The sequence below is a fragment of the Lissotriton helveticus genome, chromosome 3_2 (genome assembly GCF_964261635.1).
Source record: "Lissotriton helveticus chromosome 3_2, aLisHel1.1, whole genome shotgun sequence".
In the NCBI taxonomy this organism is placed as follows: Eukaryota; Metazoa; Chordata; class Amphibia; order Caudata; family Salamandridae; genus Lissotriton; species Lissotriton helveticus.
In genome coordinates this window covers 152,617,635-153,712,657 of record NC_136062.1, presented here as the reverse complement: position 1 = coordinate 153,712,657, position 1,095,023 = coordinate 152,617,635, and the positions used below count along the sequence as shown (strand labels likewise).

At 45.7% G+C, this 1,095,023-nt stretch overlaps 2 protein-coding genes and 1 long non-coding RNA gene across 3 annotated transcripts; 2 read left to right on the top strand and 1 right to left on the bottom strand.

Annotated features, from left to right (window-relative positions):
• Positions 1–126,315: 126,315 nt before the first annotated feature.
• Positions 126,316–694,938, bottom strand: KTI12 (KTI12 chromatin associated homolog). Its single transcript, XM_078684944.1, has 9 exons — positions 694,675–694,938; positions 586,726–586,777; positions 526,986–527,038; positions 248,102–248,157; positions 232,081–232,160; positions 193,029–193,188; positions 192,884–192,946; positions 143,928–143,996; positions 126,316–126,618 (listed from the first exon to the last, which is right to left on the bottom strand). The coding sequence occupies exons 1-9, from the start codon at positions 694,823–694,825 to the stop codon at positions 126,475–126,477; spliced, it is 828 nt and encodes a 275-aa protein (XP_078541070.1). The 5' UTR covers positions 694,826–694,938; the 3' UTR covers positions 126,316–126,474.
• LOC144826396 (uncharacterized) lies at positions 410,896–415,992 on the top strand. The gene is made up of 2 exons (XM_078684713.1): positions 410,896–411,918; positions 415,960–415,992. Exons 1-2 carry the CDS (start codon positions 410,896–410,898, stop codon positions 415,990–415,992), a joined length of 1,056 nt encoding a protein of 351 aa, XP_078540839.1.
• On the top strand, positions 591,364–679,201 carry LOC144826521 (uncharacterized). The gene is made up of 3 exons (XR_013609836.1): positions 591,364–591,564; positions 594,620–594,695; positions 678,752–679,201. It is a non-coding gene; the product is annotated as an uncharacterized LOC144826521 (long non-coding RNA).
• Positions 694,939–1,095,023: the final 400,085 nt, after the last annotated feature.

The following is a 1,095,023-nucleotide window of genomic DNA, read 5'->3' as shown; positions in this document are numbered from 1 at the left end:
ACCAACAGAAAACAACTAGGAGGCTTCTTCAAAATGGCCGCATGTTACGAGACATCATGACGTGTAGGAAGCATCAAGTCTCCTCGCGCTTAGAAACGCAGCCTGAAGATGAAAGGGCAGGCAGTGAGGTCCCCATGCACGCTCACACGCCGAGGAGGTCGTTGCAAGGCCTCACGCGTGGGTTTGTAGTCCAACACATGCTCAGAAACTGGACCCCTTCGTACCCCAGCACTTAAAAGAAAATGGGGCCAAAAGGGGCCACAGGGAAGAAAGCGGAAGTCCCAAACCAACCACAGATCCTCCTTATTTGAAAGGACGCTATGAAGCTTGGAAGCTGCTTTGTGGAGGGTGAGTAAATAGAAGCACGAACTCACAGTGCGTCGTCGTTCTCTTGTTCAGGGTGTATATGTTGGACTGGGGTCCGGAAGTAGGTTGAGTTACAATGCAAGGTGATGTATTTGAAAACGAAGTGTCCAATGTTTAGAAAAAGACTTTTGAGTTGAACTGTTGTCATCCAAGGATGGATCTGCTCTTCTTCATGTCGTCTCCAATGAAATGAAGTAGGAGACAGTACTGAAGTACAGATTGTGGATGCTTTATTTAAGTAGGATGGTAAACTCTTCAGCCTCAGTTGCGCAGCCACCGTCAGGCTCTAATCAACTGAAATCCTTCAGTGCAAACATCTATCACCAGGAAAAACCAGAACACTGTCCCAACATTCTAGTTCAGCTAACTCTGATTTACAACACATAGTGTTAGCTGTGATACAGGATACTACAGGAAGCAACGCGATGGCCTTCATTGAATGTTTCCCTTATAAGGTTTGAATCTCTGAGCAGACGGAAAGCCATGCTTTTACTGAAGGTTGTGACCTTAACCTCAGCCCGAGAGACTTTTCATATCCAGGTTGCCAGGTCTTCAGCTGAGATACAGGCACTAGTCCAAACAAAGTTCCTGCTCCATTTAGGAGAAATGGTACATCGTATCTTTAACATGTCTGATACAAGGGGGATCATGCACCTATTTAAGAGCAGAGGTTCTAGACTATTGACTTTGATCACCTTTCAGACAATCTTTGGAGTTATTCCACCATTAATACACTACATATTAGGAAGTGTTTTGGAGGGCTTCCGCTGGTCCTAAAAAGCACTCCTGGTGCAATGTTGCCGTGAACGCATGGTACTCTATCTGAGTGCATCTTGGCTTCAGGAGCTGGTTCCTTTAGTTCAGATCAGTCTGGGCTGGCTGCATCTTGCCTGTGCTCTGCTGCCTATTCAGCAGATATTAATGCATGTTGGACATATTTCTGACCCTTCTATCGGTTGCTCCACCAAATGTTGCCCTTAAAGGCCTATGTGTTACTGTGTTCTCAGCCCCTGCCCAGGACATACCCAGCAGGATTCCCATCTTCAGTATAATGGCTCTGTATAAAAGTCACCGCTATCGTCATCCTTGGACGACAAGCCCACAGTGCCATTACACATCTAGGTAGAACCCCTGAGGGAACCTTTTTTGGGCATAAAAGAACCACATCTTCGCTGGGTTACCAGAGGAGAAGCTTCCATGCGGACACAAGATGCTGAGATTCTTGTGCACAGAAACTCCAGCAGGAAGTGGTCTGACATCCCTTGCGGGGTGTCCTACTCGAGACAAAGACTGGGACCTTCATTCGCTCCCATCGGGTAATGGGGTTGGCTTTTACTTAGGGGATTCTTGGCCTTACACCCACACACATGCTAGGTACACTTAGACAGGGTTTGCATCATAGGAGTACACTTGATTACTGTCATGTATCTATATGCCTGTATATATTCAATGTTTTAGCAAAATGGCAGAATTCTACCTTTTATTTACTCTGTTGGTGCTTGTAATCCTATACATCTGTTTCTGTCTAATGATTGTCACATTAAACATACTAGATTGACGCTGTTTCAATAAATGCTTATGGAAAACGTCCACATCGTTTATTCTGTGTATCTCTCTCAGACTAAGTGGACACAATTGACTGAGCGAAAAGTACTGTACTGTTTCCATGATCCCTGAAGGAACAAGGGTTGTCATGTTCGAAAGTTGCCAGAAACTATTCGCTCCTTGGTAAGAGGGCTTATAGTGGCACTGTAAGCTAGCTGGTCTAAGGGCTAACATATCCTTTGGGGCTGTCTGGAATCAGTCTGGACCCCAATCCCTTAGTTTATGTTGTGTAAACGTGCAGATTCTATATAGATTCATAGGAACTATATGACATGGTCTGTAAAGAATTTTCAGCTAGAATCTCTACCAGATAAGGCATTACCAAAGGCAAGTAACTTGTACATCTGAAAGACTTTTTATTCCTTACCTTAGAATAAATACCCAAGCAAGACCTGCCTGTAGGTGGGTCTGATAGCAGATTAGACCAAAATATTCTGGAGGACCAAACAGGCAAAATGCCACCAAGACAGACCTGTCTCTTCAGACAGTAATGTTTGGTGAACGTGTGCAGGGATGCCCATGTTGATTCTTGACAGATGTCCAGGACAGGGACTCCACGAGCTAACGCAGTGGTCGCAGCCTTCGGCTGTGGTGGAAAGAGCGTGCAAGCCATCAGGGGGTTACTTGTTGGCTAGTGCATAGCATATTTTAGTGCAGAACACTATCCATCATAACATGGTTTGTTTCTGCACAAACAACCTCTCTGCTCTGACATACCCTATGAACAGTAGATTATCCACCAAGAAATCTCTAGTGAGATCAAGGGAGAATGCTTTTTTTTGGGTCTAGTTGGTGGAGTCTCTCCACTTACTTGGAAGGATGAGGCGGATAAAGAAGGTAGACAAGGTGATATTTGGGTCTACATGAAAAGGTGTTACAACCTTCAGGAGGAAGGAGGCACATGTCTCAGATTCAGATTGTCTCAGAAGAATGTTGTGTAGGGAGGTTGCACCAAGAGCGCTTGCAGTTTGCTGTCCCTCCTAGCTGATGTTATGGCCACCAGAAAAACTGTTTAGTATGAGTAGGAGGAGTGGCATTTGTGCAGTGGCACGATGTGTGTAAACATGAGAAATGTTAAGACAAGACTGAGGTCCCATTGCTTTATGATGGAGGAAACAGGTGTTGAAGCCCCTTCAGAAAAACAGGCCAACAGTTCACTTAAACAAAAAAGGATGGTCCGGCAAACACAAGAATGTCGAAATGGCCGATAAGTAACCTTTAACAGTGCTCAGAGAAGAGGCCTGCAGGGCCAAAAAAAGAGCAAACAATAAAACCTGGCCTAAAGGTGCAGAAAGAGGGTCGATGTTTTCAGAAGCACACAATGCCACAAATGTGTCCCAAAAACAGGCATACACTGTCTTGTTGGAGGGACGCCTGGCTGTCAGAATAACATCATAGACTTCGGGAGGAAGGTTGTAAGCCGTCAACGTTTGATGCTCAATCTCCACGTATGAAGACGCAGGGTGTGCAGATTCAGGAACAGGACCCTCGCCTGCGGTTGCAACAGAAGATCCTACCGAAGGACCAGCCTGATCGAAGGACCAAAGCTCATGCTCAGAAGTATGGGATAGCAGACTCTCCATGAGAACTCTGGGCAGGAGTTGTATTGGCAGAGAGGCGTACAGGAGGCTGGAGCTTCATTCGAGACAACAGACGCTGCTGAGTAAAAGCTGCCCTGGAAACTCCTGCATGCAGAATTGCTGTCATTGGACATTTTGAGCGGAGGAAAATGGATCTAACCAAGGTACTCCCCACTCTTGAAAGAGACCAGGCACCACCGCCTGATGGAGGCACTATACGTAATCCACTAGGGATCGACAGCAGAATTTGTCTGCTCTGGTGTTCAGAGAGCCTGACAGATGTTGAACCAGGAAGGAAATGCCCCGACATTCCAGCCATATCCACAGACAGACGACCTCTTGGCAGAGGGTGCACAACCCCACCCCACCCTGATTGTTGCAGGACCACGTGGCGATGGTGTTGTCCATGTACACCTGCACCAGCCTTCCCCTGATCGAAAGACAAAAGGCTTTCAATGCCAATCGGACCGCCCGAAGCTGCAGCAGGTTTGAGTGCCGCATGGACTCTGTCGGAGACCAGAGGCCTCTGATCTCCACCTCTCCAATGTTGTCATCCCAACCCAGAAGTGGTGCATCTGTTACCACAGTCAGTTCTGGCTGTGAAATGGAGAGAGGTCTGCGCTGGCGAAATGTTGACTGCAGATCTTTTGCTGTTCCCTCCAAGATCTGGACCAGGTTGAAGGGATTCCATTGATGCTGTGTCTACTGGATCCTCCGGTCCCACTGCAGAGCCTGCATATGCCAGTGGTCATGTGTCACTAGCAGGATGCAGGCGGCCAAGAGGCCCAACAATCAGCCTCACGAAAGTTCAGGTAGAGGCTGAAACATCGCAATCATAGTCCAGATATCCTGGACTTGCCTTTCGGGAGGAAAGGCCCGAAAACGGCACTGTGCCCAGAAATATCTCTGTTGAAAAGAAGCAGCTGAGAGGGAGTCAGGTGTGACTTCTGCAGGTTCATAGTGAACCCCAGTGAGTGCGGAGGTCCACCATAGTCTGGAGGTGAGTGAAGTATACCTGGGGCGAGCCCACCTTTTACAGGAAGGTGAGGTAGGGGAAGACTGGAACCCCTGACCTCTGCAGATGTGTTGCAGCCATCGCCATCACCATGTAAGGCCAAAGTGGAGCACAGCAAACAGAAAGTGCTCCCCTGCCGTCTTTCATCAGCTTGAGAAGGTGCAGGTCTAGAATAGGACAGAGGCCGCTGTCTTTTTTGGGCACTAGAATGCAGTGGAAATAGCATTCACAACATACTTTCAATTCCAGCACCCTCTCTATGGTCCCTTTGGCCAAAAGGGTCAACTCTTCCTGGCCGAGCAAAGCGAGATGGTCCTCCACCAGCCAGTTGCAGGCAGGTGGCATGGGAGGGGGTATCCAGTAAGGGGATGGAGAAACCACTCTAGACGATTTGTTGAACCCAGTTGTCTGATGGCATGAACTGCCAGTGGGGCAGCTGATGATGAATCCTGCCCCCCTCCCCCACTGGCCACCTGTGCTGGTATAAGGGTGAACTAAGGAGGTTATGAGGCTGAGGCTGCTGGGGGCGAGGGGAGGTGTGAACTGGCCCAGCCAGGACCTCTGGCTGGTGGTCCCACGTGGTTTGTGAGAACTGTGTCCACAGCCACAAAGAGGCAGGGAAGCCTGTTGGTCTAGGTGGCTGGGCGGGTAAGAACATTGCCACAGAAAGTCAGACTGGGGCCATGGAGAGGTCCAAAGACCCAGTAGTAGCTCTGCTGTCTTTAAAGCCCTCTAGTGCTGGCTGCCTTTACACAAAAAGCTTTATCTTGCTAGTTTGTTTACTTGGGCATTCATTGGTAGCTCAGAGTCCATGGTCATTCCAAGGTTTCTTACTTCCTTCAATACTTTAGGTTGTGATCCCAGTAAATCAGGCCAGGCGGCAAGCGGGTCATAATCTTTCCAATCGCCACAAGTGAGTATTTCTGTTTTGGAAGCATTCAATTTGAGTTGGCTCCAAGTCATCCACTGATCCACGGCTCTCAAACAACTTAAAATTGAGGAGTTTTCAATGACTTCGGGGCATTCCAGTTGAAGGAGTATTTGTGTGTCATCTGCATAGCTATAGCACATGAGGTGAAATTGAGTGATGAGTACCGGTAATTACTTCATGCAGATGTGGAAAAACATGGGCTAGATGCTAGAGCCTTGAGGAACTCCTGCTTTTGTATGGTTTGGATGAGAAAGGTGGTGTATGGATGACATTAGTTCTGTTTCGAATGTAGGACGAGATCTAGTCTAGCGCAGTCCCCTCTATGCCGGCTTCATAGAGTCTTTGTTTCAGAGTTTCGTGGTCAACCGTTTGAAAGGCAGCTGAGAGGTCCAAGAGGAGAATCGCAGCAACCCCGTTGCGGTCTAATGTATTCTTCAGGTCATCCCAGACGGCAAGGAGGGCAGATTCTATGCCTATCCTGTGACGGAAACCTGTTTGGGAGTCTGACAGTATGTCTTTCTCTTCAATGAATTGTGACATCTGGGCAAATTTGCTCTTTCTATCAGTTTACCCAGGAAAGGTCCATTTGTAATGGGTCTGTAGTTGTCGGGGTTCAGTGGGTCCAAGTTTGTTTTCTTCAGTAGAAGGCGTATGTATGACTTTTTGAGTTCTTCTTCAAATATTCCGGTAGTTAAGGAATCGTTGATGATTCTTCTTACTGGAGTGGCAGCAGAGGTTGTTAAAAGAATGGTCTTGAAAGTTTGCGGTGAACACGGGTCAGAAGGGCTGCCAGCAGGACTGCTTGCTTTGACCAGGTCCATAAATTCATCGTGAGAGATGTGTTGGAGGGAACAGAGAGGCGGGGTTAGAGTATTCTTGGATTGTTGTCTTGTACAAGGGTTAGTGCTGGTTCTTTGTTTCTGTTTTAGGTATGAGTCCAATGTGTCTGCTTTGTCAGTGTAATGATTTGCCAGTTTTGTCTGTGAAATCTTGAGTAACAGGATGAGTTCCTTCTAGGCAATTTGGTTTGCACAATTCATTGAGTATTTTATAGAATTCTTTATTTGCACATTTAGTATTTTGAATTCTGTCTGAATAGTACCTTTTCTTAGCTTTTTTGATAGCTGACTTGTATAATCTGTTAATTTTCTGTAGGTGAAGTTTGTCTTGTTTAGCGTTTGTTTTGAGCCAGGTACGTTCCAGCTTTCTAAATAGTTTTTTTAATGTCTTTTATTTCTATGTTTCTCTAAGGCATTTTTTTTCTTTTGTTCTGTTGTGTGGTTTTTAGTGGTATCTGGATGTCAAAAGCTTCCTGTCCACTCATAATTTTTTAGCAGAGTTTATTGTTTCCAGATTTGTTCTGGATGTTAGTTGTGTTTCTAAGTGTTCCAAATTGAGTTTGTTCCATGGTCGATAGGTGGATGGATGTAAGGCAGTTTTAGGTGAGACGCTTAGTGTTGTTTTATGTTGGAAAGCAAGCAAGTGGTGGTCTGACCATGTGACTGGAGTTATAGTTTGAAAGGTAACTAGTTCGGTATTAGCAAAATTGACATCTAGGATACGTCCAGCGATGTGTGGGAGTTTGTGGACAATCTGATGCAGGTTTAGTGCATCTAGGCCAGTGATTATTGTTTTTGGATGCGTTATATTGGGTTTGTCTAACCAAATGTTGAGGTCACCCAGAACGCATAGGTTGGAGTGTATTGTTATCTGGTTTGAAACTGTGCCTAGAAGTGCGTCTGGAAATGTCGCCTTGATAGATGGAGGTCTATAAAGGAGCAGGAAGTTACAGGAAGAAGACGGTGTAGGATTGAATCTGGTGAGAAGAGCCTCACAATTCTTTATAATGATGTCCTCAACTTTAGAGATATGTAATGTTTGCCTGAACACAACAGCTAGACCACCTCCTTTTTTTGCCTATATGATTCTGGGTGATCGTTTGACATCCTAGAGGAACGGCTTCAGGCAGGACTGAAGCCATATCCTCGCCAAATCATGATTCAGTTACAAATAGTATGTCTGGCTTGCATCGGTGAGAAGGTTGTAGATGTGAAGTTTGTTTCTAGAGAGGGATTGAGCATTTATTAGTAGACAGTTTGGAGAATGGGCTTTGGTGATGGTGAGACTTTGTTTTGTAGAAGAGTGATTAGTATTGTGTGGGTTTGTTGCAGGTGTGTTTTTAGTGCCGGTATTAGCTCTGTTAGGATAGCAATCGTGTAGCTGTCCTGTATCATGTTCCGTATCCAGCATGCTAAGAAGGCAATTTGATAGGTCTGCGTGTGTAGGTGGTAGAGACGTGTTTGAGATTTAGTTGATGTGCTGTTTTTGTGGTGTAACATTGTTGTGCAGTAGACATGGATAAGCAAAGTTGTGAGGTGTTGCAAGTCGCTTATATTGTTTGCGTGTGTTTAGGGCAGAAGCTGTATGAGTCAGAGGTGGTGGTGCAACATGTGGGTCATGTAGTAAGGTTCTAAATTGTCCAATGGATGAGAGGCGTTTGAAAGAGAGTTGCTGTATCTGTGTTAGATGTGGTGGAAGAGAGAAAGCTTGGCATTGGCATTTGTTCCTTTGTGTGGTGTGAAAGGTGGGTGTATGATTGTATTTTGTGATGGTAAGTATTATGAAATGTTGCGGTTTGAAGATCTTGTGTTGGAGTGCGGTTGTGTTATTATGGTAGAAAGAAGAGGAGGGTGTTGGTTGGACAAATTATGGATGGCTGATTATATGTTTGTTAGTGATGACAAGTGGTCTGTTAGGAGTAATTAGAGCAGGGAGTGTGTGTCTGGATAGGATGTATTTAAGTATGGTGTGGAATGGGGTTGTGCTAGTGATGAGTGGATTGGTTAGTGGTATAGGAGTTGTGTATGGTTTGTAGGAAATGGCAGGAATGTATGATAGCTGGGATAGAAGGGTGTATAGGTGTGGTTTGTGTGGTTTTGTAGTGGGTGCGGGGACATGGATTTGTGCATAGTGTTGGTTTGTAGTAAGTGTGTGGCGTACATTTGGTGTGGTGAGTGTGTTGCTCTGTTTGTGGATGTGGATGGGGTGGGCTGGGTATTACTGAATGGGAAAATGGGCAGCATTGCTGGCCCTAGTCCCAACCAGTCTCAAACATGCTCAAACAGGCAACTGCCTTTGTCCACTCTGTCCTTATCCTCGATGCCCTGGCTGAGACACCCTAAGCCTTGGCCTTTTATAGCCCTATTAATCTGGTGACCCCTTCAGCCAATGGGACCATAGCCCTAACACTATCCAATCACAACACTAGCTCTAAAAACCTAGAACTAGGAGACCAGGACCTTACAGCCAATCTTAGCCCTCGACCAAGCACTCAATCAGTGTCAAAAAATCCTGATCTCTATGTCCAATAGAGGCACTAGCCCTACCAGTAGTCCCACCCCAAGTCCAAGCTACCAATGACACAGGAAGACCTAGTCTCTACTTCCAAAAGAAAGCCTAACCCTACTCTTAGTCCCACACCTAGTCCAGCAACCAATCACACCAGAGGCCCTAATCGCTACTTCCAATTAAAGGCCTAACCCGAGCCCCAGTCCCAACCCTAGTCCCAAAACCTAATCACACAGTAAGCCCTAGTCCCTACTTCCAATAGAAATCCACCCTAGCCTTAGTCCCAACCCTACACTGATTGAGTCACAGACCCAGAAACCAATCAGAACCCTCAAAAACCCAACCAATGAGGTCACTAACCCTAATCCAATAGAAACACCAGATACAACCACCAATCAGTGCACACATGTTCTCATGTAAGTTCCTTCATATTGCTTTTGAGTTCATCAGACCTCAATTGGAAAGGATGGTTGGTTTGGCTTATTGGCACAAATAGGTGTCAATCAAGATCTCAGGGTACCACCAAAGGGTTTAGTATCCATAGGCCTGACCAGCGCTACGTACAATGAGAACAGTCAGGGGTGGTGACATCTTACAGTGTTGGGAAGTTATGCCTAGAGTGGCTAAAAACCTCAACACTGTCCCAGATGAAACAACACTTGTCCTTACTCTCACATGACATGGATCTTAGGGATTTTTTGTTAGGTCCCCAGAAGCCACACCAGTAAACGCTTCCTTTACGCTATTTACAACGAGGTATGGAAAATATCCCAGCTGGAGGCTGCTGAGAGATTGCGTTAGATTGACTGGGTTAACCTAGGAAAGGCTTTGGCAGTGGTAGGCAATGACATGACCATGCTAACATCCTGGATTTATTCACTGGGCAACATTGTGTCTTCTGCAATAGATATGATGGAACAGGATTTGTCTATTTTACAACATGGGCAGTCGCACTTGTGATCCATTTGATTATTAAGCTGAATGCTGCAAACACTGCGCTTTGGCCACGTGCCCTGGAGTTATATCAACACACAACTCTGTTTTCTGTATACAATCTAACGGAAAGACAGATAGTAATGGAATGAAGAGATTCAAAATATACAGTGCTCCACAGTGAAAAATTGTACCAATTACCTTTTACTGTGGCCGAGTCACCTTCTACAGAATGGTTAATCCATGGCCATATTACACTGCCAGTGACGAAATTCCAATCTTAATACTGTCTACAGTAGCACCAGGTCGGCAGATATGAAGAATTGGGACAGGGATACATACATTAATCTTGGGATTTGCACTACAGATTTAGAGGCAAGAATGGGGCCACTGAAGTTTTTTCTCAGTGGTTCAGACTGATAGAATTCTTTAAGTGGGTCTTTAATTTATCTGGATACTTTGCTTCATGGAGCCTGTAATGCTTCAGTTGTAAACATATTGTGTCACTTGAATGGATCCCCGGCTGCTGTGATTCATCGGTGTTCAAATTACTCTTGAATGCGATCTATTTGATGTTGAATAATCAAGGTTGTTGAGGGATAGTACCGGGCATCCATGTCTGGTCACAGTAAGTTCCAGGGTTACTTGTTGTATGTAAGTATTGTGTCCACTGACCCACACAGTTAGGAAGGGGAAATGAAGTAGGAGGCAGTATTGAAGTTCAGATTGTGGACGCTTTATTTAAGTAGGATGGTAAACACTTCAGCCTCAGTTGTGCAGCCGGATCACTGACAGAATATCGACAGTCACAATATCGAGATGCCAAAATATCGAGGTAAAAATATCGACTGCAAAAATATCGACTTCCTATCTTCAAACAGGTAAGTACAAAAATATCGACTCCAAAATATCGAGTGTAAAAAATATAGACTGTCAAAATATCTAATTTTTTAAATGTCTTAAAAGTAATTTAAAAGTAATATAATAATAAATAAAATTATTTTTAACTTATTTAAAATACTTAAATAAACGTAGCATTAAAAAATAATTAATATACATTAAAAAAAATTAATTTATTTTTAATACATATATATATATATATATATATATACATATTATTAACAAAACATATACAATATTTTTACCGTAGGATAGCAAGAGGTTTAAATTTAATGTAACAACTCCACTGAGTACAACAGAAGGGAAAGCGTTGGATAGCGTAAGGGTAAAAATTACTATTCCCACTCCAGAGAGTGCAACAGTAGGGAAAGCGTTGGATAGCGTAGGGGTAAAAATTACTATTCCCACTCCAGAGAGTGCAACAGTAGGAAAAGCGTAGGATAGCGTAGGGGTCAAAATTATTATTCCCACTCCAGAGAATGCAACAGTAGGAAAAGCATAGGATAGCCATAGGGGTAAAAATTACTATTCCCACTCCAGAGAGTGCAACAGTAGGGAAAGCGTTGGATAGCGTAGGAGTTAAAATTACTATTCCAACTCCAGAGAGTGCAACAGTAGCGAAAGAGTTGGATAGCGTAGGAGTAAAAATTACTATTCCCACTCCAGAGAATGCAACAGTAGGGAAAGCGTTGGATAGCGTAGGGGTTAAAGTTACTATTCTCACTCCAGAGAGTGCAACAGTAGGGAAAGAGTTGGATAGCGTAGGGGTAAAAATTACTATTCCCACTCCAGAGAGTGCAACAGTAGGGAAAGCATTGGATAGCGTAGGGGTAAAATTACTATTCCCACTCCAGCGAATGCAACAGTAGGGAAAGCATTGGATAGCGTAGGGGTTAAAATTACTATTCCAACTTCAGAGAGTGCAACAGTAGGGAAAGAGTTGGATAGCGTAGGGGTAAAAATTACTATTCCCACTCCAGAGAGTGCAACAGTAGGGAAAGCGTTGGATAGAGTAGGGGTAAAAATTACTATTCCCACTCCAGAGAGTGCAACAGTAGGGAAAACGTTGGATAGCGTAGGGGTTAAAATTACAATTCCAACTCCGGAGAGTGCAACAGTAGGGAAAGCGTTGGATAGCGTAGGGGTAAAAATTACTATTCCCACTCCAGAGAGTGCAACAGTAGGGAAAGCGTTGGATAGCGTAGGGGTAAAAATTACTATTCCCACTCCAGAGAGTGCAACAGTAGGGAAAGCGTTAGATAGCGTAGGGGTAAAAATTACTATTCCCACTCCAGAGAGTGCAACAGTAGGGAAAACGTTGGATAGCGTAGGGGTTAAAATTACTATTCCAACTCCAGAGAGTGCAACAGTAGGGAAAGTGTTGGATAGCGTAGGGGTAAAAATTACTATTCCCACTCCAGAGAGTGCCACAGTAGGGAAAGCGTTGGATAGCGTAGGGGTATAAATTACTATTCCCACTCCAGCGAGTGCAACAGTAGTGAAAGCGTTGGATAGCGTAGGGGTTAAAATTACTATTCCAACTCCAGAGAGTGCAACAGTAGGGAAAGAGTTGGATAGCGTAGGGGTAAAAATTACTATTCCCACTCCAGAGAGTGCAACAGTAGGGAAAGCATTGGATAGCGTAGGGGTAAAAATTACTATTCCCACTCCAGAGAGTGCAACAGTAGGGAAAGCGTTGGATAGCGTAGGGGTATAAATTACTATTCCCACTCCAGCGAGTGCAACAGTAGTGAAAGCGTTGGATAGCGTAGGGGTTAAAATTACTATTCCAACTCCAGAGAGTGCAACAGTAGGGAAAGAGTTGGATAGCGTAGGGGTAAAAATTACTATTCCCACTCCAGAGAGTGCAACAGTAGGGAAAGCATTGGATAGCGTAGGGGTAAAAATTACTATTCCCACTCCAGAGAGTGCAACAGTAGGGAAAGCATTGGATAGCGTAGGGGTAAAAATTACTATTCCCACTCCAGCGAGTGCAACAGTAGGGAAAACGTTGGATAGCGTAGGGGTTAAAATTACTATTCCAACTCCAGAGAGTGCAACAGTAGGGAAAGAGTTGGATAGCGTAGGAGTAAAAATTACTATTCCAACTCCGGAGAGTGCAACAGTAGGGAAAGAGTTGGATAGCGTAGGAGTAAAAATTACTATTACCACTCCAGAGAGTGCAACAGTAGGGAAAGCGTTGGATAGCGTAGGGGTTAAAGTTACTATTCCCACTCCAGAGAGTGCAACAGTAGGGAAAGAGCTGGATAGCGTAGGGGTAAAAATCACTATTCCCACTCTAGAGAGTGCAACAGTAGGGAAAGCGTTGGATAGCGTAGGGGTTAAAATTACTATTCCAACTCCAGAGAGTGCAACAGTAGGGAAAGCGTTGGATAGCGTAAGGGTAAAAATTACTATTCCCACTCCAGAGAGTGCAACAGTAGGGAAAGCATTGGATAGCGTAGGGGTAAAAATTACTATTCCCACTCCAGCGAATGCAACAGTAGGGAAAGCATTGGATAGCGTAGGGGTTAAAATTACTATTCCAACTCCAGAGAGTGCAACAGTACGGAAAGAGTTGGATAGCGTAGGGGTAAAAATTACTATTCCCACTCCAGAGAGTGCAACAGTAGGGAAAGCGTTGGATAGCGTAGGGGTAAAAATTACTATTCCCACTCCAGAGAGTGCAACAGTAGGGAAAACATTGGATAGCGTAGGGGTTAAAATTACTATTCCAACTCCAGAGAGTGCAACAGTAGGGAAACCGTTGGATAGCGTAGGGGTAAAAATTACTATTCCCACTCCAGAGAGTGCAACAGTAGGGAAAGCGTTGGATAGCGTAGGGGTTAAAATTACTATTCCAACTCCAGAGAGTGCAACAGTAGGGAAAGCGTTGGATAGCGTAAGGGTAAAAATTACTATTCCCACTCCAGAGAGTGCAACAGTAGGGAAAGCATTGGATAGCGTAGGGGTAAAAATTACTATTCCCACTCCAGCGAATGCAACAGTAGGGAAAGCATTGGATAGCGTAGGGGTTAAAATTACTATTCCAACTCCAGAGAGTGCAACAGTACGGAAAGAGTTGGATAGCGTAGGGGTAAAAATTACTATTCCCACTCCAGAGAGTGCAACAGTAGGGAAAGCGTTGGATAGCGTAGGGGTAAAAATTACTATTCCCACTCCAGAGAGTGCAACAGTAGGGAAAACGTTGGATAGCGTAGGGGTTAAAATTACTATTCCAACTCCAGAGAGTGCAACAGTAGGGAAAGCGTTGGATAGCGTAGGGGTAAAAATTACTATTCCCACTCCAGAGAGTGCAACAGTAGGGAAAGCGTTGGATAGCGTAGGGGTAAAAATTACTATTCCCACTCCAGAGAGTGCAACAGTAGGGAAAGCGTTGGATAGCGTAGGGGTAAAAATTACTATTCCCACTCCAGAGAGTGCAACAGTAGGGAAAACGTTGGATAGCGTAGTGGTTAAAATTACTATTCCAACTCCAGAGAGTGCAACAGTAGGGAAAGTGTTGGATAGCGTAGGGGTAAAAATTACTATTCCCACTCCAGAGAGTGCAACAGTAGGGAAAGCGTTGGATAGCGTAGGGGTTAAATTTACTATTCCAACTCCCGCGAGTGCAACAGTAGGGAAAGAGTTGGATAGCGTAGGGGTTAAAATTACTATTCCAACTTCAGAGAGTGCAACAGTAGGGAAAGAGTTGGATAGCATAGAGGTTAAAATTACTATTCCAACTCCAGTGAGTGCAATAGTAGGGAAAGTAAATACTTCATATATAAATATAAATTACATAAATAGTAATACCAATTACAAAATAATTAAAATATTTTACAATTGTATAAAATATATTAAATAATTATTTATACATACATTTTAAAATTATTTAACCTACTAATACTAATTAATTACCTATTAACAATAATGTAATTTACAATTTAAAAATTAATCAATTATTTTTAATTACCAATTATATTTGAATTAATTACCTATTAATAATTAACAATTAATTCAAAATAAATACCAATAAATTAAATGACATATTTAATAAATTATAATTAAATTACTTTCCACCCTATTCCCCTATAAACCCACAACCCGCTACAGCAAATAAATTAATGACATTAACATATTTATCAATTAATCAATTACAATTATTTACAAATTGTATTTTAATTAATTACCAATTATAATTTAATTAATAATTAATTCAAAATAATTAACAATAAATAAATTAACATATTTAATTAATTAGAATTAAATTACTTCCCACCCTATTCCCCTATAAACCCACAACCCGCTACAGAAAATAATTGAATAAATTAACATATTTATCAATAAATAAATTATAATTAATAACCAATTATATTTTAATTAATTACCAATTAATAATTAACAATTAATTCTAAATAAATATCAATAAATAAATTAAAATATTTAATTAATTATAATTAAAATACATCCCACCCTATTCCCCTATAAACCCACAACCCGCTACAGAAAATAATTTAATAAAATTAACATATTTAGCAATTAATCAATTATAATTATTTACCAATTATATTTTAATTATCTACCAATTAATAATTACTTAACAAATAATTCTAAATATCAATAAATAAATTAACAAATTTTATTAATTATAATTAAATTACTTCCCACCCTATTCCCCTATAAACCCACAACCCGCTACAGTTTATCAATGTATCAATTATTCAATTAAAATTAATTACCAATTATATTTTAATTAATTACCAATTAATAAACAATTAATTCTAAATAAATATCAATAACAAAATTAACATACATAATTAATTATAATTAAATTACTTCCCACCCTATTCCCCTATAAACCCACAACCCTCTACAGAATTATATTACACAAAAAATAAAAAATAATATTAACTTACCTTAAATTCGATATTTTTGTTGTCTATATTATGTCTAGTCGATATTATGTCCATTCTATATTTTTGATTCGATATTATGTCCATTCTATATTTTTGATTCGATATTATGTCCATTCTAATCGATATTAATTTTTTCTAGTCGATATTTTTGTTGTCTATATTATGTCTAGTCGATATTATGTCCATTCTATATTTTTGACTCGATATTGTGTCTAGTCGATAATAAAAACTCGATATTTTGACTCTATACCGTGCAGCCACTGTCAGGCCAGGTCAGGCTCTAATCAACTGAACTCCTTCAAGTACAAACATTTATCACCAGGAACAACCAGAACACAGTCCCAAAATTCTAGTTCAGCTAACTCTGATTTACAACACATATCAGAGTTAGCTGTGATACAGGATACTACACACCTCCCTCCTTTCCCATTAACAAAAACTAGAAAAAGAAAGGGAGAAAAAAACAAAACAGATGCAAATACCAAGTGAAAATACACAGTATAAATCATACATACTCCTTTCGATAATACGGTCTTATAGAGACCCTTGAGGTTTTCCTCAATTCAAATTTGTTGGCAATAAGTGCCCTTATCAGAATCTTCATTACAAAGTTAATTTTCATTTCTCATACATATTTTCACCACTCAACCCAATTTCCAGATGCAAAGGTCTTCTGTTCTTACAGCATTTTTGAAAACTTTGATAACTTTCATGGGCGAAGAAAATTTCGATCTTGTACTAAACACACCACCACAAGGATCTTTGACTCTAATTAGTTCACCAACCTGAACAACAGTTTTCTTTGTAGCTTTGCAAGAGTCAAACAACTCTTTCCTTTTAGACGCTAACTTGTGTTCCTTTACATTTTTAACTCTTCCTTTTGTTTTATGGACAAATCATCGTTCAAGTCATTAACCCACGAAAGACAGACTTAAGTACTTGCTTTCCTTCTTTTGAACAACTCAAAAGGGGAGAAAACCTGTGCTAGAATGAGGAGTTATTCTGTAGTTCTTCCCTTTACAAAACAACTCTTGCTTCCAACACAAATTGTTTGTGATGGCACGTGGTATGGCTTCCTTCAATACTTTGTTCAACCTTTCAACCATGCCATTGGTCTCTGGATGATACAAGCTGATTTATTGTGCCGGATACCTCTATTTTCAAGAATTCTTCCATCTCCCGAGAGACTAACTGTACCCCATTATGCGTTAACACAGAATCCAGAAAAACTTCCCTCTCAAAAACCTGCTCCAAAAATACAATAATATCACATGACTCAATAGAATTGGTAATGGCAAATTCTGGCCACCTGGAAAACATGTTAAGAAGTACAAACACGTACTTGTCATCACACGCACAACGAATGGGACCTAAGATATCAAAGGCAACCTCTTTCCATGGTTCTTTCGGTATATCCCTTATCACCATAGGCTGTACTCTACATTTAAATGTTTTGTCAGCATTACAACACTCACCACAATCACTCACCACGCGTTCAAGCTGGATATCCATTCCAGGCCACTAATATATTTGTCTCAATCTCTTCTTGGTCTTTGAAATTCCTGGATGACTCTAATGAGCTAGAGAAATCAACCCCTCTCTCAATGATACACAAGTCCTCCTTGAACAAACAATTCATCTTAAACTCTCCAAAAGGTTTGTAAATACTAATTACTTTTATCAGAATTGGACCACAAACTTCCAATTTTTTTCACCACCTTTTGCAATATGTGATCTTTACTAACTTCAACCAACCACTCATCTTCTCTAATGACTCCCTCTCTTATCAAACAAACATCCAAATTCACATCTTTATCAACAACATTCCCACTCACATCAAATATACTGACTAGACGAGAACAACAGTCAGCTACCCAATTTCTAGTACCGGAAATATACTCCACATCCAAATGAAACTCTTGCAAACCGATTACCCAGTGCCTGATCCTAGCAGAGACTGCATATAAACCTTTTCTTTCAAAAATCTCCTTGAGGGGTTTTAAGGTCAGTTTCGACTACAAACTTGCTTCCCCACACAAACTTTCTAAGCTTTTGCAAAAGTCCAGGACACAGCTAGAGCCTCTTTCTCTATAACTGAATAATTCAGTTCGGCCCCTCTCAAGCTCATAGAGATTAACAAAATAGTTCTCTCTAAACTATTATGTGTTTGTAAAAGAACTGCTCAGAGTCCTTTAGAACTGGCATCAGACTACCATGGATTCATGCTTGGCCCGAAACTCTGTATACAAGATGTCTCTCTTAGCATTTTCTTAATTGAACAAAATTCCAACTCGCATTAATCATTCCACACAAAAGGAATGCCTTTCTTTAGTAGGGATCCCACATTCTTTCTCTTCTCAGCAAAATTTACAATGAACTTATTATAGTATTCAGTCATGCCCTAAAATTTTATCACTTCCTCTTTAGATGACGGACTGACTATGTTGTTTATCGTCTCAACAAGTTCACTTTTTGGTTCGATACTATCTGGTGTTATTTTGTGACCAAGATAATCAATTTGATCCAAATTAAATTTGCAGTTGCTTGCTTTTAATGTTACACTATTCTCTTTGAATCGTTGTAGCACTTCATGCACCTTTTGGTTATGCACACTGACGTCCTCACCATACACCGGGACATCATCCTGATATATCTTAATTCCTAAAATTCCTCCCTACATCTTTTCCATAATACTCTAGAAAACAGCAACAGTAGATATTAATCTGAGAGGCATATGCACAAATGTAAACATGCCAAACGGAGTAACAAACTCTGTTAGGTCTTGAGACTCATGGTGAAGTCGAACTTGGTGGTATGCGGAAGTGATTTCCACAGTGGTAAAACATTTTGCTCCTTTCAACATAGAAAGCATTTCATTAATATTTGGCAGGGGATAATGATCTACAATGACATTCTTATTTAACTCATGTAAATCCACACAAAGGCAAACTTCATCATTAGCCAACTTCACCATGACCACCGGAGCTTCTACTTCTTTCTATGATACCATTGGTCTTCAATTTATCCATCTCAGCCTTCATCTTCTCTTTAACAAGTAAAGGTACCCCTTTGACCTTACTTAAAACTGGTCTGGCCCCTTCTTTAATTCTTATTTTGTGAACATATTATTTTATACAGCCTAGTTTAGTGTCACAGACTTCAGGAAACTCTTCCTCAAAATCAGGTTTAAAGGAACCTAAATTGTTCACTTGAATAGTTTGCCTTAATTTAACTTGGGGATTCTCATTAGGGTCTAGATATACACCAAGTTCTTTCTGGTGATACCAGCTAATAAGGGAGCAACCCCTTACAGAAACATACATTTTACTTGCAGTGATTCTATCCTTAAAATGAATCGACCAATTAAAATACCCTACTAGTTTGAAGGGTTGACCACCATAACCTTAAGAGGATACATCCAGTTTGAACAATTTGATTTTATGTGCTAAATTGTTTTCGAAGAAAACATTAGGAACTAATGTTATCTTCGGACCAGAATCGAACAACATATATACAGAGGCCCCATCAACTTGTACTACTTCCCAAGGTCCTCCAGTACCATCTTGAATTTGCATAATGATTTCATCATTAGATGAGCCATCAACAAATTCACAAATAACTTCTGGAATTTTGTTTTTTGTATAATATTGCCTTAAGCATTAGAACACAGGCAACAACTTGAAACGTCCTTTCTTCCCACATTTCTTGCATGTAGTTTTCCAACCCACACATCCTTTAAAATTGGCAAAATGCCCAAGATCACCACACCTATAACATTTCCCTGGATTAGACTGTAAACCATTGCTAGAATCTTTTTGAGGTGGGCGTGAAGTGAAACTAGTATTGTTCTTTTTGCGCACAGAAACAGTTTGTGCTGTTTCTTCTTTAGAGATAGTACTGCATTTCTTTATCTCCTCAACACATGCTTTACTATGTTCAAAGTTTATGGCATGTGTGACAGCCTCTGATAAGGAGGGGTCATCATTTTGCCAAAAGCTCTCTCTAGCTTTCTCTACACAACATCCTAACATGAACTGATCACAAAGTCTTTCTTCAATGTTGACACCAAAAGAACACGTGCACGCGAGTTTCCGTAAAACAGAAACATATTCCTCAACTGATTCACTGGACCTCTGCAATCGCTTACCAACCTGATACCTTTCTAAAACGCATGAAATCTTAGGTATATAATGTAGATCTAATTTTTTATACATATTTCATATTTGTTTAAGTCATTGCTTAAGTCTGAAGACAACTCAGGTAAGTGCTAAAAAAACGTCTTGGCCTTCAGAGCCAAGACAATGAAGTAATAAAGCCATTCTGCGTTCCGCACTTAAAGATGTTCCACACACCCTTGCATAATTTATAAAAACATTCTTAAATTTTTTCCATTTGATTTGTGGTTCCCCTGGATTCATAAGGAAGAAAGGTGGAGGAGGAACATTCTGCATGGTGTCGCAATTCAGAGTTTGATGACTTTGAAGTAGAAATTGAAATAAAGGTTTTTTATGTGTGAGGAAGATGGTAAATAATAAATAATGACAAATGTTGTCGTAGTGTAAGGCTCAAAAATATAGGTGTGCTCATCACCGAGCAACAGTTCCAGGAGCAGTGCAAGTATAAGCACTGATTTGAAAATAAAACTTTGAAAAATGTAGGTGTGCCCATCACCGAGCAACAGTTCCAAGAGCAGTGCAAATATGATCACTGATTTGAAGAAAAAACTTGAAATAAGAATAATATAGTTAGAGCCATGCGCATCGGCGACAATGCACTGGTAGATGCACAGTGTAATTGAAGTAGTGTTATTGTTATTAAAATGCCTATTACACAAAGCAGAAAAAAGGCTGTGCGCATCAGCGAACAACAAATCTTATGAGCACAGGAATAAGCTGTTTGTCAGGCTTAAATAGACCAGAGAGGCTGTGCGCATCAGCAATCACTGAATGAGCTGCACGCAATAGTAGAAAGACGGTCCAAGTTGTTAGGTAACCAACAGAAAACAACTAGGAGGCTTCTTCAAAATGGCCGCATGTTACGAGACATCATGACGTGTAGGAAGCATCAAGTCTCCTCGCGCTTAGAAACGCAGCCTGAAGATGAGAGGGCAGGCAGTGAGGTCCCCATGCACGCCCACACGCCGAGGAGGTCGTTGCAAGGCCTCACGCGTGGGTTTGAAGTCCAACACATGCTCAGAAACTGGACCCCTTCGTACCCCAGCACTTAAAAGAAAAAGGGGCCACAGGGAAGAAAGCGGAAGTCCCAAACCAACCACAGATCCTCCTTATTTGAAAGGACGCTATGAAGCTTGGAAGCTGCTTTGTGGAGGGTGAGTAAATAGAAGCTCGAACTCACAGTGCGTCGTCGTTCTCTTGTTCAGGGTGTATATGTTGGACTGGGGTCGGGAAGTAGGTTGAGTTACAATGCAAGGTGATGTATTTGAAAACGAAGTGTCCAATGTTTAGAAAAAGACTTTTGAGTTGAACTGTTGTCAGACTCTTCAGCCTCAGTTGCGCAGCCACCGTCAGGCTCTAATCAACTGAAATCCTTCAGTGCAAACATCTATCACCAGGAAAAACCAGAACACTGTCCCAACATTCTAGTTCAGCTAACTCTGATTTACAACACATAGTGTTAGCTGTGATACAGGATACTACAGGAAGCAACGCGATGGCCTTCATTGAATGTTTCCCTTATAAGGTTTGAATCTCTGAGCAGACGGAAAGCCATGCTTTTACTGAAGGTTGTGACCTTAACCTCAGCCCGAGAGACTTTTCATATCCAGGTTGCCAGGTCTTCAGCTGAGATACAGGCACTAGTCCAAACAAAGTTCCTGCTCCATTTAGGAGAAATGGTACATCGTATCTTTAACATGTCTGATACAAGGGGGATTGTGCACCTATTTAAGAGCAGAGGTTCTAGACTATTGACTTTGATCACCTTTCAGACAATCTTTGGAGTTATTCCACCATTAATACACTACATATTAGGAAGTGTTTTGGAGGGCTTCCGCTGGTCCTAAAAAGCACTCCTGGTGCAATGTTGCCGTGAACGCATGTTACTCTATTTGAGTGCATCTTGGCTTCGGGAGCTGGTTCCTTTAGTTCAGATCAGTCTGGGCTGGCTGCATCTTGCCTGTGCTCTGCTGCCTATTCAGCAGATATTAATGCATGTTGGACATATGTCTGACCCTTCTATCGGTTGCTCCACCAAATGTTGCCCTTAAAGGCCTATGTGTTACTGTGTTCTCAGCCCCTGCCCAGGACATACCCAGCAGGATTCCCATCTTCAGTATAATGGCTCTGTATAAAAGTCACCGCTATCGTCATCCTTGGACGACAAGCCCACAGTGCCATTACACATCTAGGTAGAACCCCTGAGGGAACCTTTTTTGGGCATAAAAGAACCACATCTTCGCTGGGTTACCAGAGGAGAAGCTTCCATGCGGACACAAGATGCTGAGATTCCTGTGCGCAGAAACACCAGCAGGAAGTGTTCTGACATCCCTTGCGGGGTGTCCTACTCGAGACAAAGACTGGGACCTTCATTCGCTCCCATCAGGTAATGGGGTTGGCTTTTACTTAGGGGATTCTTGGCCTTACACCCACACACATGCTAGGTACACTTAGACAGGGTTTGCATCATAGGAGTACACTTGATTACTGTCATGTATCTATATGCCTGTATATATTCAATGTTTTAGCAAAATGGCAGAATTCTACCTTTTATTTACTCTGTTGGTGCTTGTAATCTTATACATCTGTTTCTGTCTAATGATTGTCACATTAAACATACTAGAATGACGCTGGTTCAATAAATGCTTATGGAAAACGTCCACATCGTTTATTCTGTGTATCTCTCTCAGACTAAGTGGACACAATTGACTGAGCGAAAAGTACTGTACTGTTTCCATGATCCCTGAAGGAACAAGGGTTGTCATGTTCGAAAGTTGCCAGAAACTATTGGCTCCTTGGTAAGAGGGCTTATAGTGGCACTGTAAGCTAGCTGGTCTAAGGGCTAACATATCCCTTGGGGCTGTCTGGAATCAGTCTGGACCCCAATCCCTTAGTTTATGTTGTGTAAACTTGCAGATTCTATATAGATTCATAGGAACTATATGACATGGAGGGTCTGTAAAGAATTTTCAGCTAGAATCTCTACCAGATAAGGCATTACCAAAGGCAAGTAACTTGTACATCTGAAAGACTTTATATTCCTTACCTTAGAATAAATACCCAAGCAAGACCTGCCTGTAGGTGGGTCTGATAGCAGATTAGACCAAAATATTCTGGAGGACCAAACAGGCAAAATGCCACCAAGACAGACCTGTCTCTTCAGACAGTAATGTTTGGTGAACGTGTGCAGGGATGCCCATGTTGATTCTTGACAGATGTCCAGGACAGGGACTCCACGAGCTAACGCAGTGGTCGCAGCCTTCGGCTGTGGTGGAAAGAGCGTGCAAGCCATCAGGGGGTTACTTGTTGGCTAGTGCATAGCATATTTTAGTGCAGAACACTATCCATCATAACATGGTTTGTTTCTGCACAAACAACCTCTCTGCTCTGACATACCCTATGAACAGTAGATTATCCACCAAGAAATCTCTAGTGAGATCAAGGGAGAATGCTTTTTTTTGGGTCTAGTTGGTGAAGTCTCTCCACTTACTTGGAAGGATGAGGCGGATAAAGAAGGTAGACAAGGTGATATTTGGGTCTACATGAAAAGGTGTTACAACCTTCAGGAGGAAGGAGGCACATGTCTCAGATTCAGATTGTCTCAGAAGAATGTTGTGTAGGGAGGTTGCACCAAGAGCGCTTGCAGTTTGCTGTCCCTCCTAGCTGATGTTATGGCCACCAGAAAAACTGTTTAGTATGAGTAGGAGGAGTGGCATTTGTGCAGTGGCACGATGTGTGTAAACATGAGAAATGTTAAGACAAGACTGAGGTCCCATTGCTTTATGATGAAGGAAACAGGTGTTGAAGCCCCTTCAGAAAAACAGGCCAACAGTTCACTTAAACAAAAAAGGATGGTCCGGCAAACACAAGAATGTCGAAATGGCTGATAAGTAACCTTTAACAGTGCTCAGAGAAGAGGCCTGCAAGGCCAAAAAAAGAGCAAACAATAAAACCTGGCCTAAAGGTACAGAAAGAGGGTCGATGTTTTCAGAAGCACACAATGCCACAAATGTGTCCCAAAAACAGGCATACACTGTCTTGTTGGAGGGATGCCTGGCTGTCAGAATAACATCATAGACTTCGGGAGGAAGGTTGAAAGCCGTCAACGTTTGATGCTCAATCTCCACGTATGAAGACGCAGGGTGTGCAGATTCAGGAACAGGACCCTCGCCTGCGGTTGCAACAGAAGATCCTACCGAAGGACCAGCCTGATCGAAGGACCAAAGCTCATGCTCAGAAGTATGGGATAGCAGACTCTCCATGAGAACTCTGGGCAGGAGTTGTATTGGCAGAGAGGCGTACAGGAGGCTGGAGCTTCACTCGAGACAACAGACGCTGCTGAGTAAAAGCTGCCCTGGAAACTCCTGCATGCAGAATTGCTGTCATTGGACATTTTCAGCGGTGGAGAATGGATCTAACCAAGGTACTCCCCACTCTTGAAAGAGACCAGGCACCACCTCCTGATGGAGGCACTATACGTAATCCACTAGGGATCGACAGCAGAATTTGTCTGCTCTGGTGTTCAGAGAGCCTGACAGATGTTGAACCAGGAAGGAAATGCCCCGACATTCCAGCCATATCCACAGACAGACGACCTCTTGGCAGAGGGTGCACAACCCCACCCCACCCTGATTGTTGCAGGACCACGTGGCGATGGTGTTGTCCATGTACACCTGCACCAGCCTTCCCCTGATCGAAAGACAAAAGGCTTTCAATGCCAATCGGACCGCCCGAAGCTGCAGCAGGTTTGAGTGCCGCATGGACTCTGTCGGAGACCAGAGGCCTCTGATCTCCACCTCTCCAATGTTGTCATCCCAACCCAGAAGTGGTGCATCTGTTACCACAGTCAGTTCTGGCTGTGAAACGGAGAGAGGTCTGCGCTGGCGAAATGTTGACTGCAGATCTTTTGCTGTTCCCTCCAAGATCTGGACCAGGTTGAAGGGATTCCATTGATGCTGTGTCTACTGGATCCTCCGGTCCCACTGCAGAGCCTGCATATGCCAGTGGTCATGTGTCACGAGCAGGATGCAGGCGGCAAAGAGGCCCAACAATCAGCCTCACGAAAGTTCAGGTAGAGGCTGAAACATCGCAATCATAGTCCAGATATCCTGGACTTGCCTTTCGGGAGGAAAGGCCCGAAAACGGCACTGTGCCCAGAAATATCTCTGTTGAAAAGAAGCAGCTGAGAGGGAGTCAGGTGTGACTTCTGCAGGTTCATAGTGAACCCCAGTGAGTGCGGAGGTCCACCATAGTCTGGAGGTGAGTGAAGTATACCTGGGGCGAGCCCACCTTTTACAGGAAGGTGAGGTAGGGGAAGACTGGAACTGCTGACCTCTGCAGATGTGTTGCAGCCATCACCATCACCATGTAAGGCCAAAGTGGAGCACAGCAAACAAAAAGTGCTCCCCTGCCTTCTATCATGAGCTTGAGAAGGTGCAGGTCTAGAATAGGACAGAGGCCGCTGTCTTTTTTGGGCACTAGAATGCAGTGGAAATAGCATTCACAACATTCCAGCACCCTCTCTATGGTCCCTTTGGCCAAAAGGGTCAACTCTTCCTGGCCGAGCAAAGCGAGATGGTCCTCCACCAGCCAGTTGCAGGCAGGTGGCATGAGAGGGGGTATCCAGTAAGGGGATGGAGAAACCACTCTAGACGATTTGTTGAACCCAGTTGTCTGATGGCATGAACTGCCAGTGGGGCAGCTGATGATGGATCCTGCCCCCCTCCCCCACTGGGCACCTGTGCTGGTATAAGGGTGAACTAAGGAGGTTATGAGGCTGAGGCTGCTGGGGGCAAGGGGAGGTGTGACCTGGCCCAGCCAGGACCTCTGGCTGGTGGTCCCACGTGGTTTGTGGAAACTGTGTCCACAGCCACAAAGAGGCAGGGAAGCCTGTTGGTCTAGGTGGCTGGGCGGGTAAGAACATTGCCACAAAAAGTCAGACTGGGGCCATGGAGAGGTCCAAAGACCCAGTAGTAGCTCTGATGTCTTTAAAGCCCTCTAGTGCTGGCTGCCTTTACACAAAAAGCTTTATCTTGCTAGTGTGTTCACTTGGGCATTCATTGGTAGCTCAGAGTCCATGGTCATTCCAAGGTTTCTTACTTCCTTCAATACTTTAGGTTGTGATCCCAGTTAATCAGGCCAGGCGGCAAGCGGGTCATAATGTTTCCAATCGCCACAAGTGAGTATTTCTGTTTTGGAAGCATTCAATTTGAGTTGGCTCCAAGTCATCCACTGATCCACGGCTCTCAAACAACTTAAAATTGAGGAGTTTTCAATGACTTCGGGGCATTCCAGTTGAAGGAGTATTTGTGTGTCATCTGCATAGCTATAGCACATGAGGTGAAATTGAGTGATGAGTACCGGTAATTACTTCATGCAGATGTGGAAAAACATGGGCTAGATGCTAGAGCCTTGAGGAACTCCTGCTTATGTATGGTTTGGATGAGAAAGGTGGGGTATGGATGACATTAGTTCTGTTTCGAATGTAGAACGAGATCCAGTCTAGCGCAGTCCCCTCTATGCCGGCGTCATAGAGTCTTTGTTTCAGAGTTTCGTGGTCAACCGTTTGAAAGGCAGCTGAGAGGTCCAAGAGGAGAATCGCAGCAACCCCGTTGCGGTCTACTGTGTTCTTCAGGTCATCCCAGACGGCAAGGAGGGCAGATTCTGGGCCTATCCTGTGACGGAAACCTGTTTGGGAGTCTGACAGTATGTCTTTCTCTTCAATGAATTGTGACATCTGGGCAAAATTTGCTCTTTCTATCAGTTTACCCAGGAAAGGTCCATTTGTAATGGGTCTGTAGTTGTCGGGGTTCAGCGGGTCCAAGTTTGTTTTGTATGTATGACTTTTTGAGTTCTTCTTCAAATATTCCGGTAGTTAAGGAATCGTTGATGATTCTTCTTACTGGAGTGGCAGCAGAGGTTGTTAAAAGAATGGTCTTGAAAGTTTGTGGTGAACACGGGTCAGAAGGGCTGCCAGCAGGACTGCTTGCTTTGACCAGGTCCATAAATTCATCGTGAGAGATGTGTTGGAGGGAACAGAGAGGCGGGGTTAGAGTATTCTTGGATTGTTGTCTTGTACAAGGGTTAGTGCTGGTTCTTGAGCTTCCTTGTGGCATGGCATGCCTTGCAGTTAACATCCCCGATCTTTCTCTGTTCACCTAATCGTGCCTAGCCGTGCCTAGCCAAAGCCACGCCCCGCCAGACCAAGCGCTGCGATCGTCGAAACACAGAGTGGAGCACGGAGCGCGGGAATTCGGAGCAAGAGGATACGGAGCAAGCCCTCGTCAGCCGGACCCCAGCGACTAGCGGACAAACGGGCAAACCGATATAGATTTCCTCCCCAGCCTCGGTTAATAGCGGAGCCCCTGGGGAGAGGCAGGGAGTGACGAGGGGAGCGGGTGCAGCGCGAGTAGGAGGGCTCGCCGAGCACAACGAGACTCTGCACACGCAGCTGCTGCAGAGAACGCCACTGATCGCCTGCACCAACTTGACCCCCCTTTCAGCCCCCATTCTTGCAGACTCGGACTATTAGCCGGATCAGTGAATTCAGCAGAGTCTGCAAGGCAATACAATACATTTCGAACTTCGGTGTTATAAGCTGACAATAAAGGGCGTGTAACTGAATCATTAGCCCTCAGAAGGCCAAACACCACCAGAAAAGTCGGAGTTTTTAACACAAAGTATAAGTGGGGCAAGGCAACAGGCGGAAGGCAACTAAGGCTGAACAGAGGTAAGTGAACAATTTTTAACTAAAGTAAAATTAATAATTAAGAGTTACCACCCTTAGTATAACAACAGTTTTTTTGACTAAAAATGGCTCCTAAAAGAGGGCAAAAATTATTGGATGAACTAGGAAGGAGTAAATCATTGGAGGGCTCAAAATCTCTGGATGAAAGCCAGGAAAGTCACGCATCATCTATGGAAAATAGTAAGGGGAGACGAAAGAAAAGAAAAGTCAAAAGTGCAATGAAGAATGCCCAGAAGGCAAAAAGAGGCTGCAATCAAACAACCAATAAACAGAAAGAGAACACGGCAGCGTCAAAGTCCATAAAGGAGTTTGTAGGCAAACACTATAAATCATTAAACCCAGCAATAACATCGGATCTTGATGAAGAAATAGTGGAAATTGGCGGAGAAATTGGTGAAAATTCAGGCTTGCCAGATGAAAATCAAAGACGGTCAAATAAGGGAGAACTCCAGGAAGAAGTTAATCTTGAAAATGAGGAAGATGGGGTGAACCGTAAATTACTAAACCAGACACTGCAGAGCCAAAATCACCAAATCCCGGCGCCTCGACTATCATCATCACCAAAGATGTTCTCATTGTTGTCACCAGGGATTGAAGATCATAGGGGAAATGAAGGCCAGAACCAGAGCGTTACCTGGGGAGGCGCACTAGATCAACTCCTACAATACCAACCATTGCAAAAATCCCCAATACATCAAGAGAACTTAAGGACAAGTTTCCCAGCAATCCCAGTCAGAAATACTACACAGGACTCGGTGCTCTCTGAAACTCCTACATCCTCGTTGATGGATCTAATCCTGTTATTGCAAAAAGTGCTTCAAGGAATCCTGGAAGTAACCCTCTCAAACAACGGAGTGATGAAAGCTCAGAAACAACACCTAAAGAAAATAGAAGAAGAACTCGGAGAAATAAAGAGCCAATTGCCGAGTAGGGTAAAGCAAATTGATATAGCACCACCAAATGAGGAAAGCGACAGGATAATACCTGAAGAAGAAAGCATGGTAATCCTCGAAAGATCGCCGAAACCCGCAGAACAATCAGCAAAGGATGCTGCAGAATATGTGGACAATGTGTATATATCAAAAAGACCTATGTTGATAAAAAGGCATGGAGGGTATGTTACACTCGGGACCAGGAACCGAATAGGAAAGTCCAGGCAAATGAAACATGCAGGAAAGAGAAAAGGGAAGGAAACAACGAAGGAGGGGTTGCAGTCAGGACTAAACGCCTCAGCCCCAATATTTACAACACATACACTTACACAGGTAGAGGCAAAAACTTCAACACCCCCAAAGACCCCGAGAGCTCCAAGGAAAAAGCAGTCTCACAGAGAGGAATCTGAGAACCCCCCCCCCACCCGTACGACGAGACAAAAAGTAAGGCTATTGGATGGATCTGTAAGACCACAGATACATGAAGATCCCAACATGAGAAACAAAGGTTGGAAAGGAGGGAGAACAATCACCAGTCAACAGACGTATGAAATAAACACGAACTCATATGAGAGAGATGATAACAAATGGTTATTTCTGGACCTGATGCCAGCAGGGAGGAAAGAGAAGTTGACAAGAAAAACTAATCCCCCGAATAGGGCATTGATCTTGACCGCATTTGCAAAATGCGGCAGTCTGAGGGGGATCGGCACTAAAGACCTCCAGCAGGTTGGTTTTGTAGAAAACTGGTATGGAAAGGAAATAACAAAAATCACTCTTTATTCAGACCTGGTAAAAAGGGCAATCCTGAAAGCCTCAAATGAGATAACGAAACAGGGAATAAGGATTATCCCAGAGAGAGATATAAAAACCTCTAAAGATAACAATTTCTTAAAACAGCATGCTGGGTTACAGAAGAGGCAAGTGATTCTCTATAAAGAATCAAAAGGTGATCGAAGCTCTCTGAACATTGTAATCGACAACACAGGGAATGACTCCTTATGGGGTAACTGGTCGTTACACAGCAATCCCGAGGGAGAAAGTAATGAGAGAAATACAGTGGTAACAGATGATGAAGGTGGTTTGAGTGACGTTGAATAGGATGGAGGGGGTTCGCAAGAACTAGGTCTCTTAACCTGGAACGTAAATGGGCTAGGCAACGAGCAAAAATGGGAATATATAATGGAATCCATAAATAAAGTAGACATTGCCTGCCTGCAAGAGACCTGGTTATGCGACGACACCCCAACCCTTGACGGCTATGCCCAGATACATCAGCCAGCCATAAAGAAAAATCGTGGGAGGCCCTCGGGGGGGGGCTGTTGACATTGGTATCAACAAAAGTAATGAGGGAAATAAAACTGTTGAACACAAAATGTAAATGGGTACAATGAAGTAGAATTGAACTCATGACGGTGGATCTAAATTATAAAATGTTGATTTTAATGAATGTATACATGCAGTGGGACAATGGGGAGGAGTATGAAAGGGAAATGAGGTGTTTTAAAGAGGATGTAGACAGTACTCTAGAAAATTATCCCGCAGACATAATAATTATAATGGGCAATTTCAATCATAAACTAAACCCAAAAAAGGCTGACCTTTGGAATAGGGAACAGTTAGAGGTATATGGAATAAACCCGGCAAGGTTCCCAGTAGGGGAATCTTCGAAACAAGACCTAGCACTAATACACATCTTAGGAGGCAGGGGTTTTAACTGCGTAAATGGGAGAATAGAGTCAGACTCACCGGCAGGAAAAACGTTTATCCAAGGGCAACAGAACTGCCCAATTGACTATATATTCTTGCAGGCCTGGAATTTTCACCAGATTAGGGACTTTAAGTTAGATCAAAAAGAGGTGAGTGATCACAAACTCCTACACATAGTGATAGCAGGGGGAAGGAAAGTACAGAGAGAAACGGTGATTACCCAGGAGGTTGAGTACCCCAAACGCGTCACGACACGTTTAACTGAGGAATATATGGAAAAACTGAAGGCCATGCAAACAAAAATGGCACCTGAAAACTGTGAGAATAAAAAATTGGAATGGTTTATTGGAAAATTAGAAGAAGTTGTTCAGTGCCTAAAGATAAAATTAAAATGGAATAATCCCATAAGGGTAAAACAATCAAACCGTGGTAAAGAGTTCTCTGCGGCGTGCCAAAATAAGAAAAGGGAGATAAGAGCAGCTCAAAGGAAACAAAAAAAAGAACTTTACACAAGAGAGACAGGAACAGCTAGTTAAGCAGAAAAAAGAATTCAAGCAATTGGTTCTCTCCGCAAAAAGGTTATAAAAAGAAAAATGCTGGTCAGAATTACTAGAAGCCATAGAGAACAAAAATCTAAGGCAATTTTGGCAACTAGTAAAGGCTGCAGCCGGAACAACAGATGGTGAACTAAATTGTGTGGTGAGTGAGGCAGCATGGGAAGTGTACATAAGGGAATTGTACGGGGCAAGGACGCCCAGAGAGGAGATGGAGATCAAAACATGGCAAGAAATCTCAGATGACCTTTTATTTGAGTTCAATGAAGAACAAGTTGAGCTCACAATAAAAGAACGTAAGCTAACCCGGGCAGCAGGCCCAGATAATCTGCCTGCAATCATTTTGAAGACCGAGGTTAAATGGTGGGCAAGATTCCTTGCCAAGATGTTCCAGTTAGTCCTAAAAAGAGGGATAATGCCTCTAACCTGGAAGGGGGCCATAATTAGGCCGATCCATAAGAAAGGGAGTAAAGAGGCGCCAAAAAATTACCGGCTGATTAATCTCCTAGATATTGGTGAGAAAGTGTTCTCTAAAATTGTATTGAAACAACTGAATGCATGGGTAGACGAGCACCAAATAATTCCCATAGAACAGGGTGGATTTAGAGCGGGCCACTCGACAATAGACCACGGATTTGCTTTATGGGCGATGGCGAGGAAGTCGACGGAACAAAATGGCAAGTTATGCTGCTGTTTCGTCGACTTCAAAGCAGCCTTTGATTCTGTGGATCGGGCCTGCCTATGGGAGACCCTAAAGAGGTTAAAAATTCCAAAAGACCTCCTTACCATAATAAAAGAACTACACAGGGAAAATTGGGGACAAGTAATTAAAGATACGGTGGGCTCCTTGACCTTAAAAATACCCATTGCCAATGGATTAAGACAGGGCTGTGTGCTGGCCCCCCAGCTTTTCTCGATCTTCCTGTCAGATCTCCCGGTACATCTAGAGGTGGAGGGTAGTGCCAGCCCAAAAATGGATGGAAACAAGATACCCTGCCTATTGTACGCGGATGATCTGGTAATAGTAGATCAGACTGAGAGGGGCCTCCAAAGGAAGCTAAATGCCTTCAATACATATTGTGCCAGCAAATTTTTAAATATCAACCTGGATAAAACTAAAACCCTATGTTTTGGGAAAAAGCTAAGCAGATTCAGTTGGTACATAGGTGAGCTCAAATTGGAGACAGTCAATGAGTACCGATATTTGGGTATATGGTTCGATAGGACTCTAAATTGGAATACCCATTTGGAAACTCAAAAAGCAAAGGCACTCTCTTCCATATGTGGCCTAAAAAGGTTTAATGGGGACTATGGTGAGATGTCACACCGACCAATGCTTAGAGCTTTTGAAGCAATGATCCCCCCCAAGTCTTACATGGCGCAGAGATCCTCTATTTGAGCGGTAAGGGATCTTGGGACGTGATAGAGGGGAATTGCATAAAAAGGCTACTATCACTTCCACAATCTGCTATGATACAAGCCATCAGAACAGAAATAGGCACAAAGTCCTGGGTGATATTAACCCAGATGGCTGTGATCAGATTCTGGAAGAGATTAGAAGACCCTGAAAGCAAAAAAGTAGCATACTGGTGTCGCAAAGAAATCCAGAAAAGCGAGCTAAAATGGGCGAAGGCCAGTAGGGAAAAATTGAAGGGAATCTGTAACTCATTAGAGATCGATCTGGATATGGGAACATATCAAATCCCCAGTACCACAAGTGATCTGAAGCAAAGGGGAAAAGAAGTTTCCAAATTTTATGATATAGACTACTTAACAAAGAAAAAATCAGTGGCGCATATGCTAAATGCTTGGTCCCATGAAAACTGGTTCCACTACCTTGATAGATTACCCAATCGCGGACTCAGGCAAGAGATCCTGAGGCTACGAATTGGGATCAACCCATGGCTAATAAGCAGAGACCATAAAACAAAAATGTTAGATCAGGAAGGTCGCTGCAGGTGTAATTTGGGAACTAAGGGAGACCTGTTGCATATCCTGTTAGATTGTCTGACACTCCTAGAACATAGAAAACTTTGGCTGCGCCCAGTTTTTATAAAATATGAAGTTAAGACAAGGTCGCAGGCGGCCAGCCTTCTAACAGAAATCCCCTACATCAATATTGTAATTGCCCTCGGGAAATTTATAAAGGTGGCCCTGAGTGCATCGAGAGCCAAAGAATAACATGTAGTACTGTATGGATTTTAGTGGAATGAAATTGTTTGGTGTAGTAAGAATGTGAATAGGTTTTAATATACAAAATAAGTTTTAAGATAATTGTAATTCTACAGATTTTTTGTACTTTAGATAATGATGTGTATGATCTTTTTAATGGACAAGTTTTTAAAAAATAAGCGTATGAATTTATGGTGCATACTCCACTCTGCGTTATGTTCACTGTATTGTTTAAAGACTATGGTCACAATAAACATATATTTTGACTTGACTTGGCTGGTTCTTTGTTTCTGTTTTAGGTATGAGTCCTATGTGTCTGCTTTGTCAGTGTAATGATTTGCCAGTTTGTCTGTGAAATCTTGAGTAACAGGATGAGTTCCTTCTAGGCAATTTGGTTTGCGAAATTCATTGAGTATTTTATAGAATTCTTTATTTGCACATTTAGTATTTTGAATTCTGTCTGAATAGTACCTTTTCTTAGCTTTTTTGATAGCCGACTTGTATAATCTGTTAATTTTCTGTAGGTGAAGTTTGTCTTGTTTAGCGTTTGTTTTGAGCCAGGTACGTTGCAGCTTTCTAAATAGTTTTTTTTATGTCTTATCTCTATGTTTCTCTAAGGCATTTTTTTTCTTTTGTTCTGTTGTGTGGTTTTTAGTGGTATCTGGATGTCAAAAGCTTCCTGTCCACTCATAATTTTTTAACAGAGTTTATTGTTTCCAGATTTGTTCTGGATGTTAGTTGTGTTTCTAAGTGTTCCAAATTGAGTTTGTTCCATGGTCGATAGGTGGATGGATGTAAGGTAGTTTTAGGTGAGAAGCTTAGTGTTGTTTTATGTTGGAAAGCAAGCAAGTGGTGGTCTGACCATGTGACTGGAGTTATAGTTTGAAAGGTAACTAGTTCGGTATTAGCAAAATTGACATCTAGGATACGTCCAGCGATGTGTGGGAGTTTGTGGACAATCTGATGCAGGTTTAGTGCATCTAGGCCAGTGATTATTGTTTTTGGATGCGTTATATTGGGTTTGTCAAACCAAATGTTGAGGTCACCCAGAACGCATAGGTTGGAGTGTATTGTTATCTGGTTTGAAACTGTGCCTAGAAGTGCGTCTGGAAATGTCGCCTTGATAGATGGAGGTCTATAAAGGAGCAGGAAGTTACAGGAAGAAGACGGTGTAGGATTGAATCTGGTGAGAAGAGCCTCACAATTCTTTATAATGATGTCCTCAACTTTAGAGATATGTAATGTTTGCCTGAACACAACAGCTAGACCACCTCCTTTTTTTGCCTATATGATTCTGGGTGATCGTTTGACAGCCTCGAGGAACGGCTTCAGGCAGGACTGAAGCCATATCCTCGCCAAATCATGATTCAGTTACAAATAGTATGTCTGTTTTGCATCGGTGAGAAGGTTGTAGATGTGAAGTTTGTTTTTAGAGAGGGATTGAGCATTTATTAGTAGACAGTTTGGAGAATGGGCTTTGGTGATGGTGAGACTTTGTTTTGTAGAAGAGTGATTAGTATTGTGTGGGTTTGTTGCAGGTGTGTTTTTAGTGCCGGTATTAGCTCTGTTAGGATAGCAATCGTGTTGCTGTCCTGTATCATGTTCCGTATCCAGCATGCTAAGAAGGCAATTTGATAGGTCTGCGTGTGTAGGTGGTAGAGACGTGTTTGAGATTTAGTTGATGTGCTGTTTTTGTGGTGTAACATTGTTGTGCAGTAGACATGGGTAAGCAAAGTTGTGAGGTGTTGCAAGTCGCTTATATTGTTTGCGTGTGTTTAGGGCAGAAGCTGTATGAGTCAGAGGTGGTGGTGCAACATGTGGGTCATGTAGTAAGGTTCTAAATTGTCCAATGGATGAGAGGCGTTTGAAAGAGAGTTGCTGTGTTACTGTATCTGTGTTAGATGTGGTGGAAGAGAGAAAGCTTGGCATTGGCATTTGTTCCTTTGTGTGGTGTGAAAGGTGGGTGTATGATTGTATTTTGTGATGGTAAGTATTATGAAATGTTGCGGTTTGAAGATCTTGTGTTGGAGTGCGGTTGTGTTATTATGGTAGAAAGAAGAGGAGGGTGTTGGTTGGACAAATTATGGATGGCTGATTATATGTTTGTTAGTGATGAAAAGTGGTCTGTTAGGAGTAATTAGAGCAGGGAGTGTGTGTCTGGATAGGATGTATTTAAGTATGGTGTGGAATGGGGTTGTGCTAGTGATGAGTGGATTGGTTAGTGGTATAGGAGTTGTGTATGGTTTGTAGGAAATGGCAGAAATGTATGATAGCTGGGATAGAAGGGTGTATAGGTATGGTTTGTGTGGTTTTGTAGTGGGTGCGGGGACATGGATTTGTGCATAGTGTTGGTTTGTAGTAAGTGTGTGGCGTACATTTGGTGTGGTGAGTGTGTTGCTCTGTTTGTGGATGTGGATGGGGTGGGCTGGGTATTACTGAATGGGAAAATGGGCAGCATTGCTGGCCCTAGTCCCAACCAGTCTCAAACATGCTCAAACAGGCAACTGCCTTTGTCCACTCTGTCCTTATCCTCGATGCCCTGGCTGAGACACCCTAAGCCTTGGCCTTTTATAGCCCTATTAATCTGGTGACCCCTTCAGCCAATGGGACCCTAGCCCTAACACTATCCAATCACAACACTAGCTCTAAAAACCTAGAACTAGGAGACCAGGACCTTACAGCCAATCTTAGCCCTCGTCCAAGCACTCAATCAGTTTAAAAAAATCCTGATCTCTATGTCCAATAGAGGCACTAGCCCTACCAGTAGTCCCAACCCAAGTCCAAGCTACCAATGACACAGGAAGACCTAGTCTCTACTTCCAATAGAAAGCCTAACCCTACTCTTAGTCCCACACCTAGTCCAGCAACCAATCACACCAGAGGCCCTAATCGCTACTGCCAATTAAAGGCCTAACCCGAGCCCCAGTCCCAAACCTAGTCCCAAAACCTAATCACACAGGAAGCCCTAGTCCCTACTTCCAATAGAAATCCACCCTAGCCTTAGTCCCAACCCTACACTGATTGAGTCACAGACCCAGAAACCAATCAGAACCCTCAAATACCCAACCAATGAGGTCACTAACCCTAATCCAATAGAAACACCAGATACAACCACCAATCAGTGCACACATGTCCTCATGTAAGTTCCTTCATATTGCTTTTGAGTTATGTTTTCCCTTTGCACTATGCATGTAGCACGTCTTGGCACTCCGTTCCTTTTCACTTACGTTCTATTCAATTCACCACCTTGCAATTTCCTCGGATGTACTGTGATCTGAGCCAACCCCGTTTCACTTTACATTACATCATACAACCGTCACTTCACCACGGTGACCTTAACCTTTTTAACACGTCTAGGTTCGAATCTTAAGCTTGCATGTTCACTTTGGGCACCACAGCTTTGCATTTACTTTTTGAATACCGTTTACGGAGTAACTGATTTGGTCCTGTTTTACCACTTGTTTCAGACCCCTGACGAAGGGTCCATGTTTGTTGACCCGAAATGCATTGGGTGGATTTAAGTATTATGATAATCATGAAGATTGCACCATAAGATCGACATTATGTATGCAACAAGTCATTGAATGGAACATTTGAGTTAAAAGACGTTTGAAGCAATTTCAAATTTGAAAGTAAATAAATTGAATTTCGTGAAGAAACCAACGTGTTTCATTGTTGACTGAGCGCTCATCCTAGTGGGTAGGTGATCCTGCACAAACCATATTCTGTCCAACCAATAGCAGACCATATAAGGTCCCAGCGACCTCAGACAACGTTTGCTGGCCAGGGAGTTGGAAGCTGCTCCTCTATTAAGAAATCTCCTAGGAGATAGACAGGCCCAATCCACACTTTGGACTTCTGCAGGTAAGGGCCTAACAAACTTGTCCTCCAACAATATTATTTGTATAAAACGTTACTCCCTCTCCTGGTCAAAAAACGAAGTGCACAGTCCCTATTAAACACAGCTAAAACAGCAGATTACTGCTGTCTCAGAGCACCCCCAGTTCTCTCTCTGGTGTACAAATATCCCTGTTGCTGGGGGGGAGGGGAGAGAGGGCTGGTTTCACTCACTTGCTAACACAAAATGAGAGCTGGGGGTAGAATACTTAATATACAGGTCTTAGCACAGAGCAAGGGAGAAAACATAGGGAAAAACTGATAGTCACTGGCAATAAGAGAGAGAAAACTACAGAGTTAGGACAGGTTAAAAGGAAACAGTCACAGGCAAGGAAGAACCACACGTTTAAACACAAAACAGGTGATAAAGTATGCAATCACAGGCAGGTTAAATCTACAATTTTAAACTGTAACAACCACAAGCAAAGACAGTTAAAGAAAATAAAAAAAATTAAAATGATGCAATCACAGGTAGGAAAATCAGTTTTTAAATTGTTATGAAAGAGACATCACTAGTCTGCCACCATACCACTTCCTGGACTCTGCTGCTTCACTGCAGTCTGGGGCACAGGTAGACTGCAACTCACCAAAATGGCAGGGAATGTGTTGGGGTACACCCAGCAAGGCCTTAAGGGGCCTGGGTAGGTGTGTGAGGAGGGCTCAGGGTTGCCTGGGAGCTAAAGAGCTAATCAGCAGGCCTAGGTTTGCTGGCCTGGGGGTGGGGCTAGGTCTGGAGAGCTGCTCCTCTATTCAGAAATCTCCTACGAGACAGACAGGCTCAATCCACACTTTGGACTTCTGCAGGTAAGGGCCTAACAAACTTGTCCTCTAACAAAACTGTTTGTATAAAACTTTACTCCCTCTCCTGGCCAAAAAAACGAAGTGCACAGTCCCTATTAAACACAGCTTAACTCCTTGCATGCTCATGATGAGCTCAGCTCGTCATGAGCGACGGCGCTCCGGTGCTCATGACGAGCTGAGCTCTTCATGACCGCGCCCGTCCCGTGGAACGCTCGCACGCTGGCTGATTCCCCTGCTGTGCTGAACGTTCCATTGGAACGGGCGCGGTCATGACGAGGTCAGCTCGTCATGAGCACCGGAGCGCCGTGGCTCATGACGAGCAGACCTCGTCATGAGCATGGGGGCGCTGTACTCACCCCCCCCGCCCCCCAGCACAGCAGGGAAATACCCCGAGCAGCGAAGGGGTTAAACAGCAATTACTGTGGTCTCAGAGCACCCTCTGTTCTCTCTCCGATATAGAAATATCACTGTTGCTAGGGGATTGGGGGCTGGTTTCACTCACTTGCTAACACAATATGGGAGCTTGGTTGAACTGCTTAACATACAGGTCTTAGCACAGAGCAAGGGAGAAAAACGGAGGGAAAAACTGATTGTCAAGGGTAATGAGAGGGGAAAAAAACTACAGAATTAGGACTGCAAATCCCACAATTCAACAGGTTAAATGGAAACAGGCAAGGAAGAACCACAAGTTTAAACACAAAACAGGTGATAAAGTATGCAATCACAGGCAGGTTAAAACTATCATTTCAAACAGTACCAACCACAGGCAAAGACAGTTAAAGAAAATAAAGAAAATGATGCAATTACAGGTAGGCAAAATTGTTTTTTAAATTGTTAGGAAAGAGACAGCACTAGTCTGCCTCCTTACCGCTTACTAGACTCTGCTGCTTCGCCTCAATCTGGGGCACAGGTAGACTGCAACTCACCAACATGGCGGGATTCTAGAGCATGATAGTTTAAATAAACATTTCAAACTTTCTTATTGTGGACGAATGTGTGAGCAAAGAGGTATATCCTGTTACAGCGATCCCCGAGAGGGTCGGGAGTGTTGTGTTCTGGGATGTCAATCCACTTGTCCCTCTGAATATGGGTAGGAGGGCAAGTGAGAAACTAAAGCTAGTCGGACTCCTGGTACTGAGGTGATACGGTGACTCAGTCCCTATCTACTGATGTTCCATGGTACTAAGCATAGTTCTGTTCCCGAGCAGAATACTGCAACAAGGCACCACCAATGTTTTGGTCAGGTACTTATTTGATGAAACACTGGGTACTGCTTCTGCTTGTCCACAATATCCTTGCACCATTGTGCGGAGACATCTGTGGTGTATGGGATTTCTCCTCCACAGTTCATAGGGATCATCTATTTCTGTTGGCTTTTCAAACTTGAGTATTAAAAGGTTTATTTCCTCTTTTGTGGTGCTATTTTGAATCCTTTATTTATAGATTATGACTGTTGCTATTTCGGCTAATTGCCACCCCATGGTTACTCAACACTTACTCCAGTATGGTGTCCCTAATGCAGGGGCTCCTGTGGTTTTTGTGATTAAGGCAAACGCTGTGTACAGCTTTGAGGTTTATTTAGTCTTGGGTCACATTTCCAGCTGTCAATGTTAATGATATGTTTCATAATTGTACTGCTGCTGCAGTACCGAACGTTTATCATCCGTATGCACTTCTTGAAATTCCTCCTATGGTCTGGGTACACCAGACTTGGTCTAATGGCGTCCTCCCTTCCCCATGTCCCTGGCATTGTTCGTATGGGCCCATTACATTTTGACGGGGCCACCTGGCCTACTCTTGCAGGCTTCACAAAGTACCCAAATTTGGCAGGTCTGAATTTGGCTGAAAGGCGTGTGTTATATAATCAGATTGTTCTTTTATATTGTCGCTTAATACAATTTGTTTCCTGTTCCTTCTTGGCTGGTCCTGCTCGAGCTGGTGCACCCGCTCAAGCACAACAAGCTGAAGTACATGGTATTAGTCCGGTCATTGTACATAAGGTTATGGGCAAACACCCACTTAATCGCGAGGACATTCCCTCTTGCGTTGCCCAGAAAATTGATCAACTGGATTCTGTATTTTGCCTCATGGGATCTCAAGAAAAAATATAGAACTAGGTAAACACATGGTCTAGTGCCCCCCTTTAGCTGACTGCAAACCCGGGGGACTGTGTTTGCAACAGTATATACTCTGTTATGGCATACCCTTGATGGGCATTCTTCAGAATGTCCTCAAACAAATGACCATGGACAGGTCATGGCCTCGATTTGGGGATAAAACTTGTCGTAAATTTACCAGTTGTCTTAAAAATGATTCTTTCTAATGTTAAAGGTGAAGCAGCTTCTTTGGCTATACGCCCGCGCCCTGGCTCTTATTGACCATGAACAGGAGTTTCCCATTATAATTTCTCAGGTGTACACGTCCTTAGGACATAATAATTTGGTGACAAGACCTTCAGTTTCGACCCTTGTTAAACCTGTTTTATGAAAAAGACATCACCCTGCCTGTGATTTTCCAAAGACATGAGATAAATCCAAGCATCCTCGTGGCGGTCCTCCACCCCCAGAATACTCTGAACTGCGTTACGATTTTCGTGACCACTCTAAGATTAAAACTCCTGCTTGATTCCAGGTTCCTAATCCCTGTTCTCCTCGTTCCTTTCTGAACTCGGTTGATCAACAGTACGACAGAGGAGGGCTATCTGATCATAGACAAGGAGAGTAAGTGCAGCTTAAATGGGACACACATTGCCATTTTGACGTGAAGATCAAGAAGGAGGATCAACCACCTCCTTACAAACCTCCTTTTCAGAGAAAGAAAGTTGCAGCATTGACAGATACATATGCCCCAGACAGTGAGAATCCTTCTCCTGGACAGGAGTTGGGTGGCGACTCTCCTCGACAGAGCAGCAGTAGTCACCGTAGTGTGCAAGTCATTCCACCAGCTACTGCAGGAGAGTGCAACTGACACTTTTGCCATGGAAGAGACCGCGGACACTGGCACTGCACCCCCTGACAGACTATATAATTTGGATATTCAAATTGAGGGAGACATTAAACACACTATTAAAGTTATTTTTTAGGACAATTTGACTTCTTCATATGATATTCGTTAGGCAGAGGTTGATTGGCCTCCTCTTTTGGCCTGCTTTGCCCCAGCTTTATATTGCAACCAAGCTGGTTGGGATAGGGATTCTCCCTATCATGTTATTCCTATATGTTCCACTCCACAGCCTCAGCTGCAGTATCCAATTAAATGTGATTCCAAAGCGGCCGTCAAAGACATTCTCACACAGTTGGAGTACCAAGGCATAACTGAGCCCTGTGTATCTCAAATGAACAATCCTCTTTTTGCAGTTTTAAAAGCCTATCACCCCTATCGTATTGTATTGGAATATTGACATTTGAATAGTCATACCCGCTCTTTCGCTGTTGAGAAAACACATAGAACGGCACTGATTAATAATATTGTTCGTAAAAAATGTAAAATCACACTTCATATTTATAATGGTTTTTTTTGTCACAATTTGGCTGCAGAGAGTCGTGATTGGTCTGCATTTACTGCCCTTGGATCTCAAAGGTGATATGCTCATTTATCTATGGGCTATAAAAACAGCCCAAGTGTTTTTGTGGCATGGTTTGTGTCAATTGTACACGACATTGACCCTGACACCTTATCCTATGACGTTGACATTTACTTAAAATATGATCATTTGTATCTTCATTTGGCTAGAGTGGATCGCATAATTACATGATTTGCTGAACTGGGTTACAAGTTCAATTATCAAAATCTCACATTCCTTTCCTTAGTGTCCTTTTCCTTGTTTATGAATTAACCGACGAGGGTAAGAGCTTAGCCCCTCAATTTTTTGGATAATGTGCACAGTTGCAATCACCTAATACCATTAAAAAACTACCGGGTTCGATTAGTTTTACCTATGTCATATTCAATGAAGGTGATACAGTTCCTATTGCATATAAGTCACATTCATATTCGCTGCCGGGAATGCATTTTGCTTCCATTGAAAAGGTTTTTAACAGCGGTCCAGATGGCCGTCCTTAAAGAATGGCCTCTGACTCAGGGTAAACACCTCATTCTGGTTTCTCCTGTGCCCACCTTGGAGGCCACAAAAGCTAGCGTTCTGAATTCTAAATTCTTCCCTGGTGGGTTCAGTGCGCTACGTCCTAAACAGCAGTTGACGTTGATTTTGTTTTTGACCCTTCTTTGCACACAGTCATTTTTAGAATGAGCATGTTTATCCTGTACCCTCTTCGCTTCTTCCACTTGATGAATACAAATGTGTTATTTATACAGATGGTTCTACACAACCTTCTATAGGTTCTAAACAGAAATATTCCGCAGCATGTGCCATCGTTTTAGGCACTATGGGAAATATGTATCAAGCCTTTTTCCCGTTTGCAAACGGGACGATTCTCAGAATTGGCCCGTTTGCGAATTGGAAAAAGCCTCCCAAAAGGCCATTGCAAAATAGAGAATTGCTAAATTTGCGATTCTCTATTTTTCAAATGCAATTGAGGAATTGCAACTTGGGATTCCTTGAATGCAATTCTGTAAGCACTAGAAATATACTATTTGGCCTTAAGGAATTGCAAATTACCACCAATTTCAAGTTGGTGGTAATTTGCGATTTTCTTTAAAAAAACACTTTTTAGATTTTTTTAAAGTGCTATATGTCGGGCATGTATGTGCGGAAAATGTGCACATATTCATATTTCAGGGGTGCAACAGGGTGTCCTTTTGGCAACCTTGAAATTGCATTCTCAATTTGCGATTCTCTAATTGGTGATCGGAAATTGAGAATGTCTTCCCATTCATTCAGATGAGCCTCCTAGCCCATAGCAATGAATGGGAAGGTATTCCTTATTTGTGAATCTCAATTTGGGATTCGCAAATAAGGAATATGTAGGATTCGCAAACTTTTTAGCAAATCCTACATACATTGAATTTTGAGATTCTCTACTTGCGATTTGCTAAAAATCGCAATTTGAGAATCGCAAAACTCTTTTTGATACATATGGCCATAAGTCAGATGGCGTTTTTCAACTTATTACTCATACTGTGTTTCTATGAGACAGTACTGAACTGAAAGCTTTGCTTTTTGCACTTGGACATACGGATCCATAGTTTCCCACACTTATAGGGTGCAATTCATTTTACTGTGTTCAATCATTTAATGACAATTTTCATATTTGGCGACAAAAGGACATTAGCGATTCCAAAGGTAGCACCATCAAGCATAAAATGCTTTGTGTTAGGGTGGCAGATTTTAAACATAAGCTGGCACTACTTCATGTTATTCATACATTGGGTCATACAGGAATTCTCTGGCTGATGAGGTATTCAAACCTGCAGTAGCCTCATGTAAGATAGCAGCAGTTATGCGATATTAAACTCGCGCTGATGATGACATCTTGGTAGCCGCCACTGCTTTCCACCCCGGCACCGCTTTACCTAAAGTTTTCCTTCAAAATATTCATATTACATAAACATCAGGCTTGTGTGTAGCAGGAGTTGGAGATCGTATGATACCCATTCTTGACCGCAGCCATTCTTTAACAGTTGCCGCTCATAAGGGTGTAGGCTTCTGCACATGTGGGAGTGGCTGCCACAATTCCCCTTTCACAACAACGTAATTGGTGGCAGGGTTTGTACCAACAAACCAGGAAATATGCCTTACGTTGTGTCATTTGCCAACATATCATAAGTTCTACTATGTCTTGACCACCACAAACACATTTATTTCTAGTCAGCCTTTCAGCTGTGTTTATGTTGATCACTGCGGTCCTTCGATTTTATATACTGCTTTCAAATTCATTTTGGTTGCAGTTGATTCTTGATCCAGCTTCCTCTGGGTTTGGCCACAGTGCTCGGCTGATGCTCGAACTATTAAAGATTTGTAGGTCTTTATCAGGACTTATGCCTGTCGCTCATTCCACTCTGACCAAGGTCCAGCTTTCCCCTCTAAGGCGTAACATGATTCGATGAAGTCCATAGGTGTGCAGGTGCATTTTTCTTCTCCGTATAGGCCTGTTGTGGAGAGAATGAACCATAACTTAAAGCAATCCTTAACAGCTAGACTATTAGGTACAGGGTGTGGTTGGTTAAATCATCTCTTTGGGGTTCAACAAGCATTAAATCTCTCTAAAATATCTGTTGGTGGGCGGACCCTGTACGAAATAATCTTTGGCCTCAAGATTTATGTTCCAGACCTTGATGGTCCAGACCTTGAAGCTGTAACCTTTGATGTAGAAACACTGTGCTGTCTTCCAGGATCTACAAAAGTGCAGTGATATCAAGGCTGGTATGCATTTGCCTGCATCTCTCTCTTTGAGTTCAGATACTCCGATTCCTGTATTGGGTTGGCTTCCTAAAGTTAGAGACTTTGTTCTCGAAAAGAAGGCCCTCAGGAAGAAATTCGGACCAATGTACTGTGCTCCTGTTCCAATCCTTGGCATCCAGGGTACACAAATGTCATTTATACTGATCCGTAGTTGGAAACGCCTTCGGAGTTAAGTTTTTCAGACCCAACATCTGAATCGCAGCTTCCTCTTTTCCATTTAAGTTCCTCCAGGTAATATATGGATCAAGACCCTTTCTCGTCTGACAGTTCTTCAATCTCTTCTGTTCTGCATCCACCTCCAGCATGGACTTAAGCTTTTATTTCCTGGTTTAAACACACTTATCTAGTCCCTCCTTGGATATATATTTGGATCGTATTTTCTTTAGTTCTTTTATTCATGTGGATTAGATTTAGAACTGTTTCTTTCCTTTTGATCAACATCCATTACCTTCCAGCATGCTTGGCTACAGAACTGGTTGACGTGGTGTTGGAACCACATGCTTTCTCACATAAAATGAAACAGGACTTGTCCCTTGTCAGCATTTCAGCTCTTGCAGTGACTGATGGAATTGTTTGGGATAAATTTCCTTTCTATATATTTGGTCCTACGGAGACCCTATAGATACTATATGTGTTCAAATTTTCTATGGGTGATGTAATAGTACCGGGGTTACAATCAGATGATTGGGAAATTGTTAAAGTAAATCCAATGCTCTCTGAATTAGATTATTACACTGTTTTTGAATCAGAAGGTCTCCATCTCAATTCCGCTAACTATGCTAATATGTTCTGCTACCATCATTATGGACATCCTTTTCTGCATATGGGCATCTTTTTCTGCATAGGACATGTGGACAGTGTCCCCATTATAACTAAACACAGTGGGAACATTGTCCAACTCCACCACAAGTAAGCTCAAAAACACAGACAAGTATAAATATTTCATGAACCATGACATTTCATACCCAATGTTTTACTATTTTATGTTGGTTGCAACCCAGTCAAAAAATATCTTCTGCCTGAGCAGCTTCATTTGTTGACCAACCGGCCCTTAAAGGCTATGATTACTACAAAAACAATATTGACCTAAAATCAATTTGGGGTACAAAGCCCTGGCAGCTTCAGGTCAGAGATACTTTATTTTTGGCTTGTCTGATTCACACACAATTAATTTCCCTAAATGAAACGATCCAACAAACTACTTGTCTGGGACTGGCTAAGTTTCAAAGAATTGAAAGCTCCCACCACTCCTTTAATCACCATTGTTTGCCTAGTGGCAATTTTATACCAACTATACAGGTAAATTTAATTCGTAATTTTCGAGTCCTGGTGGGTGGTTGTTGTACCCAGTTGACATGAATGGTCATCATGCTCGTTTTCTTACCTTCACACCCGGTTTCAAATCAAGTAGACCTGACCCACAGTACTCATAGAGTCAGCCCATTCCAACTGTTATATTCCTGGGTACGGCCAATGTAGGGAAGCAGCTTATCTCTGACATTGCAATCACAAATAACATTACCAAGCTGTGACCTTTTGCATACATTTGCACACACAACTATGCTCGATTAATTTCTCTGAAACTAAACTTGTTTAACATCTAGCTTCGCACATTATCACATCGCCCTGAACATCATGTACAAGGTCTCCTTCCTGACTATGCATAAAGGTAATCACTATTTTCATCCACGGGGCAACAGCTATCCATATATCCACATCACTAATCTATGCGTACATCGCAAGGCTGCTTTCTATTATAAATGATGAGCATTTTGATATATTAGTAGAGGCAGTAATACTGCTGGCACCAATGTCCTTGCATGCTGAGAAATCACCACGCAGTGGTCTGACATCTTGTGATGGGTGTCTAGTTAGTGACCAAGACGAGGTCCTTCAGCTTTTCCCATCAGGTAATGGGTTTGCATCGTCCCTAGGAGGGGATTCTTAACTTTGCACTTGCATAAACTCTAGGTACACTAAGGGGCCGATTCCGATCTCGGTCGGTCAGCCCTCCGAGACGTGTAAGTAGCCTTACTTTACGGCCGAACCGTACCAGGAGAAGGACGGTCCTGGTGAGGAAGTACGATGCGGAAAAGTGCCAAATTCCCGACAGATCCGCACGCTCCGACTCCATCATCAATTTCCGTCTGAGCCTGACCCGGAAACACCCAATCTGCGACGCACGGCAACATAAACACTGCTACTTTCGGCCGGTCAAGTACGATGCGCAGTTCCTACGTTCCGGACGGGTCGCCACATACAGGACGTCTCAGCACCCGGAAGAGCTTCATATCAACTCCGATTCGCGCCATTAACCCATTCCACGGATTCAAACCGGAGCAGCCAGCAACGGATCGAGACGGAGCATGAATCCAATAGCGCAGGTCATACTAGTCCTGTACATATATGACCGGATCAGGAACAGACGCGGACGGCACAGACGGTAAGTTGGACACCCTCCCTACCAACAAATCTAGGGGGTCCACACCCTGTCCACTAATACCACGCCTCCTCAGGGAACCCATGGCCACCACTACTGCCACCCCACCCATAGAGGCATGTTACCTATCACTGATGCCACCCCACCCATAGGGGCATGTTACCTATCACTGATGCCACCCCACCCATAGGGGCATGTTACCTATCACTGATGCCACCCCACCCATAGGGGCATGTTACCCACCCCCAATGCCACCCCATCCATAGGGGTATGTTACCCATCACTGATGCCACCCCATCCATTGGGGCATGTTACCTATCAGTGATGTCACCCCACCCATAGGGGCATGTTACCCACTGCCACTGCCACCCACCCATAGGGGCATGTTACCCACCCCCACTGCCACCCCACCCATAGGGGTATGTTACCTGTCACTGATGCCACTCTACCCATATGTGTCATGTGCTCCATCACTGATGCCACACCACCCATGTGTGTCATGTGCTCCATCACTGATGCCACCCCACCCATAGGGGCATGTTACCCAACCCATAGAGGCATGTTAACTACCCCCACTGCCACCCCACCCATAGGGGCCTATTACACACCCCCACTGCCACCCCACCCTTAGGGGCATGTTACCTATCACTGATGCCACCCCACCCATAGGGGCATGTTACCCACCCCCAATGCCACCCCATCCATAGGGGTATGTTACCCATCACTGATGCCACCCCATCCATTGGGGCATGTTACCCACCCCCACTACCACCCCACCCATTGGGGCATGTTACCTATCAGTGATGTCACCCCACCCTTAGGGGCATGTTACCCACTGCCACTGCCACCCACCCATAGGGGCATGTTACCTATCACTGATGCCACCCCACCCATATGTGTCATATGCTCCATCACTGATGCCACCCCACCCATATGTGTCATGTGCTCCATCACTGATGCCACCCCACCCATAGGGGCATGTTACCAACCCCCACTGCCACCCCACCCATAGAGGCATTTTACCAACCCCCACTGCCACTCCACCCGTAGGGGCATGTTACCAACCCCCGATGCCACCCCACCCATAGGGGCATGTTACCTATCACTGATGCCACCCCACCCATAGGGCCTGTTACCCACCCCCAATGCCACCCAACCCATAGGGGCATGTTAACCACCCCCACTGCCACCCCACCCGTAGGGGCCTATTACACACCCCCACTGCCACCCCACACATAGGGGCATGTTACCTATCACTGATGCCACCCCACCCTTAATTCAGACACTCTGTTCATCACCACCCCCTTTTCTGAATCGTTTTTGGCCACTATAGGTGTGGCAGGGTATACTCAGACATGAGTCCCTTGCTCACTGCTCCATCAGGATTCAAGCAAGCCGGCCGACGAGGCTGAAATGCCAGAAACCGGTCCCCGGTAGCTTGTCTCCTTTCTGGTGAAGAATTGGCTTGGTAGTTTGGTCTGCCCTGTTCCCATGATGCACTGGGCCAGGGACAGACTAATTTGCATATAGCCAGGTTCTGAGCTGGGATGGGGCAGTGAGCTAAATAACGGTGATGGATCAAGCCCTGATCTTTGGACTGGGTAAGAGTGGTCTGCTTAATTCAGACACTCTGTTCATCACCACCCCCTTTTCTGAATCACCCCACCCATAGGGGCATGTTACCCACCCCCACTGCCACCCCACCCATAGGGGCCTATTACACACCCCCACTGCCACCCCACCCATAGGGGCATGTTACCTGTCACTGTTGCCACCCCACCCATGGGGGCATGTTACCCACCCCCACTGCCACCCCACCCATAGGGGCATGTTACCTATCACTGATGCCACTCTACCCATATGTGTCATGTGCTCCATCACTGATGCCACCCCACCCATAGGGGCATGTTACCCACCCCCACGGCCACCCTACCCATAGGGGCATGTTACCCAACACTGATGCCACCCCACCCAAAGGGGCATGTTACCCGCCCCCACTGCCAACCCACCCATAGGGGCATGTTACCCACCCCCACTGCCACCCCACCAATAGGGGCATGTTACCTATCACTGATGCCACGCCACCCATAGGGGCATGTTACCTATCACTGATGCCACACCACCCATAGGGGCATGTTACCCACTGCCACCCCACCCACAGGGGCATGTTACCTATCACTGATGCCACCCCACCCATAGGGGCATGTTACCCACCCCCAATGCCACCCAACCCATACGGGCATGTTAACTACCCCCACTGCCACCCCACCCATAGGGGCCTATTACACACCCCACCTCCATCAGCTTGTTTCCGGTCCAGGGAAGACATGGCTTGGCAGTTCGGGCTGGACTGTTCCCATGAGGCACAGGGTCAGACTGATTTGCATATAGCCATGTCTGAAATGGGGTGGCTGAGTGGGCTAAAGAATGGTGATGGATTAAACCCAGATCAGTTGACTGGGGGTGAGTGTTTGATTTGCTCAAACGCTCCGTCCATCATCCCCTTTTGTATCGCTTTGTTCGCCCTAAGTGTGGCAGGGTATGCTCAGACGTGAGTCCCTTGCTCACTTGGCCACTGGATTCAAGATAGCCAGGCTGATGAGGATTATGATTCCGAAACCGGTCCCAGGATGCTTGTTTCCGGTCCATGGAAGACGTGGCTTGGCAGTTCGGGCTGGACTGTTCCCATGGGAACAGGGTCAGACTGATTTGCACATAGCCATGTCTGAACTGGGGTGGCAGAGTGGGCTAAAGAACGGTGATGGATTAAACCCAGATCTTTTGACTGGGGGTGAGTGTTTGATTGATTCAGATGCTCCGTCCATCACCACCCCCTTTTGTACCGCTTTTGGCCGCCATAAGTGTGGCAGGGTATGCTCAGACGTGAGTCCCTTGCTCACTTTGCCACTGGATTCAAGCAAGCCGGGCTGAAGACGGCTGGAATGCCAGAAACCGGTCCTCGGAAGCTTGTTTCCGGTCCAGGGAAGACATGGCTTGGCAGTTCGGGCTGGACTGTTCCCATGAGGCACAGGGTCAGACTGATTTGCATATAGCCATGTCTGAACTGGGGTGGCAGAGTGGGCTAAAGAACGGTGATGGATTAAACGCAGATGTTTTGACTGGGTGTGAGTGTTTGATTGATTCAGATGCTCCGTCCATCACCACCCCCTTTTGTACCGCTTTTGGCCGCCATAAGTGTGGCAGGGTATGCTCAGACGTGAGTCCCTTGCTCACTTTGCCACTGGATTCAAGCAAGCCGGGCTGAAGATGGCTGGAATGCCAGAAACCGGTCCTCGGAAGCTTGTTTCCGGTCCAGGGAAGACATGGCTTGGCAGTTCGGGCTGGACTGTTCCCATGAGGCACAGGGTCAGACTGATTTGCATATAGCCATGTCTGAACTGGGGTGGCAGAGTGGGCTAAAGAACGGTGATGGATTAAACCCAGATCTTTTGACTGGGTGTGAGTGTTTGATTGATTCAAATGCTCCGTCCATCACCACCCCCTTTTGTACCGCTTTTGGCCGCCATAAGTGTGGCAGGGTATGCTCAGACGTGAGTCCCTTGCTCACTTTGCCACTGGATTCAAGCAAGCCGGGCTGAAGACGGCTGGAATGCCAGAAACCGGTCCTCGGAAGCTTGTTTCCGGTCCAGGGAAGACATGGCTTGGCAGTTCGGGCTGGACTGTTCCCATGAGGCATAGGGTCAGACTGATTTGCATATAGCCATGTCTGAACTGGGGTGGCAGAGTGGGCTAAAGAGCGGTGATGGATTTAACCCAGATCTTTTGACTGGGTGTGAGTGTTTGATTGATTCAGATGCTCCGTCCATCACCACCCCCTTTTGTACCGCACCCTATCCATAGGGGCATGTTACCCATCACTGATGCCATCCCACCCAAAGGGGCATGTTACCCACCCCCACTGCCACCCCACCCATAGGGGCATGTTACCCACCCCCACTGCCACCCCACCCATAGGGGCATGTTACCCACCTCCACTGCCACCCCACCCATAGGGGCATGATACCTATCACTGATGCCACCCCACCCATATGAGTCATGTGCTCCATCACTGATGCCACCCCACCCATATGTGTCGTGCTCCATCATTGATGCCACCCCACCCATAGGGGCATGTTACCCACCCCCACTGCCACCCCACCCATAGGGGCATGTTACCCACCCCCACTGCCACCCCACCCATAGGGGCCTTTGCCTATCACGGATGCCACCCCACCCATAGGGGCATGTTACCCACCCCACTGCCACCCAACCAATTGGGCATGTTTCCCACCCCCACTGCCACCCCACCCATAGGGGCATGTTACCCACCCCCACTGCCACCCCACCCATAGGGGCGTGTTACCTATCACTGATGCCACCCCATCCATATGTGTCATGTTACCAATACTGCCTCACCCACCCATAGGGGTCAGTGTGGCAGACAATTTTGACACCCCCACCCATAGGGAGGATGATGTGACACACATCATCAAACATCAACCACAGGCATGTCAGCCAAATACATTTCACAACGACATCATGCCAACAGTGTGTAGTGCCCGACAAATACCCCCAATAGTGAATTTGATTCATGACACACAAAGTAACTTCCATCACATGTATGAACAACACCAGAGTGTGGGCTACACAAGTCAAGCTTTGAAATAGCACTGGCCCAATGTGTCAAAACCCCCCATCAATGTGTACATCCAATGTAAAATGTGTTGACACAAACTGCAGCTAAAGTTGAGCATTATGGCAAAGGGTGAAAATCACCCATCATCACAGTGAGCACAAGGTAGGTGTCATCATGGAAATCGCAGCACATGCCAAACAGTAGGTAAGATTCCTGGGCATGTCAGCACAACACCTGTACACTCAACCTTCATCTACCACCCAATGTAGGCACTGGTGCTATACGCCTGGGTACGGTAGTGCCCCTTAAGTGACCTGCACATTGACAATACATATGTCTACCAAGTTGCACTGAGAACACAGTTGATTTTACACCAAAGATGACCACAGCTGCATGTGCAGTGGAGACGGCACAACAGTCAGGGGAAAAAGTCAAATTGGACATTGTGAAGCACATCATATGTGCATGGGTGCAAGCCACAGATAAGGCCATGCCAATGAAATGTTACCATCCCTGGGCTAAATTAGTTAACCATGACACACCCACTCAGCTGTAAAGGATGACATGGATACCAACCTGAACATGAAACACATCTCATGGGCCACATGGTGTACACCACATCAACACCTCAGTAACAGGCATTTGAAAATCCAGCATCATCACACCAAGGTCAGGCTAAACAGCATCAACAAAATCTACAGCTCAATCAAATGCACGAGGAGAACAAAAAAAGCTTTAATCAGCAATCTGCCATCTTGAAGGGAAAATCAACAAAGAAATGTACTCCAATGTCCCTTTGAAAGTCCAAAGTCCAATGTGGTGTGAGTGACACCTATCACCCATTGCTTGCCTGCACTGATAAGTACTGGGCAAATCCACTCTGAGGGGCATACATGGGGCAGGCCAGGTGCCGCAGGCACAGGATCAGGGCTCAGCAGTAGGAGGTTGTGAAGGGGTTCTGGGTGCAGGAGAGTCAGTGGCAACTGCAGTGGAGGGGTCTGATATGGGTTGTGCAGTCACAACTGTGGGGCAGAAGTCTGATGGCAGGTCAGGTGTAGTGGACATGGTCCCCACTGCTGTGCCCATGTCAGACTGGGTGGGCGTGGACTCCACTGCAGTGCTTAACCCCATGGGAGTGGAAAGGGGTGCAGGTGAGGTTGGCAGGACAGCTGGGGGGGCACAGTAGTTGCAGCAACAGACAGACTGGTGGTGGTGTCAGTGGAAGAGCAAGTGGGAGTTGGGGAGGGCCTGAGCTTTTTGGGGATGATGTATCGGTGGGTGGGGGAACCTGGGACAGGGAGTGGCGGGGGAACCTGAGGTGTGTTGACCTGGGGGATAGAGGAAGGAGCCGGGGGGTGGGGGTGTATTCTTGCTCTTCCAGGTACGGGGTGACTTGCGGGTTGGGGCCTCAGTCTGCCTGCGCTTGAGGGAAGGTGTCCAGGTGTGAGGGGCACTCTTCTTTGTATGTGGGGACTTCCCCTTCCCCCTGCAATCAGGATCTGCTGGATCTGAGGGGAAGAGCCCTAGGTCACACAGGAAGAGCTTCTTAGGAGATGGATTGCAGGTGAGGCAAGGGAAGAGATCTTGGAGGGAGAGGGATCTGAGGACTGCGGAGTGGTTGTGGATGCCTGTGTGTGTGTATGCGACCCATCCCCTGAGTGTGTGGTATTAGTCCCCTGACTTAGCTTGCGTGCATGTTTAGACTTATGGTTGGGTGATTGTGTGCTGTCTGTGTCTGTGTGTGTTTGGGTGACTGTGCAGGTGTGTGTGTGCTGTAGACAGGTAGGGTGCTAGGAGTAGTTGATGGGGCAGAGGCTGAAGGGGTGAGGGACTGTTGGAGGAGGGATACTGCTGCCGTCAGTGAGGAGGCCATGGACTGATTGGTCCTCTGTAGGGCAGACATACCAGATGAGATGCCCTCCATGAACGACACCAGTTGTGTCAACAGACTGGTGTGTGCATGGAGGACACTCAGCATTGATGTCTGCCCTACATGGATCTGTTTAAGTAGGTCCACATACTCCACACTCAGGGCAGCAGAGGACACAGGGGCAGGGGTTGCGGTGCCTGGCAGGAAGTAGACATGCTCCCGAACACGTGAGCTGCAACGGACCTCTGGGATGGGAGCCGAGGGGAGGGTGGTGGTGGTGGTGGTGGTGGCGGTGGTGGTGGCGGTGAGAGCCTCACTATCAGTTGTTTCTTGGCTGCTGACACCCGCCCCCACAAGGGAGTCATCCTCCGAGCTGCTGTGGTCCTCAGCTGAGGTTGATGGTGCTGAGGACTCCTCGGTATGGCTCCCCTCACCCTCCGTGCCACTGGATCCCTACGACTCCTCAGTCGCTGGCACAGGCTGGCTCTGCAGCTCCTCCTGTTCCGTGGCGCTGTCTCCTGTGCCCGTGGATGTATCTGCATATAGGTAGGAAAAGAACGACCACATTAGTTGCCTGTACTCACTGCACACAACACTGTAAATACACCACATCACAGGCCGTACACTGGCATCCTTAGCTGATATGTGCTCATAATGCACACATAGGTGTACATAGGGCATTAGCCAGTCTGAACATCAACCATGGCACACAAATCCCTCCTGGACCTGTACCCATATGTCTGTTGCATGCTGGCTGATGATACCCGAAAGTGCACACATGCACCACATACACAGTTGTTGAGAATGCGAAAAACTATGTTTCCACAGCGGACCAATCGAAAAAGCACCTCAAACTTCAAGAGTCCCAGACAATATTAAATTTGTTGTGCTGATCACCTCCGAGACCTGCTGTGGTTAGGTCCCACTGGATTCCCAGAAGAAAGTTTGGAGACACGTGGAGGCAGCACCAAAACCATGGTTGGCGTTTTCCGCGGGGGCTGTTCGTTGGTTATCCTTATGTGAGACCGAATACCAATTGCAGCTTATCAAGGACTGCATATCAATTTGACATCATCCTCTTTGGTCGACATGAATATTTAATATATGTGACCCTTACAGTTTTTTGCATATTATTGCCTTCTGACTGTAGTGACCTACGAACCCCCCTGACGTTCTTGGACACACGTGGATTATTTGACTCCTACAACGATAATTTTTCTGAGCACTATCTCTGTTCTATTGGATTTCGTTTGAAATATATTTCCATGTACAACGCTGGTCAAGCTATACCATAATGGATGGCGCTACTTTTACTCGATCCTAGGACCTACACAGGTTTAAGCTTACTTGATCTTGCCCTGACGAAGCTCCCAAGGCTGGGGAGCGAAACGCGTTGGCTGTTTTTGTGCACCTTGCGAAAAGAAAAAAACGAATAAAAAGAAAAATATTTTTACATACCACCTTTTGCTTCTGTAAACTACTTTGACTTTGGTGCTGCCTCCACGTGTCTCCAAGTTGTTGAGCATGCAAATGACCATGTAGAAGTACAGCACTATAGACAAACATCACATCAAATGCCAATCACTCAGTACAGGGGTCTGGATGAATGTATGCCCAGACTCACATTTCCCAATCTTGTGATGCCTAGCAGCACAACACACAATGATGTACTTACGTCGTGAAAGTTTTTTTTTTTTAATTCTTTTTGTTATTTGAACAATGGGGGCATACAAAGCAATATGCATCTTACATATCTAGCATACGTGACATAGTTTGCAAAGCTCTCACAATTGCGATTGTCATATACAAGGATGCTTGTTTTTAGTAAACAGTACAACAACTAAGGCTTTTGGCAGTGCTACAGATAATGAGCTAAGTTAAGCACATTGTAAGGAGTAAAAACATGGTATAAAAGGCTAGTTCAACAATGGTCGGGCGGTGACAGATAACCTTGGCATAATCACATAGATTCTGTTAGACACCCGGGGGCATCCCATACAGTCACAAGACAGAGTAAGTGATATAATTACAAGCAATGTATTCGACAGGAAGGATGTAAAGACAAACAGCGCATTAGAAGGAACAACCTCGTCATTGTGCCCAGACCTCCACTCCACCCCTTGGCAGCCATGCCGGACTATAGTGTTCCAGTGGGCCCAGGAGTTAGCAGCGCATCTCTGTCTCGCACCCATTGGAGGAATGGTTCCCAGATGTCCCGAGGACGGGAGGCAGTCGGCATGGATTCCCAGTACGTACCAAGTTGAGTGTGACCATAAGTTACGTCTGATAACCAGTCTGCAAATATGGGAAGAGTTCTGCGCCCCCCAGCGAATTGCCACCTGACGCTTAGCGTATAACAGCAAAAGAGCATGCAGTTTGCGACATTTGGGTTCCGTGTTGGCCACCCATCCCAGCAGTCCCAGCAACGGGGATGGCGTATCTGTCCTCTTGAGAATCTGGTTTATTGCATCAAAGATTGCCTTCCAGTAGTTATGAAGGGATGGGCAGCTCCATGCCAAATGGAGGAAGGAGGCATCCTCCGCACCACATTTCCAGCAATTATTGTCCTCTCTGAGACCCATTCGATGGAGAGAAACAGGGGTGCGATAAAATCTATGTAAGAATTTGAAGTGGATTAACCGGAGCTTATAATTAGGGGAAAGTTCCAACAGTTGCTTACAGCAGAAGGACCATTGGTCTTCGGTCAGTTGCGGGTCAAGTTCAGCATTCCACATGTGCATAGAGTTTGGAGTGACGAGGGGAGACTGCTCCTAACGTCCTGAAAGTTAATGACACAATGGGGTGCATGGAGCACCTCTGACTCCAATGCAGGATCCCTCATCCCAAGTCAATGCCCTGGCACAGACATGCATGGTAAGTCAGTCTTCACTGTCACATGTCATGGGGCAATGCCTCCGGACAACACCAGTCTGCACTGCGTCACATTCATAGGTCAGGCCCGTACCAAACTCTGCAGCTGACAAGTGTACCACTCTGTCCCCTGCCACACACTGTTCTTGGACTATGATGAACCTACATCACTCAATGAATATGAGCACCTCACAGTCTGCTGACAATGACAAACAGCCGCGTGAAAGACAGTCTTGCATACAGCATTGTGCACATTCAACTGACCACACCCCTATATGTTGCACAGGTATGATCACCATTGTCACAACTCAGATGTCATGCTGACCCTAAAATCCTCAACACACCAGTTGTCACAAAAAGGAATCCACAACACAATGATACTGTGTCAGACACCTGATGGCACAATTCAGGAAGCACACTCATACACGTGAGTGTGAGAACAGACTCTCCAAAGGCTATGGAGAGGACATGACTGACCAGGTAAACCTAAAACAGTGTATTGTCCTGGACAGTAGGCAGGTGTCTGGGCAAGTGTGACATACTTCCTAAACATACTCCTGAGGACATTACATGGACTCACCTGATGCATGTGCATGTTTTAAGAACCCCATCACACATATTGTGACCCACACCAGCAATTTAAATACATATGAAAGGCACACACAGAACATATGTCAGAGACCAGGCAAAGTTTAAAGAATAGACTCACCCACGATGCACACATCAGAGTCCCAGTAACATATGCTGTGCAGGACCCTCAGCATAGCAGAATGAAGGGACACAGTGCCCAAGTTAAAAAACTCACAGACTCCCACAAAACCAACGTAATGTGGGAGTATTACCAGGTCATAAGACTGCAGATGGCATGTCAGACATGTTCACAGATCAGGCATGGACTTACCCCCTCCTTGCTGCTGTCTGGCCTTCAGTTGCCCATCCATGTCCGGGAAGACCACAGCCAGCATCCTGAGCATGTGGGCGGTCAGGGTCCGGCGTCCACCCCTACGGCGAGGAAGCGACAGCTTCAGCAGGACCCTCGTGATCCTCCAGGTCCAGCCGCGTAGGTCCTGCCACCTCTTCTGGCAGTTGCGGATCCGGCGCTTGTAGACCCTCACTGATCGCACTGCCCGGGCAATGGTCAGCCAGATTTCTTGCTTCTGGTGGGCATCAACCTGTGAGGATGACAAAGTGAAGAGGACATTACCACACATGCCACATAATTGTGCTACATACAGTTGAGTATACATGTAGTCATCACAAAGTTAAACGAGGTACACAGGTAGTGGGCCCATATGAATGTGCATTTGTGCTGTATGTCTGACATGGCAACACTGGCTAGGAATTTACTGCTAGCACTCCTGCACTACTGGAGCAGGACACCTGTTCATCACATGTACCCACTTAAGTAGGTAGCTGAAAGTACTAAGTGCATATGCCTCACACTGCTGTGCACACTTCTATTACTTTTAGTCACTCAACTTGCATTGGACAGTGGACTGCACACTCACCTGCTCCCCTGGTTTCCCATACAGCTTGCTGTACTCTGGAAGGACCCCATCCAGCAGTGCCTGGTTCTCCTCCTCAGTGAATGCTGGGGACCTCTCCAAAGTACGTGCCATTGCAGGATCCAGAGGAAGCACAGACAGCAGCAGCAGTGGATTTGTGAAAGTGGTCCTGTAGTAAGTAGTGTAAGCAAGTGAGCTCCCTGGGGGCCTGCCAGCCTTAAATCAGTGCTGCAGAGGCAGATTCTGTGACATTGCCCAGACACAACCGTGTCTGGCCAGATAGGCCAGACACGCTTGCATTCTATGAATCTGTCCAATCCATGGAAATGTAAGACTCCTACACGTCTTCCGCATCGTTCAAATCACTCACCTTCAGGACTCCCTAGGATTGCAACATTGTTGTCCGCATCCAACTGTATTTCCAGTGCACGACTCAAACTTTTTTTGAATTCGCGTCCGTCTCCATGACAGCCCATTGCCAATGAGTGCGCACGGCTCGGTAAACTGACTATCCGACGTGTATTTTTGGAACAACACAAATCCGTCTGGATACGATTCTATGGGCTATGCGTGCGCACAGCTTGCTCCATGCCTGTACGACGCGTCTGCTTACAAGTCACCCGCGTAGGGTCAGATTGCATACGTGTCCAACATGCATGAACCGAGCCGTGCGCTCGCATTGCCCATTGGCATCAATGTGATCAGATGCGGGTGACTGTAATGCATACGCATCGTGCAGTTAATGGACAACAGGTGAGCATGACTCGGTCCATGCATGTACGGTGCGTCTGCATACAAGTCAGCCGTGTCGGATCACATTGGTGTGACTTGCAGATGGTTTAAACACAGATTTAAGTGCCATGGCCACACCTTTAACACCACAGCATGTCCCACACTGCATCCCATGGCATGTAAGGCTGTATTACCCGTGTCACATTTCTATTCTTGAACGGCACTTAGGTCAAGCCACTCCCATGCAGGGCAGGAGTTCATAGGAACAGATTTGTTTTGGTGTGGTGCACCTCACAAATGTAATTTTAAAGTGTTGGATTATGGGCCTGAGTAATGGACACAGTACCAGTTTTGATATGTGTATGACCTGTCACTTACACCATGAGTAAAGGGTTGCATGTCATGTACGTAACAGCCAGACCCATGGCTACAATCATGATCTACCCACACAGTCTGTGTGCATGTTGTGTTTCTGATGTTTGTGGTTCCATGTGCCCAAAGTGAGACCGGGTCCACCATGTGCCTTGTGCATGCAATTTCAGGCTGTGTGTGTGTGTAAGGGGCATCCATGTATGGCCTGCAGGGACCACAGTGGCCACTAACTGTGTGACTCATTATTGGTTGTGTGAGGCCCATGATACACCATGTCATTCCCGTGCACATGTGGCAATACAGGGACCATGGCTATTTCCCTTATATGGAGTTGTGATGCCTGTGAAACATCAGTCCTCCCTTGTCACTGTGTTATGTGTTTTGAACGTGACTGCAGTCCATGGGTACTGTGCCACAGCCCAATCATTTGCCATTGCACCCCAAGGAACTAAAGTACACATGTGTGATTAATATGTGAGATGATGGGCATGAAGGTGACATATGTGTCCATAAACAACCGCACACACCTTAGTTAATTGTGAATAGCTATGATGTAAAATGTGATTTTTTGCAAAGTGAGTGTCACATGGGTAGCTGAATATATGATGTAACTTTGCTCATCTTTGGAACGCAACGGCATCCAACGTTACCGCTTCACCAGGAGCATGATTGATGAGTTGGCACAGCAGTTGGCACCAAATCTGCTACCTGGCCGCACATACCCGACAGCACTGACACCAAAGGTGAAGGTGATGGCAGCCCTGCACTTCTTTGCCACCGGTACCTTCCAACACAATGTGGCTAGTGTTGGTGGTATGTCACAAAGTATGTTCAGCCGTGTGCTACGAGATGTCTTTGAGGGGATGTTGAGTCACCTGGACTCCTACATCAAGTTTCGTATACCAGGTGAACTTGCAGAGATCAAAGATGCCTTCTATGTACTGGGGATGATGCCACACGTGATTGGCTCAGTCGATGGCACTCATGTGGCCCTGATACCACCACGGGCACAGGAACAGACATACCGCAACCGCAAACATTACCACTCTATCAATGCTCTAGTGGTATGCCTGGCGGACATGGTGATTACACATGTGTGTGTACGTTTTTCCTGGTTAGGCCCACGATGCCTACATCTTGAGGAGGAGTAGCATACCGTTGTTGATGTCACAGATGCCAAACCAGCGTGCCCGGCTTGTTGGTGTGTACTGTTTACCATTGTATGTGTTTTGCTATGTTGTCTCCCACGCCCCTTACAATTCTCAACTAATGTGTGATTCTTTGTATGTATGTGACTCTGGATACCCCAACATGCCATGGTTGCTGACACCCCTGAGGAACCCTGTGACAGCATTCGAGATGCGCTACAATCAGGCACATGGCAGAACCAGGCGAGTCATCGAGCGTACCTTTGGTGACTGTGGAAAGGTGTGGTGTCTGTGCATTGCACCGTATATCTGGCAATGTGTCACATGTCCATGGTGAGTATGGGTTGTTGAGCCCAATTTTTTGTGTCTCCCTCATAGGTGTCACATCAACATGAGTCACTGTCACAACGTACCCTAGGTTGTCTGTATAAATGAAAATAGTGCGAGAATGTTGGTAACACTACATCGCCCAGAATGCTTAGGGGTGATGTCCTTTCTCACTTTTCACTTTCTGACTTATACTCCTCCTTGAGCAGCAGTCCGGTGCTTGTCACCTGACCCTAGGAGTAAGCTGTCCTTGTTTGCAGCTCTTGAAGCGCCTTGAATATCGAAGGATTTCCTTCGTTTTTTGTTTCCTGTTGTAACGCCCTTTGGAACTTTTTGATGCCGGTAAGCCTGGGGTTCTTATTTTGCCTAGCCTCGATCGCGCACTGAACGCGCTGGGATCTGAGGCAGGCGCTACCATTATATGAAAAAAGAACCGACAATTATACACGACTTTACTGGCCTCACGGTAAGGCGCCTTTGTTTCATTCAGTAGCGCGTTTATATTCGCGCTAATCCCAGAAGAAGAGCGGATGCTCTAATGGTGATTGGATACGAACAATGAACATTTTTTAAATTACACAGTACGTTAGGGGTATTCGTTTCTTGCTTTTGAACTTGCCAAAGACACTGGATTTTTGTTATGTTTTTTTGAAACGACGTTTGGATATTTTCATGTTCCTAAGGAGTAAGACTGAAAATTTCTTTCTTGCTGGTCATTGAATCCTTTTGTGAAGAAACAGAAGATTCCTGCAACGCTATTTGAACTGTTTACTTGCATAGGACTAAGGAGTATATTGTTCAAGTCGCAAAAGGATCTAATGGAACTACACTCATAGTATCTTGAGTGTCTTGCTACCTACAGAACCTTTTTCTTTACTTTTATGCTTTATTTTTGATGTTTTTGAATGAGTATTAGGAGATTCTTGCGGCTATATAAACTGTAAGTTATATCCACTCACATAGTGCATTGATCTACTCATAGGTCTGGAATGTATGATTGATACCTTGTCTCTCCCTCTGCAGGGTCTACCACCAGAGATCAGAGAGTTTATACTTCGCACAGATATCCGAAGTTATCTGCTACTTTATTTTGAACAGCTGCACTTTATTGTTTCTTTTATCCCTTTTTTCCCCTTCCCTGGCGGTGTTACGCTCAGTGGTGTTTGTTCACTACACCCGGGGTGTGCCATTGCAGGGGATAGGGAGACCTAGCTTCAGATATCGCTCCTGCTGTACCTTACTACAGGTTAGTGCATCTGTATGGTTCACGACAGAGTGACAAGCCCAAGGTTACGTGCAGCCTGAGCGATGGACACCAACACTGTTTTAACATCAGTGCTGGAAACTATGACTGCCTTAAGGATGGAGGTGGATGCCTTTAGGGGGGAGAATTTAGAAATGTGGAATGAGCTAGGAACACTTCGTAGGGAGGTAAGCTGGTCTCTCTCGAGCTAGTCCGACAAGTACACGAGGTACTCCTTATATAAAGAGTTGGACTCTTCCTCCTCCCCAATCCCATGATGCCACACAGGTACATTCAGGGGGGTCTGGGTCATCCACCATTCAAGTAATTCAACCCTTGCAGCTTCCACTGGCTCCTCCAGAAAGATATTTTGGAGACCCAAAGAAATTTGGCACATTTCTGGGGCAATGTAAACTGCACTTTATGTGCAAACCTGCGGTCTTCCCGGACGATCAAGCTAAGACGGCGTTTGTTATGTCTTATCTGGGGGGCAATGCTGCCAGTTGGTCCTTTCCATTAATGGAAAGGAATGACCCAGTGTTGCGTAATTTTAACGACTTTTGCGAGGAGATGCGTAAGCTCTTTGATAGGAAGGCACATCAATTGACCTTAGATAGAGAGCTCATAACACTGAAACAGGGTGCGCAGGATCTTATCATCTTTACTAAACTGGATCTTAGAGGGGCCTATCATTTGGTGCGAATGCGGCGGGGGGATGAATGGAAGACAGCTTTCCGTACAAAGTACGGGTTGTACGAGTACCAAGTAATGCCTTTTGGTCTTTGCAACGCCCCGCCGCATTCCAATACTTTATGGACGATGTGCTGAGAGGATTATTGGATGTGTGCTGCATGGTATACATTGATGACATTTTAATATACTCTGCTTCTCTGGAACAACATGTGCCTCATGTGGCGGCAGTATTGGAAAGACTGAGTAGACATGCTTTATACGCCAAGTTGGAAAAGTGTCTTTTTCACACAGAGGAAGTAGAGTTCTTGGGGTACGTGATTGGGCCGGGAGGACTCTGCATGGATAAGAAGAAAACTGATGCCATAGTGCTTTGGAAATCCCCTGCTAGCGTGAAAAGTCTCCAGAGTTTTCTTGGATTTTCTAATTTCTATCGCCGGTTCATCAGGGATTTTTCAAAGATCATCCAACCCATGACTCTTCTTCTGCGAAAAGGAGTGCAGTTTCATTGGACAGAAGAGGCAGAGCACGCCTTCCAAACATTAAAAGGTTGTTTCACTAGTGCACCTATACTGAGACATCCTGATCCTGCTCAGCCCTTTGTTGTGGAAACGGATGTGTCCTATTATGCTATTGGTGGTATACTATCTCAGAGAAATCCAGATACGGGCCAACTACATCCGGTTGCGTATTTCCCAAAAAAGCTGACACCATGTGAGGTGAATTATAGCATTACAGACAAGGAGTTGCTGGCAATCAAGAGGGTCTGTGAAGAATGGAGGCACCATCTGATGGGGGCTAGGCATACAGAGGAAATCTTTACCGATCATAGGAATCTGCTGTTTTTGAAGAGTGCTAGGGCGCTGACGCCTAGACAACTTCGATGGTCGCTCTTTTTCGCAGATTTCGATTTCGTGATCATGTTTAGACCTGGACCACACAAAACGGTAAAGCCGATGCCCTGTCAAGACCTTCCTTTGGTACGGATGATATCCCAATTGTCATCGGAAGAACCTCCTGTCATCTTACAGAATGCCTCCTTTGAGTCTGTGATTCCAGTGGTGGTAACAGAAGATGACTTCCTGGAAGAAGTAAAAACCCACTACCAACAAATGGATGTACAGGGGTGGTTGGATGGAGCTCCTATACACAGAACGAGATCACATGACTTGTTATTCCATAACAAAAAGTTGTACATTCCTCAGGTGTCATCACAACAAAAGCTGTTATTATGGACTCATGATTCCCCTCTTGCTGGTCATCTGGGGTTACAAAAGACGTTTCATATTTTGTCTAGATATTTTTGGTGGGATACAATGCGCAAAGATACAGAGGACTACATCAAACAATGTTCTATATGTGCTCAATCTAAGTCTAGACATCAGCCTTCTAGTGGGTTGTTGAGGCCTATACCTGTTCCTCCTGCACCCTGGCATACTGTCTCTATGGACTTTATAGTGGAGATGCCTCTTAGCCAGGGTAATGATACCATTTTAGTCATCATAGATCATCTGACTAAAATGGGTCATTTTGTATCATTGCCCAAACTGCCTACATCAGGAGAATTAGCCATCACTTTCCTTCACCAAGTAGTGAGACTGCACGGAATACCTTCTGTATTGATTACAGATAGAGGAACTCAGTTCACCTCGAGGTTCTGGAAGGCTTTATGCTTAGCCGTGAAGGTAGATGCTAGACTATCCACTAGTTATCACCCCCAGACTGATGGCAAAACAGAAAGGTTAAATCAAACCTTGGAGCAGTATCTCAGGTGTTTCACCTTACAGCATAATGAGGAATGGAGTATGCTTCTTTGGACAGCCGAATTTGCATACAATAATGCTGTCCATTCCTCATTGGGCTGTTCTCCTTTCTATAGCCTTAACGGATTTCATCCAAATATGATTCCTTTTGAGCAGCCAGTTACCTCTCTGCATCCTACCATACAAGAGCATCACACTCATCTTCGGGCAGTCTTGCAGGAAGCTAAACAACATCTAGAAATATCTAGAGCCAGGGATAAGAGCCAGGCAGATAAAAAAAGAACGCCCGAACCATTGTATAAGGTGGGAGACAAAGTGTGGCTCGACACTAGACATTTGAGGTTTAAGGGTAACACTAGGTTAAAACCTAAGTTTGTGGGTCCTTATCCTATTAGCCGTATCATCAATCCAGTGGCTATGGAACTGGCCCTTCCATCTTCATGGCACATTCATCCTGTGTTTCATGTGTCCCTTTTGAAACCATGTCCCCTTTACACTAGGTTACCATCGAAGCCATCTCCAGTGCTAGTGGAGGGTGAGGATGAGTATGTGGTACGGGCCATATTGGATTCCAAATATGTGAGAGGTAGAGTGATGTATCTTGTCGATTGGCAAGGGTATGGCCCTGAGGATAGGTCTTGGGAACCTCATGTTAATGTGCATTGTCCTGCTTTGCTGCGGCGTTTCCACGCTCGTTTCCCTTCGAAGCCTGGTGGACCGCCGAGGCGTCGGTCATACAGAGGGGGTTCTGTCACAACGTACCCTAGGTTGTCTGTATAAATGAAAATAGTGCGAGAATGTTGGTAACACTACATCGCCCAGAATGCTTAGGGGTGATGTCCTTTCTCACTTTTCACTTTCTGACTTATACTCCTCCTTGAGCAGCAGTCCGGTGCTTGTCACCTGACCCTAGGAGTAAGCTGTCCTTGTTTGCAGCTCTTGAAGCGCCTTGAATATCGAAGGATTTCCTTCGTTTTTTGTTTCCTGTTGCAACGCCCTTTGGAACTTTTTGATGCCGGTAAGCCTGGGGTTCTTATTTTGCCTAGCCTCGATCGCGCACTGAACGCGCTGGGATCTGAGGCAGGCGCTACCATTATATGAAAAAAGAACCGACAATTATACACGACTTTACTGGCCTCACGGTAAGGCGCCTTTGTTTCATTCAGTAGCGCGTTTATATTCGCGCTAATCCCAGAAGAAGAGCGGATGCTCTAATGGTGATTGGATACGAACAATGAACATTTTTTAAATTACACAGTACGTTAGGGGAATTTGTTTCTTGCTTTTGAACTTGCCAAAGACACAGGATTTTTTGTTATGTTTTTTTAAACGACGTTTGGATATTTTCATGTTCCTAAGGAGTAAGACTGTGAAAAATTCTTTCTTGCTGGTCATTGAATCCTTTTGTGAAGAAACAGAAGATTCCTGCAACGCTATTTGAACTGTTTACTTGCATAGGACTAAGGAGTATATTGTTCAAGTCGCAAAAGGATCTAATGGAACTACACTCATAGTATCTTGAGTGTCTTGCTACCTACAGAACCTTTTTCTTTACTTTAATGCTTTATTTTTGATGTTTTTGAATGAGTATTAGGAGATTCTTGCGGCTATATAAACTGTAAGTTATATCCACTCACATAGTGCATTGATCTACTCATAGGTCTGGAATGTATGATTGATACCTTGTCTCTCCCTCTGCAGGGTCTACCACCAGAGATCAGAGAGTTTATACTTCGCACAGATATCCGAAGTTATCTGCTACTTTATTTTGAACAGCTGCACTTTATTGTTTCTTTTATCCCTTTTTTCCCCTTCCCTGGCGGTGTTACGCTCAGTGGTGTTTGTTCACTACACCCGGGGTGTGCCATTGCAGGGGATGGGGAGACCTAGCTTCAGATATCGCTCCTGCTGTACCTTACTACAGGTTAGTGCATCTGTATGGTTCACGACAGTCACATAACGATAATGACATTGCTGTAGTAGTCGGCATGCACTGTGTGCTTCAGCATTTCATCATCTCCATGACACATACCAAGTTGGAATCACAACATAGGCAAGTATGGTGTAATAGTGATTTTATTTACATACATGTGTGGAGATAGTGCTGTACATGAGGTTAAGAATCCAAAGGTAACACATGAGTTAGAAGTATTGGTAGATGAAATGTCCAGGGTGAAGTCCACATTCATCTTCTACATTGGTACAACATGGACCCTCCATGTCATGATGGGGACTTGTGTAATGTGCAACAAGGTGAACGTTTTGCACACAAAGACCAACATCCAAAACAGGTTCTGGGTTCCTGGGGGATATGCAGGGACAACTGTCGCTCACTTGTCCTTCTTCGGATGACCTCTCCTCTTCTTCTGAGGTGGGATCCTCAGGAGCAGGCACCGACGGTGCATCGGACTCTCCACCAGATTCATCCTCCCTCCCTGTGGCATTTGCAGATGTTGTTGCATGAGATGTTGTGGGCACACAGGGAGGTGTGGACAGATTAGTGCTGATCTGGCAGAGACAGGTCAATATGTCCATATGCACCACCGTAAGTTTGTCCCACTTGGCCTCCATGCGGGCATGATGGGCAGCCGGATCCTATATCATGTCCTTGAGGACCCCCACTACCTGGCTGAATACTCCGGTGCTATCCTGGTACGCATCTCTATTGCGTTCCAGTTGGGGTTCATCATGAAGTCCAAGCCCCTCTGCAGACCGTGGCCTCTGCCTAACACCACTCCCACCACCCATAGACACACGGGCTGTACCTGTGGTGGCAGGCACAGTTGACCCGGGGCCTCCTTGGCTGTTGCCACTGGTGTCTTTGTTGGTAGCATCCTGGGTGGCCTGGGCCCCTGTGCTGTTTGAACTTGGTCTCCTAGGTCGGTCCGTGTTGGCGGGGGTGTTAGGTCTGTGGCCAGATGGTGTTGACATGTCAGCAGGGGGTGCAGGTGTTTCTGATGGTGGGGCTGCCTGATGACTCACACCGGAGGTTCCAGGTTGATTGTCGTCATCCGAAGAGCCAGATTGACACCAGAGAGCACATCCTCCGCCAGAGTCTGGGCCAGGGACTCATCTTCACTTGGTGCTGAATCCCCAGTGGCACCTGAGTGTGGAAGAGACAGACATTGTCATTTATGTTACTAAAGACATCAATGGTTGACCTATGTATATTGCAACAGGGAGGGGGGAAGAGGTACTGATACATTCATCTTGCAATGTGTAGTACTAACAATGAAAGAGGGGGCAGTGGATCACTCATCCTGTGCAGCTAGGATATGTACATGATTTCATTCCTTTGTACATTGCCTCCTATACGTATACAGGAATGGGGCAGTGCTACTTGGATTGTCGCATCAGTGTACTGTAGCTGCATTTAGTTTGGATCACCTTTACTGCAAAAATTATGTGCCTCCACCTGGGTGTAGACTGGCTGCTTTCCCAGTAGTGTCCAGAGGAGCTATTAGGTCTAGGATCACATGGGGCTGCTACATGTTGACCAACAGTGACCAACCCTGGTGTGGTGGATCAGTAGCTGGATCCACACACAACACCTTTGTTTGTAACTTCATACATCACATTCAACACTTTTCCTTTGCCTTTGGGTGTTGTGTGTGTTTTTTACTCACAGCACTTGAGCACAAACACACACTCTCTGTTTACTCCTCTGGGCACTGCTGGGGAACCAGCCAAGTTACCTCCAGGTGGAGGCACAGCATATTTGCAACAAGGGGGAGCCAATGATGCTGCTGCTACAGTACATTGATGCTGAAAAACATGATGTCACACACTACGCATGTGTACATATGTGTGGCTTTCAATGGAGGCAACACAATCAGTTATGAACCAGGTTGCACAGGAGAAGTAGACCATTCACACCTCCTTGATCTTTGTAACAATGTTTGATATACATGACATTTGCAACGTGACGTCAGGATGCATGCCTGAACACTGCATTGTCTTCAGTTGTCACAGACAGAGTTTGCTGTTGTCGTAGCACATTGTCCTGCCAACATGGAGCCTTTCTATGTGCATGTTGTTGTGTGCACATGCCGAGCTCATATATGGATTTCCATGTAAATGGAAATTGTTACTCAAGGGCAATCAGGTGGCTGACACAGGAGTGTGATCCCTGTTAACATTTGACTCAGTTTCCCTGTGAGGGTGTGTGCCTGTGCTGACAGTGCAGTCCTGGTGTTTGTTGGTACACAGTTCCCAGCAGGGCCTTGTGCTCCCCACAACAGAAACCAGTGTCAGACATCTTGTCAGTCCATTTCCACTCCCTGTGAGGTGAGCATGGTTCAGTGTGATCTTGCTGGGCCATTTGGGTGGGTGGGTATTGTGAGTGACTGCAAGTCCCAGCATGCTCTGGGCTACACCACCCTTCCCAGCATGCCCTCACTTCCCTCCTTCTGACTCAGCTTCCCTGTGAGGGTGTGTGCCTGTGCTGACAGTGGAGTTTTGGCGTTTGGTGGTGGCCAATTCCCAGCAGGGCCTTGTGCTCCCTACAACAGAGCCCAGTCCCAGGGTACCTGCCAGCCCATTTTCACCCCCTGTGAGGTAAGCTTGGTGCAGTGTGATCTTGCTGGTCCATCTGGGTGGGTGGATATTGTGAGTGACTTCAACTCCCAGCATGCTCTGGGCTACACCCCCCTTCCCAGCATGCCCTCACTTCCCTCCTTCTGACTCAGCTTCCCTGTGAGGGTGTGTGCCTGTGCTGACAAGATGGCTGACAGTGGAGGTCTGGTGTTTGGTGGTGGCCAATTCTCAGCAGGGCCTTGTGCTCCCCACAACAGAGCCCAGTCCCAGGGTACCTGCCAGCCCATTTTCACCCCTATGAGGTGAGCATGGTGCAGTGTGAACTTGCTGGTCCATTTGGGTGGGTATCGTGAGTGACTGCAAGTCCCAGGATGCTCTGGGCTACACCCCCCCTTCCCAGCATGCCCTCACTTCACTCCTTCTGACTCAGCTTCCCTGTGAGGGTGTGTGCCTGTGCTGACAAGATGGCTGACAGTGCAGTCTTGGTGTTTGTTGGTGCACAGTTCCCAGCAGGGCCGTGTGCTGCCCACAACAGAGCCCACTCACAGATTACTTGCCAGACCATTGCAAGCCCCTCTGAGGTGAGCATTGTTCAGAGAGGTGATGCTGGTGCAATTGTGAGGGGGTGCATTATCTGTGACAACAACACCATCATGCTTTGGTGTACACTCACTTCACAAGCATACCCACTATTCCTTCCTCTCATTTAGCTTCACTGTGAGATATTGGTTGTTGTGGCAGGGATGTCTGACAGTGTTAACTCAGATTAGTGCCACTGCCTTGCCCTATTTGTTGGTAGGTTTGTACATGTCATGACACAGTTATAATTCACTATGATGTGGCCATTATTGTGTTTGTCTGACTAGCATAGACTTCCTGGGCTGATTGACTTTTGTTTCCTATGCCTTTGCTATCACTCAATGGTTTCACAGTCCCCTGAACGGTTCTGTGTGTGTATTGCAACACAATATTGGGCATATTGGTTGTGTACTCACCAGGCTCTGGTATGTCAGGTAGGCCATGGATGCCCTCTCGTGGTAGGATGTCCTGCACCTTCTCCTCCCAGGACCTGAAGTAGACTGGTTTGGCAGGCGGGCCACTGCCAGTGACCTGGCTCAAGGTGTGTTCCTGGCTCAAGGTGTGTTCCTGGCTCAAGGTGTGTTCCTTCTGGAGGAGCTTCTTGACCCTCCTGTGCAAGTCATATCACCTGTACTGGATGTCGGTCTTTGTGCGATACGCTGGTGCTTGTGTGTTCACCTTGCCCACGATTCTGTCCCACATCTTGGTTTTCTGTGACCTGGGGGTGCTTTGTACCAATGTGCCAAACAAATGTGGCTCCACTCTGAGATCTCATCTACCAATATTTCTAACTCTGTCTCTGTGAACGGTGGATTCTTCTTAGGGGGCATGTTGATGGGTGGTGGTGAGGAGTGATGTGGGTGGGTGGGTGTGTGGGTGCAAGTGAGGGTGGGTGTTTGTGTAGGTGTATGTGTGAGAGCTTTAGGAGGAGTGCGGATGGTGTGTGATGGGTGAGTTGTGAGTGTGTCTGTGGTTGGTGTCTCAAGTTATTCTGTGCTGGCTGCTCTGTTATATTTGCAAAGGATCATGGTTGTGTAGTTTTGCCTTTGTATAGGTGGAGTTATGGGGGGTGTTTTTTTCTATTTTTTTGTGTATTTATTGACTTTGTCATGGCTTGACAGGTACTTTTTTGGTGTTTTTGGCATTGTTTTTGGAAGGCATGTAGGAGACGTTCTTCTGACCAAGTCAGACTCTCATGTTGGCTTGCGCGGGCTGCTCCGTGTCTTTCACGATGATTGGGTTCTGTGTTGCATGCGAGTTTATCGTCGTGGCCTCTCTCGCTTCAGGTACGTTTTCGGTCTGGGTCGGTCGTGCGGCTTGGGCTCCGTGCGATTCGGTCAGATTTAATGCGTTTGGCATCGTACTGTGCGGCTAGGAATTGTTTACCACCTGCACCTCCTTTTAGCCGCTCTTACGTTTACTTACGTGCCCTCTTCCCTAGCGCATAACTTTACAAACTGTGCTACTTTCTCACCTTTTTCTCACACTAGATTACGCATTTTAGCACGATAGTCAGGTAACTTGTTTTCTTTTATTGTGCCTATGCCTCATCATCCACACATGCATGTAACCATTCCATAATAGTTTTTCACCCCATTGCACACCCTTTCGTCGGCTTCTCTTGAGGTATTAAAACTCAATTCATTTTATCAGCACTAGTCAAATTGAGACATAACTATTGGATTACATTACAATGTCTCTCCTCTGATGCATGGTTATTCATACTCTTGGCGTTTATTGTGAGATACAATGTAACCCATGTTTTTTTCTATTGTAAATAGTATTACATGCACCATCACTGGATGTCACTTGATCTTTCACGTATGCACACGGTCGCTGACCATATTTTCTCTCGTTTCAACAGTCACTATTTATTTGTTTATAATCCTAGGCGCAATCTTTTAGGAACGCCACTATTCATCACGCTGATGAACAATTCCTATTGGAAATACTGTAAAGTCACAATTTATGTTGTCTATTTGTTCTTTTCTCATTTTCGGTCCTCTGAAATATATTTTCATTAGGGTTTCCACATATAGTTGGGTGTTGGGTTGTGTCACCTCACTCATTTCACGGCTACTGTTTGACATTATCATTTTTGTAAAAGTTGACCATACAACTTATTATACATCTTGTGGCCTTCCCAGCCCTGAAGGGTCACGGGTTACTACCCAGGTGGCGAAACACGTGTCGGCTGGTGCATTCATTTGACAAACTCTAAGTTTGCATAAACATCATCTATCACATGAAACTACCGGTGTCGACCTCTGTAATTTCTCATTAATTAAGCACTATCTTGTGCACTTGACTTTATGGATAACATTATCCTGGTACGTGTGCCCAGGAATTGTTTCTAATAGTTCTGTTCCTATGCAGAATCATTGCTACAGAACATCTTGACAGAGGTGCTTCTACTGGGAGTGGCCCCCTCAGAACCGCTACTCCCTTTTAATGAAGCTCTGATTGACGTATTGCTTGAAACCTGGTCCAAGCCCTGCACAGGGGCTCCTTTTAAGAGGATGACCCACCACCACCCCACCCCTGGTGACCCCAATTTCCTCACACAACACCCTGCAGCAGAGAGCTTGGTGGTCCAAGCCTTTACCTCCCGTGTAAATCCAAGCACATGCCTTAACCCCCCACCGGATAGGGAATTCAAGAGACTGGACACCTTTGGGAAGAGATGTTTTCTTCTACTAGCCTGGCACTGCGGTCCATGAACACGGCATGCCTATTGAGCCATTACTCCCATGCTCTATGGGACTCAGATGCACTAGTGATGCCCATGGTTTCGGAGGAGGGCCGGACCATACTCTCCCTGGCTGGTGTCAGAGGGAGAGATGCAGCAAAGTTCACTATCCGTTAGATGCAAATGAATACCGACTTACTGGGCAGAACTGTTTAATCGACAGTGGCCTTACGTCGCCACGCCTTGCTGAGGACAACCGGCTAATAGGGGATTCAGAACTGGAGCACTTTAAGGACAGCAGGGTTACGGCCAGGTCATTGTGCCCTACCATGGTCCCTCGCCACCCCAATCTGCCTTTCGCGGCCGCTGAAGGGGCTTCCAGCCGTGTCTATACCTGCTGCGCTACCGCGGTGCGCAAGCTTCTCTCTGTGTGGCCGAGGACGCGGTACCCACAGGCCTTGTGGGTCAAGCAGCCAGAGGTCGGGTTAGTTCACCAACCCCCATACAGATGCAGCCTCCAAACTCACTTTGCCCCTTATCATCATAGGCACCCAGGGGGAGGCAGGATATGCCACCACCTGCCCCACTAAAAGTCTATAAAATCAGACTGATGGGTTCTGCAGATTGTCTAGAGGGGCTACGCCCTTCCCTTCAAAGCTACCCTTCTACCCATGCTGCCTGCTTGCAACAGGCTGAGTAAGGATCATCTTTCCATGCTCAGCCAGGAAGTGACAGCTCTCTGCCAAGGAAGCCATAGAGATTATGCCAATACAAGAAATAGGCAGTGGTTACTAATCCCGCAACTCATCCTATCCTAGACCTGTGCACTCTCAATTTTTTCTCTCAAGAAAGAAGTTCAAAATGCTCACGCTCGCTCGCTCATGACGGTCTGCCTTTGACCCAGGAGACTGGATAGTAGTGTTGGACTTGCAGGATACATACTTCCACATTCTCTTCCTACCTGCCCACAGTCGTTACCTCCAATTCACAGTGGCCACAAGCTCTTTCAGTTTGCTGTGTTCCTTTTTGGCCTTACTAGCACCCATTGGGTGTTCACCACAGTGATGGCGGTAGTTGCAGCTCATCTGCGGAGATCAGGGGTGCCAGTCTTCCTCTATCTAGCCGACTGGCAGTTGGAAGGTAGGCTCGCCCCAGGCTATCGTCTCCCACCTCCACACTACAGTGGAACTCCTGCATTTGCTGGGGTTCACTATCAATGTGCTAAGGTCACACCACAATCACTCTCATTGGAGTTGTTCTCAACACGGTGCAGTCTCGGGCCTATCCTCCCAAACAGCAAATCCAAGATATTCAGGCTATGATACCGAAGTTTGAGCCTTTATCCTGGATTTTGGTGAGACGGACTTGGAGGCTGCTGGGCCTCATGGCCTTATGAATCCTACGTGTGGCATGCCCGCTGGCATATGCTGGCTCTTCAGTGTGACATGAAGTTCCAATAAGTGAAAAATCAAGGAAATCTCTCTGACATGGTCCAGATCTTGGCAGAAATTGCAAAATATCTGCAGTGGTGATTAATGAACAGCAATTGGATCAATAGCAGAACCCTTTCCTTTTCCCAACCAAATGTGTCAGTGGTGACCAGATGCATCACTCCTGGGATTTGGCGGCCATCTGGGAAAGGTGGAGATCAGAGGCCTCTGGTCTCCGGTGAATCCAGACTCCACTTAAACCATCTGGTTTAAAAGTCTTTCTACCGGTTAGAAATGGGTAGCGTGGTGCAGAGCGGGCGCGCCAAACTCCGGAGGAAATGTGTAAAGCATCCGCGCAGCACTCACAGGCGACACACCACGCTCACTACAAAAAGAGACTCCACACCAGGTTGCATGAAAACTAACTTGTGTATTATAATAAACACAGTAGGATCTAATCATAGTTGTGAACGCGTCGTCAACTGGCACCAGTTAGCCATATACAGGGAGGGACTATTTATAGGGCAGGGCCAATTAGGCAGCTGCCAGAATCATCACAGGCATAAACAGGGTAAATAAAAGTCAGTAGTAATATAGGTGTAACATATTAGAATGGCACATCATACATGACCCGAGGCATAACATTAGGCCATAAACATCTGCATGAGGCATCTTTAGGGCGTAAACCACACATCCTGCACTAGGCAACCTCGTTGACATAGATGTATTAAACATGATATTTAGGCATACGGTCCATCAGCAACAGTACATCCTACTTAACATCAGCAGGGCAAACATAGTTCCACCTGGAACAGGAAGGCATCATTAGTAGGTAGCAAACAGGCTATGCATAGACCATCCGGGTCAGCACTAGGGGAAAAGCATTAGAATGAACACAGAAGCGCAGGCCTAGCCTCTGCACATCATAACTTGACATTAGGCATGAAACCACATTTGACAGAAATCATGCGCATAAAGCTCATTAGATTAGGCAGAAGCCCATTATGCAGAACACCAACAATATAACCCTGAGGGAAAAAAATAGGGATCAATACCTCATCAGCATAAATACATTAGTCATCCTCCTGAGCATAGCTCACATCGTGCGCAACCTTCGGCCTACTCCTATTAGCATATGTACATTACGCCTGTATCTAGTTAGCATTAGGCCTACACTTCAGGCCTAGAACCACGGGCCACAAGGTATAAAGCATAACCCTAGGCAAAATGGCATGAGGCATCACCATAGGCATAGAAAGACGTTATGTATAGCCAACATAAGTCCATTGGCCATAAGCCTATTCACATGGATGCAATACTTCCAGTAAGCCTGAATGCACCAGGAGGTATAACAAAATATATCCTGCACCTCTCCTGGGGGATAAACATAACATATTAGGCATGAATCACATCCTGCATAGTGTTGGGTGTACTGAGCGCGTTGGAGCACCCTCTGGGACTCGGTAATTGAAGAAATGTCCCAAAATGTTGCAGCTGGTCCACTGTCCGGCGGAGCAGCTGGGTAGTAACCAATGGTCCCTGGCACCTACGGTGCCTCTGTAGCACCACACCGGGACTCTGGAAGGCAGAGTTGCCCCTTCGGTGCAGTTAGTCACACACGCGCATTCACGGTCAAGAAGGAGCCGCGAAAAGAAAACTGACTGGCACGTTGAAGTCTGGGACTCGGTGATTGAAGAAATGTGGCCCACAACATAGCAGCTCCCTGTGCTATAGCAGGACAGCTGTGAAACCGGCACGGCCACACAGGGCCCTCAGTGTGGCCACAGGGGTGCGGGTACTGACAATGTGCCCCGTCTCCTCTGCCCCATCAGTAAAGCCTGAGCCCCACTCACCGGGACTCCACGGGCTGCTCGGGGTTCTTCTCTCGGCAGGCGGGGCTCTCTCCTGACATGGAAGCACCGCCAGCAGCAGCACCTTCCTGGTGGCAATAATTCCGCTCTTCATCCGGGCCCCTTGCCTGGGGCCCGGGACTTGGACGTGGAGCCGGCGGGGCTCTGGCTGCACGTGGGGACATTGGCCAGTGTGAGGTAGGCTTCACCTGGCTCCTCAGCGGATACGGGGCTCCCTCATTACTCCGGGAGCCTTTTCCTCCTCACTTGCGGCTTTCTTCCTTCTGGGCGGCGGGCCACGCCCCCAACCAGGCATGCTCCTGCCTGGCTTTTGGGTCGCTATGAGCAGCGCAGCGGCCCGGGTTTTCTTTCCGCCCCGGGCGGCGGCGGTGATTCCAGGCAGTATTAAAGCGCCGCAGTTTGCGGGGTGGGCACCCGCCTTTAGTTCAAATACACCCGCTCTTCTGGGCAGCTCACATGCGGGGTAGGCTCCCGCAAGAAGGGTGCGCAGTGCAGGGTGGGCACCCGCTGTATTCTTGGAGACCAGAGCGTGGAAAAACGCGGGGTGGGCTCCCGCTGTATTCTTGGAGACCAGAGCGTGGAAAAACGCGGGGTGGGCTCCCGCTGTTTTAGATAAGCGCCAGATGCGGCACACACGCTGGGTGGCCAACCGCTCTCCCTTGCCACGCGGGGCCCTTCCAGCCACACGGGGGCCCCACTGGGATTATGGATTCTCCTCCTGGGGGGCACAAACGCGGGGTAGGCTCCTGATGTTTTTGAAGGGTGGGGTGGGCTCCCGCCGATTTCAGGCATTCATGGAACAGGCACTCCTCACCTCCTGGCCATGTAGGGAATGGTGCACACACTCCTCACCTCCTTCAGGGCACAGTCACTGCTGAAATAAAGTTGTAGTGCCCACAAAGTAGCGTCTTGGCAGCACAGTGCTGCTGGCGTCAGCTCCTCACTCCTGGGCAGTCCAAGCGCTCACAGGGCTTTGCAAAGCTGGCAGAATAGGAGGGTAACACTCAAAAGGTGCTCCTGGGCAGTCAGATAAAGCGCTCTTCTTTTTCAGGTGCTAGCCAGCAGGCAGGGCACAGTTGTAGCGCTCACGAGGCGCTAGGTATGAGAGCAGCAGGCACCACTAGGTAAGATCAGCGGTCAGTGGGCACTCCAAGTCTCACACTACCATCAATCAAGGAAAGGCTATTGCAGGTGTTCACGGACAACACCACTGCAATGTGGTACTGCCACATACAAAGCAGGGTGCGGTTGTGGACCCTTTGTCAAGACATGGCAGGAACGTCAGGGCATTTCCCTGGGGGGTTCAACACTTGGCAGGGCTCTGTGAACGCCAGGGAGGACAAAATTAGCCAAAGATGCCCAGCAGATTACGAATGGAGGTGGAGCAACGTCTCTTTCAGCAGTGGGGAGAGCTTTGGTTAGATCGGTTTGCCACTGCCCAGAACGCACTAAGGCAGCAGTTCTGGGATCTGGTGTTTCCAAGGCGTCTCTCGCTCGGAGACGCTCTTCGTACCGAGTGGTGCTCGGGCATTCAATATGCCTTTCCACCCATAGCATTCATTCTCTGCGTTCTCAAGAACATGAGGAACAACCGAGCCTGGGTCATCCTTGTGGCTCCGGACTGGACTCGGAGAGTTTGGTATCCAGAGCTGCTGAGCGTGCCCAACAGTGCTCCGATCAGGTTGCCTCTTGGGAGGATCTTCTGCGGAAGCAGAAGGGGAGGGTTATTCACCCAAAACCAGCCCACACTCTGCCTTCTTGCATCGAGATTGAGCAGCAACAGTTGCTCCCGAAGTCTGCGATGTTATTCTGGCAGCTAGGTGTCTCACCAACAAAACAGTATTAGCCTGTCATTGGGGCAAGTTAGTGTCATGGTGTGTGTGTAATAAAAGAGCCACTCTTGTGATTTTGGCACCCTATGATGACCCTCAACCACCACCCTTTTAACTGACTTTAGTGTGTTATTTTACCCTTGCCTTAATATAGGATGGTCCTGCATATGCCTGCTTCTCTTCTATCCTGTAATCTTGCTGTCTTTCAATGGGAGCTGTTAAGGAGTGGAACAGTCTTGCCAAGAGTAGAGCGTGTGGGATGTGCATTTGAAGGTGTGCATTTCTGCAGGAATGTGTATTGTATTCTGCATTGGTGAGAATTATAAGTTCTTACTATTGGCTTTGACATGGTTTAATGTAATTCTATTTTCTGACTTTACCTTGCTTTATGGCAGTGCTTAGCTTTGACATGCGTTCATGTCATCTTGCTTTTCAATTCCATCTTGCTTTGGCCTTTCTGTGTGCAAGGCCTAACTAACTCCATTTTCATGACTGAATCTATTTTCTGTGCTTGAACGTAGCTGCAAAGTGGGGAGGGCTCTACCTCTTGTTTTTCACACTTTACTGACTTGAGAAAACCGGTTCTTATCAGAGGAGTGTAGATGGTCTGTCTCTAAGCCATAGCAAAGGCCTGATCAACTGATGCCGTGGCCTTGGAGCAGACTGGTACAGGCTCTCTTGAGAACGAGGGGGCGATGCTTGCTAGAAGCTTTGTTATGTTCAGATTTGTATTTGTATTAAGAAGGGGAGCCTCCACTGGTGTGGTGGGAGTTTGGGAGTTTGGATTCCGAGCGAGGGTAGACGTATCTATCTCGGATTGAACCCTGATTGTTGAACTCTGATCCCTGGCTATGTGAAGACTTCCCCGGCCAGAAGTGGGCAGTGTATGCATCAAGTGATGTATTGAGTTTTGGGGTTATTGCAATTATGATACGAGCCAGTGGCTGTGATCGTTTGAGGTGTTTTCTTTGTGGTGTGGGAGGTGCACATCCAGAGTGATCCTCTACTGTGTGTGTGTGTATGTGTATATATATATATATCTCTTTCTGATCTCTTGCAGGACATACAGTGAATCTTATCTCAGTCATTGCTTGTTTATTAATCAGTATCATGATTGATTCATGCCATTTAGATTATAAGTTTGATCAATCATTGATTCATGCCTTTAGATTATAAATTTGCATCATAAGCCTTATTCTAAAAGTGATAGAGTCTTTGTTAAATAAAACCCCTTTTCAAAAGGTGCTGTTTGTTTTGTGCTGAAGTCTTGCTGTGCAAGGAGTGGTAAGACGTGCTCATTATTCAAAGGTGCAGTGGTATATTTGCCTCCCGGGTGGGAATGCAGGGATTGGGCGTGGCTTATTGGTGAGAAGCCACATTCAAAACATTTTTGGCATAGTCTGTTGCAGGATGTGAACGTTGATTTAAAAGGGGAAGAAATAAGTTTTCTAGAAATTAAAAGCGGACTCTCAGATACCAATTGATATATGTATATATTTGGATGGGAGGTAGCCAAAATGATGTCTAGGCCGCGAGTGAGCTAATTGTGCTGGGCTGAGTGAGAATTGGAGTGTGTGTTTAGGTGTGTTTTGTAAAAAGTGCTTATAAATAATGTGGTAAGTTAAACAGAAAGGGCTGGATCCCTTTCAGGTGTTTATTTAGAAATGCATACAAAATATTTTCAGTTGTAAAGTGAATTTGAGAACATGATAAAAATAAAAGGCAAATTAATGAATTTGGTCCTTTTCTGAAAATGCCTGGAATGAGTTTCTTGTTGTCCTGGTTGTTCTTAATTTGTAAAATGTAAAAAAAAGTAAAAATATGGGTTGATTAGAAGTACTAGAATGTACATTATTTTAACATAGGAAGTGATTCAACATGTGAGAAATGTTAGGAAAAAGAAATGTGCGTTTAAATCAAAGGCAGTTCAGTGACTGTTCAGGCCAGCGTGAATTTGTGCTGTACAGACACACATTTAAATGTGCTCTAGGACAAGTGAAATACAGACTCATGGTCTGACAGGAGGCAGTTTATAGCTTTGAAATAAGAACAGAAGAAAGGTGGACAGTGGTGTATTATTGTTGAATAAAATGTTTAGCTTGTGAATTCTGTTTCATTCTGACAAGAGGTGAAAGAGTTGAGAAAAAATGTGAGGCTGTTTTCCTTCTCAGACATGAAATGCATCCTGGGAGTGGATGGCACGTAACAATCTGGTGCAGGAGGAGAAATGAAATACACAGTCAGTGATGGTGAAGTGCTTGTATCTTTAAGATAGATGTTTAGGATGCTTGCAGTGAGATCATCCTGCAGCGCTGAGAAGAGGTCAGGCTTTCTGTGAAGACTGAGGAGGAATTCCTACGGGAGGGAATTCCTAGATCCTCACCCCAGTAGACAGAGATAGCTTCTTTGAGATAGATGTTTGGGAGGCTTGCAAATGCACAGGTATCCTCACCCCCAATTTATTTTTATTCAAATCTGTTTTTATTGATTTTAGATTTCACTTAGACATGACAGGCAACTTACATGAAAACATACAGTCATGCATGTGGCTAATCGCCAACAACTGGATGTATTGCAACATTGGATTTACATGTAAACTGAATGTACCGTAATCGTTAAGAGAAGCGCTCGCGGAGGAGAGAAGTTGGCTTGGATCTGAAAGTCGTGTTACAGGTACTGAAGAAACAGTTCGGCAGCAGTGCGTTAACATCATGACAGTTTGTATAGTTCTGTCTCGGTCATTCACCCTGAGCATTTAAACAGATGGTCTACGTAACAATGGAACTATAACTGTGGCAGCTTAAATCGGTGTATATACATTGAACTCCTTCACCTCCCCCCAACCCCTATTCTCGCCCCCGGTATCCTTTATGTATTTCGTAAGTGTGACTGTGCATTAGCAGTGACTACACGTTTTACTGGAATATCACGTTGGTGCACTGGTGGAAGGCGTGTCTCCACGTGCATGGTCATTTACAGCTCTCTCTGGTTGACTCCCCGGTCCCTCTCTCCCCGCCTGCTCGAGCGCGCACAGCATCTGCTCCCAGTGAGCTGCTATGGGTTCCTTTCTCAGCCCCAGTGTTATCTCTCTTCGAATGGCAATTCCCTCTGCTTTAGCCCATGCTTGAAGTGAATAGCTCCACGCAAGCATGTGTGGTGGGTCAGGGGCTTTCCATCTCTTCGTTAGAAGGCAATTCGCAACCACTAGTCCCAGATCTGGGAACCGGGACGTTATCTTGTTCGTATGGGCCCTCCTGAAGTGTTGTAACAGGTGTTCGGGCCATTTAAAGGGTATGGTGCGGCCTGTGCAAACCAGCAACAGCCCACTGGTAGTGCGCCAGTATGTACCCAGCCTAGGGCAACTCCATAACATGTGTAGCAATCCTGCCCCCTGCTGTCTACACCTGGGGCACAACGCATCATTACAGTGAAAGTACCTTTTGATCAGCTTGGGTGTAAGATATGCCCCATGGACAATAAATAACTGAATTTGGTGGAATCGCATGTTTCTGGTTATACACACAGGACTTTTTAGTATCCTTTCCCATTCCTTATCCGCCAGTTGTCGCCTCAGATCCAGTTCCCATTTGCGGTGAAGTGGGTCTAGGTTGTGGGCCATATGTGTCCGCAGAGACGGCGCAAACCAGCGAACGAGGTGTCTACCTCTCCCCATAACAAGCAAATACTGTATGGTTAGGTGTTGGCCATATCCCCCCATTTGGCGGTCAGTTTCGCTATTAGTGAGCGGTGTGCTAAAAATCGCCGAGGTGGGAGCCCCTCCTCCTCCACCAGGGACTCGTATGGTATAAGCGCACCATCCCGATATAGATGCCCGAGAGTGTGGACATCAGCTTCCAGCCATTTTGCAAGTGTAGGGGCTGAGAGTACCCCCTCTCCGCTGGGGGCTCCTTCCAGTGGTAATGCAGGTGCATAGGGGACAACAGTCTTGGTGAGATACAGAGCCCTACGATAGCATTTGTATGCCACTGCCAATAGGGGTGGCGTCAGCGGCGTGACAGTAGCGGCAGGGTGAAAGAGTCTGGTTATTCGCTCCAGCGAGTATGACGTAGTAGTGTGGGCGTGTCCTCTCTACCCCTGGCCGCTAGCCAGCGTACTACCCACTGCAGCTGGGCGGCAAGGTAGTAGTGTGCGAAACAAGGCGCGGCCAGGGTGAAAGAGTCTTGTTATTCGCTACAGCGAGTATGACGGTAGTAGTGTGGCTGTGTCCTCTCTACCCCTGTCCGCTAGCCAGCGGGCTACTCACTGCAGCTGGGCGGCAAGGTAGTAGTGCTCAAACAAGGCGCGGCCAGTGTGAAAGAGCCTTTTTATTCGCTACAGCGAGTATGACGGTAGTAGTGTGGCTGTGTCCTCTCTACCCCTGTCCGCTAGCCAGTGGGCTACTCACTGCAGCTGGGCGGCAAGGTAGTAGTGTTCAAAACAAGGCACGGCCAAGCCTCCCTGATCCATCTGCAAATATAACTTCACCAGTGCTAGCCTATGCCGAGCGGTGCCCCAAATGATGTCCCTTAACTGTTTAGTGAGTATGGTAAAGAAGGCCGCCAGGATAAACAGGGGTAAATTGACAAAATAACAGGAGGCAAGGGAGCATGACCATTTTAGCGAGCGCTACCCTACCCGTTGTCAGCGGTAGCATGGTCCAGAATCTCGCCTGCGATCTAAGCACCGCTACTGCCCTCCCCAGGTTCCCGTCAAACAGGTCCGCTGGTTGGCGGTAGATCTGTATCCCCAAGTAGCGGAAGGTACTCTCCTTCCATTGTACTAGTGTGTCTAGTTAAGGGTGTACCCCGGGTCAGGATTCCCCTCACCAAATGCGTAAAGGCAGGATTTACCCGCATTTACTTGAAGCCCCAAAATGGTGGCGAAGGTCTGACCAGTTGGGCGAGCTGTCCAGGTATATTTTCAATATCCTTCACATACACCAACAGTTTGTCCGCATAGACCGACACTTGATGACCACGTCCCCCGGCGGTATGCCATCCACCAGTGTTGTGCACATACCGCGGCTAGGGGCTCGATCACCAGCGGGGATAAGAGGCACCCTTGCCTAGTGCCTCGACCCGCCAGTATGGCCTCCGAGTACAGTTGGGCCCATACGACTCTGACTGTGGGGTTTTTGTACAGCAGGTCGACCATTTAGAGGAACCCCATGTCCAACCCGTATCTCAGCAGCACTGCTGAAAGGTAGCCCCATTCTAAGCAGTCAAATGCTTTCTCCAGGTCGAGGATAAGACATCCCAACCTGGGCCATTCATGCGCGCGGCTTCGGTCGCCACCCTGAAATATCTCCGCAGATTCAGGGACGTGCACCTTGCTGGGAAACCCATTTTGGTCAGCGTGGACTAAGTGTGGAACCGCCAGCGCCAATCTTTGCACCAGTACTTTGGCGAGGATCTTGTAATTGACATTAAGCATCGCCAAGGGTCTATACGATCCTAAGGCTGTGGAGTCTCTGTCGGGTTTCAGCAGGGAGACCAGATACGCCTCCCGCATCGAACTGTGCCCTCCTCCAGTGCCGTGTTGTATAGTGTGTGAAGGAGTGGGTCCAGGGACTCACGACACGCCTTGTAATATTCCGCATTATATATAAGGAACAATATCTCAACCGGTATTTATTGGTAGACAGTTATCAAGGATATCTGTACAGTATTATCCAGACAGAAAAAGGAGACTCAATTTGATTATCTATGTGCTCAAGGCATCATTTATAAACATTTCAAAGGTTTAGAGGACAAACATAATTAACAGTTAATTTCAACACTGCAATTATTAAATAGTACGAGACAGCCCAATATTGTACAAGGTGCACGAGTGCAAAGTGAGTGACACCACGGCGCCACAAGTGACAGTGAGAGCAGCGTGGACGGCGCAAGGTGTATAGTGAACAATTATGTACAGTGAATAAAAACAACAAAGTGGTTTCAAATTAGTTCCAAAGGATTGTTATTCATTATCAATTTTTTAAATGGAAACCACTGTGCGAAAGGCGCCTAGAATCTCGCTGGAGAGTCGACGGCGTTTCGATCCGTAAGATTTTGGATCATCATCAGGACAAGAGCGGGGCTGGAGGCAGTGCTGTAAAAGGGAAAGGGAATTGGAGTGAGTGACGGGAAGCAACAGAGGTCCGTGGGTTGGAGGGGTAAGAAGGGAGATAAAAGGCTCACCGTATGGCCACAAGTAGGTGGTAGAGTGTGGCGGGAAAGTCCGTAAATTGAGGATTTGGTCGGGTGTCAGGATGGACGTCCCATGGAGCGGTAAATTGCGGGCTCAGTTGAAAGGTACTTCTGATTCAGTACAACTAAGGGGTAAAAATTAGGAGCAATTCAGAGTAGCAAGGTATAATGGAGTACCTTCAAAGTTAACGAGGGCAAGTCGAGAACTTACCACCAGTAGAATTGGATGATGAACCTAGTTTACGAAGTCCATGTACAGGTGAGCGCTGATTCCAGTGTGATCAGCGGGGGTGGGGAGGGAAGGTAAATCTGTGAAGAAGAAGGCAAGGGTCAGCGATCACAAGGATCGTAAGGACAGGGGGGGGAGGGGGGAAAGGAGGGGGACGCTGGGTGAAAGTGCCTCTAAAAACGAAGTGGAGAAACAATAAGAAAGACTTACCAGGGGTAAACAATTAATCCAGAACCAACGTGGTCCAAGGTATGTATACGCTTAGCCCAGCGCGATCAGTGACAGGAGCGGGGTAAATCTATGGGGAAAGGGGAGGGGGTCCGTGAAAGGGCAGGGTTTAATGGAAGTAGAATCTGTATCCATTGAGAGATAATGGGCGAGACTTACCGGGAGTTATTTGAAGCTAGCCTGGTCCGGTGGTCAGTCTACGCTGATCCCAGTGTGATCTGCGGCGTGAGGGGAATAAATCTATGAGAGGGGGGAAAAGGAGGAGGGGAGGAAGGTCATTATTTGGGCAGAATTAAAGGGATAGAAAGCCGGGTAGAGAGCGGGTGAACCGCGGTCGAGAGCATGTACCTGTCCTCTGTGTCGGGACGGGCGAATGAAGCGCTGTCCTGGCGTTGCCATAGCGATCATGCCGGAAACCTGGGAGCTAAATAATGATAGGTCGAGGGAGCTGGCTTGAATGACGTGGCGACTGGAACTTGGAACAGCCGGCCCCACTGGTTGGAAAAGAGTAGGAGGGTAGAGGGGAGGGGCGGGAATGAGTAAGGAGAGGGCGAGTCTTGATTAGAAATTAGCTAATACAGAAGAAATGAGTAAAACACCCAGCCAAAGGGCATGAATTAAGAATAACGATGCGAGACGCATCGGAAATCAAAAATTGAGTCGCGTCACTTACATAGCCAGAAGTGGGTCAGGAGCGTGAATCACAATTTTCTTTTTTTTTTTTTTTTTGAAAACCTTTATTTCGTATTATTGGCAAACATATACGGGCCCACAACTATCCGGCTGGCCACAACATCTTGCAGGTCAAAGCAGCAATTGAAACGGCGACTCGGAAACAGATAAGAACAAAGCATAATCATTCCATAGTACACCAGGGACATAGGTAAGCCCGAGAAGCAGGATAAATAAAGGTTTACATTTTAAATTTATAGTATAGCGTAAAAATTAGGAGTTGAGGAGGATCGAAGTCCATACAAAGTGTCCAAGACAGAAACGGGCGAGCGATACCGACAGAGATCTAGCAAGCCGTAAGATTAATACAAAATGGCGGCCTATCGAGAATACAAAAGGATGTACATTCCCACACCGTGTCACTCGCTAGTCACCACCCACCCCGCAGCGATCCCACCCACCACCCAAAGAGAGGCAGAAAAAGAAGAATAAAGAAAGGAAGAAAAGGCCCATAGAAACCAAAAAGGAATATGGAAAACGCATACCCCCCACCCTACACGCATGCAGAGGCTACGGCCACCCCCCCCCAGCAGCGTGCCTGTCGCCCCGAAAAGACCCGAAATATAGAAATAAGAAAGAGAAAAGAAAAAGGGAATCGGTGAAGACCGGAGGAGGGCTAAACAGTTGGAAACAAAACCATCGACACATTTAACCCAGCAGCCCCACCCCCCCGGCCCCGGAACCCAAAACAGAACCAGCGGCTAACTCCCCAGTCCAGGTAACATTATCCAATCGAAAAACAGGCAGCAGAAGGCAAAAAAGGAGAAAAAACAGCATCAACCTTGTCCCCTTCGGTCGAGCACGACGACGAGGTACCATCGCAGCGTAACCCTCGTGGATGGAAAAAACAGACAAAACGACGGCCACAATAAAGAGCACTGTCCACCAAGGTCTGTCCACTTCAATGTCCCACGGTCGTCGGCTGAACAAAACAGGAACCCTCGAAGAGCGATCAGCCAAGACAAGAGCAATAAAGCCAGGATAAAACAGAGAAACATGTCAGTAGTACACACAGGATTTGTTCGGCATAGCGTCCAAAAATCATCCCCCAGCCAGCGCCCCGGCACAGATAGCGCACTCCATTGTAGCCTAACCATGACAGGTAATATCACAGCTGGGTGCTCCAAGGTCACCACGCAGATCTGGGGAAGCGCAGCCCGGCATTGGAGCACAGGGTGTGGCGAAGCGCACTGCACAGTGAAACCCATTCGACAAGTCGGGGGCTCCACGGACAGAATGGCGTCAAGGCGGTCCCCCAGGTCCCGAGCAGTGGTAGATAGGGCAGTGCGCAAAGTACTCAAAGCGCTCATAACATCAGCAAACGTTAGAGACGCCACAGGTGAGGTAGATGCAGCAGCGTCCCGCACTCGGGGCACAGCCGAACTGGTCTGATCACAACACCGGTCAGAGACGTCCATCGTGCATAGGCAGCCAGCACTCCGCAGAGCCAACAATATCGGGGGCCCAGGGGTCACGCTATCCGGCAGAACACCGCACTCATTTGCGGTGCAGCGCCAGTTGTCATATACACCAGCAAAGCAGCCCCGCGTCGGTAGATGCAAGTGTCGAGTGCGCGGTCCAAGATGGCACCCACAGCGTTGCTGGCAAACAAAGAGGCATCAAACGTCGGCTACCGGCTGGGGGAAGGACACATTGTAGCACTGGTCGAAGAAACAGTGTTGCAAGCGTGGAGGGAGCCAGGCGGTATGAAACGTTGCGGCGTGAGGAGCCGTACAGCAGCCGCTCCCCGCCAGTCGACCGTCGGAAGTGAGCACGGGTGTGGCACTCAGGATCAGCCGCCCTCACCGAACAAAGACGGGGACGCCGCCATCACGCCCAGAACGGGACAAGGACGTTTCTCTGCCTCCGCTGCAGTAAACACGCCGGGGAGCGCACCGTTGGCATCAGGACAGTCTCCCGAGTCCGAAACATCTGCGCGGGTACAGGATAACAGGCAGGATCAGCAGCCCTCCGGAGGGAAAGCGAGAGGGTCGGCGGAGCCGAGGGATCAGGCGGCCATCATGGTTGCAGGCTAAGCTCCTCCGTGAATCACAATTTTAAAGAGCAGCGGGGGGGCGGAGGGGGGGTTTGGAGAGGAATACTGCGTGATTCAATTAAAAAGGCATATGTTAGGCTTACAGAATTTCAATACTATGAACCATAGCTTAATCGTTTGGAGCAGAAATACAATAAATGAACAGTGATACAATGGATGGATAGAGTTATATACAGACATGATTGAATTTAGACTCCATTGTAAATGTCTAACATAAACCAAGGGCGATCACATAGTGGGAAGGGGAGGGGGGGAGGGGAGGGGGGTGTTTGGTTGGCGACTATAGATGTAAGGAGAACATGGTGATAGCATCAGGAGCCTGGTAATCAAATGGTGATTGTGCTATTCCACTCGTCGAGAGTGTTCAATCCGTTATTCACGGAATCACAGAGGGTCATCCACTTACACTCACTCTTGTTTAAGAGGGATTTGATGTTACCACCTCTTGTGGGTAGAGTCAGTTGTTCGATCACTTGCCATTTTATGTCTGAGTCTTTGTGTTGTTTTTTCAGGTAGTGGTTCACCAATGGTGCTGAGGTCACTTTGCAATTGATCCGGCTTTTATGTTGTACAATTCTATTTTTTATGGGTTGTGTAGTTTGACCGATGTAGATGAGTTGGCATGGGCATTCAATAGCATAAATTACATTGGAGGATCTGCAATTGGTGTGATTTCTCAGGGTGTGGGTTTTGTCTTTGTATCTAAATACCTTGGTGTTGGTTGTAAGTTCACAGACCGAGCAACTTTGACATTTAAAGTGGCCCAGTACTGGCGGTAAGCCCCATGCTGCAGTGATGCTGTGGTGATCCAATGTTTTTTCTGGCCAGGTAATTGCGCGTACCAAATGGGATGACAAATTATCTCCTCTTTGATAGGAGAATACAGGTTCTTCTTTGAAGGATTCAAAAGGACGGAGGATAGACCAGTTCTTTTTAATTATTTTAGCCACTTTGTTGAAAAAACAAATCAGAACAGACTTGCATGCCCGGATGCTCACAGACTATCTTCGCTCCGGTGTCATCCCAGTAGGATTACAGATCCGCAACACCCCGGCAATTTTCACCAATGACCCAAAATTCCGTACTAGCTTCAGTCACCTCTCTACCACTTGCTCTCGCCATTGGATGGTGTTAGGCATTGATACTGCCATTGAACATAGCCGAAAGGAACTCAAAGAAATTGAGGAGCTAGAACAACTCATTTTGGGTGACTCAACCATCCCTGATGCAAAAAATCTATTAGAAAAAGTGAATACCACCATCTCCACGTTCAGCACTTTCGAACTGAATAAAAAATCTACAAAAATCCAAAAGGATATCAAATTTTATGAAGCCGAAAGTACCTACCCTTATCTCAACGAGGAATTTTATAATACACCTTATATTCCACCGAGAACAAAAAACTGGGGACGATACAGAAACAACCAACATATCACCTTCTCGGACTCATCCAACACTTCCGCGGAGGAATCTGATCCAGGAGAAGGTTCAAGCTCCAATAGACCTTCCAACAGACCTCCACCTCTACTCCCTCAAGGTTTTTTAGACCGGGGCCGAGGACGCGGCCAACCACCTCCGCGACAGACGAGAACCCGTCAATACCAACCACAACTGATCGGAGAGAGACAAACCCGCAACCAGTACTACCAATGGGGTCCCCCCAATAACGACCTCACTGGCTGAGTCCAACTTACTTACCACAACTAATAACGAACTGATACCCATCTTCAATCTATCCAACCATGTCATGACCAGCGAGGAAACATGTATCCTATCGCGTGGCTTAAGCTTTGTCCCGAGTGAAAGAACGAATTTCCTCGAGTTACAGTCACGTTTACTCAGATTCTTCCGAAGAATACGTTTAAGACAATTCTTTAGCAATGAGACCGATCCCACTGAGCCCATTACCCATAGATTTCATCCACCATCATCATTTAATCCACCATCTGCCGCTATGCCACCTGAAATCTTGGCATTCGAACGACTAGTGCTCCGTGACATTGCTGAACTACAATCTCAACCACAATTTGTCCCTTACAACATCTCCCTCGCCGAAAAACAGGCACTAATGGCCTTAAAGACTAACAGAGAAATTGATATTAAGCCTGCAGACAAAGGCGGTGGGATTGTTGTCATAGAGGCTGACAAATATGACTCGGAAATCAAACACCAATTGAACAATGGCGAACATTATCGGCCATTGACTAAAGACCCGCTAGCAGAGATCAGAAGGAAGATAATGGATGTGACTGAAGAAGCTAAATTAATGGATATTATAACCCACAAGGAATATCTCTTTCTCAATAACCCCCATCCACGCACACCAGTCATATACGTTCTACCTAAAATTCATAAGGACCTCAATAACCCACCTGGCAGACCTATTGTTTCTGGCTGCGGCTCTATTTTGGAACCTATAGGCAAATACATTGATGGCATTCTCAAGGAGTTCGTCCCCCTCACAGATACCTTTATCAGGGACACCACAGACCTCATCAATACCATCGAAGATTTGGACTTTAACAGAGCAGAATCTCATGGCAGGACTAGACATCGAGTCCCTATATACAAATATTCCCCATCAGGAAGGTTTGCAAGTGATCGAAACCTTGCTTGACTCTAGACCTCAACCCGCCAAAATTCCAACCCACTTCATCATGAATTTGTTACGTATTGCACTCCAAAATAACTATTTTCTTTACAGAGACACTTTTTATTTGTGTCAGTTGTCAGTAGCGCCAAAAAGAATAAGCCACTAACCTTAGGAATGGCCAGCAGGAACGTCCCCTAAACACTAAACTCACCACAATGTATCAGCGCACTATGGGTAGTGAAGTATTCAAGGGAAAAGGGAAAAGGGGAATGGGACAGAATAACAAAAGAAGCCTGTTCCGTCACAGGAATAGGTGACCGTCTTCTATACTCCCCTCTGGGACCCCTGCATATAGAAGAAAACAAGGACAGAATGAGAAGTACCGCAAACACACTCCCCACCAGTACACAGAAAGACACAACCCCTATCGCACTTACAGGTATTTGTCCAGGATCTCTCTCCAGAGGAATGTTCTAGTGGTTGAGGGTGCCTTGAGAGGAAAGTGCCTTGATGCGCAGTCGGATGGGTGCTTGTAAACCGTAGGGTCGGAGGGTTCCGGGTGAAATACTGCTGGGAAGATCTTCGCGTGTTGTGAGAGGAGAGCGCCTTCATGCGCAGTCTCCGACTCTCACGTTGCTCACTTTACTCCGGAGCGAATTCGTAACAAGAAAGGGGACGTGAAAGTACTCTGGTCTCCCACGCAAATCCAAAGTCAAGAAAGCAAAGTAAAACAAGAAAATTAAAGTTCTTCGGTTCGGTTCCTGAACCGAGACTTACAGCACGTCAGCCTAGAGGTGCTTCGGTTAATTCAGAGTTCCGCCTGTAGGGAGGTTTTTAGACACGCTCCCAAACAGCGCGAATATCTCAGCGTCTCCTGTTCGGCTCCTGTGAACAGAGACGCGGGCTCCAAACCGGTTCCGCGGTAATCACCGCAAAACAAAGGAAAAGTACTTAAGAGTTCAGGAAGCACAGTTGCGCTTCAAGTAGCGCGTTCCCAATCCCGGCAGAAACGTGAAGTTGGCAGGACACAGGGAAACGTAGAAGCGGCAAACAGGTCCAAGGCTCCGTAGGCAGTTTATCAAGCACCGTTTCCATTGGAGGCAGGGTTTAAGTAGGACTGTGCTCCTTCCTGTCTGTCTGAGATAGGCCCCTAAGCCTTGTGGTATATGTAGTCCCTGATGCATACATACGTGACAGGCGAAACCAGGAAAGGTGAGGGATGGTGGCTGTATGCATACTCGTAATCATGACAATTTGCAAATTAAGGGAGTTTCTATGGGCGCTTGTTTTGCCCCCAACTTTGCTATACTGTATGTCCATCACTTGGAAAAAACACTTATCCTTCAACCAACTAACCCGTTCCATGATAATATAAATTTGTGGCGACGTTATATAGACGACATCTTGCTACTTTGGAACGGTACTAAGGAAGCCCTTTTGTCTTTTATTGAGTGGCTGAATCATTCACAAGAACATCTCCACTTTACAAGTGATTGCAAGCAGAACGACTTGCCCTTCTTAGACGTCACCATCCATGCTGAAGAGGGCAAATTGGGCACCAGGCTGTTCCGCAAGCCGACGGAAAGAAATACATTACTTCAATATGCAAGCTACCACCTGAGAGGACTCAGAGATGGATTGCCCTTTGGACAATTTCTCCGGATTAGGCGAAATTGCAAATGGCGCCATGACTACTTCAGGGAGGCTGATGTTTTGTCAAAAAAATTGATTGCCAGAGGTTATCCCAAACGATTGGTCTCCAGAACTCGGAAAAGAGCGTGGTATTGCCACAGGGAACATCTCCTCACCAACCAAACAAAACAACCCCTAAAAAGAATCCCACTTGTGTGAAAATTCAGCCCCAGTAGCAACAAAGTGGCTAAAATAATTATTAAGAACTGGTCTATCCTCCGTACTTTTGAATCCTTCAAAGAAGAACCTTTATTCTCCTATCAAAGAGGAGATAATTTGTCATCCCATTTGGTACGCGCAATTACCTGTCCAGAAAAAACATTGGATCACCACAGCATCACTGCAGCATGGGGCTTACCGCCAGTACTGGGCCACTTTAAATGTCAAAGTTGCTCGGTCTGTGAACTTACAACCAACACCAAGGTATTTAGATACAAAGACAAAACCCACACCCTGAGAAATCACACCAATTGCAGATCCTCCAATGTAATTTATGCTATTGAATGCCCATGCCAACTCATCTACATCGGTCAAACTACACAACCCATAAAAAATAGAATTGTACAACATAAAAGCCAGATCAATTGCAAAGTGACCTCGGCACCATTGGTGAACCACTACCTGGAAAAACAACACAAAGACTCAGACATAAAATGGCAAGTGATCGAAGAACTGACTCTACCCACAAGAGGTGGTAACATCAAATCCCTCTTAAACAAGAGTGAGTGTAAGTGGATGACCCTCTGTGATTCCGTGAATAACGGATTGAACACTATCGACGAGCGGAAAAGCACAATCGCCATTTGATTACCAGGCTCCTGATGCTATCACCATGTTCTCCTTACATCTTTAGTCGCCAACCAAACCCCCCCCCCCCCCGCTTCCCACTATGTGATCGCCCTTGGTTTATGTTAGACATTTACAATGGAGTCTAAATTCAATAATGTCTGTATATAACTCTATCCATCCATTGTTGCCACCCGAAAACACCACCAGCTGATCCGCGCCACCAAGAAAACCGCATTCAAGGAACGACTGGACAACAACGCACACAACTGCAAGGAACTCTTCAACATCGTGAAAGAGCTCTCCAACCCCAACGCCGGAAACAACGACATCACCCCTTCGCAAGACCTCTGCAACTCCCTCGCCTCCTACTTCCACAACAAGATCGCGGACATACACAACAGCTTCAGCACTCAACTAACGCACGCCACGACCGAACCACCGCCCCCCACCGCCACCCTCCGCGCCTGGACCCCGATCAGCACCGAAGACACCATCCGCACGATGAACTCCATCCACTCCGGATCTCCAACAGACCCCTGCCCTCACCACGTCTTCAACAAGGCCGACGCTGTCATCGCACCCCACCTGCGGGACATCATCAACACCTCCTTCGACATCGCCACCTTCCCGGAGAGCTGGAAGCACGCCGAACTCAGCGCTCTACTCAAGAAACCATCAGCAGACCCTACCGACCTCAAGAACTACCGCCCCATCTCGCTGCTCCCGTTTCTAGCCAAAGTCATCGAGAAGACCGTCAACAAGCAACTGGCCGCCTTCCTCGAGACGAACGGCTCCCTCGACCTCTCGCAGTCTGGCTTCCGGGCCAACCACAGCACCGAGACCGCCCTGATCGCAGCTACAGATGACATCCGAGCCCTGCTCGACAACGGAGAAACAGCGGCCCTCATCCTCCTGGACCTCTCCGCGGCCTTCGACACTGTCTGCCACCGCACCCTAGTACAGCGCCTCAGCAACGTCGGAATCCAGGAGAAGGCACTTGAGTGGATCACCTCCTTCCTCGCCGGAAGGACACAGAGAGTCCGCCTCCCCCCGTTCAGATCGGAAGCCACCGAGGTCATCTGCGGCGTCCCTCAAGGCTCCTCGCTCAGCCCAACTCTCTTCAACGTCTACATGAGCCCCCTCGCAGCCATCGCACGCCAGCACAACCTGAACATCATCTCCTACGCAGACGACACCCAGCTGATCCTCTCCCTCACCAACGACCCCGCCACCGCCAGAGCCAACCTGCACGAAGGGATGACAGACGTAGCCAAATGGATGTCGAACAGCCGCCTGAAACTGAACTCTGACAAGACGGAAGTCCTCATCCTGGGATCCTCACCCTCCGCCTGGGACGACTCCTGGTGGCCCCCCGCCCTGGGCAGCGCACCCAAACCAACTGACCACGCACGCAACCTGGGCTTCATCCTGGACTCCTCCCTCTCCATGACCAGACAAGTCAACGCCGTCTCCTCGTCGTGCTTCAACATCCTGCGAATGCTACGCAAGATCTTCCGATGGATCCCCACCGAAACCAGGAAGACGGTCACCCAGGCCCTCGTCACCAGCCGGCTGGACTACGGCAACTCCCTCTACGCCGGCACCACCGCCAAACTCCAGAAGAGACTCCAGCGGATCCAGAACACCTCAGCATGACTCATCCTGGACATCCCCCGCCGCAGCCACATCTCCGGACACCTGAGAGACCTGCACTGGCTCCCGGTCAACAAGAGAATCACCTTCCGGCTCCTCACCCACGCACACAAAGCCCTACACAACAAAGGACCAGGATACCTCAACAGCCGCCTCAACTTCTACGCTCCCACGCGCCAGCTTCGATCGACCAGCCACGCCCTCGCCGCCGTCCCCCGCATCCGAAGAGCCACCACAGGAGGAAGGGCCTTCTCCTACCTGGCCGCCAAGACTTGGAACTCCCTCCCGACCCACCTCCGCCTGACCCAGGACCACCTCGCCTTCAGGAAGCAGCTCAAGACCTGGCTGTTCGAGCAGTAGCGGACCCCCCCCCCCCCCCCAGCGCCTTGAGACCCTCCTGGTGAGTAGTGCGCTATACAAATGTTCTGATTGATTGATTGATTGATTGTATCACTGTTCATTTATTGTATTTCTGCTCAAAACGATTAAGCTATGGTTCATAGTATTGAAATTCTGTAAGCCTAACATATGCCTTTTTAATTGAATCACGCAGTATTCCTGTCCAAACCCCCCCTCCGCCCTCCCCCCGCTGCTCTTTAAAACTGTGATTCACGCTCCTGACCCACTTCTGGCTATGTAAGTGACGCGACTCACTTTTTGATTTCCGATGCGTCTCGCATTGTTATTCTTAATTCATGCCCTTGGCTGGGTGTTTTACTCATTTCTTCTGTATTAGCTAATTTCTAATCAAGACTCGCCCTCTCCTTACTCATTCCCGCCCCTCCCCTCTACCATCCTACCCTTTTCCAACCAATGGTGCCGGCTGTTCCAAGTTCCAGTCGCCACGTCATTCAAGCCAGCTCCCTCGACCTATCATTATTTAGCTCCCAGGTTTCCGGCATGATCGCTATGGCAACGCCAGGACAGCGCTTCATTCGCCCGTCCCGACACAGAGGACAGGTACATGCTCTCGACCGCGGTTCACCAGCTCTCTACCCGGCTTTCTATCCCTTTAATTCTGCCCAAATAATGACCTTCCTCCCCTCCTCCTTTTCCCCCCTCTCATAGATTTATTCCCCTCACGCCGCAGATCACGCTGGGATCAGCGTAGACTGACCACCGGACCAGGCTAGCTTCAAATAACTCCCGGTAAGTCTCGCCCATTATCTCTCAATGGATACAGATTCTACTTCCATTAAACCCTGCCCTTTCACGGACCCCCTCCCCTTTCCCCTCAGATTTACCCCGCTCCTGTCACTGATCGCGTTGGGCTCAGCATATACATACCTTGGACCACGTTGGTTCTGGATTAATTGTTTACCCCTGGTAAGTCTTTCTTATTGTTTCTCCACTTCGTTTTTAGAGGCACGTTCATCCAGCGTCCCCCTCCTTTCCCCCCCTCCCCCCTCCCTGTCCTTACGATCCTTGTGATAGCTGACCCTTGCCTTCTTCTTCAGATTTACCTTCCCTCCCACCCCCGCTGATCACACTGGTATCAGCGCTCACCTGTACATGGACTTCGTAAACTAGGTTCATCATCCAATTCTACTGGTGGTAAGTTCTCGACTTGCCCTCGTTAACTTTTAAGGTACTCCATTATACCTTGCTACTCTGAATTGCTCCTAATTTTTACCCCTTAGTTGTACTGAATCAGAAGTACCTTTCAACTGAGCCTGCAATTTACCGCTCCACGCGACGTCCATCCTGACACCCGCCCAAATCCTCAATTTACGGATTTTCCCGCCACACTCTACCACCTACTTGTGGCCATACGGTGAGCCTTTTATCTCCCTTCTTACCCCTCCAACCCACGGACCTCTGTTGCTTCCCGTCACTCACTCCAATTCCCTTTTCCTTTTACAGCACTGCCTCCAGCCCCGCTCTTGTCCTGATGATGATCCAAAATCTTACGGATCGAAACGCCGTCGACTCTACAGCGAGATTCTAGACGCCTTTCGCACAGTGGTTTCCATTTAAAAAAATTGATAATGAATAACAATCCTTTGGAACTAATTTGAAACCACTTTGTTGTTTTTATTCACTGTACATAATTGTTCACTATACACCTTGCGCCGTCCACGCTGCTCTCACTGTCACTTGTGTCGCCGTAGTGTCACTCACTTTGCACTCGTGCACCTTGTACAATATTGGGCTGTCACGTACTATTTAATAATTGCAGTGTTGAAATTAACTGTTAATTATGTTTGTCCTCTAAACCTTTGAAATGTTTATAAATGATGCCTTGAGCACATAGATAATCAAATTGAGTCTCTTTTTTCTGTCTGGATAATACTGTACAGATATCCTTAATAACTGTCTACCAATAAATACCGGTTGGGATATTGTTCCTTATATATAATTCTCTACCCCAATCCCAACAAGGTTGATGGGTTTATACTCCGGTTATCTTCTACAAGATGGTAATATTCCGCAGGCAGACCATCCAGCCCTGGCGATTTCCCGGATGCCATGGATTTGATCGCCTCCTCAATCTCTTCTAAGGAGAGGGGCTCATTGAGTGCATCCTTGTATTCCTCCGAAGCCGTGGGCAGTTGGATAGAGTCCAGGAAACTCTCCAGGACATGCCTGGGGCCCTTTCCTCTAGCTCTGTAGAGCTGTGTGTAGTGTTCGGTTAGCACTCGGTGAATCTTGCGTTGCGTGTACACCAGAATCCCCTCTGCCGTGCGAATTGTTCCCATCGGGCGTGACTGCCCTCCTGTCGCAGCAACCAGACTAGTAGGCGGCCCGCTCTATCGTCTCTGGCATATATTTGAGCCGTGTGCGCCGTATAGTTGTGGCATCTCCGACGCTCCAGAAGTTCAGCATGCTGAGTACGGATTTCCTCTAGCCGACACGAATGTCTGCCCCCTCCCTTCCCAGTCACGTTCGTACTGTAACAGCTCGGCCTCCAGGCGTACGAGGGAGGCTGATAGTGTCTTGCGTATGTTCCAAGTTTCTCCCAGGCAGTGTCCCCTGACCGCCACTTTGTGGGCATCCCATTCCACTAGCACATTGCTTGCCGTCCTTTTGTTGATATCGAAGTACGTTAGAATAGGCGTCCCCAGGGATGAGCGGAACTCCGAGTCCTCCAGCGCGCTCGGCCGGAGTCGCCATGTGGGCACAGGAGGGCAGTCTGCTTCCCAACTGGTCTGGATCCATAGAGGGTTATGATCAAAGTGTGTCCTCCCTAAATATTCTGATTTCGCAACAAGCGGAAGCAAGGACTGGGATGCCACCAGCCTGTCCAGCCGGACATGCAGATCGTGGACTGCTGAGTAATAGGAGTAGATATGTTCGGTCGGGTGGAGGATGCTCCACAGGTCCTATAGGGCCCAGTTCGAGAGCCAGTCACCCAGCGCCTGCGCATTTGACACTGCCGTTGTGTGGAGAGGGGGAAAAGATCTGTCCATATGAACATCGAGCACCATATTGAAGTCCCCTCCCAATAGCCAGGGGAGCCCTGTATAAGGGGTAAGTACCCATGACAGTTGTGCTCGGAATGAAGGCTGGTCTATGTTAGGGGCATATATCGACCCCAGCAGTATCATTTGATCGTTTAACTTCCCACGCACGAAGGTGTACCTGCCCTCTTGGTCTGTTACCACCTCCTTGCAGATAAATGGGTTTCCCGCCCGAGCGCATATCAATGTGTCCTTGCACATGTGCTGAGAAGGTAGTGCCATATACCTGCCCTCTCCAGCGTCTGTGAAGCCTGTCAAGCTCCGCCTGTGTCATGTGTTTCTCTTGTAGAAGGGCTATTCCCACTAAGTGTCGCTGGAGGTAGGAAAAGATAGAATAGTGCCTCTTGGGCGTGTGCACACCGCGTATATTCCATGTTATGATGTTAGTAAATGTCATCGCTAAGCTGTTTAGGCAAGTGCAGCGCTGAGCGTGGGGATCGCGCCGGTGGATCGGCGCCATGGTCTGGGTGGGGGTTGAGTCGCTTCGCTGCCTTACGTACAGAACTGGAAACAACATAACTATCGGGGTGTATTCCACAAGGGTATCCATCCAAACTTTTGTAACATGTGAATTATGAAACTAATCCAGTATGGTGCCTGGTGAGTGTACAATCTAGAGGTGTCTTGCCCTTACTGTCCCCCCCTAGTGTTCCCAGTGTGTTTAGGAGGTGCACCAACGTGCCAAATGCCCAGGGCAACGGTCAGGCCTGGTGTGGGGCGCACCACGTCGCCGCTGTTACCCTGCTATCCTAGTGTGGCGCCTGACGCAGCAGGGCTCTCGCATGGCAGTCCCCAACCACCCCACAAGACAGCACGCGCGTCTCCCACCTCCCTGCAGCGCGTCTCGCACAAACAACATGTGTAAAGAAAACAGGTAAACAAAGTACTACTTGCGGAGCTTGACTATGATTGAGTCCAGTGGCTCCTTTACAGGATCATATGATGCCATCTACAGTCTGTGGGGTGACCCTCGGCATGTTCATTTCTTCTGATATTACTGTAGATGGGGATGATGAGCTACTGGTTCCTGATGTGTAGTGCATGGAGACGTCTCCGCGGTCACAGCTGTGCGCAGTTCCGAGGATTGCCGCTGCCTCTAAGACATCTTCCATCCTGATTTTCTCTGGACTTGGCACTACTTGACTTGCCTGCATTGCTTGGAGTGTCCCACGCCGCCTCCGCCGACGAGTTCTCTGTGCTGTCAATCCGCCGTCTACTGGGCCCGGAGGGCTCGTTTCTGTCCACCTTCCCGACTCCTCCAGCCAGTCCCACGCATCTATGGGGGAGTCAAAGAAGCGGGTCCTCTCTTTCGTCACCACTCGCAGTCGGGCGGGAAACAGCAAAGAGTAGGGCAGCTCCAGTTCCCGGAGTTGATGCTTTACTGCGGTGTAATTGCTTCTGCGCCGCTGTATAAGGGCGGTGTAGTCTGGAAAGAACATGACTTGACTACTGACTACTTTGAGGTCCCCCAACTTCCGGGTTTCTCGTAGCACCACTTCTCTGTCTCTGAAGTTGAGGAGTTTTTTCTTTTAAAACATATTTTTATTTGTCAATTGCAAACACGGCGCAGAGCTCTGCACACCAGAATCCTCTACTGGATCATACCATACATCATCACAGAAGCAACTGACTTTTGTAAATGCATAACTCAATACAACCACCCTCCCCCAACTCCCCGCAACCTCTCCCGGCCCCTCCAAGTCACGCAAAGTCCGCACAGTCTTTGCCTCCGCCCCAATGTACAGCAACAAATCCATAGCAAAATAACCCACACCTCCCCTGGCCCCCCTTACCCTGCATCCCCCCATCCCTACGTACATACAGGTTTATCCTAGTGGACAAGCCTCCACAGCCACTGGCGGCTCCAACCACACCCCCCGGTAATCCGCCCATCTCTTCCATATCTTGATGTGCTTGCTTGGGCAGACCCTGGCCACAAAACTAGGCTGCTTCAGTCCCATACAAAAATCTAAGCCGTTCTTCCATTCTGTCAGTGACGGGGCCTGTTGCGCCTTCCACGCCCTAGCGATATCCCGCTTTGCCAGTGTAAAGCCAAGCTGTATGAGGTGTCTTTTATAGATGTTACCCCCTATGCCTTCCATGGCGTGAAGCAGAGCTAGTTGTGGCGTCCGCGGGAGCTCCCACCCCAGGACCTCTGATAGGCACAAAAACACCCCTCTCCAAAACCACTCCAGTGAAAGACAGTGCCAAGTAGTATGTATAAATGTACCCTCCTCCCGACCACATCTGAGGCACTCCGGGGAGGCAATCAATGCCGCACGGTATAGTTGGGTTCGGGTAAAGTAGACCATGTGAAGAAAGGCGCATTGCTATAGCCGCTCCCTTGGGTGCCACAAATGCCTCCCTCCAGTCCTCCTCCAATGCACCCACTCTGCCTCCCAGTCCCCTCGCAGCTTCTGAAGGGAGGTGGAGCAGTGTTTTTGTTTTTTTTATTGATCATTTTCAACAAGAAAAAACAAACACTACAGAGAAAATACAGTACATGGTATAGGTCAATATCCATACATTACATAAAGATGAAGCATCCATTGTGGCAGGTCAGGGCTACATAAAGGTGGAGCAGTGTATGACTAGAGATTCATATATCCGAGAGATCTTTTTTTGTCTCCAAATCACCCATAAAAACATTTGCCTCCAGTGGACTGAATTCAGGAAGGGATTCCAGCCCCTCTAGGGAAGGGGACAAGGCATGGTGAAAATGGAGATATTTATAGAATTGTGCCCGGGGCATAGAGAAATCCCTCTGTAGGTCCTGAAAAGACTTGTGTTGTGCCTCTCATAACATCCCCCAGAGTCGAAATACCAATACTGTCCCATCCCCGGAATCCCTGCAAATCCGCCAGCCCTGGCAGGCGTCCATTATTCCTCAAGGGTGTCTTCCCGGTCAAAGTATTCCACCAACCCATGTGGCGCAGCACCTGCCTCCATATCAGAAAGACCACCCATGTAGCCGATGGCAATTTGCTGCGTATAGGTGTCGAATACAAGTTAGTAGTGGTACAAAAGGGGGTGGTGATGGACGGAGCATCGGAATCAATCAAACACTCACACCCAGTCAAAAGATCTGGGTTTAATCCATCACTGTTCTTTAGCCCACTCTGCCACCCCAGTTCAGACATGGCTATATGCAAATCAGTCTGACCATGTGCCTCATGGGAACAGTCCAGCCCGAACTGCCAAGCCATGCCTTCCCTGGACCGGAAACAAGCTTCAGAGGACCGGTTTCTGGCATTCCAGCCGTCTTCAGCCCGGCTTGCTTGAATCCAGTGGCAAAGTGAGCAAGGGACTCACGTCTGAGCATACCCTGCCACACTTATGGCGGCCAAAAGTGGTACAAAAGGGGGTGGTGATGGACGGAGCATCGGAATCAATCAAACACTCACACCCAGCCAAAAGATCTGGGTTTAATCCATCACCGTTCTTTAGCCCACTCTGCCACCCCAGTTCAGACATGGCTATATGCAAATCAGTCTGACCCTGTGCCTCATGGAAACAGTCCAGCCCGAACTGCCAAGCCATGCCTTTCCTGGACCGGAAACAAGCTTCTGAGGACCGGTTTCTGGCATTCCAGCCGTCTTCAGCCCAGCTTGCTTGAATCCAGTGGCAAAGTGAGCAAGGGACTCACGTCTGAGCATACCCTGCCATACTTATGGCGGCTAAAAGCGGTACAAAAGGGGGTGGTGATGGACGGAGCATCGGAATGGATCAAACACTCCCACCCAGTCAAAAGATCTGGGTTTAATCCATCACCGTTCTTTAGCCCACTCTGCAACCCCAGTTCAGACATGGCTATATGCAAATCAGTCTGACCCTGTGCCTCATGGGAACAGTCCAGCCCGAACTGCCAAGCCATGCCTTCCCTGGACCGGAAACAAGCTTCCGAGGACCAGTTTCTGGCATTCCAGCCGTCTTCAGCCCGGCTTGCTTGAATCCAGTGGCAAAGTGAGCAAGGGACTCACGTCTGAACATACCCTGCCACACTTATGCGGCCAAAAGCGGTACAAAAGGGGGTGGTGATGGACGGAGCATCGGAATCAATCAAACACTCACACGCAGTCAAAAGATCTGGGTTTAATCCATCACCGTTCTTTAGCCCACTCTGCCACCCCAGTTCAGACATGGCTATATGCAAATCAGTCTGACCCTGTGCCTCATGGGAAGAGTACAGCCCGAACTGCCAAGCCATGCCTTCCCTGGACCGGAAACAAGCTTCCGAGGACCGGTTTCTGGCATTCCAGCCGTCTTCAGCCCGGCTTGCTTGAATCCAGTGGCAAAGTGAGCAAGGGACTCACGTCTGAGCATACCCTGCCACACTTATGGCGGCCAAAAGCGGTACAAAAGGGGGTGGTGATGGACGGAGCATCGGAATCAATCAAACACTCACACCCAGTCAAAAGATCTGGGTTTAATCCATCACCGTTCTTTAGCCCACTCTGCCACCCCAGTTCAGACATGGCTATATACAAATCAGTCTGACCCTGTGCCTCATGGGAACAGTCCAGCCCGAACTGCCAAGCCATGCCTTCCCTGGACCGGAAACAAGCTTCCGAGGACCGGTTTCTGGCATTCCAGCCGTCTTCAGCCCGGCTTGCTTGAATCCAGTGGCAAAGTGAGCAAGGGACTCACGTCTGAGCATACCCTGCCACACCTATGGCGGCCAAAAGCGGTACAAAAGGGGGTGGTGATGGACAAAGCATCGGAATCAATCAAACACTCACACCCAGTCAAAAGATCTGGGTTTAATCCATCACCGTTCTTTAGCCCACTCTGCCACCCCAGTTCAGACATGGCTATATGCAAATCAGTCTGACCCTGTGCCTCATGGGAACAGTCCAGCCCGAACTGCCAAGCCATGCCTTCCCTGGACCGGAAACAAGCTTCCGAGGACCGGTTTCTGGCATTCCAGCCGTCTTCAGCCCGGCTTGCTTGAATCCAGTGGCAAAGTGAGCAAGGGACTCACGTCTGAGCATACCCTGCCACACTTATGGCGGCCAAAAGCGGTACAAAAGGGGGTGGTGATGGACGAAGCATCGGAATCAATCAAACACTCACACCCAGTCAAAAGATCTGGGTTTAATCCATCACCGTTCTTTAGCCCACTCTGCCACCCCAGTTCAGACATGGCTATATGCAAATCAGTCTGACCATGTGCCTCATGGGAACAGTCCAGCCCGAACTGCCAAGCCATGCCTTCCCTGGACCGGAAACAAGCTTCCGAGGACCGGTTTCTGGCATTCCAGCCGTCTTCAGCCCGGCCTGCTTGAATCCAGTGGCAAAGTGAGCAAGGGACTCACGTCTGTGCATACCCTGCCACACTTATGGCGGCCAAAAGCGGTACAAAAGGGGGTGGTGATGGACGGAGCATCGGAATCAATCAAACACTCACACCCAATCAAAAGATCTGGGTTTAATCCATCACCGTTCTTTAGCCCACTCTGCCACCCCAGTTCAGACATGGCTATATGCAAATCAGTCTGACCCTGTGTCTCATGGGAACAGTCCAGCCCGAACTGCCAAGCCATGCCTTCCCTGGACCGGAAACAAGCTTCCGAGGACCGGTTTCTGGCATTCCAGCCGTCTTCAGCCCGGCTTGCTTGAATCCAGTGGCAAAGTGAGCAAGGGACTCACGTCTGAGCATACCCTGCCACACTTATGGCGGCCAAAAGCGGTACAAAAGTGGGTGGTGATGGACGGAGCATCGGAATCAATCAAACACTCACACCCAGTCAAAAGATCTGGGTTTAATCCATCACCGTTCTTTAGCCCACTCTGCCACCCCAGTTCAGACATGGCTATATGCAAATCAGTCTGACCCTGTGCCTCATGGAAACAGTCCAGCCCGAACTGCCAAGCCATGCCTTCCCTGGACCGGAAACAAGCTTCCGAGGACCGGTTTCTGGCATTCCAGCCGTCTTCAGCCCGGCTTGCTTGAATCCAGTGGCAAAGTGAGCAAGGGACTCACGTCTGAGCATACCCTGCCATACTTATGGCGGCTAAAAGCGGTACAAAAGGGGGTGGTGATGGACGGAGCATCGGAATGGATTAAACACTCCCACCCAGTCAAAAGATCTGGATTTAATCCATCACCGTTCTTTAGCCCACTCTGCCACCCCAGTTCAGACATGGCTATATGCAAATCAGTCTGACCCTGTGCCTCATGGGAACAGTCCAGCCCGAACTGCCAAGCCATGCCTTCCCTGGACCGGAAACAAGCTTCCGAGGACCGGTTTCTGGCATTCCAGCCGTCTTCAGCCCGGCTTGCTTGAATCCAGGGGCAAAGTGAGCAAGGGACTCACGTCTGAGCATACCCTGCCACACTTATGGCGGCCAAAAGCGGTACAAAAGGGGGTGGTGATGGACGGAGCATCGGAATCAATCAAACACTCACACCCAGTCAAAAGATCTGGGTTTAATCCATCACCGTTCTTTAGCCCACTCTGCCACCCCAGTTCAGACATGGCTATATGCAAATCAGTCTGACCCTGTGCCTCATGGGAACAGTACAGCCCGAACTGCCAAGCCATGCCTTCCCTGGACCGGAAACAAGCTTCTGAGGACCGGTTTCTGGCAAGACATGGCTTGGCAGTTCGGGCTGGACTGTTCCCATGGGGCACAGGGTCAGACTGATTTGCATATAGCCATATCTGAACTGGGGTGGCAGAGTGGGCTAAAGAACGGTGATGGATTAAACCCAGATCTTTTGACTGGGTGTGAGTGTTTGATTGATTCCGATGCTCCGTCCATCACCACCCCCTTTTGTACCGCTTTTGGCCGCCATAAGTGTGGCAGGGTATGCTCAGACGTGAGTCCCTTGCTCACTTTGCCACTGGATTCAAGCAAGCCGGGCTGAAGACGGCTGGAATGCCAGAAACCGGTCCTCGGAAGCTTGTTTCCGGTCCAGGGAAGACATGGCTTGGCAGTTCGGGCTGGACTGTTCCCATGGGGCACAGGGTCAGACTGATTTGCATATAGCCATGTCTGAACTGGGGTGGCAGAGTGGGCTAAAGAACGGTGATGGATTAAACCCAGATCTTTTGATTGGGTGTGAGTGTTTGATTGATTCAGATGCTCCGTCCATCACCACCCCCTTTTGTACCACGAATACAAGATAGTATGCAGCGCATAAGACCCCATGAGCAGTCGTTCCAGTGCATACGCCAGGGCCCTCCTGGCACTGTACCACCACTCATTGAGGACTAGTGTATGCGAGGCCTGATAGTATGAGAGGATGTCCGAGGACGCGAGGCCCCCACAGTTAGGGGATAGGAAGCATGTTCGCAGGGCCACGCACACATTACACCCCTCCCACAGAAACTGCCCCAGCACAGAGTTCACCAGCCGGAACCATCAGGGCTGAATCGGGTACGGGTGATTCTGCAGCTGGTACAACAGCAGAGGAAACGCCACCATCTTAAAGATCGCCGACCTGCCGTATAGCGTCAATGGCATACGTGCCCAGGTCTTAAGGTCCGCGCATACTCGCTCCATTACTGCTGTCATATTCCGCTCCCAGGAGACGGCAGCACGTCCAACAGGAACACCCCCAAATATTTCAACCCCCCCAACAGCCAGCTGGAGTGTGTTCGCCCAAGCGCCCAACCTCAGACGGTCTCCCAGAACCCACAATGTAGATTTGCGGGGGTTCATATAAAGTCCCGACCTCTCTCCAAAGATCTGCATGATCTCTAGGAGTCGCGGTCCCGTTTTGTCTAAGGCCGTGAGGAAAAACAGGACATCGTCTGCGTATAACGCGATCCTGTCAGACACATACGAGGTCCACTCAAAACCCCGGACCTGTACATCCATGGAACCCACACCGCTAAGGGCTCAATAGCCAACGCGAATAAATAAGGAGATAGGGTGCACCCCTGCCGCGTACTCCTCTAGATCAGGAAGGTGGAAGAGGCCGCACCCGCCCGTCACCGTCAAGTCTGTACAGAGGAGCATTAAATAAGAAAGAAATCGGGGCTTCAGATTTAGTCTGCGTAATAATTCAAATAGATATACCCAGCTCAGGGAGTCGAACGCCCGGTCCAGGTCAGCCAACAGGAGCGTTGCTGCTCCCCGGTCTGCTGAACTGCTGCCACCTCAACGAGCGCGCCGTATATTATGTCTGGTTGCCCTCTGGGGCATGAACCCCGCCTGATCGGGGTGTATAAGTGTCGATATGTGAGGCAGAAGGCGATTGGCCAATGCCTTGGCCAAAATCTTAGCCTCCACATTAAGGAGGGAAATGGGGCAGAACGAGGCCTGTTGTTCCGGTGGCCGGGCTTCAGAAACACCACCACCTACGAATGTCTCCAATCCAGTGGGAGCACGCCCCTTTCCCGGGTCTCCTCCACCACGGTTCGAAAGTGAGGGGCCAGCTGCGTATTGTAGCATCTTAAAAATTCGCTCGGGAATCCATTAGGTCCGAGAGCCTTTCCAGAATTGAGCTCTCCCAGGGCTGTGCCCAGCCCTTCGCCTGTTAACGGAAGCTCCAATAGGTCACGCACTTCAACTGACACTGCCTTGGGCGGCAGATCGGCGAGGAATTTATCCAAGGTGACCACGGGTAAGCATTCTCGGGGGGTATAGAGTTGCGCATAGTATGCGGTGAAGCTTTTTGCTATAGTCCCAGGATCGGTGATCGGCATCCCCTTCTCGTCTAAGAGACCCGGAAGGGCCTGGGTATGAAAGGTGCCCTGGCAGAGCTGATGGAGCATCTTTCCGGACTTGTCCCTCCACTGATATACCCTACTACATGTCGCCAGCCAGACTTGACGGGCCTCGTCCAGCAGAAGGGCGGCATAAGACTGTTGGACGTGAAGTAATTGTCTCACATATTGCCCTCCCGTGTCTGTCATTCAAGTGCCTCTATAGTGGCCTCCGCCTGAACCAACTCCTCCTTGCGCTTGCTACGAGCTGCTGCGCACCAGGAGATATTGAAACCACGGAGAGTGGGCTTCAATGCCTCCCACAGGGTCCCAACACTAGACACTGACCCCTCATTGGAGGTGTAGTACTAAGAAATGAACTCCCTCATGTGTGTATCATACTCTTCATCCTGTAGGTGCCACACTGAGAGGCGCCACCTAAATGCCCCCGGCCCATATACATCTCCAGAGCCATCGGAGAGTGATTCAACAGACCACGGGGTAGGATCTCAGCCAGCGCCACCCTACCAACCATTGCCCGGGGAATAAAAAGATAATCCAGCCTGGAGAAGGTTTTGTGGACCGCCGAGAGGAAAGTGTACTCTCGCCTGTCACCGAGAGCCCACTGTCACACATCTAGCCAGTCAAGGCCCATCAACAGTGAATTAAATTTCGTGGGATGCCCCCTCCCCGGGTCACCCTCTCCCCCACTCCTATCCTTAGCCGGGTCCATAACATCATTCAAATCTCCGCCCACCACCGAGAGCATGTCAGGTACATCCGCCCATAAAGCCAACAACTTCTCCGCCAGAGACCACTGCAAGGGGGGGGGGGGCATACACGCAGCCCAGAACCAATGGTACCTCCCCAATTTGGCCCCGGATAAACAGATAGCATCCCTGAGGATCGATCCACTGCTGCGCATGAATATATGGAACCCTGTGATGGACCAATATAGCGACCCCCCCCTGGAGCCCCTTGTAAACCCTGCATGGAAGACCTGCTGGTAACCAGAACGCTGTAAACAGAGTGGCTTCGTTCCCATGAGGTGTGTCTCCTGTAACATAAGAACATCGTCTCTAGCCCTCTTCGCCTGGTGTAGTATTGTCCCTCATTTAATATTGTCTAGGACCCTTTGCACCTTTCAATTTATGATACGGAGGGTACCTGGAGCCCCCCGATCACTACCGGTTGCGTTAGCCATAGGGGAGGGACCCTGTCAATATCATTGAGAATGGACCGAGGTGGCATGTGCGTACTAGGTCATGAATTCTAAGCGGGCGTTCGACTTGAAACTTTAAACGCCCCCCAACAAACCCTCCACCCCCCGGCAGCTAGCTCGTCGACTTGCTCAGCCCAGATTACCACCGCCGAGCAGCGCCTCCCGACCTCGGGAGCCCGGCCTCTACCGCCGTCCCCACCTCATGACACTCATCCTCGCTGGCCTCTCACCCCGGCCGCCAAGCCGGGTTCAGGTTGTTACGCCGCCAATTCCTTCTGCGAGACCCCAGGACAGTAGGGCCTCAGGCGATCATCTCCTCTATGCCGACTCCCGCAGGCCCTCAGTCCGCTGTGGCCCACCGCAGGCGGGAGCTCTGAGCAGCACACAGCCCGCAGCGTTGATCGAATATCGCGGAGCGACACCCCGGCTCCTCCTCTGCAGGCAGGCCTCGTTCCCTACGCGGTGCAGTCTCTGCACTCAAGATGTGTGCGAGCGCCAGTAGCCCCGTCAAATGTCCGCCGGGGTAGTTTAGCACCTCTGCAGGTCTCACAGGATCATTCGTAGGTCACGGGGACCAGGATAAATTGAGGATAATATGCGGGCTGCACGCAGCTCGCCTAACTCACGTCCGCCATGCTGGCTAGCTAGGCCACGCGCCCTTGAAGTTGAGGAGTTTAAAGAGGAATGGGTGGGGCCTGGCGCCTGGTTGGGGTCTCTGGGCCGGCACCCGGTGCGCCCTCTCCACCACGAATTTCAGCGACAATGCCCCCCCCGAGGCAACAGGTCTCATGGCCAGCGCTCAACGTACTGTTCCGGGTTTTTGCCCTCTTCCCCCTCTGGAAGGCCCACCACACGCACATTGTTGCACCGGGAGCACCCTTCTGCATCTTCGGCCCTGTCTTCGAGTGCATGCACGCCGTCCATTATATCCTGTAGTGCAGCAGCGAGATTCCGGGTGAAGTTCCTGGAGAGTTTGGTCTTGAACTGCAACCTTCTCAGCCTGCTTGTGATGGTCTGCATGGAGGATTGTGAAGTCAGAGGTGACTTTGTTGATCCTTGATTTCAGGGACGTCATGGTCTTTTCCAGGGTATCGCCAATCTTCTCCACTGCAGCAAGCACCAAATCCATTTTAGCCACAAAAACCGCCGCTTGCGATTCCATCTCCGCTCCTAGCCTCCCATGCGGGTGATCTAGGCTTCCTGTGCGCGGCGGCGCCTGCTGCACCTTGTCTTGTATATGGCCCATTACAAGCTGCTGTCCTGTTGGCATCCGTGAGCAGCCCTTACTGTGGATGGTCCTGGCTGTTGGTGGGGCACCGGCCCTGGTATGTGGGCCTCCGGGTTTACCCCTAATCACGTACTGTTCGTTTTACCTGACGAGGTTTGAAGAATGCGGCTGTTTTTTCCCCCCCTTGTGGGTGTTGTTTGAGTTTGGAAGCCGGTTCCGCAGTGGGTAATCTGTGTCCCCCTGAATGCACCCCGGCAGGGGGGTCTTCAGCGCACCACCCACGGTGGTCGGTGAGGGTATCCCCAGTGGGTTCCTGCGTTATGTCCGTTCCCTCACTTCTGCGTAATTCACTGCTTCCTGCCCGGCCCCATCCCAGAGGCGCCACAGCGGGCACCCAAGGCTCCGCCCTGTGTTCCAGGCACTCACCGCAGCACAGCCGCAGCGGTAGTCGCGGCCCGTGATGCTCGCTCGTCTGATCCGTCCCCGCCTTTGCAGTCTCAGGGTCCGCTTTGGCAGGGGTCCCCAATGTTCTGGGCTACCGCTAGGCAGGGGGCATCCAGCCAGTGATTGTGTGTCTTCTATGGGCTGGTATACCTAGGCCAGCAGCTCACTTCCTCAATCTGCCAGACCTGGCGGGGCGACCCCAACCGCCCCAGTGGGTCTCAACAGCCCTTGCCTAGGGCTAGTGTCTCCTTCAGCTACAGCTCAGGCCGTTCGTGGGATTCCGCAGGCACCCAACTCTCCTCGTGCTGCCCCGCCTGCCCTCAGGATGTCATGGTTCCCCCCTGCACTGCAGCACAGCTGGTGACCATCAGGACGTGCCCCCACCACGAAGATCTGTCGTGCCCCGCAGTCCAGCTGTAGGTCGCCCTATTTGCACCGTGCTATGTCTGCCACTGCCACTTGTAATTGCTGCTGCCCGCTTCCTCCCCGGTGTGTCCTTGAGGTGCCCCAGAGGGCCTTTCCTGTACTGCAGCACCTCACGTTAGCTCGTCCGCAGTATCAGCATCAGTGACTGCAGTTTGTAAAATGGCGCCCGTTCAGCCCGGGTGCCGCCATTTTGTCTGCCCCAGAGTTCTAGTGTCTTGCCGCCCCCTCTCTCGCTCTAGGCCCCTCAGCTACTGCGGGCCGCAGCTTCAATCACATCTGTGGGGTAATCACTCTGCCGGGTCTCGCAGGTGTTTCTCCTCAATAGCTTCAAGGCACTTTCAGCACGGTGGGCACCCCTTCAGGATCTTTTGGGTGGATAATCCAGGGATATTGGTCGGAGCCCTAAGTGCTTGCGTCTGCAATGGTAGCTGGCTAGCCACGCCCCCCAGATCTCGCCCCCCAGATCTCACCCCCCCAATTAGGAGAGTCAGAGCAGAAGGGGGCAGACGAAAGTAGGCAGGCGTGCATGGCACTGTGGCCTTGGAGGAGATAAGGTGGGGGCTAGAGGGAGCAGAGGAAGAAGGCACTGCTTGTTATTTTTATCAGGGACCCAGCAGGTTCCGCGGTAGCCTGTGTAAGGTGGGGCACCGCTTAAGTGTGATTGAGAGACACACAGAGAACAGCTTCTCATAGTTTGAAAAAAATGAAGTAGGAAAGAGGTACAGAGAATAGGAGTTAAAAGGTGTCCTTTTGCCATCTTTGTAACAGATTTGAACATTAGATGAAGAGCTGTACTTTTAAAGCAATTTAAAAACAAGTTGTTTTTTTTTAAAGACAGAATTAAACATGTACCCAAGCCATTTGTTTTGACCAGCTAGGATGAGTCAGATGTGAAAGAAGGTGAGTCTAGAGAACGTAAGGAAAATGAACAGACCCGTTTTTAAAAAATTTAAGTTAACGATCGATGTTCGTAGGTATAAATTAGACATGTTGGTGAATACTACATTTTGTTTTACAGGGAGGACTGTTATTATAGTAAATGACTGCTGGACAAGCAGTTTGTGTAGAATGCTTTTAAAATGTAGTCAATTTAGAAATGTGACAGTGTATTGTGTGTGCCATTTCAAGAAAAATGTGTTCTTTATTGCTTGTGTAATGAATAGAAAAAGTAAAAATATGTTTTTAAATGTTACAGATACTTTTGTGTTATTGCGCATTGAGAGATACTGGACAGAGGACATTAAAATACAATATAATGTGAATTTTCAGGTCCTAATGAAAAGTCCAGGGGTGGAGATTGAGTTATAGAATTCCCCAGAGTGTGCTGAAAAATGCAGTTACAGTGCATGACAAACCTTCAATTTTCTTACAGATGACAAGGCTAAAATCTTGGAGATACGATTCAGATTTGGTGTGCATACCTAAATACGAGCACCTAGGAGATAAAGATCATACAAACAGGTGGGCAGAAAATGAGGGGATTTCCCATAGATTTAATCAGAATTGTGATTCTTATGTGCCAGAATGCACAAGCCAGACAAGTCCCATAGAAGGTGAAATGCCGGTTGAGGAAAGGAAAATTACCACACCAGATGAAGTGCCTTGAGTTTCTGCCAATAGATAAAGGGAGCACGTATCTAGCAGTGAGTGGAGAAATAGTCAGGAAGGAAACTGCCCCAGCTCTTCTTACTGTGCAGGGAAAAAGAGAGTTTCATTCTCATAGCAAGGATTCAAAGATTAAAGTGTGGGTAGAATTCTCAGACAATTCCCCAGAGCAAGAGGAGAGCTATGCAGACAGTGATGAAAATATTGTACTTTCAGAAACGCAAGACAGAAAACGTGTGCTTTTGAAAAATGTTTTTTTGCAAGAAGAGTGATGCTTGTTTCTTTTTTCAGATCATCATACTGCGGCGCCTTGGTGTGCGTGGTGCCCAGTCCCCTTATGAGTGGGATTCCCTCCCTTCCCCTTCACTCCCCCCCTAGCCTAAAGTAATCGCCAGACAGTGGAAGCTGAAGTCCTGTGGCTGACCGGACCGGATGAAGTCCTCCTTTGCTGACCAGACCGGACGGGGTCCTCCTTTGAGCTGCTGTGTTGGAGATGGAGATGACCAGACTAGCGAGAGGGCTGTGTGCCTTTCACACAGACACTGTTGGTTTTCTTGTGAATAGTGAGCAGCAGAATGTGCTGCAATTGGAGTTGTTTTATTGACATGTGAGGAAACAAAATGCAAGAGCTGTGTGTCTTTCACACAGAGGAACTGTTGGCTTGAAATCGTAAGATGGTGAACAATTGAGATGTTGTGCTGCAATTTGAGCAGATATGTTCTGAGCTAAAGACTGAAAAGAGAAAAACCTGTTGATGTTGCTTTTATTTTTCAGCAGGCAATTCATATTGGTTCAAAAGCTTGATTCATTTATTTTGTGTATCCATTCAACAAGTATCCAGATATGTAGGAGTTATTTTTGTGCTTTTCAGTTCAGCACCAGTTATTGCTTTTACATGTACTTGGGAAATGCAGTCTTCTTTTAACCCCTTCGGCGCTGATGACTAGCTCAGCTCGTCATCAGTTGCGCCGCTCGCACGCTGATGACGAGCTTAGCTCGTCATGTAACGCGGCTTTTAGAAAATAGCCGCAGCGCGCATGCGGTTAATTATGACGTAGTTTTAGATGGTTTTGCTTTCAATTAAGAAATTACATAATTGTGTCTCTCAGTTGAGACTTGCTTTGACATGCTTTTGTGGTTTTTCTGTTTTACTGAGTTGTGTTTTTTAGTTGAGAAATGCAGTTTTTCATTGATAGGTATGTCTTTAGTTATGTGCTGTTTTTGATATATGCGAATGGTGATGGCAGAGGGTCACTCTTGTGATTTTGGCACCCTATGATGACCCTCAACCGCCACCATTTTAACTGACTTTAGTGTGTTATTTTACCCTTGCCTTAATGTAGGATGTTCCTGCATATGCCTGCTTCTCTTCTGTCCTGTAATCTTGCTGTCTTTCAATGGGAGCTGTTACGGAGTGGAACAGTCTTGCCAAGAGCAGAGCGTGTGGGATGTGCATTCCAAGGTGGGCAGTTGTGCAGGAATGTGTATTGTATTGTGCATTGGTGAGAATTAGGAGTTCTTACTATTGGCTTTGACATGGTTTAATGTAATTCTGTTTTCTGACTTTACCTTGCTTTATGGCAGTGCTTAGCTTTGACATGCGTTCATGTCATCTTGCTTTTCAATTCCATCTTGCTTTCGGCCTTTCTGTTTGCATGGCCTAACTAACTCCATTTTCATGACTGAATCTATTTTCTGTGCTTGCACGTAGCTGCAAAGTGGGGAGGGCTCTACCTCTTGTTTTTCACATTTTGTGACTAGAGAAAACCGGTTCTTATCATAGGAATGCACATGGTCTGTCTCGAAGCCATAGCAAAGGCCAGATCAACCAATGCTGTAGCCTTGGAGCAGACTGGTACAGGCTCTCATGAGAACGAGGGGGCAAGGCTTGCTAGAAGCTTCGTTATGTTCAGATTTGTATTAAGAAGGGGAGCCTCCACTGATCTGGTGGGAGTTTGGATTCCGAGCGTGGGCAGACGTATGTATCTCGGATTGAAACCTGATTGCTGAGCTCTGATCCCCGGCTGTGTGAAGACTTCCCCCGGCCAGAAGTGGGCAGTGTATGCATCAGGTGAGGTATTGAGTTTTGTGGTTATTGCCATTGTGATGTGAGCCAGTGGCTGTGATCGTTTGAGGTGTTTTCTTTGTGGTGTGGGAGGTGCACATTCAGAGTGATCTCCTACTGTGTATACCATCTAACATCCGAAATAACATGCAGAGTAATCCCAGTAATAGCACACTGAAAGACAAGTATAAAATATTAGAGAAGAAACTACGAAGTGAATAAAGTAAATAGTGGGATTCGAAATCCCTGCAAATGTATATTGATATGAACCGTATCCCCAGAGGGCTAAGAATTCTAACGGCCCCCAGCTACGAAAACCCCAACCCTGACCTGATGCGGGAATGAGCCAAAAGTAACCTGGAATCTTCCCGCAGACTGGTGTTGATATTGATAAAATATGCAGATATAGATAAGGCACACCTGCTTAAGGAAATTGCGGAAATCCAAGAGGAATTGGATAAAATCAATCAAACAGAGGAGAAGGCTATACTGACCAGTGAGATGACTGTCAGGTTGAAAAAAAGAAGAGGCAAAAATAATGGAAAGAAAAGCTTTTAAATTTCAAAGGGACCGCAATGATTACGACCCAGGTCAAATATTTACATTTGCCAGGAAGTACGAAGCCCTACGAGGGCCCCACCTCGAAAACACAAGTCAATCCCAGAGTGTCAAATAAAAACAAAGATCAGACGGATACATCACAGTCAGATATGAGTTCATTTGGAGGCAGTGACTCAGAATCTGAGCTCCGTGGCAGGGATGCGAGAGGACAAGCTGTGAAACCCTCTCCAGGAGAAGAAATGTTTTTTTTGTGCCACGAGCGGATGCAAACTCTTCGGCCCAGAGTACAAAGAAACTACAGCCAAAATGCGCAAACTTCAAGCGGCGGCAGAGGTACCGGGCAAGGAAGAGGCACAACTTTTCAAAACAGGAGGAGGGGCAGGGGTCAATGGTCAACAAACATGCATTAGTGAAAAAGTGTATAAATCAAACCATTATTAATTTGACAGCCTTTGAGCTCAGCAAAGAAGAGTATAACATACTTAAACTGGGCTTATCCTTTGCGCCACATACAAACTTCAATTATGTATCAATGTAAATGTAAATGTAAATGTACAGGAATTTATATAGCGCAAATCACCGAGCGGTTTCTAAGCGCTTGCTTAGGGAACCCGTCCTGGTATTCCCCTGTGAGATAACCCCGGCAGGGTATCCGCAAGGTGAAAGCCAGGCATCCCGCCGCGAGGGGCCGTTGTGGAGATTAAGCAAGCTATTGCCCAGAGTCGCAGAGTGTGAACCCGTGAATCGAGTAGGCACCGGGGCGAGAATTGTCGAGTCCATGGACATTTTAGGACTCAAGACCCCGCCGAGCTGGGAATTGAACCCTGGTCCCGGGCTGACCTCTGCTTCCAGGTCTGCCTCCTCTAACCAGTGAGCCACACTTCTCCACAACCAGACTGGATGTGTACAAAGCGTGAGAAAATTAAAACTACGCAAATTCCACATCCTTACGGCAAGCAGAAATACAATTCCTCATATCACGGAAACTGTGGAGAACTTGACACAAGCAGGTACACATATGCCCAAAGAAATACTAGAGCTGTGGGAAACTGAAGGGGCCGGTTATTGAACACCTGACAGGCAGGACGCAAGTGCGGAGAAGGAAATACAGAATATCAAACAAATGTCTCCAAACACTCCGTTCAAACAGCCATCAACCTTTAACCCATTAATGGCCCGGGAAACGATAGAAATTTTCCATGAAAACATAACAATTCAATTAAAGAAGTTACGGAGAGAAATCCAGAATCAGAAATGGAACTATAACAAACAATCACAGCATATGAGGCACTTGTGGCCAAATTGAAGAAAGAGAAAGATATCATCACCAGGGGCAGTGATAAAGGTGGCAACATCGTCCATGCTCACACATACAAATTATGACAAGGAGGCATATTTGCAGTTCAATGATAGACACTGCTATGAACGCATTAACCCGGCATCAATGAAAATTTCATACAAGGAGTACTATCAGAAACTGTCCAGGTGGAGGAACAAATGATTAATATCGGAGGATGAATACAAATACCTTAAAAATGATAACCCGGTAACTCCTTCGATTTACTTCATTCCCAAAGTTCACAAAAATAAGGATAAACCGCCAGGCAGGCCTAATATTTCGGCCAGGGAAGGCATGTTAGAAAGTACTTCTGTATACATTGATTACTTTTTACTAGCGTTTTTGAGATCCTTAAATTCGTATGTACAGGACACAGGGGATTTTTTACACAAATTGCAGGAGGTCACTTGGAAGGAGGGCTGTTGGATGATGGCCCTAGATGTCACATGGCTATACACGAGCATCAAACATGAGGATGGGTTAGGTGCAGTGCGTCACTATTTACCCCAAAGACCCGAGCAGTTCAATGATCACAATGAAATGTTATTACTTATGTTGGAGCACTGTTTGAAAAACAAAATTTTTATGTATAACAATCTTCTTTACCAACAACTGCGGGGCGTGGCAATGGGGGCCAGTTTTTCTCCAAGCTACGCCTGTTTACATATGGGTAGCTAGGAAGAACTGGTCCTCAATGCTCAGTACAAATCTATCCTCGAGGAGAATGTAATTATCTGGTTGCGCTACATTGGCGACCTGTTTGTAGTGTGGAGGGGGACTAGGGAGCAGGCTGAGGCGTTAGTTACCCAAATAAATGTCAATGATTCACAGTATCCATGAGTCAGTCAGCTGTATCTTTCCTGGATACGGAGGTGTACATCAGTAATAATAAGATGGAAACCAGGTTATTCAGAAAAAGCACACGCAGGTAGCGCTCAACCAGCACGTTTAGTAGCAAGTATTCCATATGGGGAGATGCTCCGCCTTAGGAGAGTATGCAGTGATGAGCAGGAGTTGAAACTGGCACAACAGGCTAGCAAGCTCAGATTTCTCGAAAGGAGATACACAGAACATACCATTGACAGGGCCACAGTTAAATCAATAAGATTTAGCAGACAGGAGCTCCTGAACACGTATGGGCCGGCTAAACTGACTGAGACACAAACTGACATAACAGATGTAGATCACGCTATGACCCAACCTAGCCCGTTCAGAATAATCACAGGCTATAGCAGGCAGCATTCTGACCTGTATAAGATCATCAATCGAAATTGGCCTACGGTCTTAATTGACCCAGTCATAGGTCCAACCTTACCCAGGAAGGTCTCCATCACTTTCAGCAAGGCTCCCTCCATGAAAGACAGCCTTGTCAATACCAGCCCTGAAATCATTGACCGAACACGACATGGCTCCAAATGAACAGCGTCTTTTACAAATTTAAAACGTGTAAGTCGTGCATACACGGTATCAACATGAAAACGTACACAGATGCTTTTAGCAATAGACAACACCAAATTAGCAAAGTACTTACCTGTAAAACAGAATTTGCAGTATACGTACGTATGTGCCCGTGTGGAATTAAGTATGTGGGAAGTACCAAACATGCGGTGCACAAATGAATATTACAGCATCTTCGGGCGATAGCCAATCAGGACAACACCTATCCGGTGGCTAAGCATTTTAAGGAGGCACATCACAGTGACAATCAGGGCCTGAAATACTTTGTAATTGATGCTGTAGCTGCAAGCAGGAGAGGGGGTGACCGGGAGCCCAAGCTTCGAAAGTTAGAGACTAGATATATTCTCCAGCTGGACTCCAAGAATCCTGGCGTTCCTAATATCACTGAAGATTTGCATACGTGTCTGCCCTGAATTCTGGTTGATAGATATTTACATTAGTAGGTGGAAATTAGAGATTTATTCCACCTTTTTTTAGTAATTATTTATTGTTTTAATACCTTCTTATGCTGCTATATGGATATTTTTTTTACATTTTTATCCTTTTGGTATCTGTGCCAACCAGAATCTTATGATAGCAGGAAGGTTACTAGCCACACGTACTGTTAGATCTGATTACCCTTGTGATACTCTAGCAAGGTACAATCACGGCTATACTTTCAGTGTACATATATTATGGGGTCACAGTTTCTTGTAGGCTGTACACACACACTTAAGTATGTTTTATCTCCCTATACTAGTATATCTTAGTGTGCTGGTGCCCAGAATATGAAACAAAGAAGAGGAACCATTATTGGAAAAGTAAGAGGAAAAAAATAAGAAAAATAGATATTTATATTAAGCATGAGCGGCACATAATATGGGGATCTATTAACATCATGAAGCATATAGGGATGTCTGAACGATTTTAATCGACACCTTGCACATTTTTTAGCACCATTTGCACATAATTGGTTGGGACAAGTACATGATAGTTAAGGACGGCATAGCTGAGGACAAAACACAAGAATCAGATGTAGGCTCATGGAAGGGCCGATTCAAGTATTGAAGTATGTATCAATGCGAGCAAATGTAATGTCAATGATTTGTTTTTTGCACATATGCCTCTTGGCACATCATAAGCGAATTTGCACAATATATTTATGGAACGGGAATATTCTCTATTTTTTTAATACAGTGACGCGCATTATACATCTTATTAACCAGACGTGTTTATAGCAGGGTATTTTGCACAAATAGGATTCACATGTATCCTATAGGCTTTGGTTGCACATTTCAGGATTTAACCCATGATTGATATAATATACAGCATTGTATGTCTGGGTAATATGCAGGCTCTTGACAAGGGAAGATTCAGTTACCAATGTTTGTGTTTGTTTTAATTAACAAATGAAATGTGAACAGCGTATTTTGCAAAAATGCCTTTTTGCGCAATATTGCTATATTTGCACTGTATTCAGCTAAATAATCAAATGATTTATAACTCAATGAAAGGAGTTTTTACAGTCTTAACATTTTTGATTGCTGTAGTATTTATATCATATTCACTGCGAATACTGTCACATGGCTTGATTTGAATTATTCACTGTCACTTTAAAAGTCGTTGTCTTCCAATATCACATTGTCATGTGAACAAGGCTCGGACGAGCCGAAATATTATGGCGACATACAGCAAAAAAATAAAGAATTCTGCACTTATATGCTGTGTCCGTATTTGGAGGTGGCGAGGAGGATTTGATGCTGCTCAGCTGCGGAGTCTGTGATATATATATATATCTCTTTCGGATCTCTTGCAGGAAGTACAGTGTATCTTATCTTATCTCAGTTATTGCTTGTTTATTAATCAGTATAATTATTGATTCCTGTCATTTAGATTATAAATTTGCTCAATTATTGATTCATGCCTTTAGATTATAAGTTTGCTACATTAGCCTTATTCTAAAAGTGATAACATCTTTGCATTTTGTTAAATAAAACCCTTTACAAAAGGTGCTGTTTGTTTTGTGTTGAAGTCTTGCTGTTCCAGGAGTGGTAAGATATGCTCAAAAGTGTATATTATTCAAAGGTGCAGTGGTATATTTCCCTCTCAGGTGGGAGTGCAGGGATTGGGTGTGGCTTATTGGTTAGAAGCCACATTCAAAACAGTGTGCAGAAAAGCAGATTGATCCCATTTATGCTCCCCTATCTCAGGTTCTATTCATTCTTTCCCTTGCTCAGCAAAGCTCTGCTCTGGGCACCTTAAAGGCTTATCATTCTGCTATTTAGCCTTTGTGCAGTCGCCTGACCAGCCAACCCACTACAGTGCATAGGTTATTGAAAGGTGTGCAATCATGTTTCCTCCTTCTCCATTTATCATGCCTCAGTGAGACCTTAATCTCATCCTAAGATTCATGATGCATGCTCCCCCTTTGAGCCCTTGAACAACTGTCCTCGCAAGTTCTTTACCATCAAGACGGCCCTCCTGGTGGCAATAACATCTGCCAAGCGTTTCAGTGAGCTTCTGGTTTTGCCAAGCCTTCATACCTGAACATCTACCCAGTCAAGCTGGTTCAAGGGAATAGAGATTCCTTTCTACCGAAAGTCATCACTCCCTTTTAAGTAGGCCAGTCCATCACTGCCTGCTTTTTACGCTCCACCACATCCATCTAAGGAAGAGGTGCGACTTTACTGAGCGTTGTTGTTCTACCTTGATCGCACGAGAGTTCAGGATGGATGACCAACTCCTCGTGATGTATGTTGGAGCAAAGAGGAAGGCTGTTCAGAAGCGAATGGATCATGCGCTGCATTAAGATCTGCTATGCATTGGCCTAGAAGCGATCCTGCGAAGGCTTGCATGCTCATTCCACCAGAGCCAAGGTTGAGACTGCTGCATTAGCAGGGAGAGTCCAGTTCCTGGACATCTGCAAGGCAGCAGTGGGCACTTTGCCCGTTCGGTCCTGCAGGACCTTTTGGTATGAAATTGTGTCGCAGACCCACCTCGAAGGAGATATTGTTCTAAGGCAACGAATCTGCAGCTACAAGTCTATCAGATGAACAAGTTACCTTTGGTAATGCCTTATTTGGTAGAAAGTCTATTCAGCCGCAGATTCCTTTTCAACCCACCCACCCTGTTTGCTCTCTGAACGTTTTTTCAGGGACAAGGCATTCGCGTTTCAGGGCCATAGTTTTTCACACCAGTGGTCAGCGTTCTTTGTGGCTCCACACTCCTGGTGTGGAAAGTCATGAAAAGAAACTGACGCCTGCGAGCTTGGGAGGCACCAATATAGGCACCGCACACTTCATATCCTGCGCAGACAACGACGCCACCCAGAGTCCATCAGCGCCACCTCCCGGTGTGCATGTATACTGCCCACTAAAATATTTCTGGATCCAGTCTGACGCCTTGAGATAATTCGAAGGTAAGGAATGTGTGGCTAGATAGAGCCTCTACCAGATAAGGCTTAGCCGAAAGTAAGAAACTTGTTTTTTACGCCCACTCCGATGCCTCTAAGCCTAGACTCTCCTATTCCAAACCACTGGGAGACCCTGAAACCTGGTGTTGGGAATAGAACCTACTTTTTAAAGCTGCCAAAGGGAATTCAGAACTATGCATGGGCAAGCCATGCACCAAACCCACTAAAAAACAGTGTTATGCTGGGGAAAGAAAAGGTGTCACTTATTTGAAAAAATCTATCTCATCAACCTCTAAAGGATGAAAGGCAGAGTCGATCCACTGTAATTAAAGTGCAATTCTCGGTGGCTTAGGCGCCAGCGGGAATGGCGGCTCTTCGGAGGGGCTCCGTGATGCCGTAGCCGACCGGAACTTTCCCGGCTGCTACCAGCATCTGCAGGACCTGCCACATCGCCTCATCTCACGGCGGAATCTCTGCTGCATCTTTACAGACAACTGCCAGCGTATGGGGTGAGCGGAAATGCGCTATTTTAGCGTTTTATTATCCCGAAGCTCCGCGTTTTAGCGAGGCCACTATTTTAAGATGTCTCTCGCCTCACAAATCGCTGCTCTTCCTCACTATTTTGGTTTTTGAGCACCTTCTCAATAGGAGGTGTATTTATTTCCTCAAACCCCCACCACTGTTCTTAACATGCCTGGGCAGTGCCCCATGGCCAACCCGTGACCGCTCCAACACCTCCACCACCCTGCGCACTCTCGCGCCCACCGAGCGGGATGATCACAGGCTCTCCAGGATAGCGACACACCTGCGGCTGGCTTACAACTTCGTCCCCCACCTGGGCTTCCACCTTCTCTCCTGGACTTCCTTCTTCATCTCCTTAGAAACTTGGAGACAGAGAGCTCACTTGGTTGCTGCTGGGATTGAGACTTCCGTCATGACTTCAAACAAAGTAGTTGTAAAGGGACAGCTGAAATTCCAGGAGCCTAGTCCCGACAGTTTCGACGACTTCGGAGGGCTGGAAGAGGTCCCCCGCTACACGGCGGAGGAGGGCACTGGTCATTCCAGGAGCCTAGTCCCGACAGCTCGACGACTTCGGAGGGCTGGAAGTGGTCCCCCGCTACACGGCGGAGGAGGGCACTGGACATCGAATGCTGTCTTATGTAAAGCGCTTTGATAACCTAATCGGCTCAAGTTACTGAAATGTGCAACGTAACTGATTCTATGTAAACTGCTGTGATAACATATAACGGAACTGGTGCTATGTAAAGCGCTCTGATAACCTAATCGGTTCAAGTTCGCGCTATAGAAAACTCTAAATAAATAAATAATGTTTGGACTTTATTCTTATACTTTGCACCAGGAATGAGAAATATTGATTTTGGGCTCTTCTTTGGTTTTATTCAGCCCATTTCATCACTATGGCCACCATTTTGAGTTGCTGCTCTCTACACGGATCTACAATCCATTCCCTCTGGTGAACTCTCATCTCACTTCAACTCAATCACGGATTTACAATCCATTCCCTCTGGTGAACTCTCATCTCACTTTAACTCAATCAGCCTTTGTGGTTTTCTACGTGATTTTTTCACAACATTCTTTACCTGCATATTTTTGTTATACCTCTTCTCTGGTCATTGAGGCTTGGTGACACTCTTTTTCTTGTACGGTGGTGTTTGCGATTTAAGCTTCATTACCTATACTGTTTTGCTCACACTTAAGTCGAATTACATACCTAGTTCTTTTTACCGCATTATTGACAATGGCGCGCCAACTTCGCACTCAGCCTCAACCAATTCCACAGTCCTTGGCTGATGTTAACCCTTTTAGTGTTTTGCAAGACACCTCTGAAGAGGTTACAAATGACTCTTCTGACGAAAAATTCCCCTGTACCTTCATCTCGCTCAAATGCAAAAGCCACTACTAAGGGATCTTCTGCGACATCCTCTACTGGGAAGAGAGTGAAAGCGAACCCGCCATCACCCACTAACACATCTTCATCTATTTCCATGGAGCTTATTCTGGAAGAGGTACGCTCACTGAAACCATTCATGGAAGAAATTCGCTCTCTTAAACCATATATGGCTGATACTAATGTTCGCCTTTAAAACCTGGAAGATAATTGGTCTCATACAGAACAAAAAGTGGTTCTCTTAGAGAAATCTCTATCTTCAGTCCAATCGTTTACAGCAGCTGTTCCTGACATGCAGAAGGAAATTCAGACCCTAAGGCAACAGTTGGAAAATTTGGAAAATCGTAATAGGCGCAACAATCTTCGCATTTATGGTCTTTCTGAAGGACTTGAAGGACCCAATCCTATAACCTATTTTCAATCCTTTTTACCTCAGCTTTTGGGTCTTCCGGACTCTCCACCACTAAACTTTCAGCGAGCACACCGTTTAGGTCCTCCTTCTCGCATTTCTACATCTTCATCGTCTACCTTGTCATCTTGTATTTTTTGGAATACACAGACTTACTTAAAGTTCTTCAGTCTGCTAAACAGAAGGGTAAGATCTTCTGGAATGGCTCCAATCTCTTCTTTGCACAAGACTATGCTAAAACTACGGCAGACCGTCGCAAGAAATTCCTGGAGATGAGACCAGCGCTTCGTTCCTTGAATGCTCGTTATGGTTTATTCCATCCTTGTCTGTTCAAAGTGACTCACAACAATAAAACAACGACCTACGAGGGCCCGGTTCAACTTCAAAAGTTTCTTGACTCTTACTCCTCCAATTCCATGGACTTTCATCATCAATAGTTACTATGCAGGCTGATTGACATGATTACTATACCCTGTTTGTAGACTGTCTCTTTCCAAGTCGTTATTCTCCCATTTGTATTCCCTTTCGTCTCCATTTTGTGCCTTGTTTTGTTTCTCAATCTCTACATTGTATCCCATCCCTATCTTTTGTGAAAATGTAACAATATTTTCTTTGCTTCCCTCTAGATGCAGCTTATGGTCCCTCTCATTTTTTACCTCTTGTATCCACCTAGGGATTGTTTCGCTCCGCGTGCATCTCTGTGACCTCTCCGGTTTGGCCCTGTCTTCTCCCCCTATGGCTCCTCCACCCCCCACCTACTTGTCTTCTTGTGGTATATCTTCTTCTTGGTCTCTTTCAAGTTGTCTATCGTATTTCTTATACATCTTTGCTCTCTGTTTTTCTTCCTTTTCCTTTTTTCCTGTTCTTCTCTTCTCCTCTTTTCTCATGCTTTCTCTCTCTGGTCCTTGATCACCCTTATTTCTTTTCTTTCAAATTATGTATATCTTCTTTTTTCTCCTTTCATCTGATTATACCTATTCTTCATTTCTTTACTATGTTTTTTCTACTCGGTGCTAGTGCTACTGTTCTGCTTTGTTTGTTATATTATTCTTCTCTACATTTTTTATAATGTAGTTAACAGTTCATCTTCATATGTTTTTAATCAAATTACGCATCTTTTTACTTCTGCTAACAGTTTTAGTATTTTGACATCTATTCTCGAATATGTTTTTGTGCCTACTCGAATAGTTACTTAATATCTTGTTTCTTTTAATATCATATGTACATATCCTACCTTAGTCTTTTACATTTAGAGTTTTAACTTGGAATGTTAAAGGAGTTAATAACCCTATAAAACGGCAACATGTGTTAAGTCATTTAGCTAAATTAAATGCCGATATTGTTTTTATCCAGGAAACTCATTTATCGGAGATAGAAGCGAAAAATTGGAGAGGTTGGGTGGGTCATGTTCTCCTCTCCTGCTCTTGGGAAGAGGAATGGTCTATCTATCCTGTGCCACAAAAAACATAATATTACGGTGCTTCATCAAGAAAATGATTTAGAAGGTCGCTGGGTCATTGTCAAATTACTTGTTGATCATATACCTTTAGTGTTGTTTAATATATATGCTCCTGTTTCTATTGACAATTTATTTTGGATTTCAATCTCTGATAAGCTTGTTACATTTAACGATGATTATATAATTTTTGGGGGCGACTGCAACCAAGTTTTTGATCCCATTCTAGATCGATGCTCCACTGTTAAATTCTCCAACACTAGAATGCACTCACAATTTACCTCTGCTATACGTCGCAAAGCCCTGTTTGATATTTGGAGGCTCTGCAACCCTGATTTACAAGAATATACTTTTTATTCTCCCCCTCATAATTCGCAGTCCAGAATAGACTATCTTTTCTTCAGTAAACCTCTGTCCCAACTTGTCTCGCACTCTGAAATTGGCTCTATTCTGATTTCTGACCATGCTCCCGTCTTTGTGAATTATGATTTGCTCCCCTTCTCTCCTCACTCCGGCAGATGGCCTTTTAATAATGCATTACTTTCAGACCCTAATTTTACAGGCCAATTCACTTCCTTCGCGACTGAATTTTTCTCTCTTAACTCTTCTCCATAATCCTCTCCAGTAAGGGTCTGGGACTCTTTCAATGCGGCGGCTAGAGGCTTTATTATCAACTTTGTTTCGCGGAAAAGGAAATTTTATGAGAAACAAAATAATCAACTATTAGCTGAAATTCCTATTACCGTACGAATTCCGACGCTTCCTTAAAAAAAACATATTGCAGCTAAAATCTCCTTTAATAAATCTTCCACAGAAGCTGCTTCTTCTTACCTTTTGAAGAGTAGTGCCCGATATTATGGAGGACAAAACAAAATGGGCAAATTACTTGCGAATTATCTAAAAATACGTAAAGAACGGACAAAAATTGTATCCATTCGTAAAAATAATGCTGGTGTCTCATTTTTCAAAGACAAGGACATTCTCTCTGAATTGGTTTCTTTTTATAAGACCTTAAACACACCAGAACACCGCCCTTCTTCCGCTGCGCTTTCCTTCTTTTTTGACTCACTTTTTCCTCCTTCACACACAGCCTCAGACTTCTCCTCTTTGGATTCTGATATTTCTATATCCGAAATTAAAACAGCTGTTTCTAAATTAAAAAGGGGTAAAGCACCCGGCCCTGATGGCTTTACTATCGAATTTTATCATCATTTTTCCTCTTTATTACTCCCCTATCTTCTAGCGCTCTATCAATAATTCATACAATGTAACTCCTCTTCTGGTTCTTTTCAAGAAGCAGTAATTTGTTTGATTCCCAAAGAAAATAAAGGCCCTTCTTTATGTGAAAATTACCGCCCAATCTCCTTGGTTAACTTGGATTATAAGATTTTTGCTAAGATCTTTGCCCTTCGTATTGACCCCATTCTTCCACGTATGATTGGACCAGAACAATCCGGTTTTGTTAAAGGTCGTCTATCCTCAGATAATTCCAGAGTCTTTTTTAATATTCTTAGTAAAACCTCTTCTCTTGATTACCCCATTGCTGCTATAGCATTAGATGCTGAGAAGGCTTTCGACAGAATTGGATGGGATTTTATGTTTCAGGCCCTTAAATGGATTGGTTTTCCTCCCAAATTGATCTCTTTCATCTCATTACTATATTCAGATCCAAAATACTCTATATTTGTCAATGGGAAAATGTCATCTTCCTTTTCTATCTTCGAGGTGTCCGCCATGGCTGCCCCCTCTCCCCTCTTTTATTTATAGTAGCCTTAGAACCTTTCTTAACGAAAATAAGACTGGATGATAGAATTTCCGGTTTTAAACTTGGCACATCTCAAGTTAAATTATCGGTATATGCTGATGACATTCTTCTTTATTGCTCCAACCCCTCTACCTCTCTCCCGGCTTTCTTATCCCAAGTCGACACTTTTTCCCAACTCTCTGGATATCGTCTGAATTCAGACAAATGTGAGGTTCTTCCCTTAAATGTTCTTTGCCTCAAACAGGATTTTATTTCAACTGGTTTTTCTTGGAAAACTACTAAGATTAAATACTTAGGCTTACGGTTCTCTTCTTCCATCCCTGACACCCTGAAAGAAAACTTTGATACCTTATCCAAATCATTATCTTCCTTTATTGACCGTTGGCATCCACTTTTTCTCTCATGGTGGGGACGCTTAGATTCTATAAAAAAGATACTCTCTCCTCTCGTCCTGTATCTCTTATCCATGATTCCAGTTCACATTCTCAATTTTTACTTTAAAAAGATTGACTCTATTTTGAACAAATTCCTTTGGAAAAATAAGTCTCCCCGTATTTCTCTTGCTGCCCTTAAGGTTGATAAAATATCTGGTGGCCTTAAATTTCCTGACTTCAAATCCTATCATCTTGCTTTCTCACTTCGTCAAGCCTCTCGTTGGATTTCTTCTTCTGATCAGGATCCAGACTCTCATACTCCTCTTTTGCTGGAAATTGAGAAATATTTCATTGCCCCTTTTCATTTTGATAAATCTCTTGCTTTCACTAAAACCATTGCTTCCTTTCGTCCGCAGGTTATTTCCCATACTCGTAAAATACTAATGCCTCTCCTTCCATCCTCCTTTCCTACTATTTCATCGCTGGACCTCCAACCCATTTTGAACAATAACTTATTACGCATCAAAGGTAAAACTTTTTACTGGAAATCATGGAGATCCAGAGGCTTACAATGGATTTCTCAGTTAATATCGAATAATCTTCCCCGTTCTTTTTCTGGATCTTCAATCGTCCTTCTCTTTACCTTCTTCCTGTAGATCTCAATACGATTTATTTCTCCCTTCTCTCCAGCAATACCTTATCTCTCTACCTACTAATCCTACTACTTCCAATAAATGTACAATTCTTTTTCCTTTACTATCTTCCTCTACTTCTGCCTCAACACTTTATCGTAGCTTATTTTTCCATTCGGATAGACACAAAAGTAAATGTGAATTGGCCTGGGAAAAAGACCTTGCGGATTGTTGGAGTATCCCCTTTTGGGATAAAATATTGTTAAAAATTCATAAGACATCCAAAACAGCCAGTCCTTCTCAAACTTTATACTTCTTATACATACGTCTTCTCTTCACTCCTGTGAAACTGGCCTCCTTTTCTTCTGACTTTTCCTCCCATTGCTGGTCATGCAAACATCCCTCAGCTGATGTTCAACATATGGCGTTTGATTGCCCTTTTCTTTCCCGCTTTTGGCTTTTGATTTGGTCTCTAACATTTTTTCTACGCTCCCTTTCACCCTTATGGCCGTTCCCTTCCTCCACTCCCACACTACTTGATTTGCTTATCGCGACAGCCCTACACCTAATTACTTCTAATTGGAAACAAGCTGAAAAACTCACTTTCAAGGCCTGGTGGAACGCTATCTGTTTCCATCACAGGTTAGACACGAGTAATGTTTCCCCCATTTCTTTAGGTATTAAAAGAGATCTTTTATGGCTTCCTTTGTCATCCTCCTCAGCTTTAGCTTCAACCTCTTTACCTAGAAGAAGTCAGGAAATCCCCATGATTTCTAATATTGCATACTTTTACATATGTTTTATTATGTGTTCTTCGTTATAACTCCTTTTTCCTCATTATGACTATAACACCTTGGATGTTCATTTTCAATTTATTGTTTAAATTTATTGTTACAGTTGATACCTTTGACTAGACTTGTAATTTGGGTGATATTTTAACTCCTCTTTTCTCCATTTCCCCCCCGATTTCTTTTCTTTCCTCCTCCTTCTCCTTCTTTCTCCCCTCCCCTCCTCCCCCTTTCCTCTTTTCTTTCTCCTTTCTATATTACAGTTAATATTGATTTCCATTGTAATATATGTATTTTGTTGCATATTCTTCCTTGTATTGGCTTTCATTTTCTTCAATAAACTTCAAACTTAAAAAAAAAAAGTGTAATTCTCAAGATACACAGATGTCTGTAGTAAATAAATTAACCTAATTGACAATGTATAAAGCTAACCGGCCGTCCAGGTTACTTCTTTCTCCCTACAAGGAAATGCAGCAGAAGACAAGGTATGAAAATAAATGTTTTATTTTCAATTGGTTAAAATAAATGTTTTTGCAGTTCAGAGTTTTTTTTAAAAAAAAGGTTACATTTGCTCATTTGAAGTCCTTTTTAAGCGTTTCCAAGTTATACCATGATGACCAGAATCAGCATAACAGTCTGTTCTAATGTATACTCTTGTTCAGGTACTGCACAAACATGTTGGCTAGTTGTGAGATGTTCTCATTCGGGTGCATCTTCGTGTAGCTGATAAACTGACGTCTTGCTTTCTGCAGCTCTGCCATGCCAAGGATTCTTGTAAGCTCTACGTAATACAACGTTAAGGAATTGCAGAGGGTTACATATGAGTTTGGTGCTGTTCACATATCACGCTTCTTGCATGTTTTTATGTACACACTAAGATTCCTCTTTTCTGAACGAGTTCACTTGCCACACACTTTAAATCTCTGATTAGGAGACAACACAAACCCATAGGGCATCGGCCTCAGCTGCATTGAAGGCTCTTCATTGGCTCCCAGTCCATAAAAGAATCCTGTTCTAACTCCTACTGACGACTTTTAGAGCCCATCGTCACCTGGGCCCAAGATATCTTTCAGTAAGATTCAGGCCTCATACTACTGTAAGAACACTGAGGTCCACCACCGCAAGTTTGCTCAGGGTTCCGGCATTCAAATTAGCTACCAGAGGCAGAAGATCAGCCACTGTTCTGGGAGCAAAGACCTGGAATAGTATGCCTAGGGAACTTAGAGTTATTGAACAGGAGGGGCAGTTCAGAAAATTGTTAAATACGTGGATTTTCAGAATATAGGATGCTTGTTGCCTAGACCTAATTTAGGTTTTTGCTCTATGTAGCTGATCTGTTGTTACTCACAGCGCCAGGAAACTCTGTTAGGAGTGGCAGTTGCGCTATAGAAAAATTACTTTTCATTTCATTTTTATGTAATTGCAGTTTTACTGATTTCAAAATATTTAGAAAATGAACAGAACAGAGCAACTTCAACCTTTAACCCCTTCCATGCTCATGACAAGCTCAGCTCGTCATGAGGCACACTGGAGCTGTGCTCATGACAAGGTGAGCTCGTCATGATCAATGGGATTTAAAAAATATCAGCACCCAGCGGGAATTGCCTTAGCAGTCAAGGTGTTAAAGTAATGATGATGCAGATGTAAATATGTTTTAGAGTGCCTTTTTACTACAAAAGGAAAACTAATCTGCATTTTATATTTAAATATATATGTAGCTTTTTGGCTAACATTAAACATAACTAATTATATCGATATATCAAAAATGTAATCTGTATTTACCCATAAAAGCAAAATCATAAACAGACTATATACTTCCGACTTTGACATCACTCTTCTTTGTAATCTTCTTACTTTAAGTTAATACCTCAGTACTTAAAAATGAACTTGGGAACACTAGTTTACCAAGCATAGTCACAACGGATAAATCTGGTTTTGTTACATAACATGTACAAACTGACATCACAGCATGTTCAGAGGCATGTTCAGAGGCCAAAATGACATACGTAAGATGTATATGTGAACACAAACTAAGCTAACAGAAAGGAACACCTGCTCGCCCAGACCGCCACACGTGAACAGAAACAACTCCGCCAAAAGATTGCTTATTGTAGGTCGTGCATTGCACATACAAAACAAAGTACTAGCAACAACAGGTCTGACTTTAATATGCTGCACCCTGCACTATCAAAGGCACAACGCTCACCGCGCACTCACATTGGCACACAGTTCACTTTGCAATTACATGGGCACACTGCTTGCTCACACACACACACACAACACACACAACCAAGCGCACACACACACACACACACACACACACACTCAGCATTCTTCACACATACACAAATCTCACCTTGAACTGATACAGACACAGACCTGTACTCAGGCAGGCATACTGCTCACCCTTCACTAACATGGAAACACCACTTGCCCTTCACTCACACAAGCACACTAGACACCCTACGCTCACACAGGCACACCAGTAACCTCAAACTGTGCTCATTTGGATAAAATCTTCCATTTAGTGCTCACCCTGCACTGTTAGATATACCATTAAACCCACGGAGCACTCGCGGTGACGGTTTAGGTGCAAGCGGCGCCCTCTATCCTCTTACAAATCGGAACGAGAAAAACGCCAGTCCCGGAGTGGCTCATGGAGCATTGAATATAAAAGCTCCTAGTTTTTTTCTACAGACTAAAGAAGATTGTGGCTAACACACAGACCCGCCTCTATTGAGGTTGGGTGTATCCTCTAGGTGTAACTCCCTTATTGTTGTTTACAGATCTACCATTCTCCCTGTATTCATACAACCCCACCACTCAAACTCCACTCACAGGCATGACTTACCCTGCACAAAGGCACAACCTTCACCCTACACTCCACACCAGTCGCCCTGCACTCACACTTTTCATCTTACACTTCCATGGGCACAACTTTCACTCACGCAGATTCAAACGTATACTTAAGTCAGGCACACTACTCACCCAGCACTCACCCTGGCACATTGGTCACCCTACTGCACTCACATCCCCAATCAGCCTTCAGTCAAAGGCCACCATGAACTCAATCATCACTCACATCAGATGTACTTAAGCATGCTATTCTCTCTCTCTGGACTCAGACAACACCCACCCTCCACTTACAAAGGCGCAACTCTCACCTTGCACTAAAGGCACACTCAAATCTGTACTCAGACAGCATACTGTTCACCTAGCAGTCCAACCTACTCGTCATGCTCTCACACACATCTCACCCAGCACTTATTCACCCTGTGCCCACACAAGTACATACTGCACTCAAAAACTGCTCACCCTGCATTCACATGGGCACACCTTTCAACTTGCACCCACACACTTGTCTCCCGGCACTAACATGGGTGTAACTCTTACCTTGCACTCATAGGTGCAAGGCATGCACTCAATTCACCCAGCACTCACACAGACACATACATCCCGCTCACCTACCGCACTCATACAAGCCCACTACTACTCAACATCTTCAATATTATACTCACTGAGTTCAGAGTGTTTTAGCCTCACAATCTACAGCTAAGCAGGTGATATGCAGAACATACTAACGCAAGATGGCAATCTGACGAGTCTTCAAAATAATTTAAAAACTGTCTTTGCATTTTTGCTTATGGATGGGTTCCAATTCACTCAAGTTGATCTCAGACAAAACTGAGGTGATAATTTTCGGAAAAACCTCCATTTGGTTGCCTAACTGCGGGCCTGACACACTGGGCTCTCTTCCAAACACTTCCGTCCACAATGTTTGCATCCTCTTCGACTAATTCCTCTGATTTGAAACAAACTCAATTCAACCGGTTTCTTTATGATGAAAGTCCTTAGGAAAAGTATGCCTTTTCCATAGTTCTATAAGGAAAACCTGGCCCAAGCCCTCGTCACTGCAAGACTAGACAACTGTAGCTCCCTTATTGTCTGGTGTCTTGTAATGCAATGTAATGTAAAAAGGTGCTTACATAGGGCTACATTCAGCGGGTAGGTTTCTTGGCGCTTCGGAGGGCAGGGCTCTAACTGTAAGGAATTGCTATTTAGAATATGCTTGTGAAAAGAGCCAGGTTTTCAACTGCTTCCTGAACTGGAGGTGATTATTTGTTGTCCGTATTGGCAAGGGGATTTTGTGAAGAAACTCCAGCTTATGCAGAATTCAGCCACATGTCTCATCTTTGGACTCAGGATATGTGCTCATAGGGACTGCATCCTGTCAGCGTAGCAGAAAGCCAGTGTCTGTTTTACTAGGAGCCAAAGCATCCAAGGGTGGCTCGAAGTATGCATTCATCAGTAATGGAATACTTTGGGGACAAAATTACACATAGGCCTTTAAGGGGTCCATCAGTACCTCAATGTCCAGTGGCGCAACAGATTGTGATCCTAGGCATAAATCCAATCGGCATTTGTGGCTGCAAAGCAGGCAGTGGAATAGAGGTTGTACGCAGTGAAGCCAAACAGGTCTGAAGGCCAATAACCAGTGCTTATTTAGTTCTCGAAGCCGAGGTGTGCCAAAGCAGTGTACCATGCACTCACTGCACCGCAGCTTAAGCAGTACTGTCTCCATTCTGGGTCGAACAGGGACTTCCAAAAATGCTTCCCAACATGGAGTGTATAAAAGATACATTTAAAACAAGCATTGGCATAGCCAATGGGTCTCGCTTTTGGGACCTTATAAGTATTTAGTTATGCAGCGCAATATCCTTGGTGCAACAGCATCAACAGTTGCGCGGCTAAACACTTATAAGGTCCTAAAAGAGAGACCTATTTGCTGTGCAATGCAATAGGTCTCGTAATTATGCTAGTTTGAGCTATTGGCATTCTAAATGACAATGCCGTTTTGTTTTGTTCTGCTTTTTAAAACATAAATAAAAGGCATTGTCGTTTACAAAGCCAATAGCCTAAGCTCGCGTAAATGCAAGACCTATTGCATTGCAAATGCTTCTCTGTTGTATTTTTTTTGCTCTAAAATAAGGATAGTGTATTTGCATTGTCATTAAGGCAAGACTGATATTGCTGATTGTATCTTGTTTATTCCTTCGGTTATGTATATGTTACGCTGAAATGCAACTAAACAAATTTTAACAAAAAGAAAAAAAAGAATGACTAAGAAGATACCAACTGGTAAGGAAGGGGCTCCCTTTGAAAGGGAAAAAGGTTCTGTGTTTTCGGATTAGTAATACACAGCAGTTCTGCTACACTTCTCTCATTTAAGACCATGAAAGCAGGGTGTGTTAGATTGTGAAGTATATGGAGACAGACACTGAAGTTTCAAGTGGATGTTAACCATCGGCACATTATCTATGCTCCCTCTGAATATTTGTTTGCTTACAAGCTAACCCCTTCGCCCTTTGGAAACAAACACAGTATTTTACAGATTCTACAAATGCTTTCTTTGATCAAGCTGACTAAAAGAAATCCTTAGATTGATGGAAGATTCACTCAGAGAGTAACCAGAGAGAGCACTGTAGTCTCCTGTTGCATTTCCAGGGACCCCAGGAAAGAACAAGCTTTCTCCATTCATCACCCAGATTAGGGGATCAGGAAGAGACCACCACATCAGGAAAAGATACAAACAGTCCTACAGGCAGTCGCTACAGAGTGCTAACAACATGTTGTGGCAGGCCAGAGAGCCTGCCTGTGGTCCCTAAAATGCCAAACATAACTGCTACAAATGTTTTGAGGAGTAGGTTAGGAATTTGAACACACTACCTTGCTAAAGCCCATGAGGGTGCCTGAAATGTACCAAGTTCAGGCTAGGGGAAAGAAGGTGGGTACCCATTAAAATAGACCTGAGCATTTTCGCTAATAGCAGCACATCTTAAAAGGCCAGGGAAGTAGATGGAGTCTCACGCTCTTTAGAAACACAGGGCAGAGGGGAGGAGGCCCAGGGGGAAGGGTTTTATATATATGTAGGGTGGCTCTTTCAGCTTGTGAGAAGTGGAGAAGCAGGTGGACAGACAATATGTACCCCTTTTTGAAGAACAAAGGAGGATTCTTAAAACCTACAATCCAATTACTCTGTTGGACCCTTTAACACATTTTCAATTCCTCACCCCAACAAGCTTTATTACCCACAGTGCACTTTATGCTCTACAGGCCAGCTACGTTTAGTATCATCGCTCCTTGTTTTAAGGAAAAGACCAAAGACCTTTCTTTAATCTATAACTTTTGGTCCTCACACTTTTTTTTTAACAGTAATTTCGGTTGAGTTACTGTCTTGCACATCACCATGAAGCCTCGGCATACACACTGCTTTACAAATAGTAATAAAATAACACAACATATAGCAGGAAAAGAAATATATTATTGTATCACGTGGAGCATGAAGTAATGTCCGGTTATGTGGCTACTATCCATGCAGAATTAATGAACCACAAAGAAACTCCACAGCTGTCAATCTTCCTAAGGGTCAGCAATGGAGAGGTATTATTCCCTGAGAAGCATATGTTATTAGACGTGCTTGGGGGGGGGTCTCTGGGTATGAATGCAAAGTAACACATCAGTGCTTCCGTAACACTTGGATACAGTGCGGGTTCTCAGCCAATGAGATACTGGGCCCTAGAGAGGGAAATGTGGGCACGAGTCTGAGTGTAACTGAGAGCTGGGGTCTGGGGAAGTGCGAGTGGGTGTGGTGCACCAGGGGGAGGACACACTGTCAATTCCTGGCAGGAGGGGATGGTGCAAGAACCAAGCTCACCTCAGTAAGAGAGTGTGAAGTGGTGTTTGTGACTTCACCCTGCTATCCGTGACCCGGTCAGCAGCGCAAAATGCCTTAAACTGGATGCGTTTTTCTAACGGAAGCCAATGCAGCTTGCAGAGTAGCTGCAAGGCTGAGCAAACTTTCGGCAGATGGAAATGTAGTCTCACCACGCATTTTGAATAATCTTCAGCCTGTTTTTCACATGCCTCGTAGCACTCAAGTACAGGATATTGCAATACTCGAGAGGTGATTAATGACTGGATGGCCATCCTTCAAACCTGGGCACAAAAGAAGCCAATGATAGTTTTGAGGCTTCCAAGAGTGACAAAAAAAAAACCAGAAGACAGTGCTTTGACTTGCGGCTGGAAAGATAACGATTCGTCATGCAAAATGGCCACGTTTTTCAACAGAATTGGGCTTAGGGGAAAAAGGTTAACACACTTGCCCACCATTGACCTTGCGATTCTTGCAAGTGTTTCCTGAATAGGAGAATCACTGTTTGTTGCCATTCAGGAAGTTGGCATGTATCCAATTAGCAAAAGCGATCAAACAGTTCTTAAAGTTGGCAGTGCACACTGTGGAACCCGCAGTCAGTGATCAAATAAGCTGGGTATTGTCTGCATATGATACCAGTGATATCCCAAAAGATTTTACCACATCACCCAACATACATATTTACAAGAAAGAGCTCAGTGCATACGGGCAACGGCACGCCCAGCAGCTTCAGGGAAAGGCAAAAGCATGTGAGTGGTGCGCGCGTGGCTGAAAAAGTGAAAGCAGCAAGCCAAGGAGTTGTGTGAAGCACGAGAGTGGTGCACGCGCAGCAGCGGCAAAAGTGAAAATGGTCGCCCTCCAGATGGCGCTTCAGGCGCTGACAGCTGGCGGATGCGCTCGCAAGCGTACCCGCAAGCTTGAGGCCAGCAAAAGCCTCTGGTGGCACTTTTAAAAGCCACTTACTAAATGTCTCGAAGAGACCTAAAAAAGTGCACTATTCCCTTTGCATCAGACATATGAAAGATACGGTGAACCAGCTCCCCAAAATGCAGTGGGAAGTTAGTTTGGAGTATTGTCTGTATCTGAGAAGAGGACCTTGCAACCTAGAGATCAAAAGTCTCTCTAGCCTAAGCTAAGACGCCATTCTTTTGAAAAAGCTTGGCTTTCAGCGTACTCCGAGAATCAAAGCATATTTTGGAAACATTTATCGAAGGCCTTAACATTGCCTCCCTAACTATGCGGGCCGGTAGAAACAGTACTTGTGTGCAACAAGTGACTTTGGAATTAACAGTCACCAGATAAGCGATGCCCGGTTACATTCCACAGCAACCTTGATCATACAACATCAAATACCTCATGTTTGAGAGCAGCTTCAAGACCGGATGACTCACAGCAGACGGGAAACCCTTCAGATAACAAGACAAGTTCACAACTGAAGCACTGCATGCTCCATGATGAGAATTGTCTTTACATATTAAAGACCCACTTAAAGCACTCTCACAGTCAGAATCACTAAGAAAAACTTCAGTGTGGCCATTTCTGCGTCTAAACCTGAATGGTAACTCCCAGTTCTCATGCACATAACCTTCTCCTAGTGCTTCATATCTGCCTACTTGTTGGTATTGGAGACAATATTGGAATTGGAAAGTCGTGACTGGTAGGGTAATGTAACCATGGATTATCCAGTATGAGGATGTTATCGGTAAAAGGTAATTGGTTTAATTTTTTAATGTGCAACATGGTACATTTCGCATCTCTTTGTGCCATTACTATCTCTGCCTTTCTGTAAGATCATATGCAGAAAACACACAAACAATTGATGTAACACCACAGCATGTGGCCACAATGTAGTGTTTGCAACAGCCAGCTCAGTATTACAATGGACCGTAATTGTGACTGCCCGAACTTTAAAATGTACATGTCTTACTGTATAAAGTCAACTGCAGAAGACACTATGTTGCCAGTGAATTAATTCTGGATGTCAATGTGGTCATTCCGTTGTCAACCACAGTCAAAGTCTTTTCTAAATTAACCAGGTTGTTCCTACGCAATCTTTCAGCAGCTTGCTGTTGAGAAATTTTCCACAGCTCATAAATTCCGCACAAGAAGCACTTTTGATGTGGGTTCTAGGGACCTAGTAGAAAATCCTCAAGATCCAGGTCATCAGAAAGAAGGGGCAAGTATGCTTCAACTGGGAAAGTGTTGAGGTTTTTAGCCAATCAAAGCACAACTTCCCAACACTGTGTAATGTCGCTACCCCAGAACGTTCTGATTGTATGTATAGTTGATCATGTCTTTTGCTCCTAAACCCTTCGGTGTTGCCCAGGAATCTAGAATGACACCAATTTGTGTCCACGAGCCAAACCAATCATCCCTTCCAATTGGAATCTGATGAATAAAAAGAACCATTATGTATCATGGTATCTAGTGTATTCTCACTAAAGTGTGTTAGATGCTGCCAATTCTCAAGGCGTGAGAATGTGGGAATATGAGGTGTGTCCAAATCCTTCATTTTCGCTATTCCTAGACAGGAAGTTTGTTGCACGGTTTTATCAAGAAAATAAACTGATGTGGTAGGAGGCATGCTCTGATTAAGGCCTTCGTACCTGAAACCTGCCAATCTTTCGCTCCCCAGACAGATTTTGTGTTTATAGAAAAGTTGAAACCCAGTATAGACAGTTGGGAAATAAAAGAAGCAGAGTAGATCAGTTTGGTGTTCGTTAGCATATTTTTCTTTGCAGGTGTATGTGCAAGCCTATTATAATAATAAGAGGCTGGGTCTAATCTGTCAAAATCAGAAAAATAAGCAAACTTTTGTGCAAATGTTTTTAAACTATCATTTGGAGGTGCTGGGCAGTGTTCCAGTTGAGTATAATTATAAACTGCACGTGGGATACTAGCTTTGTGTTAGAAATGGTGACAATGTTGATAACAGAACATGTCTCCAAATTAGATGTTCCATCAAATAATTCATTATTAGAAAATTATGCACAGTTTCACTGCCCCAATCATCAGAGAAAATACTCGAGGTGATAATATAATTTAAAGAAATTTCAGTAGGACCGTAAACATCATACGATACCCTGTACCAAACTATTCCTTCTGGAACCGGAACTACTGTAATGGTCACCAGGGACAGGTCACTTTGGTCATGGTGCGATGATTCATGTGATTTCAGAACGAAGTTTGCAAGTTGTACTGCAGAGAGTTCTGGGAGATAGTGCCCACTCATAAGTAGGAAAAAGACAGTTACCAAACCCATCCAGAGGACCAGTAAAAGTAATCCAATTGTAATCCAGGGACGTCTCCATGGAACAACAAAGTAAGTATTTTTCAGCAAAAGCTAGAGAGCATACATCGTAGCCTGTAAGGGAAAGGTGGTGGTGGCAGCTCAAAATCACATGAATCTGGTGAAAAGTCGTCATAATGCAGCAAGTAGCCAGAAGCGTTTGGTCTATTCTTGAAAACTTAGGTTTTATAGAACTGGTAGAGGACTTGATCTGGGGCATATTCACATAGACCTCGTCAATCTTTTGAATTGTGATTTCTGTACTGGTTGACTGTTCAGTAGTAGTAGTTTCAACAGGTAAAAGTCTCACTTCTTTGCTTACAGCTTCTCTTTGCAGGGGGGAATCTTCAGTTTTAAATACCTCACGCTCCTTCTGTAATTTGAAGTATGTTCAGTATTCAGGGGTTGTTGACGATGAACCACTAGGAAGTTGAGCGTGACCACAATCAATAGTAATTGGGTACAAACTTTGATTAGATGGCTTTCCAGTGCACACAGTAGCAGACTCTTCATCGTCTTGTCTAAAAGTATTTGGGAATCTTCTGTTATTAAAGCTTCCACCTGAACTTCCTGAATGGTAGCGAGAGGAGTGTGGCAGCTACCTAGAAACACATGCGGCCTACTGTTGATAATCAGCCACATAGTGTTGTTTGATCAGATCACTAGAGACAAACCTCTCGTCTGTGCGATCAGCAAGGGGTGGAAGAAGTAGGGTTCTAGTACCTTTGACAGCCAGGACAGGTACAGACACTCTGCAAGATAGTGGACAAGAAAGAATTTGGGCTATTTTCTCTCTGACCACATCCCCAATCTGCGGGACCCAGGAAGGTCTTGCCGGTAGGACCTCCACTCCAGTGGCAGTGAGTTTTATTTGGATGTTGCTTTGTGTGCTCCGGAATTCATTAGGCTCCAGTAAAACAGTCAAATGTTCATTGATGTCAAATGGTGTTTCCGCCGCCACTGTGCTGACATTATTGAGGTCTGCGACCCACATTCTCACACTGAACAGGTGTTAGTAAGGAGTATGACCCCCCAGGGATTTTCTTGGCATGTGCTCATATAGGTAATGTACCCAACTGCCACCCGAGCCTTATACTCTTGCTGTTAAGGACTGCTTCAAGCCAAGGTTTTTCCTCTCAACTACTGAATTTACCTTGGGACGGTAGGGGGAGGAGCACTGCAAGGACACACCCAAACTGCTCATTGCTTCTTTGTAAGCTCGAGAGCTAAACGCCGGGCCCTGCTCGGAAAGTAGTGTGCAACTGCCTATGTCTCGATAAAGGCTCTCAAATTCTTTATAACAGTTTGAGCGTCAACCGAGCGCTGTGGCCAAACCCACAGGAATCTAAAGCATGAATCTACTGCCACGAAGATGTACTTGAAAGCCCCGTCTGAGTGTAAGGGACCACAGGGATCCAAATAAACAAACACCAGAGTCTTTTCTGAGATCAAAAGAGGTGTCTGTGGTGGGCGTGCTACGGTGGAGCCTTTTATCTGCTGGCAGACGTCGCATTTCAGGACAAAGTCCTTGGTCTATTTTGTTAGACCTGGCCACCAATAGCGCTGCTTCAGTAACAAGACTGTTGAAGTAACCCCTGTGTATGCTGAAACCAGGCCCTCTTGTGCAGCTAGTATTAATGCCAATCTGCGATCAGTGTTTGGTATTGCTCTATCCCCCACTCCTGGAATCTAAGCTTAGGGAATGTTTCGTGCATCTAACATGAAAGGAGTACTAGAGTGGAAAGCCTTCTGGTAGGTGGTTGTCATTGCGGGCAGCATTGATGGCCATCATAATGTCTCTGTCTAATCTCATACTAGAACCAGTGACTGCAGCAATGGCAGCAGTGCGGACTGTTGCCTTTGCGGCCTCATTGGCCACAGAATTCCCCTCAACGTGAACACCAACATGCTGATGACTAAATATATGGATAACATGAGCCAGTGGCAATCATTCTTTCAGCTTTGCCACTTGTTCCCAAAGCAGCTTGTGCCAGACTGTGTCACCCTTTGAAACTCGAAATCCATTCTGGTCCCGATAGTGAAGATATTCTTTATAGGATTGGACACAGTAGTATGAATCACACACTATAAGTGTGGGGAATTCAGTATCCGTACTTTGTAGTGCAAGCATCACCACTTTTAGTACTGTGCTGTACAGTCCGCTGGAGTGTGTGTTTTTTCAGGATGGAACTTTCCGTCATGCATGCGCCCCTTTATGATTGCGCATGCCGCAGAATATCAGTGTTGTGTCCCTATGGCAGGCTGAGCAGATCCATTGGTATAAATGACATTCATATTGATCTAAAGGCATTATTTCATTCGGCAGAGGACATTCTTGTTCGTTCTGCAGGAATGCTTGCGTTTGTAATGTAGAATCTAATCTGTTGTCTATATCGGCTGCAGTGAGAGAGTTAGCCCATTGAATACATCTTGGATACTTTGGCATTTGGAACGCTTGCCTTAGTAACAGCCTCTAGGGTCGGTACTGGGGAAACGACAATGATGCGTACCCTGAGCCAGAACTCACTCTCACTACAGCAGTCTGTACCGCTGTGAGTATTTTCTAAGTGGGTGCAAAACGCATTTCAGCATTTGTGTACAAATGTGATTTGTATGCTACAGGTACCGTATCACCTTCACTGAAAGTGATATAGGTGTACCTGGTGGGTCTAGTGACTATCAGTTTGAACAGAACATAAAATGTTAGTGTGCTCCTGTGTCATGCTCCTGTGTCCAATGTTTGATTGAAAAATCGGGTTTGATCAAGTGGTAGAACGATTTTACTCTTTCAGAGTAATTTAAAATGTATGTTCTGCCAAAATTTTTAAATCCTAAAATGGATTGTAGTCTTTTCAAAGTTGTTGGCGGTTGGACCAGTGCGTATTTTTAAAATAAAACGTGCTCACAGGCTTTTGCCTTTACTTTGACTGCTCATATCCCAGAGACACGACATTGAGCTGTGCAATTTTGGATTTTTTTAAAATTAAATTTGTAGCCAAGTGAGATAATCAAATAATTACGTGGTTCACTCTAGCGAAATGTTCCATTAATTTATCGTCTGTCAGATAAATATCATCTACTCCGTTACCCTGGCTGAAGACAGCCCAGGCTCTTCTTATACCCTAAAGAAAAATGAGAAAATTGATGCTGTGAATCTAGCGATGAAAATGCGGTCAAATATCTGCTCCCATTCGCTATACTCTGGCAGAAGAATCCATTTGTGATATCTAGTGTTGTTTATCTACTTCTTCCACACAATGTTATTCATTAGTGCTGCACTAAGTGCATTTTGTACTGCGTTTTCTCCACCCCTTGGTGTATGAATGTTTAAATGATTCTGGAAAAGGTCAGGAAAGTGGGTAAAATTACTGTTTCTTCCAGTGGGCTATCCATTACGAACTAAGCTGGCAAATCCTTTTCAGCCAAAAAAGAACATTGTAACTGCAAGTTAGGTTCTCCCAAATGAGAGCCTTGATGTTCCTGGATATCTCCCCCTCTATTTGGAGTGTTATTGCCTATAAACGATGTGGGACACTTATTCTTGTATAAGGTATTTCCACTGTGATATGCTATTCAGCGCTACTACCACCAGATAATCCATCAGGTTTTGGCAAGCTACTGGAACTTCTGCTGCGATGCCCAGTATTGCCACTGCCCAATCCCCGTTCAGAAGCAGAGTCCTCAGTAATCTGGGCATGTCTTATTTTAATCCCTGCTACTTTCTTCTTTTTGAATTGAAGTTTTTGAGTCTTTGGTTTGTCCTCTTTAAGGATGTAGTCTGAAGTGCGATGCGTTTCCCCTTTCGGCTTCACGTGCTCTCCTGCTCTGCGCTCTGACCTCTCTCAGAAAGCGTATTGGATTAATCCTGAAAGGAACAAGAGGAATGTGCATCAGTATCCTGATACCTGTCAGGCTTTCTAATATTATCATGGTTTCTTAAATTGCATTTTTATCAGTGGATTCTTGCTGAGGAGACCCACTCCGTTATTTTGTCTTACTTTGTTTATTATTTTCTTGTTTATTGTCCCATTTCTTCTTCGAAAAATAAGGTACTTGCTTCGAGTTATTACTCTTAACCTATTGTTCCCAGGTCTGGTTCCCAAATTATCTCTATTTATTTATTTATTTTAAAGTTTTATATTGCGAGTGTAGCATAAGTTTCTTGATAGGTTTAGGTAATTTCGATCCTACTGCGCGGGAGTAAATACCCTCAGGCATTGGTGCATAGCTACTGATGCTGCTTCTGCTTTTATGTCATTTAACATAGTGGTTGATTCTGTGGCAAAGTTGCCCAACAGTTTCATCCCCAAGTCAAAGGCAGATCCTGCCCCGTACTCATTCTGTACTTGTTTAAGTACATCCGGCAAAACTGCTATTTAAGGGGTACCATGAGTTCTGGTGTTAACTGCAGTGAAGACTGTGCCCCGAGGGTCACAATCTTCCATCAGGGGAGCCATCCCTATTGGCAAGCAAATTGTTAACATTCTGTGTTTGTCCTGCGGTCAGGAATGAGGAAAAACTGCTTCAAGCTGACTTGTTTTCTGTACTATGCAGAAATGAATTTGCTCCAGACTAGTGGGAACCTTTCCCAAGTGACTTTCAGCATTTGAGGGCTGATCACCATAGCAGCCAATTGTGGTTGTGCAACCTGAGCCATCTGCGTAGGGTTAAACTGGGTGTTCGCATAATGTACTGTGTTAGGTTTCTGTAAACATTTACTAGATCTTCGTATAGCATTATTTCCGCTGCATATAAATTAGCAACATTAGGATGTGGCATATAAGCAGCTAGGACCTGCCAGGTCGCTCCTTTACTGAGTGGACAGAGTCTCACATTTTCTACGGCATAGTGGAGGGCGCCTTGAAACCAATTTATGTGTTCTTTGTAAGTTAACGAAATTTCTATATCGACATATGCAAAGTATTCCTCTAGTGTTTTATCAATGTAAGTGGTAAACAATTGTGTATGTGCATCCACAGCCAAGAACTTAACCCAGGAGTAGAATACCTCTGTTCTGAATGCTTCGTGTGCCTACGAAGGTCGTGTTATGGCCCCATCCGTTGCTGGGAGACTGTAATGTAATCATTTCATAGTAACTGCATGTCTGCAATTTTCTGTAATATTTAGTCTAACTGCTTGTTCTCCAATGTCCTCTTTTGCTTCTCCGTTTATGGACATTGTATGAAGAGAAAAGATAGTTTATTAAATGAATTTATGGAGATAGGGTTGGCACAATGTGGGAAAACGTTATCCAACAAGGTTGAATAACCAACAGCCAATACATAGGATATACCTACACAGCTGTGGTGTATTTTCCTTCCCAAAAAGGACGTCTCTGTATTTGGAGGTGAGTAGGATTCTCTGAGAAAAGCACAACTGAACAACTGAACTACTTAGACTGTTGAGTAAGAACTCAACCAACGTTGGTGGCGCCATGTTGTGTAGTTCCTACTAATACGCAGAATCAACAAACTTTGGGTGAGGTGCCTAGACTGATTCCGGGCACCCCAGTAGGATATGTTGGCCTTGAGACCAGCTAACTCACAGTGCCACAATAAAGCCCCCTAACCTTACAAGGGAGCAAATATTTTCTGGCAACCACTGAACACGACAACCCTGACCCGTCAGGGATCGTGGAAACAGATCAAAAACTTTTGCTGAGTTACTCGTACTTACTTGTGCTCTGAGTAGTATACAGAATACACAGTGGGACGTTTTCAATATATTTATAGACCCAATGTTATTCTTGTTTAGAATACATGTGCTGCGATATTCTATAGACCAAAGCAGATGAAAGTGATTACCATCACCAAGAGCATGAATAGTAGATACTGATCTACCATGGTGCTGAAACAGTGTATATATGCAGGCATATAAACAAGACAGTAATGTAGAGTACTCCATCCTATGCGAAACCCCACTCTAAGTGTAACCAGAGGCCGTGTAGGTGTAAAGCCAAGAAACCCCCCCAAGGGACGATACAACCACGTTACCTGGTGGGAGAGAATGCAAGAGTCCATCTTGGTAAAATACTGGACACCCCCTCATGTAAATGTCAGCCCGCAGCCTGGTGAAGTCTCAGCATGCAGAGAACCTGGGTGTCCGCTGTAGTGCCTCCTTTGCTAATCTAACTGGCTGCTCAATATTTATAATAGAAAGCAACCTTGCGATGTACGTTGTAGATTAGAGATGTTATGGATATGTAGAAAGCTCTGTCGCCCCATGGATGAAGATAGAATGACATTTGTACATAGTGCACAAATAGGCCTTGTACATGATGTTTGAGGCATCGTGATAATGTTGTGCGAAACTAATCCAACAGTGTTGTGCATGCTAATGTGTGCAAAGGTTCACCCCAGAAATGTTTTTGTGAAAAATAGGACAATGTAAGAAATAAGCAGCTTCGCTACATGAGCCTAACCTGGGAACATAACAAAGCTCATTATGAGCACCCTTTCTGCGGAAGTGCTCAATTTGTGCAGAAGTGTACAATTTCTGCACAAATTATATAGAAGGAAGATGGACATGATGGCAGAGTCAAAAACCCGTCTTAGTTGCACTTCTTATTGCTCTTTTTCTGTTGATCACACAAGCTCAGGATACCGCTGCGCTGTCAAGCTAAACCCAAAGAGGGAACTAAAGCAAACTATCTACAATAGTGCATCCCACGTAACAGCAAGATTACAGGGCAAGGTAGACCGCAAAATGGAAGATGAATGTTGACATTCAAGGCATACCACATTCTGCGTTCTCTAAAATTTAGAAAAATGTAAAACGTCACAAAGAAAATCCTATTTACTACTTCAGATTATTGATATGTTCTTTTTGTTTTAGAATTGTAACATTATGCAATGTAAAACTATTCTCATAATTTAAATTCCTGATTTTTAAATCATACACCTCTAAGTTGCGTCAATGGGTTTATGTGCCTGGTACTGAAATAGCTGTGACTTTTACATCACAGGTTTGAATACCTGCAGGATAAAGTGAGTTTCACCAAGCTAAGCAATATTATGTATTTATTTTTTAATTTTTATATAGCGATGTTATATGCAGTACTTTAAAGTCAAAATATAGTGGCAGCAGGTACTACAAGTATTATAACACTGTTTGTTATTCTAATGTAGTTATTGTGGAGCTGCAATTAGGAGTGGTTTTAGATTTTATAACAACCGAGGAGTTCAGCCAAACCCAGTCCCCTAATTCCAGGCTTAATCTCTTATCCTGAGTGCTCACAATATGTTCTCATAGCTACCAGATGAAAATGTAGGAGAATGGACAATATGCAACAAGCATTTTCTGAACACACTTTAGTGGAGGCATTCGAATGCAGGGGACGGTGGAGAGGTCTGCGGAGCGGAGCTGTAGGTTCGGGCTGTAGAAGGTGAGTCGTCTTTTGAGGTATGCCGGTCCGGTGTTGTGGAGTGCTTTGTGTGCGTTTGTGAGGAGCTTAAAGGTGATCCTCTTGTTGAAAGGAAGCCAGTGCAGGTCTCTCAGGTGGGGTGTGATGTGGCTAGCTCGAGGGATGTCGAGGATCAAGCCTGCAGAAGCGTTCTGTATGTGTTGTAGGTGTTTCAGGAGTTTGGCTGAGATTCCTGCGTAGAGGGCGTTTCCGTAGTCTAACCTGCTGCTGACGAGGGCCTGGACGACCGTTTTTCTTGTTTCTGTGGGGATCTACCTGTAGATCTTTCAGAGCATGCTGAGGGTGTAGAAGTAAGAGGACGAGAAGGCGTTGACTAACTTGGTCATGGAGAGTGTTGAGTAGAGGATGAAACCTAGGTTGCGTGCGTGGCCGGTGGGGGTTGTGCTGCTCCCAGTGCGGTCGGCCACCAGGAGTTGTCCTAAGCCGCCCCATTCCACAAGAACTCACCAGGTTATTGAACCCATGCAATAGTCATATGCCAATGTGCAATAAAACTCCATGTTATAAATATGTTATCAATGACTTATTAATGAAGGCTGATCAACATATGAAGGAGCTTGCAAAATCCAACCAACAGCGTACACTGGATGCCTTTTTGCCCACTCTGCATAGGTCATATAAGCAAATGCACCATAGATAAATGAGTCTCTAGCCAAACCCAAAAGGATATTTTTTCATTAGCTCCGGGCACAGTGATCAAGTCTCCTGGAACACTGGTTTTCTGGGCATTTAGAAGTTCCTGAAAAAAAAGGAATATTTTTTGCATTTACACAACACATTTCAAAGACTTGTGATATAGTCAAAGTATATGGAATTGCACTATGGAGAACAAGTTACTTACCTTTGGTAACACACTTTCTTATGAATACTGTAACTGCAGTTCCCTTTCAACAGTAGTGCTAGCCTACTACCTGGATATAACAGTGCAGAGGCGCTTATAGGCTCCACCCCAGCGCTCTGACGTCAGTTTCTTTTCTCTTTCCCTTTTTTAAGCCTTCAAACACCGAGCGTAGAACAACAGGTGGTGCAATCGTTAACTTGGGAACTTTTTAGCTGCTAATGTGCACCTTTTTTTAAAGAAAAACCTTTATTAAACTTCCGTACAGCAAAGCTGGCCAAGGTGAACACATGGCACACACATAGCAGAATGTTATATATGCCACGCAGGGCGGAACTTCTCGTAAGAATATCGGAATACACATGAAGAATGACCACAAGTACAGATTCATGGGCAATTAGGCAAACTGACCCAGCCACTTTCCCCACACCCATTCATGTTTCTGGGGACAGTCCGGGCTTCAAAAGCCACTCGCTCTTGCTGCGCTCACCAGTCATCTCCCTTCTCCACTTCGACAGGGTAGGAGACCCATGGGGACTATCATTACACTGATATGCTCCGCTGCGCCACCAGGAGTGTTGTGCCCAGGACACGTCCTTTCTGCCCTCATAGGCCCAGATCCCTCGAACACCCGCAAGAGAATCAACTGGGGAGGAGAGGGGAGCTACCCATCCCAGCACCACCGACAATATCACTGCACACGACCATACCATGTGGTAGAAATCTGCTGGGTCGATTCCGAATTGAGGGCATGTACGTGTAAGGTGTAAGCCCGCTCGGCTTAAGCGAATTGGGAGAGATATGTAAAGTAAAGATAATGGGATTGAACAAGTCGCAATCTGGAAGAGGTGGTAGGTTTGCAGGGGGCATCAGGGCGTCAAGCCAGTCTTCGTCCTCGACAGGTCCCACCCAGCTCTCTCAACGGGTTCTAAAGTGGTCAAGTACACCAGGGGAATTGATAACAAGTGTGCAGTAGATCTGGGATATTCCGCCGCAGCCTAGGCTGCCATGAGTAGCTTGGCTTCCAAGGGATTGTATCGGTGGGCAGGGAATGCGCTTGGTGAGCGTGTCTGAGTTGGAGATATCTGTAAAACAGGCTATGTGAAACGTTGTAGTTTGTCCAAGGTCTTGGAAGAAGTACATGTGTCCAGACCATACATCTCCAAGTAGGGTGATACTAATAAGACCCCAAGAATGGAAGCCGTGGGGCGAGGCTACTTCGTTAAACCAGGTGCCGTGCCACAGCGGTGTCTGTTGCGTGAGCCTCGCTTCCCATCGTGCATGCCCGATCGTAGTCGGTCATGCAAGGAACACCACCTGATTTACCAGGGGCAGGGAAAGAGAAATCGGAGACCCATAGAGCTTAGCCTGTAGCTGAGGGAAACCCATCAATGAGAGTTCTAAGCAGTAGGCGGTATCAGACCATCCCCCATTGAGTCAATCATGGAGAACAAGGAGGTGGGAAGATAAATATTAGAGGTGGAGATTGGTCATCTCCAAGCCACCATCATAGGGCCCCCGCTGACAGTCCGTAAAGGCTGTACGTGCCCTGGAACCTCGCCACAGGAATGTCTTGATGGTGTTGTCTAGAGCAGAGAAACCCGTTTGAGGAGAGTAGTAGGTTCTTAAAGAGAGAAAACACGGGAGGATCAATATCTTAAAGAGGGCAATACATTCCGGGACGTTGAAGGTGAGGGCCGGCCACTTAACAAGGTCATACTTCGCTTTTTGAACCAGGGGGTTGGAGGTTGAGGGCCCAAGTGAGCTCTGGGTGTCGAGCGACTCATATGCCCAAGTGATTTAAACTGAGGCGGCGGAGAGGGATGGTCGTCTGCCAGTCAAAGCAGTCTCTGGACAACGCCAAGGGTACCAGTATTGACTTAGAAGGGTTCATCCATAGGCAGGATGTTCTTTTAAAGCGTTCCAGCAGCGGTCCACTTACAGCCAGGCGCGCATGATAGAGCAGTATATCGTCTGCGTTTAGTGCAATAACGGTCTTCATGCTCCCTGCTCCAGGCCCAGTCAACGTATTGGGGGTCTGGACAGATCAGTTAGGCTAGGGGCTCTATCGCCAAGGCAAAGAGGAGGGAAGATAGGGGGCAACCCTGCGGAGTCCCTCGCTCTATGGCATTGGCGTCGGAGAGCAACCCGTTGACCCTGAACCGAGCAGTGAGGTTGGAGTAGAGACTAGGACCATCCTCTAGAACTTTGGACCGAGGCCTGCATGAGTCAGCACCCACTGGAGGTAGTCCGAGTACACAGAATTGAAAGCCTTCTTAAAGTAGATAAGAAGTAGGGCTAGATTTGATGGCAACCGATGGCGGTGGGCCAGGGCCACGTGGAGCAGACAGATACAATGTCTTGTGCTTCGTGATGGCATAAAGCTGCATTGGTCTGTTTGCACCAACTCATGTAGGATGCTTTTGAGCCTGTTGGCTAATATGGTGTCAAATTGTTTTACCTCGAAGTTAAGGAGTGATATTGGCCGATAGGCTGGAAGCAACATGGATGGAGGTTGCATCTTAGGTATTACTACTATGGTGGCCGAAGCCAGCTACAAACTTGATAAACCCAGTGTGGCAAACCTCCTTGTCCAACGACAGAAGGTAAGGGATGAGGGTCTCCCGGAACACAGCATGATATTGCATAGGAAACCCATCCGGGCCTGGGGTTTTACACGTTGTCATACCAGATAATGCCTCTCCAATTTCCTTTGCCACAAGGGGTTCGCCTAACAGATGAGCATCTGATGCTGGCAGCCTGATAAGGGAGCTCGAGTCAAGGAACGATCTACACACAGTTGTGTTCCTGTCCGCTGGTTGGGCATACAATGTGTGATAATAGTGGGCTATCTCAACAAGGGTCTGCTGGGAAAGGCCAGCACCATCCAAGACCTCAGGGGCAATACGGTTGACCTGTTGACTTAAGACCAATCAGTAGAGCAATTTCCAGTTTTTGGCCCCCCAGCCCTAAATTCGAATCGTCGTGGTCCGCCAGAGGTGCCTTCCTGCCGCAATAGAATGCAGCTGAATGCCCTTGCAGGTGGGACCTAACTGTTGAGTGACATGTGCCTGAGGAGCAGATTTCAACTGTTACTCCAGACGAAGTGTCTGGGACTCCAATCGAGTGATAAGAGCGGAACCGTCACACTCTTGGGCCTTGCAGAGTTGCCTAACTTGCAGCCCATAGGGTGCCCGTGTGTGTAACCGAACCCTCATTATTACGGAAATAATACTTGAGTTCAGACCCAAGGAAGTGGACACATTTCTTGTCCTGGAGGAAACAGGCGTTTAAACCCCAGAGGTGGGTGCCCAAGATGGAGAAGCAAAGGTGAATGGTCTGAGATTCCACTGGGCAAGATCTGAGTCAATAAATGACAATCAAGGGAGGGTTGTAGGCCAAGATATATCTGGGAGTGGTGAGCCGCTGATGTGTGCGTGAACTACCGCTGCCAGGGATGCCAGGGTCTCCACACATCATAGAGACCCCAGGGTCTTGGTTCAGTCAGTGAGATGACGGGCGCTAGCTCGTCTGGACCCCGAGGAGGTTCTGATGCTATCCAAGTCAGGGTCTGGCACCACGTTGAAATTGCCCCCTATTATTGTGAGCCCCTGTGGAAAGCCCGAAAGAAGGTGCAAGAGGTCCCCGAGCCCAGAGGCCAAAGAGTGGGGAGTACAAACACAAATCAGTGAGAAAGCCTGTCCCTCCAATGTACCCTTCAGGGCAACAAAACATCCATGCGGATCGAGCGTCACCCACGTAACTACCGGGAGAAAAGAGCAGCGCACGAAGATAGCGACTCCACCAGCCCCCTCCATCCCCGAGAGTACCCATTGTGGAAGATTCTATCGTAACCTTTACGTTCTAGGAAGGGGCGGCGCTCCCCAAGTAAATCAGTCTCTTGCAGCAACAGAACCTCAGGACGATATCGCTGAGGAAAGGTATGAGGCCTGAGTATAAAGTAAGCCCAGAAGGTAAAGTATTAAGTAGTTGGACAAAAAAGTAGCGTGAACCAGGAGTAGTGCAATTAGTAGAGCCAAGCTTATTGCAGAGCAGCGAGAATAGTGCGCAGTCAATGGATGATGACTGTGGGACAAGTCAGTGTATGCGTGAAGAGTGACTGCATTAGGGAGTGCAGCGATTTGGTCTTTACTCCCTCCCTCACATCCTTCCGCCTCAGAGCTGGGGCTCGAAGCCAGTCTGGATAGTGACTGTAACTGCTATCTGGGGATACTCCGTGGGCGAGAGCGAGTGGCCAGTTCTACGGCCCTTCCGTGACCGGGTGCTGCATCAACATGGCTTTGGCAGTGTCTGCGACTACAGGTTATCAAAAGTGCCCTCTGGGGCTGTGAGGGGGCGAAGAAGGGTCCACTGAGTGGGCGATCTTCCGTCAGCCACTGGCAGACGGTGTCTGGAATCTCTAAGAAGTAGGACTTATTGAGGTGGATGACACAGAGCCATTCGGGGAATGGCAAGCAGTACTGAAGCCCCACTGCCCGCAGCTTTTGTATCACTTCTGCGTAGGAGCGTCTACGTTGCTGGACCTTGCGGGTGAAGTCCGGCAAAAGAAGGACTTTGGCGTCTCAGCACCAGAGGTCAGTGTGCTGCCGAGCCTCATTGAGAATTGCGTCTCTGTCCTGGTAGTTAAGAATGCAAGCTATTATTGCCAGGTGTGAAGTTCCCAGCGGCGGCGTGGGGGTCAGGGCCCGGAACACTTTCAATGGCAAACCCGGAGGACAAACGATCGGCTGACATCCAGGACTTGATCCAGTGCTCCACGTAATCCACCATTCGCTGGTTGTCAGCCCCTCCACTTGCTCTGAGACACCAATCAGATAGACATTGTTGTGCTGAGAGCAGTTCTCTGCATTGTTGTTGCGCCTGGGAAGTTCTGCCGTTCGAGTGGGCAAGGTGGAGAAATGGCTTTTAAGTACTGAGATGTTGTCTTTGGCTGAGGAAATGTGGGATTCAGCTTCAGTGATTCGTGCTGTGGCGCTGCGGAGATCTTGGCACAGCAGCACAACGTCCATCCTACCTTCTCCGATCTAGGTTAGCAAAGCAACTGTGGCTGACCTCGGTTTCACACTCAGATTTCAATGTCGGATAATTAGTTCAATATTGTGCACAACAACATCCGGAGCTGGCCACAAAAAGCTCCACTGTCAAGACAGATACCAAAATCTGTAAAACAAAGGATGGTGCACCAAAATCAGCAGTCCAAATAAACTGTCGTGTTTTTGAAGAGTCCTTTATTATTTTCAATCTTTTAAAAAAGGCATCAGCCAACGCGTTTCGTTCTCATATGAACTTCTTCAGGGCTAGAGAAAAATCTGGTGACCCGTAAGACAACCAAGCTTAGTTTGTGAGTAGAAACTTCCACCTTGTCAATAGGTCAGAATTTTTAGAATAAAAAGACGCGCCGTATGTAGGAGGAGTAACTAGCGCAAATGAGCGTCATCGGACAAAAGTCGACACGATCCAGAAGTGAAAACCACACCGTGATATGGTTTCAGTATCAGTGAGAGACTGAACCACAATTCCTCGGCATGTAGGCTGTGAAAACCATAAATCGATCTCAGAGCTGTGCATAAATACATTGGCCGTGGGAAATCTAGTATTTACTGACGCTGAGACGCTGAAACGCTGCTTGCAGACGCGCTGCTGGGTCATGCTTGCATGCTATTGATTTACACTTGCAAATATAAATTTTTAAAATCGCCGCTTTACTGTTGTGAATGATCACTATTTGCACGGTATAATTTTTAACTTTGTGGGCACATTAGTAAAGTCAGCCTTCCTGTCTAGATACCACCGCTTACCTCCCCGGTCCACCGCAGCTTGTGCTGTTTGTTGTGGAGGGAGTGTCTAACGCGGTACAGAGGGAGCCCTTTCACCCTCACTTCCGGGGGCCATCTTGGAGTGCTGACGGTCTAGTGGTTGTACTAGGACCATCAGCAGCCTCCTATTTAAAGCTCACATGGAGCAGACGCGCAGCGGTTACGCGCAGCGGGCGCGCCGTAGTTGCGCCGGAGGTGAGCCAGAGGTGAGCCCATCTTTGCCCATCCGTGACCATCCGGGGCCTGGGGCCAGAACCCCTGGCCAGAATGTGGTTTACTCAAGGGGCGACTTACTGAAGCTTAACCTAGGTAAATCCCATCTGGAGCCGGATACGTTACATCGGCTGGGTTGCGAGGGCCTGCTGATCTCACCTAGGAGTATTAGTGGGCGACAGCGCCCTTCCAATATACATACCCTGAGCTACGGTTTATTGAACACCCGCTCTTTGCAGAGCCATAGGTTGGAGGTTTTCACACTTCTGGAAGGCGGGGAGTTAGACGTCCTCGCACTCACTGAAACATGGTTGGAGGATTGCTCAGCGCCGGACTTGGTGGCGGCTCTCCCAGATAACTATTTGGCTATTCATTTTAATAGGGTGGGAGCCAAGAGAGGAGGAGGAGTAGCCCTTCTATATCAGTCTTGCCTCCGTGCCGATAGGTTCCTCTCTGAAACCCTTGGAGGAGCAGAAGTTATGGGGGTCAAGCTCAGGAGGGGAGCGGTCTGTGTGGTGTTCTTGGTGGTATATCGGCCACCCTGGGCGTCGCCGGATTTTCCCACTCTCTTCTTGAGATTGGTCCAGGACCTGTGTACAAGATATGATAAAATGGTGATCCTAGGGGACTTTAACTATCATTGGGAAAAATCCCCCAAAGAAGGACAAGCATTACAGATCGAGGAGGCGGTTTCCTCCTTGGGTCTCACTCAACAGGTCATGGGACCGACACATGAGAAAGGTCATGTGCTCGACCTAGTCTGGACCACCATGCCAGTCCAGGGCACCACGGAAATTCTCCCCTGTGCCTGGTCTGACCACTCTCTAATAAAGGGTAGACTCATACTGAGGGGCCCCCTGTCTAAACCTGGGGAGGGCTGGATAACGGCCCGCAAATGGAGAAATCTTGATGGGGAAAAATTGGTTCACCTCTTAGAACACCACCCTTCAGTAAAAGAGCAGGATGTCAACGTTGATGCTCTATGTGGACACCTCCAGCATAAACTGGGGAGTGCCATTGATGCGGTGGCACCTCTTCGCAGGATGAAGAAGGTGGCGAGAGGAGCTGGGGCGCCTTGGTATAATGACTCCCTAAGGGAGATGAAACGTGGGGTGAGGAAGAAAGAACGGGCTTGGCGTAAAAAATATGACGCCATCTCCAAACAAGAATATGTCTCATTCTTAGCCCAGTATAAACTAGCCATACAATCTAGAAAGGCTGTCTTCTTCGAGGAAAGAATAGCTGCTGCAAGAAATCCGCAAAAAGAAATCTTCCGGGTCCTGGCGGAGCTCAGGGTGAACAAAGAGCAAAGGCCCGAGTTCACTCAAGAGGACTGCCAGAGGTTTCAAGACTTTTTCGTAAAAAAGATATCCGACATCTTGGACGAAATTGCGGAAACTGCACCCCTCGAATGTCCTTGCCTACCGGACCTTACTGCCCCGTTAAACATCCCACCATTAGCTGAGTTCTCCCCTATTTCCAAACAGGAATTATTTAAAATCATAGGCCGAGTTAAATCGGGTTCCTTGGTGGACCCTTGCCCTCCAGACATTTTCAAGGTGGCAATGCCAGGAATAGAGGAAGAGGTCCTGCATTTATTGAACACCTCTCTTCGCACAGGACAGATCCCTCTAGCTCTTAAGGAGGCTCGCCTGATCCCCTTACTGAAGAAACCGGGTGCAGACACAAAATGTCTGAAAAATTTCCGGCCCATCTCTCAGTTGCCTTTTTTGGCTAAAGTGGCTGAGCAGCATGTGTTAGCTCTACTATCGGACCATCTAGAGAACAACAACCTGCTGGAGACCAATCAGGCAGGGTTCCGTGCTAATCATAGCACGGAACTAGTTATGTTATCCATTCTAGATGAGTTAAGAACACGGGCTGATGTAAAAAAACAGAGCGCCCTGATACTATTGGATCTCTCCGCGGCGTTTGTTACTGTGTGTCACAAACAGCTTCTGTCGCGGTTGAGATCCTTTGGCGTCATGGGCACAGCACATGCATGGCTTACATCATTCTTGCAGGGTAGGACACAACGAGTGCAGTTGGGTGACCTACTTTCCACCCCGGCCCCGATCACCTGTGGGGTCCCACAGGGCTCTGCCTTGTCACCCCTACTCTTCAACATCTACCTGCAGCCACTGATTGCCCTCCTGAATAGGATGGACTGCCTAGTGTATAACTATGCCGATGACACCCAGATAATCATCCGGTTGGATGATGGTCCGGGAGCATCCACTAGGCTACAGGATATACTGAAAACCACAGTCAACTGGATGTCCGAGAACTCTCTGAAAGTCAATCCGGATAAGACGGAAGTGTTGCCCATCTCCACCTCGGGTAACCCTTGGAGCGAGAAATTTTGGCCTAAAGAGCTGGGCGCACCACCAAAACCGGCAGTTGCGGTTAAAAGCTTAGGCCTATACGTGGATAATAAATTGTCCATGGAAAAACAAGTTACCACCGTAGTAGGCACCTGCATAGGCCTCCTAAGACAACTAAGGAAGATCTCTGCCCTTCTCTCATTCCCTACTTTGAGACACGTGGTTTCAGCCACAATTTTGGCAAGGCTGGACTACGGGAACTCCCTATATTTAGGTCTGCCACAGCGGCTGCTGGACAAACTACAGGGAGTGATGAATGATGCTGCTAGGCTGATATTCAAAAAACCCAGGACAACTCATGCCTCTCCCCTGATGCAGGAGCTGCACTGGCTTCCAATTCGTCAGAGAATAGTCTTCAAAGGACTGTGTATCGCTCACAAGGCTCGGTATGGCAAAGCACCAAAATACCTGAAATCCCGATTATCCCCCTACACACCGGGTAGGACTTTGCGTTCGTCGGACGCCACTCTTCTGTCCCAATCCCGCTTCAAATTGACCACGGTGGGGGGCCGTGCGTTTTCCAACACGCTCCCAGCTTTTTGGAACAAACTGGACCCAGAGCTCAGGAAGGAAAGTAACCTACTTTCCTTCAGGAAAAAACTAAAAACTGTATTGTTTACACAAGCATGTAGCAGATCTTAGGTGCGCAGCTGGTTTCAAGTGAATGTAACATCTTATCACGTAAATCTGGACAGACAGCGCTTAGAGACCCCTGTGGTTATAACGCGCCATATAAATTAAATAAATAAATAAATAAATAAATAAAATAAATAAATATATAACCCTATACCACCAATACTGGTCTCCCCCAAACCGGAGTACGTATTCTCCGTGAATGCCAAGTCCGTGTCTCAAAACTCGAAATATCTCCGATCTAGGTCTCGACAGCCTCCTGTGAAGTCTGGATGACCTGCAGTATCACTGTGAGATCACTCGTGGAGGAGGCGGACCTGTCCCCATACAGGGGCCCTGCGGAGCCACCAGACCGTGTACTGGTTCATTTTCATCTGAGTGGGCACGGTGCGGGTTGTTCTGTCCTTCACTATCGTGGCAGGGCGGCGGCTGGTGAGGCAAGAAGCATGGAGGGGGGATGACTAGCCTCGGGCAGGTAATATCTGGGGTGGGCAGCAAGCAGCTAACAGAGTGCTAGGCCGGGGCAAAGGGGGGGATCAACGGGGGAGGCACCTCTTGATCAGGGGTGCTTAACAGTCTCTGTGGGGATCTGCAAGAGGTGCCACGTTTGTGAAGGATGGTAGTCCAAAGGCAAACACGGACTCCAGAATCCCAGAACTTTGCCACCCAAGGAGGACCAGATGAGGTCAAACGGCATCCAGCAATTGCTGTGTATGAGGCCGGGGGCAGTACGAAGGGAGCAGATCCAACCAGGGTGCCCAGATGAGCCCAGCCACAGTCCCAACTTGCTGCAGAGGGTGAGGCGGGCAGTCTGCCACAGGGATTCTCAACCCGTAGGGGATAAGCAATGTGCTTAGGGAGGCCCCTGCCACAATGTCAGCCTTTGCCAAAGCGCCACTCAAGTGAGGCTGAGCCCCCCCGCCCACAGACACACAGAGGACAGTAGAGTTCCTGGCAGGGGGCAAAAGGCTGGGTCAAGGATCCAATCAGGAACACGGGGCATGGCACTCTGCCTGTCTCTGGGTCCTCGCAGGGGGCCGCACAGTGACGTCCAGGATGGCACGCCGGGTCTCAGATGCAAGGCCTCCAGCAGGGAGGTCTCTCTCACTCGCAGAGAGTGTAGGCAGGTTGCGGCGTGGCAGGTCCCTTACCGCTCAGGACCGTGCCAGTCCCAGTTTGCAGTCAAGGCGGTGCGCGCGCAGAACGTTATGCTGGTAACCGAGCTCTTCCGGTCCCGGATGCTTCTTCTGGGTTTCTCCTAGCCAAGACCCAAGCAGGCACGCCAACCTCCACAACAGAGCCTACACAGGTGGTGCAGAGGCGATGCAGGTTCGAGGGAGTCTGTGGGCCGTGGCGCCCCTCCCCTCATAGTGGTGTTGGAGCAGGGCACCCCAACGACCCCAGGATCCACACAGGGGCTGCGCATCAACAGCCTGGCTGGCGTACGGATGCCCAGACACACGGCCGTGAACGAGTTACTCCCCAGCATTCTTGGGAAGATGTCGAGCAGACAGAGCAGAGAGGCCCTCACTTCGCGGGCCTCGGCGTCCAGCTGCGTCTGCAGCAGCACAGGATGTTTCAGAGCACTTCAGGCCCTTCCGCCTAGGTGCTCCTCCCAGGCCCTTTTTGGCACTGGTCACAGCTCAGCACGCCAGTCACCAACGCAGCTTCCCCGGGTGGTGCGGGGTAGAGCGAAGTCAGTGGAGCCAGGACACTGTGATGCTTTGCTCCATGTGGCGGTGAGGGCCTGCCTCAGGCCGTATGGCCCCACCAGCTGCCAGGATTCATTAGAGAGGCTGCAGGGAGCAGGAAGGTCAACAGTGCCGCAGTCCGGACCCCTCAGTACATCGGGAGGCGATGGATGGCTGCTAATGGGCCAGGTAGGCAACCGATAAAGGGGTTAGCGGCAGAGCAGCGCTAAAGTGTGACCGCCATTTTGGTCTACTTGACCAGGCCCCTAATCCGCACCTTTATAATGGATAACAATGCAGTACCTCCACAAAGGTGGACGGTTTGGACTCAGACCAAAATGTTCTATAGGACCGAGTAAACTAAATGACCTTCTTGTTGGACTTGGCTCTTAAGATTCTAGGTGCCTCATGAATGTATGCACACAACCCCACGTCACAGCTTGGCAGATGTCAAGAACAAGCACCCCTCCATCCAACGCCACTGTTGCGACTTTGGCCCTGGTGAATGGACTCTCAGATCCTGAGGAGGTTACAGGGGTATCGTTTTTTGCCAGTGCGTAGCAGATCCTAATGTAGAGGACTATCCACCTTGAAGGATCTTCTTTTTCACTGTCCTGCCCTTCACACCTGAGAAGTCGATGAAGGGGAGCGAATTGTGTAGTCGATCTTTTGTCCGGTTATTGAACAGCTCAATACCCTTTTTGGGTCATGGCGATGTAGCCTCTCCTCCTCTTTCGAGGGAAGATGCAGAGCAACAAATGCAGGCAAGGTGATTGATGGGCCCATGTGAAAGGGCAACACAACCTAAGTGAGGAAAACCACCTAGGACCTCGAGACCAGCTTGTCGGGGAATAAGGTAGAGTAGGGTGGTTGCCCCAACAGCACCTGCAGCTCACTCATGCTGCTGCATGGCAATAAGTAAGACTGTTTTCAGCGTCAAGAGCCTTCAGGTGCAGGTGTGCATGACTCAAAGGGTGTACACATAAGAAACATCAAGAACAGGTTAAGTTACCACTAGGCATTACAAATGTTTTGGGAGGAAAGATATATGCAAAACATTTTATGAAACACATCACAACCAGTTTCTTGAAGACGGTTGGTCGTGTAAAGATAGAAAGATTGAAAGTGCAGCAGAGTAACCTTTTACTGTGCCCAATGTAATGGCTTGCTGGGCTAAGAAAAATAAAAGACATCAGAACGTTTGGCTTGTAAGAGGTCAGTGTCTCAGGCACAACACCAGTCAACACATATGTCCCAGCTCTCAGTGTGGATGGACATTTTGAAAGATCGGCCTGGTGCAAATAGTAAAACTGGATAAGCTTGAAGCAGGCATTCCTGGATACCCTAGGATCAGATTCCAGGACCCTCCTTCAGGCCGAATAATTTATAGGCATCCCAAAGTTCTTCCCCTATCGAGAACAGAGACCTGTATGGTCTGACTGCACCCCCTTCAGTAAAGCCCTATAAAGTAGTTTGACCACCTTTGCACACCTCGTGATGAAGAAAAGATGGCATAAGAATTCATCTTCCGATGGTTCTGCACCTCCACAACCCCATATCCTGTGAGCCAGGGCACTGCGGGGTAAAAAATGCCCGAGGGAGGTCATAGGTCTCTCGGAGTCCCAGGAAGGGACACAGATCGCTCCCCATTAACAGATCGCCTAGTACAGTGACCCTGGCCAACATCTACCTATAAAGCCAAGACCATCCCCCCGGTCCCTCCCAGTGCGGTGCAACCAGGAGCAGAAACTCACATGTATACGATGTCTTGATACGAGTCTTCCAAAGATAGGATGCCGTTCTGATCAATACATTCAATTCCCACACTCTGGAAGCAGCAGCCGGCTTCATCAAAATACTGGTTAACAATTCCTTGGACCGAGAACCACCTTTACGTGTACCCATGCCATCCCACAGATAGGCTCGCCAGCTGGCCACCCATTGTAGTAGCGTCCTTAAATAATACAGCTTGAGATCGGGTGCTGCAAAGCCACCCTCCGTTACCGGCAGATACAACTTCCAAATTGTGGGACTGTACACCTACTTTGTTGGAGATGCAGTAACCCTGGATCATCACCTTCAAGGCTTCCCACTCCACCCACCCACACCGACAAAGCAGAGCCTGCATTATCAAGCCAGTATTGTGCAAGGTGCATGTCCATTAAAACCAAAAAGCCTAATATTCAAGTATCATGGGGTTGAAACGCCAAGTAGGGACACTAGATCTAGGAGTGGACCACTAGAAGGAACACAACAAGGGGAATGATCAGAATATGTTTTTGCCTCAAGGTCGTGAAAGCCAGAGATGTATAAAAACACTCAAGATACTGGGACCCGCACTCTTCAACAGTCAATCAGGTCCCACTGTACAGCCCAGGAGTGGGCAGTGAACGCAAGCCCAGTTGCCAGCACACTGAGCAGGGGTGGAGGTGATCTATCCAAGCCCAGGTCTATTATACAGTTAGTTGTCCCTTATTATTTCCCAATAGGGGACCATTAATGGCAGGAGAGAGGTCAGGCTAGTCATAAAACAGGGTCATATCCCTATCATCTAATCAAACTAATAACAAGACATAACGGCCATCCGGGTCAGTAACTGCCCTGTGCAAGCAAAAGTGGACCCCAAGTCTGATCCAAATAAAAGCACCCAGCAAAAAAGCAGAGTAATAAATGGCATATAGTAGACCCTGCCAGCGCCCCCAAAGTATCCATTCCTCAGACTCCGTAAGAGGTGTTTACTGTAGGAACGCATGTGCCTCCTTCCAAGTATAAAAAAGGACAGCACATTTTAACACTTAGTTCCACGTGAGCAATTTAACCCCCACACATATCTGCACTCAATGGGGAGGGTCGCACCTCACCATATTAAAAATACAAATTCCACAGTCATATCCGCTTTGCCGCCAGGAAGCAAAGTTGAAAAATTCAAACCAATTGTAGATATAACCTAACACCCCTCACCCCCTTTCCTCCCAGGACTGAGACATGAACCCATCTTTCCTGTCCAAAAAACACAGCACAGAGCTATAAATAAGGAAGGAGCTGCCAGTTAAATTTGACAATCACTCGGGTAGTTAATTCAATGCTATAGGACACATCTCACAAGCCCTTCCCTCCACCCGCCCTCCCACTGGACCACCCAAATCAGGAACAGACACATTAACACAGGAGAAATCGACCACACAGCCATCCTGTCATCATAATGCAAAATTATCTAACACCAGCTTCATCTGCATTAGACAAGATAGTTCACTGTCCCGAGGTGAACACTTCGCAGAGTCTTTTCAAGCCCTGGTACGACTGAGTCAGAAGTAGAGCTGTGATGTTCCGGCAATGAGCGGCGAGAGGAGCCCTTGCTTGCCCCTATGTAAGCAGCGTTTTCAACCTCTCTCATCTGTTCTAGTGCCACCTGCAATTTAGTAGGCCGGGACTTCCCCGATGACTGGGTCTTTGGGTGCAAAGGCTGCCGCAGATAACATACCTCAGGCCGCACAGTGCCCATATAGAGGTCGAGCCAATCCCATGTCGCAAACAGGTTGTAGAAGAAAAGCACATTGTCATCAGTTGAGCAGGGAAGAGCAATGAGTAATGCAGCCCATGCTACGCAGTTTCTTCTTCACCGCAAGGGATGATGCCCTCTGTGGCTGAACCTGGAGGGTGTAGTCAAGGTAGGAGGAGACCTAGGCATTTTCTACCACAAAGGAGCCATGTGCATGTTCTTGCTGCAAGAGATCATCTCTATCCCGAAAAGGCAGTAGGCGGGCCACCACTGAGCGTGGTGAGGCCCCGGGGTGAGGTGTCACTGCCAGTACTCCATGCACTCGCTCCAAGGCTTAGAATCTGGAGAGGCCCTCATGGGCCGCTACCACCTCCTGCAGCCAATCCTCTAGATAAGCCAACAGAGCCACCCTTAAACGTTCATGCAGGCCCACGTTGTGAACATTGATCAGATGGGCCGTCGCTCCTGATCATCTAAGACAAGCAGCCAGGCGCCGCGTTTGTGCAGCCATAATGCGATGGGCCCGCTGATTGCTGACAAATGAAAGACTGTACAGTGCCCTACAGATCATTGACCCTCTCCGAGATTTTCCTTGAGTCCTCCTGGACAAGGCCTAGTTCCATGGAGAGAGAGTCAATGTTACCCTTGTTACCCTCTAAATGCTTCACAAAAGCGTCAATGGTAGGCAGGAGCTTCTCGAATTTACTAAACAGATATGCCAGAACTCCGCTACCAGCGCCCTGCTTGACACCCTCTCAGCGGACTCAGCGTGATCCTTGGTCGGCTGGGTGTACACCATGGCCACCTCGAGTAGGGAGGGAGAGCCACGAATATGGCGATTGCACACTACTACTCAACTGTAGCTCTAGTCAAGCACACCCTGGGTTAGGTTGCAAACTCAACAAGCTGCTCACCAGGCGTTGCAAAGGGTCAGGAAGACGCCAAAGGGCATATCACAGTAATCCTCCAATAGTGCATGGCTGTAGGCACCAAGGAGACCGCTAGAATTCACTGAATCGAAAGCAAGGCTGGTGAAAGAAAACATGCGTGTGCCAAATTGTTAGACCTGACAGCCTTAAGGTGGTCTTAACCCCAACTTTGTGCCTTCCTCCTCCACGTTTCTGACTTCGTTTTTGCTGGCATTAGGACTCTATGCACTTTACAACTGCTAATCAGTGCTAAAGTGCTTGAGCTCTCTCCCATAAATATGGTAACATTGGTTCATACCCAATTGGCATATTTAATTTACTTCTAATTCCCTGGTAAAGTGCACTACATGTACCCAGGGCCTGTAACTTAAATGCTCTTGTGTGCCTGCAGCACAAATTATGCCGCCCAATTAAGTAGCCCCTCTAACCGTGTGCAGTTGCCCTGCCATGTTGACCTGGCAAAATAAACCTTTTGCTAGGCCCAAATACAAATAACCCTTAAGATAGGCCTTTTAAGGTTAATATGTCCTGGTAGTGAAAGAATCTAAAAAGTAGTATTTCACTACTGTAAGGCATATCTCTCCCAAAGGATAACACAGCGATCATCTTATTATATTTCAAAAGTGTAAGTTCCAATTCGGAAGAGATAATGCCTTCAAGTCTGGTGTCTCTGGAATCACAATTTGAACTCCAAACTTATGGTTAAGTCAGATTTTAGATTGCCATTCTAAAAATTGCACTTTTAGAAAGTTCGCTTTTTCTTGCTTTAGCCATGTGGTGCCTGCAGCCAGTCTCTGATCACATGACTGGGTGTAGTTTGCAGTAAGGATTTGTGTACTCTACCTGGACAGTTACACACAATGGGAGCTTGGGTGTGACTGAGTGGGCTATCCTGAAAGGATAGGAGAGAGGAGTTGGACCCATCCTCACTTATACCCTGCGTTGTCCTACCCCCATACAAAAGGCTACCAACCCTCTGTTGTTAGTCTGGAGCCATGGCAGAACGTCTGTGCACTTCAAGGGCATGCCTTTGAAGTCTCCCCCACTTCAAAGGCACCACTGGGTATAAATATTGGACCCTAGACACCACCAGGAAAGTGGACATCTGGATACTCTATCAGGAAGCTGTGCTGCTGAAGGGCTGCCACTCTGCTGGACTGCACTCTGCTGGACTCCTGCTTTGCTGTGTTGATATGCTGCCTGCTGCCTGGGTGAGAAGGACTGGTCCTTCATCTCTTGATCCTAGAACCCAGAGTGACTTCCAAGGGCGCGCTGGCTGGTCTCATGATCTGAAGCCTCAAGGACATAACAGACTTCTAACCACTGCACCTGGACTGTATCATCTGTGAGTCTATTCTTTCAAGTAGTGCCACCCCAGTCCTGAAACCTGCAAAGTGGGCCTAAGGTGCTTGCCAGCGGAAATGACGCATCTTATCTTCTAAGCGACGCATCCCGGAACAGAACTGCCATATTTCCTTGGCTCAGCTGCCCTTCCGTGAGCAGAATCAAAGCACTGCTGCTGCTGCATGGATTGGACCAGTCGCAAAAGACTCATCGCTGTTGCCTCTGACATCTTAGGACTGACACAGCACCTGCTTAACCTGGCGCAAGCTCCTCGCATCCCTAGGCAACGCCAGCCTCGACAGCGAAACTCTGCATCGCAACTTCACCATTCATTGGAATATACGCATCACCTCTGTTGCGCCTCACATCCTCAACATCGGACTAGGCATTGTAAGCCCCATTGACAGGGTCCTCTATATCAACACAACAGGACCTTGCAACACAGCCTTGCCACATCTGGGAACTGACATATTGACTCTGCTGCACAATGCATCTTCACAGCGGATCCACGCAACGCTCTGCAACCAGGATTTAAAGTACTACATTCAACGGGCCTAACTGGGTGCCTGTAGCCGGCCCGACGGTCCATGGTAGTCAGCCTGAACTAGTGAATTTCTCCAGCTCCAATGTCACCAAATATCCTTCAATAGCTCTTTGGCACCATTTTCCGGTATAATCTTTAAAAGTCTATATCTCCAGTTCTACTAATTGGAATTTTGTCATTTTGGTCTTGGTTTATTTATTGAACTCTATGTTACTTTTTCTAAATCTGGTATGGGATCTTTGTGTGTGATGTTCTCACTGTTTTGCTGTTTGAAATGTTGCACAAATACTTTAACATTGCCTGTAAATTTAGCCTCACTGCTCTGTACCAAGTTACTAAAGGGTAAGCACAAGTTGATTTAGGGTTTTCCAGCCTCTTACCCCAACTAGGATTGTGGTTGCTGCTTGATCAGGGCTCACACCGTAGTCAACCACCAACCCGATTCTAACACAAATGCTTCTATATGTATGGACTTACAGTCAGGAGGGTCTTAGGAAAGGTGTTCGGTTTGATTTAACTGATGCACATCTGAACCACCTAGCTCTCTGGTGCCAAATGCTGTGAAAGAAATTCAGAGTCACCTGGAGCTGGTCTGTGGCGATGACTGACATGTCTGTTGTCCAGAGGGCCAGAAGGATTAGATTAAAATACCATGTAAGCATGTTGTACTGTAGATTCATATGCTCTGCTTACTCCTGCCATTTAGTGTTGGGCTCGGACTGCTGGAACTTGAAAGAAGTCTTTCAAGTCATGAGGTCTCTGTGACTTGTCCTGTGGTAGTGAACACACATTGGCACCGACTTCATTGTTAGATTGCTTTCCGCACAGTGGGTAAGAGAAGGTATGAAGCCGCGAGTAGGGCAGGAAAGTGGCCACGCATGTAGCATAAATAATTCTGAAGGTTGAAGATATCTGCAACAAACACTGGCTTATGGGGGCAGGGAGCTAGCATGTGAATCTACAGTACTACATGAAACGTACAGATGCTCACAGGGTAAGTAAAAATCTTGACATCAAGTGTGTGAAGTGCTCTCTCGTCACTTGAGTCAGGATGTGGAAAACAGACTAGAAGCTCAATTATTTGGTTAAGGTGGAATGGGGAGACCACCGTAGGCAGGAACTTTGGAATGGTTCTAAGAACCACCCCGTCATTATGGATCTGAAAGAAAGGTTTCCGCAGTGTGAAGGCCTCACTAATATGCCTAATTGATATTATGGATACCAGAAAGGTATTCTTCCTGGTGAGAAACAGCAAATGGCATGAATGCAGTGGTTTGAAGGGCGGTCCCGTGAGTCTGCTAGGGATAATATTCAGATTCTAGATTGGGGCAAGTAGCACCTTAGGAGGAATGACACACTGAAGGCCCTCCATAAAGCCCTTAATAACCGGGATCTTGAAGAGTGTTCACTGTTCTGTATGTAAAAGTGCAGCTGAATCGAGGTGTAGGCTAATCTTGACTTTTGCAGATGTAGAAGGTAGCAAATGATGTCTTGTACCGTAAATGTGAGAGGATTTATGTGACTCCAGCTACAATAGTGGACAAACCATTTTATCCTTGCAGCACAGCAGGTACATGTGGTAGGTCTACAAACTTCAATATGTCCATGCACTTCTTTTCAGGTAAGTCAATGTAACCAAATTCTAGTACCTCAGGAGGCAGATTGCTAGGCTGAGCGTCCAGTGGTCTGGGTGTTTGTGTTGAGTATGTTTAAGACGGTCCTGCCTACTGGGGAGCTTCTTGTGTGGAGCTATGAACATCTCTAGAAAGGTCGAAAACCATGGCTGGCTGGCCCACGTGGGTGCTACCAGGACGAGGGTGAGGGATGTTTACTTCAGTTTACTCACCTCATACAGTAGAAGTGGGAGAGAAGGAAAACCATATGCAAAAGTTCTCTAACCAGTTCACTCACAGAGAATTGCCTATGGTTTGGGGGTGCAGAAACTTGGAGGCGAAGTTGGTCATTTTGCAGTTTTGCACGTGGCAAAAAGGTCTATGTCTGTGGTGCCCACTGATGAAAGTAAGGGAGTAGGACTTGTTGGTTGAGTTACTACTTGAGGACTTGCTGAGTCCTGCGGAGCAGGTTTGCAAAGTCAGTGTTCACACCCAGGAGATACTCCGCCAAGACGTGTACTTGGTAGTAGATTGCACAAAAACAAATTCATTGCGCTAGTACTGACAATTGAGAACAGTATGTGCTGCCTTGGTTTTGCAGATAATACATGGCGGCCATGTTGTCGCAAGGACCTAGAGAAAAGCTTTAAAGGCTAGGTGTAGGACTAAAAGTTCCACATGGGTAATGTGGAGACCCCGTTGATGAGGTGTCTACAGACCCTGGAATATCATGTTGTTGAGATGCGCTACCACCAAACAAGTGATGCATCCATAATTATGGCCACTTGCGGAACTGGGTCTACGAAGGGCCTGCTCCGCAACAAGACTGTCGCTATTCCACCACTGCAGATACCAATGGGTGCTGGCTCTTATCAACACTAGATCTTCCCAGTAACCCTCCACTTGTGACCACAGATCAGAAAGACACTCCTGGAGTGGGCGCAAATGGAGCCACTTCTGTGAGGGACTATGACTAGGCAAGAACCCATCAAATTCAGGAGGTGCATTACTGTTTGAACTGTGAGAAGGATAGGATCATAGCTCTGGGGGGGAGGGGGGTTTGGGGTGTGACACTCCCTAATAAATGGACTCTGGTGTGAGTATTTGGGTCGGGGGCCTCCAGTCAGGCTAGCAGAATTGGTGGTCAAGTTTCCACTCATATTAGCAGCCCTCATAACACAGACACGTGTCAACGAAACTTTGCAGGGCTTGAAAACACCCACCCCTCCTCTTCCTTTTCACACAAAAAGGCCAAGAATACACAAAGGACTGGATGGTTCTTATGTGGTGTAGCGAAGCCTTTTAAATGTAATACCATTTTCATCCAGTTTGCCGTTTCAATGACAGTGATGGTTGCGAAATCTCTGCCACTCCACGCCCTCCAAATCTAACTGAATAAGCTACACCCCTGAGGACATAGTGGCTGAAAAAGATTCAGAAGCTGCTGGAATGCCACAGGTAGCGCCAATGACCAGGAAGTATTGGGAAGTAAAAATAAGCACACTTCAGGTCGAATGTGGCCATGAAGTTGCCGTGGTACAGCAGGGGGATGACATCCTGTTGGGTGACCATTTGGAAATATTATAACAGGTTTTTCTTTTGAGCAACCTGAGCTAGAGTACTGGCCTGAGGAAGCTGTCCTTCATTGGGATGAGGCAGTACCGAGAGTAGACTCCTTGTCCCCGTGTTGAGGGGGCACTGTCTCTATGGCCCCTTTAAGGAGCGCCTGAACCGCCTCTTGAAGTAGGGCAAGGTGTTATGGGCTGAGGGTGTATGTGTAAAGTGGGCTATTTGGTGGGGCTGAAATTAGCTTGAGGCAGTAGCAGTGCTTGATGAAGGACATAACCCCACCAGCCTGTAGTGATCTCCTCCCAGGAAGAAACTCCTGTAGTCTCCCCAACCAGTGCAGTGTGGGGGTGGGGGGGAACAGGCAAGTCAGATCTTCGAGTTAGATGCTCCCTTGATGGGCGCACCTATGCCCCCAACCTTGAAACTGTTATCCCTAAAGGTACCATGCGTGTAACCTCTACTCCCCTGTTAGTAGTAACACTGTTCTGTCATTGATAGGACTAGATTCTTCTGGGGCAATGGCCTTGGACCTACCCCTCATTTGTTGCCACTGACAGGATCTCCTAACGGTTAGGACATGAAGAGCATCCATGGCCGTAGCAGTGTTGGTGCCCACCTTTATTTTTTCCACATCAACCTGTGGGCTGAACAGGTGTTCACCGTTGAAGGGCAGGTTGATAAGATGTTGGGCATGCAGCTTGAAGCCAGAGACACAGAGCCAGGAGTGACAGCAGAGGTTGACAGAGGTATTCACTCCCATGACAGCCGTATCAGCTGAATTCAAAGCACAAACTAATGGTGGTGGTAGAAATGGGGTTTCCTTTCTCTACAACTTACTCTCCCTTTTTGTGGTATTGGTTGGGTGGATGTTGGAGAATGGCCTTCATCTCTTCCTAGTGTTCCACGTCATTACGAGAAAGGAGTCCTAATGGCTTGGAGACTGGCCAGTGGTGGCTGCACCAACTGCCACCCTCTTGCCAGCAGCATTCATTTGCATACTCTCCTTCTCAGGAAGAGAAGCGTCGCCTCGGCTGCTGCTCTTTTCTGGGTGGTGGGAAACAACCAGAGTCTGGTGGGATGGGATCCCTTATTTAGAGAGTATCTGAGCGTGCCAGCTTGAACTTCTTTTCAATCCTGGGTGTTACCACCCAAAATTTCACAGGCTCCTTAAAGACCTCAGGGGCAGATTTTACGATCCCCTTGAGCATAGGAAAATACTGGAGGGAGAGCTCGGTTTTGGAGAATGTCTCCACTAGAAAGTCATCATTCTTCAGGGTGACTTACATATCCACCTTGCGGCAGGCAGCTGCATGTTGGATAATGACTTTGTATGCAGTGATGTCGTCTGGAGGGGAAGTTCTAATAGGGACATGATCAAGAGCAGGGGAGGATCCATGTTACAGTCCTCCCAAGAATAATAAGTGAAAGAATAGTAGACTGGGTAGGTAAAACACTCTGCTGGAGTGTAGGGTCTACCTGTGTGAGTAAGACTCCGGTGACCCCTAAGGGGGAAGACACAGCAGGTAAGGGAAGAGGTGGTGGCAGGGATAGAGGAGGAATAGCAGTAGAAGTTGGGCCAATAGCCTTTTTCTTAGGCCTTTGGGGTGAGGGGGGGTGGTGGTTGTAGAGGAATGTCTGGAGCTGGAGTGCCCTCAAAAGCAAATCTGCGCTTTTTACTCAGTCTTTTCTGAATTGAGATCTTGCCTGCATGTCAGTGGATAGTACGTACTATTTCCTTACATCAAGCTTCTGTTGGAGCTTTTTCATGGATAGGCCTCTCCTTAGAGTTGACAACCTCAGAGCGGACTGTTTTCTGTGCCAACATTTTTTTCGGTCTTGAAAGAGGCATTGAATTTGAGACTTTGGCACAGACGTGTGATCTCTCACTTCTGGTCCGCTGAGGGGTGGGTTAAAGCTCCTGACTGGATCCTGTCTGGTCTCCCACACCCTGTTTCGGTGCCAATCAGTGCCTGAGGGCAGTGGCGAACCTGATAAAGGTGGTGGCTTAAACATGGGGCAGTACTCTGCTTCAATATACAGCCCCTTATGGGTATTACAAGAGATTTGGTGTCAACAGTACTCAGGTGGTTGGGTGTGGTCTTCAGACAAGGTCTAGGGTTGACAGTTAGACTGTATTGTCCTTGAGTGCTCCCTCCTACCTTTGAACTACTTTTTCCTCTGACTTGGAGAAGTCTGATCTGATGATCTCAGGGCTGGGTTGGTGGCCCATAACGTTAGGTGATACGACAAATTCTTCTTCTTTGGAACAGAGCAAGTCTGCCTTGCCAAACATCTTCGGCATCTCCAAGGATAATCAGTACATTTTGTTGTACACCCGCCACCTGTCTCTGTTGCCAATGGGTCTTTTTTGCCCCTGAAGGGCAAACAATAGAGTGTAACATCATGCTTTGGAAGAGACACAGATTACAGACATAGTGGATGTCTCCCAGAGTACTTTGCATGGCACTGAGGATGTTTCTTTAAAGGCGTCCATTCCATTACCTTCTGCGCATCCTTTATTCTCCAGGGTCTGTCAGGGGGACGGACCCAAAGGGCAGGGGCACCCCGAGAGACGGAAGGTCCCGTTCTTTGATGACTATGTACACGGCGGTTCGAACAGGGAAGAAAGGAAGGAATAGTAGACTCATTGAAAACTCTTCTCTGTGATGGGAAGGAATGGCAAGGAGCTCCAAGTCTGCGGCAGTAAACATTGAGACTGGAAGCAGTGTCAATACACTGCCAAACCTGAAGACAGAGAAAAATTACCTAACTATGGAGTTGGTGTCCATGTGCGTTCACTACCAAAGGAGGAGTGACAAAGACCTTGTGACTTGTAAGAGTTATTTGAAGAAAAACAAGTTGCAACAGATGGAGCCCAACACTAGATGGTAGGAGTACGAAGACCGTGTGTGTCAAAGCCACACATGCTACGAACCATAGTTTCGCCCAAGACCGTTATCTGTAAGCGCCTCATTAAAAGGTAGGAGAGTTTCAGTAGGCACCTGGCCAGATTGAAACCCCTCTGTAAGGATATTGGTTTTCACTTCCATAGTCAGGAGCTGCAGGTCAAAGACCTCAGCAGCCCTTCTGATCACTACTGCAAAAGATGCACTCTCATTCCTGGCAGGACCAGGAGACAGACTAACCTAGTGTCTGGGGAAGTACCTAGCTGGCATCCTGTAGGTCTTCATACGAATTGTCCACATCGTATTGTGGAACACATTTGTTCCCAACCTCTCCAAAATTCTGGCTTTGGTCTGAAACAGAGCCATAAGTTTGCGGTAGCATCTGAGTCTGACTATGCACTAAAGGGGGTTCCTCAGAGTCAGGATTAACACCAAAAGGTTCGACGCATGGCTTGGCCAAGGCTGAGATTATTTTGTAGGACACGGAAGGTTGTATATACTTCTCCGTCATCATTAATATCGAAAGAACCAGTGCAGAATTTAGCAATAGGACAGAAGGTGATGCGGAACCTGAAACAGGTTCAAGAAACAGACGTCATTGAGCGCGACCTGCCAGTGCAAATCTGACTGGAAGCCCCTGTGGATTCTTGCGATTCGAAAGGCATGAGAACTGGAAACTGCTGAAATCACGCAGCATGGCCTTCCTAAAGGCTTTGATTTGCTGCAACATCGCAGACGGGTACGAATGTAGTGTGCATCAGGACCAGACTCAGAATTGGCTCCTCAGGAGATTGAATGGCACGTGGATGCTCTTGCGCCTTCTTTGGAGATCGAGATGAACAGAAAGGGGCAGATTCCTGCTTTAACTGCTTGTGCTTCTTTTCTTTGACTTACTCAAAGACTTTGACCATGACGAAGAACTTCCATAAGAACGGGAAGTTCCTCTCAACTTTGACCGGCCACGGCACGGCACAGAAACTTTCAGCTTAAGAGATTTGCGATGCTGAATAGCCTTTGCGTTCATGTGGGGCAGTTTTTGCAGGTTCTGAAGGTGTGTTCAGCAAAATCGGTCACAAATTTTTTTGGGGACAGTACCTACAATTTTTAAACCCTCTCTTTTTAGCAGGGGACATTTTGCTTGCGCACTGGTAAATGGACACGCCAAACGCCTTTGCTGAACTTGCCTGTTTGCAGGGGGTGGGGACTCAGGACTACAAGCCCCAGAAGCCTCTACTCCCTGGAGGGAGCAACACACTATAAAGGCGCCTCAAGTCACCCGCGGCGCAGGATGCGCCAAATGCCACTGCTGGACTTGCCTGTTTGCAGGGGTGGGGGAGGGCCTCAGGACTACAAGCCCCAGATGCCTCTATTCCCTCGAAGGGGCGACGCTCTATAAAAGCGCCTCAAGTCATTGTTCTTGTGAACTGTGCTGTTCTGTTTGTTTGCTGGTTTTCCTCTCTTGCTATTGTTCTGATAATCTTTATTTGTCTTAAGTTTACCTAGGTGATTTTTAGTGGGGTGGATTGTCCTGTACTTTCATTAAGCTTTTAAAATGGGGGAAACGAACATGTATAGCCAAACTTCAGCCTTGTCCCCAAGCGTCTATTCCACCCCCCCTTCAATCCCACAAACCTCAATCGATAAGATGCTTCAGAGGGGTATATGGGTGGTAACAAACGAAATAGAATTGACAGAGAGGCGCTTGTCAATAATCCCAGACATTTTCTGCCCGGTGCCTGAGACTTCCACTTCCCCAGTTGTCACCCCTGTGTCCACTTCCAGGACAATAGAGTCCTCTCCTTCTTCTCTCCAAGCAGTTCCACCAAAGCCTGTAACTCACAAAGGTGGATCTGTTCTTAGCAACCCAAAGAAAGGGAAACGTAAGCCAGCTAGTGGAACTGTACCCAATAAAAAGAAAAATGTTGAGTCGAATCCCAGTGCTGACGAGATAGACAATGTAGAGAGCTCAGTAGGACTGCCCATTAACCCTCGGACAGACGCTGCCTGTCAATCTTCGGGGCAGAATCTGTTAGTGGACCTTCAGACCGAACTGAGAGCCAATGTGAAGGAAGAACTTGCATTCATTGTAAATCGCATAGATAAAGTGGCTCTAATGGGACCCAATAGTCCCACCAACACCAGCACTAACAACACCCAGGCACTAGGGAGGGCGATAGCCTGTAGCTCACAGACAGACAGTGCAGGCCCACATTTTTTAGATAAGCGCAAAGGGGCGGTAGTCCCTAACTTTAACCCAGGACCTAGTAAGGCAGATCACCATAGTCAAAAGGTAGTCAATTCCACACTCCCCCCTCCTTTGGAAAAGCCAGGCAATCAGCAGCCTCAAGTCTCCAGGATTGCCACCGACCCCAAGAGATTTAACAATGACGATGGGAATAACGATCCTGCATCGCAGTTGAGGGTCTGAACAAAAATAACCCCACTCAAACAGGGCCTAGGGAAAGCAGAGAAGGGATGGGCACTGAGGAGGGTGCATTGAGGAGGCCTGAAGCTGTGATTCTTCCCATTATAAATTTACCCCCAGCATCACTTCCGAATGTGATCATACTGACCGGAGTGCCAGAAATGAACAATGGACAGAAGGAATGCAATTGGACCTCAGGAACAAATACCTTTTCTGGTTGGCCAGGTACAGGCAGTTAAGTAATGATAGGGCAGGGGAGATTATAATGGTCCGTAGAGTTGGTTTGGTGGGTAAAAGAGAAAAAACCACGTAAGGGGATTGTGTGGTAATCAACTTTAGTAACCCCCTGACTGCGTACTTTAGTAGGCCAAAATCCTTATCCCCAGGAACCATACAAAAGGGTTAGGGCCTACCCATTGGACTACTTTTACTCCCAATGTCACAGCCAGCCTAGGGCTTATAACTAACACCGTAGCAAATTGGCCTTTGCAACATCACACAGTGGGTCCTTCCTCCAAAACCCCTTTTATACAACCATCCAGTAGCGAATAGATCCGGGGCCCTAAAGAGGTGGATTGACTGGCAGCGATTGGGGCCCAAGCCCTAGACTTGTGTGTCTGGGCCTGGAAGGGATATAAGTGAGCTCAACAGTGCCCAGCCGAGCCAGTCCACCTACAGTGGAGATGTGGAGGATTTACTGGATAGAGAAAGTGTAATACAACCGGTGAATAATGGCGCAAGTGGGGAGCGAGACGAGTTGCTAGGTACACCACTTGCTGCACCACCTCCTCTCCTAGTTGCCAGTAATTAAGGGTTGGTGCTCCCTTGGCAGCATTCGCACCTCCTCACCTGGACCAGCTGGAAGCCCGCCAACTCGCTAACACCTATATGATCAATGCCCCTTTTGACAACTGTAACCCAGAAAACAGGCTGAGGGTATTATCCTGGAACATTGCTGGTATAAAAGTTTAAAAACAAACTCCACTTCCCAGATTGGGGACATTTTGTGGAAAAATATGAAGTGTGCATGTTTCAGGAAACATGGGTGAGGGAAGATATAGCGAAACTCGGGTATATCACATTTTATGTATCCGCCACCAAGGGGGGAATAGGCAGACCATCAGGGTGTCTATCTACCTGGGTTGCTACACATCTGGGATGTACAGCTGAACAGTTGAATACCCTTTCCAATGACATCCAGTGCACTGTGCTCACCTTTTCCTTCTAGTTCGAAAATAGCCTTTATTAATCCCTACTCCCGTCCCATAAATCTAGGTCGCTAATCTCCGACCATTGACCAACTGAACACTTTCATTGACTCAATTCCCATGAATATAAGGATGGCCATTGGGGGCGATTTTAATTGCCAAGTTGAGCCCCTTGCAGATTCCATTGATACAATCCCCAGTGAGGAGGATCTCTTTTGGCTAATTCTTGACCCTCAAATCTCACCAATTAAGGCTTGGTCCCCGCTGGCACTTCAGATTTACTCTGTCACACTGACTCACTCACTGAGAGCATGTAATGGCCACACTAATTCAGAGAGACCAGGGAAGGTAACTTTAAACAGTACAGACAATCCTCCCTGCTGGACTATATTTTAGTCGAGACTAGGCTTTGGCAAAGGGATGTTGACTTTGCTGTTCTGCTGTTATAGGACAGTGATCATAACGCCTTGACTTTGGACTTGGAGCTCCCGGACCTTATGAACCCGACGAGCAGCGGTTCCCCCGCAGCCAGTACCTTAACACTCTCTAATAATAGATGGAGAATAAGGTGGGGGACAATTGAGCAGTCACCACACAAGCTTGCCACATTGTATACTGTAATTATTTCGTCTATCAAAATATGGGGAGTGACTGTTATGACAATGGACTTTCCCCATAACAACGATAGAATAGCGAATTTGCACGCAGAATTGACATCCAATCTGACTGACATATTTTATCCTAGCAAAAAACACAGTTGATGGACAGAATGTAGAACAATGTCATACATTCACCCCAGTACAAGGAGCTGGGCCTAAATCCATCATTTTTTTTGCACTCCACACCACCCTGGGTTAGACACTGGCTATATGCAAATCAGCTCTGACCCTGTGCCTCATGGGAACAGTCCAGTCCGAACTACCAAGCCATGTCTTTCCCAGACCGGAATCAAGCATCCAAGGACCGGTTTCTGGCTATCAGCCTTCGACAGCCTGGATAGCTTGACTCCAGTGGTGTGGAGAGCCTGGAACTCACGTCTGAGCATGGGCTGGGTATGCCATCAACTGTGTTTTTTGCAATATTTTATCCTAGGGCATCTGTTAAGGTGAAAAAGGGGGCCAAACAAACCTGGTTTAATGATTCCTGCCGAAAGACCAAACAAGCCCTGTTAGAAGCTATTAAACTTAAGGATAGGCAATCAATAAAACAAATGAGGGTGCTTTACCGAGTTAACATCCAATGAGCAAAGAAGAGCTGGGAATTAGAAAGATGGGAGGCCCTCAAAATTGCCCTAATTAACAGGGACATGAAGATGTTCTGGGCAATAGTCTGTACAGGCAGTTGTGAAGGGAAATCAGCCTTCTAGCCGAATATTGCAGCGGCTGCGTGGAAGACTCACTTTCAGGCTCTATACATCGCAGAGGTTGTTCCACCGCCAACGGATAAAACATCTTTAATATTCTCTGGGACCATTTATGAAGAGCCCCACGGGATTACCCTGACAGATATTCTAAACACCATTAGAAAGCTTCCCCTCGGAAAAGCCCCGGGACTAGACAAGCTACCAGAAGATTTATTCCGGTCAGAACCAGAAATATGGGCAATATTTAATGCCTTTATGAGAGGCATGGCAATCCTGGAAACTTGGGCTGGGGCAGAAATGTTCCCATCATTTAAAAAGGGTTTACTCCTCCTACCTACCAATTATAGGCCGATCAGTTTGATCGATGTTATACAGAAACTGTTTACTAGGCTCCTCCTCAACCGCATGCATATGTGGATGGAGGAGCATGAAATTCTGAGTCCACTTCTAGCCGGTTTCAGAAAAAACATCTCTACCATCGACCAAATCTTCAATCCAAGTACTTTACTGGAAAACGGTGTTAATAGAGGATGGCAGCCTCTATCTAATTTTTGTAGATCTGAAGTCGGCCTTTGATTTGGTCCCTTGATGAAAAACTGTGGGTTGCACTTAAAGATCTGGGAATCCCCGCCTACCTCTTGTGTTTGCTCATAAAACTGCATGAGGGTAATTTCGCTCAAGTAAGATATGGGAAGTTTGCTGAACTAACCCCCTGCTTCCCAGTAAATAGAGGAGTAAGGCAGGGTGCTTGCTTGCCCCTACCCTGTTGTGCCTTTTTATTAATGTTCTGGTTGCCCATCCTAATGAGGTTGAGAACAACGATGCCCCATAGCTGGCACGTACTAAGGTACCAGCAATGATGTTTGCGGACGACACATTGTTACTCTCCAAGCCACCCATGGGCATTCAAAGGGTCCTTGATAGTTTTGCCATCTTTTGCAAAAACAGGGGTCTGGAGATAAACACACTAAAGACCAAATTTATGGTCTTCAATTCAGCCAAAACCTACTGCCCAATCCCCTCCTTAAATGGCACTTTGCTTGAGAGGGTGTCAGTTTTTGACTACCTAGGTGTCACTCTGTCAGAAACGTTTGAATGGGCCCGCAATTGGCTAAAGCAAGCCTGAAGTTAGCTCAGATTGCGGGGAATTGTAAAGATTTATAGAAACTCCTGTCACAAACCAGCTGTCCCTATAGCGGAGATATATAAGGTGCAAGCTAGGGGTGCTACATTGTATGGGGCTGAATTATCGGATCATCAACTCTTTGATAGACTGACGAAAACAGAGAACAACTTTATGAGGCAAATGCTAGGTCTTCCGATCAGCATCCCCATTGTCCCCCTACGCATGGACTTAGGAATCAGACCGCCACTAACATTTTGCCACAGACTGTGGGTGGCCCCGGAGCTAGCAGACAGAACTAAAGGAGTTATTGAGTCTCCCGAGTCAGGACAAAAGACCTTGGCTTATGTACGTTAAGGACCTATGTTGCAGATTGGGTAAACTTAGCGCATGGAGTATCCCTGAAGAATCATGTTCGATAACATCACGTTCAGAATTAGTAAAAACTTACAGGTTACTTACATTAGCAGATGTCCAGGAGGACTCGGCCTTCCGACACTTGACAGCTGACTTCCTAAGGATTAAAGAAGAGTATCGGCCTGAGTGCTTTCTGGATGATATTCAACCCTCCTCTGCAAGGAAACTATATATCCAGTTCAGACTATTCCTTGTCGCTTCGTGCTTTTACCAACAAATGGTCAAAAGCCATTCCCCTGGGGTGCCCAGCAGGCAACTGTGGGGATGAGTCAGAGCTCCATGTCTTCCTTTTTTGTCCTGGCTATAAACCAGTCAGCCAGAGCTGGCTCATCACACTCTGTCGGAACTTAAGGTCCATGCCCTGTGTGGCCGCGTTTAGAGTCCTGAAATATAACTCCCACACACCCATTGTCTTTGCCGTATCCCGTTTTCCCGTTTTCTAAATTCAATATGACACACCCGTAGGAGGTTGATAAACTTGGCAACACAGTTATAAAAATCCCATAGTGCATGCAGCCTCACTTCTTTTTACTTTTTTCTGTGTTTAACAATTAAGAATAGTGATGAATTGTAAATATGTACTGATAAAAGACTGTATATGTAGTGTTTATGGCCCTAGTGGCTTTCCACAGGGCAATTGACAGGGCAGCTGGGTGAGGGTGGGGTGAAGGCTGGGACCCCTCGATCCTCCCACCCTGTGCTTATTCTGATATATTTTATTGCCGCCAAAATTACAATTTCCATATGTGTTTTACGTGTATTTTTCTAAGATATGTGTTTTTATCCGTGCAAACCGTTTTTTATCTTGTACTTTTTATGGTCTATATTGACCGAAATAAAGTGTGCTGAAATTAAGTGGAATGGTAAATGTTTAAATTTGACAAAAAAAATAGAGAAATGTATCATCACAGACTAAAGAAGTAGGGCGCAGGATCCACATCTGAAGGTGTAGAAAGAAAGGAAGTGCTGTCCGGGAAAATGGGTGGCACTTATATGTGGCATGAGTACTGCTTCAGAGGTTTTGTGAATTCAGTCTGATGCTCGGGAAATATAGCGAAATGTGGAATCTGCAGTTAGTAATATCCATCAGAAGTAACATGTAATAATGTTCTGCATCAAGGAGGGTTAAGTATGAAATGTTTAGGGACCCACTTCAAGCACAAATCAGTTTCTAGTGCATGGATACACAGTGAACCAACTCATTCTGCATGTTAACGGCGTTCATAAAACCACAATCTATGAGGTTACTGTGTATTTGGCAGCATAGCACAAATCAGAAAAAATAGCTTCCATTCTGCTACATACTCGTGATAAAGCCTTGAGCAATTTTAAGCTACTCTTGCTGATCCACTGGCTCAATCAAGCTGCTACTCATAACATGTATTACATTTGATACCCTGCAACACCTTCTCACTAGCATCTCCATGACTCATACTACCGATGACTATTAAGTAAAATGCACTTGGAAGCAAGGTCCTATTACAATTGAATGGACGTGTTCTAGAAATTGGAATCATCTTTGAAATGATGTACTGCCAGTAAATATCTAAATGCCTAAACTGCTATGAATGTAGGTGCCACAAATTGCATTGTCAATGCCAAAACAGCCCCGTACTTCAACAAATCTAAGCTCTGACGGATTTCCACTATCTTATACGCACACACAAGGTGGCAGCAGAGACAGAGAGTGCGCGAGTCAGAGTGTACGCGTGTATTTGAGCGTCAAGAGAAAGTGTGGCCTAAAATAATCTGCTTTAGGGTAGAGTCTCTCATATTCTACCCTTCAGGACATTTTTTGAGGGTTTAATTCCTAAAACCGAATTTGCTATATCTATCCATATTGCAGTCACAACAAGAAATCTCTTATTCTTGGAATTTAAGACATTTGACCAGGTTTTCTTTCACTAATTGAAGAGGACAGTGTCCTTGGAGACCAAAATTAATTCTATGGCAGGACCGGAGGCTTCGGATTATGCCTTTCTTCCTTCGCTTTATTGCACAAACAGCAGCAAGAAAAACTACAAACAACTACATTTCCCATGAGCAGCAGGGAAAGAAAAAGTCACAATGATAGTCCTTCGTCGCTCTTCGCACTCTGGCAGCTCCCATCATGCCTTGCAGCTGCTTCCTCTTTCTTCGCTGCTCAGCAGCAAGTTAAGTGGTCTTTGGCTTTTCTCTGTCGTGTTTGGGACTGTGTGGGTAGCGTTTTGGGTTTTTCACAAGCGCTGACCTTTTTTCATTCCTAAAGAGTCCCCTGTGGATCGCGGGACGCTTGGCAGCGCTCCTCACGCGACCTGGTCCCAGTGTTGGGTACGGTGTGCGCTTTCCACCGCTAGGGGGCGAGTCTCTTCTGAGCCCAACGCGCCTGAGGGACGTTTTTAAAAAGCGTTTTCGGCGCGTTGGCCTCCAGGCTGTTGCGGTGCCCCTGCCTCCCGGCTTGACACCCTGCGGGGTCATAATTGTAGGGTTGCCCCGTATTTGAACGCCCATTTGGGTTGTACCTGTTTGTTTCTTGACACCCTGCGGGGTCGTAATTAGCGCCGGCCTGCTGGTGCTGGGGACGCTTTGCCAGGTTGGCGCCCGGTGATCTAGAGGGCTGCAGCGTTCCCTGGGCTCTGACCCGTGAATTGTGTGCCTTAGTGCCCCCCTCATTGTCTAGGCTCCCTCCCAGCTTACATTTGGTGCCTGTTAGGGCCGTATTTACTAGCTGTGCTGCAAATCCCTTCTTGCCAGAGCCTCATTTGTCTCATAATGCAGGGGGATCACGAACAGTATCCAGAGGGTGACCCCTCAGCTATGCACCTTGGGATGACGACTTTTATCAAGCCGTGGATGATTTCATTTATAGGGCGGTTGACCAGGCCATGGTGCCCCTGGAGCAGCGCCTCACGGCACGATTGGATGAGGCTTACTCCAAGTTGGCAGCTCTGATTCCCGCGCCGGCCCCAGCCCCGGATCCTGCGTCCTCGCCCACTCCCCCTCCACCCAAAAAGCCCTGTGCAGAAGGGGTTGACGCAGAAGCTTTCGCTCGTGTTAAGAACGCCTTCAGGGCGCTTGAGGGTTCCCAGCCAACACCCGTACCTGCGGAGGTTCCTCCCCAACCCCGCGTACTATGTCCCCAGTTCCCCAGGACGATGAGGATTCTCCGGATTCAGACGAGGAGGCCTGTTCCTCAAGATCGTGGCTCCCGTCTCAGACCGCTTCCTCTGAGGGTCCTTCGGACATGCTGGACCCGGACGATATCGTCCACCCCCGGGTCCTCGGACTGGGTCCCGGGTGACTAGGTGGCCCGGTACGTGGCCGGTCGTTTGCGTAAGCCCGTAGAGAAGGACGCACGCAACCGCCTTAGGGCGGAGTGCCCTCGCCCCACCTTGGAGGGCAAGGTGGCTATGACGCCTGACATCGACCCTAAAATGGCGACGTTCCTGGCAAAGTTCGTCAGGGATCCCCGCAAGGGGATTGATAGGTCCTGGCGCACTTGCCAGGACAAGCTGTTAGACGCGGTAGGTCCTCTGACCAAAATCCTAGACATGGCCAAGGAGGCCAAGGTCACGGGAGATCAGATTTCCCCAGAGGTCCTGTCCAACTGGGCCCAGCGGGCCATTGTCTTCCTCGGAAATGCGAATTGTGCCCTCTCTACAGAGAGGAGGAGGTCACTGTTGATTAAAATTGACCCTAAGTTGGGTGACCTCACCTCTTCGGAGGCCGGCGCTGTGGCTCAAGGGGGTCTGTTCGGGGACCCTTTCATTAAGGAGCTTGGGAAATTCGTGGCCACCTTTACTTCCTTGGACAGGGCGCAGTCCAATATCAAGAACGTTTTTGCCCCTCGGGTCTTTGAGGGGGCCGGACGTGGCAGGGGCCGCTCGTTCGGCCATGGCAACCCCTCTGATAGGGGACAAGGCTCCGGCCGCGGGCGGGCCCAGGACGGTGCCCGCTTCAACAACTTCTACCCCACCCGGGGTCAGCAGTTCCGGGGTCGTGGCGGCCAGAGAAGACAGCAACAAGGTGTTGGAAGAGGTGAGTGTGCTGCCTTCAGCGAGTTTGCGGGTTGGGGGGCGCTTAGCGCAGTTTCTCCCAGCATGGGCTTCCCTGACCAACGATGCTTGGGTGCTGCAGACGGTCCAGGGCTTCCAGCTGGAGTTTCATGGCCGTCCGTGTCAGCTTTAGCGTCCCTGTCCTATTACCTTTTCGCAGCGCGACGCAGATCTAGTGCGCGACGAGGTGTCTGCCCTCCTCCAAAAAGGGGCGATTTGTTCCACACAGAAGCACCCCGGGGGCTTTCTCAGCAATCTGTTTTTGGTCGACAAGGTCGATGGGGGCTGTCGACCAGTCATCAACTTGAAGGACTTCAATGAATGGCTGGTGTACCGCCATTTCAAGATGGAGGGGATGATCTCCTGAGGGATGTTTTGCGCCCGTCCGATTGGATGGTAAGGCTCGACTTGAAAGACGCCTACTTGGCGGTGCCCATTTTCCCCCCTCACCGTAGTTACTTCAGTTCATATGGGACGGTCAGGTCTACGAGTTCACCACGCTACCTTTCGGGCTATCCCCGGCGCCGTGGTGTTTCACAAAGGTGTTGTACCCGGTCATGGAGGCTTTGCGGGCTCGAGGTATCCGGATGATCGTTTACCTGGACGACATGCTCTTCATGGACCAGTGTCCAAAGCGGCTTTCGTCCCAGCTTCAGGTGGCAGTCAACCTACTGCAGGATCTGGGTTTTGTTATCAACGATAAGAAGTCTCTTCTGGTTCCCACTCAGTGTGCCACCTTTTTAGGGTTCACCGTCGTCTCGGTGTCAGCCACGTTGATCCTTCCTGCTCGGAAGATGGCGAAGATCCGGCACGAGTTGCGTCAGACGCTGGCGAAGTCTCACACGTCGTTGCACCATTTGGCGCGGTTAGTGGGTCTCCTGTCCTCTTCGATTCAGGCCATCTTCCCAGGCCCCCTTCATTATCGGGCCATGCAGCGCCTGAAGGCGTATCACCTCTGGAAGGGTCTGACTTACTCCCAGATGATCCCATTGTCGGAGGAGGTGAGAGACGAGATGCGGTTGTGGCTAACGCACATGGAGGCCTGGAATGGCCGGGCGATTTTCGGCTCCGAGCCGGATGTCATTATCGAGTCCGACGCCAGTCGCTTTGGTTGGGGGGCCAGGTGCGGAGATTTTCCCACGGGGGGCGCCTGGTCAGCGCTCGAGCCGTCCTTGCATATCAACTGTTTGGAGTTGCTAGCAGGCTCCTTTGCGGTCCAGTGTTGGACGAAGGACAGGGTTCAGTCTTGTGTCCTCCTCCGGATGGACAACGTGTCGGCAGTCCGCTATATTAACCACCTGGGAGGAACCAGGTCCAAAATGCTAGCGGACCTTGCCAAGGATTTTTGGCACTTTTGCCTGGATCGGCAGGTGTCGGTCACGGCGGAGTACCTGCCGGGTCGCCAGAACGATGTGGCCGATTGGCACTCCCGACACCTGCTGGACGCCAGTGTATGGAAGTTGGACCCTCTGGTGTTCTCCTGGTTAGCGGCCAGATGGGGCCCCTTCTCGGTGGACCTGTTCGCATTGTGCCTGGATTATTAGCTTCCGAGATTCTTCAGTTGGAGACCGGACCCGCTGGCGGAGGCGACGGATGCTTTCCTCCAAGACTGGTCGGGCGAGCAGGGGTATGCGTTTCCCCCGTTTTCAATGATAACGCGAGTATCGGCGTTGCTCCGCCGTCAGTTGGCGGAGGTGGTTCTGATCACCCCATGGTGGAGGTCTCAAGTTTGGTTTCCAGTTCTTCTGGAACTTTCCTGGGATTCTCCAATCCTACTCCCCCACTCTCCTCACATTCTGCTCAATCCGGAGGGGCTTCCCCACCGGTTAGTCCAGGAGGGGTCTCTGCGTCTGATGGCTTGGTGGATCTCCGGCGTCGCTGGACGCTCCCAGGCCTTTTGGGAAAAGCAGAAGACCTACTCTCCAAGGCATGGGCCGATAGCACGACCAGGAGATACCGGTCGGCTTGGCATAGATGGCGTCGCTGGTGTGTGCAACGTGGTCTTGATCCCGTGGGGGCAGACGTAGTGCAGGTTCTGAACTTCTTGGCTTGGTTAGCGGAGGATGGCCTTGCCTACCGGTCAGTTAACACTTTCCGTTCAGCTATCTCAGCCGGGCACGACCTGGTGAAGGGTTCCCCGGTTGGGGAGCATCCTTTGGTGTTTCGGCTATTGAGAGGGATTCGCCTCTCTTTGCCGCCTGAGCCACGGTATTCCGTCCTTTGGGATGTGAACAGGGTTCTGAACTTCTTTTTATCATGGCAGCCAAATCGGTTTTTGGTTCGCAAAGAACTCACCGCTAAGTTGGCTATGCTGTTGTGCCTGGTTTCTTGCAGGCGGGTTTCAGATGTGCGAGCATTGGACATCACTGCTAGAGTTTTCTCCCCTGACGGGGTGTCTTTTAAGGTGAATAGGCGGACTAAGTCCCTTTCGAGACTGATCTCGTGCCCAGCCTTTCAGGGTTCCCCTAAGCTGTGTGTGGTACAGTGCCTCCGTGCCTATGAAGGTTTGACTGAAGACACTCGTCCTCCGGGCGAGAGACAATTGCTTATTGCCCTACGTAAACCGGACAAGGCAGTTTCTTCCCCAACTATAGCCATATGGGTGCGTTGGGTGATGCAGGAGGCGGGGATTGATACCAAACAGTTTGGTGCTCATTCAGCGAGAGGGGCGATGGCCTCTAAAGCTTTTGCCCTTGGAGCTCGGTTGGAGGATCTGATGGGGGCGGCAGATTGGTCCTCAGACTCCACTTTCAAGAGGTTCTATTTTAAGCCAGTGTTAGAGGTTGCCCGGCTAGTGGTCGACAAGCTTTAAACTGGCATAATCCAAAGCCTCCGGTCCTGCCATAGAATGAGAATTTGCCTAGCCTTGGTGCTGGTAAGTTCTAATTCTATTAAGGACTCGGAGGCGAGGATTATCCCCCCCCAATGACTTCAGGGAAGTGGACCCTCCCCGTAAGAAATGTAAGTAATGCGTTTATACAATTTTTGCTACTGGCTATGATTGATAGTACTTGTAATGTTCTTTGACATGCGTTTACACTTGTTAGTAGCTGCTCGGTGTCTGACACTGCGTATTTTGCAGGGAATGACGGTAATAAACAGGAAACTTAAGATGAATGGAGCATGGGCTTCGCGCGAAGGAAGAGGAAGCAGCTGCAAGGCATGATGGGAGCTGCCGGAGTGCAGAGAGCGACGAAGGACTATCATTGTGACTTTTTCTTTTCCTACTGCTCATGGGAAATGTAGTTGTTTGTAGTTTTTCTTTCTGCTGTTTGTGCAATAAAGCGAAGGAAGAAAGGCATAATCCTCGCCTCCGAGTCCTTAATAGAATTGGAACTTACCAGCACCAAGGCTAGGCAAATTCTCATTCTCCATGGCTCTCCTCACCGGAGTTTAGAAAACGAAACTGGCTTCATTTAGATGCAAGTGTAAGTTTTTAGCTTATGCATCTTCATTAATGCCACACATAATTAATCTTAGTCTAAAGGGGCACCCATACAAGTGCAATCCAATATCTGCCCAGCCATAACATCTTAACAACATATCGAAAACACTAGAGCAATTTTGATCTTGGCTAGCACTTGCCGCCATTAATGCCTGGGAGCCCAAGCCTTTTATTTTGTAGGCGAGTAAAGGCCTCCCACATACACTGATTCTTCCCTCTTATTTCCAAAAACTATTTCTTATTCACTGCCCTCTGACATTACTTTCAAGATGGTTATTTGTCTACCTTGTCCTGGCTGTAAATGATTCATATGGATACATGAGACTGTTTAGGAAGCATGACAGGATGAAAAAATAAAATGTATCCCCGTCAAAAAATAAATCACATATGGTTCTGCCTTCAAAAAAACTATATTTAAGTCACTTTCCTAAAATATACAGCTATAAAGAAACAAATTTCCAATAAATAGTTTTTAACTTCAACTCATACACAATTTCAAATTCAAAAGGAGACTTCCAAACTAGGGAAACGTTCTACAATGACTATATTTAAAGTTTTTGATGACAGAAATAATCAATTATCATCTTTGGGATGATTTTTTTGTATATAAAAGGAGACCACAAAAGAGCACTCATGTAAGAATACTGAAGGACTGAACAAACAAGACACAGAAGATCTAGGTTGACAGCTTTGACTTGACATTTCAGCAGTTCGTACCCATCCTGAATGCAATGAATGCAGAATCCCGTCCACCTGAAAAGAATGAATACTTATGGAAGGTTGCATCATTTCCTTCAATGTCTGCATGGAATAGGGAGACAGTTCGAAATAACTGTACTGAAGGAAGGTAGGTGCTAAGCTGCCAAGTTCAACTGTTTTTGCTTGCAATGCTAAGTCCTCTACTTTAAAAAAAAAAAAAAAGAAGGACTATGTACCACCAATGGCATGGTCAAGTAGGAACTATTATAATTATTGTTTTGTGAGTTTACTTTTTTTGTTTTCAGCTGAAAACTAAAAACTAATGGGTGGAATACGCGGCAATTAATGTCTGCCATTGGCAATTGCTCCAGCCCACATTCCAGCTCATAATTCTTTTGCCCAAGCACCACTCTAGACATGAACACAACTTGTTCAAATGAGACTTGGCCCTCACCCAAGAGTGACACTCCCATGGCAGAACTAGCAGGCCATGCCTCCTATACCAAGACCAGCTTCAGTCTTATCAGGCCTCATCCGGGAGGTGCAGCTTCAGTTCTATGGCAAAGTAAGTGCAGGACTTCATTCTCAGCATACCCATCACACTTTGAGCACATCACCAAAACAAATTAAAAGGTCTGGGATGATCATCATAGGCCCTTATAATTACAACAGGCCTTATACCAGTTCTAACTTTTTTGCCCACTCTCCTATTGTTGAACAGAGACCGAATATATACAAACCAACATTGGTCGAGCCACAATACGAACAGTCCAGGATAAGCAAGCTATGTCGCTTCTCATGTTAAGGTGAAAAAACCCATCACCTGACTGGTTTTACCTTTCAAGGCATGATTAGGCAAAATATGGGTTCTATGCAAACCAAGCACAGGAATGCCTGGGCCTCTCTATCACACTTAGGGCTTCTCTTAGCAGAAAAAGTGAACACTTAAAATAACCTCAGCTACTGGTAGTTACTCCAGGCATCATCCCAAGGCATTGATCAGTCACATATCACTTTTGTGTGTTGCCTAAGTGAGCCTACTCCAGCTGGGAGGATATGCCGAGACCTGGGTTCAGGCTTGTTAAGCCATAGGAGTTAAGCTGCACCTTACTGATGAGGCCCAAAAAAGTTAAATAAAAACCTAGAGTTGTCGGTTATCCTGTGCAGAATGAACCAGTCAAAGTTTGTGACTTAATGCCCCTTTAGTGCGAGGCGAAGAATAGAGTGCATATGGTTGGTCCCTATCTATAAAGTCATAGAAGAGCTAAAGAATGGAATGAAAAGAGGATGTAATTGCCAGTGGCAGACATTATTTCAAGCCTTGAACTGATCGCAGTTTGTGCTATGTTTTGTTTCATGACAAAACTAATTGGCTTCTACAAAACTACATGACCTCGGAAATGTTGCTGGCAACATCTTAAATTAACACCAACTCATACTGTTCCTAAAACACCCTTACAGTGTTTGCCTTAGAGTCTCTCTCTGGGATGAAAAATGTTTTGGAGAAAAATGGTACAGTGTTTGAAAATCTCTGCATAGAGGGCGTAATCATCTTCTAGTTTCTTTTTTTTAAACAAAATGTATTCGGCAATTTGCACAGCAGGCGCATGGCTCTGTACTCAAGAGACCACTGCAGTATCTCTTTACACATTTACAAGACTGCAATTGACTTTTTTTGGAAAACAATGCAACCAGCATATTTAGGATAACAGCCTCACTTGCTCCAACTGTTTCCCCCCTTACCCCACCCCCGAGTTGCACAACCACCCCCGACACACACACACACACACACACACACACACACACACACACACACACACACACACACACACACACACACACACACACACACACACACACACACACACACACACACACACACACACACACACACACACACACACACACACACACACACACACACACCCACACCCACCCCCCCCCCCCCCCCCCCCAATCCTCCCCCCCCCCACCCCCCCTTCCCCCCCCCCCCCCCCCCACCCCTCAGAGAGGCAGGCGAATATCCCTCTCCGAAACCCCCCCCCCCCCACCCCTCAGAGAGGCAGGCGAATATCCCTCTCCGAAAACGCTGTAGCGACAAACATTTCCAGACTGGATGCAGAAATGTGCCTTCCGTCCCACCACACTGGAGGCATTCCGGGGAAGCAATCAGTCCCGCCCGCCACAATCGTACCCGAGTAAAATAAACCCGGTGGAGGTATTTAAATTGGATGAGGCGGAGACGCATTGCTATGGCTGCCCCCCCCCCGTTCCCCTCTCCCCGAGGCCTCCCTCCAGTCTTCTTCCTCGAAGAACCCCACATCCTCTTCCCACGCCCTCCATAATTTCTCCAGTTGGGACGCACTGTGGTTGACCAGGGTCTGGTATATCCGCGATATCTTTTTGGTCTTCAGGTGCCCCATAAAAGCTTTCGCTTCCAGTGGGCTAAACTCGGGAATAGAGTCAAGGCCCTCCAGACTGGGGGTAAGCGCATGTCTGAACAGGAGGTACCGGAAGAATTGCGATTGGGGCATGCTAAATTCCACTTGCAGATCTGGAAATGATTTGAGGGAGCCATCGCACACAACATCACCCAGGGTGGAGATGCCAATGGCATCCCAACCCCGAAAGCCCTGCAGGGCCGCCAGGTCAGGCAGGCGCCCATTATGCCACAGGGGGGTTTCTTCCGTTTTGTGTATTCTATACTACTTATGTTGCCGGCGGTAATGCACCACGCAACGCAGCTGAATAGAGTATCGTATGGAGAGGGGACTGCCCCATCATGTACCGTTCCCGGGTCCCCCCCCTGTCCCCATACCACCACTTGTTGAAGATCAACAGGTGCGAGGCCTGATAATATGAAAGGATATCTGAGGTCGCTAGGCCTCCACAGAAAGTGAAGAGAAAGCATGTACGCAATGCGACACGCACCGCTCCTCCCCCCCGAGAAACTGCCCCAGTGCCGAATTTACCAGCCAGAACCACCTGGGAGCGATCGGGTACAGGTGATTCTGCAACTGGTACAGCAGGCGGGGGAGAGCAAACATCTTGAATATTGCCGACCTGCCATAGATCGTTAGTGGCATATGGGACCAGGTTTTGATATCCGCCTGCACGCGCTCCAAAACTGGTACCACATTCCGCTCCCATAACACAGCCGGCACGTCCGAGAGGAAAACGCCCAGATATTTGAGGCCACCCACCGCCACCTGCAGCGCAGACACCTATGCACCAACTCCATCCCGAGCCCCCAGTACCAACAGTGTAGACTTACGAGGGTTCATGTACAGCCCCGGAAGCCTCCCCAAATATCGCATGATCTCCAGGATCCGCGGCCTTGACCTATCCAATGCCGTTAAAAAGAAAAGGACATCGTCCGCGTACAATGCTATCTTATCTGAGAGACCAGTAGCCCACTCAAACCCCTCCAACTCTGCATCAATGCGCACCCAGGCCTCAAGCGACTCCATAGCCAGGGCAAATAAATAAGGCGACAGGGGGCACCCCTGCCTGGTGCCTCGATGAATGGGGAAGCTAGACGATACCGCACCTGCCACACGGACCGATGCTGTCAATTCGGTATATAGTAGCCTCACATACGACAGAAACCGGGGGCCAAGATTAAGCCTACGAAGGAGGGTGAACAGGTAGATCCAGCTCAGGGAGTCGAACACCCTGTCTATGTCAGCCAGCAGGAGTGCAGCTGGTACCACTGCCAATTCTACGTGGGCCCGCCGCCGTATGCTGTTCCGCGTCGCCCTCTGGGGCATGAACCCGGCCTGGTCTGGGTGGACCAAAGCCGAGATATACGGCAGGAGGCGGTTGGCCAGAGCTTTGGCTAACACGTTTGCCTCCACATTGAGAAGAGAAATGGGGCGGTAAGAGACCCGTTGCTCCGGAGGCCGACCCAGCTTATGAAACATCACCACCTCCGCATGTCGCCAGTCCGGGGGGAGCCGACCGGTTTCCCTGGCCTCCTCTAACGCCGCCCGATAGTAAGACGCCAGCTGTAAATTGTACCGACGATGGAACTCAGTGGGGAACCCATTGGGTACCGGGGCCTTCCCGGTATTCAGTTCTCCCAGGGCCTTGCCCAATTCTTCCACCGATAGGGGGAGCTCCAGCCGTTGGCATATATCATCAAACACCGCTTTGGGCGGGAGATCCGCAATAAACTTGTCCACCGTAGCCTCGGGTAGACACTCCCGCGGAGCACAGAGATCCGCGTAGTAGGTGGCGAAGCTCTCCGCTACGACCCTGGGGTCTGTTATCGGCGCCCCACTCTCATCGAGCACCCCTGGAAGGGCCCGAGGATGAAAAACGCCCTGGCAGAGCCGATGTAGCATCTGGCTCGACTTGTCGCCCCATTGGCAGATTCTGCTACGTGACGCCAGCCAAATTTGATGAGCCTCATCCATTAGAAGAGAGGCGTACGACTGCTGGGCCTGCATCAGTTGACGCACCACCAGACCATCGCTCACTCCCTGGCTCCGACACTCAAGGGCCTTCACCTCTGCCTGGACCAACTTGTCCTGACGTTTTCTAGGGGCCACCATACACCATGCTATATCCACCCCTCGTAGAGTGGGCTTCAGTGCCTCCCAGAGTGTTACCTTGCTAGAAACCGACCCTACATTGGTGACAAAATAGTCCGCGATCGCCTCCCGCATGTGCTTCTCGTAGTCTGCATTCTGCAAATGCCATACCGCTAGGCGCCAGCGAAAGGGCTGGCGCCCATTGCCCAGCCGCAACTCCACAAACACCGGAGAGTGGCCCAACAGCCCCCTGGGGAGGATCCCAGCAGACACCACACTCATCACCGTCACCCAGGGGACAAAAACATAGTCTAACCTAAAAAATGATTTATGTACCGCTGAGGTAGGTAAACTCCCTCTTGTCTCCATGTATGTGTCACCAGGTGTCCACCCAATCCAGGCCAGTAACCAGGGAGGGCAATTTCGTGGGATGCGTGTCGCCCGGGCCCCCTCCCGCCCTACTGCTGTCTCTACCCATATCCATAACATCATTCCAATCTCCACCCACTACTGAGGCCACGTCTGGTATATCTGCCCGCAGAGAGAGCAGCTGTTCAATTAAGGGCCACTGTAATGGGGAGGGGCATACACACAGCCCAACACGATGGGATCCTCCCCAATCATGCCCGAAGAAATACGTGTCGTCCCTGCGGATCCAACCATTGCTGCGCATGCACATACGGCACCCTGCGGTGAATTGAGACCACCACCCCCCTAGAACCTTGCATAAACCCAGCACGAAACACCTGCTGGAAGCCATAGCGCTGCAGGCGAAGGACCTTGGAACCCATCGAATGGGTCTCCTGGAAAAAGAGGATATCAGCTCCGGCTCTCTTGGCTGGCGCAGTACAGCCCCTCGCTTGATTTTATCTAAAGCCCCATGCACGTTCCAGCTCACTACACTGAGAGTGCCCGCGGGCACTCGAACATCTACAGCCCCACTAGCCATGGACAGGAGGACCCAGCAGCATGCGCGCATATAGTGGTGTGCCCAGTGTAAAAGCGCAACCCAAACCCCATCCCCCCAACCAAACCCCATCCCATCCCCACAACAAACCCCCCACCCCATACCTCAAAAACACTGAAGTACCTGTTGCGGTGGGTCCAACACCATACCCCCAATGGGTGGGGGCACAGTCTGCATCCACCAATGAATTCCCAATTAGCAGCCCATAACCCCCAGGCACACACCCCACACACACTAGACAGGTGGGGGTTCAGCCCTCCTAAGGGCTCCCTCTACATATCACAGCTTAATCAATCACACAGTCCAATTGGATAAGCATCTTGGCGCCTTCCAATGCTCAAGGATCAACGGTCTGGTGCTGGGAAGCCAGATCTCCCCGGGAGGAGGCTCCGCAGGACGCCTCTGGGACCGTGATCGTCTGTGCACCCACCCGCGCTGTCCACGGGGATTTTTCAACGACCCCTCACTCAGGGATGAATCGGATTGCAGCCCAGGCGGCGTATGTACCCGCACAGTCTCATCAGTCCACTTGAAGACCTCCTCAGGTGAGCCGGGAACAGCAAGGCATACGGGAGCTTAAATTCACTCAATCTGGCCTTTGCCGCCATTAACGATTGGCGTTGCTGCTGTACAAGTCTGGTATAGTCTGGAAACACCAGGATGCAATGATTGTCATATAGCAAGGGTTTTTTGATGCGGGCCTGCTTCATTACAGTGTCACTGTACATATATGCCCGGGGCCCACGCAGCGTCGAAGGTCAGCAGCTATCCAGCGTCCTCTCCCGGCGGCTGCGCCACCCCTCCCAGCCCCTCACCGGGCACCCGACCACCACGGAGCACCTCCAAAGGCCATACACCCGGCCAGGCCCAACGCCACTCCAGATCAAGGGTCCCAAAGGACCAGGGCCACCACGGTGCCTGTCCTCCGCCACAAGTCCAAGTCCCCCCTGGGTTCAAGGACGGACCAGGCCACACTCACCAGACTGCCCCTACTCCCCCAGGCGGCCCGATATAGCCGCCGATCCTCGGGCACTAACGGCAGTCCGGGGGGCTGGAGGGGCACGCGTGTTCCACTGCAGCTATTGCCCAACCACAGCCATCTCCGGTTGGGCCTCGGGTCGTTCACCACCACCAACTCAGGGCCCCCAGGGTCGAGGAGGGGGAACCCGGCAGCACACACAGGGCCCCCCTAGCATCCCTACATGGCCCGATGCAGCCGCCGGTCCACCGGCACAAAAAGCAGCGGGGGGGGGGGGGCCCTACTCTATATCTTCACTGCAGCAGCCGCCCACCAACTTGCAGCTGGCCCGGGAAAGGGCGCAATCTCACGCCCGGGGCCTTAGAACCAGGCGTCACCCCAGGAAGCAGTGCACGGGGACCACCAAGCCCCGCAGCAGGCCGGGGCACCCCCTCCTCCCAGCTCCTCACCAGCAATCACCGGCAGGGTTCAGAGGCCGAACCGGCCCCGCGACAGACGAGCCGCCAGCCCCCGCCTCAGGCACCCAAGTGCGACCGCACAACGAGCACTGCCTCCGGGGCTCACCAAACTCAAGCCCCTGCTCCGCCACAAGGCACAGGCCACGCTTCATAGACTAGGCGGCACCGGCTCTCAGCCACTCCAGAGTCTGCAGCCTCTCACCGGACTGCACACACAGGTACTTGGCACCAAGATGCTCCCTCCAGGACTAAGCAAGGTCCGAGGGAGCCAGGATAAAGGTAGGATAAGTACTGGGCTGGACGGAGCTGGCTAGCACACGTCCGCCATGTCGGCCTGCTAAGCCACGCCCCCATCTTCTAGTTTCTTGATGTGGCACATTGTTGTCATGTCTGTCTGACCTGACACAACCTTTTGCATCAGCCATGTTGAAAAATGTGCTCTGAACAATTTATAGGGAGGGTGTTTACTTATGAAGGCCTTAAAACTTGTACTTCATCTAGAAAGTACTAGCTTGCTATTACATTTGCTCTTATAATCCACCAGTGGCCTTGTATCTTCTGTTCAATGACAAAATGTAATGCCAATAGTCTGAGACCTGGTGTCGCTGATCATTGAGGGATTCCAGGAGCAGTTGCATATGCAACCTGACATTTGGAACATAAACATGCAGACGTTGCTGTTCAACAGCAACTGCAACATCCATGCCATCAGACTTCGCTTGACTGCTGAACCAGGGAAAATAAGCTCTCTTTTGAAGGAAACGCCCCCTTCTTCTGTAAAGAGAACAGCTCCTTGAAATAACTTTCCTTGAGGGGCAGAAGCAGAGTTTTATCAATTCAATGATCGCCATAGGTGCTGCTGCAGGTATAGTGTGTTCAGTAAGTATTGTATTTCTGCCCACAATACCTCTGCTCACAATAAAGTTAATCACGCAATTATTAATAAAATAATGTGCCTCTAGAGATGAGCAGATACTACTACAATGCAAGTGAATACTCATAAAGCAGACTTTATACCAAAGGGTAGTCCAACTTGAAACCTGAAAAAGGTAGTTTGAACTGGACATACTGACATCTGAAAACCAGCATACTCCAGATCCACCGCAAAGAGCCAACTGCCTTTATGAACAGAGAAAAAGGCTTTCTAAATAAACAGCATTCTTAATTTATATTTCTTGATATTTTAGCACATTTAAAAATTGCCCTTTCTCACAAAAATTGGTCTCCGATTGCTGGAAGGTTGACAATAAAAGAAGAGGTCTACAAATGTGATGCACATCTGTTAGGGAAAATAACTCGAGACCAACAGTACAAAAGAACCGATTTTTTTTAAAGATGAACTAAACGAATATTCCATCTTCCTGTAGTTTCTTCATCTCTGAAATCCCCTTTCAGGCGCCAGACTAGATCTGGGAAATGTTGAGACAGCAGTAGTTCCATATTAGCACCAGTTGATGTTCAAGATGCTCCAGCTACAGCCTCATCAATTTACCAGATATTATATTATTAAAACACCGCCAATGCGCTGACGTCCGGTGCACATTTTCCCCATCCATCAGAGGCAAGATGATGAAACCTTGGAGATGACAGAATCACAAAACTACAGTGTACCACAACAATCAGGTATGAAGGACCAACCCTCTCACCATTCAGAAACATACAGGTGTTGGGGCAATGAAGAATATGCAGGGAACGAAGAGTAACCATTAGAACGCTTATTACCAAAGATAAGTAACTTTTCTTTTCATGGGCACTTTTCCCCCTCATCTTTGGAAGGATCTTCTAGTCAGATCTTTCTAGAAGGAGGGACAGATGGACAGACAGGATATCAGGAAATCATGAATTTAAGGCCTTGCTTATTGGTTGCGAATGGAGACCATAATGTTCCAGAAACATTTGCTGAGATGAGCTAGTCGCTGTTCAATGAATGTTGACCGCAGAAACGTCTCTGGACACTTTTCAAGGATGGCACAAGCAAGGATGCAGGGGGGCGATGAGGGAGAGACAATGAAGGTTGAAAAAATGGTAGGACTTGGAGGACAAGGGGTGAAGCTGGGAGGAGGAAGTGGACACGATGTGAAGTACACCTTTCACCCTAAAGAAGGTAAAGATGATGACTAGCTCTAAAATGAGACTGACTCGAGTTAGCCCTATAAGAAAATAGGGAAATCAATACAAGACACTAATGCCAATGGTCTAGATATGCAAAACCTTGTGCAGTTTGAAAACACGGTTTCTTGTAGAAATACTTTTGTGGACTTTCCATCTTTTCTAGATACACCAATTTAAGGATCACTAGGCATTCTTCAGTATTGCAATTTCTTCATGCACCTGTGTTCTTTAAACAGCGAATTGCCTGTAAAAATAAAATACAAAATCTTTGCTGCACATCAGGAGCCTTGTAATTTCTTTTCAGTCTCTGAGTACATGGATGTGAGGAAGCCAGCCTAAAAAACATCTGCATGGCTCCTTTCACTAAATAAATATTTGGCCAGATGCACCAAGGGTTTCTGGTGTCGTAAATCCTCAATCTCTAAAATTCGGGGTTTGCGACTGCAAAAACCTTGTATATATGTACTAAACCAATTTTATGATTTGCAAAAAAGGTTTAATAATGGTTACCCCTTTGGTTTTTTGAAAGGACGTGTTCTGAGAGTCCCCTCAAAATACCAAATCGGTACCTTATCTATCAATGGTTTGCAACTAGCATTCCGGTAGCAACCAACTGATGAATTAAGACTTCCAAGTTGGGGTGGATGTTGGTTAGGGGAAGGCTAACTTGGATGGCAACTTCAGGGCTGTGAAGTTCCTCAAAACTTTAAGAAGAATTATAAACAGCAGCCCATTCTTTAGGGCTGCTTTAAAAATAAAAGTTCAGTTTTTGAAATGCAAGGACAGGCAATGGTAATCTGCTGCAAACATCCTTGTCTTTGTGTCCAATTGGAGGTAATCGCAATTTGCGACGTGCCTAATGAATATTAATTAGGTAGGTCGTTCTGCGACTCACTTCAAATTGTTACTTTACTAACCAACCTATTAGGTAGGTTTGCAAACGAGTTTAGTCGTTGCACAAGTGTGGTAAACAACTCTTTATCTGAATCTTTTTAGTACATATAACCTATTATTTTTTGGTGACAAAGATGTCCAATTCAAGTATTCACACATAGGTTATAAATTGCTGCAAACTGCTTTAATGTAGTTTTCAAATAGGAGACAGTGACAGTGGCTAATCCGAATAGGAGATCTTGCTAAAAACTACAGCGACGTCTTTGCTCTTAACAACGGAAGCACAGGAAGAACAGCATTTGTTTGAATTTCTACTAACAGAGGCATTTGTATAGATCTGCGGTAATTGTAATCAACGATCGTTGTAAACTGTACTGGTATTAAATAAACATACAGAGATATTGAAGTGCAATTCAAATCTTCCAACGCACACTGGAAATGATTTTAAGAATTAGTACGAAAGGTGCCCTTGTTCCTACCACTGAAGCAGGGAAAAATACAGGATTCTCCACCTAGAACTTAGCACTAGAATGCCATTTATAGATGTGTTTTGACTAATTCCAAGCAAAGGCACTGAGGCTTGGAACCCGGCATAAACTAAGAAAAGGGGATACCAGAAGAGCAACATCCAGGAGCAGTCATAACCTTAAAGTGCAGTATCTTCTACTACGCACCAGAGCTCCTCACATTGTTTGAGAGGGGCCATTTAAATGGAACTGGCCAATTGAAATAGTAGGTCCTTGAGGGAAAAGGGACACAAACTGCCTTTCTGCCATATAAGAAAATGGTACTGCTCTGGAAAGCTTATCCATCTAAATGCATGGTGTGAGTGAGCGTCATTATCTAGAACTTCATTATCAACAACATGTAGACCACCTTTTCTTTGAAAAGTTATTTGCGCAAACAATCCATTGAAGTAGATTTAGCTTAGTCCTTTAAATAAGTTAAATAGTAAGTAAATACTCACTGTCACAACATCTCGCGTAATTTTGTCCAGCTCGTGCAAGAAATTAGCGGATGAAAGCGGTTGCTGCATAAAATATAAAATATTAGAAATGTTTGCATCTACAATTAATCTACAATTGTAAATTTAAAGTGTTCGATCCACGTACTGTTTGTGTTGACTGGTTTGGAGGAGGGGCTTTCCTGTGGAAAATGGCATCACAAATGGCTTCAAATGGCAGTGTGTCATCTTTCTGCACAGTGAATATAGGACTGTCCCAGCGGTTCCTTGAATCAGGGGCTTCGAAACGCTGTACAAGTGCATTAAATCTGTAGGTGTATGGGGCATATGCAAGACAAACATTTTTTTGAGTCACTTCATACAAAAAGGCACGGTTTCAATATACATTTTTAGTTCTTGAAAAGGCAAGTAGCTGCAAAACAGGCTAAAGGCGCACAGCGATTGAAAGGTTTTGTAAGAAGCATGAAACAAGTACAAAATACGACTTGTAGAGTGAAAGGAGTCAAAGTTACTGGGGCGAGACAAGAGTACACTAACTTTCTACATTGGAAGTTATACAGAATAGTACATTGGATTGTGTATATTTCTGTAGTCCTCCTTTAGGCCTTGCTAGATTACTGTGTTTAACTATTAATATTTCCCCTATGCCACGTGGCAGAGGGGAAATTGTAATAGTTAAAAACAGTAATCTAAGAAGGCATAAAGGAGGACTAAAGAAATATACACAATCAAATGTCAGTGACGGGTTCAAAGCCAAGTGTGTCTGACAGCCAGTAAGCAAAGGGCAGATTGAGGGAACCTGACAAAGTGAAGGCTTAGGTTATTTCCCCAAGACCAGAGTGAGGGTGACTAGCACAGGGCAGGATGAGGGTGTCTGGCACAGTCAAGTGCAGGCTATGAGAGGCCCAGCCAAGGGCAAGAGTAGGCTGTAGGAGACCTACCTATTAGCAGACTATGGAACCCAACCAGGTTCTATGCTGGGAAGCCTAAATAAGAGCAGGCAATATGTGGGGCTTAAACAAAGACAGGCTACTAAACAAGGTATATTGTGATCCAACAAAAGGCAGACTATCTAGCTAATTTCTGGATAAAAAAACCCAGTGTGCGTAATGACTTTGGAACAGAGAAGTTGCATATTCAATCAAACCAATGTCAAGCCACTATTCTCTTGAGAACAATTAGCAAACTACTCCACCGCCCTTGCTTGGGACCATTGTGCATCAAAAATTACATTCCCTCACTACACCTAATTCGCATTGTGTTGCAATGCTACCAAGAGTCTAATGGCTTTTCAAGCACGTCAACGAGTATACTACATTCTACCCATCAACCAAGATAATCCAACTATGTCTTGTGATGTGTCGGTGTGGGCACTATCCAACCCTCCTGCCCTAATTGAGGTCCCTTTGAAACATTTAGTAAAAAGAATTAGGTAGTTATCTTTAGCACCCTTCTCTATGGTAGAAAATCTTATCTACTTGCAGATTCCTCGGCTTGTGGATTTCCCCAGGTCAGGCCCGGACTGACCGTTGCGGGCACCGGGCAATCCCCCGGTGCGCCGCAAGGGTGGGGCCGGTTTTGGGCCCCTGGGGGCCGTTTTTGTTTCAGGGCCGTTTATGCAGCATAGCTGCAAAATCGGCCCTGTAACAAAATCGGCCGAAAACCGGCCCCGGTAAAGAGCTCGGTCGCACCCCCAGGGGGGGCGGCCGAGCACTTTGCCAGGGCCGGTTTTGGTTCCCAGTCCGGCCCTGCCCCAGGTGCCAAACTGGATCCAGAAACGCTTGCAATATTGCAATCAACCTCCTTTGCAATTTTACACCACCTCTGTACATAATGACATGGAGCCCACATACAGGCATCACCCGGCGAGCTGATGTCAGTTTATTCATTAATGCTTTCCGCATCCTCAGATGCAGAGGGTGACTGAAAGATTAACAACACTGACCTATGTCAAACTAACGTAGTAACTTCCAAAAGTCCACACCATAGGGTAAGGGTGAGCGGTAGGAATCTGCAGCTAGATGGAGTAAACACCAGAAAGGTGTTACCAAAGGTAAGCAACTTTTTCTTCCAATGGTTACTTCTAACTGCATATGCCCCATTATGAGAATCGATAGAAAAAGTATGCCCCGCCTAAGGTGGTGGGTGTAAGGAGCAGATTGGACTCCAGGAACTCCCGTAGGAACTAGGAAGCAAAAAGACCCTCCCCTGCTGACCTAAGAATTAATAGAGTACTGCCTGGTCAAAGTATGGATATTCCACCACGATAAGGACAGCCTTTAAAATGACTTTCCCTTGTTTGCACCAAGTAATTCAATGAAGAGCTGATGACCTACCTGGTACTGCTCAATCAATGTAGAAACAAAGGGTCCACTGTAGATTCTAGAGGTGTAGCCTCTTCTCCTAAGGGCAGAGAGGAGAACCTAGAGAGCATAATGGATGGCCCCATGTGGAAGGGTGATGTCGCTTTCAGAAGAAAGGATGCCTTAGACCGTAGAATCATCTTGCCAGTGAAAATGGTAGCGTATGGAAGTCGGAAAAACAATGCCTGTAGCTCACTGAATCAACATGCATAAGTGATTGCGATTAGAACTACAACTACCTAGAGGCCCAAAAAGAGCATTTATAAGGAAAGTGAGGACTAAATTAAGTCCCACTCAGGCATAGTGAAGAGGGCAGTGAGGAACACGTGTGAATACCACATAACAACTAATGATATGAATAAAGAGAAATCATTAGGAAAGAAAGACTGACTGTTGCCACATGCAATCTTCAACAGTACCCACAGCATGGACATGTAAGGTCAAAGAAAACACAAACAAAAAAGAGATCCGAAAACACAGCTTGTAAAAGAAACTGCTTCTCTTTGCACCATTCGACTAACTTGAACAAATTGCCTGAGTAGATTGACTTTGTGGAAATTCCGCAGCAAAAAAAGAACATCCACCACTTCAGACACAAAATAAAAACTGCTAAGCTGCTTTCACTCAATCTCCACACATGGGGGAGTAGATTGTAGCAGGCAAGATGTAGTTCTTTGTCATGTAATAGCAGATATGCCCAAAGAGAAAACCGAAGAGTAGGGTAGATGCTGAGGTTAAGCAGTTTGGTGTACCAGACCTCCTTGCCTAATAGGGACCACCAGGATTACCTGTGCTCGGGCCCTGCCTGACTTTCTTCAGGGCCTGTTTGATCAGAGGCAGAACTGTGTATAGGAGACTGGAATACCATTAACAGCTGAACGAGCGCTCTAGAGACCCACTAGGGGGAAACTTTACAGTGCAGAATGCTTGACACAGTGTCTTCAGAAAAACAAGTTTCTTACTTTTGGTAAAACTCTTTCTGGTGGATACTCTAACCGCATATTCCTCCACATTTGAATTCCCCCTGGGGGGCAGATTGCATGCTGAACTTTTTCAGCAATTGTTCAGCGTGCCAATAGGTGGCAACATTGCCAGCTTACTGACGGCAAAGAGTCCTTTATAGGCATCATCCCTGCATACAGATGTCAGTTTTAATTTTTTTCACTTCCTCACCCTCAGATAAGGGTCAACTGTGACCGACAGCATACATGACAGCATGCCTGTCCTGTCTCAAGTTCTTTTTAGAAGCCCCAAGGTCCACTCCACATAATGGGGGATGGGTGCCAGTGAGGAATCTGAAGTTAGAGTGTCCACCAGAAAGAACATTGGTAACTATATGTAACTTGTCATTCTGATGGACACTTAATCAGATTCCGCACCTTTTAAATAGATACCTCGCAACAATGGAGGATCTTAGTGCAGACTTTGCACCTGGAAGTCCTTTAAAACAAAGTTTGTGATATAGCCCTCTCTATGGACTTGAGAACGAGACAGTCATTCTTGTTGAAGGTGTGGACTGACGCCCAGGCAGCAGCCGTCCAATACCGGAACATTCCTCGCCAATGCCACTAGTGGAATGAACCCAAAGGCCTTCAGAAGGCTCTGTATTGGACAGGATAATCCATCTGAACAAAGTAGTTTTCTGAACTGCCATTCTTTTTTTAACAATAGCAAATCCAACAAAAAGCTTGTTCTCCACCATGTAATCCTTAGTACCTTGGACTTAAAAGCTAAGGACCTTCGTAGGATCTATCTGATGAAGCCTCTTCTCCTACTTAGAAGGATGTGGCAGAGAGAAGCAAAGTAGGGAGAAACATAGACTTCCTACATGGAAGGGAAAAAACACTTTTGGCACAAAGATGCATCAGTGTGTGAGAGAAAAATGGCGTATACACAGTTGCACTTACAGTGGCAATGAGGAAAACTGCCTTGATGGCTAGCAGGATAAGAGGACGACACTGTGCATATAAAGAACGTGGGGTCTACTGTGGCATTATAAAGGGTGCAGGAGGAAACATGTGAATCCATTCAGGAAAGTATTACAACAAGTAACTTAAACAACGAAGGTTGGTCAGGAAAAAAAACAATAGATCGATAAATAAACCTTTATGGTGCACATAGCAAAAGCTTACCAGGTTAGCAATAAAATAAACAGTACATCAGACAACTTGGTCGTAAGAGTATCTGCCCGACGGTCCACACACTAGGTCAGAAACTTCATAGAGGAACCAGAGAAAATTGGTTTGGGGGAACAGGCAAGACAATATCTACTACTTCTACGGGCACATCAAAACCTCTCAGCTAGTTCTACTCAATCTCCATGCATGGTAGGGGGCAGGATAAGTTGTTTCTATCCAAATGACTTGCAGTTACATCCAGCTGATGGGTTCTGCAGGTCATTCATTATGGCTACACCCTCCCATTCCAATCTCCGCCCCTCTTGTTCTCCAAACGTCCGCTCATCGTGCCTCCATCCTTGACCAAGAATGGCTACACCCTCTCATTCCAATCTCCGCCCCTCTTGTTTTCAAACGTCCGCTCATCGTGCCTCCATCCTTGACCAAGAAGTTTGCTCACTGTTGGTTAAAGGAGCCATTTAGAATCGTCGAAAAAAGAATGACGTTTCTGGGCTTTCTCTTCAAAGATGTCAATCCGGGGTTTGTGAAGCATTCCTAATGATCACCCTACTGCATACAAAGACTGAAGGGCCTGCTTAGGCCAACGAACCTCAGAGGCGCCAGAATGGTGAAGGTGCTAGAAGATGCAATATGAGGATGTGAGTAGCCTAACAACCATCAAGGCTGGGACAGTAGCTTTCACTTGCAACATCAGTATCAAAGCCCAAATGTCCCAGACTCTACGCGGTGATGAAAAGCCTTCAGGAAGACTGTGTCCAGAACGGCTCCCATTAAGGGAAGCTTATCAGATGGTAGAAGATAGGACTTGGGCTTTTGATGAAAAATTTCAGAGCAGATAATTAATAACACCACTTCCTGAAGGTTAACTGAGACTGAAACTTACCTTTAACAGCCAGTCATAAAGATACAGAAATATGTGGATCCCCAACTGGCAGAGATGGGTAGGGACTACTTACATGACCTTCATAAAAATCTGCGATGCTTCTGTCATGCTGAAGGGCAGTACAGTGTATTGGAAGTGGTCCAATCCCATTAAGGTGGAGAAACTTACTGTGGGACTGCAGGACCAGCACACGAAAGCAGTGTCCTCTGGGTCTAAGGTCAACAGAACCTGAGTGAGTATCATCATTTTGAACTTCTTCTTGAGGAACTTTTCTTTTTGAGGATAAAGGCCAATATTCTGAGAGCTAAAATTATTCCCAGGCCATTCCCTTCTTGGGAACCAGGATGTACCTTGAACAGCAACCCAGGCTTCCCTCTGCCTTGGGTTTGAGTTTGATTCTTCTCTTGCCAAGTAACAATCACTTACTTGAAAATATGAAATTAAAAGAAGCATGATCTGCTGACGGCTAAGAAAAAATGGAGAAACATGAGGAGGTGCTTGAAAAGGGATGGGTACAACTATGCTAGACAATTTTGAAGAACCCATTGGTCTGACGTGATGGAGTGCCAGTTGAGGAAGCAGCAGTGTATTCGACCCCCTGCTGGACACAAAGGGCTGAACGAGGAAAAATTGAGACTAGGCAGCAGTGGGGCCAGGCAATCAGGAGGAGGAGTACAGATGCTAGTTTTAATAACTTTATCCCCTACTCCCAGGGCCACAAAAATGTGAGAACTGCTGTTGGCGATTGAAAAGGCCCCTCAACGACCCACAAAATATCCAATATTGCTGATGGAATGGGCAAGTGGAGGAAAGCAACCAAAAGAAACAAGCCAAGTCTCTGCTGTCCTCAAACCAGTAGAGCAGAATCCCCTTTTGTTAAACAATCCAGCCCCATCAAAAGGTGTGTCCATGAGTGAGGCTTGGAAATACCCAGAAAAACCGAAGGTAAGCATCTAAGTGTGCCATCTGCTTTCAACACTAGTGCCCATAGATCAGTCGACAGAATCTGAAATCCAGGCCAAACTGTAAAATATATTTAGCCATTTCAGGGCCATCTGTTACTGTCTGAGTGAAGAAATTACATAAATCTTCACACTAAATGGATTAAGCCTCACTTCCCAGATCCCAAGGGCCTGGCGTTTAGCGACCAAGGAGACCAATATCATTCAGGGATTAAAGTGCTAGCTTATGAAAAGACCCTCTTATCCATCATATATATTCTTAATTTCAAATGTTTTTATTGAGTTTTTAAGAACACAAGGAATGGGCAACACAATGCAGTATACGGTCATCAGGCAGATATGGCGATCGAGACAGACAGACATGTCTTCTCTGCGGGTCAGTAGATAAGCACGTAAATCATGCCCAAGCGGAGGTGCAGCGCCCATAGCCCAAGAAAGTAGGTTGTCAAGAGTAAGAAACAAACAGAACAATGAAAAACACCCGCCTCCCTCCCAAATCCCACTGCCCCTTCCCTCCCTCCTCCCCGACCAGTATGCCTGTAGTCTAGAGCTGCTGTGGTGGCACTTACAGAAGTGCGTGCCGCAGGACGTGCAAGATCACGTTGGGTCTCGAGATTGGTGCGTGAGTCGCAAGATGCGAAGATATTTCGGGCAAGTAATTTCGTGAAATTCCCTGGACAAGAGGGACAGGAGCGGCTGCCAGGTCTTCTGGAATGTGTCAGCAGAATGAGTAAGCGTGGCCTGGATGCGTTCCATCCCTAGTGTGAACCACAGTTTGTGTAGCCAGCCAGTGTGGGTAGGTAGTGTGGTGGAACCCCACAGCGACAGGATGTGTTGTGACGCTGCTTGCATGGCGATGCCCATCTGTTTGCCACGAGGTGAGCGCAAGGGAAACGTGAGCGCGTTGGGCAGACCTAGGAGAGTGTATGCTGGGAAGCGTGGGACTTCGGTTGCGAATGTAGAGTCTATGTCGTCTAAAACTGCTTTCCAGTATCCCTGCAACATGCTACAGTCCCACAGAAGGTGGGTCAGAGTCCCCTTCTCACCACAGCCCCTCCAACACAGCGCGCTTCGGAGAGGGTTGCCCTGATGTAGTCGCACTGGGGTAAGATGCCAGTAGATAGCTAGCTTTACCGCAGATTCCCTGGCATTAGTGTTGCGAGTGGTGTGTGCTGCTCTGTAGTATATCAGTTCCCATTCCTTGGGTGAGAGTACCCTCCCGAGTTCCGACTCCCAGCGCCTCCGCCCTGCCGTTGTAGCTGAATTTGCTTCGGGGGATAGCATCTTGTAGAGCTCTGATATGAGGTGTTTGTCCGAATCCTTTGAAATGAGCCAGCGTTCGAACGGTGTCATCCGCCGGCCGACCAGGGGGACACGCTCCGGGTCCAAAAGCCAGTGGCGGAGTTGGAAATATTGGTACATATGAGGTTTGGTGATGCCATAACCCTGCGTGACGTCGGCGAGAGGGAGGAACCCCTTCACATCAAAGAGGTGGCCGGCCGAGCGACAGTCTGTGGAGCGCCATTGCGGAAAGGCATGGGGTCATTTCCCGGCGGGAACTCAGGGTTATCAAAAAGTGGAGTAAGTGGGGAAGGGAAGGTTGTCAGTCCCCGCTTGACCGCCACCGAGTCCCAGACCTTCATGACAGTGCGCGTGATAGGGGAGCGGGAGAGATATCGCGGTCTATGTTGGCGAGGAAGGAATGGGATCTTCCACAGTGAGGTCTGGGCCATTGCCCTGTCCTGGAACAACCATCTCTTTTCGGATTCGGGTCTGTACCATTCCACTAAGTATCGAAGCTGTGAGGCCCAGAAATATCGTAGGAGGTTAGGGATTCCGAGACCTCCCTCGTCGACACGTCTATATGCCACTTGTTTGTTCAGCCGTGCGCGTTGCTGTTTCCAGATAAACTGGTGAATAGCATGTTGGAGGGCGGTGATCACCCCCGGTAGCGGCATGACCGGAAGGGTCTGAAAAACATACAGTATTTTAGGTAAAACTGACATTTTCACTTACGCTACGCGGCCTAGTAGAGAGAGAGGTTGTTTCGACCAACGTGCGAGGTCGGCTCGGATCTGGGAGGACAGCGTGGTGTAATTAAGGGTGACCGTCGACTCCGTGGATGAGGTAAGAGTGATGCCCAAGTACGGAAGTTGCGTGGAGACCTGCAGATCGCAGCCGAAATCAGGCATCAGGGCATTAGGATGGGCAGGATCAGGGATTTTCCTCGGTTGACCTTGAAGCCGGAGACCGCTCCAAAGTCGTCCAGTTCCTCCAGGAAAGCCGGTACGGAGGTGGACGGTCGGTCCAGTGCGGCTATAATGTTGTCAGCATAAAGTCCCACCACATGGGATTCGTGGCCAAAGGAGACGCCACTGATGCGGGGGTTGTCTCGGATTTTCTGCGCCAGGGGTTCCACATAAAGTGCGAATAGAAGGGGCGAGAGAGGGCACCCCTGGCGGGTTCCTCGTTGTATCTCGAAGGGATCTGATTTGAGACAACCCAGTCTGACTCGAGCCACAGGGCGGTGGTAACAACTGGCGATCCAAGCTCGGAATCGGTCGCCCAGACGATAGCGCCGCAGGACTGCCTGCAGGTAGGTCCAGTCGACGCGGTCAAACGCCTTCTCCGCGTCAATGGCCAGCAACACCGACTCCGAGTCCTGGAAGTGGGCCTTATCCACGAGGTGCATCAGACGCTTGGTGTTATCACTACACTGGCGATTCGGGACAAAGCCCGATTGGTCTGGTTCCAGGATTCCCGGAAGGCAGGGCCCCAAACGGGCCGCCAGCACCCCCGTGAACAGTTTCAAATCTAGGTTGAGTAAAGAGATAGGGCGAAACGCGGAACAGTGTGTCGGGGGTTTACCCGGCTTGGGTAGGACCACTATATCAGCCGCTAGCATGTCCGGTGGTATGGAGCTTGGGCCTTCAAAGGAATTAAACAATCTCGCAAGTATGGGAGCAAGAGTGTGGCCAAAAGCTTTATAAAAGCCGGATGAAAACCCATCAGGGCCCGGCGACTTAAGCGGGCGGAGACGCGAAATGGCGGCGAGGACTTCGTCCGGGCGAATGGAGGCATCCAGGGCCTCCGAACTCGACGGACAAAGAGGCGTGATATTGGCCGACAACAAATACTCGTTAACCGCATCGGGGGATACTCTATCCGCGCCATACAGGAAGGCGTAGAAGGAGCGAAAGGCGGACGCTACCTGCGGATCGTCCGCAATAGTATTACCGGAATCGTCCCGCAGCTCGGTTATCTTCGAGCGTTGAGTCTTAGCTTTTAAGGCGCTTGCTAGGAGGCGTCCGGTGCGATTGCCCCCTACGTAGTAAGTGTGACGGAGACGAAGAGCAGCGAATTCCGCTCTGTCAGTGTCGAGACTGGCCAGTTGCGCCCTAGCGGCTTTCAGCTGGCGCCAGATTCTCGGAGCGCACGTACGGCCGTGAGCCCTCTCCAATTCAGCCACCCGCGCAGTGAGGTCAGTTCTTTTTTCCTTGCGGATCTTGGTGTCGGCGGCAGCGATTGCTATCAGTTCCCCCCTAACCACAGCTTTCAGGGCACCCCAAAGAGAGGAAATCGAGACCGCTGGGGAGTCGTTAGTAACAAGATAATCCGAGATGCATTTACGGAGTTGCTCTAGCACAGCTCCAGAGTCTCCAGGCGCCAGGAGTGCGTGGGGACCTGGGTACCCTTAGCGTCAGCTCCACCGCGTCATGGTCAGAGAGGGCAGCTGGGACAACGGAAATGTCGGCAATGTGGGGAATCATTCCCGAGGGGCCCAAGATATGATCCAGACGCGAGTATGTGTGGTGAACGTGGGAGTAGTAGGTGTAGCGTGTTGTGTTGGGGTGCACCGTCCTCCAGAGATCCATTATGTCTCTTTCTTGCAACCACAGTTTGCCTGTATCTGAAAGCGCGCCGGTATCACCATAGCGGTGTCCTGATCTGTCCATGTGCGTGTCCATAACGAGATTGAGGTGCCCCCCTATGAGCAGCTGTGAATGAGGAGATTGCAGAGCTTCGGAAAGTGCAGCTTTGAGGAATGTCTCTTGGCCCGTGTTGGGAGCGTAGATGGAACCTATCGTGAACATGGTGTCTCCCACATGAAATGCGTGTGTCAGGAGGCGTCCCTTCACCTCCCCGGACTTAGCACCCACCCTACCCCGGAAGCGTCGGGACACTAGAATGGCAACTCCTGCTTTCTTGGACGGGAGAGATGAAAAGAATTGCTGGGGAAAGGCTCGGGAGCGCATCCTATGCCAGTCTTTGGGCAGGAGGTGAGTTTCCTGCAGCAAGCAGATGTCAGCCTCCGAGCCCTCCAAATAGGAGATAATCGCCCTCCGCTTAATCGGGTTGTTGAGGCCCTTGACATTGAGGGACAGTACCTTAAGTGTGTCTGTCATCCTGGTAAGGGGTGAGAATGGGCAAGTGAGACAGCACATGATGCAGCAGCATATGAAAAAGACATGGTTAGCGTGCGAACATTTTGTAGATTCCCCGGCATACTGGTCCCCACCCACGTGCCCCGCGTCCCTCCCACAACTCCTTCCCTCCCCCTTATCCCCCGTACCCCTCTTCCCCCAGAAGCCTCCCTAACCCCAACAGGTTGGGCGTCCTCAATCCCCATTCCGCCCCCCTCCCACTCCCCAGAATCATCCAAATAACAGTCCCCAAACTTTTAACTAGTTAAAGTCTCGGGCCTAAACGTGTGAAACACAGGTCCGTAGAAAGTCATAGGTAGGGGTACCATGGCAGCGGCCGAGTAGGCAGCTCCCCGACCCGACACCCCAGGATAGTGCAATGTTAAAGAAAACCCCCAAAGTCACAGTGTCTTACTGATCCGTCGCTGTGTTGTCTGCCACCTCCTGCACTGCCGCCTCTCGTTCCTGGGCGACCGTGGCAGGATCCGGCCTCGAGACAGCCCTCGGGGAGCGCCGCCGGCGCACCATCTGCCAGCCGGTCTGTGGTTGCCGGGGCGGGTCGTCCTGCGATCTGTGTGGGGATGTACTCCTGGATCCGGATCCCTCCGGCATTTCAATGTTCAGGAGGGCGCAGGTGTCTCGAAGCGATCGGAGTTGATGAAGCGAACCCTTCCATTTAAAGATCAGGCGGAACGGATGACCCCAGGAGTAGGGTACCCCATTGTCTCTTAAGAAATTGGTGGCTATCCGGGAGGATTTGCGCTTCTGTAGCGTGATGGAGGAAAGGTCTTGGAAGAGGGCCACGGGCACTCCACGGAATTGGATAGGTTGTTTACCCCGGGCCTCTCGTAGGATGCGTTCTTTGACGGGGAAATCCGGGAGGAAGGCCAATATGTCCGGCGGGGGGTTGGGGGCCCGGCGCGCCACGCCCACTCTGTGTGCCCTATCGATTCTTATCATGAAGTCCTGGGATTCACCCAATATGTCCCTAAACAGTTCCTGTAAGTATTCAACCAGATTAGGCTGTTCGGCCTTCAGAGGGAATCCGCGGATCCTGATGTTGTTCCGCCTGGAGCGGTTTTCGAGATCCTCTGAGTGAGATTGCAGGTCCACTTGTTGGTCCTGAAGCCGAAGGATCTCCTGCTGCAGTCTCTCCACCTCCATGCTGCGCGCGCTGTCCGCTTCCTCCACCGAAGCCACCCGCTCACCCAAACCGTCCAGGTCCCGGCGCAGCTCACGTTGCTCCCCCACGAGTTCTTGTTTTAGGGTTTGGAAGTCCTCCCTCAAGGTGTTGAAGAGGGAGGCCAGAAAGGACTTGGTGATGGGGGTGGTGTCATCCTCTTGAGTCTGAGGGCTTGCCTGAGGCTTCGGGGAGGCAGCCGTTTGGGTTTTCTCCGCTTTCGGTGCAGTTTTTTGCAGTAAGTCTACAATATTCCGATTCCCTTTACGGCTGGAGTGAGCCATGGCAGGCAAGCCCAGAGGCCGCAAACGCGGTCCGGGGGAAATCGGGGTGCAAGCAGCAGAGAGCCGTGTGGTCGGGCGAGGTTGCCAGTGTGGTTGCAGAGAAGATATCCGGGCTGGATGGAGCCTCGTAGCAGCAGGGCCAGGGCGCACCGCAGGCAGCGTGTCTAGGCCGGGGGGAGTGTCCGTGCCGGGAGCCCGTGGCAATCCCAGGGCAGAGACGGCTGGAGAGACGCGTGGGCTGTCGCGGGTAGTGAGGGCAGGCTCGTCCCTCAGTTCAGCGCCCGCGGCGAAGGAGGGTCTGTCAGTGGGGTGGCGTCCGTGCTGTAGGCTCCTTAAGCCCCGGAGTCGGCGATCTCCCCCGAGTGTGCGAGAGCGGCCTCAATCCAGGGGTCCAGCAACAGGCCCGCCGAACCTCGAGCGTCACCCGCCGGGCCCCCAGCCAATCTCAGGGGGGACGGCCGGGAGGTGTAGGTGGGGGGGGGCGGCAGGCACCAGCTTCTCTGCGGCGGGGCTCGGGTATCAGCGTCGTCGGGCGGGCCTCCCAGGTACCTCAGGGCCTGTCCCCAGGCATAGGCCCCGCACCAGCGCAAGGACCCCAGCAGCAGCCGTCGATGGCCCAGGGCGGTGATCCCAGGTGGAGTAAGGTCCCAGGCACGGGTGAAGGTGCAGAGCTGTTGCGCGGTGCCGAGAGATCCGGCACCGCTAGGCCAGGCCCCGCGCCGGGGGCTCGAGTGCTGCGTGGAGCTGGAGCCGGCGTCAGCAGGCCGCCCCCTCAGGCACCGTCGCACCTCTCAGGCGAGGGTTCTGGGTAGCACCCGGCTCCCGGAGGGAGAGCCGGCCAGGGCACGTCTCGCAGGTAGCTGGCAGGGGGGAGTGTGGCAGACTCCGTCGGGTGCTCGCCTGCCAGGGGAGATCCAGCGGAACGCCGCTTAGGCCTGAAGCCGGGGGGTAGAGTTACGGGGGCTCGCCTCACCGGTCTGCTGTAGCTGCAGGGATCTCCCGGCATCCGCGAAGGGGCCCCCTCCTGGGTCCGGGCAACGGTCTCCCCCTCCGTCTCAAGCACGTCGGGAGCCCGCTGCGTTCTCCACCTTCTTGAAGCCCATCGGAGAAGCTCCTCCGTGCGCCGCCATGATGCCAGGCTCCCAGCCTCGTCCGTGTGCGCTGCAGCGGGACTGCGGGGGCCTCAGCCGCTCCGATATTCAGCTACGGGGGTGTCGTGAGGAGCACCCCTCAGTGGAGCAGGGTGATTGCAGGGTTTTTGGGGGTATCTTAGATTATGGCGCCGTGCTAAGGGGATCAGGGCCGGGAAGCCACACAAAGGCACATCCGATCAGGCCGACATCTTGGCCACGCCCCCCATCATATATATTCTTTTTGATTTGGTAAAGCAGTAGCAAATGAGTTAAGATTGATTTTGCTCATAGAAGATTGTACTATAAGGCTGTCAGGAGTGGGATGCAGGTCAGGAATGTTGGATCATATGATAAGGGTCTGTTTTATCTTGCACTACATCTACTCGCTGGTGGAGTTGAACACCACTTAAAGCAGGCCTCTATGAGGAGACAGTCAAGGTGTTGTTAAATGGCAGCAAGTGTTATATTGAAGGAATGGGCAGTACAATGTCAGTCAGGAGGTTGGTCTTTTCCTCCACTGCAATGAGCTGCACATCTCACACCTCTGTAGATCTTTGAATGAAGACTACAAAATTAGTACTGTATTCTGTAGGGGGCCCTAAGGGCAAATTCAAGTCAGTTTCTGGTGAAGTATCCATTTTCATTCTGGAGATTGAATTAAAAACTAGCATTAGTATAATAAGGTGAGAGCAAGCGCTCAGTCATCTCATCATCATCATCTTCATTATGGAGAACATGCTCAAGGATTTGAAATGCATCCGAATAAGAACCAACTAAGGCTTCCATCCTCCTGAATTACTGCCTCAGAGGAAAGCCAAAAAAAAGTGAGGTTTCCTCAAACTGATGTTTGGCATCCTATAGTTGAAGCTTGTTCTGAAAACAATATTAGAGTCAGAGATGCAGCGGGTACTGGTGTCAACAGAGAAATTACTGATGGGGCCTGCGGCAAAGGAGGCATAGCAGGAAAATCTAACCAGGGTCAGTTGGCATCAGTAATACCCACTGACAAAAACGGACTTGGATCAGGACTGGCCCCATTTCTTGTGCTAAGCAAGAGTTTAGCTTCTCCTCACTGATGGGCTTTGGATGCATCAGTGTTCGACCTGGCATCTTTGGTGTGGTTTCCCCTGTCTTTTTGGCCTCTACCTCCTGTATTTTTGACGATGTGCTGGAATTCGTTTTTGCTGGTGTAGATGCTTTGGGCACTTTGTCCCTGCTGATCAGTGTCAAAGTGCAAGTGCTCCCTGTGTAAATTATGATGGTAATTGGTTATCCATGATTGGCATATTTGTCTCACCACGAAGTCCTTAGTAAAGCACACTAAGTGTGCCAGGGCTGGTGATACAAATGCTACTCGTGGGCCTGCAGGACTGATTGTGCCACCCACATGAGTAGCCCTAAAATGATGTCTCAGGCCTGCCACCGCAGTGCCTGTGTGCAGTCTGTGAACTGCCATGTCCTCCTGGTCAGTGTCTCCACTGACCGGGCCTAACCCTACCCTTTCTGTGCACATTGGTCAACCGTATGGAAGGTCCAAGGTACCCCCTTGGGCAGGGTGCAGCGTATGTGAAAGGTAGAGCATGTACTAGTGCAGGTGACATGCTCTGGTAGTGAATTACAGCCAGTCTCTAATTGCTGAAACATGTCGACCATATAAAACATCCAGGCAGCTCATAATATAGTGGCTGTTACTGACTACTTTTTAACTTTGGAATAGTGGGTAACACCAGAATAAAGTTATTAGTACCCCCTTATCCTATTTTAGATTCACTAAAAAAAAATGTCTTTACACTTTTTGAGCACTGCAACATCAGTCACCCCCTTTTTTCAATATATGTTCCTCACAATTTGAGTAGCGAGACCTCTCTGTGACCCAACTGATCGGCGGTGGAGTTCCTTCTACCATCTGGACCCCCGTCCGTGAAAGTTATAGGGCTACCTTGATGGTGGTCTTGTGGGAAACCCAAATGATGAAGGGCGGTTCTGTGTGGTGACTGATGGGCATCCTCTCCTGACCACTGTGGGGATGACCTGAGCCAGATACACACATATCTAGGTTGCCTTCAGTTTCCCCCTTTTGTATACATTTTGCGTACTTCTCTCTTTTAGACCCTCCAGTATAATTTGTTGTTATTAGTCTGTAGGGAACATATTGGAGCTAGGTCTTTAAATCTCCCCTAGGTCCTAACCACTTGTTTGTATTTGTACCAAAGGCATTCAACAATTTCTGAAGGCCCACCCCGGCGAGCCATGAGTACCGCGTCATCCGCGTATAGGAGAACTGGTATAACCTGTTCCCCCAAGCGCGGGATGTCCGGGGAAACCTCCCCCAACTCAGTCTCAAGGGCGTTTATGTAGAGGTTAAACAACAGGGGTGCCAAAATGCACCCCTGTCTTACCCCTCTTTCAGATCTAAATGGCCTAGTACATCGCCCCTCAGTGTTGACTCTAATTTTTGCGGAGAGATTCGTGTGTAAGTTTGCCAAGAAGTGTACCAAGGGAGGATCAAAACCTGAATCAAGGAGACCCATTTAAAGCTTTGACCTATTAACTAGGTCAAACGCCGAGGATAGGTCCATGAAGCCCATATATAGGTTACCCTCCTTGGCCACCGTATACTTGCTAACTAAAAGATGCAGATTCAAACATTGGTCAATGGTACCTCTATTTGACGTAAAACCGTATTGTACATTAGACTTTGCTTTGTGCTGTGTCGCCTTACTTGAAGGAATCTCCAAGGGCCTGAAGAAGAGCTGGCTCCCTGTTAAGAAGTCCCAGGAAGAAAAGGACTTCAACCCCAGCTTCTCCGAACTCTGCTGAGAGAGTTTTGTCCTTCCTGGAGTGCTTGGCCCATGTGTGGTGCCTCTGGAAGTTGTACCTGTGTTGGGAAGCTGGAAACCAAGATTTAAAGAATGTTCTGCAAAGTCTATCGCATCGCTCACTTGCGGGGCGCATCCCCGTTAGTGCGATGAAATTCCCGCCTCTACTAAGGCCGAGATCGTCGCAGCGCCTGTTGCCGCTGCCAGAGCCATTGCATCCTTCATTTGCGGGACGCATCAGACCGAACTCTGTGGAGAAAGTTCTGTCCTTCCTGGAGTGCTTGGCCCATGTGTGGTGCCTCTGGAAGTTTAAATCATGTATTTGAAACCTAATTGACTGCATACACTCGCACACACTAGCTGAACGCTTATATTGTGTTACCAGCCTCATTGCAGGTCGCTATCTTGCGCTTCCTCCAGTGCCCTGATTCAGAAAGGGTGGGAGGACACCACTTCCTGTTGGCCACCGCTTAGCGGTTAGCGCTCTAGCGGTTGAGTTGCTCGGGGCTATTTAGCCCTCGCTTCCTTCCGTACGCGCAGCGGGAGCGCACAGCGGGACCGAAGCTACGCCGAAGAGTAGCCAAAGAGTGGCCGTCTGCGCCCGTCTGCGACTGTACAGGGCTAGGGGCCACTTACTCTGCCCTTTTCAATATGGAACATCCAAAAGGCTCCCGGATCAGGTACACCACTCAAACATTATTAGATCTACAACCTCAGGGAGTTCAGAGTTGTGTCCGCGATTATTGGCCATGTACCGAGGAGCCCTTCTCCTGTGCTACATGTAGGTTTCAGGCAACACCAACAACTATTATCGCCGGGTACATTACGGAATACATACCAGTGGCCAAAGGCTGGAAAAGCTTTCTCCTCAATGTTCGATCATTGCCGAAACACCACTCCGAGATATGGGACCTTATCAATAGTCTCACACCAGAGATTTGCATCCTAACGGAAACATGGTTAAAGCCACACACCACCCCGTCTATCACTCTGGGGATCCCGATGGGATATAAAATCTTAAGACAGGACCGTCCTGATAAAATTGGTGGTGGAATCGCCATTATACATAAAGAAAATCTTAAAATATCTGTAATAGAGCCGATCAGTCAATCCTCAATGGAAGTTATGATTTTTAAAATCAAGATAGGACCTAAGGAACACTGGAAAGGTGCCCTGGTGTACCGCCCCCCTGGACCCAATGCTGGCTTTACTCTGTCCTTAAGAGAACTGCTAGCACAACACATGAAAGCCAGAGAGAACTTCATCTTATTTGGAGACTTTAATTTTCATGCAGATATCCTGGAACACTCTGAAACAAAGACTCTATTGGCCGATCTTGCCCTCTTAGGTCTTAACTTACAGAATAGTGGACCCACTCACAGAGGTGGGCATACTCTGGATATAATTTTCGCTAACTTTTCTATGTTACATTGCCACCCCCCTAAACTTGTAAACTGGTCAGACCATAGCATGTTAGAATTTTCTTTCATGGGCTTGGATAAACCTAATAAACCTCCTATTGCCCTGACTATCAAGCGAAGACCTTGGCATAAGATTACTTCGGATGTATACGAGAAAGTCTGGAAAGAGCCAGTAATACTAGACTCAGATGATGCGGAGTCAGCTCTGTCCAAACTTAATGCCGCCCTCCTGGATACAATTAACCTTCTGGCCCCACAAAAAATAACTAAACATCCCCCGGTGGTCAAGAGAGAGAGATATGGTATACCGAATCGCTAAAATTAGAAAAATAAGGGTGTAGGAAATTAGAAATACTCTGGAGAACAACTCACACCAGCGATAGTAAGGCAAACTACCTAAAGGCCATGTCCATCTATTATAAAAACATCAAGAAAGCAAGAAAGAATAGTCTTACATCACAATTAGCTGAAGCTGGCAACTCTACTAGAGAGCTGTATAAAATCTTGCAGACCTTTACAAAACCATTGGCATGTGAAAGTCCAGATGAATTTTCTGTGTAATAATATCTCCCTATTTTTTTAGGACAAAACTGAAACCATTTACAAGAAAATTACTTCAGCTAAATGCCCTAAGGACACTGAGGCCCCCAGTATAATCCACTTTGAGACACAAGGGGACACCCTACTTGCTTTTCCTGAAGCTAGCCATAGTGATATTTTGTCACTAATAAATAATATGAAAACGGGTTCTCCCCTAGATCTGATCCCAGCAAAACGGACTGCCACACTGAGCAAGACACTTTGTCCAATGATTCATAAGATTCTGAACTTCTCCTTTAAAGAGGGGCAACTTCCTCAACAATGGAAGGAGGCAGTTGTGAATCCCATACGGAAAAACTCGGCACTGCCATGGACAGAACTTTCCAACCTCCGTCCCATCTCCTTGCTGCCTTTCCTGAGCAAACTGGCCGAAAAGCATGTAAACATCCATGTTTCCAGTTTCATAGAGGCGACAGGGGGTCTGGACCCTACACAATCTGGGTTCAGGCCCAACTACAGCACCGGATCTGCACTCCTCTCCGTGACCGATAACATCAAGATGTCACAGGATAGAGGAGGGTCGATGATTCTGGTGCTGTTAGACCTGTCTGCCGCCTTTGATACTGTGTCTCATGACATTCTTCTTGGCCATTTGCAGAAGATGGGTATTGGAGGTGTGGGACTGTCCTGGCTAGAGAGCTTCCTCTCCGGCCGCTCACAATCTGTCAGCTTGGGCCCCTATCGCTCCACCTCTAGGCTGCTCACTTAGGGGGTGCCACAGGGCTCATGCCTAAGCCCCACATTATTTAATGTGTACGTGGCCCCCCTCGCTGAGGTTGTGAGAGAGTATGGGTTCACACCGGTGTCATACGCCGATGACACCCAACTCCTCTTCCCTTTCCACTCTCTTACCTCTGACGTTAAGAACAATTTTGCCGAGGGCATGAGAGTAGTGTCCAACTGGATGGCTTCCAACTGCCTCCAGTGCAATGTCGGGAAGACCGAGGTAATGCTTTTTGGGGAAGCCAGTATACTCTGGTCTCCCGACTGGTGGCCCTTAGATCTAGGACCTGTACCCTGCCCAAAGCCGTCAGTCAAAAACCTGGTAGTGAAGCTCGACCAGAATCTAACCCTAAAGGAGCATGCAAATATTATTACAGGAGCATGCTTTCGCACAATTGGTCTGTTGAGGTGAGTCTTCCCTCTTCTACCTGACATCCACAGAAAGACCCTAGAACAGGCCTTGGTGATAAGCCGGTTAGATTACTGCAACGGCCTTTTAATATCAGCTAATGAGGATGCATTGAACCGATTGCAGGTGGTCCAAAACACGGCGGCTAGATTAATTCTTAATGACCCCATAAGAACTCCGTCTACACCCCTCCTGAGGGAGCTCCATTGGCTACCAATACGGCAACGTATTACATTTAAAATTTGTTGTACAGTGCACAAATGCCTCTTTGGAGATGGCCCCAAATATCTTGCTCAAAAATTTCATTTATACAAACCGGATCGTCTTCTACGATCAAGCAACCAACTTCTACTGGAAACTCCATTAATTAAGAAGACCAGACAAGGAGGTCGTGCCCTATCACTTATAGGACCGACTCTGTGGAACAAACTTCCCATCAGTCTCAGACAAATCACCAACCACCTCTCTTTTAGGAAAACCTTAAAAACACTTCTGTTTCAAGAAATATAATCCCTCTATAGCTTTCCCGCAGAAGCACTGAAGTCTGTTATTCACGGCGAACAAAGCGCGGAGATACCCCTTACGGGGTCGAGTCCTGCACGATACAAGAAATCAAATAAATAAATAAATAAAGTTGTACCTGTGTTGGGAAGCTGGAAACCAAGATTTGAAGAACTTTCTGCAAAGTCTATCGCATCGCTCGCTTGCGGTGCGCATCCCCGGTCTCAGGAATGACGCATCGCTTGCTTTTCATCGCCACAGCTTTTCACGTGGAACTTTGTCGCATTTAAAGGTACTGTTGGTTAAAACGTGACGCAACTGTGAACAATTCTAACGCAACCTTAAGAACTCTTTTGAAACCATATTCTGGAACTGTGTGTGTATGTTGGATTTTTGTTGTTTTGGTCTTGTGTAGTTTAGATTAAAGATACCTTTATTTTTCTAAACTGTTGTGGAGTCGTGTTTTCACTGTGTTACTGTGAGTGTTGGTACAAATACTTTACACATTGCCTTCGATGAGCCTGACTGCTTGTTCCAAGCTACCAAGGGGGTTATCTAAAGAGTGTTTCCTCCTTACCCTGACTAGAAGCAAGGGGGCCTATTTGGACAGTGGTACCTACCTCTGCCAACTAGAGACCCCTAGTTCTAACAATCATGGTGCATCTGCCACAGAGCAGCATAGTTTAAATCCATGTCATTTTAGGGGCTGAAATCCCAGCACACTGTCACAAAGGGGTGACACCTATGTGTGGCTTCATGTCGTAAGTATTGTTTGGATTCGGAATACAGTTTCATATCTAGGAGAATTGCCAAGGTGAGGAATCTCTGGTTATAGGTATGCGTCATAATGCTTCTAAATTGATATGTAATGGGGTCAGAATGTATATAATGTATGCATGCTGCTTATGTTTTTGGCAAGCAAGAACCATAGCAGTTTTTAATACAAAATGTATTACTGGCTGAGAGTTTAACAATTATCTTTCAACAATCCAAAATACACAAAATGGACAGCTCCTCGAAAAGGAACTCTTCAGGAAGTAGGAGTGTAGTAGTGGTACAGAAGGTGATAACAGGTGTCAAAAGTCTCAGGCACCGAGATCACTTTCCCAGATAGTGACACAGAGAAAGCAGGCCTCCAATTTAGCTGCAATCTGATATAAAACAGTAAGTGGCTGTAGACTTTGAGGTTGATTTTACTGTAAAGCCTCTGTAGTAAGAGATACAGTGAAGGAAATAGAATAGTCCAACATGTATATTGCTACTCAGCAGTGAACACAGAGAGTAGTGAATGCATCATTGTTGTGACAGCAAGGCGCCTGTAGGTTCAAGGACCATGGAGTAGGTATTAACTGGTCGAGAAAAGCTTTGTCACAAATGTATGCTTGTTTCATAATATATTTCTTCCAGAGGTTGAGAGACATGCCCAACTCTAGAAACCACCAAGAGGAGAGGTCTTACTTTACTAGCATGAACATGGAAGATAAGCTAAACTTCAAGTAGCAGGACAGGCGTTGTCAGAGATGCACTGAAAGTAGACAAGTAAAAGAAAGGGACACTCTGAAGAGGTAGACAGGCCCTCACGTGACAAGTACACCACAGACTGAAAATTAAATAAAACACTAGGATATAAGAGTAAGAGCTAGAAGATTTCTAAGAGCACATAGTTGCTTGCCATCATGGGAAGAGGTGACATGCAATAGTAACACTGTGAGCCATTAGGCATTTGAGTAGAATGGGCAGAGGGGAGCCGCAAACCTAGTGAAGAAGGAGGTGCAAAGGTCTACAGAAGCACACAAGAGTTTTCAGAGGCAGAACTCTCTCCGTTTATGAGGTGGGGTAAAAAATACAAACTAACTAAATCAATAGATTTAAACGAAAAGGACCAAAGAGACTATATTTCAAAAGGAACCAATGAAATTTTCACAAAAAACGAGCCCTAGACTTGAATCCTGTGGGGACTATGCCAAAGGTCTCACTCACAAGGCCTAACGAGGGTGAAACCAGTCTGGAGTTTCTTGTGTAATGTGTTCTAGTTCAGACGGCACTTGGGCAATCAGTTTGCACTTAACTTTTCCCACTGGAGAAGGGCCAGTGCTTATTTGCATTTAGCGGTTTCTGGTATGAGATACAATGGGCAAATAAATGATCGACTGGGATGTGGCCCCGAATATTTACCCGCCGGTTTAATTAATTCAAGCATTTCACTTATCACTGCTTTGTTTTCATCAGTCAGCATGCACTACAGCACTGGTGGCTCAGTACCACCACCCTATGGATGTACCCTCATGAGGGACTCTCTAGCAGTAAATGTGTGTATTCCCTCATGCTAGGGAAGGAGGAGAAGAGGATCTCTCTTTGGATTCATTAATCGTCCAAATTACAAAATGATGTTTGCGATCGGCTCTGAGCCGTAAGAGTCCTGGAGATAACTGATCACATTTCCACTTGCACACATTTAAATGATGGTGAGCATTAATGTAATTGAAATTGATACAACTGTAATCTTTTCATTTCGTTAACAAATCTAAACGGAAAGTCACTGATACCAACTTAAACCGCGGCCACAAGGCAACACCTCTAGGTGGAGTTATAAAACTCCAATACTATAGTTAGGTTGCCATCAGCCAGGGCCTACAGTAATGGAGTGTGAGGGAGCCCTCTTGAGTCTATAGAGTGGTGAGACCAGTCTAGGACCATTTCTGAACCAGTGTTATTAATAATTTGCAGATTCAAACTGTGCAAAATGTTTTTTTAAATGTAACGGAACCGCTAAAGCAAAGGAACAAACAGTTTGTTGGGACAGATAGGTTGTCTACCTAGGGACCTTTATCCTCATAACTTCTTTTGTGAGTTAAGGATTCTTCTACCAAGTGTATGAAAACAAGAATACAATGATAATGGCTTAACTGCTGCGCTCATTACAATTTGCATCTTCTCCAAAGTATAATAATATGTTAGACTCTACTTGTTAAGAGTTACTTGCATTTGGACAAACATCAGAAAACTAGGGAGGAAAAAACAGGTTTTGGATAGAGAGATGTAAATGTAAGCCTCAAAACCTATGGCCTTGATGATTTGGTATTGCACGCCGTGAAACCTGTCTGACATGAGAGTGTGTCAGTAATCACTGAAAAGAAAATATCCTGTATGCCAATAAAACAAGGAAGATTCCTACACCCCCAACCACGCTTGAGAAATCTTTGCCTACTAAAAAAGAAAAACTATTTTACATTATACATTATGGAAGTAGCAGTAATTCATTAACCACTTTAGTTCGAGACACATTGCTAGAACAATTAGCACGCTGGTTCAAATTAGTTACAAGCTTGTTTCCTCGCACAAAAAATGACAAATCATAAACAAGAGACCGAGAGTACGTCATAAGACATGGCATGCACGTACTAGCCCCGTGAGCTCCACCACATTGTAAGAACCAAAGAAACTCTTAGCTGAGAGAAGGAAAATACCAAGAAAACTATCCTATGTCTGTAAAAGAATACATTATTCAACAACAAACACACAATTCCCTGAAGAAGGGTGAATGTAAGTCGGGAGGCTGAAACATACAGCCATTTGCCATCTATAATCAACTTGCAATATAAATTAAGTTCCAGTTCTTTTAACTTCCTAAAAAGTTGCTATGGAATTATGAAATGCAAATTCCTTCCGTTGTCCGATCTTTCAGTGGTTTGCATATTTGCACAAAAAGTATGCTACAAATAAAGAACCGACTTTTGACAGGGAGCCAATACCCCCCTCTGCATTCTTCATCGGGCACCTAATGTCGGCGAGCAATTTTGGAGTAACCATAACTACCCACAAAACTACTACTACTACTACTACTACTACTACTACTACTACTACTATTACTACTACACCACAGTAATTAAATCTGATCAACAAGAAAGGCAAAGCTTCTAAGATACTGATATTATGTGTTAATCAGCCAGCCTCTACCCAGAGATGTAGAATGACGCTCTACTACACCCTTTCCGGGTGTATCTCATCCCTGCCTTTATAGGAAGTACATGACCCTGGTCAGAACAGCAGAATTAGTGACAGGTGGTTAGGGCCTAGTAAAGAGGCAGACTACATGTCCACATCCTATAGTGTTTGCCCTGCATGTTGGAAAAATAAATAATTTTACACAAATGTCCATGATGCTCAATTAAAACGGCTATCCTCAAAGCTGCCCCAGTACAACAGAATGTAACAAACCTTAAATGCTTATGTATTAAAACAGTTCTTTCATACAGTGCTCTGCCAGTTATTCAAGTCTTGTTCACAAGATATAAAACTGCAAGTAAATAAATACGGTTGCAATATATTAGAATAAAAAAACCACACTGGTTTGGTACATGCACTGAAGCGTATTGCTGAGAGATTACATAACTACCTGTTCTTATTTTTTAGATTAGTGACTATATTTGCATGTGAATTACATAGAAATGGCACCACTTGAAGCAACTTGACCTAAGAAACAGTGGAATAGAGTGAATAGGGCATATGTTATTTAAAATAACTGATTTCTTCTGAGGCGCTCCTAAATATTTATTTTTGTAACAGTACTAATGCCTGTGATCAGGTACTCAATGCTTTAAAGAAATATTTAAAATAGTGTTTGTTTTGGGACTGGTAATGAAGTCTAACACATACCTCCCAAATGTTTCTTGTAGGAGGCATAGGCTGGACTGAAAAATAAAATTGACCATTTGAATATATCTGCATGGTTTGGCCGTTTTAAGATCCATTCGGCCACTGCATTTCAGAAGGGTGTGCAAACCTGCTTCTCTTTAACCCAATCTCACCCTACTTTTAATATTGGGAGATGTCTTGCTGATATACTGGAACTTTGCACTAAAATGCATTAGTATAAATGAATGTTTCAGAGGGACGCATGTACGCTACTTACTTTTTCAATAGATATACTGGTCAGATACTCTCAAGGGAAGACATCCAACACCTGTGCTTAATGCATCAGGCTTTCAGACGGAACTTGCTTATAATCAATGACATGGACCAACTACATATTTAGTGTTTCTTATGGCAATATTAAAAACATCTACCTTGAATGAACTACAACAACTGCAGCTTAAACTGAACATCTCTCTCTGATGTATAATACTGCTGCCTGCTGTCTGGGTAAAACCTGCTATCAGGTTGCACAGAAACATAGCTCATGAGGTGAGGCTGGGTGACACGAGGTTAGTCGACACAGACCAATAATGTACATTTGTGTTCACTCTTAGACCCATGTACTGGCTTAACGGAAAAAGGCAAGGGATGGTTGCCAGTCTTATCTAATGACTACCATTAAAAAGTTAACAAACATGAGTTTTCCTGAAAATATGGTTGTTCGAGGATGATAGACAAATATTGCAAAGCTTTGAATGAAGGCCACTATGGATTGGTTAGCTCAGGTGTCCATCAAATAGGTTCATTCTGATGAGGTCAAATCAGGTGAAGGTTGATTGCATTGTCAATCTTTGGTGCTCAGAGTTGACATGCTTTCACAGCGCATTAAACGAACAGACTGCTAATAGTACAGCAGATGTAATACATTCTGCATCTTGAGGTTAGGAAAATGCTACTTACCAGTATGCATCTGTTCTTGGCATGTGAGCTGCAGATTTCTACACTTTGCATTAGATCGTCACCTGGTGTTGGGCTCGGATGATTGCATGTTGTTGTCGTCTTGGAAGAAGTCTTTGTAGTCACAAGATAGGTGACTCCTCCCTTGGACGATAGTGCGCATGGGCATCGGCTCCATCCTTAGATTGTTTTTCGCCATGATGAGAAATAATGGAGTTAGTAGAAAGAAAGAAAGGATGTCCATCCATGTATATCTAATTAAGATAAAACTGGACCAGACACAGGTCCCGGAGAGGTGGGAGGGCGTTTCGAAATCTGCAGCTCTACATGTCAAGAACAGATGCATACTGGTAAGTAGCATTTTCCATTCGAGGCATATGGGCTGCAGATTCTACACTTTGCATTGATTGTGCAGCAGTGTCTTCCCTAGCGGTGGTCACCTGTATCCGTTGTAGTAGTTTGAAAGAGAGTTTTGAGGACAGCTTGGCCTACTGCAGCTTGCTGCTTGGCTTGCACATCAACACAATAGTGTTTAGGGAAGGTGTGTGTTGTAGACCATGTTGCTGCCTTGCAGATGCCTTCTAGGGGAATGTTCCCTAAGAAAGCCATGTAGGCTCTTCGTTTGCATGTGGAGTGCGCTCTAGGAGGAACTGTTAATGTGCGTTTTGCCTTGTGATAGCATATTTGTATACATTTATCAATTCACCTTGCAATTCCTGATTTAGAAATGGGGTTGCCTTTATGTGGTGGAGAGAAAGCTACAAATAGTTGCTTTGTTTTGCGAAAGGATTTGGTCCTATCGATGTAATAGAGAAGAGCTCTTTTGACATCTAGCGTGTGTAGAGCTCTCTCTGCTACAGAGTCTGGGTTTTGAAAAAACACTGGTAAGTCTACAGATTGGTTTAGATGAAAAGGAGTAATTACTTTAGGAAGAAATTTAGGATTAGTCCTTAGAACCACTTTGTTACGGTGTAATTGTAAGAATGGTTCTTGTATAGTGAAAGCTTGAATCTCACTAACTCTTCTAAGAGAGGTAATAGCAATGAGGAAAGCTGTTTTCCATGTGAGAAATTGCAGTTCACATTTGTGTAAAGGTTCAAAATTGGGTCCCATGAGCCTGGTAAGAACAATGTTTAGGTTCCACGCTGGAGAAGGTTTTTAATCCTTCCATAAAAGCTTTTATTGCTGGTACTCTAAACAACGACATATGTTGTCTGTTTTGTAGATATGCCGCAATGGCTGCAAGATTTAAGCGTATAGATGAAAATGCCAGATTACATCTCTGTAAATGGAGAAGGAAACAGATAATATTTTGGATGGAAGCATCCAAAGGATCAATTTGATTATTAGTGCAGTAAATGGCAAATCTTTTCCATTTAGCAGCATAGCAAGCTCTAGTAGTAGGTCTTCTGTCTTCTTTAATGATATTCATACAGTCTGGTGGCAGGTTAAGGTAACCAAACTCTAAGACTTAAGGAGCCAGATTGCCAGATTCAGTTGACTTGGATCTGGATGTCTGATGTCTCCATGGTTCTGCGATAGCATGGATGGTGTCAGAGATAGTTTTTGGTGTGGAACTAGAGAGAGTTCAAGCAGTGTGGTGAACCACAGATGGAGTGCCCATGTGGAGGCTACCAGGATCAGTTTGAGAGTCTGTTGTTTGAGCTTGCGTACCACTAGTGGTAATAGTGGGATTGGCGGAAAAGCGTACGCAAATCTGCCTGACCAGTTCATCCATATCGCATTGCCCTTGGACAACGGATGTGGAAACCTGGCGGCGAAGGTTGGGCATTTTGCGTTTTCGTGTGTGGCAAACAAGTCTATGTCTGGATGACCCCACTTGTGAAAGAATGGTTGAAGAACTTGCAGATGTAGTTCCCATTTGTGAATCTGTTGTGTCTGTCGACTTAACAGATCTGGTATTTGATTGTGAGCTCCTGGAAGATGTTCTGCAAGCAGATATATCTTTTGTGGAATGGCCCATCTCCAAATGTTTTGTGTGAGGCGGGACAGCTGCAGGGAATGTGTGCCTCCTTGTTTTTGTATGTAGTACATGGCTGTCATGTTGTCCGTCCGGATTAAGACAGCTTTGTTCCGTAGGTGCACTTGGAAGGACTTCAGTGCTAGGAAAATTGCCAGCAACTCTAGGTGATTGATGTGAAGCACCTTTTGTTGAGAGGTCCAACTTCCCCGAGTTGTGTGTTGGAGCAGATGTGCTCCCCATCCTATCAGGGATGCGTCTGTTGTCAGTACTATCTGTGGAACTAGCTCGAGGAACGGCCGCCCTTTGGACAAGTTTTTGGTGTTCCACCACTGCAGAGAGAGATTTGTGCGGCTGTCCAACAACAGGTCTGTTAGTTGTCCTTGTGCCTGATTCCACTGATGTGCTAGACATTCCTGCAATGGGCGCATTTGCAGTCTTGCATATGGTACAATAGAAATGCAAGATGCCATCATGCCTATTAGTTGCATGAACACTCTGGCTGGGAGAGAGTGTTGGTTTTGAAACCTTGTAACTAAGGCTTGAATACTGTGTATCCTGGTTGAACTAGGATAAGCTAGAGCTGTATTAGTGTTTATGGTAGCCCCTAGGTATTGATGTACATGAGAGGGCTGGAGATGTGACTTGGTGTAGTTGATTGTAAACCCAAAGTCGTGCAGTGTTTGAATTGTTTGAGATGTGTGTTGGACACACTGATTGAATGACTTGGCTTTTATGAGCCAATAGTCTAAGTATGGGAAGACGTGGATATGTTGTCTTCTGAGATGTGCTGCTACTACTGCTAGGCACTTTGTAAACACTCGTGGTGCAGTTGTGACCCCGAATGGAAGGACTTTGAACTGATAGTGTTGTCCTTCTAGTACAAGTCTGAGATTCTTCCTGTGAGAAGGATGTATGGGAATGTGGAAGTAGGCGTCCTTGAGGTCTAGTGTGGTTAGGAAATCGCCTTGTTGCAACAATGGGAGCACTTGTTGTAAAGTGATCATGTGAAAATGATCTGAGTGTACATACAGATTGAGAGGCCTTAGGTCTAGAATTGGTCTTAGTGTTCCGTCCTTTTTGGGTATTAGGAAATAGAGTGAGTAAACCCCTGTTCCTTGATGTTTTAATGGAACTAGCTCTATTGCATCTTTTTGCAGTAATGAGAGAACCTCTTGTTGGAGCAGCGTTAGATCTTCTGTGGACATTGGACTCTGTCTGGGTGGTATATGAGGAGGGGTAGCTGTAAGCCCTAGGCAGTAACCATACTGGATAATTTGTCTTACCCACTTGTCTGTTGTGATGGAATTCCAGACAGGTAGGCACGGTGTTAGTCTGCCCCCTACAGGAGTGGAATGCTGTTGGGGGAGCAGAAGGAAGTCACTGTTTTGTGTTGGGAGAGGTTTGATAAGTGTTATTTCCTCGACCTCTTCCCTTGTTGTTGTTGCCTTTGTAGCCTCCTCTGCAGTATCCTTAATTAGAGGATGCTTGTGTATTTGTTTTAAAGGAAGCTGAATTGTGTGCTCCAGCTTGTTTGGAGCCTCTTCTGTAGAAGGAGCGACGAAAGGAGCCTCTTGCTTGAGTGGACTGCAGAGCTCCCATAGACTTGGCTCTGTCAGTGTCTTTCTTCATTTTTTCCAAGTGCTGTGTCTACCTCTAGACCAAACAATTGTTGTTGGTTAAATGGTTGATTTAATATAGTAGTTTGTACCTCTTGCTTAAATCCTGAAATGCGTAGCCACGCGTTACGTCTAAGGAGGACACTGGTGTTTATTGCTCTGGATGCAGTGTCAGGTACATCTAGTGCGCATTTAATGGAGGCATTTGATATAAGTTTACACTCTTGTATGAGGTCCTCTGCTTTTGTCTTATAATGGTCAGGTAGGTGTTGTAAGAGCTTCTCTAGCTGATCATAGTGAGCCCTGTTGTATCTTGCGAGGAGGGCCTGTGTGTTAGCGATGCAACATGTATTGCTAGCTTGGGCAGCTATTCTTTTTCCTGAAGCATCTATGATCTTTGATTCTTTATCAGGAGATGGTGCTTCACCTGATGTTTGGGAATTTGCTCTTTTCCTAGAGTTTGCAACTACTAGGGAGTCTAAGGGTAGCTGTCCTTTAATGTAGGCAGGATCCAGAGGAGCTGCTCTGTACTTTTTCTCTATCCTTGGGTTTATGATTCTAGCTCTTACAGGATCTTTAAACACTTCTGGTGCATGTTTAATGACTCCTTTAATCATTGGCAGTATTTGCACAGATTTTAGGAGTGTTCTAAAGTGTCTAGTAAAAAATCTTCCTCTGCCTCATCTGAATGCATGGTGACATTGTGATAGATGGCAGCCCTATTAATTAAATGTCCAAAACCAATATTGTCTTCTGGAGGAGAAGGTTTAGATGGATATATATGTGGGTCAGGAATATCTGGTACATCCTGAGGGTTTTAATACTCCCAGTCTGGTGAACCTGTTGGATAGGGAAAACGGTCATCTGGGTCTCTCCCCCTCCCCTATGCTATACTCATCATCATCAACATCCTGAGGAGGTGTATGTTGTGGAGAATGAGTAGGATAATTTTGAGGAGAAATGTTTGGAAGAGCATGGGAAGGAGATACAGGAGAAGAAGGGTGCATACGAGTTGTGGCAGAGTCCTTCTTCTTGACAGGCACTGGAGGTGTAGGTGCTGTATCTGACTTCCTCTTCCTGTGTGGTGTGGTGGAAACATGTCCTGTTTCTGGATCAATGTAGATCCTTTTTTGTAAAGGATCTGGTTGGAAAAGCTCCTCTTCTTGAGGCACAGTCTTCGGCGCCGATCTTTTCAGTTCCGGACCTGTTTGTTGCATGTCTTTAGCCTTAGGAGACGATGTTGAGTCCTTTGGCGTAGATTTTGGCACCGAAGGTATTGTCTTTGGAACTGAAGCCTGTTTCGTGTACTTGGAAGGATCGGAAGCAGCCTTTTTTTGTTTCGGCATCGAGGGTATCTGCTTCGGAGCGGAAGCTGTTTTCGGGGCATCGGAAACAGGCTTCGTTGCTTTCGGAGCTGCCTTGTCTCTCAGAGACGATGGTTTCGGAGTATCTTTTGGAACCGGGACTTCTTTTTGTTTCGGTGCTTAGGGAGCAGGTGGTATCGGCACATGTGATTTGCTCGGTATGGAGCTACCAGAAGGATTCATTATTTTCTTGGGAGCCGGGCTTGATGGCGGGGCTTTCAAAGTGTTTTTTCGGTCTCGACTGGGCCCCACAGGCGGAGTGTTGACCGTTGCCTTCGATTTTGGTGTTTGGGCTGGGGTAGGGGCAGTGGTACTCACGCGTTGACCCAAAGGTATGGAGCCATCAGAGTCATCTGCCTCGGATACGATCTGGAGATCATCGGAATCTTCTTCCGGCACACATGGACCTTCGTCGAAGATATCCACTGGTTCTGGCGCGGATCTCTGCATGTCGAGTCAACGGGCCCTCGGATCACGAATAGTCTTTTTCAATCGAAAGGATGCACAGGCTGTGCAGCTGGATTCATCATGGTCTGGCGATAAGCACAGGTTACAGACCTCGTGATGATCACTGTGTGGAAATTTTGCTCCACACTCTGGGCATCTTTTGAATGGCGTCCTTTCCATAAGGTGTAGGCCTCACGGCATAGGTAGGCCCAATGGCCCGCGTCGACGACCGGAATCGAGCTGACAAAGTCTAGTCGATGTTTATTGGTATCGAAAGTTGCTTGGTTAAGTTTGAAGAAATTTTTATGCGTCAAAGTACTTGAAAAGTAGATTTCGAACCGGAGCGGAAAAGTTTCATCAGAACCCAGTGGCGAAAAAAAACAATCTAAGGGTGGAGCCGATGCCCATGCGCACTATCGTCCAAGGGAGGAGTCACCTATCTCGTGACTACAAAGACTTCTTCCAAGACGACAACAACATGCAATCATCCGAACCCAACACCAGGTGGCGATCTAATGCAAAGTGTAGACTCTGCAGCTCATATGCCTCGAATACTTATTTCCAACATTGTATGTTGGAAAGCTTTGTAATAACTGTTTTGGTAATTCCTTTCATTTTAGAAAACAATGTACAAGTCTGACTCTGACGTGCTCTTGATGACAAGGACACCTTTGCCAGAAGAGCCAGGGAATCATTTGTCCCACTGACCCTGTAGGCTCTCATACTTGGAAGTTTTCAACACACTGATGGTGATGAGGAGTCTCAAGTCAATACAAATGACGCAGCGGGATTCATGGCAAGTAGTGGCTTCATGCATTCCTTCAGAATGCTTACATTGCAAGGGAGCATGGTAGAAAACAGGCATGGTTGTAGACCATGTCCTCTCTCAGCTTAGTGCATATCCCTCCTCGGTTGTTACTGCCCAATATACATTCCCTTCAGCTATTACTTTCCTACATAGCCACTCTCTTTCTTCCCTAAGGTGTCGGCCATCCTAGTCTAGTCTTGACTAGCCCTAGGCTCGTCCCTCCTCTGGCATCCACTCTCATTCTCTACAGCCCCTACCTACCCGCGACAATACCACACATTCACCCTACATATACCTCTTTTCTCACAATGGATCTCACAGGCACCCACACATACAAAATCATTTACCCCCCCCAAACTCACAAAAAAATCAGCCAAAACCTTCAAACACAACTTCCTGAAATCCCACCCAGAAACCCCCTTTGTAGATCCTTATTTTTCACCTCTATTTGGTCCCACAACTACCAACATCATCTTCTACACCAAACGTAGAGCACAATGGAGGAAAGCCTTCCTATCCTTACACATGACTTCCTCCATGAAGAAGTCCGCACATGGTCTTCGGATGTCTATTACATCATCACAACTCTTTCAAGCCACAGCAACCATCACTATCTATAATAACGGCACTATCCTCATTCAGTCCACGGATCATAGCCTTGACCTATTTGATAACATATTTCATATTATCAAAGAGCATGTATCCAAGCCTCTCCTTTCTCCCAGCCCCTCTTCCTCTTGCACCACCCTTCCGCATCCTTCATCTAGCCCCCCTCCTCTACCCCTTCCCCACCAACCCTCACACGTAGCCCCTCCTCCTCTATCACCTCCCCTCCTCCTCTTACATTTAGTCCACCCTACTCTTGCCACATCTCCACCCCGCCACCTCCCACAATCAACCCTCCCCCTCCTTTCACATCACCACCCCGCATCCTCTCCTATCTTGCCCCCTCTTCTATCGCCACACCTCCTCCTTCCATACCTATTCCCCCCACCGCCCTCTCCTCTTCCCCACCACTCACAAACAGTCCCCCTCCTCCTCTCACAACATCACCACCCCTCCCCCTCCCACACCTAGTCCCCACTCCCCCATCACCACCCCCCTCTTCTCACATCCAGTCTCCCCTCCTCCTCTCACATCTTCTCCTCCCCCCTCTCACACATAGTCCCCCCTTCTCTTCGCACATCACCACCCCTCCTCCTCACACCCAACCCTCTCCTCACTACCACCCCCACTTCCCCGACCTCTACTCCCCACTCACCCCATACCTCCTATATGCCCCCCTCCTATACCATCCCCACTCCCCCCTCCTTCCACACCACCCCCCACCCTGCTAGCCCTCCCACACACTGTCAGTGGAATCTCACAACTACCCACCATGGAAACTCCTACCTCATCTCCTCTCCCTTCTTCAAACGCCCCTACTTCCTCTATACCCATGCCTAACACATACCAAACTCTTTACCCACCTCCGCCCCATACTCTTTCCCGGCCCCTCCCAGGTCTCACACCAAACAAAGACCAATCTCCTCAACTTTTACTACGCTCTACCATCCCCACCACCACCGTCCCTAACTCCACTCTGGACAAGATTATGTCCTCCCTCTCCCAAATTAAAGACGAGCTACAAACATTCAAAGAGCTATTTACAAATCATATTAGACACCCTTCTCTACCTGGTACCCACCTACCCCGCCAGCCCCCCACCACCCCCATCTACATGCTCACACATACACAACCCTCCTCGCTGGACCTCTATCCCTGCCCATAGCTCTTCCACCCGACCTCTCCGATCCATCAATACATTGACACGCAATGACATACGTGCCCTCCTACACTCCTATGATTCCGCATCCATGGCCCGCACAGCCACCACACACCTCCCCATCCCTACTATCCATTCCAACCCGCACAGGCCCCCTACTCAGAATAATAGAGGCACCATCTCTAATAATCTCACAAAAGTCACCCTCACTCTTGACCCCTCCGTCTCCATCATCACCCCACGGCTCAAAAGTACACTACTTAACTGTAGATCTGCCCCCAGACACGCATCGGACATAGCCGACCTCATAATCGCACTTGATCTAGACCTTATCATACTCACCGAAACCTGGTTAACAGAATCCTCCTCCCCCCTCATTGACATTTTAGTTACCCCTAACTACCACATCATCAAATTAGACAGGGCCTGCAGGACAGGGAGGAAAAGCGCCGGGGCCAGACGGTATTCCGGTAGATTTGTACAAAAGCAATAGAAAAAGGGAAAATAGACATGATCCGAGTTGTTATCGACCAATATCTTTGTTAGATTCCTCGGCAAAAATAATGGGACGTATTGTGTTAGAAAGACTACAAGAATGGGCCGAAGAGAAACCGATAATCTCAGATCTCCAATTTGGATTTCGTAAGGGAATGGGAAACGTCAAGCAAAGTCTAAGCTTGAGCATTTTAATAAGCAAATATTTTTTTTTAAAAAGGGAAGGCTATTTTTAGCTTTTGTTGATCTTACTGCAGCTTTTGACTGCATAAGACACGAGAGGCTTTTGGGAATCCTCCATGATTATGGGGTAGACCACAATATAATACGCATTTTAAAACATCTTTATCAGAATGCTAATGCTAGAGTACGCTATGGTTCTAATGGAGATTGTACGGCACCTTTTCAGGTTACGAAGTGGGTCAGACAAGGATGTGTTCTGGCCCCCTTCCTTTTTAGGTCTTGCTAGAGTCAACGCATGCGCTGCTCTTGCGAGACATTAAGTAGCTGCTTCAAATAGCGCTACCTTGCAGGCCACCAGCTTGCTAGAATGCGAACAAGCGCGCGCAATTGCTTTCCTTCACTGTGACTCCTTTTCCATGATCATTATAGTTTATGGAAAAGGAGTCACAGTGCAGGAAAGCAATTGCCCAGGGGCACACAGTTTAGCCATTATAGGTAGCCTACATTATATTTTATGGAAAAATTAAAAACTTGTACATGATGCAAACTGTGTAGAAACCACTCTTGTATATTGTTTAATGTACCATAATGTTGCAGAATCTATAAAAAATAAAGGCCTTTATATAGGAGGTTCAAAAGTCCTTCCTTGGCATGGTAGCCTTCCACAGCCTGTCAAGGTAGCAAAGCTTTTGTCACAGCATGGGCATGGTCTGTTTCATAGCATGACTATGATTACAGTTAACCCTACACCCTGTGAAAAATGCTGTGCATCATGCCGACAGTGTCACACATCGCATTGCATGGCCTCTTCAAGGAGATGAACTTGAAGAAAATTGTCCTGCAGCTCACTTTTTGGCAGTGCTGGGGGCATCTCTCCTAGCAAACTGCAGGATTATGCCGCTTAGGCTGTAGTATAACGTTCAAAGATTATGGACCTACTGGCCCTTTGGATGGCAGTAGTTATAATATGGTACTGTGCCTGTTCAACTGAGAAGAATTGTGCCTGGAAATAGGATGCAAGTGTTGTACTAAGTAAACCTTCCAAAAAACAAACACTGCTAAAGCTCTTAGTTCGTTCAGTGAGGCCCCCTATCTGAATGTTGCTCGTCATAACTTTTCCTTCTGCATCTTCGGCCCAGTATTCAAAGAATGAGATTCTGTCTTGCATGTTCTGAAAGTGCTTTTTGAGCCTCAAATCTCGTTTTCAGGTTTGCTTCGGCTTCTGATACTAATCAAATAGGCTTTATTCGGTTTGAGTTTAAAACCATAAAAGCAACAGAGAAAAATACATACAAACAAAAATAACAACATTTCATTACAAAATTAAAAGAAAAGTAACTATTTAAAACAAACTAAAATATTATAACAAATCGACTGTTCAAAGTAATAACCCAAATACACAGAGTGCCCTTTTTCACCGGATATTAAGGTTTGGTGCTCGGGGGCCAGGGTAAAAATCATACAGGTCCCAGATACAGATAGGCCCGTCTCCAACTGTGGCCTGGGTAGATCGTAAGTAAGTGGCAATATTCCTGTGTTTAAATTTTATTAGAACCAGGTCCCCCGGGATGTCCTTGGGCAGCAAACCTAGCCACCCCACCCTCCTGACGCTCAGGATCCCGCCATCTAGGGCGGATGGTAACGGTCTGTTGTTATTGAGCCAGAAGATGGCTTTATTCAGCAGGTCCTGATGTCCTTCACGTTTGCCTGGGCTGAGTACAGGGACCCCAGAGAGAACAGTGACAAATGGGGCAGCTTCAGGGGGTAAATCAATTCGGTGCCTACTTTCTCGAGAAATCCTAGGTACTCTGTGAGGGGTATGTCCGGGATTAAAAGTAGCATTACGACCACTTGGTATGCGGGTTTTGGTGGGGGAGACAGAGGTTTGAACTTTCCTGGGAACATTGTTCATCGGCTTTTCATAAATGTTAGTGACAGTAGAGCATATGGATGTGGTAGTATTTTCAGTTGGTAGATGGGACCTTGTTACAATATTTTCAATCCTGATCAGCCTATCCCCCAACTCATTCATTTTTGCAACCAGCGGTGATAAGACAGCGTTTAGCAATCGCTCGATTTGAGCTAATAGGGTCGATTGGAGTGGGGATGCAATATCGTTAGTTCGTGTCCCAGCCTTATCCGAGGCTCATGAGGTTAGATTGGGGGGAGATAATAAGGGGCTACAGCACATTTGAACAATGTTAGCTTGAGAAGGGATTGACTCAGGAGATGAAAGTACATCCAGGGGCGTACAGATTGTTTGATCAGTGACTCTGGCCGCTATGGGGGGGGTTGATACGTCCGGGGCATAATTTGTGCCACATAGGGCATTCAGCTCTTCCCAGAAGGACATGTTGGTTTTGGAAGCAAAACCTTAGACACCCCGGAAACAACAGTAACAGTTCAACAGCAATTATGATTATAAAGATGTAAAGTCTCTGTACCTCCTCTATTGATGAGAGCAAGTGGGGTTGCCCGGCCCGTCCTCCTCTGGCCTCTGAGGGCCACAGAGGGCCCGCCCTTGTCCCGGGCTTAACCTGGGCGCTCCCGCGCGCGACTCGCGGGGCGAGAGGAGAGCAGTGCTCTTGAAGCGCCTCCTGGCGCGCTGCCGGCGTGTCAGGTGCGCCGGCCCCCAGGTGTTGCTGCTGGGAAGTGTAGTCAGCCTGCCGTTCCCCTCACGGCGCTATGGCAGTCCCCGGTATAGTTGTGCTCCCCCGCTGGCCTCGTGGAGGGCAGTGCTCTTGAAGCGCCTCCTGGCGCGCTGCCGGCGTGTCAGGTGCTCCGGCCCCCAGGTGTTGCTGCTGGGAAGTGTAGTCAGCCTGCCGTTCCCCTCACGGCGCTATGGCAGTCCCCGGTATAGTTGTGCTCCCCCGCTGGCCTCGTGGAGGGCAGTGCTCTTGAAGCGCCTCCTGGCGCGCTGCCGGCGTGTCAGGTGCGCCGGCCCCCAGGTGTTGCTGCTGGGAAGTGTAGTCAGCCTGCCGTTCCCCTCACGGCGCTATGGCAGTCCCCGGTATAGTTGTGCTCCCCCGCTGGCCTCGTGGAGGGCAGTGCTCTTGAAGCACCTCCTGGCGCGCTGCCGGCGTGTCAGGTGCGCCGGCCCCCAGGTGTTGCTGCTGGGAAGTGTAGTCAGCCTGCCGTTCCCCTCACGGCGCTATGGCAGTCCCCGGTATAGTTGTGCTCCCCCGCTGGCCTCGTGGAGGGCAGTGCTCTTGAAGCGCCTCCTGGCGCGCTGCCGGCGTGTCAGGTGCGCCGGCCCCCAGGTGTTGCTGCTGGGAAGTGTAGTCAGCCTGCCGTTCCCCTCACGGCGCTATGGCAGTCCCCGGTATAGTTGTGCTTCTGACACTAAAACTGCCAGTTTCTTCTCATCGATGCATGAGTATGCTTTATATTGAGCAATATAGATTCAATATGTCAGCAGTTGCAGTTCACCACTTGCTTCCATGCCCTAATCTTCAACTGTCAGCTCCCCCTTGTCTCTCTCCCCTGTCTCTTACCTCTCCCCTGTCTCTTACCTTCTCTTGCATGTTCTGTAATCTTCCACGCATGTCTTCCCTTCCTCTTTCTTTCTGAGCATTACTTTTTCTCACTGAGTATTTCCCTCGTACACTCACCTTACCCCCTGCTTCCTTCCTTACTCACGTAGCCTGTTAGTTACTTTTGCTCAGTGGCACTGCCCCACTTTCATCCATTTTTCCCTCCATGCTGTAACTTCCCATAGGATTGCCACCTGGCCACGTAAATAGCAGATATTTTTAAATAACGTCTGGTTAAAAAAAACTTGGAACTCAACAAAAGCTCATAGTTATTATTGTTTGAAATACAAGGTCCAAGCAGTTAATACAGTATATATCCAGGGCCACTGGAGTTATGCAACTGTAAGGCTGTTGTGTTTTAAGCACAGTTGTATATTTGCTGCATTTGCCACAAACTATAATCTGCCTCAAAATCTGTGGATTTTAACAGATTTTTTTTTTTTTTAGCTTAAATGGTTCAAAAGGTACTAAAAACGCAGCGACGTGTTGCCATACAGTGGAAGGATCTTTGCAAATGGTGACTGGTCACCTTTCTGTTGCTTAGTTCTGCATTTGGGTTTTAAACCGTTATTAATGAGATGCAACCAATGCTTAGACAGTGTTGACAAGTGTAAAAACTACAAATTAATTTAGTAATGCTATCACAAAATGTGAGGCATTTTGCCACATAATTAGCCCTTTCTGCCCAATGGTTGTTGCGCGCCTGTTCCAAAGAATGGTTTCTAAACTGGTGTCTCAGCTTGGGTACTCAATGTATATGGCAGATCGTACATAAATATGGAGTCCTGAACTAGCTTGCGACACTGGTGCACTGAAACGTAAGCAAACCTATGCAAAATGTTTAGCAGAACATGCGTTCTGGTGGGTTTGCGTTTCAAATTAATACTGGAAGCTGGCGGGCGATTCAGGAATGATTACGTGTTTTTGTATAGCAAAAAAAGCTGCACAAGATACAAAGCATGTGTTGTTCTTCTGCCGGAAGTTAAAGGAATCAAAATGTAGTAAAGTGGATGTAGCAAATGCAAAGATTCTCTATTATTGATGAGGGGCTCCATCTTCATTATGCCCTCAACGCCGCTGCGGCCCGCAGAAGGTATATACATTTTTTTAAATATTGTTTAACTAATTCTTTACATTTGAACCTCATGCGAAATGTTTAACCCGGATGATGAACTAATGTATATTGTATGGAACTTGTTTTGCTGAATTCTTAGAAACCAGTTTCGAAAACAAACAAATCTTGAATATAAAAGTTTGTAACTAAGGAATTCAATAATAAAAAAAAAATGCACCGCCACGGCATTTCTACTTTTTGCAACAGAAGAAAGCAGAGTTTGATCAACTGGGCAATTTGGAGGGGTGCGTGCCGATCTAGGAAATGAACTTTAATTGAACAAGAGGTCTATTGTCGAATCAGTCAGTTTTCAAAAAATGTTCCGCAGAGTATATCAATCGCTTGATAGGTCTTTTTGTGCAACTGACAGCACGCTTGGAGGTTATCGGACCGAAAACCAGAGAATGACTTGCAACAGAAAAAAAAACTGGAACTTGACAAAATGACTGGCATGCTTACATTTCCTGCGAGTACTGGTTCTCAAGCTCTCTGGCGCTATTCCACGCGGAGCTAACTTCAGGGGCTGTCAGGCAGTGAATCTATATAACACAAGAACAAAAGAAAATGTCTTAAACTTTATGAGTGCTACTGCATAGGGCGACACGAACCACCCTCTGCTTATTAAATATTAAGACAGGATTCTTAAACCACAATTACTAAAATGACAAAGAGAAACTTCAATAGTAAACTAATGTACGAGTTACTTACCTTCCGTAAAGATGTATCTGGTAGAGACGATTCTAGACACAAATTCCTCGACGTAGAACTATCCCCAGGCGTGAGACTGGATCCGGAAACTTTTTGCCACAGCATCCCTGCCTGCCGGGGGCAGGGAGGCTCCACGCGACTCCGCCCAGGCGTCGTCCGCGTATGTGACGTCAGCGAGGTCACATAAGCCCCACCCCGGTGGGCCTACGTCAGTTTTCTCTGGAGAACTTTTCCGCACCACAAAGCGGAGCCACCAGACAAAATACTGTGGGTGCATGGGAACAGTGTGCGAAAGAGTAGAAAAAGGGAAATGGAGACAAGCGACACCATAGAGAACAGTACCACACTGCAGTGTCCAAAGGCAGAGGCAGAAGAAAGAACAGAGCAGAGCCCTGAGCAGCCACCCTGCCAGGGGGTAAACAGCCTCCCCCACCATGCCCCAGAGGCAAGGAACATGCGTAAAAAGTCACGACACATGTAGCAGGCCTACCACCCCGGTCCAGAAACAAGGAAGGGGAGCCAGTCCCAAGGCAGACAGAAACAACAAACCTCCAAGCCACCCCAACATAGAGGGCAACCACCCCCTCAGGGAACAAGGGCAAGACATGGCCAGATTACCCTTAGTTAGAGGTTAGCAGAGGGGCCAGGATCCCCAGCAGCAAGAGGAAGGGAAGAGAGGGGAGGGAAGGGAAGGATAGAGATCGAAGACAAACCCCCCAAAACCTGGAGTAGCCAGAGCAGCGGGGCACAGGAGCACCGTAACCCCATCCTCCAAGAATCAAAGAGGAGGAATGAACCGCAACAAGACGGAGCCACCCGTCAAGAGCAAAAGAAGGCACTCACAGGAGACACAGCCCCCCACCGGGAGGAGAGTACCAAAGACCAACCCAAGGGTCCTGGTAGAACGGGGAGGAAGGGCGGGCCGTGAAGGAATTTTCAGCTAGAATCGTCTCTACCAGATACATCGTTACCGAAGGTAAGTAACTCGTACATCTGATAGAGACAACTAGCCGCAGATTCCTTAACGTAGAATAGATACCCTAGCCATACCCATGGGGAAGGAGGGTCTGCGGAAGGACCCCACCAACCTGGACACAACAGAAGGCCCACAGGGGACTAATTCCATCGACAGGGCGAAGAGCCCCACCCTCCCAGGCACGGAGGGGAGGGGGAAACCCCCACAAGCAGAACACCACCGACCCCAAGAGGGATGTGGGAAGAAGAGAGAGTTTAGAAGAGTTTAGAAGAATTCAGAAGAATCCCGTTCACCCTTAGCAGAGGAACCAAAGGCAAGGCCAGGAAGACCAATGCACCCCACGCCCCTACAAGGCAACTGAGTTTCTATCCAATTCCAGGGAAAGGAAGAGGAAGAATAAAAGCCCAGAGGGCCCAAGGAAATGAGGGAAAAGAAGGCAAGCACACCATAGACAAAAGGCAAGCACACCATAGACAGAAGGCAAGCACACCATAGACGGAAGGCAAACGACCAGACAGAGGCGCACGCAGCAATAAGCCGCCAGAAACAGGAAGAACAGCCCGGGGCCCCAGGAAGACCGGGCAGGCTACGCCTGACAAAGGGAGAAACACAGAACCATCCCCAGCCTCCAGGACAGGAGGCTGAAGGAGAGGAAATGTACACAACCACGAGGGGTCCGCTCACACGGCCTAAAGAGGCATCAGCAACATACATAAATGCCATGTAAAGCAGAAGCCCGGAGGTGACCAGAACTCCCTAGCAGAGCTCAAGCTATATAACAGCTACCACTACCACTACCCCACATGGGATAAGGCAAGTCATGGTACCCTCTTTGGAAGGAACTTCCGCAGCAGAGGAAAAAACAAAAGAGTCACGAGAAAAAACCCTGCGGAAGGCTTGTCAAGCAGCTCAAAAGAAAAACAGAAGGCCTAATCTCAGGGCAAATTCTGTGCAGATAACTCAAGCAGATAACACACAGTCAACAAAGGGCCGTCCAGCAGCCAACAAAGCCACAGTCCCGGCAAGGAGGACTCAAGTGACCATATAACACACCTCACAGCAAGGGCAACCAAAAAAAGGGCCCAGAACCAGCTCAACTCAGCAGTCACTGAGGAGGGGAAGGAAGAGGAGGAGGATAAGGGGAAGGAAGAGGATAAGGCGGAGGAGGAGGAAGACGGAGCCCTGCCAGGAACCTTTGGATGGCGGAGTCAGCCGGGGCATGGAATAACAGGCTGTCATTGAACAGAAGATCAATCAGCCGCTCCCGAATATTTTCAGTGAACACACCGTCCTGAAGCCAAGCATGGAGACTGAGGGCAACTGAGGAAGCCATGGCCCGGCCCAGCACCTCCGAGATGTGCAGAGCGGAGCAGAGAATATACGCCGCTAGCTCCCGGCCATCCAACGCATGGTGCAGTAAATCCACCTGAACAGTCTCTTGGGAAGCTGCGGATCCCAAAAACTCCATCGAGTGCCACATACAAGAGGAGACCCTAGCCAACACACATAAGGTGTTAAGGGCCCACAGGTCGATAGAACATGTTGTGCCCCAAAGAGTCTCCCGGGATGGCGGAGTCAAAAGTGTCGACAGGGAGGGAAAAGCAGTCCGTAAAAGTGGACGGGAGGCAGAGGAGTGCAGGTAAAGACACGCCGGATCACGTGGCGCCGAGAGGTGCCGTTGCAGAAGGTGTTGAGGCACCAGATCCCCTGAGGCGGGGCGATTCCAAGCCCCCATCAGGGAAGAAAGGAGCGAACCCCCAAAGGGAAGCACAATATCCCTCCCACCAGAGCCCTGGTGGAGAACCGCCAAGAGATGGTCCGCCGGGAAGTGAGCAATCGTGTCACCCTTGCGCAAAATGCCCACAGCTGTGGATACCGCGTGAGCGAAGGCTGCACATGCCTCCGTAGGGCTCCGCAGTGGAGAAAGCAGCTCCTCCTTGGGCGACGGCTGCAAACTAAGGCGGCCTGCCCCGAAGCCAAGTGGGGCGGGCAAAGGCCAGACCTGGAAGTCAGAAGGACCCGAAGAATGGGAGACCTGCCGCTCCTCCGACGAACACTTCGGCCTCGAAAATGGCGGCGAGCCGCCCTTCGATGATGCTTGTGAAACAGACACCACGCGGCGGCCTGTTTCCGGGGAGGATGACACCAAAATGCACTCAACCTCCGGAGAAGAGGGAGCGTCCGAAGACAAATCCGCGGCACAACCCCTGTGCGGAGCCGTCGAGTCCGCCACCCGAGGCAGGACGTCGACACCATCCGGCGCCCAGGGAGACGCCAGAGAGGGCTGCTTGAAGCCACACCGCGCTGGGGACCGGAGCGGGGCCAGATACGAAGTGGCCAAGGGGCGGCGCCGGATCGAGCCAACCTGACCTCCACCAAGGCAGCCGCCTGCGTGGAGGAACGAGACGGACCAGGGGAGTGACAAGAAGCCCTCCGCCAGCCTCGGTCCAGCATGCGATGGAGGTGGCCTGGTGATCCATGCGGCGCCGCCAGAGCCGACTCAACCTCTGACAAGGCAGCCGCCTTCGTGGTGGGGCGACAAAGGCCCAGAGTAGGACGAGGGGACCCTATCCAGCCTAAAACCAGAGCGGGACGAAGAGTGTCCACCGACCCCAGTGGCGCCGCCCGGACCAGCAGGAGCTGGCGCCATGGCGGCGTCAGCTCAGCCGTGGACGAGGCCTATGCCTGCCCTCGGGGATGCGACCCGAGCCCCTGCGACCTCCTGCGACACCACAGGTACTCCCGCAGGAGTTTGCGGCGAGGCAGAGGCGCCGTGGTCTAAAGGAGGTACCCCCGAAGTGCCGCACCCCAACAGCACCACATCTTCCAAGCCTGGATCCGAACCAGCTGGGGCTGGAGCCGCCGCCGTGGAGGGCCCCGTGCAATGCAAGGGATCCACTGACGCCCCAGATGAGGAAGTAGGAGGAGAGTCCACGCCCCCGGCAGGCTGAACAACGGTCCGTGGGGACAAACTGCGACACTTACCCACCGGGGAGCGATGCTCTCGCGACATCGGAGAAAGGCGAGGACGACGACAACGGCCATGTCTGAAGCTGTCTGCCGAGTCTGAACGAGGCGTGGAAGCCGACCTTGAGAGACGCGCTGAGAGCAGTTTCATCTGGCACTCCCGCCGCGACTACGGATTCAACTGTTGGCACGCCTCACAATCAGTGGTGCTGTGATCCTCTCCTAAGCATCACATACAAATGAGGTGAGGGTCCGTCGCCGACATAAGACGCCCACACAACGTGCAAGTCTTGAAGCCCGAAGGCATTCGCACACAGTTCCACCAAAGAAATTAGACAATGAGAAAGAAAAAAGGTGCCCCCAACAGGCCCGAACATGACCGGATACAAGTTGCACGCGGAAAAATAAAAAACTGACGTAGGCGCGCTGGGGTGGGGCTTATGTGACCTCGCTGACGTCACATACGCGGACGATGCCTGGGTGGAGTCGCGGGGTGCCCCCTTGCCCCCGGCGCGCAGGGATGCTGTGGCAAAAAGTTTCCGGATCCAGTCTCACACCTGGGGATAATTCTATGTCAAGGAATCTGCGGCTAGTAGTCTCTATTAGATAATCAGCTTTTAGAAATATGACCTTGTGGCTGTCTTGGTGTCTTGTTCATGGTGTACTAGTTGGATTAAAGTCAGTCTGCACATTTGCCACTGGATGAAGTAAAAACCTTGGCTGACACGATACTCAAATACTTTTTGAGGTATCCTGGGAATTTGTTTAGAAACTGCAAGACGTCGATCCTCTGAATCACGTTTTAACCTATCTGATTTTATAATATTCAAACGTGGTGTTGTTGAATCACTGAATTCCCTTGTGTGCCGGTTACATCAGACGTCTAAAAACTCAAAGCAACTATAAGGAGGCACACACTGCAACAGGAATTTGGAAGTGCTGAATTTAGAACTCTAATCTCAAGTTCAGCACTTGACAATAAACAGTGCGATTTGGGGAAAATCACTTTAACTCTTTGTACCTCTGTTCTGCATTACTGGGGGAAAGGAACTTGCAAGTTTAGGACAGGCACCGCACACTACATTTGAGATCCAGAAGAAGCATTGTCTATTAGGCCTTATCCTAAAACCCAAAACAGGAGAAACTTAATACAAAGTTGCTTCCCGGGGTCTCCTCGTGGGGAAATGCAGAAAAGCCATACACTGAATACCACCTTGAGCCACTACTTACTCGGCTTGGATGTGGGACATGAAGGAATGGGCCTTGGCATAGGAGAGACGCATGAAAGAAGTGCACACCAATGATAGGACTGCTATCCCGGCGGTTGTAACATTGTTGTGAGTAGGCGACACTACTAGATGTAAGGGGTGTAAGAATGTTTTTAGTGGCATGTGTTTTGTCTTCCTTCACCAGTTAGCCTTGATGATCTGCTTTCCCTTATTAAGCTCAGATTGTTGTAACAATAATGATCCAAGATGCCCACTTACTTATTATTCAAATGTTACCCAGTAACAGTTGGCGGGTCACCCTAACCAACAACCCTCCCCCCACACTTCCCCCCCACATCATGTGCAAACTGAATGTAATTACTGGCATCGCTGAGCACCAATTGCATAACTAAGCAGAGAATTAAAGCCCTCTATTCAGACCTCGTAGTGCCGACCAGAAATTCCCCCTCTCCTCTGGGACCCTGCCTCCACCCTCACATGAAAAGCTACCAGGGGACCAGTCATGCAGCCAATCCGGCCCACCTGCTTGAGTGCACTTGGTGTGCACATGCAGCAGCAAAATGTCCTCCATGAGAACCTGCTTAATGCGGTCATCACCAAAAGGGATGGAGGAGAGGTAGTTTTGCTGGCACCAGTTTAAACAGGTAATGCAGTCAGTGCCAGGGCACACCTCAGACAAAATGTGTGTCCTTTTTTACACCCTCAAGCTCGGGAAAAAAAAAAAAAAAAAAAAAAAAAAAGTTATCCAGAGTTTGTGGATTCCTCCGACATATGAGGGAACCGCAAAAAGAGCTAACATGTAGCAAACTTTTGGGCCTTTTTGGAGGGAGGAGGAGAGGAGTAGGCGGAAGGGGACAAAAAGGTGAGCATGAAAATGTGTGTTTTTAAAAAAAAATGTCATCATGAAAGGTTTTGCGTGCTAAGAGAACTCCAGCTTTCAAGAGCAGGCAGAAAACCCCCCAACTATTTTTCACCATAGTTTAAAAAAATGTTTAAGTGTTGTTCCATATTTCCTATTTTTGCATTTCATAACTGCTTGCAGTTTAAGGAGGAAAAGAGGTGTAAAACCCAAGGGTGAATGTAAAAAGCTGTCCATTTGGGAAAGCAGACAACATTCTTCATTTAGCAGGTAGTCAGCAACATGTAATTTGTATAGATCGCACCTGGTATTCCGAAAGAAACAAACTGAAATCAAGCACCAAGTAAGTATGACATAAGAAAGGCAACCAATTAATCAAATCCGCTTTCAAAACACTTTAGTGTAGAGTCCCACAATCAGTAAATAGCAGTATTTATAGCAGATGTCACTTTCAAAAGGTTCTTAATACATAATTAAAACCAGCCAACGAGTTTCGTTCACGCAGTACCATCCTAAGGGCTTATAGTACATGTCATGAACATATAAGAAAAATACCTCCAATCCATTGTCCATTGAAGATTCAGGATAGAGAAAACAGCACAGCCTTACATTCTTCATGGTGTTGTGCTATAGTCTGCGTACCGCTTGTCGGACACGGCAACACAACCCATTGAAGAAGGTGCTGTTTTCTTGATCATTGATCCTCAATAGACAATGGATGTCAGCTATTTTCTTATACGTTCATGACCATTAATGTAAGCCCTGAGGAAGTTCCTGGGTGAGCGAAACGCGCTGTCTGGTTTTAATGAAGATATTACAAATAAAGAACCTTTTTAAAGTTACACTGGCTGGAAATACTGCTATTTACTGATTGTGGACTCTACACTAAAGAATTTTGAAAGTGGACTGGACTAAGTTGTTGCTTCACTTATTCAATACATATTCTCTAATAAGTGTTGTTTACAGCCAAACCTGAGAGGTGGGCAATGATCTGGTTATTGTAAGGAAACTAAATGGTAGTACAGAGGATTACTCCTTAGCTATCTCGGTATTTTGATTACCAATGAAAGTAAGCAGGAACACGCTTAGGCCAAGCCAATAGGTGTCACCCATGCAAGAGCTATTGGCTTTGGCAAGGTGTTTGAGACGTTATACCACAGTGGCTGCGGATCAGTATGGCTAAAAGTTAGTGGCGTGGGTTGGGGTAGAGTGGAGTGGGGTGGATTGGGGTAGATTGCAGTGGGGTAATTGGGGTAGATAGCAGTGGTGTAAGTGGAGTAGATTGGAGTGGGGTGAAGTAAGGTAAATTGGAGAGGGGTAGATTGGGGAAGGGTGGAGTGGGGGTAGACTTCAGTGGAGTTGGGTAGATTGGGGAAGAGTGGAGTGTGGTGGATTGGGGTAGAGTGTAGTGGGGGTAAACTGGAGCAGAGTTAGGTAGATTGAGGTGGTGGGGTAGATGGGTGGATTATATTAGAGTAGACTGGAATGGTGTGTGCTTTATTGGGGTATTTTGGAATGTGGTAGAATGGGGTGAGGTAGATTGGAGTGCAGTACTGTGAGTTAGATTGGAGTGGGGTAGATTTGAGGAGTGTGGTACACTGGAGTGGAGTGTGGTAGAATGGAGTCGGGTAAATTGGAGTGGAGTATATTGGGTGGTTTGGAGGTGTGGTAGATTGCAGTGGAGTGGGGAAGAGTAGTGGGGTACACTAGAGTGGGGTAGACTTGTGGAGTGGGGTAGATTAGAGTGGAGTAGATTAGACTGGAGAGGAGTTGGATAGATTGCACTGGAGTTTGTAGTGGAGTGAGGTAAATTGGACAGGAGCGAAGTAGGGTGGTATACTGGAGTGAAGTCGGATAGATTGGAATGTGTTGCGTTGGGGTAGACTGGAGTAGGGTAATCTGGGGTATATTAGAGCAGAGTAGCATAGATTTGGTTTGAGTGGAGAAGATTAGTGTGGTATATTGGAGTGGGGAAGATTGGGTTAGTGGACTGGGGTAGACAGGTGTGGGGTAGATTGGTCTGGGCTGGGGTAGTTGGATCATAGTGTAGTGGATTGAGGTAGAGTGGAGTGGGTAGACTGAAGTAGGGTGGAGTGGGATAATGGGAGGGGGTAGATTTAGGTAGAATGGAGTGAGGTAGATTAGAGGGGGGTAGATTGGTGTGGGGGGTTGTTTAGAGTAGTGCGATAGATTGGGGTGGAGTGGTGTAGACTGCATTTAAGTAGATTGGAGTGGAGCAGATTGGGGTAGATTAGTGTGGAGCAGATTGGATTGGGTAGATAGGAGTAGGCTATATCGGGGTAGAATCAGGTAGAGTGGAGTTGGATATATTGGTGTAGATTGGAATGAGTCGGTAGACTGTAGTGGAGTGTGGTAGACTTAAGAAGGGTAGATTGAGTTGTTTAAAGTAGGGCAAAGTGGAGTAAAGGTAGACTGGGGTAGTTTGGAGTGGGGTAGATTGGAATCAGGTAGTTGGATGGGGTGGATTGGATGGGGTAGATTGGAGTTGGGTAGTTTGGGTTGGAGTGGAGTGGGGTAGATTGGAATAGAGTTAATCAAACCAATCTGTATTTGTATAGCGTGGCTAATCACCCGTGAAGGTATCCAAGGACTGAGAGTGCATCTGCAGAGAGGCTCAATTTTATAGCCAGGTCCTTTTCAGAATTCAAAGAGATAGGATGAGGTCCAGAGGTGAAGTGGGAGTTTGTTCCTGGACTTTGCAGCGAGGTAGGAGAGGAAGCGTCCTTTACTGTTTCTACAGCGGGTGCAGGGAGTATGGGTGATGCAGATGGAGAAGGAGCGCAGGTGACAAAAACAAGTCTGAGCTCCTTAGGAAATGCCTTTAAATTTTTTTCTTATCTTGTCACATTTTTTCAGCATTCAAAGAAAGAGGTAATATGTCAAGCTGTCTTACTGAGGGAGTTTAGTGTTTACTTTTCTTTCTCTGACATTAAAGTGGGAGAATTAAGGTTGCAATCCTGTTGAGTATCGATGTAAGACAAGAGCATGTAGGATGGTTTTTTTTCTAGCACACAACAAAAATAAAATGAACTGTGCTAATGTTTCATAATATATCAGAATAGTTCAAATGAAACACTTTCTTTGGTAATTCTGTAGTGCGGTGGAAATATATTTCAAGACGATCAAAACACATCAATACACAAGGTGATGACATTTGCACACATTGTTTATGTGCATTGGGGTAGATTTAAATGGCTTGTGGTAGATTAGTGTGAAGAAGAATGGGGCAGAGTAGAATGGAGTGGGGTAGACCGAAGTGGGGTGGAATGGAGCTGGATAAATTGGTGTGAATTCAAGATTGGACATGAGTGGGGTAGATTTGAATGACAAGTGGTAGATTAGAGTGAACTGGAGTGGGATAGATTGGGTGGGGTAGAGAAGAGTGGGTAGATGGTATCATAATGGATTGGAATAGGGAGGGTGGAGTGGGGTAGATAGTAGTGAAGGGGAGTGGATTAGATTGGGGTACTTTGAAGTAGAGTGGGATAGACAGGAGTGGGGTAAGTAATGTGGATAGGAGGGGTATAGAGTGAAGTGGCGTGTTGTGTTTTGGCATAGATTGGAGTGGCATGGCGCTGAATGGTGTGGTGTGTATGTGTCCCTAAACATGTGACGCATGGCTCTTTGGAAAATTGAAGGTGCTGATGCCAGTCTGAATGGAATCTTTTTGAACTGATACACACCACAAGATGTGATGAAACCTGTCAAATGCTTCAACTTTTCCACCACGTTTATTTGGTGGTAAGGACTACGTAAGTCTAAGGTAGAAAACACTGTGGTTCCACTGACCATAGAAAGCAAATCATTTATCTTTGCAAGGGATGCATAGCCACCTTGTTTTCGTTAAGAGCCCTCAAGTATATACACAATCTGAGTTTGCTGTTTTTCTTGACCAAAACCCCTAGAGGATATCCACTTCGATGTTTAGATTTCTTTGATGAAATCTAGTTTTAGCATTTGATCCAAAAGATCTTGTAACTCCTTTCTAATACTGAATGTTACCATTCTGATTTTTTGTTTGGCAGGTTCTGCTCCGCTCTAAAGTTTAATTCCATGCTCATAGCTTTGCAACTTTCCCATTTTTTTGCTAAATCCTACGGGGAAAGAGGCCATTATCTTTTCACTAGCTTGCAGCTCTTGTACAACTAATACAGAGTCCTCTGTGTTAGGATCGAGTTTAATGCTTAGTCTCTTGAGGTCTTTTCAACCTGGCACATTTGTTTCTTTGTAGCCACAAATTTTCAGCTGAGTCACTCTTCCTTTAAGTTTTGGAATGGCTACAAAATAATCAAGAAAGTCAATGTGTTGTCCATCAAAAGTGACAGCAACCACATCGGGTTGTAACAATGGTGACATTTTTTCTCCTAATTTAGTTTCAAAGTATGGTTTGGAAATTATTGTGAAAGAAGAACCAGAGTCTGCCATCACAGATAACTCTGTATGCAACACTTGTAATTTATAGACGGGTGGATCGATGGGTTCATCATCTCCCACTCGCACCATTAACACTACATTTTTCCCATGACCATGTCATCTTCTTTATCATTTTCTCTGAAAGATGTGCATCCAGACAACTGTGCAGGCAATGGTTAGGTTGTTTTTTCATGTCCCTGCACATTTTTGAAAAGTGACCTTTTCTTCTACCATTGTTACATTCTTTGTTGGAAGCTGGACAGTTTCTTGAAGATGCAAAATGGTTGGAATCACCACACCTATAGCAGTGTGTTTTGTTATCCTTACATCCACTATTGTAGATCTAATTTTTTTAATGCTTCTCATCTAAGGCAGAAACATCTCTTTTTTACTTTGTTGGGTTCAATTGACTTATTTTACCCAGTTCTTCGATTGTTCTATAGCTTTTGCAGAATCAACCACTTCTTCCCTGGTGGGATTCCCCATAATCCATAAATGCTCATGGATAGGTTTGTTATGTGTGAAAACCATGAATTAGTCACATCATATCTCATTTGTTGTGTTTCCAAAATTACAAGTATTTGATGAGCATCTTAAGGCAGTTAAGAATTCATCAATAGATTCCCCCTCTTTCTGTTGCCTTCTGTAGTAATGAGATCTCTCAAGTGTAGTACTTCTATAATGCTTAAAACAGGCATTTAATCTCAATAGTGTCATCAAATACATTCACTGCCTCATCTTTGTCCTCATTTTAGGCAAAGATCTGAGGACTTCCTGTCCATCGACCCAATAGAATGCAAAAGGATATATTTTATTCTTCTCTATTCTAATAACATCAATTGCAATCAAATACGCTTGAAACTCCTCCTTTCATCTCTTCCAAGGTATAGGTGGTTCACCTTTTGTTTGCAAAAATTCCAAAGAAGTGTGTAACTGCATGTTTTCACCTTAATTACTTTCAAAAAGAGGATACGAATGAGTAAGTTCTTTATAATTGTACCTCTCATAGTGACTGTGTTTAAGATAACTTTTCTTTTAACTGTCGCTGTATATGCCAATTTTTCACAAGGCTGTATTCAGGAGGTCTTAAACACTTAAGATGGCTGCCAATTTAGCTGGAACGTGAGAACTCCGTAGAACACACTATAATACAAAATGGCTGCCAAAATCCAAAGTGAGGCTTGAAATACCTGGCAATTCACTCACTTCGAGAGGAGGAATCAGTTTCCAGTCTCCTCCCTCAAAGGCATACCCAAACCATCAAAACACGCTCCTTAGTAAGTCCACCCACCAGCCATAGCCGGAAAACACCCAGTGCGCAGAGCACTCCCTGCCCACGCCTGATCTTCCTTTAGATATTAGAGTCCAGCATAGATGGCAAGCAACGGGCTGTGCATGACGTAGTAGTTCTTGAATATCGCACCAACAGGTCCTGTAACACTTTGCCACAATAACAAAGTGGTATTTCACGTAATGAAATGACGATAAGAAGTCAAACTAAATCTTTTTCAGGAGTGTATTTATTTCACATCCACAACCAAGAGCCTCAATACATCATCCTCCCCTGCTGTTAACATCTAGACCAACAAGAGCCCCAACATTCGTGGCTCGTTTACTTTATCCAATCGGTGCACAGGAGTGGAAAACAGGTAAGAGAAAAGGAGGGAGGGAAAGCGGGACAGGTTGGGAAAGGTAAAAAAAATACATACTGTATTCACTAGGTACTAATATATTGAAATATGACACGCTTCTTGTAAGCAAGCCTGGGTATTGAAAAGCAAGAAGCCTGGATTTATAATTGTGTCAGTCTCGAAAGCAAGGAAGCGCTTCTGCATAATAAAGCTGCCCACAAGCAGACAATCCAGCATTCACAATGTAGTCAGATGTGTATGGCTAATTCCAACAGAATGGGGGGGGCAGAAGTGCACAGAAAATGGGGACAGGCTAGATCTTTCTTTGTATTTCCGAAGCGGCAACCTCACCAATTATCACTGTCAATTGCTTAACTCTAAGCTATTTTAGGTTAGGCTGCAACCTCTCTGCCTTTTGGTACCTTGTTGACTACTCGGCAGAGCCTGAACCTTACAAAGGCAGGTTACTTAAGTGTTCCCAGTTTTCAGAGGTCTTACACAACATTAGGGAGTGTCTGGGATTCTATACCGAGGAGTCTTCTGGTAACCTAGAGGATTTTTTGGGGTCCAACAATTTTCCCGCCCCCACTCGGTACTGATAATTTGCTTGTCCCCAAGAAAATAAAGGACATTCTTTCTTGTGAACAGAAGCAGACTGATAAGACTGGGCATCGTTGCTTCCAGGGCGAGCGCAACACTGAGTCTGCATCACCCTTGGGAGGTAACCGATACAGAGTTTCCATAGTCAACACCTTGCTAGTTAGCATGTCCTCCTCGTTGGCTACTGAAGACAGACTTCATAATGACCCTGTTGTATAGAAGGTGGTGAAGGTACTTAAATGGAGGTATACTGCATGCTCTACAAACGGATGCACAAGAGAGAAGACTACAGTGATCTTCTGGCAAAATGAGGAATTGATGGTCCAACATAACTTTTGATGTACTCTGTTGGAAAATGGATTATTAGAATTGGTAAGCATGCATCTACCACTGGCAAAAAGGCCACTAACAAAGTCTAGGGCTCAGAATAGGTCTCAGAAAATGATTCCCATGCTCAACCCGTGGTAGCTTGGCTGCGAGCAGGCAGGCTTAACTTCAGACACAGGTATGTAAAGCATTTAAAAACAACAATTCAGTAAATAATTAAGAAACGCAATAAAATCTCCAACACCAATTCATAAAAATAGGAAATATTTTTATCTTTAAATGACACCAAAACGAAAGAATCTAATGTAGGGAACTGGAACTAGGCTTGAACCGTAGCTAGGCTTCCACTCCAAGTTTGCTCCTGGTTTCACATGGAGTAGGACACATTATTCTGTTAGGGTTTTTAATGGAACCCCTCATCTCCTATGGAGGTCACCTACAATGCCGTGGCTGAGCGGAGGGCTCTACTGACCTACTTAGTTTACTCAGAGTCCTTCTGCTCCGGTCTTTGACAGTCACACTTAGAACTGGGTTGAAGCTTAGAAAGATTTTCATTGTAAACCTTAGCAGATGGGTCAAGTTAACTAACAAGGCAGCAGTTTAGGTGTTGCACTGGGGTGTCCTTGGCTTCTCTACTAGGATAGCCAGGCAATGGAATTAAACCAGGGTATGTCCATGCACAAGTTTGCAGAATTGCGGCTTGAGCTACCCCTCACACCGTTGTGTGACACCATAATTTAGATTTTTTTTCTGATCATCCGGAGGGGTTCTTGGATCAATTTCTCCTGCATTTCTGTAGAATACACTCATCTGGGGGGAAGAGTTCTGGTGGACTGGTTTTCAGCACACTTTTTGCACTTAGAATATTCTCACGGAGTAGGACTTCGACAACCAAGAGAAAACATTCAAGGTGGCTGGTAACCTTTATTACTCAAAGTGAAGGTTTTCCTCATTACAGTCAAGAATTCCCCTATCCTGTTTGCTGCCTGAAAACCTGAACATGCTAAATCTGGGATGGCAGCAGACAAAGGGAAGGAGCTTTTTCCCCTAACAACAAAAGAGGATGTGGACAGGTTCTACAACTGCTGTAGTGTGAGAGGAAGGGGACAAAAGAATGGTCTGTCCCAAGAATGACAACTCACTGTCACCCAGTTAGGGCTCCAATGAGGAAGACCTGGATTCAGAGTTATGAAGACTGATTACCGATAAGCAAGCAGGCATTGTTGACTCAGCTCTTAGATTACAGATTCCACAAGACACTAATGTGGGATATTTATTTTACCTTCTCCCTGACATGTCTTTGTTCATCAGAGCCTATTTAGTTGAACCAGCCTACTGCATAGGATTTTCCTTCAGATGGTCCCTTTGAATCTCAAGCACTTTAAGTAATAGCAAGTACCTATATTGATGGTGTTTTGGAGGGGGCAGGCATTTCTTAAAATTTAGACCAGCTGTTGTCTTCATAATTCAGAGTGCAGAACTGCTGCTAACTGCATTAATTAGGAGTAGCAAGAGAGAATCAGCTTGCCAATGCATAGGATATCTTGTATGCAACTATAATCTTAAAGATAAAATCAATTAATTTATCTCCTAGGGATGATAAAACACAGAATCTTCAAGACAATGAAAACACATGTATGCTAATCTGGATTGAAAATTTCTAGTTTGAGGTACCCAATAATTACATATTTGAAACTAGATATTATCCTAACCAAAAATCAACATGCATAGGCAGTAAAATGCATGTTTTAGCAGGAAAAATGTTGACACAGTCAGTTTATGAAACACACTATTTTTCAAGTTTAAACAACTTTTGCCAATAACATGAGCACTTTAGACTAATTATGGGGTATACAATGTAGGTCTACCTGGACCGGATCATACCAGAATTTCAGATATTGACTTCCCTTCCCCTTGACCTCTGGGTAGGTTTTCTTCTCCGTTCCACCCTGGAAGATTTACTCCTGCCCTTGACAACAATTCAACCCTGGCTGTTTGCTGGCTTGGAATAGGCTAAGAAACAATTTGTGAATACTCACAAACACGTTTCTGGGCTTTCTCAAACATTTATTTAATTGCCACCCTTCAACCCCCAATTCCCAGCGCTTCAAGGATTTACTCATATGGAAATCTATGTGTGGGCAAATCTTTTCACAAGGGTGAAATGCCATTAAATGATTGGCAAAGAAGGCTTTACTCCTTCAAATAAGTGTAGCTTTATATGTAAACTGAACTTGCAACTGCAAAAAGCTATGATAGTCAGGCCCAACGATTCTTACTTGTAATCATTTACATTGTCAGTGGTTAGCCTCCAAATCTTGCATGGATTCGTTCCCTGTAGAGCAATGCTGGACATCCCTAACAAACAGCAATTTTGAAATTAGAAACTCCTTAAGGATCATTGCTACTTTTATATTTTTCTTACAAAAGATAGTGTGTCAGTAAATTAAACTTTAGCACGGTTTTACTGGACAGCACTTTAGTACAGTTTACCTGCATCAACACCAGTAGAAAAGAACTGGAAGGACTTCGAGGATAAAAATATATTATTAATAACATACTGGTCAGTACATTTAATTTATATTAGAACATTAGAATATTGAGAACTCCACTGCAAACAATAGGGTGGTTCCAGGCATATAATGGCTGTTAGAAGTCTTCTGCCCAACATTCCAATGTTTGTCTTTCTTGGCAGCGGGTTATAAAGCTAAATGACGTTGCCCATTAGAAACAGGATAAAATGTCATACCAAGCAGTGAGGCGTCTGTGTATGTTTTATCAAACAGTACAACTCGTATCTGTAACCTGAAAAAGATCAAATAAGTACAATTAACACCTTTACTAAAAAAGTGACATATTTCACATAAAAACAAGCATTACATTTATTCAAGCAAAACTGGTATTACCATGCATTCTCTCTCTGGCAGACATTTTACTTTACAGTCAGCCTTTAAAAACTGTATGATTCATCCTTTCAGACATTTCATTATGAAGGCAATAGTTTCAGTTACATTTTTTTTTTTAAAGAAAAAGTTAGAGAAGCATACAGGATTGATTCACTACCTTTGCAGGTTGCCCAAGGAGGTGCATGTTGGACCTTATCTACTCTGGCCTTGAAATAATTTGGAGGGCATTGTTGTTTTATAGCGAGAACCAAAAATAAATAGAAGTGGCCATAACACTCGCTCCGGATGTTCCTAGTCGCTCTATGGACCCAAACTCCTTAGGTCCTCAATAGGGCTTTTGCAAAGGTCAGAATACAAGCGAGGTCATAAATGCTTTAGTTAAGGTTTTATTTGGAATAGAAATGTAAGAAAGTAACGCGAAGCTAACATCACCCTGGTTCCAGTTTAATATTGCTTAATAACGTGAGCAGACAGTTCACAATAATCACACTGTATGATTTCATGGTCTGCTATAGTCTTTAAAATGTTATCATAGTCATATAAGGCTTTGTTTGTCAAAAGTTACCAAATAAAGCAGCCGGGTGTAATTTCCAAACTCATTTTCCTCTCCTTTAGTTGGAAATTGGCGGCGATCATCAGGGACTCCAGCAAATTTGAGGAAAACATCCTTTATGTGGACAACACCTAACACTTTAGTGTGCGCGGATGCTATTGAGTAAGAAACGGAACCACCCTTCTATTTTACACCCATTGCAATGAGAAGTTGAAATCTATTTATTCTATATAATTATAGTGCTACTTGAACATGTAATTGCTTGAGTGAACCTTAACACACACTGATACTTTACATTTCAATAATGATTTTGTATTTATACTACCTGAACAATACCATAACCTAACATTAACTGCTAGGATTCGTGAATTTCTGAAAAGTAGAATCAGTTGTATTTGTTGTCACATTTTCCTGTATATCATAGTGCCTTGTTTTGAAACCTGGCACATCAAAGTGAAAAACTGAGAAAGCTCAGCATTTTTTTTCACTTTACTTTCTACTTTCAAGACTTCTCGCATTTGTTCTCACAAGAAGATTCTCCCATCTGCTCTTTAGGCTGGTTTTGCGTAAAGTAACAGTTTCTATGATGTGATCTGCTTCTAGTCTCTTGCACTGAGAACAAGTGTACCAAACTGTGCGTCTGATGTATTGACATTTAGCATTACATTCTCGAAGGTGATTTGAGTGGAAGCTGTTGTCTATAGAAGCGGCAATTCTTGAAATTGCTATTTTTTTGCATTAAATGCATGTTAGATTTTTAGGTCCCCAGCAGGCAGTTCACTTTTGTTACAACTACAGTTAGCAAACACACCCAGACAGAACACATTCAACCCCCTGCTGTAGCGTCCGCTCCAGCCCGGGTTCTCGCCAATGGCTGCGCCGCACATGGAGCTTAGTAGAACATGTCTTTATTCGTCAGGGTGTACTATTAAACTTCGGGTTACTTATCTCGTTGCAAATTATAGAATCTCATTTGGATAGTTGACACAGAGGATGCCATTCCAGTTCAATTGCAGAACATTTCAAACAGTCATTTCTAGAGATAGAATGTAGATACAAAAGTTTCCAGACGAGTTTGTAGGGTCACCTTCCCTATGGGTATCGGTCGATGGAAAGTTGGCATGTGGGAGCATGAGGAAAGCAGCAGTTTCCTTAACTGCTAAATAATATGCAAACGAGGTTTTTTTCAGGCATGAGAGGAAACTAACAGTATCTGTGCCAGGAAGGAAGGGTGACACAAGCACTCATGGGGTATTGGATTCTGGTACGATAGGGGCAGCCAGAGGAAGTAGTTTTCTCTTGTAGTTTATTGTAGGAAAAGCATACAAGTCCAAAGGGCCCAGAGGATCAGTACAAGTTGCACATCAGAGTTCTAATCCCTTGTCCCTGACATTCTAAAACAGAATAACATATAATAGAAGCACCAACAGTGTGCATGCATTCTAAACCATGAAAAGAATAATAGAGGAGCCCACAAATTATTAGTAGAGAAAGAGAACGAGAAGTGAAGAGACACCACACAGCATCATCACAATCAATCACAAATGTTAAAGCGATATAAAATACGATAGGGGCAGCCCTGCTGTCTGACTTGTAGGCAGTGTCCACATGGAGCGTAAGAATGTAACTTTCCATTAGGTTTTACCCGGTTGGCCTTTGATGAGAGTGGAGTGGTGTTCCTGAGTGCCGCTCAAGGGGTAATCATGTAGGGCCTGCATCCAACCTCAAAGAGAGGCAAGAACCACTTAAACTTGGGCTCCCAATCTAACAGGAAGGACCAGACTCTGGAGAGAAAGGTCTACGCAGAATGGCACTTAGTCCTCATTAAGCCATCAGCTGCTAAGGCTTTATGTGTTTTGGTACATGTGTTGACCTGGAGAAGAGGGAGACAAATTGCTGGAGCTGGATAAGCTGTCTGCTGGTGGGCTTAAGTTTGTGACATCCAGTGAGTCATCACTGAGGCCTACCAACCCGGTGGAAATGTAATCCCGCAATAGGAGCAGCATACATTTCTAAGTGGGTTTCCTTCCCATAGAAGTAGACTTACAGCTATTTCCACAACGACAGATCATGAGCAGACCCAAAAGAGACAAAGGGTAACAATCTCTACAGCTGCTCGCATTAACTTTGGTCTCTAGGTTGCCTGTTATTGTACAACACTTCTGGTCCAAGTTTACTACCTTCTGGGGAGGCTCAGGTGCCCCTGCCTAGGTAGGAGCGACGGGATTGGTGTTACCTCTCTAGTTTATGCGTGTACCACTAAGAATGCAAAACAGAATGAATGTCTATGAAGCCCAAATTCATGCTTATAACCAGATGTGTATGCTTTTATTACATTCGGACGTGCTGCAGCAGGAATTATCCAACTTGTCAGAGTATGGCACCCTGTGAAAAGGTCTTTCATTTGGGAGTTACACGACAAAGGGGTTCTGGGCCTGAAATCTACCAGAAATTATTTTACGAGCCACGATTTGTATAATTGCCTCGGAAATTAGATTTGTAGCACTTCTGATGCCACAGGATGTAATATCTTGGGGAAACAAAACAGTTACCTACATCACAGGAAGCAGCAAGAGGAAAAAAATCTAAACATATTAGTCATAGGGTTTTATAGTCATAGGGTTTTATTAAGCACACATATCATCAAGGGTCTAAAAGTGCTAGCCATAACCAGAGAAGGGATGGAAAGACGACAGCAGGAGAAAAAGAATGATCAGAAGAGACAGGTTGTTAGCCTTTTCAGAAACTGATTATGATCAGTAACCATACGCAGCTGCAGTGAAAGAGTTCCACAAAGTAGGGGCGAGATATGAAAAAAATATACCGCCATTCCTGGCGGTACAAATCCTGTGGGGAGTGAGAAGAGGTTTGGTCCCTGACCTGTGGGTTCTACTGGGTAGGTACCAATTGAGTTTATTTACATGATAACTTGGCCCGTTCCTGTGCATGGTTTTATGTACAAGACAGATGATCTTGAAATGGATTCGTTTCCTGATGCAGAGCCAGTGGAGAGCTCTCAAGCTTGGTGCAGACGGGGACCATGAAGGTAGATTTAATACCAGTCTGGCGGCGGCGGTGTTCTGTAGCACTTGAAGTTTGGTAAGAAGCTCTACATTGATGGAAGCTATCGGGGCGCTTCCGTAATCGAGCCGACTGATATTTAGACTCTGAACAAGTGGCTTTCTTGATTCGACTGGGATCCATTGGAAGATCTTATGTAGGCTTTGCATCAATCCATAACAGATGCCTGTTACATGATTAACATGATCTTTCATGGACAGTTTGCTATCGTTCTTCACTCCAAGGTTACGAACCACAAGTTTAGGGGAAGGACGGGGGCCAAGATTCTGAGACCACCAGTCACTGGTTCAGAGTTCATGGGCTTTCCAGAAGAAAATAATCTCTGTCTTACTGGCATTAAGTTGAAGATGGTTGGTTTGCATCCAGACGTTACTATGGGTCATGCAGTTTATAAATCTAATTTTAGTGTCCGTTGGATCTGGGCCAAGATTGATCAATCAAAAATAAAATCAGGTGTTTGTTAAGCGTGACTACTCACTCGTAAGGGTCTCAAGGCACTGGAGGTTTGAAGAGGGGGAGGGGGATTGCAGGGTCCAGTCCATCAAGAAGGGGGTCTGTCGAAGAGCCAGGTTTTGAGGTTTCTTGTGAAGATGGGGAGCGATGTTATCTGTCTGAGGAGGAGCGGAAGGTATGAGAAGGAGCGGCTCCCCGATCTGGCCTTTCTGGTGCGGGGGACCACAGTGTAGGAGAGCTGGGCTGATCGTAGGGTCTTTTGGGGTGCGTGGACTTTGAGTCGGCTGTTCAGGTATGCTGTTCCGGTGTCGTGGAGGGTCTTTTGAGCGTGGGTTAACATCTTGAAGGTGACTCGATGGGGAGTCAATGGAGTGTGCACAGGTGCTGGGAGATGTGGCAGTGGCTTGGCAGGTTGAGGACCAGTCGTGCGGTGACGTTTTGGATGTTCTGTAGCTTGCGGGTGAGGTTTTTGTTTATTCCGGCATAGAGTGCGTTGACATAGTCAAGCCTGCTGGTGACCAGGGTGTGAGTGACAGTCTTTCTGTATTCGAGGGGGATCTATTTGTAGGTCTTAGGTAGGAGGCAGAGGGTGTGGAAGCAGGAGGACAAGACAGAATTGATCTGGCGGTCCATTTTGAGCTGTGAGTCCAGGATGATTCCCAGGTTTTGTGTGTGGTCCGTGGGAGTGGGCGGGCTTCCAAGGGCGGGGGGCCACCAGGTGTCGTTCCAGGCATCTGGGTTTGGGCCCATGATGAGCACCTACATTTTGTTTGTGTTTAGTTGTAAGCGGCTTCCATGCCTCCTCCAAAGATGTGTCTGGCGGTGTTGGGTTTGTTGGATAGGGAAAGGATGAGTTGGGTGTCATCTGCGTATGACACAATGTTGAGTCCATAGGTTCGGACGATGCGGGAGAGCGGAGCCATGTAGACGTTGAAGAGCGTAGGGCTGAGGGGACTCCACAAGTCGTAGGTGTAGGGTCTGAGAGGAAAAGGGGGAGTCTGACCCGCTGCGTTCTGCCGGAGAGGAAGGAGCGGATCCTGTCGAGGGCTTTGTCTTGGATCCCTGCGTCATGGGGTCTGCGTATTAGGGTGCGGTGAGAGACTGTGTCGAACTCCGCTGAGAGGTCAAGGAGGATGAGGGCTGCGGTTTCTCCTTTGTCCAGTAAGGTACAGATGTCGCCTGTTGCGGCAAGGAGGGCGGTTTCTGTACTGTCTTTTTTCTGAAGCCGGATAGGGAGGAGTCGAGGATGTTGTGCTCTTCGATGAATGTGGCGAGTTGGCTGTTGATGGCTTTCTCGATTACTTTAGCTGGCAACGGGAGCAGGGAGATAGGTCTGTAGTTTTGTAGGTGATGGGGTCTGCCGAGGGTTTCTTCTGGAGGGGGTTGATCTCAGCGTGTTTCCAGTCGTCCGGAACGAGGCGGTTACCATGGAGTGGTTGATGGTGTGGAAGAGCATGGGTGCGATGGCGATGGGCGGGTCAGTTGAAAATGTGGTGGTGGCAGGGGTCCGAGGGGGCCCCGGAGTGGATTGACTTCATCGTCTTCAGTGTGTCTTCGGTGGTGAGGGCTGTCCAGTTGTCGATCACTGGCTTCAGGGTGTCAGGGGTGGTTGGTGAGGGTTCAGTGTGTTGGTTGTCTTCGTCAAAGTTGTCGTAGATGCTCTTGATTTGTGGTGGAAAAAGGTGCTGAGTTTTTCGCAGAAGTCTTGTGAGGGAGGGATGATGGTGGACTCGCTGGTGGGTTGGGCGAACTCCTTGATGATGTGGAAGAGTTCTTTGCTGTTGTGTGCATGAGTGGAGATTCTGTCTTCATTCGCTTTTATCCTCGTTTTTTTGATGAGTTGGTGGTGGGCGTTGGAGACACCTCTGAAGTTGTTGTGGGCTTCTGTGGATTTGGTGTTCCTCCAGGCCTTTTCAAGGCGGCGGCAAGTGTGTCTGGACTCTCGAAATTCGGTGGTGAACCATCTAACTTTATTGGTGTGGGTGTTGTTTTTCTTGAGGGGGGGCTATAGTGTTGGCGCTGTCGAAGATCCATATGTGCAGGGTTCGCACTGCGGTGATGGCGTCATCGTTTTCCACGATGGTTGGGGTGGAGTTGCTGAGTGATGAGGTTAGCTTGTAGTCGGTGATTCTGGTCCAGTTTCTTCGTGGGAGCAGGTGCTGGTGTCTATGGATGGTGGGTGTTCTGAAGGTGAAGTGGCTGTATCGATGGTCAGTCCATGGGAGTTCGGTGGTGTGACTGAAGGTGATGGAGTTTCCTGTTGTGAGGTGGGGGTCGAGGGGGTGTCCTGCTGAGTGCGTGGGTTCGTTCACGATCTGGCGGAGTCCAATGTTGTGGAGGTTGTCCAGGAGGGATGTGGTGCTGGGGTCTAGTTGGTTGTTGAGGTGGAAGTGGAGGTCTCCCAGTAGGGTGTAGTTGATGGACGCGATGGCATGCAGGGAGATGATGTCCGTGATGGAGTTGGCAAAAAGTCAGCGGGGTCCAGTGGGTTGGTAGAGTGTGCTCAGGTAGAGGGTGGATTTGGGGACGATTGCGATTCCTCCACCAGGGCGGGTGGGGCAGTCCTTCCTGGAGATCTTGTATCCTTGGGGAATGGCGATGTCCGGTACCGAGGTGGTATTGGTCTAGGTTTTGGTAAAGAATGCTACGTTGTGACATATTAGAATATCCAGAGCAAAACACAGCCAAACAGAGACTTCTTTGCCTGATCCAACATTGCATTTTGCACTCTGCAGATGCAAAACTGAGACTTGGTCCAGAGGACATGAAAAGGGCATGATTGGTGCTGGGAGGGGAAGTGGGGTTATGAATGGACTTCAAGTGTGTTTTGTCAATCTTTAAACAGGCGTGTTAGTCTGGCTTAGCACACTAGCAACACCACCCGCAAACAGAACAAATGGAGTCAATGCAGAACATGTCACGCTTTCTGCAAAGAGGTGGGTACAGAGTGGAAATGATCTAGAAATGAGCTGCATCTGTCATACAGGCAGTGATGCTGAGGTATTCATGCTACCAGCATTTAGTCCCTGTGGGGGTACTCTCTAATGTGCTCTTGATGCTCCAGTGACATGCAACTGCAGCCTACAGAAACAGCAATCCACAAGGTCAGGCAGGGACATGTATGATATGAGTCTGCTAAAACAAACCATCAAGTGGGAGATATCTTTCAGGTCACCACTGAAGACACAATAGCACACTTAACGGAGGAAGATATTTACATAGCATTAGAGATATTTTAACTGAACTCTTGGCATCCTGAATATCCTTAATGACATCCTTATCTACTCTACCATACCGTGACACTGTTGCCTACTACTTCACATGGAAAAGTATGAATGACGCAAATCCAGGTTGAGCTTTTTCGGTTATTTACTAGGTTACTAATGTTCCTAAAACACTTTTCAAAAGTGATAAACATCCTGGAATGGTGAATAATGTGTCTTGTTTGTACCAAGTCTGGCAACACTGACAGGCCCTCTGACTGCCCAGTTCAAATGCTAAAGAGTGGACCTTGAGTGTTGTCAAGAAGATGTATTTGTTGTGTACAAATATTTCCATGTTCATAACTCTGGCCTACTTCAACCCTACACGACAGCTGTACTGGCCCCTTGAATGCTCAACCCACCCCAAGCAACTAAAATAGTGCAAAAGACAGTAGCCATATTTAGGGGCTACAGACACTTACAGATTCACCTTCATGGGCATACATCCAATGCATCACTGACCACAAGCCTTGCTTGGTGTCATTATATCATATATTGGCACCACATCCATCCTAGATGATAGTAAAGTGAATCTTCTTTCTATAGTAATAGCCATTTGCAAAAGGAATATAGCCTTGCAGACAACAGCCAGACAGGCATCCTATCAAGGAACCCTAAGACTGTAACCGTACAGAACAAGTAGAGGCGGCTTGGACAGAGAAAGAGAACAAGCTGATCTTGGTGGGCAATTGCCAGAACCAACAGGCTAGAGGAAATGATCCTGGCCACCTGAGGATGTAAATTTAGAGTTGGCAGGCGAGGGTCAAACAGCAGAAGATCTAAAAATATGCTGAATAAAACAACACCACATTTCCAGACATCTCCAAGATTCTCCTGCAACCTTGTACATGGTTTCATGTGCAATACTGTAAGACCTCCGAATCAAGGCCCATAAAGTCGTAGAAAATTAAGTCATTAAAAAAAATGTATAACCTTTTATTGTTTTTAAAAACTGTGGCACAGAAAAAGCATACATGTTGTGGTCCCACACAGGGGACTCCCAGGAGTCAAGCACAACCATCCAAGTATCTCAATGCTTCCCCATCCCCAACTTCAGATGTGCGCTCATTCAAGCCATAATATGCCCACCATTTTCCCCAAATGTAAGAGCTTCTTATGGCATTCTCATACTATATAAAGAGTCTTTTCTAATTGTGCACATCAATTCATACTGGCCCTCCACTCTCACAATATTTTGGTCATTTTTTAAGGAACACACCTTCCATCCTACAGAGCTGATTAAGCCAGGGTGGAGGCTTTCTAAATAGAATGAAGAAAGGTATAAATGGCATAGATTCATATGTATATCTATTGGACGTTTTGTCCAAGGACTCTTGAACTTCTGAACCATTTTGAACAGAAAAGAAAGCAAAGACCAGCAGAAATCTTGCGTGGAGGTCTGTCAAATTGGTACTCACCAGGAACCCCTTGTCTAAAAACTAGATGCTACACTTCTAGGTTCTATGACAAAACTCTTACTGAGGGTATTCCTTGCTCTCTGAAGAAACTTTACTAACCTTGGGTAAAATATTGTCTTAACACAGTACCATGCTCCCAAGAAACCTAACTTGGATTGATTCGAAATTTTTTAATGCAGATTAGGCATACTGACAAAGAGGAACAGAAATGTGCAGAGAGAAGATAGATATTGTGCAGAGACTCAAGAAATTAAGAAATGATCTGGATTATTCAACTTATGATCAAACACCATTAACATGCAATTAATCTCTGAAGGTCTGGGTGACTGGAGTACGTAGTCTTAGTCCAATGGGCACTGAACTACTTTCCATCCTTAGGATTCAGTACTTGTCAGTCAGCTTCTTCAGATATTTTTGATTCTAGGATATTCATTTTGCTTTAATGCACCCCTCTAATCAGATGAGGCTTCTATCTTACTCTCCTTCACACAGTCCTCTGAAAGAAGCCTATCTCACAGTGCTATACCAATGGAGTCCTGAATAGCTTCTTAATGGCTAAGAATTGATCCTTCATTATTGTATTTTTCACACCAAAATCTTCACTGGTGCCGGGCCATTGCCTACCCATCTCTGCTCCACTGTTTCATTTTTCACAGTGATTATCTGTTCAAGGTCTCGCCACCTACTACAATCACAACCTTATTTCAACTACTCTCCATTTTTAATATTTGATTAAATAAATTTTTTACAGTTGGAGTTTCATTAAAGTCGGATACAATAAATATACCATAAAACAAATTTGAAGTAGTGCAGCGTTAATTTTAGTTGAAGAAAAATATCAGTTAGTTTTACTAAATTGATAGCAAATTCAAGTAACTTCATTGCATGGCCAAATGTTAGGTGTGCACAGTCTCCTCATAAGAATAGTCTTTTCCCTGTCTTGTATTTTAGGGAGGCTCTAGAATCTAGAGTATGACGAGGATTTTTGGATGCTGACATAAAGGCCTAGATGGTAAAGCTGAGGAAAAGTTGTATTGAAGTCTTGGACAGTTTTGTCCCCTTTATGAAACTGGAGCATAGATGGAGATAGCTTTAGGCATAATGAGTCACATTCAATGGAAAAATTACCTCCGTTTTATTATCCTTATGTTGATGGACCTGTTCATTTGTCTGAAATTACTCCTGACTGATTCGATTTTTAAAGAAATATTTGTAAGGGAAGGTAAACCCGGTGTTATATTAACAGATAATGGGGTCTATTTAACGTCTAAACCAACACAGAACTTGTTGAAGAAGAAAGGCCCTTTGCACAAAAAGTGATTGTTTTATCATCCTTAATCAAATGGAATAGTTGAAAGAAGCAAGCAGACACAAAAGGGAAGCATACAAATTGCATACAAATATGGCAACAAATTGGAGGGAAAAATTAATTTAAAAAAGAGATTAAAGCTTACAGGTTTGCACCTTGTGGGATACTGAACGGCTGCACTATTTGGGCCTGTGCTCGACCACCACCCAACAAAACCTACTAAACCCAGAAAATTCTGAAAACTAGACACAAAGGGGAGTCCAGGGTGCTGTGTTTTGTGTGAATCACAGGCCATTTCCTATCACAATGCCTTTCAAATTTCAAACTTTAAATAAAAAAACACATTTTTGTGTGAAAGTTTTGGGATTCACTGGGATCTACAAACTTCCACCACCTGAGTTCCCACTTTTTCCCCAATAAATATGCTACGCCCACTTGTGTGGCTTGGCCTAGCGACTGCAACCCAAAAGGCCCCAAAATGCAAAGTGGAGGCACTGACAATAGGGGTAGCTGTTGATCTGCATGTGGCAGAAAAGGATCGAATCAGGTACAATAAGAGCCCCCACGAAGGAATCCAATTGTCCCTGCTTTGATGTGCTCCTGTTCCATGCACTAGCCCCAGCCACACAAGTGAAGTGGAGTTTTTTCAGGATGAGACATGCAGGATCACAGGGTTGTAGGAAATGTGTGAATCCCTGCAGACTCCGAAACTTTCCCTCACGGGAAATGTGAAAAAAATATGCATTTGGAGCCAAATTTTGAGGTTTGAATGGCTTTTTGGTTCAAATTGTTTTAAAAAAACAAGTTTGTGAAAGTCTAGCAAGTCACACCACCCTGGTGTCTAGTTTTCAGAAAAATCTGGGTTTTGTAGGATTCTCTGAGTGGCTGCCGTGCCCAGGCCTAAAATCCACAGCTGCCCACTTTACAAAGAAAGAGTGTCAGTTTGAGTGAATTTTCTTTCATCTATCCATGTTATGTTTTGGGCCCTTTCCTGTCACAGGCACCATGCACACTTACATAAGCGGGGTACCATTTTTATCAGGAGACGTGTGGGAACCCAGAATAACAGAACATTTGTTATTACCAACTGAATCTCTCTGCATTTCTGAATGTAAGTAAAAAAATAAGTTATTTTGCAAAATGACCTCTGACTCACGGTACTGTGGGTCACCATAAATTCAGAGCTGTAGAAATAACCACTGTTTTAGCTTAGAGTTTAGGAACTCAATATCTTGTGAACATTTTAGAAATACATAATTTTTTCACATCCATTTTTTTGTTCTTTATATTTTACCATATCAATTATTGTATAATCTGTACATTATAAATCATTTTAAGATGCAGCTCAGGTGTTGGCTCTGGTGTGTTTTTGAAGAAGCTACAAACCCTGCAAATCTCCCGCGACCAGAAGGGGCCCTAGTTGACATAACAGCATTTTACCTATGTAAATTGGCCACTGTAGCAAACAAATTACAGATCAAACTTTTGCCACAAATGGCTGGTTTTTCCCCTGCTCAATGTTATTTTTTTTTTATTCAACTGTAATGGGAAGATGGTGATCTTAGCAGAACAAACCTTTTGTTGATGCCATTTTTTTGGGTGAAAACATACATCTGCTTTCCTACCAAGCACCTTTTCCCATTTTCACCCTAAACACAATTTAGCTATATTCTTGCTATTTCCTTATTTTCCTACAGAGGAATCTACAAACACTGGGTACTTTCCGATTCTCTGTGATAATGGGAAAAGCCTGCATTGCATGCTGGCATTCAATGGCAAACAGAATGGCAAAGTCAATATGGAAGACATCAAGTGGGGACTGCAGAAGTAGTTGAAATGGTGGCGATTCATCTTTCTCTCTTCGGCTGTGAGAATTTTGATCCAGAGGGCCCCAGTTGCAGTGGATGAAGCACCTTCCCTGGCCGTATATATGTTTATGGTATTTCTGTACGAAAAAACTTAGTTTAAATGCAGCGGAGCGCTATACGGGGTCAAAGACAAACAAAATCAATAAGTGATAGCAGCGATAGGTGGGTTGGGTACTATTAACACTTTGGGTCGTAATTGTTTTTGTTTTTTTCCAGAGGGGGGTTCTTCAACTCTATACTTACTTGGAGCAGCATTGGGTAGTCCTGATGTGATAGAGGAATGTTGTTGCAGACCCTGGGTGCAAGGATTGAAAAGGCCTGATACTTTTCCTTTTGCAATTTCCCTGGCTGTGTCAAAAAACACCAGATATGGTTAGCTTGTGTGCAAGATGAGCTGGTTGTGATAGCTATGTTAATGATGCATCTGGTTTTGAAGATGGTTCTGGCTGGCAAGGGGAGCCAAGCCAATGGAGCTCCATCAGGTTGGGGTTATGTGATCATATGGGATGTTTCCATTTCTCGTCTTTTGCCTTTAACTCTTCTGGTTTTCTCCTTGGGCAAACTTCTGTTCGGACCTTCTTGTTTATAAAAAAATATTTTTTCTAGCAAAATTTGCAGTCTTTATTAGAATGCACATCTTGTAAGCAGACATAAATTACGTGAGTCTGTGGTTGCTTTCTTCATACCACAGAAAGGCGCACTTCACATAGAGTGAATGCACAGCAAGATTCCCCTTCAGATTATAGATAAAGAAAGTGGAAATTTTGCATTCCGCAGAGAACACCGAATTGCCAAAAAGTCTGCAATCCTCGGCTTTGTGGAATTTTTTGCTTGTTCGTGCTTTCAAAATGCGTGTTCCCAAGATATTTCCCCCGAGCACGCAAACAGTGTTCGCAAACAGGAAAAAAGCATCGCGAACGGGCGGAACAAGCAAGTCCGCTCGTTCGGGGAACTCTGCACGTGCTCGGGGAGATTTTTTACAGTTTCGCGGAGCTACGCAAATTCCGCCCACCCCTATTTAAGACACTAAATTAAGCCTAAATAATTAGAAATCTGAGGGATAAAACTCACAGAATATGGTAACAAAACCCTGTAAGCGTTCCGAGATCCTCTCAGCATGAGACGGAAAATAGAAATGAGACAGTGAAGCAAATACCAGTGAAAGGCATGCAGGTGTAGGGAAGCTGCTAGCTCCGTGAAAGACACGGTACTTATTTTACTTCTCCGTACATGAGCATATCAAGCTATTTTCTTTCCTTAACCGCTACCGCGCTAGCGGGTTTTCCCGCTGTGCGCTGATTTTTGAAAAACGCGCGGTTTGTGACAAAGCCAGCTTGTCATCCGCGTAGCGCAGGTAACGCCCATGACGAGCTGGCTTTGTCATCAGCGCGGAAGGGGTTAATGTGCGCTGTTTCACTTGAGAACAAAAATGTTTTTCAAAAAGGCAGCTCACTTGAGGGTTTGCTGCAATGTTGCCTTATTGAAAGTAAAAGAAATGAACCAGAACAAATTCTAGATTGTTAATGCTATGGAGGTTCTGCCTGCCTTGGGTAACAAATCAAATGAATGCAACTCAGCATTACCTATGCCACAAATTAACTACCGAGAGACAAAGGAATTACCCAGTGTTGTCTGGGGCAGAAACAAAATTGTGCAATCTTTGCAGCATAGATTAGGTTTTCAATGTGGATGCGGCGGCAAACACTATATAACCACGAAACAATACCAAAAGTACTCTAGGAAACATGCCAATTATTGTACAGCAGGCTAGTCATGTCTATACCATCTGAACATGTTGTTACATGCCAAACCATATATTGTACGAACAATGAACATTTTCAGCAAGCTGCTCAACTACTGAGTGTCACGACAGTAGATGGCTCTGAAGCCCTTCTGTGCTTTCTGAAGGACTGACCTCTCTGGTACTCTGAGGACACTTGCTGTTGTACTGAATTGTTTGTCGAGTATGTTTCTGTGTCCTTTACATGTAACTGCCTAAAGCGTAGCAGTGCATTTTCGGTTTGGAGAAGTCTTAGCCGCTCAGCAGGCAGTGAAACAAAAAGAAACATCATACTGGGGCTTTGCTTTAATGAAAATGTGCATGGGGCTTTTCTAATCTTTTCCGTACACGTCCTCAGTTCACTAGGAGCATCTGAGTAATAAGAAAAAGGTAAGTTGAAAATGAAACTTGAAGAAAAACCATGAACAAATTAAAAGCAGTGGATCAAGAGTTACTCGTTAACAGCAAACGATTGCTGAACAATAAGTCAATGAGTGAAGTCTTGTTAGATAATGTTATTAGACAATACAACAGCATTGATATTACATAACGCATCGGTCATCGAGAATGTTTTAATCATGGCTAACGAAAAAGTCAGAAAAGGTAATCCTCTTTGAGGAGCAACCTGCCTGCAATGACGTTAGGGGTACAGCTGAAGAATTCCCAATCAAACTTCAAGCCATCTAGTACAACAAGTACATATACATTCTAGGGAAGGAATTACATAATCCAACTTTGATCAAACGATTAATTGAAGAAAGTGATGTGTATGTGTTACCAACTTCTCTCAAGAAATTAAACGTTATTTGCTGAAATATTGAGTACTGATCATATGGATCAGTTAGACAAGGACTTGGTACTCTTTCACAGGTACCCAACTCGGGCAATGTATTTAGTGACGGAGGACTGTCAAACCATTAAGTACATAATGTAGAGCAGTAATCAATATTGATGTCCCCAATGGCACTATATTGTAAAGTAACACTAGTACTAGCAAATATCGATCAACCAAATATCATTCAATTTACACATTTGTTTCTTTCAGTTTACACAGTTAACATCCACACAAGGCTATCTTGTCGGTATTCAATGCTTTGGAGGTTTATCTTTAAAAACAAATGATTAATCTCAAATAAGCATTATAGAGGACTATCCATTGTTATATTTAAAAACAGCATCACTAGCACCCATAAAGGACCTTCTTTTCACCTTTCTATATTTTTGCTCCGTCACTGTGGGTCAAAACAGCTTTAAAGTTAACCATAATTTCGAATTAAAAGCATGCATCCATAAAGGTAGGTGGGCATGGTCCCTGCATATAATAAAAACAAGGTTTTGCTATAATTTGCCCCGCAGGTAAAGGGTACTCCTTTCTCACCCAATTACTAGAGTAAATGATGGTACCCCATGACATCAATAAGCGTTGTAAGTCGATTTCATGTGTGCATTGACCATCATATACCATTTCCACTTATAAATTATAGCAGCTAAAATTATTTCATAGCTTTGTTGTGGTAAACATCTCCTTGATGACAAACTACTGAAACCAGAAGAAAAAATAAACTATTGCCTTTATACATTTTTAATTGCAGTCAATAATTTATGGAGCAAGAACACAATTCTCATTAAGGCATCTCCTTGAAGTCTCAAAACACACACATAATAGAGACTAGTATATGTGCATTTTCTCCACTAAATAATTAAGTAAGTTAAGAAAAAAGATGTTAGAAAGGAGTTAAAGTAACTGCTCCATGTCAAAAATATATGTTCACTGTGAAAGTAGCTTTCAGCGCTTTCCATGAAGTAACTCTGAAATAAATTAATTGAGTGGGAAGACATCTCATTACGGCTTTGGCTTTTCACATGTATCTAAGGCGCTCTTTTAATTAAGCCAATTAATTGAATTTCTTCAGTTCTCTTCTTTTTAAGTGCCTGACACTTTCTTTGAAGAAGTATCAGGCTTTGTGGTGGACAATTCAAGAGAGTAAAGGGGCCACCACATGCCTGCATCTTTAAATACAGAAATAATGTTAAGCAAGTTGATACAGTTAAGCCTTCCAACATGATACCGGGACATGACTCAATAGCGATTGAAAAATCTTTATTCTATTATAAATATAAAATCATAAAAGAATAAAATAATGTAAACATATCACATTCAGTTTAAAACAAGGTGAATCATAAAAGCAGGATGAATGAGGGTAAAACTTCATCATATTACACTGAGGATCACTTTTAATTTGTTTTTGTTTTTCTGTTTTAGAGTTTTATGTAGCGTGAACTGGACCTGAAGATCAATCAATCAATCGGGGGGTTCAGAGCACACTACTCGCAGTGAGGGTCTCAAGGCGCTGGTGGGGGGCGGGGGACTGCAGGTCCAGATCAGACGAAGAGCCAGGTCTTGAGGCTCTTCCTGGAGGTGTGCAGGGTAGGGGAGCGTCTGATGTTTGACCGGCAGCTCGTTTCAGGATCTGGCTGCGGTGTAGAAGGCTCTTCCGCCCGTTCTGGTTATGCGGCTGCGCAGGGTTTCTGCTAGGGCGAGAACGGAGGAGCGGAGGTTCCTTTTGGGTACGTGGAAGGAGACTCTTTCGTTGGGGTATTTGGGCCTGATATTGTGGAGGGATTTGTAGGCGCGGGTGACTCTTTTCGACAGGGAGCCTGTGGAGGTCTTGCAGGTGTTGGGTGATGTGTTCATGCTGTGGGATACCGTGAACGAGTCTGGCGGCGGGAGGAGTCGAGAATGATGCGGAGGTTCCGGGCGTGGTTCATGGGGGTGGCCGAGGGCCACCAGGAGCTGTACCAAGATGCATGGGTGGGTCCAAGGACGAGAACTTCTGTCTTCTACGAGTTGAGTTTCAGACAGCTGCTGCTCATCCAAGCTGTGACGTCTTTCATTCCTTCTTGGAAGCGGAGTCTGGTCGTTTCTCAGTCTTTCATGAGGGAGAGGATGAGCTGGGTGTTGTCGGCGTAGGATACAATGCTGTCTGACGATGGCGGCGAGAGGGACCATGTAGATGTTGAAGAGCATGATGCTGAGCGATGATCCTTATGGTACTACGCAGGCGATTTGTGTTGGTTCGGAGAGGAAAGGCAGGAGTCTGATCCATTGGGTTCTGCCGGCGAGGAAGAAGCGGAGCTAGTCGAGGGTGGTTCCCTGTATTCCTGAGTCATGGAATCTGGCTGCAAGAGTGAGGTGGGAGATGGTGTCGAAGGCTGTGGAGTGGTCGAGTAGGATGAGGACTGCGGTATGGCCTTGGTCTAGGAGTGTGCAGATGTCATCTTTGGCGGCGAGAAGGGTGGTCTCGGTGCTGTGATTCCTGCAGAATCTGGATTGGTAGGAGTTGAGGATGGAGTTCTCTTCGATGAAGTTTGTCAGCTGGGCGTTGAGGATCCTCGAGGTGACTTTGGCTGTGAAGGGAAGGAGAGAGATGGCTCGGTAGTTCTTTAGGTCCATAGGGTCTGCAGAGGGTTTCTTGAGGAGGGGTTTGATTTCTGACCGCTTCTAGTCGTCGGGGAACGTGCCGGATTCGAAGGAGGCGCTGATGGTGTGTCGTAGATCAGGTGCTATGGCAGGGGTGGCTCTGTGGAAGATGTGCGGGGGCAAGGTTGTGTGGGGGTGATGATGGTATCTTCAGTGGTGACCGGGGTCCAGGCAGTAATGGCGGATCAGCTGTCGTCGAGTGGGGGGGGATGGGTGGTTTCTGGGGTCTGCTCGCTGAAGTTATGTTAGAGGGCCTTGATTTTCAGGTGGAAGTAGGATCTGAGCTTGTTGCAGAGGTCTTGGGAGGGAGTGACATCTGTGGCTTCGCTGGGGCGGTTTGGTGAATTGCTGGATGATGTTGAAGAGTTCCTTCGAGTTGCTGGAGTTGGAGAGGATTTTGTGCTGGATGAAAGTCTTCTTAGTGCATCTTATGCGTTGTTGGTATTCTGACATGGCGTTCTTGTATGAGCCAGGTCATCCATAGTTTTGCCGTTTCTCCATTGTGTTTCGGGACGTCTGCAAGAGCGCCTGGCTTCTTGGAGGTCGTGGTGAAAGAAGTGGCCTTCAAGGGGTATTGTATGTCAGCGGTGCGAGTTTGTCTCCGCAATTGGCGATACAGAAGTGTAGTTCCTCAGTTGCCGAGTTGGCGTCGGTCGAGGCTGGGGTGGGAGGGGTGTTGTGGATGGGGGTGGAGTTGGGTGCTGCTCTGTGACCTTGCTCCAGTTGCTTCACGGAGGGCGCAGTGGAGTAGCTGAAAGAAGTGAACGCTGTGGTGGTCCGTCCAGGGGGGCTGCGTGGTGTGGCTGAAGTGGATGTTGTTCCCACCGGTGTAGATGTGCTCAAGGGTGTGTCCTGCCTTGTGGGTAGGGGTCATGAAGAGCTGTTTCAGTCCGATGTTGTCCAGGAGAGTGGTGGAATATGGGTCTCTGAGGTTGTCAAGGTGAAAGTTTAGGTCTTCGATGTGTATGTAGTATGGAGGTGATGCCGTGAGGTGCGATTAGGTCAGCAATGGAAGCGGCGAACGAAGCGCGAGGTCCGGGTGGTCTGTAGGGGAGGGTGCCCCACAGTGTGGTTCTAGGGACCGGTATGGATCTGGAAGTGGAGGTGTTCGGTGGTGGCAAAGTCACCACTCGTGGTGATGCTGGAAAGTAGGAAGGAGGTCTTGAATGTGATGGCGAGTGCTCCTCATGGGCGGTTGGCGCGGTCCTTCCTCTGGATCTTGTAGCCATCGGTAATGGTGATTGCAATGTCAGGGGCGGAGGAGGCGTTGTTCCAAGTTTCCATGAAGAAGGCGACGTCTGGCGAGAGGGTGTCGAGGAGGTCCCAGATTTCTACGGCATGTCTGTGCAGAGAGCACTCGTTGAGGAGGATGTACTTCAGTGTTCCGGGGGTGTTGGCGTCCGACGTGGGGGTGCTGGCTATAATGGTGCGGAGGGTGGTGAAGTTTCAGCATCAGTGGCGACAGGAGTACTGGGAGTGGGTGGTGTTGGGTGTCGCCAGCTGGCAGTTGTTATTCCTTCCGGGTTGGAGTGCGAGGAGGGCAGCTGAGTCGTACCGGTGGGTTGCCGGGGGACCAGGGTCTCTGGCACTGGTTGTGGTCGGGCTGGCTTTCAGTGTATCTGCACAGGGTGCGCCTTTAAATAGGGGAAGGGGGAAGGGAAGACAGCTGGGAGGCGGGGGTGGCAAACCGGGAGGGGTCGCGGGGGCAGCAGCTGCGAAAAACGGAGGTGGCGAACAAGAAGGAGGCAGCAGTGGATCAGGGGGCAGAATAAGAAATTAACACTAAGGCCAAGTTATAACTTAAGGCAAATACAATTGAGCAACAGAAAATAGGACACCAAGGCAGACTCGAAACCCCTACCTAGCGGAGGAGGAAGGGGCAGCGGAGCTGCACAGGCGGAGGGCTGGGTCATTGACCAGGTCAGAGGTCCTGCCCTCTGATATCAGGTATCAGAGCGCTTTACATGAGCACCAGTTTCGTTACATAAGGACACGTTTATTGTTGTTAGGCACGGGGAGATTAGATAATTTGCCCAGTATCAGAGGATGTTGAGCGTTGTTGCAGAGACTCGAACCCGGTTCCTCAGCTTCGAGCTCGACCGCTCTAGCCGTGAGGCTACATCCTCTGACCCTGATGTTAAAAAGGCAGATATAATTTTAAGAACTCATCACTTTATTCCAATACAAGGTACTTTTAAAAAAAGAAGTCACAGCATGATCATTTAACAATTGTAGATAAAGAAAGTCTGGTAAAAAGCATTTGACCTGAAGTTGGGCAGCAGGTACTTCCTTCGAGGGGGATCATAAAAATACCAACAGCATAGTACCAGACGCTCTAAGGTCTGGGTTGAGCCATCATCACATAGGCACATTTTGATAGAACTCGGCTCATATTGCTCTGGAGGGAAACACAAGTAAAATTGGATTGTACACAAACGGAACTTGGTTAAAAGTGATCTCTGATAAGGATTTCTGACGGAAGAGAGGTAAGTTTGGGGCCAACACTATTTTTTTAAGGCAAAAGGGCAGTCAGGGTAGGTTTCTCCAGGGTTGTGTTCTCTCTGTTCTCACTGGTACGCATTAGTAGCAGCTCCTTAACTAACTTCCTGTCTCCTTTGCTAAGCAGCTGACGGCTATGGAACATATCTGGGCTGACTAAAAATATGGTAACACTCCAGATTTAGTCTAGCCATGGAATTTTGTGCCCATACTCATCCCAAGATAATCTTCAATCACATACCTGTTGAATGCAGTATGTTAACCACACCACACTGCAACGCACAAGAACCGGGCAATGTTGGCCTAGTCTTCAGCATGGTCAAGGTACAGCTCTTCGTGCATTAAAAAACTCGAGCTAGTAAGATCTAGACCCAACAATCTTCTACAGAAGAGATTTTCTACACGCTGAATGCTCTTAACAGTTACAGAATTTGTATAGTTCAGTTTCATAACAATGATAATTGGGTTGCTTTGTATAATCAGTATAATAATCACAGCAAACTGGCTTCATGCAAGATTACGTTAGTTGCAATAAATATATTGTGAACTTTCTTTGTGTGTCGTTTACTGTTTTGCTATGGAAATGTGCGAGTGAGTCAGCGAACAAACGGTGATGATCTGTATTTTCACTGTTCCCTGAGGGGACTAGAGTGTTGTGCTGTTGGGTTCCCATAATAACCTGTTGCTCTGTGAGTTTTAGGAGCACATGTAAGGCGCTGTGAGCTAACAGGGAATATGGTGCACCAGATACTGATTTGGCAGAGTGACCCAGTCCCTGCATTCTGACGTTGTGGTATCCCAAGGCAGTTATGCAAAAGCAGAATCCCTGCGACACTAGTTCATATATGGAAAAAAAAACAGATTTGACCCTTCCCAGCTCAGTGAGAGTCAGAAGAAGGACTATGTTGAGCCATAGGGCAGAATTATAATGAGGTATTAAGGACAGACTTCAAAAACAAAATTATACATCACGTGGGGAAGCATTCAAAATAATGGTTCCTCCCGCATAATAAATAAGACAAGGTAATTGGCAGCTCAATACATCTTTGCTGGATCTGCCCAGGATAAAAGTGATTTGGAAAGAACTCAATGCAATTAAAGATTACTCGAGCATGGAATAGGGTTATTAGGCTTGTGCAAGGTAGCACTACTTTAGTTCAGATGCTGGGAATGGTCAAATCCCTCATTGAAGGGCAAATGTTGGTATGTAGATCATCCAGTGGTACTCTAACTGGACATACTTTTTGGGACTGGAAAAGCAAACAGAGACTTTAGCTCAGCAGCGGCAATAGTACATTGTATTATGAGCACACTTGAAAAGATATCTTACACAAACCAACTTGGCAACAAATTTTCTTTAAACACTATTTAAAGAGCGGGCCATGCGCACAGAAGTGCCTAATTGAATCACATTCCTTGCCGCACCACTTTCTGCCGACAGCAAGAGCGCTGCCTTTGCAGTGCTGCACACCATGTCACCGCCTATTGCTGTAAGGTAAGCATGGAGGAGTGGTTTTCTCCTGTGTAATCTGGCTTCGTCCAGCTGGCAAGTTGCTTCCCAAAGCTTGCATCCCAGGGAGTACAGAGATGGGGTCTCACAAGATCTGAGCGGATCCAGTTTATAGTGGTTTCCAAGAGAAAGAAGAAAGATGAAAGATGAAAGATGTGCTGATTCAGGTGCTGGCTGGCAGGTTCCCCTGCCGGGAAAGTAGCAGCAACTTGATTCAGTGATGGGTAAGTGCTTGTGAGCTGGGCACAGCCTCTGACTTTATCTGGCATTTTGCTTCAAGTGTCAGGAAGTGAATTGAGTTGCAAATACCGGAGGCTGCAGCCACACAGCCTTTTCCTGTCTCCTCCCCCACCCTCCCTCACCAGACTAGCTGGTCACCTGAGCAGGCACTACTGGTGAATTTCTTCTGTAAATGAAGTATTAACCATAATACATGACAAGGAGAATGTGGAAGGTAATATAATTGCATTTTCAGCACTGCTTGCTTACTACCATCTTTCGTACAAATATTACTCGCAAAGTGCAACATTTATAGAGTACTATAGTGGTAATTGTAAGCAATCGAGTATTTTTTTCATATGGAAAATGCATTTAGAAATATTAGGATCAGGTGAAAATTTTAATAAAAGATGTGAGACAAAGATAAGAAAGCAAACTTATACAAAGTAGCTATCTCAAGTTACAAACTCAGAGGCTTGGTTCACTGTCTACGTTAATATGAAAAAAACGACTTGGGTGACATTAGCACTTGTGTCGGCTATTGTTATATTAGAAGATAATTGGCATAATGGAATAAAGGAGGCTGGTAAATACCTAGCCTCTTATAACTAACCATTATATTACTCTGTAAATGTTGCACATTGTGATTATTCATAGGAAAGATATCAGTGAGCAAGCAGCGTTGAAATTGCAATTACATTACCTTAGACATTCTCCACACTGGTTATTTAGTCATTTCTATACACTAGGTGTTACCTCGTGGTAACTTCAGAGCACTGCTGAGTTTGAACTATATGTCCAGCTAAATGGGATCTCTTCAATCAAATCAGAAATTCAGGCAAACACCAGTTTGAACAACTTTCAGTTTCCTCCAAAGCATGGACAATCCTTCGTTCCTCGGAGCAAGAACTGTGTTACTCTCATGCAACACATACTGACAGAGTGTCCTTGTGGAAATTTGGCAGATATCGCTGTTAGCGTTTAGCTGAAGCCATCTTGCTTCCGGCAGCCATCTTACTGGCCACATACCCGCCATGTGCTTTTTCCCTCTTCACTGTTGCTTGCCCTTGTGCTGTGCGCAAGAACGGACTATACTTAGCCCTTGCTACTCTGCACATGCTCAGAAGAGTCTGTAGGTGCCCATGCACCTGCTCTAGTCTAAAACGGTCAGGATGTTTTTACCGAAGTCAGCAACTCATTGCTCCTCCTTATTTGTTGACTGTGCATTCTGTGTATGACCATCTATGTATGTAACTCTCTCATGTGTGCTTGTACCGCCTTCTTTTGAGCTCCTGTGTGGGTATAAAAGACCCACAGTTCTTCTACTCCTTGTGCTACTTTATACACTACCGAAGGGTGTTGTGTGAATGTAGTTCCACCTCATGAGGTAATAAAATATCTTTTTCTATTTCAGCTTCTGTGCCAACTTCTATTTTCTGGTCCGAGGACTTGTGTGCAGAGAAGGACGAACCCCTAGCACTGGTAGGCCTTGCTGAGGTCCACCTCTACACCCTGATAGAGTATGGCAAAGCTATGTACAGAAATGGGCTTACAGGGTATCTTAGTTCACAGTACATATTAACTATTTAAGATTTTAGGGTGGTGATGTAACAGGACCCACGTCATTAAGGAAATTCATTAATATGTACATCTCTGTGCTCACTTGGTGCCACCATGCTCAAAATACATAAATATTCTGCAGATTAAAATGTCACACGGTTTCTATTAATTCAGTAAGATTGTGCATTTGGACTGCATAGGTGTCAAAAATATGGGAACCGAGTCCACTCATACCATCAAAATATGCTGGCTTGCTTCCTGGCTAGCTCACAGTGCACCTTCTGGACCCACAAATCGTACAGGGTACCGGATGGTGTCTGCAACCTTAGAACATGACAGCCCTAATTCCCCCAAGGAATTTGTGGATACATATTTACCCTTTCATTGTCATCTCAGACATGCCCAAAGAGAGACAACAAGAAATACACAAATAAGCATTTCAAACATTTATTGAAATGAACTGGATTCTGGTATAAAATATGTGAGCGCCAATTCTTAGCAGAAGAAAAAAAGCAATGTAACCATCATAACGAGAATGGCGAAAAAGATCAACAGTTTAGCCATTACAATTAAGGCTCCCAGTTTCGCTTGTTTACTTATTTTTACAGATAAATACAGACGCAAAACAATCTGTTGTCTGGCTACATTTATTTTTCATTGTGGAAAAACCCAGAAAATGGTGCTTATTTCGAGTGATTCTGTGTCCTTCATAAATTTCAGGACAGCAGCTGAGCAGATCGACAGCATCGGGATTTAAAAACACTGATGAGATTTCCTTAAATACAGGCATATGTTAACATATACTTGTTAGAAATGGGATTTCTGGTTGGCTGAGGCTTGCGCCAAAGCCAGGCAGAATCCACCACTCTAGTTAGGGCAAGGGAGTTGCACTCCAAAGATAACCCCTACTCACCCCCTTGCCAACGTGACACGAGCTGTAAGGCTTATCCCAGAGGCAATGTGTAAAGCATTTGCGCACGCACCCACCAGCAACAACATCCCAGGCCCCCCACAAAAGGAACTCCACACCAGATTATATCAAAAATAGCCTTTGTATTCACAAAACACATCAGATAGTAATCACACATATACATTGTGCCAACTATTTCCAAGGGATTATTTACATAGGACAGGGCCACGTGGGCCACTGTCAGAATTTAGCACTTAGTGAACTTGGTAAAGAAATAGTAAAAGACTATATATGCACTTAGAACACAACCAGTAATCACTGACAGACACTATACTCCGCGTCAACCTGGAATATAAATCAAAATATCCCACAAGTCTAAATACCTTAGACCCTAACCTAAGTAAACATTACACTAGGGGCGTAAATCACACAGGGAAGTATAATCTCCCTAACACAAACCTAAACAGGTAAAAGAACCTCCTATGCATAAACCACATCTAGAGGTATCAAAACAGGGTGCGCAAAACATACTATACACCATACATTTCCTAGCACCCAAAAGTATTAGCACATAAATCACATTAGGACCCGCGTCCTATAAATGTAACAATCCCCCCTGTCCAACTGGCCATCTCAAATAAGGGGAGGTCAAATGCCCTATGTCCAGAGAGTCAGGGCTGCTGCCTAGGCTGCAATGGTCAAGGTTGCGCCACTGCGCCAAAATGTAAACGTTGCAGCTGCCCACTACTTGCTGGGCAGCTGTAAGAGGAAAACTGCTGCATGGGCTCTTGGTAGCCCTGGGGACGAACGGCGCCACGGGTTGGAGCCCTCCGTCTCTGGAAATAAATACTGCCCTCATGGAGCGCACTAGCGCTCTGAAAATAATCATGCCCCCAAGCACCGAGGCATCCCACGGGGGGAAACACGGGCCTCTCGGGGGCTCCCTGAAACAATCACTGCCCCTTCGTTGGAGCCTCTTGGGCTCTGAAACAAATAGGCCCCCAGGGCGAGTACTGGCGATAAACATGCCCATGAGGGGCAACGGGAACCAATAAGGCGACGCTGGAGCCCTCTCAGCTCTAAAACAAATAATGCGAATTAGGGAGCATTGTGGGAGCGGCCCGCTGCCAGCCGGGGCCGCTCAGTAACTAATGCGGGGGTACTATGTCTCGAAGGCACCATGACCTGCTGAAGCCCCTACTCACCGGGCCTCCGCAGCGGAGCTCCTCTTTGGCGGGGCTCTCTCCCGCTCTGGGGAGCCCCGTGTCTCTCCTTGCGCTAGGCTCCGCTTCACTCCGGGCACCGGGGCGCTCCTCACGGTGCGGCGGGCAGCATCTCTGGTCTCCCTCTTCACACGGGAGACCAGCAAGGCGCGCAGCGGCTTTCCCAGGCAGGGGAAAGCGGAAGACCCGCCCATGTCCCAGGCGAGAGGCGCATGACTTCCGGTACGGCCGCACAGGCCGCGGCGGGGAATTCAGCTGCAACGAGGGGTAGGCTCCCTCGAGTAAATTATAAAATAACCATGTAGGAGCAGGGTGGGCACCCACGTAGATTTAATAGCAATGGCATAACACAGGGAGGGCAGCTGCTCACCATAATGAATCAAAGAGCGGGGTGGGCACCCGCAAAGGCACACAAGGAGGGGGAATCCCCAGGCAGAGGGATTCCCTCGGCAAGGGCTGCAGCACCGCGCTGCTCAGCCCCCAGGCTCTCACTTTCCCAGGGAGGGTAAATCAAAGCGCCCAGTTCAAAAATAAGGCGCAGGAAGGCTGTATTAAGCCTTGGTAAAATCAACAAAGGAGGAATTAGGTCCCAGAGGTCATGGGCATAAGAGATGGAGCACAGCAGCTCCCAGCAAAGGCAATTCCTCCAGCATCCTAGGGATTGGGCAGGGCCCAGGGAGGCAAGCCTTCCCCCGGGCCCCAGCAGCAGCACGCCCCTGGTAGATTAGAGTTGGAAACAAGAACATTTTCATGGGGTCACAGCCCCTCTTTTATACACATAAATCCTTTGTTGTCAAAGGTGCAGGCAAGGGGCGAACCAGATGCAACTACTTCTTGAGCACCTTGTTTTGCTCAGCCCTTCTGCCTATTCACAGGATGGGTCAGGGACATCAGACACACCACAGGGGGTGGAGCCAGCATTGTGGAGGGAAGACCCAGCCCTATTCAGGTCCCAGGTGCACCCCTCCCTCCCATCAACATGCAGATCTCTCCATTCACCACCGGGGCAGACCCATTCTGACTCCTGGAGCCAGGCACACCAGCCAGCTTCAGCCAATCATAAGCCAGACAGTCAATTCACATTCACTGCACAGACATGCCAAGTTCTAGAAGTGGCACTTCCACACTAGACACATTAAATATTCGCCCATCATCGTGCAGAATTTAATCTCACGAGTTCGCACATACCAAACTCGACCCTGCACTCCCCACACATCAGGAACTATCATGGACACACATATTCCCCATGCATTCTTATGGGAGGGCAGGCCAATCTCACCACACGCACTCAGAGAGCGCACGCACTTTACACTGGGACACAGTGTCAAAGTGCGCAGAGACCAGAAATCACTATACTTATGTAATATTAAAAGGCAAAAAGTTCAGGGGTGAACCTGCCAAAAGGGCCAAGCCCAACACAACCACCTTCCAGCCAAAACGCAGGGCAGACCAATGACCACTGTGATGGGCTTCCCTGCCTGGGGCGATAGAACACGGACACAGGCCCGCACTGCAGGGACACCCTCCGGTTCTACGCCACGCGGTTCCACAAAAAAAACACCAAACAAAAATCCAACTCAGGCCCAACTAGGCTACCCCACCCGTACTCCTCAGTTGTCCACGGCCAGGACCAGGCCCTAGGCCACCCAAAAGATACCATTAGTCCTTGCCAATCCACAGAAAGGGGGTAGTAACCCCTGGCATACAATAGCCATTCTCCACCCTCCTTCTCAGTGTAGTTCCAAACTACCACTGATCCTTCAACCTAGGGACCGCACCCTCTGGCTGACCAGAGGTCAGGGGCAAGAGTGCCCCACCCTACCTCTACTTCTGGGGTTGCGTACTCTCCCAGGAGAAGCACCCTCCAGAACACAACTCTTTCACCAGTTCAGGACCTCTCTCTATCAACTGGTCTACCACCCGGGATCCACATTCACCGGATGCACTGGGGTTAGAGGCGAGGTCTCGCTCCCTCTGCACCCCCTTCCAGAGTTCTGCACCCTCCCACTATAGAACAGGGTCCCTCTACTTAAAGTAGGCCCCACCTGCTCTCAGGGTAGTACCACAACACTCAGCCAAGGACTCTAAAGATCCCGGCTAGGCCTGTACCACCCCTTCTGGGAAACACAGTGTCTCTTCACTTAAGATGAGCCCCACCTGTGTTCACAGGGGTACACATAGAAGGCAAAACCAGCCAGGACACTGATTACAGTTGCCCTGCCGTCCAGGACAGGCAAACAGCTGAACCTAGCTCCCCAACCCAGGGACGCTACCCTTTGGCCAGATGCCTGGCACAACAGGACTTCACAAGTGTGACTGAAAACTAATGTCAAGGACACTGATTACAGTTGCCTTTCCGTCCATGACAGGTAAACACCTGAACCTGGCTCCCCAACCCAGGGACACCACCCTTTGGTCAGATGCCTGGCGCAACAGGACTTCATGAGGGTGACACATAACTAATGTGTCGTGTGACAGTCTGCCTGTCTCTCGGGACAGAAGTGGCGTCACCATGATCACTCACTGGTGACACAGTCCTTAGAGCTGGCCCCTGACCCACTGGTTCTTCCACTGGAGAGCCTTTCCCTCTCTCACGCCTCCAACTGGAGCGGTACCGCCAGACACCAGAACTACTGGAGCTCTGCTTACAGAGGCTCCACATTCTCTAAACACTGGGAGAGCCTCCTCAAATGGCCTAACAGTACAGCCTAGACTCCCCACCTGGTGTTTCCTAAAGAAACCATCCAGGTCATGAGACAGGGTTTCAGGCACATGGAGACATGCATTCCCATCCACTCCTTCTCCTCAGAGACAGGATATGGGCCCCTACACCAGGACTTAGCTGGGCTACTCTGAACCTCTTCCACCACTCTGGGCTGGAAGACACCTTAGCCACTCCTTTTGTAATTACTCCTCAATGCTCCTTCAGATCTTCTCACACGGGGAGATCCCCCACACAGAACAGTCAAACAGGACAGACTAGGTTCCTTTCCAGGTGTTCCGTCTAAGAACCAACCAGTACGGGAGACAGATTGAGGCTCGGAATACGGCCCAGTCTCACACCTCCCTCGCAGGACATGATGTGAGGCCTTGCAACCTCCTCACTATAACGGTACTCAACTCTGAACATCTTCCACCACCCTGGGTTGGAAAACACCTGCACCATTCCCCTAGGGTCACCCCCCCATGCAAGCTCTTTATTTCAGAGAACTCATGCCCAACCAACCAGCAAGCTCCTTATTCCAGAGAACTTACACCCAAGTATTCAGCAAGCTCCTTAGTTCAGAGAACTTACACCACACGTCCAGTGCAACACACCATTCATCCACACCCTCCCGCCCCCAGACCTGTGAGACAGTATCTACTGTCCCTGAATCTCAACCTACACCCCTCTTACTGAGCACCAGGAACCACACTCTGGGAACGGGACGGGGAATAAAAGCACTGGACACACTTATGCTGCTACCACTGGATCCAACCCTTACTGGTGAATCCAGACACACTTTTGCTGCTTCCACTGGATCCCACCCTTACTGGGGAATCCAGAAAACTCACAGTGCACAAGAAACACATTTCCAAAGAAATGAAATTTAGAACCAACTTAGAAACAATAATCCCTTTTCATGTGACTATCTAAAAATGCAGATCTTTGTAGTGGAGCCAGTTGTCGCTGTGGTACTGCGCAAACTCAAGTCCTCATCCCTTCCGCTGGCTACCAGTGTTAGAAATGGGATTTCTGGTTGGCCAAAGCCAGGCAGAAACTACCACTCTAGTTAGGGCAAGGGAGTTGCACTCCAAAGATAACCCCTGCTCACCCCCTTGGCAACATGACACGAGCAGTAAGGCTTATCCCGGAGGTAATGCGTGAAGCATTTGCGCATGCACCCACCAGCAACAACATCCTGGGCCCCCACAAAAGGAACTCCACACAAGGTTATATCAAAAATAGCCTTTGTATTCACAAAACACATCAGATAGTAACCACACATGTAAATTGTGCCAATGGGCACAGGCAATATTTACAAGGGATTATTTACATAGGACAGGGCCATGTGGGCCACTGTTAGAATTTAGCACTTAGTGAACTTGGTAAAGAAATAGTAAAAGACTATATATGCACTTAGAACAAAGCCAGTAATCACTGGCAGACACTATACTCAGCGTCAACCTGGAATATAAATCACAATCTCCCACAAGTTTAACCACCTAAGTAAACATTACACTAGGGGCGTAAATCACACAGGGAAGTATAATCTCCCTAACACAAACCCAAACAGGTAAAACAACCTCCTATGCATAAACCATATCTAGAGGTATCAAAACAGGGTGCGCAAAACATACTATACACCATACATTTCCTAGCACCCAAAAGTATTAGCACATAAATCACAATAGCACATAAATCACATTAGGGCCTGTGCCCTATAAATGTAACAATTCCCCCCTGGCCAACTGGCCATCTCAAATAAGGGGGGCTCAAACGCCCAATGTCCAGAGAGTCAGGGCTGCTGCCTAGGCAGCGAAGTCAAGGTTGCGCCACTGCGTCAAAACCTAAACGTTGCAGCTGCCCACTACTTGCTGGGCAGCTGTAAGAGGAAAACTGCGGCATGGGCTCTTGGTAGCCCTGGGGACAAACTGCGCCACAGGTTGGATCCCTCTGGCTCTGGAAATAAATACTGCCCTCATGGAGCACACTAGCGCTCTAAAAATAATCATGCCCCCAAGCACTGAGGCATCCCACGGGGGAGGGGGGAAACACGGGCCTCTCGGGGGCTCCCTGAAACAATCACTGCCCCTACGTTGGAGCCCCTTGGGGTCTGAATCAAATAGGCCCCTAGGGCGAGTACTGGCGATAAACATGCCCACTAGGGGCAACGGGAAGAAATGCGGCGACGCTGGAGCACTCGCAGCTCTAAAACAAATAATGCTAATTAGGGAGCCTTGTGGGAGCGGCCCGCTGCCAGCCGGGGCCGCTCAGTAACTAATGCGGGGGTACTATGCCTCGAAGGCACCACAACCTGCTGAAGCCCCTACTCACCGGGCCTCTGCAGTGGAGCTCCTCTTTGGCGGGGCTCTCTCCTGCTCTGGGGAGCCCCACGTTTCTCCTTGCGCCGGGCTACGCTTCACACGTGGCACCGGGGCGCTCCTCATGGTGAGGCGGACAGCATCTCTGGTCTCCCTCTCCACACGGGAGACCAGTAAGGCGCGCGGCGGCTTCCCCAGGCAGGGGGGAAGCGGAAACAAAGTGTGCCAGGCCCCGCCCATGTCCCGGGCGAGAGGCGCCTGACTCCGGCACGGCCGCACGGGCCGCGGCTGTGATTTCAGCTGCAATGAGGGGTAGGCACCCTCGAGTAAATTATAAAATAACCATGTAGGAGCGGAGTGGGCATCTGCGTAGATTTAAAAACAATGGCATAATGCAGGGTGGGCACCTACTCACCATAATGAATCAAAGAGTGGGGTGGGCACCCGCAAAGGCACACAAGGAGGGGGGAATCCCCAGGCAGGGAGATTCCCTCTGCAAGGGCTGCAGCGCCGCGCTGCTCAGCCCCCAGGCTCTCCCTTTCCCAGGGAGGGTAAATCAAAGCGCCCAGTCCAAAAATAAGGCGCAGGAAGGCTGTGATAAGCCTTGGTAAAATCCAAAAAGGAGGAATTAGGTCCCAGAGGTCCTGGGCATAAGAGATGGAGCACATCAGCTCCCAGCAAAGGCAATTCCTTCAGCATCCAGGGGCTGGGCAGGGTCCAGGGAGGCAAGCCTTTCCCCGGGCCCCAGCAGCAGCACGCTCCTGGTAGATTTGAGTTGGAAACACCTCAAATATGGGCTGTGACCCCATTTTCATGGGGTCACAGCCCCTCTTTTAATACACAGAAATCCTTTGTTGTCAAAGGTGCAGGCAAGGGGCGAACCAGATGCAACTGGTTCTTGAGCACTTTGTTTTGCTCAGCCCTTCTGCCTATTCACAGGATGGAGCGAAACAAACGGGGATGATGGACGGAGCGCTTGAGCAAATCAAACACTCACCCCCAGTCAACTGATCTGGGTTTAATCCATCACCATTCTTTAGCTCACTCAGCCACCCCAGTTCAGACATGGCCATATGCAAATCAGTCTGACCCTGTGCCTCATGGGAACAGTCCAGCCCGAACTGCCAAGCCATGTCTTCCCTGGACCGGAAACAAGCATCCTGGGACCGGTTTCGGATTCATAATCCTCATCAGCCAGGCTATCTTGAATCCAGTGGCTAAGTGAGCAAGGGACTCACGTCTGAGCATACCCTGCCAACTTAGGGCGAACAAAGCGAAACAAAAGGGGATGATGGGAGGGCAGGGCAATCTCACCACACGCACTCAGAGAGCGCAGGCACTTTACACTGGGACACAGTGTCAAAGTGCACAGAGACCAGAAATCACTATACTTATGTAATATTAAAAGGCAAAAAGTTCAGGGGTGAACCTGCCAAAAGGGCCAAGTCCAACACTTGTATATAATGTTAATATTTACCGGTGGTTGTAGGGTTTTGTTATATTTGGCTGCTTTATTTGCTAAAACGAGACTGGTAAGAATAAATATAGATAAATACCAACAGAATGGTCGAAAACTAAATATGGATAAACAAGGAGAGAAATGTTGAAAAAATAAATATCATAAAACCGGGAGCCCTAATTATAATTATTGCAGTGATTATATGAATACATATAATAGTACTCCTACTTAGCACTGCCTATCCTACAAGGCATAGTGAGAATGCGTTTCTGCCAGATACCTTTGAGTGGTCTAACTCCCCATTTATCTGTGTGCGATTCATCCAGAAGCCAGTCTGGTGTAGAACAGGCTGCAGTCCCTCGCAGGATAGTAATTTGAGTCAGCAGGGCTGGTAGTCGGGCACGGGCGAAGCACCGGGATATTCCATGGAAATGCTCCTCTCCAGAATAAGGGCTTGGGGCAGATTATATAATAAGAATTGAACCATTCACACTGCCTGAGTTCAGATGCCTATGTCACTGTTTATTCTCCCACCTCAGAGCGGTCTACTAACAGACCACAAAATGCAAGGGCAGTGTGCTCAGTGTAATTGGACAAGAGGTACAGTGTTTTGATAATATGTCCACGAAGAAATGAGTTTGTAACCAAAACACTTTTAGTACATTATCACAGGCAAGCAAATTGGGCTAAAAGTCACCATCTAAAAAGATGTCCAGTTTAAATGTAACATGTAAAATGGGAGCATTTGTGCCTAAGTCCTATTACCCACACGGCAAAAGGTACAAGCTCGCTAAGCAGAGTGGAAATTGGGTCTTTAGTAACCAACTACTTCTCAGAAACCAAGCGGGCTTGCAGAAGCCACTTCGCTGACTACAGAGATCTAGTTGATGAAATTGGGTTTTAGGTAATACTGGTACAGCATTCTGGATGGCCAGATCACACATGAAAGATAGGTATCACTCATGCTTAAAATGGGTGCCATTTCACCCCATTGTCCGACATTCCCTTTTTGAGATCGGTGCACCTGCTTCCCCCCATGTTCCAAGAGGTTACTCTAGGAGGTATCAATCACATTCTAGAGAACAGCAACAGATTAAGTGAGTGAGAGGATCCTGGGAGTTGGAGCAAGAAAATGGCCTATGAAGTGACTCCAAATGACAGAACATGATGGAAATTCGTAGATGAGAGATTACAGCACTCACTTAGCTGTGTAAATAATAATCCACATTTGTATAGCGCACAATCACCTGTTAGGGTCTCTAGGCGCTGGGGGCCGTCGGGAAGATTAAGCAAGCTATTGCCCAGAGTCGCCTGGTGCTGGTCTGACCTGCCGCCGGAGCCGGGGATCGAACCGCGATCCCCAGCGTCCAGCGTCAGTCGCCCTGGCCGCGGCGCCACACCTCTCCCTCGAGAGGTCGGGGGCAGTATAAACCCACTGGAGATGGCCCTTCTCTTCAACAGGGCTTAGCTGTATTCTGTCTTCCACTTCTTGTAAAATACAAGTGGATTCCATGCTTCAGAAATGACCTGGTATCAGGCAGGCTAGAGAGAATCTTCCTGCTAGTGGCTCAGGACAGCCTAGTGCCGACTGCGACCAGCATCTGGTCACCTCGTTTGAGACCCATTTTCAAAATCAAGTTGCTCCTCCTCATGCCTGCCCACTTGGGATAGTAGGACTGCAGTAAAGCACCCACTTGGTTGCCCTTTCACAGCTCCCATCAGATTCGTCACAAAATAAAAAAATTCTCAATACAGTCACTGAGTCACATACAATAATGCCCCTTCAGGAATTCACCTAGAAACAAACAAACACAATGCAATGGCTACCTCACCCAGTCACTGAGCTCTAGCAGCATTATAAACATGATGCCTTGTCCAGATCACGTTTACACTCCTAGAAATACAGTAAATATGTTCATTGCCTAGCCAGCATTTAAAAGCATGTTCTAAACCAGCTCCCCAGGGGTGGAAATAGTGTGAACTAGACAGTGGGGAAAAATATACTGTCCATGATTCACTGAAGTAGCTCACCGGTGGGACAGTGCTTCAGGATTAGCGAAGTATTCCAACAGACTGCTCTGCAGCCAATCATAACAGTTTAAGCACGGAGATCAATTCTGATTGACTAAAAGACGACCGATCAGAATTTTTTTTAAACATGCAGTTTTTCAGCAATCCTAGAGGAATCTTTCAACCACTCAGAGTATGTTCCTGTCTTTACATCATTCTCATTGGCTGCTCTGGAACCAATCATGGAGGCGGCGTCTAGACTGCACCGCCCAGGTCTGTTTTATCAGCTTAAGGAGGCATAGGCAGCATGAATACACACTATTTTTTGAGTTTTGGCATGGAATCGTATCCTTTATTTTAACCTGCTATGCTTACAAAACACATATTGGCATTTTTGCAGAACAAAATTAAGGCACAAGATGGACTAAACAAAAATTAAAGAATGGATGGGTTCATCCCGGTCTCCTTTTTAGTTAAAACATGTACTCTACCATACCTGTACTACATAAGTTGAACTGTGTGGCAACTTTTCTGTGTTTCTTACTGAAGATTGAGAAAACCATTTAAAATTAAGGTCAATGTAGGTATAAGAAGAGATTCCCCATGGCCAGGTACTCCTTGCACCAGCTACAAATGTGGAATTTTGGTTTCAATTTATGAATACGAATAAGTTGGAGGTACAGCCATCATATACAATTTTATTCATAACAATGACTTAAGAGTCCATGATCAATTCAGTATTACTATTGGCTGTTTGAGTGTAATCTTCCGCTTCCACTAAATTACTTGCTCTGAACTGCGCAAGACACTAAATTTACCTTTGCCCTCTCTGTCCGCTCGTGCAGGCTCTCTTCTGTGTCTCACTCTAATGCACTAAACCTGGCAGCATTAGCACATTAACCAAAGACCTACTAGTTAACTAAAGCTTGCTTCATAAGAGACCTCACAACACCACTAACATATCTCATGCAACCATGCATGTGGGAAGGCTATTCTTTGGACTGTCCATTTTTAGGCCTTGCTTATCCGTCGGTGCACGCCATCTCTTAGCAAAAAGCCCTACTGTCTGTATAAAGTGAGCTTAGTGCTCGTTAATTGCTTACCATTAGTTGGCTTTATTGTTGCTCTTGCTTTTTATTTGTCCGGTTGTGTGGGCTTTACTTGCTTTTCTTGTGTTTATCCCTCCCCTGGAGCATGAACGCATTATGTGTTCCCTTTCACTGCTCTCCCTTGAAGCAGAACTTTTTCCTTTTTAGTTAAGCACTCAATGACAGTGCATGTGTTTACCAGTTGTCTCCTTCGTGTACTGTTTTTCTCCTCTTCACCTTCTGTCTTGAACTTGCCTGTGTTCGCTTCTTACCCACGTTTTCTAGCTCATGTGCTTTCCCCCAACCGCATCATGTTCCTCTCTAGCCCATGTGCTTCTCTATCTCCACTTTATCACTTGCCTCTTTTGCTTCCTCCCACTCTCCATGTTGCTTTCACGTTACTTTTTTCGTTCGTTTGCTAACTAATCCAACCCAGATCCGTAAATAAAAAGAATAAATAAGCGCCTGTGTCATTTTGTAGGCACATGCATCAGTGTTGCATGCGCCTAAAAAACGATGAGAAACACGCCACTCAGGCTTTTTTGTTTAATCTTTCACCATGCAGCAGAGCATTCAAGATGCTGCACAGTATCACTAAAAACCATTGGCAAGGTCAATAGGTCCTACAGACGAGACCTATTGGCTTTGGCAACGGCTCTTTGCAATGTTTTCTGATTAAAGTTATCCCAGCTAATAAAAGGCAACAGCAAACAAGCCGGACAGATGTTCATAATCCAGGGCATGCGTTACGAATCGGAACCATAGTTACAATAAATCAGTGCTGAAAACGTTATACAATACATTAAAGGCAGCTGGTGAGCTGTGAAAAACAGGTCGGAATTCCACCTCCTACACCTTTACTAAAGAATCAAGTGTAACTAACTGCAAATAAATGACTTTTGGCAATAATATAGCCGAAGAACGCATGATAGTGAATAAAACTAAAAACACCTGCATATAATGGAAGATGAAATATATAACCTTTTTAAAACCGTTAATATAAATGAGCCTGGAAATTGGACCTAAAAAATAAACTAAAGTATGTATTTTAACAGTACCATTTACGATGTCACCATAAATAGAGCATCAATACACCCTGACCAAATGGTATTAGTATTTTCATTTTGTAAACTCTATTGTTGTTTGATAAAAGTACCAAGGTTCAACTTCAAGCACAATGTATCCCACTGTATGAATTGCATTTTATCGTACAGATTCAGCTTTGCATATGATCTTTTCCCAACTCGCTTGTGAAAATATAAGTGTGTGCCTAAACTGTCTCTATGGCAGCTTTCCAATATGTCTGCAAAGCCATGAGGAATTATGAGAAAGAAGAGATACATCTCTAGAGAAGTTTCAGTTAGATGGGGTTGGAGACCTGTGGACCGCCAGAAATCGTTTTGGGGTGTTAAAAGAGGAATCGGAGACTCAGAGTCCGGAGAGCTCTCCAGAAGCTTCACCCGTATGCTGCCCTCTGGTTTACCAGTCTGGCTGTGGGGATGACGCTCTAGAGCTCCAGGATACAGTGGGGCATTGGTGAAGCTACAGAGAAATACACGCATGCATATTGAAGGCAAAATAGATAGGCTTACTTGAGAGTGGTCCTAACTGATACGCCCACAAAATAACCATGGGCCACAGTAGAAACATCTGGCGGTTTAAGGTCTGTATCAATCTTAGGCTTATTAATGTGATTTGTAAAGCACACGTATACCCTAGGTGTATTGGCACTGTCTTGGCACTGTCCACTCCTGAGTAGGAAAAGCCTAGTTATTTAAGAGCCAGGTTTTTAGCTGTTTTCTGAAAGAGAGGAGGGTGGGAAGAGCTCTGATGTGGGCAGGTAAGATGTTCCAAAGGTTGGTGGTCCCAACCACAAAGCTTCTCCCTCCCAGTTAGCTCGATAAATTCTGGGAGTAGTCAGAAAGTTTGCCCCTAGCGAACGCAACGGTCTGCCAGGAGTTTTTATCCGCAAGTAATGTTTCAGAAACCCTAGGCTATTGTTGTGAACCGCCTTATATGCTATACACAGAGCCTTACATTTTACACAGCTACTGACTGGCAGCCAATGCAACTGCCTTATTCCTTCAGTTATTGAAATAAATTTAGGAGTCCTGGATAGAATCCTTGCCGCCGCATTGTGAACTATTTGAAGCTTTTTGTGGATTTATTCCTGAGTATTAATAAACAAACTGTTGCAGTAATACAATTTAGACAGTACTAATGCTGTGAATGTCTTTCTTGCTTCCGCCAGAATAAATGTAAAACGTTTTTTGATCATTCCAAGCAGATAAAAGAAGGAAGAGACAAAGAGTTGACTTGGGGTTTGTAGTTCAATTTGTCATCTATTATAACACTTGGGTTTTTTGCCTTAGCTGCTAGAATGGGAGGAGATCCCAATTCTTCTCTCCCCCAACTAGAGGACCCGACAGGGAGTAGATTCCCAAACACCATCACTTCAGTTTTATTATAGTTTAGCTTGAGGCATGTCTAGACATCCACAAACCGATAACCAGAATACCGTCATGAAAGGTGGGCGATCCATCTAACCCATTTTTAAAGAAGGCCAGAACTATTTGGGTATCAGAAGCATAGGAGGTTAACGCCAGGTCAAAGGATTTGACTACCAGAGCCAACTCTGTAACATAAATATCGAACAGTGTGGTACGGAGATGAACCCTGTGGAACCTTACAGGGCAGAGTGAAAGTGACCGATTCGAAATTGTCCAAAGTGAATGATTGTTCACGCTCAGTCAGAAAAGATATCAACAGGGCTTTAGCCCTCTTCTTGATACCCATGGGGGTGATGCTGTTGATCAGCATCCCGTGGTCAACCGTATCAAAAGCTGCTGATAAATCGAGGAGAATAAGTGCTCCACCTCTATCGAGCATGACCCTTATCTACTCGGTGGCTTTGCTCAGCTTTGCCTCGGTGCTATGGCTGGATCTGAAACCAAATTGTGTTTCATCCAGCAACTGGTTATTTTAAATATACTGTGTGAGCGAATTGTTCAGCATCTTTTTCAACGAATTTAGCAGGCAGAGGGAGACGTGAGATGGGTCAGCAATTATTGGGATCAGTTGCGTCTAAGTTTGGTTTCTTCAACAGCAGAAGGATAGAGGCCTTCTTCCATTGAGTTGGGAAGACTCCTGAAATAAACATAGTATTACAAATGGCTGCCAGATTTGCACCTATTAGGTCCGAGCTAAGTTTCAGGAACAACAGGGGGCAAGGGTCAAATGGTAATCCAGATCTAGCCTTGCTCACCATAGCGGCTATTTGTTCATTAGTGACTGGAGAGAATTTCAGCGAAGCACAGGTCTCGGGCTGCGCCTTGCCCGAGTCAAATAGAGTCTCGAGAGAGAGGAGGAAGCCTCAAACTTAGAGAACATTTGGTTTACTTTTGCCTGAAAACACTGGGCTAGAGAATCGCAGAAAGCTTGTGTGGCAATGTTAGAATCATTTTTTGGTGGTGCCGCAAGTTTAGAAACCACCTGCAACAGTTGTTTAGTGGAATTCTGTGCGGATTCAATTTCCTGTGTGAAATAATCTCTTTTTTTCTTTTTAGTCGAGGTTTATATTCGGCAAAAGCCTTCTTGCAGCGCGTTTTCACTTGGGGGTCATACTGTAGCCGTCAGCATCTTTCCTGTCTCCTATATTGCTGTTTTTCAAGCCTAATAGGTTCAGAAAACCATGGGGTGGTTGGAGTTTTAATGGGACTAATTTAGAGAAGGAGGCTTGAACCCAGTCTGTGTAGCTCTGTGAGGCCAGCTCTGGTGGTGGTTTACTAAGAACCCAAGATCTTAACAGGTTCGGAGGATAAGGGTTAGATCAGTTTCTACCTACTTTCTGATGTGGCTTGGAGGAGACAATTATCTACGTACGAGTAGCAGTGGATCAGTGCTAGAGTCAGCATCATGAATTTCTGCAGGGGTATGGACTGGTTTAGATTACAGTGGTTTAAGATTGGGTGAAACCTGTAGTGTTCTTATGCTGCGTCCTGCGTTTGTTATGTTATGTGAGACTAGCTGGCTTCTATAATGTGAGCAGCTGGTTTCAAAGCTAGTTTTTGGGTGATGAGCAGCAACCCCAGCGACAAATCCACGTAGCCATCCTTGGCTCCTCTTAGTGCTGGACATTTTGCCTCCTATCTTTAAAAAAAGACAACCTTTCTACCATGATGATCCGCTCCTAGAGACAGCGGAGAGGGATGTTTCTCTTGAAAACTTGCATAGGAAGCAGCAAATTAACATGGCTTTTAGGGCCTCGTTTAAGGTACCGTGACTTGCGCCCTTGTAAAACTGCACCATTTCAACACCATGTTGTCTCACGCATGTCTTTCTCCATGAGCTATCTTGAGCGCGCCCTCACATGCTGATTCTATGCCAGGACCGGAGGCTTTTGATTTGGCTTTTCCTTCTTTGCTGTTTATTAACATAACTTCAAAAGCAGCCAATCAAATTAAACTTTTACTATAAACTACATTTTCCAGAGTTATCATCATGACATCATACATCTTGCACCAATCATCATGTCTCTGTTCACATAAAATGTTGTTCTTTGATGCTTTATGTTCAGACAAGTGTTTTCGCCTGTTATGATTCTTTGTAGTTCAGTGTGTTTTCGCTGTTAATCTCTGTACAGGTAGCACTTCATAACAGTAGTAAACAAGCATTTGCCATGCCAATTGGTTTCGCCATATTAGTGTATTATGAAAATATGCCCTTGGTGCAGTGCAGAGTTGGAAAAGCATTCCAATGACACATGCGTGGCTCAGATAGGGCGGGAGGGGAACCTTTGCCCACTTGTAGTTGTCAGTGAAACAATCAGATTTTGTACAACAGGTGCTCTAAACTCACATTTTTTAAAGTGCTTTGATAATGGTTAAATAAAATGTTTGCCTAAAATCACACAATTTAAGCAGGTAAGATGCAATTTGTACTGGTTTTCTGGTTTCACTTTGTGCAAACCATTTGTCTTTCCTTATGGATATTTTTTTTATCCTTGTGTCTTTTTTTGCAGTATTGATACAGCCAAAGTCGACGGGAAGGTTATGAAGCAGTGTTGAGCTGACGCTGAGACTTGAACCTGAATTGATAGTGATAATACAGTATGTTCGAGATAGTTGCTTACATTTAAAAGCACAATGGGTCAGATATTAAACATTTTGGTTATGAAGCCCTTTGAGTGTTTATGATGCCAGTACGCCAGTATATTTTAAAAATGTCGAACCTGCTCCACCTTTACCCCTAACAACAGGAGAAATAAAATTAAGCAATGTGATTGTGGAGAAAGCGTGCATTAAAGCTGAAACAAAATACAATGTATAGAAAGTAGATAAAGCACTATGAACGTAAAGTGGGCACCGCGTTAATTATGTAAACAAAATCCAGTGACCAGAGAAGCTGAAATCCTAAACAAATGTAAAAAATAAACACAAATACAAGCAAGAACAAATCTGGTACAAAGGCTTGCTGGAAGTAGAGGTAAGTATTATGACCCATAACTGTCAAAGTTCACCAGCCACCACTGCCACAACCATAAACACTAGAACCCATGTGTGGGCAGTTACATCGGCACATTGCTTTTCCTGTTTCTGATCCCTGTTTCCATCCTTGAAGGAATTGATTTAGAGTCACTGTTCTACAACCTCGAAATCTCATCAAGAAAACACATTTTGGGGGGGTGTGGCTTGACCAGCAACAATGGCGGTCGTGCCTTAGGCTCGCTCCTGCCAGCCTACATATATCCTATACATTTATCCTGCCCTGAGCGCCCATAATTTCTGTCCAGCTGTCGGAGGTGTTGCAGCGCCGTTTTGTGATCTCCCGATCTCTCTGGGGGCTTGCGGCGTGAGGAGATGCGCCCATCAGCGAGGGGGCAGCCTGGCGAGTGACGGCAGAGGCGACGCCGGGACCTGGATTGGAGCGCCTGGCCGGGGACGTGGTTCTCAAGGCCGGCGAGTAGGAGCTGGTGTGGCGGTGCGGCGCTTCCCCCTTCAGCACCGGGGGAGGCTGCATCACGGAGGAGTACCCAGCCGCGGACCGGGCTGCCTGAAATTGCGGCACGGCCCGTGGGAAGACGGGCCTGGAGCTGCGGGTTGAGAGGGCCGTTGTCCTGGACATGACGACTCCGTGGCAGACGGCGCCCATCTTCTACGTCCCGGGGCGGGCGGCGGTGAATCCCGAAGACCGCATCTTCGAGGTGGCCTGTTCCTCCCCACCGTGAGTGCTGCTGGGGCTGTGGTGACGCTTGGCAGGGCGGCTGGCCAGTTGGGTCGGCCTGTGTGGCCGTGGTGACCGGGGGAGACGCGGCGGCTGCCGCACCACGCCCTGCGCTTGACCGCGGCGGGTCCCCTACCCCAGGCAAGAGGGTGGCCCATATCCCACAGATGTTTGGCGGCGTGGAGGGGTATGGAGTGACGCAGCTGGGAGATTCGTAGATGATATCGGCCACGGGGGCTGCCCACGGAGACATTTTGCCAGGTCTGGATGTCCTGGACTCCCTGGCGGCCAGCTTTCCCGGCCCAGGAATGCAGTGGTGAGTCCATTACATCATAGGGTGGGGTTGTGGGCTGGGGGAGTTGGATGGTGAGAGCGCCCCCTCTTTGCCTCGCCTGGACATAGTTTTGAGGCGGTGGTGGCCATAGATCAGGTGTGTTCGGCGGTCTGGCCGGTCCACAGTGATTATGGGAGACGCAGCTGTATGCGTGACCTGGCTCTGGTGGGGTTCCGTGGATGGTGGTGATCCCATTGCTGTGCTTGGTGGGGCTGCAGGTGCGTGACGGTGGTCAGTGCGGACCACGGAGCGGGGGGCAGAGCAGTACCCCCTGGTGGTTTAGTTGAATCGCCCTTCAAGTGGCTTATCATCCTGGATATAGTCATGGCTTGCTTGAGGTCCGCTTGGAGGGTCTTGCTGCGCTAGAAGGAGTCCAATACATCACCGGCGTTGCAACATACGACTGGCCCCGGGGTCGAGACACAAACCTACACAATGACCCGCAACAAGGGAGGGGGTGGCAGCGCTAAACAGGGCACACTCGACAAATACACTGGTGCGGGGGCCACCGCCGGGTCTGTGGGCCCACAGAGTCAATTGCCCGACAATGCAGCGCTCATGGCAGCTATTACTCAGTCCTGGGATATGCTTGATGCGAAGATCGGGGCTGTCGGGTCCAATGTTACTCTGTTGCGACAGGACCTGCAGAACGCAGTGGAACGAATAACGGCAACGGAGACTCGCGTGTCGGAGGTTGAGGACGACGTCGCGGTCCTGAAGAAGAAAGTCGCGGATATGGAGAAGATATAGAAGGGACTGGCCCTGCGGGTTGAGGACGTGGAAGGGCGCGCCAGGCAGAACAACCTACGTTTCGTGGGATTTCCGGAAGGATGCGAAGGAGACAACGTGGAGAGCTTTCTGACCCAGTGGCTGGAGAGTTGGCTCCCACCTGATGTGCTTTCTCGTTGCTTTGTCATAGAATGTGCCCACCGTGTCCTCATGCAGAAGCCCCCCATGGGTGCTCGCCCAAGGCCGATTATAGCTAGGTTTCTTAATTATATGGATCGGGACGTTATCCTGCGACAGGCTAGGGCTAAGTCTACCCTCACCTGCGACAATGCCTCCATACTTATCTTTCCGGACTACACTCGCTTGGTGCAGCGGAAGTGACAGCGACAGTCTTTCATGGCGGCCAAAGCGCGCCTTCGTGACCTTAAGCTTCAATATGCGCTGCTGTATCCCGCCAGACTGAGGGCCATCGATCGGTCCCGCACAGTGTTCTTTGATTCCCCGGAGGAAGTTTTCAAATGGACTGATGAAACGGTGCGGATACGTCCTCATACGCCGCAGGGCATTGACTCTGAATCCTCTTCCAGTTAAGTGACTTGTGGAGGGCCTAGGGGCCAGAGGGGTGGCAATCGGTGGTCCCACTCCAGGCGTCGCAACAGATCTGGCTCTGTCCTCAGTCAGAAGGGCGCGTCTCCGGAGAAGCAGCGGCTGGAGGAATGACTTGGTGACACTATTGGTTGGGTGTTCAGCTAGGTCGGTTTGATTTAGGCTGGTTCCCGCTCACAACTGAGTGAACGGGAGGGGGTGTAGTCCTTTCTCCCCCCCCCCCCAAAGTTATGGGTGTTTCCTTGGGGAACCATTGGAGGGGATGGTGTTGGTCCCCCTGTTGGGGACTGGACCTTGCTCCGACCGCGACAGGTACATCCATGGTTGGGAGTAATAGTGTGTAGAGGGGAGTGGTGGGGGGATTCAAGGGGGTTGGGTGTTCGGGGGTTTGTTTGATTGTGTGACTGTGCTGTCTGTTCGTCAAAATGCGGGTGTGCTGGGTCGGGGAGGCACTGGTGGGAGACGTGGGTACTTGTTATCATGCCGGACACTGAGGGAGGGGGGCGGGTAGTCCCGGGGTTCCTGTGCGTCATAAGCTGGAATGAGCGTGGGGCATTAGACAAAGTGAAGAGGGGGGCCATTCTGCGATACGCCAAGAGGGCGGGGGCTGATATGCTGTTGCTTCAAGAAACACACCTCCTGGGCACGAAGGCTCTTTGCTTGCATCAATTTGGATTTGATCAGGTCTATCACTCAGGGTTTACGAGGGGCTCAAGGGGTGTTGCAATTCTGATACATCGTAGGGTCTCCTACACTCACGAGAAGATATGGACCGACACTCAGGGCACATATGTTGTCATACAGGGGAGAATTGGACGTCACCAGGTGATGGTCAGCAGTATATACGCCCCACCGCCACTACAGTGGTCTTTGGTGGAACGGCTGTTGACATTGTGGGGGACCATGCCGGAAACCCTGATCATAGTAGGGGGAGACTGGAATGATGTGATGGAGCCTGGCATTGACAGATGGCGCATTGGGAGAATCCTCTGGTGGGGGGTCCCTCTACCAAGCTTCATACCATGGTGCTGGGGCTCGATTGGGTGGATGTGTGGCCTGGTAGGGAGTACACGTTTTATTCTACAGCACATGAGTCCTTCTCTAGGCTGGATTATCTCTTTGTTCCCAGGGGGCTTGTACACAAGGTGTTGTCAGCAGCTATACTGCCCAGGGCCCTGTTCGACCATTCGCCTGTAGCGCTTACACTCCAGCTGGGCCCAGGGCGGCAACCGTTTCGGTGGAGTATGTCGGGGTGGCGCCTTCAGGGGGAAGACTATAGAGAACACCTGACCAAGGCCATTGCGGATTATTTTGTTACCAATGCGGTGTCAGTAGACTCTTCCGCGATTCTTTGGGAGGCGTTGAAACCGACGTTGCGTGGAGTAGATATTTCTTGGTGTGTGGCGGCGAGGAAAGAGCGGCAGCGAGATCTGGTGCGTCGGGAGGCCGCCATCGAGGCGTTGGATCGCAGGGGCCGGGAGGCTGATGGCGGTATGGCGAGGAGACAGCACGTATTGGCCCAACAACAATACTCCGCGATTCTCTTGGATGAGGCGTGTCAGGCTTGGCTGGCTACGTGAAGTCAAGTGTATCAATGGGGGGGACAAGTCAAGCAAGATGCTCCACTGCTTATGTCAGGGGTCTCCCCGAAATGCCCAGCCGTTGCCGCGGATCTGTGATCTAGAGGGGGCGCCTGTTGTCGAGACCTCGGCCATCGCTGCGAGCTTCGCGGCGTATTATGAGGGTTTATATACACCCCAGGAGTGTCTCCCAGAGGAGACCATCCAAAAATTCATTGACGATCTTCCCCCCAGGGCTGTTTCGGACAAGGTGCGGGAGAGGTTGGATCGACCCCTGTCTGACGATGAAGTGAGTACGGCTTTAGGGGAACTGCGCCCGGGGAAGGCGCGGGTCCCAGTGGCTTCCCGAGTGAATCTTTTAAATGCTTTTCGGCGCAGCTATGCCCGTATTTTAGACCGGTGATTGAGGAGGCGCTGGAGGGTGGCTCGCTCCCCACGGACTGGCGGCATGCGGAAGTGGTGGTCCTCCTTAAACCTGGGAGGCCCCTGGAGCGGCATGAGTCTTATCGCCCTATCTCCCTCCTAAATATTGAGGCCAAGGTGTTGGCGAAGGCTCTGGCCAATAGACTCCGGCCCCATATTGCGGACTTGGTCCACCCAGACCAGGTCGGCTTTATGCCCCGGAGGGCTACTCGACACAATATCAGACGGGCGCATGTTGCAATATCGGCCTGGCAGCAATTTGGAGAGCCAACGGCATTATTATTGGCAGACATGGATAGGGCGTTTGATTCCCTGAGCTGGGTGTATCTGTTTGCATTATTGCGCCGTCTTAATTTAGGCCTGCGTTTCTTGGCTTACCTGCGGTTGCTGTATACAGATCTTACTGGTGTGGTAGACAGGATAGCACTGTACGTTGACGATGTCCTGTTTTTTCTTTGATATACATAGGTCGGAACCACGCTTATTGCGGATTTTACAGATTTTCGGAGAGACCTTGGCGCTCTATTCCGGGTAAATCCACCCTATGGGTTCTGTATGATCAGTACAGGGTAGGGGACTGGGCGTCCGTTCTACAGCTTGCATCTGGGGGGAGTCTATCTTTCGGCTTCACCGATCGTCTCAAGGGAGCGGAACTTGGCCTTGGTATGGGACCATACACGAGAGGACCTCAAGGCGTGGTCTCGCATGCCCCTCACTATTTAGCAAAACACACAAGATGATGGACGGCATGTTTCACAATGGCAAAACATTCACCTCCAGTCACAGATCTGGGTTTAATTCATCGTTATTTTGCTCACCAAGCCACCCCAGTTCAGACATGGCCATATGCAAATCAATCTTGACCCTGTGCCTCATGGGAACAGTCCAGCCTGAACTGCAAAGCCATGTCTTCCCTCGACCGGAATCAAGCATCCTAGGACCGGATTCTGGCTATCAGCCGTCTTCAGCCAGGATAGCTTGACTCCAGTGGCTTAGTGAGCACGGGACCCACGTCTGGGCATACCCTTCCCACATAGGGTGAACAGCAAAACACACAAGATGATGGACGGCATGTTGCACAATGGCAAAACATTCACCCCCAGTCACAGATCTGGGTTTAATCCATCGTTATTTTGCTCACCAAGCCACCCCAGTTTAGACATGGCCATATGCAAATCAGTCTTGACCCTTGCCTCATGGGAACAGTCCAGCCTGAACTGCAAAGCCATGTCTTCCCTCGACCGGAATCAAGCATCCTAGGACCGGATTCTGGCTATCAGCCATCTTCAGCCAGGATAGCTTGACTCCAGTGGCTTAGTGAGCACGGGACCCACGTCTGGGCATACCCTTCCCACATAGGGTGAACAGCAAAACACACAAGATGATGGACGGCATGTTGCACAATGGCAAAACCTTCACCCCCAGTCACAGATCTGGGTTTAATCCGTCGTTATTTTGCTCACCAAGCCACCCCAGTTCAGACATGGCCATATGCAAATCAGTCTTGACCCCGTGCCTCATGGGAACAGTCCAGCCCGAACTGCCAAGCCATGTCTTCCCTGGACCGGAATCAAGCATCCTAGGACCGGTTTCTGGCTATCAGCCGTCTTCAGCCAGGATAGCTTGACTCCAGTGGCTTAGTGAGCAAGGGACTCACGTCTGAGTGTTTGATTGGTTCAGATGCTCTGTCCATCACCACCCCCTTTTGTAAAGCTTTGTTCGCCATAAGTTGGCAGGGTATGCTCTGACGTAAGTCCCTTCCTCACTTTGCCACTGGATTCAAGCAAGCCTGGCTGAAGACGGCTGTAATGCCAGAAACCGGTCCTAGGAAGCTTGTTTCCGGTCCAGGGAAGGCATGACTTGACATTTCGGGCTGGACTGTTCCCATGAGGCACAGGGTCAGACTGATTTGCATATGGCCATGTCCGAACTGGGGTGGCGGAGTGGGCTAAAGAACGGTGATGGATTAAACCCAGATATGTTGACTGGGTGCGAGTGTTTGATTGGTTCAGATGCTCCGTCCATCACCACCCCCTTTTGTACCGGTTTGTTCGCCATAAGTTGGCAGGGTATGCTCAGACGTGAGTCCCTTGCTCACTTTGCCACTAGATTCAAGCAAGCCTGGCTGAAGACGGCTGTAATGCCAGAAACCGGTCCTGGAGGCTTGTTTCCGGTCCAGGGAAAGCATGGCTTGGCAGTTCGGGCTGGACTGTTCCCATGAGGCACAGGTGTAGTGTGTTTTATCTAGGTACCTGAATCAATATCCTATTCTTTGCCCCTGTCCGGTTATAAATCAATAATATCCCTGCAACGGCACAGAAACCCTTTTCATAATTCGGTCATAGCGCATGCTGTCACATTAAGCAAGCCTATTCCTCCAGCCCCCTAGAAAGCACACCGAGTTCTTAAACAAATCCAAGCCTCCAGCAAACCTGGGAAATCCCCGCTGCTATTGTTTTGATTTCGTCCGAGAACTCCTGTAAAGCACTGTAAGAACGACCAGTCCTTAGTGACATCTTTATTGACGTCTTATGTCCATCCTTACGTCAACCCCGGCACCTTTCAGGTATAAATATACCAACGCTGCCTTAAGCAAAGACACGGTGGTGGTGAATCTGGAGCAGCGACTACTTGCCCGAGAGCCCAGCTGATGCGAGAGCCCACGGACGCTGCCCTTCCCTTTTGACGCGCTGAGAAAGACGCTGTCTTTTCTCTTGCCGAGAAATCCAGCCTCCGGCGTTTCCAGCCTACCCTTGCGGGTGACTGGGATACCGAGTCCTGAGAGAGAGATACCAGCCCTCCTGCCTTCTAATACCCAGGTACTGAACGGACTAAACCCTTACAGAGAATTCTTGAGTCAGATTCTTGGCAAACCAAACTTAACTTAAACTGCTACTTACTTACTCCCTCCCATGTATTAGGCTTAGGTCAGGTACACCGGGGTAGGCGTAGTTAGAAGCACCACTTGAGTACGATTAGTCAATGTATATATGTATGTATCTATTTTATCCATTTTAAAGTATCATATGGATAAGAAACCATATCAATGCTTCTACAGTATTATTTTATAATCCTGCTTTTACTGTATGCACTTTTCTTGACTATAAGTATTGCAATTGTAGCAATTCATTTCTCTTGTACGAAGAAAGAGACTGCTCAATAAATAACACCTTTTATTGAAAACGCCCGTCTCTCTTTTTCTCTGCAATCTGGTGAAACTAAGTACGCACTTATTGACTGAGTGAAATATCTGTCTTTTGTTTTCACACGACTCTAGAGATATACTCTTATTCAGGGAGAGCAAAGTTGTCATGTTTTATGGTTGTCAGAAACTAAATCCCTTCTTGTATATCCAGGGAGGTTAAACTCCTCCTCGCTTATTCGAGAAAGTTTCTAGTGAACTCTGAGCTAGCTGGCAAACACTTAAGTCTAATATAGTCAGTAGAGACCTAGTTAACCTCAGTCCTACGTCTACACTACTGAAGATATTATTCCAATGCGCAGAGCCTATTGGGACTATAGGAACTACACTACACAGGTTCAGACTGATTTGCATATGGCCATGTCTGAACTGGGGTGGCGGAGTGGGTTAAAGAACGGTGATGGATTAAACCCAGATCTGTTGACTCAGTGTGAGTGTTTGATTGGTTCAGATGCTCCGTCCATCACCATCCCCTTTTGTACCGCTTTGTTCGCCATAAGTTGGCAGGGTATGCTCAGATGTGAGTCCCTTGCTCACTTTGTCACTAGATTCAAGCAAGCCTGACTGACGACGGCTGTAATGCCAGAAACCGGTCCTAGGAGGCTTGTTTCCGGTCCAGGGAAAGCATGGCTTGGCAGTTCGGGCTGGACTGTTCCCATGAGGCACAGGGTCAGACTTATTTGCATATGGCCATGTCTGAACTGGGGTGGTGGAGTGGGCTAAAGAACGGTGATGGAATAAACCCAGATCTGTTGACTGGGTGTGAGTGTTTGATTGGTTCAGATGCTCCGTCCATCACCACCCCCTTTTGTACCGCTTTGTTCGCCATAAGTTGGCAGGTTATGCTCAGACGTGAGTCCCTTGCTCACTTTGCCACTGGATTCAAGCAAGCCTGGCTGATGACGGCTGTAATGCCAGAAACCGGTCCTGGGAAGCTTGTTTCCGGTCCAGGGAAGGCATGGCTTGGCAGTTCGGGCTGGACTGTTCCCATGAGGCACAGGGTCAGACTGATTTGCATATGGCCATGTCTGAACTGGGGTGGCGGAGTGGGCTAAAGAACGGTGATGGATTAAACTCAGATCTGTTGACTGGATGTGAGTGTTTGATTGGTTCAGATGCTCCGTCCATCACCACCCCCTTTTGTACTCCCTCACTATTAATGGCAGATCAGCTAATTTTAAAATGGTAGCGCTTCCTCGCCTACTATATCAGCTGCAGAACCACCCGTACATGATCCCGCCGAGGTGGTTCCAACAGGTTAATTCGGCCTTGGGTGGGTTTTTGTGGGAGGGAGGGGCATTCCGTCTGGCCCTACGAACGTACTTCCTGTCTACATACACTGGGGGGCTTGCGACGTCGGATGTCCTCTCCTACTACCAAGCGGCGCACATGCTGGTGCTCAATGAATGGTGGTACGGGGATAGGGGGGACCCGGCGTATGCGGTTGAACTCCACTTGATGGGCGCTAGGTCACTACACACGCTGCTATATTCAGCGCCGTTGCGGAGTCGGCCACGCAGGTGGTATTTCATGTCTGGCGACGGGCCCTACATAGGATGGGGTGGTGGTGGAATGTGCTGACGCGGGAGACGCCACTGTGGAGTAATGGGCGGCTGCCTCAGTTAGGGGTGCTGCGAGGTTTTCAGGGGTGGGACTCGATAGGGATCTCGTCCCTGGGCGACGTGATGACTGGCCTGACACTTAAATCCTTTCAGGAGCTGCGTGATGAGTATGGAATGCCGTGGTCCTAACTCTTTCAGTACCTGCAGTTTAGGCGCGCATTGTCATCTCATTTAGTGGGGCTGGAGTCCCTTCCGGAGTTCAGCCCCTTGGAGGCTAAAGTGTTTATGGGCGAGTTGCCAGACCGCAAGATTTCACGCATTTACCAGACACTAGTTCATTACTGTTCTACTGATTTGCAGCGCCTTAGAGCGGCGTCGGTGGGGGATGTCAGTGATCTTCAGAAGGAGGACTGGGCAGAGGCCCTGGAGAGTGCGCGCAGAGCTGCTATTTCCACACGCCTGCGTTTAGTACAAATTTAATATCTGCATTGTGTGTACTTCACCAGAGTACGATTGTGGAGGGCGGGATTGATAGGCTCCCCTGAGTGTCTCCGATGTGGGACACATGAGGGCACGCTGCTACACACAGTCTGGGATTGTTCTGCGCTGCATAGATTTTGGAGAGGGATGTTCTCCTGCGTGTCGGAGGTGTTGGCCTGTTTTAGAAATGGGATTTCTGGTTGGCTGAGGCTTGCGCCAAAGCCAGGCAGAAACCACCACTCTAGTCAGGGCAAGGAAGTCACCCGCCAAAGGTAAGCCCTGCTCACCCTCTTGGTAGCTTGGCACGAGCAATCAGGCTTATCTCAGAAGCGATGTGTAAAGCATTTGCGCACGCACCCACCAGCAACAAAATCCAAACCCCCCCACAAAAGGAACTCACAAGGTTATATAAAAATAGCCTTTGTATTATCAAAACACATCTGAATCATAATCACAGGATGTACATTGAGCCAACTGGCACAGGCAAGATTTACAAGGGATTATATGTACACAGGAAAGGGCCACACGGACCACTGTCAGGAATAAGCACTTGGTAGAACTAGAACATAGAACAAGCAGAAGCTTCACACATGATGCATAGAAACACATTCAGAGGTGTAGGCTAGAAGCTTACACACGAGGCATGAAACCCCATTCAGAGGTATAGGCTAGAAGCTTTGCACATGATGCAAAAAAACACATTCAGAGGTGTCAGTGAAGACACATGACGCATAAAAACACTTTCAGCGGTGTAGGGAAAACACATGACGTATAAAAACACATTCAAAGGTGTCAGTGAAGACACATGACGTATAAAAACACATTCAGCGGGTTAGGGAAAACACATGACGTATAAAAACACATTCAGAGGTGTCAGTGAAGACAAATGACGCATAAAAACACATTCAGCGGTGTAGGTAAAACACATGATGCATAAGAACACATTCAGCGGTGTAGAAAAGCAACTTTGTACATGATGCATAAATCACATTCAGAGGTACCAGAACACAGGGTGCGCAAAACATACAACACACAGTACATTTCCTAGCACCCCAAGAAGCACATAAACCAGCATTTAGCGCACAAATCACATTTAGGTCATAACTCACATCAAGGTCCAGGTTCCGCCACTGCGCCAGAACCTAAACGTAGCAGCTGCCCACTACTTGCTGGGCAGCTGAGGACAGGGACAGGGCCTAAACGCTGCAGCTGGCACTAAGTGCTGCGCAGCTGGGGAAGGCCAAGTAGGGGCGAAGGAGTGCGCCTCACTCCTGAGTCCAGAGAACACATGTCCCTTGGAAGAAAAACCTAAAGGGTGCAACTGCCCACTACTTGCTGGGCAGCTGTGACAAAACTGCGGTAGGGGCTCTCGCTAGCCCTCAGAGGAAAACTGCGCCAAACTAAGCCTTCTAGGTTCTCGAAACAACTGGGGCCTCAGAGCCACAGGCTTTAAATATAGCAAAGCACCCGGGAGCCCTCGAGGCTCTAAAATCAACTGCGCATTGGAGCACTCGGGCTCCAAAAATCATCAGGCCCCCAAAATACTGTGGAGCGTTGGGGGTGCACGGGCCTTTAAGCAAAGTGTGCCCCATCATGGGAGTCATCCGAGACTCGGTAAAAAAAACGTTGGGGCGGCCCACTGCCATCCGGGCCCGCCCTAACTGCACCACCGTCACTGTGCCTTTCTCCGGCACAAACAGCAGCCCCGCCGGAGCCCTCGAGGCTCGGCAAACAACTACTGGGGGCCGTGGGAGTGCTCAGCGCTGCACGTGAATCCCTCACACACTCTCCCCCCCATTTCCCCCGGGGCAGCTCTACTCACCGGCTGCTCTCCGGAGACGGCGGGGGACGCAGTCTTCTGGGGGCAGTCTGCCGGGGCTCTCCCTCGCACACGGGGGCCTCGGCGGACATCTTCAGGCAGCGAGTGGGGCTCTCCCTCACCTCATGGAAGCCCCGCCCGCTCTCGCGCTCATTTTCACCCGGTGCCCCATCTCGGGACCGGGACTTAAGAGGGCTAGGCTCCCTCCACATATCTGGGCATAACGCAGGGTAGACTCCTGCGAATTTCGGATCACGAGCAGGTCAGAGAGCAGCTCCATGCTGCAAAGTTCGAATAAAGCGCTTTCAATGCGCTGGGGAGTCCAAGGGGTCCTGGGGCAGGGAAATGGAGCAGGCAGCTCCTAGTAAAGAAAAAAAGTCCTCCAGTCCCCCCCAGGCAAGGCAGCTCGGTCCCACAGGGAGAGAGCTTTCCATGCATCCAGGATATCCAGGGGCTGGGCAGGGCCCAGGGAGGCAAGCCTTCCACTGGGCCCCAGCAGCAGCACGCCCCTGGTAGATTCCAGTCAGAAACAAGAACGTTTTACAAGAGGTCACAGCCTCTTTTTATACACAAAATTCCTTTGTCTAAAGGTGCAGGCAAGGAGCGAAGCAGATACAACTGGTTCCTGAGCACTTTGTTTTGCTCAGCCCCTCTGCCTATTCACAGGATGGGTCAGGGACATCAGACTCACCACAGGGGGCGGAGCCAGCATTGTGTGGGGGAAGCCCTGCCCTATTCAGGTCCCAGGTGCACTCCTCCCCAGCCATCAACATGCAGATCTCCCATTCACCACCGGGGCAGACCCATCCTGACTCATGGAGTCAGGCTCACCAGCCAGCTCCAGCCATTTACAAGCCAGCACATTCACTGCACAGGCACACCAACTTCTAGAAGTGGCACTTCCACACTAGACACATTTATGCCGCACACATCATCGCGCAGCATTTCATCACACGAGTCCGCACATACCAAACTCAACCTTGCACTCCCCACGCATCAGGAATTACCAGGGACACGTACATTCCCCATGCATTCCTATGGGAAGGCAGGCCAATCTCACCACACTCACTCAGAGAGCGCACGCACTTTAACCTGCGCCACAGTGACAAAGTGCGCAAAGACCAGAAATCATTATAATGAGGTAACCTTACAAGGCAAAAAGTTCAGGGGTGAACCTGCCTGAAGGGCCAAGTCCAACAGCTGGGGAACTTCCGTACACGCCGAGACTGGCATTGTTGCACGTGTTGGAGTGTTGGGGGCAATAGGTATAAGCGCCACCTGCTTCTGTTGGGCCTCACGTTGGCGAAGAGGGATATAGCCAGGGCTTGGAAGGCGGCGCGGGCTCCGCCGCTGGCTGCCTGGCGATCTTGGATGGACTTCTGCATGGGGCTTGAGTTGCCAATATTTCTAGCTAGGGGATGTCCCGTAAACATTTCAAAATTTGGAAAAGATGGGCGGACTGCAGGGGACTGGAGCTGGACCCTCCGCCGGATGAAGCATCCACTGTACCTCTTTGACCAGGGATGATGATGGCAATCTGTGGGGTGCTTGACGGACTCAGTGTGATATTTTGGTCATGTAACTTCTCATGTGTGACGGCATATATGCAATCGGGGGTGGTGGGGAGGGGGGTTGTTTGGTTATATAAAAGTTTACGGCATTATTGTCATTTCATTGCTGTGTGCTGCAGTCTCCGGGGTACGGAGCTAAGCGAAATATGTGACCTGTGACAAATAAAGTCGGTTTAAAAAAAAAAAAAGGATGAGCAAAAATGGCACATCTTAAGAGATGTTCTTGAACTTGCAGAATTCATAGTGGAAGATTACTGCTCACACTCATAACACAAGAATAGTGCCACCAAATAACCTTCCTGCGTTACCTAGTTTGGAAGAAATTGTGTAGGAGACACAGTGGTGGTGATATTTGCAGCTGTAATCTTTTAGGTAATAATTTCCCTTGGTGGAGCAGTAGCTATATCTGTCGTCTGGTTTGTAGCAGAAGTGGCAGGAAACAAACATTTGCAGCTAAGAAAGAGCAGCAGACAAACTGACCCAACAGACTGAAACTGCATCAATAATGGTATAATTCTGAGAAACAATGACTTTATTTGAACAGGTACCGCTAGCACTAGCTAGACCCCGGGGGTATCAGAGCGCTTTACAAACACAAGAAAAAAAAGAAGTTGCACTACATAGTATACCTTGAGGAATCATACAATATATAAGCAAAGATATCACACTTAAATATATATTGGGGAGTGAAGAACGCAGGTGGTTGAAACAGTTGGATGACCCCATCCTAGAAAAAGTCAGAGGGGACTCAGTGGCCCCACGCTCAGGTTACCCCCTGGACCCTCCTCTTACCCCTGAGGTATGAGGCTCGCAGCTGCCTCCATGTTCTGTTTAACCCCTGGACCCTGGGGGGTGGGGTCCCTCCTCTTACCCCGCAGGTAGAAGGCCGCGCAGCCGTCCTCTCGCAGCCGGTGCAGTGCTCCGAGGCCTGGTCGTATTGGATCACGGTGTGCGTGCGGCAGCGCTGGGACAGCCGCTCCTGGTCCTCAGTGCCGGGCAGCAGGGCGCGCAAGGGCAGCCGCCCCCGGCGCAGCAGCAGGCCGGGGAGGGCCAGGTGCACGGCGCCCTCGATGTGAGCCGCCTCGTAGAGCTCGTGGGGGCGGTAGTCCAGCAGCAGGGGGGCGCCGGCCCACAGGTGGGTCTTCATGGGCTCCGCGGGGCCCCCCCAGAGAGGGTCCAGGGTTGGGGCTCAGAAATCACTTCAGGACCAAACCCCTCCAACTGAAACACTGGGGCTTGTTCCACACTTGGGTCTGGAACCCCAGGAGCTCCAAACTGTGGGCGCTGCACCCCAAAAGTAATGCAGAGGGGAGGTGGCGGCAGGAAGGCAGATATCCGGACACTTTGAACCAGAGACGAGGCAGGAGGGGGGGGGACAGCGGGGTAAAGGGGGACAACAGGGTCCAAGAGGGGGCCGCGGGGTCCAAGAGGGGGCAGGAGGGTCTAAGAGGGGGCAGGAGGGCCTAAGAGGCAGGCAGTTATGAGGCACAGGTCCTATCTGCAAACCAGAGTTTGAAGTAGAGATTCCAGGATGCTCCAAAATGCGAACCACGGTGTGCAGCAGATGACAAGGATCACACAAGCACTCCGCCCCAGGAGTGTCCCAACCAGAGTCTGATGGTCAAGTGCAGGGATGAGCGTCTGACCAGCGAACCAGTGCCCGATGCGGATGCCTAGGATCACACAAGGGCCGGGTGGGAGAGGGGTGTCCGAACTGAGATCTGACGATCCAATGGAAAGAGGGATGCCCAGCCTCAAGCAGAAACCACCTACAGTAGCTGGGGGGGGGGGGGGACCGCAACATCCCTCCCCCACCCCCTGGGTACCGACGCGGCGCCCGCTCCCCACGCGATGCCCCCGCAGCATGGCGGGCAACGCAAAGGAATGAGACCTCCCTGGAGCAGTGGGCCCACCGGCAGTGATGGCACCTCAACCACCATTGCCGCCTACAGCTCCATAGGCATGAGGGCCCGCCCCCTAAAACCAACCACTGCCCAACAGCACTTTGCCGGCACCGGACCTGCAAGAGATGGTAAAGGGGGGAAGGCAAAGTGGGGGGCATAGGGTATCATGGACTGCTGCTAGGATCAAAGGAACGAGTACCCCCGCCACAACCAGAGTATTAAACTTGTGCCCAACCCGCTTCCCGCGAGGAGCCCTGAGATGCCAGGACGCACGGGAAGCCAGCAAAAGGATTCGGAAGGGGGGGGGGTTCCACAGGACGCCCGCACCAAGCCCAGCACACCAGGGGCAGCACACGGAGGCACCGCAACAGGCCCGTGAGCACCAGCCCCGCCAAGCCCGTACTGCTCCTGAGGGGCAATCTTCCTTAGCCGGGGGGAAAGAGCCCAAGTCCCGGCCCGTCGTGTTTACATGAGTCCCGGCACTGTTTTGTTACACATGCGTACAATGTAAATTCGCCATTAAGTTTGGCAGGGTATGCTCAGACGTGACTCCCTTGCTCACTTTGCCACTGTGATTCAAGCAAGCCTGGCTGAAGACGGCTGTAATGCCAGAAACCGGTCCTAGGAAGCTTGAATCCAGTCCAGGGAAGGCATGGCTTGGCAGTTCAGGCTGGACTGTCCCCGGAAGCTTGTTTCCTTCCCAGTATAAGAATTGGCTTGGTAGTTTGGTTTGCCCTGTTCCCATCATGCACTGGGACAGGAACAGACTAATTTGCATATAGCCAAGTTCTGAGCTGGGATGGTGCAGTGAGCTAAAAAACAGTGATGGATTAAAACCATGATCTATTGACTTGGTAAGAGTATTCTGCATCATTCAGAAACTCTGTCCATCACCTTTTCCAAAATCGATTTTATCCACACTATGTGTGGGAGGGTATACTCAGACGTGAGTCCCTTGCTCATTGCACCATCAGGATTCAAGCAAGCCGGGCCGAAGAAGGCTGTGATGCCAGAAACCGGTCCCCGGAAGCTTGTTTCCTTCCCAGTATAAGAATTGGCTTGGTAGTTTGGTTTGCCCTGTTCCCATCATGCACTGGGACAGGAACAGACTAATTTGCATATAGCCAAGTTCTGAGCTGGGATGGTGCAGTGAGCTAAAAAACAGTGATGGATTAAAACCATGATCTATTGACTTGGTAAGAGTATTCTGCATCATTCAGAAACTCTGTCCATCACCTTTTCCAAAATCGATTTTATCCACACTATGTGTGGGAGGGTATACTCAGACGTGAGTCCCTTGCTCATTGCACCATCAGGATTCAAGCAAGCCGGGCCGAAGAAGGCTGTGATGCCAGAAACCGGTCCCCGGAAGCTTGTTTCCTTCCCAGTATAAGAATTGGCTTGGTAGTTTGGTTTGCCCTGATCCCATCATGCACTGGGACAGGAACAGACTAATTTGCATATAGCCAAGTTCTGAGCTGGGATGGTGCAGTGAGCTAAAAAACAGTGATGGATTAAAACCATGATCAATTGACTTGGTAAGAGTATTCTGCATCATTCAGAAACTCTGTCCATCACCTTTTCCAAAATCGATTTTATCCACACTATGTGTGGGAGGGTATACTCAGACGTGAGTCCCTTGCTCATTGCACCATCAGGATTCAAGCAAGCCGGGCCGAAGAAGGCTGTGATGCCAGAAACCGGTCCCCGGAAGCTTGTTTCCTTCCCAGTATAAGAATTGGCTTGGTAGTTTGGTTTGCCCTGTTCCCATCATGCACTGGGACAGGAACAGACTTATTTGCATATAGCCAAGTTCTGAGCTGGGATGGTGCAGTGAGCTAAAAAACAGTGATGGATTAAAACCATGATCTATTGACTTGGTAAGAGTATTCTGCATCATTCAGAAACTCTGTCCATCACCTTTTCCAAAATCAATTTTATCCACACTATGTGTGGGAGGGTATACTCAGACGTGAGTCCCTTGCTCATTGCACCATCAGGATTCAAGCAAGCCGGGCCGAAGAAGGCTGTGATGCCAGAAACCGGTCCCCGGAAGCTTGTTTCCTTCCCAGTATAAGAATTGGCTTGGTAGTTTGGTTTGCCCTGTTCCCATCATGCACTGGGAGAGGAACAGACTAATTTGCATATAGCCAAGTTCTGAGCTGGGATGGTGCAGTGAGCTAAAAAACAGTGATGGATTAAAACCATGATCTATTGACTTGGTAAGAGTATTCTGCATCATTCAGAAACTCTGTCCATCACCTTTTCCAAAACCCATAAGGCACAGGGTCAGACTGATTTGCATATGGCCATGTCTGAACTGGGGTGGCAGAGTGGGCTAAAGAATGGTGATGGATCTAACCCAGATCTGTTGACTGGGTGGGAGTGTTTGATTGGTTCAGATGCTCCGTCCATCACCACCCCCTTTTGTACCGCTTTGTTCGCCATAAGTTTGACAGGGTATGCTCAGACGTGAGTCCCTTGCTCACTTTACCACTGGATTCAAGCAAGCCTGGCTGAAGACGGCTGTAATGCCAGAAACCAGTCCTAGGAAGCTTGAATCCGGTCCAGGGAAGGCATGGCTTGGCAGTTCGGGATGGACTATTCCCATGAGGCACAGGATCAGACTGATTTGCATATGGCCATGTCTGAACTGGGGTGGCAGAGTGGGCTAAAGAACGGTGATGGATCTAACCCAGATCTGTTGACTGGGTGTGAGTGTTTGATTGGTTCAGATGCTCCGTCCATCACCACACCCTTTTGTACCGCTTTGCGTACAATGTAAGGCATCGTACGCATGCGAGACAAAGAGTGCATCCTCATCAACCAATCAGATGACCAAAAAGCATTGAAAATGCAATAGGACTCGGATTTACCGGAGAACTATTGCATTTTAAATGCAAGTGCCGCCATGAAAGAAGGCACGAACAGGAAGGGGAGGGGGGAGGGGGGAAAAGGGGGGGGTATTTGTGGTTCAAAAAGTTACAGCCTGCGAGAGAGAACAGAGAGAGATAGGGAAACAAAACTGTTTCCCAAGTAAAGGGGATGATAGCCTCGGAACAGGAAAAGTGACGCAATGGCAGCCAGGAGGCGGGACTAAGACGGCAACAACCAATGGAAATGCAGGATTTTTCATTGTAACCAATCAGATGTATGGCCTGAAAGTGGACCGAGCTTTCCCCCACTATATTATATACAGCATCTCTCCCCGAGACAGCGCATGCGCTGCCTAGGCGAAACCTAAAAAGGGTTCTTAAGAGGCAAAGCGCTATCGCGCGGACAGATTACTGTCCTTTTTACCTTGCTCCCTGCGCTGGGCTGTCATGCAGCATAAAACCCGATATGCATCAGGTGAGCAAGTCAGGATGCAGCTCAGCAAGTGAGAGCGGTTCCTCCCGTGCTTCCTAATTGACACAAAATAGTTGAGATCAATTGCCTTGCTCACGTGTGGGCCGGTTTCAAGGTGATCATAGGACTATCCTTGGGACTCTTGGACGGCGCCTATCACAGGCAGCGCCCTTTACTTCGGAGACTGTTGTGTGTCGATTTAGATACCGTATATAGATTTCCCAATTCATGCCCTTAGATAGGTACAATTCACTTTGCCCTTATTCAGGCATAGAAATCCAGCCCTTGTTTAGGCATTGCTCATGCTAACCAAATACAGGCATGGTCAACTACATCCAATCCTCTTCATCACAACGAGTTCTTGGAAAACCAGACTCTTAAGCCTTTAGGACTTCCCCTTGCCTGGATATTGATTTCTCCAAGAACTCATTTATTATTGTGCAAGAACATCTATTCATTAGGGGTTCATTCATGACGTTCAGATGCCCGACTTACGTCAATACTGGCGTTCCTAAACACCTTCAAGGTATAAATATACCTTAACTTGCTATGACAAGGCATGGTGCGGTTCAGCTACCTACTTGCATGACGCAGTTCGCCACAGCAAGTCCCGAAGGAAGCCAAGTCCCTAACTGACGCACTTACCAGACCCTGTCATCCTCCTCGCCGAGAATCCAGCTCCAGTGTTTCCGACTCCCCTTGCGGGGTGTTAGAGATCGAGTCCCGGGAAAGAGATACCAACCTCTCTCATTCTAAGGTATGAAGCTGATAAGAACCTAGAGAAACTTTTGGCAACTCTTGGCACAACTAAACTAAACTATAGCTAAACAGCACCTACTTCTTCCCCCCTACTATACTTAGGTTAGGTACACTGTGCTAGGATTATTTTAGAAGCACCAGTTGAGTATTTTAGACTGTGTTATTTATGTATGTATTTTTATATATGTCATAGCTACGGACCATGCTATGGCAGTATTATTTTATCTGACTGCTAACGCTATACATATTATACTTCGCATTCTGTCTTACTATTGTAGCAGTTCATATCTCTTGCATGAGAAATAGGACTGTTCAATAAACCCTTTTTATTGAAACACCCGTCTCTCTATTTCTGTGCAACTCTGTAGAAACTAAGCATGCACGATTGACTGAGTGAAACTGTAATCTATTGTTTCCACGACTCTGAAGATATTATTCTGACTCAAAAGTAAACAAAGTTGTCATGTTTATGCGGTTGTCAGAAACTAATCCCTTCTTTTTCATTCCAGAACTTTCTAGTGACCTCTGAGTTAGCTGGCACACACAAGTAATTAAGTGTAATGTACTTGACAGAGACATACTGACCTCAGTCCTATGTCAAAACTATAGTGTATATTATTCCAATGCGCAGAGTCTATCAGGGATATAGGAACTACACTTCATGACCCCAAACGGTTTGGTAAGGCACTAATTTAACGCTAGATACTGAAGTACTTCAGCCGTGCTTTTCTCAGAGACCCTCTACTCATCATACTCCATAAAACGTCTAGAGTGGGTAGGGATAATATCCGCCATAGCTGAGTTAGACGAAAAATCCTAGGTATTAGCTTTTTTTGGTTTGTTCAATGTTGAATGATACTGTGTTCCAAAATATTGTGCACCTTACCTTTGTTCCCTTGAAACTTGCTATGCATTTTTTATTAAACAATGACCAAAATCGGCAACCGAAACCGGTGGAAATGCAGGCAACAACACTGTACCAGTTTTTAACTTAACAGGTTTTACTGAAACAGATGAGAATGCTATAATCATTCCTATTAATTTAAGGAGAGCCATCACTCTAAAACTCATAAAACATGGCCTAACATCAAGAGGCGGTAGAACAGATTTTGTAAAAGAGGCACGTGAATCTCACCAGACAGAGGTATTATACTCATGGACAGTATTCCCTGAATCAAATCCAAAAACATATTTGTTTAACTTCTACAAAGAAGATGATCCACCAGAGGATATTGAAATTCAACTCACATACCAGGAGTATGAGCTCTGGTTTAAAGGCGCCCTAAAACATTTAAATCACATTACCAGGCTCGATCCACTTGGTAGACCAGGAGCAACATGGTCGGCCATAACCGGCTACACACCTGACCCCGAGATTGAATTGATGTCGGACGAGGAATTACTTAGTAACATACAGAAGTTAATTGAATTATACAGTTAAACCACAACTGTCTAAAAGTCCTGAAAAGATCTATACTAAAAACAATCCTACATCTTCTAAAAAGAAGTGGGAAAATAGCAAACAACCTTCAAAAGAGAAGCATTCTCATTCCCGAGGTAGGTCTCCTCCCAAGGAGCCCTCTGAAAGGAGGTACAACCTCAGGAATAGGGATAATTTGAGAAAACCTGACAGGTATCAAGATACTGATGCACGTTCCTCTCGTACCTTTCACAGACATCTGAAAGAACAAAACGGTCAGACAACAAAGAGGAACGCGTGAAGTCCAAAGACGATCAACACGTTCAGAAAAGCAAACCAAAACCTCAATACACCAAAAAGAAGATGGCAGGCCTAAAAATCAGACATGCCGAGGATCCCGAGGACACAACTCAAGAACAGAGAATGGGCTCAGACAATGTTGGACAACACAGCAGAAGTGACAATAGCTCAACAGAACCTGAAGGGACTCCTGGAGACAGTGGACTTGAATGAAGACATTGAAGTTTGAAACTGCAGATACCAGGGTTAGTTCTCCACATAGGTTATATGAAATAACACTCTGGATGGAGGGAGACATACCAAGAAAAGTGAAAATACTCTTTTGGGAGCGACTTTCTAAGGGTTATCATATACTTCTAGCTGACCAAGACTGGCCCCTAGAATTTGTCAGAGAGTGCCCACATGGCGAAGACATCATTATGCGAGCCTTCTCCAACCATATTCAAATACATTTAAAATATACGTAAGCCAGTAAATGGGCAGTGGCCCAAGCCCCAGCATTATACATAAATCATGTAGGATGGGATGAGGATTTACCTCACCATAAAATCCAGTTAAAAAAATCAACCAACTGCACAAAGGCAGTACCCAGTTAAGCAAGAAGCTAAAAAACAGGTCAGGGAGATCCTAGATCGACTTGAATACCATGGGGTGATTGAAACATGCATCACATCAATGAACAATCCTTTGTTTCCTGTTTCCAAACCAGATAATACATATCGTCTAGTTTTGGATTACAGACACAAACTCTTGTTGCAAAACATTTGCAGTGCAAAATACACACCGTACATTGTGCGTAAAAAATACAAAACCACATTAGACATATCAAATGGTTTCTTTTGTCAAAACATTGCACCTGAAAGTAGGTATTTGACAGCTTTCTCAATAATGGGGACACAGCGTCAGTTCTGTCGTCTCCCTCTAGGATTCAAGAATAGTCCTGGGTTATTCTCAGCAAGAGTAACAGAGTTACTACAAACTTATGATGACGAGGCATTGTCATAAGTCGATATCTATCTGACAGACGATGACCTGGATAGGCACTTGAACAGAGTGAAAACCATTATACAGGGCGTCGCCTCTGAAGGGTACAAATTCAATAAAAAAAAAAATCAAGAAGTGCCCATTTCAACCTCCTTTTTCTAGGATATGAACTATCAAGTGAAGGAAAAAGCCTGTCAGACAACTTTTTAGAAAAGTGTGCGCTGTTCCAACCTCCAAAAACGCTGAAGAACTTACAGTTGATTCTAGGTTCCCTGAATTTTGGAAGAACTTATATTCTAAACTACGCAGAAAGGGTTAAATCTCTCTACGAATTAATCAAACCTGATTTTAACACAGTAAATTGGACACAAAAACACACAGAAATTTGGCATTCACTACAGACAGACATGTTGGCAACAAAACATTTACAAACATACGTAAACGTACGCAACTTAGTGATCCGAATCATTCCGGGTCAATGCGGATTCACCTACTTAACTTTTAACAAAGTTGAAAAAGAACCAATTGCATACAAATCACATTTGTACACGCAAGCAGGAATGAAATTGACATCAACAGAAAAAATTCTAACAGCAGTTCAAACTGCTGTAGCAAAAGAAAGAGCCCTAGCACAGGGGAAACGCATTATGGTCGTAACTCCTGTACCAGCTTTAGAGGCAGTGACTAAAGCGAGCATTCCGAATGCTAAAGCTTTACATCCGAGATGGATACAATGGGTTAATTATCTTGCTGCAACTGATGTTGAATACGTTTTTGATCTTTACTTGAAAACACAAGCATGCCTGCAATACGAACAAGAATGTCCTCTGCCTACTGAAATTCTCCCTCTAGACCAGTATGAATGTACAATTTATACTGACGGATCTGCACAACCCCCTAGCGAGTGTTTAACTTGACCACTGCGGTCCTTTACAAAGGGATGGTAACTATAAATATATCATGGTCGCAGTAGATCCGTGTTCAAGGTTCCTTTGGATTTGGCCTCAGCGCTCGGCTGACGCTTGAACTGTTATAAAAGATTTGCGAGCCTTTATCCGCACATACGCAATAGGCACACTATACTCTGACCAGGGCCCTGCGTTTAGCTTGCGAGCTTACAAAGAAGCCATGGCCAGTTTGGGCGTTGAATTGCGGTATTCTTCTCCATTCCATCTTGAGGGAAATTCTGTTGTGGAAAGAAAAAAAAGGGACATAAAGCAGTCTATAACAGCTAGGGTATTAGGTTCGGGTGACGGTGGTTCAAATATCTCATTGGGGTTCAAAGTGCACTTAACTTGTCAAGAAGTTCTCTAGGGGGTGTCACTCCATATGAGGTCCTATTTGGGACAAGATTGTTGGTTCCGGACCTTGATTGTCATGGAACTGTGGTGGAAAATAAGAAATTTGATATCAAAGATCGTTTGACTGTTATACAGGACTTAAATGAACTAAGAACTAAACAAAGCAACGTGTTCCTGAAGCCACCCACCACTGATGAAAAACCAGCTGTCCCAGAAAGGCCTGTCTGGATCCCAAAACTTGGTGATCTAGTCAGAGAAAAAAATAACGGACAAGAAGGAATTTGGGCCTTCTTACAGACAACCAGTACCTGTCCTAGCAATCCTCCGATCAAGAACAGTAATACTGCCGCCCCTTGCTGGTAAAAAGGAGAAGAGATCAGTGTCTATTGACCTGATCAATCCACACTATGTGGCCAATACTAAGCAGTAGGCCAAGTGGACTCCGCCAATGTAGCAGACACACTCCTCTAGCTACAATCCAAGAGGTTCACACTGAGAGACTCATCACCATTGAGGAATCTGCAGTGAGAAAAGATGAACTAAGCAACAAAGCTATGGAATTTGTACCTCTTGAGACCCAAATAACAGTTCGTCCTGAAACACCTGTCTTGTAGTAACAAGTGATTAAGTGGTCCCATCGATTTCAACAAATCCAGATGCATTTCCAACCATTGACAGAACTGCCTCTGGCTACTTCATTAACTTTCAGGGCTCGACAAATCCACTTGCACGCTCGCATTTGTGAGGTAGTGATAAAATTAATGAGGGCGAGCTATATTTAGGTCCTACTCGCCCTTTCTGGCAAGTAGGAAAACAAACTAACTTTTGTCCTCTGTCTTTGAAAACGGAGCAAATGTGACAAGATAAAAAGATTTAAAGGCGTTTTTATTGCTCACAAAGCGAATGAGCAATAAAGATGCCTTTAAATCTTGTTATCTTGTCACATTTGCTCCGCTTTCAGAGACGGAGCTCAAGTAGGTTGCAGTTAGGACGAGGAGATTTTTCGTATTTTTCGAGCCCTGACTCTGATACGTTTTCCGAGGATCCCAGTGAACCTGAAACTACGCCAGCAAAAATAACTTTCAAAGAACAAGAAAACAACTTTTTTCATCACCTGGAAAAACTTATCTGGTTTCACCATGGATTGAACTTTGGATTGTGTTGGGAATATTTTTTCTTCGACTTTCGTTAGCTCTGGTATTAACAATGGGTATGCTGATAAATGGGAGATATGCAAAAATGGATACAGCAAGTAAAAGAGTGAACTTACTTCTTCAGCCACACAAATCATCACATCATGAACAAAGAGACTTGTCAGCAGTGAACATCACAGTCTTTCCTATACCAGCTGGGACAAAACAGAATATGACATTTTTGGCCCATCTGAGCTTTTGAAGATATCACACTTATTCAAGATTTCATTAAGTGACTTTATTACCTCTAGTACCTTTTCTGATGATTGGGACTTCGAGACTGTTAATAACATGATGTCTGATCTAGAAATGTCTGCAGTATTCACAAATCATAAATATTTAGAAGGTTCATCAGACTATGAACAAATGTATTGTTATAACCATTATGGTCATCATTTCTTGCACGGAACTGCAATGCCTAGAAATGTATATATGTATAACCAATGGCAACATTGTCCTACACCTCCAAAGGTTAGCTCAAAAACCTTTGCGAATAAGTTTCCATGTTTTTCAGGGTTCAATGTATCCAATGCAGAAACATTCTACTTTAAAAATGTGAACAAAACATGAATGAAAAGGATGTTGACCAATACAAAACAGATTTATTCTGCAGCATTTAATGCCCAACTGTCTAGACAGGGTTTCGACTTTTGGAAAGACTACATTGAGACAAAAACTGTCTTGGGTTCAAAAGATTGGCAAGTGCAGAGGGTAGAAACTTTGTTTAGAGCCTGTATCATCCCTGAGCAAATTATGTTTTTGAATGACACTGTCCAACAAACGTCTTGCCTTGGGTTAGCCAAGATCAAGGACATGAATACACCGACCATACCTAAACCTGCAATTAATAGCATTACATGGGGGGAGGACGACATACATAATATTTAACATCACAACAGATCAGATCCAGATTGGAACAAATGGTTGCTCTGGCCCATAGACACAAACAACTGTAAAGATCGATTCCTGAACAAGAATCAGGTTTTCAAAATCAATAGGCCAGACCCGAAATATGTTCAAAAACAGCATCCTGGGTTAATAACAACATACAGTGTAGGGAAACTATGCCTTGATTGACTACAGACAGCTACACTACAGGATGTAAAACAAATCTTATCTTTACTTAAAGATGGAGCAGACGATAGGGAATTCTTGCTAGGACCAAGAAAACCACATCAAAAACATTTAATATATGCCAGTATATATGCTGCATATAACGAATTATGGAAGATTACCCGAGCAGAGACTGCAGAACGAATACGAGAAATTGATTGTATTAATTTAGAGAAATCTCTCCCTGTAGTAGACAATGGGTTAATGACTGTCATCCAGGATATATTCATTGGACAGCATTGTGTCTTCTGCCTAAGACATCATGGAACAATACTTGATCATGTTGCAACATGGTCAGTCTCAATTACGTTCTATCATGCTATTAGGCTGGATGCTACAATACCTGCGTGCAGGCTATGTGCCCTGGCATTTTAATCAACACTACGTCACTGTTTTCAGAATTCAATCTCACTGATAAACAGATCAAACTGGCACAAAGGGGAGCAGACTATACAGTGCTGAACATTGAAAAACTGGAAAGCTTACCATTCACATTGGCAGACAAACCAGCTACTGAGTGGATAATACATGGAAAAATTACTCTGCCTGTTACAATTTTCCATTTTCAGAATTGCCTAAAACACATAACAGCAGGCAAATATGAAAGGTTGGGTAAAGAATACATCAAGACATCTTGGGATTTACCATACACACACAGATGTTGGAGTGGGGGCGTGAAGTGTTTCTTAGCGGTACTAACTGTGAAAACGCACTAAGCGGTTCTCTCCTTTGTCAGGTTATTAATTTACAAGGGACCTGCGATGGTACCTCTAACAACTTATCCTGTCACCTGCAAGGCTCACCAGCTGCAGTGACTGATCCAATTTTTGGACAACTTTTAAATGGAAGTTACCTCATGTTGAACGATCACAGCTGCTGTGGCATGTTGCCAGGTATCCCACATTTAGTGACTGTTACATCCAGGGTCACTTGCTGTATGCAAGTATTGTTTCCACAAACCAAGACAGCCAGGGAGTTGCCTCTATGGCCTTCACTGAACATCTCTTCTATACAAATTGATACTCTAAGCAGAATGAAAGCCATTCTTTTGCAAAAAACTGTACCACTGACCTTGGCCAAAGAGACCTATAATCTACAAGTCGCAAGGACTACTGCTGAGATACACGCCCTTTTGAAAACAAACTGCCCTATACATTACTCAGAAATGTTAGGTCGTATCTTAAACATGTCTGATACGAGCGGTATTGTACATTCATTTAAGACTGTGTGTTCCGGACTGTTAGCACCTTTTCAAGCAGTCCTCGGAATACTTCCAAACTTCGTGCACTCTGTGTTTGGCGGACACCCAATTCACCATGGAGAGAGTTCTGCAGGAGATGAAGTTTCGTGAGCGCATCGTCCAAATTTTGGGTTTACCTCGTCTACGAGAATTAAATATCACATGGTTTCTGTCATTCAGACCAATCTAGCAAGATTGCATCTTACCTGTTCTACGATGCCTGCTTTGCGGTGAAGAATGGCTGCTAGACATCTGTCTAACACTCCAATCAGTCATGCCCACTGATGTCGATACTCTGCTGGACCCTGTAACGGCCCATGCTCTGTGTTGTCTCCAGCTGCTACCAATGCTGATGACGGCATTCATTGAGCATTAAATAGACGCCCGCTGGAGGAACGTGATACACTATTACAACCCCAAGCCGCTTCCGGCCCATTCACATATACCGAATAAGGCAGCAGCAGTAGGCGCAGCGCATAGAATCGCGTAACGGTAAGTGAAACCCATTTAGTGGGTACATGTTAAATTGAGAACAGTTGCGCGAGAGATACTGTACTTAGCAGGAAAGGGCGATTTCTTTAAATGCGACACATAAGAAACCCACTAACGACATCAACACACTAGCGTTGAGCACACAGATACACAGTAGACACAAAATTTGTTTCATAAACAGTCATAATGCGACAGGGCATCAGAAAAATAAGAGGCTGAAATTTCACCAGTTAATCATTTATCAAATAACTCTAGGTGATATAGCCACAGCTATAAACCACAGACTCTGCTAATATTAGAGCTAATTGCCACGTTGATCAACCCGTAGAAACACGAGTGAATAGATGAATGAAGGCGAGGAATTATTAATGAGCGCTAAGATTGCAGCCGCCATTAAATATAGACAGCAATAGTGCCACGGTTAAGCATAATAGCATTGTTTGAGGTATGAAAGCATGGACTCCCTCATGTAGTAATCAGTACTCCTTATTTATGTTTTAGATAAACCCCTGATGAAGGCGTTTCGCGCCGAAATGCATTGGGTATAAATGTGATTCATAATATGGATTTTGAAGAGTAAAGCTACGATGAATTTACATGCAAGTGTGTAATGAGATGTGAATACAACATCAAGGACAAAAACGATGCAATAAAGACTTCAATTGAATTGAATATACATGAGTGAAGAAACAATCTTTTGAGTTTTTGATTCTAATTGAGCTGGTTTAACACAGCAATCCACTAGTGCCCAGGGAGACAGCTCTACATTGGGTAGGACTGCAACCCAGGGCATTCATTGAGATCTCAAAGACGCAAATTGCAACTGCTGAGGTAGCTTAATTTGTTTGCATAGCGTTTTTGCTGCTGGACGTATTTGCTGCCATTATTATTATTTGTGTGCCAGCTTGTGCTTAACATTTGTGCTGCCTGATTCTGTGTCTGTGGCCCGATCTCTCCCTGCATCACCTTGTTGTTGTTGTTGTTTGCTGCCATCTTGTTGTTCAAGCCCTCTCTCCTCCCCACTCCCAGCCGCTGCTCCCCCGCGGCCCCACCCCCCGCTCCCTACAGCACCTTCCATAGATCCCCTCCCCACTCGCCACCCCGCTCCCGCCTCCCAGCTGCTCCTCCCTCCCTCCGCCCCCTCCACTATCCACTTATGACAGTTGCACTTACGCGCACCGTTCACGCGCAGCGGACGCGCCCCATGCGCGCCGAAGGCACGCCAAAGGTAAGCCCGTCTACGCCTGGACCGCGCCCAGCGCCAGACCCCCTGGCCCCCGCAAAAACCACTCCACCCGCCTTACGTACGACGCCGCAACCCTCTCAGCCCTTAACCCCGGCCGACCACCAAACTGCTACCAAGCCGTCCCAGGACACACCCATGGACCCTTCACCTGCCTCTCCTGCAAGTTCGACTGCATCAAGACCCACACCAAATCCACAAACTCCAAACAGAGCTCCGACACTAACCACCTGAGATGCTTCCTGCTCAACACCCGATCGGTCCACAGACACGCCATTGAACTCTGGAACCTACTCGACACCACCTCGCCGGACGTCGCCTTTCTTACAGAAACCTGGATGAACGCCTCATCAACGCCCGACATCGCCATTGCCATCCCCGACGGCTACAAGATCATCCGAAAGGACCGCATCAACCAAACAGGAGGCATCGCCATTGTTCATAAGAACACCATCCGCATCACGACCAGCTCTAACGACACACTCGCAGCTACCGAACACCTTCACTTCCAGATTCACATCGACCCCAAGACCACACTCAGAGGCACCCTCATCTACAGGCCACCAGGACCCCGCACACAATTCAGCGAAGACATCACTGACTTCATCAGCCCACACGCCCTCCCCTCCGAGGACTACATTCTACTGGGAGACCTCAACTTCCACCTGGAAAAGAATAACGACAGCAACACCACCACCCTTCTAGACAACCTCGCCAATCTCGGACTTAAACAACTTATTGACACCCCCACCCACTATGCCGGGCACACGCTCGACCCAATCTTCACTTCCAGCAAGCACATCTCCTTCAATCACACCACAGCTCTCCATTGGACAGACCACAGCTGCGTTTCACTTCAACTACAAAAAGACTACGACCCACAACCACCCACAACCAATCCCCCGCAGAAACTGGAACAAAATTACCACCGACCAACTCTTCACATCGCTTCACCAAAACTCTCCTGCAAAATCATCGGACCCAAACCTTGCAGCCACCAACCTCACACAATGGATCACCCACAGCGCTGACGAATTAGCACTCTTGAAAAAACGATGACTTTAAGAAATCCAAAAAGTTCTGTCGCACCCTCGAGAAAGCCTGGAGAAAAAAACCCAACCACTGACAACATGGCCACCTTCAAGAACGCCACCCGCAAACACCACCAACTGATCCGATCCACCAAGAAATCAGCATTCAAGGATCGACTCGACAACAACGCCCACAACAGCAAGGAACTATTCAACATCGTCAAAGAATTTACCAACCCCACCGCCGGCACCAACGACATCACCCCCTCCCAAGACCTCTGTGACTCCCAAACCTCATTCTTCCACAACAAAATCGCTGACATACATAACTGCTTTGAAAACCAGTCCGAAGACCAGTCCATTCCACCCACCTCCGAACTAAAACCCCCCTCCAACAACCTTTGCGCCTGGAACCCAATCACCACTGAAGACACCATCCGCCTGATGAACTCCAACCACTCAGGATCGCCGACCCATGTCCCCACCACATTTTCAACAAAGCAGACTCTAATATCGCACCCCATCTCCGAGACGTCATCAACTGCTCCCTCAACTCCGCTACCTTCCCGGAAAGCTGGAAACATGCCGAACTCAGCGCCCTTCTGAAGAAACCCACAGCAGACCCCACTGAACTTAAGAACTACCGCCCCATCTCGCTCCTCCCATTCCCTGCCAAAGTCATTGAGAAAGCCGTCAACAGTCAGCTCGCCGCCTTCCTCGAATCCCTCGACCCTTCACAGTCCGGCTTCCGAGCCAAACACAGCACCGAGACCGCCCTCATCGCAGCAACAGACGACATTCGAACTCTACTGGACAACGGAGAAACAGCTGCCCTCATCCTACTTGACCTCTCCGTAGCCTTCGACACAGTCTGTCATAGCACCCTTATACAACGCCTCAGCAACGTCGGAATACAAGGAAAAGCATTGGACTGGATCATCTCGTTCCTCACCGGAAGAACCCAGAGAGTCCGCCTCCCCCCTTTTAAATCAGAGGCCACCGAAGTCATCTGCGGCGTACCACAAGGATCATCACTCAGTCCCACCCTCTTCAACGTATATATAAGTCCCCTCGCATCCATCGCGCGCCAACACAACCTCAACATCATCTCCTACGCCGATGACACCCAGCTAATCTTCTCCCTCACCAAAGACCCAAACACCGCCAAAACCAACCTACACGAAGGGATAAAAGAAGTAGCCGAGTGGATGAAGAACAGCCGTTTAAAACTGAACTCGGACAAAACGGAAGTCCTCATCTTAGGTTCATCCCCCTCTGCCTGGGACGACTCATGGTGGCCACCGGCCCTGGGAAACGCACCCATACCTACGGACCACGCACGTAACCTGGGCTTCATCCTGGACTCCTCCCTCTCGATGACCAGACAAGTCAACGCCGTCTCATCATCATGCTTCAACATCCTACGTACGCTCAAAAAAATCTTCCGTTGGATCCCCACCGAAACAAGAAAGACTGTCACCCACGCACTGGTCACAAGCAGACTGGACTACGGAAACACCCTTTACGCCGGAACCACAGCCAAACTACAGAAAAAACTTCAACGCATCCAAAACGCCTCAGCCAGACTCATACTAGACATCCCCCGCCAAGCTCACATTTCCGGTCACCTGAAAGACCTCCACTGCCACCCCGTCAACAAGAAAATAATGTTCCGTCTCCTCACCCACGCACACAAAGCCCTCTATGACCTAGAACCCGAATGCCTCAACACGCGCCTGTCCTTTTACACCCCCACCCGCCAACTACGATCGTCCAATCAAGCCCTCGCCGCAATTCCACACATCCATAGATCCACCATGGGGGGGGAAGACCCTTCTCCTACCTAGCTGCCAAAACCTGGAATTCTCTCCCCACCCACCTCCACCTTACACAGAACCACCTCTCCTTCAGAAAACAACTAAAAACTTGGATATTCGATAAGTAAAGCACCCCCCCTCCCTCAAGCGCCTTGAGACCCTCTGGGTGAGTAGTGCGCTATACAAATGTCAAACTTGAACTTGAACTTACGAGAGGAATCAACAGGCCCGCAGGTAACATCCGATTCGAACATTGCTGATGCGAACAATGCTGAAGCCGATAGTTCACACCTATGTGCGGTTAATATTCTAAATGAGGTATTCCAACTTTCACCTACAACGGTAGATGACTATTTGTCTACAGAAATAGAAGATTTCAGGTTTTCTCCAAGTCCTAACACTGACTTGATTTTGGCACACAGTTTACTGAGAGGTAAACAACGTTTACCGAGAGGTAAACAACGTTTACCACAAATCTTTTTCCCCGCAGGGAATCACAACGTGGTCCAACACCTTCCCTATAGTCCGCACAGACTGGAGTTGGAACAGTATATTCCAACATCCAGCGCCCCCCCCTCCGGAAGTCGTTGTTCCGACTTGTGGAGTAATGGTACCGCGTTGTGATTCCCTGCGAGGAAAAAGACTGAGGAAAAACAATGTACATTCGTACTGAGAGACTCTGAATTTGACCTTCATTTTTTTCAAAACAAGGGACTAACTTTGGAACTTTTTCCTATGATTAATTTTTTTTCTCCAAATTTGTATTTTTCATTTTTTGGCACACGTAATCTGCTTATAGTAGAACTATTCATAGAGAATAGAATTCTTTGAATACTTCGATAGACAATATATGAACTTGTCCACAAACAAACAGTTTTTATGTAATCTGACATGAAATGGTTTCGCCCCTTTTTTCTTCCTTATTTAAGAGCCTTTGTTCACATTCAAATGTCAACATATGCTTAGAATGAAACATTGCTTTAATATGTACAGCACTAATGCATTGTTATGCTTACAACCAGTTCTAATGCATTTTAGAATGCATTTTGGACATGTCTTTAGCACTTCGTGTGTGGATATATTTTAGATATGTTTAACATGTTTAGGATTTAGTAATGTCGCTCATATGAAAGTGGAGTGGGAGTTGTGTGTGGGTTTAGATACGGTATATAGATTTCCCGATTCATGCCCTTATATAGGTAGAATTCACTTTGCCTTTATTTAGGCATAGAAATCCAGCCCTTATTTAGGCATTGCTCATGCTAACCAAATACAGGCATGGTCAACTACATCCGATCGTCTTCGTCACAACGAGTTCTTGGAAAATCAGACTCTTAAGCCTTTAGGACTTCGCTATGCCTGGATATTGATTTCTCCAAGAACTCTTTATTATGCATGAACATGAGGGATTCATTCATGACGTTCATATGCCCCACTTGTACGTCAATACTGGCATTCCTAAACACCTTCAAGGTATAAATATACCTTCACTTGCTATGGCAAGGCACGGTGCGGTTCGGCTACCTACTTGCACGACGCGGCTCGCCACAGCAAGTCCCGAAGGAAGTCAAGTCCCCAACTGACGCACTGATCTGACGCGGTCATCGTCCTCGCTGAGAATCCAGCTCCAGTGTTTCTGACTCCCCTTGCGGAGTGTTCGAGATCGAGTCCCGGGAAGGAGATACCAACCTCTCTCATTCTAAGGTATGGAGCTGATTAGAACCTAGAAAAACGTTTGGCAACTCTTGGCACAACTAAACTAAACTATAGCTAAACAGCACCTACTTCTTCAGTAGTACTATACTTAGGTTAGGTACACTGGGGTAGGATTATTTTAGAAGCACCAGTTGAGTATTTTAGACTGTGTTTTTTATGTACGTATTTTTATATATGTCATAGCTACAGAGCATGCTATTGCAGTATTATTTTATCTTACTGCTAACGCTGTACGTATTATACTACGCATTCGGTCTTACGATTGTAGCAGTTCATATCTCTTGCATGAGAAATAAGACTGTTAATAAACCCTTTTTATTGAAACCCCCGTCTCTCTATTTCTGTGCAACTCTGTAGAAACTAGGCATGCACGATTGACTGAGTGAAACTGTAATCTATTGTTTCCACGACTCTGAAGATATTATTCTGACTCAAAAGTAAACAAAGTTGTCATGTTTATGCGGTTGTCAGAAACTAATCCCTTCTTTTTCATTCCAGAACTTTCTAGTGACCTCTGAGTTAGCTGGAACACACAAGTAATTATGTTTATTGTACTCGAAAGAGACATACTGACCTCAGTCCTATGTCAAAACTATAGTGTATATTATACAAATGCGCAGAGCCTATCATGAATATGGGAACTAAACTACAAGACTTTAGCTACTGCCCCCGTCATACGGCCTACCTGGGGGCCTTCACCCCACTCACCTACAGAATTCCACCTTGGAGGTGTACAACACAGTGCAAACCCTCACCACACTGGTTGCATCACACCATGGCAGGCACTAGGGAGCCCCAGATCTGTCCCATGACCAGGATGATGAATGCAAGCTGGCGGACAGCATTATGGAAGCCTTAAGTGCTTTAGTCACACTACGAGTTAACAAGGCTTTGGCAAAGGTCCTCTAGCCCATCACCAGCCATTTAAAAAGGTACGCTATGTCTATGCCCCCTTGGAACCCGGCTCCCTTCCCAACATGTCAAAGCAATGGCAAAATCAGATGCTGGCCCCACGCAGCGACAATGGCATACATGCCACAAACACTACCTCAAGACCACACATTCTGCACTAGATCCCTCCACTAGCGCTATCGCCACCCTTCAAACACCACCGACGGAGACAGACACACCTCGGTGTCAGTCATCCTCCTGTGACTGACAACACCTCCAGCCAATGTCAGAAACAATGACGCTGAAGCCCTCAGAACCACTCCACTTCGACAGCATCCTACTCCCTCCCCCATGAACCATCTGAACCATTCGCAGAAGCCAAAAGGCGTGTGATGGTTGTGGCTGTTCCACTCCAAGGCTGACCTGGTCTGTATGTTTCGCATGAAATCTGATGCCATTTGTTGTCTGGAGGTGCATGTTGCAGCATCTTTATGTGATTGTCACCATATTTGTGCCTGTGATCCCAAGGACACAGGCACCACCCTGGACTTCAACCCTGGCTCCATTATTCATCCCCGTTCTTCCAACTAGACCTCCCCCACCCTTCCTGTAGTCACTGACTACGTTCACGACAGCATACAAAAGAGTTAGAACAGACGTCCGCAATCGTCTCCGCTCTGAGTGTCCCAGACCAGATCTCGATGACTGACTAGTGGAGACCCCGAACTTGAACCTAATATGGCCTTGTTCCTGAAATGTTCCACCAAAAACCCCAAGAAAGGGATTGACAGGTCTTGGAAGGACTGTCAGGGCAATGAGACCTAACAGGTTAATTCTGGAGATGGCAGTGCTCGCCAAAGACATGGATACTCCTGTTTACCTGAATATCCTGGCAGGGTGGACACAACGGGCGCTGTGCTTGTTGGGCAACACAAATTGTGTGCTCTCCATGGAACGTCGGAGATCAGTGCTTATTTGCATTTACCCCAAACTGTCAGAATTCGCCACAGCCCGGGAGGACGTTATAGAGGGTAACTGTCTGGCCGAGTAAGTGTACGAAGCCCCCATAACGTCACCTGGGCCAGAAGATCATGGTTAACAACACCCAACCCAGAAACACCTTCTACCTCACCAGAGCATGTGGAGGTCTGCACCGTTACAGGAGGGGTTCCCTCTGAGCAACTCCTCTGCTGGAACAGGCTCTCAAGTTACGGCTTATTAATCCTTCATCTGTGGTATTGGGGGGGTAGTACTTAACTTTTTCTCTCCAGGTGAAGTTCGTTGACATCCGATCCGTGGGTCCTAAAAACGGTAACAGGTTAAAAGATCGAGTTCTATCCGACCCTCCCATCCCCATCCTATCCATTTTTCCCAACAAGATTAAACTTTATACAAGAAGAAATAAATGAACCACAGCAAAAGGATGCCATTTGCCAATGTCAACCTGACCCTTTAATGTTTTGTAGCAATATCTTAGTGGTGTCCAAATAGGACGGGAATTCCAGGTTAGTCATCAATTTGAAAGAGTTTAACAGGTGGATTCTATACTGCAACTACAAAATGGAGGGAATTCACCTTCTCAGAGATCTTCTCAGGGAAGAGGGCTGGATGGTGCATCTCGACTGGAAAGAAGTGTACCTTTCCACTCCCATTTTTTCTCCTCACCAGAAGTTCCTTCAGTTGGTCTGGGACAACCGTTGGAATGAGTTCAAAGTGCTCCCCTTCGATCTATCCTCCGCTCTTTGGTGTTTTACAAAGATTATGCGTCTGGTGGTCGAGAAACTTTGCACCAGAGGCATATGTCTGATTATCTATCTCGACGACATCCTTTGGATGCGCAAAACAAAAGTATTACTATTACAGTATTTGGGTTGGACAGCCCAGCTGCTTCAGGAACTAAACTTCCTAGTGACGAAATGAAATCCATTCTTGCCCCCTCACAAAGCATAGAATTTCAGGGGTTTCAGATCGATTCCATGCCAGCTCAATTGTCCCTTCCTCTGCAAAAACTAAAGACAGTTTAGAAAGAAATTAGTTCCACACTCCACAAGGATAAATTATCCTGGAGAGTCCTTGTCAGGAAAGTGAGTCTTCTGGCTACCTCCATCCAAGCCATTTTCTATGCCCCTTTCCTTACACAGGACTCCAGCAATTAAAGATACATCATCTTCGGAAGGGTGTTGCCTACTCAGAACTAGAGAACCTAACCCCGGAGAACAGAATGGATTACAATGGTGACTCGACCATATGACCACCTGGAACGGCAGAGCTATATTCGGTTCACGCCCAGACGTCATTTTAGAGTCAGCCATCAGCCTGTGGGGTTTGGAAGTCAGATGAGGTGATATTTCCACCAGAGGACAGTGGTCCTCAGTAGAAGGTGGTCTCCACATAAACTGTTTGGAGCTTTAATGCAAGATACTTTGCAATAAAGAACCTACCACCTCACAAATCCAGTTGTTGCAGCCTGCTGAGAATGGACAATATTTCAGCAGTCCAGAATACAACTAGATTAGGAGGGATAAAATTGGGAGTGTTAGTGGAGAATACAAAGTCCTTTTGACACTATTGCCTTCAACATCACATTTCAGTGATAGCGGAGTATCTCCCCGACCAGAACAATGTGGTGGCAGATTGGAACTCTAAGTACCTTCGGGACACTAGTGAGTGGAAACTACATCCGGCAATCTTCCACTTCCTACAGGATTGCGGGGTCCATGCCACACAGACCTTTTTTGCTCCTATCTATCCACTCAGTTGGAGAGTTTTTTCTTGTGCAGACAGGGTCCGAAGGCTATTGCCACGGACACCTTTCTACAAATCTGGAAGGGTCCCTTGCAGTACGCCTTTCCCCCATTCCTAATAACGAGAGTGTCCGTTCACACTCGCAATCGTGTATCCATCATTTGGCAGAGGCATAATAGTCCACAGCATCACCCTTCCCCATAAAAACAGCCTCAGGTAAGTGTTTTTGTACTTTTCTCCCTTCTGTTCTCAAGGAGTGGCGCAATAACGTCAGTGTTTTCTTCTGGGTAAAAACGTCCCCCTCGTTGGCCTCAAACCCTTCTAACCATGATTCCCACTCCACTGGGGTATTTCTCCGTGTTGGCAAGAAAGGAGATGGAGGTAGTACAGCTTTCTGAATGCTGCTTATGAGTGAAGATGCTGAATGAGTTGTTATAGAGGAATTAACTTCGCGACTAAAATACCCACAAGTATAAAAGCAGTACAATTACACAAATAGTTAACTATAAGTGGTGTCATTCATGAACTGCTTAGTAACTTTCACTGCTCAGGAAGGTGTGCACATCACCGACAGACCGTGCATAGTAAAGAAATATTAGGTGAGTGTTGCAAATTAGGTGTGCACGTCACCAAGGTGTGCAACATGCAGAGGAAAAGGCTGATCGTAAAGTGCACACCTCACAGACAATGTGCATAGTAAAAAAAAATAGTAGATAGGCATTGCAAATAAGGAGTGCGTGTCACGGAGGTGCAGCCGCGTAGCTAGGGGAGCGGTCCGCCCCAGGCGGCACCATTTTGGGGGCGGCGGCGGCGGCGAGGTACCGGCGGCCCGTTGCGGTGGCCTTTATAATTTGTTTGGGGACACTACTACTTTACAGTAGTGTCCCCAAATAAATTATAGAGGCCACCGCAACGGGCCGCCAGTGCTGCGCGCGCGGGCCATTTAAAGTGCAAACTGCTTCCTGCCGCGTGTGTGCAGCGCACGTACGTACGCACGCACGCCACCACCGAGAATAGGCCCGTCGCACGCAGAATTAACTTCTGCAAGGTTGATTGCGACGGGCGAGGCGGCTGCATGTACTGTGCATGACTGGCATGATGGGTGCGGGGACGTCTACCAGCAGTGATGCGGACCTCTGGTTATTGAATGGAAAAAAAAACCGAAGTAAGTACAACAAAGATTATCGATGATGATTTTAATACTTATTGCTGACTATTGTCAATTAATGATTCATACCTGCCAAGGTTTTAAATTTGCAGTACAGACTCATCACGGAGAGGCTGCTGCCTGGCTCACTGAAGAATTAATCGTTTTGAATTTAACAGCCTGACAAATACCGGCCCTCTAGCTATATGTTATAATCTACTGCTGCATTTCCCTTCTCTATGGTTCCCTTATCTACTGCTCAGCCAGTGTGAGTGAGGATATGCCTGAAGATATCTAGAATGCTGGAAGTATGATGTGCTCATGGAATGTTGAGTACTTGAGGAGCTGTGGAGTGTCAGTTGGTGGCAGGCTGAGCAGGACAGAGGTTGCTCCTGGTGGGGCGTTATATGGATTTACCATCTTCCTGTAATTAATTGATGTAACTATCTTAACAATAAATCTACCTTATTTATCTACATCACATCTGGCTACAAAGGACAAACATATTTACAATACTGGCGACGAGGTCAAAGGAACTACCTACGTGTTGGTGAAGGATAACCTACATTACTCTGGATACCCTGGATTACCATAAAACAAAGGACTTGAGAAACTAGAGGAATTTCAAAGGAAAAGAATAAGGAAACGTGAAACAGACGCTCTGGTAAGCCCCACCAGTGTTCTTAGTTAACAGAACAGCCTGCAGCCAGAGCGTTTAAAATTGTTAGTTTTCCTAAGAAATAAGGATTTGGACTTATCAGCCTTGGATTTGGACTAATCAGCCTTACAATTGAATTTATCAACCTTGCATTTGGATTTACCAGCCCTGCACTTTACTATTTATGGCTTTCACATGCTAACTTTCCCGCTGCCCATTGAATTTGACTTGGGACCTGAGGCAGCAAGTAGTGAGTTTCACTTCATGGTGTTCACGAGTGAAACAGACTGGCTGCAGGAATGAGTATTGACCTGTGACCAGTGGCGGCAGCTTGTGTAATTTCTCTTCACATTGTACAAGTGAAACGGTCTGACTGCAAGTGTGGAAGTAAGTCGGGGGCACGAAGAGGGACTTTGCTGTTATTGAGAAGAAATACTAATGAAGAGCACAGCCCTTATCTACCGGTGAGGAAACAGGATCTGCACTCTTGTAGCGTGTTGTGGCAGTAACTGTGAATAATTACATTTCTTAACGCCTGCAATCTTTGTCAACTCACCATATGCTGCGCTGTGACAGTTGTGACGGTTGGTCAGCGGAGCTCTTCTCTGTTCCTCTACTGGCGTCCTATTGATGACGTGTTGAAATTCATCGGCGTGTTGGTGAGAAGGATTCCTGTGACGTCAGATGACAAGGGTGTTTACCAGTGTCACGCTAAAGGTGAAAACGTGACCCACCTCCTTAGGAAAACGACGTAAACGACGCTGTGGCGGCCATCTTAACACTTTGGGATAGATTTCTTTGTTTTAATTTTAAACACGACGTTGGAGATTAGTTTGCGATGGACTTTGACTTTGACTAGTTTGATGTTCCAAGTTCTTTTATGATGTCCAGACACTTCATCATTCGCTCTTTTCAACAGATGCAGCGTTTTTCTTTTCTAATCCAAGATGGGTTTGCTGTATCTTTGTTGGTACTGACCCCTCGCATGTGGTCATTTCGAACTGGATTGTCATTACTGCGACTGTGGTAATGATGCTGTGGATACTCTTGATCTAGCAGGTACTTTATGGACTTTGTGGTGAAGCTACAAGGACATGGACTTTCGGGTGAGGTATCACTCATCTATGGATTGAACTTTCGGGTGAGGTATCGCTCATCTACCTAGACTACGGTGACCACGTTTATTGTTTTAATTTGTTATGTTACTGTTGAATTGTTCCAATTTACAACAGGGTGTTTACAATATTGTAGTGGGGCATATTGCAAGTGATGCAAAATTTTCTGTTTGCTTTTTATTTATATGGAAGAGAGGAGGAGAGTGTGTGTTATTGTCTTTGCTTGCATACTTGATTTGGTGTGATTAGGTGTGTACTTGGTTTAGCGCAGTTTTCCGTTATGGATTGCCCTGAGTTTGGGGTGTAGTGCTTATCACTGGTTTTTACTGGATTCACATTTAGTGTGTTCCTTTGATTTTTCATCCACTTATTGTGGATATGGCTTCACATTTTACTGTGATACTTGAATGACTCTTGGTTTACTAATCTACTTCACTTTTAGTTTGGGTGAAAGAATGTTTATGTAATTTGGACTGCGTAAGGGATACCACTCCCACTTGGAGATTCTCTACGTGTACACTCACTGTTTGGTTGGTGAGTGAAAGGTTTTTCCTACACTTTCTTTAAGTGTTGCTCACTGTAAGGTTGGTGAGTGAATGGTTTTTCATACACTTTCTTTAAGTGTTACTCACTGTTAGGTTGGTGAGTGAAAGGTTTTTCCTACACTTTCTTTAAGTGTTACTCACTGTTTGGTTGGTGAGTGAATGGTTTTTCCTGCACTTTCTTTAAGTGTTGTTCTAGTTAGATTGTGTTACAGATGACACATTCTTGTGGGATTTCACTGCTTCTTACCTGTTAAATGTTTGAATTGAAGCAATCTTGGGTTTTACCTGGTTATGAATCTTTTTGAGGTTTTCTTGTTTTACATACGTTGTATTGGATTGATTTCTTTAATATGTCTGAATTTAATGCTTTCCGGGAACTCTTTTATTGTGATTCAAGATGTGTGATTTCATTGGCATTTGAATTGGCTTACATTTTCATCTTTGTTATATGTACTTGATTCATTTGTTCAGTGTATTTTCATACATCTTTATTTATCCTTGTTTGGTTTCCTTAGGGAGGGGGATGTGTTATATTCTACTGCTGCATTTCCCTTCTCTATGGTTCCCTTATCTACTGCTCAGCCAGTGTGAGTGAGGATATGCCTGAAGATATCTAGAATGCTGGAAGTATGATGTGCTCATGGAATGTTGAGTACTTGAGGAGCTGTGGAGTGTCAGTTGGTGGCAGGCTGAGCAGGACAGAGGTTGCTCCTGGTGGGGCGTTATATGGATTTACCATCTTCCTGTAATTAATTGATGTAACTATCTTAACAATAAATCTACCTTATTTATCTACATCACATCTGGCTACAAAGGACAAACATATTTACAATACTATGCTCACAGCTCTCCATGGTCCGGGTGGTGCCGCCCAGGGTAGGCTCCATTTAGGTGTCTCTGGATTGATTTATAGCACTGACTAGATTTTGAACATCATTTCGGGTCCTAACTGAGCAGCCGCGTAGCTAGGGAGGGGGCGAGGGGGGCGGTCCGCCCCAGGCGGCACCATTTTGGGGGCGGCGGCGGCCGCGAGGCACCGGCGGCCCGTTGCGGTGGCCTTTATAATTTATTTGGGGATACTACTACTTTACAGTAGTGTCCCCAAATAAATTATAGAGGCCACCGCAACGGGCCGCCAGTGCTGCGCGCGCGGGCCATTTAAAGTGCAAACTGCTTCCTGCCGCGTGTGTACAGCGCACGTACGCACGCACGCCACCACCTAGAATAGGCCCGTCGCGCGCAGAATTAACTTCTGCAAGGTTGATTGCGACGGGCAAGGCGGCTGCATGTACTGTGCATGACTGGCATGATGGGTGTGGGGACGTCTACCAGCAGTGATGCGGACCTCTGGTTATTGAATGAAAAAAAAAAAACGAAGTAAGTACAACAAAGATTATCGATGATGATTTTAATACTTATTGCTGACGATTGTCAATTAATGATTCATAGCTGCCAAGGTTTCAAATTTGCAGTACAGACTGTCATCACGGAGAGGCTGCTGCCTGGCTCACTGAAGAATTAATCGTTTTGAATTTAACAGCCTGACAAACACCGGCCCTCCCTCTAGCAATGCTCACAGCTCTCCATGGTCCGGGTGGTGCCGCCCAGGGTAGGCTCCATTTAGGTGTCTCTGGATTGATTTATAGCACTGACTAGATTTTGAACATCATTTCGGGTCCTAACTGAGGGCCTCCAGTCCATGTCCACGACTTGTCAGAGCTGCTCTGCTGCGGAGGAGGTTGCGCTCACACGGGCAAAGGCAGGAGTGCTTTTAAGTCCTCCTGTGCTACCCTGCCGTCTCACCAGCCCCGGCCCCAGTGGAGAGATTCCGTCTGGGCGGGCTTTTGATGTAAATCATTCTTCCCCTGCCCTGGCACCATGTGTGGGGCACTTGTGTCTGGCCAGACGAGCTCTGTGCTGCACTAGCTTTAAAAGGAACAGGCCAAAGCATGTAACTTGTCGATTACCTGAACTGGCAGCTGTGACAGAGTATTCTGCAAAGTGTCAACTCTTTAATGCAGCACTTAATTCAGAGAGGCCCAGCGCCTGCTGCTATCGGTGCAACACCAGAGATTGCCAACTAAACAACCTTGTAGTCCAGAAAGTTGGTAAGTGGCTTGTCCAGGAGGGCAAGCAATGAGTGCTGATAGAGTGATGTATGCGGTTGGAGGGGTGACGTATACCTATGAAATGTTATAGGCAGCACTTTAAATGGAAACAGAGAAGTGCTACTGTTCTCCCATTAAATGTATTACTGCATTGCTGAGACGTTCAGATACTCTACATTCTAAATTAAAGTAGTGCAGGTACTCCGTACTGGACATTATCTGCCTGGTTAAAGCAATAGTTTACAGGAAGAAGTTTGGATTTAAAGATCACTCTGGTAAGGTTTTGTAGCATGGAATTTCTATTTTACACTGCAGAGAAGCGGTGCAAGCAGGTGTAAGGTGAGAGGAGATTATGCAAGTGTATGAGACCGTTTTTGAAGAAGAGAGTTCGTGTTTTTAAGCAGTATGTGGATGGGAGAAAGCAGAAGAAGGATGTGGTATTGCTTTTGGCATCTGTTGAGGAACACTGCCCTTCCATTTCCGGTACTTTGCAGCTGTGTTAAGATAATCTTAAAGTTTCTCATTGCTCAAATGGGTGTAATTTCTGATATAAATGTGTTTCACTCGTCTTCCTTGCTTGATTTTGCTAATAAGAAATTGTCGATAATAGTCGTTGAATGTCACTCATAATTACATTGAAATTCTGAAAATGTCACACATACGTAATTTGAAACCTTGGCAGCTATGAGTCCGATCGCAGAGCAGTGGCATGATAAGGCACAGGGACCAATTGGACACAGACAGCGGTGCGAGCAGTGGCAGCAGCTCAAACTAAAGAAACAATTCACAACTGCCTGCTCCTCGCACCGCAGCCCCGCCCCCTCAGGAGTAACTTAACTTCCTGTCCCCGCGCTGTTAGCAGGACGTGACTTCACGTCACCCTGTGGCGCTACGGGCAGTTTGAGACTGTCCTACTCAGCCCTGCGGTGCCGCGGAAATCACACTTTGGACATATTGTAGCAGCACTGACTGGTTACCACTGTGAAGCTGAGTGAGCTTGCTCGGCTGCTAAAAGTGACCCAAGCCTACGGAAGCAGCCTGTGCAGGCACTGGAGCGCGCTGCCACACGCTGTTGTTTGCAGCATGCTTTCTGTGACAGCTGAGACTACTGCATCATGCGTGACAATGCATTTCAGTGCGGTGATGCGGAGCATCACACTGAAATGCGGTAGTGTCACGCCTGATGCGTGATACTTGGTAGGACTGATGATTGTGATCTCATAGAATACATGAGTAGGGACAGTTGACGTTTATGATCAGGTAAATTCTCAGGCGTTTGGAGACTGGTTTTTGAATAGGTCTTACATTTGAATTGGCTAAAACCTGTATATTTATTGGAAGCTATTTCCTTTTTACCATTTAGCAGAGCCCACTATGACTGTTTTAGAAAAGGAATTATTTTGTAATACTCTGGCCAACATTAGTTTCTGGTTCTTATTTTTTGATTCAATGTTTTTCATATCTGCACAGGAAACCGACGTGTGGACGTGATTTACATTACAAGCCCATATTCTTGGTTCTGGACTATCGTATTCAGACTCTTTTGTGCTTCGATTAATCTATTTTGGACGCAATATTTGATCCTTCTTTGCTTTTTTTAGAAGGTATTTATATATTTTTATGTCTAATATTGATCACTGGATTCATTGACTTGGGTGTTCTTCTGGGCACACACACCGTATTCTTTCTCTCTCCACTCTTTTTTCTTTATCATTTTTTTTCACTTTCTTTTTTTACCAATTTTTTATTTGACACTGTCCTTGATTATTTCACTTCTTTGACTGAGTGGAGTCACATACTAATTTGTAAAAAGATTTCTCGTCTTGAATACTTCTTTTGCATGAACACTAACACGAGGGAGAAGAACTTTTTGATTAAGCACATTAGGGGTACTCTAAATTTAAAATTTTAAAATTGAATTGTGTAATACAAATTCAGCATTCTCTCCATCTAACCTGATAAATTACAACTAATTAATAATCTATATGATCTTGTTAACAGCCTTGAAAAGGTCGGAATGGCGACGAAACGTGTCGGCTGTAGCAGAATTAATGTTGTAACCACAGAACAACTATCATGAAGATTGTTTGCTGAACAGAATTTACTCCATGAATTTTGTATTACAATAATTTCGCTGATTGGGATCAATCAGCTGTTTACTTAATTTTGTGTTGTGCTCTGTCTATGTTTCTAAGTTGATTAATATATACGGAGATCTCCGCTATGTATTAGGTGACTACTGTGGTTCATGGTCTCCGCTTTTAATATAAAAATAAAATCTGCTCTTAAGGTCCTCGTCAGCAGTCTTTCATTTTGCTGCAAGATTGGGAAACAAAATGGTCCAAGCAGTGACATAGATAATGCCTGGCCAATTGTGCCGCTCTACATTAATATAACCCTGGTGTCACACAAATTGAGTAGAGGACATTTATTTTAAACATCACACTACTACACTGGAAGCTAATTCATACTGTAGCCCTTGTATAGTGTATTCAACTGTGTAGCCTTGGACCGTGTCATGTACGTGCATGTAACTTGCATGATCGAGGTAACTATCAGCAGCGATACTTTGTGTCTCTCTGACCTGTTTCAAGTGCGCCGTCCTTTTTCCCCAGCACCCCCCACCCACCCCGGGGGTGGCAATTTGAGGGATAGCCCCGGGCGCCACAAGCTCTAGCTACACCCCTGCTGAGGTGTGCAGCAGGCTGAGAGATTACACGGTTTGTGCTCACTGTACTTTGGGTGTGCGTATTAGAGCTAAACAAGGAACCATCTCCATTGTCCGTTCTCACCGGCTTAGACTCAGCCGCTTTATTAATAATACCCTGCGCTCGCCATCTTCTGTTACTGCTAATACCTCAGGTGTGTGCATCACTGAAACGCAACGAACTAGCTCCGATTTAATGCTAACTGGAATTCGTGACTCGGGCGAGCCTGTGCTCAGCTCGTCTGCTCTTATCGACATGTTCAAGTGGTTGCTTGGCAATAGATATCTGCGAAACAGAGGGGTACTGAGTTGCATAAGCCGCAATACTTCCGCTTACGTCGCTGAAAGCAGTTGCTGCATACAGTTGCCTGGGCCTCACCGGGATTACGCGCAACATGTGTCATGATCGAAGTCGCCACAACAGCGAAAAACACTGCAAAATAAGGCAAATTATGCATCAAAATGCTACTAGAGGCCTGGAGGCAGTCCTTTCTGGTACAGACACGAAAGAAATACATCAGAAGCGAAGACACAACAAAAGTAGCAATCTCCTATCACAGGAGGCAACCAGCAACTCATACACCTTTGAAATTGCCTGCTCTATCGGTTGTGGGGTCTAAACCCACACGTCACCACTGAAAATTACTCTAAAGAAGGCATGTCTAGTTTCAAGTTTCAAATTTCAAAGACCAAGCTCTGCCTTAACAGTTATAGAGGTAGTTGCCTATCACAAGGTGCAAAGGGTACTTACCTGCTGAGATTGGCAAAGAGCCATTCTCAGAAGGAGAATAATAATTAAAGCAGAAGCCACAGGGTTTTAGATACATCTCAAAAATGACGGAAAATCACAATCTGCTGGGGCACCTTGGAACAATCAGAATCATTTGGTACTCCTGTCTCTTTTGTAACTTGTTTCCAGAGACGGGGGTAGTGTCGTAAAGGGCACACATACATCAAAGATGTCACGCTACTAGTATGGAGCACGTTTCAAAACAGCAGGGATCCTGGACAACTCAAAGGGCAAAATATTCTATTTTGGTTTTTCCTGGAGGTAAAATAAAAATCACCCTTTGATCGTCTAAAAACTAAAAAAGGGGGCGTGGCCTAGATGGCGGGCAGCTACGACATCTTTCACGATCCCTCCGAGCCGCCGCCACAAAAGCCCTTTAATCAGCCCGCTGGCACCCCACCAACGAACCTGTAGCGGTGATGCAGCCTGCAAAAGGGGTGACGTTCGCCAGGGACGGTTGATTCTGATTCGAAACTTGCGGGACGCCGGAGCCCGGGAGCGATCGCATCACGAGGCCCTGAGGTTTGAGCAGGGCCTCCAGAATGGTGATCGTAGCACGCCGGGCATCTGCGGCTCCCAGCAGGCTGCAGAGCACCAGCGACCTGCAGGTTAAGACTATGGCCATCGCGGGGAGGTGCTGCTGTTGCTGAGGTGCCCCCGCCCACCTGGATCGCTGCGCATGGGTGCTGAATCAGATGGTGACAGCTCCGAGAATGCAGTGGTGAAAGGAGCTGGACGCATTAAGTGAGTGCATTTGCAGTGGCCCTAGGCCCAGGGGGGCCCAAAGCAGGGTTGGATTGGGATTAAAAATCGGCCCGGGCACGCATAAAAAAAATCGGCCCTCATTTGCATAATGCCTTCCTTCAAATCTCTGCTTTCAGTGTAATTTTACATAAAAAGTGGGGGTGGGGGGTGGGGGTGGTAAAAAAAATGCACGCATCAGTTTACACCAGTGAAACACACCTTAAAACAAGTGAGACCACTTCTACTCAGGCCCCCTGCCCCATTCAGTATGCCTACATTAATGGGAGGCCCAGCTAAAGAAAAGGGGTGAAGCCTTTACCTGTTGCTGCTATACGGGAGATAATGAGTTTCCCATCTCCCTCCAGAAAGGCCACTCAGACACCCACTGAGCCGCTGGCGGTATAGTCGAACAACAGAGAGACGCCGCCCAAATCGGCCCCCAGGCTGCTCGAAAGCAGCCCTCAGCTGGACCTCGGACCCCGGCCCCTCGGGCATTGCCCCAATGCCCTTGTTACCAATCTGACGCTGGCCCAAAGTATGGTGCCGAGCCGCATCGAGGGCCTCCCTGATGCCCGACCTGCTGGCCGGCACCCCACGGGTGGGCCCCCGGGCAACATAGCAGAAAACTGCTGGTGGCCCGGGGACTCCTCCTCCCTCCCCCCCAACCTGGATAGCTGCGCAGAGGGGCAAAGCCAGAAGAAAACCGCCCTGGTGCCGGCGCTTTGCTAGAGCAGGCCTTGCTGGAGATCTGACCGCATTGGGTTACTACGACTGCAGTGACAGAGGCCCTAAGCTCGGTGGGGCGTAGAGATACCAACAGCCTGCCTGCGCACCCATCTGGACCTACGCGGTGCCGGAGAACAAGTCAGAGGACCGTCTGAGGAGCGATGGCACCGAAAGGTACGTGACTGGGGGGGGGTGTGGTCTGTCTTGGGGCCCTGAAGGTGGCCTGCTGGTTTGTGGCCCAGTCTCAGTTGACAGGCGCTAGCCTGACCTCGGAAGCTCCTGCCGCTCCACTACTTGGGTTAGAGAGACAATCCTGGGGCACAGAGGCCCCAAAGAAGAATATGACTCGGTCGCCTAGGAACCGCTCCCCCGCATTAAGGACCATATCATGCACTGAGCAAGCTGCCGCACGGAGTATTCAACCAGCGTCAACAGTCCCATCAGGTTGATCACCCTAGAATTGGGAAAGGCAGCCCTGTGGACATTCTTATATGTGTACGTTATTTTCAAACAAAGTTAGGCAACCTCAAGAAAGCAAGAGAAGCACATCCGATCCAGTTTCGAGGTCAGTCGCCGGTACTCTACCAAGATCTCTCTTGGATTACTCTACAGAAACGCAGAGACTTTCACCCAGTGACAGACCACGTACATAAATCCAGCGTCCCCTACTTGTGGGGCCACCAATTTCGAATCATCTTTCACCTTGAAGGAAACCTACATCAAATCAGATCCCTCAAGGATGCCTGTGCTCGGCTTCAAATCAATGCTCCCGCTGGCCCCAAGGTTGGGGCCTCTTCCCCCAGCAATAACAAGTTGAAACAGCAAGAATGGCGGCAGGTCAAGAAGTATTGAAAAGAAATGCAAGAAGAGAAGTCTCTTTGTGCTGGTGGGAGCACATATACCTGGAGGTATTAATATAAAAACTTATATCCAGAAGTTCATTCCATCGTGTATGGTCTTTATTTGTTTACTGCATTAATTTGCATGCATAATCCATATAGTGAGTGATGACCAGTTATTAATGTTCTACGAGAACCCAATGCATTTCGGGTCAACCGTAGACCCTTCGTCAGGGGTCACTGAAAGAAACGGAAACAGGAGGCCTTTCAGTATGGGCTGTTGAATGGGAGTAAAAAGAAGTATGAGTGGTGCCCAGTGTTTTTAAAGAGAGACTGTGAATACACATGAGGGAGTGTGTGAAATTAAAATGAACATTTTTAACTCGAGAGTTTAGATGCTATAGTTGGTGATAAGCGATTAACAAGCAAGAGTGATATTGTCGGGTGAAACAATTGTGAAAGTGCCGGGTAAAACAAAGAAGCGGAAAGATTTGTTCCCTTTTAAAATCAAAAAGTGAAGTTAGTAATGTGGCAAAGTACGAATAAAGTTATTATCGTGCCGTTTAACGATGCAGCTCTGTGTGGTAATTCCAGTTAAGACAATTATGCCGCATGCTTTAAGTGCATGTTAAAGTAATGTTAAACCTACTGTAGCATGCTCTGGTGCGGTACTTCTATCGTGTAACGCTCTCGCGATGTCATACGCGGAAGTGAAGATTCTTTGTCACTAAGTATGCCGTCTAACGCAAGATGTTTTTAAAAGGACCCAAGTTCGAATTTAAGCCGCATTTAAAGATATAGGTGTTTGTCGGTAGTTAATAAAGTTAACCTTTGTGGTGTGTGTGTATTAAAACCGAAAGCTAACGTGAGGGGATGAAGTTGTGGTGATCAAATGAGATAAAGTGCAATAAAATAAATAAAATAAAATAATGTGCATTAGGAAACATAAATGGCTCCAAAAGTCATAATACATTTGTGATTTTGCATACAATGATAATGCCATATCCACTTAATTTATGAACATACAACAGCAGAAAGGAGACTAGTAGTAAATGTTAAGCATGTATCATTGCTGTATACTATAAGAAGCAATTATATTCAATCCTGTCATTTATCCCTTGTGGTTGTAAGGCATGCAGTTTTTTTGTCCAGAAAAATTCAGATCTTGCTAAGGCTTTAGATGGATCAGTGTCATTACTCATTGCTACTGTTTTAAGAATGGTAAAACGCAGTTGAGCTACGTTATGTTTGGCCTCAAGCCAGTGCGATGCCACTGTGGATTTCACGTTGAGGTTTCTGATGTTACTCTTATGTTCTCCTACACGTATTTGAATTTTGCGTTCAGCTTTTCCAACATAGATTTTTCCACAGGGGCATTTCAATGCATATACTACATTTGATGGATCACATGTGCTGGAATGCTTTAACTCGATGGTATGGCCTTGAGAGGGACGAATTCATTTGTTGCAGACTATTACATTATTACAATGTCTCCAGTTCATGCATTTTTGCATGCCTTTGTATTCATTTTTCGTAGGGGAGCTTTGTTTTTTAAGGAGTTCTCGTCAATTACGGGAGCGTTGCATTGCAAATGTGGGGTGTGCAGGAAACAGGTCTTTAAAGTCCGGTTCAGTGTGAATAATGGACCAATGTCTCATGATTATAGATTTAATCTGGTTGGACTGTGTTGAAAATTTCAAAACACAAATTATCTTGTTAGATGATTGATGGGTAGTCTTGCGTAATAGTTGTAATCTCTCCAAAGCTTCCCACCCTTTTGGTGGCTTTTTTCAGTATTTCCTCAGGATATCCCCTCTCTTTGTAAATGTAAATTGATACTTGTATAGCGCACTACTCACCCGCAAGGGTCTCAAGGCGCGTGTACGAATACCGCTGTGGAACCCATCCTGGCTTTCCCTGTGAGGTGTCCACTCCTGGGCAACCCCAAGGTGGAGGCCAGGCATCCTTAGCGTTGTGGGGGCCGTTGTGGAGATTAAGCAAGCTATTGCCCAGAGTTGCAGAGTGGGACTCCATGATTGGAATAGGCACCGAGGCGAGAATTATCAGGTCCGTGGAATTATGAGCCCAAGACCCGCCGAGGCGGGGAATTGAACCCTGGTCCCGGGCTAGACCGCTGCATCAGGGTCTGCCGCTCTAACCATTGAGCCACACTTCTCCACTCTTTGAATTTCTCTTTAAATTTCTCTATGATTATGTTCGTTTCTGCTGAGTCTGAAGTAATACGTTTCAATCTCAAAAATTGAGAATATGGTAAATGATGTTTTAGAGAGTTTTGATGAAAGCTTCGGAAATGTAAGGAGTTGTTTCTGTCAGTTTTCTTCGTGTACAAACTCGTTTTGATGTTGCCCTCTCCAATCTGAATTAACACAGGCAATGCTGGTTTTTTTCAATTTGATGTGTAAATTTGACTAGATCATGGATATTGGTAAATTCATGGATGTTGTTTTCGAGAGTGATGATGTCACCTTTCCAAATGTCTAGAATGTCATCTATATATCGCTTAACCACTTGGCTGCTAAGGGGTGTGCATGTAGGTCCATTGACTTTCCATTGAAATCAATGGGCCCTACATGACGAGTTACCCTTGTCATTAGCACTGAAGGGGTTAAATAAGACAAGGTGTTCAGTCCATGTGTCATTGTGTAGAATGTGATCTGTTTCAAGCTTAGTCATGAAGATGTTCGCGTACAAAGGTGCACCTGCAAAACCCATAAAAGTCCCATTGTTCTGAGCATAAAATGTATCATTCCATTCAAAGTAACTGTGTAGTAATGAAAATTGCAAAAGTTCCAGTAGAAAAACTTTTTCGGCCCTTGGTGTCTGATCTTAAAGTAGGGCCCATTCCATTGCTTCTAATCCATCCTTATGGGGTATTAAAGTATAAAGTATAAAGAGCGGTAACATCAATAGTACATAATACCCAGTCTGTTGCTTGATCAGTGTTCAGATCTTGTAGTATATTCAACAGTGCAGTTGTGTCTTGAATGTAGCTTGCTTGTTGTTGGACAATATGTTGCAGGAAGCTATATAGATATCTCCCTATTGGTTCAGACAGTGATCCACATGCTGATACAATTGGACAAAAGGGTGGTTTTTATATGGATTTTTGGGCGCATGTAAAGTTTTGGGCGTCTTGGGTAAATGGTATTAAGATAACTTTTGGTGTTTTCATCTATCCAGCCAATTTCCAATGCTTTTTATAGAATTTGTTGTAGTACTTTCTGATAGGTTGATGTTGGATCTTGATCAAGTCTTGAGTATGTATTGTTGTCTTGAAGGTGGTCTAATACACTTTGTGTGTAGAAATCTGAATCTAGTACTACTAATGCCCCTCCTTTATCAGCTCTTTGGAATGTCAAACGGGAGTCTCGTGCCATTTGATTCAGGGTGCTCCATTCTGTCTTAGTGAAATTGCCTTGTTTTTCTTTCTTAAAATTGATTGATCTAAATTCTGCTTTTTAACCAAACTTCCAAACGCGTCAATTGATTTGTGAGAGATCGTTGAACAGAAGGTACTTTTTGGTCTAAATACTTTATCTGTTGATTCATCTGGTAAAGTTGTAGTAGGTTCAATGACTTTAAAAAAATATTTCAATCTCAAGATCCTGGTGAATTTGAAGAAGGAAATTTCCGTCTCTGCTAAATTACTCTGATATGTAGGCACATATGAGGTCCCTTTATTTAGAACCGCTACTTGGGCTTTTGATAACTTGACTTGCTCTCGTCTTGCTGCGTGTTGCTCTTTTGACTGCCTCGGGATCTGGATCTTTTGCCTCTCCTTGTTTTGATGCTGGTTTGTCTGGTTGGTGATAGGATGCGGGGCTTGTCGACAAAAAAGAAGTCTTGGGAATCTGCAATCAAAGAAGTCTTGGGAATCTGCAATCTTCCTGTTGCTGCTTCAGTTTGTGATTGTGGTCTGCCATCCTCCCTTAGTGGTGGGCGATTTCGTGCAGTCTCAGAGTCAGATACAACGCTTTCCTCAGATGAGCCGGATGTTTGGGGTCTTTGCCATTTGCGTTGATTATAAACTTCAGCCAAACTATACACTTCATCGAGTTTATAATCGATTGGGTCTCGACTAAATTCCTTGATTTTACGTTCGTGTATTTCTTTCGCATATTGATCAAGTTTAATATTCAGCTCTTGTAATATGTCATCCCAATTTTCGGGAGTCTTTCCTGATATTTCTTTCTTGACAAGTTCAATTTCTTCGCTAAGTGATTTCAGTGTGTTTGATAGCTCTTTGACTATTAACACGATGAGGTCTAGGGAGCATTTATTTAATATTTGGTACCAGCGCTCGATTAACAATTTGTTTGTTTTATAAAGCATGGGTTTGAGTGCAATCCGTAGCCCTCTTGGAATCCTTTTGCCCTTATGATAGTGTATTAGAGTGGTGGCGTGTCATCTTTGATTAATCTCTTTTCTGCTGAGGTACTCCAGTTGTCTTAATAATTGAGTTGTCGTGGATACATGGGGACTAAAGAGTCTGGCCTCCTGTACCAGATCATAAATTGGGTTTGCTGCTTCAGCCGAGAATGCTAGAGTATATGCTTTGTTCACTGTCAAAGAGGCAATATCTTCAAATGACATTTTGGTAGTTGGTGCACAGTTGGATAGGTTGGGGACTCAAGTTCAATATGAAGACAATTATTGCAAACGTGCACTCGTGTGTTAGCAATATATTTCAATGATCCACAGTAGTGCGTCAAACCACCTGCGCCGTGTCCACAGGCGATCAAAAGCAATATTGAAAAGAAATGCAAGAAGAGAAGTCTCTTCGTGCTGGTGGGAGGCAGGTCAAGAACGCCCGGGCCCGAATGATGCCGGACCCGGCCACCATGTGCAAAGAGAGACAGGAGGTCCTACAAACACTATCGGGAGAGTCTGCCATGTCCGGTGTGTCCTGAGGCCCTGGCGGTCTAGCCAGAGATGTTTGTGGGGGGCTTGTCTGACGCAGCAGGGGAGGGGTGTTATGGGAGACCGGAGATAACACGCTCATCCGTCCCCCCGCTTGAAGCTTGGAACTCTGCCGAAACGCTCCTGCAAACGGAGATTCACTGTGAGTGTACGCTGACCCGCCCCAACCAAGCTCAACAGACTAGCTTTGGTCATATTTTGTTATTCTCTATGTTAACTTCATTTTGTTGTGGGGTTTCTTTGTCTTCTTTCGTTTCCTTCTCCTCCACACCAGCCTCCCTGCTTAGTGTTAGCCATTGCCATTTCAATGAGGATTCATACGCACCCTACCTCTCTTTTCTTGGGGCACCCTAGGCTGAGCAGACCTGCTGGACAGCCGCGGTGCGTCCATTGGGGCGTGAGGGCGTAGCCACACCGCCCGCCCGCCCGCAGTCACCCGCAGCTCCCTCGGCGTTTCTGTTGAAAGACGCCAAGGCAGGAGAACTGACATTCCAATCATGTCAGTCAGCATGACATCACATCGCCCACCCCCTTCAGAGTCTGAAGGGGGTGGGCGGGGTGGCGTCATGATAAGTGACATGATGAGGTCACCAGGGCAAGCAACACAAGTGCGCATGAGTGGGGACGGAGGGTGAATTTTTTACCCGTGCCCACGCATGCGCACTTCCGTTTGCGCATGCCCAGGGCGTGCTGTGGGCGAAGAGAAACCTGTGCCCCAAGCGCCAGGATTGGCTGCGAGGGCTGCCAGTCTCCATTTGTGCCGTGAGGCGCCAAGGGGTCGGGGAACGGAGGTGGCGTGGACCCGGACCACAGGTAACTGAGGTAAGTTTTGTTTTTTTATATTTAATATTTAATTCCCCCCCGCGCGACATCACCCCCAACCCACCCCCCCCCCCCCCCCCCCCCCACCCCACCCCACCCCACCGGGCCCGGCTTCAAACTCAGCAGGATTGAAATGGCTCGCTGGGGCAAACTGTCTTATGGCTGGTGCTGCAGTCAGCACCAGGCCAGGGCTCTCTCCAGGAGCACATGCACATCACAGGATTCCTGGCAATGAATGAAGTAGAGGAAATGGAGAGAATAGATAAAATAGGGTGGTAGTGAAAGAGATACACCGCAGCGACCCAGAGAGGGGGAGTCAAGAAAATGGGGTGGGGAGGAGGGGTTAATAGGGGATTGGTAGAACAGTGTATGTCCCCGTTGTAGCGGGCAAGCCAGCATCAGATTGTAGCATCTCTTCTTTGTGCTCAGACGGGGTCACTCAGGTATGCCCCCCGCCCCTTACCATAAGAGGTGCCGGGAGAGTGCCACTGCTGGGGGGCGAGGCCTTTCTGGCAGGAACCACACCACAGCCCTCGAGTTCCAGCACACCCCCAGCACACTGCAGCCCCCACCACCGGCAGTCACCTTCCACATCTGCTCACCTGGGTGTCGCCTGCATCGCCTCTGGGACCCCTCAGCGTGCTCCCCCAAAGTTCAGCAAGTCTGAGGGGGCAGCATGACAGCAGAGGTTGGGGGCCACTGCACCCAAGAACTGCAGGCCTCCCAGAGTTGCTGTTATATCCACGGTGCTGCGCAGCAAACAAATGATGAATGGAACATTCTAGCGCGGCCCTTCTAATGAGGAAAACCTCACGGAGCATTTTAATTACCATTCCTCCTTTCTCCCACAGAAAAGTAAATCTTTTTATACTGATAAACTTAACTGTTCGAGCCCGGTTCATATAACTCACAATGTTGATATTTTCAGGAAAAAAACGAACATTAGGTTAACGCAGGCCTGTAAATTTCCCAGATGGCTAGTTAAATTATGCAAACATCCATAATAAGGAAAGTAATGTGTGAAAGTACGCTATGGGAAAATCACTGCATTACAGCAGACCAGGAGTCCATTAACTTAATTTTGATAGTTAGTATTTTAATAATAATCATGCTAAATTCATGTGCCACTTTATATAGCGTGTCTGTGTTTTCTGAACACTGTAAAACACATACCTTACTATTATTGAATTTAAAGTTTCTCAATTGACTGGCCCTGGCAGGATGGGAGGCAGAGTTGGCCCTGCCGGATGTGGTCTTGTGCCTTTTATGTTACAGCAGATGACAGCATTGCACATTTGGCTTATTGAGCAATCTTGCCGGCTTAGGTGTTCACCGTGTGCCTCACAGCTTATGTTCTCTACTAAAACAAAACAAAAGGATTGGCGGGTGAGAATGTAAAGAGTTGTGCTAATGTAAGGAGAATGCTAAGACTGAAAATGCAAAAATGAGAGTCGTGGTTGACTGGCAATATGGTGAGAAAGAACAGAGAAACACTGACAGGCAGAGAATGTTTAGATCAAGGGACCATGAAAGCAGAGGAGGAAGTGAGGCAAGACCGAGAATGCAGAGAGGACAGAGCTGGACTGGTAATGTAGAGTCAGATGGCAGAGATATCCTTGCCAAACAGAGAACAAGATTCTACATCTATAGTGAGAGAGAGCTGCATTGTAAGAATGGACTTAAACTTAACCTGTACGGGGAAGGCACAGCTGAGAAAATAATACAGGCAGGAATTTAGACTAAATACAATTGGTGTAAAGTGGGCAGATGACAGATGAAACCGAGTATGAGTGGGGAAGCGAAGGTAGGTCTGTGTTAAAAGTGTAGAGACCCACTCTCGTTCGCAACGGTGCAGTATGCAAATCAGTTTACGCCCCACTACTTTCAAATGTCACCAGCCGCCCCTGCTGCTGGAGCTATGCATCTGACAGCCCTATGACACAGACTTTACGTATTTTAAGCCTCAATGTCCGAGGCTTCAATAGCCCAGTGAAGCGAGGAGCAATCCTGTAGCCCCTGGAGGGGTCAGGATGGTACATTTGTCTTCTTCAGGAGACACACCTACTAGCTAAAGACACCCCCGGCATTCGTTCTAGATGGTTACCCCGGCAGTTCTGGTCATCTGGCCCGCATAAACAAATGGGGTGCCTATTCTCCTTGCCCAGAAGTTCTACTAGAAGGTCCCCTCCGCATTTAAGGAAATAAATGCAAGAGCTTTGGGGCTTAAGATTCAATGGGGATCGGCACACTTCATGATAAAGTGTTCCTGATTATCTTTTAGGGCGTATAGTGTAGCTATTGTGAAAACTCTTGCGTCGGTCCTGGCTACCCTGACCGGGCCATACTAATAGGGGGAGGGGGGAACTTTAATCTGGTAATGAATTCAGACCTGGACTGATCGAGCCAGTGCACAACAGAGACGGGGGCCCTCTCGCCCACTGGGTTGCAATGGCTGGCACACGTCTTGCTTAGTGACACTTGGAGGGTCCTTCATCCCACCCCCAGAGATTATGGGCTAGATGTAGGTAATTTTATTTTACCACTTCTTAAATACCGAATTTTACCGATTCGGTATTTAAGAAGTGGTAAAATAGAGGGGGGGATGTAGGTATTTCTGAATCTGTAAATACCGAATCGTTAAGATTCGGTATTTACCGATTCTGTAAATACCAATTCGGTAATGCCCATTGATTCCTATGGGCATTGAAGCCCATAGGAATCAATGGGCAATACCGAATCAGTATTTACCGATTCGGTAAATACCGATTCCAGCAAGGGTGCAGGGGGTGTCACTTTGACACCCTCTAGCACCCCAAATACAGGCATGTGTGCCATGTGGCACACAGACATGCCCTAAGGGCATGTCTGTCTGTCACATGGCATAGGTGTGCATGCACAGATGTGCATGCACACCTGAATTCGGTATTTTACCACACAATAGGATTGTGTGGTAAAATACCGAATTCTGAAGGCCTGTAGCACTGTAAACAGTGCTACCTACTTCTTGGATTTACCGAATCGGTAAAATTACCGATTCGGTATTTTACAGATTCGGTAAATTTACCGATTCGGTAAATTTACCGAATCTGTAAAATGATGCCCCTACATCACAAATACCCATTTACCGGTCGGTAAATGGCCTCCTACATCTGGCCCCTTACCCTGCGGCCCACAAATCTTACCCTCGCACAGACCACTTTCTCACTCAGTGGCCCTGTACCCATGTATTGGGGAGGCTGACATCGAGCCACGTTCACTGACAGACCACGCTGACTCTGAACATGTGTGGCCTTCGCCACTGCCCTGCACGCTGGCAGCTGCGGGACGCCATGCTGCAGTCCGACTAGACGGTGAAATAGATTGAAACTTCCATTACAGTCTCCCTCAGCATCAATGATCGGGAGGAGACCTGCCCTGCATCAGTCTCGGAGGCGCTGAAGATAGTCCTTAGAGGAAAATTCATAGCCATCTCTGCAGCAGAGAATAAACTGCACACTGAAAACTGACAGCACCTTGATGTGGCAGTTTCGGAGCTTCAGTCAGTACACAAGTGTACAGGCTCTCCCCGGGTGTGGAGGGAACTAGAGAAACGGCACCTGATGCTGCGCGCTTGGATATCGACCGGGCAGAATATGCCTAGCTGTCCCTAAAGCATACTTTTTTTGTTATTGGTGATCAATCAGGCCGTATGCTATTGCATAGGCTGATTAATAGGGTGGTCTCTGGCGCAATCTGCACAATCCGCACTCCTATTGGAGTAGAAGTACACTCGGACCCAGAGATTGCTGAGGCCTTCCAGGCTGTTTTATAGCAAACTCTATGCCGGGGGAAGGATTCACCATCTGGTGGCATTGAGTCCTACTTGAGAGACATTTGCCTGAGACTGCCTCTCAGTTGGAGCGCCCCATTCAAATGGAGTAAGTGGTCTCATCGATCGCACACCTTAAACCTTCCGAGGCACAGGCCCTGATGGCTTCTCCCCACTGTTCTATAAGAAGTTCGGTCAGAAACTAGCCCCCCTGCTGGCCAGGCTGTGCAACTCGTTCCTAGACTCAGGGAGCTTATCAGACTATGTCGGAGGCTTCCATTTCTGTCATCTTGAAGCCCCACAAAGACCCCAAGGAGTGTGGGTCGTATCACCCTATCTCCCTGCTCAATAAGGATGTGCAACTATTCACAGGTACCTTGGTTGCGTGCCTCAACCCTCTCATGTCGGGTCTGGGGGACCCAGACCAGGCAGGTTTATACCGTCAAGATAATGCGGTGACCCAAAGCGGTGGGATCTCCAGATATTTTCATGCCTCCCAAATATGCTTTATACTAGCATGGAACTGCCCGCTCTCAGAAAAGCACTGGTCCTTTATGAATCAGACAATAGCGGGCGCAAATATATGGAGGGAGAATTGCTCCCTCGCAAGCAGAGCATGGGGGCTCTATTCCTTGCCGGTCACAGCCACGACTTTAAAGACCTGGGACGCAGTGGCACAATCTCACAAAATTCCCCTTGCCGACGACGCTGATAGTAGGTCACCTGTTCATACAGGTGAAACACTGGGTGTCCTCTCCGGACACAGGCCCCGGAGCATCCCAACCACAGACCCGTTTTGAAAAGTGGCTAGCGACCAAGGAGGGTGACAAACTAATTATCTCTGAGCTATAAGCCTTATTCTCGATGAATGCCAAACCCACCAATTCCATGGGGCAGTTGAGGTGGAAGGAGGAGCTGGGATGCACCCTATCAGACAAAGAATGGCAAGACATACATTTCAGGGCACATCACAGCACACAATATGAGTGGCACGGAGGCGGCTTATAAAGTTGCCTCCTATTGGTAACTAACACCTGTTCGAATAAACAATTGGAACAGAGATTGCTCGCCGTTTTGGTGGCGGGGATGTGGACAAACTAGCTCTCTTCTCCATCTACTCTGGAACTGTCCTAAGCTGGTTCGGTATTGGGATCGGATTCTAAATGATATTGATCAAGCATCCAGCACCACCATTCCGCGCTTCCCAGCGTACACACTACTAGGTATTCCCAATCCCTTGACCTTCCCCCTGCGCTCAATCAGAGGCAGACAGATTGCTATTGCACTAAATGCTGTGAGACAGGTCCTGTTAGCATGCTGGGGTATGGAGACAATCCCTGATCACACCGCTTGGCTGAGGAAACTTTGGGTGGTATTGGCTATCAAGCACATTTAAATGGTGACTGATAACAAATCAGATAATTATCCAGACTTATGGGCCCCGTTCATCTCGATCCTAGCAAAGGAATTCAGAGAAATGACTTGTTCCAAATGCCTAAGGATCTTACACTTAACATCCCCAAAGCAAGAGACGCTCGTATAGTCCTACAGCGGCACAAATACCGCTCCTATTCCGCTTGTTGTTCTGGATCCCTCTGACGCGGTAGACCTTGAGACTAAAATCATTATGGTGCGGAGGAGACTAGGGAGGGGGTGGATGGTGGGTTTGTTTTTCTCTTTGTTGTTTATTTCCTTTAGTGGTCATATTGGGTTGCTCTGTTTTCCGGTTTATTTTTCAATTTCTTCCAGATATAAAACCCTCACTAGGATGTACGCCGCCGGCCCCTTTGTTCCATAATAACTAAAAAAGAACAAGTACCATGTTTCTTCACCCACCTGTAAGAGCTTAGTCAGTTGTGTCGCTTTGCCTGTATGTTCAACAGCCAACTGGGTGTCAAGCAACCACATGCTGTTGTGCAGAGCCCACATTTATTGCTTTACTGGCAGCAAGCCCAACTGATAATGGGGAAGTAAGCTCTCTATTAATAGATGATCTAAAGGAATGCAGTTGTAATGTTAGCGTAAACCAGGGGGTGCCCAATATTGGTCGACAAAGCTTAGATCCATATCAGATTTTCAGTTTAACCATTGACTATCTGAATGAGTCCAATGTCTGAACCCATTCATGGCGAGTTGCATAAGTGAACAAATGAATATAGTTGTGGACGCTTCCTAACTACCTAATGGGAATAGCAATAAAGGAATTACAATTACACTAAACGATAGTAAGGAATCTAAACATTTAAAGAAAAAAACTAATTACAACATATTTATACTAGCATTTGAAAATCAAATAGGAAATGTGCCAAATATATACCACCTCAGGGGACCACTCCATTATCACTACCTTAACCAACTGTGCTCCTATAGCAGCACCAATGGCTCCTGAAAGTAGTCAGCTAATATGGACACCCCAAAATTCTTAGGCAATAGGCCCAGATAGCTTACTCTAACAAAGCAACAATCACATATTTGGGTCGGGCTCTTCCGAACTCTTCAAGGACTGTATCATTAGACACAGTGTTTCTGATTCTTGGAAAGGAAATATTGTCTTTTTGTTCAAAAGAGGTGATCATTCCAAACCTGAAAACGTTTGCCTTATTGACCTATTAGACTCTCGTTGCAAACTATTCTGTAAACAAGTATCTAGGTATGGTTGTGAACGCTTTGTAAATGATGCCACTATTTTTGAAGATTGTGCAGGCTGCAAAACGGACCCAATGCAGTTCCATCACTCTGGGGTTGATGTGATAATATTTCTTCAGGTACTGGAGGAGATGTGCTGCTGCATGTAAAATCCCTTTAGGGGATGCCAGTGTGGAGTCCAGGAGTTCATGGAGTAGGCCATAACTCACATCCAGATCTAAGAGTACAAGGCTTTGAACAGCTGTAATGAAGTCACTATCTGGAAGAAACAGCCTACAAGGCCATCTTTGTATTTTTTGGAAAATTTGCTTGAGAAAAAGGTTGATATTTAGGGTAAATCCAAGTGATATGGCATTTGGTGAGAGTTAGGGATGCAGAGTTCTCACTGTCACTTGTTTGTTGTTCTTGGCAAATAATAGGAATATTGTCATGGTGGGGGCAAGCTTCAGGTAGGCGCTGAGCTTACATGCCTGGATGATGTGCTAGCAGTGTTTGAGGTGTTGGATGTCTAAAGCAGAGGAGACTTTCAAGTAGAGTTATGTATTATTGACATATTGGTAAATCTTGATGTTGTGATCTGAGAGTAAAACACAAAGCAGCTCCATGAAAAGATTGAAGATGACAAGAGACAGCATGGAACCCTGGGGGATTCCACTAATAATACTGATCTTTTATGATCTGGAAATGTTCATGTGAACAAACAGGTGTTAGGTGGAAAGGTAGGATGAGAACCCGTGAAGGACTGGTGAATCCCATTCGTGACTCAAGGGTGTGTATGAGGGAGGGATGGTCGACTGTGTTGAAAGCAGCGGAGAGGTCCAGCAATATTAGGAGCCAGGGATCACCTTCATCTGTGGTCAAAAGGGCATTGTCTACAATGTGTAAGGTGGTGGTCTCTGTGCTGAAGCATGATCTGTAGCCACCTGGGCAGTATATGGTGAGCATTAATATGATCTTGGAGTTGAATCAGACTGCTTTTTCAATGATCTTGCTAACTAATGGTATGTGAGTGATTTCATCACATGGTTGTTTGGCAAGGTCATCACAGTCTAGTTTAGATTTCCTTAGGAATAAGAGGATCTGGCCAGTCTCTCCTCCCTCCAGACAGAGCTGTTTGGTTTGGACTAATAGTGGACAGGGAATGCCCTGTTATTAATCTGTCTGAGAAATTGTGAGTTGAGGCAAAACACCTGCGGGCTGCAGGTGACGACAAATGTGAATATATCCACCTTTAGTGTGGCACGCTGGTTGGATCATTTGACCTTAACACAAATAATTTTCTGTCACAATAGTCACTTATTTTATTCTAAAGAGTGATAAAGAGAAAATAGTTTGGTTCTGACAAATGCCATACACCTCACTGTAAGGTTTCCAAAATGGCAGAAATATGTTGACCCTTACATCACTACTGGGTTGAAGTTATATCACCATTATATTTTATTAAACCCCTTGGGGATATATAATAACGTTTTGACTCATTCCACTAAGAGGTATTTTAAATAAATGTTTCCACCATCTACACCACACTCTGCTACACCCACCCACACTTTGAAGCTCACGTAGGGCCCGACCTCAAATAAGAGACTTTAAGAGCTCCTTCCTGACCAGGAGTTGAAGCCCACACCACTGACCTCCATGAAGCCTATGATGAAACATGCCAACTAAGGCTGGGCATTCTGGTTTTGCTTTTGTAGCTCTGGGAACATGCCCAAAGAGAGCTTTGATGAAGGACAATGGTAAGACAACCTTCATAAGAAGGGACTATGAGTATGTCAGCCAGATCTTTGAAAGATAAAGCGTTGAAAGCTGACTATTGTCGGATGGTATGGGAAGGGGTGGTTGTCAGAGGTGAAGCAGGCTTGGTATCCTCTATTTCCTTTCAGATCTTCTGTATTTTTTAGCTGAATAGGTTGATTACATTGCACTTTTCTATGGAGTGAGAAATAGATAGTTCAGGGAAGGGGTTTATCAGTGCTTGTCTGTCTTTCAAAAGTACTCTGCTTCCACTGATGGCTCCTATGCTATCTCCAAGAATGGGTTGAAGAGAATAATGCCAAGCCTATATATTATGCAGGATTTAGGTAAAGGTAGAACACCACAGACAGCATTTTAATAATTGATTTAATAGCTCACAAGAATGATAAAATAAAGGGACAATTGGTAGAGCCAGTATTAATAGACGATATGTCATCACTAGACTGTGAACATTGCTATAAAATATAAACAATGACTAAAAGTGGGAAAACTGTTTTATTGTCCCCATTAAAAGCAATGATCCAGGGTCCTCATTAGTGCGGATCACAGCCTATTTACCTATCAGTTCTACCAGGAGCACTAAATAACTGTTGCCTGTTTCCCCTAGAATTGGACATTGGCCCATGATAATGTTTCCTAAGAATATAGTCCTTATTGACTTATATGTTGAGCATCAAAGAGGTCTTAAAGTAGTTGGTACTAAGATCCTGGTCATCCATATAAGAAACAAAGCTAGCGTCCACAATCAATAAAATAATGAAATTAGGAATAAATGCTTACGTTACACCTAGACGCGGAACATCCTTGTACCGTGGTGTTAGAACAGATTCTGAATCAATCAATCAATCATTTAATCAAATCTTTATTCGATCTCTTAAGTACAGATCATAAAAGCATAAATAAAATCAGCAGTCAGCAAAAAAACACCAATTCATACCAACTTAAGGTCCTATACCGGCTAAAATTATCTAAAAGATACATGAATGAGTAATTATTAAAAGATTTTTATAAGTACAGTAAGGGAAGACGAGCCTGGGGTATTATGTGCATTATGTCCCGGATACAACACATGGAGTAATTTCTTACCTGTAACTCCAGTTCTGTAGTAGGGGTATCTCTGTTATAGTCATAATCATGTGAATAGTACCGCCCATGTGAGTAGACCCCGGGGCAATCGAAATAGTTTTTTAAGTTTTCCTCTTCTGCAATCCTACATAGACACTTAAGAGAAAATCAGAGACAAATAATGCAGCCTAAAGTTAACAAGGCTACTCTGGCCAATACTTCATCCTGAAGTGAAAAAGGAAGCCAGATAACACTGAAATGTAAACATTTTGCTAAGTTTCACACATACAGAAACACCCCTTCACAAAAATCGTTTGGCATGATAGAGAGGAATGGTTGGACAGACAAGCCCCATAGGCTGCCATTATGTGTCTGTAAATGGATACTGTGCCTTTAAGGAACCCTCCAGAGACCATCGGTATCCCATGATGCACAGCCAAAGGCTAGTTACTTTCAGTTCTTTTTGAAGGTGTATAGAGCCAGGTCTGTAGCATTCAGGATATTATAGTTTCATCCACCGGGGAGGAGGGCGGGGTGCTTATGACTATAACAGAGATGCCCCTACTACAGAACTGGAGTTACAGGCAAGAAACTACTCCTTCTGTAGTAGGGGATCTCTGTGTATAGTCATAATCATGTGAATAGAATGGCAAGCCTATCCCAATAAACAAAACCCAGCAGTGGAGGAAACAGACAGAACCACTACTGTGCAAAGACATTTCTCAGCAAAGCCTGCCCAACCTGAGCATCTGCCCTGGCATCAGAGTCCAGGCAGTAGTGTTTATCAAAGGTGTGGACTGACTTCCAAGTGGCAGCCCTACAGATGTCTGCAATGGGGACATTACGCAGTAAAGCCGCAGTAGCAGCTTTACCTCTGGTAGAAAACTTTAAAATAAATAGAGTGAGCCTTAGGCTTACCCCCTAGAGTCTTGTTAGCTTTCTGGTAACGCAGCTGAATACAGGACACAATCCACCTAGAGATGGCAAGATCAGTCCTGACCGATCCATAATTAACAAATAAGACCCTCTCCGCCGGAGAGGAAGGATTCTGAAAAAATGTGGGCAAAGTGATCATTTGATTCACTTGGAAATCTGACACCAGCTTTGGAAGGAACTTTGGGTGAGTTCTCATCACTACCTTGGATGCATGAAATACAGTATTGGGCTCTTGGCAGCAGAGAGCCTGGATCTCACTCACCCTGCAAGCCAATGTTATAGCCACAAGGAAAGTTGCCTTCCAGGATAGATGCTGTAGAGAAGGCTTATGAATAGGCTCAAAAGGCTCCTTAATTAGTCTAGACAGCACCGCATTAAGCTCCCACGGAGGCGAAGGACGCCTAATGGGAGGAAACACCTTCTTCAAACCTTCCAGAAAATCTTTGATGACTGGGATTGGAAAAAGGAAGTTTGTGAAGGGCATTTCCTATACGCAGTTAAAGCTGCTAGGTGAACCTTAATGGAATGAAAGTTAAGGTCAGATTGTGCCAAATGCGGTAAGTAGGGTAGGATGACATCCTCCGTGCAGGATGTAGGGTCCGCACCCATAGACGTGCACCAAATGCAGAATCTCTTCCATTTGTATGCATAGGAAGTCCTTGTAGAAGGTCTTTTCACCTCTTTTAGTATCCCCATGCAGGTCTAAATGTCCATACACTAGCTCAGGAGCCATGCTGCCAAACTCTACGACGAGAGGTTGGGATACACCATCTGCCCTCCGAACGTCGTGAAAAGGTCCGGCCGACATGGAAGTTCACGATGTGGCAGGAGAGACCGGTGTAGGAGGTCGATGAACCACTACTGCCAAGGCCATTCTGGAGCAATGAGAATCATCATGGCCCTGGACTGTAACAGTTTGATCAACACTGCCAGTATCAGGGGAATGGGTGGAAAAGCGTAGAGAAAGCTGTTCGACCAGTTGATCCACAGTGCATTCCCCAGCGTCCCTGGTTGGTAAAACCTGGAGGCGAAGTCTCGCCATTTGCTGTTTTCTGCGGTGGCAAATAAATCGATGTCTGGAGTGCCGCACCTTGCGAAGATGCCTCTTAACACCTCGTCGTTTAAGACCCATGCGTGATTTTCTTGAACAAGCCTGCTGAGCGCTTCTGCCTGAGGATTCTGCACACCTGGCAGATGAGACGCCGTGATCGTCAGGCCCCTGGCCAGCATCCAGTTCCAGATAATCTGTGCCTCCCGAGACAGTGTGCGCGATCTTGAGCCCCCCTACTTGTTGAGGTATTACATGGTTGTTGTGTTGTCCGTCTGTACAAGCAGGAAACTGGTGTGGAACGATGGTTGGAAGGCTTTCAGCGCCAAGTGAACTGCTCGGAGTTCCATAAAGTTGATATGATGCGTGGACTCCGTCAGGGACCACGTCCCCTGTGTTTGAAGGTGTTCTGAATGCGCTCCCCTGCCGTGAAGAGACGCATCTGTCACAATGGTCTGAGTCGGTACCTCTTTGTGGATAGGAATCCCTCTGAGGAGATTGTGAGGTGATCACCACCTCTTCAGGGACTGGACTGTGTGTTGAGACAGTTGGATCCTGTCCGCCCAGCCCCCTCGTCTCTGGTCCCATTGTTCATCTAGACATTCCTGCAGCGGCCTCATGTGGAGGAATGCATGTGAAGTGAGAAAGATGCAAGAAGTCATCGAACCCAGGAGAGAGGACACCGTCCTCACCATTGCAGAAGGAACGGACATGAGAGTCTGAGCCTTCCAAAGGATCGATAAGCGTCACTCCTCCGAAGGACACAAGCTTGCCTGGAGTATATCATTGGAAGCTCCCAGGTACTGCAGACACTGAACAGACACTGAACAGGAGTCGGGACAAATTTCGACATGTTGATGTGAAAGCCCAATTGGTTCAACAGAACGGCCGCTCTGTTGGAATGTAGCTGCGCTTCCTGAAACGTGGAGGCTTTGATCAGCCAGTCGTCCAGGTACGGAGAGACAAACACTTTGTTCTTCTTCAGGTGCGCTGCAACCACCGCCATATGCACTTTGAGAAAGTCCTGGGCGCAGACTTCAGGCCGAATGGAAGCACTGTATACAGGTAGTGATTGGTGCCAATTAGGAACCATAGGAACTTCCGATGCTTCCTGGCAATGGGTACATGAAAGTACGCGTCTTGCAGATCTATGACGCATAGCCAGTCCCCTAGATGTAGCGGAGGATAAATCTGGTGCAGGGACAGCACCCAAACCTTTCTCTGCGAACCCATTTGTTTGCTTGTCGCAAATAGAGAATGGGTCTGAATTTGTTTTTGTCCTTTTTGTGTACCAGAAAGAACCTGGAGTATAGACCTTCTCCCCTTTGAGAAGGAGGAACCAGTTCTATTGCCCTTTTTCCTAACAGGGTGTCGGCCTCCACTTGAAGTTCGTGCAACAGGTATTGTGAACGAACTGGTGGAATAGATGGAGGAGGGCTGGTGAAACGTAGACAGTATCCATTGCGAACAATATTCAGCACCCAATTGTCCAGAGTTATTTTTCTCCACTCTGCCAGTTAATTCTGAATGTTTCCCCCCACCGGAGTGGGTAACAGAAGAGGGGGACGTAATCCCTCAGGGCTTAGAATTAGTGGGGCCCTTGTTCCCCGATGCGGACTGCTGGTTACCCCTGCCTCTCTGACGTCTTTGAAAAGGCTGCCGCTGAAACTGCTGCTGCTGTTGTCCAACCGTACGTCCTTATCTGCGTTGGAAACGCTAGGAATAGTATCGCCGTTGGTAGGGGTGGAAACTCTTACGCTGTTCTTTAGGCTTCTCCAAGTCCACAGCCTTGAGGTTCTCAACCTCCGCTTTCATGCAAGCCATTTCCTCGTCCGCATGGGAACCAAAGAGGGTGGAACCTGAGAATGGTTAGCAATCCCTTGCTGGGCCTCTGGTTTCAGGGAGGTGAGACGCCACCATAAATGGCGCCGCAGATTCACACCATGACAATAACCATGGGCTGCCAGGAGAGAGGTGTCCGCAGCCGCTCTGATTATCTGATTGGAGACCATCAGACCCTCATTGAGAACCTACTGAAAATCCTCTCATTTGTCTCTAGGCAGGAGTTCCACAAACTGTTGGAGAGACTCCCACAAGGAGCGGTCATACCGGCCCGAGAGAGCAGTCGAGCTCACCGCCGTCATTGAAGTAGCTGCCATGCTACAGACTTTTCTCCCTGCAGAATCTAGTCTATGGCTCTCCTTGTCCGGTGGAAATGTGGTCAAACCGGCCGTAGCGTGCTGCTTCTTTCCTGCTACCACTATAACGAAATCCGGTGGAGGATCAACCCGCAGGAAAGCAGGGTCCGAGTCCGGAGGCCTGTATTTCTTTTGAAGTATTGGTGGTACCGACTTCACTGAGGCAGGCGTCAGAAGCTTGTGATGATGACGACGGTGTGATCTGGTAGAAGACCGGCGCCGGCGGCGAGAGCGATGTCTCGGCCGGGATCAAGATCTTGGCCTTCTTGGCACCGTCGGGACCGCTGGTACAGGTGGAGCCACCGGAAGCCGCGGAGGAGCCGATGGTGGAGGCGTCGGCAGGCGTGGAGGAGGCTGAGGTGGAGGAGGAGGAGAAGGAGGAGGAGGAGGAGGAGGAGGAGGAGGAGGAGGAGGAGGAGGTGGAGGAGCAGGCGGAGTAGGCGCCCTAGGCCGCAGCGGCAACTGACGAGGAGCAACAGGCTGAGCTGATTCCGGTGACCTGGTTGGAGAATAGGTCCTGGAGTACTCTGAGTTCTAAGTATGAATCACTCTCCTCCGCTTTTGGGCCGGCCTCGCAGATGAAGCTCTGGAAGCAGTGCCCCTTGACGGGGACCGTCGACGCCGCCTTGACCTTGAACTCCCAAACGTGGAGATGCTGACCACAGAGGGTGATAGGCTTTTCAACGACGACCTCCGATGACGTCGACCTCGTCCGTGGTCTCGACGTCCTTCCCCTCGACGTCGATCTTCGATGTCATTTAGACCCAGAACCCTGGGTCGACGGGGAGCATATGGTAGTCATACCTGGCCTCGACGTTGGCCGGGACCTGCGTAGTTTCTGAGCCTTCTACCTACTGGGGAGCCCCCCAGAAGCCGACGCAAGGGCTGTGGAAGGAAAGGCTCTCTACACGACCGGATGGCCCACCTGCAGCATGTTGTCTTCTCTGCTCCAGGCCTTGAAGACAAATCTTCTCCCTGTCACGCAGGGTTCTCCTGGAGAATGACTTGCAGATGACACAGGAGTCGGGAACATGAGTTGAAGGAAGACAGAGAATACAAACCCTGTGAGAGTCCGAATTGGCCTTCTTCTGCCACACCCTGGGCACTTGTCAAATAAAGATGACATTTTGATAAGAAAAGAGTGGCTAAACTGCCCCAAAAAGACAGCAAAAGGAAGGTAAAGGCCTCAGGCGTTGAGTAAAACACTCAAACTATCAAAAAAGCTCAAATAATTGAAGATATACCACTAAAGGTAGAGCTCAATGCTCCAGGGACCTGCTAGCAGGAGCCGGAAAAAAGAACTGAAAGTAACTAGCCTTTGGCTGTGCATCATGGGATACCGAGGGTCTCTGGAGGGTTCCTTAATTAGATAAGGCCCTATGTCTTCTTTTAGACTTGTATCTTTCTCCTTTTTATACAAGCCCATAGAAATGTGGCTAACGAAAACCAAACAAAAGGATCGGGCAAAGATTTCAAAAAGTAAAGTGCCACCCCGCATTGTCTGAGATTGGTAGAATAAGATAATTTCTTTCTTGCTTGTATAACCCACATAACAAGACTAAAAGTAGGTGAGATTGGAGGAAATGTTGATTGGAGGGGCACAGAGTCAAGTCTAAGTGTTTGAACCTTCTCTCGGGGTATCCTAACATTAATGGTAGAAGGTTCAAACGGAATCTCAATAATATATATCTGTGCTGTATTATTGTGATGCGTGCTAGGTAGGAATATCCTCCCTCTAGCCTGGGGGAATCTGGTGGCATGAGAGGACTGCCTGTTTGGTATAGTTCCTTTGCCTACTGCCATAACGTGCCCTCAGCATAAAGGTGTCAATGACATTTTTGATTTTCCTGCACGCCGTTTGATCCTTAAATAGTTCGCCTAGCCCAATTGCAGTCAATTCAGACTCTACATATCTCAGCCATCTAATCTTATGGCCGTGATCCAGTTTTAAACAATTTTTAATTGTGTTATGTGTTAAATTTACTGTGCCCCTACGCCATATAGAGAACCACAGTAAAATCGACGTTAATCTGATGGTATCCAACATATAGGGTAACCCCAGTTCTGGGTGTAAAATACAGTTAGATTAAGATGACGGGAGGAACCCTAATGACTTACAAAATCTGTCTTCGAGTGTTTGGAGAGGGTCAATACGCGCCATTCCCAAATGTGACTGCTGACTTTGTTTTTTGCCAGGTAAATATTTTTTATTGGGTCAAGGGGACTTGCACCTAGCTTTTTGGAAAAGGTCTTTATAGCTATCAAACTCCTCTCCTTTTCTAAAGCTCTTTCTGCAACTAGGTACGACTAAGTTGGTTTTTTATCAAATGGAACTCCCAAATGGAAAGGACTCTACCACTTCTATTTTGTGACAGTCCATATGGAAATGTGGGGGTTTATAGCATTTGCCCGCCCCTGCTATGTTGACAAAATATTTCAGTTCATTGACTTTAAAATCCAATGAAGCCATAAAGGATGCATATGCTGTTATAAGTTGTTCGAGGGCTATCCCCGTTCTAGCAATCAACACTGCGTCATTGGTATAGGCTAGTATTGGCAGGCAGTGGGTGTCAAACACCGGGACATCAGCGGATGAGCCCAAAAGGGCTACTTCGACCCAGTTTTTGTAGCTGGAATAAAGGAATGGGCGAGGACACATCCCAGCCAAACTCCCCTGGCAATTTTAAAGGAGCGGGTACATTCCCCATTTTTGCCGTAGCGCACACATGTAGTGGCGTTGACATATAGTTGGCGAATTAAGGTAATTATGGGTGGCTCAATCCCCATCACCCACGTATAAAGCAAGGACCCCCTGAACAATAGATTAGTTAACTCCTAGGTCAGGGAAAAATACATATGAGAAAATAACAACCTAGGCAGTTATAATTACTTGTCTATTTAATAATAGAAGGGCAAGGGACCAATTCCGAGAAAGCGAACACAATTTTTATTGTCAGTACATTGAGAAGAATCAATAACAATCATTTATTACTGTTAACAAATTCATTAAAAACATGAAAATCATACACACAATTCTTACAAAATATGAAATAGATATAACACAATAAAAAAAAGGAGTTTATCGACCCGCGTTTCGGCGAACCAGCGCCTTCTTCAGGACAAACCACTCTATTACCTAAATACAAAACAACAATATATAAAATCAAAACAGTGTACATATAATAACATTTTAGTGAACAAACTAATCATTTTAATAATTCATATTTTCATGTACAGACCATTAAAGTTACAGTACAACAGTTAGCGTATAACATTTGTACATGTACCAATGTAATAGATACCCAAGCCCTATTATAAGCAAGCGAAACTCAAAGAGGATATGAGTTGATTAAGTTTAAACTTCCGTACTCATTTCGATAGGCAGCCAACTAGTAAAGTTGTGCGTGTTGCACATGTTGCACATGTAGATAAAAAGACAGGACACTAGGAAAACAAAGATTTGTGTAATCCGCATCTGGAAAATGGCAGACTAACGGGGAACTCATAAGTAGTCTGTTATTAGAGCGGAAAGCAAGATGTCCCATATATGTCTAAGATTAGATTCTCTCTTTAAAAAGGGGGTTCCTACAGTCTTATAAAGATCCAATTATGTTTACTTACTTTTTGTATTGTAAAAATTGATTCAGTACAGATCCTATCACTTCGCAGTAAGAGTCGATGTGAGTTCTAGTAAACTCATAAGTTATAAAAACGATGTCTAATAAACAAAAAAAGAAAGAAAAGAAAAGAAGAAACCAAAGATTAATATAAATCACATATTGGATTTAAATGTTGGGTTTAGTAATTAGAAACCTTATTACGTTATCGATTCTAGCTATGAGGTTCTAAATCAACATATTACATATTCCGCATTTCGCAGTTTGTGGAAATAACCCAGTCTATTTCTTTTCTATATGCATATATATGCGAACTTTCACGTAATGCAGTCTTATCAGACAGTCTCACTTAAATTCGTAACATTAGGAAATTATATAGTATTTACCCTAGTGTCAAAAAATTCGCGTATTCGGTCATATAAAATCAGAAATTCATCGCCTTGCCGTCTGTTGATTGTTCCCTCGTTACATATATGTTTTCGTCAAGATAAACGAGCGCTACAGAGAACCAAAAAGAGCAAGAAAAATGGCCATGGTTATGGCGGACTTTAAATCAAAGCGAGGCACGTAAAATGGCATTCATTTTGGTGATTAGGTACTTGACTTAACAAGAAGACCCACCTATATACAATAAATCATTCTTTCTTCAAAGGAAAACTTCAGACAGATTGCGGTTCCAAATAAAATACAAAGTATGATTTATGAATCAATACGTAGAAACAGGATCTGTAAACAACATAATAAGATAATGATATAGGTGGATCAATAAGGCAAAATAAATAATGAGTATTTAGAAGACTAAAGTTAGTTACCTAGTTCCAAACGTAATCTCGCTTTGCCTCCGCGCCAGGTCGTAAATGTGATCCGTAATTCACTATAAGGGAAATGGCAAGAATGGAAGGGGGGATGAGCAAGAGTTTCCAACACGGGCAGATAAGTAAATAACTCTAATAGCAAGCCCCTCAAGCTCCCGAAGGCAGTTTAAACAAAACCGATAAGTAAACATACCTGGAGTCAGATATCGGAATGAATATATGCGGAGGTTGGCTGCATCAACGAAGGACACCCGGGTCACAATGGACGTGCAGGCGGGAAGATATCAACAGGTCAAATGTTTGTGAGCCCTTAAATATCCTGAAAGGAGTCGAGGCCCGCCCTAAGTTACGATCACGTGGGACACTTAGTTGGATCTGTATGGTTCCGATAATAAGCATAGAAATGGGACTTGTTACCAAAAGGGGGTTTCGGATGTATACGCAAAAGGAGTAAGAAAAAGAAATAGAAGAAATACCTAATCAGTGTAAAAGAGAACTTTTAGAAGGCCCATTTTTACAGGCATCGGACAGATTAAGGATTGGATAATGTAAATGTCCGAAATTTCGAGCCAAGCAAGAATACCAATATATAATGAGACATTGGGGGAGTGCGAAATTAAGGGCCAACATGTCCAGATATTAACATATCATTAATTAATTGCGTTCTCCCACGGAATCTCGCTTTTCAATCCAGTTTTAAATGTATTAAGAGAAAAAATCCCCAAAACTTCTAGTTTTTTTCGTATCCGCTCGCCACCTTTGGTGTCTGGAATGTTTATTTTTTCTAGTATACGTTACGAATTTAAGTGAGACTGTCTGATAAGACTGCATTACGTGAAAGTACGCATATATATGCATATAGAAAAGAAATAGACTGGATTATTTCTACAAACTGCGAAATGCGAAATATGTAATATGTTGATTTAGAACCTCATAGCTAGAATCGATAACGTAATAAGGTTTCTAATTACTAAACCCAACATTTAAATCCAATATGTGATTTATATTAATCTTTGGTTTCTTCTTTTCTTTTCTTTCTTTTTTGTTTATTAGACATCGTTTTTATAACTTATGAGTTTACTAGAACTCACGTCGACTCTTACTGCGAAGTGATAGGATCAGTACTGAATGAATTTTTACAATACAAAAAGTAAGTAAACATAATTGGATCTTCGTGAAGGAACCCCCTTTTTAAAGAGAGAATCTAATCTTAGACATATATGGGACATCTCGCTTTCCGCTCTAATAACAGACTACTTATGAGTTCCCCGTTAGTCTGCCATTTTCCAGATGCGGATTACACAAATCTTTGTTTTCCTAGTGTCCTGTCTTTTTATCTACATGTGTCTTGATGCAACACGCAGAACTTTACTAGTTGGTTGCCTATCGAAATGAGTACGGAAGTTTGAACTTAATCAACTCATATCCTCTTTAAGTTTCGCGCGTCGATAAAAAACTCCTTTTTTTACTGCGTTATATCTATTTCATAATTTGTAATAATTGTGTGTGTGATTTTCATGTTGTTTTTAATGAATTTTTTAACAGTAATAAATGATTGTTATTGATTCTTCTCAATGTACTGACAATAAAAATTGTGTTCGCTTTCTCGGAATTGGTCCCTTGCCCTTCTATTATTAAATAGACGAGTAATTATAACTGCCTAGGTGGTTATTTTCTCATATCAATACCCATCACCTCCATTTTATACCAACGCTTGGGGTGGCTCATGCAGTCGAATACCTCGAACAGGTCCATAAAGGCCATGTAAATGTTGCCATTCTTACCTATACTATATTTATCTTTCGTTAACGATAGATTCAAGCACTGATCTATGCCTTTTCCCCTTTGGAACCAGTACTGTGCCTGCATTAAAATATTCTTTTCTTGGGCCCACCCTCCCAGACTGACTAAGAGGAGCAGGCCCATACATTTGGCAGTTGTATCCAGGAAGGAAAGAGGCCTATATTTCTGTGGGCTTCCCCGGTCTCCTTTTTTTTGATATATTGTGACTATCACACTATGCTTCCAGGAAGGCAGTGGACCATCTATAGCTATACTGTTAAAACTATTCGTTAGTAGTGGGGCCCACAGGTCTTGGTTTTCCTGGAAAAGGTCTATCAGCACCCCATCAGGACCTGGTGCCTTCCAAGCGTTACAGCCCAGCAACCCTCTTCTGACTTCAAAAAGTGAGAAGGACAAATTTCCCTGGGATTTAGAATCTGTGTAAGTGGGTGGTAGCACCAGGCGGTATTGGAGGCGAAGATATGCTCAAAATGTGGCACCCATGCCTCTTCGCCTACATGCGTATCCAATGACGGATCCTTAGGATTTTTTAAGCAAGGAGCATTGATTACTTTCCAGAAATCTCTACGGTTTCCCGTCCAAACTGCCTGCTCAAGTTTGTCCCAAGCCTCCTCCCTCATATCTCTTTTCCTTCTTGCTGCCTTATAGTGACTACATAGCACTCTTATACGTGCTGCCTTTCTAGGATGAATTTTCATGACTTTAGTGAGTGCTTTCCTGGATTTAGTACAGGTGGAGTCAAACCATTGCTTGGATGTTAGACTGATCGCCGGTTTGTAGCGAATCAGAGCCAATTTAGTTTTCCCTAAAAGGTCTGTAAAGTGTGATACTAATAGTGGTGGAAAAGTCTCTTGCTCCAGGCAATTAAAGATGTTATCCAATATATTCGCTAAGATCCCCGTAACCAATTTCCACCTCTCAATTTGGGCCCACTAAAATTGGTAGCCATTTTTTCTTGACAGGGTTATCTTTTTTATTAACTGGTGCTGCTCCATTTCCTTGATTCCCAAACATATACATATAGTTAGAATAGCGTAGTCATTAAAGCTCGTAAATAAGTTGTTTATGTGAGTCACCTTATCACTAGAGGGGACAGTAGCTAAATTGAAGTCAATAGTGGATTCATAGTCGTTCCGTCTGAAGGTTTCCCCAGCGTGGCCTGAGCTCACGTTATTGGCTTTTGCCATGTTCCTGGTGTATAGCATCCTATTGAGGCTATTTCCATAATCATTATGGGCAAAGTGGAAAATTGGATTGCCCTGGAAATCTTCAAGGCCACAGACACTATCTTCATTATGCTTACAAAGGTGAGTGTTAAAATCACCCACCCAAATGATAATAGGTGCTCCATTTTTAGCAGTCCTAGTGAGTTTATCTATCTCACTATCCAGCCCAGCTACCACTAAGTGCATGTTTCCCCCAAATTCGTTATTGTAATAATTAATTAGCAGCCAGTCACCTTCATTGGCAGTCTCTAGACAAGCATTGAAAATGCAATACGTCTTGCATTTGAGAGAGTTTGAGCTATTGGCATTATAAATGACAATGCCTTTTATGTGTTTTGAAAACCTGCAAGCTTCGCGTAAACAAGCACTTTGTCCTTACGAGAAGCAATGCTGGCAGTAAAAAAGGTGCAGTTACTGCCAGCATTGCTTCTTGTAAGTAAGGACTATGTTTACGCACTGCTTGCAGGTTTTCAAAACACATTAATAAAAGGCATTGTCATTTAGACTGCCAATAGCTCAAACTCTCATAAATGCGAGACCGATTGCATTGCAAATGCTTGTTGAGTAGAGGTGCGCTGAGAGAGCTTTGAGTAGTCTCCATACTGGTATAGTTGTGCACTGTGAATAAAGTGGACTGTGTGAGTACTACAAATATCTAAGTATATCTGTGAGTGCCTCAGGACTGGGAAATCAGTGAATACTGCAGGTCAGGACAGAGGTGCATTATGAAAACTCGATGGGTTCTTCACACAAGGAAGGCGGGTATAGAGGGGCATTGCATGAACTCTGCTGATGTTTCAGTAGACTCTTGTAACCGCTCTAGAAACATCCACCCTATGACCCTAATCTAGTTCTCTGCAACAATTTCACATCGCCTCTCATTAAAGGCATGCTCAAGACATTGGTGCCCTTCAATTTAAAAAGCGTTACAGCCATGATTCAGAATATTCGAAGCACTACATGCGCAACCAACTGAAGGGCGCGGCCAAAGTACAGCTCATGGACTGTCTCAGTTGCAGCCGGAAATCACCTGCATGGCTGTGTATCGCTGTGAGTCTCCCCGCCCCTCAACATGATGTTTGAGAACATTATTTATCAATTCACAAACAGACATTTCCTATTATCGCCCAACCCCGTCCCCTTTTTAACCAGCATAAAATCAAAAAACATTCAAAACATGAGTAAAGCGTCCTACGAAATTGCACTCATTCAAAGGATATGCCTCAAACTCTTTCAAACCCACCATTATTATTTTATTTTTAAAAGAAACAATTCAAGAGAATCTTTTAGCCTTAAGCAGTAATGCAGCAGTAATCGCTATACTACCACCTAACTCAGTAAAACTGGACACTACCCGAACGAGAGACTAGAGGCAAGTATTCGGGTAAGATTGGTGGGTGAGAACAGGAAGCCCTGGAATTGGACGTTCTGTGGCTCGAACACCACATAATTGCACAACAGAGCAGTTGTCTCTACCAATAAGGGCATCATATAACTTTATGGACATCTTACATGTGACCTTGGTTAGGATCTTCTGGTGGACTGGTGCCCAGGGCATAAATATCTGCTGGTTTGCGAAAAGTCTACAGCTCAACCGGAAGAGATTCAATTCACCCACATACTACACTGGTATACTTTTGAACCACGGGTTCGCACCCGTCAACTCCTTGACTCCAGCCCACCCCAAACAAAGCAGTCACTGAATATGCTTTTTAACGTGGTGATATTTAAGGGAGGACAAAAGTGATATCATCTATTTATTAATAAAGAAAATATAGTTACGGTGTGATTAGCGTCCCTTTAGAAAGCGCTCCATTGTCCCCAAGCACCTCCAACAAGAGGTGTATAGCGGTTGAGGGGAAGGGTTTGCTCAGATCCTCGCGCATGTGTGCGCCATCCTGGGCCTTGCACCCCATTGTTGTTGTAGAATCGGCATGGAGGGGGGCTGTGAGGCAAGCATTGGCTGCCCTTGAGGAGAGCGAGGTCCTATGGGTGTCTTAAGGACTCCTCCTCCAGCTGTGGCGAGGGACCAGTTGCACCCACTTGCTTAAGCGAATAAAAGTAAGGTGTGTGGACGCTATTCTAAAAACATGCTGAGCCACAAAAATAAATAAAAAAAAAATTTTTTTTTGTGGGGGGGGGGGGGGTAAATTAAGTTTAAAGATGGTGCTAGTCGGGCGAGCTGCACATTGTAAAAAGACGCTCGGGTTCCATTGCTGACCTCGCATATTAAGAAGAAGACACGCAGGCGCCATTACCGTTGTGCCGTTAAAAAAACATACAATATTTAGAAAATAGAGTTGGGAGAGACGCGCACAACAAAGAAAAGTCACATGCACGCCATTGTTAAAGTTCAAGCATGCATGCGGCATTGCAAAAAAATAAATCATTACACACAGCGAGAAGGTGAGGAGGCCGCGAGTCGGAAGGGCTGAGAGTCGTTTGTGCATCGGCAGAGGCAGCGAAGGGGGTGGGGGGCGGCCTGAGGGAGGTGCCGCATGTGTGGAGCAGTGTCTCAGGCGAGTGTGTGAGGCTTGCACAAGTTCCACGCTGCGCGTTTGTAGGTAATTCCGGCAAGCTGAATACGCGTAGCGGCAGCTTGGTTGCTATGACACTAGAAAGCTATTGGCACAAGACGGCGTCTGACTGTCCACTGTCTGTACATAAGAGCGTGCATATTCAGCTTTGGATGAATGGGCACGTGCGCGCTGCTAACCCCAGGCGAGACCCTAAAAAAGCAGATGAAAATGTGTATTCAGGCATTCAACCTTCCTTACTTTTATTGAAAGGGTATAAGCAATTAAGGTTAGAAGATCCATCTTTGCTCTGCCTGACACTGATGGTGTTGCTGCTGTCTGGAATGAGCAGTAGACATTAACAGATACAGGCTCTGTGACCCAGGTTTCCTGTAGGCACATAATATCCTGAAGTTGCCATAGTTTGTGGCAATGTTCATTACCTTGCTTGGGGGTGATACCAGCAACGTTCCAGGATGCTAAATTAATTGAATGTTTGTATACCTCTTTCTTGGTGTCGATATTTTCGCGGCTCTCTTGAATAACAGGCCTGATCTAACTAGTCTGTCCAGTTCCTCATCAGGGTTTGTACCACCTAGAGGTAGTCAATTACAAGCTTCCAGGTCTGCCAGGGTGGCATATCTGTTTTCCAAGCTCAGCCCTTGAAAGCTAGTAATTCCCACTCTGTGGTTCACTATTGGACCTCCCCCACCTGGCCGCCACTCTGTTTTATTTATTTTATTTTATTTTAAAGGTTCTGTATAGCGGTGGCTAGACCCAGAGGTATCAGAGCGCAAGAGCAAGTCAAATATCAATGGAACAATGGATACATACAAAATACAATAAAGGATGTGAGACATCTACACCGAATCCGGAGCAAGGCAAAGATCTTAGGATGAAAGGATACAGACAGTTAAAAAATAAGGGGGAGTGGAACAGAGGAACACACCATTAAATATACAAAGAACCGTTTGTGGGGTTATAAGGGATGGAGTTACGGAAATGAGGTCAAAACAATTAACAAAATTAGGGGACGTAAATGCTGGCTAGGCTAGAGCCAGCGTTAACATAACATTGTACAGAAAATTAAAGAAATGTGGTACGAAAATGACTGAGGGACCATGGAGAGAAAGGCAAGTGTAAACAATTAGGAGAACACAGGGAAAAAGAGAAAGGCCAGCAGATCAGAGATATGACCTGAACACAGGAGTCTGAAAGAAATCAGGTTCAGAAAGATTCAGAGCTCCAGTATTTATTGAGGAGATGGCGTTGCAGGTCTCTTTTGAAGTCAGGGTAGGAGGGGTTACAACGAAGGTCCCTCGGTAAGGCGTTCCAGATGCTAGGTGAATTTCTTGAAAAGAAGCGAGTCTGGATAGATTTCTTTTTTAGTAACGGGGGAACAAGAAGAGCATTGGAGCTGCTCATCTGTTTGGCACTTCCCACTCTTGTGAGTTTATTGTTTAAGTAGTCCGGGGATAGAGCATGAAGTGCTTAGTCGGTGATGCAGGCGGTCCTGTAGCTGTATCTTCCTTTGATGGGGAGCCAGTTAAGGGACTTGAGAGCAAGTGTGATGTGAACATAACATTCATTTCCATAAGGTGCACAATGATTATAAAAAAAACTGCAGCGATAGGGGAACTATCTGGGTGCCTTTTGGTGGGATTTTGTGTAGCTGGCTTAAAAGTAATCGAACCACATATGTGTTATCAAAATGTATCACAACACATTCACCTGGTATAGTTTTACTAGATGTACCCAGCCATCCCACTCTCCTCGCCTTAATAATTTGATTGAGCAAAGGCCCACCACCCACTCCCAAGTTAATTAAGTGATTTGAAAACCAGTGGAGGCATTTGTCCATTAGTTGAGTTGTCGTTCCATGCTGGTCCACCCGCAGGATTAGTATATTTGCCAAGACCAATACAATTGGGGAAGCAGCTGGTAGAAGGTGCAGGGCCTGATGCGGGTAAAGATTTGTCCCCGCCTTAAATTTTTCTAGCTTCCAGGGAGCTTCCTCCCCACCCCCATCACCGGGGCCACCGAACAATTTCTTTTGACAGATGGAGTGAGAATTGTTCCTTCCGATGCCTACTCAGGTGGAGCATTAGCTTGCGGAGGTGGCATGTGTGGCTGTGGGGTGGTACAGTTTCAGGACAGAAATTTAAAAGTGGGGCCAAACCTGAATTATTACGTGGCGAAACATGGTTAGGTTCCACAGCATGTCTGGCAGACCTAGGGCACAAAATCTCTGCAGAGCATGAGTTTCCTGTACCCTGAGGCCCTGTACCTCAATACGAGATAATCTCTCCTCGATCTGTGTCAGTTTTAATAGGAGCGGATTCAGTAAAGTAGTGAAATTTTTTTTTAGGCTTTTCCACATGAGATCATCAGTCGCCTGTGGTCTCTGGATCGGGAGCGAGGATGTGGGGGTAACGTTTCCTATATTTGTGTCCCTTTATTTTTGTTACTCAAGTGGTTCTAGTAGGCTTTAACTCAGACCCCCACCACCCCTTTAATGTTGCAGTCCGTGTGGGAACGAAGGTCAGGACCCCAAGGTAAATGTTACGGGGGTAGGTGCCACAAACAAAGGTAATAATTGGCTAGATGTTGGGCAGTCATGTGGAGGTATTAGGGGGAGCTGGATGCTAACATTGTCAACACCATTACCCTCTAAAGAGGACCACTTCGGGGAGGACAAAGGCTCCAATGATAAGCACTGCTCTGTCAACTCAATTTCATGTGTAAGGACACTCGCCGCCCTGGTTAGAAATGAATCAAGGGTGGCTAATGTCTCTCACCCACTTGGTCACAGAGTCCTGTCTGCTTCACCATTTCACACTAAGATTCAGCCAAACAGTCACTTGTGGAAGAACATCTAATAGTGACACGGTAACTTATGAAGATTCCAGTTGTTAGATAGGGGGCCTAGCCCAGCATCTTCCGGGCTCCGACAGGTGTGGACGGGCCTGCTCTTGGCCGGCCGTGGCCCACACCGCGGACCGTTGTCGCAGTTTTATGCGCGTTCTAGCACATGGGAAGTCGGGAGTCGTGGTCCCCAGCGGCGCCTCAGCATGTGGTGCGGCTTTTCCCCTAGCAGCCGTGACGCAGGAAGGAATGAGAATGCCCAGCGTCCAGGGAAGAACTTCCAGCAGGTAAGATTGCGGCTGAGTCCTTAATATGAAAAAAATCCAATTAGAGATAACAAGCTACCTTGTCTGAATCCCTTGGTCAATTTAGAAGCCTTGGGGCAATCACCCATAGTCTTGTAACATACCCTACCAGTTAAATCGCTTTGCAAGTTTTGCAGAAAAGATAAAATGCCCAGGTCAACACCCAAAGTGGCAAGGATGGACAACAGTTTAGACATATATACATAATCCAAGGCGGAACGGAGTCTCCCTGTGCATCTATGATTTCAACGCCACTATTCGAGCTGGAGGATAATTGCGGCCTTGGCTTGGCATGTTTGTCCCATGACTTCCATCCTGGCTCTAAAGCAGTGTCCCTGCACTTAGCTCTGGATGTCCCTGTCGCGCTGCTAATGACATGCAGGTAGGATGTGGGGCAGGAAGAGCATTTATAATTAAATTATTGTACAAAGTCTCTGCTTTAGTGTAAAATTGAATTGCATTCCCGTGTTTTTTAAAATCCTGCTGTGAGAAATGCTCCAAATGGTTACCACAAGTCTATAAACAAAGCAGTTTTTATATGCGGACAATTTAGCGTTTACAATCCTGAATACATCTTTAAACCTCTAGTAGTGCTCGTGCCTCACGCTGCAATCTGTTTCGCTCACATGTATATAGAATGACCCGACCTAGATTACATTTCCCCTTTAATTAAAACAATGTGTGTTCTTGCTGTCTTGCCATTTACACATTTATCCTGTCCTGTCCAATTTCTTTTTGCGAATTCAGGTTGGATTAGCATTCGCTGTTGGGGGGCACTCACTACAGCTTTGAAGTTGAGACATTATGACAGGTAACGAAGTTTGCAGGAGTAATGTGCAGAATGCGCAGTTGAGCATGATAAGGAGCAGTTCATAGCGGGGGCAAGTAACTGATGCCCAGGCCTGTTCCTCAGTCTGAGTTCGACAGTACTGTGAGTGGTAGGATGGAAAATGTAAAATAACTTGGTCTGTCGGCATGCTCATTAAGCATGTTTCTCTTACAAGGAACGTCTAAGCAAGCACACACAAAGCAGCCCTTTTAGCCTAAAGAATGTGTCCCTCAGTTTAGAGTCAGAGGTTCTGCTGCACACCGTGCAGAAGGCTTGGGTGTATAAGGAAGGAAAGAGTTGCAGCGCATGTCGTCCCTTTTTACATCCCTAGTAGTTCCTTTTAGTAAGTGGGGCGATTTTGAAACGGGTCTGTTTGTAACCTGAATAAGCATTGCTCAGTATATTTTCTTCATTGAGCTGCTGTTTTTCTGTAGTGTTTCACGCAAAATACAGCTTTTGTGTTGTGCATATTTTGTACTAAATCACCTCCAGGTGTCTGGTGGCAGCTGTAGAGTGGAGACTGAATGCAGTGTGAGGTTCCAATGGTGCCTGCCAGTTGGTGATAACGGTGTTCAGATCACTTACACATCCAGTTATTGGCCTCTCTGCATTGCAATGGTCACATATGCAGCTGTAGCACTATGGACATTGGCAAAAGAAAGCAAGGCAGTGCCAGCAGGTGAGGGTGGAGTGTGTAAATGGAGGATAGTGAAGTGAAGATGATGTAAGCAAGCACACACAATGAGAAGGGAGTGCAAAGATGTTGCTGAAGAGGAAAGAGATGCCATGTGAGATATGCAGAGGAAGGATTGTGCATTTGTAATAACCGTGCAGACGAAAGTGGAGAATGTGATTGAATAAGCCATTCTGAGGACCACTACCCTCTCCACAGACATTAATAATGCTTAATCCACAGTTATATTTTAAGAATTGGAATATTTTCAATAGTAATTATTCACAACTGTTGCGGTTACTCATTTTTTGATAATGCTTACTAGCATTTGCAGAGCTAATGGGTATAGATTGTTTCTTATATGTCCATTGTTGTCTTATATGTATAGATGCAATGGAAGAAAACTCACAAAGAATCCCTCAAATACTGGACAGGGCACTGGCTGTGTTAAGCACAGGATTTTTAGGTCTTGTGGTGTTAACCGCGCGAAGAGACCTATAGTGAGTGACTCGGCTTTCCAGGAGACAGGAGCTGGCCACGCGCATCTTCCAAAAGGCGATCGGAGCGGGCCGCGCGCGCGAGAACGCGCACGCCGTGGCCATCTCCTGTCTCCTGGGAAGCTCCAACACACACACAGCCACAACTCCCCCTGCACGCATGCGCACACACACGAGCGCACATACACGCACGCACACATACAGAAACACCTCCTCGCCGTCGTACACATACACACACACAAGCGCGCATAGACACACACAAGTGCACCAACCCCCCCCACCTACGCCTGCCGAGCAGTAGTTAGAATTGCCCCCAAGTAGCATAGCGACATGAAGAGGACTGACCCCCGCTGCTGTGCACTTCGCCTCCCCCTCCATTAGGTACTGTGACTGTTTGCGACGTGCGCTGCGCTCTGGACCCAAAGTCCGTGAGGCGCACACCCCCTCGTGCCCCCTGAAGACCGCACACTGTGTGGCCGTACCTGCGAGACGCCCCCATCCTGTCTCCCGGCCTTGGTACGAACCGCACAGCTCCAGCGGCCAGTACGCCTCGCCCCCCTTCCTCAGCACCGTACGCTTCATACGTGAGGTTTAGCAGGGCCGTTCTAGATTTACCGTACGAGACGAACTGAAGCGCTGCGAAGCGTACCAGCGTTAGCGAAAGGGGTCCACACGCGGCACACGGTGCCTGGACCATTGTGGGACTAAGATTAAGCTGTGAAAGGTCATTTTGAGACCCAGTGACATTCGTTCAAAGAATGAAATGAGTTCATTAAGAACTGTGGCATATTTATAAGTAACTGGAATCCTGCAAAGTCGTAAGCCTGTATTGAAAGACTGCTTAAAGTATATATATATATAAAGGAGATATATTTTCACAGAAATACAGTTTGGTGTCATTGTGTGGTGGGTTGGTGGTTACTGTGTGTGATACTGCAAATGTTTGACTACATGTACTCTGGAGATTAGCCTTGACTGCTTGCGCCACACTACCTAGAGGGTAAGCAGGGGTTATTTTTTAGAGGGTAATCTTTCGCCCTGACATAGAGGAGAGGGTCCCTGTTTGTCACAAGTGAATACTTGCGCCAACCAGAAACCTCCAATTACATTGGGAGGCTGCCCTCGCCTGGAGACTGAAATCGGCGCCCGTAATTGGATAAATGTGTGTGTGGGTTTGTGTGGTGTTGGAGGAGGGGTGGTGACGATCTGTGTGTCCACGTTGAAAATGTCATCCACAGCCTGTCCCGCCCGTGTTGTATGTTCTCCTGTATTTGAAGTTTTTCCACGTTGCATTACTCGTTGTTGGTGACCTTTCATTGTATTTGTCGTTTCCACGTATAATTCGCATTCATGTGTGTTTTTGTCTCTGTTTTTATTGACTGCCGGGCATCGGACCACAGTCTGTCCCTATATGTCATTTCATGTAAACACTTGTCTTTGCCCTGCATGCATGTGCCTCTTCCCAGTACTGATGTGTTATGTACAGGCGATACATGCACTGCACGAGGAGACGCAGGTACAGGGGCAGACAGGCAGGAAGTGTTCCATGTGATATTATTGCAGGTGTAATTTTGTAAGTGTGCGCATTCCCACATAGTACAACGCCCCGTATTTTTTCTGTACAGTGTGGTTCTGTACTTTACAGGTAGCAGCCTCTCTGTGTGTCCTTCTGTGTTCTGCAGACCCTTTCCTGTATTCGTCTGTTTCCATATAATACTCTTGTGAAGTGTATGTCTCCACAGGCAGATCAAAGTGCTATGCATAAGAACTATATTGTGTCGTTCAGTCAAAACCAGGTTAAAAATCATTGATGATGAGGCACATGTAGATGGAACAGTACCAAACAGAGCACATTACACGTATTTACAAATTGGGGGTATCAGTTGATGGAATGGTTTGCCCACATTCGATTTTTGGTCACATTGTAAACCATGGTTAGAGTGTTAGTCCTACAAAGTACATTTGAATATGGGTACCCTCAAACTGGTTTCGTCAATCGGGGGGGGGGGGTATCGTGTGAATGCCTTTGTGCAAACAATGTTTATATACCAATTGCAAATTAAAGACAAAAAAATAATGCAGAGCATTGTCATTTACAATGCCAGTAACTCAAACTTTAATGCTGCGAGACCTATTGCATTGCAAATGCTCGTTTGTTTTAGCTAAGCCCCTAATTACATTGTCATGTTGGAAAGGATCCCTAGGTATGCTACTTCAACCATGCGCCTAGTAATCCCACTTAAAGCATGTTCTGCTAGTGCACTGGCTAGATATTCACTTATTGTATGGTGCAGTAGATGGAAGAAGTACTTTCTGAAGGAGAATTGGAAGGTGTGTAAATTCTGGTGCAAATTTACAAGGCAAATAGAATGGCTGTTATCTCCTGTTTAGAAATAAGGGAGTGGGGCGGATAATAGCAAACATACCCAAGATAATAGAGCCCATGTCAAACTAGTTTAGAACAAAGGTTAGCTCAAGATGGTGTGCTTTGCTGGATCGTGCTGGTTTGAACCCCTATCATATAAATGCTAGCTTCTTGGTGCAAGATCAAGGTTCATCTCAGTCTCCTCTGGAGAGCCTTAGTTCAGAGCACACAGCATGCTCACTTAACCCCCACTTTAAAATAACAGGTTTGACCTAGGGAGCTTGGGGATAAATTTCAAAAAGAAGCTGCAGCACTAATGCTAGAAAGTGGCTTTCCAGTGCTGGGGCTGTTAGACCTGGCTTTTACAGGGGGTTTACCCCAAGATTTTTTGCTTTGTGGCCTTCTGTTTCTGACCTGTTTTTGTTGGTTTTAGGACTTTGGGTGCTTTATCACTGCTGATCAGTGCTAAAGTGCATATGCTCTCCCTGTAAACTGTATGCATAGATTGGTGTTTCCATAATTGGCTGATATGATTTACTAGTCAGTCCCTAGTTCAGTGCACCGTGTGTGCCCAGGACCTGTAAATCAAATGCTGCTAGAGGGTCTGCAGTGCTGTTTGTGCCACCCACATAAGCAGCCTGTAAATGTCACTCAGGCCTGCCATTGCTGAGCCTGTGTGCAGTCTTGTACTGCCGTGTTGACATGGCAAGTACACATACTTGCCAGTCCCTAACTTTCCCTTTTCTTACATGTTAGTCGCCCCTAAAGTAGGCCAAAGGTATCCCTGTGGGCAGTGTGCAGTGTATGTGAAAGGTAGGAAAGCTCTGGTGTGTGTGGCATGTCCTGATAGTGAAATTCTGCCAATTTCGATTTTCACTTAATTCGATTAAGTTCCATATCCGCCCGACAGACCAGGCACGTAGAATGAAATGGAGCAGAGTTGTACCTGGAGACTTCCTTAATAACCTATTTATTAAAGTAGGAACTGAGCTGCATATATGCATGAATGTTCAAGCTGGGAATGAGGAGGTTTTAGAGGCTTACTCAAAAATCTGCACCCAGGTCGCAGCTGACCTTAGACGACCAGGTAAAGCGAAGGACCCTGCTGGGATGGGCTGGTTTGATCAAAACTGTTCTACAGCTAATCAAAGGCTGATGGCTGCCCTGAAATGCAAGCCATTGGATAAGGCCATTGTGGCCTCACTAAGGAAAGCCTACAAAAACGCACTGGAAGTCAGAAGGCGGGAAATTAGGGAAGCAGCCTGGGAAGAATTAACCTCTATAGATGTTCTCAAGAACAGCTCCAAGTTCTGGGCTGTTGTAAATAAACCCTTTTTCCATGATCCTTGTAATGACCAACTGGATTGTGGCATTCAGGAACAGGTTTGGTGTTCTCATTTTAAGTCAGTTTATGAAGGGGAAAACCCAGGGGAGGCGATTATACCCACCCCTATTGTGGATTCCTATACTTTAGTGGTTACTGAGACAGAGGTGGCAGACGCCATCAGGAAGATGACAAGTAATAAGGCTCCGGGCCCTGATGGCGTTCCAGCAGACCTCTTTAAATCAGACGTCAAGACCTGGTCTAGAGTTTTAACTAACGTTTTTAACAGGGTATGTAAATCAGGTATTCCGGGTACCTGGTCTGAATCCGTCATCGTGCCCATTTTTAAAGAAAGGTAATAGAGGGTAACCTAGTTGTTATCGCCCGATCTCTCTTATTGATTCCGCTGTGAAAATACTAGGTCGGGTGGTTTTAGGTAAACTTACAGATTGGTTGGCTGAAACAAACACTCTTTCAGGCCTACAATTTGGGTTTAGGAAAAGACGAGGCACTATAGATCAAAGCCTTAACCTTCAACTATTAATCGGGAAATACACAATTGCAAACAGGGGCACACTATATCTAGCCTTCATGGACCTTTCCTCGGCCTTTGACCGGGTGAATAGGTCCGAAAAATGGGGGATGCTTCTTAAGCTTGGCATTGAAAAATATATTGCGTACTTCCTTGCTGACTTGCATAGGGACCTCTCGGCCACAGTCAGATACGACCGTTCGGGTAACTGCTTGGGTGAGATCGGGATCACTAATGGGGTTAGGCAGGGCTGTATTTTAGCCCCCCTACTCTTTGCCCTCTACATTAACGATCTAGGCACTGTTTTAACTTAGGCGTGCAAGGACATTCCGAGGGCAGGCAAAGCATCTCATCCCGGCATTACTTTATGCGGATGATGCCGCTCTTATAACACGCACAGCAGTAGGGCTGCAAAGTTTTTTAAACTCATTTGCTGATTTTATGAAAGCACTGGATCTTAGTGTGAATTTTCCAAAATCGCATGTAATGATTGTGGGCAGTAAACCTAAAAGAATTAGGACCTTGCACTGTGAAGGGAATGTCTTGTCTGGGGTTTCAAAATTTCCATATTTAGGGGTTATTTCTGATGAAAAGTCCACATGGTGGCCCCAACTGGCTGCAAAACGTAACGTCTTTGCTAGGTCCATCTTGGCTGTCTTGGGTTTTGCTCGCAAATTGGGGGTGAAGCCGTTGGGAGCTGTGCTGAAGATATACGATGCTAAATGTATTTCATTAGCCATGTACGGAGCTGATTTGTGGGGATTCAAAAACGCAAAGGCCTTGCAGGTGGCAGAAGATAAGTTCTTGTAACCGGAGGTTGACTGGGGGACGGATAAGATAGATTTCATCGCTCACCAAGAGTGTGGAGCAGAATATCTAGAAGATCGCATAGCCATAGCTCCGTTACTAAAATGGATCTTAATCTGTCTGAATCCCGAATTGGAGCTGAACCATGAGATTCTCAGGGATTGCCTAGCCCTTGAGCATGGTAACTCCATCCCCTGGCTGAATTATGTTAGAAATCTAGCAGTCAAACTAGGTCGCCCAGAACTGTTTAAACAGCCGAATAAACTAATAAAGGGGGATGTGAAATGGGTTAAAACGCTTACAAGCTGATGGTAGGTCTGGCCAGAGAAGATAAGGAGCTGTGCAAACCAACAGTAAGGGCTCACCAGTTGTTAATAACCTCAAGTGAAATAGAACCCTACTTAAGAATCGTTAATACTAATCATCGATTCCTACTGACGAAGTTCAGATTGAACAAATTCCATCTTCTTACAGAATGCCCAGGTTGGACTAAGGAGACGGATTTGGAGATTTGTTCTTGTGACGGATTTTCCCTTATGGACACTGTGCACTTTATCTTCTTTTGTGAGCATCTTCGCCCCATTCGTAAAAGGTTCATTATTCCTCTTATTATAGATAAGGGCTTCAGACAAGTTAAACCTGCCCTTTTGTATCTACAGCTGCTGTCTAACACCTGGGAGATTTTTAATATAGCGAATTTTCTGACAATAGCTATGAGACTTAAGAGGAAAATCAAATGGACCTAGTGTACATAGCGGAGTAATTAATGAATTGCTTTCGAGCGCTTTGTCTCCTTTTTAAAATTGTTAATTGTGTTTTAATTGGTCTTATTATATGATATTTGGAGATATCGTTAGTGTATGTTTTTACATATGACAATGTACTGTATGGATTGCTAATTTGCACAATTTTCTCTTGTATTTAATTGTGGTCTTGACTTTTGATGTTTAGCATACTTTTATGGTTTTTGCAATGAACCGAATAAAGTACCTCTGACTGACTGACTGCATCTTTTAGTAAGGTTGATTTTTACATACTTTGTTTGAAAATACCATTTTAAGAAAGTAGGTATTTTCTTGCTTAGCCATCCAGTGTGCCTCTGCTAGGATGTGCCTTGACTGTCTGGCTTTGGAGTGACAGGGGCTGGGGATGTGCAGTGGCTCCAGAAAGTCTGGTTGAGTCAGCGCTAGGTTGAATAGGCCTGGTCTGCATTTGGAGAGGTGGGAGCAGTAGCACCTGCACCTGAATAGGGCTGTGCCTGCCTTCCACAATGATGATTCTGCCCCCCTGTGGTGTGTCTGTAAACAGGGCTCACACTGACAATGGAGGTTGTTGTGCACTTGAAAGGTACCCCCCTCCTCCCGGACAGGTTTTGACAGGGCTCAGAGCCCTGGGCCAGGAAACAACAAAGAGATTTACTGTATAGAAAAGGGGCGCAGATCCCAGACTTCTAGATCACTGCTGAACTATGGAAACTTCCAAGAAGAAGGACCGGGAAAGCTGGAGGAGTACTGCCCCTGTGCTGTTGGAGTTGGCCTGCAGTGGTTGCTTCTGTCTTGGGTAGGGAAAGGACTGGACTTTCACCATCCTGCTATTAGAGTTTTCTCCTCTCCAAGGGCTTGTAGTAGAGCTTGCCTCCTGTTGGAAGTCTCAGAGATAGAAAAGACTTCAGAGATCACTTCCGTGAAATCAAGAGGAACCTTTTCCAAGGAGAAGAGCTGGAGAAACTGAGGAGGAATACACATCACTCCCCTGGAGCAAGGAGACGACGCATCACCTTCCCCGACTGTAAGGAACCGACGCATCAACTTCCCTGCGGCCCTTTTTGTTTGTGTGTGCGACACATCCAAGGTACTTTGTGTGAAAAGTGTTGCAACTGCAATTTGCTTTGAACTGAACTATTTCTACCATTTGAAAGTCATATTTTCATTACTATATTGTGGATTTTTGTTTGGTTTAGATAAAGATTACTTATTTGTCTAAACTGGTGTGGTGTCCAGTTGTAGTGTTTTCACTGTATTACTGTATGCGTTCACAAATGCTTTACACACTGCCTCTGAGACAAGCCTGTCTGCTCGTGCAAAACTACCAATGGGGTGAGCAAGGGTTATTTTGGGAGTGTATCCCCCTTACCCGGACTATAAAGAAGGGTCCCTACTGGGACAAAGGCGCCTACCTCTGCCAACTAGAGACCCCCATTTCTAACAGGGGCCAAGTCAGAGGAATTGGTGTGCCTCAAGGCAATAACTGTCTCTATCTTCCCACTGATGTCAGACTGAACCAAGCACCTGTAGTGCAGCAAAATACTTGTCTTTTCAGAGATGTTTTTGCACATTCACTTCGAGGCACTGAGTTATTGGTGAACACTGAACAGCCATTGGTGAACCTGAACAGCCATTTGTATTGTTGTTTTCCACTACCTACACCTTCCTATTCAAAGTATAAACCTGAACGAATAATTTGGATTTCCCTGTTGGAAGTTTTGGATGTCCATGAATGTGGCAGTGTCACACGCTGATGCCTTGGGAGATAGTTGAGAAAGTAAGTGCATTTACCTCAGATGAAAAAATTAATGTTCCTTTCCCTCAATTCCCACCCTACAAAACCTACTTTTGCACACTTTGAACACCAAAATTTGTGTACAGGAAAAAGTACCAGTACGCTCACAAAAAAAGTACCTGTATCTTGTTGCTTCCTTTTACAACATGGGTCTAAAGTGCAGTAAGATTCGATAAGCATATTCTGAACCGGGTAATATTATAGCAATTTGTGTTTTCTTCTCTTTCCCCCTTCCCTTTAATTCCAAACATCTCTGGCAGATGTTTTTGGCACCTCTCTCCATTCACCCAAACTTTTCTTTCTCCTTCCTCTCTGTTTTTGTCACTTGTATCTCTCTCCCCTTCTCTCTCACTCACTTTCTCAGAGTTTAGGGCTCCATTCCGTTTCTTGTCCCTTCCTTTTTCTCCATGTCTTTTCAGTCTATTTGTTTCTAACCTCAAAGATGCCCTCATCCACACATGACCCAAGAGAAACACAACTGTCAATCAGAGTACGTTGTGGAGACTCCCCTTGTGGTGGGTGCACGGTTTGTCCACAGACATCACAAGCCAAAGAAGTAAGAATAACCGATAACTTCTTGTGGCAGCTGCAAAAACACACTAACTGTAATAGCACCAAATGTATTTACATGATCACCGGTCCCTGCGGGAAAAACTACGTAGGGATGACAATGAGACAAATTAAAGTAAGAATCATGGAGCATAAAAGCAACATTAGGTGTTTGAAGACACACACCAAACTATACGAACATTATTTCCAAAGTAACCATGCTGCTGACAGCCTTAAATGGCTAGTTTTGGAATCCCACCCAGCAATCACGAAACGAGCCTTGTTCAGGATTGAACAAAGATGGGTCCATCGACTACAATTAGACTCACGGGGGCTAAACGACTCTGTTCCTTGGAATGCACTGGGTAGCTGAAGTGATTCATTCTGTGAACACCCTGTGTGTGTGATATGAACTCAACAATACCATCCTAATAATTTAATGGAATGTTACTCTGACCATCTTGTGTGTTCGATATGAATTCAACAAAAATCTTCCTAATAATTAAATGGAATGTTACTCATAAATAATCCCGGGGCAGGTGAACACACAAAGTAATCCAACTTCATATGTATTTCTCCCTTATTTTCCCAACCTTTAGTCCATATCGAGTGGTTATCCCCCTGTTAAATCCGTGGTTACCATTGACTTAACTCCCCTCCAAGATGGCCGCCACTCGCGCCCCAAAGCACTGGGCTTCCATCCATACACAGTCACGGCTAGAGAAAGAGGAGGGGGAAAGGGGCGTGCACCTGGCAGCTCAGGTGACCGAACAGAATGGGGCATCATCAAGGTTTATAACCAGGGAGCGTCCCGGCACTCAGCTACCAGCTACCGAGACGCCGTCCGGGGGTAGGTGCAACGGCCTGAACCGTGGGTTGCCGTAGGTAAGGTCGCCTTATTTATTTGTTGTTTGGTATCCGTCAACTTCCCGCCCCATTTTTCCGTGATAGATCTGCCGTATCCGGCAGAGGACATCTCGTCACCAGCGAGGGGAGCCGGAAACTTTGACTACCCCAGAGTCAGTGGGTGCCGGGTGACCGGTCGTTACCTGGCCATGTTACTTACTGGGGTGTTTGATGGGCCGCTGTGGCGATCGCTCGTTGCCTTGCGTTCGGCTCTGGCGCGCTGCTCTGTCCTGCGGCACATTCGCGGGTAGGCAGCGCAGCGGTGCTGACGCGGGTTTGCGGGTGTTGTGCACATTTTGGCGGCCATCAATGACCGGTTTGTTTCAAACCATGGAGCGACGGTACTTCGATACACACGTAGATTGGAGATGCGAGGATACACGTCTACCTCCTGGTGTGCGCCCTTATAGGGGTCCTCTAAGATTCCCAGATCACACCATGCTTACGCTGTAATAGCTCACTAGACTATTAAATTTTCCCCGTTAGGTACCATACCTTTTCCCATTGGCTCATCGGAAAGCAGACTGAGAAGCACTTCAGGGAATATCCTGGGGTGAGCATGATGTTTTCGGTCTCCTTTACCCTTACGAGCAGACCTTTTGCTTCTTCAAGTAGCTTTACTAAAAATATATTTTTTCAGTCTGTTCACGGGCACAAACCACTGGTTGTGTGAATCTCTCACTAAATTCGCTATACCAAAATTATCGGTTGATGCCTGTTTTCACCCTCCCACCAGAGGTGTTCGTGATGTGTGTATGTGTATTTGTGCATGGATCGTTAGGGTACAAATTGACCTGATGGGATCGGCACTTCGCCAGTTGTAAACCATGTTCTGTTTACTTTTTACAGGTCTAGGAACTTGAGTAGGACCAATCGGCCTGCTATTCGGTATTACCACCCATAGAAGGTTGTATACCACGTTGCAAGTTTCTAATCATTTCATCAATTTTCATCACTTTTTAATTAATTTTTCACTGTGTGGTACACTAGAATTAGGTCCTGAAGAATTTCCTTCGCGGAAATAAACATGTCGACCATACATGAGGGTAGTAGCTAACTTGCTAGGATAGATCCAGGGCATTTAGCTCCCTTCCCACCCCCTTTTAATCAAGGAAATCTACCACAAGAATAAAATAGGTTGTGGATTGATTTACCTTTTTTAACTTTACTATTCACTTCACGCCCACACACAAAACCCCTCCTGCCCTCTCACACGCATGCACCATATGGCCGGGACAAAAGATCTCCGATAAAGAGCCCCGGTTTCGGGAGCCCGTCAGACATTGCAGCGCCAGTCTGACGAGGAGCAGAACCCATATGATGAAGCATGACACCTAGCTTGCTGGGTGTGTGAGGGTTCTAGTCCCAACAAGGGGATTCCCCCCTCATCCTAGCACACACAACACTACTACTTCACTCTTCCCGGGGAACTTTGTACTCTCTTTGAATTACATGCTTGATGGACGTATACACTGGACCCCGTTAAATATTGTCCTACCTTGTCCCTCTCTTTGTTTAAATGTTGAGCGCGAGAGCATTCTCGCGGGATATTGAGGTTACCTACAGTAAGTAGATCTTACTGAGAGGACCACTAGCTGCCCACTGATACCACTCTAGTACAGTTGGCTTTTCAAAAAACCTCTCTGTTTTTCACCCAATAAAACTTGAACTGGCACAATCAACATCTTAACATGGAAGATGTTCCAGGCTTAAGTTTTGATGAAGAAGCAATAGAAGAGGCTTTAAGATCGGCCCCCTCACTCTTCGGAATGGGTGGGGCTACTGCCTCAAACTCTGCCAATGAGGATTGGGCAACGGTAACGGCCCTCAAAAAAGAATGGCTTAGGATAATGGTACATGGGGCAATGATGACTGAATACCTACGAGCTAAGATCGCTCCACAAGGGTTAATAGTCAATATCATGCCAAGACTTTTCCTTGAAGATGGCCAACTTAAAATTGACTGGTGCCATGTCTCTTGGAAGTGCACAAGGGACCTCCTTTTTCTGATTGTTAAAACAGCCAAAAGATTGGCTGACGCACTCTTGATAAAGATTACAGCAATTGAAACTACGATACAAGGCAAGAGACGGTGGCAGAGTCTCCAGACCCGCTTTGCTGAAATTGGTACAGCGCTACTAGCGATTCATTGCTGAAAAACGATTTGTATTTTAAATGCTCACAGCTTTGCTTTGCGCGCACTTGGGCAATTTTAAAATGTATTCACTGTGTGTGTGTTGAATACTAATGCACACATTGTTTTAAACTTATCTGCACCTCCTGCGCTGATCACAAAGCGCTTGAAATCATCGCGCCCATTCTCCCTTATTGTTTCTGACGTCAGGGAAGCAGCCTTAGTCAGATACACGGCCAGCGAGGAGTGGTGGTTCAACTCTACTTCCTGTCCGCCTCGTTCCGACAGGGTAACTATTACCGTTGTGCGGAGGGCGGACAGGTGAGAGCCACACACTTGAGGCACTTCCTGTTCTCACTGGAGCGGGTAGTGCTCTAGTGGTTAATATCAGGGGCTATTTAGGCTGAGCACCAAACACAGCGCGGTCGCGGCAAGAGACGGTGGCAGAGTCTCCAGACCCGCTTTGCTGAAATTGGTACAGCGCTACTAGCGATTCATTGCTGAAAAACGATTTGTATTTTAAATGCTCACAGCTTTGCTTTGCGCGCACTTGGGCAATTTTAAAATGTATTCACTGTGTGTGTGTTGAATACTAATGCACACATTGTTTTAAACTTATCTGCACCTCCTGCGCTGATCACAAAGCGCTTGAAATCATCGCGCCCATTCTCCCTTATTGTTTCTGACATCAGGGAAGCAGCCTTAGTCAGATACACGGCCAGCGAGGAGTGGTGGCTCAACTCTACTTCCTGTCCGCCTCGTTCCGACAGGGTAACTATTACCGTTGTGCGGAGGGCGGACAGGTGAGAGCCACACACTTGAGGCACTTCCTGTTTTCACTGGAGCGGGTAGCGCTCTAGTGGTTAATATCAGGGGCTATTTAGCCCTCGCCCCTCTGGAGCGCGCAGCGATCGCGCGCAGCCGAACTCCCGCCGAAGACCCGCCAAAGAGCTGCCCGTCTGCGCCTGTCTGCGCCAGGACGGAGCCAGGAGCCAGGGGCTATGCCCCACGCAGATACCCCACAGAGATTAATCAGGTATTCTGCCTCAGATCTTCAGGCCCTGAAACCAGCCCTCCCCACATACTGTATCAATGATAATTGGCCATTTCCAGAAGGCCCTTTTTCCTGCAACAAATGTCATTTTCAAGCCAATCACATAATTCACTCTGAACCCTCGATCTCAAAGGCAGGTTATCTAAAAAACGGACTACAATGCCTATTACTAAATGTACGCTCAATGCCCAAACATCAACTTCAGATATGGGATTTACTTCATACATCTCAGCCAGATCTGTGCTTCCTCACGGAAACATGGCTCAAACCCCATACAACCCCCGCTATTACGTTAGGAATTCCTACAGGGTACAAGTTTTTAAACATGGATCGACCTACTAAGACAGGAGGCGGACTGGCCATCATATATAAGGAACATCTGAAAGTTACCATACTAGAGAAAAAATGTAGTCCCACATTAGAAATTATAACTTTCCGAATCAATCTCTCTACTAAAATAGTTAAAAAAGGAGCACTTATATATCGCCCACCTGGACCTTGCGCAGGGTTTTCTCTGGCCCTCATGGAACTGCTAGCCCCCTACCTCAGAGCCAAAGAAGACTTTGTTCTCCTAGGAGATTTTAATATACATGCAGATAACCCTGAACTCACAGAAACAAAATCTCTGCTCACAGATATGTCCACGATAGGCCTAGAACTTCAGAATTCTGGTCCAACTCATGTAGGGGGACACTTCTTAGATTTACTCTTCTCAAACTGCCCCACCATTCCCTGTAAAACCACCTCCCAATTGGATTGGACAGACCACTACCTAGTAGATTTTAACCTCCCCATAACAAATAAACGGCCATCTAAAATAACTCTCCCTCCAATATGGAGGCGCCAGTGGCACAAAGTTACAACAGAAGGACTGCAGAACATCTGGAAGAAACCCAAATTCCAGGAAACAGATAAGGTGGAAGATACACTAAATAAATTCAATGACTCTCTAACAGAGGCAATAGACAAGCTTGCCCCGCTGAAACTGCACAAACAATTTCCTGCACACAAACAGGAGAAATGGTACACAGAAACACTGAGAACTGAGAAGCAAGGGTGTAGAAGATTAGAAAAGAAATGGAGGAAGTCACACCACGAAGAGGACAAGAAAGCTTATCTAGAAGCTCAAACAAAATATTATAAAAACATCAGAAGAGCCCGTAAGGACAGTCTGGCCCAACAATTGACAGAGGCAGGAAATTCCTCAAAGGAATTATACAAGATATTGGAATCCTTTGTAAAACCCACAGCATGTGTGAGCGAGGATGACTTCTCACTGACACTATGTAATGAGATATCCCTGTTTTTTTAGAGCAAAATTAACACTATATATGATAAAATCCTGAAAGCCACCAGTATCAACAGTGGTAATCCAGTCCCCACTACATCACAACAAAAGAAAGTATCTTTACTTTCTTTTCCCCCAGTTTCTAACACCGATCTCCCCTTCTAACCAGCCACATAAAATCAGGCTCCCCTAATGACCTCATACCAGCCAAAATGATGGCCCCTCTAAACCCCTTCCTAGACCCATTTATTCAAACCATCATAAACCAATCCCTTAGAGAAGGACAGGTACCATCTGAATGGAAACAAGCAGTGGTCAATCCCATTCGGAAAAATACCTCACTTCCATGGTCTGATCTGTCAAACCTCAGACCCATCTCCCTCCTACCCTACCTCAGTAAAATTACAGAGAAGCATGTTAACATCCACCTGTCGAAATACATCGAGGCAGCGGAGGGCCTGGACCTATCCCAATCTGGTTTCAGGCCCAATCACAGCACTGAATCAGCCCTCCTATCCGTGACTGACAACATCAGGATGTCACTGGATGGGGGAGACTCAGTGATTTTAGTGCTGTTAGATTTGTCCGCTGCCTTCGACACGGTATCACATGAACTTCTTCTCGAAAGACTGAGTGATGTGGGGGTAGGAGGAATGGCTTTATCATGGCTGCAAAGCTTTCTCTCCGGCCGTAGGCAAGGTGTCAAACTGGGCTCCCATTCTTCAACCTCTAGAATGTTAACTAAGGGAGTGCCACAGGGCTCATGTCTCAGCCCCACGCTTTTTAACATTTATGTGGCCCCCTTAGCAAATCTGATAAGATCATATGGATTCACTCCGGTGTCATACGCTGATGACACCCAGCTCCTGTTTCCCTTTCAAACCCTTACACCGGCAATTCAGTCAACCTTTGCGGATGGGATGAGAGCTGTGGCGCATTGGATGGCTCAGAATTTCCTCCAATGCAATGTGTCCAAAACCGAGGTCATGCTGTTTGGGGGGGCGATTCTTCTATGGTCCCCAGAATGGTGGCACTTGGAGCTAGGCCCTGTCCCCAACCCCATACCAATAGCAAAAAACCTTGGCGTCAAACTAGATCAGGCGCTCCTGCTCAAGGAGCACACCACTCAAGTGGCAGGCGCCTGCTTCCACGTGGTGGGGCTACTACGACGCGTCTTTCCATTTCTGCCAGACAATCACAGAAAAACTCTCATACAAACTCTTATAACAAGCAGAATGGATTACTGCAACGGACTATACTTATCAGCAAATGAGGAACAGTTGGATAAACTTCAGGTTGTCCAAAATACGGCAGCTAGACTGGCTCTCAATGCCCCTCCCAGAACACCTTCCCGTCCTCTGCTGCGCCAACTCCATTGGTTGCCAATAAAGCAGCGCATCAAATTTAAAATCTGTAGTATGATACATAAATGCCTGTTTGGAACTAGCCCCAAATATCTAAAAGAAAAAATGTGTCCCATACACTCCCGGACGTACACTACGTTCAAGCAATCATCAGCTGCTACAGGTCCCAAAAATAAGAAGAGCTAGACAAGGCGGCCGAGCCCTGTCTTATAAAGGACCTATCCTTTGGAACTCCCTACCCACTGAACTCAAACTGATCAGTAATCTTGAACCTCTCAGGAAAAAACTTAAAACTTATCTCTTTACCCTGTCATAAATTACTCAAACTTCCCCCACAGCCTGAATCATATAATACACTGTCCAGCTTTAAGCAACAGCGCAGAGATATCCCTTGGGGAATTGACTCAGGCGCTTAAAAAGCAAATAAATAAATGAAAAAAACTCCCTTCACAGCCAAGCTGGGGGAGATTAATCAAGAGATTGCTGACAGCCAAGAATTTCTTTTACAACAAAAAATGACCAAACTGCAAAAAGACATAGCAAAATTCGACAAAGAGAAGGTATACCCGTACCTTAAGGAGGCATACACTAACAATAGGAATGGTTACTCAACCGATGAGAGCTCTGACAATGACAGCCGCAGGGGCTCCTCTGGGAGTGATTCCAGTGGAAGTAACCAAACCAACAAGAGAGGGAAACAGGGTCGCTCCAACTGGAACCAAATGCCGAATAATGTTCCCATGTTCCAAGGTCCACCGCAGATGCCGCCCCCCTGGCAATATCCCTTCTACCCCCAGGGTCCACCCCAATTCTACCCAATGAACCCACCTTTTTTAGGCAGAGGCTGGGGCAGAGGAAGAGGGCGCAGGCGAGGAGGGCAAAAAACTGTGCAATGGCAAGTCAACCAACAGCACAGACAATGGTGGAAACACGGAGTACAAGCAGAGGCAGAAGAGTCTGATTGTGAATCTCTCCGACAGAACACTGAATTCAATAGAGATGGAGATCCTGGAGAAGGGGTTGGGCTTCGTTCCCACTCCGATCCCTGATAGCTTCACTGAAATATGTGAAGTGAAACAATTTTTTAGGAAGGTACGACTACGTTCCTTTTTTGCTGAGAAACCTGACCCTGAGAAAACTGACACTGGTTTACGGAAACCGTCCACCTTCACTCCCTCTGACTCAATGGTTCCTCCTGAGATACTAACTTTTGAAAGAGCAGTACTTAGGAGCCTGGACGACAGACCTAATACATCCACTCATAAAAATCTGAGCTCGAATGAAAGACAAGCTGTCCTAGCTCTGGGGAATGACACCAGCATAGTCATTAAACAAGCAGATAAGGGTGGGGCAACTGTCATTCAAAATACTGGTGACTATGACAGGGAATGCAAACGTCAACTTTCCAATGTCAAGCATTACAGACCACTCACAACAGACCCCACTAAAAGACTGGCCACTGCCATCTCCAGCCTTGTACTGGAGGGAGAAACGAATGAGTGGATTTCAAAGAACGAAGCAGCCTTTCTGATCACCTCAGACCCGGTTATCCCATACTTCTATACCCTCCCTAAAATTCACAAGGGAGTGGTACCAGTACCGGGAAGACCAATTGTCTCAGGTATCGGCTCACTTCTCGAGCCTCTATCTAAGTTTTGTGACTCTTTTCTCCAACCAGTGGTCAGAAAAATACCGTCTTTTTTGCAAGACACCAGAGATGTTCTCCGCCTCGTCGAATCCATTGAGGGGAGGGATGATGTTGACCTTCTCCTCACTATGGATGTCGAGGCACTGTATACCAACATTCCCCAACAAGCTACTTTGGAGGCAGTTGAGATGACCCTATTGCGAGAGGAATGATCCTCCGCCACACCAATATCATTCATCATGGCATGTGCTTCTCTAGCCTTGACAGAGAACTTTTTTCAATATGGCACTCAATTATACCACCAGATCCAGGGGACCTCAATGGGTTCTACCTTCGCTCCAAGCCTGGCATGTATTTACATGGCAACCTTTGAGGAGGGCATCATTAGATCTGAACGTAATCCCTACCTGGGCAATACCACCCTGTGGCGCAGGTATATTGACGACATCCTAGTCCTATGGAAGGGTGATCGGGCTACCTGTGAAGCTTTTTGCACGTGGATTAACTTGCAGAATCCCTTTTTGAAGTTCACTGGGAGCATTTCAGCAAACAGCATCCCATTTTTGGATTTATGCATTGACCTCAACCCAACGGGTCTGAGCACAACCCTCTACCGTAAAAGCACCGACAGAAATAGTCTCCTCCTGTACCAAAGCTACCACCCCCGTGCCCTGAGGGATAACCTTCCCTTTGGACAATTCCTCAGGGTCCGGAGGAACTGTACAGAAAAAACAGACTTCCAAAGAGAAGCCACGCTCCTACAACACAAGTTACAGGAAAGAGGTTATCCTACTAGACTCCTCAAGAAATCCTTTAAGAGAGCATCGAATAACCCCAGAGAGTGCCTACTAGAGCCACATCCTAAAAGTAGTGATGATCAGATAACATGTGTCACAAGTTTCACTCCTAATTCATCATTTCTGAAGAAAACTATCAATAAACATTGGTCCATATTGAACACTGGGGGACTAGATATCCCGCGCCCGAGGTTCGCTTTCAAAAGTACACCTAACCTCAAAGATGCCCTCATCCACACACGACCCAAGAGAAACACAACTGTTAATCAGAGAACGTTGTGGAGACTCCCCCCAGTGGTGGGCCACTTCCCTTGTGGTGGGTGCGCGGTTTGTCCACAGACATCACAAGCCAAAGAAGTAAGAATAACCGATAACTTCTTGTGGCAGCTGCGAAAACACACTAACTGTAATAGCACCAAATGTATTTACATGATCACCTGTCCCTGCGGGAAAAACTACGTAGGGATGACAATGAGACAAATTAAAGTAAGAATCATGGAGCATAAAAGCAACATTAGGTGTTTGAAGACACACACCAAACTATACGAACATTATTTCCAAAGTAACCATGCTGCTGACAGCCTTAAATGGCTAGTTTTGGAATCCCACCCAGCAATCACGAAACGAGCCTTGTTCAGGATTGAACAAAGATGGGTCCATCGACTACAATTAGACTCACGGGGGCTAAACGACTCTGTTCCTTGGAATGCACTGGGTAGCTGAAGTAATTCATTCTGTGAACACCCTGTGTGTGTGATATGAACTCAACAATACCATCCTAATAATTTAATGGAATGTTACTCTGACCATCTTGTGTGTTCGATATGAATTCAACAAAAATCTTCCTAATAATTAAATGGAATGTTACTCATAAATAATCCCGGGGCAGGTGAACACACGAAGTAATCCAACTTCATATGTATTTCTCCCTTATTTTCCCAACCTTTAGTCCATATCGAGTGGTTATCCCCCTGTTAAATCCGTGGTTACCATTAACTTAACTCCCCTCTAAGATGGCCGCCACTCGCGCCCCAAGGCACTGGGCTTCCATCCATACACAGTCACGGCTAGAGAAAGAGGAGGGGGGAAAGGGGCGTGCACCTGGCAGCTCAGGTGACCAAACAGAATGGGGCATCATCAAGGTTTATAACCAGGGAGCGTCCCGGCACTCAGCTACCGGCTGCTGAGCGCCTCAAACGAGACGCCGTCCGGGGGTAGGTGCAACGGCCTGAACCGTGGGTTGCCGTAGGTAAGGTCGCCTTATTTATTTGTTGTTTGGTATCCGTCAACTTCCCGCCCCATTTTTCCGTGATAGATCTGCCGTATCCGGCAGAGGACATCTCGTCACCAGCGAGGGGAGCCGGAAACTTTCTTGACTACCCCAGAGTCAGTGGGTGCCGGGTGACCGGTCGTTACCTGGCCATGTTACTTACTGGGGTGTTTGATGTGCCGCTGTGGCGATCGCTTGTTGCCTTGCATTCGGCTCTGGCGCGCTGCTCTGTCCTGCGGCACATTCGCGGGTAGGCGGCGCGGCGGTGCTGACGCGGGTTTGTGGGTGTTGTGCACATTTTGGCGGCCATCAATGACCGGTTCGTTTCAAACCATGGAGCGACGGTACTTCGATACACACGTAGATTGGAGATGCGAGGATACACATCTACCTCCTGGTGTGCGCCCTTATAGGGGTCCTCTAAGATTCCCAGATCACACCATGCTTATGCTGAAATAGCTCACTAGACTATTAAATTTTCCCCGTTAGGTACCATACCTTTTCCCATTGGCTCATCGGAAAGCAGATTGAGAAGCACTTCAGGGAATATCCTGGGGTGAGCATGATGTTTTCGGTCTCCTTTACCCTTACGAGCAGACCTTTTGCTTCTTCAAGTAGCTTTACTAAAAATATATTTTTTCAGTCTGTTCACGGGCACAAACCACTGGTTGTGTGAATCTCTCACTAAATTCGCTATACCAAAATTATCGGTTGATGCCTGTTTTCACCCTCCCACCAGAGGTGTTCATGATGTGTGTATGTGTATTTGTGCATGGATCGTTAGGGTACAAATTGACCTGATGGGATCGGCAATTCGCCAGTTGTAAACCATGTTCTGTTTACTTTTTACAGGTCTAGGAACTTGAGTAGGTCCAATCGGCCTGCTATTCGGTATTACCACCCATAGAAGGTTGTATACCACGTTGCAAGTTTCTAATCATTTCATCAATTTTCATCACTTTTTAATTAATTTTTCACTGTGTGGTACACTAGAATTAGGTCCTGAAGAATTTCCTTCGCGGAAAGAAACATGTCGACCATACATGAGGGTAGTAGCTAACTTGCTAGGATAGATCCAGGGCATTTAGCTCCCTTCCCACCCCCTTTTAATCAAGGAAATCTACCACAAGAATAAAATAGGTTGTGGATTGATTTACCTTTTTTAACTTTACTATTCACTTCACGCCCACACACAAAACCCCTCCTGCCCTCTCACACGCATGCACCATATGGCCGGGACAAAAGATCTCCGATAAAGAGCCCCGGTTTCGGGAGCCCGTCAGACATTGCAGCGCCAGTCTGACGAGGAGCAGAACCCATATGATGAAGCATGACACCTAGCTTGCTGGGTGTGTGAGGGTTCTAGTCCCAACAAGGGGATTCCCCTCTCATCCTAGCACACACAACACTACTACTTCACTCTTCCCGGGGAACTTTGTACTCTCTTTGAATTACAGTCTATTTGTTTCTGCCTCTCCACGCTTCCTTTCTTTTAACTCATTTCCGTTTATACTCCCATTTCCCCAACTCTTTATTTTTGACTCTCCTTCTCTGTTTGCCCATCAGTACTACTTTCTGAAAAGTCTGTCTCTATCAGTTTTTTTGTCTCCCTGCTCTTTTTCAGTCTTGCTCATTACTTTTGTTTTTATTAGGCCTACTGTTTCCTGTCTTTTTATTTCACACATTCTCCTCTTTGTTGTCTCAGCCTCTCATTGTCTTTTTCAATCATTCTCTCTCTTGTGCAAACCTACTTTCCTATCTCTACCTTCTTCCTTTCCCTTCAGTAATCTTCCTTCTACGGTTTCCTTTCCTTGACCGTTCTCACTATCTTTCCACTTGTGACACTGTCATTTCTTCTTTTTTCCTTATTCTCTTTTCCCAGAATTAATGATGCTCTCATTCTCCTCTCACAGGCTCTATTGCTTTATTTCACCTTCCTCCTTCATTCTCACAGGCCTTCTCCTATTAGTTCTGAAACTGTTTTTTAACTGAGATGGTAAAGTCATGACTTTATTATATAAAGCATTAAGAAGCATTGACAATCCTTAATTACTGTGTTGCTCAAGATGTGACCACGTTTTTAAGTACTAATAGTTCTAGCTCGAGGAGGGGGGTGGCGGGGGGAGGGGAGGCGCTAGAATGCCTGCTGCAAAATGTCCGCCACCTAGTGAGGCTCTGCTGCCGGACCGAAGAACCGCTAATTATCGGAAGAAACGGGTGGGCATCGGGGGCTTCAGACGGTGGAAACAGGCTTTGGAACAACCCGGCTTCAGACGGTGGAAACAGGCTTTGGAACAACCTGGCACTCAGCTGGCATGTATGGAGGGCTGAGAACACCTGCGCCGGGTGTAACGCTGTTGTGCACCATCATCGTGGGCTGTGAAACAAAAGGAGCACTGCCTAAACGGAGCATTGGTGCCAGGAAAAAACATCCCGCTGGCTCCCTGCACTGAAGGCGGTGAAGATAGGAGAGCAGACGACTGTTGCCTGCCACTGGCTGGCGGACTCCCGAGGAGCGTTAGGAGGGCTGAGACTGCCTTGCCCTGGTCCCCAGTGAGTCTACTGACCGCGACGCGGGGAAATAAAGATCGAGCGGTCAGGCCGCACCTGTGACGTAGAGGGTGCACAGCGAAGGGGTGCGCCCTGCAACTTGGTGCGGAGGATGTGCCCTGCGGCCTGGCCGCCCCGCTGCCTGGGGTACAGAGTTACAACAGCAGGGCAGCACAGGCAGCCGCTCCCGAAACTTGGGCGGTACAGGGACTCTGGCGAAAAACACCAATAACCTGGACTGTGGTGGCTGTGGAAGGAATGAAATAGTAGAGAGTGCAGACTAACCCCCCCGGAGCCTCATTAAACTTGGAAGCCCACTTCACTGTGGTGAAGATCGATGTATGGGTCGCCTGAGGAGGGGGCGCATAGCAGTGGGCCCCATAGTGTAATGGTCGATGGAGGGGAACCTGGGCTGATAATATGTGTGGATTCGGAGCTCAGCTGAAGAGCCTGCTGCCCACAGACAGAACTAGCCATCTACTGAAACCGCCTTAGGGAGCGCGCATTGCTTACTGTGAAATACGAAGGGGCCCGGTGGGTGCTGCGGAGCGGCACTGCAGCAGAAAGAGCGACCAGGCAGCGCGACTCACAACCCGCGGTTCTGAAGCGGCGGAGCGGGACGGCAGAGGCCAACTGCATAGCTGGATCGCCTAAAACACCTCATCGTCTCCGCTTGGGATGCGGAAGGCCACCCGCTGACATTGCCCCGGACATCAAGCGCTGCACACTGATAGCCACAACAGAGACAGCTTCAGCCTGGTGCTGTAGCCTACGCCGCGCAAGTCCATGTTGATAAAGTGGGACCGGCAGCACCCTGCAATGCTCCCTTGGGTCACTAAGGGTAAGCCGGACACGAAGCAGTCCAAGCTCTCCTTTGAACAGAGGAAAAAACCCTGTGGGGGGCCTCCACCAGAGGAACAGTCCGAGGTGACCATGCCCTCCATCCACCCGTCGGATCCCAACATTCGGGAGATGTTTCTGGACCTGAAGTAGTCACTCTCGACTATAGACTTCAAAATCGACTCAATGTCAGACCGGCAGGACCGGCTTAGGGCAAGGTCTCAAACCATTATTAGCACCTCAAGGAAGTCGAACAGCGCACGTCTGAGCTGGAGAATGAGGGTACCACTACTCGTGAAAAGCTGCTACAAATGGATAAGGTGCTGGAGGTGATCAGCAACAAAAAACGAAGATCTCGAAGCGAGATCGCGCCGCAACAATCTGCGCATAGTAGGGGTACCGGTGACCATGACCATGACCATGACAAGAGTCGAGGACTACATTGAGGAAATGCTCAAGGCGATGTTTTGGGGCTCCTCGCTAAGGTCTGCATAGTGGAGCGTGCGCACAGGTTACTGGGCCCGAGGCCGCCGCCGGGAGCTCCGGAGAGGCCGATAATAGTACGCCTTCTGAAGTACAGGGACCGGGATCTACAGGACACAAGGTACCAAGGTAATGTAATCTCCTTTTTCTCAGATTTCACCTTAATGGTGCAGGCTGCAAGGAGGGAGTTTGTTCCCACGAAAAAATACTGCAGCAGCAGGACATTAAGTACTCGCTCCTTTATCCAGCAAAGCTTCCCATCTTTCATCAGGGCAAGATTGTGTTTTTTACCGATCCCAAGGCGCCATCAAGTTATCTCACTCCCTCAGACAGCCTGCAACAGCTGCACGGGTGCATGGGGAGCACGCGGAGGGAGACTCCCTGGATGAGAATGACTGAGTCGCTGAACGAGCGGGAATGAGACGTTAAGGCAGAGGCGCGCCTGGCTGCATGGGATTGAGGCCTCGCCCAATCTGCCTCCGGCTAAAGTTTTGGTTTTTTTCCTCTCCCACTTCTGACTGTCCCTGGTCCAGCCACCCAGCACACAATTGCTGGGTTTCACAGAGCACCTAGTGCCTCCTGTATGTATTTTTCCCATGGTTGTACTCATTGTTGGCCACTGTGGGCCTAATTTGTTTAATGGGTTAAGCTGTCAGGCATTGTGGGGGGCTGTAGTGGGAGATGGGTGGGACTGTTGGGTGGGGTGCACACTAGATGTGTGGTTTGGTTTTTCATCTTCTTTCCCCTCTTTTCCCTTGACTTTCGTCTCTATGGCCCGCCTCACCGCCCAATAGGAGCGCAGTGCTGCTCAGCGCAGTGTGATCTTGATGAACCAGGGGATGGGTGATACCGCTACAGACTCAGATGTGATAAAGGGTGTGACATGGAATTTGCGGGCCTTGAATGACTGCCAAAAGGTGATTCTGGTAGAAGCATATATCAAGCGACATGGGGTGGACATATGCTTTCTGCAGGAATTACACATCACCAGAAATGGCTGGGCACGACTCCGAGCGGGGTGGATGGGAGAGAAATGTTTGGCAGGCTACTCCAATTACGAAAGGGGCACGACTATAGTCATTAGAAAGGGACATCCCTGGAAAACACGCGCTGTGCTCTATGATCCACAGGGGAGGTATGAGACTGTAGTAGGGTCTTCAGGACGGAGCTGGTTAGGCCAGTGTCGGTTTAGGTGTCGAATGTGGATGATCTCCAATTCTTTAGCAAGGTCTGGAGGCTGACGGAATCACTCTGACCCGGGAATGTCTTGTGGGGAAGAGGACTTCAACGCAGTGTTGGATGTGGGCATGGATAGGTCTGGCGATTCGTACCAGCCTAATCAAAGAGCGGCAGAACAGCTCTGCACGATTATGGAGGACCATAAACTGGTGGACTTTTGGCGACGCCGGCATCCAGCATGACGCGATGGCACGTGTGTCTCTACGGTAGGGCTTTCGTGGTTCAGTATCGTTTATTGGCTTATGTCGCACAACATGGATGCATGGGTACTTACAGTTGCTCATCTAGCTCAATCTCTTTCTGATCATGGCCCGTGCTACTTCGATTTGCATAGCCGGGCGCTACGCGCACGCCCTTCAGCCGGAGACTCCCCGCTGTGGTGCTCTGTAACCAGGAATTCAGGGAGACGATCCGAACTAATATAAAAGAATACTTCGAGTTAAATAGTGGGACTGTGGAATCTCCCTCGTGCAGTGGGAGGCCTTTCAAGGCAGTATTCCGGGGCAAATGTACTGCCAAACAGGCAGAAGTATTGAGCTCACTCAGAGGAGACCTCCGGCGCCTGGAAGGGGAAATTAAAAAACTCGAACTAGAGTACGTTGAACGCAATAGCCCAGAAATCCTGGGTAGCATTAAGGGGAAGATTGCAGAATTCGAGGAGGCTGCTCAACGAGAAACACATTTCCTGAGTAAGGAGGCACGAGTGTGGCAGTATGGAGAGGGGGATTGTGCTGGAAAAACACTGGCGGGTTTGCTAAAGATGCCCTGGGCCGGCGAGTATATCTGCGAACTCCGTAGGGATCACGGGGAGATAGTTGTGGGCTAGGAGGCAGTGCAGACAGAAATGCTTGCTTTTTACACCTCCCTGTACTCGGCGCAGCAGACAGCAGTGCACCCGGACCTGCTTTCTCTCCTTCACTCGATGGAGCTTGCCTGGCTGAGCGATGGTCAACGGTGATAGCTCGATGAGCCTTTAGAGGAGGAGGAGGTAATCGCGGTGATCCGAGCCATGCCTGGTGACAAGGCCCCTGGGCAGGACGAGCTTACAGCTTATTTGTATTAAAAATATGCGCAGCTTCTGGTCCCTCATCTCCTCAACATGTATGAGGATCCTTGGAATGCGGTACGCTTCACCCTCCCTGTGGGAGGCACTAATTGTAACTATTTTAAACCCCGACAAGGATCCACAGATATGTGACTCCAACAGGCCGCTATCTATGATAAATCTGGCTAATTAGATACTGGCCAAACTACTGGAGTCACGCCTACTCCTCTTGCTGCCGGTGGTGCTGCGGCCTGATCAGTGCGGTTTTATACCTGGACGAAGTAAGTCTCACAATCAGCGCACTTTTTTCACGACCATGAAGGAGGTTGATAGTTCCCTCCCAGCTGCTGCTGTTTTTTAGATGCGGCCAAAGCATTTGATACCCTGGAGTGGCCTTATCCATTTGCTCTCCTTTTCTCACATCTGCATCAGTCCCCCTTTTCTTAAAAAAATTGCCTTAGTGTACTCGGCCCCAACTGCAAGACAGAGTCAATGGACAGGTATCCCCCGCCCTCCCGGTGCCCAGAGGCACGCGACAGGGGTGCCCTCTTTCCACCCTACTGTTCGCGGTAGCGACGGGGCAGCTCGCGGCCAGGATCTGGCAGCATCACGCGAGGAGAGGACTGGACTACACTCCCAGAGTAATCCCAGTGTCCATGTACGCCGACGATGTGACTCTGTACGTCCAAAATCCAGCCGAAAATTTAGACCCACTCATCCGGGAGGTAGTCCGTTTTGGGAGGTGTCTCCAAAAACTGGGGACAGTTGATAATTTTTCCGCTCACTGCGGCTACTAATCAATTGCAGTCGGAATTCCCGCTTCAGTGGGAGAGCTCCACAGTAAAGTATTTAGGGATCTGGCTCAGCCAGATCTTGGATGAACTCTGGAGCCACAACTATGGAAGGCTCATGGAATAGCTGGAGAGTAGACCTAGTAGGTGTAGGTCACTTCCCCTATCCCTTGTGGGCGGCTTGGCATTAGCCAAGATGGTGGTCGTCCCCAAGTTTCTCTAAGTCTTTACTAATTTGCTGCTTCCCCTCACCGCGGCGTTTCGGCGATGACTACACTAGAATCTGATAGCGTTGCAGGGAGACAGCCCAGAGTGACATGGGAGACCCTGACGTTACCGCTTGACCAGGGTGGGGTGGCAGCACAGAATGAAACTGTACTACAACTAGGCTCAGGCACAGTTTGTCTATCATTGGGTATTCCCGACCCTCTTCATGGAGCGCACTGCTCTGGAGTGTGACAGGGCGGCTCCTGTGCCCCTACATATGGCCCTATTCGGTTTGCAAGGGAGACCCTGAGCGCGGGTTGATACTATGGGCTGCACGGTGTGGGCATGGTGAGAGCTCAGACGCAGAGTGCGATTGGAGACCACATTCGCCCCGTTAGACACTCAAGACCAAAACCACAAAATTCCAATTGGTAGAACCAGAGCTATGCAATTCCAAAGATATAAGTGAATATATAGCAAAAAAGCAGAAAGCGCAAATTGTGGTTATTTGGTTGCACCGGACCAGGACAAAGGGACAAGTTCAGGCCCACCGCAATGGAGTGCAGGCAAGCTACAGGGACCCACTTAGGCCCTCTGATCAAAAGTATCTTAAATACTGGTTGTGAAGAGATGAAGAGTCCCACGTCAAGGATGTGTCACGCAAAAGCGGCGGTGTGAGGTCCAGGCAAGGAGATGAGTATCGCAGCAACAGTTCCGGGGAGCGCAAATCGCAAGGCTATGTCCTGTGGAATTCCCGCTTCAGTGGGAGAGCTCCACAGTAAAGTATTTAGGGATCTGGCTCAGTCGGATCTTGGATGAACTCTGGAGCCACAACTATGGAAGGCTCATGGAATAGCTGGAGAGTAGACCGAGTAGGTGTAGGTCACTTCCCCTATCCCTTGTGGGCGGCTTGGCATTAGCCAAGATGGTGGTCGTCCCCAAGTTTCTCTAAGTCTTTACTAATTTGCTGCTTCCCCTCACCGCGGCCTTTCGGCGATGACTACACTAGAATCTGATAGCGTTGCAGGGAGACAGCCCAGAGTGACATGGGAGACCCTGACGTTACCGCTTGACCAGGGTGGGGTGGCAGCACAGAATGAAACTGTACTACAACTAGGCTCAGGCACAATTTGTTTATCATTGGGTATTCCCGACCCTCTTCATGGAGCGCACTGCTCTGGAGTGTGACAGGGCGGCTCCTGTGCCCCTACATATGGCCCTATTCGGTTTGCAAGGGAGACCCTGAGCGCGGGTTGATACTATGGGCTGTACGGTGTGGGCATGGTGAGAGCTCAGACGCAGAGTGCGATTGGAGACCACATTCGCCCCGTTAGACACTCAAGACCAAAACCACAAAATTCCAATTGGTAGAACCAGAGCTATGCAATTCCAAAGATATAAGTGAATATATAGCAAAAAAGCAGAAAGCGCAAATTGTGGTTATTTGGTTGCACCGGACCAGGACAAAGGGACAAGTTCAGGCCCACCGCAATGGAGTGCAGGCAAGCTACCGGGACCCACTTAGGCCCTCTGATCAAAAGTATCTTAAATACTGGTTGTGAAGAGATGAAGAGTCCCACGTCAAGGATGTGTCGCGCAAAAGCGCAAAAGCGGCGGTGTGAGGTCCAGGCAAGGAGATGAGTATCGCAGCAACAGTTCCGGGGAGCGCAAATCGCAAGGCTATGTCCTTGCGTGGAGATAATAATGATGATGTTCATAAAGCGTGTAGCTACTTCTAATGAAGTGTCCCAGCGCTAAGGTTCAGATTCCCATAAGCCAAGAACACAACAATTATCTCAAGGTCAGCCACATCTGAATAACCAAGTTTTCTTTTTTCCCCCCAGAAGGGAGGTTCGACAGAGTTCGACTGACAACGGGGAAGAGAGTTCCATAGTGCATAGGTGCTAAGGATCAGACACTAGCGCAAGCTCTCTTCACTTTGGTAATAACCAGCAAGGCAACAGCAGATTTTAGATTCCTAGATGGTGCAGAGCTTTTGATAATGGCTTTAAAAGAGGATCTCTGTTTCAGCGGGAGCCAGTAAAGCTTCTTGAGCATGACATTGCAAGAGGCACGCTTTGGAAGATTCAACAAAAGGCATGCAGTAGCATTTTGCACCCAGTCTATTCACATGGGACTGTGCCACCCCAAGGTACAGAACATTACAGTAGTGATGCCCTTGACATAATCACAGCTTGAACTACTGCTTATCTGCCGACTCTGGTACGTAGCAAAAACATTTTTTTAGGGTCTTAAGCAACCCAAAACCTTTTCCTGCAAGTGCAGTGATTTTGTTGTCAAAAGAAAGCTTCATGTCAAACCAAATGCCCAGATTCCTGAACTTAGGTTTAGGAAGGGATAAGGGCCAGGCTGCTGGGCCACCAAGGAGTGGACCAGCTGTCAGGCTGACTGCCTACAGTCAGTACTTTTGACTTCTCAGCATTTAGCTAGAGACAGATTCCATCACAGTGACCTCTGCAAGGCAAAGGCTATGACCATAGAGAGGAGGCCTTGTGGGAGGAGTTCTGTGAAAGAGTGATAAGCTGAGTGTCCTCAGCATATGAGATGATGGTAAACCCATAGCATTCGCTGACCTCAGCCAAAAGGCGCACGTAAATATTAAAGAAGGCTTGGCTCAAGGAAGAGGTCTCTGGCACTCCTTGCTGCATGGAAGCATTTTTGACTGAAAGGGTTTTTGAGACAACTGAAAGGTGCACTCCTGCAGGAAAAAGACAAGCCACCTCAGGGCTTTACGGCTGACATAGCAGTTCCAGAGTCAGAATGATATGGGAAACAGTGTCAAATGCGGGAAAGAGATCTTGAAATCATAATGCTGTAGAATCACCAGCATCCAAAATTTGATGGATTGACTCTGTGACAAGTAGCAAGGCTGACTCACTACTATAAGAGGGGAAAAAGCCCGACTGAGGCCCTTGATCAGCTTCATAGGACTCAATGAAGCTAGAAAGCTGTGTATTGACATGCTTATCTGTGATCTTAAAGAAAAGTAGAAGCAGTGAGATAGGGCAATAGTTGTCTGGCTGGATGGGATCCAGCAAAGACGTTTTAAGGAGTGGGACTACCAGAGCATGCTTCCACCGCCGAGGAACCTGGCCCAAGCCAGGGAACTCTTAAGCACCTCACATAGTAAGGGTGAACAACCTTCAGGCCCCACTTCAGATTGGAGGGGGATGCTGGGTCCAGGGGTTCGATGGACTTTAAGTTTAGCAGCCTAGAGCTGTCATCACAGGGGTCGAGCCAGATGCTTAAAACAAGAAGCATTTCTCTGGCCTTCGCAAGAAAAGGACGAGGGATGATACCCCAGAACCAGTCCCAGGATGCTTGTTTCTGGTCTAAGGAGGACCTGGCTTGGAAGTTTGGGCTGGGTTGTTCCCATGAAGAGTAGGGTGAAGATTGATTTGCATTTGGCTGGATCTAAACTGGGGTGGGTGGCATTGTGAACACAAGAATAATGGATTAAACCCAGATCTCCTGACTGGGGGTGAATGTTTGATTTGTTCCGCATTCCGTACATCATTTATGTGTCTTTTGCTGCGCAGAAAAGGAGGCATAAATATTTTACCCTTTTCAAAAAAATATTGAGCTATGGCATTACATCCCTCTTCTGATGGCAAAGTAGCTACTGAGTCTAAAGACAGGGAGTAGAGTAACTAAACAAAGGTGAACATTTTATGGGAAGAGCTCTGGCAGATTGAATTTTATTAATATAAAAGTCACTAAGAGATTGCTTGATAAGACAGTGGTAAAGTTTAAGAGCTGCCATATAGTCAGTGCTACAAGTTGATTCAGACTCTGCACCAAAGGTACTTAAGGTGCTTACAGTTCTTGGTTAATGCTAGAAGTTCATCATTAAATCAGTCAGCCAATGTTTTTTGTCAGTGAAAAGTCTGATTAACCAAGGGAGCTTTTTGATCAAGTGCTACTCTGATCCAGTAGTGAGTTAGCTATATCGGCATAACTGTTCAAATTGGGTCGGCTGGTGACTAGAACATGGCTGAATTAAGGGGGGTGACTTTGCCCCACTGACATGCCCATACAACATGAGCAGAAGTATGACTGACCGGTGACTTATTGAGGAGAAAAGGGATGGCAAACCTATCACATCAGGTGAGCGGAGAGAAGGGCCAGTCACTAAGAGGGCATGATCTGAAAAAACAGCAGCCAAAGCAGTAGCCGCTGAGTAGGTGGTGTTGTCAAAGTGCAAGTTAGGATCCCCTACTACTATGATATTAGAGTAGCAAAGTACTAGTGGAGACAGAGCATCAGCTAGAGAGGCAAAAAAGTGTGATCTTTCACCTCTCTGGTCCTGTATCGGAGTCCCAGATACTGTAAAACTGCAAGTGAAAGCTAGAGAAAAAAATAAGTCCTTCGCACCCATCATTAAAAAGCTCAGAGAAGGTGCAGTGTAGTGTAGGGTCTGCTTGAAAATAATGGTTATCCCTCCTACTCTCTGGATTGGCCTGTCAAGTCACACAATGCCATCCTGCAGCAGCAGTTCTTATGGGCTGTGTTGGGTGAGGCAAAGTCCTTGTGGAGAAGCGCCAGCTCCGATGAGCTGCATTGCAAAATCCTTGAGTCAGGGAAGATCATGCAGCAGCGGAGATGAGTCAATTACAGGGGAGATGTGTTGGTTCTAAGGGTGATATGTCGATCAGCAAAGGACTGCACCGGTTCTGCGGGAGATGCGTCTGAGAGAAGCGTTGGTGCTGATTGATCTACAGATAGGCTAGCAGAGCACCTTAAGGTCCACTTCCATAGGTCCAGGGATGGGGTGGCACCACGTAGGAGGGCAGGACTCATAGATGTCAGAGTGTAGATGCTGGGTTTCAGGTTTATGGAAGCCAGTTATGTTCCTGAGGCTTCTAATCAGGAGGCCAGCCAACGTCGCCCTTGGAGTCACTCTGGGTCCTGGGTTAAGAGATGCAAGCCCAGTCCTTCTCGCCTACGCAAGAGGGCAGTAGTTCAGCACACCAAATCATCAGTCCGTCCGTGTGGCAGTCCTTTCAGCAGCAGAACAGTTCTTCCTTTTAGGGTCCACAGGTTCAGCAGTGTACTGAAGAGTTGGGGTCTGAGGTCCAATATTTATACCTGGTGCTCACATTGAAGTTGAGGAAGCGTTTCAAGAGGTTTCTACCCCCATGAGGTGTCAGGCATGCCCTTCCTCGCTGTCCTACCCCCAGTTAGTGTGGGGTTACACAAGATTAGTGATAAAGTCCTCAGGCAGAGCCTTTATGATGTGCAGGTGTGGTAGGTGACAGGTCCTCCCCCTCATTAGCACACAGTGGCTCATCCTGCCAACACTGATCTTCCCTTTGCCTCACTGTCTGAAAGCAATACACAAACACCTACTGTCAGCTACGCCTAGTCGTTTGACCCAGAATTAGGCTACAGGCACCAAATGGTTAGAACAAGAAAATGCCACATTTCTAAAATTAAGTATATAAACCAGTGATGGATTTAATGCTTGAAATAATCTCAGCCACTGGTAATCAAGCCAGGTCCGACCGGAACCGTAACGCGAGTAGCCCACGTTCTGTTTTGCCCGATTGATGGCCTCATCATCCGGGTAAAGCTTGGTTCTTGACTGGACATTACCTATTGGAGCAGGGTCAAGACTGATTTGCATATAGCTGGGTCCAAACTGAGGTGGCATGGTGTGCAAAATAATGATAGATTGGGATACAACCCGAGTGTTTACCAGTAGCTGAGAATAATTCAAGCATTCCAACCACCACTGTTTTGTATACTTAACTTTCTAAAACTGTCATTTTTAGAATTGCGGTTAAAAATCAGACTTTTTCCGTTAAAGAGGGCTTGAAATTACAATTCTTTAGACACCAAACCTTGACCTGTTCCCAAATTGTAGTTATAGCTTATTAAATGTAATAAAGTAACTCCAATGTTATCCTATGAGAGATGTAGTAGGTCGTGCAGTAGTGAACAACGTATTTTGTTCTATTTTACTACCAGGACATGAAAAACTTACAAGTGCATGCCCCACTCATTAAATACACTGTATTCTGCCCTCTGAGCTCTCCGGGGCCTCCCTTAGGGATATATTAAAAAGAAATGTTTGGGCATGGCAAAATGTTTATTTTGTCTGGTTGAAATGGCAGTTTCAAACTGCACACACAGGCTGCAATGGCAGGCCTAAGATATATTCAAAGGCCTAATTAAGTTGGTGGCACAATAAGTGCTGCAGGCCCACTAGTAGCATTTAATTTACAGGGCCTGGGTACAGGTAGTATCAATTTATTGGGAACTTGCATGTAAATTAAATATGCCAATTTGGTGTAAGCTTATTCTAATACATCTAAGGGAGAGAAAACAAGCTCTTTAGCACTGGTTAGCAATGGTAAAGTGCACAGAGCCCTAAAGCCAACAAAAACTAATTTAGCACAAATAGGAGGAGTGAAAGCAAAGGTTTGGAGACAAATCTGCAGAGAGGTCCCACAGTAATATTAAAACATTTGCCCCTTGTTAAAGGAAATTGCTGTATAGAACAAGAATTATTTGAAACGCAGGTCACTTTAGAGTTAGAGAAGTTACTACCCAGATAATGAACCCTTCTTTCGCCCTGCCAGATAAAGAAGGAACTACAGGTGCAAAAAAGGTATCAATCAATTTTATTTATTATGTTTTGGCTCTCACAGAGGGCCACATAAAAATACACAGAATTCAACACAAAACAAATACATTACAAAAAAGAGAAAAGAACAAAGAGATATACCATTTAAAAACAGAAAAAACCTTGGTTAAATACAATACTGACATATGAAACAAAACTACAAAAAGTCGGGACATCAAGACATCTCTAGGAACATATCAATAAATAGCTAAAAAACCTTTAAAAAAATTAAAAATATGGAAGCAGAACATTTCATTGGGAGGGCAGTAAAGTGCAAAAAGAAAGTCATTCAAAGTGACAATGCCAAGGCGAAGACAGATAACTTTTAACCATCTAGAGCGCAATTTACAGGGCAGATCAATAACACATGCATACAGTCCTGGATATCCACTTTACATAAATTGCACAAAGGGGAGGAACCGTACCATTTAGATAACAGTCGATTTAAAGGTATTAAATCGTAGCGTAGAAGAAACCAGAATCTACGAATACCATGCGGTAGGGTCCATAAAACATAGGGTTGTGGTCGTTTCATCAGATAAGATTCAAGGAGAAGATCTACATTCCTTTTTTCACAAATTAATTTTTTATCCGATTGGAAACATAGGTCCCATGAAGCTGCTTTTAAAACAAGTTTTAACTGAAAAGGAGAATACAAAAAAAGAGCAGTTTCATCTAATTTTAGTAGGGTTACAGCTTTTCTGAAATTACGAACAAGTTGAGAAAACTCATTAAAATTACCCAACAATTCACTTCTGAGGAGGGCTCTCATTGTCCCTACTTCTGCTCTCGCAAGGCAGGCCACCCATCTTACGAGGGCACATAATCCCTGCACCCAGCTACTCCTAAGACCAAAGTCGAGCCTGCAGGCGGCCAGAGAGCAAGCAGTATTTAGGGAAGAGAGAGATCTAAGAAGTTTCCCCTCAATCTTATGGCAAAAGTCCCAATATTTCACCTCTATAAGTTCGATACCATACAGTATTGTTGCGGGGATTTTAGATCTATACACTTCCAATAAACTCGGAAAGTGCCGTTTCCCCGTTGCATGGTATAGGGAATTTAAGCCCTTGCCATGGGCAATAGCTTTGCGTGAGCAATGTTCTATATGGAGCTTCTCACTCAAGTTAGCCGTGATGATTTTCCCTAAAAAAGTATAGGACTTTACCACCTCTAGTTTTTGATCCCCGATAAACCAACCATAATCTACAGATCGGCACCTCTTCTTACCAGCTATACACATAACTTTACTTTTGGTAATATTGATCATCATGCAGTGAGCTACAGCGAAAGTGTAAAGAGCATGTAGCCGATTTGCAAGTCCTTTAGGAGTTAAGTCAAGAATAAGGACATCATCGGCGTACATCAGGCAGGAAATAGGGGTCCCCCCCACCACCGGGGCGATGCCCTCTCTGGCAGACAAGACGACGGGTAGGTCTGCCGTGTATAGGGAGAACAAAAGGGGAGCCAATAAACAGCCTTGTTTAAGGCCATTTAAAGATGGAATTGTATCAGATAGCCCCCTTTCGCCCCCCAACAGAACCCTACACCAGGTCTCCGTGTGAAGAGCCCGCACCAGCTCCAACAGATAGGATGGGAGACCAAGCACTGCCAATTTTCTCCACAGCGTTCCACGATCAACTTTGTCGAACGCTGTGGAGAAATCAATAAAGGCGGCATACACTACCCCACCTCTCACCCGAACGTACTTATCTGTGACCACATGAAGAGCGGTGAGATTATCTAACGTACCGTGGTCCCTACGGAAGCCAGTCTGTTCTGATGGCAAGATATTATTCTCCTCTACCCAAACGGAGAGAGATTTTAAAAGACATTTCGCAAATACCTTTCCGATGGAGTCGAGGAGAGCAATCAGACGATAATTACTCGGACTATCCCTAGTTCCCTTCTTAAAAATAGGGACCAAGATACTTCCCCTCCAAGAGGCGGGTACCGTTTTAGACAGAAAACAGGCTTTATACAGGGGATACAGGATTCTGCTCCACCTTGCCGGATCCAATTTCAGGACCGTCATGGGGAGTTCATCAGGGCCCATTGCCCCTGAAACACGCATGTTTTTTATAGCCATCTCAATTTCTTTTTCTGCAGGGTAATTAATAAAACCCACGGGAGTAGCACCGATAGCAGTATCATTACCTGAAATAGCACTGATGGCAATATCATCATTTAAAGACCCGTTCCCTGCATAGAGATCCCGAATATAGGTAATCCATACCTCTTCCGCTATAGGGATAGGAGAGGGGCTTAGTCTAGAACCGCACCCCTTACCGATTATTGCCCAAAATTCTCTGATCCTGCCATGAACAACAGATTCCCTCAAATTAATCCAAACATTATCCTCCCGTTCCTTTTTTATTTTTTGCTTGAGTCTAATTCTCTTTCTTTTTAGCCTGGAAATTTCTTTTCCACGTTCCATAACTCTATCTAGATATTGGTCACGGACTAATTTGTTTATTTCCTTGTTCAAGTTACGCAATATACTAGGAACCACTACCCCATTTCTGGGTCTAAAAGTTTTTTTAGCAAAAGAAGTGATATTTCGAACAAATTCTTCAAAATAAACTATTTCATTCCCACGCCATTCATTTAACACCAATAGGGTATCGGATAAAAAATCCTGTACCCCATTAATGGCTGAGGGATTCCAAAAGCACCTTCCAGAAGAAGCGTGGAAGGCAGCATCACTGCCATATAGAGACCAGGGTGCGATTGTCAAAGGAATTAACGAAATAGTTACAAACAATATGCTATGGTCACTCAGAGGGGTAGGTATGATCTTAAGGTCCTGAATTGAAGGAAACAAACCGTAGTCTGCGATTGCATAATCTAAGATAGAAGACCCAAAGGGAGACTTGTGAGTAAATTTTGCAGGCACGTCAGACGAAAATCTCCCATTTAATACAAGTCCGTCGACGGCCGCTAGTTCTTTTAGCAAAATCTTCCCTCTTTTATTTGTCACTGATTTATCAGGGAAGAGTGATTGAGGGACAAAATAAGCCTCTTCCTTAGGTTTATTCCTAAAAAGTTCCAAACTAACATTGGAGATTTTACAATTCAAGTCTCCCACAAGCATAATTTCCGGAGGGGATGGGACATTTTTAGTTAGATCAATATATCGAAATACCTGCTTCAGTATCACATTAAAACACTCTTCCGGAGGAATATAAACATTCAAAATAACAATAGGGGACTTTATGCCATTATTAAACAAATTATCAATGGTTATAGCATGAAAGAGTTTGCTAGGATCGATATAATGGGTAAATCTCCATTGCAATTTATTTGATAGTAAACAAGCAATTCCCCCCCTGGCATGACCTTTCCTGGAGGGTACGGCAGGCACTTCCAAGACATAATAATCCTTAGAAACCTTCAACGTATTAATACACCACGTTTCCTGTAAACAGATCACATCAGCTCCCAGAGAAAATAAAAGATCAAATTTCTCTGGGCTACTGTGGATCCCTGCGGCATTCCAGGAAATAATATTTAATGAGGTGTTAAAGATGCCGAAACAATCTGGGACTATCTTTTGTTTTTGTGGATAAGGCACTATGCAGCCAGTTCCACCGATTATTATCCTCTGTACAAGAGGAATTCTGAGTCAGCGGAAGTGGCTTCACTTGGGAAACCGAGCGTTTCCCCTTAGACACCCAAATCTTCAGGTCTCTAAGAGGAGAGGCTACCCCATTTTGCTCCTTCCTTCCAAATACCTCCCCAGAAGACAGGTTTATGTTACCAGGGTGGAAGATCGGGAGAATATCAATGCCTGTACGTTGAAAATTCTCAGCTTGCTGCAATATCAAATTTACAATAATAGGTGAATAGAATTTAACCCTTATACTCGTTACCTTGACTTCACCAAACAGGGAAACTAACTCAATGTCCCTAGTTTGAATATGATGGAGACTTTCTATCTCACTGAAACGCTTAAGAAGCCAAGCTCTGTTTAAGGGCAGGTCAACATCAAATAGAGGTAAGAAGTCTAACACAAGAGTGTCCACTGGAGCTTTTAAAGTTGTTAAAGGGCGATCCGGGAAGTGTCGGTCTCCAATCTCAGAGGCTACAAAGAAAGGAGAGGCCAAGGGATTAAGAGACCCAGATTGATATTTAATTTGAACTCCGGTCGCTGTTGGTAGAGAGAGGCTTGGAAGGGGACCCCCCATTTGTGGAATCGCTCCCAGGGACGTTAGCGGACACAATTCACTTTCTACCTTTAGAAAAGTGGAAATGGGTGGATTCGATTCAATATCAATATCCGCCTTTGCGGATATAGAAGAAGAAGGATCCAGAACGATCACTTCATTCTCCAGTGCCGTCGAAGAATTTTGAAAAATTATCCGACGTTGCCTTTTCTTCCTATATTTTCTAATTGGTTTCCTTTTATTCCCCTTATTGTTTCTGAGTTGCAAAAAAGGTACTTTAGCCAATCCAAATAGTGTCGGTCTCTAAAAATAAAATAACTTGGAACAATTTGATAAAATCCAGCCATTACGGATCTGTGAGTTTTGAATATAAACCAGCAATATTCCATGACAAAAGATTAAGATCATTGGAAGCAAAACAGTGTTCCAATTGTGGGCAATTTGATATCAGTTTTATCAAAGCTGAAGCCTTCTCCCTTAAAACAGCATCTGCACAAAGTGGATCATTAGGACACAAACGATCTAAGGAAATCATTGGTTCTGTACTGCATGGGGAGCTAAGTCAGTTACATTCTTGCATTCCAGTGGTGAAAAGCAATTTAAAGTTGGGATTACTAAGGACTAATTTGTCAACAACATTGGCAGCTTTGGAGGGGCAGGTGTGTTTATAGAAGAAGTCCATGTGAACTGCTTTGTACAACCGTGCCCAATGCCTTGAACAGTTCATAAACCAGTGTAGGATTACGAAAATTAATGCTTAAACAGTCACCCTAACAAGTTTTAATGTGGTCCCCTATCAAGCCAATTCTTCTAACAAACAATATTATTTGTCGAGTTAAAACTCTCTCGCCTGTTTCTGTAACGTTGTATTTTTCAATTGATCAAAAGACTATCAGGCACATGCATCAACCATTTTTGCTAGCGCAAACGGTGCGATTCGCAAAAATCGTCCTTTTGTGTTCGCAAAAAGGGCATTTGCAAAGCATCAAGGTTTAAGGCACTCGCAATCTGATTCGCAATTAAGTGCGATTTCTCAAATTGCGATTATATTTAAGGAATCGCAATTTGCGATTCCTTAAATGCAATGCAAGAACCACTTTAGAATAGCAATTTCGCTACTAGGGGTCGCAAATTAACATCAAGTTGAACTTGATGGTCATTTGCAAAAACTTTGTAAAATGCACTAAAGTGCATTTTTCCAAGTTGTAGGTTGCACACACACATTCCCTCGGGCATGTATGCAACATATGCGCACAGAGCAAATTCAGGGGTGCTACAGGGGGTCCTTTTGTCACCCTTGCACCCTTGAAATTGCATGCGCAATTTGCGAGTACCTATTGGTACTCGCAAATTGCACATGCAATCTCCCATTCATTCCTATAGATGTGTAGGCCCATAGGAATGAACGGCAAGGCATTCCTTAATTACGACTCGCAATTGGCGAGTCGCAATTAAGGAATATGTGGGAATCGCTAATTTTTATAGCGATTCCTACATGCATAGGCTTTTGTAATTCCTTAATTGCAATTCCTTAATAATCGAAATTAAGGAATTGCAAAGGCCTACATTGATGCATGTACATGAAAGTTTCCCAAACATTTAGACAGGTAGCATCAGCTAGTACCATGTGCAAAGGGGGTTTCTGCAGCGGGTACATTCACACTAGTAGGTAAGCAATTACTAGTTCATTTGGCCATAGAGGGAATAGTTCACTGCTACAGACGTAACTAGTTGTATTGCAGGAATTAAATCTGCATTATTGACACTTGGCTTTGTCAAAAAAGCCTTATTAGCAGTATTTCCTCAAAGTTCTTTAACTATCAGTAATTCCACAGTCTCACAAATTCCACAGATTCAATACTAAGGACACACAGATTTTAACAAATTCCATTTGTTAAAACTTTGTGCAGCAGATACTTGGCATAGGGCTAATACAACATTTCTCAGTTTTGCCGATTGGTACATCCAGAGCCCCAACTGCCTGTGCTAGGAAGGAATGGGGTGGATGGGCACTTCTTATGCTAGGAACATCATTAGTAGCACTGGGTGTTTTCTCCTACCCACTGTACCAAAATCCACCATCATTAACTGGAGGGGGCAACAAGGGTGGCTTAGCCCAGTCTCTTCTGGGCTCAGATGGGCACGGGCAAGCCCTACCTTCAGCCGAACCCAGCCCAGGTGCGTGCCGTTCTGCGAGCTGCCAAACACACTATACTTCTCTTCCTCCACCAGGGAGCAGATAAAATGTAGGGTAACTGTTATATTTATTCTAAGAGATGCATGTGTCAGAGATTCCATGGTAGCGTCTCGTGTGAGAGTTAGTACCAGGAGATTCAAGCACGCTGGCAGCTGGAGTTGGTGGTTTCCTACTTTAAGGAATAAAGAACCGTGTAAACCGGGTCTCTCTTCTTAACACTGGCGACGGGGGTGGCTTGTGAGGGACAAGCCTACCGCCAACCCTCCCTTTCTTCTGAACCCACAAATTGCCATCTTCTCCTCATCGACCGCAGCCATGAGACCAGTGAAGGGGCATCTTCAGCAGATTCCCGATCCGATTCTCCTGTGTTTCCTGACTTCCTGAGTGATTCCACGCTAGAGTTAGGCAATTTTTAAGTATTTTGCCGTTTTACTCGGCAGTTGCTGCTCGCGATGCTGACGCTGCTGTGACGCTGGCTGTGCGTTTGCTCATGCGCACAGATTCCACAGGCTCAGCCACATCATCACGTCATATGCACGCAATGTAACATGCGCTACGTGCGGCCATCTTTGTTGTCGTGTCTCCAATTCTATGTCAGTCCACGGAGGCTCAGATTATGCTTCTCTTTGCTTTACTGACAAATACAGCAGCCAATAAAAAACTTTAAACTGGCATGACCCCGGAAGGACAACCCCCTCCAACAGTCTGCACCAATCACTGTCCAGTCCAATACATAATTGTCCATGTTAACAATACGACCTCCTCTTTCTTTGCTGCTGCAGCAGCGAGTTAAGTGCCCTTCATGTTACTTCTTTCTTGGGGGTAATGGTTATAAGGGCGGTGGTTGCTAACGGCGCGCGCGCGCGCCAGTGATCTTGTGTTTGCTGAGCAGGTCCTCGCTCGTATTTTGATGTGTTTGATGAATTTTTTGGTTATTATTATTTTTAGATATTTGCCCCGTTTTTCTTGTGTATGCCCGCGCGTGTGTTTTCCCTCGCTCGGGACGCGAACCGAGGCATGCGGTGTGCTCGGTAGGGGGCGGTGGAGCAGGAGGAGGCAGACGCGAGACGCTCGCGCTCAGGAGGCAGTCGAGCCCGGCCCCACACGCGACGCGCATGCGCAAGGAGCCGGCTTTCGTTTTCTTACATTACCGGCTCCTCGCACATCGCGCGTCTTTGGCTGCATAAATCCTGGCCTCATTGAACGCTTGACGGAGCGTATCCGGATTAGAGCTTTGCTCTAGGGGAGTCTTCAGTGTGCAAAAAGGGGTCTCCTTCCACCTTATAATCGGCCTCATTGAAAGTAGTGTTTCAGTTGCCTGTGTTGGTGTGTGTGTTAGAGGCACCCCTGGGTTACTCCCCCCCTAGAAGTTCCTCCACACCTCCCTGCTTTCGAGCTATGGCGTACTACGCCGAGGAGGATAACCAATGGGCAGAGTATGATGAGTATGAAGAATATGAGCCGCGAGAAGAGCATTTGGAGGAAAATTTGGTGGAGGCCCTGGATACCCATGTCCAAGGGTCAGTGAAGAGTGCGCTAGTCAAGGCTCTCAAGCCTTTTGCTAAACCCCTTCAGAATTATGGAAAGAGAAAGTTCAAATCTGCCAGAAGGGGCGGTACCTCTTCTCAATCCTCAGCCCAAGTGTTGGCTCGGATGGCCAGGAATGTCCTGAAGGATCATGGCTCAATGGCGAACGACACGTCTGGGGATTCTTCCCCGACTCCACCGGATTCCTCTGAGTCGGAGGTGGAATCGGTGGCTCCCAAAAAGAGATCTAGGAAGGTGAAGCACACCCATAAGGCGGACGATGGTCAGGTACCCAAGAACCTTCTTTTTAACCCCAACAATATTGTGCATCCTAGGTCCACTGAATGGTTACCGTGCCCAGAGGTGGCACAGTATGTGGGTAACAACCTGCGACAGGGTTTCGACAATGGGGTGAGAGCCACATTGCGATCTGAATGCCCCAGGCCATCCTTGACAGGGAAGGTAGCCGACACACCGGATTTGGATCCCACAATGGCGGCGTTTATGCGAAAGTTTGCAAAAGATCCAAAGAAGGGGCTGGATAGAGCGTGGCGGGGTGTTCAGGACAAAATGTTAGATGTCACCGGACCCCTCACGAAGATTCTAGACGCAGCTGTTATGGCTAAGGATAAAAATGTGCCACTGGATGTATCGGAGGTTCTGGAATGGGCACAGCGTGCAATGTGCTTTTTGGGAAATGCGAATGTGGCCGTATCTACAGAGCGGAGGCGCTTTTTTCTTATGAGACTAGATTCCCAGCTGGCGGAGATGGCCCCTTCCGAACCAGGTTCCCAAGCTAATGGTATGCTTTTCGGAGACAAATTTGTCAAGGAAATGGGCAAATACGTTGCCACCTTCTCCGCGCTGGACAAGGCGCAGTCCAACATCAAGAGGGTACTCCACAGTGGTGTTTTTGATAGGGCCGGACGCCCACGAGGTCGAGGGTCCGGCCGAGGTTATGCACAGACCTCGCGTGGAGCAGAGCAGAGAGGCAATCGACGCTCCAATTTCTACCCCTCCCGTGATAGAGGAGGTCGAGGCAAGGGGCAGAGAGGAAACTATCGTGGACAACAGACTAATTCAGGAGACTACTCCTATTCAGGTACGACTTCTATGTCCGTCAGAACATATGGTGGGAGGCAGACTGTCTCTTTTTCTCCACAGGTGGCGCCAACTCACGAACGACCCTTGGGTGTTACAAACAGTACAGGGTTTTCACATAGAGTTCTATGCCTCCCCGGTACAGCGGCGGAGACCAGACCCGCTATATTTTTCCCAAACAGAGCAGAGTTTCATCGACGCAGAGATATGCTCCTTGCTCCAGAAAGGGGCGATAGTGGAATCCTCCCCACACGAGCTAGGCTTCGTCAGCACAGTCTTTGTGGTCCCGAAAAAGGACCAAGGGTATCGACTGGTGTTGAACCTCAAAGAGTTCAATGGCTGGGTTGTGTATCGTCACTTCAAAATGGAAGGGATACACCTCCTGCGCGATATCCTATTGGCACAGGATTGGATGGTGCGCCTGGACTTAAAGGACGCCTACCTGGCAGTGGCCATTTACTCTCCGCACAGGCGGTTCCTACAGTTTCAGTGGCGCAACCGGTGGTTCGAGTTTTCCGCCATGCCCTTTGGACTGTCATCCGCCCCATGGTGTTTCACCAAGCTGATGAAACCCATCGTGCAGAGGTTGAGGGAAAGGGGCGTTCGCCTCATTATTTACCTCGACGACATCTTGATTTTAGGACAGTCACCGGAGGTGGTGTCACTCCATCTGTCGTGGACGATCCACCTCCTTCAGGACTTGGGCTTCCTCCTGAATATACAGAAGTCGATCTTGCAACCTTCTCAGGTGATGGAGTTCCTGGGTTTCCAGGTGGACTCGGTGAAAGCTCAGTTACTCTTGCCCCTCAAGAAGAGGGTGGCGGTCAGGAAGGAGTTGAGGAGAGCGCTTGCCTCTCCGACAATCTCATTGAGGACTTTGGCACGCCTGGTAGGGCTACTGGCTTCTTCGATCCAGGCCATCTTTCCGGGTCCCTTACATTACAGGGCCCTGCAGCGTTTGAAGGCCTTGCATTTACGCAAGGGCCTGACCTATGCCCAGCAAGTTTCCCTTTCTGCGGAGGCTCGTACGGAGATACACTGGTGGTTAGAGCATATGGATGCGTGGAACGGCAGAGCCATTTTCGCAGCCACCCCGGAGGTGGTGATAGAGTCGGATGCCAGCCGTTGGGGCTGGGGAGCCCGTTGCGGCTCAGTGGAGACCGGGGGCCGGTGGTCCCGCGAAGAGCTGAGTCTCCACATCAATTGTCTAGAACTCCTGGCAGGTTCTTTTGCGATCCGCACTCTGTCCCCTCAGAAAGTTTCGTGCTGTATTCTCCTTCGCATGGACAATGTGTCCGCGGTGCGTTACATAAATCGCCTGGGAGGCACCAGGTCACGTCTCCTGGCGGAGATAGCCAAGGACTTTTGGCATTATTGCCTGGCCCATCAAATTTCGGTGACGGCGGAGTATATACCGGGGTCCGCCAATGTGACTGCGGATTGGAACTCTCGTTACTTGAGAGATGCCAGCGATTGGAGGTTGCATCCCAGGATCTTCAAGGCAGTGGACCGCAAATGGGGTCCGTGTGTGGTGGATCTGTTTGCCTCGCGGCTCAACAGACAAGTGCCCCAGTTTTACAGTTGGCGGCCGGATCCGTTGGCGATCAGCTCGGACGCCTTTCTTCAGTCGTGGACGACGGGCATTCTATATGCGTTTCCTCCATTTATCATGATCCCGAGAGTTCTGGCTCAGGTTCGGAGGCAGAAGGCGGAGGTGATCTTGATCTCCCCGTGTTGGAAGGCACAAGCATGGTTCCCGGGGGCGATGAATCTCGCCTGTGCATCGCCGGTGCGGATCTCATCGTTTCCGGACCTTCTTACGGACCCGGTGGGTCTTTGCCATCCGTTGGTCCTTCAAGAGCAGTTGTCTCTTATGGCGTGGAGACTTTCCGGCACCGTTGGCAAGTGCCGGGAGTTTCGCAAGACGCTCTCTTTTTCTTGTCTCAGGCATGGGCACCTTCCACTCACAAGCGTTATGAGTCAGCTTGGAGACGATGGGTTGGTTGGTGTAACGAACGGCAGGGAGATCCGATGGGATCCGATATCACTGTGATAGTGAATTTTCTATCTGAATTGGCAAGGTCAGGAATGGCTTATAGATCGGTGAATAATTTCCGGTCAGCTATTTCGGCGGGACACCCGCATGTTGAGGGCAAACCTGTAGGGGAGCATCCCCTGGTGTGTAAAGTAGTTAGGGGGATCCGCTTGGTGAATCCCCCTCAACCCAGGTACACTGAACTTTGGGACGTCTCAGTGGTCCTGCGTTTTTTGACGGCCTGGCCGGCTAATGAGGGAATGTCTCGCAAACAGCTCTCAGCGAAGCTTACAATTTTGCTCTGTTTGATCTCGTGCAGGCGAGTGTCGGATATTCGGGCCTTGGATTTGGCAGGTAGAGTATTCACTCCCTCGGGAGTTTCTTTTACGATTTCTAAACGTACGAAGACACATACAAAATTTATTGCTTATCCTGCTTTTCCTCATCACAGTAAATTGTGTGTAGTTCAATGTCTTAAGGTATATGAGGATTGTACTAGAGAGTTTAGGACTGGCTTTGGTCAATTGTTGATTTCATTGCAGAGACCTTTCCGCCCAGTCGCCTGTGCGACTCTGGCCAGGTGGGTTACCTGGTTGTTGGACCTTGCGGGTATTGATACCTCTAAATTTGGGGCTCATTCTGTGAGGGGGGGCTATGGCCTCTAAATCCTTTGGTGCTGGTTCTCGGCTTCAGGATATTATGACTGCGGCAGATTGGTCATCTGAATCCACTTTCAAGACGTTTTATCATAAGCCTATTGTGGATGTGGCCTCAGTGGTGGTGGAGAAACTTTAAACTAGCATAATCTGAGCCTCCGTGGACTGACATAGAATGAAAAATTGTCTAGCAGACGCGACAAAGAATTTTCAATTCTATTAAGGACACGGAGGCGAAGATTATCCCACCCGGGCTTGCAGAACTGTGGTTTCATGCATTATTGGATGATTATGTGATGTATTGTACCCACCTGAATGTTTATGATGGCTTGATTGTATATCCAGTTTGGGGAATAGCCATTACGACATATATTCTTGTTTCAGGTGATCAGCAGAAGCAGACTTGAGTCGACCAGCCTATGCTCTGGGACTGTTTGCAGTTGTGCAGGAGGTGACTTTCTCGACGTTGGATGCGATAGTTGCCACGTTGGCCTCCGGTCTTGTTGGACGGATGATGTATTCGCAAAGAAAGAGGAGGTCGTATTGTTAACATGGACAATTATATATTGGACTGGACAGTGATTGGTGCAGACTGTTGGAGGGGGTTGTCCTTCCGGGGTCATGCCAGTTTAAAGTTTTTTATTGGCTGCTGTATTTGTCAGTAAAGCAAAGAGAAGCATAATCCTCGCCTCCGTGTCCTTAATAGAATTGAAAATTCTTTGTCGCGTCTGCTAGACAATTTTTCATCCAACCAACATTTCACCGCGGAGCAGGGTTTATCGCTAAGCCGACACAATGGATGATTTATAACGTGTTACTCATGCATCAACTGAATCTGTTTTAGAAAATGGAAACATTATTAAGTTGAAGCCTGTGTTTCATACAGAAGCATTTTTGATAATTTGTCATCTTCGAGGGAATTACAGGTATTGTTTCATTTGCCTTCTTTGTAACTTTGAAAAGCTGCCTCTGCCTACGTTCCTTGATTTCTAAGCCTGTACTTGTATCTGCCTTGCGTTTGACATATTCATTTTCCTCAAATTTGGCTTATTTGACTTTTCACGGCACCACTGACATTTATGAAGATACTTTAGGAATTATTTCTACTGTGCTGATCCTTACTCTTGATTTTCTCAATTTAAGACTTCTGCTGTATTAATTATTCATGGCTACTGAATTAATTACACTTAAGCTTCCATGGCTGCTACCACAATGACCCAGCCACCTCCTTTTCTTTTTGAAAAGGGTGAACCACTGTTGCCACGGAAAAGGTGGAAACTGCTTTTTGATTCTTATTTAGTAGCCATTGGAGGTGAAAAGTTCTCAGCTCATAGGAGACAAGCCATTCTCCTTCATAACCTTGGTGTTGAAGGGCGCAATGTCTATGCGAGTATTGACGTAATTACTGTTGGTGAAGGAGATGGTGAGCCATCTGATGTATTTGAGATGTCTATAAAAATGTTGGAGATGTACTTTGGTGCACGCATCAATGTTGTGTTAGAAAGACACAAGTTCTTTATGAGGATACAAGAACCTAATGAGAAAATTGGAAATTATATAGCTTCTCTAAAAACACTTGCTCGCACCTGTGAGTTTGGGGACCTTACTGACTCATTGATACGTGATCAGTTAGTCAGGTGCACTAACAGTCAAAGAGTACAAGAGAAGCTTCTGTCTAAAAATCCTTCTCTCAATGAGGCTGTAGCCGTTGTAGAAGGGATGGAAAATACCTCAGGTTGGGTTAAAGAGATGAAAATCCATAAAGAGCTAACTGATAGAGACCCCTCAAGACTATAGACAATGTTTCTAAAAAATATGCGTGAAGTCAAAGCCAAACCGTCCACTGATTTTTCGAGGATAAAATGCTACAGATGTGGTAGCACCAATCACTCCTCCAATTACCCTAATTGCTATGCATGGAACACAACCTGCCACAAGTGTGAAATCCAATCAAGGGTCACTATGCCAGAGTATGCAAATCCGGTGGGAGTGGAAGAGTGCGCACTGTGGAGAATGTTGAAATTTGTGATACCTCGAGATCTGTCATGCTGAGTATGCGAAGTGATGGCATGGTTGATGCTGATCTCATCACTATGCCAGCGTGTGAAATGGTGATTGATGACAAGTTAATTGTGGTTTTGGCAGACTCTGCCTCTCCTTTTACAATGTGGGACAAGACTTTTCCTGAAGTTCAGCTTCCAGCCCCTGACATCAGACCTGTTACATATGGTGGGTCACATATTGATGTAATTGGATTTGCCATACTGAAGATACATTTCAAGAGGAAGAGAGAACATTGGGAAGATTTAGGTCGCCAAACAAGATGATAATCTTCTAGGCTGGAGCCTTCAGAGAGATTTGGGAATAATTCTCAACCCTAATGCTAGATTTCCATCTGAGCAAGTAATGCTGGTTGACCAATAAGCAATTTCGAACAAGTTTTTCGATGAGTTCTCTCAAGTCTTCTCTGACAACCTTGGTCTTCTCAAAAACTTTGAACATCATATTGTGCACACACAAAATGCAATACCGGTGGTACATAAGGTTAGGAAGGTTCCCAACATGATGCTTGAACCGCTCAGGAGTGAACTTAAGAAACTGGTACTTTTGAAGGTGATAGAGGAAATTGAATCCTCTGAATGGTTGGCCCCAGTGGTTTTGGCCCCAAGGATGGAGTGAAAAGCATTAGAATGTGTGTGGACTTGAAGATTCTAAATAAGTGGATATGGGTTGATCGACAACCCCTACAAAATATCTCTGAGTCAATAAATATGCTTGATTGTGCCAAGATGTTCAGCGTATTAGACTTGTCCATGGCCTATCACTAAGTGCCCCTCCATCCTGAATCCAAGCACTTAATATCTTTTGTGACACCACTGGGGGGCATCCATTTTGTCAGAATGCCATTCAGATTATCCTCTGCAGCTTCCTGTTTTCAACTTATTATGAAGGTAGTCCTGGGGGATATTCCCATTGTCATGTTCTTCCAGGATGACATGTTGGTCTATGGGAAGGATGATTTGGAACATGACAGAATTTTGAAGACTGCTTTACAGAGACTGAGTGACAATGGATTGACTGTGAATAGAGTAAAATGTAAGATTGGTGTATCTTCTGTCACTTATCTGGGACATGTTATTTCTGGGGAAATATCCGATCTGAACTGTATCTAGCTAGGAGTATTGTGGATGCTCTTGCCCCAACAGACAAAGAGCAGGTCAGGTCCTTCCTTGGACTTGCTAAGTTTTATTCTAAATTTGTTCCTGGTTTTGCCTCCACCGTTGAGCCCATCAGAGCTCTTCTAAGGAAAGGCACACATTTTGTTTGGTCCCCAGAGTGTGTTTCAGCTTTTTGTTCCATTAAACAAGCGATAGGTAAGATGCCTACACTTGGTCAGTCAGTCAGTCAGTCAGTCAAAATACACTTTATTCGATTTTTGTTAAAATCATAAAAGGCAATACATACAGCACAATATAAAAACCACATTGCAATTTACATACAAAATTCAATTCATTCAATTTATGTCACTTGGTCACTTTGACTCAAAAAGGAAAACTTTCTTGACTACTGATGCTAGTTCATGTGGCCTTGGAACAACGGTGCTCGCTCAAGTTGATGGAGGTGTAGAAAAGGTCATTGCATTTGCGTTAAGAGCATTAAAAAAAACCTGAGCAGCAGTATTCCTGTATTGAAAGAGAGGCTTTGGCTATTGTCTGGACAATTAAACACTTTAAGTTTTACCTTTGGGGTATTCCCTTCTTAGTTAGGTCTGATCATCGCCCTTTAGTTCAAGTTTTCTCATGGGCGGAGAGTGAAAGGCTGACTCCTAGACTTAAACGTTGGAGTGAGAGGTTCGAAGAGTACAATTTTCAAGTGCAATATCTTCCTGGCTCTGCTAACAAAGCAGCGGATTGTTTCTCCAGGCTCCCTGTGGATTCTTGGAATGACACTTGGGACTGTGATGCTGTCAGTATTTGCTGGGTAAAAGAGCCTGCCATTCAAAAGCTAGAATGGGAAGATTTGTTGAAAGATGTGTTGCTTCCTGTTGTAAGAGATTTTGTTGTTAAAGGGTGGCCTGACAGCAAGAGTTTTGATCCTGATTTACTACCCTTTTGGTCCATTAGGAATGAGCTTACTATATGTCAAGGTCAGCTCATGCGGGGTGAGAGAGTGGTACCTCCAGATGCTTTAAGACATAAGCTGGTGAATCTTGCTCATGAGGGAACCTTAGGGAGAAATCTCACGAAATCTTGACTACGTGAGCGGTATTGGTGGCCCAAGATGGATAGCCAGTTTGAGGAGATTGTTAAAGAATGCAGTCAGTGTGCCTCCAGTGATAAATCCCATGTTACCAATACTGCTCCTTTGTCACCTGTTGAGGTTCCGCGTGAGCCTTGGACCAAACTAGGTTTGGACCTTATGGGCTCCTTTGAACTTTTGGGTCCTTCGGAGAGATTTGTAATTTTTTTAGTGGATTACTCCTCCAAGTGGGTGTCAACCAGGTGTGTGAATTCTGTCAGCTCCAGAGTTATTGATTTCCTGAAGGATGAATTTACTTGTGAAGGCATACCCATGTTCATCACCACGGATAATGGGGTGCACTTCATCTCGCAAGAGATGCAAGAGTTTTTGAGGGATTATGGAATCACTCATCAGAAAACTGCACTTAATGCACCACAGGCAAATGGACTTGTGGAACGAATGAACAGGGTGGTTAAAACATGTGCAGAGGGCTGTTGAGAGAAAAGTTTCTCTCAAAAGTGTCTTGAGAGACACCTGGTGGGCCCACCGCACTGCTCTCAATGCTGTGTTACAAAAATCTCCTTTTTAAATATTGAGAGGGAGCGTTGCTTTATCCAAACTCAATCCTGCTTGGTTACCTCTCATTGAGGGTCCTGGTTCGGATAAGGAGGAGGTGGATTCTAAAGTGAAGTCTTATCAAGCGAGGTGCAAGGCCAGGTTTGACTTTAAGAATTCTACTAAAGCCAGAACATGGATGGTGGGGGATTGGGTACTTGTCAGAAAAACACACTGGCATATGAAGGGTATCAGTGAGTTTATGGGCCCTTTTGTCATCACTTCTGTCTACAAGAATGTAGTTACAGTACATAATGGTGGCAAGTGGAGTATGTCTCGTCTGGTAAGATTTGAACGTGATAAATCTTGTTCCGATCATGTTCCGGTAACCAGCCTTGTCCAACTTTTTATTCACAAGGTCCTTCTTCAAGGTCTCATTGTCCTCCAAAACTATTTGTGCTATGTAATTGCTATGTTTTGAAATATTTATGCCATGTATTTGCTAGTGCCTTTCTTTATTTCCATGCCTACTTCCTTTTCTTCCTTTTCGTTTTGATTTTCTGTAAGGGGGATGTGTTATGTTTATTCTTAGAGCTGCATGGGTCAGAGATTCCATCTCCATGGTAGTGTTTCGTGTGAGACCGTTACCAGCAGGAGATTCAAGCAGGCTGGCAGCTGGAGTTGGTGGTTCCCTACTTCAAGGAATAAAGAACTGTGGAAACTTACCAGTGTGTGTCTCTTCTTAACAGTAGCCTGATAGCCCTACCTGATGCCTCCCCCCCGCCCCCCTCCCCCCCCCGGCCGAACAAAAGTCATAAGAATTGGTCAATTCAATTCACAGCAAACAGCACCTTCTTCAGTTTAGTGAGTATATACTAATTGCACATATGATTGAATTGCATTATTAATTGAAGCCCTACTAAAAGGAAGTGAGGCTACACGAAGTGAAAGGCAAATACTATGGTTGTTATGAACAGGTGCAAAAACATTGATGGATGAGATCAATAAGAAAACGATTGCCTTAAAACATTTACAGAGAATCAAAAGATAATTAAATGGGATCTGGGATGTGATAAAACAATAAGTCACACATCCTTATCTGAAAGATTACTACTGCACAAAAAATACAGAAAGAAAACAAAATGAGGGTAGATCAAAAAAATATATATATATTTTTTTAGAGATGTCTTCCGATTGCAGCATTTCAGCAAGGGTAGAAAATGCTCATGAGGGGTAAGCAACCTTTCACAACAGCCTTTTATAGAAGGTGGCAACAAGAGGGTCAGAAAAAAAAAATATCAGACTAACACACATCTCAGTTGAGATCAGTACCTACAAACATTTAACCCATCTAAAAGCCCTAGTTTATAATATTTCCAAATATCAACTAGAGGAAACAGAACAAGCTGTACAGAGCAAGGGTTTGTCCTTTGTCCCAACTAGATCAAGAGATTCAATAGATACAAAAATAGGGTCTTGAACTTACGAAAGATATGACTCAAGATATTTTTTTCAATGAGAGAACACAGTATAATTGTTATTACAGTTCCACCACAAACCAGCATTTTACCTGCCGTGCCACATCAAATAGTCCCTTTTGGGGAAGTAGCCATTTATAAATGAGATAAATACCACAGGAAAGAAAGCATACGCCAAACTGAAAATTAGTTGGGAAGAATTTTGGCAAAGTAGCTACTAACCTAATTATAACAATAAAACCAGATAATAAGGGGAGAGGTATTGTGATTATTAATACTGACTAGTATAAAAAGGGGATAGAACAACAGCAAGATGATGGTATGCACTATAGAAATTATCTTGATATCCAACCCCAAAAATGAGAAGCTAAATACTAAACTTCATAAAAGAGGCCAAGTTCTTCAATTACATTCTAAAATATAGAGAAAGAGAAACAACACTTTGAAATGATGAGTGAAATATTTGATTTACAGAGGTTTTGAGTAGTGAGATATTTGTGTGCTCTCCTCTTGCTAAAGAGGAATTATTGTAGCTTTATCCCAGATATAAATGATGCTACAATTATTTGATATCCGTTTATAATTTATCCTTTATAGATATCCTGAAACTCTGTCATGAATACTTGACATCTCTGGTGTAGACTGAAACTCTTGTCCTGGACTAACTTCTGAATTTATTATTGTCTACACAATGGAAAAGCCACACATAGCTTGAACTCATAACCTGCAGCAACAAAATCTCAAGATGCCACTGGATTTCCAGCTGAAAACACTAGGACAACTGGCCTTTTCCCCATGGTGCCACCAACCTGGTAATGGAAATTTACATGGCCATCTAAGGAATGCCGCCTCTGTTGTCAAGGGGAGGAGTCACTATTACACTTACTATGCATATGCCCTTTCCTACTGAAAATCTGCAAATCCATTCTTCTGGATTTTTTTCGGATTGAACAAATAAGAACTTGCAGAGCTGCAGTCATCAGGTGTCTTGGAGGGCTTTCGATTCCCCACTCCTGCAGTGCCATAAAACTCTGGAAAATAGCTTCTAAGGAAATGGAAAAATTAATTTAAGCGAACCAGTTAACAAATAACCGACTGGCAGGCATTTTTTTAAAAAAAAAGTATGAATTACTTGTCAACTTTTTAACTTTGGTCACGTCTCACGCTTCTCATGCTTTAAAAAAATGCTCATTTAATGTATTGTGTTTTATGATGGTTTGCCATCCTTTTACGATTTTTTAAAGAATCAATAAAAGTATACTTGACTGACTGACTGGTAATGCATGTCTTTGTTCTATTTAGGAAATACAGACCTAGCATGGTTAAGTCATTATTTTATCCTAGACATCTTGATGAACTCAGGAAGTCTCAGCCACGAAAGACTCCCAAGAGTGACTCTATGTAGGTGGTCTGTTTGTTTTAGAATTTCTTCTTTAAATGACATACTGCTTTCCCACGCACATGCAGGGGTTTCATTTATCTTGCATTAATCCAACAAAAACAATCGGTTTGTACTTTCCAACTAGCCTGTCAACTGCTCATCTTTGTCCCAACAGGCAAGGAGTGACAAAAGGAAGTGCACTAGTTGAGCACATGGATCAACAAGTACAAAGCCATAAATCTCTGTTCAGCAAATAAAGCAGGGAAGGCCCTGGCCTCCTACCTTAAAAGCAAGCAAAAACAACACACCATAGCAGCCATGACCGACACCAACAAGAAATCTCAAACATCCAAAAAAGAAATTCTCAGAGTGTTCAAAGAAGTCTATGAGGTATTATACAAAGAGGACAAAAACCTCAACCCAGATGGGGGGGGGGGCAACCCTCCTAGGCGAACTTAGTCTAGCCAAACTAACAAAGGCACAATGCGCATCACTAGAATCTGAAATAACAGGAGCAGAAATAGATCTGGCAGTAGCGGCCCTAAAAGACAATAAGGCACCGGGTCCGGACGGATAAACAGCCAAATTTTACAAACACTTTCTCCCCCATATTAGAAACACACTGAAAGAGGTTTTTGCACACTACATCAAAGCAGGGAAGATGACAAACTCAATGGCAGAGGCCAAAATCATAGTCATCCCCAAAGAAGGCAAAGACACACAATTTCCGAAGAACTATAGACCCATCTCTTTAATTAACGTAGACTGCAAAATATACGCAAAAAATGCTAGTGGGTAGACTCCACGCGCAACTCCCAAACCTCATAGACAAAACGCAAGTGGGCCACCTTAAAAACAGACTATGCCAAGACAACACTAGACTTCTCTGCCACGTAATTAACTGTGCCTCCTCCAACACCAAACCAGTGGTGATGATCGCGCTAGACGCAGAAAAGGCCTTTGACAGAGTTTCTTGGCCCTTCCTGGACCAGTGTATGCAGAAGTTTGGCCTAGGCGAGAAATATAGGTCAATGGTCATGGCTCTGTACAAGGCACACAAAAGCCCGAGTCGTGGTTAATGGTGGCACATCAGAGGCCCTATCCCTGGAAAGAGGAACCAGACAAGGTTGCCCACTATCGCCGGCTCTGTTCCTACTGACCCTAGAACCCCTTCTGACTATGATCAGGAACAATACCGAAATCAAGGGGGTGGAGGTCAACGGGAACACGGTCAAACTAGCAGCATATGCCGATGACATACTCATTGTGACAGACACCCCCGAACCCTCAATAGAAGCACTAATGAACACCATTGAAGTGTATGCCAATGTAGCAGGGTACAAGCTTAACAGAAGCAAGTCTGAATGCAAGCCTCTCAACGTACACACCACCAGGGAGGTGTTGGGAAACTCCGGCCTACTCTGGCAGAAGAAGGCACTTAAATACCTAGGTATCTACTTTGACAGGGACCTCAGGTCAACACTGGAGCATAACGAAAAATCAATACTAAACAAAATAAAAGACAGACTTGACACGTGGTCCCCCAAGTACGTTAGTTGGTGGGGCAGAGTCGAAACCATTAAAATGATGCTAACTCCGATGGTCAACTACCTGCTGAGTATGCTGCGACTGATAGTCACAGAAGAATTCCACAAAAAACTGAACACAATGATAAACTCGTTCCTCTGGAGGGGTAAAAAAGCAAGGATTAGCCTCCAGAAACTCAGGCTCAGCAAGGACCTAGGGGGGCTTAACGTCTCAAACTTTAAGACCTTCCAAACAGCCTGCCTGGCCAGGCAAGGCATATACTGGCTCACGCAGGAACAGGGTTACACACCAGCCTGGCTGGAACTAGAGATAGCTCTGATGGGAGGCATAACCCCGGCGGCCCTCCTCACGGCTAACAAACATTCGGCAGCCACTAACATAATCCTCAGAAACCCCAAAAAGACCCTCCTGCAAAAGAATGGAGAAAAGTTTAAAAAACACAAAATACGAATCCATTTGGTTCAACACAAAAGTTAAATACAAGAACAGCATACTTAACATAACCCCCTGGCTCCGGCGTGGTATCCACACCCCAGCCCAACTAGAGGAACGAGGGTCTGCTGCCACCTTCTCCAACCTACAAAAGGGGCACGACCTCCCAGACATAGAACTATATAACTTCCTCAAAATCAAAGCGGCCATCACTAGAGCAAAACTACGCAAAGAGGTACCAACAATACATGTCAAATCTCAATAAACTCGGACTGCAAACATCACACCTCTACAAACTACTTCGGGCAAAAACAACAACTTTGAACAAGAAAGTCATGGATCACTGGGAGACACTAAACGAGGGACGGTTTAGCGAGAAAGAAAAGGCCCTCCTCTGGGCCTCGGCAAGCAGGCACAAAGTCACCTCAACACTAGCGCAAACGAATGGCTCCTACACAGGGCGCACTGGACTCCGGGGGAAAGTAACAGAGTTCATCCACAATGTAATTGGGTACACTCCAAAAATAGATCTCCTCAGCATAGTGCACGCATTCACGGCACCGCAGATCCAATCTGCCAATGACAGGAGCCTCATTGACCTGCTCCTCATGGCGGCAACCAAGACAATCCTGTCTAACTGGAAAGATGCAGGGAGGGCCACTTTCAAAGTATGGTTCAACTGGGTCACCTTCCTAAGGGGAGTAGACAACATAACAAAAAACCAAACACCAAAAGTTGGACGCAGCAATGAGATGTGGCTCTCCCTGGACAAATACCTTGCCTCACAAAAACCGCCGTGAATGCACCTCTCGGCCCTACACAGACTATCGCCACCCCCCGCCACCCACCCCGCCACCCATCCCGCGCGGCACAACCCGTCTGCAAAATCGTGCTGGCCATACAACCTCTATTCATCGCACATGTGTCCGTCTTTTCCCTCACTCCCTCTCATCTCTGTCCTACTTACCTCTACACATGATCTTTTCCGACCGTAGGGGGCAACGCATTTGACCGGTATGTAAAGACAAGGACTCAAGCAGCCTATGTATAACCAGCTCACATGCGCCATAACAAGGCCCTTATGTATTATTACGGATAAGTATGTTTACACTTAACAATGTTGCCTTCGATCGGCTTACTCTGTACTGTCTTTGTAAAAACTTCTTCTAATAAAATCTTTTGAAATAAAAAAAAAAAAAGGTTAAACCACTTTAGCTCCCAATAAGAAAAAATAGGAGTAGAAGGTGCCAATGGGTAAATAGAAGTTGAGGCTCTTGATGGGACGCTGTCTTAATACTTTGAACTAAGCGACTTTTGAACTCACTGGAAACAACCATCTAAAAAAAGAAATGCTCACCTCTTTCCATTAATATTTGTGGACGTTCCAACAACCACAATTACAGAAACAGCTCTCAGACTTCAGATTCACTATTTTAAAGAGCATTCAGCATTGAAACTTTCCTTCCTGAGATATGCCTTTCAAGATATTGCAACTAGGTCTGGCAAACTTGTCTTTATTTTTTTTCAAAAAGCAACTTTCTCTTGCACAAAAAGGTAGTAAACACCAGATGTAGATCTAGCATTTCATTAAATGTGTGTGAATAAAGAAATTGACAGAACCTAAAATATCTGTTCTCTAGCAGTCACAAAGAACGATATTACAAAACTTAAACAAGGATATACAGCAGAGAAGCCACAAAAAAGTGAATGAACAGCAGAGGGACACAAAAAGTCAATCTCAGGGCAGATAAAACAGAGGCATTATGGAACGGTGAGGGGAAGAAGCCACAGGAACCAAAAGAATGTAAAATCTGAAAATAGAAAAACTGGGTAGGCATCTATATCTAATGAGTTGGAAATTGAATACTGAGATTGAAGTGTTCCAAGAATCTCGTCTAATAGCAGGAAATTAGTCAAAGCATCTCATTCTTGATAAGACTTAATGTCTTATCAAGAAGATAACAGTTCTTGATTTCTTTTTCTAGAAACAGATATCGCATGAGTGGTACTATATAACCAACAAGATTTATGTGAAATAGGTGGAGATAATACAGCACAAATGGTACGTAGTCTTTATTGTACGTCCTGCCAGATAGTTCTCCACCTGCACTTCATTGTATGACACCAACAATGTTGAAGCAGCAGGCAGTTTTTTGTGCTTTTTTTTGATGGATGGGAGTAGGATCTGGGGAGACCTACCACAAAAAAGACAGTCTCTTTCAACTTATGTTAGTCATATAGGCTTTTTTTGCTAATAGGACTGACTTTAGTAAGCCACAGTTTGTCAGTTGAATATTTGTGCAATACACTGAATTAAAAATGTACACTATCTTAGCATAAAATTTAAAAGCAACCCTTAACCCACCGGCCCCTCCCAAACATAATTAAAAGACAGGTCAAGATCCACTAAAAAAATTGTTAGACCATGCAACTTTACTGTGAAGGTAGTATAAAGAAATCAGATGAGTTGTGATGGTATTGTAATACAATGACCAAGGATCTCGTAAGTCAATTAAGGTTCACCGTTGCACACATCATATAAAAGCAATGTTACAGGTCACCCAGAAGTCTGAGCAAAATGCTAGAAGATGTGTTGGAATCTATAAACGTTTGATCACTTGTTAATCCAGTCTGTAATTCCACTCAAGTCAATGAATGAGTAGGTCGTTGTTCCTGCATCCGTATTCGCAGGAAAACAAGTCACTTTAAAGGCTCAGGGAGAGCAATTAATACTCATTGCTGCCACACAACATCCTTTTATTTGTTCACTCTACTTCCCCACCCCCACCCCAACTAGTGATATTAGGCGCCAAATGGGAGCATTTATCCCCACGGAAAAGGGAATATAGTGTGGAATTCCGCCTGGTAATACTGGCTCTATGCAATTATTTCCTATTCCATGAGGATTCATTTGTAATTGCGCAGTACTGGCGTCACAGTATGGTGCAACTCCTAATCTGAACTGAAATATCCAATCTTTAGCATTTGTCCTTAGGTATATAAAATACAATATTTTTGAAAAGGTGGCTTGCACTCTCAATTGAAAGAGCTTTAAAAAGTAAGAACGATGTGGCCCTTTGTCAAAGTACATAAACCACAAAAACAACCTGCTGGTAGGGAAGTGTCCTTAATCGCATGGAGACGGCTGCCTAGAGCATGAGCTCCGGTGTCCCAGGCCAGGCCCCTGGGCGCCATTTATCCACCTCCATCTCCCCCTACACCCCCACCCCCCAACCCCTCCCCTCCCTACCCAAGGACTCTAACCATTCAACCCCGGTGCCCTTTGCCAGGGGGGGAAGGGGGGCGACCATGGGCAGAGACGGTGAGGCCCCTTTCTGGCAGCTTGGACCTGCCGATACTTGTGGCCACGAATTCTGGTTGTAAAAAAGTGCCGCTGATTATGGCCGTGACCGATGTAGGCCCGCGGTGAGCAGGGTGAGAATGTCAGAGCAATGAAAAAAGCAGCGGAGGCCCGCAAGACGGGCCACCTACAAGACCGAACTGCAGAACGGGACTCGCCATGGGGCCAGGATTCTCTTTTCATCTAAAAGGAGCCAGCAGGCGCAGGAGCGTGCTGTGAGGTGGGCGGGTTTCGCCTCTCCTAACCAGACCATCAATGGCTGTGAGCCCACTGGATTAGACATTGGAGGGGACAGCGTTGCGCTTGGAGGCGCTGAGCAGTGGGTGTGTTTCGGTGCACAGACAGAGGCCCAAGAAGGGCTCGAGAAGCACCCTAGTAAGTGCGCCATCCATCCATCTCTTCGGAGCAGGACTCTGCAGTCAGGGACACAGTACTAGACAGACTCCTTGCTGCTTGCTGGCTAAGGGCATCGTTACCAGAAAAGAGGTGATCATGCAAGGGGCGTTGCTAATGGCTCTGGCTTTCAGAAGTAATGCTTAGTTTGAACAGGATCCCAGTCAATGGGTGGCGGGACATGCAGGACTTCACTTGACCCTCTCCCCTCCCCCTCCCAGGGGGCTTCAGCACTGACAAGAGGCGGCCTTGCATCACGTCGGCACGCAATTGTGGTCATTGATATTGGGGTCACTTCCCCTCCCCCCTCCCGGCCAACAAATGCTTGAGCAAAAATTGCAAGTGGGACAACGGTGCGACCGAAGCCTGTCAGACCATCCGACGGAACCATCGGCTCGGAGCGGGGGCACCTGTACTAGTGGTGTCAGCTGAAGGCTTGGCAGTCCACACAACAACTATGTTGGTGGCCATCAGGGACACTAAAACAGCCCCAGAATTGAAGATTGATATGGTGGCCCAGGACGTACATTACCTAGAGGCTGACCGCGAAAAACCGAGGGACAGGTTGACGTAGGGAAGAGTCCGTCCTTGCCAGAGTGGACCACACAACTACTGACCACACAACCAGGGTGTTGACACTAGACGAAACCATGGCCGCTCTGGCAGAGAAGCTCAACGTCCTAGGTTGGTTTCAACAGAATAATATCCGCTTGATGGGTCTCCTGAAAAAGGCAGAGGGCTCCAGCATGGAACTGTTCTTGGAGGGTTGGCTATCCTCCACTGTGCTGAAAGGTAAGGCCTTTAAATGGCTCATGGTTAAATGTGGGGACATGGTTCCCAGGAGGCCACCGGGCCCCCAAGGGCTGTGGTAGCCAGGTTGCTCAATTTTCGTGATCGGAATGCACAATGCCAGAATGTGAGGTCCTAGGAACATTGAGGAACAGTAAACATCTTCCTAGACTACACCGCTATAGTGCAGTGCCAATGCTAGTCATTCCCTGGGGTAAAGCGGGACCTACAAACTCTCAACATTCACTATGGCGTGTTCCAGGCGAAACTCTGGATCAAGGACCAAGGGGAATCGCAAATCTTTGTCGCTGCAGAACTTGTCTGGGACTAACGAGAGGCTCGAGGACACTCACGAACAGGGGATCGAGAACAAACCGCGTTCCCGGGAGGTCAGTGCTGACAGGGGTGAGCAGCATAGACTGCCCCCAAAAGAGGCCAGGCTGAGTTGGACGTGGCCAAAGTGGTGGCTTGCATTCACCAATGAAGGTCTTCTGTGCAACCGCATACTTGGCCAACCCTGACTATAGACTCTGTAGCCTCCAATAACGGGAGCTCTGGACTAGATGATTGGCAGAGAGCCCTCCCCGCCAAATGTTACTCCGATGACCGTGGATGATATCACTTGAAAGGGTGGCCAGGAGGAGGAGTATGAAGGTCAGTGTTGGCAGGGTGGGAGTGATGCCCCCCGGAGGAGAGGTTTTGATGTGGCTGAAGGACTGTGCCGCTGCCCACTTCTAGTTAGCAATGTAGATTTTGTTCACATAACGTTGGGATGATGTGAGGTGACGACAGATACCTTGGGCATTGAGGCCGTGGGACCAGTGGGTAGTTCGGAACCTGAAGCATGAGGATGGGGTGGGGGGGGGGGAGGCTTGGGGGAGGGGACTTAAGGGCGGGAAGGCTTGGGGGAGGAGACTTAAGAGGGAAAGGTGTCCTGAGGCTTTTACACAAAGGCATAGCAGCACCACTTGGGACACATGCGCTGATATGGGGACAGATCTCAGGCCGCCGCCTGGGGATCGCAACTCAACAGGAAGATTGACCCTCAGATTGTTATCCTGGAACGTGAATGGCCTGGACAGTACACTCAAGAGGGGATTTGCGTCTAAATATCTGAACCAACAACGCTGATATATTGTTAGTAGGGAATAACTGTGGGTTCCTACGGAGAGGGAGATACCAAGTGCTGGCCTACGTGGGGTTCTCTGCTGCATTGAGGGGGGATGGTGATACTGTCTCACAGGTCTCAAATGCTGCACATCACCGGCAGCTGGGTGAACCCGCAGGGGTATTTCATGGCAGTTATCGGCCAGAAGAATGGAATGAACAGGGGTGTGGCCTCCTGGTGCTTCCCCCCAGGCTTTACAGACAACCATATTGGAGAAACTGGGGTGGTGAATCATGGAGGTGCCTGATTGAGTCCTGGTGGTTGAGGAGATCTTAACCTTATCCTTCATGGATAAGTTGATAGGGTCCGTCAGACCACCCCAAACCAGACATATGCCGGTGTACCTTTGTTGAGTTGATCAGATTGGTGGATATATGGAGGGAAACTCATCAGCACTCCTATGGTTCCAATTCAATGTGCTATCTGTCCAGATTGGACCCTGTGCTGGTAACCAAGAACCAGCAGGGTATGTATGGTTAAGCACATTACGCCCTGTGAGGTATATCGGATTACTTCCCCATCATGACCGATAAATGGTCCTCCCTGTCTAAAAAGGGGGGAAGGGGTGGACTTGAACCCTCAAACCTGACAGTCTGGAATAGGTGGAGGTCCTATGAAAGAGGAGCTTTGGTCCGTCCTTTATGGAGTGGATAAGGCTCCTGTACAGGGAGCCAATGGCACAGGTCTGGGTCAATGGAGAGACGTTACATGTATTCCACATGGGCAGTGGCAACAAGCAGGTCTGCCTGCTGTCCCCCTTGCTCTTTGTAGTGGCAATCCATTGGCTTGATGGATCTGAATTAATAAAAATCAGGTAGGGGGGAATGAACCACTTGTCCTGTGTTCCCAGGGTCTATGGTAAAGCGTGCGGGGTCATATTAGTAAAAAACCCTCATATGCAAACACAAACGTCAATTGTCCGGCGGTATGTCTTGGTTCTCCGCCATTTTAGTGTCGCAACAGCATTATCATTGGGTCTTTTCCTTTGTATATTATGCTGACCTCCACCTGGAGGAAGACCAACTGGAATAACAGTAGTGGCCAGGAATAAAAAGAGGGTGTGCTAGTGAATAAGTGGGTGTGGTATAAAATTACTTCTGTCCATCCTCAAGTGTTTTATTCTGGCTGGCATGGGAAGCTGAAAACAAAGGAGTTCGTTGTTAGGCCTAGTTACTAGCCTGTCACACTTGTGTAAGCGATCAACATGTTTCAGCCCCCTGGCATCTCTAGAGGCTTTCACGGATTTCCCCGGATGTTTCTGGGGAAATCAGTGTCAGAACAAGTCTCTGTAACAGCGGCAAAGCAACAGGTTCGCTGTCACTGGCTGTTTCCCTCGATGCTGCCATAAACTCTTGGCACCAAGATAAAATGTATCTACCTCTATAACTTTAAAGTGGTGAGTACACCATTTTTTAGGAGCCAATATATACTCCTATTACCTGATCCTGACGAAAGCCTCTAGAGATGCCAGGGGGCTGAAACATGTTGATCGCTTACACAAGTGCGAAGGCTAGTAACTAGGCCTAATAACGCACTCCTTTGTTTTTAACTTCCTATGCCAGTCATCCACAGAATAAAACACTTGAGGCTGGACATAAGTCATTTTATACCACACCCACTTATTCACTAGCACACCCTCTTTTTATTCCTGGCCACTACTGTCATTCCAGTTGGTCTTCCTCCATGTGGAGGTCAGCATAATATACAAAGGAAAAGACCCAATGATAATGCTGTTGTGACACTAAAATGGCGGAGAACCAAGATATACCGCCTAACGTTTGACGTTTGTGTTTGCATATGAGGGTTTTTTACTAAACTGACCCCGCACGCTTTACCATATGTTAATGTTAATGTTATAGGGTATTTGTACAAGTGCACGGCTACTCCGAGGAGTGTCCCGGCGCTGATGAAAAATTAAACAAAAGATCCAGAAGAGAGAACCGACGTTTACTCCTACTCATACGCAAACTCAATTATTGATGGAACAGTCAGGTTTTCAGCTGGCGACGAAAGCTCAAGAGCTCTGCTTCTTGTCTCAAAGACAAAGGGAGCCTGTTCCACATTCTGCTCACTACCACCTGAAAGGAGCGTCCGCCCTTCCTGGCCAAGCAAAATTTAGGTTCCCACAGCAGAAATGTTGGGTTGATGACCTCAGGGCCCTGGCCGGAATATAGGGCGAGATTCTTTTCCTAATATATGTTATGTTATGTTATGTTATTATAATTTATTGTGCGCACAGCTACTCCAGCCAAGGAGCGTCCCGGCGCATAGACAAGGAGGAACATAACACAACAGGAAAAGATAAAACATAATAGGGGCAACTAAAACAAGCAAGTTTTTATTGCTCTCCGGAAGGTCATAAGGTCCTCTAACAAACGGATTTCAACCGGGAGAGAGTTCCAGGTTAGTGCAGCTTTTACGCTGAAGGAGCGACCCCCCCATGCGGCTGAGTCTGAATCTAGGGACTACAGCAAGGGCCTGGCCCTGAGAGCGGAGGGTGCGAGTGGGAACATAGAAGGAAAGACAGCTGGACAGAATTTCAGGGCCTATACCTCTCAAAATCTTGAAGGTCAAACAAAGGACCTTGAAGAGGATGCGCTTCCTCACTGGGAGCCAATGTAGGGAGCGAAGGACACTCGCCACCGGGCAAAATCTGGGCAGGCCGACAATCGCTCTAGCCGCAGCATTTTGAACCCGTTGCAGGCGAGTTAACTCAGCCTGGTTGGCCCCCACCAGAAGGAAGCTAGCGTAATCCAGGCGAGAGATGATAGTTGCCTGGATCACCAGCTGTCTGGTTGGGGCATCAAAAAATGAAAGTACTGGTCTTAAGCCTCTCAGCAGACCAAAACAGCAGGCTGCTGTTTTTTTGGTATGTCCTACAAAGGTAAGGCCCGCATCCAGCCAAACCCCCCAGATTTTTCACCTCCGACACCGGGGTCGGAGTAGGTCCCAGCTCTGGAGGCCACCATTGGTCACCCCATAGCTCCACTCCCCTTCCGACAATCATTACCTCCGTTTTAGTGGCATTGAGCTGGAGACAATTACCTGTCAACCAGCCTGCCACCCACTGTTATGAAGAGCCTTAAAGGCCAACACAAGTGACTTAAAAGCGACTTACTGATAGCCAGTGAAGTGTTTTCAGATGATTCGTCATGTGGGTTCTAGGCCCAACCATGGAGACTGCTCTAGCGGCTGAATTCTGAACAACCTGAAGACGGCTCAGTAAATACTCTGGGATGCCCAAGTAGAGTACATTGGCATAGTCCAGCCTAGACATAATCAAGGCCCGGACCACTGTCTTTCTATGGGCCAATGGTAGCAAAGGTAGGAAATTCCTCATCATTTTTAGCATCCTAAAACACATGCCGGCCACTGACTGCACCTATATCTTCATAGAGAGATCTAAATCCATCATCACTCCCAGGTTCTTGACCATAGTAACAGAACTAGAGGGAGCCAGTTGATCCGATGGCCACCATTTCCGCCATTCATCATCTGAGGTGTGACCGAAAAAAATAATTTCAGTTTTCGCGGAATTGCAGGATAATTGGTTTCCACGGAACCAATCAAACACGACACTCAGACACACATATATTTGGTTTTCATCAAAAGGCTCACCTTTTCATAAGTGAACAGAAGTTGTGAGTCGTCGGCATAGGTATGAACCTTAGCCCCTAAGCTCTCGGCCAGCGGAACCAGAGGTGGAGTGGGGCTCAAAACTGAGCCCTGAGGCACTCCCACACTCAGTGCAGGGATGTCGGCTGTAAAGGGAGGTGCCCAAACCGCCTGCTGACGGCCCTCCAAAAAGGAAGAAAACCACCTTAAAACCGTGCCCCCGATCCCACATTCCTCCAGCCTTTGAAGGAGTCGCCTATGGGGCACGGTATCAAAAGCTGCCGAGAGGTCCAGCAGTATCAAGACTGCTTTACCCCCTCGATCCAGCGTACCTTTGATATTTTCTGAGACCTCAAGTAAAGCGGTTTCAGTGCTATAATTAGCCCTGAAACCCGATTGGCTGGAGTGCAGAACATTGGTGGCCTCAATAAAATTTGTAAAAACCTTATTTACATGCTTCTCCAACGTTTTGGCGAAAAAAGGGAGCAATGTAATGGGCCTATAATTACTGGCCACCAGAGGATCCGCTGAAGGCTTCTTCAGAAGAGGTATAATTTGTCCCACTTTCCATCTGGCCGGGACCTGACCACTAGACAATGATAGGTTCAGGACTTTATTCACAGCAGGATTTAAAACTTCAGCGACACCAGCTATTATCTTGGCTGGACAAGGATCGATAGGGGACCCAGATTGTAATGTCTTCATAATAGTAAGTGAAGTATCCAGAGACATTGGAGGAAACTACAGCAGTAATTCTTCCCTGAGGTCTTCCTTCAGAGGAAATCTATCGTTCCGATTCAGAGCAACCGGCATATCAAAGGTCTCTTGAATGGCCTTAATCTTGTTGTGAAAAAATTCAGCAATCTGAATGGTCCATTCAAGGGTAGTGGCGAAAGGTCTTTGGGTGACTATAGGTGAAACAAAGTCTTTTACAATCTTAAAAAGTTCCCTGCCACTATTACTGGCTGAATCAATTTTAGTGGTCAGGTACCTCTTTTTCTCCTCCGGACCTTAAAATAGTGCGCTTTAAGTGCCAATTTATATGCCTGTTTGCTTTCAAAATCAAAGCTTTTTCTCCATATGCGTTCCAAACATTTACAGGCACTCTTACTTTTCTTCAGAGCTTCTGTAAACCAAGGAGCAGAAATATTTTCTCTGTAGTTCCTATTTACCCTAGGAGGAGCAAGATACAATGCCTAATTCTGCAACCACTCCTCAAGACTAAATGGAACGTCTTCAAGAGATCCTTCTCCAGGAATAGGATGGAAGTCCAATATATCAGCTAGAGCGTCGGGCGTAATAAGTTTAAAAGATCTAAATTCTTAAAAAAAATTCCCGATCTTGGATAAAGACCTGGACGTATCTTTCTCCATCTGAAATGTTAACATAAAATGCCATGTGATGGGGAGGGGATCATTAAGGATAATATGGCACGTGGAGAAGATCTGGTCCAGAGTGTGCCCTTTTTCATGGGTGGGAAATATTACATACGATGACATACTAAAAATATCCAAACATTCACATAGCTTCTTGGGTTCAGGGTCCTCGTTTAGGTCAAAATTCAGATTAAAATCACCAAGTACCAGACATTGGCTGAATCTCGTGGCAATAGGTTCTATGGCATGGCCAAAGGTCTCTAAAGAGCGACCCGCCGGCCCTGGAGGCCTGTAAATAATTACCCCAGCCACCGACTGGTGGGCGGAGATTGAAAAAAGAAAGCCTAAACCTTCTGCACCCTCGAGGCCAATCATAGGAATAGGTGAGCAAGGGAGGGAGTTCTTAAATATAATTGCTACACCTCCTCCTCTCTTGCCCACTCTATCGTTTCTAATTATCCTATATTTTGGGGGTATGGCGTTCGCTAAAGTGGGGTAAGATCCCTCATGAAGCCAGGTCTCGGTAATGAACAGAATATCCAGCTTGGCTTCAACAAGTAAGTCAAAAATTTGGGATTCATGCTTCTTTAGAGATCTGGCATTGATAAGCATAGCCTTAAGCTTTTCCTCACTAGAAACCATTGAGGGAGCTTGTAACCATAGACCCTGGGAACACAGGACAAGTGGTTCATTCACCCCTACCTGATTTTTTGCTCTAGCCTAAGGAAGCTGAATGAACTAAATTCTTTTTCCCCCATTGATTTTCCAAGGATCTGAATGAATGCCTTACTGCAGGAGCTGAAGTGAAACCCAGACCGGGAGGATGTGTTCTCGCTCTATACGGATGACGTGCTCCTGTACCTGGCAGACCCTGAGAGCTCAATAGGGTGGGTCCTGAAGATCAAGGTGTTTGGGGCTTAAACAGAAATCTGTATAAACTGGGCCAATTCGGCAATGTATCCCCTGACATTTGGTAACCGGAAGGTGAGTGGGGCTCTCCTCTGAGGCGCGAACCCACAGGTTTTAGGTATCTGGGGATTTACACGTCACCGGATAGCAATAGGTTTTATTCCCACAATCTGGGGAGGGTCCTAGAAAACTATAAAACGATGTCAAGCACTGATGACGGCTCCCTGTAACATTTATGGGTAGAGCAGCCCTATACAAGTTGATCCGCCTACCTAAATTCCTAAAACGTTCTGCAGAACACACCATTTGAGCTCCCTGCTCAGATTTGTTAAGGAAGCAGACGCGGTGACGAGGGAACTCCTGTGGGACAGAGGAGCCCTTAGGATAGCATTCGCGGCCCTGAACAGGAAACCCCATGAGGGGAAATCACTCCCCTGACGTTAGATTTATACTACTGGACGTCTCAGCCTCTTGGTGACTAATGATTGGGTTTATGCCAGCCAAAGGGACCCCCCTCTGATGCCTGACCGGACAGCAATGTACCCAGAGGGATATCTAAGATACATGTATGAGGAGCTTGCACGCTGCAGTACCAGATGGCGACAATGGTGCACTTATGGAAAAAGGCGACAGTGGCTATGAGGTGGGGAGGAAATTTGACAATTGAGACACCACTCTGGGAGACTGTGGTATTGAAAGACCTGCAGCATATAGAAGTGTACCGGAGGTGGGACCTGCTGAGTATTTTCAAACTAAGGGACATCTGGAAGGATGGAGAGGTGATACCATTCTAGGACCTCCAGATGCAATAGGAGTTGGCAGGTAGCCATATATTTCTTTTCATAGAGATGAGGCCTATACGGAGGGCCCATCTCAGTCACCTGAAGGAGACGGAGGACGAAACACCATTCAAGATTAAAGTTTTGGGGATTCCCCGGCACAAACATTTGGTGTCACAGATCTATACCAAACTACTTAATAATATTCTACCGCACTCATGTCGCTCAGAGATCGCTGGTAGCGAGACCTGGGAAGACTTGTAGATAACGCATGGACCACAGCATGTAGTACATTTATTTATTTTAAAGTTTTATATAGCGTGAACCAGACCCTCGCGGATATCAGATCGCTTTACAGGGTAGGTGTCATAGATACATAATTATAAAGAAAATAACATAAGATTCAATGCTGGTCCATGATAATATCAACTTCCTAACATAGATACATGGGTATAAGGTACATCACAAAACATTCAATCTATATCAAGCAAAATATAGATACAGTATCCAGGAGACCTGGCTGGACAATAGACAATAAAAGGTTCTATGTAGAAGATATGTTGGATAGCAATATAACAGTGGTCCATGCTCAAGTGAATTTAGCCATGAGAAGTGATTTCACTTCTTTTTTTAAAGATGCCGTAGAGGGATTAAGTCTGGTTTCTGGGGGCAGAGCATTCCATATTCTGGGCACCATCCCTGAAAAGGTTCGGGTATATGTTTTCTTCATGTTGAATCTTTGCGATTTCAGTACAAAGTTATTAGCACTTCTTGAAGATCTGACCCAAAATGAGGGCGCCAGTTTCTGTACCAAATAGCTAGGTGCATTGTGGTGAATGGCTTTATGCGTCATACATGCTATTTTCAGATGTAGTCTAGCTTCAAAAGGTAGCCAATTAAGGATTTTAGGTCAGGAGATAATGTGGGAGCTTCTTTAGGAGCTTGTGATAAGTCTTGCTGCAGCGATGATCGAGGCTCTGAGAAGGGCGTTGCAGCTCTGGGTAGGCCGCAGAGAGAGATACTCCTGTAGTCAATTCTTGAGATGACTAAAGCTTGTACTGCCTGTTTGAAGCCCTTTTGCGGCAGGAAAGGTTTCAGTTTTCTCAGAGTATGTAACTGAAAGTTTGCTCCTTTGTCGCGTCGTTGATGTGTTTTTGCATATTGAGGTTTCTGTCCAGTGTAATTCCCAGCGATTTTGATGAGTTAACGATGAGAGGTTGGCAGTTGAGTGCAGTAAGGTGTTAGATCCATTCTTGCATTCGGGGTACTTGAGCGGGAGGAGCGATTAGGAGGAATTCGGTTTTGAGGGCATTCAGTTTTAGATGTTTTTTGGCCAGCCAGGTCTGAGTTTTTCAGAGAGTTGTATTGAGCGCTTTGATGTCTTCTAGGGTATATTTCTTAAGGTATAATTATGTGTCGTCAGCATACATGTGATATTGCACATTAGACGAGTTGTGAATTTCAGTGAGTGGTTCCATGAATAAATTGAACAGTGTCGGAGATAGTGAAGCTCCTTGTGGGACTCCTAACGTGACCAGGACGGGTTGGACAATGAGTAGTTACCTTAGGGAAGTGGCTACCCGTGCAGGTTTTAGATTGTGACAACTAAAGATATTCCACAGGAGGTACTACACTAGAGCACAAATGTTGGCAAATGGGAACATAGACATTGATAAATGACTTAGAGGTTGCAGATAACTGGGCACACTACTGCACACCCTGTGGGACTGCTCCCGCATACAAGGATGATGGGATACAGTCAGCAAAACATTATCTAGAGGTTAGGCCTCACTCTTACCCCTACTCCAACCCTGGTAATGCTGGGAATTTGGGGCGAGAAAGCGTTACACAAGTACATGCAACTGTTCTGGTATGTTGCATTGGCAGTTGCCAAGCAGGGCAATCCATAAATGGGGAACAGCAGAGCCTCCAACAGCCAGGGATGGAGATCGAACTTATAAAGGTGCACGCAGCAGGAAAAACCGGTATACATCTGTCACTTGGCAGCCCCCAGAAACATGAGAAGGTTTAGGTTTATTTTATTTGCAAAGTTACCAAAAACCGTTGCAATACAATAAGTCAGCCAATAAAATCATTAGTACACATGATAATGATATTGATAAAAGAATGGGCACAAGTTCATGTTTGCTAAAAATGTCCTTTTCAGACTTGAGACAACTAAAAAGTAGCTATTCGTAAAACATTCTGTTGTTGCTTTAGTGCAATTTAGAAAAGCTGCGTTCACGGTTCCTGCCAGACTCTTCACATCCCACCTGATGCCAGGATGGTAGGAAGGTGCTCCTAGTGCTAAAAGTGCTTGGGTGTTATTTAAAGTGTTGATCTTGGATTTTGTCCGAGCATGATTTACTCTAGTTAGGTAACGTTTGTCGGGCTGAATGTGATGTTTGGAACTGCCCCCCCCCCCACTTTGGTTGCCTAGTGAGTAATTTAAATAAAAGAGGTTTTCTGCATAATTGGTGGAGCCCAGTGCTTTGAGGGCAAGCAGTATTTCAAACAATTCGGATGCACAGATTTTTAGTTTGCGTGTTTGAAAGGTCAATTGAAACTTCTTTTTTTGGAAGTAGTGCATCGTGAAGCCGAGTGCTTGCTGCTGGATAGTCTTCTGATTGTTCCAGAGAGACTTTCCTTGGTCGAGTACACATCTGTTATTCTGGCATTTTTTATTTTCCACCAGTCTCAGGAACTTCACTAGACAGCAGTTCAGCTGTGGGTCTCCAGGTGTAAAGCAGGACAGCACAGTTTTTCTCTGAGTGCGTATCCCTCATTGTTTTAAGGGTGGTAGTTGTTTCCGTTTTTCCAGAAGATATTTGTATGTGCATAGGAGGTGCAGCAAGTCTTCTGGTGCTAAGCCACATAAGCAGCAGGTAGAACCCACTTTTTCCTTGAGCCAGTGAGGGAGATGCTGTGTGCAGGGTAAAAGGCCAAGTCGGTACTTCAAGAACTTAATTTTAGTGGCTTTGGCGTACCCCAGGTCGAAATAATTCTGAGAAGCTGTGGCTGTATAGGTGCTCAGAGTCATCCAACCATGCAAGAGACTGATGGATATGGCTGGTAGGTGTGTCCCACGGCTGGTTTAGCCCCGTTTTGATCAGGCTGCTTTTAAGATATTTTGAAGCGGGTGAAGCAGCTTGTAGTTGTAGCGCTTTCCACAGATATTGGTTGAGAGTTCCTGGTGCGGCTTTCCAGACCTTGTCCCAGGTGATAATATACGCCCCTTGTCTTGCTAGGGACCGTTTATGTATGCCAAATTCTAGCCTGCTCTGTGCAGGCAAGGTGTATTTGGGCAGGCCGAGAATGATCCTGTACGCTGCTGTAACAGTGTTGTCCAGTGCTTTTGAATCCCTGCCACTCTGTACTTCAATGCCATCGGCAATTGTTGGTAAGAGTTTGGCAAGTACCACTTGTGCCAAGGGCAGTATCGATGGGCTGCTTAATTTAGAGTTAAGCATTAACAAGACTACCAGGGCGAGGCCTTTGCGTCTAATGCAATTTTTCTGGACAGTGAAATGGCCGCCTTGGTCTATAATCACACCTGGATATTTATATTCTGATGCATATTCAATGTGTGTGCCACTCCAGAACCAAGCAGCGGGTTTCTTTAGGTCTTTCCTAATTGTCGTAGTCCTCATTTTCTCCTGGTTGATGGTTAGTCAGTTAGCTTCGGAGTATTCCTGCATGGTGATGAGGAGATGTTGTAGACCCACTTGTGCGTGGCTGATTAGGACTATGTTGTACGCCTAGAGGAGGCATGATAGCACTAAGCCTCGTAATCTTGGTGCATGCGAGTTGCAGGCGTTCCGTGCCGGGACGAGGTCAGCTAGAAACAAGTTGAACAGGGTGGGGGCTAAAACTAAATCCCTGTTTAAGCCCCTTTCCAGTTGGCATGTGCCTTGACAGAAGGGATCCGTCATCCAGCTTTATCTGGACCCATGCGTCTGTGTGCAAATAATTTATCAGGTTTAGCAGGGTCTGTGGTATGCTCCAACTTACCAGTTTAGCCCACAGGTTGTTACGATTTCCAGGTCAAAGGCAGCCCTATAATCAATAAAACATAGGTGTAATGGCATTTTTGTTGATTCCGCCTTGTTGATTAGCATTGCCATGGCCAGGATGTTTGTGGTTCCGACAGATTTTGCAATGCCGGTCTGGTTTGGGGGAATAACTGATTTCTCATCGGCCCAAGCCTGGAGCTCTTCTAATAGTGTTCCTGCAAAGAATTTTGCCTTGTTATCCAGAAGTACCACTAGTCTGTAGTTTTTTTGGTGAGGACTTATCTTCTGACTTAAAGATTGGGACAATTATCGATCCTTTTCAGAAGCGTGGAAGTATGCCTAGTATCCTTATTTCAATGAAGAGAGGTTTGAGAGCCTTGGCCAAAATGGCATCTTGTTTGTACAGAACCGGTGGTATTTAGTTGGTGCCCGGGCCCCTTTTCCCTTTCCTATTTGCTGCTTGATTGTCTTCATTTTGCTGTTTACGGATACATCTGTTGGCAAGTTTCTCCCTGATGCTTTGGGTTTTGGGGCGCTGCGTTCCACCCGGTGGATGTCCTGTGGCGCACCTACTGAGTTGATTGTGGTTTTTTGTTCCATAGCCAGGGGTTTGGGGTCTTGATGGAAGTGGATCCTGAGGTAGCTTACCCAGTCTTCAGAGATATTGGATGAGAATCCCTCATGTGAGGGACGGATGAAGCGGTTTATTGTTCCCCAGAATCTTGCAGAATCTCGGTTTGGTGTTGGTGTGTAGTATCACCCAGAGTTCATCCTCTACAGATCTATTAACTTCCCATTTTTTTCTCCCCAACTGCACCTTTTGCTTTCGTAGCAGTGCTAATTGTCTTTTGTCAGTTGGGTTGTATCGATGATGTCTCAACGTGCGATATATTGAGTTTTTGATGAGCTTAATTTCTTTTTTTGACGATTTTGACTTGTGCTTCATGCTACTGTGGCTCTGTGGGCCCCTTGATTTGATCAGAGCGGCAGGGTTGCCATTGTTGTGGTCAAGTTCTCCCATGTCTCAATTTGCTTGATCCGACCTGTGACTCAAAATGAAGTGTTGCGTTCTGCAGCAGGCACCAGTCTGCTGCTTGTGTAAATTTGATTCTTCTGAACTTGGTTATAAACTCTGATCCTTGAAGGGTCCGAGAACAATCGAACGTAGGCTTGTTTGTTCGGAGCATGATTTCTTGAGGGCGGTGGTCGCTATCAGCTTTTATCACCCTGCTGAAATGAAGAAATGTGGTGGAATAGAGGTAAGGATACAAAAATATAGTCTAATATTATATTTACTGTTGATGTAGTGAATAGAGTGATTGCCGGAGGGTTATCACCAGCAAATCTGCTGTTGACTGCGCTGAGGCCAAGGTGTTCAAAGTGCTCAAGAAATCGCTTTCTGGTCTTGGTTGAGCGACCTGGTTGGGTTTTCCCCTGCAGTGGAATGTTCCAGATTGAGTTTTGCCGGGACATTTAGTCATCTGTGGAGGAGCCCACTGGATTGAGATTTAGATCCCCGGTGAGAATAATGTCTGTGTTGCCGCTTCACTTATGCACGCCTTCAGGAAGTCGCTCAGATTCTTTGCTGCCTTGTTTTCCTTTTTGGGTGGACGTAACCGTTAATTATTATAATGTCGGTGCTCCTTTTTCCTGGTGCTGTGAACGAGATTAGTACGTTTATTGCCATAGTTGCCGAAGAAGCTGGGCCGATTGCGCAGGCTGTAGATAACCTTGTATTAGAGAAACAAGTTGCTAGATCACCCTGGAGGTGACTGTATTTTGCCCCCCTGAGGGCTGGGGTGAAAAAGTGCAGATATCCTTAAAGGTGCTGAGGATCCGTCAGCCAGGTTACTTGTAGTGCCATGATGTCAAAAGTCCTTTGAGAGATAGCAAAATCCGGGTCAGACATTTTGCTGACCAGACCATTAGTGTTCCACAAGCATATTCATAGGAAGCTGTTGGCACTGGTTGTTGGTGATCGATGGCTGTATTGTCAATATTTTTGATTTGATTGAAATCAGTGCTCTCCTATGCTCTCAATTGAGTACATTTTCTGAGGATAAAATCCAGAACAACCTGGCAGTAACATCAAACAATGCTCCAATGAATGATGAGGTCTATCAACCCCCCTCTCCCCCCCCACAACCAATGAATTAGAAAGCTTTTTCTCTAAAAGCAAATCTGGCTCCCTACTGGACCCTTTTCCCCACCAATCATGAGATGTGTTAAAAAAAAACTAGTGTAGACCCAAAAATAGAATACTGTCTAAATGTAGACCAATCTTCTTGCTCCCAGGGGTCTTGAAGATAATAGAAAACATTGTTAACACTCAGCTGCTGACTTTTCCAGAAACTTCTAAGCTCCTCGATCCAACTCTGTCCGGCTTTAGAGCCCTACATAGTTTGAGACAGCACTCTTGGAGATTTTATACTCCATTAAGTTTGCATATGATGCTGGTCAAAATGAGTCATTAATTTTGTTAGACTTCTCTGCGCAATCTGACACGATCTCACATCAGATCCGGCTACGCCAGTTTGCACATATCTGGGTGAAGGAGAAAGGCTTTGGCTTGGTTAGGTTACTTCCTAGAACATAGAGAACAAGCTGTTCGGCCTAAGCTATTGTTCTCGGAAGGTAAATCCATTAAGTTTGGAGTGTCTCAGGCCTCAGCCTTGAGCCCCACACTTTAAAAATATATATATTTTTTTTAAATTAGTTTCACATCATAAAGAGTCACATACAGTACTTGAGCATTATTCAGCAGGATACACAGTGCTTTGAACCATAGTGAGGATGAATCAGGTACAGTCATGGAATCCCCGGAGGCCTCCCCTCTTTAGGCTGCAATTCCATTTCCACCATTGGGAAGATACATATTTCTCCTCTATTAACATTCCATTTACCCCATTTTCTGTCCCATTTCTTTGGACATCCTCTTGCTTTAAAAACCTACTTCTCAGCTATCATACACTTGTCGACCTCTTTAGCGCACATTCGATGAGACGGCTTATCCGCCACTTTCGGGTGATCTCTCATTTGACTAAGGTGTAGCCCAGTGTGGTCATTTGCTATTCCACCTCAGTGAGGTCAGTCTGCTCCCACATATTGAGAAGGCCTAGTCGTGGTGCGAGGGTGAGTCCCTTCCTCAGTGCATCTGGATATGTCTCATTGCCCCCTCCCATATGGGTTGTACCACCGGGCAGTCCCAGACTGTATGATAAAATGTTGCAGCCTGATGGCGCCCACGCAGGCAGAACACATCTGGTCTCGAGCCTATCTTAGCCAATGTCACCACGGTGAGATATGATCTATGTAGTACCTTAAGTTGAATGAGTCAGAAACCGGGGTGTGATCCGTGTCCCTGGGGGACGATCCCCACACTTTTCAACATATATCAGACCCCACTGGCGTACCTTATTGATTCCTTTGACATCCAATTGGTCTCCTACGCAGACGACACCAAAGTGCTGCTGACCTATAACAATTGGTCTGAGGCCACAAATTATTTTGCAGCCTGTTAGGCAGCAGTTAGCTGATGGCTCAAAACTAATTCCCTTCAATGCAACCCAGGAAAAACTGAGATCCTGCTATTTGGTGTCGAACCTTTTACCGCATAGCCAGGCAGTTGTACCACTCCCTCCACCCCATCACCTCACCCCACTGAGTTGGCCAGGAAACTAAGGGGTTCGCATTGACACCCCGGTTTAGCAGGACCAGATGTCCCTAGTTGGCGCTTTATTACTAAGCAATATATTTTCATTTAATCTTTACAAATCCATAACTTGTTCTATTTATTGGGATTTTGTCATTTTGGTCTTGATTCACTTATATAATTTTATTCTAATTTTCTAACCCTGTGTAACTGTGTGTGTGTGTGTGTGTGTGTCTTGCACAAATAGTTTACACATTGCCTCTTTAGATAAGCTCAAACTGCGTTGCGCCCAGCTACCAGAGGGTGAGCACAGGTTATCCTTTAGTGTGTATCTAGCTTACCCTGAGGAGACTGGTGGTTCCAGCTTGGACAGAGTGTATACCTCTGTCAACCAGAAACCCCATTTCTAACATTGGTTATCAGTGTTGAGGATAGGACTTGTGTTTGTTCAATACCATATAGTATTATTGATGTTTTTGCTAAAACCAGGTCTCTTTCTAGAGAACCAGCACCTGCATCTGCACCTGAAGTAATTGATTTTGAGCTGGCCAAGTTAGAATCCTATACTGTGGCCCAGCTTAAGGATTTTTGCAATGGGTTTCAAGTATCCAGGAGAGGCTTCACCCAAAAGATGGAGCTGCAGAAAGCATTGACAGCCTGGGCAGAGGCCCATAATGCAGGGACTGAGGTCTAAGAGGAGGCAGAGCAGGAAACTGAGAAGGATGAGGAGCTGATCCTGTGAACTGTTGTGGATTTGGGACCGCCTGTGGAGGGGGCAAACAACTTGCTGGAAGCAGTAGTGGTTCCAAAAGCAGGGCGCAGCACCTCACCAAGGAACCTGTCCCCAGAGGAACTGGCTGACAGAAGGGAGGATAGAAAACTCAAGGTGGAGCTTACTAAGCTGGAGCAGGCCCAGGTACATGTTTTGACTGAGAAAAAGCAGGCTCCAGAAGAGAGGGGACTAGCCATGGAATAGAGGGGAAGATGTCCCTTGAGCTATAAATTCTCCACGCAGACCTGGGTGGATTTCTTGGATTATGCTAGTACGCACTGAAGGTCTGGGTGAGGGGCAGCAAGGTTGATTATAAATCAGTTCTGAACATCTTATTTTTAAATGAATACATTATTGATGATTATTTTCCAGAGCTGTGCAAAAGCTGGTTGATAGAACCAGGTGGCCTGCTGACGAGGCAGATATCTGGGTCAGCACTGAAGTGTCCAAGAAAGTATTGGGGGGAGGAGGGTCCTGCCAAAAAGGGTTGTCAGGGTTTCCATCAAAAGAAAGAGGGGGGCATAAAAATAATGAGTTCTCTCAAGGTCCCTAAACATTTCTCAGGGGAAAAGGTTGTATTCCTAAACTGGCCACCAGAAGAACAAGCATTTACAATGCAATGGTTTCGCCTTTTGAAAAGTTTGAGCTATTGGCATAGTAAATGACAATTTTTATTTATGTGTTGGTTTTGAAAATAAATAAATAAATGGCATTGTCATTTACAATGCCAATAGCTTAATCTCTCACAAATGCGAGACCTATAGCATTTGCAATGCAATAGGTCGCGTATTTACGCGAGTTTGAGCTAATGATACTGCAGATAACAATGCGTTTTATTTATGTTTCAAAAACCAAAACATAAATAAAAGGTCTCTCACACTGCTGTCTCTCACACACTGCTGCCTCTCACACACCATGCTCTCCCACACACCATGCTCTCCCTAGAAGACTCACACTGCTGCCTCTCACACACCATGCTCTCCCTAGAAGACTCACACTGCTTTGTGCTGGATAGTGCGAGTTGATAGCCTGTAGCTATAGGAACTGGTTACTTCTAGATAGGGAGCAGATGTAGCGATCTGATAGGTCTGCTTGCGCAATTAATTGTTGGCTACAGAAAACTGTAAGAAGGGGGGTGGAGATGGTATGGTCAGCGTGTATAATCATGGCACTTAAAGTACTGGACAAACTGTGATTGAGTTAGTGTCGACGGGAAGCATGAATCGGGCAGAGCAATTATTTTTGTGCAGAACGGGACATCACGCAACCCACCCCTGCAAACGACACCATGCACAATTAAGCTATTTTACGTTTTGGCTACAAAAAAGAGGGCCCTGCCATCTACATGTTAACAGCTGTTTTGTATGTAATAGGAGCATGTAGAAAACACTTAGTTTATTTTGTTAGTCTCCTGAAAAAATGCCTTGTATCCCAAAGACATGATCACCAGTGTCACAATTTTGAGAAAGGCATAACCTTATACAGCCATAACTAACAAACTTATAAAACATCATTATCAGCAACAAAACACCAACTATCCTTACACTTCTTTTACTTAACATAATACAAAAAGAACGATAGGATCTTGTAAACCAGGGAGACTAGGTGTAAAACCCGATTTGTACTGGGAGGCCAAACTAGCTGCAGAAAACCCAACATACGGCTATACATCACGTAATACAGATATTCTAAATCTAACAGGCATATTTCGAAACAAATACCATTTTAATGCAGAGGACTACTACTTATATCTGGTGCACGTGGCGTTGTTAACTTTTCAACTAGGAAGGAAATACGAAGTAGCACAGGCCTGTACAGTTGAATCGGATGCCTTTCAGTTTGGAGCACGCTCATTGTACAAATCTGGACCGTTAACCTGTCCCTATTTGGCCAAGCAAAATGAATTCAGCAGGTGGTCTAGCCCTGGCCTGGTGTTCGGTTATGGGTTGCGGCATAGGCCATGTCGGGTTCTATAGAAACCGTTGGTCCTTACCTAAGTGAGGAACAGGAGGCCCCAAGGGCTTCAATGAGCAGAATTCTCTTGTGCTCCATTATAAGAGCCATGTATTTGGTATGACACAACTATCCAGATGGTTGTGGTTGCACGCATAGATTGAATGAACGTGCCGAGTAGCCAATAAGAAAGCTTATCACCGTCGTCGGTGTGCAGGGACTCACACTTGTTCGTGTGAATGTAGGTCACGATAGGTACTCACCCAGCAGATTACGAGCCTTCATGGGGAGGGTGAGCTCTGTACACATCTTCCCCTCCACATGGACAGCGGGAGGGGGGGTGGGAACTGACAGCGGGAGGGGGGCATGAACACGAACAGCTGGAGGGGGGGGGCAGGAACGGGAACACGAACAGCGGAAGAGGGGCAGGAACGGGAACACGAACAGCGGGAGGGGGGGCGGGAACGGACAGCGGGAGGGGGGGCGGGAACACGAACAGCGGGAGCGGGGGGCAGGAACGGGAACATGAACAGCGGGAGGGGGGGCAGGAACGGGAACACGGACAGCGGGAGGGGGGGCAGGAACGGGCACACGGACAGCGGGAGGGGAGCGGGAACGGATAGCGGGACATCACGCAACCCACCCCTGCAAACGACATGTTAAAAATGGCCAACACAAACATTTAAAAAAAAAAAAAAAACATCCGCCCACCACCGCATGACGTGCTAAAAGGGGCAGGATGAGAAAAACATCGCCGGAACGCCCACAAATCGCCTCGGACCATGACGGACAGATCTCACTTCCAATGGCTAGCCTCCATTTATGGAGCTAGCCAATGGAAGTGAGAGGCTTGACAAAGGCACCATACTCTTCTCAAAAGTTTTCGCCTGCGCGAACGCTGCTGTGCAGCAGACGCCAGGCGAAACCTAAAAAGTATGGATACTGCAATGGGAACGGGTCAGTGACTGCGGAGGCGGAATCAAAGGCGTGGCAACTATTCAATGAACTTTTACCATCCAATAACTACATATAAAATAATTCACACCTCACCTCAACTGAAAATTAAATTAAAGTTGAACTAATCCGTGGGAAATGCACTATTTTATGTTATGAAACCTCTATTGGTTAATGCGAATAACAACCAGCAGCCCATAGAATTGAATCCGATTTGGTGCAGCAGAGAAAAGTGACTTCTGTATATTCAGTGCTCTGAGGTCCCTGAAAACACTGCGAATGAGTAACTCATTTTAAACGTGCATTACACCGAGTATAATCAAGGGTGCCATGAATTGCACATCTGAATTAATGATAAAGATGCAAAGTGCCTCTAAAGTATAGATTTCAAGAATGCGAAAATTACACCTAGTGTAAATTTTGTGTACAGTCCGTGAACATTACGGACACGTGGTCGCCCTAACACGTAGCACCGACCAGATTGGGCTTGGGGGCGCCATGACCGAGTTTGAGAGGTACGCCACAAGCAGCATGCGATCCATAAACTGATGGAGTCTCGCCGTGAAAACCAAAACAAGCACTGGCTAACCACAGAGGTCTGGCTTTAATGTGCTGAGGTATGCAAACACAGATATGCTCCACTGTGCACACACTATATGTGCCACGTTACTGCTCAACCAGCCTCTTAAGTCTTAACATTTTTTACTTCCCTAAACTTCCGTTTTGCTCAGTGGCACTGGAAAAATAATCTGTGCATGCCCGTGATTACATTAAAGTCAGACCTCCACATTTTGCCACAACTTGCTTGTATAGGTGTCCAGTGCTCCAAGAGCATCGTGGGCAAAATCAAATTTGGCACCAGCACCCTTCAGAATAAAGAGTTTAAACACACGTTTCATTGGCCCCAGGTGGTAGGAAGACTCCTGCGCCCTGGGCGGGAGCCCTGCTCGCACATGCCGGAGGCCGGCCCTCCTGAGCGCAGCTCAGCTGGCATGCACAAGAGATCCTGAAGATGTGCGGCAGATTAATTTCAGCCTGAAACAATACTTATCCGTACACACCGGAAGCCACAGAAGGGGCCACGGAGGCAGGGCCGACACCTGAACTTCGACTGCGGTTCCCTAACTTAACCGCAGGGACGGGTGTATGTTGTTAGAAAAAACATTAAAGACATTTCGTCTGTTGACATGGCAATCATGGTTACCTTGTAACACGAGGTACACGTCAAAGTGCAAGAAGATTATTAGAATTATGCTATTGCAATACCGATTTCAATCGTGATTTTATAGTGCCAAAGGTTTCTGCTTTATTATGGATTGTAAAGTATTGCTTCGTTGTGGTCAGATTAATTTTATACTAAAAATGTCTCACGATGGCTTCACAAGGAAAAAGGCCCGTTCCTGATATCTGCCAACACTAGCACAGCCTTTCATCCTTCTAAGGTCGAAATATAAAGGATATTGAATTGTATCCTACAGTTTAGTATCCCTCGTTATTTACAATCATAGCAAAAAAAGGGTGGGCTGGAACGGGAACACAAACAGCGGGAGGGGGGCGGGAACGGACAGTGGGAGGGGAGGCGGGAACACAAACAGCGGGGGGGCGGGAACACGAACAGCGGGAGGGGGGGCAGGAACGGGAACACTGACAGCGGGAGGGGGGGCAGGAACGGGCACAAGCCACAGAAGGGGCCACGGAGGCAGGGCCGACACCTGAACTTCGTCTGCGGTTCCCTAACTTAACCGCAGAGACGGGTGTATGTTGTTAGAAAAAACATTAAAGACATTTCGTCTGTTGACATGGCAATCATGGTTACCTTGTAACACGAGGTACACGTCAAAGTGCAAGAAGATTATTAGAATGATGCTATTGCAATACCGATTTCAATCGTGATTTTATAGTGCCAAAGGTTTCTGCTGTATTATGGATTGTAAAGGATTGCTTTGTTGTGGCCAGATTAATTGTATACTAAAAATGTCTCAAGATGGCTTCACAAGGTAAATGCCGTTCCTGATATCTGCCAACACTAGCACAGCCTTTCATCCTTCTAAGGTCGAAATATAAAGGATATTGAATTGTATCCTACAGTTTAGTATCCCTCGTTATTTACAATCATAGCAAAAAAAGGGGGGGCAGGAACGGGAACACGAACAGCGGGAGGGGGGGCGGGAACGGACAGCGGGAGGGGGCGGGAACACGAACAGCGGGAGGGGGGGCAGGAACGGGAACACGAACAGCGGGAGGGGGGCAGGAACGGGAACACAGACAGCGAGAGGGGGGGCAGGAACAGGCACACGCACGGACAGCGGGAGGGGATCGGGAACGGACAGCGGGACATCACGCAACCCACCCTTGCAAACGACACGTTAAAAACTGGCCAACACAAACATTTAAAAAAAAAAAACATCCGCCCACCGCCGCAATGACGTGCTAAAAGGGGCAGGATGAGAAAAAATCGCCGGGAACGCCCACGAGTCGCCTCGCAGAATGACGGACGCCTCTCTCTTCCAATGGCTAGCCTCCATTTATGGAGCTAGCCAATGGAAGACAGAGGCGGGGCAAACATCCTTACTGTACCTAAAAAGATTTCGCCCTGCGCAGCTTTCGGTGCAGCCCAAAATTCTCAAGTGCAAGGAGTGGTTTGTGTATGGACAGTACAAAGGGGATACCAAGTGTCCAAAAAGAGCACAATCTCACACTGGAATAAAAGTTCCACGGGTGGTGAGTGTAGCGCCGGTGAGGAGAATTTCCCAGTTAGTGGGGAGGGGGCAGTAGTTTAGTGGGGTGTCCCTGGGTGGCAGCAAGAGAATTCCTAAGTTCCCTGTGCCCGCACATATTACAAAGACAAAGTAGAGGCAATGGGTCACCATTAATGAACAAGGTGTCGAGGCTCTGAGGGATACATGTGGCAGTATGACTATTGTAGGGAGTCAGCTGGTGTCCTCAGAGCAGGTTATTCCCCATGCATTCCACCAGGTTGTGATAGCTGAAAACAGAGAGGGTCACTATCGAGTCAGTGGCCCCTGTTCCATTTGAATGGGAGGGGTGAGGTTTCAGATCTTCTGAAGGTTGCTGCAAGCCTGCCATGCCTGTGGACTGTTTGCTTGGTAATTACCTTGGGCACCGTACCTGGAAGGAAGTGGAGGTCAAGGCTCATTTGGAGATGATGGGGTTATCCGATTGGATCCGTGCAAGCATAAGGTCCATGGCTGCCCAGGAGGGAAGTCAAAAAGGGCTGGAGCCTGGAATAATGGTCCAGCCAGCTGCTAAAAATGCAAAAGGCAGAGGGTGTGAGAAACCAGTCCTTGAATGTACTCCCGGCAAGATGGATGGGGCACCTGCCGTGCACGCCCTCGTGTCTACTGAAGAGGCATTACTCCCCCTGGTGACCTGCCTGAGCATGCTGGATGGCATGTGGAAGGAGGACCCACCAAGGAGGAGTTATGTGGGCCATAGAAGGAGTGTCCAACCATTGAGGGCATGAGGCAACAGGCTGAAGCCCAAGCAGCAGGTGATGCCTTTGGTGCTCATCACATTTACTGGGAAGGCAGTCTCCTTTACAGTTAGCCTAAGGCTTCTGTGCCTGGGACAACAAGGACCCTGGTGGTCCCCCAATGCTTCAGGTCCTTCCAATTGGAGTTGTATTACAAAATTCCACTGACAGCACACCTGGATCAAGATAAGAACTTTGCAAGGATTGTACCCACGTTTATTGGCCAATTATCAAGAATTTTTCGGGTGCATTCTGTAAGACTGTTATAACCTGCCAGACCAGTGTTAATACAGGGCAGAGACTTAAAGCCCTTCTTAATCCATTGCCTGTTGTTGGCAGACCCTTTAAGAAGCTAGTCAACAGCATGGTTGGGCCTATGGGTCCTCACACTGTTTCAGCCAACAAGTTTAGCCTGGTTCTTGTGGATCATGCCACTAGGTACTCAGAGGCAATCCCTTGGAGGACCCCAACTTCACTTGCAGTGGCAAAGGCCCTGATGGGGATTTTTACCCAAAAGGATTTTCTCAAGGGAAGTGGTGTCTGACAGAGGCACCAACTTCAAGTTTGCCTATATGTGGTCAATGTGGAAGGAGTGTGGGGTAACCTACAAGTTCTCTACCCCTTACCAGCCACAAACAAATGGTCTTGTTAAGAGATTCAACAAGATCCCGAAGGGCCCGATTAGACGCCTGCCTAAGGCCTTGAAGAATACAAGGGGCATCCTCTGCCATGCCTGTTTGCCTACAGTGATGTCCCACAGAAGGAAGTGGGCTTCAGCCCCTTTGAGCTTCTGTATGTGCACCCTGTCAGAGGACCTCTGAGTTTGGTGAAAGAGGGATGAGAGCAAGCTTCCAGGATGCAGTGTGCTCCATGCTGGCCTTCAGACGCAGAATGGCTAAGTTGTGGAAGCAAGCTTCAGACAACTTAGAAGTCAGCCAGGATGTAATGAAACAATGTTATGACCAGACGTCTACTACTGTAGACTTGGAACCTGGGCAAAACGTGTGGGTTTTGGGCCCTGTGAAGCCCAGGGTCCTCCAGGATCATTGAACTGGGCCCTATGAGGTGAAAGGGAAAGTCCACCTACCTGGTGGACCTTAAGACCTCTAAGCACAGGGTGCTCCATGTCAATCGCCTCAAACCCTACTTTGAGAGGTCGAGCTCACCATGATGTTGGTGACAGAGACGAGAGAACCTCTCCATGACCTCATAGACTTCAAGAAGAAAGATGGGCATGTGGAGGAAGTAATCCTTTCCCCCAGTCTGACTCCTGAACAGCAGAGAGACCACCACCAAGTGTTGGGGCAGTACTCTTCTCTGTTCTCCCTCATCACTTTGACCACTCTACTGCGAGCCAATGATGTGGAATAGGAGACTACCTTCCTATCAAGAAAAAGTCTTACAGGTTGTCTGATGAGGTGAGCATTAAGGAAGAGGTTTCCATTATGCTGGAGATGGGGGGGTGATGGAACCCTCCAGTAGTCCCTGGTCCAATCCCGGGCACCACACATGTACTCAGGTTTTGTATAGATTATTGAGGACTAAATTCAGTCACAAAGACAGATGCTCATCCCATCCCAAGGGTTGATGAACCTATTGACAGGTTAAGGACTACCCAGTACTTAAGTACCTTTGATCTTCCATCAAGGTACTGGCAGATCGCTCTAACAGAAGGAGAAAAGGAGAGCTCAGCCTTTTCCGCTCCAGAGGGCCATTATCAGTTTAGGGTGATGCTCTTTGGATTCAAGCATGTCCCTGCCACTTTCCAGAGGTTGGTGAACTAGGTCCTTGCTAGTATGGAGGCCTTCCGTGCTGCCCATCAGGACGACATAGTTGTCTTCAGTAGCAGCTGAAAGGACCACCTTTTTCACCTCCAGGCAGAGCGCCAGGACAGTAAGTGCCTGAGGAGGCAGTGGTCTCTGGTGTACTAGGACAACTGGTGGGTAAGGGTAAGGTGCAGCACCTCCAGGCCAAGATAGAAACCATCAGGGCCGGGGAGCCCTCAAAACCCAGACTGAGGTCAGAGCATTCTTGGGACTTACTGGGTACTATAAGAGGTTAGTCAAGGGATATGGCACCATTGTTGGCCCCTTGTCAAAGCGGACTTAAAACAAGCATTGACATAGCCAATAGGTCTCGCTTTTGGGATCTTATATGTGTTTAGCCATGCAACACTGGATGTTGTTTAATCAAGGATATTGTGCTGGATAACTTAACACTTATAAGGTCCGGAAGGTGAGACCTATTGGCTATGCATTCGGGGGCCTTATAAGTGTTTAGGTAGAGCTATTGACTTTGCCAATGTTTCTAAGCTGTGCTGTAGAGAAGTGTGGCTGCTGTGCAGCATGCTGAGAAGTTGTAATTAAAAAGTGTAAGAAGCACTGAGTGACACTGTGGTGTTGTTGAGTGATGCTGTGCTGGCCCCGAGTTATGCTGTGGTGGCGTTGAGTGATGCTGTGGTAGCGCATAGCGATGCTGTGGTGGTATTGAGTGATGCTGTGGTGTTCCTGAGTGATGCTGTGGTGTTCCTGAGTGATGCCGTGGTGGTTCTGAGTGATGCCGTGGTGGTTCTGAGTGATGCCGTGGTGGTTCTGAGTGATGCCATGGTGGTTCTGAGTGATGCCGTGGTGGTTCTGAGTGATGCCGTGGTGGTTCTGAGTGATGCCGTGGTGGTTCTGAGTGATGCCGTGGTGGTTCTGAGTGATGCCGTGGTGGTTCTGAGTGATGCCGTGGTGGTTCCGAGTGATGCCGTGGTGGTTCCGAGTGATGCCGTGGTGGTTCCGAGTGATGCCGTGGTGGTTCCGAGTGATGCAGTGGTGGTTCCGAGTGATGCAGTGGTGGTTCCGAGTGATGCCGTGGTGGTTCCGAGTGATGCCGTGGTGGTTCCGAGTGATGCCGTGGTGGTTCCGAGTGGTGCCGTGGTGGTTCCGAGTGGTGCCGTGGTGGTTCTGAGTGGTGCCGTGGTGGTTCTGAGTGATGCAGTGGTGGCGCTGAGTGATGCTGTGGTAGCGCACAGTGATGCTGTGGTGGTACTGAGTTATGTTATGTTATGTTATGTTATGTGTTTTTATTAGGCGCACAGATGCTCTAGCCAAGGAGCGTCCTGGCGCCCGACAAGGCAGCTGCACAACACAACGAAACAATAATCAAACAAATTTAAACTAAGGGAATAAAAAAGTTTTCACCGCACGGCGAAAGGAGAGCAGATCCCCAAGGGCACGAATCGCCGGGGGAAGGGAGTTCCAGAGCACCGCCGCCCGAACTTGAAAGGAACGCCCACCCGCTCTGCTCCGCTTAAAACGCGGGACAACTGCCAGTTCTAAATCAGCAGATCTTAAAGCTCGGGCTGGAATGTAATGGGCCAAAAGTGTAGACAGAATCAAGGCTGGGGACCCCTTCAGAATCTTATAGGCGACACAGAGGACCTTAAACTGGATCCGCTGGGCCACCGGGAGCCAGTGCAATGAACGCAGGGTACTGGAAGTGGGGCACGATCTAGGTAATCCTACCACCGCCCTTGCTGCGGCATTCTGGATCCGTTGCAGACGTCCGATCTCTGCCTGGTTCAGACCTACCAAAAGGGAGCTTGCGTAATCCAGCCTAGAGATGACAGTAGCTTGGATCACGAGCTGCCTAGTGGAGGCATCAAAGAACTTGAGCACTGGACGGAGCCCGCGCAGGATACCAAAGCAGCAGGCCGCCGTACGCTTGGTATGGCAGGCGAACGTAAGGGAAGGGTCCAGCCAGACCCCGAGGTTTTTAAGCTCGGCAACTGGGATGGGAGTAGGACCCAGATCCCCTGGCCACCATCTCTCTCCCCAAAGTTCCGGTTGTTTGCCAAAAATCATGACCTCGGTCTTGCTAGCGTTCAACTGGAGACAGTTGGACGTCATCCAGCCGGCGACCGCCCGCAGTCCTTGTTGGAATCTGGGGGCATCGACATCGGCATCCCCGCTGATCGTAACCGCTAGCTGGGTGTCATCGGCGTATGACACCATTGTCATACCCCATTGCCTGACAACCTCAGCTAGCGGCCTTACGTAAAGATTGAACAACGTAGGACTCAGCGAGGAGCCTTGGGGAACCCCCAGGTCCAAAGGATGGTATTTGGACTGGTACGGCGGGACGGTCACGCTAAAGGCCCGATTGGCTAAAAAGGACCGGAACCACTGGAGAGCGATGCCGGTGACACCAACTTCCTCTAAGCGACGCAGAAGGATCGGGTGCGATACGGTATCAAAGGCGGCGCTCAGATCTAATAGCACAAGCGCCGCCGTTTGACCCGCGTCAAGCACGGAGCGAACATGCTCCACCATATACAGCAGAGCATATACAGAGTGATGATGTGGTGTTCCTGAGTGATGTTGTGGTGGTGGTGAGTGATGCTGGGGTGGCCCTGAGTGATGTTGTGGTGGTGCTGAGTGATGATGTGGTGGTGCTGAGTGATGATGTGGTGCTGAGTGATGATGTGGTGGTGCTGAGTGATGATGTGGTGGTGCTGACTGATGCTGTGGTGGTGCTGACTGATGCTGTGGTGGTGCTGAGCGATGCTGTGCTGGCCCTGAGTGATTCTGTGGTGTCAACACCGGGACTTGTGACAGTGTGCAACCAGGGGCCATCTGGCCAACTTAGAAATGACTATCACAACATTTAATTATGAATTCAGAATACATCATAAACAACTTTTACCTGCCCCTCAAGCCATTGTTCTAGCTTAGGGGGCATGATATTGTCCAAATTGCCACACTTGTAGGAGTGCAATGGTTAATAGTAGTGTTGTTACAACATTTGCAGTGCTGTAGGGGCAATCTGTGGTGCAAACTGCAGTTGCCTCCTGACGAGAGCCCTGGCACTGAATGTTTACAAACTAAGCACTGGCAGACAGCATGGAGCAAGGTCTCAGCTAAATTCAGCCAAGTGACTAACAGGGCTCTGACTGCATTGTGTTCTTTTACAAGGGTTTCATCTGCACAGAAAGTAGTTTCGTTAAGTAGCAGGGACTACTATGATAATGTGTGGGTTTTAAAAAATATATATTTTTGCCTGTAGCCATTTTTTTTTTAGCTTAACAAAGACGGGGTAGTTTCTTACCTGTAACTCCAGTTCTGAAGTAGGGGTATCTCTGTTATAGTCATAATCTAGTGAATAGTCCCGCTCATGTGCGGGGACCCCAGAGCAATCAAAAATAATCTCTTAAACTGTCTTCTGTGCAGTCCTGCATAGACACTTAAGAGAGAATTAAAGATAAATAATGCGGCCTATACCTGCAAGGCTAGACTGTCCAGTACTTCAACTAGAAATGCAAAGGATATTCCACCAATATCATATTCAGCACAGTCTGCCAAATTTCACCCATAGAGAAACTCCCCCCTTCACAAAATCCTTGGAATGATAGAGAGGAAGGGACAGACAAGCCCCCCATAGGCTGCCATTATGTGGCTTAAAAAGGGATACCGTGCCTTTAAGGAAACTTTCCAGAACTCTCGGTATCCCAGAATGCACAGCAACTCCCTCCACTTTCAGTTCTTTTTGGAGGTGTATAAAGTTAGACCTATAGCATTCAGTACTTCATCATTTTCTCCACCGGGGAGGAGGGCGGGCGCTTATGACTATAACAGAGATACCCCTACTACAGAACTGGAGTTACAGGTAAGAAACTACTCCTTCTGTAGTAGGGGATCTCTGTGTATAGTCATAATCTAGTGAATAGAATGGCAAGCCCATCCCCACAACCAAACCGGCGGTGGAGGAAAAAGACAACACCACTACTGTGCAAACAGATTACGTAACGAAGCCTGCCCAACCTGAGCATCTGCTCTGGCATCAGAGTCCAGACAGTAGTGCTTCGCAAATGTATGGACCGACTTCCACGTGGCAGCCCTGCAGATGTCTGCAATGGGAACATTACAGAGCAAAGCTGTTGTAGCCACTTTTACCCTGGTGGAATGAGCCTTATGCTTACCCCCTACGGTCTTATTAGCCTTTTGATAACATAACTGGATACAGGACACAATCCACCTAGAGATGGACTGTTTAGAGGTAGCAAGACCAGTCCTGACCGACCCATATTTGATAAACAATTGGTCTGACCTACGAATATCCTTGGTTTTATCCAGATAGAATTTCAACACCCTTCTGACATCCAGGGAATGAAGAGACCTTTCCGCTGGAGTGGAAGCATTCTGAAAAAACGTAGGTAAAGTTATAGTCTGGTTAACATGAAAATCAGAAATCACCTTAGGAAGGAACTTAGGGCGAGTACGCATCACAACCTTAGCAGCATGAAATACAGTATAAGGTTCCTGGCAACACAATGCCTGAATTTCACTCACCCTGCGGGCCGATGTAATGGCCACGAGGAACGCCGCCTTCCAGGACAGGTGCTGCAGCGAAGCCTTATGGATAGGTTCAAAAAGCTCCTTCATCAACCTGGACAGCACCACATTCAGCTCCCACGAAGGCGAAGGAAGCCGAAAAGGAGGAAACACGCTCTTCAAGCCTTCCAAAAAATCCTTTATCACAGGAATCTGGAAGAAGGATGTCTGTGAAGGGTATTTCCTGTAGGCAGTCAGCGCAGCTAGATGAACCTTAATAGAATGGAAATTAAGGCCAGACTGCGCCAAATGCAAAAGGTATGGAAGGATGACATCTTCCTTGCATGTCGTCGGATCATAGTTCTTGGATGTACACCAGATGCAGAACCTCTTCCACTTGTAAGCATAGGAAGTCCTAGTGGAAGGACGCTTAGCCTCCTTCAGTATGTCCATACAATCTTCAGGAAGATTCAAGTGGCTATATTGCACTATCTCAGGAGCCATGCCACCAAACTCAAAGATGAGAGGTTGGGGTGCACCATCTGCCCCCCGAACTTCGTGAGAAGGTCCGGCCGGCACGTCAGCCGTATGTGAGGAAGGAGAGACCGGTGAAGCAGGTCCGTGAACCAACACTGTCTGGGACATTCCGGAGCAATGAGGATCATCCGCGCCCTGGATTGGGACAGCTTGATGAGCACCGCCGGAATCAGGGGAATGGGCGGAAAAGCGAACAGAAAGCTGTTCGACCAGTTGATTCGTAACGCATTCCCCAGAGTCCCCTGCTGGTAATACCTGGATGCGAAGTCTCGGCATTTGCTGTTGTCGGCGGTGGCGAACAGATCCACATCTGGAGTGCCCTACCTGGCGAAGACGTCTTCGAGCACTTCGTCGTTTATGACCCACTCATGGTTTTCCTGGATCAGTCTGCTGAGTGCGTCCGCCTGAGCATTCTGCACACCTGGCAGATTGGGTAGCCGTTATCGGCAGGCTCTGGCTAGCAGCCAGTGCCAGATCGCCTGCGCTTCCTGTGACAGTGTGCGCAATCTCAAGCCCCCCTGCTTGTTGAGGTAATACATCGTGGTCGTATTGTCCGTCTTTACAAGCAGAGAGTTGGTCTGGAAGGACGGATGAAAGGCCTTTAGTGCCAAGTGAACAGCTATGAGTTCCAGGAAATTGATGTGGTACGTGGAATCCATCGGGGACCACGTTCCTTGGATCTGTAACTGTCCGGAATGCGCTCCCCAGCCGTGGAGAGAAGCATTCGTCACAATAGTTTGAGTGGGAATGTCCTTGTGGAACGGAACCCCCTTGAGGAGGTTCTCTGCTGAACACCACCATCTCAGGGACTGCTGAGCGTGCAGAGACAGTCGTATTCTGTCGTCCCAGTTCCCTCGCCTCTGGTCCCACTGATCCTCCAGACATTCCTGCAGCGGGCGCATGTGTAGTCGTGCATGCGGAGTGAGGAAGATACAAGAGGCCATCGACCCCAGTAGAGAAGACACCGTCCTCACTGTTGTAGATGGAACAGCCATGAGAGCCTGAGCCTTCCGAAGGAGCGATAAGCGTCTCTCCTCCGAAGGAGACACGCTTGCTGACAGCGTATTGATGGATGCTCCCAAGGACTGTAGGCACTGGACTGGAGTCGGGACAGACTTTGACATGTTTATGTGCAACCCCAGCTGGGTCAACAGAACGGCCGTCCTGTTGAAGTGCAATTGCGCTTCCTGGAAGGTGGAGGCTTTGATCAACCAATCGTCCAGGTAAGGGTAAACAAACACCTTGTTCTTTCTCAGGTGTACCGCCACCACTGCCATGCACTTAGGACTGAAGTCTGCGCCCAGGACTTTTTCAAACGGGAGTACGGTGTATTGATAGTGATTTGTGCCGACTTGGAAGCGCAGGAACTTCTGGTGTTTCCGTGCAATGGGCATATGGAAGTACGCATCCTGCAGATCTATCGCCTAAAGCCAGTCCCCCCTTTGCAGCTGAGGGTAAATCTGGTGCCCAGACAGCATGCAAAACTTTTCCCTGCGAATCCACTTGTTTGCTTGTCGCAAATCCAGAATGGGCCTGAACTCGTTCTTGTCTTTCTTGCGTACCAGAAAGAAGCGGGAGCAAAGACCCTTTCCCCATTTGAGACAGAGGGTCGTTTTCTATCGCCCTTTTTCTTAACAGGGTGTCTGCCCCCGCCTGGAGCTCGCACAGTTGGAACTGCGAGCAAACCGGTGAAATCGCTGGAGGTGGGCTGAGAAAAGGAAGACTGTATCCATTGCAAACAATATTCAGCACCCACTTGTCCTGAGTAATTTTTCTCCACTCTGCCAAGTAATTTTGTATGCTTCCCCCACCGGAGCGGGTAACGGACGAGGGGGAAGTAGCACCTTAGGGCTTAGACCCGGCCGGGCCCATGTTCGCGGACGAGGACTGCTGACCATCTCTGCCCCTCTGGAGCTTTTGAAATGGCCACTGCTGGTACTGCTGCTGCTGCTGTTGCTGCTGTCCAGCCTGCCAACCTTGCCCTCTGCCCTGTGCACCGTAACGCCTCTGGAACGGGCGGAAGGTCTTCCTCTGTTCCTTCGGCTTCTCCAACCCAACAGCGGTAAGGGTTTCAGCCTCCGCATTCATGCGGGCCATCTCCTCATCCGCATGTTTGCCGAACAGGGTTGCTCCTGAAAACGGCGGGTTGGCGACCCTTTGCTGCACCTCTGGCTTCAGTGACGTAAGACGTAGCCGGACGTGGGGACGCAGGTTGATCCCATGGCAGTACCCGTGGACTGCCAAGAGCGAGGAATCCGCAGTCGAGCTTATCACCTGGTTGAAGACCATCATCCCCTCATTAATGATCTCTTGAAAATCCTCCCTTCTATCCCTGGGAAGGTGTTCCAGGAACTGCTGCAGGGACTCCCATAAGGCCCGGTCGTAACGGCCCAATAGAGCTGAGGCACTCGCAGCCTTCATAGAAGTGGAGGCCGTACCGCAGACTTTCCTGCCGGCCGAGTCCATCAAGCGGCTCTCCTTGTTAGGAGGTACCGTCGACGACGGGGCGGTGGTGTGTTGTTTTCTTGCCGCCGTCACTATCACCGAGTCCGGTACAGGGTCCGAATGAAGGAACGCCGGTTCTGAGTCCAGGGCCCTGTATTTCTTTTGCAGCCTGGAAGGTGCCGCTTTTGTAGAGGTAGGGGTGAGGAAGAGCTCCATGGCAGGTTCTTCCAGCCCTCGCACCAAGGGCAACAATGGGCGAGACAGCTGTTTCTTGTGCAGGGTCTCGAAGATGACTGAAGTCGATGGCGTGGGCACCCTGAGTGTAATGCCAAGTTTTGCCACCCCACGTAACAACACCTCTTGGAAGGAGACAATGTCGTCTACTGGAGACACCCTTCTCCGAGGGGAGTCTGACAATGTAGGTGAATAGTCCCGGGCACTGGACGAGTCCGTGTGGCGGGACCTAGACCTGTCCCTCCTGTGGCTAGGTCTGGGCCATGTGGAAGAATGACGGTCATTTCTGGGTCTGTCCCTCCGCCTGGAGCAAGATCTCAACCTCCTTGGCCTTGGTTTGTCCACCGGCCGGAATGGAGGGAGCTGTGGCTGAGGCGGGAGCCTAGGACGTGGAGGCCCCGTAGGTGGTGTCGGGAGATGAGGCAGAGAGAGACCTTGGCGGAGGTGGCGGTGGAGGAGGAGGAGGTTTATGAGGAGGGGGAGAAGGAGGTGGAGGCATAGGATTACGCGGAGGAGGGTCCTTGGGCAACGGGGGAGGCGTAGGCATCCTGGGCCGTGAGGGCGAAAAGGTCTGGGAGTACTCCGAGCCCGGAGACTCTACCACTCTCCTTCTTTTCTGCACCGGCCTTGAAGGCGGTGACCTAGAGGCCGACCTCGTGGACGAGCGACAGCGCCGCCACGACCATGGGCTCGTTGAAGCCGAGGAAAGGCTGACTACAGAGCCCTGGGACTCCGTCCTGGTCTTAGAACGCCCCCTGGATGTCGATTTTCTCCTTCTCTACGCTGACCTCCTCTTCGACGTCGAGCGTCTCGGCGTCGATCGTCTTCTCGACGTCGATGATCTTCTCGACATCTATGATCTTCTCGACGCCGAAGATCTTCTTCTCGACGTCGAAGATCTTCTTCTCGACGTCGATGATCTTCGTCTCGACGACGAACGCCGAGTAGACACCGAACGGCGGTGTCGCCTCGACGGCGAGTGCCGGAGCCTTCTAGACCCTTCCCGACGTTGATGGCGTCTCGACGATGAAGCGCCCCTCGACGTCGGCCGGCGACGTCGCTTGGACTCAGAGCCCTGGGGAGACGGGGAGCAGACGGTGGTCATCCCTCTCGACGCAGACGTCGAGGCTATTGGCCTTCGAATTAGACCTGAGATGAAGAGGCCTCTCCATGCCCAGACCCACCTTGACCTTGCTGTCTTCTTTGCTCCAGTTCTCGGAGCAGAGTCTTCTCCCTGTCCTTCAGGGTCCTGTTGGAGAACTGCTGGCAGATCTCACAATCCACAGGGACATGAGAAGAAGGTAGACAGAGGATACACACCCTGTGTGCATCAGATTTGGCCTTCTTCCTGGCACACTCAAGGCATTTGTCAAATAAGGAAGGTATATCTGACAAAAGAGGGGCCACACGCACCAGAAAACTCCAGCAAAAGGAAGAAGGAACAAAAACACGTCGAGTGAAACACTCTAAACACTTGAAAAGTGCAAAAAATTAGACAGAAACACTCAAAAAGGGAGCGCTCAATGCTCCAGGGTCCTGCTAGCAGGAGCCGGAAAAAAGAACTGAAAGTGGAGGGAGTTGCTGTGCATTCTGGGATACCGAGAGTTCTGGAAAGTTTCCTTAAAGGCACGGTATCCCTTTTTAAGCCACACAATGGCACCCTATGGGGGGCTTGTCTGTCCATCCCTTCCTCTCTATCATTCCAAGGATTTTTGTGAAGGGGGAAGTTTCGCTATGGGTGAAATTTGGCAGACTGTGCTAAATATGATATTGGTGGAATATTCTTTGCATTTCTAGTAAAAGTACTGGACAGTGTAGCCTTGCAGGGATAGCTGCATTATTTGTCTTTAATTCTCTCTTAAGTGTCTATGCAGGACTGCACAGAAGACAGTTTAAGAGATTATTTTTGATTGCCCCGGGGCCCCAGCACATGAGCGGGACTATTCACTAGATTATGACTATACACAGAGATCCCATACTACAGAACTGGCATTTTCCTGAAAGTTTTGCAAAAACATTGACAGTGGAAAACAACCATTTACAAAGCCAAAATTCTATTGGCCAACACCAGACATACTGATGTTGCCAATGCTTATTATACACTTGTGAATCAGTACAGGCGGAGTCAGATGAGTTTGGGAGGCGCCGTGTAATACATGAGAACTAATGGAATACGACTAAGACATATGACATGTTGTGCGAGTCAGGTGCGGTGTAATACATGTGTTGCAGTTTGGATGGTACGGGCCCCATTGAGCAGTATATGTTTTAAATCACAACGACACAGCAGAGGAGGTGCTCAGCCCTGGACAAGATGTCTCCTGTAACTCCATATCTGGCCAGGGTCATATTTATTCACCTTTCGCCACGTGGTGCAGAACCAGCAACTATTACAGAGTATAACAGGTGGTAAACAAACCAACACCCCGGTTGTCGGCGCTCGATGAATTAACACTTGACGCTCCTCTTACACCACAGAAGCGACACTACAATAATACAGTACAGAGAACCACACTCTGTCCTCACAAGAAGACAGATGCAGTAGAACCACATTCTGAATTTGTTGCAGAGTTTAGTTCACAGTTGGGTCTTAGAGCCACTAACAAACCAAGGTGCCCGGTAGGTGACCCCAACCTGACCCCCCTCATTATTTTACTTACAATGTACATGACAGGTTGCAGATTCTGCATACTGCTTTGATCTTCAAATGGTTATTAGCAGATGATTAAAATGTTAGACGTTTTTACTTTGCAGGATAGAGGAAATTACCATAACACCGTCGATGTTAAGTGGTAGAATAAATTATGAGAGCATGGCCTAGGCTGATGTTAAATTAACAAACCAATGCGCCCTGCACGCCAAAAGCTTAGACACACCTGTAGAATACACTATACAGATTTTAAGGCAATTTCTGGAAATGAAAGGCGCAAAGAATGAAGTTAAATTAATAAACCAATGCACCCTACTTACCTTCATGCAAAAAAACTTAAAATACACCTGCAGAATATATTGCACATACTTTAAGACATGTTCAACTCCTTGTACAATAGTAGTTCTTCACCTCGCATTTGGCTTATTAGTTTAGATCTAGATTTTGGCGGTCACCCTTAGGTAGTTATCGTTAGGACCTATTATCCATAGGAAAACCGCAACATTCTATTGGCAATAACTTTGGCGTCGAATAATGAATCTTCTTGAAAGTTTCCAAACATCTGGCCAGCTCAGTTCTGCTCCTTCCCTGAAAGTTTGGGGGTGATTGGTCAAGCGGCGACCGAGAAAAAAGGGTGGTCTCAAAACGTGTTTTCCCCATGCAATTTCTCATAGGACCTTTAGCCACGGCTACAGCCCGAACAGCTGAACGGAATTACACCAAATTTGGCAGAGAGGTAGTCCTCAGTTCCGACTTGTGCCTTTTGCTTATATGGTGTCAATCTGTTCAGTAGTTCCTGAGAAAATTACGGTTAAAGTCATTTATATATCTATAGGCGCGGTGGATCCGCGAATTGTTCGAGGATTGGCATCGTAGCATAAGCACACCGTCCCGATCACGTGCTCAATGCTAATAGGCCGTCAAGAGGTTGTAAACATTCGAAACCAGGAACTGTTGGCAGCCATTTTACTCCTCGGTGTAAGCGAGGCTGAAGAAGTCTGTGAAATATGTATGCAAATATGTATGCAAAACGTGAAAAGGGGGGCTGGGTAGACACACCCTGACCCTCTAGGCCTGCTCAGGGGGTTCCACAAGGATCCCTAGGGCAAAAATAAATATATATTTTTTTTTAACCCACGGGATGCGCGTAGGTTCCGCGCATTTTGCCGCCGAAAAAAAAAACCGAAGTGCGGGCTCCTGCGGGTTAAAGGTTATTAGCCCCTGGGGGTCAAATCCCAGGGGCATTTTAAAAAAATAGTCTGGAGGGGTCCCAATCCCCCACACACTGTCCCGGGGACCGCCACCCCCGGGGCTCTAACTTAATATATGCGGGGGGCTCACAGGACCCACCCGCAGCCCTGGGGATCGCCACTCCCCGGGGCTTGTTAAAAAGGGTGGGATCTTCACCCCCCGGGGCTTCAAAACATTAACTGAGGGGGGGCGCGGAGGCCCCCCCCAACCCCGGGGACCACTACCCCAGGGGATTCTTTAATGTGTGGGAGGGGGGGTCGCGTGGCCCCCCCTCCTGGAGCCCAGGGCTGGCTCCTGCAGTGTCCCAGGGTGCCCACCCCCAGGACACTGCCGTTTGCAATGTCATAGCAAACTGCTTTCCTATTTGGAAAAGAAAGCAGGAAACCTTCTCTCTCTTCCAAATAGGAAAGCAGATTGCTTTTACTCAGGGGGAGCATCATGTTAGCTGCTCTCCCTGAGGAAAAGCAATGCCGGCTCCCGAAGGACACGGGTAGCTGGCTGGGACCGTGGGGGCATTGGGGCTCCCCCCACGGTCTCCGACGTATTATAAAAGCCCCAGGGGATGGGGTCCCTGGGGATAATAAAAATTACTGATAGGGGCAATTTTTTTTTTTTACAGTAAAATTAGGAGTCACGCACCCAGCGTGGCACTCAGTGCGGCCTCTGGTGTGCACGCGTTGGATGCACGGCTCATAATCTGTAGGGTGCGCGACTCCAAGCCAAAAACAAATTATATTTTTTAGGTATACATCAAGCATATGTGTTTAGTTGTTAGGTGGCTCTAAAAAGAGCACTTAGAGATTTTAGTACCTACAAGTAAGTACCGATGCAGAGTCTAAAGTTCAAGAGGAAGACTCTGTTCCCTTCATCTGTGAAAGGTACACCATCTCTCCTATAAATGCCTTGCATATTGAAACGCAGATTGTTGTGATATATGGACCCCATTCTATAGTCTTGGAGAAAAGCAGTAACAGATTTATTCACATGTTTCATAGTTTTCTCAATCTGTGGACAAAATAGATTGAACCAGTTTCATTTCTGCCTTTGGCATATGTTAGAATAGACAAAGGCAGTTTGGGGGGAAAAGTGACATCAATTCTCCAAAGGAGTCCTTCATAAGCATTTCCAGACCTTCCCTATTCAAATTGCCTAGGTCATTGCCACCACAGTGCACAATTATGAGGTCAGGGTGTTGGAGATGCAAAAAGGATTTCACCAATGGCCTCAATTGGTGCCACTTTAACCCTCTCTGTCCAATCCATTTAATGTCCACATTTGTTAAACCTAGGTCTTTGTGATTTCCTTTGTGTTCTGCATACCTTTGGCTCCAGAAAATATAGCTGTGTCCCACAATCCACACTCTAAGCATCTTGAAAGGAGGTCTGGATGCACTCAGATGGTCTCTGTAAATGAAATGGCAGTTTGAAAACTAAGATTTTTCTAAAATGGTGGATAAGATGTAGTGTTGAAAAAGGAAAAGAAATGATTGGTTGTTTGACAACATTCAACACAGAAAACTAGGGTGCATGTTTCTGTTTTTTAAAAGCCTGATTCTTATTGGTTGACAAAAACTGATAGAAAAGAACGTTACATAAAATGAGCTGGTATATTGAAAAGTCAAGCACATTTTCTGTTTTGATTAGCAACATTGTGTGATGAACATTTGACCTGTGTGCTCAGTTAAGTGTTCCATTAAGTGTTTCTATGGTAACAGGCAGAAGGCAGAATGGAGGTAGGGTTGAAATGTATGTAGTTGCCTGATTGTTGAGTACCTCCTGAGGCGGAAGCCGGGGGGCTGTTGCATGATATTGTACATTTTTTGCGCTGTGCTACTTTTTAATCCCGTTTTTAAATTGTATTTGCAGCCGAAATCGGCGTTTTACTTATTGCACTGTAATGGTAGCAAACAGCTTGATTTAATAAGCGTTAGCCGACTACCTTGCTCTCCTCTTTACAGCAGCCCAGGACCACTCCCAGCCGAGTATTGACGCTGTGGAGCCGGTCCCGAGCAGTAAATTAGCGGCGGCCATCATGTGTGTGGGGTAGGATCGAGTGCGCTCTAGTCGCACATAAAAGAGGATGGTCGCGCCAGAGTCAGGCCCGTCTACGCCCGTCCACGTCCGGCCGGGTCCAGGGGCCATAATCCCTGGGCCAGGTCTCCAGTATTCCAGGGAAACCTTATTTGCACTAAATACTAACACCAGTCTCTTATGCACACGCACATTGGACACATTGAAGCAGGAAAGATTGCTGAAATATACAGCTAAGCCACCCTCTAACAAGATCAATTTGAAGAGGGAATTTGGAAAAGCAACCTCACAGAGCATTGCTCTACTTAATACACGTTCCCTCCAAAAACACAATCTGGAAGTGTTCTCCCTGCTCCAAGAAGACAACCTAGATGTCTTGGGGGTTACGGAAACCTGGTTAGAAGACTCGTCCACGCCCGACCTGGAAGCAGCACTACCCCCCAATTTCAGTGCCACTAGTCACAACAGGAAAGATGGTAGAAAGGGGGGGGGGGGGGGAAGTCGCCCTTATATATAAAAATTCTTTTAAATCTGAGACCATCTGTGCAGAAAGTCTGGAAGGTGTGGATATTCTGGGAGTCAAGCTTTGCTCCACCACCAACTGCTTGGTGATACTCCTCGTTTTCCGCCCCCCAAGGACTTCTCCAGCTTTCATGGAACCTTTTCTGGGTCTGGTTCATGACCTACGAACTAGGTATGAGGGTCTCATGATTATGGGAGACTTCAACCTCCACTGGGAGGAATCCCCCAAAGACGCTATGTCAAAACAGCTAGATGAGGCCTTGACTTCGTTAGACCTAATCCAGAGGGTAACTGGTCCGACTCATGAGAAAGGTCATACACTGGACCTGATCTGAACGTCAGTCCCGATGCTAGGCCCCATTACTATATCTCCCTGCATATGGTCGGATCATCACCTGTTGCAGGGTAAAATAGTCAGGGGTGGGGGAATCCTATCGCCCGACGCCCGAGCCATGTTGTTTTTTGTGACGGGCAAGAAGATTTATTGTCTCCTTCGTCCGACGGACAAGTAGACATTAAATCACGTAAGTAATACAGGCCCAGAGTACCCTCAGCCAATCAGAAAGGCTGGTAGAGAGCCAGGGACCCTGATTGGCTAGCAGCCCATGACTGGGCTCGAGCCTAGCCAGTGATTGGTTGGAGGAGTCACTCAGAAAGTGGTAGCTTGTAGCCGGCCGCCGCCGTGAAACCTTACATTTCGCTGCCTATATTGAAAATAAGCGCTGCCATAGTGACCTCAAAGAAGGTGTATTTTCTGATAACCAACTTGCTCTAAAATTGATAGAAACTTACTGCCTGCTGCGATGGAAAGCGTTGAGTGATGCGTCCTTGTGGCTGCAGGAAGGGCGGGCGCATATTTACCTAATCGCTGCTATTGGAGCAGTGCCGTAGCCGTGCTGACTGCACCTTTTAATTGGTTGGCGCAGAGCAGATTCAAACGCCCCTTTCGCGCCAGGCATGCTGCAACAAACTTGACGAAAGGAAGGCTGGTGAGACGGTGCCTTTGAGCAGGTCGGTGTGCAGTGCTTCTCCCGGTGTCATGGCGAGTGACTGCAGCACTTAAGAAGAGCAGCTGAGGAGACCGGCAGTGTGTGTGAGCGCTCTGCATTACTGCCTGGGAGTGCTGGTCTGCAGACTACAAGCATCGCCAGCCCGTGTCCAGCACCTTAGTGTGACATTTCCTCAGCAGCGGGATGTCCTGCCTGTGCGTCACGTCATCAGTGCTTTTCAGAGCCGTTCTTTAATTAAGGTATAGTAACACGATTAAGAGACTTTTATGTTGCCTGCGTTGTTTTGATTCTTTGGCTTTCTTCTTTTGTTTGTTCCATTCCTGTAATAGTTCTCTCATGTAACGTAACTGATTCTGTTTCTCTTGCACAGTGCTCTGACACCTTCAGGTAAAGTCCGCGCTTCATAAATATGCATTAAATAAATAACTGCAAGTGGGTGCGAGGGTTATCTTTCTCGCCGTATCTGCACTTGCCCTTCCCCTGCCCCCACTGTTTAACTTAGAGGATTCCAGTCCTGCCTCGTCACCCCCCTTATCCACCCCTCTCCTCCGTAATGGAAAATAAGAGAAGCTGTCGGTAGTGACCTGTCACCCCGTGACCTAAAGAACTGAAAAGCAGTAAAACTGACATCACGCACAGCAGTGGTGATTAGCAACACAGCGGCATCCCCGGGGGCTAATTACTGCAAACCAGTCAGTGGAGGCAAAATGCAAAGCTCACAAATGGGCACCATAGCCTGCACACACCTCAGTGGTTAAACCCAGCATAGAACGGACTAAGATGCATCACAGGGCATAGGTAGGGTGACCAGATGACTCCACACCGTGACACAATTTTTCCAGTTCTAGGTTTTGACTTAAAATATCGGTGCATTCTAGGAACTGTAGTACAATTTTAATTGGACTTACACACCTGTTAACTAGGATAAATAAAAGTAAAACCCATGAATAGAAACGTTGTGTTGAAGTGACATCTGGTCACACTTGACACGAGCTACTTGGGAGCTTGGAGTAAGGGCAGTCGCGTATTAATAGGCTGACTCTGCCCACCATATTGTTAGGAAAGGTTATTCAATACTATTTGCCCCTCTGTCGCCCCATCTCTCGTGAGCTCTAGTCCTGGTACTTCTATTTCATTCCTGCCAAGGAACAGATGTCTTTTTTCACGAAATAAAGTTCCTTCCCATTATTCCAAGGAAGCAAGCGTCAGTGCTTAATTTGAGGCGGGGTTACAGGCTGGCTCAGATTGGCAAGGCGGGAAATTGGAAATGGGCCGATGGGCCTGTTACAGAGGCCAGTTGGTGGGTCGTTTTAGGGTGGACTAAGCAGTCCAATCAGCCAGGGCAATCATGGTTTCTACTTTAAGTGCACACCTTAAACGGCTGTTATTGCAGGGTTTACAAACATAATGAGGCTGACCCACCCCCAGGCATCTAATTGTCAGAGGCAGAAGATTCTCTTTCTGTCACAGCACGAGGTGTCCCCGCCTCCTGGCACCCTCCAGGTGCGACAGAGGCCTCAAGGCGCTGCTGATGGGAAGCCATTAGCACTCGCTTTGCAGAGGACACAGGTTTGGAGGTGTTCTGGAAAGTAAGGGTGGTTGGTGGTTGTTTAGTGCTGGCGTGGGAGCTGAGCTCCTTGGGTTATTTGTGTTCCTCTCCCCACATGGAAAGGACGGGGGTGGTGGAGGGGGGTAGATGTGAGTTCACACTATATAAAACTCTAAAAGTATTTTAACGATTTTGGAATGTGGGACATTTTTCAGGACTGCCCGGGCCTAAGTGTGATCCCAATTCAACACTGGTGGCAAGTGGCCCCACCGCACCCATTTTTGGGGATTGTTCTTATTTTTCCTCCTCAGACTTTCACACACAGCAAGTGAGGATAAAACATAAAAAGACAAAGATGAAGAAAACAGTGAACAAGTAAAAACTGTTGGAAAGGACCCTGGAAAAGTGAAATAATGGGGATCCAGAGTGACAGTGGTGAATGAAAGTAGGCGGGGCGTGAGGTGGATTCAAGACCTGGCACCCTTGGTATTAGCCTTGGGCACCCCGACTTGCGATAATGCCCGGCACCGGCTTCTGAACAGCACCTTGGGCCCCTGCACTTATCCTATCACAAATTAAGCATTGGGAAGGGCCTACCGTAGTGACGCCTGCTAGCCCGCTCCACTTCCGGTGGCACAGTGGCGCTATTGTTGGGTCTTGGCACACTAGTGCAAACACCCCTACCTCCCTAGACTCGTCCCAAGCCAGGCTGTAGGGAGGACACCCTGACATAAGAACTGCCACAGTCTTTCAAAAGACGGGCTCCAGCTCAAACAGTGACACCTCAGTGGCATTTCTCACACACCCTTCCCATCTCACTCTATGGGTGTGAGGTTTAACATTCGCCCAGCCTAGAGGCGGCTCGCCACCTTGGCAAACCCTGGCAGCTGATTGCCGCTGGAATAAGGTTAACATATGGCTATCAGTACCACCAGCGAGTCTAAGCTCCAGTCCTGGCCTCTCATTTAACAGCCCGTTGCATTCTGGAGGCTGGGGGCCAGTTTGCATCATTAGTGACCCAATATGCCTAAAGATTACAAGGGTTATAAAAGGGATAATATCACTTGTCAAGTTTTACTTCAGCATTATTGAAAAGCGTATATTAGTTTATTGATTAATAAATCAAAAATATATTAAATGTTCTGTCAGCCCTTACAATTGATGTAGGGACGGGAGTAGGTGGGACAAGTGGATTTTACAGGACATGTAGATCTCAGTGGCATTTTGTCCCCTGGCCAAGTAGATTATTTAAAAAATTCCACACCCCTGAATAGTATTTCCAGGACAAAGCGCACCGCATACCGCTGAGTGGCAGGTCGTGAGAAGGTGGAACACAATCAACACCGACACACTTATCTCCACTCTAGAGACTACCACCTCACCTTAATAGACAACCAGAGGATGACACTGAGACAGCCAGTCTCAAACTATCACGAAAACTGGAAAGCGTCATTGAGGTGGTGGCACCTGCACGAAGGGTTAAAATTGGGAGATAAGGAGAAAAGTGCACCATGGTTCAATGAGGCACTAAGGCTATTGAAACGCTCCCTGCGTCGGACAGAGAGAGCCTGGCGCAAGGAGTATGATTCTGACAGTCAAACCTTATATGCCAAAGAGTTAACTATATATAAACAAGCTATTAGGGCCAGAAAAGCTGAGTTTTATGAAGATAGAATTGCACCCTCTCCTAATCCCCAGAAAGACATTTTTTAAGGTTCTCTCTGAATTGAGGAAAAAGAAGGAACAGCCCCCCTCCTTCTCACAAGAAGACTGCCACAAATTTAAGTCTTTTTTTACCACTAAGATTGTTGATCTTTTGGCCGAAATTAAGATGACCCCCAGACTGGACTGTCCCGACACTCCGACCCAAACTACCCCAACAGTCACCCAGCTCCTTACCTCAATACCCTTACTCAATAAGGAAACTGTTAGAACAGTGATGGGCCGAGTTAAATCAGGTTCACCGGCGGACCCGTGTCCCCCAAGGGTTTTTAAACAAGCATGGTTAGGGCTAGAGGATGACATACTATCACTCCTGAATAGCTCACTCATAACTGGACAGGTTCCATCCAACTTCAAGGAGGCTCGCCTGATTCCCCTCCTGAAAAAGGCAGGGGCTGACACCAAGATCCTGAAAAACTACAGGCCCATTTCACAGCTACCATTCCTAGCAAAAATCTTGGAACAACACGTATTGCCCATTCTCTCTCAGCATCTAGAAAATAACTCTCTACTAGAGCCCAACCAGGCTGGTTTCAGGGCCCACCATAGCACGGAATTGGTCATGCTTTCCGTGCTGGACGACCTGAGACTTAAAGCGGATAGGAAAAACCCATGTGCCCTGGTGCTGTTAGACCTCTCCGCAGCATTCGATACGGTCAAGCATGACCTATTGTTGTCGCGGATGTGGGACCTCGGTATTCAGGGCACCGCCCATGCCTGGCTGACGTCCTTTCTGGAGTCACAGGTCCAGAGAGTGCAATTGGCTAACCTGGTATCGGAGGCAGTAGGTATCACATGCGGAGTCCCTCAGGGCTCGGCATTATCACCTTTATTGTTCAATGCCTACCTGCAACCTCTCATCTCAACATTAAATCTGATGGACTGCAGTATTTACAACTACGCCGACGATACGCAGATTATTATTCAAATCGACAACTGTCCAATGGCATACCAGAGAATGCAGAATATCCTAAAATTCACTGTGAACTGGATGACGACCAACTCACTAAAAATAAATCCCGATAAGACCAAGGTGTTGGCGATCACAACGGCATCCAGCCCCTGGAACGATCTTCTCTGGCCTACCGAATTAGGGCCATCCCCAATACCAGCTGAAGCAGTGAAAAGCTTGGGCCTGATCATTGATGCAAACCTTACCATGTCTGCCCAAGTCTCAGCCGTAGTGGGTACTTGTGTGGGGCTAATGAGGCAATTGCGCAAACTATCCCCTATCCTGATGGTAGACACGCTTAGAAGAGCAGTATCAGCACTGATTCTGGCACGCCTGGATTACGGCAACGTTCTGTATGACAATATCCCTCAAAAATTGTCGAGCAGACTTCAGATAGTCATGAACGATGCCGCCAGACTGATCTTCAACAAACCTAGAAGGACTCAGGCTACTCCCCTTCTCCATAAACTCCATTGGCTGCCGGTGAAACAACGGGCCAAATTCAAGGGCCTATGCATTACGCATAAAGCACTGTACGGACAAGCCCCAAAATATATCAAGAAACGTTTAGTTCCATACGCCCCAAGCAGGAATTTACGATCAGCAGACACTGCTCTACTGATTTGTCCGCGTTTTAAGCTATCCTCCTTTGGAGGGCGCACTTTCTCCCATACATTTCCCAGTCCATGGAACAACCTGCGAGAGAGCCTGCGCAAAGAAACGAATCTTTTATCTTTCAGAAAAAAGCTAAAAATGGTGCTGTTTCAGGAGGCTTGGGGTAATGCCTAACTCTTTCCCTCTAGCATGGTGCTCACTCTCTGCAAAGCGCTTAGAGACCCCTGGGTGATAAGCGCTATATAAATCCAATATACAAATACAAATACAAATGTAGTTTGGAAAGGATTGAAATGTCTAACCAATAGAAATGTGTTTGGTTTTGAATTAATGTGGGAAGCAATGTGATTTGATGTGAAGGTGTATATGTGTTCAAAATGAGAGGGGAACTCTGCCATTCTATGGTTCTGGTGAGAGGTGTTGAAAACAGAGATTCTGAATAGGAAAATCTGCTGTGTGACTGACATACTTCTTATTCTACAAAACAATTGGAAAGGTGAGTTATTAATTTGTGAGGGAATGTATGTGGTGCATTTTGATTTTAATCAGAGTAATGTGTTTGTCCTGCTAAAGTGCAGGGAATACTTTTTTTCTCTAAAATTTTATTGCGAGTGTGTGTGCATTTAGAAAGTATTCAAAGATAAGCATTTGTTTATTTTATGTGTTTGCACACAGATAACTATGCTGTTCTAATGTTTTGGTAGAATTAGAAACCAGTTATTTTTTTATGTATTTGCAAAATGAGTTGTTTTATTTTACACTATGAAAAGTGTTTTGGTAAAATAGAAGGGATAGTGTTCTAGAATCACACAGTGAGTCTTCTGTGCATTTAGGAATCACTCTGAGAGAAGCATTTTGGTAGTTCATGCGTTTCCCGACATGTAATTGGTTAAAAACGTATTGTGTTCTCACATTTTGGTAGAATTAGAAAATAGTCATTGGTTATGTGTTTCCAAAATGAGTTTAGTATTAATAGTAAAATTTAGTTCTGAAATATATGTCATGCATGCTTGATGTTTTTGCAGACAAATAAGTACATGTTGTCTTGTAGTGACACTACCCCCAGTATGATTTCCTACACTACCCAAAACACCACTGCACTACTGTAAACCCTTAATCTACCTCCAGCATGACCACCTACACTACCTATTCACCACTTTACTACCCTAAACCTAAAATCTACCCCAGCACAACCTCCTACACTACCCAAACACCACTTTATTTCCTAGAACACTACCCTACCATGACCCCCTACACTACACAAACACCACTGCACTACCTTAAAGCCTAAAACGATATCCCTACTATGACCCTGTACACTACATAAACACCACCGCACTACCATCGAACACTACCCCTGCACGACCTCCTACACTACCCATTTACCAATGCACTACCCTAAACTCTAAAACACTAGAACAGCACGACCCACTACAGTACCCAAACACCATTGCACTTCCCTAAATCTTAAATCTACACCAGCATGGCCCCCTACACTACCGAAACACTACTGCACTACCCTAAAACACTACCACAGCACGACCCTCTATACTACACAAAAACCAGTGCACTACTCTAAACTCTAAATCTACCATTAGTATGACTCCCTGCACTACATAAACACCCCTGTACTACCCTAAACACTAAAACACTACGCAGCACGACCCCGTACACTATTCAAACACCATTGCACTACCCTAAACATTAAATCTATCCCAGCACGACCTCCTGCACTACCCAAACACGACTGCACTATCCTAGAACTCTACCCCAGCATGACCCCGTACACTACACAAAAACTACTGCACTACCGTAAAACATCACTCCAGCACGACTCCATACACTACACAAACACCACTGCACTATCTCAAACTCTAAAACACTATCCCTATAATGACCCCATACATTACATAAACACCACTGCCCTACCCTAGAACAGTACTCCAGCACGACCTACTACACTACTCAAACACCATTGCAGTATCCCAGCATGACCCCCTATGCTACACAAACACCACTGAACTATCTTAAATCCTAAAACACTATCCCTAGCATGACCCAGTACACTATATAAACACCACTGCACTATCCTAGAATACTGTCCCAGCAGGACCCCCTACACTACACAAAGACCACTGCACTACCCTAAACCCTAAATCTACCCCCAGTACAACCACCTACACTACCGAATCACCAGTGTAGTATCCTAAACTCTAAAACACTAGCCTAGCACGACCCCCTACACTAACGAAACACTGTTACACTACCCTACTGAAATACCACTGCACTACCCTACAACAGTACCTCAGCACGACTCCCTACACTATAGAAACAACACTGCACTACTGTAAATTCTAAATCTGTACTGTTGCAAAACCATAGTGACTGTTTATGTTGAATGCAGTAATCTATTTACTAAAGTAAAAGTGAACCAATTACGAATTCACTCAGTGTCTTTCCTTATAGTATTGTGATCATTTAGTAAATATGCATGTACTCTCACAGTGCTTCAGGTTCTAGTGTTATGGAGTGCTTCAAACGGCTATGCATTATGTATGTAATGCTCTTATCACCTTCACAGTTGTGCTTCATGCCTACAGTTTTTTAGTCAGAATTTGTATGAAATGTGTTTGTATAGTAATAAAAATGTATAATTTTTTTAAAGTTATTAATAAATACTTATTTATGTTTATTTTTTACAGATACTGTCTACCATCGTTAAAATAAAGTTATCATGCCGCAGAAAGAAAGAAGACAAAGTCAGAAAAAGGATACTTACTTGAAAAAAAATCAACCACAAGTATTGAAAGACCAACATAATGTGGCTAAAAAGAGAAACATTTCTGGTAAGATTACAAAAGACTTCATAAAAAAAATTACTAGATTCAGAAAAAAAATGCAAATGTGCAAAGCAGTGAAAATGTTCCTAGCACAAAAAAAAGTGCAAAGAATAGGAAAGGCAAAAAAGGCAAAGCAAAAACAAAGGATACAACTTATAGTAAAAGAAGAGAAAATAAATATATAAAGAAATGCGCAAAAAAACTATTTTACAACAGAGTTGTCCATAATTTACTGAAACACACAAAGAAATATAGAAAGAGAACACAATTTTATAAAAAGAAGAAGCATATTGAATCCTTTGTTGAAAAGGCTTTTGAAGTAAAGAGGAAAGTCTTCATTTTAGTATTGAAGAGAATTCGATCACTAGATAAACCAATCCATTTAATGAAGGCCAAAAGTAAGAGGAAAAGAGTAATTAACAGAAGTAATTTTTGTGATTTTTGTTAGGGCAATGGAAACACAGTTCAAGTTCACAGCCTTTTTTTAATGAAGAGAGTTATTTACAGAGCAATGATTTGTTGCATGCAGTTGACACCAGTGGTCGAGCTTATGAGGTTAAAAATGGTTGTACAAATGGTTGAGGAAGAGCAAATGGTTCCTAGAAATGCAGAAGAAGTGATAGATGATGAAGTTCTAGGCAGACGTCCTAAAGGCCCAGTGTACACTTGGGATTGTAGTAGTATTTGTAGTGTACGACAAGAATCTATTGATAAATTACGTCATTTCTTACAAGCATATTGTAAAAAAAGCATTAAACAAAAGATGAAGGTGTTTGCAAGGACTAGACCCTTGCAGAGTGAGAAAACACACTGGTTTGGCAAGGTCATTCTCTGGCTTGTTTTTCTAGGAAAGTATGTCAAAGTATTTTTCACCATCTCAGGATGTTGGCAGTACTCATACTCAAATGGGGAAGTTAGTGAGAAGATTGTAATATGCAAAAAGTCCAGCACTAAAGTTAAATGAGTTGAACAGTGCTCTTTTACGTGGGTCAGTATCAAATGTGAAAAAGGTTTGTGATGATATTGAATTTTGTTACTTTGGTCCAGAAGAAGAGAGTGAAGAAACTCAGAAATTAATAGAAGAAATTGTTGTAGAGAATGTTGAACATAGTTGTACAGCATTTTTTTAAAATGAAATTACAAAGTTTAAGGTGATTTCAGGTGAAAGGCCGATTTTTTCTTGTATTTGTTGTCGCCGAACTCACTACAAAAATCAGACTAGGAGTGTTGATCTGTATTTAAAAAGTGGAAAAGAAAATAATGATACGTGGAAGGAATTTGCTACTTATTTGTTGGTAGAGAATTGGGTTCTGATCAGCGTATTTGTAAATATTGATAAAAACAAATTAGATGAAAATAGAATGCCTGCTAGAGCTGTGCATAATAATTTAGAGTTAGTTGCAATTCCTCCAGAACTGACAGATCTCAATACCTATGAGTCTATTCTCATTCAATGTGTGCACCCGTTTCAGGCTATTGTTCGTATGAAGCCTAAAACAGGTAAATTGCATCCTTTAGATTTACAAAGAGGATTAAACGGAAGAGTTGTGTATTTACCGTTAGATTTAAAGAAAAATATTGAAAGTGAAGCGAGGGAGAGATAGAGAGGGCAAGGGTATAGCGGAGGAGGGAGGGGAGAGCATAGCATGAGAGAGAGGAGTTATCAGGGATGGTGTCATACTACAAGTAATACGATATATTGGGCATGTAAAGTGTCCGTGACATTAGATACCCCAGTATTTGTTGAGAAGCAGTATTTTAAGTTCTTTTTTGAAGAGATGGTAGGAAGGGTTGCATCGGATATCCTTTGGGAGGGAGTTCCAGATTGTGGGAGCGTTACCAGAGAACGCACAGGATTGGGTCTTCTGATGTTTAAGTCTGGGTGGGATCAGGATAAGTGAGTTAGTGCTTCTCAGGGATCTGGAACAACCTGCTTTCTGAAGTTTAATTGCAAGGTAGGCAGGGGAGTTTTGGTGAAGAGCTTTGTGAGTGATGCAGGCAATTTTGTATGTGGATCTTCCTTCTTCCTTCTATTGGAAGCCACTTGACATTTTTGAGGATGGGGGAGATGTAATCAAATTTTCTGCAGTCGGAGATGAGTCTAGCTGCAAGGTGGAGGACAGATTTAATTGGGGCAAGATGGATTTTAGGAGTGCCAGCCAAAGTGGCGTTGCCATAGTCGATCCTGGAGAGGACCAGTGACTGGACAACAAGTTTGAAATCTTCTGCTGGAATGAAAGGTTTGAGTTTTTTGAGGTGGAGAAGGGTTAGAAGAGCGCTTTTGGAGGCATTTTTGATGTGGGGGATGAGATTCAGATTTTGGTCAATACTGATGCCAAGGGACTTAACAGTATTAGAGGTGGAGAGAGTGCAGTTTAGTGCATTGATGTCCTTTACCCAGAGTTGGATGGGAAGAGGATTGTTTTTGGGGGAGAAGATAATGATTTCAGTTTTTTTGGGGTTTAATTTGAGATGGTTCAGATGGAACCAGGTTTGAATTTTAGTCAGTGTCTCATTTAGGTGAAGGATGTCTTTGTGAGATTTGATTTTGTAGTATAGTTGCGTGTCATCAGCATAGAGATGGTAACTGATATTAGCGTGTTTGAGGATGAGGGTGAGTGGTTCCATGAACAGATTGAATAGGGTAGGGGAGAGGATGGAACCTTGAGGTACTCCAAGTGAAACAGGTTGAGGTTTGGAGAGGAAATGGCTAAGTTTGATTTGTTGGGATCTGTTTTGGAGGAATGAGGAGAACCATTTGAGTACCGTGCCTTCAAAGCCGAATCTATCTTGGAGGGTGTTGAGAAGGGTAGGGTGGTGAACGGTATCAAATGCAGCTGAGAGGTCAAGAAGGATAAGTATAGAGGATTCACCTTTGTCAAGGGAACGTTGAATATCATCTGTTGGACAGGCCACATGAAGGGCCGCTCTCCCCCGGCCCAACCAGGCCCGAGCCCAGCCACGCAAGTACCACACACCACCATTGCACGTCCACCGTCCCCGCAGGGACCCCTACACTCGAACCTGTTGACCGCGTAGGCCGACCCACTACCGGCCTGCGCGCCCATCCTGGGCGCCATCTTGGACACTCCACCACGAGGCCGCCTGGCCCCCGATCGACCTCAACCCTGGGCCTGGCCAGGCCTCAGACATTCCGGCACCAACATCCACCCAGGAGGTGAGCGGGCTACTTGGTCAGTCAATGGGAGCAAGAGGTGTCGATGGCTCTCCCCCGCCAAGTGCCGCTCGCCCATCGCCTCCCCGGGCGCTGGCTCCACCCCCCTGCTGGGTGTCGGGACTCCCTCATCCCGGACCTCCCGACCTCCAAGTGCGAGGGTCCGGACATCAAAGCACACCAGCCCTATAACTGGGGCAGCTCCAGAGCAGGACGGGAGTTGTATCTTGGAGTCGAGAGACGCAAAGAAGAACTCATCCTTGACGGACTACTGGCGCTGCCGTAGCTCTGTCTTGTGCACCCTCGTCTTGCCTGCTGGCGCTGCCGCGGCTTTGGGAACCACCCTATCCTTCATCGTCGTCGGGACCTGCTGGCGTGGCCGCGGACCGTTTGTAACCACCACCTTCATCGGGACCTGCTGGCTCTGCCGCGGACCGTCGTCTTCCTTCATCCATCTCGGGACCTGCTGGCTCCGCCGCGGCCCGTTCATCTACACCACCGAGCTCGAGGATTGAGAGCTATTTCCATCTTTTTGGTAACAAGACTGTCCCGCTACCCTTTTCCCAAACAGAGACCAGAATAGAGGGGACCCCTGAGTCCAGACCTCCTTGTACCATTCTACCGTACTTGAAGAATTGCCTATAAAGTATCGTTGAACTTTATCCTTGTGTGGTGTCCGTCTGTGGGGGGGAAGTTACTTGTCTGTACGATCCACTGGAGACGGCTCTCCCCGGAGACCTCTCCCCTTATCCTCGGCCGACCCTCCCGGTCCGTCTAACATTGGTGGCCAGCGGCGCGATCCGAATCACCGCATAAACCGTACAGAGAGTAGCTCACCCCACGGCGAATCACGATGTCAACTAAAGACAGCGGATCAACGGAGAAATTCCAGATGGAGAAATTGGATGAGTACAGCCATCGTGAACTTAAACAGTTCTGTATCGAATTAGGTATCGCTACCACCGGACTAAATACCAAAGATGACTTTAAGCAGGCCCTAGAATCTTGGGCAGAAACCGGGGCTGCCGGAACCCCCGATCAAAACATCGCAGCACAAACCCCCATGGCCCCTGAAGGGCGAAGAACGGGTCTCTCGCCAGACGAGATCCAGGAACGAGAAAGAACCCGACTACACGAGCTGGAAATGGCCCGGCTCAAAATGGACGTTGAACTGAAGTTGGCCGAACAGAAAATCAACTTAGAGCACCTGCGTCTCCGAGAAGAAAGAGAGGAGAAACAGAGACAAAGGGAGCTCGAGGAAAAGAAACTGGCATATGAACATGAGCGGAAACTAGCTGAAATCGACCTACGCAAACAGAATAAAGAAGCAGGGGTGTCCGAGCAACCCCACACTCCAGGGGCAACAGAGAAGAAGGTACACATCCCCAAGGATGTCGTTCGAGAATACTTCCGAGAGGACGACATCCAGCAATGGTTTAAGGCCTATGAAATCGCTATGACTGCACACCGGATCGATAGAAGCGATTGGGGGGCCGGTCTGTGGGGGAGATTCCTCAATGAGGGCCGCGACGCCCTGCTGCAACTCCCGGACCACCAGATGACCTCCTATGACCATATGAAAGCTGCACTCCTCACCCGCTATGGCCTCACACCCGAGATGTACCGTCAGAGGTTCCGAGACTGCACCCGCATCCCGGGTACAACTTGGGTGGACTATGTCAATTACTTTAGCCGAGCCTTCGAGGGCTGGATCAAAGGAAGCAAGGTCACAACCTACGAACAACTGTTCAATCTTATGGTATGGGAGCATCTGTCGAACAATTGCTTCATTGAACTTCGCCAGCACCTCCTCGACAGCAAGTTAACGGATCCCCGGCAGCTCGCAGCCGAAGCTGACCGGTGGGAGATCACCAGAGTGGGTCGAAATGGGTCCTACGAACAGAACCGGAACAACAATGGTCAGCACCGTCCCCGAGGAGGAGGAGGCCAAGGACGCGGAAGAAGCAACGCTCCGGTCACCCCCACTACCAGCACCACCCCCCCGGCCAACCGGGGCAGCACCCCAGCACGACCGGGATATCGAGCCAATGGTACCTGCCATCGATGCCAACGAGTCGGACACTATGCAAACGACCCAAACTGCCCCCAGTACCAGAGCCCAAGACCCCGCCAAGTAGCCGCTGCTGCTCTGGGGGAGGAACAGATCTCAGAGGAACAAGAAGAATATGAACAGGAGCACCAAGAATGGGAGCCAGCCGCCATGGCTCTCGCCTGCCTAGGGGGGAGAGACATGGTCCCGCGGGTCCCCCTACCCGCTAATACCCAGAAGTACAGCCAATGGGTGGGCATCAATGGACGCCGGGCTGAAGCCCTTCGTGACACTGGGGCCAGTGTAACAGCCGTCCGCTGTCACCTGGTGACCCCCGAACAATACTTACCCAACATTCTCTGCCCTGTACGTTCAGCCGATAACTCAGAAAGTCTGTGTCGGATGGCCTGCGTCCCCTTCGAATGGGGAGGGGTCTCCGGCATGTTGAAGGTGACGGTCCGAGATGATGCCCCCGTAGACTGCCTCCTGGGTAATGACCTGGAAAGCTCTCCATGGGCAGCAGTCGAACGAAAAGAGCACCTGGGGATGTTGGGCGTCCCGGACTGGGCGTGCGTCACCACCCGGTCCATGACCGCCCGTGCCAACCCCCGCCCAGAGGAACCCGAATGGCCGGCGCCACCGCCTCCGGTCGCCCCCGCCGAAACCACCGACCGTGACGTCCCCCCCGAACCAGCTCAACCTCCAGACCTCGCTAACCCCGACCAGTGGCCTCAAGAGGGGGGGCCCACGCAAGAACAATTTCGCCAAGAACAAAAGACCTGTCCCTCCCTCGAGGGACTCCGCCAGCAAGCGCTAGCCCAAAGTGCAGGGGATACCTCCGGAACTCACTGGGTCTACTGGGACAATGATCTGCTGTACAGTGAGCAAAGAATCGCGGAGCTGGGGGCCAGCCGAGTCCTAGTGGTACCCCTCCGTTTTAGAGACTTTCTGCTAAACCTGGCCCACGATGTCCCCCTGGCAGGACACCTGGGTCAAGACAAAACCTATAGCCGCCTGGTGACCCACTTCTTCTGGCCCAAAATGAGGGACAATGTACACCAGCATTGCCGATCTTGCCCCACGTGCCAAGCCAGTGGAAAGAGCGGCCGCAAACTGAAAGCCCCCCTGCAACCTTTTCCCGTGGTCACCACCCCGTTCGAGAGGGTCGGAATCGATATCGTAGGGCCCCTGGACCCGCGCACAAAACAAGGCCATCGATTCATCCTGGTGCTAGTGGACCACGCCACCCGCTACCCGGAGGCTGTTCCCCTGCGGACTGTGACAGCCCCGGTAGTCGGCCGGGCTCTGATGGGGATCTTCTCCCGGGTGGGCTTCCCCCGGGAGGTCGTCAGTGACAGAGGCACGAACTTTATTTCGAAATATATGAAGTCTCTCTGGCAACAGTGCGGGGTTACCTACCGGTTCACGACCCCCTATCACCCTCAAGGAAACGGACTCGTTGAGCGGTTCAACCGCACGCTCAAAGGGATGATCGGGGGGTTGGAAGAGCCCCTCCGTCGCCAGTGGGATGTGCTGCTGCCGTGCCTCCTCTTCGCCTATCGAGAGGTTCCCCAGAAGTCCCTGGGCTTCAGCCCATTTGAACTGCTATATGGACACCCCGTGCGGGGGCCGCTCAGCCTAGTCAAGGAAGGCTGGGAGATGCCCCCTCTAAAGAACCCACCAGATGTTTTCCGCTACCTCCTAACCCTCCGCAACCAGACCCGGCGATTCCGAGAACTAGCAAAAGCCCACCTAGAGGCCAGTCAAGAGGACATGAAAAGGTGGTATGACCGGAATGCCTCCTCCATCGAATTTGAACCTGGGCAACAGGTATGGGTGATGTCCCCCACCGAACCCTGCGCCCTACAAGACAAGTGGACAGGGCCCTTCAAAGTGGTCGAGCGCAAGGGTCCGGCTACCTATCTCATCGACTTGGAATCTTCCCGGAACCCCCTCCGGGTCCTCCACGCTAACAGACTGAAACCGCACTTTGTACGGACAGAACTCAGCCTCCTGATGGCCACAGACAATGGGGCTGAAGAGGACTCCGAGCCCCTCCCTGACCTTCTACGAACTCGGGAGAAAGACGGCTCCGTAGATGGGGTCCGACTCTCAGAGGCCCTCACCCGAGAGCAACGCCAGGAGTGCCGAGTTCTCCTGTCACAATTCGCCAGCCTGTTCTCCCTCACCCCAGGTGTCACTTCCTGGTGTACGCACGATGTGGACACGGGGGACAGCCCCCCTATCCGCCACCGGGCCTACCGCGTGCCAGATCGGGTACGGGCCTGCATCCAGGAAGAAGTAGCCAAAATGCTCACGCTCGGGGTCATCGAGCCCTCAGACAGCCCCTGGGCCAGCCCTGTAGTACTGGTCCCCAAAGCAGCTGCCCCCGGCACCACACCAGAACTCCGGTTCTGCGTCGACTACCGGGGCTTGAATGCGGTCACCAGGACAGACGCACATCCCATCCCCCGGGCAGATGAACTAATCGACCGCATGGGAGCTGCCCGCTACCTCAGTATCTTCGACCTGACGGCGGGCTACTGGCAAATCGGCCTCACACCCCGGGCACAAGAACGTTCTGCCTTTTCCACTCCCGATGGCCATTACCATTTCACAGTCATGCCCTTCGGCATGAAGAATGCCCCAGCAACATTCCAACGGCTCGTCAATCAGGTCCTGGCGGGGCTCGAAGGATTCAGCGCCGCCTACCTAGACGACATCGCTGTATACAGCAACCATTGGTCCGAGCACCTCCACCACCTCCGAGCAGTGCTGCAAGCCCTTCAGCGAGCTGGCCTCACGATCAAGGCCAGCAAGTGTCAAATTGGGCAAGGGTCTGTAACCTACCTCGGGCACCAGGTGGGAAGCGGCCTGGTGGCCCCTCTGCAGCTAAAAATTGCCGCCATCCAGTCCTGGCAGCCCCCCATCACCCAGACCGAGGTACGAGCCTTCCTGGGCCTCACGGGCTATTACCGAAGGTTCGTGAAAGACTATGGTACTATCGTGAGGCCCCTCACAGAACTCACGTCAAAAAATCAGCCCCAGAAAGTCAACTGGACCCCAGAGTGTCAAGCTGCCTTTGAACAATTGAAAGCCGCCATGTGCTCCGCCCCTGTGCTCCAGGCCCCCGACTACAGCCGGGAGTTCATCGTCCAGACGGATGCCTCCGACCATGGCATTGGGGCAGTCCTGTCTCAAGTGAACACCGAAGGCCGTGATCAACCGGTGGCCTTCATCAGCCGGCGACTCCTACCACGGGAACAACGCTGGAGCACCATAGAGAGGGAGGCCTTCGCGGTGGTATGGGCCCTCAAGAAGCTCCGGCCCTACCTTTTTGGCACACACTTTCGGGTACAGACCGACCACCGACCCCTGCAGTGGCTGATGCAGATGCGGGGGGAAAACCCGAAGTTACTACGCTGGTCCATCTCCCTACAAGGGATGGACTTCACAGTTGAACACCGGCCTGGGCCAGATCACGCCAACGCAGATGGCCTGTCCCGGTTCTTCCGCCTCGACGCGAAGAGTCCCCAAGAGGATGGGTAACTCTCCCCGCCTTCAGCTGGGGGGGACGCATGTTGGACAGGCCACATGAAGGGCCGCTCTCCCCCGGCCCAACCAGGCCCGAGCCCAGCCACGCAAGTACCACACACCACCATTGCACGTCCACCGTCCCCGCAGGGACCCCTACACTCGAACCTGTTGACCGCGTAGGCCGACCCACTACCGGCCTGCGCGCCCATCCTGGGCGCCATCTTGGACACTCCACCACGAGGCCGCCTGGCCCCCGATCGACCTCAACCCTGGGCCTGGCCAGGCCTCAGACATTCCGGCACCAACATCCACCCAGGAGGTGAGCGGGCTACTTGGTCAGTCAATGGGAGCAAGAGGTGTCGATGGCTCTCCCCCGCCAAGTGCCGCTCGCCCATCGCCTCCCCGGGCGCTGGCTCCACCCCCCTGCTGGGTGTCGGGACTCCCTCATCCCGGACCTCCCGACCTCCAAGTGCGAGGGTCCGGACATCAAAGCACACCAGCCCTATAACTGGGGCAGCTCCAGAGCAGGACGGGAGTTGTATCTTGGAGTCGAGAGACGCAAAGAAGAACTCATCCTTGACGGACTACTGGCGCTGCCGTAGCTCTGTCTTGTGCACCCTCGTCTTGCCTGCTGGCGCTGCCGCGGCTTTGGGAACCACCCTATCCTTCATCGTCGTCGGGACCTGCTGGCGTGGCCGCGGACCGTTTGTAACCACCACCTTCATCGGGACCTGCTGGCTCTGCCGCGGACCGTCGTCTTCCTTCATCCATCTCGGGACCTGCTGGCTCCGCCGCGGCCCGTTCATCTACACCACCGAGCTCGAGGATTGAGAGCTATTTCCATCTTTTTGGTAACAAGACTGTCCCGCTACCCTTTTCCCAAACAGAGACCAGAATAGAGGGGACCCCTGAGTCCAGACCTCCTTGTACCATTCTACCGTACTTGAAGAATTGCCTATAAAGTATCGTTGAACTTTATCCTTGTGTGGTGTCCGTCTGTGGGGGGGAAGTTACTTGTCTGTACGATCCACTGGAGACGGCTCTCCCCGGAGACCTCTCCCCTTATCCTCGGCCGACCCTCCCGGTCCGTCTAACATCATCCATGACATTTAGCATAGCAGTTTCAGTGCTGCAACCCTTTCTGAAGCCGGACTGGAAGACATCAAGGAGGTTGAATGAGATAATGTGTTTCTCTAGTTGCATTAAGACACATTTTTCGAGGGCTTTGGAGAGGAAAGGAAGGTTAGAGATGGGACGAAGGTTGTTTGGATCATTGGGGTCCGCAGTGGAGTTTTTGGGAATGGGCGTAATTTGGCCAAGTTGGAGGGATGCAGGGACACAGCCTGTGGAGAGAGAGGAGTTGATAATTTTAGACCAAATAGGGGCAATGGTGGATTTGAATTCTTGGGCTAATGTGGCGGGGAGAGGATCTTTGGAATGTGCAGAAGGTTTAAGTTTGACAATGATATTAGTGATCAAAGATTCAGATACTGGGATAAAATCATTCCAGGAGGCGTTGTTTTTAGCGGGAGAGTTTGTTGTATGAAGAGTATTATGCAGGAGTAGATCAGGTAGGGAATCAGAGGTATCAGGCGAAGTGGAAGATGAGATCGACGTCGACTTAAGAGTGTGTAGGGTAGTGGTGGGTTGGGGTGCGAGAAGGAGGGAAGAGAAGAATAGTTCAATCATGTTGATTTTGTTCGTGAAGAAGCTAGCTATTTCTTCGCATTTGTCTGTGGAGGCTAACATTTTATAACATTATATAATACATACTATAAGAGTGTTTATATAGGAGAAGAAGAAATGGTTTTAGCAGAATATACTGAAACGTCAAGTGGACAAATTGAAAAAGTAGATATGTTAAGATGTGAAGAAATCGATGAAACATTAAAGTGTGCATCCACTTCATTCAGAAGAAGTGATGGGAAACACTATTGATTTGTTCCAAATGAAACAAGCATTTACAATGCAACGGTCTCGCCTTTGCAAAAGTTAGAGCTATTGGCATTTAAAATGACAAAAATGTTATTTATGTGTTGGTTTGGAAAAAAGATTAATAAATGGCATTGTCATTTACAATGCCAATAGCGTAATCTCTCACAAATGCGAGAGCTATTGCATTTGCACCCACACACAGAGCTACACACACACAGCCACACACACACACACAGACACACACACACACAGAGCCCCCTACACACACAGAGCCACACACACAAACACACAGAAACCACAAACACACAGAACCACATACACACACACACACACACACAGAGCGCCCTAAACACACAGAGCCACCCACACAGAGCCACACACACAGCCACATACAGAGCCACACAGAGCCACACACACACACACAGACACACACAGGGCCACACACACACAGAGCAACGCACACACACACACAAACAGAGCCACACACACAGAGCCACACTGCCCCACCCACGGACATGGCATTCTCCCCCCTGCTGACACTACTTGTAGCACACTGCCCTCCCCACTGGCATGGCATTCTCCCACTTGCAGGGCACTGCTGACACTGAGGGCATTCTCCAACTTGTAGCACACTGCCCTCCACACTGGCATGGCATTCTCCCCCCTGCTGACACTGAGGGGCATTCTCCTACTTGTAGCTCTCTGTCCTCCCCACTGACAGGTCAGTCTCCACCCTGCAGGGCACTGATAGGCATTATCACACTTGTAGCACACTCCCTCCCCACTGACATGCCATTCCCTCACTGACCAGGCATTCTCCCACTGCCCTCTCCACTGACAGGGCACTTTCAAGAGTGTTGCAGCATTCCACTGATGACGCAGCCCTCCCTCCCCACTGAAAGTTCAGTCTCCCCCTTGCAGGGCATTGCTGACACCGACGCTCACTCTCCCACTTTCGGGACACTGCCCCCCCTGACGCACTCTCCCCCTTGCAGGACAGCGCTCCTGGGGACCAGCTGTCAGTGACGGGAAACCGCTGGCACGAACTGCTCTCACCTAACAGGTGCGCCACGGGGGTTGATGAGCTCACCGCTCTCGCCGCTGCTCGAGCTGCTCCCGTTGCTGGTCTCGCGCTGCTGTTCTGGGCTGACCCCTCGGCAGCAACGGAACGTGCTCAAGCCCCCTTCGCACGAGACGGAGGGGGGTAAACTGGGATGGTAGTGCTGGCGACATCGACGAGGGACCAAATCATTGCTGCGACGCCGCCCTCAGCCCGCGGGCCATTTCACAGCGCAGTGTCATATCCCGCACACAATAAAACCGATAATACGGAGTCAAATCAAAATTATAATGGTATTTTTATTTTACTTTACATATAATTTAGTAAGAGTATTACTAAGCGTTCAATACTGTAAAATATATTGAAGCACTTTTCTTCATGCAGGGCCGGCTCTAGGCATGTGCAAGCTGTGCACCTGCACAGGGCCACCAAACCCCAGGGGCCACCACAACAATATATATCCTTAATATATTAATCCTCTTAGGATGGATACATATTTGCGAGGCGGCCCCTGGCAGGGATTTGGCAGCCTCCGGCTCTGTTCCACTTCCAAACAACCTGACCCCCCCTCTTCACTGGCCTGCGCGCTCCGCCCCGCCCGCACCCCCTCTTCCGGGCCCCCTACCTACGCTCCTTGCCCAGGGCCACCATGAGCCTAGAGCCGGCCCTGCTTCATGCGATGCTTGAGTAGAATACATGTCACCATTTAGTTAATAATTATATTACAAGCAGAGGTGTAATATTAAAGGAGATGTATTCAACTGCATTTGAGTTATGAAGACCTCTGCCTCTTCCAAGATGGGCGCTAAATTGTGTGGCTTCCTGCGCAGGCCCTGTAGCGCCCGGAGAGGAGGGAAGCAGCGGGTTCACCTTCTCTGTCTGGCTCACCTCACACGCAGTTCAAGCACGGGCAGGTGCCTGGGATGCTCGGCTGTCTGCACGCTTCTCCCGTGCTCCAGAGCGGTCCCGCGGGGGAGCCGAGCCTGCTCGTACGCAGAGCCGTCTGAACACTGTCACTCTTGCGTCGCAGCCTGAACACACAGTCCAGGGGCTTAGCCCCCTCTGGAGCTGCACACACCATGCATTTGTGGCTCACGGTGACAATTTATTCATCCAACGACCGTGGGAACTCGATATTGCCCATAAGGGGGTGTAGTGGCATTGGGCGGGTGCGGAGCTAAGGCTCTGGTGCCAGGCAGGAGGCAGCTGATCCAGAGGAACGATTCTGGCAAAAACACATCAAGCATTGCATAGGCTCATGCCTAAACAGCGGACACGCCTAAACAGCGAGACGGGCAGCAGGAGTCTGTAAGCCCAGTCCTTTTCAGACTGGGGGCGTGTTTTTCTTTCTACCCTCTTCTCCATTGGCTGGAATGTAAACAACGGGCGTGTTTTTGACGGTTGTTTTACATTCCAGCCAATGGAGAAGAGGGGAGAAAGAAAGTCAAAAACACTCCCCCCAATCCGAAAAAGACGGTCCTTAGATCGACAAAATAACGCCACTGGGACCTCTTCTCCAATGGCTGGCCACCATTTAGGAGGCAAGCCAATAGAGAAGAGGGGCAGGGCTCAACCTCGCTACTCCAAGTCATTAAATCTCGCCATCGAGACTGCACATGTGCGCAGCCTACGCTAGCCGAGACCTAAAAAACAAAAGGAAGTCCCATGAGTGTATGGGAAGAGAGCTTGGAAGCTCATTGTTTTCCATAGTTGTTCCCAACTGAAAACAAGCATTGAAAATGCAATAGGTCTCGCAGCATTAGAGTTAGTGCTTTTAGAATTGTTTATGGGGTTTTTTTGTAAATCTTTAGCATTTTTGTTTCCTGTAGCCAATGCTAAAGAATTTCAAAAAAAAAAGCCATAAACATTTTTAAAAGCTCTGAAATGCAGTCTGAAATGCTGGATATATATTCAGTACAGATACACTATATTGTTAATGAAGACATAGGATATAATATGTTGTACTGTATACACACAATTAGATGGGAACGTGCTGTGTGTGTCAGCGATTGAATGTGGAGGTGATGGTGGATGTGGTGGTGGATGTGGTGGTGGATTCGGTGGATGTGGTGGTGGTGGATGTGGTGGTGGATGTGGTGGTGGATGTGGTGGTGGATGTGGATGTGGTGGATGTGGTGGGATGTGGTGGTGGATGTGGTGGATGTGTTGGTGGTGGATGTGGTGGTGGATGTGGTGGTGGATGTGGTGGTGGATGCGGAGGTGGAGGATGTGGTGGATGTGGTGGTGGTGGATGCGGTGGATGTGGTGGTGGATGTGGTGGATATGGTGGTGGATGTGGTGGTGGTGGGTGTGGTTGATGTGGTGGTGGATGCGGTGGATGTGGTGGTGGTGGATGTGGTGGTGGATGCAGTGGTGGATGCGGTGGTGAATGTGGCGGTGGATGTCATGGTGGATGTGGAGGTGGTGGTGGATGTGGTGGTGGATGTGGTGGTGGATGTGGTGGTGATGGTGGATGTGGTGGTGGATGCGGTGGATGTGTTGATGGTGGATGTGGTGGTGGTGGTGGATGCGGTGGTGGTGGTGGATGGGGTGGTGGTGGTGGATGGGGTGGTGGATGTAGTGGTGGTGGATGTGGTGGATGTGGCGGTGGATGTGGTGGTGGCGGTGGATGTGCCGTCCCAGAGTGATGTGGCGCCGTCCCAGAGTGATATGGTGGTGTTGTGCGGCGTGCAGCAGTGTGCGGGGTGCAGCAGTGTGAGGCGTGCAGCAGTGTGAGGCATGCAGCAGTGTGAGGCGTGCAGCAGTGTGAGGCGTGCAGCAGTGTGAGGCGTGCAGCAGTGTGAGGCGTGCAGGGGTGAGAGGCGTGCAGGGGTGAGAGGCGTGCAGGGGTGAGAGGCGTGCAGGGGTGAGGGAGGGTGAGGGTGTGTGAGGGTGTGTGAGGGTGTGTGAGGGTGTGTGAGGGTGTGTGAGGGGGTGTGAGGGTGAGGGGGTGTGAGGGTGAGGGGGTCTGAGGGGGTGTGGGGGTGTGAGGGTGAGGGGGTGTGAGGGTGTGAGGGTGAGGGGGTGTGAGTGAGGGGGTGTGTGGGTGAGGGGGTGTGAGGGTGAGGGGGTGTGTGGGTGAGGGGGTGTGTGGGTGAGGAGGTGTGTGGGTGAGGGGGTGTGTGGGTGAGGGGGTGGGAGGGGGAGGGTGTGTGAGGGTGAGGGGGTGTGAGGGTGAGGGGTGTGAGGGTGAGGGGGTGTGTGGGTGAGGGGGGTGAGGGTGAGGGGGAGTGAGGGTGAGGGGGAGTGAGAGTGAGGGGGAGTGAGAGTGAGGGGGAGTGAGAGTGAGGGGGAGTTAGAGTGAGGGGGTGTGAGAGCGAGGGGGTGTGAGAGTGAGGGGGTGTGAGGGGGTGTGGCGGTGTGAGGGAGAGGGTGAGGAGTGTGAGGGTGAGGGGGAGGGAGGGGGTGTGTGAGGGTGAGGGGGTGTGCATTCTGAGGGTGTGTGGCGGTGTGAGGGGGTGAGGGCGTGTGAGGGTGAGGGGGTGTGCATTCTGAGGGTGTGTGGCGGTGTGAGGGGGTGAGGGCGTGTGAGGGTGTGTGTAAGGGTGAGAGGGTGGGTGTGTGTGAGGGTGAGAGGGTGGGTGAGAGGGTGGGTGAGGGTGAGGGGGTGAGTGAGGGGGTGAGAGTGAGTCAGGTGAGTGAGGGTGTGAGAGTGAGTGAGGGTGAGAGGGTTGTGAGAGTGAGTGAGGGTGAGAGGGTTGTGAGGGTGAGTGAGGGTGAGTGAGGGTGAGTGAGTGAGGGTGAGGGGTGAGTGAGTGAGGGTGAGTGAGAGTGAGGGCTCTGAGGGAGTGTGGCGGTGTGAGGGAGAGGGTGAGGGGGGTGAGGGGGAGTGAGGCGGTGGGTGAGGGGGTGTGCATTCTAAGGGAGTGTGGCGGTGTGAGTGGGTGAGGGCGTGTGAGGGTGAGGGGGTGTGCATTCTGAGTGGGGGGGTGGCGGTGTGAGGGGGTGAGGGCGTGTGAGGGGGTGGGTGAGAGGGTGGGTGAGAGGGTGGGTGAGAGGGTGAGTGAGGGTGAGGGGGTGAGTGAGGGGGTGAGGGGGTGAGGGGGGTGAGTGAGGGGGTGAGGGGGTGAGTGAGGGGGTGAGTGAAGGTGAGGGGGTGAGTGAGGGGTGAGAGTGAGTGAGGTGAGTGAGGGGGTGAGAGTGAGTGAGGGTGAGAGGGTTGTGAGAGTGAGTGAGGGTGAGAGGGTTGTGAGGGTGCCTGTAGATGGCAGACTCGTTCCCTACATTCTCTGGGTATGCAATAGGTCTGATAAAAACACATTTCCTGGGCTGCTGTTTCCTCCCAGTCCACCACTGCAACAGAGGTGCAACAGAAAAGAATACAGTGACATAGCCGAGTACCCAGTACCCTGGAAAAGAGTCAATCACTGCTAACTGACCTCTTTATATAGCAGGGATAACGAGTTCTCGTGGGTGCTTTTCCACACGAACACACCATCGTCACAAGATGTGTTGTTACTTCGAATTGGCTAGCGTTACATTCGCATCTGCTGCTCAGAGCCTGCTTGTTCAATAATGAATTCACAGTTCGGAACGTGTTAACATTAGGACATTTTGTCTGCTTGGAGAAATGCATTTTGTCAGATGCAAATGGGAGCGCCTCAAACCCCGAAGCACATTTTTAATTGTTTTACTCCTGCTAAAAATGACTGCATACCTGCAAGCATCTGTCAGATCGTTTATGAACTGAACAAAATGTCTGCACCCCCGCGTGCTCCTCCAAGGGTGTGCTCGGTCTATTGTTTATAGGCCCCTTCGAGCTATTCTGCAGCAGAACATAGCCTCGAATAGACTGTGGCACTGCAGCGACAAGGATGCATGTTTCACCCCAGCTGTAGAGCAATTCAGAGTAGGCTGAACCATGATACTAATTGATTGTGAAAGAACAAATAACAGTTTTGTCACTTTAAAGCACTGCTCGACTCATTTGAAAGAATATGCATTAACACCTCTTGATCTGTGTCAAAGTGAAAAAGAATGTTGAATATTAAAGGGATGAAGGCTTATTGCTGCATATATCAGCTTTGATCTTAATTGGCTCCTGCTATCGCTAGTTACACTTGGGTTGTTTGCCAGCTTTCCTATGAGAGCAGGCGCCCCTCCCCCACGCCAGAGCAGGCTGCCAGGGTGCTTGCAAGTGGCCAGGATGACTTCTAACGATGCAGATGCTAAGTAGATGATTGGCGGCACATCGAGGTCTGACGGCTCAAGGGACGGGAAATGTACCGCTCGTCAGGCTTTCAGCAGGAAATTAATTAAAAAATAAAAAACTAGGGGGAGGGGGCGGGAGGCGGAGAGTTGAGGCAGGAAGAATTAAGTGAGAGAAATGTGTGGAGAACAGATGAGCACGAAGAGAAGTGGGGGCGAGAGGGTAGAAAGAAAAGAGAAAGATGTGAGAGTAGGCGGGAGAAACGAGGAGCTAAGGAAACAGAGGTAAAGGGAGGCAAACGTGTGGGGAGACGAGGAAAGCAGACGTGGCAAATGTTGGAGAAAAGAAAGGAACAGGAGATGGGCATAGAAGGAGGTTCAGAGAGGGAATAGAAAGGAAGGGATAGAAGTAAGGGGCAAAGAGTGACAAGTGAGCAAGAAGAACAAGACGGAGGGAAGAGAGGGGAGGGGGGAGGAGAAATGCGACACGGCGGGAAGGGGCAGGCAGGATGACTCAGGGGAGGGGGCGGAGCGGGGCAGAGCGGCATGTGGGTGTGAACAAGCCGGGCCTTTGAAGTGAAGCTAAGCTTCACTTCAAAGGTGTCGGAGGAATGCGGGCGGCTGTGCACGCGCTTTTAAGCTCAATGCACATGCGCATTGAGCTTAAAAGTCACGGGCACTGCAAGGAATCGCCACGATTCCTTGCTAGTTAGATAAAGTCTGGATGAGCCCCTATAGTCTCGCTTGCTCGATGCGCATGCGCATCGACAGGCGAGACCTAAAAAGGAGGTCGATATGATGAACGTCCTGTGCAGATTCCTGCATCTGAATATCGGACAACAAGATGATATGCAGAAGATCCAAGATTTCGACAATGTATCCCTTATATATTTCATCTTTTGTTTGAAAGTGACTTGTCTGGATTTTCATATGCAGTGAATCATATTCTTAAAACTGGAATACATCTGCAAAATGTATCTGCAAAATATTTTATGGATAAAGTGCACCAGAGAGATGATCATCTAGAATTTCCGCTCATTCATTTGATGGCATGTCAGCGTGGGACTAATGAATATTGGTACCGCCGTCATGGAGAACTGAAACGTATGTTACGGAACTTAGGATCTCCAACATGGTTCCTTACCCTGAGCTGTGCGGAGTACTCTTGGGATGATTTACTAGAATTTCTTCGAGAGGCAAATTCGAATATAAAAAACATTGAATACAAGACACCTGAAGAATTGTGCTCTTTAGATCCTGTTAATGCAAGCAGGTATTTCAATCATAGATTTGAGGCTATGATGTCTTTTATCTGCAATAAAAAAAGGCCTCCTCTTGGAGAAGTTGTGGATTTCTTTTGGAAAAAAGAAATATCAAGCAAGAGGTGCTCCTCATATACATATGCTGTTATGGATTAAGGACGCTCCCAAATTTGGAACAGATGTGGATGATACTGTTTTGAGTTTTATTGAACAATATGCAACATGTGCTGTACCCAAAAGCACAGAAGAAAACTACTTAAGAGCACAAGTGTTATGATTCCAAAGCCACCGATGTGGAAAATACTGTTGACGAAAGTACAAATCTAAGGGCAAGTCCTACACCAAATGTCGTTTTGGATTTCCACGTCCTGTAATATCGAAAGGAAGAGTGAACAGTTTTATGTCATCTTTGTGACATACTATCACAAGAAATTCTCCAAAAAATACCTACAACTTAAGAAGAAATGAAGAGTCAAAATACATACATTACTACAACCCAGTTATTTTGTCCATGTGGAATGCTAATTTGGATATTGAATATGTTGCGGACAATTCCATTGCTGTTGCTCGATATGTAACATCTTATATTACAAAATCAGAAAAGACAGAATTGGTAGAAATGTGGGAAGAGATTTCTCACAAGAAGACTAAGTAAGAAATTATACAGTTTCAGTTTGAAGATGTTATCGCATCGAGAAATCGGAGCATATAAATGCTCAGATCTGTTATCATCTGCAAGTCTATACTCCAAATCTACAAGAATCATGTATGTGACTCTAGGTCTTGCAGCAATGCGAAATCGAGTACTGAAATCTGTACAAGAAATTGAATATTTAGCAGCAAAAGATCCAGAAAGTACAGATATTTGAAAATGAATATGTTGGATACACATTACCCAAACAGAAGTCATCATCTTGAGAACATGTGTCTCTATGAAGTGCTGCAAAACTACACTTTTAAACGGAATACTACAGAGAACATCAATGATGGAAAATATGGAGTAATTGGTTCCGAGGGATGCTTGGTGAAACAAACGAAAGGAAATTTGATTCATCACAGGAAGCAGAGTTGTGACACTGCTGATAAAAGGGAATTTTACTATTTAGCTCTTTTACAACTATTCAAACCATGGCGTTCAGAACTGGAATTACTTAGAGATTTCCAGAGCTATGAAGATTCCTTTAATGCTTGTGAAGATAGCATACAATGCAGTGATTTTGCAAATTATGTGAAAATGTTGAACGATGAAATTGATCAAGAAGCTACAATTGCAGCTGAGATTGCTAGAGACAGTTCTCAAGACAGTCAAAGTTCTGCTGCACTGAGTCAAGATCCACTAGGACAACCAATTGTTGAAAACGAAGCAGCAATCGCCAAGAATGAGGTGGAAACAGCAATGTATCATGCTCAAGAAGATGTAACAAACTTAGGAAACTTGGAAGAACAACTAAATGTTGAGCAAAAACAAATATATGAGCAAGTGAGACAACAGATTGACCATGGATTACTTCATGAAAAGAAAGAGTGCTCCAACTGGGTTGGCAGCACACAACATTAAAGGAATTACTTTACATCGTTTACTAATGCTACCAGTAGAGCATGAAAACAAATTGGAATACCATAAGCTATCTGGAGAAGCATGTTGTGAAGTTTCAAGAGTCTTGAAGAAAATGAAACTTCTCATTATTGATGAGGTAAGCATGGTATCAAACTTAATGCTTGCCTTTGTGCATTTAAGAATGAAGCAAATTCTTAAAACAGAGTATGATGTGTTATTTGGAGGAAAACACGTCATAGTTTTTGGAGATCTACTGCAACTGACACATGTCAAAGGACAACCAGTATTTAAAACACTTGCGCATGAAGACACCGCAAAGTCTCTGGGTAGTGTTGTAAACGTGAACATTTGGTCATAATTTGAATACAAAGATCTCATTACAAATATGCGACAGGCAAATGATGTTGATTGTGGAACTATTCTCCAAGCTATAAGAATTGCACTACTGACAGAACATGGCAAACAAGCTTTACAGACTCGATTACTTTCCAATTTGTTTCCAAATGAAAATATAGTTCATGAGAAAATATACATGGAAATTACAGATAAGAAATCTGTAATCTGCTTAATGCCAACACTGCGTAAGTGTTCTATATTCAATGAACAACTTTTGAAACGGGAAAATGAAGAAATAATAAAAATGGAAGCCATCGATAAAATAGAACATTAATAAATCACTATTATTTTTGACCGAAAAATTGAAGACAAAATTGGATTCTTTAGAAAAATCAATATCTAAAACTGCTGGTTTAGAAAAGAATCTATATGCATGTAGGAACTGTCGGATAATTTTGAGGCGTCATTTGGATGTAGAAAAAGGTTTAGTTAATGGATCAATGGGCAAAGTTGTGGATTTTGTTAATTATCAAAATAAAGATGGTATTGAATTCTTAAAGATTACATTTGATCAGATTGAAGAAGTGAAACAAATTATTCGTTGTTCTGTTAGTTTTCTGCTTGCTAAAGATGTATATGTCCGTAGAATACAGTTTCCATTTTCTCTGGCATATGCAGTGATTATTCATAAATCTCAAGGTTTACGTGTTGACAGTGCTTTGGTGAACATTGGAAATACTGTGTTTAAAGAAGGTATGGCATACGTTGCTTTGTCGCGAGTCAGAACAATATCTGATTTTTTTTGATTGATTTTGATGATACTAAGGATACTGCAGATGCCAACTGTGCCAAAGAGTACAATAGGTTAAGAAGAACATATGCTCCTAATTTAGCTCAATATCCTGTATTTGAAAAGTGTATGGTTGCTCGAAAAAGAAGGTATGAGAATATCTGTACTGAAGGTGTAGAGAAGGAAAAAACAAGATAATGTTGTGATTGCAGGCAAAAAGAAAAAGGACACTGTTGAAGAGATTGTTGGTTTTCAGTTTGAAAATAGTTCTGGTGTCACTTCTATGCTAATGTAGTGGTCAATGTTTTTTTTCTTGAAGGTTTGCAACAGCAAATTATGGAGATTCTTGAAAAAAGATTTTGTTCCTTGTTACATTCTGTTTATGAAAAACTGAGAACAGATAAAAGTAAAATACAAAGTGTTTCTGATGTCCGTAATCTTTTGGATGTATGTTCTGGTTCTATACAATTTACACAAAATATCCAACAAGATGCTCAGGAGTTTCTAATGAATATACTTACAGTATTGGATAATGAAGGTGTAGACCTAGAGAATATTTTTGGCCTTTGTTATAAATGGGAACATCAATGTGAAAATTGTATGTATACATGTAGCACTAATGTAGACACTGAAAGATTTGTATATTTGACATTACCGGACTGGAAATCAGTGTCTTTCAGTAAATTAGTTAAAGCTGCAAACCAAAACATGGAGTGTAGGCAACGCAAATCAGAAATGTTATCAAAACTATTTATCCAAAGATATGGAAAATATATAATTTTAATGATGCAACGTTGTACAGCTGACGGAAGAAAATTGGACACTTTAATAAAACATTTTGTAGCTACACAACTATCAATATCAGGAAGGACTTTTGTAGCAGTAGCAATAATTTTCCACGATGGTCTTTTAATAACATCTGGACATTACACTGACTATCTCAAAAGTGAGAAAGACTCGAGTCTTTGTAACGATGCGGAGTTGGTTATCAAACAACGTTTGCCTTTCGAACGTTTACCAAATTCCTACCTAATAGTTTTAAAGCCAAAGTTTTAGTAAGATAATTCAGCCTCTGAGAATATTTATTATTATCATTTCATAGGATTACCATTGGACAATTTACATAAAAATGACAGCAAAAATACAATTTGGCTTCAAGGAAAAGTATTTGTTTGAATTATGGACTATTTTTGCACATTGTCTCTGTGTATAATTTTAACTGGCATCATTTATAGTGTTTACAAATTTAAGTTATAACATTTTCTTAGCAGTAATCATTTTATATACGTGTGATTTGTATTGTCTAGTATTTTACTATAGATGGAATAATGGTTTTTTTAAACAATATAATTGATTTGTTTTTTGTTGCCCGCTGTTATGTGAGGAGTACGATTGAAATCGCTATTTGTAGTGAAATTCAATATATTCTGAGAACAGCAAAAACGGCAAAAAGTTACTTTGTAAAATTTTAAAATTATGATGTGCTATTAAAAATGTATTATTACATGTTATAACTATTTTTTCTTTTCTTTTACAGATCCTAATTTTAAGATATCAAAATTAACACCACTTAGATTATAAAAAAATAAGTGAATAAAATGTGTACCGTTTTTTACGTGTATTAGTATTGAGGTAAGTTTTACTAAGTCTTAAAATGCACAATGGACTGTGTTTCCACACAGTTGAAGAAAAGGAAGATGGATGGACTAGATGTGTGCCACAAAATTCCAATGCAGACAAGTATGAAACAGGGGATAGCTTAAGAACAACTGTCTGCAAGATACATGGTATAGTACAGAATAGACTGATATGGTTGTTTTGCAGGTGTTGGTAATTTCAGAATTAAAAGAAATGAAACTCTAACTTAAACCACATCACTGAGTGTTTTTGCACATGTCATATTAGGTTGCATCCCTTCCCTTCAGTAATATATAAATATGTCCTATCAGTTCCCTAAAACGTAAGTAGTTGTAAATTTATCTTGTTCTCATTTAACAGTACAGAAATGTACTCCTATAATAAAAATTGGCCTAGCCATTAACTCTCTTTTTTATTTACAAGGTGAAGAAAAGGCATTCTGTATACCTTTTCTTTTCCATGTAAATAGAATCTCAATATACACGGCACTTTGCGTTGAAAAGGTGTTCTATAGGTTTTGCTGTGCATGTTTGCACTGAAGACTCGTAGAACAAGACACATCTCCAGATTTATCAGAAATCATCAATCTGGACATGTTTGTGAATGCTGCACCATTTTTTCACTTTCAATATATGCTACAATGCACAACATATATTGAAGGAAAAAAATGTCTTTACTGATTGTTTTTGTGCAGGAAGGTATCCCTTTCTGCACAAAACCAATCTCTGCATGACACGGACATCCTTGCACCCTGGTGGAATGGTGCCTGTGCCACCACATGGCTGCAGTTTAAGCAGCTGTGCAAAGTGAAGCACATACCTGCAACATATTTATATACATATGTTGCATCCCTGTGCTTCGGAAGTACCACAGCATGCTGTATTTAAACAGTTTACAGTGTCATGCTGCAGCAGTTCCTTATAATTTTGCACTTATGCATTCACCATACATCACAAATGTATTTTCACAGTCAATTATGCACTACACATACATTCCTCTAAACTTTCACACACTAGCATACTAGTTTAGCTCTTTCTTTAGTAGTTAGTCCTGAAAATAACTTTTTTTTCTTTTTGTTTTGTTTTTGGGGGGGGGGGGGGATTTTTTGAACGATTTTGTATTTTTTTTTTTTTAAACGGGGAAAAAATGTGAACTGGGAAAAGAGAACTAAAAACTGGGAGGAGAGGAGAAAAGAAAACTAACACTGTTGGTGGTCAACAGCTCGACACACCAGATCGAAGCGCCGGGACGCCCCTTGGCTGGGGCAGCTGTGCGCTATAGACGTTTTATTACCATAACATAACATAACAGATCCACTGACTGCTCCCCATACGCAATCAGCCGTCTGCATTTTATGCATGACATTCTTAGTTTCCCAAATTGGGGACGGATGTCAGGCTGTGATGTAAATCTTCCTGGTGTTGCTCCACTGGTACTCGGGACTGCCGATGAATCAGAAGGAGTCTCTCTCAATCTTCTTAACTGCTCCCTGGCATAGTTGATTGGATGTCTGGTTTGCAAGTGCTTGCGCATACTTGCAGTTCCGCAAGAATATTTCTTTGTGGGGTCTCCCCTTGATAGCACAGTCTTGCAAATGCGACAGGTGACTTTGGTCGCATTTACCTTCTTCAATTCAGGTGGATAATGTACAATACTGCTGTACCTTTCTTTTGGGGGAGCTTCAGCAACACATTCCAGCTCTGATTAGTGTTCTGAATCAGAAGAAGCAGGTTAATGGGCAGCCATAGTTGAGTGAAGTGTTGTCTTCTTCAACAAGAAAGAAACAGAAGATCTTCTGAGGAGCTCTTTCCCTAGGAAAAGTTCTGAGAAGAGTGATTGAAATGGGTGGGGTCCTTCAATAGTTTCAATAGGAAGTGTAATGAACCAATCAAATCTCTTATTTTGAAGTAGGATGCGCGCATTCAGCACACACCCTCCTCGTACCGTGCTCGCACCCAGCGTGACTTTGTAAAATTGCATTAAAAAGTGATGTACTTTTTAAGAAAGTTAAACAATATTAAGATAATTTCTTGTCTTAATATGGATATTAAATATATATAAATATATATAAATACGTTTTTCAACATTAAAAAATCGTGGGAGTGGTGCACCCACTGCGTCTGAAAAGCATATGACGTCACGCGCTACAGCGTGTCCGTCACGTCGCGTAATACGTACATCTTGCGTATGCGCCAGAAGTCGCGTAGCAACCACGTTGGAAAAGTCGTATCAGTCGCACACCCTACGCAGATCCTAGGCAGCGACCCAAAAATGGCAGACACGTTTCGAGCAGTAAACGAGCAGGATGCTCGTAGGGGGCGCAACTCCAAATAAAAAGGAAAAAAGTCATAAAAATAATTTAGGTATATTATAAACAATATAACAATGAATAAAAAATATTTAATAAAAAAATGTGTAATGTAATTTAAAAAATAACATCTAAAAATAAAAAGATTAAAAAAATGTAGTTAGAAAATATAAAAACTATATATATATATTTAAAAATTATCATTTAAAAATCCCTTTGAAATTCACTCAAAAAAACATAGGTTTTGCATATGTTATAGTTAGGAATTAGCATTCAAAAAACCTTTGGAATTCACAGAAAAAAACCATAGGTTTTAGGGGTGTTCTAGTTAGACATTTCACTCGTATAAAACCATTGAAATTGCCCCGTTATAGTTAGTTGTACTAACTATAACTCACGCGGCCGTAATCCACTGCTAATGATGTGACCTATTACATCATTCATGACATGGTCAGTGACATCACTGATGACATCACTGATGACATCTCAAATGACATCTCAAATGACATCTCTGATGACATCATCCAGTGAATGTGGTTTGGTTGGTTATTTAATATGCATTATATATATAGCAATCTGCATTGAAAAATGAGTGGATATATAATTATCTGGATGGAGGATTTACTAGCAGTATGATTGACTGTTTACTTGACTATTTATAGTGTCTCACTAAATATATTGGATAGTGACTAAACTGTGTGAATATCTGTACCACTTTGTCAGTTGTGTAAACTGCCGCACCAGTTAGTTACTAGCTATATGAAAGTCTATATTATTTCTTGATTAGTTAATGGAGTATTTGTATGGGAGAGTGAATGTGTGTGTGGTTGGGTGGGAGGTGTGTGACTGTCCAAAGATGTGTAAATAGTTGATTTAGTAGATATATGAGGTTAAAACTGCACGTGGTAACAGTTGTTTGGGTGAGTGAATGTGTTTATGGGTGTAGTGATAAGTAAATATATGGGAGCTGCTGGGCCTTCACCTTTATAACAAACATTTGCAAAAGCAAAACTTGTTTTTGGTCTCAAAAAGCACACATTGCCACTGTAGTAGCACTGAACAAAACTACTTTGTGAGCCAATATGCTCCTTGTGAAAGAGCAGAATACTGTCACTCACAGTGAAGCCAGCCAAAAGACAAAGAGAGAGAGACAGACAGAATTTTACAAAAAATTGGGCCCCTTATTGGGTCATGGTTAACGCCAGACCCAAAAAGGGGCCCAATTATTAGTGAACGTCTCAAAAGTGCACCCATGGTATACGTCCTTGCATTAAGTGCAGATGTACATCTTTCGTGAATTCACAAGAATTTACAGAAGTAGGCCAAGAAATAGTACTCCTAGAAAATATTTGTGAACTGCATTTTAGCATGAGAAAATATGCATCAGTAGATTGACAAACGTGGCGATTTAGGCTGCGGGTGTGTGATAGCGCTACTGATGTTTTTAACCTACTTCACTTAGCTGATTACTAGCGGTCCTTTTAAAATTGTAATTTTATATTATTTGCGCAAAGTGTTTGTGTTACTTAGTTCTGGGCACGGCAAATTGCTTACCTGATTCCTCACGCTCTTGACCCCGTTCCGCCCCGGCATTGTGCCGTTTGCGCGGAGGGTCGTCTAAACGAGCGCCACTTCCTGCTCTTCACCACTTCCGCCCTGCCTCTCCACCTTGCAGGTTAGCGGTCTAGTGGCTGCAGTCCCTCCATCTATTTCTAGCGCGAAAACCGGCCCTCCAGTCAGACAAACGTGGTGATTTAGGCTGCGGGTGTGTGATGGCGCTACTGATGTTTTTAACCTACTTCACTTAGCTGATTACTAGCTGTCCTTTTAAAATTGTAATTTTATATTATTTGCGCAAAGTGTTTGTGTTACTTAGTTCTGGGCACGGCAACTTGCTTACCTGATTCCTCACGCCCTTGACCCCGTTCCGCCCCGGCATTGTGCCGTTTGCGCGGAGGGTCGTCTAAACGAGCGCCACTTCCTGCTCTTCACCACTTCCGCCCTGCCTCTCCACCTTGCAGGTTAGCGGTCTAGTGGTTCACGCCATCTTTAGCATAAATGACAACCTGGCGGAAGCGCAGCGGGAGCGCCGACTTCGCGCCGGAGTTGCGCCAAAGTTAAGCCCGTCTGCGCCCGTCCGCGGCCGACCGGGACCTGGGGCCACGCATAATGCTTGCCGCCACACATATTCCTCTCAGGAGTTATACTCCCTTCAATACTTTAGGCCCCCTGCCCCCCACCCTGCTGGCACTGCTCAAGCCTGTGGTATATGGACACCTCACCGCTCCCACCCTAACCGGGTTGAGGTGCCCATTTCCACATCTCACAACAACGCTGTTCCCCCGCCCTTTCTGGATAGCCCTCCAGCACCTCATCTCATTACCATTGTCTACCTTAATACTCGCTCGCTCCCCAAGCATCAACTGGAAGTGTTCCAAGGGTAATATTGATATCTTGCTTCTCTCCGAAACCTGGCTAAATGAGGATTCCACCCCCGACATCCTTGCTGCTATCCCCTCGGGATTTTATATCCTCCAGTCCAACATGGTGACGGGCAGAACGGGTGGGGGGGTGCCCGACATTATTCGTTCCCAATTCCACTTCACAAATCTGGCAAATACTCCCATTCCAAACTCTGACATTCTTACGTTGAAATTTACTTCCCCCACATTTTCTTTTATTTGTGTACTTGTTTATCGCCCCCCTGACAATATGCCCCTTTTTTCCTCTCAATTCGGTGATTTCATCTCCCGGTTAGTTCTCAATTCTGCCAGAATTCTGATTATAGGCGATTTCAACTACTGGCCGCTGGACTCCCGTGAAAGCGGCCCGTCGGTCGAATTTACTGATCTACTATGTGGCCTGAATTGCCTGCAGCACATTTCAGTAGCCACCCACAATAAAGGTCACATTCTTGACCAAGTGTGGACGGCCAACCTGGACATTTCCCCTCCTTCAGTTTATCCTTGTACCTGGTCTGACCATTTTTTCATTTCTTTTTCATTAAAATTCACTCCATTCATCCGTCCTCCACTTGTGGCTAATTTCATGGCACGAAACTGGAAGCGAGCTGATACTTCTCATTTTCATTCCATTCTGTCTACCACTCTTCCTAATGACACTATTGAGATCAACATGCAAACTGCCATCCTTGACCAATGGCTGATACAAGCAAGTGATGTGGTTGCTCCTATGAGAACTATCAGAACCAAACGCCCGCACGACGCTCAGCGATGGTTTACTGACCAACTTAAACTGGATAAGTTGGGCCTTAGACAAGCTGAGCGCCGGTGGAGACGAAACTACGATCCCTTACTTAAAACTGCCTATATGGATTTATTAAAATTGTACAAAAAAAATCGATTCTATCGGCCAAATCTTTTTACTACTCCCAGAAAATCCTCAGTTCTGCCTCGAAAACCAAGGATATTTTTTTCCATTGTAGCTGAACTTTCTCTCCCGGACCGTGTTACTGTTCAACCCCAACCCACACAGGCTCGCTGTGATTCACTTAACTCATTTTTTATTGATAAAATCATCACCATCAAAAATAATATTCCTTCCCCATCCTCAGTTAATGTTTGTGTTCCACCCCCTATGAATCCTTGCCGGTTGTACGAATTTCCCCCTATGTCGCAGTCCGAATTCATCTCCTTATTACGTGTGGTCAGCTCTGGCTCCCCCAATGATTCTTGTCCCCCTCAAATTCTGAAAGCCGCCTTCCTGGCCTGTCCAGGTCCCCCGCTAGATCTTCTCAACTACTCACTTGCTACAGGCTCTGTCCCTGATGCTTTCAAAAAAGCAGTTGTGGTACCTATACTCAAAAAACCAGGCTCAGACCCAGCTGTCCTTAGCAACTATCGGCTGATCTCCCTCCTCCCCTACTTGGGGAAGGTGTTGGAGACCTACGTCACCCGCTGCCTCAGCGCCTTCATCGAAAAATCCCACTTCCTTGATGATCAGCAGGCCGGTTTTAGACCGGCCCACTCAAAGGAAGCGGTCATCGTGGCTGTAATGGACGCGCTGAGACAGGGGGCTGATAGGAACCTGGCCCAGGCCTTGGTTTTATTAGATCTGTCGGCTGCTTTCGACACAGTCGATCATGCCATCTTGATCGACCGTGTCGGAAACGCGGGCATCCAGGGCCTGGCCTTAACCTGGATTGGTTCCTTCCTTCACCGGCGCTCCCAATCGGTTCAGCTATCCACCTTCTCTGCCCCCCAATCCTCACTTTCCTGTGGTGTCCCCCAGGGCTCTGCTCTATCCCCTCTTCTGTTTAATCTTTATATGCAACCCCTCCTAGCCTCCCTCCGTCACACCCCGACACTATTTTTAATTATGCGGACGACCTACAGCTAATTTTCCCTATTGATCCCTCTCCTTCCTCTCGCACTAACTTTCATTCCACCATGCTTACCATCTCCGAGTGGATGAATTTTAGTCAGCTGAAGCTCAATCCCAGCAAGACAGAGTTGGTCTTGACAGGAGGGCCCTCAAATCCTTGGAGCTCCAACTTCTGGCCTCAAGCTCTTGGTCCTCCACCCTGTCCTGTCAATTCCGTGAGGAGCCTCGGTGTTATTATCTCCAGCGACCTCTCGATGAGACCTCAAATTAACACCGTCACCTCGGTCTGCTTTTACCATCTACGCAGAATCTGTAAAATCCGAAGATTCCTCTCTACAGAGGCTCTCATACTCGTCATCATGGCCCTTGTCACTTCCCGCATTGACTATGCCAACTCCTTGTATGTGAGGATCCCTGCATACCATCTCCATCGGCTCCAGCTGGTACAAAACCAGGCGGCTAGATTGGTTTTCCAACAGCCAAAGTATCAACATGTTTCGCCCCTGTTGAGGAGATTGCAGTGGCTCCCGGTCGCCTCACGCTGCATTTTCAAAATCAGCTGCACTGTTTTTAAGTCTCTCCTTGCCCTTGCCCCTGCTTTCACCTCCCTCAGCCTTAAACGTCACATTCCCTCCAGGAATCTTCGGTCCTCTGCTCACAATCTTCTAATCACCCCCAGGTTCAAATGCAAAAAACATGGTGGCTCCTGCTTCTCTTTTCTTGCTCCTACATCTTGGAACTCTCTTCTATCCGACTCTGCTCCGATTATATCACCTTCCGCAAACTTCTCAAAACCCATCTCTTCCAGTTAGCTTATGATTAATTCTCTCCGCCTACCCCCCACTGCCTGCATCTCTGCTTTGTCTTTGAGCGCCATGAAACCAATTGGTGTCCGTGCGCGGTAAAAAATTATTTTAACATAACATAACATAGATTTGCTCATGCAAAAATCTGTTGAAGCTTTTTCTCAGTATGGGAAAAGATTAGAGAAGAGTTGGGGAAAACCCTTAAAAGATAAAAGGTAATAGGTTTGCATAGACTCTACCTTCAGACCCAGTCAGTAGATCATAGAAATGTGACAAAATAAGGGAATTGTTAGTATTCTAACCCTACTAGGGTATGAGCCCTGGCATAATCAGAAAGGCTATATCAGAGCTCTTATATAATGAGATTGCTGCCATAATTTGTTGTCGCATTATATGGCACAAAAATGGACAAGTGGATTTGTTACAGGACAAGTAGATTTATGAAGCAACTTGCCCCATGGACAAGTAGATATTTTATTAAATTCCACACCCCGGGAAACATGTCCAACAAAGTAGAAATATAAAACACAGTATATGTGACAGTTGTTGTATATAAATAAGTATACATAAGACTCAGTGATTGCAGGAGTGACTGTATGGATAACTTTATACTTGTAATAGTGATTTTATAACACACTAAGTATGAGTTTCTATCTATATGAATAAATGAAGTGGTGTTTTTATAAGTGTGTAGCTGATTAAATGTAAGTATGATCCATTGTTTGCATAAGTGAGTAGGATGACTGCATAAGTAAATAGGATGTGTGCTGGTGTGTAATGTCGATGTAGGTGTATAAGTATATTTGATAGTGTTCTATTGTTTATTGACAGCATGTATGAGTTCATCTATATGTAAGTGATTAGATGTGTGTATAGATCTAGGAATCACAGAGTGGGCTTTTAGAATCTTTTATTGGTGTGTCAATGGATTCAAATATGGTACTCGTTATTTTATAGTGAGTGACGAAAAGTTATACTAGTTTATGATGAGGTGTATCTGATTGTCACGTGGATGATGTCATCAGTGATGTCATTTGAGATGTCATCAGTGATGTCACTGACCATGTCATGAATGATATAATATGTGACATCATCAGCAGTGGATTGCGGGCGCGCGAGTTATCGTTAGAAGAACTAACGATAACAGAAGAACTTCAATGGTTTTGTACGAGTGAAATGTACAGCTAACTATAACAGCCCTGAAACCTATGGTTTTTTCAGTGAAGTTCAAAGGTTTTTTAAATGATAATTTTTAAATGTAATAATAGTTATATGTATTATGTTTATACCGATTTTCGACAGTTTTGTAACTGTTTATTTTTACATATTTTATTTTTCAAATTACATTATATATTTTTAATATAAATGGAAATAAAAATGTTTTTTAAAATATTGAAACTGACATTTTTTTTGTCAGGGTCACTGCATGAGTACTTGGATACTGACTGGATGATTAGAGTACTGCAAGGTGTGTGCCTGGGTGAATTTATAAGTGGTTGGGTTTTGGCGCAGTGAATGGATTAGTACATGGTGCTGAATTGGTCACTAGAGGAGTGCAAGAGGAGTGACAGGGTGTTTCCTGGAAGTTTATGGATACTGACTGGGGAATTGAAGGTGTCAAAGACAAGTGTGTAGGTGGTTAGAGGACTGCATGCATAGTGCATAAGCGTTTGAAGCAGTCCATGTGCTAAGGCCTGGCTCAGTGCATGAGTACTTGGATACTGACTGAATGATTACAGTACTGCAAGGAGAGTGCCTGGGTGAATTTATAATTGGTTGGGTTTTGGTGCACTTTAAAAAAAAATGTCAGATGGGTACTGGTGGTAACTGACTGACGAACCAGTCCTAGAGACAGTGCTGTGCTAAAAGACACTTAGAATACAGTTAAAACACCTACATACACTAGGGAACACTATGCGTTAGGGTACCCCTGTGATTAGAATGACCTCCTCTGTAAGCCCCTAGTATATAATGGGGCAGGGGGATTAAAACTACCTCTTAAAACATGCCACAGGGCGTGTTTTCACATTGGTGAAGGGCGGAGGGGGGGCTAAGCTGACGTGTGCAAACACGCCCTGTGGCCGTTTTAATTTGGGGGGGAAAAGTCCCCTTGAATCCTGAGTGTCCCTTGGGTCCAACTAGCCCACCAGATATCTCCAGTAAGCGCCACCGAGCTGCGTTGCAGAGAGGTGTAAAAAGGGGCACGACCTAGGCCACCTCTCTGAAAAACAGCGCAGTGGTGCTTACTGGAAGCACCTGGTGGGCTAGTTGGCCCCCTGGGGCTCAGGATTGAAGGGGAATTATTTCTCCAACGTAAAACACGCCACAGGGCGTGTTTTCACACGTCACCTAAGGCTCCATCCCTTCCCTTCACCCCTGTGTAAGCATGCCCTGTGGCCGTTTTACGTTGGGAGATTAAGTCCCCTTGAATCCTGAGTGTCCCTAGGGTCAAACTAGCCCACTAGGTACCTTCAGTAAGCGCCGCTGCAGAGAGGCGTAAAAAAGGCATGGCCTGCACCACCTCTCTGCAACACAGCACAGTGTCTCTTACTGGAAGCACCTGGTGGGCTAGTTGGCCCCCAGGGGCCCTCAGGATTGAAGGGGAATTAATTCCGTAACTTAAAACACGCCACAGGGCGTGTTTGCACACGTCACCGCAGGCTCCTGCCTTCACCACTGTGTAAACGCGCCCTGTGTCCGTTCGAAGTTGGAAAATTAAGTCCCCTTGAATCCTGAGTGTCCCTAGGGTCCAAGTAGCACTAGGTACCTCCAGTAAGCGCCACCGAGCTGCATTGCAGAGAGGTGTAAAAAGGGGGCACGGCCTGGGCCACCTCTCTGAAAAACAGCGCAGTGGCGCTTACTGGAAGCACCTGGTGGGCTAGTTGGCCCCCTGGGGCTCAGGATTGAAGGGGAATTATTTCCCCAACGTAAAACACGCCACAGGGCGTGTTTTCACACGTCACCTAAGGCCCCATCCCTTCCCTTCACCACTGTGTAAGCATGCCCTGTGGCCGTTTTACGTTGGGAGATTAAGTCCCCTTGAATCCTAAGGCTCCCTAGGTTCAAACTAGCTCACTAGGTACATTCAGTAAGCGCCACAGAGCTGCGTTGCAGAGAGGTGTAAAGAGGGGCGTGGTCTCTGAATACCTGTCTGCAACGCAGCTCTGTGGCACATACTGGAGGTACCTGGTGGGCTAGTTGGCTCTCAGGGACACTCAGTATTGTAAGAGAATTAATTCCCCAACTTACAACTCACCACGGGGCGCGTCTGCACAATGGTGAAGAAAGGGGGCGTGGCCTGAGGTGACATGTCCGCAAACACGACCTTTGGCGCGTTTTAAGTTGGAGAATTAATTCCTCCTCAATTCTGAGGGTCCCTTGGGGCCAACTAGCCCACCAGGTTCCTCCAGTTTGCGCCAGAGAGCTGCGTTGCAGACAGGTGTTCAGGGGCCACGCCCTTTTTTACAATACTCTGCAACGCAGCTCCGTGGCGCTTACTGAAGGTACCTGGTGAGCTAGTTGGCCCCCAGGGACCCTCAGCATTGAAGAGGTATTAATTCCTCAACTTAAAACGTGCCACAGGGCGTGTTTGCACACATGTCAACCTCCCTTCACCACTGTGCAAACGCGCCCCGTGGTGCGTTTTAAGTTGGGGGATTAACTCTATATGAATCTTTGGGGTCCCTGGGGCGCAACTAGCCCACCAGCTACCTCCATTAAGCGGTCCGCGGGGCTTGGGGGGGGGCCTTTGAGCCCCCCACCCAAGTTTTTTAAAGCCCCAGGGGGGGGGGGGGAGGTCCCCGGGGCTGGGGGAGCTGAGAGACCCCCCACATATTTCAGAAAAGGCCCCAGGGGTGGCGGTCCCCGGGGCTGGGGGGCCCATATGGGCTCTCCATTACAATATACATATTGCCCCCGGGACTGGCTAATTAACAACAAAGCGCGGGAGCCCACGCTTCGGTTTTTTTTCGACAGCGGGATGCACGGATCCCTATGTGCATCCCACGATTTAAAAAAAATAATAATTGTTTGGCCTTGGGGTTCCTTGTGGGACCCCCTGAGCAGGCCTAGGGGGTCAGGGTGTTTCTACCCTGCCCCCTTTACGTATTTTGCACCTTAGTTTCACTGCTTTCTTGTGCCTGCCAAGTGGCTGCCAAAACTTCCTGGTTTGAAGTGTTGATAGCCAATTAGCATAGAGCTCGTGCTCGGGAGAATCCACGGCCCTAGATATATATGTGTTTTTACTTTTGAGTTTCTCAGCAACTACTGAACAGATTTACACCATTAAAAAAAGGCACCTTTCTGAACCAAGGGCTACCTCTTTTGCAAAATGTTGTGTAATTCCGTTCAGCAGTTCGGGCTGTAGCTGCGGCTAAAGTTTTCTATGGGAAATTGCATGGGGAAAACACGTTTCGGGACCCCCATTTATCTAGGCCCCAGTTTGACTTATGACTGTGATACTTTCAGGATAGGACCGGACCAGGGTGGGCAAAGAGTTTAGAACATTTCGCGAAGATCCGTCAATCAGAGCCAAAGTTATTGGGAATAGAATGTTGCGATTTCCTATGGAAAAAAGGTCCTAACTATAACTACCTACTGGCGACCGCTGTAGGAGATATATATATAAATATATTTTTGTCAAACAAATACCCGTGAGCTTTAGGGCAGCACAGAACAGTTTGCCGTGTTAGTTATCAGCTTGCCGAGGTCTTCCTACTGTGAATTCTTGGTGCCTGGCGCGTTTCCACGGCTCATGCCGTTTCTTTAGAGGCATTAAAGCAAACAATGGGCGTTGCAGATGCACCGCTCATTATTTAATCCTGGCTAGTCCTGACTAACTCTTCCTTTGGTTCCTACACAAACTTTCTGCAATAAATTAAATTCATTTTTCATTGAGAAAATAAAAATCATAGAAAATAACATTCCAGCTGGCAAACAAAATTTTGACATATTACCAGAAGATACAAGCCCTATCACATGGGCTGCCTTCCCAGTCATCAGTAAAATGCACCTCTCCAAACTGATGGCCACAGTCAAGACAGGCTCTCCAAATGATGCATGTCCCGAGGACCACCTCGCTCCACTAAAGAACTACAGACCAATTTCTTTGCTTCCATAATTCGCTAAGCTATTAGAGATACATGTAGCACAACATTTTGGTTCTTTCCTGGAAGAATCAGGTTTCCTTGACTCCTATCAGGCCGGCTTCCACATTTCTCAATCTACTGAGTCAGTTATCCTAGCTGTAATGGGTGACATGAGGAAGGAGGTGGATGACTGGATCAATTAGGCACTGGTCCTCCTTGACCTTTCAGCAGCTTTTGACATGGTCGACCATGCTCTACTGATCGGCCGTGTCCGCTCTGCTGGGCTACATGACACTGCCCTAGAGGGGCTGGCCACCTTTCTCAAAGAAATATACCTATCAGGCTCTCTCCCTCCTTATTGCTCCACTGAAGTCCCTTTGGATTGTGGGTACCACAGGGATACTCCTTATCCCCCTTCTTGTTCAATCTTCACATCTACCCTGATATACACACTCTTCAGGAGCAAAGGGTGAATATTTATAACTATGCAGTTGATTTTCACCATCAACAACATCACAGACTCCACAGCATTCTTTCAAAATATATGCTGTTTATTCGGAACTGGATGAACTTTCACCAGCTCAGGCTTAACTCGGACAAAACCGAAGTAGTGGTCATTAACAAACTGACCCACTGGAATCCTTTTTTTGGCCCCCTGAATTGGGCACTCCACTGCGGTGGAAAGCCTTGGAATTCTCATTGATGAGGATTTATCTCTCAAGCCATGGATTGGCACTGTTACCCTCCTGCTTCTTCCATTTCTGGAAAATAAGGAAAATTAGAAGATACTTAACAGAGGAAGATTCACGAAGGAAGTGGTCACCCAAATCCTTATTGCCATGTTTTTTCTCCGATCAACTATGCCAACGCACTTTACCTGGGACATCCCACAGACCTTCAAAAAAAGATGCATTTAGTCTAAAATCAGGCAGCTCAGCTGGTCTTCTGTCAGCCAAGATAGTGCCCCACTAAGCCTCTCATGAAAAAAGCTTAATTGGCTTCCAGTAGCTCAGCGAGCAGTTCTTAAAACAGCTTGTACTGTTTTCAAGGCTCTCCATGGCAAATGTCCTCTTTTGCGTACTCAAGAATCCAGAGCTACAGTCCAAAATCGCTGCATAATATCGGCTCACCACAACTTATGCCAAGATTTAAGAAAAGACTTAGAGGGTTTAGTTTTTCTTTTCTGGCTCCTCACACCTGGAATTCTCTCCCTCCGGATATTAAACCATCTTCTAAATACACAAGCTTTATGAAACTTCTAAAAACCTGGCTATTCACACATGCTTATGTTTAACTTGGATTTCCATTGCCTCCTCTGGTTACCTTAGCACCAAGAGGCCTCATGATGAGCGTGCACTGCATAAATGACATATAACATAACATAAAAAATACTGTACACATAGCCTCTTTATATCAGCTCCATTCCAAGCTACCAGAGGGTGAGCACTGGTTGTTGATGCTTGGACAGGTTTATACTTCTGCCAACCAGAAAGCCCTTACTAACACCTACAGTGATCTCCATACCCAAATGGTTGGCCAAGGCAATGGCCTCGCACCATGTTATACCTGCTGCTCAGCTGTCGTAGAATGTTAGTGTGAGGTGGCTGTAGAATATTGGTGAGTGAGAGTCAGTTGGAGGATGGGCTGAGCAGCACAAGGGCTGCTTCTGGTGGGGCTCTACATGATAACATCCATGTTAAATAACCTAACCTAAACTACATGGACCAGGCGTCATTTATTCATAACATTTTGTCGACTATTTTGAAAAAGAAATCTACGTGTGCAAGTGGACTGAGAGAGGTAACAATCAGAACTGCCTTTAAAAAATAAGAGAGTTTCCCAGAAACCAGAAAGGACCGGGTATCAACACTATAAAACAAAAATTTCCTTTCTGTGCTATTATACTTTTAGTTGGTGACCAAAGGGCCTACACCATAGAACATAATCAGTTACGAAATCACATTATAACACAATCCTTTCAATGTTACACAACACAAGTGTTCAATATCAAATTCTCAGATTTTATTTTGGTTAAAACATTTCATTGTATTTAAAACCACAATTTTATATAGCATTTCATGTTACTTTGTGATCAGGATCCTGTGCTCTGGTACATATATACACACTATTCTAACAATCCCGATTTACGGTTTACTCAATCAGAGTCACTGGTCCTCCTGTTATTGAACAAGATTTATGCTCAGATCACAATATAATCCATAAACCAAACATTCAATTATTAAAAAAAAGTTACATATAAAACAGTCCTTTGTCGACGCGTTACCGCATTTGGTTCAATGCTAAAGATAGTTTTTCTAAAATTATAGAAACGTCTATCGTGGAATTATACGTACATCTAAACGATTCCTGACTATACATGAATCTTCGTTGGCCCTTAAAAATAAAGAAGGACCTACATACAACTAACCTAAGTAAGCTTGTTAGTTTTATCAATAAAACTGAACCACATTGCAGCCCAATGTTACAACTAGCACACAATATGTATTGTTCGTACGTTCTCTTTTATAAACTTATAGTAATTATGTGCATTCATTCCATAGAAAGAAGATCAAACCTGTTTTTTAAAAAATTCGTCCGTCCTGAGGAAGGTGTTATAATACTACAAACAGCACCGAAACGCGTCGACTAAGGACTGTTTTATATGTAACTTTTTTTTAATAATTGAATGTTTGGTTTATGGATTATATTGTGATCTGAGCATAAATCTTGTTCAATAACAGGAGGACCAGTGACTCTGATTGAGTAAACCGTAAATCGGGATTGTTAGAATAGTGTGTATATATGTACCAGAGCACAGGATCCTGATCACAAAGTAACATGAAATGCTATATAAAATTGTGGTTTTAAATACAATGAAATGTTTTAACCAAAATAAAATCTGAGAATTTGATATTGAACACTTGTGTTGTGTAACATTGAAAGGATTGTGTTATAATGTGATTTCGTAACTGATTATGTTCTATGGTGTAGGCCCTTTGGTCACCAACTAAAAGTATAATAGCACAGAAAGGACATTTTTGTTTTATACAATCAGAACTGCACCTGTATGAAACAAAGCTGAAGAAACTACTGGGAGAGAAAAACTATTATCCTGACCTACAAGTAACTACTGGAAGGAGAATTTTAAAATAACCTAAAAGTATAGAGTTGGACAGTATGCCCCCAGCGCCACCTGTGTCCTGCTCCATTGGACAGCCTACCAGCCGGGGCATACTTTTCAGCACCGCGAATGAGCTGCCAATTGCGTGTGCCTTGCTATGTTGTATTACTACACAGAGGATCTGCACTATTGGTGAACTTGTGTGGATTTTGCCTTGCCTTGTTGCATCCCTACAGATTCCCCACTGTTGGTGAGGTGAAAAGTTTGCAATTAATTTTCCCGGCACCCTTTTATCACTGTTGCTGGCTTGCAGCATTTGAACGCGCCGTGAGGCGCAGCGTCCCTTTCCAAGTGTTGCCACTGATGGCTGCCCACGCGCCTAGTTAGATTGGTGACAAGCTTTAATCTGTCTCCTGGTCTCTGATGGTTGGTGAGGAGCCTTGGAGTGTGAGAGGATTACAACTGCAACGAATCCCCAGAAAGAAGTCTTTCAAGTTCTTACGGAGCTTAGAAAAAATAAGGAACAGATTCCGGACTTCACTCTGGAAGATTGCCAAAAATTTCAGGACTTTTTTACTAATAAAATTACCGATCTTGTCACTGAAATTAGGGCGACTCCTAAGATAGACTGCCCGCTGCAGGTTGTGCCAGTTAGACCGGCAGTGAGAAGTCCATTATCTACCTTACCCTTGATTACTAAGGAGAGGCTGTCTATTCTCATGGGGTGGGTTAAGTCGGGCTCTAGGTCGGATCCGTTTCCACCTGAAGTGCTTAAATTAGCACTCCCTGGTATAGAGGATGATGTGCTGAGCCTCCTAAATCTATCTCGTCAGGTAGGACAAGTGCCTGCCTCCTTTAGGGAAGCTCGGCTGATCCCCCTGCTAAAAAAAACGGGGGCGGACGTGAAATGTCTGAAAAATGTCAGACCAATCTCCCAGCTTCAGTTTTTGGCGAAAGTATTGGAGCAACATGTTCTCACCACTCTGTCGGAACACCTGGAGACCAATCTGTTGCTAGAGTAGAATCAGGCAGGTTTTCGTGCGAATCACAGCACGGAGCTTGTTATGCTGTCAATTGTAGATGAGCTAAGGAACAGAGCAGATAAGAAAACTCTGGGGGCCCTGGTGCTGTTGGACCTCTCCGCGGCATTTGATACCGCCTGTCATGAACAACTATTGTCGCGGATGAGGGATTTCGGCATTCAGGGCACAGCACACGCATGGTTCACATCCTTTCTTCAAGGGAGGATGCAGAGAGTGCAACTAGGTGACCTGCTTTCCACCGCAACATCGATCACCTGCGGGCAGCCTTTGATTCTAATGCTCAATCAAATGGATTGCCAGGTGTACAACTACGCGGATGACACCCAACTTATCATCCAATTGGATGATAGTCAGGATGCCTCTGCAAGACTGCAAAATATTCTGAGAAGCACAGCTAACTGGATGTCCGAGAACACCCTAAAAATCAATTCGGATAAAACCGAGGTGTTGCCAATCACCATCGTTGGCAACCCATGGAGCGATCAATTTTGGCCCAGGGAGCTGGGCATGCCCCCGGAACCGGCGGCAGTGGTCAAGAGCCTGGGCATCCATGTGGACGGTAAACTGTCCATGAAAAAACAAGTTACAGCTGTGGTAGGCACCTGCGTTGGCCTCCTCCGTCAACTGAGGAAAGTTTCCTCATTGCTGTCCTTTTCTTCCTTGAGGAGTGCAGTCTCTGCTATGATTCTAGCCAGGTTGGACTATGGCAACTCGCTGTACATAGGACTACCACAAAGACTTCTAAACAGAATGCAGATTGTTATGAACGATGCCGCGAGACTCATTTTTAAAAAGCCAAGGAATACTCATGCATCCCCCTTTTGCGTGAACTACATTCGTTGCCAGTCAAGCAGAGGCTAATGTTTAAGGGGCTAAGTATTGTCCATAAAGCTCTTTATGGAAGGGCACCTAATTATATGAAAGCACGTCTGCTTCCCTACAGACCGGGTAGGGTGCTTAGATCTGCAGAAGCTTTCCTCCTTGTCCAGCCACGCTGCAGACTGGCCACTGTGGGAGGTCGTGCTTTCTCACACACTCTCCCAGCTCTGTGGAATAAACTGCCATTGGAACTGCGGAAAGACACTAAGTTAATGTCTTTTCGAAAGAAATTCAAAACGGTGCTCTTCCAGCAAGCGTGGGGCTGTCTTTAATTGGTAAACCTGCGGTATCCCTCCGAATTGCCTAGCGGACCCTGTCAAAGCGCTTAGAGACCTCTGGGTTATAGTGCGCTATATAAATCAAATAAATAAATAAATAAATAAATAAATTGTATAACCAAGTCCAGAAAGTGCAGCACTAGTCTAACAGTCGGGGAATCAGCAAGGAGTGGTGCCGACCTGTCAAAGTATATGTCTGTTATGCAGTTATTGTCTCGCCACAATATTAGCGGGGCATGGTAGTGTTGTACGAGAATCGGGGCCAATGTCATGAGGAAGTATGCCTGCTCTGTGTTCGATTAGTAGATATTGGTCATCACTATCCGTAAACTGTCCAGTTCACCAAACAGAATAATGTAGCAACACACCTGCTGGTAACCACCAAGGGTACTCCTGACCTCACCCTTATCATGGCTCCACTGGAGAATGCAAGTAACTTGTTGACCTTCATTTTCATTGCAGGGCATTCATTTGGTCGTCCACCATGTGTGTCTCCAGCAGAAAGGTTATATATGTACCCACATGCTTCAAACAAGCAAAGATCTTGTAGCATTTAGCAATTAAGCCCATTGTCCCAACGTTCCACGTGAGGAAGGTGAATTTAAAGGCCCTCGTCTGCATTAGATCAGACCTGTCTTTCCACCTTCCTTTCCTGCCCTCCCCCATTGTTAGGTCACCACCTTCTCACCTTTTCAAGCGGGTTGCTTCTGCCCCAGGTCCTCCTACAGTGGTACTAGGATTTTGTGCCCCCCCCCCCCCAAAACACTTGAAGATGGTAATTATATAACAGTTAACCCAAACTTTCCTTCCTCAGACCAACATGGCAACGGCCAGTAGGTCAAACTAGTGCAAAACAAACATAGGTGAAATTGTAAACCGCAATACCAGTCCAGCTGCAGGGGTTTCCGAGGAGTGGCTGCTACAGCTCCATCAGAAAACTATGATCTCTCAACCTCATGATTCAGAGGCAGGTCAGGTAGAGGAGCACATATGAGATCCTTGCCTCCCACAGCTCCTTCTTGACCTCTACAAACAAGGTCCTTTTGTTTAGTAAACCACCGTTGTGGAGTCAGGGAATATGGGAACAGAAGACCCTTCCACCTGTATGTGGCCAATTGTTCATGCCTTCTGCAGTACTAGGTCTCTATCTCTATAGTGTAGCAAACTCACCACCACTTCTCTGTGCAGTGCGCATAGCAGAAGTGATGGCGCTGTGGTAGAGTGTGTGTTCTGCTTGTTAGAAAGGGAGATGATGTATGTGATGCTCATTCAAACGCAAAAACCTGCAACAGTCTCTGTGGAGCCACTTGCTTCTCCAGCCAGTGCTCCAGTTAAGCGACTAGATCCTCTCCTTCTTTTGCTTCCCACAGGACAACAATCCGAATGTTGTTGCGTCTGCCGATTCCCTCCACATAGTCAGCTATCCAGGTCAGCATCTCCACTCGATTGGTGAGAATGAGTACCTGATCCTGCAGTCCTTTCACCAGTGAGCATACTTCTCCGAATGTGCCTGCTTTGCACACAAGCTTCCAGTGGTCATCTCTGAGAACATTTACATCATGTGTCTCCAACGAGTAGCTCGGGAGCTACCAGCAGTTCTACAGCTGCCTGTGAGTAGCTCTCCTGTAGGCAGCTCAGCCTACTTATATAGAAGATTTAGCTTGGTTGAATTATTATTCGGACACCAAATTTAAAATGCATTTATTTGAGAACTAACAAACTGATGTTTGGAGAAAAATAGTTAAATGAGCAAATTAAAATGAATTTACAGCTATTATCTGAGTTGGAGAGATTTAGTACTCATATTATCATGTTGGGGCTGTAGGGATTGCAACTAGGGCTGTTTTATATAAGCCAGGCAGATGCATTTCAAATTAATAGTGCTTTTTTCATTACAGCTGGCAACCCTGCCTAATGTACTGAAGTGATCACTGCGGACAATCTTGTATGGGGTAGTCACTATGGGATCGCTCACATTAGTAGCTCTAGTTGATTATCACTTTTTCATTGAACAAAAGTAGCTCTTATTACAGAAAAGGTTGGAGACCCCTGATTTAGATCAATTGAGACGTTATCTATCTTTCCCTCAGCACTTAGTGGATTGTAATGACAGCACTAAGTATCTGGTCTAACTTTTTGGGGGAGCTCAGTTTCTGTCACGAGCCTATTGTCCCTCGGTCCAGCTTGTAATCATATGGAAGCAAGGCACCTCCTGTTGAACGAGCATTGAGGAGTCTTTGTTTTATATAGAACGGCCCATCCTGGAGATTGTTATGTCCCTGTAACTCTATCAGAAGGTCAGACAGCTGACCCTAGGAGTCACTTCAGCGTGGGATGAAGGGTGCAGGTCCAGTATTTCTTCTCAGCAAGCAGGGCAGGCCTCAAGCATCAGAGTGTCCTTCTATACAGCTCAAGGAGTGTACTGAAGATTTGGGTCCGAGAGTCCAATATTTCTAACTGGTGCCAGTTTTGAAGTGGAGAAGCTTCTGGAGTTTTCCCCCTACAGTAGTGTAAAGAATTTTCTGCCTTTCTGCCCTGGTTGCTGTCTGTCTGGGGGCACAATTGGCTACTGTGAAGTTCTTTCTGTGTGAGCTGAGCCAGTGTCTTTGCAGTGGAAGTGTGATAGGTGACCGTTCCACACTGCCATCATCCAACACCCAAACCCTTCTTTGTGATACTGTCTAGGAGCAATACACAAAGGACAACTGCCAACTACACCAAGTCATATGACATTCCCCTTGGAGTTAGCACGATTCGCCTTAAAAAAATGATTTCAAATTTGAAGATGAATTCTTTGTACAAGTGAAAGGGACTGCTATGGGTTGTTCCTTTGCTCCAGAATTGGGAGTACTCTATATGGCCCTATTTGAGGAACGCTTTGTTTATCAGAATAATCCTTATGTCCAACAGATCTGATAATGGTTGAGATATATCGATGATATATTTTGCATTTGGACAGGCCAAGAAGATTCCCTGAACCGGTTTTTCAACTGGTTAAATAACAGGTCAAAAGACAAGGTTCAGTCTCAATAGCACCAGTGAAACCATCACATTTTTGGATGTGGAAGTAGTTGCTCGGAATGTGATGCGGAGAACTACACTACATACTAAGCCAACCGACCCCAATAAGGCTCTCCATTATTCAAGCCACCATCCTCGCAGTCTTGGAGTTTTTAAGAAGATGGAATTGTTCTGAAAAAGAAGAATATTTCCATCATGCACAGAACCTATTCTGAAAGAATGTGGCTACCCGAAAAGACTGTTGAAGAATTCCAAGAAGAGAGCCTGGTGGACACCAATCGAAACGTTGACCAAAAAAGATGAAAAAAGATTAAAGAGCAGCTGGTTTGTGTGTCAACTTTTTGCCCACAGACTAATCATTTTACGAAAATGGCCTTAAAAAATTGCTATCGGATTTTTGATAGACCTTTGTTTGCCTTGAAGAAAGATCATAGTATAGGAGTCAGGTAGTACGAGCATACACACCACCATCCACACTCAAAAGTAGCCTGAGACAAATGTGGAACTGGACACAAGTAGAAGGACATCATAAATGTGGCACAGGCAGTTACCTAACCATTGAAGGTAATGAGCTTATCCATAAAGATATTAAATGGAGACAGACAGATTTTTCTAATTGCAAAACTAAGAATGTAGTATATGGAATCAACTGTCCATGCAACAAACTCTAGATCGGAAAAATCAACCAAGAAGTGAGACAGACAATTCCACATCATAAGTCTCGCATTAGGTGTAAACTCACTGCTGCCCCAATGGTTGGCCGTTTTTTGGCGAATCATCACTCTGAAAACTATTTCCAATGGGCAATGTTGGCAGCTGTACCACCAGACCCAAGAGGAGGACACTTTGAGGGGCGACTGATGAGAAAAGAAGCTTACCTCATATTATGGTTTAATACAGTAATAGAAGGTTTGAATGAGAAGAACAAACTCCAACATTTATGAAAAATGCATGAGGATTTCCAAAGAATATGTTTGATCTAGGTATCAGGATCACTTAGTACTGTGGGGAGTGTTTGGAAATTTTGATGATTTATATCCCTCACATGCATTTTAAGAGAGTACAGTTTAGTCCATTGTTCGATTGAGAATGACTTTTTATGGACCGCTTCATTATAACTAATAAGCCACATGGAAATTGCATTTTATTTTTCAATTTTTAGGTCTCGCCTAGTGACAGCAGCGCATGCGCTGCTCTCGCTATTGTGAGTACCTTTTGGAATGGATTTGACGAGGGCTTGAATGCGCGCGTTTGCATGGACAAACATGGCTCCTCTGGCCATGTGTCCATAGCAAACAGCATGCATGCGTGTGTCCGACAGACTGTGGACAGTCCAGCGCCATCTTGCAGCATTTTCGTTGCTATGACAACGAAAGCGTCTTTCGTTGCCATAGCAACGAAAATGCCGTAAGATGGCAGCACAGTGAAGGTTTACACAGCGGGGATGTCCAGTGGAACGGAGAAATGGCTGGAGAAAATCATCTTAAAAAGCTGAGTGCGTACAGCACGCACCACTCGACCCGCCAGCGCACAGCCCTCTGTCGACGACAGCCAATGCCACCCGCGACAACAGCTCAGAAAAAATGATTCTGAAGAAGGAGATAGGGCTCGTCTACGCGTGTGCCTTCATTATAGGTAAGGTGCTGGCGAGTGTGAAACACGACGGCTTGCAGCAGGGCAAAACTTTAGATGAGGTCTGGCTTACTTGGGAAGTACACGCCGTACACCATTTTAGCATACGTTTTTTTTAGTCTAATACAATTTTCACGACTTGAGAGTTTTTGTAAACGTTACAATATTCGACCTGACAGCGTTAAATAAATTAAGTACTTTTAAAAGGCTGTCACATTTGGGCCAACGCAACTAAGAAACATTTTTTTAACTTGTGATTATCATGGGGCCGCATTCCCCAAGGCCTTTGATTCGCTCCAGGAAACGTGAAGGCATCAGGGCACCCTCCCAGCCGGCCACCTCCCACTCCTCGCTCGGGACCACTGCACCTCACAGGACCCCTGATGGTCTCAGTACATTCATCACTGCCGACCAACTATATTTTAAAGAGAGGAGAAACATTTCTTCAGATGTGTGTTACCTCAATTGGGTACACTGAAGTGAACCAGGAAGACTACAATTACCAGAATGCACTTGGTTATGAATGGGCGAGTACGTGGCGTTACAACCGGAGCTGCCGACTTTGAAACTGGGTTCCAGTCTCGCCTCAACATCCTGTGATTCTGGGCAAATCACAATCTCTACGTGCATACCAAAATTGAATGCGTCCCTGGCTATTGTAACTGGTAGGCCTGTAAAGCACCCCATTGCCTTCAGGTCGAGTTCGTGCTATATAGAACTGCCAAACAAAACGAAAACTCAGAACGTGAGCACAAACTTTGTATAAACATGGTCTCATCTAATAACTGTAGTTGAGATGCGGACTCTTATGTAATTTGCGGTCATTACACATTGAATGCAAATAGATCACAGACTCAAACTTTTGCACTCCATTACCACCGATGATTTGCTGATGATAGGGAAGTGCAAACACCTCGAAAGGACCTTTAAAATGAGGCCTGTAGTGTGGGAAGTATCGCCTTATTCTGAGTGCGATATGGATTGGCACTACTTCAGCATGCATTCAGTCAAAATGTGACAGCAAGACGTTCCTGAAAATATAGGCTCATTGTATCGTCTGTCTCTGCCGTGCTACTTGTTTTTGCTACTTTTCACTCCACCCTTATGCTGGTGGTAATATTGAGTTAGTCACCAAGAAGCACTGTGCTAATGCGCTGTCAAATATCTGAGGCAACGGTATAGTTGTGCGGTAACCCGATTACCGCATATTTATACACCTGCATTCCATTTCTGCTGCCCTCTAAATGAGAGGCGTTCTCAAACAGTAAACCTTAAAATATACAAAAGCCAAACCTGGTGGCTTTGTCAATGCTTGTTTAAGGAGGGGCGTTAATCTTTCTGCTGTTCCAATAAGCCGCCAGACTTACAACAGGCAACATTTAAAGTACATGTACAGCTGTCAGAAGATCTAAATGTACATCTTTTACTTGAAAAAGACATATATTTGCAATAGTGACAGAAGTGTGTTCTTTAGGAGAGAATACAAACAAGCATTTTATTAAGTTTAAGCCATTTGCTTTGCCATACAATACCATTAGCAAAGCAAATGGCTTAAACTTAATCAAAGGCGAGACCTTTTGCATTTTTAATGCTTGTTTACATTTGTTACCACTAATCAGATTTCATATACTACATGTCCCACAATGTTATTGGGCTGTGAGAATAAGAACATCTACTGGATTTAGACAACCCCACAGATTTGACAGGCCACGTTTCACAACGGGGAGGAGAACAGTGAACTTTCAAATAAGTGAGAGCCAGTCCCTAGGATACCGACTGAACTTGTTTCTAACAGAGCTTGGAAAGTTTAAATACAACTGTGAAGTGCACCACCAACTCAAGAAAATAATTTAGTCAATCCACTGTGAAGATTATAAAAGTTGATCTTTATTCTTCTTATTCATTAAAAACAACAGCAAAACTGCCGACATGTTTCGTCCAACTGGTGTGGACATCATCAGGGCTTCAAACGAATGTTAAGATCTTAGGGGTAGTAGGTCATTATACGAATTTCGAGGACAAGAAATACGCTGTATATGTACTGGAAAACAACTGTGCCCTCCTGGATCCAGGGAAGGTTCAGATAATTAAGCGGCTCCTGTGCCGTGACCAGTAACAGCTAAAGACGTTTGTGTATTCATCCTGGGTCTCCACTTACCCAGGACGAACACACAGACGTCTTTAGCAGTAGATAAACTGAATTATTCTCTTGAGTTAGTGGTACACTTCACAGTTGTATTTAATTTGACATTGGTCTTGGAGACTGCTCCTTGGAAACGGCAGGAGCAGTGGAGATGCACACCGTTTGAGCTGCAAGGCTCACAAGCTTTTTGTACTTGTGTGGGAGATTCTTAAGGGGGGGGACGTGTGTCACAACCACACCTAGTGTGCTTCTTTGGCTTGCTGTTTCTATTTTGCGAATTTAGAGTTTGGAAAGTTGCATGCAGAATATCTACTCAACAACATAAGTAGTGTTACTGAGAGTGAAATGTTTGATTTGAACGGTGATTGTAGATGCTGTGCCTTTTAAACAGGAGACCCAACAGTACTCGTGTTTGGGTTTCAGAAACAATCAACTGACGAATGTCTGCTTCCATGAAGGGTTGATTTCTTCAAGGAAGAATTCACAAGCATTTAAAAAGTGAAGAGAAAGAAGTATTTTCTGTTTGGCATGTTTAAGATTTGTTATCACTCCGCTCAAGTATGCATGAAAATTATGAGCCGTATCGTGGAACAATGGAGTTTAGTGGCATCCTCATTTTAATTGTGCATTTACAACATTGGAGAAGAGTGTTGCTCTCAGTTTGAATTTCTTGACATTTTTTAATGCGTGAATTTGCCTGATCACATTAGACATGAGTTCATCAAGAGTTCACAATTCTAAATGCTACCAGCAATTGGGCGACTGACATCAAATGGTTTCTGATCATCTGTGTTCAGCTTTATGAAAACATTTGTTGGTTTGAACACTTATTGGTATATGCATATATTTGCAGATCTTCTTCAAATTGATTCTCCCTGCAAGATGCAACCCACCACTGTTAAGTTGGCTGTAGACTACTACATTTAAGTGAGTCCACAAGAGTTTGTCTTATGTGAATTTCCAGTTGTTTTACAACGTAGCCAGTTATTTAAGCAAACCCACGTATTTGTTTTATAAAAATTATTGGGACAGTCACACAGAAGGAAGCACCATACTATCGGTTCTACAGTACAATTAAGGTAAACAGTTTACGGTCACAGATAATCCTGTAAACCCCACACACACACAGAATTCACTAAACACTAAACTATATTATTATTTTTTCTTTTATAGTATCCAGTCGTTCTGTGTCCTGAGGAGAATCCCAAAAATTGATTAGGGTTGAAACGTGTCGACAGTGTTGCACACCAGAGAGTTTTCAAAGATATTATTGGTGTACAGGGAAAATGATTAGGTTGAATGATGTAAAGCATATAGATCGGGCACCAATCATAGAATTCAAGTTATTTTTGTCATACTTCCGTTTTTTCCCAACCAATAGGAGCTAGGTGAAGGATTAATTACTGTGGCTCTCAATGGGCTATTTAATTCAGAACCAGGATACAAGGTTATTTATGTATACACACAGATGTGAATTGGTTGTTGATGTTTTTGACACGTGTAAGGTATGACTTTTGTTAAATGTGTTGTGGGTTATTAATGTGATTGAAAACAATATGCTGGTATTGTTTTTCATGTATATTCATTAACTGAGTTTTTGATGCAAAAATTATTTATGAATATTTCAGAATGTGAAAAAAATAAATAGTGGTTGCTGTAATTAATTTGTATGCCCAAGAAAAAAATTGAATGTGATAAAGGATCGTCAGCACTGGCAATTCAATTGTAAGTGGCTTAGCCTTGCTGACGTGGTATTGGCCCAACCCCTGTTTCTCTTTGTTAATTTCCTAAAATTGCCATTTTCACCGTGTGCTTGTCCTGCGCTGTAAAATCAGCACGAACTGCACCACACCCAGTGCAAGAGGGCGCTACTTCTTTCTGTCATTCGACTGCATGATCTACTCGAGTAGCAGCATCCTTAACGCGAACGGAAGGTTTCTCAATGCGAGGGGTAGCGACCATCCGCAACCGCTAGTGTTTAGAAATCTTGCTGGGAGGCTCATGCTCGTCAACTTAATGTTGGCGAGCAAGAAAAGAACACTGCATGGAGTGGGAAAACTGCGAGCGGAGCAGAATTTTACGCCTAAGCCTAGTTTTAAATTACAATGCCCCATGACTTTCCTAACTGCTCCAAATCAAAAATTATCACCTATTAAATATAATAAGGGAACCCAATGTTATCCTATAGGAGAGGTAGGCCTCACAGTAGTGAAAATACAATTTAGGATTTTTTCAATACCAGAAAGTGTAAAAGTTAAAAGCACATGTCCAACTTGTTAAATGCATTGCATCCTGACTAATGGGTTGTTTAGTGCCAACCACAGGGGTGATGTATCTGTATGAGAAAGGAGGTTTAGGCCTGGCAAGAGGTTTATTTTGCCAGGTTGAATGGCAGTTTAAAACTGCATACAGGCTGCAATGGAAGACCTGGGGCATGTTTTGAATCCTATTTAAGTGGGTGGCACTGTCAGTGCTGCAGGACTGCCAGCAGCATTTCATTTACAGGCCCTGGGTACCTCTAATACCACTTTACTAGGGACTTACAAGTAAATTAAATGTGCCAATCAGGTGTAAGCCAATGTCACCATGTTTAAAGGAAAAAACTTACAACAGTTTTTGACACTGGTTAGCAGTGGTAAAGTGCACAGAGTCCTAAAAGCCAACAAAAACAGGTTCCGAAAACAGGAGGGTGAAAGCAAAAGGTTTGATGGTGACCCTGCAGATAGGGCCAAGTCTAACAGTTATGTATCTGATGACAAGAACACATGGCCGCATTTGAGCTAGCCGAATGGACAGGGAGATTTCACAAGTACAAATCCACTAACTACTGATTTACTTAACCCACCAGAATTAAAATGTTAACTAAACATGTCTTGTCGGACTATGTTCTTTGCTTAACAGAGCTACACCACTGTTCCTTGATTGCTATGTCACATTGTAGAGATGTGCTTCCACAACAGCTTGCCTTAAAATCTGCAGGAGGCATCTCTTACTCAAAATTGGCAATCTCCCACTTCTTTCACTTTAAGTTTATGCACGGACACAGTGACAAAACACTGGCAACATAACACACTCTTCAATCCAAGGCACTCCCTCAGACTAGCATGGCGCCTGTTTACAGAGTACATCAGTAGATTGTCAGAGCTATATAAATGCAAAAGCAATTTAACAAAACAGCACAGGAAGATAAGGTGATAGTAGAGGAGTGCCGCCACTCATGTGTGATGCAACCACACTCCCCAACCCAGTCTTATGGCCCAAAGAAAGCTCACACATGCTATGCTACTTCTAAGCTCATCTCCTGCCTGATTTTTTAATTCTGTGTTAGCCTGGCCAAACCTACAAGGCATCCATTATAATATGCCATACTTTGCTTCTTTGTGCTGGGCTCGTTATACTCTTAAATGGCAATGATTTAGAAAGACTACAATAAATCCAAAATTGTAACAATTCAAAAACGTCTCAGAGAATGGCAAAGTAATACCTTTTATGTAGTTAAGGGAGTCCAGGATCACCACATCCTCCTTGTTCAGCTTCCTGTAAGAAGAAGAAAGCTTAATTTCACGCATTTGGCTGCTGTATTAAAAGCACTATCAGAGGAAGCATTCAAAGAGGGAACATTTTCATAAAGTACAGTTAAGAAAACGAGACGCTTTCCTGATGCATGATTTTTAAAGGAAACTGTTCCATAGTTTCCATTACGATAATGGGTGACAATGCTTTCTTCTGTTTAGTCTGAGCTTCAAGGACTATTGAGGAATTCAGTCTAAATGTCTGAATTAGATTATTTTTCCACCTTTAAATTAAGATCGCATTTTCTTTTTTGTTGGGACAAGGATAAGCCATTTTAAAATCAGGGGGAGAGGGTCTCCAAGAATATAAAACAACTCTTTTTCTAACCTAAGCTAAAACCTAAGAAAAGAGAAAAAATACCTTCACATCAGCTAACCCTTTCTGCTAGGGTGGACGAAGAACCAAAGAAGAATTATGTTCTGAAATGTTCATTATGTTAAAGGAATTACCTGGCAGAAAGGTACAACTTATCTAGAAGCAAAAAACATATCAAGAACATATTGCCAACCAGTAGAATTCACTTGTTTCGCTCTGCCACGAAGAACAAAGAACAAAAAAAGAAAAAGAACAGGTCTGAGTACATAATCTAATAGTGTAGTATTGTTGGAGATATATAAATTGACCCAGAAAAGTACAGTTAATACCTGCTCACACAGTAATCACCGAAGCGCCCACCTATTTCCAACATAGTCATTTCGAATTTAGTATAAGCAAGTGAGTCAGAATTCAGTTTTTACTGCATTTATATTTTTCTCCATCATTAAAAAAGAGCAGTATGAATTTTGACACTTGCTTTTCCATGTACATACTGATATAGTGATGTTGCTTCTGAAACAAACGGTCTAGGATGTGTAGAAATGTATTTCGTTGAACGTGTGTTAATTAGGTCTCCGATTAGACATAAATGCTAACTTATCTAAGATGGAAGTCACCTCTGTCACTAAGTCAGTCAAAAGAACTTTATTCAGTCATTACGACCATCAAAGTGCAAAAGGTACAAAGTAGTGGAATCACCAACACATGCAATGCCTTATTATATTCTACAAACAGTTAACTTACCGTTAAAAAGATAGCATCTTCATAGAAGAGATTAGAATTGGGATGTAGGGTGGGAATATATCAATTAAAAGACTCACACTTGTTTGAGCCCTATGAATTTACATAAACGTGCGGAAACATATGCTATAAAAAATACATTATTAAAATCATACGACTAATATAATATAAGCACAATGTCCATGTCCCAGCTGAGTGGCTCCATCAATTAAAACAGCTAGGCTTACCGGCGATTAATTGGTAGAAACCTTCATGCAAATAAAATACGACCTGAACAAAACTATACTCAGGAGAATACTCTCACGAATGGAACCTCTCAAAGAGGTAAAAGAGAAAAAAGTGCTAGTGCATATAGTGCAGGGGTACCATATTATATACATATCAAAAGACACTGCAGACACAGCTTACGGTATTAGTCCCTTGGTGCCATTAAAAGAACAAGCATTTGCAATGCAATAGGTCTCGTATTTACGAGAGTTTGAGCTATTGACATTGCAAATAATGCCTTTTATTTTTGTTTTGTTTTTAAAAACATAAATAAAATGGCACTGTTATTTACACTGCCAATAGCTGAAACTCGTGTAATAGCGAGACCCATTGCATTGCAAATGCTTGTTCTTTACAGTGCCTGCCATCCACGCAGAAATGGATGGCGACAGAAAGACCTGGGGAATCTGCCTGCCGGTGACTCAAGACCAAAGACTATGTCAGATTTTCCTGACAAGCAATAAGTAGACCCCTCGGTGCTATGCCAAGTGAATATTTCCCCTGACAAATCACACATCATAATCTGACAAACTCCTCCCAGATTACACCAGGCTCTGAAACAACTGCACAGGATCCCAGGGGAACAGAGGATTATATTGAAAGTACTGTGCACTTCAACGTCATTTGGGAGAAATGGGTAAGCATTCCCCCATAAAGGCCCTTCGACAACACCCCCAGCCGGAGCCTTGAGCAGCACTGTTTAGTCGGTCCATAGGGCACAGGTCAAAACAGAGAAACAGCCCGGAGACCCTATGCACACTTCTTGAAGTTCCTTGCACTCCCGCCTGAGGGTCTGCCCAGCTTCGAGTCCTTCCAAAGTGCACTGATGTCAGTTTATATGCAGAGGTCTCTGAGCCACAATCTGGCCTCACAGGGACTGAGTCCACTCCGAGGTGGGAGGGGCTTGTGCCCACCCACATGCCCTCTGTCCTCACAATGGACAGCATTGTATGATAACCGGCAATGGATGTTTGGTCTAATTACTGATATGCCGACACCTGCCCTCTGAGAATTAATATGAGGCAGATTCATCACTGCAAAGTGGCCTTCAGGACACATGTTCAGTGCATATCGTAGTGTATTGCAGCATTTATACAGCGCAACCAGGTGCCTAAGTGATTGGCACGAAAGAATTAAAACAAATAAATAAGGAGGGTAGAGAAAAGCCGGGATCCAGTCATAGGTATGTGTAACATGCAGGTTTCAGAAAGACAAACATTTTTAGGAAGTCTACAATAAACAAGCCAGCCTCGTAAAATCACCGCAGAGCGCACGGTTGTAAAAACAAGCTCGCGAGCAAAAGACGCCGTGCGCACATGAACTGAAAGCTAAGAGGAGACTAAATGCGCCTGCACATCGGCTGTCCGTGCGAGCACATGGTTTGTCTTTTTAGAAAAGTGAAAACTTGCACCGGGTTTTGTGCATAATTCAAATTATCAACTAGACGTTAAACAATTGTATAATCTGTACCACACAATGACATGAAATGTAATTTCACTTTCTTTTTTATTACATTATTTCTTTTTTGTTTTTTCTAGAATTCATTCTTTTTTCCTCTATAAGTATCAAATGAATACATTTGTATACAATTATTGTGTTACACATATATAAGATACAAAAACCAACATGACAAATTTCCTTAAAATTACAATGCAGTAGTCCATGATTGTATACAGAACCAAAATTCCATTCAACGCGTTTCGGCGTATGCCTTCCTCAGGAATTCTGCATATTTCTCATGAGCGTTAACTATGAAATGAGAAATTGTATCAATTAGTTTATAAATTCTACAACTATCAACGTCTAACAGATTACATGAATTTTCCTATTCAATTTATCTATGTATTTACTTTTTACTTAAAGGACAACCTACCCCACTAGGGTGACTGGATAGGCACCACCATATACCGTTACCACCCAATCCCCCATACATTGATATACATAAGTTACAGTGCATATCATTTTTTTTTTAAAAACACATAACTATACATTGTATTTATTTGCTATACATTATTAACACAGAAATAAATTAATCCTATCTACAAAAAATATACATCTATACATTTTCTACAATCAATTCTCAGTTACTATTTTACTTTTGCCCATCGGCCAACATGGCTATAGCATATGCTCTAAGTTGATTTATGATTACATACATTCTGGACAGCTTGTATATGATCATTATCTAGAACTTGTGTATAAAACGGCAATTCGGCAATTGCCTATGGTCCTGTAATCCAAAGCTATCAAAAAGGCATAGTATAAACTTCATGTTTATATGTCCCATGTTTAAGTTACAGTGGAATTCTTAGGCTATGATTATTCCAGTAATAGTATGATGTCATTCCTATAGAAAAACTGTCATTGTCTACAATGCTTCTATTCCTATTATGTCTCTCCCAATCCATTCTTCCTATATGGAATACTGCCTCCCTCCTCGATAAGCAGTCTAGCTATTTTTCATGATATTCGCACTGATGTACCTGTATATGATTCTGAGTATGCGAATCCGGGCGTAGACTGTATGACAAAACGCAAGATGACTTCAGTGAAAGGCAAAAGGATTTGTTTATAGGGCCCTCTAGTAAGAAGAGAAAATTTGCATAATGTATACTGGGGAACAAACTACTGTAGCTACAAAGGTTGATTTAGCAGTTATTTCTATATTACTAATTCTATAATACGTACCCAGAAGTTAATGCCATAGCCTTGATTCTCTAGTGCAAGATTTGTCAGATGTCTTCTATTATCTTTATTCTCAATGATTTTCGTTATTTTCTACATTGAGAGAGATAAATCATTATACATGAGGGGTGCATTCTATTCGTTAAAATTATCCTTGCCTTACCTACTAAGTTAATAAGTTAATCGTAATACCTGGAGTTTGCGTTTGACCCACTTCAGCCTTCCTGACTTGTGTTTTTATTTTGCGCCTTCTTCAGGTTGTTTCTGGCCTTGCATCTGCCCTGCTGAATATATTAGACACAAGCGATTACCGTGTCTATATTACATAATGCTGAGGCATGAGCTGATTAACGAATTTATATTATATGACTACACTCTCTGTGGCACCTCCCCCCCAGACTAGAAATCCCATACAATTACTATACATGAAATCTGGTCAGCTAGTATCTGTGCCGGTACCCCATTGTGACTCTAGAATGATTACCGATCCTCGTAAACCCAGCCTGATTAACACATAATTATTAGTAGTTACTCCATAACCCATTTATAATAACTCCTCACGTTAATATTACTGCCTCCGAGTCTGACCGCGACTTACTTGATATATTCACTGAAACGGCATGACGGCTCCCTTGCGTGTGGCCTCCTCAGATATTGTGCATAAACTAATTCTTTTTAACGGCCCACGGTTTCGCGCCAAACATGTCTAAATATCGCGATGACTGCTACCCTTGTGTACTCGGATGATCTCCACTTGTAGGTTTTGTCTAAAGGTTCCGCCAATTTGAAAGGGAGTACTTTCATTTATTTTATCACGAGGAAAATCAGCAACACTCCATTTATGACGATTTTATTCCTATTTATTTAGGTACGTTTTTTCAATTTTATTCTTACTTGTGTTTTATTATTAATTCATATGCCGAATTTATGATTTAGCTATGAACTACGTGCATAATTTTGACTAGGTAATAGAAAGACTTCTCCTGTCAACTTAAAAGATGTGAGCATTTGACATAAATAGATGGACCTTATGGAAGCTACATAATTACAGCGCTTGTAAACCACTCAACTTTGGAAATATAAATAGAACTCACAAATTATATTCAGATGCGCCTACATTATTGCTTGATCCCATGGAATTTCCATATTTAAACCACTCACAGCCGTGCCCAAAACAAAAATCCAATAAACCTCTCGCATTTTTCTTACTTTCTCTGAGTCTACCCCTGCTTTCTGATGTATCCTTTCCAGGATATCCAATGCTATGCCATGTTGGCCGATGGGCAAAAGTAAAATAGTAACTGAGAATTGATTGTAGAAAATGTATAGATGTATATTTTTTGTAGATAGGATTACTTTAATGTATAGCAAATAGATACAATGTATAGTTATGTGGTTTAAAAAAAAATGATATGCACTGTAACTTATGTATAGCAATGTATGGGGGATTGGGTGGTAACGGTATATGGTGGTGCCTAACCAGTCACCCTAGTGGGGTAGGTTGTCCTTTAAGTAAAAAGTAAATACATAGATAAATTGAATAGGAAAATTCATGTAATCTGTTAGACGTTGATAGTTGTAGAACTTATAAACTAATTGATACAATTTCTCATTTCATAGTTAACGCTCATGAGAAATATACAGAATTCCTGAGGAAGGCATACGCCGAAACGCGTTGAATGGAATTTTGGTTCTGTATACAATCATGGACTACTGCATTGTAATTTTAAAGAAATTTATGTCATGTTGGTTTTTGTATCTTATATATGTGTAACACAATAATTGCATACAAAATTATTCATTTGATACTTATAGAGGAAAAAAGAATGAATTCTAGAAAAACCAAAAAATAAATAATGCAATAAAAAAGAAAGCTAAATTACATTTCATGTCGTGTGGTACAGATTATACAATTGTTTAACGTCTAGTTGATAATTTGAATTATGCACAAAACCCAGTGCAAGTTTACACTTTTCTAAAAAGTTGTTTCCTTACCAGGATTTATCCTGTTAGGTAGGGGCCCCTTTCTTCTACACTACGCACATGGTTTGTCTCCCTTCGCTATCAAAAGCCACAACAATAGAGCCTCGCCAAGGCGAAACAGCCCATGATCTGCGTTCGCTAGGCGAGACCTAAAAACGGTGGCTCAGGTAAAAAGTAAAAGAATACACTGAGAGAGAGATTGGCAACATTGCCTTAGTACAAACAGCCCATAAAATGTAATGCTTGTAATTCTTGTGCATAATCATAATAACATAGTTACAAGTTCATATTCTATTGGTATATGAGGCTCTGGCTATGACTATAACTGAATGGGGACAGGTGTCTAGATAATAAACCGCAGAAAGCAGTTTCGCTGAACTTCAATCCGAGCCTCCTAATAAGCCACATATCCCCCAGAAATGGTGTCTGTTTTCAAAATACGTAACTCCTCTTGGTGGCATTAAGTACCCATCTGCCTACAGACGGGTGCTAACCATTTAAGCCTCGCGATTTTATACAGTGGACATGCAAAGAGAACGTGTTTAAGCGTCTCATGGACCCCTGGGCAGGGGGGGCGTGGTAAGCACGCAATGGAGACAGGCGTCTCTGGGTAGAGCTCTGGCCTGAGCTCCCCTTCTACAGGACATTTCTCAGTTTCTTTGAATCATTGCCAGCTGTAAACCTAGGCGCCGAGTCACTCGGCTACGGGCTGCCGCCCTGCCGAGTTTGGTGCTGTTTGGAAGCTACCGACCGCACTGCGGTCCCCCGAGGCGACGCAGCCGCGCGCCGGACGGCTGGACCGGCAGGAGAGTCTGGGCGAGGCCGGGGCTTGAGTCTGTGGTCTGTGGGCTGGGCCCGGCGGCACGGCCTGGAGAGCGGCCTGGAGAGCTGCGTGATCGCGGCTGCCCTGGGGCGCTGAGCACGGCCGCGACGCTCGCTGCGGCGGCCCATGAGCACACGGGCATTGATCCTCTCGCCTGGCTGTCATCCGCCCCGGACATCTTCAAATACCGGAACACTTGTGCACCGGGGCGGGGTGCTCGCCCGACGCTGCAGGCGGTGGTGACGCCGCCGGCATATGCATCTGCGTGAGGCCGGGGATTTGACCAGCCGACTGGGCCCAGGGGCCAGGCCCGAAAGGTGAGGCGCACAATACTCCAGTCTAGACACACTGCAAAACATAGGTGCGGCTGCGGCTGTGGCCCGGGGCTGTGATGGGCCTGGACGTTGTGCCGGATCGTCCCCCCGCCCCGGCAATCCAATACTCCACTAGGGCTGGGCCCCTGCGCAAGACGCTAACCTGGGACACGCGCCACCGGCCGCCGCGGAGCAGAGCCGCCGGTCGGTGCGGATTGCAGCGGGGGAAAGATGTGATGCTGTCGGAGTGGGTTTTCAGCAGGACAATCATCGACGGAACGCCCCGTGGCCCCCCTGAGACGCAGATTTTGGTCCGCTGACAGGGCGTGGGCCTCCCCAGCTGGAGCTCACTGTCTGGAACCGAGTGACCCCCCGACCGCCTCTGGACAACAGCGTTTTGAGCCCCCATTCCTGATCCTTAGCTGGCTGGAGCTGTGCAGTCGAGAAGGAGACACGGCCGCCGACTCAGGAGCAGCACATCTCCTTATACTTTCCCTGCGCCCACGCACCTTTCCATTAGCTCCACAGGCTACTGGAAACTGTTGTTGCGGGTGCAAGCTTCATGCCCACTGCGCTGCTCATGTCTGGGGGTACTAGGGCACGGACTGGCACTGGAGGATCGCAATTAAGGGGGAAGATGGAAAAGTCCACGAAACCTGCAGATGCCGACCAGATGGCAGCCAAGCTCGACACCATGCTGGCTGCCATGGAAAGGTTGGAGGAATCGGTCCAACTCACTCGCACCTCTCTGGAGACCAAAATAGACAGCGTCGCAATTGACCTTACTCACCTGCGAGCTGACCATAAAAAACTGGCGGATCGCACCATGACTTTGGAGGGCACCATGTCGGAGCTTGAGCCCCGGGTCACCCAGACTGATAAACAGGTGCAGGACCTCCTTAACAGGGTCGAATTCTTAGAGGACCGCGCAGAGGATGCGGCAGCACGGGCGCGAAGAAATAACGTGAGAATCGTGGGTGTGCCGGAGCGGTGGGAAGGGAAGGTACCTGCGGCGCACATGGAGGACTGGCTGAAGACCCTATTACCCGAGGGTGCGCTATCGCCACATTTTGCTGTAGAACGGGCACACCGCGTGCCGACGAGGCCGCTTCCCACGGGGTCTAACCCTAGATCGCTACTCCTTCGAATTTTGAATTATCGAGACCGCGATTCCATCTCGCGCGAAACACGGCAACTTCAAGCTGTCCGAATTGACAATACCAAGATAATGTTCTTCCCTGATTACACGGTCCAAGTCCAGCGCCAGACATTCCTTCTTTGTCGTGAAACAACGCCTGCGTCTGCTTGACTTCAAATAATCCCGCTTATTCCCCGCCAGGCTGAGAGTGGTGGCGCAGGACAAAACACATTTCTTCACCAGCCCGGAAGAGGCTGAGGCATGGCTGGACAGCGGAACGGACACGGCAAGTATCGGGACATTCCGGTTCATGGTGCGCCCGGGGGCCTCGGCGGCGTCGTAGGAACAGGTCGTCACCGGCCAACAGGACACGGGCAGCGGCGGGCACCAGCCCACCTGCGGAACTTGTACGCCATGAGAAACAAGACACCCTCCTCATGGTGGCGGAACTCATTTGCACTCCAACCGCAGACACAGCTCCAGATGCTAGCCCCCGGGAACTGCCCAGTGATGACAAAACTATCTATGGGTTGCCTGACTCCCAGATCTCTATGGATCAGCCAAATGTCACACGACAAACAGCAGACCTGCTTCACTGACTGGATGTCACAGCCCTTTTGAACTAAGTTCCTGGTCTGTGATACTCTGGTAGCTTTACATTTCTGGATCCCTACTGAGTGCTGACACTGGTGCTACCCAGGGCGTGGCCGCCTTCTGGGCGCTTGGCTGCTCGCCGCGGGACGCAGTGAGTACTGACCTTTGGCGTTTGGCCTTTTAGAGGGCCATTGAGCTGGTGAAAGCTTGCCGATGCTCCTGCCTGCTGGGTCCCGGCTGCTGTTGCCTTGGTTTGATGGGAACAATGAGAATTAGTTAGCCTACTTGATGGCGACCAGGCTTGGGTGTGAAATATATGGCAGGCCATGTACTCCTTTTTTAACTGGAACGTTTCACATCTTATGCTGCATGGGAAGGGTGATGCTTCCTTTCCTTACCCGCTCGTAATGATAACTTAACCGTGCCGAGTGCACAGCGACCCCCTTGGATCTAAATGTTAACTATCTCATTAGAGAGTTTGGACGGTGGCATGTTCGGCAGCCGACCTTTGGCATTATTCATGTGTATTGTTTTTTTATGGCTTATTACATTATTAGGGCCACCATTTTTTTATTCCTTTATATTTGTATTGCAAGCAATCACGGATGTGTCCCTGGTGATTTACTATGGGGGTGCTTGGGTGGCGCGGACGTTGCAATCTACTGTGGGATTGTGGCGGGGAGCGGGCAGGGGGGTTACTTGCAATGTTAAAATGTCAGCGATAAAGCTATGTACATGGAATGTACAAGGTATGCATAGACATCACGCAGGTACCAGATTTACTCCTACCTTAAGCGTCATCATATCCATATCGCACTCCTACAGGAGTCACATCTGAACGATGCGGAGACACACACACTGCACCGCAGATGGCGAGGGCAACTCTATGCCACGGGATACTCGTCCTATGCCCGTGGAGCGCTGATATGGGCGAAGCCGGGGACCCCTTTAACAGTTACACACTCCCGCATAGACCCGGAGGGTAGATTTGTGATAGTGCATGGCAGGCTAGATGGGCACCCGGTGGTTTTGACTTCATTGTATGCCCCTAACACAGACCAGAATGGTTTCTTCGCACAGTTATCTGTTGATCTGTCACCTTGGCACAGGATCCCCTGGGTGTTGGGAGGGGATTATAATTGTATCTTTGACATTGCATTAGATCGTTCTTTTCCACCCCTGCCTAGCGCACCTGTACAAGGTGCCATGAGAGCCCTTGTGAACTGGGCCTTACAATGGGACTTGCATGATGCCTGGCGGAACCGCAATCCCACCACCAAGATGTATTCCTACTATTCGGGAGCGCATGCATTGCATGTACGGCTTGATCGGTATATGTTGTCAAGTGATTTACTCCCTCATGTTACTGACTCTTATTACATGGGCCGCACTCACTCCGCTCACAATCTGCACATGCTGGAGTTGGCATGGGGACAACCACACCCACCCATACCCACCTGGAGACTACAACCAGACCTGCTCTTTGACGCCCCTTTTCGGAACTCCCTATATGCACAAACAGCACATTATTTTGATGAGAACACAGGCACTGCATCCACCCCCCAAATAGAGTGGGACGCTTTTAAAGTGGTTATCAGGGGCCACTGTCTGGGCACACAAGCTAGCATGCGGAAAGAATTGGAGGAAGACCTGACACGGATCGAGGCAGACCTGCTTCAAAGAGAACAAGAGGCGAGGGAGGGTCAGGGGAGCGGGTGCAGGAGGCTCGCGCGGATCATGCACGCTTGCTGGACAGGCTGTGTCACCTCAATTACGCGGCCCATTTGGCGCGCACATACCACTTGGGTGACAAACCCAGAAAATTGCTGGCCTGGCTGATTAGACAGGAAGACCCTGCGACGCCTGTGGCAGCGATACATACCAGCCGCGATGAGGTGGTATACACACAAAGCGAGATTCACGCGGCTTTCGTTGCTCACTACCGCACGTTGTATTGCTCTCGGCTACAAGCCCCCCTTGCTGATATTACTGCGCATCTCTCCGCCATAGCCCTGTCAGAATTGGAAGACGCCCACCGCAATGACTTGGAAGCCCCGCTTACGCCCGATGAGCTGCGCATAGCCATCATTGCTCTCTCCAACAGCAAGTCCCCAGGCCCAGATGGGCTGCCCGCAGAGTTCTTTAAAGCCTACTCTGACATATTGATTCCCGAACTGCTACGGATGTACACGGCGGCTGTTGAGGACTCTTCCCTTCCCCCTATGCTAAATGAGGCTAATCTCGTCTCCCTCCCAAAACCGGGCAGAGACAGCACGTGCCTGGGCTCGTATCGACCGCTAGCCCTCTTAAATACTGACTACAAGATATTGGCTTCCACACTAGCCCAGCGGCTAGCCCCCTTAGTACCCACCCTGGTACATAGCGACCAAAATGGCTTTGTGCCCACACTGAGCACTTCGCATAATATACGGCGGCTGTTCAGAGTGCAGAACTATGCCACACGACAATGGCCTCGGTCAGGGTGCTTGGTGCTGGACCTTGAAAAAGCATTCGATTCAGTAGAGTGGCCTTATCTCATGGCAGTGTTGCAGAAGTATGCTCTTGGAGACTACTATATTGACACGGTAAGCTTATTGTACCAGAAACCCACAGTGCGAGTCCGCACCGGCAGACTGCTGTCCGACGTTATCAGGGTCAAAAGGGGCACTAGACAGGGATGTCCACTGTCCCCACTACTTTTTTCGTTGGCAATGGAACCTCTCGCGGCACTATTGAGACCTCAGGGCACGGAGTGGGGGATACCCTTAGCGGACGGTATCCATGCGGTCTCTTTATATGCAGACGATCTACTCCTGTATGTTAAAGACCTGACCTGCCTACCAATGGCATTGTCAGACACTTTTCGCACTTTTGAGGCCATGTCGGGACTCAGGGTTAACTGGACCAAATCTGGAGTGTACTCTTTCAGTCCAGATATGCAAGAATGTGAGGTTAGCATTGACAATGTACGACTTACCTGGTACCCCACCACGTTCCAATACCTCGGCATCCGCATTTACAGACCCTGACTGACGTATTGGAGGGCAACCTAGTAAGACCTATTTCCTCCTTACAGGCGCAAATGTCTTTTTGGAAGACCCTCCCCCTCAACGTACCCAGCCGGGTGACGCTGACAAAAATGATAATTTTACCAAGGCTGCTATATTATTACTCTAATATCCCAGTGTATGCCCCGGCCCGGATTTTTCGAGAGCTGGAAACTCTGATCAGGAGCCTTATCTGGAACACTGGTAGACCCCGAGTAGCACTGACAAAACTCTATGCGCCCACAGACGCTGAGGGTCTCGCAGTTCCCAATCCAGAACTTTATTACCTAGCGGCACAGCTGCAGTGGGTGGCCGGATGGTTGAGTGGGAAGAACCTGTGCGATACAGCCACAGACACTACAATGTTGACTCACACACAGATATACACATTGTTCCACCCCTTGACCAAAATGTCCTGCCCGGTGCAGTTACACCTGGCTGTGGCCCAGAAATGCTATGTACGCAGCCTGAAACTCACTCGCGCAGTGAAGCCCTACGCCCCGATACTCCCACTGCTGGGTACTCCCCGGGACGGCGGGGTGGTGACGGAGGCTGTATTAGAACGATGGACACAAGCTGGAGTGGACACGGTGGCAGATTTGTACACAGACGGTACCCTGATTCCTTTCAGAACGCTAGCTGCGGACACCGGCCTCCCAGCTGGGCAGTTTCTGCAACATGCATCCCTAATACACACGTTCGTGCGGGCTTGGGGCGACATTTCCGAGGAGCTGCCGACGCATCTTCTGGTGCAGTACTTGCACGTCATGGCGAATGGATCCCATGTGATCCACTGGCTAGCGCAGGCTCTCTTGACACACACAGTTCACCCTCCGGCAGCTGCGAGATAAGTGGGCAGCAGATAGGGGAAGGGAGTGGACAGATAACTAATGGACAATGATACTGGCAGGCCCCATCAACATTCCACGCAACTCCCGCTTCAAACTCATCCAGTTTTACATATTGCATCGGGCATATTTGTCGCCAGATAAAATTAACCAGTACTTTGCAATCGATACCTCTGCGTGCCCAAGATGTTTTCTGGTTGACGCAGATCTCCTCGATATGCTCTGGACCTGTCCCCAGATACAGACATACTGGCACACCGTGACGTCACTGTTGGCAAAGGGGGTTGGCGAGGACCTACAGCACACGTGGGAGACATGTCTACTAGGCTTATATAAAAGAACGAAACACAATAAAGTCCCTTCCAGATTCTGGGCTATCGGGCTGATCGCGGCCAAGAGACTCCTTACCAAGCGCTGGAAATGCAGTGAACCCCCACATATAACGCACTTGCGTGCCTCTTTCGATAACTGGGTGAGAGCGGAAAGTACAACCCTTCACGGGGAGGAGGCAGCGGGGCTGAGGAAGTTCCCTATAGCGCAGCTTTGGGACGACACACTGAGGTCTTTCCATCAGGCATGCCTCGATCAAGGAGTTACTTAGATCTTCTCCCCTCCGGATCCGGCTTGGGCAGCGGGTTAAATGGAGAGTGGTGTATACGCGTGGTGGGGTTTATTTTCACCTGCACATAATATGCCGCACCTACGTTACAGGATGTTACTGTTACCTCTCAAGGTGGCGGCCCCGCCCCCTCTTCAGAGCACAGGGCCCGAGGTTTATGGCCTGTGATCATGTTGGGCCCCAGTATGCATTCTAACCCCCACACCAACCCTCCCTTAGAACCAAAGACACATGTCCACGGACACATACGGACGTACTGCTTGCTTTCTTATTCCTTTGTATTTTCTTTGATTTTTTTCCTTTGGTTGTTTTCTTCCCCTTCTCAATTATATTGGCCTTCTTTTCTTTTGTTTCCTTAAATTTTCTCCCCTCCCCCTGTTGGCCAAGTTTTGGTGTCATGACAGTTTTGCTAAATGACACATTTGTTAAAATGTTTGGAGCATAACATGTTAATTATGTCGCTTGTCAGCTTACAACATCTACTTATGGGACAACCTTAGAAGACACGCTTCCTACCTGTGATTAGATGAGGGCTGAGGGAATTACATGCACACAAGGCAATGATATATCTTGTCACGCCCAGGAACCCCAAGTCACATTCATGGGTGAACTATGCGGCGGTTCACTCTCTAAAGCCTCTCTCGGCATATATTTACTATACCAGTTCAGGCTATGCCTTGGGGATTATGATGCTTTCTCATTACCTCACACACTGTTCTTTCCCGTCACGGGCCTACTGCTCTATAGAGATGAGGCTTGCTCTCAGATATAAAATGCCATCCGAGAATGCTGATTTATTTCATCTTTCTTTCCTCCTTCTGCCTTGCAAGATGTGATGTATGACCAATGTCCCAAATTGTACTATTATTGTTTATGGTTATTATTATGAACTTACGGGATGGTTTGTTGCATTTACTGATTAATACTTTGGCATGTATTGTGACTATGCACTGAGAAACCAATAAAAGATATCCCCCCCCCCCCCAAAAAAAGGACCCCTGGGCAGCAAGGACAGCAACACAGTGCGTCAGCGGCTCCCCGCTGCCAAGTCGCTTTAAATGATTTCAGGGGGAGGGTACCAAATCTAAATTGTATGTATAACTTTCTATCATTCAGGATGGTGAGGACCTCCAACCCGAATGATAGAAGCTTAGTACCTTGAATTCTAAAAGTTCAGATGTGAAATGGCCGCCTGTTGATAGTGTGACATTTCTCTGTTCCACCCAATTCCAGTAACATGTCTTGATGCAGTCTCTACTAGGGAGCAAGCTGATGTCGGGCTCAGCCCACATATTCCCCACTCCTACCGCGGAGAGGAGTGTCTGGATGTTATTAAACCACCCAATTTTTTTAATCGATCTAGAATAAATACTTCAAGGACAGCCACATAGTGGATGAACCCAATTATTCCAATTGTAGCCAAAAGAGAAGGGGACGTATTCTTGTTTTGTCCACTATACTGGACTTTCCCATATCAAGCCTTAGGGTACAAGTGGGGTACTCTGTGGGAGAGAGCAGAGCGACCACAAGAATTTATTTTCTGTACGAAGAAGGTCCTCTAAATTGTTGAACCCCCAAAGTTCAGCCCCATAAAGGGCTGAGCCTACCACCTTCTGATCAAAAATCTGGAGCAATGCTGCTATCAGCCTGATTGCGAGGCCCTGTGTTCCTTTATCAATGCCCCTGTAGTTTTCCTCTGCGGTAGGATTAGTTTAGAAATGTGGTGTTTCCAGGACATTTCTCTGCAAGGGTTACACCCAAATAGTTGAAAGTCCACTTTCTCCAAGGGCTTCCCCCCCTCCAGCAGCAATTTACCCTTGAACGATTTGTGGGGGTTTATCAGGATAAACTTAGTTTTCGAGGTGTTAACCACCAGTCCTCGCAATCCACAGAAGGCTATGAAACGGTTGAGTAGAAGCTTATTTTTAATCTCCCCATGTTGGGGGCATCTGCACGGACCTCTGCTAGGTACTTCACCACTCCATTTATAAAAAGCGAAAATAGAACGGGGGCTAGGACACGCCCTGCCGTACCCATTTGGCAACTTTAATTGGGTCTGATAGCTGCCCTTGGTCCCCCTTTCGCACCCTTGTAGAGTTATCCTCATGTAATCAAATTAGAAAGGCCAAGATGTCATGTGGGAGCCTCTGATCACAAAAGTCCTGCCACAATTTGGTCCTGGGTATGAGTCTCATGTTTCTTCCCATCTTCTCTACTCGCAAACTGTGCAGCACGCAGTCAAGCTGCAATGCACTGGTTTATTTCCACTGTGTTTGTTGTTCTGCTCACAAATGAACTTTCAGTAAAAATTTGAATCATTACCAAGTCCTTCCGCTGACTCACTGTGCCTATTCATTCATATATATAGTTTTGTCCTAGCATCCAAGGATGACATTAGCATAGAAGGTGCTGAATAATTATTCATGCAGTGAGTTAGTGAGTGCTTGGGTGTTAAGGTAACATGATGTCTACTTTTCATGTGCTAAAATTTGCGGACACCACAATGATTCTGTAATATGGTAAACAGCCCTCACAACGAAGCCGTCACCCTGCATGCAATTATAATGCGGTTGTTACAACAACCGCGTTTTAACAATGCACTCACTATCCCGCAAGTTGAAACAACGACTTGCGGAGGGGGGAGAAGGTGTTAGATTTAAAATCCAACACCTTCCCTACTGTCTGCACAGACTAGAGTTGGAATAGTAAATTGTACTATTCCAACATTCAGCGCCCCCTTCCCGAGTCATTCTTCCGACTTGCGGGGTAATGGTATGCGTGGTTACAACGCGGTCGTTGTAACAACCTCATTGAAATTGCATGCGGGGTGACGGCATACGTGAAAAGGAGGCATATTCCTGTAATATAGTATGCGCAAATAATATATAAAATCCCCTTGATTTTAGGGGGAGCCATATGTTTTGAGAAGTCTTTTCTGTTTCACAAGAGATGCTATCTTTTACTTTTCCAATTGTACTGCCGACTCGGGACTTAAAATAATTTCTGTTATTTTCATTTACTGTATAAATGTGCATGGGGATCGTTTATGACATTGACTCTATACCACTTTTTTTTTAAATCTGTAAAAAAAAATCTTTTACATTTTCATTGCTCTAGAACTCGTTATTGAGTGGGCCCAATCAATTCCAATCATGTATTAAATTGATTGTATTTTCTACTTTTGAAGCGTGGGAGCTGCCCTAATGTGGGACACATTGCCTCATGAAATTGCAGGTGTAACAGTCTCTGATTCAGTGAAATGTGGGAACTCTGATTGAAGTAAATTTTAGTTGGTCTAAATTTTGAGGTACCTTTTTGTTCCCACAGTTTTTGGTAACAGAACATGGTTTCGTGTTAAAGACCACCTACTCTCTACTTTAGAAATTTCCCTTTTGTCCAGTCCTTACTGACAGTGGATTTTTCAGTGTATGTTATCCTGGAGGATGTTGCTGAGAACCTCACTTGCAGCGCTGTTCCTGAATTACCTGTATGATTTGAATATTGTGGAATGATTCAGGTGTCTGTGAGTATTTAGGTTTGTTGTTGAAATGCTGAGTCTCGAACAGGAGATGGACTGTTATGCTGAATGACAGTTTTTTGGTTGTGTGATGCTGATTTTGGGTTTAATTAGTTGTTTGATCATTTTTTTAATGTACTATTCTTATTGTTGTCCTTGTGTTAAAAAGGTTTCAATTTTATTTTATTAATAAATCTGTTTATTAACAGTTCAGGTATAGCAATTATATTCAAGATATTATTATGAATTGATAATTTCTGTAGATACAATATCTCATTATGTAACAACATAAGCATCTTCACTTTCCATTCTCTCAAAAACATTTTTATTTTGCGATACAGAATGGACGAAGGTTTAGTCTGCACGCACAATGTGGGTAGGTTGGTCATATTTAACACTCCGCTATATTTATTCAATTATACAAAGTCTTCACCAATTTTTGGGGACAGCCGCAGCCCTCATATACTACTCTCTCAGCTAACATGCACCAGTCTATATACATCTTCCAGTCTTTGAAGTGTGGCAATTCCTCTGCCCCTATAGCCGAGAAATATTCCTTTAGCCCACTGCCAGTCCAACAGTTACCCACATTTGCTCCAAGTGATTGAAATCAGTTTCACCCCATACATTCAGAAGGCAGCACTTTGCAGAGGGTTTCACAGTATCACGGCAGAGCGCATCCAAGCATTTCAACACCGCGGACCAAAACGTTTGTAGTATCGGGCATCCCACACCATATGATAAAATGTCCTGACATGACCACGTTGTAATGCTACATATATTTTTACATTGTGAGATTATGGTGATTTTTGACTACGTGTTTTAACTGATTCCATTTTGAATGTACAACAAAATTTTTGTGCTCTTGCAGAATTTCATTTCGTGCCTTCTTACAGCATCAGAGTTTAATGCTTTCTTTCTTCTTGGCGCAAAACAGCCTTGATTAAACAGAATGTGTGGAGTCTGCGTTTGAAAGAGTGAGAGAGAAATGTACTTCTCTGTCTCGGAGTCAAAACACAGATGGCTGGCCAGCTTCCTTCTTGACCTTAAATCTGGCCGGTACGGTCAACCTTGGTTTTGCTATAGATGAAGGGAGGGGACATTTCTAGAAGTCTCGCTCCTTGTTAGTAAAAGTATTAAAGACAGGAAGTTTTGGCACTCATACAGAAGCTCACTCGTGGGGTGGACGCACCATCACCGGGAAATTTTTGGTGTCCCATTGAGACTCCAGAATAACTGAAAGTGCTCCCCAGTCAAGCTGGACAGAATGTTGAGTACAACTCAATGGTGATGTATGAGCTATATGTTTCACTGCTTTGTGATGTTTTCATGTTGTGTAAACATGCTCTTTATATTTGGTTCTTTGCATTTGACAGTGTTAATTCCTAGTATTTGACAGTACTTGTTTCTTGCATTGGACGTCCATTATTATCAACTTATGTTTAATCCCTTGCATTTGATTTGTGAGTCTTCCATTATTACCTGCTTATGTTTTGCTCCAATGCATTTGACTTGTGAGTGTGCCATTATTACTATTATTGTATGAATGAGATCTCCGTGCACACGTGTAACTTAAATCAATTTAAATCAATTAATTGTGGCGCTGTCCTTGTCACACTGTGTCTCTCAGTGCCTTAATACACTGATTGCTGGTGTGATGATTCCCTGAAGCTGAATGGCGATAAAACCGAGGTGCTGATCTTTGGTAAGGACCAGGATGTCTGGTCCAGTGAGTGGTGGCCTCCATCATTAGGAGCCTGTCCTACTCCATCGCCTTCTGCCAGGAACCTTGGAGTCATCTTTGATACCTCGCTGGCTATGAACCTGCAGGTAAATCGAACAGTGGCTACCTGTTGGAGAGTCATTAGGATTCTGAGGAGAATCGCCCACTATCTCTCCCCTCAGGCACGTAAACAGACTGTAGTCGCGTTGGTGTCTTCTCGATTAGACTACTGCAACGTTCTGTATGCAGATATTAATAAGGGCCATATTCAACGCCTTCAGAGCGTGCAGAATGCTGCGGCGAGATTTGTGTTGGATGCCCCCAAGTCCTTCTCTGCTACCCTAGCCAGGAAGAACCTCCATTGGCTCCCGATCCAGCAAAGAATTGTGTTTAAAATCCTCTGTCTGGTTTTTGGAGCTCTTCTGGCAGGACCATCTGATGCTCTAGGATCTCGGTTAACCTCCTACTCTCCTAGTAGGAGCCTTCGCTCTTCCAATAAGAATCTTTTGTGCATCCCGCGTAGCAAAAAAGTCAGATGGGAGGCAGGGCCTTTGCCACCGTGGCCCCCCGTCTGTGGAATACCCTCCCCTCCGACAGAAAGATGCAACCTTCGTTGCCTCTTTTTAGGAAAGCATTAAAAACATGGTGCTTTATTAAGGCTTACCAATAAGCTTGCTATGTGGATATCTTCTTTGGATTAGGTGCCTTGATGCCCTTTGGGCTAAGTAGCGCATTAGAAGATGGACTTCATTCATTCATTCATAATGTTATCACAAAAGGGCGCGCTCCTTTAACATGAAACAAAGATGTTTCTTAAGCTTTACTTAAACGAATGTTCATTGATTCCAATCAAGCCATTGTTGTTGATGACGTTTTATCTTTATTCGAATATTTAGTATTCATCAAATTTATAGGTTCATCAGAATATTTCCAAAATCCATTATAATCATGGATTCCCAATTGCGTTTCATTATTCCCAATGCATTTCGGGTTATCAAGCTAACCCTTCATCAAGGGTCTATAAAAAAAGAAACATACAGGACCTTAGTATTCAGTACATAACAAAGATTCATGAACATTCAAAAACTGTGCATTCTCTAGGATTTTAAAAATATCTTAGGTTCAAACATGTAGTACTTACTGATGTTTATGTTTAATCATACACTGAAAACCAGACAAGAATGTGTACTAAACGAAATAAAATCAAACCATCAAATAAATGGACTGTATATGATTTCCTGAGTGGAAGAATGGTCATGTGAGGACAGTCTAATGAATCTCCGGGAGAAACGCGGGATACTCAATGCAATCGAATGCCTAGTGAATTTCATAGAGTGGTGAAACCTTGGGTATATTCAGCGTCATACCGGTGATGGAACTAGTTAGTCGAGTGCTAACTGTCAAAATGCTCTAACATCCTGAGTCGAATGAGCAAACTATTACAATAAGTGACGGCCAGTCTAAATACGAGCTTCAAAGATGTATCAACACGGGGAAACCTACTTATGAAAACGCGTCAGGCTTCACAACTTTGATATCGGCAGGTTCTAACAGGAGCCAATCGCTATGCTTCTTGTACAGAAAGTATGATGTGTCACGTGACTACACATCGTGCACTCATAATGTGAATCGTGAAAAATATTACCGACAGTGCATCCAAATACACCCGTCGCGAGGTAGAAATTAATCTTAATTGATTAAAATTAAGAAAAAAAAACGTTCGTGATAAATAAGGTTTAATGTTGTGGTTTGAGGATGAAAGGCGCTTCGTGATTGGGTGGAGTCCCGATCACGTGATATCGCGTGTGATCCAACTGTGCGGAAAATAAAGTTTATTGAGATGGAATGGTTAACCAATGTGGAATTATATTAATGAGAACGATCTCCTGTCCTGTAGACATATGAATATGCGAACATCTAGAAAAATGTAATGTAATGATAAGTGTAGTGTAAGTACCATGATTAAATGTAATCAGAGCATATGCAAGTTGTGTTTCACTATACAAGTACAAACAAAAAATCACATATTTGAACATGATTATTCCAAACATAATTAATACTAGGTTCCTAAATGATTACATGAGAAGAGTTCATCAATGGGTCCGACAGTATTTTAAATGGACTGAGAATGGTTAAAACCTAAGCTGCAACGTTTCATGAACTATCGAGTGTATTATAAAAACATGAAAGTTCTATCCGGTCATTCATCCCTGTGGGCTGCAACGAATTCAGTTTTTTTATCCAGAAGAACTCAGATTTAAGGCGTTGTTTCACAGGATCCATATCGCAGCTCTGTGGGAGTATCTCCAGTGTTGTAAATCTCAACTGCGCTATTTGGTGGTGGGCTTCTAGCCAATGCATGGCTATGGTGGATTTATTGTTCATTGTTTGTATATTACTTTTATGTTCTGATATTCTCACTTTGATTTTGCGTTCTGTTTGGCCCACATAAATGTTCCCACATGGGCATTTGATTACGTAGATAACATAAGTAGAGTCACATGTCCCTGAGTATTGCAAATCAATTCTATGACCTTTTGTTGGGTGCATAAAAACATTACCGATCATTACATTATTGCAGTGGATGCAATTTTGACATTTCGCCATTCCTTTGAAAGTTGGTATTGCTGCCTTTTTAGTAGATAAAATCTCTTTCAAGTTTTTGGATCTTTGAAAAGCAAAGGTGACATGATCATTATACAAGTTTTGTAGATCCGGTTCTGTTTTAATTAAATTCCAATGTAGATTGATAGCTTTTTTTTATCCTTTGTGATGCTGTAGAATGTTTCAGTACGCACAGTTTTTTGTGTAGCCTTGTGGCTGGACGTTGTGAGTAATGATTCTCTTGATAATTTCTCCGTTTTTTTCAAAGATTCTTTTAATATTTCTTTAGGATATCCTCTTTGTACATATTGTTGGTGTTGATCCATTAATGATAATTTCAAAATATTTGCATCAGAAGTAATCCTTTTTATGTGAATGAATTGCGATGTCGGTAAATGTTTTTTCAAAGAATCAGGGTGAAAACTTTGGAAGAGAAGCCTAGAGTTGCGATCGGTTGGTTTCTTGAAAACCTTAGTATGTAGTTTGTGATTCGCAATGGTGATATGTACATCCAAAAAGGATATAGACTCTTTCTCAATTGTGTGGGTGAATTGGATTCTTGGGTTCAAGTTGTTCAACGTAATTATGTTTGTGATGAGTTGTTCTTCACCAACTTTCCATATTAGGAAAATGTCGTCTATGAATCTTTTAAACATGATTAAGTTTTCTGTAAGATGTTTTCAGTCTCAAATTTGGACATATATAGATTTGCATATGAGGGAGCCCCCCCAAAACCCATTGAGGTTCCATTGCATTGGCTGTAATAGTTCTGTTTCCATTGAAAGTAACTATGATACAATGCGATATGCATTAACTCAATTAGAAATACTTTGTTCGCGTGGCAATCGTTGTCTTTTACTGGATTCCATTCGAGGGCTTCTAGCCCTTCGTTATGGGGAATTGAAGTATATAATGCGACGACGTCCACAGTACAAAGTCAATATTCCTCATCTTCATTTAGCTGGATGTTGAGCAAATTCAGAAATGAGGTTGTGTCTTTTATGTATGTTCCACATTTTTGGACTATGGGTTGAAGGTACCAGTCGACATATTTTCCAATACTTTCTGATATTGACCCACATGCTGACACTATGGGTCTGAATGGTGGTTTAGATGGGTCCTTATGAATCTTTGGCAGCATATAAAGTTTGGGTCTCCGAGGAAATTTGGTCTCCAGAAAGTTTTTTGTTTGTTCATTAATCCATTTCATTTTTAAAGCATGTTCTAGAATTTGTGACAATGTTTTTGATATTTGATGGTTGGATCTGATTCAAGAAGTAGATAAATGTCTGTGTTGTTCACATGTTGGATGTTAGAGCATTTTGACAGTTAGCACTCGACTAACTAGTTCCATCACCGGTATGACGCTGAATATACCCAAGGTCTCACCACTCTATGAAATTCACTAGGCATTCGATTGCATTGAGTATCCCGAGTTTCTCCCGGAGATTCATTAGACTGTCCTCACATGACCATTCTTCCACTCAGGAAATCATATACAGTCCATTTATTTAATGGTTTGATTTTATTTCGTTTAGTACACATTCTTGTCTGGTTTTCAGTGTATGATTAAACATAAACATCAGTAAGTACTACATGTTTGAACCTAAGATATTTTTAAAATCCTAGAGAATGCACAGTTTTTGAATGTTCATGAATCTTTATGTTATGTACTGAATACTAAGGTCCTGTATGTTTCTTTTTTATAGACCCCTGATGTAGGGTTAGCTTTGGGTATAATGAAACGCAATTGAGAATCCATGATTATAATGGATTTTGGAAATATTCTGATGAACCTATAAATTTGATGAATACTAAATATTCGAATAAAGATAAAACGTCATCAACAACAATGGCTTGATTGGACTCAATGAACATTTGTTTAAGTAAAGCTTAAGAAACATCTTTGTTTCATGTTAAAGGAGCGCGTCCTTTTGTGATAACATTATCACACCAGCAATCAGATTATTACTATTATTTGCATGTGTTTTATTATTATTATTTGCTTATGTTTTATCATACATGTCTTATCATACACGCAGCTGAGCCCTCAACTCACTTCTGGCAAAGAAAGAAACCATACTGAATTCAGATACACTAACAAGACCTAGTTCTTTCAAACATAATGATATGCATTCCAGAGCTAACCAACTCACATGTCGAGAAGGAATAAGGAATGTTTTCCTATGCTGTTGTGGGTGGACACTTTACAACAAATTGTCTAGCTGCATTGTAAAACCAGAAGCACTTTAAAATACTGAGAATTTGCCACTGACATGCCATGCAATGATCCAACCTGCCCTTTCAGATGTTAAACCATTCGGCCCTTCATCCAACCTCAAATCAAAACCGATCGCTCCATAATTCAGTTCTGTTCAATCACTTATCACATCGAAAAATATCAGTTGTTTCCAGATTTCCAACGGAATCAGAGGCCAGAGATGAGAAAGTAAGAGGGAGGAAGCATCAGTAGCAATACAGATAATATACACACTTTTCTAATCTATCCATCAGAACCTATTGAGAGCAATAAAAATAAGCACTGACACAGCCAATACGTCTCGCCTTTTGGACCTTATAAGTATTTAACCATGCAGTACATTATCCTGGGTGCTACAACATCTAATGTTCTTAAATTGTTTAATGCATTTCACCTTCAGACAGATGGTACTAAAACCATAACTGCAGGTCTGGAGTAAAATAAATCTAATTTTGTACGGGGTTGCGTAGTGCACATCTTGCTGAGTCTGCACCCAACTTCGTGTAATTTTTTTTTTTTTTTAAATCACCCTGGCGTTCATGCACAAAAAACCATCGTGGGATAAATATGTTGGATAAAGATAGGCAAATCTATTATGGGGAGGTGACTGCACTACATAATTAATAACTAAAACGGTTGTGTAAGCTATGGACCTGGGTCTTTCCTTTTTAAAAAATCACCAACTTATTTTGAGGTGCTGCATTTTTTTGTAAAAATCAGGAAAGATAATAGCCATTTGAAAGGTGTTTTCAAAAGAATGACTCTTGTACGTTTTATTCATTTGGGTAGTAAAAAATGAAAAACAAGGTTGCAGACGTTCTGCCAAGGAAACAAAAAAAGAAGTTGGTATTTTATTTCTATAAGACGCAACTATTTTCTCACAGCATTTTTTTTTAAACGTGGTAAATCTCTATTTACAACATAAGAAATGAAATTTTGTAAGACCTTCTGATTTCAACACTCCTAATTCATTGAGACTAAAGGGGCTCTTGATGGTAAATAGTTTTGCACAGTATTTGCTGTCAGTTATTTATAAACATAGCTATTAAAGTATTAACGTCAAGCAGTGGCCTGGTAATATTCAAGGCAGGAGTGTCTTCTCCTACCACGAACTGGGAGAATGCAGAAGGCGAACAGTAACTGCTAATGAAACTCTGGGAAACGCGAGTTCGAAGAAGGAAGCTACGTTCCACATGGCTAAAATCAACCAGTTCATGTTTCACATTCTCCAACCGAGGGCCGGCAGGGATCAGCAGAGCAGGCCTACAAGCAGGGAGGGGAGGTTTTGGACGCCGCCATAAAAAGTTCTCCATGAGGATTGTCTTTAAAACCCTCAACGGGGATTGGTTCTTGACAGGGCACTCTCGGCTGAGCAAGGTGTGCTTCAAGTGGACCATAAATGAATTAATAAATCAATCTACCAAGAAATCAAACAAACAAACTAAACTCAATTTAAATATCAAGCATGTTTTCACCCACTACCAGTGCTTATATTAGGAAAATTAGTAAACAAACAAAGGGTGAAACAGACAGGGACAAAACCGCCATGACGCCGCTTTCCCTGTGCTGCCCGGCCAGAGCCTTCTCTGCAGTTACCAGGGGTGAGGCACTGCTCCCCTACAAAAGGCAGAGGCGGCGTTGTTCTTGTAGGCTGCATCTTGCAGTGGTGAGGAGGAATGCAAACTAAGCAGCAATGACCCCCCCCCCCCCCGCAGTGCAGGTGAGGAAAGAAGACCGCTACCAGAAGCGCCGTGGCGTCCCTTAAGTGGGTGCCCGTGCCTTCCTGATAAACTAAAATCTGCACGGTATCCAAAATCTGTGCAATTCAAACCTCTACACAGGCTTCCTTTTATTTCTTTTTTTTAAAAGCAGGAGCTCTAGAGGTAAACAAAAATGTAAATAGTGCCATAAACGAGCACTAAAAACAAGCGAAAGAGAAAGCATGGTTGAGAGGAAAGCAATGCACAGATTGACGAAAATCCAAAGGGGGCAGTGTTGCCGAGAATCCACAAACAGCCTGACCAGAGTGCTAACATCGAGTCAGCTGAGGGACCGCTATCGAGTGCTGCCTCTACCCAATCAGCAAATCTGTCCAACTAGCCAGGCCAGCCAGACGACCCATTTTACCCTGCCTCATTGGAACCCGCCAGCCTCTCCACATATGAGCTGTAACAACGGGAGGCAGGCAGCGGCAGAACAATGTGGCCCTAAAGCTCCTAAAGCACCAACCAACTAGACCCTGACAGCAGCCTCCCCTCCACACGGACGACAGCATATAGCAGGTGGCGCAGGGCACCCTGTGCACAGAGAAAGGTGCCACAACCCACAACACAAGAGCTTGCCTCCATCTTCAAGGAGCATCGAGCAGCAATCGTGGACCACACAGCGGAGCACGTGAGCCTGTTGTAGAGCTCTAGTTTCTCAGCAGGCGAAGCAGTATACACAAACAAGGGGCAAGGGCTCTCAATGGGATAATGGAGGCATGCCCATGACTACCCTGCGTGCCTCTCGTGTTCCTGCTCGCCCCACTAGCTCCCATAAGTTATTCTGCTACAGGTTTTCAATAAAAGCGCCGGGACACTCTTTGGAGTAGCCGCGCGCTATAAAAGACAAAATTAACATAACAACATAACATAACAACATAAGCTCCCACAAGATCCAGGCTCCTCGCATTCCGGCCCCTGGCACCTCAATCACCTGCCATCCTGCAAGGGGCAACTTCTTTTATATCCACAGGGAACAGTGCACAGACTTTTCATCTAATACTCAGCAGCAACAAAACAGTGGGGAACAGTTTTTATTTTGGCCCTCTGCTGCAGAGCCAAATAAAGTCACCGAGTGGGCAGCGAAAAGTACAAAGCAGATAAGCAGGAAGAGGGAGACTCAGACCAGCGAGGTAGCAGGAGGGGTTCCCCCGGGGCACATCAAGCTCACCAAGGACAAGTCCACAGAAACAAGGCATCGGTTCCGCCCCAACTGACCCAGCCCAACCTAGCAGCGCTGATAAGTTCAACCAAAAGTACAATCACCTGGCACCAACAGCGCCCAGAACAACAGGCGGTCAACCGCAGCCGATATAAGTAGAAGGGGGCTGTCAAAACTCCGCAAGATCACAACAATTAAATCGGGCAAATCCAGCAAACTAAGCCAACGAACGTATCGCCCCCTAATGACCAGTTTTACATTATACTAGGTTTATAGCGATAAACACAAACAAAGATTAAACACATAACAGTCAAGCTAGCCAAGCTTTACAGGCGTCCTTGAGTAAAACTTAGCAAAATGGGACCAAAAAAAAGGACATAAAACACACAACATCAGAGGACCTAACCAGAGGACCCAACCAACAGGCACCCGCCTATTAAAAGGATCACCAGGAGTAAATCACTCACGGACAGTCTAAATGAACTGCCTCAAGATGCAGAACCAATGGGGTCGATTAGATACTTCTTTAGGACAAAGGGTGCTGCCAACACCGGCCAGGGCAGGCAACAGCAGGCAACCGAGAAGACACCATGGAAAAGGGGCGACACAAGCATTACGCAAGAAAATAGCACTAAACAGCCTCTAATTCACACCGCCGTACCCAGCGGAGGCACACCTCCTCAATTGGAATCCAGCAATAAACAGGAAATGACCAATCCAGATTGCAAACAACTCGAAGATACACTACTAAATGGACTACCCAGCTTACAAAACTCTTGTACATTTACAGATAAAGTTAACAACGCCATCAATGTCTCGGACCAACCAATTGCTCCAAGTGGAGCCGCTGATGTCGCAGTGACAAGGGTCAAAAGATCACGATCACAGCTCGGCCAGTAAGTTCATGGAGAGCATAGTACCAGCTCCATCCCCTACAAGCAGCTGACAGCAACCAATTGTTTAGCACTTAGACTCTCCAGCGGCAAGGGAGCGTACACCTTCGTTTCTTCAAAATGTAGGCGATAACATCGAGAGAACATTAGAACTGACCCCAAACCTGCTGGGGTGGGGGCAAACAGGACAAACAGGATCTCCACGGGCTACCAACACAACAGTAGATCATTGTACCTTTCATGACAGCCCAGAAGCAGACATTCGGAGAAGATGGATGTCTGAATCAATTAATGACACCAACAAAGCTCTATGTTGGCAGTCAACCAAAATGGAAGTCCAAATTGATCTTCTGCAATCGATTGCTGGCTGCCTAGACAACATAAGCTCCAGAGTGGAAAAGCTGGAAAATAGGATCGACCAGCATTTGCTATTCAACCTAGGTTAATGCTTCTGTTCCTGCTCAACACTCATGGAAAAATGGGCGCTACTTCCCGAGTTCCTAGTCGATATAGTAAAGAAAGTCCGAGGAAGCAGGGAAATACGGCTCCGAGCAACACAGACGGCAGGACTACAAGAAGCAGCCACCTTTCAGAAGTGAGACAAATGGAAGTAATTGATCTCGGCTTAATGTTACCAGCAGGACTGGAGCACAAAGGAGCGAGGCCTTTGCCCACAATGCCAAAATGGAACAAGCAACACAAAGCCCAAAAAGCAGGGCAATAGAGTGCAATGAAGACCCGGATGTCATGGAAACTGACTTAAAAGAACCCACTCCCTGCAAAATCGGTGTGCCGAACGCCGGTTGTCAAGAGGAGAAAAAAAGAACAAACAACAGAAAACAAAACCCAGTTAAGAGGAAGGCAACTGCAGTTAAGGAAGACTGATGGCAGACCATCACAGGGGGACCCCAAAGTTGGTCAGCTTTACCCAATTTTCATAAATAAATACTGGGGAAAAAAGGCTTTAGATATGGTCCCGCCCCCAGTAGAACAGCAAATCATAACAAGTAATCCACCTGCGACAGGTCAAAAGCCGCAACCAAGAACAGGACACTCTCCAGGAAGCCAAACGACAGAGGACACAAGCCACACACCAGCTGCAAAAAAAACACACTGCAATCAGATTGGCTAGCTTGACTGTTATGTGTTTAATCTTTGTTTGTGTTTATCGCTATAAATCTAGTGTAATGTAAAACTGGTCATTAGGGGGTGATATGTTCGTTGGCTTAGTTTGCTGGATTTGCCAGATTTAATTGTTGTGATCTTGCGGAGTTTTGACAGCCCCTTTCTACTTATATCGGCTGCGGTTGACCGCCTGTTGTTCTGGGCGCTGTTGGTGCCAGGTGATTGTACTTTTGGTTGAACTTATCAGTGCTGCTAGGTTGGGCTGGGTCGGTTGGGGCGGAACCGATGCCTTGTTTCGGTGGAGCAGAGCAAGACTGGCTGGTTCACGTGAAGCAGCTGTATTCAATCGACCATGTAAACACATGCAACTCAGAAGATCCTAAGCGCGGGGAGGAGGACTATCTCTACCTACCAAGGGGCAAAAGATGAAAGAAACATCCCTAGGCCCCCGAAACCCACCTGAGGGTCAGCAAGACCAGGCAGCGATGTGTTGCACACCATCAGCCCAGATAAACCCTCAAACGATCATCAAGATACTCAAGAATATGAAGAATGATGGGGCCCCTTGGCCAAACGGGATACCCACCCCGGTTTTAAAAAAGGCCCCCGATTTCTGGGCAACAGTCCTCACCCTTCTTTACAACCACTCCATAATAACAGCAAAAAAAAATGATTCCTGGAGTGGCTCCATATTAGTCCCAATTTTTAAAACAGGGGATCGTTTAAAGCCATCAAACTATAGGCTCATCGCTCTGCTAGACGTTGAAGCCAAAGCCTATGCCCGCCACATACTGAAGGACCTGGAGACATGGGCCGAAGGAAAAAAGCATCATCCCCTGCCATCGGACTGGCTTCAGACCACAGTCATCGACAATGGACAACATTCTAGCGTTAGCGCACCTAGCAACGGTAGCAGCAAAAAAGATCAACCGTCCACTCTTTTGCTGCTTCATTGACCACTGCACAGCCTTCGATAAAGTGGTACGAAATAGGCTATGGCGGAAATTAGAAAATTGGGGCGTCTCGCCAAACCTACTGAAGGCAATTAGATCACTACACGAAAGCACCTGGGTGCGGTTCACAACCAGCGCCGGCACAGTGTCCCCCAAAAATAACAACAAATAATGGTCTGAAACAAGGATGCGTGTTGGCGCCCATTCTCTTTTACCTGTGTACGGCGGACTTGGGGGGACGCCCTGAAAGACGCCAGCCTAGTAGCACCGAGATTAGGCATCATGAGGCTGCCGGTGCTACAATATGCAGATGACACTTCCATAATGGACCACACGAGGGTGGGCCTACAGAGAGCCCTAAATGCACTGAATCAATTTAACAAAGATAACAATCTTATAGTCAACCAAGGGAAAACTAAGGTCGTAATTTTTGGGAGCTACCACCTGAAAAAGAAAGCGCGTGGCTAATGGGAGACTTACACATCAGTACAGTGGCAGAGTACAATTACCTTGGGGTTTGGCTTACCGAACGGGTCAAGGCAAATGTCCACCTGAAGCAGCAGTCTTCCAAGGCCAATAAGGCGATATTCCTGTTAAAGCAACTGAGCTTACACCTCGTAGGCCCCACTGCCGGACCAAAATTAACTGCCTTAAAAGCAAAACTGTTACCAGCCATTAGTTATGGCCACCAGGCTTTTTCGGGGTCGCAGAACACTCTTCTCATCGCAACCCAAGCCAAAGCATATAAATCAGTCATTTCTATCCCAAGGTCGGCAAGGAAGTCAAGTCTAAGATTGGAGCTAGGCCTGGTAAGGCCAGACTTGATGTGCCAAGGGGAGATCATAAAACTACACTTAAGGATTATAAGGGCCCCAACAAACTCATTAAGACGCCAACTGAGAGTCATCTTTGAGGGGCCAAGATCAGTATGGCACACCAGCCTTGGCAAAGCACTCCACTGCCTGAAATCCCACTAAATGCCTGCAAAAAAGCCATAAACAGACAAGTCCGCAAAACCTCATTCAATTTGGATCTTACATCTCTTCGCTATAGCCCCCACCTAGTCCCACTGAACTGCTCTTATATGGTAGGCAAGGCACAACCCTACCTAAACGAGGCCCTGACACCACAAGATAGAACCAAAATCCTCTTCATGAGACTATGCACTTTAGGGATCATCGACTTTAACCCCGTATGGGCTCGCAAGGGGGAAATTATAAGCTGCAGACTGTGCCCCTACACAAGGGAATCCTGGCTTCACCTTTCATGCTGCTGCCCCGCCCTCAGGAACGAACGTCGACAACTCCTTCGCCCAGTCTGTATCACCAAGGGAATCAAGATATGCCGTGAAGCATCAGCCTTGTGCTTTTCTAGAACAACCACGATGACCTTGGCGAGACTGGGGAAATTCAATCATCTGATTAGAATGGCTCTAAAGGCAGCAAACGAACACAATGAAACCAGGGCTACCTGCGAGGCAAAACAAGGGGGATAATGCAGCCTCTCCTCAAATGAGTGAAGAGCCCTGATCCTACTCGTCCTACAGAGACTGCACCACATCTATGGCTCTAAATGGAAGGGTCAAGGAGAACAACCTACAGACTGTTCTAGCAGAAAACTGGTAAGGCCTACGCAGCGGTCTAAGAAACTCTGTGCAAGGACTCAGGATAAAGACTCGATGCTTGTAGTCTGAGTGGTTGCAGTGGAGAGGGGATATAATACTTGAACAAAAACCTCTTAATCGGCAGCCTCTACAGTTTTAGTGTGACCATTCTTCCATTTGCTCGTTTTTATTCTTTTTACTGTAATGATTTTAATTAATTGTACAGTTAATAAATTAATTTGAAAGAAAGCACGGTAACGTGACCCAAGAGCAATGCAGCTGCCACCCTGCGAGCCGCTGCTCGCTCCCGAAAGCAAAACATAGTGGGAGTGAACCTCTGGAGACGAGGTGAGACATGCACCCGCATTTGGCCATTTGCGTGCTTTCATTATTGAGAGACACACGCAAAGGCCAATCCAATGTGTGTGAGGAGTCAGACCCACATGGAGAACTTTGGGGTGCTCACAAGAAGCCTCCCATAGAGCAGCGCATGCGCGATGCGCTAGGCTTGACCTAAAAAGAGAGAGAGAGCATCCCAGAAGCCTATATAGATTCTAATTAAACTCAAACTGCTGACCTCTCACTCAGGGCAGAACAATTATTAGAATAACAAAGGTCCTTACAGGGGGAGTGTAAACCTTAATTTCCTTTGCAAAATCAGGGGTCAAACCATCAGGTGATTGGCTTAGCCCGGGATTCTAACACAATTTATTTAGTAAATTGTTTATATTTTATTTTTGACAAGTAAATAGAAAATGTAACGTGCTCTAAATAGTGGCACGCCGCAATGTACGTGAAAGCGTGATTATAATTTATGCAGGTGCTATACAAAATGCAAATATGTACACGTGACTGACTGATCAGGATAATGGATGTTAATGCAGCACTCATGTAGGAGTGTTGATATCCTAAATGTAATAAAAACTGCCTATGCTCTCAGCAATGTCACCATAGGTTAGGGGGTTCTCCCTATGCTCTAGGAAGCTAAAAGCCAATTCTATGAAGGTGTGTGCTTTGCCTCATACATCACCTTCATTTGTGCAAGGAACCATGGAGATACAGCACAGTCCATAGCCAGAATTCTTGATAGTTTCTTACTCCTTTCTTGGGTTGCTCATCTCCAACTGGAGAAAAACAAAACCTTGTTTCATCTGAATTGTAGAAAAGTATTTTTGCAGCCACCACTGTGACAGCTCCTCTCTGGGGTTCAACTCAAGCAAGACTGGACCCCCTCAATGTAGGGTTCTCATACCAGGCCCTCGAACGAGCATCCAGGTAGCTCAGAGGATATCCAGTGCAACTGAAATGTAAGCTCCAATTACCTCAGTTACCAAAAACTCAGACAACCTCTGAATAATTTCTGTAGGAGGGATAGATAGGACTCCCAAGAGCCTCCCCCGCTCCCCAAACCCTCCTTTCCATCTCTTCACCCTAGCGAACCCTCACAGGTAAAGTGAACCAGCAGATCCTAGAAATGTTTCCAACCTCGACATCAGGCAGAGGTCATGTATTCTTGGAGGAAACGTCAGATCTACAAGACATAATTACACGTGGGGCCTACAGGCTACAGGATCTCTCTCACCGTGTTGCTGCACTACACCTTTGTAGCATCCCAATATCTAGCCCATAGTCCGATCTACTGCAGCTGCTGTCAATATCCTGAACCCAGGAAAGCCTCCACTCGTCATCCTCTTGGTAAATGCTCCTCCCTTACAAGGCATACTCCTAGCCTCTTGCAGGTTCCTGCAGCTCGCTTGCCAGAGCCACTGCAGCTCCTCTCAATGTCATCTTGCCCTCTAACTTGCAATGTAGGAGAGCTGTCACCCATCTCTGAAATCACACTCAAGCTGTTCGACGATTCGGGGACAGGCTCCTGGGAGACCCAAGCTCCAGACTTTAAGCAGTGGCCATACCCCTAGTTAATATGTTTAAAGATGCATGAACTGGCTGTGTCCAAGAATAGCTGGCTTTTGGAGAGGTGTGTGGAACTGCCTGTCTGAAGTGCTGCACTGGGACCTGCCCTGCACCCATCGGTTAGGATTGCTTCATATTCTTGAGGGTGTGGGGGGGAATATTTATAAGCGCCATCTATTGCTACTGGGGCTTGTCCTAGCCAAGAGAGACCTGGCACGGGCTTGGAAAGATGAACGGGCCCCTCCTCTGTGTGCATGGAAAGCAGGATTAGATTTTTGTATGGGTCTGGAGCGACCGATATTTGAGGCGCGAGGATGCCCCCGCAAGCACTTTAAGATATGGAAGACGTGGGCTGATTATAGGGACTTGCCACTGGACCCCCCGGTTGAACCTGAGGAGGAGCTTTAGGCTTCCTCCTTTGCATGGGCCCGCGTCTAGCGCCATGCCGGCCACACTGTCCTCACATACTGCGGTTTCTTCTTCACACGTGCACAGGGTTAGGGAGGGTCCACGGGGTGGGATAGGTTGTGGGTGGTGGGCGTTTGGGGTGGGGAAGGGGTGGGGGTAGTTTCTAATATATATGATTTGCAATGATTCTGGTTCGGATTCAGATCCTGCACTATGTAATGTCTCCAAATGCTTGGTGGTTTCTCCTGATTGTGGGGTGCCACGTTGACTACCTTGCTCGATTTATTCAATAAAATTTGTTGTGAAAAAAAAAAGATGCATGAACTGAAAGATATTCTTGGACCACCAATATTTGTGTGGACAGCGCCACTGATCTTTAAGCATTAAATGAACTGAAATATATGCATGGAAGGCCTGTATTTGCTTGCCTCAGTCCAAATGCCTTCCTTACATCTTTTTAAGGCTCACTTGACTTGAAAGGGAAGTTAACTCTCGTCTTTGTAAAATGAATTGGTAAACTGCTGTAATTACATTATCTAATTACTTACAGAGCATCTAAATTGAAAATTATTTGAGCTACATTTCTGTAATCGTTGCTACTTGCAAAAAGTATAATTTGCACAAATAATAGGTCTATGTGCTTTAATCCATTTAAACTTGTCTAAATTGAAATGTACTCTTGGAATGTCTGAGATTAAGTGAACACTTCCATATGCACCAAGTTTAATTTACAGTACTGCTAGGGCAAACAAGTTCTCCACCTGTGCCTGCATGACATGCTACTTTGGGCTGCTATGTTTCCAACCGAATATTATTTGGAAGCTCGTCTGTCACACCTGGATTAATTCTCATAACCCATAACATAATTGATCAACCCATTGTAATGGGTATTACGTGACAAGTGTCACACCTAGGATCATCAAGACCTACCTGAAATGCCAAGTTGCAGGAGGAGCACAACTAAAAAAAACTAAACTGCTTTGCTATTGCTACTAGTCATTGGTTTAATGGTTGCCTGTCAAAGGTACTGTTGGAGTGACCATGTTTTGAAACTATGTACCACCAGTATGAGGGCTAACTTGCACTATTGCAGGATTACCAGGCCGTCCTGAAACGCCTCAGGCTGCACTTCCTCATGCTCCCTCCCAATCTATTCTTGAAATGTTTACCTACCACTTCAGGTATTACATTACTAGTCTGGTTATGTAATGAAAATGAAATACGCTGAATTGTTTCAACACTCTGAGTCTTCTAGATGTACGCCGGGTGGCCTGGCTCAAAATAATTCTTCAACTGTTCTATCCACAATGGACCAATCAAAGCACTTACAATTGTGGGTCGTAGAATTTGAATTTGAATTTGAATTTAAAAACATTTGTACAGCGCACGCATACCCAACGGTTTCATGGCGCTAGTGAAAGATCAGTGGATGGCAGCGGCGACGGATTTAGGGGAAGGCTTGGGTGAACAGAAAAGTTTTAAGATTTTTACGGAACAGGGAGTACGAGAGGGAGGTGCGTAGAGCGATTGGGAGGGAGTTCCAAAACGTTGGGGCCAGGACAGCGAATCTCACTCCGCCCGACCTCTGCTTTTTAAAGCGAGGGATGGTAAGAAGGGCTAAGTGAGCCGAGCGGAGTTCTCTGCCTGGACAGTAAGGTTTGATAAGAGAGCAGATGAATTTAGGAGCAGTGCCCGCTCTGGCTTGATAGGTAAGACAGCCGAGCTTAAACAGGGCGCGCTCTCTTATCGGGAGCCAGTGCAGGGTCTTGAGTAAAGGGGTGACCCGATGATATCTGGGAAGGCCATGGATCAGACGGGCCGCCTGGTTTTGCACCAGTTGCAGACGATGGATCATATATGCAGGGGCTCCGTTATAGACTATGTTGCCATAGTCTATCCGAGATAACACCATGGCCATCATGATGATTTTTAGAGCAGGGGGGGAAAAGAAGCGGGAAACCTTCCTAATCACTCTAAGGGAAAAGAAGGATGAGGAGACCACAGAGTTAACTTGTGGGAGAACCGAAAGCTGGGGATTAAGAAAGATACCCAAAGTCTTCACTTTAGGAACCGGGAGTGGAGGGACACCAAGGGAAGGGGGCCAAAAGGAGGGAGACCAGGGACTGCAGCCACCTCCGGTCAAGACCAGTTCAGTCTTGTCCGGATTGAGTTTGAGGTGGCTGCAGTTCATCCAATCTTGAATAAGGGTCATGGTGGTTTGAACATTCAGAGCGGATGAAGATGAATGGGATAGATTGAAGATTAACTGGAGATCATCCGCATAATTAAATACGGTGACCTCCAGTTGCTGTAACATAAAAATGAGAGGGTGGATATAAAGGTTAAACAAAAGAGGGGAAAGTGATGAGCCTTGGGGGACCCCGCACTCTACCTTGCGGGTGGCTGCTGCAAAATCAGCCAGATGGACACTCTGTGTTCTCTCAGCCAGGAAGGACTGCAGCCAACGGAAGGCTAGGCCCTCAACCCCCGCCGCCCTGACACGGTTAAGAAGAATGGTGTGGTTCACCGTGTCAAAAGCGGCGGATAGGTCAAGGAGAATCAGAGCTTGCGGACGGTTGATGTCGATTCCGTCACGCAGCTTGTCCATAACTGAAATGACCACCTTTTCGGTAGAGTGCAGGGGGCGGAAACCAGCTTGACAGGGGGAAAGGCAGTGATTTGTCTCAATGTGAGTACTCAGCGTGGAAGTGATGTGGGTTTCGAGTACCTTAGCAAGGTAGGGGAGGAGTGAAATAGGACGGTAATTGGAAGCAGAGAGGGGATCGGCGTCCAGCTTTTTCAGAATAGGGATGACAACCGCAGATTTATGTGAAATAGGAACGTGACCATGAATAAGGGAGTCATTGAGGAGGGTCAGGGGAGGGGTGAGGCAGACTGAATAGATTTCCCTGAGTATGTTAGCGGGGGCAAAATCCTGAGGCGAGCCTGATTTGACCCGTTGAAGCAGGGGAACGAGGGTATCAGTGGTAAGGAGTGGGAAGTTGGACAATTTAGCAGAGGGGGGGGGGGGGGAAGGGTCCATGAAAGTGGGGGAGGGGAGGGGAATGTTATGTTTAATCTTTTTAACTTTATCTATAAAAAACTCATTGAGCGAGTCACAGAGGAGTTGGGACGGGGGAGTGGTGGACGTGACTCTGGTGGAGGAGGCAAGCTCGTGAACAGTGGAGAAAATTTCTTTCGATTGAGACTCCGCAACCAATATCCGGTGGGTGTAATATTCAGCCTTAGCTTCCAGAATGGTCTTTTTATAGGTATGCAGAGTGGCCAAATAGATGGTTTTTAAGGCAGGATCGTAAGTTCTACGCCAGACTCTTTCAGCCCTTCTAGCAGCAAGTTTTTTCTCTTTCAGATCGGGGGTGAACCAGCGGTTGGCTGCATGGGCCCGTTTTACTGAAAGGCGCCTGAAGGGGGCGAGTTCATCTCCAGCCCTCGTGAGCCAGTTGTTAATCGCGGCAAGTTGAAGGCCAGCTGTCAGGCCAGTAAGGACCGGGCAAGTCGTGGCCAGGGCCGAGCAGAGGGAGGGCATACTGACCTTGCCCCATTTCCGAACCCAGGTATTTTTAGGAAGGGGGGGCTTGATCGGGAGTGATAGACCAAGGGAGGAGGTGATAATGAAATGATCTGACCAAGGGCAGGGTGAAATGATGGGCGAAGTGGATGGAATGTTTAATGTCCAAATTTGGTCTAACGTGTGGCCACGTTGGTGGGTGGGACTGTGGATAAGCTGTACAAAATTCAAATTTTCCATGAGGCTAGTGAATTCCTTGGACTGGGGGCTTTCGGCCGGGTCGGAGGGCCAGAAATTAAGGTCCCCAAGGACAAGTACAGAGGAGTAATTTACTACCAGAGTGGCCAGCAGAGTCTGAATCTCAGGAAGGAACGAGGGAGTAGGCTGGGGGGGGCGATATATGAGGACAAAAGTAAAAGGGACTTGCTGGGAGGTTGAACGAGCTACAAGAAGGTCAACGTCAGCGATGGGGGGGGAGGGGAGGATATGAAAAGTGATGTCCGTGCGGGCTATTAGCGCCACTCCACCTCCCCGTTTGCCGTCAGAGCGATCCGCACGAATGGCGGAATAGGTAGATGGCAAGGCGGCAAGCACATTGGGGAGGGAGTCGGTCTTGAACCAGGTCTCCGTTAAAAACAGGAGGTCTGGTTCGTTGGTATCAAGATAATCAAATAGCTCATATTGATGATTTACAGCGGACCTGGTGTTAAGAAGGGTAGCCGAGGTGGAAGGCTGTTGAGTAGAAGGGGCAAGGAGTGACGAGGGGGCAGGAACGGGTATGGAGGCAGGTGGAACAAAAAAGGATGCAAAACTAGGGGGGTGGGATGGGGGGGAACAATATAAGCCAAGATGTTGTAGGGTAGTGGTCGTGGTAAAATTTAAACAGCCGGGGGACGATAAGAGGCAAAGCTGAGACGGGGTATAGGTGGTATAACCGACAGCGTCCCTTGCCCCTAGCCCCGGTTGGCCGCGGACGGGCGCAGACGGGCTTAACTCTGGCGCGACTCCGGCGCGCCTTCGTCGCGCCCGCTGCGCCCGTCCGCTGCGCTCCCGGAAGCACATTGCGTTTTGTAGCCTGCCTCCCCGAAAGCGCTGGACCGCTAACTCCGGCCAGGCTTCCCAAACAACACAGCCCAAGATGGCGCCTCGCCCTCCACTCAATCAGCACTGTCAGCTGCGGTGGAACGGGGCGAGGGAGGCCGCAGGAGGGGCAGTAAAGTGCACAGAATGCAGTGAGTACAGTCAGTATTTAAAATTGGTGCAACAGAAATAAAAGTGACAGTTTTAAAATAACGAAGGTGCCGGCATCTAAATCATGCCTGCGCACTCTGAGTAGGCTCACAAGCTTAACGAAGAAATAAGCGAGCTTTTGGATTGAAATCCAGCTCGCGCTGCACATAAGCTCTCCAGCAAACCCTAGGCGCTGCCACCGACCTAATGGTTCACAGTGAGCCCTGCGCTGCTTGTCGTTTTGTAGCCTGCCTCCCCGAAAGCGCTGGACCGCTAACTCCGGCCAGGCTTCCCAAACAACACAGCCCAAGATGGCGCCTCGCCCTCCACTCAATCAGCACTGTCAGCTGCGGTGGAACGGGGCGAGGGAGGCCGCAGGAGGGGCAGTAAAGTGCACAGAATGCAGTGAGTACAGTCAGTATTTAAAATTGGTGCAACAGAAATAAAAGTGACAGTTTTAAAATAACGAAGGTGCCGGCATCTAAATCATGCCTGCGCACTCTGAGTAGGCTCACAAGCTTAACGAAGAAATAAGCGAGCTTTTGGATTGAAATCCAGCTCGCGCTGCACATAAGCTCTCCAGCAAACCCTAGGCGCTGCCACCGACCTAATGGTTCACAGTGAGCCCTGCGCTGCTTGTCGTTTTGTAGCCTGCCTCCCCGAAAGCGCTGGACCGCTAACTCCGGCCAGGCTTCCCAAACAACACAGCCCAAGATGGCGCCTCGCCCTCCACTCAATCAGCACTGTCAGCTGCGGTGGAACGGGGCGAGGGAGGCCGCAGGAGGGGCAGTAAAGTGCACAGAATGCAGTGAGTACAGTCAGTATTTAAAATTGGTGCAACAGAAATAAAAGTGACAGTTTTAAAATAACGAAGGTGCCGGCATCTAAATCATGCCTGCGCACTCTGAGTAGGCTCACAAGCTTAACGAAGAAATAAGCGAGCTTTTGGATTGAAATCCAGCTCGCGCTGCACATAAGCTCTCCAGCAAACCCTAGGCGCTGCCACCGACCTAATGGTTCACAGTGAGCCCTGCGCTGCTTGTCGTTTTGTAGCCTGCCTCCCCGAAAGCGCTGGACCGCTAACTCCGGCCAGGCTTCCCAAACAACACAGCCCAAGATGGCGCCTCGCCCTCCACTCAATCAGCACTGTCAGCTGCGGTGGAACGGGGCGAGGGAGGCCGCAGGAGGGGCAGTAAAGTGCACAGAATGCAGTGAGTACAGTCAGTATTTAAAATTGGTGCAACAGAAATAAAAGTGACAGTTTTAAAATAACGAAGGTGCCGGCATCTAAATCATGCCTGCGCACTCTGAGTAGGCTCACAAGCTTAACGAAGAAATAAGCGAGCTTTTGGATTGAAATCCAGCTCGCGCTGCACATAAGCTCTCCAGCAAACCCTAGGCGCTGCCACCGACCTAATGGTTCACAGTGAGCCCTGCGCTGCTTGTCGTTTTGTAGCCTGCCTCCCCGAAAGCGCTGGACCGCTAACTCCGGCCAGGCTTCCCAAACAACACAGCCCAAGATGGCGCCTCGCCCTCCACTCAATCAGCACTGTCAGCTGCGGTGGAACGGGCCGAGGGAGGCCGCAGGAGGGGCAGTAAAGTGCACAGAATGCAGTGAGTACAGTCAGTATTTAAAATTGGTGCAACAGAAATAAAAGTGACAGTTTTAAAATAACGAAGGTGCCGGCATCTAAATCATGCCTGCGCACTCTGAGTAGGCTCACAAGCTTAACGAAGAAATAAGCGAGCTTTTGGATTGAAATCCAGCTCGCGCTGCACATAAGCTCTCCAGCAAACCCTAGGCGCTGCCACCGACCTAATGGTTCACAGTGAGCCCTGCGCTGCTTGTCGTTTTGTAGCCTGCCTCCCCGAAAGCGCTGGACCGCTAACTCCGGCCAGGCTTCCCAAACAACACAGCCCAAGATGGCGCCTCGCCCTCCACTCAATCAGCACTGTCAGCTGCGGTGGAACGGGGCGAGGGAGGCCGCAGGAGGGGCAGTAAAGTGCACAGAATGCAGTGAGTACAGTCAGTATTTAAAATTGGTGCAACAGAAATAAAAGTGACAGTTTTAAAATAACGAAGGTGCCGGCATCTAAATCATGCCTGCGCACTCTGAGTAGGCTCACAAGCTTAACGAAGAAATAAGCGAGCTTTTGGATTGAAATCCAGCTCGCGCTGCACATAAGCTCTCCAGCAAACCCTAGGCGCTGCCACCGACCTAATGGTTCACAGTGAGCCCTGCGCTGCTTGTCGTTTTGTAGCCTGCCTCCCCGAAAGCGCTGGACCGCTAACTCCGGCCAGGCTTCCCAAACAACACAGCCCAAGATGGCGCCTCGCCCTCCACTCAATCAGCACTGTCAGCTGCGGTGGAACGGGGCGAGGGAGGCCGCAGGAGGGGCAGTAAAGTGCACAGAATGCAGTGAGTACAGTCAGTATTTAAAATTGGTGCAACAGAAATAAAAGTGACAGTTTTAAAATAACGAAGGTGCCGGCATCTAAATCATGCCTGCGCACTCTGAGTAGGCTCACAAGCTTAACGAAGAAATAAGCGAGCTTTTGGATTGAAATCCAGCTCGCACTGCACATAAGCTCTCCAGCAAACCCTAGGCGCTGCCACCGACCTAATGGTCATTGTTGGACCTTCCATTGTAAGTCCCATTTCCCTCGGCTGCTCCTCTAACACCCTGGATTGGATTTCGTAGTGCAGATTTGAGTTAGATTATGTATCTGATTCATGTTGCTTTCTAGAGACAGACCGCTGAATACAATTGTAAAATCAGCATTGTGGTTTCAGGAACAGGGACTACTTATCTTTTTTGTTACATATGTCGTGTTACTCACAAGCGGTGACCTGCCACAGAGGCCACATATAAAAAGCAAATCTTTTTAAATCTGAATGGGTAACTGTTACATGCAGTAGCAATTGAATGGTGGGGGATAGAATGTGTGGGCTGAATGTTGACTAGCTGCTTGGTGTTTGAGGACTCTAGCCCAGGTAGTTGACAGATGAAGAGTGGCTGAGAAGGCAGAGAGGGAGAGTTGGTGTGCTCTATTCAATCATAGAATAAAACAGGAAACCATTCAGAGACACTACCTTGCATTGTTGCCTTCATCACAAATTGTCAACGAGGAGACCACAGCACACTGCACCGAGCCAACTACGGGAGCCAGCTAAGGGACCCAGCAGAAAAGATAATATCGCCGATTGAGACAAGGAAAGTAGCTTATTATATTTATATGCATGGCAGCCAGGGTGCTTGTACTTTACAGAGGGGGGAAGTGTGGTGTCACATTCTGTATTCTGCGGCGGTTATGGCTCTGGGCCATGCACGCAGCTGTTAAGTTTTACCGAGGAGGAGGTACGGCTGGAATTTATTTTGGCTTGCGCTCAGTACACGCAGAGCCATCTATTAGGAGCAGGGCTTTAAGTGGGATGAAAAAACTGGTGGGTCTCTCAAAGGGCGTGGCCAATGTAATTGAGGGTGTGGCTTAAAATAGTACTTAAAAATCGGTGCTAAGCATAGTGTGCAGGCTGACTTGTATTTTGCTGTTTCTGTCATTGCATCCAGGTATATGATACAACAAGTAACATCATACCTACAAGTCAGGACTATTGGCTTTGTCAATGGTTGTTAGTTGCATAAGATAAATAAGCAGCAACTATGGCTTGTACAGAATATTGAAAAAGCTTACACTTAACGCCCTGGAGACACCACAACAATGTTGCTGCTCTTGCGTTTCAAAAAGAGAAGGGAAATCTAGAGAGAAAATGACTCTTTAAAGAATTTCCCTTCCCCTACAAGGCTCACCTGGTATGACGGAATGCCGTAACTTTCTACTTGTGAGTAGTGTGAGCAGGGTACATCGATGTACCTGCTGTCTCAAAACGGGTTTCTATCGGGCTCTGTTTTGGCCCTTGCATTTTTTTCCGGACTGCAGTGACAGCCGACTACTATCACTGCTGTCCGGATAAAAAGAGGACCGTCTGTGCCAACGCACAAAACAGAGCCCGATAGAGGCCCGTTTCGAGGCCCCCTTAAAAAAACTGCTGGTGCTCAGACCCGGTGAGGCCCGGCCCACTTAAAGCCCTGATTAGGAGTGAGTCTTCGACCCCAGGGTAAAGAGCACACGTCAACTGCTGCTGCTCCAGAGTGGCTCGGGGCACTGTGGCTACGACACAGTCCTTGAGGCCGCTGCTTGGGCGATTGTTTTCTTGTTCCTTAATTTGCTGCCATTATTCACAGGAAACTGTGCCTGATTTTGTTGTGCCTAAATTGTTGTAACGACTTGTGAATCCTGTGATTGATTATGCACTGTTAGTGCCCACATGTGTCTCCATCTACTGCTTGCATTTGGGTGTTAATTATGTCTAATTTTGTTAAACTTGATTTTCCCACTGTTTTGTCTCGGTCATTACTGTTCCTGTTTCACGACGTTTACTGCTCCATGCCCCTGCCTCCCGGCCATCCCCTCACATCTGCCAGGACTACTTATGGAGGCTGCTGCACGGCCATTGGCCTGCCAAAGATAAGCCAGTCTGCGCCCAGCACCAGGACATCTGATTCTTGCACCCCACGTAGTTACACTGATGCTTACCTCTGAGCCCTGAGCACACCAGCAACCACTGCTGCCACACCTCACCACACACCACCAGAGGACTATTCTCTTGCAGACACTAGTTGCTTCGGTGTTGAAGGTGAGGTAGCAAAGATGCTATAGACACCGCAAACACGGCCACATCCGCGTCAGCCACGTCGCCCAAGACCATCGCGACATAACTCCAGTGCATCCTACTCAAAGCATGGTCACTCTAGAAGCACTCCACAGAGATCTGAGTCACCCCACTCCCAGGATGTCATCTACCTCACAGAAACCTGGCTACACCCCGCCTCCGCACCAGGCATTGCCATTCCTGAACACTACAAGATAGCACACCGTGACGGAACCAACAAACATGGAGGGGGAAATCACCATCATCTACAGCACAGCTTTCCAAACTTTTCATGTTGGTGACACACCTTTTTGTGAAAAAAATTTCAGGGACACAGTAACGTGAGGAAGCACAGCGAGCCCAAACCACCTATGGTGGGTTCGGACCCCACACCCCACAAACACATACCCCACCCCACACACCCGCCACACACAACCCCACACACAACCCCCCACAGACACACCACCCCACACACACACCCTACATGCCCCCACACCCCACCCACACACACCCCACACAACCCCCCCACACACACCCCACACACAACCCAACACACACCACCCCACAGACCCACCACCCCACACACACAACCCCACACACACAACCCAACACACACCACCCCACAGACACACCACCCCACAGACACCCCCCCCCCCACACACACACAACCCCACACACCCCCACACCCACCCCACCCACACCCCACACCCCACCCACACACCACCCCACACACACCCCACCCCACACACCCACACACAGAACCCCACACACCCCACACACCCCCACACCACCCCCCCACACACACAACACAACACACACCACCCCACAGACACACCACCCCACACCCCCACACACAACCCAACACACACCACCCCACAGACACACCACCCCACACACAACCCACACACACACCCACCCACACACACACCCACACACCCCACACACACCCCACACAACCCCCCACACACACACCCCACACAGAACCCAACACACACCACCCCACAGACACACCACCCCACACACACACACACACACACACACACACACACGCACACAACCCCACACACAACCCCACACACCCCCACACCCACCCCACCCACACCCCACACCCCACCCACACACCACCCCACACACACACCACCCCACACACCCACACACAGAACCCCACACACCCCACACACCCCCACACCCCACCCACACAACCCCCCCACACACACAACACAACACACACCACCCCACAGACACACCACCCCACACCCCCACACACAACCCAACACACACCACCCCACAGACACACCACCCCACACACACCCACACACAACCCACACACACACCCACCCACACACCCACACACCCCACACACACCCCACACACACCCCACACACACACCCCACACAGAACCCAACCCACACCACCCCACAGACACACCACCCCACACACACACACACACACACACACACACACACGCACACAACCCCACACACACCCCACCCCCCCCCACACACACACCCACACACCCCACACACACCCCCACACACACACAACCCCTCCACACACACAACCCCCCCACACCCCCCCCCTTCACACACACACGCACACACACACACACACCGGGGCCGATTTGTTACTGGGGGCCGAGTTTGCAGCTGTGTTGCAATATTGCCTCCCAAGTTACAAAAGCAGCATACAAGCGTTTCCAGCCTGCCAGGGCAGGCAGTGCTTCCCCAGAGGCCAGGCAGCCAGCCAACTCCAACACCCCGCCACCCCCACTCCCCCAGGACCGGTCCGAGAAAATTTCCAGGGCTGCCTTCGGCTCCCAGTCTGGCCCTGTACACAGCTCTCAAAATATTGACAGCGCTCAATGAATAGAAAAAGTATTGTGTGTTTGTGTACGTGGGAGAGGTGATGGTAAAGTGGAGGCGACAAAAGGAAATACTTGCACAAGAAGAGAGTGAAGTGACAGTGATGCGGAGGAAGGAGATGAAGCGTGATGTATTTAGATGCACAGAACACACATACAGAAGATGCCAAAGTCCCATATGCAGGAACACAACTACTATTTATAGGTAGAACAAAACTGAGGAAATAAAGGGACCCAAAAATGCAGCAACACTAATCATTTTTATAGAAATTAATGTCTACAATCTGTTAAAGAAAGTGGGAAAAGCACGTGACTAGAAATGTTTTTCTTCAATAAAACGAGTACTCTTAAAAATAGAATTAGTTCCTCATTTTCGGTCATTTCTGTCATAGGGCACTTGGCCTAAGCTCACCTTCTGCTCGGCAAAGAGAATACCACAAATATTGACCTGAGCAGTGATGGTGTAAAACAAAAACAACGGGGGACCAACGTAAGCATATCTTCGTATAAAAAAGCCAGTAACATCTAGGGCCTAAATTTTACTGGCTTTTTTATACGAAGATATGCAGGATCGACAAATAATGCAGATGATGCAATGCCCTCCCCATTGGCATCACAGGGCTTCAGGCCCCACTCAATCCCCCCGCCCCTCCCCCGTCGTGTGTGGCATCCCGGGCCCGCTCACAGCCGCACCCGGGCACTTCACAGGTCGTTAAAGACCTTGTGCATGTTAATGGGGCTTTGTTGTTGTTTCACCCCTTCTAAGAGCCCCTGCAGCTCGACTCTGCCGATTGCCGGCAGAAGTCATCTCATCTGATCCCGCGACACACCTACGGCTGGGGCGCGACACAGTAATGTGTCGCACCACCGAGTTTGGAAAGCTATGATCTACAGGGACACCCACCACTGCATGACATCCCCACACAACCCAAGCCCAATAATGGAACACCTGAACTTCCAAATCCATATGGATGGAAAAAGCACCATCAGCGGCATCCTGGCCTACAGGCCACTACTATTGAGCATTAAGTCTTCCTTGGGGACCTCAACTTCCACCTTAACGAAACTAGCAACGTGAACTCCACTGACCTCCTGGAGAACATGAGCAGCATTGGCCTTGAGTAGCTTGTCACCGAGCCTACCCACATAGCAGGACACATGCTCAACCCTATCTTCATCTCCAGTAACAATCAGGTACAACCATGCCACACAACTAAACTGGACTGACCACTACAGGGTCCACTTCACCCTCTCAGGACCCACCGACTACTCACTACACGCCTCCTGAACAGACTCCAGACAAGACAAAACGCAACCGACCTGACAACTTCAATCCGCTTCCATCTCCCTCGCACACACCCTATAGATTTGCCAAACCAGCGCACAAAAGCATTGTTTTCCCTTGAGCCCCATGATTGGCAGTCGGCCAAACCTCAGGAGTCCGTCCAAAGGAGCGCAACTGTTGCCTTACACAAGTTGAATGCATGTCGATGGAGAGCACCCCGCACAATAACTAGCCTAGTTGAGACGCTTACTCAACAGGTTTCACAGTGTGGCAGGGATCGATTCTCTGCGTCTGCTTCTGAACCAAGCTCTACAGAAAAGACAAAAACCCCGCACTTCAATAAATTTCACACCATGTAATTTGAGGATGAAAAAAGATAAACACTATTTAATATGTTTACCTTGGCGATTAATTGCGACGGTTTTATTCATCAATTTTATCAAAAAAACCAAATATCACTATAGTCAAGAGAAATATCAAAGTCTTAAACGTATTGACCATGAAAGTTTTAGTGTCCAATATTTACAATGAAAAACCTTTAGTCAAAAAATGCGTGATTATACAACGACTTAACAAACCATACATACATTGTGAAAACGTGTAAAAAACAAATAATACACAAAAAACATCATGTGATATCATTTCACAAATAAAGAGGGGGGAAGAGTTATCATCATGTTTTTTCATAACATTATTGCGAACCAACAATATTTGGAAATATTTGACCAAAATGGAGCTTTTTTGATTAGTCTCCAAAAACAACACGACAACCTCTCGGTAGAAATGTTGATAGGCTTCAAGTTACTAGCAATTTTGTCTATTTATTCCATAGGACTTGATCCTATCCGCCTACGCGTTTCGAGTTTGGGAGGGTTCTTCTCAAACTCTCTTCAGGGCCAAATGAATTCCTTTCCCCATTTGTTAAACCTAATGATGAAGACACAAGAAATAGTGGATACTTATTACTGACTGCTCCCATCAACCCGCTAAAATCTTCTCCTATGTACAACTTCTTAAAACGGCACGTACCTCTAGGGACTGGAGGTAGTTTAGTTCGTCCAAATAACTTGTGGGATTTTGGAGAGTCTGTGCGATTTTCTAAAAAAAACAGGAATTTATATGAAATGCCGGTTGTAAACATGATATGCGAATTCAAATGGAAAGTTAGCAGTGTGCCCATACCTGGGTGTAGGTAAGAAGACCAATTATTTGTTCTTCTCTGTTCTCAAAATCCTTCGTTTAGCAGACAATGCGCTGTAAGTGAAATAAGTGTGTTACTCAATTTCCTATGCTGAGTTTCTACGCGCCTCAGAATGCGTTGTAACACGGATGGGCGATCACTTACTGTGATTCCTTTTGGCCGTCTGATGTATTAATCACCATCGGTATCTTGAGGACCGGGATTTTGCCGGAGCCTCTGCTGGAATTTTCTTCGAGTTCCGCAGTTCTGTTTGAAAGGATACACGAGCGGTAATTAGGAGTGATTTCTACACCGCGCTTGGAGTTATTCAAGCAGAGACCGCTCACTCATTTATTTACATACCGCGAGGCGGCATTGTCTGAAACTAGACGCGGAAAGAAACCGCGCTTGGAGTTATTAAAACAAAGTGCGCTCGCGCTTTTGTTTACAAGCAGCGTAGCGGCATTGTCTAAAACTGATCGGGGCACAAAGCTTTTAAAATTGGTGATGCTAGGTTATCTAAGTGCACACGCTGTGGGGGAGCATTGCCGCTTGTTTGCTTGACATACCTTTCAATTTGGGAACGTGCACCACTTCCTCATTCCTTCACATGGAGTGAGTAGAGTTGAGTTCTCACATTCTTACAAAGCGGGCTACACCTTCTTTTAGGGCCAATCACAGTTCAAGTTGTTTTGTGTGCTCAAACTATTGCCTTGTGGGGCCTGTAGTCAGATGGTTCAAAGCCTGGAAAGTTCGCTAATCGAGTTGAGACCAGAATTAATGGTGTCAAACCGAAGTATTAGGTAGGCCTCTTTTCGCAACAGCGCCTCCTCCACATTAGGTGATCTGTGCTGTGGGTCAATCGCGGCTAGAACAGTCCACTTAAAATCCGTTTCTTTGTGATTCGCAGTGGTAAAATGTTCAACCATTGGGGCATTTTGCACTTTTTTCTTCAGTCGAGAGCGATGTTGAGTGATCCTGACATTCACTTGCTGGCATGTCTTGCCTATGTACAATTTATTGCAAGCGCACAAAATCCCATAAATCACATTTTTACTCTTACAGTTTGTATGTAAACTGTGTCTCCATTTCATGCCATTATGGCTAAATTCATCTCCTTCTACAACACTGTGGCAGGCCACACAAGTACCACATTTGTGGTGGCCAGTGATGGGTTTGAGGTTCCATTTAGATATTAAATCACTTTTTGGTTTCTGAATAAAGCTGTCTGCTCTGATAATTTGTTGGCCAACGCTCAAATTCTTCTTCATCGCAAAAATTGGTCTTTGCAAAGGGGATTCCAATCCCTCCAGCAAATGCCAGTTCCGCAAAATAATCTGGCGGAATTTGTTTGTGTGAGCTCCATAAGTCGTGACACATACGAGTTTGTCCAACTCCTTTTTCTTTTTAATTTTTAGCAATTCTTCTCTCGGGGTAAAGCGTGCTCTTTTTTTAGAGTGCTTAAGGAGTTTTTTAGGATAACCCCTTTTGGCTAGTTCCTCACAAAACGTATCTGCGTGTGTATTAAACTCATTGAGGTCAGAGCAATTACGTCTGATCCTAAGTAGTTGGCCATAAGGGAGGTTCTGTTTCAGACACTGTGGATGAGCACTCTTGTAGTGTAGAATTGTAGAATCTGTTGCTTTCTTGAACAGAGTGGTGGTGAACTTCCCCCCTTCCGTGCCCACAGCTACGTCGAGGAATGTCATTCTATGATTGCTACAGTCAATGGAAAATTTGATGTCAGGGTGTCTCAAGTTTAGCCATTCATGGAAGGCCATGAGTTCTGTCTGGCTCCCCTGCCACAGGAGCCAGACGTCATCAATATATCGTAACCATTGTTTGATGTTGGCACTGTAGGGATTGTTATTGTGGATGAATTTTTCCTCATACTGTGACATGTATAGCACCGCCATCTCTGGAGCATAGGGACAACCCATGGCTGTACCCTTGGTTTGGACAAAGAACTCGTTTTCAAATTTAAAATAGTTACTTTTTAGTGTGATTTGGGCTAGGGCCAAGATGAAAGCAGTGGGAACTCTGTGTGGTCTTTCGCGTTGTTCTAGATAGATTTCCATCACCTCCAGGGCCTCATCCTGGGGAATTTGAGTGTACAGCGAGGTAACATCTAGTGTAGCCATCAGTTGTACTTCAGGGTCAAATGTCATTTCTTGAAGTTTATTGATGAAGTCAATAGTGTCCCGCAGGTACGATTTCATTCCAACCAAAAACGGTTTCAAGAAGAAGTCTATATATTTTGAGGCAGGCTCGAGGGCTGAATCACAACCGGAGACAATCGGTCTCCCCGGGGGTGTTGTGTTGTTTTTATGGATTTTTGGTAGGAAATAGAGAACGGGTGTTCTCGGTGATTTTTTGTTTAAGAATTCAAATTCTTTAGGACCTAAGAAGCCATTCTCCAATGCCTCCTTGGTTATACATGAGATTTTATTTTGGATTTCTACCACTGGATCTTCTTTGACCGCTCGGTACCATTCCAAATTATTTACATGTGTCTTTCCTTCCAATAGGTACATTGTGCGTGGCCAAACCACCACCGCACCACCTTTGTCGGCCTGCTTGATAATAATAGAAGGATCTGATTTCAAATCTTTAATAGCTTTCATTTGACCCTTACTTATATTGTTATTGAAAAATGATTTGCTCTTTTCTAGTTTAGTTAGAGCTGAAAGGACTGCTTGCTCAAAGGCATACACCTGTTTGGGGATTTTCATGGTGGGCAAGAATTTTGATTTAACTCTGAGACCAGTAGTTTCACAGCTTGCAGCAGCTTCTACGCCGGCAAAGTAAGTTTTTAATCTGATTTTCCTGCAAAAATCTAGTGCCTCAAGTTTGAGTTTGGTAAAATCAGTTCGTCTATTTGGGACGAATTTGAGACCCAAGTTGAGAATCATACTTTCGTCTTCAGTGAGGATTTTATCAGAAAGATTCACTATTGTGGATACGTCTAATTGTTGTAGTGCCTGTTCCTTGTCCGCATTTCCCATTGGGGTTTGAATCGGACGTTTTGTTGCCCGCCCTTTCCTAAAAAAGGTTGATTAGGGCCCTTTTTATTCTGTTGACCTTGATTGGAATCAGGAGACGATCCAGATGATGAGGCGGAGGAAAAGGTGGTAAATCTCGTCCTTGACCTGCCCTGGTATGTGTTTAAAGCCCTTTTTGAATCTATGGTGGTGTAGTAGTCCTCCTTTAAAAAAGGATACACTTGCTCTATTTTAAATGATTTAGAGTCTTTCTCAAACTGAGCAGTTTTGGTATTGATAGTGATGTCTTTAAAAGTCTGAGTTCTGTCTGGCTCCTGTGGCAGGGGAGCCAGACAGAACTCATGGCCTTCCATGAATGGCTAAACTTGAGACACCCTGACATCAAATTTTCCATTGACTGTAGCAATCATAGAATGACATTCCTCGACGTAGCTGTGGGCACGGAAGGGGGGAAGTTCACCACCACTCTGTTCAAGAAAGCAACAGATAAGAACACAATTCTACACTACAAGAGTGCTCATCCACAGTGTCTGAAACAGAACCTCCCTTATGGCCAACTACTTAGGATCAGACGTAATTGCTCTGACCTCAATGAGTTTAATACACACGCAGATACGTTTTGTGAGGAACTAGCCAAAAGGGGTTATCCTAAAAAACTCCTTAAGCACTCTAAAAAAAGAGCACGCTTTACCCCGAGAGAAGAATTGCTAAAAATTAAAAAGAAAAAGGAGTTGGACAAACTCGTATGTGTCACGACTTATGGAGCTCACACAAACAAATTCCGCCAGATTATTTTGCGGAACTGGCATTTGCTGGAGGGATTGGAATCCCCTTTGCAAAGACCAATTTTTGCGATGAAGAAGAATTTGAGCGTTGGCCAACAAATTATCAGAGCAGACAGCTTTATTCAGAAACCAAAAAGTGATTTAATATCTAAATGGAACCTCAAACCCATCACTGGCCACCACAAATGTGGTACTTGTGTGGCCTGCCACAGTGTTGTAGAAGGAGATGAATTTAGCCATAATGGCATGAAATGGAGACACAGTTTACATACAAACTGTAAGAGTAAAAATGTGATTTATGGGATTTTGTGCGCTTGCAATAAATTGTACATAGGCAAGACATGCCAGCAAGTGAATGTCAGGATCACTCAACATCGCTCTCGACTGAAGAAAAAAGTGCAAAATGCCCCAATGGTTGAACATTTTACCACTGCGAATCACAAAGAAACGGATTTTAAGTGGACTGTTCTAGCCGCGATTGACCCACAGCACAGATCACCTAATGTGGAGGAGGCGCTGTTGCGAAAAGAGGCCTACCTAATACTTCGGTTTGACACCATTAATTCTGGTCTCAACTCGATTAGCGAACTTTCCAGGCTTTGAACCATCTGACTACAGGCCCCACAAGGCAATAGTTTGAGCACACAAAACAACTTGAACTGTGATTGGCCCTAAAAGAAGGTGTAGCCCGCTTTGTAAGAATGTGAGAACTCAACTCTACTCACTCCATGTGAAGGAATGAGGAAGTGGTGCACGTTCCCAAATTGAAAGGTATGTCAAGCAAACAAGCGGCAATGCTCCCCCACAGCGTGTGCACTTAGATAACCTAGCATCACCAATTTTAAAAGCTTTGTGCCCCGATCAGTTTTAGACAATGCCGCTACGCTGCTTGTAAACAAAAGCGCGAGCGCACTTTGTTTTAATAACTCCAAGCGCGGTTTCTTTCCGCGTCTAGTTTCAGACAATGCCGCCTCGCGGTATGTAAATAAATGAGTGAGCGGTCTCTGCTTGAATAACTCCAAGCGCGGTGTAGAAATCACTCCTAATTACCGCTCGTGTATCCTTTCAAACAGAACTGCGGAACTCGAAGAAAATTCCAGCAGAGGCTCCGGCAAAATCCCGGTCCTCAAGATACCGATGGTGATTAATACATCAGACGGCCAAAAGGAATCACAGTAAGTGATCGCCCATCCGTGTTACAACGCATTCTGATGCGCGTAGAAACTCAGCATAGGAAATTGAGTAACACACTTATTTCACTTACAGCGCATTGTCTGCTAAACGAAGGATTTTGAGAACAGAGAAGAACAAATAATTGGTCTTCTTACCTACACCCAGGTATGGGCACACTGCTAACTTTCCATTTGAATTCGCATATCATGTTTACAACCGGCATTTCATATAAATTCCTGGTTTTTTTAGAAAATCGCACAGACTCTCCAAAATCCCACAAGTTATTTGGACGAACTAAACTACCTCCAGTCCCTAGAGGTACGTGCCGTTTTAAGAAGTTGTACATAGGAGAAGATTTTAGCGGGTTGATGGGAGCAGTCAGTAATAAGTATCCACTATTTGTTGTGTCTTCATCATTAGGTTTAACAAATGGGGAAAGGAATTCATTTGGCCCTGAAGAGAGTTTGAGAAGAACCCTCCCAAACTCGAAACGCGTAGGCGGATAGGATCAAGTCCTATGGAATAAATAGACAAAATTGCTAGTAACTTGAAGCCTATCAACATTTCTACCGAGAGGTTGTCGTGTTGTTTTTGGAGACTAATCAAAAAAGCTCCATTTTGGTCAAATATTTCCAAATATTGTTGGTTCGCAATAATGTTATGAAAAAACATGTTGATAACTCTTCCCCCCTCTTTATTTGTGAAATGATATCACATGATGTTTTTTGTGTATTATTTGTTTTTTACACGTTTTCACAATGTATGTATGGTTTGTTAAGTCGTTGTATAATTACGCATTTTTTGACTAAAGGTTTTTCATTGTAAATATTGGACACTAAAACTTTCATGGTCAATACGTTTAAGACTTTGATATTTCTCTTGACTATAGTGATATTTGGTTTTTTTGATAAAATTGATGAATAAAACCGGCGCAATTAATCGCCAAGGTAAACATATTAAATAGTGTTTATCTTTTTTCATCCTCAAATTACATGGTGTGAAATTTATTGAAGTGCGGGGTTTTTGTCTTTTCTGTAAAGCATTTGGGCCCTTACCCCACTTCTGTCCGCATGGGCCACACTCCCCTTTTGGTAAAAGTCTGAACCAAGCTCGGCACACGTTCTTCTACTACTTTGACTGTGAAGTGTATTGTGGATGGCTCTCACTTATGGGCCTCTAGTTACAATCTAGTTACAAGAGAAGGTTAACGGATTTGTCAATATAAGCTGCTTAATCACTGGGTGACAATATAGATGATCACTACAGTATTGGCTGTCTGTGGTCATTGTTTCTCTCTCTACGAAATGTTACTCAATGGTTAGAGCGGCAGACCCTGATGCAGAGGTCTAGCCCGGGACCAGGGTTCAATTCCCCGCCTCTGCAGGTCTTGGGCTCATAAATTCCACAGACCTGATAATTCTCGCCTCTGTGCCCATTCCAATCATGGAGTCCCACTCTGCAACTCTGGGCAATAGCTTGCTTAATCTCCACAACGGCCCCCACAATGCTAAGGATGCCTGGCCTCCACCTTGGGGGTGCCCAGGAGTGGACACCTCACAGGGAAAGCCAGGATGGTTTCCACAGCGGTATTCGTACAAGCGCCTTGAGACCCTTGCGGGTGAGTAGTGCGCTATACAAGTATCAATTTACAATTTTTTTATGCTCTGGATATTGGATGTTACAATAGAACTATTACTACAATTTCTAGCGGTTTTCTGTTCTTGTTTCAAGTACTTTTTCTTAGTACAGTTACGTAATCTGAATTATTTAAAGAATTTCTGCTGAAACATTACTTATCTTGTTAATTCTAGGTACATTTTCACATTCAACATGCAAACTTACCTATCTCCTTTCTGCCTGACGCCGTTACACCTAGACCTAAATGGAATCATTGGTTGAAAATCTTTGAAAATTATTTATTAGCTAGCGATGGTATGGAGTTTCCTGTGATTAGAAACAAGGTCATTCTAACACCTGCTTAGGATCTGAAGGCCAAAATGTTTTGATCATCAACCTCAATTAAGGCCCCACCCTCAACAGAATAGGATGTTTAAAATGGTTTCCAAGTCCGTACAAAGATGATTTATCAATCATAGTAGAAAGAGATAGGGTAAGCAACAGGAATCCAGGGACTTGGCAGAACTGAGGGTGTTAGCTTCCACAGGAGAGTTTGAGGGGCCTCTAGACAAGTATTTGAGAGATCAGTAAGTTGTCAATTATTTTGATAATCGGATACAAGTGAGAATTTTATCCTGCTGGAATCCATCTCTCGAGGAAACTTCAGCTATTGCAAGAGGAATGGAGAGATCTGTAATGGCCTCCAGAGAAGGCAAACAACATGCCTTTGAAGCAGTGTGGGTGGTACGGCCTGCTCCTAGACTAATGTCTAATGCTGAAATGAAAAGACAGGGCAAAGTCACTAATACCGATGTTAATACATGTTTTAGGTGTGTGTCCAAAAGTCATGTATGATGAAGGCAATGGCCGAAACGCGCGTAGTGTTCCAACCCACCGCATTGCCAACTTCAATGATCCTTTGAACATCTAGTCATTTGAAGTGTTTCTGTTTATAGTTTTGTTGTTTCTCAATATTGTTTGATATATGTCAAATTGATTTAAAATGATATAAATGTTTATTAATTTGAGTGTTTACATCTTTAAAAAAAAAAACATGACAAAAATATATATATGAAAAAAGTAATCAAAGACAAAAATAGAAATAAACGAATATATTTTTCATAAAAATTAGATTTTTATCAATTCTTTATCACTTTGTCACATGTACTGCTTTTTTATAAAGATTAACCCTATAGGAAATGGCACTAAAACTATAAAGTGTTTGCTACAATTTCTCTTCTTTTTCTAATGATCCAAAAGTCATGTAGCCAATTTCAAGAATTATCCGGCCGTGGATAAAACTTGTGTTAAATGCAAAAAATCTAGGCACTTTGTAACAGTGTGCCAGAACTCACAGACAGTGTTTATGGGGGAATATGCAGAATCTCTTTCACTGTGTGAGCAGGATAACACCGATTCAGATAATAGGGTTGGATTGTCGGTACAAATGGTAGATAGTGGTGAGGTAAATAATAAGAAAGGGGATCCTAAGTGTGAGATATTCATTGGGAAAGTACCACTAATAGTGACAGGGGACTCGGGATCTCCCATCACGATCATATCAGACAAATGAACAAGTTACTTACTTTCAGTAATGATATGTCTGTAAGAAACATTGGTTAGTTATGAATTCCTTACAGTAGAATATTCCCCAGGCGTCAGACTGGATACGAAAAGTTTTTCGTCAGCAGTACTCCTGCGCATCGGTAGGTGGCATCGGTCGACTCCGCGTCCGTCATCAGCGTCGTGGTTGTCGGGATGATGTAGCGGAAGTTACTTAAACGCCGCCCTCGCAAGCTGACGTCAGTTCTGTACACGACTTTCCGCACCAGGAACGCAGAGCCATGCAAGACACTGACCACTGGTGCACAAAACTAGGGCCCTTAAAGGATGTCTTGAACCCAAGAAATCAGTACGTAGAACAGAGAGGATGCAGTACATAGAACAGGGGGGCGTTAAGGAATCTATAACTAACCTATGTTTCTTACAGATATATCGTTACCAAAGGTATGTAACTTGTTCATCTGAAAGAAACTGTTAGTTATAGATTCCTTACCTTAGAATAGATACCCCAACAATACCAACCCTGTGGGTGGGTCGGCGAACCAAAATCACCCCTGAAAGTCCTGGAGAACAGAACGGCCAAAGAAGCCGTCTCTCCGGACTTAGATGTCCAGGCAGTAGTGTCTCGTAAACGTGTGCAGTGATGCCCGCGTAGGTGCCGGATAGATGTCATGTAAGGGGACTCCCTGTCCCAAAGCAGTAGTAAATGCCATCACCCTGGTAGAATGGGCACGTAGCTCCACTGGAGGCCCCTTCTTAGCCAAAGAGTAACAGGTTTCGATGCACAGAACAACCCACGTGGAAATGGTCCATTTGTGCATGCCCGACCTTTCTTACCGCCCACGTAACCAACAAAGAGCTAGTCGTCCACCCAGAATAGTTTGGTGCAATACAAAGTGAAGGCGAGCGCAAGTTTTGGATCCAGGCGGTGGAGCCTCTCTTCCTCTTTTGAAGGATTCAGAGGCGGAAAGGTGGGCCACGTTAAGGTTTGGCCATTATGAAAAGTGACTACCTTTGGAAGAAAAGAAGGTCGAGTTCTGAGGATGACCTTGTACAGATGAACAGCCAGAAAGGGAGACTTGGAAGACAGAGCTTGTAGCTCACTCACCCTGCGTGCAGAAATGATGACCAGCAGAAAAGCAGTAATGAGAGTTAAGAGTCTGAGAGGACAGTTATGTAGCGGCTCGAAGTGAGCGCACAAAAGATAGGTTAGCACCAAGTTCAAGTCTCACTGAAGCATTATGAAGGGAACAGGAGGAAATAGATGAGTAATGCCCTTAAGAAATCTATTTACAACAGGGGACTTGAAAAGAGAAGGCTGATCAAGAATCCTGAGAAAGGCTGAAATGGCCGAGAGGTAGCCCTTAAGAGTGCCCAGAGCAGAGCCCTGCTGGGCCAAAGAAAGGAGGAACAAGAGAACCTCAGAAAGTGGAGGCTGGACAGGTTCAGGTGGAGGACAGTCCCCTGCTGCTGCGTCAGAAGATCCTCCCGAAGAGGCAGTCGGGTCAGGGGATTGATGGCCATGTTGAGCAGCTCGGGATACCAGACTCTTCGTGCCCAGTCCATAGCCACAAGAATTACTTGGGCCTGCTTGAGCTTGATCTTCTTCAGCACTCTGGGTAGAAGTGGTATAGGCAGAAAAGGTATATAGAAGAGCGCAACTCCACTCGTGCCTTGGAAATTCCAACGTGCAGAATTACTGACATTGCGCGTTCTCTTCAGTGGCGAATAGATCTAACCAAGGCTCTCCCCACTGTTGAAAGAGACCTTGTACCACCTCCGAGTGCAGACGCCGTTCGTGATCCATCATGCACCTGCTGCTGAGTTCGTCCGCCCTGTCTTTCAGTGAACCTGTCAGGTGTCGGGCCACCAGGGATATGCCCTGATGTTCCAGCCATGACCAGAGATGGAGGGGCTCTTGACATAGGATCCACAACCCTACCCCGCCTTGCTTGTTGCAGTACCACATGGCGGTGTTGTTTTCTGTGAACCCCTGCACTACTCTTCCCCGGACAGAGGGAAGGTATGCTTTTAGTGCAAGACGGATCGCCCAGAGCTCCAGAAGGTTGATGTGAAGCTCGGACTCCGCCGGAGACCAGAGGCCTCTGATCTCCGCCTCTCCCGTGTGGCCCCCCCATCCCAGAAGGGATGCGTCTGTCACCACTGTGTTTTCTGGTTGGGGAAGGGAGAAGGTTCTGCCGTTGACCCAATCCTGGTTTGTGAGCCACCACTGTAATTGTCATGCAGTGCCCTCCGAGATAAGGAAGCAATCGGACAGAATACCCGGATGCTGCGCCGGCTGGAACTTTAGGTCCCACTGCAGAGCCCGCATATGCCACCTGGCATGATCGACCAGCAGGATGCAGGAGGCCATGAGTCATCCTGACCGAAACACATGATAGAGGCTGAAAGATCAGAATACTAGCCCGAGTAACCCAGACTTGCTCTTCGGGAGAATAAACCTGAAACTGTGTTGTGTCCAGAAACGCTCTGATGAAGAGAAGCTTCTGAGGGGGGGTCAGGTACGACTTCGGCACGTTGATAGAGAACCCCAGTGAATGCAGGAGGTCGACCGTAGTCTGGAGGTGTGAGACGACTGTCTGAGGTGAGCCCACCTTTAACAACCAGTCATCGAGATAGGGGAAGACTGGAACCCCTGATCTGCACAGATGAGCTGCAACCACCGCCATCACTTTTGTGAACACCCAAGGCCAGAGGGGAGCACGGTAAACTGAAAATGCGTGTGGCCTACTGTAAAACGCAGGTAACACCGGTGGGCACCTTAGTTTTGATTTAAGTTTCTGCATTCTTCTATCTAGCAATGTAGTGTTATTGTTTTATTAATGTTGGTGTTATAAGGAAGGAGGTGTGTTATATGCAGGTCTGGGGTATGTGAAGTTGGATCAGATTCAAACAATGGAGAATAATTTATTGCGTAAGACCCCCACTCAACCTCAGCATTTTCTGTACATAAGGAACTGGGTCTTGATTATGTTTCGGATCTGATAGCTCTGAGCCCGCCCATGTGCTGGATCAAGATTTGGAGAGGTGGGGAGCTGAAGTTAAGCCGTTTCTTGAGGACTGCCTGGCGTTGGACCGGGTATCTAGCATACCTTGGATTGTGCATGTTAAGCCTTGTTTTCTATCGGTAGGACAGACATTTTTACCAACCCTACTTCACTCTCCGTCCATGAATTGGGGAGAGTCAAAAGGTGGTTCTTAGAATGCTCCCATTTGGAGAAAGAAGGGTTAGAACTCCAGAAGCATTCTATTAGGGGTCACATGCTTTTAAAAACTGTGCAGGGGATGGAACCATATTTTGGGTTGGTTTGCTCACAACATGACAAATTTTTATTGGCCAGGTTAGATTTAATCAATTGCATCACATGCTGGCGTCCCCATGTGGGTAGGTTCGGGCGGAGTGAAGGGCACCCTGCGGCTGCGAAAGTCTGTCTCCGCAGGATACCCTCCATTTCATAATATTTTGCCTTTACTTCAGCTGGCCTACGAAGGGTTTTTAAATCTCCTTGCTGAAATCATTGAACAACAAGCTAGGCCTGCTCGGATGTATCTTCAGATGCTTCCCTCCGAACGGGTGACTTTTTTGTTTTTATCTTTTTTATAAGCTGTCTGGGTGTCCAAGGAGTCGAGACCAGATTAACTGTATTAATGGTTTTAATGGTCCTGTTTTTAAGAGTAATTATATTGTCTATTTTTGTGTATGAAATCAGTATTACTGACCTTTGACTTAGATTCTTTTATGGTAATTTTATTTACTAAATAAAGATGTATTGAATTGAATTAATACTACGGAGCTGCAGTGCAGTAATGAAAATGGAAACCTTGGGTCAGGCCTCAGTGAAGTTGCATTGTCCTCGTTGACCATGACCTCATGTCTGTAGCCTTTTAGGCCACCACGCTGCTTACTTTCAAACCTGCATTACGTGTTCTCACTTTCCAAACAACAAGTGCATGGCTGCCTTCCCTTTGCCATGTCCATGAACCTTCACAGTCATTCTTATCAAAGAGCTTTGAATGTTAATACATAGCCTCCCTCACACAGATTTCCTGCTTGCACCTCTGTTTCTACCCCAATTGTTTAAGTATCTCCAAACAGCCCTTCGTCGCGCCTCATTTGCAGCCTCATTGCCATCTTCCAGAAGTGGCATTGGAGCACAATGAATGAACGGTCTGTAAAAGGATGTAACTCACTCACTTCATCCCAATTCAAACTCCTAGAAACAATCATAGGCATTAGAACACAGCTCAAAATAAACTTGCAAAAGATCATTCTTTGCAGTAATATCAATATATTTACAGACAACATGCTCAACAACAGGTCATGAGCAACCGACCACATAAGAAGCACGTAGTCAACAAAGCAGTGTTGAAATATTGTCCATAAAACTGTTTACCTTTCGACTTCAGCTCGCAAGGCTCCTCTGACTTCTTTCTCTTTCCGAGAATCTGTGGGAAAATATCCAAGAGGGACATTTAAAGTACATGCCTATTAACAAACCATTCACGAAGATTAACACAGTCAAACGGAAGACATCAAGCTGTTGGAAGAAGCACTATTGATTCTATGACCCGTCAGCAGAGAGCTAGTCACTGAAAATGTAAATACATTTAAAACATCAACCTAAAATACATAGCAGGCACCCTTTGTATTATAATGGTCTGCCACTTCTGTTAGACAGACGCGCTATTGTATCTGCTCCAAGCAACCTACATTTCTACGTTCCTTTTAGATTAATTTGAAAATAGTTTTCTTAACTTTAAAAAGTCTTTTGACCAACAAAAACCTTGATTCATTCACCATATTGTCTTAGACTGCCAGTAAAGTTAGTCTTCTCTTTTCCCTCGGATGCCTGTTCCATACTTACGGTTAAAATGTGTCTTTTTTTAAAAGTACAGCTTTAACACGTATTTTACCACACCTGTTTTCCTGACGAATCTAATCTGCACGAAATGGTCGTCTTTCAAAACAAAATCAAAGTTTCGCACAATTAATCACGTATTCAGCATCAAAATTATTAATTTATATCTATATATGCAATGCAATAGCTAAACAGATATCAATTGCATCCGTTACTTTACTTATATTTTTTTTTTAAAAAGGAGATAGACATCACCTATGTTCAGAGAATTTAGCTGGGCAAATTAACAGGATATATATTTCAGATTAATTTCCTCTTTTTAGAAGACATTTTTCCTTGCACAATAACTACCAATGGAAATTTCCCCTGCAATTCCCATGAAGGGCTCTTTCATTCCCATTTAACTTTTATAATTAGCAATATTGTCCACTGACATTTGTGTGAACATAGGGCCCGTCATTGGACATCTCTTCCCCCTGTCTGCATGACACATCGCAGAAAGGCAATATTCCTTATGATTTACAACTTTCCTGAAATATAACCATGCTTTCACCGCCACATTCAGGGTGCTAGGTGTCAAGACGTATGCCGTGTATCACTATTGCTTACTCTATCACTCTCAAAGGAGTGACATTCATTGAGCCATCATTGCTGTAAATGTTGGTTATGCAATATTGTCATAGGCAGTTTTATTACATAGATTTCCCTAAAAATATACACCACAGTTTCAAGCACTGAAACGCCTATTTCCCAACATCATCCCATCTGCATGATTGTTTCGCCTTTTTAAGTAAATAGCATCTCTAACAATAAATAGTATTTTATAACTCCCGCTTTAAATTCTCCACAATACTAATGGAATTTTAATCAACACTAAGATTTTTTAATCAGATGTCCATACCATCAATTTATTAAAGCTACGTTATCATTCAAGGGCCACCAACTGTCCCCCATCAGTCTTCTCTATTATTCTTCTCTTATTATGTGTATTTGTAAAGGGCACTATCACCCGCGAGGGTATCCTGGCACTGAGCAGGTGTGTGTGCCTAGCCCTGCCTAGTTGAAGTTTTGAATCTACCTTGTGGTTTGCAATTTTCAAATGTATTTTGAATACTTGGGTCCAGCATTCTTTTAGCGCACAGATACCCTTCAGTATAAGATCAGCGCTACACAAATCTCAATATAAATGATGTACTAAAACTTTGTATCAAATAGTCTACTTACATATCTTGATATTGTGATTTTATGTTAATCATGGAATGTTGGAAATTCGTTGTCAATCACAGAGTTTTAAAATACTTAATTTTGTCCTTTCTTTAAATGTTCACTAATCTTTGCAGTTTCTTCTCCAATCAATTAGCAAATTCCACTAATCCAATACTAAGACTCGCCTCATATATCTTTAGACCGTTCAATAGATCTCTTTGGGTTGTGGATGTCTAAGGTTATGTTTTTCTGTCTGGCTTCCCTCTGACAGCTACCTGAAGATCATCATGTCCACGTGAGCGAGCACATGACCAACCAAAATGCCAAGAGTATGCTGGAGAGAGCCCACCTCCAGATAGGTTAAATTAATAGTGAAAAGGAGAGTCGATGGTGCACAATTATTATTAAGAACTATAAATAATCAGATCATAGACTTCTGCTTTTGCAGTGTATCACAAATGTAGCTCTTTAGGGAATCCGGCCATGGTTTTGAAATGTAGATTTGAAAAAGAATTGGTCAATGTAAATTATGTTAAAGACACATTTGCTGATTTCTATCCATATGAATGACCATGGTGTTATATAGGAAAAACCCACGATGTGCAACCTGTGTCTCTAAGCTCTCTATAGCACCTGAGATGATTTACTACGCCATCTGCAATGCTCCTCAGAGACTTTGCCCAACTTAACATTGTTTTAAATACTATCTCCATGGCAACAGGACAACTTGCGTTTTTCCCGTATAAAATATTGCAGAGGGCTCCAGCTGGCACCTGCTGAACCTATGCTGGCTGTTCTAGGCAGCGTGATGGACCTTTGCCAGTATCAAATCCCAAACTCTGAGCCTTCTGCCATAGATAGAACTCGGGAAGGAAAAAAGGATTTATAACACACTGACGTTAAGTCGAGGCCGCAAATGCTATAATGAAATGAAGAAGCCACAAGAAACATGTTACACACATAAAATAGCCTAAAGAGATAACACGCGACACGCTACATACAAAAGTGTACACGAGCAATACAACATAATCGAGAATGGATAAGAATTCTATGGCAGGACCGGAGGCTCAGATTATGCTTTTCTTTTCCGCTCTTTATTCCTTATACAAAACACAGCAGCCTCTAAAAAGCTTCCAACAAAAGTCTCTTTTTTCCTCCTGACTGTGAAGTGCGGTGCACAGACACCCACTAGAGGGCGCTGTGCCGAATCATTGCTCCGCAGCGCGGTTTCTCCTCACACAGAGGAGCCGCGCTGAGGAGTGTTACCGAGCCGGAGCCTTGCCCTTGCCGCCTCTCTGTATGCCCGGCCCCCGGGTCCGTATTTGCCCCTGAAAATAATTGTGAACGCCCCTGTTGGGATCCGTATTGCGGGTGAACCGCGTTAATCGCCTGCGGGCAGAGCAGCACTAAGATTGGCAGGTGTGTGGTGGCGCGCTGAGAGGTGGTCAGACCCGGTCCTTAGAGGAGGGTTAGCACGCTTTGGGGGGGGGGGGGGGTCTAGTGCGCCCTTTATTTGTCAATTTCTGGCTCCAAAAAAACCTTGCAGTCATTGGGTCGGCCCATAATTGATTGACTCCCACGCTGGTTGGGTAGTAGTTGGGGTGCTCTTAGGTCCATTTCATTACCTGCCATGGAGCAGGATGGTTACTATGAGGATGATTCCCAGGCATATTTAAATGAGGATGACTTCTATAATGCGGTGGACAGCTCCATTTACCGCTGCGTCACCGAGGTGGTGGGCCCCATGGAAGAGCGTCTTTCGGCTCGCATTGTTGAGGAGTGCGCAAAAATTGCGCAAGCTCAGGGAGGAGCACAATTGGTCCTCCCAGGTCCCTCAGGAGAGGGTCCTCCTGCCCCGAAAAAGCCCTGCAGGAAGGGGATGTCCGAGGGGGGGCAGGGAGTGGATAGGGACGCCTTCTTGACAAAGGCGACTGCTCCCCCCTCCCTGCACCGCTCTCGGTCCCTGAGCCCTCGGTAGCTTTGGGTATGGCTCCTCCATCTCCGGGTGGTGACACCCCAGATACAGAGGAGGATGAGGATGAGGAGTCAGTGCGCTCTTGGCGCCCTTCGAGCTCGGCCGCCGAGTTACCTCGGGACAGTTCAGGCATGCTGGATCCGGATGAGATTATCCATCCGCGATCTGCAGCCTGGGCCCCGGGTGACAAGGTGGCGCAGTTCATGGCGAGTCGCCTGCGCAAACCATTGGAGAAGGAAGCTAGGGGGTGTCTGCGTGGGGATTGTCCGAGGCCCACGCTGGAAGTTAAGGTGGCCTTGACACCGGAATTAGACGCCAAAATTGCCACCTTCCTGGCGAAATTCATGAAAGATCCACGTAAGGGCATTGACCGTTTCTGGCGGTCATGCCAGGATAGGATGTACGACGTTACAACGCGTACTTTTACAACGCGTGCCGTTACTACGCAACTTTTACAACGCAAGTCGTTACAACGACTTGTGTTGGGGGGCGCTGGATTCCAACTCCAGTCCCCGTGGATAGTAGGGAAGAAGTTGGATAGTAAATTAAACTATTTACTATCCTGGAGCGCCCCCCAGCGCAAATCGTTGTAACGACTTGCGTTGTAAAAGTTACGTGGAAACAGTACCGCGTTGTAAAACCTTCGTTGTAAAGGTTGTTCCCCGCCTGGATAAGCTGTTAGACGCGGTCGGACCTATCACGAAGACCCTTGATATGGCGGAAGAGGCGAAAGTGTCAGGGTCCGTCAGTTCTCCCGAAGTCCTGTCGAACTGGGCGCAAATGGTGATTATTTTACTAGGGAACGCCAATTGTGCCCTATCGACTGAACGCCTGAGATCACTTTTGATTAAACTAGACCCAAAATTGGGGGACTTGGCCTCCTCGGAGGCAGGTGCAGTGGCCCAGGGAGGCCTTTTTGGGGAGCCTTTCATAAAGGAATTGGGAAAGTTTGTGTCAAGTTTTAGCCCAATCCAGCATAAAGAGAGTTTTTCAACAGCGTTTCTCCCAAGGGGCCGGTCGTAGTAGGGGCCGCACGACCGGCCGTGACGGACAGAATGCCAACAATAGAGGGCAAGGCTCCGGGCGAGGCCAGTATAACACCTCAGCCAATTTCAACAATTTCTACCCAACCAGAGGGCAACGCTTCGGTGGTCGAGGCTACAGGAAGAACGCTGGACCTAACAATTCCAACGGTGAGTGCTATCCCTGCAGAACAGGCTCAAATTGGCGGTCGACTAGCGACCTTTCAGAGGGAGTGGGCAGAGCTTACTGCGGACGCGTGGGTCTTACAGACCGTGGGCGGATACCATATAGAATTTTACGATCAGCCCAAACAGGTAGGTACCCCGCGTCCTATAGTTTTTTCAGTGTCCGATGAGCAGTTGATAGACGAAGAGGTCTCAGAGCTCCTTCGCAAAGGGCCATTCGTCAATCAACTCTGCATCCCTCGGGGTTCCTCAGCAATCTTTTTTTGGTAGACAGAACCGATGGAGGCAGACGACCGGTAATCAATCTCAAATAATTCAACGGGTGGTTTATTTTTTCGCATTTCAAGATGGAGGGGATACACCTTCTCCGAGATGTCCTCCTTCCTCAAGACTGGATGGTGCGGTTGGACCTCAAGGATGCTTACCTTGTTGTTTCCATTCACCCTCCTCATCGCCGTTTCCTGCAGTTTTTCTGGAGGGATCGGGTGTTCGAATTCACTGCCCTTCCGTTCGGGCTTTCCTCAGCCCCATGGTGTTTCACAAAAGTGTTGCACCCAGCGGTGGAATACCTGCGGGGGCAGGGCATCCGGATGATCGTCTACTTGGACGACATTCTGCTGATGGTAAAATGCCCGAGAAATTGAAAGCTCATCTTCAGCAGACAGTTGCCCTTTTACAAGGGCTGGGATTTATCATCAACAGCGACAAGTCGTCCTCGTACCGTGTCAAAGGGTGATATTCCTGGGGTTCGTCATAGACTCCGTCGGGGCCTCGCTCAGTCTTCCGTCGCGGAAGATGTCCATGATCCGACATGTCTCGCGGCAGACAATTGCAAAGACCCAGATGTCTTTACGGTAGATTGGCAGGGTGGTGGGACTCCTATCCTCTTCCATTCAGGCAATCTTCCCTGGCCCCTTCATTACAGGGCGCTCCAACACCTCAAGGCGCATCATCTCCGGAGTGGCATGTCTTACGATCAGATGGTTCCTCTCTCGGAGGAGGTGAAGGGAGAAATGGAATTGCCGGGCGATCTTCGGGTCAGTTCCGGATCTTGTAATCGAGTCCGACGCCAGCAGGTCGGGTTGGGGTGCACGCTCGGGGAATTCTCCACAGGCGGCACCTGGTCGTCAGAAGAACAGAAGTTGGACATCAACTCCTTGGAGCTTCTGGCGGGACCTTTCGCAGTACGCTGCTGGACCAGAGATTCAGCGAAGTCATGTGTGCTGTTGAAGATGGACAATATCTCAGCGGTTCGATACGTCAACCATCTGGGAGGTCCACGATCTCGAGCTCTGGCAGATCTAGCGAAAGAGTTCTGGGATTACTGTCTGGCTCATCATGTATCCGTGACGCCGGAGTACTTACCGCGCCAAGCCAATTAGGTAGCGGACTGGCACTCCAGACACCTGTGGGACTCCGGATGTTGGACGTTCAGGTTTTTCAGTGGCTGAACGATCTGTGGGGTCCTTCTCAGTGGACCTGTTTGCGTCTCGCTTAGATCATCAGCTTCCGAGGTTCTTCAGTTGGAGGCCAGATCCTCTAGTGGAGCCACAGACGCATTCCTACAAGATTGGAGTCTTGAGAGACCCTTTGTGTTTCCCCCCTTTGATAGTGGTGCGGTTGGCGGCCCAGGTTCACTGTCGGAATGTGGAGCTGGTGCTGGTGACGCCGCTCTGGAGGTACCAAGTTTGGTTTCCGGTTCTTCTGGAACTTTCTTGGGATTCTCCAATCCTATTCCCCCGGTTTCCTCACCTGCTGCTCAATCTAGTTCGGGAGGCACATCATCTCATCGTTCAGGGTTCTCTCCACCTCATGGCATGGATGCTTTCCGGCGACGTTGGTCGCTCCCGGGCCTTTCGAGATCGGCTGAAGGCCTTTTGTCAAAAGCCTGGGCAAACAGTATGGCGAAGCGCTATAAATCCGCTTGGACTAAGTGGGTGCGTTGGTGTCTTCGACGGGACTTGGATCCGCTGGTCGCGGGAGTCGTTCCCATTTTGAATTTTTGGGCGGAACTGGCCACAGATGGCCTTGCGTACCGAACAATTAACGCAATGCGTTCAGCGATTTCGGCGGTTCATCATCCGGTGGAGGGGGCACCGGTTGGGGAACACCCTTTTGTTTGCCGACTCTTACGAGGGATTCGGTTGTCATTACCCCCAGAACCTCGTTATTCGGTCCTTTGGGACGTCAATGTGGTTCTGAACCTTTTCATATCTTAGCAACTCAATACGTACCGGTCTTTGAAGGAACTGTCAGCCAAGTTGGCTATGCTTTTATGTTTGGTATCTTGTCGGAGAGTGTCAGATGTTCGCGCTTTGGACATCTCAGCACAAGTTTTTTTCCCCGGTCGGGGTTACTTTCACAGTGGGGCGTCGCCCAAAATACGCATCAAGAAGTATTTCCTATACAGCTTTTGTGGATGTTCCCAAGTTGTGTGTTGTTCAATATCTGAAAGCATATGAGGATATGACTCTCGATATTCGTCCTCCAGGCGAACGACAATTGTTAATTGCCTTGCGAAAACCACACAATGCAGTCTCTTCCCCACCATAGCCAGGTGGGTGCGCTGGGTCATGCAAGAGGCAGGAATAGATACCAAGCATTTTGGAGCTCACTCTGCCAGAGGGACCATGGCCTCTAAGGCTTTCTCTGTTGGAGCTTGTTTAGAGGACTTGATGCGGGCTGCAGACTGGTCCTCAGATTCCATGTTTAAGAGGTTTTATTTTAAACCGGTTGTGGATATCGCCCATTTGGTGGTGAGTAAGCTTTGAACTAGCATAATCTGAGCCTCCGGTCCGGCCATAGAATCGAAATTTGCCTAGCTTACGTAACAGTAAGTTTCAATTCTATTAAGGACACGGAGGCGAGGATTATCCCTCGCACAGCATCTTCGAGTGAGATCCCACCCGTATGTCAGTAAGCAATCAGGTTTCCAACCTGACGCTGTACTATGTTACGTGCTAGATGATGTTTTATGAATGATTGTCGTAAGTGTGTCGTTTATTTTTACAACGCTTACGCTGTCGTGTTTTTCTATTAGGAAATGACGGTTCAAAACAGGACCAATGAGAAGTGGGCGTAATTCGCGTGAAGAAAGAGGAGGAAGAGAGAAGAAGGTACTCACTATCTAATGTTGGTTGACATGGTGGAAGGACTAATGCTGTGGACTACTGAGATGGACTGATGGGAGTTGTAGTTGGTCTAAGACACTCATTACGTTTTCTGTGGAATGTTATACTATATATTTTGATATATAAGCATTTTTTTGTTGGAAGCTTTTCTGAGGCTGCTGTGTTTTGTATAAGGAATAAAGAGCGGAAAAAGAAAAGCATAATCCTCGCCTCCGTGTCCTTAATAGAATTGAAACTTACCGTTACGTAAGCTAGGCAAATTTCGATTCTTCCATAGACGCCTAAACAATAAATAAATAAATAAAATAAACGACGCTATGGATGGAAAAGAAATTAAATTTTTAAAGCCTCTGGTATTGTAACTTAGTGTCTCCATCTCCTGGAAGCCAGCAAGCATTCCTTTGTACAATCAAGAGCACTGCTCTACAAAATAGGACGTATCTCGCATGAAATGTCAGTAATTTTGCGTCAGTGTAAATGACAAGTCATCATAGGCAGTCAAATTATGTTGGTGTACATCGGGTCAAAACCGGACAATTTCATAGAATACATTTTCATCTCTGGTTGAAATAAGATAAGAACGCAGCAGAGTAAACTATGTGAACCAATAGGTTTAGCTTTTACATTGCCCTTCCATCTTACTTTATGCCTCGGACTCTGCTCAAGGTGCCCAGCGGCTCCCTAATGCATCACCAAAGTCTTTAAAAATTCTTCCTCACGGGGTGTTTTAAGTAACCACTTGGGACGCCTTTCGGACTGGTCTTAACGCCAAGCTCATTCCTCGGTTTAGTAATGAGCTCTTTTCTGTTGCCAGCACGATCATTATTGTGAAGGCTTGTAATTCATTCCCTTTGGTCTCCAGTATGATTTAGGTTCCCATTTGTGTAATCATTTTACATTAAAAAAGCAGACACAGAAACAATCTGTGTCAATAACTTCTGTATTTTTAATTTTTTAAAACAGATCCAACGACATCATAACTTTAGTACCCTTCCATGGGAGTCAATGACTTTTAGGATAACAGCAGTACATATTAATAACATAGTTAAAAAAAAAATATGGGATTTCTCAATGAAGTTTGAAATGCTATAGGTAGGTAAATATGCTAGCTGTACAAAGCTACAGTTTCCAGTTGACTGTAATGTTTTATTATAAGCGGCTACTTGGCACGCTAAATCCTACCCATAAAATAGTAATATGGCACATTTACTTTTAAAATAAAATGTGGAAGAAAACTAGTTTTAAATTGACTTTCTCCACACATGGATAAATAAATAGGAGAGAAAAGATGGAAACATGCAGGCTTATAAAAAAATGAATACGATAAAACCGGCAGCCCCAATTATGATCTACTCGCTACCAGATAAGAGTCCCATGTGACGTTCTTCTGCGCAACTGGGTGCAAGCATTTGTAGAAAGTACTCAAAACAATATCATAATGCTACACAAACCACAAGGTTATAAGACACTGGATTTTATCGAACAGGAGATTGTCACCCTATTTTCCGCTATGAAGATGTCAAGACCCCTTTCATAGTTATGGGCTTGCACTGGCTAGAGGTGCTCAACAGATGCAATGAAAGAGCTCCTGTAGATGTGCTCTGTGGAATTCCAAAAGTATTTACTGACTATGGTAAAAAGCCAGGTTTTCAGCACCTTCCTGAATGTCAGTTAGGAGCTTTGCATTCTCAATGAGACTTAATGTAAGGCATTTCAGTGTTTCGCAGCTAGTATAGAAAAGCTCTGCCATGTCGGACTTTTGGAATAAAAATACAAAGGGTATAGGCTTAGCAAAGGCAGCACTGAATTTTGATGAAAATAAAATTGACGAGAAGGTGAAGGTTTTAAACTAAAAAAGGTTGTGTGAACCCAACAAAGATTTTAGCACCATTTGTTTTTAGGTTACAGTCTACCAGCCCCTGTGGACTTCTCTATGTGGGCCAAACGCAGCAGAAGATCACAGCGCGAATACTTCAACATCAGAGCAGGATTCGATGTACAGTCCAGGGGGCACCCCTAGTAGAACACTGTAACACAAAAGGGCACACTCCCGACCAGCTACATTGGTTGGTAATAGAGAAAGCCACACTTGGACCAAACGGGGGGAACATCGCCTCAATCTTAAACACACGAGAATCTAAATGGATGGTCTGTCTGGACACCATCGCCAATGGGCGATAATGAACTTGAATCTAGCCATGCGCACCTATCATGCCTTACTACTGATTAACTAGATCCGTGTGACCCACATCAACATTCCCTTTCCTAAACAACGTTGTTGGTACCTGGTTAGTGAATTAAGGTATGGCCTACGGGATAGACAAGCCTATTAATAGATATGATGGTTGCCTGATATCCATTGCAACCATGTATTATCTGTGTAGGACATCCGCCACACAAATTAAATTCTTTGTTAGATATGTGGTATTCACACCATTATATCTCAAGATATCAATGGATATGATGCAACTGTGTTCATCAAATGTATGTACTTATGTATGCACACATCTGATTCAAAATCTCCAATGCACAATGCAATATGTACTCCACATCATGTTTTTCATCGAATAAGAGTCTTGATATGATTTTTGTATACATGCCATGTTTGGGCAAGATTATGACAAATAGGCCACAATGGTTAGCATTTTTTCTTTCCACAACAATTATGTACCTGGCATATTATGACAACGTAGCGATATTCCAAACGTTTATATACGAATACGCTTTGCATTCGTAATGTGAATATTTATGCAGGAAGACAATCCTTTATGTGGATCAAAGGATCAAAATAAGCTTTATTCGGCTTTTGAGTTTTAAAAACCATAAAAGCAGCAAAATGAAGTGCATTTCATACAAAAATATCTCAACAATACATTTCATAATTAAAATAGGAAATAATTTGAACCCAACTAAAATAGTTTAACAAAAACTACTATTCAAAGTAATAACCCAAGATACACAGAATCCCCCCTATTTCACCCGATGTTATGGTGAATCGGTGGTCGGGGACCAGGATAGAAATCGTGCAGGTCCCAGATACAGATGGGACCATCTCCAAGTTTGGGTTTGGTAGATCTCAAATAGGGGGCAATATTCCTGTATTTAAATTTAATTAAGATCAAGTCCCCCGAAACATTTTTGGGTAGATGACCAAGCCACCCCACTCTTCTGACGCTCATTATCCCGCCGTCTAACGTAGGTGGTAATGATCTATTGTTTTTGAGCCAAAAGATGGCTTTGTTCAGTAGGTCCTGGTGTAGCTCGCGTTTGCCCGGACTGAGAGGAGGGACCCCAGAGAGAACAGTGACGTATGGGGCGGCTTCGGGGGGTAGATCAATACGATGTCTTCTTTCTAGGGGGATCATATGAGCTCTATGTGGGGCATGTTCAGAATTACAAGTCGCTTTTTGAACAGTGTGAGTGGGTGGTATCAGAGGGGAGTTGCAAGTTTGAATTATCCTGGGAGCATTGTTAGACCTTTCTCGGGTGTTATGGTGGATATTAGAAGCGGTAGAACGTGTGGGTATAACAGTATTACCAGTTACTGGGTATGACCCAATTACAGTTTTTTCGATTCTGGCCAGCCTGTCCCCCAAGTCATTTACTTTTGCTACCAGTGGAGATAGAGCAGTGATGAGCAGTCGCTCTATTTGGGCCAGGAGGGTCACTTGTAGGGGGGATGAAGAGTCATTTGGACGAGTCTCTGCTTTATCCAACGTAGATGTGGCTGGGGTGGGAGCAAGTAGAGAGGAGCTGCATTTATTGGATAGAGAGAGGGTTATATCGGGAGATGCCTGGGGAGAGAAATATACTAAATCAGTGTCTCTGGCCACTATAGGGGGTGTTAATGCATCTGGGATATAGTTTGTGCCACACAGATCGTTCAGCTCTTCCCAGATGGACATTATAGTTTGTAGTCTGGATCCGGACGACAACAGTAATTAGTTCAAAGCGCTAGAGGTTAAAAGGATAGAACCTGACTATACCTTATCCTATGATGGAACCAAGAGTGGTGGCCCGTCCCGTCCTCTTTGTGCCTCTGAGGGCCACAGAGGGCCCGCCCTTTGCCCGGGCTTCGCCCGGCGCGTCCCGCGCGCGTCCTCGCGGGACGAGAGGCGTTCCGCTGTTTAGTAGCGCCCCCGGGCGCAGGCTGTGGTGTCACGGGTGCGCCGGTGAAACTCCGGGGCACCTGGGAAATGAAGTCCCTGGCCGTTGCCCTCACGGCGCTGCTGGGAGAGCTGGTGTCGGTGTCTTAGCCGTTCCCCTCACGGCGCGGTCTGTGGCCTCTGCTGTCGGGCTTGCCTTGCCCCCCACTGAGCGCTCGGCGCTCCGCTGTTTAGTAGCGCCCCCGGGCGCAGGCTGTGGTGTCACCGGTGCGCCGGTGAAACTCCGGGGCACCTGGGAAATGAAGTCCCTGGCCGTTGCCCTCACGGCGCTGCTGGGAGAGCTGGTGTCGGTGTCTTAGCCGTTCCCCTCACGGCGCGGTCTGTGGCCTCTGCTGTCGGGCTTGCCTTGCCCCCCACTGAGCGCTCGGCGCTCCGCTGTTTAGTAGCGCCCCCGGGCGCAGGCTGTGGTGTCACCGGTGCGCCGGTGAAACTCCGGGGCACCTGGGAAATGAAGTCCCTGGCCGTTGCCCTCACGGCGCTGCTGGGAGAGCTGGTGTCGGTGTCTTAGCCGTTCCGCTCACGGCGCGGTCTGTGGCCTCTGCTGTCGGGCTTGCCTTGCCCCCCACTGAGCGCTCGGCGCTCCGCTGTTTAGTAGCGCCCCCGGGCGCAGGCTGTGGTGTCACCGGTGCGCCGGTGAAACTCCGGGGCACCTGGGAAATGAAGTCCCTGGCCATTGCCCTCACGGCGCTGCTGGGAGAGCTGGTGTCGGTGTCTTAGCCGTTCCCCTCACGGCGCGGTCTGTGGCCTCTGCTGTCGGGCTTGCCTTGCCCCCCCCTTTATGTGTGATTCAATACGAATATATTGTAAATATATGACTGTAAATCAGCAACACAATGAATTACATCTTGCTTCCATTGAGACCATTTTACTAACAGTGAGCCCAAGTTAGCCCGGTCTCCTTCCCACTCTGGGGAGTCAGATACCGACATTTCAAAAACACACTGTAAATGCTTGGCTGAACATCATTAATTACACCGCGCTTCATCTGTGACGGATGCGCGTGTTCAGCATTCATTTACGGACAGTGAGCCTAGGCCAGCCTAGTCTTTTTTCCACTATGGTGAGTCAGGCACCGGCATCTACCGTCAGTTCCACGCCAGACGTCACGTGTTGTACTGCGGCCAACCGCTGGCCTTTTTAAACGAGAATCACACCGGTTTGGCGTCCCTGGTTCACTACTCAGAATGCGGTTTTTTACGAGTAGCGGTGAGTTCACAACACTCTCACGAATGTTCTCAGGTTCACATTTTTGACCTTTCCAACAATTTGGTTGCATTACCACAAATTTCTTTAATGGTACATTTGCTGTCTGCTTAGTTTTGCAGACCCAGCACCGTTCACATCCTTTGCCCTGCATGCGATCTTCACCGGACGCTGCGGTGAGTTATGGCATTACCGCACAGACAGCAGACTGCCTCCTTTAAACTTTTTAAATCTTAGACTGTGGATGAGCCTCGTGTGACTTAATTTCCCCAGCTGGTTTCGAACTGGTTCTGTACATTTTGATTAATCTGTCCATTAGCAGTGATTTTACCATTCCCGCTTTTTTCCTCCTCTGTCTCTTCATTATTGAAAGTTACCCACGTGAGGCTACCTGGGTTTACGAAAAATAATATGGAGTAATAGCAGTATGTATCTATACGACTGCCTTGACGTGGACTATTGAGAATCTTTTTCATCCATTGAGTAAGAGATGAATTAGTTACCATGATATATCAACCCTAACACAGTTGAGGGTTTACTAACCAACACCTTAATATTGCAGGTGTTCTTCGCTCTCTCCCGTGCATTTATATGGAGCCAATGGGCCCACCCATCCTCACAATAACTTCTTGGGAGGACTTTCTTCACTCAGTCATGGTAAACACAGTGATTGGAACATTTTTGGTTTTTTTATCGATTCTTTAGATAGTAACTAAAATAAATTAATCTCAGATTATATCCTTAGGTGACCCCTTCCTTTAATGTTCACATCAGTCCTAAGGAAGACCCCGTTAGTAAGGCTAATAAGGACCTACATACATTCAGGAGTCAAAACGTTGACATCACTTTGACGCCAGTATCATCAACAGTACCTACTCTACTGTGATTGGTTGTTATATATGGCTTTGTAATATATTGTATGAATCATCTTAATTATCAGGTTTTTTGGTTGTTAAATGTTATGCCAATTGAGTAGTAAAATTGTACTACGCGCTATTTTCTAACCTCACGTACCTCACCACTTTCACTGAAGTCACTCACATTTTCCCAACCCTTGCTTCACCCCCAGTGGGACACTCAAATGTTTTTTTTAAAAATGACTTTCAAACTGGAATCTGTGTTCAGTGTGATTAAATAACACTGTTGCAAGTATATTTTCTTTTGAGTGTTTATGCATGGTAATATATGTTTCTTTAACAAGTTTGGATGTACAAAATACTGGGACCACCCTTTATTATACTGTCCTATACCCAGGTCCCAGTGATTTTGGGTTCACCTTTTATCTTAACTACAGTCTACCAGACAGCACAGCTGTCTGGTCTGCTAAAGAAATCTTCGGGACATTTATAAAGTTGACCTAGGAATGCATTCTGCCCGTTGCTTACCATTGGCTGTATGGTTTGTAACCCACATTTTCTTGCTTTATTTGCTTTAGGCTGTCCAGCTCAAGTCTACCCCTCCCATTGCCCAAACCTTGTTTACTGTATTCTTCCACAAACTCACTTTCTTTAACTAGGCATTCAAACCTTGTTCTTTTCTGGTCACATTTGGTGTGCATACAAAGACAGATGTCTAATGTCAGGCTGTGTCTTACAGGGAACTTGTTATTTATTTTGCTTTCTCCGACTTCAAAGTCAGAGGATTTATGTGACAATTTTGCTAGCTAGTGGGATTCTTCTTAAGAAAGGCTGTACAGGTGTTATTTTTTTCTAGCACACAACAAAATGTAAATGTCTGTAAATAAACTGTGCTGAACATCAAATCAATACATTAATGACATTTCCACACTTTGCCGTTTGTGTGCTGTATACTTATCAGTCAAACTGTATGTGAGTGCGCAAATGTAATGGTCAGTTCAATTGAAGATGATGTTTTGTGTGAACCCTGTTAGAAACGGAGATCATTTGTAGATCGTCTGCATGGGAAAAGGTATTGAAACCAAAAATAGTGGATGGGAGATGGGTATAAGTTAAAAAAAGAGCAGAACATATTAAGGAGCCCTGAGGAACCCCAAAAGAGAAGAGTGGAGAAGCAAGACAAACTGTTATAATATATACCATCAGAGTTCTTAAAATAAATAAAAGAACCTATCAACTAAAAGCGGACTTACAGATACCTATCCCATTCAGGTCTCAACAGAATAGAGCGAGAGACTATATCAAAGTCTGCAGACAGATCTAGCAATATAAGGGCTGCAGAAGGTCCTTGATCTAGCATGGTCCTAGATTACAAATCACTGTTTTGACTGAAGGTTCTGTAGTGTGAGAGTTTCCAGGTTGCCCTGGACGATTATGTAAAGTTCATTTAACAGTGATCATGGAAATAACTATCCTGGGTGCTAGTGACAGAATACAGTGAGGACAAGGACCGGATGGAGAGGTTGAACAACTGTATAGGATAGTGCTACAGAATTAAGTAGATATGTGGCTAGCTAACAATGGCCTGTCCCAGGCAGCTAACAGAAAGCTTAGATATGGTTGAGGCAGAAAAATCACATGAAGCGATTGGATTGTCAAGATCTCTACTCATTTGTTCATGACACAAAGTTTTTGGGAGGGAGTGACGGAGGAGTTGGGAACCTTGGTGCCAGGGAAGAGGAGCAGTCCTATGATAAGACTGCCGATATACTGTGATGATTTTGCAATCCGTTCTATTTATGTAAGCATAATAGGAAGTGTAGTAAGGTGGATACCGGACTATGGTTACCCCAGATTTTTTGCCTTGTGTTTAGCTGGTTTTTAACTTAGTTGGCCTGGGATCCTGCTAATCAGGGCCCCAGGCTATCTGCTCTCACTGTACAATGGACTCCATGTACTTTAGGTACATACCTAATTGGATGTTGGGTCACTCTTGTCAATCAATCAATCAATGACACTTGTAAAGCGCGCTACATACCCGTAGGGTCTCAAGGCGCTGGGGGGGGGGGGGGGGGTGCCGCTACTGCTCGAACAGCCAGGTCTTCAGCTTCCTCCTGAAGGAGAGGTGGTCTTGGGTCAGGCGCAGGTCGGTCGGGAGGGAGTTCCAGGTCTTGGCAGCCAGGTAGGAGAAGGTAGGTGAGTCTCTGTACAGTGTACCATTGGTACCCAGGGCATAGGTGCACCCAAGGCCTACCAGGGGCTGCAGCATATCTTTTGCCACTCTGGCTGGCCATCCAAACTGACAACTGGCTGATCACCCAGCTGGGGCAAGGTCGTGTAATCACCCCTTGCTTAGGTATAGTATTCCTATACCTACCATTATATATAGACACATATGCACCTATAAGTCACTCCTACGGCAGGCCTTAACAATCCTGAAGGCAGAGTGCTTGGTTTTATGTGAGATGGTGCTCTAGCATGAGCTGAGCCTGTCTGCAGCTTTCAGAACCATTTCCTTATAGCTGTTCCAGGATATTGCCATACCATATACTCTTAAGTGCATTAGAATCCTCGCGGTTTTTGCTAACTTTGGTTTGGCTTTATCAAAACATGTTGTGTAAGGTGTCATACGCTTTGGAATACTACCCCCTCGTCAGTTCTGGCGACGGGGGTAGCATTCCACCCTTCTAGAGGGAGAAGACATGTTGTTCCTGTTAATCCCGGTTAAAGTTAACCAGAGCCTCAGCATCACAAAATGGATGCTGCTGCCACAGACACAAGTCTGACCTCCTGCTGCTGGGAGTCCTTCCAGCGAGGGAGGCTTGGACAATAGGTTTCCTGTCTTGGGTGATGCTAGCACCACCCCAGACAGGCCATAGTGTATTGGGGCAGGGAGGGCTGAATGAAATGAGACACTGCCTGGGACACACAAGGTGTCCCATGCATAGCCCGGTTCAACCAGTTGCTGGGGCACTCCAGCCCCAGCTCTGGCGCGAAACTGGACAAAGGGAAAGGGGTGTAACCACCCCCTTCCCTGGTCCCACCCATAGGAGGGACCTAGCAGGTAATCCAGCCCCCCAGATTAGTATATAGGTAGGAGCTGAGTCTAGAGACCTTCGATTTATCCTGAACTGAAACTTGAAACGAAACTCTGGACCTTCGACGATCTACTTTACAGAAGACGACTGAAGAATCTCCCTTGTGGTCAAGGAGTGACCACCCTGTGCAAACAGGCACCATCCAGCGATCAGCAGTTTACTTTGTCGACGCTCCTGCCGGAGCCAGAGCACAGAGTCTGAAGAGAGCCAGACTTCTCTGACCCCGATCCACAGTCCCTGCAAAGCTGAGACCCGTGGAGGCGACGAGAGACGTGGGACCGGCCATCTTGAAAAGCCTGCTCCTTGCTACTTGTGCAGCTTCTGAGGCACCCTCGAAGTTGTGCATTGGGGATTGAGAAGCCCCAGCCCCGAGCATCAACTGCACCGAAGATCAGCCCTCCACGAGTTCTGCGTGGGGCCCTTCTGCATTTTCCTGCTCAACGCGTCTGTCCGGTCACTTGCCCGTTGGCTAGTGGCCTCTGTGACGATGAACCTTTGTATCTACACCGCCTGCCTGGTTGCTCCAGGTGGGCCCCTGCTTCCCTGCAAAGGAGAAGCTCCATAGACCTTGCTGGTCTAAACCTAAGCGAATATTCAATTCCTGCGTGGGTTGCATTTGGCAAGGACTGTTGACTCCAATCCGGAAGCCGACACCGCCAACAGCGAGATCCTTCGTGGGACAGTCCGTATCCAGCTCCTGGTCGTCGTCAGCGCCTCCTGGTCCACGTGGCTGCAGAGTCAAGCTTCACGACATCACCTGATTGCTTCGCGACATCGCCTGGTTCCTTCCTGGTCACTGGCTAGTGACCCAGACTCTGTCCCCTCTGCTTTCAGGTACTCTTCATCCTCGATCCACCCTTGGATCCAACCGGACACTTTTCTCCTGGTCGCCTGCAGCATCTTTTTCCAAGTCTCCATAGGATTCAGCGACGAAACCCGACACACTTTGACACCTATGCACCCGCTTCCTGTGGGTGAGGTAACACGAGTACTCCGGTGCTCCTGTGGGTATTAACTATCCTAGTGTCCTAGTTTTCAGTAGCTTTCTCCTAGTCCATCCGGAAGGGACCTAAAAGAACTAGTTTGTAATTCTTTCGTTCCCATTATAACTCTATGGTAACTCGCGTGTGTGTAAAGACACTGCACACGCATCCCGTGGGCCTCCTGCTCCCTAACTCTTGTTAGTACAGCGTAGCCCCATCGATTCCCTAGGCCCTAGGCCTATCCTTTGTCCGTGACGTGGTCCTTATACCACTATTTTAGTATATGGTTTTACGTGCCCCTAGGGCCCTGCTGTATATTGTGCAAATCACTGTATGATAATTAAGTTTCTTGTTATGTGCTTTAGCCTCTGACCTCATAAAGAGTTCAGAGGGGTTGTGTTTATAATAAATACATATATATTTTATATATAACCTGTGTGGTGTCCTTTCATTTGGTATTCAAGGGGTTACATATGGTAAAACAGCTGGCTTCACATGTTCTCTGAAGTTTTAGCCTAAGACTGCTTTGTCCATGCTACCACTAAGATAGCTGGGTCTATAAGGTTGACTTTACAACCATCACCATAAGGCTTGTTTGGATTGATACAGGGTGCCCACTAGAATAGTGGACATCACATATCAGGCCAACTTCTCACAGGGAGCATGAACCTCATTATCATAGCGGTCAGCATTTTTTGATAGTCGATTTATTGAAGATTCTCAGTGGGATTATAACTGGAACGCTATTTGTGTTACAAAGACTTTCAGTTTAGTTGTGCAAGGCTAACTTCCTATGAGTATCATGGAAAGGAAGGATGGATCTTAAGCGAGTCCGCATTGCACAGGGGTTGACGCGCTAGTTGTCTGCTCATTAGAAACTAAGGCACACTGGGGCGTCCGCGCGCGGTGTAAGTGTTTGTGGCTGCTGCCTGTCTTTTACTATATTATTTGCGTCATGTTGCTAGACATTTCTGCATTTTTGCACACATTGCTCTTATATCAGTTGCTCTGATCTAATTTTTGATGACATTTTAAAACTGCTCAGACGATATTCTTTAAAGCTCTTACCTTGCTGCTCCCACTCCGTGTTTTTCATCTCTGCACTTCCCGCTCGGCCCTGGCGGTACCCGGAAGTTAGGTGGGTCCGCATTGCACAGGTGTTGACACGCTAGTTGTCTGCTCATTAGAAAGTACTTAAGGCACACTAAGGCGTCCCCGCGCCGCTGGCGCGCCAAAGTCAAGCCCATCTGCGCCCGGAGCGCGACCAGCGCCAGAACCCCTGGCCGTGGAAAACCGGTGGCATACAGCAGACAGCAGTTGTTGGATCTAGATTTAGATTCATGCAAACTGCGTGATATGGCTCTGCAAGTTAAGAACTCAGGTGACCTTGCTTGCCCCAAATGCTCTTTCTGGCTGAGTCAGGGATTTGCCACCAGCCCTGACCAAGTTGGGAGGAGTGGGAGCTTTCAGAATGCCGAGATGTCGGAAGCTCTGAAGGACAGAGATGCGGGGGTCACACTCAGCAACTCTCCCAGGCAAGACCAGCATAGAGGCCTTAAGCTAGCTCAGGAACAGCACATGCAATGCGTTCTGGTGAATGTACGGTCTATAGGGAGACACAAATACCATATTGAAGACCTGATTCAAAGTACAAAGCCCGATATAATTTTCCTGACAGAGACTTGGACAGATAATGCCTCGGGTCCAGACTGGAACACAGTGCTACCGAAGGGCTACGCAGTCACCTCACAGGATAGGGAGGTAGGTAGGTAGAGGAGGGGGCATAGCGATAATTCACCGGTAACATCTAAAACTGCAAGTAGAAGCTATCATAGAGCTACCAGCAGAAGCACTGTTCTTCACCAGTAATTTAAACAACATTTTTAACCTTCAGGGTCTCCTTATCTATTGTCCACCTGGGCCTAACCAGGTCTACGCAGGTACTAATGACACATTTGGAATCCTATATAGACTCTCACCCTTTTATTATTCTCGGTGACTTCAATTATCACCTGGAATTAACTAATAATTCAGATACAGGCAGACTATTAGACAATCTGGCAGCTTTCGGCTTCAGCCAGATAGTTCTGGAAACCACTCATCAGGCAGGCCACATTTTAGATGGCATCTTCTCTAATAATGCAGAGACTAGTCTGTCAAGAGTGGTAACCCTCCCATGGTCAGACCATAATGCAAACTATTTTAATATCAGGGTCACTTTGCCAATTCACCAAATGCAAACGAAACCAGTGAAGGTGAAGACCAAGCGCTCGAATAAAGTTCAAGCTGACGATCTAGAAACAGCTCTTGGTCAAGTTCCCCCGTCACTGGCCAAAAATAATAATGAGGCAGCATCCGGGTTCAATGAATGGCTCCTGACAGCAGCCGATCATGTGGCACCTGAAAAATGGTCGACAGTTAGGAGACTTAGGGCCAGATGTAGGTGTCAAAATACCGGTCGGAATCGGCCGAAAATACCGATATTCGGCTGTTTCCGACCAGTATTTTGACATTGGTATGTAGGGGCACTGAAAACATACAGATTCTGTAATTTTACCGAATCAGTAATTGACATTGGTATGTAGGGGCACTGAAAACATACAGATTCTGTAATTTTACCGAATCAGTAATTTTACCAAATCGGTAAAATTACCGATCGGTAAAATTACCGAATCTGTATTTTCCTATGTAGGTAGCACTTCTAACAGTGCTACAGGGCCTTTAGAATTCGTTATTTACCATGTAATACAATTGCAAGGTAAATAACAAAATTCTTGTGTACATGCACATCTGTGCATGTACACCGGTGCCATGTGGCACACAGACATGCCCTAAGGGCATGTCTGTGTGCCACATGGCTCACAAGCCAGTTACAGGGGTGCAACAGGGTGTCAAAGTGACACCCTGTCCCCCTTGTGAATTTGGTATTTTTACCGATTCGGTAATTACTGAATCGGTAACTGCCATTAAATCCTATGGGCTTCAAGGCCCATAGGAATCAATGGCAAATACCGATTCTGTAATTACAGAATCGGTAAATACCGAATCATACCGATTCGGTATTTGTTACCGAATTTCTACCTACATTTGAATTACCGATTCATGAATACCGAATCGGTATAATTCGGTATTTATGAATCGGTAATTCACATTTACCTACATCTAGGCCTAAAGCCTTCGTCATCCTGGTACAGCTCCGAGCTGAAGGGCTTAAAAGTAAATTGCAGAAGAGCGGAGTGTTTTTGGAGACAAGATTACAGTAAAGATGAGAAAACAACCTATAATCTTGTTCTCAAACAGTATAAAGAGGCAATCATTGCCGCAAAAAGATTATTCTACACTACCAAGATCGAGGAAGCTGGTAACTCCTCCAAGGAACTTTTTAAAAGTTACTCTGCTCTCCAAATCTCAGCAGGCAAGCTCTTTCCAACCAGATCAAACATGTGCAACAAACTGGCAACATTTTTCAAGAACAAGGTCCAAGTAATTTATGATGACCTCCTGAATGCTCGAATGGGCCCAGATAAGCCATATCTATCACAGGCGGAGGCAGATAAAATAGATGCTAGGCTAGCAAGTTTCCCAGTAATCATGAAAGAGGAGGTTTGCAAACTCCTCCTTTCCATAAAATCGGGCTCACCCAAAGACCCTTGCCCTGCTACGATCATGCATCTGGCCGCTAGAAGAATTGGAGACGAGCTGACTCCATTAATAAATCAAGTGCTGGAGTCAGGCAGCTACCCAGTTTGCTGGAAGAATGCTACAATTAGGCCTATCTTGAAAAAGCCCACCCTAGATCCCACGGAGCCAAAGAACTACCGCCCGATAGCTGGTCTGCCTATGTTAGCTAAAATCTTGGAGAAGTCGCTGAATAAGGTAGTAACTGATTACCTGGATACCAAAAATCTGTTGGACTCAACTCAGCATGGTTTTCGATCAAACCATTCCACAGAATCTGCCTAGATTGTAGCGGCTGAGGAGATCCGAGGAATAGTGGATGGAGGGGGCAAGGCAGTCCTCGTACTATTAGACCTGTCAGTGGCTTTCGATACCGTGAACCACATGATTTTAGTACAGCGGCTGCAGGAGGAAGGGCTCGAGGGCTCAGCTTTGTCCCTCCTATCGCCGTTTTTGGAGGGGAGGGAGCAGAGCTTGCATTGGGAGGGCATGCAGTCAGATAGTTTCCATCTGCCCTGTGTGGTTCCACAGGGATAGCTAAACAGCCTGAAGATACAGCTATCAGGTTTCATGCGTGTCTTGTTGAGATTATGTCCTAGATTAACCATAGCTTCCTAAAAATCTACACTGACAAGATGGAAGTCATTGAGTTCGGCCAAGGGCAACCCCTGTGGAACAACTCCTGGTGGCCAGTGAGAGCAGGAGAATGCCCTAGCCCTGTCCCTAAGGTTAGAAACCTCAGCGTTATTTTTGATAGCCAGTTAAATTTCTCCGCTCAGGTAAATAGTCTCACCTTATTGCTTTTTCCTAATAAAAATTCTGAGAAAGATTTTTCCTTTTATCGGGCAGGAATTACAAAGACAGTGGTAGTGGCTCTTCTGCTATGTACACTTGATTATTGTAATGGCCTGCTGCTGGGGATTAACAAAACCCAGATGAGTCGGCTGCAGTCATTGCAGAATGCCGCCGTGAGGTTGCTACTAAGTATACCTAGGGGACAACCAACCTCTGCTGGAATCAGAGCACTGCACTGGCTTCCCATTCAGCAACGGGTGGAATTATTTATTATTATTATGGATATTTGTTAAGCGCTCGGCTACCCCCAACGGGGGTGTCCCAGGGCTAAAGACAGCAGAAACCGCAAGCACCAGAAGAGGCTAAAGAGTGGAGAACAGCCAGGTCTTCAAGCTGCACCTGAATAGAGATTCCGTATCAATAAGACGAAGACTAAGGGGTAGACTGTTCCAGAGCTTAGCCGTGATCACTGCAAATGCTCTGCCTCCTTTCCCGGAGCATTGGAACCGGGTGGGGGGAGCAACAGACGGAGGTGATTGGATCTAAGTGCACCAGCTGAGTGCACCAGCTTAAGCCTATGTCTGAGATATCCTGGTTCCTTACCGTTCAAGGCCCTGAAGGACAGAACCACGGCCTTGAACTGGATACGGGAGGATACTGGGAGCCAATGACGTTTATTCCGATGCGGTGTAATTGAGTGATGGTAGGGGATGTTGCAGATCAGCCTAGCGGCCGCATTCTGTATAGTCTGTAATCGATGGATGAGATAGGCTGGAGCACCCACGTATAAACTGTTGGAATAGTCCAGGTGGAAGGTAATGAGGGCATGGATGACCGTCCTGCGCGAGTCCAGGGGGAGATAAGGTAAGATTTTTTTTAATCATGCGCAATTTGCCAAAGCAAGCGGAGGTGACTTTATTGATTTGGGCCTTGCACAACAGTTCATTGTCAATTAGAAAGCCCAAATTCCGGGCCAAATCAACTGGAAGTGGAGGGGGGGGGGAGAGCTCGGGCAGCCACCACACCGATGGGAGCAATGGGGTCTTTTGGTTGAATTCAAGGCGCTATGCCTGGTCCACAAAGCATTTTACGGGGGAGAGCTAGAGACATCCAGAAGATGTTCAAGCCCTATACCCCAGTTCGTGCCCTAAGATCCAGTAACTTGGGTCTTCTGCACATTGATAGGATTAGGAGAGTGAGATTTGGTGGAAGAACCTTTTCTAATTGTGCAGCAAAGCTGTGGAATAAAATGCCAATAGCCATGTGATTTCAGTCTAACAGACAATCCTTTAGGAAAGAACTAAAGGTTCTTTCCTAAAGGATTGCTTCAAGGTTGCTTCAATATAGTCCTCGTAATGCTGGCTGCACCACTTCCACATACACCAGCGCCAAGACGCTTCGGCATTTGAGCGCTTTATAAACACATATCCAATCCTAAACTTGAGAGGGGTTATTTTGTCAAGAGCTTCGATAATCTGTGGTGGAGTTCAGCAATTCTACTCCCAGCTACCAAACTTCCGGGACTGTTGTGGACTACATCAGAAGGACATTTAAAACCAGTATAACATAGTGAAAGTACCAACACATAAAAAAAATACAAGCAGAACCCACTGCTTATCAAGAGTAATGCCAGCACAGATGTACGGGGCCAGGAGATTCCTAAGAAACTAAAGGTAAAACTGGACTCAAAGTCCGAGACGTTCTGCAGCGTGGTGAGTCAGTAAGTGGAGGAAAAAACAATGAAGACATGCAGCAGTTAGTGCTTGCTGTGGGGGGATAAGACAACCAACTCACATTCTCGCTCATCCAAGTTGTCAAGCCGTTCTAGCCTTCAAAAGCAAATTTTCATCATTGTGTCTATATAGTTCAAGCAATAAAGTCGCTCAAGTGGATGCCACTTCAGTCCATACTGCCGCTCATTAAGCATTAGCCCATCTCTTTAGATCATCCACCCATCATCCGCAGCCCTAGTCAAAATAGCTATTTTGTGTTTTACAAGTAGTTTAGACCGAGACGTAAACATGTACTGATGTTTCATATTCCTCAAACAATATGCTGGGTGGGAACCGTAGATTCTATTAAGTCATTTCAGGGTCAGGAACATGCAGTGCAAATAATTATGCATAAACCTGGCGATGCAGTAGATTTTGGCTTGTGCTTCAATCGCTTTCCTAGTAAAAACATTTATTCCTTACTTGCCTTGACCAGTAATCACTATTTGCAGAGTGACCCATTTACAATGCCAGATTTTTCTTTACAAGAACTTCATGTTCTTCCTGCCAGCTTAATGCATCAGGTGGGCTGCAGAGATTATTAGGCCATACCTAAAGAACACCATGCCGATTTTATCAAGAGTGCAAACATTTCCAATTTCTTAAAGATCGACAACAGGAGAAACCCCAAGAGAGCCCAAACTTGTGTTGTAATCTCTCACCACTACTACACATCATGACAAGGTCTACATGAGGAGCACAAGTGCCAAGCCTCAATCAGCTCTAATCCTTTTCAGTCATCAGTCACCTGCCACTAACACCAAACTTCGATCGAGGCTGGGATAACTTCATTTAGTAAAGCCTCAATCAGCAGTACTAGCCAAAGGCCCTTCTCCAGATGTGTGACCTCCTGGGTTCACTCATCAGCCAACCATATAGCCCGTGATGAGGTTTTGCTATATCGGTACACCCAAGTCATACTAACATATGGCAAACTGACGTTTAATCTGCGCCAACCTACTGTACCGTTATAGTTATAAGAGAATTTAAATTTTGGAAGAACCACTGGGATGCTCTGGTTGTACTCAAAAAGCTTAAAGATAAATATGTGCCTGTATGTTTAAAGCTTTGATTTCTCACTGGGCTTTAGTTTATCCCATCCCGGCTCAGTGAGGCGGTCGGCAATGCTAGTCTCCGTCTTTAGTGCAGGGACACGGAGATCAGACTACTGAATGCAGACACCTCAACCTGGGTCACACGGCCGCAGCATGGGTCAGGTACCTCCAATATCAATACCATTAAAAAAAATACAAAAATATAAAAAAAGTGGTCCTAGCACCAATGGACTCAGTTCACTGTCACCTCACCAGCCCTTTCTGAGAGCCTTCAGGGGATCAAGCAGGTCTTCAATATTTTGTACGTTTTACTTGGGCAGGCTTTCAGACCCCGTTCAGGAGGCCAAGAGGCAGACAGGAACTACTGGGCAGTAACAGTGGAATTGAGCCCTGTTGGACATGGCCCTCTCTGTAGGGTCACCCTCAAACCTTTTTTGCCTTAGCCTTTTCTGCTTTCTTAAGCCATTATGTTGGCTTTAGGACTCTGCAAACTTTTCAACTGCTAACCAGTGCTAAAGTGCATGTGCTCAGTCCTGGCTTACACCCAACGGCCACATGCAATTTACTTGTAAATCCCTAGTAAAGTGGTACTACATGTACATAGGACTGGTAAATAAAATGCTACTAGTGGGCCTGCAGCACTTTTGAGCCACCCACTCAAGTAGCCCTAAAAAAATAAATGCCTCAGGCCTGCCACTGTAGCTTGTGTGTGCAGTTTCTAGAACTGCCAATTCAACCTGATAAAATAAACATTATTCCACGCCTAATCCTTCCTTTTAAATTCATACAGGCCATATGGCAGGTGGGGCTGTATTTAAAAAGTTGGCCACATACTTTTAGTTTCTAAATATCCTGGTAGTGAAAAACTCTCAAATTAATTTTTCACTTTTGAAAGGCTTACCTCTCCTATAGGATAACACAGAGTTACTTTATTACATTTAATAAGTGATAATGTTTGTTTGAGAGCAGGTAGGAATGTCATGTTGTTTGGTGTCTAAGGAATTATAATTTTAAATCCCCTTTAATGGTTAAGAAACAATTCTGAAAATACCACTTGCCATGTTCTTGTCCCAACTACTTGGCACCTGCAGCCTATTTCAGGGATCACATGACTAGGTGTAGTTGTCAATTGGCCTTTGTTTATTACTCCTGGACAGCCACACAATAGAGGGCCTGGGGTTTGACAGGATGGGCCATCCTGACTTGAGGGGTTGAGCTGTCACCAGCTCCACTTGCACTTCAAAGACACCGCCACAGCTCATGCACAAAAGACTTCACACTAGATTATTCTGCCTGCAGACAGACGGGGAGCAAAGCAGGGAGGCAGGACATTTTTGACACTTCTCTAGGGGAGAAGACTTCAGATATTTCTTTCACTTCATAGTGAGAATGAAGTATAAAAAAGGGACCTTCAGTACACTCCTTCAGTACACTCCTGGACATGTGGTTACTACAGAGGAAGGACTGCCCGGTTGCCAGAGGGATGCCCTCGTGAAAAGGAAGGCTGAAACTGCACCCTTCACCCCAGGCTGAAGTGACTCTAAGGATCAGCTGATTGGCCACCGGTTCTGAGCTACAGGGACACAACCAGTCCCAGAGGTCTCTCTGCAACTGCCCAGCTGACCTGCTGTACTGAACCTGCCTGAGCCCTGCTGGCTTCTACTGGAGTGAGTTCCTGATCCCAAAGAGTTGGGGAGAGGATGTTGCCTAACAGCTAGGTTGGTCAACCTCAAATCTGGGGAACTGGCTTTGAGTCTCGGCAACGACACTCAACATCCTGTGATTCTGGACCAATCACGTGCCTAACAAAAAAAATTAACGTGACCTTATGTAACGCAACTGGTGCTCATGTGAAGCGCTCTGCTACCGGATACTTTTGGGTCAAGTTCGCTCTATATAAAACTCCGGGAAAAAAATGCCTCTCAGGTCCTGGACCAGAGATGTGGCATCAACTTCGCTCCTCACGTAAGAAAGGAGGAATCCTGAAGTTTTGGGCTCTTTGCAACGGAGATCGGGCCCGTTTATGCCAAGGTCAATATGCCCGCCTACACAAGGCTTCAGTGAACTCAACTCTTTCTGCAAAAACGACTGGCGAATGGAGATCGGCCTTTTATACTACAGCATTGACAACCAATGGTGATCGCGAACATGAAGTTCCAGCAAAGACCATCAGCATCACCAGACAGGATCTTCCTGCTACAGCAACCACCGACCACGATGCGTGGCCTGCTCTTCGTGCTACAGTGACTACCATCTGTGACACTGTCCCTGCTCCTTGCAGCCTCCTCTAATGAGAAAGGAACTCTTCATGCTGGCCTTCAGATGGTAACTTTTTCAGCTGGGCTAACCTGGTCCCGGTGGCCTATCCCCGTGACAAAAACTGAAGAAATATTGGATGTAAATAAATTGACTGACGTATGACATACTCTTAATGTACAGAGCAGACATAAGAGCAGGTGAAGATATGTGAAGACCATTGGTGAAGTAACAACAAGCAAAAAAGATTTTTGGTAGTACTGAAACTTTTGTGCCACAGCACGCCAATGGCAGAAGGCTTTTTATTTCTTTTAACACATCCGTGCACAGAACTAGCGAGCAACTGAGGAAATGACTCAATGCTTTGAAATGCTTTTTTCACACTTTATGACTTGAATGCTGTAAGGAGCTACTCAATATAATTGCGCAGCATCACAGCATATGCGAGTAAACTAAGAGACTGAACATGTCGAAAGACGAAATGTATCAGGTTGTCGCACAATCAGCAATCCCCTTCCAGAGCAGCCAGGACAGAGATTTGCTTTGAAGGTCTGACAAGCAGCACCAACATCTTGCGCGGTAATGAGATTTCACACTACGCCAATGTCTCTTGGCAACACAAATCAGTTCTAGAAGCATACATTAAGAGCTGGGCTCCAAGCACCTCTAGATGTTAATTAAGGAGTGTTTAAAGAACGGAAAGCAATAGGAAATCATCTATATTATTCATCATCAAATGATCATACCAGCTTCTTTATTTAGCTTGCATGGCAGATGTCAGTTTACCTCAGTGACTAGAAACGACCACCATCAGAGAGATTTATTTCTTTAGCTCGTCTTATAGCTAAATATAGTTTTATAAGTCCCACAAAAAACAACCAACTGCAATGTGAATCTCATAAGGTAGCTGTTAGTGCCCTTACCCCTTGTACCATTACTTTGTTTAGCTTATGTTCTCGGATCTGTACTAAAATAGCCTAGTAAAAATAGTTGTTTAGAAATGAATAAAAAAAATAAAAATGGCATTAACATAAATCAATGGAAATAAAGGAACAAGCAGGACTACTTCAACGTATAAGGCATAAAAGAGTATACCAGCTAAGGATGTAATTTTCCTTAGGCTTACCAGAGTAACTAAAAGCATTATATTAGATATAGAAGGACCCTCAGTATAAATGAAGGGTTTACAGAGTCAATTCCAACATAGGTGCAAACTTGTACTAAATATAAAGCTGCTTTAGTGACACTCTTTAGAAAGCAAACAGGGCAGAGACAAAGCCAACTGGCCCCCAGAAGTCCAGATTAAAGATCCACAGTGTGGGAGCATGCTAGAGAAGGGTGTCGAACCCCACAAAGTGATCAAAGTGTATGGTGTGGACTACCAGACAGGAATGTAGAGCTACTCCAGCGGTTTTACCCCAACATAAGGCAGACAAAACGTGCAGAAGCCAGTGGTGGGGATCCTGGCTATGGCATCTAAATGTAAATGTGCTTAGCGCTAGGACCAGCAAACACCTAATGCTGGACAGAGAAGGAGGGCAGATTATATTGTCCCTGGGAGGTTCATTGTCAAACATCCAAGGAGGAGGAGTCGGCCAGCTGGAAGAGGCAGGTAAGGGGAACTAAGCAGACAATGCACTGATGGCAGACCAGTGCTACAAGATGAAAGCAATGATAAGGTTTGCTTGTCAGGGTCTCAAGCTGAGAGTAGGGAGCATTAGTAATGACTGTGTTAATCTCTTAGCTGCAGAGACTTCTCTACACCAAAGTGTTGAAACCTTTTTTGATCTTTGGGTACTTCACACTTAGGCCTTCTTAGCAATTTTTCCACAAAGGGCAACCAGGCCAAATTTGTGTTCCACGGCCACCCCACCTCCAATCATGGAGAGGGTCTTAAACCACCATTACTAACATTCTATAAAGTTAGCCTACAGTAAGATGCTAACAATAGGCTTTCACAAATACGACAACATGGATTTCCCCTATATGTGTCTGGTCCATGGTGTGCTGGTTGGGTTAGAGAAATACAGCAATGCAGTCCAATCTGGAATTTTCAAGTTTCTCTCCGGTAATTACACATTTACCTTTGGATGAAGTAAAAAATACTCACCTTGGCTAACATTTCAGTCAGACACATGCTGAGGTATCCTATCCGTAACAGCTGAAAAAATATTTACAAATTGCAAGATGTTGGTCCTTTATACGATGTGGTAACATTTCTGATTTCCTACTATTCAACAGTGCTATTGCTGTCGAATCATTCTTTTTCGCTGTGTCCCATTTACGCCATCTATCTAAAGACTAGAGACACACTGGAACCTACATTTGGAAATGCTAAAGTTAGACCCTGCAGGGCAGAGCCCTAATCTCAGCTGCAAACACTTTTTCTAGGAGAAACACTTTAACCTGATCAGTGTGGAGGACAGCTCCAAGCCATCTTCTGCATCAGTCCTGGTGTGCTGAGGACCATCCTCGTACCCTAGGTAGGAAATCCCTCTGGTGCGAGTACTAGAGGGATCTTCTTTAATTTAAAATAGCCTCTGAAGCTGGGGAAGAGCTTTCCCAGATACCTGTGGCTAAATAATTTTCTCTCTCTGAAATGATGATCAGCGTGTGTGGCGAGCTTATGTCTTTTCAGAGAAAGTGACAGAGAAAGTGATACAAAAGGGGATTCTCTAAGTAAAGCGTGTGCTGTCTGATAGTGGCGATGTTCATCCAGTGTGGTACTCCTGTCTTACAACCTCCTCCTTTCTCCCTGGGAACGGTTGCCAAGCACCTGAGTTTTTGGTATTGTGTTGGAACTGGTTCTGTGGGAGATTGGCTGGGTCTTCTTCGCTCCTACACATTTGGAACCTCAGGTCAGTGGATACTTGACAGGAGGGGTGTGTGATTTGGTGGGTAAGTAGCAGTCTACAAGGGAGAGAGCCTGAACACACATGGACCCTCAGGGAATACTGTTTTTCAAAAAGTAATTCCCTAAATGTGACCAATGGCTACAAATTAGCCAATAAAAAGGATGATGGTGAAGAGGCTATGCTCCAGCATTGGGAGAACAACAAGTAGAGGATGGAAAGACATCAAGTAAGATGTTAGCAAATAAGGGTGATTATGTAAGATCCACAAGAGGATTTTGCTTATCGTACAGCTAAAATTGGTCTAGTAGGTGAGACCTACCAGACAACTATCGATTACAACTATCTGAAGGAGAAAGAAGGAAAATTTCACTGCCTCGAGTGCTCAGAAGAAACCCAATTCTCCTAATGAAAAGATTTACAAAAGGTCAAAATCTGATTACACCTTTGTCATTCAGGACATGATTCCAAGAACTGACAGAGCAAGATCCAAACCCATCTCACAGGACGTGTTGGGCCCCTTTGCTGGGTACAGCTGCATGACTACTTAGTTAACTGTCATATAGAGTGTCTGTGATCCAAGTGGTTGTAGAATGCCTATAACCAGAGTAATCGGCGAAGCAGTTCACAGGACCTCAAATTGACTAAATTAATGATGAGACAACTGTGGGGTGACTAGAGTCAGTTTAAGTGAGGCCTCTCTAACTGAACTCATAAGGATCAAGACCTAAGAGGTTAGTCCAGAGGAAAACAGCTAGTCATATTTTTAGGAAGCACAGTTTGAAAGTAAAACATTTTTGTAGAATATTTTATTGATTTGCCAGGCAAAGTGCACATCCTCACCAAGACAGACTATTGCATCCAATCTTGATGCAAGTACTTGCTGGCCTCACTTGGTCCCTTTTCCGAATTTTGTTATTCTGCCACTGATTGGCCTGTGATCACCTGCTCTATCCTCTTGTATTTAACTTTCTTGGAGTGGTGCCTGGATATATTCTCCAATGGCAACACTTAAGTATTTTAAGCTTCAAAAATATCTCAAAGTGCAAAAGTAAAAGCTTTGACCCGGCCCAACTAGCTTGATTCCACCACAGATCATTTGCTGGAGGTGCCTAGAACTGGCTTGAACATCTGAAGGACACATGGACATTTTGGGATGTCTTTCCACTTCATTAACTTTTACAAGAATGCAGTTTTACAATGGAATATTGTTCCTTTCTGTATAACATGGATTCATTATTCTCGTTACAGATTTATCTTTCTATTAACTTGATGCAGACCTTGAAATACCTTATTCTTAACTAAATTATGCTTAGGTCGGTTTGGTATGCATATCACCCTAGGCATTTTCTCAGGAGATTCCTCTGGGCTCAGGACAAGTAAACAAGGTGACCAACCTTTTCCTTAAGTAATGTTACTAGCATTTGTATGGTACAAAGTCTGTGATTTGTATGGTTCTGTAGTGCTCAGCGTCTTTCCTCAAGAATTCAAAAGTTACTATCACAGGCTGAAATCCTACTTATAGTTATGTGGCTATATCAGATTGATTGAAACCAGTTCATCTCTGTACCGATGTATCTTTTTTTATATTCTCTAAAATCCTCTTTGGTAGCAGGGGATCTCATCGACAACTCCCAAAAACTGTGACCTAATGGTCTTTAATTCTGTAACCAACGAAAGATCCACTTGTGGCACAGGAACAGCTAAATATGTTATTTTTTTCATTGAATACTTTTGTGGGAGGCTACAAAATGAACTCTCCTTAGCATAACGAGGGATACGCTGGTTATTCAACATCCAGGTCTAAATATCTTTATAAAAAGTGGTCACCCATCATTTTTTTTAATAATCTAAATACTGCTCAAGAAAGGAAGGTCCCAGTTAAAAAGATCCTAAGGATCTCAAGCAGATTGTGAGCATAAACACTGAAGACGTGGAATAAACACAGCCTTTGGGGCACAACATACCCACGCAGACAAAAAAAAAACACACACAAACACATCATAAGCCGGACGACTCAAGTGGCCATAAACATTTAATTTTTTTAAATAAGAGAAAAGTTAAGCCTGGAGTCTTATCCAACAAACCCACCATTGATCAGTATCCAGCGTTTATGGGAGTTGAATGCAGCTAAAGGTCAAGTAGTAAAAAAAACTGTACCACCACTATCCAATATTATATGTAGACTGCTCTGTATATCTCTCATGCCATCTCAAAATACGATGCAATTCTACTCCATGACAAGTTGTAAAATGGAAGAAAAATACATTCTAATCGATACTGATGCTATTGTACTGTACTTGTTCAAAAATACCAATAAAAATGATCTAAAAAATATATATAATATCTCTCATGCCATTTTAGTAGTTGAAAGCCCAATGAAAATTGCTCAAGATTAACTTAAGACTTCAAATTCATTTGGAAATAGGCAGTTTCTACTCTTTATGGGATGCTTCCAGGGTACGGTATTAGGAATCAGCAGAATGCGGCCCGCTATCCAAGAGGGAGATGGAGTCAATCAACTGTTTCATGATCAACTGTGTCATCCAAGCTCTTGTCAACTGTTCCAAAACATGTTCCGAATACAGGAAGTTGATTTTGTGGACAGTAAGATGGATCAGTGAAGTGGCGAGAAGACACGTAATCTGGTAACGCATGGGCTGAAGAGTATAAATTGTCTGCCTACTTCAGGTAGAATGTAAGAAATGGGTCACTTTTTCTGCTGTTTTCCCAGACAGCAGGGAGTTGTCGATTTGTTTGAAAAGCTCCTCACTGTTTATATTTAACAGACAATATTTTTTTATATTAGGAGCTTAGTAGGTTTCAGTGAGACCGAAATGGAAGAAATATTTCCATTTTAAACTCATAAACCACAATATAGATTAACTGCAGTTTTAGCTGTGTATCTACAAGTCCTGACAGTGACATTATATGGTGACAGGAGTTGAAGGCAAAGTATAATTGACATAAAGATGACAACGAATGGCTGCAAAAACACCACTGACATTTGCGGGTCAGTGTTATGTGATGGGAGTTTATAAAGAGTTCTCTATTTTTCTGAAAAAGGATGTTCTTTCCATTTAGTGGTACCTCAAATCATGTACTAGGACCAGTCTATTATCGGAGTGTTGTTGTTATAGTCAATATTTGTAAAGATAAGTCCCAGTAAAGAACATTCTCCCCCTATAGACCTTTAGTCAGTGGCATGGCCCTAAAATGAGATTCTCGACCTGGAAGGTTCAAGTGCAGTCCTGAAAGATGCAACAAATCTTGGGCCTATCCTAAACAAGCATCAGTGTTGAAGAGTAACACTTATGCAATGTGCTCCCAGATGTCAGAGGTGCTGCAACCATCTAGACAGGAGAAGGACAACAAAATGGTCCTTCACATTTCAGTAAGGCTACATTTCTGGAAGTGGATGGCCATCTTATGGAATTCAAATAGCATATGAGGCACATAACATAAAGGGAGAGAGCCTGAACACACATGGACTCTCAGGGAATACGTTTTTTAAAAGTAATTCCCTAAATGTGATCGATGGATACAAATTAGCCAATGAAAAAGATGATGGTGAAGAGTCTATGCTCCAGCATGGGGAGAACTACAAGTAGAGGATGGAAAGCCATCATGTAAGAAGTTAGCAAATAAGGGTGATAAAGTCAAAAATGGTTTGCCGTGGACGGGCAGATCACTAAGTTTTTTGTAAGATCCACAAGAGGATTTTGCTTACCTTACAGATAAAATTGTTCTAGTAGGTGAGACCTACCAGACAACTATCGATTACAACTATCTGAAAGAGAAAGAAGGAAAGGTTCCAATTCTCCTAATGTAAAGATTTACTAAAAAGGTCAAAATCTGATTAAACCTTTGTCATTCAGAACATGATTCCAAGAAGTGACAGAGCAAGTTTCCAAACCTATCTCACAGGACATGAGGTTCTGTAAATTACGAATTCGTTCGTGCTCAGCCTCCATTTTGTAATCACCGCCATCTTATGTTGCCCTAACTCAGGCAGCGCGGCGAACGCGATGTTTTTGTCGTTTTCTGCATTTCACGTGTCAGGTGGCTTCTTCGCTTATGTTTACTAACGAGTGTCAGGGTCTGGACGAATACACTAATTCCTGTCTCAGCTGATTAAATTCCCGTCCGGACTATTTGTTGGCTCACACCTTTCTTTCCTCCTGGTTATCTTATTTGCTGTCCTTCGCTACATGTCTCATTTATTCTCCTGTTTCACGACTATTCTTGAAACACATACAGCTGTGTTTTCTCTGCTTGTAAATCTAATTGTGTGGATTCACTCGATAATTTACTCAAGGGGTCGAGTAACAAACACAACCGGGAAACTTGAGTTACTTTGGGCTTAAAGCATTGTCTATAACGTTTGTTTATGTCTCCTGCTCTTGTATGATTGCATCTTGCATTGTATTATATCATATATAAACCTGTGCGCCACGGAGTTAAGTGGCAGTCTCTTTTGAACCTCGTTATACTGACGACTTCTAAGACCACTGTACTAGCTGCAGCTAATAAATATCATCTTCTACGCCAGACGAAGAGTCCGTGTCTCTGTATTTGACAAGGCAGGTGAATCCCGGGGATTTTAGGCGTACCATGCGCCACCAGGCCCTAAGGCTGCGGTTCTCCAACTGGCGCCCAACGTGGGGCGACTTCAGAGATAGCGGTTAAGCCCGAGGGACGTGAGGAGCCCCGCAAGAAAATTCTGGAGGACGCGCACCACGTGATCGACTCCTGTATGTCACAAGTGGACCGAAGGTCTTTGACAGCGCGGCTACTCCTTTCCGACGGCTACTGAAGACTGCTGCCCTGACTGTTGCCCTGCCTTGGACCCTTCTGATGATGTTTGGTAAAGCGAGACGATAGACGAACCGTGTAGGACGATCCTTAGTTAAGTATTTGGTGGGTCGCTCCCACAATTCTTTGTTTTGTTTTGTTTTTTGCGTTTTTGATTCAGTCATTGCAATAACTGAAGCCAAGGGGTGAGTACGTTTGTACTGTTTCAATGATTTATACCCCTTGTTGTTTGCGAATAGTCTAGAGAAGTAACAATGCCTGGATTGAGTAAGTTTAAAAGAACTTGTTGTTTAGGTTGTACGAGGGATTCCCAGTTGGAAGATTCATGTCCGATTCCTCCAGTTGGAACTCCCACTTATGAGCTCTATTCTAAACATGGCATTGGTCCCATTACCTTTAATGAGATGTGGGTCCGATACACGAAAAATAGTGGAGTTTTGAGATGGCCCCCAAATGGTAGTTTTGACTCCGCCATACTAGATAATTTGGAAACGATCTTGTTTAAACGAAAAGCCCGGCCGGCAATGTTTGACTCTTTCTACCTTTGGCGTAAAGAAGCCAAACAAAAGGAAATTAAGCAAGCGAAAAAGGATAAGAAGGCACAAAACATGTCCATTATAGAGGCCGCTCGTAAATGGATCGAGAGAGGACTGGACTATAGTACAGAAGATATTATGAGTTCTTTTCACCAATGGGTAGAGCCCACACAGAGATATGTTTTTAATGTCATGTGTCAGACTCTTATTAAAGGTTGGGAAGATATGGGGTTAGATATAGTTCCTTCTGAGCTATTGAAGTTACAAGCCGACTTTGATAAAGGCTTTATTGTAGGGCCACGAGTCGCAGACGCGGTGAATAAACTCATTGCGTTTCGAACAATGTTTTTATCTTTGTCCCTCTTCGAGACTGATCCTACAAAAACCAAAGGCGTTAAAAATTATCCGATGCGTGAAGTTCCTCCCGTATGGAGGGACGCAGTAGTTGGTCCGCCTGCTGTCCCTGCTCATTTCCAGCGTATATGGGTTCACGAACCCTAGAAAAGGTCTGAAGTATTGGCGCTTAAAGAAACTCTTCGGGACCCGCGTAAAAATCCGGCTGGATATTATAAGGAGTTGTCTCAAACAGTTGACGCTTGTATTATGAATTTGGCCGATATTGATATGTTTGGGAATGTTGTTCCACAAGCATTGTGGGCACGGATCCGCAGGGAGAATCATAATGCTGAGTTAGGCGGTGATTCGGCTGCTATTAGAGCCGCTGATGCAGGTCAAGTGGGTGGTGCGAAACCCGATCTGATTACGGCCCTACCAGGCAGAATAATTGAATTAATGAAAACTATGATGCCGGCGGTGCGAGTTAATTGGGACAAGCTGGTCGCATGCAAGCAAAATAAAGATGAAAGCGTTTCGGTTTTCTTCACCCGTTTTGAGGAGATTTTGATCATAGTGGTCAGGATTTGAGTACAGAGGGTGGCCAGCGGTTGTTTGTGGATACGTTTGTATACAAATTGCTTCCTGAATTGTCCAATAAACTAAAGAGTTCTGAAAGTGCATGGGCTGTCTCTTCCCCTGTTAAAATACTGGCTACTGCACAATATTATGAGAATAGAGATAAGGAGGAGAAAGAGAAACAAAAGAAGAAAAATAAAGACTTGAAAACGAAGGTTCTTTTACAGCAAGCTTATCCTCCACGTTCTGCACAGCCTCCGTTTTCTCAACCCCCGCAGTTTCAGAAGGCGTTCAGAAACCCGAGTATTTCACGCCACGTCTTCTGTTGGGTCCTAATCAATGTGCGTATTGTAGAGAAGAGGGACATTTCAAAAATAGTTGTCCGGTTTTATAACAGCGTAATAATGGGATATCTGCTCCATGAGAGCGTGGAAATTCTTAGTCAGGATCTCGAGGACGAGGTGTGTCCTCTCAGGAACAGCGTTCTACTGTTCCATCTACTACAAATTATTTTGATCAACAGAGAGTTCAGTCCACGCAGTATTATAATGACGATTATTGTGAAGACAGGGCTGATAATTTTCAGATTGAATAGGACAGCCATGGACGAAGTGAGGGAGTGGTGTCGATTCCAGTAGATCAAAATGGGCCATATGTTACGATCAATACTATGGGTGTTTCAGAACCGTTTCTTTTGGATACTGGTGCGTTGAGAAGTTCTATTATGCATGCTAAACTCCCTGGGGCACATTTGTCTGGCTTAATAAATACTTCTGTAGGATTTTCTGGCGCCCCAGTTCGTAATCCGGTTTCTTGTCCCTTGCCTGTTTCAATTGGTCCTTATGATTTGAATGCTCCGCTTATTCTGACAACTGGTTGCGGTGAGAATTTGCTGGGTTTGAATTTGTTAAAAAGATTACATGCAACATTGTATTTGGGTGTGCATCTTAAATTGGGAAAGAAAATGACATCTTCCGTGTATCTGTCTCGGGACGAATTCCCATCTGAGTTGCTTTCTCTTCCTGAAAGTCTTTGGGCTACGGGCCCAAATGAAGTGGGTTGTCTTGCGATCCCACCGTATGTTGTTACAATTAAAGAGAATGTGAAGATGCCACGCATTCCCCAATACCGTATCTCCAGTGATGGAGAAAGAGCACTTTTGGCTATTGTTGATGATTTCATTCAGAAAGGTGTGGTTGAAGAGACGAGAGGCAATGTTTGTAACAGTCCCGTTCTTCCTATCCTTAAAAGAACTGATCCTTCGCAGCCTCCTGTCTATCGATTTGTTATTGACCTTAGAGAGGTCAATAAAATTGTTGTGCCACAGTTTCCTGTTGTTCCGGACATTACAGCTTTGTTGACGATGATTCCTGCTTCGGCAGCTTGGTTTTCGGTTATTGACCTCAAGAATGCTTTCTTTAGTATTCCTATTGCTGAAGAAAGTAGGGATATCTTTGGTTTCTCTCTCGGTGGCCGAAGTTTTAGGTTTAAGAGAGCTCCCCAAGGCTATTGTGAAAGCCCCTCTATCTATAGCAAGGCTCTTAAATCACAACCTGATGCTTTTTCTTTGCCTCCTGGTGCTACACTTATTCAGTATGTGGATGATTTGTTGGTGGCTGCTGATACGGAAGATGTGTGTAAGGAAGTGACTGTTGCATTGTTGCATCATTTGTCTGCTCTACATCATAAGGTATCTCCCTCTAAGTTGCAATATGCCCGCCAAGAGGTTACCTATCTAGGTCATCTCTTGTCGAAGGAGGGAAGGCGATTGACCCCAGAACGTATTCATGCTATTGCACAGATGTCTGTACCCACCACGCAGAGAGAAGTATGTGCCTTTTTGGGTATAGCTTCCTACTGTAGACAATGGATTCCTAATTTTTCACTTTTGGCTAAACCATTGTTGGCATTAACGTTGAAAGATACGCCACATCCGCTCCCTTGGACGGATGAATGTCAGAAAAGCTTTGTTGACCTACGTGTTGCTCTATGTTCTGCTCCAGTATTGGGTACCCCAGATTATAGCAAGTCCTTTACGCTGTACGTTCACGAGAGAGAGAGTTGCGCATTGTCAGTTTTGACACAGTTATTTGGAGATAAGCAGAGGCCATGTGCCTATTTCTCCGCTACACTAGACCCAGTAGCTAAAGCTTTGCCCAGTTGTCTCAGTGCTACAGCAGCTGCAGCGATTTCTATCAGACAATCTGCTGGATTAGTGTTAGATAACACACTCATTGTTATGATTCCACATGCAGTGGATACCTTGTTGAACAGAACTAGAACACAGCATCTTACGAGTGCTCGTTTGTCTGGATACGAGTTGACACTTTTAGCGAGTCATGTGTACATCAAAAGATGTAACACGTTAAATCCAGCTACACTGTTGCCACTGCCAGATGAGAAAGACGTTCAGGAAAAACATGATTGTTTTCTTCGGACGGAAGAAGAAACGAAGGGTAGGATTGATTTGAAGGACACTCCGTTCAAGGATCCGGATGGGACCCTATGGGTGGACGGTTCTTGTTTCAATCTTCCAAATGGTGAGACTACTTCTGCTTATGCTGTCACCACCTTATGCACAATTGTTGAGACGGCACGTATTGGACATAATTCAGCCCAAGCAGCTGAATTAATAGCCTTGACTAGAGCATGTGTGTTGGCAAAGGGAAAGTGAGTGAATGTGTACACAGACAGCCAGTATGCTTTTGGCGTTGCTCATAGTTTTGGCAGGTTATGGAGGGAGAGAGGATTCTTTACCTCTCACGGGACAAAGATACAGCATGGTCAATTAGGGACTGATCTTCTTGAGTCACTTACCTTACCTGCACAGATAGCAATCATAAAATGCAGCGCACATAAGAAAGTTACAGATGATGTGGGTCGTGGAAATGCGTTCGCAGACAAAGTAGCAAATACTACAGCTAGAGATACAGCTAGTCGAATGTATGTGGCAGGTCCTGCAAACTGGGTTAGGGAAGTTGGAATGTGTGAAGACACGATTGAGAGTGTGAAAACGATTCAAGGAGAAGCAACTGAGAAAGAATTAAGAACGTGGAAAGAAAGTACGGGAATGTTGGACTTGGCGGGTTGTTGGACGGAATTGTCGGAACATCAGCGATGGTTATTACCAGACGCTTATGTATTGCCGGTTGTAACTATGGCTCATGGTCCAGCTCACATTAGTGAGCAAGGCATTTGTAAACTCTTGGCTCCTGTATGGCAGAATGAAGGAATTCCAAAATGTGCAGAGAACGTGGTTAAGCATTGCATTGTTTGTCTAATGCATAACCCAGGAAAAGGTACCCCAACTCCGGCAGGTCATTTTTCTCCCCCTTCATATCCTTTTGAAGTGTTGCAGATCGATTACATTCATATGGATCGATGCAACAACCTTAAGTATATTCTGGTGGTGGTATGTGCCTTATCCCGCTGGATAGAGGCCTACCCCTTGAAAGATAACACGGCTTTGTCAACTGCCAAGGTGCTACTTAAAGAGTTTTTCCCCAGATTTGGTTTGCCGCGAATTGTCTGGAGTGACAATGGAAGTGAATTTGTGGGTCAAATTATGCAGAAAGTATGTTCTGGTCTGGGTATCAGCAAAAAATTCCATGCGGCAAACCATCCACAGTCAGCAGGTTTGGTTGAGTGTTATAATGGTACACTCAAACTTAAACTAGCTAAGATTCAAGCCAGTACAGGTCTTGCTTGGCCTGATGCCTTGCCCCTAGCTCTTTTGTCAACCAGAACTACTGTACACTCTCGTATGGGACTTAGCCCATATGAAGTGGTATTTGGACGCCCAGCTAACGTTTGGGGTGTCCCTCGCCCCAAGAGATATTCTGACATACCATATCCTCTATTAATTGATAATTTGCATGATTTGACTACTAAATTAAGTGTTATTTGTCAACAGGTACAAAGTGCTTTGCCAGAGGCCTCCACGGACCCAGGTCACACCATTTTGCCCGGTCACTGGGTCTGCATTAAGAACTTTCAACAGACTAAGAACCTGGAGCCTCGCTGGTCTACACCTACGCAAGTTTTGCTTGTCACCCGCACGGCTGTGAAAGTGGTCGGCAAGCGAAATTGGGTACATGGCGTGCACTGTAAAAAAGTGCCATTGCCATTACCCTTTGACCAGTGGATTCGCAGTGGTATGAGAGAATCGGATACTGCAGCCGTCCTTTGTTTTGTTCCCTTCAGTGATGCTCAAATCTATGGAACTCAGTCTGAGAAAGCAGATGACGACATTCTTCAAGCTGCTGTGCCTACGCACCTTCGAATAGACACTACGGATCCGAAAACGTTATTTAAGGACCAGACAGTGCCGAGCAAAACTCGCTACAACCTAAGGTCGAGAGCTGACCAGAAGAACTGTACCTGATGGCATATAAAACACACACACACACACACACACACACACACACACACACACACACACCCCCCACACAGATCCACACACACACCCACACCCTATCACCCCAAAGAAGGCACTGAGAGCTAGTGCATGGAGGGAGACATTAGTAGTTTGAATGTACACTTCAGTACACAGCGGTTTCCCACACCACGGACTTGTGTATTAATACTGCAATTTCTCGTTTCAGAACTTCCTGGACCTGAAGGATGGTTAATGAATATTTTAGTTTCAGAGGCGTTCAGCAATAGCGCAGTTTCACTGCTAACATCCCAGAAATACTCAATAAGGTCACCCAATTTCTATCAACCACAGCTACTGCTAAATATTTGCAAAATATTCTGGTTTCTTCGCTCTACTAGTCTCCGTCAAATGAACTTTAAATCGGCTTAACCTATTTAAGTTTTCAGTGCTTAAGCAACTGCCAGGTCTCGCAAGAGCCCCTCCCACTGCTATGGATCGACAATCAGGAGGAGGTTACTGTGTTTTATCTCACAGTATCGGATCTCCACCGAGCGACAAAAGCTTTGGGCTAATCGATGCAATGGTGTCGGTCTAGTTCCCACACAGTCTGGTGTAAGAATTCGGGGAGAATTCAAGGCCCGCATCATATCAAGCATCACCTGTGATATCAAGCAAGGCTGCAACCTTGTGTCCGAAAGTGCAACTTTCCCAGAAACTGCTGGGCTTATCGGGACCCACGTGGTACAAAAGGGGGTGGTGATGGATGGAGAATCTGAACCAATCAAACACTCACACCCAGTCAACAGATCTGGGTTTAATCCATCACCGTTCTTAAGCCCACTCTGCCACCCCAGTTCAGACATGGCCATATGCAAATCAGCCTGACCCTATGCCTCATGGGAACAGTCCAGCCCGAACTGCCAAGCCATGCCTTCCCTGGACCCGAAACAAGCTTCCGAGGACCGGTTTCTGGCATTTCAGCCGTCTTCAGCCCGGCTTGCCTGATTCCAGTGGCAAAGTGAGCAAGGGACTCCCGTCTGAGCATACCCTGCCAACTTATGGCGAACAAAGTGGTACAAAAGGGGGTGGTGATGGATAGAGAATCTGAACCAATCAAACACTCCACCCAGTCAACAGATCGGAAATGCCAGAAACCGGTCCTCAGAAGCTTGTTTCCGGTCCAGGGAAGGCATGGCTTGGCAGTTCGGGCTGGACTGTTACCATGAGGCACAGGGTCAGACTGATGTCTGAACTGGGGTGGCAGAGTGGGCTAAAGAACGGTGATGGATTAAACCCAGATCTGTTGACTGGGTGTGAGTGTTTGATTGGTTCAGATGCTCCGACCATCACCACCCTCTTTTGTTCCACTTTGTTCGCCATAAGTTGGCAGGGTATGCTCAGACGTGAGTCCCTTTCTCACTTTGCCACTGGATTCAAGCAAGCCGGGCTGAAGATGGCTGAAATGCCAGAAACCGGTCCTTGGAAGCTTGTTTCCGGTCCAGGGAAGGCATGGCTTGGCAGGTCGGGCTGGACTGTTCCCATGAGGCACAGGGTCAGACTGACCTGCATATGGCCATGTCTGAACTGGGGTGGCGGAGTGGGCTAAAAAACAGTGATGGATTAAACCCAGATCTGTTGACTGGGTGTGAGTGTTTGATTGGTTCAGATGCTCCGTCCATCACCACCCCCTTTTGTACCTTATCGGGACCCACGTCTTCCAACTACAAGACAGGTTAGATAACACTGTGCAGCGGAGAGGCCTGGAGTGCAGAGTGCTATTAAAAAAAAAACAAAAAAAAACACCACAGCCAGTGCAAATAGCCTCAAAAGTCAAATACCACCACGCAGCATCTTACATTGAGAAGCTGGTGCAACAGACCGTGAGGTGCCCAGGCAAAGCCCACTGTACAAAAACAAGCATTGGAAATGCAATAGGTCTCGCAGCATTAGAGTTAGTGCTTTTAGAATTGTTTATGGGTTTTTTTGTAAATCTTAAGCATTTTTGTTTCCTGTAGCCAATGCTAAAGAATAAAAAAAAAAAAAGCCATAAACATTTCTAAAAGCTCTAACTCAAATGCTCCGAGACCTATTGCACTGTGTGAGGGTGAGGGGTTGAGGGTGAGTGAGGGTGAGTGAGGGTGAGTGAGGGTGAGTGAGGGTGAGTGAGGGTGAGTGAGGGTGAGTGAGGGTGAGTGAGGGTGAGTGTGAGTGAGGGTGAGAGTGGGTGAGGGTGAGTGAGGGTGAGGGTGAGTGAGGGTGAGTGAGGGTGAGTGAGGGTGAGTGAGGGTGAGTGAGGGTGAGTGAGGGTGAGTGAGGGTGAGTGAGGGTGAGTGAGGGTGAGTGAGGGTGAGTGAGGGTGAGTGAGGGTGAGTGAGGGTGAGTGAGTGAGGGTGAGTGAGTGAGGGTGAGTGAGGGTGAGGGTGAGGGGTTGAGGGTGAGGGGGTGAGGGTGGGTGAGGGTGAGTGAGGGTGAGTGAGGGTGAGTGAGGGTGAGTGAGGGTGAGTGAGGGTGAGGGGTTGAGGGTGAGTGAGGTTTTTTTTTTTTTTTTTAAAGGCACAAGCAGGCTCTTTGGAGCAAGTATACTGCATTCCTCTTTCCTATAAACGCTGACACTTTGAAGTTAGCCTAGAGCAAAATAAAAAGGTTCCCATGTAAACACAGCTTGACATTTTACCTCGGTCTTTGAAAACCTAAAAAAACGAAAGTAAAAAACTTAAAAGCGGACTGTTATTCACTGCAAATCGGAATGCCTTTTCTTCCTCAAGTCTAAATCCTTTCAGTCACCAACAATAAATACAACTTTAAAGCTCAAAAGTAACTGTTACACAAGGTCAGGGGAGGGGCGAAGGAAGGCGCCATCGAGGGTAAAAACATAGCCTGCACGAAACATTCGCCTCTTCCTGCATGGGAGTATTTTTTTTTTTTTTGCTCCAACGCGCAATCCTTTCCCAGCATTTATGTGGAGTTACAAAGGCACATCTGTGTACGTTGGAGGGCCAGCCTGACGTGTTTTCTGCTCTAGCAGCAGCTGCGGTTTCTGAGGAAACGAGGCTGATTTTCGAGTCAGGCTGGGAGCTTTTTTTCCCCTCCTTTCTCCAAGAGCCTACGTGCGGGGGAGGGGAGCGGAGGGAAGGGAGCGAGCGAGCGAGCAAGCTGCATTAAAAAAACTCCACGGCTTCTCAGAAAGGGGAGGGCGGAGAGAGAGAACAGGAGCAGCCTGCTGGGAATTTGCCTCGCGCTTTTCTTTCTCAACGGTTCTTGCGCTGTGTTGCAATCTTTGCTTTAAAAAAACATCCATTGTGGAACCGGTTTATTTATACATGTTCGGCTCGTCTTAGGTTCGCAGATAATGAGAGAAACGACCATTCAAATCAGAAAGAAAAGAGACCCCGCTGGCTCAGATGTATCTAACTACCACCAATGTTCTTTTACCTTTTTTAAATAACATGCTTTTCCAAAAACAAGACGCAAAAACATCCTTCCCATAAAAGGAGCGCCGATTTCTATTGGAAGATATCTGGATTATATGCACACTTGGGTTAAACAACAAGCCTTTCACCGTAACACGGCGGGCAGGGGAGGGGGCGGAGAGGGGAGAGGTGCGACACGGCAGGCAGGCAGGGGAGGAGAGTAGGAGGAGGAGGGGGGAGGAGAGTAGGGGAGGCACGGCCTAGCGGCCGTGCAATCAAGTAGTGAGGGGGCGGAGCTGGGGGAGGCTGTGAGAGAGAGTAGGCAAGGCTAGCGGCAGGCAGGCAGGGGAGGAGAGGAGGAGGGGGGAGGAGAGTAGGGGAGGCACGGCCTAGCGGCCGTGCAATCAAGTAGTGAGGGGGCGGAGCTGGGGGAGGCTGTGAGAGAGAGTAGGCAAGGCAGGCGGCTGGGGGCATGTGCACGCGCATTTAAGCTCAATGCGCATGCGCATTGAGCTTAAATTTCTCGTGCACTGCAAGGAATCGCCACGATTCCTTGCAGTGTGGATAAAGAGCGGATAAGTGCCAATACTCTCGCCTTGCTCGATGCGCATGCGCATCGACAGGCGAGACCTAACGAGATCTACAAGCATGTGCAGTCAGATTCAAGGGCCAGGGTATCTGGAACTAATAATTACAGTACTTCAAAACACCCTGGTACAGAAGATGCAGTTTCTATTGAGTGACTGACAATGCCCACTTCCTCCGCCACCCCCCCACCCCTTGCCCCCATCTTACAAAGAGCCTCAACTAATGTGAACACCGCTGCCTTAAAACGTGACACCTGCAGGTTATTTTCTATCCATCTGCCCTTTTAATCAAGTACGATATGATGCTATTAAAAGTAATTTGCATTTAAAAGTAATAAGTCTTTTGACATTAAAGAACTGGCAAAATTGAAAAAGACATAACAACCAATTGTTGCGTGTAATGGCAGCTTGATTTTAAGCTTACAGTTACCAAAAGATTGTCAGGGGAGCTTAACTTCCCAAACACGTTGCCTACTGAAAATCAAACTGTGGCCCAGGAGCCGTACAAACAGAAACCACGACTGCAGCGGGTAAACAAATGAGGCAAGCTCGTCCACAACATATTTGTGAAGGGTGTGCAACATACTTCCAACCAACAAATAAGACGAGAGGAAGGGGGGGGTCGCCTTGTTTGAGGAAGTAGTTGCATGGAATGGGTAGATGTATGGGATGCGTGCAGAGTGGGGGGGCTGGGGGCAAGGACACAGCAAATGGCAGTAGCGGAGAGGGCGGGGGCGCCCAGGGTGAAGGTGCCAGACTCCGCACTGCAGGGCGTGTGAGCAAGCTTCACGCGTGGGGTGTGGCCGTGGCCTCCGTGCACCGCGGTGGGTGCGAACTAGGTTCGGGGTGCTGGGTGGGCACGAGGTGTGGGGGTGATCAGTGTGACCTTGACGCGGACTTGGCGGGAAACGGTTTGCACAGAAGCGTGGGCTTAGTCCTTTGTTGGAAGTGCGGGATGGACTTGTCGTACGGGGTATGACACCTGTGTGTGAAGGTGCTGGATGTAAGTGGGCTGTCGTTGTGCAGCATGGTGGAGGCGACCATTGTGCAGTGTGCGAGCCCTAGTCTTCATGCTATTGGCCTTCCGTCCGACAGAGGCCGGGGGGGATCAGGGGCAGTGTGGGGTCGGACGCGGTGGAGCTCTATTTCCTGCCGGTTCCACGGATTCCTCGTGTGCTGTGCGAGAGGAGTGGGGTGCAGCGCTTCAATGCGCGGGACTTGGGCGGTGCCTGCATCGCACAAGCGGGGTGGCTGGTGTGCCGCGGGGGGACCACACAGGAATGGTGACGCATCCCAATTACAATGGTGATCTTAGGAAATCCGGTAAAAGAGGTAAACAGTTCTCAATATATTGATACGGCAAAAGCGGAAAAAAAAAAAGAAAAATGTGGCGCTTAGGAGCGGGCACGTTCTTCTGTGAGGATGGGGTCGGTTTTTTGCGCGCTCTGGGGATGGCGCCCTCTGCCCAGGCCCCAGAGTGCCCCGCCGCTTCGGAGACGGATATGCAGAGGGCCCTCGGGCGAGTGTATTGGGGGCAACTGCAGCGCCGACCGAGAACAGGAAGAGCCCCATAGGGGGAGGGCTGCATCTTTCTGCAGGTTGTGTAAGACGCGCCTGGTCACTGCCATCCTTGCTGCTGTCTCGAGTTACCTCCTCACCCCATCTTCACCATCGTCAGACTCGGAGGCAGCGGTGTCCTTCCTGCCTCCGGTGGCCACCCCGTCCACACTGAGAGTACCGCTCCGAAGGCACCGGGGAGGCCACACGGCCGGGACACACCCCGAGCCCCTGCCCTGGTCCTAGCGCCGCCCGCTTCCTCCCCGAGCCGGGAGGAGACAGGCAGACACTGCAGCACATTCATGCCCACCCGCTGCATGAACAGCATCTAGCCACTAACGCGGCGGGGCCCGACCCCCTCACTTCAACCCGAATATTGTGTACACATGCCAAAAACATCCACGCGGCCAGACAGCTGCGGCTAGAAGTGCCACAGATGCAAATGCACACTGATGTAGCCTTTCTCTTCCCCCGACTTCCTTCTGCTGTAAAAGATTTCTAATCTTTATGGGGCAGGCCCCATAAAGATAACAAATCTTTTACAGCAGAAGGAAGTCAAGTAAGCCAGTTTTAAAAGGACGGGGTTTAGAGAGAAAGAAGAACGTCACTAGGACCTCTTCTCCAATGGCTGGCCACCGTTTAGGACGCCAGCCAATGGAGAAGAGGGGCGCTTAACCTCGCTAGTCAAAGGTCCTCTATCTCATAAAGTCACGCCAGATCTACTGCGCATGTGCGCAGTCTGAGACCTAAAGATGATTTTTTTTAAATATATATCTCTAATACCATCTTAGTGGATGAAAGCCTAATGAATATTGCCCAAGATTAACTTAAGACTTCAATTTCATTTGGAAATAGGCAGTTTCTACTCTTTATGGGATGCTTCCTGGGAAAGGGTATTAGAAATCATCAGAATGCGGCCCGCTATCCAAGAGGGAGATGGAGTCAATCAACTGTTTCATGATCAACTGTGTCACCCAAGCTCTTGTCAACTGTTCCAAAACATGTTCCGAATAAAGGAAGTTGATTTTGTGGACAGTAAGATGGATCAGTGAAGTGGCGAGAAGACACGTAATCTGCCTACTTCAGGTAGAATGTGAGAAATGGGTCACTTTTTCTGCTGTTTTCCCAGACAGCAGGGAGTTGTCGATTTGTTTGAAAAGCTCCTCACTGTTTATATTTAACAGACAATATTTTTTTATATTAGGAGCTTAGTAGGTTTCAGTGAGACCGAAATGGAAGAAATATTTCCATTTTAAACTCATAAACCACAATATAGATTAACTGCAGTTTTAGCTGTGTATCTACAAGTCCTGACAGTGACATTATATGGTGACAGGAGTTGAAGGCAAAGTATAATTGACATAAAGATGACAACGAATGGCTGCAAAAACACCACTGACATTTGCGGGTCAGTGTTATGTGATGGGAGTTTATAAAGAGTTCTCTATTTTTCTGAAAAAGGATGTTCTTTCCATTTAGTGGTACCTCAAAGCATGTACTAGGACCAGTCTATTATTGGAGTGTTGTTGTTATAGTCAATATTTGTAAAGATAAGTCCCAGTAAAGAACATTCTCCCCCTATAGACCTTTAGTCAGTGGCATGGCCCTAAAATGAGATTCTCGACCTGTAAGGTTCAAGTGCAGTCCCTGAAAGATGCAACAAATCTTGGGACTATCCTAAACAAGCATCAGTGTTGAAGAGTAACACTTATGCAATGTGCTCCCAGATGTCAGAGGTGCTGCAACCATCTAGACAGGAGAAGGACAATGAAATGGTCCTTCACATTTCAGTAAGGCTACATTTCTGGAAGTGGATGGCCATCTTATGGAATTCAAATAGCATATGAGGCACATAACATAAAGGGAGAGAGCCTGAACACACATGGACTCTCAGGGAATACTTTTTTTTAAAGTAATTCCCTAAATGTGATCGATGGATACAAATTAGCCAATGAAAAAGATGATGGTGAAGAGTCTATGCTCCAGCATGGGGAGAACAACAAGTAGAGGATGGAAAGCCATCATGTAAAAATTTAGCAAATAAGGGTGATAAAGTCAAACAATGGTTTGCCGTGGACGGGCAGATCACGAAGTTTTTTGTAAGATCCACAAGAGGATTTTGCTTACCATACAGATAAAATTGTTCTAGTAGGTGAGACCTACCAGACAACTATCGATTACAACTATCTGAAAGAGAAAGAAGGAAAGGTTCCAATTCTCCTAATGTAAAGATTTACAAAAGGTCAAAATCTGATTAAACCTTTGTCATTCAAGACATGATTCCAAGAAGTGATAGAGCAAGTTTCCAAACCTATCTCACAGGACATGAGGTTCTGTAAATTACGAATTCGTTCGTGCTCAGCCTCCATTTTGTAATCGCCGCCATCTTATGTTGCCCTCACTCAGGCAGCGCGGCGAACGCGATGTTTTTGTCGTTTTCTGCATTTCACGTGTCAGGTGGCTTCTTCGCTTATGTTTACTAACGAGTGTCAGGGTCTGGCCGAATACACTAATTCCTGTCTGAGCTGATTAAATCTCCGTCCGGACTATTTGTTGGCTCACACCTTTCTTTCCTCCAGGTTATTTTATTTGCTGTCCTTTGCTACATGTCTCATTTATTCTCCTGTTTCACGACTATTCTTGAAACACATACAGCTGTGTTTTCTCTGCTAGTAAATCTAATTGTGTGGATTCACTCGATAATTTACTCAAGGGGTCGAGTAACAAACACAACCGGGAAACTTGAGATACTTTGGGCTTTAAGCATTGTCTACAACGTTTGTTTATGTCTCCTGCTCTTGTATGATTGCATTTTGCATTGTATTGTATCATATATAAACCTGTGCGTCACGGAGTTAAGTGGCAGTCTCTTTTGAACCTCGTTATACTGACGACTTCTAAGACCACTGTACTAGCTGCAGCTAATAAATATCATCTTCTACGCCAGACGAAGAGTCCGTGTCTCTGTATTTGACAAGGCAGGTGAATCCCAGGGATTTTAGGCGTACCCTGCGCCACCGGGCCCTAAGGCTGCGGTTCTCCAACTGGCGCCCAACGTGGGGCGACTTCAGATGTAGCGGTTAAGCCCGAGGGATGTGAGGAGCCCCGCAAGAAAATTCTGGAGGACGCGCACCACGTGATCGACCCCTGTATGTCGCAAGTGGACCGAAGGTCTTTGACAGCTCGGCTACTCCTTTCCGACGGCTACTGAAGACTGCTGCCCTGACTGTCGCCCTGCCTTGAACCCTTCTGATGATGTTTGGTAAAGCGAGACGATAGACGAACCTTCGCTGGTGTAGGACGATCCTTAGTTAAGTATTTGGTGGGTCGCTCCCACAATTCTTTGTTTTGTTTTTTGCGTTTTTGATTCAGTCATTGCAATAACTGAAGCCAAGGGGTGAGTACGTTTGTACTGTTTCATTGATTTATACCCCTTGTTGTTTGCGAATAGTCTAGAGAAGTAACAATGCCTGGATTGAGTAAGTTTAAAAGAATTTGTTGTTTAGGTTGTACGAGGGATTCCCAGTTGGAAGATTCATGTCCGATTCCTCCAGTTGGAACTCCCACTTATGAGCTCTATTCTAAACATGGCATTGGTCCCATTACCTTTGATGAGACGTGGGTCCGATACACGAAAAATAGTGGAGTTTTGAGATGGCCCCCAAATGGTAGTTTTGACTCCGCCATACTAGATAATTTGGAAACGATCTTGTTTAAACGAAAAGCCCGGTCGGCAATGTTTGACTCTTTCCGCCTTTGGCGTAAAGAAGCCAAACAAAAGGAAATTAAGCAAGCGAAAAAGGATAAGAAGGCACAAAACATGTCCATTATAGAGGCCGCTCAACAGTTTAAAAATAATGAAACAGATGGTGCGAATGAAATATCAGAAAGACAGCATCGCATGGCGATAGATAGATGCTATCCGGTGTTGCTTACTTCCTCTTCATGTAAGAGTAAGGAATTAGAAGAAGATTCCTTAATGTCTTGTTTATTGAATTCACCGCCGCCCTATGCCCAAAATCCTACTGCACCTTTGTTGCCCCCTCCTATTGCTCAACCAGTGGTTGCTCAATTGCCGATTACTCAGCAACCGGCTCAGCCCGTTAATGCTTCCCTGCCTGTTTTCACTCCGTCTTTACAGCCTACAATTCAGCCCCCACCTCTATCAATTCCCACTTTTGTTCCTCAGCCGACTACATTTCAGTCTCCATTACCTTCTACTTCTGTATTGCCTCCCATTCTTTCGAGGGATTCCCCTACGTCGCATAGGAGATTAGCTGATGCTGTCTCCAATTACTTTTCTCCTCTTCTCGGATCTTTGAATCTGTCTCCGGCTTTTTCTAGACGACAATCCTGTTGTCAACTTCCTCTTCTGGACGAGAAAGTAGTTTTAGGTTCCCTCACTCGTAAATGGATCGAGAGAGGACTGGACTATAGTACAGAAGATATTATGAGTTCTTTTCACCAATGGGTAGAGCCCACACAGAGATATGTTTTTAATGTCATGTGTCAGACTCTTATTAAAGGTTGGGAAGATATGGGGTTAGATATAGTTCCTTCTGAGCTATTGAAGTTACAAGCCGACTTTGATAAAGGCTTTATTGTAGGGCCACGAGTCGCAGACGCGGTGAATAAACTCATTGCGTTTCGAACAATGTTTTTATCTTTGTCCCTTTCCGAGACTGATCCTACCAAAACCAAAGGTGTTAACAATTATCCGATGCGTGAAGTTCCTCCTGTATGGAGGGACGCAGTAGTTGGTCCGCCTGCTGTCCCTGCTCATTTCCAGCGTATATGGGTTCACGAACCCTGGAAAAGGTCTGAAGTATTGGCGCTTAAACAAACTCTTCCGGACCCGCGTAAAAATCCGGCTGGATATTATAAGGAGTTGTCTCAAACAGTAGACGCTTGTATTATGAATTTAGCCGATATTGATATGTTGTTTGGGAATGTTGTTCCACAAGCAGTGTGGGCACGGATACGTAGGGAGAATCATAATGCTGAGTTAGGCGGTGATTGGGCTGCTATTAGAGCCGCTGATGCAGGTCAAGTGGGTGGTGCGAAACCCGATGATCTGATTACGGCCCTACCAGGCAGAATAATTGAATTAATGAAAACTATGATGCCCGCGGTGCGAGTTAATTGGGACAAGCTGGTCGCATGCAAGCAAAAGAAAGATGAAAGCGTTTCGGTTTTCTTCACCCGTTTTGAGGAGACGTTTATTGATCATAGTGGTCAGGATTTGAGTACAGAGGGTGGCCAGCGGTTGTTTGTGGATAAGTTTGTATACAACTTGCTTCCTGAATTGTCCAATAAACTAAAGAGTTCTTAAAGTGCATGGGCTGTCTCTTCCCCTGTTAAAATACTGGCTACTGCACAATATTATGAGAATAGAGATAAGGAGGAGAAAGAGAAACAAGAGAAGAAAAATAAAGACTTGAAAACGAAGGTTCTTTTACAGCAAGCTTATCCTCCACGTTCTGCACAGCCTCAGTTTTCTCAACCCCCGCAGTTTCAGAAGGCGTTCAGAAACCAGAGTATTTCACGCCACGTCTTCCGTTGGGTCCTAATCAATGTGCATATTGTAGAGAAGAGGGACATTTCAAAAATAGTTGTCCGGTTTTATTACAGCGTAATAATGGGATATCTGCTCCACGAGAGCGTGGAAATTCTCAGTCAGGATCTCGAGGTCGAGGACGAGGTGTGTCCTCTCAGGAACAGCGTTCTACTGTTCCATCTACTACGAATTATTTTGATCAACAGAGAGTTCAGTCCACGCAGTATTATAATGACGATTATTGTGAAGACAGGGCTGATGATTTTCAGATTGAATAGGACAGCCATGGACGAAGTGAGGGAGTGGTATCGATTCCAGTAGATCAAAATGGGCCATATGTTACGATCAATACTATGGGTGTTTCAGAACCGTTTCTTTTGGATACTGGTGCGTTGAGAAGTTCTATTATGCATGCTAAACTCCCTGGGGCACCTTTGTCTGGCTTAATAAATACTTCTGTAGGATTTTCTGGCGCCCCAGTTCGTAATCCGATTTCTTGTCCCTTGCCTGTTTCAATTGGTCCTTATGATTTGAATGCTCCGCTTATTCTGACAACTGGTTGTGGTGAGAATTTGCTGGGTTTGGATTTGTTAAAAAGATTACATGCAACATTGTACTGTTCCCCTTTGGGTGTGCATCTTAAATTGGGAAAGAAAATGACATCTTCCGTGTATCTGTCTCGGGACGAATTCCCATCTGAGTTGCTTTCTCTACCTGAAAGTCTTTGGGCTATGGGCCCAAATGACAGGGGTTGTGGGTTATCTTGCGATCCCACCGTATGTTGTTACAATTAAAGAGAATGTGAAGATGCCACGCATTCCCCAATACCGTATCCCCAGTGATGGAGAAAGAGCACTTTTGGCTATTGTTGATGATTTCATTCAGAAAGGTGTGGTTGAAGAGACGAGAGGCAATGTTTGTAACAGTCCCGTTCTTCCTATCCTTAAAAGAACTGATCCTTCGCAGCCTCCTGTCTATCGATTTGTTATTGACCTTAGCGAGGTCAATAAAATTGTTGTGCCACAGTTTCCTGTTGTTCCGGACATTACAGCTTTGTTGACGATGATTCCTGCTTCGGCAGCTTGGTTTTCGGTTATTGACCTCAAGAATGCTTTCTTTAGTATTCCTATTGCTGAAGAAAGTAGGGATATCTTTGGTTTCTCTCTCGGTGGCCGAAGTTTTAGGTTTAAGAGAGCTCCCCAAGGCTATTGTGAAAGCCCCTCTATCTATAGCAAGGCTCTTAAATCACAACTTGATGCTTTTTCTTTGCCTCCTGGTACTACACTTATTCAGTATGTGGATGATTTGTTGGTGGCTGCTGATACGGAAGATGTGTGTAAGGAAGTGACTGTTGCATTGTTGCATCATTAGTCTGCTCTACATCATAAGGTATCTCCCTCTACGTTGCAATATGCCCACCAAGAGGTTACCTATCTAGGTCATCTCTTGTCGAAGGAGGGAAGGCGATTGACCCCAGAACGTATTCATGCTATTGCACAGATGTCTGTACCCACCACGCAGAGAGAAGTATGTGCCTTTTTGGGTATAACTTCCTACTGTAGACAATGGATTCCTAATTTTTCACTTTTGCCTAAACCATTGTTGGCATTAACGTTGAAAGATACGCCACATCCGCTCCCTTGGACGGATGAATGTCAGAAAAGCTTTGTTGACCTACGTGTTGCTCTATGTTCTGCTCCAGTGTTGGGTACCCCAGATTATAGCAAGTCCTTTACGCTGTACGTTCACGAGAGAGAGAGTTGCGCATTGTCAGTTTTGACACAGTTATTTGGAGATAAGCAGAGGCCATGTGCCTATTTCTCCGCTACACTAGACCCAGTAGCTAAAGCTTTGCCCAGTTGTCTCAGAGCTACAGCAGCTGCAGCGATTTCTATCAGACAATCTGCTGGATTAGTGTTGGATAACACACTCATTGTTATGGTTCCACATGCAGTGGATACCTTGTTGAACAGAACTAGAACACAGCATCTTACGAGTGCTCGTTTGTCTGGATACGAGTTGACACTTTTAGCGAGTCATGTGTACATCAAAAGATGTAACGTTAAATCCAGCTACACTGTTGCCACTGCCAGATGAGAAAGATGTTCAGGAAAAACATGATTGTTTTCTTCGGACGGAAGAAGAAACGAAGGGTAGGATTGATTTGAAGAACACTCCGCTCAAGGATCCGGATGAGACCCTATGGGTGGACGGTTCTTGTTTCAAGCTTCCAAATGGTGAGACTACTTCTGCTTATGCTGTCACCACCTTATGCACAATTGTTGAGACGGCACGTATTGGACATAATTCAGCCCAAGCAGCTGAATTAATAGCCTTGACTAGAGCATGTGTGTTGGCAAAGGGAAAGAGAGTGAATGTGTACACAGACAGCCAGTATGCTTTTGGCGTGGCTCATAGTTTTGGCAGGTTATGGAGAGAGAGAGAGGATTCTTTACGTCTCACGGGACAAAGATCCAGCATGGTCAATTAGTGACTGATCTTCTTGAGTCACTTACCTTACCTGCACAGATAGCAGTCATAAAATGCAGCGCACATAAGAAAGTTACAGATGATGTGGGTCGTGGAAATGCGTTCGCAGACAAAGTAGCAAGAATTACAGCTAGAGATACAGCTAGTCGAATGTATGTGGCAGGTCCTGCAAACTGGGTTAGAGAAGTTGGAATGTGTGAAGACACGATTGAGAGTGTGAAAACGATTCAAGGAGAAGCAACTGAGAAAGAATTAAGAACGTGGAAAGAAAGTACGGGAATGTTGGACTTGGCGGGTTGTTGGACGGAATTGTCGGAACATCAGCGATGGTTATTACCGGACGCTTATATATTGCCTGTTGTAACTATGGCTCATGGTCCAGCTCACATTAGTGCGAAAGGCATTTGTAAACTCTTGGCTCCTGTATGGCAGAATGAAGGAATTCCAAAATGTGCAGAGAACGTGGTTAAGCATTGCATTGTTTGTCTAATGCATAACCCAGGAAAAGGTACCCCAACTCCGGCAGGTCATTTTTCTCCCCCGTCATATCCTTTTGAAGTGTTGCAGATCGATTACATTCATATGGATCGATGCAACAACCTTAAGTATGTTCTGGTGGTGGTATGTGCCTTATCCCGCTGGATAGAGGCCTACCCCTTGAAAGATAACACGGCTCTGTCAACTGCCAAGGTGCTACTTAAAGAGTTTTTCCCCAGATTTGGTTTGCCGCGAATTGTCTGGAGTGACAATGGAAGTGAATTCGTGGGTCAAATTATGCAGAAAGTATGTTCTGGTCTGGGTATCAGACAAAAATTTCATGCGGCAAACCATCCACAGTCAGCAGGTTTGGTTGAGTGTTATAATGGTACACTCAAACTTAAACTAGCTAAGATTCAAGCCAGTACAGGTCTTGCTTGGCCTGATGCCTTGCCCCTAGCTCTTTTGTCAACCAGAACTACTGTGCACTCTCGTATGGGACTTAGCCCATATGAAGTGGTATTTGGACGCCCAGCTAATGTTTGGGGTGTCCCTCGCCCCAAGAGATATTCTGACATACCATATCCTCTGTTAATTGATTATTTGCATGATTTGACTACTAAATTAAGTGTTATTCGTCAACAGGTACAAAGTGCTTTGCCAGAGGCCTCCACGGACCCATGTCACACCATTTTGCCCGGTGACTGGGTCTGCATTAAGAACTTTCAACAGACTAAGAACCTGGAGCCTCGCTGGTCTACACCTACGCAAGTTTTGCTCGTCACCCGCACGGCTGTGAAATTGGTCGGCAAGCGAAATTGGGTACATGGCGTGCACTGTAAAAAAGTGCCATTACCCTTTGACCAGTGGATTCGCAGTGGTATGAGAGAATCGGATACTGCAGCCGTCCCTTGTTTTGTTCCCTTCAGTGATGCTCAAATCTATGGAACTCAGTCTGAGAAAGCAGATGACGACATTCTTCAAGCTGCTGTGCCTACGCACTTTCGAATAGACACTACGGATCCGAAAACGTTATTTAAGGACCAGACAGTGCCGAGCAAAACTCGCTACAACCTAAGGTCGAGAGCTGACCAGAAGAACTGTACCTGATGGCATATAAAACACACACACACACCTCCACACACACACGCACACACACACACAGATCCACACACACACAGATCCACACACACACAGATCCACAAACACACAGATCCACAAACACACAGATCCACACACATCCACACACACACAGATCCACACACACACCCACAGATCCACACCCACACCCTATCACCCCAGAGAAGGCACTGAGAGCTAGTGCATGGAGGGAGACATTAGTAGTTTGAATGTACACTTCAGTACACAGCGGTTTCCCACACCACGGACTTGTGTATTAATACTGCAATTTCTCGTTACAGTACTTACTGGACCTGAAGGATGGTTAATGAATATTTTAGTTTCAGAGGCGTTCAGCAAAAGCGCAGTTTCACTGCTAACATCCCAGAAATACTCAATAAGGTCACCCAATATCTATCAACCACAGCTACTGCTAAATATTTGCAAAATATTCTGGTTTCTTCGCTCTACTAGTCTCCGTCAAATGAACTTTAAATCGGCTTAACCTATTTAAGTTTTCAGTGCTTAAGCAACTGCCAGGTCTCGCAAGAGCCCCTCCCACTGCTATGGATCGACAATCAGGAGGAGGTTACTGTGTTTAATCTCACGGTATCGGTTCTCCACCGAGCGACTAAAGCTTTGGGCTAATCGATGCAATGGTGTCGGTCTAGTTCCCACACAGTCTGGTGTAAGAATTCGGGGAGGATTCAAGGCCCGCATCATATCAAGCATCACCTGTGATATCAAGCAAGGCTGCAACCTTGCGTCCGAAAGTGCAACTTTCTCAGCAACTGCTGAGCTTATCGGGACCCACGTGGTACAAAAGGGGGTGGTGATGGATGGAGAATCTGAACCAATCAAACACTCACACCCAGTCAACAGATCTGGGTTTAATCCATCACAGTTCTTAAGCCCACTCTGCCACCCCAGTTCAGACATGGCCATATGCAAATCAGCCTGACCCTATGCCTCATGGGAACAGTCCAGCCCGAACTGCCAAGCCATGCCTTCCCTGGACCGGAAACAAGCTTCCGAGGACCGGTTTCTGGCATTTCAGCCGTCTTCAGCCCGGCTTGCCTGAATCCAGTGGCAAACTGAGCAAGGGACTCCCGTCTGAGCATACCCTGCCAACTTATGGCGAACAAAGTGGTACAAAAGGGGGTGGCGATGGATGGAGAATCTGAACCAATCAAACACTCCACCCAGTCAACAGATCTGAAATGCCAGAAACCGGTCCTCAGAAGCTTGTTTCCGGTCCAGGGAAGGCATGGCTTGGCAGTTCGGGCTGGACTGTTACCATGAGGCACAGGGTCAGACTGATTTGCATATGGCCATGTCTGAACTGGGGTGGCAGAGTGGGCTAAAGAACGGTGATGGATTAAACCCAGATCTGTTGACTGGGTGTGAGTGTTTGATTGGTTCAGATGCTCCGACCATCACCACCCCCTTTTGTACCACTTTGTTCGCCATAAGTTGGCAGGGTATGCTCAGACGTGAGTCCCTTGCTCACTTTGCCACTGGATTCAAGCAAGCCGGGCTGAAGATGGCTGAAATGCCAGAAACCGGTCCTTGGAAGCTTGTTTCCGGTCCAGGGAAGGCATGGCTTGGCAGTTCGGGCTGGACTGTTCCCATGAGGCACAGGGTCAGACTGACCTGCATATGGCCATGTCTGAACTGGGGTGGCAGAGTGGGCTAAAAAACAGTGATGGATTAAACCCAGATCTGTTGACTGGGTGTGAGTGTTTGATTGGTTCAGATGCTCCGTCCATCACCACCCCCTTTTGTACCTTATCGGGACCCACGTCTTCCAACTGCAAGACAGGTTAGATAACACTGTGCAGCGGAGAGGCCTGGAGTGCAGAGTGCTATAAAAAAAAAAAAACACCACAGCCAGTGCAGATAGCCTCAAAAGTCCAATACCACCACGCAGCATCTTACATTGAGAAGCTGGTGCAACAGACCGCGAGGTGCCCAGGCAAAGCACACTGTACAAAAACGAGATCTACAAGCATGTGCAGTCAGATTCAAGGGCCAGGGTATCTGGAACTAATAATTACAGTACTTCAAAACACCCTGGTACAGAAGATGCAGTTTCTATTGAGTGACTGACAATGCCCACTTCCTCCGCCACTCCCCCCCTTTACCCCCATCTTACAAAGAGCCTCAACTATGTGAACACCGCTGCCTTAAAACGTGACACCTGCAGGTTATTTTCTATCCATCTGCCCTTTTAATCAAGTACGATATGATGCTATTAAAAGTAATTTGCATTTAAAAGTAATAAGTCTTTTGACATTAAAGAACTGGCAAAATTAAAAAAGACATAACAACCAATTGTTGCGTGTAATGGCAGCTTGATTTTAAGCTTGCAGTTATCAAAAGATTGTCAGGGGAGCTTAACTTCGCAAACACGTTGCCTACTGAAAATCAAACTGTGGCCCAGGAGCCGTACAAACAGAAACCACGACTGCAGCGGGTAAACAAATGAGGCAAGCTCGTCCACAACATATATGTGAAGGGTGTGCAACATACTTCCAACCAACAAATAAAACAAGAGGAAGGGGGGTCGTCTTGTTTGAGGAAGTAGTTGCATGGAATGGGTAGATGGATGGGATGCGTGCAGAGTGGAGGGGCTGGGGGCAAGGACACAGCAAATGGCAGCAGCGGAGAGGGCGGGGGCGCCCAGGGTGAAGGTGCCAGACTCCGCACTGCAGGGCGTGTGAGCAAGCTTCACGCGTGGGGTGTGGCCGTGGCCTCCGTGCACCGCGGTAGTGCGAACTAGGTTCGGGGTGCTGGGTGGGCACGAGGTGTGGGGGTGATCAGTGTGACCATGACGCGGACTTGGCGGGAAACGGTTTGCACAGAAGCGTGGGCTTAGTCCTTTGTTGGAAGTGCGGGATGGACTCGTTGTACGGGGTATGACACCTGTGTGTGAAGGTGCTGGATGTAAGTGTGTTGTCGTTGTGCAGCATGGTGGAGGCAACCATTGTGCAGTGTGCGAGCCCTAGTCTTCGTGCTATTGGCCTTCCGTCCGACAGAGGCCGGGGGGGGGGATCAGGGGCAGTGTGGGGTCGGACGCGGTGGAGCTCTATTTCCTGCCGGTTCCACGGATTCCTCGTGTGCTGTGCGAGAGGAGTGGGGTGCAGCGCTTCAATGCGCGGGACTTGGGCGGTGCCTGCATCGCACAAGCGGGGTGGCTGGTGTGCCGCGGGGGGACCACACAGGAATGGTCACGCATCCCAATTACAATGGTGATCTTAGGAAATCCGGTAAAAGAGGTAAACAGTTCTCAATATATTGATACGGCAAAAGCGAAAAAAAAAAAGAAAAATGTGGCGCTTAGGAGCGGGCACGTTCTTCTGTGAGGATGGGGTCGGTTTTTTGCGCGCTCTGGGGATGGCGCCCTCTGCCCAGGCCCCAGAGTGCCCCACCGCTTCGGAGACGGATATGCAGAGGGCCCTCGGGCGAGTGTATTGGGGGCAACTGCAGCGCCGACTGAACAGGAAGAGCCCCATAGGGGGAGGGCTGCATCTTTCTGCAAGTTGTGTAAGACGCGCCTGGTCACTGCCATCCTTGCTGCTGTCTCGAGTTACCGCCTCACCCCATCTTCACCATCGTCAGACTCTGAGGCTGCGGTGTCCTTCCTGCCTCCGGCGGGCGCCCCGTCCACACTGAGAGCCTCCCCCGCAGTCTGCAGTAGCAGCACCGAAGGCAGGGGGAGGCCACACGGCCGGGACACACCACGATCCCCCGCCCTGGTCCTAGCGCCGCCCGCTTCCTCCCCGATCCGGGAGGAGACAGGCAGACACTGCAGCGCATTCATGCCCACCCGCTGCACGAACAGCATCTAGCCACTAACGCGGCGGGGCCGACCCCCTCACTTCAACCCGAATATTGTTTACACATGCCCAAAACATCCACACGGTCAGACAGCCGCGCTGGAAGTGCCACAGATGAAAATGCACACTGACGTAGCCTTTCTCTTCCCCCGACTTCCTTCTGCTGTAAAAGATTTCTAATCTTTATGGGGCAGGCCCCATAAAGATAACAAATCTTTTACAGCAGAAGGAAGTCAAGTAAGCCAGTTTTAAAAGGACAGGGTTTAGAGAGAAAGAAGAACGTCACTAGGACCTCTTCTCCAATGGCTGGCCACCTTTTAGGACGCCAGCCAATGGAGAAAAGGGGCGCTTAACCTCGCTAGTGAAAGTTCCTCTATCTCATTAAGTCACGCCAGATCTACTGCGCATGTGCGCAGTCTGAGATCTAAAAATGATTTTTTTTAAATATATATCTCTAATGCCATCTTAGTGGATGAAAGCCTAATGAATATTGCCAAAGATTAACTTAAGACTTCAAATTCATTTGGAAATAGGCAGTTTCTACTCTTTATGGGATGCTTCCTGGGAAAGGGTATTAGAAATCAGCAGGTTGCGGGCCGCTATCCAAGAGGGAGATGGAGTCAATCAACTGTTACATGATCAACTGTGTCACTCAAGCTCTTGTCAACTGTTCCAAAACATGATCCGAATAAAGGAAGTTGATTTTGTGGACAGTAAGATGGATCAGTGAAGTGGCAAGAAGACATGAAATCTGGTTACGCATGGGCTAAAGAGTATAAATTGTCTGCCTACTTCAGGTAGAGAGTGAGAAATGGGTAGCTTATTCTTCTGTTTTCCCAGACAGCAGGGAGTTGTCGATTTGTTTGAAAAGCTACTCACTGTTAATATTTAACAGACAAGTTTTTTTTAATATTAGGAGCTTAGTAGGTTTCAGTGAGACCGAAATGGAAGAAATATTTCCACTTTGAACTCATAAACCACAATATAGATTAACTGCAGTTTTAGATGTGTATCTACAAGTCCTGATAGTGACATTATATGGTGACAGGAGTTGAAGGCAAAGTATAATTGACATAAAGATGACAACGATTGGCTGCAAAAACACATCTGACATTTGCGGGTCAGTGTTATGTGATGGGAGTTTATAAAGAGTTCCCTATTTTTCTAAAAAAAGGATGTTCTTTCCATTTAGTGGTACCTCAAATCATGTATTAGCACCAGTCTATTATTGGAGTGTTGTTGTTATAGTCAATATTTGTAAAGATAAGTCCCAGTAAAGAACATTCTCCCCCTGTATACCTTTAGTCAGTGGCATGGCCCTAAACTGAGCATCTCGACCTGGAAGGTTCAAGTGCAGTCCCTGAAAGATGCAACAAATCTTGGGCCTATCCTAAACAAGCATCAGTGTTGAAGAGTAACACTTATACAAGGTGCTCCCAGATGTCAGTGGTGCTGAAACCATCTAGACCGGAGAATGACAACGATATGGTCATTCACATTTCAGTAAGTCCAAATTTCTCGAAGTGGATGGCCATCTTATGGAATGAATTAAAGGCTTAATTTAGTGTTTTGATGGTTCTTCTGCTCCTGGCGATATATTACAAGGACACAAAAAACTGCAACAGTTCATGATATAGACTCTTACGATTGTTGATGAAATCTGGACGAGAACCTCCTGAAGGATGGAGTGCTCACCATACTCAATGATTAGGGCTACCCACATTTAATTTAGAAAGGAAATCCTTGCAGAGAGGCCACATGGAGGGATTAACAAGCTAACCCAGAAGGGGCTATACCAATGTGAAACACAATACTACACATTTATGAAATGAGAAGCTTCAAGGAGATTTAACAGTTTGGTGTCTAAACATTAACAAGCATTTACAATGCAATGGTTTCGCCTTTGGAAAATTTAGAGCTATTGGCATTGTAAATGACAAAATTTGTATTTATGTGTTGGTTTTGAAAACAAATAAATAAATGGCATTGTCATTTACATTGCCATTAGCTTAATCTCTCGCAAATGTGAGACCTATTGTACCCTACGGACGAGCTCAGCAGACAGCAATTACCACACACACACACACACACACACACCCAGAGCCAGCCACACACACACACCCAGAGCCACACACACACACACACACACACACACAGAGCCACACACACACACCCACCCAGAGCCACACACACCCACCAAGAGCCACACACACACCCACCCAGAGCCACACACACACACCCAACCAGAGCCACACACACACACCCAACCAGAGCCACACACACACACACACACACAGCCACACACACACACACACCCAGAGCCACACACACACACCTAGAGCCACACACACACACACACCCAGAGCCACACACACCTACCCAGAGCCACACGCACCCACCCAGAGCCACACGCACCCACCCAGAGCCACACACACACTCAGGGAAGCAAGCACAGCGAGGGGGCAGGGAAGCAAACACAGCGAGGGGGCAGGGAAGCAAGCACAGCGAGGGGGCAGGGAAGCAAGCACAGCGAGGGGGCAGGGTAGCAAGCACAGCGAGGGGGCAGGGAAGCAAGCACAGCGAGTGGGCAGGGAAGCAAGCACAGCGAGGGGGCAGGGAAGCAAGCACAGCGAGGGGGCAGGGAAGCAAGCACAGCGAGGGGGCAGGGAAGCAAGCACAGCGAGGGGGCAGGGAAGCAAGCACAGCGAGGGGGCAGCGAAGCAAGCACAGCGAGGGGCCAGGGAAGCAAGCACAGCGAGGGGCCAGGGAAGCAAACACAACCAGGTGGCAGGGAAGCAAGCACAACCAGGGGAAGGGGAAACAGGGGAAGGGGAACCAGGGGGCGGGGGAGCAAGCACAACCAGGGTGCGGGGAAGTAAGCACAGCCAGGGGGCAGGGAAGCAAGCACAGCCAGGGGCAGGGAAGCAAGCACAGCCAGGGGGCAGGGAAGCAAGCACAGCCAGGGGGCAGGGAAGAAAGCACAGCCAGGGGGCAGGGAAGAAAGCACAGCCAGGGGGCAGGGAAGAAAGCACAGCCAGGGGGCAGGGAAGCAAGCACAGCCAGGGGGCAGGGAAGCAAGCACAGCCAGGGGGCAGGGAAGAAAGCACAGCCATGTTTCCAGTGCTTGGCTATTCTGAACAAACCACACGTGATGGTGTTACCATCATAAATTGATTACTGCAAATATTCCTCTCATAAATGTATAGCTGCTTGCTCCAGTAATGTGGATGCATATAAATGTTGATATCTTTTAAAAGGAAAAATGTATAAAATTAATTTTTAGCTGTTTTGAATTATTCCTTGATCATTCGTACTGTGATAACTACTTGTACTTTTATGCATTTACTAAATGCGAATAAAGTTATTTGACTGATTGATTGACCTTTGTACCAGCGTCAGAGAAACACTCGACATTACCTTTAATACGTAGCTCACACCTGTGACACACCTGGCACATTTCCTCCTTGCCTAGTTAAAATGCCCCCTAAACGCCCATAATGCGTCACATGATGTCATGACGTGAAACTCAGGGCAACACCGGTGTCATGATGCCAGCCCCAGAGTCACCTTCATCACATACCAGCCGGTCCTGTGGCTATTCAAAGTGACACAATCTTAACACCAACCGCAAAGACCCCATCAGCACATGCCCCTTATGCCAGCCACATTCAGCCCTTGTCAGCCTACTCTCATGTCAAACCCAGAAAACACTCTTCGTATGCCATTCCTCGTTAATGCCAACCTCAGAGTAACACTCAGCACGTGGCTTCCTACCTTATGGCAACTGGAAAGATACATTCAGCACGTAATGCCTACCTCAGAGGAATACCCAGCACATGCCATGGTGCCCTCATTCAAACCCATGCTTACTTTGGGCATGCCATCTTAACTTAATGACAAGTCATGAAAGACCTTGGTACATTCCATCCTCTCCTTTAAACACCTCTGAACTCTGCCAGGGGGCCATGATGCCAAACCCAGGGTTACATTCTGCACATGATGCGAGCCTGTCTTAATGACAACCTCTGAGGGCACGATCACGACATGCCACTCTGCCCCCCTTACATCTTGCTCAGAGTCACCCACAACACATTGTACAGCCCGGATGCCACTGGACAGGCAGTTCAGAGTTGGCAAACAAGCACCTCCTAACAGCAGTGCCTCGGGCCACCACCCGCCATCAGCTGCCCCCTTACCGGTCTGGGCGCGCAGCACAGGATCCCAAAGGTGAGCAAGAGCAGGGCTCGCTGCGGCAGTGGGTGCCAGGGTGGCGCACCCTCCCGCGCTGGACAGGACGCCGCCTGTCGGCCGGAACTATCCTTGCTCTCCGGACTCCCCAGCCCATCTGTCTCTGAACAGAATATGAGCTACTGTGGCTCTCATCTGAATCTGGAAAACCAGCAGCTAAAACGGATCCGTGGATTGATGCAAACATTCCCCATGTCTGTGTGTGCAAACCGAAGGTCAAAGGTTCGAATCCTAGTTGGTGCATTGGGTAAAAGTAGCATGTGCTATTTAGTGCTACGAGCTTCCAGTCCGTGACAGAAAGAGCCCTAAAAATAGATTGAAAGTTCTAGAAGCTGAGTTTATAAAACACGTGAGCCCGTCAGCAATCGCAACTCTCCCCCAAAAATACGATTTTGAATAAAGGACGACAAAGGCACCCCCATTCCACATGCAGTCAGAAGCTTTGAATGGTCCAGGGGCACTTACATTGAGCAGCTCGCGGTCCCTCTGCAGCTACCTTCTCTTTTACCAGCTCTCTTTTGCCGGCTGGAAATGTCCACTTTCCTGTCTTGTCCTGAGCTCGCGGACCGGCATGCTCTGAGGTGCTCCTGGTATGTACGACCCGTCTTGCAGAAATTCGGCCAGACTTTCTCCTGGCAGCTTTCACTAGCCTTTGAGGAAAGGCCCCATCCCATCCCAGAGCACACCCCCTGCAGGCAGAGCCATTCCAGGCGGCGCTGGTGATATCACAGGCTTTTGTTGTAACCCGAGAGCCGGCATTCCTTCCCTCACACTGTCAACAGAGGCAGCGAGGGGGTCTGTCCGGGGGCTGCTGGAAAACTTACTTTTGGGGAGAGAAGTTTAAGTGTTTCTAAGCTTCATACAGTGCACTAGAGTCAGAAGATGCGCACGTATATTTGTGACTGTAGTGTATTATTTATTTAGCGATCCCCGTCGCCGCAACATGAAGCTATAAAAGCAAGTTCCACTTCATGTATTAAACAAGCACCTACGGGCACACGGACAGCGGGAGGGGGGGCGGAACGGACAGCGGGAGGGGGGCGGGAACAAGAACAGCGGGAGGGGGGCAGGAACGGGCACACGGACAGCGGGAGGGGGCGGGGACAGCGGGACATCGCGCAACCCACCCCTGCAAAGGACACTTCCGAAATGGAGAAAACAAAGCTGTAAAAAAAAATAAAAAAATAAACACGCCCACAACCACATGACATAGGAAAAGGGGTGGGATGAGTAAAAATCACGGGAACGCCCACGAATCTGCTCAGGCAATGACGGACAGATGTCTGTTCCAATGGCTAGCCTCCATTTATGGAGCTAGCCAATGGAACAGAGGGGCGGGACTACACACAGCATACTCTAACCAAATGTTTTTCGCCTTCGCGAAAGTCTGCTTGCGCAGCTTTCGGCGAGGCGAAACCTAAAAACGCCACTTGATTTCATGTGTTGGGCTTTTATAACACGTTTTGCAAAAATATGGACCTGGCCCTGACTTTGTAGGGTGAATGGAAGTACTGTACAGAATCCTGTAGCAGAGTCAAAACACTATCAATTTGCAGAGATGGCCTCTACTAAGAGAAACATATGGTGTGGGGTGCTTTGGTAAATAAACTCTTAACTAGATTGTGGGGTGGGACAGATCTGCAGAATGTCACCGGTTATGTATTGCTTTGCATGGTGCCATTTTATTAAATGTCCATGAACCATTAACTGTTTGATGTTTACAAACTAAATCCTAATTTCTTCACCCCGGAAGTGAGGGAGAAGGTATTTTACATTTGGGTATAATGTTGAGCAAGCACTGCAGTATCTGGAGTAGAGCTACGTTGTAGCAAACAAGTGTTTAATACAGAGAAACTAACCATAAGACGAATTTCTGAAGTTTTGGACCAGGTTTCTTCTTTCTGCGATATGTCGAGCAACCATATAGAAAAAACAAAAGATTATAATGCTCCATAGGGCCCTGCAGCTTTCTTAAGTAATGCCCAAGTTGATACTGGAGTCATAATACAGCAGACTAATTGTATTTCAAATGAAAAGTGTACTGCAGTGGGAACTGTCGGAAATGAGCCCTCAATGTTTGATACTTAATTACGAAAGGGGGCTTAGGGTTTATGAATTTCACAGCTTTTTCCTTGAGGCACAGTTATAGAATGCGATGCAATGGCTAGGATCCAATAAGCTTGACATTCCAAATAGAAGGGTCGCATTGAGATTTTGTGAAAGATCTGGGGTATAGATGTATGTAAAGTAAAGATTGGTGCGGTTAGTATTATGATAATGGACGACAGCATATCGAAAGCTATATGTACAACGAGAACAAAGCTAAAACTGCTCACTCACGTTTGAGTAAAACCTAGTTTTAATCTTATCAGTTTATACAATCAAGTCCGTGAATGTGTTTAATAATTTGTTAAATGTTGCATGATGGTGCGGTTGCAGTGAAAGGGGGTAATTTCACACAAACGGCATAGTCTTGCATTCAAATAGTTCCACCCTGGGATAAAATGTTGAGCCATATGGAATAGGTTATTAGACACCAAGAGCTGTCTTAAAACATACTCACTGAGAGGCACCACTATTGATTGGCCCGAAACATAAGAAAAGTACCAGATTAATTCATTTATAACCAGCATTGGCCAAAAGTACTTAACTGGAAACATTGGAATATGCATCACATTATCTCCAATAGGAAAACATATTCTATATGTGGAAAGCGAATTAAGCCGTGAGGGGCTGTGGTTATTGCATATGAGCCACATAACTTCACTCTACCCTTTCCAAACAATCTTCTCTGCATTTGTGAAGATTCCACAAAACCGGCATACTGCTAACCGAACCTACTATCATTGATCTTAACAGTCAAACGGATTTTCATTTTATACATGAATTCAGATGTGTATGGAGGAGAGAGGAGGGAAGTACTGCTATATATGCGATGTTCGTTCTCACTTATCTGAAATACAGAGGGATGTGGTCCCATCTTCCTTTGTTGAAGACTTTAGTTTTGCTTGTGTTCTTTCAACAGCAGGAAAAAAAATAACACTACACACACACACACAACTCTACAGTTATATCTGTCAGTGCCAGAAACATTTTCTATTGCTTTTACCAAAAACATCCACAAGCCATAGAACTGACCTTTTCTGCCTCTACTGGCAAATCTCTAAGTTTATGGGAGTATTTCGGCATGGAGGCCTGCTCTGTGGAATGGTCTTCCATTTTGGGCCCAATTAAGACCTTATCGGTCCAACCCCCAGCAGTAGTGGTCGGCATGACGCCGACAAGCCGGCAGCATCCCTTCCCCTGCATTACAAAATGACCGAGGGGCTGAAAGTGGGACTGCGGCGGTTCCACAGCAGCGCCGTGTCTCAGCTCATAGAGAAAGCATGGAGAAAATGTCAAAGCAGTGTAGTGCCACTTGCACGCCAGGTGCACTATGTACCATTAACCATGTTGTGTATGGTACACAGTGCAAACCGAGGGTGGCACAACATGTTCCCCCAGACACAGTCCCCAATGGGAAAAATCGCCCTAGGGCCATGTTTCGGGCCCCTACCCTACCTTTCCATCGACCTTTTCGTTACAGGGTCCCCGCCATGAAAAGTCGGCAGAAAAGCAGGTCGTGAACAGCACAGCAGTGCTGGCATCAGCACCGCCTCCATGGCCAGCCGCTCTCCCCACTGCTGCCGACGTGCAATTCAAGACCCTGGCGGTTGTCTTGTGGCAGTCCGACCACCATACTCGTAACTGGATGTTCAGACCGCTGAGGAGGCGGCGGTCCGATTGCCACTGACAGTACGGTGGTTTTGGGACCACCGTACTCATAATCAGCCCCTTAGACTCTGCGCGGTTAGCACATTCATCTTTCCGTATAAACAGATTTTCTGCCGATCTTCTCTAAAGGGTTTGAACTTTTTTTAGGTCACTGTTTTATTAAGTTGAGAAAAAAATAATTCTATACATACATATATTTACCATTTGAAGCAGGATGAAGTTACAATAAACTCATATCTACTTTGTCTAATAAAGATGAATAAGAAAATTGTCACCTCAAATCCAAAATTGTGTGGAGGCGCAAAATGCACTGAACATCACGCAAGCAACTTTCTCCTTGGTCTGAGCACCAAGCGCGTTGTATCCTCATCCACCAAATCACTTAAAAAGAGAGGTAGATAAGCTTGGAGTCAGAGCACGGATATCATTATGCCTGGCTATTGCTTACAATACTATTGACCATTCTATTTCGATGCAGCTAAGGGAAGGTTTTAAAATAGTTTACATCCTCTTTCTCTCTAAACAAACTTCGATGCATTATCCCTTATTCCTCTTGTTGTATGCTGAACGAGCCTGTCTCCCAAATTGGCACGCTCACCCATTTTGTTCAATAGCTACATGCAGCCATTAATGAAGTCATTAGGAATAAATATCAACATGTATGCAGACAATACGCAACTAGTTTTTAATCTGTCTCATGCTCCTCTACTCACAGAGCCTGGTGAACTTGTTTCTTCCATTGCTGCTGGGCGATGATGTTTGTCAGCACTTTTTTTTAAACTCATTCCTTCTGTAACTGAAGTTTTATAGACTGACGGAAATTCTACAACTACACAGAAGAGCCATCGTTGACGGGCAAACGCTATTCCTTACAGTCAAGTAAGCAACTTTGGAATCCATCTGGATGAGCATTTTACTTAAGAATCATAAGAAGCTGCAATGTCTGGTTTCTCCTTCCATCAGCTTAAAAAAGATAAAACGCATACTACTGTTTAATAGCTCTAAATACTATCTCCAGGAGGTTATTGCACTAGTTCAGTCCACACTGGACTACAGAACTAGCATCTACCTGGGTGCCTGGGTGCCTTGAACAAGGTTATACGCAAACTGCAATTCATCCAGAATGCTTAAGCCATCCTCCTGATCACAGATCAAAACAAGCATTTACAATGCAATGGTTTTGCCTTTGTTAAAGTTAGAGCTATTGGCATTGCTCTTGACATTATTTTTATTTATGTTTTTTTTTAACATAAATAGCGCTAGCTATTAAATAACATAAAAACATAAAAACCCCTAGCGACCCAGTTCCCATACGTTTCGCTAAAAACATCACGCATACTATAGTGCCCCAATTGACAGCCCTGATCAATATCTCACTGGAACAGGGAGAGGTTCCATCTAACTGGAAGGAAGCTGTCGTCAAAGCGCTGCTCAAAAAACCGTCGCTTGACCCCACAGACCTCTCCAACTACAGACCTATCTCACTTCTACCTTGGATAGGTAAAGTCGCCGAAAAGTTGGTAAATAAAAAGCTGTCACACTACCTCGAGTCAAACCATCTTCTCAACGACTCGCAGACAGGCTTTAGACCAGGTCAGGGCACGGACACCGCCCTCCTCGTGGCAGTAGAAAGAACCAGGGAAATCATCGATACAGGAGGATCAGTGGCAGTGGTCCTCCTAGACCTCAGTGCGGCCTTTGACACGGTCAGTCACCAGGTCCTAATCCACCGTCTTGGGACTGTTGGGGTTAAAGGCAGAGCTCAGAGGTGGCTTGCGTCCTTTCTCTCCCGCCGCTCCTACCAAGTTTGGGAAGGCGAAAGCCGCTCCCCCTCCATCCCCCTCCAGTGTGGCGTGCCTCAGGGCTCCTCCCTGAGCCCCACGTTGTTTAACGTTTACATGGCCCCACTGGAGGGACTCGTCTCACCCTTTGGAGTCACTATCGTCAGCTACGCCGACGATACACAACTGGTGGTGACACTCTCCCACCCCAAGCTTGAGCCCTCCAATCTCCACGACTGCCTTACCAACGTATATCAGTGGATGAGTGACTCTGCTTTGAAGCTAAATGGCTCCAAAACAGAGATTCTGCTCCTTGGACAAAAAACCGCGAACCTCCCCTCTCACATCTGGCCCGCCTGCATGGGCGAACCCCCCACTCCCAAGAAGGAGGTCAAAAGTCTTGGAGTGTGGCTGGAGACTGACCTCACCTTCAGGACCCAGGCTAGAAAGACGGCCGGCACCTGCTACGGTTTACTTAAATCTTGCAGGAAGGTAATTCCACTTCTACCTTTTCAGTCGCGTCTCATGCTGATCCAGGGCTTAATTCTATCGAGGCTGGATTACAGCAATGCTATCTACCTGGGCGCCCCAGAATCCACCCTTCAAACTCTTCAGAAGGTTCAAAATGCCGCCGCCCGACTCCTCACAAACACCCCGGCCAGATCATCTGCCAAGCCTGCGCTCAGGAAGCTGCACTGGCTCCCGATTAGGGAAAGGGTCATTTTTAAGGCCCTCTGCCTTGCTTACAAGACTCTTCATAACACTGGCCCTCCTATACTAAACAACTGGATCACCCCCTATAGACCCACCAGAGCGCTCCGCTCGGAGCACGGAAACCTTATCACGATCCCTAAAGTGAAAAAGGTCCGCACAGGTGGCCGCCGCTTCTCAGTTAACACTGGAAAGAAGTGGAATGCACTCCCCCTGAGCCTTAGGACAGAACCTAACCTCCTTCGGTTCAGAAAAGCACTCAAAACTCTTCTCTTCCCCTAAAACTGTCACTTTCCCGGACTACACCCCCTCGTGAGTAATATGGTTTCAGCGCTGGGATACCCACTGGGTGACTACGCGCTCTACAAATCCCCTAAATAAATAAATAAATGGCATTGTCATTTACAATGCCACTAGCTTTATCTCTCGCAAATGACACACACAAACACACACAGAGCCCCCCCACACACACCCACACAGAGCCCCCCACACACACAGCCACACAGAGCCCCCCACACACACAGCCACACAAAGCTCCCCACACAGAGCCCTCCACACACCCACACAGAGCCTTCCACACACACCCACACAGCACAAGCAGGCAACAGGGGCACGAAAACGGAGGCACAAGCAGGCAACAGGGGCACACGGAGGCACAAGCAGGCAATATGGGGCACACGGAGGCACAAGCAGGCAACAGGGTCACGAAAACAAGCACAAGCAGGCAAAAGGGTCACAAGCAGGAATTGTAATTTAGACGGGGCTGAAGTGGAGAACGGTCAGTAGGGAAGTAGTGCGGCTGGTGCAGTGGTACCAGGCTGAAAGGTGAGAGGGGCTGTCTGCACCCCAGTTTGGACAGTTTCCACTACCTAACAGGGATTGGTGGGAGGGGGGTGTACTTCTTGCTTTCTTTAGGGCTGTTACTTCGGGGACGCAGTGCACGCTCTTGCCTGCTGCCTGCTGCCGCCGGGACACGACAACAGGCAGGGAGAGGACAGGCTGGGAGAGGGCAGGGAGGGGACAGGCTGGGAGAGGGCAGGCTGGGAGAGGGCAGGGAGGGGACAGGCTGGGAGAGGGCAGGTTGGGAGAGGGCAGGCTGGAAGTGGACAAGCTGGGAGAGGACAGGCTGGGAAAGGTCATGGAGGGGACAGGCTGGGATAGGGCAGGCTGGAAGTGGACAGGCTGGAAGAGGACAGACTGGGAAAGGGCAGGGAGGGGACAGGCTGGGAGTGGGCAGGCCGGGAGAGGACAGGCCGCGAGAGGACAGGCTGGGAGTGGGCAGGCTGGGAGTGGGCAGGCTGGGAGTGGGCAGGCTGGGAGTGGGCAGGCTGGGAGTGGGCAGGCTGGGAGTGGGCAGGCTGGGAGTGGGCAGGCTGGGAGAGGACAGACTGGGAGAGGGCAGGCTGGGAGAGGGCAGGCTGGGAGAGGGCAGGCTGGGAGAGGGCAGGCTGGGAGGGCAGGGAGGGGACAGGTTGGGAGAGGGCAGGCTGGAAGTGGACAAGCTGGGAGAGGACAGGCTGGGAAAGGTCATGGAGGGGACAGGCTGGGAGAGGGCAGGCTGGGAAAGGGCAGGGAGGGGACAGGCTGGGAGAGGGCAGGCTGGGAGTGGGCAGGCTGGGAGAGGGCAGGCTGGGAGTGGGCAGGCTGGGAGTGGGCAGGCTGGGAGTGGGCAGGCTGGGAGTGGACAGGCTGGAAGTGGGCAGGCTGGAAGAGGACAGGCTGGGAAAGGGCAGGGAGGGGACAGGCTGGGAGAGGGCAGGCTGGGAGTGGGCAGGCTGGGAGAGGGCAGGCTGGGAGTGGGCAGGCTGGGAGTGGGCAGGCTGGGAGTGGACAGGCTGGGAGTGGACAGGCTGCAAGAGGGCAGGCTGCGAGAGGGCAGGCTGCGAGAGGGCAGGCTGCGAGAGGGCAGGCTGCGAGAGGGCAGGCTGCGAGAGGGCAGGCTGGGAGAGGGCAGGCTGGGAGAGGGCAGGCTGGGAGAGGGCAGGCTGGGAGAAGGCAGGCTGGGAGAGGACAGGCTGGGAGAGGACAGGCTGGGAGAGGGCAGGCTGGGAGAGGGCAGGCTGGGAGAGGGCAGGCTGGGAGAGGACAGGCTGGGAGAGGGCAGGCTGGGAGAGGGCAGGCTGGGAGAGGGCAGGCTGGGAGAGGGCAGGCTGGGAGAGGGCAGGCTGGGGGAGGGCAGGCTGGGAGAGGGCAGGCTGGGAGAGGGCAGGCTGGGTGACGACAGGCTGGGAAGCAGAGAGGGTCTTAACTGAGAAGTCTGCCAGTGCGGAGCTCTCCGGGGCGCAGAGCAGCAGCAGGGCCCAGCAGAGCAGGGCGGGGGGCGGTAGGGGCTCGCAGAGGTGTCTCCTGGGGCAGCCGACCAGGTCCACCATGGTTTGGCTCCGAGCCCCAAGCTCACATGGTGCCAGCCCTCCTCCGGGGCAGGCGCTTCACACCTTTGTGACACTTCACACCCCTTCACTGGCCTCTTTTTAACAGAAGGCGATGGTTGTCAAGCTACGCTCCTTGCTAATAAACTAGCGGGTCAAAAAGGGACATTTGCACCTAAAGTATCGGAGAAACCGATACTGGAAACGCACACAAGGGCTGAAGTAATGTGCTTAATTAATTGTATTCAACGCACTCCAATTTAACATATATGAGATATGATCACATTTACAGGAGCACATTATGCATTTTACGGACCTTCATTTGAAAACATGGACACATAAAACGTAGACACAACCATGCATACTAAGGCCGAGGGAGACAGCCTGGCATCTGATATATTGGGTATCACCAGTTCTTGTCCTTGTGTCTCGTCCATGCAACGAAAGTACTGACGTTCTCAGATGGGTGTGCGTTTACCTATGAGCAGGGCATATAGGATCTGAATGAGGGGCTCGTGTTTCAGCCCCCTAAAGGCAGTACTGGGGATCCGTTCCAGAATCCCCTCGTAGATGCGCCGTGCCACCTCCTGGTCCGAGGGCTGAAATTCCCGAATGTAAACCCGGTCCTTGGTCCTGGCATCCTCCTCTTCAGCGGCGACAAAGGACGAGGAGACCGGGGCAGCTGCTGGCATCAAGGGCCACATCTGGGAGGAGGACACGATCTGGGCATCTTTCTGTGTGCTCCCCGGTATGGAATTGTGATCTTCAGCCACTATTTTAGTCTCGCAAACCATTTTGGAAGACGAATACATCCTAAGTCATTCCGATCCTTATGACTCGGGGGGGTGGGGGGGGGGGGGGGGGGGGGGGGGGGGGCTCGCGCGGGGTGAGGGGGGGGGGGGACTTGGAGGTGCGGGGGACGACGGGACTTGGGGGTGCGGGCGGGGGACTCGCGCGGGGGTTAAAAAGTAAATTTTTTAAAAATAAGAAAACTTACCTGACTGCCCGTTTCCGCGTCAGAGCAGAGGAAGCAGCTCTAGTGATGACGCGACTCTTTGCACCTGCCCTCCTCACCACATATGTTGCCTACAGCCACCGGAAGCCCCTCTTTTTCGTCCACTTCTCACCACATCCAGTTTAGATTACAATTTACAAGTCAAGCGCCTCGAGGCCAGGCTTCCCTCCTCTGCTTGCTAACACCCTTCACAGTTTGCTACACTATTGGTTAAAGCTTTGCTGATGCATTGCTGCTCTCAAGTTGCTGCCAGTGCCAGTTTAGTTGCTCCCTTGGTTAATCATTTACATAGTTACACCCATGTTTATGCCATGGCTTTGAAAATAAATGTGGCCCATTAACACATAACATGTTATTTAGATTAACCGTACTAATAAGCACACATTCACACGTTACTACTTCGGTGCAAAGATCAAATTAGATGTTATTATCACAATTCAGCAAAAGAAGCAGGAGAAAAAATTTGATTGGCCAAATTACTGCGCTCTAATCGTTTTTCCCCGACGGTCGGAGTCTGCCTCGTGCGAGGCCTCGTTTCACGGAGATGCATCTGCTGCCCAGGTCCTTATGGCTGAGAAATGGCCTGTCCTGGCCAATCTCCTCAGCGCCTCGTAGGGTAGAAGGCCCCGTGCAACAACAGAACAACAGGCAACAAGCGGGAGGGGGCGGGAAAGGGGGGTGGAGAGACGCAGAAGTGCCGGCAATGCCGGACCAGATTCGGGGGCGTTCCCGGCTTTCGGCTGACGTCGCGTGACGTCGGCAAAAGCCAAAGAATCTCGGGAACGCCCCCGAATCTGGTCCGGCATTGACGGACAGGCCCCTCGTCCAATGGCTAGGCTCCATTTATGGAGCCAGCCAATGAATGACGAGGGCCGACCCAAAGCCACACTACAGTTCTCATCAGGTTTTTGCCTGCGCGAAAAAGATGCGCAGAGCGCATCTTTTCGCCTGGCAAAACCTAATAAATGGGAACATATTTTGATCACTCATCACAAGCTGCAATGGCACGTTTTTAAGGAAAGGATGATGTTCAAGTCCCTCATAATTGTTCCCAACGCTAATTTCACTTCAGCTGCCCATTTTGTGGCATCAAAGTTCAACTGATACATACTGAAAAGCCCACTTAGATCTTCTTTTCTTGATCTATGACCAGTTACTGCCACTATTAAAGCAAGGTCTGGAGACAAAGACTTCCCGCAGCTTAGGCTCTAGTACTTGTTACCAGCTGCTCTTCGTGTACATAAGAATAAAAACAGCCACATCTCTGCTAATTACATACCAAAGGATAGCACATGACACTAATGAACAACAGAAAAAAACAAGGAAGTCAAAGAGAAACAGAAAAAATAAAAATAAAACAAATACAAATAATGGTTTCCAAAACAGAAAGTCAAGAGACATGGCAGTCATCAGCAACTGACAAGCTTCTTTGAGTCCACTTTTTTTTAGCATACTTAAACTCAACGTAGTATAATTGTCTGCCGTGATATACTGTGAACACAGACTTGTATTTACCAGCCTCCATACAAGCCTCAGTAAGTACACAGGTTTATTGGAGAACTATAAGAGACTGCAGAATCTGATACACTACCAAGCCAATGGGAACAAAATCAGATGGAAACATATTCAAAGACAACTTAAAATGAGGCAGTAGAATGAAAGTATGAAAAGGGACAAAACTTAAAAATGAAAACATAAATAGGGAATCTGCAGTGTTCTCATGAAGCCCGGACACTCAGTGAATCTAGAGTGATGTCTCAAAAAGCAAATTTCACAGTTTACATTGGTCCTTGTAAAGAAAACAGTGTGACATCCTATGATCTTTTTAAGATTGTAAGGACATTTGGTAACCCAATTTGCCCTGTTTTGGTATGCATCTCTGAGAATCTCTGTTGCTTGCTTTTATAGAGAGAGAAGTATGGCACTTTTCCACCTCTATTCGCCATATTTCCTTCCTCACTTTACTCTACTTGCTCAAGCCAACTGTGACTAACAAGGAGTTCACCACCTTATCGCCTGGTTGCTTTCAGCAATTACTTAATACAGTCAAATCTGGCTCTGCAGATGTCCCCCACCCAGCAACAACTGTCCAATTATTCATAAGTCCTTTGGTTCCTATAATCCAGGAGGTGGTCAATTTCACTTTTTCCTGCTGCTAAAGTACGTATTGAATGGAAACAACCCTGTGCGCTTTAACTGCTATAGATTGGATACTACCATCATATTTCTCTTTTTGCCACAAACAGCAGAAAAGGAGGTAAACGCTCAACAATTTACTTCCTTGCCAACTGCTACAAGACAGGCAGGTTTCTATCAGGCACATGGGACTCAAGTCATTCTTGCTGAAGCTCAGAACAAGAGCTGCATGGTTCTGGGTGAACGGGGAGCTGTGATTTTGATTGACATTTTTTTCTTTCTGCCTGACCAGCCTTCGTTACAGTAGCCCATAAGATAATAATCACAAGGCAGCAAGAAGGTTTGTGTGGACAAGTTCTGGACTGGGCTACTTCATTTCTAATTGACCATGGTCAGGAAATCCTCTTACTGCTGTTCAGCTCTTCCCCGGTCTAGCTGTCTTGTGTGGTTCCCCAACGTTTGTCCTACTCTCTTTAATATCTACGTTGCTCCTTTGGCCATGTTGAACAACTCCTTTGGTCTATGCCAATAGTTTATGCTGGGGACATACATTTTATACAGAGACTTGAGGGGGAACGCGAAGAAAGCTTGCTTGAACATTCAAAGATGCCTTACAGCCGTGCCATCCTAGATGTACAACCTCCTCAAGCTAAATGCAGACAAGACTGAGTTGGTTGTTCATGGGGGCCCCCATCGTGCAAGTCATCAGCATGGCACCTGAGTCGTTAAGACCTTATGCCATCCCTTATCAAACAATAAATCTTGGCCTCTACTTTGATAAACTTTCATTTAAATCTTGCTTCACATAGGTGGCTTTGACATGCTTTTTGTATCTCACTGGACTTAAAAAGATTATCCAATTCGTCCTCAAGCACTCTCACTTTAATATTAATCATAATATTATTGTCTGGACTATTTTAATACCGTATACCTCTGGCTGTCCGCAGCCACTATCCACCCGCTGCAACTGGCACAAAACAAGGCAGCAGAACTGCTTATTAAGCTTCTCTGCTTCCCTCTATAAGTACCTAGACTGGCTGAATATTTATAAGCAGAACATTTGTCAAATTCTTTTTATTGAAATATTTGCATAGGATATCAAACATTGCATCATAAGCAGTCACAGTACAGTCAAGTGAAATCAGTGGATGCTAGTACCCTCGTTAGGTAGCCAGAAAGTAAAGACACAGTTTTGTACAATCTCTGTAACTACACCCACAACACATCTGAACCTGGAAGTAATGCATTAGTACAACATATAGGTCCAAATCGAACTCTTGTATAATCCCATGATAAGTTCCCTATAGGACAGGCTTAGGGGAAAACGCCATTGCTTAGGATCCTAAAAGGCACTCCGGGTTCTAGATGGCTGCATCTTTGACTGCTGCTAGAGGCATAACAAACGTTACAGAAAAAGAGAAAAGGGGGAAACCATTCAATACAAAATAAATAAATCAACAACAGTGGCAACCAGGGAAGTTGGAAAAATCTAGGCGTTATTATACCGAAGGGGAGGTCAGTAGCAGGCGGGGGCATCCCATGGCCAGTGTAGAGCGCCCTCTCTTAGCGGATGTCAGAGGGGGAAGAACTGTCCCACATGAAGGCTTCTAGTTTAAGAAGAGGTGTAAGGCTCTGAGTCGGCGGCTACAAGCAAATAAGGGAAGTCCCTCTGCAAGGTAGCTAACCAGGGGGCCCCAAATGTAATCAAAACCCTTGCGGGAGTCGTCAACTATATCAGTTAGGTGTTCCATTGCCAGCGCCCTCCACAGGCGAGCGTGCCACTGGGTGAGCGAGGGGGCCAGCAGAATATTTTTAAGAGTTTTTGCTTATGTTTTAAAGCGCTGCATTTAACAGGCACTCTCTTTTTTCCAACCAAAGATTGTCTCGCTAGGGCAAGATGGCGGATGCACCCACTGTCAAGTACTCCCCTCACCCCCACCCACCGCTTCGACTTGCTCACGGCCGGCGCTCCTTCCTGTTGGCATGATCTGGAGGCTCTGGGTACAGCCCTATGAGTTGCAAGTGTCATCGCGCCCCTGTTTGTCTTTTGCCAGTGCTGGTCTGCTGCTCCCCTGGACTCAAACATGTCAGCTAGCAATCTCAATGCCTCCTAAACCCACGAGAGGTGCCAAAAATCGTGGACCGCCCACAGCGCTGGGCTCTGTAAAGGGAACAGGAGCAGGGGCTGGAGTGGGAGTGCAGAGGGCGGCCGGAGGCCTGTTAATTTTACTCTGGAGAGGTGATTCCGAAGGTTGGCTCATCCACCCACTGCTGGAAAACGCTACCAGCACTTTTTCAGGCAGCCCAGAAGGCGAAGACCAGAAAGATGAGATAGCCGAGACGGAGAGCAATGGGACTGCCATTAAAGCCAGCATGACGACTGTGGGGAGCCCCCTGCAGGACCTGGAAGCAACTTGTCAGTCTACTTCTTCAGACTCTCTCTGTGGCAAAGAGGTGAGCATTGGAAGTAAGAAGACTGTACATAAGAGCAGGAGGGGTGCCGAATGCGGGGGAGTCCTGGACTATGGCGGAGGTGCTTGGCCGGAGGGGTGTCAGGGGATACTTTGCCGGTAGGCCCCTGAAAGACTTCTGTGGAGATCAAATGCATGGAAGTGCCCAAAGCTAAAAAGGGGGCCTCGGAGAGATCCTCGAGGGAAGAAAACAAGGAAAATAGCCACATCTGGGAGTTGTAAAACCCAGATCTGGGGGGACCAAGCTTTTAGCCTGGATAACCCGGACTCCATGCAAGAGGTGGATTCTGGTAATACGTTTTTTCTATGTCAGATCCTTCTAATTCTTCGGGTGATGAGAGCCTGGGAGGTATAAAAGACTGGACAGGAGGAGAACTTACCTATATTTGATGGGAGCGACACAAGCAGCCTGCATTTGGATGACGGGGGATATTGGCAATGCAGGAGGTAACCCTTTAATCAGCCCTTCAACTGTATGAAAGCAGAGAGAACACAGATCTACCCAGGGCTCAGTCTGAGGGGGGGTGCAGGCTCATTAGTATGGGATTACTCCTTCTCTCCTAGTCTCGGGGGTAGCGGAGATGTGGCCACTGGAACTGCAGCTTGCATGGCTGTGGAAAATCAAGAGGAAACCTTGCGCTCTATCAAAAACCAGAGCATTATGGCACACAGGGAGGAGACTTGGATGGAGAGCCTAAGAACCAAAGGTCCATGCTGTAAAGCTGCGGAACTCTATCCATAGAGTGGCGAAGTCCTACTCGGTATTTGCAGAGTGGATTGGGGAAGTCGAGACTCTGATTGCTATGCTGGAAGACGAACTTGTCGCCCAAAGAACCCTCTCGGACTCTCTGAGAACACAGAAGGACAATAAGATATGGAAGTTAACTGATTTGGAAAATCACCAGCGAAGGAATAATTTGAGAGTGCTTGGTATTCCTGAAGGCATGGAGGGGAAGGATGTTCGGAAATTTGTTGTAGAGCTCTTCACAGAGGCATTCCCGGAACTTACACAGTGGAACTGGAATTTGGAGGTTCAGAGGGCGCACCGATTCCCTTTCAAGAGAAGATCAGGACAGCTTATAACTAATTTAGAGCTATATTGATATGTCTGAATAATTTTTTGGCCCAGGAAGCTATTTATGATCTTGCACAACCAGACAGGAAAAGGGTAGGAAAGGGGAGTGAATTTTTCGTTAGGCCTGATTTCTGTCATGCAACAGTAGAGAAGAGGTGGCAATTGAGGTAACTGATGCCAATGTTCCAGGCTTAGGGAGGTAAGGTTTTTTTGCTTAACCAGGACAAACTGAAGGTCATTTGTAAGGGCCAAACACAGTTTTTACCTCCAAAGTCCAAGCAAAAGAAAATTTGCAATCAATTTAGAATGGCTAGGATAATGTATATATAGGTGAGGATTGTATTCGGATCCAGTTCAGTAGATATGCACCTTGAAAGGCTTTGCTTTTTGTTTCTCTTTTTTTTTTCTCGGGGGGTGGGGGGTGAGATTTGGGGGCGGGGTTCTATGTCAGCATCCCATCTCTAAGGGCCTTGGGTCCTTTTGCCTGGTCAGGAGGGAGGGAGGGCACTAGATTTGGGGTATTGGAGGATGTGGTAGGTGGTCTTGGGGCACAGGGTTGGGGAAAAAAGGTTTAGAAAAAAGGTAATGGTGGAGCAAGACGTACTTAAAAATGTTATGATGTCAAAACTGGAGCAATATGCGCTGATTAGATGGGGGACGGAGTGATGGCAGGGAGGTTACATGTGTGCACATTTAATGTTTCTGGCTTGAACGAAGGGGCTAAGAGGCAGCTGGTCGCTATGGAGTTGAGAGGCTTCCATCTCAATGTGGTGTGCCTGCAGGAAACACGTATTTGCTGGGAGAAGAGTAGTGTGCTAGCTTAATTAGGATACAAGGTATTAGTGTGCACACACCACAGCTCCGCAAAGCGTGGGGTTGCTATGTTGGCTAAATCCACAAAGCGTGGGGTTGCTATGTTGGCTAAATCCTATGTACCCTTGGAGGGAACGGCTATTGTGGATAAATATGGCTGGTGGGCTATCACTGAATGCGCAGTCGGGATTGGAAATTCGTTCTATGCTTGATGTATGGGTAAAATGTGTGGATGATGCGCCAATTTTAGATCTTCTTTATACAGAGTTGGCTTCCTGGGCAACCCCCTTGATATAATGCGGGGATTTTAATATACACTTAGACGGCCCAGAGTTACAATCTGGCAACAGATTGTATATGGGGAGGAAACCTAAAGTTTTAGGGCACTGCAGCAGCTTGCGTCAGAGCATGGATTAGTAGATCTGTGGTTTATAAATAGATACCCAGATGCTGGATATACTTACTTTTCCTGTCCGAACAATAAGTGGGTGAGGCTGGATTATTTCTTTGTCTCTCGGGGTAAGGCAGCTACAACTATTCCCCAGACTTACGTCGGACCATAGCCCAGTTGTTATGGATAATTCGGTTCAAGGTCTTCCCAGATCACAGAGATGGTTTACCTTTGATAGGAAGTTATTAGCAGATGATATATTTGTTACACATATAAAAAGATGGATCATTCATTTTCTGGAAATAAATAGGAATACTGCCTCTCCTATAGTGTGGGATACCTTGAAGGCAGGTCTAAGGTGGGAAATATTGAGCTTTGGTATACATAAGCAAAGACAGCATAATGTCTTGCTCCAGGGTCTCTATAATGATCTCAAGAGGGCCAAATGCAGCTTGACACAATGTGTGGTTGATAAGGTGTCAAGCTCTTTGGCACAGGCTGCAGTAGCCCATTGCAGGGCTAGGATCAATTTACTGAGGTCTAAAGATATTGCCTGTAGATATCAAACTTTTAGGAGAGCATGTTATGAATTCAGGGAGGCTACGGGCAGGTGCCTAGCTAAACGAGTTCGGAACAAGGAGACTGAGCGTGGTATAGCACTTATAGAAGATTTGGCCAGGAAATTAGTTAGTAAACCTCTTGAGATTTTAGCAGAATTTAGATGTTTTTACCAGGATTTGTGTTCAGGGGAGGTTAGAACAAAGGAAATCCCATCTTGTTCCTCACCACAAGTCTTGTTTGGCCAGACTTTGAGCAGCAAAGATACTGCATATTTAGAGATGCCAATAACCCTGGAACAGGTTGAGAATGCTATTAATTCATTGGCGATAGGTAAAGCAGCAGGTCCTGACAAATTACCTCTGGAGTTTTATAAAACCTTGCTTTGGAACTAAAAAAACAGATGCTGATTGCCTTTCAGGCTGCTCAGCGTGGACAGTCTCCATTATCATGGGATACTGCTAATATTATAATTTTTTTAAAACAGGGATAAACTGCCAACTCTTCCAGGATTGTACGGACCTATCTCTCTTTTAAATAGCGATGAGGAAATCTATGCTAAAATTCTGGCAAAACGCCTCTCCAGGGTAATAATAGCCTTGGTTTCAATGTGCCAGCACGGCTTTATCCCAGGAAGGGGCACGGTCAACCATATTAATCGGGTGGTGACTTTGTTTGATATAGCTAAGGTTCAGCAGATTCCACTTGGTCAGATACTTCTGGACGTTGAGAAAGCGTTTGATCGTGTTTCTTGGGAGTTTTTATAGACAGGTGTGCACCATATAGGCTTTGGGTGTGGCTTTATTAACGCAGGTAAAACTATGTACAGGTCTCCTGCTGCTCGAATTTGTGTGATGGGTTTGGAGTCCGAACCTGTTGTCGGGGGACGCAACAGGGATGCCCGTGCTCTACTCTATTGTTGGCACTATACACCAACCCTTTACTTATGCAATTAGAGCAGAGCATGATCATACAACCTGTACACATTCAGCAGAAAGATTATAAAGTACTGGCTTATGCCGATGATGTGGCCATCGTCACTACAGCACCTGCCACAGTTAGGCCTGAAATAGAATGATTGGCCAGTGTCATTCGGTCAAATGCCAGGCAAAAACACAGATCATTTATACAACCCAGGCTCTCTTCGATGATCCAAGAGTTACTCAGGAGGCCATTTATTTAGGCATTAAAATCAGAGCTTGTCTGGATGATCTAGTAACTGCTATTTGGGACCGTTTGTTGGCTGGAATTGAGAACGAATTGAGGAGGTTAGAGTGTTTACATCTTTCATTGGTAGGTCGTTGTAATATGATGAAAATGAATATATTACCTAAAGTACTGTATTTTTTTCAGGCCTGTTCCTTTAGCGCTCAGTAGAACCCAGCTACAAAACCTGCAATCAATCTGTGGCAGATTTATTTGGGGTCAGAAACAATCTCGCTGAGCAATGAAGTATATGACACTGCCCAGGACTCTGGGAGAGTGGGCGGTTCCTAATTCTGTGTTTTATTATTATGCTTTATGGGTATTTTATTAACAGGAGAACCAACTAGCAATGCAGCCGATGCCCCTTCTATCTACCATATGATGCTAGGTACAGAAGCTGAGAGATGTTTTCTAAGGGTAATCAAACCTAGTTACTATAAAAAAAGACCCTGTTTAATGTTCATTGGGCCGCATTTACAGTTTGGAAATAGGAGTGTAAAAGCCTGAAAATTGGAAGTAAAGACTATTACACACCTATTCATGCAACACAGTTAGTACCCTCTATCTTTTGGGACACAATTATGGGCAGGTGGAAATCAATGGGGATTTCAATTATTCGGGGCTTTAACGAGAAGGATAACTTGTGTACATTTGCTGCACTTAGGGAAACATTTGGATTGCCAAATGCAGATTTCTTTAAAGTATTTACAGATATGGGACTAGCCATGCAAAAAAAAAAAAAAAGAAAGAAAAAAGATTTGCAGCTGGGGGACATGGGGAAGAAGGGTCTCATGGAAGCAATTTAACATAAGCAGAAAATCAGGAGTCTTTACATGGGCCTTCTGGAAATGTAGGATGATGACCTTGAAGAGCAGGATAAGAAATGGAGTCATAGATTGGGGCATGGGGCATGTACACAGACCTATTGAGATCACAGAGAAAATCTTGATCGCCTCAAGACTTAGGGACCCGCATTATAAAACCATCTACAATCTTTATCATACACCCTCGAAAATGCTGAAGAGGTGTTGGGTAAATCTGGGCACATGCTTTCGGTGTGGAGCCGATTTAGTCTCCACGTGTTTTTGTATGTGCGAAGTTGCATCAGCTTTTTTAGGGATAGTGGTCTTTTTAACGTTTGTGACTGGCGTAGAAATCACGCTCACCCCGACGGCCATGTTATTTTTAAAACCTTTATTAAGTGGTGTACAATAGACAAAGGACACATTTTCTTTCATATGGCAATACAATTGACAGAAATGTTCAATGGTTATACATCATAATTTTCCGAACTAGGTAGCAGGCAAGTAATATCCCTTTACCGTTCACTGTCTGCCTGCACCACCCACCGGACCCTATGTACGCTCCTGGCCACAGACCCTGCTGCGTGGATGCCCTGTTGCGCCAGCACACATCAGTACATGAGGGACGACTATCACTTTTTCACAGTCTCCGTCAGGGCCCACCAAAGTAGAAACTGGTGTCAGTTTCCACTCTCCCTCAGGGGTCGATTCACCACTAGGCAGCAAGGAAGCAGTTTCGCAGTCCAATGCAGATAGTCAGATTAGCTACCCTCGCTCCTAGATCCTCCAAAATGGCGGGCCTCGCCTTCTTCACCGCTCCGTGACCAGATACTCCTGGGCGAGTCCTCAGGCTCCCCAGAACATACGCAGCCTTCTACTCAGGTCAGCATCCCGGGAGGAAGCAAGTATATTGCAGCACCTCATCACCCCGACTGAAATGGACCGCCACCGATGATGGCTCCTGAGCTGCTAATGATTATGGCTCCTGATAGTAGGTGCTTCAGTGCCTCACTTCTAGGCCTCGAATGTACGAGCGCCCCCCAGGGCACAAACTGGCCTGATCTCCTTTTAGCTCAAGGAGGAGGTCTCCCCGTTGCGAGCGTCTGAGTCAGCAATACTGTTCCAGTTTTTGTCTGAGGAGCTCCGTGGACAGCAGAGCCGCTGTGTGTCGGGCCGCCACAGCGTTACACGGCAGATCGGGGATCGAGGCCTACTCAGCTCGTGGACCAGCAGGGGTCTCTCGCTGGGTCGTCCGGGTGAGTTCAGGGGTCGGAGTCAGTTTGTTGCACTCCAGTTCTCCGCCAGAACCGATAGCGGCTCTAAGGGAGTCGTGTTACGTCTGCAGGTGCCGGATAATTGAACGATAGTGTAATGGTTGTGCGGAGTTCCTCGCTCAGGCGGCAATCTTTGACGCTGGCAAGCTCCGCCCCCACCCGACGGCTATGTTACTGAGTACACCGCAGGTGGGCTACCTTATATTTACGGCAACTGCTGTGGCCCGGCTCTGTTTGCTTCATCGTGGTTGCAAAAAGAACCACCTTCCTTTGAAATGTAGAAAGCTAGATGTTTAGCATTTTTTAGTTTAGAACACAATTTATATTCCCTCAAAGGACCTCGTAGAAGGAACCTTGGTTTAAAGGTTTGGGGAGCTATATTAGACTATATGAATGATGAATGCAATGACCCTTATGCTTCTTATCTTCTTTATTATTCCGTTGGATGTGTTCTGCTGGCTGACGAAGAAAAAACAAAAAAGATTGTCAAGCTAATAGAGTTTTGTGTTCTGCTCAGGTATTTCAGCATTCTGTTCCTGGAATAAGAAAATCTTGATAAGGAGGTCAAACTTTCTTTTTAAGAGAGGAGACATTTTGGAATTCTCTTCCTCTGGACCTTAGGAAAGTTATGTGCTAACTAGTTTCAGGAAAGCACATAAAACCTGGTTATTCAATTTGTAAGGTGTCCGCTAGTGTTGAGGTCCTTAGTACCAGGATGCCTTGATGGCATTTGAGGGCTTTATAAATCCAATCAATTCAATCATGACCATTTGTTGGACCCACTGAAACCCAGTCAGCTGGAAGGACAGTTAGTCGCCGCAACTGTTAGAACACTTGAGTTACTTTATGTGGCAGACAGTGAGATGTCCCGTTGGTAGGCATTCACGGGTGGCAAACTGGCAGGCCTTCAGGAGAAATCCCACAGCAGGCTTGAAAGAGTTCCCAATATGAGGCACTAAGGCAATTCCAACGCCAAGTGGATTTATTAATAAATATTCTAATAGTTAGGATGTAAAGTCCCAGACCAATTTCACAATTAAAAGAAAGTGGAGTTATGTTTAGGGTTTATTGCGCTGAAAGTATTAATGTGTTACCAAAATGTAATGAGTGCCAGGTAGCGTTCCAGATAGCATGCAACTGTACAGCAGCTGCACTTTCAACATAATAATGGATTTGCGGCAAGTACAGCACTACCAGCTTCATAATCTGCATGCTTCAATGAAAATATATATTAGCTCAAATTGGCCAATAGTTATTCTGAATGCTGAAAAAGCCTAGGTGGTGCATTGGATTCAACTTAGACTCGCACAGATTTGAATATTATTCGAACAGGATAGAAAAAGATTTGAGGGGGGGGGATAATTTGTTTCACTATCCATAAATACAATGAAGTCTACAAAGCTGGAGTTACTTCAAGAGTGCCCCCATTGTTTAGACACTGACACAACAAGTGTGAAATGAACAACATTTGTTTGCATTGCTGGTTTTGTTGTTAGGGGGTGAAAACAGGAAAACTTTGCACTAGTAGCCCACGGTTAAAATATATCTGTGATGTCTAGAGTAAAAGAGGCATGTTTTTTATTCTAAAAACATGAACACCTAAGGATATTTTCAGTTGAATGCTGTATTTGTTTTACACAAACTATAACCATGTTAATAAAAGGGAGAACCTGTTCACAAGTGCAGGAAAAAATAATAGTTGGCGAATAGACTTCTCAATGTGTATATTTTTCCTCCTTCTAAAACTATTAACTGTAGCACTGGGATGCATTTTGTATCAATACCTGATTGGGGAAACGTCAAAAGAACCAAATGGCAAATTCAGAGAATGTGCCACAAAACGCTGGCGTTAGTAGCAACTAGGATGTGCCGACTGCGAGCAAAAGTGCAGCGCACCAGTAGTAACTACAGTATGTAGAGAACGTCAAGGAAGTGTACACAATTTGGTGCCACTGGGAGCTGGGACAATACTATGACAATGAGTGCTATGTGCTCTGGGTAAAGTCAATGCACAAACACCGAGTACCTCTGTTTTGCAGTGGTAGCGAGTCTGCCAGTGACTGCTTGGGAAGTGATTTAGCTAGAGCACTAGTCCTAATAAAAGCCAGATTAGACATTCATTAGCCAAATAAATGATTAGTTAACTCACAGGAATTGATATCATTCATCACAAACCTTTCATACCCTTGACTTCTGGCGATACATTTTACAGTATATATGTTTTCATAAAGATCAGTCTCTCCAGTCCCCAAAATTGAACATTTGCATATCCCTCATAAACTGATTTTTGTGATTATATAAATATATATGCACATCTCAAAACAATACCATTTCAGGATTAGAGTAATCCTGAAATTATGCAAAATAGGACGCAGAGAACTCTGGGTAGTTCCCAAATTTAGGTGGCGAGCAGCTCCTACATAGAGGACGCTGCAACACCAGTGACATTCTTTTGAATTTGCTCACCTCAAATATCTTTTTCTCTAGAAATGTTTTTAAGCATAGGATTAGCACAGTGCCATCCATACCGAACTAAATAGGGAAATAGCCTTTTGTCATTTATACAACAAAGTCTTTTAGCATAGGATTAGCAAAGTACCGTCCATGCTGAGCAGTAAAATGACAAAAGCTTTTTACCACTCCAGGCACAGTATTACGGCTCTGGATTGGTAAAAGGCTTCTGCTGAATGGATTTACACCAAATCTGGCAGGAAGGTAGATTAGATATTGGTCCAAGGAAGTGCATTTTTGTGATTTGGTGTAAATGCGTTCAGTAGTTTCGAAGTGATTTAAAGACATTTTAAGTTGTATATTTAGGGACGCTGTGGAACCCCGACCTCTCTCGATCTCGTGCTGATGAGATCTGATTGGCTGACAACACTTCAAACCAGGAAGTGTTGGCAGCCATCTTGTGACTCGGTTGAACCGAGTCACAGGAAAAAACACATTAAAATGCAGTAGGTCTCGCAATGACATTATTATGAGCTATTAACATTGTAAATGACATTGTTTTTATATTGTTTTTCTTTTGTATTCAACTTAAATAAAAGGCAATGAAATTCAAAATGCAAATAGTCAAAAGTTTTGTAAATGCAAAACCTATTGCATTGCATTGCACTTATGATGATTATGTGAGATTGTTCTTCAAATTGGCAGGTATGTGTTTATTAATTTAGATAGCTTATTGTTTATAGAGCGGTGGCGACTTAGCATTTTAGCCTGTGCATATTCTGTTTCCACCTTACAAGAGTGGACAATGTATATGCACCAGTGAGTGCATGTCTAGTGAGACTTGTAATCCAGCGGTAAGCGGCGCCCATGTTTATTGTGTGCGTAACAGTCTGTAAAGCGTATGCCGTGCCTTCAGAAAGAGAAACACTTTCACTTTCAAGAAAAACAAGGCTCGTCTCTCCTTGTGAACTTGTTGCACCGCCCACCTCTAATGTAAACAGGTATTGCATCGCTAACATTCAACTCACTCTCACAACCTAGGACACTAGTCTGCGCTTCCTTTCTCTCTACCACCCAGAACGGCACATGGCAGCAGTCTGTGAATAACTTACGGTTACTCACCCCGATTGGACGTCCAATCAAGTCCAGCACGATGCACGGTCCAAACTGGGCGGCACCCACCGAGTGCAGAAGGACGACTTGGGAAAAGCATGTGCAGGCTCCACAGGCAATCGAAAAATTCTACATTTGTATTGCGGGCTAAGATTGGCTGACATGCCTACAATTCTACATTCATTGGTCACCATACTTGACAGAAGTCCCGCCTACTCAGCCTATGTTCTGCCTTGAGATTGATTGTTGTGCTACCAGGAAGTGCTTAGAGCATGGATGAAAGGTATACTTTCCCTTTAAAGAGCACTAGCGTGCAACAATCTTTAATTTTTTTTGCGGAGGGAAACAGAAGACGCGTGTAGCATCTGTTTCTCAAGAGGGGCGGGGGAAAGGGAGCCACGAGACCAAAAAGGAATAGGCGCCGTTGCTGCCCTTGGGACAGCGAGTCTACAGTGTGTCCTGCTGACGCTGCTTGCACGCGCCAGTACGCTCTGGGATTGGTTGGCAAGGTCCACCAGTCACACTGCTTATATGCAAGTTGCCAACCAATCACAGAGTGTACTGGCGCGTGCAGGCAGTGTGAGCAAGACACGCCGTAAACTCGCTGTCCCATGGGCGTGTCAAAAAAAATATAGGGAGTAACCAAAACCCCACTAAACACCAATCACAAACAACATTTTTACATAAATATCAACATTGTCCAATTGAAAGCATGGGCGGTGACAGAAGTATCTCTACACAAAATAATTTACCCCAATAAATCTCACTACGCGAGCAGCGCTTGCACGCTGCAACGCACGCTGCAACGCTAGGCGAGACCTACAAATGGGGCATGTAGAAACACCCTGAACTCTGGAGGCGGTTGGGGGGGTGGGGGGGGGTGCCACAGGGACCCCACAAGGGCAAAGACTTTTTTTTTAAAGAAAATTCAGCGGAAGTCGGGATGGATCCGCAAATCCCACTGAAAAAAAAGAAATCAAAAGCAAAGCGCGGGATCCCGACCTCCATTATTAATTGGCCCCCAGGTGGACAGGTCCTGTGGGCAGTGTACAAATAAAGGAGAGGGGGGCGCACAAAGTCACTGACCATGTCATGAGTGATGTAATATGCGAGGTCATAAGCAATACATTATGGGGGCGTGAGTTATAGTTAGCTCAGCCAACTATAACTGCTGAATTTCACAGGTTTTGTATGAGTGAAACTGGAGCTTAACTATATCGTCCCTGTAACCTTTGTTTTTTTTCTATATCAATCTATATGAACATATATCTATTTATCAGTGGGAAGCCATTAAGACATTACAGAAAGATCCTATGATAATGATTAAATCCTCCGAAAATGGAGGTTACATATTCCTCATGAATAGGGTGGGTGAATATGTAAAAGAAGCCCAGAGCCAGCTGTACAACACCACATGTTATGCGAGGATGAAGATGGATTCTGTCATGACTCTACAAAAAGAAAACCACGAGTCTCTACAGGGTTGGTATGATAATCAACTACTAAACTGGGATGAACTCCATTTCTTAACCAAAACACTACCCCCATCATCCCCACCCTATACCAACTTCCTAAGGTACATAAAAACATGACCAATCCACGGGGGCGACCGATTGTCTCTTCAAAGAATAGTATTTTTGAAAACACCTCGATCTTCATTGATCACTTTCTATTTCCGTATGCTCAAAATTTTAACTCTTATGTCAAGGACACTAAAGATTTTGTACAGAAAATTGGAGACCTTTCCTGGGGAAAGGAATGTTGGTTAGTATACCTGGATGTAGAGAGCTTCTAACTAGCATAAAATATCATGATGGACTAAGAGCATGCAAAAAATATTTACGCACGAGAAATATCAATATATTGGAACATACTCACACGTTGTTGATGATTGAAACATGCTTAAAAGAGAATGTTTTCCTCTTTGAAAAATGATTGTATAAAGAAATACAGGGTACTGCGAAGGACACCTGCTGCGCCCCCAGCTACACCAATCTGTAGGTGGGAGGAGTAGGTGCTCTGGAGCAGGGACCTTGCAAGATGGACAGAGATTATTAGCATTTGGCTGAGATATATAGATGACAACTTTGTATGAGACGGTAATGAGATCAATCTGAACGTTTTGTTTCTATGTTGAACTGTAATGATGTTAACTTTAGATTCACTGTATAGTAGAGCCAACAAGCCATTGAATTCCTAGACACTAAATTAAAAGTAGTTGATGGGTTCTTCAAACCGAATTATTCTGAAGATTCACTGCAGGAACTCGATAACTGCCATACCCCCAATTTTCACTGGGGTATACATTCAGCTAATTCCTCAGAGTGAAAAGGAACTGAAACTCTGAGGCTAGTTACCATGAAACCAAGACACTAATAACTAAGAGGTTCCTAGCGTGGGACTACCCTTGGAAAAAGTTGAAAACAGCCAGCTGGAGCGCAGACAGTACTTCTAGGGCAAAGGCCGTCTTCTGTCCCCCGGAAGCCAAACCTCAAGAACCTATTGAACCAATCTGCTTCATAACAAAATATACTAATCAGGCTGGAAAGCTAAGAGGAATCCTAAAAAAAACCAATTGAGGTATTTTGACTCAAGATAATATCTTGAGGGACAAAGTGGGTACAAAAACCAAATATCACATATCAACGCAATCTTTCTCTAAAAGATATGAAGGTATGTAGTTATCTCAAACCAAAACAAATCTAACTGTCTAAAACAGGTGAAAGGTTTCAAACTCTGTGGGAACTGTAAAGCTTGTCGACACACAATAATACCCAAGAATCACCTTCGGGAGATTAATTAAATCTGGCAGATACCCAAATTCATAACCTGCAAGACAGACTTCGTTGCCTGTTATCACATGTCCATGCAGGATTTGGTATATTGGATCTACCACTTTCCCTGTACAGAAGAGTATCCTTGAACATTGAAGGACGATAAACAGAGATTTGACATACAGCACAGCCAACCATTTCAATGAGAAACACTAGAGTGACTGGACAAAAGCCACATTTGTTGGCATCGACACAGTACCCAAACACCCAAAAGGAGGGAATAGATTAACTGCCTTACATAGACTTGAATCATGATTCATTGTACAAGCTGGTTCCGTGGAATGAATAACAATGAGGAATTACACTCGCATCTATAGGGAATTCATGACGCCGCACACCCCACCTCACAGATTTTTTTGTTCAATTAGTATATACACTCATTTCTTGTAGCGTTTTTCTTTGTCTAATTCTTTTTAGTTCTTTAATTGCTTTGGTCTATGGAATTAATTGGACTGTACGGTCCCGATACTGAGCGTAAAATGTGTCCAACATGACATTTGAACATAATGGTACCAATGTTTCCCTCCTTGCCTAGCATGGATAAACAATAATAGCATATTCCTCTGACATTTTGTCAACAAAATTATGATACCTACTTTATAATACCTCTTATCTTCTTTTTTCAGAATCTCTCGGGACCTATGCCCATGTGGATTGGCTGATATTACAGACAGGGAGTTAACTGGCACGAAGGAGTGACACCACTGTGGAACCTCTTCATTTGGATCTCTAGACGTGTTAAGATGATGTTTTTGAATAAACATTTTAACCTTGTTACTGTGGCTGACACCACATTAAGCTAAGTTATCTTTACCACTTGGGACAGTACCTGCAAAGCAATCAAGTTAGGCTACTGTAGCCAGATCGCCAGTACCACATTATAGACCGATGTCTAGCAGGTACTCTCACCTTAATAGCACCACATGTGTCATGCTCCCTCCCTCCTCCCCCCGCCCTCCTCCAGTTTTCCATCTGTTTGCTAAGGGGACCCTTACCCGAGCAGGTGAGGGGTCAGACACACACGGCTACTCAGGATAGATAATATGTAAGAGGTCGGCAATGAGGTTTTCTCAAACGTCAAAGGATGATCCATGTGAGCCCACAAGGGTATTCATGGGTAATGTAGTTCCATGAAATACGATGTAACTACTGAAGATAAAACATGGTTGTGAATCATAAACTTGCTCAGGTACCTTTCATTTTATGTAATGATATTTTGTGTTCCACAGTTCATTATTATTTTTGCCCACAGGAAAAATGTATATGTATTGCACTGTTTCACTTGATGGAACACATGCCAGGAAATAGAACAAAAAGTATTTTTTTTATTTTTAAGAACTGATGCGTCGAATGACAAAGTATTTATGTTGACGAAATGCAAACTGTGGTCATGTGTTCAAGACACCTTGGAGTCGAAACACGTCATCCTCGTTTGCCTCTATATGTCACACAGACATATCTCAGGGATGAGTGCTCACTCACTTAACTTTATACATTTATATATATATTTTTTTTAAACAATTGTATTGCTTTTCAAAACAACCATGGGCTCATAAAGAAAAAGATTTTCACATTGTGCATACATAGAGTACAGTGTATATAGGATCTACCTACATAGATACGATAAGAAGTAGTACATTTGCGTCAAATACGAAACCCCTTCTCGCCCCCCTGTTTCTTCCCTCCCCCTACTCAGAATCACTTTCGCTATCTAGCGTCGGAGGGTCACACGAATGCCCCCTATATTCATTCCATGCACCCCAGAGCCTAACCCATTTTCGTGGACATTTTCGATTCAAATACACTGTTCGCTCAGCCAGCATTGCAAAGTCCAGGTCCGAGCACCACTCCTTGACTGCCGGTGCAGCCGGGGACCCCCAAAATCTAGCTATGTTTCTTTTTGCATACATTATACCTAATGTCATCCAGTCCTGTGCAGAGTGTGAAAGGTCATTGGGTTCCCAGATATTCAATAGGCAGCCCCGCGGGTCAGGAATTATGGAGTCTTTAACCACCTGTGACATAGTCCTCATCACCTTTGTCCAGTAATCAGCAATTAGAGGGCATTCCCAAATCATGTGGAGAAACGTCCCCTCTTCCCCGCATCCCCGCAAACAATATTTATGCGCGGCTCTCCCAATCGCATGCAGGGTGACCCTAGTGTGATATACCCGGTGTAATAATTTTAGTAGGATTAATCGAAGTCTGGACGGTATAGCAACTTCTCGGGCGGAAGAAAGCGCAGCCTGCCAATCAGACTCAAACTCCCCCACCTCCCGAGTCCACTTGTCTCTTAATTTCAAAGTTGGGTCTTGTAGGTTATTAACGAGTTTACGGTAAACAAATGAGGTCACTTTTTTGGGCATGTGCTCCGTGAGGAGTCTATTTTCTAATGGGGTAGATTCAGGAACCTCATCGCCAGGGCGGATTAGGGATCTCAGGGCATGATGAATTTGCAAATATCTACATTTTTCCGTGGGTGCCAAATCATATTGCTCAGTGAGTTGCTCAAATGTTAAAATGGCTCCCTGCTTCCAAAGGTCTCCTACCATGGAGATACCAATCAAATCCCATGCCCGGTGACCTTTACTGTTGCATAGGCGGCCCAGTTTGCGCGACGACCAGAGTGGCGTCATTTGCGTGAGAACATCTTTACATTTAAGGTGGGCCTGCGCCTGATACCATAATTGAACCGTATGAGACGTAGGACCCCGCAATGCAGATGCGCATCGCTTATCATAAAGTGCAGCCAGTACATCGTCGCCACCCAGGTCGTATCTATCAGCTTTGAATGCTGGCTCAGTCTGGGGGGCATGCAGCCAATAGTTGATGATCTTCAGCTGAGCCGCCCAGTAATACAGTTGGATATCAGGGAGAGCGATTCCACTGTCATACCAGCTCCTGATTAATTTGTGTCGTGAAATGCGTGCCGGTTTGCTCCCCCAAAGGAGACCCGAGACCAGTGCGTCTATGGATCTGAAATATTTAGGAGAGACGGAGTACGGGGTATTCTCAAGGATATAAAGCAGCCGAGGCAGTGTCTTCATTTTATATAAGGCCGCTTTCCCCAGGAGGGTCAAAGGTAAGGAGTACCAATGTTCCACATCCGTACGTAAGTGCTCAAGAGGGGGCTCCAAATTACGGTGAAAAAATTCCTCCCGATGCGGTGTCACCCAGATCCCTAAATACTTAAAAGGTTCTTCAGTGATTATTAAAGGGCAATCTGTTCGGCATAAATCCGGACTCATCTGGGTGGATCAGAGTTTCCAGATGTGGGGTTAATCGGTTGGCTATCATTTTGGCCAAAATCTTGGCTTCCACATTGAGCAATGAGATCAGACGATATGATGTACATGCGTCCGGGGATTTGCCAGGTTTCAGGATTGCAACGATTGTAGCTATTCGCTGTTCCTGTTGCAGCTCCCCCTTACTTAAGCTATCTAAAAACATCGCCAAAAGGTGGGGAACTGTGAGCTCAGTTACACACTTATATAGCTCAATAGGGATCCCATTGGGCACCATGGCTTTACCCGATTGTAGGGACTGAACCGCTGCAAGGACTTCATCTTTCGTAAAGTTGGATTCTAAAAGCAAGGCCTAGTCCTCTGAGAGGGACGGCATTCGTCTGTCCTTATTATAAGTTTGTGCCTCCTCCGTCGTAATATGCGATTCGGAGGTATAGACTAGTTCAAAATAGTCAGCCAAGGTGTCGACAATGTCCCCTGGGGCAATAACCAACATATCCGCTGAGTTGCGGAGTTGCGCTATCGTTCTCTGTGCCCTCTCTTTCTGACCCAGCCATGCCAGGAGTTTCCCTGCCTTATCCCCTATTTCATAAATTGTGTGGTGCGTGTGTTGTATTCTCAGCCTAACTTGTTCCCGTTGGAGTTCATTAAGTTCACTTTGTTTGAGACGAGGCTGATGCGGTGTCTCCTCCGTGGGGTCAGCTTTGTGACGTGATTGCAACACGGTCAGGTCGGCCTCCATCGTGTCCTGGTCACCCCTGGTGGCACGCCTGTGACCCGTTATTGATGCTAAGACTTGCCCCCTCAGCACGGTCTTGGAGGCCTCCCACAGAACACCCGGTGGGCGTACAGAGTTCGCATTCTCTTGAAAATAGTGTTTTGTAACTGCTATAAGCTCCTTTTGGATCTTGGGAACCTGTAAATAGCCTGGGGAGATCGGGAAAATCCGTTTCCGGACCTTAACGTGGGAGGCATATGTCAAGGTAACCGGTGAGTGATCGGAGATGCCCCGTGATTTTATCTCTGTCTCCGACAAATGCGGAAGACTCTCCGCGGAGAGGAAAAAACAGTCAATGTGGGAGAGGCTATTGTGTACCCCCGAGTGTAAGGTGTACCCCCGTTCACCAGGATGTTTGTATCTCCACCCATCCGTAAGACCCAGTGCCTCCAGAAATCTAGTCAGCCGGGACTTCCCAGTCCCCAGCGTCCTGCATGGATAACGGTCCAGCGAAGCATCTAACACTGCATTGAAATCGCCTCCTATAATGAGCTCCCCCTCCGGTAGACTCAATAAAAATGCGCTAAGAGCGGGATGCGCATTAGAATGAAGGCCGGTGGGATGTACAATGACACTACGTTGAACTTCCTCCCCTCCCACTGACAGGAGATAGCCGCAAATTGACCCTGTGAGTCCCTCCAGACCTGCTGAACAATTAGTGGGAATCGTTTGCGAACCAAAATGCCAACACCCCTGGAGCCCGTAGAGAATTCAGAATGCACCGCCATGGGATAGCCCCAACGGTCCATAGCCTTACAGGCCGAGCCCACCAGATGGGTTTCCTGAAGTAATGTAAATGTAAATGTATTTCGATTTATATAGCGCACGTTTCACCCAGGGGTCTCAAGGCGCTTGCTTAGGGAACCCGTCCTGGTATTCCCCTGTGAGAGATACCCCGGCAGGGTATTCACAAGGTGAAAGCCAGGCATCCCGCCGCGAGGGGCCGTAGTGGAGATTAAGCAAGCTATTGCCCAGAGTCGCAGAGTGTGACCCCGTGAGTCGAGTAGGCACCGGAGCGAGAATTGTCGAGTCCGTGGAATTTTTGAGCCCGAGACCCGCCGAGGCGGGGAATCGAACCCTGGTCCACGGCTGATCTCAGCTTCCGGGTCTGCCGCCTCTAACCACTGAGCCACACTTCTGCCACTGCTGGCGCCGTATATACTGCAACACCAGTCCTCTTTTAATTTTAGCCCCTAGCCCATGTACGTTCCAGGTCATGAAAGTCAGAGGGGTTGCTGGGGTCAACAGGGGGGCGCTCATATCTACAGCATTGCACATTGCACTTCCTTCTTCCATCAGAATTAAGACAACAATGCCCACCAGTCTCTGCAGCATGCACTTCAACCATCATAGCAGTGAGATATAGCCCAGAACCAAAACATAAAACAGAGTCCAACAATCCTGCACATTTTATCGCTAACATTTCCATAGTCTTTACAGTTTCAGAATCAACCCCATGGACCACCTCCCTTGCTCCCCTCCTCCCCCCACCCTGCTCCCCTGCCTGTGGATGTAGAACTACCCACCCCCCAACGTGGCAGAGTGCCTATACCCTCCCAAACCATGCTAAAGATGCAGAGGGCAAATGAGCCCTCCATCCGATGGCAATCTGAAATGTCTACAATTAGGTACAGCCTTAATTCTGCAATAGCACCATTCAAAACATTATAACACATCTGAATAACTAACAGATAAAACACAGTATTTACCCAGAGTTATGGAAAGCCCACTGCAGCCATTATTAAGGTCCGGAGCAGTCAGCGGTGTCCCTCCACCCATCCCCCGCTCAGTACTTGCGTACATCTCCGATGCCGGGTCCATCAATAGTTAAAGTCCACTTTAGTCCTGCACATGGAGACTGCTCGATTCAGCTGCGGCCTCCAGCTCTGCCCCCTCAGCTCCACGGTCATTGCGGTGCTCCAGTCTGTCCCGCCGACTGCCATTTCTACCTTTGACCTTCGTCCAGCCCTCCATCCACTCCCAGGCTGCATCCGGAGAGTCAAAAAACCACGGTTTACCGTCCCATTCCACTCTTAATTTCGCCGGAAAAAGCATTGCGTATTTAATGTCTTCTGCGTAAATCCTGCTTAACCGCCTGAAAACTCCTGCCCTGTGCCTGGACCCTGGCTGTAAAATCGGGAAAAAGGACACTTCATAGTTGTCCAGTTTGAGCAGAGGGCCAGATCTCGAGACTTGTAGGATGCTGTCCCTGTTCCGAAAGTTGAAGACCTTGGCAATTAAGGGTCGTGGTGGGGCGCCAGGTCTGGGCCTTCCGCCCAGCACCCTATGGGCCCGTTCTATTGAGAAGTACGCTGACAGCGCTTTAGGTTTCAGGTGCTTCGTGATTAGGTCCTCCACATAGAGGTCCGCAGCCGGCCCCTCTGTTTTTTCGGGAATACCAAGGATACGTATATTATTGCGGCGGGCCCTTCATTCATAATCATCCAGCTGCTGTGCCATGCGAAGCTGCGTTTTTTCCATGTCCTCCATTTTATGTTGCAGCTCGAAGGTATCGTCCCTCAGCCCAGTCGTCGCTATTTTGAGCTCCTTCACCTTCTCATTCATCTGCTTAAAGTCCGCTCTGAGCAAGGAGACCTCCACTGTGACGGAGTCCATCGATGTGCGCATTCCCCCTATAGCCGCCAGAACGTCATGGAACGTCGGTTCAGATTCCGAGGGCGGCGATGCCGCCGGGCCACCCTTATCTGCCTTCGGTGAGTCACCTTTTTCACCCCCTTTAGTCCACGCAAATTTGGACAGTTGCTTCTGGGCATTAATCAACAGCTCCTTCTTATCCGGGACTGTCCCGGCCCCCTGGAAGCATGCCTGGGTGTCTCCCATTCTGAAAAAACCCAACGCAGACCCCAATAAACCAGAGAATTTCCGACCAATATCCCTCCTGCCTTGGGTGGCAAAAATCGCTGAAGCTCATGTTAACAACGTACTAACTCCGTTCGTGAATAATAACAACATTTTAGATCCCTCCCAGAATGGGTTCAGACCGGGCCATAGCACGGAAACTGCCCTCCTGGCCACTACAGAGCAATTGCGATCTCTCATGGACAAAGGTCAAAGTGCGGCGCTGATTTTGTTAGACCCCCCTCACACCAACTCACGCAAACTGTAGTAAGTCCACGCAGTCCAGGCCATGGCTTCACCACCGCGCCAACTAAATCCCTCCTAAGCCCACAGAATAGGTCAGAGTCTACGAATGCGCACCCACTGCAGACACTGAGGCATCTAGGTGGGCCGGCACGTCCTCTGTCACTGAGGGACCCACAGGGGGTGGGGCGAGGGTGTGACACACATCCACGACCTCCTTACGTCCACCAATGCCGCTCTTGTGCTCACGGAGCTCGTTATTGAGGCCACATCAGGTCACTGGCACCTAGTATTTTTACTTTCGGGAGAGTACCTTCAGGGGGGTGGGCGGAGCGCCCCACCTCACATGAGCTGCCGGCCGGTCAGGCCCGGGGGGGGAGGGACCGGGCCGCAGGCGCCGCTGTCCCGTGGCGATCCTCAAGTCCTGGGGAGCAGAAGCAGCCGGTCCGGGCACTAGTCCTGCCTCTGGGGAGTCCTTCAGGCAGATCCACACCAGCCGAGGGGGGCCAGAATCCCACAAGGCTCCCCCTCGTTTGGCCACAGTTTCGATTTCGGCCGTCTATTGTAGTGGGGCCCTCAAGCCGGGGCCTCGAGTTGTTGTCTGCCCCCAGTCCAACACCAGGCTCCCTATGAGGGCTCCGGGCAGAGGAGACCAGCCCCCTATACCTTGAAGCGCCAGCCGCCGCGACGCAGCGCGGATCAAATCGGGACCGTCAGCAGCCCTCAGGCAGAGAGGGGAGGTGATGGGGGGGCGGGGGGGCGGGGGGGCGGCCGCCGCAAGCACAAAGCGGAGCGTCGATCTGTTTCAGGACAGCTGCGCCGCCATTGCCATGCCGTTGTGCCCATCGGGGTTTCGCCTGGGGGGGGGGGGTGGCGCCGCGGCCGCAGGGATCTCAATGTAATTACCCCAGGGGGGGCACCAGGTCGGAGGGGAGACGCTCACCCTGCAAGAATTCTGGGTTTCAGGCTGATTTACGATATTTTGGCGATCGGTGAGAGAGAGCTCCGTCACGCCGCAGCCATCGTCCTTGGCTGCTGGCCACTACATTTTTTTTTTTTTATGCTGAGAATATATATTCTCGGCATTAAAAAATATAAATGTATAAAGATAAGTGGGTGAGCACTCATCCCCGAGATATGTCTGTGAATCGCAGATCACACACACGGATCTTAACTAGATCATAGCAACATTTCATCCTACAAAAACACACTGTGTAAAGAAATAAGGAACCATTAACTAAAATAAAAATATGTGTTCTTCAGGTCTACACTCATAGTCTATCAGCAGTACTGTTAAATTTGGTAAGTGAGTACCTAACAGGATGCCCAATTTTCCATTTTACACCTCCTGAATTAAACCTGGTCTGCTCGCTGTTGCAACTTTTGCAAGACAAATTTAGAAAATGAACAACAAAATAGTCTTAAGCTTTGAAGCACCAATGGAAATATCAGAAATTCTCATCAATACTGCCCAGGACCCACTTCGTGCCACAAAATCTGAGCAGTGGGTATGTTTTAGCCATGGAACTAGGATACTTGACATCTAATGTCAGTTTTGCAAATTGAATGTACTGGAAATAAACACAGTATTCTAATGCTGGGACAGAGTTCACAATATAGTGCCCTTGCCATCAGAATAAAAAATTAGCTAGCTATCGCGCCAAGAATTTTCAATTCTATTAAGGACATGGAGGCGAGGATTATGCTTCTCTTTCTTTTAATGCTACACACAGCAGCCAATGAAATCTTTGTATATCAAAAAACAAACTACATTTCCCATGATGCAAATCCTAGGCAATACCGGATATCCTTCTCTTTCTTTGCTTCGAACATAAGTATATAAATAACTGAAGTCCAACATAAACCTCCTCCAACATGCATGGAAGAACAGCCAACTGGAAAGAATTCTTTCAACTGGAAACATATTCAGTCCATCTTCTTTTCAGAACCTGAAAGAATGAGAAAAAATGTGCCCGTAAAATCTGTAAAGACAGACTATAATCATGGGAGGGCAAGATATTACCATACATGTCATATAACCGGGTGTAATAATCCTCGCCTCTCTGTCCTTAATAGAATTGAAAATTCTTGGCGCGATAGCTAGCTAATGTTTTATTCTATTACAGGACCGGAGGCTTCGTATTATGCTAGTTTAACGCTCTTGAAACACTACAGAGGAAATATCACTCACCGGTTTATAATAAGACTGTTTAAATGTTGATTCGGAGGACCAATCCGCTGAATGCATAATGTCCTGAACAGTACATACTAACATAAAACTCTTAGAGGCCAAGGCACCACGTATAGAATGGGCCCCAAACACCTGGGTATTAATACCCGCCTCTTGCATAACATATTTCAACCATCTGGCTATAGTAGCCGCAGTAACAGGTTTGAATGGTTTCTGTAAAGCAATCACTAACTGCGTAACATCAATAGGTCGAAAAGACCTTGTAAACTCCTCGTAGACTTTAAGACATTGCACCACACAAAGTTTTGCATTGCTAGGAAAAGCATGATAGTTAACACTTCTAGACATTGTCTTAATACTGGCAGTAATGTTAAAAGAGACTCCCTCTGGAGTAAACACTCTACCTGTAATGTCCAAGGCTTTGACGTACGATGACCGTCGACATTCTGCAAGATATAACAGCATAGCCAACGTGGCCGAAAGTTGTTTCCTGGATAACAAATCATTTTGAGGCCAGCTATTGAACAGTGAAAGAACTAGAGAGACATCCCATAGAGAAGTATATTTGGGTTTGGGCGGATTTGCTACCCTGATCCCTTTCAGAAGTTTGCAGACAAGCGGATGCATCCCCATCGGCTTACCCTCAATTTGAGAGTGACCCACTGAAATTGCGGAACGGAAATTATTAACTGAACGATATGCTAAACCTTACGAACTTTTCATAGAAAGGAAGTTCACAATGCAGGGTAATCCTGCCCCAACGGGATCCATGTGTTGTTCAACGCAGCAACGAACCCAGCCTTTCCAGGCTGAAGCGTATCTCTTCCTGGTGGAAGGGGCCCAGGCTTGGTCGGTAAAGGCTGAAGCCTGCTCCAAAAATTCTGGCATTTGCCAATGTTTCCGGAAAGTCTCCAGGCCATCAGAGAGAGATGTCCCGACTCTACCATCGGATGCATCTCTCCATGAGGGCCCTAGAGTATCATCGGTGATTCCGGGATCCTCCTGGGAAGGTCGCAACTGACTTCCAGGAGACTCGGAAACTAAGGTTGCGATTTCCAGAGGGGGGTCACTAAGATCACCTCCGCCCTCTGACGCACTATCCGTGAGTACACTCGAGGAATCAATATGAATTGGGGAAACGCATAATTCAGGGACTGAGACCAGTCCTGCGTGAAAGCATCCGTCGCCAGGGCCAACGGATCCGGTCTCCAACTGAAGAACCGAGACATCTGCAGATTCAACCTGGAAGCAAAAAGGTCGATCTGGCAAGACTCCCAAATCTCCTGTAACCATTGAACTACCTGCGGTTGAAGCTGCCAATCGCTGTAATCCCTGAGTTGACGTGAGTGCCAGTCCGCCACCACGATCGACTGAACTGGAATATACTCTGCTATGACCGATATTTGTGACTTAGGCAATAGTGCCAAAAGTGCTTCGTTATCTCTACTAACATGGAGGTTCTTGTACCTCTCAGTTTGTTGATGTAGCGTACTGCCGAGACGTTGTCCATCCTCAGAAGGATGCAACATGACACGTTCTTGGGTGACAGAATCTTGATCGCGAATGAGCCGTCGAGAAGCTCTAAGCAGTTTATATGGAGATCTAACTCCTGCAGAGATCACCGTCCCCCCGTGGAAATATTTCCGCAACGAGCTCCCCAGCCCCAACGGCTGGCGTCGGACTCGATGACTACCTCTGGAATAGAGCCAAAGATGGCTCGACCGTGCCATGCCTCTAAGTGGCCTAGCCACCACTGAAGCTCCTGACGGACCTCTGAGGACAGAGGAACCATGTCCGTGTAGGAGAGACCCTTCTGCAGATGCTGAATCTTCAATCTCTGCAGTGCCCGATAATGAAGAGGACCCGGGAAGATCGCTTCAATGGATGACGCCAGTAGGCCCACCATCCTGGCAATACCTCTCAGCGAGACCGTCTGTTTGGATAACAGGGCGCGCAATTCCTTCTGTATGTCGTGCAATTTGGACGGGGGAAGACTCAGCTGAGCCGCCCAAAAATCTATCACAAAGTCCAGAAAATCTATCATTTGGGTCGGGCAGAGGACAGATTTGGTCTCGTTGACCACAAATCCAAGGTTTTGCAGTGTAGCAATGGTCATGCGCAGGTGCTGCCTCGCCATGTCCAGCGTTTGCGCCATGATCACTATATCGTCTAAATACACAATCATGCGAATCCCCTGCTCCCTGAGGTAGGATACTACAGGCTTCAACACCTTGGTGAAACACCATGGAGCTGACGAGAGACCGAAAGGAAGGACCAAATATTCGTACCACTGGAACTGCAAGAACCTCCGATGTGGAGGAAATATCGGCACAGACAGATAGGCGTCCTTCAGATCCAGACGGACCATCCAGTCCCCCTGTTGCAGAAGATCCGCCAAAAGATGAATACCTTCCATCTTGAAATGTTTGTAAACCATGTAACCATTGAAATCCTTCAAGTTGAGTACCAACGTGTAACCACCACCTTTCTTCTGAACCAGAAAAATATTGCTGCAGAAACCGTGAGGGCCCTCGTCGCAGCGCGCTATCACATGTTTCTGCAGCAATTCTCCTATTTCGGAATCTATGAAAATGCACTCTGTTTGGGAAAAAGACAGCTGCCTGGGAAACCTGTCTTGAACGGGGACCTGAAAAAAATCTAGATGAAAACCCTGAACAGTTTCTAAAATCCAAGCATCTTGAGACAATTGAACCTAATTTTGGAAGAAGTAAAGAATACGACCTCCCAGAGGGAGTGGGAAAATATCTGGAGCACTCACCTGATGATTCTGTGGCCTGGAAGCCACCACGGTAGGCTCCCCTGTTGATCCACCGCTTATTGAAGCGCTGCCTGGTAGGGTAGAACGTTCCCCCTCGGGTGGAATCCCAATCGCCTCTACCACGGCCAAAGTCGCCTCTCTGGGGGCCTTGAAAAGACTTGCGGCCAAACGAGCATCCCCGGCCCTGTTAAAAACACCAGCCTGAAGGGCTCGCTTTATGCCTGATTGGGCTTTATCGAGAGTCGTGAAGGTACCTACGTATTTCGTCACATCCTTCACAAAACGCTCACCGAATAAATTGCCGACTGCAAGGGGCCCTGGTTCTGTTGCTGCAAGTTCGGTGAGGTTGGAGTCCATCCTCATGAGGAGGGACTTACGGCGCTCAGTCGAAATAGCGCAGTTAGCGTTGCCCAATAGGCATACCGCCTTCTGGGTCCAACCAGCCAGACCATGAGGATCCATTGCCGCCCCGGATTCCTGTGCCTCAAAGGCCATCTCCAAAATTTTGGCCAGTGGCCCCACAACATCCAGGAGCTTGTCCTGGCATCCCCTCCATGCACGGACGATGCCCTTATTAGGGTCCTTTGCGAATATTTTGAGGAAGGTCAACATGCTAGAGTCAATGTCAGGGGTCTCTGCAACCTTATCAGCAATATCCGGTCTAGGGGACTCAGACCTGAGTCTATTCCTGACTTCTTTATCAAAGCTCTTTCGGAGATTGTCATGGATATAGACAGCAACCTCTGGTGCAGGTAGCCAATCGGATGACCTGGGGTGACCAATGTCTGCCGGGTTGAAGGTAAAGGGGGTGGACGCAGGTGGAGAGGGTTCTACGTTCTTAGATTTCTTAGCTTTCTTCCTGGAGGGAGACTCATCCGGGGAGTCAGTGATTGTAGTGTCAGTGTCAGTGTCCGGAGCCTTGGACTTACCGGGGTCCGGGACAGGCAGGGAGGGCAAGGAATATGAATGCGGCCAAGAGTCCGATTGCGAACCAGAAGGCGCACCGTCCTGCTTAAGCTTCGTATGGGAAGTAAACCCATGGCGCTTGGCGAATTTCTCCAACAGTTTAGTCATCGGTTTTAACGCAGTTGCCAAGGCTTGTTGAACAGTTCCCGGAACTGCCTTTTCTAGGGCCTTATTGACAGAGTCCTGGACCGAGGCGTCCAGGGCCTCAACAATATTATCTTCAATGGAAGGGGCAGCCACTTCCTCTTCATAGGTCTCATCCTCTTCATAGGTAAACCAATCATCCATGGTATCTCCAAATTTGTACATGGACTTACTCATAAGGGTAAGGAAAATATCTTGAGAGGAGAAAAGGGGGAGCCAACCCACAGCACAACACAATCACCAGGTACCTAGCTCCTTAGCCAAAGGCTGTAATCAGGTTCTTGCATGCCACAGGGCGTAAAATGGAGCAAAGAGCAATAAATAATACACAGGAGGTATGCTCCCTCCAGGCCCAGCGTTTTTTTACAGCTTGCCAAGCGTGAGGAGTCAGCTCATGGAAGAATCTGAAGTGGAATGGGAAAAAAACCTAGGAAAAACAGGCAGTAGCGACGTGCGTAGCCCAATCCTACCAAAAACAAGCCCAATTGGGCTACGCACGACCGACTAAACCAACAGAAAATAACGAACTGGAAAGCTCCTAGCGGATCCGGCCAATGAGGGGGGCCTCCGCGCTCCAATAAACGTTAACAACTGTCTCCCCGCCGTCGGCGGGTCGGTACCAGTGAATAGTGCACAAAAACAATGTAAATATACCCCCAGCAGCAAACGCTGCAATCCGCTTCCCGCCGTGCGGGAAAAGCCTGCTCCGTCCGCCTAATGCCGAAGACGCGCTCCTCTCGTCAAACGAGGGAGACGCGTCTGAGGAGCTCAGCGCGAGTTCGCGCTAATTGCACCCTGGGTCCAACAGACTCGTCGCAATGCTCGCGTACACCCCCGATGACAGCGGGGTGACGCGGCAGCTCAATTACAAATGCCTAAACAGAGCATAACAGTGCAAAGGGTGAGACCAGTGAAAACACAAGGAATAAACAAACGCAAATGCGCAAATTAGCATGACATATACAGCCGTCATTAATCAGTATCATAGTAATCAAAAGGCACTTAACTGGCTGCGTGAGCAGCAAAGAAAGAGGAGAATATCCGGAATTGCCTAGGTCTTATGTACTAATACAGGAAGTGATGTTGGTGCTCTGCATCATGGGAAATGTAGTTTGTTTTTTGATATACAAAGATTTCATTGGCTGCTGTGTGTAGCATTAAAAGAAAGAGAAGCATAATATGAAGCCTCCGGTCCTGTAATAGAATCACTGCCACCCCAGCTGTGGTCTATTGGATTAGTTGGAAACATAACATCAAGACACAGTTTTCAATCCCAGCCTACCATTTGGTCGAATGATATGCTCCTGGATAATCACTTTTTAAAATGATTGGGAGCAATTAGAATCAATGTCAAAATTACTCCTAAGCGTGTTGTTAAAAATAGAAATAAACTGATTAGTACCTTAGGGAGAAGAGTCTAGTCTCATGGTTTATTCAACAAAATGCAATATGGTGGTCTTTGCAGCAAGTAGCATTGTGCTGCAGTCTCGGGTTTCCTGCTTTAAGAAACTGTTTGACCCTGGGCAAATCATACTTTACCCATGTTTATGTCCATTAATCTAACAATATTTCAGCACTATGATCCAAGTTTAATTTAACAAATAACTACCAAGAGCATTCTGCCAGAACATGTACCCATCATGGTATTAATTAACACATATATGGCTATTTATCTGCAAGTAGCTAGATTTGCAGCTCAGCGGATGAACGGGTTCCTGAAGTCGTATTGTGCACAAACCCTGTGCTGCAACTCCTTACTCCTAAAAAGTTATTCAAATGGACAGGTGCTCACCGGTACGGAGTACCTGCACTTCTCCAACTGAAAGGGACAGTACCTGCACTTCTCAAGCACAGCTGCAATACATTTAATGGGAATATCTGCAATTCTTAGAAGCAAATAGGTACTCTAAAGAGTAAGGACATACACTTGTATAAAGCATTGCTCCTAACTAACGATAGGTACCTCTTTCACAGCTCATAAAAGGCTGAAAGAGAAACGGTTAAAATTGGTGGGTGGGTGGGGGAGGGGTGGCAAAATGTCAGACAATGGGTGCCCCGCAATCAGGGCCAGCCCTTGGCATGGGCGAGTTGGGCTGCTGCTGCCAATACATTAGCCAAGCACGTAATCACATTTGGAAGCAGCGCTGATTCAGTGTAGGAAAGCAGGAGAAAGAAAAATGGAACAAAGCCTAAACGCACTAAACATGTCCGGCAAAAACGTTGCCAGGATTACGTGTTGTACAGTTTTAAAGCCTGCAACAAGGTCAGCCCTATCTATGTTCTCTTTATTGGGAGGCGATGTGAGTTGGACCACTTTTGTAGATCATTACTGCCTGATGGGAGGAAGGGCACGGGCATCCCATTTAGTGGCTGGCCAGTTTACAGCCGACTGTTGTGGGGAGGACGGAGAAAGGGTTGTGTCCCCTCCTTTGAGCACAGGGCCTTTGCCAAGGTGGATATTCTCACTTTCTTTATAAACCAGCTCTAGTTTCTTCCCTTTGTATATTCCCCAAGCTATGTGTTGTGTCTTACAACATGAGGCGGAGACACAGTGTAGGTTCAGGCAGTTATTATAGTAGAGCAACACACCGTCAGCGCACCCGCCACCTTCAGCCTATGTCCTCTACTTGTGGCACAAAGGGGTGACACGTAGCACGAAAGTTTATTTCAATTGTTAATGCACCTACTTCCTTATCATCAGGCAGTTATATTCAGTATTACAGTTGAAACTGACTTATTTTGTTTATGGTGTAGACTTGAGTTGTATCTCGTTCCTGCAACGGCGTGTATACGTTTATTAGTTGCTTTATGGTTCAGTTTCCCCAAAAATAATGACTACTCTAAGAAAGCTTTAAGGGTAGAGTCAATCGACAGTGCGATTCATTGGGTGGGCCAGACCGGTGCTATTAGAATGTTAAGTGAGACACTTTGTTGTGTTTTTGTCAGTCTGTATTTAATTTTCGTTTTTCTTTTTACACAAATCGGTTTATTTAAGAGAACGTTTGTGATGATAACTTGCAGTGGTACTCGGTCCTTGACTCGCCCGCAATGCCTCGGTGAGGGCAGCTGCGCAGAGAGACACGCCAGCAGGGCGACCAATGCAAAATATGCGGCACTTGACCATTCCAGTACCTCATCATTACTGCCAGGGAATACTCACAGAAAGCAGCAGGAATTGTAAGCCTATAAGGCAGCCTCTACTTAAGCAAAGTTAAAAGCGCCATTTGTCGCCCGTAAATCAACCAGAGAATGGACTGTCACAGTCGCTGTGGGTTGGAGAGAGCTGAAGCGACTGCCCCAAAGAATTACAGTGTGTGTTCGATTACAGTACTAAGCCACGTTACCTGCATACACGGCGTTTCTGTCCACTCCTAAGGCTTCGTCACCCACTACCTGCACCTTCCGTGACCCCGCTTGAGAAAGCTGTTCCTGCAACTCTCGCACACGCCGGCTTTTCCCACTGCAGGGGAATCCACACAGCACCACCAGCGGCATGGTGTCTTTAGCGTCTCACCAGAGCGCACGCGCAGCGAATGTTATCACCCGGAAGCATAACAAGTATGTGTGCCGGTATCGCTCATCAGCATCCTTGCAGATGGATGTGCTGACTCTACCTCTCGCGGCTTCTTAACGGCTCTTCGTAAACTCCCCTGGACTCAGAAGTTAAATCTATCTACATTACGTTATCCCCACAGCAGCTCAAACGAATAACGTAAAACCTAAAATATTTCGCCTCTCTTGAAACTTGCGAGCAGAAACTTTAGTTAACGATTTTTTAAAATCTTTTAAGGGCCCTGTATGGTCTGAACGATGCCGCTGGGTTTTCACCCATTCTTATTATAGTTTTGGATTCCGATGAAGATTTATTTATTTATGCAGTTATATATAGCGCAAACTTTACCCAGAGGCATCTGAGCGCTTTACAATATAGCGAAGTAAATTACATAAGGAATGAGTGTAGCATGGAAGTAGGTGCAACTACTGTTGTATCCTAACCTTGGTCTCCCCTGTGCCCTAGTTACCTCTCTGACTTGAGAGCACCCATTGTCACCTCTCCCCTCCCATTGGTTCCCCAACGTTCCACCACCCTTCCAGCTTTAGGAACTGTCAACTGATATGTTATTATGCTTCCTGACCACGCCGTGACCTGGTGTGGGGTTGTAGATACGGAATAAACTTATAGCTGATTTACCTACTGCTTCCTGGTACTTGCTTTCAACAAGTGGCGACGAGGTAAACCACAGCCCCTCACCACGGATTTGATCTCCTTTATTCGTAGGAATTAAGCATTAATACTGAAAAATGCCCTCCTACCTGAACTCCGTATAATGCTCGACATGACATCCTGAAATTGGTTAGTGTCCTTGGAGCTCCTCTGCGGCGACACCTGAGTTGAGGCGCCTGTCTGCTGCACTTTCATGAGGGTCGGTTTTCCCGGCGTGAGTGATTCGAAGTCCCTGTCATCTGCATAGTTGTGAGGCTCGGCTGTTTCCCGGCGTGTATTCCACGGCCTCCGCCCTCACCACCTTTGATGACGACCTGTCGGTAAGCACAGCCCTGGCATCGGATGAAGAGGTGCCGATTGAGTGACTGCGCGCTGCTGCTTCGTGGGTTGTTGCCGTCACACGGCGAAGGTGAGAGCCAAAGCATATCGTGCTGCGCCTGTAGTTCATTTTCGGGGGAGACACCAGGTGATTTCCTGTGTGCGCTAGGACATTCCTATTCGTGCCTGTTCTGGTTGGGAAAGAGGCGCCTTCTTCCTCACAAGCGCGCAGAGACAATTCCTGTTAGCTGTTTTCGCGCCACATACTTTCCTCAGCTTCGTTCTTCTGCACATGCTTCAGCACGTTCCACGTCACTGGAACGCAGCGTCTGGTGCCATCTTGTGGTGAAATCTTCGGAACTTGTATAACTTCGCTTTCAAACCAGGCACATACACGGTGATGTGCACACACCCATGTAATTCTAACGGAATTGTATGTTTTTCTTGCAAACAACTTCTAATAAGACAGTTACAACAAAACTACATTACTTAAAAACAAAAATCTGTACTGTCAACTAATAATTCATTCTGTGACAACTAAGCTGATGCCCCAGGCCTGTGAAATATTTCTGCTATAACTGTAACTTATAATTGGACAGTTAGACGTTCACTCTTGGTTTAATTCATCTCGAGTCCACTCCTTAACCCTTCGAAGGCAAGTGTCATTTTACACTAGGAACAACTGCTACTTGAAATTTCGCTTGCGCTTTTAAATCAGAGACTTGTTTGTCTTCATCCATAAGCTTAGTGGCAATGTGTGCCCTTAGTTCATTAAATCTTGCGCAACCCCAAGCTTTCCTACCTCTCAAAGGTGCTCCTAGTATGCCATGGAAGGAATGGAGAGAGTATTTCACTAATTATATAGAAACTGTGGAAGATGAGGATTTCACTCCAGAAAAGAAAAAGAAAGTGTTGTTGTACTGCTTAGGTCCAGGGGGTGTCAAGACTTATAATAATATTGAAAAAAAGGTAAGAGAAGGTAATGATGTTTATCAACATGCATTAGATGACTTAGATGCCCATTTTTCACCTATCGTTTGTGTTGCTGTTGACCGGTACAAATTTTCAAGAAGGAAACAGGGCAAAGATGAGAGCATTGATGATTATGTGGCGGCCTTGAACAACCTGGCTTTAACTTGTAGATTTGGTAAATTGCAAGAAGAATTTGTACGCGATCAAATCATTATGCATGCGAGTAACCCCAACATCCAAGACAAACTATGGGTTAATGGAGAATCTTCCTTAAAAGAAGTTTTTGCTCTAGTTAAAAAAGCTGAACTAACAGGCAGATGTGCCAAAGCGGTTTTAGATGAGCCAATTGTCGTTAAAGCAGTTCATTCTTCCAATGCAAACAAACTTAGACAAAAGGCCAGCAATAAAGAAGTTGCGCATGAGTATCATAAAAAAAATGAACCTTACAAATCTAGGCACAAAAGTGAGAAAAGTCACAGCAGTAAATACAAAAATCCACCTGAACTCAAATGCTATCGATGTGGTTCTCCTAACCACTTAGCTGATTCAACAAAGTGCCCTGCTAGACATCAGAAATGCTTGTCATGTGGTTTGACAGGTCACATCGCCAAGGCCTGCAATAGGGCATCCTTTAGGCAGAGCAGACATGTCAGACGCATTCAGGATGAAAGTGACTCTTCAGATGAAAATTCGGAGTACTCGGATTCAGATAGCATCAATTACGTGTTCTCCATTGAATATGATGTATTGGAACTTACACCCACTAAAAAAAAGAAACCCATGTGCGATGTGAAATTGGGAGGGGTGACTGTAAACTTAATGGCTGATTCCGGCTCCCCTTTCACAATCATCAATGAGAATGTATGGAAACAATTGCTTACTGATAAAATCGGGACATCGCTTGAGAAGTCAAACATCATTGCTAGAAGTTACACTGGCAACAACCTCGAATTTCTAGGAACATGTGAATTGGAATTCGAGTTCAAAAACAGGAAAGCTTGTTGTAAACTCTTCATTGCAAAAAAAGGACCTTCAGTACTTGGCTGGAGGGACCAAGCCGATCTGGGAATAATCCTCAACCCAAACAGCGCAGACCCTCTTTTGTCCGTTGATGAGTCATGCAAGAATACAATTCATAAGGATTTTCCTGAAGTGTTCTCTGGAAAAGTAGGTCTTCTTAACAGTTTTGAACACAAAATTGAACTTAAAGACTCAGCCATCCCATGTGTCCACAAGGTAAGACACTTACCTGTGTCGGTAAGGAGTGATGTTCAAACAGAGTTGAATAGACTGGTCAAAGATGGAATAATTGAGGAAGTTGAATCAGCGGAGTGGGTTTCTCCCTTAGTTGTGGTCAAACGTCCCAATGGGAAAATTAGGCTGTGCATTGACCTTAGGGATCTTAACAAGAACATTATTGTTGATCAGTATCCGCTACCACGCATTTGTGAAATGTTTAATGCCACTAATGATATGTGTATTTTTTCAATAATAGATTTGAAATCCGCGTATCACCAGATACCCCTACACGTGGACAGCAAGAAATACACCACATTCATCACCCCATTTGGTTGTTACCGTTTCACTAGGGTACCGTTTGGGTTAGCCTCTGCCGCGGCGCTGTTCCAAAGGGTCATGACTTCCATCTTGGAAGGCATTGCAGGCATCAGGTTCTTCCAGGACGATATTTTAGTCATGGGTGGCAATCAACTGGAACATGACACACGCTTAAAGCAAGTTTTCAACAAACTTAAAATGCATGGTCTTACTGTTGAACTAGATAAGTGTAAAATTTCCCAGGAACAAGTGGTTTATTTGGGGCACACTATCAGCCACGAGGGCATCAAACCAAAGCAAGGCTTAGTAGATGCCATTCTTAATGCTCCTTGCCCATCCAGTAAAGAGGACATCAGAGCCTTTCTCGGACTAACGGAGTATTACTCCAAATTCATAAGGAATTTTTCAGAAAAAATGTACAGTCTAAGACAGTTGCTGAAAAACAAAACAAAATTTGAATGGTCCCCAGAATGTCAGACCACCTTTGAAACAATCAAAAAAGAAATTAGTGAAGCACCTTTCCTCAAGGGATTTGATCCCAAAGCCGAAATCTATGTCACAACGGACGCAAGCAACAAAGGATTAGGTGCAGTGCTAGCACAGAAGGATAATTCAAATCAAGAATGGGTTGTGGCTTTCGCCTCCAGGTCACTCACCCCTGCCGAGGAGAAGTACTCGGTAATAGAACGCGAGATGATTGCCTGTTCTTGGGTGCTCAACCACTTCAGAGCATACATATGGGGATACAACATACATCTTCGCACGGACCACAAGCCATTGATCAAGATCTTATCTGCTTCTGGTTTACAAAATGCCTCACCACGTCTGAGTAAAATGTCAATAAAATTATTGGACTACAACTACTTAGCAGAATATTGGCCAGGTATCAAGAACAAAGTCGCTGATTTTCTCAGCAGATTACCCCTGCCACATAACGAGAATTCGAATGCTCCCGAGGATGATGAAAGAGTGGCTCTACTCTTCAACACAAATTTCGAGGGAATCTCTACTGGAGAATGGGAGAATCACATGTCTCAGGATTCAACGCTAAACGACGTATGTAAATATGTCAACACTTCGTGGCCAGAGAAACGCCACCTTCAAGACAACATTAAGTTGTATTGGGAAATAAGGAATGAAATCAGCTTTGAAAATGGTGTGTTGTACAGAGTCGGTAAGGCCATCGCCCCCATCACTCTCAGAGACAAAATCCTGAAACTTTGCCACATGGGTCACCTTGGCATCACTAAAACAAAGCAAAGAGTCAGAACCTATTATTGGTGGCCCGGTATCGACAAACAAATAGAAATCCTCATAAGGAACTGTGTCGAATGCAGTGATTCTGATAAAGTTCTCAAGACATCCAAAGTTTCCCTTTCTCCACTCCACCCTCCCCAAATGGCTTGGGAAAAATTAGGCCTGGACATTGCTGGACCAATTGAAGGACATGATGGAGGGATCAAGTACATCATAGTGGTCATCGATCACTTCTCCAAATGGCCGGAAATAGAAATCGTTTCTGAAATAGACAGTTCAACTATTATATCATTCCTGGATAAATTGTTCCTAGGTGAAGGTCTACCCAAATGTATTCTCACAGACAATGGTCCACAATTTTGCTCCATGATGTTCAAATCATTCCTTGAAAGGAACTGTATCACCCACCACACTACTTCATTGTACCACCCTGAAGGAAATGGTCTTACAGAACGCTTCAACCGTGTCCTCAAGGGACACATACAATTGTCAAGGAATGCCAATCTTAACTGGGAAGAAGAGGTGTTCAAACTCATCTGGGCTTTCAGAATCTCTCCTTGTGCCAGCACCCGCAATGCACCTTTCGTGCTCATGAGAAGCAGACAGCCTCTGAGCATTGACCTAGGTTGGATGCCTGTTTCAAAGCAACTTGAATGGTCACCAGACGTCATCAGGAACAACATTATCAAGGCGCAAAAATACTACAAAGAATGGTATGACTCAAAACATAGTGCAAAAGAACACTCATTCAAAGTTGGAGATCTGGTGAAAGTTCCCTTTAAAAAAAAATTAAAGAAAGGAGAAAGCAGATTCACCTCACCTCTTCGCATCAATGAACTTTATAACAACGCCGCTAGACTCAACGATGGGAAAGTGTGGCACATGAGCAGATTGGCGAAATGCCATCTTGAAGGCAAAGCTCCAAGTCAAATGCAACCTAATGTGCATAGTAAAGATTTGTGGGTTGATTATGATATGTCTAGTTCTGAACATGGTTGCATGCCCAGCAATGAGACTTCACATGTTCTCCCACCTGTGTCTGACTTTGCTGATTGTCACTCATCAGACCGGTCTGTTGATGTCAGTCCTCACACTCCGTTACCAACGCGGAGTTGTCATGGCGACTCACATTCTGACTCTGAAGTCATGTCTGACAGTCGTAGCTTCAGCGGTAGGTCTGGCAGAACCAGTAATGATCCTCACTCTGACACCGATTGTGTTTCTGATCCTCACTGTGTCACGGGGAGGTTTGGTCGAACCATTCATAAGCCAAAATGTTATGAAGACTTTGTATATGATTAATGTTCACCGTTCCTCCCGCATGAATGTATGTTTCATCACCGAGGGTTCAATCCTTTAAAACTCTCAAGAGAGGAAGATGTGTTGTATCCTAACCTTGTTCTCCCCTGTGCCCTAGTTACCTCTCTGACTTGAGAGCACCCATTGTCACCTCTCCCCTCCCATTGGTTCCCCAACGTTCCACCACCCTTCCAGCTTTAGGAACTGTCAACTGATATGTTATTATGCTTCCTGACCACGCCGTGACCTGGTGTGGGGTTGTAGATACGGAATAAACTTATAGCTGATTTACCTACTGCTTCCTGGTACCTGCTTTCAACAACTACTTATAGGTACTTGTGCGGAAAGTTGTAACTTACATATTAACAAGTTATAGATGCAGTTAGGATTATAAAATAGGAAAAGGTGGCGCAAATAGGGTTATACAAGTAGAGAATACATCATAACAGAAATGGAGTACTCGTGAGTGTTATGTGACAGTCAGGGTCATGACCTGGGATAAATAAATTATTATTGGAGTGTCTTTGAAAGAAAATAGGTTTAAGCTCAAGTCCAAAAGGAGGTCCGAAGTATTGGAGGTAGCGGATTCCAAATTATAGTCGCATTGCCTGAGCAAGGTTGCGCCATGAGTCTTTCCCTTTTGAAAGCTGGAGGTTTGAGCAAAACATTTTCACCATTGCGTGAAGGTCTAGATCTGCCTGATATTTTGAGTTTGTTGGCCAGGTAGCGAGGGGTAGAGGTGTGTGTAAGGCTATACGGGTGATGCAGGTAATCTTGTACCTTGACCTCGCTACAATGGAAAGCCAGTAAAGAGAAATCAGTAAGGGTGTAATATGATCATTTCTTTTGGCCCCATAGACGTTTCGTGCTGCTGAATGGAGGATGGAATTTAGAGTGCATAGGTGTGATTTGGGGAGGGGAGCAAGGAGAGCATTGCAGTAGTCCAGTCTGGAAAGAACAAAAGATTGGACCAGAGTTTTCAGGTCTTGCTCGGGAATGAAACGCCAAACCCCCCAGAGAAGGCGCATTTGGTAGCGTGCATTCTGGCCATGGTGTTGATTTGGGAATGAAAGTTGAGTCATTTGTCTTGGATGACATCTAGGTATTTGGCGCTGTCAACAATAATAGTTAATTATTGTTAAGAATGTTCAGATTATCCATCCATGATTGAACAGGAGGAGAGTTTGAGATAGAGAGAAGAAGGAATTCAGTTTTTGAGGAATTCAGAATTAGATGATATGTCATCCAGTCTTGGATGGAGTTGAGGGTGGTGGTGAGGATTGAAAAGTTGTGTGCGTAGGACACCTTTAGGTAGGGTTTAATGTCATCAACGTAGAGGGGATAGTGGAGCCCAGACTTTTTTCATAAGGTTTCCCAATGATTCCATGTAAAGATTGAAGAGGGTAGGTGCGAGGATTGAACTTTGAGGGATGCCTTAATCCACAGCCTTAGATGCAGAGAAACAGTTTGCTATTTTAATTGTCTGAAATCTACCCAAGAGGTATGATTTAAACCATTTCGGCACTGTGCCTACAAAGCCCATTCTCTGTTTTAATATGTTCAGAAGAGTTTTATGGTTAACAGTGTCAAAGGCAAAACCAAAAGGGATGATGGACGGAGTGTTGAACATTGCAAGCACTCACCCCCAGTCAACTGATCTGGATTTAATCCATCATCATTCTTTAGCTCACTCCGCCACCATAGTTCAGACATGGCCATATGCAAATCAGTCTGACCATGTGCCTCATGGAAACAGTCCAGCCCGAACTGCCAAGCCATGTCTTCTCTGGACCGGAATCAAGCATCCTGGCATATGGCCATGTCTAAACTGGGGTGGCGGAGTGAGCTAAAGAATGATGATGAATTAAACCCAGATCAGTTGACTGCTGGTGAGTGCTTGCTATGTTCAACACTCCGTCCATCATCCCCTTTGGTTTTGCTTTGTTCGCCCTAAGTTGGCAGGGTATGCCCAACGTGGGTTGCTTGCTCACTCTGTCACTGGATTCAAGCTAGGCTGCCCGATGACGGCTGATTAGCCAGAAACCAGTCCCATGATGCTTGTTTCCGGTCCAGGGAAGACATGGCTTGGCAGTTCAGTCTGGACTGTTCCCATGAGGCACAGGGTCAGACTGATTTGCATAATGGCCATGTCTGAACTGGGGTGGCGGAGTGAGCTAAAGAATGATGACGGATTAAACCCAGATCAGTTGACTGGGGGTGAGTGTTTGCAATGTTCAACACTCCGTCCATCATCCCCTTTGGTTTAACAGTGTCAGAGGCAGCAGATAGGTCGTGGAAGGATCAGGAGACAGGAATTGCATGAGTCGAGTAATGCAGGGCATCATTGATAACTTGTAGCAGGGCTGTTTTACTGCTGCAGCCTTGATTGAAGCCGGATTGAAATTCATTAAGAAGGTTGTTGTCCTTGATATGTTGAGAGAGTTGGTCCGCTACACAACTTTCAGTGATTTTAGCAAGGAAAGGGAGGTTGGTGATAGGGCGGAAGTTGTTAAGGTCCTTCACATCAGTAGAGGGTTTCTTTAGAAGTGGGGTAAGCTAACCTGTTTTAAGGGCAACCGGAAGGGAGCCTTCACTGAGGAAGAGGTTAACAGGGCTAGTCCAGTAGGTCAATAGAATGGTTTTCCGAATGCTCTTAAGGAGGGCATCTTTGGTGATGATGTCAAAAGCTGTGCAAGGAGACTTTGGATTTGCAATCCTCAAATGGGGTACAACGAATAGCATGGTCCATGAGCAAATTCACTTTTTCATTGAAGAACTGTGCAAATTCTGCTGCTTTTTTAGGGCATTTCTGCGCTGGGTTATGAGATCCTGCTTGACGGAATGTTTTGTGGAAATTCATAAAATGGCACCAAAGTTATTGGCAACACAAAAGCATTGCCTATGGAAACACAATCCTAACTATAATATATACATATATAGGATTAGTGCGTTCCACAAGCCAACAATGAGTTGGAACACCACTTGGTGTTTGAAGAAGCCGATCACTGTATCTGCTATCAAGTGACCGATACAGTGAAACTCCGGCATGGACTGTAACAGGATTGTTGGAGGCAGAAGCCTAGGATGTTGGGCTTGCATGATGCTTCAATCAGTGAGGATCTACTTAGAGTGTTTATAACAAGCCTCCTGCTGTAAAATCTTTTAAAGTGAAGCGGGCACTGAGGAAAGCCGCAAGGCTGAAACGCGTCTGCCCTAGTGTTTCGCTATTTCAGCATCAATTGAGCCTTCGTTGCAATAACATTACTTCTGGTCACGGAGCATGTGTCGGACCCGTTCTTGTGGAATGGGATTGGACTTTATGTTGGACGGTATGCAAACACCGTAATCTGGCACGCCTTTCGATGTGGTACAACACTCATTCATGGTTTGCGCTCTTGTGGTGTGGTGTTTTGAAGACACAGCGCGTCGCCCCACCCCCCTACCACCCTGATGGTTTGATACACTCCCTGTAGTTTGAAGCCGTTTGGGGAGAAAGCAGGCAGCGGTCAGGAGTGGTCTGCTACTTGAAAGTGATCAGAGTTGGAATCGACATTCCTGCCTACTGATCGTACCGCTGGAGGATTAGAGTGTTCCACAAGCCAACAAGGGGTTGGAACACCACTTGGTGTTTGAAGAAGCCAATCACTGTATCTGCCGTCACAGTGGAGAACAGTGAAACTCCGGCATGGACTGTAACAGGATTGTTGGAGGCAGAAGCCGAGGAGGTTGGGCTTGCATGATGCTCCAATCAGTGAGGATCTACTTGGAGTGTTTATAACGAGCCGTCTGGTGTAACATCTTTTAAAGTGAAGCAGGTACTGAGGAAAGCCGCAAGGCTGAAATGCGCCTGCCCTAGCGTTTCGCTATTTCTGCAACAATTGAGCCTTCATTTCAATAAAATTTCTTCTGGTCACGGAGCATGTGTCGGACCCGTTCTTGTGGAATGGGATTGGACTTTATATAAATATATATATATATATATATTGATTTTACTATGGCGCTAAAAAGCGAAGGAATGCATGTAAAAGCATACTGTGCAGTCAACTTGGTTGCAAAAACAGAGGTGTAAACTTTAAGGTAGCTAATGTAACTCAATCTCAAACCTATATATATATATATATATCCTACTGGCGGTCGCCAGGAGGTAGTTATAGTTAGGATCTAGTTTCCATAGGAAATCCGCAACATTCTATTTGGAATAACTTTGGCGCCGGTCTACGAATCTTCACAAAATTCTCCATGAAAATGGCCTGCTCCGCTCCTTCCCTGAAAGTTTCGGGGTGATTCGTGAAGCGGGGGTCGAGAAAAAAGGGGGGTCTCAAAACGTGTTTTCTCCATGCAATTTTCCATAGGGACCTTTAGACACGGCTACAGCCCAAACTGCTGAACAGAATTAAACCAAATTTGGCAAAAAGGTAGAGTTCGGTTCGCAGATTACGCTTTTTGTTAAGTGGTGTGAATCCGTTCAGTAGTTCCTGAGAAAATCAAAAGTAAAATCATAGATATATGTAGAGATGAGTACCGTACTCCGTACTGTACTCTGTACTGTACTCTGTACCTTCCGGAGCACAAGCTTTATGCTAATTGCCTGTCAACACTCTAAATCAGGAAGTGTTGGCAGCCATCTTGTTCCTCGGTAGAACCGAGGCACAAGAAAGCAGTGAAACAAACGTGCAAAACACGCAAAGGGGGCAGGGTAGAAACACCCTGACCCCCTATGCCTGCTCAGGGGGTCCTACAAGGAATTTTTTTTTTTAATCGCGGGGTACACAAAGGTACGTGTACCCCGTGGAAAAAAAACGGTCTGATTTATTATTTCTACTTAGCCCCCGGGGGGACCAAATCCCGGGGTCTTTATGAAAAAAAGTATGGGGGGTGCCCCAATCCCCCTCACACTGCACCGGGGACCGCCACCCCCCGGGGCAAAGTAAGTATGATAGCGGGGGGGCACGCGGCCCCCCGCAGCCCTACCACCCCCTGTGGCTTGCTTATGAATGATGGGGGGCCTCTACGGAGCCCCGGGGACCGCCACCCCCCTGGGCTTTATTATTAAGTATGCGGGGGGCTCACGGTCCCCCTCCCCCCCCCTGCAGCCCCGGAAACCGCCACCTCCCGGGGCTTCGTTTTTAATAAATGGAAAAATAAACTGTGTGGGGGGCTAAAGCCCCTCCCACACGCCCCGGGGACCGCCACCTCCCCGGGACACTAATATTTAAATTGGGGGATCCGTGATGGACCCCCCCAGCCCCGGGGACCATCACCCCCGGGCTTTTAACAGGTGGGAGGGGGGCCACGCGGCCCCCCTCCTGGGGCCCTTGATGGCCCTGGGGACCGCCACCCCCCAGGGACGGATCCTGCAGTGTCCTGGGGTGCCTACCCCCGGGACACTGCTGTTTGCTATGGTTTTTGAAAGAGAGAGCAGGAAATCTGCTCTCTCTTTCAAAAATCAAAGCGGATTGCATTTCTGCATGGGGAGCAGAATGTTAGCTGCTCCCCATGCAGAAAAGCAATGCGGCTCCCGCACGATGCGGAGAGCCGGCAGGGACGGTGAGGGGCTTTGGGACCCCCCCACGGTCCCCAATGGAGAGGGCAGGCCCCGGGTGATGGGGCCCCCGGGGCCATAATTTGCCCGGGAGGGGGGCCACGCAACCCCCTCCACTTTTAAAAAATATGAAAAATTTAAAAAAAAGTTTGGCAGGCCTCGGGGGATGGGGTCCCCGGGGCCTTAAGGGGGCATAGGAGGGGGGCTGCAGTGATGTCATGAGTGATGTCACTGACCATGTCATGAGTGATGTAATATGTGACGTCATCAGCAGTGGATGGCGGGTTCGCAAGTTATAGTTAGCAGAACTTACTATAACGGGGGAATTTCAATGGTTTTGTATGAGTGAAATGTCCAGCTAACTATAACATGCGTGAAACCTATGGTTTTTTCAGTGATTTTCTAAGGTTTTTTAAATGCTAATTCCTAACTATAACCTGGCTGAAACCTATGGTTTTTTTCAGTGAATATATACATATATATATATTCACAAAAATGTCTTTTCTGCATTGTTGTTGGTTTGAGATTGAGCTACAGTAGCTACCTTAAACTTTACACCTCTGTTTTTTTTGCAACCAAGTCGGCTGCACAGTATGCTTTTGCATGCATTCCTTCGCTTTTTAGCGCCATAGTACACTGCACATGGACCAAAGGAAACTTGTCTTGGGAAACAGCTTTTTATTGGTTTAGTATTTGAATCCTGAAGCCTTTTAAGTGCCTGTGCGGTAAATCTACATTATAACCTTGTACACAAATCTCTCAAGCTAACACAACTGATGGAAAAGCCTGCTGAAGAATTGTATTAGGGCATGTACTTCTCCTAGCTGTGTGGTGAAGTCGCCTAGAATGTTAGTGTGTTATCACCTTGATGTCTCTGTCTTAAAAAATTACCTGTACTGCAGCACAAGTGTTTCTCTTTATTACCCAATGCAGTCAGTCTAGAGCTATCCATATAGAACACACTCTTATACTCTATTATCAGTAAAATATTTGGATATTGTGCAGCATTTTGGAAGTATTGCATACATTCTTTGGTGTGACATGAAGGATCATATTCAAACATTAAGTCAATGGCATTTAAAGAAGTGGCCACTGAACCCAACAAAGGTGTTGAGTACACACATTAGGAATACAAGATTTTTTTGCTGCTTCCAGTGTAAGTATAAGGGAAACCATAATTATTTATTTTCCCTGCGCTTGAGGGATAAAATCAATTCTCTACATTTCTCGTAATCTTTTGTGTTAGCATGATGTACCTATATTCATATGTATATCATAGTTTAGATTAATTAGTTATGTCAATACAGGAACTTCTTTCCCGCTCTGGCATTATGTTTCTTTGTATGCAGACTAAGAACCAAACAGACTCCATTTTGTTGTACATGTATTAGACTCGGACGGTGGTCACGTGCCACCCTCTAGCAGCCGAGTAAGCCCTTTTAGTTGAGTTATACAGACAGCTGGATTCTCTCTTGTTCTGGGACCCAAGGTCGCATCTGGTTTCAGAGGTGATAAGCGCATTCCTGGAGGCGCCGTACCCGTGCTCCCAGGCACCGAGACGAAAGGGAGTCACCCCTCCTGACCCTTCCCAATAATAGCAGAAGCAGACTTCTAAGCGAGCTTTGTGTGCCATATATGGTCTGTCCTTTAAGCTACTGTGTCTACCAGTATTTTTCCATGTACGGTGATCTCATGTAATGCAATGAAGGTATATATGCCATGTATTGAGTGTGACGTCAAGACGTAAAGAGCAGGAAGAATAGTTATCAGAATACTGATACCGATCCGGTGTTTTGATTATATCACATTCCCTCAAATTGCATTCTCTCCTAATAGACTCCTGCATTGGAGGTCTCCAGTTCAGTTTTTTCCACCTTCTGTTTTTTGTTAGTGCAGGTTTCTCTTTACTTGAGCCCTTCTTCTCATTTTTCTCTTTGAGTTGCTGCTTTACTGCTTGTGAACGTAAGGTAGCAAGGACCACAGAAGTGTAAACATCGGACATAATTTTTTTACGATATTGAATGGGAACTACTTCCAGCCTCTGGCATAGTGCCAGTACTGCAACTTCTTTTCGAATGAGGGTGTGCCATGCATTTTAGTATAGTATAAATCAGGCTTCTCCAGCGAGTAGCTCTCCTGCTCCCTGTAATTAACTCTCCTGTGTGCAGTCCAGCCCACTAAACTACAAGCTTTTGCTTGGTGAATTAATACATGTATACCAAAATTGATAGTGTATGTTTTAAACACAAATGTGTTTATTTTCAGAACTCATAAGCTGATATTTGGAGAAAAATGGCTGAATTTCCAAAATATATTTAAAGCTGATATTTGAGTGCTACATCATGCTGGACTGGAGATATTTTTACAATGGTATTACATTGGTGCCAGAGACACTGCAGTAAAGGCTGTTAAGACTTACCCTTGTAGAGGCATTCCATACTGACAAAACCTTTTTAACATTACTGCTGTTAATGATTTATTTTATTTTATTTATAAAGTTTTATATAACGCAAACTTGATCCCGGAGAATATCAGAGCGCTTTACAATTTGAGGCATAGGTAACAGATCAAAACATGAGTCTAACATAGGGAAACTAGTATGCTGCGCTGATTGGCATGCAGGTTCTCTCCGTGCATACACACCTCAGTGATTTATGGAATAGGTGAGGCAAGCAGATATCTTCCCAGGACAAGTAGATTTCTGTAACATTTTGTTCATTGGCCAAGTAGATTTTTGTAAAATGTCCACACCCCTGACAGATAGTAACCTACTGCATGTCTTCTGATATCTCATCCTCCTGTATGTATGTATGTATGTATGTATAGGCATTTATATAGCGCACTACTTACCCGTAGGGTCCCAAGGCGCTTCGACCGCTGCGAAACCCTTCCTGGCTTCCCTGAGAGATGGTCCCTTAATGGGTATCTCCAGGGTGAGACCAGGCATCCCCGGCGGTCTGGTGGGGCCGTTAGTGAAGATGAGGCAAGCTAATGCCCAGAGTTGCCGAGTGTGAACGCTGATCAGAGTGGGCACCGAGGCGAGAGAATTATCGAGTCCGTTGACCCTGGTCCAGAAACCTGCCGCGCCGGGAATCGAACCCTGGTCCCGGGCCGTCCTCTGCTCTCGGGTCTGCCGCCTCTAACCAGTGAGCCACACTACTTCACCTGTGTGGTCAGCTTCCACAAGGACAATTGGTCCACTGGTGCTCTGACATTATAAAGCTAAAGCAAGATGTTATCTGACATGAGGTTCACTCTGTTGCCTAACAAGCAGTAGGATACATTTATCTTGGTAATGAAATGAGAAGCAGGGTAGACAGGATGCCCAACTGAAAACTAAGATGGCAAGATGAAAGAAATTAGGGCATTTTTTGAAACTTCTAAATCTGTATGAACTGGGAGTAAGAGCGAGTTTCCGAGGGATGGTGTTCACCTCCATTGATCAGGAAAATTCCTCTGTGCCTGTCTTTCAACTTCTTTGATACCTAAAACATCCATGATAGTTAATAAAATACTGACTGCCTCTAACGCTACTAAAGTCTGCCTTAGATACTGGTGCTAGCAAAGTCCTATTCGAGGAAATTGCTGCCTTTGAGGCTGAAATGCACCATCTCACTTTAGAATGATAGTGGTACTTTCTCACGAAAGGAAGCTCACTTAACCTCTTCTCCTGCACTCTGTATGTTAGACTCTGATTCTCAAGATGGATTGTTGTTAAAGATAATCTCTGTTTTTGTATCCCCATCCCACTTTCAAAAAGGCCCCAGTGCTTTGAGTGGTTCAGAGTCCTTTACCATTCCCCCTCCTACTTGCAGTCATAAATACAGATAGTAACCTACTGCATGACTTCTGATATCTCATCCTCCTGTGTGGTCAGGTTCCACAAGGACAATTGGTCCTCTGGTGCTCTGACATTATAAAGCTAAAGCAAGATGTTATCTGACATGAGAGCCACTCTGTTGCTTATCTTGGTAATGAAATGAGTAGCAGGGCAGATAGGATGCCCAACTGAAAACTAAGATAGCAAGATGAAAGAAATTAGGGCATTTTGTGAGACGTCTAAATTTGTGTGAACGTAAGTTTGAGCATAAGAGTCTCAAATTCACTATTGTTGAACTGGTAGGAATTGGCTAAAATGAAGCTGGTAATTACGCTATTCATAGATTTTTATTATTCCCATTAACTGTAGCATAACCCTTCCTCTCTAAACTTATCAGCTGGCTTATTTGCTACTGGTGATGCAGAGAAGTATGGGAGGTTAAAAACACAAACTGATATTTGATTATGTGATGTGATTTTGTTTCTCACAATCAAACAGACTCCATAGTATTGATCTATTTACCCTTTATAATAATCAAGATTTTTTGTATTACTTATAGTAAGTCTTGTTGAAGTCTGTCCAGTCAAGGCCAGACAGGAAGCTCCCCCGAGCTCCAGGCTCCATGCCAATGCGATCCTATACAAGCATGAAATCTCCCAAAGTGCATGCACATGAACCTATATGGATATTCACATATATTTTGTAACACCCACCGGACTCACCTTGGTAGATGCAAATAAATAAAAAATATATATAAATAAAATCCTGTAGTCCCCTTTCAATTTCTGTTGTAGAGGGCCTCAGGGACAAAAGTCTCTTTTTTATGTCGATCAGCAAATTGGGCAAGAGCTGAGAGGAAGGGGACGGAAAGCAGACCCAAGATGGAGGTCATGGGTTCTTCAGGTGTCCTCACAAGTCTGTGATCAGTTACAGACCATCATATGGTGCGCTGACGGAGGCAGGTGTATGAGAGAGGCACGTAATGTACTGCGAAGGTGTAACACTGGTGATATTTTAGGCCACATAAATGCAATTTCCATTGTAGCCCCCGCTGAATCCTGCGCCGTCACGCTCCCCGTAAAGGTACCCTGCATGGGGGCCAGGAGCCCACCCTGAAGATGGAGGCGGGGGGGGGCGCCGTCGCGCAACCGCATGTGGAGGACGAAGGGCCAGGGACCCCATCCGGGTCCCCAAAGTGGCAGAGTTGGAAAGCTGTGGAAATGTGCATGTGTTAAGTTAAACGCTGCTTTCTGCACCTTACTGAACAGCGTCGTATTCATTTTGCTGCCCAGTTACAGATAGATCAGCCAAGTAAAGTGATTGAAGATGCATAACGCCTCAACTGGTCAATGGATAAACCTGGTTAGTGTTGTGGCAGCTGAGCTCTCTAGTCGGCAATACAAATCTAGACAACATTTGCCCTGACTTGCTGTTTTATTCCTCGCACTGACTTGAGGTTTTATCTCTGTGCACAAATGTTACCTGGGATTTACTACCTGACCGAATTTGTGCACGGAAAAAAACTAAAAATTCAGCGTTCTGCAGAACGGAAATCGTAAGTATTGTTTCACTTTCGCACATTTTTGAGTTTTATATAGTGCAAACTCGACCCCATGGTATCAGAGTGCTTTACATTACTGCCAACACGTTACAGATGACACATTCATTCTAGTAGACATGCGGAGATTAAGTGTTTTTTGCCCTGAATCACAGGATGTTGAGCGTTCCTGCCAAGACTCGACCCCGGTCCAGCTTCGAGTTCAACGCTGTAGCCGTTAGGCCACATCCTCTCTTCTGACCCATGGAAGGTATAAGGATGAGTTTACACTGCACAGGGGAGGGAGGGAACCCTTTAGTACCGTTCCCACCCAGGGCTTTCTTAGCACCTTGCTGTGTTTTTCTTTACACATACAAAAATACTGTAAAAATGCACATCTGAAGACAAGGGGGCCGATTCCGATTCGAGAAAAACCACTCCGAATAGCCGTACGGAGCGTTTTTCCCGTACGAATCGTACCCTGCAGCCTCCCCCATACGTACAATGAAGTACGATGAAGTACCAAGAGCAGGACTCCGTACGAATCGTACAAAGACCGTACAACTCTAATCTCCGTACGGTTCTCCCTCGGAACCTGCTGTACGCGACATCCATACGGTTTGAAGCAGGTTTTCCCGACCCAGCAAGTACGATTCGTGTCGGGTACGCACCGTATGATGCTTTTTTACGGGAGCCCAAAACGTCCGGAGAAGCAGAGTACGCCTCGAAACAGGTTCGGAACGCCCCCCCATGTAAGGTGCGTACACCCCATGTCTGCAGGGGTACGGTGCGTACCCCTGCGATCATGGGGTATATGCACTGTACCCCACGATCATGGGGTGTACGCACCGTACCCCATGATCGCAGGGTGTACGGTGCGTACACCCTGCGATCATGGGGTGTACACACCGTACAGTGTGTATGCGATTGTGTGGTTGTCCATATAAATCGCCCTTACCTGACGTGGACCGTACGAATCGCGTCCTCATAACCCGGATCGTACTCGTCGGGTCGTACGGCATGTTTACGAATCGTACGGTTCACTGTGAGGGTCCGTGTCGTACGGTTTCAGCCTTGCAGTTCGTACAGTTCACGACGATTCGGACAGATTGACGAGATACGGATCGTACTACGCGATTCGGACGGATGTGTACGATTCGTACGGAGAGGGCTCCGGATACAAATCGGACGGACGCTTTTTTTCCCGAATCGGAATCGGCCCCAAAATGTGTTTATATACTTTCTCCATGATTTCCAAATAGACATTAGTCAGGTTTTTAGAATATCTCCATTTATATTTCATAATTAAATGTGAAAATCTTAATGCACTCGTTATTCGGTTTATTTCGTTGGTCATTAAAACGTGTGGAACAAAGTAAAGCATTAGCAATAGTTAGCAGCGTTTTCCCTGGTTGAGGTTAAGAGGTCGTTCTGCCCACTTATTTCAGTGGACTCAATGCACAGGGAACATGCTGCTGCTCAGATGCGTGTAATGCTGTTTATGCTGTAATTGACTAGTGCATGCCTGCGCTTTTTTTTTTACTGGAGTTCTCGTGTTTTGGTAGCTCAGAAACATTATGTGATTGTCTGAAATTGTAATACGATGGCCAGTACTGTCCAGTGGCGGTGCTGTAATTTCTGTCCATATCTTCTATAAACTTCAATCCTTGCATAGAAGCGCAGAAGGATCAGTAGTAATAGGACCGGTCGAGTTCCAATTCCTTTAGGCATTAAAAAGACGTTCACAGCATCAGAATGTCTGAACTAACTTATAGTGGGAGCCTGTGCCTGAATATAGTTTCTGTCAAGATGGAAGTAGTATGGATCACATTGTGTTGGCCATGATAGTTAATAAAACACTGACTGCCTCCAGCGCTACTACAGCCTGCTTTAGATACTGGTGCTAGCAACGTTCTATTTGAGGAAATTGCTGCCTTTGAGGCCAAAATGCACCATCTCACTTTAGAACTATCGATAGTGTTACTTTCTCACTGAGGGAAGCTCACTTAACCTCTTCTCCTGCACTCTGTCTGTTGGACTCTGATTCTCAAGATGGATTGTTAAGGATAATCTCTGTTTTTGTATCTCCATCCCACTTTCAACAAGCATTTACAACGCAATGGTCTCGGCATTATTAAATGTAGAGCTATTGGCATTGCCCATGACTTTTTTTTTATCATAAATAAATGGCATTGTCATTTACATTGCCAATAGCTTAATAGCTTGCAAATGCATGACCTATAGCATTTACGCCCACACAGAGCCACACACACAAAGCCAGCCACACACAGACTACACACACAGACTACACACACACACACACACACACACACAGACTACACGCACACACAGACTACACGCACACACAGACTACACGCACACACAGACTACACGCACACAGACTACACGCACACAGACTACACGCACACAGACTACACGCACACAGACTACACCCACACACAGACTACACACACACACAGCCCACACAGCTCTCACAGCCCACAGCTCTCACAGCCAACAGCCCACACAGCTCTCACAGCCCACACAGCTCTCACAGCCCACACAGCTCTCACAGCCCACACAGCTCTCACAGCCCACACAGCTCTCACAACCCACACAGCTCTCACAGCCCACACAGCTCTCACAGCTCTCACAGCTCTCACAGCTCTCACAGCCACATAGCCCACACAGCTCTCACAGCTCTCACAGCTCTCACAGCCCACACAGCTCTCACAGCCCTCACAGCCCACACAGCTAGGAAATCCCTAGAAAACCAGAGGTGTTTTCTCAGAAGGTACCCCTCGAAAAGAAAGAGAGTACGATATGATATCATAAGGAATGTGCAAAAAAATGAAACGGTTTGCTGAAGGCACACAAGTGATAAAATTAAGTTCTCAACGGAGCGACAACTGACAAGAGAGGGCTGCGACTCCTGGAAGAAGCCCAGCGAGCACGAATAGAATATCGCTAGGGGTACCTGATTAGTGCCATCTTTTCCGTTATATGAATATTTACTTTGGTTGCGGAGTCGCCGGCGTTGGCTTAGCGTGACCGCCAAGAACTTCATTTTAGGCAGAGGTTGACAGGGCTGAGGAGCATTAAATACGTTGTACTAATCAGCTCCTTCAGAAAAATACTGTTTTACTCCGACTCATAATCTCATTAAATCATGCTGCAAGGTTTTCTCCGTTCATATTCTCCTTTGAAATTCCATCGGAGCTTATCACCTCTGGGTTCTAGCTGCTGGAAGCCTGCCTCCCTCCATTGCACCAAGCTTAGTGATATATTCTCTTAACAGTAGCATGTCCTGAAGAGTAGCAAAGGCAAGCATAAGGGGCAACCCGTGATCCGTCCTTTTGAAAAGGCAAAGCAGTATTCCCCCGCTAGCCCAGAGGGGCATTATACTCCCGTCTCAGACATGCCCAATGATCTTGAATTTGGAGAGAAATAAAAAATCACACCAAGCGGGGTCATAGACTAGGCGCATCGCTCACATTCGCACAGTACCTGCTACTCAGGTAAGCCACCGTTACACAGCCAGACTGTTGTACAACAACCTTCTTTCTCTTCCTTGTTCCACGCAGAGCCAAGTCTGTTTACGGCGGAAGTGACGTAGACCGGGTGTAAGGACTAGAGGCGTGGAGAGGACCTAGCGAGGGAGGGACCACATCTGAGAGGACATGCCCGTCTCCCTCACTTCCGAGACTCCAATCTGTCACGGAGCTCAAAGTTTATCAGTTAGCGGTCTAGAATGTTCCAGTAAACGAGTCTGACAAAAAGGGGAGTCAAATTCATGGATAAAACATTTTTTTTAATACACCAATTACTACATAAACAAGGCGTACCACGTGCTGTGGCGTCAGAAAAATTTCATTGGTCCTAATCCACACCGGGGGTAACAAAAGGAATGGTAACTCCATCCCCGATACAAGTAGATTACGATTCAAGAAAGTAGTCTACAAAATAATTACGTAACAAGGAATGGTGGATGGGCTGGCAATGTGCCACTCTATCAGCCAGCCCAGTATGCAGATTCTATTGGCCTCAGAAGGATGAATGGCTGAATCCAGCAAGACACAGGACCGCTTGTGTCTCAGCTGTGTCTGGTGAAGATAACAAAGAACAGGAGTATTCAGAGAGGGGAAGGAAGAGAAATACAGTAAAGTAGAAGGAAGGGAGAGAAAGAAGGGGAGAGGGAAGGAAGAGGGGGACAAGTAGGAACGGAACGAAAAGAGAGAGGGAGGAAATGCAAGAAGCGGGCAGAAGATGAAACATGGGGGAATGAAGAAAAGAGGTAGCTAAGGAGAGAATGAGGAAAACGAGAAGTAGGGGCAGATAGAAGGACTGCTGGGCAGAGAAGAGAGCAGTATTAGCGAAAGCTGGGTGCCGCCTCGCCTCATATAGCGCTAGAGGTGCCAGAGGAGACAGATCCGCTCAGGATCCCGCAGACACATCGGAGATGAGCCTCTCTGGGCCCGTCACTAGCGTTGGAGTCCCTCCCGGGGGACTCAAAATGACAATTGGGCCCCTGAGCCTCTCTGGGCTCCTTCAACAACCAAATGCTGCCTCTTCGATGGAGCCCCCCTCCTGGGGACTCGAAGCAGCTATGGCCCCCAAGAGCCTCTGGGCTCGAACAGAATGCAGCCAGAGCCTCCCCCTGCCCGTGCACACTCACCGGACTCTCAGGCGGAGGCTCCTCGGTGCTGGCGGCGTCCTCCTCCTCCCCCGGTCCTGCTCCTGGGACTGGGTGCTGGCAATGGCGGCGGACGGGGCTCTCTTCCTCGGGGGAGCCCCGCGGGGAAACCAACACGCTCCCTTTCCCTCTCCAGGCGAGGGCACCGGGCGCAGGGTAGGCTCCTGCTTGCTCCGATGCTTAAACCGGCTGCGAGTCTTCGGTGGGAGGCGGGGTAGGCTCCCGCCCTCCTGCTTCCGGTTCCGGTTGTCCTGCCCCGGCCTGCCTGACTTCCTGGTCGCGGGCCGGTGGCAATAGGGGAAATCTCGCCGGGTGGGCACCGGCTTCCCAAAATAAAGCGCTCTGTGCGCTATCAACATATTTTTAAAAAGTATTTAAACAAGACTCGCGCAGGGGGACGGGACACGCGGGGGGGGGACGGGACTGGTGCAGGGGGTTAAAAAATAAATTTAAAAAAAAAGAAAACTTACCTGACTGCCCGTGTCCGCGTCAGAGCAGAGGAAGCGGCTCTAGTGTGGGTGGAAAGCGCCAGCATCACCTAACTCGGCGCCGGCTGGGCAACAATGGCTGCCTCAAAGCTTCTGAAATTTTTCGGATTTGCGGGCGTGTTTTGCTGTCCTGAGTGACGGACGACGTCACGAGCTAAAGAACAGCAAAACTTACGCCCCCAAATCCGAAAAAGACGGGGCTTGTTTGGAGTGACTCACTTCTCTTCCAATGGCTGGCCTCTGTTTAGGAAGCCAGCCAATGGAAGCGAACGGAGCTGAGAGGCGGGTCTAAACTGCCCTACTAACTGACATTAAATCTCCGGACCGGAAGCTGCTTCGCAGCTTATAGGTCCCGAGACCTAAAAAGGGCCCAGTGCTTTAAGTGGTTCAGAGTCCTTCACCATTCCCCCTCCTAATTACCTTGCAGTCATGAATACAGATAGTAGTAACCTGCTGCATGACTTCTGATATCTCATCCTCCACAAGGACAATTGGGCCACTGGTGCTCTGACATTATAAAGCTAAAGCAAGATGTTATCTGAAATGAGGGCCCCTCTGTTGCCTAACAAGCAGTAGGATACATTTATCTTGGTAATGGAATGAGTTAGGATAGTTAGTTTTCAGTAGGATGCCCAACTGAAAACTAAGATGGCAAGATGAAAGAAATTAGGGCATTTTTTTAGACTTCTAAATTTGTATGAACGTAAGTTTGAGCGTAAGAGTCTCAACTTCACTATTGCTGAACTGGTAGGAATTGTCTAAAATGAAGATGGTAATTACGCTATTCATAGCTTTTTATTATTCATATTAACTGTAGCTTAACCCTTCCTATCTCAGTTAGAAGTCTGACTCTTCCTTGGCTCTCCCAGGTAGGGAATATTGGTTTGCTCTAAAACGGCGGAAGCAGAAACAAAAGCTTGTAGCCCTCTTCATCCATAGGGCAGTTGTGTTGTTCACGTTTTTGTTCCGCCCACTTCAGTATACCATATGGGAAAGTGGGTCTACCCAATCCAGCCATTGGCTGATTTCACTGTGAGTGAGTACATCCTGTCTGTTCACAAGGAACACATCTTCAAACAAAGTAGTTCCCTTCAGTGCCAGGGACTACAAAAGTATTGTATATTTTTTGGCCAATTTGTTTTTTTTTACTTTTACATATTTTTCTTTTGTAATATTCACCAGTAACATTTAGATGAACCTCCTTGTAATTTCCTGAGCCAACCAAATCTGCTGACTTGTGGTTAATTTCATGCAAGACACCTTTGATTGGACAAGTTATTCCTATGTGCATTTATTTTTTGTAAGTACTGGAATAAAATTTAAAAGTATTTCCGTTGGAGCCAAAACTTTCACTATTATGCATGTAAAGACCCCATGATGTGCGAGGTAGTCATTTTGCAGCAACTCAGCCGGCTGCAGTTCACCACACCAACATCATCTGATAATGCACACCACATGCTCTCTCCACATCAGTTAGACACACCACATGCTCTCTCCACATCATCTGATAACACACACCACATGCTCTCTCCACATCATTTGATAACGCACACCACATGCTCTCTCCACATCATCTGATAACACACACCACATTCTCTCTCCACATCAGTTAGACATACCACATGCTCGCTCCACATCATCTGATAACACACACCACATGCTCTCTCCACATCATCAGGTTATATTGAGCTGGTATGTTTGTTTTAGTTGATTCAACGCCCATTAGATTCCCAATGTTATACTAATTTTCTGATTTGTTACTGTTGCGGGGCAAGAGTGACTGAGGCAGAGGCTTTACTGGTGCTTTTAAGGGAAGGCTTTATTTTTATAAACACTTTTCTTTGCCGGCTTGTGAGTCTTTCTCTGGCGAATGCCGCCGGGTCTGTTTTGGTATTTCTTAAGGGATCCAGACTGTAGGGGCTGCAGATGAGATGGCAGATTATAGGCCCTCCGTAGTTCCAGGGTCTCCCTCAGTGGTTGATACCAAAAAAGTAAACACAAAAGAAACAAACACAGGGGCTAGGAAAGGTGTCCTGGCTTAAAGTACGAGGGGCCGGGAGTGAAGGAAACCGAGTGCTCAAGTGTTCAGACGAGTACGGCGGTTGTGTGATCAGGTGCTCGTGATGAGGGTAGGTAGTGCAGACTATGCAGACTATTTACAGCTATGTACAACATGCAGGATGGTTACGTCGTCCCACCCAACCCACTACCCTATCCTGTACCTGTTCAAGCCACGCTCCTCCCGTGGGAACGTGGCAGGGTGGCTCGTGGGGTCATTGGCCACCTGGCTTGTGGTGGACGCTGATGGTACTCCGAGTCTTGAACGTCTAGTCTGCTTCATCCTCCTGGATCTCCGGGTTTGCTCTTCTCCTCCACTCTCGATCGCCTTCTTCCTCCGGGGAAACGCTGTCCCTCTTCTTCCTGGTTCCTCCTTCTTTTGACGGGTTCTGCGTGATGACGTCATCCAGGGGAGGAGTTTCGTCTGGTTGGAATCCCCAATTAAAGGATCCTTGTTCCTTTTCTTCGTCCTGTCTCCATAGGGGCCGATTATCCGGAAACCATTCCTCGTTCTGATAAGGTTTAGGCTGCTGTTGAAAGGGGACAGAAGTCGGTGAGAGTGGGACCGCGGACCACCATTCCCGTATCTCGTCTTGTCCCTCGGGAGAACGACCCACCCCATCACAGTTACCTTTGCCTAAAATTGTAAAGCGCTCCGATATCCTTCGGGACCAAGTTCGCGCTATATAAAACTTTATAAATAAAAAATAAATAAATAAATAATGCCATCCAATGATATGTAACTAATGTTTCCTTCATATATACATATATATATATATATTTTGGTTTTACACTAATGTTGGTTATGTCTATCCAAAAGAGGGGATTGTTATAAAATATATATGAATACAAATTCATGTGTATGCACTTCAAAATACATCATGATTAGACATTTCACATCAACATGAGGCCCGGAGCCCAAAAGGGCCTCCCACCCGACCCCGACAGGACAAGCCTCAACAAGCTATTTTGTACCCCCTTACAGGTCACCTTGCTTGTCTTGACTACATGATATGCAAGTGTTACACAGTGCAGAGCCTGCCTTTCTGGTCTGCCCATATCTGGCTGTTTTGCATGGTGCAGACATTGCACATCCATGTCAGCCATATTTGGCTTGGTGCCTTATTCTAGTTTTGCTGACATGGCATTACTTTAGATATATAATACCTAGAAATCTGTCACTCTGGGAAGGTGGCAGATCTGACTTCTTCCTTGCTAATTAGCAATGATGCATGCTTTTGGTACCATAAAATACATTTCACTCTGTTTCTGAGCAAACCTGCTATGTCTGGTGAGTTTCATTCATATGCTCCTGGGAGGGTGCCAGTATTTCCCCATCAGGGGTACCCCTGTAATTGGCATGACCTACCCCATAGGCCCCTAGTATGTAATAGGGCAGGGGATTGAAACTACCTAGAAGTCTCCAGTATCCTGGGGCATGGCAGTTTAGAGGCCAACAGATTCTCTGCACCAGCATGTGTGCAGTGCTGAAGCCTGAGGTCAGTTTAAAAGCAGCACCGGTTGCCAGGACAGCTTTTAAATCTTAAATTGTGCCTAAACTCGACTTTGGGGTAGGGGCCCTTAAAATTAAAAAACGACCATGTTTTTGCATATTAGGGACCCCCAGGGTCACCCCTAGATATCCCAGTGGTGGGGGGTCAGTTATCTATAAGGTACACCCTGATAAAATGAGTTTCTGTATGCATGGGTAAAGTGAAATTTTACATTTCACTCCCCACATTGTATTAAAGAGCTGCTCAAATTCGACTTTGATGCTAGAAGAACTGGGTATGGAAAATCTGCATGATTTCTGCAGATTCAGAACCCCTGAAGTCTCCCCTAATTGCACAGGGGGTGTGGGGGGAGTCCTGTAGAAATTAGGGAAATACTTATAAAATATGGTTTTATAAGCCCTGGTGCTAGAAAAGTGACGCAAGTCATTTTCCCCATTGCAAACCGCATGGCCCATAGGTTAACATGGTAGGAAGTTATTGATTAATAAATATTGCTAGGAGAGGACTAGCCTGACCATTCAAAGACTTCCCAGAATGGTAGTAGTAAATCCAACAATATTATATTGAATTTCTCCTAAAGTGTACATACAAGAAGTTATGAGACTTTCTTGTTTGTAAGTTCAAATTCAGCCTTTCAGTGGTCTGCCCTGATTGGTCAGAATTAAGTGGATTAGCCATGTTGCTGGGAGGGCAGTGTGCTGGTCTATACGAATGCCAGGCCAGGAAGTGGCGTCCGTAAACTATGCTCTTCAAAGGCATAGGGGAGGCCTGGTGTGGGGATTCCACTGGTGTATCGAAAAGGTTGACAGACACGGGGGCTCGTGGTAATGAGGCTTTTATTTTTGTACACGATCGCCGTTTCTGTACAGGCACTCTGTAGAATGGGAGCGGAGTTTCAGGTTTCTCCGACGTGGTGGCTCCCGCTCCGGACCGCCGTTCCCACTGCCTCCTGGGGGTTGTAGGCCGTCTCTCCGCCGTCTCGATGACTCTCGGTACCGGCAAATGAAATAAAACAAGTGTCAGGCAGTCTGTCCTCAACCTCGGACTTGGTACAGGGGAAAAGGGGTGAGGATACACACGTGCGCACAAATACCCCTGGCAAGTGTTGGGGTTTCAGTGAGGGTGGGGGCTTTTAGTGCTTAGGATGGGTTAGGGTGTGCGTGCTCAGGACGGCTTATTCCGTCTAGTGCCCGCCCACCCGCTGAATCTTGACCGTACCTGGTCAAGCCACACTTCGCGGGAAGCGTGGCTGGGCGGTGAGTTGTCCCGTTGGCCTCCCGGCTTGTTGATGTTGCCGCCGTCTCTGTCTCCCGCCTTCGCTGGCCTCGGTGTCTCCGCCCTCGGATCCGCTGAACTCCGCTCCTCCTCAGGATACTTTTCCGCTGCTCTCCACTCCTCTTGTCTGTCCTCTTCCTCCGTCCACCTCCGAACTTCCTCCGTCCTCCGCTCTTCTCCCTCCGTACTCCGCTGTTCTTCCTCCGTCCTCCTCCGAACTTCCTCCGTCCTCCGCTCTTCTCCCTCCGTCCTCCGCTGTTCTTCCTCCTCCCTCGAACTCCACTCCTCTTCGCTCACGCTCCAATCTCGCCACCAGTCTCCTTCGCCTCCTCCGGGTGTCTCGCACACCTGTGTGCTTTCTGGGACGGGTTTTACTGCGGTATAGGGGGTGTGTCCCAGGACAGGTGCCGCCCAGTTAAAGGTGCAGGGTCGCAGTGCGGACTCCTCCGGCCGGCTGCTGACGACGTCAGGGGTTTTCCATGCCTCCGTATGCTGAGAAGAAAGAGGGGACACATTACTAGGTAAGCCAGGGGGGCCCGCACCCGGGTCCCCATCGTCACACCTGGGTTTCAGCTTCACTCTGACACTCTTGACCCAGAGTCAGGGCTAGGCTTAAGGAAGGTATGTGCAGATGGTAGGGGGAGAGTCCATGGAAATACGCCATCCCAGGGGAGGGGTGTTTAGCCAGCTCTTTCCTCCTTGCTGGAAAATCAGCCATTACGGATTTGGAAGAATGATGCACTCTGGGACAAACTAATGCCACACTCTACAGGATGTGGTCATAACTATGAGGAGTTGGCCTGCTCTCATTGGTCAGCAGTGACCTGGTGCTTGACCCAGAGAATTTTGAATAAGTATCTGAGAGGGGCAGAGCCCTCCAGATCTGCTGCTTGAAACTGAATGAAGCAAGAAGTGCCTTGCTGAAAAGATTTTACTGTGCAAGGAACTCTAAGGCCTGACCTCTGAAGACTGCACCAAGTGAAACTGCAGCCCTGTGGATTACCTTGCTGCAAAAGGACTCAGTGGACTCCCTTCAAGCTACAGGTTAACAGAGCTCACCTGGACAGTCCCACAAAGAATTCAAAGCCTGGAGTACCAGTGGATTTCTAAGGGTTTTGTTCAAGTGGATTGCGGAATTGAGGCCCATATGCCTCATCCTGCTCACTCAAAAAAAACCTGGGCAGTTGAAATTTTTTTAAAACCAGAAAGGGAAATCATAACTCTGTCGTGGTTTTTTTTCTTGCTCTTTCTCCTTTTCACCTTAAACTGAAAAAAAAGTACCCTAAAAAAATATAAACTGTCTTAAAAAAAGTGAAAAAATAGTATTTGCTAGTCCTCGGTTCAGGGACTTATGCTACAAAAATAAGCAAGGATTGTATGAGACCTTAATCAGCTAGTTTTTTTTATATATATATTAAAAATGTTCATGTCTGTATGTTGTAGACATTAACACATCAGGACTGTCTCCAGGGGAGCCATTATGTTTGATTCCTTACTTGTTTGCAACCATTTTTAAAGTAGAAGAGGGTTATTTTAGACAGGCAAAACCTATTCTTTTATTTTTTTCTTTAAAAAAGCATAGCTTTATCGCTGTCTAGGCTTTCGTGTATCCTGCTAGCTTATGCATTTACTCACTTTATAATTCTTCTGTAAAGTTTTATTTTATTTCCTAGAATTTGTTAGCATCCTCTTCACGTTAGAAATGGTTAGTATTTCCACTCACTCATGTATTCCAACATTCAGCATTAATATGTGATAATCTCTTTGTGCCTATGGATCACCTGCATCCTGGGCTTGTTGGGGGAAACCAGCTTAGCATTGCAGAGAGGAGGCTTCAAGTAATACCCACAAGATACTCTATTGTAAGAGATTCCGACAAAGTGAACATAATAATCACTGCTAGTAATCTCGCCTATAGTGGCAACTAATCTAATCTTGTCTGATGTGGTCACTATTACAACACTAATAATATTTAGTAGCTCTCGATGAGTTTCATTGAACAGAATTACCTCTTATTACAGAAAAGGTTGGAGAACCCTGGTGTAAATGCTTACAAATGTTGTTCCCCAAATAGTACACTTTTCTACTGATTGGTACCATGCCAAGTAAATCACACATAGTGGACATCCTATGTCTATCCTGGGGTGCTGTGTATAAATCTCTTCTAGCTAATTCTCTCCAAAATGACATTTCTTCTGGCCTTGTGGGCCCTTTACCCATAAGGACATTAATAGTCTGTGGACTAATTGCCTACACCACAGGATGCGCTTGTTGTGCAGAACCTGGAACAAATGTTCCTGAAGCAGTGGATTTTAGAGCATAATATCTTAGTTGCTTATAAATGGCCACTATTTGTTTTAGTAAATGAATTCCTTCTGCAACTGTCAGTATATGGTGAATATCAAGCTTCGCAGGCCAAGTAGCCCCTTCATTACTCAATGGGCCCAACCTAATATTCTGAGCTACATGGGGTAGCTGACAAGCAAACCATGCTTGATGGTCTTGATATCCTTGACTTCTAAGTTCACACTGAAATCCAGCCATTGGCTGATTTCACTGTGAGTGAGTACATCCTGTCTGTTCACAAGGAACACATCTTCAAACAAAGTAGTTCCCTTCAGTGCCAGGGACTACAAAAGTATTGTATATTTTTTGGCCAATTTGTTTTTTTTTACTTTTACATATTTTTCTTTTGTAATATTCACCAGTAACATTTAGATGAACCTCCTTGTAATTTCCTGAGCCAACCAAATCTGCTGACTTGTGGTTAATTTCATGCAAGACACCTTTGATTGGACAAGTTATTCCTATGTGCATTTATTTTTTGTAAGTACTGGAATAAAATTTAAAAGTATTTCCGTTGGAGCCAAAACTTTCACTATTATGCATGTAAAGACCCCATGATGTGCGAGGTAGTCATTTTGCAGCAACTCAGCCGGCTGCAGTTCACCACACCAACATCATCTGATAATGCACACCACATGCTCTCTCCACATCAGTTAGACACACCACATGCTCTCTCCACATCATCTGATAACACACACCACATGCTCTCTCCACATCATTTGATAACGCACACCACATGCTCTCTCCACATCATCTGATAACACACACCACATTCTCTCTCCACATCAGTTAGACATACCACATGCTCGCTCCACATCATCTGATAACACACACCACATGCTCTCTCCACATCATCAGGTTATATTGAGCTGGTATGTTTGTTTTAGTTGATTCAACGCCCATTAGATTCCCAATGTTATACTAATTTTCTGATTTGTTACTGTTGCGGGGCAAGAGTGACTGAGGCAGAGGCTTTACTGGTGCTTTTAAGGGAAGGCTTTATTTTTATAAACACTTTTCTTTGCCGGCTTGTGAGTCTTTCTCTGGCGAATGCCGCCGGGTCTGTTTTGGTATTTCTTAAGGGATCCAGACTGTAGGGGCTGCAGATGAGATGGCAGATTATAGGCCCTCCGTAGTTCCAGGGTCTCCCTCAGTGGTTGATACCAAAAAAGTAAACACAAAAGAAACAAACACAGGGGCTAGGAAGGGTGTCCTGGCTTAAAGTACGAGGGGCCGGGAGTGAAGGAAACCGAGTGCTCAAGTGTTCAGACGAGTACGGCGGTTGTGTGATCAGGTGCTCGTGATGAGGGTAGGTAGTGCAGACTATGCAGACTATTTACAGCTATGTACAACATGCAGGATGGTTACGTCGTCCCACCCAACCCACTACCCTATCCTGTACCTGTTCAAGCCACGCTCCTCCCGTGGGAACGTGGCAGGGTGGCTCGTGGGGTCATTGGCCACCTGGCTTGTGGTGGACGCTGATGGTACTCCGAGTCTTGAACGTCTAGTCTGCTTCATCCTCCTGGATCTCCGGGTTTGCTCTTCTCCTCCACTCTCGATCGCCTTCTTCCTCCGGGGAAACGCTGTCCCTCTTCTTCCTGGTTCCTCCTTCTTTTGACGGGTTCTGCGTGATGACGTCATCCAGGGGAGGAGTTTCGTCTGGTTGGAATCCCCAATTAAAGGATCCTTGTTCCTTTTCTTCGTCCTGTCTCCATAGGGGCCGATTATCCGGAAACCATTCCTCGTTCTGATAAGGTTTAGGCTGCTGTTGAAAGGGGACAGAATTCGGTGAGAGTGGGACCGCGGACCACCATTCCCGTATCTCGTCTTGTTACTCGGGAAAACGACCCACCCCATCACAGTTACCTTTGCCTAAAATTGTAAAGCGCTCCGATATCCTTCGGGACCAAGTTCGCGCTATATAAAACTTTATAAATAAAAAATAAATAAATAAATAATGCCATCCAATGATATGTAACTAATGTTTCCTTCATATATACATATATATATATATATTTTGGTTTTACACTAATGTTGGTTATGTCTATCCAAAAGAGGGGATTGTTATAAAATATATATGAATACAAATTCATGTGTATGCACTTCAAAATACATCATGATTAGACATTTCACATCAACATGAGGCCCGGAGCCCAAAAGGGCCTCCCACCCGACCCCGACAGGACAAGCCTCAACAAGCTATTTTGTACCCCCTTACAGGTCACCTTGCTTGTCTTGACTACATGATATGCAAGTGTTACACAGTGCAGAGCCTGCCTTTCTGGTCTGCCCATATCTGGCTGTTTTGCATGGTGCAGACATTGCACATCCATGTCAGCCATATTTGGCTTGGTGCCTTATTCTAGTTTTGCTGACATGGCATTACTTTAGATATATAATACCTAGAAATCTGTCACTCTGGGAAGGTGGCAGATCTGACTTCTTCCTTGCTAATTAGCAATGATGCATGCTTTTGGTACCATAAAATACATTTCACTCTGTTTCTGAGCAAACCTGCTATGTCTGGTGAGTTTCATTCATATGCTCCTGGGAGGGTGCCAGTATTTCCCCATCAGGGGTACCCCTGTAATTGGCATGACCTACCCCATAGGCCCCTAGTATGTAATAGGGCAGGGGATTGAAACTACCTAGAAGTCTCCAGTATCCTGGGGCATGGCAGTTTAGAGGCCAACAGATTCTCTGCACCAGCATGTGTGCAGTGCTGAAGCCTGAGGTCAGTTTAAAAGCAGCACCGGTTGCCAGGACAGCTTTTAAATCTTAAATTGTGCCTAAACTCGACTTTGGGGTAGGGGCCCTTAAAATTAAAAAACGACCATGTTTTTGCATATTAGGGACCCCCAGGGTCACCCCTAGATATCCCAGTGGTGGGGGGTCAGTTATCTATAAGGTACACCCTGATAAAATGAGTTTCTGTATGCATGGGTAAAGTGAAATTTTACATTTCACTCCCCACATTGTATTAAAGAGCTGCTCAAATTCGACTTTGATGCTAGAAGAACTGGGTATGGAAAATCTGCATGATTTCTGCAGATTCAGAACCCCTGAAGTCTCCCCTAATTGCACAGGGGGTGTGGGGGGAGTCCTGTAGAAATTAGGGAAATACTTATAAAATATGGTTTTATAAGCCCTGGTGCTAGAAAAGTGACGCAAGTCATTTTCCCCATTGCAAACCGCATGGCCCATAGGTTAACATGGTAGGAAGTTATTGATTAATAAATATTGCTAGGAGAGGACTAGCCTGACCATTCAAAGACTTACCAGAATGGTAGTAGTAAATCCAACAATATTATATTGAATTTCTCCTAAAGTGTACATACAAGAAGTTATGAGACTTTCTTGTTTGTAAGTTCAAATTCAGCCTTTCAGTGGTCTGCCCTGATTGGTCAGAATTAAGTGGATTAGCCATGTTGCTGGGAGGGCAGTGTGCTGGTCTATACGAATGCCAGGCCAGGAAGTGGCGTCCGTAAACTATGCTCTTCAAAGGCATAGGGGAGGCCTGGTGTGGGGATTCCACTGGTGTATCGAAAAGGTTGACAGACACGGGGGCTCGTGGTAATGAGGCTTTTATTTTTGTACACGATCGCCGTTTCTGTACAGGCACTCTGTAGAATGGGAGCGGAGTTTCAGGTTTCTCCGACGTGGTGGCTCCCGCTCCGGACCGCCGTTCCCACTGCCTCCTGGGGGTTGTAGGCCGTCTCTCCGCCGTCTCGATGACTCTCGGTACCGGCAAATGAAATAAAACAAGTGTCAGGCAGTCTGTCCTCAACCTCGGACTTGGTACAGGGGAAAAGGGGTGAGGATACACACGTGCGCACAAATACCCCTGGCAAGTGTTGGGGTTTCAGTGAGGGTGGGGGCTTTTAGTGCTTAGGATGGGTTAGGGTGTGCGTGCTCAGGACGGCTTATTCCGTCTAGTGCCCGCCCACCCGCTGAATCTTGACCGTACCTGGTCAAGCCACACTTCGCGGGAAGCGTGGCTGGGCGGTGAGTTGTCCCGTTGGCCTCCCGGCTTGTTGATGTTGCCGCCGTCTCTGTCTCCCGCCTTCGCTGGCCTCGGTGTCTCCGCCCTCGGATCCGCTGAACTCCGCTCCTCCTCAGGATACTTTTCCGCTGCTCTCCACTCCTCTTGTCTGTCCTCTTCCTCCGTCCACCTCCGAACTTCCTCCGTCCTCCGCTCTTCTCCCTCCGTACTCCGCTGTTCTTCCTCCGTCCTCCTCCGAACTTCCTCCGTCCTCCGCTCTTCTCCCTCCGTCCTCCGCTGTTCTTCCTCCTCCCTCGAACTCCACTCCTCTTCGCTCACGCTCCAATCTCGCCACCAGTCTCCTTCGCCTCCTCCGGGTGTCTCGCACACCTGTGTGCTTTCTGGGACGGGTTTTACTGCGGTATAGGGGGTGTGTCCCAGGACAGGTGCCGCCCAGTTAAAGGTGCAGGGTCGCAGTGCGGACTCCTCCGGCCGGCTGCTGACGACGTCAGGGGTTTTCCATGCCTCCGTATGCTGAGAAGAAAGAGGGGACACATTACTAGGTAAGCCAGGGGGGCCCGCACCCGGGTCCCCATCGTCACACCTGGGTTTCAGCTTCACTCTGACACTCTTGACCCAGAGTCAGGGCTAGGCTTAAGGAAGGTATGTGCAGATGGTAGGGGGAGAGTCCATGGAAATACGCCATCCCAGGGGAGGGGTGTTTAGCCAGCTCTTTCCTCCTTGCTGGAAAATCAGCCATTACGGATTTGGAAGAATGATGCACTCTGGGACAAACTAATGCCACACTCTACAGGATGTGGTCATAACTATGAGGAGTTGGCCTGCTCTCATTGGTCAGCAGTGACCTGGTGCTTGACCCAGAGAATTTTGAATAAGTATCTGAGAGGGGCAGAGCCCTCCAGATCTGCTGCTTGAAACTGAATGAAGCAAGAAGTGCCTTGCTGAAAAGATTTTACTGTGCAAGGAACTCTAAGGCCTGACCTCTGAAGACTGCACCAAGTGAAACTGCAGCCCTGTGGATTACCTTGCTGCAAAAGGACTCAGTGGACTCCCTTCAAGCTACAGGTTAACAGAGCTCACCTGGACAGTCCCACAAAGAATTCAAAGCCTGGAGTACCAGTGGATTTCTAAGGGTTTTGTTCAAGTGGATTGCGGAATTGAGGCCCATATGCCTCATCCTGCTCACTCAAAAAAAACCTGGGCAGTTGAAATTTTTTTTAAACCAGAAAGGGAAATCATAACTCTGTCGTGGTTTTTTTTCTTGCTCTTTCTCCTTTTCACCTTAAACTGAAAAAAAAAGTACCCCAAAAAAATATAAACTGTCTTAAAAAAAGTGAAAAAATAGTATTTGCTAGTCCTCGGTTCAGGGACTTATGCTACAAAAATAAGCAAGGATTGTATGAGACCTTAATCAGCTAGTTTTTTTTATATATATATTAAAAATGTTCATGTCTGTATGTTGTAGACATTAACACATCAGGACTGTCTCCAGGGGAGCCATTATGTTTGATTCCTTACTTGTTTGCAACCATTTTTAAAGTAGAAGAGGGTTATTTTAGACAGGCAAAACCTATTCTTTTATTTTTTTCTTTAAAAAAGCATAGCTTTATCGCTGTCTAGGCTTTCGTGTATCCTGCTAGCTTATGCATTTACTCACTTTATAATTCTTCTGTAAAGTTTTATTTTATTTCCTAGAATTTGTTAGCATCCTCTTCACGTTAGAAATGGTTAGTATTTCCACTCACTCATGTATTCCAACATTCAGCATTAATATGTGATAATCTCTTTGTGCCTATGGATCACCTGCATCCTGGGCTTGTTGGGGGAAACCAGCTTAGCATTGCAGAGAGGAGGCTTCAAGTAATACCCACAAGATACTCTATTGTAAGAGATTCCGACAAAGTGAACATAATAATCACTGCTAGTAATCTCGCCTATAGTGGCAACTAATCTAATCTTGTCTGATGTGGTCACTATTACAACACTAATAATATTTAGTAGCTCTCGATGAGTTTCATTGAACAGAATTACCTCTTATTACAGAAAAGGTTGGAGAACCCTGGTGTAAATGCTTACAAATGTTGTTCCCCAAATAGTACACTTTTCTACTGATTGGTACCATGCCAAGTAAATCACACATAGTGGACATCCTATGTCTATCCTGGGGTGCTGTGTATAAATCTCTTCTAGCTAATTCTCTCCAAAATGACATTTCTTCTGGCCTTGTGGGCCCTTTACCCATAAGGACATTAATAGTCTGTGGACTAATTGCCTACACCACAGGATGCGCTTGTTGTGCAGAACCTGGAACAAATGTTCCTGAAGCAGTGGATTTTAGAGCATAATATCTTAGTTGCTTATAAATGGCCACTATTTGTTTTAGTAAATGAATTCCTTCTGCAACTGTCAGTATATGGTGAATATCAAGCTTCGCAGGCCAAGTAGCCCCTTCATTACTCAATGGGCCCAACCTAATATTCTGAGCTACATGGGGTAGCTGACAAGCAAACCATGCTTGATGGTCTTGATATCCTTGACTTCTAAGTTCACACTGAAAGCTACTTCATGTTGTGGAGACTCCTAAAATAGATATGTTGACTATGACTAGCTGGTGCCCTAAAATGTTGTCCTAATGGAAAAGTTGTTGTGCCATTATAGAACAGATTTAAAACATGAGATTCGAAACCGGGAATAACCTTTAATAAATCAAATGCCTGACAAACCCACAGCTGAAAGGGATTACCTATCTTTTTGTTTTTTGGGAGTTTTATATAGCGCGTACTAGACCCGAAGTTATCACAGTTCTTCACATGAGCACCAGTTGATTTACATACGGACACATTTGGTTTTTTTAGGCACGGGGAGATTACATGATTTGCCCAGAATAACAGGATGTGGAGCGCCCCTGCTGAGACTCGAACCCGGTTTCACAGCTTCGTGGTCGACTGCCCTAGCAGTTAGGCTCCATCATTTGAACTTAAGATGGTAACCAGTACTACAATGAATGTGTTCTCTAATACCAATTATTGGAACCTTGAGTGTGTCATCCAAAATTATTCTACGGTCTAGAAGACTGAGTTCCTGCATGGGTACCAATGATACTATTTTGGGTATTTTCTTTCCAGAACATGGCCTAGTATTTGGCATTGTAGACCCCCCTAACACCAAGGACTTTGTCAATGTGCTAACCCGAGGCAGAAATCTAGTTGGACAGCAACCTCCTCGCAACCCACTGAGCACTACTAGAGTAAGATGCGCTCTAGGAAACAATCAATCCTGTGAGCTGTCACAGGGATATTTAGATTAACCCAAACCCTCTTTCACCCTGGTCTGGCATACTCAAGAACACTAGGAAGCCAGGGTTATATTTTAAAGATTCATTTTAAAATCCAAATCCTTCCCTTTTGCATGCAATGAACAATAATTGTAACTATTGTAACACGCATTGTAAATGCAATTGGTCTCGCATTTTATTGAGTTGGAGCTATTGGCATTGTAAATGACAATGAATTTACTTATGTGTTATGGAATATATGTATGTGGTGTGTAGTGGACCTAAGTGGCTTGGATTGGATTAGTTAGTTGTGTAATTGTGTGGTGTGGAATGGATTTTTTTAGTGTCATTATGTGGCATGGTGTGCTGTGGAAATATATGGTTAGCAATTCTGTGGCATTTAGTGTAGTGGCATTATGTGGAGTGGGATTGTGTGTTGTGGAGTGGTAAGTAGTACAGTTTAATTATGTGTTGTGCTGCTGAATTTTGCGGCATGATGTGAAATTGTGTGAACTGGATATATGTGGTGTGTTGCATAATTGTGTTGAGTTGTATTATGTGGTTTAGTCTTGAATTATGTGGTGTGGATTGGAAATGTGTGGAGCTGAATTGTGTGGCATGGAACTGTGTATAGCTTTGCATTTTTTGGTGACGGAAAAGAACAAATTGATAGAAGCTAAGCATCAGATCTGTGTGTTTAAAAAGAAAAGGAAACAGTTGGAGCTTGTGACATTGTAAATGTCTCTTACCTACGTCTTATGAATTGAAGAGGATGTATATGGTGTGTACCAATTTGGTGGGTTGAGTTGGACTTGTTATTTGTTGTATTGTGTGGTGTAAAATTGTGTGGTGTGGATGTGTGTAGTGGAATTACTTGGTATGGTGTGCAGTTGTATTATGAGGATAGTAATGATGTGTTTTTGAGTGTATTGGAATTATGTGGAGTGGGGCTATGTGTAATGGAGTGTAAGTATGTGGAATGGTATTTTGAGTTATGGAGTGTTATGTAGTAGAGTTTAAAGAAGACATTATGTAGAATTCATTAACTCTTTTAAGAAAATAATTAACAAAAATGTCGTCCAGTTTTTTTGTCCCTGAAAGGCTGGCAACTTCTTCCTGCCTGTTGTAAGGCTTATTTGTTATAGCTTTTCTTTGTTACGAATGGAGGGACATAAAGAATGGGAGGGTGGAGATTGAAAAATTGTACCTGAATTACAACACAAGCAGCGGACAGACACTAGGAGTGAATAAACAGATGCCAGATTCCGGGGGCACATTGAGGGGGTGCTAAGTAATGCTGAAGTGGTGCTGAGGTGGTGGTGTGCTGGTGCAGATGTGATGCTCAGGTGATGCTGAATGATACTCAGGTGGTGCTGAGTACTGAGGTAGTGGTCTGCTGGTGATTCTGAGTGATGCTAAGGTGGTGCAGAGTGATGCTGAGGTGGTGCTGAGTGACGATGTGGCGCTGAGTCATGCTGTGGTGGTGGTGCTGCTCTGGTGCTGTGTTGAGGTGTTGCTCTGCTGATGCAGAGGTGGTGTTGCATGGGTACTGAGTTGCTGCTGATGTGGGGCTGCGTTGGTGGTGGTGCACTGATGCGCAAATGGTGCTGTGCTGATGTTTATGTTGTGCTGCGCTGGTGCTGAGGTGGTGCTGCGCTGATGCTGAGTTGGTGAACTGATGAGGAGGTGATGCTGAATGATGCTGAGTGATGCTGAGGTGATGGTGCTGCACTGGTTGTGAGGTGGTGCTGAGCTAGTGCTCAGGTGATGCTGAGTTGTGGAAAAGTAAATTTTGCCATGTTGAATGTGCCTACGTGTTCCCCATATTTTGTTATATGTGCATGATCGATATGCATGTATTCCCCTCTGATCGATTAAAGACGCAATTACAGTTGTGTCCATCTCTAGTATGCCAGTTTCCAGTCATCGTGAAAGCAACGAATATTAGGCCTATGTAAACCTACGTTGCCACATTTCACAGTGTGCACGTTAATTCATTGAATTGTCCCCGTTCTAGGCCTCAAAAGGGCCCAGACTCAGATTCAGCTCCTGTCTCCTGAACCCTCTCCGAGGAGCGATACAGCCCCCACCTGCATCCCTGACCCCTAGCTTACTTTCATGCCTCGCAGTGCCCGGCCCGGCCTGGCTCTGCCTCCCAGTCTGCCAAGAGTATGTTATGTTTCTAGTTATCAGTCCAGCCCTCCTTCTCTGCATTCCTAAGCTACTGAATCGCATCAATAGTTTCCGTCATGGTCTAGCCTTTATGTCTCCATGTAAGAGAAATACTGTATTAATATTCATAGAATATTCCTCGCACACACAATACATGTAGAATTATGCACGCATCAGTCCTAATGTCTAGTAGCCTTTGCCCTGATAACTTTTGGATTCTATCAACATGTACTCTAAACACCAGATACCAGATATGCCTTGGGTACATGTCGCTCTGACACTCCAGACTTTAGTCTCCTCTTCTGGCACAGAAGTCATAGCCCCCAGTTCTCCCTGGTAACACGTCATTGCCCGTTTGCGCGCACCACTAGGTTAGAGGTCTCAGCTGCTCAGGTAGCCCCCTCCATGTTTCCGCCCCTTTTATGACATATTCTGTTACGTTTACATCACATGTCTATGTATACGCCCTGTACACGCCTTCTTGTTACATCATTTTGCCCTTATCTTTCGCGACTGCTACGAGTCACGCCTACTGTTACGCCTACTGTATTGAATGTAATGTATTTGTTTAAGTATATATACTGTACACCCATATTAAAAGTTGCTAGCCAATTCCCAGATCCTGCCCCCGGCAGCTGCCTTCATTCCCTTCCCGTACAGGCTGTCCTGTTCCTGTCCTTTATGCCTGATTAAAGCCTGTCGACTCAAGATACCTCGAATCCTGACTCTTATTTATTGAGCTACCTGTTTTATTGATTATATGAAAAATAGTACCGGTAATTAATTATTTATTTACCACATAATGGCGCCCGAATAGGGACTTGCCCTTTCCCCACGCGCCGGAGAAGCCACGCAAGCCCCCTGATCCTCTGCAGCCGTGACGGAACCATACCGTGCACGTGCAGATATTTCTGCTTCAAGTATCCCTCAGGCCCACGGAGGAGACGGAGGTTGCGGTCCAGCATCCAGACGAGGCGGTGAGGAACGCGGCGAGTCCCGACCAGAGCCCAAGCCGAGAGTCCAAGGTCCGAGGTATCCGGAGGCCCACCTGTAACTGAAGTCCGAAGTTCGTAGTCCGTCGTCGTAGCAGTCCAGTCCAGTCCGAGGCCTTCCGTTCTTGCTGCCCGGTGAGTACCGTTGCTGGGGTAGTATCTAGACAGGGTCAATTAATTTGTCTCTGGTCCGTGGGTTTGGGTACACAGATCCAACACGAAGTGTTCACCTAGGTGGACGCGGGTCCTGACGTGTCTCATTATGGGACCGGTAAGTTTCATGCTGTTTTAGCAGTGCATCTAGTAATTCTAGTAAGTTCCGTTCTCGAGAAATTCATGTGTTCTGTTCTCAGTATATCAGGTAATATTCTGTCCGAACTGTTATTCTAAATGTTATTTTCATGTGTTTTCAATGTCGTGGTATGAGTGATTTGTTTTTCAGTTATTATTGTGTTTATCGTGTATGGTATTGTGTCCAGACTCCAGCCTAAACTATGCCTCTATTCTCGAGGTTACGTCAGTTAAAAAACAGAAAAGGTCTGCTCGAGGAAGCAGTTCCTGTCCCGCCTAGGGACAGTCCAGGTCATTTTATGTATCATAAGCATGGCTTAAGCGCCATATTATATCTAGACTTATGGGTGGAGTACACCAAGGAATTAGAAGAGAAATATAGATGGCCCGTATCAGGTACATGGGATGCCGAGTGCATCATGCGAGTAGAAGAAGCATTATGGAAAAAGAAAGCCAGACAGTCCCAGAAAGATGCCATCGAGTTATGGCGCAAAGAATCTCATAGAAGAACCGAAAAAGAAATCAGAAAGACAGAATTAAGTAGGGAATCCTCAGAAAGAGCCCAAGAAAGGGAATTAATCGAAGTAGGTGAACGAGTTAAAGCCGAACAGTCAGACAGACAGAGAAATGCCCTTATTAAGGGTATGTATCCTCTTCTTGCCGAGGGCTTGCCGAAAGCAACCCCGGAAGCACCATGTAATTTTCCGCCATTAGTTCCGATTAAGCTACGTCACAAACCGACCGCAGCTGATATTTTTCTCTCGTCCTATTTGGACGACACAGTCCCAGAATATGCAAATCCTGGTCCGCCAGCTCCTGTAAATAATGTAATTCCTGTTCCTCCAGCCACCGGGGCACCGGTTACAGCACCTGTTACGGCACCCCCGGTCCAGCCTACAGTACATGTACCCGCTACATCAGTCACTCTCCCAGCACGTACAGTACCCATCAACGCTTCTAGTCTAGGGGCCACGGGGGGGAAGTCCTCCTGGAACCCCGCCGCAACACAAACGTCTGACACTTCTCGAGCTACATGCCCGAGCGTTACAGCGTTCGCCCAAACTTCAGTCAGTCGCCGATATCAAGCGAGCCCTTACCGAATGCCGTTATGATCCAGTCCCAGGCGATGATGATATGGTCCTGTATTCATTGCGTGTAAGACGGGTGACCGAATATTTGGACACCCTACCGAATATGAAAGAATATCTAGACAGAATATATCGTTTCATCCGTACAGGAGCAGATCCAGGAAGTATTGGCGAGGCCATGGCTCAAAGAAAAGTCGAGATTCAGCTCATGCTTTTAAAATTTCTAATTAATTGTTTAATAAGAGAACAAGATTATCCGGATAAAGATCCGGAAGAAATGAAAGTCCTGACCCGGTGGAGTGACCATATAGCCGAGGTAAGACACAAGACACAGAACTGTATAGACAGTATGTACAAGAAAATCCATAGGGAAATAATAAAGTTACACGAGAAACGAGAAGCAGCACAAGTAAACGAGAAAGAAGACAACTCTTCTACTGAAGAGGTAGACGACGAGAATCCCTCCAAAATAGCGTATGTAGGTAGAACTAGACTTCCCGACCGACATTCACGCCTAGATCACAAGAAAGTTTTCCCTCCTCCAGCACCAGAACAAGGTTCTCTTGAGCAAGTATTTCCAGCTACCGATCACATTCTGAAATCACGAATCGGTTATAGTGAACTGAGTACAATGCATGAACAAGAACTAGCTCGATCAGCAGTCCGATGGACTACTGATTCTACCACTTTTCCAGACGAAATAGTGGCACAAATGTTTCTGAAACTGCCCCCAGCCGAGCAGCGACTGGTGGGTATGTATATGATCCAGCACCTCATTACACTGTATGAGGGACAGCATTCTGATCCAGGTCCGTTACATGATGTTCTGAACGAGTTACTCCAGTATAGATGGAGAGGTCTAGGTACCGATTTAATTAGTATCATTCTAGAACAGCGCCACAAATATCGAACGTTTTTGAATCCGCATTTTGTTCATGTCTCACCTCCAGAAAGTAAATCATTTTACGTAGATAGACAGCATCCGTTACGAGAAGTACACCCAGTTAGGACAACGGGTGGTGATCTAGAACGAGTATTTGTTTACACCCCTATCACAAAGATGGAACTCTTAGAGATGAAAAAGTTAATTCCCTGTCACGACAAAGATCCAGCAGGGTTCCATCGAGAATTAAAAGACATGCTCCGTATGGGAGAATACACGTATCCTGATATCATTAAAATGTTAAAAGTCCTGTTGCCCGCAGGGGTATATGAAAAACTCAAGGAAAAAGAATGGGAGGTGGGAGAGAAAAAGATAGATTGGACAGCTCTAGAAGCTGAAGATACTTCACGAGTACCAGGTACCGGTCTAGGGGGTAAAGTTAAAGAATTGCCCGAGTTACTGATACAGGTTTTGCCAAGATTACTAGCCACGAAAAAGGAAGATTGGGATGCAATCTCAGCTTGTAAACAGAAGCAGGATGAAGACACTAGTGATTTTTATTCTAGATTTGAAAAATGTTTTATAATTAACAGTGGTCTGAAGACGAGTAGTGAATCGTACCCTCATCTTTTTGTTACCAAACTAGTCGAGAATTCAAGTCCACAAGATAAAAATCGAGTTTTGAAAGTCGAAAGTAGTTGGCAAGCTAATACTCCGTCACAAATGCTACAAATGCTCCAGTATCACCAGAACAGAATCAGGGAAGAGCAAGAACACGAAAGGAGACGTATGAAAGACACGAAAATGAAAGTATTAGTTGCACAATCTGTTCCACAAGACAGTCAGAAGAGGGGTCCGAATCAAGCCAGTCATCCTGCAGCTCCCGTTAAAGGGACCTGCAATTATTGTAAACAGCCAGGTCATTTTATAAACAAGTGGGCAGTTCTGAAACACAACATAGCTACTGGTAAGACTAAAGAAAGACCACGTCCGCCTAGACAAGAACAAGTTTCACAGACTTCTCAGTCACCCCAGAATGCACAACAGACAGTTCCAGCATCGCAGCCTATCGCTGCAACACAGCATGTTACACAGCAGATGTACCAGTATGCACAGACAGAATATCCAGATTATCAGCCATATTCATGAAACAGCCTAGAGAGGGAGGTAGGCTTGCCTCTCATCGAGATACCTGTAGATCAAGAGGGTCCCTATGTACACAGTCAAGTATTAGGGAAAGACAGAAAGTTTCTGATTGATACAGGGGCAAGTAGGACTACTATCAGTCATGACGAGGTTCCAGGGGCTCCGCTCTCAGGCTCTAAAAATGTTTCCCTTGGAATTTCAGGAAAGCCGATTGTTAATGAAATTTCGAAACCAGTTTCTCTAGAAGTTGGTCCATGGTCCCGAAATACTGATTTGTTACTTACGAAGTCATGTCCAGAAAATTTGTTAGGCATTAAAACGTTAAAAGAATTAGGTGCAGTAATTTGCTGCTCCCCAGAAGGGGTCCGATTGTTTTTGAGAGACTTTAAAGGTCACTATGTATTACGTGATTTTGATCCAAGATTACTGAATGTACCACAGCATTTATGGGCGCAAGGTCCAACTGATGTAGGCTGTATGCACATCACACCCCATCGTGTGACTCTCAAGCAAGGTATAGTTTTGCCACGAATCAGACAGTACAGATTGCCACCTGAGGCTGTAGCAGCCTTATCCAAAATTATTGACGAGCTCATTGCTCAAGGAGTGGTTGTAGAAACTGACTCCAATGTATGTAATTCTCCTATCATTCCAGTCTTGAAACGTACTGATCCAAATGCACCTCCAGTATATCGATTAGTGATTGACCTTCGAGAACTTAATAAATGTGTCATACCCCAGTATCCAGTAGTCCCAGATATTTCTTCTCTATTGACAGCCATTGATTCCGAAGCTACATTTTTCACTGTTATCGATCTCAAGAATGCATTTTTCAGTGTCCCCATTCATCCAGACAGCCAGTACCTTTTCGGTTTTTGTTTAAATGGAAGGAGCTATAAATTCACACGAGCTCCTCAAGGTTTCACAGAAAGTCCTAGTATTTACAGTCAAGCACTTAAGAGACAACTAGACAATATTCACATGCCATCTGACACTGCCCTGCTCCAGTATGTCGATGATCTACTGATCACAGCCCGTTCTGAACGTGACTGCGAGCGAGCGTCACTTACAGTTCTGTATTTTCTGGCCGAGCAGGGGCACAAGGTGTCCCCTTCCAAATTACAATTCTGTGTCCAGAAAGTGGTATACTTAGGACACTTACTGTCCAAGTGGGGTAGGCAGTTGACACCAGACCGTATCCAGTTAATAGCGAGTCTTCCACAGCCCAAGACACAGAAGGAGGTACGAGCTTTTATTGGCCTCACTTCTTATTGCAGACAGTGGATTCCTCAGTATGCATTTCTAGCCAAGCCACTGATACAGTTAACGACACAGGAGGCAGCCGTATCGACTGTCCTCCCTTGGACCCAGGAACATACACTTGTTTTCAATGAATTAAAGAAAGCCTTATGTCAAACACCTGTTCTAGCAACACCCAACTACAGTAAGCCTTTTACACTTTTTGTCACAGAACGTGATGGTACTGCATTATCTGTTCTCACACAAGATCAAGCAGGACAGTACAAGCCCTGTGCTTATTTCTCGAGCACATTAGATCCAGTAGCCCAGGCTCTGCCTGCGTGCCTCAAGTCAGTTGCAGCCACAGCTCTAGCAATCAGACAAAGTGATTCCATAGTGTTAGGACATTCCCTGACAGTACAAGTTCCACACTCCGTGGAAGTTCTTTTAAACCGAACACAGACTCAACACTTGACAATTGCACGTTTAACAGGTTATGAACTGACACTGTTCCAGCCACACATAGAAATCAGACGCTGCAACATTCTAAATCCTGCTACACTGTTACCGTCAGTTACTCCAAATCCTGCCACACATGACTGTGTGGAAGTGGTTAACACTATGACAAAGCCAAGACAAGACCTGACAGACATTGCATTACCTGATCCCGACCTGACACTTTATGTGGATGGTTCATGTATGAGAACAAGTACAGGAGAACTAGTAGCCGCGTATGCAGTGACTACTGAAACTGAAGTTATAGAAACACATCGTATTGACACCCTGTCTGCTCAAGCAGCAGAGCTAGTCGCTCTGACCCAAGCCTGCATACGTGCCAAGGACCTGAAAGTAAACATATATACAGATTCACGTTACGCATTCGGAGTCGTACACGACTTTGGAGTGCTCTGGCAGGAGAGAGGTTTCATGACTTCTCATGGAACCAAGATTCAGCATGGTCTCCTCATTCAAGCTCTGTTAGATGCAATACATTTACCGACAGCTATCGCTATCATGAAGTGCAAGGCACATACGAAAGTTACTGACATCATTTCCCAAGGTAACGATCTAGCAGATCGAACAGCCAAGCTTACAGCTCAGGCTTCAGACATTCTAGTTAACACAACACAGACACTCATTCCAGATCCGACTACTTGTATGACAGTTAAGGACCCTACACAAGATGTCATAGACATACAGTTACATGCTACTCCCGAAGAAATCAAGAAATGGTCCGAACAAGGAGGGGTCCAGACAGATCAAGGGTGGTTGACGAAGGGAAAAGCCACATGGTTTCTCCCCGACTCTATGGTTCAAGTCATTATTAATACCGCACATAGTCCAGCACATCTAGGAGAAAAAGCTATGTTAGACAGTATTCAGAACCTTTGGTTCAACAAGCATTTACGAGCTGCAGCCAAGCAGAAAGTCCGTACCTGTATGATATGTTGTCAGTTCAATCCAGGTAAAAGTGTTCCGGTGGAACAAGGTGGATTCCAACCTCCTGACCACCCTTTTGAAGTCCTCCAGATGGATTATATTCAGATGGAGCGATGTCGAGGTTTCAAGTATGTCCTCGTAGTTGTATGCGCTTTGTCCAGGTGGACAGAAGCATATCCAGTTCCAGATTACACAGCCGCGACCACTGCCAGGCAGTTGGTTCGTGAATTCTTTCCCCGCTATGGACTCCCTAGGGTCGTGTATTCTGATAACGGCCAGCCATTCTCATCTGAACTTATGAAACATGTTTCCCTTCTGTTAGGGTACCAGTGGAAGTTCCATTGTGTGCGCCATCCTGAAGCAGCCGGTCTCGTAGAGAGACATAATCAGACGTTGAAAATTCGCATTGCAAAAATATGTAAAGAAAAAGGTGTAGACTGGCTAGTTGCCCTGCCAGTTGCTTTGTTTTTTATGAGGATGGTTGCACATTCCAGATCAGGTCTGTCCCCGTATGAGGTCGTATTCGGCCGTCCCCCAAACATGTGGGGTACACCTAGACCCCGCAGTATTACCGATGTTTCCAGTAATATGCTGACAGATTACCTAGCTTCCTTGATGTCTGCCCTACACTCTTGTCGTTCACAGGTTGCCGCCGCATTTCCAGACAACACCGAGGTGAAACCGCATGAAGTCATTCCAGGCGACCTGGTGTTGGTGCGGAATTTTGATCGTTCAAGTCCGCTGGAGCCCCGCTGGAAGGAGCCCCGCCTCGTCTTACTAACAACAAGGACCGCCGTGAAACTCGAGGGGAGAAAAGGATGGGTCCACCTGTCCCATATAAAGAAATTCCATGGACAATCAGAAAAGACTTTTGCTAAGGACTACCTCATTCCTACAGACTGCCTAAAAACAGACTCTGAACTTAAAATTCCCGTGTTAGAGAAAACTCCGCAACAGGAGTATAAAGAGAAACTTCGGTCTAGTAAAATAAGTCAGCCAGTTTAATTGTCTAAGTCCCTCTCGGGTGAAACGGTTAGACAGGTTTTTGACATGTATGAGATAGACCCCCATAGTAAGAGAGTTAGTCAAAACTCTATAAGATGTATCGTTGTTTTAAGTTTTTTGCTATTTTTGAGTCTTATGGTTACCTGCACAAGTTATGCTTTACATTTATGTTTTCCAATTTCACATGTAAATATGTTTTCTAATACTACAGTAGAGCACACATTTATTGATCTGCCTCCTCACGAGCTATCCTATCGTCTTGCTATGCGAAATAATACATTTATCAGAATGTTACACTATTCACACCAGACCAGCAATGCCACTAATTGTTGGGTGTGTGGTCGACTCCCCCCTTTCCAGACACCGAAGGGAGTTCTGCCACTCTTTCCTTATCCGTTTTCACATAATGGTTCGTGTGGAGCATGGTCCACGTTAACGTCATCCTCCAATGATATGTCCCTTCTGAATAGAACATGTTTCCCAGACAAGCAAGGTCTTTCCCATAGAACAGGGTTAGATCTAGAAAATGAAGTATATGATTTAGGTAATTATTCTTCGAATTTCATGGTCCTGAATGTTCAGTCTGATACTACTCCAGATTTGCCTGCTATTTCAGTACTACCAGTCAAAGGCGAATTATGTGTCAGAAAGAATGGTTCCGCACATGTGGGACATAGTGATTGTACTACTACTATCGAGTATAGTGACAGTGGGAAATCTATTTTCAAAGCCTCACGTCATTCTTATTTTGTTTGTGGTCAGACCGCATATGTTCGTCTGCCCCTCGATTGGGATGGAACATGTTACATTGCCTTCCTACTGCCACCAGTTTTTCTAGCCCCATCTGATTATCACAGAAACACACATCTAGTACACGTCAGACCTAGAAGGGAGATCGAGTCCCCAATTGTCGATCAAACTGAAACTACTCTAGAACAGTATCAAGACTTTAATAAAGGTTTCTTCTTCTTTATAGGACCTGTCCAGAATAGTAAGTTAATACGTAGGTTAACCAGAACCCTTGAAGCAGTAGTGAATGAGACTACTTCTGCTCTAGGTAACTTAACTGAGGAGCAATCTGCTATGAGATTTGTCGTGCTCCAAAATCGTCTCGTTCTTGACGTCATACTGGCCGATAGAGGAGGAGCATGTAGAGTCATCGGATCTAGTTGCTGCATTTTCATTCCTAATAACGCGCCGTCTGTTTATTCAGCTATAACCAGACTTCATAAAATTGCCCATCAGTTACACCAGAATCCAGGCACCTGGACATGGTCCGGTTGGCTCTGGAGTATCATATCTGCTTGGGGATGGAAAGTATTGTCATTCCTAGGTGTAGCAGTAATGATCATATTCAGTTGCTGCCTCTGTATACAATGTGGCCCTGCGATTTGCGGCATGTGTGCTACCTCTTGTATTCCTAGTCCTAAATCCCGTTCCGAGACAATTCGAGACGAGCAAATTATGCTATATGAAATGATAGATGGTATCATGAATATTGATGTTTCCTGATGGAAACGTAGGGCACAAGGAGGGAATGTGGAAAAGTAAATTTTGCCATGTTGAATGTGCCTACGTGTTCCCCATATTTTGTTATATGTGCATGATCGATATGCATGTATTCCCCTCTGATCGATTAAAGACGCAATTACAGTTGTGTCCATCTCTAGTATGCCAGTTTCCAGTCATCGTGAAAGCAACGAATATTAGGCCTATGTAAACCTACGTTGCCACATTTCACAGTGTGCACGTTAATTCATTGAATTGTCCCCGTTCTAGGCCTCAAAAGGGCCCAGACTCAGATTCAGCTCCTGTCTCCTGAACCCTCTCCGAGGAGCGATACAGCCCCCACCTGCATCCCTGACCCCTAGCTTACTTTCATGCCTCGCAGTGCCCGGCCCGGCCTGGCTCTGCCTCCCAGTCTGCCAAGAGTATGTTATGTTTCTAGTTATCAGTCCAGCCCTCCTTCTCTGCATTCCTAAGCTACTGAATCGCATCAATAGTTTCCGTCATGGTCTAGCCTTTATGTCTCCATGTAAGAGAAATACTGTATTAATATTCATAGAATATTCCTCGCACACACAATACATGTAGAATTATGCACGCATCAGTCCTAATGTCTAGTAGCCTTTGCCCTGATAACTTTTGGATTCTATCAACATGTACTCTAAACACCAGATACCAGATATGCCTTGGGTACATGTCGCTCTGACACTCCAGACTTTAGTCTCCTCTTCTAGCACAGAAGTCATAGCCCCCAGTTCTCCCTGGTAACACGTCATTGCCCGTTTGCGCGCACCACTAGGTTAGAGGTCTCAGCTGCTCAGGTAGCCCCCTCCATGTTTCCGCCCCTTTTATGACATATTCTGTTACGTTTACATCACATGTCTATGTATACGCCCTGTACACGCCTTCTTGTTACATCATTTTGCCCTTATCTTTCGCGACTGCTACGAGTCACGCCTACTGTTACGCCTACTGTATTGAATGTAATGTATTTGTTTAAGTATATATACTGTACACCCATATTAAAAGTTGCTAGCCAATTCCCAGATCCTGCCCCCGGCAGCTGCCTTCATTCCCTTCCCGTACAGGCTGTCCTGTTCCTGTCCTTTATGCCTGATTAAAGCCTGTCGACTCAAGATACCTCGAATCCTGACTCTTATTTATTGAGCTACCTGTTTTATTGATTATATGAAAAATAGTACCGGTAATTAATTATTTATTTACCACAGAGTGATGACCTTGTGCTGTGCTGAAGTGGTGCTGAGGTGGGGCGGCATTGGTGGAGTTGAACTGATGCTGAGATAGTGCTGATGTTAAGGTGTTACTGCGCTGGTGTTGATGTGGTGCTGCACTGATGCTGAGTTGGTGCTGCACTGGTGGTGGCGCACTGCTGAGGAGGTGGCGCTGTGCTGATGCTGAGGTGGTGCTGAGGTAAGGCTTTAGTAATGCAGATTCCCTCTGCACCACCACCCTTTAACAGTGTCGCTTAAGACTTCATAACCAATAACGTTCAGATGCATTTAACCAGTCATAAAGCGCCATTCATACCAGTGTAGGGTGTCAGAGCACTTTGCATCACACATAAATTACACAGAGGCAATTAATCATGTTTATGAATTAGTGTAAAGGAAATGTTACATAGGACAGAGGACTGCAGGGTAGGAGTCACAAGTCATGCATATTGGTAGGTAGCATTGCTAAAGAAGCACCAACTCCCACCGAAGCTAACTGAATGGAAAAAAGACATCGAGTGAATAATAAACTTTATTGTTCAGTTAATTAAAACCATAACAATTTGCTAGATAAAAACACATCCATTATATAAAATGAAAATGTTTTGTTTTGTTTTATAAAATTACGTTAAAATTAGCAATAAAATGTCTATTATATGGCAAAAAGTAAAACTCAAAGATTTCCGATCAATATTTACATCATTGTGCAATAGTTCAAATCATTAGCATTACATATCTTCATGGTGTTTAATGCGTTTCTCAAATGCCTGCAAGAACTTCACCAGCTTACAATGTAACCGAGGGGCAGTTGTGTCCAGGCATCCAATAATAGCAGATCTACATGTTCGCAACCTCTTAATCTGAAAACTACTCTTTAAATAATATGACCGTTCCTTAGACAGCGTCTTACAATGGCAAATTATATGTATAAGATCTTCTTTGGAGCTGCCACACAAACGACATGAGACAGCTACCTGCCGTTTCCAGGCTGGTTCATCAGCTAATGTTGGAAAGTTACCAAATCTCAATGACATCAGCTTTCTTTTAATAAAGATGGAGTAAGTTGTTTCCAAATACAGTGCCGGTGTCAGTGTCTTATAGCCATTTACTACAGTCCAAGAGTGCGAACAATGAGAAACAATTTCTTTATCCAAAACAAGTGAATGAAGTTTAGCTGCTTTATTTAAAATCTGTTTTAGTAAAGTAAATGACAGATTTGTATCCCATAAAGTTTTTGAGCTTGTGGCCTCCAAAGCATACATAAGGAAGTGAATGGCTTTGGATTTTTTTTGGGATTGAAGTTCTTGCCATAGATAGGTATTGAGATTGTTATTAACTGCTTTTTGCTTTATTTGATACCACATCTTAATGTATGAGTAGAGTCTGCCCAGGGCTTCATTTTTTAATCCAAATTCGAGTCGCATTTGCGCTGGTGATGCCATGCTGGGTAATCGTAAAACCTTTTTATAAATTTTGGTTGTTAAACTATTCAATAGGTCCGCATCCGTTCCGTGCATTGCCACACTGGCATAGGTCAAAGTTGGGAGAACTTTGTTGGCCATCACAGTTAATAAGGGTTTGAGTGATGGACCTTCCAGTTTTTTTGACAACGTACTTAAACCAAATATCAAGGCTCCCGCTCTTTGAGTCAAATATTTCTTCTGTTCTTTTAAATTAAGCTTATCATCAAGGTAGAAGCCCAGGTATTTGTATTCTGAAACTTTCTCTAATGGTTTTCCTTTTAACCAAATAGCGTGATGTGATCCGCGGTGATTGGTTATCAGCATAGTTTTTGTTTTTGCGATGTTTAAGGCCAGTTTATTTGCCAGCAGGTAAACCGAAAGTTCGTTTACTAGTCTGGTTAGACCCACCTTCGTTAAACTCATAAGCACTATGTCATCGGCATAGGCCAGATGGTTGAGCTGTAAATCACCTAGTTTCGGCGGATGAGCATTGCAACTATTCAATAGCCCCGATAGATCCGAGATGAAGAGATTAAATAAATGAGGCGCGAGAACACATCCCTGTTTGAGACCAATCGTTGTAGGGACTTTTCTTGATAGCCGGGTGCCATCACCTATTTTCACTTGCGACCATGTATCCGAATAAAATAGGAGCAAACCCCTTAAAATACTTTCCGGAATGGCCCACGCTCTCAATTTCATCCACAATAAATTACGATTGACACTGTCAAACGCCGCCTGAAGATCGACGTAACACATGTTTAGTTCCTGCTTTTTTCTCATACACTTCTCCGCAATCATGGTGATGGATAGGATGTTGGCAGTAGTTCCAATCCCCTTCCTAAACCCCGTTTGATTAATGGGGATCAGCTCTTTTTCATTCGACCAAGTAACCAGATCGTTTAGAAGTAGTGTTGCAAAATATTTTGCCTCAACATCCTGCAACGCTATTAGACGATAGTTGTTCGGTTTAGATCTTTCACCACCTTTATAAACTGGCATGAATATTGATCCTTGCCAGCTTTCTGGGACTTGGTTTAAATTTTGGACATCTGAGTACAGTTCGGCCAAGCAAGGCCCCCAAAATTCCGGTGAATATTTGTACACAGCTTGTGGAATGCCATTCGGGCCTGGCGCCCCATTTGATTTTGCTCTTTTAATAATTTTAATTATCTCTTCCGCTGTGTATGGATTGGTCTGAAAGTCTGTGCTTAGTTCATTACCGTTTTTATAAGTCCTCGATTGGCTCACTTGATATTCTGCGGGGCATATTGTTTTTAGACTTTTTGGACAAAGTTCACTACAGTAGCTTTTCAACGTGGTATCTGTACATTTTGAACCAAGGAACGATGCCCACTCTGATTCCTGCACATTTGAAGTTAAGACGTTACGGGGTCTTGTTAATTGATTTATAGTTTGCCAAAATGTATTTGTGTTCTGTAATTTTGAACTATAAAAGACATGGAGTGGTGCATGCTGCAAGAAAAGACTGTGTACATGGCACGAGGATGCCCCCAAAAGTGGGGGGAGGTATGGTCACGCTGGAACGACTTCAGAGGTAACATCTGTGAGCCTCCTCAGACCCGCTGTTCCGGCGTAGAGACTGTAGATTGAACCTGTTGTTCTCCAATAGCCGAGCTGCCTACTGCTGTGTAACTTAATATGAACATATTTTTTCTGGTGCCGTGAATGATTCGAACATACAAATGTAATGGCTGTGTTTGTTTGATGTATTCTGCAAATAAAAAGAGTTTAAAAAAAAAAAAAAAGCACCAACTCAGAATTGAATTCAGAACACCATAGTTGGGGGTTCTCTTAAATAATAAGAATCGATTTCTACCCAGATTAACCCTTTTTGCAACATTAATATTTTATCTAATCTATACTTTGCAGTGCATGCAGTTCTTTGATGACAGTTATAAATTCACTGTTCTATGTTAGGATTTGAATTTATAAGCTGCAAGTAACAGAAAAGCAGTAACCCACTGACCTACATACATTTTATGCACTTTGTGATCTGCATGGTACACTTTCTTTGCAACTGACATATTAACTCTCTGCACTACCTTGCAATGAGTTAAAACTTCTTCCCCTAGACAACTAGAATCTCTCCAGCAAGAACATTAATCACTGGAGGTATCTTGATATTTAATTGTCTGGAAATTGCTGGAGGCCAGGAACGTGTCAGCCAGTGCTTTAAAAAGCAAAATAAACTCAGAAACATTGCCCCTCTGAAGTCAGTATCCAGTGCGATTACACAGAAAAGTTGCCCCTCTGAACTCAGTATCCAGTGCGATCATACTGCCCTCGTGCTGGCCCTGCGTTCTTGTTCTGCATTTATTTAATGTAGGAAATTCAAATGCATATTTTACAGGGGTAATTTTTCCAGAAGGAAACCTTTTGGCCTCCACGCTAAACCGACCAGGAGAGACTTCGAACTCCTCAGCAAGCAGCCAAGCACAGGTCCTGGAGGGGAGGAAACAACACAAGCAGCATGCATGGTAAACTATCATTTGAAGTGTTGATTTAATGGAACTGAAACTATGTGCTGTGTTTAAGTAGTGTTTTAACTTTTTACATAATTTAGAGCTGCAGTAGCTAGAAGGCATTGATGGTTGCTGCTTGCTTCAGACAGGAAGGACAAGAGCCAGGGCAGTTTCAAGGGACCCATTAAAGAGACAATCAATGCCTGTTATAGCCTTGTGGGGCCCAGAGCTGCTGTCCCAGTTTTTTTGTGCCTGTTTTTGGAGGAAATTAAAGGAGGCAATTTTCAAACCACAATAATTAATTTCTTGCATTCCAAGGCAGCCTGGGAGCTGCCTTTGTCAATAATACAAAAGCATGACAGCCACATGGAAGGAACTGGGAGGGTGATTGCTGCAATAAAATTTAAGCAGCTACATCTGAGCACCCACAGTGTAACACAAGGTTGAAAACATAACAAAATAGTACCCTCACAAACAGATCAACAGAACAAAGCGTAATGATATTGTACTAAGTCCCTGCTCCTTGGAGGAAAAAGGAGAGACAAAGAGGCAAGACTGACCACTTGTAAGCAAGGATTTTAAAGGACATTGAAACAAACAAATGAGAAGCAAGGAATTACATTTGGCCCAAAGAGATATATGTATACTAAAGTATACAAAAGGTTGTACGCTTACGGTCGACCTAAAAAATTAATAAAATAGTGGGAACGATGTTAATCAAAAGTGCAAATAACAAATTATATATTACCATTGTGGAATATCAGAAAACCTTCTTTATATCAATATCTCCAACCTATCTGCCCTTATCTTGGCTAAGCTAAGCTTTAGACCCACAAAGAGTCCTAATTTGAATTTCAAAGATGGTTCACATCTACATACCACCTCTGAACAATAGGAAAAGTAGTCAACAAAGTAACATCATGTGCTATTCTCAAGTATGTTGGCAGACAGGCAGATAAGTCCATCAAGTGAAGACTTGCTGTGCTTCCGGGTAGCATCCAGAGAAGGAAGAAGGTTACAGCTCTGTATGGCTTTTGCCTTGAGTCACTGGTATAAAGGTCCTCTCTATCTCATGTAATGGAACTGAACATTGTTGAACAATTTCAGAATAAACAATTAACAAAAGACGATGCCACCCTTTCACTTACTTACTATCTGTGAACCATTTTTTATTCTTTAAAAACAATAAACGAGCAGTGACATTAACAGTTTCAGCGTAGGTATTTTGTTAATCTCACTCTTAATCAAGTTAAAATTTAGAGTGAAAACGTTTTTATTATTTAAAAACGGACACTGGAAAAGGGGAATAGCGAATAGTCCCAACAACCACTGTTGCCAGTCAAGGGAACTATATACAGGCAGACTTTAAATAACTGGTTTGTCACTATTGACCCAGAAAGTGTACCTGAATGTGCTGGTTCTCAATTAGCTGAGGCTGTGCATGCGTGTTTTAGAAACATTAGTATTTTCCACTCCTGTATGTCATCTCTTCAAAGTTCCTAGTCTTTTGCGTCCTCTACATGTCTTGTGACTTAACACTGCAATTAATAGTGCTTCAAAGAGATATTTCCTACTAGATTAAAAATGGAACAAAAAGTCCTTTGTGCGTATAACCTCAAGAAATTGTTAGCCTCAGAAGCCAGCTGCAGTGTTTGATCATTCATGGAAGCCTCCCTTAGACTAAGTAAAGATCTCTAGACCATACCTGCAAACCAGCCTTAGCCTTCTATATTAATCTGTCTCCATTAGTTCTGAAGGTGTTTCAGTGTTTTTACTAAAATAAGTCTGGGTGCATCCCTAAGGTTTGTATTGCAGATTGCCCTAGCCGTGTTTCACAGGCTCCCGAGCTGCTCAGTTTGCCGGGGTTTATTTACATGGTATTGTCATATTCAGTTGCGCCTGGAAGGATCACTTACAGCACCTTTCTGCGGTCTATATTGAAATACTCACTAGGCTAATCTAGATTATTGTGCATTGGCTAATGTATATATTTGTCACCCTTTACACTCATAAGGTTGAAGGCTTGGATGGACACTAGTTGAGTTTAATACTGGATATATCCACTGATGATGATTCCCAGTCAAAGAAAACAGAACCAATCCAAACTCTGTGCAGCTGTTACCTTACAAGCCCTAAAAAATGCTGTTTGCCATAAATTGTTACTGATAACTCTGAGCGCATTTTGTTCAGCAAATAAATGTGTGGGCTGTTGGACTAGGTACTGTTCTATCGCAGTGATGTAACAGGATAAAATCACTGGGTCTTGTATCAAATCCAGAAACGCTTTCTGCAGTATGTAAATACTTTGTTCAGCTGGTCATTTCAGCTGGTGACTGTGGATGCATAGATAGGCACAAGTATGCCAGATCCATTATCCTTTACGGGGCTCCTCTACTTGCAAACCTTTCCCTTCATGGTCTCATGCTTGACAATGACTCCCTTTTTTAGAGGGTGAGCCTGGTAAAAATGGGCTTTCTTACTCAAATATAGGGCATAGGAAATCAAATAACTGTGAAAACTGAAACGGCACACAGACAGATCTGTTAGTCTCTGAGTGCCCAACTGCTGCCATTTATAGTTCATAAGCATATCGTAGTATCTGTGAGCAGCTTTAGACATTCTCACATCCATGAAGAGGCTTATGCCCCCTCCCTACCACTGCCCCGCCAACATTTCCACCCCAATGCACCGCCACACCATACGCCATTACGCAACGCAGTTGGAACAAAGTAGCACAAACCCATTGGACAGTTGCCCTTGACACAACAACCCTCGCTCACCACGGACAACGTGACCCAGGCGTCTAAAATTTTCAAAAGCGCAGGACCCCCATAGACCACTCCCCGCTCAGGTCCGCCCTCAGGAATTTTCACCACTCCCTCAAAGAAGCCAAAAAAGCCACCATGGCCACCCACCTTGAAACCAGCAGCAACCACTCCAAGGAACTTTTAAACATCATCAGAGAATTCTCCACCCCAATCGCCATAAAAAAGAACCCTACCCACGCAGGACCTCTGCGACGCCCTATCCAACTACTTCCACAACAAGATATCAGACATTGATTTAAATTTCGACCCTCAACCTACGGAACTCACTCCACCCGATCACCGCCGACATCCTGCTCAACCACCTAACTGACTGGACGAGACCCGTCAACACCAAGACCACAGTGATCATCATGACGTCAATACAGTTGGACGCTCTGAAAGACCCCTGCCCACATCACACCTTCAACCTAGGATGGGAGAAGATCTGCCCTCCACTCCGCAATCAACTCCACCTCCGTTCCAGAAACCTGAAAACCTGCAGAAGTAAGACCCTTCCTAAAGAAACCCACCATAGTCCCCAGTGACCTAAAAAATTACCACCCCTTCTAACTTCTCCCATTTCCGACGAAAGTCATTGAGATAACCATCAACCTCCAGATCACAGACCACCTGGAGAGAAAGAACTTACTGGACATCTTCCAATCAGCTTTCTGCCCAAACCACAGCACCCAAACAGCCCTCAAAGCTGCAACAGACGACATCAGGAACATCCTCGACGATGAGGAATCGGCTGCGCTCATCCCCCTTAATCTCTCTGCAGCCTTCGACACCGTATCCCATCACATCTTGGTCATCAGACTGCATAACATCAGCATCAACGCAACACACTCAAACTCATCACCAGTTTTCTCACAGGACGCAGGCAAAGAATACGCCTCCCACCCTACACCTCCGAATCCAAAACCACCATCTGTGGCATCCCCCCGGCTCCTCGCTCAGTCCCACCCTCTTCTACATTTACATGGCCCTGCTGGCCACCATTGTACGCAGCAACAGACTCAACATAATCTTATACACCGACGACACCTAACTCATCCTCTCTCACCAGACACCTCAACCACCAAAGCAAACTTTCAGAACACCATGATTGACATAGCAGACTTGATGAAGACCATCTGCCTAAAGCTGAACACAGACAAGATGGAAGTGCTCATCTTTGGTCATAGCCCCTCCGCCTGAATGACTCCTAGTGGCTCACCTCCCTCGGACCGCCACCTACCCCTAAAACCCATGCCAGGAACTTGGGCAAGCAAGCTCTCTATGAAGCGCCAAGTAAACGCAGTAACCTCCTAAAGCTTCCACATCCTCCGAATGCTCCTCAGATGGATCCCACCCAGCACCAAGAAAACTGTAGCAAAGGCCGTCCTCACCAGCCGACTGGACAATGGAAACTCTCTACACTGGAATCACAACTCATCTACTCATCTACTTAAATGACTCCAGAACATCCACAACTCAGCAGGAAGACTCATACTGGATCTCCCAAAACAATCAAGCATAGCCCCTCATCTTAAAGACCCCACTGGCTCCCAATCAAGAAGAGCTGCAACTTCAAACTACTCACCCACACTTTCATAGACCTCCACAACATAGAATCAGCCTACATCAACCACTGACTAACCTTCTACCAGCCCACCTAGCCATCACAAACATCCCACACATCCATTGGTCTCTATAAGGGGGTTGATTCTTCTCCTACCTCACCACCAAATCCTGGAACAACCCTCCCCTCCACTTCCCCTCCACTTCCAGAACTCCACCACCCTCACAGACTTCAGGAGATCACTCAAGACCTGGCTGTTTGACTAATAGTCTAATTGTCCCATCATCAGCGCCTGGATACCCCTTGGGGTGATAAGCCACGGTCTACAAATCCTGATTGATTGATTGGTATCTTACTATATGAATGATGCTCAACACGATGTGACAATAAGAGTGGTGTTGGGAAGATTGTCAGAACATACTAAAGCAAGAAAAATTGTGGGTTATAGTCACATCTGTGTTATACTTAGGTCATGTAATATTTGGAGAATGCATTAAACTCAAGATTGAGTTGCCCAAAAGCATTATGAAAGCTTTTGCGTATGTGGTCAAAGACCAAGGTAGATCATTTTTGGGCCTTGCTGAGTTTTATTAGAAATTGTTAAAAAGGATGTTAAGGTCTTTATTCCAAACTCCAAGGATTGGTGTGTTGCTCAAATGGGTCCACCTCTTAATCGCTTCACTCTCTGATGCTATAACAGCGAAGAGGGTAGGAATGATTAAGCGAGGGAAGGAAAGGATGGGGACAGCGGGGAGGGAGAACTACAATACACAACCAGGAAAACACAATCAATAATCTGTACTCTTCCTTCTAGAATCTGTAACATAGTCACTATTCTAAACGATAGCTACCTGTAAAGGAAAATACTGGTTCCTGTATTCACACCACACTTTTCATGATGAGTTATATCATAGTAAGTCTTCATAGAAAAAAAAAAGAAACGCTAATCCATAACTTTGTTCATCATACATGGTAACAGTTCCTCACACACTAATCACTCACACAACACCCACCAATATGATTGTAGCTACTTGCATCACAGAGGGGGTAGAAAGTTCGCACCAAACCCCTGCTAGAATGAGAAAGCATAAATACATATAACGTAGTATGAGATAATCCACATCAATATAGTTGATTTGAAAAGACCGGCATTACATCATGCCATGAATATTCATCTGTAATTCTCAGCTAGATAGCCACATGGTCCAGAATTCAGAATATGCCAAACAATGAAAAAATATAACGTTCCGAGTTGGTAGAAAATAGAGTCTATGTCTACAGACACGTGCAAGAACAAAAACTGGAGGAGAAGTTCAGACCCCCCTCTCCTTTAGCCTTATAGTCATCAAAGTTAATCATCCGCAGAAAAGGCAATCCTTAGCGGTGACACAGTCACCCTTGCCGCCCATCAATTGCACCAGAAAGATCTCTTGCCGAGGAATCCTGGATTGGCAGACCCCCAAGGACAGAATACGCAGCACCGACTGCCGCGGTCTGTCCGTATACAAAGCTTCCGGGTAGGCGCGTCATCACGCTGTTCGCGCGCCCGCCCGGAAGCTAGGATCATGGGATTTGTAGTTTTTAGCATGCGGCGCACGCAGGAGATCGCGCTCTCCGCATGCCGCCAGTGAGGACATGACAAAGGATTTGCAAGTGTGACTGAACCTAGTTGCATGTTGTTAATGAAAGGTTCTACTTTTCACTGGTCTGAGGAGTGTGAGCTTGCATTTAACTTGATTAAGAGTGAGATTAACAAAATGCCTACACTGGAGTATTTTGGTTTAAGAGGAAAAACATCCTGACCACAGATGCCAATCTGAAAGGACTGTGTGCTGTTTTAGCCCAGGTGGTGGATGGGGAAAAAAAGTTAAGGCCTTTGCTTCATGTTCTCTGGGATGAGCAAAGGGGCACTACGATGTTATGGAAAGAGAGGCTTTGGCTCTAAATTGGGTGATTCAGAATTTCAAGTTTTATTTGTGGGATCTTCTTTTCTGGGTTAGGATGGATCATTGTCCTTTGGTTAAGATATCGTCATGCAAGTGTTGTAAGTAAATGACCCCCAAGGTAACGTAAATGACCCCCAAGGTTAATAAAATGAAGTGTGGACTTGGAAGACTTACATTTCCAAGTGCAATACTTGCCGGGGCTTACAAACAAGACCGCACAGTGCCTTTCTCAGTTGCCGGTTGAGAGTGAAGATACATATGTGCCAGAGCAAAATTTTATTTGCAAACAAAAATGATTTTTTGTTAATAATGTGCATAGCCAATGTTTACATAGCTCATATGCTAAACACGAAGAAAAAAATTGGATTAGGTCATCATCCTTAATGATATAAGCCTGCAAGTGAAATAAATAAGTGCTGGATTAATTTAGCCTAACTGTTGATGCCATGTTAATGGAAAATAATGCATTAACATTCAGATGCCTGTTTTCATGTTGAATTGATGTTTGCACATGATGTTTTTCTCTCATTTCTGCAGATGTTGTAATTTTCCAGAAGCCTTCCGTTAGCTAGTGAATAGGCACTTGTTTTGTATTGGATAACTGATAGTTAGGTTCTTACCAGGAGGAGAGGAGACTACGTGAAGAATGAGTCTGGACCACAGAATGCAAACTATTTAATTTTTAAGTTCTAATGCCTAAAGTCTGTTGTACCAATCTGAGAAAATGGGGAGTATGCCTATTACCAGGAATTTGCTTAAATTCTACTGGAGGATGTAGAAGATTAAAGAAAATAATGTTGCAACATAGAATATTGTAAATTTATATTAGTGTGTGTTCCTAGAGTAGCAGCTGTATTCCTTCACCGATTCTGATTGGAGACTCCTTTAAGAGTTTCTGATACATCTCTTTATGAGAAGTTGCTTCACCTATTTTCATTGATTATCTGCTGATTTTGAGCTGAGGATACTTTTCAACTTGATATGCAGAGGCTTTATGCTTATGCATTGATTTCTCTCTTTGGGACTCTTTATTGAGTATCTGAACTGACACCTTGTTTTTATCTCATTCTAATATATTTATATTAGGGAATTCCTTTACGGAACATGCTTGCTGCATTATAACAATAATCACTGTGAGTTTGAGGAATGTCTTATTTTACCTTACATTGAAATATCAATTGTTGGACTGTGTTAATTTCGAATACTGATGCTTAAAATACTAATTATTATTGAATAAAATTATTAAAAACTAAAATAACTTAAAATACAGTTCTTTAACTCATGTAAAAATCTCTTTATTGACTGTATTAAGAGTCATAAATGAATTATCATGTTATTAGTTCCATGTATATGATTGCTCCTTCATTCTCTTTATCAGTGAACAAATGACCAGTGGTGCGGTTACTTATTAATTACACCAGAATATTGAGATATAGAAAACCCTGCTCCCTCACATGCTTTGCTGAATAATTGCAGAGTATGCTTGTTTAAGGTGAGTGCTGTTACTGAGGAGGAATGGGAAGCATGTGAAGAAGGACTCTCTTTCCAGTTATCATAGAGTATGCAGTACAAGGGTGGCGGAACTACAAAGATTTGGATTCCAATATGATTTCCTTTTGGAATATGACAGATGAACTGACAGTTTATCAAGAAGGTCTCAAGAGGGAATTGAAAGTTGTGCCTCCTGAAGGAGTGAGGTTGAGATTGTTAAATGTAGCACTGTAGGGACATCTTGGTAAGAACCTTACCAAGTCTAGAGTGAGAGAGAAATACTGGTGGCCTGGGTTTGATCGTCAAGTGGAAGATGTGGTAAAAAATTGTTTTATGTGTGCTACTAAAGATAAGTCACGTGGCACATATTACACTCCCTTGTCAACATTAGAGACAAGTGGGAGCCCTGCACGAAATTGGATCTTGACATCATGGGACCGTTTTAGTTGCTACCAACACAGCAAGATATGTTCTAATGTTAGTGGATTATGCTTCCAAATGAGTTTCCACCAGATGTATATCTACAGCGTGTATGAGAGTTATTTAGGATTTTTTCAAGGATGATTTTGCCTTGGAAAGAGTGCCAAGGTAACTAGTGACAGACAATGGGGTGCAGTTTGTCTCTCATGAGATGCAAGATTTCCCAGGGTTTTGGGCATTGTCCATTAAAAGACAGCCTTATATACACCAAATGCGAGTGGTTTAGTTGAACGAATGAACATTGTGGTGAAATCATATGTCCAAAGGGCTCTGTAGTTAAGATTTTCTCTCAAAGACATACTGAGGGAGACATGATGGGCTCATCACACGACCCCCAATTAGATGACTTCCAAATCACCATTGGAGCTCTTAAAGAGAAAAATGGCAAACTCAATGCAAAATGCTGCCTCGGTTAAACCAATCAGTGCATATAGCATGTTACAATGCATGCTTTTTTCTACGTGGTATGTAACAAGGCCGTCGTTACGACCGCATTGTTACAACGCAATGCCATTACTACACAAGTTATTACATCGACTTGCAGTAGATGGCGCCGTAACATTAGGAATGTATAATTTACTATTCCAACTCCAGCCTACGCAACAGTAGGGAAGGTGTTGGACTAGTAAATTATACTATTCCTTATGTTAGAGCGCCATCCACCTCAAGTCGATGTAATGACTTGCGTAGTAATGGCAACGCGTTGTAAAGGCACCACTTAATGGTTATTTCCCATGCTAAGCACGCTGTCAAATGCAGGAAATGGAGTGTTGGTGATCAAGTGTTAGTTAAAAACCCACGTTGGGAAAAGAAGGATGTTGTTCAGTTCCTGGGGCCATTTATCATTGTAGCGATTAAGAAAAATGTTGCCACTGTAGATTTCTGGTTCTAAGTGGTTTATGTCCCCGTTGGCTAAGTGTGGAATTAGAGATGTAAATCTCACTCTAAGCACTGAAGGTAATATTGGCTCTCCTACAGTTCATGATGGTGGTAACCAGGAGCTAATATACCTGGACAAAAAGAAGACCTGCTTGGTATAAGGATTATGTAATGTATTAGAAACTCTTGTCCTTTCACATGAAGGTCATTGTAAATATGTTTCCATTCTTATTACTTATTACTTTTATCAATCCATACATATTTTGTAGTTTTTCATTACAGTGTCTTTTTCTGATGGATTTAAATTACTTGACTCCAGGCATGATATATTTTTTAGAAAGGGGGATGTGTTATGGTTAAATGTGTTGCACAGTCTCTCATCTGTGTGTAATAAGGACACCACACATGTAATCTACCGCTTTGCCTCCATCGTCGTTTTTGTCTTATGCTCATTTGTGTGTGTTATGTTTTTTATGAATTATCCTGAATATAATGTCACAAAAATACTAAACTATTTGAAAAATATATCAGATTGTATCAAAAAAAGTTTATATGTATACCTTAAAAAAACCTGCTATATATAAAAATATGTGTCTTTAAATAATAAAACTAAAAAACCCATTCACGTAGTTGGTGAAAAGTCTTTGTTGTAGTGGGCTATAAATTATAAATTATAAATGTACCTATTGAGTTAGGTTTATACAATAATTCACTAGCTATAGACCTTTCCAAACCATTAAGGACACCACACATGCAGGGAAAGTTGGTAGCTGATTAGCAGCATGGAATTTCAAAAGTGAGCAGAGGCTGAACATGTGAGGAACTATTGTTGGTGCTGTATAATCTGAATAAACATTAGTTTACTCTACGTTTAATACAAGTGCCATCTGCTTTACAACACTTTTTCCCCCGCAATGTTTTGCCACTTGTTTTACCCTCAAAAGACCAGCCAAAGAGGAGGAGTTAGGTTCATTGTGTTAAAGGGTGAAGGGCTGGGGACAAGGAATGGCAGGTTCTACAAAAAGAGCATCTACATTTTTGATGGTTACTTCTGTGAACTTTAATCGCATGAGACCCCTTCACTGGTGACTACACTGGTGAAAGGCAGGGCCGGACTGGCTACCAGACGTTTTAGCATGCTGCTGAGCTGGGGGCTGATGTCACTGCGGTGGGGGTTAATTTCGTTGATAGAGATCTGCGTGTGCTTCGAAAAAAACAAAGCAAAACAAATTACGTTTAGCACACGCAGGTCCCCATCAACGAAATCAGCCCTGAGCTCGGCAGCATGCCAAAACGCCCGGTAGCCAGTCCGGCCCTGGTGAAAAGGACTTGGGTGTGGTGGTTGCACTCCGGAAGAACCCAGAGAAGATGTGGAAGAGAACTCCTGTTGAAAAAGGCTCTGCAGCTGCCTTCTTCTACTTATGTGCCTGTAAATCAGAGAGATGCATAAACGTCCTGAAGCAGAGGTGTGCCAATTACATTTATTTGATTAAATATTAAAATGTAGCTTGCATGGTACAGAAAACAAAAGCAGTGACCTCATTCTCAAGGACATCTAATTTAGTTTAAAAGTTGCCTTCCAGATTTGCTCTTCGGGGGGGGTGGGGGGCTCAGCTTTTTGAAAATAGCTGCTGTCTTTGGTATAGGACAGAAATTTGTGTTGAGGGGCCTCTGTTCTTTACTGTTTAAGGCCTGCTAAACTATTCATGTTCATAAACGTAAAATTAATTTTTGAGTAAGATGCAGACGTAAATCTGCAGGTGAATTGGAATAGTGAAAAATCAATTTGTTGGACTTTCATCACATTTCAGTAGTACTTAGATATACAACACGCTTCTGTCTTTGTCACCAAATCAAGTTTATAATCAAATTACCTCTATGGGGCTAGAGGCAGCCTGCACTAACTCAAGCAAGTCCTGAACATCATGATATTGTACCGGTGAAATCATGTCTTATTCTAGAGCACCAATGATAGCCCTGGGCTGCTGGAAGTTGGCCGTATGATAGTGTAGGCATGAGAGCAAAAGATGTTTTGATGAAATAAAATATGCAGTAATACTTAAGAAGGCAGTTCTCCTAATCATTATGTGGATTATGCTACATCAGATTTGTCATTACAGGGAATATTGAAGAGTTATATTAAATTCCGCCTGTAAAATGGATAACTTGGATGGTTTGTATTGTTTAAGGAGATAATACAATTTTGATTTTATTTTAAAAGTGCACAGTGGCATTCTCTTTGTGCAGGCAGGTGTTCTTTGTGCGCCATATTAATCCATGTGAACATCTGTAAAGTATGGGGATCTACCTTGGGAATAGGGAGAAACTCCTGCAATGTGTCTACAAAACCTTCTTGTATCAAATGGCATTCCTAGCACATTCATATGTGAGTACCAATTGACAGTGGAGAATAGCGTTTCTTGTTGTATTTCTCAGCTGTTTAAATACCCATTTGTGGTTTCTTTTTGTCATACATCTTTTTACACATATAGGTATTGTCACAATGAAGACAGATCCTTGTAGGTTATAAATATAGGTTTATTTCACTTGGTTACAGGAAAGGCCCCACCATGAGCAGCAACCTTGCTGCTCAGCCCACCCACTCCGACTGAACTCTTCCAAACACAAACACTCTCAACATTCTAATGAGTTCAAACACTGTCTTAGCAGCAGGGAAGAGAACATCAATGGGGAGGATGCATTATACTAAGCAGTTGATTACAATACATCTTCCCCCCCCCCCTTATAGCGACAATAGAAAATCCAATGGGTTGGTAGATAGTAAAATCCACAAGTGATAAATACTTCACAAAATTTACATTACAAGTGTACAGATAACCCAAAACTTCCCTGCTCATCCATCATGGAACATCAACTACCCGTTCCCCTTCACAACACATACACTGAAAGAGGACAGCCTGTTACTCTCCACAACGCAAACATACAGGACCAGGGCTTCTTCCACACTCTACTGCATTGGGGTATAACACGTACCTCCTTTACTATTCACTTAAACAGTACTAAGGCTTCCCCTACCCTCTAATGCATTGGGGTATAACAATATACCCCCTAAAACATTAGGCTTAACACACATCCACCACATCCTAACCCCATAGGAAGGATTGACATATATCACTGGGATGTAACACCCACCCCCTAAAACATTGGGCTAAACACACTGCCCCTAAATCCTAAACCCCTTAGGAAGGACGGTCAACTCTTCTACTCCTGGCTTTACACACTGCCCCTTCATACTTAGCCCCTTAGAAGGATGGTCAAAAACACGGTTCCACTTCAGGACCAAGATAACTCACAATCTTCCTCCCTTATGCAGACACAACAGTTCTGGGAAGACTAATCGCACAACATTAACATGTCACTCAATTCACTTTCCCCTTCTGCATACCAGGAAGACTAATCTGAAGACACTGCATGTCACTCAGCTCATGTGACTAGCATCGAACAGCATAAAAACTTTCCCCAATATCAACAAAGCATTTGAAATGCAGCACATCACACCTGCCCATACACCCATAAGCTTGGGCAACATACTCATAACGACATAGAACATACAGATAAGCAGCAACTCCAATTGGCATTGACATAAAGATAATGCAGTGTTCTCCAACACCGGTGAGCAGTTTCTCACCTGAAATGTTTTTTGGGCTCCATATTGCCCTTTTTGTAGTACTACCAATATTTAGCATGACATTGTGAAATCAGCATTAAAACATCAATACAGAAAACAGCATTAACATCCTCTCTGTGGCAGGTGACTTGTACTTCACTCCGGTGAGCGATTCCCCACCTGAACATACAATCCTCCCGCATGATGAGTGACCTGTCACCCAAAACCTCTTGCCAACAGTACTTTATATCCATTTAAGATGGATGATGTTATTTTCTCCTCTTCAGTTGAACTCAGTCTTCTAAACTGATGAGCGACTTTCAGCGTAGTTCTGTTGCCAGTGCCTTCACCATAAACTAGAGCATACACTGTACAAACACTCAGTGCACCTCACTGCGCAACTCAAAGTATTTTACCTTCAATGCGCTGACCATTCAGTAGAGCCAATATCAACTGCGCCCACACAGTACCTGCGGCTTTAGGTGCCCCTTTTCTGCTGCTGTTTACTAATTAATACAAATTTGATAGGACGACTCACAACCAGTGAGGAGCGCTAACACAAGCCCATACAACACAAAGGCCCATGTCCTGTTTCAAGATGGTGCCCCTGTGTTGCGCGTTGTGAAATTGAGAGGTCACACCCTCGCAAGGTCATCCAGCAGTCGTCTCAGAAGAACATGGAAGAATGTAGCTTGCTCTTCCGATTATGGCCGCACCATGGAAACCTCTTAGAGCTTGATCCTCACGTTCCACTGCATGTAGACACCGAGTGCCACACTCGAGCTGCCATCGGTAAGCCCTTTGGGACGAAGTGTGCGATCAGAGCAGTGTATTTGGCCAAAAACAAAGGCAAGGATGATGAAGTTACCTCGATATGCATTTATGGCCCATTGATGCCATATTGGGTAATCTAGGAGGTTGCCTTGCACCAGGGGGTGCCGCCGGTCTCAATATTGAGCCCTCTTTTGTTTAATATCTATGTTAGACCCCTGGCGGAGGTGGCAAAGGGCCGGGGGATGTCCCTGGTGTCGTATGCCGACGACACCCAACTGGTGTTTGCCTGCTCGAAGAAATGCGACTCCAATCTGGGGAAAATCAAAGAGGACCTCCTAGTGTTCTCTGACTGGATGGCAGCAAACTGTTTACAGTTGAACACCAGTAAATCGGAGATTCTTCTGTTTGGAAGGGGCCGGGAGTTATGGTCTAAACAGTGCTGGCCGGACCGCCTCAAACCCGTCCCACTCCGAAAGGAGGTTGTGAAGAACTTGGGGGTGTGGTTCGACAACAGCTTGACCTCTGACAAACAATCAAAAGCTGTCGCTGGGGTCTGTTTCGGGCTCCTGAGTGGTCTGAAGCCTCTGCTGGGTTTCTTCCCCCCCTAAGGTGCGACAGACCATCATTCAGGCGTCCATCTTGTCCAGACTGGATTACGGCACTTCCCTTTACTTGGGCGCTAACAGGGCTAGCGTTAGGTGCCTGCAGAGGGTCCAACACGCGGCTGTCTGGTTTTTGGTTGCACTGCCTAGATCTTGCTCAGTGGAACATGTGCTCCCTAAACTCCACTGGCTACCTGTGGAACAGCGCATTCAGTTGAAGGCGCTGTGTTTATCTCAGAAGATCTTGACACACCAGGCCCCAATGGGGCTATCACACTTGTTGGAGCCTTATGTGCCAGGGCGTACGCTGAGATCGGCCGACTCAGCATTGGCCTGCATTCCTCGAGTTCGGAGAGCGAGGGCCGGGGGGCAGTCGTTCCACTGTTTGGCGGCGAAACTGTGGAACGTGCTCCCTGCCACTATTAGAGCTATTCCGAACCATTTGGCAGTTCATAAGGCCTTGAAGACCTGGCTTTTCCCTAGTGCTGTTTAAACACCCTGCCCAACGTTCAGGCTTTCTTTTTCCGGTTTCTGGGTGCGCTGGGACGCCTCGTTGCTGAGGCAGCCATGCGCGATTATAAATCCAAAAATAAATAAATACAAATTATGGTCCCATGGATGCCATATTGGGTAATCCAGGTGAATGTCTCTTGTTGACATCCAATTACTGATAGTATTGGTAAAATCCAGTACGCATGGGTCCGCAGGGGAATGGTGGTGAGGCTGGCTGGTCCCCAATCCAGGTCCGCTCATCACCAGTCCAATATAATGCTGCCAGTTCAATCCACTACTGATTCACTTGAGTTAGAGAAATCAAACGCCCAGCACTTCTGTTGATAATAGGCTCTCAGACTTCAATGGTGCCCGCTCTATTTTTTACTGTAGGCTGTCCGATGAGCAGAACACTGGTGGGGCTTCAGGGCTGTTCCATTTACTTGAAGCTTACATGTAATTTCTTATAGACTTCCTCTTAGTCCTTTTCGTTACAACTGTAGGTTCAGTTTCTCTTCACCTCCACATGCAGGTTCTTCCTCAATCGTCATCAGTGTTACAATGAAGATGGAGCCTTGTAGTTTATGAATATAGATTTATTTAACTTGGTTACAGGTTACTGGTAAAGCCCCACCAGAAGCAGCATCCTTGCTGCTCAGCCTATCCACTCCAACTGAACTTATCCAAAGACAAACACTCTCCGCATTCTTATGACCTCTCACACTGGCTGAGTAGCAGTTAGGAGAACATCAATGAACATCAATGGGGAAGATGCATTATACTAAACAGTAGATTATAACAGGTATCTTCAGTACAATTAATTGTGAGTATGATTTTCTATACACATTTGGTGATGTACCCCGTTACACTCCACTCAAATCTACCCCACTCTAATCTTCTCCACTCCATTTTTATCTACCCCAGTCTACTCCGCCCCACTCCATCTACCCCACTCCACTTCATTCCACCCAATAACCCCACTCCAACCCAGTCTACCCCACCCCAATCTACCCCACTCCAATCTACTCCACGCTAATCTACCCCAATTTACTTCACCCCACTCCAACCCACTCTACCCCAGTACACCCCATTCAAATTTTCCCCACTCCAATCTAATCTACACCACTCCACTCTAATCTACCCCACTCCACTCTAATCTACCCCAATCCATTCTAATCCACCCCACTTTACACTACAATCTCCACTCCACTCCAAACTACCCCACTCTACTCCACGTCCATCTACCCCTCTCCACTCCAGGGCCACTGGAATAATGCAGCAGAAGAGGGCAAACTTATGCAGCAGGGTTGAGTAAATTATGCGTCAAGAAAAGGCAACTTATGTGGCACATTTGGTAACAGTATTACTTCATTATTTTGTTATTTCTACACTTATTAACACTGTCCAGGCATTAGTTGCACATCATTAGTACCAGTCCAACACCCAAATATCAATAAATCAATCATTGATAAAGCACAGCAAATCACCCGTAACGGTCTCGAGGCGCTGAAATAAGCAGCAGAAAGGTGACCAGTCCGCATTGCAAAGGGCCTTACACAGAGTCACCACGTGCTGCTATATTTCTTGTAACTTTTGAACCGTTTGATCTAGAAACAATCTTTTTTTGTTAAAATCTGCAGATTGTGCGGCAGATGATGGATTATGTAGCAAATGCTACTAATCGATAAATATGTGATAATCGCCGCAGCCACACAAATACATAATTCCAGTTGTCCTGACACTAATCCAATTTGCCCAACTGTACTCTAATCTACCCCAACCACATTTCCACTCTACCCCAATCTGCCCCACTCCAGTCTGCTCCACTCAACCCCACTCTACTCTGTTCCACCACAATCTACTCCACTCCATACCAATCTACCCCACTCCACTCTACCCCAGTTTACTCCACTCCAACCTACCCCACTCCACCACCGTCTACCCCAATCTACCTTAACCCACATCACTCCATGCCAATCTACCCATCTCTACTTCAGTCTACCTATCTCCCCTCAAATCTACTGAAATATACCCCTTTCCACTCAAATCTACCCTGCTCCACATCACTCCAATTTGCCACCATTTACCCCACTCCACTCATCCACAATCTAACCCACTCCACTTATCCCCAGTCTAACCCACTCCATCCAATCTACCCCACTCCATACCAATCCACCCCAATGTACCCCACTGCATTCCACTCCACACCTCTCCAATCTACCCCACTCCACCCTACCCCAATATTCCTCACTCAACACCACAACAATGTTCCCTACTCCACTGAAAGCTAGCCCACTCCAATCTACCCCACTGCAGTTCAATCCACCCAACTCCAGTCCACTCTACTCCAGTCTACTCCACTCCATTCTACCCCAGTGCTCCCCAGTCTGCCCCTTTGACCCACTTGATTCTACCCCACTCTAATCAACTCCACTCCAATCTACCCCTCTCCAATCTACCTCCTTCCAGCCTACCCTGTTCCATTCCAGTCTACCACAATCAACCCAGTTCTCCTCCAATCTAACCCACCCCAATCTACAACACTCCATTCTACACAATTCTACCCCATTCTACCTCAGTCTATCCCAATCCACCCCACTGAGCTCCAATCTAATCCAATGCACATCAATCTACCTTCCTCAAGCCTACTCCAGTCTACCTTACTCATTGCATTCGACCCCAATCTACCCCACTCTACCCCATCTACCGCACTCCAAATTTCCCGACTCTACCCCAATTTTCCTCACGCCAATCTACCTCTTTCTACCCGACTCCACTCTACTCCAATCTACCCCACTTCAACCCTCCCCACTCCACTGCACTCCACTCTATGCCATTAACTTTTAGCCATACTGAGCCGTAGTCACACTGGTGTAGAACATGGTAGCACATTATCAAAGCCAATATGTCTTGTGTAGGCAAGACCTATTGGCTTTCCCAATGCTTGTTAAATGTAGCTTAGAAACATTAGCTGTCTCGCCAGCCTAATGTTTTTTAATCACACATTGTGCTTCTACCTACACCACACCACAGCATTGCAACAGGCCAGTCAACGTGAGCCATTGGCTTGCTTCAGTGTGAGCGATGGCCTTTGTGCACATACGTGTAAAACGGTCCATCTTGGTGCCAGTTTTAGGTGAGTCAATCTCTGCTTTCATTTATGCTTCCATGTTTTTGTTTTGATCTATTTTCGGGATGGATGCATTTTTACATTATTTTTTTTTACATTATTTTTTTGCGCAACACGTGCACTCGACCTTCAGACTGCAGCATGTTTATTACTTTTTAATATTTTTACACTTTTAATGCGTAGTGCATTTCCTTAAAAAATTTACAGTTTGCAAGTCCAGAAAATTGGTCTTGAGAATGTTTGTTCTCTTTTCCCATCATTCCTCTATCATCACAGGCTTTTAACCCCGCCGTCGTCTTTCATGTGACCTTTGTCTATATAGTTGGCGGCGATGCCACTGTTCTGGCTTTAAGGAAGGAGACCGTAGAGGCAGTAGCATAGTAAGGATACGATGGGCCCTGGTGCAAGCAAGGAAAATGACCACTTTGACTGTTGTTGGGGTAGTACAAAACTGCAATTGTCAGAGATCAATTATTCCGTCGGGGCATTGGCTCCAGTGCTACTGCACCTGCGGCACCAGTGCTAGGTAGGTCCCTGCGCAGAGGCAGTGCATGTGTATCAGTCTAGGGCCATGCGTTGTCTATTACTAAACATAAATACGTGTATATATATACCACACTAAGATAATAACGCTTAAAGGCGCCAACCAGCGTGTCGGTAGGCGCGCATTTATTCTGATAAAAGCACTGCTGCCCTCTCTGCCAGTCTCCTCCGGGCGGTCTGTGCAGCATCACACGCAGAAGTGTTTAGCCGTCAGTTGCAGGACAACGGCCCACTGAGCACGGGCTTTCGAGACTTACCACAGTGTCTAAAATTAACTCTACACAAATGTGTGCGCGTTGACACCTCCCACTAGTGGCATCGGGCTATGAAAGAATAAAAAAAAAAAAAAACGTCCTCACAACTTCTCAACTGGAAAGTCATTCCGTTGGGAAACAGTCACCTTCTGAGCCCTGTCAGATTCTGACATTTTCCAGCCAATCTCTCGGCGGACCGGCCGCATCTCTCCTCCCGTCAGGCGGATGGCAGAGCCATGCTGTCCATCCCGTGTGTAACGTGCATGGCCTGTGTCCCACTCTGGGGAGGGAGGCAGGGCACAGAAGAGGGGACTCACGACGAGCAGCAGAAAAATCTAGAATTGCTAATAGACCTTCCTTGTACAGTTGCTGTGTATGTGCCTGTATTCGCTGTACGTTAACGTGACGTACACACTTTACCGATTTAGTATTTGTAAACAACTGGTGGTAGGAATACGTTTTTGAGGTGTATGTTTTTGTGATGCTGCCAAAAAGCCAAGAGGCAAAGGATCTCCTTAAAGCCCTCATTTAAAATTCTGAGATAATACTTCATCTGGAATATGGATACCATCGCACTGTCAGTATTAGTTGTGGCATTACCGCGCCATTATGCATTTTGTCCCTTGGAGTGGCTGCGAAAATTATTATTTGCACCCTAATTTCAACATGTTTGACTCTCATTAAGAGGGATACGTTCCGCGTGCTCTTCCCGAGTACAATCTATTTAGGGAAAATCCGTGCGTGCGGGTTTTATACTGAAGTCAATTCACTGCCACTACTTTGCCCTTCTGGTTTACAGCGTGAGAAACATTCAAACTCAATTTTACAAACTGTGTTTTTGCTTTATGCCTTATATCAATAGTTGTTGCCAATGTTTGAAAAGTCTGATTAAGCTTGCAAGTATTGTCGAAACTCACTTACAGTGAACAATATAGTTAACAAGGGAAAAGATACTAAGGACAATAAGATTTCGGCTTTAAATTGTGTTGGGACCTTCTTTTGTGTTCTCATGTGGAATCTCTCCAGACTATGTTCCCTGCGTGGAACACAGAATGTGGGGAGTCTAGCAGTTGCTGCCTGGGAGCTGTCAGGACTGCTTTTTTTTTTCTTTTTCTAACAAAGGGAGGGACAGGGAGGGCTTTGTTAACGGGGTCCAGTGTACGTGCCCTGACAACAGAGTATCAAAAAGAAAGAGTTCGCAGTTCCCCTGGATAAAAATCTACTAGACAGTTGAAACCAAAGTGAGTGAAGGCACACAGAAGAGGGATCCTCCTTTTCGGAACTAGAGTCCTCACACACCCAGCAGGCTAGGTGTCATGCTTCATCATGTGGGCTCGCTCCTCGTCGGGTCGGCGGTGCAATACCCGAAAGGGAACCCATAAAGGGACTCTTTAGCCGTGATCTTTTGTTCCTGCCGTATGGTGCTGTGGGTGTGTTTATCCCATTTATTTCCTTACGTGGCCGCATACATCTATTGTGGCACTGACTAATGCGCACAATAACTCCATTGCCCAGATGGTATCCCCTGCCACCCAGGGCCAACGCCATTATATATATTTTTCCCTATTATTTTTACTCTTTCAAGATGGCCGATACTCTAGCCGACAACCCTGCTGACGTAATGCCGCACCTCCCTTGACCGCAGCGATATGCACGTCCGTTGGTGTGATTGACGTAATGCTGTGGGATCCGGCCGCGCGCCGACTGGGTTATAATGGAGGCAGGCACAGCAAAGCATTGTACCGGATCCCCAGCGAAGGCGTTGGTCCCACCGTGGACAGGTAAGTGTTGTGGGGAGGGTCTTAGGCAGCATAGTCTCCTAGGTTCATCGAGACTAGGTACGCGATGTAGTTGGTGTATTCGGGAACTCTCTGTGGCAGGACGGTTGGTTTTACCAGACACACGCTGCTTTTAATACCAGTTCTGAGGTGGCGAACCGCCAATTGGTGTGGTGCTCGGGGATCCGCCTGCTGGATGGGGGACATGCGGGTGACCAGACAGTGTGCTGGTTACCCCCGCTTTCACAGTGGACCAGGCATCTGCAATTGGAGCGTTCGATACCCTTGACTGTGTTTGGCGTTGCCACCACGAGTATCTGGGTGATAAACCGCCCCTGCAACAGCCTGTAACCTTTACCTGCACCCTACAACTTCGGGTGAATCCTTTGGCCATACTGAGGGGTCTAAGTACTCGAACCTTATACAACTTCAGTCACTTTTCATTGCAACACCAAATCCCCCCCTTCCCCCCCCTGTGGCTTCCCCCTCTAGTTTCCACTCCCATACAGAACATCTACAGTGAGGTGTCTAATGCCCAGGGTATCCGTTGAAGCAGGCTCTTTTTGTGACTCGGGTGCATTACTTTTTAACCGCTCCCCAGGGTTTATTTTATTTTAATTGATCTAATATGTCTTCCTGTCTTTGTTCCTGATTCCAGTCATCAGGCATTTTAACCTATGATTTATTTACGTTGGAGAGGTATACTTGCAGCCTTTCCTGTTTGACAGTGTTGTACACAATGTGAGCGCATATTGGATGACACTACTGTCCTATGTTTATGTCATCCTCTCCAGGTTTCAGCCAAGGCTTGACCCGACACACACTAAATAATATTAGGGTATGAAAACCAGTAGTGTAGATAGTTTCACTTGGTCCTGAAGAAATGCATAGTATCACTGTAAACATAATAGCATGAAACATGTCGACCATCATTATATAGAGTAGGTTTCTGCTTTCCCGGACCCTTAAGCCTGAAAAGCAACCACTCTCTTTGTTTTTAGTGAGGTGGGTTACCACTTTATTAAAAGTTTGTTGTGGACTACCCAACCTCTTTTAAACCACCTGCACACATTTACACCATTCACTGTTTTTCCCTAGGGCCTTCACACCCACAGCACCCTACGGCAGGAACAAAAGATCTCCGCTAAAGAGCCCCTTTATTGGTGCCCGTCGGGTATTGCACCGCCGACCTGACGAGGAGCGAGCCCATATGATGAAGCATGACACCTAGCTTGCTGGGTGTGTGAGGACTCTAGTTCCGAAAAGGAGGATCCCCCTCCTGTGTGCCTTCACTCACTTTGGTTTCAACTGTCTAATAGGTTTTTATCCAGGGGAACTGCATACTCTTTCTTTTTGATACTCAGCTGTCAGGACTGGTCATGAATAAATGAGGTACTTACTTACATCTGGTTTGTCCCTCTTTTCAATGACGATGAGTTGTCCAGTCCTGCTCTCCTGTTTCCATAGGGATTCCTGTGGATTCCGACGCCGTTCCTGCTGAGTCCTGACTTCATCTTTCCAATGAATGCTGTTTCCCTTTCAGAGATCCTTCCTGGCACCCCTGAAGAGCCTGCAGTACCGTTTCAGCATTCCTGTGTTGCCATCCTGCATCCCGCTGTGATATTTGGAGCCAGTCGGGCTCCTTAAGGTACTTTTAAGTTCGTGCGCTGTTGGGGCACTGTGTGGTGCACGCGCGCTGCAGCCCTCAGCCGTTACTTTACAAGCCTTGTCCCGTGACGTTGCAGTGTCGTGCAGTTGCCTGTACTTGCCTGACCTGCTGCACGCCACGTGAGAACGTTGTGTGCGGCTATTTTGAAAACTTGTTTCAGCAACCAACGTTGTCATAGCAACGCATCGGGTCTTCATGCTGATGCGCACAGCTCAAATACTCATTGCGCTCAGATTCCAGTATTTTTCCCTTCGCTGATGCGCACAGCTGTTCAGTTTATATTTACGCACGTTGATGCACACAGTTCAATTACTCTTTGCCCTCAGTTCTTTTTTCCTTCGCCGACGCGCACAGTCTTCCTTCATGCGCCCAGTCTTCCTTCATTAATAGCGTGCTGTGGGTCTTCAGCAGACTGCCAACACTTGTTGATTTGATACAATTCAAACATCCCATTAATCTTTATCTACTAACAGTGAGCAACTTACTGGTTTGCTTCAATTGTCTCTTTAAGAACTCTCTATTATTGTGTGTGGGCAGCAACCCACCCACGCGCTGTTCTAATATGGATCATATAGCAGCCCCACCACCATTTCTACAGTCTCGAGGTTCCCCTCCCATATGGCAACAGTGGAAGGACACTTTTGAAAGCTATTTAGAGGCCATTGATGGTGACATGTTCACCACTAAAAAGAAAAAAGCACTGCTTATGTACAATTTGGGTGCCGAGGGTAGAAGCATTGTGAAAACTTTAACCCTCGAGGTCGTTAGCACTCGTAGTGATGATGGGGATTCCTTACTCGTCGATGATAAAAACTTTAGAAAAAAGGTTCAATCCTAAGAAGAATGTAGTACTTGAATGCCACAGGTTCTTACAACGTGCTCAGATTTCGGGTGAGTCCATTGATGATTTCGTCTCTGCCCTCAGGACCTTATTTCTCACGTGTAATTACAGGGAATTCAGGGATGAGATTATACCTGATCAATTAATCGAACGCACTTGTAACAAGAAAATTCAGGAGAAACTTTTGTCTTCTTATGACCCTGACCTAGAAACGGCAATCACCCTTGCTAAAAGCATTGAACATTCTCAATTCTGCATGAAGGAAATGTGCAATCCTACTCAACCCACTGAGGTGAAACTTCTATCGTCAAAGCACAGCGTCAAAGTCACCAAAATTCCTCTCGAGAACACAATGCGAAATTCTTCTGCTCTACCCCCGACCAAGATCAAATCAGAGAGAGCACAACTCTATTGCTTTCACTGTGGTAGCAAGAACCATCTAGGTAACGCAAAGTACTGTTATGCCTTGAATCAAACGTGTTTCAAGTGCGGTAGAAAAGGGCATCTAGCTCGTTTTTGCAGAGCTACAGCGTCCAACAAAGGAAACACCAAAGTAGTCAAGTCAATTAAAGAGGACTTTGTTGACTCTAGTGTAGAGAATGATAATATTTTATTAATGTTGTCCTCCTCATCTACACATTCTGATGGTGTTGTTGAAATCGCATCCATGGGTAGTTCACGCAAGAGGAAATCCCCCTCATGTACTATCCGTGTGAATGGCAAGAATGTGAATTTTCTGGCTGAATCTGGTTCTCCTCTCACTCTCGTCAACATCAAGGATTTTGGAGTATTAGTTCAGTTCAGTTCAACAATCAGACATTAAAATGTTTGCTTATGGGGGAAAAAGAGTGGAAGTTTTGGGCAAATTCGATGCTAATTTAGAATTCAGTGGGGATATAGCCACTGGTCCTGAATTCATGGTTAAGCATGGTGCAAATTGGTTAGGATGGGAAGAACCAGGGGAACTCAGGATCATTCTTGATCCTAACCATCCTGACATGGTTTTATCTAGGCGTGAAGCTTGCAAGTTTTACACTCCACTTCCATCTTCCGATTTCTCTGACAATGTGGTAGTGAAACACTTGTCTAGGGATCAGTGGATCGATATGTATCCTGAAGTTTTTTGTGACAAGCTTGGGAAGCTAAAAGGCTTCCAACATCGCATCGTTTTCAAAGATGGCGCTAAAGCCATTGCACACAAGGTACGAAAAGTACCCTTGAGTTTGCGTACTGAACTGAAAGAGGAGCTTGAACGCTTGTGTCGCATGGATGTAATTGAAGTTATTGAGGGATCTGAATGGTTGGCTCCCATAGTTCTTGCACGCAAGTCTGATAAGTCTCTTACGATGTGTGTGGACTTGCACGATTTGAATACCAATATTTGGATCGACCGTCAACCGTTACCTAACATTAATGAAATGCTGTCGACACTTGACAGAGCCAAGTATTTCTCATCATTTGACATTTCTTCAGCTTATCACCAAGTTGAGCTTAGTAAGGAGTCCAGACATCTTACCTCCTTCGTTACACCGGAGGGAGCCTTTTGCTACAAACGCATGCCTTTTGGTCTGGCATCGGCTTCCGCTGTGTTTCAACGTCTCTGGGCAACCTGTTCAAAAACACAGTGGGAGTCTTATTCTTTCAGAATTACATATTGGTAAAATGCACGCACTGAGGCTGAACATGACAGCAGAGTCAAACTAGTTCTTGATACTGTAAAATCTCATGGGTTAACGCTCAGGAAAGACAAGTGCAAATTTTTGCGGGAGGTGGTTGATAATTTAGGCACATCATCTCCAACAAAGGGAATGAATCGAAAGTCAACATTTTAGATGCCATCCAAAATGCTCTCCCGCCTTCTAATAAGGGTCAATTGCGCTCCTTTTTATGACTAGTAGAGTACTAGGCTAAATTTGTGGGAAACTTTGCAGATAAAACTTCCTGTTTTAGAGCGTTGTTAAAAAAGAATGTTAAATTGTTATGGTGTGACAAGTGCGCTTACCAATTTATTATCCTGAAAAGGGAAATTGTGCAAGCTCGCTCTTTGAAATTATTAAACATCAATGAAAAATGCATTGTTTCCTCTGATGCCAGTAACATTGGTTTGGGTGCAGTTTTAATGCAAAAAAGGAGTGATGGTCATGAGAATATAATCGCTTTTGCTTCCAGGATACTTCGTGGTGCTGAAAGTTCTTACTCCACCATCGAGAAAGAGGCTTTGGCTCTATGGTGGGGTGTTAAGTATTTTCGGGATTTTTTGTGGGGTAGCAAATTCATTCTCAGGACCGATCACAAACTGTTGGTTGACCTTTTCACAACTAAGGGGGGTGATCGTGCCACTCCAGGAATTGCTAAGTGGCAATACAGATTACAAGATTTCAATTATTGTTTAGAATATGTACCAGGCATCAAAAACAACATTGCAGATTGTCTTTCTCGTTTACCTCTGGCAAATGATATCTCCCTTTCTACTGTAGATGATCTTGATGTGGTATGTGCTGTTGGAGCGGTTGTTGATATTGTGAAATGTGCGCTTTCGGAGCAAGAGTGGTTGTATGCCTTATCTGAAGACAAGGAAATCAAGATGGTTGCTGACTTTTTGGTTCAGGGATGGCCTGTAAATAGGGATTTATCTCTTCAGTTAGTTCCCTTTAAAAGGATTTGTGACGAGTTGTCCTTGGTGGACGGTATTGTGCGCAGAAGTGGTCTTATGGTTGTACACTAGTGCATGCAGGAAAAGATTTTGAATCTCGCCCATGAATGTCACCAAGGTATTCATGCCATGAAACGCAGAATCTGTGAGGACTTTTTGTGACCAGGGGTGGATAGGTCCATAGAGCATTTTGTTAGGGACTGTTGTGCATGTGTTTCAGTCTCAGTCTCAGTGATAAGACTCAGGTTACTCATCCATCTCCAATTGATCCTGTGCCTGTTAAGAATGTACCTTGGTCTAAACTCGCTTTTGATGTTGCTGGTCCGTTTGGAATTTCTGGTGGTCTACCTTTGTATGCTCTGATTTTGGTGGACTATATGTCTAAGTGGCCGGAAGTCAAATTTGTTGAGTGTGTTAATTCTTCCTCTGTCATTAGTTTCCTCAGGGAAGTGTTCCTTCACAAAGGATTTCCAGAGGAGCTGGTGACAGATAAGGGAACTCAACTTGTATCTCTGGAAATGCAGGACTTTCTTAGGGAACATGGCATTAAGCATATTCTAACATCTCTTTACCATCCCCGCAGCAATGGTTTAGTTGAGCGCTTTAATTGCATTATTAAGGACCACTTACAGTTGGCTTTGGTGAATGGTTTATCATGGCGTGTGGCCGTGGCGGATATGTTATGGGCATTCTGATCAACTCCTCATATAAGTACTGGGATATCTCCTTTTACATTACTCAAAGGAAGGGTGGCTGGTTCCAAACTAAACAAGGTTTGGATGTTCAGAAAAGTGATTGATCAAACTAAACTTGGTAGCGTTGTAGATTTGAGGACCATCGTCCAAATATGCCACTGTTTCTGAGAGAGTTTCTCCTGTGTGCATAGGTGATTTGGTAAGAATCAAAACACCTGGATTCATTCGCAAGGGCGATTCTCGCTTTCTGCTCCTGCCAGGCTAAAGGAAGTAAGAAACCGGGTGGTGGTGTTAGATAATGGCAAGGTGTGGAATAAATGTCCCATCTCCATTGTTCCTCAATCCAAAATTGTGTATGTGGGTGGGAAGATGGTTGTCTGTGTTGACTCATCTTCTCGTGCCACTCCTGACTCATCTTCTCGTGCCACTATTGCTCTTCCCGGTTGTTCTTCCTCTAACGCTATTCCTTCCAACAGGAGTGATCAACCGTGCTATCCTGCTTACAAAAGATCTTCTTTCAGGACGAGATCTATGCCAGCTAGGTTTCAAGATTATGCTATGTATTGACATTTCTCTTGTTGTATTTGATTTTCTCATTGCTTGTTTGAATCTTCATTATTTTCGCCACCTCTTGTTGCTTCTTCTCCTTCTTCCATTCCTTCCTTTTTGGTTGTGGGAAGGGAGGTGTGTTGGGATCTTCTTTTGTGTTCTCATGTGGAATCTCTCCACGACCATGTTCCCTGCGTGGAACACAGAAAGTGGGGAGTCTGGCAGTTGCTGCCTCGTAGCTCTCAGGACTGGTCATGAATAAATGAGGTACTTACTTACATCTGGTTCGTCCCTCTTTTCACATTGTTGTGGCTCTGAAACGCCTATGGCTTTAGGACAATATTAACGTTTGTCTGGGGGAAGAGGCTACCGTTACCATGCAGATCTATCCTTTAGTATAAGGCAGCGCAGCAAACGCCCTGCTGCATCTGCAGTATTGGAAAGGCCTGACATTGACTTTTGTGGGTCCTCCTGGGTAAAAGTACCCTCTCTGCTTCCTCTTTACAATGGCCATGGAAACTAACTACTGACTCCATCTACCTACACCTTCACACTAGTCTAGCTTCTCGTGTGGAGGTTTAATATTTGTAAACTGAGCAGATAATCTCTCTCAAAGTAAAGGGGAAGAAAGAGACATGCTCCATAAGGGATGATAGGTCTCCGGGGTGATACGATATTTAGACCCATTTGGTTCAATCCCTCAGCCTTAGCGTCCAGGCTGGATAGACATATGATTATAAGCAGCCAGGTTGTGCTGCTATCCTCCTATGTTATCCGGCTTCTTCCCCGTCTGTGCTCATTTCTCGGGTGCTCTTGTGTCAAAGACCAGAGGTCTAGTGTCCTATTCATGTGTTAAAATGCTTATTTAACCTAGTAACTGTCGCATATCTCATTACTACAAGTGAATTAATCTCCACAGATATTTAATCTCCCTTTTCAATCAATTTATTTGACATTTTTTATAGAGAATGAAAATGTCACACAATGTGATTCAAAAGGGATTATTTAACAATCTGTGGGTATTAATTCATCTGAAGGATAGGTATCTGCCCATTTGGCTATGTCTCCAGAATACTAAGTACAAATAAGGCATGGTTTTCTTTTAGGATCAGACCAACAGGGAAAAATATATCCATTCAGGGAGCCAGGCTTCAGAACGCTCCGCCCGTCTTGGTTCAGACTACCTCTTCTTCAGATTAAAGCTCAGGCTGGCACATTTCATTCGGCTAGCTGCCTAGTAACTTGATCGGGTTAGCAGCTTGTCAGTCTTTAAAGGCAAATCCGCACCTAGTGGCACCCATTGCGAAACATTCTGCCTGATACATAATTCCAGCCGGCCATTGATATATAAATATTATGAAGTCCTCCCTCTTTAACCATTGCAGACCTGTCAAGATTTGTGAGGCATGTTCTCTTTGAATCAACTGCTATTCTGTACTACATAGAATTTATGAATCAGCTTCTTGGAGACTCCAAGATACAAACTATTGGTGCAATTGTATCTAGAGTTTAAGAGAGGCCAAACTATGATATGTGTGCAATACATCAATATAAGATGCATACTCTTCTACATTGAAGAGAAATGCTTCAAAATACTTTTGGCTATCTGTTTGCTATGATCTTTATTGGGAAGATGTATGCCAAAAAACTCTTCATTATTTCCTAACTCTGTAAGAACTAGAATTATTGTTTGTCCAAAAAAGGATGCAATGGTTCACAGAGTGTAATATTAAAAATTATGGAGGTGGTGTAAAGGAACCCTGTAGGAAGCTGGCTCTCTATATAGTGTGCTAAAATGAAGTCCACTGTGCAGAGAGCCCAGTGGATCCCTTACTGGTAAGCAGAGTTAAAGTAGATAATACTAGTGCTCTTTTTGTAGTAGTGTGGGCAAGCAGTTAGTCTTATTAGAGGGTAGTGCTAAGCATTTTTTGTACTCACAGAGGCAATACATGAGACACACTCAAGAATAAATCCGAGACCAATTTATAAAAATAATATAAACTTGCAAGTATTTTTTTAAAATCAAAAACTTCGATCTACAGTTAAGTACTTTAGGGGTAATGATTTTTAGGAGTTTGGAAAATATATCACATTTGTTGCGCATTACGCACCATTGAAGTCTATTGGGAGAAGCAGAAAATGCTTAAAAAATCAGGTAATGGTTTCACGAAGTTCATCTTCTCATTTTACGTCAATAGTAGGACCAGGTCCAAAGTTCCAGCAGCCACCAGCAGTCAGGTGATATCTGAATACTGGCAGAAAGGCCTCAAGAGGTTTAGGCATGTATAGGGAACTTTTCTAAAAGTACCTTTTCAAACATAGTTAGTAGAAATGTGATTGCACTAATAAATTAAATCTTGAATAACATTAAAATGAGTCCTTGAATTATATTTTAACCTGCTTCTTAACTAAACTTATCATTATACGGTGTTATAATGTAATCTTTTAATGTAATCTAATGTAATCTTTTAATGTAATCTTCTAAATCAATCCATCAGGTATTGACCAGTCCATTAAAAGTGAAAGAGGAAGAAACAGAATAAGAATAATAAGAAAGAAGTATAATACGAGATAAATATAGGAGAAAGGAAAAAACAGAATAAGGACAACAAAAAGGAAGTAATAATGTTTTTTTTTTTTAAATGGCAGGAGACTTAAAAGCAGCAGGAAAGAACTCTTACAATATAATTTACCCCACCCCCTGCAACATCTCCAGGAATATAGCTAAGGCTTTTAAGCACAACTTAATGAAACATACATTTACAAAGCAATGGGTCTCGCAATTATATTGTTTTGAGCTATTGGCATTGTAAATGTTATTGTTTTTTTTTCCTTTCGTGAAGCATTAATTAAATGGTGTAATGCAAATTGGCAAAAGCTCACTTTGTTGTAATTGTGAAATCTATTGCATTGCATTTGTACTAGTGTGAGTTTTGCATTGTAAATGGTACTGGCTTTTATTAATGGTTTTTTTCCCTCACATTAATCTAATGCATTAAAAATGTTAATACCCACACATTTTGGAATAAGGACTCTGAGTGGATGTTACATATACCCATGGCCAGACTGGATGGGACAGGTTGTATTGTACTTCCGGTTATTGAGTGACCCTATGTAGCAGTGACACCACCTTGATGGTGCAATCACTACTGCTCATAGAAAGGGGAGGGGCTTGAATCTTAGCTTACATGTACTGAAAACCCACCACAACTCCCACTACAGCATGGCGAGCTTGTTCTACAACCTCCAACAGGCCGTTTAGAGTGACAAAATCCTGGTGTGTTGTGTAGTGATTTAAAATTGCTCAGTTTCTTCGTGTGCTGGATCCATGTTTTATGTTGAGTCATACCTCTCACAAGCCTGTTTTCAAGGGTGCCGTTGCCGTAACCTCAGACGATGTTACTGGACTCTTTTTTTATTTGTTGTGAGACGACATGTTGATTGTGTCTGGTGTAAATTGTGAATACACAATGATATGTTAGTGTGTTTCATCGAAACAAAACCTGGTGCACTTGAACTGTGGGACACCAACATAAGATTACATTTAAATGCGACCAGGGCAGGACTGGGAACCAAAACTGGCCCTGGCAAAGTGCTTGACCGCCCCCCACCCCGGGGGAGGTTGGGGGTGCGACCGAACTCTTTACCGGGAACGGTTTTTGGCCGATTTTGTTACGGGGCACCAGGGGATTGCCCGGTGCCCGCGACGGCCAGTTCGGCCCTGAATGTGACGCGTATTCTGAACCGTTTTCACACTCACAGAGATGGGGTGTGTTCACTTTTGACCACCTTAAGGGCCCGATGTAGGTAATCCTAGATTACCGATTCTTAAATACCGAATCATACCGATTCGGTATTTAAGAACAGGCAAATGGGATGTAGGTCATTTTTCTTTAAAAATTACAGAATCGGTAAGTTTCGGTAATTACCGAATCAGTATTTACCGATTCGGTAATTGCCATTCATTATGTCAATTACCGAAACGGTAAATACCAATTCGGTAATTGGGAGAAACATTGAAGGGTGGCAGGGTGTCACTTTGACACCCTGTTGCACCCCTCAATCGTGTATGGGTGCACATGTTGCAGACATACATGCCCTAAGAGCATGTATGTCTGCAACATTGCACTGTTGGAAAAGCAAAAAAAATGCTTTTTCAAAGGTTTTCATTATTTACCACCAACTTGTAGTTGGTGGTAAATAACGAATCCTAAAATGGGAAAATCACTCATTTGAGTGCTCCCTACATATCAGGATTCAGTAATTTACAGAATCGGTATTTAAGAATTCGGTAATTTACCGATTCCTTAAATGACCGATTCGGTAAAATACCGAATCCTTAAAAAGTGCCACCTACATCTCAAAGACCCAATACCGGTCGGTAACGGCCGAAATTCGGTAATTTCGGCCGTTACCGACCGGTATTGGGCCACCTACATCTGGCCCTTAGTGCCTAAAGCTGTCTCTTAGTCCGGAGATTTGGTTGCACACAAGTGGGGATTCTATTGTACTATTGTTCACTACAAAAGTGCAAGCAGTGCGTTTTAATCTGTCTGGCAGCCTCCTAGATGGAGAGAACTATTAAATGCCTGAATGGCTTTGTGTACAGCCATAAAGCCGGGCGGCCTGAAGCTGAAATGTAGAGCCATAAAGTTTGTACCTTTTACAACCCTGTGTGTCAGGGTCTATAGACCAGCTCGCTGTGATAGTTACAAGACACGTGCAGAGCAAAACTCCTATGTGTATAACTAAATATAGTCATGTGCCATTGTCAGATCAGAGACATGAACGTAATGCCCTCTGATGCAGGGTATGCCACTACAATGGTATGCTCTCGTTTGTAATAATAATTATTTGATACGCTACCTGTTCGTCAGTTGGTGAGATAGCTCAGTGGGTTAACATGCTGACTGCAAAGATCTGTGAGTTGACGGGCAGGTCACCGATATGAATCCCTCTGGGCTGTCTCTGCATTTTATCTCACTGCTAAGTTTGAAAAGGTGAGGATTTGAGACAGTCACAGCAGCATTCTTTTACAGCGTTAAGAATGACCAAACGGCAGGATCAAGCGCTGCACAAGATGACAAATACGGCCATATTAACTAATTAAAACACAAACCTTCATGACATTTGACCATAGAGGCATTTATGAGAAAGGGGCTAGGCATAAAGCATTGACAGTGAACCAAGCTGCACACGATAAAAACAAGCATTTGCATTGCAGACATCGGGAGGAGGGCGAGAACTGTATGTCAACACATGACGGCAACAGAAAAGACGGGAGGGAAAGCGAAAGCCAGAGCAGCACTTACTGTGATGGCCTGAGCCGCTCCCAAAGCAGGTCAGCCTCCTCCATCACGGGGTTCGGCAGCAGGGCGCGCCGGGATGGTTCACAGCGACCCGAGGCTGGGGGTCCCTTGCCCGGCGATCAAGTTCAATGGCGCGTAGGCTTAGGCTCTCCGGACCGAGTGAGGAGGCTAGGAGCGCGTGCTGCGTTTCAGCGGCTCTGTAGAGTAAGGCACAGGAACAGGCTGTGCTGAGGAGGCAGCAGGCACTCTGAGCGCTGGCACAGGTGTGACACGCCTTAACAGCAGAGAGGCGAGCCTCGCTCGCAAAAGTGAAAGCGTGGGGGAGCGCACAAACGTGCTGAGATCGCCAGAGAAGAGAAGCTGCGGGTGCACATCGGCTGTCTGAAAGAGACACCGTGAGCGTGCACATGGGCTGTCCAGGCACCATCTGCATATGCAGTGCACATGTCCTGTCCTGCCACTTGAGCTAACGCTACCGTGCGCGTTCACAGCTGATGTGTTTCAAGCTTGTGCACCTTTCCTGTCCCGCATCGCAAAGCAAGTCGGCGACAATAGATCTCGCTAGCAAGCAGCTTTGCTGCGTTGCTAGGCGAGACCTAAATAAACAGAGAGACACTGATCTCAGACCCATACTTCAACATAAAGAAGGGCATCGGGTCATTGACCTTATAGTCTTCACAAGAAAGTTGGCAAAATGGCGCTTGACCATAACTGAACTTTTGAACACTCAAGAAACAAAAAATATACCATACGGTGTTAAGCTTCTGATCGCTCCCTCGCATAGACTAGGAGCTGCTCTGAATATAACAATCTATAAAAACGGTACGGTACTCATTCAAGCAAAGGACAAGGATCTAAACAAATTGCCGAATACTTCTCCCGCTTAAAGAAAAAGTATTTTATTCTACTCATACAAGAAACCAACAAAGCCCCTGTGCAAGTTCAATTACACACCACAACAAGTAACAGAGAGAGTGGAACAGGGGAAGACAATTGACCCTCAGAGGTCAAATACCTTCCCCCAACAAACGCAACAGAGCCGAACAGACACTCTTCACAAATAATTGACCTTTCACCTACAATCACGATTAATTCTTCAACAACATCCCACAACGAAAGTCAAATTCCTGCACAAACAAACACGTCAGCTTCCACGCTAGGAGCCAATCACCACATTCACCAAGAAATAGTGAGAAGAAAGTCAAGAAAGCCTGCTATGCTACTAAACAAAGGGGATTATTCTACAACATCCACCCAACCACCATTCATCGCTCCACAAATATTTAACTTGCCAGACAGTATGAGCCCACCTCTTAATCTAATAAAAAGCCCGCATATCTCCGCCCGAGGTAGAAGAAAAATAAGAAGCATAATCAATGCCGTTCCTAAGATAAAAGTCATTGAGTCATTAGAGGGTGAATTACTAAACAGTCAATCATCAAATCTCCCAAGCTCATCCTTCATCCCCCTGCTCTTTCAAGGATCCCAGATACTCAGAATCTAAACTCCAGTAACCTTCTACAAACCATTTACAAAGCTATACTGGATCTGAAGAATATTGCGCGCCTCACAGAAAACGCACTATCCAAATTCAAAAATATGCAAGAGGCAGTACTCTCACTACATAACAACAACATAAAAGCAACACCAATATCGCTATCAAACAGACATCATCGACCTCGCACACTCCCTAGGTACCTATCGGACGAGGAAACTCAGACATTACTGCAATCCTACGAGCCGTCTAAGACCACAAGTAACCCACGCAACAAGAACAATGTAAACGTAATCAGCTCAGTCCCAATCAACTCCTTCAGAGAAGTCAGGTCCAGTGACAGAAAAGTAAATACAAATAACCTGAAGCAAATAACACTAACCACCTCGAATCAAGACACTATATGGGAATCTCAGAAAATGATCACAGGGCTACTAATCAACTGCCGCTCAGCAGTGAAACACGCGTCATATATCGCTGATCTTATCCCGAGTCAGGAAATAGACGTTGCGATCCTAACTGAAACATGACTCACTGAATCTTCCTCGCCATGTTTAGATCTACTGGTGCCCCCTAACTATTTCATTGTGAGGCAAGACAGGCTAAAGAGAAAAGGAGGGGGTATTACAGTCATTCATCGTTCGGAGCTCATGGTTACTCCATTGCCTACCGACCCTCTTAGCTCATGTGAATACCTTGCACTCTCCATAGTTAATACTGAGAAACAGCTATGCAAGGGCCATGCATTCTATCACCCACCAGGCAAGAATGAACCTTTTATCGATTAATGGAGTTCCTCAGAGCAAACGCCTCCCCACACTCCAATGACATATTCCTAGGTGACTTCAACTTACACTGGAACAATCCTAATGACAGCCAGGTCAACATCATCAAAGACTTCCTAGCAGACCAGAACCTAGTACAAACCTGTACTCTTCCAACGCACGTGAAAAGCTCCACGCTAGACTGGATCATATTCAAAGATAAAGCTGTGATCTTAACCTCAATCATGCCTTGTGACTGGTCAGATCATCCCATAAAAATCTTCCAAATTCCTAGAGTATTAAAGAAAAACCCCACTCAACCAATCAAACCCAAACAATGAGTAAGGACCACAAAGAACATGGACAATAAGAAGCTTGCTTAGATGTGCAGGAGGGATCTTCCCCCTCCCAGTAATTTGACAAACGCCAGCGAACTCACGGAGCACTATAATGCGAAGATGTTCGAGATAATGGACACTATTGCACCGTTAAAACTAAAACGAACTTCGGAAAGAGAGAAAAATCCCTAAACTAAATGAAGAAAGACATAAACTGAGACTAGCAGAACAGAAATGGAGTCAACCACCATCATCCCACAACTAAAAATGCTAAGAAAAACCAGAAATGCCTACATTAGAAATATTCTGAAGTCCAAAATAGAATTCTTCAGAACGGAATTGGAGATTGTGAAAAACAGACCTCGGAAACTCTTTGAACTGGTTAAACAGCAATCAAACAAAACGTACAAAATCCACACTAGAATCAACAAAATCTCAAATTAGCTGTGAAGTATTCAAAAAGTTCTTTACATCCAAGGCCACGTCCTTGGAATGTGAGCTTAAGACAGCAGCATCTTCATGGGAGGCCTCGCAACCAAGTGACTCATCAATGCCCAATCGTTCAATACCCAAAAACGAAGCTCAATGGTCCACTTTTAAACTATATGACCAGAACGACATCCTTAAAACCTTATCAGCCATTAAGCCTAACAATTACTTCAATGATCCACTCCCTGCAAAATGTGTTCCGTACATTGACCAGAAGATCATCCCCAGTTGGACATCGATAGTCAATGCTTCCCTGTCTCAAGGATCCTTTCCATACTGTCTAAAAGTGGGATAGGTCATTCCCATCATAAAGAACTGACAGAGAATCCCGCTGAACCTAGCATTTTTTGTCCAGTATTTAACATTCCCTATTAGCTAAAGTGATAGAAAAATGTGTTCAGCAACAACTAAGTCAGAACATATCTAAATTCCAACTACTAGACGATTGTCAATCAGGATTTGGACCTCATCATAGCACGGAAAGGGCAATTCTGCACGTAGTAGATAACGCATTACTCGCTCTGGGCCAAAACAAAGCTTGTCTTTTTATCCTTCTTGATTTATCATCTGCGTTCAACACAGTTAATCACGAAATGTTGCTAGAACGACTGGAGAACAGGATGGGTTTTTCCAGGAACGTACTTGAATGGTTCAAGTCCTACTTGAGAAAAAGATCACAGCGATTTCTGGTGAATAAGAACCTGTCAACATCCTCCCCATTCAGATAGGGGTTCCACAAGGATCAACCCTCTTCCCTTCACTATTCAAATGATATGTGGAACCACTAACGGATATACTCCACCGTGCCAACATCCTTTTCCACATGTACGCTGTTGACACTCGGATTTACATTAAGATTTCCTCTTTGGAGGAGATCAGAACAATGAACACGGCTTTAAGGATGACAACACAAGCAATCAGCTTAAACTAAATGCAAAAAACCAAAATCTTTTCTAATTATCCCCACCAAAAGCCCGCCCGTTATAAAAGAATGGACCAACTTGATAACCGCACTCAACTGCACCCCGATCATTGTAGATTCAACAAAATCTCTAGGAATCACTCTAGAGCAAAGCCTAAACATGCAATCACACATCAACACATTGGCTAGAAATGAAAGTCTTCACCTAAGCTATATTAAGAAATTAAAACCGTTCATCGAAACAACAGACCTCAAAATGGCAGTTCAGGCATTAGTAATCTTGAGGATCGAAAAAGGATGCACAAAACTCTCTGGCCTCCCCAAAATTGTAACAGCACCTCTAAAAGCCTGCCTCAACGCAGCAACAAGGCTCATAACAGGTTCAAAAAAATTCGACCATATCTCTCCTCACCTGAAAGCGCTGAACTGGCTACTGTATGAAGCCAGAATTCAGCTCAAACTGGCGTGTATAACACACAATGCCACCAAGATATCTAGCACAGAAATGAGAGATTTCGTGAGGAAGCAGACAATCCAGGAGCACCAGAGACCTAGTGTTGAATCCACCGATTTTCCGCAAAAAAAACTTATGACAGAGCGTTCTTAGGTGATGCACGGAGAATACAGAATTTTCTACCTCCAGGCATCAGAATGTTACCCAACCACGCAAGATTCAAGAAAGAAGCCAAGATCTTTCTAATGAGCAAATACCTACCATAACCACTACAGAACATCCACACAAGACTCGCCCAAATCCTCTTGATCAAAGGCACAAGCGTTTTTTTGCTAAGAACTAATTTCATTTGTTCATTACAGGTTCTTGCTTCCCCTGGTGACATGGCTCCTCTAGACCTACTTTCTGTGAATGTGGTAAAGTATTTATCAAGTGAAGTGGCCATGAGAATTTTGAACTGGACTTTGATATGTTAAATGCTATACAGAATATTCTACTGTAAAAGTTAACATGCCCTGTTCTGTGAAGCGCTCTGATACCCTACGGGGCCCAGTTCGCGCTATACAAAACACTGAATAAATAAATAGTGTTTTTCTGTAGGGCATCTAACCTTGCCGCAGTGAAAAGGGCTTTTTGATACCATTCCACTGTCAGGACATGTGCAACATTAATTTCTATGTGACCTAGAATACAAACACTCAAGAGAAACCCAAACCATATTGAGAAAGTCTGCCCCTTGCACATCCCACCTGGGGCACGCCGATGTCCTAACAGGGAAAATCTTAGCTAATTTTTTCAGGGTGAGATAGGTCATATGGGAAAAAATAAATTGGATTAGCTTAAAGCGCGCAGTAGGAGAAATGGTCTTCACCTGTGCTCACGCCTTCTCCCAGTCCTCACCCTATAGTGATTCTGGGCAAGCGTGTGTGCATCTTAGCTAAGACCAGAGTAGCATACAAAATAATCACTAAACGTCTACATCCCGCTATTATGCTCATCACTTCAGGTGTCCGGGGCTCCTCAGGGAAAGTGGTCTAGATATGTCTAGCCTCATGTCCTAAACGTGGGTGCTGTAAACATTGGCCAGGGCCAAGGTCAAAAGCATTTCTTGCCTGGTTATTGCAGGAGTTGTTTATTTATAAATAGATCCCCTACTGTCTCGCATCCCCATCTCTCCTCTTCTGGGCAGACATTGTCTAATATGTCATAAATAGGTGTCATAGATAGATGCAAATCTCTTTGAAGGGCTTCAACACCCATAGTGGAATATTCGGGCCACAGGGTGTTCTCTTCACAATGCCTGCAATCACCCCTTTCCACACCACCAACTCCTGACCAACAATGATTGTAATCGACCGTCTTTCCCATAATCTCATCATGAAGGCCTCGGGATGAGATCAAGCTAGCAACCTCATCTCTCAGTTACCAGGTGGATCAAACTAACGAACCTCATGTTGTAGCTTTGCAGCTGAGCAGGATAAGAAAAGGTCAGGTCCAGAAGTCCCAACCCTCCTTTCGTCCAAGGGAGCTCTAAAACATCAGGTTTAACATGGCTGCACTTCCCTGCCCAACCCAAAGAGCCAAACAATCCGTGCAATTCTCGGAAGAACCTATTGGGTAAGCAGCACATCTTATTCAGTTCTGTATGTAAGCACAGGAGCAAAAACACCATCTTGGCTAATGATTTCTGGCCCATAATCGATAGTGGCTATGTGTTTCAAAACATCACAGAGGCGGTCAGTTGAGTCAACACTCGCCCAATATTCAGATCATATTATGCCTTTGGATCCACCCATACCTGTATAGCTAATTCCCGAAAATAGTCAGACTTCCATTTAGTACCTACGTGGGGCAACCTTTCCAAGATCAACACCCAGAACGCCCAAGTGGGTAAAGCAGTGATTTATGTCGATTTATATTTAGGCCAGACAGCACCAAACTGGGTCATTTTGGAGAGGAGAACTGAGATCGGTATACCACGGTACTATTAGTACACCAATGTATGACAGGACATCAAATATAGTATTCTGGACCCTCACACCTCCGCCATAGAAGCACACAGACATGCCACACTCCATAGCATAACATCAGAGACAATGGGTACCCCTGCCACATCCCCCGTTGAATATCTCATGATATATTTAAAATGATATTTTGGCAGAATAAAGTAATACTAGTAGCAGTGCAACTGTTGTTGTAGTAACTTTTGTACTCTCAGGGCCTGATCACAAGCTTTAGGATAATACCAATTTGGGCCTGAATTGTCATTACTGGTAGTTTGTACATTTTTCATGCACCTTGTTTTTTATATACCCACATCTAATAAATTAATGCCCAGTTAATGCACGTGGGGAAAACTATGAAATTGATTGATTAACTAATAGTCCTACAAAGTGGGCAAATACCCACAAGGGCTCTGCGTTTTGAGTTTGGCAGCCTGGAAAAAGGGAAATGTGAGGTATTACTGTACTATCCTCATTCCAGCCTTCAGATCTCGAAAATGGTAGGTAATGCCGCACTGGCGAAGACCACACCCGCTGCTGTCATTATTACCCCAGGAAATCCCATCCATCCCAGTTTTTCCCTGTAGCGTAGACTAAGGTTCAAAGTCATAAACTCCCTCTGTCTAGTGTTTACTGTCCACCATTACTGCTCTTGCCTGGTTAAACTGTGCCAAACAGCAGGTGTACAGCTAGTGAGGGTAAAGTACCCTATGGTTCTCCACATGTGCCAAGGCAGGAGAATGAGTAGTAATTAGTAGTCCTGGGCTACATTCCAAGCCAGAAGTTGCACCGGGATTCGGAGTAAGAGTTGGGTTATAATTATCACCCTTGACAGTTTTCCCCACGTAGATTCAGGTAGGTCAAACCTACCCGAAATATATCCAGGTAATATGCTAGGGAAAAACCGCAAAATCTGCAGAATACAGTGTGTTGCAACCCGTGTTACGCGTTATGCCTCCTTTTCTAGTTGAAAACTCGGAGTGAAAGGAATTTAGCACACCCAGTAAACGCCTTATCCTCATCCACCCTTTTAAGCCCAATTTGTAAAGAGTGCCTAAAAGTAGTACAGTTTACTAAACAGGTGGATTATGTTTCAGTTTAAGTTTTTCTGCTCTGCCGGTAACAATGCTTTGCTGATCACTGTAGGCCATCTGTTCCTTCAATGAGATAACATCAGATTGCATCTGGGTGATGTAGGCTCACAGGGAGATAATATCTGTTGCTACAGACGCACATCTGCCAATCCCAGATGCAATTGTGTTAATGTTTCTGCCATCCTAACAGGATATAATGATTTTTAGAGAGCTGTTGTGTAGTTGGAACTCAAAATGTCAATACAAGGATACAGCTAAAATGTCTTCATCATAATAATCATTAAGAAAGCTTAGAGCGTTGATATGCCAGCTGTTAAAATCTATGTTACCATGTCAACAGGTCGCAGTTTTATATCTCAGAAAACCAAAGCAGCTACAGTCAAGGGAAAGAAGATCTGCATCTCTGAGTATCTCTGGGTGTTTGGGTGCCTCGACTTCAGTGATTGAGCATATAAAATGCAGTTAAAAATAATACCATGCAGCCGCAGATAGAGGCTTGTTGCACAAGCAGCAGTAAAATTGTCCTCAACACATTACTTAGACTCTAAATATTCTAGCTGTCTGATTATTTCAATTTGACACCATGGAAACAAGACTGCCCAGCAGTATTTCCAGGTTGATGTATGGGAGTTTGATGTTGTTTTTTTTTATGCTGATGCATTCACACCGCCAGTTTTTGTTTGTCCTCATAGTCAAGGGTTAGAGTCCTAGCGTGTTCGCCCAGCCACTCATCCTTCTAAGGTAGATAAAATGAGTCCTGCTGTTTGGGACAATAAATATTGCTATTTAACACCTATCTTCCACAAGGTGTTACTACGCGCTTTACAAATACACGTTATGCTATGTTGTGGAAGAGGGTCGTGGCTAACAGCCAAAGATGGCAGATGGACATCCTTATTGCTCCCGTCGGGTTCTTGGAAACCAGGCATAATCCAACACTATCCGTGCCATTTAAGGGGACAAGCCAGAAAACTCCAGTAGACTCTGCCAAAAATCTTAAAATACTAGTGGATACCAAGTTATTGTTTGACCTTCAGCCCAATCGTAAGGTATCCACTTGTTTCTGGATTATAATAATAATAATAATAATAGGGAAACTTATAAAGTGCCTGGTTACGCACACTGGCGTGTCCCGCGCTGTGGTAAGTGGAAACAGCATGCCCTCAACTATGCTCACTGCGCCTCAGCTACCGCACAAACAGATGAGTCTTGAGTTTTCCCCTGAACCTTGCCTCTGATGGTTCCAGGCGAAGCTCCAGCGGGAGTTTATTCCAGCTCCTTGCCGCCAGGAGCCGGAAAGACTTGCCCCCCATACAGGCCTTTTTAATTTTAGGAATCACTTACAGGCCAGTAGCTGTGGATCTAAGGGACCGAGCCGGTTTGTACTGTGTAATAAGACTCTGTAAAGGCCCCGGTGCTCTGCCCCCAATAATATGGTGACACATGCACAGGGCCTTAAACTCAATTCTTCTCCTGACTGGGAGCCAGTGCAGAGCCTGCAGCGCGGCCTTCGAAGCGGCTTTCCTTGGGAACCTCGGGACCAGCCGGGCTGTGGCATTTTGCAGCACCTGCAGACGGTCTAGGCTCCTAACCGTTGCACCCAGATACAGGAGGTTGCCATAGTCCAGTCGTGAGGTGACAAGGGCGTGCACCAGTGTCCGTCTAGCATCCGGCAGGAGGAGGTCCAAAACTTTCCGTAGAGCTTTCAGGACCCCAAAGCACACCCCCACCACACAACTAATCTGTGGCGCAAATGACAAATCAGAGTCGAACCATAGGCCCAGATTCTTAGCTTGCTGGCATGGCGTGGGAGCTGGACCCAAACAAGAGGGCCACCATGCCGAGGACCACACAGACGGGCCCCCCCCCACCACGAGCACCTCAGTCTTGCTCCCATTCAATTTCGGGCAGTTGGTAGACATCCATGAGGCCAGCTCCTGCATGCATGCTCTGAAGTTGGGTGCAACCAGGTCGGGTGCCCGCGACAGGGAGATGACCAGCTGCGTGTCATCGGCATAGGACACAATACGCATACCGTAGCCCTTAACTATAGTTGCTACAGGAGAGACATATAGATTAAATAGAGTTGGGCTCAGGGCCGAACCCTGCGGTACACCCTGATCCAGGCTGAACACTCTAGAATTATCAGGACCTTTAAGCAGGTGTTCCCTTTATTCCCTCTGGAAACACGCAGGTAATTCTGGCCTTGATTTGCTCTATTTGGAGATCAATAAAACATCAACTGTTAAACTACAGATAGTACAAAATGCGGCTGGGAGACTGATTCTTGAAATTCCCAAACACCAATTAGTCTCAGCTGGGATCTCCAAATTGCATTGACTACCTGTGCACAAATGCATTACCTTTAAGTCTTTATGCATTGTTCATACGGCAGTGCAATATATGGGTCCCAGAGGACTGACAAAGATGTTCCAGAGATACACCTCCGCTCGGTTAGCTAGCTAAATTTTGTAGTATTGTCTAAATTTAGGAAGACCAGGTTGGGGGGTGGGGGGGGGGGGGGGGGGGGGGGGAGAGGGGAGGAAACAGGTATTTTTCCATGGCCAAAGCAAAACTGTGAAATTCTCTTCAGCGAGCCACTAGTGATCTTCAGGTACACAGTAGTTTTCATAAAGCATTGAATACCTGGCCTTTCATTCTTTAATTTATGGCCAGCAATTTTCGGATAGGAGTTTTTCTTAGGTCTTTTTCTTTGTATCTCTCCCCTCTTTAGCACCTTAACGCCCTGCGGTGATTGTGCGCTTTATAAATGTATGTCATTTCATTTCATTGCACATGCCAATGCCCCTGTGTGGGAAACTCTCCTTACACTCCTGGAGGCCTCTGTCACCTGCTTATTTGCTGCGGGAACCGGCGAATTAATACAGCCCTGACACGTCGCGTGGAGGACAGCCCGGCACCTATGCGGCAATGCTTGGGTGGCTTCTTCTCTCCTCTCGACCCACCTTGCTGGCTCACAGTTAGAGGCCGGGGTCGTAACTGAGTAAAGTGGCCCTCTCTGCCTTTCCCCCGAACTACCCTGGCCTATCGTGGGGCTGAGGTGACCCTCAAGCTCCCACAAGCAACATTAGGGGATCAGAGAGGCTTGCAGGAGGAGGCATTGTGAACGCTGGCTGCGATGGGTGAAACAAGCTGGCCCTAGGGGATTCGACTCACCTGATGGCGGGCTTGCCGGGAGCATTGGCGGCGCCAGAGGTAGAGAATTGCACCCGCTGGCCACTTTCCCCCTTACCTGACCAACAAGACTGATCTGGCACACCTCCTGAAGACAGCGGCCTGGGGAGGCACATAGCCTACACGAGTGGGCCTCTGGGATGAGATTTACAGTGTTATTTGCTTCTATATATTCAGCCTTTGCCCACAGGCAACTGTTTGGTTGAGGTATGGAGTGCCATTTGAAGCCTGCAACACTAAAATAGATGCAAATGGTTGGTGTTTTTGTCCGTGGGGTACTGTATGATAATACAATAGTGTTGGTTTGCATTTATGCCCCAAACATGGACCAGGATGTCTTCCTGACATGCCTAGACTCTGTACTGGCTGAATGGTCACACCTCCCAGGGTTAATCGTTGGGCACTCGACGTCGTCATGGATATATACATAGACCATTCACACCCTCCTCTACCAAGTGCAAGCTCGGTCAAACTGACCAGGGCCCTTAGTGAGTGGGCTGTGGGTTGGTCCCTGACTGATGCGTGGCTGGCTCACAATGCGGGAATATTTCTTTTACTCTACTCAACATAAATGCCCTTCTAGATCCTATCCTTTGCCCAGCAATGTTGCAAGCCAAAATTATGAACACAACCTACCTGGGTAAAACACTATCCAACCACAATCCCCTTGAAATGAATGCATTCTGGGGCCGGGTCCCAACCCCTGCCCCCATGTGGAGTCTACAACCACTTCTTTTAGAAGATCTTGTCTTTAAGGACGCCTTAGCTAGCACCATTGATACATAGGGCCTGATTATGATGTCGGGCGGACACAAGTACACTCGATGCCAACACGGAAGCAGGACCCCTTGACTTGGAGTCAGAGGTCCTGCCGGTCGCATTAGGATGTGACAGCCTTCACGGTGGTCCCAATGTGTATATTATGTATTGCATTGTGTGCTGCGGCTGCAGCACATGCCGGAATACAAAAAAAAACACATTTCAAACATCCCTGCACCATGTGGCAGGCACCATAAGGTGCCTGCACAAGGTGCACGGTTGTTTAGGGGGACACCACAGGTGCCCCCAAGGGCCAATAGCAGTGAGCCATGAAGGAATGGGAGCCCGCTATGGGACCACAAAGTCACTTTCCGCATGCCTTTTCTTGGTGGGTTAACCGCCATGAAATGGCTGGCAGAAAGGGACATTGTAATCCCTGCGGCAGTATCTGAGCAGGCACAACCACCGTTGTAGGGATTGTAGTCTCTCCGATGGGCTGACGGGCTCCTTGCTGGGGCGATGGTGTTGGTACTGCCACCAATGGGCTGATGGGGGTGGTCTCCCTGCCATCATAATCAGCTCCATATTTTGTAGAAAATGCAAATACTGCTACTTCCCTGTCAATAAAATGGGAAGAGTTTAAGGTGGTATTAAGGGGGGTGTCTATTGCTGCTGTCACTGGGGCATGACAGTCTGTTATGCAAGACTTCTAACATACCAAAACACAGCTGGGGCTGCTTGAACGTGAAACAGTGCATGATGACACATACGCAGAGGCTACAAGACACTACAATCAAATACGCTGAGCTTCTGGAGTGTCTGAAGGTCATAGATTATAATGCCTATTCACATAAATTATGTGCAGACGGAGGAAGCAGGTGCACTGTTGCTCCATATGATTCAGCGGTACCATCGACTACACCTGTTCACTCAGTGATTGCGCCCACTAATATTATTTGCAACCTCAGTTGCCAAGACCTTTCGCGAGTTCCACGCTGGGCTCTACGGCGCTCACCCACAAAGACCCCTAGCAGCATCAATGCCTTCCTTCATGATTTAGGACTGCCACAGGTCTCAGCTATCCATAAGGAAGAGTTAGGAGGCCCTCTGATGCCGGGCAAATTACATCACGTTATGTCACGCTATTTGGGAAATGGCACACAACAAGCTGCCTGGAATAGATGGTTTACCCATCAAATTGTATGCCACATTTGCTTCCCGGTTAATTCCACAATTGGAATGACCTTATAATGCCTCCCTCGAAGTAGGCTCATTACCACCTAGTCACATCCTTACTTATAGCTGGTGGTAATCCAGAAGAAATTTCTTTTTATAGACCTCTATCCCTTCTAACCATGAAATATAAAATAGTCAGTAAGAGATGACTGCTATCCTTGCTCCCTGGGTTGATACACGCCAATCAATGCAGATTTATTCAGTGGCGGAGCACCTTATTGAATATACGGTGACTGCACCAAGTCATGGAGGTAGTTTAAGAGCACTACACTCCCTAGATCTTTATCCGGTATTTGATACATTGTGGTGGGATTATATGTTAATAACAACAAAGAAGGTATGCTGTTTCTAAAAGTGGGTCGATGGAAAGGAGATGTGTAATTCCTGAGGCTGTCCTTTGAATGTAAAAAGGAGGGGAATTCCTGCTTTCGGAACTAAGGCCCTCACAAACCCAGCCCGCTAGGTGTCATGCTTCATCATTGGGCTTGCTCCTCGTCGGGACTGCAATACCCAACGGGCACCCAATGAGGGGCTCTTTAGCAGAGATCTTTTGTTCCTTGCCGTTTAGGTGCTGTGGGGGTAAGCGGCCTAAGAGAGTGTAGCTGTGGTGTGGTGGGGAGTGATTATATCTTCTCAGCATTGGATACATACAATATTCCTCCCACCTTCATCCGCTGGGTCAAACTCCTATATACTAACCCTACTGTGAGAGTGAGGTCAAGAATACATATATCATTATGGTACTCAATATCCTTTAGGACAAGGCAGGGATGCCCTCTTTCACTTCTGTTATTCATCTTGGCAATGGAACCCCTGGTGCAATGACTCAGGCAGATGGATGGTGACTGTGGCATTCCACAAGGGCCTCGGATCCATGCCGTTGCCGTGTATTCAGATTTTGAAATCAATTGAATAGTGGTTTTCGAATTTATGTAGCTTGATATTCGTCTGATCCTTATCCTTGAACCATCACCGTCCATCATTGCTTGCTTGATTTCGGATTACTGAGCTAGTATTATTTTAGTTGATTCTTGAACATTTGCTCTTTCTATAGCTACCTTTTTTTTGTCAAAACTGTCTTTATTAGTTTTCAGGCAGTCATTTAGCATAATAAAGTAGTACAATTCCTTCACAGAATAAGACAGCTATTAAGGCGTACTGCTTTTACATTGAGTGGATTTGACCAGTGTCCAACATCATATGAATCGCCCGCTCTGCGAACAAAAAGAAATATAATGTTCCATTGATGCCATATACCCACCCTCTCCCCCTAAACCAAAACCCACAAACGTACGGTAAATACGAACATCTTTAATAATACAGGAAGGATCCTCGCCTCCCCCTATAAGACGTATAGGAAGGACGAAGACAGTAAGGCCGGAGTCCCATTCTCCCACAGCCATGTGGAATAGTATTATTTTTAAATTGAAAGAGATGCAGGGCCCACGTTCAAGTAGGACAGGCACTTAGCAGTAGGCCTATAGATAGGTAATTCACCAAGGGACCTCAGACATACTCAAACTTTTTAGAGGTGTCTGATAAAATGTCCGCCATGCGTTCCATCATGACTGCCCGCCACAGCCTTGTGTGCCATTCAGTCAGTGGGGGGGCGTTTCTTTACATTTCCATTCACCCGCCACTGCCATCTTTGCAGCGCCCAAACAGAACCACATCACCGACCTATCCCCAATCATCTGGTATTTTAGTGAATTGATTCTCAACCCCAGAAGTATAAAGGCCAGGGTCACTAGGGGTCGGATATCCCAAAATCTCCTTGAGTTGGGCAAGAATCTGGGACCAAAAAGCCAGAATGGTCGGGCAGTCCCACCAGATATCTTTAAAATCGCCTAACATTCCGCACCCTCTCCAGCATAGGTCAGACGAGTGGGGGGAAAAACTTTTTAAGTTTAGTGGAATAAATGTACCAATCAAATAAAAGTTTATAATGGGCCTCTCTCATACCCACCGAGTGGTTGAACTGGAGAATATCCCTCCATAATTTAGGCCAGTTCGCTTCTGAAATGGTATTACCTAGGATCTTGTCACAGAGCTCCATATGTCGTGTCCGGAGAGTAATTAGAGTATCTATTAGAAGTGCATTGATGAAATAAATACACCCTTTAGTGCCACACCCACTCTGTGTAAATATCTCAATAGGAGTGAGTTCTCTGGTAGCTGCCTCTCTCTCCTCCGGTTGGAACACCCAGTGCATTAATTGATTATCACAGAAGGTGTTCTGTGGGTGGGAGGTGTTAGTCTCGCTAGCAGTACTCAAATGTCAGAATATCCCTGTTATGGAATAAATCAGCTATAGTAAGATAACCTCCTGGCCTCCATGCCTTGGAAGGGCCCAACTGCAGTGCCGGAGTAAATGGCGGGTTAAAATGAATGGGAGTGCAGGGAGAGGGAAAAGTAGTCCATGACGCCTGCTGTTCACTTTATCCCAGACTGTAAGAAGGCCCGTGTGGGAGCAATAGGTGGTTGGTCTGCCTTAGGCTTCTACAACAAATCCCAAATATACTTCTCCACCACTGCACTATCCATGTGGAGCAAGTGTTTATCTGACTCCTTAGCAAACCACTCCAGAATCGCCCTCAACTGTGCTGCTGTATAATAAAGATTAAAGTCGGGTAGGGCTAGACCCCCTGAAGATATGGGTAAATGCAACACTTTGTTTGGAAGACACGCCCTTCGGTTTTGCCAAATAAAGCGGATCACCAGAGATCACAGAGCAGGAAGACACCTGTGATCTAATTCGATAGGAAACCTTTAGAATAAGTAGAGCAACTTAGGCAATACAGTCATTTTAGCTGCATGAATTCTCCCTAACCAAGAGGGGTGCCCATCTTTTAAAGTCAGTCTTCAATTGTAATAGTGGGGGCAAATTAGCACGAAAAGATATAAAAGGTTGGTGTAATGTTAATACCCACATATGTGATATCTTTCTTAGCCCATTGGAAGGGAGTGGATGTCCCTATTGATTCCATCTCCGACTTTGACAAAGTCAAATTCAGTAAAAATGATTTGGTTAAGTTAGTATGGAACTTTGCAACACGTTCCAACTCAACCAGGGGACCCTCCATGGAAGCTTGAGGCGTAGTCAGAGACAATAGTACGTCATCTGCAAATAACAAGATTTTATTTTCTGTAGGGTAAAAGCTTATCCCCGGAATTTGAAGAGTTGACCTTATTTTGGCTGCCAGCAGTTCAATGCTCCAATGAAATAAGGTTGACAGTGGGTACCCTTGTCTCGTTCCTCTACCTAGTTGAAAAAAGCTCCGACTCATTCCATTCACCAATACCGTAGCTCTCAGCATTGCATAATTAGCTACAATCATGGTTATGAACTGATCACAAAAGCTAAATTATTGCAGTGTGTGAAATAAAAAAGACCAGCCCACCCGATTGAAAGCCTTCTCGGCATCTAGTGGCTCAGAGCTGAAGATCCCTGGTGACCCCGCACACCAGCTTCCAGAGCGGCGCTTCGCGGCGCTCTAATCCTGCCAAAAACAACATTCCCTCAATTGGAATGATGGCGGATTATTTGGATCTCAAAATCGCATTTCTCCGATCCTGAGTCACCGAGAAATGAACCGCAACATCACCATAAGAAATTAAGCTAAGATGGTGCATGGGGAGCCTCGGGACCACACTCAGGAACTGGGAGAAGTGAACCGCGATGCTGCCGACCTCCGCTTTACCATCTGATGGCGGCCCCCCTGATTTGCCAGTTGACTCCCCTGGGGAGGAAACTCGCCTGTCTACGCCATTAGAGAGATATGGGTGCTGCCGGAGGGGGAGGGGCCCGCGAATCCGACATGAGGCTTCACCCGTTGCCGGGCCCATTCTCGGGGTGAGTCCTCGGCCGGGAAACATAGGGACACTGGCGCTAGCTACGCGCCGCTCTACTACACGGCAAGCACCCCATTGTGTGAGGCGGCTCAACATCATATACCGCCTGGGAACCTTCTCCAGCGCTGTCACCAGCAGTCTCTCCCTGTAGGCTTTGGTAGCTTTGATACGCCGGCGCCTTGTGGATGGAGGGAAGTTTTAAGGACAGCCCACCGCTCTCTGTATAGCGGCATCACTGTCGGGCCCTGAGGTGCCCAGGGTCCCCCCACCATTAAGATCCTGCACAAGTAGTTAACACGCACTGTTTTTCAACAAGACTAGGGAGGGCCTGCAGGCTTTGGAACTGTTCCCTGCACCTCTCCCCTCCATGCTCTTGGTACGTACAGGTGGTGACTGCCTCCAAAGATCCAGGCCATAATTGCTGGGAGAGCAGAATCCACAACCAGATGGCACAGGCGGCGACGCTCTTTATTGGTCAAGAGGTGGAGCACTTTTCACTGCACTTTTCACTGCACAGGAGATCCAGGATCATCACCCTAAGGCTTTCACGCCAGAGTCTGAGTTGGTCCATTAAACCCCAAGGACCTTCAGCACTTAGTCGGTCATTACCAAGATGGCCGCCAATCTGTAGGTGGTTAAGATGCTCCCACGGCCAGGATTATCAGCATTTAAAATATCCCGCGGATACCCTGCCATCCACCTACCATTTTACCACAGTGCCCCAAGACCTGTCATTATTATTGTGGCTAATCTATTTGTCACTTGTAGCTGAAGGCAAAGGTGAGCGGACCCCTCCCACCAACGTGAGGCAAAATGGCAGCTCCTACCACGCTTGTCCCGCCGAGAGGGGAGATGTGTCCAAGTGGGCTTTTAATGGACTGCGTTACCCATCACATATTTACGCTAGGGATATCTTGTGACCTTTTAAGAGCTAAGGTAGACTGGCCCATCCTTCCCTGTAAGTACTGTAGCACCTGCCATCTTGATCAGCCCTCACCTGACCCTGTTCCTGCTCACCCACCAGGACATTTACTCTGAGAACTTTCCCAAGTCAGCTGAGACCTAGCCATTTTGACTGATGCCCGGTGGAGGTACCTCTCGAGCTAAAGAGGAGATGGACTATGGATTCCCTCCTTGGCCATCACCTACCCAGCCGGTCTTTGGGCAAACTCTCCTGCGTCTCTTCTGTCCTTATCTCCCTCCTCCCCCTTCACCCTCCCCCTTTCCGCTCTACCCTTCTCCTCTTTCAAGCTATTGACCTTTGCCCTTTCCTGTCCTTGCTCACAGTTCCCACCCTGGTTACCAACTAGACTTTCTTCTGTGAGCTTTCCCTCGTCAGTTGAGATCTAGCTTTTTGACTGATGCCTGATGTAGCTACTTTGTTTAGCTAAAGGGAAGACGGACTGTGGATTCCCTCCTAGGATGTCATCTACCCACTCGGTCATTGGACAGACTTCCTTTTGTCTTTCCTGCCATCTTTTCCCTCATCCTCATCCTCCCCCTTCACACTTCCCCTTCCCCCCTCCTCTCTATTTGTCTCACCTTCCTTTCCTCTCGCAATGTGTTGATTATTCTTGATGTTATGTGTAATTGTTATAATTTTTCTGTAACATTGTGTAACCTAATGTAAAGCCCTCTGATACCTACAGGTCTAGCCAGCGCTATATAAAACTCATAAAATAAATAAATAAAATATGATTGTATAATCTCATGAACATGGAGCAGACTTTACAACTGGATCTAATTTACTCCAGTCGTTTGGTGACTTGTCTGGTCTCTGAGTCAATCATGCTAAATCCCATGCCTTCTCGTTCAAGGATTCTGTAGCCCAAAACATCCTGCTTTTAGGGATACAGCCCATTCAAGTAGCACATCAGACTTTCCGATACCTGGGCGTCCAGATTAACAGATGCAATGTGGATTAATTAGACGGAAACTTACTAAAAGCCATCACATCGCTCAAATTCCAAATAAAATTCTGGTTACACTGCCTTTGTCGGTGGGAGGCCGGATTGCATTATCTAAGATGGTGAGGTTACCCCATCTGTTGCACTACTCGTCTACGAGGGGAAGCAAAAAAACAGCTCCAGGTTCTGGCAAATGGTAAAAAGGTTGCAGAACCCCGACCCTTTAGGGCTAAACTCACATATATCAGAGGAAGTATGGGAAAAAATACCTAACATCACACTTCAACGAAGATGACACCACATGTGACATGGTAATAATACCTTCTGGTACAAAAACCTTAAGGCCTGGCACCAAGGAACAACTTAATCATCACATGGTCGTAAGCACACAAGAAACATGGGAGTGTGAAGGAATAAGGCCAATAAAACCTGACTACCCTAATAAGGAAGAAAGACCTGCAAAAGATGTCGAGCTAGGGCCAATAAAAGCGACCCTAGCAGACATCAGACGGCAAATAAAAAAAGGGAGACCCAATGGAGCGCTAGGGCCAAATGGAATACCATCTATGCTGTACAAATCAGATGCAGATTTCTGGAGTGCATCTCTGGCACCAATATTCAACAACGCAAATCTAACTCTGACGCTTCCAGATTCATGTACTGGTGTCTCTGTTATCAAGACTCACTTACATATTGTTTCTAAGCAGACATGCACCACAAACTCTTAAATAATTGCAATTAGATTTGTGAGAAAAACATGGTAATACTGGAAACCTTCAGTGGCATTTATTTGAGCAAGGTTGTACTTTCATTATTTTGCAATCATTTCAGTCATGTGCAATAGAGTTTTTCAATGTAATTATATAGTCATTACATATATGGTGCTCTCTGTGAGGAGGGGAAAGGGTGTGTGGAGATTGTGAGGGACAGGGTAAAGGTGCTGTGACTTTTTAGAACATCGCGTTAAAATCAAAAACGCCTTTACAATCAAATGAAATGAAAAAAGTTCCCAAGTTGCATCACACATAGGCATAAATCAATTCCGCATTTTAATCCTATGGTGTGTTAGATTGGCGTAGTTCTACGTTTCGACCCCGTGTACTTTAAAGGGTTATTCGCGCCTCATGTTGGGGTCTTCTTCAGGATGGTGAAATAGAGAGCCTGAAAAATAATGCCGGGGCTATAGTTAAATTGCTGTGGTGGTGGGTCTTTGGAACTAACAAAGGAGGAAAAGTTGTACATACATTAAAGGACGGTTATCATCTATTCCGTCTGGTGTTGGGCCTTTGTGTGCTCCTGTGATTTCTGTAATACATAATATGTAGGAAATTCTCAGTGGGCCGATTCTGGCAGAGGCCCGCATTATTGGGTGGAAAAAGAGACATAGGGACTTACTTAGACGGTGTTCCTCGGTGAGGTATACATCGTCTTTTCAAGCTGTAAAATATGATCGCTCAAAGTGCAGAAACGTCTTTCTGAAATGTTAAATAGAAAACGCCATTAAGAGCTGTGCTGGCGTTCAAGGTGACATGTTAAAAAACATCTTGTTAAGTTGGTCAAAAAAGCATGGATTCATGGAGGCAAGAACCTGTGGCTCTGAGTTAAAAGAGCGCTGCGGGGTATCAAGTTCCATTGAGGTTTGTTCAAACTAATGAACCCCTACCTTCGCGTTTTCGTTGTCTTGGGAAAAAGGGGGTCGCTGCCGTCTGTCCTCCAGGCTGCCGCGCTGCGTCTGCAGAAGCTCGCGGTGCAGCCGCTCAGTGCTGGTATGAAAGGGGGCTCGTCAGCGGCTGGCCAATCACCGTGGGGTAATCGAAGAGGCCGAAATGAAGGCCCGGGGGTTGCGTGTAAAGTGCGTGGGTGGTGGAAGTCGGGTCTAATGCTTAGGGGGCATATACCAAGTGCATATCGTATAACTGTAATACAAGAATTCGGACATCGTGAGGTGTCGTACTTCATTGGGACATCTATAAATGCAGTGTCCACTGTATGAGATGATACTTAAAGCAGGTTGAAGCCGATGAAGGTGAAATTAGGCATATTGTAAAGTGTCTTAATTCTCGTTCGTGCAGTGCATGATTCAAGATGTGTATATTCATTTCCAAGTGCCTGAGAGATCTTAAAACAACGAGATGTAATAATTGAAATACTGTAAAGTTTCACAATTCAAAGGTACATGTATACATATGCATTTCCCACTTGGAAATGAATATACACATCTTGAATCATGCACTGCACGAACGAGAATTAAGACACTTTACAATATGCCTAATTTCACCTTCATCGGCTTCAACCTGCTTTAAGTATCATCTCATACAGTGGACACTGCATTTATAGATGTCCCAATGAAGTACGACACCTCACGATGTCCGAATTCTTGTATTACAGTTATACGATATGCACTTGGTACATGCCCCCTAAGCATTAGACCCGACTTCCACCACCCACGCACTTTACACGCAACCCCGGGCCTTCATTTCGGCCTCTTCGATTACCCCACGGTGATTGGCCAGCCGCTGACGAGCCCCCTTTCATACCAGCACTGAGCGGCTGCACCGCGAGCTTCTGCAGAAGCAGCGCGGCAGCCTGGAGGACAGACGGCAGCGGCCCCCTTTTTCCCAAGACAACGAAAACGCGAAGGTAGGGGTTCATTAGTTTGAACAAACCTCAATGGAACTTGATACCCTGCAGCGCTCTTTTAACTCAGAGCCACAGGTTCTTGCCTCCATGAATCCATGCTTTTTTGACCAACTTAACAAGATGTTTTTTAACATGTCACCTTGAACGCCAGCACAGCTCTTAATGGCGTTTTCTATTTAACATTTCAGAAAGACGTTTCTGCACTTTGAGCGATCATATTTTACAGCTTGAAAAGACGATGTATACCTCACAGAGGAACACCGTCTAAGTAAGTCCCTATGTCTCTTTTTCCACCCAATAATGCGGGCCTCTGCCAGAATCGGCCCACTGAGAATTTCCTACATATTATGTATTACAGAAATCACAGGAGCACACAAAGGCCCAACACCAGACGGAATAGATGATAACCGTCCTTTAATGTATGTACAACTTTTCCTCCTTTGTTAATTCCAAAGACCCACCACCACAGCAATTTAACTATAGCCCCGGCATTATTTTTCAGGCTCTCTATTTCACCATCCTGAAGAAGACCCCAACATGAGGCGCGAATAACCCTTTAACGTACACGGGGGTCGAAACGTAGAACTACTCCAATCTAACACACCATAGGATTAAAATGTGGAATTGATTTATGCCTATGTGTGATGCAACTTAGGAACTTTTTTCATTTCATTTGATTGTAAAGGCGTTTTTGATTTTAACGCGATGTTCTAAAAAGTCACAGCACCTTTACCCTGTCCCTCACAATCTCCACACACCCTTTCCCCTCCTCACAGAGAGCACCATATATGTAATGACTATATAATTACATTGAAAAACTCTATTGCACATGACTGAAATGATTGCAAAATAATGAAAGTACAACCTTGCTCAAATAAATGCCACTGAAGGTTTCCAGTATTACCATGTTTTTCTCACAAATCTAATTGCAATTATTTAAGAGTTTGTGGTGCATGTCTGCTTAGAAACAATATGTAAGTGAGTCTTGATAACAGAGACACCAGTACTCGGACCCATTCGTTTTTGTACTGTTCCATGGACCCAGGTTTCCGAGTATATAAGGGCCCACCCCTTCATTACTCATGCTTCCAGATTCATGGCATGGGTCCGTCATAAGTCCGAATTACAAACATGGGAACAGGAGTCATCCAAATAGTTACCGTCTCATTGCCTTGCTCGACGTAGAGGCAAAATACTTTGCAGGTCTTATCCTGAAGGAATTATCATCATGGGCCTCCGAAAATAACATCATCCCTCTTAACCAAACCGGCTTCTGTAAAGGCCAAGGGACCACAACTAACATCATGGCTCTGTCCCTCCTGATGGGTGCAGCACAAGCAACTAAGTCACCCTTGTTCCTTACGTTCATTGACTATACTGCCGCCTTCGATCATGTGGACCGCAACAAACTTTGGCAGAAATTATACAACTGGGACATTCCAAAGCGCCTCTTAGACGTCCAAATACTGCTCCATTCCAACACCTGGATCAAAATCAAGCTTGGGGCAGGCACACACCTTTCGAGACCAATTAGGACGACAAAAGGATTAAAACAGGGCTGCTTATTAGCGCTCATCATATTAAATCAGTCAGTCAAAAGTAACTTTATTTGGTTTATCACAACCATAAAGTATACATATACAAATTACAAACTAGTAAAAAAAGGATTAAAATTCATTTTCTTAAAATATTTTTAGTTCTAAAAAAAATAACACATTGTTTTCCTGTCCCTAGTCTTAAACTAGTTTGACCTTTGAAAGAAGAGTCTTTACTTTCATCATAAATTTTACACCACGGCATATCAAAATGTTCGAGCCCGCACCCATCCAGCTAGTAACAGCCTGCCTGCAAGTGCGGATTTGAAGGGCATTTAGAACTGATTTCAGCAAGGTTCTTCTCTCATCTTTTATTGACTCGCACGTACACATTAGATGGCATAGAGTTTCCGTGTGGTACCCCCATAGTCTACTTCTTGTATTTTGTTGTATATTTTTCCACGATGGTATCAAATCTTTAGAGCAATGGTCGCCCAGTCTAAATGCCATAAATTTTGTTTTTAAAAATAGCCGGAAGTGTGCCATGAGGTAAGGTTGCGGTTTTAATCTTTTGTATGAACTTAATACGGTCCATGCGTGTCGACGTTTGGCCAAGATCATTTTGTCTTCTACCAAGGATAGAGCCTTTGCATTCAATTTACAAATTTTATTAAATGACGCTTGTTCCAGTTGGCTGTTCCAGATTTCCTCGATATTAAGTGTTTCTAAGGCTATTCGCAAGTCATCACCCCAGGAGTTTGGTTCATGTTGTTCGTATTGTTTCTTAATTTCCAGCCAACATAGGTTATTTAGTGATCCTGTTTCTGCTGATCTGAGTTTCCAGCACCATTTCGCAAAGACTGCTTTTCTTTGGTATATTTGGTTTTGCAATCGTATTTGCGCTGGGGCTGATCCTTTATAAAGATTAAACACTGATTTATATATTTTTGTCTGGAGTTTATTTAAAATATCGGATTCTTTTCCATGCCATATTTCTAGCCCATAGAACAGAGATGGTAATACTTGGGCTGCCATTACTTTTAGAAGATGATCGTATGACGGGCATTGAAATTTCTTTTGGAGTATTCTGTAGGCGAAAGTAAGTGATTGAGCTTTAGCAGTGATGTCTCTTTTTTTATGCAGTATGGACATATTTTTGCTTAATGTAACCCCTAAATATTTATATGATGTTATCTCCTCGATGTGCCTGTTCTTTGTATACCATTTAAATGATCGTCTGCTTGGACCCGCCAATCTCACTACTTTCGTTTTTTATGTTTAATTCCAGGCCTTCGAAATCAAAGTACTCCGTTAATTTAGTTATGACTCTTTGGAGGCCTATCGGGGTTTGACTTAAAAACACGATATCATCAGCATATTGTAAGAACTGGATGGGTTCGTTGGCCAGTTTTGGTGGGTGTCCGATCACATTCCGCAGATGACTTTCTAGATCTGCGAGGTATACATTGAATAGGCTTGGAGAGAGCACACAGCCCTGTTTTAGGCCATTTCTTGTTTTTATTTCTGCGGATATTCGTCTCCCATCACCCAGCTTTACTTTTGACCACGTTCCGCTGTATAAAGCTATTATGATGTCAATTAATTTCTGAGGGAGACGGTCTCTTGGAACTCAGTCGAAGGTGGATTTCAAATCAATATAACACGCCAGTAGTCCTGCCTTCTTTTTTCCTGCTCCTTCGATTAGCAGCGCCAGTGCTGAGAGATTTGTAGTGCAACCCGTGCCTTACCTGAAACCCGTTTGGAATTTTGGTACTATTTTGTTTTTATTTATCCATTCCCGAAGATGAATCAGTATGCAAGATGCGAAAAGCTTTGCCTCAACATCAATAAGGGCTATCAACCTATAATTCCCAGGTTCCATTCTGCACCCGTTTTTGTATATTGGGTGGAAGATATTGCCCTGCCAGGACCGGGGTATCTTATTTTCCATGAACAGTTGATTAAATAGTGGTGTGAGGTACTTTGCCCAGAAGTCGGTGTCGTATTTAAATAATGCATTTGGAAGCCCATTATGGCCTGCGGCTCCTTCGGCTTTCAGTCTTTTTATCATGGAGGTTAGGTCTTCTGATTCACCACTGAAGGAATCTTCGTACTGATCGTCTTTTCCGTGTCCTGTTACTGCGTATCCCTGATCTATTCCTTTTATTATGTCTTTATTTATTTCTTTGGGGGGTTGGTACCTGTGTGTGTTATACAGGTTTTCAATATAATGTAGCCATGTGGTTTCACTAATTCCGATGTTTTGCTGTCCGCCCGTTCCTTTTGATAATTTATTTATTATGCTCCAGAATTCACTACTACTAGGTAGTTTGCTCGTCAATAGCAGATCTTCCCAAATTCTCTCCGTGTGCAGCCTTTTCGCTTTTCTACATTCCTCTTTATATTCTTTTCTCATTTTCAGTATTTCGTTATTTTCTGCTTCTTTTCCCAACCTGTTGTCTACAGCCTTTATTCTTAGTTTTTTAGCGATTTCCCTTTTTTAGTCTCTTAACTTTGCAGTATACCATGGGTCTTTGTTAGAATCTTGTCCGTATTTTACTACTGTTTTTACCGGAAATTTTCCTAACACAAGCATGTGTAAATTCTCCCATCTTCTTTCGAGTGATTGATTTCCAAAGGCCTCCGTGTTTTTTACATGTTCGAACACCTAATCCATGATCTCGTTAATTATGGGGCCTCTCCATTTGAGTTTTCTCAAGTTGTATATTTCCGGAATAAAAGCTAATGACGCTGTCTTCATTTTTTCTTCGGTGTTTATGCTTAATATGGTTTCTGGTCGGGTTATTATTGCAAAATGATCGACCATCTGTATAAGATCTTTACTGATTAATGTGAAATCTATTATAGAATTTTTCTTTCCACTCGAGAAGGTGATTCTTGCGGGTTGATCTCCCTTCATATTTCCATTTAGGATCGTTAATCCCAGTGATTCCAACTCGTTCCATATTTTTTGGATATTGCTTTTGTTACCCATGGCTTTTGCTAAATTGCTATTAAAGTCGCCTGAGATGAACATCCCATGGAATTGGTGGGTTTTTTGTAAAGTTTTTATCAGATTGAGTAACGTTAATAGTTTTTTGATTTTTGTAGCCTTTTCTGGATGGATGTATATATTTATGATCAATAACGTCCACCCTACTCTGTCTTTACATGCTTTATTTTCTAGTTTGGTGACTTGTATCCAATTCACCCCTGGGTCGAGTGATTCTGTTTTCCAATTTAGATCGTTTGTTATAAAAGTAGATAATCCTCCCCTTGGTTGCCCACACTTTGCGATTTTCTCCGCCATTACGTGGTGTTCCTCATATCCCATGATTTGTCTCGGAATTTCGTTCCATGTTTCCTGGAGAAGTATTATTTCGAATTTACTCAGAAAGGCTATTGTCTCTTGATCTTGAGTCATTTCTTTAAAACCAGATTTTTATTGTCCACTCTGATTTCTCGCATACCTTGATGTTTCGTATTTGCTTATTTCGAACGAAGGTACTTCCATCAGGATCGATGCGAATTTAGAGCTTGTGCTATCCAGGACCAATCCTCGTCTTCTTTCGACCCGTGGTTCACTTGTCTTCTTTTTGTGCTGTTCGACAAGGGTTCCTTTATTGAATGTTGCATGATTGTTTTATTTCTTGCTCCCATTAAGATTGAGTATGTTTTTTCAGTTGTATTTTTAGATTGGGAAGCCGTACTGTTTAATAAAGGGAATGGATACTTTTTGGGCATTGGGAGCTCTAATATTATTCCCCATCCTGCGAAGTAAGTTCTTGTTGAAAAGATGAGCTCCACTATTTCTTTTGATGCCCATGTGGTGCTACTTATTTCCTCTTCTTTCTCCTTATGTATTTGGACAAATTCTACTGATATGAGGTCACTTGTTGTTATTCCCCTTAGTTTAGGTATCTCTCCAAACAATCTCAATATATTCCCCCGATTCAGCGTGTCCATTTTTCCTTTTGTTTGGAATTCAGGCCTAAATAGTAATTTGCAGCCTGTCTCTATCGATGCCGTTTGGAAATTCTGTTTTTGGTTGACTTCACTTTTTCCCTCTGTTGGATCCAGAGGGGTATACGGTCTTTGTCGCTCCACTGTTGCTATTTCCGGTCGACTGGGCCCTAGTAATGTCACCACTTCTTTATGATGCCTTAATTCTCGCTCAGCTGGTGCATGACTTATAATTTGCCCCTCCATATCACTTATTGAAATTCTTAGTGAAGCATTACATGTTCTTCCTTTTTTCCCCACCATTATGGTTAAGCATGTGTTTGTTTCCATGGCCTGATCTACTTGTGCTTTTTGACTCGTTTCTTTTTCCATTGTTTTCAAACTGTTCACTTCATTTCCTCCTATTATCCATTTTCAACAATTTTGTGCCGATAGTTCATGCTGGGGCTTTTGTATTAAAGCATTTACCTGTACTTTTTGCTGTTCTGTGGCTTGTCAGTAATCGGTTTTTGCTATCTCATCTACTTTATTTATTATTTTATGCGTTGTAATTATTTCAACTTTTTCTTCAGCTTTTGATTTCCCTTGTGAGATTAACGTTTTTTCGTTATGCCTTAAACTTTTTTTTTTAAATTTTTTTTAAATTTTTGGTGCAAAACACAAATAGTACAAATAACTTCAGTAGTCACGTGGTCACATACAGTTGCAGGGTCCCTATAGAGAACATAAGAAACGGAAAAGTTCACAAGGCGTATTGGCCCTTCGAGGTTCAAGTGAAATTATTTCAATTCAGGTGACATGGTGACAAGGAAGATATACATATCCCAAAAATACAGTTTGCTTTTTGTTTTGAGTATCGAACGTGATTTGCATAGAAACAACTTAAACAATAAAAACTGCACACATAGTTCAGCAAGTAGGTGAATCAGCATCTCCAGTATCCTGCATCCCAGTCTATCCATAGAGGGACCTAACATGTGTTTCGTTGCCCCCCGCCTCATTTCACCCCTCCACTCCGCCCTCCCTGAAGCATTCCAACCCCCACCCGTGTACAACACCAGTAATCATCCTCACAGTCAATCAGTGTTCCTCCTCGTCCTCCGATCCCTCGAGATCATCCTCTTCTAATGGGTCACATATGTCCCCCCTGTAGGAGTTCCAGGTTCGCCACACCCCGTTCCACTTACGCGGGTTACCCCTCAGTTTATAAACCGCCCTCTCAGTCAGCATGAGCATATCCATGTTGCGGATCCACTGAGCCAGTGTGGGAGGTTCAGCCGACCCCCATTTCTGCGCTATGTCGCGCTTCGCCGTCACCAACCCCACCGTTGCCCAAGTTCTCGCGTAAAAGGCGAGGTCAGTCGGCCCCCAGACATTCAGCAAACACATACGTGGGTCCAGAGCAAGTGTGGTGTGAAGTGTTTGGGCCATGGTGCGCAATACTCTTTGCCAGTAACTAACCATCAGCGGACATTCCCAGATCGTGTGTATGAACGAGCCTTCCGCCCCGCAACCTCTGAGACAGTAAGGATGTTCAGCCCTGTGCAGTTTGTGTAATGTCGTGCGAGTGTAGTAAACCCGGTGTAGGATTTTTAACTGTACCAGGCGGAATTTGGAGGATACGCCCGCTTCACGTGGGGATGCCATGGCTGCGTTCCACTCGGTTTCATCTAGATCGCCCACCTCCAACACCCATTTGTCCTTCAGTTTACCCAGCGGGTCAGGCATGTTGTTCACCAATTTACGGTACGTCATTGAAGTCGCCCCCTCTTGCAAGTAGTCTGTGAGCAGACGGTCTTCTAGTGGGGAGGATTCGGGTGGGGACGTGTCAGACGGGATCGCCGCTAGCAGTGCATGCCTAATCTGGGTGTATCTGTAGAGTTCCGTTCCCCTTAGGTCATATTGCTCCTGCAGGGTTGCGAAGGAGATTATTCCTTCCCCAGTCCACATGTCACCCACTGTGGAGATGCCGATATTATCCCACTGCGTGAAGCCCTTATAGCGCCGCAAGTGGCCCAATGCCTTCGCGTCCCATAGAGGTGTAAGTTTAGTGATGATTCCACCCCATTTCAACTTTGCCAGTGCCTTATACCAGAGACGCACTGTGTGTTTCGTAGGCCCAGTCAGCTTTGCCGCTACACCTCGGTGGTACAGTGGGGTCAGCAAACTGTTCGTACCCAGTTGTTCCCTGTCTGCCTTAAACGCCGGGTCATCTTGCGGGGCGTGTATCCACTGGTTAAGGATTTTCAGCTGGGCCGCCCAGTAGTACAACTGTACGTTGGGTAGCGCGATGCCACCGTCGTACCATCCCCTGTTCAACTTTGCGTGAGAGATTCGGGCCGGTTGGCTGCCCCAGAGCAGGCCTGAGATTTGTGCTGTTACCTTCTGGAGGAAGCCATCCGGTACCAAATACGGAGCATTTTCAAGGACATACAGGAAGCGTGGCAGAGCCATCATTTTGAAGAGTGCTGCCCTTCCTAGTAACGTTAAGGGGAGTCCTTTCCAATGTTGCACATCACTACGGAGGCGGAGTAAGGGGGGCTGCAGGTTCAGCCGTGCGAACTCCGCCTCATCCCGGGTAATGTGAATCCCCAGATACTTGAAGGACGTGCGCGCTAGTGCCAACGGACAGAAGTCCGGGAGTGGCGGGAGTGGTCCCCGTAGTTCGAAAATTATAGACTTCGCCCAGTTGATGGTGTAGCCCGAGACTCGCCCATGTGCAGTACAGAGGGCCAGGAGGTTAGGAAGGCTGACCCCTAGATCTGTAAGGTAGATAAGCATATCGTCCGCGTAGAGGGACACTCTATCCTCCCAGTGTGGGGCCCACTGAATACCTTTCAGGAGTTGCGTGGTGCGAATCGTAACTGCCAATGGTTCCAAAACCAAAGCGAAAAGGAGGGGTGAAAGCGGGCATCCCTGCCTCGTGCCACGGCCCAGGGAGATAGTCCTGGAAATGTGACCGTTCGCCACCACTTTGGCTGTGGGGTCCCTGTATAGCATACGTATCCAGGAGATGAACACCGGGCCAAAACCCATGCGTGCGAGCACTGCAAAGAGATATTCCCACTCCACCATGTCGAACGCCATCTTGGCGTCCAATGAAAGGATCGCGGCCGGTTCCCGTAGTAGAGGAGTTCGTGCCATTACCCCATGTACCCTGCGGAGATTTAAGGCAGTACTACGATGTGGCATGAAGCCGGATTGGTCCGGGTGGATCAGGTGAGGTAAGCACGGCAGGAGCCTGCCCGCCAATACCTTAGCAATAACCTTGGCCTCCGGGTTAAGCAGGGAAATAGGTCTATACGACGAGCAGTCGCTGGGGGGTTTACCTGGCTTCGGGATTGCAACAATGGATGCCATCCGCTGATCCGGTGGCAGTCTACCCTTCACTCTAGATTCTTCGTACATAGTAAGTAGGGGCGTGCTCAGGGCCTCAGTCATAGTTTTAAACCATTCAATGGGGATCCCATTGGGGCCCATAGCCTTACCCGGATGAAGGGCACCGATAGCTTGCTGGATCTCTTCCACCGTTAGAGGCGCTTCTAAGTCGTTTGACGTCTCTGCCGTCAATTCCGGCAGGGGGACGTGCTCAAGTGCGACCCGAACCTCACCCTCCTCCACCACATTCTCAGGGGTGTACACCCCAGCAAAATAATCCGCGAGGAGTTCCACTATCTCGCCGGGGCGGGTGTGGACGTTGCCACTCGGGTCAGTAAGTTGGAGGATGTTCCTCCCCCCCCCATGCCTCTTGTCCAGCCACGCCAAAAGTTTGCTGGCTTTGTCCCCGATGTCGTAGACCCTGTGTTGCGTTGCCGCAATGTCCGACACCGTAATCCTCTTCATGTGATCAGTGAGGCGGCGCTGATGGACCTGGAGATCATGAAGTGTGTCCTCCGAGGGGCTCGCCATATGGGCGGTGTTGGCCCTCTCGAGGCCCAACTCCAACTCCAGGGCCTCGCGTCTGTGAGTCTTTTTGTGATTCGCAATCACGGCGATGGCCTGACCCCTAAATACGGTTTTGTACGCTTCCCACAATGTAGAGGGAGAGTCCACTGAGGATCGGTTTTCCTCGAAGTAGAGCCTCGTGACCTTCTTCAGTTCTTTGGTGATCTGGGGAACTTTAAGATAACCAGGGAAGATCGGAAATACCCTCCGCTGTTTCGTGTTCATGGTAGCGATTGTCAAGGTAAGTGGTGAGTGATCCGAGACGCCCCGGGGTTGAATAGTCGTTTCGTCTACAGTAAAACGCCCGTTGGTCAAGGCGAAGAAATAATCTATCCTAGAAAGGCTGTTATGTGTGGCCGAATAGTACGAGTATTGTCGCTGATTAGGGTGTAGCGTGCGCCAAATGTCCACCAACCCCTGTGCATCTAAAAAGGTTTGTAGCCTACTGGGCCCGTCCCTGTGTGTGCGCGCGGGGAACCGGTCCATGGTGTCCGTGAGTGCCATGTTAAAATCCCCCCCTATGAGTAGGTCCCCTTCAGGGAGAGTCAGTAAGAATGTACCAAGATCTGGCAATGCCTCAGAGTGTAACGCTGGTGGGATGTACACAGAGACTACATTGAACAGTTTTCCCTCCCACTGACCATGAACTGCAGCGAAGCGGCCATGGGTATCGGTCGCTGTGGACTTTACAATAAACTGGGACGATTTTTTCAGCAGGATACCCGTGCCACGGGACCCCGAGGTAAACTCAGCGTGCACTACCATGTGATACCCCCTCCTATCTAGGGCCTTCGTGGCTGCCCCGGTCAAGTGTGTCTCCTGTAGGAGAGTGAGAGCAGGGCCCTGTCTCCTAATCCCCTGCAGCACCAACCCCCTCTTAATCTTATCCCCGAGACCTCTAACGTTCCATGACATGACAAGTAAAGGGCTCGGTGCGGTGCGATTATCTGTCACAGCCATAGGAAAAACAGTTTCTCACAGTGTCCCGAATAGACCAGAATTCCTCAGTGGTGTGAAACAAACCTATGGACCTATGTGTGCTTAAAACAAAAACCTGCAGGCCCAAGAAGACCCGTGATGCAAACTTACCCAACACCCGTTCCCCCCCCCTCCCTGCCCCCCTGCTGCACGGACTCAAAACTGCCCGCCCCCCCAACTGAGCAGAGTGCATATCCCATCCCCAAACCAGTGTACTTGCGCGTTAGGGTGAGGGACTCTCCGCCGCCGGCAGTCTCTCATTCACACCCTCGGAGGCCCATCACCCAGTGTCCAATGGCGGGAAGCGCTTACACAGCGTCAAAGTCTCCTCGGCAAAAATAACCGTCAAATGTTCATTGTTCCTCGATGTCCTCCCGTCCGCCCTCTGTTCCCAACGAATCACCGGCGTCTGGTCCACCTCCCGAGGCCTGGGAGTCCTGGCGGTGGCCTCCAGTTCGATCTTTTTTGGGACGATTCGCCCGTCTGTGACTCTGTCCCGGTCTCCAACCCTCCAGCCACTCCAGAACGCTCTCAGGGTTGTCGAAGAACCACGTTTTGTTCTCCGCCACCACCCGTAGTCTCGCAGGAAAGAGCATTGAATACGGCAGCTCCCTGGATCTTAATTCCTTCTTCACCTCAAAGAACGTCCGTCGTCGACGTGCGACCTCCGCAGTGTAATCGGGGAAGATGGCGACAGTAGCGTTTTGGATTTTGAGAGGAGGGGAGGTTCTGGCCGCCTGTAAGACCGCGTCCCGGTCTCGGAAATTGAACAAACGTGCCACTATGGGTCGAGGGGGAGCCCCCGGCTTCGGTTGCCCCCCCGGGACCCGATGGGCCCGTTCCACTGAGAAAAATTTTGACAGTCCCTTTGGCTTCAGTTCCTCCGTGATCAGGCCTTCTACAAAAAGATCCATGGCCTGTATGCCCTCCGACTCCGGCACTCCTATAAGGCGGATGTTGTTGCGCCTCGAGCGCCCCTCCTGCTCATCCAGCTTCTCTCGGAGCACTCTATTGTCCTGCGCCATCCTCCCCATCTCCCGCTGGAGTTCCGATACGTCCTCCACAAGAGATTTTGTGACCACCTCCATGTCCTTAACTTTCTCCGACATTTTGTGGAGGTCTGCTCTGAGTAGGGAGACATCCGTGGATATGGCGCCAACAGTCGTTTGTAATTGGGCCAGGTCGCTTTTTTTTTTTCTCCCGGGGTGTCGGCCGCCTTTCCACCCAGCTCCTTCCCCATTGGGGAGACAGTGTGTTTGTCTGAGGTATAGCGGTCAATGCGGGTCTGCAGGACGCCGCCCTTGGGGCCTTTCCCCCCCATACCGCGAAGCGTCGCGCTCCTTGCGCCCCTACGCTCCAGGATATGCAGAGCGGTACAGACACTCGCTTAGGTGAGCACCTCGATTATCAGGCCCCAGAGGCTCAGTCCGGAAGGCGAGAGGCGCCCGTGCAGCACCGGGCGCTCAGCTATCACTGCAGGCAGGAAGATGGCGGATGTCCCCTCCGTCCCCGTCTCCGTCCCCGTCTCCCGTGCTCCCGGCGCCTCCAGTAACGACCGCAGAGACGGTCGGGGCGTCAGAGAGCGCACCACCAGGCACCGCTCCCCCGATCTGCACGGGTCCTCACCTCCGACCCCTCAGCTCGCACCTAGTCCGCCAGCTCCGGCACTTCGCGGGCACTTCCGGTCTAAGACTCCCGGTCAGCACTCACTTCCTGCCGGGGCCACGACCAGGGGAGGTCCCGGCTCAGGAGATCGCTGCAGGCCGCTCCGAGGCTCCGACGTATCTCCGGCAGCAGACGTCGGATCTTGTTGCCGCTTGTCGCTGCTCACACCGCCCGGTCCTGGGCTCTGGCACCCGCCTGAGGGGCTCGCAAAAGTGACGGATAGTGTGGCGGATCGACGAAGAGACTGCTTCAGCCGCGGAGCTTGTCCCTTATGCTGCCGCCATGATCGGCTGCTAGCCACGCCCCCCTGCCTTAAACTTTTTGACTGCTCTTCGATTCCTCCTTTATTTATCTCTTGGTTACTAGCTTCTTTAGCAACCAATTCTTTACCCTGTTCATTTGGGCTCTCTTTCTTTTTTCGTTCGAAAATGGCAAAGGTTTGTTTTTCTTGCTTGATTTTAATGGCATTTTTCCTTGCCTTCCGTGCCCGTTTACGCTGCCTTTTGGTTTGGGGTTCTATTGTACCTGATGACCCCAATGCTTTATTTTCGCATTGGCCATTTTCAGTTGTTTCACTCTCTTCTGATCCGTTTAAGGTTTTTTCCTTCTCAATTGAGGAAATTGTTGTATTTTGCTTTCCAATTTTTGGAGCCTCACCATTTTTTTCTTGATCGATGGTTTCACCTGGTGTTTTTTTTTAGTGTGTTGCAGCTAATATTTCTGTCAAAATGTCTGGTAATGATGTCTGGTTATTTCCCCGCAGACACAATTTTGTTCCATTGAATTGGCTTTCCATTGTTTTTCTTCATCCTTTTCTTTTGTGATGTACACCGAGATTATATCCAATTTAGAATTTATTCCCGCTATGTGTGTTGCAATTAAGTTCATCAAATCCACCTGAACATCGAGTTTATTTGATTGGAAATTTAAAGCATTGATTGCTTGTTGTAAGCTTTTTAGTAGAACGTCGCCCAGAGCGCGGACTGTGCATTGGTTGGTTGCGTCCGAGCCCCTGTGGTTGAGTCGAAACCACTTGCGGAAGAAATAGTTATTGGCGAGTCTTCTTTTATCGCCCCTTTTACTTCACCACTCATCTGAAATTTATTATTCAACTGTCTGATGGGGCTAGATGTAAGTTTTTTTTGGAGCAAGGGTAGTTTCCCGTTTCTCTCCATTTTCTTTTATTTCCAGTTGCTCGGATTCTTTCACTTCTGCTTGACTATTTCGCTGCAGTTCCACTTCCTTTTGTGTATTCTCTTCGAGCATTTTCCGAAGTTCTGCTTCTTCAAAGATTGAGAAAGATTTTGACCAATCTATCTTTTGTATACTTCTTTGCAATTTTATTTGGGACCCTATTTGGCTTTGGTCGATAAGTATTAAACTCTTTTCTTTGTCCTCGGTGGTTATTTTGTATGGTGTAGACATGGCTTGGAAAATGGGTACGTGAATCTGTGCCGTAGTTTTTACCAACCAATTTTTGATTGTTGATTTTTCTTTAGACTGGGTACCCAAACTTAATTCTGATTCGTTTCTCTTTTTGCTTTTTTTACTTGATGAAGTTAAATATAATGGTTTTATTGGATTTTGTAGGGTTTTTGCTTCTTCACTTATGGTATAAATTGCTGCCATTTGATCTTTTAGAAAGTGGAATTTATGCTTAAGTTTTTTCTCCCCAAACTTAAAAGGCTCTACCGTGGGGACTGGTATCAGTTCTATTTGTTCCTTGCTGAGCAACTCCTTTGACTTATTTTTATTTCCTTCTTTATTTCTTTCTTTTGCAGCCGACCTTCTCTTAATTTTCTGTATTGGTGCTTGTCGGATTTTCCCAGACCGCATAGTCCTATTTCGGTTGTTCTATCTGGTGGCCTATTTATGGGCTATTTTGAATCTGACTTAGTTTTTCAATGTACGGTTGTGTCTGGTTATCCCTCTATTTTTAGTCTGTATCTATTTCCTTCTGAGGGCTTGGGTAGTTTACTACACGGTGTTTAATATTCACTCCGACCCTCTGTTCATTCTGGTCCGCTCTGGTTCTCTCTACCTTCACTCCTACTGCCCCTGTAGCTCCCCGGTCAGGATTTATATGGCGGACTGTACTGGGTGTCTGCAGTATTTACAATATTTATACTTGTTCGAAACTCCCACTGCTAGACACCCCTTTAATGTACTGCCTAGACAGTTATCCTTGCTGGTTTGCAAGCGGCGTTGTTGTCGCAGCGTGGGTCGCCGCGCTCACGCCTGCGTGCAACCTACGTGCAGCCTGCCCCCACAAGTCTTCCCTGGACTCGGTCTCACTCTTTGCGTGGGAGGGTGTGACACCCCTGGTGGTGGCCACTCGACTTACTGGCCACTCGTGCTCACCCTCACACTCACCCTCACGCTTGCGCTAGCACTCCCAAGCCTGTCTGCCCCTTGGGTGAGAGACAGCTGCCATCAGGGAGAGAGCGGGAGTGGAAGGAAGGTGCCGGGCAATGTGGCCGTTGTGGTGGCTGCTCTTGTTTATAACAAGTATAAGGAGGCCAGAGCCAGGCAACTCGGACTTCACTCACCGAATATGCAGCCGAATATGCAGGGGGAGGCCGGTTCGTGAGTCCGCTGGTGGCAGACGGTTCAGCTGTATCAGAGGCTGCTTTTCCAAGGCGCTACAGCTCTAATGCTCCTGATGTTGTGTTCTGTGTGCCTGCGGGATGCGAGGCGGGTGTGGAGCCGTCTATGGTCGTCTACAGGATTTGCCAGTGTGCAGGGCTTAGGGCAGGGGCTGGGGGTCTGCAATGACAGCCTTCCTCTCGCCACGGATCGCTTGCCCCCCCCCCCCCCCCGCTCAGCCTGACTCGGCTGAACTCCGTACCCCGTGCTCCGTGCAGCCTCTCCGCTCCGCACACAACTCTCTCGTCTCAGTGCTCCTGGCGCTCTGGTGCTCTCTGCTCTCTTATTTAATCTTTTTCTAGCGGATCTGCCTGCTGAACTTAACAAATGTCGCAATCACGCACCTAAGCTAGGACGAATTACCCTTTCAAATTTGCTATACGCGGACGATCTGGTGCTGATAAGCCGCACTCAAATAGGCCTTCAGCACCTCCTGAATGCAACTTATGCCTTTTCAGCAAAGAACGCCCTCCAAATAAATCTTCACAAGTCAAAGTCCATGACGGTTAATTACAGTAAAAAAAGGAATCTTTGTTGGTACCTGAATGGCGAAAAACTTGGCAGGGTAGCCTCATACAAATATCTGGGTGTCCTCTTGGACTCAAACAACAACTCTAGGCCTCAACTGCACTCCATCCGAGGGAAAGCTACAATGACTTATCTAGCACTAAAATCATTAAAGACAAAACTCCCCGATCTTACACTTAAGCCACTCCTTGAAATCCTGCGTGCAAAACTACAGCCAACGCTCTCGTATGGGACTTCAAAGCTTATTGTTTAGCGAAACAACTTCAATGCTTGTCCGACTGGTTAGCGGGTTTCAACTTAAATCAAATTGGTTGTACACCACATATGTTGTAACTAGTCACCTCATAGGTTATTACTGCTTGGAGTGGTGCAGCACCATCATCTCCCACTACTGCGTAACAATGTACTAACATAATGTAGATATGTTCTTCAGTTCACAAACTCACCCCCGCATTACCCCCCTAATATGACCCTGAGGGCCCACCTACACCGGTGGGCTTGCTTATGTCGGTTGGTCAGGCTGGCACCCTGGGAGAGTTGAGGGATCACAACATTAAGGGAATCTCTTTGTGGGGGGCACACTGATTTCCCATCAGGACTTCACACAGCTCCATGTACAGTAAAACTCCCTTTCCCTTTGTAAGGGGCAAACTGGCGGTCCACAAGTACAGAGTTGGAATCAGTGTAAAAAAAACGCCAGACGCAAAGCACAGCTTCGTCAACAGTTTGCCCCTGATGAAGGGATAGGGAGTAATAATTATGTTGTAATATTATGTACAAAGAACATGAACACAGAAAGAATTATTGAAATGTTATATGTGGCACTGTAAAATTAAAATGTAAATGAATTTATTTTGAAACAAACGCAAAGAAATTTGTATGAAAATAAATACAGGTTTGGATATAAAGAGTGTGGATAACAATAGATTACATATGAAGTATTAACCCCCCCAATTCTGTGCATGTATGAGTCCAAGTAGCCACATGGTACTTGGCCACCTACACATAGTGTTACACATGTCAGGCAGACATCAGTCATACGTAGCATGCAAATTAGTTACATTTTTGCAAATTAGGTTTAGTTATACATTAATACAGGAGTGCACAATCTACTACAATAATCTATTCCTACAGACATGGTGGGGTTGTTTGTATCGGAGTTTTCAAATTGGAATGCAAGGCTTTATGATAGTGTGTTGATTGTTCACACTTATAGTCCATAGGAGGCCTTGGTGCCCCGGTCTCCAGTCTCCACTGCCCAAATGATTAAGAACAGACATTGTGATTTTAATTCCTTTGAAAATAGTTTCTTTGTTGTTCTAGGCACTGTTATGTGCGAATCCGTTGGGGGGTACCGCCTCCTACCCTGAGTAGGCAGTGAAATTACATGCAAATAACTGCGGGATGCTTCGTATGGCTTTAGATGGCTCTTACTCCACTCCAATGCTGTGGAGTGAGGTTCGGCAGAGAGGCTACATCCGCCCCTGTGTATGTCCCACTACATGGCGCTAAGACATTTTTCACTGAGTAAAGGGGGGTGGGTATCTCGACCATGACAAGTTGGAGAAAGCTTGGCATAGGGGGTGCGGTTCGCAACTATTTATTGTTCTCACTAAAGTGATTTTTATTTGCTCAGATCCCGCGCTAGTGTTGACTCCTCAGTCCAGTTGGCAACGAGGCAGGCAGACTCAGTTCAGACTTATTCAGATTGTTTAAAGATGGCACTGGGAGGGAGTAGTACAGTGAGATTCCTTACTTGGAACGTCAGAGGTCTTAATGATTACCGCAAAGTGCGCAAAGTATTTGCCTACCTCACGAGGCATACAATAGATATCGCTCTGTTACAAGGAATCCATTTGCCTGCAGATAGTAAAATGCTCACACACAGAAGATTACAGGGCTCCTTTCATGCGGCTTGTTTTTCAACACATGCAAGGGGGGTGCTAACATGTGTCAACCCAAAATCTGGTTTCACATTACAGCCCCTCGAGACGGATTCTGATGGAAGATATTCTATTTCTAGATGAAGGGGAAAGGGTCTAGACCTGTTGGTGGTTTATGTCTATTGTCCAAATTTTGATAACCCCCAGTTCTACCACAACCTACTAGTACGTCTACAAATAAACACCACTCTCCCGCTCCTTTGGGGTGGCAATTTTAATCGTATTCTGTACCCTTCACTGGACCACTCTGGGGGCCCAGCCCGCCGTCCTTCATGCTCTGCTAAAACCATTACTGACGTTATTATGCACCTAGACATGGCTGACGTTTGGCGCACACGTTTCCCTGGAAAAGGGGGTTTCACTCACTACTCCACCCCGCAGGATTTGCATCAAGAATTGATTACTGGTTCATAGCGAGAACTTTCTACCCTGTAGTTAGGGAATGCACGACCCTCCCACGCTCATTATCAGATCATTCACCTATACTCCTGGAGTTGCTAAGCTCACAGAAAAAACAGCCCCGTTCACATGGCGCTTCCCCCCTTTTCATTATTAAACAGTGTTTTTAAAACCGACATATACCACGTCATAGAAGATTTATGTTTAATTAATATTGGCTCTGTACCATGATTCGTCACAGTCTGGGAACCTTTAAGGTTTACATGCGAGGTATTGCTATCTCAAAGCACTCAGGTATACTCCGTTCACTTAAAGGAGGCCTTGATAGCCTGAAAAACATTTGACCGAATTAGAGCAAGCTGTTTTGTGAGGGGGTGAGGCTAGCAGCACAGAGTAATTGAAAAGGGCATTAGAGGAATACCATGAAATTGCTGACTGTGAGGTCAAACATATGGGTAAATATGCAGTAGCCAAAACATATGGGGAGAGTGAGAGCCCAGGGCTACCTTGTCTGCTTTATTGCGAAGCAGAAGAGAGGTGGCCACAGTTATTGAATTGCACAGGGGTGAATTGCTAACAGACCCGGCATGCATTGCAATCTGATTTAGCCAGTACTATACTGATCTACACCGCTCTTGGACGACAGCGGAGGCTGTCTTAGATTATTTAGGGCACATTAAGCTCCCAAGGCTGGGTAACGAGCACAGAGAGTATCTTATGAGACCCCTCAAACCTTGGGAGATACAGGAAGCCTTAAAAAACATGCACTCGGGTAGCGCCCCTGGACAAGACCGCCTTACAGTCGCTTTTTATAAAGAATTCAGAGATCTCCTAGTCCCACATTTGGTGACACTCTTCGAAGAAATCAGAGAATCTGGTGGGATGCACCTCTCTATGAGGGAAGCCCTGATAGTCACACTACTGAAACCTTGCAAACCATCTAATGAATGCTCCTCATTCTGGCCATTATCATTGTTAAATGCAGACACTAAAATCTACACCAAGCTTCTTGCCAACCGCTAGGCCCAGTTAGTACCAAAGCTGGTTTGCCCAGAACAAGCGGGCTTTGTCCAGAGGCGTAATCTGACATATAACTTGCGCACATTCTTCGGGGTAATACAGGTAATACAAAATGCTAATCCAGAGATCAAGTCTTTTACATGCAGAAAAAGCCTTTGACTCTGTGGAGTGGACGTTCATGACCTCAGTGATGAGGAGAATGGACATGGTCGAGATATTTCTCAAATTAGTCTCTGTCCTGTATAACTCCCCTTCCGCCTGAATAAGAATCGAAGATATAGTTGCTGCTCCCATTAAGATATCCAGAGGCACTCGGCTTGGTTGTCCACCATCACATCTCCTGTATGAAATAGTAGCAGAACCCCTGGCCTGTGCTCTTGGGGAGTATCACGGACAGAGGGGTATTCAGGTCCCAAACTATAACTTAATAATATCAACATATGCCGATGACAGTCTTCTGTACATTAGAAATCCTGAATTAAATCTATCTCCAGTATTTAGGGAGGTTGTATGCTTCTGGGAATTCTCAGGCCTAAAAATTTATTGGACTAAATCTATAATTTTCCCATAGACCTCAGTCACGGCACCTATCTAATTAGACTTTCCTCTTGCCTGATCGAATGATCCGCTGCACTCCCTAAGAATTCAAATTCACTCAGACCCTGAGATTGTATGTAAAGAGAATCATGGTAGGGCAGGCACCAAGTTAGAGGAAGAAGTGGAACGCTGGGTCCGCCTCCCTCTGTCCGTCCTTGAGCACAACTCACCGATAAAAATGGTGGTACCTCCTGGGTTTCTATTTTTGTTCCAGTACATACCAACCATGCTTACATCTCACTTTTTCAAAACCATCAGATCATTACTGACGAGGTTAGCCTGGGCTGGTAAGCAATTGCGCGTCCAATGGAAAATCCTAACTCTCCCCTACGTCCTGGGTGGTCTGAGAGCCCCAGATTTGGAACTTTACTATAGGGTTACACAATGCATTTGACCCCCTTCATTTACAGATAAAAAAGATAGTAGCTACACCCTTCCTGCTACCTTCCAGGTTATTTCAAGCCCCGGACCGTCGCACCGGTATTTTGGATTCGGTCAATGCCACGGTACACGCATGGCATGACTTAAAGAAGAGACAGGCGAGCACCATATTATACTGCCCACTAATGCCACTTGAATGGTGTCATTGGCTGCCCATTAGTAGGGAAAGAGAGGTGGTCAAGACACTAAAGGTTCTCAATATAACTAAAATTGGTGACCTCTTTCTTGCTGGTAGTGTGCGTGATTGGGCTGGGATTGCAGCCGAGAGACAAGATACCTCTTCTCTAGTGAGATTTCATTTTCACAGAGTGCGTCATCCCTTTCGGGAGCTTCTTGGTGACGACATGGTGGAGCCTCCTGAGGTAATCCCCTTCTCATTTTTATTGCGGTCTGAATCTCCCCGTAAATTGGTCTCCAGTATCTACAGTACTGTCCAGAGTTACCGTAAGAATTTCTACACTAAGCCCAGACTGGAGTGGCAATCTGAGTTAGGGGTGGCTATCGAAGATGGCACTTGGATCTACTGCTGCGTGGCAATGTGGCATATCTCATTAAATGGCCGTCATCGATTAATACATTTTACATTTTTGAATAGAGTCTATTATACACCTGCCCGCCTGCATAGTTATGGCTTGCGGGAAACAACGGATTGTGAACGTTGCAGGGCTAACCCAGCGGATTTCCTTCATGTGGTATGGTTCTGCCCGGATATATCCAAGTACTGGGTTTTGATATTCCAAAAGTTGAGTGAAATCACACAGACATCAATATCCCCCGATCCCTTATTTGCCCTTTTTATTTACTCAAAACAGATAAAGAAAGACATACATCACTTGATAGACATGGGGTTTTTGATCGCAAAGCGTAGAATAGCAATGCGTTGGTCACTTCGCTGTCATTCGCCCCTAGTCTTGCAGAAGGGTGGAATGACATGCTTTTTTTAATACACAAACAGAACTATATAGCAAATTACTCCCATCTCAGAACTGCCCCAAAATGTTTGGGGGTTATATCAAAAGTATTTGGCAGAAAAGGTATCAAATGTACCAGTGTAGAGTATCACTACAAGGTTCATTAACACGCTCTAATTATGCCCACTGGGACTGGTATTATCGGGTGGCTCATTCCCCGTTGAGTGTCCCGAGGGAGCGCAGGACATTGGTTTCCTAATATTTGCTTGAGACTCCAACATACACACAGTTCCTCCCCACTGGTATTTGGATGGGGTGTATGGACAGTCCCACTTTTGCAAAAACAATCAAAGTCTGTTGTGTTAGGATACGCACTGGGCACTTTCACTGTGCTCTGCCCATGCTTACAGTCATGTATTGTCATCATTATTTATCTAAACGGTGGTCGTTGGTAATGTATGAAACAATGGTTGCTATTTTTTTTTGTTTCTTTACCTTTTTTTTACTGCCGATTCTTCTAGATTTGTATGTAATAATATGCAATAAAACATTAGTAAAAAAAAACTATTACTTTTTAGACACAAGAGAGAAAGAAAACACAGCAGGCACAAGATAGACGGACAACACAGTAAAGGGACCACTGCTGCTACGCTTTGCAGGCTAGGAGTTATATAATTGTTTGAAAACTTCCCAGGCACAGGTGCTGATCACAATTACCATGCTGCCATAGCTGTGCTGAATGCTGACTTTGACCCTCAACTCAACCTGGGATATAATTTTGGGGAGAAAATGTGGCCTAACGGCTAGGGCGGTCGACCTTGGAGCTGGGGAGCCAGGTTCGAATTTCGGCAGGGACGCTCAACATTCTGCGATTCTGGGCAAATCACCTAATCTCCTCATGCATAACAAAATGAATGTGTCCGTCTGTAACGTAATTGGTGCCCATGTAGATTCAGGTCTAGTTTGGGCTATATAAAATTCCCCTCCACCCCCCCAAAAAACAGAAGTTCAAATTGCATCAGGTTGGACTGAGGGAATATGAGACAATCAACTTGTTTTCACCCGCCTGAGGGCAATAGCCAGCACGTTCTTGGATGATGGCCAGCCAAAAGAGTGAGGGCCCCAATCAACCAAGGATTGTTGCATATATAGAAATCATTTGATCTAATTTCTTATGTTTTTTTTCTGAAATTTATATTTCTTGACACATTTCGCCTTTTTATGAGAACTGGGGAGCAATTGTATTTATAAGCATGATTAAATATTGAATGTGTTAAGTTCCTATAAATGAAACTAAACCAGCCCACTTAAAAAACGGTGATGGTTGTTGTAATTTATGCTTGAGATTCAATGATTTTTAATTCAAATTAAATCATAACAGACATTTTCTAGTATGAAAGCCTCCAGCATAGCTTGGTCATTCAAAATAGTTTCACAACATATGGCACTGTAGTGATTACAAAAATAATAAGTACATGAACATATGAATATCGCAACATTGTCAGTCTCATAGTATATGTGAGTAAAACACTTCTTTTCAGACTTTTCCTGGATCCTCCATGCAAGAAGTTTCCTGCCATTATTGCTGATACTTCCTTTAAGATGTTTTGCAGGCAACTTTACACAATCTATTTACTTATTGTTGACCATTAAAATTTGTGTTCTATTTCAATTTGCCATTTATTAAGAGATTTGATTAATAATTGATCCGTAGAATTTTTAAGTAACACTTCTAATACCTCGAGGGTCCTGGGTATGGTTTGTATTTACTGGGTAAATTCTTTACATTAAGAGCAAAGCAATGAGGTAGCTAAGGGCCAGATGTAGGTAAATCCAATATACCGATTCTTAAATACACAGTTTTACCGATTCGGTATTTTAGAATCGGTAAATGGGATGCAGATAAAAATTCAGTAAATATTACCGAATCGATAATATTCGGTATCATCCATTCGGTATTTACCGATTCGTTAATTCCCATTCATTCCTATGGGCCTCCAGGCCCATAGGAATGAATGGGAATTACCGAATCGGTAAATACCGATTCGGTAAATACCGAATCGGCTATTCCAAATAAGAAAAAACCCAGGATTCAGCCAATCAGGTGCAACCACCCCCCTCCCAACCAGGAAGTGGCCACACCCATGCAGGTGCAAGCAATCAGAAGCTTCTGGAGAGGCTGTGAGAGCAGAGCAGAGCTTCTGAGCCACAGGAAAACTTTACTGCTTTTGAAAGTGAAAAAATAACAGACAACACTGAGAGGGAAGGTGCAGCGAGGAAGATCAAATTCAGCACCATGGAGCTGCAGGTCCTCCTGGAGGAGGTGGTAAAGGAACACCAAAGATTTTTTGGTAAGCAGTCCCTGCTGGTGTCAGAATCTGCCAAAAAGGAAGATTTGGCTGGCAATACAGTCAAAGGTAAATGATGTTGGAGTGACCCTACTGGATATTGATGACCTGAAGAAGCGGTGGTACAACCTCAGGAGCTTGACAAAGCGAAAGATGGCTGAGCTCCACAAACAGGCGAACCTGACTGGAGGAGGGAGGAACAGGGCACCTGCCCTGACTGAGCTGGAGGAGCTGGTGGAGTCCACCATTGAACCAGACAGCGTCTGTGGGATTGGAGATGCAGACAGCTCAGCCAGAGCTGCCACCAGTAAAGGTAAGAAGCATGCACAACAATCACCCCCACCCCATCCCCTTCCCTTTCCCCTTTCCCTATGTGGTAGTGTTAACCCCACTCCTGTAGAGGTAGCAATATACACCAGCAATGCCTTATGGGAGATGTAGTCTTTGAAACACCTACCATGTCAAACAGCACACCAAACAACAAGGCATGCGACACACATCAGTGATAAGCAAGCTGAGGCAATAGTGACAGTGTTTCAGATATTAGAATTTAATTGTATAAGCAGTGCTGCAGGACCACAGAGCTAATGTACGAATTTCTGTCCACAGGCGAGACATCTCGCAGGCGTACCAAGGAGAAGGAAGGCAGTGCACCACAGAGGGAAGACACACAGGAGACAAGGGCAGAGAATACCACACAGGAAACTGGTGCACCAACAGCACAGCCAGCCTCCCAAGACCTTCAAACATCACCACAGCTGCAGGCCTCCCCAAAGCGTTTTGACTCCCCTCTACTCCTGTTCACACCTGAACTGCTTGCGTCACCGGCTAACACAACACCTGCAATCCAAACAGCAAGAGGCATGTAGTTGCCACACTAGTTCAAATGGAGCCATCAGCAGGTGACACGGTGGTGGGTGATACACCAACCTTGGCTGGTGTAGAAAGCACTGCAATGCAGCAGTCCAGCACCTAGGGGGCCCGCACAGGTACCAGACGCCGCAGGCCCAGAGACAGCAGTGATTCGCAACATGTTGAGGGTCCCAGTATCTTCCGTGGACTGGAGGGTAGCATGGGGAAAATAAAGCGCATGCAGGTGTCGGCTATACAGTCGGTGCAACACCATATGAGGCACCTTAATGAGAACATGGCAAACATAGGAAAGGGCATCAGCTCAATGGTGGATTAAAACAGAGAGATGGCAGCAGGCAAGAGAGAGTTGGCTGGGGGGATGCGGGACATGTCCCAGTACGTACTGCTCTTGTGCACCAAGTTTGACCAGGACAGGGCAACAAGGCGGAAGGACTAGCAGCAAGCACAACAACACACTAAGGCAGTCAACCGCCTGGCCACTGCCACCTCCCTACTTTGCAGGCGATGCGTAAACATGCAGGAGGGACTGGCACACAGCAGCAGCAGTGAAGTCTCCAGGGGCCTTGTGAGGGTGACAAGTGCTGTTGAGGTGCTGCTTAATGCGCAGTCAGCACATACTGTTGCTCTGGATGTGGGTGAGAGCGAGGAGAGCACCAGTAGGAGCAGTATGACAACCCCCCCTATTGCTGACACACGTAGGAGCAGCAGGCTCCATGGGGCTGCCACTGCCCACACACCCAGTGAGGACAGCCAGCCAATTTCATCTGGCACCGGTAGGCGTGGCCGCAAATAACTAATGCTGCCCACACTCCCTGACCTGGAATGGGGAAGAAACCCAGGACTCCCAGTATGGATGGATACAATTTATGTTGCACATTTGTGCCTTTGTGTACTGGCGTAGTGCCAAAAAATTAAACTACGTTGGGTACATACTCCACCTGGCTGTGTCTCTTTACTTACTTAAAAGTAGTTGCGTGTGATCTCTGCCCGTCTCTGTCTCCCATCTGTTGCTGGCGCCACTTCTGCTGTGTTGGGCTCAGGCTGTGCACATTCATCATCGTGGTCCTCAAAATCACTTAATTCCACTTCTTTACCTTTCTTTGTAGCAAGGTTGTGCAACATTGCGCAAGTTGCAATGATCTTACAGCAGATGAGTGGTGAGTACTGACGTGCGCCTCCACTTTTTGGGAGGCAGCGGAACCTGCTTTTTAACAGCCCAAAGGTGCACTCCACAATGTTCCTAGTAGATTTGTGTGCCACATTATATCGTCTCTCGCTCGGGGTTGATGGGTTCAGGTAGGGTGTCAGGATGAACGAGCGGACGGCATATGCTCTATCAGCTATGTGGACATGAGAGAGCCATAAATCAAATGCACAACAACACATATGCAATATCTATCAGGGTGTGTCACAGTGTTTTACCTAGCAGGTATCCTTCTCTGAATCCCCCCGCTGTCAGGCGTGTGTACATCCCACTGTTCTGAAAAATTTAGGAGTCGTGGGTGCTTCCTGGGAATTTGGCCACATTGTTTGTGATTATGTTGGCAGCATCACAGATTACCTGCACATTGATAGAGTGGGTTGACTTTCTATTTCTGTAAATGTACTCTGTGGCTGCAGGTGGGCAGATTGGGATGTGTGTCCCTTTAAATACAGCCGATGACATGTGGGAACTGTGCCCGTTGATAGAAGTCAGTCTTGGTCTTTAGCAGTTCTGCACGTGTGTCAGGGAAGCTGATGTAATGATGCATTCTCTGCATCATGGCCTCCAGAGACTTCCGGAAGAAACAGGACAGGCAGCTCTGGGACACCCCACCTACTGCAGCTATCACCCCCTGGTAACTCCCAGATGCAAGCAGGTGTAGGCTACAGAGCACCTGCACATGCGGTGGGATGGCGTGCGCCCTTGGTGTTGGGTGCTCCAGGAGTGGGTGCAGGTGCCTACTCAAGTCCAGGATGGAGTGGGAGGGTGTTTTTAGACGTGATTACGAGCTGTTTCCTGACCCACATCTAGGCTGCTATAATTTGCTAATTTGCACTTTGGCTCTAAATTTTATAACTTGAACAGTCTTTCGGCAAAACTTTTAAATATTGTTTTAGCATTGTAATCAGGCTGCATTGACCCTGCAGTGCCCGTCTGTAAGAGTGGGCCCGCCACGATCGGGGTCAGCGTTCTAGTCTCCAGGCAGACTATAAAACACATGCTGGCGCGACCACGCAGCAGAGGTGCACAGCGGGCACGCCGCTGGCACGCCAAAGGCAAGCCCCTCTGCGCCCGGAACGCGACCAGCGCTAGAACCCCTACCGGTTTTAATAGGAAATATTATACGCAAGACAAATTATTGTTATTAAACAGGGGTAAGTGCCAAATGCCAACTCTATTGATTGATCACTGCTCTATGGATCCTAAATGCTGTTCTAGCTGTGGATTTATAACATGTGGCTCGCCAGTCACAGCCACTGTTTTCCATTCGGACTCCACTAACAATATTTGCTCAATTATTTTAATAAACGAAACCACAAACCAAATTAAAAGCAAAAACTGGTAGAAAGTCAGCAAACACGACCAGATGTGAAATGACTAACTCAATAACATGTATTCTGTTAAACACTAGGTCGATCGCTAAGCATAAATACAAACTAGAATCCTTAATATCTGACACTAGCCCAGATTTGGTATTTCTTACAGAAACCTGGGCTTCTTCCTCCTTTGGACCAGATTGGAACATTATTGCCACAACTGGTTACTCAGTGGCACAGGTGGAAAGAAAAGGAGCAGTTGGGGGTGGCATTGCCTTGCTACATCGTTCCCATCTTAAAGTAAACTATAGATCTGAATCCTCGCTCGAGGCTGAGGCCATGTCCTTTAGTATAAAACATAACAACCAAGTATTCCTACCAGGCTTATTGATCTATAGACCGCCTGGACCGAGAGCCCTTTTTACTAAAGCACTACAAGCCTTTCTAGAATCATGTCTGGATACTGCCACTTTTACAGTTTTAGGAGATTTTAACTTTCATTTAGAGGATAACAATAACTCTGATGCTGCTATATTATTTGATAACATGCTAGGCTATGGGATGAAACAGATTGTATCCAAATATACCCACCAAGCCGGACATACGTTGGATGGCATTTTTACTAGCAATGATTGCATTGAAATAGAAGATGTACTGACCATTCCCTGGTCAGATCATGCAGTAATTCATTCATTTTAAAATAAATACTAATCTATTTACTAATGGCCGAAGGGATTGTCCCATACCAGTGAAAATCCGTCCCTGGAAACAAATTCAGAAAGATGAATTAACTACCATCTGTCCAATAATATCCCTATTATAGAAGATAGTGATGGTGGGGCGAATAAACGTGACTTATGGATTAGCCAGGCAATCAACCAGTTGGCACCTGAGGAAACTAAGCAACCAAGGAGACGATTAGCCACCTCACCATGGTATACAGCGGAGACTAAATCTTTTAAAATTAAGTGCAGGCGCCTGGAGATCCGACTATACTGCACAGCACCGTAAGGAATATAATAAAGCTCTGGAGGATTATAAAGCAGAAATAAAACATGCTAAAGGGACCTATTTCACTAATAAAATTCAAGAGGCCACAAATTCCGCTAAAGAGCAATTTAAAACTGTAGCGACTTTAGCTAAGTGTCCTCGAGACACAGTGTTTGTTCCAGAACAAAATTTCGTGAACAACCTTGCTCTGTTCTTCCAACAAAAAATTAAAACTGTCCATAATGACCTCCAAAATTTGCCGGCAAATATGGAGAATAATAACGGGGAATCAACTGAGACTCCTTCAATCGTGAATACTTTATCTCAATTCTCCTTTCTTAATGAAACTTCGGTTGCTAATTTTGCTGGCCATGCCTCCCTATATACTTCATCCCGTCACCGAAATCATAAGTACTTTTCTGACCCCTCTTCTCAATGAAATTATAAGATCTGGAGTCTTTCCTCAAAAGTGGAAGAAGGCCTGTATAAGACCTATCTTGAAAAAAGAATCACTGGACCCTCTGGATACAAAACATTATCACCCCATATCCTGCCTTCCGTTGCCATCTAATATATTAGAGAAAGCAATGAACCAGGAGTTGATGGAGTTTGTAGATCAAAATAATATCCTGGACTCCACACAACATGGCTTTAGATCATGTCATTCAACGGAATCTGCTCTAATATTAGCAACTACTAAGGAAATCCGTAGGACCATGGATTAAGGTGGCAGAGCTGTCCTAATACTACTCGATGTAACGGCAGCTTTTGACACTGTCAACCAGGGGGTCCTACTGGAACGACTCAAAGCTGTAGGCATTAGAGATACTGCCCTAATCTTACTCGGGTCCTTTCTGGACTCAAGAGTACAACAAATCTTCTGGGAAGGTATCCAGTTGAGATAATTTCTTCTCCCTTGTGGAGTTCACCAGGGATCGGCACTATCGCCCACTCTATTTAATCTGTATGTAACACCATTGGCAATTAATAAAACATCATGGCCTACAACTGGTGTCATATGCAGACGACACCCAGTTAGTGGTGTCACTTACCCAGAGTGTAGAATTCACAGCTGAGCATTTCAGAAACTGCCTCCTGAGTGTTAAGAGCTGGATGAATAAGAATTTTCTAAAGCTTAACACTGAGAAAACGGAGGTGATAGAATTTGGCCAAAAACCCTCCATATGGAATCAATTATGGTGGCCACCCGAAGCTGGCATCTGCCCTGTTCCGGCTTTAAAAGTTAAGAACTTAGGCTTTATGATTGACAAAGACCTAACATTCACTTCTCAAGTTAATCAAGTCACCTCGGCCTGTTTCTTTACGATGAAGGTCCTCCGAAAAATACTACCTTATATACCTCTCATACTAAGGAAGACAGTAGTGGGAGCCCTGGTTTTATCACGCATTGATTATTGTAACGAAATGTATATGGGAATTGGAGAAAGACAGCTCTCCAAACTCCAGTCACTGCAAAATGCTGCGGTAAGAAGGCTGCTAGATCTCCCGAAACACCACCCAACATCCAACGGTATGAGGCAATTACACTGGCTCCCCATCCGACGAAGGGTGCCGTTCAAGGCCTTGTGCCTAGTGCATAAAGCTGTAAACGGAGGAGGCGCAGAAGAAATGAAATCGGGTTTCCCCGCTACGTACCTTCCCGCTCACTAAGATCTGGTAGCTTGGGCTTGATCTGTGTACCCAGGATAAAAAAAGCCTGATGGGGTGGAAAGGCACTTTCCTTTCAGGCGGCAAGACTCTGGAATTCTTTGCCTACTGATATACGATTTAAAACAAATAAGCTTGTGTTTAGAAAGGCCTTGAAAACCAGGCTTTTTACTAAACCTTAGACTGATAATGCTCATCTCAAATCCTCACATAGCGCCAAGACACCTCGGCATTAGTGCGCTTAATAAATAATTCAGCCAGTCAGTCAGTCAGTAAGTTGGAAGAGCGTGATCCGCTGTCTGTAGACTTGCTCCTCCCGTCTCCAGATCCTCTCTCCTGCTGCCTGTAGCCGTAGCCGCCTTGCTATCACATAGAGTGCCGCCATTCTGGTCACACTGTTGCATTTTAGGGCCTTTTTTATAGCCTGCACCTGGTTACCACTTGCTGTCAATCCATGGTAATTACCGACTCTTAAATACCGAATTTAAATACATTCTGTATTTTAGAAGTTACCTACATCTGTATTCTCATTTTTTACCATTTCTTATTTACCGATTCGGTAAAGAAGAAATGTTACTGAATCGGTATTTACCGATTCAGTATTTGGGCTCCTACATCTCAAAAGCCCAATACCGGTCGGTAACGGCCGAAATTCAGTAATTTTGGCCGTTACCGACCGGTATTGGGCTACATACATCTGGCCCTTAGTGTTGTGTAAGATGCATTTACCACCCCCCACAAATAACAATGCAGCGTATGCCCTGGGTTATTTTCCGACTGTTTTAAATGAAGATAAGTGAAAGGTCTTGGATTTCTTTTCTGTTGGAAAGTCAGTAGATAGATAATACTGAATGATGGCATCAGTGTCGGGGAATTAAAAAGAAGATATACAAATACCTTGAAACTAGCTCATGATGAACCAAGCATTGCAGTAACCCTTTGCAATTTAGAAAAATCTTTATTGCAGGAAAGAAGAAGCAGGATGATATTTCAATTTTAATATTTTATTGCAAATTAAAAGCAGCTCCCTATGAGCCAATGGAGTTCCATCAGGATGGGGTTGATCTGATCAGATTTCTTCAGGCACTCAATGAGATGTGCTACTGCCTTGAGGATGTCCCTAAGATGGGCCAGTGTGGAGTCCGGGAGGCCATGGAGCAGCCCCTTAGCACCATCCATTAGCACGAGGGCTTGAACATCAGTTCTTAAGTTCCTTTCCAGAAGAGATGGTTTCACTTTCTTTTAAAGAGAGTGCTGGTACCACGCCATCTTTGTTTTTTTCCTTGAGGCGATCAATGAAAGTTGGGTTTTGAAGCTATCATGGTTCATGCTATAGAGTTAGGCTTGTTCTGAGCCTTTTATGTTGTTCTTAGCAAATAATATGAATTGTATCTTGGTTGGGTTGAGCTACAGGTAGGCAATGAACATCCAGATCTGGATGATGTGCAAGTAGTGTTTGAGGTGTTGGATGTCTGAAGCAGAAGAGACTTTCAGGTAGAGTTGTGTATTATCATCATATTGGTGAATCTTGATGTTATCTGTGAGAAAATCATCAAGTGGCACCAGATAAAAGCTGAAGATGACAGGGGCCAGTATGAACCACTGGAGGATTTCATAGGTGATAGGGATCTTGTGGAAACTGGATGTGTCAATGTCAACTAGCTGGTGATGGTTGGAAAGGTAGAAGGAGAACCAATGCCAGACATTGCCGGTGAATTCCATTTGAGACAGAGCACAGGGTTCACATAAATCTGGGATGGTTGACTGTGTCAAAGACAGCTGAGAGTCCCAGTAATATCAGGAGGCAGGCATCATCTTCATCTGTGATCAGGGGGCATTGTCTACGATGTGTTAAGTAGCAGTCTCCATGCTGCAGCATGATCTGAAGCTAAACTGGTAGTGTCTTGCAAGAGATGAATAGCATTAATGTAATGTAATGAACAGACACAGCTTTTTTAATGATATGGCCGATGAATGGTAGGTGAGTAATGGGCCAGTAGACAAAGTCATCAGCGTCTTGTGTAGGGTCCTTTACAAGTAGGAATATCTGGGCTGTCGTGAGAGCCTCTGAGAAGTGAAAGAAGAATTGACAATGGTGAGTAGTCAAGTTAGAGTGTCTACACAGAGAACTGGCTTTGAGGTAGTTGAATATGTCAGTGAGATCGGCAAGAGATTGTATTTTGTACGGTAGAGCATTGCGGAATTCTACAGGAAGGGGTGAGTCTAAAAAACGAAGCAGCCTGAAAGTTGATTTGCTGTCCGATCATCTGTATATTATTATTGAAGAAGAGGACGTTGGCATTCTACTTTTCTTTGGAATATTTGGGTCTGCAGGAGGTTGATGAAGTGCTTGATTGTCTTGAAAATGCCTTAGATTTTGTTGATAGTGTCATTGATGTTATTGCTATAGTACTTTACTACAGCTGTTGTGATGAGCTGTCTGCGTGTTGGGTGGTGGGCTTTCAGTAATATGAGGTTATCAAGATGTGAGAAACTGGGTTGTTTTGTAGGGGGGTGAACCCCTACTTAAGCAACAGTCATAATCGTTGTCGGGGTGAACCACAAAAGTCACTAAATTAACTTGTGCTTAACCCTCTGGTAACTTATCACAAAAGCAGCCAGGATTAACTCAGAGCCAATGTGTAAAATATGTATTCAGCACTTAAACTGCAACAAAGTTAAAACACAATGCAAGATAAACCCCACACCAATTTAGTAAAATAGAGGTACTTTTAATAAATTGTTCAACACCAAAATAACAAAAGAACACTCTGCAGAACTGAAGTTATGATTTTTTTTAAATTTAAAGTGAAAAATAGAGCCCTAAGAGGTCAAAGCACCAACCATGGACATCTAGACGTGTGAGACCGTGGCAAATTCGAAAGTTATGTGCGACTGCAATGGAGCACGCTTATGGGTACACAAAGTGGATAGGGTCCGGTCTCTATTTACCTTCATACTTTCAAGAAATTTGATAACAAAAAGTAAGAGAAAGTAAAGTTCTTCAGGGAAAGGGAGCCGGTGATTTGCAATGAGGAAGTGTCATCAGGGAGCTGCTGTAAGAAGTTGGGGTGAAATTCTCTTCTTTCATACTTAATCTCTTTTGTGAAAGTCAAAAATCTCCAGTGGGAACAAATGTAAGCTATAGCCAATGAGAGCTCCACAAGGCCGGATAGCCTTTCTGCAAGAAGCCTCTGAACAGGAGTTACTGCTGCAGAGTAGAATGTAGCTGGACCTACCGGGATGTCAGGTCAACCGGCGATGTCCCTTGGTCAGCTCAGCGAACAGGTAGGTGCAGTCTCCTATCTGTTCTCTGAGCACCTTTTGTCTGAAAAGTCCTAAGTTTTAAATTTGGCCTCTTTGGGCACTTTTAGCACCACTTCCAAGTGTCCAGGACCGTAGGGGCACCACTTGGAGGGTCAGGACTTAATCAGGCTGGGTCCAGGTGCGTGCAGGTTCAAAATGGTTGGAGCCTTTTCTGTCCCTGATGCTCTAATTAGGAGGCCAGCCAACTCACCGTTGGTGTTGCTCTGGAAATTCTGGGTTCAAGAAGAAAAGCAGGTCTCAAGCAGCAGGGCCGTTCTCTGAGGGCACCAAGGCAGTCCTCTGAAGTACACAGCAGATCAAAGTCAGTAGGGCAGTGCTCTGAGAGCTCTTTCGCAGGTTCAGAAGTGAACTGAACAGTGGGTGCCAGTTACTATCTTTAAAGTGAAAGAAACTGCTTAAGTTTATCCCCACAGATGTGCCGGCAAACTTCCTGCCTCCCTGGCCTGGTCCCAGTCTGTCTGTAGTCACAATAGGCTAATGTGAAGTTCTTTGTTTTTGAGCTGAGGCAGAGTCTTTGAAGTGCAAGTAAGGCTGTGCACGTCTCCGCCCCCATCCTGCTTTGGATGTTACATCACTGTGGCCATTCCTGCGGGATGTAAAATCATTAGGTAGGACCGCCTCCTGGGAAGGGAGGTGGTATGGCCATTATCATAAAAGAAGAATTGGACTGTGTCCCTCTCTTGATCGAGCCAATGGAGGGAGCTGAATACTTAGGTTTCCGTTGTTTTTTATCCCCCAGAAATGACTAGCAGGGATATTGATGTATAGACCCCCTGGCGTTTTTGGAAATTTCTTGTCTTCTTTGAACAGAGTTATCACTCCCCTTGCGATTAAATATGATCAGTTCCTCCTTCTGGGAGATTTTAATTTACACATGGATAAACACACTGATCCTAATACTACCTCCCTGTTTGAAATCACAGCGGTGTGCAATCTGACACCGTCCATCTCTGCTCCCACCCATAATTTGGGACATACACTTGATCAGATATTCTGCATCAGAGAATTAAAAACGGATCTGCCGCTCCCTATCATTTGGTCCGATCAATATTAGATGAATTAGATATAGATCTTTTCATAAAATATCTCTGCCTTCGCTTAATGAGGCTTTGGAATTATCAGCTCCTACTCTGGTCGGTGATCTTGAATGCGACATCACCGCCCTAGAATGCTGGTTTAAGTCCAACCTGGAAAACGCCACTCCCCTGTCCTCACGGACCTCTAGGAGGGCCCACCCGTCCGCTCCTTGGTTTAATGAACCACGAAGAGCAAGTAAAAGGACCTGTTCTAGAAAGAAAATGGCACACACTTTACCTATTGGATGATAGGAAAATCTATAAAAGTGCCCAGAAATCCCATTACCTTCTGGTAAAAGAGGCTAAAATGAACTATTTAGAAGCAAAGATTGATACGCCTAAAAATAAAGGGAAAGTTATCTTTAATACATTGAAATCTTTCACCTCACCTGGGGCAACAAAGAACGAATCCCCGCACTCAGCCGAATGGACCCATCAGGTTGCTGTGTCCCTCCACAATAAGATTACCTTCATTCAACAATCCTTCGTGGAAATTACTGAAGAGAACCTAGTGACATACCAATCCCTGTCACATAGGGCCAATTCTTTGCCGATGCCTACGTTAGTAGAGTTTCCTAAAATACTATTATCCGACTCGCTTCACTATCTTAAAGGTCTTTGGTCCGGCTCTCCAAGCGAAGCCTGCCCGGCTAAATTACTTTCCTCCTTTGAACCTACGATCAATGCTACAGCTTAATAGGGTATGGAATTCCTCTCTAACTGCTGGTAAAGTGCGACTTTGCTGGAAACGGGTCAAAATCCTTCCCCTCTTAAAAAAACCTTCGGCCGATCATACTGATCGAGTCAAATATAGGCCGATATCTCTCCTTCCGGCTCTTTCAAAAGTTCTGGAAAAACACTTTAATAGTTATCTCAAACCAAGCAGAGCCAAAATCTGTTGCACCCTTCTCAATCAGGCTTTATGACCAACTCTAGCACTGAGACTGCCCTACTGGAAGTAACTGAGTATATTAGAGGAATACTGGATCAGGGTGGAAGGGCTGTCCTGATATTTCTCAATCCATCTGCAGCATTTTATACTGTCCCGCCCAAGAGAGTAATTGACAGATTGAGGAATCTGGGTATCGGCAGGACAGGATTGACCTGGCTAGACTCTTTTCTGCAGGACAGTGCTCAGGAGGTAAGGCTTCCCCTTTTTCAGCCACTATGCCAGGCATAGGGGCCGGAGTTCCTCAGGGCTCCATTCTTAATTCTACTCTTTTTAATCTATACTTGTCTCCCCTGGCATACAAAGCAGAGGCAAATGGTGCAAAGATCATATCCTAAGCGGATGATAGGCAATTGATTTTCACCTGCGAAAAAAGGATTGTATTTCTACGGTGTTAGTATCTCTTCAAGGTTTTTCAGTGGCTCAAGGCGAATCAGCTTAAATGCAACTCGCATAAATCCGAGATTGTCTTCTTTGGCCAACCTGCCGTCAGTGACTGGAGCGCCACCACACACTGAGCAGTGAGCTGTAAAAACCCTGGGAGTTTTCCTTGGATAACACCTTGTCCATTAAGTCTCAGGTCCAAGGCTTGATTGGCACCTGCTTCTGCATCCTGCGTATGTTGAAAATATTTCTTCTCTTTTGACAATAGAGTCTAGGAAAATTGAGGTCTAGGCCTTGGTGACATCAAGACTGGACTAAGCAAATGTTTGGTATCTGGGCCTTCCCTGTTACCTTGTACAGTGCCTACGGGTAGTACAAAATGCTGCAGCCAGGGCGATCCCCCAACCGAAACCAAGATCTTCAATGCCCCCCCTCCTTAAACCACTATATTGGCAGAGATTGAAGTAGAGGATCCAATTCAAAGCTCTTATTGTCTTTTATAAGGCTTTCCACGGGAAAGGAGCTGGCTACCTTAGCAGACGAGTCAATCGCTACATCCCAGCTCAAACTCTAAGATCCTCCTCCTCCGACAGCACTTGTACTCCTTAAGTATGCCTGACCCGGATGGGTGTCAGATCTTTTGGATTCTAGGGGGCCCAGGCATGGCACAGGCTCCCAGTCGCCTTACGCTCTATTTCAGATATCTCTGTCTTTAAGAAACATCTGAAAACATGGCTTTTCAAAACTTAGCACCGTTCCCCTAACCGCTTTCTGTCAGCACTGGGACACTCTATTGAGGAGTCGTTTGCGCTATATATATGTATTTTGATTGATTGATTGATTCATTCACTCATTCCTTCATTCATCCTGCTAACACCCAAACCCTCTATTGTGTGTTTGGGAGGAATATACAAATGCCGACTACACCTAGTCATGTGAAACAGGAACATGCTGTAGACACAAAATGGTTAAGAGAAGAAAAAAGCAATCTTCTAAAAGTGTAATTTTCCAAATTGTGACTTAAAATCTGACTTCAGATATAAAGATGATTTAAAATTAACATTTCTCAAACACCGAACATGAGATTGCTACCTGCCCCCAAACAAAAGTTTTCATTTATTAAATATAATGATGTAACCCAATATTATCCTATTGCAGAGATAGGCCTCACAGTAGTAAAAAACAAATTTAGGATTTTTTCACTACCAGGACATGTAAAACTTAAAAGCACATGTCCACCTTAAAAAAAATATTGCATTCTGCCTATGGGCTGTTTATTGCCTACCTTTGGGGTGACTAACATGTAAGACAAAATGAACTTATAGGCATGGCAAAGTGTTATTTTGCCACATACATTTGGCGGTTTAAAGCTGCATACAGCCTGCATTGGCTGGCCTAGAACATGTTTTAATGTATACCACTTTACTAGGGACTTATAAGTAAATAGTGACAAATAGTAAAATATGCCAATCAGGTGTAAGCCAATTTTAAAATACTTTAAGGAGTGAGCACAAGTACTTTGGCACTGAGTCCTAATTCCAACAAAAACAAAGTCAGCAAAATAGAAGGGAAATAGGCAAAAAGTTTAAGGGAAAACCACCATGCGACTGACATGTCTAATATGTGCCCCCCAGCTCAAAGTGGGGGAAACAACCCAACCTCCTGGGGATTCTCATCACTAAGGCTGAAGAACCTGGAATGCAATCAGCATTGGAGTGATCTGACCCAAAATGGTGTTCCGCCATTACGTCCATTCCCTGTAGGGAGATGGACCACCTTAACAGATTTGGATTTTCACCCCTCATTTGCATGAGCCAGGGGAGAGAATGCAGCCTAATGGCAGGGGAGGTCGATCTCAAATCTGTAGGAACCGGGTTCGAGTCTCAACAATGATGCTCAACATCCTGTAATTCTGGGCAAATCACTTAATCTCCCAGTGCCTAACAAAAATGAATGTGTCCTTGTGTAATGCAACTGGTGCTCATGTAAAGCGCTCTAATACCTCCGGGTCAAGTCTGCGCTATATAAAACTGCAGGGCAAAAAGCCATCTGGGAGACCTGTGGTCTGTCTGAATATGGAAGTGAGTCCCAAATAGGTATGGTATCAGCTTTTTAGTGCCCAGACCACAGCAAATGTTACAGGTAAAGGTGGTTCCGGTATGTACGATTTTCAGCAACACAAATATTTATACTACATTTATAGTAAAAAACAATAACAAACTTGGAAAGAGAGGTGTTATTTAATCACATCCTCATCAAAGCCCATGTATGACAAACAATCTTCTCAAAATATACACAAAATGTGCCCAGAGGAAAAGGGGGGGGGGAGGTAGGTAAGTGGCTTGGTGAGGATTGGGTTTGGTGGTAGGTGTTTTAAAGATTCAGTGAGGTCACAGAATGCATTGTTGAATCACTATGGTGTATTTACTTAGCACCATCAAAGAACAATGTTGAACCTAGGCCATACAATAGAACACAGTAATAATAGTCTGTTGTTCATGGATAGGTCATGTTGTAATAGTCGACGTTTCGACCCCTGCTTGTTGTAGGTTAGTTTCCCTTACTATGCGGTCTTTCTCAGGACTGGGATGGTGGAAGGGGTGAGAAGGGGCATCTAGGGTGAATAAAAATTGAGATGAGCTAATGGAAGTCACCTATTCAGGGTAGAGCGTAAGACATTGCAAATAATTACCAAGGGGGCCCTAATTGCTGGCGTTGATTTCCAAAGGAGGGGTTGGGCCCGTAAGCTCCCAATGAGCAGAGAGCGAGATATCACCTGAAACATAAGGTGTAAACATGAGTGGCCAAATCAAGAAAGCGTCATCTCATTGTAAATAGAAACTCACGATGAGCGGTGGGAGGAAACAAATTATACACATTAAGACACCGGAAGATACTTCATCTTGAACAGACTTGAGGAGGTTCAGACCCAGGCATACCTAAAACCCTGACATGGGACACCATATAATATATTAACTGCTAAAAGTTGCTAAACACAATAATCATAGGAGATTGAAACAGCGCGAGTGAACATAAAATGAAATCACAAGGTAAAATGCGTGCGCACCCTAGTAGCATATCAGTCCGTAGCTATAACGCAGTAGATTAGTTTTAAACGTTCGGCCCATGACACATTATACTAATCCAAGAAGAATCTACAATAAGTCAGAGCTTCCCCGTGTTGTGTTGATTCTTAAGTTAAAACGGGTTAAATAACTCAGTATTAAGATCAACATTATGCCAACGCGGCTCGCAGATCACTGAAGGTAAACAGAAGTATTCACCACATGATTGCAAACGATATGACCAAAGCTCGTATCAGCACACCAGAGACAGCTTCCAGTATCTTAACGAAGATTATTATAAACAAGATAATCAAGGCCATTTCACAGGTCGAGGGAGAGGTGGTTATCGTGGACGCAGGAACTACACAAAATTTTCAGATTCCTCGTACAGTGCGGACAGTGACCACGAACAAGCGGGTCCCAGCTCCAGCCACGGATACTAAGGCGACTGGAACCAACCCCAAAGTACTTCTCCTTTTTTAGGGCAAGGCCAATTGCGAACACTGAGAGGCAGAGGAGTCAACTGACGGAGAGGTGCACCCCAGGGACATTCCCATCCAATTCCAACTGGGAGGGAGGCCGAGGCAGGGCACAGAAGCAAGTCCATTTCCCGCCAGAGAGACATGGGGAAGTAACCACCTGCAGGATAGTCTACAGATGGTAGTGAAACAGATCAATCCTATGATCAATATTTCCTCCCATGCCCTTAATGAAGAAGAAATCAGCATTCTCAGCAAGGGATTATCCTTTGTGCCGACTGGCCATCCTGACCATTATGTCATCAAGACTGAACTCATGAGGTTTTTCCGCAAGAGCAGACTCAAATACTTCTTACGGAACAGCCCAAGGTCAAGGAATATCTCTACCACAGGGCTCAGACCACATTCTACCTTTGTCCCACCAGCAAACACAATAACCAACCAAATCTTGGCGTATTAGCGCACCGTACTGAAGGATGTATCCAGAACCCTTGGAACATACAAACACACTAAGCTCAAACACACTAAGCTCAACGTCACAAAAGAAGAGAAGACAGCACTTATGGCACTTAAGAACAACAAAAACATTGTCATCAAACCAGCCGACAAGGGTGGGGCAATCGTGGTGCAAGTTGTCGAGAAATATAAATTGGAAATCCTCAACCAGCTGGGCGATGGAGAGAGCTATCGGAAACTACGGGCAAACCCTTCAAAAGATTTGGCTTTGGAGATCCTCAACCTTACCAAACTAGGCAGAGATCAAGGTTTTCTGAGCGAACATGAATTTCTCTACCTGAACCAGCAGAACCCCAGGCTACCCACAATCTATACACTGCCCAAGGTACACAAGAACATGCAGGTACCACCAGGGAGACCGATCGTATCCGGATGTGGATCGATTTTGGAATCACTATGTAAATACATAGATATATTCCTTAAGCCAATTACTGAGTCCACTACGACCTATCTACGTGACACACTTCAAACCATTAACTTGGTCGATGGGCACCCCTTTGACAAAGACAATCAAACTCTGGTCACTTGCGACATCAAGTCTCTCTACACCAGTATTCCGCAAGATAAAGCCTTTGAAGTTATTCGACTGGCACTGAACGGACATCCAGCGCCTATGGCTGTACCCACGGATTTCATTATTGCTTTATTAACGATCACCGTGATGAAATTTTTTTTCATAATTCAGGATGAGTTCTATCTACAGACCAAGGGCGTCGCGATGGGGGCAGCCTTCGCGCCGGACTTGGCCATTAGTTTTATGGACGATTTTGAACAGAAGCATGTTCTCAACAGGACCAACCCCTACCACGATCATGTCATCTGGTGGCGATGGTATATTGACGATGTGCTGCTACTCTGGACTGGCACTAAAACGGAATTTGATTCCTTTCACATCTGGCTTAACCAACAAAGCCAGGATATACAATTCACGCAACAATCCTGCAACCAACACGTTGATTTCCTTGATCTCACCATCTTTGAAGAACATGATCAACTCTCCTTGACCTTATACCGCAAAGCAACAGAACGTAATTCATTGCTACGCTATAACAGCCATCATCTCAGAGGCTTAAGGGATAATCTACTGGTGGGACAATTTCTGCGGGTTCGTAGAAATTGCACTAAAAAGGAGGATTATTTCAAGGAATCAGATGATCTCAGGCCAAATCTTGGCGTATTAGCGCACCGTACTGAAGGATGTATCCAGAACCCTTGGAACATACAAACACACTAAGCTCAAACACACTAAGCTCAACGTCACAAAAGAAGAGAAGACAGCACTTATGGCACTTAAGAACAACAAAAACATTGTCATCAAACCAGCCGACAAGGGTGGGGCAATCGTGGTGCAAGTTGTCGAGAAATATAAATTGGAAATCCTCAACCAGCTGGGCGATGGAGAGAGCTATCGGAAACTACGGGCAAACCCTTCAAAAGATTTGGCTTTGGAGATCCTCAACCTTACCAAACTAGGCAGAGATCAAGGTTTTCTGAGCGAACATGAATTTCTCTACCTGAACCAGCAGAACCCCAGGCTACCCACAATCTATACACTGCCCAAGGTACACAAGAACATGCAGGTACCACCAGGGAGACCGATCGTATCCGGATGTGGATCGATTTTGGAATCACTATGTAAATACATAGATATATTCCTTAAGCCAATTACTGAGTCCACTACGACCTATCTACGTGACACACTTCAAACCATTAACTTGGTCGATGGGCACCCCTTTGACAAAGACAATCAAACTCTGGTCACTTGCGACATCAAGTCTCTCTACACCAGTATTCCGCAAGATAAAGCCTTTGAAGTTATTCGACTGGCACTGAACGGACATCCAGCGCCTATGGCTGTACCCACGGATTTCATTATTGCTTTATTAACGATCACCGTGATGAAATTTTTTTTCATAATTCAGGATGAGTTCTATCTACAGACCAAGGGCGTCGCGATGGGGGCAGCCTTCGCGCCGGACTTGGCCATTAGTTTTATGGACGATTTTGAACAGAAGCATGTTCTCAACAGGACCAACCCCTACCACGATCATGTCATCTGGTGGCGATGGTATATTGACGATGTGCTGCTACTCTGGACTGGCACTAAAACGGAATTTGATTCCTTTCACATCTGGCTTAACCAACAAAGCCAGGATATACAATTCACGCAACAATCCTGCAACCAACACGTTGATTTCCTTGATCTCACCATCTTTGAAGAACATGATCAACTCTCCTTGACCTTATACCGCAAAGCAACAGAACGTAATTCATTGCTACGCTATAACAGCCATCATCTCAGAGGCTTAAGGGATAATCTACTGGTGGGACAATTTCTGCGGGTTCGTAGAAATTGCACTAAAAAGGAGGATTATTTCAAGGAATCAGATGATCTCAGGACCAGACTCCAAGAAAGGGGCTATCCAAGACGACTCATTAAACAAGCCCAGAAAAGAGCATGGTACAGTCTCCGAGAACCACTTCTTGCTACACGGGACAGAACTGATGAGAGTCTCCAGAGAATGATTTGCGTAACTACGTACTGTACCCAGAGCAATGTCATCCGGAAAATTGTGAATAAACATTGGGGCCTTATTGCACAAGATATTGAACAACAGTGCCCCCCATGCACTCCTTCAAGAAGACCAAAAGCATTAGGGACCATGTGGTCACCTCCTTCCTAACCAGCCCGGACCAACCCACACTATGCTGAACCTCCCTGTGACAACTGGTCATTTTAGATGTGGGAGATGTAAGGCGTGTGAACTAACTGTACAAACCAAGCAATTGATTTACAAACAATATAAGATAGAACTCAAGTCCTTTACCAATTGTAACACTAACAATGTTATCTACTGCATCACATATCCCTGCGGATTTATTTATGTTGGACAAACCCAACAAAAAATCAGGTCACGAATCCTACAACATTGCAGTAGGATAAGGTGTAATGTGCAGGGAGCGCCCTTAGTAGATCACTTCAGGACAGCTAATCATAAACCAGAAGACCTTAAATGGGTCATTCTTGAGAAAGTATTCCTGGGCCCAAAGGGAGGTGACTTGGGCTCTATTCTGAATCTCAGGGAAAGCAAGTGGATGGTCCATTTTGACTCAATTTCCAATGGTCTCAATGAACAGGACACTAACTATGCTCAGCTAGCTTGTCTCTGATAATGTTTTTATCCATGATATGGAAAACCTTTCACATTGCTGGTATTCATGTATCATCATTCCTGTGTAGTTGAACGTCTAGACTATGTGTATGCTGCAACTGTGAATCATACCCGTTACCCATTCTAGTGATGTTAACACTCTGACTCAGACTGAACTTTTATTATATAATTGGGTTGATATGCAAATGCACTTTATTCACTTGTTATCATGCATCTATGTCTGTGACTACAAGACCTGTCATTCCATGTGGGTTATGCTTATTTGACTGATTAATTTGTCCAGAACAAAATAGGAGACCCCTCACCCACTTCTGCTATATCGCCCATTTCAGCTGCCGAATCAGTATCTGATGCCCACATTAGTCACCACAAGCCATCACACCATCTCCAAACCCTGATTTAATAGAATGCGTTAATGGTGACTACGAGGTTGGAAACCAGATTTGCCTCATGACACTATCCATCAACCTTGATATATTGGAATATGTTATTGGTGACTACTGGGTTGGTTTCAATATTGTTTATATATTCTTTAATATCTTAACACCTTTTTGGAAATTAGAATTGCCCGACTTGGGAGATCGTCGGGTTCGTTTGGCAGAACCGATATAGTCTTTTTTCCATGGCATCGCGATGATGCGGCTACGGAGAGCATTGCGCGGCGGCAGACATAATACGTGCACGCCGGTTATAATGGTCTCCCCAGCTGGTGTTTTCTCCTTGTGATTTATTCCAGCGGTCCTTGCTCCCGCGGTAAGCTGTTACACTGTTCGTGTCCTGTTACACAAGCTCCTAAAGCGGTTCTTTGAATTTGATGGAATGACCATTAATGGGTTACTGTATTTTTTTTTGTAGACTTTTGCACAGGCTGACCTTCATTTGAATCACAAGGCGTTGCCGATGTGTTTGGAATGACTGGCGACTACATTTATTTGACGATCCTGCTGAGAGGTATTCCATATTTATAAATCTCTCTGGTGTGCTGATACGAGCTTTGGGCATATCGTTTGCAATCATGTGGTGAATACTTCTGTTTAGCTTCAGCGATTTGCGAGTAGCGTTGGCATAATGTTGGGTTTAATACTGAGTTATTTAACCCGTTTTAACTTAAGAATCAACGCAACACAGGGAAGCTCTGACTTATTGTAGATTCTTCTTGGACTAGTATAATGTGTCATGAGCCCAACTTTTAAAACAAATCCACTACGATATAGCTACGGAGTGAGATGCTACTAGTGTACCTTGTGATTTCATTTTGATGTTCACTCGCGCTGTTTCAATCTCCTATGATTATTGTGTTTAGCAACTTTTAGCAGTTAATATAATATATGGTGTCCCATGTCAGGGTTTTAGGCATGCCTGGGTCTGAACCTCCTCAAGTCTGTCCAAGATGAAGTATCCTCCGGTGTCTTAATGTGTATAATTTGTTTCCTCCCGCCGCCCATCATGAGTTTCTATTTACAATGAGATGGTGCTTTCTTGATTTGGCCACTCATGTTTCAGGTGATATCTCGCTCTCTGCTCACTGGGAGCCTACGGGCCCAACCCGTCCTTTGGAAATCAACGCCAGCAATTAGGCACCCCCTTGGTAATTATTTGCAATGTCTTACGCTCCTGCCTGAATAGGTGACTTCCATTAGCTGATCTCAATTTTTATTCCCCCTAGGTGCCCGTTCTCACCCCTTCCACCATCCCAGTCCTGAGGAAGACCCCGTAGTAAGGGAAACTAACCTACAACAAGCAGGGGTCGAAACGTCGACTATTACAACATGATCTATCCATGAACAACAGACTATTACTACTGTGTTCTATTGTATGGCCTAGGTTCAACATTGTTCTTTGAAGGTGCTGAGTAAATACACCATAGTGATGTGAACAATGCATTCTGTGACCTCATTGGATCTTTAAAACACCTACCACCAACCCAAATCCTCACCAAGCCACTTACCTACCCCCCCGCCACCCCCTTTTCCTCTGGGTACATCTTGTGTATATTTTGAGAAGATTGTTTGTCATACATCTGCTTTGATGAGGATGTGATTAAATAACATCTCTCTTTCAAAGTTTGTTATTGTTTTTAACTATAAATGTAGTATAAATATGTGTGTTGCTGAAAATCGTACATACTGGGACCACTTTTCCCTGTAACATGTGATACCCAGGTCCCGGTACTTTTGGGTTTATCCTTCTAGGTAATAATCAGACCACAGCAAAGGCTTCTTTCTAAATAGCACTCCATCTCTTGGATCAGACCTGTATCCCCAACCCAAGGAAAACTAAGGCCATAAGGACAGCAGCCAACAGAGTCCACTGACAACTGTCAGTGTCAAGAGCCAGGCCCCAGGCCAGTTAAGGTTCTTTGATTCTTGAGGTTTATCAGAGTGGGGGCAACAGCCCCGATGTTAGGCACCCTTCTTCCACTGTCTTTCCTACCAGTCCAGGGGTGGTAACCTAAGACCAACCACTCAGCCCAGGATCCCACTCCTGAGGCTGAACAGGGATCAGGGAGGAGCTTTTCATCCCTATGCCCCTCCATCTGGGCCTTTGTACCTTCTGTTTGGGAGTGATAGGCCCAGAAACCTAAGCTTTTAGGATGCCACGGGCAGCTGCCCCTATTAGCACTTCTAAATGATGCCGGTGGTAACTTATTTCCCTGAATGAAGTCAATGGTCATCTGGGGACTAACTATGACCTTCCTCAAGGTCACCTGACTACCCCATTCCAGTGACACTAGTACCACAGGGCGGAAGAAGTCCTACCACAGGCCTGAGTCACCCTACACAACTTTCCAGTGTATTGATCTGGAGCAATAAGCCTTTTCACTGCCATTGTCTGGCTGGTACCGGTATCCCTCAGAGCAGTGACAGGGATCCCATTCACTCTGACATGGTGGAAGTGACGACTCCCACTTTCAGTGATCACAAGCTTACCCTCTGAGTCTATCTCCTATCTAAGGGAGCTTAGGGCATCTTCTAACACCTGCCCCAGGGGCCTAATTACCCCTAAGGCAATATTTGCCACCCCTGTAGAGCTTCCACTAGTGGGTGGTTGCTTAGGATAGAGACCTGTGCTTGTGTTCGAAATCAGAATAATCAAAGCACTGGGGTGTGAAACAGGTCACCCTCGGCCACCACCCACCGGAACCTCCCCTGGTTTCTCAAGAGGGGCCTGAGAACTAGTTCTCCCCACCTTATTCTGGGCCTTGCCTGTGTCTCCCTGGACCGCTCCTCACTCTGCTGTGTGGACCTGAACCACATTTCTTGGAGTCAATTCCAGGTAGCTTCTTAGACATTCTGATATTAATCCAGAAGTGTGCCTTCTTACCAAACTCCCTTGGGTCAATGAGCTTACTATCAACCAGGTGTTGTTGCAGCTCTTTAAAGCGGGTGCTGAGCAGGAGCTTTCTCTGAATTAGATTGTTTAGCCCAGTAAAATCATTCACCTTGCTGCCCCTCACCCAACTACTGGAGTAGTCCTGGAAATCCACCCAAGACTTGTTTGAAAGTTTCTGGCTGTCCCTGAACCTCATGCGATACTTCTCATTGGTCAGCCCAAACATTGATAGTAAAATGGCTGTCCTTGGAGTGTTAAATTACATAATTCTTGGGGCGACTTTCTACCCCAAAACCAATGGCACAGCACAGTTAAGCTTCTTCTATTTCTGTCAATTACTTTACTCCTTTTTTTATTCCTTGTACTCATTTGTTTCATCACAATTTTCACTATAAATCCAATTTGTTCCACACACGAGGTGTTGCAATTTTCAATGGTTTCTCATATTCAAGATGTACCCATCTGGGCCTCTCTTCAAGAATACGTACTGACGCATTTGTTCATCCAGGACAGTTTTTTATTAGGACCCAATGCATTTCGGGCTTTTGGGGCCCTTCGTCAGGGGTAACTACAAATAACAGATAAAACATGCATTGTAATTCCATAAGCAACAATATATATCAACCGACATGCAAATTTTTAGTATAAAATTAACGGCACTCCAGATCTTAGTAACTGTCACATTTTAAGTTTGTCCCCAATATAACTTAATGTGCAATACGGTAACACCCCATATAAATAAATACCCTTTAGCGAGATTGGGTCCCATCCCTTTATATCTATTCAACCTCCATGTTCCTCGACTGGTGGTTCCCACAAAATTATAATGTTACCCTGAACACCGCTACTTCTCCACCCAAAATATACCATCGTGCTTTCACACTCTCTCTGTTCCATCCTGCTGTGAAGCGCAAAATTACTCTCAAAACTTTACCCTTTGCTCAAAAAAACCTTTCAGTGCCACCCCCTACTTATAACCTTTCCATCATGTTTCTTCAAAGCACACCTTCACTTAACTAATCTATGCGCGCTGCGCTGCTCTCGCTCCATCATTATTCTGGCCTTTGCTTTTCTAATTCCCACTGTCAATCAGCCACCATCTGCCACGCACTGTTACCATCATTACAATTCCTCCCCGTCCACACCCTTTTCTTCACCCCTTTAGCATCCCTAATATCAAGAGTTATCTGCACTCTTCTAATCTTTTCACTCTCTGCCTCCCGTACCTTTCAACAAAACCGTCCGTCCTCTTATCTCTGTCCACAATAAAACTTCCTGTCACTTACACCACCCAGATTTGAACCAAACCCTTGTGTTCAGGATCCTCCCACCTAATTACTCTATAATTGGCCACATGTGTAACCCTCTCTTGCCGAAAAACCCTTGACCTCAATTATTAAACACTACGGTTCCCATAATGCAATACATCAGCTCAGCATAACATCACAATTCTAATTATCATAATGTCATGTTAACGGACTTCAAATGCAACATTCAGCTTATAATATCACTATAAATGCCGGCTGCTTAATGCAAATAAAAATGCTCGTTTAGGTGCCACTCTTTTAAAAGCTGCTGGATGATATCGATGTTCCGCTGCATGTGTGGAAAATAGCACAATTCCAAAGGTTCAGCTTTGATTGGTTATAGAATGTGGGTGCAACTCCCGTTAGGGATTGGTTATAGAATGTGGGTGCAACTCCCGTTAGGGATTGGTTATAGAATGTGGGTGCAACGATGTCCTTGGAGTGTACCTCTTCTGCTCCTTCATCTCTAATGTAAGAAGGGTATCTTTCCAACTGAAGGCATGTGTTTACACAGTCTGGCTAGCCAATACTCCTCTAGGACCCTTTGCATCCTCAGAGCTATCTCATATGCATAAAAACATTTATTTATATATTCCCCACCAAATAACAGCAGGTCTTGCGGTATGTGGACCTTCACCTCTCCATAGGGCACTTGACTGTTGACACCACTGCTGCTGGATCCTGTTGACTGTGTTGCTTCCATTTCCAGCTCCTTCAGGCTCCTTTCATGAGTCAGCCTTTTTTCCTCCAGAGCCAACTTCCTTTCCTTAATTTTAAGCATGACCATCTACAGCCTGAATGCTCTATCAGCCTTCCTGTCCGCCACTTCCTTAATGGACAGGCTGTGGGAAGACACACTGCTCTCCGGTTTGGTCGAGGGCTCCATTTCTGCGACCGAGTGATCTTCCTCCTCCTTAGGCTGCTGCAGTTCAGGGCCTATGGGCAGACCCTCATGCTCCTCCTCCCCTAAGTCCACTTTTTCTCCTTAGGGTTGTCATCTTCTTGCTACTCTGGGGTGGACTGCATCTAAAAGATCAAAGCACCAACTGCAGATTTCTAGTCGCTTGAGACTGGGGCAAAGTCGAAAGTTGCGATGGGGTGCTGTTCAAATACATGAAGAGAATTTGGCCCTGTCTCCTCATATCTTCTGACTTAGAAGACATTTTGGAAAAAAATGTCTAAGGAGGTATAATTCAGCGTGCAAGGAAATTAGAGGTGTTTGAGGAGGCAGAGGCGCCATCCTCGGGGAGGTGCTGGATGAAGTTGAAGTGAAGATTTTTCGTTTGGACTTAGCCCCTTTCATGTAAGCCAAAAATCTCCAGTGGGACAATGCTGCAGACTGTAGATGACAAAGGGTCCACATGGCTGAAAACCCCTGCTGGGAGGAGCCGCTGAACAGGATTTTCTGCTGAAGAGAAGAACGTAGCGGTATCTACCACAAAGTCAGGCCGGCAAGCAATGCACCTTGGGCGGATCGGCAAACAGGTAGGTCCTGGTCTCCTTTCGGTTCTCAGAGCACTTTTTGACTAAAAGTGTTCTAAGCCCCATGTTGTGGATTTGGGTTATCTGGAAACCTTTGCCACCACTTCCAAATGCCCAGGACACAGGTGCAGCACTTGGAGGGTTAGAACTTACTCAAGTTGGGTCCAGTTACGGTTTCAATATGGTCTGAGCTTTTTCTGTCTGTGATGCTCTGATCAGGAGGCCAGTGAACTTGCTCTTGGAGGCACTCTGGAAGTCCTGGTTCAAGGAGAAAAAGCAGGTATTAAGCTGTTGGGCAGTCCTCAAGGGGCACAGGGCAGGCTTCAGGCAGCAGGGCACTCCTCTTGGTGCAGCAGGACAGTCCCTTGAAGTAGACAGCAGGCCACAGGTGCAGGGCAGTCCTCTGAAAGTCCTTCGGCAGGTCCAGACGTGAACTGAAGAAAGGATCTGAGGCTCTTGTAAGAACAATTTTAGGAAAGCATAATTTAAATTCTGGAACTGAAGCGCATACACAATATATTTTAAATACAAATACATCCTGTCAAGTTTGATGTAGAAAAAATATATTTGTATTTATCTTTTATATTAATTATAGAGTGTATTAAATTTCTATACAGCTTAAAAAGAACATACTGAGAGGATAATACTCTCTGCAATCAGGAAATACATAATGTTAGTGCTTTTATAATCATATTTTCCATTATTTATCTAGACACTGTACTGTAAAAATGTTTCCTGTCACAGTATCAACCATAGATATTTGTCCCTAGAATCAATTGAACATTCAGTACTCAAAATCTTATTTCATGATATCAAACGGATATTCTTTTCTGGCATGGGTTTTGAGATTTTAATTCCTACGCGCATTTCAGCTGTGTGTCTTCATCAGGAAGCCAGGTATATTGACCATGAAAACCTAAACAGGGTGCATATAAACAAAAACCTAAATCAATGTTGCGCTAATGTCCTATTTACATTGTCAAGCCCAGAAATGGTCAATCACAATACAATTAATAAATTACCATAACCATTAAAAAGCACACTGGTTACAATTCTAAACATATACACTGACTTCCTAAGCTATACATCATGAAAGCGATAGCAAATATTCTCTGTCACCTATTTTCAGACACCCAATGGTGAACTACAAAGAAAAAATATAAACAATTTTAAGGCATAAAAAAGGAAATAAAAAATTGGTAAAGAGCCGATTGTATAGCCAAAGTTGTCTCCACTCTCATTATATCGAACCATCATTGATTAATTTGGTATTACGACAAAGTGATTTTACCTCATCATATGTACTAGGCCCTTTCGCCACAGGCTTGGTCTAACTTTTTCACCACAAAACTGGTGTAATACAGTACTTGCTAAAGGAGAAAAGAGGAATATTTCAATTACTTGGATGGAATCATCCTAAAGCAGCATGCTTTGAATTCGAAAATATTTTCTTAGTTGTGAATGATTGCTCTTTTACCTCTAAAAAGGAGGTTCAAAAGAAAAATGTTGAAGAAATTCTTTGTGATGAATATCATAGGCCGGAAAGGAGCCACTTGAAAGTCTATGTGAAATAAACATATCAAAATGCTTGAGCTGCGGCTGAACATAGCAATAAAGATATACGAGTAAATGCTCGACCTTGAAATGCCAAGCATAGAAATTCTAATCATATTGTGCTAACCTTCTAGAAATGTGGAAGATATCTAACCCCAATCTATGTTAGAATGTGCATTACTCTAAGATAAAAGAACAGATGCCAAAAAAAGGGGGATAGCACTAACTTTCACAAATGGAAGATCGATTGCATTGCAAATGCTTGTTATGTTACCTTGTTGGGGAGCCTGCCTGGGCCAATTAGTGCAATCTACCAGAAGTTGGACCCCTTGCTTCCTCAGATTGTGTGATATATATGTACTAAGCTTACTGAGTGTAATTGGGATGGGAAAGACAGGTGTGGACCATTCTGGTGACTCCCACTCCTGCTCTGTCCCAGCATTCCTCATCTCTTTCTCCATTGTCTGTGCAGACCAGTGTAGCTCAGATTGCTCTGTGGCTGGTCTGTATGCAGAAATCCCACAATGGAAGAGAGAGACCTTATATTTGCCTCATGCATCGAGCAACATGTAGCACGTCCTTCCATAGCCTGCTAAAGCTAGTACCGTTGTGAATTTGCCATGGTTGTGAATACATCAATAAACCTCTGGAACAAAACATTGTTTTTAAGTGGGTTGCCAAGGTGCTCTGCCCTCTTCCTCCTTTGCAGAGATCTCCTGTGCCATCTCCAACATGCATCACTTGATTTCCCTGGGCTGGAATTTCTAACCCACTGCCTCAAAGCGCCTAAGGGCACGACAAAGTCAGACTGACTGATGTTGGGTTTAACACTGGATGGCAAGTGGGGCCATCAGGCCTAATGCACAATTGATTATACTGCTCCTGCATCCTATGCTACATAAGCAACATGTAAGATGTTACTGCAAAACAGTACAATATTACTCTGACTCTGTTTCTTCTCCAACTCACAGCACAGCATGTTGAGTATAGCCGAGCGTAAGTGCCTTCACCATGCTTTAGAATGCACACATAAAAATGAGGGAGACATATTTCCTGAGGTTCTTGCGTTAGGCTGAAACCACATTAGTTATGAGCTGCTGTATTTTGCTCTAATACTGAATCTTATTTAAATGATTTAAATAAAGTACTATTTTTAAAGCAAACATAGGGCTGATGCAACTCAAACTTTTAGTTTGTTTGCCAACTATTTATTGAATGTTCACTGCATCTGATCTGCTAACTCCCCATCACTGTACAAGAGTAATCTTTAATTGAAAATTGTCCTGCAAGAACCAAAGCCCCACAATTAGTTTATGGGTGTTTCAGTGACTTGCACAGTTCTATCTACCTTTTGGAGGTTGAAAGATAAAATACGATATTAGTCACAAGCAATGCCCAGAACTTCAGTCTCAAGCCTAGAAGATCTGCACTAGCAAGTCCTTTTTACTCTGTATCCCAAACTCTTCTTGTTCACTATTTTCCTTCCTTCTCTCTGTCCCTTCCTTTGTTAAGCCCTTGGGTCTCCTTGCTCCTAAGCCGTGGAAGCATTTCCTTTCCACTGTACGTTCTTCAGAAGCACTTTTTATTTCAGAATGTCCGTGCACGCCAGTTAGGACTAGCAAGGATCAGCAGCTAAGGCCCCTGGCTTGCCCTTGCTACTCTTTATATCAGTGATAATGAAAGAAGCGTCAGGAGCTGCGAGACAGATGGTTCTTATGAACACTGTTTGCTGTCTATAGTTTCCACTCCTGACTGTTCTCTGAGCACCTCAGCAATCAAAATAGAAGGTTGTGTAGAGAGGAGGAGATTGGGATAAGAGAGTTAAAAAGTCTCATTCTAGTGATGTCCCCAAGGGTAACTCAACGAGCGCGAGATGTCACTTCCACTAATCCATGTTACTGTCCCTGAAACATTTTCTTTAGTCTGGAGCGTTTCCTGCTAGATTTGTACTTACCTGACATATTTTTGCATTATGTCGTCCTTATTTATATTTTCTATTTAGACCTAAACTCCCTGAAAATTAAATGAACACGTCAAAAAGTTGGAACCCTTTGTGAGGTAGGAGAGACTGAAGAGAGACGTGTGCGAAGGAGACAGTGACCCTAATGAATCACTTAGTTTCTCTTATGTGAGAAATATGATTAATATACATTTTTGCTGGCTTTAATTGGGGTTTCGTAGGTGTTCCCCCAGATTTACATTTATTTCCTTCACAAATTGAAAACATACCCGAAGAAGTTCGCATACTTTGAAGCTCATTGAGGGAGCCCTTAGTTTTCATAGACCACCTAAAACGAAACAGTTTCGGTTCATCCTGGGAAATATTTATTCTAAGAAAACTCTGTTGAACCCAAAACTCAGATAAAGAGCATCTCCATGAAGGTCCTTTTGAAATTCTTTGGCAAGGTCTTTTGCACCAAAGGCCAAGCGTTAATTGAAATGCCTAACAACCTGTGCCAGTGTCAATTTGTCTGATTCGGGATGTCATGTTGGCCTTTACCGGTTGAAGCTTGTGTATCTAGGGCATGCGTGTCCATTCAATTTGTAAGGGAAGGAAACACATCAGCAGAGCTGCATAGTACCCTGCTCCCCACAGTGCCTCAGCCAGACACCAGGCTCTTGAATATCACCCCTTGGCATCCCTGACTCAATGGAAACTCGAAAGGCCCAGACTGCCCTGGTTGATGTCAGACTTGTTCTACTTTATATTCATATTACATCTGGATGGATTTAATCTATGTAACTGCAATATGAGTTGCTTTTGTTTCCAGTAGATGTATGTACATAAGTTTGCAAAAGTATGTCTGAAGAGCTAAATAGGTTGTATGTACTGGGACAGAAAAATTAGATGCAATGCACCTTGTGCGGATTAATGAGCAGCTAGGTCCCCGCCTCCTCTCAGTTCTCAAAACACTTTTTGCCCACGTTTTGGACTTGAGCACCACTTCCAAGGGTCCAGGGCTGAGGGGCACCACTCGGAGGCTCAGGGCTCATGCTGGTTCCAAGTGCAGGTGTTAGATGTATACTGAAAACACAGAATCCAACTGTTATGCCCAAATCAGGAACCAGGCTTCCCAATGTAGAAAAACAAGAATGGTTCTGTGCAACTCTTTTAGTGTATGGTCAATAGGTATAGTTCAACATGTGCATTAAATCAAAAAAGTGCAGATGGCGCAGTGCTCAAGTGTGTGATATTGTGTGGTTTTTACAATGATCTATATATACAAGTTTAATGCCTGTTTCAGTTTGTAAATTCAACAACAGTTCGTTCTGCAATCACAGATCCTTGTTTTCAATTTAATTGTGCAATAGACAATCCCATATACAATTGTCAATGTTTCAACCCTGTAACTAATGTGCAAGGGTCTTTTCAGGACAAGAAATGCTGTCTGGCACTTCTCGTATCGGGGCAAGAGTATAAAGAGAGGCCAATTTACTATCAATAACTGACTAATCTGTTTCAAAACGGGAATAATAAACCAGAATTTTCCTCCTAGCAGTATACCTTGTTCAAATGCTAGGGTATCTGGATCCACACTAGTAGTAATTCATGTAATAAGTTCAGAAAGTGCTTACGCATCACTTCATGGTACTATAGTATATATATATAAGCCATGTGTGATCCATGGTCCATCTAATCAATCAACATCCTAAAAGTGGATAACAGATTGTGCTGCAGGCAATTATGTTGTGCTAATCGCCCAGATTCCAGCAATCTCTTGAGATTGTAGAAGTGAGGTTAAGTGGTGTGATGTTTGGTCATGTTTGGTGAGGGTGCCGAGTGTCAGGTGTGTCAGGATTCCCGAATGGATGTGGTGGATCCTAATTCCAGAGGGCTTGTAGGAGATCAGGCACGTTGTGCCCAGTGGCGTAGGAAGGGGGGTGCGGTGGGTGCGGGCCTCCACGGGTGTCATCACTGAAGGGGGTTACAAAATGGCAAAAATATGTGTTTTAAACACATATTGTTGCCATTTTGTCAAGCCGGGGGTGACAAGAAATTTTCCGCACCGGGTACCACCTGACCTTGCTACACCACTGGTTGTGCCAAGTGATCTAGTGACCCTGAGGTGTTGTGTGAGCCTTTAGCATGTGGAAGCGATGGTCAATGATGCCAGGTTAGGTTGGAATGCTTACACAAGTACATTGTTGCTCCTGTAGATACATTTTGTTGCCACTGCATTAGAGAGGGGGCAGACTGAGATTGATAATTTGGTTGGGGTATTTTTGTACCGATTAATACATTTAGGAGTGCATGAAGCACTTATTTCCATCTGGTTGTAGAGGACATGGAAAAGATGAAGTCAAATGTCATGGTTACATTTCTCATACACAAGTGGTTGTCTAAGATGAGTGTTTCAGGAAGGTCTTTTAATGACATCTGACGTTATTTGCTGCATTCTTCTAGACGTATGGTAGGTTGTTAATTCTAAATTAGTTTGGGCTTGTTTTGGCCTATTTTCTGAAGTGTGGTGGTTGTACCCCGTCATGTCTTTGATCTATGTTGCATGACATGAGTGGAAACAGTAATTTGGTCCATGCTAGGACATGATGTGGGTGAACCTTGGAGAGATGGGTGTCTTCTCTAGGCAATGGGATCTATTCTCCCACTCCTTGATTGTTCAGTCTCTTGGAGTCTACTTAAATGTTTTTAAATCAGAGGGTGAGCAGTTGTGCATCTGGGTAAGTTTGCTTTTTCTGTTTTAATCAGTGACTTTCGGTTCACCCATTCTTTGGTAGGGCCACAACTGGAAGGGAAGTTCAACATTTACGACCTTATGTTACTTTCCCTTGGTCCGTGGTGCAAACGTCTTACGAAGGGTTAGGGAAAGGATTCCTTATTTTCAAAGTTAAGCTAACTGTTAAACATTCACTATTCTTCATTCATTTTCAGCTCTCTTATCCTTGGGGTATCGACCGGTATTTTATTGCCAAACTCATCCAATATCAGTTTATGCTCTCAATGCATTTTGTGCTCTTGAACAACTTCATGAGACTCTATGTTGTGTTTTATAATCTTCCTTAATGTTACTGTCCCAGAACCCCGTACAGCTGGGAAGAAGATTATGGACAGCAGTCTCCGGGATTTCACGCCAGTATGTTGTGATCAACTTTGCACTCATCAACATAGCACTGACCCTGTGTCCTCTGGGGCATGCAACAATGGTGCTGTACTCACAAATCGAAATCCACAGCCAATGTTGGTTAAAATCCTGATACGTACTGGTAAAAGTGTGCTGGCCCCAGAAAGCAGGCCAGCAACAAACTTACTGGGTAGCCAGGGTCAGTTCATCTGGTTTGTGACCCCATCACCATTCACCAACCAGTGAGTAAAGGAGTCGGTTAGGTTGGCAAGTTCTGTAAAAGGTGTTACTATTTTCCAACTCAATGCTACTCATTTTATCAACCTCAGAAAACAAAAGGATGTGTATAGAGCCAGAACTGGAATCCCCAAACTTCAACTTACACACAGATTTGGGCAGCAGGTGCATTAGAAGACTTGCATTTCTTACTATTACCTTTAATACATACCTTAATGTCACTTAATTTGTAATTTTATTTCACCTGGTAATTGTCATGTTTTAGGTACTAATGATTGAAAGAACGCACTACATTGAAGGGCATTGGGTATTGTGACAGGAGTTCATTCGTTTTTTGTGGGATGAGGTAAATTGGTGATTTGCTGTGTTCATGCCCCCTTCATTCTATTAAAAAAATAACTAAAGCATTAATAAGACAAAACACATCCCAAAAACCCTGCAAAATCCCAAAAGCCCCAATGTGATTTGTTACTCTTTATTTAGTCTGTTTATTGCTAGGCTGGTATTGTTGAATCAAACAGGAGATTACACGGGTGATTTAAAGTTTGGTGGATGGAGAGTCACGCGCATCGCGACCCAAGATGGCTGCCTAGCTACGGAGCTCCACACCGCACCAGACATTGCGGTTGCTTCATCAGCGGCTCCAGCGCCTTTCCTGACATTATGAGGGCACATTCTTGAATCGGAACGCTTGGTCTACAGGAGGCTATGTTTTTCATTCTTCATCTCCAAGAATATCTAGCAAAATTATGCTGGTGACTCTTTTGCTGATTTGCGGCCGCCATTTTGTTTTTTCCACTACATCTTGTCTCCTCAAATTTCTTCACATGGCGCTCTAGAAGGCTATTTTTCATAGTTTTCTTTACCTTTTTTGCCTTTTCTTCGACTAAGTGTCTTTCCACATTGGGAGGTCTAATTATTTAATGGACTTGCTGAAGTTTGTGAGGTCAATTTACCCCTTTCTTTTTCTGTGCTTCTTTAAATAAGCCTTATTCTGGTCTTTGAATGTAACCTTTCATGGGTAGGAGCACATTTTTACTCCACTACACTAAGAAACTGAAGTCCAGCGATCCAGCGGCTTGATTTATCCATTTTACAGCTCCAAATAATTCCTCACACCCCTCTGAGGTTTTGGCGCAAAAGTTTGTTCTAGTAACACAGCACTATCGACCAATGCATCCAAAGCAAAACTACCTTCAGCTACCTTTAAGAGAATCAAACATGACCCTTCCTCTCTTCCTAAATCTGTGTCTCTGGTTTCTTTGGATATTGTTTTGGAAGAAATCCGCGCCCTTAGACCTTTGATCGAGGAAACTAACTCTTGCCTACAGACCATGGATAACAAATGGTCATCTATGGAATCCCGCCTTACTTTGTTGGAACAGCATCTTAGTGATGTACAGGATTCATCTTCCACTATCTCCTCTTTGGAGAAAGACGTCCTACAACTGAGAAGATCAACAAGAACCTTAAAAATAGAAATCATCGCAATAACTTGCAAATTTACGTGCTTCCTGAAGGCCTTGAGGGGATGACACTGTTACATACTTTACTTCCTTTCTTCCAGAGTTCTTTGGTCTCCCAACTTTGACCAAATTAAATATTCAACGAGCACATAGACTGAGTCCACGTTTATCCTTCTCAGCTGCTCCATCTAAACCTCGTGAAATAATTATTTTATTTCTACAGTTCACGGACCTCCTACAATTGCTAAGTGCAGCTAAATCCAAAAATCAGCTGACTTGGCATGGTACAAAAGTATTTATCTCTCAGGATGTTTCAACGGCCACTGCCATGCGGCGAAAATAATTCCTTGATCTTCGTCCTGCTCTTCGTTCCTTGGGTGCATGGTATGGATTATTCCACCTGTGCCTGTTTAAGGTCACCTTCTTGCGCAAAACGTCTACTTTTGAGGATTCGGCGGATCTCAGAAAATGTATTCAGTCTCATTCTACTGCTACAATGGAGATTGCTGGCCCTCCTCCTGACACTTGACTTTAATGTCTCTTTTGTTGTGTTATTTTTATTGATTATGTTATTTAGTTCCAATGTTTTTCTTGTTCTTATGTGCATAACTTTTTGTTTCCTATTACAGGTTTTTTGAATTCCACTGTGTTCCTATTTCATGTTCCCGCTCCCATTTTTGTTTAATTGATGTCCTGGTGTAGTGCGTTGCCCTTTGTTGGCTGTGCTGTTTTGGTTTGTCCGTTGCCGCTTCTAATCCTTCCATTTGTTCCCCGTAAAGTACGTACCACAGTCGTCATTTTTGGCATGCACTGTCTTCTCTTTCTCTTATTCTTCCTTCCCTTCCTTCCCCTTCCCTTCTTCTCTTTCTTCTTTATTGTATTTCCCACCCTTCTTTTGTTCTGATGGTATTGCATTCTTTCTCTTATATGCTTTTCTCTCCACATGATTTCTTGACTTTCCTCTTCTATGTATTTTTTCCTTTCTCCTTGACACCTCAACAGTTTTTAACTCTTCCTTTTCATTCCTCTTCTTTTCTCTTACTTCATTACTTCATTGTTGAACCCATTGTTCTTCATTTATTCTTGATGTTTTTACATTTAGAGTTATTTCTTGGAATGTGAAAGGCTTTATTAACCCAATTAAAAGACAGAGAATATTATCACATCTTACCTCTTATTACCCTGATTTGGTTCTGCTACAAGATACTCACCTCACAGAACCAGAGGCATTAAAATTGAGAAAAAAAGGTTGGGTTGGTTCAGTTTTAGTCTTCCCTACCTCCTCTTAAAAAAATGGTGTTATAATTGTATGCCACAAAAAATTGAAATGTAAAGTTATATCGCAGGAGATTGATACAGGGGAAGATGGTTGTTAGCTAAATTGCTTATTAATAACATTTCTTTCACTGTATTTAATGTCTATGGTCCTACACAACCAGATTACTGTTTTGGCCTTTGGTCACACAAAAATGTATTCAGTTTAGAGATGCTCTCTTTATTCTAGGAGGTGATTGCAATCAAGTTGTTGACTCCTTTCTTGACCGCCAGTCTCAGGTACGCTTCATTCCTCATAAATCCTATAAATAATTTCTTGATTCTATTTCCCAATCACACCCCGTGGATGCGTGGAGGCTCTCTCACCCTGATAATATTGACTTTTCTTTTTTCTCCCCACCTCCCAATTCTCTTTCCCGTCTAGACTATATTTTTATTTCTCAATCTTTATCTCAAAATCTTTTCTCTTCCTCTTTTGAACCCATTGTCATTTCTGACCGTGCTTCGATTCTGGCTGATTTTGATCTGCTCCCTCCACACCCCAAATCCTCCTGTTGGCATTTTAATAATTGCCTTCTGCTAGACCGTTTTTTCTCTTCTTCATATACCCTCTTTGCTAAAGAATGTTTTGAACGGAACAATGATCATAACACTTTTCACCATATTTTATTGGACTCCTTTAAGGGTACGGCTAAGGGCTTTATCATACACTTTGCCTAACAAAAAAAAAACGTTTCCTTCAACAACACAAAGCTACTCTAGCAAATATTAAGGCCCTAGAGCACAAATTTTACACCTCATTGTCGGACTCCATTTTACATGATCTTGTTCATGCTAAATTAAACTTTCATAAAGCTACTACTGATAACACATCTTCTATATTTCTCCAAAGCAGTGCTCGATATTTTGGCGGAAATAATAAAATTGGTAAACTTCTGGCTAGCTACCTCAAATCTCGAAAAAAACGTACTCTAATTGACTTGATTTATTCCTCAGATGGTTCTCTTATTCATAAAGATCAGGACATTCTCAATGAATTGTTGCTATTTTATAAAGATTTATACACCCTACAATATCCTCCTGCTAGTCCCCTTATTCAATCTTATCTCAATAACATTTCGGCCCCTTCTAACGATTATCTTAATATTTCTACACTTGAAACGGACTTATCCCTTAAAGATTTATCCATTGCTTTAACAGTTTTAAAGAAAGACAAAACCCCCGGACCGGATGGTTTTACAGTTGCATTTTATTTACATTTTTCTAATATATTACTTCCTAAGCTCTTAGAATTTCTTCATTCTTTTTTTCTTTCTGGTAAGACTTATGGCACTTTTTAGGAAGCCCTGGGTTTTTTGATTCACAAAGAGGGTCGTAATCCATGTTTTGTAATAATGATCATCCGATATCCTTGGTCAATGTAGATAATAATATATTCTCTAATTTATTTGCTCTAGGTCTAGAACTCTTATGCCTCACTTTGTTGTTAAGGAGTAGTGTGGTTTTGTCAACGGTAGATTAACCTCTGATCATTCTCGTCTCTTTCTTACTGTCTTGAACAAAATCCCTTTTCTTTCCACATCCTTAGCTGCAATTTCCATTGATGCTGAAAAAGCATTTGATAGAGTAGATTGGTCCTTTTTATTTGAATCTTTGAAGCAGCATGGTTTTGGTCCCAAGATGATTTCTCTTATTTCCTTATTATATTCTGCCCCTAGAGCTTTGGTGTTAGTTAATGGTTGTATGTCTTCCTATTTTCCTTTACAACGTTGAGTTTGTCAAGGTAGCCCTTTTCCCCCTTCTCTTCATCCTAGCCCTCAAACCTTTTTTATCATCGATCCGTAATAATGACTCTGTATCCGGATTTCTTATGGTGACCACCATTTAAAGCTTTCTGCATATGCAGATGACATTTTACTTTATTTCCAACCCTGAAGCATCTATTCCTCCGTTACTACATGAATTCTCTTCATTCTCCCTGGTCTCTGGTTACAAAATCAATTCGGATAAAATAGAGATTCTCCCTCTTACAAAATTCAGTTTTCAACATTCCTTTTCTTCCACTGGGTTTTCATTGAATAGTTCTAAAATTAAATTCTTAGGTATGTGGTTCTCCAACTCCATTGCTTCTTCCTTTAAATTAAATATGGTTGAGGCTTTATCTCATATTGACAAATTATTTTCATCCTGGAATCCTCTTTTTTTTTTCGTGGTAGGGTTGGTTAGACTCATTTAAAATGATTATCACTCCCATTTTAATTTATACTTTTTCCATGCTCCCTATCTATATTCCATCTGGTTATTTTGAGAAGATTGATTCTCAGCTCTCAAAATTTCTATGGAAAAATAAAAAAGCCAGAGTATTTTTATCTCTTCTTCGAAAGACAAAATCTAATAGACGTGTTAACTTTCCTAATTTTCGTACTTATCATAAATTCTTTTGTCTCCGTCAAACTTCGAAATGGCTCCTTTCTGACTCTTCCCCTTTTACGCCTTCATGGTTTTCTATTGAACGGTCTTTGCTACTACCCATTCTTTAAAGGAAGTTCTTGCCTTTTCTGCCAAAACTCCTCAAACTTATTTTCCCTTGTTTAGAGACACGTGTTCTTTGTTGAAACCTTTGACCCAACCAAAGATAATTTCCAGGGAATACATTCTATGTTCTCCAATATGTCATAATTCTCTTATTACCATTAATAAAAGATCTATCTTTTGGAAACCCTGGAGATTAAAGGGACTAGCTTGGGTCAAGGACCATTTTTGATGGTTTGACTCCCTGTTCTTTTCCCAATCTCAATCCACCTTTGATTGTCCCCGTTCTTTCTTACAGAAATTCTCTACTTTAATGTCAGTTATTCTTGATACTTTCTATTCTCTTCCCTCAATTCCTCTGTCCTCTGAAGAAAATTATTTTCTTAAGTTTTCTTATTGCTCTTCCTAAGGCCTCCCTAATATACAAGCACAGTGATAAAAGCACTCAATCAGAAGATGTTGAAGAGCTCGCTTTAATGTACAACCATCAACAGCAAGAGATACAGCAACTGAACTTAAAGCAATTGGAATGTAATCATTCCATTAATGATGTAATCAACAATGTGTTTCTTAAGGTGACAGTAAACATAACACATCCCCTATACACAGTAAATGAAGAATAACTGTACAGTATCCAAGTACAGTAGTAAATCCAAAGTGAATAAAAAGTCCAAAACTGCCCAAAATAAATCCAATACAAAATCCAAATGTAGGGGAATTGATGGTTGTAAGTGCTTGTCCCCAATCAAGCCTTGACCCTCGTCACCAGTGATAAAAGCACTCAATCAGAAGATGTTGTAGAGCTCGCTTTAATGTACAACCATCAACAGCAAGAGATACAGCAACTGAACTTACAGCAATTGGAATGTAATCATTCCATTAATGATGTAATCAACAATGTGTTTCTTAAAGTGACAGTAAACATAACACACACCTTATCTCCTGATCCAGATCGTCCTAAAAGTAAAGTAGAACTTGCCTGGGAATTGGATCTGGGATGTGAATAGACAATCAATTTCTGGGACAAATTCTGGTCCCGTTCTCTCAGAATTTCTAGATCTGCTTCTGTCACTCATTTTATGTTTTTCCCTTATCATAGACTGTATTTCATCCTTACCTCTATACCTACTTACTCCCACTCTACTGACACAAAATGCTGGACTTGTGGTCCCCCCGCTGCTGATCTCCCTCACCCTTATTCCTCTATAAATCTTAAACAGCTTTCTTTTTGCTCTAATAGCTAGCTATTTTCTGGTTGCATTTCTTCTATGATTACCATTTTGTATTTGCTGGTTTAATGTATTTCCTGTTATCTAAATAAAGCTTTTTAAACATAAAGTTTGGTGGATGTGGAAGTACTGCCAAAAACTGATGGATGTTCTGTCCACCCTACCTAGACTGTATACCAGTAGCAGCCAGTGTGTGGATTGAAGTTGAGGGGTGGGGAGGAGGGGCAGACTGACATAAAGTAAATTTTTAAAAACCACTTACCTGCATTGCCGCCGTGCATCCCTCTCTTTGGCAGGCACTCGCACCCAGTGTGCACGACAGCCAATCTTGACACTGCTGAAAGCAGAGTCAGGATTGACCTGAGCGCCAATGATTTGTGCTCCCAGTTAGACTGGGAGCCTGTGCCTGCTCTCTCCAACCTGGCAACACAGCTTGGGTTGGAGAGAGCTTCAGTGTAGATGGCGGTTTGGCCGGCCTCAGACAACCGGCCAAACTGTCATGGGCACTGAATAGCAGTGCAAAACAATCCTCAACAGCCTGCCATCACCCTGGCCCCACCCCAATGCCTCGACTCCGAAAGAAAAAACGATAATAAACAAGGGTTTATTATTGTTTTGTTTTTCATTTTTATGGTTGCTGGCAGGTGGGGCGCTGCTGCTGTATACTTGTGTATACACAAGCATACACAAGAATACACTCTAAACAGGGTGGATAAGGCATTTGCCAATTTTCAGTGGTTCTTCCACACCCACCATCACATGCAAGAGTCTGAATGAGCCCCTGAGTTTGAATTACAGCTATGCAAGAACACTGTGCTCCATATTGGATACACCACTGTTCTAATTGCTAGATTATTTCTCACAGAGATAGTACTTCCCTAAAAATGCACTTTCCATGGAAGTTTGACACCCGTTATTTGCGGAAGGATCAATTACACCCTTACGTATATGCTGGTCCTGCAGAGTTTGAGCCTCTTTGGAACTACAGTTTTGCTAAAAAGCTCACCCAGCTCTATTTGGAAGCACCCTCTGTTCCTGTTCTTTTATGGTGATAACAGAGAACAACCACTTCCCTAAAACTGTAGTTTATTTTTCAGTTTGATTGTGGTCCATGTGTTATCATAATATGAGATTTATATGAACACCTTAAATATTCATATGAAATGACAGTGTTAGTTATTCTTCAAGCAAACATGACTGGAACCTAGGAGGCAGAGTTGTATATAGGTTAGAAAATGTGGTGTTTTCAGATTGGGGCTGGTTTTAGAGTATGTCAATTTTTTGTATCTAATTGCTTTTAGAAAACCTTTCTCCACCACCTGTGTTTACTGTACTTTTAGGGACTGGTTCACAAAAGTAAATGTACACTTGCAGATTTATTCATGTGTGTATTTACTACTATATCTAGGTGAAAGACTACACTTTTGCTATTCACCATTTCTGAGTGTAGATTTACATCTAAGGTCTTGATTACAAACCAAGTGGAATGAAATTAAAGCATGGGAATCCTCTCCCCCTGATCAAATGTCTGTGGGTTTTTTCTTTACCTGAGTTTTCCAGGTGTAAAGAAACCACACCATAAAGACGGACAGAAAAATCATGTGAGACTTTGACTGCAGCATCTGTGATGCCTCATTCCCCATTCTATTTTCTGACGGGAGGGAGAGTAGAATTCATTCCCCTTCTTGCCCGACTCCCACAGATATCCACGCATACATTTCCATGGGTGTTATTTTACGTCCCTTCCTCCATGTTTTTTCTATTGGAGTCTGTTGCAGTACCTGCGAAGGGCCATGTGTGATGCTTGAGATACTCCTAGGTGCGGCTAGAGTACACATACAACTATTTTGTGACCTTTAGGGCTGTAGTAACTTTAGAAGTGTAGTGTGTGAATAGCAATGGGCTTACCCTTTTCTGGGTGGATGTTTGTAGTAGCCTGTCGCTCCATAAACCCTTCTTAACTCTTCCATAAACCTTGTCCATTTTTTAGTGAGTATTCCCCATTTTTCAGCCCATTACCCTTGCTTCTCCCACATTTACACTGAAAGTATAGGCAATGCAGAATGCTGCCAGAGTTCACATCATAGAAAAATAGGATAAATGGAGGAAGTTTGTAAATAGTATTTTATAGTATGTAAGCAGTACTAACGTGAGTACTACTTCATGTGCTACAAAAGAAAGTTTGTGAATCCAGTCCATAGTTCTTTCCCTATCCATAGGCCCCTGCGTCCTCCAATGTGTGGCAAATATTATCTGATTAATGCATCCCTGAATCAATTTACAGGGGGCAGGGCTTATACACCTCCATGTGCAAGTTTCAACAATGACAACTCTGTTTCTGTCAGATACTTGAGGATAGGTCCTGATCCTCCAAGTATGTTGTACAGCCAGGGGTAGCCTAAGAAAGTTAAAAAAATATATATTTTAATTTTGGGGCATTAAACATAGACATTATGGCTACTGAAAGAGTATAGTATGCATACTATGTCCCATACAGTTTTAGGGGGGAACATGTACACCAACTATTGATTAACGTATGTCCCAATAACGGACGTTGTATCTCGCTTTCACATTTTGTAATGACACCCTGACACATCAGCAACAATTGACAATTTATGCAAAAGTAAGATATACAGCAACAACAGAGCTCTCCTCCCATCCTGCAATATACATTCATAATGGTTCCCAAATAACCCTGGCACGTGTTGAACCTGACAGGAGAGTCAAGTACACTAGTTTCTTATTGCAGCAATTATTTACTAACGTAAATAGCCATAAATGCGGTGACTCTTCCCCGGCTAGGATATATGTAAACTAGGCGGTATGGGCGTCTCCTTTCACAGCACCAGCAGACAAATGAGATCTGCAGGTCTGGGCTAGTGAAACATGCCTTTTTAAATTCTAAACCAAGGGCCATGTTTATGAATTTAGTGGTGCAGGGCAGCGCAGCAAGTCACCTTGCTGCTCTGCCGTACGTCATAGGGAAAGGGCAGGTATACGCTGTATTTTTCCAATATGGCGCATTCCTGTCTTTTGCCCTTGTGCTGATGCACAATGTGCTGCCTAGTACCAACACTGGCATTCTTGCAACATGGTGCAAGGATTCCTGCGTTGTAAGCAGGATTGTTTTGGTGCAGGAAGGCAGGAATCACCTGAGGCATTTTCCTCCAGGAAAAACAAGGAGAAATGAAGATATTTCTCCTTGGTACGCCTCCCCTGATGAGGCATATATTCTTGGGCCATTCCCAGGTGTTCAAGGTCTTGTAAATCTGGGAATGCATTAGAAACCATGGGGGTTGCATGGGAATATCAACGCAATGCCTACCCAGGGCAGAGTAATGCAATGCAGCGATTAGCCCTGAGTTGTGTTACTCAATATTTTTGGAGCCACTCAAAGCCACACAAAGTGGCTTTTTTGCGTGGCTTCAAAAATATGACTGAAAGTTTGTGTTGCTCCTGCACTACGTTGCGTGGTGCAAGAGCGACGCAAACCGAGTTATAAACATGCCCCCTACTTTATATAAAACCTACGTGTCTCTTGGGCTAACTTGTTCTAACCCGGTTCCTCCACTAATAGGGGACATTGAGGTAGACTCAAATTCAGTGAATCAATGGTTTCAGAAGGCAATGGGTACATTAGCACCGGGTTCCCTCTGGGCTTTGCGCAAGCTGAGCAATACTGATCCTAAATTTTCACCACTTCTAGCTAAGGAAGAAAGAAAGTGTAAAAACCTTCATCATAATTGGCATAATATTTATGTGCTCAAAGAGAGAGAGACAAATATAAGCAAGCTTTAAAGGAATATAAGAAATAACTTAAATCTGCTAAATTTGATTGTTTTGCTCTACAAATCGATATGGCTCGCAATAAGCCTTGTGAGATTTTTATAATTGCCATACTTTCTCTGCAGGCCAAGGTTTGTAATTTGGCTATTAAACCCTCAGTAGAACTGGGCAATGATCTATCAGATTTCTTCGGAATAAAAAAAGAAGACTTCAAGCTAAAATGAATCCTATTACTCAGGATATTCTCTCTGAGAGACTTCCCTGGTCCGCTGTATCCTCATCCAAGTCCTCATTTTATAATTTTGAACCTATTCAACATCAAAACTTGCTATATATAATTAGCTGCAAATCAGATTCTCCGTTAGATTCCTGCCCTCCAAGTGTGCTGGTCAAAGTGAATGAAATTAATAATCCTGTGATAAATAAATAATTTTGTTTTTCTTTTTTTTTATAACCTTTATTGTAGCATTCAATAAAAATACAAGCATGGGCCTACAACCACAGGGGCTGGCCGCTAAACAAAATCCCCCTATATCACAGTACGACACAGCTCATCAGCCGACAACCCTGAGGTCCGGCAGCGATTCAGGATAGAACTTGTATTAGAATGCACAACTGAGTCCCAGGATGAGACAGAGGTTCCATTTTATATTATTTAAGAAAGGATCAGGTGCCATACAATCAAACAGAAGAATACGGGGGACAGGGCAAAAGACAGGATATGCACGTAAGAACCGCTATAATGGAACATTGGCGCCAAAGCATATGGATCGATGCAAACGACAATACAATATACATTCAATGTTGAGCGCCAGTTCTCAGGGCCTGCCCACCCGGGAATCAGGATATCATAAAAAGCATAAGCACCAAATACAAGTACACGATAAGAATCCGAATGATTCACAAGCTATACTGATCCTTTAAAGAATAGAAAGGGAAGGAAAGAAAAAGGCCATAGAAAAAAAACCCAAAAAAACCCCTTTCCAACCCCCCACCCTGCACCCCTGCAAATGGCTACAGCCTAACCCCACTGGCAGCGTGCCTGTCGCCCCTAATAACTAAAACCCTAAAAGTAGGAAAAAGAATGGAGGAGGGCTTATCCGTTTGGGCTCCCAGCCCCTTTAGTCCCCCCGCCAGAAACAGACACCCCCTATCACTAAAAGACCAACGTATGACAACACTTATAGAAGAAATTAGGGGGCACCGTAATACACCGCCCAGCCTTTTAGATCAAACAGTTGCAGGTCGAAAACCCGTAAAAGCCACTCCAACCTGTCCCGACCTAGTTGATCTTAACCTTGGCCCTTCCGAACCAGCACACAAACCCCCCCGAGCGAGACCCAAAGACACACAAAGGAGTAATAGAGGAGAAGGGAGTCATCAAGAATCAATCTATGGCGACTCGTAGGCAGTGAGTCCACAAGAACTTCAGACGCAGAAGAACTCTCCCTCCTAGATGCACAGTCCCAATGTATCTTGCCCAGGAGTCGTAAAGTCACCAAGAAAGGAGAAGACGACCACAAAATGAATGGAAAGTCAAGAACAAAAGTCTCCGGGAGGGGAACGCCTTTGGATACCTCCAAAGTCGATAGTGGTGGAAGGTTCGGCAATACACTGATGACCTCGGGAACACCTTCCTCCAGGGCACCATCCGATGGTTTCAATACTTGCTTCCTCACGGGGTTCTCGCACGGAGTCAAAATGGCCGCGGTTTGAATGGCTGCAGATTGCTGTTCCAACAGTAAGGCTGGGTCCGGTTCCACCAGGAGCATCTCAGATAGGCGCGTGTCCAATTTGCACAATAAGACATCCACATGTGAATGAAACACCCTAATTTCTGCCAATATTGACCTCAGCGATGGCTCAAGCACCGTTCGATCCATAATCTCACACCCAACACCAATCACAATCACCTCCCCGGGTGAATCTGGCATCCTCAGGGGGGACAAACAGGATCACGAACGTGCAGATGCGGAGGGTGACCAGTCTTTATTCGCAGCCACGGTCAACCCGGTTAAGGCCGCAGGCCAGAGACCCCGACCCACCGAACCCCGGCGGGCCCAATACCGGCTCCGCGGGACGGGGACCCCCACCCGCAGCCAACAGCAAGCAGAGTCACTCCTCCATCGATGCTGAGCAATAGAAACGATCGCCGCCAAATTCGGGCTTAAACAAAGCCTCCACTCCGATTGACCGGACCCAGCCTGGGTCTCCCGGCCGATGTTGTTGCACTGCAGCCCGGCTGTGAAAGTACTCGAGGCCCCGGCTTCACCGCTGGAGTAGGCCACAATCTTCAATTCGATGTAGCTTCGTCAAACCAGCCGATAAAAGTTCCCGGATTTCACCATCGGAGTGCGGAACAGTTCATGTACACAGAGGCTAGGCGTAAAATCAGGATAATGTACAGGATATTGCGGCGGGATACGGAGGTCGGTGGAGCCGGGAGCCTAAGCAGCCATCTTGTGTGCTGACGTAGCTCCTCCGTAGCATAAATAAATAATTTAACAACTCATTATAATAAGCTTCTATTCCAGATATTTGGAAACAAGCAAAGGTGTAAGGCTCCTTTTGAAAAAGCCCTTTGCCAATCCAGAAATTCTGTCAAATATTCACCCTATTTCTCTGCTTCCCACTCTTTCTAAGATTTTAGAAAAACTGATTAATGCTCGACAATCTGACAATTTGGAACAAGTTGGTCTTTTGCATTCTTTACTATCCAGCTTTAGGTCCCATTATAGCACAGAATTAGCTTTGTTGGAAGCTTCTGATTACTTCAGAATTGCTCTTGATAGGGGGAGATGGCGCCATCATTCTTCTTGATTTGTCATCAGCGTGTGACACTGGGGCTCATCCTTTACTTCTTCAGTGCTTGTCTGTGTTGGGCATTTGCGGCTCGGCGCTTAGATGGTTTCAGTCCTTTTTGTCAGACAGACAACAATCTTTCAGATAAGCACATTTTTCATCAGGCAACACATTTCTCAAATGTGGCATCCCCTTGGGATCTTAATTGAGTCCTACCCTGTTCAATATTTACATGTCCCCGATTGCGACATTCATTGAATCATTTGGAATTAAAGTAGTCTCTTATGCTGATGACGCTCAGTTGATCTTCTTTTTTTTTTAAATATAAATTTTTATTGAAACATTGCAGGGTCAAATTGTTGTACAATCTACATGGTCAAGCAAATCAAGACATCATTACAATAAGAAAACATTGCATAAATCAGTCCAGGAGTCTAGTCCGGTTCATGGCCAGTTCTACCGTGGAGGACTCACAGAGTTCACCTCGGTAAGTGTTCCAGTGGCCCCATTTCTTGTCCCACTTCGCAGGGCAGCCACGCAGTTTGTAGATAGTTTGTTCGGCCAGCATGCATCTGTCTAGTTCGGCCATCCAACCCACCACCAGAGTTCTCTCAGCCGCACCCCACTTCATTGCAACTGAACGCTTCGCCATTAAGAAACTCAAAGCAGCCCATTGTAATTCTCGTTCAGGGCTGTAGGATCCCAGACGTTAAGGACGATTTCCCTTGGCGACAGGGAAATGGGTTTCTCCAGTGAATCCCTTATTCGTCGGACAACCATACCCCAAAAGCGCTGTATTTCTGGACAGTCCCATAGTATATGGTAGAAGGTGCCACTCTGACCACAACCCCTTAGGCATCTATCGTCCACCCTCCTCCCGATCGTGGCCAACAGAGTTGCTGGCATACAGGTTCTATGAAGGATCTTCAATTGGATCAAACGCAGGCAGTGATTAATCGCCACCTCTCGGGTGGACATCAAGGCCGCCCGCCACTCATCTTCTTCCAGGTCGCCTAGGTCTGTTTGCCACTTATCTCGTAGGAGTGGAAACGTATTTGGGAGGTTATTACAGAGCTTGCGGTATGTGGAGGAGATGGCCTTTGTCGGGAGGCGCTCTGAGAATAACTTATCCTCCAGGGGGGAGGACTCAGGTAGGGAGGAAAGGTCAGGGACAGTGGAGAGGAGGGCGTGTTTGATCTGAAGGTAGCGAAAGGCCTCAGTTTGTGCGAGTCATGTTTGGTTTGTAATTCCGCAAAGGTTAAGAGTTTACCCATGTGTATCAGGTCTCCTATCGTTGAGATGCCTATTGCGTTCCATTTGTCAAAACCTAGCTGGAAGCAGAGGGAACCAAGATGTTGTGATGACCACAATGGGGTGGCTTTAGTGAGTCGGTTCGACCATCTCAGGCGGGCCGTGGCTTGATGCCAAATTGTGACTGTGTGTGCCATGGGGCCAATGTATCTTTTTTTTTTTTGGGCTTACTGTAAAGGGCCCCAAAGTATCCCTCCCGCCCGGTCTGGTACCTGTCAAGGTGGAAGGCTGGGTCATGGGGTGAGCCGTGTATCCAGTGGTTGGTAGCCACCAGTTGCGATGACCAGTAATAAAGGCGCAAGTTGGGGACTGCGATGCCCCCGTCGTACCAGCTCATTGACAACTTTTGTAGGGCAATGCGGGCAGCTCCTCCGTCCCACAGGAGAAGGCGGAGATCGCTCTCCACCGATCTGAAGTAGGAGTCGGGAATCGGAAAGGAACAGTTTCGGAGGGCATAGAGGAAGCGCGGGAGCGCTAACATCTTAAATAAGGCCGCTCTACCAGCGAGGGAAAGTGGAAGGGATCGCCAGTGTGTTAAGTTGGTGTGTAGTCTACGCAATGGGGCGAGCATCAGTTGATTTTCTTCATGGACTACTCTACCAACACTATGGTTGCTTCTTTTCAAATGTGTTTAGCAAATGTGTTGTGGCTCAGGCTGCTCTGCAATTGGAATCTTGTCCATGTCACCTGTTACAGCATAAAGCTGTGTGTACTCACTGTGTTCTCAACTTTGAATAACAGTCAGTTAGTGGCTGTCCTGAGGCTGCCGATGCGGGTTGGTGGTCTGTTGCTGTGAACATGGAATAAGCATGTACAAAAACCCTCTCTGGAGTGTCTTCCATGATTTGGTTCCTAACAAAAAGTCAATGAGTGGATACATGATAGTCTGCTTAAATGCAAATTTTATAAAACAGAGGTTTTCCTCTTTTTCTAGAGATAATATCTCCAACTTCCCAACCTCTGATTGGAGGCTTGAAGACTTGCCTACTCCACCCTCTCAAGTATGCACAGCTAGAAATCTGGGTTTCAAATGTAATATTGAGCTGCCTTTTAGTCCCCAAGTGTTGGCAGTTACTGGCTTGTGTTTTTTCAATTTTGAAAGTTCTGGAAAACGTCCTGGACATTCTTCCCCTTCAGGCACATAAATCAGTGGTACTTGGTCCTATTATGTCCATACTTGATTATGCTAACAGCCTGTATTTGTATCTCCCTAATGGTCTGTTGAGTTCATTACAGGTGACTTAAAATCTGACAGCATTTTTGATTCTTGGACTACCACAGCGCTGTTCTATATCACATCATTTCAGACGGCTGCACTGGTAACCAATAGCGAAACACTTCCAGTCAAAGCTCTGCTGTTGGCTCACAGAGTGTACTATGGCATTGATGTAACCTACCTCCAGCGCAGGTTACTTACTTATTCTTCGAGTAGACTCTTGATATCAAGTAAGGCCTTATTAATTAAAATCAAATGCTTAGGTGGCAAAGAAGGGGAGGAACGCCTTTCTCTTCCCTAGGAGAAAAAGCTTGGAATGAACTCCCATTTGTCATTGGTTTCATCAAGTCGGAGAATCATTTGCGGAAGCTCCTGAAGACTTGGTTGTTCACATCTGTGTAACTATGTTCTCCTATAGTGGCATGAGTTATTTGGCTAGTGCCTGGATGTTCCTTGGGGCAGCTGTCTGTGCTTAAAAAATTAGCTCATTCACTCATGCATTCCGTAGTTGTGCCAAAGGCTCCTCTTTGATATATTATGCTCGGTGATGAAAAAAGGAAAGGGGAGAGCAAAGGAGTGAGAGAGAAGTCGCATGCATGCTTGCGAATACATGATTTGCAGAAGGAGTTCAGAGTGTGGGTATAGGGCTGCTCCCCAGCAGAGGGAAAGGGCAGTGGATAATCATCCCTCCTCGTGTTCACCTGTGTGGGAAGGTGGGGATGACCTAAACAGTGAGCCTGTTGAGTAAATCTGGCTAGCTCTGAATAAGCCTAGGAGCTGAAGAGTGCTGTGTGGATATTTTGAGGAAGTTTTTTGTCACCACTACTATAGGTACCTGGGTGTGAGAAATTGGGTTGTTGGCTGACTGAGGTGTGAACCTTGGTCAAGCAACAGCTAGAATATTCTAAAGTCACTAAATTTAACCTATGATTAAAACCTGTGCACAAAAAGCAGTCATGCTTAACTTAGAAGCAATGTGAAAAATATTTATGCAGCATATAAACAGTGATAAAATGATAACACAACAGAAGAAGAATCACAAGCCAACGTAGAAAAATAGAGCATATTTTAGTAAATTAGGAGAGCCATAGTTATGGATTTTTTGAAGATTTTAGTGAAAATAGTGCCAAAAAGCACAAAGTGACAACTATGGATATCTGGTGGTGCTGGACCGTGTCAAAGTCACAAGTTCAGGCTAACTGTGATGCAGTGCAGGTCGCTACAGTCAATAGGGTAGGCACTGTGAAATTTTACCTTCTCAAATACATGACAAGAGTCCCATTCTTGGTAAAGGGGTTGTGGGGAGCAGGGAAAACGTGGGAGGCTGCTGGTGTAACGCAAAGAGTAGACCCTGTGTCGCATATAGGTGTTGCTGGTGCTTCGCGTTGGCAGTATCCATGAGCGGTTAATGCTGTAGCTCGAAGGCTTGGCTGCCGGAGCTTTGAATTAAATTGCGGTGCGAGCGAAAAGGGCTTGTGCTAATAGGTCCATTTGCAATTGTGAAAAGCTTAAAAGCTTGAATGCAGCTCTCTGAGCCACATCAAGGGTCCAGAACCTGAGGGGCACCCTTGGGGATCAGGAACTCAATTCAGCTCGGTTCAGGTACTGATGCAGGATGTTGGGGAGCCTTTTGTGTCCCTGGGGCTCGGATCAGGAGGCCAGCAGACTAGCCCTTGGAGTCACTGTGGTAACCCTGGGTTTAAGATGAAGCTGCAGGTTCCGTTCTTCTTCCCCACACAAGAGGCAGCAGGGCAGAAAGGCAACAATTCAGCAAGGCAGCAGCAGGTCAGCAGTCCACCAAAGTGGCAGTCCCTTCAACAGCACAGCAGTCCTTCTTCCTGGCAGAGTATCCACAGGTCCAGAAGTGCACTGAAGAGTTTGTGTTGGAGGCCCCTTTTTAGGTCTCGGCTAGCCGCGCGAAGCGCGTCTCCGCCGAGCCCCTTTTGTCGGCATGTGTGCTTCCCAGGAGACAGTCCAGGCCGCGCGCATCGCCTTGGAGGCGATTTGAAAGTGACACGCGCACGCGAACGAGCGCTGCGGCCAGGCGCTGTCTCCTGTGAAGCACACACGCATGCGCATACACACATCAAGTGCTTCGTGAAATTACAGATGAAAGTAAGTGTATTTATTCACATTGCGTGTGTCCTCTTTTCCCGCCTCCACCCCTGGGGCAATCCCTCGTCTATCCTTGCTCCCCGAACACCAGCCCAGCTCCCTCCCAAGCTCCGGCTGCGGCTTTACCTTTGCAGCGGCGCCGAGCCGGATGCGCGCTCAGATCCACGGAAATGTAACCGGGAGAGCTCCGCCGGGAGGCTGACATCGAGAGGCGCCGGGAGGCTGACATCGAGAGGTGCGGGGAGTGGGGCAGCTGCAGTGCGCTTCCACCGACTGCAGGGGGCGTCACCGAGCGGCTTGCCGAGGAAAGCGGTGGGAGGCAGGGGCCGAGCTTGCGGGAGGAGGTAAGGAGAGGAGGGAGGAGAAACGAGAGCGCGCTCGAGACAGAAGCACGAGGAGGCAGGACTTCTCACGAAAAACAGAATTGAGCTCTAGTTGACACCCCCGGGGTACCAAAGAGTTGTCGGCGTGAAGGAGTAGAAACGTCTCGCCCTGGGGGTATTTACATTTTAAAGCTTGGTGACGCTACTCTCGTAAGTTAATAAAACGTTGCCCATCGCAAATCGTACCCAAGCCACCACGCGTAACCCCAAGAAAACAGACCCCTCAGCTTGTGATATACCACACCCGACCCTTTAGTGAAGATATGTTAGGAGCTCAGGCTCTTAAAGTTTTAAGGCTAGCCTGACTCAAAGAATGAAGGCGGTGTTCTTACCCTTGTGCAGAGTAGTGAGTGTAGAGTGAGTGTGCAGAGTAGTGAGTGCAGAGTGAGTGTGCAGAGTAGTGAGTAGTGAGTGCAGAGTGAGTGTGCAGAGTAGTGAGTGCAGAGTGAGTGTGCAGAGTAGTGAGTAGTGAGTGCAGAGTGAGTGTGCAGAGTAGTGAGTGCAGAGTGAGTGTGCAGAGTAGTGAGTGCAGAGTGAGTGTGCAGAGTAGTGAGTGCAGAGTGAGTGTGCAGAGTAGTGAGTGCAGAGTGAGTGTGCAGAGTAGTGAGTAGTGAGTGCAGAGTGAGTGTGCAGAGTAGTGAGTGCAGAGTGAGTGTGCAGAGTAGTGAGTGCAGAGTGAGTGTGCAGAGTAGTGAGTGCCGAGTGAGTAGTGAGTGCAGAGTAGTGAGTGCAGAGTAGTGAGTGCAGAGTGAGTGTGCAGAGTAGTGAGTGCAGAGTGAGTGTGCAGAGTAGTGAGTAGTGAGTGCAGAGTAGTGAGTGCAGAGTAGTGAGTGCAGAGTAGTGAGTGCAGAGTAGTGAGTGCAGAGTAGTGAATGGAGAGTAGTGAGTAGTGAGTGCAGAGTAGTGAGTGCAGAGTGAGTGTGCAGAGTAGTGAGTGCAGAGTGAGTGTGCAGAGTGAGTGTGCAGAGTAGTGAGTGCAGAGTGAGTGTGCAGAGTAGTGAGTGCAGAGTGAGTGTGCAGAGTAGTGAGTGCAGAGTGAGTAGTGAGTGCAGAGTAGTGAGTGCAGAGTAGTGAGTGGAGAGTGAGTGTGCAGAGTAGTGAGTGCAGAGTAGTGAGTAATGAGTGCAGAGTAGTGAGTGCAGAGTAGTGAGTGCAGAGTGAGTGTGCAGAGTAGTGAGTGCAGAGTGAGTGTGCAGACTAGTGAGTGCAGAGTAGTGAGTGCAGAATAGTGAGTGCAGAGTGAGTGTGCAGAGTAGTGAGTGCAGAGTGAGTGTGCAGAGTAGTGAGTGCAGAGTAGTGAGTGCAGAGTAGTGAGTGCAGAGTGAGTGTGCAGAGTAGTGAGTGCCGAGTGAGTAGTGAGTGCAGAGTAGTGAGTGCAGAGTAGTGAGTGCAGAGTAGTGAGTGCAGAGTAGTGAGTGCAGAGTGAGTGTGCAGAGTAGTGAGTGCAGAGTGAGTGTGCAGAGTAGTGAGTAGTAAGTGCAGAGTAGTGAGTGCAGAGTGAGTGTGCAGAGTAGTGAGTGCAGAGTGAGTGTGCAGAGTAGTGAGTGCCGAGTGAGTAGTGAGTGCCGAGTGAGTAGTGAGTGCAGAGTAGTGAGTGCAGAGTGAGTGTGCAGAGTAGTGAGTGCAGAGTAGTGAGTGCAGAGTAGTGAGTGCAGAGTGAGTGTGCAGAGTAGTGAGTGCAGAGTGAGTAGTGAGTGCAGAGTAGTGAGTGCAGAGTAGTGAGTGCAGAGTGAGTGTGCAGAGTAGTGAGTGCAGAGTAGTGAGTAGTGAGTGCAGAGTAGTGAGTGCAGAGTGAGTGTGCAGAGTAGTGAGTGCAGAGTGAGTGTGCAGAGTAGTGAGTAGTGAGTGCAGAGTAGTGAGTGCAGAGTGAGTGTGCAGAGTAGTGAGTGCAGAGTGAGTGTGCAGAGTAGTGAGTGCCGAGAGAGTAGTGAGTGCAGAGTAGTGAGTGCAGAGTAGTGAGTGCAGAGTAGTGAGTGCAGAGTGAGTGTGCAGAGTAGTGAGTGCAGAGTAGTGAGTAGAGTAGTGAGTAGTGAGTGCAAAGTAGTGAGTAGTGAGTAATGAGTGCAGAGTAGTGAGTAGTGAGTAGAGTAGTGAGTGCAGAGTAGTGAGTAGTGAGTAATGAGTGCAGAGTAGTGAGTAGTGAGTACAGAGTAGTGAGTAGAGTAGTGAGTAAAGTAGTGAGTAGAGTAGTGAGTGCAGAGTAGTGAGTAGTGAGTGCAGAGTAGTGAGTTCAGAGTAGTGAGTGCAGAGTAGTGAGTGCAGAGTAGTGAGTGCAGAGTAGTGAGTGCAGAGTAGTGAGTGCAGAGTAGTGAGTGGTGAGTAGTGAGTAGTGAGTAGAGTAGTGAGTAGTGAGTGCAGAGTAGTGAGTAGTGAGTGGTGAGTAGTGAGTGCAGAGTAGTGAGTGGCTGGCCCTGTTTCTAGCTCAAGCGGCACCGGCACCGGCACCTGTAGTCTAAAGATAATACCTCTGCCTCAAGTGAAGTACTCTGGTACCCAAGGATGACTAGCAAACAATATTATTCACAACGTTGCTTACTATTCAGCAACATTTGACAGTTTGCAATCAATCTTTATAAAACAATTCAGAGTTTGATAACAAATTAATGCAACACATTGTAATATACAATGGCAATAGCTCAAACTTTAATGCTGCGAGACCTATTGCATTGTAAATGCTTGTTATAGCCTGGTGCCCTGGCTCTGGATGGTGGAAGTAGCTTCTAAACATTGACTTTGAAGGACATGGAATTTTCTGCCTCCCCTGCCCTGGCTCCATGATGGCTGCAGTGACAATGTGGCGTCGTTATGCCCTTTGTGGGAGGGCATAGCACATGTAATTCAGTTGAAAGTGGGGCTATGCTCCGCTCCGCTCCCCCATCGCCAGCAGATTGCCCATTCAGGCACACCTGATCTCTCTATTGTGTGACTGGGAAGAATTTGCAAAGTCCAACTGTCAGTTACACTCAGTCATAAGACCCAGGCCAGGCCACAGGCACAATGTGCTAAGGGCAGGAAAATGCCAACTTACAAAAAGTTCAAAATTGTAATCAAATATCTGTCTTTGGGATGGGTAGACCTCACAGTAGTGAAAAGCAAATTGAGGAGTTTTTCACTACCAGGACATGTAAGCTGCATTCAGGATGCTATGGGAGGCCTGGAACAGGTTTTAAGGTGCTATTTTAATGGGTAACACTATAAATGCTGCAGGCTCACTGGTAGCACTTATTTTACAGACACTGGGTATAAGGCGTACCAATCTACAAGGGATTTATAAGTAAATTAAATATGCCAATTAGGTATATGCCAATTAAACAATGTTTAGTGGAGTGAGCACAAGCACTTTAGCCCTGGTTAGCAGTGATAAACTGCACAGAGTCCTAAGGTCAACAAAAACAGATTCAGCACAAATTGGAGGGAAAAAGCTAAATGTTTGGGGGTGACCCTGCAGAGAGGGCCATGTCTAGCACTAGGTAGTCCCCTTTCTAAGGAGCTATATAATTGCTTTTGAGTACTTGAGAGAATGCAGATATTAACTGAATCCACACAACAGCTATTGGGAACTTGCTAAGACCCATGGCTACTTCTTTTTGTAGTGCCATGCTTTCGCTAATTAGAAATCGTGCAACAGCATTGCACCACTGGTTCTATATTCCCAAGTTAGGCCCATGTAGCGAAGCAGCTTATTTCTTACTTTGTCCTATTTGTCAGCAGTAACCTTTTGCACATGTTTGCATGCTTGACAATGTTGGATTTGTTTCTCTGAAACTAAAATTGTTTTCGCAAAACATTTTTGCAAAGCCCTGATATGTACAAGGTCTCTTTTCGCACTATGTACAAATGTCATCTTTATCCTCATCCACAGGGCAGCAGAGCTTTCTACATATCCATAACATCCCTAATCTATACACGCATCGCAAGGTTGCTTTCTATTATAAAAGAAGAGCATCATGATAGATTAGCAGAGGGGCACTCCAGCTGACACCAGAGGTCCATGCATGCTGTGAATTCACCACGCAGCACTCTGACATCTCGTGAGGGGTGTTCAGTTTGTGACCAAGACGTGTTCCTTAATTCTTTCCCACTAGGCAATGGGGATCGATCCTCCTTTGGGGGACTGTTGGCCCTACACAGACACACACTCTAGGTACACTTAGAGTAGAGTTCGCATAGTAGGAGTACTTTTTGATTACTGCCTTGTTTATATTTTTTAGCACCATGGTAGAATTATATCTACTATTCACTCTTTTGGTGCTTGTAATCACTTTTATCTGCTTCTGTCTATTATTCCAGCTCATATATTCTATACAAGAATAATGTTGGTTCAATAAATATATTGAAAAAGTCCCACTGTGTATTCTCTGTATACTGTATACCTGAGCGAAAGGTACTGTACTGTTTCCACGATCCCTGAGGGGTCACAGTTGTCATGTTAAATGGTTGCCAGAAACCATTCGCACTCTGGTATGTTAGGGGTGCTTACAGAAGCACTATGAGCTAGCTGGTCCAATAGGTCAACATATCCTGTGGGGGTGTCCGGAATCAGTCTTGACACAAAGCCCTTATTTTATGTTGTCCAAGCAATGTGCAAATCCTACGGATTAGTAAGTTCTACACGACATGGCGCTGCCAACGTTGGTTGGGTTCTTACTTAATGGTCAATCTGAGTAGTTCAGTTGTGCTTTCTTAGAGACCCCTTCTCAAATTTAAACCACGGACGTACGAAGTGGGAAGGGAAATAAATCCGCCTCAGCTGAGTAGGTATACCCTATGTATTGAATGTAGGTTATTCAAGCTTGGATGATTAGAAGTTCTCACATTGTGCATACCATATCTCTCTAAAAATTTTAACTAAATACTATTTCTCTGACAATGACCGAACAAGCTGAAAAAGTTGAAGAGCAGGTAACAGCTCTAAATATTACAGAAAATTACCGACAGGCAGTTACTATGAAACTTTTACTAAATGGCCTCCTGACAATGTGTGGAGATGTTACCTTCGTACATGAAGCATTCAGAATAGAGGTATTCTTCTCATGGGTTTAATTCCTGCCTACAGTTGCACGTACACAGTTGTTTCACACTTACATTGAAGATGAACCACTTGAGGAGTACTCATACGTGAAGTTAAAGTCCCATTAACTTCCGAAGAGCAGATTAATTGGTTTAAAGGTGCCCTACTCCATACCAAGGAAAATGTGGGACTCAGCAGGCCAAGTTGCGACCTGGCCGGTCTTGGCTTCATACACACCACATCCAGACATTGCTGCTTTATCAGCAGCAGGAATGCATACACTCTTCAGAGATTTACTACACATTTACAGAAATATTACATAATATATAAGGAGAATATTGACAGTCCAACCTGTGAGGACTGGTCAGGCTGCACAACCTCAATTGGCTACTACAGGTATTAGCCTCCAACCACTAAATGCCATTATGGGAAAGATTCCCACCAGTCGGGAGCAAATCCCGCTGTGGATAGCACCGAACACAGCACAGCTTGAGGCAATTTTTCTCCATAAGGGCCAGCAGGAAAAACACAGAATACCGCCAATTTCCTTATTAATGAGGATGGCTCCCCCGTTAGAAGATTGTGTCACTTGGGGTACAATCGTCGCTACCGTTTATACCAGAACTCATGGTACCCCTTCAATAGCAGTTATATCAGATGCACTGAAACCAATACAGAATGAGTAAAGGGGCAGAGCCTGCCCTAGACATGGGGATAAAATTGATGGGCAATTTTTACCAGGTATCCGCCATTATTATTTTATAAGTAACATAAAACGGGAGGTAGCAGCGGTAGCTATATGCCAACACCTGTGGGAATTTCCTCCTGCACAGAAGGAGCGAGAATTCCCATAGATTAACAAAGAAACATATACTTCACTAGGTATAGATAATTTGGGAGCTAGACCTGGGAAACCAACAGTTAAGAGCAATTCTGAAAAGGATAACTCTAAGCAAGCACCCGTTTCTTCAAAGAAAAAATGGGATAAAAAACAAATAAATAAACAAAACAAAACACAATCGCGGTGTGGGTCTCCTCAACAGGATCACACCAATTGAAAATACAATTTGAGAAACGTGACACTATTAGGGAGCCTAACAGTTATCAGGATACTGATACACATTCCTCTTGTTCCTTTTAGGAGTCATCCGAAAGGCGTTCGGAGAAAGATAGACGGTCAGAGCACAGATCGGAAGAGCAAGTTAAGCCAGAATGGAAGACACATCGCACTTCGGACTACACCATTAAACTAGGAAGATAAACCAAAGACTTCTAAACTTCAATTAAAAAAGAAAAAGGTAGCAGAGATTAAAGTTAGAAATGCCCAGGCTACTGAGGACTCTGCTTCTGAACGTAGAATGGGCAGTGTCAATGCTAGACAGAGTGGCAGAAGTAACAATAGCTCACCGGAACTGTTTTATTATCTGGTGGCAGTAGCACTGAGTGAGCATATCATGGTGGAAACACCTGATAAAACGGTAAGCGTCCCACGTAGTTTATATGAAATAACGCTACAAATGGAAGAGGACATACCCTGACAAGTAAAGGGTCTCTTTTGTGGGAACCTGACCTATGGTTACGACATTCTTTTGGCCGAAAAAGATTGGCCACCCGATTTCGTAGTGGATTGCCCAATGGGGGAAGAAGTTATTTTACCTGCTTTCTACAACCATGTACCAGAATTAGTTAAAAATTCATATGCGCCGGAGTGTGCACTAGTTCTAGCTTCTGCACTTTACCGCAATCATGTTGGATGGGTTGATGTGTCACATCATCATGAAATCCTATTAAAATCGTTTTTTCTACCACAGAGATAATACCCAATAAAGCATGGAGCAAAGAAACAAGTCAGCGAGATCGTAGATCAACTTGAATATCGGGGCATTATTGAAAATTACACCACAGCTATGAATAATCCCTTGTTTCTGGTAATGAAACCTGATGATTCATATCATCTAGTCTTAGATTACAGACATTTAAACGCATCCACACATACATTTACAGTACAAAATGCACATAGTGCCGCACTAAAGAATAACATGGTGCTCAAAAAATACAAGACAGCTCTGGGCATCTCAAATTTCCGCCAAAATACAGCACCTTGGACAAGTATTTGACAGCATTCTCAGCGCTGGGTTCTCAATGCCAGTCCGGATTGGGTGAGGGTTTGCCTGTCCCAGTCAAATTTGTGGAAGTCAGACCTCTAGAGATTTCCAGCAGGATGTACCAGGGATCCAGGCTGACTCATGGTTGGCAGTTCGGTCAGACTGATTTGCATATGGCCATGTCTGAACTGGGGTGGCAGAGTGGGCTAAAGAACGGTGATGGATTAAACCCAGATCTGTTGACTGGGTGTGAGTGTTTGATTGGTTCAGATGCTCCGTCCATCACCATCCCCTTTTGTACCGCTTTGTTCGCCATAAGTAGTCAGGGTATGCTCAGACGTGAGTCCCTTGCTCACTTTGCCACTGGGTTCAAGCAAGCCTGCCTGAAGACGGCTGTAATGCCAGAAACCGGTCCTAGGAAGCTTGTTTCCAGTCCAGGGAAGGCATGACTTGGCAGTTCGGGCTGGACTGTTCCCATGAGTCACAGGATCAGACTGATTTGCATATGGCCATGTCTGAACTGGGTGGCAGAATGGGCTAAAGAACGGTGATGGATTAAACCCAGATCTGTTGACTGGGTGTGAGTGTTTGATTGGTTCAGATGCTCCGTCCATCACCATCCCCTTTTGTACCGCTTTGTTCGCCATAAGTAGTCAGGGTATGCTCAGACGTGAGTCCCTTGCTCACTTTGCCACTGGATTCAGGCAAGCCTGGCTGAAGACGGCTGTAATGCCAGAAACCGGTCCTAGGAAGCTTGTTTCCAGTGCAGGGAAGGCATGACTTGGCAGTTTGGGCTGGACTGTTCCCATGAGGCACAGGGTCATACTGATTTGCATATGGCCATGTCTGAACTGGGGTGGCAGAGTGGGCTAAAGCACGGTGATGGATTAAACCCAGATCTGTTGACTGGGTGTGAGTGTTTGATTGGTTCAGATGCTCCGTCCATCACCACCCCCTTTTGTACCGCATGGTTGAAGTTGGGCAGCTCGACTTTTGCGGTTGGTCCCGGTCACCTCTCCTACATTGAGACTTAGAAACCTTTACGGTGCTTTTTCTTCAGGTGTCCCTCGCGGCTCTTCACCAGGCCATCTTCGGTGGGGGCTCGCCATCTTGGGTTTCAGCTTATTCCCGATCAAACTCTGGAAGTTGGATCTCCAGAGCTTTTTAGCAGGACAAACCTAACTGGCAGGCCAGCTTGCTGTTGAGGGTTGCCGGCTGGGCTGGCCAGGGTGAGTCGGTCCTCTTATGGAGCTTTTTTCCAAAGTTGTTCCAAAGTTGTTCCAAAGTTGCTCCAAAGTTCTCCAAACTTCTAGAACTTTTTTCTGAAGTTCCTCAGAGGGTCCTAAAGTGACCAACACTTATTTGAAGGACCTGGAAGCTCCAATATGGTCCATGATAGTTTGGGACTTCATTTCCCACAATCCACTTGGACAAAGCCCTTACCAATCCACTGATAGTACTCCAGGTTGGGTAATCCAGGTGAGCTCTGTTAACCTGTAGTTCGAAGGGAGTCCAGTCTTTAATCCTTTTGAAGCAGGTTTGATCGACAGGACTGTAGTTCCAGATTGTGAAGCAGGCACAGTCAGACAGAGTGCATGGCCTGGTTGGTGCAAATCAAACTTCCAGCATGAACCCTTCTTTTTCTCTAAGTTTTAAGTAGCAGATCTGAGAGGCTCCACCCCTCTCAAATATTTATTCCAAATTCTCTCGGTCAAGCAGGAGGGCACTCCTTTCCAATGAGGTGCAGGGCAACACCCCATGATATGACCACATCCTCCAAAGTGTGGCACTATATGCTCCCAGAGAGCAACATTTCTCCAAAATTCATAATGGCTAATTGTCCAGCAGAGAGAGTGAAGAGCTATCTAAAAAAGCCTACAGGATGGCTCATCTACCTATGGTCTCTCTCCTTTGTATCTGGAAATTCCTGACTTAAGCCTGCCATCCGGCTGGGTTCAGAGGGTAGGGCTGTAACTGGACCTGACTTACACTGTCTGTTCCCTTCTCTCTTTAGAGAAGATGTTTTACGACCCCTCCCCCTACCATAGACTTCCTATGTAGCAGAACCTAGTATTACGCCCTTACCCCCGGCTACTTATCACCTTACCAAAGCAGCCTGACTAATCTACTTAATTCTGGCCAGTCAGATCAGAGCACTTGAGGGCTGAATTTTGGCTTACAGACAAAAGAATCTTATAACTTCTTGTCTGTACATTTTAGGATAAATTCAACCATACCATGTTGTTGGATGTATTAATACCATTCTAGAAAGTCCTTGAATTATATTTTTATCACCTCCTTGACGTTAATTATTATTTAGTAACTTCTTGCCATGTTAACTTATGTGGCTCGGGATTTGCAATGGGAAAAATGACTTGGGCAATTTTTCGAACACCAGGGCTTCTAAAACATATTTAATGAGGGTCCTGCCTATATCTACAGGACCCCACACCCTGGGGATACCTACGAGGGACTTTAGGGGTTCAGAATATGTAAAAATATTGCAGCTCCTCACTCCATAGTGCTCCCTGCACAAAAGTCGATTTTGGTAAGCACTTTACTGCAATGTGGGAAGTAAAATGTGCAATTTCACTAACACCCAACCTCGTTTTATAAGGGTCCTACTTATAGATACACACAGCCTATACAGATGTAAGTGTGAACCACCTCCCCCACTTCCTGCTCAGGAAGGCTATCAGAATGCAGATGCATGCAGATGAGTCCTCTGTCACACCCAGCCCTTCCTGTGTTTATGGCTATCTAGAGGGGATGTACAAAGTGTAGTTGTCATTCAACCCAGATGTGTATTGGAGACAGGCTGCAGACATACAATACAAAGTTAAGAGGAGAAAAATGTCCACTTTCTAAAACTGGCATTTCTAAAATGGTAATGTCAAATCCAACTTTATCATTAAAGATGACTTATTACCGCCATTTCAAAGATATTAAACATGAAGTAGCTACTCCTTTCCATCCAGGAATTACAGCTTATGAGTGTTTTAAAGAATTTACAATGCTATCCAATAGAAGGAGTAGGCCTCACAGCAGGGAAAAACTAATTTAGCTGTTTGTCACTGTTAGGACATGTAAACTTGCTAATCTTATAAATACACGTCCTGCCTTTCAGTTACACAGCACCCTCCCCTTAAGGTCACTTAGAGCCTAACTTAGTGGTGACTTATTTGTAATAAAAGGGGAGTTTAAGGCGTGGCTAGTGGTTTTAAATGCCAAGTCAAAGTAGCAGTAAACTGCACACAGTAGCCATGCAATGGCAGGCCTGAGACAAGTTTGGAAGGCTGTTTGTGTGGATGGCACAACCAGTGCTGCAGGCTCACTAAAGTAGCATTTAGATGATAAGCCCTGGGTACATGATATACCACTTTACAAAGGAACATACGGGTAAACTAAATATGCCAATCAGGTATTCACTATACACCAATGTCAACATGTTTAAAGGCGAAGCACATGCACTTTAACACTGGTTAGCAGTAATAAAGTGCTCAGAGTCTTAAGGTCAACAAAAATATACAGCAAAAAATGGAGGGAAGGATGACTGGTTCAACAAGCAGTAACAACAGAGAGCAGGCTCTCTAAATCTATTCCTCTGTATGCTGAAATGCTGCATGGATGATAATAAATACCCATTTAGGTCTGCACCAACAGGTTAAGGTGGCAATTCACCACTCCTGTTGTGCCGGTAAACCAGGTTAGTGCTGAAAACATCAATGCAGCACATTGTGGTTCATCATATTTAGGGCAATATTTTTTATGAGTGTCCCTTGTGCTGTGTGTAAGATACCCTGAATTATGAGGAAGTGCCACGGTGTATCTGCCGCAGGTCCAGATGTTATGTTACATTATTGTATTTGTATAGTGCACAACTCACCCGTGAAGGTATCTTGGTGCTGAAGCAGGAGCTGAATGGCCCAATCCAGGTTCAGGGCTAGGTGAGGAGCCAGGTCTGCAGTTTCCTGTAGAATTCAAGATATGAGGAGGAGTCTCTGATGTATAAGGACAGGTCTTTTCAGTTTTTAGGAGCAGGGAAAGAGAAAGCATGACCCCAAGCTCAGTTTCTGCGTATGCAGGGGCTGTGTGATGAGAAGAGGTGTCTGTAAGGTTTGTGGAAGTTTATGTGGTTGTTAAGGTACATGCAGCCAATGGTATGGAAGGCTTTGTATGTGTGCGTGAGGAGTTGGAAGAGTACTTGTCTGTGGATTAGATGCCAGTGAAGCTCTCAGATGTGCGCGGTGGGAGGTAGTCGATGAGCCTAACCGCAGAATTTTGTATGGCTTGGAGTCTTCCGGTCAGTTGGACATTGATTCCAGCTTAGAGTGCATGGCTGAAGTTCAGATTGCTGGTGTTTAGGGCTTGGGGGACAGTTCTGCAAGTGTTGGTGAGGAGCCACTTCAAGATCTTGAGCATTGTGAGTGTTTGGAAGCAGGAAACAGAGACTGCATTCACTTGGCTGTTCATGGTGAGTTGGTTGTCAATTAATATTCCAAGGTTCTTTACGTGGGTAGCCAGGAGGGGCTTGAGTCCAAGTTTGACATGCTATCACGTGGAGTCCCAGAGTGAGGTGTCTTTGCCAATGATTACTACTGTCTTGTCTGTGTTGAGCTTAAGGCAGTTGAAAGTGCAATTTGTTTATACTCAAAACAACTACACATTTACTGTATGTGGAAAAAGATTTAAAAAAAATTATGTAACCTCAGCGCTTTGCCAAGTTGCTGGGTTGACCACCTGGGAGATGCGTTCATGCTGTGTTGGCTGATCTATGCTATTATATGTGGGCATTTCCTTGAGGTATTGGAAGCCCTCACATCCCATGTCAGTAGTTTAATTAGGAAATGTGTGCATATCTCCCTCACTATGTTAGTTGTCATAGTGATGGGCAGTGGTCACTATGTCATAGTGTGAAAGATTTGGGTGCTTGCTCATGATGCCACTAATGGTTAGAGTGTGAAACAACCTTTTTGCCTTCAACCCTCAGCGCCCCCCCCCCCCCACACTGAACCCAAACCTTTAAATGAAGATCTCCAACACAGTTTCCAGGCTGTGTAATTAATATAGCCTCTCCCACAAAAGATTCAGTCAAGGTAAACATTAACTGAGCTTACCACTGATGGTGGGGAGAGCAGTATTGTGACGGTACATTCTACCCATTTAACAGAAAACATCAGAGCCATCATGTCATATTAATGCTAGATAATGTTAAGCACTGACATTACCAGCACAGCAGCTAACATCCTATGCCCTACTCAAGACAATGGGATTGCATGCCTAAGTGCAATTCAATATAGATATGTTAGAAATCCAAATATATCAGCTTTTATTGAGCAATAGCCAACTTATAACTTTGTATAGATCGAAACTGACAATATGTTATAAAAAACAGTATTAGCATTTCCATATACTTAATTAGAGTAAGCATTAATCCATGGCCATTTCACATTGCTGAGATGCTGTTCTCCTATTAGATTCGCACCATCTTTGCCCTTCCAAATTTTGGTGAAAGTTTGTTGTTGTGTGCGGACATCGCCTAAGTGTCAGAAAAGACATTGTCTTACCATGCACAGTAAAACACTGTTTTGCAGGGTACAGAGTAGCATAGTGAATCGATTGTTTTGTTTTAGCTTGTTCTTGATTGATGTGAATTTCTGGCGTGCCTTTTCACCAACTGGGTGAAGTCCGGGTAGAAAGTGACCATAGAGCCAGAATATTTTATATGTCTCTATTATATTTCGTCAGTTTCAGGGTTCTTGTGTTAGTCTCCATAGTTGAGACGTTTGGCTATAATGGGATGTGGTGGAGCACCTGGGACTGGGTTGGGAGCCACTGGATGATGTTCTTGCTCCATAATGAATACCTGCTAGAGATTAGTATGGCCCATAGCTGTTTATTCAGATATACTGATAATGCAAGGGTTATTACTGCAAAATCTTGCCTGTAAGTCCTGAGACTTAAATTTGTTTTTTTCTAATTAACTTGCCTTTTTTTGTCAATAGGACTGCATAGCAGCAGGATCTTATACTTCAGAGGCACATTTTTCACCATATCTACTGAAGCATTGTTTGTCCAGGTGCTCCTCAATTTCATCTAATTAATGTGTCAGTCTTGGTATCTGTGGAAGCCAAATTGCTTTTCACTTCAGCAGGGATACCTTAACAACCTGTTCAGAACATGCGTAGTCAGCCTGGTCGGTTTAATAGCAGTGTGTGGATCTTCCAGATGGTCCTATATGTGCGCAGCTTTCTTTTATTCAAAAGTTAGCTTGAGCTGCTGGGTATGATTTGTTCATATTGCTGAAAACAAACTCTGAAGATGTACCTAAGAGGGGACAGTGTTACGTCTCTCACCCCCTCCTCCCCTTCCCCCCAAGACTGACCTTCTACCACTAAGCCACAGGATGTTAGATATGGAAGTCTGTGCAGTTCAGTGCTTTAAATGGGAAAAAATAAGTGCAGGTACTCATTAAAATTAGCTGGAGGTGTGGCAAGTGAGCGGGGCTATGGGCGGGGCTAAGGCCAAGATATGATGATACATAATGACTTCTATACCATTTGCAGCACATATCAAAACACAACAGAAATGCATTTCTGTTAACAAAACAGGTTAAATCATTACACAAAATGAAAGGCAAACAGGATAATATGTTAAAAAATGCCCTTTTTAAAAAAAATTGCAACTTCTTAATGCCATACCGTTCTTTGTTGTTGTTTGGGACAATGCTATATATCCTCAATCGTGCACACACACAAAGAATTAAGCAGACTTACACAAAAGCGGCTGAGATAAGGACTACAGAAGTGCCTTGGCTGTCAGAGACAGCTTCTTCTCGGACAGCCTGGTGCTAACCAGCACTAGTAGCCAATGAGCTTACCTTTCATGAGTACTGGTACTCTCCTAGGCAACGGCGAAGGGCCGGTATTAACAGTGATAAAAATAAGAAGTGCCAGTACCGGCCCCTTTAAAGCACTGCCTCAGCCCTTTTCCCTATGGCCAGGCTCTTCCTGTCCCTTTCTGGTTCAGTGTCTTTACCTCCACATCTACTCTCCATTCACGATTAACCTCTCATTTCTACCCAGTGTCTAACCTTTTCTCCCTGGTTCTACCCCTCTTACTGCCACCTCTCCCTTACTTTCGCCACAAGTCTCTTACATTTTGTCACTGTTTTTCCCCCACTTGCCTCCTCTTCTCCCCTCCATGATGTACCCATACCCTAAATCTGGCACCTGTCCTGTAATTTGTTGTCCTATATTTCATTGTTTGTGTTGATAGAGCACGCTTACTGTTGAGGCATGTATTTTTAAATATTTGTTCCAGTTAATAAAAGCATAAATCATTTATTCACTTCAAATGTGCAAAACTATTTCCAAACTGTGAAAGTGTGTGTGCGCGCGCTTGTGTGCCTCTGCATGTGACTGTGATCCTGTGTGAGCATGTGACTGTGTGCGTGCATGCTCCGCCGCGCACTGTAAATTCTGCTGGGCAGCGTTTTGAACCGAATTTCAGACATGTGGTTCATCAATAGCTAAACCAATTACTTCAAGAAATACAGCAGATTTGAATTTGTATTAAAATACAATTCCTAAGCACCCATTTCAAAACTAAACCAATATCTAATATTGTTTTCTGAAAAAAGTGGCAATTCTAACTTAAGCTGTCACCTCACTTTTTTACAATCCTCCCTCCCCCTTCCTTCTATGTTCATCTCGGGTGTCACAGGAGCTTATTTCTGGAGTGTTGCAGCGTTCCCTGCTATTCATTGCTCTTTGGGCTGGGCTGCCTTCACACCTAGGGATTCCTCGCTGTTATCATGTCAATTCGGCAACACAAAGGAAAGCAGCTCCTGTGCTGAAAAAAACAAACATAAGAAAACCGGCTTTGGGAAAGATGTACTGGCTTACTGACCAGCTGCCCCAGGCCAGGCTATTTCACACACCTAACAGAGAGGTGGACGAGGGGAGGGGGTGGGCTGAAGCACTTTCAGCATAATGGTCGTTTCACGCCCAATCAACAGTGCAGGGTCTGCCTAGACCCTACCCTGTTAATCACAGCATTAAGCAAGCCCTCCCCAACCCCTGCAGTGTGGGGAAATTCTAATGGTCTCTACTAAACGTTAGCAGCATCTCTGCAAAAGGCTCCTTCAGGGGCTCCGTGCGACTGCGAGATCAAAAAGCACAGCAGCATTTGTCCCACATTGGAGGCGATCCCAAACTTTATCCTGCCATGCCATCAATCAGGGTACCGGTACTCTACCTGACTAAAACAAAGTGCCGGTACTGACGGCTACAAAATTCGGAAGTGCCGGTACTCAGTACCGGTGAGTACCGGCCCATTTAAAGCACTGGTGCAGTTCACTGTTGCACAATAAAGCAGCTTTTTGCCTACCATCATTAGAATCGGAGGGCGTTGGAACCCACAGGAACACTGAGAGCAGCCACGATCTTTGCCCGTAAGTATTAAGGTATTTACAGTGATAGTAGTGGTGCCTGGTAACGAAGCAGTGGGCGGCCAATCGATAAAACAATCGGTCAAAACAAACTGCGGGATCATGGCGTGAGATAAGCCGGATGGTTCAGGTTAAGGGCCCCAAGGGTGTGTGCATCAAATAGCTTGCTTGAGGGGGCCATAGCGTAGGTGGAGTCGCTAAGGAGAGGTATCCGCACTCAACACACACATAAGTTGGAGACAGGCAGGCCGGCGTTGGAGTCGATGGAGGCTGCCTTGTCACAGCAGATATAGATGGAGTGGGTATATTAAAGCAAGTCGCGTATGTGATGGGGGTAGGACCGATGGCAATCTGTGTGGTCCAGCCCAGGATTACAGCATGCCATATCGAATGGAGCTGTGGGGCCAACATGTTAGAGGGAATCAAGTGGCGGCGGGCGTCAGTAAACACTCGCTCGGATGAAAGCACCTGCGCAAAGATAATATGTAAAAACGATAACTACGGAAAAGTTTAGGGAGCGCCCTGTAAATGGGGGGGTTCTGAACTTAACGAGCAGCGTAAACTCGGAGCGGGCCCGGGAGGACTGCCTGGGGGTTACCGTGGAAATAAGGGGGACAAGCTATCATAACTGTAAAGCGGGCGTGAGTGACTGACTAAAACCTTTACCTAGAGCAGGGATACTCATAGTACGGCCCGCGGGCCGGCAGCAGCCCGGCAAGCCTTCCGTGGTGGCTCGCGGACCATGAGACATTGTACTCGTGGTTTAAAAGACACATTTTCAAGGAGTGTCTGCAAACACTGCCGGTTGCAGAGACACTCGGAGAGGCTCTGCTGCTCTGTGGGGGCCGGGCGATTCATTCCAGCAAGGCCAGAGTGGAGCTGCAGGGGCACTAAGAGGAGGTGAAATACAGCAAAGCCCCATTCACATGCAAATGGTCTTTTTAAAGATTTGTGAAGTGCTCGGGTGGGGCTGTGTGTGGGTGCACTGGTGGAAGCTGGCTGGGGAAGCTGTCTCAGCCCGGTGACACACATGCAGGGTGAGATGACAGAGGGTGACAGTGGGAGGTAGAGGGACAGAGACAGGGAGGGAAAGGGAGTTAGACAGAGACACAGGGAGAGGGAGGGAAAGGGAGACCGAGAAATGGAGACAGAGAAAGGGAGACAGACAGAGGGAGGAGGGAGGCAGAGTGAGGGAGAAGGAGTGAGGGAGACGGAGTGAGGGAGACGAAGTGAGGTAAGGAGGGAGTGAGGGAAGGGAAGTGAGGGAGGGAGTGAGGGAAGGGGAGTGAGGGAAGGGAGTGATGGAAGGGGAGTGAGGGAAGGGAGTGATGGAAGGGAAGAGAGCGAGGGAAAGGAAGGGAGTTTGGGGAGGGAAGAGAGTGGGGGGAGGGAGTGAGAGAAGGGGAGTGAGGGAAGGGGGTGAGGGGAGGGAGGGAGGGAGTGAGGGAAGGGGAGGGAGGGAAGGGGAGAGAGGGAAGGGGAGAGAGGGAAGGAGTGAAAGAAGGGGAATGAGGGAGGGAGTGAGGGAAGGGGAGTGAGGGAGTGAGGGAGGGGGTGAGGGAAGGGGAGTGAGGGAGGGAGGGGGTGAGGGAAGGGGAGTGAGGGAAGGGGAGTGAGGGAAGGGGGCGAGGGAGTGATGGAAGGGGAGTGAGGGAGGGAGAGAGGGAAGGGGATTGAGGGAAGGGGAGTGAGGGAAGGGGGTGAGGGATTGATGGAAGGGGGTGAGGGAGGGAGAGAGGGAAGGGGTGGGATGGAGAGAGGGAAGGGGAGTGAGGGAAGGGGAGTGAGGGAAGGGGAGGGAGGGAGTGAGGGAAGGGGAATGAGGGAAGGGGAGTGAGGGAAGGGGAGTGATGGAGTGAGGAAAGGGGAGTGAGGGAAGGGGATGAGGGAGTGAGGGAAGGGGAGTGAGGGAGGGAGAGAGGGAAGGGGAGAGAGGGAAGGGGGTGAGGGAGTGATGGAAAGGGAGTGAGGGAGGGAGTGAGGGAAGGGGTGGGAGGGAGAGAGGGAATGGGAGTGAGGGAAGGAGGGAGGGGAGTGAGGCGAGGCCGGATTGCCGAGGAAGGGAGAGTGAGGGAAGTGAGGGAAGGGGAGTGAGGGAAGGGGGTGAGGATTGATGGAAGGGGGTGAGGGAGGGAGAGAGGGAAGGGGGTGGGATGGAGAGAGGGAAGGGGAAGGGAAGGGGAGTGAGGGAAGGGAGGAGGAAGGGAATGAGGAAGGGGAGTGAGGGAAGGGGAGTGATGGAGTGAGGAAAGGGGAGAGAGGGAAGGGGTGGGAGGGCGAGAGGGAAGGGGAAGAGAAGAGGAGTGAGTGAGGGAAGGGGAGTGAGGGAGGGGGAGTGAGGGAAGGGTGTGAGGGAAGGGGGAGTGAGGGAAGGGAAGTGAGGGAAGGGGAGTGAGGGAAGGGGAGTGGGGGAAGGGGAGTGAGTGAAGGGGAGTGAGGGAGGGAGTGAGGGAAGGGGAGTGAGGGAAGGGGAGTGAGGGAGGGAGAGAGGGAAGGGGAGTGAGGGTGAGGGAAGGGGAGTGAGGGTGAGGGAAGGGGAGTGAGGGAGGGAGAGGGGAAGAAGGGAAGGGGAGTGAGGGTGAGGGAGGGAAACAGAGGGAAGGAGAGGGAGGGAGAGGGAGGAGAGGGAGGAGAAGGAAGGAGAGGGAGGGAGAGGGAGGGAGAAGGAAGAAAGGGAGGGAGAGGGAAGGAGAGAGGGAGAGTGAGTTAGACAGAGGGAGACAGGGAGATAGAGGGATGGAGGGAGGGAGCACACTTTGCACGGTTGGTGCCGGACAAAAGGGATGAACGTTCCCCTACTATTTAATTAATCACCAAAAAGAAATTAATGTCCGCACTCGCTCAGTACATTAGTTGGGTTTATTAAACCAGAGACTCACATACAGCCCCCTTCACCTACGCGTTTCGACCGCAGGTCTTGTTCTCAGTGTTGCCACTAGTCCATCCTCTATTTTTAATTTATATACCTTTCCACCCACCAGCATGTAATGATGCATTCTGGGAGAGGTAGTTTTAAATAACAATTGGAAACAAAATCGTTTGTAAAACAGTGACTTTGAAACATTTTACAATTATATAGATCACTTACAGTTCAATTTAAAACTGATGAACCGGTTGAACAGTATCCTTTGAAGTCTATATGAGTCGATTAAAGTATTAGGAACTTCCTATCTCACCGGTGGGTGGAAAGGTATATAAATTAAAAATAGAGGATGGACTAGTGGCAACACTGTACACAAGACCTGCGGTCGAAACGCGTAGGTGAAGGGGGCTGTATGTGAGTCTCTGGATTAATAAACCCAACTAATGTACTGAGCGAGTGCGGACATTAATTTCTTTTTGGTGATTAAATATATATATATATATATATATATTCACTGAAAAAAACATAGGTGAGCAAAGTCTTTAAGCATAGGACTAGTACAGTGCAGTCCTTGCCGAGCTGTCAAATAACAAAAGCCATTTATCACTCCAGGCACAATATTACAGCTTTGAATTGGTAAAATACCAACTCAAGCCAACCTGAAATGAATAAAAGCAACCCCTGACACAGTGTTTCGCTCTAATTAGAGCTCTTCAGAGAGGTATAGCTTTGTCCAGCTTAAAGACTTTGCTGTTTAAATGGCGAAAGACTTTGTCATTTTCTATCTCGGCATGGATAGCACTGTCTAATCCTATGCTTAAAAACTTTGATAGAAAAACAGACATTTGAGGTGAGCAGATCTAGAGTGTCGCTGGTGTTGAGAGTGCTCTAACAGGAGCTGCTTTCCACCTAAACTGAGACCTACCCAGAGTTCTCTCCTTCTTTTTTGCATATATATATATATAAATGTAGGATGCCGCAGCCGCAGCTCCTTCGAGATGTAAGTGCCTGACCCCTTCGCTCTGTGTGTCGTGAGACGTGATACTTCTTTGAGCCCAGATACGGGGAAATAAAATAGAAGTCTATCACCGCTTACCGGTTTTCCACTCGTCGGCTGTCTTTAATCACAGATGTTCTTCCGACGTGAAGGCAGAAAATACAACGGTCCCAAGTTGCAATTGACGAAGGCTCATCGCCGAAACGCGTCTTGTGTGTGCTGGTAGCCAAATAAAGAATCTTTGGCTTTGAACCCCCCTGTGAGTGCCGTTTCTAATTTCGCAGGACTGCGTATTGGATTTTGCAGCAAGAATATATATATATATATATAATTCACTGAAAAAATCATAGGTTTCACACCAGTTATAGTTAGCTGGAAGTTTTACTCGCATAAAACCATTGAAATTCCCACGTTATAGTTAGTTGGACTCACTATAACTTGCGCGTGCAATGCACTGCTGATGACGTCACATATTACACCACTCATGACATGGTCAGTGACATCACTCATGACACATGACACCATCCTTGTGACAGAGTGATAGACCTCCTTTCACTGTAATGTAACCCTTGAAACAAATATTCAAAAATAGAGACTAAAATTTTCAAAAAAATGGAGATACCCATACCACTTTTTAAAAAAAAAAATTATTGTTTGCCCGGAGCGCACCCAGGGCGCGTACCGGTGAACGCACGGGTAAGCGCAATGTTACGGCGTGCCCCGGGGCGCGTACCGGTGAGCGTCCCGTTAGTGCTATTGCCGCGAACGAAAACAATATCATGACGTATCGCGTAGACGCGTGATACGTCATATCACGCACTGCGTAAGCGCACCCGGAAGCACGCGAGCGTATACGATCGCGCAACGTCCCGACGCGCTTAAGCTACGCGCCCCGGGGCGCGTAGCGTAAGCGCTTCGGGTCATGTGATCCGAAAATAACACTTTTCATTGGTGCAGATCAGTTTTGGTTTCCAAATGATGAAAGCCTGGATCATGTGACTTGAAAATAACACTTTTCATTGGTCCAGAACAGTTTTGTTTTCGAAATGATGAAAGCCCCCACCTTTTTTCCTTATTCTGACTTTGTCCTTTGACTGAGGAAGACCTGTTTGGAGACGTGTCTCTAATATTTTCTACTTTAAAATGGCTACAGTAGCAGTAGCAGCTGGAGCATCTGCACCACCACCACCGCCAAGAGGACCACCACAACATCACATTGGTGGTCAGGAAGAAGAAGAGGAGGAGGAGGAGGATGAGGAGGGGACAGGGAGATTTCTCCCAGAAGACAATCCCCCATATAGGCCAAAGGAGCACATAGTATGGGAGTTTTTTCTATTCCAGAGGGCAAAAAGAAAGTCAATGCACCAAAGGTGACTTGCCTAATCTGTAGGGCAGAGGTCCGAGAAATGGCCAGGAACCCTTCTCGATCTTCAGCAAGCACCTCCCAAAGAAAGCAACCCACTCCATCGGATCCAGAGGCAAGAGAGACAATGTCTGTAATTCAACTCAAGTTTGCAAATTTTAAAATCGTATGCATATTTTGTTGGAAGACACTTTGCTACGGAGAGCAAAGCCTAAAACGTATCCTCCGTGCTAATGATAACCACAAGTGCCCGAAAAACACCTAATTTTTCCCTGATTTTTTTTGCTCCAGTTTAGCCATTTACAATTCCCTGTTTTTTGTTTCTCCCCATAAAAAATACAAAAAAAATATAAAACTGTTCAGAAAAGCCAAAAAAAGTAAAAAATGTTAAAAAAAACAATAACAAAATATAAAACAACAAAAAGAATAAAAAAACTGTTCTTTTTAGAACTACCTTTAATTTATAAAAATAGACCTATATTTTTAAAGAATCTCTGTCAATCTTTTTTCCTTAGGGTACGCGCACCGGGGCGCGCACCCAAAAAAAAGAAAAAAAAATTAATGAAGGAGTTAGCATGAGGGAAGAACAGAGAGAGAGTAATGTTAAGTGAAAGAGAGCTAGAGGGAGCAACACAGAGGGATTGTTTATTACATAGTAAAAAACAGAGAAGGTGTAATAGGGTAAAAGTGAGAAAAGTCAAATGAATAAGGGAGCGAAAGAAGGGAAGAGAGAGGAAGAAGACTAAAGTAGAGGTAGTGGGAGAATGTGAGTGGGTGTTGAAAGAAAAACAAAGGACAGTAAAAAATGGGGAATGAAGGATAGTGACGGAACTGGGATAAATGAACAACGGTGAGGGAGGGTGAGAAAAGAGCAGTGAGTGTAAGTAAAGAGGGGTGAAAGAGGGTGAAAAAATTAAATTAGGATAAGACATGGGGAGTGACAGAGAGAAAGGACAGAGAGAGTAAAGGAAACAGTGCCTGAAAGGGTCTGAGTGAAACAGCAAAGAAAGGTAAGTAAGGCATTGTGGGTGACTTATAGGGAGTCAGTGGGTGTAGGTGGGGGTGTGGGTGTGTAAGGTGTGTCTGTGGGTGTGTGGGGTGTTTCGGTGTGGGTGGAGGTGTGGGTGTGTGAGATATGTGTGAGGGGTGTGTGTGTGTGGGGGGTATGTGTGTGGGATGTGTGTGTGTGTGTGTGGAATGTCTGTGTGTGTGAGGAGTGTGTGTGGGTGTGTGTGCGTGTGTGTGTGAGGTGTGTGTGCGGTGTGTGTGTGTGGGGTGTATGTCTGAGGTGTGTGTATGTGTTGGGAGGGGGATGCGGTGTGTGTGTAGAAGTGAAGTAAATAATTAAGAAAAAGAGAATGAGTGAGGAAGCAAAGGAAGGGAACAGAGGGTAAGTGAAGTAAAGAATGGGGACTGAAAGAAGTTAAATATGAGAGGGGAAATAGGGAAAGGGGAGTAAACATGGAGAATAAGAATAAGCGAGGGAAGCAGAGTAAAGAAACAGGAGTGAGGTTGGTTGAGAAAATATTAGTGAGGTTAAAGCAAACGGTGATGACAAACTACATTTTTTTACTCACACTTACCATATAATAAATGTAACTTTAATTACATTTTTTTACTACACTTTGTATCTGTGAAAGAGAGAAGAAAAAATAAGTTATAATTAGTAAAATATGTATTTTAAATTAAAAGATACAAATGAAGAGGTTAAAAAACATAACAGTGTATTTAGAAATAAATTAAGAGTGAAGGACACAGAAAGGGAAATAAAGTAAGGTAGAAGGACAAAAAGAGAGAAAAAGAAATAGAAGGAGAGCAAATTACTAAGAGTAAGGCATATAGATTCACTGACAGAGAGGAAGAGAAGAACAGAGAAATGAACTGAAGGTAAGAAAGATACTTAAACAATGTGAGTTACCAAACTAAATCAGGAAACAGTAGTAAGTAAAAAGATAATGACTGAGACGGAAAAGAGTCTAATTAAGGATGCATTTAGAAGAATGAGGAACGGAAGATAACTGAGAGTAAGTGAAGAACAGTTATAGAGTGAAGGGATGAAGGGAGAGAGGATAATATACAAGGATTGAGAGAAAAGGAGTGAGGGATTTAGTAGACAGACAGACTAAGATAAAAACTGAGTGAAGTGGAGTACAATGAGTGAGCAAAGGAAATGAGTAAGGGAGCAAAAAAAATAAAAAAGAGAGGGGAAGAGGACTAAAACAGTGGTGCTGAGAGAAAATGATTCGGTGATGAAAGTAAAGAGAAGGACACTGAAAGAAAGGAAATGAGGGATAGTAATGGAACCAGAGTAAAAGAAATGGGATGAAGAACGATGAGAGAGGAGTAGTGAAGTTGTTGTAAAAGAAATGATAGAAGGTAGATAAACACAAGTGAACATAACACAAGGAGAGTGAGGCACTGAGGACATAGAGGTAGTGAACGAAAAATAGAGAGAATAGGTCAAAAGAAAAGAGCAAATAAAGATAAGCGAGGGAGAGTGGGTGATTTATAGTGATAGAGTGCGACAATACTGCTGAGTGAGTAAAGAGGAATTACTAAAAGAGCAAAGGAGGAAAATACGGAAACGGGAAGTAAAGCAGAGAGACTGAAAGCTGAAAAGTTATGCAAGTGAGAGAGGTGATGCAGACAGTTGAAATGAGACTGAGGGGTTGTGAAAGAAGTGGAGTAAAGGAACGGGGTGAGAGAGAGTGAGAGAAAGACATTATAAGTGAGTAAAAAGAGCTGAAAGAGGATGAAAAATGAAAGTGAGTGTCTGACAATGGGAATACAATTTAAATTACACAATACAAAGTATAGAATAACTTGTACAACATGTTACATAGTTTATTTTTGCTGTTCTCAGAATATATTGAATTTCACTTAAAACAGTGAGTTAAAATTACTCATCATATGACAGCGGGAAAAAAAAACACAATCTAAAAGATTGTGTTTTAAAAAAAACCTTAGATACTGACAAATGACAAATGTACACTAATCTTTGATTCACTTACTTTTCCTTTAGGCCAAATAGTATATCATGAAGGTCCTTTTCTCGTTGGAAAGTACTCTGCTGTTCACTAAAAAATCCATTTCATCGACTTTCTAGAAGAAATGCTCCAAGAACATCTGAAATATTTTCATTATTTTCATATACTCCTTTTTTCAGTCCTGACTCTTTACTCATTCCTTTACTTGTCCTTTAGGCCAAATAGTGTCAGATGTATGAGTATATTTTCAAATTAATTATAAGAAACTCTGAAATTACAGTTTTTCCGACGTTCTGAAAGAAAGGCTCATACAACATATTCACAATATTTAAATATTCGTAAAACCATCTCTGAGTCACTCATGTTCATCATTTTGTATAATACTGATATCACTTACTATGAGATCCACTTTCAGTACCTATATGACAAGTCAATTTTTTATATTATCTTGATCTCTTTTACTCAGAATATAATTTTAAACAGCAAACTAACCTTTATTAACTGCTCCCGTCTTCATAGGACAATTACCTTTACTTAAATTTTGGTTCTAAAAACACTAGGTATGAATTTTTTAAGTCAAAAGGCAAACGTTGTTTGAAAGTCAAATGAGTGTCATTACAAAGGGTCCAACCTTTACAACTTTTAAATAGCATGTGTAATGCCCTGATGTTGTTGAAGGACCGTCATGATAAATAATAGCTACAGTTGCAAAGGTTCTTCCTGAAATTGATAACTGAGAAGCCACACAATTTTTAATAGAAGTTGACAATTTACTTCCATCAGGTCTACATCGTTGGAACATTAAAATCACATATTTACCATAAGTTTGTAAAAATAATGTGGACAGCATTGCAGACTTACATTGGGTACACACCATATTGTGATCAGCTGCTTTAACTAGATTATTAAAAGGCAATGATTTGCAGTCTGGTAAACTCAAATATATAAATCTTTCAGTGTCTATTCTAGTACTACTTGATAAACTACAGTTGTCGCAGTCATGCTGCCATTGATAAGAAAGGCTAAAAAGATGTTTTATATCTACTCCTTCATCTTCCAATACATCAAACATATATATTAAAACTTCCTGACAATCCTTCTGAATAATCTGTGAAAATTGATTTTGACCAGAACATATGTCTAGAAGATTTCTAATTTCTGAAACACTTTCTATTTTTGCTCTATCACTGCTACATTTTTCAAACACAGAATTCAATAACCAGTAGAATTTTTGATTCCGATTTTCAAGAATCTGTTCTTGTAAATTTTGAAGAAAAAAACCAACATTAACCACTACATTAGCATAGCAGTTGACACCAGAACTGTTTTCAAACTGAAATCCAACAACATCTTCAACAGAATCCATTTTCTTTCTCCTTACAATTACAGTTTCATCTAATTTTTGTCTTTTTGCTACTACCTCACTGCAATTATTCTCATTTCTTCTTTTTCGGCCTACCACACGTTTTTCAAACAGAGGATATTGAGGCAAATGTGGAGCATACTCTCTTCTTAACCTATTGTATTCTTTAACACAATCTAGATCAGCACAAATCTTTGTTTCATCACACTCAATCAAGTACAATCCTGATAAAGTTCTGACTCGTGAAAATGCCACATATGCCATACCCTCTTTAAACACAGAACTTCCAATGTTCACCAAAGCACTATCTACACTTAAACCTTGAGATTTATGAATTGTCACTGCATATGCCAAACAAACAGGAAACTGTTTTCGGCGAACATATAAGTCTTTCACTAGCAAAAATCTAGCTGAACAACGACAAATTTGTTCTATTTCGTCAATGCCATCAAATTTAATTTTTAAAGTTTCAATTCCATCTCTATTTTGGTAATTCACAAAACCAACAACATGACCCATTGCTCCATTTACCAGACCTCTTTCAACATTTAAATTCCTTCTCAAAATGATACGACAATTTAAACACACATTCAGAGTCTTTTCAAAACCAGCAGTTTTAGATATAGTCTTCTCTAATGAATCCAATTTTGATTTCAAATTTTCAGACAAAATAATTGTTGCTCCCATATGCTCTATTTTATCTATAGCTTCCAGTTTCACTATCTCTCCATTTTCTAACTTTAACATTTTGTTGTTGAACATGGAACATTCTTTCGGAGTTGGCATCAAACATATGGCAGATTTCTTCTCGTTAATTTTCTTAAAAATATTCTCTGGAAGAATGTTTTCATTTGGGTACAAATTTGAAATTAATCGTCCATGTAAAGCTTCTTTCCCATGCTGACTTACTTTTCCGATTCTTACATCTTGTAGAATATTTGTATAATCTTCATCCTTTGCCTGCCGCATATTTTGGAGTAGTTCTGCATATTTGAAATTTAACCATATATTAACGTTTCCAATGCTTCCTAGGCACTTCCTGGTATCTTCATGCGTGACCATTTTAAACACTGTTTGTCCTTTCACTGGAGTCAACTGCAGTAGATCTCCAAAAACAATAATGTGTTTCCCTCCAAATAACACATCATATTCTGTTCTAAGAATTTCTTGCATTCTCAAATGCACAAAAGCAAGCATTAGATTTGAGACCATGCTTACTTCATCAATGATAAGAAGTTTCATTTTCTTCAGGACTCTCGAAACTTCGGAACACGCATCGCCAGATAGCTTGTGGTATTGCAATTTGTTATCATGCTCCACTGGCAGCATCAGTAAACAATGTAAAGTAATCCCTTTAATATTATGTGCTGCCAGCCCAGTTGGAGCGGTAACAACACAAGATAGTGGTGATTCAGTCCTTTTCTGCAGATACGTTGCAATTACTTTAATCAGAAAACTTTTTCCAGTTCCCGCTTCTCCACTCACGTACAGTTGGACAGGCTTAAATGATGTACATGAGCACTCTTTCTTCTCGTGACTGAATCCATGTTCAACCTGTTCTGTGACTTCGTCATATATCTGTTTCTGCTCAAGGTTTAATTGTTTCACCAAATCTTCTAAATTAATTACATCCTCTTGAGCTTGCTCCATAGCTCTTTCCACCTCATCCATGGCAGTGTCAGCTTCATTTTGGATAATTGGTCCTCCTAGTGGATCCTGACTCAATGAAGCAGAACTCTGACTGTCTTGAGAACTGTCTCTCGCAATCTCTGCAGCAATTGTTGCTTCTTGCTCTATTTCTTCGTTCAACATTTGCAGATAATTTGGAAAAACAGGACATTCTATGGTATCCTTCGTTGCATTAAAAGAGTCTTCGTAACAGAGAAAATCTCCAAGTAGTTCCTCTTCTGTACGCCATGGTTTAAAGAGTTGAAAAAGAGCCAAATATTAAAATTCTCTTTTGTCTGGATTTTTGCAACTCATTTTTCGATGATTAATCAAATGACCTTTTCTCTGTTTCACTAGACATCCTTCACATCCAATGACAGCATATATTCCATTATTGATATCTTCTCTGATGTTCCTCTTATAAATATATCTTTGCCGAACTTCATAGAGACAAGCGTTCCCAAGATAAGGACTTCTATTTGGATAGTATGTATCCAACATGTTTGTCTTCAAAATATCTGTACTTTCTGGTTCTTTCTCCGCCTAATACTCTATTTCCTGTACAGATTTCAAAATTCGGTTTCGTGTTGCAGCAAGACCTAGACTCACCCAAATGATGGTTCTAGATTTGGCATATAGACTTGCTGATGACAATCGATCGGAACATTCATATGCTCCAAATTCTCGATGTGACAACATCTTTAGACTGTAACTGTATAATTTCTTGCTTAGACTCTTTTCATGTGAAATGTCCTCCCACATTTCCTTCAGTTCTGTCTTTTCTTTTTTTGTGATGTAAGACGTCACATATCGAGCCACAGCAATAGAGTTGTCAGCAACGAATTGAATATCCATGTTAGCATTCCACATGGACAAAATTACTGGGTTGTAGTCGTTGATGTACTTGGACTCTTCGTTTCTTTTTAAATTGTATGTATTTTTGGGTGATTTCCTCGTCACAGTATGTCGCAGAGAAGACATCAAATTATTTACTCTTCCTTTAGAAATCACTGCTCGTGGAAAACCAAAACGACATTTTGTGTAGAACTTGTCCTTGTTTCTGAATTTTCGACGACAGTACTTTCCACAACGATGGGATTGAAAGCGTAAAACTTGTTGCCTTAAACTGTTTTCTTCAGTAGTTTTCGGAACAGCACATGTTGAATACTCTTCAATGAAGCTCATGACTGTCTCATCCGAATCTTTTCCAAATTTGGGTGCATCTTTAATCCACAACAACATATGTATGTGAGGAGCACCTCTCGCTTGGTACTCCTTTCTCCAAAAGAAATCCAAAATCTCTCCAAGGGGGAAAGACATCATAGCTTCAAATCTATGATTAAAATATCTGCATACATTCACTGGATCCAAAGAACACAGTTCTCCAGGTGTTTTGAATTCTATATTTTGTATATTTGCATTTGCCTCGCGTATAAATTGAAGTAAGTCGTCCCATGCATACTCGGCACAGCTGAGAGTGAGGAACCATGTAGGAGTTCCTAAGTTTCTTAGCATACATTTCAATTCCCCATGACGACGGTACCAATACTCGTTTGTACCACGCTGACATGCCATGAGATTGATTAGATGAGATTCCAAAATATTATCTTGCAGATTAACTTTCTCCATAAAGTCCCTCGCCGAAACATTTTGGAGATGTGCTCCACTTTTCAGTATATGGTTTACTGCATAAGAAAGCCCAGACAAGTCACTTTCATACAGTAGATGAAACAGATATGGGATGCATTGCCGAAACCTTGGATCTTCAGCATATAATCTTAAAGTCCGGTATTCAGATGCTGGAATTTGAAGTGGTCGATCGTCATATCGTCCACCTCGACCTGTTGGAAATAGCTGTGGAAAACAACGAGCTTCCAAAATTTCTTCCCATACACTAATGGGACTTCCTTTTGCTGATTTCATTTGAAACAAGTCAATTGCATTCCCCATTACTTCTTTGGAATGCAAAGGATGAACAGTATAATGTTCATACATTTCTTCACTTCTAGACACATCAACTTTTTCAATTTGGCCAGCTGAACAATCACTGTCTTCATCTGCAGCTGTTTCCTCTGCTCCAACACATACATGTGTGTAGTACTCATTGTTTTTGACCAAATACAACGTTGCCTTTTTGACTTTCCTAACATCCACTAAATCTTGCCAGATTTTCTTACTCTTTGTCGGAACCCCATTGACTAGAATAACCAGAGGTTCCTCTTCCACTTTCTCTACACCAATTGTATCAATATTTTTCTTGAAATCTAGAGGCAAATAAACAACTCTTCCCTTTAATCCTCTCTGTAAATCTGAAGGAGGCAATTTCCCTATCTTTGGCTCCATGCGAACAATTGCCTGAAAAGGATGGACACATTGAATCAAAATACACTCATATGTATTTAAATCCATCAATTCAGGAGGAATGTCTACCAACTCAAGATTATTATGAACAGCTCTAGCAGACATTCTGTTTTGATTTAATTTATCATAACAATATTTACAAATACGCTGATCAGAACTCAAATCAAAAGAATTCTCCACCCACAAATAAGTTGCAAAATCCTTCCACTCATAATTATTTATCTTTTCATTTTTTACATATAAATCAACTAATCTAGTTTGATGCTTATAATGAGTTCGTCGACAACACACACAAGTAAAATTCGGCCTTTCACTTGATTTCACCTTAAACCTGATAATTTCCTGGTCAAACTTTTCTGTACTTAAAATCTGTACATTGTCTTCCACATTACCTTGAATTTCTGTGTCAATTTCTACACTGTCCTCTTTTTCACTAAAATAACAAATCTCAATTTCTTCACAAATCTTCTTCACATCTAATTCAGTTCCATGCAAAAGAGCACTGTTTAATTGTTTAAGCTTAAGTGCTGGACTTTTTGCATAATACAACCTTCTCACTAATTTCCTCATTTTGTTATGATGCACTGCTAACATCCTAAAATGATGAAAAAGACTCTGACATACTTTTCTTGAAAGACAAGCCAGTGAATGGCCTTGCCAACCTGTCTTTTCTCTCACTCTGCAAGGATCTAAGTCTTGCAACATTTTCATTTTCTGTTTTAGACTTTTCTTACTATATGTACGTAAGAAATTACGAAGCAGATCGATTGATTCCTGTCGCACACTACAAATACTACTACACTTCCAAGTGTACACTGGACCCTTAGTACGTCTCCCTCATCAGTTGATACCTCTTCTACATCTCTAGACACAAGTTTCTCTTTTTCAATCGGACAACCATCTTTCACCTCATATGCTTGACCACTGGTGTCAACTGCATGCACCAAATCATTCTCCTGAAAGTAACTCTCCTCATTAAAAAATGGCTCACAACTTGAACTATGCATCCATTCTCCAGAAAAAACTTTACAAAAATTAGTCCGATTAATTACTCTCTTGCATCTACTCTTTGATTTGAAAACATCAATTGTCTTGTTAAGTGTCCTAATTCTATTGATTATTAAAATAAATAATTTTTTCTTAACTTCAAAAGCCTGATCAACAATCTTCTCTACACTTTTCTTTTTCTTATAAAAAGCAGATCTCTGTTTACCGTTTTTAATATTTTTTAACAAATTTAAAACTACCCTATTGCGAAACATTCGTTTACGAATGTCCCTAAATTGATTTTGCCTTCTATTCCTATACATATTATTGTCTCCTGCTGCAGTAGTAACATTTTTTAGGGATCTTTCCTTCCTCTTCAAATTTGCTCTCTCCTTCTCTTTTTCTACATTCTGTCCAACATTTTTTTTGATCCACATAAGTTCCGTAAGAAAGACTTAGTTGTCTTACCAGGAGCTTTTTTCCTGTTTTTTGAAGTATTTGTTGTAGGAGACTGCTTTAATTCCGTTGCTGTTTTTGTTTTTTTCCGCTTAACATCTTTTTGTCTCCTTTCCCTTGAGGGCATATTTCCTTACTAATGAAATTTTGATTTTAATCTGTGGTAAACAAAAAATAAAAATAAAAAACTCATTATAGACCACTATTACCAAACAACAAAACAATGACAATAAGCAAACAATATAAACACTATAATGCTTACACATATGACCTTATCTCTGTTTTTTAAATATAATTCTAAAAAAATATTTCGGGCACATGAATTGGTTTTACATTATTGACAAAGATTAGATAGTATCTGCATGATTAAAAAAATATATGTGCACATTTCACAATCATATCAGTTGTGTTTCCTCAGATTAGTAAGCAAATTGTGCACATGAGGTAAGGCCTGTCCAGGGGAACATAGGTGGTCAGACCGGTGTCTAAGAGTGCACTGGACTGGACTTTATGAAGCCTATCCCCCACTACACTCTTAGATACAGCCCTCACCTTCTTTCCACCCCTGGACAGACCTCTCTTCCACTACACTCTTCAACACAGGCATCACTTCCTATGCACCCCTGGATAATCCTCACCTTATCTACAACCCTGAATAGACCTCAACACATCTGCACCATGAAACAGGCTTTAGTTCATCTACACCCCTGGACACGCCTCATCTCATCTGCATCCTGTTACCATGAATTATACTCAATGTATTGAGGTCTGTCCAAGGGACACAGATTAGATAATGCTTGTCTAAGGTTTAGAGGAGGTAAGTCCTCTCCATTGCACTCATGGACACAGGCCTCAACTCTTTTGTACCCCTGGACATGCCTCACCTCATCTGCACAATCCACTTCCTAATTTGAGGAAACACAGGTGACATGATTGTGAAAGGTTCAAATATTTTTATGTATTCATGCACACACTATTTATTCCTTCTCAAAAACATTAAAACCATTAATTTACCCCAAAATTGTTTTTGTAATAACATTTTAGAAACAGAGCGCAGTGCCTATATACATTTATGAGGCCGTGCGTCACTTTTACGCCGCCAGTGCATCACTTTTTGTAACGCATCGGCAGCGTAAAACATGCCTCCTGTTGCACACTATTTACAAAGTGACGCATTTAAGTAGATGCATCACTTTATAAACCCCTACGCTACATTATACCTGCGTCAGGTATAATGTATGCAGAGGGGCGCTCCCCCGCAAAAAGACTCGTAATAGTGACGCAGTAAAAACTATGAGATTTCACTGCGTCACTTTTAGGACGCTATTACGTCAAAATCTTATGACTGCCTCACAGCGTAAGAATAACACAAGCCCTTTCACATGGGGCATTCCCCATGTGAAAGGACGCATTGCTGCAGTTGCGTCACTTTTGTGACACTCTCCAGCAATGCGTCACTTTTGCGCCGTACAGATACGTCAGAAATACTGACTTATCTGTAAGTCCTTGCACCATGATGCGTCATACATTAAACATAACACATCATTGGTGTCACAAGGAGTGCGCAGTGAAAAGTGACGCATCGCTGTTTTCATAAATAAGGCTCTCAGTGTGCTTCCTAATCTGACGTAATACAGGTGACATGATTGTGAAAGGTTCAAATATTTTTATGTAATCATGCACACACTATTTATTCCTTCTCAAAAATGTAAAAGCCATTGATTTGCCCCAAAATTGTTTTTTGAATAACATTTTAGAAACAGAGCACAGGTCCTATGTACAAGCATTCCATTTCAGTACTGAAAACTCACTATTTTACAAAATACATTTCCTCTCTCTTGCAAACATTCCTACCAAGCATTACCAAAAAAAATGACACAAACCAACAGCAAAGATGCTCACTCTGATTCCTAATCTGAGGTAACACAGGTGACATGATTGTGAAAGGTTCAAATATTTTTATGTAATCATGCACATACTATTTATTCCTTCTCAAAAATGTAAAAGCCATTGATTTGCCCCCAAATCGTTTTTTGAATAACATTTTAGAAACAGAGCACAGGTCCTATGTACAAGCATTCCATTTCAGTACTGAAAACTCACTATTTTACAAAATACATTTCCTCTCTCTTGCAAAAATTCCTACCAAGCATTACCAAAAAAAATGACACAAACCAACAGCAAAGATGCTCACTCTGATTCCTAATCTGAGGTAACACAGGTGACATGATTGTGAAAGGTTCAAATATTTTTATGTAATCATGCACACACTATTTATTCCTTCTCAAAAATGTAAAAGCCATTGATTTGCCCCAAAATCGTTTTTTGACTAACATTTTAGAAACAGAGCACAGGTCATATGTACAAGCATTCCATTTCGGTACTGAAAACTCACTATTTTACAAAATACATTTCCTCTTTCTTGCAAACATTCCTACCAAGCATTACCAAAAAAAATGACACAAACCAACAGCAAAGATGCTCACTCTGATTCCTAATCTGAGGTAACACAGGTGACATGATTGTGTAAGGTTCAAATATTTTTATGTAATCATGCACACACTATTTATTCCTTCTCAGAAATGTAAAAGCCATTGATTTGCCCCAAAATCGTTTTTTGAATAACATTTTAGAAACAGAGCACAGGTCCTATGTACAAGCATTCCATTTCAGTACTGAAAACTCACTATTTTACAAAATACATTTCCTCTCTCTTGCAAACATTCCTACCAAGCATTACCCAAAAAAATGACACAAACCAACACCAAAGAAGCTCAGTCTGATTCCTAATCTGAGGTAACACAGGTGACATGATTGTGAAAGGTTCAAAAAATTTTATGTAATCATGCACACACTATTTATTCCTTCTCAAAAATGTAAAAGCCATTGATTTGCCCCAAAATCGTTGTTTGAATAACATTTTAGAAACAGAGCACAGGTCCTATGTACAAGCATTCCATTTCAGTACTGAAAACTCACTATTTTACAAAATACATTTCCTCTCTCTTGCAAACATTCCTACCAAGCATTACCAAAAAAAATGACACAAACCAACACCAAAGAAGCTCAGTCTGATTCCTAATCTGAGGTAACACAGGTGACATGATTGTGAAAGGTTCAAATATTTTTATGTAATCATGCACGCACTATTTATTCCTTCTCAAAAATTTAAAAGCCATTGATTTGCCTCAAAATCGTTTTTTGAATAACATTTTAGAAACAGAGCACAGGTCCTATGTACAAGCATTCCATTTCAGTACTGAAAACTCACTATTTTACAAAATACATTTCCTCTCTATTGCAAATATTGATACCATGCATTTTCAAAAAGCATCACACAAACCAACAGCAAAGAAGCTCAATGTGCTTCTTAATCTGAACTCTCTATCTATATTGAATGAATCATAACTCACCTTTACAAATGCTTTGGGAGATTGAGAACAGTGTCAGACACACACACCAATATTTCTTTAGCATAGCAAAAGGTATGTACTCCAGGCACTGCAACCATGAATGGCACAGAAAACCTCTAATTCTACACACATATTCCTCATGGTAACCAATAAAAACTCTTCCCTCTCTATTTTCAAATCAACACCCTTCCCCCCCTCAGCCCTTTCTACTTGTTACCATAGCAACTCCCTCCTCACTGAGCACTCAGGGTTAAAAGTTTATTCTACAATGTTGCAAATGAACTCAGCAAGGATGTTTGACCTATCAATAAACTAGCTCACCAGGTGCAATCTTTCTTTTAATGACTTTTTCTTGACCATTCAAATGACTTCTTTCACAGAACAGAACCATGCACCCTAACTTTAAGTTTTCAACTATCTGAATCCACCAATCATTGCAAGAGCACTGAAACTCCACAGTTTTTTTTTGCAAACTCCTACTGTTCCAACTGCCACTTCATTCCTACACTTCATCTGACTGCACCAGAACCTCCTCTCACCATGTACTCTGTCTGGATTATTGGACATAGCTACATTCACTGGGCTCAAAGGTATGCAGCTATCAGAAATTTTCACAACCTTGATTTACCAAATGTGCACATAAAGTGGATTGGCCAAAGAAGATTGAGATGTCATCAATTGATACCATTGGTGAAAACCTTTCACCATCTGCCGCACCCTGACCTTATAATTTTGCACTGTGGTGGAAATGACCTAGGCACTTTGACTGGGGTAGGTCTGGAAATGGTTTTAAAGGACACCTTTGGGCAATTGATGACACTTTTTCCACAAACTGCCTTGGTATATTCCAATATATGCCAAAGACAGAAATGAAAGTGGTCCAACCAATTTTGTCCACAATTTGAGAAAGCACGGAAACATGTGAATAAATCTGTTTCTGCTTACATGAGAGACTATGGAATGGGTTCAATATACAACAACAACTTGCGTTACAACATGCAAGATATATACAGAGGAGATGGTGTGCACTTCTCAGATGAGGGGAATAGAATATTCCTCCTGAATTTAAGACTGAGCATTGGAACCTACTTGTAGGTACCTAAATCAGCCACACAACCCAAAAGCTCTTTTCAGGTCTACCCTACCTCTGATCACTCAAAATTATTATCTTTTTATAATTTTTTTCACTATTTTTCACCAAAGTACGCTCCCCGGTACGCTTCCCGGTGCGCGTACCGGGCGCTCACCCCGCAAAATTATTATTTTTTTTTTTTGGGCATATATGTAGCTCCTAAACGACCCTCAGAAAACCTAGGGGGTCAGGGGGTGTCTACCGTGCCCCCTTTTACCCATTCCCAACGTTGTTTGTCCTCCATCTTGTGTCTCAATTCTTCCGAAACACAAGATGGAGGACTTCCGTTGCGCTTACCAGTACGCGTACCGGGGCGCTCACCGGTAAGCGCTCCCAAAAAAAATTTAAAAGTTAATTTACATACAAAAATCTGTAGAAAAGTTCACCAAATATAGAATAGGCAATACTACATACCAGTCCCTACCATTTTCCAAAATTTGGTGGAATTCCATTCATCCATTTGGCCTGTATCCCTGTCTAAACATCCTGAGGTAAATAACATGACAAAAACACATCTGAAGTGTTAGAATTTACAACCAATTAAAATGTTACTTTGATTTTCCACTATTATTTCCTGACATTTGATTGGTTATGTACATGAATATATATAAAAAAAGAGAGGAAAACACAGCCATTTTGACTACTACTTCCTGAAGTACATTTGAAAAGGATTTTCACTGAGAACTTCAACTGCTTTCACAAAGGTAAGTTGTTATTTTGGAAAGTGAGTATGTTGTGCACTTTAAGTTAATTTGGGAAAACATTTTCTGATAGTTATATACTATCCATCTGTAATAGTTATAGATTGAGATAGGCTTCTCTGTTATAGTTATGGATTGACTTAGACTTCTCTTGTATAATTATGAATTTACTTAGGCTTTATCACATACACTTTTTTATATTTCTACTTCCAGCCTGATACCATACACTGCCCAAAGATAACTTCACTGTTAAAAAATCAAAACTACCTGTCTGAACTTAAACCCAACAGTGCCCTATCTCTACTGATATATTTATTTTTTATGCAATTTACAGCAAGAAAATGGAAGGAGAAGCAAATATTTCTTTCGAAATTGTTGTACAGAACAACCCTGAAGAAAATATTGCTGAGAATGATGACTTTGACTTTATGGATGAGTCTATAGACCATGAATTACGGGATTGTGTGGAGGCAATGGAATCATGGACTGAAAATGAGGACATTCCTGACAATATAATGTTGGAAGTGTTATTAAATTTTGAAAAATCAGAGCAATACATTTTTATTTAATAATTAAAAATTGTTCCAGACATTATTCTTTTTTATATGTAATTCATGAAATAGTACCAAAATGAATATAATATAATGTGAGACTTATAGTATACTGTGCAAATTTTTTATGTTACATAGTCATTTTCCTCATAGTTACTTCCTTTCTCCCACTATATTATCTCCAATGTATATTTGACATCTCTTTTTCATCTCCTGCCTCAATGTTGTTTCTACTTTCCTGACAAACTATGGTATGAATTCCATATACCACAATAACTTCCACTATATTATCTCCAATGTATATTTGACATCTCTTTTTCATCTCCTGCCTCAATGTTGTTTCTACTTTCCTGACAAACTATGGTATGGATTCCATATACCACAATAACGTCTGTAACAACATGCAAATTATCTACAGAGGAGACAATCTACATTGAATTTAAAACTCTGCATTGGTACCTACATGCTGGTACTTATATCACCCACACAACACAACAACTCTATGCAGAGCTACCCTACCTCTAAGCACTTTAAATTATTATTTTACTGTTTCACTGGGTTTTCCTCATGGTACGCTCCCCGGTACGTGTGTGTGCGGGGGGGGTGAGGTGTGTGTGGGGGATGTGTGGGGTGTGTCTGTGAGGTGTGTGTGTGGGGGGGGGGAGGTGTGTGTGGGTGTAGGTGTGTGGGGTGTGTGGGTGTGGGTGGGGGTGTGGGTGTGTAAGGTGTGTGTGTGGGTGTGAGTGTGTGGGGTGTTTGGGCGTGGGTGGAGGTGTGGGTGTGTGAGGTGTGTGTGGGGGGTGTGTGGGTGTGGGGGGTATGTCTGTGAGGTGTGTGTGTGTGTGTGTGGGGGGGGGGAGGTGTGTGTGTGGGATGTGTGGGGTGTGTCTGTGAGGTGTGTGTGTGTGGGGGGTGAGGTGTGTGTGGGTGTGGGTGTGTGGATGTGGGTGTGTGGATGTGGGTGTGGGTGTGTGGGGTGTTTGGGTGTGGGTGGAGGTGTGGGTGTGTGAGGTGTGTGTGGGGGGTGTGTGGGTGTGGGGGTGTGGGGTTATGTGTGTGGGGTGTGTGTGTGTGTGTGTGTGGGATGTGTGGATGTGTGTGTGTGAGGAGTGTGTGTGTGGGTGTGTGTGGGTGTGTGTGTGGGGTGTGTGCGTGTGAGTGTGTGTGGGATGTACTTGTAGGTACCTAAATCAGCCACAGAACCCAAAAGCTCTTTTCAGAGATACCCTACCTCTGATCACTCAAAATGATTATTTTACACTAACTTTTTTCACTATTTTTCACCAAAGTACGCTCCCCGGTATGCTCCCCGGTGCGCGTACCGAGCGCCCCCCCCCCCGCGAAAATCGAAAAAAATGTACTTTTTTTTTTGTCCTGCGGGACCCTTTTATGGCCTCCACATCAAACTTAGGGGTCAGGGGGGTCTACCCTGCCCCCTTTTGGTCATTTCCCCCTTTGTTTTTGCCACCTCTTGTGTCTCGATCCTACCGAGACACAAGATGGCGGCCTCTCCGGACTATTTGGAATGTTGACAGACACCCGAGAGCCAATCAGCTTCCCGCGCGCGAACTCGCGTTACGCGCTGGTACGCTCCCCGGTGCGCGTACCGGGGCGCGCTTATAGATATATATATTTTTTTTAACCTAAATTACTCAAACTCCACTGGAGCACATATCTTGAGACATAGCAAAGGCACATCGGGCTACCAGTCCCTACAATTTTGCCAAGTTTGGTGGAAATCCATTCAGCCGTTCGGGCTAAAAGTGAGTCCAACCACCCTATGGAAATTAACATGGGGAAAACACGTTTTGGGACCCCCAAATATCTCAGCCCCCGCTTCACGAATCCCCCCCAAACTTTCAGGGAAGGAGTAGAGCGGAGCGGGCCATCTTCTTTGAGAAATTCGAGAAGATTCATCCACCGGTGCCAAAGTTATTCCCAATAGAATGTTGCGGATTTCCTATGGAAAACAATCCTAACTATAACTACCTACTGGCGACCGCCAGTAGGCTATATATATATATATATATATATATATATATATATATATATATATATAGGGTCTGGTAGCTCAGTGGGCGAAGGCGTCCGCTGCAGGGATCTGTGTTCAACCTCATGGTCACAGTTTTTTTTGTTGATCTAGCCCCGCCCCCTCCCACACTGACCCTGCCCCCACCGGTGCGGCCCTCAGACACAAACCACACTGTAAATTTGGCTCCTGAGAGAAAGTTTGTGAGTACCCATGCCCTAGAGTGAGAGGGGAACCGGCAACAGTTAAGGTGGGTGCGGAGAACTCACCCCTTGAAGGACGTCACGGGCCAACAGGGGTGGCCGGAGCACGTCGTAACTCCGCAGGTCTGGGAAAAAGGGCAGAAGTTATCTATATGGCAGGAGAGGTCAGCTTACCAGTTTGGCGGATGGCCTTAGCAGCGTGGTACGAACAGTAACAAGGAAGCAACTTGCCTGAATCCTACCCGAGCTCCAGGGTCCCGTAACCGGTAGTTCCGGTTTGGTGTTATTTATGTGAAAACTTGAACAGCAATTGGGGCGGCCATCTTCGGTGGGTGAATGTGAGAAAACTTGGAAAAAACTTTATACAGCCGTGAACACACTCGTAGGGAGAGACGAGTGGGTGGCAGCCACTGGAAAATGTGTAGTTAAAGCTGTAAGCCATAAAAAACTTGGTTATGTTGTGGACCATGTGTTAAGCCTCGGGTCTCGCCTCTGAACACTAGGGGAGGATTAGGTGGGGGTGGGTGGGCGTATGGCGAGCCAGGCACGGGTCAGGGCATATGTGGGAGTATTAGGAGGAATGAGCAAACAGCTACCACTTTGCAGCCAGTGTTTAGCATGGTGCCGAAGTTAACGCTCATTTGAAGCAGACACTAAGCAGCCAGTGTTTTAGGTAATGTTCATTTAAAGCAGATAGGTGAAGGAGAGAAGTGTGTCCCATATATGGACTAGAGGTGCATGTGTTACGTGTTATGCCTTGAAATGTCGCTAGGTCGGGGCGCTTGTAGGCGTAGCAAGGGTTTAGAGGTGTCAGCGTATTCCAGAAAATGACACAGGATGTAGTCAAATGAGTAGGAGGGCGATGGCATTATTGATTCAGTTCTGCCCAGGGGATGTCATCGTTTAGGCCCCTGGTGTTAGAACCCAACTTGAAAACCCACCGTTGTACCTTTCTGAAGAGGGCCTACTTGGTGATGGTAGGAAAGGCCTCAATGATTGTCCAGAGTAAATCATTTGGTGAATGGTTGGATTCCAAAAAGTGGCTGCACATTTTGGTGTTTGTTTTTTTACAACGAAAATTGCTCCTGTGTTCAATGATCCTAGTTTTCACAGTTTGTGTGGTCATCCCTACATATTGGAACTGACAGGGGCATGTTATCAAATAGATGCAATTTCGTGTGTTACAGTTTGTGTGCTTGGTTTGGATCCACCTCCAGCTGTCAGTCAATGGAATAGTTTTGGTTGCCTGCCTGAAAGGGCAAACTACGCACTGCCTGCAGGGGTAGTGGCCAGTGACAGGTGGTAAGTTCCAAAGGGTATTGGTGGGTGTGTGTGTCTGTTTTTTTGGTCTGGTATTCACCAATAGATCTTTGATGTTGGCTGTCCTTTTAAAGGCAAACCGTGGCTTGCTTATGCTCAATTCCCCTGTTTCCAGAATTCTCCAGTGTTTATTGACAATTCTTTTTAGCAAATTGGATTCGGGAGTAAAGGTGGTAACACATGTGATTGTATCAGTTGCTGGCTTTATGTGTGTTTCTAGAAGGCTTAGTCGGTTGGAGTTCCTTTTGTGCATTGTTTACAATATGGGAGTATTGTCTCTTGATCAGTTTGGTACTAAGTTCAGCAGCTTGCTTTTTGTAATCCTCAACATTGCTACAATTTCTCCGGATACAAAGAAATTGTCCATAGGGTAGATTCTCCCTCAGAGCCTTTGGGTGGAAGCTTTGGTACAATAGGGGACTGTGGCTGTCAGTGGGTTTTTTGTATGTGATAGTGTCAAGTTGGTTGGGTCTTTTTTTGATCATAAGATCAAGGAAAGGAATTTCTTGTTCAGAACAGTTGGCAGTGAATTTGACATAAGGGTTAAGGTTATTGATCCAGAGGAGAAACCCGTGAATGGTGTCCCCGTTTCCTTTCCAGAATATCAATATATCATCGATATAGCGTTTCCAGAGGAGAACTTTATTCGAAAAAGGGTTGGACTCTGTGAGGACATGCCCTGCCTCGAAGTCAGAAATGTAGAGACATGCCAGACTAGGGACTAAGGTGCAGCCCATAGATGTCCCCTGTGTCTGGTGAAACAGCTTTTCTTCGAACTGGAAGACATTTTTAGTGAGAGCAATGTGGGCACATTCCATCACGAACTGATGGGGGTGGGTGAAGTCCAAGTTGTTTCCTGTAGGATTTCCTCTACTACCTAAGTGTGTTGAATTGAGGGATGTTGGTATAGAGGGCCTCCACATCTAGTGTCAGCAGTCAGGGAGAAGGCCCTCTGTGTTCATAGTTTCAATTAATTTTAAGACATACCTAGTGTCCTGGAGGAAAGTAGGTGTTCTGTGGACCAACGGTTGGAAAAATTGTTTGCTGAATTTTGACAATGGTTCCAGAACTGACCCTATGCCCGAAACTATAGGTCTGCCAGGAGGTGGATTCACCCCCTTATGAATGTTGGGCAAGATGTAAAAGTAGGGAAGTTTGGGGTTCTGGTTGTAAAGGAAATCTGCCTCGTTCTTGGTGAGCCACCCCTGGTTAAGGGCCGCTGTGACCATGGATAGTATTTGGGTCTGTAAGCGTGACGTAGGGTCTTGGGTGAGGGGGGTGTAGTACTGGGTGTTCTGCAATTGACTCAGACATTCCGTCCGGTAGTCTGTGGTAGCCATGATAACGATGGCTCCCCCTTTTTCTGCCTCTTTTATTGTTATAGTTGCGTTGTTTGCCATGGTTTTCATGGCTGTAGATTCAAGATTGGAGATATTGCAAAATCTGGACCCCTGGCATTTCTCCGTTAATTCCTTGAGGACAGCACGTTCAAATGTCAGGACATCTGGGGGGGACCATAGTCGAGGTAGGGGTGAATGTCGAGGGTTTGCGAAGACCGTTGTTGGTTGATGTTACCTCAGGTTGGTCACTGAAATATGCATTGAGGCATACCTTCCTGAAAAGGCTTTGGATTTCACACGTTGTACGAAAGTTGTCCACCTTGGACGTTGGTACAAAGCCCAATCCTTTTCTGAGGACCGTCGGTTCTTTGGCTGTGAGTGGGCGGTTGGAAAGGTTGACAATCAGTTTCTCTTGTCTTGGTTGCGCCGAGATTCCGTGTGTGGCTGTTCCTGTTGTGGCTGGTCTTGCCACTGTACTTGTTTGGGTTGGTTCTGTGTGCCTCGTCTTCTTCTGCCGTGCCCTTTGCCCCAGCCTCTGCCTAAAAAAGGTTGTGGTTGAAAGGGGGGGAAGAGTGGTGGTGGTCCGTTCTGGTAAAGAGGAAAAATGCCACATTGGCGGTCCTTGAAATGGTGTGGGACCTTGGTATGATGCTGGTCAGTAGCCGTACATAGAGTTCGCCGGTAATCTGCGTTGTTGATTATGTTTTGTGGGTAGTTTCCTTGGTTTTCAGTACTGGAGTTGCTGCCTGAAGAGTAATTTCTCTGGCGAGAGCCTGTGCTTTCATCTGAGGAGTAGTCATCTCCCTAGGGTTTGTAGTCATCCTTCAAGTAGGGATATATTTGTTCTTTACTGAAGCGTGTGATGTCTTTCTGGAGTTTGCTGATTTAAGTAATAAGTACTTTCACATTTACCCACAGACAGAGATTGGTTAAAACCATCAGATACATCGGCCTCAAAACTGGTATTGATAGCAGGTTAATTGCCAAATACAGCAGGTGTTAAACATTTAATGCAAGGTGTAGTGACAGGTACCTGTGAAAAGAGTCATGTCACCATGTACATGGAATAGTGGTGAAAACATAACACAAGACTTTCCACATACCAACAAACCCTATACGTTCATGGTGTACCATTGTTACATTTGATACCTTGAGCTAATCTTGGCTTTTTACCCACCTGCACTTTACTGCTGGATATTAAGCCCATTGTTAGCAGCCCAATGGAAAGCTCAGAATACAATGTGATGTGAGTGAAAATGTCAGAACTGAGTCAAAGAGAGACATTTGCCATGGGAACGTTTGGCAGCTTTAAATGTTGACACAACAGCAGCACTGTCCTAATGTAGTCAAGCAAAGAGTGCAGAAAAACAGTGCCAATCACTCTAAAAGCCCTACATTGCAGGTGTCTAATAACTAGGGTGGTAAATGCCTAGTTCTGCCACTCCGCTTGGTGTTCGGAAAAAAACTCTGCAACCCCACAGTGTGGCAAAGTTTACCTGCACTCAACCCTAGAAATAGCTGTTAATTACCTAGCACTCAACTGTACAGATAGCTTCTCCCTTAGAAGCAACAATATGTAACTGCCTAGAGTGCCTCCACCAATAACAATGAGTAACTCAGGGACTGAGGCACCTCGCTCAACTAATCAGACTACAGAGACTTGTAGAAATATGTTTCTCTCCGGCGCATGTTAATGCAAGAGAATGTAGCCTCAGTACAAGCATCAGAGCAGACGTTTTATCCAACCTTGCCCTGGCTCCGGTGACAGGTAGAGGGTGTGCACGGGAGGAGCTCCGGTGGTTACTCCACGCACTGAATGCTGCGGTGACACAGACAGCTTATGTCGGTGAGAGCAGATGCGGTGGCATTGAAGCCACTTCAGGGGTCAGGCATCAAACAAAACTCAGAGGCTCTGTGAGCAGTGAGTACAGCAGCAGCAGCACCTCTGCAGCTCACTTGAGAGCTCCAGCTGACAGAGGCACAACTTCTGAAATCAGGGGAAGCCCATGAGTTTCTACTACCCGCCGCGATCGACCCTGCCACCAGGGAAAGGTAAGCTGATGAGGGACTGCAGTGCAGAGACTGAGTTGAGAAGGGGATCGAAGGGCAGAGCAGAGACCCCTGAAGGTAAGCAACCAGCCAGTGCGATCACAAAGTATTGCATGATGGCACTACATAATCATAAACCGGTTATTTGCCATGCAAATTCCGTGGCTTAGCGGACTTCTTTGTCCCAGAGCAAATATATTATATTTTAATGCTTGTAAAGTAACATCAGAACAGAAATCCAATTTACTGCTTCCAAAAGTCATTCCCTTAAAAGTGCTGTGAAAGCTCGCCCTTTACTTTATTTCCATAAAAGTTAAGGACAGTATACATCCGATGGAGACATCTCTTCCTGGAATAAAGTGAAATGTGCAGATGCATTTATATTGTTGTTAGCCAACATTAATGGCTGCAGTCGGTAGCTTCAGAATAAAACTGCCTTGTGACAAAAATACTGGGTGTAACGTTAGGGAGGTACCCCCTCTGTGTGTGCAGGAAAATTAGTTAAAACATCCATGATTATGAACATTGAGCCCCAGTAAATGTCTAGAGAAATCATTATTTTAAGACATTTGATTCACCAATGACCTCGCCATATACAGTTGCGGCTTTCTTTTCATATGTGCCATATTTTATTCCAGCATGCACTGCAGTATAAAAAGCATTTGAATCCATAACATTTTGGTAGTGGCAACACTTTTAATCCCATAAACCATGTAAATAAAGGATAAATGTAATCTAGTAAATAAACCGAACAGACAAAAAAACGGAGTCCCCGATGCTCAAATCTCCCTTTAAGCAGCTGGAACAAGGTGACAGCTCAGTGGCATTGGAAAGGGACCTGCATCAAACTACTTCTGAAGGCTAGTGTTTGCTCAGATAGAGCACTGTGTGACAGAAGGATTACCTCTGTAGGTGAGCGACAGGAGCGGCCTGTGCAGGTAAGAGCGGTGAGGCGGGGGGGACTTGACAGATAACAATAATTCATTATCCTTGTCATGGTGTGTGTCGAGTCCCACCACCCCGCCCCACCGCTCTTACCTGCACAGTGTTCTATGAAGATAGAATAGCATGTGAGAAGTGTGTGTGACACTAATAGTCAGTAGAAGGTGCCTGAGAACGAGGCCAAGCTCAGTGAGGTGGGAATAGCACAACACTAAGGGCATCATTACGATGTCGGTCAGAAAGCATTCCGACCGACTCCTTGTCAGAATAGGTTCTGACCGACTCAGGTTCGGCGAGTCTGATCGCCTATTACATGTTTTCAAACAACTTTTGGATGGACTCCATGGTGCCTGCCACACTGTGCATGGTTGCAAAGAGGGGTCTCATGGATACCACCACGGGCCCCAATAGGAGGCCTCCGGGTGAAGTCGGCCTGCTACGGGCCCCCAAAGGCAGTTTCTGACAGCCAGGCCATGTCGAACAGACCGATTCATAAAGGCTGTCTGAATCCGACACCATAATACGTCGGTGGTAAACTCTGTCCATAGAGCTGTACACTTCAGCAGTGACTGACTTGGTTGAAGTCTCCAAATGCCAGTCGGAACAGAGTCAGAAAGACCAAACGGTTACCTTCTATGATAATCAGTTGGTCAGAAATGTTTCTGAGTCGGTTGGAAACATGGGTTCTGACACAGGTTAGGAAAATCCAAATGTCATTCGAAGCCTTTTCCACCAACATCGTAATGAGGTCCAATGATGAGGGGAATGAGGTCTGGGGATGAGTATGAGTTTCTTGAAGAAGGGACAGAATGTGCGTGAGGGTGCGCTCTATAGGAATGGCACGTGCTGTGTGCACTCACTGGTGAAAGAGTACTATGCCTTTATAAGAGTGTCGTTTGGTCGGAAAGGATTACCATGTGATGGGCAGAACTCAGCGAAATCTTGCAGAGGTTTTGTGTAACTCCACGGAATTCCGTTGAATAAAACTCTGCGAGTTTCTCCCACCTCTACTTAGAAGAGGGCTAGAAATTAATCCGGTGTAATTCAAAATGTTAAAGGTTTCACAAGGTACAGTTGGCAGTGTTGATCACCCGACTATAGCATAATATCCAGTAAGATAGTAGATGAATGACCCTTAACTGTGAACAGGCGTTCTTATTAAAACATTTGAATATAACACTATGGGCCATATGTATCAGACTTCGAATTTGCAATTCTCAAATTGCGATTTTTAGTGAATCTCAATTTGAGAATCGCAAATCGGTATGTAGATAAAATCTCGCAAATAAATAGAGATTCCCTAAAATTCGCTTTTTCAATTGCTAAGGCCCAAATAGCGATTCCTTATTTGCGTATTCACTAATATTGCGATCTTGCAAATAAGGAATAGCAAATCTGCTAATCAGAAACTCAGGTGCAGCTTGATGACATGTGACTACTGTGAGAAGAGACATGGCCAGCCAGGACAAGCAGAAGGGGGAAACAACAAAGCTAAAACACAGGTTTTCTGAAAGGGAGCAGGAGGGCTTGATACAGGAGATGGTGGTGAGCCATGAGCTGCTCTTCGGGAAAAAATCCCTGTGTGTGCCAGAGACACACAAACGAAGGATATGGACTGACATACAGGAGAAGGTAAACTCCATTGGCGTCACCCACCGCAGCGTCGAGGATTTGCGAAAAAGCTGGTATGACATGCACCAGCGCTCAAAGGAAAAGGTTGCTGCCAGGCTGGAGGAGGCTAAAAAGACCGGTTGGGACCTCCACTGCCACCGCTTCCACGGACCTTAACAGCTCCGACCACCCAGACCCAAGACAACGAAGAAGCATGCCATCACACCCCTGATACCTCCCTTCTTCACCCACACACCCAGGAGAGACCCAGGCACACAACAAAAATGCAAGTCCAGTTCAGGCACACAAGCACACACAGCAATGCATTATGGGAGATGTAGTCACATGCACCTAACAGTGGAGCAGTGACACCCAGCTAGGGTCAACCAGTATGAGTGCATCAGGAAAGGCAAAACACACAGTCAGGAACCATGTAACTATAAACAGTGTAATTTATTTCATGACAAATGCAAGGCAGGACACCAAATTAATGTGTGCATTTACGTCCACAGCACCACCAGAAACACAGGGACCGATGACCGGAGGGGAGGATGAATCCCACAGCACAGAGGTGTCAGGGCTAGTGAAGGAGGAGGAGTGCCAGTCATCCCTGCAAAACACCCCCGGCACATCGCAGTGCCACCATTGCCACCGCTGGAGGAGGAAACACAGGACACTGATGTTGATGCCAACCAAGACCAGGGACAGTCTGAGCCACAAGACAGAGCTCGATCACTTTCAACTCCCGTTCCAGCTATACCATCCAGACGCAGGGCATGTCCATCCATAAGTGCACCTGCCGCAGGAGAGGAGACAGTCTTCAGTGGGCTTCAGGGGCACATGCTTGAAGGGCAGCATCTGCAGGGAAAAAGCATAAGATCCATTCAGAGACAAATCAGAGTGGGCTTCATGGGCCTGATGGGTGCCCTGGAGGCACTCTGTGCTGAGATAAGAGAGGACCATGCTGCTAGGCGCAGGGATAGGCAGCGCCTCCACACATGCCTTGACTTATACACAAGGGCTGTCAACCGTCTGGCCTCAGCAACCACAGTGCTGTCACGGCGCTGCATCAGCATGCAGCATGAGGTGGCACACTGCAGCCAGGACGTGGCCAGGGGAATAGTCCAGGTCACATGTGCTGTAGACCAGCTGTGGGCAGCTGCCACTGCTGGAACAGGAGTTCTCAGTCCACTGGAGGAGGACGCCCAATCAAGCAGGATCAGCATCACTCCACCGCTCCCACAGGACAGGCGCCGTAGTGTGCGTCATGGCAGGGCTGCTGTTGCTACTGAAGGGGGCACTGTGCACTAAGGGCGAGGAGCTACAAGCCGACAGCACCGGCGTTGAGGTGCCCTGACTATCAAATATTAATAGGTGTATTAACCCATTGCACACAGAAACTTGTTAAGTTTTGTTTCTTTGCACTGTGTGTCCAACATGTGCGGGACATTTATAACTACATTGTGTTTCACACAGGATGTGCGACGTAATATATTCTGAACTTAAGGAAATTAAACACAGTCTTGCATAAATATATAGCATTGTGTCATCATTTCTCACCTAGAAATAGTTGTGTTTAATCTCATCTCGCCTCTGGCGCCCGGCAGCCGCACGTATAACACCGGCTGGCCTGCATCCTGGAGCTGGCCCCTCCTCATCTGATGATTCCGAATCGGTGAGCTCCACTGGGGTGCCTTTCCTGGTGGCGATATTGTGCAGCATGGCACACGCAACCACAATCTTGCAACAGGTCTCGGGCTGTATTGTAGTGCCCCTCCACTATTATGTAGGCAGCGGAAACGGCTCTTGAGTATTCCAAAGGTCCGCTCAATGGTACAGCGTGGGCTGTGGGGCACAGTTGTATCTCTGCTCCACTGCGTTGGCAGGATTCAGGTACGGAGTCATTATGTAGTCACGGACAGCACTGTCACCTGTGGGGTGAGAGGAATAAGGTTAAACACTTTCCTGCCACTGGTGTACTTTACTAGTGTATCCTTGTTTCCAATGCAATTACCTAGTAGGTAGCCCTCACCAAACTCCCCATTTGTGAGTCGACGGTGGATCCCACTCTGGCAGGAGATGAATGAGTCGCGGGTGCTGCCTGGATATTTCGCTACGATGTCAGTGATAATATGCGTGGCATTGCACACCACCTGTATATTCAGGGAATGGTAGTACTTGCGATTCTAGAACACATATTCGTTCTGGGAGGGAGGGGATATAGCGATATGGGCCCCATCTATGCAGCTGATGACGTGGAGAAATTGTGCAATTTGATAGAACTCCTGCTTGGTCTGGTCTAGTGCCTGTGGTGTGCTAGGGAAGTGGATGTGGTGATACAGCCTCTGTATCATTGCATCAAGGAACGCGTGGAAAAAGCACGAAAGTGCACTCTGTGAGACACCTCCTGATGTGGCTATCATCCCCTGGAAGCTCCTTGATGGCAAGAAGTGTAGTGGGCACAGGACCTGTATATGGGTGGGGATAGTGTGTGTCCTGCGTGTGGGGTGTTCAAGTATAGGTTTGAGCTCCTCTATTAAGTCCAGGATGCTCTCTCTTCATCCAGCCTGTAGTTAAGATGTATCTCCTCCTCAGTCCACTGGAACAGGGTAATGCGCACTCTAAAGATCATTTCCTGGCGTCTCCTTCTCTGTGCAGCAGCTCTGAGTCGCAGCCTCCAGGCTATTACATACAGCCCAAACATTGTGGAAAAATACTGTGCTATTGTGGGCCGCTTTAAATAGGTTGTACCTGGTTGCCACCTGTTCAGACTTGGTGGTAATTGCGATTTACAAAATTGCGATTTTCAAGAATTAGCAAATTGCAATTTTTTCAGACATTTCGTTTTGCGAATTTGCAAATTGAGGGGGTGAACATTTGCGATTTTTGCAATTGTGGTGTAGCAGTTTGCGAAATCGCAAAAATATTCACAGATTCTATCTGTCGCAAAATTGCTAATCACAAATTTAGTGTTTGGCAATTTTGCGATCAGGATGTCTCTCATACATAGCGAAGCTGTGTTTTGTGATCACTGACACAGTTTTTTGCGAATCGCAGTGTTTGCGATCGCAAAACAGCTTCATACATATGGCCCTATGACATTTTAATCCATTATTAGTCCTGTAGAGCAAACCGAATCCTGAGAGAGTGAGACTGAGAGGTAGTGAGATGTGAGAGAGGGTAATGCGATGTGAGTGTGTGATGGAAATACTCAGACTTTCTATTCTTAAAACAGCTTCATTCTGCATTACTTCCCCATTAAATTAAATATGTGCTTCATAACCATCACTTCAAAAACATGTTTTGTAAACACTAGCATAGTACATTTTTTCTTGTGAATTTGGCAGCTGAGTAAACACTGAGAAGCCCTGATTTAAACAGGTTTGGAAAAGACAGAGAAAACACCACTGAATTCTACAAAATAAACACTGAAAACAGGACAGTCTAGTAATACAATATCTATCTATCTATCTATCTATCTATCTATCTATCTATCTATCTATCTATCTAGGTGTGTGTATATATATATATATATATATATATATATATATATATATATATATATATATATATGAAATATACGATAATCCGCTTTGTGGATCATAGATGAGGCGCACACAAGGAGGTTATATTCTCTGTATTTATTCCGCAACAAAACAAAAACAACAGACAGACGCGTTTCGGCTACACGCCTTTGTAAAAAAAAAGATATATATATATATATATATATATATATATATATATATATATATAGAGAGAGAGAGAGATATATCTATATCTATAGAGATATATCAGAATATATGCTTGCTTCTGTTCCCAGTTATGGATTCGTCCGGAACCCGTCCCTCTCGCATGGTGATCAGGGTGGTTGAGGTCGAAATACCTCTCAGTGGGCACCAAGCCCCTGCTCTAATTTTCACCCTGCCTGAAGGACTGACAGTTTGAGGGGGCCCAAGGAGTGACCTTGTTTTATTGGAACAACCCGAATCAGCCCTTCAAACCCTGCTGCTTTTTCCTCGCCTCCAACTTATTACACCACTTTGGAACATCATTTACCCTTCACCATCACACCGGCCTGGATTGTGTAAGCATGATGCCTTCTGGGGGTTGTGGTGCGCAGATACCCACCCACCGCACCGCAACAGGTGAGCGGAATCGCATGGGGGAGGAGCGGAGTGGCGCCATTACCAACGAGCGGCAGGCTGGCTTTTCGAGACTTTCTGTCAGGTGTTGGGCGCTGAGGAAGGCTAATGCGCCGAAATGCATTCGCCGCCACCAGACTGTTATTATTTTAATAAAGCCCCTCTGAGGAGGGATTTACATATATATATATATATATATATATATATATATATATATATATATATATATATATATATATATTTTATTTTATTTATTTTTTTACGACAAGGGACGCGGTACTCTGAGCAGGCTTTTGCTTGATTTATTGTTAGTATCACACTCCGCCAACGCGCTTCAGCTTTCGACGGCTTTTCTGGCGGTCAGCGAGTCTTTCCATGCTTACACTTTTCAAGGCCTTGGAAACCTTTAAGTGGCATTGTGGGAATCGTAGTGTATAATAGTTATATTAACGTGAAAAAAAAACGGTATACAAATATTTACAAGAAAGACATAGCGCATCATGTCAGCTAATTACATTCATCATTGCTGTTGCATTTTGTATAATTTCCATTCCGTTTTTGCATTGTTGGCCTGTTTTCAATGTTATCAAATTTTTTTGTTATCACATTTATATGCATATAGTGTTGCTAGGTGTAGTACCTCTGATTTTCTATCTCTATGCATTGTTGAAAGCAAGTATTTTCATAGAATTAATAGTGACCACAATTTACTTGCAAAACATAATCGGTATAGTACCCATACATCTACTTTCAATTGTCAATTTTCTGAAAATCAAAAAGTTATCAAGTCAATAGTTTCAATCAAGATGTACATAAAGTTCTTCATCATTATTAATGCCTCTGGGGATCTTTGTTTTGAGTCTTATAATGAAAGGATTTTCCATTTGGCGTAGCTTTTTGATTCTGTTCCCACCACGCTCTTCTTGTGGTATTATTTTGATTCCAAAGTTGGTAATTGCTCTCCAGTTTCCTTTTTGACACTTGATCATGTGTTTGGCTGTTGCATATGTGATATCTCCGTTTTTCACAGCCCGAATATGTTCAAGGATGCGCTTTTTTTAATGTACATTAACAAATATATTTCCATTTGGTTCCATGACGGTTGTCACATTTTTGCCTATTTTACAGGCTTTGCATGAGTTGCATTTTTTAAAACCTTTCTGTTGCTCTGTTAGCCAATTGGTTTGTTGTTTTGCTTGAAAGTGGCTCCTTACTAATAGATCTTTCAAAGATTTCGTTTTTCTGTAAGTAACCACTAGTTTTTAACTTTGGATCTTTCCAATATCAAGATCTCCAGATATGAGATGCCAATATTTTTTAATTTTGTTGACGATTCTTCCACTTTCTTTAGAGTATGTGGTCATAAAACGTGGAGCCCCTTGTTCTTTGTCTTTACTGGCTTTGGTTTTAGTGATCACTATTCCTTATCTTGTTTGGTGATCAATTCGTCTTTTACATTTTTGTAAAGTTTTTTTCATTATAGCCTCTCATTCTGAATCTGCTCATTGACTCTTCAATTTTTTTTCGGCATCTTCATTTTTCGAAGTTTTTCTTCATGCGCATAAATTCTCTGTAGGTGATGCTGTCTATTAGTGCTTTAGAATGGAAGCTTGTCCCATGCAGGATATATATACAAACAGTACTTAATGCAACATGTATTTATAAATTATTCATGTGACCTTCGAATAATTAATATATGAAATGCAAGCATGGGTACCTTAACATTAAATGCAAGGATTACATCAATATTCTGCTGACTCCGGGATGCACATCAAGCATTTTCTGACTACCCTTCTCAAACCAAAATGGTCTATTACATAGTAGCGTAGCAGTGAAGACAAAGCATTTAATAGTTTGGAAAAAGGATTTTCATTGCCATTTGCTAGTGTTGGGTTTTTTCTGATTTTGTTGGAATAGACGGCATGAGTGAAACTCATCGTTTATCTTTAGTCTGTTGATGTGGAAAATGAACTATTGACTATCCTGTCCTCAGTCAGACAGAACAAGCTGCTGCTTGGAAGACTGTTATGGTGACTGCTTGAAGAGCAGGGGTAGAGGAGTTGGAGGAGGAAGAAGAACTGCAGCAGGATGAGGCAGCCGAAGTACAGGGGGTATGGACAACCACAGCAGTAGTGTGCAGGAAGAGCACAGAGGAAAGGGTGCAAAAAGAGTCACTAGCTCTTTAGGAGGATGAACGAGAAAGGAATGAAATGCTCCTGGTGTCAATCACCTATTGAGTATGGCAGTTTTTCAGGAAACTTAAGAAAAGTTTAGACGACAAGCATAAAACAATATACAGTTCCAGTAAAAAAGCAATTATTCTGCATTCATTGACCGGTACCACTGCCTCCTAGCTCACTGGTTTGAGATACGCAAAACACTGCCATCATCGGTATATTCATCACCATGCTATTTACTTTATGTTCTTTTGTGCTTATGAATGACGTTGCTTAGACATCAATAGCTTCAACGGGGGCTATCTGGTGATGCTTAACCATGGCTCATCCAAACATTCAGTCCAACCATTATGGAATGCGGGCTGGATTCACGAGTCACACAGACCCGCTGACAGTACCTTGGTTGTGCCAATGTTCGGGGATGATGGGTTGAGCAAAGGAGGGGATGCATCACTGTGGAAGGCGATGCACATAATTTTCCAAGTCGGGCAACATCATTGATGCGTCGATGTCAAGAAGCGATGTGCATCAGGCCAATGCATCAATGAGTTGTGTTGGGATCCGGGGACAGGCCATTGCAGAAATTGGTGATGTACTGTCCAGGGCCGTGGAAGCAGAGGTGATGCGGAGGTGCTGCATCGGCAAGGTCAGGGCTGCGTTGTAAGTCGGTGTTATTGTGTTACAGTTGGCGAGCTGTGTACATGACGTTGGTACTGGCAGCAGTGATGTGTAGATATCGCAGAGGAATGGGCCAGTTTCGATCAATGCTACGTTGTTGATGCGTTAGTTTCTTGGGTTGCTGCACCAAACACTCACTTTCACGGGCCCAGGACTGGATTTGGCACCACTTGGCAGAGCAAGACTCAAAGCAAAGGAGCCCAGATGCTGTTAGCAAGACGCAGGTTAAGTCTTTTATACTGATCAAAAAACATAAGCTAATACAGCACACCCTCGGTCTGTGTGAATAGGGTCTACACAGGAGACAGCATTGTGGACCGATATTAATCAAAATTCAATGAAACAATCCCACAAATCCTGGAGTCATATTTGGCAGTCCAATATCAACCAAGATATGATGAACAACCCACGAGGCTTCAGTAGAAAATGTTCTTTTTATTGATTTTTAGACCAACTTCACAATGTAAAGAACAGCCAACACGTGTTTCGTCTGTACTAGTCAGTACTCAGACTTTCTCAATGCTATGAGATGATTCTATTAGATCCAGAATCAAATCAGAAGTAATGGAGGGTTGATAAGCACTAAATACAAAATCCACACAACATAATGGATTGAAGTCGGGCCAGTCACCACTAGTAGACCACTATGGTGAGCTGACAGTATAACCCAGTGTTGTAGAAAAAACAAAGGCTCACGTCACCCGTAACCTAATATGTTTTTACATTTGCACTAGACACGATCCCCAATGCGGTGAACTCCTTCCAGATGGGGAAGTCAAACTGGAGCAAAATACGTGGAGCCAGTCAGAACCCTCCTGAACCGGTGGATTACAGAGTGGACTACGAGTTAGAATTGCCAAAGGAAACTCCTGACCGTGATACATCGAGTCCTCGTAAGCTCCCAAGTCGCCGGCATCGTTAGCGTTATGACGCGCGGTGACTTGTTAGCGTTATCACGTGCGGTGACTCGGACGGCGACTTGGGAGCTTACCAGGACTCGACATATCACGGTCGGGAGGTTCCTTTGGCAATTCTAACTCATAACCCACTCTGTAATCCACTGGTTCAGGAGGGTTCTGACTGGCTCCACGTATTTTGCTCCAGTTTGGCTTCCCCATCTGGAAGGAGTTCACCGCATTAGGGATTGTGTCTAGTGCAAATGTAATAACATTAGGTTCCTTTGGCAATTCTAACTCGTAACCCACTGTGTAATCCACCGGTTCAGGAGGGTTCTGACTGGCTCCACGTATTTTGCTCCAATTTAGCTTCCCCATCTGGAAGGAGTTCACCGCAATGGGGATCGTGTCTAGTGCAAATGTAATAACATTAGGATACGGCTGAATTTGGTCTGAAAATCAATAAAAAGAACATTTTCTACTGAAGCCTCGTGGACTGTTCATCATATCTTGGTTGATATTGGACTGCCATATATGACTCCAAGATTTGTGGGATTGTTTTATTGAATTTTGATTAATTTCGGTCCACAATACTGTCTCCTGTGTAGGACCTATTTACACAGACCAAGGGTGTGCTGTATTAGCTTATGTTTTTTGGTAATTAAATTGGCAGGTTGTTTCTTCAACTTGATGAATGAGCACTCTTGGATAGTGGGTGCTTTTACCTAGCCAAGCACCCCGCTGTACTTACAGCAAAAGTCATTTTTATTTGTTTCACGCCACTGACTTTGTTTGTACACTAATTGTTTATCTTGATGTTCAGGTTTTTCCCTGTAAGGGAACACTACTACTTTCTTGTGTAAATCTTTTATACTTATACCCATTTTAGCCTTTGAAGTATGGAGAATTCAAAGAAAGGTCTTTGTAGTGCACAAGACCCTGCCTTTTCCTGTCCTGGCTTGAGAAACACTACAGGTCGGTAGGCAACTCTTTGTGTGGGGACAGGCACAACCCTATTCAGGTGCAAGTGTCAGCTTCTCTCTCTCATTCTAGCTCAGAACACCCATCAGCCTTGGGGTGGGCCAACAGGCTATGCAGGGTACACCTCAGCTCCCTTTGTGTGTAAACTGTCTGGAGAGAATGCACAAAGCCCAGCTGTTACCCAACCCCGACTTATATCCGAGAGACAGGCAGAGGCACAGAATGGTTAAAGTAAAAAGAATGCCAACTTTTGAAAATTTACATTTTCAGACTTACAATTGAAATACCAACTTCACTAAAAATTGAGTTTTTAAATTGTGAGTCCAGAGACATCAAACTTACTCTTCATATGTTTCCCAATTAGAAGTTACACTTGTAAAGTGTTACACGGCAGCTCCCATGCTAACCTATTTGGATGGATAGGCATTGCTGCAGTGAAATATACATTTGAGGCTATTTCACTACCAGGACATGTAAAACTGAAAAGTACATTCCCTACTTTTCAACTACATCATGCCAGAGGTTGCAAAATGTTATTCAGGAGTTGCAGTTGTGACCTCTAAATTACGTCCATGAATTCACTATGTAAAATCACTTCTTATTACATTTGGCAGATCTTTCATAATCTAAAGCATCTTTCCACTGTAGTTGCCATGGTGTTACACCATACAATGCCTATAAAACTGTATTTGACATGAGGACTGCATTAACACTGTCTCTATCCATTGTGAGTAATGGAAGAACGTCATAGCTAACACAAATATGGTGTAATCAAATGATCTTAATGAACATCAACATAGGCGTTAATATTGATGTTAATATATGCAACAATCTATACATTTTCAAAAACGAGATTGAATCACTGTTGTCGAAATCTCCAGAGATTACCTCTTCATCAACCCTGAGGATGAAATACGTGGTCAGGCAGGCCCTGCGACTTAGGTCTCAGGCTCCTAATTGACAGATCACAGATTGGGTGGCTTGTATACAGCCGGATAAACGTGAAAACAGGAAAAACAGTCAACAGATAAACAGCAACACCACAATGGTCCCAGGAGATTGGCCGCAATAAAGCACATATGGCCGTAGGGGTGTGAGCGTTCCCACTACACCATAATGTTAGACACCATATGTAGTTAGGAACACTCAGCCAATCAAAACACAGCACACACAGTACATGCAGTGATCCCGTGCTCCTCATGCTGGACATCTGCACACGTCATCCACTGGCCATCATTGTGTCCTCGCAAGGCTGAGACCCACCTGCATTTGCCATCAGGTGGCCTGACTACTGGTTCTATGACTAGGCCCACATTCCTTTTTCTGAATTAAGATCTAAATAGTTTTATGGTGCTTCAAAGACTGTATATAATGGAACTCAGAACAAATGTATGTTGAGACAGTCCTTAGACCCGTGTTCACTTCCAGCAACATAGGAGTGGAAACAAAGCCCCACTCCAAATACTGCTTTTAAATGTGTTTTGGTGAGTGCATGAGTTCTGGAAGACAGCTAAAACTTTCTCTAGCGAGAACTAAAAACAACGTTCAAGGGAGTGTATACAGACATTCCAGGAAAGTGGAAGCAATATTTTACTCAAATATTGTAAAGAAAAAGGTGGAACGATACTTCCAGTTTCAGAAACCCTCATTAGAAAACTGAATTTTCAACTACTGCTCCACACCATGAAAGTCCTCTATTTCCAGATTAGAATTGGGTAGTGGGAAGTGAGGGGTCGTATCACAAGTGTTGCAATTTCTAGCCTTTCAATGTAGTTAAGCAACAGGAGTGTGCTTTCTAGTTATTTATGGATTAGCTCCCATTGACTAAGTGAGTGGGGGGTGGTAAGGTGGGCTAATTTAAACAGGCTTTCAGCCATGCACGCACATAGGAAGGAGGAGTGAATTGCAGATGACTGCCCACGCTCGCCAGTACACTAGTGGATTTCTTCCTGACTCAAAATGGTGGTGGGAAATAAAGTATTGATATCAACACTGATATCTTGCACTAAAATTAGTTTATTGCGATCTAGAAATGCTAATAGATCTGAAAGACATTTTGTGGCTCTTTGGAGTCAGAGGTTCTCAAAAAAACCTTCAAACCTGACTTTTTAAAGATACATTTGACCAGGTTCTAACTCAAATATTGTTTGGGCTGTATCAAGCGTAATTGCCCATTACAAACACTCTGCAATCCAGATTTTGAAATAAATATAGCACATGTTTGTCCTATTTTGTCTATTGGGACAATGTCTTATTTTGTTGCTTGAAAGACTGGTTTAGCATCTCAACTCTTATTCTAGATTGGCCCAACTAATTTCTCTCCAAGTTAGTTTCTAAATATCAAGATGTCTATTGGGACAATGTCTTTTTTTTTGCTTGAAAGACTGGTTTAGCATCTCAACTCTTATTCTAGATTGGCCCAACTAATTTCTCTCCAAGTTAGTTTCTAAGTATCAAGATGGGCTCAAACTCGCTGTTGACTCTAGGGATCCCCCAGACTCATCACTTTACTGGCAATGTTTAATGCATTCCTACAACGAATGTGACTAGTTTCAGTCACTTCAGCGTCAACAGCCAGATGACACGCAAATTATGGGTTGCTTGTTCTAACTGGATATGCTGTGGTTCTGACAAACATTTCACCTCACTCTCAAATTTCGAAGCAAACCAGGGCTTGATTACCCTGGGAATTCTGTCCATGACAGGAAAAAAGAATTCTCCAACACAATTCTCAATTCCACTTGACTTAGCCACTCATTAGTCAATACCTGTGCCAATGGATTCTACTTCTAACCTATTTATTTTATTTCCCTCTACCATTAGGAACGGTAAGCACCAACTAGACGGAAGTATCAATGTGCTTGTCTTTGACTATGTGCCTCACATCATCACCTATCACCATTTACAAAAAAGTAAAGCAGCAAGACTTTTATACAACCTGCCGCATGGAGAAAAATTCCTGACCTACCTATATAATTACAAGATTGGACTTCTAGACATGTATAAGCAAGACATCCAAGATCTTTCAAAACTGTCTTGTTGTCAGTATCAATATTAAACAGTACATTTTCCTTGTACCAGCTGCCATTATTTGGAACTCTACCTCACCTCCACTCCTTGAAGAGCCAAATGTTCTGCAATTATGGGGACATATCGTAAGCTACCCTTCCCATTCTTTAACTAATTTACTTGCGCTGGTTATATATGCTTGCTTATTTCCACTTTTTCTTTTTACTTTTAAGAGTCCGCTGCGCTATTGGTGGTTGTCCATTTTAAAGCGTTTTATTATCCATTTCAAGATGACCACCGGCACGTGCGCAATGCACATGTCTGTGTGGCTAGCACTAAGAAATGGGTTTGTATTATTTTAATAAACTCATTCAAAGATGACTTCTGCAGATTTACACATATCTACTGTGGCTATATTTGAATGAGTTTGTTTAATAGAATACAAATGTGTTCATGTAAGGCAGGCACTAATGCATGCATACGCACTGCAGCTGTAAAAAAAGCTGCCCAAAAAGCGTTAACAAAGTTGAACATGGGTTTTACTGCTGGAATATATAAGCTTTGCCTATGCTTGTTAGAAGGTGGTAGAGATGCTGTCAGTTTATACTTCTCTGGCTCCATCAAGGCCTGAACTTAACTCCTCCAGACTTCGTGGCAGATCTGGTACCAAATCGAGGATGGCTTTTCCACCACCATGTCCGGTAGAGTTAACCCTGTGAAAGGCCACCATGGTAATGGCAGCTAACTTTCATGAAAAGGTATCTTTGGTTTCCTGAACATGGTGGGAATTACTAGATCGCATGTTAGGAAGACCAGGCATACTGGCACTCTTTCTGTAGCCACCCTTTGGGAGACATTTCCAATGCACATATTTGATTTTGGTAATTCTGCTTGGGTTGACAGGCAATGGTGATTCTTTGCAAGACGTTTTCTTTTCTAAGTGAGTCTTTTAATGGTGGATGTAGCTACTTCAATGGCGAAAACTCCTCTGCACTTCGGGGGAATTGGCAGCTCTCCCACACTAGCAATAACAACTTTGACAGAGAAATCCTAAATTGGGTACCACATCTTTGCAGGAGGAGAATTGGGGTGGCAGTAATAATTTCATTTTGAAGGATGAATAAACTGCCTATCAGATATGCAGAGGTGAACATGCTGATCATTAGGACAATGCAGGAAGAATTATTGCAATTCATTTATATAAGCTGTCGAATATTGTTGAATAATTCAGTGAATGTTGATAAAAATTACTTCCAGGAGGTGAGGAATGTGGGGAAGCCCCCGTTAATGGACAGCAGGATATATGAAATTGATTAGTTTCATGGAGGAGTAAGAATGGCAAACAATGTAATTGCACAGGAGACTTGACAGTATTTACTAATTATCGATAGGACAAAAAATGCAATTGATCCAATCTGTTAGAAAGTCAAGAAAACTACAGTTAATTAAATGCAAGTTCATCAATGTGTAGGAGAAGAAAAGCACATATGTACCAATATGGAGGACCATAGATCTCAGCCAATTATTTGCTGAAGGGCTGAAATTGATACTCTTTTCATGAGCTGGGGAAGCAAATGAGTAATCACGTGTGAGGGATGGCAACCCCATTATTCTGTGCAGAAGTAGGAATGCCAATAATGATATGTGTGTCGTAGAGATCATACCATTAATCAATTTCTGAAATTGAGTAAATACATTTATGCAGGCTGATGAATTTGTACCAATATTTAATTATGTACAGTGGTAAGAATACATAATTTTGTACAGGTGTAGCAATGTTAATTATTATTTACGTGCAAGAGTGAAACTTTCAGTAATTAATTTGGAGGAGGAGTACGTATGTCAGGAAGGAATTCTATGGGGGGGAGGAATGTCACTTATTAATTATGTGCGAAGCAAGGGGGTGATAATCTATGCTTATATTCGATCACCAAGGTGGCTGGGAAGGTCTGTTTCAAGCGCTTTTCTCGAGAACTTCGCCAAAATGAATTTCTGGTTTACAACACACATAGGAGAACAAGGTTTTAAACGCTCATAGTTTTGGAATCAGGTTGAGGTCAAATCGTCCTTTTGAAAGAGATAAAAGTCAGATAAAGAGAAAAACACAATAATTAATCGATAAATAAACTGATTAAATATCATATGATCACATTAAGAAACAATGAAAAATTTCCTAGCTAACGTACAGGAAAGTTTCAATTCTATTAAGGAGGCGGAGGCGAGGATTAGGCTGTTCTTTCTCGTTTATTTCCACTCCAGCAGCCATAAAAGGTATCAACATTAGTAACAAAACCACATTTCCCATGAGCAACAGGGAAATTGGAAACAGAAAAAGTCTCGCACATTGACCAATCCCAGGCCGTGGCTCCTCATAACATCCCCTTCTGGTACTCTATCTTCCTCTTTCTTCCTGCGACACTGCCACAAGAATAAATCTATCAGTCCTGCTTGCCTGCTTCCGCACCTACGGCACAAGAAGACCGGGTAAGGCATCCAGCAATGAACCATGCACTTCATGGGCAATAACACTGTGCAACATTGAACGACATAATTGCATTCTAGATCACCAGCAATTGAAATGCGACATGAGAACCAACATGCAACGCATTCATGTAGGAAACTGCATTAAAGACTTTACTTACTGACCCAACGTAGAGTTCTGGGAGGGTTCGAAGAAGACAGGGTGGGCTAATCCTCGCCTCCGCCTCCTTAATAGAATTGAAACTTTCCTGTACGTTAGCTAGGAAATTTTTCATTCTATGTCAGGAGCGGAGGCTTCTGATTAGGCTAGTTCAAAGCTTGTCGACTACCACAGAAGCCAGCGAGGGGACCGGTTTAAAGTAAAACCTCTTAAAAGTAGAGTCTGACGACCAGTCGGCCGCCTTCATAATGTCCTCTAAGCGAGCCCCCAGGGAAAACGCCTTAGATGCCATGGCCCCTCTGACCGAATGGGCTCCAAACCGAGAAGTATCTACGCCGGCCTCCTGCATAACCCAGCGCACCCAGCGCGCAATAGTAGGGGATGAAACCGCTCCATGTGGCTTAGTAAGAGCAATGAACAATTGTTTGACGCCCTGTGGGCGTATATCAACAGTAGCCACTTCGTAGGCCTTTAAAGCCCGAACCACACATAGCTTTGGGGCATCTGGGAAAGCAGGATATGAAATCGAACGAGAGTCACACTTAGTACGTCTCGAAAGAAGGAAGGTCACCCCATCCGGGGACAAAATGCGACCCGAACGGTCCAAGGCTCTGACATCCGAGACCCTACGACAGGAAATCAGACAAAGCAACATCGCTAGCTTGGCTGAAATTTGTTTCCTGGATAAGTATCTATTAGACGGCCAGCCCTGAAACAGGTTAAGAACCTTATTGACATCCCACAGAGTCGAGTAGCGAGGTTGCGGTGGGACCGCAAGTCTCACCCCCCGCAGCAACTTACAAACCAGGGGGTGTTCGCCTACGGGCTTCCCATCAACTGGGACGTGACCCGCCGAGATGGCCGAACGAAAGGTGTTAATAGACCTGTAAGCCAGGCCCTCCCTTGACAGGGAAGCTAAAAAGTTAAGGATGTGGACAACGTCCGCCCCCAAAGGATCAATCTGGAGTCGCAGACACCAACCACTCCACCTAGCCCATGCGGACCGGTATCGTTTGTTGGTGCTGTCTGCCCAGGATTTGGCCAACAGCGCCGCAGCGTCCTCCGAAAGTCCCGGGACTTGCCAGCGTCTCCTGTAACCCGCCAGGCCATCAGGCACAAGCTGCCTGTGGACAGGAGGTGGTGAGGGTTCCCCTGAGGATTCCTGAGGAGATCTGGAACGCGGGGTAGAGGGATTGGAGAATCCCAAGAAAGTTCCATCAGAGCTGGAAACCAAACTTGCGACCTCCATATCGGGGTGATCACCACCAAATCCGCTCGTTGCCTCCGCACTTGGGTAGACAACCTCATGATCATCGCGAAGGGGGGAAACGCATAGCCGTTCTCCTTGCCCCAGTCCTGCAGGAAGGCATCGGTCGCCGCCGCTTCCGGGTCTGGGCGCCAACTGAAGTAGCGTTCCAGTTGAGCGTCCAGCCTCGAGGCAAAAAGGTCCACCGAGAACGGACCCCATCTGTCCCTGATCGCTTCGAACACATCCGGGCGAAGTCGCCACAGGCTCGTGTCCCTCCAGTGACGGGACCACCAATCCGCCACCAGATTGGCAGAGCCGGGGAGATGTTCCACCGACAACGAAATCTCGTGGGCTAGGCAGTATTCCCAAAGGGAGCGGGCCAGGTCGGACAACGCCTTGGACCTGGTCCCTCCTAGATGATTGATGTAGCGCACGGCCGCCACATTGTCCATCTTCAAGAGGACACAACATTGAAGCTTCTCTTTCGTCCAGCACCGCACCGCGAAGGAGCCTGCCATTAGTTCCAGGCAGTTGATGTGCAGGCCTAGTTCTGCGGACGACCACGCGCCGCCTGTAGAGACAGCGCCGCAACGCGCTCCCCATCCAAGGCCACTTGCATCGGACTCGATTACCAAATCCGGTTGCGACCCGAAGATGGCTCGCCCGTTCCAGGCGTCCATATGATCGATCCACCACCGAAGCTCCGTTCTCGCTTCTTCCGTGAGTGGAATGACTTGTGAATAAGTCAAACCCCTGCGAAGGTGAAGGGCCTTGAGGCGCTGAAGGGCCCGGTAGTGGAGGGGCCCCGGAAAAATCGCCTGAATGGACGATGACAGGAGGCCGACCACTCTGGCCAGGTGGCGCAACTGGATCGTGGGACGCGCCAGGGTACGTCTCAGTTCGTGCCTGATCTTGGACAGTTTCCGAGAGGGAAGGGACAAGGTAGCTTTCACCGAGTTGATCATAAAGCCCAGAAACTGCATGTTCTGTGCCGGGGTTAGGTCCGATTTGACTGGATTGATAATGAACCCCAAGGACTCCAATAGGGTCACTGTCCTCTGGAGGTGGGCCAGTAGCGCCCGTGAGCATTGGTGTAGAAGGAGCATATCGTCTAGGTAAATTATTAGACGGATGCCCTCCATGCGCAAGCGCTCCACCACAGGTTTTAGCACCTTGGTGAAGCACCACGGCGCGGACGATAGTCCGAAAGGAAGGGAGACAAACTCGAAAACCTGGTGGCCCCACCGAAATTGCAGAAAGCGCCGGTGAGGGGCAAAAATGGGAATCGTGAGGTAGGCATCCTTCAGGTCCAAACGGACCATCCAGTCCCCCTCCTGGAGCAGGTCTCTCAGAAGATGGATGCCCTCCATCTTGAAATGGCGGTAGACTAGCCAGCCATTGAACTCCTTGAGGTTTATCACTGGGCGATAACCTCCGTCCTGCTTCTCTACAAGGAAAATGTTGCTCAGAAAACCCCCAGGGTGCCATTGTGTCTGTATGATCGCCCCCTTGCAAAGAAGGTCCGCCACCTCCCCGTCTATGAGGGAAATCTGGTCTGGCGTAAAACTGATGGGTTTGGGAAGAACCAGCTGTTTGGGGAGCCCTGCATATTCGATGTGAAAACCTTTGACGGTCTGTAAGACCCAAGCGTCTGAGGTAATGGAAGACCATGCATGTAAAAAGTATTGGAGTCTGCCCCCCACTCTCAGACCCGACACACTCTGAAGTCTCACCTCTTGAGTAATTGTAGCCGCCGTCACCACGTCCTCTTCCACCACGGCGGCGGGGGTAACCTCTGGTCTGATAAAAGTTGCCGAACTTGTCGGGATCCTGATACTGGCCTCGATGGGACTCGCCCTGTCTATTGGGGCCTCTGGTGTAGGACCTGCCAGACGAGCGCCCCCTGCCTCGGCTGGCTGCTCCAAAAACACGGGGGGAGAAGATTCTCTTCACTGAAGACTGGGCCTTGTCGAGTGAGTTGAAGGTGTTAACGAATTTTCCCAATTCTTTGACGAATGGGTCGCCGAATAGGTTTCCCTCCGCCATAGGGCCTGCCTCGGAGGTTGCCAGTTCTCCCAATTTTGGGTCGATTTTGATCAGGACTGACCTCCTCCGCTCCGTAGATATGGCCACGTTCGCGTTCCCCAAGAAAATAACTGCTCTCTGCGCCCAGCCAGATAGAATTTCCGGGGAGATCAGCGAACCAGAGGTTTTGGCGTCCTCCGCCATGTCGAGGATTTTCGCCAGGGGACCTGCTGCATCCAAGAGTTTATCTTGGCAGGCTCTCCACGATCGGTCGATACCCTTCTTGGGATCCTTGACGAATTTTGTGAGAAACGTAGACATCTTAGGGTCGATGTCCGGTGTTATCGCAACCTTGCCCTCCAAGGAGGGGCGCGGGCATTCGGCCCGAAGACAGCTACGCACTTCTTGGTCTATCGGCTTGCGCAGCCTGGCCGCCATGTAGGCCGCCACCTTGGGTGCAGGAACCCATTGAGACGAGCGTGGGTGGAGGAGCTCATCGGGGTTGAGCATATCAGAACTAAGGTCCGGATGGGAGGGCTGAGTGGTCGGTGCAGCGGACCACGAATTATCGGGCTCTCCATCCCCGTCCGAGGTGTGCGGAGACTCGTCGGGGTCAGCTACATCCCCGTCACCCTGATCATCCCCTGCAGTAGCAGTCGGAATCGCCTTCGAGGTAGAAGGGGCGTCGGAGGTCTTAGCCTCCAGGAAGGCCTTCTTGAGGCGCGAGAAAGCGTCCGCGTCCACCCCCGTGTCAACAGAGCGTTTTCGCTTGGGGTCCGGCACAGAGGGGGAAGCTTGGGCCGGGGGTTGGGGTCCTGTCGCTCTAGGGCATCCGCCCCATGTCTAGAGGGTTGGCATTGGGCTTGAAGTTGCTCAATCCTTTTTTCTAAGGGCTCGACAACCCGCGTCACCGCCTTCCATAAGGAGGAATCCATGACCTTACAGAAATGGTCGTCCACCGGCAGGTAGATAACCTGCTCCTCCTCCTCCTCAGCATAGTACTCGTCGTACTCCATGTAGGTAGCACAGGGGTTGAGGTGGGCAAAGCCCGGATAGAAAGTTCTTCCCGCTGTCGCGGGGTCAAAACAAATGGAGTCGGGACCCACCAGCCTCTGTTATGAGGCGCACAAAACTGCCCGGGCCGGTCCCAAATCGAAGCAACACCTTACCCGCAGCGCGGGTGTTCAGGCTCCGGGCAGGGCTCTGTAATACCTATTGCCGACAGCGCTGCCCACAGTACCCGCCGAACTTCCCTCACTACGCGCGAGACCGTTAGGACGCTTCGTCGACGGAAGGTACGAAGCGTACTCAACGACTCGCACGACGCGGGGGGTCAAGCTCCTCAGAGCGGCAGCACAGGCGCGCGGTCCCCTAGCGGCCGGAGGCCGCCCGCGCACAGAGCGGAAAAGAATGTCACCGCGAAAGGAGCGGCGAACGCTCCCGCGGCTCACTCACAGTCGCCCCACGTAACCCAACGCGGTAGACTGCGAACCATAAGCATAAAATTGAACAAATGTTCGAACAATCAGTAAAAACACAAGAAACAAAAGGCACTCATCTGTCTGCTGCTGGAGCAGCAAAGAAAGAGGAAGATAGAGTACCAGAAGGGGATGTTATGAGGAGCCACGGCCTGGGATTGGTCAATGTGCGAGACTTTTTCTGTTTCCAATTTCCCTGTTGCTCATGGGAAATGTGGTTTTGTTACTAATGTTGATACCTTTTATGGCTGCTGGAGTGGAAATAAATGAGAAAGAACAGCCTAATCAGAAGCCTCCGCTCCTGACATAGAATTCGAATACATGCCCTACAATCACATAAAATGTGAACATATGCAAACATTCCGTAGAATTATCTGAGTTAGTGAATTAGAAATGATAGTAATACAATTATGTCATGAACTTAGGCGAGATTTAGTAAACTCAGCTACTTTGATATTTATTTCCTGACCCAAAGTCATTGTTCAACTAAGCTATCTGCTCTTCTGCTGGGGTCCCCCACACTTCCATAAAGGTGCTGCCATAAGGTCTTCTCGCCATGTTAAATAGGAGAAATAACATAAGGCTCTTTGGCACACAAGAAGGCAAAGAACTAATTGACATTACCACATTTCTAGAAAACCTCCTCCCCAGGTTGTTAGACAACACTTTCAAAGAATTTTTAATATACAATGCACTCACAGAATTATACTATCAAAAAACAAAAAAACAATGGCAAACCAAACAGAATAATGATGTATTTCCTACAATACACACAGACAATCCTCTATTTAGAAATAGCCAACCTCCAAAAGAAAATCACGTAAGATAAACAACAAATACATCTCTGAAGATGTCAAATAGCACAGCAGACAGAAAAAAGCAATTCTTAGATATGAAACAACAAATGATACAATACAACATAAAATATGGAATTATCTACCCAGACAAATGCGAACCACCTCGAAGATGTTTGAAGAACCAGGCTATTTAAAAAACAAAATTCTGGACGTATTAACTGATAAGGAAATTGAAACCAGCCAGGTTAAACCCACTGGATAATTCTAGTGCATATCTGATAATAAAGCCCATGATAATTAAGCAGCGACTGAGAAGCCAATTAGTTTATCCCCAGCCATAATTGCAGTTGAAATGAGACTCCATTCTCCACAAATTACTACGGTTATTCTTGCAGCCCCATTGACAACACTCATCACCTTGGTCGGAAAATAAACTTTACCTATAGCAAAGGTTAAGAAAGATACCACAGGAAAGAAGACACTTTTTGCAAGACAGCCACACAATGGAAAATTACAAAAAGAAAAGCAACAGTGCCAATAAAACAATTGGAAACAATGAAGGATAATGAAATATAAAGCAATAAATAAGAGGAATAATGCTGCTACATGAATAGAATAGAAAATGCTTTATTCGATTTCACAAATTGATAAAACCATAAAAGCAACAGTTCATTACAGAAATACAAACATACATAAGTTAAGAACCACTAATACATTTTCTTTTCCTCAATATACTTTTTTAGAAAACCAAGCATAATTCCTACACAATACTCATCATTCAATAATTACAAAAATAAAAGGGCCGGTCGGCATTGCCGCCACATACCCTGCTTTAAAAAGGGTTTAATCCATCTGGCCCGTTTTGTAGCATAAAATGTACAAAAAAAGATCAAGTGTAATGAAGATTGATTTGATAAATTATCACACGGACATTTAGTACGCAGTCTGGACCAATCATTTGTGTTTGGGAATGTGACCAGGCGAAAGAAACAATCAAACCTGAACCTGGTCAAGATATATCTGTCATAACCCCCTAGACACAACACTAGATAGGGCTGGATGGTGGTAGAAACCAAAATAAGTTGATGTTGCATCACAGATTTTTTACTTAACTCTAGCCCCAATCTAATCGATTCAAAATGGTACAAACACAATGCTTTGAGATCTTTTCTGGAGATATTAAGTAAGGAATCAGGGTTACTAAAAAATTCTGGCCTACCCAAGTCTTTTGAGAGGTTACAGATGTAATTCAACCATGGGATCTTTCTCACCTGATCCAGACCCATGGAATCTTTAATTATATCCAAGTTTAGTCCTAGTTCAGTTTATGTCCAGGCTTTGTGCCATAATAGCATTGGTTGCATTTTAATCACATCTGTGATATAGCGGATCCCTAGTTCGTTATGACAATTAAAAACGGCTGCGCTTTGGGGAGTAGCTAAAATAAATCTTAAAAAGCATTTTCTACTACTTGAATGGGTAAAACATCATGAAATCCCCAAACCCCTGCTCCATATGTAGCTACACTAATACACTTAGCCTGATATATTTTTAGTAGTATTTTCGGCGCCCTCTTGCCCATCTATTTGGCGAAAATCATCACTGCCGCCGTCGACCTCTTAAATAATAAGGCCCTGGTCTTTATTGCTGGTCCCCAAGAACCTGAGTCCTCCAATAAGCTGCCGAGGTAGGAGAATGTTTTTGTAGGTTCAATTTTGTCTTCCCCGGCTACAAGAATACAGGACCTACTCTTGCCCTTTCCACATGACATGACCAATGTCTTCTTAACATTGAGCTTCAAACCCCTGTTGTCCATGAAGTCAATGTAAGTACTTAGAGCCTTCTGGAGACCAAGCTGGGTTCCCGCCATTAAGACTGCATCGTCTGCATATAAAAGTGAGGCAATCTTGTTGTTATTAACTTGCGGCGAGTCTCTCACGCTGGCCACCAATGCCTCCTCCAGTTCATTGGTGTATAGACTAAAGAGGAACGGGGCAAGTACGCAGCCTTGTCTTACACCTTTTTTACATGGAAAGGCTTGGTATATTCCCCTCTTAATCCGAACCTCACCTTCGCGGAAGCCCCAGCCTATAATTGTCTCAAAAATGATATAAGAGATTGCTCTACCTTTAATCCTTCTAGGATCTGCCATAGTCTATTGTGGTCTACACAGTCAAAGGCCGCAGTAAGATCTACAAATAGGTTAACTTGCTTGGCCTGAGTATATTTCCCATGTAACATAGTGAAATTGAGAACCTGCTCGACAGTACCCCTCCCTAAATCCTTATTGAACCGGACTTAGGACCTTATTATCTTCGGCCCACTGTTGCAGTCTGTTCAGAATGACCCTACCTGCAACTTTCATAAGGGAGTCAAGCAAGGAAATAGGTCTATAGCATGCCGGATTTTCCCTATCCCCTTTTTTAAAAATGGGAATGATTATGGACTCTGACCAAGATTTAATAAAATCCTTTTCACAACTGGCCTCCAATACTCGTGTTAATAATGGAGACCATAACTCGATCATATATTTATACAGGTCGATCGGAGTCCATTCCGGCCCTGGAGCTTTACCTCCTTTGCTCTCTTTGATGGCCACTAGTACTTCCTCATGCACAAAATGGATATCAATTGGCGAAAAATGGATGTGTTCATACTGTACTACTTGTTCACTAGCTGCATCAATATCATTACCCCGGTATCATAAACCAAAGAAAAGAAATCGACCCAAGAATCTTCACTTATTGCCACCTTAATCCTCGAGAAAAAAGGGGCCTTTACTGCCTCCCAGAAAGAGGAGCAATTCCGCTGTGAGGATGCTTCATACAGATTTATCCACGCCTGTTCCTTAATATCCTTCTAACGCCTGTTTCTAGCTGAACTATAGGCTTCCTGACCCCCCTAATTTCCTCATAGTCCTTTACTGGTTTATGTAGGGCAGCATTTAATAGGGAATAAGCTTTAGTGCAGTGCGAGTCGAACCAACCATTTGTTAACATTTCTTGGTTCCTACATGGTCGATTCAACATTTTTTGAATGATCCGTGTAATTTGGGAAAAGGCACTCAATATCTCACATGGGGAGATCTCTTCTTGCAAACACTTAATTATTGGGATTTTAGCCTATAGCATTATTTTTGAAATCGTGATCTCAGGATCACACTTAGCCCAACATAATGAATATCCATTCTGTCGACCCAACACGCAGCCTTGGGTCCAGGCTAAACTCTGTACCACAGAACCGGTACCCTTGTCTGGCAATAAAATGTTAATACTTAATGCAAGATGATAACTAATCCCAATTGGGTGGGTGATGAATTCCTCCACCCATGTTGAATATCGATTTGGGAGAATGATAAAATCAATCAGTGTACTGTGGCCATGACCTACAAACGTGGGGCTAAAATCAATAGGTGGAGCACACATCCTGTTAGCAAAACCAAGATCATGCATTGCCATAATTTCATTAAGACTTTCACCCACTGTTGAATGAGTAAAATGAGCCATTTGACCTGAATCCTCTTCATCCGATTCCCCAAACCCGCATGAGGGCTGTGTACATAAGTTGGTATTAAAATCCCCTCCCCATTGTATTAAAATGGAATCCTTCCCTGATGTGCCACTTAGCTTCTTAATTTCCTCATTGAGGCCAGATAATACATCGGAAACATTACCCCTGTCTATGTTATTGTAAAGATTAATAATGACCATCTCCACCAATGATGAGAAATTAATGACAACAATATGGTAATAACTAGTCGATTTTAACATTTTTATCCGTAACACCCCCAATAAGTTTGAGATGTACACACAAATCCCCCCTTTATGCCTCCCATGAATTGAACGACATGCTGGAATGTGGAATGTTTTAAAACCATCGAAATGTATTTCTTCCAACAGCCAGGTCTCCTGTAGGCATAAGATGTCAAAGTCCTTAATAAAGTCACTCCAAACTGGATTATTAACCTTGGATTGAAGCCCAGAGATGTTTCAGTAGACTATTCTCACCCGCCCCCCCCCGGCATACTTGGATTGAAGCCCTGTCACCCTCACTCCCCTCTCCCCATCTTGACCCTTCCTTGACTCTGTAATAGAGCTGACACTTCTATCCTTACTTCCAGCTGTTACCAATTCATGCCGTTCATGCTTAGTCACTTGGGCATTATTCACCTGGTCTTCAGGTCCTATTGTCGAAACATCACCCCTTTTAGATGTACTCAGACGATTTATTATGTTCAAACTGTTATAGGAAGGCGGGGAGGTAACTGCTACTGATATAACCTCAGACAATCTTATATGATCTATTTCCGTGAATTCCACCACAGCTACTCATTTGCCATAGCTTTGGAGAGCTATGGGCCCTTCACTAATTACGTTTATGGAAAACAGGGTTAAACCCACAAGAGTCTAAAGGGACCTGGGTAATTGTCAGTACGAAAGGAAGGGGTCCTAGACACAAAACAAATGATTCAAACTTATTGCGTTTATATTCAATAAATTCAAAGAGCAAAGCTATTGACTGCAAAAAAGTTTAATTCTGATTTGCATATACATCCTATTCAATGGTTGAAATTCATAATACATTTGATTATATACATAATACATTTCTATAAATGTGCGTGCCCACATTCACAACGGGGAGGGGTGAAGTGAGGGAAGTGTCAAGGATAGGGTAAGGATGTTCTGATTCATTCAGTGACAAGTCTTATTCTCAATTTGAAGACTGTGTAAACGTGGTCCCTTAAGCCAAAGGCCACATCACGAGGCTCGTAAAGAGTCCAAAAAATAACGTTTCGACCCGGATTAACAGTAGGAGTGTGTTCCTTACAGAGTGGGTCTTCGTCAGGACAAAGGGAGTTGTGGGTGGGCAACCTCCTGGGGGATAGTTAAAAAAGAATCAGTTAGACCACTCCCGTCCTATTAATTGTTACAAGGAGGGCGGATTTTTTGAAGGACAATTAAAAACGTGTTGTCAAATTGTGTCGAAAACACAATACACATAATGTTGAGGAATACATAGAATATCGATAGCTCACCTATCGCTGGGGGCGAGAGGGGCTGGATCAACAGAAGGTGAATTCTCCCCGGTCAAAGTGATATTTTCTAACTGTGAATAACGAGGAAAAGGCTTATTCATCTAAAAGTCTTGCGATTACCAGTTTTTCAACATGAAATATAAATACAAAAGAGCATGTCGGGTCAGCGCTGTTAAGTCAATAGCACCGTGAAAATAAGATGCCCCAGAATGCTGACATCTTGTCCAATATGAGATGAACAGTATCTAAAACTACACCCCATATCAGCGATCTCACCAATCTTAAATAGGAAAAAAGAGATAGTAATTCTCTAATATTCACGGACAGTTGTATGATTACATACTTATCGAACTAAATCAGGATTACAAATACCTACTGTCCGTGGCCTGTAATTCAACTCTAATCTCTGAAGGTTCTCAGGGCGTCTTGACAATACAGTAAAATGTTCTTAAGGATTGTTGATTTGGTCACCTTAAAATAGGAAGACGGGTTTTTTTTGAAAAATTAAATCATAGAGGCATTATTTTTATGTTCACTCTGAAAATCAGGGATAGTTCATTAACTAAGGCTTACCACTACGATTCAATTGGATAGCAGACAGGATGGATTCTGTGCAAGTTGTACACTTTTAAGTGCTTAAAAACTTCGTGCTACCACGACCAGATTTTATTAGAGAACGCCTACGTAAGGGGGACACAAAGAGGAGACAAATTTTAATTTTTGTAACCAGTGCCTAGGCATAATTTTGAAAAAGAAAACAACCTGTCTATAAATTATTGTGGTTCCGAGATTACCTCTCATGAGCTGCAGGTTCTGAGAGCATCGGTCTGTAGAAATTCGGGTTTTACATTAAGCCTGAAAACATGAGGGAAAAGCCTTTTAAGATATTGATGCCGTGTTTAACTAGATACAGAAAGGGGCGACTGTGTTAGAAACCTTACCTCCACAAGTAGAAACTCATCTGGAGGTAGACCGCATCATACTTGATTTGTACAGCCTCCTGTAAAACAGTAAGGCACCCACACGTTCATAGACCGAACAGTGATTACACCGCGTTGTCTAGATTCGTAAAGCAAAGAAAAGCGGGATGAACTAATTACCTTGGACGTGTAAAAACCCGCCGGAATCAATCCGATGTGCTCAAGATGCTCTTCGCTCAGCCACCGACCGCGTCTAACCGTTTACTTCCTGGTTGGTTTTAAAGGGGGCGGGGCATCCGGTTGAGGTCATGCAGATAGAAAAAAGACTGAAAAAAGACTCGCCCGTCTTGGTGTTTTTAAAGCGTGATCATAAAATCTTTACAAAGTGGATAATAATATCCGTGTAATTATTTTGGGGAGGCTATGCTACTATATCCTACAAAAGTTATAAGATTAATCCAAACCGGTTCGGCGACGCCAAAAGGGTGCATCAAGAGGTCGACCCTTTAGAATGCAGTAATGTTTAGGACTTTATTAGAGATCAACCTATTTGTGGGATACTGGCTCCGTCGCTCTGAGAGAGCTAAGTTCAATAGACCTTACATGTTAAATGTAGAGTAGTATTGTTATACAATTATCATTAATCCAGGCCATACGTGATCAACTCATCCCATATGATCTATCAGGACATTTTTGGATTCCTCTTAGCACATACATGTTGTGTCTAAATGGTAGAGTGCACTTATCTCATAGGATAGTGTAGACTCGTACGATTACTGGTTCAGAAAGATAATTTCTACAAATAAACAAGAAATAAAAATAAAATAGACACACAAAGCACTTTATGCTCCTAATGTGTTATACTTCTAAACATTTATGCGGTCTGTTATTACCAAAGAGTGTCGTATCTTGAGAGTAGAGTGCACTTATCTCATAGGATAGTGTAAACTCAAGCAGTCCATTTACAGTGTCATTATAAAAGTGGAACCAAAACATTCAGTCAATTATACTGTTTTGTAGTTGGATAAACTGCAAATGGTTCAACATATGACCCTGGAAAAGAAAATCAAAGATTGGCTAATTGCACAAAACTGTTCTCAGATTCATTTAAACCCTCAGCTACAGAGTTGAAGATATGCATCCATTTTAGCTCTCTGATATTTAGAATACTGGGTAGATCACCGCCCCTTGGACCTAGTATGACATGTTCCAAAACCACCCATTTCAATGATTCAGGCAGATGGTTTTGTTTAGCGCAATGTTCAACCAGGGGTGCCCCAGGTACCTTACATCTGATTCGGCTACAATGTGAAAGGAATCGTGCTTTAACACGCTGCTGCGTTTGGCCTACATAAATGAGATCACATGGGCAGATTATGCCATAGATCACATTCTTAGTGTTGCAATTAGTGTGGCTTTTATGTGTATGTCGATGATTTTTGAAAACAAAGTCTTTAGATTGGATGGTTGAAGGGCAAGCTTTGCAGTTCCCGCATCTAGAATGTCCAACTATAGGTGGTTGTTTCCAGCACGAGGCCAGAGTAGGTTCTGGTGGGCATTCTAAGAAAGATGAAACTACATAATCTTTCACATTCCTCGCCTTTTTGAAGGCGTGCAAGGGTACGTTTTTAATCTCCAGATCGTTCGCAATCAGACCCCAGTGTTTGTTTATTGCCTTTTTTATGGAATGGCTCTTCGTTGAGAAGGTAGTTACGCAGATCATGCGTTCTTCTGAATGACGATTACGTGCGGAAGGTTCCAAGAGTGTTTCGCGGTGACAGAACCATGCTCTCTTCCTAGAGCGTTTGATTAACCGTTTCGGGTAGCCTCTCTCTATTAGACGTTCTATCATGATGTCAGATTGTAGCATGTAGTCTTCTTTTTTGCTGCAGTTCCTTCGAACACGAAGGAACTGACCATAGGGCAAGTTGTCTCGAAGGCTCCGTGGGGGGTGGCTTGAATACTGCAACAATGAATTCCGTTCCGCAGGTTTTCTGAATAGCGTAGTATACAATGTGCCTTCCTCTGCTACTAGCGTGATGTCGAGGAAATCAATCTTCTTGTTACTGGCTTGCATCGTAAATTGGATGTCAGATGATTGTAGATTCAGCCAAGAGTGAAAATGTTTAAGTTCATTGTCATTACCCTTCCAGATTAGCAGCACATCATCAATATAACGCACCCAAAGTTGTATTTGGTGCCGAAAAGGGTTATGATCACAAATGACAAAAGTCTTTTAAAAAAAGGCCATGAACAAAATCGCCAAGTCCGGGGCAAAGGCTGCCCCCATTACCACGCCCTTTGTTTGCAGGTAAAATACATTTTGGAACATGAAGAAGTTCCTCATCATGGCGATCTTCAATAGAAGAATTATAAATGAAGTGGGTACTTGTACCGGGGCTTCCCGACTGTCAAGGGCTACAGTGGCCACCATTAGAGCCTCCTCCTGTGGGATGCTTGTGTAAAGCGACACAATGTCGCAAGTTACTAATAGTTCCTCATCAGGATTGAAGGGTTTCCCATCTACCAAAGTAATGGTATGTGTGGTATCTCTCAGATAGGTGGAAGTGGCTTCAGCTAATGGTTTTAAAAAGAAGTGCACGTATCGGCATAGAGGCTAATCTGGAAGGGTAATGACAATGAACTTAAACATTTTCACTCTTGGCTGAATCTACAATCATCTGACATCCAATTTACGATGCAAGCCAGTAACAAGAAGATTGATTTCCTCGACATCACGCTAGTAGCAGAGGAAGGCACATTGTATACTACGCTATTCAGAAAACCTGCGGAACGGAATTCATTGTTGCAGTATTCAAGCCACCACCCACGGAGCCTTCGAGACAACTTGCCCTATGGTCAGTTCCTTCGTGTTCGAAGGAACTGCAGCAAAAAAGAAGACTACATGCTACAATCTGACATCATGATGGAACGTCTAATAGAGAGAGGCTACCCGAAACGGTTAATCAAACGCTCTAGGAAGAGAGCATGGTTCTGTCACCGCGAAACACTCTTGGAACCTTCCGCACGTAATCGTCATTCAGAAGAACGCATGATCTGCGTAACTACCTTCTCAACGAAGAGCCATTCCATAAAAAAGGCAATAAACAAACACTGGGGTCTGATTGCGAACGATCTGGAGATTAAAAACATACCCTTGCACGCCTTCAAAAAGGCGAGGAATGTGAAAGACTATGTAGTTTCATCTTTCTTAGAATGCCCACCAGAACCTACTCTGGCCTCGTGCTGGAAACAACCACCTATAGTTGGACATTTTAGATGCGGGAACTGCAAAGCTTGCCCTTCAACCATCCAATCTAAAGACTTTGTTTTAAAAAATCATCGACATACACATAAAAGCCACACTAATTGTAACACTAAGAATGTGATCTATGGCATAATCTGCCCATGTGATCTCATTTATGTAGGCCAAACGCAGCAGCGTGTTAAAGCACGATTCCTTTCACATTGTAGCCGAATCAGATGTAAGGTACCTGGGGCACCCCTGGTTGAACATTGCGCTAAACAAAACCATCTGCCTGAATCATTGAAATGGGTGGTTTTGGAACATGTCATACTAGGTCCAAGGGGCGGTGATCTACCCAGTATTCTAAATATCAGAGAGCTAAAATGGATGCATATCTTCAACTCTGTAGCTGAGGGTTTAAATGAATCTGAGAACAGTTTTGTGCAATTAGCCAATCTTTGATTTTCTTTTCCAGGGTCATATGTTGAACCATTTGCAGTTTATCCAACTACAAAACAGTATAATTGACTGAATGTTTTGGTTCCACTTTTATAATGACACTGTAAATGGACTGCTTGAGTTTACACTATCCTATGAGATAAGTGCACTCTACTCTCAAGATACGACACTCTTTGGTAATAACAGACCGCATAAATGTTTAGAAGTATAACACATTAGGAGCATAAAGTGCTTTGTGTGTCTATTTTATTTTTATTTCTTGTTTATTTGTAGAAATTATCTTTCTGAACCAGTAATCGTACGAGTCTACACTATCCTATGAGATAAGTGCTCTCTACCATTTAGACACAACATGTATGTGCTAAGAGGAATCCAAAAATGTCCTGATAGATCATATGGGATGAGTTGATCACGTATGGCCTGGATTAATGATAATTGTATAACAATACTACTCTACATTTAACATGTAAGGTCTGTTGAACTTAGCTCTCTCAGAGCGACGGAGCCAGTATCCCACAAATAGGTTAATCTCTAATAAAGTCCTAAACATTTCTGCATTCTAAAGGGTCGACCTCTTGATGCACCCTTTTGGCGTCGCCGAACCGGTTTGGATTAATCTTATAACTTTTGTAGGATATAGTAGCATAGCCTCCCCAAAATAATTACACGGATATTATTATCCACTTTGTAAAGATTTTATTATCACGCTTTAAAAACACCAAGACGGGCGAGTCTTTTTTCAGTCTTTTTTCTATCTGCATGACCTCAACCGGATGCCCCGCCCCCTTTAAAACCAACCAGGAAGTAAACGATTAGACGCGGTCGGTTGCTGAGCGAAGAGCATCTTGAGCACATCGGATTGATTCCGGCGGGTTTTTACACGTCCAAGGTAATTAGTTCATCCCGCTTTTCTTTGCTTTACGAATCTAGGCAATGCAGTGTAATCACTGTTCGGTCTATGAACGTGTGGGTGCCTTACTGTTTTACAGGAGGCTGTACAAATCAAGTATGATGCGGTCTACCTCCAGATGAGTTTCTACTTGTGGAGGTAAGGTTTCTAACACAGTCGCCCCTTTCTGTATCTAGTTAAACACGGCATCAATATCTTAAAAGGCTTTTCCCTCATGTTTTCAGGCTTAATGTAAAACCCGAATTTCTACAGACCGATGCTCCCAGAACCTGCAGCTCATGAGAGGTAATCTCGGAACCACAATAATTTATAGACAGGTTGTTTTCTTTTTCAAAATTATGCCTAGGCACTGGTTACAAAAATTAAAATTTGTCTCCTCTTTGTGTCCCCCTTACGTAGGCGTTCTCTAATAAAATCTGGTCGTGGTAGCACGAAGTTTTTAAGCACTTAAAAGTGTACAACTTGCACAGAATCCATCCTGTCTGCTATCCAATTGAATCGTAGTGGTAAGCCTTACTTAATGAACTATCCCTGATTTTCAGAGTGAACATAAAAATAATGCCTCTATGATTTAATTTTTCAAAAAAAACCCGTCTTCCTATTTTAAGGTGACCAAATCAACAATCCTTAAGAACCTTTTACTGTATTGTCAAGACGCCCTGAGAACCTTCAGAGATTAGAGTTGAATTACAGGCCACGGACAGTAGGTATTTGTAATCCTGATTTAGTTCGATAAGTATGTAATCATACAACTGTCCGTGAATATTAGAGAATTACTATCTCTTTTTTCCTATTTAAGATTGGTGAGACCGCTGATATGGGGTGTAGTTTTAGATACTGTTCATCTCATATTGGACAAGATGTCAGCATTCTGGGGCATCTTATTTTCACGGTGCTATTGACTTAACAGCGCTGACCCGACATGCTCTTTTGTATTTATATTTCATGTTGAAAAACTGGTAATCGCAAGACTTTTAGATGAATAAGCCTTTTCCTCGTTATTCACAGTTAGAAAATATCACTTTGACCGGGGAGAATTCACCTTCTGTTGATCCAGCCCCTCTCGCCCCCAGCGATAGGTGAGCTATCGATATTCTATGTATTCCTCAACATTATGTGTATTGTGTTTTCGACACAATTTGATAACACGTTTTTAATTGTCCTTCAAAAAATCCGCCCTCCTTGTAACAATTAATAGGACGGGAGTGGTCTAACTGATTCTTTTTTAACTATCCCCCAGGAGGTTGCCCACCCACAACTCCCTTTGTCCTGACGAAGACCCACTCTGTAAGGAACACACTCCTACTGTTAATCCGGGTCGAAACGTAGACTACAACACCAACGACCAACTCCAACCCCAAGCAAGACATTAACGGCTCCAGCGGAGTTAGGCCATTGTTCATCAGTTATTTTTTGGACTCTTTAAGAGCCTCGTGATGTGGCCTTTGGCTTAAGGGACCACGTTTACACAGTCTTCAAATTGAGAATAAGACTTGTCACTGAATGAATCAGAACATCCTTACCCTATCCTTGACACTTCCCTCACTTCACCCCTCCCCGTTGTGTATGTGGGCACGCACTTTTATAGAAATTTATTATGTATATAATCAAATGTATTATGAATTTCAACCATTGAATAGGATGTATATGCAAATCAGAATTAAACTTTTTTGCAGTCAATAGCTTTGCTCTTTGAATTTATTGAATATAAACGCAATAAGTTTGAATCATTTGTTTTGTGTCTAGGACCCCTTCCCTTCACTAATTACAGGTTTCCGGACAACGGTCGCTAGCATTTGTCAATCTACATCCTCCAGAGAATGTAATGGGTCAAACCTATTTGAAACCTGTAGGTTGTATCTCATATAATTATTAGGAAGGATACCCGGCGGGGCTATATTAAAGTTGTCTGACATATTTGGTCGACAGAAAAATCCCTGGGGCAGCACGTTTATCCCCTCTGCCGTAAGTCTACTAGAACCCGGCCGGGTCGAAATTTCTTGAACTAAGGGGGCGGGGGGGGAGCCTAGAGATAGAACTATGCAATCCCCTTTAAAAGACTTTTTGCTGGGACCTACCCAACTTACGTGTCTTACCATTTTGAAGGGATTAAGCATCTCTTGTGTCAGGCAAGTCTTTGCTCCTAAGTAATGTAGCGATTTATTTCTAACCGTTGCCCAATTTTCCCTGTCACCCTCATTACATGGTGGTACATTTGCCAAAATCAGAGTGTACAGAGCTGCTGCAGGTGGAAGTTTCAAATTGACAAAAGTGTTACTGTGATCCTGTTTATGTGTAATTCTAGTGACTGATCTAAGACGGTTATCTGTAGAAAGCGGGTTTATACTGTTTATTCTATTTGGGTCGTTTGTGCTCCCTCTCGGTGTAGCCCTCCTGGATGCCTGCACATTTGGGCCCTGTGGTTTATCGGGCACCAATCCCTCGTATTGGCTATCTCTTTCCGCACTGATTGTTTGCTTGCCGTAAAAGGGGGGACAGACTGCTGAAGAGTAATTATAGTTTGTAGCTGATTCCCTGTTACTACATGGTTCAGGTTTCTGAGTGCTTATATCCTTTAAGTACCCTGACAGTGAAACCAAACTAGACTCGATTAGGTCGAGTCTATTTCCCAAAATACCAATTGCGTCTTTGACAAAAATAGTCAAGTCAGCAATAGATTTCATAACTCCACCCATGTCGGCACTAATTAGATCTTTGCTTGAGCCCTTTTTATTTGTACTTTTAGCACGTTCTTTTGATTTAATGTTAACTGGGCGTTCCTTTCCTGATAGTGTAGTATGCTTAATTGTTCCATTATTATATATCCGAGGTGTTCCATGGATCTGTGGCGGTAAAGCTTTGATAGCTGGTTTCTTTGATACACACGCTCTTTTGAGAGGGGGTAGTAAAATGCCTCCCGTTTCAGTTACAGATATCTCATCGCTCCCTAGTTGTACACACCTGTTTTGTATGTTGTCTGGTGTCTCGTGGAGTGTTGGTTTTGCAGCCACATCAAATTGTCCATGGGAGGGTGGGTTGATAATACTCAGGTCGGTAGGGCCAAGCGACTCTTTACTCAACTCCTCTTCTACATTGGAGATTTGTTTTTCTAGTGCTCCCACCGCCCCTGTCAGTTCTTTTTTTTTTATAAGTGAAGCACTAGGATCTTTAGCCTTCTTCATCTTTTGGCTAGGAGAAGTAATATGGAATTTTCTTTTCCCCATTTTCGTGCCCTCTAGGTAATTCCTGTCCTAGATATAAAGGAGGATCAAGACAGAGGTTTGCCCTCCCTTACTCCTGAATAGGAGGATTAAATCAATTAACAATGACCCCTTCGTTCAGTACTGGTAACGAGACGGAATGTTATACAAAACCACTATCCCTAGACATCAGGAATGCATCCTACGATTCTAAGGGATTAATTCCTTTTAGTTATTCATCCCCGACCCCCGTCAAACAACAAACAGCGGACAATGACCAGCAGGTTATAAGTCCCGAATATCTGGAAGTCAAGGCTCACAGTTATCTCATCTGTTGATTATATAAAAAGTTACCGCAAAACAGGCATGTTAAAGTTGGATCAACGATGGTGAAAAACCAAGAGTCCTGGCCGAGCCCGGCCTCTTCTGGCTGATGACGGGCAAGGACGGGCCCACCCGAGGCCCGCGCGCGTCCCGCGCCGCGGGAGCCCGCAGGAAAAATTATGGGCCTGCTCCCCTCCTCCTCGTGCGAGATCGCACTGCCTCCTGGGAGCTGTAGTTTCGGCAGTTGGCGGTCCACGATCAGGAGCGGGTGGAAGAGCAGAGGGCTGAGCAGCACGTCTTCGCCCAACACAGGGCACTGGAGCAGGGCAGTTGACAATCATAAAGACAGCAGCGTAGCGGTCCAAGTGACCCGAGGCAACAAGTAAGGGTGTCCCGCGCTGCGGGAGCCCACAGGAAAACTTATGGGCCTGCTCCCCTCCTCCTCTTGCGAGACCGCGCTGCCTCCTGGGAGCTGTAGATTCGCCAGTCGGCGGTTCTCGATCAGGAGCGGGTGGGGGAGCAGAGGGCTGAGCAGCACGTCTTCGCCCAACTCAGGGCACTGGAGCAGGGCAGTTGGCAATCAAAAAGACTGCAGCGTAGCGGTCCAAGCGACCCGAGGCAACAAGTAAGGGCGTCCCGTGCCGCGGGAGCCCGCATGAAAACTTATGGGCCTGCTCCCCTCCTCCTCTTGCAAGACCGCGCTGCCTCCTGGGAGCTGTAGTTTCGGGAGTCGGCGGTCAGCGATCGGAGTGGGTGGTGGAGCAGAGGGCTGAGCAGCACGTCTTCGCCCAACACAGGGCACTGGAGCAGGGCAGTTGGCAATCAAAAAGACAGCAGCGTTGTGGTCCAAGCGACCCGAGGCAACAAGTAAGGGCGTCCCGCACCGCGGGAGCCTTCATGAAAACTTATGGGCCTGCTCCCCTCCTCCTCTCGTGAGACCGTGCTGCTTCCTGGGAGCTGTAATTTCGGCAGTTGGCGGTCCGTGATCAGGAGCGGGCGGGGGAGCAGAGGGCTGAGCAGCACATCTTCGCCCAACACAGGGCACTGGAGCAGGGCAGTTGACAATCAAAAAGACAGCAGCGTAGCGGTCCAAGCGTCCCAAGGCAACAAGTAAGGGTGACCCGCGCTGCGGGAGCCTGCAGGAAAACTTATGGGCCTGCTCCCCTCCTCCTCTCACAAGATCGCACTGCCTCCTAGGAGCTGTAGATTCGGCAGTCGGCGGTCCGCGATCAGGAGCGGGTGGGGGAGCAGAGGGCTGAGCAGCACGTCTTCGCCCAACTCAGGGCACTGGAGCAGGGCAGTTGGCAATCAAAAAGACAGCAGTGTAGCGGTCCAAGCGACCCGAGGCAACTAGGAAGGGACATCCACACGTTGCTACAAAAACATGCCAACTATAAATGAAAGATGAAACATGATGTGAACAAATAACAAAATTTAAAAAACTAAAATCCTTTATTATTATGGACACATTTTGCCTGCTCACAGGAGACCCATTGAATGTACTAGTATCACTTAAATTGACATAAAGGAGTGGTGTAAGAAAATTGAGTATTAGTTGGAGAGAATGTGAGTCCTTCCTAATTAATAAGTCTAAACTCTTGTCAGTACCAACACATAAGTTCAATAAACAGCATTAAAGTATTTAACAGCAGGAAAACAATGATAAAGTCAAAGCATAACACAATCCTAATCTCAAAAACAATTTCTAAAACTAAAGAAAATATAATCAGAAAACTGCTACTAAAACAATTGAAATCCAATAATGGGAACAAGTAATAAGAATTGTTTAAGTTCTAGGGCAAAAATTGCCAAGAAAAAGTAAATCGCCAATCAGAGGTCACTCTTTGTGGATGACCAGCGCCTAACTGTGATTTCAGGATTACAGCTTTAGTACAGAAAAAACACACAAAAGGGAGTGCCTCAAGAGTCCAACAATTTTAATATAGAGTTTGTTCTCTTTAGGGCACATGCATCAACCTATTTAGGAAGTGCAAACGGTGCGAATCGGTAAATTCGGCCGTTTGCACTTCCTAAATAAGTTTTTGGGATGCATCATACTTTTTTGTGGAAATCGCTATTTTTAGTGATTCTAAAAATGCGATTGCTTTTAAGGAATCGCAAATATGCGAAAAGTTATGGAAATGCTCAAAAATGCATTTTTTAAACTTTCATGTTACAGACACACATGTCCTTAGGACATGTGTGTGTGAAACATGCACTTTAAAATACATTTCAGGGGTGCAGGGGGGGGTCCTTTGGACCCCCCTCTGCACCCTTGCAATGCATCAACAAATTGCGAATTGCAAAAAAAAAATGCAAAACGGCATTGATTCCTATGGGCCTCATTGATTTTGACACCATTGAAATATATGTACCTTAGTGAAAGGACGAGAGTAAAAAAAAAATTATGGTTTTGGAGTGATTTGACCATTAGAGGTTGAGTGCAGACCACTATTACCTTGTAGAACTAGCACCTGTGCATCTGTCTTAAGCCAGAAATACTCCTTTTGGGATTATTCCTACAGCCTTAGTCTCTCAAATTGAAGTTGAAATCCACCAGAAGGGCAAGCTTGCAGGCTATATCTAGAGTAGTATTCTCAGAGCTGGATTTTCATTGGAAGAGATCCAGCTGGAGCTATTGGTTTTGACAAGAAATGTCTGGAGCATAAACTTTCAAATTTCACACAATGTCAGTCTAATTCTATTCGCACTGTCGTCCTCTCAAGATTTCTACCTTCAGACTCAGTCTCTTTTTTGGAGTTCAAAATCCTCCAGCGCAAAAACCCGGATCTTTATCTGACAAAGACTTCTTGAAGTTTGACACCTTTGCTGCAAAGTGCAGCTGAAGCTCCAGAGGTTTAGAAGTCTGAAAATGTTCACAACTTTTCAGACTTTCTGAAGCAGTTCCTCTGCACCTCTTCCAAGGTTCCCAGGATCTCATGGACACAACTTGGGGACAGTACTCCCTCGAGAAAAGGCCACCATCAGTGTCCAGACCAGGTCAGGAAAAGGCCTCCTGCAGTTTGTTGTGTCCTTATAGTCATACAAGTGGTCAGCCAACTGCCCCGTCGAGTCTACTTCTCAGTCCTTGGTATAAGGTGGAGCAGGTCAGTCCTACAGGTCTCCACACTGGTCACAGATAGCAGGCGCAGTAGGTTTTGGTCATCCACAGGTCCAGATGTTTTTAGGTGAGGTGTCACACTTGTATGGACCACTAGCTAGTGATTGGGGGTGATGTCTGGATCCTCCATACAAAAAAAGTTTCCAAGGGCAAACCTTCACCCTTTTTGCAGCACATCCTTTTTACATTACTGCAACCTATGGTGCTCTATACTGTACAAAAACCAACATGGAAGAATCCTTCTGCCGTTGGAGGTGGCTGATGTCCCAGCCAATGGTGTGACTAGAAAATTGAGCAGTCCCCTCTTTGTCAACCACATCAAACTAGGTCTTCTGGGACCAGCTCCCCATCCCATTCAGCTGGTGCCAAAATGACTACATTTGGCACAGGGAACAAAGGTTTCTCTTCCCTAGGTCCCTCTTTAGTCTTTGATATGGAGGGGTGTGCCTCACACTGGTCCCTTTCAAGTAGTGATGTTTCCGAACTGTCACCAACTGCTCCTACTGAGATGAGTTGATCCATACCCAGGTTGTCTTGCCAAAAGACCTATGCTATTGTTTCTGCTTGGGAGCAGTTTTAACATCTCATTAAGGGGCAGCACTGACAGTGGCTGCTTCGGGCTGGCAAATGCTAATTAGCGACTGTATCTTCAGGAAGACAAAGCCTAGCTTTTACATTTTTTTTACTTTTCCTATATATTTATCAAAAGTACAACGCCACAGTTGAATAAATATTAAAAACCTGTGGTTAAATCAAACCAGAGTTGCCAAAAATAGTATTTTAATTGCACTTTAGTTTTCCTCATAGGATCAAATACTGCCCTGCACAGTGAAAAGAGCTTTTGGTGCTATCTTTGTGGTAACACCTCAACACTAAATTCTTGCATGCACCATTTTTAAATACTGGGCACCCTACCTAGGGGTGACTCAATTAATATTCAAAAGTAGGGGAGCGTGGCTTGGCAGGCCATGGAATAGAACATGCAGTTTTGCGCTCCTACTGAAATCGGGGCCTCAAAGCCAGTAACTTATTAAACAGAACCCCCCATGGTCCCCAACAAATTGGGGGGCTTCAGCGCTGGACATCCGACGGTGCGAGGAGGACCAGACACATGGAGTGTGCCGTGAGGCTCCCTTGGTGGGCTATGATGGAGGCAATGCAAGGTCAAAATGGGAGCAGCCACTCCCTAATTGAGCAGAGAAGGAGGCGCTGAGATGTTTGGCAAAAGGAGCTGTCCGAGAGGTGTGGTGTGTAGACGTGGTGCAGTGAGAGGTTGGGCACCGTGATGGTGGGGTGCCGCCAAAAGGCACCATACGAAATGCTTCAGTAGTGCGAGCAAAGTGCCAAGAGCAGTGTCATCTGCAAGAGATGGAGAAGCGAGATCCTCAGTGATCCAGAGCTGTGTAAATCAGAAGCTAGCTTGAAGGAAGAGGATGCGTTAGAGTGGTGGCTAGTAATGCAGAGGCCTAGAGAGGCCCTGAAAGAGCGTGATCTGAAAGAAGAAGACCCCCCTCCTTTCTCCCCACACCTTGTAGACTTCCTCGCTTCTCCTCCCTGGGGCTCGCTCCCCACCTGAAGCTCTCACAGAGATGATGAGAACCAGAGGCGGACTGGCTCATGATCCCCAGGCCGCAGGAGGCTGGGGCTGCTATATGGGGGAGTGGAAGGAACATAAAACCACTGATACAGTGGGGCCAAAAAATGCTTATTGGACCAGAAGTATTGGCCGTTTGGTACTCTCTGAACCATGAATAGCCTTGTGGAGGAAAACAAGGGCGGATGGGACAGTGAGAGACTCTAAAAGATGCTACACACAAAACCCAGGTTGGGAACAGATTTTAGTTCCCCTGCCATAAACTGAAGCACCACTCTTGCTCTTCCGGCCCCCCCTCCTCTCCCCCGGGAGGAAGAGTCATGGCTGAAGGGTGGAAGCCTGAGTCGTTGGCGGCACAGCTTGTCAGGTTCCTGAGAAGGAGGATGGGAAGGTCCTGCTAGGTCAAAATTGAATGGTGCAAAGTTAGGTTATGTTATGTTAGCCGGATTTATAGAGCGCACAGATGCCCCAGCAAAGGGGCGTCCTGGCGCTAGCAGAACAGAAAACCGGACAAAAGCAAATAACAGGAACCAGAACACAACAACACTAAAAATCCGAGGGAAAAAGGAAAGTTTTAGCAGCCTTCCTGAACGCCAGAAGTCCGTCAATCGCACAGATATGAACAGGAAGGGAGTTCCATAACTTGGCAGCAAGCACTCTGAAGGAGCGGCCGCCAATCCTAGACCTCTTGAAGCGCGGTACTATAGCCAGGTGAAGTCCGGAGGACCTCAAAGTCCGTGATGGAACATATGAAGAAATAAGATGCTCCAGAATCTGAGGGGAAGAGTGTTTCAGGATTTTGAACGAAAGGCAGAGAGACTTAAACTTGATTCTCTGAGCAACAGGAAGCCAGTGGAGCTTGTGAATAGTTTTTTTGGCTGAGCAGAATCTTGGTAAGCCAACCAGAGCCCTGGCGGCAGCGTTCTGAACGCGTTGGAGTCTAGAGAGTTCAGCCTGATTAGCTCCAAGCAAAAGCGAACTGGCGTAGTCCAACTTAGACAGAATCATAGCTTGTACAATGAGCTGTCTAGTAGGAGCATCAAAGAATTTAAAAATGGATCTGAGCTTACGCAAAGTCCCGAAACACATAGCAGCAACTCTTTTAGTGTGGGCGGTAAAGCTGAGTTTAGAATCAAACCAAACCCCTAGATTTTTAACCTCAGTAGCAGGGATGGGAGTAGGACCGAGCCCTGGAGGCCACCAATTGTCGCCCCATAGATGACTCTGTTTTCCAACAATGAGCACCTCGGTTTTCTTGGCGTTCAATTGAAGGCAATTATCAGTCATCCAACGGGCCACTGAGATAAGCCCCTCACGGAACTTAGCTGCCTCAGGATCGGGAGCCCCACTTATTGCAACCGCCAGCTGCGTGTCGTCAGCGTAGGACACCATAGTCAGGTTCCCACGCTTGGCGACATCGGCCAGCGGCTGTACATCTACCACCATTCATAGATGTTCAGCTATTGAGAGTAACGCAGTCTCGGTACTATGACCGGGCCGGAACCCATTCTGCGAAGCATCTAATATATTGGCAGAATGGAGATGATTAGATAAGATGGTATTAACATGGGCCTCGGTCAGTTTAGCAACCCACGGGAGAAGGGAAATGGGGCGATAATTCTCCATTTTCAGTGGGTCCAGGGCAGGTTTTTTCAAGATGGGAGTCACCTGGGCTTGTTTCCAGGTGCCCAGAACAGAGCCGGAGGATAAAGACAAATTAATAAGATCGCATAAAGGAGGGAGGCAAAAGGAAGCAGATTCTCTGAATTGAACAGGTCGTAAAGGATCCATAGGAGAACCTGATTTAACTTTCACTACAAGTTTGTTAAATTCCTCCATTGAGAGCTCTGGGAGGTGAGATAAAGATAAAGTAGTTTTCAAAACAGGTATCGGTTTCTCCGAAGACCCTAAAGAGCCAGGAAAGGAGCGGTAGATAGCCTCCACCTTTCCAATAAAAAAAGCAGCCAAATCCTCACAATGGGAGGAGGAGCAGATCTCATCAGCAGGGGCTCTGCTGGTTGTGAGGTCCCTAAGCACCTTAAATATTAATTTGGTCGGGTTAGTGCAAGTACTAAATTCATGAGAAAAGTAGGCAGCACGAGCCTTATAAATCGCTCTATGGTACTTCTTAATACTAGCAAGGTATTGAGTTTTCCTTTCGGGCAGATATGATTTACGCCAGGCTCTTTCAGCTTGTCTGCAAGATTTTTTTAAGAGCCTAAGCGAGTCATCATACCAAGGACTGGATTCAGTACGCCGCTGTTTACTCTCAGCGATGGGAATCAGCCTGTCTAAGGCTTTAATCAGCCAATTGCAGTAAAGATCATAGCCAGACTCCACATCAGAAAAAGGGCCCAAAGGGAGAGAGCTAAGAAGCTGATGGAAGTCGGCCAGTTTTAATTTTTTCCAAGGACGTCTGAGAGTAGTGGGAGTAGAGGCTTTAAGGGGAGAGTCATTAAGCGTAAGGTGCAGTTCAATTAAATGATGATGAGTCCAGGCCATGGGCCTCGGAGGCAGTACCTTAGCCATCGTTAGGTTAGTAAAAATGGGTTCCAAAATATGACCGCCAACGTGTGTGTGGTGATCGACTAATTGGAATAGCTGGAGAGCTTCCAGGTCGGCAAGAGTACTGGTAGCCGCCGGGGAGCATGGAGAATCAAAGTGGAGATTTAAATCACCGACAATGCTAAAGTTAGCAACTCTTAGGGCCAGTGAACTAACTGCATCTGGAAGAGCTGCCCTAAAGGCAGCATTCGGACCCGGGGGCCGGTAAATAAGCAGGCCAGAAAAGGTAAAGTGGTGGCTGACAGAGACAGAGAAATGGACACTTTCGCAACCGGCTATCTCCATAGCCTTCCAGGCACACGGGTAACAAGATTTAACAGCAGCCGCAATGCCACCACCTCTAGAGTTACGATTAAGGGTGAATATTGAATACTCAGGAGGGAGTGCCAGGTTAACTGCCGCCAAAGCTTCATCGTGTAACCATGTTTCTGATATGAAAAGAATGTCAGAAGTGTCCTCCATAAGTAGGTTATAGATATCCAGGTGATGCTTAACCAGAGATCTCACATTGAGATGGCAAACCTTAAAGACATAAGAATCTTGAGGTTTCACCTGAGAAAAACCAATATTGTTGGAAGCCCCTAAAGAGACTGAACTATGTGCAGAAGTAGGAACCGGGGATGTAAGAGAAAAGCACACCCAGGGCACTGAAAAGGTCCGCAGAGAGGATGCAGAGAACTATCGGAACAGGGAAGCAAAATCGGACGTAAACGAAGCAGCTCGGCTCTAGTGTACATACTTACAAGAGGAAAGAATAACGACACATAAGAGACCAAACCATGAGTCCCAGCCCTAGCACTTCCTAAGCGCTGACGGGCGCAGACGGGCAGGACTCTGGCACGACTCAGGCGAAGTGAATGCAAACACAACAATGATGGACAGAATGTGGATCAATGTCACACATTCACCCCAGTCCAAAGATCTGGGCCCAAATCCATTGTTTTTCCACTCCACACCACCCTGGGTTAGACAATGGCAATATGCAAATCAGCGCTGACCCTGTGCCCCATGGGAACAGTCCAGTCCGAACTACAAAAGCCATGTCCTTCCCAGAACGGAAACAAGCATCCGAGGACCGGCCCGGTTTCGAGGTAACACCTCTCTTCAGCCCGGCTAGCTTGATTCCAGTGGTGTGGAGTGCCTGGGACTCACGCCTGAGCATCCCCAGTACACTTAGAGCGGTAACTGCAAACACAACAATGATGGACAGAATGTGGATCAATGTCACACATTCACCCCAGTCCAAAGATCTGGGCCCAAATCCATCGTTTTTCCACTCCACACCACCCTGGGTTAGACAATGGCGATATGCAAATCAGCGCTGACCCTGTGCCCCATGGGAACAGTCCAGTCCGAACTACAAAAGCCATGTCCTTCCCAGAACGGAAACAAGCATCCGAGGACCGGCCCGGTTTCGAGGTAACACCTCTCTTCAGCCCGGCTAGCTTGATTCCAGTGGTGTGGAGTGCCTGGGACTCACGTCTGAGCATCCCCAGTACACTTAGAGCGGTAACTGCAAACACAACAATGATGGACAGAATGTGGATCAATGTCACACATTCACCCCAGTCCAAAGATCTGGGCCCAAATCCATCGTTTTTCCACTCCACACCACCCTGGGTTAGACAATGGCGATATGCAAATCAGCGCTGACCCTGTGCCCTATGGGAACAGTCCAGTCCGAACTACAAAAGCCATGTCCTTCCCAGAACGGAAACAAGCATCCGAGGACCGGCCCGGTTTCGAGGTAACACCTCTCTTCAGCCCGGCTAGCTTGATTCCAGTGGTGTGGAGTGCCTGGGACTCACGTCTGAGCATCCCCAGTACACTTAGAGCGGTAACTGCAAACACAACAATGATGGACAGAATGTGGATCAATGTCACACATTCACCCCAGTCCAAAGATCTGGGCCCAAATCCATCATTTTTCCACTCCACACCACCCTGGGTTAGACAATGGCGATATGCAAATCAGCGCTGACCCTGTGCCCCATGGGAACAGTCCAGTCCGAACTACAAAAGCCATGTCCTTCCCAGAACGGAAACAAGCATCCGAGGACCGGCCCGGTTTCGAGGTAACACCTCTCTTCAGCCCCGCTAGCTTGATTCCAGTGGTGTGGAGTGCCTGGGACTCACGTCTGAGCATCCCCAGTACACTTAGAGCGGTAACTGCAAACACAACAATGATGGACAGAGTGTGGATAAATGTCACACATTCACCCCAGTCCAAAGATCTGGGCCCAAATCCATCGTTTTTCCACTCCACACCACCCTGGGTTAGACAATGGCGATATGCAAATCAGCGCTGACCCTGTGCCCCATGGGAACAGTCCAGTCCGAACTACAAAAGCCATGTCCTTCCCAGAACGGAAACAAGCATCCGAGGACCGGCCCGGTTTCGAGGTAACACCTCTCTTCAGCCCGGCTAGCTTGATTCCAGTGGTGTGGAGTGCCTGGGACTCACGTCTGAGCATCCCCAGTACACTTAGAGCGGTAACTGCAAACACAACAATGATGGACAGAATGTGGATCAATGTCACACATTCACCCCAGTCCAAAGATCTGGGCCCAAATCCATCGTTTTTCCACTCCACACCACCCTGGGTTAGACAATGGCGATATGCAAATCAGCGCTGACCCTGTGCCCCATGGGAACAGTCCAGTCCGAACTACAAAAGCCATGTCCTTCCCAGAACGGAAACAAGCATCCGAGGACCGGCCCGGTTTCGAGGTAACACCTCTCTTCAGCCCCGCTAGCTTGATTCCAGTGGTGTGGAGTGCCTGGGACTCACGTCTGAGCATCCCCAGTACACTTAGAGCGGTAACTGCAAACACAACAATGATGGACAGAGTGTGGATAAATGTCACACATTCACCCCAGTCCAAAGATCTGGGCCCAAATCCATCGTTTTTCCACTCCACACCACCCTGGGTTAGACAATGGCGATATGCGAATCAGCGCTGACCCTGTGCCCCATGGGAACAGTCCAGTCCGAACTACAAAAGCCATGTCCTTCCCAGAACGGAAACAAGCATCCGAGGACCGGCCCGGTTTCGAGGTAACACCTCTCTTCAGCCCGGCTAGCTTGATTCCAGTGGTGTGGAGTGCCTGGGACTCACGTCTGAGCATCCCCAGTACACTTAGAGCGGTAACTGCAAACACAACAATGATGGACAGAATGTGGATCAATGTCACACATTCACTCCAGTCCAAAGATCTGGGCCCAAATCCATCGTTTTTCCACTCCACACCACCCTGGGTTAGACAATGGCGATATGCAAATCAGCGCTGACCCTGTGCCCCATGGGAACAGTCCAGTCCGAACTACAAAAGCCATGTCCTTCCCAGAACGGAAACAAGCATCCGAGGACCGGCCCGGTTTCGAGGTAACACCTCTCTTCAGCCCGGCTAGCTTGATTCCAGTGGTGTGGAGTGCCTGGGACTCACGTCTGAGCATCCCCAGTACACTTAGAGCGGTAACTGCAAACACAACAATGATGGACAGAATGTGGATCAATGTCACACATTCACCCCAGTCCAAAGATCTGGGCCCAAATCCATCGTTTTTCCACTCCACACCACCCTGGGTTAGACAATGGCGATATGCAAATCAGCGCTGACCCTGTGCCCCATGGGAACAGTCCAGTCCGAACTACAAAAGCCATGTCCTTCCCAGAACGGAAACAAGCATCCGAGGACCGGCCCGGTTTCGAGGTAACACCTCTCTTCAGCCCGGCTAGCTTGATTCCAGTGGTGTGGAGTGCCTGGGACTCACGTCTGAACATCCCCAGTACACTTAGAGCGGTAACTGCAAACACAACAATGATGGACAGAATGTGGATCAATGTCACACATTCACCCCAGTCCAAAGATCTGGGCCCATATCCATCGTTTTTCCACTCCACACCACCCTGGGTTAGACAATGGCGATATGCAAATCAGCGCTGACCCTGTGCCCCATGGGAACAGTCCAGTCCGAACTACAAAAGCCATGTCCTTCCCAGAACGGAAACAAGCATCCGAGGACCGGCCCGGTTTCGAGGTAACACCTCTCTTCAGCCCGGCTAGCTTGATTCCAGTGGTGTGGAGTGCCTGGGACTCACGTCTGAGCATCCCCAGTACACTTAGAGCGGTAACTGCAAACACAACAATGATGGACAGAATGTGGATCAATGTCACACATTCACCCCAGTCCAAAGATCTGGGCCCAAATCCATCGTTTTTCCACTCCACACCACCCTGGGTTAGACAATGGCGATATGCAAATCAGCGCTGACCCTGTGCCCCATGGGAACAGTCCAGTCCGAACTACAAAAGCCATGTCCTTCCCAGAACGGAAACAAGCATCCGAGGACCGGCCCGGTTTCGAGGTAACGCCTCTCTTCAGCCCGGCTAGCTTGATTCCAGTGGTGTGGAGTGCCTGGGACTCACGTCTGAGCATCCCCAGTACACTTAGAGCGGTAACTGCAAACAGACCACTGCTCAGACGTGAGTCCCAGGCACTCCACACCACTGGAATCAAGCTAGCCGGGCTGAAGAGAGGTGTTACCTCGAAACCGGGCCGGTCCTCGGATGCTTGTTTCCGTTCTGGGAAGGACATGGCTTTTGTAGTTCGGACTGGACTGTTCCCATGGGGCACAGGGTCAGCGCTGATTTGCATATCGCCATTGTCTAACCCAGGGTGGTGTGGAGTGGAAAAACGATGGATTTGGGCCCAGATCTTTGGACTGGGGTGAATGTGTGACATTGATCCACATTCTGTCCATCATTGTTGTGTTTGCAGTTACCGCTCTAAGTGTACTGGGGATGCTCAGACGTGAGTCCCAGGCACTCCACACCACTGGAATCAAGCTAGCCGGGCTGAAGAGAGGTGTTACCTCAAAACCGGGCCGGTCCTCGGATGCTTGTTTCCGTTCTGGGAAGGACATGGCTTTTGTAGTTCGGACTGGACTGTTCCCATGGGGCACAGGGTCAGCGCTGATTTGCATATCGCCATTGTCTAACCCAGGGTGGTGTGGAGTGGAAAAGCAATGGATTTGGGCACAGATCTTTGGACTGGGGTGAATGTGTGACATTGATCCACATTCTGTCCATCATTGTTGTGTTTGCAGTTACCGCTCTAAGTGTACTGGGGATGCTCAGACGTGAGTCCCAGGCACTCCACACCACTGGAATCAAGCTAGCCGGGCTGAAGAGAGGTGTTACCTCGAAACCGGGCCGGTCCTCGGATGCTTGTTTCCGTTCTGGGAAGGACATGGCTTTTGTAGTTCGGACTGGACTGTTCCCATGGGGCACAGGGTCAGTGCTGATTTGCATATCGCCATTGTGTAACCCAGTGTGGTGTGGAGTGGAAAAACGATGGATTTGGGCCCAGATCTTTGGACTGGGGTGAATGTGTGACATTGATCCACATTCTGTCCATCATTGTTGTGTTTGCAGTTACCGCTCTAAGTGTACTGGGGATGCTCAGACGTGAGTCCCAGGCACTCCACACCACTGGAATCAAGCTAGCCGGGCTGAAGAGAGGTGTTACCTCGAAACCGGGCCGGTCCTCGGATGCTTGTTTCCGTTCTGGGAAGGACATGGCTTTTGTAGTTCGGACTGGACTGTTCCCATGGGGCACAGGGTCAGCGCTGATTTGCATATCGCCATTGTCTAACCCAGGGTGGTGTGGAGTGGAAAAACGATGGATTTGGGCCCAGATCTTTGGACTGGGGTGAATGTGTGACATTGATCCACATTCTGTCCATCATTGTTGTGTTTGCAGTTACCGCTCTAAGTGTACTGGGGATGCTCAGACGTGAGTCCCAGGCACTCCACACCACTGGAATCAAGCTAGCCGGGCTGAAGAGAGGTGTTACCTCGAAACCGGGCCGGTCCTCGGATGCTTGTTTCCGTTCTGGGAAGGACATGGCTTTTGTAGTTCGGACTGGACTGTTCCCATGGGGCACAGGGTCAGCGCTGATTTGCATATCGCCATTGTCTAACCCAGGGTGGTGTGGAGTGGAAAAACGATGGATTTGGGCCCAGATCTTTGGACTGGGGTGAATGTGTGACATTGATCCACATTCTGTCCATCATTGTTGTGTTTGCAGTTACCGCTCTAAGTGTACTGGGGATGCTCAGACGTGAGTCCCAGGCACTCCACACCACTGGAATCAAGCTAGCCGAGCTGAAGAGAGGTGTTACCTCGAAACCGGGCCGGTCCTCGGATGCTTGTTTCCGTTCTGGGAAGGACATGGCTTTTGTAGTTCGGACTGGACTGTTCCCATGGGGCACAGGGTCAGCGCTGATTTGCATATCGCCATTGTCTAACCCAGGGTGGTGTGGAGTGGAAAAACGATGGATTTGGGCCCAGATCTTTGGACTGGGGTGAATGTGTGGCATTGATCCACATTCTGTCCATCATTGTTGTGTTTGCAGTTACCGCTCTAAGTGTACTGGGGATGCTCAGACGTGAGTCCCAGGCACTCCACACCACTGGAATCAAGCTAGCCGGGCTGAAGAGAGGTGTTACCTCGAAACGGGGCCGGTCCTCGGATGCTTGTTTCCGTTCTGGGAAGGACATGGCTTTTGTAGTTCGGACTGGACTGTTCCCATGGGGCACAGGGTCAGCGCTGATTTGCATACCGCCATTGTCTAACCCAGGGTGGTGTGGAGTGGAAAAACGATGGATTTGTGCCCAGATCTTTGGACTGGGGTGAATGTGTGACATTGATCCACATTCTGTCCATCATTGTTGTGTTTGCAGTCAGGCGCAGTGAAGGCGCGACCGCTGCGCGTCACTGCTGCGCGCTAGAGGAAAGGTTCAAGAAGGGCGGGCGGAGGACAGCCGCACAACTAGAGCGCTCGGTCAGGCGCCTCTAGAACGGCACATCTACACCCAAGATGGCGTCACAAACAAACAAACAGGCTGAGAGCCCACAGACCCGGACCCACGAAACAGCGGTGTTTTCACAATTAAGGGGCAGGAAAACCCTATTAAAATCAGGAAATAAGAAAGTAAAATGAACCAAGATAAAAAACAGTCGGCTTAAAATGCGAGTAGTGCAGCCTGCAGAGACGTTGCAGCGTGCGAGTCCTCAGCACGCTAGTGCTCGGGTATCATGTCCTAGCTGACCCCCTAAAGGACTGGACTTAAGAAGGGCGGGCGGAGGACAGACGCACAACTAGAGCGCTCGGTCAGGCGCCTCTAGAACGGCACATCTACACCCAAGATGGCGTCACAAACAAACAAACAGGCTGAGAGCCCACAGACCCGGACCCGCGAAACAGCGGTGTTTTCACAATTAAGGTGCAGGTAAGGGGCAGGAAAACACTATTAAAATCAGGGAATAAGAAAGTAAAATGAACCAAGATAAAAAACAGGTGGTTTAAAATGCGAGTAGCGCAGCCTGCAGAGACGTTGCAGCGTGCGAGTCCTCAGCACGCTAGTGCTCGGGTATCATAAATAGCAGCTGAAAACACAGATGGTGCACTGGTGGCACTGTGTGCGGCAGCTGGCACAGGTAAGCGTGCACGACAGGGGGACGCCGACAGATGACAGAATTAGGCATTATTTATTTATCTAATTATACCTATTCCATCATCTGTCGACTCCACTCCCATTCCTGCCCCGCCCGCCCCACCCCATTGCCTGAATACTGGTGGGGATTAAGTACTACAAGGTGTAATTGGAGACCCAAATTTTGACAGTGGTGAATGAGATGGGCGATACAAAAGGGGATGATGGACGGAGCGTTTGAGCAAATCAAACACTCACCCCCAGTCAACTGATCTGGGTTCCTTTGCCACTGGATTCAAGCAAGCCGGGCTGAAGAAGGCTGAAATGCCAGAAACCGGTCCTCGGTAGCTTGTTTCCGGTCCAGGGAAGGCATGGCTTCGCAGTTCGGGCTGGACTGTTCCCATGAGGCACAGGGTCAGACTGATTTGCATATGGCCATGTCTGAACTGGGGTGGCAGAGTGGGCTAAAGAATGGTGATGGATTAAACCCAGATCAGTTGACTGGGGGTGAGTGCTTGTATTGTAAACGCTCCCTCCATCATTTCCTTTGGTTTTTCTTTGTTCGCCATAAGTTGGCAGGGTATGCTCAGACGTGAGTCCCTTGCTCACTTTGCCACTGGATTCAAGCAAGCCGGGCTGAAGAAGGCTGAAATGCCAGAAACCGGTCCTCGGTAGCTTGTTTCCGGTCCAGGGAAGGCATGGCTTGGCAGTTCGGGCTGGACTGTTCCCATGAGGCACAGGGTCAGACTGATTTGCATATGGCCATGTCTGAACTGGGGTGGCAGAGTGGGCTAAAGAATGGTGATGGATTAAACCCAGATCAGTTGACTGGGGGTGAGTGCTTGTATTGTCAACGTTCCGTCCATCATTTCCTTTGGTTTTTCTTTGTTCGCCATAAGTTGGCAGAGTATGCTCAGACGTGAGTCCCTTGCTCACTTTGCCACTGGATTCAAGCAAGTCGGGCTGAAGAAGGCTGAAATGCCAGAAACCGGTCCTCGGTAGCTTGTTTCCGGTCCAGGGAAGGCATGGCTTGGCAGTTCGCCTGGACTGTTCCCATGGGGCACAGGGTCAGACTGATTTGCATATGGCCATGTCTGAACTGGGGTGGCAGAGTGGGCTAAAGAATGGTGATGGATTAAACCCAGATCAGTTGACTGGGGGTGAGTGCTTGTATTGTCAACGCTCCGTCCATCATTTCCTTTGGTTCTTCTTTGTTCGCCATAAGTTGGCAGGGTATGCTCAGACGTGAGTCCCTTGCTCACTTTGCCACTGGATTCAAGCAAGCCGGGCTGAAGAAGGCTGAAATGCCAGAAACCGGTCCTCGGTAGCTTGTTTCCGGTCCAGGGAAGGCATGGCTTGGCAGTTCGGGCTGGACTGTTCCCATGAGGCACAGGATCAGACTGATTTGCATATGGCCATGTCTGAACTGGGGTGGCAGAGTGGGCTAAAGAATGGTGATGGATTAAACCCAGATCAGTTGACTGGGGGTGAGTGCTTGTATTGTCAACGCTCCGTCCATCATTTCCTTTGGTTTTTCTTTGTTCGCCATAAGTTGGCAGGGTATGCTCAGACGTGAGTCCCTTGCTCACTTTGCCACTGGATTCAAGCAAGCCGGGCTGAAGAAGGCTGAAATGCCATAAACCGGTCCTCTGTAGCTTGTTTCCGGTCCAGGGAAGGCATGGCTTGGCAGTTCGGGCTGGACTGTTCCCATGAGGCACAGGGTCAGACTGATTTGCATATGGCCATGTCTGAACTGGGGTGGCAGAGTGGGCTAAAGAATGGTGATGGATTAAACCCAGATCAGTTGACTGGGGGTGAGTGCTTGTATTGTCAACGCTCCGTCCATCATTTCCTTTGGTTTTTCTTTGATCCTAAGAGATGACCAGAGGAAACAGTCTGTGTGAGTAAAAGAGACCGAGACTCAATTGCAGACAGTCTAGGCTACAGTTAACGATCTTGCAGAGCAATGCAGCAGCATGGCAAATGAGACCATGGTACATGTGGACCACTTGGACGATGCTGAGGGGAGATCGAGGAGGCATAACTTGCGACTGGTGGGGTTTCTGGAAAAGGAAGAGGGCCCTAATTTAGAACTGTTTGGGGAAGAGTGGCTAAGTGGGACTGAGCTGCAGGGATGCCAGTCACACTTCTTCTCAGTGAAAAGAGCACATAGAATCCCAGGACAGGCCCCAGCACCCAGACTGATCATAGTTTGCTTGATGAACTTTAGAGACTGAGACAATATTCTGCAACTGTCGTGCACACATGGCCAAGGGAGTATTAAAGGAAGTGACATCAATATCTTTCCAGACTATAATAACCTGCTGGTGAAAAGAGTGCTGAGGCAACTGAATATTAAGTATGCTCTCTGCTTCTCTGCAAAACTGCAAATCAGCTACAAAGATAAACATGCACTTATTTGGGTGGGCCCATGAGTCCTAGATCTGGCTCAAGCAGAAGGGATTGAAACCAAGGTCAGATGCTCAAACACAGCTGAACACTAGGTGGAAGAAAACCACCCAAGAGATGAAACAGGATTAAAAACAAAGCCCCCCTGACTAAGGTGCAAATCCGTACAGAACAAGCTAAGATGGCACTGGAAAAGTCAGGCAACGTAGCAATGTCCTTGATAACAATAAATGGTGCTCACTGGTTTCTTAGGAGGAAAGAAGCAGATCTGCCGGTGCAGGATTGGAGCTGGACACTGAGGAGGAGAGACTACCAGTGGTCACACCGATGACAGCAGAGCACATTGTTTGATCCTGCAATGCTTACAGTAAGGCGTGTGTCTGATTGGATGTATGGATCCCCCCACCGAGTGCTTTGGAGATAAAGCTTTTGTACCAGATGGGAGTGCAACATAGGATGGCATGTACTGTATCGAGAGACTAAGATATAGCAAACTTGGGCACAGATCCAGTAGCAGGATTTAGGCTGGAGAGAGATCCCTCCCTTCAAGAGTTGTACTGCAGACCTAGTTAATGTGTTTGGTGTGGCATCAAACATACTGGGAATTGTGGATGGTCAATTTTATGACTATGGCATGGTAAGGCCGGGTGGAGGGTAGTTACAAAGGGAGTTTATGACACAAGCACGCATGGGACCCAGTTGCGACAAACAGCCATTGGCCTACATACAGAGGAGTGAGGAGAGGGTGTTGAGGAAGCCATGGCGAATGCCACAGAGACAAAACATGACGTGGAACATCAATGGTCTGGGGAATAGATTGAAGAGAGGCCTGGTCACTAAGGCGCTCTCGAGATATAAGGTAGACATAATGTTCCTCTAGTAGACACACATGATGGACCTCCTAATGGATGCTTGTAAAGGAGCAGCTTTAGAGTAGCCTGTCATGCTCAGTACAGACTTGGATCTAGGGATGTGGTAAGCCTGCTAAAAAAAAGCCCGGAGTCCCATGTTACATGCTCATGGTCAGGTTGGGCTGTTACGCAGTGCTAAAGGGGGAATGGTAGGGAGAGGCAATCATATTAGGGAACGTCTATGCCCTACCAGAGCTACAGTCATTTGTACTCAGGACTCTTGGACGCCTATTGACGGAAATGCCCTGGACCCTCACAATTCTTGGTGGTGACTTCGATGTAGTCTTAGACACATACACATGGACAGGATGAGTGACAGGCTGGAGGGCAAGGTGACAATAGGAGACCCACAGGGTTCACAGAGGCATTGGGGTTGGGAGATGTTTGGTGGGCAAAGAGGTAGAACGTATGAACAAAGCCACATAACACTACTTTAAAGAAAATGAGGGGTCAGTACAGAGCAAACATACACGGTGGGAGGCTTTCAAAGACACGATCTGAGGCATCATTTTTTTGGGTGAGGTGGGGACAGGAGGGAGAGGCGCAAACACCTACACCCTTAGAACACAACCTATCATGACTGGAGACCCAGAACAGTGCAAACCCACTGTCTCAACTGCAGAGATACATTTACCTCACAGTGGAAGAATACAGAGCAGTGGCATGAGTCAAAGTGAAAACCTCCTACCTTGCCAAACAGAAGCAAATATACAAGGCTGGGGATGAGGCATGGATACTACTGGCATGGCCGGGGAGAGTGAAGTGAGAAGAGAGGCACACTAGAGAGATTATTCTAGAGAATGGGGACAGAGTAAGTGGCAGCAGCAAGATAGCAAAGTTCATTGTGGAGAATATATTACTGCTTTTTACAAACCTAACCATACCCACGGCAGAAGTAGTGGAGTTTGTGCTGGAGTGTCCTGCAAAGCAATTGATCCCAACTCGGAGATGGGACCTGGACGCAGACCTGTCCAAGAAAGAGGCTGCCCTGCTGCTCTTGCAGATGCAGATGGGAAGGCAATGGGCCCAAACAGGCTCCTAGCGGACTTCTTCCAGAAAATGGTGAGGGAGTTGATTGATCCGCTGCATGCAATGTGTATTTTGTTTTCCAGAGTTTTATATATCGCAAATTTGACACAAAGGTATCAGAGCTCTCTACATGAGCACCAGTTGCATTACAGACTGACACATTCATTTTTGTTGTTACATTTCGAAGATGGGGAAACACTGATACAAATGTGATTCCTAAAGGCCAATATCCCTGCAAAACACAGATGTTAAAACCCTGGCGAAAATGATGGTAAATAGGCTACGCACAGTGGTGACCGAATTGATCCACTTGGATCGAATATGATTTATGCTGTATAGGTCGAACAGGCTAAATCTGTGGGGACTTCACAATGCCCTGGCTACTGCCAGGCAGATGCTGGAGCCGTGGGCCATCATATCGCTGGATGGCAATAAGGCCTTTGATTCAGGTGTATGGCCCTTCTTATTCACCATGCTAGGGCGGATGGGATGTGAGCCTAGATATATTTGTTGGGTACTGCTGATATACACAAGGCCAATAGCCAGAGGGAAACTTAATGGATGCATGTCCCAGGAATTTCACATAGAGAGGCCAACGAGGCAGGGGTGTCCCCTGTCGCTGACGTTCTTCATCTTGGTGGTAGAGGTCTTAGCCGAATGGGTGAAAATAGGTTCCCAAATATGGGTCTGGTCAGGGGGCAGGTGCTGGAAAGAGTGAATATGAATCTATGCGGATGATATTCTGTTATACTTAGCCAATACAGACTAGTCACTGCCCAGACTAAGGGATATTTTCTGGATATACGGTAGATACTCCGTCTATACCATCAATTGGGAGAAATTTCAGTTGAATCTGATGGAGGGGTAGAAACAGGATGAGAAACTGCAGATGCCACTTAGAGTTGAATCCCACAAGTTTAAATAGCTAGGTATATGGGTTTCTAGTGAGGCTGAGTCCCATTTTGAGGCAAATCTGATGACCTTGATAACTGCTTTGGAAAGGGACGTGAAACACTGGTACACACTGCCAATCTCGATACTGAGCAGGGTGGCAATGTTTAAAATGATTGCTCTACCCAGGCTACTTTACATCCTGCAAAACAACCCATATTGGATCCCAGATGCCTTCTTCCAAAATAGATGTGCAATTGAGAACACTCTTTATGGCGAGGGACCTCCACTTATATCATTGGCAGTGCTGCAGTACTCCAAAAATGCCAGGAAGTATTATGAGGCATCCCAGGTCAGAGTAGGTAACTGGGCGCACATGGCATGGGATAACCCAGCCTTGTACTTGACAGACTGGGTTTTGACAACAAAAGCTATATGCATTTTTTTTATCATGGTGGAAGGCTGGGTGCCAAGGTACAGCCAACTTCATTGACGGTGGTGACTGTGTGGAGACAGCTGAACAGGTTATTGAAATGGGATAAGAAGCTGATCCCGAAGATGCTGTGTGGGACGGAACCAGAACGGGGCTTACAGGAGCACTGCAGGGATTTCAGAGGTGGGATAATATTGTTCGCTCCACGCTGGCTGAGGTATGGATGTGAATGGGATAGTCCCATTTGAGCACTTGTAGATGGAATAACAAATATCCATGACGCAATGGCTCATGTATAGACAGTTGAGACATACTTTGCATCAGTGCATATGCAGAGAGGAGGAGACCCAGGAGGGGTCCCCAATGGAAATGAGGTTATTGGATGGTTGTGTCCACTCGAAGTCAATTTCATTGACATACAGGATGCTCGTGAGGAACATGAAGAGGATACTGGGGAAGTTGTGGGAACAGTGGGAGCAAGACCTGGGGGAAGTGGATGAGGAAGATTGGACTACAGTGCTAAGCTTCCCCTCGGAGGTGGTGATTAAGGCATCATATTGGTTGATTTTGCTGAAAATCCTGTATAGAACATGCTATACGAGAACCTTGCTGCAAAAAAAGGGGAAAGGTGAGGGACACAAAGGGACCCCGGAATTCCGGCATGGAAGCCTCCTTGCTCGTTCTTCCACACTCTGTTGAAGTGCTCGATACCGCACCCTTTTTGGGAAAAAGTTGCCGCCTCACTGTTGGAATGTTAGACCTGGCATCCATGGCATGGTTACCCCAGTATTTTTGGTCTAGATGCTTTGGGCACTTTTGGCACTGCTGATCAGTGCCAAAGTGAAAGTGCTCCCTAGATAAATTGTGTTTATGGATTAGTGTTTCCATGATTGGCCTATTTAATTAACTGCTAGGACCCTAGTACAGTGCACTGTGTGTACCCAGGGCCTGTAATTAAAATGCTTCTAGTGGGCCTGCTGGTGTATATGCAACAAATGATGGGCGTAATGCTGAATAAATCAAACATTCTCCCCCAGGCAAGAGATCTGGGTTAAATCCATCATTCTTTTGCCCAATATGCCTCCCCAGTTTGGACCCAGCCATATGCAAACAAATCAATCTTGACCCTGTGCCTCATGGAACAGTCCAGACCGAACTGCCAAGCCAGGTCCTCCCTGGACCGGAAACAAGTATCTGGGCATCGGTTTCAGGGTATGTCACCCTTTATCACCCAGGCTAGCGTGAATCCTGTGGCACAGTGAGCAAGGGAACAACGTGTGGGCATATCCATCCCACTTAGTGCGAAAAGTGTATATGCAAAAAATGATGGACGGAATGCTGAATGATTCAAACATTCTACCTCAGTCAAGAGATCTGCAGCACTGATTGTGCCACCCACATAGGCAGCCTTTCAAAGGTGTCTCAGACCTGCCACTGCAGTGTCTGCACATAGTTTTAACTGTCATGTCAGTCTGGCAAGTGCACCCTCTTGCCAGGCCCTAACCCTCCCTTTTCTTACATTTAGGACACCCCTAAAGAAGGCCCAAGGTACCCTCATGGGTAGGGTTCAGTGTATGTGAAAGGTAGGACATGACCTGGTGTGTGTGACATGTCCCGGTAGTGAAATAGTGCAAATTTCGTTTTTCACTACCAAAAAGCTATCTGGCCAATAGTATAGCATGGGAGATACTTTGTAACATCTTACAAGTATAACTTCCCATGGGGACAAAATAGAAATATGGAATTTAGGTTCTCAGAACTCGGAATTTTAATCACACATGTTTTAGTAAAGATGTTTTTTAAATTGTGGGTAGGAAAATACCACTTTTGGAAAGTAGGCATTCTCTTATGTGGGCACAGAATAGGACAAGTGGGGGGGCGGGACTTGCAGTCAAATTTAAATCAGCGCGCTCTGTTTAAAATTGCTCTGACCCATAATTTTACCTTTACTGGACTCTTTATTTACCATCCCCCAGGCCCTGCAAAAGCCTTTTAGGAAGCTTTAGTCCACATTACATCCACTCTTGTTTTAGAATCAGCCAATCTCAGCATTGTAGGAGATCTGAATCTACATTTGGAATGCTCTGACTCCCATGAGATTGCCAACTTCCTGGGAGACATGGATTTCTACCAACTAACTCATCTAGTGGAGGAACCAACACATGCTGCAGGACATTTACTTGATCCGGTATTTTCGAATCTTCAGAATCTGGAGGTCAAAACACCCATCCCTCTGACCAGGACTGATCACTTTCTCCTTTTTCTGTGCCTCTGTATTGTAGGCACCCCCATACGTTCCTCCTATCAGTCTTCTACGCAGCGCCCTTAGCATAAATTGGATGCATCCACCTTTCTACCCACCCTAAACCTGTCCCGCCCAGAATGGCCTACTGATTTAGAGGCAGCTGACAGTACGTACGGGGATTGGATTAACAACACACTTGATCACTATATCCCGAGGAAAATGATCTTTGCCAAGCGTATTCAAACCACGCTTGGTACAACGAGATCCTCATCATGGAAAAGAAAAGATGTAACATTTTAGAGTGGGCTTGGAGAACTGCCTGTGACTCCACTGCAAAAATCACTTATAGGAAAGCAATTAAAGTATATCATAAACGAGTTCAAAAGACCAGGCCATGTTCTATGCCAATCTGAAGTCATCAAGCCCTAACCCCTAAAAAACCATATTTTCCCTGATAAAAGACATGGTGAAACTCCTGGCTGAGGCCAATAACATCATATCTTCCAATACACAGTTCGAGTCATAGGCTAAACACTTCATCGATAAGGTTGAACACATTTACAGTACACCCGACACGAGGACGGGAGTCTCAGTATCATTGGCGAACCCCATTATGATAGTTCAGTCCCATTCTTTACAAGATCTGCTACCCATGTCTCTTAAAGACAAAGATGCTCTGTCTATGAAGGTCAAATCAGACTCCCCCAATTATCCTCTCAAACCCGACCTGTTTAGGAAATTCAATGATTGCCTGAGGGTCAGGAATTGATAAATATGTCACTACAAACTGCATCGTTCACTAAGTCATGGAAGCACGCTAAGGTAATTCCTTTGCTGAAGAAACCCACACTGGATGTGTCTCTGCCAGAGAAGTTCCACCCAATTTCTTTGCTACCGTATTTGGCCAAGATTATAGAGTCCTATGTTAACATCGCTCTGACCAAGCATTTGGAAGTAAATAAGATCTTGGACAGGTCACAAAATGGTTTCCAGCCCAGGCACAGTACTGAATCAGCTCTACTGGCAGTAACAGAGTAGCTATGGGCCCTGTTAGATGAGGGTAACACCTCAGCACTGATTATATTAGACCTCAGTGTGGTCTTTGACAAGGTCTCCCATAAGATTCTGCTCTCGAGGAGATCGGGGTCAAACGCAAAGACCTGGCCTGGTTTGCATCTTTCCTCACCGATCGCTCTTTTCAGGTCTCTGCACCTCCCTATTTGTCCAGGATCTACCCTCACGGTTGTGGGGTCTCCCAGGGCTCTGCCTTGAGCCCTACACTGTTCAACAAAAATGTCCGCCCACTGGCCCTCTTGGCTAAAGCACGGAACATCAATATGGTATCTTATGCTGATGATACTCAAATGGCATTTACCTTTTCCAACAACCTTAAACAAGACCAAGTAAAATTCCAAGAGGATCTTCTGGCCATCTCAGACTAGATGGCAAACAATTACTTACAATTGAACTCCTCCAAATCTGAGATGCTCATGGCGGGTCGTGACATCGATCAATGGGACAACCAATGGTGACCTACGGCTCTGGGTACCCCCTACCGAAAACCGTGGTTAAGAGCTTAGGGGTTCTGATGGACAATGCCCTCTTATTTGAGAATAAGAGTCCACACAAGTCCACGCCAAAAAAGTTGCGGGGACTTGTTTTGGCCTCCTATGCGGCCTGAAACCCATCTTGGGATACTTTGATGCATCCATCCGCCAAACAATTGTTTCTGTAGTGGAGTGTCGATTAGACTATTGTAACAGGCTCTTACTCGGTGTGAAAAAATCTGTAACTAAAAAACTCCTTTGGGCACAGAATGCAGCAGCTCACACTCTTTTTGCCTTACCAAAGCACTATCATGCCTCTAATCTTCTTCACCGTCTTCACTGGTTACCAATTGAACAGAGAGTCCAGTTTAAGACTCTATGCACTATGCACAAGATTCTACATGGCCAAGGCCACCAAATCCTGCAAGGGCTTTGCTCTCCTTATGTACCGACTTGAGCTCTATGCTCCGCTGACTTGCACCTGGTTTGTACTCCCCGAGTGCGAAGAGGGAGAGCAGGGGGGCGCTCGTTTAGGGCAATAGCCCCGCCCTATGGAATGCTGCTCCTCTTTCTGCTCGGAGAACATAAGATCACTGGGCATTTAGGAAATTGATTAAAACCTGGCTTTTCACTACTCTCTAGTTTTCCTCTCTATGGCCACCTGTCTGTCAGCTCTGGGACGCCCCGTTGTTGGGGCAGCCATGCGCTTTTTAAGTTTGCTTAACATAACATAACATAACATCTGTGAAACTCAACTTAAACTTCCTGGATTCTGCTGTGCTAGAATTAGCTTAGCGCCAAAAAGTAGCAGAATGAGAATTGGAATGCTGTAAAAATATGCAGCAAATATGTAGACGTTTTTCCTGTTATTTATGCTTTTAGTAAAAATTGTGGCTGCTGTACTATTTGTCTTTATTGTGCTTACAATTCATATTATGTGCACTAGGATATGGTTTTAATTTTTAAGAATACATCTTATAAAATACTCTATCATTTTCTAGTGTTCTTTAGTGTGGTCTTTCTTAATGAAAGAGGGTTTAGGGCTCCACTAACTAGCCCTGTGATGTCTCATTCAATTGATTGTTATCTGAAAAACTTCTCACTTGTAGCTCAGTGGGTTGTGGGGTTGTTGCAGTCCAACTGCTTTATTGTCTAGGGGTGGCACATGTACTGAGTCCTTAGTGCCCGGGATCCATGAAATGGAACTCTATGTTCTAGAGCAATCTAGAAGATGTATCGTTTGGCACTCAATGTGGGGCACGAATGTTCTAGATCCTTGATTAATTTTGGATGCCACACTCAAGAAACCAAGTATTACAATTAGCGGAGACATCTGTTTCAATACTGGGCTCTTGTCTTATAAAAGGTTATTCACCAATTTGATTTCTGTTATTTGAATCTTACGTTTTGTAAATCTGTGTGTTGAAAATGGTGCAAGCTCCTATTCTGATACCGGTACACTTCTGGGCACAAGTGAAACAACATCTCCATTCTAGGGCTGTCCTTAACACAGGGATAGAGTAACATTTGTTGAAAATGCACATGCTGCAAACCCCTTTGCAGTATTTTACTCAGGGGTGGAATTTGAGGCTGCTGATCCCAATCCAGGGAACTTTCATACATACAGAGATGCATGACTACTACCTACTTATGAACCTTCTCAAGACTTGGGAATCCTAATAGGTTATCAAGAACACCAAGCATGGTTTGCACTTGTAATGCAAAAGGTCAGAATGAGTACCTTAAGTAATAAAGAGACTACTTGTATTGTACCAGCTGGGTATACAACATATACTGGTATAGCAAATCTACCAGTTGCAGAAGTAGGCCAGTTAAAACATCAGGTGGTGGCTGTCTACAGGCAACCTCCACAGTATGTCTTAGAAACTACTGCTCCGGGAGCAGTTGCTCCTGGACCTGGACAACATGTGCATGCCGCAGTGCAGGTAATCGGTACACAGCTATTACCGCCATCATGGGCAAATCACCTACTAAATGAGACAACATTTAATTATGGATTGCTCACAAAACCAATTAATTAGAAGCTGGCAATCACCATACAACATGCAAGGACAGGCATGGAATCTTAACTAAACTATATGTCTTTCCCATGGGATGTTACCAACTGTAGAAGGGTGTAACAAATTGGGAACAGTATTTGCATGTATTTATATTACTATGCATGGCACACCCTCATTGGCTGGGCTAACGGAGATGTTAAAACAAGAACAAATCAGCATGGAGCTGCAGCTGCTCTTGATTAAGGATTAAATTAATGGATAACTTTGAGACCTTTTCCTCAATAATTTTGAGTACTGATTGTGGAGAATCTGCAGTTCAGGCTGTGGACAGTGCAGAATCAACTTTCCTGATTTCCACCTTTATGAAGACGCTGTAAGATTATCACAGTATAACAATAACGGGCCTGACTCTAATCAGTAATGCTGAGTCCTCTAAACCAAAACAACAACCAAAATGCCAATACTGATAACAATTTCAAACAATTGAATGAATGGTTCAAAGATGCTCAAACTATGCATCCATAAGCTCTTCAGTAGCCTTTATTTCAATATCAAAATTTCTTATTTGCATATAACATAAGGGAAACATACTGGTACATACTGGTACATACAATACATCAAAAACATTACTGACTTCAATATATTACCACATCACTTGCAATCAAACTTTCACATTCACTCCATCTTCCTTTTACGTTAAAAAGTCCAGGCTTTTGATTGCTGCCGTGCTTTTAAAACAAATTCCAATACCACCGGATTATGACCCAAGAATATCCTTGGTATTATCTCTGTTTTAGCATTTGCCACCACCTCAGTAGAAATAAAAAAATAATCTAACCGAACATGCTTCTTGTGAGGAGCGGAGTAAAAAGTATACCCGGGAACACTACTCTTCTGAATGACCCATGCATCAGCCAGATCAAACTCTTTAACTAGACTTTGGTCTTTTTTCCCATATAGGGACATATAGGGACAATTGCTCCTAATTTCAAAATCCCCCTCCAAATGGAGATTAAAGTCCCCACAGAAATTTAAGGGGGCTGGCCAAGCCGCCAGTTCAATACTTAAATAATGTAACACCCCCAGATCATCCAGATTGGGTCCGTACACTGAACAAATTGTCAGTGGAGAACCATTAATAACCAATTCCATGGTTACCCAGCGCCCCAAGGCATCCTCCTTAACCTGCCTCCTCACCCCTAACCCATGTCTCATGAAAATAGCTACACCTCTAATATTAGAGCCTTGTTTGGTACATCCTAAAACTTCCATACCTAGATCACTAAGCCACTTTCGATTATTCCAAGCTACATGCATTTCTTGTACACAATACAAATCATACTGCTACCTCCGTAGGATTTGAGCCATCATCCCCTTTTTCTTTTATCGTTTAAACCACAAATGTTCCAAGAACAGGTAGGAAATCGACCCATCTTCTTTATTGGGTTAGGCAATCTCATCTGCCATTCCCCACCATAGTAAACTAAAACAAAACATTTCCTGCTTCAAACTAAATAGTACCATAACCATTCTACAAAGACTCAACCCCCACCAACCCTCTGTGCCTACCTCTCTCCCCTCACCACCCAGCTTCCCCTCCCCCAACAACAACCCACCCCTCAACCCCCACCCACCCAAATAAGGTGTACGGACTGAGTCCTCAATGATGGAAAGTGGATTGAGGAACGTACCTCCCTTCTTACCCCCACGTGACCCTTCACACCCCCAAAGTATGCTTTCTTTTTTTAGAACCGTTCCCTAAGACATTAGAAACCCTATGACTAACTTAAGTGCATGTTATCATCACATTGCCTTAAAAAATTCCTCTGCTAATATTTTTAACACAAAATACTGAGTCTTCTCCTTATGAATCACTTTTAGCTTCGCAGGGATCAACAGAAACCCTGCCCTCCCCCTTAGACTGGAAAGACGTGATCATTTGACGTAGCGTCCACTCTGTGAGGCTACGTCAGGTTACCGACTCGCAAAATAGGGTAAAAACATGATACTACCCTTTTTAGTTGTCGCAAATGGCTGTATCTACTTTTTGAACCACTAAAAACAATGGTACATGTGGCCCTGAATAACAATCTTAGGCTGTGCACTTTGTTCAGTGCTCTGGCATGAGGAGTGCAAAAATCCAATAAAATGAAATGGAATTGATTCAGGATTCTGTTGGAATTGCTTAACTGCTTCAAGTTGCTGATTGAACAAGAAGCAAGTCATTGGCCTTTTCTGGCTGCTGGATACCAACAAATAGTGGAAGAGACAGATGCCTGCAATGTTGAGCACAAGAGGTACATCAGGCTGGATCTCTCTAAGTTGTACGGTCTGGAAAGCTGATGCTATTTTCCACTTTCTGATTGTGCAATACCTGTTAGGGTGCTAAGAAGGAAGATCTACACACAAGAAGACAGTGAGGGAATTGAGCTTCCTACTCAATTCAGCTGCTCTGATCGACTGGTATGTTTTTTGAAACTGTGAACGAGAGTCAAGCATAGCAACATATGAGATCAAGCGCGAGATGTACGACCATTTCATTTTGGGAGTCTCTATTTGTGATTTTTTACAACTCACAAGTAGGAACTCACAAAATGAAATGTAAGAATGTGTCTCAAACTCGGGGGCGCTAGGTGGCGCCAAACCAAGATGGCCGAACTTGTGTGAGGCTCCAGCCAGACCGAGCGCAATCACACGATCCTTCATCATCCTTCATCGTCAATAAGGCCTGAATCACATCTCATATTGTGCCCGACGCCGAGACGAACTCAGCAGTGCCTGGATTATCCGAATCGGACGTCGGGAGCTGGTGCCCGGGTGCGGTGTCTCCTGAGTCGGTCGCTGGCGCTGGAGCGGGGACTCGCTGACTGTGGGCCGGACTAACGGGAGAGACCGGGGATACCGGGCCTGCTCGCAGCGGCCGGAAGATCTCTCCTGCCCTACATCCCTCGGCGCGCCCCGGCGCTTGTGTACTGCCTACGGGGGTGTGCTCCGGACGACGGAAAAGGTACATGTGCCCTGCTGCACCTGCCCTGCATCATCGGAGACCCTGACTCCCTTTGGGCTCACCACACGCTGCGCCCCTGGGGCCTCCATAGACGGCCTGATTCCCGTGAGCGGCGGAGTCCGGAGGTGACACACACCACGCCGGCTGCGGCGAGCCGAGCCCCCCCCCCACTGCGGGTCTCTAGCGACGGCGTCGCGGCCCCCGTCCAGGGCCGCCTGAACAGCCTTTGCTTCGCGCCGCAGCCCGCGGCCTACTGCTCCGGGGCCGGTCGGGCCCGCCTGCGCTCCGGGGCTTCCACGGGGCCCTGATCAGCGCTGCCCGCTTCACCTGACCGCCCCCGGGGCCTCCATTGACGTCCTGATCCCCATGAGCGGCGGAGTCCGGAGGAGACGCACACCGCGCCGGCTGCGGTGAGCCGAGCCCCCCCCCCACTGCGGGTCTCTTGTGACTGCGTCGCAGCCCCCATCCAAGGTCACCCGAACAGCCTGCACTTCGCGCCGCGGCCCGCGGCCTACTGCTCAGGGGCCGAGTGGGCCCACCTGCACCCCGGGGCTTCCACGAGGCCCACATCAGCGCTGCCCGATTCATCTGACCGCGACACGGCTGACACCCGGCGGACCTGCCCCCGCCGGCTCGCCATTGACCTCGGGTGGCTCGGGGGACCCTTCTGGCCTAGTTTTTTTTAAATTGAGGCCTCCACGCCTGACGACTGCGACACCGCTGCTGGATCACTGCACTCCGACTCCGCCCTCACGGGCCCAACTCTGACCATACCGTGGGGCACTGGAGCCGGGCGCGGACGGGGTGGCGCGGACGTCCATCTCGCGCTCGCTCTGGGCCCCGAGGGAAGCTGAGTTTCAGGACACCAGTTGGCCTAACTCTCCGAAGCCTGCAGTGCGCCCGGGTTGAGGGCTCCACAACTCCATCAGCCCCCCCAGCTCCAGCTTGTCCTCCTACTGTCTTCGCCCCGCGCCCTGGCTTCCTCCTCTGCCGCGGCAGCGCGGACTCCTCGGCGTGAAATGGGCCGCAATGACGCCAGACAGTCAAAAATTCCCTTCGAATCCAAGAAGACGACCAAACCGCCGCCGGAGAGGGTGGATAGCCCCACCGCCTCAGCTCCCCAGGATGATTACTGGAAATCACTCCTATTGGACATGAGACAGAGCCTCTCCACAATTGATGGCAAGATAGACACCATCAATTCACACATGGACAGCGTCGTGGCGAAACTTGAGCACCATGACACGCGTCTCAAGGAAGCAGAGGACCGGATCTCCGGGCTGGAAGATGGTGCTACTGCTACTGGCAGACAGGTCACTCGGATGGACAGGCTACTGAAAATCATAGCGGACAAGAATGAGGATTTAGAAGCAAGGTCCAGGCGCAACAACGTCCGCGTCCTTGGCCTTGCGGAATCCACCAACACCGGAAAGATGGAGATCTTTATTGAAAACCTTCTTGTGGAATTATTTGGTATGGAGTCCTTCTCGCCGCACCTCATAGTGGAGAGAGCCCATAGGTCCCTCGCTGCCAGACCCCCCCCGGGTGCTCAACCGCGACCCATTATCGCCCGCTTCCTCAATTACAGAGACAGAGATGCGGTGCTGCGCCGGGCGAGGGAGGTTGGAACAGTTACCTATGGCAATACAACGCTTTCCTTTTTCCCTGACTTCACCCCCTCAGTCCAGGAGGCCAGACGCAAATTCGCCGGGGGTGAAAAAGAAACTCCAATCTCAGGAAATTCCATACGCCATGCTGTATCCAGCCAAGCTGAAGATAACACACCGGGGCTCACAGCATTTTTTTCAAAATCCGCAACAGGTGGAAGACTTCCTAAAACTCCACAAAAAAGACCGCGTCAGGGAAGAAGCAGAATCGCGACGCTCTAGGTCGCCATCCCCGATGTCTCAACAGGAGTGACGGACTGGGCTGTCATCAGGTTCACGCTAATACAGAACTCTGCACGTTGACAGACCGGTCCCTGCTTTCACGGTGAGGTACATGTACTGCTTTAAGCCTAACTGGACTGTAATTGATACTGCGCTTGGTCGCCCACCTCCGTCCCGCACAGGACAGCTAGGACCTCAGCTGGTGTCTAGCGGGAGGAAGTTAGGAGGTGGTTGGCAGGTCTGGCGCCCCTAGATCACCGTCCCCAATGGGTGATCCCCTACAAACTTTTGTCCTATTCTTAGTTTTGGGGTGGTTAATAGTTGGGTGGGGGGTGGGAGACTTGGATGCCCGGCCAGTTGGGGATACCGGTGTGGGTGGGACTACTTTCCGATTGCTTGCTAAGGCAGCGAATGCTATAGCCACACAGTATATTCATAACATGTCTCATGCTGCAACTGTACTGTTTTACCGGCCTGTTGGGGTTGCCGGTTGTGTTGGACATATTAACTGTTATAGTCCCGCCGGGGTAGCCGCTGCGGGTTTCCTGGGGACAGGGGGAAATTCTGTGAATAATGTGATACACGAACTTCTTGGTGTTGTTGATGTGTGCTGTTGGGGACCGACCGCCAAATGCCTGTGCTATGTTCTCATTATGTGGCTGGGATGGGTGACGTGAGTGACTCGCAGCCAAACCAACAATTTCGTCTGTTAGCATGGAATGTGCGTGGGCTGAACGACCCGAGGAAGAAACGACAGATCCTGGGGTACTTAGATAGACATGGAGTATCTGTTGCAATGTTACAAGAAACTCACCTGGTGCCGACTGCGTCCCCATTGTTTGCCTCCCGCTGGGCCTCATGCAGGGTGTTTTCATCGTATTCAAATTACTCTAGAGGTGTCACGATACTGATCAAGAAAGACTTGGGATTTACCCCATTTGGCACTGAAATGGACTCCAATGGCAGATACTGCATGGTTTGGGGGAGGTTACACTCTCACACAGTTCTACTTGCTTGCTACTATGGGCCCAACATAGACGATCCGGCTACACTCCTCACTCTGTGGGGTAAGATACAAACCCTTGGCATATCTCATGTGATCCTAGGTGGGGACTTTAACACTGCACTGAACCCTTCAGTGGACAGATCTCATCCCCATTCTACCCATTACACCCGCACACAACGCGCCTTACAGGGCATTGTGGAAGACCACCACCTGACTGACTCATGGAGGCACTCACACCCATCTATCAGACAGGGCACACACTTCTCCGCAGTCCACTCCACTTGGGCGCGCATTGACTATGTCTTTCTCTCTGCTGGTCTTACCCCATGGCTAATCAAGACACAACACCTAGCCCGCACCTTCTCAGACCACGCGCCTGTCCTTCTGGCCCTGCGTATTCCCCTCGATGTTTCCCCTTACCTGAGCTGGCGCCTTAATCCCGCGCATCTAACCGATACAGCCTTTAAAGCGGACCTAGAGCAAGACATAACAGAATTTTTTGACCGCAATGTCACTTCAGTCTCCAGTCTCACTACGGTCTGGGAGGCATTCAAGGTCACTGTGCGGGGCTGGTGCCTCTCCAAAGGGGGAGGAGTCCTTAAATCCCTACGAGGTGATCTGCGAAAACTTGAAGTAGAAATAGGCAATCTGGAGAGGGAAATATCCCTAGGATTGGGGGGACACATAGCCAGGGCTCGAATACGGGAAAAAATTAATGAATATACTGAGGCTGTCGATAAAGAATGCAAATTTCTGGGGAAGCCCTTTACAGCGCGTACATATGGAGAGGGGGACAGACCGGGCAGAGCGCTCGCAACTGCGGTTAGACCACCTAGACACAATAATTATGTCACCACACTCCTTGATAGTCAAGGTACACCCCAGAGAGACCTCCCTGGACAGCTCCGGGTCCTAACCAACCACTACACTGAGCTCTACACCTCCCACAGACGTGTAGCGCTTGATCTGCCCGACTATCTTGATGACACTGCAATAGCCTGGCTCGGCCCCACCCAACAGAAGTTCCTCCACCTGGAGTTGGAGGTAGACGAAATTAAAGACGCAATTATGTCCATGAAATCGGGCAAGGCCCCAGGCTCAGATGGCCTACCAATAGATTTCTATAAAACCTTTATACACCTTCTGGCCCCGATTCTAAAAAAGGTATACTATTCGGCCCTTGAAGACGGCATTTTACCACCCAGTATGCGGGAAGCCCTGATTGCCTCCCTGTTAAAGCCTGGTAAACCACCAGAACACTGCGATTCGTACAGACCTCTTTCATTATTAAATACTGACGTTAAAATACTAGCAAAGGTCTTGGCGACCCGTCTGAACCTATTGATGGAGCGGCTGGTCCTTCCGGACCAGGCGGGCTTTGTCCCGAACCGCGCCCCCTCTCACAACCTCCGCACCCTTCAGGCAGTGCTACAGGATATAGACCCCAGATGCGAGGCAGCAGCGGTCTTTCTTGATGCCACAAAGGCTTTTGACTCCCTAGAATGGGACTATCTGCTGGCACTTCTGGAACGCATGGGCACCCCCTTCAACTTCATTGATTGGATTCGCCTGCTATATCATAAACCACAGGCTGCGGTCCTCTTAAATGGGGCCGTTCAACACCATTTGAGATTCGCAGAGGCACTAGACAGGGGTGCCCTCTCTCCCCTGTCCTTTTTGCAATAGCGATTGAGCCTCTAGCGGCCAAACTCCGGCAGCACCACAATCACTGATCCCTTATCTACCCGGAAAGGCAACTACTCATCTCATTGTATGCTGATGATATGACTCCTATATCCATAAACCACAAGAAAATTTGAATCCGATCTTACGCGAGATAACTAAATTTGGCGCCATCGCGGGAGTGCAGATAAATTGGGCAAAGTCGGCCCTGTTCCCTCTTACGGACAAGACTCAGAAGTTCCCTCTTGACTACCCGCTTATGTGGGAAAGCGATGAACTTAAATATTTAGGGATCAATATCACTAGGAGTCGGGAAACCCTTATACGTGCTAATTACGGTCCTGTCTTGGATAAACTGATTGATAGCGTCACTAAATGGATACACCTTCCTCTATCTATGGCGGGGCGTATCTCCTTAATTAAGATGGTGGTGCTCCCGAAGTTGCTATACCTCTTTACCAATATACCTTACAGCCCAGGTGCGCATTTCTTTCAGGCCCTGGACTCCCAAATGTCTAGACTTATATGGGGAGGGAAGCAGGCTAGAGTCGGACTAAAAACTCTCATGCTCCCCTACCATCAGGGTGGATTTGATGTGCCAAATTTTCGCCTCTACTATGACTGTGCGCAAGGACATTTTGCCGCGTACTGGCTTCACCCTCCTCCTTTCATGGCACACCTGGCTGTGGAAGATGGATACATGAGGCCCGAAAAACCCTCGGGCTATCTTTATACGGCCTCCCGAGTGATTGATCGCGACCCCACGACGGTGGACTGCACTGTGCAGGCTTGGCGCCGGATAATGGCACGCATGGGCGTTACTATCCTATACTCCCCCCGCATGCTATTAGCACATGACCCTAGACTGAGTGTTGCCGGCGAAGAACTCGGTCGCAAGCTGCTTACTAAATTGGCACTATGCACGTGGGGAGATTTGTACATACAGGGCCGATTCCGGTCGGCTGCGCAGTTCTTTGGGACGCACGCACCCTCAATCATGGACACATTCCTTTACACGAGATTGCGGCAGAATGTCCGTGCGGTCACCCCAGACTTCCCTCACGAGCCGGAAACCGTGGCCCCCTTACACACTCTCCTACTCTCTGATACCCCGACACATGTAGTCTCCATGCTGTACAAGCAAGCGTATGCGGCCCTCAACCCCCCTCCTCTCAGAGCTAGACGGGATTGGGATGCTGACCTCGATGCCCCCCTCTCGGACGAACAATGGGAGGAAAGCTGCTCCCACACGAATGCAGTAACTGGCAATGCCCGCCTTCGGCTGGTTCACTTTAAATTCCTGCTCCGGATTTATCATACTCCCGCCAAATTGTGCCGTTTCGGGTTACGTGCAGATGACAGGTGTCTTCGATGCAAGAAGGCTGGTGCTGACTTCCTTCACCTGGCCTGGACGTGCCAGGATGTGGCATTGTACTGGGTGGAGGTGTTTCAAGCTATGTCCGAGATGGTGGGTGTGGAGGTCGCCCCCTGCCCCAAAATAGCCCTACTGGGCCAATCTTTTTCGTCGCTCAAGACGCACCGGAAATTCTTCGTGCTAGGGTTCTTACTGGCAAAACGCCAACTAGCTTGCAGATGGGGGCGTGGACGAGCCCCCAAATTCAAGACTTGGCTATCTACTATGTCTACTTGGCAAGACCAACTTCACAATTACGCTGACTTGTTACCCCACAAAATGCGCCCCAAGGACTTGTGGGGCCCCCTTACCGCTTACCTTCTCCGGACTCAGGAGGAGGACCCGGCAGTTCTGAGCCGACAAGAGTCTCCGGCTCGCTCAGACCCCCCGAACACGCACGATGGCGGGCCTGACCCCCGATGAATCATCCCCATTGGGCCTCCCTTTCCTCCCTCCCCTCCCCACATACCCCCGGCCTACTCACCACCGCGCTGCCAGTATACTGAGTTAATTGGGGTCAGTCGGGAGATGGGAGGCATAGCCTCAGTAGCAACTCCTGGGATGGCTCCTGATTCCCCTTCCGATGTGGAACGTGTGAGGGCCCCCTGACCGTTCTCCCATCCCCTATTGGGATAATGGCCCACGAGCGCAGGCATTGCGGTCGTGCGATATAGGTACAGACAGCACACTTTTCAGCGAGCACTTATGTTTCCAGACTACACTCCCCCCATCTCCACACCTGTTCCAAGTAGCTATACGGTTGCAGAGCAGTCCAGATCCGACACCGACCTACTCTAATGTGGGAACACTACGCTCAACTGCTCTGCCCCGTACATTCCTCTGCAACACACAATATATGTGATGTCCATGGTTTTGGATGGGTTAGGACACATTGATTTTCCCCGAGGTTCAATCTCAGAGTTGGGGGGGGAGGGAGTGGGAGGGTGGGAGTTACACGGAAAATGACCTCAGCTGTTGAGCGTTTATTCTGAAAACTCACAAGTGAAGCTCGACACAGTATGACGATTTATAATATGACTTTTCTCACATTACAACGCGGCCGGCCCGGATGGGTTGTTGGCTACACGCTGTGTTAACTAACTGCACTTCTCCACATCGTCATGGCAATATTGACTCCAGTTATTGCTGCCGGCCTGTCATACAAGGTTGTAGGCGTGAAGCTGTGTATTAATCACTTGCACCAAATAAAGGTTTTTAAAAATAAAAAAATAAAAAAATAAAAAAAAGAATGTGTCTCAAACTCATTACGATTCTCAATGTGGCTGCAATTGACCTGACTCATCAATATTAATGAGGCAGGTTGCAATTTGCGACCCATTGGGAATGAGCAATAACACAGGGATGGTGTAGACGGTTTTTCTTCATAGAAAAAAGAAAAACTAAACATTTCGGTTTAATTTGTTAAGGGTAGGCTGTGGTCCGTGGTACCACTGCCTGCTCTTTAAAAAAACCTTCCCGTTTGTGAATGAGCTACCACCTACATGAAGTAAACTGTGATTGTTTTGTGACTGCATTTCGGTCGCAAAACAATTGTGCATCCCCCTGTGACTAGCTATTAGAAAGGTATGCCCTTGGCACACCCCTTCCAAATAGTGACTCACAAACCCTATTTTTCTAGTCGGTAATAGGTTGCTGATTTGCAAAATAGGGCTTGTACATAGAAAATGCACTTCAGAGGTTGCACAAAGCCTGATGGGCTGTTTGTGACCAGTTAAATGTGGCATACATCTGTCCCCAAGTACTGAACTGGAAATCTGCAACCGTCCGAGACCTCTCCACTGTAGTGCTGCTTGGGATACCCAACTGGGGCAATTGCATCTGCTACCATCAGGTCCTACCCTGGAAGTCCTGTTTGAACACTGTAATTTTACTTACGTATGATTGTGAATGCCACTACCCATTAGGCAGTGCTAGGGGCTGTTCAGAATGGTACTTAGTCACTCAAGTTAAAAGCTACACAAAGTGTATGGGTGATTTTGTGCTGAGCCTGAGCTCTCCCTGTAGCTTCTGGCAGTGGCATCCGTATATTAATTTGTACATTAATACAAGGCAATTTTGTAATTTCAGTATCACCTTGTCTACTCCATTCTTTAAACATCTACCTCATTCCCACTCTCAGCCTCAATTTCCCTTCTTCTCCCCCTTCTTCTCTTCTCAGTTCCCTTTACCCTTATACTTATGATTCTTTTCGTCCCCTTTCCTACTTACCAACTTTCACCTTCTTGTCTCTAGTCCATTTTAACCATGTTTCTCACACTTCCTCAAACTTTATTCTTTACCAAATTCTCATTGCTTTGCACCCTTAATAACAGCATTTATTTAACTATGCACCATATGCATCACAATACTGAATTAACCACATAGGTCTTTAATTATTACTAGCACCAGATTACAAATGTTATGTTATGTTATGTTAAAATATTTTATACCGCGCACGTTCACCGAAACGGTTTCTTGGCGCTCATAACAAATGCGGAGGGCAAGGGCAGAAGTTTACTCAAATGCCAACTGAAAGAGAAACGTCTTCAGTGTCCTACGAAAGCATTCGTAGGTAGGGCAGTGGCGAAAAGAAAACGGGAGGGAGTTCCAAAGTGTGGGGGCTAGAAAAGAGAAGCGAAGACCGCCATGTTTTTTGCGGCGAATTTGAGGGATAAGCAAAAGGTTATCGGCGGAAGAGCGAAGATCTCTCGTGGGTATGTACCGCTTCAGGCTAGAAGAGATGAAGGCAGGCGCGAAATTGTTAAGGACTTTGAATATTGTACAGCCAAGCTTGAAAGTGCAGCGTTTGGCCACCGGGAGCCAGTGCAGGCTCCGTAATAGCGGTGAAACGTGCTGATGCTTAGGCTGATGGTATACTAAGCGAGCAGCCTGGTTTTGTATCAGCTGCAGCCTATGGAGCTGGTAGGCGGGGATCCCTGCATATAGGGTGTTAGCAAAGTCAATTCTAGACATTACAATAGCCAAGATGACAAGGATAAGTGCATCTCTGGTGAGAAATCTACAGATTTTGCGTATCCTACGCAGGTGGAAGAAGCAGGATGATGTTACAGCGCTAATCTGAGGCTTCATAGAAAGGTCACCAGAGATGACTACACCGAGGCTTTTCACAGAATTGACAGGACGGGGAGGGATCCCAAGTGAATGGGGCCAGAAGCTGTCATTCCATGGATTGGCGGATCCACCCACCAGCACCAGCTCAGTCTTTGTGGGATTTAGTTTGAGCTGGCTGTGAGACATCCAATCTGAGATGTCTAACATGGTGGTTTGAAAACTGATACGGGAGGAAAGGGAGGTGTCTATGGGAAAGATCAACTGCAGATCATCCGCATAGTTGAAAATTGTTGCAGAGGATTTGCGAAGAGAAACTATAAGGGGCTGCATATACAGATTGAAAAGCAAAGGGGATAGGGCGGAGCCCTGAGGGACTCCGCAGAACAGAGAAGAATAAGAAGCAGAAAAAGTGGAGAGATGTACGACTTGGGAACGTTTGTCAAGGAAAGATCTGACCCAATCGATGGCTACGCCCTGGATGCCGGCATTGTGGACACGGTCGATCAGTATAGTATGATCGACCGTGTCAAAAGCCGCCGACAGATCCAGCAGGACGAGGGCTTGAAAGATGTTATTATCAGCACCTGTTCTTAAAGTGTCCATAACAGCCACGATGACCGCCTCCGTGGAGTGAAGAGGACGGAAACCGGCCTGTTGGGGATCTAAAAAGGACGAGCTCTCGATAAAGGTGCTTAGGCAGCGCGTGACGTAGGTCTCCAAGATCTTTCCTAGATAGGGGAGAAGGGAAATGGGCCTGTAATTACTTAGGACCGTAGGGTCAGCATTAGATTTCTTTAAGATTGGTATTACGACTGCCTGTTTAAAGGAGTCCGGAACTACTCCAGTAGACAGCAAGTTGTTGAGTAATGTCAAGGCAGGGTCGGGACAGGCCAGGAAGATTTCTTTGAGAATAGAATCTGGGGAGGGCAGCAATCATTGGGGGAACCAGAACTAACTTTGTGCAGTAACCTATGAAACTCAGTAATAGAGATAGGGGGGAAGGCATCTAGATAGTGCGGGTTATTGGGTGGTAAGGGAAAAGAAAAGGAGGAAGAGGGCATGGGAATATTGTTTTTAATAGTAGTGATTTTATCTAAAAAGTAAGTATTTAATGAATCGCACAGAGCCTGAGTAGGTAGGGCTGGAGGAGTGACCCGGTCTGGAAGGGAGAGCTCATTCACTATGGAGAATATGTCTTTTGCTTTGGAGGCAGACTCCATAATTTTATGGGAGAAGTAAGTTGTCTTGGCCAAGAGAATGGAAGATTTGTAGGCTTTTAAGCGGTTCACAAATTCAAGTTTGAGTTGTGGATCGTAGTTTGCGTCGCCATCGTTGTTCGGCCTGGCGAAGAGCAAGTTTATCTAGTTTTAGTTGATCGGTGAACCACCGCTGGGCGTCATGAGGGCGCATGGATTTTATAGTTTTCAGAGGGGCCACAGAGTTACATGCAGACAACAGCCATTGTTCAAGGGTAGAGGCCTGATGAGCTACTGAGCCAGAGGGCAGAGGTACTGTAGATGCCAAAATAGAGTGAAGTTCTGTCAGATTAGCTTTCTTCCAGTTACGGGCTAGAACATTAGTCATAGGGGGGGGCGACAGGGGATAGATAGATTAAGAGAAAAAGAGATGAAATAATGGTCTGACCAGGAGCAGGGAGTCACTGAAGGGGGCGAGATTTCAAGGTTTGCCGTCCAGACCTGGTCCAGAATGTGACCCTTGCAATGAGTGGGTGTCCTGATAAATTGACGGCAGTTCATGCTTAAAAGGAAGTCCGAGAATTCCTCCGATAAGCGACTTTCCCGAGGGTCAGAAGGCCAGTAATTAAAATCATCAATGATGATAACTGTGGCGTTGTTAATGATTAGTTGGGAAATAAGGACACCGAACTGTTGTGGAAAGGAGGGCATGTAATCCGGGGGTCTATACACAAGGACACAGATGAAGGAAGACCTAATGGAGGTAAATTTGATAATGTGACTTTCTGTTTTAGGGATCGCTGTACAAGCCAAGGTGGTAAAGGTGTACTGTGTACGGATAATAGCTGCAACCCCCCCTCCGGCTTGTCCAGTAGGGCGGTTAGTTTGCAAAATATAATAACCGGTAGGAATGGCCGCAAGGATATCAGGGATTGAATCGTCGGTCAACCAGGTTTCGGATAGGAGTAAAATATCCACAGCACTGTCATCTAATAGCTGAAAAATTTCAAGCTGATGTTTTGCCATAGACCGGGTGTTAAGATACAGCACGGTCAAGGGAAGAGTCCCTGGCGTTAGTGTGGAATGATGAGATGATACAGGCTTAGGACATAAAGGGGGAGTTGTAAAAACCGATGAGTCAGGGAAGACCAAAATACCACAACCCTGGGCAGCCCTGACAGCACGAGGCGGTAGGGGCACAGGATGTCGGAGTGTTAGAAGATCGGCGGAAGAATATGAGATGATTTGGGCAGAGTGAAGGGCCGCTGGACGCGACCGGCCGCGGATGGGCGCAGACGGCGCTCCCGCTGCGCTCGTCCGCTGCGCTTCCGCCAGGTCACCATAATATGTTAATCTGAGGTGAGCCACTAGACCGCTAACCTGCAATGTAGAGGTGCAGGGCGGAAGTGGTACTAGGAGCCGGAAATGGCGCTCGAGAAAACGGCCCTCCGCACAAACGGCACTGTGCCGGGGCGGAACGGGGCCAGGAGCGATATAAAACAAGTAGGAAGCTCTAAGGATAAGTACAATTTTATCAGAGCAAATAATACATCACACACTCAATTTACAAAGAAGCTTTTAAAATCAGCTATTAAAAAAAGATGGTTAGCAAGACCAGCATACATCCTCAGCCTCAGTCGCCGCGTCTGTCAAGCGAATGGTGGCGAATTCGCGCCTAAAATAGGAGACCAAATCAGCAGCCACTAGACCGCTAACCTGCGATGTAGAGGTGCAGGGCGGAAGTGGTACTAGGAGCCAGAAATGGCGCTCGAGAAAACGGCCCGCCGAACAAACGGCACTATGCCAGGGTGGAACGGGGCCAGGAGCGATATAAAACAGATAGGAAGCTCTAAGGATAAGTACAATTTTATCAGAGCAAATAATACATCACACACTCAATTTACAAAGAAGCTTTTAAAACCAGCTATTAAAAAAAGATGGTTAGCAAGACCAGCATACATCCGCAGCCTCAGTCGCCGCGTCTGTCAAGCGAATGGTGGTGAATTCGCGCCTAAAATAGGAGACCAAATCAGCAGCCACTAGACCGCTAACCTGCGATGTAGAGGTGCAGGGCGGAAGTGGTACTAGGAGCCGGAAATGGTGCCCGAGAAAACGGCCCTCCGCACAAACGGCACTATGCCGGGGCGGAACGGGGCCAGGAGCAATATAAAACAGATAGGAAGCTCTAAGGATAAGTACAATTTTATCAGAGCAAATAATACATCACACACTCAATTTACAAAGAAGCTTTTAAAATCAGCTATTAAAAAAAGATGATTAGCAAGACCAGCATACATCCGCAGCCTCAGTCACCGCGTCTGTACCTGTTGAGGCCGCAGATTGCTTCTTTGACCCACAGTACTGCTTGGCAGTGTCATTCCGCCACCGCTCTAATAGAGTGCACTTAAAATGACCCCACTGGGCTGAATCCTGGGTGGCCACCTACCCTGTGGGGGGGTGGGGGGGGGTGGAAATGTCTACGTCCACCTGACTCCTGGTTGAGTCTTAGGTAGAGGCGCTTGTAAACCTCCAGAAAAAACACTAAGGTTGTGGAAAGTAAAATACTAGCCTAACTGGCAGATGCATCAACGTAGCATTTTGCTATTCCTAAATAGCGATTTTTAAGGAATTGCTATTTAGGAATAGCAAAAGCCTATGCATGTAGGAATCGCTATTAAAATAGCGATTCCTAAACATTCCTTAATTGCTACTCGCAAATTGCTAGTAGCAATTAAGGAATGCCGTACCATTCATACCTATGGGCCTACAGGCCCATAGGAATGAATTGGAGATTGCATGAGCAATTTGCGAGTTCCAGTAGCTACTCGCAAATTGCTCATGCAATTTCAAGGGTGCAAGGGTGTCAAAATAACACCCTTTTGCACCCCTGAAATTGATCTCTGCACATATGTTGCACACACACATGCCCTAAGGGCATGTGTGTGTGCAACATGAAACTTTGAAAAATGCACAAAAGTGCTTTTTTCCAAGTTTTAGCAAATTACCATGCAGTTCAACTTCATGGTAATTTGCTACTCCTATTAGCAAATTCGCTATTTTTTTTACTTCCATGCATTGCATTTAAGGAATCTCAATTTGGGTTTCCTTAAATGCAATCGCAATTTAAGGAATCTCAATTTAGAGATTCCTTAAATTGCGATTTCTGCATTTGGGATGATACATCCCAAATGCAAAAATACCGGGAGCAAAGGGGCAGATTCTGAGAATCTGCCCCTTTGCTCCCAGTATTTACTTTGATGCATGTGCCTGTTAATGTCCAAAATGCAATTTGAATAGTGACAGGAGCTGTTGTACATTTGCATAGTGCATTTGCCAGTCACATGAGCATTGGAGAGCAGCAATATTGTGGGGCAGTAGTAATTTTTATTCGCGTAGTACATTTAAGAGGTCCACCCAATAGTGTGAAGTGGGTGGAATGTTGCCATTGGCAGTAACTTTACACGCAGGTTAGTAATATATGGTGGAAGCTCTCCCTGGTGTGAAATTAACCCATGAATATTCTTCTAAACAGAAAAAATTACTTCTGATGATTAAGTTTGTTTGCTTCTATGTCGCTGTATTAGTTACATTTAGAAGTGTGATAAATAGAGTTGCGAGTGTTACCAAAACTTGATACTACTTCCTGGTAATGTTCATATTTCTCCAACAGGCACTCTTGGATTAACACAAGGGACTATTGAACATGCCTGCTGGAGCTTACAGTTTTGGCACTTGCCTCTTGGTAGAGTATTAATGTGAACAATTTGTTGTTATGTAAATTGCTGCTAAGAAAAAAACTACTGCAATTGCCCTGATATTTAAGCTTGACCATTCAGTTCCTATTGATGTAGACATCTCTATGCCCCAGCATGCACCCAAGCTGAATGGTGCAGGGTATTCTCCATGAGAGAAATAGGCAAGTTAGATGAAAGATTAGTTCACCTGGGCCAGATGTAGGAAGCAGAAGGGCCATTTGCGACTGGTAAAAAGCATTTTCAAATGTACCAACCGTATTTTGCAAGTTGGTAACCTATTACTGACTCGCTCAATAGGGTTTGTGAGTTGCTATTAGGAAGGAGCGTGCCAAGGGTGTATCCTTTCTTATAGCGAGTTACACTGGAATGTAGAAATGTTCTGCAACCATGAATGTGGTCGCCAAACATTTGCAGTTTACCACCCTTTCCCCTTTGTAAATGGGGGAGCCAACATTTTTTTCAGAGCAGGTAGTGGCCCCACAGACCACTGCCCACTCTGAAAAAATTTGAAGAAAACTTTCCATTTTTATTTTTGAAAAGCATCCTGTTTTCTTTTAAGGAAAATGGGAAGCATTTTAAAAAAAATGCTTCATTTAAAAAGCAAATTCAAAACAACAGTTGATGGACAGAATGCAGAACAATGTCATACATTCACCCCAGTACAGAGATCTGGGCCTAAATCCATCGTTTTTTTGCACTCCACACCACCCCAGTTCAGACCTGGCCATATGCAAATCAGCCTTGACCCTGTGCCTCATGGGAACAGTCCAGCCCGAACTGCCAAGCCATGTCTTTGCTGGACCGGAATCAAGCATCCTAGGACCGGTTTCTGGCTATCAGCCATCTTCAGCCAGGATAGCTTGACTCCAGTGGTGTGGAGAGCACGGGACTCACGTCTGAGCATAGCCATCCCACTAGGGGTGACAAATGCAAAACAACAGTTGATGGACAGAATGCAGAACAATGTCATACATTCACCCCAGTACAGAGATCTGGGCCTAAATCCATAGTTTTTTTTCACTCCACACCACCCCAGTTCAGACATGGCCATATGCAAATCAGCCTTGTCGCTGTGCTTCATGGGAACAGTCCAGCCCGAACTGCCAAGCCATGTCTTTCCTGGACCGGAATCAAGCATCCTAGGACCGGTTTCTGGCTATCAGCCGTCTTCAGCCAGGATAGCTTGACTCCAGTGGTGTGGAGAGCATGGGACTCACGTCTGAGCATACCCATCCCACTAGGGGTTACAAATGCAAAACAACAGTTGATGGACAGAATGCAGAACAATGTCATAAAATCACCCCAAAAAGCAGTCACAGACATGGTGGTCTGCTGACCTCTGCAGGCCACCACCCCTGAGAGTGCTGGCCATTTCTAATGGGTCGCAAATTGCGTCCTTCTTCATGAATATTAATGAGTTTCAGATACTGTTGTACATCAGGTTTTGAGACTCACAAATTGTGAATCGCTAAAAATTGTGATTTGCAAGTCGCAAACCATGATGGTCATATATCTGCCCTTCCTCCTTATAATTCTCACAATAGGAGTCTGACAAAAATCTAAATAGCTTGAGCAGAAACAAATGGCTGACACCATGGCTGGAAGAAAACAACCTATTGCTGCTAGATAAGTAATCCGGACTTTCAAAAACTGGGAGGCACATGGACGCACATTTGGAACTGCGAGTTTTGAATTGTGATTCCATGCAAATCGTAGTTAAGAAAGCGCAATTTCAAATGTATGAAACTCTATTTAGTTACATTTGTGATATCCAGTTGGTCGCTAATTGGCCTACTTCATTAATATTCATGAGGTAGGTCTCAGAGCGCGACCCTTTGGTAATTGCTAAAAACACATGGGGACAGCAGACCACCATGTCTACTTGCTTTTAAATAACGCAAACTTAAAAAAAAAAAATACAGCCTGCTTTCCTTAAAAGCAAATGGGATCTGTTTCAAAAAGATAAATGAAATGTTTCAGTTTCATTTTTTAAGAGTAGGCAGTGCCTGCTCTGAAAAAACTTTTTCCCAACTATTCGCAAAGTAGAAGTGGTCTCCTGGGAACCCCTTCCCATTGAAAGTGGGTTACCACCTTATTGAAGTAGTTGATAAAATGCAAATGTTTTGCAACCACACTTTGGTCGCAAAATATTTGTACATGGCACTGTGAGTCACTATTAGGAAGGGACACCCTTAACACGCCCCTTCCTAATACTGAATCACAAAACTCAAATTGCTATTTGGGCTTTATACATGCCAAAAAGCCTTTTTTGCATTCACAAATGGGCTGATTCTGAAAATCGACGCGTTGGCAACGTGCAAAAGGTTTGTACGTGTGGCCCTTAGTTCGTCGCAAAGTATCTCTTGATCTAAAAACTTTACAGAATATGTCTGGCACTGTCACCTCCTGAAAGGAAGTGCAATTTCTTTTATTGGACAACTTTAACCTATCTGAATAGGAAAGCAGAATCCCGGAAATAATATGAAATGGGTATACACCTATGCAATCCATATAGAAGGGCGTATTATCAGTGTAATAATAAATAATACAGCATTGTTGTGTGACAAAAGGATAGCTGTGATATATGTATATATACATATCCTCAAAAGGACAATAGAGAGGAAGCTGTTTCCCCCTCACAGAGAGCTACATGTGCTCCTCACGTGTGTCCTTGAGATGTAGTATGCATCATCGTGTTCTTGGAAGGATCAACAAAGTGACAATATTCCACTTGCGTCCTACAGAGGTGCTGGCCTTTTAGTGAAAGCCTGCATTAGATTGTATCCCTTACGTTCAGTTTAAAGCTTTGTTTAGAATCAGCAAAACACCTTGTCTTCTGTTTAGTGGTGAATGCTTCCATTAGTTTTCCATCAATTTCTTAACGCCACCACATCCGTTTACAGTTTGGTTAGGGCGGCTACTTTTTAGAGCATCCACTGTTCCATACTGCATGAACTATGCTTCTTTAAGAACTTTTGTTTGTGAAACGCCTCATGATGCTTTTTTGCCACCATCCTCATCCTCCATGATATTCTTCTCCGAGGGTCCTCATTAGATCCACAATGCACCCCAAAACATGAAAATACAGCAAGTGCATTGCAAGAATGTGATAATGCAAAATCCATGAAGGTAATATCATTTTGTGGATTTTAAAAATATAAAGGCACAATTTTGCAGTTTTCATCTTCTTTTTTTTAGTTTAATTCTCACTTTCAAATAGTTAGCCAGTAACGTCCCCATCTTGTTTTCACCGCCATAATAGCAAGAACTACTTTTTAGTAAGTAATTGGAAGCAGCGTCAGTAGATAGCTTTTTGAAAGTAAATTTAGCATCATTAAGATTTTTCAAAGAGGGCTCATTATTAGAATGATAATATGTATATTCTAATTGTTTCATTTTATCAAGTAATTGAGAGGTTTGGGCTTCTAAAGATTTTTTCTTTTCCGATACAAAATTTATAATAAAATCTCTGGCAGTTGCTTTGAAGGAATCCTACACCATGACAAAGGGAGAATCTGGGGTATTGTTGATAATAAAAATCTCAGAGGCAAAGGAGTTGAATTTTTGACAGAAAATAGGGTCAAGGAGAAGGGAATTATTGAATTGCCATTGTCCTGAGTGAGGAGGTTTCAACGGTCTGCTGTTATTTTAGCTACATCTTGAGAGAAAAATAGGCGATCACCTTCCCAGAAAATTTGTTTTTTGGACTTGACATCAGATAGGAACTGCAGATGGTCTGTTTATTGCAGGAATAACATGATGACACAACATGGTTTCGCAGAGATTTTAGGACCAAGCCTGTGAGCCCTCTGAATGTTGAGAGGAGGAGTAGGTAAGTCCAAGAGCTTATGCAAAAACAACTGAAAAAAGACAGTTGGGTTGGAACCCTCAATAGTTTCAGGTGGACCATAAACTCTGAGATTGTTCCTGTGAGTTAGATTTTCTAAGTCCTCAGCCTGTTTCTTGAGTATAGATATTCCGAACTCTAGAGATGTAATATGAGAGCAAGAAACTTGAAGAGACTCTGTTCTTTGTTCCACAACGAGCACTTGAGAATCCAATCAAGACCATTTGTCATTCAAAAACTGTAGAGTTTTGTTAGTTTCTTCTATGAAAGGTTTCAGAGCACAAATTTCCTCAAGGATTAAATCCATGGAGGCTGAGGAAGAGTTCACCGGAGAGGGAGGGTCTTATTTTGGTCATTTGGTAGAGATCGCAAGTAATTTGCTTGAAAGTTGTGTTTTTGGAATGGTGCTTTTATCGAAGTATCAGGTTTCTGAGACAAAATATTCTTCATTTCATTAAAGTTGGAGTCTGAGTCTGAGCATGCAGTAATTTTGGTAGAAGTAGTACGTTTAAGGATCCTCACTTTCCACATATAAGGACGCTGGAGTTTAGTGAGTAAAACAAATTAAACTAAACTCTTAAGAACTGACTCTTTAATACCTAGGATCACTGCACGGGTTTTCCATGAAAGAAATGTTGAAATAAAAAAGGGGAAGCTTAAGCTGTTAGTTGAGGGCGTAAAAGAAATAATTAAAAGTACTGTAAAACAGTTCCAAGACACTAGGAATTTTGGATGACCACCTTTATGGGAATGTGGTGCATTCAAGAAAAGTCCAGGAATTATAACGACAACAAGAGCGGCAACATGCTGACCACCAGTATTGAAGTAATTTGCTTGAAAGTTGTGTTTTTGGAATGGTGCTTTTATCGAAGTATCAGGTTTCTGAGACAAAATATTCTTCATTTCATTAAAGTTGGAGTCTGAGTCTGAGCATGCAGTAATTTTGGTAGAAGTAGTACGTTTAAGGATCCTCACTTTCCACATATAAGGACGCTGGAGTTTAGTGAGTAAAACAAATTAAACTAAACTCTTAAGAACTGACTCTTTAATACCTAGGATCACTGCACGGGTTTTCCATGAAAGAAATGTTGAAATAAAAAAGGGGAAGCTTAAGCTGTTAGTTGAGGGCGTAAAAGAAATAATTAAAAGTACTGTAAAACAGTTCCAAGACACTAGGAATTTTGGATGACCACCTTTATGGGAATGTGGTGCATTCAAGAAAAGTCCAGGAATTATAACGACAACAAGAGCGGCAACATGCTGACCACCAGTATTGAAGTAATTTGCTTGAAAGTTGTGTTTTTGGAATGGTGCTTTTATCGAAGTATCAGGTTTCTGAGACAAAATATTCTTCATTTCATTAAAGTTGGAGTCTGAGTCTGAGTAATTTTGGTAGAAGTAGTACGTTTAAGGTTCCTCACTTTCCACATATAAGGACGCTGGAGTTTAGTGAGTAAAACAAATTAAACTAAACTCTTAAGAACTGACTCTTTAATACCTAGGATCACTGTACCGGTTTTCCATGAAAGAAATGTTGAAATAAAAAAGGGGAAGCTTAAGCTCTTAGTTGAGGACGTAAAAGAAATAATTAAAAGTACTGTAAAACAGTTCCAAGACACTAGGAATTTTGGAAGACCACCTTTATGGGAATGTGGTGTATTCAAGGAAAGTCCAGGAATTATAACCCCAACAAGAGCGGCAACATGCTGACCACCAGTATTGAAAGAGTATTCGCCTCATATATCATGTTTAGTTGAGCACAAAAGTGTTGTTGTTCTCAAAGAAGTCCAACTACAGTTATCATATATCAAAAAATAAAAACAGAAGAAGCATAGCTTTAACAGATGAAAAGACTCACTTGTCCGTTATAACATGGCAGGCGCCAGCTGCACCATGTGTAATAAACGAAGCATTGTGAAATCTTCTTTAAACACTGTGTTTGCGGTGAAAAGAAAAACAAAATGGCAGCCGTTAGGAAGAGGAAATGAGTAGCGGCATCAAAATTGCAGAAAATTCAAGGAAAACGGCATTGAAAGTGTTCAAAGGCTCACTGCTGTAGTGTAAAAACAGAAACCTGCATCATTAGGCTGACGGAGGAGGATATTCCTCCCGACGAGAAATGACCTCGGGAACGATGACGCGGGAATGATCCTATGAAAATGTTTATTCCATCAGACTTCAGAAGATATTCCTCCCGAAGAGAAATGACCTCGGGAACGATGACGCGGGAATGATCCTATGAAAATGTTTATTCCATCAGACTTCAGAATAACAAAAGAAAGTGCTTCGTGTGTGCTTTTCTAACTGCTGATATATTTTGAAATATTTGAACAGTTTTGTGTAAGAAAATAATTAATATTCTACAGTTTTTCCATTCGCTCTGAGCAAGATTGTCATATAGTTCACCTTACAAAATCTACTCACTTAGCAGTAACAGAAAGAAAACTAATCGCCAAATATTAAAAGATAAATCAGCAATTTATCAGAAGACAGAGCCTGACATCTGATCTCTATGACGAGAAAAAATGTAAAGGCAACTTTATGGCTCATTCACCTTACGAACTCCAACATGATTGTTTTGGGGGTGCTGGAGCAACCCTTGTGCCCCTATGCCCAGCACCTTTGTATATCCCTAACTACTCAAATGTTCCTAAAATGTATTAGCAAGTGAATTCATTGAGCTACAGTGGAATCTTTTTCTTGCTTCATATTTTGGCCTGAGCCCTTAAAAGGCTCATCATGGCTCTTTGCCCCAACTGGGTGTATACCAATCTGTGTATTTGTGAGTGGAAGGGAGATCACGCTAAAACAGATCATACTTTTTTACCATGCAAAAATCGACTGTGAAAGCAGCATTTTCAAATATACTTGCCACTTTTCAATGTTGTATCTTTCATTAACGGGGCTTTAAGGAGACCTTGTTGCATATTTAGAAAGAAGTGATGGAGCGTGAAGTTAGCCTTCTTGGCTTAACGCCGCGCTTCGCCACTTCTAAAACGCAGGAACCTTATTCACAACAACGCAGTACAGCCCTTCATTTCCCCCAGTGCTCATTTAAACTGCCTTGCGCCAACACAGGTACCCTTGCACCATAGTGCAAGGGTGCCTACGTTCTGGGGAATTATTGTTTATGGGCAGGAAGGTGTTCCTTCCTGCACATAAACAATCTGAAATGGCGATTTGTAATTTCTATGAGTTGCAACTCGCCATTTTTAAAATGATTTTAATCATTTGTTGTTTTGCTGTTTCTATGTGTGCTGCACAATGCAGCACTTATAGAAACAGCAAAAATGAGGTGAAATAAAGCATTTCTCCTCGTTTCACCATGTTAAGACTAGATTGTTTTTGGGTCTTAATTGTGGCACTATTTCCTATTTAGGCCACCCTTGTAAATAGGGGCAGCATCAAAATCAATGGGTGTTGCGGCGGAACGCCCACGCAATGCCCATTGCCCACCCCTTTCACGCTAAGGGTGCCTCATTTACAAGGCAGCGTTAAGCCACATTAAGTGGCTTAACACTGCCTTGTTAATAAGGTGAAGAACACTGTTTGCCCTGATCTACTGTCACAAGGTTCTGGGCTTGTGCGATGATTTTTTTGATCTCCCAGTGGGAAACAATATAATACTTAATCGTGTCCGCCTTAAATCGGAATAATAAACATCGTTCCCAGTGCCCATGTACACTAAACAAATAATTGGTCACTTGTCTTTCAAAGGTCAAGTGTAAGTAAGCTGCAACAGTGGGCTTTAGCATTCCTATATTTAATCTATGCGATCATGCTAGATTGGATAATAATATCTGCACGTGCTTTTCATCTATACTACCACTAGTAGAACTCGGTACTGGCGACTGTGCAAGATTTTTTAAAATGTTGGTCAGTAACGGAGCCCAAAGTTCAGTATTACACTTTATTAAATCAATAGAGACTCTGTCTGGGCTGGGAGCCTTCCCGCTAACACTCTGTTGAATTGAGACAACAACTTCACAGAGCATGACCTGAATACTTGGTTGCATTTAACATTCAAACTAGGCTGAGAAATTGTTGTCGTAGCAGTGTATATTTTAGAGAAATGAGCCTCCAAATCGTCACTGGTAATGTGGCAGCCAATCAAGCTAAAGTATGATTTATAGTTCAGATGGCAGTTATGGCAGTCCAGAAGGCCTTGCTGGCCTTCTTAGATACAACTGGAGCTAAAGCATCCCACTGCTGAGTGATGACCTCCTTCCATCTCTTTGCAGTAACTCCAGTATACTGCATACTTAAGGCATGTACAGTGGAGGGAGCCATGGGATTAGCAGCAAGTGCCCTGCGTAATAATCAGTTGTCTGCTGAACAACCCTGATTAAACCACTTTGGTGAAGTGTGTATGGACCTGAGAGGTTTTACAAGACCTTTTTTAATGTTTGAACAAAGGGCAACGAAAGAACAGACCATTGCTTTTTGAGCTGCCATGTCAGACAGGGAGCTCATGACCAACACCTGTATCTCTTTTATTATATTTCCCAGGAATTGAGCCAGATTCTGAATTATCCAGACTTAACTAGGATTGTCTTAGGATGGCTGAAATTTGACCTGTAGCTGTGTCTAAAGTTTGCTATGGAAAATGCATTTTTGGGCATCTTTTTTTAAAATTTTGTCAGGAACTACTGAACGGATTTACACCATTTAACAAAAAGAGTTCTTTCTGAAACAAGGGCTAACTTTTTGCCAAATTTCCCCCGCATTCTGAATCACCCTGAAACTTTTAAGATAGGAGCTGACCGGAGCGGGCCATAAGTATTGAAAATTTCGCAAAGATTCGTCAACCGGCGCCAAAGGTATTGGGAAAAGAAAAAAATATATATATATATATATATGGTAAAAAATGCTCTATCTGCTTTAACCTGTTGCATTATTTTATTAATATTGCATTTTATGTTTCATCTTTCATTTATTGTTGCTTTAGTGGTTTAACTACTACTGTCATTATATCAAAGGTCATGGAAACACCCTAACATCATCAGGGTTAAAAATGTATGTGATGTCATTAGCGTCTGAACTTTTAGATTATGTCACATCCCCTCCCCCAGGCATTTTCGTGAATCAGCGCCAGCCTGTAGGGTTTTACCTCCTCGAAAAAAATCCACACTTTTAAGGTTGTCGCTTTGGTTTCATTGCCTGGAGAGTCTGTGTCAGAACTGGGTTCCTGGTCTGTTGAGGGACAGCTGCTTCCTGGTTCATCTGTTGTTCTGGTTGCAATGTAATCATATTGTTTTGCAAATATATACACTCATCCTTGTTGATAGCCCAGCTGATCCCTGGAAGTTTCCTGTTCTTTCTCATAATTACATCTTCCTCATAATTATCGCTTACTTGGTGTAGTTATTCCTAGTTCTGTAGCCTTATGGGAGCATGCCTTAGTTCCTTAAGTATATATAAGTCTGGGCAGAGATTTGTAGTGGCCCATGGACTATGCTACTTTGAAATGACTTCCTTTTCATTTTAGAATAAGACTTTTGTACCCAGAAAGTAGCCAATAACCTTGGGACCCACAAACACAAGAACAGTTAATTAAATGTTGAGTATACATTTTGATACAAGTATAAGTTCCTTTAACTAGAAAAAACTGCTGACTTCGATAAGACCAAAATGAGATTAAAAATAATTTATTGTCAAAATTCCAGGGTTTCTTGAGAAATTGGACCATCCTGTTAAAATTGATGTTAATCTACAAAACGAACCATGTATATTTAAAAACAAGATCAAGTCACTGTTGTCGAAATCTCCCAAGATGACCTCTCCATCAACCCTGAGTAAGAAATACATGGGCAGTCAGGCCCTACGACCTGGGCTTGAGGCTACTGATTGACAGATCACAGTTGGGGTGGTATGTAACCAGCCGAACAAACACGCAAATAGGGAAAACCCAGTTTAGTCCCACAGATAAGCAGCAACACCACAATGGTCCCAGGAGATTGGCCCCAATAAAGCACATATGGCTGGAGAGGTGCCGCGTTCCCAAAACACTTAAAGTTCGATGCCACTTGAAGTTAGGTACACCCAGATAATCTGAGCACAACACACATAGTACATGCAGCAATCACCCGCTCCTCTTACTGGACATGTTTCACCCACTGGCCCTCATTGTGTCCATGTAAAGGTTGAGCTCCACCTGCATTCATTATCAGGTGGCCCGATTTACACCCCATAACTAGGCCCACATTCCTTTCTCTAAAATAAGATCTAACCTCTTGTGTGGCTAGAAGCACACAAGGTGCAAAAGGCCTTTTCCTGAAAGTACCATGCTGATTGATGGCAACAGGGCCTGGATTGGACCTTGCCTTTGGCCTCTGACTGACACTTCGTGACTCTCTACATGCCTCGCCTTAGGTCTGGGGGCATTTAAAAGTGCACTCCATTGGTTGTTGGGCACCAGAAGAAAGTTTGGAAACCTTTGAAAATGTTTGCTCCAGACCAGTGGGCTTTAGAAATGTTTTCAACTTTTTGATCTTTAGACTTTTACTGGGACCAACCCGCTCGATATATCTAACCCGGGGCTCAATCGCTGCCACCCTGAAATTGCACCTCGGTACCGGTCTACCACAACCATTGGTTAGCATTGGCGCGTGTCATTTTCTTGGAGCTATTTCTACTTATAAAAATCATATCTTGTGTTCCCCTTATTACATTTTTGTTGGTTCCGTTGCGTATTGTTTAGTTAATCCTACTCTTGGTTTCCAATACAGTTTGTGCCTTTTATTGCTTGGTGTTATGACTTTATTAATGTATTGGTCCTGTATAACTACTTTACACATTGCCCATAATTAAGCTTATCTGCTTTGAGGCATTGCTACAAGGCCTCGGCCAGCATCCAGGAATACCTCGGCGGTGGGGAAAGCAAGTGGGAATCGCTTTTGTGCCAATGCTGGCACCGCCAAGCAGATACCGACCTGCCTTTCTACCAAGCATTTCATGGTGGGGACCCTGCCATGGAATGCTTAGTGGAAAGGCAAGGAAAGGGGCCCGGGCAAATCTGCCCCTAGGGGTGTGTGTGTGGGGTGTGATGTGGCACCCAAAAGTGCATGGACAAGAATGCACTGTGTGGCATATTCAACATGGTGCATTCCACACCATGCACGGACGGACATGCTGGAGGTGCTGTCACGGAGACAGTATACTGTTTGGGCTCTCCTATGAGACAAACGTACCCGCCGACATGAACTTGGCTCACCACCAGCCCTGGATTCAACTAGGAATCTGGCGGGCGGGTTCACTAAGGGTTTCACGGTCGTCTTGGAACTGCCGCAGTGGTGATGCTACCGGAAGACTTCCAAACTCGTAATCAGAGCCATTGTGTCAAATTAACCTGAGATGCGTATTTTATTAACACAGTGTATTATTATCTGACAGAATTGTACAAAAACTGTCCTCTTGTGTTAAATGAGAGTGAGAAGGGGAAATTAATCTAGTCAGTGGCTTAATTGCGTTGCATCTGACCAAGATGCCTGAATTCAAATCCGGGATACCTGGGATAAATAAATTGCCTGATCTAAGTCAGATCAATTTACATCATGTGTCTAATTTATCTGATAGTGGCATTTGATAGCACTTTTAAGTAATTCTGTTCAAGATGGATCCTGTAAAAAAACAAATCATTGTTGCGACATTTATAGTAATAATATTGGCCATGATGTAAGGGGTAGTAGATAATTGGTTCCCTTTGTTTTCTAATGGTGTTGTCAAGAGGGATGGTTAATACATATTTTCTTTACTGTTAATGTTTAGAACCTTTTACTTCAAATAAATGTCAATGTAATTTTGTGGTGTGATGTATTAAAATGAAACACTTACATATGTTAAAGAATCACTTTCTGCATGTAAAGTCTTTATCATGTTCTTGCATTTTGTTTGTTGTGTTAGTTATATCCAAAACATTTTGAAGATTCTAAATGTTCTTTGGTACTAAGGGATGAAACAGTTGACTGGTTTGGCCATGGCGAGACCACAGAGCCATTTAACAACTTGGGCAGAGATAAATCAATCAATCAATCATGCCATTTGTATAGCGCACTACTCACCCGGGAGGGTCTCAAGGCGCTGGGTGGAGGGGTATGCTACTGCTCGAACAACCAGGTCTTGAGTTGTTTCCTGAAGGCGAGATGGTCCTGGGTCAGCCGAAGGTGGATGGGGAGGGAGTTCCAAGTCTTGGCAGCCAGGTAAGAGAAGGATCTTCCTCCGGCGGTGGCTTTTCGGATGCGTGGTACGGCTGCGAGGGCGAGGCTGGTGGACCGTAGCTGGCGGGTGGGCGTGTAGAAGGTCAGGCGGTCGTTGAGGTACTTGGGGCCCAGGTCGTGGAGAGACTTGTGTGCGTAGGTGAGGAGCCGGAACGGGATCCTCTTGTCGACGGGGAGCCAGTGCAGGTTCCTCAGGTGGCTGGAGATGTGGCTGCGTCGGGGGACATCCAGGATGAGTCGGGCGGAGGCGTTCTGGATGCGCTGGAGTCTTTTCTGTAGCTTGGCTGTGGTTCCGGCGTAGAGGGCGTTTCCGTAGTCCAGTCGGCTGGTGACGAGTGCCTGGGTGACAGTCTTCCTGGTCTCGGTCGGGATCCAGCGGAAGATCTTGCGAAGCATACGCAGGGTGTTGAAGCACGATGAGGAGACGGCGTTGACTTGTCTGGTCATCGAGAGGGAGGGGTCCAGGATGAAGCCCAGGTTGCGTGCGTGGTCGGTTGGCTTGGGTGCGGGGCCCAGGGCTGGGGGCCACCAGGAGTCGTCCCAGGCGGAGGGCGAAGATCCCAGGATGAGGACTTCCGTCTTGTCCGAGTTCAGTTTCAGGCGGCTGTCCTTCATCCACTCGGCGACGTCTTTCATCCCTTCGTGTAGGCAGGTTCTGGCGGTGTCGGGGTCTCTGGGGAGGGAGAGGATCAGCTGGGTGTCATCGGCGTAAGAGATGATGTTGAGGTTGTGCTGGCGTGCGATGGCTGCGAGACGTCTCATGTAGATGTTGAAGAGGGTGGGGCTGAGTGAAGATCCTTGCGGGACGCCGCAGATGACTTCGGTGGCCTCCGAGCGAAACGGGGGGAGGCGGACTCTTTGTGTTCTTCCGGCGAGGAACGAGATGATCCACTCCAGTGCCTTCTCTTGGATACCGATGTTGCTGAGGCGCTGGACTAGGGTGCGGTGGCAGACCGTGTCGAACGCAGCGGAGAGGTCCAGGAGGATGAGGGCCACTGTTTTCCCCTTGTCGAGCAGGGTCCGGATGTCGTCGGTGGCTGCGATGAGGGCGGTCTCGGTGCTGTGGTTGGCTCTGAAGCCGGACTGCGAGGGGTCGAGGGATCCGTTCGTCTCGAGGAAGGCGGTCAGCTGTCTGTAGACGATCTTCTCGATGACTTTAGCAGGAAAAGGGAGGAGCGAGATGGGGCCGAAGTTTTTGAGATCGGTGGGGTCCGCTGTAGGTTTCTTCAGGAGGGCGCTGATCTCGGCGTGCTTCCAGCTCCCCGGGAAGGTGGCAGTGTTTAAGGAGGCGTTGATGATGTTCCGGAGTTGGGGTGCGATGGTGGAGTCAGCCTTGTTGAAGACGTGGTGTGGGCAGGGGTCGGTCGGTGATCCGGAGTGGATGGTGTTCATCGTGCGGGCTGTGTCTTCGGTGGTCACCGTGGTCCAGGTGCGAAGGGTGGCAGGTAATTTCAAGGGCCTGACCCCTTCCCACCCTCCACAAGCATGAACAAGGGACAATTGCACCAGCAGAGTGGGTGGGCGGTGCTTGTTTATCCACTCGATAGTGCCTCTTCTGTTTCTGGCCCCTCTGTGGAGATTACTCTCCAGGTAAGCAGTGCTTTCCGATACTCATGGCAGGCCTATCTGATTTTAAGAATTGTCTGACCTTGTTCTTCTCTTACGTATTGGTTAAGTTCTTCGCAATAACCCTTTGAATCAGCTGCTGCAGATATCCCATGTGATCTTGACTTCATCCTGCTCTTTAATTCTCTTTGTCTGGTTGTATAGGCTCCAGTTCTGAGATAAATGTTGAGTCCTTGAGGCACACTCTAATGCAAGAAGTCAGACCTGCTTGGTGCGGTGTGACTACAGATAAGTTCTGGAAATCTCATATCCTGACATTATGTGTGAGACTGTCACCCAAACCATCTGCTCTGCCACTGATGATTTTTTAGGTTTGACATCTAGTGGAGTGTGAGGTGAACCAGATGTTTTTGTAAAGCTTGTCTAAACTAGCAGAAAGTGAACATTTCACATGAGGTAATGCTTCCCTAACTGTTTGAGATGGCTTTTAAAATAGTTAGAAAGATAATAAAAATGTTCCTGTTGCTTTTTCTCTAAGAAAGATTGGGTAGCTTTGGTTAAGGGTGATGCCCTTGACACCATGCATAACCTAAATTAGCGTGTACCATAGAAGGATTCAACTGATAAATAATCTCAAATTATACTAAACTAACAAATAAAATAAAACTATGAAAAACTTTAATCTATAAAGTCAAGCAAACAATTAAATCAACAATCTATAAAGAACACTAATTTGGACAACTGAATACTTCAAAAATGACAAACGCTGCAAGATGAGGAAACTCTGCCTGATTCTCCCAACAAACCATTAAAGAAGCAAAATACGCATCTGAAAAAAATGATATTCCAAATAATCATATAATGCGTTTATAGCCAAAAACTTGTAAAGTAAATAAAAAAAAAACCTGCAAAACACTTTACATTCCCAAAAATACATGTACTTAATAGTTAATCATCAAAATGTAACTAACATCATGCAATTTAACATAGCAGGGTAATACATTACTAAAACTAGTGTAAAATACTAACAACAGTACATCTAAATATACCAAAAAACCGACAAAACAGACTATAACTAACTGTTAAACGTCCCTTGTACCCCCTACCTTCAAAACCCTTATACTGTTCTTGAAAAAGGACTTACCTGTTCTGTTGAACAACAGGACCTTACAGTGACCTGGTTCCGGGAAAATTTATCAAACGTAACACAAATAGATTACAAAATAGAAACTAGAGGTAAAAAATCAAATGGCCGCTAAATGAAACAAAAAAAAGGACTATCACCTTATAGAAATGAAATATTGTAACAGTGTTACAGTGTTGAAGAAATATTTTAAAATGTAAAAACTTATGAAACATGTAAAACATACCAAATTATGTTGTAAATAATTATGAAACATTTGAAAAGTATAGATTAAATAATAGAATAAAATATATGCAATTATTTAATATATACTAATAAAACATATGTCAAAATAATGTTGAAAATATACATATAAAATAAAATAAAATAAATTACTATCTCCTTAAAGAATTGAATAGGAAATGTTGTAAAAGTGTTGTATAAATGTTCTAACAAAATTAAAAATTAATAAGTATATATAACATGTCAAACAAGGTTATACAAAATTGTGAAAACATTGTAAAGCATTGATTAAATAATAGTATAAAATATATATGGTTATTTAATACATACTTATAAAACATATGTTAAAATAGTGTTGAAATATATAGAACAAAAGCTTAGAAATGTCATACAAATGAATACAATTATTAACCATATGAAGCATATTAAACTATGTTATACAAATAGTGAAAACATTGTAATGTATCAATTAAATAATAGTATTAACATATATACTATTATTAATATGTACTAATAAAACATACGTTAAAATAATGTTGAAAATATATATGACAGTTAAGAAAAGTTAAAAATTGTTAATAATGAAAAATATGATTTGAAAATGTACAACATACAAATGTATACAAATTTGATTTACCAGATCTTTTATTTTATTATTTACATATTTTTCTATTTTTACTTGAAGTATGTATGATTCAAAATGTAAAACTACAGAATAAATAAATATTGGAAACAAATGAAATAGAAAATGTGTGAAGTCTTTATTATACAAAATTTGGGGAAGGTGCTGGACACTGAAGGGGTGAAATTTACTTTTCCGAATCCAGTGTAAACCTATTTGGTGGGAGGTGCTGGACTCTAAAGGGTACCATTTAATATTCCCATACAATCTAAACCAATTTGGGGAAGATGTTGGACAGTTAAAGGGTGACATTTTACTATTCCCACTGTAATGTAAAACAATTTAGGGAAGGTGTTGGACACTAAAGAGTTGACATTCACGATTCCCAATCCAATCTAACCATATTAGAAAAGGTGTTGAACAACAAAGGGATGAAATTTACTACTCCCACTCCAATCTAAGCAAATTTTGGGAGGGTGTTGAACACTAAAGGGATGACTTATACTGTTCCCACTCCAATCTAACCATGTTGGGGGAAGGTGTTGGACACTAAGAGCCTTATTACGAGTCTGGTGGATCGAGGAATGCCAGACTTATGGTGGCGACGTGATCTCAAATCCAGCCATGCCACATCGGTGGTCCGACCACCTGATTATGACTTAGGAAGCCGGACCGTAATGGGTCACCAGCTCTGCCTGGGAACCACCATTCCATGGCATATTAGTGGGGGTCAAAGGCCACAATATGCTTGGTGGAACCGCCACGATCCCGCCATGCATATTCAAGTTTCCTCTCCGCCAGGCTTTTCATGGCGGTTCCACCACCATGAAAACCCTGGCGGAGAGGAAACAAAGGAGGCATAACATGTGCCCCGCTGTGTGCATGCACAAAGGTTCCTGCACGGGATGAACTTTCGAGTCCATGCCATGCAGGAACCTTGTAGTGCATTCCAGTTGTTATTACTTTTTTAATACCACCACCGCCTTTAAAAGAGGCACCGCCATGGGACCCTCATGCCGCCCACTTGCCAGACCGTGAAAATGCCAAATCTGGCAGGCGGCGCAAGCTTTGACTGAGCTTCGCCTAAGACTAGTAATTAGGCCCTAAAGGGGTGACATTTACTATTTCCACTTCAATCTAAATCAATTTGTGGAAGGTGTTGGACACTAAAGGGGTGACATTTACAATTCCCACTTCAATCTAAAAAAATTGGTGAAGGTGTTGGGCACAAAAGGAGTGACATGTACTATTCCCCCTCCTATCTAAAGCAATTTTCGGAAAGTGTTGGACACTAAAGGGGTATCATTTACAGTGATCCTCAATAAAGCATGACCTGGGAATCTCGTTAATTCCCAAATTACAACACCATAGGGGTGGTTTACATGATCACCTATACATGTAACCTACATTATGTGGCATGACTACTAGAAAGGTCAGCACGAGAATAGTAGAACACCGTAGCAACATTAGGTGCAAACGGACCACAACAAAAATTACATTGCATTTCATTGAGAAGCAATGCACCCCATAGATCTAACATGGGTAGTGTTAGAACATATCAAACACACTCATAACCTCGAACACAGACTACTAGAAAAGGAACAACGCTGGGTTTTCAAATTACGCACAGATACTAGAGGTCTGAATGACAATATCCCTTTGGGCCAGTTTATCGAGTAGCAACAGGGCTCTGCAATACCACCCAGCCACAGCTATGATTATCACGCAGGAGACAGCTTCCTCCTTCCGGTAATGATAGATGATTGTCATCACGCCTACTTAAGCCTTTAGTAATGTCTGCATACTCACTCCTGAATTTTGTCAGCGAGAGTTGGAACTCCATGGTTTCATGAACACTAAAATCTATATGTAAACCACTAACTAAGTAGGATAAAACGTTGCTGGTACTCCAAGTTTTTCATTAACATTACACCCTATACGTGAAAACCACTAAGGGGGCATGAAGACATTTTGGCAATGATAATGGGAGCCCCTCAAAATATAGGGGTCGATTAGGATGGCGTACGGAAACGGGTAACGTCCGCCATGGTCGCGGAAAAATCACTCCCGCTCGCACCGCGGAGAATCCGCGGTTGCGATTAGGATATTCATGTCAAGGAATTCTGACTGCGGCGGACGGATCACATCAAACACCGTCAGCGGCGGACGGAACACATCTAACACCGTCTGCGGCGGACGGAACCAAAAGAACCCCCACCGCCGCGGACGCACATGACCGCGGGAACAGGCCCAAACGACGCCATACCCGCGAAGGGTCCGTCCGCGCGATTAGGATAATGCCGCCATTCCAACGGAACTCACCGCCGTCCTCCATCGCCGCGGAAACAATACCTCCGAAAACAGACCATGACAGCGGAAGGACCACACAAACACCATCCCATCCGTCAAACCGATTAGAAAATGGCCGACGGAAGTAAATAGACATCACATCAAACAGAACACCCAACCACCTGAAACACCCACCCCCAGCAACTACACGCCCCAATTACACCCCCCCAAGCACCGAAAAATGCACCTAATTCACCACACCCACAGAACACCTGATTGGCAACTACCATTGGGACACCACCACCACACAGAGTATAAAATGAATCCCTCCCACTACCACAGTCCTTTGCATCACAGCATAGCTGCAAGCAAGAGCCACATTAGCACGACCAGCAGACACACACAAACACACATACAACCTGCTCACAAACACACACACCACACAACCCAACACCACACCATCCATACACACCACTCACCTGCACATCCCACCACACCCCCCCACACCTAGCACATCACACACCATGGCACCCAAGAAAAATCCTAAATTCACTGACACTGAGTTGAAGGTCATGGTGGATGAAATCATTCGTGTCGAACCACAGCTCTTTGGCAACCTAGTCAAGCAGACAACCTTGGCAACCAAAAACCACATGTGGGACAGGATAGTCAGCAGAGTGAATGCGTCAGGGACCGTGCCACGCACCAAGCACGACATTCAGAGGCGGTGGCACAACCTCAAGGCAAGGGTGAAAGGCATCAGAGCGAAGAACCACCTGCAGGCACACCACACTGGCGGCGGTACTCCCCTGGAGCCCCTACCATTTACTGATTGGGAGGAGAAGGTGCTGGGCATACTGCACCCTGAGAGCCTGGAGGAAATCGAGGAGGGAGAAGAGGCTGGTAAGTACAAACAAATGACCACGAACGCACTGATATGCTCTGCCATGCACAACTGACAAGACAAATCTCCCTGCCACCAATCCATGCATGTGCACCACACAGTCACCCAAATGTGCAGTCCTCCCCTCAAATCCACCCACCATGACCAAACACAAATGTTGCCTCCTACGTTCCAATGCTTGCATGTTGTCAGAGCAACCAGCACCACAACTCCCAATAGGCCCCCATGTCCACAGGGAAGGTGGCTGTGGGGGTGGGGGGTGAGAGAGGTGGGTGGGGTGTGTGAGAGACCAGCACTACAGCTCCCAACAAGCCCCCATGTCCACAGGGAGGGTGGTGGTGGTGGTGGGGGGGTGAGAGAGACCAGCAACACAACTCCCAACAGGCCCCCATGTCCACAGGGAGGGTGGCGGTAGGGGGTGTGTGTGAGAGAGGTGGGTGGGGTGTGTGAGAGACCAGCACTACAACTCCCAACAAGCCCCATGTCCACAGGGAGGGATGGCGGTGGGCGGGGTGTGTGAGAGACCAGCACCACAACTCCCAATAGGCCCCCATGTCCACAGGGAGGGTGGCTGTGGGGGTGGGGGGTGAGAGAGGTGGGTGGGGTGTGTGAGAGACCAGCACTACAACTCCCAACAAGCCCCCATGTCCACAGGGAGGGATGGCGTTGGGGGTGTGTGAGAGAGGTGGGTGGGATGTGTGAGAGACCGGCACTACAACTCCCAACAGGCCCCCATGTCCACAGGGAGGGGGGTGGTGGTGGTGGTGGGGGGGTGAGAGAGACCAGCACCACAACTCCCAACAGGCCCCCATGTCCACAGGGAGGGATGGCGGTGGGGGGGTGAGAGAGACCAGCACCACAACTCCCAACAGGCCCCCATGTCGGGTGGCGGTGGGGGGTGCGTGTGAGAGAGGTGGGTGGGGTGTATGAGAGACCAGCACTACAACTCCCAACAAGCCCCCATGTCCACAGGGAGGGATGGCGGTGGGGGGGAGTGAGAGAGGTGGGTGGGGTGTGTGAGAGACCAGCACCACAACTCCCAACAAGCCCCCATGTCCACAGGGAGGGATGGCGGTGGGGGGGTGAAAGAGGTGGGTGGGGTGTGTGAGAGACCAGCACTACAACTCCCAACAGGCCCCCATGTCCACAGGGAGGGTGGTGGTGGTGGGGGGGTGAGAGAGACCAGCACCACAACTCCCAACATGCCCCCATGTCCACAGGGAGGGTGGTGGTGGGGGGTGTGTGTGAGAGAGGTGGGTGGGGTGTGTGAGAGACCAGCACTACAACTCCCAACAAGCCCCCATGTCCACAGGGAGGGATGGCGGTGGGTGGGGTGTGTGAGAGACCAGAACCACATCTCCCAACAAGCCCCCATGTCCACAGGGAGGGATGGCGGTGGTGGTGGGGGGGTGAGAGAGACCAGCACCACAACTCCCAACAGGCCCCCATGTCCACAGGGAGGGATGGCAGTGGGGGGGTGAGAGAGACCAGCACCACAACTCCCAACAAGCCCCCATGTGCACAGGGAGGGATGGCGGTGGGGGGGTCAGAGAGACCAGCACGACAACTCCCAACAGGCCCCCATGTCCACAGGGAGGGTGGTGGTGGGTCGGGTGTGTGAAAGACCAGCACCACAACTCCCAACAGGCCCCCATGTCCACAGGGAGGGTGGCGGTGGGGGGGAGTGCGAGAGAGAGGTAACTGAATAGTAATGTTGTTACCAAAACCATGTCATGTCCACAGCATTGAACTTGATAATTTTGTCCGTCAGGTGATCGCAACTTGACTGCCGCAAGCACCAACCGCCAGCACCCGTCACCCCCCTCACAGCACGGACTATCTGGGGACGAGCCCATTGCCAGCTCAGACGCAGAGGACGAAGCGGGACCAATCAGACTTCCAGGGCCATCAGGCTCACAGGACATCACTACCTCCACCACCACGGCCTGTGTCACCACACCATCACCTGCCATAGTGAGCTGTGCAGCCACCACTACCACCACCTCCACCACCACCACCACCACCACTCCTGCCAGTGTCACCCTGCCTGACCCATCAGCCGATGATGGGCCATCTACATCCCAGGCAAGCAGGGAGAGTGGACATGAGAGGACACAGGTGAGGGCACAGCACACAAGCAGGAGTGCAGTTGCCCGCCGAGGTGGGGAAGGACACCCACCCCATCCAGCCACAGAAACCCTGGAAGCCATTGCAAGAGTCAATGCATCGTATCAGCGGGCGCAGGAACAGTCTGAACGGGCCCACCAAGACTCACAGGAGAACAGCAATCTGTTGCGGTCCATAGATACGCCCATAGGGCAAATTGTGGACATCATGGCCCAAGCAACTGCACTGTGGAGGGACTGGCTATCCCGCGCCACACCACCACCCCCTCACCCTAGTGCCCAGCGGGACCGCTCCCCAACACCACCGCCACCCACACCTGAGCCCACGGAAAGGGAGGTGGCCCCTGACCAACCTGCACCCACAGCTGTCTCCGCTCCTGCTACACGACGGAGGGGCCGTCCGAGGCTGGATGCCGGTGAGAGCAGTGGTGTTGCTCCAGCTACCCGCTATAAGAGGGGTCGCCAATGACTCCACCCTAGTCCTAGCATGCCATTCACTCTGCCAACTATCCTGCCCCACAATGCCAAGCATTGCCACACGTCTGTTGGACTAGGTGGACATCACAGAATGTGGTGTCCCAACAGTGTTTCCATCTGCCATGACCTTCAACTCTCACTCCCCCACCAACACTCCTTTGTAAATATGCACCAACAACAATCCTCAACCTGTAAATAAACATCACGTACACACTCAATGATGTGTTGCCTCCATGTTTTAATCACATGAATGTCTCAGAATGTTAAGTTACCAGGTGCAGGGATAAATGTTGGTGAGAATCATGGCTCTGTGGGAGTGACCTAGAGATAAAGAGAGAACAACAAACACAGGTCATGAAAGAGATTCACATCCATCACAACACACTGTACTGCATCATCCCACAAACCACACTCATCACCAATTAAGTTGATCACAGGACACACATCGGGGAGCATACCATGTACCCATGTAACACACACATTTGCTAACTGAACATACCAGAACAGGCAGCATAGACACACCACATCCACACTCCACCACCAAACATACATCACGCATTGTCTGGCTGTACAAGCGGTAGTTACTCACATTCAAGGGAAATAGCGATCAATGAGCTGACGCCTCTGGTCCACACCTTCTTCCTCACCACTTTCCTCATCAGTCAACATGGGTGGGATGGGAGGCCGAGCAACCTGTTGGTCTTCAGGGTCCATGATCAGTTCTATGTTATTGCGCAATGCCAGGTTGTGCAGCATGCAGCAGGCAATCACGATTTTGCATACTTTGCCTGGTGAGTATGGCAGGGCCCCTCCGGTTTTATCCAGGCAGCGAAACCTAGACTTCAGCAGTCCAAAAGTACGTTCTATCACTCGACGTGTCCTCCCATGGGCATCATTATAACGCAATTCACCAGGGGTAGTAGGATTCCTGATGGGGCTCAGCAGCCGCGGCCTGTTTGGGTACGCCGAGTCGCCTGGATGGTATGATGACAGACAAAAATGTCATTACCATGAATTGTGGAAACACTATGCCACACATACAACACATTTGTCCTCACAACACACTGACAACACAATTGTCCTTTCAGGACACTCACCTACAAGCCACGCACGTTCTGGACGCAGATTAGCCATCAGTTGGGGGACAATGCTGCTCCGCATGATGTGGGAGTCATGGGCGGAGCTGGGAAATCTGGCACACACATGCGAGATGATGTTGTCAGCCAGGCACACCACTTGCACGTTGAGGGAATGGTAGTGCTTCCGATTCCTATATACAGCTTCACGTGCCCGGGGTGGTATGAGACCAATATGTGTTCCATCAATTGAACCCACCACGTGTGGTAACTGGGCCAGGGCATAGAAGTCCCCTTTGACTGCTGCCAACTCGGCCTGACGTGGAAAATGGATGTAGTCATCCTTGTACAGCATCATGGCATTCAGGACATCCCGCAGAACCATGCTGAACATGGATTGTGACATCCCTCCCGCATGGCCAACGGTGTACTGGAAAGTGCCAGTCGCAAAGAAATGTAGTGCCGCCATCACCTTTGCTGTGGGTGTGAAAGCCCCAGGATATGTCCGGCGTGGCTGCAGATGAGGTGTCAATTGTGTGACAAGCTCCTGCAATCTCAGTCGGTCAAGCCGGTATTTGCGGATCACCTCCTCGTCAACCATGTCCTCCAGCACAGTGTATGGTCGATGCACATTCGGAGCCCTCCTGTGTGGGAATAGATGGCAGCAGATGTCAAATGATCAACAACGCATAGCCGTGCAACACTATCACATCAAGAGCACCACAATGCTAATAAGACATGTTGCAGACAGTGATGATATGTGTGACCGGGACAAAATATCATGAAATAGAGCAGACTACACACAATGTACAGCCGCAAAGACCATCCTGTGGCCTCACATGTACAATGTAAAGTGCACACATGTTAGAACTTTTTGCAACAACACATGACTGAGGGCCCATATGTGGACAAGCGTCCACACAGATACACATGTACGTGCACAAACAACATGAAATTTGAAGACACCCGACTTGTGGTCATGCACCCATGCAAACACAGACAATGCCCCCTCAGCTGACATGCATGGGCACACACCAACAGACACGCATACACAGAATGCATGTACACACACATCATTGTTACTTGCACACACAAACAACACACTCACAACAGGTAATGAATGTGTGTACACACCCTTGAGGTACTGTGTTGATGTGTAAAAATGAACACGTGTGTCCACAAGACCAAACCGTCAACACGTCAAAATGCACATCCGACGCTACTTTGGGCAACAACACTAGCCTATGTTGACCACTGGCAAGGTCTACAGTCTGAGCACACATTGAAAAAATGGACATGATTGTCGCACATGGACATGCTCCATAGACTACGCATCAAAATATCTTACAGCATTCCAGACATGTCCTGACACACTAAGAAGTTTACATGTGTGCGGAGACATGCAGTGTGTGTACATACGCCATCTGGGGAGGCCTTCCAGCAACACAGGAGATGACCGATTACACAGCAATTAAGCATTACATATGCTCTATGGTCACTGATCATCCCGGTTGCACTCCGCTAAATGCATGTGCGCAACACCGCGGCGGTGCATCATTTGAAAATATTCACTCACTGGCGTCGCTATGGCGGTGCACGCCTTCCGCGGTGGCGGTGCAGGCAAACACGTACATTTGATGATCCAATCTGACATGGCAGTTGAAACAACCACTTACAGGGTTATTGCCTCACCCACTGCCAGTCCAGGCCGGTCACCCACCGGCAGTCCAGACCGGTCACCCACTGCCAGTCCAGGCAGGTCACCCACCGTCAGTCCAGGCCGGTCACCCACCGCCAGTCCAGGCCGGTCACCCACCACCAGTCCAGGCCGGTCACCCACTGCCAGTCCAGGCTGGTCACCCACCGTCAGTCCAGGCCGGTCACCCACCGCCAGTCCAGGCCGGTCACCCACCACCAGTCCAGGCCGGTCACCCACCGCCAGTCCAGGTCGGTCACCCACCACCAGTCCAGGCCGGTCGCCCACCACCAGTCCAGGACGGTCACCCACCGCCAGTCCAGGCCGGTCACCCACCGCCAGTCCAGGACGGTCACCCACCGCCAGTCCAGGACGGTCACCCACTGCCAGGACTGTGCGGTGCCTGGACTGGCGGTGGGTGACCGGCCTGGACTGGTGGTGGGTGACCGGCCTGAACTGGCGGTGGGTGACCGGCCTGGACTGGCGGTGGGTGAGACAATAACACTGTAAGTGGTTGTTTCAACTGCCATTTCAGATTGCATCATCAAATGTACGCGTTTGCCTGCACCGCCACCGCGGAAGGCGTGCACCGCCATAGCGGCGCCAGTGAGTGAATATTTTCAAATGTTGCACCATCGCGGTAGCGCGCACATGCGGTTGCCGTTGTGTGAACGTGGCGGTCCGTGCACATGTTGCCAATGAGAACAGGTAACGCGTTGCACGTAAGCGCATTCAAATATTGCGGAAGACGTGATCCGCCACAACAATGTGAGTCATTGGCTCTTTTTGAATGAAGCATCCATGGAAAACCAGTTGCTGCAGACGTATGCCACTGGTATGAACTCAGGGCCCTATATATGTGTGAAGATTTCCTGCACACATTCACCGCTTCCAGCCACTGCTGCCTGCAACCGTCACCTCGACCTGCTGCTCATGAGCTATCCAACTACTGCTGCCTGCGACCGTCACCTCGACCTGCTGCTCCTGAGCTATCCAACTACTGCTGCCTGCGACCGTCACCTCGACCTGCTGCTCCTGAGCTATCCAACTACTGCTGCCTGCGACCGTCACCTCGACCTGCTGCTCCTGAGCTATCCAACTACTGCTGCTGTACTGCCACAGTCGTCAACCTTGCCATGCAGGGAGTGCGAGAGACCCGGTCTCGTCCCTTCACCACAGCGGAGCTGGATGTCCTTGTGGACGGTGTGCTCAGCCACTATGAACGGCTCTATGGTCCCCCCGGACAGGTGGTAAGTGAAGTGGGTAACATGTTGGTGGGCATGAGGTGGTCACTGACTCCTTGCTACTGCAAGCTTGGCGGTGTGCTGTGGGACCTTCACATGTGTTGTACTGCGCATGGCTGCATGAAGATACGTGTTTCTGCAATGTCTATGATTGTCAAGCAGTCCACTGACGTTAGCCTCTTGTCTCCCATCCTGGTAGGTGAAGCTGCACCTTCGCAAGGTCGTGTGGAAGACCATAGCACGTGATGTACGGGCAGTGGGGGTGTGCAATAGACGACACACACACTGCCACAAGCGCTGGGACGACATATCCAGGCTCAGCAAGAACATCGCAGAGATGACACTGGGGATAATTCCGAGAACAGGCCGCCTTGAACGACGCACCATGACCCCTCTAATGTATCATATCATTGCTGTGACGCATCCTGACCTGTCCGCTCGGCTGAGAGGGGATCCAGAGCAAATTAGCGGTAAGCAGACTGTATGTGTCTGTAACTTGTGAGTGAATGCATGTATCCGTGCTCAGACACAGTAGTGACATCCGTGGTGCGTTTCTGATGCATATATTGCATGTTGGTGTAATTAGCGGAGTGGGCGGTAGCACGCATGTCCGCAAGGTGGACATGCCAGTTGATTAGTATTTGAGGGTTCCAGGACATGCCGTTGAGGTCTGGTGTCCCATGGCATGACATGTGTGGTGTTCTGCATGCACTTGCCCTGTTTGTATGATGTACAGGTTTCACAGAAACCAACGGATCTATGATGTTTGGATGTGTGGTAGGGGTGGTTCGTGTACAGGATGGGTGCTACATGTCAATCGACTGTAAGGAACGTTGTGACTTTTTAACCTTCAGTACGTGAGTGTGGCACTTAGGTTAACATCTCTTCTCTCTCTCTTCCAGCTTTGGCCGAGGGCACTGACACACAGACGACGGAGATGAGTGGTGGTAATGCATCCGGATCCGAGATGACACACACGCAGACTGACATTGAAGATGGGAGCCACGGAGAGGGGGACAGAACCGTCCCAGAGGACTCACATGTGGAGACACCATCGCCCTCATCCTCAGAAAGTGTTGGTGAGTCCGCACTGTTGGGACAGACAGGGAGTGGGCAATCAACACCTTCAGTCGGAACACAGCACACAGGGCCCACACTGCCACCCACTGCAACATGTACTGCTTGTGCTCGCCAGAGGAGGGGGAGCAGAGTTGCCTTTGGTGCAGGAACCGCTGCCCCTGCCCCTGTGACACAAAGTGCACTTTGTGCAGAGGCTGTTGATCTGCTGCGACAGCTGTGTGTAGGGCAGACCAACATGATCAATGCATTCCAAGACCACGATAGGAAGTTGGGGTAGGTGGTGGCATTCATGGAGGGGATGCATGGCGATGTTGCTGTCTCCACAGAACAGTTCAGTCATTGGCAAACCCTGTGTCCTCAGCCATTGTACAGTCGCATAGACAGGGTGCTACTTCTGTACAACCAGCCACACCACTTGATGTTACAGGGGAGAGTGAGTCATCAGACCAGGCCTCCTATTCAGGTTATTACACTAGGAGCAGCCACAGGCTGCAAGGCAGGGCACGAAGGGCACAGACACCATCCCCTAGGCCTGTGATCTCTTTATCCGAAGACGACGTGTCCAACACTGGAGTTGACACACAGGATCATCTAGGGGTGTGTGTGGAAATGGATTCACATGCTACACAGCCATCCCCCACCAAAGTGACTCCCAAGCCAAGGCCACCTCCCAGGAGCAGGGACACTCCCAAGGACAAGGACAGTACCAAGGAAAGGGCACCTCCCAAGAGCAGGGACACTCCCAAGGACAAGGACAGCACCAAAGAAAGGGCACCTCCCAAGAGCAGGGACACTCCCAAGGACAAGGAGAGTACCAGGGAAAGGGCACCTCCCAAGAGCAGGGACACTCCCAAGGACAAGGACAGTACCAAGGAAAGGGCACCTCCCAAGAGCAGGGACACTCCCAAGGACAAGGACAGTACCAGGGAGAGGGCACCTCCCAAGAGCAGGGACACTCCCAAGGACAAGGACAGTACCAAGGAAAGGGCACCTCCCAAGAGCAGGGACACTCCCAAGGACAAGGACAGTACCAAGGAAAGGGCACCTCCCAAGAGCAGGGACACTCCCAAGGACAAGGACAGTACCAAGGAAAGGGCACCTCCCAAGAGCAAGGTAGCATCAAAGGAGAGGGACACTACAATGGACAAGTCTGCACCCAGGGACTGGGCACTGGCAAGGGATCAGGGCCATTCCAGGGACAGGACACCTCCGACGTCCAAGGCACATCCCATGGCCAAGGGTTCTCCCATAGACACGAGCACCATCAAGGACAGGCATATATCACCCCTGGCTGCACTGAGGCTGATGTTTAAGGAATGTACAACACATGTGTCAGCGGTGGAGTCCCCCCATACCTCTACTCCCATCCATGCCCCGCAGAAGCAGAGGAAGGAGTACACTGTTGTTGCATCCCCCATTACACATGATGCAGAGGGCAGAAGGCAGGCACACAGCAAACGGCAGGCAGGGTCCAGCACTTCGCCAGAGAGCAGACCACTACAAGCACATGATACACCTTTGATGTCTGGTGATGCCACTCCACTTACCAGTCCAGGCATGTCCGGGGTGCCCCTACGTTTCACAAAGAAACGGAGACAAACACCACTGAGACCTGAACACCCCAATGTCGCTCCAGTACAGCTGTCCCCAGCTCCCAGAGCCACCCTGCCTCCTGGCCCATACAGCCCTGTGGCTCATCATTTCAGTGGTCCTAGTGGCTCAGCTGCAGTTCACTCACATGTGTCAGGTGCAGGCATGGTATTTGTTGGTCAGTGTACAGGGACATGTCCGGGCAGTGTGTCTGGGTCTATGGCACATGTGTCAGTCACCACAGCTGTGGCTGTGTCTCACACTCCTGTTTCTGGTGCTGGCGGTGTGTCTGGGTCTATGGCTCATGTGTCAGTCAGTAGATCGGTGGCTGTGTCTCACACTCCTGTTGCAGGTGCTGGCAGGGTGTCTGGGTCTATGGCTCATGTGTCAGTCAGTAGATCGGTGGCTGTGTCTCACACTCCTGGTGCTGGTGCTGGCGGTGTGTCTGGGTCTAGGGCTCATGTGTCAGTCAGTAGATCGGTGGCTGTGTCTCACACTCCTGTTGCTGGTGCTGGCGGTGTGTCTGGGTCTAGGGCTCATGTGTCAGTCAGTAGATCGGTGGCTGTGTCTCACACTCCTGTTGCTGGTGCTGGCGGTGTGTCTGGGTCTATGGCTCATGTGTCAGTCAGTAGATCGGTGGCTGTGTCTCACACTCCTGTTGCTGGTGCTGGCGGTGTGTCCGAGGCGAGTAGTTCAAGCAGTCCACCAGATTCTGTGGTGTGAGGTTTAGTTGCCATCAGTCACATGTCATTTAACTTTGTGTGTACATTGACGTATGTAACCACCTAGGTATTATTAATCTCCTTGTGACGGGTCGCTTGACACACGTACTTGGGTAGCCAATGATGTACCTGCTGTGTTGTCCACAATGCCCTGTTGCAGTTCTGATACTGCATTCTGCCCTCTCACTTGCTGCCAATGATGTACCTGCTGTGTTGTCCACAATGCCCTGTTGCAGTTCCGATACTGCATTCTGCCCTCTCATTTGCTGCCAATGAGGTACCTGCTGTGTTGTCCACAATGCCCTGTTGCAGTTCCGATACTGCATTCTGCCCTCTCATTTGCTGCCAATGATGTACCTGCTGTGTTGTCCACAATGCCATGTTGCTGTTCTGATACTGCATTCTGCCCTCTCATTTGCTGCCAATGATGTACCTGCTGTGTTGTCCACAATGCCCTGTTGCAGTTCTGATACTGGATTCTGCCCTCTCATTTGCTGCCAATGATGTACCTGCTGTGTTGTCCACAATGCCCTGTTGCTGTTCTGATACTGCATTCTGCCCTCTCATTTGCTGCCAATGATGTACCTGCTGTGTTGTCCACAATGCCCTGTTGCTGTTCTGATACTGCATTCTGCCCTCTCATTTGCTGCCAATGATGTACCTGCTGTGTTGTCCACAATGCCCTGTTGCTGTTCTGATACTGCATTCTGCCCTCTCATTTGCTGCCAATGATGTACCTGCTGTGTTGTCCACAATGGCCTGTTGCTGTTCTGATACTGCATTCTGCCCTCTCATTTGCTGCCAATGATGTATCTGCTGTGTTGTCCACAATGCCCTGTTGCAGTTCTGATACTGCATTCTGCCCTCTCATTTGCTGCCAATGATGTACCTGCTGTGTTGTCCACAATGCCCTGTTGCTGTTCTGATACTGCATTCTGCACTCTCATTTGCTGACAATGATGTACCTGCTGTGTTGTCCACAATGCCCTGTTGCTGTTCTGATACTGCATTCTGCCCTCTCATGTGCTGCCAATGATGTAGCTGTTCTGTGCAATGGACTGTCGATGCACTTATCCCCTCTCATATGCTGCCTGTGATGTTGCTGTCCTGTGCAATGGACTGTCGATGCACTTACCCCCTCTCATGTGCTGCCTCTGATGTAGCTGTTCTGTGCAATGGACTGTCGATGCACTTATCCCCTCTCATATGCTGCCTGTGATGTTGCTGTTCTGTGCAATGGACTGTCGATGCACTTACCCCGTCTCATGTGCTGCCTCTGATGTAGCTGTTCTGTGCAATGGATTGTCGATGCACTTATCCCCTCTCATATGCTGCCTGTGATGTTGCTGTTCTGTGCAATGGACTGTCGATGCACTTACCCCCTCTTATGTGCTGCCTCTGATGTAGCTGTTCTGTGCAATGGACTGTCGATGCACTTATCCCCTCTCATATGCTGCCTGTGATGTTGCTGTTCTGTGCAATGGACTGTCGATGCACTTACCACCTCTCATGTGCTGCCTCTGATGTAGCTGTTCTGTGCAATGGACTGTCGATGCACTTATCCCTTCTCATATGCTGCCTGTGATGTTGCTGTTCTGTGCAATGGACTGTCGATGCACTTATACCCTCTCATGTGCTGCCTCTGATGTAGATGTTCTGTGCAATGGACTGTCGATGCATTTATCCCCTCTCATGTGATGCCAATGATGTACATGATCTGTTGTACACAATGCCCATGCTCTTGGATATTCTGATATTATGCACCTAATATGTTGAATAAAGCTAATAAATCATGTTTTGTGGTATGTCGTTGTCATTCCTGGTTGTGTACTTCAATTGTGTATATTTTTGTGAGATCATCAATGTATTTCCTATGACAAGCCACTCCCCCTTCCAACGTCACAGCCCTGGCAAGTACTCCCCTTCCGGCAGCAATAAGTGAGTTGGCGTACCTGCATCGTCGTCGATGATGGTCCATGACTTGTTGGTGGTGGAGCACGAAGAGTATCGGAAAGGCGTGCAGCGCTGGGTCCATGACTGCGATCTGCTTGTGGTGTGTATCTCCACTGTGGTGATTCCGCCGTGTTCAGGCAGGTTGTTTTTCCGCTGTAATTTTATGTGTGTTTTCCGCCATCGTGATTTGGGGGACGGTCGGACACGTCATTCCGTACGGCGGTGTGTCTGGTTTGGGTGCATCTGCCGTGTGGTCGGGTGTACTACCGCGGCGGTGCGTGCTCTTCCGCCGCGTACAGTAATTTGACAGGGTTTCCCATCCTAATATGGCGGACGGAGTGTCCGCGGCAGGCGGACAGAAAAAATGCTTTTTCCGCCTACTCAAGGACGGCGGTCGTCCTTCCGTCCGCCATCCTAATGAGCCCCTAAGTACGGCCAGGGAACAGAGGGGAATAAGGAAGGTACAACAACGAGAACAATGTTCCCTCAATGGCCACAGTATTACAATGTCGGTATATATCCCATTCCTGATATGGTACAGGTGACAAATGCAAAAATAGTCTTATTTATTTTCTTCAAAAGATGTAGAATTTTTTATTTTCAATTTATCATTGCTTATTTATTTTTATCTTTTTTCATAATTACTTAGTTCATAAAAAACATTTTGACAATGTAAATTTCATAAATAGTTTCATGGTTCATGGTTCATACAAAAAAGATAACAGATAGTAAAGTAAATACGACAATAACTATATACACAAAAACAATTCATCCCAATCCTCATACCCTTGGTAACTCACAATCTATTACAGCAGTCACACACAATCTTACCCTCACTACATTCATAACCACAACATTTGAAAAAAGAACTGAGTCTAAATTGGCAGAAACATCCTGCCAATTTGCAGGTCTCAGGGCACTTTTATGAGACCCCGCACTTGGTCGACGCGCGTTTCGGCGGCGCAAGGCCACCTTCTTCAGGACCTCTTCCAGACACCCAAATCCATATATCCAGGGGACCTAAAATATATATAATAAACACTGTCTCCCGTTCTGCTCCCCGCCGACATGCCAAATCCGCCCCTCAGCGCGGCGGCTCACCAGTGGACAGTCAGGCGTCGCCTCGGGCAGGAGGAGGCCCCTCGCTAATGTCCGCAGCAGGCCGCGGGGCCCCCGGTCCAAGCTTCCTCAAAATGGCACCCAACGCCCGGGATCTCTGCTCTCCCACCGTACGGCCCTCGAAGAGGTGAGTGGCAATCTCCCTAGGCGATCGGTGGGGTCCGGAGCAGAGGCAGTTTACAACCGCTTTGCCATCTTACTTGGCCACGCCCCCGGCTGCCCCTTTTTGTCTATTTTGAATCCACTGGACAAACTCACCCTGGGGCCCTGTTTACCTTCCTGGCCTTTCCAATTACCTTTTCTTGGTGGTGTCCCTGCCATGAAAAGGTCAGCAAAAAGGCAGGTCATGATCACCATGGCAGTGCTGGCATCGGCACAGTCGTCATAGACAGCCGCTTTCCCCACCAGTGCGGGATCCAAGATCCTGGCAGTTGTGGCGATCTTGTGGCGGTCTTATTGCCCTCTTCATAATAGGGCCATCAGACTGCCTAAGAAGCGGCGGTCAAACTGCCACTGGAGGTATGGCGGTCTCAAGACCACCGTACTCAAAATCAGCCCCTTTGTGTTACATTTTTTTTGCATTCTGAGTAAGACATCAACTTGCTACTGTGTATGATACGGGAAACAACATTTTCATTGCATGCGCTACAACGCATGCAATTACAACGCAAGCCATTACATCGCAAGTCGTTTTTATGACTGGTTGTAGGGGGCGCGCTAAACTAAGGAATAGTATAATTTACTATTCCAACACCTTCCCCACTGTTGTATCCATTTCTCCTCGGTTTTGTTTCCTGTTTCTATGCATGCTGCATTTTGCAACACACATTGAAAGAGGAAATCACCTCTAATGATTGTTTTTGTTCAGGAAGGGTGCCCTTCCTGCACATAAACAATCACTGAAACAATGCTGTTATTCAACTTCTATTTGCGTTAATGCAACACACATATAAATTAAAAAACTGCATTTCAGGTTGTTTTTGTGCAGGAAGGGAACCCTTCCTGAACAAAACCAATCTCCTTACGACATAGGCATCCTTGCACTATGGTGCCAGCGCAGGGGGAAGCACAGAGATGTAACATATTGTAAATATGTTGCATCGCTGTGCTTTCCAAAGTAACGCAGCACGGCGCAGTAAAGTGGCTTGCTGCACCATGCTGCATTAGTTTATTATAAATCTGCCCCAGAGTGTCTGCAAAATTAGCATTTCTCCAGTTCAGCTGTGAACCCACTGTCTCTCTGCTTAACCAGGACAGAATGCAAGGTGGCATCATGATCTTCCTTACTTTTCCCCATGATGAGGATTTCATCCTGGAAGTAGGTTACGTTGGAAATATCTTTGAGGAGGCGATGCATCAACCTTTGAAAGACAGCTGCGACTGATACAAGCCTGAAAGGCATGTGAATTAATCTGAAGCATCCCGTGGGTGTTGTGCTATGGTTGAAAACCATTTAACCGCCTTTTTAAGGCACTGTAGTTCATTTATCTTGGGCAAGAGGAACTTGTCCACTACTATGCTTTTATTGAGATCCCTCAAATCGATGCAAAGTCTGATCTTGCCATTACCTTTCTGGGCATCAAACAAGGTGGACAGCCACTCCGAGCCAACTCTTTATTTAATAACTTTTCCAGCTCTTTTGTAACCTTATGCCTAACGCTAAAAATTCCATGCCTTGTGACAAACAGGTTCCATGACCTTCTTAAGTAAAGCGCGATGTACAAAGTCTTTTAGTTTGCCCACTGCCCCTTAGAATACTTCAGGATAGGTGCTCTTCAACTCTTCTACAGATATTTGTTCAATTACATCTAACAAAAGGACTAGGTCCCTTGGAATTGAGTACGATATCAAGAGCCTTCTTGTCTATCCAACCCAGGACCGAAGTCCCCACTTCTGCTACGTAGAACTTGCTTATGGTACACCTGAATTTAAACTCAAAGTTAAGGGCCATATGTATCAAGCAGAATTGCATTCGCTAACGCTGAAATTCGCAGAATTTTGGCATTTGCAATCGCAATTTTGCCATATGGTATGTATGAGGCAAGTCTGTGTGCAAAATAAGGAATAGCAAAATTTGAAATTCCTTATTTTGCGATTGCATTTAAGGAATCGCAAATTTTGCGATTCCTTAAATGCAATGTAAGAAGCACCAAAAAAGTGCAGTTTGGCCTTAAGGAATCGCAAATTACCACCAACTTCAAATTGGTAGTAATTTGCGATTTCTTTGAAAAATTTACTTTTTTGCATTTTTCAAAGTGTAATGTGAAGCACATACATGCCCTTAGGGCATGTATGTGTGCCACATGTGCACCCATGCTTATTTCAGGGGTGCAACAGGGTGTCCTTTTAACACCCCTGCACCCTTCAAATTGCATTCTCAATTTGCGATTCGCTATTTGCTAATCACAAATTGAGAATGTCTTCCAATTCATTTCTATGGGCCTCTAGGCCCATAGGAATGAATGGGGAGGTATTCCTTAATTGCGAATCGCAATTTGAGATACGCAATTAAGGAATATGAGGATTTGCAAAATGTATTGCAAATCCTACATACGTGGCATTTTGCGATTCTCAAATAGCGATTCGCAAAAAATCGCTGTTTGAGAATCGCAAATGGAGATGTTGATACATAGTTCTCTATAATCCAACATTGGTATCTATTGTCCTGTAAAAGTGACGGAATATATATCTGATTCCGTTAAACAACCCCCCAAGGCAGGTATGAACTTCTTCTGCCATGCATCTTGATTTATTATAGTATATGGCGAACAGGAATCAGCTACGATAGCTAACTCTACACCACCAATCAACATTTTACACATAGGTTAATATTTGGCATTCCTCTTCAAATTAAGAAAAGTAGCATCAATGCACAGCACACCCTCAGATTCAAGATTATCCTCATCAGATTGTTCAGAATCCTTTTTGGTGGCGATTAATTTCACTTCTCAGATTTTCTTAATTTTCTTCTACATACGAAGTGTCCAACCACACCACAATAAAGGCACTTCACTTGTAAAGCAAGACAGCCCTTGTCTTTAGCCAGATGATCTTTGCTACCTCAAATGTAACAGCTCCAATTTTTTCCCCCTGGGAATTTCCTTAGATTTCCTTTTAATTTTTAATTACCACCATGTCTTTGCTTTTACCCTTATTGGAGATTTTGCAGATCGCCTGACGAGTACTACTACTTCTCCATATCACAATTAGGTGTGGAAGATACCACTGTTTTGGCACATCTCCTCAACATTTTGCTTTTTTTTGCAAATACAATTATATCATTAAGAGGCTTATCACCATTCACCCAAAGTCTTTCCTGAAGGTTCTAGTCATTAGTGTGCACACACTAATTCATCATGTAGAATGCCAAACTTGCAAGAAACTGCTAATTTCTTGAGTACCAAAACATACTCATCAATAAGTTCAGTCTTGCCTAGTTTCCGTTGGAAGAAATTGAATCTGTCTATGGCCGCACAAACTGTAGGTTGGTAGTAATTGTCCAAATCCTCCAAAGCATTCAAAAATACATTCTGCCCCATTCTTGATCTGACCTTTTTACCATCCCATTGAAAACTCCTAACCCTTCGTGCCCCAAATTGTGCAAAAGAATTTCTTTTTTCCTCTCACATGAGAATTCATCAGCCCCCTATTCCTCAATGGCACTAATGTAATTGAGGAAGTACTCTTTCTACTCCGGCCATTTCATAGCTGGTTCAACTCGAGTTGGTAGAAATTGCAAATGTGGAGTGAGCGAAAAGGTTTGAGCACACATGGTAAGCACAGTGCACTGAACTAAATACTGTGCAAGGATTACCCAAATAGGTAAAGAGGTGCACGTGTTTTTTTTTCCTCGTATTGTTTTTTAAAGAAAAACTAGAGCTTTAAGCAGAGAATTAGGAAATAAAGACAATATACCAATAATAGATTACTATGTAGTAGAATAAATAGTGCCTAAAGCATGAAGAAAAAAATAAACGCTGCAGGCACAGCAGTATATAAGTACATAGACTTTACAAGAGTGTGCGTGCCACTGTGTCAGTAAGATGTGCATATCAACGTAACGTTTCTTTGACACACAGAAGATTGAAAAGCATGTAACCTCAGTGTGCGTGTCACTGTGGTAGCTGAAGGAAAAACGTGTTCATGTAGATAAGGAAGTCAAATAACATATACCATGTGCACGCAAGTTTTGCTCGTCACCAAGTAAAAAGGTACAAAGAATACTTCCAGCGAATATCAGGAGCCCAGCCAGCCAGGTGTGCGCATCACCGAAAAACAATAAATGAAGTACGCCAACAGCTTGCGCTTCTCAAGAAGGGAGGTACGTTCCAGTATTCTGCCCTGACATCAAAATAATAAGCGAAATCACGTGCAAGAGTACGCAGTGATGTTGACGCTCTGACAGCAGACTCATGCTGCTCAGTAGCTCACGCTGTGACAATGGCGGCCACTCGCGCTGGTTCTCATGCACTAACTATGGCACGGAACCTTTTGATCATCGAAACAAAGGGCCAGATGTAGGCGGCTACATACCAGTCGGTAATACCGAAATTCGTTAAATTTCTGCGTTAACGACCAGTTTTAGCCATGTGCGATGTAGGTGACTTTAAACCTACATGCAAAATACGGAATCGCAAAATAGCGATCCCTTATTTTGCTCTTGCATTTAAGGAATCGGAACTACTGATTCCTTAAATGCAATGTAGGTAGCACTAAAAACAGTGCACCTCAGCCTTAAATAATCGCTATTTACCACCAGTTCAAGTTGCTGGTAAGTAGCGATTTCCTTACAAAAAGCACTTTTTTGCTTGTTTTTTGTGCCATGTGGCACACATCCATGCCCTTAGGGCATGTATGTGCGCCACATGTGCACACATGCACATTTCAGGGGTGCCAGGGTGTCCTTTGGACACCCTGGCACCCTTGAAATACCTCCCTCTATTAACGATTCGGTAATACCGAATCGCTAATAGTGAATCTCTTCCGATTCATTCCTATGGGCCTCCTAGTCCATTGGAATGAATAGCTAGATATTCCTTAATAACGAATCGGAATTACCGATTTGTTAATAAGGAATGTTAAGGAATCGCTAATATTTTAGCGATTCCTACCTACATTCCATTTAGCGAATCTTTAATAGCGATTTGGTAATAATTGCAATTAAGGGCTCGCTAAATAGAAGTTACCTACATCTGACCCAAAGTTCCTTAAGTTCCACGGGTGCTGGGCTAATGAGCTGTCAGCTAGCAGGATCATCCATGTTCATGCGCTGAAAGATGCAGAGACCACCGGGTGGGTAGAGAAGGTGGCAAATTGTAAAGGATGACCGTGCACCAGGTGAAAGTAAGTGTAGTTTATTCCAAATAGCAGTGCAATGGGAGAGCAAGGAGACAGGTCTTATGCAGAGGACCGCTATCACCAACTGCCTTCACCACATGCCAAAAGGAACTCTCACTATGTACTATCCCGTTGCTATTGTTCTATGCCAACAGGACACCACAGTCCTCTTTTTATGCCTGGTAATTTCCTACTTTTTACCTTTTCAAATAGCACAGACAATACTCAGAAATGCCATTTCTTCTTTATATATTTGCCAAGCTACAATAACAAGTGTGTGGGTATATCTCGCTAAAACACTCATAACTTAATGCCTTTTAATCCTTCCCAACTGATATGTACAATATTTTTGTCATGTGTGCAGAGCCTCACCAAGTGTGGGTCACCAAAACAAACTTTTTTATACACACAATAATTGGCAAGTTGAATAATAAAATATGACAAAGGATTAAAAGACAAATAAATAAATATATATGTTTCTACTACATGCTAATTTTAAACTAAATGTGCTTATTTGCACCCATGAAAAATCCCCAGGCCCGTGAGGCACTTAGGGACGAAACATGTGTAGATCTTTGAAATGCAGCCAAGAATAAAATAATACAAACAGCTGTCTTACAATGTACTCTTTTCTTACTTGAGATCTGTGTCTCTTAGTTTTGGAAATGTTTTTTGCCAAGTTGTTAGAACCGGGGTCACCGATTCCGACATGGTAGCTTGGCACGAGCAGGAAGGCACCCGAAGGCAATGTGTTAAGCAGTGGTGCAGCGCACACTCACACTGACTCAGTAATACGCACGCAATGAAGAGACACCACACCAGGCTGTTTTATAAAACAGGACTCTTTATCTACTTTTGATTCAGGCAGGTAACGCTAGGTTCTCACTTGAAACAGGGTAACCAGTTCTCATAACATTAAATTCATGTAGGTAACACTTTTTAGGCATAAATTCAATCCAGGTAACAATTCTCAGGTTCAGGGACAACATAGGCAACATTCCTGAGGTACCCATCAATTAAAGTCAACATTTCCTATGCAGGTGCACTCTAATAATAACAGTCCCTATGCAAAGGTTAATTCAGGGTACATTTCTTAGCCAGTGTAAACACCACTGGACAACACTTCTAGCCCACTAGGCATTATAAATACCCATTCTCAAGGCTCTTACTCAGGGTGGGCATGCAGTCTCCTTTAGGTCCAGTTCATCATTACTAAGGGCAGTTCTGTGCTTAATTTAGGCCCAGCCCCCAACAGTTCCAAAACGGGGCACACAACATCAGGCCTGGCCAGCAGGGGGTTGAGGAAAGTCTCCACGGCCCAGCCAGTCCTCACTCGATATTGGCGGCGGTCACGGGGCTGCCACTCTGATTCTGTCTTATTCTCCGGCAGCCCCGCTTCTGAGGTGGACCTTGCCTCCCTCCGCCCGGATGTTACCTGCTCAAAGTAGGGGGGAGAGGGGATCCTCCTGATGCGGCTCTCATCCTTCAGCCCGGTTCGGTGGAGGTCCGGGGCTCCCACGCTCCTACTCGGAGCCCCCTCCTTCTGGCTTGGGCGGGCTCCGGTCTCCCTTCCACTCGGAGACCCGGGAGCCAATGAGGGTGCGGCTCTAAGGGGGCGCGATTGCAGGAGCCAATGGAGGTGCGACTTAGAGGGGGCGCGGCTGATGATGCGGTCGGCGCCCCGGTCGCTTAGCAACGTGTGCTCGTGAGGCCTAGCGCGGTCCTTGCTGAAGCCACGGCGGCCCTCCCTGGGCTTCGGGGGCCATGGCGGCATCCTCCGACCGAGCTCTTCTCTCTCCCTTTGGTGCCCAGAAGGCGGCGGTGAGTTTGGCACAGCGAGGCTTCTTCGGTGCTCACGGGGCCTAGCACGGCCCTCCCAGAACCTCAGGCCGCGGCAGCACCCTCTTCCAGAGAGCCCCCTCTTCTCTCGGGGGAAGCCTGCACAGCTCTCTTAGCGTCGCCTGGGCTGCGGCGATGATCGGGGGCATACAGCGCTTCAGTAGACACAGCCCTTGGTGTTAAGACCACAGCAGGTCCTGAGTTCACCCAGTAGCAGCGCCAGCAGAAGGAGGGGCCCAGCCTGAGCGCTCCCAGGACACGGCGAATACCTTCAGGGCAGCGCCAATTAGCACAGCGCTAGCCGGAGGGCAGCAGCTTCTTCAAAATAGCGCTTGGTTGACACAGCGCTTACCTTGGGGAGTTCCCAGCACTTCCCAGTCTCAGTGCTGGTAGTGGATGGCAGGTCTTAGTTGCAGTTTCTTGGGGAAACGGGTAGGGGGGTTGAGTTGGCAGGCACAAGAGGCAGGATGGTTCCCTGAGGCACACTGGAGTTGGTCTCCTGGGTTTCCCCCTCACTGGGCAAGGTCAGCAGGCTGGCAGAGCCCCTCAGCTATCTTGGGTACAGCAGGGCCTAAGCTCAGTCAGTCTCAGTAGTGTAGGTTTTCCCTTAGGCCCAACAGCCTATACTCCGGCAGAGGTTCCGCCAGGTCCAGTGGTGCCCCAACTAACTAGTTAGGTTTCCCTCCTTTCCTCTTATACCCCTAGGTCAGGTGACCCTCCTGAAAGGCGGCAAAGTATAACTCCTTCCTGGGCTGAAAGGTTCCAGGGGCTTCCACCATGTCTGTCTATGTGACAAAAAGGTGGGACTGCAAGGATACAGTAGCAGTATGTCCCAGCCTGACCCTAACTACTGGTGCGTGTATGTACAATGGCCACTCCGCAGTAGCAGGGGCCTGTGGCAGCCATATTATTAGGAGAGAGCACCTGCACCTCAGCACTGTTTGGCAGTGGTAAGGTGCCCAGGGGCCTAGGTCCAACAAAACGATGGTGGCAAAAATGAGGCGAAAAGGGAATAAAACGGGGTAAGACCACCCTAGGGCTGACAGGTCTAACACAAGTAATCTAACAATGTGATATAAACTGTGCCAGCAGACAACATCTCTACACGTCATAATCCCACTGTGGGTCATGTCAATAAGCATTGAAAAGGCACCGAAAAAGAGTCAAGCTACTCTGAATTTATTAAAAATGTATTGTATGTCTGAATTAGGTGATTTAACTTTTAGTGTCAGGTGGGCAGACAAGTTCCCATCACTGGCCTCAGATGGCATTGTTGACACACTGTCTTTACTGCTCTCAGGGGAAATATAGACCCATTTTCTTCACTGGTAAGTGGATTCTGCTGCCCTCCCACCTCTAACTTGAGACGTTCCGGGTTATGCTACAAGATCTTTGATATTCTTCCATATCCAGAGTAGAAAGGAGCTATTGAGACTCTGCGGATGGTGTAGCAACCTTTTTTTTTATAGACTTTGTTCCCTTCTCATTGGTGAACTCCTTCTAATGTATCTGCCTCTGTGATTGGCTCATTTGAATGGGCAATTTTTGTACCAAATCTGTTTTTTTCAAATACATGGAAAATGCTTCTGACAGATTTTGAGGGGAAATTCAATAGGTGTTTCCTCTATGGTCTTGATTATGAATTTGGCTGTCCTGGACCAGGGCGCCACGCGGACACCCGCTCCAGGACTACCAAAGCCATCCTCCCATCTCCCACCGGATTGCGGGTTAAAATCCGACGGGCTGACCTGCGGTGCTGGCCCATGGTGCTGCCTTTTAAAGGTTCGTAGGAGAGCCTTAGGGATTAATTATGATTATAGGGGTACATAGGACCGGCGTTGTCGCAGTGGTGGTCTAACAACTTTGCAATCCATGCCGCTCTCGAATGCACTGTGGCTGGCCCACGGCACTGCCTTTCTAAGGCTCCATTATGAGCCATCAGTTAAATGTATAAAGTGTTTTTTTCTAGAGCAACCAACAATAAAGTGGGATACAATCCTGCATCCGTTACATGAGAACACAACTAACAAACAAATAAACATTAGGATTTTCAGGCTAAGAAGAGAATAAGCTTCTGGTCAATGTAAATACAAAACAAGCTATCCATAAGAGTCATCACACTAATGTAACACAATGGTTGTCTGTGTGAAACTATTCAAGTGGTTGACGACGTTTCGATCCCTTTGAACGTATAATGGGATCATCATCAGAACTGTTTAAATCACATGCCTGAATGTTTAGAACTGCCTGTGAAGAAAGGGGGGAGAGAAAGGCAGAGGTAGCATTTGTAAGAGGGGAGAAAATACAGCTTGTTTGAACCCTCGTATAAAATGTGGCCATGCACTATGAGGAAGGTGAAGGCCTTTATGTTCTATAACGTGAGAAGGTGTGAGGCACCGTATGATCTTTTTCTCAGTATCGCGATCAATAAGTGAAGTACTATACTCGGTGGCGTTCAGTAGTATTGAACCGACTCTGCCGAAGCATGCAATTCACTTTTGTGCCATCCATACACCTATTGCTATTATGCACTTTATTGATATGACCGCCGAACTTTTCCCTCACGATACACGGTGCTTCAGACTTGCACAGATTAATTCTCCATGCATCCGATCTTATGCACACTGTGAATTACTGCCATTCTCAGTGTCTACACTTTTATATCTTGTACTGCACTAGCATGGTTAGATACCACTGAACGCCACCGAGTATAGCACTTCACTTATTGACCGCAATACCAAGAAGCAGATCACACGGCACCTCACGCCTTCTCCCAGGGCATTTCACTTCTATTAATCTTTACGGATTACCAACCTACCATGATTCCATGCATAGCTCACTTTATAGAACACAAAGGTGTTTCCTCTCCGCCACAGTTTTTATGGCAGTTCCTACTCCATGAAAACTGTGGCTGATAGGAAACAAAGGGCGTCTGTCGTCTCAGGGCCATGGGGTGCATACAGGGGGGTCACATGTTGTGCCCCCCTGTGTGCATGCACCCCACTACCTTCATGGAATGGACTGCACCTGTCCATGCTGTGCAGGTACTGCTTTTGACTTTGCCATTGTGTTCCCTTTTTAATAGGTACTGCCGTGGTACCTCCAAAGTACCGCCCACTAGTGACTACAAAAGTTGTAATCTGGACGGCGTGTGCACACTGAAAAAAAATCCTAACTTAACGACTCAGTTTCTCTTAAGTTTTTGTCTTAAAATCCTAACTTTATGACTTTCGGTATTCACAAGGGGCATTTAGAAGTAGTAAAGTTAGGAATCCCAACCTTACTATTCCTAAATGCCCTTTATGAACACCAAAAGTCATAAAGTTAGGATTTTGTCTCAGTTAAAATTAAGTTTTGGTCTTAAAATCATCCTAACTTTACGACTTTCGGTATTCACAAAGGGCATTTAGGAGTAGTAAAGTTAGAAATCCTAACTTTACTACTCCTAAATCCCTTAGGATTTTGTCTCAGATTACTTTTATGAATCGAGCCCAAGATCCGCAGATCTATCACATGGGTCAGCGCACCCCCGTGTAAATCTGGAATGGATCCACAGATCTTGTGTGGTTGAAAAACATATATAAGTACGCTCATATCCTCTGTGACAGCCATACAGATACTCACAACCATTCACACCCCCCTAGAGACACTCTCACACCCACTCATATACCTATACAGACACTCTCACACCCATTCACATATCCATACAGAAACTAACACATCCACTCACATACCCATATGGACACTGTCACAGCCCCTCACATACCCATAGAGATCCTCACACACCCACACTGACACCCATACAGATACTCACACACCCACTCACATACCAATACAGAAACTCTTATACCCACTGACACAGCCATACAGATACTTTCACACCCAGTCACACACAAAGGCAGACACTCTCATACCCATTGACACACACTTACACCCACTCACATACTCATACAAACACTCTCACAACCACTCAGACACCCATAGATACACTCTCACACCCACTCTATCACCCAAACAGACATTCACACACCCACTCATACACTAACACTCTTGTACCCACTGACACACCCATACAGACACTCTCAAACTTACTTGCTGTCCAGTTTCAGTTTCGGTAACACTGAGGAACCGGGGACGTCAACAATTTTGGGAAAAACACAATACAATAAAAATAATTATATAATTCTCTCCCAAAAATATAGACATTTTCAAATATTTTTTTAATGGCCATTAAAACAATATTTTAAATGTAAAAAACTGCACAAAAAATAAAAATCGATACATAAATAAAATGTAAATAACAAAAAAGTAAAAAAATACATTCACAAAAAAGAAAACTATGTAAACATTGCAGGAAAGTGCCTCTTTTTACATGGTTAGCCCCCACTTTTTGCTAACCAGGTTTCCAGTGCCAGATCTGTTTCCCAAAACTGTATCTCGATTGGCACAACTTCAACCACCCCTGTGACTTCCTAGTAAATGGTACCTCTACTACCTGGGGCATGGGTACAGAAGAGGATTCACTGAGACTGCAGCACCAATCATGCCGCCCCAGAGAACCCCAGAACACCAAGACCATGCAAACTGCCATTGCAGGCTGCATGTCTTAGTGCAGAGAAAACTTAAGAGTCCACATGGCACATAACCATGAGTGCCATGTCCTCCTATACTTCATGAGATATAGGTAAGTCATCCCTACTGCAGGCCTAACAGCCCTATGGCAGGGTTACCTATATCCCATGTGTGGACATATGCTCATGAGCAGATAAGACGCTGCGATATCTAAGCCACACTGGGATATTGTAAATGCACAGGGAAGCCAGAAATAGTACATGGGCTGGATACTCATCATTACGAGTTCCTAGCTCCATGATGACTTCACTAAACCCTAAGATGTTTGGTGCCTTAATAAATCCCCACATATACCAGTGTAGGATTTATTAATCCATCATTCCACCAATGGCTTGTAAAGCATGACTACTCACCTGTAAGGGTCTCAAAACACTGGAGGGGGAGCTGCAGGTCCATCGAGGTGCTGTAGTTTAACCGAAGAGCCAGGTCTTGCAGTACTTCTTGAATTGAGTCTGTGATGGTGATTTCCTGTGGTGGAGAGGCAGGGTATTGCAGGTCTTTGCTACAAGGTAGGAGAAGGATCTTCCTCTGGCTGTGGTCTTGCGGATACGTGGGACTCTAGCCAGGGCCAGTTGGGTAGAGAGGAGGTCTCTGTTGGGTATGTGGAATGTGAGGCGGTGGTTGAGGTAAGCAGGCCACGCGTTGTGTATTACTTTGTAGGTGTATCTGAGGAGCTTGTAGGTGAATCTTTTGTTGACTGGGAGCCAGTAGAGGTATCTTAGGGGGCTGATGATGTGGTTGCGGTGAGGGATGTTAATGAGGAGTCTGGTGGCGGCATTCTGGATGTTCTGCAGTTTCTTGAGAAGCTTCTGAGTGGTACCGGCAAAGAGTGCACTGCCGTAGTCAATTCTGCTGTGTGGGTAATCGTCTTTCTGGATTTGAGGGGGATTCATTTGAAGATCTTTTGAAGCAGGTGTAGCATGTGGAAGCTGGATGTTGAGACAGCGTTGATCTGGCGGCTCATAGTGAGCACACACTAGAGCCCCTTTAAAGCAGTCCCCTGAAAACCTGATAATCATAGGTGTGGTCTCTGACTAGTCATAGTCAGCCTGCCACCACCAGACATGTTTCTGAACTCATGGGGTAGACTCTGCAGTGTCAGAGGCCAGAAACAAAGCCTGCTCTGGGCAGAAGTGCTTCACGCCTCCTCCAGGCTGGAGTGGTTTTCCAGAGCTGGAAGCTTCAAAGGCGATGCCAGTTTTGAAGTTCAGCCCAGGCTTTCCCTAATTCCAAGCCCCCATCCTGCTCCACATTTGGCAGGAGGACAGGCGGGAAAATTAGTTCGATGAGGAGGGTTGTCCACATTCAGCCAGCACCCCCCATAAGGTGTGGCAGGCGATGTGAACCCCTCTCCTGAAAACCCACCATTTTGGGATGGTGGAAAATCCACCTACCAGGGCTAGGGTAGTGTCCCTTCCCACAAGAAGTGGTAACTTATAGGGTGTGGACACCCTAATGGTAGGTAGCCCATAGGCTACTACCTGTCTTTCCCTTTAACTCCCCTAAATTTAGTATTTAGGAAGCATCCCTGGACCTTGAATCTAGATTTGAGGGACAAGTAGAACACTAGGACAAAGTAGACTCGCTACCCGAGAACTGAAGTCCTGCTGCAGAAGAAATGTGGTGCTAAACCCTGCCTGCTACCTTTAGGACTCAACAATCATGGTGTGCCATGTCGTCCTGCACCTGTGAAGACTCCAAAAAACCTGAAAATCCTCCAACCTTGGAGAAATTGTCAAGAACCTCCCTTGGAGTTGAGGTATCACTCCACTGCACACCACAAGCACAGATCTTGCTAAGTATGGCTTGTCAATATACTGCTCCCTAAATTACTTTGATGCAGTTCCCACACCAAAAGAGGTACACCAGCTCTGGAGGGTCAGATCTGTCTCCCCACTAAGTTTTGAGACACCAGGACCTACCGAAGCAACACCGTACCAATACCCAGGGTACTGGACCACCTACAGCAAATAGTGAGACGAAGACTCTATTATGGACTCTAATGATTCTAGAAGCAAGCACCCTTCAAGAGACATTGAGACCCCAGAGACGAACATCCTGAGTGGCCAAGCTGTCCAGAAATCGCCTCTACAAGTTGCCTCCTCCTGACATCGAGGACTTCTTGACACACAATGCCCGGCTGAAATATCTGCTCGGCACTCAGCCCTGGTAACGATAAACCAGCTATGCTCCTGTGGTCCTGCAACCCTTATGACCTCCTCCCTCCAGTGCGACCCACCAGACTTATATTTAAGTCCTCCTGTTCAGTGTCCCCCAGGTGACCCCCTTCGTCATAGTGCACTAGCTACCATCACCCCCAGCACTCTGCTACCGGCGGAATCCGGGACTCTCCCGATCTTCTGGTGCTGGAACATTGGACCTTGTCCTGCTATCACCCTAACACGAGAAGGTGAACTTCGTGAAAGGATTGCTTGTTTTTATATGCATTTTTCTGTTTTTTCCCAATGACTTCAATAGTAAGTAATTGTGCACAAAAGTGATATAATTTCTGAACTCTTTAAAAATGGTACCTCTGAAAGTACTGGGTTTTAATAACTACATAAAAATCAATACTATTTTTATTAACGGGTCTCCGAGTTATTCTTGAGTGTGTGTCTCATTTATTGCCTCTGTGAGTACACCAAATGTTTAGCACTACCCCCTCATAAGCCTAACTGCTCGCCCACACTACCACAAATAGAGCGCTAGTATTATCTACTTTTGCCTCTATCAACCAAAAATTTACTTACTGGACTCTCTGCACAGTGTACTTCATTTTAGTATAATATACAGAGAGCCAGCTTCCTACAAATATATTATAATATATTCTTAAAATCTAGACATAAATATTAAAAGTTCAAAAAAAGAAAATGCTGAAGTTGTTCTGAAAAACTAAAAGAAAAATTGTTAATAAACTTAAGAGAATACATTTTGAAAAACGTTGAAATTCATTGAAAAAACCCTAAGATTAGTTAGAAAATGATATTTAAAAAAATTAGAAATTCACATTTGAGATGCCATTAATAATATCATCAGGGATGTCAGTGACCATATCATGAGTGATGTAATAGGTGAGGTCAGAAGCCGTACATTGCAGGGGCATAAGTAATAAATAGTTCCCGCAACTATAACTGGTGAATTCCACTGGTTTTGAATAAGTAAAATCTGAGTCTAACAATAATCTCCCTGTAAGCTTAGTTTTTTCAGTGGATTTTTTAGGTGTTTTACTATTATTTGATAACTATAACATCCCTGTAACCTTTGGATTTTATTGTGAATTTCTATTTTTTTTAAATGTTATTTCCTAACTATAACCCCTCTGTAACCTTTGTTTTTTAGCTGAATTTCCAAGCTTTTGTTTTTTCCTAATTGGAAACTTTGAGAATGAATGTGTGAGTGAGTCCATGAATCTCTCAGTGGGTGTCTGAGTGAGTGCATGAGTCTCTCAATGGTTGTGTGCGTGGGTGTGTCTGTGTCTGGTATCTGTGCAGATCTGGGTGTCGCTGCATAAGTGTCTCACTGGGTGTGTGAGTGTCTGAGTGGGTCTGTGAGTAGGTGCATGAGTGCCTGAGTGGGTGCATGAGTGTTTGAGTGAGTGTCTCAGTGAATCTGTGAGTGGGTGTGATAATGTCTGAGTGGGTTTTCGAGTGCCTCCATGAGTGTGTGTCAGTGTATGAATGAGTGCATGAGTGGGTGTATGAGTCTCTTAGTGGTTCTGTATGTAGGTGTCTGAGTGGGTGTGTGTGTCTGAGTGGGTATGTGAGTGGCTGTGAGAGCATCTGAGTAGGTCCGTGAGTGATTCTGAGTGGGTGTCTGAGTGTATCTGTGAGCATGTGTATCAGTGTCTGGGTCTGTCAGTGGGTGTGTGAGTGCATGAGAGTATAAGTGGGTGTCTCAGTGTCATTCAGTAGCTGTGTCAGTGACTGGGCCAGATTGGAACTGCACCTGCTACTTAAATCCAAAAAGAGTTAACAGTTTTGCACAAAAATCTACCCAAGTGGAGTACTTTCTACTGGGTAATTACTAAGTGCTACCTCCTTTGATGAATGTCCAATACATATTCTACACTACAGCTGAGTAATAGAGCACAAGGAAATGTCACCAATGACCTAGTGTGTGCTTTGGCAATGTAAGTATTCCTGGTGCATCTTTATGCAGAAAAGTTGTGATAACATGAATCTTCCTATAGAGAAGACGTCAATAGAACAAAGAGGCAAATCTCAACCAAACCAGAGTCCTTCAACTTAACTGATTGAATTGCCTCTTTCTTTGGGGGAAATGCCCTCATATTCCTTGGCATCAAGAAAGCGCTGCCAAAATCGTCAGGAAATGCCTTGGGGGGCCTTTTGGTAAGCTGGCTATCATCCAGGGAAAAGGCGGGAAGACCATTGCATACTAATAGTAATTTTAAAGGAAGAAACGTACTCTACTCTCACCAGGAGAGGACAAACCCACTTATCACAGTCACATACAGATTTCACTGCAATAGATCATGAGTCTTTGAAAGGGTCTGTGAGAGAGTGCATGTGTCTCTGAGTGGGTCTGTGAGTGAGTGTGTGAGTTTTTGAGTGGGTCTGTGAGTGGGTCTGTGAGTCTCTGGGTCGGTGAGCGTGTGCATGAGTCTCTGAGTGGGTCTGTGAGCGGGTGCATGAGTGTCTGAGTGGGTCTGTGAGTGGGTGCATGAGCCTCTGAGTGGGACTGTAAGTGAGAGCATGAGTTTCTCAATGGGTCTGTGAGTGAGTGCATGAGTCTTTGAGTAGGTTTGTGAGTGGGTGTGTAAGTTTAACTGAATCTCTGAGTGGCTGTGTGAGTCTCTGAGTGGACCTGTGAGTAGGTGTTTGAGTGTCAGAGTGCTCTATGTTTTGGGTCTTCTGCTCTGTTTTGCCTTTTCTGCTTGCATAAATATGGCCAGTTGAAGGCTCTAGCCGAAACGAGTTGCCACATATGTAATATCTGCACTTGAATGAGAAAAATGGAGAAAAATTGGATTGCAGTACCTGGTCTGGTTGTGCTGCCTGTTCTTCTAGTCCCGTCAAGAGCTGCTGTGGTTGAAGCGGGGTGGAGGAAGACGTGGTTTGAAATATATATATAATATATTCACAGAAAAAACCATAGGTTATGGACCATATATAGTTAGGAATTAGCATTTACAAAACCTTGAAAATTCACTGAAAAAACCATAGGTTATAGACCATATATAGTTAGGAATTAGCATTTACAAAACCTTGAAAATTCACTGAAAAAACCATAGGTTATAGACCATATATAGTTAGGAATTAGCATTTAAAAAACCTTATTTTACTCACACAAAACCATTGAAATTCCATATATAGTTAGTTGCACTAACTATATATCGTGCACCCGCAATCCACTGCTGATCATGTCACATATTACATCATTCATGACATGGTCAGTGACATCACTGATGACATCACTGATGACATCTCAAATGACATCACTGATGACAACATCCAGTGACTGTATTTTTCTGTAAAGTTAAAATATGTCTTGAGTTGATGTATAAGTGTCTGGATGAAGGATTTAGTAGGTGCATGACTGACTGTATGAGTGAGTGATTAAATGTGTCTCACTGAATGCATGGGTTAGTGACTAAACTGTCTTAATTTGTGCATCATTATGTCTGTTGTTCTGTAAACTGCTGCATGTGTTGATCATTAGCTATACGAGAGGCTATATGTGTTATTAATTGGTTGCCCAAGTATTTCTATGGGAGATTGAGTTTGTGTGGGGGTGGCTGGAAGGTGTGAGACTCTATGCATAGATGTGTGAGCAGTTTATTCACTAGGTGTATGAGTTCAAGAGTGCATGTGGAAACAGCTACATGGGCAGTTGACTGTGTGCATGAGTGTATTGATGAGTGAATGGATATCTCAATGCTACATGTCATAGTAAGTACATATGTAAAACACAGTACATGTGAGAGTTGGCATATATAAATAACTGTGCATGAGAGCCACTGAATGAGTGAGTGGTTGTATCGATCATTGTGAACTTGTATCAGGGATTGTATAAGAGAGTAAATATGTGTTAGTATATGTTTCAATAAGTAAGGTGTGTTTAACTGTATAGTTGAAGAAATGGAGGTGAGATTGTTTCTTTGCATGACTGACTGGGTGTGTGAGTAACTCCATGGATGAGTGGCAGTGTGTGAGTGTCTGTATACACTGAGTGTATCTAAGGTTATATTAGAGTCTGAAGAGGTTTATCGTATTAGCACAAGAATGATGTCAAATGAGATGTCATCAGTGATGTCATCAGTGATGTCATTTGAGATGTCATCAGTGATGTCATCAGTGATGTCACTGACCATGTCATGAATGATGTAATATGTGACATGATCAGCAGTGGATTGCGGGTGCACGATATATAGTTAGTGCAACTAACTATATATGGAATTTCAATGGTTTTGTGTGAGTAAAATAAGGTTTTTTAAATGCTAATTCCTAACTATATATGGTCTATAACCTATGGTTTTTTCAGTGAATTTTCAAGGTTTTGTAAATGCTAATTCCTAACTATATATGGTCTATAACCTATGGTTTTTTCAGTGAATTTTCAAGGTTTTGTAAATGCTAATTCCTAACTATATATGGTCCATAACCTATGGTTTTTTTTGTGAATTTCATTGGTTTTTTAACAGCTAATATCTGTAGCTGTAAAATGTATTCTTCTTTAAATCCAAAAATATATTTTATATGTTTATGAATAATTTTTTTTTTAAATATTTTTTTTTCTTCGTTCCCGCTTCGCAAATCGGGAAGCTTCCCGTTAGCTGACCTTGATGCCGCGAAATAGACCGCGAGCCGGTAAACGTTTCTTTACCGCAAGTGCCGCGTTACAAAACAACATCGTGACGCCTCCCGTCCGCATGACGTTTCACGTTGTCGCGTGATACGTCATATGACGTACTACGTTAGCGAACTGGTACGCGAAGCGAGTCGCAAAGCGCAGGTTTCTGGAAGCAAACCGGGAGGCCCTGCAAAGCGCTTAACGTAAACACAGCAAGTCATGTGACTTGGTAATAACACTTTTCATTGGTTCATTTCACTTTTGGTTTCCTAATGATGTAAGACTAGGTCATATAATCTAAAATGAACACTTTTGATTGGTTGAGAACTCTTGTTTTTCCCAAATGATGAAAATCCCTCCTTCTTTCCTCACTCTGACTTTCATCATTGTGAGAGAAAGACCCTTTGTGATCACTGAGCAATGGCTTCTTTAGTAGCTTCAGCTGGTGCTTCCCCACCACCTCCACCACATCCAAGGAAGAGTGGACCACCTGCTCAAGTTATAATTCAACAAGAAGAAGAAGAAGAGGAACAGGAGGACGAGCACGAAGAGAGGCAGTTTTTGCCTGAGCAGCCCAGGACGTCTCACCGGAAAGAAAACTTCATTTGGCAATTTTTTAAAATTCCCAAAGGTCAGAAAAAAGTAAATGCAAGATACGTAACTTGCCTTATATGTCAAGATAGACTGTCCAGAGGGACCGACAAAAAATACAGTTTCGGAAACTACACAATGCATCGCCATATGACTAGGTGGCATCCTAACAACTACAGTGCTGCACAGTTTCGGAACGACCTAGATAATCTCCCTATTATGGCCAGAAGATCTGTTGTACCGGAAGTAACGGGACCAGAGGGCAGGGAGATGGTGCCAAATATACAAATGAGATTTGGTGAAGTAAAACACACCTGCGTATTTTGCGATGGATTCATTTCCTACGGAGAAAGAAGCATCACTCTGATCAACAGAGCTATTGACTATCATATGCAAGTTTGTCCGAAACGCCCAAAATAATAAATACTTCTTTTTTTTGTTTTGTTGCTCCTGTTGAGCCCTTTACAATGAATCGTTTTCATTGCCCCCTCCAAGAAAAACCCAAAAAAATATAAAACTGTTCTGAAAAATTCAAAAACAGTAAAAAAATGTTCAGAAAAATAAAAAAAAAAGTTCTTTTCAGAACTACCTCCCCGTTATTAAAAAATTGGTACAATATTTGGAACTGTGCCAACCTCTATTTCTCTTAGTTCGCTTCCTAGTTCGCTCGCCGGTACGCGAACTGGAAGCGAACCAAAAACAGTAAGTATAAGGGAGGGAAACACACACTTATGTTAAAATAAAGACAGCTATAGGGGAGTAAACTAGAGATACTATTACCCGTAATCCACTGCTGATGATGTCACATATTACATCATTCATGACATGCTCAGTGACATCATCAGCAGAGGATTGCGGGTTTTTTGACAACATGCCTTATCCACGGTTTAATAACGCTGCCTTTTGCTTTATATAAGTTTTCAAATTGTATGAAATATATACCAATAGGTCGTTATGAACCTTTAGGTAGTGCTTTTCTTCATGAGGTCTGGTCGCTTCCATACACATACAGATGTTTCAAAGATGATCAAGAAGTTTATCTGAATGGAGAGGAATGCACTGAGACGCCAGATCATTCACTAATGTGTAGGCACATACAGTTACACGGTTCATGCAACAAACACCGACCAAATATGGCTTGCGTGTTGCAAGGCACGCCAGTTCCTGCTATCATCCCCACGTTCAAGTTGTTGGAAAATGGTAGTTATTTGATGCTCAATAATGAAGATTGTTCTGAGTTAATTAAAAGTATTCCTTTTATCGTAATAGTAAGTGAACGGGTTATTTGCTGCAGAAATGTTCTATTTCCTCCCACACATGAACATAGGGAGTTTTCAATCTGGCCACAAATACCAACCTTGGGACACGTTTCAACGGCATGGCAAGAATAAGAGCTCTTTTGTCTCAGAGAGAGGTGGCCTTGAGTTCGGCCCGTGAAACTTTCGTACTTCACATAGCGAACACCCGTACAGAGGTGCACACCCTTTTCAATTAAGATTTGCCTTTCAATTTCAGCAACATGTTTCCGACTATCTTTAACGCATCCTCCACAAAGTCCCTGACACACTTTTTTAAAGTTGTTACCAGTGGCCTCGTGACTTCATTTGAGAAAATCTTTGGAGTCATCCCTGCTTCCTTTCATTGTATTTTCTGCACTCTGGTTCGTGGATTGGCATTTTTACTTGCATTACCAGCGGACGCTCTTGTGCTTTTTTACATTTTTAAATATGGATGTCCCTCCTATGCAACCTCCGACCCTGCAGCTGCTGACACTGTTCCGCAATCGCATGCTAGAATATTATGGCACAATGCCGTTGGCGATATTAAGCACGGCATATGGATTATCTTTTCGGTTCTCCTACTTCACCTGTATCCAGCCTGTATTTCACTGCCTGACCTGTGATTTCGATTGGGCCATTGATTTGTGTCTCTGCGGACCGGTTTCTCCTGACGTCGACTTTAATCAGCTGATGACTCCTATCATTACTCACGAGTTGGTTTGTCCTGGCGAAAGGATTATGGCTGTGGCATTGATGCATGGACTACTTGGTCCCTGGAATTTACTGGCGACAGCACAGTCTTTCTTGGAACAGAGCTTTCTTGAAAACCCACCGAGCTGTCCTCTGATGGTGATAGAGGATCCGGTGCTGGGAGAGCACGTATGTTCTTTTCCGCTTTTAAATTGGATGGCTGAACTGTTTTCGGATGAAGACGGTGACTTCCTATTGGAGGCTGTTGCAGCTTATTTTGCATACACAGTTATGTCATAGACCTTTTTCATGTTTGATATGCTGAGTACTAGCATTTCATTGACAATTCATTAACTTATTTGTCAAGTTTTTATTATTTACCTTGCCTATTGGCTTAAGACTCGATAAAGTACTTGGCTGTTTTATTTTTCTTTAGCATTAAATTTTCCTAGTTTTTAATGCTTTACCTTGCGGACCGTCCACATATAAACTTGCAATCTGCTCTCATGAGATGGCACTTCTATTATCTTATTCAGTTCGTTTCCGGATCATGAGGAGGTGTCATCTAGGTCCTGGATATCTTTACACCGTGTTAAGTTAGCATGGGCTCATTACCGGTTTAAACGCCATTTTTCCTTTTTTGCAACTTCTGCACACGACACTTAGTTGTTGCTTTAGCTTTCCACCTAGTAGTTCATCGTGGTTTACATGAGAATAATATGTTATTGGTCTACTATCTGCTTTACTTGTTAAACTATATCTGTACAGCGAGTGCTAAAGTTTCAAGAACAACACGATACAGAATTGTTATGAGGTCTGATCTCCACGACTTCATACTCATAACATAAGTGCAACTTCTGCCAATTCTGGGCATGAGGCGGGTTTTATATTGCTTTGCCGAACACACATACACAACAGTTGATGCGGTTCACATGAAGAGAGAGCTGGTGTATGCTGATGTGATTCCTTCAAATCTAAGACACTAAAGTATGGGCACGCCCTAAACCAACACAAAGAGACCTTCTTAGCAAATAATATAATATGTGTATTAGGGAGGGTGAGATATAAGCAGCCGCGGGCCGTGGAGGGAGTTACGGTGAGGCAGGGAGGCGGGGAGGGGGAGAAGCAGGGTGGAGCCCTCTCTACCTTGCCCCTCCCCCTCCCCGCCTCCCTGCCCCACCGTAACTCCCTCCACGGCCCGCGGCTGCTTATAAGTGTTGCTAACTCTTATTCATTTACAGCATGTTAACATACTGTCACCATTCGCTTTTTATGTACTAGTAACTATGCTGGTAATTTTGCTACTGATAATATGTGTACTTGTATTCTCCACCCTGCTTCTCCCCCTCCCCGCCTCCCTGCCTCACCGTAACTCCCTCCACGGCCCGCGGCTGCTTATAAGTGTTGCTAACTCTTATTCATTTACAGCATGTTAACATACTATCACCATTCACTTTTTATGTACTAGTAACTATGCTGGTAATTTTGCTACTGATAATATGTGTACTTTTATTATCTAAGGTACTACGCCTGAGAAGACGGCATTAGTAAATAAACATTTCAAATACACATCTGTTCTTCTTAACTCCATTTTCTGGTTTCTAAGAAATCTATAACGACCGACTGTTCATGAGTTCCACGTATCCTGAGGTACTATAAGTTCATATTCTGGATTGTCTAAACATTGAGAGTTTGTTATATCCAATGTGACACTGTACCTAGCTTGCTAAGGAGTTTTTGATTACTAACGTGAGTTTTGGGACACCCTAATTCGCCGAGGTTCCAATCCTCTGTCCACAGTTCTGTGTGAGAACAGAAACCCTGCGACAGGGGCACCCCCGACCCTTGCTGGAGCTTCATCACACTTGCGATACAACTCCAGCAATGCATTCGCCGAGGTTCCAATCCTCTGTCCACAGTTCTGTGTGAGAACAGAAACCCTGCGACAGGGGCACCCCCGATCCTTGCTGGAGCTTCATCACACTTGCGATACAACTCCAGCAATGCGCCACCTTTACGGCACAGATACATCACGCATCTGTGCTGTTTTTGCCCCATGATGCGCCGCATTGTAAATGCAGCACACCATAGGTGACGGAACAGCGGCACAGAATGACTAACACATCCCTGGTGATGCGCCAGTCATCATAAATGTATCCCTATGCTTCTTATCTTGTTAGAGATGAACCGCCATATATATCATCAAAGTTTTTTGCATTTCCTAAATAGCGAACTTTAAGGAATAAATAGCGATTCTTTACCATTCCTAGTTTGCGATGAGCTATTTGCTAATTAGCCGAATGTAGCCCAATGAAGCCCAATGTAGCCCAATGTAGCCCAAAGATGGCCGCCAGACACACAAAAAAACAAATGTAGCCCAAATATCAGCCAGATGTAGCCCAACTATAGCCCAGTGACAGAATGACCAATCAGCTTCGCAAACCTCCGTTACGCGAAGCGGAGCGCTGTTACAGATATATATCTTTTTTTGAACGTTAATTTCTCAAAATCCACTGGAGCACATATATTGAGACCTAGCAAAGGCACATCGGGCTACCAGTCCCTACAATTTTGCCAAGTTTCGTGCAAATCCATTCAGCCGTTCGATTATTATTATTATTTTTTTTTTTTGCCCCGCGGGGCCCTTTTAAAACCTCCACATCAAACCTAGGGGGTCAGCGAGGATCTACTATTCCCCCTTATGGTCATTTGCCCCTTCGCTTTGGCCTCCTCTTGTCTCTCGATCCTACCGAGAGACAAGATGGCGGCCGCTACGGACTGTTTGGAATGTTGACAGACGCCAGAGAACCAATCAGCTTCGCTTCACAAAGCTCCGTTGCGCGAAAAGTACGCGTCCTGGGCCGCTGCCCGGTCCGCTGTTACAGATATATATCTTTTTTTAAACGTTAATTTCTCAAAATCCACTGGAGCACATATATTGAGACCTACAAAAGGCACATCGGGCTACCAGTCCCTACAATTTTGCCAAGTTTCGTGCAAATCCATTCAGCCGTTCGGGCTAAAAGTGAGGCCAACCGCCCTATGGAAAACTCAATGTTAAAAACACGTTTTGGGACCCCCCTTTTTTCTCGGCCCCCACTGGACGAACCCCCCCCAAATTTTCAAGGGCTGCTCAGAAACAAAATGTGCCATTTTCCTGAAAATTTCAGCCAATTCCATCCACAAACGCCAAAGTTATTAGACATAGAATTTTCAAAAAACCCATAGAGAAAAAATCCTAACTATATATACCTACTGGCGACCGCCAGTAGGTAATATATCCAAGCAAACTCCTTCTCAAATAGCCAGTGCTTTCCAGGCAAAAAGAAAGAGCGCGGATCGCCGTAGTGCGTCAGCTTCAATCTTTATTTAAAACTCCCAAAAAGATGCACATGATTAGTTCTTAAAGTGACCAGTGCATATAGGACAAACAACATAATATGTAGAACTGAAAGAAATACTGCCTGTCAAGCATGGCATCTATTTAACAGATATTCGTAATTGTAGTCACCCAATTTGTCAATAACATTGTTTAGATGACAATACTTTGTCATCATTGATATCTGCATAAATGCGTTTGTTTGTCTATATATATAGCAGCAAGTAATATTAATAAATATATAAATAAATAAATAAATATATAAATATATATGCTGTTATATAATAAAAGCACCAAAATAAATCTTTGTATGTTGCTAGTTTTGGTTATATATATATATATCTTTCCCAAATTTGCTGCGTATAACTGCAGATGGCCCCGTGGGAGGTGGCGTGTACTCCGGCCGAGCACGCCGGTAATTCGATCAACAAAAGGTTCCCAATGATAACGCTCTCAGAAAAACGACACACCACGCCAGAATGTCAAGTCCAAGGGTGTTTAATCACACCTACAACATGTTTCGGCTTGAGACAAGCCTTGTTCACGTAAGTGTGAGTGTGTGCAGAGATTGTTAATAAAGATACAATCAACAGTGTAAACACAAACAACGGACTACTGTCCCAGCGTAATAACGGCAGACATTTTGGAATGGTGAAAAACATTATAAATACATGTTGTTCAACATCAGAATTCGACAAAACTTTATATTGTAACAATAAATTGTTCTTGCCAAGTAGTCTAGTAAGGTAACCTACTGCCCAAGTGCAAGGCTCTATATAAAAGCCTCAATCAACCTAAAATAGGCCTCTAAATAATATGCGAAGGATCGTAAGGGATGAATATCTCTTGGGGGTGTAGACAGATGACAAGTCAAATGCTCGATTGTAAATGGTTGTTGCAGATCCACAGTAAAACATGTACATGGTGATGTCCAGTTTGTGGATAGATCACTTTACAATAATAACGATACAACAGATCAAGTATCTAGATATAAAATACGATTGCAAGACCCAAAGGGAATGTACCAGCGTTGTATTGTCCAGTTATTAGGTAAAATACCTTAAAACGCCGGGGTCAGGGACTGAGTCCTGATTAACTGGACCTGGTAGAATCCTGTAGTGTCCTGTTGTCTGTGACAGATGCCCATCTAGGCGTGCCCAGTGCAGAGAGTAACAAAAAAGGAAGAGGACTGGAATGGGCCGTTAAAGTAAGTGAAGTGACGTGGCCCTGTTCCCCATCTAAGCTCCTGTCAAAAAATATATGTAAAAACACATAGTGAGTTAAAATGCTGAAGAAAAGACATATCATAATATATACACACTATGAATAAACGAATTACAGCATTGAAAACATGAGGAGATACTATTAACAGCGGAGAGGTCAATCTCCAATAAGAGGGGTCAATGAGGTACACTATAATCCCCACTGAGAAAAGGGAGGCAAGCAGATGACTATTTTATGACAAAGGACCAGTATGTTAATTTTCTTTAAGGTGGACTGCCAGTTCTTCGTCCTGGTTGAGCCCCCCTGGTGCCTTGGACTGGAAATTGATGATGTGTTTAGATTCGATCTGACTTAACTTTAACACTCTATTTCCGCCCCAGGGGTTCCTCTCAATCTGTTCTAGAATGAAATAACTCAACAGTGCAGGGTTTGAGAAGTGTTTGTCACGAAAATGCCTCGCCACGGGGTACTTTTCATCTATTCTGGCGTGGTGTATCGTTTTTCTGAGAGCGTTATCATTGGGAACCTTTTGTTGATCGAATTACCGGCGTGCTCTGTCGGAGTACACGCCACCTCCCACGGGGCCATCCACAGTTATACGGAGCAAATTTGGGAAAGATTTGAATTTCCGCTGCCACTGGCCCGGCGAAGGACCTGTTGCATTGAAGAGATATTTGGGACTCGGATTTCGGGAAGAACGCCGTGAAATGGTAAGAGCGCGAGCTGGGCTGTTGACGTGTCCGTCCTGAGGGGACTGCGGGAGGTGTGCTGTGCCTCGGCGTCTTACACTTTCCCTCCCCAGGGTTAACGGCACCATGTTCCCATGCTTTCCGACGCTCGTTACCGGCATAATGACCCGATATTTCCACCTGTGAGATACATGACTCCAGAGGGGACATTACAGCACGAGCCGACAAATAGCCCCCGCCCTCATCTACGTTGATGAATGTTGTATGAACTCTTGAGTGACTCACGGACAATGCAATAAAATAGGTAAAGGCACTTTTCGGTTGTACATAACCCGGAGCACAGTAAGATACGCGGTTATACCGAGTTAACAACAATTCAAGCTATTCTGTGTGCCGCACAACGCAATATCCTGTGCAGGAGGAACTTCACATTCAAAGTGAAGGGAAAGCCGCCCACACCCCAGGACAAAATAGAACATATCCAAGGTGAGCAGAAAACATGGAGGAGGAAGAGGAAAGGAGAGCAGCTGCACAACTGTTATTTACACGAAGAAAGAAAAAAACAGCAGTTGCCAAAGAGGGTAAAACAGACATCCCACTAACAGTGAAAGATAAAATCAACAAACTGGAAAAATTAAAAAGAGGTGAAATCTCCAAGTGGTGGGAAGCCATCTCCTTACAAAATTACATAGATCAAGAGATGGTTCCCAGGGGTCTGAGGATTTTCACTACCCCCACATAAGACACACCCAATTCAGCAATGCTAACTGAGTGGTCACAAAATTCAGCCTTCAGCTCGAGAAGAATGCTATAAATACTAGTAAAATACGCTTGGATTGATAGGGATCTTCTACTCAAACAGATTGAGGAACTAATGTAGGACATTAAAAAACAATCGGAGGATGACGCTAGATTCCAATCTGGTGTCGGCAACTAAGGATCGCCTGAAACACTATGAGGAAGATATTAAGGCACGGAAGGAGAAAAAAAAAAAAATAATAATAATAATAAAAAAAAAAAATAATATATATATATATATATATATATATATATATATATATATATATATATATCAAAGCTCCAGGTTGCCCTCAGGCGAGGCAGCACTGCAGCAGCGGCTTTCGGCGGGTAAAGCACACCTCACCACTCCGGTAATTATCTTCAGCTCTCAAGTCTGGGGTTCTTCAGCCTGACACGTTTCTGAGCCTATCGCTCATCATCAGAGGCTCGACATGAGTACATCCATTCTGACACTCCCATTATTTATAATTAATGGCCCTCAGATGGGCACGCAATGTCTTGTGGGATTTGCAGTCCGTATTTATTCCCTGAATGGGTGCTTGAAATTACAGCTGATACAATGCACAAGCCCTGGATGGGCCCCAGGATGTGAAGCGTCCATTGATCCCTTTAGCCGCTGCTTCACATTAGGGCTCGACAGCATTCGGACCCGTGACCTCCGTTATGGGGTGGTGCAAGCCTCTGCGGCTGGGTTGCCGCGTAAAATATCAAAGCTCCAGGTTGCCCTCAGGCGAGGCAGCACTGCAGCAGCGGCTTTCGGTGGGTAAAGCACACCTCAACACTCCGGTAATTGTCTTCAGCTCTCAAGTCTGGGGTTCTTCAGCCTGACGCGTTTCTTAGCCTATCGCTCGTCATCAGAGGCTCGACATGAGTACATCCGTTCTGACACTCCCATTATTTATAATTAATGGCCCTCAGATGGGCACGCAATGTCGTGTGGAATTTGCAGTCCGTATTTATTCCCTGAATGGGTGCTTGAAATTACAGCTGATACAATGCACAAGCCCTGGATGGGCCCCAGGATGTGAAGCGTCCATTGATCCCTTTAGCCGCTGCTTCACATTAGGGCTCGACAGCATTCGGACCCGTGACCTCCGTTATGGGGTGGTGCAAGCCTCTGCGGCTGGGCTGCCGCGTAAAATATCAAAGCTCCAGGTTGCCCTCAGGCGAGGCAGCACTGCAGCAGCGGCTTTCGGTGGGTAAAGCACACCTCAACACTCCGGTAATTGTCTTCAGCTCTCAAGTCTGGGGTTCTTCAGCCTGAAGCGTTTCTGAGCCTATCGCTCATCATCAGAGGCTCGACATGAGTACATCCGTTCTGAAACTCCCATTGTTTATAATTAATGGCCCTCAGATGTGCACGCAATGTCTAATTTTTAGGAATATTGTAACACAAACATGCCATTCTTATTCTCTAGGACTATGTCCCCACTGAAAAAACCTTTATTGCCTTTTAAAATGTGATACATTGAGAATGTGTGCCTAGAGAAAATTACATAAGAAGAAATACATGTCGGAAAGACATTGATGGCCGTACTATTAATATATGACTATCGAGCTAACCTTGTAGTCTATACAGAGTTTGGACATGTGATGATTATGGATATAATGCACTTTACAGATAGAACTTTAACTCATCCTGTCCTAAACCTTTCTATATCATCTACATTGCTCCTCTAATCTCCTCCCGCTCAGTCTCTTCCTCCCTTTCTCCACATTACATACATACCCCCTTCCGTCCCCCTTTCTCTCCCCTTTTTTCTTATTTTTTTTCTTATTTGTTCTCATTTCGTATTTCTCTTAGCACTGATGCAATTTATTCTGGAACAGATGACTTTGTGAGAATCCTGCTGGGCTTCGAATGCGCCAAATTTCAGTACTCTTTGGTACTTTACTGTTTATAAATTGCTAAATTGCTAAATTCGATACGCAAAGAAAACATAATAAAAAAATGAGAAAAAATGCCCTTTCACGTGAAACGATGTTTTTTTATGTTTTTTCCGTTTATTCAAAAATGTGAAAATGTTAAAATGATAATCTGTACTTTACAAACATAGTTTAAAGTGGAAAAATGGCGGCTACTAATCGCCAAGAACACTGATGTGGGTTACTGGTCTAGTCTATTTTATATTAACACAAATGAGGGATCTATGCACTCAGTCACCTTTAAATAGACTGTTTATATGGTGGGACTCTATGGTCCAGTTGAAGGCAACAGCCGAAACGCGTCGACCGTCCTGTTTGTTTTGCACACGGTTTAATGTAATAAAATAAATTACCTGAAAAAAGGAAAGAACATTGTGGACTCCCTCTGTGCTGTGGAAACTATGGTGGGAACCTTGCCAAGTTTTTCCTGAAGATATATTTATATCTATATATATATAAAAAAAATGAATATTTGTCTGTCTGTCTGTCTGTATGTCCTTTATGCATTACTACACCATTCATCCGATCGCCATGAAACTTTGGGAAGTTGTTGAGTACACTCCCGCGATGGTTTCTGGCATAATTTTTTTTAAAATATCAGCCCCCCAGAGCCCTCAGAATCTTTCGAATATGGATGTACGCACCAGACGGAAAAACAACAAATTGTGTATCCACAAGCACTCGAATAAATAAATAGAATTAAAACACCATTCATCCGATCGCCATGAAACTTTGGGAAGTTGTTGAGTACACTCCCGCAAAGGTTTCTGGTATATAATCTTTTAAAATAAATGCCCCCCAGGGCCTCAGAATCTTTCAATAACTGATGTACGCACCAGACGGAAAAACAACAAATCATGTATCCACAAGCACTCGAATAAATAAATAGAATTAAAACACCATTCATCCGATCGCCAGGAAACTTTGGGAAGTTGTTGAGTACACTCCTGCAAAGGTTTCTGGCATACATTTTTTTAAAATATCGGCCCACAGGGCCCTCATAATCTTTCGAATACTGATGTACGCACCAGACGGAAAAACAAAAAAGCGTGTTTCCACAAGCACTCGAATAAATAAATAGAATTAAAATACCAATCATCCGATCGCCAGGAAACTTTGGGAGGTTATTGAGTACACCTCCGCGAAGGTTTCTGGCATAAATTATTTTTAAATATTGGCCCCCCAGGGCCCTCATAATCTTTCGAATACTGATGTACGCACTAGACGTAAAAACTAAAAATTGTGTACCCACAAGCACTCGAATTAATAAATAGAATTAAAACTACACTTTGATATGTTTTTCATATTAAAATTAATAAGTTTCAATAAAAATGACACAATGTAAATTGAATGTTATAACGAGTTTGTTTGAATTTCCTTTCTTTGGTGATCGCAGCAACGCGCGAAGGGTAGGCTAGTATATATATATATATATATGAAACAAATACATTGTATAAAAAAGTTAATGCATTGGTATTGATACAGTGACTTATCCTATTTTGATTTTTGTTGTTTGTTCACTATTAAAATTATGTACTGACATTAGTGAAAAAAGTGACTTGTGCTACCTGACATATTGTGTGCCAACTGTACTAAACTAAATGTATAAAGATAAAAACAATGGGGGCGGGTCTTACACTTTAGCTATATTGTGGAGGAAATGTCATTATAGAAACTTAAAAGAGATCTATGTGGGTAAATCCAAATGTTTCAATGTACATGGATGATTGGTTATCAAAGATACCGTTAAATTCATTAAGACAAAGATACACGTTTTTCATTTTAAGGCAAAACAGAATTAGATTTAAAATGTTTCAGTTGTGTAGACTGGCATGCAATTCTTCAATGGCATTTAATCCATTTGTGTGTTTGGTATCGAGATTTAAAATATATTGCATCTCCAATTTCTGGAGTGCCTACTCTCGATCACCTCCCCTTTTGATGATTGGGATGGAATCTATTAGATAGCACTGTAGTTCTTTGGGGTTGCCAGCATGATTTCGATTGAAATGGCCAGCCACCGAATAGGCTGGATCATTGTTCTTGATGGCTCATATGTGCTGGAGCACCCTTTTGTGGCCTTGTAAGATGGTACTGCCTACATATTTTAATTTGGAAGGGCACTCCAGCACATAGACCACATGGTCAGTTTTACAATTTAGTGCTTTGTCATTATTTCTTTTTCACCTAATGGGGTCTTATATCCGGCCGTCGTTACACCGTGTTGACAAGCTTTACAGGTTTTACACTTGTAAAATCCCAATCTTTGTGATAGCCATGTACTTTTAGTGGTAGGGCCACATGGGTCATTCTTGACTTAAACGTCCTTTATTGAATTGCCCCTGTAGTATGTTATAGCAGATTGTTTGGGAACAGAGGGGCCGATTAAAGGATCCTGTGTAATCAAGTACTCATTTTTCTTGATTATTTTTCTTACTGCACCCTCCTGCTGATTGTATTTCAGAATAAACCTGAATTTATCAGGTATGTCTGTAATTTCATTCACAATTGGTTTGGATTTGAGAAGGGACTCCCTGGATTTTTGTATGCTTTTTTTGAGGGCAGTTACCAAACAGTTTTTACTGTGCCCCCTCTCCCTGAATCTCGTTAGACATTCGCCCTGAGCTCAAAGTAGGTCCTTATCGTTGCTGCAAATGCGTTTAAGCCGCAGCAGCTCGCCATAGTGTATACTTTGAACCAGGTGCCCAGGATGGGCACTGCTGGCATGTAAAATGGCGTTCCCTGCTGTGGGTTTCCTATGGAGTCGTGTTTCAAATTTATTCTGTTCAAGAAATGTATAGTCTTATTGCTTTTGCAGTCAGTGAGTTGATTTGTATTGATGGGCAATGACATTTTCTGCTTCAGATTGTGTGCCCTGCCTGATCAGAAAGATGTCGTCAATGAACCTCCTTTAAGGAAATCAAAAAAGGAGGGAAGGAAGAGGTGGTGCTGGTTTTTGCACCGAGGTGGGCTCGTCCTCCTCTTGTCAAGATACTGGTAATCAAAAAGGTCCACCTCCGAGAAGGTTAGTGTGTATCCTGTTGTTGTTGGAATACACTAGATGTGTTAAGATACCCCTCACACACCAAAAGGGCCCTTGGTGTCATGCTTCATCATCGGGGTCTTCCCACCCGGCTGCCGGACGGGGCAGTGCTGCAACAAGCGACTACGCCGGAGCACCTTTTTAATGTGGGTGCTATGTGAGTGAATGGGAGTGAGTGTCAGTAGGGTCGGGGGTGATAAGTGATGTTAAAAAATACCTGGCCTAGTGGAAAGAAAATTTTTAATAGGCACTGGCTGGTATTATTAAAAAAAGTGATATCGGAAAGGTTAAGCTAGTTAGTGGGCTCACTTTCCTGTGCGGGTCAACATGTTTCGGGGCGTCATGCCCCTTCGTCAGTACCGGGGTCAGATCCCCCTGTCACTCACTAAATGTTGTTTCCACAGTGTGTGTGTATACCTTACAATGTGAAGTACTAATTTATCAATGTGTATTGAACATATATTTTATGTAAATACACTGCCCTTGCTAATGCTAGTATACTTGGTTGTATGCTTTGCAAGGAGGGGTGAAATGCCCCATGAGCCAAAACAGGACAGATGGGTAATATTGGGTCCAGTAAACCCAAAGCCTCGTGGTGCTTCCTCCTCTGTCCGTGGCTTCCACTAGGCCAGGTATTTTTTAACATCACTTATCACCCCCGACCCTACTGACACTCAATCCCATTCACTCACATAGCACCCACATTAAAAAGGTGCTCCGGCGTAGTCGCTTGTTGCAGCACTGCCCCGTCCGGCAGCCGGGCGGGAAGACCCCGATGATGAAGCATGACACCAAGGGCCCTTTTGGTGTGTGAGGGGTATCTTAACACATCTAGTGTATTCCAACAACAACAGGATACACACTAACCTTCTCGGAGGTGGACCTTTTTGATTACCAGTGTCAATGAACCTCCATCATATCTTTTCATGTTTGGTCATGGCTTCGCTATTTTCTTTCATGAGAACCAGCTCCTCCCACCAGACCATATGCAAACATTCATAGCTGGGGAAGAAGCTGGCTCCCATGGCAACACCCCTTGCCTGCTGAAAATAAGTGTTCCGAAACAAGAAAATATGAGTTGTCAGACAACTTTCAACCATGTTAATTAACATATTGGTATGTTCGGTATATTCAAGACCCCTACGTGCTAGATAGTACTTTAGGGCTCTGAGGCCGTCTTTATATCTAATTGACGTATACAGGGAGGTTACATCAAGCGTCATAAGCAAATAATTAGTGTGCCACTGAAAATCAATTTTTTTTTCTCCAAAAAGTCACCTGTATCCCGATATATGATGCCAGTCTTTGGACATATTCCTGGAGGAAAAAATCAATGTATATTGATGTCTTTTCAAAAATACTTTTTCTAGCAGAGATAATAGGCCTACAGGCGGCTTACTTGCATGCTTATGGATTTTAGGAATGCAATACAATACTGGTGTTACCGGGTTGTCATTCCTCAAGTATTTGTATTCATCCATAGAAATTAGTCCTGTGTTTTTCCAGGCCGCAAGTTTCATATTGTATGCTCCATGCATTGCAATCATAGTTTGTCTATTACTGCGACAGTAACAAGTGTTGTCATTTACTTGGTACATGGCCTCTTCTATATAGTCATCTTGTGGGAGAGGTGTGGCGCCGCGGGCAGGGCGACTGACGCTGGAATCTGGGGATCAGGGTTCGATCCCCGGCTCCGGCGGCAGGTTAGCCCAGCACCATGCGACTCTGGGCAATAGCTTGCTTAATCTTCCCGACGGCCCCCCAGCGCCTAGAGACCCTAACTGGTGATTGTGCGCTATACAAATGTGGATTATTATTATTTCCATAGGACCACATTTCATCCTTTGTCTGCACTTCTGACAACTATTTTGCTGTTTTTTTCTATTTTGTCATGAGCTGATCGTATTGGAGTTCTTTTTTTGTTCTTTTTATTTTTATTTGCATTTGTATTCATGCTTTGGATCTTACGGTTGAGATTTTTAAGATCATTGACTACTTGTTCTTGGAATATATCAATCGTATCTTTCAACATCAAGCGGTAGAAAGTAGACGGAGGTTTGAAGGATGTTTGACCTGATTTGCGGATACTTATGCGAGACCTCAATCCTTCTTAGCTCATATCAGAAGTCTCACCTTCGTTTAATAGCGCTTGTTGTACATCAACCAACTGATTTTTCGAACTCCTATTGTACATTGTTGCTGTCTCTTCCTCTTGTGAAAGATTGTTGGATTCACTGTTGGATTCAGTTGGGGCCCCAAGTTTTGACCATTTTGATTGCCTGAAGTATTTTTGTAACTTTAATTTCCTGACACTTTTGTAAATGTCCACCCGAGTGGTTGCATAATTAAAGGCACTCTTAGGGCAGTAGGAAAGACCCAAGGCTAAAAGTTGTTCTTCTGCCTTGTTCAGAACTGTATCCGTTAGGTTGATGACTGTCTTGTAATCCTTCTCCGAATTTGTAGGTACTATTTCTGCCTATATTGCTTCTGTTGGGGTTTCGGCTGCTTTTTGTTGCCTTCGTCATCTGCTCCCCTTGTGCTCCTACCTATGTTTTCTGCTTCTGCTGATTGGGGCTCTGTGTAACTATGAATTGTGTATAATCAAGTATCTTGTAAATACAAAAAATAGTTTGAAGAAAATTATTTGCAAAGCATAGACTTTACCTGTGATGCAATAAAAGAATATAATGTTTACATATTTCTGGTTTGGGACAATATTGATGTCTATTTTTTTATTGAGGTGACACCCATGCATTAAATTGTTATTAGGGGGAGGTATTTGGTTCTTATGTTCTGCTTCTGCTGAACCCTGAATGTCCTGTTGTTTTCTCTGGCTTAGTGATTGCAGACGTTACTGACATAAAAAATCTACCTCCTCAGTTAGAGAGAACTTCCTGGCAGCTTGTTGCCTGACTTTTCTACGTGCCTCCATTTCTGACTCACTTTCTGCCGCAGAACTGGCATCGGACGCTGCAGTTAGATCTGGCAGCATGTTGGTAATAGTTGTTTCAATGGTACTCTTTGGTCGTTGGCCTGATTTATCTGCTTTCAGTATTTGCATGCAAAGGTAAACACCCTTCCACACTCAAGTCACATCAATCGCGATGGAATTTAAATGCTTTTTGTTCTCTTATTATTTCTTCCCCCTTTTTAAGTCCTTTTTTAGTATATATATATATATATATATATATATATATGAGAATTCTGCTTTTCCCGAAGGGAAGTCTTTTCCTCATGCACTCCCGTGTGAAAAATTCAAAAACCACACCGGGTTTGAAGTCAAATTATAATTTCTTTATTCCAGCAACCAGCAAAACCCAACGCGTTTCGGTCTCTACGGAGACCTTGCTCACAGGTTAGTGTTTTTGAACAAATGTTACTGTTAAATAAACAAAAAAAAGGGAGAGAAGGGGGTGGGAACCCTTGCAAATTACATCACTTCCTGTAAATTTGTACAGGCATTCTGGGACATGTAGTTTGTTAATTTTGTTCATACGTGGCGCAGAACGTTGAATTTGTTGGTCTTTTTAAAAAATATACATATTTTTACAATTCAAACTTATTTGTACCTTGAGCATTGAACTCATGCATTTGTATTATAATTGGACCATAAAGGAAATTCGATTTCTCAACACAATCTTAATGAAGCCCTCAAGTGGGCAAATTTAACCATTTTTGCGATTTTTGCACGAGTTCGTCGATTATGCATTTGAATCATACATTTCAATTAATATCAAAACAACTGAAGTAAACACTAATGTAATCGCAGCCCTCTAGTGGGCAAAAACGGGTTCTGCACCTTAAATCACGCTTTAACATTTAACTGTGTTAATCCAACGTGTCCTGAATGAAGAACATTTTGTGAGAATAAAGAGTTTTTGTAAAAAAGATACTGAGTGGGCATCAGTCATTCTCTGATAAGTGCAACTTTACAGATGGCAGTGTAGTTCTTCGTCCTGATTGTGCCCGAACGGGCTCAAAGTACGGAAATTCATAATATGTTTCGACTCTTTTTGTCTCATCACCAATTCACGGTCTCCGCCTCTTCGATTTGGTCCAACACTTTCGATTCCGTAGAAGATTAAGGATTTCCAATCACCTTTGTGTTCCTTCTCCATATGTCTTGCCATGGCATTGCTACGATCACAGTTGATTGTGGCACGAACATGCTCCAAAATCCGGAGTTTTAGTTCTTTTTTGGTGCTTCCAATATATTTCTGGGAGCAAGGGCACTCAAGGGCATAAACAACAAACTGAGTTTTACAATTGATTAATTGTTCAATTTTCCAAGTTTTTTTGTTTGCCATTTGTATCTCCTTGGTTGTCTTAGCAATACAGCATACTTTGCATCCTGAGCATTTGTAGAATCCTTTAGGTCTACGCCATGCTTCCGGTTTCTTTTGTTCCTGAAAATGACTGTGAATCAATTTGTCTTTCAAGTTTTTTGCCCTTCGATAGGTTACATTTGGGTGATCTCCTACAATTTGAGCTACTGTGGGATCCATATTGAGAATATGCCAGTTTTTTTTAAGAATCTTAGTGATGGCCTGGTTAGCCGTTGAGTGGGTTGTGATGAAGCGAATTTTGACTGATTCATCCTCTTTTGATTTATGTTTGTCCGTCAATAAATCAGTTCTTTTTATCATTGCGGAGCGATTGGAGGCAGTTTGTATCCATGCTGGATTGTATTTCCTCATTAAAAATCTGTTCCTGGCAGCTTCTTTATGTTTTTGGCCATCATTTTCGTTTGAACAGATTCTTTTGATTCGGAGAAATTCTCCATATGGAATATTTCGCAGAAGACTAGATTGATGAAAACTCTGCGCATGCAAAACCGCATTTGTCGCGGTACTTTTTCGGTGCAGTGTAGTGTGCAAAACATTGTCTTTGACAAAGATCTCCGTGTCTAAAAACACAACTCTGGAGTTACTGATAGTGTAGGTGAAATTTAAACCAAAATTGGAATTGTTAAGAATTTCAAAGTACTTTTCAAACTCCTCATTAGTTCCTTCCCAAATAAGCAACAAGTCGTCTATATATCTCAACCAGGCTATGGTTTTTTGAACTGCTTGGTCGTTTTCTGATCTCCATGCCCAAGTCTTTTCCCATTGCCCCATTGTCAGGCAGGCATACGAAGGGCTAAAAGAAAAGCCCATCGCGGTGCCTTTCGCTTGGCGATAGATTTCATTTCCAAATAAGAAAATGTTTTGCTCCAGGCACATCGAGATCATCTCCAACAGCATGTTACTGTGATCGGCCAGTTGTATACTTCTGTCTTTGAGGAAGGATTTACATGCTTCCATGCCAATTTTATTTTCAATGTTGGAGTATAGAGATATTACATCCATTGTAATCAATTTGTACGTAGGTTGCCATGGAGTGTCTTGTAGTCTTCTTAACATGTCACCAGTGTCCTTTATGTAAGATGTTAAGCCTTTTACATAAGGCAACAAGAAGACATCAATGTAATTGGCAATGGGCTCTAATAATGCTCCTTTGGCAGAGATTATTGGTCTTCCTGGTGGTCTAGTGGAATGTTTGTGGATCTTAGGCAAAAAATAAATTGTTGCTATTTTAGGGTGTTTAGTTTGAAGGTATTTATGCTCTTCAAAATCCAATTAATTTTTGTGCGAACCACAAATCCAATTTTGTATCCAATTCTTCTTTGAGTTTGGGTAGAGGATTGGTCTTTAATTTCTCATAATATTCCTGGTTTTGTAGTTGCGAGTAGGCTTCCCGCATGTATGCCTCCTTATCTTGAACAACGACGTTGCCACCCTTATCGGCAATTTTGATTTCGATTGAATCATCCTTTTGCAATGAGTTAAGTACCTGGCGTTCTTGTCTAGAGAGATTGTCTTTAGTGAGTGGTAGGTTGAGTTGGTAAAGGTCTTTTACAACACATTCCTGAAAGAAATCAATTTTATTCCCAGGAGGGAGTTGTGGGTAAAATCTGGACTTTGGTTTTAAATTTGAGATTCCTGCTCCTAATTGTGTACAATAAGTTTGTACTTGTCCACCTCCTTCTTGTGGCGTTTGACTGAGTTCCATCAAATTTACAAAGTGTTCTGCATCCTCCATGGGAATCTGAACAGTCGGTTGTATGATTTTTCTCCTGTAACTGGCCATATCCGGTTTGTCAATAAAAAGTTTGGCAAGTTTAATCTTTCTAATAAATTTGTAGAGGTCTATTCGCGTCTCAGCTAGATTTATGCCACTGGTGGGGCAAAAATTCATGCCCCGTTTAAGAACCTGTAGTTCCAATTCACTTAGTTGTTTCGATGATAAATTGATAACTTGTAATTCTTGATCATTGGATGTGTCATGTTGATTTGGGTCAATATTTGTCATGTTTTGATCTATTTCTAGACTTCCATGATTATTACTTATGCATTCCATTTTTTCCTCATGTTGCGTGTCTGAGTTCCTACGCGATCTTGGCCAGAAGCTTGTGCCGTATTTGCGCTTGCCTCTCCTTGTTTGTTTTGGGGTATGCTTCCCCGTCCTCTTCCCCTCCCTCTGCCTCTTGAATTTGTGTATCTGGGGGGACCCATTGTTTTTTCCCAAGTCTTTTGGTTGAGAGCCAGTTTCAGATCGCCTAAAAAAGAATTTCTTGCTCTCGCTTCTCTTTGCTCTTCTTCTCCCCCACTGAGGCTTGGTTCTGTTGAAAAGATGGAGGAGATTGAGGATATACTTCCAAATTCATTATCTCTAAATCTATCATATTTTTTGGCATACGTAAAGATACGTCCATCCTCATAGTCTTCTTTGTCTCTTTGGAACTTTGTTTGTTTCCGGGTTCTGACACTTTCCTCGTGTTTTTCAATAAATATTTCCAAGTCCTCTTTAAATTTTTTCATTTCCGGATTTAACTCAATTTTGGCCAATTCTTTTTCCATTTCTTTTAACTGTTTGGTATTTTTTTCCAGAGCTATTTCTACATGTTTCACAAGAATCTCCATTAGTCCTAGTGAAGATTTCAAAATAAATTCACCCCACTCCGTTAGCAATTCATTACTAGTGTCTTGATGATTGGGCATAAGATTAATACGTAATCCCCGCGGTATGCGTTTCACATCCAAATATTTTTTAAGGGCTGCAACCTCCCACCACTTGTTAATTTCTTTTTTTGACAATTTTTCCCATGCACGTAGTTTGTTTCTCACATCTGATTTACGTGCGCCAGCTCCATTGTTTGTTGAAGCTAAATCTTCCTCAAAGCAAGTTTGTATCAGAGTGGTTCGAGATGCCTCTCTTTTATCCATATTTTGCTGGTTTTGACAAAATTCAGGCTGTTTTCGATAATAATTTAAACTGTTGTTAAAGTTACACACGGCTCCTTCAGTCACTGTGAAACTGCTGCCAGTTTCATTTACACTGTGATTTTCCAAAGATCCGGTTCCCCGAGTATTGTCTCACTCGTGCGGTTTGTAAACTGTGAATTTGACTGATTAGGAGACCAACCGACAGTTCTGTATCAATGCAATCTGGCTTTGAATGACATTAACGGCGGAGCACGTACAGGTCGCTTACCGGCTGCAGGGTACTTTGGAAAGACTCGCTCCCTCCGGAACCGCCGTCTCCCGTTTCCAACCTGCGCCAGCAGGTTTCCTCTCGTGCTATTCCGCCACGCTCGTCTTCAGCTTTCCAATGTCAGCGTTCACCCGAGCCTTCTTGTAAACAGGATTCAGTCTGGCCCAGGGTCGGAGGCTCCCGGGTGCTCTGGGGCGGTGCACGCGAGGCGCAGCAGGACCCGCTGCGATTTACAAGAATTCTGCTTTTCCCGAAGGGAAGTCTTTTCCTCATGCACTCCCGTGTGAAAAATTCAAAAACCACACCGGGTTTGAAGTCAAATTATAATTTCTTTATTCCAGCAACCAGCAAAACCCAACGCGTTTCGGTCTCTACGGAGACCTTGCTCACAGGTTAGTGTTTTTGAACAAATGTTACTGTTAAATAAACAAAAAAAAGGGAGAGAAGGGGGTGGGAACCCTTGCAAATTACATCACTTCCTGTAAATTTGTACAGGCATTCTGGGACATGTAGTTTGTTAATTTTGTTCATACGTGGCGCAGAACGTTGAATTTGTTGGTCTTTTTAAAAAATATACATATTTTTACAATTCAAACTTATTTGTACCTTGAGCATTGAACTCATGCATTTGTATTATAATTGGACCATAAAGGAAATTCGATTTCTCAACACAATCTTAATGAAGCCCTCAAGTGGGCAAATTTAACCATTTTTGCGATTTTTGCACGAGTTCGTCGATTATGCATTTGAATCATACATTTCAATTAATATCAAAACAACTGAAGTAAACACTAATGTAATCGCAGCCCTCTAGTGGGCAAAAACGGGTTCTGCACCTTAAATCACGCTTTAACATTTAACTGTGTTAATCCAACGTGTCCTGAATGAAGAACATTTTGTGAGAATAAAGAGTTTTTGTAAAAAAGATACTGAGTGGGCATCAGTCATTCTCTGATAAGTGCAACTTTACAGATGGCAGTGTAGTTCTTCGTCCTGATTGTGCCCGAACGGGCTCAAAGTACGGAAATTCATAATATGTTTCGACTCTTTTTGTCTCATCACCAATTCACGGTCTCCGCCTCTTCGATTTGGTCCAACACTTTCGATTCCGTAGAAGATTAAGGATTTCCAATCACCTTTGTGTTCCTTCTCCATATGTCTTGCCATGGCATTGCTACGATCACAGTTGATTGTGGCACGAACATGCTCCAAAATCCGGAGTTTTAGTTCTTTTTTGGTGCTTCCAATATATTTCTGGGAGCAAGGGCACTCAAGGGCATAAACAACAAACTGAGTTTTACAATTGATTAATTGTTCAATTTTCCAAGTTTTTTTGTTTGCCATTTGTATCTCCTTGGTTGTCTTAGCAATACAGCATACTTTGCATCCTGAGCATTTGTAGAATCCTTTAGGTCTACGCCATGCTTCCGGTTTCTTTTGTTCCTGAAAATGACTGTGAATCAATTTGTCTTTCAAGTTTTTTGCCCTTCGATAGGTTACATTTGGGTGATCTCCTACAATTTGAGCTACTGTGGGATCCATATTGAGAATATGCCAGTTTTTTTTAAGAATCTTAGTGATGGCCTGGTTAGCCGTTGAGTGGGTTGTGATGAAGCGAATTTTGACTGATTCATCCTCTTTTGATTTATGTTTGTCCGTCAATAAATCAGTTCTTTTTATCATTGCGGAGCGATTGGAGGCAGTTTGTATCCATGCTGGATTGTATTTCCTCATTAAAAATCTGTTCCTGGCAGCTTCTTTATGTTTTTGGCCATCATTTTCGTTTGAACAGATTCTTTTGATTCGGAGAAATTCTCCATATGGAATATTTCGCAGAAGACTAGATTGATGAAAACTCTGCGCATGCAAAACCGCATTTGTCGCGGTACTTTTTCGGTGCAGTGTAGTGTGCAAAACATTGTCTTTGACAAAGATCTCCGTGTCTAAAAACACAACTCTGGAGTTACTGATAGTGTAGGTGAAATTTAAACCAAAATTGGAATTGTTAAGAATTTCAAAGTACTTTTCAAACTCCTCATTAGTTCCTTCCCAAATAAGCAACAAGTCGTCTATATATCTCAACCAGGCTATGGTTTTTTGAACTGCTTGGTCGTTTTCTGATCTCCATGCCCAAGTCTTTTCCCATTGCCCCATTGTCAGGCAGGCATACGAAGGGCTAAAAGAAAAGCCCATCGCGGTGCCTTTCGCTTGGCGATAGATTTCATTTCCAAATAAGAAAATGTTTTGCTCCAGGCACATCGAGATCATCTCCAACAGCATGTTACTGTGATCGGCCAGTTGTATACTTCTGTCTTTGAGGAAGGATTTACATGCTTCCATGCCAATTTTATTTTCAATGTTGGAGTATAGAGATATTACATCCATTGTAATCAATTTGTACGTAGGTTGCCATGGAGTGTCTTGTAGTCTTCTTAACATGTCACCAGTGTCCTTTATGTAAGATGTTAAGCCTTTTACATAAGGCAACAAGAAGACATCAATGTAATTGGCAATGGGCTCTAATAATGCTCCTTTGGCAGAGATTATTGGTCTTCCTGGTGGTCTAGTGGAATGTTTGTGGATCTTAGGCAAAAAATAAATTGTTGCTATTTTAGGGTGTTTAGTTTGAAGGTATTTATGCTCTTCAAAATCCAATAATTTTTGTGCGAACCACAAATCCAATTTTGTATCCAATTCTTCTTTGAGTTTGGGTAGAGGATTGGTCTTTAATTTCTCATAATATTCCTGGTTTTGTAGTTGCGAGTAGGCTTCCCGCATGTATGCCTCCTTATCTTGAACAACGACGTTGCCACCCTTATCGGCAATTTTGATTTCGATTGAATCATCCTTTTGCAATGAGTTAAGTGCCTGGCGTTCTTGTCTAGAGAGATTGTCTTTAGTGAGTGGTAGGTTGAGTTGGTAAAGGTCTTTTACAACACATTCCTGAAAGAAATCAATTTTATTCCCAGGAGGGAGTTGTGGGTAAAATCTGGACTTTGGTTTTAAATTTGAGATTCCTGCTCCTAATTGTGTACAATAAGTTTGTACTTGTCCACCTCCTTCTTGTGGCGTTTGACTGAGTTCCATCAAATTTACAAAGTGTTCTGCATCCTCCATGGGAATCTGAACAGTCGGTTGTATGATTTTTCTCCTGTAACTGGCCATATCCGGTTTGTCAATAAAAAGTTTGGCAAGTTTAATCTTTCTAATAAATTTGTAGAGGTCTATTCGCGTCTCAGCTAGATTTATGCCACTGGTGGGGCAAAAATTCATGCCCCGTTTAAGAACCTGTAGTTCCAATTCACTTAGTTGTTTCGATGATAAATTGATAACTTGTAATTCTTGATCATTGGATGTGTCATGTTGATTTGGGTCAATATTTGTCATGTTTTGATCTATTTCTAGACTTCCATGATTATTACTTATGCATTCCATTTTTTCCTCATGTTGCGTGTCTGAGTTCCTACGCGATCTTGGCCAGAAGCTTGTGCCGTATTTGCGCTTGCCTCTCCTTGTTTGTTTTGGGGTATGCTTCCCCGTCCTCTTCCCCTCCCTCTGCCTCTTGAATTTGTGTATCTGGGGGGACCCATTGTTTTTTCCCAAGTCTTTTGGTTGAGAGCCAGTTTCAGATCGCCTAAAAAAGAATTTCTTGCTCTCGCTTCTCTTTGCTCTTCTTCTCCCCCACTGAGGCTTGGTTCTGTTGAAAAGATGGAGGAGATTGAGGATATACTTCCAAATTCATTATCTCTAAATCTATCATATTTTTTGGCATACGTAAAGATACGTCCATCCTCATAGTCTTCTTTGTCTCTTTGGAACTTTGTTTGTTTCCGGGTTCTGACACTTTCCTCGTGTTTTTCAATAAATATTTCCAAGTCCTCTTTAAATTTTTTCATTTCCGGATTTAACTCAATTTTGGCCAATTCTTTTTCCATTTCTTTTAACTGTTTGGTAATTTTTTCCAGAGCTATTTCTACATGTTTCACAAGAATCTCCATTAGTCCTAGTGAAGATTTCAAAATAAATTCACCCCACTCCGTTAGCAATTCATTACTAGTGTCTTGATGATTGGGCATAAGATTAATACGTAATCCCCGCGGTATGCGTTTCACATCCAAATATTTTTTAAGGGCTGCAACCTCCCACCACTTGTTAATTTCTTTTTTTGACAATTTTTCCCATGCACGTAGTTTGTTTCTCACATCTGATTTACGTGCGCCAGCTCCATTGTTTGTTGAAGCTAAATCTTCCTCAAAGCAAGTTTGTATCAGAGTGGTTCGAGATGCCTCTCTTTTATCCATATTTTGCTGGTTTTGACAAAATTCAGGCTGTTTTCGATAATAATTTAAACTGTTGTTAAAGTTACACACGGCTCCTTCAGTCACTGTGAAACTGCTGCCAGTTTCATTTACACTGTGATTTTCCAAAGATCCGGTTCCCCGAGTATTGTCTCACTCGTGCGGTTTGTAAACTGTGAATTTGACTGATTAGGAGACCAACCGACAGTTCTGTATCAATGCAATCTGGCTTTGAATGACATTAACGGCGGAGCACGTACAGGTCGCTTACCGGCTGCAGGGTACTTTGGAAAGACTCGCTCCCTCCGGAACCGCCGTCTCCCGTTTCCAACCTGCGCCAGCAGGTTTCCTCTCGTGCTATTCCGCCACGCTCGTCTTCAGCTTTCCAATGTCAGCGTTCACCCGAGCCTTCTTGTAAACAGGATTCAGTCTGGCCCAGGGTCGGAGGCTCCCGGGTGCTCTGGGGCGGTGCACGCGAGGCGCAGCAGGACCCGCTGCGATTTACAAGAATTCTGCTTTTCCCGAAGGGAAGTCTTTTCCTCATGCACTCCCGTGTGAAAAATTCAAAAACCACACCGGGTTTGAAGTCAAATTATAATTTCTTTATTCCAGCAACCAGCAAAACCCAACGCGTTTCGGTCTCTACGGAGACCTTGCTCACAGGTTAGTGTTTTTGAACAAATGTTACTGTTAAATAAACAAAAAAAAGGGAGAGAAGGGGGTGGGAACCCTTGCAAATTACATCACTTCCTGTAAATTTGTACAGGCATTCTGGGACATGTAGTTTGTTAATTTTGTTCATACGTGGCGCAGAACGTTGAATTTGTTGGTCTTTTTAAAAAATATACATATTTTTACAATTCAAACTTATTTGTACCTTGAGCATTGAACTCATGCATTTGTATTATAATTGGACCATAAAGGAAATTCGATTTCTCAACACAATCTTAATGAAGCCCTCAAGTGGGCAAATTTAACCATTTTTGCGATTTTTGCACGAGTTCGTCGATTATGCATTTGAATCATACATTTCAATTAATATCAAAACAACTGAAGTAAACACTAATGTAATCGCAGCCCTCTAGTGGGAAAAAACGGGTTCTGCACCTTAAATCACGCTTTAACATTTAACTGTGTTAATCCAACGTGTCCTGAATGAAGAACATTTTGTGAGAATAAAGAGTTTTTGTAAAAAAGATTCTGAGTGGGCATCAGTCATTCTCTGATAAGTGCAACTTTACAGATGGCAGTGTAGTTCTTCATCCTGATTGTGCCCGAACGGGCTCAAAGTACGGAAACTCATAATATGTTTCGACTCTTTTTGTCTCATCACCAATTCACGGTCTCCGCCTCTTCGATTTGGTCCAACACTTTCGATTCCGTAGAAGATTAAGGATTTCCAATCACCTTTGTGTTCCTTCTCCATATATCTTGCCATGGCATTGCTACGATCACAGTTGATTGTGGCACGAACATGCTCCAAAATCCGGAGTTTTAGTTCTTTTTTGGTGCTTCCAATATATTTCTGGGAGCAAGGGCACTCAAGGGCATAAACAACAAACTGAGTTTTACAATTGATTAATTGTTCAATTTTCCAAGTTTTTTTGTTTGCCATTTGTATCTCCTTGGTTGTCTTAGCAATACAGCATACTTTGCATCCTGAGCATTTGTAGAATCCTTTAGGTCTACGCCATGCTTCCGGTTTCTTTTGTTCCTGAAAATGACTGTGAATCAATTTGTCTTTCAAGTTTTTTGCCCTTCGATAGGTTACATTTGGGTGATCTCCTACAATTTGAGCTACTGTGGGATCCATATGGAGAATATGCCAGTTTTTTTTAAGAATCTTAGTGATGGCCTGGTTAGCCGTTGAGTGGGTTGTGATGAAGCGAATTTTGACTGATTCATCCTCTTTTGATTTATGTTTGTCCGTCAATAAATCAGTTCTTTTTATCATTGCGGAGCGATTGGAGGCAGTTTGTATCCATGCTGGATTGTATTTCCTCATTAAAAATCTGTTCCTGGCAGCTTCTTTATGTTTTTGGCCATCATTTTCGTTTGAACAGATTCTTTTGATTCGGAGAAATTCTCCATATGGAATATTTCGCAGAAGACTAGATTGATGAAAACTCTGCGCATGCAAAACCGCATTTGTCGCGGTACTTTTACGGTGCAGTGTAGTGTGCAAAACATTGTCTTTGACAAAGATCTCCGTGTCTAAAAACACAACTCTGGAGTTACTGATAGTGTAGGTGAAATTTAAACCAAAATTGGAATTGTTAAGAATTTCAAAGTACTTTTCAAACTCCTCATTAGTTCCTTCCCAAATAAGCAACAAGTCGTCTATATATCTCAACCAGGCTATGGTTTTTTGAACTGCTTGGTCGTTTTCTGATCTCCATGCCCAAGTCTTTTCCCATTGCCCCATTGTCAGGCAGGCATACGAAGGGCTAAAAGAAAAGCCCATCGCGGTGCCTTTCGCTTGGCGATAGATTTCATTTCCAAATAAGAAAATGTTTTGCTCCAGGCACATCGAGATCATCTCCAACAGCATGTTACTGTGATCGGCCAGTTGTATACTTCTGTCTTTGAGGAAGGATTTACATGCTTCCATGCCAATTTTATTTTCAATGTTGGAGTATAGAGATATTACATCCATTGTAATCAATTTGTACGTAGGTTGCCATGGAGTGTCTTGTAGTCTTCTTAACATGTCACCAGTGTCCTTTATGTAAGATGTTAAGCCTTTTACATAAGGCAACAAGAAGACATCAATGTAATTGGCAATGGGCTCTAATAATGCTCCTTTGGCAGAGATTATTGGTCTTCCTGGTGGTCTAGTGGAATGTTTGTGGATCTTAGGCAAAAAATAAATTGTTGCTATTTTAGGGTGTTTAGTTTGAAGTTATTTATGCTCTTCAAAATCCAATAATTTTTGTGCGAACCACAAATCCAATTTTGTATCCAATTCTTCTTTGAGTTTGTGCCACAATCAACTGTGATCGTAGCAATGCCATGGCAAGACATATGGAGAAGGAACACAAAGGTGATTGGAAATCCTTAATCTTCTATGGAATCGAAAGTGTTGGACCAAATCGAAGAGGCGGAGACCGTGAATTGGTGATGAGACAAAAAGAGTCGAAACATATTATGAATTTCCGTACTTTGAGCCCGTTCGGGCACAATCAGGACGAAGAACTACACTGCCATCTGTAAAGTTGCACTTATCAGAGAATGACTGATGCCCACTCAGTATCTTTTTTACAAAAACTCTTTATTCTCACAAAATGTTCTTCATTCAGGACACGTTGGATTAACACAGTTAAATGTTAAAGCGTGATTTAAGGTGCAGAACCCGTTTTTGCCCACTAGAGGGCTGCGATTACATTAGTGTTTACTTCAGTTGTTTTGATATTAATTGAAATGTATGATTCAAATGCATAATCGACGAACTCGTGCAAAAATCGCAAAAATGGTTAAATTTGCCCACTTGAGGGCTTCATTAAGATTGTGTTGAGAAATCGAATTTCCTTTATGGTCCAATTATAATACAAATGCATGAGTTCAATGCTCAAGGTACAAATAAGTTTGAATTGTAAAAATATGTATATTTTTTAAAAAGACCAACAAATTCAACGTTCTGCGCCACGTATGAACAAAATTAACAAACTACATGTCCCAGAATGCCTGTACAAATTTACAGGAAGTGATGTAATTTGCAAGGGTTCCCACCCCCTTCTCTCCCTTTTTTTTGTTTATTTAACAGTAACATTTGTTCAAAAACACTAACCTGTGAGCAAGGTCTCCGTAGAGACCGAAACGCGTTGGGTTTTGCTGGTTGCTGGAATAAAGAAATTATAATTTGACTTCAAACCCGGTGTGGTTTTTGAATTTTTCACACGGGAGTGCATGAGGAAAAGACTTCCCTTCGGGAAAAGCAGAATTCTTGTAAATCGCAGCGGGTCCTGCTGCGCCTCGCGTGCACCGCCCCAGAGCACCCGGGAGCCTCCGACCCTGGGCCAGACTGAATCCTCATATATATATATATATATATATATATATTACCTACTGGCGGTCGCCAGTAGGTATATATAGTTAGGATTTTTTCTCTATGGGATTTTTGAAAATTCGATGTCTAATAACTTTGGCGTTTGTGGACGGAATTGGCTGCAATTTTCAGGAAAATGCCACATTTTGTTTCTGAGCAGCCCCTGAAAATTGGGGGGGGGGTTCGTCCAGGGGGGGTCGAGAAAAAAGGGGGGTCCCAAAACGTGTTTTTAACATTGAGTTTTCCATAGTGCGGTTGGCCTCACTTTTAGCCCGAACGGCTGAATGGATTTGCACGAAACTTGGCAAAATTGCAGGGACTGGTAGCCCGATGTGCCTTTTGTAGGTCTCAATATATGTGCTCCAGTGGATTTTGAGAAATTAACGTTTAAAAAAAGATATATATCTGTAACAGCGGACCGGGCAGCGCTCCAGTTCGCGTACTTTTCGCGCAACGGAGCTTTGTGAAGCGAAGCTGATTGGTTCTCCGGCGTCTGTAAACATTCCAAACAGTCCGTAGCGGCCGCCATCTTGTCTCTCGGTAGGATCGAGAGACAAGAGGAGGCCAAAGCGAAGGGGCAAATGACCATAAGGGGGCATAGTAGATCCTCCCTGACCTCTTAGGTTTGATGTACCATTTTGCCAAGTTTGGTGTAATTCCGTTCAGCCATTCAGGCTGTAGACGTATCTAAATGTCAATAATCGAACGGCTGAATGGATTTGCACGAAACTTGGCAAAATATTAGGGACTGGTAGCCCGATGTGCCTTTGCTAGGTCTCAATATATGTGCTCCAGTGGATTTTGAGAAATTAACGTTAAAAAAAAGATATATATCTGTAACAGCGCTCCGCTTCGCGTACTTTTCGCGTTACGGAGCTTTGCGAAGCTGATTGGTTCTCCGGCGTCTGTCAACATTACAAACAGTCCGTAGCGGCCGCCATCTTGTCTCTCGGTAGGATCGAGAGACAAGAGGAGGCCAAAGCGAAGGGGCAAATGACCATAAGGGAGCATAGTAGATCCTTCCTGACCTCTTAGGTTTGATGTACCATTTTGCCAAGTTTGGTGTAATTCCGTTCAGCCATTCAGGCTGTAGACGTATGTAAATGTCCTATGGAAAATTGCATGGGGAAAACACATTTGAAAGTGTTGAAATTTAGAACCAATTAAAATGTTACTTTGGTTTTGTATTTGTGTGTGATGAAAGTTAATTGGTTATGTATATATCTCAAATGTGAGGAAACCACAGCCATTTTGTGATACTACTGTCTGAGGTACATTTGTGAGGAATTTTTGGTGGTGAATTTCTGGTGTTTGATTTACACTGTACTAACACTTCTCCTACTTTTAAAAAGGTGAGTTGTTAATTTGTAAGGGGAACTATGTTGTACACTTGAAGATAATTTGAAAAATGTTTTCTGTTATTTATTTGCAGTCCTTCTGTTATACTAAATACTTGATAAAGTTAGTTTTATATTATGTATTACTAAAAACGATAAATGAAAATGATTATTTTTTTCTGCAATTTACAGCAAGCAATTTCAAAATAAAATGGCTCACAATGAAGAGACCGTGGCAATTTCTTTTGCATTGTCCACTACATTGATTGAAATTGAGAGCACCAATAATGAAATATTGTCACAAGGAGGAGATGACTTGTATGATTTCATTAGATTGATTGAAATTGACAGCACCAATAATGAAATATTGTCACAAGGAGGAGATGACTTGAATGATTCCACTACATTGATTGAAATTGAGAGCACCAATAATGAAATATTGTCACGAGGAGATGACTTGAATGATTCCACTACATTGATTGAAATTGACAGCACCAATAATGAAATATTGTCACAAGGAGGAGATGACTTGAATGATTCCACTACATTGATTGAAATTGACAGCACCAATAATGAAATATTGTCACAAGGAGGAGATGACTTGAATGATTTTTTTGATCAATCTGTTGATGGCGAATTTATCGAATGTTTGGAGACCATAGAGTTACAAGAATCATCATTGCAGACTTTTAATGAGGAGATTCCAGATGAGATGATTGAAGAGGAAATTGCTGATGAGGACATGTTACTAGTTCTTTCAAATTTAGAAAATTCTGAAGAATAAATTTATATTTAGAAATCAAAAATTGTTTGAGACATTATTCATTTTTATTTTTAATTTATGAGGTTGTAGCGAAGTGATTGTAGTATAAAATGAGACTTATAGTATAGAGTGCAACATTTTTATGTTACATGGTAAGTTTACTCATATTTACTTCCCTTCTCCCACTATATTATCTCCAATGTGTATTTGACATCTCTTCTTCATCTCCGGCCTCCTTTCTCTCACTGTGTGTCTCTGATGCATCTTATCGCTGCTATTTTGTGTAATTACAGAAGAGAGTAAAATAAAATAGTTCGGAACGTGAAAAGGGGGCAAAGTAGAGTACCCCTCACCCCCTAGGCCTTCTCAGGCGGTCCCAAAAGGATCAGTTTCTGCTTTCCTGAGAGATTATGGTATGAGTTCCATATACCACAATAATTTGCATTACAACATGCAAGATATATATCTCCTATTACCAACTTTTGGAGATATTCGCGCTAAGCGCGAATATCTCCAAAAAGTAACACCTGCCCTGAGCAGTTCTTAGCCATGTTATCCAATGGGAGGTGGATAACATGGCTAAGAGCATTAGCTCGGTAATGCATGAATATCGCTGACTTTTTAGCGATATTCATGCATTGCGGCCGTTTTTTATCGCATTTGCGATAAACCTTGATAATAGCAAGGTTTATCTTCGATAATTTCTGACGATGCTTAGCGGTAAAAAATTCGTTGGTAAGCATCGTTAGCGATAAATATCGCTTAACTTTGGTAATATGCACCAACGTCTGTTAACGTTCGATTCGAAGGAAATGAGGAAGTGTTGAAAAACATTGTTTGCGCCATCTTGCCTTTTTTGAAATGCCACACTTTTGTCGTGCACGGCAGCCATTTTAGATGCCTTGACCAGACCCACTCTCTGCACGCTGTCGATTCGTAGCATGGCTCCCCACCCTCGCAAGCATCTTCCCCAGGCACTGGTCACCCCCGCTCTCTGTCTTATGCATGGGCAATAAACCTCCCCCCATCTGCGCTGCTCTTCCCTGAGAATCACACTCTGTGCCCGCCCGACACCTCCCTTTCGCCCTATTCACTACCGCACCCTCTGACACTCCTCTTCCTCTGTGTCCGATTGTCCAGGCTATCAGCTAGCCCTGCAGATGTAGTTTATGGCTCCAGCTGTAAAGAATCACCCCTCTTTAAAGGAGTTATAGTAGATCAAGGCCCACACCCGATGAGATCCGTCACACCACACGTGTTCCTACTATCTGAAAACCATCCTGTATTGTGATTGGGGAGGGGACCGAGCCTGAAGCGGAAGATTCTAGGAATGACTCTTTGTACATCAAAGTTTTTACAATTATGTGTCACATTAAAAATATATAGCACTCCAACAAAGTAGTAGGAATATAAAACTTTAATAACATATAAATATATACAACAAAACAAAAACAGTAAAAACATTTAAACAACGAAGAGACCGTGGCAATTTCTTTTGAATTCCTGATGAGGACATGTTACTAGTTCTTTCAAATTATGAAAATTCAGAAGATGTTGCCTGGGGGTGGGTCGTCAGTAGCAGTCTGTTGTGCGAATAGTTCCAAGGCAGCAGAACGCGCTGAAATCTAGATGGCACGAAAGTGATGTCTAGTAAGTTGCCGCCCAGCAAATAACGGCGTGGGGCGCCGCGGGGGTGAGTGAGTCCAGTAGGCACCACAGCTATTCTTACCGGCATTGCAGAATTACTGCTGGGGACAATGCCTGTGCTGTAGCAGGGTCACAGCAGAAACAAAAAGGATTCTGTTGAAGATGTTGTTGGTTTTCAATTTGAAAACAGTTCTGGTGTCAACTGCTATGGTAATGTAGTGGTTAATGTTTTGTTTTCTCTAGAAAATGTAAAAGAGGGGGAGGCAGTCCAAAGTTCCGTTAAAAGGGCAAAGGAAAGGATCGGTGGTTTGAACTATCACTCAAAAAGGGGAGGGGGTGCAACAATTTTTCCTACCGGGTCACACTGTGCTTTCACCGGAACTGAGGTCTGCAGGATTCTAGTAATTCAAAGTGAGGCTGGCGCCAGCATGGGAGCGCCGACGTCCCGCGGATACAGTTTCGTCACTCCACGGGCGATCATGGCAGTCATTCCCCATCGGGGGTCGGAGACTCCCGCGGCTCCTCTAGAATCTTCAAGGTCGTGGAGGACTACGGTGGTGGAGTCAACCAGTGACCGGGCCATTTCTTCATGCTGGGCCCGCTCTTGCCAGGTCGATCGCCATTTTGAGAGTTCGGCAGCTACCGGCGATCGCGGGGTCACATGAGCGGACGGGCTCCACCCTGCCGGGCGAGACGTTGCAGCATCGCCACAGTGGACGAACCCTTTTCGGGGCGCCTGGAGCGCTGAGGGTGCAGCTGGGAAGCCTTCACCTGAGGAGGCGGGAGAGGCCTGTTCGCACCGTCTCTCCCTCCCAGTGCACCCCACGGCGCCCCGCTTGACATTTGTTATGGCCGGTGGCGATGAGGACGGGGGGGGGGGTCGGAGGCATGTGCAAGACATCCCCCCCAGTGTTGTCAAAGCCATTTTTGAAGAAAGAAGTGGTGCCTGGCGTGTTGCCGCTGCTATTACGAAGGGGAAAAGAAAAAATGTCCCGTCCGTCTTTGGGCCGGGCTTCCGGTGGATGTCTGCCGGATGCCCCTGGCTCTGGCCCCATGAACGGGTTCCTTGGTTTATCGGCTGCAGCCGGATCCCGTCGGCCTCGGCCCCCCGACCGTTGGTGGCCGGACCGGAAGAGCATGTGGCGGGACTACCTGAAACTCTCAAGGGCCACCGCGGCCGGACTGGGAGAGAGAGGGGAGGGTCGAGGAGACATTCCCCCCCCTGCAACTCTTCAGCGTTGTAAAGGCAATCCCCTGGCCGGGTCCCGCTGGCCTCGGCCTCTCCTCCGGCTACACCCTACGTTAGGATCTCCTGGCCGAGGCGTGGCAGCAGGACCCGCCTTATATGGGCTGCTCCCGGCTGGGCGTAGCCGCAACCCTGCCCCACCTTGGAAGTTTCCAGAGTGGGGGCGGATGTTCTACTGACTTGCATTTTCCCTAGTCTATCGATTTTTTTGGCGTGGCAGGCGGTGGGACAGCGAGGGGTCATTTGGTTTCTCTTACTGTTTTTCTGGTCTCTCACCACTGGCATATTTCTAACGTTTTCTTGTTTCGAGGACATTAATAGGTTTTATCATTACGTTATGTTATCGTTTCTTTGTTCGTTGTTTAATAAAAGTTCATGTTCATCAGTGGCCTACTGATTTTCGTTTTCCTATTCTTTTCTTTCCAGGTTGTTTCATGCTAAAGTTTCTGTTAACAGGATACAGTGATCACTTAGTTATTATTGCATATGTCCTTTTCACTAGGGGTGCTCTCTGGTCGGGCCAGATGACGTATCTCTAGTAAATGGTCCGGGTGAAACAGGTGCATCAATCAGTGGGGAGTAGATAGGCATGACAGATTACAACGGGGGAGAAAGGTCCGCATTACGTACCCTTTCACTATTTGCAAAGATTTTCCTACGTATATTTGCAAACAGGGAATACCTCCAAAAAGAACCAATTCCCAAACAGTCAATGTTTGGGGAAACAATCAATCAATGAGGAACGAAATAGGCACGACGTGTTAAAGGTTTGCGTTACCTACCCTTCACTATCTGCAAAGGGAGAGAGAATATTCCTATTCTTCCTCGTTTGCAGGCAGAGAAGATTTTTAAGAGAACCAACTTCGAACAATTCAATGCTCGATTCAAACAATCAACAAGGGGTACTGTGAACACAAATGAACGCCGCTTATGTACATACACATTGGTATTATCAACAGGTTGTTCCTAATGTTTCTATTTTAGGGAGGTCAAAAAGAGATCCCATTAGTGGCCTACTGATTTTGCTCGATTCCTTTTGTTTTTTTACACGATTTTTCGCTATCTGCAAAGACTAAACAGAGTATTGCGACTGTGTGCTTGTTTGTAAATAGAGAATGAACCAAAGAGAACAATCAATCAAATGGAGAGAAGCAGGCACGACGGATTACAACGGGGGCAAAGACCTGCGTTAACTACCCTTCACTATCTGCAAAGAGAGAGTACTCCTAATAGAAATGAGGGGTGGGGGGCAGCATTCAAAGCAGATCAGTGTGCATAAACACGAAAATGTTTTTACTTACCACGTACTTGACATTCGACAGCTTATGATATTTGCTATTAAAAAACCATTGAAATTCACTGAAAAAACCATAGGTTATAGACCATATATAGTTAGGAATTAGCATTTACAAAACCTTGAAAATTCACTGAAAAAACCATAGGTTATAGACCATATATAGTTAGGAATTAGCATTTAAAAAACCTTATTTTACTCACACAAAACCATTGAAATTCCATATATAGTTAGTTGCACTAACTATATATCGCGCACCCGCAATCCACTGCTGATCATGTCACATATTACATCATTCATGACATGGTCAGTGACATCACTGATGACATCACTGATGACATCTCAAATGACATCACTGATGACATCACTGATGACGTCTCATTTGATATCATTCTTGTGCTAATACGATAAACCTCTTCAGACTCTAATATAACCTTAGATACACTCAGTGTATACAGACACTCACACACTGCCACTCATCCATGGAGTTACTCACACACCCAGTCAGTCATGCAAAGAAACAATCTCACCTCCATTTCTTCAACTATACAGTTATACACACCTTACTTATTGAAACATATACTAACACATATTTACTCTCTTATACAATCCCTGATACAAGTTCACAATGATCGATACAACCACTCACTCATTCAGTGGCTCTCATGCACAGTTATTTATATATGCCAACTCTCACATGTACTGTGTTTTACATATGTACTTACTATGACATGTAGCATTGAGATATCCATTCAATCATCAATACACTCATGCACACAGTCAACTGCCCATGTAGCTGTTTCCACATGCACTCTTGAACTCATACACCTAGTGAATAAACTGCTCACACATCTATGCACAGAGTCACACACCTTCCAGCCACCCCCACACAAACTCAATCTCCCATAGAAATACTTGGGCAACCAATTAATAACACATATAGCCTCTCGTATAGCTAATGATCAACACATGCAGCAGTTTACATCACAACAGACATAATGATGCACAAATTAAGACAGTTTAGTCACTAACCCATGAATTCAGTGAGACACATTTAATCACTCACTCATACAGTCAGTCACGCACCTACTAAATCCTTCATCCAGACACTTATACATCCACTCATTCTTCAATATGTAAGACATATTTTAACTTTACAGAAACATACAGTCACTGGATGTTGTCATCAGTGATGTCATCAGTGATGTCATTTGAGATGTCATCAGTGATGTCATCAGTGATGTCACTGACCATGTCATGAATGATGTAATATGTGACATGATCAGCAGTGGATTGCGGGTGCGCGAAATATAGTTAGTGCAACTAACTATATATGGAATTTCAATGGTTTTGTGTGAGTAAAATAAGGTTTTTTAAATGCTAATTCCTAACTATATATGGTCTATAACCTATGGTTTTTTCAGTGAATATATATATATATATATATATAAACGCTTCGTATTTTTAGTGCCTATTGCGCAAAAAATGATACCCTCACAGGGGTGAGTACACGGAAAGTTTATTAAAACTCCACAGCAAACAGACGCATTTTGGCAGTCGCCTTCAAATTAGCCAGCGCCATCTTAACGTGGTAAATATTGACGCGATGCTGGTACATTTTTTTTATCAAATACATATAATATTCACAATATAATCAATCACAATTCATTGTAAATACTATTAATCATAGTAGAGATAAAAGCTACTACACCAATTCTGCCCTGGATGGGCTTGTCAATATCATAGATATAGTCGAGAGACTTCCGTTAACTACCAGTAACGCCATATTAGTGTACTCTTACTGTTGCCTCAATCAGGTGTCAACGTGACACTGAATTAATAAACAACCATCATATCGCCCTGGATGGGCTAGTCGGACGCTCTTCTCACATGTGTCTAATTATCTCCCCTACTCACATCCCCAACATACAGATCATCGTCAGTTGACACATAAAATATTTAAACTATAGAGCCCCTTCTGTCTCCTGCTACAAGTGTGTCCAGTCAACAGTATCATTCATAACATTATGAAAGAAAAGAAAAGGTAGAGAGAAAGAAGAAGCAAAGAAGAAAGAGACGTGGGAAGTACATTTCATCAGTGAGCAACAATCAATAGAAATAAGGAATAGATACATCTGTATTCAAACCAATAGAAATAAGGAATAGATAAATCTGCATTCAACCAATTGTTGGACAAATGCCAAGAAGAGGAATTTCACCTGATAATTAGCAGGCCAAAATCATACACATCATGAGATAAATTCCATCAAACTTACAGCCTTCTACAAAATGGATTGAGAGCTCTTCATCGCTGTTCGTCCCTTGTGGAGCCTTGGTCTGTATGTTAATGATATAACGCGATTCTAACCTTCTGAGCCTCAAAATTCTGTCCCCTCCTCTGATATTAATCGTTACACGATCCAGACAAAATTATATCAAATGATCCCTGTTACTGTCATGATGTGTGCTGAAATGTCTAGCAACCGGCTATGTTGCATCTCTCTTGGCAATAGCCCTCATATATTCCAATATGCAGACTTTTGTGGGATAGATGGTACTCCAAATATATTTTAACACACATTGGCAAACCAAACATTAGACCGTATATGGTGTACTGCATTTTAAGAATTTGCCAATCAATTTGGGTTTGATTAGTCCTGGTACTGTGTAGGTGGTAGTTTTCTTACTGGTTTGACAGGCTTTACACTTCCCACATGGGCCAAAGCTGTGTAGGTCTTTCTGAATTGTGCCTGCCTTTTCCTTGATATAGTAACTGCTCAACAGACTGTCCTTTAGAGACCGTGCCTTTCTAAAAGTTATCATAGGTCTCATAGGTATATCCTGTGCTATGATTGCATCGGTTTGTAACGTATGCCAGTTCTTTCGCATAATATTCCTTAGCTGGTCAGAGTTATCTGAAAAAGTGGTGATTAAGCTAAATTTGCCTGTTTCTTTGATGACTTTTGGTTTGTGTTTAAGTAATTCACACCTAGGTATCATGTTGACCTTCCTGTGAGCTTGTTTTAACGTCTGTCTATCATAGCATCAATAACCAAATATCATTACGCTGTCCTGAGCTGCCCTCTGAAAATCACAGTCTGTAGTATTGTTTCTCTTAATCCTCAGGAGCTCTCCATAAGGAATGTTACTGATCAGACTGCACGGATGACTACTGGTGGCGTAAAGGATAGAAATTCCCACTGTGGGCTTTCTGTAGAGTTTTGTGCACAGGGTTTTGTTTGATACAAAGACCACCAGGTCTAGAAAATTCACTGAAGTAGAACTAATTTCTCAAATGAATTTAAGATTAGCCTGGTTGGTATTTAAAACTTCAATGTAAGCTTGCGCTGACTCTATAGATCCTCTCCAAATTAAAAACAGGTCATCAATATACCTGTACCATGTCACTATCCAGGCTGTCCATGCACTATTGGTTTACGAGCGAGCGACCTGCTTCTCCGACCAGCCCACCAATAAATTCACGTAATTGGGGGTGAAGCAGGTCCCAATCGTGGTACCAGAGATCTGTCTATAGCAGGCAACTTGATTTTACATGCTGCCAGCAGTTATCCTCCAAGACTGATAAAAAGTATCCCCTATGGGGAATTTTTACGAATTAAAAGAAACAGCACTAAAGAGAGGGATTTTAAAACTGCAGCACAAGAAAGTCAGCAAAGATTTGAGGTGAGAAGGTACGATAAGGGCCTGTTGAAAGCAACATTAAACATAGTCATGAATACCCCTAGAGAAGATCTATTAAAAGAAAAGATCAAAAAGAATGGTAATGAAAATATACCAAAATTCAGAATGATACCTTTCTCGAACAACGCAAATCAACTCAGGACGATTTTTCAGAATAATTGGCATATCTTGAAAACAGATAGTGTAATAGGACCAGATATACCAGCCCAACCACTAATTGTCTTCAGAAAGGCTAGATCTTTGAAGGATAGCTTAGTACATTGTCATTTGGAAATCTTATCCAAACCCACTGGAACCCTTAAAGAAATGAGGGGGTTCTATCCATGCGGTAAATGCAAGGCATGTGTGGGGAGCAGAAGAACTTTTACATATAGTGTACCCGTTCTCAAATACCAGAAAGTTAAAAGGAAATTCTTGACATGTAACTTCTCGTACGCGGTACATTGTCTAGCATATATTGGGAGTATGATCCACCCATTAAAAATTTGCATTTTAGAACATATGCAAGCAATTGCCACAAAAGATGCCACATATCGTGTGGCGAGGCATTTTGCAGAACAACATCTGAGTAATAGGGATCTATTATGTTTTTTGGGGGTAGATCAGGTGCTCCCCAATACACGTGGAGGAGACAGAGTCAATAAACTAAGGTTAGAGTCTTGGTACTTAATTGCTTTAGAAACTAAGAATACGAAGGGAATGAATAGTGGAGAGGAAATGGCGGTACATCAGGTTAATTAGCAAACAGTACACTGAAGTCATTAGGTTCTCATTGGTGGTGAAAAGTTTTTCTGTAATTTAAAAAGATAAAGAGTAAAAAAGATGAAATATACTTATAAGAAAATGCGATGAAAGAACTGTTTAAGTTAACTGATACTTTGTGTAGATCACATTAGGATGTCATTGACTCACTGATGTTGTTGGGACTTATAAAGTCTATACCCGGCAAGATGTGAATGTTATATTCTAGTATTGCTTTTATGTTGCTTTGCTATTACTATATAACAATAAAGGGTATGGCTCACAATCAGTATGGCTGAGCACTTTAAAGCAAATACCAAGATGAATGCCAGTACTGATTAACAATTTAATTCTTTTTGAAAAGAGGCGCAAGAACCATAAAGCAATGCAACCATAAGCTCATAAATAGCTTTTATTTCAATACCACATATTATTTTGGATTTTTTTTTATCTCAAAGGGAACACTTAAATACATGTAATAGACCTAACACTAAATTGTGAAGAGTAAAAAACCTCAAGAAAAATCAATCCACATTCAATCAAACACTTCCAAACAAACCCATTCACTCTCCACAAACACCATACACACTAATCATCCTTGGGGCTCAATGTTATACACATGCACCAACTATACTGCACCCCTCCTGCCAAACAAAATTACGGTTGACCTCCTAATTCAGTATGCACCCAATACAATATTCACAAAAGTTTACGTTAGACTAATTGTTTTCATTAGATGGGCAAAATAATCCAAGACCAATATCAAAAGACAAATGTTTGACAACAAAATAACACCAGGGTCTACGCGTTTCAAAACCTCCTTGTTCATGGGGTTCTCATCAGGACCAAGCACCCCTGTAAAAAAGAAAGGAAATCAAAATGTGACTGTTGCCTATTCAAGTTCCTAAGCGTTCACACCTCCTACTTATCTATTTATGAGCTTGCGCCTCTTTTCAAAAAGATTTAAATTGTTAATCAGTATTGGCTTTGCAATTACAGCATAGAATAATCCGAAACACAGCATAAATTATACCGGTCTTTTAAATGGTGCCGATACATGGTGAGACTATTGCAATTTTGCTCATATGTCTTTACAAAGCAAAACCAAAGGGGATGATGGACGGAGTGTTGAACATTGCACACACTCACGCCCAGTCAACTGATCTGGGTTTATCCGTCTTCATTCTTTAGCTCAATCCGCCATCCCAGTTCAGACACGGCCATATGCAAATCAGTCTGACCCTTTGCCTCGTGGGAACAGTCCACCCCGAACTGCCAAGCCATGTCTTCCTTGGACCGGAAACAAGTATCCTGGGACCGGTTTCTGGCTAATCAGTAATTTTCAGCCTGGCTAGCTTGAATCCAGTGGCAAAGTGAGAAAGGGACCCATGTCTGGACATACCCTGCCAACTTAGGGCAAACAAAGCAAAACCAAAGGGGATGATGGACGGAGGGTTGAACATTGCACACACTCACCCCCAGTTAACTGATCTGGATTTAATCCATCATCATTCTTTAGCTCACTCCGCCACCCCATTTGAGACATGGCCATATGAAAATCAGTCTGACCCTGTGCCTCATGAGAACAGTCCAGCCCGAACTGCCAAGCCATGTCATCCCTAGACCGGAAACAAGTATCCTGGGACCGGTTTCAAGCTAATCAGTCATTTTCCGCCAGGCTAGCTTGAAACCAGTGGCAAAGTGAGAAAGGGACCCATGTCTGGACATACCCTGCCAACTTATGGCGAACAAAGCAAAACCAAAACGGATGATGGACGGAGTGTTGAACATTGCACACACTCACCCCCAGTCAACTGATCTGGGTTTATCCATCTTCATTCTTTAGCTCAATCCGCCATCCCAGTTCAGACACGGCCATATGCAAATCAGTCTGACCCTTTTGCTCGTGGGAACAGTCCAGCCCGAACTGCCAAGCCATGTCTTCCTTTGACCGGAAACAAGTATCCTGGGACCGGTTTCTAGCTAATCAGTCATTTTCAGCCAGGCTAGCTTGAATCCAGTGGCAAAGTGAGAAAGGGACCCATGTCTGGACATACCCTGCCAACTTAGGGCGAACAAAGCAAAACCAAAGGGGATGATGAACGGAGTGTTGAACATTGCACACACTTACCCCTAGTCAACTGATCTGGGTTTATCCATCTTCATTCTTTAGCTCAATCTGCCATCCCAGTTTAGACACGGCCATATGCAAATCAGTCTGACCCTTTGCCTCGTGGGAACAGTCTAGCCCGAACTGCCAAACTATGTCTTCCTTGGACCGGAAACAAGTATCCTGGGACCGGTTTCTGGCTAATCAGCCATCATCAGTCAGGCTAGCTTCAATCCTGTGGCAAAATGAGTAAGGGACCCGCATCTGGGCATACCCTGCCAACTTAGGGCGAACAAAGCAAAACCAAAGGGGATGATGGACGGAGGGTTGAACATTGCACACACTCACCCCCAGTCAACTGATCTGGGTTTAATCTATCAGCATTCTTTAGCTCCCTCCGCCACCCCATTTCAGACATGGCCATATGAAAATCAGTCTGACCTGTGCCTCATGGGAACAGTCCAGCCCAAACTGCTAAGCCATGTCATCCCTAGACCGGAAAAAAGCATCCTGGGACCGGTTTATGGCAAATCAGCCATCATCAGTCAGGCTAGCTTCAATCCTGTGGCAAAATGAGTAAGGGACCCGCGTCTGGGCATACCCTGCCAATTTAGGGCGAACAAAGCAAAATCAAAGGGGATGATGGACGGAGTGTTGAACATTGCAGGCACTCGCCCCGGTCAACTGATCTGGGTATAATCCATCATCATTCTGTAGCTCACTCCGCCACCCCAGTTCAGACATGGCCATATGCAAATCAGTCTGACCATGTGCCTCATGGGATCGATCCAGCTCCATCTGCCAAGCCATGTCTTCCCTGGACCGGAAGCAAGCATCCGGGGACCAGTTTCTGGCTAATCAGCCATCATCAGCCAGGCTAGCTTGGTATACAGTGGCAAAGTGAGCAAGGGCCCCAAGTCTGGGCATACCCTGCCAACTTAGGGCGAACAAAGCAACACCAAAGGGGGTGATGGACCGAGTGTTGAACATTGCAAGCACTCACCCCCTGACAACTGATCTGGGTTTAATCCATCATCATTCTTTAGCTCACTCCGCCACCCCAGTTCATACATGGCCATATGCAAATCAGCCTGATCCTGTGCCTCATGGGAACAGTCCAGCCCCAACTGCCAAGCCATGTCGTCCCTGGACCGGAAACAAGCATCCTGGGACCGGTTTATGGCTAATCAGCCGTCATCAACCAGGCTAGCTTGAATCCAGTGGCAAATTGAGCAAGGGTCCCCCTTCTGGGCATACCCTGCCAACTTAGGGCGAACAAAGCAAAACCAAAGGGAATGATGGACGGAGTGTTGAACATTGCAAGCACTCACCCCCAGTCAACTGATCTGGGTTTAATCCATCATCATTCTTTAGCTCACTCCGCCACCCCAGTTCAGACATGGCCATATGCAAATCAGTCTGACCCTGTGCTTCATGGGAACAGTCCAGCCCGAACTGCCAAGCCATGTTTTCCCTGGACCGGAAGCAAGCATCCTGGGACCGGTTTCTGGCTAATTAGTCATCAGCCAGGCCAGCTTGGTATCCAGTGGCAAAGTAAGCAAGGGACCCACGTCTGGGCATACCCTGCCAAGTTTGTACAAACAAATTAAATCCAAAGGGGATGATGGACGATGTGTTGAACATTGCAAGCACTCACCCCCAGTCAACTGATCTGGGTTTAATCCATCATCATTCTTTAGCTCACTCCGCCAACCCAGTTCAGAGATGGCCATACGCAAATCAGTCTGACCCTGTGCCTCATGGAAACAGTCCAGCCCGAACTGCCGAGCCATGTCTTCCCTGGACTGGTACAAGCATCCTGGGACCAGTTTCTGGCTAATCAGCCATCATCAGCCAGGCTAGCTTGGTATCCAATGGCAAAGTGAGCAAGGGCCCCACGTCTGGGCATACCCTGCCAACTTAGGGCAAACAAAGCAAAACCAAAGGGGATAGCACTCACCCCCTGTCAACTGATCTGGGTTTAATCCATCATCATTCTTTAGCTCACTCCACCACCCCGGTTCAGACATGGCCATATGCAAATCAGTCTGACCCTGTGCCTGATGGGAACAGTCCAGCCCAAACTGACAAGCCATGTCTTCCCTGGACCGGAAACAAGCATCCTGGGACCGCTTTCTGGCCAATCAACCGTCATCAACCAGGCTAGCTTGAATCCAGTGGCAAAGTGAGCAAGGGACCCACTTCTGGGCATACCCTGCCAACTTAGGGCGAACAAAGCAAAACCAAAGGGGATGATGTCTTCTCTGGACTGGAAACACGCATCCTGGGTCCGGTTTCTGGCTAATCAGCCGTCATCATGGCACAAAGAGGAACAGACTATTCGGTGTTGCGCATTGAAAAACTGGAAAGATTACCATTAACTGTTTCAGAAAAACCTGCAACAGAATGGCTAATACACAGGATAATCACTCTGCCTGTCACAATTTTCAATTTTCAATACTATTTGAAACATATACCAGTTGACGAGGATGAAAGGTTGGATAAGGAATACATAAAGTCAACCTGGGAATTACCATGCAAACACAGATGTTGGAGTGGGAGAAAAGAAGTATATCTTAGTGGTACACAATGTAAAAGTGCACTAAGCAGTACACTTTTATGTCAGGCTATTAATTTACATGGAGCCTGTGATGGTTCTTTGACCAAATTATCCTGCCACCTGCAAGGTTCTTTAGCAGCAGTGATAGATCCAATTTTTAGGCAGCTTCTAACGGGAGCTATATAATGTTGAATGATCACAGCTGTTGTGGCATGTTGCCAGAAATAGCCTATCTAGTAACTGCGTCAGCCAGGGTCACTTGTTGTATGCAAGTATTGTTTCCTAAAGCTAAGACAGATGGGGAGTCGCCATTATGGCCTTTACTGAACATCTCTTCTATTAGAATTGATACTTTAAGCAGAATGAAAGGCATTCTTTAACAAAAAGCTGTGCCACTGACCTCGTCCCAAGAGACGTATGAACTACAAGTTGCAAGGTCATCTGCAGAGATAAATGCCCTTTTATCCACAAATTGCCCTGTACATTTTGTAGAAATGTTAGGTCGTATCTTAAACATGTTTGATACCAGTGGTATTGTACATGTATTTAAGACAGTTTTTTCGGGACTGTTAGCACCTTTTGAAGCAGTCATCAGCATTTTTCCAAACTTCGTGCACTCTGTGATCGGCGGTCTGCCTTTCATTTTGGGACTCGTAGCACGAATACTATTCTTGTTCCTTCTGCTATGGTATGATATGGCAAGTCCGGTCAACAGCGACACCCAGATTACCATCCAGAACACTCTCCTGGCAATGAAATGTCATGAGCGCATGATACAGATTCTGGGCCTGGCTCATTTAAGAGACCTGAATACCACGTGGTTCCAATCATTCCGACCAATCTGGCAAGATTGCATCTTACCTGTTCTACGATGCCTGCTATTTGGAAAAGAATAAGTGTTGGACATCTGTCTAATACTTCCATCAGCACTGCCAACGGATGTTGATACCTTTGCTTGGTTCAGTAACGGCCCAGGCATCGTTTTGCCCCCAGCGGCTACCATTCCTGATGATGGCATTCATTGAGACCTCACAGACGCAATCTGCTGATGGTGAGATACGTGGATCGACAGGCACACAGGTACCATCTCCATCTCCGACGAACGTTGCTAATGCCGCTAACGCTGAATGCGATGCTTCACAATTTTGTTCTATCGGTTTACTTAATGAAGTGGTCCAACTTTCACCTACTGTGGTAGATGATTTCTTTGCCAGCTTAGAGGATTTAATGTTTTCTCCAAACTACGAAAATGACTTTTGAAGTTAGCACACAGAGTTCTATGGGACTCTGTATTCAACCTGCACTTTTCAAAACAAAACTTCCAACTTTAAGAACTATGTTTCTGCGATTTGACTTTTCCAAAATTGAAGTTTTTTAAAGTAGAACTATTCTTAGAGAACAAGAATTCTTTGACACACTTCCAAGTGACAATATTTGACCTTGTCCACAACCAACACAGTTTATATATTCTGTAATGGAATGGTCTCGACCTTTCTTCTGTATTTAAGAGCCAT

Excerpts from the sequence above, each read along its gene's own strand:
- KTI12 (XM_078684944.1), bottom strand. The coding sequence starts at position 694,825 with ATGCCGCTGGTGGTGCTGTGTGGATTCCCCTGCAGTGGGAAAAGCCGG. Across the intron at positions 192,947-193,028 it reads CAAACCAGTCAACACAAACA|CAACCGCTTTCATCCGCTAA; the intron begins GTACGTGGATCG and ends TATTTTATGCAG. Across the intron at positions 143,997-192,883 it reads TTACGCGAGATGTTGTGACA|GAACTTCTAAATGCCCAGAA; the intron begins GTGAGTATTTAC and ends CTTTTTTTTCAG.
- LOC144826396 (XM_078684713.1), top strand. The coding sequence starts at position 410,896 with ATGGCGTACTACGCCGAGGAGGATAACCAATGGGCAGAGTATGATGAG. Across the intron at positions 411,919-415,959 it reads CGCAGTCCAACATCAAGAGG|ACTTCTGCTGTATTAATTAT; the intron begins GTACTCCACAGT and ends TCTCAATTTAAG.